This window comes from Macrotis lagotis, chromosome 4, assembly GCF_037893015.1.
Source record: "Macrotis lagotis isolate mMagLag1 chromosome 4, bilby.v1.9.chrom.fasta, whole genome shotgun sequence".
NCBI lineage: Eukaryota > Metazoa > Chordata > Mammalia > Peramelemorphia > Peramelidae > Macrotis > Macrotis lagotis.
Window position 1 is genome coordinate 139,112,987 of NC_133661.1, and position 975,820 is coordinate 140,088,806.

General features: G+C 35.4%; 5 protein-coding genes and 2 pseudogenes across 10 annotated transcripts; 3 read left to right on the forward strand and 4 right to left on the reverse strand.

Annotated features, from left to right (window-relative positions):
* Positions 1-3,982: 3,982 nt before the first annotated feature.
* LOC141521534 (protein FAM169B-like) lies at positions 3,983-111,749 on the reverse strand. Of its 3 annotated transcripts, none has more exons than XM_074234178.1 (11): positions 110,923-111,005; positions 84,536-84,623; positions 71,447-71,580; positions 67,388-67,487; positions 32,197-32,248; positions 28,835-28,920; positions 26,488-26,662; positions 18,710-18,892; positions 16,044-16,172; positions 5,996-6,090; positions 3,983-4,317 (listed from the first exon to the last, which is right to left on the reverse strand). In XM_074234178.1, the coding sequence occupies exons 4-11, from the start codon at positions 67,472-67,474 to the stop codon at positions 4,195-4,197; spliced, it is 930 nt and encodes a 309-aa protein (XP_074090279.1). In that variant the 5' UTR covers positions 67,475-67,487; positions 71,447-71,580; positions 84,536-84,623; positions 110,923-111,005; the 3' UTR covers positions 3,983-4,194. The 3 variants fall into 3 exon arrangements, with proteins under 3 accessions (XP_074090279.1, XP_074090280.1, XP_074090277.1); XM_074234179.1 differs by lacking the exon at positions 84,536-84,623 and adding an exon at positions 98,776-98,871 and having other exon boundaries at positions 110,923-110,970; XM_074234176.1 differs by lacking the exons at positions 32,197-32,248; positions 84,536-84,623; positions 110,923-111,005 and adding an exon at positions 111,657-111,749.
* Positions 111,750-127,147: 15,398 nt separating this feature from the next.
* On the forward strand, positions 127,148-255,155 carry PGPEP1L (pyroglutamyl-peptidase I like). The gene is made up of 5 exons (XM_074234182.1): positions 127,148-127,268; positions 142,512-142,564; positions 236,854-236,970; positions 238,176-238,402; positions 250,168-255,155. The coding sequence occupies exons 1-5, from the start codon at positions 127,235-127,237 to the stop codon at positions 250,334-250,336; spliced, it is 600 nt and encodes a 199-aa protein (XP_074090283.1). The 5' UTR covers positions 127,148-127,234; the 3' UTR covers positions 250,337-255,155.
* On the reverse strand, positions 250,625-639,034 carry IGF1R (insulin like growth factor 1 receptor). 2 transcript variants are annotated; one of them, XM_074234180.1, is made up of 22 exons: positions 638,718-639,034; positions 637,668-638,209; positions 567,511-568,056; positions 339,819-340,131; positions 334,627-334,775; positions 332,034-332,178; positions 320,805-321,019; positions 317,428-317,554; positions 310,228-310,466; positions 306,595-306,762; positions 306,154-306,358; positions 300,438-300,724; positions 299,291-299,427; positions 298,613-298,772; positions 294,168-294,273; positions 293,387-293,457; positions 289,053-289,282; positions 288,593-288,703; positions 283,414-283,573; positions 279,797-279,926; positions 270,986-271,120; positions 250,625-264,402 (listed from the first exon to the last, which is right to left on the reverse strand). In XM_074234180.1, the coding sequence occupies exons 2-22, from the start codon at positions 637,759-637,761 to the stop codon at positions 264,033-264,035; spliced, it is 4,098 nt and encodes a 1,365-aa protein (XP_074090281.1). In that variant the 5' UTR covers positions 637,762-638,209; positions 638,718-639,034; the 3' UTR covers positions 250,625-264,032. The 2 variants fall into 2 exon arrangements, with proteins under 2 accessions (XP_074090281.1, XP_074090282.1); XM_074234181.1 differs by having other exon boundaries at positions 638,698-639,034.
* Positions 639,035-790,186: 151,152 nt separating this feature from the next.
* LOC141522730 (ADP-ribosylation factor-like protein 1 pseudogene) lies at positions 790,187-822,820 on the reverse strand (annotated as a pseudogene).
* SYNM (synemin) lies at positions 822,785-862,571 on the forward strand. The gene is made up of 5 exons (XM_074234183.1): positions 822,785-823,660; positions 828,576-828,700; positions 852,341-852,411; positions 855,973-858,407; positions 859,401-862,571. Exons 1-5 carry the CDS (start codon positions 822,857-822,859, stop codon positions 859,752-859,754), a joined length of 3,789 nt encoding a protein of 1,262 aa, XP_074090284.1. The 5' UTR covers positions 822,785-822,856; the 3' UTR covers positions 859,755-862,571.
* On the reverse strand, positions 860,406-966,479 carry TTC23 (tetratricopeptide repeat domain 23). 3 transcript variants are annotated; one of them, XM_074234186.1, is made up of 10 exons: positions 966,294-966,479; positions 963,659-963,782; positions 961,990-962,089; positions 961,623-961,748; positions 915,147-915,324; positions 898,096-898,201; positions 880,966-881,093; positions 876,941-877,090; positions 869,556-869,638; positions 861,135-868,580 (listed from the first exon to the last, which is right to left on the reverse strand). In XM_074234186.1, the coding sequence occupies exons 1-10, from the start codon at positions 966,381-966,383 to the stop codon at positions 868,466-868,468; spliced, it is 1,200 nt and encodes a 399-aa protein (XP_074090287.1). In that variant the 5' UTR covers positions 966,384-966,479; the 3' UTR covers positions 861,135-868,465. The 3 variants fall into 3 exon arrangements, with proteins under 3 accessions (XP_074090288.1, XP_074090287.1, XP_074090286.1); XM_074234185.1 differs by having other exon boundaries at positions 861,142-868,580; positions 961,936-962,089; XM_074234187.1 differs by lacking the exons at positions 963,659-963,782; positions 966,294-966,479 and adding an exon at positions 962,996-963,641 and having other exon boundaries at positions 860,406-868,580; positions 961,936-962,089.
* Positions 915,923-920,245, forward strand: LOC141521537 (cytochrome b-c1 complex subunit 8 pseudogene; annotated as a pseudogene).
* Positions 966,480-975,820: the final 9,341 nt, after the last annotated feature.

Sequence of the window (975,820 nt, forward strand, 5' to 3'; positions counted from 1 at the left end):
GATTAGTTCTCTTTCCTCAAACTGGAAAAATCTCAGGAATGTTGTGGCCAGAAGCATTGTAAATTTATAAACACATACATAATATGTAGTAGAAATGATTATATGTTATTATATGTCACATATAATTTTATAGTTTTATACATTTTATTATGTCATATACACACACACATATATATATATCTGTGTGTGTGTGTGTGTGTGTGTGTGTGTGTGTGTGTGTGTGTGTGTGTGTAGGAATGATGACTCAGATATGGAAAAGATCAGAGTGATTGCATCATTACCAAAACTCCTCCCCATCAAAGATCAGGATGACAGAAAGACATCAGCAACATATGCTCTCTCCCTTGTCTCTAAAATCTTGACTAGAATTAAAGGAAATTTAAGTATTATTATTAAATATTAAGTATTATCAATGAAAACAAGAGGATGAAAAGGCAAAATTTTATCAAATGTTTTCTATAATAGACCACACATCTTCCGTCTCATGTATAACTAAGTACAGTGAATATAAAAGATCCTGTTTGTTTTAACAAAAGTATTTGACTCAACAAAAAATATACTTTTAAAATCTCTTTTCAATATATCTCCCATAAAAATGTCAAAATATTATTAGACTCTATGACAGATGTGACAGTAGAAATAGTTTTGTTCAATTACCCACTAAGTCGCAATATCAAGTAAGGTATAAAACAGAGAGACATATGCTCACCCAAGGTGTTCATCACTATCATAAAGGATATTCTAGGCAGATCCCAAACAGAAGGGCTCCCTGTTGATTCTCCAAATGTTCCTTTTAATAGCTGATGCTGTGTCAATCGCATCAAGATTTGAAATACTATAATGTTTCTTCAATAAATTCACAATTTTTCCAAAGAGACCAGCTTAACAATATACATTGTAAAAACATGGTGGAATAGTATCTATTGTCCAGATTATAAAATGTAACAGCCAAATGACTTAATCAATACAATCAGTGTAATAATGAATCCCCAGAAGTGCTCACTTGATTTGAATTCTCACTGTGTTTTTCCACTGGGCTAGGACCTATTACTATATTCTATATAACTTTGAATACTACAAACTGAATACATGTGAGCACTTCAAGAGATTCATTATTCATACTAATTGGAACCTAAACAATGTTCTTCTTAATAATATCACAAGAAGTTATCATTGAAGTTTGAGTTATTTAGACATATAAGAGAGATTATAACATTGAGGATAGAGTCCATTTTCTTCCTACCAAAAGAAAGAAGCAGGTGCTGATGCACTAACTTCACATTGGTACCCTGAGAAGATGAATCCTTTTAAAAATATTTAACTTGAGGCAACTAAGTGGCACAATGGATAGAGCACTGGCCCTGAAGTCAGGAAGACCTGAGTTCAAATCCAACCTCAGACACTTAATAATTACCTACCTGTGTGACCTTGGGCAAGTCACTTAACCCCATTGCCATGCAAAAGAACACAACAAAATAAAACAAAATAAAAATATTTAACTTAAGGGCAGCTAAGTCGTACAGTGGATGGAGCACCAGTCCTGGAGTCAGGAAGACCTGACACTTAATAATTACCTGTCTGTGTGAGACTTTGGGCAAGTCACTTAATCCCATTGCCTTGCAAAAACTAAATATATGTATACATACATACATATATATGCATATATATAACTTAATAGAGATTCTTTGAAGCTATCTTCAACAACTAATACTTTGAAACTATTATTTTGCTTAGCTCAAACAGCTTAAGGAAAGAATCAAAATCATTCACTAAATACATCTCCCTCCAGGTCAGAGAACTAGACTGAAGGGGTGTGTCTAAAAGAGTCTACTTCTACATGCAGATCACATAGATCATGTCTGGCAGAGCCTTCATTCAAATCTTTCCTCTAAGTTCAGCATTCTTGTATTGCTTTATGTTGACTCCCATAGATGTTTTCTATTGTATATCTGGTATTGGCAGTTCTGTAATGGAGAACTCACAGTTCTAGAATTGAGCCACCTAACCAAGTATTTCATAAATGTTTACTGAACCACTCACTGATTGACTCTTAATACTGAATTGCACAGTTACTAGCAACATAGTCCCTGTGTTAGCATGGCACATAACTGAATATATTGATATTCGAGGAGATGTTTTGCTTACCTCTGGAATATTATCATGGAAATCTGAATGGCATTGATTTCCCTAGTCCCAAATAAATGCTGCCAATACATCAACTGCTTTTCTTTTGAGGAGGCACCTTTTATTGCAACATATCATCATCAATCTCGTAAAGAAATACTACCATAGCATTTTCTTGTATCTACAAAGCACTACACATTTGTTGTTCAAGTAATACAGTATATAGAATAAACAATTATCCTTTCACATTAGAAGCCATGTCTTAAATGATATTCATAAGACATCTACATCCACAAATTTAAGTGTAGTTGAGGGCTTACAATTTCCTTTGAAGGACTCTAAGAAGCATTCTTCCTGAATTCTATGATATTTTTATTCAAATGGATTCTTCTTTCCATTTAAGGAAGAGTAAATATCTATCTAGATGTTCCTCCTATAGCAGAATGTTCTCTTGGCATATTGTTCCTCTGGTCATTGAAAGTTCTAGAGATGGTAAGTTTGAAGCCCAGGCAGGGACAAACCCTGGAATCTAGACATCCTAGTAGCACAGTATGGTAGAGACAGCAAGATGTTTGGAAGTCAGGTGAGGTTTTGGTGCCAATATTGTTTTGGATTGACTCTCTTTGTAAGCTTGAGCAAATCATCAAATCTAAGTTTCGGTTCCTCATCTGCAAAATAATAGCATGTTTTTTCCAGAATCACATGATTGTCATGAAATTCAAAGAAAAACAGTACCTATATAATGGAGGGAATTAAGTTCTAGAGTTATATAACATTATAAAGGGCCAGGATCTAAATTCATGGTTTCTGATTCCAAATCTAGCATTTTTCCCACTGGAAATGGAAAACTCAAAGACCAGCTACTTTTAGTATCTCCCCCAACACTATGTTTCATGGAACTCTGGCATTCTACACAGTCTTCATAAGGGTTCTGGTTACTGATTGTGGTGTTTTCTTTCTAAAATACTGCACATTAAATCAAAAACTGCACTCACTTGTGGCATTTTTAGGAGAGGAAGATAGTTTCGATTTTACTCCAGAATTCCCATGACCTTAGACCTAAAGACAAATATTTACAGGTTTATCAGTACATTTTAATCTCCCAAACCATTTTAGGGGAAGATAAATTTGGGTGACATTGGTCTAGGGGAAGACCTTCATTCTACAAATGAGTATACAGATTCAGAGATGGGCTGCAGCTTTTAGTGGTGAATCTTATATGTAGGGAGATACCAGTTCACCATATACCACCAGGGTGCTGGGAAAAGCATGTTCACTTTCAAAAAGCAATCAACACAACCTTGGTTTTCAGAAAGAACTCCTTTCCCCTGAAGATCTGACTAATCTTATGCTACTTATTATAAATATTATCATCATAATTTTTTAAGTACCAGCAATGAGTATAGCACTCTATTTACATCTACACTAGAAAGGAGGATAAAACTTAAATACAGGTCAGAGAAGGTAGAACTTTTACTTGCTTTTTTTATCCTTTTCACAACATCAGATGTAGAAAAAAATTTAAATCAATTATTCATCTTGTAAAAGAGGTTAAACTGCCATTTGATCCTGGCTCCATGTTGTAGGATCTTGCTCTACAGAATAAAGAATGTTGTTTCCATAGAAATATCTTATAGTGATATCTATAAATCCCCAATTACTTCCTTCTAGACATTCTATGCAATTCTTCAAACTGGTTCTTCAGCAGTCAGGAAAAGAGGACTCTACTCTTTTCTACATGTTCCCCTATAGGAAAAGGTAAAAACAGAATTCATTTTCAGAGCTGAAGATATTCAGTACAAAACATCATAAGATGAAGAAACCCAAATGTCTGAAGAAAATGGTAGTGGCATCATGATAAATGGTACAATTGCTTTATTATTTTTAAAGCACTTTCACAAGAGCTCATAACAGTTCTGTGAGGTAGGTAAGGCAAATTTTATAAATAAGACAACTAAGAGAGAAAAATTAAATGACTCATTTTTGGTCCCATTGTTAGTGACAGTGACAGGACTGAGATCCAGGTCTCCAACTTCCAGTGCAGTGTTCTTCTCATCAAAAATAAGGAAGTCAGAAACTGAACCTGACTTGTTTAGTAGGCTTATTTTCAACTATATCTGTTTTGTCTGATCTCCTCTTGGCATTCCACTGAACATCATGGGTCTCTTGATTCAAACATTCTCTACCAGGAGGCTGTGGAAAGAATTCATCTTCTATCATTATATGATTTTTACTTCTTTTTTATTTTTTCTGTTGCTTCTCTACTATGATTATCTTAAAAGCAGAAAAAAACATAGAATTCTAATTAATCAGTGCAAAATAGTTCTAGGAGAAGCCAGCACGTAATTTTGTTCTGAATTCTACTAAGATGTCTGGAACCATCCCCATCTTGGGTAAAGTACTTAGAAAAGTCAGAAGAAATCACAATCTCTGACTCAAAAAATGGGTCAAGGGTTATATGAGGGAAAAAAGTATTGGCAGTCTTCCTTATGACCTAGCTGTTTTTAAGAATTCTAAGTATGATCATGTGGAAAAAGGTCTAGAAGGTTTTGGGGTTTTTGTTTGTTTGTTTCTGGATTGGTCTCAGGAGATGTAGAATGAGTGAAAGTACAGAGGGTTCAGCATGAGGAAGAAACTCCTAACAATGAAACTAAAATAGAAAGTCCTATCTGAGGAGACAAGCTATTTTCTTCAAAAACTGGGTAGCTTCAGCATTTGGCAGGAATGTGGTAGAGCAGTTTCATGTTTTAGGTAGAAATTGTACTAGACCATTCTTTACAACTCAAAGAGTCTATGATCCTACTATAATGTTGATTACTACAATGTTGAATCCAAAATCTTGGTGATCTATTTTATTGGATATCATGTGCCATTACCCTGGAAGCACCCAATTCTTTTAATGGCAGGCTAAAGGTAATGATAAAAGCTGTATGATTACCCAAAGGAATTAAAGTATAATAAGCTTGTCCTATGTGGTTTTAAATAGGACTATTTTAAACAAGCTTATTTTACTTGGAAATAAAAAGAAAATGGAAGTTCTCATTTAGCAGATTGGTTGAGTTAATGTCAAACACTTTGCAACTTTTTTCTGAAATCACCCAGGTCTACACTGGTGCACATGGTATGCCTTCCATGTTGGATCTTGGCTACAGAAAAAAAAGCTACTTTTAGAAAGTGGGCAAAATGCTCTCCATCTACATACAATTTCAAATTTACAAATTATCTGGTGGTGGCTAAAAACAACAATAATTTTAAAAGTGTGACACCATCCCAAGTGTCTGATTTCATCATGGTCATCATTCATGGACAAATAATTAACTTTGCTGTCAGAGAAGACATGGAAATGTGTTGTTGGAAAACAAAGAAAAACTGAAAGGTTACAAACAGCTCAGAGACTTCCAGTAACAGTCATGAGAAGGGAAAGGAGGGATAAACACTCAATTTTCAAATGATGTGCTACTTAAACGGAGGGGGAAAAAGGATAAGAGAAAGTTAAATTTGTCTTACTTTTGTTCTACTTAAAAGACTGTTGCACCTGTAGAATTTTTAATTCATATTTTTAATATTTTCTTTATAATGCAAGGCTTGAGCATTCTGTATGGGCTTTGTTTTCTTTCATTTCAGTTATAGTTTGTCTAGATTAGAAAAGATAACTACAAGAAGTCTAACTATAAAATAGTCCTTCTTAACATTGCTTCCTAATAGAACAGAGATTAAGGGTCTAACTCAAAGGCCTGCTGTCATAGTAAAACCCACAGTTGTTTTATGAATCAGTCTTTCAAAATCTGGTTATTGCTTTACTAAACAAGGACAAGAAAATGAACCCCCCTCCTTCATAGGAAGCCACAAAATGAGAAATTAATCAGGATACCTTGTTCAAATCTTCATTATCTGATGGTCTGGATCCATCATGTTGGAAATTCTCTCTGTGGCAGCTCACTGAAGTGGTCCGAAGAGTCACCTTCCCTGAAAGAAAGAACATAATGAAAGTTTGTAGGTGTTAATTCCCTGTAAGCAGGAGCCTTCCAAAGGGTCAAGACCACACTGGCGGCTTTGAAAAATTTCATCCTTTTTTTCCCTTAATTTCAGTAGTTTCAGAAACATATACCAGGTGACTAGAAAAAAAAAGTGAAAGAGTGAAAATAGAGGAAACAGAAATCTGCCTCAACTTCCTCAGCTCAGATCCTATCTTTTACAAAAGACCCTTCCAGGCCTCCTCCTCTGCTAATACATTCCTTCCATGATTACCTCCAATTTATTCTCTATCTACATTTTAAATACATAGTATTTCTATGTCATTTTCTGCAGTAAGCTCATTAAGGGCAAGGACTATTTCTGTGGCAGTTTTGTACTTCCAATGCTTGGCAAGGCCTGTCACTAGAAGATTCTTTAATCAGTCTAGCTGACTTGAATTGGAAGCTTCTTAGCATCCAATAGCTGTGGCATATCCCTGGATATTTGCACTTATAATAATATGTAATAATAATAACAATAATAAATGCTTGCTATTGGTTACCATTATAGTGTTAACACTGATTAATATTAAAAAAGGGTTCTTCATTATGGGATGATCAACTCTAATGGGCATAGCTCCTCTCAAGCAGTTCAGCGACCAAGGATAATGTTATAGAGAGACCTGTTAATGAAAAATGCCATCCACATCCAGGGAAAAACTATGAAGTCCAAATACAAACTTATTTTTTTTTTCTTTCTTTCTCATGTTTTTTTTCTCTCCTTTAGTTTTAATTCTTCTTTCACAATATGACTAAAACAGAAACATGTTAAACACAATTGTAAATACTCAACCTGTACACTGCCATGAGGAGGAGGGAAGCTTGAAGGGAAGGTGCTAGAAAAATATGGAACTCAAAAGCTTGCAAAAGGATGAATGCTGAAAACTACCTGGGCAAGTAATTGGAAATTAAATACTTTTTTTTTAAAAGAGGGCTCTTGTTACTTTTTGTAACCCATCATTGTGCTTGATGGTGCTATCTTGCAAAGGAGAGAGACTACCAACTTTTGTGCTATTATTCCTGAATTTAGATGACTTAGAAAGAAGTTTGGGGAACAGGTTTTTTTTTTTTTCTGTATTATTTTTTTTAGTGGCTCAATTTTAATATAATCTCCTGTGAAATTTTTTTTTTTGGGGGGGGCGTTGCAAGGCAAACAGGGTTAAGTGGCTTGCCCAAGGCCACACAGCTAGGTAATTATTAAGTGTCTGAGACCGGATTTGAACCCAGGTACTCCTGACTCCAGGGTCAGTGCTTTATTCACTGCGCCACCTAGCCACCCCTTCCTGTGAACTTTGAAAGCATGTCTGTATCTTTTTTATATACTTACACATTTGACTTTGTATAATAATTTGTGTACATGTAATCTCCATATTTAGATTTTAAGATCTTAATCCAACTTTATGTTTCTTTTCATACTAAAAGATACTCAAAAATGATGGCAAAATTAATAATGAATGAGGCAAATTATTAACCTAAACATTTTACCTGATTTTTTAAAGTAAGATGAACATATTCTTTAGCAATTGTTACTTGGATGTGTATCTTTCACTATAAAAACTGTTAGGGACGGCTAGGTGGCACGGTGGATAGAGCACCAGCCCCTGGAGTCAGGAGTACCTGAGTTCAAATTCAGCCTGAGACACTTAATAATTACCTAGCTGTGTGACCTTGGGCAAGCCACTTAACCCTATTGTCTTACAAAAAACAAAAAAAAACCTGTTAAAGTGAATAATCTGCCTTAGTAAATCACAGCATTTAGAAATAACAATATAACTCTGATCTTTCAGAAAACAAACTTAAAATAATTCAAATTTATTTGATGATATGTTTTCTTCATGGTTTGTAATTAAACCAATCTGTATTTTTTTACAGCTTTCTACTCTCATTTTTATGAATTATACAAAATTGTTCATGTTCATATAAGACATCATGCTGATATCTATGAAATATTTTCTTAAATTTTGTTTGTAAACTGATGAAGATCCAATAAGCTGTTGGAAAAATTCACAAAATATGTGACTATCATGAAGCAGCTTAAAGGTAAATGTGAATTAAATAGACATTATCCATGAGATAATATATGGCACTGCAGTTTACCTCAATTACCACTAGATGCAGCCATACAACCTTTCAAAAATATAGCATTACCAAAATCCCTACAACTGAGTTGTTCAGTTTGTGAGAATTTTCTAGTATTTTCCAGCAGACTGTTACAGATGATTTAGTGATGGACACACCATCATTAAAATGAATTAAAACAGACTTTAAGTTATAATAAATCACATTCATTTGGGGAATGTACACCTATTTATGGAAATAATTATTTACACAATATTAAATCTACTCAATACCAATCTATTTTTTTCTTTAAAGGAGGGTTTAAGAGATATGACTATCGAACAGACTAAGTTATAATAAATCACATTCATTTTGGGAGTGTATAAATATTTATGGAAATTATTATTTGCACCATACTAAATCATCTTAATACTAAGATGGAGGTTATGAGAAATAACTAACAAACTGAAAGCATTATTAAAAGATGAATTTTTCTGCATATTTTGCTTCAACAAAATGATATTGCCATATTTTATTTTTGACATATTATATTTCATCCCTTCTTGATAGTTTTTTAAAATTACTGAAAAATGTCTACAATCTTGACTGGTAAGTTGCTAGAGAAAGGATTTTAACCTCTCATCCTATTTGCACAGCTATATTTGGAGTCCAAACAGAAAGTTCCCAGATGAAGCAGTTTAATCAACCTTCTATTGCTATCGAGTAAGATTTTCAGCCACATATGTTATCAATGATCACAATCAAGTTAATTTGTTTAACTATTCCTGAAACAAAGGTGCTAAGCGAGCTACAAAATATGTATTTAAAACATCTGAAAGCAAAAAAAAGGATTTTTTTTTTCCCCTATTGGAAAAGACATAAAATGTCTATGCTCTATTAGCTTGAGCACTCAATATCTAAGTAAGTGGTCTGTTTCACTGGAAGTCTTATACACAATTTTATTTTTACAACACTTAAGTGTGCAGAAAACTTCCAAAAATAACAGCCTGAAATGAAGGGACAGCCGTATGGCTTGTAAAATCTAAAACAATCCAAGAAACCAACTCTAAGAATAGCTAGCTAATTAAAAGCTAAACCAAACAAATGTGCCTATGGGATTTACTATTTACAAGGAGGAAAAAGTTCCAGGAACTGAGAATCGTTCAGTGAACCATAAGAACCTCTAAGAGACCAAAATTCAACTGTTTCTGAGGAGAAGGAGATTCAGGGTTGAGTAATTTATTGGAGCTAATGTGTGACTGCCCACACATCATCAACTTGGAAAACAACCCGAAATTTCAGCACTAACCAACCAGCATAATAACTACAAGTTGGAAAGGGTGGGCTGAGTATACTTAAAATTCTTGCTGCCATGCTTTGGAATAAAGAGAAGGTGTCAGTCAATTTGGGAATGGTGCCATAATTTACAAAGTTAGAGAAAAGTAAGAATCTAAATTTCAAGCTTAGAATTCAAGAAGACTTAGGGGCTTTATTAATCATAATTAATTTATCTTTTCCCAGTCTCAAAGTTCCAAAGATCACTTGGCCTTCCTCTAAGGACCTCAAACTGCTTTTTACCAATATTATCTCAAATATTTTTACTGGGACTCAAGGATGAGAGATGAGGACTTTCATCAAAAGCCAAAAAATTCAGATCTGGCATCTACTTTCCAGTTTATCTTCCCCTTACTGGTCCCTCATTGACTCCCACTGAGGCGGCAGCTCTTGAAATGACACCAAGTGGAATTATTAGAATTGACAACCATCTCCTAATTATGCAAAAATTTCTTCCCCTATTAAATTTCCAAAACCTGGCTCCCAATCTTTCCCCCTCCTTCCCACACCATTTTTGCAAAGGAATAAGAACTCTTATTTTAACTTTATTTTTATTTTTATTTTTTTGTTTTGTTTTAGGAATAAGAACTCAATGCATAAGGGCAGCTGAAGGGGCTGAAAGTTCATTTCTGAACTTCATCAATAACTCTGTAGAGGTCATGGCAGCTTGGGCTGCCCTTGGAAAGGGATTCCAAGCTCTCTCTTCTTTGTCTGTCTATCTTTTATTTATCTTTTTATTTTCTCTCTGTCTCTGTTTCTCACTTCTCCCTCCCTCTCTATTCCTTTCTTTCCCTGTTCCTCCCTGCTCCTCCACTCTTCCTTTCTCTCTTTTTTCTCGTTCTCATTTTTCCTGGACAAGCCACTTAAATGACTCTTTACCATCAAAGTCATAGTAATCCCACTAACTACTGGAGTTAGGATGTTCCATTAATGTTTGTACAAAGGCCTCCCAAATGAAAGGTGCTATATAGCACAAGACAATTCCATTTTTCTCAGTAAACTAGTATGTGCCCACCATCATTCTGTAGAAGCCAAACCATTTATACACTAGAATCGAAGTCAACTTCTCTGTTTGCTTAGCAAGAACTATACTGATCTCTCTACAAATGGCAAAATTTCATACAAGGGTGACAAAGTTTAGTCAAGTGAAAGTAAAGGAAAATACTAAAGCTTTAATGTATCCACAAAAATGAAAACAAAAACAAAAAAAATGATAAAAATTATTCTCTACATCTTCCATTTGGAATCTATAATCTATTGGCACCTAAATTTACATCTATCCAGTTAACCCCAATATTGGAATAGCAACCAACTAGGATTGAGTTAGATAACACATAAGAGTAAAGCAGCAAAATACTTACTTTTTAAAGGAAAATTTAACTCTACCCAAGCAAGCTCAGGTTGAGACCTACAGTCATTATGTCTGAACAAAGTTTCTACCTCAATTTTCAAGAAGTTCTACCTTATCTTATTAATAATAAAATAATTCCTTTAGGGATATGCAAAAGCAATTTGCATGTGAGGAAATCAAAGTGATCCATAGTTATATGAAAAATTGCTCTAAATCATTACTTATTAGAGAAATTCAAATTAAAGCATCTCTGAGGTACCACCTCACACCTTTCAGACTGACCAGTATGACCAGAAAGAACAATGATCAATGTTGGAAAGGATGTGGGAAATCTGGGAAACTAATACATTGTTGGTGGAGCCGTGAACTCATCCAACCTTTCTGGAGAGCAATTTGGAATTATGCCCAAAGGGCAACAAAAATGTGCATTCCCTTTGATCCAGCAATACCACTACTGGGTCTACACCCTGAAGAGATGAAAAAGGGTAAAAACATCACTTGTACAAAAATATTCATTGCAGCCCTGTTTGTGGTGACAAAGAATTGGAAATTAAGTAAATGTCCTTCAACTGAGGAATGGCTTAATAAACTGTGGTATATATATGTCATGGAACACTATTGTTCTAATAGAAACCAGGAGGGATGGGAATTCAGGGAAGCCTGGAGGGATTTGCAAAAACTGATGCTGAGTGAGATGAGCAGAACCATAAAAACACTGTACACCCTAACAGCAACATGGAGTGATGTTCAACCTTGATGGACTTGCTCATTCCATCAATGCAACAATCAGGGTCAATTTAGGGGTATTATGATGGAGAATACCATCTGTATCCAGAGAAAGAATCATGGAGTTTGAACAAAGACCAAAGACTATTACCTTTAATTTAGAAAAAACAAAACCTGTTATCTTATTATGTAATTCTGCTCTCTTATACTTTATTTTTCTTCCTTAATTATATGATTTCTCTCTCATCACAATTTAGACCAATGTATACTATGAAAACAATATAAAGACTAACAGATTGTCTTCTGGGGGGGGCAGGAAGAAGGATTGGGGGGAAATTGTAAAACTCAAAATAAATTAAATCTTAAAAAAAAATAATAATTCCTTTAGGTTTGAATTCCTGTCTCAAGCACCAATGTCAGTGGTGAAGGTCAGTAATCTAGAAGACTAGAGACAAAAAGAGAATCTTAGAAAATTAGGACTGGAAAGAGACCTAATAGTTCATCTCCTTTAGTTCCCCCATAACACCAATCAGGAAATTGTAGCTCAAGTAAGAAAAATATTGGGGAAAATTTCAAAGTAGATGATATTTGTGTGTGGTGCCATTTCTGCCCCAGTCTCCTGTGCCCATTGTTTTTATTTACTATATGCTATAATCTGATTTTCTATTAAGAAATCATCATGCATACTATATTATACTCCTACTATGTAGAAGTCTTTGTGCTAAGCACTAGTCATACAGATACGAACTAGAACCATGATTTCATCACTACAAGGATAAAGTTCCAACATAAAGAAACTCCTTTTACCGATACAAATCTAAATCCTCTTTGAAGTCCACAAACACAAAAGAGATGGTTATATAGGGCACTCAAAAAGTTAAGTAATTGGGGGTGGCTAGGTGGCACAGTGGATAAAATACTGGCCCTGGAGTCAGGAGTACCTGGGTTCAAATCTGGTCTCAGACACTTAAGAATTACCTAGCTATGTGGCCTTGGGCAAGCCACTTAACCCCATTTGCCTTACAAAAACCTTAAAAAAAAAAGTTAAGTAATTTACCCAGGGTCACAGACAAATATGTATCCAAGGTGGGCCTTGAACCCAGGTCTTCCTGTTTTTGAGGTCTAGGCACAACTAGTCAAACAGTCCCTGCCTATCCTCAAATAACTTACTTTACAATTCCACCCAAGTCTGAGGAAACCAAGCACTGGCTCCAAAAAAAAAAAAAAAAAATCCTCCTTTTATCTCTAAATTGCTATCCTTGATTCCTTTAAGGATGAAAAAAATCATTAAAATGTGAGGATGGGATCAAACCCCTTCTTAATTAAATATCTAAGCACATTTCAATAAAAAATCTTTGGACTAAATGTGAAAAATCTTTGAAAGTTTTTTGTAGAAGAGAAACAACAGCAGACACGAGGTCCTTCTTAGACAGAAAGCCCTATGATCAGAGCCCTTGAGTTGACTTGAATTCACCCCCTTACTCTTAAGGTAAGAATTTGCAGTAAGATCCATCCCCTGCTCCCCCAGTTCTAGGGAGTTGGGATCCCTCTCCCATGAAGGAGCCCCTCAACTCTGAGCTCTGGCTGGTACCAGGTGATACAACCAGCTGGAACTGGGTCCAGGGGGAGATTGGGGTTAACTGGAAGTCATTTTCTTCCCCCAACTCTTGGGTAAGAAAACAAACGGTCCTAAGTGAAAAATTACACGTTTCTCTCAGTGCATGAGGTCATTCAACTGGATCCTGAACAAAATTTTCTAGGTGCTCCTTTCCACAAATGTCACAGTAATATTTTTCTGAGACAGCTAGGTGACCTGAGCAGTAGTGGCTCAACTAAGTCTTCATAGGAGAGTGGATTGAACAGTGGAGGCAGTAAGATCTGAGTTCAAATTCAGCATATCTAATCCTTAATAGCTGTGTGACCTTGGACCAGTCACTGTTTCAATATCCTCAGGTGAAAATTGAGGATAATGATAGCACCTACCTCCCAAAGTTGTCATGGGGATCACAATTAGCACATAGAATATCGTCGATAAATGCTTATTTTCTTCCTTCTCCTTTCTCTCTTCCTTCTAGAGTTCTCTGTACTATGTCCTCTTTGAAGTATAGAAAATTTTTTATATCCCCCATTTTCTCCTGCAATGTACCCTTACTACTTCAGTACTCCTACTGGAATTCCAACTCAATAACATAACAAGTAAACAAGTTCAAAGAATGAGATGGAGAAAAAGGGATTAATCACTTGGGGGTATTGATTCTGAAGTTTCTAGGCTAGCAAAGACTTCACACAAATTGACTAGATTAATTTCATAAAGAAGGTCTCCTCAAAAGAAAAAGAAGGGGGGTGGCTAGGTGGCTCAGTGAATAGAGCCTTGGAGTCAGGAGTACCTGGGCTCAAATCCAACCTCAAACACTTAATAATTACCTAGCCGTGTGGCCTTGGGCAAGCCACTTAACCCTATTGCCTTGAAAATTCTAAAAAAAAAAAAAAGAAAGAAAAGATTAGACAGGAAAAGGAAGGAAGGGAGAGAGACAGAAAGAAAGAAAGAAAGAAAGAAAGAAAGAAAGAAAGAAAGAAAGAAAGAAAGAAAGAAAGAAAGAAAGAAAGAAAGAAAGAAAGAAAGGAAGGAAGGAAGAAAGGAAGAAAGGAAGAAAGGAATGGAAGGAATGGAAGAAATGATATGAACATGTATGAGCTATCATAGTATGTTCCAGATGCTAGGCACCAATATTTAAGGGATGAAAACTCCATACTTCTCCCATTAGTCTCAATATCAATACTTGTGCCAGATTTAGTTAACCTCATAAATCAGTCCTTAAGTTTCAATAAATCAACAAACACATGGTCTGCACAAATCACATCAAAAAGAACTAGTCTGACTTTTAAGAAAATAGGGGAAGAACTTTGGTAAGATTACCCTATGAATCTAGGGTATTCAAAAATCTAAATCTTAAATGAAGAATATTTGGGGGGAAGGGGAAGGGGAAGTTCCTACAATTGTGAAGGGCTCAATTTTTAACCTTTACAAGCTTCTTTACATAGCCCATATATGCTCTGGTATGCTGATCCACCTCCCTCCTGAGATGGGCTGGTCAAATCTCCCCTTCAAGTTTCTAAGATAAAACTGAGTCAGGGGGTGATTCTGCAATAGCACACACAGCTCAAGCACCCACTAGTATACTTTTCCCTCAACAGTATCAGTTGAAAATCAATTGAGATAGGGGTAACTAGGTGGCACACCAGCCCTGGAGTGAGAAGGACCTGAATTCAAACTGGACCTCAGATACTTACTAGATGTGTGACCATGGGCAAATCACTTTACCCCAATTGCCTCAAAAAAAAAAAAAGAAGAAGAATCAATATAGTCAATCAGCCTTAAATGGTTTTTAGAAATGGTATTTACAAAGGCAGGGCAATGAGAACATTGAGTTAAAAAAAAAAAAATTTGTGACTACTTTCCCAGCACATAAATCTACCAGGAAAGTGAGTTCTGGCTTACAGATCACAAGTTGCAAAGGGGCAGCTTGCAGTTACTAGTTGCAGTAAGTCCTTTTCTACTCCCTTATTCATAGTGTAATCCCCTTATGCATCCTAAATCTGTGTCCATCTTTGTCCTAGAATCCTATTGAAGACACTACTGCCAATTGATCTGAGGACACCAGAAGAGAACACTCCTCTAAATCCTCTAACAGGTTCTCCTCCAAACAAAGCAAGTTCTGGGATAAAGGTAAGGAGACTGGTCAAAGCCAGGGCCTCTCCTTCCACTCCAGGGCCATCTCCAGTCTTCCTGATTCATATCTGGCTACTGGAGCCAGATGGTGACTTAGTACAGCCCTACCTCACTCTAATCCAATTCACTTGCTGTAAATGGCATCACCTACCTGACGTCAAGGTCTTCTCTGAAAACAAAGGACAAAACATCAGGCAATTAGATCCTGCCCTAAAATAAGAAATTTATACCAAAGTATAGGTTTAATACTTCAAAGGAGTATTTGTATTTTAAAAGGAAAACTAGTAGATTCAAATGAATTTGGAAAAGGGTGGGGGATACTATCTGCCAAATCCAAATTTATTCCCTTACTCTATTTGACTGGACAAAAGAAAAGAGGTCCACAAAATTACTATACTCCATCTCAAGAACTGCTTATCCTAGGGCAAATGACCCAGACGCTCTCAAATCTTTCATGTTCTGAACCTAATAAAAGGAGGCATGTGGATATCAGGGGCTAGAACAGATCTCAGAGGTCATCTAGTACAAGTCCATTTTTACATATGAGTAAACTGAAACCTAGAAAGGTTGAGTGACTTGCCCACAATCACTCTGATGGTAAAGGTAGAATCTGAATCTTAGTTCTCAATAATCATTACTTTTTTCCTTGACTTTCAGAACTTTAAAAGCTATAAAACCAAAATGTATATTTTTCATTTTTACTTACTATAAGAAAGGCTTGGTTCAAGTTGAATCTTTAGCCAAATGTTCACCCTCTGACTCCAGTCTCCTGGAGCCTCCACCTCCCATAGTCGATCCTGTTCCTCTGGATAGGCTAGTAAGAACTTTCGACAAACTGAAAAGGAAATCCAAGGTGGAAAAAAAAAATAGTGATCAAATATAAACTAAGGGCACCCCACTTCAACAAAATTCATTTTTATTTCAACAATATTTCCACAGACTACCTTAATTCCACAGATTACCTTAATATCAGGTGCAAATCAGTAGGAGTTAGTTAAGCCTTTGACACTTACTGGTTATGTGGCCCTGGGAAAGTTATTTAAGCTTCCAGGGCTCCAGGCAACTTTCAGAGAAGGTGGTGGCTACTTGTATTAGCAGAGAACATTTCCTCACCTGAGATTTCTCTCTATCAAAGAAATCACAAGCTCCATCTCCATCTCTCATCTTAATTTAGCTGCAGCAACATTCTTGCCGACCACCACTCTGGAGCCTCTTTCCTTCCTCCTAACCATACTACATTCATCTGCCACAATTATCTCCATCAAATCTCATTTTCATCATGCTGTTCCCTTGCCCCAAAACCCACACAGGCTCACCAGTCTGCTTTCTAACTTTTTCTTCAGACTTCTCTGCTGCATCATCTTAACATTTGCATGTTGCCTGTGTGTGTTCTTTGCAAACATCTACCTATACTATAGAGCTCTTGGGAAAAGAGAAGGCCATGTCATCTGGTTAAAAGGTATTCCTTTGAAGGTCTCAGGTTAGTGTTAAAGATACAGTTGGTGTTCAAACTGCACTGGTTGATTAAATTAATGTAATGACTTCTCACAATCCTTCTCCTACAATGTAGTCTATTCTCCCATATTCTTCCTGTTCAACACATGCCAGAATATTAAATGCCTGAGAAAAACATTTCAAGTCTCCTGAGACATTGCTCAGAATGACTACAACAAGCCAAGTCTCCAATCAGAAAGAAAAAAAGTTAGCACCAAACAACTCAGAATAAATTGTCATTCCAGCCCTTTACCCAAGGCAGAGAAGCGACCTCAGGAATGGACAGGACCCTTCAGTGCCCATAGTGCTTTCTAATGGGGAACTTTGGCCAAGCTCTTAAGCTCTCTTCCCGTTATTTAGCCTTTCATTCCCTCAGAGGAAGATGAAGAATGTTCTTGGTAGTTGTTTTTTGCTTTCTTGAAAGAATGAACTTCAGGAAGTGCAAGAGGAGTGAGTGGCCAGGCCTACTCAAATAATGATGTCAGAATGGAATGAGAATGAGGGGAGAGAGTCCTCGGGGAGAAAGTTAGCAATGACCTCCTGGTTTCTGGCACACATCTTAGCCATAAAGTGAGCTCCACACTGTGGAGAGCCCGGAGCTATATCTGAAGCAATTCAAGGAATCCATAGAGTTTAATAATAGCTTGAGAGTTAGAAAATACAAAGAAATAAGTAAAGTCACTAGAGAGAAAAATATGAATACTTATTCCACCTCCAGAGTCTTTCCCTGAGGAATTCAAATTAATGACAGGTCTTTATTGTCTCATTGTTTTTCCCTCCTTATTGCCACTGCCCCATTGTTTTGAAGGCATAGGATCCTAGAATCATAGATTTAGAGCTGGAAGAGATCATGATAACCAACCCCCCTCATTTTACCTGTGGGGAAGTTGAGCCTTTAAGAGATGAATGTGTTTGCCAGTAAATATATATGAATTCATGTCTTTATCAATTCCAAATCTAGTTGCAATTACAATTTTAAAAGAGAACCCCTTGGGACAACTAGGTGGAGGAAGCAATGGATAGAGCACTAGCCCTGGAGTCAGGAGGACCTGAGTTCAAATCCAGCCTCAGACACTTAATAATCACCCAACTATGTGGCCTTGGGCAAGTCATTAACCCCACTGCCTTGCCAAAAAAAAAAAAAAAGGAAACCCTGAAAACAGGTGGGTCAATTTCAATTCAAATCCTAATTTTTCAGGTTGATGAAAAAACAAAAAACAAAACACCAATAAAGGCCTTCCAGCCTCTTTCTCAAAATAGCTGCCCATTGAGACTTGCCCTTATTAAGGTTAAGAGCTACCAAGCTAAGAGGGGAAAGGGTACTAGGCCCTCCATATGCTCAAATGCTCAGCATACCAAGTACTCTCCCTTTTCTGTTGTTGCTTATTGCCTTTCCTTAAGCTGAAGAAACTATTCCCCAGTGGTTTCTAGTTGAAAGGGCAAGTTAATGAACTGTAAGCACAAATGAGAGATCAAAGAAGTTCTGCCATTCCCTAAAAAGCAGCAGTGCCAACATGCTGTACCAGGGACAACAATGGTTGCACTTTTTATAATATTTTATGTTTGTCAATGTGTGTGGGGGGAGAATTATTCTTCATAATTTTTAAGTTTAAGGAGCTGCCTCTTTTGATAAATAATATTTGGAAGGCACAGGTGAGATAATCATGGAGAAAAAAACAAAACTAAGTGTCCATCTCCCCAGAGTAGGTGGACTTAATTCTATAGAAGATCTAGTAGAAAAACCTGTTGATAGAATACCGGGACCATCGTGATGGGCTTCCGAATCTTATTACTGAACCACCAGTAGCAGAGTAGCCACTGAAGTGCACATCAGCAATTCAAGACTCTTCCCCAAATACTTCCACATCCCGTTTTTACCTTGGTACATAGCAGTGGAAATAGGACAGCTGATCCCTAAGGCATCTTCAGTCTCAAAAGTCTGACAAAAGTCAAGCAACATTTTCATCCCAAGACCTTCTCTTCGGTGTTTTCTCCTGACAAAGGCAGTGTCCAACACAGGCAGCATGTAGCACTCACTGGTACTCCTGCCACACAAGCTTCCTATAAGGAGAGAAGAAATAAAAAAGCTAAATCTCTCACCATCTTGGTGCCAGTTGGGCACCCTGGGCAGGGCTGGGCCACACAAAATCCCAAACTAGCAATGCCCCTACACAGCCACCCAAGGCTCCAAATGAATACCCTGCTCACTGGAAATCCACCAGCAATTTGCATTAGATTCACAAACTAAATTGCTCAAGATGAAAACAAGAGATCTTTTCCAATCAACATGTGAACTAAGTTCTCCAGCAATTTCTTTGCAGAACCATAAGTTGCTACTGAATTACTAAAATACACATCTGTCACTACAGTATGGGTTTATACAAAAGAATATACAAAGGAGTCAATGATTTTGTTCCTGCAGGGGACTCCCAATATGAGAGCCACTTCCACCAATGCTCAACCCTGCTCTATGACTTAGATAATAATTAATGACTAAGAAGAAAGTTCCTAGGAAGTTGGCCCAGGATCATGTAACTACTGAGTATCATAGGTAGGATTTGAACCAAGGTCTTATTGACTTCAAATCCAGCCTTCAATCAAGTCTTTTTTTTTTTTAGCATTTTCTACATAGTAATGACAATACAAAAACAAAAATGAAATTACCCACTATGCCACACTGCCTCCTTTTTTTTGGTTGCTCAGTTGAGTCCGACTCTTTATGATCCCATGAATCATACTGTCCATGGGGTTTTCTAAGAAGGATACCAGAATGGTTTGGCATTTCCTTCCCCAGTAGATTAAGGCATAAAAGAGTTTAAGTGACTTGCTCAAGCTCACATAGTTAGGAAGTATCTGAGGTCAAATTTGAACCCAGGTCTTCCTGACTCCAAGACCAGGTGCTCTATCCATTGAGGCATCTAGTTCATCTTACTGCCTCTTTTATAGAAGGATAAACTAAACTAAATTGAATAAACTGAAATAAAATAAATATAATAAAATTTATTATTTTATATTTATATCATTACATATAATAAATATTATTTTATAAAAAATAAAATAAAAAGAACCTAAGATTCAGAGTGGTTAAAGAGTGAGTAGTTAAGACTAGTAACCAATTTCTAGTAGAATATACTGTAAAATAGTATAAAGAGTCCAATTTTAAACTACAAAAATATATATTCGGAAATGAAAATTGCAAGGAAAGACAGTGAGCAGATTGATTCAAGGATCGTTAAAGAGTTTAGTATAGTGTCTCACAGCACTGGGCACTTAATAAACATTTATTGATTAATTGATTTTTTTGATTGATTGAAAAGAACCTGAAGATCTTTTCATTTAAGATCTTCATTTCACAGATGAGGTTATAAGCCCAGATATGTTAAATGACTTAACTATAGTCACAAAGCTAGTGGAGGAACAAGATTAGAATCTAGATCTCTAAATCTTAATCTAATTTTTTTAATATGTCCAATTTAATATAGCCATTAATATGTCCTCATTTTAGTAATCATAAACTACAGATTTTTTAACATGGAAAAAACATATGTGGAGTCAGGAAAGGTAATCAGAAAGAAATTCTGGAGAAATGTATCTGGAAAAGAACAAGCTGAGAGAAAGATAGTACTCAATAATAGAAGATGTCAATTTCTGGTCTGTCAAATGACTGATGGTCATCAATGATCAGCAAATTATCAGATGTAATGACATTTCTATTCTAAACCTCATGGTAAATGATGACCTTAGTGCTTCTTTCATTCATTCATTAATTCATTCATTCATATCCACCATTTTGTCCCCTCCAAAAGAAGAGATGAGAGATCAGCAAATAGAAATTATAATCTTGTGGCTATGTTAGTACATCAAAGATGTACAATTAGCCTAAGGAGCAAAAAAAAAATAAAAAGAGTAAAAATTGTTACTTTGACAGGCTCACTGGATATCCCTTTGTTATGCTAACACTAAGAAGGAGAAAAGGGTTGAGTTAAATACATGAACCACTGTGTTAAAAATAGAAATATCAGCAAAGAATAATCTACTAGTTGCTGATTAAAGATGGATATGACATCATGTGTGTCATTTCTCTAAGTGACAAGGCTAAAGCACAATAAGTGAGTGATCTTGAGAAATTAAGGATGCAGATACTCTTACAGATCTGGTATTAATAACAACAATGGCTAGCATAATGATACTTTAAGGTTTGCAAAGCACTTTATATATTGTTTATCTCATTTTATACTCATGAGAATCCTGAAATAGTTTCTATTAATATCCTCATTTTATACAAGAGAGGTTAAATGATTTATTTAAGTGTCCAGGACAGGAATTGAATTCAGGTCTTGCTGACTCCAAGTCTACCACTCTAATGAATGCACTAACTTGTAGTCCAGAAGGACCTTAGACATATCAAAAATAACCACAGAAATACCTTGTCTAGCACAGATGAGTCAGTAGCAAGAAAGAGCAAAGTTCAGAGTCATATACAGAGATTAGGAGACAGAACATTCAAAAAATTCTTTTTCTAATAGTCCCACCAAGACACCTAAAATTCCTATCTTACTCGTGTCATGAATTATGAACAATTAAGATATTAAAATGCAGATGCTATCTGTGATGAACTGCAAATTCAGCCAAAATCAATTCTAATTCCTCTAATTCATCCTAACAAATCAGAATCTTAAAGAAAAGAAACATTTTTTTCTCCACCCTTTATCACTCAAGCAAGTCTATATTTTATTGGGGGAGGGGGTATTTTGTTTACTCTTAAACAAGAACATTTCATTAATGTATAAAAACATTATTTGTATAAAATGAGAATAAATAAATTTGGGGAAAAAAGAAACACAAGGACAAGTAACTTTTGATGGAAAAATAGTCAAGAAAAGTTGTAAGGTACTTCCTTGGTACCTATTAGAGAGCATTGGATGCTAGGGGGTCAAGAAAGACAAAGACAAACACTGTAAGGTGAATTGAAATGAATTGAATCCTTTTAAAGATGAACTTCACCTACTTGGGATGGGGAATAAGAGTGTTCAGCTTGGGGGGGCAGGGAGTGAGAAGTGAGAATTAGAATGTGGGTCTTTTGTCATGAAGAAGCTATTATATTTGCTTCATTTTCAAGTGCCTTTTATACAGTAGTAATTCCAAATACCAAAAAAAAAAAAATCACAGGGAAAGAAGGATGGGAGAAGGGGTAGGGGAAGATAGAGAGAGAGAGAGAAAGAAATAGGGTAATCTGTATATGCCTATTATGGCTATACATATATATATATTCAAATATATATGTATACTGCATATTCATAGAAGTACATAAGATGTATATTTCACATTAGCATTCTACATACATTGCTAAAAGATCTATCCATGAGAAAAGTCAATGTACAAATGTCTCAACAGTCAAATATTTTGAAATTCAAAACATTAAAAAATATATATGTATGTATGCATATATACATGGACATATTATGCATATGTATTACAAATAGATATGTGGACATATGTAACCATGTATGGATTAGACCTGTGGTTTCTTTGACATATATATGTATACATATACATATATATATGTGTAATGTATGCATATGCCCTGTTTGTGGGCACTTATATGTATATGTGTATATGCCCACAAACAGGGATTATACCTGTTCTTTGATATAGGATTACTCCTGGATGAGCAAACTATCTCTCTCTATCAAACCAGACTGGTACCGTCTCTATGACATATAATTTTAATTACTTATGGCACTATAAATTATACACTTGATCAAATTAATCCAGGTCTTCATAACATAGAGGCTGACTCTGTAGTCACACTGCTCCTCCCTCTCTTTCCCTATCCAAACTTATATGTCCATTTGTTTGTCTGTCTCTCCATAGATGAGAGACTTTAAAGATAAAACTGTCTTAAACTCAGGGATTAAATTATTTGTCCATGATAAATCAGTCTAAAAATATTAGAAAAGATTAGAACTCAGGTCTCAATGACTCCAAGTTCAGTGCTCTTATGATCTCTGCCATGTTAATGCTCATCAATGGACATACTTTATTATAATGAATGGTATCTACTTCTTAAAACAGTTCAGGAAGAAGTATCTTTACAAAGAGATAGTTCTTTTAAGTAGGTTAAACATGGTCTTTGAAATGCAATGTGTGCTCTTCATTAGTCTTATCAATCTACACACAAGTCAAGTGAAAAAGCAAACTTCCACTTGACCTAGTAAAAAATATTCTGAATCAATGAAACCTCATCTAACTATATCACTGAATATTTCAACAAGAATTCAGTTTCTATTTTTCCATTCTATTAAATGGCAACTCTCAACCTAACCTAATAACATAACAAGAATCAAGTCTTGGTACCACAGCTTTTAAAAGACCAATAACTATAATTATCAGATTTTTGAATTATAAACTTTTCCTGAAATCAAACTAAAGTTTATCAGAGTTGGGGGATGGGTAATGTTGAAAATTATATTTGGTTTAATTCATGTTAATTCTACTAATTTCTAGCATTTTTCATTCTAAATATACATTCTCTTTCAACTGTATAGGAAGAGATAGAAACACAGGGAATCTATTTCCCATTATTTTTCCAATAACAGTATCAGAGTAAGAAATAAGGCATTTCTACCAGATTCGAAAGTCATGTTTTTTTCCTATCACTTTTTCATATTCTAAAAGGATGTTTTATGTGGGTCTTTTGTCATGAAGAAGCTACTATATCTGCTTCATTTTCAAGTTCATCATATACAGAGAAGGTTCCCAATTATATTGGTAGAATGATCTACTTCATCTAAGAATTTTAAATACCAAAAAAAATCACAGGGAAGGAGGGAAGGATGGGAGAAGGGGTAGGGGAAGACAGAAAGAAAGAGAAAAAAAGTAAGTGACTATATACACACACATTTAAATATATATATATATAATATATATATATATATATATATATATATACACACACACACATGTATACTATACATTTACATTAATACATAAGATATATATTTCACATTAGGATTCTACATACAATGCTAAAAAAACTTATTTTTAAATATTATCAAATCTTGGGAGTCCTTTAAAGAAATTATTCCTTGAGTCATAAGATCTTAAGAATAGAACCAATCAGGGCAGCTAGGTGGCACAGTGGATAAAGCACTGGTCCTGGAGTCAGGAGTACCTGGGTTCAAATCTGGTCTCAGATACTTAATAATTACCTAGCTGTGTGGCTTTGGGCAAGCCACTTAACCCCCATTTGCCTTGCAAAAACCTAAAAAAAAAAAAAGAATAGAACCAATCTGTAGCTAAACAAAAGAAAAAGTAAAGCACTTTCTCTGAAGGGTTCTGAAAAAATTACTACAACAATATAACATTAAAAAAGTTACATTACAATGTAGCTCAACAATTCTTGAAAAATATTTCAAATGAGAAACAGGATACATAGACAAAATTAAAAAAATTGGGTAGACAATCCATGAAGGCAGTGTTTGTTTTCTTTCTCTAATTCTGAAGGTAGTTAATATATATTAATCCATTTAATTTGTTTTGAGAATGTTACTAAAAGATTATTTTCCCTTTATAAAATGAATCTATTCAGACAGAAAGCTGTCAAATAGCCAAAGAGAAAGTTTCTAAAAATCTACAGAATTCACCTTATAGAAATAACAGAAATGGAAATGTTCTCTTTGGTCTTCTCAGTTTCCTGAGAAATAATAGAGCCAGACATGATGATCTTTAAGGTCTTTTCAAGAGCTATTTAGTATTCTGTGATTCCATCCTATGATTTTATTCAACTTGGAAATACTGCCAGTAATACACAGAATATATATCTTCTTGGAAACATTGCCAATAATGCACAAAATATATATCTTAGACACTAAAAGCAGCCCCCTCACTGGCAGAGGTATGGAGCAGTGGATGGAATGCTGGATTTCAAGTCAGGAAGATCTAAGTTCAAATCTGCTTATTAGCAATGTAACCATAGGTAATATATCTCTGTTTATCTGTTTCTTCAATGATGATAATAATAATAGCACCTACCTATCAAGGTTGTGAGGACCCAAGGAGATCAAATTTGTAAAAACACTGAGCACAGTATAGAAAGAAATAAATGCTTATTCCATCTCCCTTCAACAAACATCAAGAGAAGACCACCAAAGTTATCAATCAATCACACACCTTAGTAAGTATCCGCTACTTATCAGGCATAATGCTAGATGCTGAAGATACAAATACAAAGAATGAGACAATCCCTACTCTCTAGATGCTTATGTTTTATCAGAGAAAGTCATCTTCAGGAGAACATGGAAAGTGTCATCAGGAACAGAATTTGCATATGTTGGGACAAAATGAAAACATTTACAGTCCTGCAACATTAAGATATGTCTCTTCTTATAGACAGAAGTTGAGTTTCTGGAAGGGCTTGTCCTTGACAATCTGATACTAAAAATATCAAAGTGAGTCCCACAGTACAACTGATCCTGCAAGTTGAATTTAGACAATATAGTTGATGGGAGATAACAATCAATAAGAAGAAACACATTAGTGTTCTCTTTCATTTTAACCATTCCACTTGTACTCCTTTGTTCTCTTCTTCCAATGATAAGAATATGTAAAATCAATGTAACCAAGACACACACACACACACACACACACACACACACACACACACATCAAACAAAGATAACCAAAGATAAGAATTTCAAGCTTCTCTGGTTGATCCTGGCAAACAATTAACTAAAATGACTTCCTGGGTGGAAAAACACAAATAGCATAGTAAGGAGAGAAAAAAGAAACAGCGAGAAAGCCAGATTTATACAATCCTGGACAACGGGAATGTGTACACAGTGTGAACATGGTTTAAAACTAAAATCAGATTTTAGATTACCCTAGAGAAAGATTTAATTCAGGTAACGTTATATCCATAGTTGCACACAGAGGAAATTTATTTTTATTGAAACTTAAACCTGTACAAAAATCTGTAAGTGTGCACTTTGGGAAAGGCTGAGTCTAAGATTTGTTGACAAAACACCTAAACAAGAGAGATCAAGAATTTTCAAATGAAGCTTAATCTATCAAATTTATTTGGAAAAGTACCCATGTTCCACACTCTTGCTGGTCATAGTCCCTAAAAATAAGCCAGAACCTCACATCCTAACCTTCTTGCCACAGCCTAACTCTCTTCTGAGGTAATGTCTATGAATTTTGGCATGCCCTAACTTTTTTTTTTTTGCATCATATGTCGGGTATTAGTAACAGCCTTTCTCCTGACAGTTAACTGGTAATGTAGGAGAAAAGAAATATAATGAAAGATAACATTAATGCACTCACTGAAATCTTGAATGTTAACAGATAAGTGTCAGATGCAAAAAATCAAAGGGATGAAGCATTTCATCCTACCCACAGGTGATAGGGAGTTAAATAGAAATGGAATCAAGATTATACACCCTTGATGATTACATGATAACCATCCAAATGAGAAGATAGGTTTTCTAATATTTCATTTAAATATTCAAGGTTCTTACAAATCAGTTTTTGAAAAAAGAGATACCTAGTAATATTTTCACATGACCACCATTCAGGTAAACACCCAGAAGGACTTGCCTTCTTAGCCAGGACCAATCATAGTCAGCAATACTACCTTAAGCATATGACTATTTCACCTTTCATCTTGATGGTATAAAAAGCAATGGCGGCTCCATTCCTCCACAGAATTTTTGCATGTTCCGTAGCAGAATGAGGTAAAAAAAACATGCCATCATCCAAATTTCTCTCCATTCTTCCAAAAATAACGTAGTTAAGAATAAAAAGTACAATCCTTTCCCCAAAAGACTGGACCTTCAAAGAAAAAAAATAGGAAAGACCAAGTGAGACTAGAAATAAAAATCAGACATGAAAAATTCTGCATTTGGAATCAGAGTACACACTGGGGCAGTGTCTATTTTCCATCATTATACAATTCCTTTCATGCCAAAGGACCAAAGGTAAATTATGGCTTCTAAAGAGATATTTATTATCCTGGTCTTTTCTTAATGGCATAGTTTTGAGAAGTGAGGGACCAGGTAACAATTTCTTTAGCCTTTATAGGTTGCAAAAATGTATTTAAAAAAAAAAGAAAAGAAAAAGGAAATTGGATTTGCTACTAAACTGAAAGCACATTAAAGATGAAATAAAACTATTCTAAGATATTAAAAGCAGCATACACTATGTCCTATGAAAGAAACCAAAACTCCTTTTTTTCTCTTAAAATCAGTAAGGTCCTGGCTCCAAAAGTCTTTGTGCCATAATGGAGAAAAATTGTGATCTTATATTTAAACTCAGTAATATCTGGGACAGAGCAATAACTTATGCATGGGCCCAAATTTAAATGTTATACATGATCCCTTTATTTTGAGTTTCACAATTTTTCCTCTAATTTTATTACCCTCCCCCCCACCTCCCACAGAAGGCAATTTGTCCATCTTTACATTGTTTCCATGGCATACACTGATCCAAACTGAGTGTGATGAGAGAGAGAAATCATATCCTTAAGGATATATCAGATAGCTGACCAATCCATTTTAAGGCTGCTTGGGCCTTAAATCCCAGTTATTCACTGGGTTTATTATAGTTTCCTGTTTTTTGTGTGTTATTTAAAGGGGGGATTTTTTATTTAAAGGGGGAATTTCTTATTTAAAGAGGGAATTTTTTATTTAAAGGGGAAATTTCTTAATATGCAAAATGCTATATAATAAACAAAATATAATAAGAGAAAGTAAAATTCAAGACTGAAATTCTAAAGATGCTGATACAAGGTAATAAGACTAATTTAAGGCAGTTATTAAAAAGGAAATTATATAATAGGTTATATATGTAATTATAGAATCAAAGAATAGGTATATCCTAGTTTTTAAAAAATCAATATTCAAAAAGCATCAAGTTTAGAAAAGAGATTCTTGAGGATTTGATTATTCATATTACCAAATGATTCATAACAGGATCCCTTTCAATAATAAGCTTCAAAAAGGAGCTTGGAATATGAATCAACTTACACACACAAATATTCAGAATAAATACATCTATCCAATAAAGGAAGGGATATCTAAAGTGAAAGGGTGAATAAGAAATGGAACAACAGTTTGTTAATCCCAACTCTCAAAGTTAATTTGTTACTAAAATAAGCATAACTGACCACTAAATTTGTTGTTTGTTTGTGTCTAACAAAACCAGTTCAAACAAGAGCTGGGTCTGTAGATTTTTTTTTTCTTAAACTCCTGTCTCAAAACAAAACTGGCCCATAAAAATAATCTCAGAAGTCAACCTAAATGAAATGACTATTTTATTCAGATGCCATCCTTGGATGGGCTTTGAAAAAAAAAATCAACTATCTCTAGTCCTTGGCTGCAAGAAGGAAGCACAACAAAATCACACCAAAATGAAGTGGATAGGGAAGGACTGGGGAGATTCTATTTTGCATCCAAGAGGAGCTACATCGAATTCCCCTCCCTTCCCACCCCCTTTAGGTATTATCATTGTGTCACTTGTGCCAAGTTCCCTAGGAACCAACAGTGATAGACCACTGTTCTTCATATTATGTAACTTCCTCCTCAGCCTCCCTTTGTTGACTAACATGACCCTCTATCCAGTCCTGGCAGCCTCTGCTCTGATCAACTCCAGGATGGTGGAATATATTTTTCCTTTGACAAAAACCAAAACCATCAAACAAGAGTTTGCACAATGATACTAAGGGAAAACTGCTTATTTCTGACCTGTGAGAGAAGTAATAAGGAACAAAATTAAGTAATAAGAAAAACCCCAACATGCAAATCAGAATTATAAAACAGCCTCATGCAAATAGTCAGATGTCTAAAGAGTGAAATGGCAGAAGCCACAATGAGTAGTAGAAAGCAATCCATTTTATTTTGTCACCAAGTTCCTTCAAGGAAAAGGTAGGGTAGCTTGATTTAAAGAGTAGAGGAAAATAATGTGTTTTGTTTAAATTCTTGTATGCAAAATATTGTGGCCTATCACCTGTATTAAACCTTCTCTAGAAGGATCAGATGTTTTCATAATCTCTTCTATGGACCACCAGGATTTGTTCAGGTAAACAGCCAAGACTGAAAAGAAAGCAAAGACAAATTACATACAGGCAAATGGAGTTATTACAGAGGTATTTGAAGGAGCCAGAACCATTCAAAAGATAATAAATAAATTGTCTGGTGGTTAGGGCACAGGACTTAGAATCAGAATAGACTTCAGTTTTGATCCTGACCATACATTTTCTAGCTCTGTGATTCTGGCTAAGTCATGTAACCTCTTTGTATCTCAGTTTCCACATCAATGAAATAAGGAGAATGATCTCTCAGATCCCTTTCAACTGTACCCCTATAGGAAAAAAAAAATGAGCAGTTAAATTTGTCTTGGTAACAATGACTCAGTAGATTGTAGCCACTCATTTGGGAAAATATATACTTAGCATCTTATTATTAAACTATGAAGTCCTAGGATCTAAATCTAGAAGGGCTTCACCTAATCCAAATTCCTCATTTTCAAATAAGGGAACCTGGAGGGGTGAAATAATTTGCCACAATCAAGGAGCTGAGGTATAATTTGAACACAGATCCTTTGACTCTTGATCCAGTGCTCTTTCTCCTATAACATAGAGGAAGACAATTCCATCCACTTAAATATAAAGAGGCAGTGTGGTATACCATATAGGAAGCAGGTCTCAGGTCCAATGAGATAATATTCATGAAGCACCTCACTTGTCACCTGGAACACCACAGGGGTTTAATAAAAATGTTTATTCCAATCTGGGACACTATTATATTGTTGGTGGAGCTATGAACTCATCCAACCTTTCTGGAGAGCAATTTGGAATTATGCCCAAAAGACAACAAAAATGTGCATACCCTTTGATCCAGCAATACCACTACTGGGTCTATACCCTGAGGAGATGATGAAAAAGGGTAAAAACATCACTTGTACAAAAATATTAATAGCAGCCCTGTTTGTGGCAAAGAATTGGAAATCAAGTAAATGTCCTTCAATTAGGGAATGGCTTAGCAAACTGTGGTATATGTATGTCAGGGAACACTATCGTTCTATTAGAAACCAGGAGGGATGAGAATTCAGGGAAACCTGGAGGGATTTGCATGAACTGATGCTGAGTGAGATGAGCAGAACCAGAAAAATACTGTATACCCCAACAGCAACATGAGAGTGATGATCAACCTAGATGGACTTGCTCATTCCATCAGTGCAACAATCAGGGACAATTTGGGGCTGTCTGCAATGGAGAATACCATCTGTATCCAGAGAAAGAACTGTGGAGTTTGAACAAAGACCAAGGACTATTACCTTAAATTAAAAAAAAAAAAACCTGATATCTTATTGTCTGATCTTGCTATCTCTTATACTTTATGTTTCTTCCTTAAGGATATGATTTCTCTCTCATCACACTCAATTTGGATCAATGTATACCATGGAAACAATGTAAAGACTGACAAATTGCCTTCTGTGGAGGGGGGAGTAAGATTAGGGGAAAAAATTGTAAAACTCAAAATAAATAAAATAATTTAAAAAATGTTTATTCCATTCCTTCCTTCTACAAGGAACACGATTGTGGGCAATTCACCCAGGCAACTTGCAAAGATTACATTACAAATGGCAAAGGAGTTGATAAGATCCTCCTCAGTTGAGGGAAATTTCTTACTAGGAGTTCCTACACCAAAGAAACTATAGGCTGTTAAAAGGATAAAAAAAAAAAAAACAGACTAACTTTAATCACCTGAGGCCTTTATAATCTGCTTCCAAGAAAGCCCCTAAATCCCAACAGAACTCACAAAAGAGACTTGACTGACACCCTGGGCAAGCCTGAGTTCTTCCCTTTCATCATTACACCATCAGAGAGCAGGTTTTTTAATAGGGCGGGGTCTTTTAAGTTATTTTTCAGTGCTTGGACTGAAATCTACATTTTTTTAAGACTCAGTCATCACCACCAATTGGTATTTTCTATAGTCTTTTCCTCCTTTTGCCAGCTCCACCCAGCCCCTTTGATCTTGAATTTTTCTCAGGTGTGTCCAAAGAGATAGGCGTTCCCAACTTCTCCGCCCTGGTGCCATTAGAATAAACACACAGCATCTCTCCTCACCCTCACCCCTTCCCCCTCACACATACACTTCCCAGGTTCTCTAAGGGAGTTGACTGTTAATAACTACAGAGAAAATATAAAGCAGATTAAAATAACAAACCAAAATGAAAACTCAACAGAGGAAGTCACTCTTTAACTTCCAACTAAGTATTCTTTGAAACTGTCCTAAACTGTTTTCTCAAAGGTCTAACTCAGCATTTGGGAAAATCACATTGCATAACATCTCTAAAATCTGTCCCATTTCTGCCTGCTCACATGGCCCCCTTCCTAGTGGTAAGCCTTTATCACCTCTGTTTGATCAACTGCAATACTCTTCCTAATTATTTCCCATGCCTCAAAACTACTCTTTTCCAATTCATCTCCCAAGTTGCAAATGTATAATTCTAACACCTAATAATAGTGGCTTGCATTTATATAGTTTTAAGGTTTACAAAATGTATCAGAAATCTCATTTGATACTCACAACAACTATTCTCCTCTCCATTTTATATTTGAATAAACTGAGAAAGACAGGGTGACATGTCCAGGATCACACAGCTAGTAAACATCTAAGGTTGAATTTGAACTCAAGTCTTCTTGACTTCAGGCCCAATGCTCTAATTCACTATGCCATCTCTCTGCCAGTTTGGCTGTGTCAGTCTCGTGCTTAAAAATATCCAGTGATTTTCTCTGGCCTCTAAGATAAACAACAAACTATGTTTGGGATTTAAAGCTTTTCTCATTTTATCTTCAATCTAATTTTCCAAGCTTACTATGCAATAGTTCCCTTAAAACCCAGTATGTTCTAGCAAAACTGACCTATTTGTCAGACCACATACAAGACATTCTAACTCCCATTTCTTTTCCTTAACACATGCTATCCCCCATGCAAAGAATGTACTCTCTCTTTTTACCTCTGTTTCTTAGAATTTCATAACTTCAAAATTCAGTTCAACATGGAAAGACTTGCATGAACCGATGCTGAGTGAAGAGAACAGAACCAAGAGAACACTGTACATGCTATACACACTATTGTGAGAGGATCAACTATGATGATTGCAGCAGTTCACAGATCAAGGAGAACCCTGAGAGATCTGCAATGGACAATGTCATCCACATCCAGGGGAAAAAAACTACAGTCTAATGGAGCAAAGCATACTATGTTCAGTTTTTTAAAGCTTCTTTTATGTTTTGCCTTTTTTCTCTCATGGTTTTTTCTTTCCCCTGAGTTCAAATCCAGCCTCAGACACTTAATAATTACCTAGCTGTGTAGCCTTGGGCAAGCCACTTAACCTGATTTGCCTTGCAAAAACCTAAAAAAAACAAAAACAAAAATCAATCAACCATATCAATTTTGTGCCTGATAGTTGATACAATATTTCACACTCATAGTCCTTTGCCTTTGCAAAGATGGGTAGGAAATGCATTTTTCTCATGTCTTCATTGGAACCATTTGGTCATTTAATTACATAACATTTAGTTTCTAGTTGTTTTTGTAGTAGTACTTCAACCAGCATCTGGAATGTTCATACAGACTTTTCCATACTTCTCTAAATTCATGTTCATCATTTCCTTTTTATTTTGGGGGGGGGGGGGGTTGTGAAGCAATGGAGTTAAATAACTTGCCCAAAGTCACAAAGCTAGCAAGAATCAAGTATCTGGGGCCAGATTTGAATGATATTCATATCCTCCTGACTCCAGGGACAGTGCTCTATCCACTATGCCCCCTAACTGTCCCAATGGAATCTTATTATCCTGGTAAAAATGATGAATGTAGGGAAGCTAAGGGGTACAGTGGATAGAGTACTGGCCCTGGAGTCAGGAAGATGTGAGTTCAAATCTGACCTCAGACACTTAATATTTATCATCTGTGTGATAATTAATTTAACCCCACTGCCCCACAAAAACAAAAACAAAAAAGTAAATAAATAAAATACATAACAGCAATAATATTCCATTATATTCATTTACTACTTTTTGTTTAGCCAATCCTCAAAAGATGGCTATATCCTTTGAGTATAAGGAAGGTAGTGTTTCATTTATGTCTTTCTATACCAAGATTCTAGAATAATGCACAAAACATTGCAGCAGCTTAAAAAATGTTTGTGAACTGATTTATTGATTAATTAAAGTATTCATAAGTAAAATGAAGAAAAATGGCAATCTAGTACTACTTAGGTCCAAGGATGAAGCAACAAGAAATGGTCTGGTTAAATCCCTGTGTACAGAAGGGTTCTGAGGCAGGATTCATCACTCATGGTGACCTGACAAGAACATTTATTCAGAAAGTATCCTAAGAGTTGTCAAACCTGACAAATACTAATGACTTCTAGTGATTCATGGTGGGGGATGATCCAAAGAGCACTGCTATTATAAAGACCTAGGCAAAATGCTAAAAACCTCAAGGACAAAGGCAAAATTTTCATCACTGCTGTCAGTTGAAGGTGGGGGTTTCAGAGGAGAGAGGCAAATTTAGGAATGTGATTAACTTGTTAAAAAGATGGTGTCTGAGAAGAAGACATAGACAGTCCAGGGTTTAAACTATAACCTATATAAGTGACAAGCTTGTGGTCAGAGAAGAGGTATACGTGCTTTTGTGTGTGTGTGTGTGTGTACACTTGTAATTGTTTATAAATACATACACATAGGGCAGCTAGGTGGTGCAGTGGATAGAGCATCAGCTCTGGAGTCAGGAGTACCTGAGTTCAAATCTGGCCTCAGACACAGTAATTACCTAGCTGTGTGGCCTTGGGCAAGCCACTTAACCCCATTGCCTTGCAAAAAAACCCAAATAAACAAATAAATGAATGAATGAATGAATGAATGAATGAATGAATGAACAACAAATAGATAAATAAATGAATGAGTGCATAAATAGACAGATAAATAAATACATGCACATAACCATAAATATATAATGTGTATACATATAGTGAAAGAGTTGGTGAGTGTCTATGTGTACATACACACATATACATATATAGGTGTGAGATGGCTAGGTTGCACAGTGGATAGTGTAGCAGCCCTGGAGTCAGGAGTACCTGAGTTCAAGTCCGGCATCAGTCACTTAATAATCACCTAGCTGTGTGGCCTTGGGCAAGCCACTTAACCCTATTGCCTTGCAAAAACTAAAATAAATATATAGGTGTGTCTAGAAACTTTCAAATGTAATCGGGTATTTAATGAATGAAAACATAATGAAAGGAAGAAAAATTGCAAAAATGCTAAAATATAAACCAAATATTTACCAAAGAAATAACTGTAGCATAGGAAGAAGAGTATCAGCAACTAAGTCCATTAAGAGAAGAAAATAACCAATAAATGGGGCAGGACAAATCATGTACATTGCCTCAGATGCAGAGCAGGTTTTAAACAAATTAAACAAGAATCTTGTTGTATCAATTTCCTTGTATGGAAACTACCAATAAGATCTACCATTTTATCAATCAATCACCTTCATAATGCCAGGCTATCATTGAGATCTGGCCTGTAATCCATGATTACAGGAGATACCTTACTCACAAAGAATGAATTAAAGGCAGTGAAGAATTACTTACAGAAGACATAATCATGAAGAGAAGAGGCAGGAAACCTCTGGCACATAGGTCATATTGATCTGACATTGGTTTGGTTTCTTTTTTTAAGTTTTTTTGCAAGGCAAACGGGGTTAAGTGGCTTGCCCAAGGCCACACAGCTAGGTGATTATTAAGTGTCTGAGACCGAGTTTGAACCCCAGGTACTCCTGACTCCAGGGCCGATGCTTTATCCACTATGCCACCTAGCTGCCCCCATCTGACATTGTTAACACAACATAGTAGGACTCGAAATTCACTATATCTAGTGGCTTTTTAGGGGTAAATTAATTAACTAAAGGTTTGACCAAATATAACCTGAGAATGATATAAATATGCAAATGGCCCTTAACAGAAAAACAATGTTCTCCACTCCTGATGCAGAGGAAACTACAAACTGTATGAAGCATGGTGGAAAACATTCTGGTGAGGTTAAATGGAAGGACAAACAGAAGCAACGTTATAATGGGAGCATACTATACGCCACCAGACTAGAAAGAGGATGAATTCATAAAACCCAGCAAGGTGACATGATATCATAATGACAGAGAATTTTCCCTAATATCTGCTGAAGCACTGTCTCTTCTTTAAAAAAAATTTGACTAATAAATTCTTGAGTTCTCTTAATAAAAACCTAATTTTTTAAAAGATGAAAAAACCAACTACAGAAATTGTGATTTGGGGCTTGACAATCAAGGCGAAAGTGGCTGTTGGAATAGAAATAATAGGAACCTTACTATTTTAGAATTTGTTATTAAAAAAATTCAGGGCATATAAAATGGACCTCAGTCCTCTGCAACCCCCTGTAGCTTCTGCAAAGACAATGGGAGAGAGGGAGAAGGGGGTGGTGGTGGAAGGTATAAAGAATCAATCAATGGCACATTAGGTAATCTCTGGGAACAGGTACACAATGGGAAAAATCCTCTCAGGAGAAAAGAAGGTGCTATAAAAATGTTTCATTTATTAATTTTTAATTTCACCCACTGTGGCTTGTAGAAGGTCTATAAAGCAATGCTAATGATGATGTTTCTGTTTAATGTGAATCAATAAAAGTCAATTTATTAATACAATCATTTCTTTGAATAGAAAATGCATGAGATGGCATCAGTCACACATTAAAATAGATTTATCTTGCTTAAAAATCTAAATCTTATATTATATTGTTAAAAAATACACAAAGATGATAAAAATAAAACCCAATCTTATTGAACAAATGCAAAATAAATCACTCTGCAGACCAGCTCTTCAACAGGGAAAATAATGTCTTGAATAGCATTAGTACTTGGTCAATAAAGGATATCACCTAATTAAGATAAAACAGGAATAAAAATGCTGGCATTGTATATTTTGGAAAGCTGAACACATTCAAATCAGCAAGGCCTGAACATGAATACTTGAGGATGGAGTGAATGGAATATTGTTATTGAGATGTCACTAATGATTATTTTTGAGAAGGAGAAAGCAATACTCTGAAGAAAAAAGAAGGAAGTCTAGGTTAAAGACTTTTGGTAAAGTGGCAAGTTGAAATTATAGCTTAAATCTATATAAGCAAGTAATCTTTACATTTAAAGATACATATAGTACATCCCAATTGAGTCCATTATTTCACCATTGTTGTGGATGGCTTAGAGCAAGCTTATCATATGACTATAAAAATACCATAAACTACATATATATATATATATATATATATATATATATATATATATATATATATATATATATATATATATATCCATCTGGAACGAGTACAAATTGAAATTATAAAATGATGCCTTACCATGTCCATTTTTATTGTTTAACTTCTCTAAAAATGACTTGGCCAACCTTTGTCATCCCTGTGTGAGTAGTGCAGGGGATTTTCTGCTAACTTGGACAAGTCAGAGTTGTTTTTCTATAAGCTTTAATCTAGAATCATAATGCAGATCATGTTTTTAAAGTAAATGTTGCAAATGTTTTCAAAAAGAGGACTGAGATGTCTTGATATTCATGACCATTGAGCTTGAGTTGAAGTAAAAAGAAGTTGCCCACTCCATCACAAACAGCTTATGTTTATGTTTTTGTTGTTTGAGGTTTTCCCCACCCAGGGAAAACAAAATGCAATTAAAAAAAAAAAAAAGAAACAAACAAAAAAGAACAAAACCCATAGCCCTACAAAAAACTGTCTTTGAGGACCAAATGCATTCTCGGACAATAAGATTGAAGAGAAAATGTCCAACTCTCATCCTGAGATGAATAATAATCCAATTGCTGGGAAAATACCTTGTAGGAAACAGTACCTGTCATTGGCTGTGACCTTAGAAACCCACAGTCAGTGATGGACCCTGGATGGTGTGGGGCCAGGGCCACCAAGGTCCCAAAGGATGCCCTGGAGTGAATCCAGTCTGCTCCAAAAAAAAAAAAAATCAGGGAATGTTTTGCCAGGACTTTGCTGCTCTATATTTTAACAGTATTTTATATGGAATCTATTGGATTTTATTGTATATCATATTCTATAGATATGTGTGTGAATGTATGTATGTATGTGTGCTTATATGCATATATCTTTGGATCTGAATGACTGACTTCACTGGAAAATTTTGCACAGGTACTTTGAGACACTTAATGTATATTATTAAAAATAAATCTGATCCCCCCCCAAAAAAAATAAAGAATGACTTGGCCAAAGAAACTCACTGTACTAAGTATTTCAGATACAAAGAAAAGCAAAAGACAATTCCTGTTCTCAAGGAGTTCATGTTCTAATAGATCTAACAACATAAAACTAAATCTGTCCGAAGTTGGAAATAATCAATGAAGGGAAGGCAATAGAAAAGGGGGGAGTGGAAAATTTCCCATAGAAGGAAGCCAGGGAAGATAGGAATAGTGTTGAAAGGAAGAAAATTCCAGACATGGATAACTGTCAATGAAAATTCCAGGAGACAGAGTGACATGTTTGGAGGAGAAATAAGTCAGAATCATCTTCTCACCATGCCCTAACTTATGATGGATCATTTATGAAAAATGGTCTTCATCTTCTTTCCTATCTTCCTGGCCAAATTCTGTCACTCCTTCAAGTGAAATTCATTATCCTTTTGGAAGGCTTCCCTTACAATTCTAGTTGACTCCATCTCTTCCTTCCTTGACTTTTCACAGTTCTTACTATTCATATTCCCTAGTACTTAATTTTATTTTAATTAGCATTTCAATGTTTTTTCTACCATTTCTTTATATTTCTTTTTGTTCCTATATGTAAGTATATGAACTAGTCATGTTCTACCAGAGTCTAATGAAACAAGGAACTTGAAGCAGTTAACAATATTAAACATAATTGAATTGGATTTAAAACCTGTTTTTGACACTAATTAGCTGTGGAACCTTAGACAAATCACTGTACTTCTCACAGCCTGAGTTTCTCAACAGAAAAATGAGATGATCTCTAAAATCCCTTTTAGATTCGATCTGTGATTCCAAGAAATGATGAAATATAAAACTGCAAATTCTTTTTCTTTTTTACTCAAAATTAGTACTCAATGTTTTTCATATTATACTTCTACAATATACCCTATAAGCACCACTATATCATGTCTTATTCCACATATTATTCTTGTCTCAGGCAAGAGGGATCCACACCAACAAAATCATGAATTCTTAGAATTTCAAAATATGAAATAAGATGTGGAAAACTTGGATCAAACTCATTCAATTAAACAATGATTAACTAATTGAAATTAGGTTCATTGAATAATCTTATGAATACAATCCCACTAAAAAATCTGGAGCTATTACTATGAAAAATATGTCATTATGAATTAAATACTAATCACTTGCCCTTCATCTCCAGAAAAAAAAAGTGAAAAACAATTGACATGGAAAATATATCTGAGATTATTTAAGAATTACTGGACTAACTGAAAACCATGATCAAAAATAGAGATTAGACATGATATGATAAGAAATTATAAAATAAAACTAGTCAGATGTTAAAGAACCAGAAGACAAAAGTATAAACTAAATGAATTCTCTTATCATCTCCTGAAAGAGATTACAAAAATTCAACTCTCAGGAATATTACAATTACAAATTACAATCTTCCAGGTGAAAGAGAAATTAAAAAAAAACAGAAACAATTAAAAATCATGGGCCAATTAAGGATCACACAATATTTAGTAATCACCCACTTAGAGGAGTGGAAGGTTTGGAATATGATAGTCCAGAAAACACTGAAAGTAGGAATATAGCCAAGGGGGAAAGACCCCAACAAACAATATAATCCTACAGAGGGAAAAATTGGATGCTTAATGGAATAGAAGATTTTCAAGCATTCCTGATGAAAATACCTGAGCTAAGTAGAAAATCTGACATTCAAACAGAAGACTTAAGAGAAGAATAAAAATGTAAACATGAAAGAGAAAAAGGGGCTTAAAGTTAAACTACTTACATATGGGAAAATGATACATGCTAAGAACTCTATCATTACTAGAGCTCTTAAAAGTATAACAAAAACACAGAAGTTCTTCCCCCCAAAACCCTCCAAAAGCCATAATTATGACTCTAACTAAATTCTAGTGGGGTAGAATCCAACAGAAAGACTGAGTGAAACAATTTTCTGTCCCAAGACATCTTGGTGGATCCACAGGAAATGTCTGTCCCACTGGACTGGGGATGGAAGGAGCTGCAGCACAGCCAGGGCGACAGCTGTGCCAGGCAGGAACAAACCAGCTCCAGCTTTCCAGAAAGAGTGTCCCTGGAGACACCTAGGTCCATGGCAGTGGGAGCAGTTTCCAGATTTGGAAAGTCAATGGGAGAACTCTGCCGCACCAGAGTGAGCTTAGAGCCCAGGCCAGCACCAGCCTCAGGGCAGCCTTGAGAACTAACAGAGCTACTCAGCAGCTGCTTCAAGAGCACTCCTTGCTATCCCTGGGCCAGGACTCTGCTGTTTTGCCCATACTCATATTCAGGCCACCATCTGGACCCCATACTACCACTGAGGAACAGGGTTCCTCCTCACAACTCCAAGCAGAGGGAGTACTTGAGATCATCCACAGACCAGAGCACAGACCAGGAGATCAGTCAGAGCCTCTCAAAAAACCTTGGAGGGGGGCCATCTAGGTGGTGCAATAGATAGATCACTGGCTCTGGAGTCAGGAGGACCTGAGTTCAAATCCGGCCTCAGACACTTAATAATTACCTAGATGTGTGACCCTGGGCAAGTCACTTAGCCCCATTGCCTTGCTAAAAAAAAAATAAAAATAAAAATAAATACCTTGGAGGAATTAAGATCCCTGGGGGATGTACTAAAAACCCAAAGTTTTGGAAGTATAGTAAATCAGGTCATAGGTTGAGGAAATGAGCAAACAAAAGGGAAAAAAAGAATCTGACCATAGAAAAATCACTTCGGTCCTATGGAGGATCAAAATATATATTGAGAAGACAACAAAATCAAAGATTCCAAAGCCTCCAAGAGAAATAGGAATTGGTCTCCAGCTATGGATGAGCTGAAAAAAAAAAACTTTGAAAAGCAAGTATGAGACATAGAAGAAAAACTGGGAAGAGAAATGAGAGGAAAATTATGAAAACTAAGTGAGCACCTTGGAAGGAAATGCAAAAATACACCAAAGAAAATAACATGTTAAAAACTGTTTAGGTCAAATGGAAAAAAGCATATCAAAAGATCAATGGGGAGAAGAATGCCTTTAAAAGCAGAATTGACCAACTGGAAAAGGAGATTAAAAAGCTCTCAAAAGAAAGTAATTCCTTCAAATGAAGAATGGAGCTAAAAGGAAGTTGATGATTTTGTGAGAAATCAAGAAACAATAAAACAAAACTGAAAGAATAAAAAAACAAGAAGAAAATGTGAAATATCTCATTGGAAATACAAATGACCTCGAAAATACATCCAGCAGAGATAATTTAAACATTATGGGGCCACCTGAAAGTCACAGCCAGGAAAAGAGCCTAAGACTTCATTTTCCAAGAAATAATCCAGCAAAATTGTCCTGATATCCTAGAAGCAGAGGGTAAACTAGAAATTGAGGGAATCTACCAATCACCTCCTGAAAGAGATCTCCCTAAAAAACCTCCCAGGAATATTACAACCAAATTCTGTAACTCCCAAGTGAAAGAGAAAATACCACAAGCAGCCAGAAAGAAACAATTCAATTATTATGGTCCTATAGTCAGAATTAAACAGGATTTGGCAGCATTTACATTAATGGCTTGGAATATAATATTTCCAGAAGGTAAAAGAGCTTGGATTACAACCAAGAATCAGCTACCCAGCAAAACTGAACATCCTCTTTCAGGGAAAAAGATAGACTTTCAATGAACAGGGGAATTTCAAACCTTCTTGTTGAAACAATCAGACATGAACAGAAAGTTCAATCTTCAAGTACATGATTCAAGTGAAGCTTGGAGAGGGTGGAGTTATGAGGGATTTAATGGTGCTTAACTGTGTGTATTCCTGCATGGGAAAAAGATGCTGATAATTCATATGAACCTTCTCATCTTATAGGAGCAGTTAGAAGGAGCTTATATAGAGAGTCAATGGATGAAAAAGGAATGCATTGGAGAAAGGGAAAGAAGAGGTAAAATGGACTGTTATTTCACATAAAAGAGTCAAGAAAAAGTTTTTGCAATGGAGTGGAAGAGGAGGAGGGGAGGAGGAATCATTTTCATAAGAAATGGCTCAGAGAAATACCATAAATACTTAATAGGCTATAGAAAACTATTGAAACCTAAGGAAAAAGGGGAGGAAAAGGATGGGAGAAGGGGAATGGGGGGAGGGAAGGTTAAGTGCAGGTGATAGGAGAAAGGGCAGATCATGAGAGAGGGTAGTAAATACAACACACTTTTGAGGAGGGATAGGGTGAGAGGAAAGAGAGAATAGAATAAATGGGGGATGAGGGGGAGTAGGATGGAGAGAAATACAGCCAACAAAAGCAACTGTAGGGAAAAAATATTGAAGCAACTTCTCTGATGGACTTGTGAGGTTTCTCTATCTTTTTGGGAGGGAGAAGGCTTTATAACCACTTTCACCACAGGATTATGTAGTAATGTGAAAATAAATCATTTTTTAAAAATAGGTATGACAAAAAAAGACAAAAAACATAAAGTCTATTATGTTGGAATTATCTCAAAAACAGAATGGAAAATTGAGAAAGGGAGAAAGGGGAAGGGAGAAGAAGAATGAGAAAAAATCTCACAGAAAAGAGAACACAGTAGAGTTTTTACAATAGAGTGGGGAAAGGAGGGCAAAGGGCATTGTTTGAACCTCATTCTCATCAGAATTGGTTCAAAGTGAGAATAATATTTACACACATTTGGATAGAGAAATTCATCTCATCCAATAGAGAAGTAGAAAAGGAAAGAGATAAGAGTAAAGGGGAGTTAAGTGGGATGGTAAATTAAGGGAGGGAATAAGGCACCATCCCTTTTAACTCCCCTTTTCTCTTGTCTCCTTCCTTTTCTACTTCCCTATTGGATGAGGGAATTAAGAGAGAGAATAAGATAGATTAAAAAGAGAAGAATAAATAGAAGGGTAATCATAACTGTGAATTTAAATGGAATGAACTCACCCATAAAATGGAAGCAGATGGCAGAATACATTAGAAATCAAATTACACAATATGTTATTTATAAAAGCTAATCTTCCTATAGGAAAAACTTACATCGAGTTAAAAATAAAGGGCTGGTACAGACTCTACAATGCTTCAGTTAAAATTTTTTAAAAAAGACAGAAGTGATCAGGATTTCATACAAATCAAATCAAAAGCAAAATATATACCTAATTAAAAGGAATATTCAAGGAATATGTAGTTTTCTACACCCAGATGGGGTTCTCAGGGAATCTAATGTGCAGCTTAATGCCCTCCTCCATTTCTACTTGAATTTGATACTACTGGTCTAAACCCATGACTTCACTGGTATAAACAGATGGATAAACTACTTATTAAGCACTTACAATGTACTAAATATTGTGCTCATCACCAAGAGATACAAAAATAAGAAAAAAAAATGAAAGCTCATAACTTCAAGGAGTTTCTATACTTATGGAAGAAGACAAATCATAAGGGAGAGCAAGAGGGCAGAGTAGAGGTAGCCCACCTCCACATGAGGAAACTTCTTCTACCAATGCATCTTTGCATTACCATCTTTGCAACTTATTAACTAAGTTTTTACTACCTTGTTAAATTTACTATACGCTTTTTCCAAATAAACTATATGCAACAGAAGCTCATCATTTCATATACAATCTTCTTTTTTGTCCTTTGCATATTGCAATGTGATTGCTGATTGCTGAGTTCATAATAAAGGAAAATATTTACAAAAATTAAATTAAATTAAAATGAAGGAACTAAAACACAGGGATTAAAAGACATGCCTAAGGTCACTTGGCAGCATCAGACAAAGGTGGGAACACAAATCCTCTGATTCTAGAGCCAGAAAAGCATTTATATAGAGCCAACTATGCATCTGACTCTGAGCCAAGAACTTTTACTAGTATTACCTCATTTGATCCTCACTTAGAGACAACCTACAGTGATCCTCACTATAAATTTATAACATAGACTTTTTACAGTTGGGGAAACCAAGGCAAACAGATTTTTTTGAGTGGTTTGTCCAAAGATATATAGCCACTAGGTGTCTGAGGTCAAATTTGTACTCTTGTTCCTGACCCCAGGCACTGCACACTATGGCACTACCTAGCTGCCCCACTGGACTAGCTTTGGCAGAGTCAAAAAAACAAAATCTGGCACAGTTTCCATACTTATTATTAGCCTTTTTTTCTCAAACAACCATGTCACACCTTGATACAAACTGAATTCAACCTTTTGTTATTTTTACTCTTTTTTCCCAAAGAATCAATAAATATTTTTATCTAATTACCCTAACCGGTTCAGTACACTCTAAGATAAACACACTAAGATAAAACAGCATAATTTTTGAAAAGTTATTCAGCAGTCTCTTCAGAATTGGTTTCAGGGATTAGATCCTTACAAAGAGAAAAAACTAAAAAAAAAAAAACCCAAAACAATCACTACCTCTTTATACAAAAGCAGCACTAAGTCTTGTGACAAGCCAGATAAGATGTTTTCAAATTATTTGCCTCCCTGTGATACTAGTATCTGAGTCAATCACCATGGTACTTCTCCTTCCTCACAATCTGCAAAGCTCAGCATCCATCACCAAATCCACTGCTCCGAAAAGTTGACCAATTCACCTCTGTGTTGACTCTTATTTCCTAGTCTCTCAACACAATAGAAAAAAGAGATTTACCAATTTGGTAGGTCACAAATGGAAGGATGTCAATTATTCCTCCATATTATCTTTTTCTTCTATTTGTTTCATGAATTTGACTTGTCTCCCTAACTAGATTAAAAGCTCTCTAGAGCAGAAAGATGCTGGGTTTATACCCCTTCTGAACCTTCTTTACCAAATGTAGTGGTAGGAATGAAGTAAGTGCCCCAGAAATAAGATCAGAGGACCCCAAAATCATTTCATTTTATAGATGAGGAAGACAAAGCCAAGAGGATTCTCTGGTTTCCCAATGTCCCACAGAAGTAAGCAACAGGATTCAGATCCAAACCAACATGCTCTGACTCCAAATCCAATGTGTTCTCTCTCTCTTGCCTTATTGATCAACCCACCCCTTGCCTCAAATTGTAAGACTCGCCCAAAACAAAAGCTGCTGCTGCTCCATGACAAATTGAAGAACTATGCAGCCTCTCTGCCTCTCTCTCTCTCTCTCTCTCTCTCTCTCTCTCTCTCTCTCTCTCTCTCTCTCTCTCTCCCTCTCTCACAAACAGAGCCAAAACAAAAGTGACAGGACATCTTCCCAAAAAGCAAAACACACATAGGGAAGAAAACTGAAATTCTGGCAGAAAACCACACATAAACGCATTCCAAGGAATTGCATGACTTTTATGCAACATTTACTGAGCTATTCAATAATTTAAGGGGAGGGGGAAAATATGCCAGTTGACATAGCAACTGTCAAATCAAATTACTCGGGCTACAATTTCTATACAGATGTCTTCCTTAAATGAAAACTCTTTCCCAGATATCAAGTGAACTTATGTACCTTTCTGCCATGATGCCAAGAAACATCTGTTTTACAGAACTTCTATCTGTTTCATTGTATTATTGCGGTCTTTTTTTTTTCTTCTTGCAAAGAAGAATTTTTCACAAGTTCCTGCAAGTCTGGGTTTCAACCAAACAAATTGTATTAGCCTACTTACTCTCACCTTCCAGCTAATATAATATGTTGTAAGGAGGGGAAGAAAAGAAGATGCCTTGTTCCAGAGGTGCTGGTTATAGCTGTGGTGTAGTTTCTGGGGGAAAAAGCTGTAATATGCAATGTCCCAAGTTGCTCTTTGTTCACAGAGCTTTGTGGTAATACCACAAAGAGACTCAAAGGGTGGTGAGTATCAAGAATGGTTGCCGCTAAGCAAACTACAAGAACAACTTTTCAGATTTAATTTCTGAATCAGAGTTGGAAGGAACTTCAGGGGTCATCCTGGACCCTCCAACCATACAGAAGTTCTCTCTACAATATTCCCTGACAAGAGTTTTTGCTTGAACATCACTAGTGGGACAGGTGGGTGACACAGTGGATACAACACCGGTCCTGGACTCAAGGGGACCTGAGTTCAAATCCAACTTCAGACACTCTAAAAATTTACTCAACTTTGTGACTTTGGGAAAGTCACTTAACCCCATTGCCTTAGGGAGGAAAAAAAGAACATCGCTAGTAAAGGGAGAATTCATTACTTCTCGAAAGCAGACCAATTATAAAGGTTTTCCTCACCTCCAGTCTACATCTTCCTCTTTCCAATTTTTACCCATTTGTCAAAGTTCAACTCAGTAATGATATTAATGATGATAATAATCTTAAAAATAACAAGCATTGAGAAAGTATTTTAAAGTTTGCAAACTTCTAAATAAATATCTCTGAAAGTTGAACAAATAAGTGTAACCCTCTCCCACCTGTTAGTGTGATATTCAAAGACAATTATAATATCCCCTCCCTGGTCTCTTCTCCAGACTAAACAACCCCAAATTCCTTCAATTTGTCCTCATGATCTTGAAATATTTCATCATCCTGCTTGCTCCTCTGTATAACCTCTACATTAGTAAAATAATTCTTAAAGTCTGGTGCTCAGGATTATACAGAATATTCTAGGGTAAAGTGGAACTCTCCCTTCCCTTATGTGACCTAAGTTCATCTCAGCACAATATCGAGTCATGTAAGGCTTGCAGTTCACTAAAATCTATTACCTTCATTTTATAATTGAGGAAAATGAGTCAGAGAGTAGTTAGAGGACTTGCCCAGGGTCACAAAGTCAGTAAATGGCTGAGGCCAAATTTGAACTCAGGGCTTCTTGACCCCAGGTTCAGCACATTATCCTCACTGAAGTAGTTAAATTAGATGAGCAAGTGGTTTACAAACTCTTTGATCTCAGGTCCCCTTTACACTATTAAAAATTATAGAGAGCCCCAAAGGTCTTTTCTTCATTGATATTTATTCTATTAAAAATTAAAATTCATATTATTTAAAAATATAAACATATATGTAGGGGTGACTAGGTGGCGCAGTGCATAAAGCACCAGCCCTGGAGTCAGGAGTAACTGAGTTCAAATTCAGTCTCAGACACTTAATAATTACCTAGCCGTGTGGCCTTGGGCAAGCCACTTAACCCCATGCCTTGCAAAAACCTAAAAAAAAACCCATATATGTATATAAACTAATTTTAAAATAATAATAAATCCAGGGTTACATTAGCATTTTTAACAAAAAATAACTACACTATCCTAAGAAGTAATGAGAATACCTTTATTTTTATAATCTCTTTAACATCTGGCTGAAGGGAAGATAGCTCATGTCACTTGTGTGTTGAAACTGTTGTGATATACCATTTTAATTGAAATGTATAAGGAAAGTCTGGCCTCACACAGTTATGTAGTTGGGAAAGGGAAGAGTATTTTAAATATAGCAATAATGACTTGATATTGCTATGAAAATGGTTTTGACCTCATAGATTTTCTTTTGAAAAGGTCTCCAGGAGCCCAAGAGGCAAGGTGAGAAACTGTTGGAATAAATGATTTGTAAGATCCCTTCCAGTTCTATCATTCTATGCAAATAAGCAAGTAAAAGAAAATGTAATGGAAAGAATACCGGTGTTTTTGCAAATCTAGCTCAAATCCCAACTGTATCTGTGTGCCCTTGGACAAGTTACTTAACTTTGGAAGGACTTCAGTTCCTAAACTGAGGGAACTGGAGTAGAAGATGACCCTGATGATTGTGCCCAACTTTGAATCCTATGATACTATTCAAATGGAATGCTCATTATATCACTAAATTTATTTTTTAGAAATTATAATTCTGTATCCATCAAAAGTCAATAATAAAAAAGGGAGCAGAGACAGCATGGCACAATGGATAAAGAAATGGCCTCTGAACAAGAAAGACCTCAATTCTGCCATACATTGGTGAAGTGATCTTGGGCAAATTCCTTATCCTGTCAGTCTTACACATGAAAAATAAAGTAGTTATAGTATCTATTTCACAAGTTGTGGTACAGATAAGGTAAGATAATATATGTAGAGTATTTTGTAAACAAATATGCCATATGAAAATTATCTAGCATTATTTTTAAAATACAATAAGGGAAACAATTATAATTCTTTCCAATACAGTAAAATCTCCTTAATGAGGACTCTACCAATTTTGTATTTACAATGAATCATCATTCATTCTAGACTAAACTGAAGTTTATTATTACATTATCCAGAATAAAAAAAAAAATCTGCTAAACTTTTTTTTTTTAGGTTTTGCAAGGCAAATGGGGTTAAGTGGCTTGCCCAAGGCCACACGGCTAGGTAATTATTAAGTGTCTGAGACCGGATTTGAACCCAGGTACTCCTGACTCCAAGGCCGGTGCTTTATCCACTATGCCACCTAGCCGCCCAGAACTTTTTTCTTTTTTTTTTTTTTTTAGGTTTTTGCAAGGTAAATGGGGTTAAGTGGCTTGCCCAAGGCCACACAGCTAGGTAATTATTAAGTGTCTGAGACCGGATTTGAACCCAGGTACTCCTGACTCTGCTAAACATTTTAATAAAATCAACAAAACTCTATGAGGCTTGTTTAACTTATTAAGGCAATAAACTCATTTTAAAGAGGTCAGTACATTAATTGCTCACATGATAAGAGATATTGTTAATTATACTAGGAGTTCAGTCGGATTTCTGCTTGGAGACACTTTGTTGGTAGTTAGTTTGATTTACTGTAGGTGCTTAAAAATTATAGTACCTAAAATTCTTTATAAAATATTATTTGAGTATTTTATGAATGTAAAATAACCTTTCTCACCTCAAATTAGACTGAATTAGTGAATGTGAATGAGAATTTTGTCATCCTATTTAATATTCCCATTCTGACAGAATGAAGTCTGACTAACTCATTCTATATAAATGTAATTGCTTTTAGTCTAGGCATCCACATGATGTCTAGTCCCTGATTATGGAAATAGTGGTGTCTGTAGCTTTGTTTTAGCTTTCAAAACTGAAATTTAACCATTTCTTCCAATTTCCCCAAATATCAATCATAATTTTAATTCTTTCCTGGAAACTAGGTGGTACATACTCAGTACAATACCATGCTACCCCTTCCCATACCACATCCCTCTTGGGGTATACTTCAATATGCCATCCAAGCACATGGAAGGTTGACAAAGGTCTGCTTCTAGGCATGCATGATAGTGGGACATCCCCCTATGACCCCCGTGCACCAACACCTCAATTCAGAATGTGCATATATATCCTCTGATTGCTTTCTGTCACCCATGATGAATCAGGGTTCATACTATGTCATCAAAAGTTTTAGCTAGCAGGGGCGGCTAGGTGGCGTAGTGGATAAAGCACCGGCCTTGGAGTCAGGAGTACCTGGGTTCAAATCCGGTCTCAGACACTTAATAATTACCTAGCTGAGTGGCCTTGGGCAAGCCACTTAACCCCATTTGCCTTGCAAAAACCTAAAAAAAAAAAGTTTTAGCTAGCTTCTTAGCTGGAACTCGGGAACTCCATATATATATATATATATATATATATATATATATATATATATATATATATATATATACATATATACATACACACACACACACACACACACACACACATACACACATATATTAAAGGGGTAAGCCTTACCCCTCTCCCTGATAAATTAGAAGTTATAAGAATCCCTCGGTTGGATGGGATAGCCCCCATCCAACTGCAAGCCATGAGATCACTGAACTCATATGTAAAGCTGTATCTGGGGTGGGGACACCCTCAATGTCTTCTTTCTGTAAGATTATGAGCTTTTCAAGGGCAGGGAACTTATTATGCTATTCTTTGTATCCACTACACTTTTCACAATTCTAAGCACACAGCAGGATCTTAATAAATATTTATTGAATGATTAATTCAATAAATTGATTTTAATACTTTAATAATAAATCGTGAGATCTCAAAGGGTGGCTGACATCTTCTTGATTATCAAAATAGAAGGAGCAACTATGAAGCAGAAATTAATAAGTCACCCAAAGATAAAGAGAAAACATCAGAAAAAGAGAGTCCCCTTATTATGGATCATCCTGGACTCAATAAATGCAAAATGGCTAATAAGCAATTTTTAAAAAGAAATGTCCCGGGGCTGGAAGAGGCATGGGGGGGGGAAGAGTGAAGAAATTTACATGAAAATTTGATCACACATTTGAAAGAAATAGCAAGTTGAGGGTAACAGATTTGCAGTTGTATATGCAATCATCTTTTTTGTTATACTATGTTATAAAAATGCTAGTTTTATTCCATAATTTAAAAATAAATTTTTTTAAAATATCCCAACAAACCCTCTCAATATTAGCCTCAACCAGTTGTACAACTGGTCTTAAGTTATGGAATTCTCTTCTAATTATTCCTTAATTCTTCATTAATTAGTATCCCCTTTTCTGTGTGGGAATAAAACTTACCTGCTCCATATGTGATTTTGTTATATATTTATTTCCTATTGGACTTAGAGGGAGGAGTGAGGGGTGGGATGAAAATGAGAAACCCTGGTTTAAAAAAAAAGGTGGGTTTCTGATTACAAAAGGGATGGATGGGTAGTATAAGTCTCCAATTAAGAACATCAATAAATCATTTCTCAGGTGTTTATTATGTTTCAGGGAAGACAAGCATGCCTCCCTAATATGGTCCCAGGGCAAAGTGGAAGGGCAAGTAAAGAACAGTGATGAGTCCCAGTTCCAAGCCCCTGATGTCTCTGCCATTGGGTGCCTTGCCATACCCCTATGCTAGAACAGGAAAAAAACAGTCAAAGGCCCAATACAAAAGACAGAGTACCAGTTTCAAGCATTAGACTCTTGAGGCATCAATATCTTCATTTAGAAAATGAGGGAGAGGAAAACAATTGTCTCATAGGTTCCTTCTGCCTCTAATTTTCCATGATTCTGAAAGGGTTTCCCCCTTTCAAATCAAAGGACCAAATAAGATATTTGTAAAGTTTTTAGTAGAGAGTGTGGAAAATAGTAGGCATCCTTCCTATTCCCCTTCCTTTTCCTTCCAATCCTGTTTTCTGGTAGACTACATGAAGTCAACCTACCAATCACACTACCCCTTACCCTTCACCTTCATGAATCTCGTTCTATCACTTTCCCTTAAAATCAATATAATAGAGTCTAGCTCACCCCCTTCATGAGGATGCAATCATGCCATCCCATGACCCCCAATGTCAGTCCATAAGAAGACAAAGCAATGGCACTGTAGTTTTAATTCCTGTTCAAAGTTTGGCTTGGCTGTAGTTGTCATTTCAGGCCTATAACTTATATGTTGTTTCCAGGGGAAAAATATTTTTTGATTCCCTGCTTGTTTTCCAACAGGATAAATGACATGTAATTACCAAAAACTGTAAATAAATTAACAGTCTTCTGAAGTGTGAGTGTTATGCTTGGTCAAAAAAATAGAGTCCTGGAAGCTGGTTGTTAATATGAAGGCTTTAAACAGCAAATCATATTTGTTGACCTTGCTTTTTGATTTTTATTTCTGCTGCATCTTAGTTTTGTGTATATGTTCCCACTGCGTACACTGTTCTGCTTTTCTGTTCTGCAGCTAACTAATAAGCATTTATTTAAGCAACAGAGCTATTCAAATAAAGTCCTTCAGTAGACATGATAGTAAAATATAAAAGATTTAGAAAGCATGATCCCTTCCCTCAGGGAGTTTATAATCTAGTTGAGAACAAATGTGCACATGAGCATTGTAAACAATGAAAACACAAGGGGAAACAGTACCTTGAAAATTAAAACACTTAAGAATAAGAAGAAATAAGAGGAAGGGACTGAGAAGCATGGAGTGTGACTAATCTGGAAAGGCTTTCAAAAGGATATAATTTTAACTTGGGTCATGAAGGTTGGACATATTCTTTGTAAAGCAGAAGGACAGAACTTTTGAAGAAGAAAGGTATAACTCATCAATTTTAATTTAATTAAATTTATGTCAACAAATACTTAATCACCTATTACACACAATCCATATAAAGAACTTATAGAAAGATTTGGACAAGAATTACACAGGATGAGAAAGTATAGACAGAAAGTTAATTTCTAGCAATAGGAGTGCTTTATTACTATATTAATAGGTCACTGTACTCAGCCCTAAGGAACTTCTTCCAATGCTACAGGAAGCTAATGACTTCTCTAATATATCCTTTCATCTGCTCATGTATCTATTTCATATGTATAGCTATCTTCATTAGACCATAATTATGCCCCTTAAGGTTAGGGACTGTTTTTATTTTTTCTTTATGTCCCCAGCATTTCAGTACAGTGTTTTGAACACAACAAGCACCTGATAAATATTTATTGATTGATTTTTCCTATTCTAATCCCTACAGTTCAAAATTACTATAGTATTCTGTCAGTCTAGTTCTTGCACATATTTATTGTTTGGCCATTTTTTTTCAATTATAAATAACTCTGAGACCACATTTGGGGTTGTTGTAAATAAATTAACAGTCTTCTGAAGTGTGAGTGTTATACTTGGTCAAAAAAAAAAGTTCTGGAAGCTGGTTGTTAATATGAAGGAAAGGGTTGCCATTTTTTTCTTCTACAAATCAGGAAACTGAGGAAAACAGGGATAAGTAACTTGACTAGGGTCAAGCCAGATTTGAACTCAGAAAGATGAGCTACCCTGGCTCCAGGCCCAGAGCTCTATCCACTGTGCCACCTAGGTTGTAACTTTATACACATTTGCAAATTCTGATTCACTGCCATACAATATCACTGTAAGAGTACCAACATTTTTTAAATGGACCTTTATTTCAAGGAAAATATTGGTTGTCATTCAAAACTATATAATTTCTGAAACTCAATCCAATCCATTCTCTTCTTTCTATTCAATTTCATATCAAATTCATGTTCTAACCAAGATAGAGGTGCTACTGGACCAGGGCTCCTGGTCCACTGCTCATCTTGGCATTCACATAAACTATCCTCCATACCCATAATGTACTTCCTTTTAAATCTCTGCTTTTCAGAATCTTTATCTTCCCTCCAGGCTCAGTACAGATGCCAACTACTCCATGAAGCCTTCTCTGACTCCCCTAGCTGAAAGTTAACTCTCCATCCTCAGATTTTTCTTGAACTCTTTGCCTGGATAGCTCCTTTGTCCCCATCAATCAAGCAAGAAAGTAACAAATATTTGTTAAATGACTATTATGTGAAAAGCACTGGAAATACAAGAACAAAGAATGAAGCAATTCCAACTGTCTATGCCAATAGGCTATAAACTTCTTGAGGGCACAGACCATGGATTTATTTTAATGTCTGTATTCTTAATAACTAGCACAGTGTCATTTAAGATTTTAATAAATACTGTTTCTCTTCAACTGAAAAAGCACAAGATAGAAAGAACTTCTAACAGTGGAAATAAATGTACACAAATAGATATGCTGGAAGAAAATGGATGGAGGAAAAGTCCAGGAAAACTGCAGAGTGAAACTTGAGGAAGGTCTAATTACCTTCAACTGGGGAGGGATCTGAGAAGACTTCCAAAAAAAGGGCACCTGAGCTAGGTCTTTAAATTATTTGCTTAAAGTCAAAACGGGAGGGGCGGTTAGGTGGCACAATGAATAAAGCACCAACCCTGGAGTCAGGAGTACCTGGGTTCAAATCCGGTCTCAGACACTTAATAATGACCTAGCTGTGTGGCCTTGGGCAAGCCACTTAACCCCATTTGCCTTACAAAAAAAAAAGTCAAAACAGGAGAGTGAGACAATTCCAGGCATGGAAGGCAGTGTATAATGAAAAACTACAGTGTGCCTGGAACATAAAAGACAAAGGGGAGCAGCATAAAATGGAGTTGGAAAGGTCAGGTGGTGCCAGATTTTTGAATGTCAGGAACTGAGAGAGAAAGTGATTATGTCATCTTAAGATACATAATCACTAGGCAAGTGAATGTGAGCCCTAGAAAATCATACAATCTAGACTATAGGGAAAGAGATTTCAGAATATTCAGAGAGACAATAGTTATGAGGCTCTCATCAGAGGCTCAAAAGATGACTAAAGTTTCAGAGAGATGGAAGGTCTAAAAAAATGCAATTCTGACAAAAAGATCATGGACAATTCTGACTTATAGGAAATTCAGGATTCATCTGAATAAAATAAAACAATGGGACTACACACAACATCCTGCGCTCCAATGAACTCAGATTTTAAAAGCACATGATCAAAAGATGAAAAGAGGGATACACAACTATTGATGAATACAAAAGTAGCATGGACCTATTAGAATAGTGTCCAGAATGATTTCAGGCTTACAAATAAAATGCTAAGAATAATTTTTAAAAAGACATTTTTGTTTAGAACAAGAACAAGGTCCATTGCTTGGGGCGGGTGGTATTATATTAACAGAGAAAGCAAGGAAACAGAAGAACTCAATCCTATTTTAATTATTCTTTCTTTATCTAAGAGAAAAGTTGTACTACTAGAAAGGGTAGAATAAAACTGGGGGTATGAAAAACCCAACATGGACAAGGAAATATGTGAGCTGCATAAAATGAGTTCCAGTGTCCAAGCCCAGAAAAAAACTTGCAGTTTTGATCCAGGAACCAACCGTCGGGACTCTTTCAAAACAGCTTGAACACAGTCCTCATGGAATTTTCAGGGAACTTGAGGAAAGAATAGTTCAGCCTAGCATTTATCAGAGTCAACAAGGCTCATCATTCCACATCTGGAATAGTGTGCCCAGTTCTTGGAACAACATTTTAAAAAGATCATTGAAAAACTAGAATTGAGGCCAAAGAAGGGCAACCAGGGTGGTTATTAAAAAATTGTAGAAAATACCAAATTTGGGTCATATAACCTCAGTCACTTGGTGCTATTTACTATTTTACCCTTATCAATCCTCCTCCCTTTTTCCCCCTCAGGATTAGTTTCTCTCCCTAAAACTCTTCTTCACCTCTCCCCTCCCCACCTTTTTATTTCACTGAGAAGACTGAGACTGTCTAATGTGAACTCTCTCATCCCACTCCCATCAGGTCACACAAGAAGAGACAGTCTAAGATAAATTTCCTTACACCCCCAAAAGTTCCCTCTCTTTTCTCTGTCTCCCACCATTCCTCAGTAAATTCAGCTCTCCTCAAATCCTGAAAAAAAAGACAGCTTCCCTTTACTCTTTACAGCTTACCCTTTATACCTGCTACTTTCCCTTCCTCCCTCATCTTTCTCCAGCCCCTAGCAAACAGACTTCTGGTTCTCCAATGGTGTGCTAGTAAATGTTTAACAACCAGCTTGGGGGGGGGCAGGGGAGGAGGGATACATAACACCAGACACACTTTGAAGTTTAAACTGAATTATTAACATTTTCTCCATCACTTTCTTAAGTCTGGACAATCAGCAAAACAATAAGTCAAGCCCTGGATTGTGACATCTGCAGATGCTCACATAGAAATTTAACAATCAAGCCAGTATGAGCTAACTCTAGAACATTCCTATCACTACACTGAAGCTGCTCCCTCAAAATTTTCTCCTTATAATTGTCTATAGCAGTGCTTTTTTTCTTAGTCCATATCTATTGAAGCTCTCTGAAATGTTTTATACTTTTGACCACTTTCTCCTCCTCCCTGGGATTCTGATGAACTACAATTCTTCAACCACTACTTCTTCTATTCATTCCTCAATTCCTTTTATGTGAGTATTGAGTCCTCCTTTTGCCCCTTTTTTCTCTCTCTACACCTTCTCATTCATTCCCACAATTGCAACTATCACCTCTCAACCAACATATATTTCCAGTCACTCTCTCTTCCAAGTTCTAGACCTTCAATCTTCTCCCCTTTACTACTCAGTGGAAAAGGCAACTACATAAGCCTTCACTGATCTAAATAAAATTACTAAATTTTATTTTTTCAATTATCAAGAATTTTTTTCCTCCCTCCCATCCTCACATTCAATGAGGAAAAAAAAAACCAATGAGCAAAGTTCATACCCATACCCAAAAATGAGTTATTAAAAGGTCTATCAGTTCTCTCTTAGAAAGTGAGTGGTATTCTTAATCATCAGCCCAATGGAATCATACCTGATCAGAATTTTTATCTTCTAAATTTTTTAACATTATACAATGTTGATGTTATAGAATAAATTATTCTCCTGGTTCTACTCACTTCATTCTGCCTTGATCTATATAGGTCTTTCCTGGTATCTCTGAAATTATCTCTTTATCATTTCTCAAAGTATTCCATTACATATGCTATAATTTTTTCAATCTTTCTTCAATTAATAGGGACTACCTTAGCTTCTAGTTTTGCCACCACAAAAAAAGAATTATAAATATTTTTTGTTCATATAGGACTGTTCCTTCTTTGAATTCGATGAGATACAGGAGTAGGGGTTACATTTCTAAGATTATTTCCTTATTATAAGATTCTATTATTCAAAGTGTGGTCACACTGTGGGGTATTTCTGGGTTAAATGACAAATTCTGTTAGAAATATTTTAGGCATGGTTGCAAATTGCTTTCCAAGATGACTGGAACAAATCACAGCTCAGTTGACAATGCATCAATGGATATGGTTTCTCACAGCCCCTCCAACTTTTTTATTATCCTTTTTTTGTCAATGTTGCCATATGAGTGTGAGGGGGAACCTCAGAACTGTTTTAATATTCATTTCTTTAATTATTACTGATTTGAATATTTTATTCATATGGCTAGAGAGCTTGGATTTCTTCCCTAGAGAACTGGCTGCTCATATACTTTGAATATCAATTGGAAAATAATTCTTATTCTTATAAATTTGAATCCATTCTTCATATACCTTGGAAAATAGACAATCATCACTTGCTACAAATTTTTTCCTAGTTAACTTTCTTTTATACTCTTTAAATGTTGAACAGGATTTGTTTGTACATAAAGTCTTTAATTTTAATTATCAAAATTGTTCATTTATTTTCTGTGATGCTCTCTATTCCTTCTTTGTTTGTCATGAATTCTTCCCCAATCTTTAGATTCTTGTTCCTCTAATCTGTTTAAATAATTATTGATTTATAGTGTGAGGTATGGGTCTAAACCTAATTTCTATCAGATTACTGTCCAATTTTCTCAGAAATTTTTCTCAAACAATGAGTTCTTACCCCATGAGATGTGTTTTTTTTAGTTTCTCAAACAGTATGAACATTGAGTTTATTTACTTTAGTACACTTTGCCCAAGCTTTCTGATTTTAAACCAGTACCAAATTGTTTTGATGATTACAACTTTGCAGTATATAATGACACCTGGTTCTGTTAGATCCCTTCCTATTTTTTCTGTTGCATTCCCCTTGAGATTCTTTACCTTTTACTTCTCCAGAAGGATTTCATCATTATCTTTTTTTCTAGTTTGATAAAGTAATCCTTTGATAAATTTTATTGCTATGGCACTGAATAAGCAAAGTAATTTAGATAGTATTATAATTTTTATTAGATTTCCTAAGTCTACTTAGAAGGAATTAATATTCTCAAATTAATTAGGTCTGTCTTTAATTCCTTAACCAGATTAGATTACTTTCTGTATGTGTCTTGACAAATAAACTCACAAGTATTTTAATAAATCTAAAATAACATATCTTCTGAATTTGCTTTCACCTATACAAAAATGATAACAATTTTTTTTTTGGTTTTATTTTATGTCCTACGATTTTTGCTGAAATTATTGTTTCAATTAATTTTTAGTTTCTGGGGGTTTCAAAATATATACCACACATCTAAAAAAAGGGAAAGTTTTGTTTCTTATTTGGCTTTACATGTTCTTTTGATTCTTTTTATGGTCTTATTGCTATAGTCAGCATTTCTGGAATTATTTCAAGTAGTACTGGTGACAATGAACACACTTGTTTTACCCCTGATTTTAATGGAAAGGATTCTTGTTTATACTCATTTTACAGATCTGACTCTTGGTTTTAAATATATATTATTTACCAAAGAAAGGAAGGGTCCACTTGGGTCTTCTAGTGTTTTTGACAGAAATAGATGTTGTAATTTGGTTTATTTTTAATTTTTACTGCATCTATTCATATAACATGTGATTTTTATTATTTTCAGTTTTCCTGATATTAAATCAAACTTGCTTTTGTGATATAAATTCAATCTGGTCATATTGTTGTAATACATTGTTATAGACACTTAACTAATATTTATACTTTTTGACTCAATGTTCATTAGGGATATTGGTCTATAATTTTCTTACTCTGTTTTGACTGTCTGTGATTTAGATATCAAGATCATATTTCTATTATCCATTTAGCTATTTATTTATTTATTTTTAGGTTTTTGCAAGGCAAATGGGGTTAAGTGGCTTGCCCAAGGCCACACAGCTAGGTAATTATTAAGTGTCTGAGACCGGATTTGAACCCAGGTACTCCTGACTCCAAGGCCGGTGCTTTATCCATTATGCCACCTAGCTGCCCCCTCTATTATCCATTTCATTTAAACATTCAATTGTATTGACATTTATTAGAGTAAAACTGTTTCAAATATTCTTTTTTCTTCTTCATTTGCTGTAAATTCTCCATTTTCATTTTTTATATTACCCATTTCTCTTTTTTTAATTAAATTAGCTAATGGTTTGTCTTTTTTATTATAACTAACCCTAACTTAAATGTTTAATATCTTCCTTATTAGGATTTCCATTTTGGTGTTTCATTGTAGTTTTCTAATTGTTTTTCTTTTCTAGTGTTTTTAACTTCATGATTCACTGTTTTTCCCCCTTTAATTCATTGATATGATTAGAGATACAAATTTTTCCCTATGAACTACTTCGGCTGCATCCTAAAAATTTTGATATGGTGTCTCACTGTTAACATTATACTTAATGAAATTATTTACCATTTCTTTGATTTGTTCTTTGACCCAATAATTCTTTAGGATTAAGCTACTTAGTCTTCAGTTAACTATAAATCCTTTCTGCAATACTTCCTTATTAAATATAATTTTTATTACATTGCTGTCAGTAAAATGAGTTTATTTCTGGGGGTTTTTTTGCATTTGTTTCTGAGATTTCATGTCCTAATACATGTCAGTTTTTGTAAAGGGTCCATGCATAGATGAGAAATATTTACATTCCATTCTACTCCAGTTCAGTTGCCAGAATTAACATACTTAACTTTTTTCTTTTAGGTTTTTGCAAGGCAAATGGGGTTAAGTGGCTTGCCCAAGGCCACACAGCTAGATAATTATTAACTGTCTGAGACCGGATTTGAACCCAGGTACTCCTGACTCCAGGGCCAGTGCTCTATCCATTGCGCCACCTAGCTGCCCCCATATCTAACTTTTTAAAAATCCTATTTAGGTCTTTAATTTTCTTCTTCTTTAGATTTTGTTTAGAAGTATCTGTCTCAGAGGATATAGTGAGGGTATGTGTTAAGTACTGAAATTAATTCATCATATGGTACCTTTCAGAAAAATATAGTTTACTTGTTTATCTCCTGTAATCATGTCTATTTTGGCTATTTCTTTGAGATCATGGTTGCTACTGTTGCTCACTATGAGTTCAGCTGAAGGATAATAATTTTTGCTCTGACCCTTTATTTTAACTATGTGAATTTTTATGTTTGAAGGGTTTGCTGTAAATAACATTACCGGGGGTGGATAGGTGGCGCAGTGGATAGAGCACCGGCCCTGGAGTCAGGAGTACCTGGGTTCAAATCCGGCCTCAGACGCTTAATAATTACCTAGCTGTGTGGCCTTGGGCAAGCCACTTAACCCCATTGCCTTGCAAAATACTAAAAAAACATAAAATCAATTAAATAAATAGCATTACTGAATTTTGCTCTCTAATCTATTCTGTTATCTTCTTTCATAGTGTAGATGAGTTCATCTTATTCATATCTGTGATCATTGTGTCTTTCCTAATTTTATATTTTTTCACTCCCTACACCCTCTTTGTATAAATGAAGAAAGGTGTGAGAAAAATATCATGTGTTCTATGCTTCATACAGCTTTCATTTTCCTATTCTTTCTCTTCTACTCCTGCAGATCCCAATGACCATATTCTTTTTTTTTTTTAGGTTTTTGCAAGGCAAATGGGGTTAAGTGGCTTGCCCAAGGCCACACAGGTAGGTAATTATTAAGCGTCTGAGGCCAGATTTGAACTCAGATACTCCTGACTCCAGGGCCAGTGCTCTATCCACTGTGCCACCTAGCTGCCCCCCAATGACATATTAACCTCACTGTCTTTTCTTTTCAATGCTTCTTCTTGATCCCCACTTTGAACTTGAGTTTGTTTTGCTAATGACTAATTCTTCCTTAGATCTACCTTCTCTGCTATCCACCCCATCCCCTTCTCTTCTTGTTTCCTACAATTTTCTTGTTTAGCAAAGTAGCTATTTATTCCGAACTGTGTATGTATCTTATCCTCCTTGACCAGTTCAAATGAAAATGAGATTCAAGTGACCACTGCACCCAGAATCTCCAATTCTGAAATGCCCTCCCAAAGAAATTTTTATCTTTTCTTCCTCTTGATATCCTTTTCCCTTTCCTTTTTCTTTCTTCTTTTAAAAATCATCAAAACATAACAACATAGCCAGTTCAGCTTTTTTAGGAGATGCTAAAATCATCCTTTTCTCTCCCCCATTAGAATCTGTAGTATCTCCTTCAATTTCCTTATCAGTACTCAATCTGAAATTTTTATTAGATTGTTCTTGGAATAGTTAGGGGGGAAGCTGGGTTGTACTGCTTCTTCATCATTTGCCATCCTGGGTGATCCTCTCTTGAAATAGTCTTCTAATATATCTCCTGTCTCTAAGCCATCCTCCTAACAATCAAAAAATTAATATTCTTGAAGTGCAACTGATATTCCATAGATATCATCCTACTGGTTAAAATCTTCATGGGCTAACAATTGACTTTAGCAAAAATACCAGTTCCTCATTCTTGCATTTAAAATCTTTAACAATCTATTTCTTTCCTCAGTCATTTGAGATTTTCCTCCTTTCTGCCTTCTCCATTTTATTCAAAATGATGTTAGTTATTTCTGATATAGGACATTTCATTTTCTACCTCTCTGCTTTTGCATAAGTGCTCCCCCCCCAGTATATAAAGACCTCCCTTCCCCATCACCTGTGCTAACTTCCATCAAAGCACCACACAAGGACTAATTCTTATCTAAGACTTTTCTCAACCTTTCGAGTTTTTCAGTATGCTCTCCCTCTGAAATTACTTTGCACATACTTTAATTTGTTTATCTGTGTACACATTGTTATCTTCTCAGTAAGTTGAAGGGCAGATTTCACACCTTTCTTTTTATGTTCTCCATGATTTAGCACAGTGCCTTATACAAAGTAGAGACTTTTAATAAATTTCTTTTAAAATTGAATTTTGATCAACAAGTGCAAAATTCCTTAAAAAAGATAATAATGGTAATGGTGGAGGTGAGCAACAAAATGAGAAGACATAACAGAATGTGATGAAGTGGAAAAACAAATTTTAACAAAAGAAAAATATACACTATAGATCAACTTTATGAAATTAATACTCAAAATTCTTATAAGGTCAAGTTTTAAGTGCTTCTTTACTTACATCCTGACTGCAAAGTCAGGTTAATGTTTACTGCTTGTCAAAGGGGAATTTGTAATTCAAGGATGTTTTTTATTTGCTCATAGGACTATGGGAAATTGAAGTGATGGATACAACCAACTTATCAATAATTAACTCTTGTGCACATTCCACTTACTTATCAAATAGCTTCTAATTCTTTTCATGTCCTCTCCACCTCATCAACACCCCAGTTCTTGTAAGTTGTGTAATAAAATTACAAAAGGTCAAGCAATATATTTTATCAATGTCAAAGTTAAGCCTACTGAAAAACACATTAAAAAACATTTATATAGCACCTACTATATATCAGGCACTTTGCTAAGCAAAAATACTATTTACAAAATACGATTCAATTGACCTTCACAACAATCCCATTTTACAGTTAAGAAAACTAAATCAAATAGAAGTTAAGTGAATTGTCCAAAGTCATATAACTAGTGTCCAAGACTGAATTTGAACTCAAGTCTTCCAGACTAGGCACTCTATCTCCTGCCCCACCTAGCTGTCTCACTAAGCATTCAAAATAGATGTAACTCTTCAGCCCACAGGACATGGTGGATGACGATGAAATGATTTTGTGAAAACACTAATCCATGCTTTTGTTAAAAACAAAATGTATTTCCTTTTTCTAAGTCATGAGAATTCAAGGCACCAACAATGCCTCCATATAACCCATAACAGTGGGAAAACATTTGGAAACCTTAAATTCTTATTGTACAGAGAGGCCCACATTTTAGTCCACTGTGAAAAAGTCCAGAGAGAGATTTCTTGGAGCTTATAAATATTTATTATACATTCTTAAAAAACAAAATAAAAATTTCAATATAAATAGGAAACACATTTATAAGCATGAGTGAGTTGTTTACATTATGTAAATTCTAAAAAGATGCATCACTAGAGTTTTGTTAATGCTTTAAGGAATTGCACTTCTGAGAGTTGGAGATTTTCAGTTAAATGATCAAATTATTTCATAATTTTAAATATTTAAGCTAAAAATATGCTCAATGTTTTTATACTTCAATAAATGTTAAGTTCAAAGAGAACACATTTATCCTTGGTTTTTATAAAACCTGAGCAAGGAGGAAAATAATACTAATAACTAAATCCAACAAACATTGACTGAGTAGAAGACAAAGCATGATACTAAGCACTGAACCACCAAAAAAACTTTCCTGGAGATAACCTTTTTTTTCCTTTGGGGGAAACCAAGAGTCTTTTTCTTAGCACACTAAGATCCCCAAGCACCAAAACGTTTCAGAAGAATGTGTTTTTTTCATGTAATGAGTGGAAAGAAAATTGGGGAATGATTTAAAAGTTCATATTAAAAACTATTTACAATCTAAAAGAGGAAAGTTAGCAGATACCTACTATTCTAGGGGTCAAAATTTGAGCCCAAATGAGTGACTGTTTAATAAACTATGTATTTTTTAATTGTTTTTATTTATTTAAAGTAATGGGTTTAAGGTCACACAGGCAATTATTAAGTGTCTAAGATCCTCCTGACTCCAGGGCCGGTGCTCTATCCACTACACCACCCAGGTGCCCCAAAACTAATTTTTTTAAGTTTTTGCAAGGCAATGGGCTTAGGTGGAAAACTATGTATTTTTAACATTTGTGTAAAAAGCATACCATTGTACAGGAGACCTCAACTAAGGAGACAAATATTTGTATAGTACTAAGTAGAATATCTAACTAATGTTTCTTTTGAATGGGATATGTTATAGAGATCTCAAACCCACTTTGTAGAAAACACAAATTACTACTTTTATACAAAACCTATGACCCTTCTGGATTTCCCTATTTCTGTTACAATCCCCACCCATCTTCTAGTCATGAACTTCACAGTCTCAGTATCAGAGCACCTCATTTTCACTCATCTCACACATCTCAATCACCTGAAATTTCCACTAGTTTCTAGTCTTAGGGCCATCTCTAGTCATCCTGATTCATATCTGGCCATTAAACCCAGATGGCTCTGAGGGAAAAATTAAGGATAGTAATTTGGCACAGCACCCCCTCACTCAAAGACAATTCATTTGTTTTTCATGGCATCACCTCCCTTTTGTTATGGTCTTCTTTAAGAGCAAAGGACAAACATTAATCATCATCAATCAATTCTTCTATAGCTCTCATAGTCTATACTTCCACTTCCCTCAGTCCCCTACTCTAGTTCAGGTTCTTGTCCAGACTATTGCAATAGCCTCCTAAATAAGTCTCCTTACCCCAAGTCTCTCCCCTCTTCAATATAAACTCCATATGGTTAAAGATATTCATAAAACACAGGTCTGGGCGGTGGAGCCAAGATGGTGGCATGAAGGCAGAATTTCCTGGGAACTCCTTCCCCCCCAAACTCCAAAAGCTGTCAAATTATGACTCTAGTCAAAAATAAGAAGGGCAGAACCCACAGAAAGACTGAGTGATGCATTTTCCCAGTCTAAGATAACTTAAATGTTCCACAGGAAAAGTGTGTTTCATCAGGACCAGGAGTTGGAAAAAAGCCCTGGTTGTGACACAGCCCAGCCCAGCCCAGCCCAACCCAGGGATCACCAGGAACAGCTTGAAGGGGCGGTGAGAGAATTCCACTACACCAGAATGAGTACGGAGAGAGAGGAGCACCAGCCACAGAACCTGCAGTGAGAATCGGGGTAAACCAGCCTCTAGAACCTCTGCACCTCTAGAACACAGTCCACAGATAATAAGGGGATCAGTGAGACTGCAGAAATCTCTCTGTTCTCCCTGGGGCAGGACTCTGCTGTTTACCAACACTCAGATCCAGGTTGCATCCTGTCTTCCATACTAAGATAGCAGGGGCCCTCCTCACAGCTCCAGGGCAGTGCTGTGGTCATCTACATAACAAAGCACAGGCAAGACAGCATTAAGACCTTGGAGGAATAAAGGTCCTGGTGGAGTGTCCCAAAAACCCCCCAAAGCCTTGGAAGTGTTGTAAATTAGTCTTGGACTAAGGAAATGAGTAAACAACAGAAAAAGAAGAATCTGTACATAGAAAATTACTTTAGTCCCATGGAAGATCAAAACACACTCAAATGAGGACAAAATCAAAGCTTCCATATCCAAAACCTCCAAGAGAAATAGAAAATGGGCTCAAACTATAGATGAGCTCAAAAAAGACTTTGAAAAGCAATTAAGGAAGGTGGAGGAAAAACTGGGAGGAGAAATGAGAGCAATGCAGAAAAAACATGAAAACCAAATCAGCAGCTTGGGGAAAGATATACAAAAAATACTTTAGAAACTAATATGTTAAAAAACAGTTTAGACCTAATGGAAAAAGCAAAACAAAAGGCAAATGAGGAGAAGAATGCCTTAAAAAGCAGAACTGGCCAGCTAGAAAAGGAGATAATGAAAAAAAAAAAAGCTCTCTGAAGAAAATAACTCCTTCAAATGCAGAATGGAACTAAAGGAAGCTGATAACTTTGTGAGAAATCAGGAAGAAATAAAACTCTTCCAAAAAAAGCCAAAAATTAGAAGAAAATAGGAAATATCTCATTGGAAAAACAACCAACCTCAGAAACAGATCCAGGAGAAATAATTTCCAAATTATTGGGCAACCTGAAAGTCATGACCAAGCAAAGGACCTAGAATTCATTTTTCAAGAAATAATACAGCAAAATTGCCCTGAGATCCTAGAAGCAGAGGGTAAAATAGAAATTGAGGGAATTCACTGGTCACCTCCCGAAAGAGATCCCAAAGGAAAAACTTCCAGGAATATTATAGCCAAATTCCCAAACTCCCAAGTCAAAGAGAAAATATGAAAAGCTGCCAGAAACAAACAATTCAACTACTGTGGCTCTACAGTCGGGATTACACAGGATCTGGCAGCATCTACATTAAGGGCTAGTAAAGGGCTTAGAATATGATATTCTGGAAGGCAAAAGATCTTGGTTTACAACTAAGAAGCAACTACCCAGCAAAACTGAACATCCTCTTTCAGGAGAAAAAAATGGACTTTCAATGAAACAAGGGACTTTCAAACTTTCCTACTGAAACAACCAGAGTTAAACAGAAAGTTTGATCTTCAAGTACAGGACTCTAGTGAACCATTGAGGGGGTGGACAAGAAGAACTAACTATGAGGAACTTAATGATATTGAACTGTTTGTATTCATGCATGGGAAGAAGATACTCATAACTCATGAATTTTCTCCTTTATAAGAGTTGTTAGAAGGAGCACATATAGAGAGAGCACAGGAAGGAGCGAAATATAATGGTATAATATAGTAAAAAGATGGAGTCAATGGGTGATTAAGGGAAGTACTTGGAGGAAGAGAAAGGAGATGAAGAAGGAGCTAAGGAATTTCATGTTAAGAGTCAAGAAAAAAAGCTTTTTTCAATGAAGTGGAACAGGGGAAGGTAAGGGAGAATGAGTGAGCCTTCATTCTCATCAGAAATGGCTCAGACATACACACTTAATAGGGGTATAGAAATCTATCTTAAGCTAGAGAAAAATGAGAAGAAAGGGATGGGATAAGAGGGAAGGGGGAAGGGGGAAATAGGTGACAGAAGAGAGGGAAGATTGTGGGAGAGGGTGCTCAGATACATGATACTTTTGGACAGGGCCAGGATGAAAGGAGAGACAGAGAGAATAGAATAAATGAGAGTGGGGAGGGAATAGAGTGGAGGGAAATTACAGCTAGTAATAGCAACTGTGGGGAAAATATTGAAGCAACTTCTCTGGTGGACATGATAAAGAAGACAGCTCAGCCCAGAGACAGAGGCATTGGAATCTGAGCACAGATTGAAGTGCATTTTTTTTCTCTCTCTCTCTCACTATTCTTGAGGTTTCTCATCTTCTTGGGGGGGGGGGGGAAGGTTGGGGGTTATGTTTACTTAAACAAAATTATTATAATAATATAAAATAAATAAACCAAAATCATACTTACACACACACACACACACACACACACACACACACACACACAGGTCTGATTCTCTCTACTCAAAAACGCCACTAGCTCCCAGTGACCTCAAGGATCAAATATAATCTCCTATATTTGTCATTTAAAGCCTTTTACAACCTGGTTCTAATATACCTTTCAAGCCCCTAACTCCTCTTTCTGCACTCTAAAATACAAACAAAATTGTTTGTCACAGATGAAATGCTATCTACCATCTTTGTACTTTTTCAATTATATCCACCCTGCCTATCCTTCCTTCCAACTCTTTAAGTCCCTATTTCATTCAAGACTCAAGAAGTGCCTCCTTCCAGTTACATAGAGATCTGACAGGTTTCCTCAGAAGCCAGTATCTCTGCCATAAATTACCTCATATTTATTTTTATGTGACATTTATAACACACATACATACATACATGCATGCATGCATGTAAGATCTTTAAAAAATAGAGGTTACTGGGCCCAGGATAGTCTCAATAGTTTAGTTTCAGTACTGGAAAAAATAAGACACTTGTCAGTCATTTAAAAGTTAACAAAGGGAGTTTTGGGTTGCAGAAGGATATTCAACAAGGGAAGATACTGAGAACCCCTCAAGTTGATTCATAGAAGAGTGAAAACCTACTTATCTAAATTGCCCATCTTAATCCACCTCCAAGCATCAGACCTCTTCTAAAGCTCCTTGTGGTAGTTCTTTACCTAGGTGCCCAGAAGCACTGTCAGCAGCTTTAAAGATGGTCTCTATCAAGGGAAAAAACTAGTCTTACTTAGATGGAAATCAGAATGAATGAAACTGTCCCCACCCCACAAGGCCTAAATTCCTTTATCTATTCAAAGGTTTGTTTGTTGTGGTGGTTGTGGGGTTTTTTTACATATTCAAAAAATACTTTTGCATTGTTTGATTTATTGTTGTGATGTTGCTTATAATATATCTGAACTTGGTAAAAGGCCTTCTAATACCACTGGCCCAATTCTGTTGAACTACATATATAATATATTTCAGCTCATTCTGCTGAGTTAGGTATATTACAATTAGCTCCTGGTCTGACTATTGGTCAAATAACCACAGAAATATTTGAAAGGTCACCAATCACACACACACACACACACACACACACACACACACACACACACACACACAAGGTACATGGTAGAGACGTTTCTAGGCAATAATGAGTTGACTCATTTACAAAATTTTGTTGAGTTCAAACTAATTTAAATTTATATACTGTTGTACTAGACTATATTGAATTTAGATGAAAAAATTTCATGAAGCCAAGAATAAACTTTTATTTATTTGATAACTTGACATATATACTCACCAGTTTTCAGGGATGCTCTTTTAAATCTGCAGACCTTCCAACTCCATAAGCATACCATAATTATAATATCTTCATATTTGGTCATATAACATAATCTTTAAAAATGAGCACCCACAGACATAATAACACCTTGTACAAAACAGAGTAAGTGGACTGTTTACCTCTAAAAGATTGCATCTGAAAAGCTAAAAGGTCTCTACAAATGAACTTTTTAATAAAACTGAGAGAGTTTAAATAACTCTCTTGTCTAAAGAGCCACTCATTGTCCGAACTAAAAGTAGAACTAAGTTCTAGACTTTCACAGCTATAGAAGTCATTTTCCTGATTTACCACTCTTTGAATATTGTCATTTGAGAGGAGATTGCTGATGTGAATCTCATACAAATATTGACACAAGCATCAATCGACAGGGATAAAGGTAGGCCACTTGGTTCCTAAAAACTGTAAAACATCAGTTTTGCCTTGTTGTTCTCAAGACCATAAAAGCACCACCTTCATTTTCCAGTTATATTAATTGCTACACCATTAACACAGAATTCTTGGTTCAATGCTCTATTAACAAGTACGAACCTGTCTTTCTGTCCTGGGGATTAACCAAAACCAATATTTTATGTTTAGCTTCGTCACGGTACATAGGAAGGAAGCAAACAGAGGCATCTTCAAGTTTAACCTAAAAATTAAAAAAAAGAAATTGTTCTTTAATCCTGTAAAAGGTTACAAGAAGATCTTTGCTAACTTAAGTGTATTCATCAGATGCACTCAGTTACTGATAAGTTAATCTGATAGGACAATGTCTAACTTTATTAAAAAGACAAGTAAATATTCCTTATTTTATTATACCCCCAAGAAGTTTATTTCCTTTTTTGCACAAAGATATCTGTCTGTCTCTGTCTCTCTCTCTCTCTCTCTCTCCATATAATACATAAATACACATAGAGATATATTATATATATATATATCATAGAACAGATATGTATATTATATATCATTATTATAAAAATATGTAACATGTATGTAGATATAGACTATTATACAGATGTGTATATTACAAGTATATATATAACACATACACAGAGAGAGAAAAGAATGTGTGTGCAAAAGACAGGCTATCATACATATACACATATATATGTGTGTGTGTATATATATATATATATATATATATATATATATATATATATATGTATAGGGGAGCAAGCAAAGGCAACCTTATACGAGAAAACATTAGAAGCTAGTGAACCAAGAACTCTTACAATGATAGTGTTTATGTTTAATCTTAAAGGAAATCAGGGAGGCCTAGGTTAGGAGGGAGAGAATTTCAGATAAAAGAGAAAGTCAGTACAAAGGCAGGGTGCCAGGAGATGGAACATTATGGGTGGATTGTAGAGGAGTTCATGGAGGAAAATAATGGGTTCAAAGTCACACTACCTCTTTACTACCCTCAGTCTCTCCAACAGAGTTCAGCTTAGACATTATCACATTATTATTTTTGCTATTACTCATAATAGTATTATTACTATTATTATATTATTTATTTTTCCTATTATTACATTATAATAGAATCCTTGGAGACAGGGATTGTCTTTCTTCACTTGTATTCTCAGTGCTTAATACAGCTCAATAATATATGCTTAATGACTGTTTACTGATTGACTAATTGAAAAAAATGGCAAAAAAGAAATTCAAAGGCTGTTAAGACTTCAAATGTCAAATAAAGCTTATATTTTATTGTAAAGGTAGTAGATAATTCATTGAATTTTATTGCGTAAGAAGGTAAGACAGACCCAGAACTATACTTCAGAAAAATCATTTTCATAGCTAATGTGGAAGTTCCAGTATATACTAAATGGAAAATAACCCAGAGTTTCTCTCACTCCCTCTGGTCCCAGAAATAAGATAAATGCTTTAAACTGTATCTCTGGCTTTGTTCCAAACATATAATCCTGGGAAAGTCATATCCCTCCTGGAACCCTGCAGTATTTAGATTTGCCTCATGGGCTGGCACTACCAAGAACAATATTCCTGTATTTTTCCTTGTTTTGACTATTAAGACTAGACAAAGACAGGGTAGTATGTGACTCCCTCTGGGGAGGAGAGAACACCTCTAAAGCTTCCACATCCAAAAACATCATTATGGATATAATGGGGTCGGGCTACTATCTATTGTGAAGTTAAGGGTCACAGTCCTTCATTATAAATTCTGCTTTGAGAATTCAAGAGTATAAAAAAAGATGGGGGGGGGGAGAAACCATGCCAACTACAGTGAACAGCAAATGGTTTACAAGAGTTTCCTCCACCCCATCATAGCAACAGAAAATTCAGGGACCTTCTGTTGTTTTTCTGCTTTGGCTTTTTTGGGTGGATTTTTTTTTTAAAAGACCAACAAAATCCTTGAAGTTTTTGGTTATTTCAGGCCATAAAAGTGATTAAAAGAAACATTCAGATCTTCAAATCACTTTCACTGGGACCTCGATTAAGTTACTTTGATATCTAAAGAAATTCTTACTTATGAAAGGGAAGACAATCCAGGGAGCTGGTTGGAAGAAAAACAGGCCTCTAAATTCTTCTTTATTTGTGATTTTACTCTGTTTGCATCTGCTGATCTGCCTGTTTTAATTCCAAGGAACAAGATGCCCCAGGCCAGAAACCCCCAGGATCTCCTTCCCCTCATTCTAGTCTCCCTTTACAATAGTCATTATAGAATGACTGTACAGAGTCACACACACACACACACACACCCCCAATAGACTGTAAGCTCCTCAAGGTCAGAGACTATCTTTTTATTCATTGTATTTATCATTTATTGCACAATACCTGGCTAGATTGGATTTGACTAGGAAAAGTTCCATTCTTGATGCTAAGAAACCTACTACTTCTCATCTTTGCATAGTTCCTTGTATAACAAAGGCAATTTAATATAGATTTCCTAGAGAGGATGGGCAATAGCCAAAGAGTTGACCCCATATACCCCAAGGTCAAAGAAAAGACCAAATTGTTTTACCAATTAGAATACTTCAAGCTTTCAGGCCTTAGATGGTATGAAATCAAAACTTTTTTTTTAAATCAAAACTTCCCTTTTGGGAAGGGGCAGGATAGTTACAAAACCCTAAAGGCATTTTCTTTGTTTATGTCTTAGTTAAGCAACTGGCTGGGAGAACTGTATTGTTTTGTAGGATTGGGAAAGAAGACATAACAATAAATAACATTCAGAATGGGGGGGAGGGGGGAATCCTGGGAGGGTATGGTTATACTTTTAGCCACAGATAGGAATGAAATTCTAAATGAAGGGTGAAGCTTCACCTTCAGATTTTCTAAGATCTAATTTTTATATTCAACTCTGTTGGGAAACCAAGAGAACCCCCTTCATCTCCCAAGCAATCCACAACCTCTTCACTCTAACTCATAAGGACCAAAACCAAAAAAGGGGGGCTCAAGAAAATGCCTTCCTCGGACTTTATTTGGCTCCCTACCTACTTTGCCATATTACCGATTTTTCCACCAGAGGGCAGTGAGTGAGTATCAAGTCTGGGACCTCCCTCCACAGACAAACCTTAAGAAAGTTACACCATATGAACTGTTTTCTTCTGGGAATGGCTACAAAATATTTGTCTCCAAAATCTCAAGGAAGCCGCACTGTAAAATGGCTCAAACCATTGTTTTAATTAACTCTGGAACAGAGTGTATAATAAACCATATCTTCCTCAGCCAAGCCTTTCAGCCTCAGCTGTGAAAATAGCCAGTTATTGGAGTTCAAAAGTTGTAAATTTGAATTCTCATACGTTACAAAAAGTGCTTTAAAAACAAATACACAAACAAATCAGTCTGGAAATGATGCTGGCTTACTTGGGGGTTCTGGGTGAGAGGGTAAAAATTGCCTACGTTTCTCTATGATTGGCTGGTACAAAAGCAATTAAAACAGAAAACAATTTTAGTGCCAGAAGACCCTTAGGGACGATTTCTTATGATCCTCTCAACTTACAGATAAAGAAACCGAGGATCTGAGAGTTGCAATATCTTTATTAAGGTCGGAAGACTAAAGCAATAGCAGAATTAGTCAGAATTAGGATCTTCTTCAGTAGCCTGGACACTCCATAAGGAAAAGGACTATGAGTTAGTTAAATTTCCTATCTCCTGCCATGCCAGCCTCACTTTGCACAGAACTCTGTATCCCACAGGTGATTAATAAATGTGGGTGGCATTCATCCAAACTCAGGCCACTGAAATCTCTGCCCACATAGCAAGCTAGAGACTGGCATCAGAAGCTGGTCATTCTATTCTAGTAAAAAGGTACAAAGTAGTCTTTTATCTTTCAGACACCCTCCCCCAAAGTCTTGTCGAAATAATTTTTATGTTGCTGATCTTTATCCCTTAATGGAGGAATGCCCTAAAGTAATTGTTGAATTATACACATTTTTTTCTAAAGAGAGGTTTCTGTTTTCTTCTCCCATTTTATACATTAGAAAATTTGATTTCAAAACAAATGAACATCTTATCTGAAAAAAAAATACTGACAGTATTGAGGTTCTACTAGAAGAAATAAAATGTACAAAATTTATTAAATATTCTAAGTATGAAGATAAGAAAGTATTCATTATCTGTTTTTCAATGCTAAGAAATGTGTCACATTACCTTTTCACCAGTAGGAAGAGAATAGTACTCTGGAGAAGTACCAGCTTGCTCCCCAAAGGTGGAATAGTAGGCCACAGCTGATTCCTGAACCCTTTCAGGGTTATCTTCCAAAATGTCCACTGGGTAAAAACGTGCTAAGGAGGAAAAATACAAGAAGAAGCTTAGACTGATTTGAGTTAAAGGAAAAAAATCTCAAATATTAAAAAGGATTCAAATTTCACACTTGCTTCTGCAATGATGCTCATTTGTAATGAATAGGAGCAGTAGCAGCAGGCACTCAGGGAAAATAGAAGATAGTCATGATGGTCGGGATTGCACCAACATTGATGGTTTTGAGTTAAATATGCACACTCATGAATGCCTGCAGAAGACTGAGCATTCTGTTCAAGAGACCAGGTTGCTAAAGACATCCAAGAATAAATTATAGAGAGTTCCATTTCCATCACAATTTCTCATTTATAAATGTTTGGATTGAACTGAATTTATATTAGAATGTGGGCTTCTTTCTCTAAATCTATACTTTCAACATACTCTATGTAGCTTCAACAGCTACCAGCAGTGGCCACATTAATGAACAAATCATTTGAAGGCTTATGTTACTTTGAACGAAAAATAGCTGGGGTTAATTTGGTGATCCAAATTCCAATATGGGCTATTGTATCCTGCCTCTTAAAATCACCTTATGGGTTCAAAAGGATGTTACTTTCTACTCCTAGTTATACTACTTCATTAGGGTCTGCAAATTCAGCACAGTAATATACTTTACCTTAATAGTCCATTTTCAAACAAACATATAAAGTGTGTAGGCGAATGGGCAGATGGATTAATATACCACATTTATCATATTTTTTCAAGAATTTATACCTTTCACATAACTTTCTCTTCCATTATATTTTGGGAAGAAAATCAAGAAAATTGTTCCACCACTCTCTCCTCTCTCTCTCTCTCTCTCTCTCTCTCTCTCTCTCTCTCTCTCTCTCTCTCTCACACACACACACACACACACACACACACACACACACACACACACACACACACGTACATACACATACACACCACACACACAGAAATTTCTCCAAGCAGTTTGGCCTGAATTGACAAAGAGGTTTAATTTAAAGGAAAGGGTGAAAGCATTCCATTCCATGGACTACAGCAAGTTCTGTCTCTCTTTCTCTCCTGGGGCCAACAGGATAGGGCTCCAACTGCTATCTGGTCCTACTAGATCCAAGATGTGTATAAATCAAACCTGAAAATAAAAAAAGTTCTTTCTAGATGTAAATGCCAGTGGTGTATATGCATACATGCATGTATATGTGGGGTATGTGTCTGTGTGTGTATGTGTGTGTGTGTGTGTGTGTGTGTGTGTGTGTGTAGGTGCTGCCCATGTAGAACATCAGTTTGCTTCACAGTAGTTTATCCTTATCAATTTGTAAAAATATGGCTGAAAGGGAAGAATGAATGGATACCTCCAGAATTTTTTCCATTCCTTTAAAGGAGGAATTCTCTAAAGTAATTGTTGAATTATGCACCCTTTGAATCCTACTAGTGGAGGAAGAAGAGAGCAGTGCCGGAGACTGGCAGCAGAAGCGGGTCATTCTATTCTCCTCAGCAAAAGGGTACCAGAATAGACTTTTATTTATCAGACACCCCTAAAATAGTCTTGATGAAATAATTATGTTCCAGCTGAGTTCCTAATCTTTATCCCTTAATGGAGGAATGCTCTAAAATATAGATAGATATTCCTTTCTACCAAATCATTTATATAAAAACTACATGTAGTGAGTGAATAGCAAATGGATCCACTTATCTAATTCATTTTTTTTAGGTTTTTGCAAGGCAAATGGGGTTAAGTGGCTTGCCCAAGGCCACACAGCTAGGTAAATTGTTAAGTAGTGTCTGAGGCCAGATTTGAACTCAGGAACTCCTGACTCCAGGGCCGGTGCTCTATCCACTGCGCCACCTAGCTGCCCCCCACTTATCTAATTCAGTAGCAAGCAAAATCATATAAGGTATATGAATGAGAATACACTAGACAATACAGATGGAATGAGCTCTCTTCCTGGCAGCATGATATCTCAATTCAACCAAGAGAGGCCCAGATCTCATTCAAGGATTTCTGTTCTAGTAATAAGTTAAAGTAATTCCTCCTAGAGTCCTTTCCTTCCTTCAGAGACCTCTTTCTGAAGAGGTTCTGAAACCTCACGTCTTCTCTCTTAAAGCCAGAAAAGGGGCGGCTAGGTGGCGCAGTGGATAAAGCACCGGCCCTGGAGTCAGAAGTACCTGGGTTCAAATCCGGTCTCAGACACTTAATAATTACCTAGCTGTGTGGCCTTGGGCAAGCCACTTAACCCCATTTGCCTTGCAAAAACCTAAAAAAAGCCAGAAAAGTCGGAAAACCAAGATCCCAACTCTCAAGATCTGACCAAATCTGTCCCTTATATAGGTGGGAAGAAGCATTAATTAATCTCCACCAATGAAAAACAATCCAAAAAAATGAGTTTTGGGTCCTTGGTGCCATATACAGCCTTCTAGTCACTTGGAAAAATCACTCTTTCTTCCTATTTTTCTTCTTTTCAGACTTACTGCATGCATTCCTGTTTTCTTTTTCTTTTTCCTATGTAGATTAAAAAATGCTAAAAGAATGAATGTTTAAGGGTTCAATTTTCAAATTTTATTTAAACTTTATAATTGCTAACAATCTTGCTTTTAGGTTTATGGTAACTTAATTTCAATTTCACCCTGAGCCACTAATAATTTGTACGGCTGTACTACACCATACTCATAGTTTGCACCTGCTTCTAAATCTCCAACTCCCTATAGTTTTCATTGTCTCTTTCCCAGATACTATTTATGGTACAAAAGGACAAATATCTCACCATAGGTAGGCTGTAGGCATGTTACTGTGCAATGGGCATCATACTATTGCATCTCTTGAATAACATTAAAAATAGAATGTAATGTTTCATATATATTTGAAGTTTTAACAAATACTTGCCTATTGAAATCGATAACTTTTCAAAGGCTTTCACTTGGCTTCCCATTGGAATGCCAATACAAGAGTGTATACCATCTATTGATATTTAGTAAACAAAATCAACAGGGTGTTGAGGAAAGGAACAAGGTCACTTCAATCCTTTTTTTGTTTATTCCCATTGGCAAGCTCTAAGTATCAAACTTTTAGAACTTAAAAACTCATTTTTAAGACCGCCTGAATATAAGCCAAATGGATAGTTACTTCAATTACAACCTCTGTTGACTAATTGCTTTAAAAAATACTAAGAATATCCATGTACACCATCTCAAGAGACAACCTGGAAATCAAACTTTTCCTTGACAATAGGTCCAGTTACAGTTTCAGAGTAGTTTATAGCCAGGGTAGAGATGACAGAGGATCTCCCAACTTCCACTCTAAATCAAGAAGGCACGTGTAGGAAAATACACATAGTATTTGACACAAGAGTATTATTAATGGACTCCTCCAGTGTGGCTGGGCTGAATCCAGCCATGGGAATGCCCCATACACATTCCCTTCATTCCAAGAGAAGGAATAAAATCCTCAGGCCACCATGGATGGGGCAGAACAGCTGTGTAAGAGATGGCTCACACCATGGACCCTAACCATACCACACCCTGATGGGCAGGTCTCTTGAGTAGGTAGCCATTCCTCCAAGGATTTCCCAGAATGGAAAACATCTTAGGAAAATATTAGTGAATATAGGGGCATCTAGGTGGTGCAGTGGATAGAGCACCAGCCCTGGAGTCAGGAGTCTGAGTTCAAATCTGGCCTCAGACACTTAATAATTACCTAGCTGTGTGGCCTTGGACAAGCCACTTAACCCCATTGCCTTGCAAAAAAAAAAATTAGTGAATATAGTTAGAAAAAATTTATATGTATTTTTGGTTCCTCTGAACCATTTCATCACTTTCTCTCTGAAGTAAGCTATTGAAATTGTCAAATCCCCTAAAAGAAATAGGAAAGGAATTAGATGTTCTGTAGATAGAAGTCCAATCGGGACATTTTCTGACCATCTATATTTCCATATACTGTCCCTGAAATTCTTCCGAATTAAAAGTTTGTAATGTTTCATTTTGTCTGTGTTTATGTTGTCTGTGTTTATGTATCTTTCTGTGTCTGTGTGTGTGTGCCTGTCTGTCTGTCTCTGTATGTGTGTAAAACACTTGAGTTGGTATTCGATGTGGTGTTTTCCGTTTTTCTTAAGGACTTAACTGATCTGTACTAGACATTAAATTACCATTATTAAAGCTTAGGAAAACAGGAGCTATATTTGATCCACAAAGTCCTTTAAAACAAATGGCCGTTTAAGAAACATCTTCTAACCTCCTTCCAAATTTTGAAGATTTAATTGTGAACCATACTTCTTGTCCCTTTACTGGCTCAGCTGTGCTTGTGAGCAGCGCCAGGTTGCCAGAATAAATTAATCCTCATAAACAACAGTGAATGTCGGGAAAGAGGTGTGCGCTGTAGAATATTTTTAACAGTCACAAAATAATGTGGCACATTTGCTAGTTTTCCTTTTAAAGAATCACTTTCAAATGAATTCCTGAGGCTGGAGCCATTTCAGCAGCTTTGGAATTCAAGGGACTTAAAGATTCCATAGGACTCAAGAAGGCAAGGACAGGTTTTTAACCAATTAGAAGGCAAGATTCCTTTAAATAGTTTTATCATATGTAGCAGTAGCACAAGAGGTTATTGTGTTCTCCAGACCTAAAAGGGTGTGATCTGAAAGGGCAATGAGCAGAATGGATTACCAAGGTTTTTTGTTGTCTTTTTTTTTTTTAGGTAATAAAAGAGGGCCTCTTTCTGAAGCCGCAGAGGAGGTACCATATAACCATAAGGAGTGTAAATTTAGAAACGAGAGGCCTACTGCGTTGTAAGGATTCCAGACATTCCAACGTTCACATATTGCTTTAGAGCTCAAAGGGGCTGCCATCTTAAAGAGCCAAAACTGGTAAACAAGGTCATTACATCACAGAGGACTTGATTCAACAGCAACAATAGAAAGGAAAGCAAGAGTTAGGTAGTGATCCCTTGCTTCCTTTGGGACACATGAGTTCCTTGCCAGGAGGAAAAGGGTTAGGATGGGGCAAAACCTTGGGTAAAACCATGAAGTAATAGTTATAATGTTTTTGAATGTTTAAATTTATATATATAGAGAGAAGGGGGTAGATAGATATTTTATAAATTTGAACTTTTAAATAGATGGATATCTTTTGTATGTTTTAGCTTTGAATTTTGATACATACCTTTATTTTTTTCTTCCTCTTAACATAGATATCCCTCTCTCCCTCCCCCCCCACCCGTCTGAAAAGTTCTGCAGTTCTCCTCATACATATAAAATAGTTTGGTTAAGTTTCTGGAAAATTCAGGGCTTGTGAAAAAATGAGTAGTAAGGGAGCTGGACAGAACACCTCCCCTCCCTGCTGCTGGCACCCAAAGTAGCCAACACATTGCAAGGCTGACCTACAACACACCTGCTCTTTTCAGTGAACAGTCCACACATACTTTTGCCAGTGACCTAATCTGCCGCCTTTATGATTTCATTCCCCTACTCACTGTGCTGAGTTACGAGGTGGCTTTGTGGAGTAAACAAATATCTGACATTTTTACACATTCACTGGAGGCAAAACTGAGACTGCCAAACTCATTTCACTTGTGATCGAAGACAGATTCAACTGTGGGTTTCCAGATGTGAAACGCTAACATGCTTTAATGGGTTGAACTGCACAGGAAATATTTTTCCAAAGCCAAAAGAATGTAATCTTTTCAGTACAATGTAAAATGCTTTTGTGTAAAAGCACACAGTTGAAATTAAAGGTTCCTTTTATAATGCACTGCAACTGTAAAAAACTGAAATTCCCAAACACCCTACTTAAGAATTCACTTTAAACCTATGTTTACAAAGTCACTCCAAAAACAAAGGCAACAAATTTAAAGCGTTCTTCCAGAAATAAATTCAATTTAACAACCTTAAATCACTTATATTTTTTCAGATGTAGCTGATGTTCTTTCCAGTGTTTTTAAATTGTCTGCTACCTTGCTTTTCAATAGTTTCTTTAATTAATGTGCAATATTTGAGAAATGTATGCATCCTATTCTTATTTGGCTATTCTGTCATTACTTAATTCACAAACCAATTAAGTACAAATCCTAATAATCAATTACTTCTCCAAATAGGCTCATTTGATCGTAAACAAAACTGCCAATACATACAAAAGATGGCATATCTAATTTTAAATAGGGGTAAATTCTCCCCACATAGTCATTAATCCAAGATAATGTGCTATGATTGCTCATATTATAGACTTTTTTTTGCTTTAGTCAATGTAAGCCACAAATATCACAATCTCATAAAGATATATCACTACAGTTTAATTTTAACAAAGTAAATTTTTTTTCTCATAATCCTAAAAATGAGATAATAAAGATACCTTAAATAGTAGTCATGTTTCCAAGCATGACAAAGATATATCAGTACAGTTTAATTTTAACAGAGTAAAATTTTTTTTATCTTTCAGTTAATGGTGAGATAGTAAAGATACCTTAAATAGTGCTTACATTTCCAAGCTGTCTGAATTTACTAAAAGCATATATATGGGTCCTTCCATACAGCCAAGCCCAAATAGCAAGAAATTTAGAGAAAGACTTTCCTTAACTCATTGAAACTGCACAACATGGATAGAAAATAAATTTTCCATCATAGGTCAATGTTAATCTTAAAAAGTGAGTTTTCTCAAGTAAATTTTTCACTGACTTGCCTCCCTTATTAAGATATGGATTTAGTATTTCTTAAATGCAAATTAACCATTCATAGTCCCCCGAATGACAGTTCTGAAACTGGGGGGGGGGGGCGGGTAATAGATGGCAAGAGTACTTTCACCTAAGTAAAATTTCACCTAGTAGGAATAACTACCATCCTGAAATTTAGATTGGATCTAGAAGGGTTAATACAAGAGCACTAGAGAGTTCAAAATACTAGTGAAACACTAGAGAAAGAACCTTTTGAGAAGTTTTAACATTTGTGATTACTGCTACTTATTCTAAAGAAAAGATTAAAGCAAAAGAAAATAAGTAACTACAGTATTTGGCAGTTACAAAGGACCCAGAAAATCTATTTAAACCTGATATTATCATGTCATACTAAGATACTTAATAAAAATGGTCCTTTTCACCCTCTTTTCAGGATTCCCCCCAAAATAATAGTGATTTTGTATTTAGAAATTAATTTCCATATAAAATAATTTGAAGCACATAATTTTCCAGAAGGAATCCTGGGAGAATTACATAATGTACTCAAAAATCACAGAATGGGCTTTCCCAATAACTTCTGGGAGGTTTGTTCAGCTGCTCACAGCATAATGTACCAAAAACTACCCACCAAGCATGAGAAAGAAAAGTCTTTTTTTTCCTGCTTCCCCCTTCCTTCCAGCCATTGAAGAAGATACCCAATAATGCTCATCCTAAACATAGCAATTACAGATCACTTGTCACTATGCTGTAGTTAGGCCAGTTTATATACCAGGTATATACTTGATGAGAGAGTTGGGGGTGGGCCAGAGGGGTGATTACCAGTTGCATCTGTAACTCAAGGGCATTTATCTATATAAGGGTGCCTCCTATTTAACACCACACAAAGAGCTCTGAATCATCTTGTACTCACTTCTCCTTCACTTCACTTTCTACGCAGTTGCCAAGGCCAAGCAATTCTACTCAAATTGGCTCTTGCACCTAATTGAATCTCCTTGGGGTGGGGGGGTGTTAGAGACTATCTTGTCCCTCCTCTGATACAGATTGGAACTGGTCCAGAACCAAAACTTTACAACATCCCTCTCTCCCTTCCCAAGACCCCTCCTTGAGGCCAGAAACTGTCTTCACTTTTATCATATCTCCAGCCCCTAAGGGTGTTTTTGCCACTTTATAGGTGACTACAAACATCCTGTCTAATTGATCTCATTTTACAGATGAAGGAACTATAAGACTTGTACAGGTTAAGTGACATGCATGCCCAGGACCATACATCTAATAAGTTTTTGAGACCCTAGTCTTCCTGACTCCAAGTTTACCATTCATATATTCTGAGCCTGTTTTCTCACCTATAAAGTGGGAATAATACCACCTGATAGCATTGTTGTAAGGTTGTGATAATATATGTACAGTGCTTTGCACACCTTAGAACAATAATAACTGATACTTTATAGCATTGATAATTATTACAGCATGAATGACTCTCCCTATAGGTAGCTAAGTGGAGCAGTAAATAGAGAGTGGGACATGGAAGACATAGAGAAAGGAAGTCCTGGGTTCAAATATAGCCTCAGACACTTCCTAGCTCTGTAATCCTGTGCAAGACATCTAACCGCTATCTGCCTCAGTTTCCTCATCTGTAAAATAGTTATGATAATTTTATCTACCTTTCAGGGTTGTTACAGGGATAAAATGAGATAATATCTGTAAAGTGTTTTGTAAGTGCTAACTATTTTTACTATTATAAATATAAAACATTTCAAGTTAACATCAGAGATTTCCAATATTATTATACCCCTTCATACCATTTTTCTAAAATGCATAGGAATTGATGTGATCCTAGAAGGAGGCAGCTTGGTGGTGCCGTGGATAGAACACTGGCCCTGGAATCAGGAGGATCCGAGATCAAATTCAGCCTCACACTTTTTTTTTTGCAAGGCCATGGGGTAAAGTGATTTGCCCAAGTTGCCCAAGTGTCTAAGGTCACATTTGAACTCAGATCCTCCTGACTCCAGGGCTGGCGCTCTATACACAAGGCCACCTAGCTGCCCTCTCACACTTAACTATTACCTAGCTGTGTGACCTTGGGCAAGTCACTTAACTCCATTGCCTTGCAAAAAAAAAAAGACAGTAGAAGGAATAAAAGAAAGGCTAAAGGAGATCTGATGGAATATAAGGAAGAGCAGAATTAAGGAACAAAGACAAAAAGTACTCTCTTCCCAGTACTTGTCTGACAAATTGTTCAGTTTTTCCCCCAGATCAGAGGTAGGCAACAAGCAGAAGCAAATTAACACTTCAATTTGTTGAAGATCATCTTTTTTTGCCAAAATATTCTTAGCAAAGAATTAAAAAAAATTGGAAGACAGAATGCAGAACATATTATAATTCTCTAGCAGATGAGCAAAATTATCACTGAACAGAAGAAAGCTTTACGGAAGGTTTCCAGGTGGTGTTGGTGGAGTTTTTATTACCAAGTAATTGACAGGGAGCCTGGTGCTCTGTTATCACATATTTAATATTGGCCAACTTGCAACATGTCATTGCCTTGGCTGAGCATAAATCATTTTGTCCCAAATCTAGGATGGCAAAATGTGCAGATGATTTTATACACAGCCCACTCAAAGATTTATGTAATCCCTACTGCTTTTGATAGGAGATTCTGATAGTTTAAGCTTGAATGCCTCTTAGGCAATTGATCACTAGGCCCAGGATGGAAATACATTATACCTTCTTCTAGGTTCAAAAAGAAAGTCATATTTGAGAATGTTTTAAAATCACATTTGGGACACAGATGAGGAAATGGTGTCTCAAACACCTGCCCTCTTTTCTGAAAGAGGCCAGAATGATAACAATAAAAGTAGCTTACATTTTATGGAGCACTTCAGTCTTAGTTTACAGAGTGATTTACATACATTATCACTTTGATCTCCACAATAACCCTGTGAGGTAAGGACTATATTTATCTCCATTTGACAGATAGGCAAACTGCATTTCCAACAATAATATTAATAATTACAATAATAATAACAATAACAACAATAACAATGATGATGATGATGATGATAATAATAATGATAAACTTAGGGGCAGCTAGATGGATAGAGTACCAGCCCTGGAGTCAGGAGGACCAAGTTCAAATTCGACCTCAGACACTTAATAATTGCCTAGCTAGGTGATCTTGGGTAAGTCACTCTTAACCCAATTGCCTTAAATAAATAAAAATAAAATAATGATGATAATATATTATATCATATTAATTTATAATATTATAGCACTTTAAGATTTCCAAAGTGCTTTATAAAAATAACCTCTGCATTCTCAAGTCAACCTCAGAAGGCAAGTACTATTAATATTCTCACTTTAAAGATGAGAAAGCAAAACCAGACAAGGTTAAGTGACTTGTCCACAGTCACAAAGCTAGTAAGAACCTGACTGGAAGGACCTTCCTGATTCCTAGCTGTCCCTAATTTATTCTAAATTGTCTCCAGGTCACCCACTGGTATCTGAGACAACATTTGAACCCAGGGCTTCTTGACTAAAGCCATCTCAGGATACACATCACTCTGCTCCCTCTCTGAAGAGGGACTTTTGTCTTTGAAAGAGTATGAAGTTTGCTCTTCCCTTTTCCCTGAACTTGAACCATTTTGACCATGTGGTTATCATTAGGATGCTCTATTTGTTTAACCTTTAAAAGGAAGGGAAAGGACTTTGGCACATGATTCAAGAGCACATATAGAACCTGATACCTCACATCCTGAATTTAACTGAGCAAATTCAAGTCAAAATACCAAGTTCCAATTTCACTCCTAACATGAAGATAATGGCTCGGAGGCTGCAGGAGCAATACTATGTTCAACATGGATCTGGGGTCCCTGAACCACACACATGTCCCTACAGCACAATAAGAAAAATATTTCCTTTCCCATTTGTAAGAGAAATGCAATGAATTTTTGCAAGCCTCTACACAAATCATTGCTTTTAACGAACAAAAGGTTTATTCCCAAAATCACATCCCTACTGCACAATATCTTACCAATCAAAATATATCCATGAAGTGGAGATGATGCTGGGTTCTCAAAACCAATTTTAGGTTAACGTGACCAATCTGAAAGGGCTTCAAGTATATGCCAATGACTGATTCTGAGGGCCTGTGAACCAAAGCCCAAGCCAGCTGGAGTTGAAGAGGCTTATCACCAGAGAACTGGTGAACAGGTAGGGGGCTTGTGTTGGTAGCAAGAACTCATAAAAAAATAAATAAAATACAGTAGTATGGCAGGATGGTCATATGTATTGATGGATGGAGGAAGTATCCTCATTGATAAAATAAAAGCATGTTTAGAACAATAACAAGTTTCTGGAGAAAAGTAGGTAAGTAGAAGAAAATATATTGTGGAATTAAAGAATCAATCTGACTTCTGATTAAATTATTGAGCATTTTTGAAAAAAATTCCACTTAAGACATCATAAATGTATACTCCAGGACTTAACAGTTGAGTGAATTGCATGAGGACTCCTCAGTTCAAGCTCAGAAGATTGCAGAGCACCATAATGATGTTAGAGAAATTTTGTTATTTCCTGCAGTTTCCAAAAATTTAATGGAATGCAGTTGATCACACTAACCCAGTCTTAAGTGGATATGAGGATTCTCTGCACAGAATTGTGAATGTAGTCGAAGAAAACATTCTCTTTACAAGACCAGGGCCAATAAAATAACATATGCAAACTTTAAGCTAGATAAAAAATAGGTGCTGGGCTTGTGATTTAACTGGTATAAGGCAATCACAATGAGGAAGTTCTGTTTACCACTGCTGAAACCTTCAGTCTTAGAGAGTTGGCTGCAACACTAAAAAGTTACTTGCCAGTACATTTCAAAACCAGAACTTGGACTTAGGTCTTCCTGGCAAACTTTAAAGCACTATATAACTGTCAGTTATTATTATTTCTAAAATTTACACTATTATAAATTTCATTTAAAATGGAGGACATTATAAATAATTCAATTCAATATTTTTAAGGAAATAATTTTAAAATGTACGTGTCTTATAACTAGATTTTTATAGATCAAGCTTTTAAAAATTAGGACACAAATAATAATAAATTGAAAGCAATACAATCAATATCTATAAGTGACACAGGTGTTTCCATAGAAAAAAATTAATGAACAATTAAGAATCTAAGAATAATCTTAAACAATACTAATTATTTTCTTTTCTAAGAAATGATATACCACCATGGCAAACATCCACCAGAAATTCAAGACACAGATAGAAAACATTAAAGATGGTCTGGGTCTATTTTTGAAAGAAACTCAGTCAATCTGGGAGAAAACAAATTTTTAAAAGATTGTATATAATAATAATAAATAATAATTTATAGAATACTTTGAAGTTTAAAAAGCACTTTATAACCATGATCTCATTTTATTCTCACAACAACCCTGGGAGGAAGGTGCTATTATTACATTTAAGACAGCACAGATAGATGCCATATTAGAATTCAGGACACTGAAGTAGACATAGTGACTTGCCAAAGGTCACACAGCTAATAAGTGTCTACATTTGAACTCAGCTCTAGAGGCTAGATTTGAACTCAGGTCTCCGTGACTCCAGGTCCAGTACTCCATCTATTACACCTCCTTAAATGCCTCAAATAAGTGTGCTTTATAGATTTTAAGCACTTTAACAACCAAACTACAAATGAGTAACTTCACAGAACTAGGCTGAAAAATAAAATTTATTTAGAAAAACAAAAACATCTCTCATTTGAAGGAAAATAGTCTAAATAAATAGAAATAAAAGGGGCATAGTAATATTATATATCTCAAAATATTTGGAACTGGTTTAAAATCAGGAAAGTACATCAATGGAACAGACTAGATAAGCATAACCAGAAACAAGTAAACACAAAAACACAGTATGTAATTTAAAATACACACACACACACACACACACACACACACACACACACACACACACACACACACACAAACAACTTGTGGGGAATAACTACCTATTTAAAAAGGCCTTCTGGGAAAACTAAAAAGTAATTTGGCAGAAATTAAGTGGAGACCAGCAGCTTAGACCATCTACCACCATAAGCTCCAGATGGATACGCAACTTAACTTTAAAGGTCACATCATTTTAAAAAAATTTTCAAAAGAACAAAAAGGAAAAGCATTTTGCAACTAGAGAAATGGGGAGGGGAGAGAAAGGGAGGGAAGGAAAGAGGGAAACAGGGAGAAAAGGGGGAGGAGAAAATGAGAGGGGGGAGCAAGAGGGGAGGAGTAAGAGGTGGGGAACAAGAGGGAGGAAAGATTTATTATGTACCTTCAGTTGGACACTGAAGAAGGATTTATTAAGCAGCTATGAAGGTCTTTCTTCCATCAGGATCAGCTCTCTAGTCACACAGCTGCTTCTAAGAAATGATACAGTTATATGGCAAACATCCACCAGAAATTCAAGCCATAGGTAGAAAAGAATAAAGATGGTTTGAGTCTATTTTTGAAATCTTGCAGGATCATGAGATGATAAATTTACAGCTGAAAGGTACCTTAGAGACAATTCACTTTTTTATATAAGGAAACCAAAACCCGAGAAAATTCAATGACTTGCCCAAGGCAACACAGTAGTAAGCAGCAGAGTTAGAATTTGGACTCAGTTCCTCTACTCCAAATGTAGGCATGTTCCACTGCATCTACAATGACTCTTTTGGAAGGGAATCACTTCCACTCTTAAATGTGTATCAGAAGGAGCTATGTCCCCTGGCTAACAGACATGAGGAGAGAGCAGTGGATCATATCAACTTTACAATAAAAAAATAACAAGAAATATATGAAAAGTTAAATACATATGTGAGTCAGCTGAAATAAAAAGGCAGAAAAAGTAAAGATATAGGCATTTATTAAATGCCACATCAGAAGGATGGATTCAGCATCCTCAACTATATTCCAACTGGTTAAAGCTATATAAGCCACTTTGCTGAGTTCTCAGAACAAATTATTTCCATTCTTTCTTCTTGCCCTCATTGTTCTGAGAGGATTAAAACTCACCAGATGGCCAGGTTACTAGGTCTACTCTTTTATTTAAATTTACTAGATTTGCTATTGTGGGGGGAGTAGTGGGAAGGAATAAGTTGGCTTCTCAAAAGAACTTGGAAGTGTTAAGATGGCATTCATTATGAGTAACTACATGAATTCTGAAGTTACTAAAGGCTACCCTGCCTTCTGCTGTAGGAGCAATCATATACTTAAGGAAATAAAAGTTCAGGGGAATTAAAAAAGTCTAGACATAATGGCAGACAAGGAGGAAGTATTAAAATCCACAATTGTAGAAGGTTCAAGTTTAGTGAGACAAAACAACAAATATTGTGTTTCTCCTGAAGAGAAGGAGAGGGAGAGAGAGAGAGAGAGAGAGAGAGAGACAAAGAGACAGAGAGAGTGGAGTAAAGAGGAAAAGGACAGAAAAATAGGACTATTCAAGGAGATACATATGACATTTTTAAGTTCTGGCAAGTACATTGAGAAAGGAGAAAAAGTATTTGACCACTTAAGAAGGATCTAAAAACATATAAGATCAGAAAGCAAAAAAGAAAAAAGAACATATTAAACAATAGAAAGATTTCTTTCCCCTCCTGGGAGTGAGACTTCACTATTAGATGATGGCAGAGAATCCCTAGGAAAATCTTGAAACTCATCAAATTAGTCACTAAAAACTTGACAGAGGAAACCACTGAAAGCATATGACAGGGAGCAAGAAAAGCAAAGCAGAGATAGATACTTGCATCTGTCAGTATCTTCATCATTAATTTTTATGATAAATAAATTCAGTTAATGACTATCATTGATCAATAGATTAATAGATTGTGTCAGTGTCAGTGAGTATTTTTCTAACCTAATGGTTTGTTCACTTAACTAAAAGGCTATTTTCTTTAGTGATACAGTGAAAGTATAGAGAGTTTATTGTATTTGTTTGGGGTTTTTTTGTTGGTGTTTAGAGAACGAAGAAGGAAACACAAGCAAAATTTATCTTTGTTAAAGTTTTGGTGTGTTCACATTCCTAAATGAAAGCAGGAAGCATCCATTAAACAATACTAGAAAACAAGTATGTCAACACAGAAATAATATACTCAAGTTTACTAATGCCTGATAATAAGCTTTAGCCATTAAATATATACATTAAATATATACATGTACATTTTCACAAACACACATACATAAATGTGCTACAACAGGTTATCTATCAAAAAAAACTGATCTCAAAGGAGAGTGAACAAAATCAAAAAGTTAACAAATACAAGGAGTCATAATGGCAAAGTCTAGGGATCCAGAAGTAGAGGGAATAAACAGGTCCTTCTTATATTTATTGTTTAATTATAAAAATGAATCTGATTCTATAGAGTAGAATTTTAAGGTTGTTCTCTAAAAAGGAGTTTCTTATCCATGTTTCAACTTCATTAATCTGGCATTATAAATGCAATCACACAACAAAAAAAAATTAAAAAAAACCAAAAAATAAATTTAAAAAAAATTTCAAATACATGTGACCAACAGAACTTACTTTATTCAACACTTCTTTGGTTTTCAATATCAATCTAGAAGGTCTGACATACAATCCAAATGACAGAGGAATTCACTCTAGATGATTAGGTCCTGATGGGGTTCTTATTTACAGATGATAACATTCTCACTACATCAAGAACATGAATATTATAGAGTTTTCTTGTAATATGATATATATATGATATAGTGAGATCTGTGATCACTGTAAAGATTTAAGTCTTACAAGGACTGGTATTGGAAGTGAACCTGTGATTTCCCCTTTTTGAAGAAACGCCCTCTATCAATCTATGTGAGAATTTCTTCTGCAACCTTTTAGAGAGTTGCTTAAAATATATCAAATTTAAGGGACTTCACCAAGTTCATAAAACCAGAGCATATTCAAGACTTTTGAGTCCTGTTTGTTCTGGCTCTGAGGCTAACTCTCTAGGTCTCTCTGACTCTCAAAAACACATAGAGGAAAAACTATATGAATTCAAAATACCTATTTATTCAGACCATAACAAATAGCTTTATGGCTAATCCATTAAATTAGCTCATTGGTACACATCTTGGATAGGCACAGTAAACAATCAATGCACCTAGAATTAAGTAGAAAGAGGAGAGTAGCCTGGATTATATTTTGGGATTTATAAAATGTTTTCAATGATTCCAGTCTTCTCCTTGACACAAAAATGTATTTTTATGCTAATATTTTCCAAGCAATGTTATATGACTACAAATCATGGAAAATATATAATCTCAGAAGAATAAAAATCATGGGTGATCCAAAGGACAACAGAAAAACACATGCTGGGCACCATGGACTATTGCAAGCTTCCAAAGGTGAACTGTGACACCATAAGTGGTATATGGTATATGAGGTTAGGTCAGATCAAATCAAGTCAATAAGCATACATTAAACATCTATTATATACCAGACACTGTGAAAAGTGTTGGGATATAAATAAAAGGGAGAAAAAAGTCTCCATTCTCAAAGACCTCACAGTCTAACAATGCAGACAACATGAAAAAACTATGTACAAAAATTATAAATTGGAGATAATCTTCAAGGGAAAGTATTAGCTTGAAGGGCTTGAGAAAGGCTTCTTTGCAAAGGTAAGGTTTTAGCTAGGGTCTGAAGGAGACCAGGCAGGAGATGAAGAAAAGAAAAAAAAATTTTCCAGGCAGAAGGGACAGCAAGTGAAAATTCCATCAGGTAAATGGAGTGTTTTATGCGAGGAACAGCAAAGAGGCCAGCGTCACTGGATCATAGAGTACATGGAAGGCAGTAAGACATAAAAAGACAGGAAAGGTAGGAAAGGGCCATATAATAAAGAGCTTTAAAAGACAAACAGAAGTTATTTTTACATCCTCCAAGAAAATTACGATTGCAAACAAAGGTGGGTCAGTGGATAATAGATAAACAGTCTGAGGGCCACATTGGTAGGTACAGAATGTGAAAAGATCTAACAGAAGACCTCCAGTGCACTGGAGAGATATTCTAAGGAGTATTAAGGGAGAACAATGGACAAGAACCATAAAGAATGAGAAGGCATGAATGGGTTGCAGTCTATACCAACAGTGGAAACATCAACATTAATAGGATCATGATTCCATTAAAGTATTAAGGTGTGTATATGTGCATATATACATAAAGATACCATATATACTGTTATCATAGATGATACCTATGAATATAATGCATCGTGTATTATGGTATTGATGATGCATGTGTCAAAAATAACTTTTAGCAAAGTATTGACGTGATATAATTTAACACAAAATGGAAAAGGAAACAGATGATGGTGTCATGAAAGGAAGGCTTGTGCAAATGGGTAAATTGTCAAAACATGGAATAGGTTCCAGAACAGGTGGCAGTCTCACCCATTCACTAGCTGTTTCTAAGGCACTTATCATTCAGTGAAGTGTCCAGGTGCATTGATTAAGTGGCTTTTTTTGAAAATGTAATACAGAGATGGCAGAGAAGGCTATGCTTTGCTAACTAGAATTGGAATCATTGTTAGTAAGTTAAATAAAAACGCAAGTGAATTTCTGAAAATAAAAGATAATCAAGCTTCATTCTAAAGATCTGTTGGACATATAGGCATCACAATTGCCCCTTTAATCAATTTGAGTTTTATTCTGTGACCCTATACAAGACACAATGTTATGATAGCTCCCATCAATGACTTCCCAATAGCTGAGCATTTCTCTTTCAGGATGCTGTAAAAATGGCATACTGTCTATCATCTTGTTGGTTTTTTGTATTGTCAATTGCTCTCAAGTATTTAGGAAGCACTTTTTTTCCTCTCTTCTCTCTTCCTCCTCCTCCTTTTCTTTTCTTCCTTCTTTTTCATCCTCTTTTTCTTCTCTTCTTCTTCTGGGAAAGTCTTTCTAACAATTCAATCTGCAATGGCTATCCTCAGGTGCAGTAAATTCCATGACTAGGAATGTTAGCTAACACAACAATTTGTCAAGATATTATTTAAAAGTACTCAAAATTGGGGAAATGAATTTGATTAACTTTTCAATGCTGAGATCACCAAGTTCTTTTGAGCACTGTGTAAATTGCTAATATTTTGTTTTTGAAAGGAAGAGGAGTGGGCAATATTACCTATATATTAGATATCAAATACAAATTGAAAAAAGAAAGTGAAACAGATTGACCAAAATCAAGGGGGGGGGGGGAAGCAATGGAAAATACAAGGTTAAAAATTCAATTCTTGGACTTGGCACAACCTGTACCCACTATATCTTTGTAGTTGGTGACCATGTTTGTCTTTGAAAAGAGAATAGAAGCACAACCTATTTAGAAGGTACCTGTTTTGTAAAAAGCATCTATTTCATCTAACTAATAAGCCTTAGTTCAAGAGAAAACAGATCTAAAATTACTACCAACAATGCTTAGGTGAAACTGCCCTTGAGTAATCTTTTATTTTTTGTAAGCCATATAACAACAAATAAAACTTGCTAATATGTTTTAATTTGCCCTAAAATACAGCAAAAACAAAGCGATGTCCCCTCCGATTTCATGAAGCAGTTTTTTAAACTTCACAGGAATGAATTATAAGTAGAATTACATCAGTGTAGCTGTTTGCCATCTGCTGTCAGAAAAACAGCTAATACCAGTCACTAAGCTGTAGTTTAAAAGGTTAGAAAGACAACATGGGATTATCAGTTTCACTCTCCATAACTCAGCAAGAGATTTCATATTTTGGCTAAAGAGACCCTGAGTTTCTTCTAGGCATTTGATTACTCAAGAACTGTGAGTTAACATATTTGTGAATTAGGGAATTAGATCAAACCAAAAGTTCATATGGGGCAATTTTGAGGATAAATTTTTTTCATGCAAGGGACATTAAATTTAGCCATTGGGAGTTCTTAAAATCAATGAATCTAGGAATAATAAAACTTTCTCTTTTGAGAGTTATTGGGGTAAATACTGGAGGTTCAAATGCATTTGGAATATATAGAGGCTAGTCAGTCTCTTGAAAAAGCATCTAAATGATATTCTTCCTAGGAGAAAAACTTGAAAAACTTGAATGAGAATTAAAAGAAATAAGCACTCCACCCTAAAAGAAGGGCTGGATGTATCTCAATACTTGGGTAAATAAACTCTATTCAAAAAGTTCTATCCAATCCAGGCTTCTTCAATAATCCGATCAAAAATAATAAATATTCATTAAGCACCTACCTATATGTGAGGCCCTCAGGATATAAATACAAAATGAAAAACAGTAACTTGCTTCTATAATAGGAGGAGGTCAGGTACTCAGTATAAACAGAGAAGGCATACAAGATTATTTGAGAAGAAAGGAGAGTGGACTAACAACCATGAGGAGCAAGAAAGGATTTCCAAAGTATATGGAACATGAGCAAGGTTTTGCAAAGAGGTTGGAGGTTAGAGGACACTGCATTGTAATGTAAGAGGGCAACCTATGGAAAGGTATGGAGGCAAGAAGAGAGGAGGTGGAGTTCTAGAGAACAAGCAGGCTAGCTTTCTTGGAGTCAATTGCTATTGACCATCTTCTCTACATTGGAAGATACAAAGCTAAATCAGAGTTTTTCCTACTTACAAGCAGTGGAGATGGCATTATACAAATAACTATAATAGAAATTATAGAAATAAATATAATAAAATATGGGATAAGTATGTACGAAGGGTACAGAGTGATAAAAATTTGTGATAAAAAATCTGTTAGGTGAAATCTGGAAAAATTAGATTAAAATGTAGCACAAAGCAAAGTATGCATAAAATGGGTATAAAGTGCTATAAAGTGTAGAGGAAGAAAATAAACCAAAATCCAGTAAGGCTAAGAATGGGAAAATTAACTTATAATTTGGCTCAAAGGATTTCTCTGAGTAACCTTTATCTCCTCTAAGTAAATTAGCAAAACTTGATAAAGATATCTGATAAGGGAAGAAGTTAATCTGCCTACTTCTCTGAATCAGTAACTCAACCAGGGAAAAAAATAAGGTTGGACTACCAATCTTAAATTTATTCCCTACTATGGGTCCCATAGTAGTGCTCATACTTAGACAAACAAAAATAAATAAATTCAATTATTCTTATAACAGACAGTTCAAAATACCAGATGACTTTTTTAAAAAATCATCATTAGAAAATGTTTTTATCCTTTTTTTTTACATGTGGACATCCTATTCATTGGAGGATGGTTAAACAAACTGTAATACACACATACACACACACACACACACACACACACACACACACACACGAGTTTAATGTTAAAATTTTATTTAACTCAACAGAGACACAGATAGGAACAGGAAGAAAGGAAAAGAGAATATAAGAAGGGGGTGGATTCAGAATCATCAGAAAAACAAACCTTAAGTTAGGTTAAGTTAGGTTAAAAAGTTAAGTAATATCAAAGAGAAAATTAAAAAGAAAAAAAGAAAAATGATAATAGCTTGAAGCAAATATAGAAAAGTATAATATAGTGAAAAAAGTTAAGGAACAAAACCTATTATACTTCAGCTGAACACAAAAAATGTAGGGAGGAGTAATTATGATTTTAAAGAAGATAACAGCAAAAATAGATGGAAGAAATAAAAAGGGAAAGTACATTTTGCTGAGAGGCAATACAATGAACTGACATCAATACTCTAACATATATGCAAAGATTGACATAGCTTCTAAAAAATTGAAGGAAAAAACCAAATGAATTATAGAGTAACAAACAACAAAATTCTAATAATTAAGGAACTCATTTTACTCCTGTCAGTCTTAGATAAATCTAACCAAAACATTAATGAGGAAGAAATTTAGAACCTAAATAGAATTTTAGAAAAATTAGCTAGGCATAGACCTCTGATATTATTGAATGGAAATAGAAGGAAGTATACATATTTCTCAACTATGTATAGCACCTTTATAAAAACTGATCATGAAATCATAAAAATCTTATAAACAAATGCAGAAAAGCAGAAATAGTATACATATCTTTACAGATAAATAACATGACAAAAATTGTATTAACAAGTCATTGAAAAAATGTTAAAAATCAACCAGAGACTAAACAATACTTAATTTTAAAGAATTATTAAAAAATTGTTTAAATAATTTCAAAAAACAAATAACAGAAATGACAGAGAATTTCATGAAAAATAACAAGACCACATTCCAGAATTTTGGTAATACAAAGCAGTCCATGGGGGGAAATTTTTATCTCTGAATACTTTGATCAACCAAAAAGAAAAAGAACATGTTGATAAATTGCATTGGGAATTTAACAAAAAATACTAAAATCCAAATCACTACTAATAAGAGAAATGTAGATTAAAAATTGAATATTAAAATATAAATCCTGAAAAAAGAATAAATTAACAAATTTCAAAGCCAAAAAATTGAATTCACAAATAAAACTAAGAGTTTTTGAAAAACACAATAAATAAACCATTAGATAAATTTATATAAAAAGGTTAAAGAGAAAAGCAAATTACTGGGATCAAAAATTAAAAAGTTCACAATGAATGAAAAAGAAATAAAATATTTTCCTCAATTATATTATAACAAAACTAACATCTTAAATTAACTGGTGAATATTTACATAAATGAAACAGTGAAAATAAAAAATATCTAATAACAGAAGAAACAGATTATTTAAAAAAACAACTTAATTTCAGAGGAAAAAATTAAACAAGATATAAATTTTCAAAGAAAAAGAATCCAGGAACAAATAGCCCCTTAAAATTTTATCAAAATTCAAAGGAAAATAAATGTCAATATGGATAATTTTTTTAAATGCAAAAGAAGAGATCCTATCAAATTCTTTCTATGACACAAATATAAATTACTAGAAAATTTAGGAATAAATGGACCTTTCTTTAAAATGATTAATAGAATGAGTATATATAACTGTGTATATATCCCATAACCTTATGGATGTATCTGTGTATGGTATGTATTTATGTATAGTATATAAAACAAAGAACTACATGCTCCAATGAATTTACAAATAACACAAGAACATTTATTGTCACCACTTCTACTTGACACAGTATTAGAAATTAACTAGAAACACTAAAATAAAAAAAAAGATAACGGGAATAGACATAAGTAAAAAAGAAACAAAAATACCTTTTTTGCAGATATTACAATAATATTCCTAATAACTAAAGAATCAACTAAAATTTAATTGAAACAATTAGTAACTTTGGCAAATTTGTAAGATATAAAATAAATCCACACAAGTAATCATCACTTCTATATAATACCAATAAACTCTGTTGGAAGAGTTAGAAAAATTCCATTTAACATTATTAAATAATGCATAAAATACTTGGGAATCTACCTTCCAAAATACATCTAAGAACTTTATAAATATTGCAAATAATTTTTATATAATAAAAAACAGACCTAAACAATTGGAAAATTTTTAATTGCTCATAGGTAGGACAAACCAATATAGTAAAATATGACAAATTACCTAATTAATTTAATTATTCAGTCCTAAACCAATCAAGCTGCCAAAAGATTCCTTTCCAGAACTAGAAAAAAAAGAAAATTCTCAAAAAAAGGGTCAGGTGGAGCAGCTAGGTGGCGCAGTGGATAAAGCACCGGCCCTGGAGTCAGGAGTACCTGGGTTCAAATCCAGTCTCAGACACTTAGTGCCTTGGACAAGCCACTTAACCCCATTTGCCTTGCAAAAAAAAAAAAAAAAAACCCTAAAAAAAAAGGGTCAGGAATATCAAAAAAGTTTATTAAAAGAAATTAAAATTAAGGTGTCCTTGCAGTTCAAGATCTCAAACTATATTACAATGCAGTATTTATTAAAAACAATTGGTATTGGTTAAAAATAGATGGACCCATCAGTGGAATTGATTAGGTGCACAATACAGAAAAACAATATATACTATTCTGGTATTCAACAAAACACAAAGATCTTAGTTACTAAAATAGGAATTCACAAATTCACAAAAAATTGCAGGGAAGATTGGATATTAGTATGAAAGAAATTAGATTTTGTTCAATACTTCAAATCTTATACAAAGATAAATTCCAAATGGGCCCATGATATAAACAAACAAGAAAAACATGAAAAAAAAATTACTTACTGGATCTATGGATAAGAGAAAAGTTCATGATCAAACAAAAGATAGGATCACAGAGGGGAAAAAATGGATAATTTTGATTAGATAAAATGTAAATGTTTTTGCACAAACATTTAATAAACCTAAGATTAAAAGGGAAACAACTGGGAAAAAAATCTCTATAGCAAGTTTCTATGATAAAAGTCATAATTCTAAGCTATGTCATGAACTTATTCAATTTATCAGAAGAGCCATTCCCCAACTGATAAATAGTCTAATCATATAGAAATTCAGTTCTCAAAGGCTACCTAAGAAATAAAGGATTGTTCCAAATCACTACTAATAAGAGAAATACAAATTAAAGCAATTCTGAGATTTGACCTCATCTCTATCAGAGTGGCAAAAATGACCAAAAAAATGATAAATATTGAAGAGACTGTGAGAAAACAGACCCATCAATGCATTGCTGGGGGATCTGGAAATCATTTTGGAATTATACAAAAAACGTTACTAAACTTTGTATATCCCCTTTGACCCAACAATAACTCGACTCGACTAAGCCTAATCCAAAAGTTATCAAAGACAGGAAAAGAGAAGTTTTTATTTACAAAAATATTTATAGCAGCTCCTTTTATGGTGGCAACAAAACTGAAAACAAAGGGGATGCACATCAATTAAAGACTGCTGAATTAGTTGTAGAATATCAATGTGACAGATTTATATGGACAGATTAAAAGTAAAGGAAACAAGAATGAGAAGTGTAATTTATATTATAACATCAATATTACAAAACTGTACAATTTTGAGGGTTCCATAAATTTAAGAAGAATGAAATGAGAACAGGAAAGTAATTTATACAGTAACAACATTGTAAAAACAAACTTTGAAAGTTTTAAGAACTCTGATCAATACAATAACCATTCATGATTTCAGGTAATGATAAGCTATCCATTACATAACAGTGTTGTATCTAGGGTACATGGAGATATAGCCATTGAGGGAATTTGTTTTACTAAACTGTATATTTGTTTCAAGAAATTTCTTTTTTTTTTCCAATAGGGTGAGGGGTGGGAGGGAGAGAAACAATACATTTCTGTTATTTTTTTAAAATAATGATGGAGGTTACTATATTTGTGAACTAGTGCATGAACTTTCAAATAAAGTTGCTCTATTACTAGTTTTACTAAACTGTTTTACTTTGTCATAAGGAAACTTCTCAATATAGGATTAACCATAAGTGATTATAATGCAAAAAATAAAACACATGGATAAAGCTTTTAACATAACACATTATGGAACATTATGACTATGAATTGGAATACTTGAATGAACTAATAGTGGGTGAAATACGTGGAATCAAGAAAAACAATAATTTTGCACAATGACAACAAAATGTAAACCCTTAATCTCTAAAAATAATGAATGGGTTTGTCTTTGAAGAAGAGGTTAAGAAAATGTTCTACCTTATATTCACTGGAAAGGTGAGAAGACTTCAAGATGTAAAACTTTGCAAATACTGTCTAACTCATACATTAGTTTTATTGAACTGATATTTTTTCTGTCTTTTAAATTTTGCTGTTATAAGAGATAGTTTGTTGGGAGAACTGTATTCAGAAATAAAAATAATATAAAAACCAAAGATATATCAATAAAAATAAAAGTTATAGATAACTAGGCAGATAGATCTAGCTATAGATATAACTAGATAAGTTATAGTTTAGATGTTGTGAAAATTCACAGTGCAGTATACAAATAATATAATGACCACTGTAACTAGATAAGTTGTAGTTTAGATGTTGTGAAAATTCACAGTGCAGTATACAAATAATATAATGACCACTGTAACTAAATACTTAACATTTACATATTAAATACATATAAAAACTATATAAAAGACTTACTACATATAGACTAAGCACTTTACAAACATTATTATCTCATTTGATTCTCACAATAACCCTGGAAGGAAGGGGATATTTTTATTCTCATTTTACAAATGAGAAAACTGAGGGAAACAAAGGTAAAATGAACTTGCCCAGGATCAGAAAGCTAGTGTCTGAGGCTACATTTGAATTCAGGTCTTCCTGACTCCAGGGCTGGCACACTCATAAGCTTCTATATAGAATATAAATAATAATGACAACCTGGTAACTAAGTTCAGTTTCCCTACTCACTAGGGACTGGAAATAGAATATATCACCTCCCAAGTTAGCACTAAGGACAAAGCCAAAGCTGACCTGTCCTGTTCAGACTTGCTAGCTCACAACTTCCTCCCTGCCTTCTCAGGAATAGTGAAGTCAACACTTTTCTAGTAAAAATTTTCTTACCTTGTGAAGGGAAGTAAATACTTTGGCTTAAAGGACCTTCTCTTAGTAATTAATTAACTTAATGACTTAAGAACAATGTAACAATTACAAAAAAAAAAGATTCTAAGTAATAATTACTATTGGGAGTGGAGGATTGACCTTAAAGCTATTTCTTCAGTTGTTTTATTTCAATACAATAAATATTTCAATAACAATAAATAGAATTAATTTGCTGTTAATGATGAATGCTAAATCCAGAAAACAAAATAATCACTATAGATGCTATAATAAATTCAACAAGCTATAATTCTTTCTCAATCGTAAAATCACAACCTCTACTCTCAAAGATTATGACCTAAATCAAACTGACTTAAAAAAGACAACTCTAGAAACATCCACTCTAGAAAGAGATATTCCTAATTATTTTTTGGGCACATAATCTCCCCTCTGACTTACTGAAAAGAAATACTACCATATATTATGATGCCTGTTTCTTAAGAGCTTTCTTCATGATAAAACTGTAGTTAAGAACCTCCTGTGAATTCTCTATTAGCTAATAATCCTCATTCATTTATTCTAACCAACATGAACCCATCTGAAATCTAGAAGAAATATAAAGACAAAAAATAAGTAACAAAATAAAAAGGGAAAGACCGTAAGATAACAAGGATGCTGCAAAGAGAGAGAATTTAGTGTAAGTAGTTCTAGCTTTGCCTCTAACTGTTAATTACTATTAAATCACCACCTCTCTGCCTCAGTTTATCAGCCTTTAATAGAAATAATAGAATCTTCTCTCTACACCTATACTAGATAATACCTATCTGTTCTAGAACTGATGGTGAAGATTTTAAAAATATAGAAGATGGAAAAGTCAATGAACTGTTCTCTAAGATGACTTTTCTAAGATTAGTAATACTAATAAAGCAGGTAACATTTATATAGTGCTTCCTATGACCCAGACACTGTTATAAGCACTTTATAATCATTAACTCATTATCAAAATTAAGATAAAAATTGCTTTTCTCCATAATAATAAATGTTAAAATTTCATTTACTAGTGGTTGCGGTGAAGTCATGTTGCCACAAGAGGGCAGCGTGAAACTTCTGCTTTGCACATGCTCAGACCAACCTTCAAAGTTAAATATCCAACTTTTTTTAATCCCTATTACTCCAATTTCACAGATAGGGAGGTATCTTAAGAAAGCTACAGAAAAAAGCAAAGTTTTTAACAGTATATATATCCATCCCACCCACCGCCCCAAACTCAAGGAATGATCTTCAAACAATCAATGATTCTTAACACATACTTCAATGAAAACAAAGAACAGTCAAAGAATTTACACACACACACACACACACAGACACACCCACAACCACCACCACCACCAACAACAACAACAACAATACACCAGGAAACCAAAATACAGCTAAAAACAGTTATTTCCCGGGGTGGGGGTGGGGGAATAAAGTAATATGTTTGGGAAATAGTTCAAATGTGAATGAATAAGCTTAAAAGTAACCTGAGAAAGGCTAAAAATATCATTTGGCTCTAAAACTTCTATTTGATCACAAATATGACATTTTCCCCAATGATGGGGTAGGACTATTATAACCCCTGCTTTTCATACACAGATTTAGAGAAACTTGGGCAGTTTCTGTCTGATTTGGATAGATTCAATAATTATTCTTCCATCACCATTCCTAAAACAAAAAGATTCCCACCAAAAAAGTGACAATTCTCCTGAAAACCATTCTCATTTCTTTTAGGACTTTCTTGGATCGGTACTTATTTCCTGACTGTTTTACAAAACTCAATATGCCTCACAGTGTAAGCTGTCTAGAACAGAACACCACCTGGCTTCTTTAACAAACATCTTGAAAGTGACCCTCTTGCAGTAAAGTTCATATCTTTATCTCAAATGCCTGAGTTTTGTAAGTCAACAAAGGACCAAGAAAAACAAAGAAAAAAATTGCCCATGTTCACAGAAGACTGAGAAGGAAATGAGTTTAAGCCAAAACAGAAGAGATTTTTAACAAAACAAACAAGGAGTTATCATTGGAGGGATTAAAGGAAACAGAAAGTTTCACGGGATAGAATTTTAAGCATTCCTTCCAGTTATCTTCAGGAAGAGAAAATGAAAAAAATATTCTAGGTGCTTTAGCTACTCACCTGTCTTAAAGGAAAGACTTGGACCACTCCCTTCCAGCTTTAGATTTCTCTAAGTTCACAGAAGAACAACTGAAGGAACTAACGCTGATGGTTGTGCTGAAAGAAGTATTTTAACTCAATTTGTCAAGAAAAAAAAAAAACAAGTGAGGGATTGCTATCAGCTCTCATCTGAAAAAATGGGTACATTTACATTCATCAAAGCCTTATTTCCATCATATATAAACAATTCCCTCTAACCTTTTCTGGAAATGTACTATCAAAGCAGGGGTAATGGCTCAGTTATTTTAAAAACCCAATCCATTACATTATACCACATGTGGGAATGATTAATGCTCAACTGCTGTGTGTCATTCTGGCCATCAGTGACCATCAAAGCTAAAGAAAATGTTGAAATAAATACAGGAAAATCCTTAAACAATATTCAGCCAACTACACTTTTCCAGAAGACAAAATTGCCATTATTTTTCCATTAAATGAAATAGAACTGAGTGGACTGAACCAAAGTCTAAGACCATAAGTTCAGAAGAGTAGGCTCTGACTCATTCTGTCATCTTCCAGGCAAGTCCCTTTTCATCTTGCCTCAGTTTCTCAATTTTGCCCAAAACATAAAAACAATTGTTTATATCTGTCTTCATTGAGTTCTTATGAAATTTGCTACAAAAGCTCCCCTGCACACAAAGAAAAAGAATGATAATTTACATTTCCTTAATTCTCACCAAGTTTTGTTTTCTTTTTTTTTTTGCAAGGCCAATGGGGTTAAGTGGCTTGCCCAAGGCCACACAGCCAGGTAATTATTAAGTGTCTGAGGCTGGATTTGAACTCAGGTACTCCTGACTCCAGGGTCTGTGCTTTTATCCACTGTACCACCTAGCCACCCCCAAAGTCTTAATTAAAAATAATGCTATTTGTCTATGCTTCTTTACAATTTTCTTTTCCATAAACTTTTAAAATGAAAAAAATTCTTTCAATCATAGCTTTAAATCATGCAAATCATAAAAAGAAAGCAATATTCTTATTCCTGATTCCAAGAAAAAGAGGGAAAACCTTTATGAGCTTCATTTTTCCTAATTTAAAGAGCGTCAAGGAATGACAAAGAAGTCAGTTCTGGGTTTGACCAGAATTGGGCAGAGAAGAAAAGGGATACCCTTCACTTTACTCCCCTTTAGACCAAGAGTGACACTCTTCTTCTGGGTTGAAGAGGAAGTCTTTCTAGCAATGGTTCAGTCTTATAGGAGGAAAAACCTGAAATATCTCCTTCCTCCTCCTTCCATGAGGGAAGAAGGTAAAGAAGCAGATGGAAGATGAGAGAAAAGAAAGAGTCAAAGGAGTCCTCTTGGCATCTCCTGAGAAGTTGGGAGGTGAAATTAAAGCCACCCAAAGAAACCAATTACCACTCCCCTTGGCTCCCACTTTGGATAGACCTCAAACAACTACTAAGAGGGGATCAACAGCAATCAATTAGTGTGGAAAAGTCCCTGATGACATTCTCTTGCCACAAGCTCATAGCTAAGACTAGAAAGATGGAAAATTCCCTGGATCAGAATGTTTTCCAGACAAGGAAATTCTAATGACAGAAGACCAGAAAAAGAGTAAGGAAATGTTACATGGACCCCTGAATAAAAAAATTGAAAGGAAGGAGCCCACTGTCTCAACAAAATACTAAACAATTTGGTTCAATTCATGGGTTTTATTTTCTCAATCTGCAAAGAGAGGGAAATGACAGTTCCTATGAGTAATAACTAATGAATGGTGGTAAAGTGCTTTGAAAAGAGAAAAAAAATCCATGGAAGCTTTGAGGCTGATGAAGTTCACAAGTTGTGGTCAGCCTCTACACAATGTCTGGACCAACAAGGATTTTTAAAATTACATTAAAGTTGTGACACACATTGAGGAAACCTCCAAGAAATTTGGGATGGGGAGTGTCCTTTGCTCAGACATTTCACAAAATCTATGGGAAATGGAAAGAACATCAAAGCCCACATTAAAAAAAAAAAAACAGGTCTCAGAACAACAATTTCTCTACAATAGAGCCAAATTAATAGTCATTGAGACTTTACTTATATACCCCTAGTCATGGGAAATCCAGTTGACTCCTGAAGCAGTGCATTCCACAATGGAACAGCTCTAATGTTAGAAGGTTCTATTTGCTAATGAGGTGGAATCTGCCTCTTTTCAATTTCTATTTGCCTGTTTTCAGAAGAAAAAAAAGTCTAATCTCTGCATGGAATATTGCTATTTTTCCCAAGTCAAACGTTCAGTTCCTTCAACCAATCTTCATATGGCATTATCTGGAATAGTGGTTTGAAATACTTTAGATCACTGACATTTAACAGCAAAACATTTTTGAGAACACACTGTCAAAATATGCATATTTGCTCATTTATAAATTATATACAAGCACTCCACAACTAAGATTACAGGTCATGCCTAGATTTAGAGCAGGAAGCAAGGGTCTAATGGTAAATATTCAACAACTGACTCCCAGGAAAAAAATTATGCATTGTACACTTTTAATCAAATCTGCATTATTAAAACTTTTTTCCATCACTTTCTAAAGTCTAGACAATCAATAAAACAACAAAGTCCTGATTTTAGAGCTTTATGACTTCCAAGATGAAAATTTAACAATTAGCTTGTGAGTCTAGCTTAACTTTAAAAGCCATCTAATCCAATCCACCATACTCCCGTTTTTAGATGAAGAAACTGAGACCCAGCAAGTTTAAAAGACTAGTCTGCCAAGGCCATACACGTAATAGAGGAGAGGTGACATCTGAACATAGGTCCCATGATTCCAGATTCAAAAGGAAGGGTCAGTGCTCTTTGCATTGCACTTTAATGATATACATTATCCACTCATGCAAAAAAATAAATAAGTAAAAATTTTTAAAAGGTTAGTCTAAAAATCAAATGATTTAAAGTCTGAATAAAGCAATGACTTAGTCTGTACTCTTTAAGAAAAATACTTTGTCACATTTGAGGGAAAGGTATATTTGACAAGGGAGACTTGAGGCAAGGGGACTAATCACAGGGCTATTGCAATAGTCTATGTGAGAGGTAATAAGGGCCTAAATTCAAGTGAAGGCTTTGAGTAAAAAGAAGGGGACGACATTTACATTTACAAACTGTTGGGAAATGTATGGTGAAGGCCAGTAAAGGGAAGACAATAGCAAGGTTGTCAATCTGGAGGATTACAAGAATGGTGGTACCATTGAATTTAAAAAAAACAAAAAAAAAGGAAATCCAGGGACGGCTAATTGATGCAGTGGATAGAGCACCAGCCCTGGAATCAGGAGTACCTGAGTTCAAATCCGACCTCAGACACTAAATAACTACCTAGTTGTGTGGCCTTGGGCAAGCCACTTAACCCCATTGCCTCATAAAAACTAATATAAATAAATAGATAGATACATACATAGATACATAGATAGATGGAAATCCAGAAGAAAGTAGATCTATAAGTCAGATCCCCTACAATTCATAAGGTCCTATAGAACATTAGAAGGGGGTGGGAATTGTTTCTTATTCACCGACCACTGCCCTAAAGCGCTGAACTCACCACTAAGGAATGTTTGCCACAGACACTTGGGGTGTATGGTAGATATGGGTGCACTAAGGGTTGCAAGTAGGTGCCTATCATTTTTATATTATAATACTCCTTTTTTTTAAATGTTTGTCCTTCGATCTCAATGAAGACACAACGTCAGGGATGTGAAGCCATGACAAGCACTTGCATTGGATTTGAGTGAGAGGGATATTGTACTAAGGTACCAGCCTCACTCCTAAGAAACGAAAAAGTAACAACCTTGGAGCAGCCATGGGAGATCCGCAGCAAAAGGAGTCAAAATGGGTGATGGGTAAGGATGGGTAAAATGATGATGGGTAAACGAGTTACTGTGACTGTGTTGGGGACAAGCCCTACAATTAGCTCTCAGGTGAAGAGGTAGGATGAGACCCATCTTCATGAGAATCATGAATCCAAGGGACCTTGATCCCTACTCTGTCAACTGGGGCAGCTAAGTGGAGTAGTGGATATAGCACCAGCCCTGAAATTAGGAGGATTGAGTTCAAATTCAGCCTCAGACATTAAATACTTACTAGCTAGCTGTGTGACCTTGGACAAGTCACTTAACCCTGAGTTCTTCCCAATCAGGACCACCTCCAGTCCTGATTTATATCTGGCTGCTGGACTCAGATGCTCTGAAGGAGAAAGTGAGGCTGGTGACTAAGCACAGCAGCCCCTCACTCAAATTCAATTCATGTGCCTGTGGTGACATCACCTCCCTGATACCATGGTTTTCTAGAACAAAGGACAAACAACAACTTTGTTAACTATCAATCTAGAGGTCCTTCACCATCCTTTAACTTTCCTTTGAAGTATCTTCAGTTTATTTATGTCCTTCCTAAAATGAAGTATTCAGATCAGAACACAAAAATCTACATGTGACCATGGCAGGGTACACAACACCTCCCTAGACTGGCACACCATGAGTCTCTTGATGAAAGATTCATTTAACTTTATTGGTTGTCATAGTATCCTTTTGACTTATATTGTTTAAAATCCACTCAAATTCTCAAGTATTTTATAAAAAAAAATTGTTTCTTCCCTACTATCCTGTAAATGTTCAGTTGATTTAAAAATTTTTTTTTTACCCAAAGGTAAGACTTTCCATTTATCCCTGTTGAACTTCATCTTATTATACATTCTGCCCAGCATTCTAAGCTGTCAAAACCCTCTAGGGTACTACTGTCTTTTTTTAACTGTCTTTTCCATCATCTGCAAAAGTGAAAAGCATTTCATCTGTATTTCTTATCCAAGTCACTCATAATTTTACAAAGCACCAAATCAAGAAGAGATTCTAGTAGCAACTTTGCTAATGGCCTTCTTCTAAATTTAAATTGAATAGTAAATGACTATTCTTTGAGGTTGTCATTAAACCAGATCTAACTCCACCTAATTAACTATTGTTTAGCTTATATCCATCTATTTTCTCTCCTGTAGAACAGAATGTACTATGTCAATCAGTGGCTTTGCTAAAATCTTGTAGAATAACAATTACACATTTCCTGATCTCCTAGTCTAATATTTCTATTTTGAAAAAAAGGGGAAGACAGTCTGGCATGACAAGAAGTTGATGAAGACATGCATGTTCTATTTAAAAGAATTTTTTTAAAGTATCTACAATACTCCTTAGCTTTGTGCTAGGAATATAAAAACAACAATAAATAATCCTTGCCCATGAACTGACAGGAATACAATATCTACACAGATAAGTAAACACAAGATTATCTGAGAAGAGAGGAGGACACTCACAACTAGGGAGATTAGGAAAATTGGTGCCCACATGAACCAGACCTTGAGGGAAAGAAGGGCGTCTAAGAAGCAGAGAAAGTGTTCCATCAAGAAGCACAGTTTGTACAAAGATAAGGAGACATAAGATGGAATTTCAAGTTCAAGGGACAGCAAGAAGGGTTATTTAGTTGTCATATAAATTATATGAAGAAAACAGTTCAACAGGAGATGTGATAGAGCAGTTTATAGTATGGCAGCAGTTAGAAAATATATATATACATCTGTATTATCTGGTTTTCTACTACAATGAGGAGTTAATACTATTATTTGTAAGGTTTATATCTTAAGGGTGATGTTAAACTGAGCCCACAAGTCAGTAGTTTCAATTCTGCATTGTCACCCAAAGTTTGCCTTTGGGATACTCCTTCACTTTCTCTGTGAAAAGTGTCAAAAATTCCTCTTACTATCAAGATATTGACTGAGGAAACGAGACTCCTGTTAAAATGTATATATGCAACCTTGAAATTTACCTCACTTAATTTTATACTTAAATTGAGCTTATTAAATAAAATTTTCTAGGACTCAAAAGTCAAGTTCATTAGCTTAGGGACTCTCTTTTCTTCTAAGAAATTTAATTCACTTCTCTCCCATTTTGTAGCACCTCACTCACTCTCCATAATCTTTCAAAGATTAGAGAATCATGGATTTAAAACTGGAAGGGGCCTTACAAGCCTTAATCCCTCTCTTTGGTATTTAAGATGAGTAGCTAAATAAAGCCCATAGAGCTGGGATTTAAAACAGATCCCCCAACTCTTAATCCAATATTCCTTCCACTGTGCCATTCTGAGCAATCACAACTATCAGGTTTTTTTTCCTGTCACTCCCCTCAGATATAGTTCATCAAGTTTTGATGACATAAATTCATCAAGAGAAGCAAGGGGCTCTATTTCCCTTCTCAGTTTGGGTCTCAAATCCCTATTAGGGTTTCCTAACCTTTACTATTCAAAGGTCATAGTTCTTGACAGACAAAACATATGCAATTAACTGTTGAATAATTCTAAATTCTCTCCAAAGTCCCAGACAATCATTCAATCAACTAGCTTTCATTAAATACCCTACTTTGGGCCAGGTAACAAAACCCCAGACAACAAATGTCCCAGGCCAAACCCAGCTTGGTCATTGTTTGGATGAGTGAATGATGAGTAAATAAGGATTGTTTCTATTTTGGCCAGAAACCCTGAGGGTCTTCCCCTTCAAGATTGATTTTTTTTTTTTGGACTAGGTTAAAGAGGCCTCTGCCTCATTTCTTTCTTACCCAACCTTTTCACTGAATGGGCATTGCCTCTAGCTTAAAAAGACCAAGGTCTCCCACTGCGTCCAGGATCATTTCCAGTTGTCTAGATCCATTATCTGGTCACTGTACCCACATGGCTCTGGAGGAGAAAGTGAGACTGCTGACTTTGCACAACCCTCCCTCACCTAAATCCTATTCACTTGCATGTCATAACATGGCATCCCTGCTGTCAAGGTCCTCTTTGAAAATGGGGGACAAACAACTAGGCACCAGATCCTAAAAATGGTACCTTCCCTCAAGGAGCTCACAATCTAACAGGAGAGAGCACATGCAAAATAAAGATGTACAAACAAGTTTTATTATACTATATATGGAGGAAAAATAATTAAGAGAGAGAAGGCACTAGATTTAAGAGGTATTGAGAAAAGTTTCCTGTAGAAGATGGGATTTTTAAATGAACTTTGAAGAAAGCCAGAGAAGCCAGTAGGCAGAGACGAGGGAATAGAGCATTCCAGGAATGTGAAACAAATCAGAGAAAAGACCATTATTCCATCTATTGCCAGCAACAATCCAATCTTTTCATTGATATTCCTCTTTTCCCTCCAAATAGTTAACCCCTCTTACTACACCACTCTAACCCCAAGAGGTTTTTGTAGTCCTTACATTTCCTCAAAGACAACAGTTCATTCTGGACTTTCGTGCCCTTTCACTTTTGACAGGACCCTGCCACACTTTTATATTCACTCTGTTATCTGGTCTTGGTCTATCTTCTCTCCATCATTTTAAAATTTAAGTTAACAGAAAAGCTCCCTGTACCTTTGGATTAGAAACATCAAAGAACTTCCTTCCCCCACTATCCCTCATTTCCCCCTTCCCTGTCTCCCCCCACCCAACTTCTTTTTGCATCTTTAGAATTTCATCCCAGAAGGCTTCCTTAGGCTAACTTGGTTGAGTTTTGGGTTCTCCCATTTCTCCAAACACTTAAAAATGCTTTCCTAAAACAAGTGGAAATGCAGGCTAGAAAATGCCCAGCTTTTCTTTCATTCTTTATCAAATTCACTTTCTTCCAAGGCTCTCATCATTTTTCCTTTGACATACAATTCACAACACAATGGATCTAGAACTGGGAAGGAGCCTCAGTAGCCATCTGGATCAACTCACTGGTTTTATAACTGAAAAAAAAAACTGACAGTTTTCAATAAATTGATTTGTCCAAGATTACAGAGATTAGGTAGAGAGTCAAAAATGGAATCTGAACACTGGTCTTTTGACTCCTGGGTTCTTTCTTCCTTATTGTTGAGAATCAGGTCAGAATAGCAATTACCTCCTTGGTTCCTTCACTTTTTGGAGTGAGATTCATAGTATTACAGAATCACAGATTTAAAGCTGGAAAGAACCTTAAAAAAGGATGGAAAAAATTTGGTCCTGAAAGAAGTTGAATAATTTACTAATTGAGGTTAAAGCTAGTGCCTTTCTTCTAAGATAAACTCTAATCTATCATACATATACACATAAGTATGTAGGTTGTCAAAGTATAAATGATATGATGATAAAAAATAATATGTTTTTCACAACAAAACTCCTGGTTAAAAAAAATGGCTGATTTCTTTGGAACAGGAGTCAACCTTCACTTTAGTCACCTTTGCCAGTAGATAAGAAGTCAATGATCAGAATGCTGCCCTCCTTATACTTCAATTCAGGAAAGAAGGCCTCCTCCCTTAGATAAGATAGCATTGTATAAGGATGATCATCTTAATGTTTGTTCTTCATTCTCAAAGAAGACCATGACATCTGGGAGGTGATGCCATGACAAGCACATGAATTGGATTTGAGTGGGGGGGGAGTTTGTGCTAAGTCACCAGCCTCACCTTCTCCAGAGCTATCTGCCAGGGGCCAGATGACTGGAGATGACCCTTATCAATTTAATAGGATGGCCTCCAAGGAAGTTTAAGGCTTCATCTACTCTTGTTATGTATATTGTTCTCTCCTTTCCCAGCTATTTCAGTATCCTCATTTCCTTCAGCTTGGAGTGGTCATTATTTATTATTAGGCCTCCACCGGTATAGGTTTAATGGTTAATCCCTGAGAATTCATGTCTAACCTATATTTTCTGTCATTTAAAAAAAAAAAACTTGTTTTTTGTAAGGCAATGGGGTTAAGTGACTTCCCAAGGTCACACAGCAAAATATTAAGTGTCTGAGGCTGGATTTGAACTCAGGTCTTCCTGACTCCTGGACTAGTTAGTGCTCTATCCACTGTTGCCACCTAGCTGCCCCCTGGAATTTTATTTTAACCCTATATTTTTAAGATTTATAGTTTTTAGCATTTACAGCTTATATATGTGTATATATATATATATATATATATATATATGGTTTTATACATACATATATACACATACTAGATATATGTGTACATATGTCTGATGTAAGAATAGTATATAATACTGTACAATAAAATATCTAAACATAAATGTATACATGTATAGCTATTGACATAAATCTTGTTTGTGCATAGTTGTTTGTATGTTGTCTCTCCCATTAGATTATAAATTCTATTAGGACAGGGGCAGTTTTTTAATTTATTTGTATCACTAAAGTTTACCATTGTGTCCCATGCATTTATTCAATCATTTCAGTTGAATCTGACTTTTCATTACCAATAGGAATTTTCTTGGTAAAGATAATGGAGTGATTTGCCATTTCCTTCTCCAGATTATTTTACAGGTAAGGGGAAAAAAGAGTTAAGTATCCTGCCCAGAGTCATCCACGTAATAAATGTCTGAGGTCAGATTTGAACTCATGAAGATGAGTCTTCCTGATTCCAGGAAGAACAGAACAATGGCACCACCTAACAACTAATTGCTTGTTGATTTAGCTTGACTTGATTCATCCAATGTCAAGCAGCTCAAGGTTGAGGTGGGATGGATTCAACCCTTTATCTCCCTAATTCCTAATCTAGTATTCTATTAAAATTATCATTAAGAAAAATCAAGAAACTATTTGCTTCTCTGTTATCAAGTCTCTGGAGAGAAGAGGTCTAACAGATACCTACATTGTAAGATTGGACTCAAACAAGTCCCCTCCATTGGCAGGGCTGTCAAAAGAGGCCCTAGCCAGGGACATAGTTTTGGTCAAAAGAAAAGCTTGTGAGCCAGAGACAACCAGGAGAATGGATGTTGAGGATAATACCTCATAACAATGGGGACGGTCTGATACTCATTTTATTGTCAAATGAGGGAAAAGTGAGAGAGGGAGAAGGGGACCCAAAATACAGCACACCCAAGTGCTTGCTCTCTCTCTTTCACACACACACACACACACACACACACACACACACATAAATAAGCCCCCCCCCCCATTCAAGTAGCCCACCTTGTGGGAAGGCTTAGTCCAAGAAATGTGCAGAAAAGGGGAAATGTGATCCCAAGGAGGCAAGATACACTTCCAATGTGTCCTCAGAATGGGGCATTTAACTGATTTTTGGTGGCCTCCAAGAGTTGCTTCTTTTGCATGTCAAGGGTTAGGACACATAGGGGACTTTTGATGTGCACAGGTGCAAGAGAAAAGACTAATTGGAATATGGCAAAATATTACTTTTGCACACACAACTATATTAATCTTTAAGATGTTACTGTATTTTTCAAGGCCTAATGTTATAACAAAGGTTTCCAAACCAAGATTCCAGGAACTACAGCCTCCCTTAAGAGAAGATTGCCTTGATGGTCTTGAGACCACCAACAATAGCAGCAAAACAGGTGATGATATCTAGATTAAGGGCTTCACTGATGATAGAAGGGAAAGCAACTTGGAAACCTTTATTTAAATTATGTAAACTGTGCTTAAATGTAAACTATTTTCACTGATTACAACAGGAATTTAAAGAGATCAGATTGAAGCATAGGAACAGAATAGACAGATCAAAAAAAGGAAAAAATCCATTATTTTGCTGCTTTTACTAGATTTAAATTTCCAGCTTCCCAGTTTATACACAATGTCTAAAAGAACCAGATCCACAGACAGGGAAACAAAGTCTTATCTAGCAACAGCAAGTCACTTATCCTTCTTGGTGCCTCAGAAAATTTTCTTGAAATGTAAAGTGCAAACATGACTAATATGGAAATATGTATAACATAGTTGTTCATGTGTACCTATATCAGATTATTCACTGAGGGAAGGTAGGGAAGGGAGAAAGGGAGAAAGATGTGGAACTCAAAATCTTACCCAAAAATGAATGCTGAAAACTATCTTAACATATAATTTAAAAATTAAAATCAATTTTAAAAAAATAATGTAAGGAGGGGTGGTTAGGTGGTGCACTGGCCCTGGAATCAGGAGGACCTGAGTTCAAATCCAATCTTAGACACTTAATAATTAGGTTAAGTGTGTGACCTTGGGCAAGTCACTTAACCCCATTTGCGCAAAAATCCTAAAAAACAAAAAACAAAGAGTTTGTAAGGTGCAGGAAAATTCTAATCGGCGCTGGTTCAATTATCTTTTGTGTTCTCTCCATAGGTGGAGGTGTAGGAAACAACCATGATAGCAGCAAAACCAGTGGATGATATCTAGATTAAGGACTTCACTGATAAGAAGGGCAAGCAACTTGGAAACCTTAGAAGTCCTTTAAACTGTGCTTAAATGTAAACTATTTTGACTGATCACAAAGAGATCAGATTGAAGTTTAAGAACAGAATAGACTGATCAAAAGGGGGGGGGGGAGATCCATGAGTTTGCCCACTTTTCCTAGATTTAAATTTCCAGTTTCCCAATTTATACACAACGTCTAAGAGAGCCAGACCGGGGAAACAAAGCTGGCCTAATTCAGGCGTTTCTTCAAATAAAAGTTTGTTTCCTCTTAATTCACCACTACTGAAAGATGCTGCATTGACCTATGTGGAGAAGAGAGGAACAGTAACGGGGCCCCGAGGTGAGGGGGTTTTGAAAACAATTCCCCGTAGTGCCCGGAGAAGTCTGTCAACAAAGCCCCTGGGCTTTTGTTGTAGCTGCGAGGTTGTTTCTACCAGGTACACTAATGACAAGCGCGGTGGAAACACTAGCATTCACCCACCCAAATATCCAGGCAGAGATTGGCACTGCCCTCGGGAGAGCTGGGCAGTTGCCCAACAGAGCCTAGCTGGAGGGAGGGGGAGGGGTCCTGGCACCCTCCAGCTGCCAAAAGCAACTTTGTTTCTTTGCCCGGGGGCGGGTCCCTGAGGCTGCCGCCTCCCCCTCCTCCCTCCCCCCCTCAGCGGCCCCTGCTCTTTGGCTCCGGGGCTCCGCGCCCCTTTGTTAGGGCGAGGGGGGCTGGGGCCGGGGCAGCTAACTGCGGCCCCGCCTCTGATCCCACCAGGGGCTGCCCTCTGTCCCCGCGGCTGTTCAGGAGTCGGGGTGCGCCAGCGCCACAGGTGCAGCAGAGGGCTGTCCGGGCAGAGGGCCCTCCGGAGAGCCCCTCTACTGAGCTCAGGATCCGTGCCAACCTTGTGGCTGGTTTGGAGGCACCTAGGAGGGGCTGCAGCACCCGCTCCCCCCTCAGGCGCACATGCTTCCCTCTCCATTTCTTCTACCTGGCTTAGTCCTGCTGGCAGCACTCCGGCTCAACCTTTGAACGAGGCTTTGGCCTTGGCCACTAACACGCCTGGAAAGTGCAGCGCCCCCTCCCCTCCCCTCCCGTCCCCCCTGTAAAGCTTTGAACTTGTGGCCTGGAGGCGGCTGCGGCTCGCCCCCGTGCAAGCCCCGGGCCGCTTCGGAAGACCGCCCCGGGCCCGCCGGACCCCGACTGGGGCCCAGGCGCAGCCCGCGTCCGCGGAGCCGTCCCCGACCCCCTGCCCAGCCCACGCCTGCAAGCTGGCACTGCGGGGTCGGGCTGTTGGGCGCTCCCGCCGCTCCGGAGACTCCGGGGTTCCGGGGCTCGCTCGCTTGGGGGAGGGCCGTCGGGGCTTTGCTCCGCCCTCGGTATCAGAGTGGGGGGCGCGCCCCCGGGCCCCCAGGGCCAAGCCCCTCTCCGGGCCAGGGCCGGCGGCTGCGAGCTTTGCCCGACCGCGTGGACAGGTGCGGGGGTTGGCTGTTGACTGTGCGCGCGTTCCGGGAAAGTTCTCCCGGCCGGAGACCTGTTGACGCTCTTGTTTTGCAGCGCGGGGCCCCGGAGCCCCGGCGGGCGGGGCCGTGCCATGGAAACCCGAGACGCCGCCGGGGAGCGGGGCGGCCCGGGCGCGCCAAGGCCAGCCGGGCCCGCCCGGCCCCGGGGCGCCCCCGCCCGCCCCGCCCCGCCCCGGCCCCGGCCCCGGCCCCGGCCCCTTACCTGCTGCTCCGGCCGCCGCCTCGGGCTCCATGTTCCTCTCTTCCCGCCGCCGCCGCCGCGAGGTGCAGGGCTGAGGTCCCGGAGCCCGCCCGCCCCAGCCCCGCCTCCCGCCCTGGCCCCAGCCGGGTCCTCGGGGAGCCCGAGCGCCTCCGACGGGGCCCCGACGGCCGCCCCGCGAGACTGCCTCGGGGAAGGAGGAGAGGACCCAAGCTCTGGCTGCAGCCTCGAGCCCCAGGGGCACCCCCAGAGCCAGAGCTAGGCTGCGCCTGACCTTCAGGGTGGGGGTGCAGGCTGGAGGACCTACAACATGAGCGACGACTGGGGCACCCCAGGCTCTGGGGGTGGCAGTAGTCACAGCATCACTAGGTCTTCAGTCATAGGGGTAGATACATCTTTATTGGAGATCAGCAGTCACAGGGGTAGATACAGCATCACATCCTGTAAATCATCAGTTACGGGGTAGATACAGCATCCTGTACTGTAAATTATCAGTTACGGGGTAGATACAGCATCACATACTGTAGATCATCAGTTACGGGGTATACAGCATCCTGTACTGTAAATCATCAGTTTGGGGGTAGCTGCAGCATCCTGTACTGTAAATCATCAGTTTGGGGTAGATACAGCATCCTGTACTGTAAATTATCAGTTACAGGGTAGATACAGCATCCAGTTTGGGGTAGCTGCAGCATCCTGTACTGTAAATCATCAGTTTGGGGTAGATACAGCATCCTGTACTGTAATTCATCAGTCACAGGGGTAGATACAGCATCACATACTGTAGATCATCAGTTACGGGGTAGATACAGCATCCTGTACTGTAAATTATCAGTTACAGGGTAGATACAGCATCCTGTACTGTAAATTATCAGTTACAGGGTAGATACAGCATCACATACTGTAGATCATCAGTTACAGGGTAGATACAGCATCCTGTACTGTAACTCATCAGTTTGGGGTACTCATCAGTTTGGGGTAGATACAGCATCCTGTACTGTAAATCATCAGTTTGGGGTAGCTGCAGCATCCTGTACTGTAAATCATCAGTTATGGGGTAGATACAGCATCCTGTACTGTAAATCATCAGTTATGGGGTAGATACAACATCCTGTACTGTAAATCATCAGTTTGGGGGTAGCTGCAGCATCCTGTATTGTAAATCATCAGTTTGGGGTAGATACAGCATCCTATACTGTAACTCATCAGTCACAGGGGTAGTACAGCATCCTGTACTATACAACATCCTGTACTGTAAATCATCAGTTTGGGGGTAGCTGCAGCATCCTGTACTGTAAATCATCAGTTTGGGGTAGATGCAGCATCCTGTACTGTAAATTATCAGTTACGGGGTAGATACAGCATCACATACTGTAGATCATCAGTTACGGGGTAGATACAGCATCCTGTACTGTAAATTATCAGTTACGGGGTAGATACAGCATCACATACTATAGATCATCAGTTACGGGGTAGATACAGCATCCTGTACTGTAAATCATCAGTTATGGGGTAGATACAGCATCCTGTACTGTAAATCATCAGTTATGGGGTAGATACAGCATCCTGTACTGTAAATCATCAGTTATGGGGTAGATACAGCATCCTGTACTGTAAATCATCAGTTATGGGGTAGATACAACATCCTGTACTGTAAATCATCAGTTTGGGGGTAGCTGCAGCATCCTGTACTGTAAATCATCAGTTTGGGGTAGATACAGCATCCTGTACTGTAAATTATCAGTTACAGGGTAGATACAGCATCACATACTGTAGATCATCAGTTACGGGGTAGATACAGCATCCTGTACTGTAAATCATCAGTTATGGGGTAGATACAGCATCCTGTACTGTAAATCATCAGTTATGGGGTAGATACAGCATCCTGTACTGTAAATCATCAGTTATGGGGTAGATACAGCATCCTGTACTGTAAATCATCAGTTATGGGGTAGATACAACATCCTGTACTGTAAATCATCAGTTTGGGGGTAGCTGCAGCATCCTGTACTGTAAATCATCAGTTTGGGGTAGATACAGCATCCTGTACTGTAACTCATCAGTCACAGGGGTAGATACAGCATCACATACTGTAGATCATCAGTTACGGGGTAGATACAGCATCCTGTACTATAAATTATCAGTTACAGGGTAGATACAGCATCCTGTACTATAAATTATCAGTTACAGGGTAGATACAGCATCACATACTGTAGATCATCAGTTACGGGGTAGATACAGCATCCTGTACTGTAAATCATCAGTTTGGGGTAGATACAGCATCCTGTACTGTAAATCATCAGTTTGGGGTAGCTGCAGCATCCTGTACTGTAAATCATCAGTTTGGGGGTAGCTGCAGCATCCTGTACTGTAAATCATCAGTTTGGGGTAGATACAGCATCCTGTACTGTAACTCATCAGTCACAGGGGTAGATACAGCATCACATACTGTAGATCATCAGTTACGGGGTAGATACAGCATCCTGTACTGTAAATTATCAGTTACAGGGTAGATACAGCATCCTGTACTGTAAATTATCAGTTACGGGGTAGATACAGCATCACATACTGTAGATCATCAGTTACGGGGTAGATACAGCATCCTGTACTGTAACTCATCAGTTTGGGGTAGATACAGCATCCTGTACTGTAAATCATCAGTTTGGGGTAGCTGCAGCATCCTGTACTGTAAATCATCAGTTTGGGGTAGATACAGCATCCTGTACTGCAACTCATCAGTCACAGGGGTAGATACAGCATCACATACTGTAGATCATCAGTTACGGGGTAGATACAGCATCCTGTACTGTAAATCATCAGTTTGGGGTAGATACAGCATCCTGTACTGCAAATCATCAGTTTGGGGGTAGCTGCAGCATCCTGTACTGTAAATCATCAGTTTGGGGTAGATGCAGCATCCTGTACTGTAAATCATCAGTTATGGGGTAGATACAGCATCCTGTACTGTAAATCATCAGTTATGGGGTAGATACAGCATCCTGTACTGTAAATCATCAGTTATGGGGTAGATACAACATCCTGTACTGTAAATCATCAGTTTGGGGTAGATACAGCATCCTATACTGTAACTCATCAGTCACAGGAGTAGATACAGCATCACATACTGTAGATCATCAGTTATGGGGTAGATACAGCATCCTGTACTGTAAATCTTCAGTTTGGGGTAGATACAGCATCCTATACTGTAACTCATCAGTCACAGGTAGATACAACATCACATGCTGTAAATCATCAGTTATGGGGTAGATACAGCATCCTATACTGTGAAGCACCAGTTACAGGGGTAGATACAGCATCACATACTGTATAGATCATCAGGTATAGGAGTAGATACAACATCTATACTGGAGATCATCAGTTACTGGAGTAGCTACAGCATCACATATTGTAGATCATCAGTTACAGGGTAGATGCAGCATCATACATTGATAATGGAGATGGAAGGGACCTTGTCACCCAAATCTTTTATCTGGAAGATAAAGAAACTGAGGCAGAGTTGTGAAGGGAGACAGGTTTTAGACAGGGCTGAGTAAATCTCTAGTAGATCGATCATACGAACCGTTCGGTGATACGCCCATACTGGACTCGGAGGAGACAACTCTATTGAGTCATCATCTACCACATACTTTTAGTCATAGTTACGGTATGATCATGATTGAGATAGGCTTGCCCACTTTTCGAGTAAGATGACGTTGTAAGAGCGGTTAGACAGTGAGAATTCATTCCTATCATCCCAATTGTTTTGCTTATATCTAGTACTCTTCGTCTAAGCAAGCAGAATATTCAAAATGAACTATCTCATTTCTCAAGGTTGTTAATTGCTATAAAGTTAATTCAAAGGAACACAAGTACTTACTGAGTACTTGGCAAAGTAATGAGCATTTGGGAATAAGAAAATATGATAAAGTCCCCACTTTCAAGGACTTTATATAACTAAGGAAATCTAATTTTGGAACACAGTTTTCCTGACTCACCAAGGCTTTTCTATCATGATATCATCAATAGCTACACTCTCATTGTACAATCTCTTTTTCTATACAATTCTGGTTAGAAACTTAGTATTGTAGATTTAAAGCTGTAAGTACCTTTAATTTTGGGTATGTTGTCCAGTCATTTTTGGAGATATCTGACTCTTCATGATCCCATTTGCGATTTTCTTGGCAGAGATACTGGAGTGGTTTGCCATTTTCTTCTCCAGTTCATTTTACATATGAGGAAACCAAGGAAGACAGGAATAAGTGACCTGCTCAATGTCACATAGTTAGTAGGTATCTGAGACCAGATTTGAACTTGGGAAGATGACCTAGCACTCTATCCATTATGCTACCCAGCTGCGCTGCCACAACAATAACTCTAAGGGAAAGTCAGAATCTGAAGTCTAGATAGAGCAGTTCTGTGGAAGTAGCATTGGATTTGAAGACAGGAGACCCAGGTTAAAAGCCTAGTAACTTTGAGCAAGTTACTTAACCTCCATATTTTAGTTACCTCATCTGTGAAATGAGACAGTTTGATTAGAGGATTTCTATGCTTCTATGCTTCTAAATTCCATGCCCTGCCCACTTTAACCAAACTTTTCAAAGTTCTTTCCCATTCATTATTCTCATTTGGTCTTCACAAGCCTACAAGCTTAAAGATAGGTATTGTTATTTCTTTTTGACAGAGTAGAAAATTGAAGTTCAAAAGTTTCAGCATGTCATTAGGTAATATTAAAGCCCAAGCCTTCTACCCCTGAATTCGATGTTCTTTTCTGTGTTTCAAGATTTCTTGCTAGTGGTCCTAACTATCAATTTCTCTCTTACACCCCTTTCCTATTTTAGTCTTTGATTCCAATTTTTTTTAATTTCTTTTTTTCTCCTTTTCTAATGCCTCAGGGTCTTAGACCTGTTGGTAGGTCCTTCTTTTTAGCCTGCATAATTCATCTTCTGATGCCACATCCTTTAACATTTTAATACTGTCCATGGGGCTTTCTTGGCAAAGATACTGGAGTGGTTTGCCATTTCCTGGATCACTTTTTGTCAGAACTCTCTACTATGACCTTGGGTAACCCTACCCAGCACAGCTCATAGTTTCATTAAACTATACAAGTCCCTTTGCCTTGACAAAATTGTGACCCAGTAGGGGTCTTTTCATTTGAGGCTACTTTTGACCTTTCTAAGCGCAAGAGTATAGCTAAAGTACTATCAGAAACAGGAATACTTTTTCACAAAATTGAAATGTTGTCCACTTTGAACTCATCCATTGTTAGCACTCTGATGTCAGTCAGATGCAAATGGAAACCTATCCTTGCCTTCTCATCCAAAGCAATTCTAGTCTAAATCATTCTATGAATCCTTCACAGGGTTTCCTCATTATGTACATTTTGTATGTTTTTATTTATTATTAATACCTCATTGTCATTAGCATATTGAAAGAATGTCTTAAAGTGAAAGTCATCCTTTCAATATGCTAACAATTAATGAGAAGTGATTGCTCTTTTTATAGGTTGAACAGTCATTTTGTCTCAAGTTCAAATAAAAGTATAGTATGGTCTCCAGTCAACCCTTCTTTTTTGATGCTCTTTTTGCTGAGTGGATGTAGCTAGAGATCGATGAGGAGCCCCCCAGATGTTTCGTCCACATTGCACAGACATAAAGATTCCCCTCTGACTTACTACCAAAGGCCACTCCTTGTTGGCAGAGCCTTCTCAGAGTTGGTGGCTCAGCCTTTTCCATTCATAGCCTCCAGGATGGATTGCTATTCCATGGCTACACCACATCTTCTGACACAATATTTCTGTTTTTGTGGCAATATTTTTACTTCCCTTCTTTCAGATGTACCACTTCAGCTGTACCCACAGCTTCATATACAGTTGCTTACATCTCCTGCTGTTACCCACACCAATGTCTAGTAGAGATCAACAAGAATGTACTGGCTGTGTTCTGAAGTTTCCTGTTAACTTTGCTAACTTACTGAGTAAAGTATTACTTGCAGAATTATTGTTAAAAGCCAATTCCAGAACTCTCTTTTCCTCCCTCTTTCCTTCTTCCTCTTCTTTTTTCCCCATCCCTCTCCTTCCCTCTTTCTTTCCCTTCCCTTTCTCACTCACCTTCTCTCTCTTCTCTATCTCTTTCTCCCCATCTCTCCCTCCCTCCTGTTTTCCTTCCTCTTCTTCCTCCTCTTTCTTCTTCTTTCTTTTTCTTCTCTTTCTCCTTTCTTTTTCCCTTTTATGTTTCTCTCTCACTCTCTCAAAAACTGTAAGAGATTATGCACAATCATAATTCTGTAGCTGCAAAGTTTGATACCATTATTATTTAATCTTCTCATAAGTACCCAGAATTTAAAGTTTGTATTTTTTTTAAATATCTATCCAAAATCTTCTTAGATTCTATAGCAGAATTCCATGAGGGCTTTTTGCATGACCAGTTGAACTCTTCAGTTGTTTGCAGCATTTTCCTTTCTGATCTTTTCTAAGCATATCATCAGTTTACTCAGGAAACCAGCCTTTTATTGTGTGTATGTATGTGTATGTTGTATACTCTGATAATAAGGACATCACTGTCATATGGCAACACTAATGCACTTTTTTATAAGGGTGGGGAGAAGGGTCATAGCCTGTTGAATTGAGAGTTTCCTAAAAAATAATATGCAGGACAAAATAAAAATGCAATTTTAAGTAGAAAACAAGACTAAATTTCATCAATCAATAAACATTTAAGTAGTTTTTATGTGCCACACTAAGCACTGGACCTAGACTGAGAACAGGACCTGTCTTTATTTCTATCCCCAAGTGATTAGCACAGGATCTGGAACATGGTATGCCCCTACCTAATAATACCTAATAATACACAAATATTCATGTTTAACTGACTGCCTTTCTCTCCTGCTGCACATTCCTCTTATATATTCCTTTTTCCTCTTTTCTTTTTTTTTTTTTTTTTTGCAAGGCAGTGGAATTAAGTAGCTTGCCCAAGGCCACACAACACAGCTAGGTAATTATTAAGTGTCTGAGTCTAGATTTGAACTCAGTTCCTTCTGACTCCAAGGCCAGTGCTCTATTCACTGCACCCCTAGCTGCCCTTTTCTCCCTCACTTTCCATCTCCAGGTATTCCTTTTTCTCTTCACTTATGACTAAGGACTGGTAGTAAATGCATCCATTAGCCTATATTACTTGACCTGATCCTTCGCAACATTTCAGAGTTGGAAGGATCTTCTACTTTAACCTGAACTTTATCAAGATTTTCTGTATATTGGGGCAGCTAAGTGGCACAGTGGATAGAGCACCGGCCTAGGAGTCAGGAGTACCTGGGTTCAAATTCGGTCTCAGACACTTAATAATTACCTAGCTGTGTGGTCTTGGGCAAGCCACTTAACCCCATTTGCCTTGCAAAAAAAACTAAAAAAAAAAAAAAAAAGATTTTTCCTGTATATTAAATTAAAAAGATTTTGTACAAACAAAACCAATACAGTCAAGATTAGAAGGAAAACAAAGAGCTATAAAACTTTTTTTTACAGCCAGTAAAGGCTCCATTTCTAAAATATATAGAGAATTGAGTCAAATTTATAATACCAGTTGATAAATGGTCAAAGGAAATGAACAAACCGTTTTCACATGAAGAAATTATGTCATATGAAAAAATGTTCTTAAGTTCAATTAACCTGAGAAATTCAAATTAAAACAACTTTTAGTTGCCACCTCACACTTCCCTGAATGACTAATATGATAGGAAAAGGAAATGATAAATGTTGGGGGGATGTGGGAAAACTGGGACACTAATGTGTTGTTGGTGGATTTGTGAACTGATCCAACCATTCTGGAGAGCAATTTAGAACTATCCTGAAAGGACAATAAAACTGTGTTTGGCCTTGAGCCAGGAATACCACTTTCTCTCTCTCTCTCTCTCTCTCTCTCTCTCTCTCTCTCTCTCTCTCTCTCTCCACCCCCCCCCCGGCCCCCCGCCGCCTCCCCAGTCATGGACCCAGTGGACATCACTGCCACTATTAGGTCTATATCCCAAAGAGATCACAAAAAAGGAGAAAAGACCCATATATATATATATATATATAGTATATATATATATATATGTATATATATATACATATATATATATATACATATATATATGTACAAGAATATTCATAGCAGATCTTTTTGCAGTGGCAAAGAACCGAAAATTGAGGGGATGCCTATCAATTGGGGATTGAATGAACAAGTTATGGTATATGAATGTAATGGAATATTATTTTTCTCTCATTTTAAATGAAATTTTATTCTGTTTTTCCAAATTTATGCAAAGGTAGTTTTTCAACATTCATCCATTTGCAAATTTATGAGTTCCATATTTCTCTACCACCCTCCCTTCCCTCCCTCCTCCCCATATCAGCAAACAGTCTGGTAAAAATTGTTTATGTACCTTGAAGTTTAACATATTTACATATTAGTGATTTTGTGAAAGAGAGAGATTAAAACTAAGAAAGAAAAAAATGAGAAAGGAAGAAAAAAACAAATTTTCAAAAAGTGAACATAGTATTCAGAGGAATTGCATCCTCTCATATAATTCATGTAGGAATATTATTTTTTCTATAAGAAATGATTAGCAGGCAGACTTCAGAATAACCTGAAAAGACTTACATGAACTGATGCTGAGTGATGGAGTCGAAACAGGAGAATGTTGTACATATTAACATAAATATTGTGCGATGATCAACTATAATGGACTCAGCTTTTCTAAGCAATACAGCAAAGACAATTCTAAAAGACCAGTGATGGAAAATGCTATCTACCTCCAGAGAAAGAATTATGAAATCTGAAAACAGTTCAAAACATACTATTTTCACCTTTTTTAATTTTTTTTCTGCTTTTCCCTTCTTGTGGTTTTTTCCCTTTTTGTTTTGATTCTTCTTTTTACCATATGACTAATATAGAAATATGTGTAACATAATTGTACATATTATAACCTTTATCGGATTACTTGCTATCCTAGGGTGGGGGGAGGGGAAGATGGGAGGGAGAAAACTTTACAAAAATAAATGATGAAATTAAGCTTTACCTATAATTGGAAAAATAAATAAAATTTTAAAAAATTTTAAAGAGTTTTCTTTACAATATACCCAATAATGGTCTTCTTTGTTCTTCTAACCTTGAATAAAGAGGAATTCATTCTTTTTTAACCAATTCCAATTTTTTATATTTTCATTATCAGAAATTTTTTTTTCATTCTACGATACTAAATCCAGCTCTTCACAAATTCCACTCTGCATTTCTAGTTCTGCCCTCTGGGGTCAAGAAAAACAAGACAAATCCCTTTTTCACATGACAGCCCTTCAAATACTTAAAGTTAGTTATTCTGTCTCTTTACCTGCCCTAATAAACCAGGCTAAATTTCCAATACTTTCAGCTCATCCTTCAATGGTACAATTTTGAAGCTCCTCACAGATGTGATCACCTTCATCTTTTCCATAGTATTTGACAGACTTTGTCCAGTGATTTGCCAGAATTCAATCTCTGGTTTGACCTAGATTTCAAAATCGAGGTAGTAATCCCTGATTGACTAGTTAGCACTGGTTGTTGGTGAAGCTATTTGTGATCATTTATAACTCCCTTTTCTAAATGTTCAATAACCATTTGAATAAATGTATCAGAATTTTGCCGAGAATCAAAGTCAAATTCACTGGCCCATAATTTTCCACTCCCTTCACTTTTTCAAGGCAAAATTTGCTGTATTCCCCTGTTCTTTACTGTTTTTCAGAGATCACTGAAGGCACCTAAGCAATCACATCTATCAGTTCTTTCACTGGCACTGGAAATAGTTTGTCTGAACCTGATAACTTGACCTCATCAAAGATAACTAGGTGTTTGTTTTTCTAACATTTCCCTACCTATCTAGTTTATTAGCCTCTTATAAGTCATCTTTTTTTGACCCTCTCCTATGCAAAAGTCACTTCCCCTAGCAGAAAATTCAATCAGCAAACATTTATTAAGCTCCTAGGATTTTCCAGACACTGTGCTAAGTGCTGGGGATACAAAGAAAAGCAGAAGACCCTCAAGGAGCTCACAATCCACTGAGTGAGACAACATGAAAATAATTATGAACAAGTAAATTATTATTTCTTATTGTTTCATAATATTTTATTTTATTTAAATTTTTTACCTGTAGTCACATGCAAAAACAAATTTCAACATTTACTTCCAAAAAACATTAAGTTTCAAATTCTCTCCCTTCCTCCCACCCCACTCCCCTCATTGAGAAAGCAAGATACTCGGTATAGGTTAAAAATGTGTAGTCATGGTACAGTGGATAGGATGCTGACCCTGGTGTCAGGAGGACCTGAGTTCAAATCCAGCCTCAAACACACCTAGCTAAGTGACCTTAGGCAAGTCACTTAATCCCATTGCCTTGCAAAAAAAAATGTGTAGCTATGAAACACATTACTACAATAGTCAGGACAAACAAATTATTTACAAGATAAATAGAAAATAATCAGTCAAGGGAAGGGACTAGAATTAAGAGGAATTTTGAAAGCTTTTTCCAAAGAAGGTGGGATTTTAGCTGGGATTGAAGGAGGAGCCTGGGAGAGCTTTCCAAGAGATGGAATGCAAAGGAAAATTAAATCATCCTCTCTTTGATACCAATTGTAATCACATTATCCCTTAGCCTGACTTGATCTGATATGTCTCTGTCTTCCCTCTGAATTATAACAATAAAAACAAAAAACCCCAAAAATCATCCCCCCCAAAAAAAATCCTTTTTTTCTTGTCCTTGACTCTCATAATCAACTCATTTTAACTGATGGTGCTCGAATATATTCATGCAAGTTCTAAGATGCTTTTTTCCCCTCCATTTTCCATTTCCTGTTCTTTCTTGTTTCTTCTAATTGTCCTTTTAAAATCTAACTAGGTAGATGGGTGTCCTGTGCATCCACATCACTTTTGTGATAACTCTTTTTCTCCTCAGTGGATTTCTTTTGTCTATAGACTTACATCAAAGGAAGTTGTAGATCCCCAGTCAAAACTTAAACTCCAGGCAACTTTGTGGTGCCCTTACAAAACCTCCTAATATAATTCATCCATTTAATTACTCTTATCATTTCTGAAATTTTCCTAATCTTACCATTCCACTCCCCACTCCCCCACTTTCACCCCACCACCGACACCCTGGAAAATTTTAACAGAGACACCAAGGACTGGAACATTTTAACAGTCAAGAACTCCTCTACTCTATTTCATAGGCCATTATACAAAGGGAGTGACAAAAAAAGTTCTGTTTTTGTTTCAGGAAAAAAAAAATCCTTCAGCTGGCTTCATCTACTTTTCTGGGAATTTCTTCAGTGTTAAGAACACAGCTGTTCTAGGAATGTCCTAAGTATTTGTGAATTTCCTAAGCAAAAAGTAGTAGTCAGTCATAGTGTCTACTACCAAATCTTGATAAGTAAATTGAGTCTTTTTGCTAAAGTTGTTACAATATAGGAAATAAAAATGAATAATGTTCTTTTAGTGGTTTGGGTGTAGTTCTGGCAATAGAAATGGCATGTGTTTATCAGAAACCAGAGAAAATAAAGTCTCAAAATATAACAAGGCTAAGTTCCTTTCTAAAAAATGAGAGATACAAAACTAGGAAGAAAAAATTTGAACATGTATATTCTCTCCCTTTTTTCTCATTCCTACCCTGTAAGATAAATGCTGCAGTTCTTTATTATCATAATTTTACAGAGGAGAAAATTGAGGCCAAGATATTAAGTAATTTGTACAGTGTCACACAACTAGCAAGTATCTGATTTAGCCCATATCTTTGTCATTCCAAGACTAACATTATTCACTGCACTGTGCTATCTTCCATTCATTGAGCATTGTATCTAAGAGACTAGATTCTAAGTCTATATCTATAACCAAATTTTACTAAACATTTCACATGAAGACTTGAGTTTCATCCCAAAGTTGTACTGTGCATCTTAAGTTCTAAATTTTTGTTATGTTGTTCAATTGTGTCTGTCTCTTCTTGACTACATTTTAGGGTTTTCTTGGCAAAGATATTGGAGTGATTTACCATTTCTTTCTCCAGTTCATTTTACAGATGAGGAAATTGAGGTAAACAGGGTTTAGTGACTTGCCCAGGGTCACACAGCCATTAGGTATCAAGTTAAGTCTTCCTGATTATAAGCCCCATGCCCTCTCCACTGTGCCACCTAGATACCCTAAGATACAAATACCCCACCCTGTTGTTTTTTAGTAACTTTGAGTTTCTCCATGTATTTCAAAGAATCATTATATTCTCAAAATAGAATTACTTGGAAATCACTTGTAATTGAAAAGTAGTTTTGTGCCCTCTATTTCCTACAGAATGAAAGATTCTGTAATGAAATCAAACAATGTTAGACTATCACACTATAAAAATTACAGATCATAGCTCTAAGATACTGAGTTGGTCTGTTTCCCAAATCATCCTATATCTGTTGGTGCTGAAAAATGAAGGCAGAATTTCCAAGATGGAAGATTTTGTTAGCTTTTTATGAAGGTCACTTATGGGGGGAAAATTAGTTGAACATATAGTAAAAATCAAAATTACTGCAGTTCAATTATTTGAAAATTTATCTATGGCATTGCAATCAGAAAGTTAGTATGCCTTTTAAGATAAGGTGAGTCATAAGAGACAAACCCATAGGATTACAGATTGAGAGTTCTGAAGGACCTTTGAGTATATTTCATCAAAACTTGTCATTTTACAGTTAAGAAAACTGAAGCCCAGTGAGGTAAGATGACTCGCCTAATCTGATACTCAGTAGGTACTCCATTATATAATGCTTCCTTTCTAAATTTCTAAACCTTATTTTATACTTTTATCAACCAACTTCTTAATTTTCTTGTGGAAGCATGCTGTCATTTTTATAATAGCCTTAGCACTCTTTACTATAGAAAAATCATAGTCTGAGGTATAGGATTTTCATAGGTGAGAACCAACAAAAGGAAAATGTGTGAATGACTGATATTGCCATAATCATGAAGCTCTTTTCTGAGAATTGGTTGACATTCAGTCAAATAGTAATTAGACTGAGAGATGGGAATGGTTGAAGAAACATTAGCCTACATCATGACACAATGGAATTAGATAAATGAAACTGGAAACAGTGATTCTATGAAAAGAACAACAAAAATTTTGAGTTTCCCCAGATTATTTCCCCCAATATCATTTCTTCATCAATCCACTCACCCTCATATCTCAGAAAAAAATACAGCTAATATATATTTTAGTTTCATCTGCCACACGTACAGTACAGTTTTGTTTTGCAAGAGCTGTTTTATATCAAAGACATGATATAACCTTTGTAAAGTCTTTTTCTCTCTTTAAAGCAGGAAACATCAGTTTGCCAATAAGAAATTCAAATCAAATCCCTCAAAGTTTTGTGTTTGGTTCAAAACTTGAAATATTTGAGGTTTCAAGGTGCTGTTGTAATCTTGGCTATGCAATTTTCCCATCCCTGACATGAAAGCTCATTAACTCTACTTACTTTCTGGTTCAATTAGAAGGTCTCACCTTGCCCACTTAATCCTGAAGTCAAATATGATTACAAACATTTTCTTCTTTGGCGTCCAAACTGTAATAATAATCACTATAATTTCAGTTAAATACGACATCTCTCAACTGCCTTCTTTATTCTCAGGCTTATTATATTTCGTCTACATAAAGATTGTCTTCAACATTAAGTTTTGTTAAGGATCATTTGTTTTTACAATGGAAAAGAAAACAAAGGTGAAGATTTCAGATCTTAAAAGTCTGTATTTCACAGAGTACTAGCTCATTGTTTGATTTTCAGAGAACAAGCATGGGGGAGTGGTAAAGGAAAAAGCTAAAGGAGATGGTAGACTTTGTAGGTAAATGGAAATATTTAATAATAAATAATCAACCATTTTATCAGATAATAACTAGAAACAAAGGAAAACTGAAACATAGAAAGGAGAAAATATTGTGGAGGAAGTACAAACTCACAAAATTGACATAATTAGAGGGGAATGTTAACATTTCAAGTGTAGGACTGATCTGCCTTTAAATTGATTTGAGCAGCATTTTCAGACTATTCTATACAAAATAGCAACATTAGCCAGATAGTTCTAGATAATGTTGACAGTAGATAAAGTTGGGAGCTTAGACAATAATTTTTTTTTAATTTCACTCAAAGTATATATCCTACTAGGCTTGGGTCTTTCAATTTCATTCTTGTGGAAAAAAATGCAGTTCAGATCATAGTTCTATGTAGTTTGACATAATCTTCAACGCAGCTCAAGCAGACTTTTTTCCTTTTGATAGGATCCAAATAATGCTAACAAACACCTGGAGAAAATAGTAAAACTAGGCAATCAACCACTTTCACACGTAGATCTCTTTCTCTTATATTTATAATCTCAAAGGCAAAACTGGTGCATGAAATTTAAATCCTTTTGCTCCCATATGAAGAACAAGAAAACCCTAGGCTCATAAGGCCAGGCAGTGGGAAGTCTATGCTGGCAAAGGCCAATTCACACCTGTTCACTACTGTAAATAAGCTTGCACTCCATTCCAGGGGACCAATTAAATGAACTAGCCATGTCATTTGTCCATTGTTTAAGAGTCACTGAGAAGCACTGCATTTCTGTTCTTTGGCAATGATTCCAATTAAGGGGGGGGTACTTTTTATCAGGGGGCCAATTAAGTTGATTGTACTGGATGATCATATTGTCTAATATGAAGCATATAGGGTATTAGAACTAATGTACTTCTTTTATATGTGTCTTTCTCATTACAACCAGATGGAAAAAATTAAGACAAATATTTGCATTAGTAAGTGAATTTCTTTAAAAATTTATATTATCTGAAAGGACGGTACAGTACATCATATTCTTTCATCAATAAAGGAAATTATCCCATATGGTAAGATATTTAATATAATCCTCACTAATAAAAAAAGGCAGAAAATAATTGCATACATAGCTTAAATAAACTACCTTATCTCACAAGGCACAGCTTCAATTGTATCATTACTGACATATTTTTTCCTCCTATATTAAGACCAACAAAATAAAATTAAATAATAATATTATAGCTAACATCTACCTTAAAAAGATATTTAAAAAGCTCTGAATTTTTAAAAAATGCTAAATATGACAAGTGACCAAACAGTGGATTAACAATGGCAAAAAGCAACAAAAGTATTTCATTGAAATCACATAATGTTAAGATTCAACTCTACATTTTGGCATTAATATTTCTGTGGTCATTTTGCTTTATAGACATTTCTATTTTTCTTTGGCACCATTTTGGAATTTTGCTGAAAACTACAGAAAAGGAGAATTAAATTAAAGTTTTATCTCCCAACAGCAAACACAGTGCGTCCTTCTCAAACCCAGTGATTTAAGTTGAAATTGAATGGAGCCCAAAATGGTCTCTCTTTGATGAGGCTCTTCATTCTGACCAATAGGAACCAAGGTCTTGTGGAATGAAATTAAAAAAAAAAGAAAGTTCCTGCATAGCCTTGGTGACACAGTTGCAGGAATTCCCGTGCTCTTGTTTGGAATGAAAAAAAGAACAGATTTTGCATTCTGCAACTAAATTTCATGGATTCCAATTCCAATACCGTGATTGTGACTGGTAAGAATTTTTGTTTGTTTGTTTCCAATTAGCTGCTGCTTTTAGACAGGCAAGGAATGCACACTTGACTGTTCTTTATCATAAACAGTTCCTAGAGGAACAGAAGAGTGGCAACTGGTCATACTCATAACTCCCAATGGAAAATAATTTGTCACACTATTCATTATAAAAAAATCAGGGGTTAAAAAAAGGTATTTTAAACTCTAGAAAGCTATGCAATTTCGTGTTTCTATTTCTCTCAATAGTTTTAATTCTACCTAGACCATGTAACTATTAGACCAGTAAGATTAGAGCAAAATAAAGGTTACCTAGTGGATCTCTCAATAACGAACATAAGATTGCATTATAATATATAGTCAGTCTCCATAATTAGTCACACATACCCTACACTGAGGTCTCAATTTCACAGCAAGATAAAAGAAAATCACAGAGAGAGCAGGATGGCCACATTGCTATACCAGACCATTAAAATGATACATACTTTAAAGGAGCATGCCCGAACAAGCAGCCTCTGCATACATATCAGGAGACTTTTGAGCTATTCAGGGAGTGCTGAATCACAAGCCAAGTGAAGCTTACCAGTTGGAGATCCTGTGCTCTAAAAGTTAACTCTTAAGGAATGTGACAGACTAAGTACTCTGTATTCAACACATTTGAAGTCGGTTCTGAAGACATGTGAGTTTGACATATCAGTAAGGTCTAATCTATCTTAAAGAGCCATGTTGACTTGACTACAAATTTGTGGGTTTTAAGTTTTTTGAAAAGTGACCAGATGAGGGGTCAGTTGGAAATTGGAGTTTGATAATGAAGCATTTATTTTTATGCTGTAATATCAATTAACTAAAAAGGGAAAAATATTGAAAAATTAAATGAAAAAATTGCCTATTTTAATAGTTTTCAAAATAAAGGTAATTTTCTGTATATCTCCTCAACATTCACATGAAGGTTCTAAATAAACTCTACATCTTAACTTTTTCCTAGTTATGAATTCTTAGGTACATAGATTCCATAATTCATATACTTTCAGAATTTGTAAGAACTACAAGCATCTATCTACCAGATGTATACTATCCTTGGCATGAATGATTTATTAATATTAAACCATCATCACATTTACACCTGCCCTGGCAATGTGAAACTGACTTATCATCAAGTGTTCATGTTTGTATGATAAATCACCTAATAAGATTTAGTCACTTAGGTGTGGACATTGACTTTGCTAACCTAGAATTCTTTTATTTAAAATGTCTGGCAACTGCCAAGAACCAAGCATTGGATTGTCTTTGTGATCACTTTATATTTTACCAATAGGCACAGAGATAGTCGAGGCAAAACAACAGAACTGAAAAAAATCAAAGAACAATGTAGCTCAATGACCATTGAATAGCACTTAGGGGAAAAAAAACTTGAGAAAAACTTTCAATCCAATTAATTGATGTTTTTCAGTCATTTCATTCATATCTGAAGCTTTGTGGCTCCATTTGGAGTATTCTTGGCAAAAATAATGAAGTGGTTGGTCATTTGCTTTTTTTAATTCTATCAATAGGATCTCAATTCTAAATGAAAATTTTTGTAGTCTCTTATTAATAAGTTCAGGTTTGATATATGACACATCCTGAATATCTGGAATTCATTCATTCTTTACTTTTCCCTCTTATAATACTTTGCTTCTGCAACTCCCAATACCCAATTCAGGTGCCACCTCATATGGCCTTCTTTAACCCTCCCTAATTGATAAGGCTCTCCCTCTCCTCAAATTAGTTTATATTTTTTTCTATGTTTACATATTATATCCCTAGAGTAGAATATAAGTTCCTTGAAAGTAGGAATGTTTTCATCCTTTTTCTTTTCATTTTTTTTTCTTGGTGTTGTCTTTGTATCTCTAGCACCTAAGGCAAAAATCCTAGCACATAACAGGCAATTAATAACTGCTTTTTCAATTGAAGCTTGCACATCATGCACAAATTTCATTTTAACCCTGAATTTTTGAGTAATGACTTACTTAAATGACCATCTCTGAAGTGGGGAGAATGGGCCAGGTTTTAAGCTCTATCTTTAAAAGGACTTAATGAGATCACCTCTTTCAGTATTTTTCAAAATATAGTTTGAATGGTTTCCCAGACTTTCCATTTCATGTAGAAAAAAGTCCCATCTCTGATACATATTAGAGATGCTCTTTTTTGAGATAATCCATAATGGTGGTTAACAGAAAGCAAGATGTTTTCTCTTACTTCCTCATCCAGATCTATGTTTTTGGATTTTTTGAGTGTAGTGATTCTTTGAAAGGGAGTAGAGAATGGGAAGGAAATATTCTCTAACCTAGATAAGACCAAGAAGGTCATGGAGTGTCTTATTTATGATGCCAAGTTCTATGGGGATCACCCAAGCCCAAATAGATTCTTTATCAAAAAAATTATTATTGATCAAAGAGAAGATTTTAGGAATAAAATCAGAATAAACAATAGGACACTTAAATCTTAAGAGGATATATGCCAATTATCTGGTTAAGAACAAGGAGAGGAGCCTTGGATTATTCTCTCATGTGAAGAATTAAAAACCTCATTGGAAGCATTTAGACCTCATCACTTTTTCCACTCCCTTGAGATTTTGCTTGTGCAATACTAAATAGATGCCAGAGGTGAGGGGAAATATGTTTTCAATACGAAAAGGTCTTAATAAGGATTTACATATTATTAGAGCTATTAGGTATGGCTATATAGGGATAGATATATGCATGCATATATTCTTCAGCAAGCAATATTCATTTTCATTGCTCAGTGTCAAAAAGAATAGTTCTTGGAGTTACAAAATTCTAAGAAGTCACACCCATACACAGTAATAAAGAGGTCATGTAACTAAGACCAGACATAGAGAGCATTAAAGAAAATAAAGGTTTTTTGGCCCTACCGCATTACTTTAATAGGCTCCTAATTGGTCTCCATGGTTCCATTTTCTCCCCTCTCCAATCCACCCTCTACTCAGTTTGCCAAAATAATCTTCCAAGGCAGTGGCTGAACCATGCTATTTCTCTGTTCAAAAAATGTCAATGGCTCCCCATTGCCTGTTGAATGAAATATAAACTCATCAGCTTGTCATAGAAGGGCCTCCATCCACAATTTAACTTTCACCTACATTTCCAGTCTTATTTCATTCTGCTCACTAAGAAGAGTTTCATTAGTATTTAGATTTGGACTATTGTTTGTCCCTTATCTCATTTGAAAAAAAATGTTCATTTATTTTTTTCACATTACAACAATAGTCTTGTGGTAAAAAGGTCAGCATAATGCACCCCACAAAGATAGAGAAACCTCATGAAAGTGAGGGAAAAAAATATGTTTCAGTCTGTGTTCAGATACCAATCTTCCCTGTCTTTGGGATGGATTGCATTCTTCATCATAATTCCATTAGAGAAGTTGCTTCAATATTTTTCCCCCACATTTGCTATCTGTATTTCCCTCCATCTTATTCCTCCCCACCCTCATTTATTCTATTCTTTCTCTCCTTTCACCCTATCCCTCCTCAAAAGTGTATTGTATCTGACTACCCTCTCCTGGATGTCTTTTCTAGCACCTTCACCCTTCCCCAGCCCTATCCCCTTTCTTTCAAGCCTTCCCTCATCTTTTTTTCCTATAATCTATTTAGAAACATTTTTCTATAAATCTCTTAGATTTCTATTCCCTATTGAGGATGTATGTTATTTCCTCTCTGAGTCACTTCTGATGAGAATGAAGGCTCATTCATTTCACCTCACCTTCCCCTCTTCCTCTCCATTGCGAAAGCTTTTCCTTGCCTCTTTTATGTGAAATATCTTAGCCTATTCAGTCTCTCCTTTCCCTTTCTCCTATAACATTCCTTTCTCCTCCATTAACTTCACTTTTGTAATATATTATACTTTCAATTTCAACTCCCTCCTGTGCCTTGTCTATATATGCTCCTTTGAATTGCCCTAATAATTGAGAAGGTTCATATGAGTTATCTGTATCATCTTTCCAGGTAGGAATGCATGCAGTTCAATATCATTAAGTCTCTCATAATTTGCCCTTCTCATCCGCCCTCTCTATGCTTCACTTGGAGATCCAACTATTTGTTCAGCTCTGGACTTTAGACACAGAAGTTTGAAAGCCCCCTGTTTCATTGAATGTCCATCTTTTCTCCCTGAAAGAGCATGTTCAAATTTGCTGGATAGTTGATTCTCATTTGTAATCCAAATTCATTTGCCTTCCAGAATATCATACTCCAAGTCCTACAGACTCTTAATGTAGATGCTGCTAAATTCTGTGTAATCCTGACTGTAGCTTCAAGATAGTTTAATTCTTTCTTTCGGACTCCTTGCAATATTTTCTCCTTGACTTGAGAGTTCTGGAATTTGACTATGATATTTCTGGGAATTTTCATTTTGGTGTCTCTTTCAGGAAGTGTTTGGTGAATTCCCTCAATTTCTATTTTACGGTCAGTTTTTCTAGAGAATTTCTTGAAAAATGAAGTCAAGGCTCTTTTCCTGGTTATGACTTTCAAGTAACCCAATAATCTCTCTTGGATCTGTTTTCAAGGCTAGCTGTTTTTGCACTGAGATAGTTCACATTTTCTTCTAGTTTTTCATTCATTCATTCTTTTCATTCTTTCATTCTTTTGGTTTTGTTTTATTGTTTTTTGATTTCTTACAACGTCATCAGCTTTCCTCAGCTCCATTCTACATTTGAAGGAGTTGTTTTCTTCCGAGAGCTTTTTTTAACTCCTTTTCCATCTAGTCAACTCTGCTTTTTAAGGCATTCTTCTCCTCATTGACCTTTTGGACTATTTTTTCTTTTTTTCTTTTTGGAGGAGTGGGTATGAAGAACTGTTTTTTTTTTCTATTTGACCTAATCTGGTTTTTAAGATTTAATTTTATTTAGTATTTTTTTGTATCTCCTTCACCAAGCTGCTGACTTGGATTTCATGATTTTCCTGCATTGCTTTCATTTCTCTTCCCAATTTTTCCTCTACCTCCCTTTTTTGATATTCAAAAATCATTTTTTGAGCTCTTCCATAGCCTGAGACCAATTCCTATTTTTCTTTGAGGTTTTGGATATAGAAGTGACTTTGTCAGCTTCTGAGTGTATATTTTGCTCCTCCATGGGACCAAAGTAACTGTTTATGGTCAGATTCTTTTTCTTCTGTCATTTGCTTATTTCCCCAATCTATGACTTAGCTTTAACTCTTTGATAAGGTGGGGCTCTGCTTCCAGTGTGGAGGGTGCAGTTTTCCAAGTTTTTTAGGGTTTTTGCAGCTGTTTTCAGGACTCCATCCTGGAGTTTTCAACTCCATCCCCACCCCCACTCCCCTGGACCTCAATTCCTTCAAGGTCTTCTGAGAGGTTGTGACTGCTCTCCTGTCCTATGCTCTGTTCTTTGGATGAACATAAGTTCTCCCTTCTGCCCTGGAACAGTGAGGAGGGTCCCTGTTCTGCTATGGCAGTATGGGGCCCCAGACTGCAACCTGGATCTGAGTATGGGCAAAGCAACAGAGTTCTGCCCCAGAGACAATGGAAAAACCTCTGCAATCTCCCCTGACTAGGGCTCTGGAAGCAGCTGTGGGGTGGTTCCACAGGCCTGAGAATGGCTCAATGCTGCACTGAGACTTAGATTGTCCTGGGCTCCACACTCACTTTGGTGCAGCAGAGTTTTCCCATTGTCCTCCCAAGTTATCCTTGGGGATCCCTGGGCTGAGAGGTCTGGAACTGCTGCCATGGATGCAGGCACTTCCAGGGACTCAGGCTCCCCGAGGGCTATTGCTGGATGACTAGAGATGGTTTGCTCCACTGTGGCTGCTAGAGTACTTTCCAACCCCAATGTAACAGACCTTTCCCCCAGATCTTCCAAGTTATCTTGGGACAAAAAATTGTTTCACTCAGTCTTTCTGTGAGTTCCACCACTCAAGAATTTGGTTAGAGTCATTATTTAAAAGTATTTGGAGTGGTCTGGGGGAGAGTTTCTGGGACTTCACTCTATCATCTTGGCTCTGTCTCCTCCTTAACCAATTTTTATGCAATTGCTTAATCCATTCCTTTTAAAATGCTCCAGTTCCTCATTTCTGCCAGTCTCAATCTTCAAGGCCTCAATTGCTGCCTCCATCATGATAATTCCTTTCTTGGCACTGTTCTCTTCCTCAGTTTTCTTTGAACTATATTTGAGTACATGTTACACCCCCGCCCCCAAGCTCCTCAATGGGAAAAACCTATTTCATTTGTGCCTTTGTAACCCTAGTATCCAGTGTAGATGCTTGCAATTGAGAGGTACTTAATACATTTCAGTGAATTTGTTGAATTAAATGAGCATTTATCAAGCTCTTGGTATGTACAGGACACCATGTATGAGGGCTTTGAGAGAAATAAAGAAGAAGTCCTAACTTTCTTGGAACTTAAAATCGAGTAGAGTAAATGAGACATGGATACAAATGTTTACCATATACAGTAAAATGTGAAAGTACCGTGTTAATTCAGATGGTGGAGAAATTACTTGTGACCAAGGAAAGCATGGAATAGGTAACATTGAAAGAAAAATAAAAAATAGGAAACAATGGGAAGGCAAGATATTTCAGGTGTAAAGAATGACAAGAGTAGGGGTGGGAGATTCTAGGAATTGTTTGATCAAGAGCAACTATTAGAATCTTATATAAGTGAGGAGAGTCTCAGTAATGTTTCAGATTTGATTCTAGATCTTAAGAAAATAATGTTCTATAAGAGGAGTTCAGTGTGGCCCAATCAACAAATCAGATAATCATTTATTAAGTGCTTACTATATACATAATATATGGCACTATGTTTTTGCTCAAGGGAGACAACTCCTACCCTCATGGAGCTTACATTCTACTAGAGGAACACAGCATATTCATGGATAAATACAGATTATTTTAAAAAAATATATAGTGATTCAACATAACTAATATGGAAATATGTTAACATGATTGTACATGTATAACATTTTAGATTGTTATCTTGGGGAAGGGAAGGAAGAGGAAGGGAGAAAAATTTGGAACTACAAGTCATACAAAGATGAATGTTGAAAATTATTTTTACATGTAATTGAAAAAATACTATTAAGATAAAAAAATAAAGAAAAAAGAAAAATAGTGATTTCTGTTAGGAAGACACTAACAAATAGGAAAACCACTGGATTCAAAATCAGAGAACAGGTTTCAGATCATAACCATACAGCTTTCTGAATGACCTTAGACAAACCACTTCACCCTCTCTGTGCCTCAGTTTCTTTTCTAAAGAATAAGGGGAATGAATTAGATTTCTAATGTTCTTTATTGCTCTCAAAGGTCCATTTAAGCCTAAGACTGCAAAATAGCATTTGGAGTGTGAACCAATAAATGGTAGTATTGAAGCTTAAATGGTAGAACCCTTATAATGTTTTATCCCCATCACCAGCCAGTGAAGGGTTTTTTTTTTTAATAAACATTCATTTCCTCCACCTTCATATACTTTCTTGGTCAGATCTATGATCTCTTTCAAGTAGATTTTTCATTAACTGGCATAGATATCAATCCCTCCAACTCTTCCTCACCCTGTTTGATTTTTTTTGTTTTTCTGTGAGCCCTTCATAGAGAATCTAACCAAAGCATTTGAGACCTCCTTTTTAAAGAAGTGCTAACTTTTCCTTTTGCTTCCAGCCCTCTGCACCAAATGTCTGATGGACAGCTCCAATTGAATTTTCCCTTAGCATCTTGTACTTGACAGGGACAAAATGAAACATTTTATTTCAAACTTCTAAAACTACCCCTCTTACAAATATCCATATTTGCATTGAGGACAACACCATCCCATCAGACATTCAGATATTCTTTCCTTTTTTCTGATTGATATTTTATTTTGTTTTTCCAACTACATGTTGCAAATTTATTTCTAATTGCAAATTATAGTTCTAAATTCATTCACTTGCATATTTGTGTTACACATTTTTCTACCACCCTTCCTTCCCACTCCCCTCCCCCCAGCAATGAACAGTCTAGTAAAAGTTGTACTTGTTCATTTGTGTTTAACATGTTTACATGTTAGTTATTTTATGTATGAAGAATGAAGACTATGGATAAAGAAAGGAAACCATGGAATAGGAAGGATAAGCATAAGAAAAATTTTTATTTTTTTTATTTTTTTAGGTTTTTTTCAAGGCAATGCGGTTAAGTGGCTTGCCCAAGGCCACACAGCTAGGTAATTATTAAGTGTCTGAGGCTGGATTCGAACTCAGGTACTCCTGACTCCAGGACTGGTGCTCTATCCACTGCGCCACCTAGCCACCCCCAAGAAAAGTTTTTAAAAATGAATATAGTATTCATTCAGATTCTGTGGGTTGTGTCCTTTTCTGGATGTGGATGGTTTTGCCTAAAACGGGTCTCCCAGTGTTGTCCTAGCTCTTTGAACTGCTGAGAGGAGCTGCATCCATCATAGTTGGTCAACTCACAATGTTGCTGTTAATGTGGATGATGTTCTCTTTTTTTCTGCTCCCTTCATTCAGCATCAGTTTGTGTAATTTTTTTCCTTGCTTTTCTAAATTCTTACCATTCATGGTTTCTTATAGAACAACAGTACTCCATAACATTCATATACCATAACTTGTTAAACCATTCCCCAATTGATGAGCATCCCCTCAATTTCTAGTTCTTTACCACTACAAAAAGAGTTGCTATAAATATTTTTGAACATATGGACTTTTCTAATTTTTTATGATTTCTTTGGATATAGGCTTAGTATTGGTATTGCTGGGTCAAAAGGTATGGTTGGTTTTATTGCTATTTGGGCATAGTTTCATGTTGCTCTCCAGAATGGTTGACACCCAAATTTTCTATCTTATCATGCCTTACCTGACATAGCCATTAAGCTGCCAATTCTTATTGATTCTACTTCTCTAAAATATGTCTTGCATCTCTTCCATTCTTATCACTCATATGACCCCCCTCCCCAATTCATATCCAATTATGCATTAATAATTGGATGATTGCAATAGCACCCTAACTTCTGACTTCTAGTCTTTCCCTTTTCCAATGGACCTTATTTAAACTGCCAAAATAATCTTTCTAAAGCATAAAAGGAAAGAGAAGGAAAGGGAAGGAAGGGAAGAAAAAGGAAGGGTAGAAAAGGGAATGGAAAGGAAGGGGAGAAAGGGAAGAGAAATGAAGAGAAGGAAAGAGAAATAAGAAAAGGGAAAGGAAGAGAATAAATACACACACACACACACACATATAGTCAAATGATTTTTTGTTACAAATAATATCTCATTTGATGCTTACAACAATCCTGCAAGGTATTATCCTTGTTTTATAGTTGAGAAAACTGAGGCAAATAGAGGTTAAGTAACTTGTCCAGGCTCACCCAATCAGCAAGTGTCTGAGACTGGATTTGAACTCTGGTCTTTCATCTACTAAACCATCTACCTTCCCCAAAGCCTGAGCATGTTACTTCTCCCTTTACTCAAAAGCCATCAATGTCTCCCACTGCATAAAGAATAATATACATACTCTTCAGTATGGCATTTGAAGCCCTTCTAAATCCAGGCCCTGCCTACCTTTGCAGGCTTATTACTTATTATTGCCCTTCAGGCATTCTACTTTCAACTAAACTGACCTAATTTCTATCAATGGCATTCTGTTGATCCATTGCATGGAATATGATCTCTCCTCACCTCTTCCTCTTAGAATCCTTATCTTTATTGAAGAATTAACTCATGTGTTCCCTCTTTCATGAAATCTTTTGTTTCTCCTATTTTTTAATATTCTCTCCTTCCTCAAATTATATATCTGTTATATATTGTATTCCTTCCTCATCACCACCACTCTTTACCCTGGTTTAATCTCCTTAAGACCAAGGACAGTTTTTTTTTGTTTTATCTTTTATCCTCAAGACTTAGTACACCATAGGTGCTGAATAAAAGTGGACTATACTGAATTGGATTTTAATATTTTGATGGTACTGGGGCGGTATTCCAACTGTTTTTCTGTTGGAAAGGATAGTTTAGTGGGCAGAATTCTAGATGTAAAGTCCAAAGACATGTTGGAATTCCAGCTCAGATCCTTAGTAACTCCATAGCAATGGGTAAGTCATTTATGATCTCCAGGTCTATATCCTCATCTGAAAAATGGGCTGTAAAATGCTACTTAGGTTTTCTACCTTACGAGGGTTTTGTTGGGAAAAAAGTCTTGTACACCTTAAATCACAATATAACACATGATCTTTTATTATCATTAAATCAATATTATCACTAAATAATTATTAATTACATTAATTTATTATTAAATATTATTATTTGCTACATGATCAGCTTACCTCCTTCTAACATTAGTATCATTGATAATGTCTTTTATACCACTGTCTGTATACATATCATTACTGGGAATGTGCTGCATCTTATCATGCAACTTACTGATATTTCTGTCAGCCTAAATTGTGCCTTGACCCATTTTCTGACACTATTAGATTAAAGTGGAAATTATATGAGAGTTAGTTCAATGCTTGATGGATTAATGATGTCATTTTGCTGTGGCCACTCCTTTCCCAAAGATCACAGGTCTTCCCTGGCTTAATAGATAATCTTTGTGGGTCTTGATCTTATCTAACCTATATTATAGAGCCAATGCCTGAGGACGCCATTAGGTAATCTGAAAAATTTGTGGACAAATATTTTTATTCTTTTTGGAAACTAATAGAAACAAGTCATAATCATATGTAGTCTTGTATATAATCATCTGGGAATAGCCTCATTCATTCATCAAACATTTATCAAGCAACTGTGAAACATATTTATATAGACATATACATACATTCATACATACATACATATAAACACAAAAATGCATGCTACCAGAAGGTTAATGAGGCACAAGGATTCCTTTTAAACTATTGCTCCCATCCTCATAATTATATAATCTTGTAGGTAACTGATACAATATCTACTCATATTCATGTAACAACACTTTAAAGTATTTTCTTCAGGTCCAGCTAACCAAGTGTAGTAGGCAATAAAAATATTTTTAATTCCTTTTTTACAGGTGAAAAAATTGAGGCTGAGAGGACTGAAATGATGTAGCTAAGTTAATGAAAACCAGAATGTGAATCTAGGAATATGATCCATAGACTTTGCATTATATTCATTATCCCTCAATAGTATTTGCATTAAAGCATCATGCAAAAATTTAACTTTTTATACATCTCAATAGCCACTGCCAAGAACACTGAAATTGGAATCCCAAGCCTTAAACTGGAATCCCATGCTAGCTAAGATGCCTGTATTGCTTAGGCCAAATCACTTAAACCTTTCTGGACTCAGTTTTCTCTTCTGCAAAATGAGGGGGTTAGATTATATGACTGCTAAGGATGTTTCCAGTTTTAAATCTATCAGCCTATGATCTCATAAGATAGAAATCATTTACTGATCTGCATTGATGGAACAAATGAATAGGACATTTAATAAGGCTTAATAAATAAGTACTTGCAATGTGCAAAGCACTATGCTAAGCACTGGAAATTCAAATAGAAAAGTAATACAGTCCTGGCTCTTAAGGACCTCACATTTTAATAGGGAAAATAATACATATGGAAGGTTTTAGCTGCAAGTCAGATGGAAAGGTTCTGTGATACTCAGAATACAGTGGCAAAGCAGATGGTAATGCTTCTTTCATAATGTCATTTTCACTAATTAAATTCTATCAGTTTCTGATGTCAACCATTTGACAATGAGAAAACTTTATTTTCTGGGTCTTCAACAGATATGTTTGTAGCATCTGTAGGAGCAGTTGCTAAGTTGCACCTCCACAAAGAGGGATACATTCTGGGATAAATCTCCCTAGATTTATGGGTAAGGGCACTAGGCTGAAAGAATTGTTATTCTAAAGACTTGGTACAGTCTCTGGGCTGTTTCATCAGGGACTAAGGGAAGATAATAATCAAGGTGATGATGGTGGTTTGACTTACCTGGTACATGTTTCCTCCTGTCTCTCCCTCCAAATTCCCAACTGCTTCAGCTAATCTGACCTGACTGCCTTGTTGGCACTTGGTTGGAAGATAGTGGAATAATTTACCTCTTTTTCATTAGTTATTTCTCTGGTCGATGACTGTGAGGATTCTTCTGGAAACGGGATAGGTGGTCTTGGGAGTACTGACACTCTCAGGGCTTGTTGGAGAAATTTGGTCCATAATTGTCGCTGGTGGTCATGAGGAAGGAATGCACCTTCTTCACAATTTTTCCTTCCATCAATGGCAAGAAGAGATGGGCAAGAAATAGAGTCAGTGGTCTGGAGGTTAATGCTATTCTCAGGGTTCTAGGGCTCAGCCCTGAACTATCTGTATCAGAGTTTAAGAAGAGATGGTAAAGATGAAAAAGGGTTTTTCCACACCGGAAGTCCCCCAGCACTGGTGAATTCAGTTCACCAGACAAAAAAACAAAACAAAACAAACACTGGCATAAGAGAAGTACTAAGAACTATGAGAATTACAAAGAGTGAAAGTCCTATTCAATTGAGAGAAGTGGGGAGGAGAATCTTATAGATGCTACATGGAGTATTGGAAAAAGTTTCATTTTATGAGCCAGAGAATCTGCCTTCATAGTCCAACTCTTCTTTCTTCTTACTTGTTGCATAATCTTGTAAGTCACCTAACCTCTCAGGGTCTCAGTTTCCTCATCTGTAAAATGAGAAGGTTGTACTATATGTGCTCTATAATTTCTTTCAGCTCTCAATCTACCATGCTTTGAAGAATGGATGGGATATCACCTGAGAGATATTAGGGAGGGAGAGAGAGAGAGAGAGAGAGAGAGAGAGAGAGAGAGAGAGAGAGAGAGAGAGAGAGAAGTGTCATTATAGCAAGTAGGATAAACAGCATCATAATGAGCAGTTGAAGGTAGATGTACTAGCAAATACAGCACTGGCTCTAAGTTTAAATACAGCCTCAGACACTTAATAGCAGTGTGACCCTGGGCAAGTCATTTAACCTTCATTGCCTCAAACAAAAGAATAAACAAAGGTTCAGTGGCAGAAGAATAAGGGATGTCATCATGGAAAAGAAGAGTTCGGTTTAACTCAAATGTAGCATACTTGAAATGAAGGCAGGTGAACACCAGATTATGAAGGACCTTAAATACCATGTTAAGGCATTGGATTTTATTCACTAGAAACAGGAAACCACTGAAGGCTCTATCATAATGTGGATGATTGTGTTCTCAATCTGTACCCTCAACCCCTTTTGTGATAAACACACCTGAAATTATAACCCAGTGAAACAGTACATGGCTATTTGGTTTGAGTGATAAAATAACTAAGTGCAGGTCTGGGATAGCCATAGCTGCATACCTCTGCATATGGATATTCATTTGATTGCTTGTATTATTTTGAAGGGCCTGGATTCAGAAGTTATTTCTTCAATGTTGATTGATTGATTGATTGATTGGAAGTTCCAAAAGGAGATAAAGCAAACCTCAATGAGCCTTTCTTTGGTCAGGAGTCATTTTGAAAGCATTTCCAAAGGCTTAGAGATGAATTTAACCATCTCAGGTCACTAGGGAACATTTACTGATTTAGTGCTGACAGTATTTTGCCATCTTTTCCCAAAGCAAAGTTCTGGTAAACTGCTGTAATACAATTTTTCTTTAGAATAAAAACACTAAGGAGACCTTTGAAGCTTTCAGCTGGAAGGGACATAAGTGGACATCTATTACAAGCCCTTTATTTCATGGATGGGACCCAGAGAGGTATTTAAAGGACAATAGAAGCTGGGTTTATGCTTATAAGTATACTTGGACTGTAATTTCCACTGTATTGAAGAGTATTGCAATTGAAATCATAGAACTTGGGTTCAAATACTGACTCTATCATGTACGATCTTAGGTAAGATTTCATATTTTGGGATCTCAAATTCTTCAGTGGTTAAGATGAATGACCTCTAAAATCCCTTCCATTCCTCAGTCTTTGATGACATTATCCTACCACAAATACAAAGAACAAGATCACATATCAGTTGGCACCTCTTACCTAGTGAACCCTGTCTCTGTTATATACCCTCTGTTTGTCAGTCTTTCTGTCAGACAGTCAGACTGTCTTCATAGTCATCTGAAACCCATTTGAGAATGCCAATTCTCCTTTCCACCTGTCCAAATTGTCTTTGGCCATCTTACATGTCTAGAAGGCATTTCCTCCTTGACTCTACACCTAATAGAGTTTTCTCTTTCTTTAAAAATGTACCTCAAGCACCATTTTCTTTATAAAGCCTTTCCTAATCCTCCCAAATGCCAGAGTTCTTCTAAAACCACCTGGAGTTTAGCTATTACATATATATACATATATATATGTATATATGTATACATATATATATATATATGTATATATATATGGATTTATTAACTTTAATTGTATTATATTAACTTTATATTTAGGTCATATAGTAATATATGATATTAAAATATTCTCCCATTAGAATATAAACCTTTTTTAAGAAAAGATGATGTCTTTTTTGTGTCACCTAATAGGAGCTTATTAAATACTTGTTTGATTGATTGATTTACTGGTTCCATTAGAACTCAGCACATCCATACTACTACAGCCCACACTAATCTATCCCTTGTCCAGAACACAGGCAGTTAGATAGTTCAGTGGATAGAATCAGGAAGACCTGAGTTCCAATTTGATCTCAGACACTTACTAACTGTGTGACCCTGGAGAAGTCACTCAACCTCCATTTGCCTTAATCCCTTGGAAAATGAAATGGCAAACACTCCAGTATCATTGCCAAGAAAACCCCATGGACATTATGGTCCACTAGGTCATGAAGAGTCAGACACAAATGAATGACAACAACAAAATCTCTAGAATGCTCAGTTATTTAAGAGTCCTAACCCTCTAATTCAGGACTTGATTACTATAAAGGGGATCTTATATCATTGTTTACTTGTTTCACATGCTGTGTTCCTCCTTTGATTTCACCCCTGGTGCCAGGAAAATAACAGCAGAGACATAGGGAACACTACTTCTTTAGCTTTGAAAGAATCTGCAATGGGAAAGGGGAAAATGTAGACTTCCCATAAGAATGATTACGGCATAGGGGAGTATCAGAAAGAAACACAGCCAGTTCAGGAGAGTGGATAAGCACTGAGAAATAAGCACTTATAAGAATAAGAATTAAAACCAAGTGAATGAAAGCATATAGGTCAGGCATAGAATCCAATCCCTCCAGACTCAAGCGCAAGCAGAGTGTAATCATCCTGGGGTTTTCTTTGGTTTCAGGTTTTGGGCCATTTGGACGCCACCCTGTTAATTCTAGCTGGGAAGCGGTGAAGGTAAGAACAATCTAAACACCAAACACCGGAGTCACATGCTTGGGGCAAAGCCCGATGCCTTCTGGTTCTCCAGAGAAACATCTTTTGGTGGCCCTTGGCCCACGGTACTTGCTTTTGTAACATAATCCAAAGGGGGAAGGAAGGAAAACACAAGCTTGTTACTGACTGAGTGAAAAATGAGAAATGCCTTACTCCCGAGTCCTTTCAAAGCAATTCTCCCACACTTCTTATAAATTAATAGTACTAGCTCATGTGGATTCAGCGCTTGAAAGTTTACAGATGAGCTGCACATACTATCTTATTTGATTCCTACAAGAGTGCTGGTGTTATTATCTTCATTTTACAAAACAGGACTCAGAGGCATAAGAAAGGTCAATGACTTGCCCATAGTCACATGGCTGTTAAATAACAGAATTTGAACCTCATCTAGTTCTTTGCCCTCACATCCATTGCTTTTCTAATTCATCTTGCCTCTCTGAATCTGTTTCATATAATGGCTTTTGCTTTTGTCATAAACAAACAAAACTAATGAGATACACAGGGGGGGTGAAATGTGATTGAAATCAAGAAAAAGAAAACAATTTTTTTTATGTGAAATGGATTTTCGACAAGATATGGCCAACAAGATGGCTATCTAAACACTTTCTCCAATCCCTACTAACTTTGAAAGTAAAAAAACAAAAAATAAAAACCCCAGCAGAGGAATAATGTGGAAAATATAGACCAATTAAAACTGAATCCACAGGATTAAAAAAAAGAGGAAGCCCTACAAAGTAAAATTCCGATGAATTAACTAGTACTGGACTTTTTTTAAAAACCACTCACTCAGCACTCTTTCCTCATAATCAAGGATAACTGTGGGTTTGTGTTTGGGGCAAATATTAGAGTCTCTCATGGCTGCACACCTCACCTCTTATAGCAGACATTGATTTTCCCCTGCCCTACCGGCAGGAGAGAAAAGTGTGTCGCCTATTCGGGATAACCCTAGGTTCGGGGCTGACAAGGCTCCAGAGACTCTGGAAAGTCCTCCCTGTCCTTTTTCAACCCTGATAAATGTGGCAGAATACAGTTCCTGGCGAATAATAAGTGATTAATAAATGGTTGTCAACTTGACTTAACATTCAACCCAGCCAAAAAGGAAAAGAATGAGAGCCAAGGGAAGAAGTTGGGCAGTGGATCAACATGAATGGCCACACCAGAACTGAATGAAAGAGGCTTGAAATCCATCTGGGATCAAGCCAATCTGCCCCAGATGATACTCACAGCAGGGACCAAAGTTAAAGAAACATAAATCCCTTAACATAAAAGGAGACTGAAGGTTTGCAGTTTAGCTCTAGAAGTATACCAACCAGAAGAGGAAGGAGAATTAGAAAGCAAGTGACAGAAGAATCTAAGGGAAAGAAAGCTGGAAAATAAAGTTTTCAAGAGTAAACAAATTCAACAAAAATCCAGAGCATAAATAGATAAATCAACAGGGCATCTGAAATTAAAAAAAATGAGTACTAAAACCTCAAAAAGAGTACAAAACTTTCTTAATATATAATCTGGCTTCACTTATATTAAAGTTTATGCAATAGAGCCCAGTTTTGAGTCTATTCTGTGCTTATGAAATGGAGTGTGTATATGCTCCCAGTTAAAAAGCAGAACTCCCTAACAATGGGCTTGGATTTTAGCCTTCAGTTCTATACTAAGAAAACCCATATCTAACTCCTTTTTTGAGTTATTTCCATCGCTGTCTCACACCCTTGTATAGTAAAGTGTACCAACAACTTAAAGACAAGATCAGTCACAAGTATTCCAAAAATTAATACTAATATTCTTTCAAATATGATCCTACAGTTAAAAAAAAATATAATACATATACAAGAGACGGAGCACATTTCCTTCCTATGATGTTTTCCCTCAGCACTCTTACTACTGGTATGAGTATAGATAGCACCTTCACCCCACCTCACATACTTCTTTGCATGCTCATGCAAAAGTCACCTCTCAGGGCTAAGGGTTTAGGATGTCCTAGGCATTGGATTCTATAATTGTGCTGTCATCACCTGCCTTTCAAACCTCAAGGAGCTCAAGCCAGAAATGACCAATTGAAAACCTAAGTCTCAGTCAGCATCCTCATGAAAAAGGGACATGTCTCCCTGTGAACCCACCCCTCAGTTCATCCCCTTTCAATTGCAGGGTCTTCCTATTACCTCCAGGAGGAAATACAAACTTTTTTTTTGACATTTAAAACCCTTTATAATATACCTTTCTAGTCTTCTTTCACCTTACTCTTCAAGTGATAATTTTTAATTCAAGGACAATAGCCCCCCTGATATTCCTCTAAAAAGACCCTCCATCTCTAGGCTCCAGACATTTTCTCAGGCTGTAATCCATACCAGGAAATCCCCCCCCTTTTCATCTCTCACCACTGGTTTCCATGACTTCTTTAGGTTCCCTCTTCAATTGAAAATTCTTTCCAAATTCTCTTAATTCTAAGTGCTTTTACTATTTTGATTATTTCCTATTTATCTTGTGTAATTTTCGCCTCTTGTTACTCTCTTGCATTAGATTGAGAACTCCTTGAGGGTAGAGAAGGTCTTTGTCTCTTTTGTGTTTCTAGGACTTAACACTATAAATGTTTATTAACTACCTAACTAATTTAAGCTTCTAACCCCAGCAAAGGACTGGTTTCCACCATGCTTGGCCTTTATAATGTTATAATATTCGCTTGTGTGTGTGTGTGTGTGTGTGTGTGTGTGTGTGATTGTTTTCCAATTGTATTGTTGTAGTCACTATTATTTTCCTAGCTCTGCTTACTTTACTCTGTAAACCGTTCTATTCTTCTTTGCATTCATCGTATTTATCATTTCTTACAGTAGATAACATTCAATTTCATTCAAGTAACACAGTTTGTTAAGCCATTCAGTATTCAATAGGCATCTACTTTATTTTCAGGGTGTGGGGTGAGTTTAAGGAAGACTAGTACCTTTGGTGTGAGGGCTGCTGAGCCCTTTTCAAGGCTATTTTCCATCTTTGATTGATCACTTGTGTTCTAAGAAACTGTAACATGCGCAGCAACCACACCTCAGTAAACTATTTCTTCAGCAGATGGGCTAAAACAGGTTGAAGGTAATCAACAAGTCTCAAACCATTCATGATCAGGTAGGTATCTACCCCAAGCATGTGAAGACTCCTCCTGGCAGAATAGGCAGATGAGAACAATTTGTTCCAACAGACACTGAGAAGTGTTTAAAACCACTTCATCTTAAGCCATCACCATTCTTCTTGACTCTATCCTGCCACAGGCCTGTGATGACAAAGGAAGAGAGAATGAGGTGGATAACTTTGTGCAACTCTTCTTTACTTAAATCTCTAATGCATGAATCAAGAGCTATCACCCATAGCCTTTTATTATTTTTACCTTTCTCAAAGTCCTTCAGAGAGAGGTAAGTGACAAAACAGCAGGTGGAATACACTGGGAACTGTAGTCACAAGCCAGCACAAAGGCTGCTTAGGTCACAGATTGTCTTTTCACTGGAAGCAGCAGTGAGATTCAGTAGCCCCCCAGATTCAGCAGGTGTCTGAGTAGACTTTAAACACCTGAACTGCTCACCTTCTGGTGTGAGGAAGGGGCTAAAAAAGGGTATTTGCTTGACCAACCCTGAGACACGTGGGGATTCCTCCTTGCAGTTGGAACACACACACAAAAAGTACAAAGATGGTTCCATTCACCATCAGTATCACTACATGAAATGTGCACACATTTATGGACAACCTGAAAGAGAGAACTCAGCAGGTAATGAGTCCAAACAACTGCCCTGAGTGAAACAAACAAGGCTAATGAAGGTTAGCTTACTGAAGCTAGGAGCTGGATACATGTTTTTCTGGAGTGGCTGCAGTGAAAGGGAGCATTGGGAAGATGCAATCAAAACCAATCTAGTCAACAAGCTTGTATACCTACCAAAAGGAGGCTCTTAACCATGAGATTGCCATATGCAGAAAAGTACCATATCACTATCATCAGTGCCCATGCTCTCACCTTATGAACACTGATGAGGTCAAAGAAGAATTTTGTAAGAACTGGAGAACCAATATGCCAAAAGACGAAAAGTTTATAATTTCAGGTGACTTTAAAGTTAGAATAGACACAGACTACCAGACATAGTAGGGGGTCCTTGGGAGGAATGGAGTTGGAAATAGCAACAACAGTGGTCACTTACTACCAAAGGCTTGTACATCCTATGACTTTGTCATCACAAACACTGTCTAATCATTAACCTCAACAATAAAACTTTGTGGATTCACCCTCAGAACATTTAATAGACTGTCATTGTAAGGAAAAGAGACACCCAGGATACAAGAGTGATTAAGACAATGGGCGAATCAGAGTGCTGCACTGACCATAAACTTATCCTCTCCAAGCTAAACATTTGTATTCAATTGGAAATTGAGGAATACCCATCAATTGGTGAACAAGTTGTGGTAAATGAATGTAACAGAATATTATTCTGCTATAAGAAATTACGAGTAGCAGATTTCAGAAAAACCTGGACTTACATTAAACTGATGATGAGGGAAGTGAGCAGAACCAGGAGAACATTATACATAGTAAAAACAACATTGTATGATGATCACTGTAATAGAATTATCCCTTCTCAGTAATTCAGTGATCCAAGACAATTCCAAAAAACTCATGTTGGAAAATTCTGTACAAATCCAGAAAAAGAACTATAGAGTCTGAATGCAAATCAAAGCTTAATATTTTCATTTTGGCTTTTTTTATGGTTTTTCTCTTTTGTTCTTTTTCTTCTTTACAATATAACTATACTAGAAATATGTTTACATGATTGCACAGGCATAAACTATCAGATTGCTTACTGCCTTGGAGAGGGAAATAAGAGGAAGGGAGAAAAATTTGGAACTCAAAGTCATAAAATGGATGTGAAACAACATGATTGATATGGATCTATATTTGACTTGGTTATACATGTATGGTCTATATTGGATTGCTTTCTGTCAGGGATGGGGGGAGGAAAGGGAAGGAAGGAGAAAAACAGCAAAAAAATGATTGTTGAAAACTACCATTGCATGTAGTTGGGAAAACAAATAAATAAATAAATAAAGAATAAGACAGGAAAAACCCCACTGAAATAAGACAATATTAATAATTAAAAGAGAACATATAGGAAGTTATAAAACATGAATTTACATTTAATTCCTTTCAGTTTAAAAAATTTTGCCTTTAATAAAAATGGCAGCCACAAGATGACTACCAGAAGACTTAATGTCAACAAATTAGAATACTTCTCTTATTATAAATAGTCCATTGCTAATTTGGAGGGGAAACTGAGCCAACATGTTATTGGCAACAGTGGAGCAGAAAAGGAATGGGAAGCCTTCAGGAATTTGGTGTACCACCCTGCATTGCAGAACTCTTGCAAATATCAAAACTGATCTGAAATGATGGTGAAATCCAGAAGCTGCTAAAAGAAAAACAAGAATTCTACAGGAGGCTTAACCAGCAGGATTGTTCATCTATCTCTAAGGCTATATTTAACTCCATTAAGAATAAAGTAAAAGCAAAGTTTAGAGAGATGCAGGATTCTTGGCCCAGTAAGAAGGCAGATGAAATTCAGTTTTATGCCGAAAGTAATAATCCAAAATACTTTCATGTTGCCCTGAAAGATATTTATGGGCCAAAGATGTATGTTACATGATCCTGGAGAGATGAGCTGAACATTTTCATAGTATTTTCAACAGACCACCATCAATCAATGCTGAAGTCATTGATTGTTTCCCTCAGATTGAAGTCAATGCCTCTCTAGACAAATTTCCATCTGAAGAAGAGATTATGAAAGCCATTATTAATTCTTGTCTTATAGCAAAACACTGGGGGCTGATTCTGTTCCAGCTGAAATGTACAAGGGAAAGTGGTCTATTGTTCATTTAAAAGTTGACTAAAATTTTCTGGTTTATATGACAAAAATATGTTATCATCCTGGAATTCAGAGATGCTTCCACTGTCCATCCATATAAAGGTAAAGGAAATAGATTGTCTTGTGACAATTACAAGGGAACCTCTCTCTCAGTCACTGCTTGCAAGATTCTTGCCATTGTCTTCCTTGGCTGATCCTTCATCTGGAAGATAGTTATCTATCTGAGAGCTAGTGTGGCTTCAGAAAGGACCAACTTACAGTCAATATGATATTTGCTGCCTGACAACTCTAAGAGAAATGCCAGGAGCAGAAGAGAGTTCTGTAAACAATGTTCATTGATCTGACCAAAGCTTTTGATACCATCAGTCATGAGGGTTTAATGGAAAACTGTGCCAAAATTTGGATTTTTGGAGAATTTCATCAGAATTATGTCAGTGGAGTGAAGCAAGGCTGTGGGTTTTTTAGCATGATGTTTTCAGCAATGTTATCAGATCCCTTCAATGAGAACAAACATAGCATCCATCAATTACCACAATGACAATATTATTTAACTTGAAAAGGCTACAAGCCAAGATGAAAATGGAAGAAGAGTAGGCATGTGTTTTTATTTGTTCGAAAATAACTGCATTCAATGCAGCCTCTGAAGCTGAGATGCCACAAAATACTAATTGATTCTCTGTTGCTTGTGCTAATTTGGGAGTAATAATTAACACCAAGAAAATATAGGTGCGGGTTGTCTAGGTGGCACAGTGGCAGCACCACACCATCCATATGTGGAGCCAAAAGTTACAACAAATGGAGAAATTTTGAATTCTGTGAATAAGTTCACTCACTTTGGCAATATACTTTCCAGGAATGTACACATTGACTATGAAGTTGACATTTGCTTTGCCAGAGTTAGTTCAATATTTGGGAGGCACCAAAGCAAAGTGTGGGAGAGAAGATGTGTTATACTGCCTAACAAACTGAAAATCTATAGAGCCATTGTGCTGACCTCATTTTTGTATGCCTGTAAAACCTGGATAACATTAAGAGTGCCATGCCAGGAAACCGAATTGCTTCCAACTGAATTGTCTTAGAAAGATTCTGAAGATAATCTGGCAGAGAAAATGATAGTGAGGTCCTTTCTTGAACTATTCTTTCAGGCATTGAAACTCTACAACAGAGAACTCGATAGCAGCCCCAGTGGTCCAGTCATTTTTGGATGCAGAATGTACACTTGCTTAAAAATATATTTTATGGAGAACTCACACAAGGCAAATGCTCATATGCAGGCAATAGGTAATATACTTATTACTCTCAAGGTCTCTCTGAAAAACTTTATAGTTGATTGAGTGACATGGGAGATGCTGGAAAAGGATTACTTGGGCATACATGCCTCTAAGAAGGCACTTTGTTCTATGAGTAAAGCAGAATTGAAATAGCTCAAAAGAAATGTTAGGTGTGCAAATTTAGAGATTCCATCCCAAATGTTCACAGGGCCTATCCATGCCTGATCTGTAATAGAGCATTCCAAATTAAAATTGGTCTGATCAGCTATAGTTGGAAACACAGTAACTTGAATCTAACACAGTGATGCCATTTTGGTTCTCTTCAAGAATGAAGGACAAGGGGGTGGGTAGGGGGCAGCTAGGTGGCTCAGTGGATAGAGCACCAGCCAGAGTCAGGAGTACCTGAGTTCAAATCCGGCCTCAGACGCTTAATCATTACCTAGCTGTGTGGCCTTGGGTAAGCCACTTAGCCCCATTTGCCTTGCAAAAACCTAAAAAAAGAAAAGAATGAAGGACAACAATCAACTTTTTTTTTCAGTTCTTTGCTAACCCCAAAAGTAATGTTATAAGTTTAGTGTACAAGGGGATTGAAGTATAAGGTTAAGTATCATTGGGTCAAGGGATATTTTAATTACTTTATTTGCAAAATATCAAATTCCTTTCCAAAATGAATTTTTTAATGTTACTTCATCTGTTTCTTTTTCTCTTTTTTTTTTTACAAGGCAATGGGGTTAAATGACTTGTCCAAAGTCACACAGCTAAATATTAAGTGTCTCAGGTCACATTAGAAAGCAGGACCTTCTGTCTCCAGGGTCAATGTTCTATCCACTGCACAACCTAGCTGTCCCCAAAATGAATTTACTAATTGTAAATGTACCACTGTGTCTCTTTTTTCCCCCTCAACTACAAAGTGACTATTAGAGGAGTGTGCTCTAGTACACACACCAGTCCAAATTGGCTCATGAGAGCTATTTAAATTTTCATTGTGAGTATTCACTCCTCAGAAATCTTACTTTGTTGATTCCTAGACTTTAAAATTTTAATTTGCAAATTAAACTTAAAAATGTATCCTCTGAACATTTTTTACAGTCACTTATTAAACATGTACTAGCATATTCTTGTATATTCCCCTTTTATTTCCCATTAGCTCATTTTTTCTTCTTATCCTTGTGTGTGCAGAAGTTTTTCAGTTTCATACAAAGTTTTCTATTTTTATCTTTTGTAATTGCCTCTATCCTTTGTTTGGTAAAGAATATAAGGGAGGTATATGATTTGTTTCTCTTCTAATTATTTTTATATGATCTTTAATATTAAGATCATGTACTGAATCACAATGTATTATAGAATATGGATGGAGGAAGCTAGGTGGTACAGTAGATAGAGCACTGGCCCTGGAGTCAGGAACTGAGTTCAAATCCCACCTTGGACACTTAATAATTGCCTAGCTGTGTGACTGTGGGCAAGTCACTTAACCCCATTGCCTTAAATAAATAAAAAAAGGTAAAAAAAATTTTTTTAAATATTGTTTAAGGTGTTATTTTAAATCTGGTTTCTGCCAGACTGATTTTTATCTTTCATTTATGTTTCCTGGTTTATGCAACACTAGATTACAGAGTTTCATTGTTTTTTTTTTATTTTCTCTTTGACTGTTTCCTCTATTTTTTGACCAATATCAAAGAGTTTTGATGATTATTGCTTTATAATATAGTTTGAGGTTTGGGAGTGCTATTCCTGATTCATCTGTATCTATTATTTCCCTTGATGCTCTAAGTCTTTTATTGTTTCCAATGAATTTGATAATTTCATTGGTATAACATTAAGAGTGAAAATTATCTTTATAGTATTGTAATATTTATTATATTGGCATGACCTAGTCATGAGCAATGACTATCTTTTCCACTAAGTTCTTTATTTCTTTTTTTTTGAATTTTTTTTAAATTTTATTTTTTTAATTCTCATTTTGTACAAATGGTTTTTTTTGCATTAATAAAATATTCTTGTTTAAGAGTGAACAAAATACCCCTCCCCCGATGAATATAGACTTGCTTGGGTGATAAAGTAAAGGGGAGAGAAAAAAAAATTAAAATTAAAAAAAAGAATAATAGTAATAATTGTAGGTATGGCCAGGTGGTGCAATGGATGAAGCACCAGCCCTGGAGCCACGAGCATCTGAGCCCACATCCAGTACCATAGACCCAACAATCACCCAGCTGTGTGACATGCAAGCCACCTGATCCCCACTGCCCTGCAAAAACCTAAAAGAAGAAAAAAAAAGACCCAAAATAAAATAAAATAGTGTGTGGCTGGGTGGCAGACAGAGCATTGGCCCTTGAGTCAGGAGCACCCGGGTCCAAATCCAGCCTCAGACACCCAAAGATCACCCTGCTATGTGCCCCAGGCAGGCCACCCAGCCCCATTTGCCCTGCACCCTCTCCCAAATAATAATAATAAAAAATGTGCTTCAGTCTTTGTTCCAACACCAACAACTCTGTCATGGGTGGATTGCATTCTTTATGGTAAGTCCATCGCAAAAGTTACTTCCATATTTTTCCAACGTTGCCATTGCTGATCACAACTCCCTCCTTTCTTATTTCTCCACTACCATGTATTTTCTCTCTCTCCTTTCACTCTGACTCTGCTGTAGGGTCGCTGAGTGGCGCAGCAGACAGATCCCTGGTCCTGGGGCCAAGAAGCCCTGAGCCCCCATACCACCCCTTAGGCCCAGAATCTACCTGGCCCTATGGTCCTGGACAGGCCTTCCAATCCCAGCCCCTTGCAAGAAGTAAAAAAGAAAATGTGTTATATCTGACCACTCTTCCCCATGGTCCATCCTCTCCTCCATAATTCACATCCCACCCCTTCCCCCTGTCACCCCCCTTTCCTTCTTACTCCAGATGTCTATACCCCATTGAGTATATATGCTGTTTCCTCTCCTAGCCACCTCTGATGGGAGCAAAGGTTCCCTCATTCCCCCTTGCCTCCCCCCTTCCATATCATTGCAATAGCTCATTGTAATAATAAAAAAATCTTATTATATGAAATATCTTGGCCTATTCCCCCTCTCCTTTTTCTTTCTCCCATTACATTTCCCTTTTTTTCTATTGACTCCATTTTTACACCATATTTTTATCTTCGAATTCAGCTTTCTCCTGTGCTTCAACTATAAAAGCTCCCTCTACCTGCTCTATTAACTGAGGAGGTTCATATGAGTATTATCAGTGTCATTTTTCTATGCAGGAATACATGCAGTTCATCATCATTAAGTCCCTCATATTTCCCCCCTCTCCTCCAATCTCCATGCTTCACCTGAGTCCTGTATCTGAAGATCAAACCTTCTGTTCAGCTCTGGCCATTCCAAAAGGAACATTTGAAATTGCCCTGGTTCATTGAAAGTCCATCTTTTTCCCTGGAAGAGGACATTCAGCCTTGCTGGGTAGTTCATTCTTGGCTCCATTCTAAGCTCTTTTGCCTTCTGGTATATTGTATTCCAAGCCCTACGAGCTTCCAATGTAGTTGCTGCTAAGTCCTGTGTGATCCTGACTGCAGCTCCATGATATTTGAACTGTGTCCTTGTGGCTGCTTGTAATATTTTCTCTTTGACTTGGGAGTTCTGGAACTTGGCTATAATATTCCTAGGGGTTGGTTTTTTGGGATCTCTTTCTTGGGGGCATCGGTGGATTCTCTCCATTTCTATTTTGCCCTCTGCTTCTAGAATATCAGGGCAATTTTCCTGTAGTAATTCTTTGAAAATGATGTCAAGGCTCTTTTCCTGATCATGACTTTCAGGTATTCCAATAATTTTTAAATTATCTTTCCTAAGTCTGTTTTCCATATCAGTTGTTTTTTCAATGAGATATTTCACATTTTCTTCTAATTTTTCATTCCTTTGGTTTTGAAGTATTGATTCCTGATTTCTGGTAAATTCATCAATCTCCCTGAATTCTATTCTTTGAAGGATTTGTTTTCCTCAGAGAGTTTTCTTATCTCTTTTTCCATCTGGCCAATTTTGCTTTTTAAGGCATTCTTCTCCTCAATAACTTTTTGAACTGTGTTATCCATTTGACATAAGCTGGTTTTTAGCATGCTATTATCTTCAGCATTTTTTTGGATTTCCTTGACTAAGCTGCTGACTTCATTTTCATGTTTTTCCTGCATCTCTCTCCTTTTTTTCCCCAGTTTTTCTTCCAACTCCTTCATTTGATTTTCAGTCTTTTTTGAGCTCTGTCATAGCCTGAACCCAATTTCTGTTTTGCTTGGAGTCTTTAGATGCAGGAGCTTGTGCTTCCTCATCTTCAGACTGAGTATTTTGATCCTTCTTGGGCTCATGAGCAAAATATTTCTCAATGGTCTTCCTCTTATTTCTCTGCTTGCTCATTTTCCCAGCCTGAGCCTGGTTTTGGGGTACTTCCTGAGCTTTTGGGATACTCCCACAAGGGTCTCAGTGTGTGAGGCTCTGTCCTCCCTCCTGGTCTGTGAATGACCATAAGCGCCCCCCTCTGCCAAGGGGCCGAGGTGGGGGAGGGGGCTGTTGTTCTATTGGGGGGCCTAGACTGGGATCAGGATCTGAAAGTGGTCAGAGCCCCAGAGTCCTGTTCCAGAGGCAGAGGACAGAGCTGGGCAGTCTCTCTTCACTCCCCTCCCTCAGCTCAATGGGCTCATGCCCTGGGGGCTCCTGCTTATCAGCTCCACCTGCTTCTGTTTCCTGGATCAGGGCTGGGGAAAGACCATGCTGCTGGCTGTGTGCCCTGAGGGCTGGGCTCCATGTGCTTGCTCTGGCAGAGGTTCCCTGCTGTTCCCCCACCTTGTGCTGGGTGCTCCCCGGGGTGCAGCTCAGGAGATGCCCCTGTTGCTGTGCGCCACGGCTCCCAGCGCCCTGGGGCTGCCTCCGGGAGGCTGAAGTTCTTTTGCTCTGGCAGGCCACCCCTCTGGCGGGTGGCTCCTCCGACCCCGGGACCAGAGCCTTTCTGCTCTTTTCCAGGTTACCTTGAATAGGAGAACTGCCTCTCTGGGTCCCTTTGTGGGTTCTGTCTCTTGAAAGTTTAGAGTCCTTAGTTTCACGTTTTATCAGAGAGTGCCTAAGACTTGATCCCTTCTTGTAGCCATCTTGGCTCCGCCCCTTTTTATTTCTTTAGGAAGAACTATGTAATAGAATCTTCAAGTATTTCTGTGCTTTGGTAAATTAATCCCCAGATAATTGATGTATTTTTTAGTTATTTGGAATGAATTCTTTATTTTCTAAAAATTTGTATGATTATATAAAAATGCAATTGATTTTTGAGGATTTAATTTATAGCATGCAACTTTGCTGAAGCTATTGTCTCTTTATCTCAGTGTATATCCTAGGATTTTCCAACCATGCCATTAAATCATCAACAAAAAAAAAAGTTTCATCTCTTCTTTCTCTGTCTTTATGCCTTTAATTTCTTTTTCTTAATCTTATTGCTATTGTTAGGATTTATAGAATTATATCAAATAATTACTGTTACATTTGTTGGAAAAGGTTCTAACATATTCTCATTGCATATGATGCTTACTTTTGGCTTTAGATAGATACATTTTATGATTTTTTTTAAAGGTCTTCCTATTATGTTGTGTAGGGTCTTTTAGGATAAACGAGTGTTGCATTTTGTCAAAGGCTTTTTCTGAATCTCTTGAAATAATCATATGATTTTATTTTTAATATGATTAATGATATTTTCTTACTTTTGAATAATCCTTACATCTTTGGTATTAATCCAATTTGGTCATGATGAATTATTTCTTGAATTAATTGCTGTAGTCTGATGGGCTTTTACTTAAAATGTTTGAATCAATATTTGTTAATATTTATCTGTAATTCCATGTTTAATCTTTCTTCATTTAGTCATTAAGACTATGTTGTTGTTCAGTTTGTTTCAGTTATATCTGACTCTTTGTGACCCCATTTGGGGTTTTCTTGGCAAGGGTACTGAAGTGGCTTGCTATTTCCTTCTCCAGTTTATTTTATAGATGAGGAACTGAGGTAAATAGGGTTAAATGATTTACTCAGGGTCACACAGCTAGTAAGTGTCTGAAGTCAGATATGAACTCAGGAAGATATGTCATCCTGATTCCAAGTCCAGAGCTCCATCTGTTGTCATTTAGCTTAATATAGTCTTAATATATTAAGATCATATTATTTGATAAAAGGAATCTGGTAAGGTCTTTTCTCAGTTTTTGAAAATAATTTCTGTTCTATGGGTACTAATAATTCTTTTCAAGTTTAATGGTATTCTCCTTTAAATGCATCAGTACTAAGTATTTCTTTGGTCGTTCCTTTACAACTAATTCTATTTCCTTTTCTGAGATTGAGTTCTTTAATGTTTCAATTTGATCTGATATTATTTTGAGTATTTTTTTTAAACATACTCCTCTGTTTCTGTCATGTTTTCAGTTTTCTCCCTAAATTTCTGTGCAAAGTTGACTCTAGGAATTTTGAGTGCCCAAATTTAGAAAAGTAGAGAATTTCCATATTAATAACTTAGGGATTAGGGTCAAATATAGCAGAAAGATCATGAAAAAATGATTCTTGGTTACTGAGATCCTTTTTTTGAAATATTATTTAACATTTTCCCTAAATTATATGTAAAAACAATTTTTAGGGGACGGCTAGGTGGTGCAGTGGATAGAGCACTGGCCCTGGAGTCCGGAGTACCTGAATTCAAATCTGGCCTTAGAGGCTTAATAATTACCTAGCTGTGTGGCCTTGGGCAAGCCACTTAACCCCATTTGCCTTACAAAAACCCTAAAAAAAAAACAAAAACAAAAACAAAAACTTTGAGTTCTAAATTCTCTCCCTCCCTCCTTTCACTTTCCCTTCATTGAGAAAGGAAGCAATTTGCCTTAGGTCTTGCATGTGCAGTTGTACAAAACTTATTTCTATATTAATTGTGTGTTATGAAATAAACACACAAAAATAAAGAACTTTGTTTCAAAGTATGCTTTAATCTGAATTCAGATTCCATCAGTTCTTTCTTTTGGAGATGGATAGCAATTTTCAACATAAATTCTTCAAAATTATCTTGGATTATTGTATTGCTGAAAATAATTGTCATTTGCAGCTGATCATAGAACAATATTGCTTTTACTGTGTACACTATTCTCCGGGTTCTTTTCTTTGCATCAGTTCATGTAAGTCCAGGTTTTTCTGAAATCAACCTGCTCCTTACTTCTTATAGCAAAATAGATCAATCAGATCAACCAAACACCACAACTTGATTAGCCATTCCTTAATTAATTGGTAGTTCTAAATTTCTAATTCTAAAAGAGCTGCTATAAATACTTTTATAATTATAAAACCTTTTCATTTAGATAGATACATTTTATGTATTTTGGGATATAGACCTTGTTGTGGTATTGCTTGGTCAGATCACTATAGCTCTTTGGACATAGTTCCAAATTGCTCTAGAGAATGGTTGAATCAATTCACAACTCTACTAACAGTGCATTAGTGTTTCAATTTTTCTATATCCTCTCCATCATTTGTCATTTTCCTCTTTTGCCATATTAGTCAACCTGATAGGTGTTATATAGTTCTTCAGAGTTGTTCTAATGTATTTCTTGAATCAAAAGTGATTTTCAGCATTTTTCATAACTGCACATAGTTGTGATTATTTTTTTCATACTGCCTGATCAAATCTATTGACCTTTTATCAATTAGAGAATGACTTTTATTTTTATAAATTTGACTCAGTTCTCTATTGAGGCCTTTATCAGAGATAGTTTCTATACATTTTTTCACAATTATGAATACTAACTGTATTTCCATCTACCTTATTCCCCCCCACCCCTTTATCCTATACTTTTTCTCCTTTCACCCTGTCCATCTTCAAAAGTGTTTTGTTTCTGGGGACAGCTATGTGGTACAGTCAGCCAGCCCTGGAGTCAGGAGGACCTGAATTCAAATTTGACCTCATAGACACTTAATAATTACCTAGCTGTGTGGCCTTGGGAAAGTCATTTAACCCCACTTGCAAACCCCTCCTGACAAAAAAAAATGTTTTTACATGTTTTGTTTCTGACCACTGCCTCTTTCAATCTGCCCTCCCTTCTATCAGACTCATCCCCAACACCCTTTAATCTGATCCCTTTCCCCTTCCTGAAGGTATGATATATTTCTACACGCAGCTAAATTTATATTTTATTGCCTCTTTTAGCCAATTCCAATGAGAGTAAGGTTCAATTGTTCCTACCTACCTTTCCCATTTCCCTCTCCATTGTAAAAGCTCTTTCATGCCTTTTATGTGTGGAATAATTTACCTCATTCTACTTGTCCCTTTCTCCTTCCCCTTCCTCTAGTGCATTCCTCAATCTCGTCCCTGAATTTTATTTTTAAGATATCATACCATCATATTCAATTCACACTCATGCTCTCTGTCTTTGTATCCTCCTTCTAATTGTCCTAATCATGAGAGAGAATTCTTAGGAGTATCGTCTTCCCATGTAGGAATGTAAATAGTTTAATATTATTGTCTTCTTTATTTCTCTTTCCTGTTTACCTTTTTCCTGCTGCTCTTCAGTCTTGTATTTGAGTCAAATTTTCTATTCAGTTATGGCTTTTTCTTCAGGAATTTTTCCTCCTGAAGCATTATATTCAGTTTTTGGGGATAAATGATGCTTGGTTTTAATGCTAACATTTGATTTGTGTCTTTCTGGCTGCTTGTGATATTTTCTTCTTAAACTCAGTGATCTGGAATTTGGCTGTAATGTTCATGGGAGTTTTCATTTTGAGAACTCTTTCCAGAGCTGATTTGTGGTTTCCTTATATTTATTTCTTACTCTCTGATTCTAGAATTTCTTGAAAGAGGATGCTAGATTCCTTTTTTGATCATGGCTTTCGGAGAGACCAATAATTCTTAAATTATCTCTCGTGTTTCTAATTTTCCACATCAATTGTTTTTCCAATGAGATATTTCACATTTTCCTCTATTTTTTCATTCTTTTGATTTTGTCTTATTGCTTCTTGATGTCTCATGGAGTCCTTAGTTTTTAGCTGCCCAATTCTATAATTTTTAAAGAATTATTTTCTTCATTGAGCTTTTGTACCTCATTTTCTATTTGGTCAATCCTACATTTAAAAAAATTATTTTCTTCAATGAATTTTTGTATATCTTTTACCATATGACCAATTCTACTTTTTAAGGAATTCTTCTCTTCAGTGAATTTTTGTACATATTTTTCATTTCGCCAATTCTGCTTTTTAATGCATTCTTCTCTTCTTGTATTTTTGTGCCTCTTTTACCATTAGAATGATTCTGATTTTTTAATGTATTATTTTCTTCAGGATTTTTTGTCTCCTTTTTCCTTTTTCATGATTTTCTTGCATCTATGTCATTTCTTTTTTTCAATTTTTTCTCTACCTTTCTTATTTGATTTTTACATAATTTTTCAACTGTATCTGGAATTCTTTTATTTTTGGATCCGAGACCAATTCACATTTGTCTTTGAGGCTTTGAGTATAGCAGTTTTGATTTTGTTGTCTTCTTTAGAGTTTGTATTTTGATCTTCCCTATCATCATAGTATTTCTTAGGATAGTTTTCTTTTTTGTTGTTGTTGTTTGCTCCCATCCTATTTCTGTCTTTTCACTTCATATTAAATTTGGGCTGTCTTCCAGGGTGGAGGGGGCACTGTTCCAAGCTCCAGAGTTTTTGTGCAACTATTTACAAAGCCAGTTCTGGGGGTCTCTATTTTTACAATTTCTCAAAGATGGAATAATCAAAAGAGAGATGTGTTTACTATTCTCCTGGCCTATGCTCTGGTCTGTGAGCAGCCAAAAGCACTCTATTCTGTCCTGAAATTATGACAAGGTTCTTCAATCCTAACTCCACTGGGACTGTGACCAGAATCTGAGTATGAGTAATACAATGGAGTCCTGCACTCAGTGCTAGCAAAGGACCTCAGGTGATCTTCTGGCCAGTTGTCTGATCCCTTTACAATCTATGGAGTGAGATCTCCAGAAGCAGCTACTGTTGTAGTTGATTCAGTCACCCCTAGACCTGCTCCTGGCTCCCTATGGCTTAGCTTGTACTGTTCCAAACTGAACTGGACTTGCTCTACTCTCAAAGGTGCAACAGACCTTTTCTTCCAACTTTTTAAGTTGTCTTGGACTAGAAAATTATTTCACCCTGTCCTTACATTAATTCTGATACTCCAAAATTTGTTTTGGAATTGAGTTGTTGGGAAATTTGGGAGAACTTGCCTTTTCTTCACTATCTTGACTCAATGCTCATCCCCCCTACCACCACCTCCCCACAGAGTCTTAAGAGAATAGTTTCAATAGAGTGTTACATAGTTTAAGGAAAATTTTTTTCTAGTTTGTTTGTTTGTTTAGCTTATCAGAAATCTGATTTACATTTTATCATGGAGGTGAAGCTGAATGATTGAAGACATAGCTAACAGAACATAAATTCTGACATATGGGAAAGACTGTGAGTAATGGTCTTGACAATAAACTGAGTCCACTTTCCAAAAGACCAGTCTTGCTTGGTTAGTTGGTTGGTTCTTGTCCTTTGTTATGGAAGAAGATCAAAATGATGTCACTATATTTGAGACAAATTACAGTGTGTCCAATCGTGGCTGATCAGACCAATATGAGCGTGGGATGCTCTACCACAGTTTGAGTACAAATAGTCCAACACCTGGAGTGGATATTCTAAACTTACAAATGTCACATTTCCTTTGAGTTGCTTCAATTCTGCCTTCCTCAGAGAGTGCAGCACCCTCACTGATGAAGGCACACTATTCTGGGTAGTCCTGTGCCAGGGTCTCCCATGTTGCACAATCAATTCTAAAATTCTTCAATGAGACCTTCAGGGTGTCTCAGTATTGCTTTTTCTGCCTCACTACATGCCTTGTATGAGTTCTCCATAAAATAGTTGGATTTTTTTTTTGTCAAGTGGACATCTGGCATTCTAACCATCATAATTGTGCTCTCTGTAGTAATGTTGGAATGCTAGACAGTTTAGCTCAAGAAAGGACCTCAGAATCTGGTACCTTTTCCTACCAGATGATCTTCAGAATCTTCCTAAGACAATTTAAATGGAACTGATTCATTTCCTGATGTGGCCTAAATATAGAGAAGCTCATCACTAGTGAACTGGACACATGCAAATAACACATGCAAAAAACATAAAACAAAAAAAAATACAGAGCAGTCCCCAATTATGAGTGGCCTTTTTCTGTTTCTTCACTGATAATGAGAGAATGATATAAAGAACAGATGATGCTAAGAATTATACAGTTTGAGACCATCCATAAACATTGACTTAAATGTTTGGAATACAAATCCTTGTTCAATGAGCAATATATACTAGTATCAGCAGTGGGGGCTACTGGGGAATTCAGTTTTTCCCATTGATAAAAGAGATCCTAAAGGATAACAATAGGCAGGAACCTCATAGGAAAGGGGAGCAGGGAAATTTGGTGCCTCATAGAGGGACATTGAGATGAAGATTCATTCTAGCTGTGGAAACCAATTAAAAATGATGGGTACTGCCACCCAAGATCAATTAGAATCTTAAACAGTTGTAGCCTCATCTTTCTTGCTGACTTGAAAAAGGAGTAAAATTCCTGGACAGAACTTTTTCTTATGTCTGAATGTACTTTCCTCATAGTGTTTTTGGGACCTGGTGTCCTTATTCCTTACTCTATCCCCCTACCTTTGATGATTAGTAAAACAAAACTACTTGCCTTTTTGAAGTTTCCTGTTCTTTTAACATCTTATTTATTTGCTGTTTGTACTTTATAATCCCCGCCCCCCAAAATAAGGCTAAGATGACTTTCATTACAGTTCTAAGTGTGAATTTGCTGTAAGGTAAATAATTTTCAGTTCAGTCGATTTTCAATCACATCGACTCTACATGACCCCATACTGGAGTGTCTTGCCTTTTCCTCCTTTGGCTCATTTTACAGATAAGGAAATTGAGGCAAGCAGGGTTAGATGACTTGCCCAGAGTCACACAGCTAGTAAATGTCTGAATTCAGATTTGAACTCAGATGAATAAGTCTTCCAGATTTCAGGTTCCATACTTTATGCACTGTGTCATCTAGTTGGCTGACTGAGTTTTGTTATGTTTGTTTTGTTCTTAACAGTATTCTATAAAACATAGAGCTCAGTCTCTGCTCAATGGTTAGGGAAAGGAGATTTCTTCCCTTTCTGGGGGCTTCAAGTTTACTGATCTTCATAAATATTTGGTACTAACTACGTCCCTAAAACAGAAAAGGTAAAGGGAAAAAAAGTGAATCTATGAGACCAATTACCCTGAATTATAATATGTAAAAACCTCACATGTATTCAGTTCTTTGGCTGCTTTACCAACTTTACCAATATTCTTTGGAATTTGGTAAAGAAGAAGGGGACTTTACCAAAAAAGTGACATTTGCTAAAGGAAATTAATCATATCAATTTCTGACACCTTTGCTATAACTGAAACTAGAAGACAAAGAAATTGCAGTTAAATGGAAGGATCATTCATAGGTTCTCTTGTAGATTCAATAATGGAGCTGATACTGTTGATTTTATCATGTATCCAAAGGCAACAAGAAACATCATTTTATGGGAAACTCAGTCATTTCTTATTGCACTAATCATGGCAGATATCTATAAAATGACCACTCTGAAGATAATTAAACTTGATGTGCCAAAATCTGTCATGGAAGGTGAAGTCATAAAGAAAACTCTGTTTTTCATCACCATGTCATCTTTATGATAATGATTGACATATACATTAAGGACATCCTTGATGAAAACATGAAAAGGAGACTGGTAGAATTTAACAGATGCATTTCTGCAGCAAACCACATCATTATAGCCATATAATGTACCGAAAAACCCCCTCATAATGCTTAAGATTTGAATTTCTAAAAATATTAAATTCAATAGAGCAAAATCTTACCATAACGTCTTACCTCCAACAAGAGATTTTCCACAAATGACACAAGGGACCTTAAAATTTGTAACAGCAGCTGACATAGAAATAACATAGCAGTGTTGTTCCTGTTTCTGAGGAAGTTGGAATTAGCAGTTCATTTAAATTTGGGTATTCTGACCCGCTATAGTATGAAAAATCAGTGGAGTAGTAATAATAAATGTAGAACTAATATGGCAAGACCTTGGGAAAAGGGGGAAGATAGGGTGAGAAGAGACTTAAGATATGGCAAGAGACTTCCTAAAGGAGGAACAAATTAGTCCATTTAAGAAATAGAGCCAATTGGGGGCAGCTAGGTGGCATAATGGGAGCACTCACCCTGGCATCAGAAGGACCTGAGTTCAAATCCAATCTCAGACACTTAATAATTGCCTAGCTGTGTGACTTTGGGCAAGTAACTTAACCCCATTGCCTTAAATAAATAAAATTTAAAAATAAAAAAAGAAATGGAATCAGTCAAAAATCTCATAATGATCAATGGTGGGGCTAGGCCCAGGAACCAAACTGAGACTCCAAAATGAGTAATTCAACAAACATTCACAAATTCACAATAGAATTTGACCTCTCCTCATTGGAAAAATTAAATTCCTATGTCCAGACTATCATATACAAATGAAGAAAGACATAGTCTAAAGGGGAAGAATATAGAGCTGGCCCAATAATAAAAATATTTTGAACAGATCTTGGTTATAGGTAAATTGATCCAGAATTGAACATCAGGGAGATGAAGTTGAATTACTTTTAAGAAATCATTCAGTTCTTTAATTCTCCTTCAAACAAAATCCATATTGGTTGGGGTTTTTTTAAATAACTCATTTCAGTTTGAGATGCTTTCCCTCTTCCAGCCACCAAGAAGGCAAAAAATAAAAAAAACCTCATTACAAATATGAAGTATTGCAAAACAAATTGCCACATTACCCTAATTTTTCTTTGTCTTTTTAGACAGCCTCTAGAAATTTACATAATGACTTACAAGTAGCAAGTATATAAAAATACATATTAGATTGGAATAAGGACATTAGGAAGGATTATCAAGAAGTAGGAAGGGTCCATCTGAGATTGGGTAAAAAAAAATGCAATGGGACATCTCAATGCTGTGAATTCTCCATTGCCACACAGGAACCATGTACAGAAATAAAGAAATAAGATGGTGGATGTTATTATGATGTTTAAAAAATTCTAGATACATAATTTCTGGATAATTTAATCATTTTATTAATATTGCCAGCATGTTTATTAATGAAAGCATGATCATTGGCTGTCTCTCTCTTAGAATAAAGCCTATATCATCCTCCAGCCTTGGACAATCTTTTCAAAGAATTTATCTTTACCCAAACCTAAGTAGAGTACAAAGGTTTCCCCATCTGGGTGGGGTCTGAACAAGATTGTTAAGAAAGCCAGTTCTGTTTCATTATCAACAGTGTCAAAACAGAACTTTTCAACTTTAGACTTTAGAAAGTCTAAAGGACTTTAGAAAAAAGGGGGAAGCATGGCTCTCCCCAAATCATTGCTTATAATTTCTCTTATTTCTACAGGATATTAATTGTTTAATTCTTGTTTAATCATTACTGAAACAATGACGTGCCAGATGACATATAAAAGCAAGCAAAGTAAAAAATGATGAGATGGACTAAGGGAAAGTCAAGTAGCCACTGAAGGTCACAGTAAGCCCAAAGTGCAATTTTAGTATGAGTTAGAGAATGGATGGAATAATGTAATAGAGGTGTTATTCTTCAGTTGTGTCTGACTCAAAATGACCAGAAGACAAAATTCTTGGGGTTTTCTTTGGAAAGATGACTAGAGTAGTTTTCCACTTCCTTATGATAATGATTGACATATACATTAAAGACATCCTTGATAAAAACATGAAAAGGAAATTGGTATAAATTAATAGATGCATTTCTGCAGTAAAACACATCATTATAGCCATATAATGTACTGAAACACCACCCCCCCGGCCATAACTAATGTGTCTCCATTTTATACAAAAGGAACTAAGGCAAATAGAGGTTAATTGACTTGCCCAGGGTCATATAACTAATAAGTGTTTGAGGTCACATTTGAACTCAGATCCTCCTGTCTCTAGGCGTGGTGCTCTATGCATTGCCCCACCTAGTTAGCATGGCACAGTGGATTGAGCATTGGCCTTGTAGTCAAGAGGACAAGGAGTTTGAATCCGGCCTCAGCCACTTGACACTATATGGGTGACCTTGGGCAAGTCACTTAACCCTGATTACCTTGCATCCAGGGCCATCTCCAGTCATCCTGATCCATATCTGGTCACTGGACCCAGATGGCTCTGGAGAAAAAAGTAAGGCTGATTACTTTGCATAGTCCTTTCCTCCTTACTCAAATCCAATTCATGTGCTTGTCATGACATCACCTTCCTGATGTCATGGCCTTCTTCTATAATGAGACAAACATTAGAAGTAGGCTAGGAGATTTTGGTGAATGAGTAGAATTTTAAAGTTTTAGATATTGTAAGTGATTAATTTCTAAGAGATTATGGAATCTGATGTTTGTTACCTATAAAACCTCATCCCAGGGTTTCAGTTTTATCTGTAAAATGAGGGGATTGGACTAAGTGGTCTTTGAAATGAGATAACATCTATAAAGCATTTAATTCAGTGCTTAGTACATAATAGGCACTTAATAACTGCTTAGTCCCTCCCTCCTTTCTTTCTCCTTCCTTTCTAGTTCTAAGTCTAGGATTATTTGATCATTCCCATGTATGAATAAAATAAAATGGAGGGGGGAATTGAAGACCTTCAGGAATTCATAGGTCAAATGATTAGAAGGATAATCATTATGAATATTGAAGATCCCTGAAGATAATAACAGAGTCTAAAGAGAAGAGGAAGACTATTAACTAGCTACTAAATTCACTAAGAAAAGTCACAAGCCTTAAAAATATTTCACCTTAATGATATAATTCTTTTTAATCCACAGAGTGTCCCAAAGACTTTAAAATACTGCCTGCTCATGTTGGGCACCTCCCAAATCACAAGTCTATTCTAGAGACTTATTCAGTGACCCAGATCATTATCACATAGTTTCAGTAGGTTCTAATTTTAGATCCAGTATCCTCTTATATTAGTTCAAAATGAAAGGGTCCTTAGCTCTTAGAAAAACAGCTCAGGCTAGAAGGCATTAATGAAGCAAGGTTTTTGTAAAGTTATGCCATGTACTTGTGCCAGGACCTCATGTAGCCATACCAAAAAATATAATTTTTTCAAGAACAAGGCCTTTTTCTCCTTGTTTTGTCATGTGGTAAATAGAAAAAAAGAATTGATGGGAAATAAATAAAATGTAGAAGAATCAAGATATAAAAATAGCTGAGTCCTGGGTGCTGTGTTTGGCAGCATCTAAAGAATACAATACTGACTGGTACAATGGAAAGAATACTTGGTTAGAGACAGACCATCTCAGTTCATATCTTCTCTATCCCACTTATTTTAGCAGTGTGACTTTGATTCATTTCACCCTTCTAGAACTCAGTTCCTAATCTCTCAGTCCATCTCATCGTTTCTGACTACATATACACATATATGTATATATATATATATGTATATATATATATAAATCATCTGGTTGGACTAAAGCCCTTCCAGTCCTAAATTTATGATCCTCTGGTCTCAATGAATGTAACCACAGTCCACTCTTAAAGACCCTTTAAAAAAACAGTAAGTGAATAAAAGTGAAGACATTTATTCTCTAAGAATTTTCTTAAGAAATGAGATACTTAAATCTTGTAAAAGGATTGCCACAATGAAGAGTCCAAAAGAAACCTGAAAATACTAGGTCCTAGTTAAGCAGGGACAAGTTGACCAACCATGGTGGCAATTTAGAAACAAGTTTTTTTGTTTGTATGTTTTTGTGAATCAGTGGGGTTAAATGATTTGTCCAAGATGACACAGTATCAAGTGTCTGAGGCCAGATTCAAACATAGGTCCTCCTGAGTCCAGGGTTGGTACTCTATCTCCTGTACCACTTAGCTGTTACCAGATACAACCTGTTTTGTAAAACAAAACAGAAGATGATAGGCAAGCTTGAATAATATTTAGTCATAAAAACAGCAAAAAAAACAGTTGATGAGAAGCTGAGCCTATAGAGGGATTGACAGGAGAAGCAGCTAAATCAGATTTAGAAAAAAACAAACCAACAGACTTGAGATTTCATAGGATCATATTCAGTTGGTGAGTGTTAGAGGCAGAATTTGACCCCAACTGTTCCTGAGTCCTCTTTCAGCACTCTCTTCACTATACCATGCTGCTTCTATTTATTTCATCAATATAAGGAGATTCTGCATCCCCCAATGCAGATCAGAACCTTCTTTGGAACTCACAATCTTTCCTGAAGCACTCAGAGGATAGTGCTTTGTTCAGGTGATTATCACACAGTCAGTGTGCATCAGAGAAAGAACTGGAATTCAGCACAGTTGCCCTCAGAATTTTTCAGCTCAGTTCAACATATATCAAGTGGGTTCAACCTATACTGAGTGCTGAGTGATGAGTCAATGGTTATTTTGTCATTGACAGTTCTTACCATCAAAGTGCTTAGGATTAGGAGGTATAATAAAAATGTATACAGATACTTTCAATACAATATAAAATAAAATAAAATAGGGTCAAATGACCAAATATTTTAGGAAATTTGAACAGAGAGATTTCTTTCAGTGGGTATCAGGGAAAGCTTCATAGACAATGAAGCAACACTCAGAATTAAGCTGAGTGTTGAGAAAGATTTGAATAGAGAGAGAGAGAGAGAGATAAGAAATGGATTGCAAGAGAGATATAACCTATATAAATACTGGAAGAAGGCATTTTCAAGTTTGCCATTAAAACTAGGTTCCAGTTTGCTTGGAACCTGAAGTATATGAAGAAGAGTAATGTGAAATGAAGCTAGGAAGGCCAGTGGGAGCCAGGCTGGTTAGTAATAGTCAATAAACATTTATAAAATTCCTATTATGTGTCAGGCTAAGGCCTGGGAAAACAAAGACAAAAGAGACAGTTTTCTGACTTCACAGAGTTTACAGAAAGGACTATACAAAAAAAGTTGAAAAGCTCAATGGGAGGTATTCAACATTGGAGTATTGGAGTGGAGAAGTCAGTCACAGAAGCCCCAAGGTAGTGTAGTCAGATGAAAAATGAGGAGATATCTGAATTGGGGGCTCTCATTAATGGAGGCTGGAGTTCATGGCGTCACCCTCTAATCAGAGAGGAATGGGATGGTGATGAGGTTGAAGATCAAAACCAATAAGAGATTAAAGATTAATGGGGTTAATTCCCAATAATGAGCTTCCTGGGGCATGTTGGAAATAATCAGAGATGTCCCAAAATAGTGCAACTTAGTGAAAAATGAGATTATTTTGCTTTTAAAACCCAAACACTCTAGGATCCAATGTCACTGGCTTCCTTGAAGTTCTTTATACAAAACACTCCATCTCTTGCCTGTGTGCATTTTTATTGGTTATTGGCTATGCTTGGAATTCACTATTACCTCTACCTCTTGACTTCCCATCTTCCTTCAAATCTCAGCTAAAATTCCATCTTTTGTAAGAAACCTTTCCTGATCCTCCTTAATATTATTGAAATTAGTTTCATTGTTGTCCTGTATGCAAATTGTTTGTATATGTATTTGCGTTTTACCTCTTCCATTCCTACTTTTTATATTAGTTGCTCCTTGAGGACAGGGACTGGTTTACTTTTTCTTTACATTGCCAATATTTAGCACACTATGCTTGGACATGAACTTAATAAATACTGATTGTTGACAACTTATTGACTTAAAAGATCTAAATGCCAAGTTTAGAAATTTGCATTTTATCCTAGGGTTGTTGGGGAAACACTGAAGGTTCTCAAGCAAGAAAGTTACTTGGATAGAACTGCTCCATGGGAAGAAAAATTTGGTGGCTCTGTGAAGAATGAATGGGAGTGGAGTAGAACCTAGAGGTTGAGTGACCAGTTAAGAGGCTAGCACAGCAGACTTACATCTGTTACTGTGTCTGTACTGTCTAGCACAAATATCTTAAGCTAATAAAAGTCAACTCCTACACATAAGGACACAAAATCAACTGCACACACACACACACACACACACACACACACAGTCACATATACACACAATGTCAAGAGCACCTTGGAGTTTTAGTAGATGCCAAACTTCATTTCAGTCCATTTTGGAAGCCAAAAAATTCATTTGCTCTTGGTTGCACTCACAGAAGCCCAGTTATTACAAACAAGAGAGTTTACAATCCTACTATGTTTTGCCCTGCCCAGATTAATAATATCATATTTGGTCCTAAGTGTCACATCATATGAAGCATGTCAACAACTTGGCGTATGTACAGAGGAAACAGTGACCATGAAGATAAGGAAACTTCAGACAAAAGAATTGTGGATATTTATTCCCTAGAAGAGAAGTCTTAGGAGGGACACAACACCTGTCTTCAACCATTTTAAATCTTGTCATATTTTAGGCTTCCCTAATGGGAAGAACCTGGGAGAAATTTATAAAAATTTATTAAATTTATAAATTTATAAAAAAGATGAAAATGCTGGCTTAATATAAGGGGGAACAACCCTCCTAATAATTAGAACTGTTCAAAAATGTATTGCTTGAGACAAGTCATTGCAGATCTTTAAAGAGAGAGAATGGATAACTTCTACTGAGAAGATAGTTTTCTAGAAGTCTAGAACTAGATGATCACTAAGATGTTTTCCAACTGTGAGATTCTATAAAGTTTCTCTCATTTTTATTGTATGGATTTTATGATATTTAGTAAGGAATGAAAAATTTCTGATGGTTTTCTTACATTCATCACTCACACAAAGTTTTACTCTAGTGAGGATTACTATTTAGTAAAAAAAAAAAAAATAACTTTCATCTGAAGGCCTTCCCACATTCATTATACTTATGGGGATGCTCTCCAGTGGGATGTCTTTGATGTTGAATAATGCATGTGCTTAGGCCAAAAGCTTTCCCATATTAATTATATTGATAGGGTTTCTCTCCAGGGTGAATTCTCCAGTGCCAAATAAATTGTTTGTTCCAGACAAAAATTCTTCCACATTTGTTACATTTATGGAATTTCCTCTCTAGTATTAATTCTCTGGTGCCAAATAAGTGTCCTGTCTCAAAGATTCTTCCATATTCATTACATTTATGGGATTCATCGACAGTGTGAATTCTCTGATATCAAGTAAGGAATGACTTGTCTCTGAAGGATTTTCCAAATGTGTTATACAGGGTTCCCCTTATTCACTAATGATTAATAAGGAATAAGTATATGAAGATTTTTCAGCATTCATTTATTACCTTTTTCTTTTCAATATGAATTCTCAGTTACTTTAGGAAAGAGTGAGCTGTGATTAAAGGAAAACCTTGATGGATTCATAACATTTAATCTCTCATTCTAAGTAAGGTATGTGAGTATTATCCTACTCACTTTCATTCTCATTTAGCTTATGATTTTCCCAACAATAAGAAACAATGTTACTGATGAACACCTGAATACTTTTTTTCAGAGTCAATATGTTTACAAGTCTCTAAAAGATCCTACCATATTTCATGGGGGTTAAATATGCTTCAGAGTTCTTTTTACATGCATCTGATTTTTGTATACCTCTCTAGAAATTCTTGGTTGAGAAATAAGAATTATCTCCACAACTGAAGCTTTTACCAAATCTATTACACTTACTAGGACTTTTAATATTATTATTTTACTATGATTATTGTTACTTGAATATAATGTTTTCCTGTTGTTGCTACCCTTACAACTGACATCATATTACCAGGCAAGGCAGCCACTAGAGGGAAGAGCTCTGCCAGCATTTTTGTTCTCTACTTCCAACAACAATAGTGGAATCACTACAGACTTTGCTGTTCCAAGACCCCACGTTCTAGAAGTGAACAGCATTCTAAAAAAGAATTTGGGAAGAGTGTTTACACATTATCTAGTATACCAAAAGGGATCTGCACTGGATACCCTGGAACTATAAAATATGCAGAGATCAGTTTTAAGATAAACCAACTAGGAAAATAATGGAAAATACGAATTTTTCTGGAAAAAAATATTGATCAAGAAGTCATTGGCAACATCTGATCCAAGTGCTTGTTTTTTCATTTCTGGAAAATGAAAGACAGTCTGTACAGTCTGTATACCCAGTCAGGTCATCATCGTTATTGATGAAAGCAGGTAGAATTGCTTTCACAGTTGATTTTTCAGTGATGGACTGCATCTTTCAAAATGCAGAGGAGGAAATTGAGACTTAAAGTAAGGTATAACCATAAAGACTCTTCTCTCAAGAATTTTGCATTTGTCAAAGTTCTAATGCAACTTTTCACTATGACTTCAGAGATCATGCATTTCAAAGATGTTCACTAGCACTATCAAAGAGGTATACTGGTCTTAACAAATAAAATATTTCCTATTGGTGATAAGGTTATTCAGATGCTTTCATTCATGTCATTATGTTAATGATAGCCTAAGAACTTCACAAAATCTCTTCAGAAAAATTCTGAGTAATACAAAATAAAAGATTTCCTATTGGTGATAAGGTTATTCAGATGCTTTCATTCATGTCATTATGTTAATGATAGCCTAAGAACTTCACAAAACCTCTTCAGAAAAATTCTGAGTAATACAAAAGAAATTAATGAGGAAAATCATTAATACTAGAAGAGCAAATTAGTGATAAAAAATGCATAAAGTCCCAATTATGGCATACTATGGATGGGCAGTCAATCAAATACACACTCTAATTTGTGTGTGTGTGTATGTGTGTGTGTGTGTGTGTGTGTGTGTGTGTGTGTGTGTGTGTGTGTGTGTGTGTGTGTGTGTGTGTATCTTTGATAAATGCTACAAAAAGATAGAGTTTGATATGGAATTAAGAAAGTAAGGGAGATGAGATGGAGATAATGTTCAGGGTCTTGAAAGATTCCAAGTTGCAAATACACATTTCTTATCACCAATATCTTTGTGAAGGTAAATTGAGTTACTTCAGACCCCCTTATAGCTACAAGTCAGAAAAGACCAGGAAGTCATAATTAAAATTAGCTCAAAGGACAATGTGGGATTTGTATGACATAAGTAGAATGAAAGACAGCATCAGTGATATCTATAGATAGATACATAGATAGATATAGATATAAAGATCAGAAATTGAAGACTAATATTCTAACTATAAGGATAATAGATTAAGAATAAATGGTATACTGGTATTTCTGAGATACAGAAAGAATAACAAGATGGCTGGTGAGGAATTAGGCAGATCCAATTTAGTGGTGTTCAGTAATGTCCAACTCTTTACCACCTCATTTGGGATTTTCTTGGCAAAGATACTGGAGTGGTTTGCTGTTTTCTTCTCCAACTCATTTTATAGATGAGGAAAATAAGGAAAATCCAGTCAAATGACTCGTCCAGAGTACCCAACTACTGAGTAACTGAAACTAGATTTGAATTAAGGGAGATAAGTCTTTCTGAACCCAGACTTGGCATTCTATCCACATATGTGTATGTATGTGTGTGTACATATATATAGTGTGTATATATACAGGTAGATAGATAGACAGAGAGAGAGAGAGATATCCTGCTTTAGAAAAAAGAGGCTACTCAACTTGTTCCCTTTCCTCCACATGAAAACCATCCTATAAAATTAAAAATCTGAACCAATACCATAACTCAACTAAAAGAAGTAGCAATTTGAATAATTCTTCTCTTTCCCCTTTGCATACCTTATTCCCTTTCCCTGAGATAGACACAAAATATACCTTTATGCTACCCTAGTATCTATCATTATAAAGAAAAATTTCATGACTAAAAATACCCTGTGGTGTTATTAATGATTCAATGTGTTATTCATGCTAGTCTTATTTGCTTAAATCCAGAAAGACTTGTATGAAGACTTGCATAGTGGACCTAGGGGAACTAAGGAAACAATTTATACAATAGCAACAATATTGTAAAAGATAAACTATTTTGAAAGACTTTAGAACTCTGATTAATATCATGACCAACCATAAAGCTAAAGGACTTATGCTGAAACATTCTATCCACATCCAGATAGGAAGGTATAGGACTCAGAGTGCAGATTGAATCCCACCCCTCTTTTTTGTATGACAAATGTGGGAATTTGTTTTGCTTGATATCATTTTTATAATGGAAAAGAATTTCCTCCTTTCTCATTGAATGGATAAGGAAAAGGTGTGAGTGAGAATTTGGGAACTGAAAATAAAAATAAAACCAATTTTATAAAAGGGCATATTTCAAGAGTTCATACCAAAGGAATGATCTAGTTCCAAACTCAATTAATAATAGCATAATGCAATCCAACAATTCTCAAATTGTAGTTTGTGCTATTTTCATCATAATAGTAAGATGTTTTAATTTCTAATAAAGTTATTTCTAATAAAGTAAATACCAAAAGGTATAACTCGTAAACAAAAGATCTTTCAGGGGTCTTCAATAATTTTTTTTTAGGTTTTTTTGCAAGGCAAACGGGGTTAAGTGGCTTGCCCAAGGCCACACAGCTAGGTAATTATTAAGTGTCTGAGACCAGATTTGAACCCAGGTACTCCTGACTCCAAGGCCAGTGCTTTATCCACTACGCCACCTAGCCGCCCCGCTCTTCAATAATTTTTAAGAAAGAAAGGAAGGAAATAAACTTTTGTCAACCAGGCTTTTCTTTGGCAGGCTCCATACTAAGCATTTTACAAATATTATCTCAGTTGATTAACACAACAACCCTGGGAGATAGATAGTAATATCATCCCCATTTTACAGACAAGGAAACTGAGGCAGACAAGATAAGGATCTTGTCCAGGGTCCTATAGCTAGTAAGTATCCAAGGACAATTATGAACTCAGAAAGATGAGTATTCCTGACTTTAGGCCCAGCACTCTATCTACTTCACCACCTAGCTCTTAGAAGGTGCTTGATCAATGTTTGCTAATGTGATTGATTTGTACAGCATTTCCCTGATCTACCAGTGTAATAACAGTTTTGAAATAGCATAACATCTGGGAATACCTCTAAATACATTGAGCAGATCCCCCCAACAAGACTATCCTAGATTCAAATGTTTCAGGGCATTCAAATCCACTAAAAAATACCAACCGACATGTTCACCTTCATATGTGAACTAATTGTCAAAGCAATTAGTACAAAGTAAAGGCATTTAATACAAAGGTATATAGCAAGCAAAGTATTACTAGAGCATTTTCTACAAAGAATTATGTCACCCTCTTCCAAAAAGTCATGTGTCATCAGTGGGAAGACTAGATACACATACAGAATGTATGTGGAGATGCACAAATATCATAGTGAACATGTGTAAGTAGGAGAATGGATAGGAAATGGGGATATATGAATGCAGGGGAAACACTTCTAATGCAGCAGGGCTGTTGAGGATAGGGAGTGTTTCATTCTTTGTATCTTAATCCCCAGCATCTAGCACAGAACTTTACATTGAGTGACTACTTCATAAATACTTGACTAAGTGATTGATGTTATGATGTTGCTCTCTGTAGGCCTACTTCCCATTGGACTCCACCAATCACAAGATCTCCACACACTATATTTCTGGAAGACAGAACTCTGTGGAACATAATTGTTTTTCAGGACACTGATCTATTAGACATGTAAACGTTTGCCAGATGCTGCTGTGGCTGTCTGGGTGCAGGTATAGATCCTTACATTTGGTAGTTAAGATACTTTTATCTGCTGTAGTAAGCATATTTGCCTACAGTGATATCTCCTTTTGAGGAGAGTGGGCTCTGCTGTGCTCATTTATATTTGAAGCTGAGGCTTTTTAAAGCTCATTCAGAAAAAAAACAGCAGTCCTTAGCATATAAACATTATACTTGCAAAAGTATTTCTAGGAAGAAAAACCTGAGGATTTTTTTCCTCGAGGACTAAGTTGTCTATTCTTTCAGAGTATTAGATAGAGCAGGCTTTTCTTCTCCAACAGAAGATATATCTATATCTCCTATATCCATATATACAGATTCATATATGTATATGAATATTTTCAAATGTGCACATATATAACACACACACATATATATATGTGTGTGTGTGTGTGTATATGTATATCTACAAGCACCATATTTTTCAGAATACCAAGTAGGATCCTTCCCATGAGCCCTTCCAGGAGTGGCTAGGTAGCACAGTGGATAGAGCACCAGCCCTGGAGTCAGGAGTACCTGAGTTCAAATCCAGCCTCAGACACTTAATAATTACCTAGCTGTGTGACCTTGGGTGAGTCACTTAACCCCATTGCCTTGCAAAAAAACCTACCAACTAGCCCTTCCAGTAACCTCAGGTTTACTTTGCTTTTTAAGCCAAACTTCTTAGTCACTGAAGCTTGGGTATCTCCAATCAGACACTTTCCTCTAACTTGGGATAGAAATTCTTTATGCCATTCAATTTGTTTCTGATAACTAGACTTCACCTAATCTGCCTTCTCTCTATAAACTGACCTAAAAAACTTGAGTCCCAGTTTATCAGTTCCAATCCTCTTCCCATCAATTGCTCCCCCATGCATATAATTGGGGTTAAAGAATATATGAAAAAATAGAAAAAATATTCACCAAATAGGTTTTCCCTAGTCTAGTCACATTTCTGACTGTATTATGAATATATTTCCAGCAAAATATTAAATGTTTTCAGGCTTTGAGCTCTATTATAAAAGGAAATGATGGGGATATAGCTAGGTGGTACAGTAGATGGAGCATCAACTTTGGAGTCAGGAGGACCTGAGTTCAAATCCAGCCTGAGACACTTGACACTAGTTATGTGACCCTGAGCAAGTCACTTAATCTCAATTGCTTTACAAAAGAGGAAATTATGTTAGAATGGTAAGACCTATTTTTGGTTTAAGTGGGAAGACTTGGTATATTCACTCTTAAACACTATTCATGATCAATTTATAGTAATAAAGGACTTTAGTAAACTGGTCCTAACTTTTCTTTTCTTACTGATAAGGAAACTAAGGAAACCAAAAGAGGTTAAGAGACTTGCCCTAGGTAGGAAATAGAAGAACCACGAGTTCTAATTCCTAGTGATCTTGATTGATTGATGATGATGATGTTGATGATGTGTGCCCTTCTTTTTCAAAAAAGGCCATGATATCAGGGAAGTGATGTCATGACAAGCAAGTGAATTGGATTTGAATGAATGGGGTGCTATACTAAGTTACCCTTCCTCCTCTGGAGCCAAATATGAATCAGGATAACTGAAGATGGCCCTGGATTTGAGTCAGTCAGGTTAAAGTGACTTGACCAAGGTTGTACAGTTAGTTAAGTGTCAAATGTTTTAGATCAAATTTGAACTCAGGTCTTGACTCCAGGGAAGGTACTCTACTACTACTACACTATTTGGTGATCCTGATTAAGTCCTTTCTGACAGTATCATTTGCTCCACATGAATTAACAGGAGTGAGTGATGGTCTTCAAGTTTGAGAAGTCTTAGAAGGCTCTCCATTAAATTTCTGAAACATGCCCAAGAAAGATAGCATTCCTCCTGATTGTTCATGTCAAGACAATATATGTCCATTTTGATACCTGACAAGCATTGATTTGACCCCATTGCAACCCTCAATGAAATATGTACTCTGAGGTGGAGGGCATGATAAGAATATCACTAGGTGGGAAAAGGATACAAACAATAGAGGGACAGGGGAGAGTTAGAAAAAAAAAGATTGAAAAAGGTAAGAGGCATTCCCTTTACCCTGCATACTTGCTGAAATTAAAATCTCTTTTTTAATTCTCTGTAGATTTTCCTAATGACCATTGGACCATGCTTTGCCTATTTACAACACCAGGGGCTCTGTCATTGTGTACTCCTGACAATGTTTTTTTATGGGAAGCATTCCCTTTATATGAGGCTACTTTTATTTGATCTGAAATCAACAGATTTCTGTCAATGTCCTAATGCAAATTCCTTAATTGTCAGGAGGTTGTCTACCAAAATTCATTTTCTAATTCCTTCTAGTTTCTTCCCTTCCTTTTTTATCTTTCTGAGATAGCAGGTATATGTCTCCTTACATATTGCCTCTTGCCACTCCACTCTTTTCCACTGCTTTCTTTTTTTTTTAACAGATGAAGATACTGAGGCTATCTATGTATAGCTCCTAACAAGAGACCATGGGTGATATATATGGTGCTGATTGGATTCAGAAAAAAATCAGGGAAGGTACTGCATTTCCCCATGTATAAGACGTTCCTGTGTATAAAATGAACCTTAATTTGGGGGCCTGAAATTTGAAAAAATATATTACATAAAGTTATTGAATTCATTTTGTTCATCATAAAATTCATACACCTCCTCATCACTCTCAAAACTCCCATCCATTAGCTTGTCCTCATCTGTGTTTGATGATGAATCACTGTCTTAGGAGAGGCCCTGCCTGCTCTCCTGCCTGTGCTCTGGTCTGTGGTTGACCTGGGCAAGTCTGTTGCATGGATGCATACTTAGTGCATTCCTAGTCCATTCCATTTCATAAACCTGAAGCACCAATTGTATCCTCCTTTGAAATCAGTCACTTCTTTTTCATTAGCAATTCTTGTCCCATGCTGAGCTATCTTTGTGGACACAATATTCCAATTGTCCTTTGCTCTTCAGTCCAGAGCTTCAATTTTCTTTCTAAATCAGGCCATTTTTTCTGACTTGCCGCTCATGGCCTTCGGTTGTGGCATTTTCAGTAAGGGTTTCTTCTTTCTGTAGCCAGTCTTGGATTGTTTTCTCAGTTGGAGGAGGACCAAACTTACATTCAGCAGCATGATTTCTATTCACTTTTGCAAACTGGATCACTTTGAACTTGAATTCAGCACTGTACGAAAATCTTTTCTGAGCCATTTCTGGGCAGAGCGTGGCAAAATGTAACCTAATATACTGGTAAAAAAAGTGAAACAATGAATGCAAAGTCAGCAAGTGCAAAAATACAGGAAATGCAAGTAAAAAAACCTACAATCACTGTATAAGATGCTCCCAGTTTTCAGACCCCCAATTTTTCAAAACAGGGTTATGTTTTATACATGGGGAAATACAGTAACTCAGGAATACACATGTAGAGAAACACCAAGAATCATAGACAAAGTCAATAGAACCAAAAGAGCTAGAGGCAGAAGACTGGCAAAATCACATGCTAAGGAATGTCTTAGGGAAAGCTAGTGAGAGGTAAGGGCCTAGTTTTAGCAAGTATTGCCAGGGGATTAGAGATTGATTAACCAAATCATGGGCATAAGTTTCTTATATTCAAAAGCTATACAAACACATGTAAATCTTTTTTTTAATTATATAAACAATTTATTTGTTTTCCAATTATATACAAAATATATATATATATATATACATATATATATATATATATACACACACACACACATACAAATAGTTTCTACCAATGATTTTTGTAAGATTTTGAAGTTTATAATTTTCCCACATCCTTCCCTCCCCCCCTTTCCCCAACAGAAAGCAATCTGATAATCTTTACATTGTTTCCAGGATATGCATTGATCAAAATTGAATGTGTGGAGGAAAAAAAAATATCCTTGAGGAAAAAATAAAATATTAGAGATAGAAAAATTATGTAGTACATAAGACAACTTTTTTTAAAACTGAAGTTAATAATTTTTGGTATTTGATTAAACTTCACAATTCTTTCTCTGGATAGAGATAGTATACTTCATCACAAATACCCTAAAATTGTCCCTGATTATTACACTGATGGAGTGAGCAAATCTACTAAGGTTGATCATCACACCCTCATACTGCTGTTAGAGGGTACAGTGTTCTTCTGGTTCTGCTCATCTCACTCAGCATCAATTCATGCAGGTCTTTCCAAGCTTCTCTGAAATCCCATCCTTCCACAATAGTGTACCATCACACACACACACATATACCACAATTTGTTTAGCACCTCCTAACTTGATGAACCTCCCCTCAATTTCCAATTCTTTGCCACTACAAATAGACCTGCTATGAATATTTTTGTACAAGTAATGTTTTTACCCCTCTTCTTTCTCTTTTTTGAATTATAAAGATTTTATTGATTTTGAGGTTTACAATTTTCTACCTAATCTTACTTCCCTCCCCCCACCCCCCAGAAGGCAATTTGCCAGTCTTTACATTGTTTCCATGGTATACATTGATCCAAATTGAGTGTGATGAGAGAGAAATCATATCCTTAAGGAAGAAACATAAAGTATAAGAAATGGCAAGATCAGACAATAAGGTATCAGTTTTTTTTCTAAATTAAAGGTAATAGTCTCTGGTCTTTGTTCAAACTCCAAAGTTCTTTCTCTGGATAAAGATGGTATTCTCCATTGCAGATATGCCAAAATTGTGCCTGACTGTTGCACTGATGGAATGAGCAGGTCCATTAAGGTTGATCATCACCCCCCATGTTGCTCTTAGGGGTTTATATTTGGTTCTGCTCATCTCACTCAGCATCAGTTCATGCAAGTCCTTCCAAGCTTCCCTGAACTCCCATCCCTCCTGGTTTCGAATAGAACAATAGTGTTCCATGACATACATATATCACAGTTTGCTAAGCCATTCCCCAATTGAAGGACATTTACTTGATTTCCAATTCTTTGCCACCACAAACAGGGCTGCTATGAATATTTTTGTACAAGTGATATTTTTACCCTTTTTCATCATCTCTTCAGGATATAGACAGAGTAGTGGTATTGCTGGATAAAAGGGTATGCACATTTTTGTTGCCCTTAAGGCATACTTCCAGATTGCTCTCCAGAAAAGTTGGATGAGTTCACAGCTCCACCAACAATGCATTAGTGTCCCAGATTTCCCACAGACCCTTCCAACAATGATCATTGTCCTTTTTGGTCATATTGGCCAGTCTGAGAGGTGTGAGGTGGTATCCCAGAGATGCTTTAATTTGCATTTTTCTAATAATTAATGATTTAGAACATTTTTTCATATGACTAGGATCACTTTGATTTCCTCATCTGCAAATTGCCTTTGCATATCCTTTGACCATTTGTGAATTGGGAAGTGGCTTTTTAAAAAAAATTGACTCAGTTCTCTGTATATTTTAGAAATGAGTCCTTTGTCAGAAACACTAGTTGTAAAGATTGTTTTCCAGTTTACTATATTTCTTTTGATCTTGGTTACAGTGGTAAAAAAAAAAGCAAAAGCAAAAGCTTTTTAATTTAATGTAATCAAAATCATCTAGTTTGCTTTTAGTGATGTTCTCCATCTCTTCCTTAGTCATAAACTGCTTCCCTTTCCATAGATCAGACAGATAAACTAGTCCTTGATCTTCTGGTTTGCTTATAATATTGTTTTTTTATGTCTAAATCCTGTATCTATTTTAATCTTATCTTGGTATAGGGTGGGAGGTGTTGGTCTAATCCAAGTTTCTTCCATACTAACTTACATTTTTCCCAGCAGCTTTTTTATTGAGGAGAGAGTTTTTATCCCAATAACTAGACTCTTTGGGTTTATCAAACAGCAAATTACTATAATCATTTCCTGCTATTGCACCTAGTCTATTTCACTGGTCCACCATTCTGATGACTGATGCTTTATAATATAATTTTAGATCAGGTAGGACTAAGCCACCCTCTTTAGCACTTTTTTTTTCATTGAATCCCTGGAAATTCCTGACTTTTATTTCTCCATGTGAATTTTTTTTTTAGATTTTTGCAAGGCAAATGGGGTTAAGTGGCTTACCCAAGGCCACACAGGTAATTATTAAATATTTGAGACCGGATTTGAACCCAGGTACTCCTGACTCCAGGGCCAGTGCTTTATCCACTGTGCCACCTAGCCACCCCTCCATATGAATTTACTTACAACTTTTCCTAACTCATTAAAGTAATTTTTTTTGGAATTTTGATTGGTAATGCACTAAACAGGTGGTTTAGTTTTGGTAGAATTGTCATTTTTATTATATTAGCTCAACCTATCCATGAGCAGATGATGTTTGCCAGTTATTTAAATCTGATTTTATTTGTGTGACAAGTGTTTTGTAGTTGTTTTCAAAAAGTTTCTGAGTCTGCCTTGGCAAATAGACTCCCAGATATTTTATATTGTAGGTTATTTTGAATGGGATTTTTGTTTCTACTTCTTCCTGTTATATCTTGCAAGTCAAATACAGAAAAGTTGAGGATTTATGAGGATTTATTTTATATCCTGCTACTTTGCTTAAGTTGCTAATTGTTTCCAGTAGTTTTTTGGATAATTTCTTGGGATTCTCTAGGTATACCATCATATCATCTGCAAAGAGTGAGAGTTTTGTCTCTTCTCAATTCTAATTCCTTCAATTTCTTTTTCTTCTCTTATTGCTGAAGCTAACATTTCTAATATGATATTGAATAGTATTGGTGATAATGGGCATCCTTGTTTGACCCCGATCTTATTGGAAATGCTTCTAGCTTCTCCCCATTGAATATAATGTTTGTTGATGGTTTCAGATAGATACTGCTTATTATTCTAAGGAACAGTTCATTTATTCCTATACTCTCTAGTGTTTTTAGTAGTAATGGGTCCTGTATTTTGTCAAAAGCTTTTTCAGCATCTATTGATATAATAATATAATTTCTGATAGATTTGTTGCTGATATAATTAATTATACTAACAGTTTTCCTAATATTGAACCAACCCTGCATTCCTGGGATAAATCCTACTTGGTCATAACGTATTATCCCAATGATAACTTGTAATCATTTTGCTAAGATTTTATTTAAGAATTTTGCATCTATATTCATTAGGGAGATAGGTCTATAATTTTCTTTCTCTTTTTTAACTCTTCCTGGTTTAGGTATCAGTACCATATGGGTGTCATAGAAAGAGTTAGGCAGAGTTCTGTCTTTCCTTATTTTTCCAAAGAGTTTATATAGAATTGGAACCAATTGTTCCTTAAACGTTTGGTGGAATTCACTTGTGAATCCAACAGGCCCTGGAGAATTTTTCTTAGGGAGTTCAATGATGGCTTGTTGGAATTCTCTTTCTGAGATAGGGTTGTTTAAGCATTTAATCTCCTCTTCATTTAACCTGGGAAACTTATATTTTTGTAAATATTAGTCCATTTCACTTAGAATGTCAAATTTATTGGCATAGAATTGGGCAAAATAATTATGAATTATTACTTTAATTTCCTTCTCATTGGTGGTGAGTTCACCTTTTTGATTTATGATACTAGCAACTGGGTTTTCTTCTTTCTTTTTTTTAAATCAAATTGACCAGAGGTTTATCAATTTTATTGGTCTTTTCATAAAACCAATTCTTGGTTTTATTTATTAATTCAATACTTTTTTTGCTTTTGCTTTTATTCATTTCTCCTTTAATTTTTAGAATTTCTAATTTGGTATTTAATTGGGGGTTTTTAATTTGTTCTTTCTCTAATTTTTTAGTTGCATATTTAGTTCATTGATTTATTCTTTTTCTAATTTATCCTTGTAAGCATTTAAAGATATAATATATCCCCTGACAGCTGCTTTGAGTGAATCCCATAGGTTTTGGTATGTTGTTTCATTATTGTCATTATCTAGGATAAAATAATTAATTCTTTTTGTAATTTGTTGTTTGATCCACTCATTCTTTAAAATGAGGTTACTCAATTTCCAATTAGTTCTCGGTCTGTATTTCCCTGGCCCAATATTGTATATTATTTTTATTGCATTATGATCTGAGAAAGATATATTCATTATTTCTGCCTTTCTGCAATTGATTATTAGGTTTTTATGCCCTAGTACATGGTCAATTGTTGTGTAAGTGCCATGTACTGCAGAGAAAAAGATATATTCCTTTCTATCCCCATTCAATTTCCTCCTAAGTCTATCATATCTAGGTTTTCTAACAATCTATTTACCTCCTTAACTTCCTTCTGGTTTATTTTATGATTTGATTTATCTAAATCTGAGAGCAGGAGGTTGAGGTCTCCCACTAGTAGAGTTTTGCTGTCTATATCTTCCTGTAGTTCTTTCAGCTTCTCCTCTAAGAATTTGGATGCTATCCCATTAGGTGCATACATATTCAGTATTGAAATCACTTTATTGTCTATGGTACCTTTTAGGAGGATTTAGTTTCCTTCCCTATCTCTTTTAAAGCTATCTATTTTTGCAGCTGCTTTGTCTGAGATAAAGACTGCTACCCCTGCTTTTTTCACTTCAGTTTTTGCTCCAACCTTTTACCTTTACTCTATATGTATCTCTCTGCTTCAAATGAGTTTCTTGTAAGCAGCATATTGTAGGTTTCTGGTTTTTAATCCACTCTGAAACTCACTTATGTTTTAAGGGAGAGTTCATTCCATTCACATTCAAGGTTATAATTACTAACTCTTTATTGCCCTCCATTCTATCTTTCCTCTATTTCTATTTCCCCCCCTTGTTCCCCTTTATCTGTATTCTCCAGTATTTTGTTTCTGAATACCACTCCCTTCCGTGTGTTTGCCCTCCTATAGCCCTTTCTTTCCCTTTTCCCTTTTTCCCTTTTCCTTTCCCTTCCTTCTGTTAGTTCCCCCTTTTCTCCCCTCCCTGTCTCCATCCCCCCTTCCTTTTTTCCCTTTTAATAATTGAAAGATAAGATGATTTTTAAGTTAATTGTGTGTGTGTAAGTGAACTTTAAGCCAAGGCTGATGAGAGGAAGATTCAGGTGTTTCTCATCTCCTCACTTCTTCCCCTCTATTATCATAGGTCTTTTGTACCTCTTAATGTAATGAGATTTACTCCATTCAATCCCCTCCCTCCTCCAATCTCCTTTCTGTCCCCCTTTTTAAGGAGGAATTGTTTTTAAATCATTCTCTCTGCGTCATAGAAAATCCTGAGTATCCATCACTTCTGGATAAGTATATTCTCTCTAATAGAGTTACAGTTCTTGAGAGTTATTAGCATTTTTCTTCCAAGAAGGGATATAGCCAGTTTCATCCCATTGGGTAGCAGTCTCATGGGTAATGAGTGTCCATAATTTCTGGCTAAGTATATTATCTCTGATAGATTTACAATTGTTAACAGTTATGAGATTCTGTTTCCCAAGATGGGATATAGCCAGTTTCATTTTATTGGCTAGCAGTTGCTTTTTTCTTTGCCTCCCTTTTTTTAAACCTTTTTCATATGTCTCTTGAACCTCCTGTTTGATATCTGAATTTTCTCTTTAGCTCTCGTTTTTTTCATTGGGAATTGCTGGAAGTCTTCCTTTTTTGTTAAATTCCATCTTTTCCCCTGAAAGGAAGGCTCAGCTTTGCTGGATAGTGGATTCTTGGCTACATTCCAAGCTCCCTTGCTCTTCAGACTACCTCATTCCAGGACCTTCAGTCCCCTAATGTTGATGCAGCCAGGTCCTGTGTAATCCTTACTTTGGCTCCTTGGTATCTAAATTTTTTTCTTTCTGGCTGCTTGCAGGATTTTCTCTTTTACCTGATAGTTCTGGAATTTGGTCACAACATTCCTTGGTGTTTTCATTTTAGGATCTCTTTCCAGAGGGGATCAATGTATTCTTTCAATAACTATTTTGCCCTCTGGTTCCATGATATCAGAGTAATTTTCCATCACTAAATCCTGTAATATTAAGTCTGGGATTTTTTTCTCTTCAATATTTTCAGGAAGGCCCATAATTCTCAGGTCATCCCTCCTTGATCTGTTCTCAAGTTCAGTGGTTTTGCTGATGAGGAATTTTACATTTTCTTCTAATTTTTTCTATTTGGGGATTTTGTTTAACAGGCTCTTGCTGTTTTATGAAGTCATTAGTTTCCACAGACTCCATTTATTTTTTAGAGAAGAATTTTCTTCATTTACCTTTTGCAACTCCTTTTCCAATTGGCCAATTCTATTTTTGAAAGAGTTTTTCATTTGACCAATTGAGGTTTTGAGAAAATTATTTTCTTTTTGCATTTGTCCAATTGTATTTTCCAATAATTTGTTTTCTTGTTGCAAGGTATTAATCTTCTATTGGGTTTCTTTTCCCAAATTTTCCAATTGATTTTTAAACTCCTTCCTTATTTCTTCAAGGAGGTCTTTCTGTGCTGGAGACTAGATCATATTCTCCTCAAAGGTTCTAGGTCTCTCTGATTTAGGGTCTTTTCCTTCCAAGAATTTTTCTACGGCCCCTCCTTTTTGTTGACCTTTCTTCATTTTGCTAAGACCTTGAGTTGGGGAGGGGCTGGTTCACAGCAGTTTGATGTTGGAATCCCTAGAGGCTTTACTCACTGAGTGTAATCTCTCCAGCTGGCCAGTAGGGGGTGCTGGTTACTTTCTCTGGAGTGTCTGTGACCTTGATTAAGGCCTACTCCCTTGACCTAGAGGGAGTGGTTGGAGCTGTTAAATACTTTTGTCTTCAATAAATGGTGGGCGCTAACCTGGGGTGAGGTGATCACTCTCTCTATTGTCAGCTAAGGTGGTTCTGCTCCTCAGCTCTAGCCCTGGGGCAGATGGTCTGTAATTGTGTTTGTTCTGGGAGCCTTCAGCTGAAATGGAGGCCTGGACTCTGAGTTCCTCAGGACCAGAGGAGTCCAGGGATGATGTCTGCAACTATCTGGCATGGGAACTCTCCCTCTAACCCTGCAGGCAAGCTCCAGATGGTCAGCACCACCACCAATGCCTCTGCTCCCTAGTTTACCCAAGCCTCCACAGTAGGCCAGGCTCTAGCCCCACCACTGATCAGGCTAATCTGAGGCTGATCCAGGCTCCCAGGTTCTCACCATCCAGTGCTCCTGTCAGAGTCCTCCCTCTGTGTCAGTCCGGACTCACCCATGATTGGCGAATACAAATCCTAGGGTAGAAGTTCTTTCTCCTGGCTTTTCTTTCTGGGTTTTGCTGATTGGATCTCTGTTAAGAGGTTTGTTTCATATCATATATCAGGGAAGATCAGGAGATTATAGAACTTGTCTGTCTTCTCTCCGCTATCTTGGCTGGAAGTCCTTTTTTTACCCTTCATCATGATCAATTTAGGTTTTAGACTTAGAAGTGGTACTGCTGGATCAAATGGTATGCACATTTTTATTGCCTTTTAGGCATAAATCCAAATTGTTCTCTCCAGAAAGGTTGGATCAATTCACAGATCCACCAACAATGCATTAATGTCCCAAATTTCCCACAGCCCTTCCAATATTGATCATTGTCCTTTCTGGTCATATTGGCCAATCTGAGAGGTGTGAGGTGGTACCTCAGAGATGCTTTAATTTCCATTTCTCTACTCAGTAATGATTTAGAACAATTTTTCATATGAATATAGATAGCCTTGATTTCCTCATCTACAAATTGCCTTTGCATATCCTTTGACCATTAATCAAATGTGGAATGGCTTTTTTTTTGAGAATAAATTTGACTTAGTTCTCTCTCTATATTTTAGAAATGAGTTCTTTGTCAAAAACACTAGTTGTAAAAATTGTTACCCAATTTAATATGCTTCTTTTGATTTTGGTTATAGTAGTTTTGTTTGTGCAAATGCTTTTTAATTTAATGTAATCAAAATTATCCAGTTTGTTTTTGATGATGTTCTCTTCCTTGGTCATAACCTGCTCCCTTTTCCATAGATCTGACAGGTATACTATTCCTTGTTCTTGTTTGCTTATAATATTGTCTTTTATGTCTAAATCTTGCACCCATTTTGATCTTAGCATAGGATGTGTGATGTTAGTCTAATCCAAGTTTCTGCCATACTATCTTCCAGTTTTCCCAGCAGTTTTTATTGGAGTGAGTTCTTATCCCAGAAGTTGAACTCTTTGGATTTATCAAACAGCAAATACTATAATAATTTCCTGCTGTCTTTTTTGCACCTAGTCCATTCCACTGATCCACCACTTTATAAGCCAGTACCAGACAGTTTTGATGACTGGATGCTTTATAATATAATTTTAGATTTGGTAGGGCTAAACTGATTTCTTTTGCATTTTTATTAAATCTCGTGATATTCTTGACTTTTTTGTTTTACATGTAAATATTAATGCAATAATATGTAATGTGCTTTGAAAATTCCTTAGAACTATAATTCCTTAGAAATGTTTTGTTGTTGTTTCCTCATAGTGTGATATTTCCTTCTCTGGTTCATTTTACATATGAGAAAACTGAGGCTAATAGGGTGAAGTGACATAACCAGGTCACCCAGTTAGTAAATGTCTGAGACCAGATTTGAACTCAGAAATAGGAGCTTCTTGACTCCAGGCCCGACACTCTTTCCACTGTACCAACTAGTTACCCACATATAAGTTATTATTCAACCAACTGGGTTCATTCTCTCACTTCCAGAAAGTCTGAAATTCCTCTTATTGACATTGCTTTCATTGATCCATTATGATTTATTGGGCATCAAACTTACTTTTCTCTACCCTGACCCATGCCATTCTTGCTTTCATTGAACCTTCAAGGAGTTTATAGAGTCTGGAAGAATCCCAGAAGAGTGTAAAGTGACTTCTTCAAAACCACTAAGGTATAAAATCAGCAGACCTGCACAGAATTGTTAAACAAATATAGGAACATAAATCCTGCTAAGACAAGGAAAGAGAATTTCTAGATCACATTATCAACAAGATGGAGAACTAAACATTTTCTTCAGCATCTCTCTAACTTCTCCAAAACAGGAATTACACAAAAGAAATAAAGCAATTTCAAATGCCTTCAATGTCTCCAAACAATGTAAAAAAAACAAGGTAAAAAAAAGTAATATGAGAAGAATCCATAATTCCAACTGTTCTCATTTAACACTCCCATCCCACAACCCACCATACTACCTCTATCAAATTCTATAGCCTGACCATTCTTCCCAACAACTGCAGAGATCAAAACAGAGGAAAGTTGCCCAAACTGCCATGAAACCATGGTAACACTCTGTGCTTTAAAAAAAAATGAAGCCTGAGAATGAAGAAGGGCAGGACACATGTATGACTATGTGACATCCCACTAAGCCTGAGGGAAAGAGCTCAGAATCCAGTTGGAAGCAGTTCTATCCACCCAGAAGCCACTTGGAACAGAGATGAATTATCCAGTGTGGGAAGAGATTGAGATACTTTAAGGTCCAGTCCCCAGGGAAACTGCCATCAAAGGGAAGGGAGTCAGAAAAATCAGCAATAGGGGAAAATAAGGAAAGAAGACTGGCATTGCCAAGAAAATCAGAAGGAAGAAAATTCTGTTAAAAACCTTGAGCATAAACATATAAAGTAACAGTAATGATATTAATACAACCTCGAAGTCAGGTAAAAGAGTTTAGGAAACTATGAATACAAAGAAAAATAAAAGAAAATTAATTAATACCTGGTGAGATAAAGTACCCTATGGACTCCCAAGAGAACATGGAACCTTATCATTCTATGCCTGCAATTTTTTGGGTTGTTTTTTTTTTGCAAGGCAAGTGGGGTTAAATGGCTTGCCCAAGGCCACACGGCTAGGTAATTAAGTGTCTGAGACCGGATTTGAACCCAGGTACTCCTGACTCCAAGGCCGGCGCTTTATCCACTGTGCCACTTAGCCACCCCTATGCCTGCAAGTTTTAAAAGAGAATTAAAATTTACAAAGGCAGTGTTTATGCCCTAAACAGAAGAAATTACTGGCAAAATAGGAAAAACTTGAATCCACAGTCACAAATTTCACCAAAGAAACAAAAGAAAAGATAATTGTTTAGGAATGTAAATACACAGAAGTAAAGGACAATCTGGAAGAAGAAAGCTAAAAATAAGAACATTAACAGAAAACATCATCTCCATATTAGTAAAACATAATGATTTTTGAAGACAGGATGTATGGAGACAATTTAAGGATTATAAGGCACTCAGATTATAACAAGACAAGTGTAAATGGGATTGCTAAAGAATATATGAGTTTCAAGGGGCAGCTAGGTGGTGTAGTGGATAAAGCGCCGGCCTTGGAGTCAGGAGTGCCTGAGTTCAAATCTGGCCTCAGACACTTAATAATTACCTAGCCATGTGGCCTTGGGCAAGCCACTTAACCCCATTGCCTTGCAAAAAATTAAAAAAAAAAAAAAGAATATATGAGTTTCTCAGCACCCCAGGGAACTTTTACAAAAACTAACCATGTATTAGGGTACAGAATCATTAAAAATGTAAAAATATAGATAAGCATAATCTTTTATAGACTGTAACAATATAAACAGTATGAGCAGTATAAGCAAAAGGTAAAGACCCCAATGGAGACATTAATGAAGCCTTAAATAATGAGTGGATCAAAGAACAAATCACAGAAATAAATAGTAATTATGGGGGGGGATATGATTGATGAAAACATTAGATTACTGAGATTCATCTAAAGTAATCATCAGGAGAAAAATCATATACCAATAAATTTACATTAATAAAATAGAGAGAGATTTAATCAACTGAAAATAGTTAAAAAATTAGAAAACAAACAAATTTAAAATAAACATGAAGGAGATATTAAAAACTAAAGAGACTATAAAGAAACTAGAAACCAAAATAAACTGTAGAATTGAAAAATAAAACTAAAAGCTGATTCTTTGAAAAGACTAGTAAAATTTATAAAACTGACTGAAATGAAGCAAAAATCAAATCAAAATAGCAAGTGAGTAAGCTGAAATCACACTTTCAGGAAAACCCCAGAATGAAAGAACTTACCAGAACCTATTATATAAAGTAATATAATAACAAAACTGAAAAACTCTAAAGAAGTAGAATAGTAATGCCTTCAAAAATATAAAATGCCCAGAATACCAGATAGACATCTTAAATAACTTAATCTCAGTAAAAGAAATGAAACTCTAAAGAAACTATGAATGAAAATATCCCTAATCCTGAAGACTTAGAAGTACTGTATCAAATTATAAAGTATACAAACTACAAATTATTTTCAAAATTTTAGCAAGAAAGCCCCCTACTAGATTCCTTTTTTGAGACAATGTAGTCTCATTACCTAAATGAATGAAGGATAAAGTACAAAAGAACAATAGATCAATATGGTTAATGAATAATAATTAGAAATTTGAAATTAAACTCTATTAAACAAAATGCAGAGATGTATTTAGGAAATCATTCATTATGACCAATTTGGATTTATACCAGGGATGCAACAATGATTCAACATTAGGAAACAATCAGCATAATTAATAATATTAAAAACATCTCAAACCAAATGATTATCTTAATAGATGTGGGAAAAGCCTTTGACAAAATATAACACTAATGTATGCTTTTTAAAAACTACTAAGTATAAATGAAACTTTTTTATATAAAAAAAATTATCTCCCTAAAACCCAAAACAGTATAATATCAAATGGAAATACAGTTAAACTTTTTTTTGTAAATATAAGAGTAAAGCAAAGTCACTATACACAACCCACTTTAATACAGTTTTATAGAAGTGCTAGAAATAGCAATAAAACAGAAGAACAATTAAACCCACAGAAATAGGTAAAGTGGAGATTAAAAGCTATCCTTATTAGTAGATGATAAACAATTAACTTAGAAAATCCTAGGGAATCAACAGAGATTAATTAAGGCAATTGATAGCTTCAAAATTGTAGGCTACAAAATAAACTTAAAAAGTCAAGTGTATTTCTATATAATTATATCCAAAGCCAATAATAGCAGGAAGGGAAATCTTATTTCAATTAACCACAAAATGCACAAAATATCTTGACATCAATCTACCAAATAACACAAAAAAAATTGTATAGATTCCATTATAAAATGATCTTTAAAGAATATAGAACAACTTAAACAGCCAGAAGTCTATTTAGTGTTCATGACTTGGCTGGGCCAATATAATAAAAATTCCAATATTACTTGAAATTAATTCACATTTTTATTGTAATAACAGTTTTAGGGGATACTTGTAGAACTTGGTAAAATAATAAAATTAATTTGAAAAACAAAATATTTAGAATATCAAGAGAAATTATGAAAAGAGGTAGAAATGAAGGGAAAATAGCACTTCCTGTCCTCAAATTGTATGATAAAGCTGCAGTCATCAAAACCATCTGGTATTATTTAAAAAACAGAGGCAGATTAATGGAACAGACTAGACAAGGGAAAAAATCAGAGACAATTGAACTCAGTAACATAGTGTTCATTAAACTTGAAAATATAAATTACTTTTGAAAGAACTCCCTATTTGATAAAAACTGCTAGAAAAAATTGAAAGCACTCTAGAAAAAATTAGGCTCAGTCCAGAAGGTTATCCCATATTCCTCAATATATTTCAAATGGATATGTGATCTAAATAATAAAAAATTTATTATTTTAGAAAATTAGAAGAGGAGCAAAGCATACATACAATCCTCACAGAATTGGGCAAGAAAAGTATTTTTAACCAAATGAGGCAATTAAAGATGATATAATGGTAATATCAATTAACTCACCACTGGATGATCAACACTTTTTCCTTTTGAAATGATTTCTCACATGCACTAATCTCAAGTGTGCAACAAAACTGAATGAGTATCATCATAACAGGTAGAACTTATGCAGTGCTTTTAAATTTATAAATCTGTATATATATATATGTTATAAATCTGTATATATATATATATATATATATATATATATATATATTATATCTCCTTTGATCCTTACAACAATATTGTGAGGTAGGTGTTATTAAGCTAGGTTAAATGACTTATCTAAAGTAACGTAACTAATGTCTAAAGCAGGATTTAAAATCAGGTCTTCCCAATTCCTAGATTAACTAACAGTCCAGCCATTGTACCATTTACCTTCCTTTCATGTGATTTGGAGATTAAATTTTTTCTCACTTTAAGCTCCCAGACACAAAAAAATCCAAACATTGAAGACCACACTTCAAATAATCAATTAATTAACAAACATTTATTTACTATTTTTCCAGTCTTTGTCATAAGCATTGAGAATATAAAGAAAAAAGTGAAGGTGTCTTTGGGCTCAGGGCACCTATGGTCTAATAGGGAAGAAAAGATGGATAAATAAAAATTTATACAAAATATATACAAAATGAAAACAAGTTAGTCATGGGAGAGAGGATTACAGAATTATAGATTTAGACCTGGAAGGACTTTTAGAGATCATCTGATCCAATAGATGAGGAAACTGAGGTACATATTATAGAATTATAGATCTAGTGCTAAAAGGGAGCCCAAGATCCACTTGCTCAACACAATAATGAGGAAAATGAAACCTTACGAATTGAGCTTTGTTCAAGGTTTTTCAGGCAGTGTCAGAGGCAGGATTTGAACTCAGGCCCTTTGTCCACAAACTCAGTGCTCTATGAATCTTTTTTTTTAAGCTCATCTATTTTATTTTATTTTTTAACATTCATCCATATTCATATGTATATTATTAAGTTACAAAATTTCCTTTCACCCTCCTTTCCCACCCCCCTCCCTTCAGCAGCGAACAGTCAGGTTAACATTATACTTACATATTTTTGATAAACATGCAGATACATAGGATAATTTCTGTAAAGTGTTAATCAAATTTTGAAGGTTTCTTTTGTTTTGTTTTGTTTTGAATTTCTTCCTCTGGATGGGGATAACATTGTCCATAGCAGGTCTAATATGGTTGTCCTAGTTGCATCCATCAGGGTTGATAGTCTCACGATGTTGTTAATGTGCACAGTGTTCTCTTGCTTCTGCTCCCTTTGCTCAGCATCAGATCCCATAAGTCATTCCATGCTTCCCTAGAGTCCAACCTTTTATGGTTTCTTATAGAACAATAATATTCCATAGTATTCATGTAACATAACTTGTTTAGCCATTCCCCAATTGATAGGTATTCTCTCAATTTCCAATTCTTTGCCACTACAAAAAGAGCTACCATGAATATTTTGGAACATGTAGGAGTTTTCCCATTTTTTTAAATGATTTCTTCTGGATATAGACCTAGAATTGGAATTACTGGGTCAAAGGGAATGAATGTTTTTATTTCTCTTTGGGCATAGTTCCATATTGCTCTTTAGAATGTTTGGATCTGTTCACAACTCCACCAGAAATGCATCAATGTCCCAATCCTCCCACAACATATCCAACATTGATAAGTTTCTCTTTTTCTCATCTTGGTCAATCTGATAGGTAGGATATTATACATCATTGTTCTTTTAATTTGCATTTCTCTAATCAATAATGATTTGGAGCATTTTTTCAAATGATTAAATATAGTTTTAGTTTCTTCATTTAAAACAGCTTGTCTATATCCTTTGATCATTTATCAATTGGGGAATGACTTGTAACCTTATAACTTAAGGCAATTCTCTATATAGTTTAGAAATGAACTCCTAGTTGTGAAGATTGTTTCCTGGCTTCCTGTTTTCTTTCAAATTGGCAGCATTGATTCTATTAGTGCAAAAACTTTTTAATTTAATATAGTCAAAATCCTTCATTTTGTGGTTTATAATGTGAACTAATTCTTTTTGGTTATAAATTTGTCCCCTTTCCACAGATCTGATAGATAGAACGTTTCTTGGTCTATTAATTTATCTATGATGTTACCTTTTATGTCTAAATCTCATTTTATTTTTTAATTTATTTTTTTATTTTTGCAAGGCAGTGGAGTTAAGTGACTTGCCCATAATTATTAAGTGTCTGAGGTCACATTTGATCTCAGATCCTCCTGACTACAGGGTCAGTGCTCTATCCACTGCATGACCTAGCTGTCCCAATCCTGTACACATTTTGACCTTATTTTAGTATAGGGTGTGAGATGTGGGTCTATGCCTAGTTTTTGCCATACTATTTTCCAGTTTTCTCAACAATTTTTGTCAAATAGTGAGTTCTTATCCCAGCTGATGTCTTTGGGTTTCTCAAACAATAGATTGCTGTAGTCATTTACTGTGGTTTCTTTTGAACCTATCCTAATCCACTGATCCATTATTCTATTTCTTAACTAATACCAGGCAGTTTTGATGACTGCTGCATTATAGTATAGTTTTAGATCTGGTAGAGTTGGGCCACCTTCCTTTACATTTTTTTTTTCATTAATTCCTTTGTTATTCTTGACCTTTTGTTGCTCCCAGACAAATTTTTCTAGTTCGTAGTTTGATTGGTAATGCACTGAATAAATAATTTAATTTGGGTAGAATTGTCATTCTTATTCTATTAGCTCTACCTAATCATGAGCATTTGACATCTTCCTAATTATTTAGATCTGACTTTATTTGAGTGAGAAGTGCTTTATAATTGTGTCCATACAGTTTCTGGGTTTGTCTTGGGAGGTAGATTCCCAAGTATTTAATGTTGTCTATAGTTACTTTACATGGAATTTCTCTTTCTATCTCTTGCTCTTGGGCTTTTCTGTATATATGTATATATATATATATATATATATATATATATATATATATATATATATATATATATATCACTTAACTCCATTTGCCTTGCAAAATCCTAAAAAAAATAAAATAAAATAAAAAATTCTATATTGAATAGTAATGGTGATAATGGGTATCCTTGCTTTAGCCCTGATTTTACTGGAAATGCTTTGAGTTTATTCCTATTACATATAATATTTGCTGATGGTTTTAGGTAGTACTATTTATTATTTTAAGGAAAACTCCATTTATTCCTAGCTTTCTAGTGTTTTTAATAGGAATGGATTTGTATTTTTATCAAAGGCTTTTTCAGCATCTATTGAGATAATATTATGATTTTTATTGGTTTTACTATTGACATGTTCAATTATGTTGAGTGTTTTCCTAATATTGAACCATCCTTGCCTATCTGGTATAAATAAATATTACCTGATCATGGTATATTATCCTAGTAATAACTTACTTGTAGTTTCATTGCTAAAATTAAAAAAAAACTTTGTAATATATTGCTGTGATCTTTTTAATAAAATTTTATTTAAGGCAATGGGGTTAAGTGACTTGCCCAAGGTCACACAGCTAGACAATTATTTAATGTCGAGACCAGATTTCAACTCATGTCCTCCTGACTTCAGGGCCAGTACTCATTGCTAAAATTTTATTTAAGATTTTTGCTTCAATATTAATTAGGGAGATTGGTCTATAATTTTCTTTGTCTGTTTTTGTTCTTCTTGATTTAGGTAACAGCACCATGATTAGTAATGATATTGCTTAATTACCAATGGTGTCTTTTAAGATGTAGTTTCCTTCCTTATCCCTTTTAATGAGATTGATTTTTACTTATAAAAGGAATTAGGCAGAACTGTTTTTAAAAATTGTTTATGTAGAATGGGAATTAACTGTTCCTTAAATGTTTGGTAGAATTCACTCATAAATTCATTTGGACCTGGAGACTTTTTTATTAGGGAGTTTATTGACAGTTTCTTCAATTTCTTACCTTTACCCTGTGTGCATCTCTCTTCTTCACATGTGTTTCTTGTAAACAACATATTGTAGGATTCTGGGTTTTAATCAATTGTGCTATCTGCTTCTGTTTTGTAGGACAGTTCATCCCATTCACATTTACAGTTAAGATTACTAATTCTGTATTTCCCTCCATGCTATCTTTCTTCATTTATATTTTTCCTCTTTCCTTTCCTCTTATCCTCCTCATCCAAGTTTTACTCCCTTTCCCCTTTAACTTTCCTTTTAAAATTAAACTTTCAGTTTATTTTCACTTAGACCTTTGCATTTCCTTTTATCAGTCCCTTCTTTCCTTAACTTTCTCTTTCCCTGTCCCCTCCTTCCCTGTATATTAGGATAGTTTGTTTTTGTTTTTGTTTTTTAGTTTTTGCAAGGCAATGGGGTTAAGTGGTTAGACCCAGCTAGGTAATTATTAAGTGTCTGAGGCTGGATTTGAACTCAGGTACTCCTGACTCCAGGGCTGGTGATTTATTCACTGCACCACCTAGCCACCCCCTAGGATAGATTTTTAAACCCAAGTGGGACTGTATGTTTTTTCCTCTATGGACCATAGCTATTGAATAGAATTTACTTAGTGTTCACACTCTTCCTTCTTTCCTCTCTAAAATTACAAATCTTTATGCCTCTTTACCTGGTATTATTTATTTCTCAAGTTCTATTAATCAGTTATCATCAATCATAGTTTGATTATTTGATTGCTTGATAAGCTCATATTGATCCCAACACCATGTAGATTGTCTCTCCTGGATCTATTTTCTAGGTTGTTTTCCCTAAAAGGCACTTTACATTTTCTTCAATTATTTCAGCCTTTTTATTTTATTTGATGGAATCCTGTAGTCTTGTAGATTCATTGGTTTCTATTTGTTCAATTTTAATTTTTAGAGTTTTATTTTATTCACTTACCTTTTGTGTTGTCTTTTTTAAAATGTTGAATTCTCTGGTCAATTTTTCATAATTTTTCTTCATGACTCTCATTTCTTTTTTTCCATTTTTTCCTTCCTCTCTTCTTTGGAATATAAATCCTTTTTTCAAGCTCTTCTATAAGCTTTTGTATTTGAGTCCAATTCATAGTCTGTTTTGAGACTTTCCTTGTGAGTGATTTTTCACTGATTTCTTCTTCAGACATGATATAGTTATCATCTTGGTCTGTAAAGTAGTTTTCTATGGTGAGCGCTCTTTTAGCTTTTTTTTTTTTGCTCATCTTTGTTGTTTTAACTCTGTTCCTGGGGTATAAGGAGTATAGATTCAAGTATTTTTTTTGTTGTTGTTGGGATTGGAGTCTAATCCCTGGCTTGTCATTGGCTAAAATGTTGTCTATGCAGTCCAGGTCTTGCCTTTGCAAAGGTTGGTTTCATTTTTTATGTTCAGGTTCTGACTTAACAGTGGTTTGTTCCTGACATAAGGCTGTCTTTGGACTGGGTTCTTAGGTTTCAGACTTTGTTGTTGGGATACTCTCTGCTGGCTTGCTATCAAGCTGCCAGCACCTCTGCTGTTGTCAAGTTGTTAGGAACTGGACAGCACTGTGGCTAAAAGCTTTCTACTGGCTTGCTGGCTTTCCCTCTCTCTTGCTTCCTGGGCTTTACTTCCACCTTTCCCCCAGAGAGACAGACCTTCACTGAAGATTCCCCTATAATGTCTACTGTTAAAAACTTCTTTGAATCTTCTCTTTTTCTTGGTGGGATTTGTAGTGTGAGTGTCAGAGTAGAGGATTCATTTATCTTTTGGTAGGGAAAAGTCCTGGGAGCATGTTAGTGTCACACCACCATCTTGGCTCCCACCTGGAAGTCTCTGTGAATATTTAATCAATGGCAATCAAAGACAATCAGTCCTCTGATAAATGAGGATTAGTATATTTGTAAACAAGAGAGAATGAAAAGTAAAAGGAAAGTAACTGTTATATGTAGTTAACATTCTCTTGCATCTTGCTCTTCCCTTCCCCTCCTCTCAAGACCTTAAAGGTCATCTGGTCCAAACCTCTCATTTTACAAGAAGAAAATGGGGGTCAAGAGCGCAATTTGCTCTGAATTGCAAAGTTAAGAGCAGAATCAGAATCCATTCCTTTTACAGCTTTAAAATTATTTAAAAAATTGAAATATATAGATGGTTAGGATCAATAAGAAATGAGATGAAATAAAATTAATTAATGTATCAAATGCACAAACAGGAATACTTTATAGTCTTTGAATATGAATGATTAATCTTTTTGAAATCTTGATTGTTTTCATCAGTATTAATCAGCAAATCAGGTACAAAAATATTTATGAGATTTTCTGTTCCATTCTTCTATTTCTATCAAGGGTATCCTTCATACACACATAGATCATTTTCATAAAGCATTAATAAAGATAGAGAAAAGAGTAATTTATACTAGATTTATTTTAAAACTAAGAATAAAGCAATGCTTACATAGTACATAATGGGAGACTATGGAAGGTACTTTTTAAGCCATTAATCATGTATCATATAATATTTGTTAGACACATAATTCTTTTTTGTTTTTAGATTTTTGCAAGGCAAATGGGGTTAAGTGGTTTGTCCAGGGCCACACAGCTAGGCAATTATTAAGTGTCTGAGGTCAGATTTGAACTCAGGTACTCCTGACTCCAGGGCTGGTGCTCTATCCACTGCGCAACCTAGCCACCCCTAGACACATAATTCTTGACACATGGTAGGCATTTAATAAAGACTTGTGCCATGAAAAATGTAACTATTTCTTAACTTTCTTGGCTCTATGTTACTGTGTTATTAAAAGCCAGTCCTGTAGGAGGAAGAAGTCATTTTTCTGCACTGAATTTGCTTGTTTTTTTTTTTTATTCAGCTTGGTAATTAATTGGAGAAAAGTCAGATGTGTGTGGTGGAATGAAGGTTAATTTTAGTTGCTTTGCTCAGTATAGGCCCTTGATTGAAATAGAAAGAGAAGGCACAGACATTCTCAGTATCTTAAAAAGTCTGTAGGAAATTAATACACAGAATGCAATTTATTTTACTTTATTTAATTTAATTTAATTTATTTATTTGTTTATTTTTTAGGATTTTTCAAGGCAAATGGGGTTAAGTAGCTTTCTCAAGGCCACACAGCTAGGCAATTATTAAGTGTCTGATGCAGAGTTGAACTCAGATCCTCCTGACTCCAGGGCCAGTGCTCTATCCACTGCGCCACCTAGCCGACCTGCAATTTATTTTATAAATTTTGCAAGGGTTTTTTTTTCAAAAAGAAATTCTGAAGCTAAACAAGTCGAGCCTCATCACTTCCACAACTACTGCCACTACCTCTAGGATCATAGCTGATGCTCTTAAGACATGGGAAGTGTGCCCAAATGCATATATTTGTTTATTATGAATCATCATTCAGAGGAAGTTTGTTCTTCATATGCTAGAATTCAGGAATTCAGCAGAGTTGGAATTATCATTCAGACCCAGTCCTGATCCAGAATCAGGGCAGAAGTAATCTATTGCTCTAATCTTAGCCTCCTTGACTTTTATTTTTTTAGATTTTTCAAGGCAATGGGGTTAAGTGGCTTGCCCAAGGCCACACAACTAGGTAATTATTAAGTGTCTGAGACCAGATTTGAACCCAGGTACTCCTGACTCCAGGGACGGTGCTTTATCCACCACGCCACCTAGCCACCCCTCCTCCTTGACTTTCAGTGTCATTTTTCTATGCAGAAATACATGCAGTTCATCATCATTAAGTCCCTCATATTTCCCCCCTTTCCTCCAATCTCCGTGCTTCACCTGAGTCCCGTATCTGAAGATCAAACCTTCTGTTCAGCTCTGGCCATTCCAAAAGGAACATTTGAAATTCCCCTGGTTCATTGAAAGTCCATCTTTTTCCCTGGAAGAAGACATTCAGCCTTGCTGGGTAGTTCATTCTTGGCTCCATTCTAAGCTCTTTTGCCTTCCAGTATATTATATTCCAAGCCCTACGAGCTTTTAATGTAGTTGCTGCTAAGTCCTGTGAGATCCTGACTGCAGCTCCATGATATTTGAACTGTGTCCTTGTGGCTGCTTGTAATATTTTCTCTTTGACTTGGGAGTTCTGGAACTTGGCTATAATATTCTTAGGGGTTGGTTTTTTGGGATCTCTTTCTCGGGGGGATCGGTGGATTTTCTCCATTTCTATTTTGCCCTCTGCTTCTAGAATATCAGGGCAATTTTCCTGTAGTAATTCTTTGAAAATGATGTCACTCCTTGACTTTCAAATAAGGACCTGTACCATCTCACAGCACTGAGAGTTGGGGTAGGATGTGAAGAAAATAGATTTACTCAGGGTTGTAGAGATATAGAAGAATTCATAGAATAAAAAATACAAAGGAAGAATAAGATAGTTGAAAAAGTAAAAAACATGAGTCTTTTCTATGTCACCAGTTCCCAAAGCAACCTTTCTAAACTTTGTTTCCTGGTCAGAACTTAGCACAGTGTTTCATAACACAGTTACTTAATAAATGTTATTGGTTCTGATTCTGGCCCTAGCTGAAATGGTTTAAGGACTAAGAGACTGTAGCTTTTGTTTGTGCAAAAACCTTTATATTTTATTTGATCAGAATTAAATTACAACTACACATTTTTTTTCAGTTATAAATAACTACAAGTTACAGGAACTATGGGGATCATCAAATCATTCTGCCTCTTGGGAGAAAGTGAGGGTTGGAAAAGTTAGTCTCTAAAGCCCTTTAAAGCTAGAAATTTTGTGATCACGAGAGAAGTGCATATACCAGTGTCTTAGAATTTGGAAGATGGGTTCATGACTGACATATTTGTCTATACCACTTTGGCCTAATTACTTACCTTCCCAATGCCCCAAGGCAACTAAATAAGACCATAAACTACAGATGTATTTCCAGTCTATATTGGTAGAGGAAGTTTCCTTACTTGGAGGTCCTTACACCAATGAAATCACAGGTATGATTTTTTTAAACTATGAGAAGGGTCCAAGAGATAGTGAGAATTCTTCACTGTTGTTTCTACACTTCCTTGACTCTCCATTTAAGATGCAACTAATATTTTTCTTCTTATGTCTCCACACTTCCTGCATTTATTGTTAAAAAAAATCACCATTTTAGCTTCAGCATACTGAAGTAAATTAACTAACTCACTGAAGTGACTCATCAGTTAAATGCAATATGATTAACATTTTCAATATAAATGTTACAATTTGCTCATAGGTTTTGCCCTACTCATACAACCTGAGAGTATTTCTTCTATTATTAATGTGAATTAACCATATCTAATATATTCAGAACAAACAAAAGAAAATATCCTTCTTTCCTCCTTATTATAATTTCCCTGTGGACACAAGAAGGCAAGGATGGATGACAGTCTTCCAAAAAAAACCAAGAATGTTAAAACGCTAGTTGTTCAGATTCTTAGGTCAAGTAGGAAAAATATAGTGACTAGAGTAGGGGATTATAGATTGAGAGTTAAAGGACCTCACAGAACATCCAATCCAATAATTTCATTTAGAGATGAAGAAATTCTAGAAGCTTTTTTAAAAGATGAGTCCCAGGAAAATTAAGTGACTTGTTCCACACAAACAATATGCACCAGAGACAGGATCTGAACCTAAACTCAGGTCCTCTGACTCTAGAGTCAGAAGCAGCAAGGTGGCACAGTGGATAGAGTGCTGCTGCATAGAATCAAGGAAACCTGTGAGACCCTGGAAAAGTCATTTAACCTCTATCTGTATTATTTTCCTCTTAGGATAGGGAAAATAAAGGCACATATTTCTTGGAATTTTTTGGGGAATAAAATAAGTAATGACTGTAATGCCCTTTGTAAACCTTAAAGCACAATATAAATGCTATATGTTAGCTTTTTTTTTTTGTACTACAGTATTTTACAAGGAAGTTTAAAGAACCAGTGCATTCCTCAGAAATGTCAGACCCATCACACTACTCTACTTTCTCATCAACATCTTTGGGAATCAGTTTCCTTTTCCCGTCTTCTCCATGCATTGAGAGCTGGAAGCTGGAGGAGACTGTTAGCACCAAGTGAAATTGTGGTAGATGATTCATGATTGTACAGAGTAAAGGAATGTTCAGAAAAGGACAAAATGTTCCTTTATCCATACTGCCCAATGTAAAAACACATCTAATGATGTGTCACTAAGAGTCTTCTGGGACTCACTCTTTAGTCTCTGAAGCTGTTTCACCTAATCTGGTCTGGGGAAAGCACTAAAGGAATCAATATTTGAATCTGCCTTTCACAATTGGTTTGATTTCATTATTTTATTCTAAAGATATAATTTCCCTTCAATATTGATTTTGGGATATCCCTTTCTTTATAGCTTGTTTTAATCTTTAGCTTGCTATTAATAATTGAGAAGCACGGAGCAGCTAGATGGCACAGTGGATAGAGCACTGGTCCTGGAGTCAGGGATACCTGAGTTCAAATCCAGCCTCAGACACTTAATAATTACCTAGCTGTGTGGCCTTGGGCAGGCCACTTAACCGCATTGCCTTGCAAAAAAACCCCTAAAAAATAATAATTGAGAAATACCATAATTCCTTCTACAGTGGGACAAAAACTGTGCTCTAACCAAATTCCAATAAGATACTAAATTGTGTGAATATGAGAGATTAAAATCCACTAAGGAGTCCTACTATGGGGTTGCTTTTGTCTTGCTGATAAAGAGATCAGAAGGTATGCAGCACAGTGAATAAATAGATTTGAGAATAAAAGAATTGAGCATGAATTTTGCCTCAGATATTCTTTCTTCTGGCTTGATTAACTCATTTGTAAAAGAAGGGTGATAATAATAGTATCTACCTCATAGAATAATTGTGAATTATCAAATGAAGGAATTATATAAAGTGCTTTACAAATCTCAACTGATGATGATGATCCAGAGAGAGAAAATGGAGCCCAAATTAAACAGAACAAGTTATTCAATAGGGAAAGGAAAATGAAAAGAATAGGTTACTCACTATATCATCTCAAATGTTGGATCTACTCTGTACCCTTTCTTTTCTTTTCATGAATATTCTAGAGCTACAATTTAGTTCCCTTAGCTCCCTTCTTCTTGATTGGAGCACTGCCTCTCTGAGCTCCAACTGTGTGTGTGTGTGTGTGTGTGTGTGTGATTGTGTGTGTGTGTGTGTGTGTGTGTATGCACACATGCATGCCGTGCTTGTGAGATCTACAGTCCCTCTCCCCCAATGCAAATTTCTTCCTCTTTGTGTCTTCTTTCCTATGGTACAAATCTCCTTAAGAGAACTCAAAAGACAATTGCCACTTACTTTTTCCTGAGCATCCAAGCTTTAGGCTAAAGTCAACCAGAGCAATTGTTGCAGCAACAACGACAAAAATAGACAGGTTGATAGGGGAAAAGTTGATCACAGAGAGAAAGGCCACTGGAAAGAAAAGCACCCTTGTGATATTGCTATGACCTTGTGTACATTGTGTAATGGAGGTGAACATATAAAGTGACTAAACTTGTAAAGAAACCATTTGCAAATATTTCAAATGAAGTATTAATATTAACCTTTCATTGACTATATGAGAAGTAATAAGTTTCTAGAATCTGGTATAATAATTGTTTGATTATTTATTTCTTAATATGCCTTTTGCACGATTTCATACATGAGTTCTATGCAAATTCATACATGATTCAAATTTATACTTGTGGCATCTTTTTTTTAAACTTTCAAATTCTTTCTTGGAGGGACTTTTATAATAGAGCCAAAAATAGAAGTGCCCAAAGTATCTGGGGTTGGGACATGTGTCCATAATTATTAGAATGGAGCACCCACTGGAGCTGAATCTAGGAAAATCACAAGGGTAAATAGGGATGGGTGCAGATTCCCAGACCCTGTGACCTAACTTTGCCATTATGCCAGAATTAGCTAAAATGTAAAAGATTTCAGATACAAAAAAATGTAAAAAAAGAAACTTTTTTGCATCAAATCTCTCTGATCAGTTTTGATATTCAAATATATAGCATCCTGACATAACTATCTAAGACCAAGAGGTAGCTGCTCAAGTGGTCAAAATTGATGAATAGTTATTGAAAGAATAAATGCAAATTATCTAAAACAAAACTATTAATAAAAGATACAAGAGGTAGAATGGTATAATAGAGGGAGAATCAGCCTATGAACCAGGAAAACTTTAATTCAAGTCTGGCATATCAGCTCTAGAATTATAACTTAAATTCTCAGTGTCGCAGACAAATTTTTAAAATTTCCAAATTACACAAAGTTGGCAATCTATATCAGAGAAAGAAAAATAGGAAATCAAAGCAACTTTGGATCACTTTACATTAAATTGGCAGGAATGATGCAAGACGGACATAGACAAAACTGCAGGTATTGTAGGAAGACACCAAGCATGTTAACACACATGCTAACAACAATAGTTGGTTCAATGAAGGTACTACAGACCATAAACCCCATTAATATCCTGGAGCATAACCTAAAATTCAGCTTTGATTGTTAGCATAGTAACGTTGCATCCTTATGTCAGGCATGTCTCAATCTGTCTCTTTTACCCTATTCTAATTACTTCTCCCCTCTTCCCTACTACCAGTGCTTGGGTTTTCATAACATACATCAACTTTTGGAGTTTTTACAAAACACAGACTGTATATATGGATTGCTCTGCCTATGACTTCAACCCATAGTACTAAACCTATTGTAAAATATTCTTAGGAATTAATGTTGGGTAATAGAAAGAATACTGGAAATGAGCTCCTGCAGGATATCTTAATGTTTCTAAGTCTAGTTCCCTTTCATCTCAAAACACAAGAAATTAACAAAACAAAGCAAAATAATAACAGGAAAACCATGGAAATGAAAAGGAAAGAAGTTTTCACAAGGAAAACCCCAGAGGGAACACGTAACAAAAGGATCAAAGAAATGAATAAGTCAAAGAGACTTCTTAATACAATGGAAAAATTTGGTGGGGTAAAGAAATAAAATGGGGAAAAATCCCTTAAGAAAAAGAATGAAATAACATAATAATAACTAAAAATAGACCATCATATATTACAATGAAACCATCACAATTGTTGGAAAGAATGGGAGAAGGAAAAAAGAAGGGAAAGTAGAGTCCTTAAGGAAGATGAGTTGTGGGGGTGGAGTCAAGATGGCAACAAGAGCGGATCATGTCTTAGGCGCTCTATCATAAATCTTCGAAACTAAGGACTCTAACTAAATTTTCGAGAGACAGAACCCACAGAGGGAACCAGTGAGGCAGTTCTCCTCCTCAAGGTAACCTGGAAAAGAGCAGAAAGGCTCTGCTCGGGGCAGCGCAGTGGATAGAGCACTGGCCTTGGAGTCAGGAGTACCTGGGTTCAAATTTGACCTCAGACACTTAATAATTACCTAGCCGTGTGGCCTTGGGCAAGCCACTTAACCCCATTGCCTTGCAAAAATCTAAAAAAAAAAGGCTCTGCTCCACGGGATTGCAGGGGCAGCCCGCCAGAGGGGTGGCCCACCAGCGTGAAGGAACTTCAGCCTCCTGGAGGCAGCCACGGCTCACAGCAGGGGGGAGTTTCCTGAGCTACACCCCGGGCACAAATTGAGGGAACAGTGGGGGACCCCTGCCAGAGCGAGTACTTGAAGGCCAGCCCTCAGGGCACACAGACAACAGCATGGCCACTGCAGCCCAGATCCAAGAAACAGAAGCCGGTAAGCAGGAGCCCCCATGGCATGAGCCCATTGAACCTAGGGAGAGGAGTGAAGAGAGAGAGAGAGACTGCAGAGCTCTGTCCCTGGAACAGGACTCTGGGGCTCTGAACACATTCAGATCCTGATCGCAGTCTAGCCCCCCCCCCCCACCTCAGCCCTGTGACAGAGCGGGGCGCATATAGCCATTCACAGACCAGGGGGGAGGACAGAGCCTCACACACTGAGACCCTTGTAGGAGTGTCCCAAAAGCTCAGGAAACATCCCTAAAACGGGTTAGGCTGGGAAAAATGAGCAATCAGAGAAAAAAGAGGAACATCATTGAGAAATACATTATTTATGATCCCAAGAAGGATCAAAATACTCAGTCTGAAGATGAGGAAGCACAAGCTCCTGCATCTAAAGACTCCAAGAAAAAACAGAAACTGGGCTCAGGCTATGACAGAGCTCAAAAAAGACTTTGAAAATCAAATGAGGGAGTTGGAAGAAAAACTGCGAAAAGAAATGAGAGAGATGCAGGAAAAACAGGAAAATGAAGTCAGTAGCCTAGTCAAAGAAATCCAAAAAAATGCTGAAGAAAATAGCATGCTAAAAACCAGCTTAGGTCAAATGGATAAAACAGTTCAAAAAGTTATTGAGGAGAAGAATGCTTTAAAAAGCAAAATTGGCCATATGGAAAAAGAGATAAGAAAACTCTTTGAGGAAAACAAATCCTTCAGACAAAGAATAAAACTCAGGGAGATTGATGAATTAACAAGAAATCAGGACTCATTACTTCAAAACCAAAAAAATGAAAAATTAGAAGAAAATGTGGAACATCTCAATGAAAAAAACAACTGAAATGAAAACAGATTTAGGAAAGATAATTTAAAAATTATTGGAATACCTGAAAGTCATGATCAGGAAAAGAGCCTTGACATCATTTCCAAAGAATTACTACAGGAAAATTGCCCTGAAATCCTAGAAGCAGAGGGCAAAATAGAAATGGAGAGAATCCACCGATCCCCCCAAGAAAGAGATCCCAAAAAAAACCAACCACTAGGAAAATTATATCCAAGTTCCAGAACTCCCAAGTCAAAGAAAAAATATTACAAGCAGCCACAAGGACACAGTTCAAATATCATGGAGCTGCAGTCAGGATCATACAGGACTTAGCAGCAACTACATTAAAAGCTCATAGGGCTTGGAATATAATATACTGGAAGGCAAAAGAGCTTAGAATACAACCGAGAATCAACTACCCAGCAAAACCGAATGTCCTCTTCCAGGGGAAAAAGATGGACTTTCAATGAACCAGGAGAATTTCAAATGTTCCTTTTGGAATGGCCAGAGCTGAACAGAAGGTTTGATCCTCAAATGCAGGACTCAGGTAAAGCATGGAGATTGGAGGAGAGGGGGAAAATATGAAGGACTTAATGATGATGAACTACATGTATTCCTGCATAGAAAAATGACATTGATAATACTCATATGAACCTTCTCAGTTAATAGAGGGAGCTTTTATAGTTGAAGCACAGGAGAAAGCTGAATTTGAAGATGAAATATGGTGTAAAAATGGAGTCAATAGACAAAATGGAAATGTAATGGGAGAAGGAAAAAGGAGAAGGGGAATGGGACAAGATATTTCATATAATAAGATTTTTCTTTATTACAATGAGTTATTGCAATGATATGGAAGGGGGAAGGCAAGGGGGAATGAGGGAATATTTGCTCTCATCAGAGGTGGCTAGGAGAGGAAACAGCATATATACTCAATGGGGTATAGGCATCTGGAGTAAGAAGGGGGGCCGGGGGGGAAGGGGGGGATGTGAGTGATGGAGGAGAGGATGGACCATGGGGGGAGAGTGGTCAGATATAACACACTTTCTTTTTGACTTCTTGCAAGGGGCTGGGATTGGATGGCCTGTCCAGGACCATAGGGCCAGGTGGATGCTGGGCCTAAGGGGTGGTATGGGGGCTTAGGGCCTCTTGGCCCCAGGACCAGGGATCTGTCTGCTGTGCCACTCAGCTACCCTACATCAGAGTCAGAGTGAAAGGAGAGAGAAAATATAGTACATGGTAGTGGAGAAATACGAAAGGAGGGAGTTGCAATCAGCAATGGTAACGTTGGAAAAATATGGAAGTAACTTTTGCGATAGACTTATCATAAAGAATATGATCCACCCACAACAGAGTTGTTGGTGTTGGAACAAAGACTGAAGCACATTTTTTATTATTATTATTTTTGGGGGGTGCAGGGCAGATGGGGTTGGGCAGCCTTCCTGGAGCCCGCATAGCAGGGTGATCGTTGGGTGTCTGAGGCCCAATTTGGACCTGGGTGTTCCTGGCTCAAGGGTCAATGCTCTGTCTGCCACCAAGCCACCCCTACTATTATTATTATTTTATTTTATTTTGGGTCTTTTTTTCCTCTTTTTTTGGGTTTTTGCAGGGCAGTGGGGTTGGGGTGGCTTGCATGTCACACAGCTGGGTGATTGTTGGGTGTATGGGGCTGGATATGGGCTCAGGTGCTCCTGGCTCCAGGGCTGGTGCTCCTTCCATTGCACCACCTGGCTATAACTACAATTATTACTATTATTTTTTTTAATTTAATTTTTTTCTCTCCCCTTTATCGCTCAAGCAAGTCTATATTTTGGGGGGGAGGGGATATCTTGTTTACTGTGAAACAAGAATATTTTATTAATGTATAAAAACATTATTTGTACAAAATGAGAATAATTAAATATTAAATATAAAATGAGTGGAAAAGGAAAAAAGGGAAGATGAGTTGTGAACAGTGTGGGAATATCTGTTGCTATATTTCTTTGTTGTTTTTTTTTTTAGGTTTTTGCAAGGCAAATGGGGTTAAATGGCTTGCCCAAGGCTTCGCAGCTAGGTAATTATTAAGTGTCTGAGAACAGATTTGAACCCAGGTACTCCTGACTCCAGGGCTAGTGCTTTATCCACTGCGCCACCTAGCCGCCCCTGTTGCTATATTTCTACTGGGCTTACACAATATAAAAATTTTTCCTTCATTCTATTTCCCCTTTCCTTTCTTTTTAGTATTCAAAAGGAAGATGAATTTTAAAAAGGAGGAATTTCTTCCTTTAAGAAATTGAAAAAGGAGGAATTTGATAATTAAAAAATAAAATAATTTTTTAAAAGAAGAGAATTGATGTTTTATAATAGAACTTTACAAAATTTTTTTAAAAGTGGACACTCAGAAATAAATTGGAAGAGAAGGAATTCAAAACTACAAAAATATTTTAAGAGCAATATTAATATGAGCAAACTCGGAGCCAGTAGTTATCAGAAGATGTAAAGTTTTTACAAAATAAAGATCTTGAAGATGAGTACAGTTAATCAATGTAAGAATTATTGGCTTAACAGATAAACATGAACAAACTAAATCCTTATTTTATTTCAGAAAATTGTATGAGGAAATTGCCTGGAAGCATTTGAATCAGAGGGCAAAGGTTCAGTTTGAAAGATGACTAAATCCTAGCAGAAAGAAACTCTTGCTTTAACTCACTCAGAAATATTGTTGCTAAGAAATGTAGAAATTCAGGTCTGATAACATCACCTGTCTCTATTCATTTAATTTCCTTGCCTCTCTATTATCTCCAGGATCAAATTTAAAATCTTTTATTTGGCTTCTAAAGTCCTTTATAACCTGTTCCCTTACTACCTTTACAGACTTTTTTTTTTTTAGGTTTTTTTGCAAGGCAAATGGAGTTAAGTGGCTTGACCAAGGCTACACGGCTAGTCAATTATTAAGTGTCTAAGGCCAGATTTGAAGTCAGTTACTCCTGACTCCAGGGCCAGTGCTTTATCCACTGCGCCACCTAGCCGCCCCCTTTAAAGATTTTTTATAGACACTTATGCATTCCTTGTGATCCAGTGACACTGATTTCCTTGATGTTCCTCACACTTGATGCTTCTCCCTATTTCTTTAATTTTCATTGCTTAATCTCAATCCCTATAACTTCTGGAGCTTAATGTTCAAAGGAAAACTCTTTCAAGGAACCAAGAGATAGCTCATTTGATAGCCAAGAGATGACAGTTTTATCATGAGATTAATCATTAACAAGGAGAAATGGAAAAAAGAGGCTAAAATGCCATTTATTTTGAAAAGTAAAGTAAATCAGCTTGCCCTAACGCTGCCAAGTTGTACACATTCATAAAAGAAAAAACACTGATGTTTAACAGATAAAATGACTTTGAAGAATTCCTTTTTGAGAAAATGAGTTGAGAAGCTTTCAAAATTGAATTATGCTTTTGTGATTAAAGGAATGATAGATATTAAAACTATTAACATTATACATGTATGTGAGTGTGTGTGTGTGCATGGGATGATATAATATCTAAATACTAAAAATAAAAGCTAAGTGAGTTGCAGAAAAGATATAGATAGCAAGATAATTGTAGGGTATTTTCATTTACTACTTTCAGTCTTAAATAATTCTAACAGATTAGGAAGAAAATTGTGAATCTAAACAGAATTTTGAGTAAATGGATAAAATGATCTATAGTGATTATTAAATGGGAATTTTAAAGTATATTCTTACATTTCAGCATCAGGGGAAGCTTTATAAAACATCACAAGCCAAATCCTAAAGAATTCATAAGTAAGTGTAGAAAAATTTAAAGAATGCTTTGTACCACATACAAACATTTACAATATCTTTGTTTCATTAGCATGGGATTCTGATTAAATTTCATATATCACTACTATTATATTCTGTAAATGATCAGTCTTAAGGAAGGTAGTGGTTATGTGAATTGACCAGGGTCTCACAGCTAATGTCAGAGGCATTAAATCCACATTTTCCTAATTGCAAGACCAGCAACCTATCCTCTATAGAACTTATCCTTATTTATAGACCATGGCTCAATAAAAAATAAAATAATGAAAATATAAACAAAGAAATAGACTAAAACAGAGTCTAAAATATAAGTCAAAGTAAAAACTATAATAATATGAAAATAACAATCAGAAAGCAAAAATAGAATTTCTGTGATATAGAGCAAAATTTTATTTCTATTAAATAAGTAAAAACTTTAAATTAAAATAAAGTGAAAACTAAGGAATGTTGCATAAAATAAAAAGAAATAATCACATAACCTAAGCATAAAATTATCACAAATTAAATAAAATAATTACAAAACCTAAAAATAAGTTAAAAGTAAGCAGTTATTTAACTAGTAAAAAAGAATATTATTAGAAAGATCAACAAAAATGATAAATCATTAGCTATTTTAATTAAAAAGGTTGGGATAAAAGAAGAACAAAACTTCTATGTAAAAAAAGAAAAGGAAAATTCATATCAAATAGCAAAACTTCTTAAAAATTATTCCAAACTAATAAACTTATTCAATTTCCAAAAAAATGAAAATTTAAATGAAAACAATATATATTTACCAAATGTAAGCTACTCAAACTATTAAGTCAGTAAACAAGTACTTATTAAGTGTTTACTATGTTCCAGGAACAACAGGAAAGAGTAGTTAAACAACTCTGTCTCAAGGAGCAAAGCAAAATAATTCACAAATGAACTTTTAAAGGAAAAAGAAACAAAAACAAATCTGAGTAATCTCAGGTAGATTCTGGCATTTAAAGAAAAAAAATATCCCTATGATACATAAACTTTTTTTAAAAAGAACAAGGAAAGGAGGCACCTTTCTTACTAAAATTTTATGAGACATATGTGGTCCTTGTATCAAAATTAGGGAGAGAGATAACAAAGAAAGAAATCTATAGACCAACATCTCTAATAAATACTGATGATCAAATACTGAATATAACAAAGGGAATAAAGAAACATATCCAAAAAATTACTTTCTAGGAACAGGGTAGAATTATATCAGGAGTGTAAGGCTAGTTCAACATTAAGAAAACTATTAAATTAATCAAAAAAAATTAAAACATAAGGAAATTTACATGTTTATATTAAAGGTGCAGAATAAGTCTCAAACAAAAAAAACAAAAAAGGAGATAAGACAATGTGCTTTAATTTCATTTTTAAAAATTATTCAAGTTCAGCAGTAAGTATTATTTGTAATAGAAAAATACTAGAAATATTACAAATAAATTATGGATAAAGTAAGGATGACTTAGTGGCAGTGGTGGTAGAGTTGATGGTGGTGTTTTTTCTTCTTTTTGATGTAACTAGAAGTAGTATTGCTAGAGAAAAAGGCAAGTAGAAGTGATTAAATTAGTGAAAATAGTAAAAGAGGAAATAAAATTATCAATTTTCAATTAGTAGATCAATAAGTAATACATTAGCTAAGTAATGCAGCGGATAGTGTTGGATCTAGAATCAGGAAGACCTGAATTCAAATCTAGTCTCTGATGCTTACTAACTGAGTGGCTCTGGGCAAATCACTTGATCTTTTTTATCTAGTTTTCCTCATCTATAAAAACAAGCTAGAGAAGGAAATTAAAAAAATCACTCAAATATCTTTGCCAAGAAAATACCAAATGAGTTCATGAAGAGTCAGACACAACCAAATAACATGATGATAATAATAACTCTATATATAGAGAGATAGGAATCTAATTATTATGTACATATAATAATTAGATTCCTATCTGGGTTTGGGGGATACAATGATAAAAAATATTTCCTTCTCTGAAGGAGCTTATATTCTAGTGGAAGAAACAATGTTTCCCTAAATAAATAGTTTTAGGAAAGGCTTCATTTTTAATGTGAACTATTGGTTGTCCTCAAGTGCTGCAACTAGAGCCCACTCTGCCTCCTTATCTCTGCTTCCTATCTCCCTTGACTTCCTTCGGAGTTCCACTAAAATCTTAACTCTGCAAAAAAGCCTTTCCTAATCATCCTCAATTCAATTCAGTAAACATTTATTATGCACTTTCCGCTGAGGCAATTATGTCAAGCTTTAAGGATAAAAAATAAGAAGACGATAGTTCCTGACCTGAAGGAGTTTACAATCTAAGGAGAGAGAACAATATACAAAAAGAGGCTGTTAGATAATTGGGATGATTACAGTAACTGCCTCATCAGGTTCATCTGAGGATGAAATAAGACTATATATATTTAAGAAAATATATTTAAAATAATAACAACTAACATAAATAGTACTTCAGAGTTCACAAATTGCATTACACATATTATTTATTTGGTCTTCACAACAACTTTGTGAAATAAGTAGTATTGTTATTCCAGTTTTATAGATGAAGAAACTGAGGCTAAGAGAGGTTAAGTATTATGTCCAGTGTCACAAAGAAAATAACGTATTTTAAGTAGATTTGGAACATAAGTTTCTTAGCTTCAAGTTCAGTGCTTTATTTGGTATACCACCTAGATGGTTGTAGAATTTTATGAATCTTAAGGTATTATAGGAACTTATAAATTTCAAGTCATTTGAAAATTGTTCAAAGTTACTAAGAAGTAAAAAAGCAAATGCTAATAAAAACAATCTTGATGTTATTTATGAGTAACACTCATGAAATTAGCAAAAAAGAAATTATAAAATATGGTAAAATTCTATGTTGGAGAGGCTATGGGAAGAAAGGCATTCACTCTGGTAGAGTTGATGGTTCACTTGTTCTTAAACATAATTTGGAAAGTAAGAAAAATTACTAAACTGTTCATATTCAATGACCCAGAAATCCCACTACTGGGATTATACCCCAAGGAGGTTAGTGAAAACAAGATTCATATGAACAAAAGTATTATAACATCATTATTTGTGACAACAAAAAACAAGAGGGAAAATGTGCCCAATGACTGGAGTATGACTAAACAAACCATGGTGTTTGAGAGTTATGGAATAACAGTGTAAGAAATTATAAATATGAAGAATTTAGAGAAAGATCAGAAGATTTGTATAAAGTGAAAAGAATTGAAGAAAACAGAGCCAAGAGAATAAAGTATCTAAATACAAAAATGTAAATCATGACAACACTAAAACATAAAAAAAAAACCTCTCAAATATAATAGAAAATAATGGCTTCATTCTGCTGACATAATACTCACTCTTTCATTTTTGTAAATAAAGAGCAAATTACAAAGTGAAAATTAACTAGTGCTATCAGTAACAGTCATTAATTTAGGTTGTTTTGAATCAAATAATATCATATAGGTAAAGTTCTTTGCAAATCTCAAAGTACTATAAAATTGTTAGTTATTATTTACTTCACTATTTTCAGATGACAGACTGTGGAGAGGGAAGGGGGTTCTTTACTTGAATGTAACTGTTGGGTCAAACCTAAATGAACTTGTGAATATAACTTCGGAGGGGTTATTATGTGCAGTATTTATTGTGTCAAAGAAAGACTGCTACGTTTGAAATCACTTTGACTGGGTTTATAGCTCAGCTCTGACATTTCTTATCTATTTGTGACCATGAACAAGCCATGATCAGCTCTTTCTGAGTCCCAGTTTCTTCATCTGTAAAATGGAAAGAATAACCGGAGTAAAGTCATTGTAATAATCATGCATATCAACTTATAAAAACTTTAATGTGCTATTTAAATGACAGAAAATTCTCATGAGTACAAAATTTGGTGATTTGTAAACATTGCAGTTTAAAGCAACTCCTTGACTTTGGGGCAATTTTTTTTCTTTTTGAGTTAGAAGTATTCAAAGTATCTAAACTATCCCAAAACTTACCTAACACATAATTCTAGGTCCTTCATTGCATCCCAAGTCTGCAAACATAGAAATGGTGCTTTATTAGACTAGGTATGAAAGTCAACTATGCCTCTTTTCACTTTCATAATTGCATTCTCAGAAAGTATTATCTAGACTCATTGTCTCCATTTCCTCATATTTCCCCTCACCTTTCCTTTCTATGTGATTTAATTTCCATTCTCTCAATGAGATCAAAATGACCAATCTTTTCTTACCTATCTTTTAGATTAGAATTGTTTTTCTTAGCACTCAATGTACTTGTCTCTGAAGCTATCAACCAGACCATTCTGAACATTTTTTTTGGCTTTTTTGTGAAACTGTTTTTCTTTGGTTTGCCTATTTTTTTGTGTGACCATTTATTTTCAGTGTTTTTTTCTTCTCATAAGCTTTTTTCCCACTTAGGAAGTAAGGTTATTTTTCAAGATTCTCTTGTAGGCCTCCTCCCCTCCCCTACCTCCTCCCCACTCCTTTCCTTTCCTCTCCTCTCCAACTCTTCTCTCCTCTCCTCTCCTCTCCTCTCCTCTCCTCTCCTCTCCTCTCCTCTTCTTCTCTTTTCTTTCTATATTCCCAAATGATCTAGTCAGTACATGTGAGTTCAATTAAAATCTCTAGGCTTGCTGTTTAGTTGTTTTTCACTTGTGTCATACTCATCTGGATTTTTCTTGGCAAAGATATTAGAGTGGTTTGCCATTTCCTTCTCCAGCTCATTTTTACAGATAAGGAAACTGAGGTAAAAAGTTTCAAGTAATTGCCACCCAACTAGTATCTGAGGCCAGATTTGAATTCAGGAAGAGGAGTCTTCCTGACTCCAGATTAGGAAGCACTCTAGTCACAGCTCCTCCTAGGTGCTCTAAAATTTCTAGGCAGAGGAATCCAAAATCTAGTATCCCACTCTAATGCCTCCTTTAAATGTCTCTGCCTGGAAATAATATTACACTGTACCTCAATTCAACATATCTAAAACAGAACTCATTATATTTCTGTTCAAACCATCTAACTTTTATAGTGTTTATTTCTTTGATTGGAGCCACTGTCCTTACTATGACTCAGCTTCACACCCCTGGAACTATCTTTGATTTTTTTCTTCCCTCTCAGTCCTTTTGTGCAGTCAGTTACCAAATATGATAACTTTTATCCCAACAGCACCTCTTATTTTTAACCCCTTGCTGGTTCAGACTCCTTAATTCAGGGACTTGTCACCTCTCATCTGTACTATGGCTCCAACCTCAGAATTTGTCTTTGTTTTCAGTCTCACCTCATTCAACTCCATCCTCCACAGAGCTTTCAAAGTCACTGTACAGTAAAAATTCAAGTCAAAATTCTCAAGTAAAAATTCCTACAGACCTCTTCCTAAGTTGACATCAAAGTATTAATGACTAACTTTTGGGCCTCACAACTCAAATTATACTAATACCACATCTCTCTGTATTTCTCACAAGAATAGCTTGAAGCATTTTCTCAAATGATTTATTGAAATCTAGGTAAATTAGGTTCAATGTTTTTCTAGACTACCCTTTTAGTAACTCTAGCCAAAAAAAAATAGAAGAAAAGAAAGAAAAAAGACCTGCCATGACCTGATTTTTATGATTTGGGCTTTTTATAACCATCATTTCCTTTTCTAGATGTTTACTAGCCATCTCTTTAATAATAAAACATTCTAGAGTTTTGCCAGTAATCAAAGTCTAGTTCACTGGCAGATTTCATTCTTTTCTTAGGATATTTGTCTGTCTGTCTTTTTGTCTGTCATTGTGTTAAAGTCAAGTTACAGTTCGTCTGACTATGGCTGATCAGACCAATATGATCTCAGAATACTCTTAACACAGATTGTCTGCAGTCCTGTGGTACATCTCCCATTCTCAACAAACTTTTTGATCTCAGTGAAAATCACTTAGCAATTATATATATCCACCAGTTCTTTCAGAAATTGAGTACATACTTCATCTAGGTCAGTTCATTTTTGTTCATCAAAGGAAGCTATAAGCTTTGTTACAATCCCCTCATCTATCTTTTATATGAATTTCTTTTACCCATTTTGCTACATCCTTTCTCCAGGCTGAAAAATCATTCTTCTTGACAAAAAAAAAAAAACAAACCAAAAGAAAGAGTAGTTTTGCCCCAAAATTGTTTAAAACAAACAAAAATACCTTGCCTATCCGTATTAATCCTAGCTAACTTTAAAATTTAGCCGGGGCTATACGTACAATACTGTTCAATATTTTTGTATTTACCTTATCTGTCCTTGGTTTAATCTGAAGTTCATATCTTCAGACATTTAATGCATGGCCTTCCACTTATTATTTCTCTGTACCCTTTAAAATCCATTCTCCCTGAATTTCCTTTCCTTTCACAAACTCTGGGCACAAATTTCCCCAAGATTTCAATCCTTTTGGCCCAAACAACTAGTTTTTCCATGTTGGTTGGTTGATTATGATCACACATAATGATATCATTGTGTTAAATTCAAGTTACAGTTTGTCTGACTTTGGCTGATCAGACCGATATGATCTCAGAATACTCTAACACAGGTTGGGCACATTTGATGTGAATTATCTAAATTAGTTCATCTTGTATTTCTTTTGAGCTGCTTTAATTCTGGTTTGCCTTCTCTGATAAACTAAATGCTAAGTTGAGTAGTCCTGTGCCAGTGTCTCTCATGTCACACAATCAATTCCAAAGTTCCCAACAGAGACCTTGAGAGTGTCCTTGTATCATTTATTCTTTTCACTTATCATGACTGTATACTTTCTTTTTTCCCCCTTTTTTTTGGTAAGGCAATGGGGTTAAGTAACTTGCCCAAGGTCACACAGGTAGGTAAATATTAAGTGTCTGAGGATGAATTTGAACTCAGGTCCTCTTGACTTCAGGATCGGTACTCTATCCACTATGCCACCTAGCTGCCCCAGCTGTATACATTCCAAGGAGATACACATTGATAATGAGTTTGACACACATATTGCCAGAGCTATCTCAGTTCTTGGTAGGCTCTGAAGTAAAGTGTGGGAGAGAATGTTAGGGGCTGTTGTGTATGTGTGTGGGGGGGGGGATGCTGTAAATCTATATCACCTTGTGCCCTTGAGCACCAGAACCTTATTTTACTAAGTGCCATGGGAGTGGGAGTGGATTAGAGACGGGAGGATATTTAAGCACCTGTATTTTGGTAAATAAATGGAGACCTTGGTGTACAAAGGGAGAATTTGGCTCTCTTGTCTCCTATCCCCTCAGCACTTGCTTGGGGGGAAGAAAAGGGAGTCCAGAAAGGGACTCAACAAGAGAAGAAGTATCAGACTGACCACAAACTCAGGGTCCATAGAGCCTTTGTGCTGACCTCATTGCTGTATGCCTATGAAACCTGGGCAGTCTACAAGGGCCATGCCAGGAAACTGAATAGCTTCCATTAAATCTTTTTTGTTAATTAATTTTTAAAAAATTTTCATCCATTTGTACATGCATATTTCTAAGTTATAAAATTTCCCTCCACCCTTCCTTCCCACCACCAATCCCTCAGTAGGAAACAGGTTAGCATTTTGCATGCACATTTTGTTAAACATATTTACAAGTTAGTAATTTTTGGCATAAGGAATTAGGATTAAGGGAAAGAGATACATAAGAGAGAATTTCTATGAAGTGTTCATCAGATTGGGTAGGGGTGTTTTTTTTCTGTGTGTTTTGTTTTGTTTTTCTTCCTCTGGTTGGGGATAATATAAACCATTACCAGTATAATACAGTTGTTCTAGCTCTCTAGACTGTCAAAAGGAGTTGTTTCCATCAAGGTTGTTCATCTCATAATGTTGTTGATGTGTACATTGTTCTCTTGGCTCTACTCCCTTCACTCAGAATCAGATCCTGTAAGTCATTCCATTCTTCTCTAGAATCTGACCACTTTTGGGTTCTTATAGTACAATAGTGTTCCATAGTATTCATGTACCATAACTTGTTTAGCCATTCCCCAAATGATGGGCATCCCTTCAATTTCCAATTCTTTACCACTACAAAAAGAGTTGATATGAATATTTTGAAACATGTAGGACTTTCCTCATTTTTTGTAATTTCTTCTGGATATGGTCCTAATCAGAATTGCTGGGTCAAAAGGTATGAACAGTTTTATTGCTCTTTGGGCATAGCTCCATATTGCTCTTCAGAAAGGTTTGATTCATTCACAACCCCACCAGCAATGCATCAATGTCGCAATCCTCCCTCAGCACCATGTTGGTGTCATAAAAGGAGTTTGGCACAAGCTCTCCAACATCGATCATCTTCCCTTTTTCTCATCTTGCCTATTCTAATCGGTGTGAGATGATAACTCATTGTTTTAATTTGCATTTCTCTAGCCAATAATGATTTGGAGCATTTTTCATATGATTATATATAGTTTTAATTTCTTCATTTGAAAACCATCTGCTCATATCCTTTGACCATTTATCAGTTGGAGAATGACTTAAAAGTTTGATGCAATTCTCTATATATTTTAGAAATGAGACCTTTATCAGAACTGGTTGTGAAGATTGTTTCCCAGCTTTCTGCTTTTCTTCTAATTTTTGCAGAACTGATTTTATTAGTGCAAAATCATTTTAATTTAATATAGTCAATATCATTCGTTTTGCTGTTTATAATGTGCACTGATTCTTGCTTGGTCATAAATTTATCCCTTTTCCAAAGATCAGATAGAGTATTTTTTGATCTATTAATTTATCTCTGGTATTGCTCTTTATGTCTAAATTCTGTACCCATTTTGACCTTATTTTGGTATAGGGTGTGAGATGTGGATCTATGCCTAGTTTTTGCCAGACTATTTTCCAGTTTTCCCAACAATTTTTGTCAAATAGTGAGTTCTTATCCCAGAGGCTGATGTCTTTGGGTTTGTCAAATAGTAGATTGCTGTAGTCATTTACTGCAATTTCTTTTGAAGCTATCCTAATTCACTGATCCATTACTCTATTTCTTAGCCAGTACCAGGCAGTTTTGATGACTGCTACTCAACAGTATAGTTTGAGATCTGGGAGAGCTGGGCAACCTTCCTTTACATTTTTTATTAGTTCCCTTGCTATTCTTGCCCTTTTGTTGCTCCAGATGAATTTTATTACTGTGTTTTCTAGCTTGGTAAAGTAGTTGTTTGGTAGTTTGATTGGTATGACACTCAATAAGTAATTTAATTTGGATAAAATTGTCATTTTCATTATATTAGTTCAACCTAACCATGAGCATTTGACATTTTTCCAATTATTTACATCTGACTTTATTTGGGTGAGAAGTGCTTTATAATTGTGCTCATACAGTTTCTGAGTTTGCCTTGGGAGGTAGATTCCCAAGTATTTAATGTTGTCTACAGTTATTTTGAATGGAATTTCTCCTTCTATTTCTTGTTCTTGGGCAAGTGCTTCAAATATAGAAATGCTGATGATTTATGTGGGTTTATTTTATAGCCTGCTACTTTGCTGAACTTGTTAATTGTTTCAAGGAGTTTTTAGATGATTTTCTTGGGTTCTCTAGGTATACCATCATATCATTTGCAAAGAGTGAAAGTTTTGCTTCCTCATTGCCAATTCTGATTTTTTAAATTACTTTTTCTTCTCTTAATGCTACTGCTAGCATTTCCAGTACTATATTGAATAGTAATGGTGACAATGGGCATTCCAACTTCAAACTTCTTTGAGTTTATTCCCATTAAATATAATATTTGTTGATATTTTAGATAGATACTATTTATTATTTTAAGAAAACTCCATTTATTCCTAAACTTTCTAGTGGTTTTTAGTGGCTGTTATATTTTATCAAAGGCTTTTTCAGCATCTATTAGATAATCATATGATTTCTGTTGGTTTTATTATTGATATGTTTAATTATTCTGAGTGTTTTCCTAATGTTGAATCATCCCTGCTTGCCTGGTATAAATCCAACCAGATCATGGTGTATTATCCTGATAATAACTTGTTGCAGTCTCATTGCTATTTAAGATTTTTGTATCAATATTGAGTAGGAAGATTGGTCTATAATTTTCTTTGTCTATTTTAGTTCTTCCTGGTTTAAGTATCAGCACCATGTTGGTGTCATAAAAGGAGTTTGGCAGAACTCCTTCCTCTCCTATTTTTTAAAATAGTTTATGTAGAATAGGAATTAATTGTTCCTTAAATGTTTAGTAAAATTCACATGTAAATCCATCTGGACCTTGAGACTTTTTCTTAGGGAGTTTTCTTCTGGTTTCTTCAATTTCTTTTTCTGAAATGGGGTTAAGTAATATATTTCCTCTTCTGTTACTGTGGACAGTTTGCATTTTTGTCAATATTCCTCCATTTCATTCAAGTTGTCCAATTCATTGGGCTATAGTTTGACAAAGTAGCTCCAAATTATCTCTTTAATTTCCTCCTCATTGATGGTTAGTTCACCCTTTCCATTTTTGATTCTGGTAATTTGGTATCTTTCTTTTTTTAAACAGATTAACCAGAGGTTTGTATATTTTATTGTCTTTTTCATAAAACCAACTCTTAGTTTTATTTATTATATCAATGGTTTTCTTGCTTTCCATTTTATTAATTTCTCCCTTTATTTTCAGAATTTCTAATTTGGTATTTAATTGGGGTTGTTAATTTGTTCTTTAGCTAGCTTTTTTAGTTGTATATGCAATTCATTGATCCCCTCTTTCTCTATTTTATTAATATAGGCATTTAGAAATATAAAGTTTCCTCTCAAAACTGCCTTTTGCTGCATCCCATAAATTTAGATATGATGTCTCATTATTGTCATGTTCTCTGATATAATTATTTATAATTTCTATTATTTGCTGTTTCATCTACCTATTATTCAGGAAAGGTTTTTTAATTTCCAATTAGTTCTTGGTTTATCTTACCTGATCCTTTATTACATATAATTTTCATTGCATCATGGTCTGAGAAGTATGTATTTATTATTTCTCCCTTTCTGCATTTGATTTTAAGGTTCTTGTGCCTTAGTACAGAGTCATTTTTGGTGATGGTGTCATGTACTGCTGAGAAAAAGATATTTTCTTTTCTATCCCCATTAAGTTTTCTCCAGAGGTCTATCATAGCTAAGCTTTCTAAGATTTCATTCATCTTCTTAACTTCTTTCTTGTTTATTTTGTTGTTAGATTTATCTAGTTCTGAGAGAGGGGAGATTGAGGTCTCCCATCATTAAAGATTTGCTGTCTATTTCTCCTTGTAATTCACTCAGTTTTTCCTCTAGGAATCTGTATTCTATATCACTAGGTGCACACATGTTCAGTAATGATATAGTTTCATTACCAATGGTGCCTTTTAAGAAGATGTAATTTCCTTCTTTAACTCTTTTAATGAGATTGATTTTTGTGTTTACTTTGTCTGAGATTAGGATCGCTAACCCAGATTTTTTTACCTCCACTGAGGCATAATAATTTTTGCTCCAACATTTTATCCTTACCCTGTGTGTATTTCTCCATATCAAATATGTTTCTTGTAAACAACATGTTGTAGGATTCTGGTTTTTAATCCATTGTGCTATCTGCTTCTGTTTTAATGGGACAGTTCATCCCATTCACATTTACAGTTAAGATTACTAATTCTGTATTTCTCTCCATGTTATCTATCTCCATTCATTTTTATCTCTTTCCTTTTCTCTATTCCTCCTCACCAAAATTTTACTACCTTTCCCCTTTGACTTTTCTTTTAGAAATTTAACTTTCAATTTATATTTCCCTTCCCTTTTATCAGTCATTCTTTCCTTACCTTTCCCATTCCTAGTCCCCCTGCCTCCCCTTCCCTTATAGATTAAGTTAGATTTTTTTGTTTGGTTGGTTTTTAGGTTTTTTGCAAGGCAAATGGGGTTAAGTGGCTTGCCCAAGGCCACACAGCTAGGTAATTATTAAGTGTCTGAGACCAGATTTGAACCCAGGTACTCCTGACTCCAGGGCTGCTGCTTTATCCACTGTGCCACCTAGCCACCCCAAGTTAGATTTTTAAACCCAAGTGGGAATGTATCTTATTCCTTTCCTGGGTTAAATCTATTGAATAGAATTTACTCAGCATTCACATTTCCCCTTCTTTTCCTCTAAAATTATAAATCTTTGTGCCTCTGATATTAATCGGGTATCATCAATCACAATTTGATAATTTGATTTCTTGGCAAACTCCTATTGTTATCAAGATATCATCACAGATTGTTTACTTGATTGCTTGATAAGCAGCATTGACTCAAATTGCATCAAATTATAACTATCATTGTTTACATTACCCCCTTTTCAAGTATCTTTCAAGTACACACAATCCTCCTCTAAAGCCAAAGTAACATCCAAAGTATAACATTTTTTTGAAATATGTGTGTCCCTCCCCTCAGGCCAAGAGCTATTGTCTTTCCCACTTACCCCCTCCCCAATCCAGGGTACTTAACCCTTTGTTAAGTGAAACACAGGGGGATAATCTAATTAACTCTAAGAATATTGAAGATCTCTAAGTACTGGGAGGCCCTGGAAGTTTCACTGAGAACTTTACAAATGATTGTAAGTAACAGAGACAATGTCTCAGGTCCTTGCAGTTTATGATGCTTAAAGATCTCTAAGTTTTGGGAGGCTCAGGAGGTCTCACCTGAGAACCTTACAAATGATTGTATGTAATAGAGACACTATTCCAGGTCCTCAAAGTTTATGATGCCCTCATTAGACAAGGTGCTTAGCACCTTGTGATTAATGTGAGTCAAAGTATAATGAGACACTTAAGTTAAAGTTAACACCCTTGCTTTTTTTTCAGGGCTTTTTGTCTCAAACACAGTAAGACAAGACCCAATTATACCAATATCCTTTAGTTTTTAGAATTTCTAATTTGGTATTTAATTGGGGATTTTTAATTTATTCTTTCTAATTTTTTATTGCATATTTAGTTCATTGATTTACTCTTTCTCTAATTTATTCATGTAAGCATTTAAAAATATAATATATCCCCTGAGAGCTGCTTTGAGTGAATCCCATAGGTTTTGGTATGTTGTTTCATTAATGTCATTATCTAGGATAAAATGACTAATTTTTTTCTATAATTTGTTTTTTGATCCACTCATTCTTTAAAATGAGGTTATTCAATTTCTGATTGGTTCTGGGTCTATATCTCTTTGGCCCAATATTGCAGATGACTTTTATTGCATTGTGATCTGAGAAAGATGTATTCACTATTTTTGCCTTTCTGCAGTTAATCATTAGGTTTTTATGTCCTACTTAGTACATGGTCAATTTTTGTATAAGTTCCATATACTGCAGAGAAAAAGGTATATTCCTTTCTATTCCCATTCAATTTCCTCCATAAGTCTACCATATCTAGTTTTTCTAACAATCTATTTATCCCCCTCTTTCTTGTTGATTTTATGTTTCGATTTATCTAGATCTGAAAGTGGGAGGTTGAGGTCTCCCACTAGTAGAGTTTTGCTGTCTATGTCTTCCTGTAGTTCTTTGAGCTTCTTCTCTAAGGATTTGGATGCTATCCCATTGGGTGCATTTATATTCAGTATTGAAATCACTTTATTGTCTATGATACCTTTTAGGAGGATTTAGTTTCCTTCCCTATCTCTTTTAAAGCTATCTATTTTTGCAGTTGCTTTGTCTGAGATAAGGATTACTACTCATGCTTTTTTCACTTCAGCTGAAGCAAAATATATTTTGCTCCAACCTTTTACCTTTACTCTATATGTCTCTTTCTGTTTCAAATGAGTTTCTTGTAAGCAGCATATTGTAGGTCTCTGGTTTGTAATCCACTCTGCTATTTGCTTACATTTTAAGAGGGAGTTCATTCCACTCACATTCAAAGTTATAATTACTAGTTCTATATTGCCCTCCATGCTATTTTCTCTCTGTTTGTATTTTTCCCCTTCCCCCATCCATATTCCCCAGTATTTTGTTTCTGAATACCACCCCCTTCAGTGTGTTTGCCATCCTATATCTACCCCCACCCCTTTCTTTCCCCTTTCCCTTTTTCCTTCCCTTCCTTTTGTTCCCCTTTTTCTCCCCCTCCCTTTCTCCATCCCCCCTCCACTTTCCCCCTTTTAATACTTGAAAGGTTAGATGTTTTTTAAGTTAACTGAGTATGTGTGTAAGTTGACTTTAAGCCAAGTCTGATGAGAAGATTCAGGCCTCCCTTCTTCCCCTTTATTACCCCATTCAATCCCCTCCTTCCTGCCATCTCCTTCCTGTCCCCCTCTTTAAGGAACTAGTTTTTTAAAAATCATTCTATCTGAGTCATAGAAAATTCTGAGTATCCATCACTTCTAGCTACGTTCTAAGTTCTAAGTAATATTAAGTCCAGGCTTTAATGTTTTCAGGAAGTCCAATAATGCTCAGGTTGCCCCTCCTCAACCTATTCTCGAGGTCAGTAGTTTTGCTGATGAGGTATTTTACATTTTCTTCTATTTTTTTATATTTTTTGATTTTGTTTAACAGGCTCTTGCTCTCTCTCTCTCTCTCTTCTATCTAAGAGAGTTACAATTCTTGAGAGTTATTAGAGTCTTTCTCCCAAGTATAGCCAGTTTCATCACACTGGATAGCAGTTTCATGGATAAGTCATTAGTGTCCATCACTTCTGGTTAGGTACATTCTCTCTGCTAGAGTTTTTTTTTTTAAATTTTGTTTAACAGGCTCTTGCTGTCTCATGAAGTCTTTAGTTTCTGCAGACTCCATTCTTTTTTTTTTTAGGGAAGAGTTTTCTTCATTTACCTTTTGCAACTCCTTTTCCAATTGGTCAATTCTACTTTTGAAAGAGCTTTCCATTTGACCAGTTGAGGTTTTGAGAGAATTATTTTCTTTTTGCATTTGCCCAATTGAGGATCTGAGAGATTTAGTCTCATTTTGTATTTAACAATTGTATTTTCCAATTATTTGTTTTCTTGTTGCAAGGTGTTAATTGTCTCTCCCAAATTTTCCAATTGATTTTTAAACTCCTTCCCTATTTCTTCAAAGAAGTCTTTCTGTGCTGGAGACCAGATCATATTCTCCTCAAAGGTTCTAGGTCTCTCTGAGGGTCTTTTCCTTCCAAGAATTTTTCTATGGATCCACCTTTCCACTGACCTCTCTTCATTTTGCTAAGAGTTTGAGTTGGGGAGGGGCTGGTTCACAGAGGTTTGGTGTTGGGATCCCTATAGGCTTTAATTTTCTCCAGCTGGCCAGTAGGAGGTGCTGGTTGTTTTTTTCTGGCGTGTCTATGACCTTGATTGAGGCTTTCTCCCTTACCCTGAAGGGAGCTATTAAAGCTGTTGAATTCTTTTGCCTTCAATCAGTGGTGGGCTCTACCCTGGGGTGAGGTCATCCCTCTCCCTATTGTCCACTGAGTAGGTTCTTCTGCTCACTCACCTGTGCCTGGGGCAGAAGTAGTTTATAATTGTGTTTGTTCTGGGAAGAGGCCTCAGCCACAATGGAGGTGTGGACTCAGAGTTCCTCAGACTTGAGGAGCCCAGGGGTGGTGTCTACAGCTCTCCTGTAGTGGAACTCTCCCTCCAGCCCTGTTGGCAAACTCCAGAGGGTCAGCACCAACACCAATGCCTCTGCTCCCTAGTAGACCCAAGCCCCCTGCTGTCTAGTCCCACTGCTGATCAAGCAGGTCTGGCACTCAGACCCTCAGGCTCCCAGGGCTCCAATCCAGGCACTAATTAGGCTGATCCGTGGCTGATCCGTGGCTGATCCGTCCTCTGTGCCCGGATTCACCCACAGCTGTGGAAGACAAATCCTGAGGTAGATGTTTTTTCTCCTGACTTTTCTTTCTGGGTTCTGTGGATTGGATTTCTGTTAAGAGGTTTATTTCATATCATAGATAGGGAAAAATCAGGAGACTTTATAACTGTGCTTGTCTTCTCTCAGCCATCTTGGCTGGAAGTTCTATACCCATGTCCTTTAGATTCATTCTCTACAATTATATTCTACCCTCTAATTTTCCTTAGAGAATTCAAGTTCTAAAGAAATAGAATTGTTATATCTTCCCTATTAGGGATCAACATTTGTTTAAAACAATTTTGTTTTTTTCAGTCCCCTTTTTCATTTACCTGTTTTTAATGTAACTCTTCGATTCTGTATGTGGAGATTGAATTCTCTGTTCAGTTCTGGTCTTTGTGTTAGGAAATTCTGTAAGTCCTATATTTCACTGAACATCCATCTTTTCCCCCTGACAGTATATGTTGAATTTTGCAGGGTAGAAAATTCTGGGTTGTAATCCCAGGTCCTTAGCTCTCTGAAATATGTTATTCCAGTTCTTCCAATCCTTCAATGTTGAGGCTGATAAGTCCTGTTCGTCTAGTTGTGTTCCCTTTGTATTTGAATTGTTTTCTTTTTGCTGCTTGTAATATTCTCACTTTTATTTGAGGGTTCTAAGAATTTGCTATTACAGCCTTTAGAGTTTTTATCCTGGGGTCTCTTTCTGGAGGGGTTTTGTGGTTTCTTTCAATGGTTATATTGTTATCTTGTTCTAGTAGATTATTTTCCCTTATAATTTCCTGCATGATGTTTTCTAGGTTCTTTTGTTGGTCCAGGTTTTCTAGTAGTCCAGTGATTCATAGGTTGTCTCTCCTTGATCTGTTTTCCAGGTCATTCATTTTCCCTAGAAGGTACTTTACATTTTCTTCAATTTTTTTCAGCCTTTTTATTTTGTTTGATGGAATCCTGTAGTTCTGTAGATACATTAGTTTCTAACTGTTCAATTATAATTTTTAGATTTTTATTTTCTTCAAATATTGTCTGTGTTTCCTTTTCCAGTTGAATATTTTTACTTTTAATGGGGTTGATTTCCTTGGTCAACTTGTCACAATTTTCCTGCATAACTTTCTTTTCTTTTTTCTACTTTTCTTCTTCCTCTCTTCCTTGTTTTTTTTTAAATTCTTTCTTAAGTTCTTCAATGAACTTATGGATTTGAGTGCTATTCATAGTCTGTTTTGAGACTTTCCCTTTGAGTGATATTTCATTGCTCTCTTCTTCAAATGTGACGTTGCTGTCATCTTTATCTGTGTTTTCTATAGTGAGTGCTCTTTTAGCTTTTTTTTGTTTATTTTTGTTGTTGTAGTTCTCCTCCTGGGCTATATGGAGTATAGATCCAAGCTTTTATTTTGCTGGGGCTGGGGTCTGATCTCTGGCTTGTTTTTGGCTGAGATGTTGCCTATGTAGTCCAGGCCTTGCCTTTGCAATGGTCCCCCCCCCCCCCGCCCCTTATGTCCAGTTTCTGACTTAACAGAAAATTGTTCCTGATCCAGTCCTGTCTTTTACCCTTGTGTTCTTAGGGTTCAGACTTTGTTTGGGGTCGGGATCCTCTATGCTGGCTTGTTATCTAACTTCTGTGACCTCTGTTACTATTAAGCTGTTGGGACCTGGATTGCACTATGGCTAAAAGCCTTCACTGAAGATCCTCCATGATATCTACAACTGAAAACTTCTTTGAATCTTCTCTTTTTTTTGGTGGGGTCTGTAGTGTGAATGTCAGAGTACAGTCTTCACTTATCTTTGGCAGGGAAAGGCTCCAGGAGCAGGTTAGCTATGTGCCACCATTTTGACTCCACCCCGGAAGTCTCCCGCTTCCATTAAATCTTGGGAAGATTCTGAAAAATCACCTGGCAGGAGAAGATAACAGACATTGAGGTCCTTTCTCAAACTAAACTGCCAAGCATTTGAACATTAGTATAGAGAGGGCAATTCTGATGGACTGGTCATGTTTTTTGGAATGCCAAAGATACACTTGCAAAAAAGACTATTTTAGGGAGAATTCGCATGGGGCAAGCACTCCCGATAGGGGAGTGGGGTAGGAGGCTGGGGAGAGGAAGGAATCATGCACAACTCTCCCTCCATTTTAGTTTTGGCTTGTAGCCTTTTCAAGTTTTAGTTAAATGTTAATGAAAGTCATATATTTCCCTTGCTGGTTCTTTGACCTTTTGAAGGAAGAAATTATAATTGAGGCAAATTTTGGAGGAGAAGAAAGAGTGGAGGAAGATGAGGATGGGAGAGAAGAGAGAAAGAGATTTATTAGCTATTTGGATATTTTAAATATCCACTGCTACTTTAGAATAACTTTGTATCAGACTTGTTATCTCTTTCCCAAACTCCTTATCTGTTTCCTTTTCTGGCCTAAAATCTTTTTTAAATTTTATTTATTTTCATCATTCATTTTATTTGTACATATATATATATATATATATATATATATATATATATATATATATATATATATATTTCCAAGTTGCAAGGTTTTTCTCCACTCTCCCTTCCCACCCCGCCTCCTCCCCTCAGTTGGGAAGTCAGGTTAGCATTTTACATACATATTTTGTTAAACATATTTACAGATTAGTAATTTTTGGCATGAGGAATTAGGATTAAGGGAAAGAGATACATAATAGATAATTTTTATAAAGTGGTCATCAGATTTGGTAGGGGTACTTTTTTTTCCTGTGTGTTTTGTTTTGTTTTTCTTTCTCTGGTTGGGGATAATATAGTCTGTAATCTGTCAAATATGGTTGTCCTAACTGACCTATAATCTCTGACAGTATTATGATTTCTATGTCGGCCTTCATTGTCCTTCCACCAAATATATAAACTGTGTTTCCTCTCTGTGACTCCTGGATTTCCTCACAAGAATACACACACTTAAATACACACACACACACACACACACACACACACTTTACTAGTCCCACTGCTCTCTATCTATACCTTTTTTAAAAATAAAATTCAAATTTATTGCAGAACTATCTAATCAAAGATTTCCCTCAACATATTTAATTGCTATCCACATGAATTTAAACTTTTTTTTTTTAGGTTTTTGCGAGGCAAATGGAGTTAAGTGGCTTGCCCAAGGCCACACAGCTAGGTAATTATTAAGTGTCTGAGACTGGATTTGAACCCAGGTACTCCTGACTCCAAGGCCGGTGCTTTATCCACTACGCCACCTAACCGCCCATGAATTTAAACTTGATTCCTTCTAGTAGAGCTTCTTGCTCAGTATTTATATTTATGCATTTGTATATAGGAATTCAAAGTTATAGGTTTTATTTCTAGTTGTTTTAATAGATAGTGGTTCTTATGAACTTTTGCTATTCTTATTAATAATACTATTTAACATTTATATAGTGCTCTAAGTTTTGCAAAGAATTTTACATATTTTGTTGTTGTTCATTCGTTTCAGCCATATCTTACTCTTTATGTTTCCTTTTTGGCATTTTCTTGATTTGGATTCTGGAGTGATTTTGCCATTTTCTTCTCTAGTTCATTTTACAGATGAGAAAATTGTGGCAAAGATGGCTAAGTGACTTGGAAAGGATGACAAAGCTAGTAAGGTGTTCCTGCCTCCAGGCTCAGTGCTCTATTTACCATACCACCAAGTGGCCAGGATTTGAACGGCCTCATAGTTTCTTGAAACTATTTGGTTTGGCTGATAGAGATGTCTTCTATCTCTTCCCTTTCCTTTTCAGTTTAGAGCCTTAGATGTAAGAGAAACCAGATGAATATATTTTTGCCATTTCCTATAAGATTTACTTCTTCTCTGGTTAAAAGTCTGTCATTTCTATATTTTAAAACATTCTCAAACACCATCTCCTAGCCAGCTGCTCACATCCCAACTCATTTTTTTTTCTTCTGCATCCCTTGCCTTCAATAGGGAGCAATGATAGTACCATCTATACCCAAATAATTTTCATTTCTTGCTCAAGATGCCCATGAACTTATTGCCAAGTGAGGAAACTGAGCACTGGAGAAGTCAAACTTTTGTTTGTCAGTAATAGAGTCAGGAGTATCCACCAAGTATCCTTGTTAATCCTGGGGTTAGGATTAAAAGGTTAATCCTCTTTAATTTTAGATGTTCAGTCATTTTCACTTATGTGAATCTTTATGTTTCCAAGCCAAGATTTCCTTGGCAAAGATACTAGAATGGTTTGCCATTTCTTTTTCCAGCTCATTTTATAGATGAGAAAACTAAAGTAAAAGGGATTAAGTGACTTGCCCAGGGTCACCCAGTTAGTATCTGAATTCAGATTTGAACTCAGGAAGATGAGTCTTCCTCACTCCAGAACTGGCACTCTGCCTATTGTACCACCCAGCCACCCATCTCTTTCATTTTCTTCCCTTCTTTCAGAATCAAGCAGCCAAGTTGTAGTTAGAACCTACAGCATGGAACATTTTCCATGGGTCTAACACCAACAGTGAATGCTGTAAAATTTGAGGTTGGCACACTCTAGTCAGAAAATTTCTCTGAGATTGGCAGGATTTCATTCTCAGAGGTAGAAGATGTAGTTAGGAAAAATGTCAAGGGATGAACAAATAGGGAACAAATAGAGAACAAATGCCATTGCTGACTACATTTGTACATGTTAACAATATACTATTTTACAATCCAATTAGAAGACAAAATATGCACTTGAAAAAAAATTAGAGAAGAGTTAATAACAATACATAATAACAACAAGAGTTTATAGTTTTTATAGTGATTTAAACATTTACAAGCATTTTCCTCACATCTACCTTGTGAAATGGTTGGTTCTTGTCCTTTATTGAAGAAGATCAAAATGACATCACTATGTTGGAGACAAATTACAGTTGACTGTGCCTTGCTCATAGAATGTAGCACCCTCTCTGATGAGGGTTATCCATGCTGGGCGATCCTGTGCCAGTGTCTCCCATGCTGCACAGTCAAATGAAAAGAGGATAACTCTGATTATTATTAGTCCTACTGGGAGCTGAAGCTCATTAGATTTAAGTAACTTGCTAAGAAGCATCAAACTTTGAACCCAGATCTTAAACATGCTTCCTCTCAAATTGAAGGTAACACAGCAAGAAGATAAACTATATTGACCAGTGTATCCTTTCAAATTTCCCTTCTTCATTATTAGAACATCTAGAAAAGAATTTTTTCTTTTTCTGTATCATCTCCTAACACACAAACATGTACAAGAATATGTAAACACATACACAGACACACACATTTATTTTTTCTAAAACTGCAACAATACTGAGGGCATACACTATTCAAAATGGAAAATCCTGTGTCCTTGCATTTGGAAACAAGGTGTAAAGCAGATTTATGGCTCTTTGCTGTTGGCTAGGGTAGGAAAGAATAGAACTAAGTCAGCATCTAATATTCTATTTTATCCAGGTGCCTCACCAACTCCTTTATTTTTTTTTCTCTTTTCCATATGCTGGGCTCTCAGAACTATCTAGTTTCCTAGTATATCTCCAAAGTGGTGGGAATTGGAGGAGTAGCTTTATTAGTAAAAACAGCTTTCAATAACCAAAAAAGTTCCCCTCTCTTCTTGTCTTTTCCTCAGAAATATACCTACATACAGGAAAACAGTCATTATATTATTATATTCTGTGTCTCTATCAGAACTTTTCAGGAATGTGAAGACATTTTTTAAAGACCAGAAGAATTAGATTTCAATTAATTTCACTGATGAACTCTATTGGCTTTTTTTTTTTTAGTAAATAGGATGAGAATTTTGAAGATTAATGAAGATTTCATAATTAACCAAAAATGGCAATTTGGACACTTAGATATAACCACATAAATCTCTCCTTGTCATCTTATTTTTTCAGAGTTATTATTTTCCCCACTCCATAGAGAAAACCCTGCACTACTATCCTTTCAATTCCTTTTCCCCATCTCCAAAAAAAATCTTCTAAATTCTAATAACCAGTACATTATGCAATTGAGGCAAATTGAGAAGGATTAGGCTTACCTGGAATGTGACACTGTGGAAAAGGGTGAAGCAAAGGAGAAAATACCTTCAAGATGAGACAAACCAGCACTGCTGCTATAGTCAAGGCATTTGTAGTAGTAGTAGTGATGCTGTTTTTAGTGGCTAATGGGTAACCATTAAATTTCCCAGCCTGAGACAAAGCCAGGATCAACTCATATTAGTTAACTTTTACTTTTGATTCTAGTACTAACCCAATAGCTGCGGATGTCTCCAAATACCCTGTTCTGAGATCCCTTCTCTTTTTGCACAATTACTTAGCACCTCCCATGGATTTAATTTATATCTCTATGAAAGTGATTCTGAGATCTATATAGCTAGCCCTGTCCAGAGCTTCTGTGCTATATCACCAATTGCCTATGACATCTTGATCTGGCTATCCTATAGGCACCTCAAACTTAACATGCCCAATATATAACTCATTAATCTATTCCTATTATGTCATCCCTTTTCCCAAAATCCCAATTACTTTTGATCACACCACAAGCTCTTCAGTGTCCTAGAACAGCTGCTTCACTATCATCCTTAACTCCTCATTCTCACTCACCTCATATATCCTGTCACCAAATCTTATCATTTATATCTTTACATCTCTCTACTCTTCTTCCATCCTCCTACCAAGTCTTTTTGTTACTTTTCACCTAGGCTATTTCAATAGTCTTCTATCTGATGTCCTTGCCTTGTCTCTTTTCACTTCAATCCATTTACCATTCATCTGTTAAAATGATTTTTTGTAAAGAGAAAGCCTGCTTATATCATTCTCCACTTCAATAAACTTTGATGACCTCCCCCCAAATATAATTTCCCTCTGATTGGTATTTAAAACTCTTCATAAGACTCATATGAAGTGACACAAAGTAAAGAAAGAAGAACCAGGAGAATGATATAGATATAGATTACATATAGATATAGTAATCGCATTATTGCACAGTGGTCAATTGTGAATTATTTAGCTATTTATAGAAATATAATGATTCAAAACTATTTCAAAGGACTCATTATGAAAAAATAATATCCCCATCATCAAAGAAGTGATGGAATATGAATACAGATCAGAGCATGCCTTATAAAAATTTTCTTTAATCTTATTTGTTTTTTGCTTTCTTTTGTTTTTAATCTGTTTTCTTTAGCAACATGACTAATATGGAAATATATGTTACAAGATTGCATACTTTTACTCCATATCAAAATGTTTACCTTCTCAAGGAGAAGGGTGAGGGGAGAGGGAGAGGGGGAGAGGGGGAGAGGGGGAGAGGGGGAAAGAGAGAGAGAGAGAGAGAGAGAGAGAGAGAGAGAGAGAGAGAGAGAGAGAGAGAGAGAGAGAGAAAGAATTTGGAATTACAAATTTAAAAATACTGAATGTTTCAAATTTAAAAATACTGAATGTTAAAAACTATTACATGTGATTTATACACACACATATATATTTATATATATTTTTTCCACTTAAAAATTTAAAAACCTTGCCTCTTGCTTATCTTTACTATTTTCTTTACACTCAACAATCTAGATATACTAGATTGTTTTTTTCTCAAACACAAAACTCCAATTCTTGACTCTGTGCTTTTACACTGGTGGTCCTCCAGTATTTAGAATACCCTCCCTCTTCACCTTCATCTCTTAGCATTCCTGGCTTCCTTTAAATATCATCTCCAATTCCACCTTCTGCAGGACACCTTTCCAGGTCCTTCAGATGCTAATGCCTTTCTCTCTCAAGACTACCTTCTATCTGCTCTGGCTATACTTTGTATATGTATGTATGTATGTATGCATACATACATACACACATATTTATATTCATGTAATATGATATTTATATGATACCTTCTCCATTAGAATGTAGTCCCTTGTGATTGGGATCGGTTTTATCTTTTTTTTTTTGTACCCTAGTGTCAGTCTGGCATATAGCAAGGTCTTCATAAATATTTGGTGATGAATATTGACTGACCTCAGGACTTGATAGGACCTTATATAGCCTCTAGGAAGGAAACCCTGTCAATATGAGATGATAAGGTATTAATAGAAAGAAAAGCATAGATGAACAAATACAAAGCAGCAGAAAACCCTCCTCAGTCATCCTAGGGTTTCTGGCAGTATCATCATTAGTGAAGATGCTATTGCTTTGTGAGTTCAAGTATCTGTCTAGTAAAGAGACGATCCAGAACTCTCCCATTGTCATTTTGTAGCGAAAATTTCAACGGGGGGGGGGGGGGGGGGGGGGGGAAAGAATTGGTATACAAGAGGAAGGAAAGAAATGAGACCCAGAAACACTTTAAATAAATGCTAAGGGAGTGTGAAATCCCAAAGCACAAACAAAATAAAACTATAAGGTCTTTCCTTCATTCTGTGATCTACTTCTAGATCTTTCTGTACTATTCTAGAGGCACGGGTGGAAGGGGTCAGCAAACTCCAACTATAAAATAACAATCAGCAACATTTCTACACCTTGAGTTTTAAATGGAGGATTCTTAGAGAGTGTGGGGTGGTGGTGGAGGCAGAGGCAGCAGCAGCAGCGGGTGGTGGGTGGTGGTGGGGATGGATTGGGGGAGGGGATGTAGGCTGTGGAGGGAAATAAAATGCTAATTGTGAACCAGCCCGGGCTGTTCTTTATTTATTTGTCAAAGCAAGAAACAGAATTGCATTCTTAAGTGAAGATGATGCAATGATCAATCACAGCCGGACCGTGCTCCGGGGGAGAAAGACTGGCCCTGTTCTCTGAGTTTGTTTACTTCCCATGGGCATTGTTTTCTTGCTTGTGTCAGATAGCTTATTGAGCACAGCTAATCAATGTTTCCGCTGACAAGAAAATTGGAACCGTTATTCAGGAAGCTGCATTCAAAGGCAGATTTCCCAGTTAAGTGTTGTTTGGTGCTGGGACCCATCCCTTTAGAGAAGCCCTGTGAAAAATAGCCTAAAACTACCTAGGATGCAACAGGTCTTAAGAGACTTTACCCATTTCAACATGGCAAAGTTGGTGCTAGGGACAAATCTTCCCATATGATTTCAGGTTCTTCTTCAGATTTTGGAGCTGCTGGGGAAAGAAAAAAAAATACAGAATTATGACTTTTAGCTATATCTTCTGAAGCACTATGGCAAAATCTATCACTAGAATGTTAACTTGGAAGACTATGGTCTTTTACGTTTGGGCCCACATCAGGTCTTGAATGCCTAGGACAAATAGTGAGAGGAACAAGATCTGCAGTTTTATTGGTACAGAGAGCCCCCAGGAAAGGAAACCTTTGCTCAATCAGGTCAACTTAAAAGTACTGGAGAACTGTCTAGTCCTCAGGGAAATCAAATATCTTATCCCATTTCACCCAGCCAGTTTGTGTCAGAGGCAAGATTTGAACCCAGTCCTTCCTGGCTTCAAGACAAGTTTTCTAGCCATAACCATGTGACCTCTCTAGGACAATTAAATTGGTAATATGGAAGACATGTTAGATACTATAATAGATAAGAAAAATTACAGGGAAAATTCAAGTTAAGTACCAATCCTATCATCCCAGGAGAGAATTAAAATTGTCCTTACCTGATGAGATATATCAAAGGATGCATGCATCATCCTGCTCTTGCTAATAGACCCAAAAGGATGATGAACACTGTATCTCAAAGCTTTGGTGTTGAAAGAGAACTCAGGTGAATTCTACCACATTGCTGGAGACATTTAAAAGGATAGCACTCACCTCTCCTACACTACCTGGCTATCTCTTCTTGTCAGGCTCGCCAACCTCTCCTGCTTCCATATTTTTTTCAAGTACTTGCCAGTCTGGCCATCCAAACAATATAATAATAGAATGTCAGGATGACCTGGTTCCCAGGCTGGGCTAGATCTTCCATCTCACTGGACCCAGGTCAGTTTGGACCTTCTATCCAAGTGAACCTGGCCATTGAAAAAGTTAAGTCCACATAGGAGTGGAAGAATAATTTTTCCCCTCTATCATTCCAAACCAAATAGTGTTGTTGCCACATGATGGAAACCTGGAACTTTTTCTTCCGTGTCATTCAGTAACAGTATCATACACCCTCAGGGGAGACTAGGGGAAAAATCATTAAATGAATGAAAAATTTATGGTTCAAAATGGGAAAAGGAAGGAAAAGAAAAAAAAGATTCATCCTTGGACTAAAATTGTTTCAGTACCACCATGAAGAAAACCAAGTCTGGCCTTATCTCCCTCCCAAATTGCTCAACAGAACTCCAAAGGAGATGCAAAGATGCATTATCAAATTTCCACCACTGTTTCCAGAAAAGATTGAAGTTTATTTGGATCCAAGAATTAGCTACCCCTTCTAATAAGCCCAGTCACGTCGGGGGTCAGGGGTGAGAGCACTGACCAGGACTGCTGCCCTGTGACACTGAGTAAGTATCTTTGGGACTCAGTTTCTTCATGTGGAAAATAAGAAAATTGGACTAGATAAATTCTAAAGACCCTTCCAGCTCTAGACAGATATCTATGGTTTGTGTTCCATGTCACAAAAGTTATCAGCATCCTCACTAGAATTAAAATATTTCCACTTGGTCAAAGCACTCAGATGAACAAATTCCTGTAGTTATAGAGGTCTTCTAATTCCAGGCATGGTCATCAGAAAAACACTGTGGCAACAGTTTTCAACAATTAACAACAATATAGTTGTTCAGCCATCATTGGCCATGCACTTAGAATTCGTGGCTTCCTTCAGAGCTTCAGAAGAGGGTTACGGCTTATCTCCTAGAGGAGGCCTTCCCTGATCCCCCCCCCCCCCCAGTTGTTAGTATCCTTCCTCCTAAAATACTTTGAATATATATTGTTTTATATATAAATATGTTCTTTCCTTCCAACCCCTAGATAAGGAAGAAGCACATTCTAGACATGGATGAAATATATGAATCCACAGGGGCAAGAGATGAAGGTTTGATTTTAAGGAATAAGTTATTAGGGCAATTAGGCAGGAATATAAAGTATATGGAGAAAAAGAATGTGAAATTAGACAACAAAGGTAGGCTTTGGAGGGTATTAAATGCCAAGCCATTTTGTTCTTCTTCTTGTTGCTGCTGCTGCTGAGCATGGAGTCAGGAAGATATCGTCCTGAATTCAAATGTGACCTCAGACATTTACTAGCTATGTGACCCTAGTCAAGTCACTTAATTCCTATTTACCTCAGTTTCCTCGTATGTAAAATGAGCTGAAGAAGGAAATGACAAACCACTCCAACATCTTTCCCAAGAAAACCCGAATGGGACCATGAAGAGTGAAATATGACTGAACAACAAGGATAGTTATTGTACAGTTTTTGAATGAAGATGGTGTCCTTGTGAGTAGAGAGAACCAGACAGTATGAAGGTTGAATCAACAAGTTTTAGTAACTGATTAGATAGGGCGATAGAGAAGGGAGAGAAAAAGTCAAGGAGGACTGACTGAAGTTGCAAACTTGAATGATCAGGAATATAGTGGAGTTTTCATCACAAAAAGGGAGAGTTTAGAGAGTGGTGGAGGAAAGTGGTTGAGGAAAGTTTTTTTCCTTCTTATTTTTTGAGTATTGTGATGTTGAAATACTTCTGGGACATACAAGTTGCAATGTGAGCCTGAAACTCTGGAGATAAATTAGAATTAGATATACAGATTTGGGACTCATCTACATAAGGATAAGTGAACCCATGGGAATTGATGAGGTCACCCAGAGAGAAAAGAAGGAGGGAAAAAAAGGGAACATAGGACAAAACTGGAAGATGAATAACTGCACTTAGCGGGCTAGAGATAGTGACAGTCTAGGAGGGAAACTAAATTAGTAAGAAGAGAGCCAGGAAAAAGCAGTGGAACGGAGAAGGGAACTGGATATCCAAAAGGAAAGGAGTGGTCAACTATATCGAAATCTTCAGAGAATTGCTAAGAAGGATAAGGAATGATGAACAGTTCCATACTTTTACATTTTTTGAAAAAGTGTTAATCCATTAAATGATCATTTACAAACCCCCAAATCATCTGAGCAATCACCTAATTTGTTTCTTTCTTCCAGGAACTCTCCAATTTAGGTCTGGGCAGTGATGTGGCAGTTCAGATTCTGCAACTGCCTGTGGTTTACAAGAAAACAAAGGAACAAATCTCCAAAATTTGGGAAACCCTTCAACCCCAAGTAAATTATTATTTTCTATGTGACAGTTAATTTTTTACTGTAGTGTAAAATGAAGTGGCTGGATGCTAAAATCCTGGTATAGAATGGAACCTTTTGAGGAGAATGGAAGCTCCTTGAGGATAGGGATTGTTTTATTCCTGTTTTCCTATCTCTACTATTTAACATAATACTTGTCATATAAATGCTTATAAATGCTTTTAAAGGTATGACAGCCATTTTTCTTTTCTTTTTCTTTTTTTTTATTTTTAGAAAAGTACCTCATTTATCTTCCACTTCATCCTACCAGTGCTGAATGGAACTTTGACTTCTGTTTCTTTTCTTTTTTTCATTTTTTAACATTTTATTTGTTTTCCAATTATATACAGTAGTAGTATCTACCTATCATTCTTTGAAAGGTTTTGAATTTTACAATTCTTCTCCATCCCCCCCCCCAAGGCTGTCTCATAGTCATTTTTCAAAGAAGAGAAATAATCAACTCCAATAAATTCTCCATAAGATTTTATTGGGTTCTCACTAACTCTCATCAATAAAACTTCACACACACACACACACACACACACACACACACACACACACACACACACAAAGAGACAGAAGACAAGATTCTGCAGAATTGCTAAATTTTGTACTAAGGGATTTATTCTCAAACTGATAAGCAGTTACATACTACCATTTAAGAAAATATTGAAATATGAAGGGTTTTTAAAATTAAAGCCCAGAATTTAAGCAATTACTTATTTAGTCATGACTCTTATGGAAATGTTTTGCATGACTACACAGGTATAGCCTATACTGAATTTCTTACCTTCTCAATAGGGTGGGGTTGGGGGAGGAGGGAAGGGAGAGAATGTGGAATTCAAAGTTTTAAAAATGAATGTAAAAAAGTTTTTACATCTATCTGAAGAAAAATAAAACACTAAAACAAAAATAAAAAAATAGTTGAAAAATCAAAACAAAATAGAATGAAGTCACCATGTTTAATGTTTATAGTGTGCATAGTGGTGGGGGAAGTACAATACATCATTGTTTAGCCTGTGAATTTTAAAATAAAACTAAAGCCTCCCATCATTGTGGATAGCTGAGTTGTTCTGTACCTTTGAATTTGGAACCCACACTTCTGCAATATTTTAAAAATCATTTGACCTTTAATTTCCTGTCATTGACTCCCCTTTTTTCCTCTTCCTCCTCCTCTCCTGATTATGCAGTTCACTGTCCACGTTGGAGTTGCTTCATCTTCCAAAACAATCATCTTAGAACAGTGTGGAAGGAACCGAGGTTATAGAGATACAGATATTTGTGGGTTCTTACCAGAAGGTGGTGTCTGTCTGTCAGATGGCCCAGATATGATTGAATCTACTATCAACATGAAAGCAGTTTGCAAAAGCATCTCTATCAATGGCATCCAGGTTCTCTTTTCCAGAGATGCAGGAAGGTAAATCCTTTGTAGGTCATTGACTGATCAGGTAAGGGATCAGTTAAGGAAACTATGAATTTTTCCTTTACTTATCTGTCAAGGATTTATTTCTTCCATTCTAAAGAGAAGAAAATGGATAGGAACTAAACATAAGATTTTTTGATATCGGGAAATCCCTATTAAAGAAACTTTTTCCAATACAGATTCAACCCCTTTTCTGCAATAAGGGAACTCTATTTAGAGAACTTATATCTTAGAGAACTCTATCCTACCTAAAAATTTATAATTACAACAATCTTGTTATAAGAGTAAACATACCCCCCCCCAAGAAGATGATAAACTTCAAGAATAGTGAGAGAGAGAAAAAAAAAGATCCTTCAGTCTGTGTTCAGTCTCTGTCTCTGGGATGATTTGCTTTCTTTATCATAAATCCACCAGAGAAGTTGCTTCAATATTTCTCCCACAGTTGCTATTACACGCTGAATTTCCCCTCCCCTCTATTCCTCCCCACTCTCTTTTATTCTATTCTTTCTTTTTCCTTTCACCCTGTCCCTGTCCAAAAGTGTGTTGTTTCTGAGTACCCTCTCCCACAATCTTCCCTCTCTTCTATCACCTATTTCCCCCTCCCTCCCCCATTCCCCCTATCCCATCTCTTTCTTCTTATTTTTCTGTAGTATAAGATAGATTTCTATATCCTATTAAGTGTGTATGTTATTTCCTCTCTGAGCCATTTCTGATGAGGAAAGCTCACTCATTCCCTCTCACATTCCACTCCACTGAAAAAGCTTTTTCTTGACTCTTATGTGAAATATCTTAGCCCCTTCGTACTTTCCTTTATCACCCATTGACTCCATCTTTTTACTATATTATACCATTATATTCCACTCCTTCCTGTGCCCCATCTATATAGATGCTCCTTCTAACAGCTCTTATAAATGAGAAAGTTCATATGAGTTATTACTATCTTCTTCCCATGCAGGAATACAAACAGTTCAACATCATTAAGTTCCTCATAGTTAGTCCTTCTCATTCATCCCATCTGTGGTTCACCAGAATCCTGTACTTGAAGATCAAACTTTTTGTTCAGCTCTGGTTTTTTCAATAGGAAAGTTTGAAAGTCCCCTGTTTCATTGAAAGTCCATCCTTTCCCCTAAAGATGTTCAGTTTTGCTGGGTAGTTGATTCTTGGTTGTAAACCAAGATTTTTTGCCTTCCAGAATATCATATTCCAAGCCCTACATACATGCTGCCAGATCCTGTGTAATCTTGACTATAGAGCCACAGTAGTTGAATTGTTTGTTTCTGGCAGCTTTTCATATTTTCTCTTTGACTTGGGAGTTTGGGAATTTGGCTATAATATTCCTGGAAGTTTTTCTTTGGGGATATCTTTTAGGAAGTGACTGGTAAATTCCCTCAATTTCTATTTTACATTCTGCTTCTAGGATCTCAGGGCAATTTTGTTGTATTATTTCTTGAAAAATGAAGTCTAGGCTCTTTTCCTGGCCATGAATTTCGGGTAGCCCAATAATTTGTTTTAAGATTTTATTTACTCAATTTTTCCCCTCTAATCATCCTCCCTCCCCAACGGCAGAAGGCAGTCTGTTAGTCTTCAAAATGTTTTGCCATGGTATACATTGATCTAAGTTGAATGTGAAGAGGGAGAAATCATATTCTTAAGGAAGAAAAATAAAGTATAAGAGAGATAACAGAATTACATAGTAAGATAACATGTTTTTCCTAAATTAAAGGTAATAATCTTTGGTCTTTGTTCAAACTCCATGATTCTTTCTCTGGATAAAGATGCTATTCTCCAGCACAGATACCTCCAAACTGTCTCTGATTGAGGCACTGATGGAATGAGCAAGTCCATTAAGGTTGACCATCATACCCATGTTGCTATTAGGGTGTACAATGTTCTTCTGTTTCTGCTCATCTCGTTCAGCCCCAGGGAGAGCAGAGAGATTACTGCAATCTCCCTCTACCCCCTTATTGTCTGTGGGCTGTGCTCTGGGGGTGCAGGTTGGTGTCCCCCAATTCCTGGCAAGTTCTTACTACAGGGCTGTTCTGAGGCTGATGCTCCTTCCTCCGCACTAATTCTGGTGCAGCAGAGTTCTCTCACTGCTCCTTCAAGCTGTTCTCGATACCTGGGTTGTGCTGCGCTGCACTGCTGCAGTGGCTTTTTTCCAACCCCTGGTCCTAGTGAAACACACCTTTCCTACAGAACTTCTAAGTTGTCTTGGACTAGGAAATTGTATCACTCAGTCTTTCTGTGGATTTTGCTCCTCTAAATTTTGGCTAGAGTCATAATTTGATGGCTTTTGGAGTTTTTTGGGGAAGGAGTTTCAGGGAAATCCTGCTTTCACACTGCTATTTTGGCTCCGCCTCCCCCCCCAAATAATTTAAAAATGAGTTGAACAACCATATTCTCCCACTTTCAGAGATCTGTGCTCAATATTGCTAGTTAGTGCAATCATATTTCAAATTAATAATGTGATCATAAAAATGGAATAGAGAATCTACTGTACTGAGAATTAACAATTATGTATTAGACATTGGGAATAGAGATCAGACTTGGTATTAAAGACCTCCATTCTAATCCCACCTTTGACTCATATTGGTTGTGTGACCCTCAACAAGTCATTTAATCTCAAAATGCTTCAGACAATAATCTAAGACTATAAAGGTTTTTTTTTTTGGTTTGTTTTTGATTTTGCTAAAACAAACTTCTGTTCACAAATCAGGTTTCCCCAGAATCCCTTTATAGAGGGCTTTTAAGCCTTGTAAAATATATTACAAAAATTTTTTCTCTTTTTTAAATTAGTCATCAGTCAACAAAAATTTATTTTAAAAAATCCTCACTGTGTGACAATCACACAGAGACATAGAAAATAGCAAAAGCCACAGCTATTGTCTGCAAAGGGCTTATATTCCAGTGGGAATGACATGGTAGATATGGAATATATATTCTGAGCAGACAGAGTGAACTACGGAAAGAGAAGGCACTAGCAACTGGGGCAAATAATACCATCTTCCTGTAGAAAGTGGGATTTAAGCTGCATCTCAAAGGAAGCCAGGGAACCAAAAGGCAAAGATGAGAGGACAGAGAATACAAGAATGGAAAATATGGAGCAAAAAGGCTCAGGGTCAGGATGTGGAATGTTCTGATATAATGGCAAGTAGGTCCATGTACCTATAGTATAGAGTAATGGAGAACAAAGTATAAGAAACCTGGAAAGGTAGGAAAAGATCAGGTAATGAAGAACTTTAAATACCAAACACAACAGTTTATATTTGGCCATGGAAGTTTTTAGAAATGGGTGTGGAGGGGAGGTCTAGGGTAACACAATGAGACCATGTTTTATAAAAAAGCTCCATGGCAGCTGAGTTAGTACATGTGGCATGGATGAGGAACTGACAGAGGAAAGGAAGAAGCTGTCTGACTGGAGAATCAGGAGGGACCAGTGTTAGGGCAATTTAGTGAGGATTTAAGATTCAAAAGGAGAGGGTGATCAGCAGTGTTAAATGCTAGAGAGAGAGAGAGTGAAGAAGGATGAGAATTGAGAAAAGGCTATTAAATTTGGCAAAAAAAATGGCAACAAAGATCACTGGATCAATTTCCGTTAAATCAAAATGTTAGAAGCCAGACATCAGAGAGTTTAGGAGAGAGAGAGAGAGAGAGAGAGAGAGAGAGAAGAGAGAAAGAAGAAAAGTAGGAGGATTGAGGAGTGGAATAGTGAATCTATTAAAAAATAGAATGCTTGCCTTACTGCAGCGAAAGCCCAGATGGGATAAGATAAATAATTTGTAGTTCAGATTCATGATTTTGCCCAGCTCTGTGCAACAGCATGTGAGTGGAACAAAGGAGGCTGGTGAGGGGAGTGATCCAGGATTGAGGTTTGTTAATACATGATCAACAATCAGAGAAGAAGAGAAAGGTTATATAATTGAGTTGGTTCACCAAGGAACTGATTAGGGAAAGTAGATGAATGTAGCTAATGTAGGAGTGATGGTGCTGGGAAAGAATTGAAAGGAAAGAATGGAAGTTCCTCAGTGAGGTTAGAAGAAAAGGTTGGCTTCATAAGACATAAAGAAAGATGGAATGATAAAAGATTATGATCAGATAAAGGAACTTCTGTATTTGAGAACAAGGAAGAATTCTTGTGGGTAATGGAAAAATCAAGGAAATAATCATCTCTGAGTAGATGAAGCATAATGAAGAAGTAGGGCATGGAAACTGAGGAGACTGAAGAATTGGGAAGTGAGGGTATTTGAGAGAGAATTATATGTATAGAGTCAGGAGGTGAGGAAGAAAGGAAATACTGAATACCAAGGGATTGAACTCATCGGGGAAGGAGAAAGAGTGTGTCCCAAAGATTCAATAGCTCTTTCTTGAAGCTTATAAGGAAACTAAGACCCAGAAAAATCTTTTAAGTTCTTTAGAAAATATCAGGGGGTGGAGCCAAGATGGTGGCATGAATGCAGGAATTCCCCCCAAAACTTCAAAAGCTCTCACATTTTGACTCTAGTCAAAATTTAGAAAAACATAACCCACAGAATGATTGTGTGATACAATTTCCCTGTCCAAGACAACTTAGAAATTCCACAGGAGAGGTCTGTTTCACCGAGACTAGGGTGTTGGAAAAAAGCCACAGCTGTAGTGCAGCATGGCCCAGGATCACCTGAAACATCTTGAAGGGGTGGTGAGAGAATTCTGCCACAACAAAGTGAGTGGGGATTGAGTGCAGCCCTGTGGTAAGAACCTGCAGCTGGAATCAGGGAAACCAGCCTGCACATCCAGAGCATAGCCCACAGATGGTAAGGGGGTTGGAGGAGACTGCAGAAATCTCTTTGCTCTCCCTGGGGCCCGATTGCTATTTGCTCACACTCAGATCTAGGCTGCAGTTTGGGCTTCCATACCATGATAGGAGCAGGGACTCTCCTCACAGCTCCAGGACAGAGAAGAGGCCCTATAGACATCCACATACCAGAGCACAGGCAAGAGAGCAGTTAAAGTCTCTCATAAGACCTTGGAGGAATTAAGGGCCCAGTGGGGTGTCCCCAAAACCTCCCAAAGCCTTGGAAGTGCAGTAGATCAGCCATAGGCTGAGGAAATGAGCAAACAAAAGAAAAAGAAGAATCTGACCGCAGAAAATTACTTTGATCCCATGGAAGATTCACAAGCTGACAAAATCAAAGTTTTTGTATCCAAAAACTCCAAGAGAAATAGAAAATGGGCTCAGGCTATGGATGAGCTAAAAAAAAAAGACTCTGAAAAGCAATTAAGGGAGGTAGAGGAAAAACTGGGAGGAGAAATGAAAGCAATGCAGATAAATCAAGAAAACCAAACCAGCTGTTTGGTGAAAGAAATACAAAAAAAAAAAATGAAAATAACATGTTAAAAACTAGTTTAGGCCAAACAGAAAAAGCAACACAAAAGGTAAATGAGGAGAAGAATGCCTTTAAAAAGCAGAATTGACCAGGTGGAAAAGGAGATAAAAAAGCTCTACAAAGCTGATAACTCCTTCAAATGCAGAATGGAAATAAAGGAAGCTGATGACTGTGTGAGAAATCAGGAAGAAATAAAACTATTCCAAGAAAGGCAAAAATTAGAAGAAAATGTGAAATATCTCATTTGAAAAACAACTGACCTTGAAAACAGATCCAGAAGAGATAATTTAAAAATTATTGGGCTACCTGAAAATCAGGACCAGGAAAAGAGCCTAGACTTCATTTTTCAAGAAATAATACAGCAAAATTGCCCTGAGATCCTAGAAGAAGAGGGTAAAATAGGAGTTGAGGGAATTTACCAGTCACCTCCTAAAAGTGATCCCCAAAGAAAAACTTCTAGGAATATTATAGGCAAATTCCAAAACTCCCAAGTCAAAGAGAAAATATGAAAAGCTGCCAGAAACAAACAATTCAACTACTGTGACTCTACAGACAGGATTATACAGGATCTGGCAGCATCTACATTAAGTGCTAGTAGGGCTTAGAATATGATATTCTGGAAGGCAAACCAAGAATCAACTACCCAGCAAAACTGAACATCTTCAGGGGAAAGGATGGACTTTCAATGAAACAGGGGACTTTCAAACTTTCCTATTGAAAAAACCAGAGCTGAACAAAAAGTTTGATCTTCAAGTAAAAGACTCTGGTGAACCACAGATGGGATGGATGAGAAGGACTAACTATGAGGAACTTAATGATGTTGAACTGTTTGTATTCCTGCATGGGAAGAAGATAGTAATAACTCATATGAACTTTCTCATTTATAAGAGCTGTTAGAAGGAGCATCTATATAGATGGGGCACAGGAAGGAGTGGAATATAATGGTATAATATAGTAAAAAGATGGAGTCAATGGGTGATAAAGGAAAGTACTGGAAGGAAGAGAAAGGAGAGGAAGAAGGGGCTAAGATACTCCACATAAGAGTCAAGAAAAAGCTTTTTCAGTGGAGTAGAAATGGTGGAAGGTGAGAGGGAATGAGTGAGCTTTCATTCTCATCATAAATGACTCAGAGAGGAAATAACATGCACAATAGGTTATAGAAATCTATCTTACTCTAGAGAAAAATCAGAAGAAAGGGATTGGATAAGGGGGAATGGGGGGGGAGGGAAGGGGGGAAATAGGTGATAGAAGAGAAGGAAGATTGTAGGAGAGGGTACTCAGATACAACACACTTTTGGACAGGGACAGGGTGAAAGGAGAGAGGGAATAGAATAAATGAGAGTGGGGAGGAATAGAGTGGGGGGAAATATAGCTTATAATAGCAACTGTGGGAAAAATATTGAAGCAACTTCTCTGATGGATTTATGATAAAGAAGGCCACTAACCCCAGAGACAGTCATTGGAATTTGAACACAGACTGAAGGACCTTTTTTTATTCTCTCTCATCATCTGGGGGGGGGGGGGGTTATGTTTACTCTCATAACAAGATTATTGTAATAGTATAAAATAAACCAAAAAAATAGAAAAAAAAAAGAATCTAAAAAATGTAGCAACCTAAGGATGACTTGGGTCATGCAATGGATAGTACCCTGACCCTGGAGTCAGGAAGACCTGAATTCAAATCCAACTTCAGATACTTAATAATTGCCTAGCTGTGTGACCTTGGCCAAGTCACCTAACACCACTGCCTTAAAATAAAATAAAATTTTAAAAAAAGGAAAAAAGAAAGTATTAACCTGTTCCAGTAGAATGCTCACTGAACTACCAGGAAACTTGGGACCTTCTGTCACTACCACCATCTTCATCACCCCACCATGGGCAGTCACTTAAGCCCATGAGACATTTGTTTTGAATGTAGGAACTAGAAAAAAATTTACTATTTAACCTACATTCACTTGTTTCAAATGGCAAACATTTTAGTCCTTTTTCTTTTTTTTCATGTACACACCCAAAGAATTGGGTGGAAGATAAAGAGGATTTAGAGCTATACTGTGGCCCACTCTAAAACTAGCCTCACAAGCTTGGGATTCTCCCCTCATTAGGAAATATGCCTTCATTTGCTATACCTACTCTAGGGAACTTTAGAAGGCTCTGAGAACAAAAAAACCTAAAGGAGTTTACCCACTTTTCTTCCTGAGGAAGTTGATTTTGTGGGTAGGGCCTGGTAGAAGATTAATACCAAAGCAGGGTAGAGTAGGATAGGTCAAGGGCTCTTCAAGAGATCAAGCCCAACTGAAAGTGAAATCAAATGATTTACTAGTAGAGCATCAGAAATTTTAAAAAAAGAAATTTATTTAGCAGTAGTAGGGAAAGAAAAGTGAGCAAGGATAGAACACTAATTCATCTGGGAGAAGCTTCTCAGTTTCTGAGTTGTCCATGGAGGGCCTACAAGTGAGAACCCAAGAAAAGAGCTGTTCCTTAGCTATCAGGAAACTAAGACTGCAGCTGGAGTCATTAGAGCCAATTAAGTTATTTAAAAATTTTTTTAACTTAAAATTTCTTTTTAAAGATTTTAGCAACCTTTTTTGTTTTGTCTTGTTTTCCCTTATTTTTTCTTTTATTTTTTCAATAACACATAAAGATTTATCTCAACATTCATGTTTTGTAAGCTTTTGAATTTCACATTTCTTTCTCCCTCCCTTTCCTCCCCCCCTTCCCAAGGAAGGAAACAATTTGACATAGGTTATATTTATACAAACATGTTAAATGTATTTCCATATTAATCATGTTGTAAAAGAAGTATTAGAATAGAAAGGTAAAAGACTTGAGAAAGAAAAATCAAAAAACAAATTTAAAAAAGTGAAAATAGAATGTTCTGGTTTGCATTTAATTTCATAGTTCTTTCTCTGGATGTGGATAGCATTTTCCAACACAAGTCTTTTGGAATTGTCTTTGGTCACTGTATTGTTGAGAAGAGTTAAGTCTATTATGGTTGACCAACACCCAATATTTCTGGTGCTGTGCCCAATGTTCTGCTGGTTCTGCTTACCTCACTCTGCAGAAGTTCATGTAAATCTTTCCAGGTTTTTTTCTGAAATCTGCCTGATTCAGGGTGGCTCACAGAACAATAGTATTCTATCACATCCATATACCCCCAACTTGTTCAGTCATTCTCCAAAGGATTTCATCCCTTTAGTTTCCCATTCTTTGCCACCACACACACACACACACACACACACACACACACTCAAACAAAACCAGAACAACTGCTATAATTATTTTTGTGCATGTGGGTCCTTTATCCTTTTTCTATAATCTCTTTGTGATATAGAACTAGTTGTGGTATTTACTGGATCAAAGAGTAAGTCTAGTTTTAATGCCTTTTAGGCATTGTTCCCAACTGCTCTCCAGAAAGGTTGGATCAGTTCACAACTCCACCAACAGTGCTTGAGTGTCCTAGTTTTTCCACCTCTCCTCTGACATTTATCACTATCTTTTTCTGTTATATAAGCCAATCTGATAGGTGTGAGGTGATACCTCAAAGTTGTTTTAATTTATATTTCTCTAATCAAGTGATTTAAGGTATTTTTCATATAACTATAGATAGTTTTAATTTCTTACTCTGAAAATTGCCTTTTCATCATAACCTTTGACCATTGAGGAATGACTTGTATTCTTATAAATTTGAATCAGATCTCTATATATTTGAGAAATGAGGCCTTTATCAAAAATACTGGTTTTTAAAAATTGATTCCAAACTTTCTGCTTTCCTAATCTTGGTTACATTGTTTTGTTTGTGCAAAAATTTTAAAAATTTAATGTAATTAAAATTATCCATTTTGCATCTTATAATGTTCTCTGTCTTGTTCTTCCCTTCTCCACAGATTTGACAGATAAATTATTCTTTGTTTTCTTAACTGGCTTATAGTATCATTCTTTTTTTTTTTTTTTTTTTTTAGGTTTTTGCAAGGCAAATGGGGTTAAGTGGCTTGCCCAAGGCCACACAGCTAGGTAATTATTAAGTGTGTGAGACCAGATTTGAACCCAGGTACTCCTGACTCCAAGGCTGGTGCTTTATCCACTACGCCACCTAGCTACCCCTAGTATCATTCTTTATATCTGAATACTGTACCTATTTCAACTTTATCTTGGTATAGAGTATGAAAGGTTGATCTATGCCTAGTTTCTGCCATACTATTTTCTAGTTTTCCAAGCAATTTTTTGGCAAATATTGAGTTTTTTTCTCAGAAGCTAGAGTCTTTAGGCTTATCAAACAGTAGATTACTAAAATCATTTACTACTGTTTCTTTTGTACTACTCTATTCCATTGATCTATTACTCTATTTCTTAGCCAGTATCAGCTTTGATAACTACTGTTTTATTTTTTTGCTTTTGTTTTTTTAGATTTTTGCAAGGCAAATGGGGTTAAGTAGCTTGCCCAAGGCCACACAGCTAGGTAATTATTAAGTGTCTGAGACCAGATTTGAACCCAGGTACTCCTGACTCCAAGGCTGGTGCTTTATCCACTACGCCACCTAGCCGCCCCTAACTATTGTTTTATAATGTAGCTTTAGATATAATATAGTTTAGATATGGTATGAATAGGCCACCATAATTTACATTTTTCCATTAATTTCCTTAATATTCTTGACCTTTTGTTCCTCCAGATGGATTTTTCACTATTTTTTCTAGCTCTATAAAATAATGTTTTAATAGTTTGATTGGTATAGCACTGATTAAGTAGATTAATTTAGGTAGAATTGTTACTTTTATTATAGTAGCTCAACCTTCCCATGAGAAACTGACATTTTTTCAGTTGTTTATATTTGACTTTATAGTGATAAAAGTGTTTTGTAATTGTGTTCATATAGTTTTTGCATTTGTCTTGGCAAGTGGACTCCATGTTTTATGTTGTCCATAGTTGCTTTAAATGGGATTTCTCTTTCTATCCCTTGTTGCTGGACTTTGTTGATAATAATATAGAAATGTTGATGATTTATGAAGGTTTATTTTATATCCTAAAACTTTCCTAAAACTGTTAAATTTTCAAGTAGCTTTTTAGTTGATTTTCTAGAATTCTCTAAGTATACCATCATATCACCTTCAAAGAGTGAGAGCTTTGTTTCCCTTAATTAAGTTTTTTTTTTGTAAGGCATTGGAGTTAAGTTATTTGCTCAAGGTCACACAGCTAGGTAATTAGTAAGTGTTGAGGTCCAGTTTGAAGTTAGGTACTCCTGATGCTCTATCCACTGGGCCACCTAGTTGCCCCCATGTCAATTAAGCCTTGATGGTTTCAATACCTTTTAAGGAAAAGCTACCTTCACCTCCTTGGGATACTTAGAATTTTGTTTCTATCTCATGAGCTCCTATGGACCTATTATGGACTTAGGAGTACAGGGCAGGGAAGAAGCTAGAGCAGAGGACAGTTAGTATTTTTGTTTTTAGTAAGGTATGGTTTATTTTGGGCTTTGCAGGAAAAACTAGCTTCCTACCTCTCCCACTCCAGACTTTCCTCTTTCCTTTCCTTCCCCCCTCCCCCCCACAAGCACATATCCTCTCTTCCTCTATCAGAGTCCAAAGGAGCTATGTAAAAACAATTGTCATCTAAGCCCAGAGAACCCTGTAAACACCCAAACATCCATGACTTAATACCAATCCTCATATTGATACATTCTAATTTTTACTATTTAGCAAAACAATTCTTGAAAATACTAAGTATCAGGAAGAAATTTCTAAGCTCTGTTTCTTGATACTTTTCTAGCTAGAACAATATCTGTAAACTTCAGATCTTTCATGTATAAAATAGAAATAAAGTCCATTTCTTGACTACCTTATAGGATTGTTGTAAGAATGAAATGAAATAAGTAGAAGCTGGTTGGAAAACTAAATGAACAAGCAAAACACATGCTAATGTTTGCCATTTTAATTGAACAAGTCACTTCACCTCTTGGGTCTTAGGCTCCTCTTCCATGAAATGATCTCTCAGGTTCTTTTTGCTCTAATATTCTGTCTTTCAAGTTGTTTTATGGATCTACTGAACCTAGAAAATAGCAGAACACAATAAGGTCAGTAAGACTATTTTCTTGGTACCAGATAAACTTTACCCTCCTATAACTCTTAGCATTCAACTCCTACCTGTTTCCTCAACCTCTGCCACTAGAAACACATTGTAGAGACTGTTATACAAGATCCTTTAATTACTCCCATTGTAGGTGGGATCCCCTTTCTTCCCACTCTCACCTTGGATCAAAATTTATGTTTCCTGAAAACAATTTTTAAGGGAGCTTCCCACAAACTCTCTTCATTTGCAGAATGACTGACAGATAAACAATCTCTTCTCTGACTTTCATGACAACTGAGATTGAATCTTACCATGACATTTTTGTGTGACTACAGATATGTCTGCGATTATACCTACTATTTGTCTCTGCATTATGGAAATGGCCGAGCTGCTTTCATTCATGTCCCTCCATTATCCAATTTGCTAACAGCTGACCTTCTAGGAAGAGCATTGCAAATCATTATCCAAGAGATGTTAAAACAGTTTGGAAAGACCAGAGAATAAAGCATGACACAGAAAACTCAGATAATCACTGTATTACATGCCAAGGGAAACCAAAGAGGAAAGAAGTCTTCAGAAAAAAAAAATAAATGTTGGAATCCTGCTAAGAGTTTAACTGCACTTATGAGAGGATTTTTTTTTAAAATTGCTTGTAAAATGGTGTTTACAGAGAAGAACAAATTATGAATCAACCCAGTGAAAACACAAGGGGCTATATTCCCATAAGAAAAAGATGAACACAATAGACGACTGAAATTTTACAAGGGATTAACTGGCTTCAAGTGCAATTTCTTTTTCTTTTTTTTTATAATAAAATAAGATCCAAGTCATTTCTGAGAGATTACCAAAAATGCAATGCTGACCACAGATGTGCAATGTGCAGTCTGCATATAAGGGGAAAAGCCAAGCAGGGGTTAAAGATGTTCTTGATTTACCTATATGGTAATACTCATTGTGATGGACTTGATAAACATGTCTGTATTAATCATTAAAGAAAGATGTGTTTGTAGTTTCCATTTTCTTCTATCCTGTTGCACTTCCTACTCTAGCCCCAGGAGAAAACTGATTCTGCCATCACTTAGCTATATGACTGAGCATATCATTTCTCTTGGGGACTCAATTTTTTCTTCATCTTTGCAATAAGTTGTCTTTTAATCTTCCAGTCATTCAACAGGAAGGAAGGAAACATGTATTTATTAAGCACTAATTATGGGCCAGCCACTTGTACCAAGCACTTTGCTAATATTATTTCATTTGACCATTACCACAACTCTGGGGGGTTGGTACTATTATCATTTTCATTTTACAAATGAGGGAACAAGTATATTGAAATTAAGTGACTTGCCCCCAGGGTCCCACAACTTGTAAGTGTCTGAGATTGGATTTGAATTCAGGTCTCCTGACTTAGCACTTGCATCACACAGCCTCAACAGACATTGTCTTATTAGAATATATGAAGATCAAAATGGGGCAATTAGGTGGCACAATGACTAAAGTGTCAAATCTGGAGCTAGGAAGACCTGATTTCCAATCTGGTTTCAGATATTACTTCCTGTATCTCTGGGCAAATCACTTGACCCTTTTTGCCTTAGTTCCTCATCTGCAAAGTGAGATGGTGAAGAAAATGGCAAATCATTCAAATATCTTTGCCAAGAAAACCCCAAATGGGGTCATGAAGAGTCAGAAATGACTGAAGAACAAAGCTAAAAATAAGGCAAGGTGTCTGATCTCAGAGAGCCCAAGATTCAGTATGTCTCAGTGTGTGATGTATTGTGTGTGTGTGTGTGTGTGGTGGTGGGGAAACCCTGTGGGAATATGACATCTATTCAAATATATACTTTTAAACTCAACAAACATATAACTACTACAGAATATAGTATGATATGTGCAAAAGATAAAGAAGTTTCTGATTGGAAGTATCAGTAAAGGCTTTATGAAGAGAATGTTATTGAACCAGGACTTAGAAGGTTATTATTTCAAAAGGTGGGGGGGGGGGATGAGCAAAAGCATACGAAAGAGAAGACAACTAGATAACAAAGGATATTAAGTGGTTCAGCTCAGTTGATAGAGAAAAGTAAAGAGGGACAAGACCACAAAGATAAGGAGTCCACAGATTGTGAAAGACATCAAATGGAACCATAACTAGGAATTCTGGAGCCTGGGCAAGGACCACAAAAAGTCCTGAGGTAGGGGACACCTTTGGGATGGTGGTTCAAAGAATCATCCAATGCCTAAGGACAGTGAAGCTGTTATTATTATGACAACTCATAGGTTATAACAGGAAGAGTTCACTTGGGCAAGAGGGCCATCTTGCTCTTTCTAATTACTCTTAGAAACAAGTTACCAAACTTGGTTGTTTCTCCCTGCTGGGGAAATAGAGGTACTGTTAATGCTCACTAAGGGACAAAACTGCAGCTTTTACTTAAGGCTATGATCCTGAATGATAAACCAAGAAGTCTGGATTGTATTCAACTGGCAGTAATAAATAGTTCAAGGGCTTTGGGCAGAGTAGTAGTAAAACCAGTTCTATGCTTCAGGACATTGGCAGCAACCTGTATGAGGAGGAAGAGAGTAGTTGGAGAATAGGTAGCAGGTTAATGTAGAAATTCAGGTTAGTGAGGACCTGAACTAGCGTGATGGGAGTGGAAATTAAAAGGAAAATAATAAATTAGAGCAATATTTGTGCATTAGAGTCAACAGGGCTTGGCAAACAATTGGAATGTTGGATGTGAGGGAAAGAGAAGAGCCAAATATAAGAATGGGGTTAGAACATAAGACTAGTTGATATTGATGGGAATAAGGAAATCCAAAGGAATTTTATTTTCAGACAATGAGTATTGTTTTAAGACACATTGACTGTGAATTATTGCCAGGACATCAAGATAGGAATATCCAGTGGCCAGCTCAGAAATAGGATTTCTCTGGCCCTCTTCTCCACTGTTTTAGACCCACTCATGACCCACTTGCTTGTCAATCCATGATTACTGAAACTTTTCTCTCAAAAGTCAGCAGTTGTTTTTAGTTACTAAATTCAAAGATTATTTTTTTTCAGATTTCATACTCTTTGTCATTCTGAAAGGTTTGCAAAATCTCAATTTCCCTATTTTCCAGGATCAACACCTCAGTCATCTCTCACTCTCCCCCATATCCTTTCCTACAATGTTCAAACACAGAATGTTAGAACTGGAAGACTTCTAGAACTTACCCAACTCCAAAATTTTACAGGTGAGGAAATGAAGGCCTAAATTAATTACCAAATTTAGTTGATTCTACATCTATTATCTCCTTCCCTTTTACCCTACTCATTCTACCATCAATTTATTGTGATGGACTCCAAAAATCTCCCTTTCCTCTCACTTCTCTCCTTGATAATTTATCCCTTACATAATCATTAGACTAATTCTCCAGATGCACAGGTATGATCTAGTTCCCTACTGCCTAAAGAATAAAATATGGCATCTTAGCTTGGAATGCAACATTCTTTAGACTCTGACTCTCCTCTTTCCAGCCTTTTTTCAGGCAATACATCACAGTTCAATAAAACTGAACTATTTGTAGCTTCCCAACCAGATTCTGTGCTTATTCCCCATCTCAACTTCTCAACCTTCTCATTATGAATCTGAGTAGTCTATCTCCTACACCTTGCATGTATTCCCTCTTTCATACGTTTAATGTATAGCTCAAGGACTACCATCTAACTCCAAGAAGTTTTCTCTTGTCATCCCAGCTAAAGTGATATTTACTTTCCTTCATTTTCTTAGAGCACTTTATCTGGATCTCTTCTGGGTCCCTTTCTACTTTGTTTCATACTTACTTGTACACATTCTGCATCTCTCCCCCTACTCTGTATGCCTCACCCCCCCACACACACTGGAATGAAGGCAAAAACTAAGTCTTTTAAAAAAAAATCTGTGAATATATACATATCACCTAGTACAGCCTATTGCATAAGATAAACACTTCCTAAAAGCTTATTGAAAATGTTTAATTGCAGGGCGGCTAGGTGGCATAGTGGATAAAGCACTGGCCTTGGAGTCAGGAGTACCTGGGTTCAAATCTGGTCTCAGACACTTAATAATTACCTAGCTGTGTGGCCTTGGGCAAGCCACTTAACCCCATTTGCCTTGCAAAAACATAAAAAAAAGAAATGTTTAATTGCTTAAATCATGGAAATGAAACCGCAATGGGAAAGGGCTTAGAGAGGGTGTAGGGTAGAAAAGTATACTGTGACAAAGTGAACTTGGTGTCAGAGGACTTGCATTTAAATCCTTGTCTCTGTAACATATGATATCCATGTTAAGTTATTTAAGCTTCAGCTTCCTCATGTGTAAACTGAAAGAACTGGAGTAGTTGACTAAAGTTCTTTTTCAGCTGTGAATCTAGGTTCATACCCCAGCCCTATTACTAACCTTCATTTTGGTCCTTGGTAAGAAAAAAAAATCGCACTAATTGCTCTTTAAGGTACCTTCTTAACTCAGGTTTTTGATACCCTCAATCCTCTAAATGCCCAAGAGGAGAGACCAGAAAAGAAAGAGCTAAGCTATCAGAGGCCTATTGAACAAATGAGGAGTGAACACTGTGACTTAAAACCAAAAAGATAAATTATTAAGGATTGATGAGGTGGTCATCAGTATTAATTTCCAAGTGGTCAAGGGACTGAAAGACTGAAGTTTATTTAGGTTTGGTGTTCAGATGGGTTATTTGTTCATAAAGGTTTTTTTTAAAAAATACTATATAGGGATCACTGAAAATGATTATGAACAGGGAAGGAAAGATCAATGAAAAAGGAGAGTCAGAAAATGCAAGATAGAAAAAGAATGATTTCTGCTTTGAATTCTATATATTCTTTGGGAGAAATACAACTAATCTTTTTTAAAGGCTCTTTTCTAAGTATTTGAAGGGCCATATATGGAAAAAATAATGAAATTTTGACTGCTTGGCTTCAGAGGACAGAATTGGGGTAATGGGTTGATGATACAAAGATGCAAATTTAGGCTTGAAGTTATTGGGTTAAAAAAAGCCTTCTAAGAATAAGAACTATCCCTAAGTGGAATGAATTTGTTTTCCTTGACCATGCATATTGATTACAAGGGTTTATCTATTTGAGGGAAGAGGAGATAAGATTGGGTTATCAAAAAAAAAAAGGGTCATTGACATTTTTTTAAATGCACAGAAGAGAACAAAAGTAAGGTCAGAAAAATTTACAAACAAGTGGGGAGCTTTCTAAGTTCCATGTTGAATTTATTATTTACTTAAAAAGAAAAACAAATTGTACATTCTAAGAGATTTTGTGGACAATCCTCTTTCTGTTCTGCTGTGTTTATGAAAGTGTTAATATTATTTGATGTTTATTAAATTCAGAATTTAAAAATTAAGTGTCATGAACTAATTTGGGGAGGTAGAGGGCTCCTCTCTCACTGGGAATCTTCAAACAATAACATGATTAGCACTTCTCCCATTCAGGTATAGTTCAGACCTCACAGTTTCTTAGGTCTCTTTCAATTCAAATTCTGGAAGATGAGTTTCTCCTCCATTAATGAAATTATTTAAATTTTTTTGCCAGTCATAATAGAAATAATCATAACAAACTTGATGCTTTAAAAATACTATGTAATTTTTTGAGAGTGGTTTGGGGTCTGACATTTCAAACAAATCCCTCAGTTTTTAGAGGATTAAGTTCAGTTTGGGGGTTTTTATACCTAAGAGACCAGAAGAATTTTGGGGGGCCACCATAGCCTGGAAGGAATTTTATAAAACCCTAAGATCATGGTACATAACCATTCAAGAAAATAGCATTGTCAACAGAATTTACAACAGGTCATATAACAGTACCCACAGTATCCACATAGGTCATCACTAAAACTATCTTTACTATACCCAACATCAGATTTGATCCTGTCATTTTTGGGGGGGGGGGGAATCATTTATCATAATGCCAGAATTTTTGTGTGCCTTCAAATCTTTAAATTAATACTACTTTTGATTCATCTTCTGCATCCATATTTACTATTTATCCCTTCCCCTGAAGGCTTAAAATTGTGGCAAGAATATGAGATTCACCTGATATCTTTCAGTGCCTGTTTTTTTTGTCTGTCAACCTTGACTCATTCGCTAGAAAAGTGAATTAATGATGTTAACTGGCAGTCATTTCTATCAGAAAAGAATGCCTGGTTGTGATATATACTGGCATGTTTATTTTTGTCCTTTTTTCCCCCTGAGCTACTACAGGCCAGTCATCCCAATCTAGTCAGAACAACTGGGTCCCAGAGTACAACCTTGGGTATCCTAAGCACAAACCAAAGTAGGTCAAATGACTTACCTTAGGGACAAGACAGCAATAGGTTCCTCTGTTTTCTACAAATCATAGCTTTGTCAGATGGGTGGAGGTACTGTATTTTATATAGCTTTCAAAGTTATTAAGTGTGTAGAAAAAGATAGCTTTCCTTCCTCTAGTGATTTATATGTTGTGAATATTTAGCCATCAGAAATCAGCCAAAAGATTAGTGCAGAATATTTCCAAGTGATACATGTGAATACACATGCCATAATGTTTTCCTTCCATTTTACCCGAGTGCAATGAATTAAGCTTCCCACAAAATCAGAAACAGCAAATGCATACAGAATTCTTTTTATTTAACTTAAAATCATGTAGTACTGTAACTACTAGAAAAAAGCTGAGTAAGAGAAACTAAAGTTGCCTTAGCTTCAGCCATTCAAAATAGACAAAGTTTCTTTTTTTCATAATGTAAAGAATCCAGAGTATATCGCAATAACAGGAATAAATTCTTACAACAGAATATACAAAAACATTTTGAAATTTTTTCATCATCTACTGATTCATTTTATATAAACACAGGAATTTCTTTAGGAATAATTTATACACAGAAAGTCATTTTATGTAACAAATTGGCCATGTTATTACTTTTTTTAATTTTTTTTAAAAACTTTTTTTAAACAAGAAAACTTGGAAAATGTAGTATTTGCAATGCATCAGTTCCATAGAGCTTTCTGGTTTTGTTTTCTTCCCAGAGGTAGACAAACTCTGGCCAATCCTTTCACCTCAAACCTCACTGGCTTAGAAAACAGAAAGGTGTTTTCTCAAGGCATCTATTTTCTCCATGGCTGTGTCTACACAACACCAAACATCTGGACGAAAAGTAAAAAAGAACAAAAAACCAACCAATCAGACCTTTTGTTGTCATAGTGCAAAACATCCAGCTATTTTCAAAGATGTAAATTGTTGTGGAGTTGTGTAAACACAGCTTATCATATGTCAGAAGCTGGGGGAAGCAGAGGCGGGGAATATTTTTTGGAGCAGAAAAATGTATCTTCGGTGTTCTGACTTAAATAAAAATAAATAGGGAATCTTCCTTGTTAACTTTAAACAAAGCTTTAGTCATGATACAAGGCAGCTAACCAAATGGCATATTTTGCATACAGAATTGTCATTTTTTAAAGGAATAACTCTGTATGCTATGATCACTATAAAAACTGTTAAGCTGTCTGCTGTGTTGTCAAATCCTTCTATTTCTCTGGCATTTCACAACAATTACCACAAAACAACAAAACCAGGTATTAAATAATGTGACTTGGGCTGCTTAGTTTGCCACAACACTTATTCTGTTTCCATAACCAATGAGGTTCTTTCAATTGTTGAGTTAGCTACACTATAAAGCGCAATGACCAGCTAAAGATGATCCCCACCCCCAACTGGAGGGTTCTGGAAGACCAAGATACTGAAGATACAGAACTACTAATTCCATCAATATCACCATTCCTTTTTAATAAACCAGGGCACAAAGCTTGAGGGGTAGGGATAGGAGAAGGGGTGACCACGGTTTGGGAAAGGTAAAGATCCTTTTTGGCATACTGTAAAGCTAACTAGTAAACTGGTACCCTCAAAAAAATTGATCACATGCACACATTTGCACACACAGAGAAAAAAGTGCCTTTAAATTATTTTAGGCATTTATAAACTACAAACATTTTATAAAATTATTCTATGTACTTACAAAAATGCAATGAAACATTTAATTATTTCTTGTAAACCAGATCTTCGTCAACTGACTACCCGTAATCTACTGGACTTAAGAGCCCTATTGAAAATGCTAATGAATCACTAATTAACATAATGTTTACCAAAAAGATGCTGAAACACACACATACACACACACACACACATACACACATACACACACAAATGAGTAATGCCATTAGGTAAAAACTAAAGACATACCCCAGAAATGACACCTGCATCAGAAATTCTTATCATTGACCAATTTGAAGCAAATTCCTTGGTAACAGTTTCCAAAGCAGGACATTAGTTAGATGGTTTACTCATAGGAACCAAGTGATCAAATAAGATTTCTAAGCTTTGATGAGGTCTGAGACCTCCAGAAACCATCAAGCTCAGAAAATCCCCCAAACTTCTAAGCTCTGTACCCTTATGTCCTCAAAACCATAGTCTTTTCATAGGATTATATTAGTCTAGTACATTTGGCTTCCTGTCAACTGACTCATTATTGAACCAGCATTGGGTCATTCATACATTTTTACAAAGAATGACCAGTCCTCTTAGTTGAGTATCAAAATGAAAGCCTTATGGACTGTCTCAGGTCTGTATCTTCAGCATCTCTGGCAATAAATGTTTAATCTAAACAATATCTTCTCTTTGAAATCTTATTTGTACCACCAACTACTTCAGAGTAGAGTTATAAAGTTTGACCTTTATCACTGGTTCTTAAGGAGTGGATCTCTGGTACCTTCCCATCGTTGCTTAGCCCAGGAAATAATAGACAGTTGACAAAACAAAAGAGTAACATTAATTAAAAAAATAAAAAGAAAACCCAAACCCTAAATACATTATTACTACTATACTTGCTACTGGAATGGGTAGGGCATTTCATGGAGGAGTGTCATTAGTTTGAACTAGACTTATCCTCGACAACTCAAAACAGCTCTCGGAGAATCTTATAGCAACATCTGGGGACCAGTTGACCACAACACCCTGGACTTTCCCACCAATTTGAGTTTCAGTGAGAACAAACCATGGCAAAGAGGCATGAATCTCTTGCAACCTGCTTATGGAACGGAGCTGTCACAGTGAGAAAGAGGCTTTGGCGGAACATAAACTGGCCTCAAATTTAGCATCACACTTGGTTAATATTTCTATCTTCCCAAACAAAAATAACTCAAAATTTGATACCAAGTATGTCATGCTTTGGTAGTTCCACAATAGCCACCTTCTTTTTTTTAAAATGTATTTATTTATCTAAACCTCAATCACCTCCTTGACCACTGAAATGCTTACAAATATGATGAGAGAGAGGCTAGAAGAATGGCCCAGTGCTAAACATGAATGTTGCCTTGTTCCCTCCATGGCGGCAATCTTATGTCTTACAGAGTTCAGTGTCATCCTCTCATTTAATAAAAATGAGAAGTGCTACAATTTGGTTCTAACAGGTGACATGAGAGAAATTCTCCAGAGCAGACAAACTGGTGGTGTCTCAGGAATAGGCTGCACATAATAATAATTACATAATGCCGATACAAAAGCCAATGTCGATTCTCAGTGGTTCACATTACTAAAGCAGTGTGATTTACCGTCAAGAGGAGAGTGCATGGAAATTGCCACAACTCAGATTTGTAAAGCTATTTGGAGTATACAAAGAAGAAAAAAATCAAAGAGAGGTGGAAATCAACACGAAGTCAGACTAGACCTGTGACTATAAAATGCCTTGGTATAGTGAAGGTGGCTTGGTCCAGGAAATATGACTGCACCATCACATATGCTTGTGTTCTCTTCATTTAAGTGCTTCTGAAATGTTTTTCATGATGGGCGCTACATTGTTAGTGTTTTTTCCTACTTTTTTTAAAAACCACCTACGTTATTAAAAAAACAACAACACACACGCACACACAACTTGGACAGTTTTAACAAAAACCCTCATAGCCAGCTGAATGATCTGCAGATCTCCAGTTGTGGAAACCAGTATGTGCAAAAAAGAGGAGGGGTCACTACACCAAGGGGTCACCTATGAAAGAAAAAAACCCTGACAAAATATTTGTGATTTTGGGAATTCAGAGGACTTCTGAGAAAAGTAATGCTCTCTCTCTAAGGATAGAGAAGGCTCCTGAGCTTAATAATAAAGCTGAATTTTTTCAAGAAGTCATCCCTACCTTGGAAGAGTCAACCAAATGTTTCTCAGATACTGCTATCAGAGCCTTCTATGAGGGAAGTTTCAGAATCAGGTGACTCGGGTTATATGAATAGTAGTATTAGAGAGTACAAGTAGACAGTAATCAATTAAAAACTCTGAAAGGGAAATTAAAATTTGATCAATAGTCCCTTAGAATCCATAGAATTTGGTATAGTGTTGTCTTTTCCTTTTAGGAAGAAAGGAGAGACCAAGAAAAAAGCGGGGAGGAGAAGAGAAAAATTTCTATACAGGATGTTCTATTTTGGATCATCCATTTGGATCATCCATACTTTGAGAGCTCTGCAACTCCTGGTCAGAAGCAAAGGCAAACTCTAAGAATTATAGTTTCTTAACTGGGAACTTCAGAGCACTCCTACAACTCAACAAGGGATGCACTTCCCTACCAAAGCTTTCCCAGATTTGTGATTCATGGTACAGTCCAGTGGTGCTAGTGGCATCTGAGAGGAGGTAACAAAAAACAACTTATGCCAGTCTATGGAATTTTAACAGAAAGGCTATTTGCTTCACTCAGTAACATGCCCCACCTACCCCTCCAACCCTGGAAACCTTGTAAACAACTGGCTCTGTCTATGAATAAGTTATTCATCATTCAATTCGTATAGAGCAGTCAGAGACAGTTATCATTGGGCATGGATGGACAAGTTAGCCACTCTCCTAGGCTGCAACAGTTGCCTGGTTTATGACAGCAGCAAGAGAACACAACCCCTTGGGTTCTCTAACACAACAATGTTAAGTCACAGAGGCCTCTCCTGACTCTGTCTTCTTACTATCCCACAGTTTAAAAAAATTAGAAACAAAACAAGAAAAACAATAGAAAAAGGCAAGCTGTTTGGAAATGTTAGGAGATAGATGAGTTAGAATGATGCTTTGACCCCTTGGAAAAAAGTACTGGCCACTCCTCTCTATAACCTAGTGTATGTGGTCTGTAGTGTGAATGAGGTTACCAGTATCAACGGCATATTGTCAGGTGCTGAGAAATGTGAGATGTATTCTTTTTTTATATATACACATATAAAAAATAAGAGTGAGGTAGATAAATGTTTGAAAAAAATCAAAAACTGTCCCCGTCATACACAAAAACCCTTATCTCAGTATTTAAATTCATTATGGGGCATCTCTACAGTGATTTAAACTGATATCACAAAAAAATAAATTAAAAAATCCTACATAGAATACCTTCTTAATTAACTTTTTTCTTCTTTTTTTTCCTTTTTCCTTTTCTTTTTTTAAAGGGAAAATAACTATGGGACAGAGGCTAGAGAAGAAAGTAGGACTCAAACTATACAAGCAAAAAGCACTACAAACTTTTTTTTTGTTTTGTTTTTAATCTCCAGTCACAACTAGCAATCATTCTATTTTAATTCTTTGTTCTTATTCCAAAATTTAAACATTTCCATCCCAGAAAAACTCTAATGCTGCCATCCCTCAGGGGAGCAGTGTCAAAAGAGAACTTAGGTACTGAACTTAAATAGCGCCTTGAGTTTTTATGCCTTGCCCCAGCTACCAAGGCTTCTGCAGATGAAACAAGCTCCCTGGGATCTGATCCTGATGGCAGGTTTGTGCCCAGACCAGCAGGCCAGAACACTTTCCCATGGCTCAGCTTCTTCACCACCCTGGGGATGTCAACCACCTAGTTCACCTTTTGCCTAGTCTTACTCAGATGCAATTATCTAAGTAACTGCCAGTGGGGGAAGGAGAAATAGAAGGGGAAGGAGAGGTAGGACAAGGTACAATTCAGAAAGTGTTCCTTGTAATTTTTCCAATTAGAAAGATGGTTAAATCTGATCATATCAGTGCTCTTAGGGCCACTCTTGAAAAGATAATATATCTGCTGAGAAAGATTTGGATGAAGCAGCTGTTGTTGTTCATGGGATGGAAGGGTTAAAATATTCTTTTTTGTTTTTTTAAAAAATAGTGACCCAAATGCCTAGTGTCTGCAGTTAAACCGCTGTTGTACCCAACAATTAAAAAAATAGATATTATTTATATTTATATATATATATGTATATATATTGAGAGGGGGAGAAAAGGGGGGGGAGAGAGAGAGAGAGAGAGAGAGAGAGAGAGAGAGAGAGAGAGAGAGAGAGAGGTGTCATAATCAAAAGAAAGGCAAGGGAGAGACAGTGAGACTCTTCAACAACGATGAATATGAACACTGAACAAGAATTTACTAAATATTTAACCTTTTTTCTGACCTGAGTTTGTATCATGCTTTGCACTGTAACAGACTCGAGTGCTAGGTGGGTGCAGGTTAAGGAGGTGGGTATGGGGAGGGAGAGTATAGTAAAAGCACCCCTATGCCACCCTGATGAGGATCAGGGAGCAATCTTCCTTTACCCACAATTCCCAATTTCATCTTGAACCCTGTGCCCACACAGCTAATATGTTAAAAAAAAAAAAAACTAGTGTGGGTAAGGGGAGGGAAGAGAAATCTATTTAAAAAAGGCATCAACAGTTCATGGCAAATCATGTTATACAAGTATCAATTACTGGGAGAGGAAGAAGAAAAGTTGCACACTTAGATAGTTCAAAGCGTAAGAACTTTGTTGGAAGAAGGAAAGGGAAGTAGGGTAGACCTGAAGGTTTTCATAGATTAAATCCACAAAGATAAAGAACAAAAAAAATAGCAGCTTTTTTTTTCTGTACAGACATATAGATGAGTATCTGAACCGTAAAAAAGTTATAAAAGTGACATTAAAGACAATGTGTATGCAAATGATCCATGGTCTAACAGAGAACTGTGAGACCCTTTAAGAAGTCTTAATAACAGAGAAAATGTCAACAAAGCTTAATATGCTTGAATCCATTTACTGCTTTTTCTTCTCATTTATGTTGTTTTAAATTTCTTTCCTTGCAAACCTGTAAAAAAGAGGCAGGCTGCATCACTGGAGATCCCTTCTGGTTGGTGTCCTGGGGGGAGGGGGGAAAAGCATGAGCGGGGAGGAGGGGTGAGGTGAGGGAAGTTTGGCTTATGGCTGACTTTGTGTGTGAAGCGTGTAGTTCTGGCTCTCACCAATGCCAGTTTTTTCCAGAATTCCCAAGGGCCAGAGTGGGGAGGAGGGAAATCACTTCAATTCCTTTCCATTTCCATCACAAGAAAGGAATATTTTGTCCAGTTCCCAAAAATAACAATAATCTAGACAAAAACAATTTGATTTTTTAAAAAAATGAAATGGAAAAAGTATACCAGTGTCTGATTGGGTGGAGAAGATTACTAGTGCTTTTGTTTTTTGTTTTTGTTTTTTTTTAATGGAGCAATTGATTACTGTGCTCTTTCCATGCCCATGACAACAACAACAACAAAAATTTTAAGGAAAAAGGAAAGTTTGGGTTTTTGGCAAAATTTGGCAGCATTGAAAACGGTAACAACCTCAAATGAATGATGACCCTTTTAAAATTTCATGACTTATTAAAAAAGGTTTAAAGAGCAGGGTTAAAAATCCAGTCTCTTAACTTGATTTTATAAAGACCTATATAGTGTTAGGCAGGTGCTTGCAAGGGGCAATAGGGGCCACTCAGCCAGCCATTTCTTTGATCTGATAAAAAGTGCTTTACAGTTGGATTTGCGCGCAGATATGTTTCTCCTTAAGAAGCCAAGAGAAAGTGTACTGTGTGTGAGGACAGAAATGCATGAAAAAAAAAAAGACAACAGGGGAAGAGAGAGAGAGGAAAATCAGACCTCAAGTTTTCTGTTGCTATTAAATGTTACCAGTAAAGTTTTTAAAGGCCCGCCTCATTTGAGGAATCCTTTACTGAAACAAACATCTGCTTGCATATTGAAAAAAAAAGAAAAAATTTTCAATGTGTTGTTTACTGAAGATAGGGGTCTCCTGTGTGCAGCGATGGCAGTTCTGAAGATCCACTGAGGTACAGTAGGCTTTTGAATATATTGTTAAATTTCTTTTTCCCTCCACCCCCACCCCCCACCCCAACCCCAGTGTACATGTGTTACTGTTTTCATGGGTTTCTGGATCCAAGGATCAGCAGGCCGAAGACTGGGGCAAAGGTAAGGCCCTTTCGTTCTTGCGTCCTCCATTCATGTGCGCGTAAGGCTGTCTTTCATCAAAGCTGGCCCTGAGGACCACCACACCAGGCCCATTCTCGGCTTTATGTCCTGAGAGTTTGTCAGCCGGCTGCTGGAGGGTGGAGGAAGGGTCTAAGGGAATGCTCTCCATGTTCTCAGTCTCTAAGTCCAACTCCTCTGTGTCTGGAGGCTTATTCTCTTCACTGTAGAAGAAGGAGACCTCCTTGAAGCCTGGGTCCAGCTCATCTTTGATACTGCCGATGATCTCCAGAAAAGAAGGTCTCATTTTGGGATTGTACTGCCAGCACATACGCATCAATTCAAAGCTACGAGTGAAACACAAAGATATAATGGAACAACACATAAAAGTGGATAAAACTGACAGCACTCTATTTCTGAGTGGTCACTTCTAGAGTGGTCATTTCTAAAGAGGTCACTGAAATGCTTCTATCTCACTTGGTTTCTACTTAAGACCTTAATTTTGATTATCCAAGTAGATTATAATTAAACAGATCATCTTCATGGGTCATGAGTCAAAAAAAGTTATTGACTTTCTAAGTTACAGAACATCAAAAGTACTTCTGAACCTTGTAACTCAATGATAGAATTGCCTGCTAATTGCTAACAACTGGCATAGGATGGTATCTCAAAGAGGAAGAAAACTGCATTTTCAGTAGGATGAAGCAGAATATGAATTCTGCTATAAATATAGTGCCAACTACCTAGAAGTCAAAGTGAAGCTTGTGTTTTTCCTCATTAGTTCATTTGCAGATCAGAAAGTGAGTGATACTTGGCAAAGTGGATATAAAATCCCATGTGGAAACATGAAGTTAAATGGGAAAGAAGGTTGTTACATGTTTATCAAACAGGAACTACCAAAAGAGGAAGCAACACAAGCAAGATGAAAAGAATACTATTGTTGATTATGCTGCAAAAAGAAAAAAAAGGAAAAAGTATATTCCTTGGAGATTTTTAAAAATGTGTTTGTTAGATGGCCAAGAACAATTTCCTCCTTTAACAGGAGCCTACAACAACAGAAGACTTAAAAATATTTCTCCTTGTACTTTTATTCTTTGTTCTTCCCAATCCCCAAATGTTGGTGAAACATTGATTATATTTTTACAAAAACCGTGACTAATCAATTTTCATGAAAAATAAAGCTAGAGATAGGAAAACTTCAGTTAGTCAATATTCTTAGCTCTTTTTTTCCAGTGTATGGCTTTTGAAATTTAGAGCTAGAGGTAAAATTTTTAATCACAAGTTTGCCCTATCTGCCTACTCTGCACAAAATTTCTAAAGGATAAAATGATAGATACTGACAATGCCTTTTAATGTAAATGCTTACTGTGGAGAGAGGAAATCCTGCCATGTGACCACAAAGCATATAAGGGTCTATTAGAGTATACTATCAGTTGAATTTATGTTGGAGGGGTAATATGTCCAGGGTAGTAGATGAGTGAGGACATGAGGTTTAGAAGTAGTATCAACAGAATGATTTTTTATATCATGTTCATTCAAAATATCTGTGATTACTTGTCTATGAATGCATAAGGAAGAAATAGGATTCTCTAGTGTTCTGGAAATGGAAAAATGCTTATACATACAATTTAAAGCAAGCATATTTTTCAGTACTGAGTTCAAAATCAAAGATGAGATGTTTACAATTTGTATGACCTCGGCCAAGTCACATTGCTTCAACTTGGACAAGGCCAGATTACCTCTGAGGTTCTAAAATCTTCTGTTCCTAATAGGCTTTTGTTTATTTGTTACAAAGCAAACCCAGGAACTGTCAAAAATACCTTGGAAGTCTCTAGGCTTCTTTAGAATGAGGCAAAAGATTAGCCTTTACTGACACATTTATGATTCAGTCAATCACTGTCTGTAAAAGATTTAAGAAATCTGCCTTCCCAAGTTTCCTTCTCTTGCTCCACCATTTCCCAAGGCTGGGGGAAGGGAAGAGGAGAAAAACAACGTATATAGAAATAAATCTCTGACATAAATATGTAAAATCCATCTCTGTGACTTCATGGCTATGCCTCTCCGGCTGACTGGTATGTCCCTGAATAGAATCATCAGCTGGGGCCAAGAACACTCACTCGATATTCCCTGGCTCACAGCCCTGTGGCCTCAGGGCAATGCTTGGGAGATACCACAAAGCAGAGGAGTAAGTAATGCATGTGACATCAGCACAAACAAGGCCATGTGATACTTCTTTTAAACCATTCCAGATTCAAAAACCTTTCAGTGCTTCCCATAAAAGGAAGTTTTTTTTGTTTTTTGGTTTTTTTACTCAGTAGGATTCAAGACCTTGTTTACACTATTTCAACCAAAAAAAAAACCCCTTTCCAATAGACTCTAGAATCTAGAAGAATAGATGAGCTGATTAAAAACAAATCAACAAACAAATTTCTTCCTTTTAAAATGTTGGTTAAAATGTTTTTTTTTCATTTTTAAGGGGGGGGAATGGTGGGTAAATTAAAGATGTAGTGTTAAAACTAACATCAGAGAAATATCATATCCCTTAAATAATATTTGGTCTAAGACATAAGCAAACTAAAGCAAAGAACTTAGGTTAAAAAGCTGTGGTGTTAAAATGATAAAAATTCTTTTAAACAATTCTGCTTATGTTTCATTATTTAAATATATTCAGCATATAACTGAGACTCTAATTAAAGAGAGAATTAGGGACATCTGGGAAACTGGATGATCCTGAGGCATTACAACCAGGCTAAAAGAAAATTAGTGATAGCTTAGTACTGTACACAGCTCTCTCTGATGGGTGGGAGAGGCTTTTCTTTGACAGTCTTTTGTTTCGCTCTTAGCACTTCAGCAGGAATCATAAAATGGACAAGTCAAAATCTGTGTTGGAGAGTTAGCAAGCTAAGACGCATACAGAGAACTGAGGATCAAAGTGTTCTGACTTTAAACAGAAACGGGAAACTTCAATCAGACCTGATGAGGAGGGTGATCACATCACTTAGGACAACAAGCTTCCCAACTAGGCAGAACATGAAGAGAAGCTTGTGGGTCTTGCTTCTCTGTCTCCAAAGAACAACATCATTAGAGTCACCACTGCACATTTTCATATGGAGTTCATGTTTCAAAAACAACTTCGAGGCCATGAAATTCCTGTGCTACATTATTTCCTGGCCTTAGTATTCTAAATACTCACTCTAATTAAATACTTCTATGTTAGAGTAACAAAGTTAATAACAGGGCTGGGGAACATCTGGCCCATGGGCCATATTGGGATGTTACCAAGGCAACTGCAGGTGTGACTTGAAATTCAATAAATTTAGTAGCTTTTTAGGGGTCTGTTTGACCAAATATAGCCCGTGAATGATGTTATAAACATCAAAATGGTCCTAGGCAGATAAAAGGTTCCCTACCCCTAGATGAACTATTTACCAGGGGGAAATTTTATCCAACTGTTAAAACAGACTGGAAGCATCAATTTATTTAAGTTTGGTCTCAATTCAAGTACTTTGAATCCCAGCCTAACCAGTCCAAGAGTCTTCAACAATGTATGGCTCTTAATCAAAAAGGGAGGGGGAGTTGTGTCCATTATGCTTTGCAAACTGAAAAATGAAGCTGTCTAGACGCCCTTGGGTTATTTTGTTTCAGGTCTATCAAAGGTTAGTGTATTCTCCTCTAATCCTTACAAAGGAAGACTGCCATTCTCAGGAAACTACTTACACAGCCTGTCCCAAGTGCAGTGTTAAACTAGTGAAATTGGAACACTATATGAATGTGGCTGCACAAATGTGTATATATGTTTATTATGCACCTCTGTCATCTATACATACAAATGTACTAGATATGTGTATGCCGCATATATACAGCATGTATTCATGCCAGAAGAGTGTGTATATATGTGTGCAAATGGTATAAGAGTGTATGCATGTGTATGTATGAATGGTGCAAGAGTATGTATGCATGTGTGAATTTGTGTGTGTATATATGTATATTTGTATAAATGGTACAAGACTGGATTTGGGGGGTAGTTATATGAGTTCAAGACATCAAAATATGGCCTAAATCTGTTTTCAAAATATTCTCTTTCATTTTTAGGTGATTACCAATTCTTTGAATCCAAAGAACTTGTCTCCTAGAGGATATCTTCCTATGTTAAATTTATTCATAAATGAGGATGAGAGAGAACAAACAGGTAGGTATGCTACTGATAAAACTAAACAGTGTCACTTTTATTTTGCTATGCATCCGGAAGGGAGAGGAATTTTCCAGAGAACTTTTGGACTGCAAAATAAAGACATCTAACCGAATTAAACTTGTAACATCTAGATGCTACCTCTCCTCAATTTTCCTGTTACATTATGCTGGGAACAGGAAGTATATTGATTTTCCCATAGCAGGTAGGCTCATATTTCCAGGCAACTTAAATGAATATTAAAATTCCATTCATTTGTGGGTAGATCAACTTTACAAGTCCCACAAATATCTTATAGACAAAATTTTACTAGAATCACAAGAGATACAAAAGAGAAATGCTCACACCGTCCCCTCCCAAATGCCACTCCCCCTTCCCCAAGACAAAACTAACACCTGTTCACTTGGGTTTTTTTTAATGTTTTCCCAAGACTCTTAATAATTCTAACAATGAACATCATAACTGAATTTAGGGTCCCATAAACTTAAAAACCCCCAAACCAAAAAAAACATTTTGATAGAACTATATTTCAATATAGTTTTCTTGACAATCCTATATATTTTATTTTAAGCAGTTAAAAGATTATTCTGAGAATGAGTCCTTAGGTTTCCCAAACTGCCAAAGAAGTCCATCATAAAGAAAAGGATATATATATATATATATATATATATACATATATATATATATACACACACACACACACACATACATATATATGATATTTTATTTAAATAAATTGAAAATTAATCCCCAAGTAATTTATATGAATATGCTCAGGATGAGTAGGATATATTTTGAAAAACTGGAAAGGATTCTGCAAATCTGGGTTCTGGGAAACACAATGTAAAGCAAAGCCTGACATATGTATCTCACAGTGTTATTGCTTTCCCCATCCACTAAACAGACTGTTTTATTGTTAAAGTTGTCTTGTGAAGGGGTCTAGCTGGCAACCTTCTTTTACCCTTTGACTTTTGCATTCATGATAACTGTTTAAAAAATAGAACAAATGAACCAAATTACAAGGAGTAACCAATTAACTAGAAAACACAGAAATGTTACAAGAATTACCTTCACCATTTCAACATTGTTCTTTGGAGATAACTTAGAGAAAGCATCCAGTTCAAACTTATTCTTCAAGTTCCAAAACAGAATCTACAGAATCTCAATCTACAGAAAGGGCAATGAATTTATGTTTATTCCCTCCTGGTGGAAGCAGCTTTCAAGAACAAAAATGTAAGTCTGTCAGTAAAACATCTGTTTTCAGAAGGCTTCTCCAAAGATGACACCATCTAGGGTGGGCATCACTAGGGTAGTTTTTCCAAAACTATTTTAAAAGGCAATCTAAAATTCTTCCTACATACTTTCCCAAAATGGTTCTAGGTTTTGTTTTTAAATTAACATTTTAAATTAATATTCAATCTCTGCTACTTATAAACAGTCCACATTCATTCATGCTTTTTAGAATAAGTTTAAAGTAGAATATGAGATGCCAAGTCATTTGTTAGATTGTCTATTTCTACATTTGTCCTAATGTGTCTAATCTAAATGAGATATTTCTTGTCATCCTCTTTCTACTCTTGAGCAAAGAGTGTGAGATGGAAAATCACAAGGCTACAGTGTTGCCCCACCCCTCAGTACCCACCACCTCCCATGTTCCCCAGCTCTTACCTCCCTCAAGTCACAAAACAACATTGTCATCTGACACCAGAGCAAGACCTCTAGCCAGAAAAGCTCTTTTCACAAGAATGCTCAGCAGCTGAGGACCATAAGGAATCATATGCCCATTATCGGCCTCTAACAAATTTTGAAATGACAAGTTGAAGGCTTTTCTTTCCAAAAAGACAAATTGAGAATATCAGAGTATTAAATGCCTAAAATTAACCAAGGCAGTGCATGTTAAGGGTTATATACAAAAGGATTTAAAGCCAAGTTAAAACGTGTTTGAGTTCTACACTGTTCACTAAAATGAAGTCTGAGTGATAATATTAGTCATATGTTCACGTTCTTTTAAAACACTTAACAGAAAGGGAGAAAATATTTACCTCGCTGAGAAAAGCCTTGGGCGCAGCACTATGCTGGAATTGCCCAAGGTAAAGAACTGATGTGTTTTTCATCTATCTGAGACACTAAAATTTTCTGTCACCAAAGGTCCCATCTTCTTTCTGACCAACTTCTAAAAACCAGTAACTGCAAAGGGTTACTTAGAGTTACTTTACACTGATGAAACATAGATATTCACTGTTCTTTCATATGCATGCTTGTTTGTACATACACTGGATTATGGGAGGAAGGAAGGAGTAGGAAAGGTTGGTCATAAATTTCATAAGTGGGCTTCACCAGAAGAAAATAGCAAATACTATCATATATATATATACATACATACATACATATATATACATACATATATATATATACACATACATACATACATATATATATATATATATATATATATATATATGTATACACACACACACACACCAAGTATAAAGTTAAATAAAAATTAGACAGATGGGGGGAAAGATATTTCTAAAGTCAGAAGTTTTATCAAACATGGTTTCTTAGGGTTAAAATCTAACAACCAGCCATCAATGTAAAAACCCGTTGTAACACTGCCCAGAATCAGTGGGTTTGCTTCACACACTTGCTTCTCTGAGTTTTGATCACTCATTATAAATGGAAGGAAGCAATATCAGAGAATAGAAAGAAGAAGGAAACTAAGAGGCCTAGGAAATACATACAGCATATCGGGGCAGTTGTCTGGTTTCTCTAGAAGGCCACCCTCCATAACAAACCGGAGAACTTGTTCATTAGACATGCCCTGATAGGGCTGCTCTGCTAATGTTGCAATCTCCCAGAGGACAACACCAAAGGACCTAAAATAACAAAGAAAAAAACATTTAAAAGTAGAATGAGCAAGTTGTTTGTTGTTGTTTTTTTAAATAGAAACTAAACTCTATAAAAGTTACCCTCCTATCATTTCATCTACTTAAAGATTGAGTCTCAATAGTTCATGATGATCTGGCTATAACTTCCCAGAGTGCAATATTTAAGAAAGTAATTTTCTATTATAATTTAACCTAAGGGAATTTGGGTCAAAGAGCATCTGCTGAGTTTCTAATGGATAGCAATATTGTGCTAAGGACTACATAGGATATAAAGATTTTCATTGAATTGAAAAATAACAACGACCTTGACTTCAATACATTTACTAGTAGAAGGGGTAAAGCCAATCACAAAACAAAATGAAAAGTAGTTACAATACAAGCCAGGATGTGATAAATTCCATAAGAGAAAAAGCAAAATAAATAATATGGGGATTCAAAGGAAAAAGAATTCACAAATAATTGCAAGTTAGAGAGAGGTTAAGAGAAGCTTTCCTAGAAGAGATGGCCTTTGAAGAATGGGTAGGAATTAGGCATATCTAGGAAAAGGGAGTATCCCCAGAAGAGATAAAAAATTTAACCAAGACATAGAGACAGGAAACTTCAGGGCATGTAGAAAGGCTATCTATCCAGTGGTCTTGTTTGGCTAAAATGGAGTTACATGAAGAAAAGAAGTGGGAGATGTACAGAATGGATAGATAGGAATCAAATTATGGAAACTCTTCAATGATGCAGAAGGAAAGAGGGTACCATTCAAAGTTTTGAACAAGGCAGGGCAGTGACATTATTAGAACTATGTTTTGGGAAAACCACATAGAAGAAATATAAAGAACAGATTTGAGGGATGCTCAAAGTGAAGATGGGAACAAGCAAAGTTCAAGGGGGGAGGTGACAAGTATGAGAAATAAATCAGTGACATCTGGAATAGACCAAGGGGACAGATTCAAGATACTCTAGAGTTGGGGGCAATTTAGATTTGAAAAGCAAGAAGAGATATTAAACATATCAGAGAACAAAGGCATATTTAGAGAAAAACAGCCATGACAAGATAGCATTAATTCTGCCACACAAAACCTACTCTTCAGTTTCACTAAAAAACAACTAACCAAATAAAGAATTAAACTAGATAATAAAAGAATATAGAGGTTTCTGCATATCAGCTGTAAAAAACAAAATATGGGAATATTCTATCATTTGCATAATTAAGTTTTTCATATAAAATTCTCATTATACTCAAATTTTTCTCTATGTGCTTTTACATTCAGTTCATGTTAATTGGCATAGCACGATGGTCATCATTAAGCTACTAGGGAATTTCTTTGGACTGGACAGATATAAAGAAAATGGTGCCAATGGAATTTGTTTTACCAGAGCATTTCCATACTGGAAGTCAAGTCCCCAAGCTCAGCACAAAAATCTACAGAATATATGTATAAAAATTTGTGACCCTTTGAATTGTAAAATTTTAGGGGCTGCTTAAATAATTTTGTATTTTCATTAGATTGGGTATAAATGGATACTCAAAGCACATGTTTGTATGACCTAAATAGAATCTTAGTAGGCAAGGGGGGATTTACAACCCCACCCTATGATTCTTCATAACTTCTATTGACTGTGGAATAGTATTTATGTTACACAAGAGTTCTAAAAACGTTTAAGTACTCAGGCCCCAAAACAATTGCTTAAAAAAGACCAAGCAGGTATTTTCCCTATCACTTCTGGAATGGGAATCTCTACGTTGTTAAATATGTAAGTTCACATAAGTGACATGCTTCTAAAGGTTAAGAGTTTGTGAGGTTTGAACTGTCACACAGTAGAGTGAATGAATATCTTCTATTTTTATTGTCTCCCATCTTGGTCACACACAAGGGACTAGAGAACTTTTCCTTAAAGTGGTTCTAATGTCTAACATTTTCTCTACTTTATTTGCTTGTATTCTAGGCCATAACATGCAGCTTACATAAGCAGTATAACGTTTGTTTCTCTGGAGGTTCAGTTATCTTCCTCCATTGCTCAAAGTGCCTAGCAGGCTATCATTATCCTTCTCCAGTCCCCATGCAATAATGCCTTATGAAATAATTGTGCACTTACCTGGTATCAATATTGTAAAGATGGAAAAGCAGAATAATTTTGCTTTAATAACTAGCCAAAAAAGCACCAGAGAGTGATAGAGGTAGAAGTTCTCTAAGCTAGAGCTGAGAGACAGTCATGTTTGACTAGATGATTTTACAGATGCTGACCAATGTGAGGCAGTAATTATCATGTGAAAAGTATATTAGATATTCAGATTAGGTATTTTTAAGAACAGTTCAATATTTGGCAAGGTACTATACATAGTTTGAACATTTGTTAACTTTTTTTTTGGTTTTTGTAAGGAAATGGGGTCAAGTGACTTGCCCAAAATCACACAGCTAGGTAATTATTAAGTGTCTGAGGCCACATTTGAACTCAGGTCCTCCTGACTCCAGGGCTGGTGCTCTATTCACTGTGACACCTAGCTGCCCCATATGCTAACTTAAATGGATAATCTGAATTGATTTCAGTCTTGTAAATGTATCTGTGGAGTATTTATTAAAATGTTATTTGAATTTTTTTCTCCATTCTCACTCCTTACCAAACATCTCCACTACCTTTTCCCTGCCACACATATAAATCACAATTGGGTTTAGCATTTTCAGTGTCTATGAGGTATAAGGACTGTGTAAGATAAAAATTGTCCCACAATCAAATGTAATGTTGGTTTTCTGGAGCTGGAGTCACTTGAAAAAGGAAGGGGAGGATTATCAATGCCTTATATGCTGACGAACAGAAATATACAAACTTTTGGGTTTTTCATAATATTTACTGGTGTAAACTGACTAACTAGAAAAAATGGTACATTTTAAGAGTTCATTGCTGCATGTGGAAAACTTTTGGATAGATGTTTAGAAATGAACATTAAGCCAACAGCATGAAACACCTGTTATTTAAACTAATATAAATAGGCCACAACTACATTAACAGACCATGTTGTGGAACAATCTTAATGAGTATACTATATGTTTTAGGGCCTTGCACAAAGATATTCAAAAAATATTTATTGAATTGACTGATATATGGAATATTTACTTCAAATCTCAGTATGCTATTTTGACAAATACACTGGAAAATTGTTTTGCATTCAAAAGAGGACCATCATGATAGAGATTTAGAATTTAGAACCCAACAATGATCAACCTTGATGGACTCGCTCATTCCATCAGTGCAACATCAGGGACAATTTGGGGCTGTCTGTGATGGAGAATACCACCTGTATCCAGAGAAACAACTGTGGAGTTTGAACAAAAACCAAGGACTATTATCTTAAATTTAGGAAAAAACCTGATATCTCATTGTCTGATCTTGGTTATACTTTATGTTTCTTCCTTGGATATGATTTCTCTCTCATCACACTCAATTTGGATCAATGTACAACATGGAAACAATGTAAAGACTGACAAATTGCCTTCTGTGGCGGGGGGGGGGGAGGGAAGTAAGATTGGGGGAAAATTGTAAAACTCAAAATAAATAAAATCTTTAATAAAAAATGAATTTAGAACCCAACTCATATGAGAAAGCCATATGAAGGGAACTAAGATTTTAGTCTAAAGATGTAAAGGAGAGAATATAAATATATTCAAATCTTTGAAAGGATATAATATAGGATATCTTATAGAAAGTAGATTTGTTCTGTGTTGTTCTAGAGCAATAATGTAAACTTGAACCAGTGACTTAGAAAACTACAATTTAATATTGTGTATTTATGATGTACTGTATTTTTCTTTATCTTGTTCAACATTTCCAAATTAATTTTAATCTGGTTCTGCCCATGAGGGAGGGAGGTGGGCTTGACATTTATTTTAAAGAGAACAGAACTGGGTACAGCAGTTAAAAACTATGACAAAGAAATTCTGCCTCAACAGAAGAAGGAACTTTATGACAACTAGAGTTGTCCAACAATGAAATGTACTGACTCAGTTTCCCATCACGGGAAGTATTTAACCAAAGATTCAACAAAAGATTAAAATGGTTTCACCTATAAGGGGTATTTTGCTGTTATTATGTTGTTTCTGTCATGTGTGACTCTTCATGACCCCGGTTTGAGTTTTCTTGGTGAAGATACTGGAGTGGTTTGTCATTCTTTCTCCAGATCGTTTTACAGATGAGGAAACTGAGGCACATAGGGCTAAGTAACTTGTCCAGGGTAACAGTTACTAAGTGTCTGAGGCCAGGTTTGAATTCATGAATAAAATTTTCTTTGATTCAGTGAGTCCATGATCTCTTACATTAGGTCAGATGGAATTCTCTTTAATTGCAAATATATTAAAAGTCAGGATTAAGACAGATTAGATGCCTACAAGAGGAAGCAACCTTACTTCACACTCAGGATAGCAGCATATAGGAGATATATATTCATTCCTATCTTGATAATCTAATTCTTAAAAGTCTGCAAAAAATGGAACTTTAATACTTTAAAATTTAATTTAAAAAGTATCCGATATTTATTTTGCTTCTTTTTTTTTTAATTGATTCTATTTGGTCAAGTAGTGAAATAGGAGACTGGTAGTAAACATCTATTCCCTTCATGACTACTTTTAGCAAAAATAGCTAAAGTAGCACTAGGGATAAAAACAACTTGCTTTTTGCTCTCACTTCTATTTTCTAAAAATGGGATTGATTTGGTAAGCATAAAGGTTCCTTCTTGGACATTCTTATTTCACTAATGTTCCAATATCTGACCTCATAATGAAGTAACAATGATTTGCTATGTCACAAATAAATGCTATTTCTAATAGGCACCTGACTCAAAAAAAATGGGCCTGAGCCCTTAGAGATTCATGAGGTTAAAAAACTGATGTAGGTTACTATTTAAATGGTTCTTCTGTGTTGTCATCCAGACTGTTGGAAGTAAACAACACATAAGCAATAAGATCCCCTGCTATGAAAGCCAAGAAACCATGTGATACTTTGGGAAGCTGACATGCCAGAATGTCCAACTATTTGCCAAGACCTTCAATTATGTTTTAGAGACTGAGTACCTATCTACAAACTTGCTGAGAAAGGAGGATAAAGAAGAGGACACAGCTTGAATTCTCTGAACTTGTCCAAAGCTACTAGACTAAGAGACTTTTATTAAGAAGGAAGATATTTTGTGTCCCATTCTAACTATGAGTCAGCAACCAAGTATGCCTACTGAAGAAAAAAAAAAAACAGATGGAACTAACGGGAAACATAATAGACACATAAACTTTATATATTAAAAAAATAAAAAAGGCAATTAAAGATTCATAGTGGGAATGGCACTAAAAATGGGTTAAAAGACCCTGAGCCTGCATCCCAACTATATCACTTAATCAATTTGTATTGATCTCTTTGAATATCAAGTTCCTCACTTGTCAAATGTGGATGTCCCAGATATCTCACAGTGTTGGGGAGATCAAATGAGATACTACATATTAAAGTATTTCATAAATAGCAAAGTACTATATGAATGAGCCTGGTATCAATATAAATTAAAGGATTTTAGGAACAGAGGAAAGTAGGAAGGAAGGAATGGAGGGAGGGAAGGAAGGAAGGAATCAAATGTGAACATGCAGATGAAATATATTTATAAATGAAAAAGAACTGCATAACTATGAGGTGGTATTATATATATTTTCAGGTGTATAAATATATATAAAATTCAGATATATAAATACCTGGACAAGTACATGTACTTATCAGATATATTAATACACACACACACACACACACACACACACACACACACACACACGTGACTCCCCCTCCCTCACTGAATTCAGTACTTCCAATTTTTCTCTTTTTCCCCCAACTCATACCCTTATACTTGGAAACTTTAACAGTCATAATGACATCTCTTAAATACAGTAATCATTCACTTACTCAATCTATTTACTTGCCATGACCTTTGTGTCCCATGAATCTACATTAGCCATACACAAAGCTGATCATACTCCTGATCTTGCATCTCACAAAGTTATTACCTTCATGAATTACAAAAACTTCTTATCTGGTCACAATCTATTAGCTTTTTGCCTCTCCCTTTGCCTTCCTTAACAAATTCTATTCGTCATCTGTACTGCAACTACCCATCCTTCTGACCTCTCAATTCTCTCCCAGACTATCTCCCCATTAGTCACTCTCTTCTCTTTTCCCCATCTTGACCCTTTGGTGAACCAATTTAATTCTATGGTCATTCTCTTGAATCCCTAGCCCCCTTCCCCTTATTCATATTCATCCAGACTCCTCTACACATGCTGATGAATGAAGGTGGAGAAAAATCACACAAATGTTCTGACAGGGCTCATGACAAATTTATGTTACATAACCTCAAATAGGTCCTCACTGCTGCTAGGTAATCCTGTTTGTTTTATCTGACTCTCCTATTCCACTCTCCCCAGTAGCTTTTCCAATCTATTCATTCCTTCTCAAAATTCTCATGAATTCCTCTCCCTCTATCCTATTAGCTTGAGAGTCTTGATTCATATTTTATAGAAAAAAAAAGAGACCATTTGCCATGAGCTCCCTTCCTCCTTCACATTTCCCATCAGATATTTTCTATTATTTTCTCCTCCATCTATTTTATAAGATGAACTGGCCTTATTTTTAGACCCTTTACTTGCTCAAGCAATCCCATTACATGCCATCTCCTTTAAGATAGTATCTTCTATCATTCCCTTTTCATCACTTATTTTCACTTTCTACCGTCTCCTTCCCTATTGCCTACAAATATGCCTGCATCTCACTCCATTATGAAAAAAATCCTTTGAATTTTCTAACTCCACTAATAAACACCCTATTATATCTTCTGCCTTGTAGAACTAGATTGTGTCTAAAGTCTATCTACAATACGTACCTCCAGTTTCTCTCCTCTCAACTCTTCTTCTTAATCTCTTATAGTCTGACTCACTTTACCATTCCATCCAAACTGCTGTATTCCAAAATACCAAATGATCCCTTGGCAAATTCTCTGGCTTTTCTGTAGCTTTTGACAATACTGATCACTCTCTCTTCCTTGATTATCTCATCTCTCTAAGTTTTCCAAACACCATTCTCTCCTGGTTCTCCTCCCACCTCTCTTTCCATTTCTCTTGTCTCCTTTGTTGGATCCTCTTCCAGATCAGGATTTTTTAACTTTAGTGGTCCTACAGTGTTCTGTCTTGAGCCCTCGCTTTCCCTCGCTCCATACTACCTCATTTGGTGATTTCATCAGCTCCCATAGATTTAATTACTACTTCTATGCTGATGGTTCTCTTTCAACCTATCCATAACCAACTTCTCTGCTGTCTCCCACTGCCTTTCAAACATCTTGCACTTTATATCCAATAGATATAATCTTAACTGTTCAAATGAAACTAATTATCTTTAAATGATCTCCCCATTTTTGAATTTTTAAATTTTGGTCTAGGGCAACACCAACCTGCAAACTCTTGAAGATCTCAACCTAGGAGTCATCCTTGATTCCCTGCTATCTCTCAACCTCCCTGTACCCCTTTCATCTGTTGCCAAGACCTATTGATTTCACCTTTGTAACATCTCTTGGGAATGACCCCTTCTCTCTTCTGACACTGGCATCACTCTGGTGCAGGTCCTCATTAATTCATGCTTGGGTCATTGCAATAGTCTGTGAGTGGGTCTGCTTGCCTCAAGTCTTTTCCCTACTTTAATCCCTATTCTGTTCAGCCACTCAAGTAATTTTTCTAAAGCACAAGTCAAATCATATCACTCCCACCTCCACCAATTCAATAAACTCCAGTGATTCCCTAATCCCTCCAGGATCAAGTACAAAATACTCTGTTTTAAATTTAAAGCCCTTCTTAACTTAGTCCCCTCCTACCTTTCTGGTTTTCTTACACCATTACTCTTCTCATGTCCTTGATCAAGTGACTCTAGCTTCCTGACTGATCCATTTATATGATAAATCATTCTCTTGGATCTAGACATTTTTTCTGGCTGTCCCCCATCCTGGAATGCTCTTGGTCCCCAATTCAACCTACAAGCTTCCTTTAAACCCCAATTAAAATCCCATCCTTTACAGCAAGCCTTTCCCGACTCTTTTAATTCTAATGACTTTTCTGTGTTAATTATTTTCTATTTATGCTGTATATAGATTGTATATATTTGTTTACATGTTGTCTTCCCCCATTATATTGGCAGCTCTTTGATAGCTTGAATTGCCTTTTCCTCTTTTTTTTATCCTGAGTTCTTTGTAGGTGATTGATACACAAATGTAGTGATTGATTTAAGTACATGTAGAATGAGAGAATAAGAAAAGATTAAAAATGAAAATATGAATATACTGATGTGTGTGTATATGTGTGTGTTTGGTTCTGAAAAATCTCAGTTCTTAAAGAATGATCTAAACTAACCCCCTTCCAAAAGAGTTATGAGAATTTCAATCTCATCATTCCTCCCCACCTCAGACTGTTCCAAAGAATAATTCTTCTTTTAGTTGCCATCCTGATACAAGAATTCTAGATAATGTGTTGGATTAAGGAAACTAATCTCAATAATGGGCAATGGGGTGATATAAAAGCAGCAGATGAAAGAGGTAAATATTTAAGCTTGATTTGTTTTGATTTGTCTCAGTAAGGATGAGTTTTAGTTTGTTAAACAAAATTTCATTACCAAACATCAGAATGTGTTGTGAAGACTCCATCCTTAAGTGACTCTGGAGACATCCAGCGAACAGGTAACAATCCTTTACCTCCTTTTCGGTAGTAATCTGTTTCATAGATATCTCTTGTCATACCAAAATCTATAAAATTGAAAGAAGGAATAATAGACTTAAATTATTCAAGCAATTCTTCAGAGGAGAAATGAAGACACATAATAAACATGTGATCATTCATGTCATCCACTACTTTGTTAATAGTACCAAATAGAATGGATGTGATAGGAATGCATGGCACTAATAGTTAAATATGAGTATACTTCATGGTAATAAAACCAGAAATTGAACAACTCTAAATGTCAACAAATTAAAGGATGATTATTTTCAAGAAAAGATCTCAATGATTTTTTTGTGTTTAAAAGTGTTTACCACAGAGTTCCTTTAAATAGCAAAATATCAGATATTTTAAAGATGTAATTAATAAAAGTTTGCTATCTTAAAAAAACTGATTCTTAATCCATAAAGCAAACTAATTTTTTCACTTCATGTTATTACCACTCCAAGAAAAGATTATCATACAAGAAGGTAAAGACAAGGCACAGAGATTCAGGATTCCAATTAAATCAAGATGAGATTCTCTCTATCCCATCCCTTAAAAAAAAAATTAGGGTCTCCCTATTTCACTCAGGCTGGAAGTGCAGGGGATTATTCATTATCCTGATCTACTTGGGAGCTTTGGCCTACAACATTTCAACCTGGGTTGGTTTTCCCCTTTTTAGGCAACTTGGTGGCTTTGCTCCCCTATTTTCAGGAGCTCACCACATTGATACTGGACTTTGTACAAACATAAGATCAATATGGCCCACTGCAGCTCAGGATTTCTGAGCCCAAGAAACCTTCTAATCTTCTCCCCTCACGAAAACCATAAACAGGAAAAGCAAGACCTACTCATGGTGAGATTCTTAACAAAGTTATTACTTACAAACTACCTAAGATTATTATTCAATAATAGTTTTCAATGGATTAATCTTATTCAGATTTTCAAGTTTCCCCCATTTCTGTGTCCTTAGCAGATGGTATGTAAATATTACATCTAGTTCTCCTTCAAGTCTAATTAATTTCTTTCCAGGTTACTTTATCTAAAATATAACAAAATATTATTAACTCTTTCTTTCTCATGGCAAACTTTGTTTCTTTAAAACTTTCCTTTACATCTATTTCCTCAACAGATTAACCTCACTTTTGCAAGTATGCAAGGCTGAAAAGTACAAGAGCATCTTAGGCCTTAATCAAATAATTTTCCTGCATTTATTAAAAGCTATTAAACTTGCTTCTATTTTAAAAAATGAGTACATATCCTTTTTGATACATGAAACATGGTTTGGGGAAATATTTGTGAGTTCAAGATTCCAGTCTCTGATTTAGCCCAGTGTCAACACAAATCAGAGGGTAGAATGGGTGGGGGGAAGGAGGTTGGAGAAGTAATGGAGAGGGGGTAAGAGAAGGAAGAAGTGATGAATCCATCCACAGAGAAATGGCTATAAAGATTTTACTTATTGAAAATTTAAACAGACTTGAAAAAGATAAGATGATAAGAAATTATCTGCAAAAATGCCAAAGAAGTAACAATAATAATGATGATAAGCATAATAGTAGTAGCAATAGTAATAGCAATAGTAATAACAATTTAATGATAGCTAACAGTTGGCCATACTAAGCTCTTTGCAATTATTAATATTATCTCTATGTTAAATTTGAGGAAACTGAGGTAAACAGAGGTTAATTAACTTGCCAAGGGTCACACAGCTGCTAAGTGTCTGAAGTCAAATTTGAATTCAGATCTTCCTGATTTCAGGCCCAGGATTTTATCCACTAAATCACTCTCTAGTTAAATAGAACACAGAAGAGCTTATGTGATTTTATTATAAAACTGGCACAAAACACCTGTACTTTTATACCAGTCTCAGGGAGTTTAAAAATCAGGTAATATGTAAGGATAGAGTGAAACCCATATTTGATCTAAATAGGTTTCTGTGGGATTATTTTACATTACCAGCTGAGGCTGAAGGTCACTGACACAGCACAATGTCTAGACCTAGTGGGTACTTAATAAATTGATTGATCAAAAGTTTTGATTTGATCAATAAATAAGCTGATTAGCCAAATGAAACTTAAAGTGAGGGTAAGAAAAAAAAACAAATGTCTGACATGATGCCTTGTACATATCAAATTAATAAAATGTTTTTCATTGGGGGGGAGGCTGTCTTTGCTTTTAAAAATGAGAACAGGTTATACAAAGAAAGAAAAGCAAGACCTTTGGCAGGAAAAAGTTCCACTGTGAAGAACTCAGGAGAACAAGCAACCTTCAAGGGCTTAAGCTTACCTATTCATTTCTTTTTTGTACTCACATTTCCCTCCTCCTCTCTTTGACTCTTGGTAAAAACCCCAGAGAAACGATTTTTAGCCATTTCTGGTTAGTCTATATGGGCTATGTGCCCTATAACTTTTGCAACAAACCCAATATTGGAGGTTACATAACCTAGGCACACATGTCAGCAGGTATTGCATGAATTCTTCATGACAATAAGTTTTGTTTAACCCTATATAAGAACAAATGTAGAAACACCTGCTTTGGGAATAATTCTTTAGGTGTTATTCACAATTCTCTGAGGTGAGGGGGACCACAAAAATGCCTCATTTAAAAATTATAGTTAAATGATATTTAGAGTGGTGGGGGTAAGAAAACATTCCATAAAAAGTATAAAATAAATACATGAAAAAGTTAACTTCTGAAATAGTCTTCTTGGACTATAATAATTTTCTGCTGACTTTTCCTTTGTGCTTATCAGAACCATTAGATGAAAATGAAGAAGCTAGGCTGTTTCCACAGCAACACCGTAGTTTTATTTGGTGTATGTTTTTCTTGGTGTATACTAAAAATAAGTACACTTAAGATGGAAACACTGATCACTAGAAACATTACTAGCCAGCAACCTAAAATTCACTTAGGATCTCTGCTTTTGTTTTGTTGTTGTTGCTTATCAGTAGGTCTCTAAGTGAGGTCTTGCCTTGTCCCTTCATCTCCCAACAACGGCACATCTTTCCCTATTTTGATCAGAACTTTTATTATTAGGAATTTAAATAACCACCATCTCTAAAGAGTTTGGGGGAGTCTTTGATTTAGGGAAATCTATGTTTAACGGCATAGGAATTTCTACCACAAACAAGGACTACATTAAGACAGAATGAAAGAGTGTCTGGAAAGATAATTGAAAGAGCCCATCTAGGGCCAAAATATATGAACTCTGGAAAAGGGAAATGAGAACAACTGCAGATAAATAACTTAGCTGAAATTTTTCAGGGCTCTTGTCTATCACATATTCAAAATACATAGACCCATATGACATATTGTTGAGTTGCTATCATTCCTGAAAATGATTATCATACAAACCCTGACTATGGGAGACAAATATGCCAATTCCAAGAGCAAAATTTTTCCTTTAAAAAAAAAATTAAAAAAAAACACTTCCAAAAACAAAATAAATTGTTATTAATACAAAAATATATCAGAAAGGTAAAAGACTATTTCCTTGACAGAGCTGCAAAGTTGGAAAGGTAAAGAAAAACACACCTCCAATTTTGACGGTGAAATCTTCAGCGACCATGCAGTTCCTTGCAGCAAGATCCCTGTGGACAAACTTGTTGGCATTGAGATAGGCCATGCCATCAGCAATCTCTCCAGCCATCTGAATCATCTTCTTTAAGGTTGGAAGCATCTGGCATGGATTATTCTGATGGAGAGCAATAAAGGAATCAAATGTGAGAGAAATTGGGAATTTGTCCCTTTCAAAAGCTGTAATGCTTTTTCTCAATCCTATCACCACAAGTCAGTCTGCTACAGAATCAGCATGTTATTATGTAGACCATAGCATCTGCTTAGTGGTAAAATCATGTGCTCACTCCCTAACCACATCAAGCTCAGCTACAATGAGAAACGCCAATTAGCACTCCTTTAGACCAGGGATTTCTATTTTGGGAAGTACATAAAATGTTTAAAGAGAAACAAACAATTTTTGGTATTAAGAATTCTATTTTACTCAAGCACCTAGAAATTTATACTCCTTTTAACTCACTGGTTTACCAAGGACAAAATATAGCTAAGAAAAGGTCATTTAAAAACTAACGTGAATGTTCCTGCTTTTAAAAAACAGGGCAGACATTCAAATACATAACTCTCCTGTCTCAATTTTCTCATAAACTTCCTTATATTCCTTCAATCTTCTTTTCATATTTAAATTCTCCAATAGCATAAAAGCAACTACTCAGTCAGTTAGAACATGCTGCTGTTTTATTATTGTTTGCCATTTTCCCCCCATCATGGAGTTTTCTTGGCAAAGATACCAGAGTGGTTTTCCATTTCCTTTTCCAAATCATTTTACAGATGAAGAAACTGAGGCAAACAAGTGATATGCTTAGGGACAAACAGCTAGTAAATGTCTGAGGCTGCTCCTGATTCCATGCCTACCACTCTATCACATATGAGATATCTAGCTGTACCCTTTACTGTGTCTTTTATATGGTAGGCATTGTGCTAAGTACTGGAGATAGGGTATAAAGAAAGACACAAAACATTTCCTACTCTCAACCAGTTCATAGTTTAGTGCATACACATGCAAACAGCTTTGAAACACAAAGAAGATAAATTGGAGATAATGCTTCTCTTAGTTGTTGGGATTTTAGATGGGACTTAATGGAAGTTAGGGAAATCTGGAGGTGTAAAGAATTTGCAGACATGGAGAATAGCCAGTGAAGATAGAGATGAACTGTGCGCCACATGTGAAGCATGGCAAGGAGTCAGTGCATCACAGAATACATAGAGGGGAGAAAAATGTGCAAGAACACAGAAAAACTAGGAGGAAGCCAAGTTGTGAAGGACTTTGAATGCCAAGCAGAAGACTTTTTATTTGACCTTAGAGATGATAGGGAGTGATAGGGAGTGACTGAATTTTAATGCATCAGTGGGTGTGTGTGTGTGTGTGTGTGAGAGAGAGAGAGAGAGAGAGAGAGAGAGAGAGAGAGACAGAGACAGAGAGAGAAGGTCAGATTCGCACTTTAGCAATTAATTTTATAAATGAATAGAGAACAGAGTTGTATGGGGAGGGACTTTAAGTAGGAAGACCAACTAGTTAGCAATAGTTTAGTTTTGAGATGACAAGGGATTGCAGCAAGACGGTGGTGATGTCAGAAGAGAGAAAGGATTGTGTATGAAAGGTGTTAAGAACCTTGGCAACTGTTTGAATATGGATGGTGGGAGAAAAATGAGAAGTGGAAGATGACAGATAATGGGTATGGTGGTGTCCTTGATAGTTACACAGGAGTTCAAAATGGGTGAGGCAGAGAGTTTTTGGGGAAAGACAATAAAAAGTTCAATTTAAGATGTTTAAATTTAATTGAGTTTTAGAGGTCCATGGGACACCTAGCTCAAAGCATTTGAAAGCAACTGGAGATGCAAGTCTGGAGGTTAAGATCTCATTTTTTTTTCTGCTTCTGTTCAAAAGCATTCACTTTATTAATTGCATGAAAACTCTCTGATGATGTAAATGCTTTCCTCTTACTACTGACAATCTTGCACATCTATAATAATTTGTAATTCAAAAACTACTTCCCTTTATAGTATTTGAGCTTTACAATCCTGTCCCTACTTGAAAAGGTAAATAAATAAAAGCCAGAGTAACTAAAATTGAATTTCAACATACAATCTCTAACATAAGTAGTAAAAAGAAAGTAAATCTATTCATAATTTTTGAGGAAAATATAAAAAAAGCACAGGGGTTCACTGATCAACCTTTGTGAGATACCCATACTACACTAAGTATAAATAGACCAATTCTTCAACTACTTAATTATGGTAAAAGTCTCTGAACCCACAACTGTAGTCTTCAAAGATGTCTAGGAGTCTCCAGCATTTTAAATTATTTATAATTATTTTAATCACAAAATGCTACTTCATGTAACTAAAGATCAATAGTTTTATAAATAATCTTGTATTATCTTTTCTTCCCTTGATCAAATATTTCCCTTAAGTTTTTGGTACTTTAAACAGCATTTCTAAGTCTTTTTTTTTTTGGTTCCAAAAAGCCTGAAATTTTTGAGTACATATGTCACATTTAAAAAAATTATTGAGGGACACCCTTTCTCCTCACACTAAATAGTTTATGAGGGTTTAGTTATAGATAATTTGCTGGATTCAAAATTAAAATGTCTTAGTATTGTTATGAAAAAAACAATAGCACACATCTCAGGGAACTCCTGGTGATCTCCCAGACTACACCTTAAAAACCATTGCCTTAAAAATAGTGTATGTGTTTACAGAAAACTCACAATCCATGATAAATCTCAAAACAGAAAGACTAGAAGATAATTCTGATCAATTACATTTGATGCATTGCTTCAGTTCACTGTGATAAATGGTAGCTCTTGCAGCATACATTCTGGTGAATAGGGATCATCAAGTCTTTGAGAATTATTTAAGAAATGTGGGTCCACTAGGAAGGATGGCTAAGGCAGGCCTCTTGTTTTAAGTATCTTGTTGTTGAGTAGTTTCAGTCACATCTGACTCTTCATGAACCCATTTCAGGTTTTCTTAGCAAAGATAGTAGAGGTATTTGCCAAGGTCTTCTCTAGTTCATTTTACAGATGAGAAAAACTGAGACAGACAGGGGTTAAGTGAATTGCCCAGGGTCGCACAGCTAGTAAATGTTTGAGCCCAGATTTGAACTCAGGAGGATGAATCTTCCTCACCCTATACTAGCACTATCTGTACCACCTACCTGCCTGAGGATCTCATTAGGTCACACTAAAAATAAAATGATATCATCCAGAATCACAGAACTAGGAAGTCACTATGAAGATCATGTTGTTTAACATCTTCACTTTACAGAACAGAAAACATCTCCATAGAGATATGACTTTCCAGTGGTCACAAATCTACTTAGTGGAAGACTACCTAGGTTAACCAATCCTCAATCTCTGAACAAGGAGAGTAATTAATTGGGAAAAATAGAAAGTGATGGTTGGAAAGTGGAGGCTGGAAAGTGGAGGCCTCATTTTGGATCCTCTTAAAATTGTTTAGAAAATAGATATACTTATAACTTTTCACTGATAATGAAATTTTTCCTCTCAACGTAAAATGGAGCACAATTGAATTTATCCTACGATTAATTTTTCAACAAACCATCATTCAATAATAAAAATCATACATGACAAAAGTAGTCTTAAAAGCTGAATTGGAATTGTAGATCACTGGTTTTCAAAGGATGGTATAGACAATTTTTAAAGGAGGAACTTTTAGTTATTTGTACCTTCACAGACATCACATTCAAAAGTCCTCGAGGAGTTATACACATAGACTATTAAAGATAAAATGAAATCAGAAGTGAATTATCCTGTGGAACTAAAATGAAGGAAGTTTCACTTGGGAGATGGTAAAGTTTCAGATTTAATGAAAAATAAAACAAAAAATGTGTTCAAATGGAGAAAAGCTAATACAATTCAGGAGAGATAGGGATAAAAAGGTTTTGAAGAGCAAATCCCAAACTTTAGGGAGTGGAATTGTTGACCTACACAGCCATCGATAAAACAGGGTCAATTCTACAAAGAATTTTAAGCTCCTCTTAGGCCCAACAAAAACAGACAGTCTATAACATTTAAAATGTGAAATTTCATATCCAGAATCTGCTAATGTGACTGGTATCATTATTAAACGTTCATCTACTTGCTTTAGAAAACAATTTTTACTAATGCTTGATATAGGCTTAGGAAACTGGGACATAAGGAACATCTAAAAAATGGCACCAAAATCATTGGTAGAATGAGAATTGGAACTCACAGTCCAAACTATTGATTTGAACTCCAGTGAACATTCACTAAGTAAAGTGCTGTTTTCTATTTTTAAACTCTAAGATTAATTCTTCAGTCCTGTGAAGTTGGCAATCTAGTTTCATAGTCACAAGGATACATGCCTCAACCATGAAGGCAGCAGGAATAAGATGATGGCATGTGCACATGGGTAGGAAGAAGGTACATTCATTTTTAAATACCCTCAGTAATTTTTGAGCCTGCAATGACAAGAAACTATATACAACTTATGATTTTATAGAATGGACCTCTTGCGACATGTTAAATTCTCTGATTGGGAAACTATTTAGATCAGTTAACCACTTATATGACAAATAACTACAAATCTTAGAAAATAGTGATTTAAAGATCCTATCTATCCCTGAAGACAGATTTTAAATATTGGATAACATCATGAAATCATAGGCTCCTGAATAGCTGAAATGAATCTAGATTACCTTGTGCAGCCATAATTTTATAGTTGAGAAAAATGAGGTACAGAGAGAAAGTGACTATCCAAGGCCCAGAAAGCAAAAGAGCAAGGAATGCAACACAGGCATCCTAATTCCCCAGGTAAGAGAAGAGTGGTGGTGGTGCTAATAGTAGAGGTAGTAGTAATAGTGGTAGTGGTGGGAAGAATAGTAGTAATATTAGTAGTGGTAGTGGTGGTAGTAGTGGTAGTGGCAGTTGTAGTGTTAGTAGTAGTAATGATGGTAGTGATGGGAGTAGTAATAGGAAAAGTAGTAGAGGTAGAAGTAGTGGTTGTAATAGTAGTGGCAGTGGTAGTGATGGTGGTGACAGTAATGGTAGAACTCATACTATTGTTACTAGCAATGGTGATAGTAGTAATAGAAGTAATAAAAGAAATAATTATCATTGATACAATTTTTAAAGGCAAACAAATAAAAACTGACCTCTGACTCTGGCCTCAGAGATCTGAGGTAACTTTTGAGATCCCCTCGAGTCATCAGTTCCATGATGACTAATGTTGGCTGGCCCTGGGACACTACTCCAAGCAACCGCACCTGGAAGAGAAAACCAGATGACTCAGATACTAGGTCCACAGGGCTTTGCTCCCATCCTCTACTGCTAATACTGCCTTACAGTGCTGCACAATTGAAGTGATGATGAGGAGGTTTTAGAGCATAAAATACAAGAGTTATGTGTTACTTCCCCTGTATCACATCTAGTAAAATGGCAAGCATAGGCAGATATAAAGTGATGATTATCAGTAATACTGTTTCCAAAAACAGGTAGCTAAGAAGTCAACTCTAAATATGTACACATACGAAGAATGAATTGCTTTCCACAGACTTTTCATTTCAGATTCCCCTCCCCCCTACAATGCAGCATCTAAAAAGATCTTCCTCTTACCACATGATGACAATTGAATTCTTTCATTACTGAAGCTTCATTGAGAAATTCAATTCTTTCCCGCATGCTTGCTGCTTCATTGACTGTCTTGATGGCTACTCTGGTTTCAGGCTCATCTTTCACCACACCCTTTGCAACTCCCTCATATACCATCCCAAATGAACCCTGCCCAAGTTCTCGACTCATGGTGATCTTTTCTCGAGGTACCTCCCATTCATCTGGAACGTACACTGGAAAAGAAGAAACAAAGCATTTAGTTTAAATTTATTTAAGGGGGAAACCCAAACAAACTCTTCCAACACATGAATATGGAACAGGTAAGTCCATGGTCAATTTGCTCAGAACATTACTAACTACAATATACAGAGGAATAATTCCAAGAAACAATAACATTAGTTCATTTTAGTGTTCCAGGGACCTCTCATGAAAATAAGGCAATAAACTTAACAAATCTCAGTATTTCATATATCTGTGATTTCAGAGACTTTACATATATAATGGGGATCATACTGCTTATCTTCTTAATGGATGGAAGAAAATATGGAACACCAAAATTTTTAAAAATCATTGACCCCAGTCCTAAATAAATAAAACAGATTTTAGTTCTGCTAGTTAAGGCTTCAAGATCTCAGAGTCATCATGCTAAGATAAACCACTGCAATATAATTTTAATGAAAGAGGTTGCAATAATACTGGATAATGGTATTACCTGTTATAAATTACACAAATAATTACTATACATTATCCACATAGGAATAGATGAAAATACAAAAGGATGACCTTTGAAGCCCCTTAAAACACCAAACTCAAGATATGTTTTAGGAAGTAGTAGCTCTCTATGTAGTATAGTTTTTAAATTCACTATAAATAAATTGAAGGTAGAAAAGAGATTCACAAAAGGAAAGGGACAAGAAGAATTTCAGAAAGTTTGTATCCTGCCAGTCTTCATCCACGTGAAGAGCTGCCAAACCAGAAAAGAAGAGGATTGAGGACAACTCTAAAATGAGCAGGCCAGCTATTTCAGGTTTATTTTATTTTTATTCTAACAAATATTTATTGAGTGCTTACCACATGTAAGACACTATCCATAATACAGATCATTTTAACTTCAAGACACAAGTTGCTGTATCAATCTACTCAAGATCTGAATGTAAAGGTCTTAAGTAAAATAAATGCTAAAAATATTGCCAACAAGAACAGGCTAATACTAGTACCAAAATGTACTATTATTATGCAGTATCTTGGATGGGAGGGAGGTGGTTAGGACAAAAACGGTTCTGTTAGAACAGAATGAGCTTCTAACTGCACTTCTGTGGTCCCTCTAATTCAGAAATCAGAGTACTCCAGTATAACTAACTTGATGGGAGAGAAAATAATTCTCTAACAGTCAGTATTTACTACAGCTATTGCCAATAGCTTCTCCATAAGATAATCAGGTTCCAAGTATTGCATTTGATTGAAGCCAACATTAGATAGTATAAATATCACTCAAGAGTCACCCACAGGAATATTTACAAATTTGATCTACATACTAATTCCTAATTTTCCTTCATGAGAATTTAATACTCACAGTATACAAATCTTTAGAAATTTAACAAAAGCAAGTCTGTACTCCATATACTTAGCTCATACACTAAAAAAAATAAGGAGGTAGTCCACTTAAAATTAGAACTATGCAAGACTGCCCAATAGATAAGACTATTTACAATACTCCCTTAGGAGCTATAAAAGTCAGGGTCCATAACCATTTATTTCAAGAAAGTGGTTTGCCTTTTAATCAGAATTAACTGTGCAATGTGCAGTAAAACATGGAGTTTAAAACAGTTAAACTTATTTCTTGGAGGGAAGGGCCTCTGAAGTCAATAAATTCTTCCCTTTATAATCCATGAGAAAACTACTACACTAAGCCAAAAAGTTCAACCAAAAGCCATAAGCTTCACCGTTCACCTGAAGGGCTATATGAACAATGTTATCAGCTCTTCCCTGTTGGATATTTTCAGTGTGTTCTGAAAAATGGTTATAGGCAAGTTCATTTTTGGGAAGAAGTGAGTTTTTAAACTACTCCTGAATCACAATGTCACTTTGTCACCTTTTGAGGAAACCACCTATATTCTGCTTGTCAAAAGGATGGAGAAATTAAGTTCAAATGAGGTGACAGTGTTCTAACCAATCGGTCTAGCTGACACCAAGGTTTTTAAAGCAGGTTGAGTGACATTTTGAAAAAAGTAAGAACAGAGACCCTCAGTTATCAGAATTATTCATTATTCTCTCAGAGTAAAATCAAAAACATCACAGAGACTGTTTTGCTACATTAATGCATTCCCAAATCTTACTTGACATTTCACTGTCAAAGCTACAAATATGCATGCACCTTCTGTGTTTGGTTTTAATCTGAAATAATACACATTCTCATCTGTTTGGCATATTTTTGGTGTGGTCTTTTACATACAAAAAAGAATATAGTAAATTATTTCTCATTTTCTCACTTAGAATTTGACCTTTTTATTTCCATAAGTCATATTTACTCTACATTATTTGCTAATATAAATAGAATTTCTTATTTTTATATGGTACTTTCAAATTTTTTAAGTTGTTTATATATATATAAATATATAATCTACTGTGTTAACAATAGCCACCACTGTTAAAAAAAAAAGTCTTCAATGCTTTTTATTCTTTCTTTAAACTCTTAGAGAAGGAAAACTCACAAACCAACATCTCTTTGTTTCAGAGACTTGATTTGATTATTCTAATACAATACTCCAAATAGCCAAGATCTCATTGATAGAAACAATGATACAGACTACCTATGACTCCACCTTGTATTATTAGTAGTAGGAGTGGTTTTAACACACTGCAAAACTTATCACCTGGAAACCAACAACTAAATGGTGATGGTCTTTCATAAATTAATTAGGTAATTCTCAGATGATACAAACAATTTATTTCTGGGACCATATACAAAGATTTTCAGCTTGGTAGGATCCAGAGAAAATTATACTATGTTGGCATAGCCTCTGAGAATTTACTGTGACCTATATGCAAAGAAGAAGAAGAAGCATCAGTCTTTAGTGGAAACTGGAAGGAAACAACTGAGCTGCCAAACCATATTCAGTAATGGCCAAAAGAAAATGTGAAGAGATAGAGAGAAGGCAAACTTTATGATACTAGTGAATTAGAGGAATAGGAGAGAAGAGAATAAATTCAAATAATATTTTAAAATAAGGACAATAAATAAATAAATATAAAAACTACAAAGAATGCCCTTGAGTAGACAAAAATTATTTTAAATATATAAAAATCATCTGAATCTAAAATACTTCGCCAACATCATGATTATTTATTTTCTAGATGTGAACATTCTAGTATCTAGAATTATTTAAGAATCTTTGTATTAAAAAAAAAAGAATCCTTGTATTTCCAGCTTCACATTTCACGCAATTAAAATGATCACTGAATGGATTACATTCAGAAGTGTCTTTCTATTGTGTTTATCGATGAGGCCTTCTACTAATGAGATTTTTTTTTTGGGGGGGGTCTATTTTTTATTTTACAGCAATAATATTCTATGGCTGAGACTTCTAGAATTGAAGAAAATCAAGTGAACCATGTGGATAAGACCACCCTTCTTAACCTTAGGTTTTAAAAAAAAATTAGCAATGACAAGAGTTAAAATCAATGCTGTTTTCAATCATAGGACTTTGTGCAAAGCATTCTCCTTTTATGAGTCTTAGGGGTCTCTTAAGTAAGACGGATGACAATGATACTGTTTGTCATCAGAGCTGTTTGTGAAATAATAACAATAAAAACAACATAGCAACTAATATTTACATATTATTTTAAATTTGACAAGTTTTATTATCTTATTTAATCTTCATATGAACCATGGAGAGATAGGTGCTATTGGGGTAGCTGGATGGCACAGTGGATAGAGTACCTGCCCTGGAGTCAGGAATACCTGAATTCAAATCCAGTCTCAGACATGTAATACTTACCTAGCTGTGTGACCTTAGGCAAGTCATTTAACTGCATTTCCTAACAAAAATAAAAAAAAACCTCAAAAAATATAAGCGCTATTATCTCTATTTTACAGATAAGGAAACTGAGGCAGACAGTGGTTTAATAACTTGCCAAGGGTCATACAAGTAGTAAGTTCATAGGATGGATTTGAACTCAGATCTCCCTGACTGGAGTCTATCCATTGTGCCACCTAGTGGCCTCTTAATGAGTTATAATCATAAAATACTATTATAAATGAGTTTTTGTGATTATTTTTGCAACACCAGGAGGCATATCATTTCTATTAGTAAAAGCCCAAGTGTTTAAACACTTACCATCTGCAGCACTGAAGTACTCTGGATTAACAGATGCATATAGAACTCCATTCCCTAATCTGTCACTGTTTCTGTCAAAAGAATTAAAATATAATTTTCAAAACTCTACACATATGACATCTCTACCTATCCTTCCCTCTTCATTTAAACCTCTTGCTTTACATATTCTATTAACAGAGAAGATGAAGAAGGGATAGTTTTGATTCTTATTATAACTCTGACATAACCACAACTTCTTCTAAGTATGACTCAGTATATACCTTTACAAGAAATCTCATTAGTTTCATCAGCACTTTAAGATTATTTTGCCTCAATTATAGCAGAATAGGATACACATTCCTAAAGACAGAGAAGAGCATCTTTGCGAAAACTCCGAAGTTCCTAAGTTGGTCTTCAAGGGTGAACAAGAACAAAATCCAAACAACTTTTTTCCCCTCTCAATTAAAATAAAAGAGGTCATTTGGCAATGGGGGTCTTGGAAAAGCTAGTTAATTCAATATGGAAATGACTTTATTTAAAGAAGCATTTTAAAACCACAAATAAAACAATTATGATAGATTTCATCAAGTTCATAACTTACTTTCCCTTTAAAGAATAAAGTGAAGATCATGCTTTTTATGTCAAGGCATTTCTCTCTGTTTAAGGACTGCAGTTAAAAGTCCTGAATGAGACTGATTTACAATGTCTCTTTATTTTTTCAGTAAATAGAACCAAACTGCCATGACTCCTAATTTTAATGTTCTAACATTCAATGACAAATTGAGAAACATGAAATTCTTACCTTTTTTTATTGTAGACATACCACATTATCAGTATTCCACCAAGTATAAATAATCCTGCGATGGGTAGAGCGATCATTAAGTGAATGAAGTTTTCATAGTCTGGTGCTGCAGACATAAGGAAATAAAGTACATTAAATAACTTGAAAAGTTTTTATTTCAGCCAATTAATATAGGATTTAAAAATCTCTCCAACTTATTTAATATGTTTCCCTTTCCTCTACTCCACCCCCAACAACAACAAGGGAAAAACTTATCTGAAAATTAATCTGGTATTCTGGAAGGCAAATGTTTCTAAAATGAAATTCCTTATCTTTTTTTTTTTATGCAAGGCAAACAGGGTTAAGTGGCTTGCCCAAGGCCACACAGCTAGGTAATTATTAAGTGTCTGAGACTGGATTTGAACCCAGGTACTCCTGACTCCAGGGCCGGTGATTTATCCACTACACCACCTAGCTGCCCCTGAAATTCCTTATCTTTCACTGAAAATTGGTTTTCTCTTTTCTCCCTTTTCTATTTCTTTCAGTGGCACCACCATTCAACTTAACACTCATACTTTTAGGTCATCTTGTCATCTTTTGACTCTACCATCCACTCTACCTTTTACGTTGAATAAACTGTGAGGTCTTATTAATTTTTCCTCCAATAAATGAGCATATATTTATTATATAATAATATCTCTATTTCTGCCCCTTTGTTTTTTACATATTACTTATTACTTTTTTATTGTTGTGTTTTTTCATCACCTTTTCTAAAACTGCTGCCTCCTCCATTGCTGAACTAGCCTTTGTAAATAGAGATGCTTTTAAAATGAGGAAAAAAGAGGAAATTAAGCAAAATTAATCAAGAGTTAAGTGAGTCTGGGAACAATGTTCCACTCTCAAATTTCTCCAACTTTAGAAAGTTGGAAGAGCATTTTCTCATCTCTTCTATAGGGTCAGGTTTCTTTCATCATTTTAAACCACTGTTCATTTGGGAAGGAGGGGCGTTGCTTCCATTTACTTGGTTGCTTGGGGTCATCATATACTATTTCTCTGGTTTTGCTTTCTTCACTCTGTATCAATTTGCATAAATCTTTTCATTCTTTACAGAATTCTTTAGGTGAATTATTTCTTTTGGCATAGTTATTAGGTATTATATTTAGGTAATATAATTTGTTCAGCCATTCTCTAATCAATGTTCTTTCCTTTCTATTCCTACATTTACTAACTTAAACTGACTTAAATTATTGAGATAATTTCCTAACTGGTTTTCCTACCTCTTAAATTTTTTTTTTGTCATGGACTTTGACCTCAGGTGAAACCCATGGACCCCTTATTAGAACAATGTTTTTAAATGCATAAAATAAAATACACTGGATAACTAAGGAAACAAATTATATTGAAATAAGGATGTAACATTTTCCCCCCCATACACTTCACCAAGACCCCTTAAAATCTAAATATGGACCCTCATTTTCATACCCTAGTCTAAGCATGCTCTTCCAATTCATTTTTATCTCAATTTCCTTAGCTTACTTCATATCCTGGAAATATTCCCACCTTCTATTGGAAGCTTTTCTTCATTCCCTCTTATTCTAGTGCCTTCCTTCTGCTAATAATCTCTCATGCTTATACATAGTTGTTTTTAGGTTGTGTTTTCCAACAGATTATGAGCTTCCTGACAACAAGAGCTGTCTTTTATCTTTCTTTGTAAATCCAGTACCTTGCAAATAGTAGATATTTAGTGACTAACTTGGAGGTCCTATGGACCCCAGATTAAGAACCTCTGTTCTAATTCCTCCTTCACAGAATACAATTTCTCTTCTTTATGCCCCATTCTCATACTGGCTCTCTTCTACTCAAACTCTTTCATTTTGCAATCCTTTGCAACCTTTCTCCTTCAGTATATATCCTATGCTCCAAGCAAACTATTCTACTGTCTCTGCTTTATATACAGCCAATATATTTCCTTTCTTTGCTGTTACTTTGGTTCACAGTTATGCTTGGAATCTGCTCTAATAACTGCCAATTCTGTTTTCTGAGATTCTAGACTAGGATGAATGGGCCTAGTCCTCCATGAAGCCTTTTCTGATCTACTCTATCCAATCTAAATTGCCCTTTATCTTCTTAAATCTTAGCATTTTGTAACGTTCTTTTCTTTCGTGTAGATTATAAATTGAGTGCCATCAGTGATCAATGTCTCATTTCTTCTCCTTCATAATCTGTTATGAAGCAGGGACTTAATAATTGCTTGCTGGTTTTAAATCATGCCAGAATATCAACATTTACCAAGTCCTTCATTGTCATTCTGCTTTAAGACAGGTTAGACAGGCAGAATTAAAATCCATTCCTACTTATATGTGGTTCAGTTCAAAGACAGAAAAGGCTCCTATTTACATATTGGTGAAAATATCTTCATGAAACTAGATATTTTTCAGATTTTTTTTGCATCATTACTATCACTTGTATTAGTGGTCAAGTTGCACTGTGTTCTTTTGGGTTTCTACATTTCAAGTAGGACATGAAGAAAATGGAACATGTCCGCAGGAAAAAAAGAAAATGATTAAAGGTCTACAAAATTGGCTTTGAGAAAAAGCTAAAAAACTTGAGATGATTTAGTCTGGAGAAAATATCTGAAGGGTAATTTAACAGTATTCATAAAAAGGATTTCTATGAAGAGAAGAGTTGCCAATAAGGCTCCATCTCCAAGGAGGATTAAATTGGAAGAAATGACACTAAACTCTAATAACAAAGATTTTCACCTGACATAAGGAAAAATTTTCTCAATAATAAAAGAGATATGCAAGATTTCCCCTTGGACAATATACCCACTTGTACCAGGGAAGGCACTCCTGATTCTCCTACCCCAGTTTGATACTCATGGGGTTACTGAAAGTACTGTGACATTTTTATCTTAATGGGAATAAATAAAGTAAGCTCAAAATATGCTTTGCTCAAGTACACAGGAAAAACATGCTGCATTATGAATCAGAACTTCCCATTCCTCACTTTCTGCACTTACTTTCTCTGCAGATAATAAATAGGACAGAAAGAAATAATTTGGGGAAATTTATATGATCACTGAAAAGAGTCTGGGTATTAGAGTTGATGACAGATTAATGGTGACATCTTTTTCACTGGCTAACCTAGGTTAGACAACTTAGGTATCAGAATTCAGAGAAAAAGTTCAGGACACAAAAGCAAAATAATTTTAAAAAAGGGTTTAAGCTATATCTAGTTTTTTTTATTCTAATATGACTTATTTTTCTATTTTATGACATATGGACTTATTTCAATGACCAATTATTTCTTTTGATAATAAATGGTATTTTGAAACTCTTAAAGAGTACCAGCTAAAGTGACAGGTATTTTTTGAGTTCTTTCCTTAACTCATATGACTCTTGGGATCAAATTTTATCTGACAAAATGGAATCACAATCAACTAGAGGACCATAATTTTACACTATTCAAATGCTACTTTCTTTGTGAGAAGTAACATTTAACAATGGGATCCCAAATCAAAAACCACCAAATATTAAACAGAATAATATAAGAAACAAGTAATATATTCAAACTGAATTTAATGGAAGAGTCTAATTTTTATCAAATAAAACATTAATTTTCTTAGGTCGTGGGTACCTATTCAGTGCCTATTATGTGCCCAACAGTCTCATGTTAGGCACTGTTTAAATTCTTTTCATATTCTTTCTGGTCATATTGTCATCATATAATTATCAGAAATAATAGAATATTTAAAAAATATTCCTTTCATTTGCAACCTTTTATATAATTTCATTATCACAATCATTATTATGTATCTTAACTTAGATAGCTATAGATAATTGTACTAAGTGTTTCTCATGTTATTTATAGTAGCCCTAATAGAAGTTCCATTACCAATTCTGGGCAGGTTACTTACTGCAACACTAATACAACTTTTTTGTGAAGCAGCTTCAAATGTAAATCAAGTTCTAATGAGGGGATCCGCAACCCTGGCATGTCACAATAGCTGGGATGCAAACTGCTAAATTGTTTTGCTTCTCTTCTTACTTCAATATGATCCTAACTTCAAAAAACACTGAGAAAATATCTGTCCCTGTCTTCAGGGGTCAGTATCCAGCATTACTTTCCCCCCCCCTCTGTCTAGGCCCCCCACCACAACAGAAGGATAAGAACTGAATCCTTGACACATAGCTTTAGACAGGTTGATATAAATCTATGATTACTATCATAACTGAGGCTCAATGGATAGAGCACTAGACCTGTAGTCAGGAAGACCTGAATTCAAATCCAACTTGAAGACACTTACTTAGCTGTGAGACTCTGGGCAAGTCACTTAATCTCCATTTGCCTTAATCAACAGGAAAAGAAATGGCAAAACACTCCAGTATCTTTACCAAAAAAACCCGATGGACAGTGTGCTCCACTGAGTTATGAGGACTTGGACTTGACTTAACAACACTTACGTTTGGCGGGGACATAGAAGAAAACAGGATCAGTCCATGATCCATTCCCAGAAAGAGAGGTAGCCTGAACACGGGCTGAATAGTTTCCAGGGCTTAACCGCGTAAGCCTGGCCCCTCCAAATTTCCTGTATTCCTGTCTGGAAACACATTCCCGCTGATCCTAAAAGAAAGACAATAGTCTATTATCTTCTAAACTTTTGTGAAATCAAGCTCTGCAATTCTTTTTCACTATCTCAAATTTTCATCTCACTGGTGACTTCAGCTCTGTGAACTCATTCTAATTCCTATCTCCCAATGAATCAATATTTCAATAATAGGAGGAAGGGGGACAGGGAAAACCATAGAAAATAGGACTCTAGTAATGGCTTTCCTTAAGTAGGGGTGACTTGTAACTATGTGATATTTTAGAAGACAAATACAAGTTTGTTTTAAGCAAGTGGATTTCATGTACAACTAGAAAAATCTCTATATGATTAGTTGGGGGGGGATTTTTTTTTTAAATTGAAGAATTTTGTCTTAATATGTTTTACCATTCCTTTGCTTAGTTCAGGGGAAATTAAAAAATTCCATGATTTTAATTCTTTATTTTATATATATATTATATACATAATTTTTAGAATGAAATGCTAGTCATCTGAGACAAGAATAAGAGGACACAGAACCCCATACAGATCTTACCTCTATTTGCTGGCCATACTTTATTTCATACATTAGTATCAGTCCATTGGGATTTTCGGGTTCTGACCACTTCAAATAGACAGTGTTATCTGGTCTTGGTTCCCACAATACTTGCCCAGGAATATTATCTGCTCCTTCTATAAAACATTTCCAACGAGTAATAAAGTAAGCCAATCAAAGATGAGAGATAAAAATCAAACCAACTTATATGAAGCTTACAAAACACAGTGAAAATATGGAGAGTTCTCCAGTGCCAAATTGCTTATGGAGGGAACTACTAAGAGATGAATGGTTTTCAGATTGAAAGATGCCAACACAGAAAAAAAAAAACAACCAATCTCATCTTTAATCACAAGATTTGTATCAATTAAAGTATCATCTAGAACTCAGGATGGGGAGTGGGGGGGACAACTACTAACTAAGTAAGCTCTGTTTTCTCTATTAGCTGCTTTTTATTGGAGGGCAAAGAATTGGAATAAGGAAGACAACTACTAAGGAAGGACTCCACTAATTTAGAATATGCAAGAATTCACAAGGGATTAGGCTGAAGTTTACCTTGGTATTAACAGTGGGGGGAAAAAAGAGGCTTCCTTAGCAAAGGAATAATGTAAACTAAATTACATGGGGATATTTTTACCAACTGAAAAGAAGGGACCATTGTCAATCACTTGGTAGTAAAGAGACACAAGACACAGTGTCTTAGACATATTTAATGAACCACTGATTAAAAACCTACTATGCTCAAAGGTATTTTGGAAGGTGGCTGATACAATGACAAGAAAATCCTTATTCTCAGTTAATTTCTATTGGAAGGGGGAAGAGGAAGTAGGCTATAAAATGTGAGGAAGTAAACTAAATTAACAACAGAATAAGCAGGTAAGCAGTGCTTAGATTGGTAGTTTGATATACTAATGACAAGTCATTATTCTCTTCTTTACTATCTATCCATTAAAACTAAATTAAAAACTTCACTAGTTTCCTCCAGATACTTCAGGTACATGAAGGTAAAAACAAATAAAAAAAATCTCCTCCAAGTCTTTGAATATAGTTCATAATTCAGTTATTAATTCAGACAAACTTCCTAATTAGTTTTAATTAGCAAGATTTAATGATGTTTAAAAAGAGCTTTTGCTCTATCGTTTCATACCTGCTGGCATGGTCCTTGCAAAGACAAAGTTAGAAGCACTACATCCAAGAGTATCAGCTTCATGGTTGCAGCTATGGATATCAATTCGGTACAAAGTAAAAGGTCTGAGATGAGAAATTAAAGTCCTCTCTTTATTATCCACTCTGCTCTCATAGAATGGGTATTCGGATTCAATCTCTTCTGTGTCCGATATATTAGTGAAGTGATCTGCTATTGTGGTGTTCCTGTTCCGACTTGGCAAAGTGGAATTGGCAATTTGAAAGACATCCCTACGTCTCCGTTCAGGTCTGCAATGAAAACAAAAGATTGGCCTTAAAAAGCTTCTACTTTGTGGAAACACTTGTAAATAAAGCATCGAGACAAACCATAGTAGGGAAAACTGCCAACACATATGGGGGGGGGGGGAAGCTGTGTCTGCTTTAGAATAAAGTCAATGTCAACAAGCCTTTATTAAGTTCTCTAAGTATCAGGAAGTGCTAGGAATATTAAAAAAAAAAAAAAGGTAAAAACATCCCTGCCCTCAAGGAGTTCCTAGTCTAAAGGAAACAACAAGAAGCAAACAACTATGTACAAACAATATACAAACAAGAAAAACTGGACATAACCTCAGCCAGAAGGTAGTAGCATTAAGGGATTGAAGGTACAATCTTAACAGGGACCTGAAGTAAATCAGGAAAGCCAAGAGACTGAGATAAGGAGAGAAAATATTTTAAGCATGGAGAATAGTTACTAAAAATGCAAAGTTCAAGATAAAAAGTAAATAGAAAGATAGTATTTTATATCACCAGATAGGAAAATAAACAATAGAACAATCTGGGAACCTCTCTTTTTTTAAGTGTAAGTTTTATATTCTCAGACCTAGAAATCTCAGGATCTTTCCACTACACCCACAGGAGTTACCCAAACACACCCAAAGGCAAACCTGCCCTTAAGTCATCACCTGAGCATGCAGAATTCTTTTTATGTTTGATTAGAATGATAGTGCCATCTGGTTCACAGACCACACAATTAAGCATTAAAGGTTAAAAACCCACTAGCTGTATCTCATTAAAATTCATTAGATGGCCAAGAGAAAGGTAGGCAGGAGCCTTAAAACAACAGGCCTGGTCCTAGATAGGTTAGAGATGATCAAGATCAGGAGACAAGAGGGGCAACGCCAGTGTTTCAAGGACTTTTATTTTACCTTTATTTGGCTCCAAAGATAAATTATTGTGGGAAAAATGTCCGATTTCAAATTAAAACATGTGCCTGTGCTTGTTACAGGAATAACAAAAAAAAAATGCAACTAGGAAAGAGGAAATTTTTCTAAAGAATAACTAACTGAACAAGTTGATGAGACAAGAAGCTAAAAGGTATGATTGATCCTAAAGTAAAAAAATTGAGTTCTTTGGTTCAATCATCTGACCCCTAAAAACAGAATACTAACAGTAATATTAACAAACTTACATAAAATATGTGGGTAAAAATAAGAAAGGTAAAGAAACAACAATCTATATTGTAACCTCAAGAAACACTGAGGCAAAATATTGCTGTGTTTGTAACTATCGATCAGTTTTCAGCATCATAGGAAGAATATCAAGTGAAGTAGAAGAAAAAGAATGAATTGTGCTTGGGAAATAATTGTAGAGATTCCCAAGAATGGTAGGGCACGGGGGGGGGGGGGGGGGGGGGGGGGGAGAAATAAGAAATTCACCTATTTTCCAGTCCAAGGCATATGAAAAGCATAACAATCAAGTAAAAGTAAGAAAAATTTCAAATGAGGATATACCAGAAAATAATTTACTTATTCTAACTAAAAATGGCAAGCATCAGTTGATAGCATATTCTTTTGGTTTTTTGTTTTTTAGGTTTTTGCAAGGCAATGGGGTTAAGTGACTTGCCCAATGCCACACAGCTAAGTAATTATTAAGTCTGAGGTCAAATTTGATCTTGGATCCTCCTGACTCCAGGGCCCATGCTCTAGTCACCTTAGCCACCTAGCTGCCCCCAGTTGATACATATTCTAGGCGAAAAACAAAAACAAAGGTTACTGAGATGGGAGAGAATCTGGGAGGTGGGACCTTAAGGATTTCCAAGTCTACTGTTCAGACTAATTCTACAGTATATACACTGTTTTCATTCCCTGCCTTTTTGCTATAAAACACTGGGCCCCCCATCAAAAATCAGAAACAGGCCGGGGCAGGATGATGTCACAGTACAGATGTCTTCATTTCTTGCAGACATAAAACCACACAGTTAAAGCTTTATGTTTATGTACTGTATTCTCTTTCAAATTATTATAGAGGGATGGCACCCACAAACTGCAAAACAAAACCAACCCCCACAAAACAGAAACAGAGCAATAGGTAGAAGACTAGAAATCCAAGTTATTGCTAAGGAGACCTGAGTGTGTACAAACATGTATACACACACACACACATGCCTCTTGTCTTCTTTGGAAAAAATAAACCACACACACCGAATAGTTGCATTTATAAGAAATAAGATATCTAGATTTGTCCCATAGAGAAATCTCACTAAGTCACAATCTCACATTTACTTGCTACTCAGAGTTTTTATAGTCACTTAGTAGATTAGCAGTTTACAAAATTGGTATCATTTCTTTATCATAGATTGGAGGTTGATGAAACAAAAGAAAGAAGGAAAGCACCTTTCAGGAAATTCAGCAGAGATGGAAGATGCTGAAATGAAGTCTTTATAAAACCCTATCCAATAATATAATCTACAGTAAATACTGACACCCTGACAAATCTCCACAGGAAAAAGGTTTTGCTTTTCAAAAATCTAAATTGTTAGAGAGTAAAACAAAATGCCAGTCTGTTTAAAAGGATACCAGCAAACTTAAAACATTTATTGCCAAAAAGCAAGCATCCCTCTTCAGAAAATGTACAACTAGCATTCTACTTCAAAACACTTTGGACAGTGTTTCATAAAATAAATCAAACTTGACTGGTGTTAGTCCAAAGACTAAATAAATAGTACTTAGAATGAATGACAGGCTTTAAAATAATTTTTAATGATTTAAGTTGCAAAACAGAAAGCTCTCCTTTATGATTCAGTCTTATTCTGTCATTAGGACCACACCTGACACCCATTACTTTGTTACAACTTGCACATACTTAAGATTACAAGGGGGGAAAAAAAAGAAGACAGATTTAGTTCTCTCTTCCCCTCCCATTTCTGTCTTCATTATTTCTTACAAGCAAAATTTTTAAAAAGCAATTTTGTATTTCTTTCTAGGAGGAATGGATGTTTGCACAACAATGGCATATCTACATACAATATTAACTGAACATCACTGTAGTACACAAAATAAAATGTAATTATGTCATAAGTAACAAATGAGTTGAAAGACTTCTTGAAATTATAGTGAAGATGCTTCCCCCCCCCCCCCCCCCCAGCTCTGAGGGACCCTTGAGGAAGGCAAGTAGAAGCAACCAATGAAATCATCATACAGGAAAACTCTTTTTGTTTACCTAACTTTACCTATACAAAATGATTAGATTATAGTACAGTATCCCCATAAGTACTGTATAAAGGATGTTTTCTCATAGCTTTTCTTTGTCTTTTGTAATCTATCCTCACTGACCATTTGTGAAAAACAGTTATTGCTATAGAACCAGAATACAGGGAGATTCTGCATTCATCAAAAAAAGAACTTTTTGGGTAGTAAAGACTCAAAATAATGAGGCCTCTGGCATCCATACTGGTTAGCATCCTTCACACTATGAGTGAAACAAATGTATCTCTATACTCATTGATCATCATACCACCAAATTCATCTCATTCTGAAGCACTACATATTCGTGTGGATGGTCACTGCCATTCTAGACTGAAAGGGCTACATTCAAGAAATAAATGTCACTGCTTGCATAGAATGTCACTGCAAGACCCTAACACAGGCCCAGAGGCCAATTATCTTCTATTAAAATGGATTACAAGTGAGTAAAATGGAAATGGAAAAATTCAAATCATGTATGAGTTCAATAACTACTGCTTTACAATGATTTGCAAAATGTCCTCTGGTACCTACACAGTAGCTTTAATTGCACCAGAAAAGTAACTCTGAGTCCACAGGCCAGATGGAAATATAGAAAAGACTGAGTTGGAAAAGGCAATTTTTTTCCAGTTATGAAAGATCTTTATTTCCTGCTTCTCCTTTTGTTTTTAAGAAACATTGGTATCTTAGAATAATAGAATTCAAAGAGACTTTAGGAAATCTCTTAGTCCAAATCCCATGTCTTCTAGATAGGGAAACTGATCTTCAACTACTTAGACAAATATCCTAAGTTTACTTAAAATGCATTTCTAACTCTTTGTTATTGTTGTTCATCCTTCATTTTAAAGGAGACCAATGACATCATGGAGTGATGTCTTGAACTTGATTGAAGGGAGGAAAATTAAATAAAAATGTTAACTTCATTCTTTCAGAGTTTCTGAAGTCCAGTGGCAAGATAAAGTCAAGACAACTGGAAATGGAATGGGATTCAGTGGATGACCTTGGCATCTTTGATGTCTGACTAAGCTCTAAGCTCTCCACATTGCCTGCTTTAGTCTCCTTCATAGCTGTTGGAATAAATTGTTCTCATCTGCCCTTTCCACCAGAGGAAGTCTTCACATTGTTGGGGTAGCTTAAAGGCAAAGTGACTAATGGCCTCACAAATGAGCAGTCCCTGAACTAAAGGGTTCTTCAAATTTAAAAAATTCATAAGAAAAAAGAAAAAAATGAGTAAAAGAGAATGGCTCACAGTCAGTCAACAATCCATCAATATTTAAGTGTTTCCTATGTACTAGGGTAAAACAAAGCTAAGCCCTGAAAATACAAAAAAGGACAACAAAGATAGTTTTTGTTCCAGCAGTGCTTATAGTCTAATGAGGGAGACAATCTGCAAACAAGTACAAACAAAATATATACAGCATAAACTGTAGATAAGAGTGTTGGAGACTGCTCGCTTGATTCAATTGTACACAAGTATTGCTAAATAGATGTTAATAGAATGTACCAAGAGAGTTTTACTTTAAAGCAATTCAGTAGTTGCCCCCTGATTATTTTATGAATCAGCCATTTTTGCAGAATGGTCATACTTAACTCCTCAGGTGACATGCAGAATAGGAATACCCTGAACCTCCTAGGAAAAAAAAATGGACATATGGTCCAATTTCATATTCCTTACTCATATATCCCTGGGTCACTCTACTGCTCTTTGCAGTTGCCCTTCTCCTATTCCTAACTGCCAGAAGCAAAACAGCAGGATGTAATAAGGAAATGAATAAGGAAATGGTTTTGTTTATGAATGCTTTAATTTGTAAGACTGGCCTTCAGGACTGGCTCCCAAACACTAAAGGAAGAGGTTCTCTTTGGTATTTACTTAACTTCTAAAACTCTCACTTTAATCCTCACACTCAACATTTCCTCCTTCTTTTCATGCCCCCATAGCCAGGGCTTATTTGCTTTCACAATATATCCATTTGACCAAAAGGTTTGCTACTCATTTCCTCCATAACCTTCCTTTCTGGGATGTATAGTTTTTTGGGCTTGTTTGGGTTTTTTTTTTTTTTGCTCTGCAGTCTCCATTACATCCATGTTCTATGACCAATTTCTTCATCTCCCAGCTGACATGAGAACCAAAGTGTGGTCTCACCATGAACCTCAAGGGTCTCTAGAATCACTCTGTGAGTGCCTAATTTAGAGAGATACTGAAAATATGAATCAGACCTGGGTACAAAGATGGAGTTGTGCAGAAAATTCTCAAAGACTTTTCTGTATTCAGCTTCTTCTTTCTCTGCTTGCTTCTCGGCCTCAGTCTTAGGACAAGCACAACAGGGTCCTTTCTCCCCACCACAGACTTCAGTTTTAGGGTTTTCTGTGACCTCCTCAACATCAATGGTGCCATCAGCATACTTTCTAATAGGAACTTTGTCTTTTCAAAAAAGGAAAATAAAAATAGAATGGATGGAATGGTTAAAAATATACATATATAACTAAGAAAAAAAATTTGACAACTTTACTAAAGTTCTTAGCTTTTACCTTTCAAGTAGAGGTTTAAGAAGTTACCTGATATGTGTGGTATAAAGGTCTTAATATTTTCAAACAATAGGAACTGACACAAACAGGTCTCAACATCTTTTGAAGGTAATTAACATTCAGTATCCTTACCTTTGGAGCAATAATTATGTCGGTAGAGGTAACTATCTTGAGGTTGCCGTTGCCATCTTACTATATAGTAGGACAAGTTGCCATTTGGGAGGGAAGGAGGATTCCATTTCACAATTAATTGAGAGGATGAGTTAGATGCTGAAATAACATCCAAAGGGATAGAAGGAACTAGGGGGGGAAAAAAGTAAAACCTGTTATAGCATGGGATGTACCTCAGATAAGGGGTTAAACTAGCACAAATGATCACATATTGTTTCATGAGACCAGAAAATTATAAGTTGAGCACTAGGTGATGAAATTTTTCAGCTATAGTAAGTTACAAACTCTAAGTAATGAAATAGCTGGACCTGGAGACAGGAAGACCTGTGTTCAAATCCTATCTCAGGTATTTAGCTTGGTGAACCTTGGCAAGTCATCTGTCTCTAAACATCAGCTTACTCAGCGAGACAGTGAGGACAATAATACTTCACTTACTTCACAAGGTTGTTGTGAGGATTCAAGGAGAAAATATATAAACATCTTAAATGCTATGTGAATTATTAAGGATTTATAAACATTGGTAGAAGGAGGATATATACTTTCACAATTAGATTCTTGAAGTATTAAAGGATGCCCAAAAGAAATATATCTCTATATATCTCTATATATTGGACTATTTAAATAAAAATGTGATTAATGTTAAAAGAAATAAAAAAGCCCTAACATTTGAATTAATGATTGTAAAATAAAAATCTTTAGAACATTCTGAGTTTGACTACAGTTAAAACAAATCTGGTCTGTTTAAGCTAAATATATGCAATGTAAATATTTAGTAGTCATATGCAATAAGACCATGTGAGGTGCTATCTTGTGAGCAGAGGAGAAATTACTAGGAAGTTTATGCTATTTAATGCTAAGATTTTATGAGGGTGTTGGGGGTGGGGAGGAGCATTGGGGAAAAGAATCTAATGGCAGCATTCTTAGCAGGGTTTCAGAGATGCATAATGCAAATGAATTAGAATGAAATATTAGTACAGATTTAAGCCATAAGGGAGGATATTTATAAACACCAAAAACAACTTAGGAGTTTTTAAGGATAGGGATAGATCTGTGATTTCATTGCAACAGGAGACTCCAAGATAATGAAACTCTCTCTTCTAATGTCAGTCACTTTTTCTGCAATTCAGAGTTTTCTTAGAAAAATGCTTAAGGGCAGCTAGGTGGCGCAGTGTAGAGTACCAGCCCTGAAGACAGGAGGACCTGAATTCAAATCCAGTTTCAGACACTTAATAACTACCTAGTTGTGTAATCTTGGGCAAGTCACTTATAACCCCATTGCCTTAAATAAATTTAAAAAATTTTTAAAAAGGTGCTTAGATTATGAAGACATGAAGTTTCTTGTTAAGAGTCGCAGGATGAGTAAGTCAGAAGCAAAACTTGAGCTAAGATCTGGCTGGTTGTCCATCCACTACTGGATGCTGCATAATTTTAAAGCAAAGTTTATGTGGGCATTACTAATATCTGTTTTATACTTAATTTCAGATATTTCATACAAAAAGAATACAGTACCTCATGGTTACTTTTGGAAATAGGAGTACAACATTTAAATAAATGCATAAGGCTAATACAAAAGTTTAGTTACCGTCAATAAGTATGAACCTTTTCCCCTAAAAACTTTTAATTTGAGTAGCTAGCAGTACAAATAATAGCATTGTTCTGAGGTTCTTTTTTTTAACTTTTACCTTTTCATAGTGATGCCAATAAATAAAGATGAAAACACAAAGAAAAAAAGAAGAGGATAAGGAAAAATGACGATATAAAGATCAACAAATGGAGAAGCATCCCTGAGTAGAAGCTAAATTTTCAAATACTTTTACAACTGATCTTGAGAAATCAATATTACTAACTAGTAAAATACCTAACTCCAGGCAAATCATAGTAATTTGGTTTAGTTTTCTATCTCCAGCTCCTCCCATTTTCTTCACAACCCAATTCCAAAACTAATTTGGATAGGAAAAAAGAAGGCTACAAGAGACCCATATGGCCCCCTATAAAAATTTATTCTAATTTGGTTACTTTTTAAAAATAAGAAACACTAAATTATGAAATTTCTTTCAGAATGCAAATATCTTTCATTCTAAGACTCTTTAGCAACATTTTCATTCAGCACATTTTTAAAATCAGAAGAAGATGGCCAGCTTCTGGATACTTTAAAAATATTATCATTCATACACAAGATTCTGTACACCTTCAAGGCATGATTCTTTTGGGAAAGGATATGACTAACACTGGCTTTTTTTTTTTTAAGTAAATAAGGCCACTTGATACTCAGCCACATGAGGGTTTCCAAAAATAAGTATTTCAAAAACAAACAACTTATCCACACATATTTCATATGACAGATGATGCAAAACAGCAGATACCTGAGGCAAAGAGTCAAGCAATTCTTTACCTTTGTCATTATCCATACCATTTCTGAGAGATGGGAAGACAAGGTAGAGCAATGAACAGCCTCAGTTTCCTCAAGTGTCAGTTTTTCAGTTTTATAGGGAGAAAGGAAAGCACCTTCACTGTAGGTGGATATCCCCTGGCTCTTCTACATTTCAAGATGAGTAATTTACCCCATAAGAATCCATATGGCTCCCCCAACACTTTCCTGGGCATGCCATATTACCACAGCCCATTATCCTTCCACTATTTTTTGAAAATTGGATGTAAAACTTTCATGGTATCATTTCATCTCTGTCAGCTGACCCACCTGAGGCAGCTTATAGGCAGATGGAAGAGGAAAGAGAGAAGGTTTTAGATTTATAAATCCAAACTAAAGAAATTGATAAAAGGCCTAACCCCTTAAGCCATCCTTTGTCTGACCTTCACTGCTATTTAACATTCTTTTGTGGAAGCTTGCAACAATCATTATGTAACCAAAAATAATCATGTGAATGTGACATTAGAGGTCTAAAAAGATGAGCTGTGTTTTCCTATTTCTCATTCGCAAAACTGGCTTTAGATATTTACAAATGTAAAGAGAGAAAAATTTCTTATTCTTTTATTGTAGTTTCCAAAGTAAAAGAGTGGATTGGAAAAATATGATAAAGGCAGTAACAGTGTCTTTACTCTCATCAATAAGCCATTTAGGCCAGCTCTGAACTTTTGAACTTATAAATAATCTGAATATCAATTATGTAATGGATATAATGAAAGATGGGGTTTGGCCAACTGAAAGCTTATATTCTTAGAAAAAGAAGGCAGGCAAACAATAGATGTTATATGTTTTCCTTCCTCCCTCCTTCCCTTCCTTCCTTCTTTCCTCCTCTAGAAGGTAAGTATATTTTCCAATTAAACTAGGCAATGGCTTTGGAAAAGATTAGATCATGTCAGAAAATAAGAGGATAGTTAGGCATAAAGTGGGAAACTATTCTAAATATGGGGGGGAGAAGGAGGGTGTTTACAGAAGAGAACATAGGGGAATTAGAAGTAGGGAAAAATGAAAAATGAGAGGAAAATTAAAAAGGTCACAAAAACCCAAAAAGGACCTATTACACCTCTAAATTCATTTCTATAATGTCTGTATGTCCCTCTATTGAGCTAAAGGCATGGGGGGGGAGGTCAAGCTGGATAGTACTATTTTCTACTAGATCATATGGTAGATACCTGCAGCTTTGGTACGAATATATACAATTTCACTTTTTGCTCCCCGTATGTGATCATTCTCCACCATTGTGAGAGTAACTGCTTTGACGTAGATAGCATACTGAGTCCATGGTTTCAGACCCTGAAGTAAGATTCCCGGTTTGACATCCTTATTTGGAGGGAGGTCCACATCGACCATGTTCCAGCTGTTGGAGCCACATGCATCTTGCCCATCATACTCAGTGACATTCTTGAATGGTCTGAAAAACAATCAATAAAATAAAAAGGCTATCTTGGAACACTTTAAAAAAGACAAAACTTTTCCTGTTTTTTTTTCCCCTGGGAGAATGACATCAGACTTTCTAGAAGACTGGTGCTAACAAAATAAGAAGTCTATATTTTGCAGAAGAATAAAGTAGACCAATATCTCTTGGTTTCACCTTCTTTTCCCCCCTATTAGAGAACTGAATTCTCTGAATCAGGGAGAGAACTGAATTCACATAATTACTGAAATAGTCAAGGTATCTTTAAGAATACAGGTAATTGCTCCTTTCCCCAAGATAGCCTTTTAAAACAACTTTTTGCCATCAAGAGGCATCAATAAATTAATTACAGAGGAAAATATCAGTTATTAGTACGAATTAAGGGCAATATTAAATGTAAAATTATTTTTTTCTCCCTCAAGGAAAAAAGAAACTACTATAAAGTAGCATCTGTAGTTAAGCAGTCCCAAATAATTGTGAGGCTATAGATTTAGAAGACTCTGGAATTAAGTAATAGTTTACCACAAAAAGAAATAGATATTCTAAATTCATATAATTCATTATGCTATCCCCTCCTATGTTCTGAGTGGAGAGGAACTTTGTCGTACTTAATATTCCTCTTCATGTACCTCCAAGCTCAGTCATCACAGACTATTCTCTGGCCCTCTCCTTTCAGCTTCACCTTTTTGTCCCCCCAGAAATTGATGGATAATACATTCACTTTTTTTGGTTTATTTTATATTATCACAATAATTTTGTTATAAGTGTAAACATGACTCTCCCCCCCCCCCCCAAAGATGGGAAACCTCAAGAATAGGGAGAGAGAGAAAAAAATGTATTTCAGTCTAAGTTCAGATTCCAAAGGCTCTGTGTCTGGGGTGAATTGCTCTTCTTTATCATAAGTCCACCAGATAAGTTACTTCAATATATATTTCCCATAGCTGCTAATACAAGCTGTATTTTTCTCCACTCTATTCCTCCCCACTCTCATTTATTCTATTCTCTCTCTCCTTTCATCCTGGCTCTATCCAAAAGTGTGTTGTATCTGAGTACCCTCTGAGTACCTTCTACCACAATCTTCCCTCTTCTAGCACCCATTCCCTCTTATCCCATCCCTTTCTTCTTATTTTTCTCTAAGGTAAGGTAGATTTCTATACCCTATTAAGTGTGTATGTTATTTCCTCTCTGAGTCATTTCTGATGAGAATGAAGGCTCACTCATTCCCTCTTGCCTTCCCTCATTCCACTACACTAAAAAAAAGCTTTTTCTTGACTCTTGTGTGAAGTATCTAAGTCCCTTCTTCCTCTCCTTTCTCTTCCTCCTAGTACTTTCCTTTATCACCCATTGACTCCATCTTCTTACTATATTATACCATTATATTCCACTTCTTCCTGGGCCTCGTCTATATATGCTCCTTCTAACTGCTCTTATAAATGAGAAAGTTCATATGAGTTATCAATATCTCCTTCCCATGCAGGAATACAAACAATTCAACATCATTAAGATCCTCATAGTTAGTCCTTCTCATCTACCCCCTCTATGGCTCCCCAGAGTCCTGTACTTGAAAATCAAACTTTCTGTTCAGTTCTGGTTGTTTCAATAGGAAAGTTTGAAAGTACCCTGTTTCATTGAAAAGTCCATCTTTTTCCCTTAAAGAGGATGTTCAGTTTTGCTGGGTAGTTGATTTTGTTGTAAACCAAGATCTCTTGCCTTCCAGAATATCATATTCTAATCCCTATGAGCCCTTAATGTAGATGTTGCCAGATCCTGTGTAATCCTGACTATAGAGCCACAATAGTTGAAATTTTTTGTTTCTGGCAGCTTTTCATATTTTCTCTTTGACTTGGGAGTTTGGAAATTTGACTATAATATTCTTGGAAGTTTTTCTTTTGGACTCTCTTTCAGGAGTTGACTGGTGAATTCCCTCAATTTCTATTTTAGACTCTGCTTCTAGTATCTCAGGGCAATTTTGCTGTATTATTCTTGACAAATGAAGTCTAGGCTTTTTTTCCTGGTCCTGATTTTTAGGTAGTCCAATAATTTTTAAATTATCTCTCCTGGGTCTGTTTTCAAGGTCAGTTGTTTTTCCAATAAGATATTTCACATTTTTTCCTAACTTCTGGCTTTTTTGGAAGAGTTTTATTTCTTCCTGACTTCTCACAAGGTCATCAGCTTCCTTTAGTTTTATTTTGCATTTGAAGGAGTTATTTTCTTCAGAGAGATTTTTTTATCTCCTTTTCCAGCTGGCCAATTCTGCTTTTTAAGGCATTCTCCTCATTTGCCTTTTGCTTCGCTTTTTCCATTTGGCCTAAACTGGTTTTTAACATATTATTCAGTATTTTTTTATATTTCTTACACCAAGCAGCTGATTTGGTTTTCATGATTTATTTGCATCTCTCTCAATTCTCCTCCCAATTTTCCCTCCACCTTCCTTAATTGCTTTCCAAAGTTTTTTTTGAGCTCATCCATAGTCTGAACTCATTTTCTCTTAGAGACTTTGGATACAGAAGCTTTGAATTTGTCATCTTCTGAATCTTCCATGGGACCAAAGTAATTTTCTATGGTCAGATTCTTCTTTTTCTTTTGTTTGCTCATTTCCTCAGCATAAGACTAATGTACTGCACTTCCAAGGCTTTGGGGTTTTTTGGGGACATCCCACTGGGACCTTTATTCTTCCAAGGTCTTATGCTTGCTTTCCTGTGCTTTGATATGTAGATGACCACAGGCATTCCCCTCTGCCTGGGAGCTGTGAGGGGGATCACTGCTCTGCTAGCTTAATATGGAAGCCCAAACTGCAACCTGGATCAGAGTGTGGGCAAACAGCAGAGTCCTGCCCCAAGGAGAACAGAGAGATTTCTGCAGTCTCCCCTGACCCCCTTACCATCTGTGGGATGTGCTTTGGAGGTGTAGACTGGCTTCCTTGATTCCAGCTACAAGTTCTCACTGCAGGGCTGTTCTGAGGATGGTGCTCCTCACTCCACACTCATTCTGGTGCAGCAAAGTTCTTTTGCTGCCCCTTCCAGCTGCTTCTGGTGATCCCTGGGTTGTGCTGTGCTGTGCTGCAGTCATAGCTTTTTTTTCCAACCCCTGGTCCTGGTGAAACACCTTTCCTGTGGAACTTCTAAGTTATCTCAACCTGGGAAATTGTATCACTCAGTCTTTCTATGCGTTCTGCCCCTCTAAATTTTGGCTAGAGTCATAATATGATGGCTTTTGGAATTTGGGGTGAAAGGAGTTTCTGGGGAATCCTGCCTTCATGCAGCCATCTTGGCTCCACCCCCATCTTCACCTTTTGTGGCCACTCTTCTACTTCTGACTTCCATCACCTTTTATTTAGACTACTCTAATAAAAATTTCTTAATTCTTTCCTCTCACCAAGCCACTCTCTACACAGTTTTCAAAAATAATCCAAAACACAAACAAATCTAACTCTATGACTCCTCTCTCATCAAAAACCTCCAGTGGCTTTCCTCCTGCCTCTAGGATAATACAGTGGCCTGACAGCCACAATTTTTAGGTGGCACAGCCTAAATACAGTCAGGAAGATATGAGTTCAAATATGGCCTCAGACACTTATTAACTGTGTGAGCCTGGGCAGTCAGTCACTCAACCCTGATTGCCACAGTTTTCTCATATGTAAAATGAACCGGAGGAGGATGTGGCAAATCACTTCCATATCTTTACCAAGAAAATACAGAAAAAGGGGTCATGAAGAGATTCAGATACAACTTTAAAAAAATAAGAAGCAAACAACTCCATGGTAATTATGAAGATCAATAGACAGGGGCAGCTAGGTGGCGCAGTGGATAGAGCACTGGCCCTGGAGTCAGGAGCACATGAGTTCAAATCCAGCCTCAGACACTTAATAACTACCTAACTGTATGGTCTTGGGCAAGCCACTTAACCCCACTGCCTTGCAAAAAACCAAACAACAACAATAACAAAAAAAGATCAATGAGACAAAAATTGTAAAGTGTTGTTGCTGCTGATGTGCCCAATAGGTCCTAACTCTAAATTTTATTTATTATTAATAATTTGACCTTTCAAAATTCTTTCAGCTTATTCCATTTTATAGACAAGTTTTAGCAAAATTAGATTACTATAGATTTCTCAAACTCAACTTGCTATGTGCTACCTCTGGATGTTCACAGAGGCCATGTCCCATAACTGAAATATAATCCTTCCTCACCTCCTCTTTGAGTCATCCTCTTCCTTCAAGGCTTAATTCATGTACCATCTTATCAATAAAAGCCTGATTTATTTTCATCTGTGGAACGTGTTTTCAAATTTTACTACAGGACTCTAGAATCTAACTTAAGAGTTGGGAGGAACCTAAGAGACTGCCAGGCCTGGAGTCGGGAAGGTTCCTCTTCCTGAGTTCAAATCTAGCCTAAGAAAATTACTAGTGGTGTGACCCTGGGAAAGTCACTAGTTTCCTCATCTACAGAATGAGCAAAAGAAGGAAGTAGTTAATGATTCCTGTAACTTTGTCAGGAAAACCCCACATTGGTTCATGAAGAATCAGACCTGACTAAACAGCATAAAAGAGACCCTCCAGGACAATTCCTTCATTGTATAATTGAGGAAATTAAGGCTTTGGGAGATAACTTACCTGAGTTTTAATAATATATTTGTGATTTGAATTCAGATGTTCTGACTCTTAATTCAACCAATCTTCCTGTTAGACTACTGTGGAATAATTTGCCTCAATTATACAGAAAGGGTTTTTTTTTTGTAAGAAATGAATATTTTAAATTATTTTTTAAAATATATTTTATTTTTCCAATTACATGTTAAATTTACTTTTAATATTTTTTAAAAAGTTTTGAGTTGCAAATTCTGTCTCCTTTGCTCCTTAACCTTTATATTTCTCTGTGTACTCCATCTAAACTTCTAATTAGCAAATATCAAACCTGAGTAATTTTTAAATTTTATAATATTATGACTGGTTGCATACCTGGCATAGCTATACACTCATACATATATGTAAAATGTGTGTGTGTGTGTGTGTGTGTACACACTTATATAAGGAACAATTTGGTCTAGAACTGTTAAGTTCATCATAGTGGGGAATTCCCAGTGTGGAAACTACCTGCAAAGAAAGTCATCCCTAACTCACAGACTTAAGGAGTTACCTGGAACCCTTAAAGGTTAAATGGTTTTCCCAATAAAACACTCTGTATGCTTTAGAGAAAGACAAATATGGGTCTTACATTCAAGACTAGCATTTATTTGCTATGTTAGCTCTTATTTCCTGTGTTACCCTATCACTCAGCATATTGCTTAGAACATAGTAAATACTTAATAATCTTTGTTGTGAACTGATTGATAATATCAAAGCCTTAAGATTATTCCAAAAGATTATACCAAAATAAATTAGTAAGTTTAATAATATTATTGGAGTTCTTCACCATCACATTGTGATACACTACAAAAATAGGCATTTTACTCTTTTGATTTTAAAATGAATTTATAAAAATATTACTACAAGCAGGTGATGGGGAACATGATATAATAGTGAAAATATCAGAATTATCTAATATTTCTTATTTATTTTATAAAATGTTTTAACATCATTATCGCTTTTCCAATTATATCCCCCTCTACCCTAAACCCTCTCTTATAACAAGTAAGAATAGTCAAATAGGGGCGGCTAGGTGGCGCAATGGATAAAGCACTGGCTCTGGAGTCAGGAGTACCTGGGTTCAAATCCAGTCTCAGACACTTAATAATTACCTAGCTGTGTGGCCTTGGGCAAGCCACTTAACCCCATTTGCCTTGCAAAAAACCAAACAACAACAACAACAAAAAAGAATAGTCAAATAAAACAAATCATTCCAGAGACCATCCCTGAAATTATTTAGGCCCCATTACAGACCTAGAGTCTGTCCTTTCTCTGGGAAGTGGGAGTCTTCTTCCCAGTAATCAGAGACTGATCCCTTCCAATTGGCTACATCCTTTCTGAATGGCATATGAAACAGGTAGGCCAGGAAGTAACAAACAGGAGAAAGGGAGTATTCAGTGTAGCCATAATTCCTTTACAAAGACTAGGCACCAGAAGCCTCAGAGTAAAGAGCCAAATGATTTAGAGAATAAGACCACAGATATGGTGATTTACTAAGAACAAAGAAAGAGGAGGAGTCAAGGTGATTCTGTAGTTGTAAAGCTGAAGAACCAAAAGATTGTTAGCACTATTCAAAGGAAGGGGGAAGCTGGAAAGAAAAGTCAATTTTGGAGTACAAGTGGTGAAATTACTTTTAAGTTTATGGAATTTAAAAGAAAGAGAGTTTTTTGAAATTTAGAAACATGAGCTTGAGGTGAGAAAATAAAGTTTAAAATGTAGCTTTGGAAAGGAACTGCATAAAGATGATAGTAACAGTACAGGAACAGATAATCTCCCTGAGGGGAGTAGGCATAGACATAGCAAGAGGAAAATCCATTAGATCAAGTGTTGGAGGAAGACCACAATAGTGGTGGAATTATTGAAAGACTGACTTAACAGAAGCCTTATATTCTCCAGTGATCTGTTTTAACTTTGGGAGTAGACCAAAGAACATGAAGGACGAAATACGGCAGACACATCATGGGGGTGAGAAGAAGTATAGTAGTGTGAGAGATATAATTTATGGCATAAACACCTCTGAAAAGCCCTTTATCTTTGTATTATTTAAGTTAAATATCTCTAAATGCCTACTAAATAATGAAAGACTTCAAACTAACATTTTCTACTTCTGTTTCCCACTAGATTGAGCACTATGTGATGGCCAAAGAAAGCTTGAACAGAAGGGCACTTGAAGATGAAAAGAGGGCACTACAAATAGTAGATTTCCCTAGGGCCTTTGCTGACTCACTTGATTTTTCATTCAGCTAATAAACACAACCATCAAAAGAGTAACCTGATCCACTCTTCATGCTATCTACAGAATGACATCATTAATCTCTGACCATGCATACTCACGCCTCTTTGAAGTAAACAGTAAAGCTAATAAGATCCCTGTAATCAGGAGGACGATATCGTTGCCATGTTAGCTTAATCCGGTTCTTCATTGTTGTGTTGGAAATGAAATGCAAAACATCACTTTCACCTGAAGTACAAAGAAATGTCAATTAGTGACAAAATGTGTTTTGTTTTCCATAGTCACTTGATGGTTAATTGTCCTACACTATTCACTAAAATTAGCTTATCATCAATTTTTTTTTTACTACAGTTTCTAGAATCTAGATGGCTTTGTAGATACTAGCAACTCAATTTTTTAATGGGCTGATAACTTCCAGGGTCTTTAAAAAATGTATTGAATACTGCCCACATATCTAGGGAAATGGAAGGGTTACCATTTTTCATATAATCCAGTACAATCGGTGATGAATTTGCTCAGTTTGTCTTAATATAAAATAGTGAGATCACTTTAATGTATGGAAAGGTTCTAACCAATCCCCCAATAACACTTGAGCTACCAGAGGGACTCAATACTGGTAAAAAAAGTATTTATTCTGGTCTCTGTTTTTTAGGATTTGTGTCTTCCTCAGTGAAAAAAATGATAAAAATATAATTAAAAAGCCCAATGTTAACAAAAGTACAAGAAATAATGTACTCTGATCCAGCACTTGTTAATGAATAGACTGGGAAGATCCCTGCCTGGGGCAGGTGGTGAAACAGTAGATAGAACACTGGCCCTGAAATGTTCAGGAGGACCCAAGTTGATATCCATATTAACTAGTTGTGTGACCCTGTGCAAGTCACTTAAACCCTACTTGCCTCATCAAAAAAAAAATGTTTTAAGACTCCATATTGGCAGCTCCTATGATACAAAAAAATTTTTGAGTACCAAACTGAAGCAGATACGTGACTTGTCCAGGGTCACACAGACACTAGTAAGCATTTGGGGCCAGACTTGAACTTCCGTCTTCCTGACTCCAGGCCGAATGTTCCATCCACTGTCCATTTAGCTGCTCATAGTCACATAGCTAATAAATATTAGGGACAGGGATTAAACCCAAATCTTTCTTGACTTCAAACTTAGCACATGTCTCAGTACATGCCTGTCTCTTGGACACAGAAATGTTTTTGTTCCAGTTCAGTTTGGAATAAGGAGCATAAGCTGCTAGGGAGTAACAATTGAGAAAACCAATTTCCTCTGCTAGTTCCTTACCAGAATATAGGAAATAAATGTTGGACGAATATGAAGAAAAAAGAGGTTTCTCTAAGGTTCTCTTAGTTTTCTTAATATAATCAGGAAAGAATCCTCAATCTTAGAACATAGTGGTTTCATACTTACTTGTGTATCTCTAAATAATAGTTAAGAAAAGTTTTGTTCAATCGTTTCAGTCATGCAAAACACTTTGTAACCCATTTTGAGGTTTTCTTGGAATGCTTTGCCATTTCCCTCTCCAGCACATTTTACAAATGAGAAATTGAGGCAAAAGTACTACATGAAAAACATATATGGTGACTGGTTGGGAAGCCAATTGGGAAGGGGACAGTAAAGATAAATTCTTTCCAGTTCACACTTGCCCTCAGTTTACAAAAACTAGTAATACAATCTTGGAAGCTGAAAAGGCTAAACGATTCTTATTTGAGAAAATAACTCAAATGCTACTAACATATTACCCCCTGGTTCATAATGATTATGTTAACGACCTGTCATCAGAAGAACCTGTTGAGTTGTTTTTCTAGTAGAGGCAGTGGAATTGTCCTGAATGATCCAGAGTAAGATGTACATTTTGAAGTTTTTCTAGTAAGAACAATGGAATTATCTAGAACGGCCCATCCATACTCTCTTGCCTGGTCACCTGTGTTCCCAATAGCATGCATTTAGAAGACAGAAGGCTGAAGTAAGAGTACAGTTTGTGACAATGAAACAAAGTAAAACTAATAGAAATAAATCCCTGACACATTGGTCCCATCAATATGGTGCACTAGTCATGCACAGATAAACTGAAATTGAAGATAAAATACATTAATTTGGGCTTAGAAAGATGCCATAGAAACTTACTTAGTAGTAAGAAATGTGGGAATTGTATCCTGGAGAGGGAACTATTTTCAATACTTATGATTTAATAGGTTAGACTAGTTAAGAATTAAAGAAAAATATGCTTTCAAAATATTGTTAGATGGGATTTTTGTAATAGTTGAGTTGTTTGTTTCCTTATGGAAGTGGTATGGCTAAAGAGGGTGAAATGCTAGGAGTGAGAGAAAGAAGAAAGGCAGATTTGCTTCCTAGTTTATAAAGACACTTGCAACTATCCAGGTAAATCTCTCTTGACTTAAGGACTTCTGATCCAAGAGTATAAGAGTCTATCATGTTAATCCAGCTGCCAACAGAGCAAACTAAAACTGACTGTAAAAACTACTTGTGCAGTTCTTAAACAAACCATTTTGGTTATTTAAAAATATCCACTCCACTACCCCAAACCCTCTCCCATCATTTTCTTCCTTAAAAGAAAAGGGGATAAAGGATTTTAAATAACTGTACATTTTAGATTTTTGATAATGGAGAGGGGAATAAACTTCTTAATTCAATTTGACTTCTGGTTCATTTCTATTATTCTCTCCTTCATCCTCTCTGGAAATATCTCCCTAAAAAAAAAAATCATCACTCTGGAATGCAGGCTTGTAAGATAACTTTTGAGTACATTTTTATAAATTAGTAACAATGGTCTGAAAGTAAATGTCTTACAACAGTACTAAGATTACAATAATACTATATTGATTATAATAATATGCATTTTCAATTTCAAAATCAACTTAGACTAATTTTCTGGCTCTCTCTATACTTTCATTTTTTCCTCCTGGTTGAGAGGCTGGGAGGGGCAGGAAGGGTTATGAAACCTTACTACAACAGTTTCAAGGAACTGTTGGTGACTGATACTGGCCTTGGTTGTATTACTGCCTAACTCCACATCTGTAATTCTTTTAATATAGTAAGGGCTCAGTTAGCTAAATGCAGTGGCCCTGGTGAGCCATTGTCCCTCCTTTAAACAAGAATCTATGCAAGATTCTGTTTATATATCCATGTCTAAAGAGACAGACCACTGTGTGTATCCCAGAAATACCAAAATACAATCTGAGCATAGACACACACTATCTTGCTGATACACATGCTTACTAAGGGAAATACACAAACAAAAAAATAGGATGATTTGCCATTGAGCATTTCGTAAATGTTTCTAAATTTCCTTTTTACACAGCCTATGGTCTAATTCTACAATAAGTTAATAAGCAGGGGTTAGAGCAGAGCACAATGAACAAGTTACCCAGAGAAAAAGGTTATTTATTATTATTATTATTATTATTATTATTATTATTAACAACAATTATTTTTAACATTAACTTACAAGAGGCTCTTTCTCCATTGTTTCTAGTGTTTATGTCCCCTTTGCTCTGGCGACCTTTAGTTCCTGACACTTCCTCCATTCGATAAATTTCAGAAACACACAATTTGGGATTAAAAGCAAAGTACATTTTCCCTTCTTTGATTGTCAGATTATGAAGGTTCCAGTCCCAGAGCTGCTGCAAATTCTGGTTATCAAGGACGTAGAAAGAATAATTCCTGTGAAATGATAAATGAATATTAATGTACAAATAGCTTTCTGGTGCCAGTCTTTAGCATACAGGCATACAGCTAGTCAACATATTTCTTTTTTTAGCATCCTGCTTTATAACCCTTTACTCCCCTTGACAATAATGGATTTGATTATTATCAGCATGTAAGAATAGATATTTACTATTAACAATGATAACAAAATGATTCAAGGAAAACATTGAAATAGATAGGATACTAATTAATTTTATGACCTCTATTACAAACAAATAATGTTTCTTACACAAGTGGATGTTACTAGTATTGCTCCACAAATCTTCATAATTTTTCTTAGTATAGTGTGTATATATATATATATATAAATAAAATTAATCTAAACATATAGGCATATATGCATACATATGTAAATACACATCTGCATGAAATAAGTAAAACAGAACAGTAACATTCTGTTAATCAAACACAACTTATACATTTACTGTAAAAAAAAGTTGCCAATATTCTTGGATTCTTGGGATTTAATATGAGTTTCCCATTAGGAGAGAATGGAATGTTGGATAGGAAGATGTACTGGAGACAGGCCCATGGGCTAGTAATCGAAACAGTTAACACACCCAATGCAACACTTTCAAATGAATCCAAGCTGACTCTCCACTGTCAATATGAATCAACTTGAAAAGAACTATTCTTTTGACTAGCTGAGTAGGATTTATAGGAGGAAAAATTGCTGTCAAAGATTGGATTTATGGGGGGGGGAAATGTCTTGTCAGTGATGATGTTTCAAAGTTACAAGAATCAATATATCAGTGTTAACTTTGAACTTAATATTAGGTAAAGTTTGATATGGCTTCCCATAACCCCATTTCACTAACAAGAAAAAACTGCTTAATGAACAAAACATTCTTTTTCCCAAAAAGGAAAATATGAATTATGACTCATGATTGTGACAAATGAATGTCAGATATAATGAAATTATCACTAATCATTTTAATACACGATTATGCTGCAATAAATGCAAGCAACTTTTAAAAGATTTCAAAGGGGAGTCAGGAAAAAGCTAATTTAGTAGAGCATAAGGCATTTGAATAGTATATCAAATTTTCAAGTCCTCCAAAAGTAATCAAAACAATAACCACACATGTGAGACAGCCCCCCTCATTCTCTTTTCTCTAATTGGTCATATTGCTATCATGTTTAAAATTTAAGGTTTGGGCCATCTTTCTTAAAAGATTAATCAAGGGGCTGACCATCACTTGGGGAATAACTGAACAATTTAATATGAGTTTCCCATTAGGAGAGAATGGAATGTTGGATAGGAAGATGTGATGGAGACAGGCTATGGGTTGGTAATTGCAACAGTTAACACAATCAATGCAACACTTTCAAATGGATCCAAGTTAAATCTCCACCGTCAATATGAATCAACTTGAAAATAACTATTCCTTTGATTAACTAAGTAGGATTTATAGGAGAAAAAAATAGCTGTCAAAGACTAGATTTATGGGGGGGGAAGTGTCTATGAATGATGGCATACTATTATTCTATAAGAAACCATGAGTGGGCAGACTTCAGAAAAGCCTGGAAAGACTTGCATGAACTGATACTGAGTGAAGTGAGCAGAACCAGGAAAACATGGTACACATTAACAGCATCACTGTGTGACCTTCAACTATATGGACTTAGTACCTCTTAACAGTTCAGTGATGAAGGACAATTTTAAAGGACCATGATGAAAAATGTTATCCACATCCAAAGAAAAAACTGGCATCTGAATTCTTTCAAAGCATACGACATTCACTTTTTAAACTTTTTTATGTTTTTCCTTTTCTTTCACAATATGACTAATTATGGAACTATGCTAAACATGATTGAACATGTATCAGATCATTTGCTGTTGTGGTAAGAGAGAAGAAAAAAGGAGGGATGTAGAAAAATGTGGAATTCAAAATCTTACAAAAAGATGAAATGCTGTAAATTATCTTTGCATATATTTGGATAAAATAAAATAACATCTATAAAAAATCTTCAATTGCTAATTCAGAGTTAAGGTAGAACTCATGTACGAAACTATACTATCTTCCAAAATACTCCTCACATTAACTTATGCTGAATTTTTTAGAGTTAATATTCAATTATTTTAATAAATTAATTTAATTTATAGTTTATATACTTTAGTTTAGAGCTAATAATTAATTTAATAAAAGCATATATTCTGATCTCAATTTCCATCATTGTTCAACTTAATATGAAGTTGATTTTTCTTTTGATTAACTTTTTATTCCTAAATCTTTTAAATTAAGTCAAGTACTTAAAAAAATCTTTTCCTTGTATGTAAACTTAGAACTAAATCTTTCTCCTTGGTTCCAGGAATCCATTTTATCTGCCCAGGCAAATGAACCTGTTTCTGTGCCCAGATTTAGTTTTTAAATTTATATCAGATTCCTCAAAAAAAGCTGGTCTTCCCAAATGATTTCAGAATTAGCACTCCCAAGACTAAGAATTCACTGAAGGATGAGAGAAGGAGGAAGGGACAATTACAAGTATGATTGTTGTTTAGGAAGGAGAGGCACATCTGAGAGACATAAAGTTATGAGAGGGAAAAGGATAGAAAAATTACTCTCCCCCAGAAAAATGGATATAAATCCCATATATCCTCCTCAAGGAAGACATGGTAGGGGGTTTGCATCAATGACTGCTTTTATTTATATACTTTATGGAAAACCAATGGATCATCTGAACTTGATGCAACCTACTCAAATAAAAGAAAGCAAATCACCTTTCTGAAGAAAATAAAAATTGAAGTTGCCTCTTCAGAACTGGCCCTAGGGGGCATCAAAACACAGCATACCAGTTCTTCAGTGGTCAAAGTCTTACCCAATGGGGAAACCCAATACTTGGATACTTGGCATTTGGGTAGGCTTCCCTTAGCCAATTTATAATGATCCAAGTATTTGCAAATGAATTCCTTTTAGTGTAATGATGATGATGATATTTTAAAGGACCCATAAGAAAAATTTCATTTATCACTTTGCAGAGTATTTTGCATATATGGTAGAAAGAATCCTGGATTTGAAGTCAAGAGACTTGAGTTTTAAATTAATCATTCATTCACTAAGTATTTATTAAACACCTTCCATATGGCCAAACACTATGCAATCTGCTGGGGATAATGGTATAAAGGATGAAACTTTTTTAATCTCAAGAAACTTGTTTACTAATGGGCATTATGACTCAACATGTAGAACTTTTGCTGGTTGCTCAATCTGAATCTGTTTGCTTATCCCTAAAATGAGGATAAGGATACCTACATTAACTATTTCCTGAAGTTGTTGAGAGGAGCAGATGAAATAACTCCTATACTTTGTAAAACATAAGACTTCAGAGTCAAGAAAGTTTACATTTAAATCCTTCCTCAGACACACATAGATATATTAATGCTGGATAAATCATTTAATTTATCAATATTCTCATGTAAGAGTCTCAGTTGAAGATGGACACTAGTACAAAGTTACTAACCCTGATATAACCTCAGGTCTGCACATCCCTCCCCTCCCCCCCCATAATGTAGAAATTTGTATTTGATATCAAAGAAATCAATCTCTTCACTATAAATTGAGAAAGATAGGGAGAGGAATGGTGAGGTCATCATTTTTCTGAAGACCTAGAAGTTTTAGTGAACTGCAAGTCCAATGTCTGTGGTGTGATAGAGAAATCAATAACAAACATGATCTTGAACTGCTTTGAGATAAGCAGATTATCCAGCAATAAGCAAGTATGCATGAATTCTGCCTTGATTAGACATCTCTGGCGTTCAGAAGGAAGATGAAGAGTTCTTGAAACTATCAGTATCAAATTCAAATAGAAATGATTCCTGCAGGCCCCATATTGACTTGGAAACCACAAATTAACATTATTTTATATTGTATTTTTATTTATTTTATTAAACATTTCCTAATTACATTTTAATTTGGCTCAGGCAGCACTAGGAGGTTTGTATGTTTGAGACCTCTGTTCAAAAATCAGATGTTCTGGACTAGGCTTGACTCAGGTCAATCCTCTGGTAGTTTATATTCAATATTGGATCAAAACAAGATGCTAGCAGGGCCATTCAGTAGTAAACAAAGAGAGATTTAATTAGTCATAGAAGAAGAATGAATGAAATTCCTTTCTTGAATTGTCCACAGTAGTTCGTGAAGCATGTGCCTGGAGCTCATTCATTCTGGTTATTTTGTACTCAAGTGATCAGGAAGTGATTTTAAAAGACAGCCAAAAAAGTCTCAAGGATGATTTCAAGAAAAACTGTTTTAACTTGCATTGGTTTAGGGGTTAGTATGCTTCTGCTATCATACCATACTGTATAAAGAACTAGGTTTGCTAAACCTAAAGAAATAATTAATTAGAAAGTATGGAATAAGGAACAGTGGATACAAGTTGCAAAAAAAAAAAAATTACAAATTTAACCTTGAGGTAAAAGAGCAATAACAACAACAACACCACTCCCTGATAATTACAACTATATGAAAGTGGAAAATGGTTTCCAAAGTGAGGGTTGAACAACCATCTCCTGGGTATGTTGTAGAAGAGATTCCAGTTTGGACAAAGGCTGAATTAGAGAGGTAATATGGTTCAGTGGGTAGAGCAGAGTACTTGAGTGTTTTGAACTGGCATAAGGTCCCAAACTACTATCATGTACACCCAATGAGATATGGGAGAATTCATGCAATCTTCCTGGGTCTCAATTTCCCCTTCTGAAAATTGAGGTGTTGGACAAGATGATCTGAGATGCCTTTCAACTCTAGATCTATGATCCATTGATTTTCTAATTTTATGATTCAGTGATACAATAAATATATTCACACCTATTACCATTCTGTTTCAAAAAGCCATTGTCCAAATAAGGCTGAAGCAAGCTAGGTGGTACAGTGAATAGAGCAACACCCCATGCGTCAGAAGGACCTCAGTTCAAAACTGCTCTCAGATACTTGAGCTAGCTGTATGAGTTTGGGCAAATCACTTAACTGCTTGCTTCATATCCAAGGCCATCCACAGCATCCCCTCAACTCAAATCCAATTCATGTGCATGTCATGGCATCACCTTCCTCATGTCATGGCATTCTTCAAGAATGAAGGATAAACAACAACAGATATTCCAAGCAAAGATATATCTCTACCTTTATGGATCTTAATAAAACCTCAAATGCAATTCACTTTCTATATCAGCTTAACTATTGATCAAAAGCTTAAGTACTGCCTTGCCTCCAATGCATTCAAAGATGAAAATTAGAAGTGGAGGACAAAAATGGGCAAGACTGAAACAGTTCCCTTCAAAAGGTATTCTACCAGTAGAATTTTGAAGCAATTAAAAATAACAAACAAACCTGTATTCCAGCATACCATTAACATTACTAAGGGAGCAAGAAGGTGGATTGTTCAAGGCTCTGAGTTACTGTATTAGGTATACTTACAGTCAATTGGTAGGTACTTAATTACTCAAAATTGGTAGGTACCAGAGCATAACAACTAAAGTTTTCAGATCATTTCAAAGTAAACCTGGTGAGTCTTCACAGCCCTTTTTTTGACCTCCTGGATATACAAAATAAGAGTACTAATTTCATATTTCACTATTCCAAATGCTCATTTGCTTGGGATCCTTAAAGAAATAAGGTGATCTTTAACAAGACATAGAGATGAAAGGATTCTGAGGTCATCGAAGGACTGCCCATTTCTCCCCTTCAGACTGCAGTTGAAGTTCAGAAAGGTTACACAGGCAAAAAACAGTTCAAATGTGAATTCAAGTCTCTAACTCGAAACCTAGTATGCTTTTTTCCTTTTGGGTTAATACAAATGACCAAACAACTAAAGTTTACTTCTAAGTGATAAAACCATTCTTGAGTTCTTGTTTGTTTTTTTTTCTGTTTTTTTTTTTTTGCAAGGCAATGGGGTTAAAGGACTTGGCCAAAATCACACAGCTAGGTCACATTTTAACTCAGCCTCCTGATTCCAGGGCTGTTACTCTATCCACTGTGCCATCTAGTTCTTTTAATGGAAAACTTTCTAAAAAATTATCTGACATTTTAAAGTATACAGAGCATAGTTTAATTTTGTTTTGATACTGGCAATGATTTTTTTTATCTGAGGATTTTGATTATAGTGTAGTAGGATCAATCAAGCTAACTGATTATTGATTACCAATACAAATAATTGTACTAAGTTCCATTACTGTGCAGATATACAACTGTCTGCCCAATAATAAATAATTCACACTTGCTTCTATATAATTCCTGGGAGACAACTAGATCATCTACATTTGGTTCATTAAATCAACTCAATTTCAAGAAAACAAGTTACCCTTTTTGCAGAAAAGGCAAAATTGGTCATTTGTTCACCTGAGTACAGAAAGAACCACAATGAGCTCCAGGCATACTCTTGCTTTGAGGACCACTATGGCTAACTCTAGTTTGGGAATTTTGCTCCTCCTCTTTCTACAGTTAATTAAATCTTTTTTGTAGTTTTTTTCTTCCTCCCTTCTTACTGCTGTCAACATGCCTTTCTCCAGGCACTACTACCCGTTCAATTCTAATTTGTTACTTCTAAATAGCTGAGAACAGACAGAAAGCAAGAAAACTAGGCTATATTCAGTTAGAGTAACTGAACTTTAAAGAAAGTTATTTGTGTTATCTGTTTAGCCTACTCAAAATCCTGAAAAAACATTTTAAATCAAACTTGCTACTTTATCTGGATGGAGAGCATTTAGGGAAAGAACTTGTTAGATTAATATAGATTCATTTCTTCTTTGCAAATTTTGGACAGAAAATTTGACTGACTATCAGTTTCACACAATCAGCATGTAGCTTAAGTTAGATGTGAACTGACTCTAAGGTCATTATCCACTAGGCTTCAATGTATCTCTTTTAAAAAATATGAACTGTTTACATTTCAGGTATCTGACTCCTAAATAAAGAAGTTGGTCTTTTAATTTAAATGATCTTGAATACAATAGTGTCTTCAGAATTTGTATCTCATTAAGAAACTGGAAGATAGGGCAGCTGGGTGGCACGGTGGATAACACCGGCCCTGGAGTCAGTAGGACCCGAGTTTAAATCTGACCTCAGACACTTAATAATTACCTACCTTGGACACTTAACCACATTGCCTTGCAATAACCCCACCCCCCAAAAAAGAAATTGGAAGATGTCAGTAAGTACATATGTGCAAGAAACTGTACTAAGCACTGGGGAGATAAAAAGAGGCAAAAGACAGTCCTCTCCTCAAGGAATTTATGACCTAACAGAGGAGACAAGGAAACAAATATGAAGAAACAAGCTATATACAAGATAGAGGGGAATAATTAAGAGAAGAAAGGCACTAAAATGGCTTTCAAGATGAGATTTTAGTTGGGATTTAAAGGAAGCCAGGGAAGGAAATAGGCATGTGAGGGAGAACATTGCAGGAATTTGGAACAGTCAAAGAAAATGCCCAAATCCAAGAAACAAGAGGATCTTAGCCATGGAACAACAAGAAGACCAATGTCACTGAATCAAAAAAAAAAAAATATGGTGGGTAGCTAGGTGTGAGAAAACTGGAAAGGTTGAAAGGGTTATGAAGGGTATGAACTCCAAACAGAGGATTTTGACTTTTATTTTGGAGGTGAAAGGGAGTCACAGTAATTTATTGAATTGAGAGAGTAGGGGAGGGAGCAAGACAAGGTTTAACCTGTGCTTCAGGAAAGTCACTTTGTTGGCTGAATTGAAGATAGATTAGAGTGAAGGAGAGACTTGAGGCAGGTAGAACCAACAGCAGACTCATAATAGTCCAGGCCTGAATCAGAGTGGCAGCAGTGTCAAAGGAGAGAAGGAGGTATTTTCAAGAGTGACACTTCAAAGGTGAAATCAATAGGCTTTGGCAAGATATTGGACCTGGGGGTTGAGAGGGAGGAGTCCAGGATAGCTCCAAGGTTAGGAGTTTAAGAGAATGGAAGGATGATGTTGCCCTTAACAGTAACAGAGAAGTGTGAAAAGAGATTTTAGAGAGGAAAATGATGAAACTCATTTTGGAAAGGCTGCATTTGAGATGTCTATTAATTATCTAGTTTGATATGTCTGAAAGGCAGTTGGAGATATGAGATTGGAGGTTAGCAGAAAGGATGATTGATTTAATAACCATCAACATAGAGATGATAATTAAATCCATGGGAGCTGATGAGATCACCAACTGAAGTAATATATACAAGGAGAAGAGCTCTGAAGTTTCCTAGTGTGTGACTTGGAGACAAGTTACCCACTTCTAAGATTTAGATGCCACATTTGTAAAATGGGGGCAATAATCCTTACAATATCTATTTCACATGTTGAGAGGAAAATGCTTTGAAAATCTTAAGGTGTCATACTCTCAAGAGTTATTATTATTTAGAGGAGTCATTTAATGTGATGTTAAAAATGGATTTTTCTTGCTTTTAGCTCTAGCTTTTAAGTTTTCTAGGTCAAAGCATGGAAAATAAAACTATTAATGTGGTGACCTGGAGTACTGGACCTGGAGTCAGGAAGGTCTGAGTTAGAATTATGCCTTAGACACTTAGTATCTGTATTATTCTGGGTAAATAATTTTCCTCATCTGAAAATGAGGATGGACAGGTAGGTGTTACACTGAATATAGGACACTAGCCCTGGAGTCATGAAGATTCATCTTCCCAAATTCAAATCTAATCTTAGACACTTACTAGGTTATGTAATTCTGGAAAAGGTACTTAATGCTGTTTGCCTCAGTTTCCTCATTTGTTAAATGAGATAGAGAAGGAAATGACAAACCAATTAACCTTGCCAAGAAAATCCCAAACAAGGTTACAAAGAATCAGAAACTACTGAAAAAATAATTGAATAATAAAATGAGTATAATAGTGATATCTTAATCACAGGCTTGTTGCAAGTTTCAAATGAAATTTTATATATATATATATAAAATGCATTGACAATCTTAAAATACTACAGAAATGTCTGATATTATTATGATTTTTAGTTACTCCAACGTGTTCAAATTGAAACAATGCTGAGTCACTTCGTTGAAAGAAGACAAAGGCAATACCCGCTGTGAAGAGGTGCCTAAAGCAAATTTGTAGCTTTGGAGTCACAATTAAGAAGTGATTAGACTTTGTTTCACTGCAATGAAGAATGAAAAGGAAAATATGCTAGGCATACCCAAAGATATTCAAATGAACTGTAGCTAACAGGTGATCTTGATCAGGGATGGTGGGGGGGGGGCACAGGGGATGTAAAGGAAGAAGAGGTAGAATTGATGATTAATCCCTGAAAGATCATCCCAGAGCATTTAAGGCTTTGGTCTTTTAATGAAATGGCCCAAGGAAGAACAGATTCAACTATAAAGCGCAGAGTCTGAATTCTTTTCATATTATATTAAACTATAATAATCTCTCTTCTAAAATTCTCCCCCTCCATAGTTTGTAACATCTGTTTATATGATATACTGATGAAAATATAACTTGTTTATACAAATTTCTCTAACAAAAAAAATTAAGGTTTAAAATTCTCATGAACTTTAAAAGATTCACTTTCAGCAGCAAATATTATATAGGTAGTCATGAAGAATCAGCAACTTAGCTGTAATAATTTCTCAATTAAATGGAATAAATTCTTCTTTTTTGCTTCATTTCTCCTATTCTATCATTTTCTAAGTCTCAAAAATTTTCACTCCAAACCAGGAGGAAGTCTTCACAAATACTGGTCTTTCAAACCAAAAGTGCTTACTGATAGCTACAAGGGATTTCAGAGGCACAATTACTACTTGCAAAAAAAGTTGACCTTCATGTCATTTTTTAAAGATCCTAATTGGTGAATTTCCAGCTTGCCACATCCCAAGTGACCTGAGGCAGCCTAGTGCTAGGCAAAGTGACAACCTTCTTGGATTTGCAATAAGAAACAAGTTTTTCTGAAGAATCAATGTTCCCAGTGAAGAAGACAGTGTGCTTTTCAAAGGGAGAATGAAGAGCTGCCCTTTAACTTCAACTATGTCAGATGATGGAATTTTAAGAATTTAAGACTGACCAAGGATTAGCCTGAGAAAAAAAAGGGAGGTTGTGAAGAAACCCTGATGCTGTAACTTTATCCAGTTGGGGCAGTTAAATCAGTGAGAGACAACCTTTCCCATGACCTTCCCACCTCTTTTTCCTAAATTATTTTCCCAAATTCTCATTAAAAAGAATCCTCTCATTTACTAGATTAAGTCTCCTTTTCTTTCAAAGTGTTAACTGGCAAGTGTTCTATTTAAAAGGAGAAACACTGTTGCACAAATACATACTCTCATTCTTGAAAAACAATATTGTATTTAATAATAAGCAAGAGCCAGACTCAAGTTTATAAACTATTTTATGCAAGACTTACTATGCAATGCAAATATCCAAAAAAGCAATATTCTAGCAGTAGAACAAAATCTTATAAAGAGTATAACTCTTCAACGAATATGTTCAGTGGATTTGGATTTCTTTCCAACAACATGAATTGAAGGATCCAAACAAACTGCAGATTCTTATTCTGATTTTTTAAAAGACAGCAAGACAACTATAATAGGAAAAAAAGGGTACTGGAGAGCACAAGGACAATGGAAATGATGATTTCTATTGAACATATATTTTACTCAATTACTGTTCTCAAACTTCACCTCAGATAACGGTTAATTGGTCTCTAATATTGATAAAATGACAAGAAAAATCCAATGACTGTTGTCTATGAATAATAAATATATAAAGTTAAAAGAATGAAAACATGCCCATTTCTTAGAAGAGTACAAGTCAAACATAGAACAACTGGCACATGTGAATAAGTCACTTTGGATTACAAACAAATGCGTTAGGGGACCAAGTTTGTCATAAAATGGTTTCAGTGTCTTTTCCTCTTAAAGGGAAAAAAAAGGTACCCTGCAGCATGCGAACTTAATGTGAAAACAAGTTTATTAAAATACAGAAAACAAAACAAAAACAACAAATAGGAAAAATCCCAAAATTTAGCTCACTTACCCTTCTAGTTGTTCTTCTCCTAAAATATTTCGCAGGTTTTTCAAGAAAGACAGGGAGACTAAGGCGTGTGAATGGCGAATCTTCACATATCCTGTAACAGTCTCAATAAGGCCCATGAAGTTCTCCAGCTCAGAGGCTATGTTATCTAAATTGGGAGAGAAGATAGTCTCATTTTCCAAGTCACCTAGTAAAAGGCTGATAGACTTTCCATTTAAAAAAATACAAAGAGGGACACAGAAGTGGTCTTGGGAGGGTATGATGTCTGATTCTTTTGAGGAACAACTTCTTTCCTGATATGCTTCTATTTCCATTGAGACTCTTCTGACAGGGTCTAAAAATGACAAAATGCTTATCTGGATTGATAAGCATGACTTCCCTGTTCTAAATGAGGCAAAGCTCTTAGTTTGATAATGCTAAAATAGACAACACTCTATACTTATCAATTACCTAAAACCACAAACTTGGTAAATGGATCTCAACCAGCTAGGCTAATATACAACATTGTATCCACCACCCCATCTTCAAGTATATAAGATAACCAGATAACACAGATAAATATGGATTCTTTTTGTGGACTCTAAGACAAAGAAGTCAACTACAGAATATGTAATTTTATTTGAAAATGCTAAAAATAAAAAGGTAGTACTCATTTCCAAGAGTTAGGATGGCTCAGACTTTAATTTATCCAAAGTTTGATAGTTTTTTGGTGGTTATCCAGATGCTGCCTGGCAAAAAAAAAAAAAAAAAAAACTACGTAAATTATGAAGTCAGAAGGTTTTACCTGTCACTGTGCTAATAACCAAGACCGAATTTTAAGCATGAGATAATGCTCACAACCCCCAGTTTCAACATAGTCAGCAACTATCTGGGAAACTCCTTTTTGGGAAATTTTCACACCCTCTTAAAATGATCTAATTAATTTCTTATAACTTATATTTGGCTCATCACCAGAAAGATGATTTTTTTTTTAGCCATAGCACCTCATGAATACTGTCTACTGAAATGTGGAGGAGTTGTGAACTGCTTTGTGAAGGGAGTACCCACAGCAGTGAAATAATGGGATGTTTTGAACAATTATTTATCTTATATTTAAACTCAGAGGCAGCAGAGACTCTCAGTGAAGAATGAATCCTATATCCATGCCAGGAAGACCTGGATTCAGATCCTATTTCTGGTGTGTTGGCTATATGACCACAGGTAAGTCATTTTCCTTCTTGGAGCTCCCAGTTCACTCTTCAAGACAACAAACTGCAGAGTAGACACATATTCATCCTTGATGCAGGGGGTGGTTTCCTCAACTCAACAATGAATTCATAGGTTTGATCTAAGTAGTTCTCAAATGTGGTTGAAATACATCAAATTAGAATGTGCTATGAGAATGTTTAGGAGAATGGCAAAAACAAAATCATAGGAGTAGCAACTAAAGCAAATTTCTACAAAGAAGGTAATGAAGATCACATGGGGAAAAAGCAATCTTCCTCAACCCACGCAGGAAAAGGCAATGGAAACCAAGAAGTTTATAAAAATTCTCTAATTATCCACAAATACGAAATCTATACCTTAAAAATATTCAAAAGGAAAATATAATCTTGAAAAAGGGACAACATTAGGAGGTGATTTTTATTCAACAAAAAGGTTCTCTGCCTACAGAAAGATTCACTAGAGATTTCTTTACACAACAAGCTTAGTGTATCTTTATTTTTGGAATACTGACTACCTGACCATGTGTCTCAGGGACAAACAAGTAAATTCCAATGTGTTTGGATCTTCTGTCAGAGACCATCAAAAATGAAAGTAAAATATCTCTGAATTATAGTCAATGAGAAAATGATCTGATTTGCAAAAAAATTGTACTTACATGAAACGTTCAGGGATTTATCTTTAAATGAGTTGCAGTACCCTTTTAGAGAGTAAATGAGGGGTTTAGCCTAGATGATTCCACATGTTTCTTTCCAGATCTAAAATTTTTACATTTTTAAGAAATCATCTCTTTAAAATATAAAAAGACATGTAACTGTTTCTTGGTTCTCAAATATATTTTATGATCTTTAAACCTTGAGGCAGGTGATAGTTTAACCTCTCTCCCTTTCTTCTAGATAACTGGGCATTAAAAATAAAAATCTTTTGCACTTAAAACAAAACAAAGGTTTTGGATTTTAGTATTGGTTGGAATTTTCCCATCTGATGAGTCACAGTTCTGACACAACCCATTTAGGTTTTATTTTGTATGTTAGAACATGCACTCGCTGCACAGGACGTGACTCTCAAATTAATGATGAGCACTATGAGATTTTCAGTGTTCCCTTGCAAGAAGAAAAACTGTGCCAGAGGCGAAATACCTGATCTACTTACGTACTTGAGAACACCTCAATTAGGAGGATTGTGAAGTTTTGCTAAATCTCTCAACACTGCTCAGGAGAGAGAAAAGCAACAGAGAAAGGTTTAATTGACAAAGATTCTTTACTGTATTTGGTTTTTCCAGGGCTACATTTTTACTGAAATGTATGGAAAAGGTAATGAAAACAAAACCAAAAGAAAAAAAAACCAACCAATTCCTCCAAAGAAATTTTTTAGGGGAAATGTTATTACTTACTGCCTCGCCGGATATTAATAAGCAAATTGCCTTTGAAGACAGTGCATCCCTGCAGCATTTGGGCTGAAGTTACAGAATCAATTGTCTTCGTCTTCTTCTCTCCCTCACAGACTTTAGGGCAAGGACCTTCACAGGGACTGCAGTACATACTGTTACAAAGAAAGAATCAACCAAAACATAAAAAATTCTGTAATTCTATCAAATTGTAAAAAAAAGTAAATATACTGTATTCACATGTAAAAATAAATATAGCAATAATAGTAAATTTTACTCCTAGACTTGTGCCCCATAAATTATTCAAAAAATTAAAAGTAAAGCAGAGAAGTTAAATATATTAGCAAATGAAGTTACTAGAATTCAATCAAACAAAAATGATGCATTCTAGAGACACATATCCTAAGACAGTTAACTCTGGACACTGAATAGTCCCAACCAAAAAACAAAACAAAACAAAAAATCAGCCTCATAAGAAGGAAAAACTATGACTTCTGAGAAGAGAATCTATTCTCTGAAAAATGTTTCTTCTCTGCTTGTAGATCTATGAAAACTTGGCAAATAAGTACTGCTGATGATAAAAGAATGAACAACAATTATTTTGATGCTATTAATAAAATATATGCTTCTATAATTAGTTTTAGTTTCTTACTAAAACTAAGTAAAGGAGATCTAAGAGGGATTTTTTTGTTTTATTTTTTAAGGTGATAAAGATGACAGACTGTCACAGACAGACCTACAGTTTACTTGCTAAAGCACAACTAAACTGTATTTTATATCTTAAGGAGTTTGCAGAAAATTAGAAATTGATACCATTGTTTTATCTTTGTTTACAATAAAATAAAGGTACTTGCATTATTTAGCAGTAGGGTTATCTATTTCCAATGTTGTAGAATAAGTGACTGAAAATCACCAAGGAATTTAGTACAACAGGAGAGTTAGTCAAAGTAAGTGGAGAATGACACCCCACTCATGGGTTTCCTCCTGTTCTTTTGACAATTCTTTTTCTTTTTTTTGTTATTGCTGATGATAACTCTTCATTCTCTTTCTACCTCTTAAACAATGGTACTGATCAAAGTTGTTTCCTTTACTTCTTTTCTGTTTCTCTCAAACTTGGTCATATGTATGCCATGGATTAAATTACCACATGTATGTATGTATGTATATACATTGTAAAACTGAGCAGTCTTAAACATACATATCTGGGTATACAAGGGTGTGTATGTTTATGTGTGTATGTAGGAAGGGAGGAAAAGAGAGCAGAGGGAGAGGGAGAGGAAGAAAGAAAAAGAAGAGGAAGGAGAAAGGGGAGAAAAGGATGGGAGTAGTTGGGGACAGAGAGCTAACTTCTCAGTGTTTGAGACTTATATGTCTACCAATATGTCCCATTAGTACTGCAAATTAAACATATTCAAAACTGAATATTTTTCCTCTTTAAACCCATTAAGTGGACCCCCTTACTTTTCTATTTCTGTTTATGATACCTTCATCATTTAAGGCATATACTTTTGTTAAGTCAGTGTCACCTTTGTCATTTCTATCTTCTGTTGCCTCCAGAATGGAATTTTCTAGCTTATCCTAAATTACTTTCCTGTCTTTATCTTAGTACACATCATAGAGTATCAGATCTGGAGTCAGGAAGATACAAGTTCAAATATGACCTCAGACACTTAATAGCACCCAGGTCTCAAAGTTATTGTGAGAATCAAATGAAATGATAATTGTAAAATACTTAGCACATACCTGATAAATAAAGTAAACATTATATAAATATTAGCTATTATTACTGTTGTTCCTGCTGTTGTTCTAATTCTACCCCTTCTAATCCATTCTGCATACCATTGCCCAAGTAATTTTCTAGCTACTTCCTTACTACCATTTCTCTACTTGATTATTCCTATACTGAAAAACTTCGGTGGTCCCCATTTTTACTAAATAAAATTATAAACTCCTGATCTTGGGCTTCAAAGTCCTCCACAGGTTAACCTCAAGTTTTCTTGAAAGGGCACTGAACTTAGAATGCAGTCCTTTAATCTGAACTCTGCCATTTTACTAGTTGCATCACAATGGGCAAGCGACAAAGACTATGGTCAACATAGCAACATTAAAAACCATAAAATTCAATGTAGATTTAGTCTGCTCTTATCATTAGTGCCACCACTTTCTTTCGTATTTAATATAGCTGTATCACCTTATAATTTTGTATATTAGTCTGATCTAATATAATAGATGTTATATCACCTTCTTTTATATAAAATAGTCTAGCAAACAAAGATTTTACTCTGCACAATTTTTTACTAGAACTTTATTACATATTGTGCCATTAGGTGGCACCATGGATGGAATGCTGAATTTGGAGTCAGGAAGATCTCAGTTCTCATCTTACCTTAGATATTCACTACGTGTTCTGGTTAAGTCATTTAAGAGTACTTTGCCTCAGTTTCTCCATTAAAAATGGGTATTATAATAATACCAACTTCCTCCCAGGGTATCCTAGTGACTATCAAATATATAAAGTACTTTGCAAATTCTAAAAGAATATGTATACCTGTTAATTATTATAATCATCACTAATATTAATAATTATGATGATTAAAGCAAAGGAACAGATATGAGTTATATAAATGAGTTATAAATGAGCTAGATAAACATAATATTTTTATAATTCTACATTTTTCTTTAATTCTATATAATTTATATGTACAATTCTCTGTATGTTTTCTTCTCCATTAGAATGTAAACTTCATGAGGTTAGCAACATATTTTTGCCTTTTTGTGTTCCCCAGTGATCAACACATAGTAAATGTTAATAACTGCCTGATGGCTGATTAGCTAGCAGAGTGCAAGACTGGGATAACCAGGCAGCAATGAAAATGAAGGGCTTCTGTACTAGTAAGGTATTACCAATTTTCTTGCCATATGGTTAATAAAAAGTATAAAGCCACAAGAAGACATCAGGGAAACAAAATGAGTAAAAGTACATTCTCTGTCAGTCTATTTTGTCAATCAATCAATAAAAAAGCATTAAGTATCTTCTAATGCACTTTTGGGGGAATCATGAACTGATCCAATCATTTTGGAGAACAATTTGGAACTATTCCCAAAGGGCTATAAAACTGTGCATAACCTTTGATCCAGTAATAATACTACAAGGTCTATATACCAAAGAGATTATTAAAAAAGGGGAAAATGACCCACATGCACAAAAATATTTATAGCAGCTCTTTTTGTAGTGGCAAAAAAATTAGAAATTGAGGGGATGTCCCCCAATTGGGGAATTGCTGAATAAGTTGTGGTATGTGAATGCAATGTAATTATTGTTCTATAAGAAATGATGAGCAGGTGGATTTCAGAAAAACTGGAATGAACCTACATGAAGTGAAGCTGAGCAAAGTGCACAAAACCAGAAGAACACTGTAGATGCCAACAGCAAAACTGTGTGATGATGAACTATGATACACTTAGCTCTTCTCAGCAATACAGTGATCAAAGGGCAAGTCTAAAAGACTTGTGATGGAAAATTCAGAGGGAAAAAAACCTTGGAGTTTGAATATAGATCAAAGCATATTATTTTCACTTTTTAAAAATTTGTTTTTTGTTTCTTGTGGTTTTTCCCTTTTGTTCTGATTCTTCTTTCATAATATGACTAATATGGAAATATGTTTAACATGATTGTGCATGTATAACCCATATCAGTGCTCTCTTGGGAGGGAAGAGGCAAGGGATTGAGGGAGAAAATTTTACAAACATGAATGTTGAAACTATTTTTACATAGAAGGGAAAAATAAAATATTATTTAAAAAATAAAAATAAGTAGGAAGCATTTCTTGTGTGATAGGCATTGTACTGGATATTAGGATTATAAAGACAAAATAAAAAACTGGAGACAACACACACCCTGAATGCAAGATAAATATGGCATTGGAAAATGATTTTTGGAGGAAAATAGGGATTCCATGAGTCATAGGTGAAGGGATAGCCTATTCCCAGTAGAGGGGACAGTCAGTATAATCTTTCATTAAATCACAAACTTTTTATCAAGCTTTCCTGTAGACTAGGCACTGGAGACAAAGATACCAAAGTGAAAGACAATCCCTACCCTCCAGGAGTTTACATTCTAATGAGGAAGCTAAACATGCACATATATAGGTTAAAAAGCAGGTATATGGTCATCTCAGAGGCAAAGACTTGAGCAGTGAGGAGGCCTCCAGAGAATGGTGCCTGAAATGAGGTTTAAAGGAAGTCAGAGATTTGAAGAAGTAGAGATGTAGTTTTTAGCAAACTATCATTCCTGGAAAACAACAAAATGTCTTTATTTAATCATATTAAGAATAAACTTAAAAATCCCCTATTGGCATTATTTTACATTCTATTATTCCTATAAATGCACTGACTTACTTGGGTCATGATGCTAAAGGAAGTATTATCCCCAATAATTATGAGATTAAAAGGAAATATATCTAGTTTAATCAGTCATTGGCTTAAGGTAACATTGTTCAGAACTCAGGTATTGAAAATCTAAGAAAGTCAAAATCATAGAAAACTGGAAGTTTTTATGCTATTATGTTAAAAGGGATCCAGCTAAATATTACTGCAGTTATTCTGGTCTTTAACTACAAATTGATGGTAAAGGTAGTGATAAGTAAAACTTGCTTGTAAGCAATGGGAAACTCAACAAACGAGGTCCCTCAAAAGTCAAACCTGAGATAAATTCTTCTTATGGTTTCAATTCTGACTTTCAGTACTTCAATATCATGCCTCAGCTCCTGTTTCATCCCAAGCATCCATCCTTCACTATAGCCTTTTTGCTCTGGGATATCCCTCCATTATGTTGGTCACATCTTCTCATTCCTTTCAATATAGCAAAGGAATGAGGCCAATCAACTTTGATTTCCTCATGGTTTTCCACTCTGCTCTTTTCAGCTCTCATGTATTTTGTCTTTCCTCAACAGAATGTAAGCTCCTAAAGGGCAGGGACTTTGTCTTTTTGTTTATATTTGTATACCCTTATTGCTTAGTACATAGTAAATACTCAATAAATGATTGCTGACTTGACCTAAAGAAATTTTCCCACCCTCTTTCTTAAGGAAATATTATAGAAATTAAGAGAAAATGGAATGTCTTTAGTCCAGCAACTGAAAACATAAGGGCTTCTAATTGCCAGCTGGTACACCTTATTTCTACAAGCTATGACGTACCTTTGGCTCCCATTCCGTATGAACCCAGAGGGACACTCTTGCATGCACTCATCATTGTGGATCACGAACTTTTCATATTCATTGGCTTCAGCACTGTGGACACTGGCACAGAAATCTTTGTCAACACAACGCCAACCCTCAAATTTGTAAGTGTTAGGAGGGCAGGTAGACACACAAGTGCCCCCATAGTAGTAATGGCGGCAAGCCACGCAGGCTGTGTCGTTGTCTGGTGCACTACAGCTTCCTAAGCACTCAGGGTGGCAGCACTGATTCTGGTCTGTGCAGGCCCGTTTTCCACATGAGCTAGGACACACTGAAAAAAAGAAGAGAATGATTAAGCATCTGGAAATGTTTTTAATAGTATGAAGAACATATAAAGACTGATAAATCCAAGGGATTTGTGGGTGGGACAACAAGAATTTCAATCAAGAAGTCTGATATCAGAGGGCAACTAGGTGGCGCAGTGGATAGAGCATCAGCCCTGGAGTCAGGAGTACCTGAGTTCAAATCCGACCTCAGATACATAATAATTGCCTAGCCGTGTGGCCTTGGGCAAGCCACTTAACCCCCATTGCCTTGCAAAAAACTCAAAACAAAACAAACAAAAAAAGAAGTCTGATATCAGAGCAAGCAAATAACAGAGTTATCATTCCCCCTAAATTTCAGGGTTTTATTAAAAATGTAATTCCCCTTCAAAATAACAAGTGGAAAGAAGCAGATTCATTCACTAAAAACAAACCAAAATAAAAAACTCAAACAAGAGCAAGGTAAAATATCATATCAAGACATTGATTTGTGACATTTAGATGTGCTGAAATTAAAAGTTTTCTTTCCCAAGTAAGATTTTACTACTCTGTCAACAAAATTCTCTTGAATCAACTTTTTTAATTTTTGCAAGGCAAGGGGGTTAAGTAGCTTGCCCAAGGCCACACGGCTAGGTAATTATTAAGTGTCTAAGACCGGATTTGAACCCAGGTACTCCTGACTCCAGGGACGGTGCTTTATCAAATCCAATTCATGTGCTTTTCATAGAATCACCTCCCTGATGTCACACTCTTCTACCAGAACAAAGAACAAACATTAATTTTCATACAGTAATGTTATGTACCAAAACATTTTACTCTCAATGAGAAATGGGCATGGTCTATGGACCATCAATTACTGTATATTTACCTAATCACTAAGGATTTACTTAAGGTAGTCATTCTGTTAGTGATGAGAGAAATGGGTTTTTTGTGTGTATGTTAAATGAAAACAAAACCTTTCATAAAGAAAAATTCACATATGATCTTTGAACGTGTTTATTTAAATAGCAATGTGGCCTTTACAGCTTGTTCACCTGCTAGCTGGATACAAATAGTTACAAAGTTAGAAAGATATTTGAATTTCATTACATTTCTAAATTTTATTTGAGCTAGAAAGACAATTAGCAGTTGGGTGACCAAGTGGATAGGATACCAGACCTGGAATTAGAAAGACTCATCTTTCTGAGTTCAAATCTGGAATCATTTACTAGCTGCATGAGACCTGGTAAGTCATTTAGCTCCATTTGCCTCAGGTTCCTCATCTATAAAATGAACTAGAGAATACATGGCAAATCATTCCAATATCTAGGCCAAGAAAATCCCAAGTAGGGGGCAGATGGGTGGCACAGTGGATAGAGCACCAGTCCTGGAGTCAGGAGGACCTGAGTTTAACTTTGACCTCAGACAATTAATACTAGCTGTGTGACCTTGGGCAAGTCACTTAATCCCATTGCCTTGCAAAAAAAAAAAGAAAGAAAATTCCCAAATGGGCTCACAGAGTCAGACACAACTAAAAATGACTAAACAAGAACAACAGAAAGACAATGTAAAATTATTTCAATGCAAAAATCCACAGAGATATATAGGGTGTCCCAAAAAAGTCTTTGTGCAATTTTAAGCTTTAACAGATTAGAATTATTAAGCTTTATTACCTCAAAACTGCACCAAGACTAAGACTTTTGAGACACCCTGGATATATTCTTTATCTGAGTTGTGACTAGAAAGTAATTTGAAATTTTATTTACTTGCTTATTATTTATAAAAATGTAACATGGAACAGTACATAGGGAGGCAGTGAAGTGGCCAGAGCAACCTTGAGGTCAGGAGGACCATCAGATCTAGCTTCTGCCATATCCTAGACAGATCACTTATTTCTTTCACAAGCAACTATGAAACTATACGTTGAAAAACTATATGTTGAAAAACAAATGCCAAGTGTTTTGGAGTATGTGGAGTTTATTTAAGGAAAGTTCCTTATACCAAATGAAATTATAGGTCTGGTAGAAAAACAAAAATCTTATTTACAAACATTCCAGACTTAGGCATAGCTACATGAAAGCTTTCCCCTCCAAAGTAGTCACCTTCTGGAGGCCAGATCTATACTACAAAGATGCTGTCGATGTTCAAATCTTTTATACACCTCCTTCCATTGCTTCTTTTTAAATAGACTCCCTAGTTGCAGACTGTGGACCTTTGAGGATGGATTTTCCCTCAAATCCTACAGAACAAAGTCCACTGAAAAAGTAGGGATCAAGACGAGTGATTCTTTTTAAGGTTAAAAACAGGATGTGACTATAAATGAGCAAAGTTATATTTCTTGAGGGTTGTGCCTGTTCTGTTTTTATTTTTGTTTTTTACCCAACTCTTACTCTCACTATCTAATGGGAAGGTTACAAATACACATGATACAGTGAAAAATATGAAAAGGGAAAAGGAGATATTCAGAATGTTAAGATAAAGTGCAAGAAACCTAAGATGGGGAAAAAAAAGGAGGGAGGGAAGGGAAAGAGGTCAAGGACTGGAAAAAGTGACAACTCACTGAACTAGGTCTTGTGAAGTTAGAAAACAGTTTCAAAAGGCAGATATGAGATTGTTTTGTTCTAAGCAATGAGGATAGTCGACATAAATGCACAGAGCCAGAGGAGAGCAGACTGAAATCTGGGACCATCTAACAGTTCAGTATGACTGGAATATAAATGGCACAATGGGTGAAATAGGGCTGGAAAGGTATGTTGAAAGACCTTGAATATTCAGAACTAAAGAGGATTCATTGTCAAATATAAGTTATAAAATTAAGTGACTAGAAGATGGCAGTGTCCATAACAAGAATTTGGAAGTTCAAAGAGGAATAGATATTGGAGGGGAAAAAATGATGGGTTCATTTGTGTTTAACAGGCTTCTGGGATATTCAAGCGGAGTTGCCCAGCAGCCAACTAGAAAGTAATTGCAGGAACATTAATGTTCGACAAAATAATATGAATTAGTCTCAAGTGATTCAAGATAAATAAAAAGAAAATCTGGACTCTTGTATCCACTTCACTCAAGTTTTGATCAAATGGAAAAGATCCATAAGATTTGTGAGGGAAAAAAATCTGTGTATTCAGTGTGTATTGTTTGCCTTAGAGTAGTTCTTTTGAAGACTAGTTTTATAACCCAGAAAAAAGTTGCACACAATGAAACCACTGAGAGATCCTATACCAAACTAATGGCAATGAGTATCAATTCAATACAATATACAAGATACAGTGAAAAATATAGAAAGGGAAAAAGAAGCATTCAGTTTAGATAGTTTAGTGGTGACTTCTCACAGAAAAGCACTGACTTTAGGTAGTTTACGGATGATTTCTTGTAGAGAAATTTTTAATAAGTTCCAAATCTGGTCATTAAGGAGCATGGTGCTTTCCAGAGATAGGCAAAATGGTTTTGACTTTAGATAAAATAATTCTTCTGAAAAAGAATCTCAGGATGAGCAGATTTATTAAACTAAATGATGTGATCTGTATATAGTGGACTACTAAAAAGGGATGGAGAGGGGAACTGAAGGGGAGAAAATGATCTCTATCAGGAGACTAAATTGCTAAACACTAAACTGCTGCAGAAGTAATTAATGATCATCATTTGTTTCTAAGTTATATTATGGAATCAAACTATATTATAGTTTGAAGAAGAATCCATGATAGAAACATGAAATATAGAAACCTAGGATGGTGACAGAAAGTTCTAGGGATAACCCTAATAAGCAACAGTAAACAATCTTAATGTATAAAATGCTATTAGTGTTCAGGATCTAGTAAATAGTGGGGGTTTTTTTTGGGGGGGAGAAACCCAAGAGTATATCTCATCAACTGGTTGAGGGATATCAAAACTTAAAATTTAATAAATACATTTCTAGTTCTAGCACTCCATGAGGGAAAAAAAAAGGAAAGGAAAGAAACACTTATTTCCTTTCTTTCAGAATCCAGGAGAAAAAAACAACTATATTTGTTAATAAGAAGTTATAACTTTAAAAATGTAATATTGTGGAAATATAGCATCTATATAAAATAGAAAATATTTGCAATTGCACAACATCCAATGTAACCAAAAACCAAATCAAAACAACATAAGAGTAAAGGACAGTAACAATTAAAAAAACCAAAAACCTTAAAAACTGAAAGCTGTGCAATTATAATAACCAAGTTTAGCCCCAAAGAAGAGATCTGAAGAGGTTATTTCCCCATTCTTCTTTGTAAAGGTGGGGATATATGGGGCAAAATTTAGTACAAGTAAGTAAATAACTTATGAATGAATTTAGACTTCTAAAATCTGTTGGTTAGTTTTGCTGAATTGTTTCTTTTTTATTCTTTGTTATAGAAAGTTTAATCTCAAAGAAGGAGAGAGATGTTAAAAGATGTAACTAATATAAAAAGAAAGGACAATGCAGATATTTTTTAGAATTAAGTTTTGTCTTGTCCCTATAATTTGACAAATATAAAAGTCTCTTTGAAATGAGCTCCAATAAGATAGGCACATTAAAACAATACTGATGGATAAATGTGAAGGGATGGAATCACTCTGAAACATACATTCCTCTCTAACTCAGAGATCTTAATTTTAGGGGTGTACCTCAAAGAGGCAAAAAATAGTAAGAACAAAAAAAACTCAAGACATATTTTTTCTTAAAACAAAAAAGGGTCCTATATACAGCCAAAATATTCATAGAAAGATTTTTGTGACAGCAAAGAATTGGGGTTAAATTGTAGCTCCAGAGTAGTAAATATAAAGAACTCAGAGAAACAAGGGAAGGTTTGTTATGAATAGACTTTGCAGTACCATAAGCAGAACCTGCAAAGCAATATACATGGTGACTAAACTGGTCTCAGACACTTTCAAGGTGTGTGACCCTGGCAAGTCATTTAACCTATGCTTGTCTCAGTTTCTTCTTCTGTAAAATGGAGATAATTATAGCAACTACTTTGCAGCACTTTTTTTAAGACTCAAATGAGATTATAAACTATTATTAAATGGAAAGGACAATAAAATTAAACTATTTTAGTTTAGCCCTAAGAAGAATTCATAATTACCGCCATCTCTTAATAGCAGAGATAGGGAACTATAATTATGGATTACTTTACATACTATCAGAGGTTTTTTAAATCTGATTTTTATTTTTATTTTTATCAATATTTGTAAAGTAAAAGATCTCTGGTAGGTCAAGGGATATTTACAGAAGTAAATATAGCTTGAAAAGAAAAGCCATCTATAAAATATAAATAAAAACAACATAGCAAAATGTTAATAGAGAAATGATACAAGTTAGTATCTGGGAAACATTACTTTTGCCTATAAGATCATTACTTATGCAACCAAATGCAGTTTGTTTTTCTCAATCCTGATCCTCCTTGACCTTTCTGTGATATTTGAAACTGATGATTACTTATTATTCTTAAGAATCTCTCCTTCCCTGTCTTCTATGACAAAATTCCCTTGTGGTTTTCCTTCTACCTGTCTGATAGTTCCTTCTCAGCCTACGTTATTGGTTCACTGTCCTCCTGTCTCATAAAATGTGGTTAACCCTAAAGGCTCTTTCCTTGGTCCTCTTCTTTCTATATTTTCTCCTTTGCAATCATGATCTACAACCATCACCTCTATTATAGACAACTAAATTAATACACTTAATCCTTTCTCTAAATTCCTTTCTTATATCTGCCAATATTCTATCCTAAGATATACCAAGGAATTCCAAGTTCAACAGATCCAGAAGAGAAATTTCCATCTTCCTCTTCCCCCACCCCAAAACTGTCTCTCTTTCAAACTTTCCTATTCTTCCTAGTGACCCAGATTTGAAATCTTAAAATTGAACTTCCCTTTCACCTCATCCCCTACCATTCAATCAACTTCTAAGTTCTGTCAATTCTTTTGCTATAATCATTCTCCTTTGCCTTCCCTTTACTCGGAGTGACATCAGCCTAATTCATGTCCTCATGATTTGATTCTCACAGGTTTTCCTACTTAACAATTTTTCTCCTCTGCCTATATACAGTTGCCAAAACAATCTTTCAAATGTACAAGTCTGACCATGTCATTCTCTTAGTCCATTTTTGTGAAGGGCGGAGCCCAGGCTAAGAGGGGCTTAAATGACTTGCCCACAGTCACAGAGTGATGTATCAGACCTGGAAATAAACCCAAGTGTCTCCTGATTCCACCTCTAGCTCTCTTTCCACCATGCCTCACAGTTTATTTGCTGCAATCATTCTCAGGTAGCTCTTTTTCGTTTTGTAAATGTATGTGTGACATTAGTTAATATTTCACATTCATAACAACTTTATACAATATGTTATAAATGCTACACTTGGAAGAGGGGAGAGAAATTTATAAAAACTTTCATAAGTGTGGGGAAAAAGGCAAGAGAAAATTCAATTATAAAAATACTTATCAAACATTATTTATAAAATAAGTCTATTTTCTTTCCTTTTCAATGATTTAAATGTCATTATATATATATATATATACATATATACATATATGTATTATACTAAGTAGGCATGTTTTCACCCCAAGTAAATTAATATTTTACATAAAAGATCAATCTTTTTTGGTATCATGCATTGTTCACTTGGATATTTATACCCATTGAAAAGTACAGTTTTACCTCCCATATCTGCATCACACAGGTAGAATCAGAATTTGTAACAATTTAGACCATATTCCAGGACACCTGCCTTACAGGTGAAAAGACCTGGAGACATGAGATACACTGAGGGAAAATCCAGTTTTACTGACAAAGGGAAACTTCTCCAGGTTTAAGGTGAAAATCACTGACCTTGAGGAGCACTTGGCCTGGCTTGAGAGGGTAGAGAGAGCTTCTGTAGGATACTACAGAATATATATTATATATTTTTTAAAGATAGTTTCTCACACAATGTTGTGCAGACAACAGGATTGAAGCAATTCCTAATGTCTCATTCAAAAAATCTTGTTACAACTTTAAAATAAAAAATTAAGTGTCTGTTTTTGTTCCTTTCTGGAATTTCTACTCATAATAATCAAATAGACCTGTGATTTCACTGACATGGATATTTCCTCCAACAAGGTGGATCATAACCACCTGGTCTGCCCACCTGAACTTTCTCTACCAGGTCCTCTACCTGCCTACTTTCTCCCTCACTACAACATTTCAGCTTTCTTACTTAAGTCTTCAATAGTAGGTATGTTTCTTGAGGGCAGGGGCTGCTTTTTTCAAAAGGTCTGTATTTACTTTTTGAGAGTTTAGCTCCAGGCTTAAAGACACTTAATAAATATTTAGGATTTTGGCTAACTGACTTATAACTCTAGATCACTGTTTCCACCCAACCCCCCATTTGCCTCAGGATGTGAATCCAAGGGTCTAATATTCTCTCTCACTTTCTCCCGATAGCAATCATTCATCAATGAATAAACATTTGTTACGCACCTACTATCTATCTATCTATCTATCTATATGTGTATATGTATATGTATATATATACACACATACATGCAAGCACAGTGATAAACCAGGGGAAACCGAAGAGGCAAAAAATAATCCCTGCCTTCAAGGAGCTTACAGTTTAAGAACTGAGAAAACAAGTAATTAAATATATATAAAGCAAGCTATAAAAGGATAAAGAAGTAATTATCAGAGGGAAGGCACTAACATTAAGAGGGATTAGTATAAAAAATGACATTTAGTATAAAATTAGTATAAAATGAGATTTTAGTTAAAACTTAAAGGAAACCAAGGGAGATCAGTAATCAGAGCTAAGGAGGAAGAGTGTTCAGAGCATGTTGGACAACCAGAGGGAATTCCCAGAGCCAAGAAATGGAATGTCTTGCTCCTGAAACAGCCAGGAGGAAGAATCAGAGTATGTGTGTGGGAATAAGACCTCCCTTAAGGAGATGCTCATGAAAGCAAAGAACATAAGTTGTCCAGGAATTAGTCTTTACTATCCATGTGACCAATCCATCTTTTTCTGTCATAGCTTTCCTTGACTATACTACACTAATTCTTTTTCATGAGACCTTTATGTTAGTTAACAGTATCTCATTTGTTATATGTCAAAGATGGCTCATGTCCTCCATGAAGCTCTTCATTGCCAGATGAGGTAATTACATTTTTTATTTTGTGATGACTATGGTGTTTCAAGTTTGGTCAATAAAACAATTTCCCTGCCTCATGAGAAAGGGTAGGGTCCACAGATCAACATTAGAGCATTGCAAACAGCATCAGATTTTTTTTTGATCATTGGTTAGTTTTGCTTAATTTTCCCCCCTCTTTTTTTGGTTTTGTTATGAGGGATGGTTAGAGGAGGAGATTAAAGGGAGAAATCTTAGTGATGTAAAGCCAAGATATCAATAATAACAATAAAACCTTGTTTTTAAAAACCTGTTATGTGCTTCATGTATTATAATCATACAACACTGATAATTTACAAATATGGGTCTTTGAAAAAAGTCTTTTAACTTCCTGAAGGGAATCCAACCCATTCTCTGTCTCCAGTTTCAGTCTGGGCCCAACTTACCTATTTATATCATATGTCCAAAATATGTATCCTGATGAGGATCTCATCCTAATGCATGGCATTATTCAAACAACAAACATCTTTTATCTTTTTGGTTTTCTGTGGATGGTAGACTAAACTCTTTTGAGTTGTTATGGATCTTTTCCAAGAGAATCTGTAATGTTTCAGGACTTGATTCAACCAGCAAGATGTCTTGTTATAGCAAAAAAAAATCTTAATTACTATCAAGCTAGAAGCAAGAATAAAAATGAGAAAATGATGCCATGTGTAAACAGGACTACTTCAACCTGACCTAAACAAGCTATTTATTGATGATATTAAAAATGAACATACTGGAAGAAAGGGCATTGACTTTAATATTTTTTTTCATACAGAAGTTTGATCAGGGCAAATCAAATTATTATAACAATGAGATTAAAAGAGCCTAAAAAGTTTCTTGATCAGCAAATACCCGATTTATTTTTCCAAACAGAAATAAATGAAAGCTCTTTTTGTAGAGGAAAAAAATTGGAAATTCAGGGGATAACCATCAATTGGGGAATGGTTGACCAAGCTGTGTTACATGAATAAGTGGAATATTATTGTTCTTTGATGAGCAAGAAAATTTCAGAAAAAAAAAAAAACTTGGAAAGACTTACATGAACTGAAGCTGAGTGAAATGAGCAGAACCAGTTGAACATTGTACACAAGAATAGTAATACTGTATGATGATCAACTATTACAGACTCAGTTCCTCTCAGCAATGCAGTGATCAAGAATAATTCTATAAGATCTGTGATAAAAAATGCCATCCACATCCAGAGGAAGAGCTATGGGATTTGAATACAGATCAAAGCATACTTTTCTAACCTTTGTACAAATTTGCTTTTTGCTTTTTCCTTCTTGTAGTCCCCCCCACCCCATTCTAATTCTTTTTTCACAGCATGACTAATATGGAAATATGTGTAACATGATTGTACAAGTATAACCCATATTAGATTACCCTCTATACTGGTGGTGGTGGGGAGAAAACAAAAATGAAGATTGAGAACTATCTTTAAATATAATTGAAAATAAATTTTAAAAGAAGTATATGGCAACCGAAGAAATCAACTGTTTAAAATATAAATATATCTGTAAAATCTTGTGGAAGCTTTTGTTTCCTCTCTTTATGATTTGTCACTTGGTAGTCTTACCTTAATCAATGACAATTGCTCACTCACAGCAACAGTAATATATGCTTAAGTGAAACAGTGATCTTGGGTTGGATTTTCCCTAACCATAGTGGTTACCCTGTGAGCTCAGAGTCACTGGGTGATCTGGACACTTGTCATCTAGTGAAAGGTATTGCACAGGAGGTGAAATCAATTTCTAGGAAGATAAGAATGTTGCTATCTTCCATTAGGACAGATTTTAAATGAAAGCAAAATGTCTGTTCAACAGACCCATGGAGTATTTCAGATTCTAAGTATAAATTTCTAAGGACAATAATTGATCTGATCCATACTTACATACTTGTGAACATGTGCTTGTGAGTCTTTTTGTAAAAGCTTTAAACTTGTCCTTTTGTAGTAAAAGAAACAAATAGTTGTCCTATTGAGAAGAACGATGGAAAATTATGATGAGTAGTTATTTGCTCATAATACAGTAGGAGGAAGTCGAGGATAATATCAGTTTAAAGAAAACTTGGTGAAAGACCCAACTAAGCTAAGGCATTTAAGAAAGAAAATGGAAAGGGCAACGGCAAACAGAAGAAAAATGGAAAAGATCTGCATATAATTTTATAGCTGACTTTCCAAAATGAACATATTTCTAAATCACTTTTAGAAAATCTTTTTTTCAAAGTGTCATAGATATAAATGGCATCAAATAGCTAAAAATACTGAAATCATTACACCAGCTCCCTTTCTTCTCTAGCTAGACTCTTATACTGTCTGGAGAGGAAAAAAAGAAAGATCACTCCCAGTCCTGAAAAATTGCCTCTCAGTATTCCTGGCCACTTTTGTCAGCACATGACCATTCAGAGTAGAGAGACTTTTTTTGTATTTTTTTTAATACAGACATATATACATTTATACCAATATATGTGTATGTGCTTGTCACTATAGTTAAAATTTTAAAAGTTTATATAATTTACCTTCAAGACACCATGATTTCAGAAAGAACTAGAGTTGTAGCAATCAGGTGAATAAACATCCAGCCACATGGAGGAAAAACACAGCCAGTAGAAGAGGAACATTTCTGGCAAACCTGTGAGTCAGCTTCTGCCAGCAATGGCATAGTGCCAGTCAAACTTGGGCAAGCTAGAGGTTACAAAGCGTGGGATAACTATTTTTTAAGGATGTTCTCCTCCTTGTAAAATGTTATTCAATCCTTCCCTTCTTTCCTTTCTCATATACACTACCACTACCACCCTGAATCACTTTTTTTAAGATCATCCATCAAATGAAAGAGAGAAGTGAAGAAAAAAATTTCTACAGTAACAGAGAAAGAGAAAATATTTCAATCTATCTAATTTCTGGGGTATAAATCTAAATAAATTAGTAAAGAAGGAAAAGTAGGCTGATCTGACCAACTCACTACATGTAATAAAAATGTAAAAAATTGCTAAAATAACTTTTTTTAACTGTAGCAGAAACCTCTCTAAAGAGAACTGTTATTTTTCCTGATTTGTCAGACGAAGAGCTGAAGGGAATCCCACAAAGCCCTTACCCAGAAATCCCACTTCCAGTAATTCAGTCAAAGCTGAAAACAACTTCCAATTAAGCTTGTAAATAGATAGATGTGTTCATTACATAGAAACTGTTATTCATTCCAAAACCACCATTGCTCTATGTCCCTTACCAAAACTAAGGAAACAACACACATCACCCACATCCCTCACCAACAAGTCCTTCAACCCCATTAAAACAACAACAGAATTCCAATATCCATCCTGGTAGAAAAAAGAAGATAAGTCTTAGAAGCAGTCCAAAGGGAAGAAAAGCATTGAAATACTAGATTACCAAAATCCTGGTTTTTCTTCTTTTGAATAGATAATTCAAGTAAGATTTTGGAGTTTTTCCTTAAGCACAAATGAGTTTTACCCCCCCCCCCCCCTCCATGTATGTTGAAATAGAAAACGGTAGTAGTATTAGAGTGTCATTATACAGGATGGGCTGGTAAGACATAATATCAAACAACCAATTAACAAGTGCCTGGGAATACAAAGCTAAAAATGAAATAATTGCTGATATGGAGAAGTTTAGATTCATCTAGGGGACACAAGACATGCAGATTTAGAAAGATAAACAAAAGAAATCTAACACAATTTGTAGAGAGGAGCTTTAGCAGCTCAGGTAGGGCAGAGATCATCAGAAAGGGTCTTGAGATACTTAAATATTATGTGAGTTAACAAAATATTTAACACAAAGTTGGACTTTTAAGTTTACTTTTACATTTCTTGCTCTAAATTTCCCTTTTCTATTTAGCAATTTGTAACTGTATAGTAATTAAAAAGGGAATCACAGAAGTAAGATCTCAACAGCAGGCCAGACAGAGGTTTCTGATCCAGACTTATTCACTTAGAGAAGAACATCTTTATTACTCATCTATTCAGTCTGGGTCAAAGAACTAAACTACTCCGTTATTTTTTAGTTCTTTGCACATAAATATTTGTCTTTTCCCCAATATCTTAAGGCAACTTTTAGATGCAAATCACTTCAAAAGATATGCAATCCACAAAGAAACTGGAGAAGGCTATGGCTGCTTCGTTAAGGAAATCTATTTTTGTAATCACTTTTATCCATTGCACAGGTTAAGAGAATTAGAAGACAGTTTGAAGATCATCTAGCCCAAATTCCTACCTACTACAGGAAGACCCCTATAATATAGCTGACAAAAAAAATCATCTAACCTCTCCTGGTATACTTAAAATAATAGGGAAAACCATCACTTTAAAGGCAACACAACCTTTCAATGAAAGACAATTTTTATTGCTCTACAATTCTTCTTTATATTAAATACTTCCTTATATTAAGTAAAAATATGCTACTTTTTACATGCCTCCTGTAGGCTCTATCCCACTAAAGTTGAATTCTGGGTGAATGGAAGGTTAATTCAAAAAATTGTAAAAGAGAAAAGAATGACTTCCCTAAATTTTCTCTTCTCCAATTCAATTCCTTGACCAAAAAATGTATTGAATATCTATAATGTGCAATCCATTCATCTAAGCCTGATGAGAATATGAAAATGAATAAGACAAAGTCCTTGCACTGAAGAAGTTATAATCTAGTAGACCGCAAAATGAGGGAGGGAGGGAGGGAGGAAGAAGGAAGGAAGAAAGGAGAAAAGATGGAGGTGAGGGAGGAAGAGACAGAGGGAGGAGGGAGGAAGGATGAATTCATACAACAAAATAAGTCTAAATTGGTTGAAACCTAAAGCATAAGAAAAGTAATATTATGGCCATATTCTTTCTTCATTTTCCTCCTAAGTCTTCTGCTTGAGTTTGTCAAGGTTCTGCCACAGATGCCATACCCAGTGCTAAACATCATATTTCATAGTGAAAATCTATTTTCCAATTTTGATCCGGACATTCCAGTTATATTGACTTACTTTGAATTGATGGATATTTAAAGAACTCTGGTCTTTTCCTCAAGACCTACTTTAAAATCAGTTAACTGCCATCTTATACTTGTATAATTTTTTAAAAAATCTAAATGAAATGTTTAGATTAATTTATCTTGGTTAAATTTGATCATGTTAGTTACAACTGTGTCTTCTACCCCATAGCCTGCCTTTGTTGTATAATGGTAAAAAAAAAAAAGATATTGGACTTTCTCATTTCAAAGAGTGTGTTCCTTGTGTTTAGAAGTCTATTGCTATGAGTCAAATAAATGTGATAGATGTTGACATGTTGATCCTCCTGATCAGTGTACTATATAGCTCTGTACTACAAGACCACATTAAGCCCCACAGCTAGGATGGGTGTTAGGCTTCTTGGCTGCATTAAGGAGATGACGTATGCCCAATAAGCCTCTTTTATTTCATTACACAAGCTAAAGTACTCAAGAACACTACTACAACATAACTCTACAGAGTTGATTTATCTCTAGGATTATCAGCAAGTGACACATAGTCACTGCTATATTCCAAGTTAAGGAAAAGAAACTCATGTCCTATGTGACATTGAACTACTACACATTTCTAAGGATCAAACATAACCATACAAAAAATGGTTAAGCTGTCAGTAAACCAGACCAATATGGGGTAATGTTGCTCACTTTCCCAAAAAACATGTTACACCCAATGACCACCTATGCACAAACAAGCCTTATTAATGAAAGGAGGCAATATGACTTATTCTCTGTGAAAATGGTTTATACGGTTCACTAAGACCCAAAATTTGTTCGCTAAAACTGGCATTTGAATGAAAGGAAGAAACCAAGTCCATTCTGTGCCTTTCCCATGGCATGCGCTTAGCATATAAACAACATAAAATTTGACACACACACACACACACACACACACACACACACACACACACACACACAAGGGTCCAACAAATTTCAAGTAGCTTCTAGGTCTACTACAAAAGATAAATAAATAGATTCAAAACAACATTTCCTATTTGCTGTTGCATGATTTTAGAAACATTGCACTTACAAGTTCAGCAATATTTCTTCCTAAAGAAAGGATAGCAAAAGGAAGCAGAAATTTGGCACAAATCTGAAAAGAAAGGGGAAAAACCTAGGGGAAAAGAAATAAAAATCACTTACTTACGAGGTACTAATGCTCCCATCAAAGATTTCTGGGATTGTTAAAAATTAAACAACCTAAAATCATCACTAGAAAGACACAACCCAACAAATTCAGGAATACTAGAAACGAATTGAAAGCAAAAAGGAGTCCAATGTACCCTCATGCACATGCTCAGAATGGGTAATCCATTCTTACACATTTTCCCCTCCCTTTTAAAAATTCTCTCTTTCCAAGGCTGTATGTGGTTTAAAAACAAACAAAAAAACCCCCAGGAAATTCCTTCTATTCTATCCTTAAAGTTTAAGTTGGCAGAGAACAAGCTCTAGTGAATCTGAAAAAGATGGAAAGGTTTTGCCTTCAGGCCCTTGGGTGAACCCTACAACCCTTCATCCAACAGACTGAGTCTGAAGATTAAGTCAGAAGTTTGGTAAGGTCATGAATATTACAAGTCATAGAAGGGTTACGATAAGCAGTGGTTCACTATGGACTTTTACCAATTAAATCACAGTTTCTTGAATTATCAAAGAAGATACTGGCATGTGCATCATATAAATCACTCTTGTTAATGTTCAGTCGTGTCTAACTCTTTGTGATCCCATTTGGGCTATTCTTGGCAAAGATACTAAAATGGTTTGTCATTTCCTTCTCCAGTTTACTTTACAAATGAGGAAATAGGGTTGAGTGACTTGCCCAGGGTTACACAGATAGGAAGTGTTTGAGGGCAGATTTGAACTCATGAAGATGAATCTTCTTGATTCCAAGCTGGAATCTCCTCCACTTTGCTGCTCATAAATCAGATACTAACAAAATGATTCAGAAAGACCACAAAGATTTTATGTCACATTCCAGATTTATCATAAATAAAAAAAAGAACTCACCGACACTGTCAAATTAATTTAAATCACAGAGCTCTTTTGATTTGAGGAAAACACCAGAATTTTAATCTATTAAGAAAAGAGCATCAGTAATCTATTAAGAAAAGAGCATCAGAAAACAAAACAACAAAAAGGAATCAGCTTTGTGACATGAAAGTATTTTTAGTTCTATTATGCCAACTGTACTTCTGAAGGAGAGAGAGCAAAATATATAAAAGTCTGGCCCACAAAATGAGCTTATTACATTTTTTCCCCTTTGGCTTTTGTGAGGCAATGGGGATAAGTAACTTGTCCAAAGTCATACAAGCTAGTATCAAATGACTGTTACTGGATCTGAACTCAGGTCTTCTTGACTCCAGGTCCTGTGCTCTATCCACTGCATCACCTAGCTCTCTCAAAATCAGGTTATTTTAAATTGCAGCACAGGGCTTCTCTGGATAGAAGTGAGGAATGACTGAAGGAACAAAGCAAACAGTAAAGAATTTAAGGAAGAAACCCCCCCCCCCCCACCACCAACCTTCAATAACCAAAACATTTTTATGGAAAAGAATAGTCTCACAACAAAAATAAATTTATGATTTTTAAGGATTTTATTTAACATACTTTGAATAAAAACTTTAACTAAAATGCCTTTTTTAATGGAAAAAGAAAAATGGTTGAGATGAATCAATGAACTAGCACTTATTATACACTTGCTTTGAGGTTTGCTCCACACAGGGACAGCAAAGATGAAAATGAAGCAATCATTTCATTCCCTGGAGCAGGTGAGTCCAACTCAAGGCCCTCAAAGCACATTCAAGCAGATTTATTACATTATTTTATTATTATAATACTCATTGATAATATAGGTTACATTCTAGTCATAAATATTAAATTCTATATGCATCCCTTGTCAAGTTTTTGTTGAGCCATGTGGCCCAGAAGAGGTGAAAAATTGGACACCAGTGCACTATAGAGAGGGCAGGTGTGTGTGTGTGTGTGTGGACACTATACATACATGTATGTGTATGTATATATATGTGTATGTATGTATGTATATGTATATATGTATATATGTATATATATGTCAGGAATATACTTTTCAGAAGCAGAGACACTAGAATTGAACTTTTTTTTAGGGTTTTTTTTTTTTGGCAAGGTAGATGGGGTTAAGTGGCTTTGCCCAAGGCCACACAGCTAGGTAATTATTAAGTGTCTGAGACTGGATTTGAACCCAGGTACTCCTGACTCCAAAGATGGTGCTTTATCCACTGTGCCACCTAGCCACCCTAGAACTGAACTTTTGCATAATCTAGGAAAAAAGGTGGAGGTGGGGGAGGAGGGCATGTATTCCAGTTATGAAGGTCAGGAAGCTTGGGCAACCACATGAAGAGAGTCAGAATAGCTAGAATGTTCTGAATGAGGAAAAAGAAAGTCAGCTTGGCTGAACAGAGAAGTGAATGATAGGGAATAACATAGAATAAGGCTAGAAAGCAAAGTTTTAATTAGTGAAGTAGAAAGGTGGATTTTGCTAACCAGTTAATCTATGACAGATTTGTTATCACTATTTCAATCTCTCTAAGCCTCACCTGCAAAATGAGGGAGGTTGAATTAAGGGGATTTACTGATGTCTCTTCCAGCTCTAGAATTCTAGGATCTCTCCTGCTTCACAGGGAAGTTGGCAAAACAAGGTGTCTGCTGTGAGGTCATCAGAGGTGTAAAATATTGTTTACCACCCAAGCAGAAAGGGAGAAGGGATGAGAAGAAAGGGCAAATGAAGAACCAGTGATTGTATTTATCTTGCAATTATCTTCCTCAATGCTGTTAGTATGTTTATGTTCTGGCTTTAGTTCTAAAGCATCTACTTGCATTGACATGAACATATAAAATATGAATAATTAATCTTGCCTATTGCAAATGCTTAAATGGACAGGGTGGAAAAAATCTTTTTCACACACCAAAAAAATTATAGAGTTATTTTAAATTTAGAACTGTTTGTATATTCCTTATAAGTTTATAAAACTCACACTGTCCCTCCATGACTAACATAAGTGGAATTGAGAGAGTATTCTATATTTATAACTTGTCTGGTTGCTCATGCTTATGGCCCGATTTCCACTCTCTGTTACTGTACACAGAGCTATGTGAGGTATTGTGGGTTCCCAAACTTCACTGATTTCCTAACAAGGCAGGCCTGTGTCCCGAAGGAACAAACTGGGGGCTGTTTAGTCCAAGTGGAGGCCAAATTCAGAGGGAGAGGCCCCAAGCTTTGTGGTTTTGGCAGCACCTCTTAAAACTGGTGTTAGGGACCATTTCTGGGCAATTACATGCCTAACTGGTGGTGTTGGACTGAGTATCAATGCTACTGATACATCGTCTACTGTACATACCCATTAAAAGCCCAATGTTATACAGCTGTTGCTACACACTTCACGTTTTCATATTTATTTTAGTAGAAGTTGCTAGTCCAAGAGGTGCAATGCTTCACTTAACTAGCTTTTCTGGTGAATGAATTTTTAAAAACAGCAACATACTCACAAACATACTACTCTCAACGACTATCATTTGCATAAAAATAATTTAAATATGTATTTCAACACAGCCACTCCCAGAGGGGGAAATTACTACTATTTAGGAAGCAGGGGTAAAAAAGAATTTTGGCTGCAATTTTTTCAAAACCAAAAGAAAAAAAATAATCAGTCTTCTATACCACTAAGAACAGAAGATATGCTAGGTGAGGGCAGTTTCTGTTTATTTAACAATATCCATCATTGATAGGAGGTTTTTCCTGATTATCCTTCTATCCTCCCTAAGATTACCTCTCATTTACTCTTCATATGCATTGTAAGCACCTAGTTTGTTTACACATTAACTTCCTCCTTAGAATGTAAACTTTAGGGTAGTTTTGTTTTTACCTTTCTCTTTACAAAGGGGTGGCACAAAGTAAGGACTTAATTTTTTAACTGACTGATATGTGAAAAGCCATACTCATATGTGTACATACTATCATATTCAGAATATTTTTGATCAACAATAACTTACAAGTTTGTTTTTTCAAGTTTATTCCATTGGGGTTTTATTTGTTTATTCCAACATTAGCTATTAGTCAAAACATTACCAGAATTTTTTTTCCCACAATTAGTTAATCATTCATATCTTATTTTATAAGAAAGAGTTATAGGGAAGCTAGGTGGCACAGTGGATAGAGCACTGGCAATGAAGTCAGGAAGACCTGAGTTCAAATGTGATCTCAGACACATAATAATTGCCTAGCTGTGTGACCTTGGGCAAGACACTTAACCCTACTGCCTTGTAAAAACTAAAAAATAAATAAATAAGAGTTACTTTTATAAAATCACTTTTGGACTTTTAAAAACAGTTGTCTTAGACTATTGGGGTGAAGAAATGACCCAAAGTTATTTACAATTTGTAGAATTCTACAATTCCACAAAATTACAGGGTCAGCCTGATAAAAAATTAATCTCTCCTACCAATCTCCCTAATCCAATACTAACGAACAAATATCCATTTAAATGAAAAGCACTTGTGAATTATATTTAAAAACAAACAAATACTTTGATGTACTTGAGCTGGATGAAGGAGAGGCAGCAAGATGTGATGGAAAAGAGCCAGATTGAGTCGGGAAACATGGATTCAAACCTGGCCTTTGACATTTACCAGTAGTATGACCCTGAGGAAACTCACTTAACCTTCCAGGGCCCCAAGCAACACTCTCAAATTCAGTTGCAAACAGGTTCTGATCTGCCCAGAGTTTCCCCATTGGGGAATCCCCTAAAGTAATGAAATCAAGGATTGAGTACAAAAAAAGAATTATCTTCTAGGGGTATTTGATACAAACCAACTTTTCTCAGTACTCAATCTCTTCTCATACTTTTAGTCTCTTTTTCTCTTTCTTCTATAAATCCAAAAAAGATTTAATCATATACTGAGGCAGCTAGGTGGTACAATGGTTAGAGCAATAGTAACTGGAAAATGGAAGACCTGAATTCAAATACTGCCTCAGATACTTATTGTCTTGGGCAAGCTACTTAGACTCAAACTGACTTAAAATGGAGGTAATGAAAGCACTTAATCCTCAGGGTTGTTGTAATCCAACACTAATTGTAGTATACAATAGATCCTATATAAATGTATTATCATTATTATTGTTGTTATTATTATTATTATTGTTATTGTTAAAGGCATCGAGATGGTACAGTTACAGTGGTGGGTTTAGGGTCAGGAAGATTCTTCTTTATGACTTCTAATTTCACCTGAAGACACTTCTGTGTGATCTTGGGCAAGGCACTTAAACCTGTTTGCCTCAGTTTACTAATCTGTAAAATGAGCTGGAGAAGGAATGGCAAACCACTCCAGTTCTTTGCCAAGAAAATCCCACTAGAAAGAGAAATCCCATTCAAAGTAACCACAGACAATGAAAAATACCTGGGAGTCTATTTGCCAAGGCAGACTCAGAAACTTTCTAAACAACTACAAAACACTTCTCACACAAATAAAATCAGATTTAAATAACTGGTCAAACATCACTGCTCATGGATAGGTCGAGCTAATATAATAAAAATGACAATTCTACCAAAACTAAATACCTATTTAGAACCCTGCCAATCAAAATTCAAAAAAAAAATTTAATGAGTTAGAAAAAGTTGTAAGTAAATTCATATGGAGAAATAAAAAGACAAGAATTTCCAGGGATTCAATGAAAAAAAAAGTGCAAAAGAAGAGGGCCCAGCCCTACCCGATCTAAAATTATATTATAAAGCATCAGTCATCAAAACTGTCTGGTACTGGCTAAGAAATAGAGTGGTAGACCAGTGGGTAGGAGCAATAGCAGGAAATGATTATAGTAATCTGCTGTTTGATAAAACCAAAGAGTCCAGATATTGGGGTAACAACTCTTCAATAAAAACTGCTGGGGAAAATTGGAAGTTAGCATGGAAGAAACTTGGATTAGACCAACATCTCCCACCCTATACCAAGATAAGCTCAAAACAGTTACAGGAATTATAAGCAACTAGAAGATCAAGGAGTAGTTTAACTGTCTGATCTATGGAAAGGGGAGCAGTTTATGACCAAGGAAGAGATGGAGAACATCACTAAAAACAAACTAGATGATTTTGATTACATTAAATTAAAAAAAATACTTTTGCACAGCCAAAACCACTGTAGCCAAGATCAAAAGAAATGTAGTAAACTGGGAAACAATCTTTACAACTAGTATTTCTGACAAAGGACTCATTTCTAAAATATAAAGAGAACTGAGTGAGTTTTTTTTAAGAAAAATAAGTCCTTTCCCAATTGACAAATGGTCAAAGGATATGCAAAAGCAATTTACAGATGAGGAAATCAAAGCAATCCACAGTCATATGAAAAACTGCTCTAAACCATTACTTTTTAGAGGAATGCAAATTAAAGCATCTCTGAGGTACCACCTCACACCTCCCAGACTGGCCAATATGACCAGAAAGGTCAATGATCAATGTTGGAAGGGATGTGGGAAATCTGGGACACTAATACATTGTTGGTAGAGCTGTGAACTCAACCAACCTTTCTGTGGAACAATCTGGAATTATGCCCAAAGGGTATATATCCTTTCATCCAGCAATACCACTACTGGGTCTACACCCTGAAGAGATGATGAAAAAGGGTAAAAACATCACTTGTACAAAAATATTCATAGCAGCCCTGTTTGTGGTGGAAAAGAATTGGAAATCAAGTAAATGTCCTTTAATTGAGGAAAGGCTTAACAAACTGTGGTATATGTATGTCATGGAACACTATTATATTAGAAACCAAGAGGTATGGGAATTCAGGGAAGCTTGGAGGGATTTGCATGAACTGATGCTGAGCAAGATGAGCAGAATCAGAAAAACACAGTATACCCTAACAGCAATATGGGGGTGATGATCAATCATGATGGACTTGCTCATTCCATCAGTGCAATAATCAGGGACAATTTGAGGCTATCTGAGATGGAGAATACCATCTGTAATCCAGAGAAAGAATTGTGGAGTTTGAGTAAAGACCAAGTTACCTTTAATTTAGGGAAAAAAAACTGATAACTTATTATGTAATTTTTCTATCTTTTATACTTTATTTTCCTTCCTTAAGGATATGATTTCTCTGTCATCACTTTCAATTTGGATCAATGTATACCATGGAAACAATGTAAAGTCTGGCAAACTGCCTTCTGTGGGGGGGTGGAGAAGCAAGATTAGGGAGAAAATTGTAAAACTCAAAATAAATAAAATATTTAAAAGAAAAAAATCCTAAATGGTATCATGAAGAGTTGGACATGACTGAAAATGATGGAACAAATTATTATTATTATTATTAATTATTATGCTTTACCATTGGATGGAGGTATAATTTAAGTATCTAAAAAGTCATGGTAAGAGAATAGAAACTGTCTGTTCCTTCTCAAGTCTCCTTTGCTGAATCCTTATCCAGATCAAGATCATTAACAGTGTATGTCCTTTAAGGCTCTAATCCTGGGTGCTCATTTCTTCCTGTCTAAATTATTTCGCTTGGGCATCTATCAGTTCCCATGGATTCAATTATCATCTCTAAGCTGATGATTCCCAGATCTACTTATCCAGCTCTAACTTCTCTCTTAACCACCAATCTCATATCTCCAACTGCCTATTAGACAGTTGTCTGAAACATGATATCCAAAAGACATCTTAAACTCAACAAGACTAAATCTGAATTCATTTCTTTTCCCTAAAACCCTTCCCATTTCCAAACTTTTTTTTTTATTATTGTCAGGGGCCCCACCATCCTTCCAAAGACCAGGGCCTACAAACAGGATGTCATCAGTGACTTCCCATTCTCTCTCACCCTTCATGTACAATCTGATTGTTGCCAAATCTTATCAATTTTACTTTCATAAAAATCTCTTTGATTGGCTCTTTTCTCTCCTCTCTGGAAATGTTACCATTCTGGTGCTACCTTTATCACCTCACTCCTGAACTATTGCAGTAGCCTGCTGGTTGATCTCTCTACCTTGTCTTTCTCCATTGCACTCCATCTTTCATTCAATTGTCAAATTAATCTTCCCAAAGTACAGATCTGATTGTGTCAAATCAATTCCCTCCCCCCCTTCTCCTAATTTAAATTTCCATGTCTCCCTATCATGTCCGGGAATCAAATATAAAATTTGCTGTCATTCATAACTCTTTACAACCTGGGCCTGTTCTACCTTTCCATTGTTCATACACTTCACACCCTTTCATATTCTCTGTGATCTAGTGATATTGGCTTCCTATCATTCCTCACATTCCCCTGGCATTTTCAGTGCCTGCTCCTTTTTGCCTGAGAGAAAACTACTCTCCCTCCTCACTTCCAACTTCTGGCTTCCTTCAAATCTCAGCTAAAATTCTATCTTCTACAAGAAGCCTTACCCAATCCCTCTTAATTTTAGTGCATTCTTGCTTTTAACTACTTTTAATTTGTCCTGTAGATATCTTCTTATACATAGCTGTTTTACATGTTGTCTCCGCCATTTAACTGTGAGCTTCTTACAAGCAGGGAGTCCCCCTTTTGCTTTTCTTTGAAGCCCCAGTGCCAGAGCACAATGCACAGATATATAATAAATGCTTAATAAATGCTTACAGGGCAACTAAGTGAAAAACTGGTTTTGAACCCAAGTCTTCTGGCTCAAAGTCTTCTTATCCTTTTCCATTATATTACTTTATTTTGATCCAGATTTTTAAATCACCATCTCCAAACTTACCATCTTTTACCTTGGACTGAAGTTAGAATAAAAATGAATTTACTAAATCTGACCTCAGACAATTAAGCTAGCTGTGTGGCATTGGGCAAGCCACTTAACCCCATTTGCCTTGCAAAAACATAAAAAAATGAATTTACTGAAAATTTATTGCCTAATTTATGAAAAATTAAAATTTTTCAAAAGTTCAAATATTATTAGAGTAAGGGAAGTAGTTTGGGGATCTTTTTTTTCCTTTTCCCCTTCCCCTTTCCTATTAACCAAAAAGAGAATCAAAAAGGCCATATACTATAATGAAGTAATGAAAAGGTCTCCACTTTACCAACTATAACAAGTTGCACCTTGGAAAATACTTCATTTTTCTCAAGAAATAGCCTTGTATTGCATCTCAAGAAATAAAGAGTAGAATCCACAAATGGGATAGCGTCCAATTATACTCAAATTCCAATTGTTTTATCTCTGAGTCAACATGTTTGACATACCATGAGAATGTGTTTTAAGAAGAAGACTAGAGGACAGAGAATTCAGTTCATAGCCTTGGGCTTTCAAAATAGTCTATTTGACCAGTGACAATGAATATCCTAAAAACATGATACTGGACCATGGGACAGAAAGAACATTTTCCAAGTGAGTATAAGTTTTTCCCACAACAATCTCAATCCAAAGCCCTAGACTTAAATATACTGAAAATGGGGATCTGGAAACTATAAACAGTTCCATTTCCCCCTTAAAGGAGCTCTGCAGCAGCTTCCTTGAAATACTGATATAAGGCCAAATTGTCTTCCAAGTCCAACGGAACATCCTCATCTTCTGGGGAGGCCTTTGAAATAGACTGCATAAGACAGGCACAACATTACAAACTGGCATAAAGCACTTCTTTTGATTTGTTTATGTTTTACTCTCCTAGAGAACAAGTACTGGCAAGTGACAAAGAAAAAAAGAAAAAGATAAAAGAATGCTTGAGGAACAATTAAAGTGACCTAAGACAAAGGGTAAAAGTCTGTGGTTGGCATTTTCTTAATTGAAGCCAATTCACAGACTTTCTACAAAGCTTGCTAAATTCAGCTTTCTATATAAAAACTAACAAATTTAATTCCTCTCTTCTCTTCTTTCCAGTTCAGGATTAGGAGTGTTACTCAAGAGACCAGAAAAGGAGAGTCCACACTATCCCATTCAATTTATTCATTCTTTCACTATTTGGTTAACTTCTATAAACCAAATGTTCAAAGGAGTGGAAGTTATTTCATTCTTTCCTATTAACAGAGAAATTCTTCTGACCATTTTTTTCATGCATCACATTAAAAAAAACTCTAATAGTAAAAGGAAAGTTTTCATCACTTAATTTTTCTAATTCAATGAGAAAAAAATAATCTCAAAAGTTCAAAATTGCTTAGAAGCAATAAAAAGAGGTTTTGAACCTCCCTCTCTGCTTCTACCTACAATCTCCTCCCATCCATTCCCAAACTTTGAAACTTCATAAAATGGGCCGGGCAGGGAATAGCCTCATAACCTCAGGGCTCCCTAAACACATGAGCTCACTCATAGTCAAAATATCCCTCTCACTCACAAGGAATTTTAGATATCCAAACCTTTGGACTCAATAGCATATTTACAAAAATGATTATGTATATGGCCAGATATAATACAATGAATTCTTAAATCAACTATCCTACACATTTATTCATTTTCTTTAGTGCTACCAGTGAACTTTCGACAGAGAAGCACTGAAAAGGATAGCCTTGCAAGATCCAACATTACCACAGGTATATGTTGTAACAAAACACAGTATTAGGTAATCGCCTCTTATATCATTTCTACCATAGCAGGTTCCTATGCAAACTCTCCTTGCCCTGGAAATTGCAAAACTTACAGGAAATCTTTAACCACCTACATAGGTTAACAACTGCCAGGAAAATGAGCTGTAAACATTTTAATTTTCAATTGTATTCACTTAGCTGTCTATAACAAGATCCCACCTCTATTGTCTCAAAAACCACACATGCTTTTCTAGTATTTGGGGAAAACAGTCAATGTAACATATATCTTTACCTTCTACCTTGGATAAAAAAAAGTGTTGACTCTTCAGTGAGCCAAAGTTATCTATAAATTGATGCAAATTATAAGAAGCTAGAAAGAAACATGAAATCATATTTATATGTATATGTGCTTTATCTATCCTTTAGTTCATTAGAAATCAAGAGATGAAGGATGTAAATCTATCAAACCTTTTCTACCTCAAAAAGGAGACTATTTTATAAAGTTTTAACTTCCATTTTTTTAAAAAAAACCCAACTTCTGCAGGCATTTCTGAAGGAATTGGTTGCTAAAACTATCAAACTAATACTTCTTTTGGTAGGGAAGAGGATTGAAAATTATGTACACAAATAATAAATCTATCATTCTTTATAAAATCCATAAACTAGGAAACCTATTCATAGGATTTAAAAAATCAAATCAAGATACCTAAAATTTTCATCAGCCCCACCCACTGCTATTGGTGCCAATTTTGCGTTTAACACATACACCACTTACTGTGGACCTACCATGGCACTGGCATATACTCAGCGAAGATGAACATAAGGATACACTGTAACATTCCTTTTTATATAAATATCAGCAAAATAATATTAAGAGCAAATATAACCCTCACCTCCAGGCACATAAGAGGGAAAATTTTAAAGCAACCATTTTTAATCAGCCCACACTCTAAATATTTACCAGTCAAGCAACATTTTTAGGGACCTTAAGTATGTAGGAGCTTGTTCTTTTATAAGGCTGAATTAGTTTCCTGGGACCTCATCAGTGTTTAAGATGTCCAAATGTTGTGGATCTATACCACTAATCAGGAGAGGCGGCCCATAGCAGTAGAAAGAAGAATGAGTTTGGAGATAAAGATATCTGATTTTTTAACCCTAGATCTGCTTTAATCTCTATGACTTTGACAAAGTCATAATTTAAAATCTACTTAACAAATGTCATTAACTTACTAGAATGTGATCCCTTTTTGAGTTTACAATTTAATGGGAAATACAATACGTATGATACATACACAAAAAAGATAGGAAACAGAAGCAGCTACAGGACATGATGGATTTGGAAACTAAGGACCTACACTCAAATTTAGCACTATGTGATCTTGGGCAAGTCAGAAATCCTCCTGGCCTGTTTACTGATCTGTCAAAATAATGGCTTGGACAAAATGAGGACCTACTTGCTCTCTAATAATAAATCTGTAATCCTGTGAAAGCCAGTTAGAGAGTTGATATATTTGAAGAGAGGGAAGGAAGAATTAGGAATTTTTTTATAGAATAAGTGGCATTTGAGTTGAATCTTGAAAGACAGGAGGGACTTCAACAAAGGGAGAAGAGCTAAAAAAACATAGTCTATCACAAAAATAAATTGAGGGTAGTTGCAGGAGAGATGAACAAAAACACAAGGGAAAGAGAATCGTCCACTTTTGCTGAAGCACAATCCATAAAGGGAAAAATAAAGAGTTAAGATTGGACCAGATTATAGTTAAATTGTGGTGAGCAGTGAATGCCAAAATTCAATTTGAAATTTTATTTGATATTCAATGGGGAGTTATTGAAAGCCTTTAGTAGAATGGAATCAGGGAAATGCATACAGAGGTTACTTGGGCAACAAAGAAAGAAGATAGACTAGATGAAAAACAGCCAGTTAGGAGGGCATTAAAACAATTTAATAAAGAAGAGATAAAAACTTGAATCAAAGTGGTTACAATGTGAAAAAAAAGAGAGACCCTCAATAAATAATATTACATAACTGGAAATGTTAAGGATTGTCAACTTATTTTTGTAGAGTAAGGGAAAGCAGAGTTGAAGATGACTCTAAAGTTATGAATTTGAGAAACTTGGAAGATGGTGGTGGTGCCAACTACCTTTGCCAAAATTAGAGAAGTTATGGGGAAGAGAAGGCTTTGGGTATACGATAAGTTCAATGCTTTGGTTATTTTAGGTCTTCAAGCTGGAGAGATTGAACAGAGTGCTGGAACTTTGAGAAGAGGTATGGAAACAGATTTTGGGAGTTCCCTGAAGTGGTGGCAACTAAAATCTCATCTAAGAGTTGAGACTATCAATGAAGAAAGTACAGCAAGTAAAGAGAACCTTGGGAAAAGTTTAGAGAATAATCACATTTAATTTTTCAAATGGTGATTTCCTCATCTGTCATATTATAGGGCATTGGTCTTGATGGCTTCTGAGAACAGTTCTGTTTCCTGATCTATGACCCTATGAAAATAGGGCTATTTTAGACTAGATGATACCTAAAAGTTTGTTCTGCTTTAATATTAAGACATCTCAAAGCATACAAATTTGGATTCATTTAATGTTATTTTTAGTTCCAAGTGTTCATTTGCTTATATTCATTAAGTAAAAACTAATGAACTCAAGAAATTTCAGAGCAAAGGCTCAAATAACAACCAATTGTTTCTGAAGGTGTTTGGGATACCATACCCAGAAATAGAAGGCACAATGAGGCAGGGCTATAGAATAAGACAAATGCTACCAGTCCCCATGGTATTTGATCTCTTATTCTACTTTCCCTAAAAAAAAGTTTTATTTGGAAAAAGAATTATAACTAAACTTTTATCAGGGAGCAAATTTATAGTTATTGGGAATAATTTTCTGATTTTGAAGGGATCCTTAATCCCAAATATTTTATCTAAACACTGCTTTCTATTAAAAAGATCCCATTCTTTTTACAATAAAAAGAATCAAATGAACCATCATCATCTTCCAATCAGAGTATTCCCTCCATCCAACAGAATACAAACCTATCTATGATTTAGTAAATAAATCCTGCCATGTTATGACTTAATCAGATCCAGTGGGAACATTTGAACCCAGGTTCTTTTTGAGTTTAAGCCAAGCAGTGTATCCACTAAATTATTCTGTCTCCAAAAGGATGTTTAGACCACACTGCCTCCTTCCATGAGGATGAGCAACATAAATCCTTTCGCCAAAACCCAAGTTACCACCAATAATAGGCCAACAAAAGCTTGTAATAGTTCTTTAGTGCAGAATGACTTTTGTAGAATGAAAACAAAACATTTCCCTGGGAGCTCAATATGATAAAAAAAAAGATTAAAGGTATAAACATAATTTATGGCTTTTGGAGACCATCTTTGGCCTAGCTGTAGGATTAAACAGCAAATAATAAGTCATTCATGATTTTGTGTTTTAATTCTTGACTAGAATCATCTTTTTTTATTATTTAACTTTTGAAAGTATTTCTTCCTCCTTTTTCTTTTTGATACTCCAAGTCACAAACTTTAGTTAGAACAAAATCAGAAATATCTCCGAAATAGGAAAGCATTTAAATGGCAAATAATGTTATAGTGGTCGGCTATTAAAAAGATTATGGGATTTCTTTATAATAATTTTTCTTTTACAAAATGTATGATTTCACAAAGAATGAATAAACTATCATCTTCTTATAAATTTAGTCTAATACATTTTATCTACATGATAATTCTTTGAAAAAATTGGTTCACTAAATGTTCCTCTGAGATGTGTTCATTGTTGTTTTATGTCATTACCTATGGTTTTTCTACCACACACACAGTTCAGAACAGCATGACCATCTTTCTTCTAGACAAAGAAATTTTAGTTCACATGTCCATTTTCCTCATATTTAAAAAAAACAATAATTACAAAAAACCCAAAATTCCATTGTGATAAGGAGTTTATCTTCTGTCTTCACAAATGGGAAGAGGAGTTTAAATAACTCTAAGAACAACTTCACTGCTTGGCAATTCATGAATTAGCCAAGTATAGTACTGCTATTTTCTGAACATGAAGAATAAAATTGGAAAAAAAACTCCTAGAAATTGAATCATTTTTTTAAAATTAGCATTATCATTAAACCCCAAAACTTATGCCACCAGAATTATAATGGCTCGCTAATAATAATGGCTAATATTTATATACCATCTTAAAGCTTGCAAAGTATTTTACAAACATCTCACTTGATGGCCATTTATAAGGCTGAAGGTGAGCTAGGTAAGTATGACAGTGAACATCTGAACTCAAAACCATCAATGTTCTCTCAACTGATATGGATATTTCCTTGATCAGTACAGATTACAGTCCATCCAGTAAAAAAAGAGTAACCATAGCTCATTCTCAGAGAGTGCATTTTACTATTCTATTTTTGTCCTCAGTATTCAAATCTTGTGAGATGATTAAGGAAAATCATTACAATCTAATCTATGATATGTCATTTGTCTACGATTTGTGTTAGTTACCATGTATCTACACCTTGCCTCTTTCAATTTATTGCAAACATTTAAGCACCAACTACAATGAGAGTACTAGTAATTAGAAATACATGAGCAAAAATTAAACAGACGTTGCCTTTAAGTAGCTTTTGCATACTACTGTAAGGATACAATATACATTGAAGTAAATACTATATAACAAAAAGTAATTTCAAAGTGAGGGAAGGTTAATCATTGCTAAGAATGTATAAAAAGCTGAACCTTATTATCAGGAAAGAATCAAGTTGAAATCCAGTCTCTAACATTTACTGTGCTGAGTAATTCTGGGCAAGTCACTTAATCTTTAAATGTCTCCTTTTTTTATCTTTCAGGTGAGAATAATAAATATAGTACTTAAGTCACAAGATTGTTGTAAGGATAAAATAATATAATATTTATAAGATGCTTTGCAAACCTTAAAATGCTATGTAAGTACTAGTGATTATGATGTAGGTATATTTGAGCTATACTTTGAAGGAAGTTAAGAATTCTTCAAAGTGGAAATGAATAAGAGACACATGGAGGACTTGGACAAAGCCATGGAAGGAGATGCAAGGGTAGTTATAGTTCCTCTCACTATGTACTCCTTCCTTTCACCCTGTTATAGGAACTTGGAGCATTCTGGCAAGGAGGTAACAACAGAAGTGAGGAAAGACACAGTTTTATTAAAATGGTACTGCCCTCAAGGTCAGAGATCCCTAGGTTGGAAATGGAGAGTTCTCTTTGCAGGGTCAGCAAGCTCTTAAGACTACCCACCCAGCTCTGGGGTTCACTAACATGGACCAGTGACCACTGGTAACAGAAACCTGAAACCAGGGTTCAACTTTAATGAGTTTCAGTTTGCCCTGGGTCCTCACTTCCATGACACAGGCTGAGCTGAGGCATTGAGGGGTGGGAGGGAAAGTAATATAAACTTTATAAGGTCTTTTTTTTTTGCAGAGAAATGGTGTTAAGTGATTTGCCCAAGGTTACACAACTAGGCAATTATTAAGTGTCTGAGGCTAGATTTGAATATAGTGTCTTTTTTTAAAAGATAATGCAGATTTTTTTTGGGGGGGGGGAGAATTGTATGTATTTATTCACTACTTGTGAATTAAACTCAAGGGATGTCTCCTTCTTCTCGGATATATACTTTAATACTATTTGCAATGACTATTACTCTTCAGAGTAGATAAAGAGATCATAGTCAGGAAGACCCGAGTTCAAGTCTCCTCTCTGACACATTGGCTAGAAAATCATAGGTAAATTATTTAATCTCAGTGGTCTAGCCAACTATGAGGAGGTATCATATATTTATGGAAGGAGTTTGTTCATTTTATGTTTGTTTATAACAAAAATTATAATTTTTCTATCTTTATCCTTTCATGGTCTTTATATTAAATTGTTTGCTTGATTATCCATGGTGAAATCTGTAGTAAAAATGATTACTCTAGTTAATTTATGTAACAAATTCATTATACAGACATTTTAGCATTCAAATCTTATGGTCATTTTTCTATTGTGGAAAACTAATTGATTTTTCTTTTCATAGGTTTCTTTTTTATGATCATATGCCTATTATAATTCCATCACTGATGTATCTTTCACACAATGTCTTCTTTAGGTTTCAGTTGCTTTAACGATATTAGAACAGAAATAACAATACCTTCCTTATCTATGTAGAGATGGAAGAACTTAGAACAGATGATTTTTTGGGGGCTCTATGACTCATGATATGATATAAAAATGTAAACTGTTTTTCTTTAAGAAAGTTCCATTTTTGTTTTCTATAATCTTTCTAAAAAAAGGTCAAGAAAATTCTGTTTAGAATTTTTTAATAGGTCAAAGACAAGAAATTAAGGGGTATATTCTGAAAAAAAAATGATAGAATGAACTTGGAAGTCTCTTGGTATTACACTCTCATTAGAAATAGCCATACTGATGATGGAAGACTTCAGAGATATCTTGGTATGTAAATGGGAAAGAGCTTTACCCTTATATAGCAACTGTAGATTTATAAAATTAAAAGGGAGGGGGGAGTGAAGAAGGGATATAGTTGAGTCTGAACTGCTAATACCTTGAAAAGAGAAAAAACTTCATATGATGTATTATTCCATTCCTAGTTCTCTCTCCTCCAAGTGATGATTAAAAAATAAAAAATCATGAGATGGGGGAAACTGCAGCTCTAAAGGGATAGTATTCCTGCATTCCTATTCCTGAGCACATGATACAGTTGTTTATGAGTCTAGAGTGAAGTCACATGTCATATCTCCTCCTCCTCCACATGCTTGCACAGGCTAACAACTGAGATAACTATGACTGAGTTGCTAAGGCAAATGGGGATTATGTTTTTGTCGTTGTTATTGTTGTTAAGGCCAGATATTTCTGAGAGAATTTTAGAATCTTATTTCCAAATTTACAATCATACTGTAATATTAGAAATAATTAAACATGTGTCCTTATGACAATATCAAGCTTAGAGTCTGGTGGTAACAAGGTTAGAATAAAATTCAACTAATTCATTTTTGGTTTCATTGCCTTTTCTCAAAAAAAATTGTCAAGTGAAGCTGTAAAGTGAAAGGACCTCTATAACATAGAAGATAATAAAATTGGTATTGTCCTTTAAAAGCTCTATGCATCATTAACACAAACTTTGTAAGAATTTACTTAAAGAGTACCCTCAGTATTTAATTGAATTTAACATGCATTTTTAAAAGCACTTCCTAATTCCAAAGCACTAATTCTAATGACAGATTACAAAGATGAAAAAAAAATAGCCCTTATTCATAAGTTATTTTATCCTGGAGGACTCGATGATTTAGAAAATGACTGACCAAATAGTTCCTTTACATATAGCTATCCATAGATGATAGTATAGGAAAAGCACCTTTTTTGGGGGGAAATAAGCAATTTATGTTCCTAAATTCTAATGTAAGGAGTAGCTAATCAATGAAGAAAAAAGAGTATATTAAAGGAAGATAGTAGTATGCCAAAAAACTGTACTGTCATCTCATTTTTGTGCTATGAAACAGGGATAAAACCACGTGCAAGATGTTAAACAGATTACTCCCTGGTAGTAACATTACACAAATACAATAGATTTGGTTAAATAGCTCAGGAATATAAAAAGCTTTATTTATTATAGGGCTAAGCAGTCCAACAAGTATGTTAAACATTTGTTAGAAAAACATGCTAAAACATAGATGTACATCTTCAAATTTCTTCAATTCAACTCCTGCATTTTGATGACTATTATAAATGATCAACTTAATAAAATTCAGAATTCTATATTTTCTTCACATAGTTCTGATTCCAGTCTACTTAGACACAAAACTGCATTGTTTTCAATATCTGTATTAATCTATACTGTAAAAGACAATCTTCTGAGCTTTCCTTTTCAATTTTGGCTTTAAAAGTCTAGAGATAAAAACAACATCTTATGAATACAATTACTTTTGTTGGACATAAACCTTTCTAATCCCTTCAAAACACACAATACTATGATTAGGACTTCCATTCTTCTCCAAAATATATGATTATGAGCTCCTGATAATACTAAAATGCAAGTAAAACTTACTTGCAGTAAGATTCAAAACTAACTTGAACCATCAGCACCAAAGAAATCAGACTCCTCTGCTAATTTTTTTTTTCATTTCATCTCCCCATGTCCGAATCCACTTTACTCCTGGGCAAAAAAGTCAAGGGTTCTCCAAATTTTGACTTCACTATTAAAACAAGTATAAACCTTTCTAAAACTTCAGATATTTCTACTGTTATCAATCTAAAAAGTCCAGAAAAATTAAAATCCCGGTGGCAATAAAAACAACAAAAGGCATTTAATCTCAACAGTTGGATATAGAGACCAAGAATCTGAGTTAAAAACTCCTATCTTTTAAGATCTTTGCCAATTTAATTAAAGCTCATCCCTTAACTTCTCTGGCCCTTAGGGCCCTCATAAATAAAATGAATGGGTTAGGCTCAAATGAATCTCGAAGATCACCACTGTCATCTGAAAACTTTGATATTTGAATAAAAACATGATATGGACATGTCATTATTTCTATCATTTGCACCAACACTACACTACTTCTCTTACAATAAAGAGATGGGACAAGGTGGGTTCTTTTTTCTGATAGAAACAAAGTCTGCCAATTTCTTCCCTTGTCTTTTACTGCCCACCAGAGGTCTTTGAGCTTTTCAGTCAACATGTGAAACTTGAGTTATTCAAAATAAATACCAAACTGGCCAGGTGAGAGAAACTTCTTGGTACAAAAAGGCTGTGGATGTATTTTTTTTAAATTCCAAAAAAGAAGCACTGTGGAATAATGGAAGAGAAAGAAAACCTGAGTTCAAATCTTCCTTCAAACAATTAACCCCTACAACCCTGAGCAAATGAAAAAAGGGCCCTTTCAGCTGCCACAGGACAACCTATGGAAATGCAGCCTGGGCAGATGCCCACCATGCCTATCCCTGTCAGCAAGGCTTCATGAAATCCAAGATGACCTAAAGAATCTCCTCCATAGGGTAGCTAGAGGGCAGAGTAGATAGCATCAGAAGGACCCAACTTCAAATCCAGCCTCAGACACTTAGCTGTGTGATTTGGGGCAAGTCACTTAACCCTATTTGCCTCAGTTTCCTTATCTGTAAAATGAATTAGAGAAGGAAATGACAAATCACTTTAGTATCTCTGCCAAGAAAACTCCAATTATGATCACAAAGTTTCAGAATCAACTCAAAACAACACTACAATGACAATTACTAAGTATTTCTAATTGGTTTTGTTTCAAATCTCCAAAACTCATCACAGTTCCATCACTTAGTAAGTGCTTGCTAGATTGAAAATAAATTGCTTGCTTCCAGTGTGGTATGAAGAAGAGATAACATGGTTCCTATGGCTAGGAAATTAGAAATAAGGAAAGGATGTAGACAAAGGAAATTTTATTATTATGCCTCCTCCCAAAAGTTTAATTTGATAGTGCTGAAAATCAGGATGTACTTATTACAACTAATGTTTATCATCTCTGCTTAAATAAGTCTTCATGTATATATGTATATATACATATACATATATATGTATATATACACATCATACATGTATGTATATATGTATTTTTTAGGTTTGTTAATATTTTGTATTTTGCTATCTGCTAAAATTAATATATAATCATTCCTTTCATCATGTACAAAGCATACAAAAATTTTATATTTAAAAAAAATTCTGTTACAGTTGTTAGTACTCCAAATACTATAGTGTTATTTTTTTTAAACTACCATCATCAAGTCTAGGAAGCACTAAAAAAGGAACATGTGATTTCATTCACTAAATTTAGAGTCTAAGGACCTGTGTTCAATATATGGATTACTATTTGATACCTTTGGAAAATTTTTGCTTATAGAATTTCATTCCCTCATATGTAAAATGAAATTACTGAGCTAGATCACCACTTCTCAAACCCTTTTGTCCCAGGAACACTACACACTCCTAAAAATTGAGGACCTTCTCAAAAGAGTTTTTGATTATATGATTTATATCTATTTATAACTACTGTACTAAAAATTAAAACTGCCAGTTTTAAAAAAAATCTTTATTAAATCATTTAAAATCACCACAATAAACCTATCACATATCAACATTAATAATACATCAATGAAAAATAACCATCTTGAAACAAAAATTAGTGAGATGAGTAGGTCTGTTTTACATCTTTTGCAAATCTCTAATGTCTGATTTTTTTTTTAGGCTTTTGCAAGGCAAATGGGGTTAAGTGGCTTGCCCAAGGCCACACAGCTAGGTAATTATTAAGTTAGGTAATTATTAAGTGTCTGAGACCAGATTTGAACCCAGATACTCCTGACTCCAAGGCCAGTGCTTTATCCACTGTGCCACCTAGCCGCCTCTCTAATGTCTGATTTAATTTGATTTAAGATGACTAGATTTTCGTATCTGCTTCAGCATTCATTTTGTTGTGATATTGTTTTATATGAAGTATATGAAGAATCTAGCTACATGGAAACAAGCATTTAGAAGAGAGGATTATTTTAATAGGCAAATAATATTTTAGTGTTATTAAGAAAATAGTTTTGGCCTCAGAGATCACCATGGGGCCAAGTTCCATATTTTGGGAACCTCTGGGTTACATGATTTTTGGATGATCCTTCCAACTTTCTTTTCTATGAGTCATTTGTGATATGCAGACAGGTACATTCAGTTATTAGAGACCAGCATTTGCATTTGCACCTCTGTCCCCCTTATGCCTCGGCACTCCAAACTGCCTTTCTAAATCTTAGCCATTCTTCAAGTTCTATCTCTCATGCAATCTTCCCAGATTGCTCCAAAACACAGTGATCTCTCGCTCCTCTGAACACATAATGTCTGTACTGCTCATTTGGCACTTAATCACGTACTATGTTTTGTTCTATTGTTCTTTAACTGTTAGACTATTTTCAACTCTGCCTCTCCAAGTAGGTTTTAGTCTTGGCCCTCAAGGATATTATGTATTATTCTCCTTTGTAATGCCCCAAGGCAGGGACTGACATTCAGTAAATATTTGTGAATGGATGAAAAAAATAGTTTTCATGAAATGTGATTTTGAAAGGTCTCATGCTTTTTGAATTGTGATTCTACCTAAAGGTAAGGTTTTTGATAGGCTCAATTATCCAAAATATCACTCAATCCATCCAGGATTTCTTAAAAAAGCTTCCGTGTCACGAATAACTCAACTAAAATGGCTGGAAGACCACACAGGTTACACAGGTGGCATGAGAGCAGTTTGCCTTTTGAATATAAGAGAAAAACACTACTAACCTTGAAAGTTGAGCAGGTCAGGAGGACTACTGGGGAAAAAGGGGGGAACAAGAAAGAGGGGCAGAGGGAGGAAAGGAGGAAAATGAGTAAAGGAAATATCAAAAATAAAGAAGAGTAGCTGGAACAGTGAAGAGAATTTAAGATCTTAAGTCAGGAAGAACTGAGTTCAAATCCAACTTCAGATGCTTCCTAGTGGCATAACCCCAGGCAAGCTACAACCTCTTTCTGCCTTAATTTACTCATCTGTAAAATGGGGATAACAACAGCAAATACCACATAGGATTGTTGTTAAGATAAAAAATATTTAAAAATCATTTTGAAAGCTTCAAAGTGTGCTATACCTTCTAGCTATTACTATTAAAGTCAGTGAAGATTAGAAGCAAACACTGAGATGATGAACAAGTAGATCAATTAACAAGCATTCATTATGTGCTCAACTTGTGACAAGCATTGTGCTATGGCACAAATATGAAAAAAAGCAAAAACGTCTTCAAGAAGCTTATATTCTAATGAAAAGAAAGTCTGTGGGGCATACAAAATACTTTCTACATATAAAGTAACTTCTTCTGGGCAGCTAGGTGGCACAGTGCCTAGAGAGAGCACTGGCCTTGGAGTCAGGAGGACAGGAGTTTGAATCCAGACTCAGATACTTTCCACTTACTAGCTGTGTGACCTTGTGCTAGTCACCTAACCCTGATGGCCTCACATCCAGAACATCTCCAGTTGTCCCAATACATGTTTTTGTTGTTATTGTTGCTGTTTTGTTTTTTGCAAGGCAATAGAGTTAAGTGACTTGTCCAAGGTCACACAGCTAGGTAATTGTTAAGTGTATGAGGTCCTATATGAACTTACATCCTTCTGACTCCAGGGTCAGTCCTCTATCAACTTTGTCACCTAGCTGCCCCTTCTGATTCATATCTGGCCCCTGGATCCAGATGGCTCTGAGGGAAAAAGTGAAGTTTGTGACTTAGCACAGCACTCAATCAAATCCCACTCATAGGCTTATCATGGCATCACTTCCCTATGTTGTGGTCTTCTTTGAAAATGAAGGACACACATCATCATCATCATCATCATCATCATTATTATTACAAAGTAACTTCAGAGGGAAGATACCAGCAACTGAGTTTGGATGAGCAGTGGAGAGAGTGGGTAAGTAGATGGCAAGGATAGATATGTGGAGAGGGTACTGACCAGAAAGAACTTGCTGAAGGCAGTACTTGAGCTGAATTTTGAACCTTGAGGGAAGCTAGGGATTTTAAAAGTTGAAGATAATGTGGGGATCCTGATCATAAAGGCCAGCCACTGCAAAGGCATGATGATGGAAGATGGAGGGATGAATGTGAGGAACAGCAAAAGGTATAGAATGGCTTGACCACAGAGCGAGTACAGGGAAACAATGTGCAAGAAAATTGGGAAAATAAGAGGGAGACATTTTATGGAGGGTTTTAAATCCTAAGGGAATTTATATCTGATCCCGGGGTAACAGGGAAGCACTAGAGTTTTTGAATTGGCGAGGGGAAGGTTGTGATCCAAATAGGCTTCAGAAATATCACTTAGTGGCAGTTGTGAAAGATAAGAATGAAGAGGGAAGAGACAGATTCACAAAATATTGTAACAGAACAGACAAGAGTTAATGAGGGATCTGAAGCTAGGGGAATGACTGTGAACAGAACTAAGGGGACACTTGTGATGCATGCCGTGGAGAGAGAAACTACAAAATTTAGTCAATGAATATGAGAATAAAAATGTTGATGATGACAACAAGGTTATGGACCTAGGTGTGTCAAAGAACACTGTTGCCTTCCAAATGTAACAGGACAGTTTAGAAGAAGGGTAGATTTAGGAGGAAATGTAATATTATATTTTAGATAAGTAGATGGTAGTGACAAGTGAGATCAGAGAAAATAGGTCATAAAAGGTGACACTAAATACAACTATTCTTCTAGATGTCTATTCTATACTATTCAATAGTTCCTGAGAGTATCACTGTTTCAAAATGCATGCAAGTCAACTGCAGGACACACCTGTGAAGGAAGAAGATCAAAGAGGCAGTAAACTTCTATGCACTAACAGTTCTGGAAGGCATCAATGTATGACAGCCTAGTAGAATAACTTTCAGAGTGATGACCCTGAATCTCTAAGAGGTTAAATTATGCTCACTGTACCCCCAAGGAGGTAGGGGAAAGGAAATAAGTATTTAAATAAACCTACTATTTGCTAGGCCCCATCTAAACCCTTCATACATATTATCTTATTTAATCCTTATAAAGACCTTGCAAGGTAGGCACTATCAATATTCCCATTTTACAGCTGAGAAAACTGAGGTAGCAGTAAAGTGATTTCAGGGTAGTAGCTAGTAATAGTTACTTCTGCTAAGTGTTTTACAATTAATCCTCACAACAACCCTATAATGTAAACAATACCATTAGTCCCATCTTACAGATAAGGAAGTTGAGGTAAAGAGCAAACAAACCCAGGGTCATATAGTTATGAAGTACCTGAGGATAGATATGAAATATGGTCTTCCTGACTCCAGGCCCAGAGCTCTATCTGTTGTATCACCCAGTTGCCTCGAAGTACTAAGGCAATTAGATCTTAAATACTTAATATTTAAATACATTTTAGAAAGACTAGAGAAAGCATAATACTAATACCTCCCTACAGGACTGCTGGGAGAAACAAATGAGATAATATTTGTATAAAGCACTCGGTATTGTGGCAAGCCCATAGTAGGACTTAGAAAAATGCTAGCTATTATTATTATTATTAATCACAATTACTCAATAAACCTTTTTTGTGTGCCATAGATTACAGGATCAAAGTGCTGGAAGGGACCATAAAGTCCATTTAATCCATCTTCTTCATTTTTAAAGATAAGGAAACTAACAGCAGTGAGGCACTGGCAAATAAAAGGGTTATACTTCAGTTTTCTGGGAAATCCACTTATGTTTGTATTAAGCAAGCTGTGGAACACTCCATTCTCTTAATTATCAGGAAGCTAATATAATGAGCAATGGGGTGAGGGTACACAGCGGAGCAGAATTTCCCCCCCTAAAAACAGATTCAGTTTTATCATTAAATTAAATATCTTAATAAATTCAGTATTTATAGATGCACTTGAAAGGAAACTTTTTTGGGGGGGGGTACAAATACATTCTATCCTGCCTCCCTCTTGTTCCATTTCCCTCCTTGTGAACATTGCTAGATTTATGTTATTTAGAGACCTTGTGAAGTTCTTTAAATAGAAATATTTTGAATTGCCCATATACTTTGGTATGGTTGTGTCTGAAGGCAGGGAGATGGCCTAGATAATCTCTTAAGGTCTCTTCCAGGCAATCATGTTATGACTGATTCTTATCTGCATCCTTCTTACCTAAGAATAACACTCATGTGGAGAAACCAGAGTTCTCATATTGAAGTTCTGCCTTTAGAATAGAGTCCCACTGAATTCAAGTAATTATAGGAATAGAACACATTTGTTCTGACCCATCCAATCATTTCATTCAAGTTAACTATAAGACTCCTGCCTTTTCCAATGCTATTAAACATAAATATGTCAGCATTTCAATCTCTGAGAGGAAAGAGGGTGTTCTAGATACATTTGTTTTTTCTCAGAATATTGATACTGTTAAAAAAATATTGAACTGTTGTTGGGTATACATTCAGCTTGAGATCTTTGCTGCCACAAAGTAATGATTTCCTTACTTAATGCTTTCATTAAACACATCAGTCCCCCTCCCCCATATATTATTTGCATTCCCAAGATTGTACACAATTTAGAATTACTCTTAAAAGTCCTTGAACCTCTTCTGGTACAAACAACACGTATGTACCCATATGCATGTTCATACTGTTTCCTCTCTCTAGTCAAGACTTACATGAGCTCCATAAAGTCCATGAATCAATAGTCTACTTGAAGTTATGAAACTATTCAAAAAAGGGAATCCTGCTATATTTTGGGGTGTCTGTCAGTAAGAGATTTATGAACATAGTTTGCAACTAGAATGAAACATAAAAAGACTATATATAGTGGAGATCAATGGGGGCAAACAGTGATTTTTTTTAAAACACTGAATGCAGCTAGGTTGCTCCATGGATAGAACACCAGGTCAGGAACCAGGGAGACCTGTGTTCAAAACTAGACTCACAGGCTGCTCAATCCTGGGGAAGTCACCTCTGTTACCTCAATTTTCTCAGTTGTAAAATGGAGACAATGAGGACTGTGGTGAGGAGCACATGAAGTAATTGTAATGCAAGTTATCACAGTGATTAATACATAATAAATGCTATGTAAATGTTAGCCATTATTATTATTGTTGTTGTTGTTGTTGTTGTTAATAAATTGCCCTATAAAAGAAGCCGTATTTCACATGTGGGAAAAATTTTAAGAAGCTTGCCACAAGGTAACTCTATGATACAGATAAATTAGCTTAAGATGAACTTCACAAAACTAAAACCTAAAATTATAAAACATTGGACTTTCATCTAAAGTTGAGAAATATTCTTGTTAAGAGATCGACTGCGTTCCTCATTCAAAAATATAAAAGTTCATTTACTGTTATTATTTACTATCTCCTTAGCATTACTGTATAGTTATTATGTATTACTTTATCAGTCTCTATAGCATACAGTTAATATTTCCCAGAATAAATTTTTTTATGAGTCTAAATATTTGAAATATTCTATTTCCATTCATAGTATTCCTCACTAGGTTAATTTCTGGTATCTCAGAAGTCAACCCAAACAAGTAGAGAGATAGATATTCAAATCAAAAGAAAATTAATTTAGTATTCAAAAGGGTCTGTTGAGAAAAAATTTCCACTAAAATATGAAACCACTTATTTAACTTTAAAAATGTATTTGATTTATCTTAAAACATGTATGGTTCTGTTTTAGTAATGTGGCTGTTTGAATAGTCTCGAAGAGTAAAACTAGACTGGTCAGTTTCAATTTTATTAACATTCTGTCTTTCTTCATTCTTTCTAATCTAACATCAGTCTGTGATGTATTGGAACCAGAGTTCTCTTGGGAAATGTTTCAATAAAAAAAATTTTTCATGAAAACATTTCCATTTATATGTAATTTTTCTTTTCAATAGAAAATATTATCAACTTAATCCCCCTTTTTAAAATGAATTGTGTACTTTAGAAATATCATTAATTCTCCAAGTATACAAAGATGATCTCAGTCATTTAATGTAGTTATAAATGCAGGGAAAAACACTGTACTCTAGGGGCACATATTTAGCCTTTTTTTGACTGTTTAATAAATGTTTGGCAATGCTATTGCCAGGGATTTCCATTCTCCATCAAGTAATATGCAGCCTGTAATACCTGAAAATAAAAGTAAATACTCTTTTCAGTATCAAAACCTCTTTACAAACTTTAAAATATCTGTCAAGGGAAATGGTAATTGAAGTTTCTTCTTTCCCAGCCAAAAATGCCCTCCCTATTTTGGATAGGATGGAAGGCATATGAACATTTGCATTTGGAATGGCAGTGTAAATAGCTATATTTGCATAATAAGGAGGAAACAGTATTCATAAAGTCTTACCTTAGTTTCCACAGATACTCTAGCCATTTAGAACCTGTCCTTGGCCCTGTGCTATTAAACATTTTTATGAATAACTTTGAAGAAGAAACGTGGGCAGTCTTATCAGAATCATATGAGATAAGAAGTTAGGAGGTTATAGAAGTTGAATGACAGAATCAAAATACAAAAAAATATTTTTCTACCTTGTAAAACAGACAAAATCTTATCACTCTGAAACTTTGATGGATGCTTGATCTCATTCATTTGTGTGCTTCTTATACTGGTGTAAAGCTTAAACTATTCATTAAATGACTCATTCTATGTAATTTTTGTCTATATGATTCAATAAATTCTCCACAGATTAACTGTGAATCACCCTGGAGGTTTCCTCTGCGTTTTTTTTAAATTAGTTTGTGGATATTAGTGTAATACTTGAGATGATCACCTTTTAATCCTCAATCTTGCTATATGACTATATGACTATCTCACCTCCTTTTCTTGAAGTAGCATAAGCATGTATATATAATACAATATATGTATATATATATTTACATATATATATATTACAGAATAAATATTCAGAAGGAAATTGGGAGAGAAGAAGGGAGGGAAAGTGCTTCAGTTATTTCTTAAGGGATTTTGAGGAAGAGATAAGGAAAGAACTTCAGCTTTTTTTTTTATTCACCAAAAATACTTCCATAGGCCCCCAAAGACAGCCTCTAGAACAGGGCTATTTTTCCATTTGAATTCAAGTCTGACTCTGCCACTAACAAGTTTGTAAAAGTCACTTGGATGGCAAGACCTTGGTTAAGTCACTTAATCATCAGGTTACATCAATGGACCCTTCAGAAAAATTTTAGTTGCTAGATATATATGTGAAGGAAATGACAAATTTCAACACGAAGTTAGTAAAACTAAAGATTTTTCCCCATCCAAATTAATATTTGCCCTCCTCCACTGAAAGTTTTCCATGAATCAAATCCCAGATTAAGAATCCCTGTTTTAGATCATGCCTTTACAATCACAGAAGTGACTTAGGTATGAAGAATATACTGCTTTCTCTACACACACACACACACACACAGGGAGAGAAGGAGAGGAAGGGGGAGGGGAAGGGGAGAAAGGAGGGGGAGAGAGGGGAGGGGGAGAGAGGGGAATGGGAGAGAGGACGGAGGGAAAGGAGGGGGAGAGAGATTGATATTTGACAGCTCTGTCCAACAAAATGTCTTCTTTGCATATATTAAGACTATATAAAATTTCATTACAGATATAATACAGATAACTTGGCTTAGTGATCCTTTATTATTTAGAATATAAATCAAGAGACAAAATTATTCAGCTTGCCATCTGCAAAAAACAAAAAGAATTCCTTTACCTTTGGTAAGGTTATACAGATGCTTTTTATTTGCTTATGACATAATGCTGGTTTCACCAAGCCTTTAAATCTCTTCAATGAGATAAATAGAAAATCAAACACTGGCCTAAAAATACAAGCAGAAAAAAAAAAAAAAAAGCAAAGAAGTGGACAAAGAATGTACATTACCCAGAATTGAATGTGAGGGAAAAAAAATCAGACCATATTATGTCAGAAACTGTGTAATGCTTTCTATGTGCATACATTTCTACTTACCGTAGAAGTGTGATTTCAATTATAATATTCTTCACATGATTCTAAAAGATGCATATTAGGCTCTAGCATGATCTAACTCTATAGTTGACCCAATAAATTACATTTATTCAGCATTTTGCAATGGGACATATAGTAGGTATTCAATAAAACTTATTGATTCACTCCTATCCCCTATTTCCCCACTAAATTTTAAAGTCCTGCACCACATTCAAAAAGTCAAATTTTCCAGGAGTAGGTCAGGGACATATGGCTTCACAGCGTAGCAGTGAAGAAATCCACCCAGTTTAACATAAACAAAAACTATTGATGAACGAAAGTGTGCCTAGAAGTAGTTGACAAAAATTCAGAGAGGACTTGAACCCACTTCATCTGATGACTGCTAGAATGGGTGAATTAATATGGAGGAGAAGATAGTCATAGGAAAGATTGAGGGAGCTATTTTTGGAAGACAAATTTAGAAGGGTAAAACTAGTTTTACTCTTGCTAAAGTGGGAAAGATGTGAATTTCATCTCAATGTCAGTTAAGATTTCTTATTCATTAAAACTGTCCTATAATGAAATAGGTTACTTTGGGACTGGGGGATTTAAAAAAAAGTCTTATTTATGAAATCTAAGGACACTGCCATTTATTAGAATACAGGGTAAATAAAAACAATTTAATTGTTTGTTAAGTGATATTTATTCAGAATTAATCCCCAAGGTTCTAGAACAACATAAATGAGAGCCCTGATCTGGAGAGAGGAAACCCAGAAACCAGATCTGGCTCTGCCATTAACAAACTTGTATAATTCACTTGGATGGTAAGACCATGGTTAAGTCATTTAATTAATTTGGACTTTAATTTCTTTGATCTACAAATGAAAGAGAATAGACTACGATGAGCAATCCCTTCCAGTTAAGAAATTCTCTGAAATACAGAAGAACAGGTATTCTTAGGAAATATGGCAATGATTTTTTATGGATAACTTTATAAAATTTATCTCATCATTTCCTCACTTTTATTGAACTTTTACCTTTTTAAAAATTGGGATCATCATTATGAACCTTAGCTGTTTAGTAATCATCATGAACCTTAGCCTACAGTAAAATGATTCCACAGACAACTGACTTTTGAGATAGCATGCTTGCTTTTTTAAAAAAAGTTTTTTCTCATGCCTTTATATCAGCATCACTTCTTGCAACTCATAGCTCATATTTTATCTTACTTTTGGTATTAAGCATTTTAATTTACAATTATTATCTCATTTATTCCTCACAACAGCCTTGAGAGAAGGTGCTGTTATTAAGTGACTTTCCCTGGGTCACACAGCTAATCTTAAATTTGAACTCAGGTCTTTCCTGACTCCAGGCTCAGCACTCTATGAATGATGGTGCCACCTAGCTACCCCACATTGTACATGAAATAAAATAAAAATATGAAAGAAAATTTGAGACTTTCACTATTGATTATAGCGCAAGGACTTGACATTTATTGTGGTGATTCAAAAGCCTTTTTTTTTTCTCTGCTAGATGTCATGAGGAACAGAATGCTAGATTTGGAGGGTAGGACAACTTAAGTTCAAGTCTTCCTCACAATCCTGAGAAAGTCATGTAACTTTTATTTAGTTTCAGTGACCTTGTCTGTAAAATGGAAATAATAATAACTTCTACTATGCAAGTTTCTTGTGAGAACCAAATGAGATAATACACATGAACAGCTTTTACAAAATTTTTTTACAAATGTTTTACAAAAATAAAAATGTTTTTACAAAGTTTAAAATGCTAGTTTCTAAATGACAGTACACTTAAATTATGATTATAAGTTATAATTTTTTAAAAAATTTTGTGTCTTTTTAATTAGTGAAGTATTTAGATAGCTGAATTTTAGATAGGTGAAGAATTACTATACAAGTAAAAAGTCTTAGTTTATTCTGTCAAAGAAAGTGTTAGCCTTTCCTTGACCTTTAATGGTTACATGAAAATTGATGAATATAATTAAAAAGGAAATGGATTGTGGAATTACAGGATGATAGAGCTAGGAGACACAGAAATAATCTAATTCAAATGGTTTATTTTAAAGATGAGAAAGCAGAGGCCTAGAGAGTTTAAATCAAATATGATGTAAGTCCTAGAGCCAGGATTTGATTTTTCAAATTTAGTGTACATAACACTACACCACACCTACAATAAGATCTGAAAGACAAACGGGGGTCTGATTAAAGTCAAACTAAAGCATATTAGAGACCACTTAGGGAAAGTCAAGCTAAAATAATTTAGATCTAATCATGAAAGAGTGGTAAACTATTAGAGGTTTTTAACTTGGGGTGGAACACTATGAAAATAGTGGTGGTTTTTTGTTGTTGATGTTTTGTTTTGTTTTTTAATCTAGTGTATCTTTATTTCACCCAAACTAGAAGAGCACAGTTAATTCACAAAGATGCCATGGCCGACTGGCAATGAGGAAGTTTAACCTTTCCTGTTTTATAACCTGGGCTGGTTCACTTCTCCTCAGTTGGCCTGAGAGTATCATCCTCCTTAGCCTGCCATGTTTGTCATCAAATTAATGCTTCAGTCTAGAACTCCAGAGTTCAAAAAAAAGCCACCAGGCTCAGCCTCCCCTCATAGGACAGATTGTAGCCATAATATTCTGCACTAACTGATTTTGCAATTAAAAATTAACACTGATAACTAAACAAAAACAAGCAATAGTTTACTTTAACAGAAAACAAACTTGAACAATTCATCTAGTTTTTATTTGCTTTTCTCCACAGTGTACAATGATACTATAACAAAGTTTGATCAATTAGACTCTGTACCCTGGCATTGTCTGCCTTCTCTACAGACAGACAGGGTGACCTGGAAAAACAAGACCAAGAGATGCAGAAAAAAGACAAAGTCAAGGGCTCTAAATATTGTAGAAAATAAATACAAAATAAAAGATAAAAGAATGGAAGGAGGTAAAGTAAGGGGAAAGGGGAGAATATTTACCTAAACCATGGACTTAGAGGATCTTTGCTTATTTTTTAAGGCAGAGGTATTAAATGTGAAGTCAGTAAACTCCCCAGTGCAGCACATAGCAAAATTATTAAAAAACAACACTGATAATGTTAATTTGTGGTTTTCTAAGTCAATATAAAATATGTAATTTATGAGACAATGTAGCATAGTCGAAAAAATAATCAACAGGATTTCAAAATTACATTTCAGTTCCCCTCAGCTGTGTGACTATCTAGGTGACCTTGAACTAATCCCTTACTGTCTCATCTCATTTTCTTACTTGTAAAATGAGAGGGTTTAAACTATATCAAATGTATGGTCCTTTCTAGGATTAAAATTCTGTAATTCTAATAGTTAATGTTATATTAAAAGTCTTCTGAAAAAGGTATATACTTTTATAAAGATATTCATTTTCTCTTGAATTGTTCTTAATAGAAGCTGAAGTAACTAATTTCTACTTTCTCCACTTAACTAAACAAAGTTGTCATCTAAAGCTGAACTAGTCGTTAAAACTTGTGATTTAAATTATATTGTGTGTTTTATAAAATCATTCCATATATATCTCACTGGATAAGATAGCAAGTTTCCTGTGTTTATTACAGTGATTATATTGACTTTCTCTAATTACAATAGTTAAATGATTGTCCAGTATCAATATATTTATGACCTTGGGCAAATCACTTCCATATTAGACTGAGGTTTTCCCATCTGCAAAATAAGGATGTTGAACTAAATGATTTGTAAATTCTCTTCCATTTAGAAAATTCAGTTACTGGGCTGTTTAAAACTAGGTTATAGAGAAGAAGAGTCTTCTGTCCTATAAAGAAAATAAATTTAACCAGTTTTTGTTGTTGTTCAGTTGCTTGGACTATGTCTGACTCTTCATGACCCCATCTGAGGTTTTTTTCTTCCCTCCCCCCACATTATAACCAATTTTATAAATTGGGGAGAGTGATAAAAATACAATGTTAAAGCATTTAATTTTAATCATATTTACTTTGAAAAAATTAAGTCTGGTTTCTTCTGTTAATTGCTTCTTACACATTTTAATACATTACAGGTCACATTTATATCTTATTATTTATTAGATGGAATCTCTGAGTTAAAAAAGCATAATTTCTATTTTACTTCAAGATATTCTTTAGTAACTGAAGACATCTGCCAAGACAAGAGTTTGAATCCAAATGTATTGTTTCTTAAGAAAGGTTGAAATGGATCTCTTACAAATCATAACCTCCATTACAATTTTGCTAATTATCAGTTTATCAGTTAGAATATTTTCTATCAAGCATAATGTAAATGATGGCTATCCTTGCTTGCCATCTATTAAGATCTGGAAAACTCAAGAAGCTTTAAACTACAGGCTTCTTGTAGCTATACAGAAAACATATTCAACTTTAGCTTTTTAATTGCAAAAAAAAATCTATTTGAATCACCTGCAAAATGAAACTATTTCTAAAAATGTGTGTGCACGTGTGTTTAAAAGCTTTGGCACTGGAGAAAAAAAGGTTCAATCTTAAATTGAATGCCACATGCTCTACTGTGCCATTTTTGGCTTTGCTTCCTGCATGGAGTCTGTGTAACAGAGAAAATTGTGACACTAGAGTGGCTCCATTATATGTAAAATCCATTCCACATCTTCCAGGCAACTCTGTCGCAAATAATTCATGTCCACTACTCCTCTATCACATTGAATACAACCACATTGTACTGCTGGAAAAAAGGAAACCTGATTCAGATCACAGCAATAGGTAGAAAAACATTTTTTAAAAATCCCGCAATGCTTCCTTAAAAAAAAAACGAAAAAACCTCAAACCTCCATTCCTTCTAAAGTTTGGAAAAAACTAATCTCTGTAAAAGAAAAAAAAATTAAACTAATATTTTGCATCGTAAAAACCAGTCTTTTAGCAATCCCATAGGAATTTCTGATTCTTTAATCCTACTCGAAATAATTCCTTCACATTTAAGTATGCTATATAATCTGAAGAAAACCGATACTAGATAGAATGGTGACATATAATGGTGCATATTCACAAAGCTAGGATTCTCGCCATGAAGAGCTATATAGAAAAAAAAATTTCAAGCTATGGAGTAAGGGGCTAGGAGAGAATTGTCATTTTGTAAACAGCAATCTGTAATGGCCTCTCAGTGGGTGAGGGGAGAATCACGGGGGTGGGGGCCGGAGGGTGGATCTGCAGCTGCATGAAAATTAGACTCCAAAACAAATAAATAGGAGGGTTTCCGTAATTTTCTCTTTTTTCAGCTCAGGGATGATGCCATCTGAAGACAGTATTGAGCTAGGTTACCGCCTTCTAGTTTCATTAAGATGTACCTAACTCTAGTTGAGAAAAGAGGATGACTTCCCTTCAGCTGCGTTGATTTTGTCCCTCATACTACTACTGCATCTTTGTGGGATGCCCATTTGACTGACAAGCTCCTTTAGCCAGTCACTAATCGAGTACCAACATAAAGGTGGAATTTCCCAACAAGCCAATTGGACAGAGAAAAGGGAGGTCCCACATGATTGGCATGTTATTCCGAGTAGAAAGTAGTAAACAACCTCTGTCCACAAAACGCAGAGGTAAAAGGATGCAGGATGCGACATCCCTTTTCCTCGCTCTTGGGGGGGGTAGGAGTGGAGGGGGGCAATAGCAGGGCAGGGGAAATAACATAACATTTACTCAAGCTTTCTGTGTCTTCCCACTAACAGCCCACCCCCCGTCTCTCGCCCATCTATCTGCCCCCCCTTGTCTCTCTTACACACACACACACACACACACGGCACAGAAGAAAAGAGGGAAGGTAGATCGCTGCAGACCTCAGTGGGCGTGATTTAGTACCACTAGAAAGAACTTTGAGCTATAACGGTCAGCATTGTTACTGAAAATCACATATGCTCTTTAAAATGCTACCGAGGTTTTGTTTCTTTGATGTTTGCCCGATTTTATTCTTACTTCTGTTTGGGGGAAACCACAGTTTTGGGCTGAAGCTGCAGGAAGAGTGGAAAAGAATAGATTTCATTTGTCTTAGCTCCCTTTTTAAAATCTGTTAATTGTTTCCCTACTCTTACTTCACACTATCAGCCAGCACCAGGATGAATCAGATGCTATCATGGACCTTCTCACCTCAGATTTCTGAAACTGTGATCTCATTGCAAGGTCATTTAGCTCAAAAGCATACATAAAAACAAATTAAATGCTTCATCAGCCTGGGGTGAAGCAATTTTTCTAATTTCAGTAGGCAAGAAACACATCCAACTTGAATTTACTTGCAGTGTGCTGTTTATTCAGGGGAAGGAATTAAATAGTAATTCTTCATCAATTTTGTTTCTGATCACGATTCATTATTGTTTTTAACTTCACTACTGTTATAGGACCTTAAACCTATGTTTATCTTTTTAAGGAGAAAACATGCTGCTTTGAGCTTTAAGGGAACCCTAACCAGGTTGGAACTGTTCATTTGGCTGCCTTCTGGAGGATAAATTATTGCTTAAGATGTTTACACAATGTAGCTTCATGAGCCTGAAAGCCTGCTTTCAAAAGAGGCCCTGTCCCTGACTAAGGGGTAGGCAAGCAAAGACTGTACTCGAAGAGACCAGGCACAGTTTATTCAAACAACATCTAAAACTTCATCATTCCCACTTTAACTCAGGTGGCTATTTTGGGCAACTTTTCAGCAGCATGTTTGTTGCATAATGGTTGATATTTGTATTTAGAGCTTAATGACTAAAAAGCACTTAATAGATATTGTTTCATTAGAATTTAACAGCAATTCTAAAAGGGAATTATTTATTTTTTTAAATTCCCATTTTACAGATCAAAGATGATCAGAGAGGTAAACAGAATTGCCCAGGGTCACAAAGCTAAATGGCAGGGCCAAATCACAACTGCATTTTGTTGGGGTTTTTTTTTACACTGATAGCTAAATAGAAAAATCACTGAATTCAATAGAGCAGGACATACACTATTTAAGAATTTTGAAAATGAAGCCTTCTAAATTTGAAAACATTTTAATTTTGATGTATACTCTAGGTTAGGCTAGATAAAGGGAAACAGATTTTTTTTTTAATTCTGAAAAGTCAAGAAGTATATATGAGCACTAAATTTTTTACTCTGTTGCCACTCCCTTCAGAATCTAAAATACAGTCAAACATTGAGAGAGAAATGATTAACCAAATTACAAGGATTTATTATACAAGCAACTTTTAAATGCTATCTATTAATCAGGCATAGTCTATGGACAAACAATAATTTTAATTGACATCAAATTTTTACTTTATTAACAGAATAAACCAAAATCTCACCAAAATAGCCACTCCTAAACAGCAAATCTAATCTTGGAAGGAGCTTCTTTCATCCTATGCATGGCAGTAATATAAATTGCTATAAAATATATGTATATATAAAACTATGTGTATATTCATATATAGATATATGTATACATAGTATATACATGCATGTAATAAATGTATACAGAGAAAAGAGAAAAGTAGAGAATCTCCCAATACCATTCTAATGGATGGAGTCAGGATTTGTGATTTCATCATTGTTGGGAATTCTATGATTCTATGAGTGAAAGTTCTTCCTCTGACAGATTAGCAACTCTTCTGCAACTGATAGTAACTAGTCAACTCTTTCTTTGGTGCCTCTATGGGAAATCTCCTAGGATATTTTAAAATATTGTTTTATATGTATACACCTCAAAAATCTTTAGATTTAAGATTTCATTTATTTTGAGTTTTGCAGTTTTTCCCCTAATCTTACTTCCCTCCCCCCATGCCCCACAGAAGGCAATTTGCCAGTCTTTAACACTGTTTCCATGGCATATACATTGATCCAAATTGAATGTGATGAGAGAGAAATCATATCCTTAAGGAAGAAACACAAAGTATAAAAGATAGCAAGATCAGACAATAAGATATCAGTTTTTTTCCTAAAATAAAGTTAATAGTCCTTGGTCTTTGTTCAAACTCCACAGTTCGTTCTCTGGATACAGATGGTATTCTCCATGGCAGACAGCCCCATATTGTCCCTGCTTGTTGCACTGATGGAATGAGCGAGTCCATCAAGAAATGAGCAATCTATCAAGAACACCTCAAAAATCTTAAAGGTTGTTTTGATCTTTCAATGAGAGTAAGATATTTTTACTTCAGAGTAATGTCTCTTATCATAGTAGGCAAATACGGTATAAGTATATTTAAAGAAAATCAGATAATTTTGGATAGCAGCAGCAGAAAGCCTTATTTCCCAAATAAAACAGTTTGTAAGGTATAAAAAACTTTTTCCCTTCTTTTGAAAAAGATGGAATCCCTAAAAACAAGGTTATAAAGGATTGTATAAAGAAGCAAATGAAAATTGGTTTAAAATGAGATAAGATATTTGAAACCTTAAAAAGTCTTTCTACAAAATTTATGTGGAATTTTAAAGAATGAATTTGTGATTTTGCTTGAAGTAAACATTATAGAAAATTCTAATAATTAAAGGAAAGCAACTCATAGGAATGCTTACTTCTCTTTCAAAAAACTGTACTTGACAAGGTTGCATTTTGTTATGCCAACAAATTCACTGGCTGGGAAAAAATTAATTGGTTTGAGTGTGCTTTTATAGTATATTAAATCATTTTAAAGTTGAATATTCCAGAAGTTTTCTAAGGATTAAAAAAGCACCCCCCCCAAAAAATAATCTAAATTTATAACTCCTATGCTTGGTCATGCTGCTAACCACTTTTGAATAAGAGAAATTTCATTAATGAGACTCTACCCATACTTTGAATCTGTCAGATATCATCTCACTTAATATTTAAGATATATTTTAATGTACTATTTAACATGAGTTTTAACACTAACTAGCAATGTTAATTTAAATTCATTTCATCTTTTTAGGTCTCAGTTTCCACATCTGTTAAAAAAAATGAATTTTATTACCTTGAAATTTCACTTCTTATTCCAAAAAAAAAAAAATCTATAGGATATGAGACTGTTAGTAATGAAATAATTTGGAAAAAATGATCTGTCCAGAAAACAAACCTCTAACTTTCAATAAGTATTTATTAAAGAATATAGGTCAAGATAGTTGAGCTCTCCCCCCCAAATCCCTCTGAACACCTTTAAATAAACAACTCCTGCAGCAGCTGTTTCCAGAGCTCTCAACTCACAGACTTAGAGTAAGGGGGTCAAATAACTAGTCAGAAGGAAATTACAGGGGTCTCTTTGCTAGCACTGAGACAAGACTCTGTTGCTTTACCCTATACTCAAATCTGATGGTAGTCCAAAGGTTAGAAAGAGCATTAGCACACTAGATCTTGTGGCTATGGATGAGAGAAGACCCTCCTCACAGTTCCAGAGCAGAAAAGAAAACTTGTGTTCACTTACAGACCACAGAAAAGGTCAAGAGAGTGGTCGACCATTTCTACTTGGAAGAACTGAAAACTTACAGGAACCTAAGAAGTATCTCTGAAAACAGCTGCACAAACCCCTGCAACCTTCTACCTTGAAAATACAGCCTTAACAAAAGTTAAAAGTAAAAAAAAAAAAAAAAAAAAAAAATAGGCTGGAAAAATAAATAAGCAAACAACAGAAAAAATCTGACATCAGAAGATCATGGCACAAGAAAAATCAAAAACACACTCAAAAGAAGTCAAAACACTTATATTCAAAGCCTTTAAGAAAAATATGAATTGGTGTCAGGCCATGAAAGAGGTCAAAAAGAATTTTGAAAGTCAAGTTAAGAGATGTAGAGGAAAAATTGGGAAAAGAAATAAGTGTGATGCAAGAAAGTCATGAAAAACAACAACAGCTTGGTAAAGGAGACACAAAAAATAATGAAGAAAAGAAAAAAAACAGAAATAAGTCAAATAATGAAAGAGGCACAAAATGACAGTGAGAAGAAAAATGTCTTAAAAAAAGCAAGATTGGTCAAATGGAAAAGGAGGTATAAAAGCTAACTAAAAAAACAATGCTCTAAAAATTAGAATTGAGCAAAAGGAATGAAGAAGACAGAAGGCAATTATGAAATATCTTATTGGAAAAATAAATGGAAATAGATCTAGAAGAGATAATTTAAAAATGATGATCTGAAATTCATAAAAAAAATTCTAGGCATCATCTTTCAAGAAATTCAGGAAAACTGCCCTGATAGTCTAAAATCAGAGGGTAAAAACAGAAACTGAAAAAAATCCACTGATCACCTTTTGAAAGAGATTCCCAAATTTATACTCCAAGGAATATTATAGTCAAATCCAAGAGCTCCCAAGTCAAGAAGAAAACAATGCACATAGTTAGAAATAATTCCAAGTATTGACACAGTCAGGAATGCACAAGAATTTAGCAACTTCTGCATGAAGGGACTGGAAAGGAACAAAGGAGTTAGGATTATGACCAAGAATTATCTAACCAAGCAAAAACGAGTATTATCCTTCGGGGGGGGGGGGGGAAATGGATATTTGATGAAATAGAAGACTTTCAAGCATTCTTGATTAAAAGAGTGGAGAAAATTTGAGTTTTTGTGTATAAGATTCAAGAGAAGCATAAAAAACTAAACCGGAAAGGGAAATCATAAGGTACTTGATAAGATTAAACTATTTACATATATGAGATGATGATTCTGGTAATTCATAAGAACTTTCTTATTATTAGGGCAATTATAAGTATATATATATATATATATATGTATATACACACACACACATATGGACAGAGGGTAATATGAAGGAATGATATTTAAAAAATAAAATTAAGGAGTGAGAAAATAATGTACTGGGAGGGAGGGGGAGAGGGGGAGAGAGAGGGAGGGAGGGAGAGAGAGAGAGAGAGAGAGAGAGAGAAACTGGAGTAAATTATCTCACATAAAAGAGGTAAGTTAGAAATTGTTGGTAACTTAGAAGAGACTCCTGTCAGTCAAGTTTTTAGGTAGGAACTCAGATTACAAGAGAATGAGTGGTGAAGAAGCAAAAGCAATAAATGTAGATGAATTTTTTTCAAGGAATTTGGCTGTACAAGGGCGGGGGAAAGATGATGGCTTCAGAAAATGATCAAGTCAGATGAAGGATTAAGGACAAGGAAGATCTCAACATTATTTGTAGGTAGCCAAGGCAAGCTTCAGGAAAAGATAGGAGGGGATGATGAGATCAAAGAGATAAGAAAGTGACTAATTCTGGCAAGCAGAAGGGAACTTTCTGGATCTGAGACTAAAAGAGAAAAAGGGTTGACATGGAAGGGTGTTTAAGTACAGAAATGGAAGAGAAGAGGGAGCTTACAATGAATGGCCTCTACTCTTTTATCAAGAGGTAGGAAAAGGCAAAAATGGAATGAGAAGAAAAGGCTTGTAACCAAGCCTAGATGATAAAATGATTGTCAGGCAAAAGTGAGGGCAATTAGATAAAATAAATTTAAAATGAACCCAGATGGCAGAGTTGTGTAATTGTACAACTTTCTCCAATAGAGTGTAACAGCATCAGAGTAGGAGTTGAACAAACTCCCAGTAAATTAACCCAATGTGGACATTTTACAAGAGGTCATGGAATTTGAGTCTGAGATATACAGAAAGTTGAGCTGGTTAATTGTAAGATTGAGATTTTGAAGATAAGAAAACATAGATCTGACTGGCAGAGTAGAAGTAGAAAAGGGAACACAGAGGATGGGTTTAAGAGAAATGAAACCTAAGGACAGTTCTTTAGGATAGACCTTTATTTGGAGAGAATTTCAGCATGGAGGAGCATGGAAGTCAAACATTTAAATATATCAATGTGTTCAAGCATATTACCATCCCTATGAGGTTGAAAAGTAAAGGTAGGGATAAGAGTAAAGAGGCTGATAAACTGGGTGTCTGAAGGAACATCAACATCTATCTACTACTATGATTTGGAGGAAGTCACCCAACCTGTCTGGGGCTCAGATTCATCAAACAGAAAAGAGAGGGTTGGATAAGTTGTAACCTCAGAAGTCCCCTGCAATTCTCTCTTTATGATATGAGGGTAAAGAGTCATGGTAAAAAGGAAGACACATGCTATACTCCTTAGGAAAAGCAGGTCAATAAGAGTGTGACAAAATAATAGAACACACTGCTATGTGTACAGTAGAAGGGAAGGACACAGCAAGATGCATGGAGATGCAAAACTAAGATGGATGGGGATAGGTAGTGAGAAAGGATAGCAGAGGAAATGACCATTCACCTCGGCAGTTTATGATTCAATCACAGAAGCTGAGAGAAAAGGAAAGAACAAATGATACTCATGGTAACTATGAATTTTCTCATCTTTCCCAATAAGTCAAGCTTCAGAACCCCTACTTAGTAACAGGGGGATTATTAAGCAGTTGGGAAGTGTGCTCTTTATAAAGAATAAAAAATTGGAAAATGACAAAGCCCCTGCTTTCAAGTGGCTTGTACATTCATTGGTAGAATGGAGATATACTATTATATATTATTATATAGATGGTAGAAGTTGATAAGGAAAAATGAGAATTCTTAAAGTTCAACTAGAAAATATGAAGAGGGAAATGTTATTTTTAGAGAAAAATCAGAGAAAGCTTTATGGAGATATTGGCATGAGAGCTTTACCTTGAAGAACGAGAAGTATTTCAACTAGCAGAGATGAGGAAGAAATGTGTTACTGGAACTGAAGATAGAATGCAAAAATGCTTGGAGGTGAAAAACTGAAGAATGTAGATAGAGTACATGGTAAAGGCGAATGATGTAAAATAAGAGTAGAAAGTTATGGAGGAATTAGATTGCAAAAGGTTTGAAATTTCAGAACAAATCTGCATGTTAACATTGAGACTCCAAGCAAATCACTTAACTAAAATGGATTTCAGTTTTCTCATCTGTAAAATGATGGAGTTGGACTTGATAACCTCTAAAGCATAATAATAATAACAATAACAGAAATAACATTTATAGACAAAAATATAAATAGCTAACATTTACGTAATCTTTATATATTATATCATTTAATCTTCAGAACAACTCTGGAAGGTAGGTGCTTTTATTCATCTTTCAGCTCTAAATCTATGATCCTATGACTTTTATTATAAAGTGATTTTACCTATTAGAGGGTTCTTCTATAGCAGGGGATTGCTATTGTAAAGTTCCAATGTAATTATCTCTGAAATAAATAATTCACATATCATAACAAACTAGTAGCATCTTTATCAACATAGTATATCTCATAAAGTTCAAAATAACATTGGTATACTGAGTGATAACCATAAATTAAAGATAAAGACATTTCTTCCATATGCTGTAAACAGAACAAGTACTTTCAATAATAAAGTACTAATTCTGTTTTAAACCAATCTGATATGCAGGCTTCTATTATGACAATTGTTTATCTTATCCCTTGATAGAGAACACTCTGTTCCATGCCCCTAGAGAAATACAATGGGATGGAAATAAAACCCAAAGGCCAAATACTCTTAATACCAATGAAAATGAAGATTCTAATCAAACAGCAAAACAATAAATTTTAATTTAGTGGTCACAAAGCAGAGATACCTGACCTTGGGTATACTCCAAGAGGGGCCAAGGTAAGACACTTTGGATGGAAAGATGGTGATAATAATGGTTTCAGTTAAGCCCTATATTAAGCATAATTAACCCTACCACATGGGACACTGGCCCCATTTCTTCATAAACTTACATGTCATACAAAGAGTCAGGACAAGGTAGCAAATAAAGCATTAAGGAGAATCTAACCAGAGTCAAACCCAAGCTATTAATGTTATTTTTTAAATTAACTTTTAAAAACTCAGTATGTTTTAAACTTCTACTCATCAGTGGTTTTTGAAATTTAGTTTTAACTACTTATATTTGATTTTTAAAGTACCAGAGTTTCCCCATTATTCCTATCCTAATCCCACGGTCATCATATTGAATAGTTAATAATAGTACTACTAATAATAATACATAGCATTTACTATGAGCCCAAATACTGGGCTAACCAATTTACAAACATTAACTCATTTGATCCTCACTACAACCTACAACAGGTAGGTTCTGTTATTATACCATCTTACAAATTAGGAAACCAAGGCAAGCAGAGGTTAAGTGACTTCCCCAGGGTCACTGAGCTAGTAACTGAGGCCACAGTTGAAACACATGTCTTCCAGACTCCAAGTCCTGCACTCTCTCCTCTGTACCATCTAACTATCCCTGTAATATACAACAAGCAGTAAAAAGAATCAAACTTTTATAAATAAAAAAGAAAAATAATCACAATGATATATCAAAAAAACTGAATATGTGTAATATGTATCACTGTGGACCCTCCTACCTCTGCTAGAGAGGTAAGAGGGGGTGGATTAGATTCAGGGGGTCTCTTCTCATCTCTTTTTTTCAAATCAAGCACATTCCTTATATTTTCACGTTTATTTTTATACATTCATTAATGCTAAGATAAATACTTAATCTCCATAAAATTATCAGGCTTTGAGTCAAACCCAGAGACTATGGTAAGAAACACCAGTGAACTTGGTTTTATGAAAATCTAAGTTTTGGATGGGGAAGGAAGAGGAATAATTGAAAACAAGACCAAATCCAAGTCTGCCTAAATAATTCTGAGTCAAAAATTCATGAGGAAATCATATCAAATATGGTTAAAAAATAAATATCTGCTTTTCATTGTGAAGGCTGAGCTAGTTTCAGCTCTATTCTACAATCTCAAAAACTCAGATCTTTGGTGAACACTGAAATTGAAGAATTCTAATCTAAGATGATACAATGAATGGGTTACTCACTCAATCCATTCCTCTTTCTTCAAGAAATACTTAATTTTAAATAAACCAAGCATCAAAAAACTTTCACTTTTCCTGAAAAATCTGAGATGTTTTATAAACTTCTCCTTGCTAGAACATGCTGTCTCTCACATTGAGCATTAAAATCTCTCCTGCTGTTGTTTAAGCTTCTGTAGTTTAATCAAAGAATGATAAAAAATCATATACCTTAAATTATGTAGCACTTATGCTCCCAGACAATATTATATCCTTCATCACCCTGGTCAGGGGTTCATTACTTTATAAGCAAAGGCCATATCTCATGAAGAAATTAACTCCAAAATGTCAATTATTCATGAAAAACCAATGTTTATAGTTCTGGGGGGAAATTTTTCTTTATGGGAGATAGTGCTGGTGAGATTTGGACCCATTTACTAATATCTATGAGATTAAATATAAATGACTGTTCAGGAAAAGGCATGTGATAGCAGAGCAAATATGAAAGGCATACCAAAGGTGTTCAGTCTTGAATTTTGAGCCTGAACAATCAAGCTCTATTCTTTCCTTATATGGCTCATCATTTTAATCTTTTATATTGCAAAGTTGCCAATTTGGTTTTATAATGCAAAATAATGCTAGTAATGATGAACAAGTTGTATTTACTATTCTCTGTACCTTGAAAAGATGGAATATCTTGAAAGAGTTTGCTAAAATTATTCTTAAACTACTTTCAGATACTCTTTGCCCAGCAATAGTTGATGCAACAAAAGCTACAATTTCCCAATTACCATCAGCATGTGAGGCTTCGCAAAAAAATGATAAGGACAAGTAATGATTCAGTTGTAATTTTGGAAGGATGTTTTTGTATCCAAAATTTCATTCAGAAAAGAAAGTCAAAACTCCTATTCCCAGATAGACATGACTCAATCTATCAGCACAACTTCAGAGACTTAAGTCAAAAGACAGTCAAAATCGAATTATTTCTTGGGGGGCGGGGATTAGAAAGGAATAACTTTCACGGTTTATATTCCAAAAGATCACAGCTCTAGAAGTCACCTAGGCTATCTTTCATATTTTAGAGATGATGAGGAAATTGCTGTAAAAAGTTATGTGACAGGGCGGCTAGGTGGCATAGTGGATAAAGCACCGGCCCTGGAGTCAGGAGTACCTGGGTTCAAATCCGGTCTCAGACACTTAATTACCTAGCTGTGTGGCCTTGGGCAAGTCACTTAATCCCATTTGCCTTGCAAAAAAAAAGTTATGTGACTAGAGGAAGATCTCACAAGTAATAAGTGGCAGAATCTAACTCTGAAGTCTCTTCCTGTGACCCCTTAAGCTCATTGTTCTTTCCTGTACCATAAAGACTATGGTATTGCTCCTGAATCATTGGACCTGTGATTTCATTGATATAGGGAACTCTGTAGTGAGGAAAAATTCCCTCTGCCAATTCAGTTCAATAGCTTCAAAGGAACTTATAATCTTAGAGTACTTAAGTCTAATGGAAAGCTAAGTGGCACAATAAATAATAAAGTGCCAGACCTGGAATCAGGAAGACTTATCTTCCTAAATTCAAACCAGGTCTCAGATTAGCTGTGTGACTCTGGGCAAGTCAATTAACCCTGTTTGCCTCAATCTCCTTATCTGGAAAATGAGCTGAAGAAAGAAATGACAAACCACTCCAATATCTTTGAAGACCCATCAATGTAAGTATATTAGAGATTATAAGATTAATATGGAAATATGTTAAACATGATTATACATGTATAATACTGTCAGATTGCTCACTGCTGTGGGGAGTAGGGGAAAGGGAAGGGAGGCTGGTAGAAAAATGTGAAACTCAAAAGCTCCCAAAAAGATGAATGTTGAAAACCATCTTTGCAAATAAGTGATAAAAACAATTAAAAATATAATTTTTAAAAGAAGAAATTTAAGACTTACAGTCTTATAGTCCAAAATAACTTCCAAGAGCATTCAAAAGTGAAGTGATCTGCCTGAGGTCACACAGCCAATATGTGTAATGAATTTCACTATAACATATTCAACAAGAAGTCATTTGGTACCAACTTGAAGACTTCCAGGGAGAAGGAACCCAATATATCCCAAGGTAACTCAATCTAATTATTTGGAAAATTTTCCTTTCATTAAGCTAAAAATTGTCTCTTTTCAACTTCCATCCATGGCTCCTAATTCCATTTTTTTGGGACCAAAGAGAACACACTTATTCATATTTGATTAATTAAAAGAAATTTTATACATATAATTGAATGATCTAGTTTCAGCTCTGTCAACAACATCTATATCCTACATGTACTAAAACTCTCTTGCTCAAACCTATAGTAGCTTTTCAATCTATTTTGGGGGCAGCTGCAAAGTTAGTTCAAACATGGGATTTCATCAGTGGCATTAGCTCAATATGGAAACCCCCTCTATCAATGAGGATCAGCAACTTAGTCATGTCTGTAATGAGGATGAACAACAATAGGTAAATAGTGTAATATTAAATACACTGGCAACCCTGTCATTTAAAAAGAATATTTACAGAGGAAACATGGGAAAGAATGAGATACAGGATAAAAAAGATGAGCACATCTAGAGAGAATAGTCAGGAGTACTGAGAGATTGACTTGCTCTTTGTCTCATAGCTAGTTATGTGTCAGAGGCAGGAGGGGCACCCAGGTCTCTCTTCATTCACAGGGAAGCCATCTATCCACTATGTCACCACTTCTAAAGGTCTCTGCATCGCATAGCTTAAGTTCAGATAGTAGCATGTAACATTCAGAACACACTTTTAAGGTAAACCAAAAAGAGAAGGAAAATCTTCCAGAACATTACAGAAGTACAAGTGAACAGAAGCTAGAGCTGGGATAAGGTAAAAGTCTTCAAGACTTTTAGGAGGCTGCTAGGCGGCACAGTGGATAGAACACTGGCCCTGGAGTCAGGAGGACCTGAGACACTTATAATTGCCTGGCTGTGTAACCTTGGGCAAGTCACTTAACCCCATTGCCTTAAATAAATAAAATTTAAAAAAAACTAAAAGATTTTATTAGGACACACTGTCAATTTTGGCTTTTAAGCTTTAAGTTGAATCATAAATCCTAGATTAAAAAAATACAAAGGAAGGTAGTATGGTTTTTAATTTTAAGTGCAGCATCTAAAATTTATTACTATTGCTATCACTACTACTAGTATTAATGCTAGTACTAGTACTGCTACTACTAGTGAACTAGCATTTTTATTCTAGTACTTTACAAATATTATTTCATTTAATCCTCACAACAACCCTGAGAGGGAGGTGTTATTAACGTTCCCATTTTATAGCTAAAAAACACCAAGATAAATGTAGTTTAAATAACTTGTATGTAGTTATTAAGTTTGTGAGGCCTGATTTGAAATGAGGTTAGGTCCAGTACTCTAAGTTAGCGGTTCACAATTGCTATTTGGGAACTTTTAGACTGTGAGACACTTTTACAAGGTGTTCACAAGAAAAGAACTATTTTTCATAATAATATTAAAATGTTTTAATTTCTAATAAGGCAAATATCAATAGACGTAACCCACAATTTTTTTTTTAAAAAAAGGGATCCTTGGATCTACCTAAAACCATCAGTAAGCTTTCAAAGTAATGGGGATAAACTAGCATATTCCGAATAAAATCGTGGTGAAGCAAGGATGTCCATTATTACCACAATTATTCAATATAGTACTAGAAATGTTAGCTATATAAGAGAAAAAGAAAGTAATTAGAATAGGCAATGAGCAAACAAAATTAGTACTCTTTTCATATGATATAATTAGAAATACTAGAGAAACAGTAAAAAACTGCCTGAAATAATTAACTATATTATAAAATAAGTCCAAATAAATCATCAGCATTTCTTTATATAAAGCCCAGCATCAGGAGATAGAGAAATTCCATTTAAAATAACTGTAAATAATATAAAATGCTTGGGGGTCCATGTGCTAAGACAAACTCAGGAATTACATGAACACAATTATAAAACACTTTTCACAGAAATAAAGTCAGATCTAAACATTTGGAAAAATATCAATTGTTCATGGGTAGGCCAAGCCAATATAATAAAAAGGACAATTCTATCTAATTCAGTTTGCTTATATTGTGCCATACCAATTAAACTGCCAACATTATTTTATTATATAATATTTTATATAGCTAGGAAAAATAAGAACAAAATCATCTGAAAGAACAAAAGGCCAATCAATACCCAGGGAATTATTAGGGGGGGAGTACAAAAAAGTTGACCTAGCAATATTATTATATTATATTAATTTTAAAGTAGCAATCATCAAAACTATCTGGTGCTGGCTAAGAAATAGAGTGATGATGGCTCAGTGGAATGGATTAGGTACACAAGACATAGTAGTAAATGACTAGAGTAACCTTCTCTCTAATAAACCTAAAGAACTTGGCCTTTGGGATATAAACTTTGGTATCTGACAAAAAGTACTTGGCAAAATGGAAAACACTAGGCACAAACTAGGTATAGATCAACATCTCTCACCATATAACACCAAGATAAGGTCAAAATATGCACATGATTGAGACATAAAGAGTGGCGAATTAAACAAAGCAGAAGAGCAAGGAACAGTCTACCAGTCAGATATATGGAGACAGGAAAAATTCATGAACAAATAAGAGATAAAGAACATCACAAAATGTAAAGGAGATACATTTTATTATATTAAATTAAAAAGCTTTTACACAAACAAACCAAATGTAACCAAGATTAGAAGGAAAGCAGAAAGCTGGGAAACAAATTTTACATCAAAATCTCTGATAAAAGTCTCATTTCTCAAACATAAAGAGAACAGAGTCAAATTTTTAAGAATACAAATCATTCCCCAATTTATAAGGTTACTCAAAAGGATATAAACAGGCAGTTTTGAGAAGAAATCAGATCTATCTATAAGCATATGAAGAAGAGTTCTAAATCAGTTTTGATTAGAGAAATGAAAATCAAAATAACTCTGAGGTAGCTACCACCTCACATCTATCAGATAGTCTAATATGATAAAAAAGGAAGATAATAAATGTTAGCACTGTTGGTGGTGTTGTGAACTGATCAATCACTCTAGAGAGCAATTTGGAACTATAGCCAAGAACAACCAAATTGTTCATGCCCTTTGATCCAGCAATGCCACTATTAGAACTGTATTTCAAAGAGAAGGGAAAAGGACATACATGTGCAAAAATATTTATAGCAACCCTTTTCATAGTAGCAAAATATTGAAATTTGAAGGGATGACAATCACTTGGGTAGTGGCTGAACAAGTTGTGGTATATGTATTTTTTTTTAGGTTTTTTGTAAGGCAAGGGGGTTAAGTGACTTGCCCAAGGCCACACAGTTAGGTAACTACTAAGTATCTGAGGTCACATTTGAAACCAGGTACTCCTGACTCCAGGGGCCGGTGCTCTATCCACTGCTCCACCTAGCCGCCCCAGTATATGAATTTAAAGGAATATTGTTGTGCAATAAAAATGATGAACTGGCAGATTTTAGAAAACCTGAAAAGACTTTTATGAAGTGATGCAAAGTGAAATGAACAGAATCAGGAAAAACATTGTACATAGTAATAGCAACACTGTTTGATGATCAACTATGAATTATTTAGTTCTTCTCAGCAACACAATAATCCAAGAGAAGTACAAAGGACTCATAAAAAACAAGGTTTCCACATACACACATTCCCACAAACCCTGATGGATTATGACTATAGATAGAAGTATACTTTTTTCACTTACCTTATTCTTTCATGGCTTTTTTTTCTTTTGATCCACTTCTTTTTTACAGCTGTGACTAACATGGAAGTGTTTTACATGATAGCACATATATAACCTATATCAAAATGCCTACAATTTTAATATCTAAGGAAGGAGGAAGGGAGTAAAAATTTGAAATTCAAAAATCTTGTAAAAATGAACGATAAAACTTGTCTTGACAGGTAATTGGGGGGGGGGAATACTATTAAAATAAAAATAAAAATTTTTAAAACTCCTTGAGGTCCTTAATCATTTTTGAGAGTATAAAGGTGTCCTGAGACCAAAAAGACTGAATGCTATTGCTCTAAGTTATAGCACAGTTACTAATTAACATCAGTAGATGAAGTTTCTATAGTGAGAGTTCCTTACCAATAAAATATATCCCCCTAAAATATACACATGCATGTATCTAATGTATCACAACATAGAAGAAAGAGACATGAACAGAAGACTTACATTTGAAAATCAGGCATTGCCAACTACTATCTGTGAGACCTGGTTTAAATTACTTGACCTCTTTGGGCCAAAGTTTTCCCATCTGTAAAAATGAAAGACTAGGGATAGATTATGTCCACCATTCTCTCCAGCTCTAAACCTAAGATCACAAGTAATTTATTAAGGAAGACCATTAATGGTGGGTAGAGGGCTGATTGGAAGAATGATACACAACAGATCCTTCAAAGAACTAAATCTTGGGGAAAAGAATTATTCCACCAATTTTAAACGATAGGTTTGCTTATTTGCTATCACATCTACATTTGTTAAAAATAGAGAAAGAGAAGTTTAAGGCTTCACTAGTATATATGCTTTTGTTGAAATAAATAATAAATAATAATCACTTAATCTATTTCTTTAGTCATGCATTTAAAAATTTTGCAAAACTATAATAATCTTCCAGTGTGTATATACATACATATACACATGTATATAAATATAAATATATATATATATATATGAATTGCTTATATATAAGAATTATCTATTTTACAAATTCTATCTATTTATTTTTCTATTTTCTACCACTAGAAATTACATAATTACATTCCAGGTTTATACAAGTTCATTTTACAATTAATTCATTTAAGTAAATTAGATTTTAAAATATACATATTTATAAGAATATAAGAAATTATCTCTACCCTTCTTAAAAAATAAGCTCAGACTAAAGATGAGCTTCTAAGTTATTGAAGTTTTCAGTATACAGCTGGTTATAGCATCCATGTTCTACATCAAAGTGTTAAAACACCCAAAATAAAGTGACTTGTTTACATTTTCCATCATATTTAAGATTGAAAATTAACTCCCTATAGTTCTTATCTTGACACATAAATTGGAATGATTTATTATAAAGATTTAACTGAATTATTTTCTCTTGATCTTCCAAATTTATTTCATTTTTATTCGGCTTGTTTCAGTGGGATTTCCTTTGCCTGTCCTATTGTCAGTAAGCTAAATTACTTTCCCTCCCACATACATAAAAGCATTAATTTATAAAATACATAGCCATATGTCATATCTCCCGTAATTCTATTTTACATTTCACCACTATCCAGACTTATCTAACGTGAACAAATAGATATTATTTACTGTAGTCAGAATGAGAATTATCTAATGCCACTTACATAGTCATAAATTGATTTTTGATTAATGTTTAAGCAGAAAAGCAAACAAATCCATCTGTTCTAAAAACAAATAAAAAAAGGAAGCTGTATATGTAGTTCATGGGAATTTCTTCAATATTATAGGGGTTTTTTAGCTGTAGATGATAATGAATTTCTGTGCTTGTTATTATATGACAATGCCCTGTTGACAAGAACACTTTTCCTCAAACTTAGCTTCCTCCAGCAACCATTAATTTAAAATTAAGATTACTTACTGTGAAATAATAAAAGATTCCATTGTGAAAGAAAGGGAGTAAACATTATATGTCTTTTCAACCACAAGACCTATAACTAACAATGAATTTCTTTTTTTTTTCATTTAATTGGGTTTTCTAATAAGAGCATGACTGGAAGCTGGGGAAATCTTAGGTATCTTAAGTACATCCTTTTTACAAGAGTTGTTTTCCATAGCCAGACTTAAGAATCACAAGAATCACAAAAACAAACATACTATATGAGTGAGACCTAGTCCGAAATTTAAACTATGTTTTTATTTTCTTTTCACAGAATGCTGATGAAAGTATCTGTTTCAATGTTAACTCAAATTAGACAAGGCAACTAAACATGTAAAAGAGTTATTAAAACCAAAAAGAAAGAATTTTGATTCATTAAATGTGAAATGTGCCTCAATTTTTATTTGAATAAGAATGACAAGACATGAAATTATGGAAACATCATTTTATGAGATGAGATCATTTTACTTAAATCAATATTCGAAGTCAAACTTAATGCTGAGAAAATAGTAAAGAAAAAATATTCCTAGAAGACAATGCAAACAATAGATTGAAATTTAATTGGAATAGAGCAGGTTAGAAGTTTTTTGTTTGTTTTATTGTCTTCTACTTAAAATTCAAAATAATCCTAGGTTCTGATCCTTGCTCAGCCTCTCACTAATAGTGTGACCTAATACAATTCATCTCACTTCTCTGGATATCTGTCCTCAATCTATAAGAAGTAAAGTGCCCTTGAGCACTTAAATTCTGTGCTTTTTAGGTTCATGGGATAAAATCACAAATTTCTGAGCTAGAGAGGATCTCAAAGGCCCCTGAATCCAACTCTCTTAGCCTCTCATTTTACAAAGAAGGAAACAGAGACTTAGAAGGGTTAGACTACTGGCTCATGTCCTGCAACTAGTTAAATGTCAGAGTGAAGTCTTAAATCTAGCTCTCTAGCTCCTGAACTATATACAGCCTCCAAGGTTAAAAGAGAGAATAATGCTTGTCATTTTCAGTAACAAAAATTGCAAAATGCAATGTAGTTTTGTAAAAATAAAGTCTGTGTTCCAAAAAGAATGACATTTAGCATGGAATTAAAAAAAAAAACTTGTCAACGCAAAACTAATCACCAAACTCCAAGTTTCTTTAACTTTTCCACAAATTTTCACTCCCAGATCAAGAACTTTTTTTGCAAAATGTCAATGTCCAAAGAAATCTGATATGGTCAGAAATTTAAACCTTGAAAACAACAGGTATATAAAGGAATTGTTGGAAAAGTTCTTCTAGATTCCTATTAAAATTCACCCCTAACAGTGGTTCATATTCTAAGAATACATTTCAAAATCTTAAAAAAAAAAGTCACACACACACACACACACACACACACACACACACACAACTGGCCTAAAGAACAAACATCTTTGTTGGACAGTGCCAAAAGACAGTGTTTCCTGAGGCCGGAGTATATGCCTTTTACTGAGAGTTCTGGTTCTGACTTCAAAAAAATAACAGTATCACTGTCCTAAGCTTAAAAAGATAGAAACAAATACTGTTAACACACAAATTACATCAACCTTTTGTAATTACAACATGGCATTTCATTATTCTTTAGACAAAACAAGTACCTTAAATCTCAGGACTTCAGGTAAACAAAGCCATATATTGTTCCACTTTTAAAGTTTGTTTTTATAAACATTTCCCCTCAAACCGGAATTACAACACTAACAAAGGTCCAATTGTTGACCGCAGTCCTGACCTCTATTAAACAATAGATTCTTCTCCTCTTACTCCACCACTCTCAGAGTAAAATTAGTGTTAATAAGGAAGTCTCCTCTGATTACAAGGCAAAAAAAAATTTTGGGGGGGGAGATAATAACTTATTTATATACCATAGATTTCTAAGCTTTCTTTGTGCAAAAATGGTCATTGCTTTCCTTGCCAGAAAACTGCTTCACCTGCTACTGCTTCTCTCTAGGGAAAGAGATTAAGAGATTTGTCCTGGAATTTCCCAAGGCAGCCATTTTAGTCAATGCCCTGAGATACTTCCTACTAAAATTTTCTGTTACTCCTATCCAAAGGGGGGAAAAAAGTAGAGAAAGAATCCTAATGGAGCAGCAGCCAAGTCTCACCTACATGTCTCATGAAGAGCTATACATTTCCAGGAAGGTTGACATAGTACTGAACTTTAACACAGTTTAGCTTAAGAATGAGGCCAAATATACCATAGCAAAAAAGTGTGTTGAGTCCTAGTTCAAGGACTTTCAAGAAGACTGAACTCATTTTTAAAAGCAAAAACACAGAGCATGGGAGGTCTTCAAAAGCTCAAGAAAAGAAAACAATTTACTCCTTTGGCCCAGAGAAATTCATTTCCATAACAATGAGAGAGCAATGGAAGAACATGATTTCCCAGCTAAGTAACTAGTGGCTCAAATTCACACTTTCAATATTGATATTTGTTTCTATACTTTAAAAACATTACACACTCAGCATAGTCACTAAATAAAGCATAACACATAAGGAATATTAACCAAAGTTCTATTACTTCAAGACCTGTAAGAGGCCAAAAAAGGGAAAGAAGGGAATTTAACTTTTTATTAATTCAGCCAAAACAATAAAATGTTAAGATTATGAAGGCCCACTCTTCTCAAGTTTATATCTCTCTGTTTGAGACATTAAAAATGATGTTAAGTCTTTAGTTATAATATTTGTGGTGGTTCAATTAGGAGTATTGTGGTTCTTTTTAAAAATAAGACTAGATTAATCAAAATGACTTGGTGTTCACATTAGACAGCACATCTCTAATTGTTAAGTTTACTACAAGAATCAGGAAATAGCTTTTTTGGAAGGTTGTAGAAGCTAACTGGGCAAGACCATTATATTTGGATAGAAGGAAGAAAGTTAGGCAGGGAGGCAGGCAGACAGGGAGGGAGGAAGAAGACTAGAAAGAAAGGAGCAGGGGGAGGAAGGAGGAAGCACATATTGATAAGCACAGACTCTACAACACATTTTTCATCCCCAAACTATTTTTCAAAAAGTCACTATTTACTAATTTGCATTTTTCATTGATTGATATGATATATGGTCAGAAAGAGAACATGGGGGGGGGGGGAGTTTCTAACATCTCATTTTGTTGCCACAAAAGACAATTTGGAAAATCAGGAAAGGCTTCTAGAAAGAAGCATTTCAGCTAAGCCTTAAAGGGAATTACAATTTGAAGTTTCTAAAACATCAAGATGAGGATGATCAATTTGTAAAATAGCACACAGGGGAAGGTATGCCATATTCAGACAATAGTAAAGGGACTGTTAGCTGGAATATAGATTGTGGGTGGGAGGGGAGCAATGGGCATTCGAAATTGAAAGATATGCTCGCTGTAAATATTACACAGAAGAGTTTGTATTTTACCCTAATGATAATGGGTACCTATTGAAACTTCTTGAGCTAGGAAGTAACATTGTTAGACCTATGCTGAAGCAATATAAAGGAAGGTCTGGTGGAGGATGGATTAGAGAAAGAAGAAGCAGGGTGAAATAAGAATTAGGAGGTAACTGCAAGTCTATGCAAGAAGTGATGAGAGCTTAACTTCCCCTTTTAAGAAAGGGGAAGAGTTTCTGAATAATTTTTTCTTTTCTTCTCACTGGGTAAAGAAAATATTTTCATACCAGAAGCTAATGTAGGTCTTTTTGGTAGGTAGGGCAGAGGGTCAGTATTTTGAACTACTCATTATATGACTTGGATTTTCTTAAGAGTGAAAAGGTATAAAATTAAAGCTTCTCCAAGGTACCACCTCACACCTCTCAGATTGGCCAATATGACCAGAAAGGATAATGATCATTGTTGTAAGGGTCGTGGGAAACCTGGGGCACTATTACACTGTTGGTGGAGCTGTGAACTCATCCAACCTTTCTGGAGAGCTATTTGAAACTATGCCCAAAAGGCAACAAAAATGTGCATACCCTTTGACCCAGCAATACCACTACTGGATCTATAGCCTGAAGAGATGATGACAAAGGGTAAAAACATCACTTGTACAAAAATATTCATAGCAGCCCTATTTGTGGTGGCAAAGAATTGGAAATCAAGTAAATGTCCTTCAATTGGGGAATGGTTTAGCAAACTGTGGTATATGTATGTCATGGAACAATATTGTTCTATTAGAAACGAGAAGGGGCGGAATTTCAGGGAAGCATGGAGGGATTTGCATGAAGTGATGCTGAGTGAGATGAGCAGAACCAGAAAAACACTGTACACCTCAACAACATCATGGGGGTGATGATCAACCTTGATGGGCTCTCTCATTCCATCAGTGCAACAATCAGTCCAACAATTTTGGGCTGTCTACAAAGGAGAGTGCCATCTGTGTCCAGATAAAGAGCCGTGGAGTTTGAACAAAGTTCAAGGATTATTCCCTTTAATTTAGAAAAAAAAACCCAGATCTTATTGTCTGATCTTGTTACCTCTTAGACTTCTTGTCTCTTCCTTAAGGATATGATTTCTCTCTCATCACACTCAATTTGGGTCAATGTACAACATGGAAACAAAATAAAGACTAACAGATTGCTTTTGGTGGGGGGGTGGGAAGTAAGATTGGGGGGGGAATTGTAAAACTCAAATAATATCTTTAATAAAAAAAATTTTTTAAAAAGAGTGAAAAGGCATGAATTTTTGCTTGACATATGCATTCTATTCTTGTGAGCAAGCATCTTGTAATGACCTAAGAAATAGTACCTATAGTCCCTTGAAGAGTTGAGGGCTTTGGCTAGTACAGGAATTCATTTTTCTACTCCTACCTTTACTGGCCTTGAGATAGCAGAACACTTTACTGGGAAGTGCCTCCTACTGTCAGCTAGCTCATCCAGTCCTCCAATATGTAAGCAACAATATGGACCTTGACTGGAAGTTTGAGTTAACCCAGAGCTCAGACAACTAAGAATCATTCAACAAAGGTTTCACTGTGAAACGTTCTTTCTTCCACACTCTTTGGAGAACAGATTCTTGTATTTTTCCACTACCCACTGAGTAAACGGTCATAAGAATGGAGCAGAGAGAGCAAAGGGGCAATCCCATGGGAACTACAGTACCAGCCCCAGATTCGTAGCCAATAGGTTTTAAGTAGAAGCTTATTTAACCTACAGTACTCTTTTTTTTGGAAGATTCTAATGGGATCCTCTGGAATCCCATTAGGATTGTGGTTGGCATTGGAATGGCAGAATGGAGATAAGGCAGAAGAAAATAAACTAATTTCATCAATGTAATCCAACACCTCTTAAAAATTCAGGATCTTTTGAAGAGTTTGGATCATAATGATTGTGCCAGAAAACAAAGACATAATTTTTGACCTGGCAATCCCAAAGTAGTGTGTTTTATATTTTATTCCACTTCAGGCAAACTGTTTTCCTTCAATTTCTCACAAACAATTCAGAGTTCAGAAGACCTGACCTAACAAAATTCCCCACTCCAACTTACAGAAGTGTTCCATTTACTGCCATTTCATAAGATTTAGAGGAATCCCATACTTTTACAGATGAGGAAATTAAGATCAGAGGAAGAGAAATGATTTGCCCAAGGTAACATAAGTATTAAGTGGCAGCACCAGGATTTTAATCTTCCATCTAAATAGTTGTTCATTATCCTGTACCTTTATGTCTCTTATTTACTAGTTAGTTTTCTCCCCTTTGAGAGGGAAAAGAGAAAATACAAAAGTTTATGGGAAATGTGGTCATATAACATATTTTTGCTGCTTTATGTTCAATTTCTCCAACATATATAGGGAGCCTTTTTTGTCATCTTCCATTAAAAGAAAAAAAATCTTGGTCATTGGCTCCAATAACATAATATCTACCTCTCCTCTAAAGTATGCAGTTATAATTATAGGTCAATAAAAATGATGCCCATTTTATTTTGTTCAAGTTATAGAAAACGATATCTCAACATAGATAACAATGAAACCTCATTTTTGTCAAGGTTTTTGACACCTCTTCTCAACTTTTGTTAGTTATGAGTAGCAACACAAAAAGTTCTACTTCTATCTTCCTGCTTACCTTCTGGTGGAGGTGCTAATGAGCAATGAAATTGGTCAAAAGGCAGTTGGTGGCACAAAGACTAGCAAAGGGTCTGGAAAAGACCCAGAACTATTCAGTTAGACTTCTTAAATCAGGCAATCAACTATAATTGGAAACAATTAAATTCATTCTAGCTAGAATAACCTGGACTCCAAGTATCTTTTCATAATATCCTTCCAAATAAAAATCTATTTGTAAGGTAACAATCAAAGGTAGGTTTCAAAGAGACTCTTACCCCACAGCAACTATTTTGAGAAACCTACAACTAAGCTGGCAACCCAATGGAACTCAAATCAGGGTTGTGGTCTAGTTTGTTTCCAGGTGACAAGGTGCCAGGTGATGCGGTTATTCTTGGATTAAGTAGTTCACTCTCCTTTTCACATTTAAAAGAAATCTCTGTCCTTCAGACCATTAGGTTTCCAGCAAACCATAAAAGTTCATGGAATACCCTACAACCCCACCAAAAGAAGAAATCTCTCATATTTATTTATAATGATTTTAAATACTTAGAATGCTGAGTTTAACTGAAGTCTGGGTCATCCTACCTAAAAATGATACCATTTTTGTTCCAGAATACTAGTATTTTTTAGGAAAATTTGATGTGTATTTACTACGGGTTAAGCATCAGTATTTATTAACTAGTACTTGAAAGAAGACTTGACAGAAAGAAGTGAGGAAAGGGAACTTCACTGATAGATGCTGATGAAAGGGCACATACCCACCTAACACAGAGATACTTGAAATCATCTAATGATACTTAGATACTAGAGCCAGCTAGATAGCTCAATGGATATAGCACTGGGACTGAAATCAGGAAGATCTGTTATCTCTTATGTGTCCCTGGGCAAGTCCCTTAACCTCTGTTTGCCTGAATCTCCTGGAGAAGGAATTGGCAAACCACTCCAGTAGCTTAGCTCAAAAGGGGAAGAAAGATAAAAATCTAACAGATGATCAAGATGGTGGGATCTAGTAAGCATTTTTTTTTTAAAGAAAGGGAAGACTTGGGCATTGTTTAAAGGCAATTCAAGGAAAAGAAGCAGGAGACAGGGAGACACTGAAGATTACTAAGAAGGTGGGTATGATAATGCAGAAAATGTACTGGAAAAGACAGAAGTGGATCAAGGGTATATTTAGAAAAGTTGGCTTTGACAAGCAACAGAATCAACTTCATCATAAGAGATGGGAATGAAAGAAGGTGTGAAAGGATAATGTCAGAGAGATATGAATTGAAGAGAAGGAAAAAAATGAGTGAGCTCTCATTAAACATATTGACGTGTTGAGGCAAGATCATCGGCAAAGAGAATAGGAAAAGAGCATGGAAAGGAGATGAGGTACTGAACAGTTAATGTGTTATAAGTGAAATAAGGATTTAATTAAGGTGGAAGAATCAGCTTCCCTTGCAGCAGTGAGGGCCCGATTGAGATTAGCTCACATAAATTTGTAGAGGATCAGTCAGTTCATTTTCAGGTCTTTTAATTGTGTTACCAGTACATGAAAAAGAATAAATGGGGCAAGACTGTGGGAGCAATTAATTGGTGTTAGAACAAGAGAAGATGAAATCTGTTAGCAGGAAATATTGTAGATTCGAACTGTTTCCCAGTGTTAACCAAAGAGTATATGGCCAGAACAAGAGTGATGGTGGCCTGGAAACCACTGAAGGATTTCCTTGGTTAATTATTTCCTATGTATTTTATATAATATAACCTGCTAGCATCTTTTCTCTCCCATTAGATTGCAAACTTTTTGAGGGCAAGGACTCTGTTTTGTCTTGTTTTATATCCTCAGTGATTAGTCCATGTCTGGCATTTAGTTGGTATTAAATGCTTACTTGAGAGAATTGAGCTGGATCCAGAATAACAAAAAAAAGGAATATTACTCATTTCTAAATGATATTTATTAGTCCATTTATTACTTACCAACATCATCTAGGTTCTAAGAACTTCAATTTCTCTAGCACCTTCAGCTTTATTTATCCTAGTTTTTTGCCTGTTATCTGTTTCCAAGAACTTACAAGGCCTCACCCAGGTCAAACAGGCAACTTGGAGAACAAAGGAAACTTTGTTAGAAAAACTAACACCATTGTTTTAACTTCTAAGTGATCTATATGAAAGATCATTGATAACAATAACAATTAACAAGTCATAGTCCTCATTGTAAATTCTCAACCTGAAAACTTGGAAGTGTTGTTTTTTAGCCTTTCTTGAAGGGTTAGATAGGAAGAGGGAAGTTTCCATTTTTTAGCTTCTTTGAAAAAAAATCTGCGTATTAATGAATGCTCTTTCCTGTAGATTTTCATTTTATCATATGAGGCCTCTCAGTTGTTTTTCTTTTGCTCTTTTGGTATATTCCCCTTTTGGGGAATTTTTTCCTCAGAATAGCCTGAGTTAGCTTTGGTGGGTTACCATAGTTATCTTGGCTCAAGATTCCAAAGAGAAACATAAGGAATCTGTTCAATGAAGTAAGATGGTATGATAAGTGAAAAGAGTAGTGAACTTCGGGTCAAAGACAGTTCTGAGCACCAGTTGAGAGGCACAATATTACAGATATGAGAGAGGTGTGGAGAGCATGACTACCAGAACAGTTATTATCTCTTCCATTTCCCGATCAATCAGATATCAGACAATCATTGAACTTCCCTGATCCTCCCTTTTTCTCTTTTTTGAAAAATAGTAGTAATTTTCACAACCTGGATATCAAGGTTAGAGAAGAAGCTGAATCATAATTTGACAACCATGAAGTGGTCTTTAAATGTCAATCATCATCTTACTATTACCATTGCTACAATTTATTCCAAAAGATTCCAGTTTTTGTTCCTTAAGGCATCCAGGATTCCAATCCCTTCCATCTTCTTTGGGACAGTTCTTGCAATCTTCTGTTTAGGCAGCTAATACTTCCAAGAATATATGGTTTTGGGTCATCTCCATCCAAGTTTGAGGGAGAAAAGTAGTTATGGTATAGCATGGGAGTTCTGGGGGCAGAGAAACATTGGGATCCTTTTGTGTTGGGAAGAAATCCTGTGGTTTTTCCTTTACTGTTAAAATTACAATGTAGTACTTTTAACAGTACAGGAAAAGCAACTGTAACAGTGGAAGTACATAGGGTCCCATGGTCTCATTAATTAATCTAGGTTGGACACAGTTGATATCAATATCAGATTAATGTTAGAACAAATTAACTTATATGTGGAAATATTTTTCACAAAAAGAGACAATTGTAAACTGGGAAAGAAGGTGAGTTTCTAAGCAGGTAATAAGGTTAAGCAAAAAGAGTCAGTTGATGGAGAATAGTAAAGAGCATAGTCAAGTTAAGAAAGGGAAAAGATAGAGCCACAAGGTAGTAACTGGGTTTGGATCAGCATGGATCCAGCTGCATGGGTCCAGCAGCTTGGATCAAATAAATCCAGCCTGGAGAAGCAAAAGGGGAAAGAAACCCTATAGCAACTGCCTAGCAGAGTCACATAGGAAAAAAGAGTCCAATGAGCAAAAGATGATGACTCCTTAAGTACATTTTATGTGATGGGAAAAACAAGGGCAATGTGTGAGGTGTGGTTTAACACCTGGTGGAGGTGGGGTTATCCACTGCACACACCACAGGGGAAGTCCTTAAGGAGTGGCTTAATGTCTGAATCCAAGGTATGCTCAGGGGTTCTTGAAGGCAAGGATTCTGTTTCATCTAAAAAATTTTGCTTTTTCTAGCATTTAACTGGTATTAATATAACTGGTATTAATCAATACAGGAGTCCAGCTTCCACACAGTCTTTCCCAGAGAGGATAATTCAAGGAATTTATTATGGCAAATACAAATAAACATACAAGTTCATTTAAGGACATCCCAACTCTGTATGTCGATTTCAGGAGGGAGGTAATTTATTTATGAAAAATAGTTTATGATTTTGGTACATAATTACTTCTGAATTAAGAAAAAAATACCCTTAGTCTGAAATAATGTCCTTAAAACAAAAAACCTTCAGGCTATGGCCATTCTTGGCAAAGGTATATTTAATTATTAGTACTTGCATCACTATACTTTGGGGTTTTACATTTCTATTATAACCCATTTTCTCTCTGCCCCCGAAGATTCTCCTGAGGCTAAGATTCAAAATTTCTATTCAAAAGAAAAATTAGTGTCTTAGACTTTTATTTTAATGTTATGAATCTGAAAGTTAAAAAGTGAACTCATATTATTCTTCTCGTAATCCATAAGGAATTTTTAAAATTTCAGTACAAAACCAATCATTTACATTAAATCCTTAACCTAATTTCAAATGTCCAATCATAGTGGTTCATCTTAAACAAAGGCTGACTAGTTCTTCAACTTTAAATGTAATATGAGGCTTTCTCAAGAAAGAATAAGTGACTCAACCACCTATACTGCATTAACAAATTTCTCAGCATCCCAGAGCTACACCTCCAAGGAAGGAATAGGAGCTACTTTATCCACGTGAGTTGCTACTTTTCTTTGACATGACCATCCTTTATAAAAGAGTCAAAAGACCACCCAATCACTTAGGAGCACATTCAAGACTTCCTGTATATCACAAGTCCAGACACAGTTCAACCTCTTCATTTTCCAGAAAAGAAAACAGAAACACACAGAGTGAAAGTGAAATAGAGGTGACTATCGTTATCAACATGATAACAATATCTGTTCATTTATAACTTCTAAAGAACCCTCAAAGAAAACTTACCTTCAATAGCATAGAAACACTGATGTGTCTATAATCAATTGGCCATTATATTACGTGTTCACATTTTCAGGTGTGTACATGTCTAACAACGGCATTCAACTTTATTCACCAAGTCCTGGAGTAGTATAGAGCACACTTGACTAGTGATGTGGATTTGTTGTTGTTGCTGTTCAATATAGTCAATGAGTCTACTTTTAGAAACTACTACTCACCACAACTGGGTCTATACCCTGAAGAGATGATGAAAAAAGTGTAAAAACATCACTTGTACAAAAATATTCATAGCAGCCCTGTTTGTGGTGGCAAAGAATTGGAAATCAAGTAAATGTCCTTCAATTGGGGAATGGTTTAGCAAACTGTGGTATATGTATGTCATGGAACACTCTTGTTCCATCAGAAACCAGGAGGGATGAGAATTCAGGGAAGCCTGGAGGGATTTGCATGAACTGATGCTGAGTGAGATGAGCAGAACCAGAAAGACATTGTACACCCTAACAGCAACATGGGGGTGATGATCAACCTTGATGGACTTGCTCATTCCATCAGTGCAACAACCAGGGACAATTTTGGGCTGTCTACAATGGAGAATACCATCTGTATCCAGATAAAGAGCTGTGGAGTTTGAAAAAAGTTCAAGGACTATTTCTTTTAATTTAGAAAAAATAAATTTTATTGTCTGATCTTGTTATCTCTTATACTTTTTGTTTCTTCCTTAAGGACATGATTTATCGCTCATTACACTCAATTTGGATCAATGTACAACATGGAAACAAAGTAAAGACTGACAGATTGCTTTCCATGGGGGGGGGGGAAGGAAGATTGGGGGAAAATTGTAAAACTCAAATAAAATCTTTAATAGAAGAAACTACTACTCACAAAAATTATCTAAAAAATTTTGATCAGGGGTGGCTAGTTGGCACAGTGGACAGAACACCGGCCCTGGAGTCAGGAGTCCATGAGTTCAAATCAGGTCTCAGACACTTAATAATTACCTAGTTGTATGGCCTTGGGCAAGCCACTTAACCCCATTGCCTAGCAAAAACCTTAAAAAGAAACAAAAAAACCTTTGATCATTCAGAGCTCAGTTTTTTATGTTTTAATGTAATGCAATGATGATTTTTTTTGTTTAAGATAACCACCTAAAATTGAATACAAATTCTATCCCAATTTCTCTCAATGTTGGGGGAAAAAATAAGATTGAATTAATAATTCACATTGTCCATAGTGATTTTTTGGAGGGAGGCAAGGCAATGGGTTAAATGACGTGCCCAAGTTTACCTAGGTGTCTCAGGTCACATTTGAACTCAGGTCCTCCCAACTCCAGGGCTTGCACTCAATCCACTGCACCACTAACTGTCCCATGGTGATTTATTTTTAAGAAGAATTCATGATCAAAGAGTTATATAAATCTGGTAAGTAATGTATTTAAGAAATCACTCAATTTTGAACCTAAAATATGTATTATTAAAATCACCTAATTGCCTCCTTTCCTGGAAAGTTGAATGTTATTTCTTTCATAAAACACAGAAAGGGGCCAGATTATGAAAAGTTTTAAAAATCAAAGAGAAAGCTTTGTATTTAATCTGAAAATAACAGGGAGCCATCAGAATTTACTAAATAAGGAAGTGATGTGGGTAGATACCTACTATATATGAATATCACCTTGATAATTGAGGGGAATAGGGTTAAAGATAAAAGATTGAAGATACAGAGCTATTACTTTGAAAGCCATAGCTGACATGAGAATGAATGAGATCTCTGAGGAAGAGACTGCAGAGGGAAGAGATACTGATTTGAAAAAGAAGAAATTAGACAGAGATTTGGGACATAAGTGCTAAAAATTTAGATGATGGGAATTTCCACCTCAGTAAAATCAAGAGGTTAGACCAAATGACTTACATTTCTTTGAGTCCTAAAACTCTCAGTCCTTAAGGTGACTGAAGCAGTCACGGAAGGGAAGGCTTTAGGAGTTATAAAGGACACTGACTAGGATTTTAAAGGATGACAATAATTCAGATAAGCAGAGAATCATGCAGTAAAATAAATGGATTTTCAAAATCATAAACTCCTCTTTATAAAGCTATTATTAGTCTCCTTTCTTATACCAAGAAATAATAATACTTAACAAATTTATGGTAAACACTTCAATATATAGTAAACTAAAAAGAGCATCCCTCTCTGCAAGTAAGTTTTACTTTTCTTTCTTAAGTTACTGAAAAAAGCAAATCATATATCACAAAAAAAGGTGGGCAGGATAAGATATGGGCATTGGGTTTTAGTAAAACACTCCAAGTTCAGAAAACAGCAGCGGTCAGCCTTGGTCCATCTGAAATGATTTTGGTCTCTGGCACATGTTAGTTCAAAAAAAATTTTTTTTTCAAGTGGGCTAATGCCAACATGAGAGCCACCCATTTTCAAGGTCATAATTGGTACATATAAAAAGATTTAGAACCACAGAATGTTCCAAAACAGCAGAAAGCTATCATAACTCTACACCCCTGGGATCTAAGAACTACAGCATTCTTTAGCTCCTATTTACAACTTGAATACTAAATAGAAATGTTAAAAATTATTACAGAAAATGAAGTAAAGTCGACATTATCCCTCTGTAGACCAACACCCTGAAGTGAGTCACCACTCAAATTTCAGCTTGCAAATGCATTTTTAAAAGAGAACTCCTTGTTTGCCATCTGTGACCAAAAACAAAACAAAACAAAAAAACCCCACATAAGCTTTAATTAGCTATTTGCATTACACCTGGATCATGGAAAAGGAAAATTAAGGCTCCATTTTTAGGTGAACTTGGCCCTACAATGAACAATTTCACCACATCAAAACTTATGTCACTTAAGAGTATGTTATTATTAGAACAAATGATCCTAAAGGTAGGAAAAGATTAAGTTAGAACTAGGCACAAAGAAAAATATCTGATATATCAAAAAAAAAGTCATTATAAAATTAGGTAATAACTGTAATTTATAAGTACTTTAAAGTTTGTAAAACATTTTATAGACATTATGTCTTCTCAGTCTAATACTAGCTCTGTAAGGAAGGTATTATAGATCAGAAACAACAAACTCACCTACAGATGCTGAACCAGATTAAAATATAATCAGGGAATATTGAATAGAATAAATTACAACGTTAGAACATACATCATGTGCCTTTTAAAATCAAATCAATCTGTCCCCACATAAATCCTTAGCCACTATTTGGGGACTCCCTTTTCTATTTGACTTTGACACCCTGTTGTAGACATTATTGTTCCATTTTACAGCTGAGGAAAGTAAAGTTCACAGAGATTAAATCATGGTTTTAAAGTAAATCTCAGAAGAGGCAATTTGAACCCAGGTTTTTCCAAGTCCAACACCATTCAATGAACCTCACTAATTCAGACTCATTGTGCAACAGGTCTGTTCAAATACTAGAATCGGAAATATTTTTTAAGAAATTCAGTTTTACTATTTTCTTGAACAAAATGAGAAGCAGCCTGTCATAGTAAGAGCTGGCCTCAGCATCAAGAAAACTCAGTTTCAAATTATGCCTCTGATATACAGGTTAGGTTACCTGGAGCTTTTTAGAGCAATGGAAATGGGGGAGAGGACAGAAGGAAGAAAAAAACAAATAACAATTAAACCTAGGTTAACAAAATGTTGCATACAAGTCCTTAGGGTATTTGTATTGTCAGATAAGAATAATTTGCAATCAGCTTATCTATGGTAATGAAAATATAACTTCCTAAATAACAAAGATTACTCTCAGGTGGTCACCCCCACCCCCCACATAGCTCAAGGGATTTTTATCAATTAAATTTAAATTGGACAATTCCATATTACATCAGAACTCACAAAAAAATGAACATGTGCATTAAAAGTTATTCTCTAAATTTAGAAACTTCAATACACAAAATCTAAATTTGCAAAGCAAGTACATTCAAGGTATTTATTTGCATAACAAAAAGATTCTAGCCTTTATAATAAGCCACTAACTGGTTCCCTAGGTAGAAAGAAATTGCTAGAATATTCAGATTAAAGATTAAAGAAAAGTTCCCTTCATTTTACTCCTTTTGTCTTCCAATCAGAGTCAAACACTCAGCAATATGCTAATATAGCATGATCATTAAATAAGATCAAAGATTCATAAGACTAGAAAAAATTCAAGAGGTCCTTATCTACCCTATATTTATCCAAGAAAACAGCTAAGACTCATAGTTATTTTAAGTAAATCTAATAAAAGGAATAAGCTTACTTCCTTAGCAAGGTAAGAGGGCAATCATAAAATTATATCACAATATTGTGACAGAAGCAAAAAACATCCTATAATCTCTATGGTCCAAAGAAAATTTTAACCCAAGTAAATAGGGAATAGAAAGGAATATGAGAAAGAAATCTCTCTCAAAGTCTTATGAGTGAAATTGACCTAAACAGTAGAGTACTCAATTAAAGAAAAAAATAAAATAAATTTTCAGGGAAATTTTCAGCTGTCTCCTCATTGCTTCCCTCATGCCTTCAGTCTACGATTTTAGTGACACTAAACTAACAGTAAATTACATAAGATGTGACTAAAAATTCACCTCTCAATCTTACCTTTTCCCTGCAGGTGAGCACAATATCCATTGTCTTCCCCTTAGATCATAATCAAAAGTTTAAATTTTAATTTTAAAACTCCAAGACCTATACTAATTTAAAAGAAACTGAGTAAGGATGACCATTCTATCAAATAAAGTATGTATGATAGGGACAAAAGAGAAATCCAAACAATACTTTTTTCAAGGAATATGAAGGAGAAAACTGTCTATTCCTTCCCTACCCTCCCAGCCTAAGAAATTTTTTTTATTTTTATGTGTAAGTCTTAGTATTCTAGATCTCTAAGTATAAGAAACAGATTCTGAAATCTCAGTGCAGGCGGCATCTATTTTAAAATCATCTTACTTATTATTCTTTTAAAGGCAGACTTGGATGCAAAACTGATTCTGGTTTGAGGAGACTTTGATGAAAGGTAAAGGGGTAGCCAATTAAGATTCATAATCAATTAATAAATAATAATTTTTATAGCACTGTGCTAAGTACTTTATAAGTATTATAAATATTACATAGTACTGTGAACTTCTAATTTATTATATCATCTATTGCCATGTGGAAAAATCTAGATGCTAAGAAATAAAGTTTATCTATATTTAATCTTTCTATAAGAGAGGCAACTGATATTCACGTAAATAGAGGCAAAGACCTTGGAAAAAAGAAAGTCTGATATATATATACATTATATATATATATATATATATATATAATATACACACACATATATATATTTATTTGTCTTTTAATGTTTTTGACTATAGTCAAGTCACTTAACTTTTCCTTATCCTAGGCAGTTCTGGATATTGTTTCTTCTAATTATTGATCTGCATTGTTTGAAGGGATTTCCACACTAGGAATTTCCAAAAAACAGAAACAAATCCCTACACAGGATCATTGAAGAGATTTGGTTCAATGTCATATTCATCTGCTATTTGTTTTCCCCAAATTCTTACTCAAATTTTTGTTTAAAAAAAATCTTTAGACAAATAGTAATGGGTAGAAAATACACTATTATAGCTACTCAAAAGGAAAAAAAAATTCCTAGTAATTTGTTGCTGTTTTTATTTTTTTGTTTTAACTTGTGATTTTGTCCATGTAGAAAACTCTTAAAGGGGAAACCCCTTTCTAACAGAGTAGATAAGCAACTACTCTACTTACAGGCTAAAATGCTTTGCCAATAAAAAAGACAGTTATGTGTCATAAATATTATTTGTACCCAAGACTAGCTCTTGAGCTCCTGGGTCATGCTGCGTCTTTGTTCAATCAGTATTGAGTCATGACCAATTCTCCATGACCCCATTTGGGTTTTTCTTGGCAAAGATAATGGAGTGGCTTGTCATTTTTCTTCTTCACTCCATTTTACAGATAAGGAAATTGAGGTAAATGGGGTTAAGTGATTTGCCCCAGGGTCACATAGCTAGTAAGTGACTGAGTCAGATTTGAACTAAGGGAGATGAGTCTTCCTGACTCCAGACCCAGCATTCTATTCACTGTATCATCTAGCTGCCCCAGTTTTACATAATTTTAAAAACTAGTATTCTCTCTATTAAGTGATACAAAGTTATCTATATGGGAGAAAGTATTATAAGGAGACTGGATTTAAGCATGATCCTGTGGCATGAATAATTGACATTTCTTTGGACAAGTTTCATGTTTCTGGTATTCACCACTTAAATTTCCTTAAAATTAAAAACCACTTAAAATTATCATCTAAATCACCTTTTTTGGGGGGGGTGGCTAGGTTGCACAGTGGATAGAGTACTGGTCTTGGAGTCAGGAGTAGCTGAATTCAAATCCGACCTCAGACACTTAATTACCTAGCTGTGGGGCCTTGGGCAAGCCACTTAACCCCACTGCCTTGCAAAAAAAACCTAAAAAAAAAAATCACTTTTTTTTTACAAATTTTTATTGATCTTTCTTTTTTCAAGATAAATTCATTTATTTAATATGTTTTTGTAATATTTCCCTCCTATTAAACAAACAACAAAAAATCATTGTAAACATGCATCTAGTTCAGCAAAACAACTGGTCATGTCTCAAAATGTCCCTCTCAATTTTTAATTCATTATTTCCTTGGCAGGAGGTGAGTGACATCTCAAATCACATTTTGATAAGTTACATTTTTTTTTTCAATAAAGCATTATGTCAAACTTTCCCATAAAACAGAAAAATGCATTACAGTGCTTAGTTTTTTGACTGGAAAACACATGCAGGATTAGGGCTCTTCTGATTAGAAACACTATAGAGTTTCACACATCATATAAAGTCAGCAGCTCTAAATGTTTTATTGCCTATTCAGGTGTTCTAAGCACTTTTGAGATATACTTGTCAACTGCAAAATACAGTACTTCCTTTTGCCTTTATCATACTGGTTGCCAGACAACAGAGAAGAGCTGAAGTGGGTAATGTTACAGTAAACACTTCCCTAAAACATTTATATGTCATTGATAAACAAGAGCAAATTTTAAAAAGAGATAGCACTATACTATTGCAACCTTAAATCTCTACCCCACTGAGACCCAAGAACTTAAAATCTTAATACACCTGGCAGAGAGGAGAAGGGAAACAGGATCCAAAGGAAGACTGTTGATTTATAGCTTAAATATGTCTTCCTCTCTAGAATGTTTAATAGTTAGCTTTAGTCATTCAATACACTTAGAAAATACTATTCAACAATAAATTACAGTAGTTGCAACTTCCATTGCAGCACTCATAAATATCATTTTGCTTTCAAGAAACCAATTACAGAATATTAAATCATTTTACATTGCTTTCAAAAAAATCTTTAATTTGAATTGCAGCATGGATAACTTGTATAGTCAGAGGGAGACTATAGTTTAGGCATTGTATCATGTTGCCTTCTGTTTGGGGTATGATAAATTCATGGTCAAATAGACATATAATGAAATGACCAGCAAGTCATGACATCATCACTTATGACTTGGTTGGTTCTAAATTATTTAGATTACTCAGATGAATAGGAAATAGTAGAGCAAGTTACTTACTGAGCACCTAATCATATTGCACTGGGAAGGATAAACAAAAAAACATAAGAAACCATTCTTCTACAGGGTTGTCATAGTAATTAGAAATGGAGAAACCTTCATTTGATGATGGAACTGAGGCTCAAAGAGATTAAATGTCTTGCTCATAAAGGCAATAAATAACAGGGATAAGATTCAAAACCAAATTCTCTTGCTCTAAATTGTGAAGTTTTCCACTGGACCTAAACTAGAATAGGAACAACAATAAATAAAATCTATTTGTCAAGCTACTATGGGAACTAACAGCAAAATATAAGAAACAATCAAGTGCTGTGTCAAATTATAGAACCTATTATCAATAAGGAGTTATTAGAAGGGAAAAATACCATAATGCTAGAATATTAAGGAAGCTTTCACAGAAGAGGAGACTAGTCAGGTTAAGAAATCTGGTTATTATATCTTATTTAGGGAAGGGGGGTAAAGGGCAAACAAGACAAGAAGAAATATTTCAAGTAAAAGCTTGGAAGTAGTAATAATATTATTAGAAAGTAAATATAGTAGCCTAAATACAAGGTTGGTTCGATGTTAGAAATAGAAACAGGTATATTTTCCTGGGCAAGTCACTTAACCCTGTTTGCCACAATTTTCTTATCTGTAAAATGAGCTACACAAGGAAATGACAAACCCGTTCAGTATTTTTTGCCAAGAAAACCCCAAATAGGGCTAAGAAGAGCTAGACTTAACTGAAATAACAACAAATTCAAAAGGTACAGTGTTATTATTGAGGATCTCAAAACCTAGACAATTTTAGAGTAGGAATTATTAACCTTTCTATATCCTGGGCTCCTTTGGCAGTCTATTAAAAACCAATGGACCTCCTTCTTGGAAGAATATTTTAATGCATAAAATAAAATGGATAGAGTTTTACAAAGGACAGTCAATTATAATGAAATACAGCTATAAAAATATCCATTTTTTTTTAGGTTTCTGCAGGCAAATGGGGTTAAGTGGCTTGCCCAAGGCCACACAGCTAGGAAATTATTAAGTGTCTGAGACTGGATTTGAACCCAGGTACTCCTGACTCCAGGGCTGGTGCTTTATCCACTGCGCCACCTAGTCGCCCTAAAATATCCATTTTTCAAGTACACACATCTCAAGTTAAAACATCTTTCTTCAGACTTATGGAATAAGCAGAAAGGAAACTATGAGAATTTCTGGTATTCAGTGTAATTTAAAAATAATTTAAGGAAAATAAATCTGATAGCAAATATTGGACTGGAAAGGCAGAGACCAACTAAAGGTATGCTATAGAATCAGAAAAATATAACTAGAAAGTTAAATTAAATTAAAATTAAAATGAAGGGTAGGAATTTGAGGGAAGGATTCTTTAAAATGGGTTAACAAACAGAACTAAGATATCTAAAGGACTGAAAGGAACATAGGGCATTTGGAGGGAGAGAAATGAAATTATATTTTGTTTAGTTAAAATATATAAATGAAGATTAATCCAAAAAATAAGGAGATTTCCAAACCACTATTATCTGAAATACAAGGAAAGACTGCCATTGTTGAAATAAGCAGAAGTATAATCACAGGATCTTTCTTTGATTTATATGTGGGGGGGGGTAAGGTGAAGAATGGATTGAAGAATGAAGAATTGAAGAATGCAAGCAAGATAAATTTTATATACATGTGGTGGTGATAAGCGGAGGTTACATGAGTGTATATATAAGGACTAAAATGCAACTGTTAAAAAACAAAAATAGGTAGTATTTTGTATTGACTAAAAGGGGAAAAACATAATGTGATGTGTTGAATGGAAAAAATAACCTTAACAATCCTGGTCTTGGATGTCAATGTGCCGAATTCACTAATAAAAAAAATCAAATTTCAAAATTATTAGAAAACTACAATATTTTCTACTTAAGGCAACACATCTAAAGCATATAAATTCATATAAAGTGCAGGATTACATAATAGAATCTGTTATGCTTATCTGGATTCAATAAAGTTGGAACTGTAACGGTGATTTATTTTAAAACAATCAAATAAAATAGAAAGATACCATTGCAAACTATCAACAATCATTTCTTAAAAGTACTAAAAATTAAAGAAATACAAATTAAATTATTAGTCATCCTCAGAAGTCTAGATGATTCCTTCAGAAAATTAGCAGGATAGGGGCAGCTAGGTGGCGAAGTGGATAAAGCACCGGCCCTGGAGTCAGGAGTACCTGGGTTCAAATTCAGTCTCAGACACTTAATAATTACCTAGCTGTGTGGCCTTGGGCAAGCCACTTAACCCCATTTGCCTTGCAAAAACCTAAAAAAAAATTAGCAGGATATTAACTAAATCCTCCCAAAGCTTCAGTATGCCTATATTTTAGTTAAAAAAAAAAAAGCAGGAGGAAGAGCTAACAATTTATCATTTAAAATGTAACAAATATCTGGGAGCCAGCCTACCAAGACAAACTACACACACCTATACACATCACCACTGCCACCACCGCCACCACCACTACCAATTACAGAACAAGTGTCTGGCATAGAAGAAACACAAAATAAAAGTTTGTTAATGGCTAGCAAAAAACAACAATACGTCCTAAATTGTTCTACTTGTTTAACCCTATTCCAAATTACCAGGGTCATAATTTTGTAGAATGAAGCAAAATAATAACATAATTCAGAGGTCAAGTATATCTAGGGAATGAAAGCGATATAAATGAAAGGGGGTTGGCACTACCAGATTTTAAATTATATTTTCAAAAACTATCAAGTACTAAAAATAAGTCAATAAAATGGATTCTAAAATTAGAATCTGAGAAATGTGTACAGCTCTTATCTTTGAAGAAACTAATATGAGAGAATACCAAGATGATAACTCTTTATTCAACCACAAATGCTGGGTAAATTAGATAGCTATATTATAATATATAGCTTACATCAGTATCTTATATCATATGCCACAAAAGTTATTTAAAATACACACATATACAAAAACAATGAGATCAGAGAAAGACAATTTCTCTCATAATATTTAATTTTTTGTTTTGAACTTAGAAGTATTTCTAAATACACAAGAGAATATTAAAAAGATTGTATATAAAAATATGCCTTTTCATTTTATAATCATTCAATAAATGTTCTTTATCAGCTGTGAAAAGGGGATGAACTCGTAACAATCATACCAAGGAGATTATAAAATACAAAATATTTTCAATTATTAAAAAATAAAATGCTGTTACACAAATAAGAATGCAATTAAAATGAGAAAAGACAAAGGGAAATATTTGCACAGATCATCTCTAATAAAATTCTGCTATCCAAAACTATATAGGGAATTGAGACCAATCTTTTTTTCTCAACCCATCCCTCAACAGACAGAAAAGGATATGAGTAAAATTTTCAAAGGAAGAAAATAAACTATTGAAAATTATCCTAAAGTGCTCAAAATCACTAATAATCAAAGAAATGCGTATCAAAATAAGTTTGAGGCATGATTTCTCATCCAAACTTGCAAAAATGGTAAAAGAAAAATTTATTTTTCATATGTAGGTGGGAAAAATACACACACTGATTTACTGCTGTTGGAGCTTGAATTGTTCTATTCTTAAAAACAATTTGTAACTGTGAAAATAAAGTTACAACACTCTCCAAGCAATCTGATCCATTGATCTCACTATTAGAGTTAAGCTCTTGGGACATTAATAACAATATACAAAGATTGCTATAGCAGTACATAGTAGAATAGTAGAAACCATATGTCCAATGATTAGTAAATAGATAAACAAATTGTGACATATGAATATAATGCTAAAAATAACAAATATCAAGAATTCAAGATTATAAGCCAATGAAATGATGTGGAATAAGACTGAACCAAAGACTGTAGATGTATGCATATATATGTGTGCGTGTATACAATTAATACAAAATACAAAAACAACTTTGACTAGCAACAAAATTCAAATCAACAACACAGCTGACATTATCTACCAATGTTAGAACTAATTTAAAGCATTTCCTTATATAAATTAAAAACTTCTAAAATATAAGATTATGTCTACTACCAGTCAAAATCATTTTTATGCTTTTTTTGTTTAACTATTGTCAGGGAATGTACATGACATGGGATTCAAATATATATTGGGATTTTGTATGTTTTATTGAATTGAAATTGAGCATTACAAGTTTCAATGTCTATGTAAATTTGAGAGCATCATTTATGAATGAACTAAGATGAAGTCTGAACTTTTTGGTTTGGGAAGAAAATTATCTTTTCAGTAGTATTATTTTTTATATATTGTGCTAAAAAGATGTCCTTATTCTCTTTCCAGTGATTGAATAATTATACACCCTTACTTTAAAATGAGGGACACATGGAAATATACATATGCAAAACAATAGGATACAATCTTGACTCATACGATCAGGTTATTTTAAGCAGTGGACAGGATCAATTGGATACATGATATAAAATCAATAAAATGGTCATATGCTTTCTGATCCAAACAGATTTGAGAGGAAAATAATGATTTAAGGAAGACGGTTTTGTTTTTAAATCAAAGTGATGCAGAATTAAAGGCAGTGACTAAAAGAGTTTACATTTAGAAATAACAAATTAAGAAGTTTAATAAACACAAATTCCCAGCATAATAAAATGTTATGAATAATTTCAAAAATATGTAGCTTAGAGTCAACAATTTTGATCCTATACTCTTCATAGATCTAGTCCTCAAGGTTTGTAATCTGAAGTATACTATTCATAGATCTGGTCCTTATAGCTTACAATCTAAAGTTAATAATCCCCCCCAGTTCTTACACTGTACAGGAAATGTTATAGCTAAAAGTCCTGCCAAGCAAACGAGCTCAATAAGTTTTACTCTTCAAGGGGTAAGGTAAAATGAGTTTTTCTTTATGAATTATAAGCATATCTGTATGCATATATGTATATTTTATTTTTAAAATGCTAACATGAGAGGAAAGGGAATGCTGCATTTTTCTATGGCTAAGTCTCATTTTAAAAAAAAATTAGGTCTGATGTGTAGCAGCTGGCAGCTGATTGGTGGTGAGAGGAAGACAGCTTAAACCATTACTCTTGTTTTGTGGGCATTTGAAGTAGCTGCCAGACATGTGACATCAACTGTTCCGATTGGTTGGTAGTGACATCATTTTATTATTCAACTTTTTGTTTGTACTTGAGCTTCCCCCTTTTAGGGACCTCAGGACCTCACGCAGCCAAGTCAGCTTAGAGGATGAAGAGAGAGGAAGCAGTGTGTCTCCAACATCTATGAAGTACCAAACTTCTTTTGTTTTTCATAATACACTATACATCCTGAGAACTAGTGAAGTGAAGTTTCAACTAAAATAACAAAGCTGAATTCCTTTACAAACAATATTATTGTGGGATGTGGGGGTTGCTACTAAAGCATCAGTCGGTGCTAGGTAAGATTTACATAAAAATCCAAAGTTTGTTTTGAAAAAGTCTGAAGACAACAAAATGGAAACCATATGCAGTATAATGATAGACGGTCACTTGACAAACCTGGTTCACACTTTTGATAAAAATACAGGCTCAGGTAGGATATCTTTATTTTCCCTACCTCTCCTGCGCCCCCCCCCCCATTACAGTATGTCTATATTACTTCACCAAACTCTTTATTTTACAATAACAGATGTCAGTGGAAAGAACTTGGGTTTCATGTTCGAACACCCAGGTTACACTATCTAGCCTCTGTTTTTTAACGATGACAACTTCTCATTTAAACAAGACTCTAGGGTTTCTCAACAACTTTATAAGGTAGTTAGTGTAGGAAATTTCAATTCACATTTACCAATGAAAAACCTAAGGTTCAGAGAGATGAACTAGCTGTCCCAAGATTAACATTAATATATACATCAACACTGGAATCTGAACCTAGGCTTTTATGACTCCAACGGCAATGCTTTTCTACTTTACTTGTATGATCTTGGGCTATTATACTTCTGAATACTGTGTCCTTCATCTACAAAATGAGAAGACTGGAAAACTAGATCTTTTACAATTTAATTTTGTTTCTATCTCACTTTAAATCCCATCATCTTTGAAATTATTATAAATATTGGTACATGTGACATACCCTCCATTCCTGACAGTGAATTCTATGAGGGCAGAGATCAATGACTTACCCTTTTTCTACATGATTACGTACACTCACATATACACACAGATTCTCAAGAATTCACGTACACTTAGACACACAGACTTTAGAAATTCAAAGCAATAAGGATACCAAGTGAACAACTGAAATACAAGGCAACAACGATCCTGAGTCCAATGGATTATAAATCTGGATCATGGTTTTTCTCTCAAATTCTGTAAGATGGTAAAATTTAATATTTAATTCTCTCTTTCTCTTACATATACATACCCCACCAATTGCTATGTTTTGTTTTTTAAGTCTATTTTAGTGAAAGGCTCCTTGGAATTGGTGTCCAAGATCTGAATCCCGGCTCTGTTATTTATTTGATCTTGTCTTGGGCACATCAATTTTCTTTTATTGACTTCAGTTTTTTCATCTTTAAAATGGGATGCTGGCTTAAAGAATTACTAAGGTCCCTCTAGCTATAAATATTATATTGAAATTTATGAAGTGACATTAAGATTGGAGTATACCTCTACCATTCCAGGCCAGCAGAAATTGTAAGAAGGTTGTAAACACAGTTGTTAATACACTAAAAAAAACTTTCTTTCCTCAACTAAGGGCAGCAAAAGTGTGGGCACAATGTGGCAAATTGAGAAAAAGGTGCCTACTTTTCTTCCAGGTTGGCATAAAATATCAGAGAGAGAGCATTTTGACTGTCATAAATAATGTCAAACATTATTTTGAGAATGGTTTAGATATTTTAAGGATGACACGATTTAAGTAATGAAGCAAATTTTCCACCACCATGAAGGACTAACAACATCTTTTCTTTCCTAATCTCACTGCTTTAATCTGCCCAGACTTGCCATTCAATTATTATTTAGAATTTATATAGTAGTTCATATTTGCAAAGCACTCAGCAAACATTTATAATCCTTCACAAAACCTCAGTGATGAAACTACTTTGGGAGAGGGAGGGAAAGAAAAGAGGTACTTGCCTAAAGTCAGAATTCATGAAAAAACTTAAATATATCTTAGTCATCTGAGCTTCCAACTCCCTCATTGCTCCCTTTGTTCTCTTTTCTAAATACTTTACTCCTTATATTCCATGAGACTTCAAATAATCAAAACTGCCTCCTGTCTTGTCACATCAAACAATTTTTTCTTTTTTCCTTTTAACTAACAATGATCTAAGAAGTGCACTCTTTATTCACTGATGCAATGCACACTTATTAAGACCCAACTTGTGCCACAAATTTATTAAATACTAAGGATATATCAACTAAAAAACCCTATATAATCTAGGGCATTCAGGAATTGGAAAATAATATGTACTCATCTATTTATTAATAAATAAGTATTTAGTAAATGTAAGCTATATGCCTAGGATGACTGGAAAGTTTCTTATTCCTCCTCATTGGTCTTTACAAACAAATCCAATTTTTCCTCATCATTCAAAATGGTTCTCTTCAAAATCTGATTCGGAATCACTCCTGGGCTGACTTTCCCTTGAAGCATTTTTAGTATATGGAATTCTATGTATTCATCCTCAGAACCACTTGAAATTTGCTTTCACAAAAATCTAGATTATTGTCAGACAGTGCCTATATTTCCTTTACTTCTCTATCACAAATTCTAGGACATAGTGCTCATTTCCTGCCTACAACCCCCTCTAAAGCTCCCATCATTTTCCATGCCTATAACGGGTTCCTCCATGTTAATCAGATCTAGAAAAGACTTTCTACTTGGTGAAAGATAACTTAGGAAGGCAGTCAAGAAGTTATTAAATGCTGTGCTTTTGGGATGGGAGAGGAAGAGGGGGAGGGAAGAAAGAGGAGGTAAGGGGGTGAGAAAGTTAGAGAGGAAGAAGGAAAACAAGAAAAGGGAAGAAGAGAGAATATTCACTGAACTGTGTATTTGAAGTCCCCATTTCTTTCTATATTATGCATCTGTATCATATGCTATTAAATAATTCATCTATTTCTTCCTTCTGTCTCTCCATGGTCTGATATTACAAAGGAAAAAAAATCACTTCTATTTTTCTCCTATCTTTAACCAAACAGTCATACTAGTTCTTATATTTTCTTGTGAGTATAACTTCTTATTATATAGTGCAGCCTCTACCCCCTTTTACCTGTCCTGTTTGGTGCCACACCCCAAGTCTTGGTGATATCTGTGAGGTATCACAAATTTATCCCCTGGTATTAGGACCTCTAATTTCTCATTTCTTACGTAAATTTGGGGCAGTCAGCTTCTTGAGATCAAGTATTTTGCTACTGACTCCTCTCTTTTTTTGTCTTCCTTATAAATTTCTCAGAGTCTCACCTGCTTTTCTTTTTCCTTCTTCATGGCTACAATCTATAGTATTTAACTTGAGGGGTACACATGGTGTTTTTTCTCTACTCCACACTTTTTAGTTTAAAGCTATGGTCAGATTTGCAAAACAAGTTTAATATACATATATAAGTAGATTGAAAAATAATTCAAGTCAATAAATACAAAGTAATAAGAAAAGGGCACACCAGCAACTAGGAAGGAGTTGGGCAAAATTCCCATATAGGAAGTGAAACTTGATTTCAGCCTTGAAGGAAGCTAAAGAATCTGAAGAGGTGAAATTGGAGAAAGGCATTCCCAGGATGGAGAGAGGGAAAGGGAAGGTTACGATAAAGATGAAATGTGTACAAAAGCTCAAAAATAGGAGACTGAGCAGCATGTGTGAAGAATAGGAAAAAGGAAAGTTTGGAAAGAATGTAAAATGTTTAGAGGGTGTTAAGTCAAATGATCTGGTTCATAGATCAAGATTTGATCCTAACTTATTCTAAGTAACCTTGGGCAATCCACCTATATTTCAGGTTCATCATCAGTCAAATTGTGAATAGCTATTCTACCTACTTCAACAGGATTTGAAAATATTTTGATAATGTAAAAACCTCCATACAAAATATGGCTGTGCCTCCTCTATTCAGCTTCACCCTTCTAAAACAGAGCAAAAAAAAAAATCAGGAAGCAATAAAAGAGCTCTCAACAGCCAAAAGGGAAGCCATAAAGTCCACAAATGAATTAATGAATGAAAAAGCATTCATTAAACATTTACTGTGTGCCAAACTGTGTAAGGGCTAGGGATACACCAGAAACTCAAAATAGCCCTGGTAGCTTGTGAAAAGTTCATGTAATTTAGAATAAGAATATTTCTTAGATTCTCATTCCATAGTCCTACTTATTTTCATTTTACAAACATTCTAAAAATATAGATTATCTAGTTAAAAGTTCATAGTAGGCACACAGATAGCAGCAAAAAGTGATGACTGAAAAAAGGGATGGAAAATAATACAGAAAACAGGCACAAACAAGCCCTGGGGGAAGGGGTATCTGTATTACAGAATGATAAATTATCTGATGTTTAAGTCATACCAGTTAGGTGACCTTCAGCAAACTGTGTACTTTTACCTGTGGTCTCAGTTTCTTCCCACAACAAAATTCTGATTTTATGATTCCCTTAATAAGGCTCATTAACCTCATTTCATTTTCTACAGAAGAACTCACCTATTAAATTACTGAAAAGATAGCAGTAATCTGAAATGAGCTCCCTTCTCTTCCTACTTCTTTACATTAAATTTCTTTTTTTTCTACACCCATTCTAGCTGCTTCTGTTTCTCTCTTTAAGGATTTTTGTATGCTCTATTGTTAAGAGCTCCTGCCAGGTCAGGGCATTATCAATGACCCCTTTCTCTTTCTTCAATTCATCCCTATTCATTTAATCTTTATCCCTACCTCTCAAAAAACATACTTCATATTCATGCTCTTTCTCTTAACCTGTGTGTTTCCACACACACAAAATTATAGATCTTTAGAAAGATAGAGGATAATTGACATGATTCTTGTGATTCCATCTTTATAGGCAACAATAAGGAAACTAGCTATCAATGTAAATCTGCACCTTATCGGCAGCATAGACTTAGAGGGTTGCCTGAGATAATGAAAAGGGACATAGTCTCTATCTATCAAAAAACAGGTCTTAAGCTTCATATTCCAGCTCTCGCTCTCGCTCTCGCTCTCGCTCTCGCTCTCTCTCTCTCGCTCTCTCTCTCTCTCTCTCTCTCTCTCTCCCCACCCCTTCCCTCAAAGTCTGGATCTCTAATTCTTATACTTCAATAGCTTACAAACACTCCCTCCTTATGAATATGTGTGGGTACACACACACACACAAAACTCTTTCACCATTCCCTTTACTGTTCAAAGTTTTCTTATATTAACATAGGATTGTTGTAAGGATCAAATCAGGAAATGTAAACACTAGCACCGAAAATTGGGGACATAGGCACTTAATAAATGCTGGCTCCCTTATAAAAGTAGTCTAGACGTTCCATCTTCCATCCTCACTACCCACTCAGTTCTTAATCTTTTGAAATAGACATTCTACTCTAATTATGCTACTAAAATTGTTCTCCTCTGATCTCAGTCTTTATTCCTCCTTAACCTCTCTGATGCTATTGCCAAAGACAAAAACTTTGTGGAATTTTTCCTTTGATGAATTCAGTGACACTTCATTCTTAATTAAATGATGCTGGACAAATCATTTAGGCTCCCTCTTAGTTTCCACATTTGTAAAGTGGAGGCATTAATCTAGATGGTTTTAAAGGTCTTTTCCAAGTTTACAATCTATAATCCTGAATAATCTCTTTTCACCATTCCTCTTCTCATTCCACTATTTTCTATACTGTACTTCCAAGAATTCTGTACCTTTCTCCCTTATAGTTTTGCACCTTTCTTTTCTTTCTTTCTTTTTTTTGCTAAACCATCCATTCTCAGTTTCAAATATCAACTTCTATTTGGATGACTCTTCAATTTTCAATTTCCAATCCCAATGTCTGTCCTGAGATCCTAACTAGAATTTTTCCAAGTATTTCCCATAAATCATTGCCCAGATTCCTGATAACATACCTCAAAATCAGCCAAACTACTTTTCTTTTCCCTTAAAAACAGAAACAACCCCCCCATCCCATTCTTCCTGAACTTCCTATTTCTAGTACTAGCACTATTTTTCTAAGGTTCAAAATTTTTGTCTTTGACTCTATCATCTCCTCACTTCCCACATTTAATCAGTCACCAAATCTTATCAAGTATACAGCTGAAATATTTCTTGTATCTGAACACCTCATTCCTACTGAAAGCTTTTAGCTCAGTCTCCAAACTGATATCCCCATAACCAATCACCATCACCAATCAATCCATCCCACATACTGTTGCTAGATTAATCCTCCTAAAAGAAGGATCCGATCACATTACACCTCTGCTCAACCTCCAACCATTCACCATTGCTTCTTGGCTGAGTAAAATGCCCCAACTCCTTGGTTTAATATTTGGGGCTCTCTATGATTTGACCTTAAACTACTTTTACAAGGCTTATCACTATTACCCTTCATTAAAAACCCTTACTCCAAAAACTATGCTACTGCAAACACCCAAAACTCATCTTATGTGTTATTGCCTCTTTACCTGCCAGATTTCTCCTATCAGAAATGCTATCTTTGTCCTATTCTACCTGTCCAATTTTACCCAATCTTTAAATGCTGAAATACAACTCTATTCATTCTCTTCTCTCCTCATTCTCTATTAAGCCTTCAATAATTCTCTCAGCTGGGAAGAAGTATTATCTTTTACCTTAAACTTCTGGCATGTTTTCTTCGAGCTTCTCCTACTGGAGTTTTGCTATCAATACTGTGGCATGTACATAGTCTCTGGCAGAGATTGCAAACTTTCACTAGTCCATCCCCCTTGTTTTACAAATGGGGAAATGGAGAAGTTAAGTGTGTTTTACACATTGGTAGTAAATGGAAGAGATGGACTTTGATCTGAAGTTCTTTGACTGGTGTTCTTTCCACTAAGAAATGCTTCCAAATCATCTCTTAATAGAGGACTATAATGATGACAGGATCTGTTATATATTCATATTTGGATTCTCCTTTATTAGTTTTCCTGATTTTTATCAGGATTCAGCTCAAAACCTATTTTCTATAGAAGGCTTTTCCAAGTCTCCTAGCTGTTAATGCCTTCTCCTTTCAAATTTACTCTGTGTGTGTGTGTATATTTTATATTCCACTCATTTGTATGTTGTTTCCCCCATTAGAATATTCTATAAATTCCTTATGGACAAATACTGTTTTTTTTCTCTATTTATATCCCCAGCACTTGACATAGTATATTACATGTATTAAGTATTTAATCAAATAACAAACACTAAGCCCCTGGATAAGAGATTTTTCTAGACTCACTGATACTGCATTTTATAATAGGTGTTCAATGTTTTCTGAATTATTTATTATATGCTTACATTGCAATGACCCTTAGCTATCAAAAAAAAAACTTTAAGTTATATTCAGAATTGGCTAAGGAAGGCAGAACTTTACATATTAGGAGGATTTTTACTCTACATTAATTAAATTTTTAAAGGTTTGGTATTCAAAGGTTTAAATTTTCTCTTGGCTACCCAAAATGACTAATTCCCCAAGGGTTCTGATTTGCATGGTTTCACTGAACAAGACATTATTAATCACCAAAACTCCAGTAACCCAGTAGCAATCCCCTAGGAGGGCATGCTCTTCTGAATCTGTATATATTCCCCCTACTCCTTTAAATGACATTAGGAAGAGCAGACAAACCAGATGGACTATATTTCTAAATGACTTGTTTTCTCTAAATGACTTGTTCTCACATCTATTTTTATAATATTCTACTACCCATGACATAACTCCTTTTACATACAAGCAATGATGTATATGTTAATGATAAACCAATTAATCCAGAGTTTTGAAAATTACAAGGTCCTTGCCCAAACTTGGTGGGGTAGGGTGGAGGGCATGGCAGCCTCAGAAGCAACAGAACAATCATGAAATGAGGTTTTTAAGAATTTCAAAATAAAAGCAACAAAGTATATCACAGTTTTCCCTAGAGGCTGTCTTTTGGCTCTTAGAAACCATAATGAACCTTGTTCCATGAACCTTTCTCCCCTAGCCTCCCTCTTCTTCTAGCCAAGCTATCCTGAGAAAGGACCATTTTTAAAAAAAAAACTTCTATTCCCAGATTCCTCTAGAGACATACTGGGATAGGAGAGAATAATTAAATGTAATGTCTACAGTGAATTCTCATTCAAATTCCTTGACCCCCAGGGAGAATTGTAACTCAAGGTTAAGTTAAAATACAAGGCCTGCAACAGGCACAGCATGCAAAACAAATCAACCTAGAATAAAGGAAGAGGGTAGGTAAAGGTCCTGAATGGCTGGGCTTTTTTTTTTTTAATCTGCAATCACATTAGCAGTCAAGGATGATGCTATGGTACCCGCCTGGTTCACAGATTTTTGAGGAGCCTTCTATTTCAAACAAACAGAGGGAATGAAAGAAAGAAAATACATTGCATTTAAGATATTTATTCTTCTCTCAGCCTCCATTGAAATGCCCTAAATGCAAGCAGGTTCTTGATAATAACAGTTTAATGACATTGAATGGGGGGGGGAGAAAGATAAAAATGAGCCCATATGATGTATTAAGGTATTTATTAAGTATCTAATATGTATCAGTCAGTGTGTAAAGAGCTTTACAAATTTACAAATATAATTTCATCTGATCCTCAAAAGCAATTTTGGAAGTAAGGTGCTATGATTGTTATCATTTTATGAGGAAACTAAGGCAAACAGAGACTGACTTGCTCAGGGTTACAAAGTTACCAAGTGTCTGAGACAGAATTTGAAATCAGCACTTTATTCACCATCTGCCTTTGTATTATTTCTGTAGCTCTTGAAAACACTGCAAGTGTTTTCTATTTATTCAATCCAACAAACATGTATTAACTTTATACATGGTGGAATGTACAGTTCTGAAAGCATAAAGACAAAAGAGTAAGGCATACTAGGCCACAAAGAGCTTACATTCTGTTTATAAGAGAGAGGGAAGAGAGGGAGAAGACAAGGGGGAGAATGAGGGAGTGGAAAAGGAGGAAGAGGTTTCTGAATAGCAAATTAAAATGAAACAGGAAACCAGAGTTTTATCTTTGTAGATGTGTGTTGCCCATGTAGGGCATGGATATGTTATCAAGAGTCTGTCTAAAAGTCTGTCTAAGAAGCTATGAATAGGTATCTCCGGAATTATGCAATTCCACTTCATGAGAAAATGATTTTTCTCTAAAATTGGCACAGGAGAATGGCATTAGAGATTTTAATGCTCTGTTCTCCTTGGATATGTATTAGGATTATCATCCTATTTTCCTTAAACCAACAATATTTGTGGAGGCAAAATGTTTCTTGTTTCTTATCCCTTAATGGGAAAGGAATGTCCCAAGCTGTATCTGAAGGCTTGATTCTCTTTCCACTGAATTCTAGATACAAAAGACCATCAAAATTATTAATCTTTATTTAAATTTATAGCAAACAGAAATAAGAGAATGGAGACTTTGAGTTATATCTATATTCTCTGAGGTACTCTTGATCAACAGTTCTCAAATATTTTGATTTCACTATTGAGGGCCTTTAAGAACTTTTGTTTATCTAGGATGGTTCTATTGATGTTTATATACTGTATTTAAAATGCAAGTTGAAAAAAACCCTTGATTTTCCTTAATTTATCATTTCATTTTAAATAATAAATCCACGTGTTTTTGCATCTCTAAATCTTACTTAACAGAAGAGTACAAGATTCTCATATAAGATTCTGCCTTAGATCTGCTGAAGTGTTGTTTTGGTTGAAGTAGATGAAGAAAATCCAGCCCCACCCTTAGATGTGTATGTGAAAAGGGTGGTATATTGTAAAAAAGCAAATAACATCTTAGAAATGTTATAAAAATAGTTTTGATATTGTGGACCCCCTGAAGATGTTGCTGGGAAGTTCTAAGACCAGACTATGGCAACTACTATTCTGTTATATTCCTGGACATCTCTATTTTAAGGTCGTCTCTAAAACCAGGGAGGGGGCAAGATCTTCTCCATTGATCTTGTAGAGGAATAATAAGATTTAATTGGCTGATAGCTACAAAAAATCTATTAAGCAAAAACATTAGTATTAAAACACATGCAGTATTTGAGATATCCAGGAAGAAGAAACTGTCTTTGGAATTTTTCAAAAATTTCCCTCTGGTAATTTTACACTGAACACAAGTCTCTTGAAGGCAAGCAAAGTTTCTGTCTTTGCATCCTCAGTTTTTAACATGAAAACTTGCACATAGTAACTTTAATAAATGTTTATTGAATGGAAACCACAAGGGTTGGAGGGTGGAAAGGGGGAAATAATTTTCTTAGATGTTACTCTGTAACATTCAAGAAATGCTTGGAAAATGTGACAGCAATTTTTTTTCAGGGGTGGTGAAGCAAATGGTGGGAGAAAGACCTAAATCAGAAGAGACTAGGAAATAGAAACAGAAAAGTCACCAAATACTAATAATCTTATATGAAAATCTTCAAAGACACAAAGATAGAGAATGGAATAAAAGAGTAGAATGATCTTGGCTCCTGTTGAGTTCTCACTTCTTCAGGTCCTCATGAGATCAAAACTGAAACTTTAGATTAAATTGCATAAATTATTTCTTTATTTGGTTTGTTATAATTCTAGATTCCAGAGTGAATTGGCTTCTCTCATACTGACCAAGAGATTTAGAAAAGACAGGACAAGAGGTAAGTCCAACTTCACCCCCCCCCAACTCCCCACACCCTGCCTCCTCCAAAAACATCAAATATTTTCTTCCATAAATAATTGCAATAGGATGCCGTAGCTTTTCCCAAACAAACAATAGCCCGATTGTGTAATGTTTGCCATCGGCACAGCCCAGAGGACACAAAGACCTGCTTTCAGAGTTCCAGGCCTCTCACTACAGAGTTGTGGACATGTGTGTGTGTGTGTGTGTGTGTGTGTGTCTGTATGTATATCTGTGACTGTCCTCTCTTTTCCTTCAATAGTTTTAGCATATTCTCTCCAAAGTCATTATAAAAGAAGCAACTGGAAGCTCTTGCTACTAGAAGGAAAAAAAAGAGAAACTCACTTTAAAAGACCAGTCTTTGTTCCCCAATTTCTCTGTTTTCAGACCTCACACAGTTAGAAATTTCTTATTTCACCAGAAGAGGGCCTTTTGCTCAAGAGTTGGGTTATTCTATTTTATGCTGTGATTTTAAATTGTAATAATTATCCTTTCAAAGTGTTCCTGCTTTAATAGACTTACAAACTAGTTTTTGAATTAATAATTAGTGTTATAATTAGTGTACCACATTTTGTATAACTATTTTTTCTTATAAAAAATTGGAACTAAAGGATAAAACTGCTAACTTTGCAGGGAAAAAAAAATACAAAAACTTAAACATGCTTCCAAAAATTTGCCTTCCTCTTTCCATAGAAAACTTGGGAAATCACAAGTGCAGGCTGATAACTCAAGAGAGACATCAAAGGCAGATTCATATTTACCTGTTTTACACAATCATTAAAGAAATTCTAAGTCTCTTTAATGTTTTGAATAGCTTTTTACAAACAGCTTTAGCCACTTCCAACCTAGACAGGGAACAAAAGCATTCTTTCTAACCCCTCAAAAGACCTTTCTCTTTTTCTGACCTTCTTTAAAAATCAGAAAATACCAACAGGGTATCAAGCACAATTTTGGGATATCTGCAATGGAGAATGCCATCTGAGGAAGAATTGTGGAGTTTGAACAAAGACTATTACCTTTAATTAAAAAAAAGTTATCTTATATAATTCTGCTATATCTCTTACTATATGTTTCTTCCTTAAGGATATGATTTCTCTCTCATCACATTCAACTTAGATCAATGCATACTATAGAAACAATGTAAAGGCTAACAAACTGCCTTCTGTGGGGGTGGGGGGAGGGAAGCAAGATGGGGGGGATTGTAAAACAAAATAAATAAAACCTTTCTAAAAAATCAGAAAATACAGAATTATATGTAAAAGCATAAAAATGTGTAGAACTGCAGAGCTGGAAGTGTCTTCCAAAAGATCAATCCAATCCAGTCTAATTAATACCTTTTCAGATAGGAAAACTGAGATTTTTCAAGAAATGAACTCAACTATTTTATCAAATAGTTAAGACATCTCTAAAAGCAGTCTCTTGATTGAAATATTTTGTTTTAAGCTTTTCTATTCTGAGAGCAAATATACTCCAAGCAGGCTTTTATAAATTATACATTTTATATAAACTTATAGGAATATAAGAAATACCAAAATATCACATTTTCAAATAAATTTCAACCCATGTAAAGTGATAATTTTCAGTTTTATAATTGCATTTATTATTCCATTAATAGCTTAAACTGTTAATTAAACTTTGATTTAGTAAAAAGATAGAGGAAAAACAGGTAACTCATTTTGGAATTCCTCTAGTGATTTAAACAATAACTAAAGATTCATTTAATTTAGAATATGGTCAAAGGCTTTGAAAAACAAATTCAATATTTTCTAGGATCTTTTCAGAGAAAACTATAGTCACTTTGACATAACCAACTTGGATCTTCAAACATAATGAAAACATTTACCCCCTTTAAGAGATGTTGGGAGTGTTGCAGAAAAAAATTTTAAGGATAACTGAAATTGTATGATTTTTTAAGAGCTAGAGTCCTTTTCCCTACCAGATGAAAAGGTTATTATAAGCACTTTTAGCTAATTCATTTCTGAAATCCCACAGCAGATGAGATACTTAATCGATGTAGAAGCAACTAGGTAGCCATTAAAAGGGACCTTAAAAAGATTCATCATTAACACTTATTAAGAATAAAATCCTTTGAGTTTGTAAGATTTGTTCACTTATTTCTAAATAATGGTGCCAGTGAGGAAAATTCCTGTTCCAATCTCCAAAATAGCCACCCAGATCACCCTGTTCCCTAGTCAAACTTCTTGCAAATGTATCTTGTGGTCTCAAAGAGAAATGGATGAGAGTGACTTCATGAAAAATCACAAACTGATCAACTTTACTGGAAACACAAGTGAAATCCTACAGATATGAGATAAGATTCTTTTAAGAAAGGAGATTCCACAATAGCATACTTTTATAAATGTAATCTAAGAATCCAGATTAGTTCTGAATTAGTTCATTTTTAAAAAGACAGACCAATAATAAAGTCTGCATTCTCAGCAGATTTCATCATTTATTATTATTTTACTTATACCTTTTGTTTTTACACTGGATCCATTCCTTTACCCAGAAAATGTTCCCTTGTCCCATTCTTTTAATTGAGCAAAACCAACCAATACTTAACCACATTTGGTAGCAAGTGCATCATCCCATATGCATAATTTGCCTATTTCTCCAATGAAAGGAAAGAAATATATTTTCTCATCTCCACAACAGGGCTGAGTTTGGTAATTAACATTATGTCAATTAAACTTAAGAGTTTTTGCTTTGTTCTTGTTATAATCATTGCGCATATTATTTTCCTAGCTATATCACTTGCACCATTAAGTATGCCTGTCTTTATGCAGCCTTTTGTCATTAACTATCTCTCTTAGCCTACTTGAAAATTTGGGAATATGAAGCAAAATCTCATATTTGTTTTAATATACATTTCTTTTATTATTAATGATTTGGAGTAATCTTTCAAATAGCTGTTAAGAATTTGTTATGCTGCTTTTGAGAGCAGTTTGTTCATATTCTTTGACCACTTATCTACTGGGGAATAGCTCCTGATCTTATACATCTGCATTAATTTTTCTTATTATCTTGGATATAAGATCTTTATAGAGAATGATAGGACCATAGATATGGATCTATTTATTATCTTTCATAATTTTGCCCCCCCCAGGTCCTAAGTCAGTCCATGGGTGAAAATCTCAGTAGCTTTGGTTATTGATTTAGACAAATGACATTCTTGCCATTTGCTAACTGGTAATAATGACTCCGGGGGAGGAGCACTCTGGAGCTTCCTACATAATATGATATATTCTTTTTTTTAAACACATCTGAAATTCATTTTTTTCTAACTTTCTTTATTCACATTACAGCTAGTACGACCTTGGCTATTTGGTATCCTTTGAGAATGAGTGAATATTGAAGAACTGAGGGTTTATACCTTAATCTTTTAATTTTAACTGTTTCAGGCTAGAAACCTTTCTCATATACATTCCTGTTACTATATAACTGTAGGGCTCAAGAATTTTCAAATACCAGGTTGCCATGGCACCAGACAATTTCATTGTGGTACCTAGTATATCCAGAGCAATCTTATTCTTAATTACAGAAGTGCATTTCATTTTTTCCCACTCACATTTTCATATTACAATAACTTGGAAAAAACTGTTTCACTGGACAGCATTACTCAATACACACAAAAGCAGGGATCTATCTGGATACTTCTTAACACTTTTTTTCATTTCACTTCATCTGTCCTACCTCTTAGAAATAAAAGAAGGATGGATAATTATAGTTGGATAGGACTGGAATATAAATACTAGTGACCTCTCGGGCTTATCAGGGCACAAAAAGTATCCTGGCCAGATCATAAAAAGTGAATGATTTTGTAGAAGATCCTTCAAAATATTGCTCTAGGTCACAGAGCCAGAACCACTTTATTAACTAATCAACAGCATTTATTGAGCACTTACTATCTGCCAGAATTAAAGGATCCCTATTCACAGTGTTACAATGCTGGAGAAAACAAGAACATATGAAATCATATAGACATACACCTATAGATCCATATTCACACATACAAAATTAGTAAATACAAATATATACACACACAATAGAGTAAAACAAGATAGTTTCGGAAGGAGTGCACTGGCAATTGGGAAGATAGAAAAGGCTTCATGCAAAAGATGTTTGAGCTGTATCTTAAAAGGAAGGGAAGGGCCTTATCAGGGAGAAAAAAGGAAAAGGGGCATTCTACGTTTGGAAGACAGTGTTACAAAGTAACATAGATGAGAGATGAAGTGTTGAGTAGAAACAACAGAGAAGATCAGTTTGTCTGGCTTGAAGAAGGATAGAAAAGTAGGTTGGTACATGTTGAATAAGACTTTACAAAATTAATTAGAAAATTGTTTTAATCTTATCTAATAAGCAGTAGAAAACTGAGTGGGTTAAATATGGAAGTTATATGGTCAGATCTGCACTTAAAATTATTTTGGCAGCAGTCTATAGGATGGATTGAACTTAAAAAAGACTTGAGACAGAGAGACTAATTAGGAGTTACTGCAATAATCCACAAGAGGTGATTAGAGATTTAATGCAAATGTCAGCTTTTTGAGTAGAAAGATCAGATGCAAGAAGAAATATGAAGATAGATACTTTAGGATTTGATAACTGACTGGATACATAAATGTGGAGAGGAAAAGTTGAGGAATAAATGCTGAAGAGATGAACCTAAGAGAATGGGAAGATGGTGTAGTTCAACAAGAAAAGATAATGAGTTTAGTTTTTGATGTGCTTAATTTAAGATGTCTCTGGGTTAACTAATAGGAAATATCCAAGAGGCAATAGATAACTGAAACTCAAGGAAAGAGAGATCAAGGCTGGATATCAAATTGAGAGTCATCTGCACAGTAAGGATCATTGAACTCATGGAACTGATGATGTTAGCAAGAGGACGGATGAAGAGGAAGAAGAAGAAAGACATGGGACAACTGAAGAGAAAGTGAATAACTAGGGCATGGAATATAAATTAGAAGCCAGCAAAGCAGTCTGAGAAAGAGGACTCAGAAAGGTAGGTGGGAAACCAAAGAGAAAAACCTAGAGAGAAAGAATGGTAGGTGTTAGCAGGAAAAGTTTGTAAAGGGTGTCAGATGCAGCAGAGAAACAGAGTAAAAGGAGTTAGGCATTGACTTTAGTCAACTTTTTCAAAGAATCTGGCTGAGAAAGGGAAGAAAGACAAAGGATAATAGCTTGAGTGGATGGAAGGGCCTAGTAAAAGTCTTTTTTTTTAAAGGATGGGACAGACTTGGGCATGTTGCAGACAGGGAAAACACAAGTTGATAGGGAAAGTTTGAAATTCAAGCTAGATGGCTGAGTAAACAATTTGTAGAAGACTGAATATTACAGGATCAAGGGTCTATACAGGGGATTGATCTTGACAAGAAGGGTTATTTATTTTCAGATATTTGGAAAAAGGAGACACTGGGAAATAATGCCAAGGTATCAGGAGATGAGGAAACTCACATTGAATAGCCTTATTTTGTTTTTGGTAAAGTAAGAGGCAAAGTCTTCAGTTTTGGTTGGGGGTAGGGGTAAGGTGTAGAAGCATGGGGAAGAAGGAAAAAGTTTGGAAAGACTTCTGGGCAAAGTGAGATAGGGAATCAATTAAGTAAGAAGAAAAGGACTGCCTTGCTGCAGTGAAGGCCAAATTACATGAATTGGTATTGTATCTAGTTGGCAGAGGTGACAGATGGTGGGAATAATTCAGTGCTGAGGTTTGGCAAGAAATTAGCAATGATAGGACAAGAGAGCTAGTAATTCGAAAACAGAAGACAGAGTAGAGAAGAAACATATAATTGCTTCTAAGTCTGAAGAGAAAGGAAAGCAAAGTTGGAGAGGGGCTAATGGCCTGAAGAATTATTGGGTGTTTGATAAGGATGAAGGTGAAGTATGGGTTAGGTGAAGCAGAGAGAGGTGACATATGACAGATGGTTATCATCAAAAAGGAAATATTAGAGCTTCTATTTAGGGATAATGATAGGACTTAATTGGTAACCATACCTCTGTACAGGACAGAGGAGGGGAGTGAAAGAGAAGAATAAGAAAGTTGGGGAAGTTATGAGTTTGGAAGTTTAGGTTATCTGAAGGAGCATCTCTATGTATACTAAAAATCTCTAATATGGGACAAGAGTTGGGGGGGTAGGTAAGGAAGTATCAGATGATAATAAGCCTGATGCTCAATTTCTTGAGAAAAGAGGGATAAAAATCTGTGTGGTCAATATATTGTCACTGAACACACAATTAATTATACATAGCCCTGCCTCTCCTCCTGAAACTACTGAATTAAACTTATTGGACAATGTCTTGATCACAGTATGTTATAAGTTTGTAGAATGTACAGTAATGAAGAACAAGCGGCTGTGTCTACTTCAGTTCCAACTGTCATGGTACAAAATTGTCCTCTTTATCTTTAGATCTCTTTTCTGCTGAATATTTATAGTCTCTACTTCCATCAATGCTATTAGCATGGTTAATCTTGTTCACTCACTGATACCAAGACCTCTAACATTTATGAATTCTCATCTGCCACTCTCTTCCATATTCTCTCTACCTCTAGTCTGTCTCTTGTTATTTCACTCATAATTCTTACCTTTCTTATGAAGAAATAGGTATTTTATAATCATGGACAGTGAATCACAGTACTTCTTTCCTCCCAAAAGATTGTCAGGTCTTCAAACGTTCTCATTCAACTTTTTTTTCATTTCTTTGAGATGCCATCAGAACTATTATGGGGGGGAGATGGGAAGAGAAGCTGCTTCCAAGTTTAGAGCCTTTGTATAAGCAAGAAGCTTTCAGAAGGATGGATGCTAAATAAAGTTTACCTATTTTTCATGTAATTTTTAAGATTATTGTTAGAAGAAAGTATTCTTGTCTTTATTTCAGGGAAAAGCTTGGGGATATTAAAAGAACTGTGCAATTTTCCAAAAAAAAATCCACCTAGAATTTGTCAAATTAGTTGTAGATATACAGACTAATGGATAAGGTTGATATTGTCCATCTCTGAATGTGATAGGCTGGACAGAGGCATTTTTTCCATACTATTTGGTTTTCTTGTGTGAATAGCCAAGTTGAGTTCTTTAAAGAATCTACAGATGTAATTTAGGAGATTCTTTAGGGCTCAGGAGCTTGATGTAATCAGCATGAAACCATCTACAAATAGGAAGATATGGGACTTGATTTGTAATCACCTATTTACAGGAGTAAACCTCATTTTATCCTCTGCACACATTAATGACCAGAATTTGCCCCCAAAGTTGTCAATATGATTATATTTTTAATCAGTATTGTATAAAAATTGTCTGCACATAATAAGAATTTAACAAATATTTGTGGCAAGTGGTTGACTTACGTGTTATTCCTTCATAGGCAGGGAAACAGATGCATTTTAATTTCAGCTTTTATAAACTTTGGTCCTCCGTATTTATTCTTCAAAGTAATAGAAACCAAAAAAGGTTTGCTCCCCCCCCCAACCCTAAAATAATGATTTCAGGACTCTGTTTGGAAATACCTCATGCTTTGGGTGGGAGGTTGTACAAGTTGAGTTCCAAGGTCACTTTCAACCCAGGAATTCTATTATTTCAACCTGCTATTCAGGCAGTCAAGTTATCACAACAGTAATCACATGAATCATTCATAGTGCTTGTCTCTTTTCCAAAAATCACACAAATATAATCAGTTTCTCAAGTTAAGGTAAAACAATTCAAAATTCACCTTTAAAACTAGAAAGTTTCTTTGTGGGAGTCAGAGAGAATTATAAAAGGTTATTTTCATGAACAAGTGGGACCATTCATATCCTAGTCACAAGATGAATTAAGCAAAAAAAAAATCTCCATCACACTGAATTTGTGTGATACTGAATTCTTACTTTGGGGTGAGGGAGAAGAGGAGAAAAGAGCTCACAGTCACAATCTTGATTTTAGACTATATATAAATTGTTTTCATTATGACAATCAAGGTTTTCATTTAAAATTTTGGTCATTCTAGGATTTTCATGTTTCTTTATTTCCCTCCCTTTGGGTTAATTTGTTTTTTATTCATTTGCTGAATACCTCATATTTGTTTTCTTTTAATGAATAATTGTCTTCTTTTGTCCTGTTGGCAAATCCAACACTGCTCTTTCACAAGTGCTATTACATTTACTCCACAATTTCCAGTCCTAAAATATGACCTGAGAACCTAATGGCATAAGAGAACATATGGGATCAAATTCAGAAAACCTAATTTTGTAATGCAAGTTTTTCTTTTTCTGCACATGTGCTTCTTTTTCCACTAAAGTGAGCTATTTTATACTGTGAAAATACTGAAACTTTCTTCAGTTGCTCTTAAGTTCTAAGAATAACATTTTACACACACACATATACATATACACACACATAGAAAAGAAGCAAAATACAAACCTAGTATACTAAATAAAGGAGTCAACTTTAAACTATGTAGAAAAATCAATCTTCAATGCAAATTCTAAAGTATGTAAACTTCTTTTAATTGAAAAATGATAAAAACATCACCAGTTCTTTAATAAGTTTTAGTCCAAATATACCTCCAAAAAGTTCTGTAGTATTAAAGCTATCTTTTTATTCATTCAATCACTTTTCAGTCATGTTTGACTCTTCATGATTCCATCTAGGGTTTTCTTAACAAAGAGACTGGAGTAGTTTGCCATTTCCTTCTCTAGCCAATTTTATAGATGAGGAAACTGAGGCAAATAGGATTAACTGACTTGCCCAGGATCACACTGCTTGTAAATAAATGTCTTAGGCCAGATTTGAGGTCAGAAAGCCAAGTTTTCCTGACCCCATGCCATTTTCTCCACAGTACCATCTGGTGGCCCAAGCTAATTTTATGGAAGCTTAATATCCAGAATTAGGGAGTGTCAATCCATTTTGTCTTATTCTAGGTGAATTCCATCTTAGGTTTAGTTCTGAAAGGTCACATTTTCAAAAGGACATAACTATGCTATATCACATCCAGAGGAGGTGATAAAATTAGAAAACACCATACAGGTATAAATTAAAGAAGCTAGAAATTTTAAGCTGGAAAAGGCAAAACTTAGGAGGGACCTAATCACTGTCTTCAAATCTATGACATGACATGTTAAAAAGTGAATCATTTTATTCTGCTCAGCCCTAAAGGGAAGAACTAGAAGCAACAAGTATAAAAAGGCAGGTTTGGGTTCCATGAAGAAAAAAATTTAACAGTTGGAATTGTCCAATGTGAATGAGCTGCCTTTTGAAGTAGTGGTTTCCCATCAATGGAATTTTTCGAGAATGGTTGGAAGAGTACTTGTGGGGGAATACTGGAGAAAGAATTCCTGCTTTGGTTTGAGATGGATGGCATACCCATAGAGGTCCCTTCCAACTCAGATGTTCAATGATCCTATTCCATCTTCAAGATGACAAAGAAAAAGATTCACTCCAAACCTGTGCTGTGGGTTTTTTTTTTTAATTTCCCCCACATATTGGATGAGCCTCTCCATTTCAAGTAATATTAACTTTTAAGCTCTGTGAATAATATCATTTTGAAAAAAAGGGAAGCCAGATACCTACAAGGCATTTGCATTAATTGAAATTTTCATAAAGTTTTATTGTACAATCACTGATTGGAGAGCAGAAAATTCTTAATTACTAAGGTTACTTCCTTTATAAAAATAATAATAAAAGCTCATTTTTAAAAATAGCATCTGTGAGGTCATACTGAGTAATTTATAAATATTACTTTAATTGATCCTCACAAGAAACAAAATAAGGTAGGTAGTAATATTATACCTATTTTACAGTGAAGAAACTGAGGCAAACAGTAACTTGTCCAAGATGACATAGCTAGTTAGTATCTGATACTAGATTTAAACTCAGGTCTTCCAAGTCCAAGATTGACACTCTTTCCTCTACAAAACTGATGCCGAGTAAATTCATTAGGCTCCTAAATATATATTCAAAACCTTTCAGAAGTGGCTCCACTTCTCCTAAAATAGATTTAAATGAAAGAGAATGATCAAGCATTTAAATGCTAAAAGCAGCTATGTAGCCCAGTGAGTAGACTACTGGACCTGAACCTGAAATCAAAAGGCCACAGTTCAAATCTAGCTTCATACACTTAACTAGCTGAGTGACCCTGGGCTAGTTACTTTATCTCTATCTACCTCAGTATCCTTATCTGTAAAATAGGAGTGATCATAATAGTGCCTCTGTCCCAGTGTTGGTTTGAGGATTGAGTGAGATAATATTTGTAAAGTACTTTGCAAAACTAAAATAGGAAGTTCTATTGTATGAATGTCAGCATCATTAACTTATGTTTACTAGTAAAATACAGGTATATATATATATATATATATATATATATTTATATATGTGAAAAGATGCTTAGTAAATCATGAATGAATGAATAAAAATAGTAGAAGAGGTAGGTGGGTCATTTAAATTTCCCCAACTTCTCAAGAAAAAAAGAGAGCTAAAACCTAGAATTCTTGAACCATGAAATTAAATAAAGTAATAAATTTTAATAAGTGTAAGAATGGTAAGAGGAGACAAACTTAAGAAAAGGAATCATAGATAACACAACTCTGGTCAATGTGAATAACATTAAATGTCACATGAAGTTTATGGTCAATGGTAGACCAGAGAAAAATGAACAGAGGATTCTGGATGTTTTGCTGTTGTGGGGGACAGTTAATGGTTGGACCTTACTTTATGTTATTTCCTCTTTGAGTTTTATTGTGCCATTAAACCAAGGCATGGAACTGATCTGTTTAAATGATACTATTACTACTGGACTTTTAAGTAGAAAACACCAGAGAGACTGTCCAGAAATGAGCATCACTGCGACTCAAAGTTGATTTTCTTCTTCACTATATTGAAAATATTAGTTTTAAGAGAATTTTCGTTGAGGACATTGGCAAAAATCAGCAAACAGTTTATTTTAAATGCCCTCATCACAGAGCCATTACTAAAGTTTGTATCAAACATATTAAATCTCTTCCATCCCCATTCTTCTTGTCAGAAAACAAAATGGGGGCAAGCACAGGTGGTAAATTCAACAGCTCTTTCACCTTCTTGATTCTGGCTCAGGGGCCACATAATGAGTGATTGAGGTAAAACAGCTGCCCAAATCCCAGTCGATCTGAGTCAGTTTTATTCTTTATAAACCACTTGAATAGATGCTGTATGAGTTTAGGTTATCAAATGTACACTGCAGGTCAATTCCTTCCTCCTAGGGAGCTCAGTGCTATCTTCCACAGGATTATCATTTTGTTTTGTTTTAGTTTTGGTTCCTCCTACTCCTTCTCCACCCCCATCTTCCTTCCAGGCCCTACCACAATCCTACATTCAGCTGGGGGTGGGGGGTAGGGGTGGGGGTGAGGGATGGAGGGATACAAGGGAGGGGTGGTTGGCTTTTGTTATTTCCTGGAATGCTCATCCAATTGGAAATGGAAACAGCTGTGAGGCAGGCCTTCCTGTAGAAGCTCTCCCCCGAAACCAGGCCTCCCTGACAGGCAGGGGCATGTGAAGAATGGCCACTTAGCAGTTCTTCCCTAACTGCCTCCCACACATGATTCTCTGTAACCAGGGTCTAAGTGACAGCTCCTGAAGGAGGAAGAGTATATTCCGAAAAACAGTTTTATCTCCTACCCAGTCCTATAAGCTACCACATAGCCTAAGGCTTTGTAGTCCCCTCTTCTCAGATGCTACTAAATGAATCTGATTTGTTCATCCACACCCTCTTACCAAGAAAGATGCCCCTAAGAAATGGCTATCCCCCCCCCCCCCTTACTCCCTGTACAATTTAAAAATAAACACTAAGACAACTTTGGACCTGATCTCTACAAAGTCACTGAAAAATTTAACTCTCAACTTCTCTCTAAAACAAAGTCAAATGATTAATCAGCAATTTCTTTTCTTTAACTAAAATAAACCTTGATGGAAACAAACACCACCAACAAAAATAGATGAGACCTCCAAGCAGGAGTGATATAAGTATTGAATTCAAAACCTATGTGTCACTTCACTAGTAATCATATTCACTTATCTGTAATTCCAATCCTGCTTCTCCCAAAACCCTTTAAACTTTCTATCTTGAACATCACTCTAAGAAGAGACCAATGCATACTCTGCATTATTTCCTCAATTCAGTTAAGACATAATCCACTTCAACCCTAAAGAAGCCCGACACTTGGTGGGAGGAGAGAATTAACACTGGTCCATGGCCTTTGCTCAGGGGTCTTGTATTGCCACACTCTTCTCTGGAGAATCAAAACTAGAGGGAACAAAAATAAGTTGGCCTTCGCTGAACTATTGGAAGAGAGTCATGGACATAACCATGTTCCTTTTGAAGCAAGGTGTGTGTGTGGGGGAACAGACAGAATTTATAAGTAAACAAAGACTTCCTGATATCCCTCCCTACTTTAGGATCCTGGGATATCTACCTGGCCAAAAGAAAATGTTCAGAATGGCTGAATTCTAGTGTTGCTAAAGTTCTTAGTGATTAAAGTACTTTGGGGTCTCCCAGGATAAGGCAAAAAAGTAATAAAAATACAACAACAACAACAAAAAACCCTCCAGTAGCCTCTGGAATGGATTATAAGAGAGAATTAGAACTGCAGCATGCCACCTGGAAATTTAGTCTTGTTGCTATATTTCAGTAGAGGGTTTGTTACATCTACACTTCAAGGAAAACAAATTTAAAGAAACAGTAATATTAACTCAGAGAGAAATGAAAAACATTTGAACTCAAAAAGTGAAAGTTGAATTTTAGTGAAATTAAGTGAAAGAAACTTATCAGTGTTGTCATCATGTAACACTGCTATGAAAGCAGTATCCAATATTTTATCTTAAATTTATGAGCCTATCTCTAGTGATGAGCTAAGATGCCACCTCAAAAAACCAAGTTCTCAATGATAATGCAAAATACAAATAAAAAATCTAAAAAAGAAAATTCCTATGACTCAAATAATTTCAAGTGCTGATAAACAATCAGAAATTATTTCTTCATTTGATGCAAACCTCTGAGAACTTGTTTAATATGCATCAGAAAGATTTCATCTTCAATTATTTTTACCCTTTACTGCTTGTTGAGTTAATGGATCAACAGGTATTTATGGAGAAGTCAGATTGGTACAATGGCTACAAGATTCAAATTCATATCCTGACCTTTCTTAGCCAGTTTCCAAGAGGGCTTCTTAGGATTTCATATATAAATGACAGAGAAGTTTGTGATGTAACTGGGGAAAGTGAGTTTCCATTATTGATGAAAATCATAGATTTTTTCCTGTACTTGAGTAACATGTACTTAGCATGGTTGAGGACCTAAAGACTTTTAGAACTCCAACCATAGCTCCTGAGGCTAACTAATGAACACATACCTCATCTACTCTTTCCTATTTTATATATAAATGTTTCTCCTCAGTGTATTCTCATCCTCTTTTGTTGCTTTTGTTTTGTTCCGTCTATGGAGTAAAATCTATTGTTCCCAGTAATAAAAACTGTTGATATTCCATTTAAAAAAAAATCTATTTTTCCACTTTTCCTTTAGGATTTTCCTTAGTCCTACACATCAGGATACTTAGTATTAGCTGCATCAATGCTCATTTGGAAGTGAAAGATTATCCTGTTAAAGCCAAACTATGCTTCTCCTGTAGTCAACTATGAATTTTATAAACTTCAGCAGGTATCAAGATAATTTCGAATCTCACTAAATAGCCAACAAAATAAACGGATGGAATATACTGTTAATTTTCTCAGTATTATTACATTCCAACCAGCTGTAATACATAAGCACTATTAGCTTAAACCATGGCTGTGGAACAGAAGACCATCATTGAGAGCAGTACATTTTTAATTACCTCCAACTTACTGATTCCAGCTTACACAGAAAAAAGCAGCAGGAGACCACTTTTTCCCATTGTATTCAAGTCAGCTCCAATTAAAAACTTCCTAGTTCAGTGTCAACTAAACTGAAACAAACAATTATCAATAAAATATTACACACTACAGAATTTACTATTCAGTCTTTGTGGCAGGATTCCTATCAGAGTAACATATGCTAAGAGCTTTGTGATAGTATATTTTAAAATTAAATTTTGTAAATAGGAATCTAGAACTTCATGGTAAAGATCAATGCCGCTCCACAAAAGAAAGCAAAAACATACAATTTAAGTTAGAGGAATTCCTTATTTTAAAAGTAGAAGATATGTAGATTCATGTTTCACATGTTAAAATAATTAAATACATATACATGTATATATGTACCCAACACGTGCACATATATGTGCTGGGTATGTATAGTACATATAGTACCTAGTACAGGTATCATCTCACTTAGCTAATGATTTCAACACCTCAATGCCTTGAAATGTAGTGTATATTCAGAAATAAGAGAAAAAAGAAAGCTTTTGAATATTAATGGAACAAAAGGTGTCTACCATCTCATATACTTTGCTACTTAAGAAAAGAGTATAGATTCTTTCAGTTTAGAGGCTAACATGAGAATGGAAGGGATGTGGAGGAAGGGAACAAATAATTGTACACATTTCCCAAATCCCTAAGACCATCACTTATTATGCTACAGTACATATCAGCCTCAGAGACAGCCAAACAGAAAAATTGCCCATCAACTCTCTCTTTACTTTAGTCTTGGCTTGTTAGCATCACTTGATGTCATTTTCATCCTCATGGAAGGCATCTGACAACATGAAGGAAAATATCACACTAAAAAAAGGATGCAAGTACACAGTTCTGCTTCACTTCTATGATGATTCAGAAAACTCCAGAGCATTTTCTTTTATCCACAACCCATATAAGCATGTTTATCAGGAAACTCATTCAACCAAATTGGGCCATGATATTCCAGAAGCCCTAGTGAAACACCATGCTGATGGTTCTTGTCAGCAATGAGAGAGAGAGAGAGAGAGAGAGAGAGAGAGAGAGAGAGAGAGAGAGAGAGAGAGAGAGAGAGAATGAATGAGAATGAGAGAGAGACATCGACCCCATCCCCTACCCCTTGTAATTGTCACAGGACAGCCTGTTTCCTTTTTCTTTATAAAGATGGGCAATGGGGGGCTCTTCAATCTCCTGGAGGATAACCTCTCACCATATATCCCAGATTTCATTCAGTTTCTGTATGAGCAGTGGTACCCCCTGCCTTGTAGATCTCTACTGAGATGCAATCAGGGCCAGATGCTTTGTCACACAAGAGGAACCTGATGGCATTCAATACTTTGTCTTCAGTTAGAAATTCAACAACAGAGAGATTGACCTCAATGTGAAGGGAGACAGTCAATGGCTTCAGCAACTGGTTGATGATAGTTTTTGAAAAACTATCAATCTACCTCTCAAGGATCATTTCCTTACCACTGATGAATAGATGAGATATGCCAAAGCTTCTTTAATTGCACCATCCATATGTGGAACCATTAGGTACAGAAAATGGAAAAATTTTGAATGCTGTGAAAAAGTTCACTTACTTTGACAATATACATTCCAGGCATGTCCACGTAGATGATGAAGTTGTCACAAGCACTGTCAGAGTTAGCTCAGTATTTGGGAGGTTCCAAAAGAAAGTGTGGGAGAAAAGAGGTACTGGATATCAATTAGATATTAGATATTAGGTATTACAAAAATTAAGGTCTATAGAGCCTTTGTGCTAATCTCATTGATGTATGCCTGAGAAACCTGGAAAGTCTACCAAAGTCAGAAAAATTAAATGGCGTGCATATGAATTGTCTTAAAAATTAACTTGCAAGTTAAGGTACTGGTTACTGAGGCCCTTTCTCAGACTGAACTGCCAAACATTCAAGCTCTGTTGAAGTGAGCACAACTTGGGCAGGCTGGCCATGTAGCCAGAATGCCAAAAGTACATTTATCTAAAAGACTATTTTATGGAGAAATCATACAAGACAGGTGCTCACATGGAGGTCAGAAGAAGCAGTATAAGGATACTCTCAAGGTCTCTCTGAAGAACTGTAGTATCGATTGCAATATATGAGAGATTCTGACAAAAGACTGCCCAGAATGGCATGCTCACATCAAAGAAGGTGCTGTGTTCTATGAGCAAAAAGCAGAATTACAGTACTACAAAGGAAATATGAGATGTGCAAATCCAAAGACACTTTATCCCAATTATTCAAATAGACTATTTGAGTCTGGTCTATAGTAGAGATTTCTGAGCTTGAAATGGTTCTATACACTATACCCTGATCCCAAACACAGTGATGTTATTTGTCTTCTTAGAGTATGAAACATGAACAATAATGATAGTAGAGTTGTTAATAACATGAGACAAGAGAAGGCTAAATTGTACTTAGTAAATTATGTTTATAAAACATTTTACAAAGACTTTCATCATTTTCCATTCAGTTTTTTTAACATTTCTACATCCAAAGTAATAATCTTCAGACCCTTTAAAAATCCACTCATTCAGAATCATTACCCTTTGATGCCAGATGAAAAACAAAGTAACGCTGCTGAATGACTATGTGTGTGTGTATGTATATGTCCCCCTCTTTTCTCTGTAGTCTCTCTGAGCCATTTCATGGAACTATCACCTCTATATAGAGAGGTCCTAAAGGAATAATCTGATATGCCTTTTTTTTTCCTTTGAATTCTAAATCCCTATTTCTGTTAGGCATCTTTACCCAAAATATCTCTCTGGTGTCCCTACCTCCAATCTTTCCCTTCTACCCACTAAATTGAAATGTATTTATATACATATATGTGTGCTGTGTACATATAATATGAATCTTTATAATACACACACACACACACACACACACACAAAGGAGTTTTTTTTATTTCAGATAGGCAACACGCAGATCTGAATATTTTTTAATGGCTTCCTTTAGGCTTATTCAATAAGTTGACAAAAAAGCCAACCAAACAATTTCTACATATGGGGAAAGAGGGGGAAGGGCACCAAGCAAGTATCCATTGCCAACAATTCATGTTTTATTTAGCCATTTGGGAAACTTAGAGAGCAAATTATCATGCAAAAATATTAACCAACTTTAATCACCTCTCATTATTTCTAAAACTTCAAATGTTATATTCTTGCCAATAGTTTTCCTACTCACAGATGAAAAGTTCAAATGATTACAGTATTGACTTGACTTGATCTATTATTGGCATAGTATAAACTAGTGGTGTCAAAATTCAATAGACTATGTTTAACATAATTGTGTGTGTGTGTGTGTGTGTGTGTGTGTGTGTGTGTGTGTGTGTGTGTATGAGAGAGAGAGAGAGAGAGAGAGAGAGAGAGAGAGAGTCTATTTCAGATTGCTTACTCTGCTTCCTGAGGAGGGAAAGAAGGGAGAAAAATTTGGAGCTCAATCTACAAAAATGAATGCTGAAAACTATTTTTATACATAATTTGAAAAAATAAAATACTATTACAAAATTCAAATAGAAACTTATAGCATATTCACTTAGAAAATCCACAAATTAATATTAGCTATGTTGTATTGCACTTTCTTTATCTTGTGAAACATTTCTGAATTACATTTTAATCTTGTTTCAGACTTATGAGTTTGATTCCTCTGGTGTATTTTTTTTAAATCTAAATTTCTAATTCTACCATATCCAAGGCATAGGTGATGTGTTCCAACTAACAAGTAATACTCAACTATCAATCAAGAGTGGGAAACTTCATTCCAATAGTACTTGAGGGTTGTTGTGAGTCTCAAATGAGATAATATTTGTGAAGTACGTAGCATAGTGCCAGACCCATTGTAAGTATTTTAAATAATGCTTAGAAGGAACTCCTTTTTTCCTTCTCTGTGCACATGAATGAGTATATGCGTGCAAGTTTAAACTTAAATAAGGCATGTATTTTTTTCCATTAAAAATTAAAGAGCACTTTTTTTGGCATGACTTGATAAAGAAATATTTTCCTAGCTACTGTCAGCATAATTTTGTTTGATGATAACCCACCAAGATTCGATATCAATGTGTCAATTATGTTTTCAATATTTTCAGTGTCTACATTCTTTTTTCTACTTGCACTACAACTGTCCTAATCCAAGTTACAGCACTAATTTTAATGACTTTTGTATTCCTTTCTCAGCTGCAAACCTAACTCTGTGGACTTGCTATTCTATGGGTCCAAATTGGTTACCTTCCTTTCTTTGCTAATCTCCCTTTTCGGCTTTTGTTTTATGTTCTGCCATCAGAATTTAAACTCCTTAAAGGCAGGAACTGTATTTCTACTTGTTAGAGTAGATATTCTCAGAGCACAGTACTATGCCTGAAAGACCATAATAAGCAGCTTACTTAAAAGATACATGTTTATTTCTAATTTAGCATTTAGTTACTTTCCTCCCCCATCCTTGCTTCACACCTCTGCCAAGTTGTTTATTAAATAACAGGTCTCACTAAGTCATTCCTCTGTACAAGAAGTACTATGGATTATCATTGCCATTAGTTTAAAATACAAACTTTTGTGTTTGCCATTTGATCTCCTTCATAATTTTTTTCTTTCTTTCTTTTTAAAAATTGATTTATTTTTCCAACTACATGAAAAGATAGTTTTCAACATTCATTTTTTGTAATGTTTTGAGTTCCACATTTTTCTTACTCCCTTGGACAGCAACTTTTCTTCCTTCCCCTCCCTCCCTCCTCCCCACCCCCAAAATATAGATAAGGACCTCACTATTACTCTATGCCTCAGTGTTCATGTCATAGCTAATCTCTGAGGTGAGACTGCCTAATAACAACTAATTCTTGATTTGTTTCTCTAATTAAATTTACTTGAATGCTAAAGCAGATCAGCCTTATGCTGATCTCTGCTAGATAGAGAAATGGGAAAAAGTTCCCATATAATTCTCTTCTCCAAAAAATCTGAATATGTGTGTGTGTGTGTGTGTGTAGGTATGTATGTAGACGTATATATTTAAAATGAGGGATGTAGTCTTTTCCGTCAGCCAAACAGGCTTCTTTCAAGGAAGGGGATTCTTCACTAGTTTTAAAGAGCTTATTGTCAGTAATTAGGTTTCTAGTCCTATGCAGTCACTACTGTTAGAGCTCAAACAAGCAGCTTTAACTGGGTCGTCTATCTCTTTGTATTTTTGTTTTGATAGAGGTTCAATTATGCTCAAGACAATGCCTTGTCTCTTCATTTTGCTCTGAATAGGAAGTGAGGGTGCCATTGTCACACAGCTTCCAATTCAGTTGCCAGGACAAAGGGATCTGAAGTGTTATAAATAATGGGCTACTGTAGAGTAGCTGAGAAGATGGGGGGGGGGGGAGAGAGAGAGAGAGAGAGAGAGAGAGAGAGAGAGAGAGAGAGAGAGAATGAGAATGTTGGGTGTGGGCAGAAGCTCTAAGAAGCCACAGCCTCATTCAGTTAAAAAGCTACAACCACCCACTAATTTAAGTGAGAAAGCTGGTATGACACAATAAGGTTAAAGCAACACTGGTACAACTGCTTACACGAATTTTTTTTTTTTTTGGGGGGGGGAACCACAGGGAACAGCTCATAAACCTAACACTTCCATGAGAAATCGAGAAATCCGAGTATCAATTAAAAAACTAAGCAATAGGGAAAGCAAACAGGTTTATTCAAAGTTTTGGTACAGTTTTCCTTTTCTCTGTACTCATCCCATCCCCTTTTCACTCAAACTCTTATAAGCTAGGAAATCACTAAACAGTTTAAATTTATTTTTTAATACATACAAGTGCTTAGTGTGACAATGTTAAAAAGCCATAGAAAAAAGAACATAGCTTGTATTGTCAAAAATAAGTTAATCATGTTTAAAATAAAACATCAATTAGATGATTTAGCAGTGAATGGAACCTATTACCAGACTGTTTCTGTAACACAAACTCTCTCTCTCTCTCTCTCCTCCCCCTTTGTGGTGCCTCATTCATAAAAAGGTCTGCTCTGAACTGAAACTGCACAAACCAGGGACTCAGTTTGTGTTTATTTGGACTCTTTAGTGGTTGGTTGTTTTTGTTGTTCACAAGATTTCTATCCAAAATTTTGTTGTTCTTCCTCAATTATTCCCTGTTCCCTAGTCTTTTAACCTATTATTCAAGAAAAGAAAGAAATTTGTGGTGTTCTTTATCCAGATAGGTTTAACTCTAATAGCCCTGGGGTCAATACAGTAATTCTGGCATGCTGAGTCACAGGCTATATCTTTCAACTCTCTAAACTAGATTAAAAGAAAATTAAATTGTTACTCACTAATATGATGAAGCAGCTAGTTTTGTTTTTTAAAGTGTTATTCATTTAAAAAGAATCAAGTCCATAGTAAAAGTGAAATGTTTACTTGGTTTTAAAGTCACTAATTTAATATTTTATCATAAAGAAACACATTTAAAATGACTGGTGACTTAGCACAGCACCTCCTCTCTCAAATCTAATTCATTTGCTTGTCATGGCATCACCTCCATGATGTTGTGGTCTTCTTTGAAAATAAAGGAAAAAAATTTCTTTAAAGTCAAAAGGCAGCTAAGTGAAGTAGACAGTGCACAAGTCTTGGATTCAGAAGGATGGGAGTTCAAATTCAGCTTCAGAAATTTGACACTTACTAGGAGTATGACTTTGGACAAAGTCAGTCTGGTAACTTAGCACAGCACCCCCTCACTCAAATGCAGTCCATATGCTTGTCATGCTATCACCTCCCTGATGTTGTGGTCTTCTTTGAAAATGAAAGACAAAGCATTACTTTAAAGTCAACCAGCAAATCCTGTCATTTGATGAACAAGTATTGTCTGACGTAATTTTCTTCGTTTTTTAAAGTTTCTTCCCAGCAAAAATCCTCATCAGCCAATTATCCTTTTTCCAATCTGTAAAAAATCTTGCATATTAATTTATGGCAAGACTAAGAATAAGATCATACAGGTGTCCGCCTCTGAATACCCTGGATAGGACTATAATTTTCTTTGAGAATCTTAAGAGTAAACACTTAGAAAGTTACTTGTAGGCCTTCTGTCCTATTATGAATTTTGGGTTTAAAACTAGATCTTGGACAGATGGGCATGTTCTAATTGACAGGGAGAATTTTAATGTAAGGATTAAACAGGAACTGAGAACTGATAATAGAAAAATACACTCTCTTGTTGTCATAACACCAGAACTGTATTATACTGAGTGGAGATATAAATTATCTCCACAGACAAGGTTATCACAACTATTTACCTTCTCAATCTAAAGACTAGCAAACGGAAAACATGACTTCAAAAATCTCATCTGAAATAAAATCTGTTACAGTTTCACAAAATATTAACTTTAACAACACTGTTTCCTCCACAATCTAATCCCAGTAATCAGTGCTAGAGACCAGAGGTTATTCATTTTCACACAAGCCTGCATCTAACTGTAATAGAAAATCTCACATAGCTCCTCTTTGGTAAACATTAATTTCTCTTAAAAGGGGAATTGGGGGAGTGGAGTACTGAGCACTTATATTTCATGAGACAGATAAGAATTTCAGTGGTACAAAGGTAATCTTGTTGAAACTAGACCTCTGATTAGTTCATAATTTTACTATTCCCTTACTATTACAAGCTTCCCCTTGTACTCCCCCCCCCAACTAAAAGACAAAATAGTATAAAGACCTCAACTCACACATTATTTTTCAAAGCAATGTAATGGAAAACTGATGCAAAATTTTCCTTATTTTTATTCTAAAACATGGAGGTGTTTATTGGATACTGATCTGTTTATAGACTTACATATTTATACCTGTGTCTGGAAATACATTATAAAGGAAAAGCTAATTTGGGGGGATATTTGAAGAAAGGGTAGTAGACATACAGATTAAACCTGATTAACTTCTTGATTCCCTCTGGGCCCCATTCTCCTCCATCATCAAGTTAATCATCAAAAATGTTTCTTAAGTATTTGGGCGTGTGCAGAATTACACAAAGATGACAATGTGATTTCCCTTAAGGAAAAAGAAAATACACACTGGAACAAAAGTAAGGAATTTAATCAAGTGCAGAGGAACTTTCTTCCCACATCCCACCCCCCACCCCCATATTATTTTTGGTTGTTTGGTTTTTTTTTTATTAATTGTGAAGTTCATTTCCATTAGTCACATCCTCATAGCATTTTGGTAGCCAAAGGGGGCTTTGGATTAGGTAAAAGGTGACTTATAAAAAGCTAGGGAACAGAGAAGACTTCAGACAGAGTTATTTTGTATTATGATTAGATAATATGTATGAAGCACTATATAAAGTATTATAAACATATGAGCTATGATTATCTATATAGATATAGATAAGCCTAGAGTAACTGATCAGCAGTGAAATGTTTATGTAGTAATCTTCTATCTTTTTGTTCCCCCCCTTTATTTTTTTTAATATCTCAGAAAAGCATACTGTCTGATTAATCTAATGCCAGAACCAAAGAAATGGCCCACAGAACACCAAGCACTTCTGAAAATTCTCTAAGAAAACAGCAGCGACAATAGATAGATAGATAGACAGACTGACAGTCCTAAACAGGGAAAAACTATTGAAGTTAAGAAATACATACATCCACATACACACACACACATAAACATGAACAAAACACACTTAATTATTCCTATGCAAGGTTCTTTTCGTATATTGCATTTTCTATAATTATTTTCAAAATGAAAAAAAAGTTTTTTAAAAGAGTTCTCTCCATGTTTATTCAGAAAATTGCCTTTGTTTTCTTCAAAGATGAAGGCAAATGCAACTTTCTCAATTTAAGATTCTGTTGGGGAAAGCAAAACTTTCAGGTACTTCATTTTCCAATAGAACCTACTATAACCCAAAACCAAAAATTAATTAGGAGTTTCACCACCGTCAACTTAGTACATTAAAAAACATTAATTTCTCTACAAAGTTATTTTTCAATCAGAATAGAATCCATGTCCTAGCTAGAAGTCAAGCAAGATGGTATACCCAAGAAGATAAACTTTTGTTTTGGCAGCAAGGAGTCCCTTAGTTGTAAACAGAGAGACTTTACAGAATCATCCAGGAGCTTCTGGCTTCTGTGTCCTAACTCTAGTGATCATTTTCACTGCAAGTGGAAAAAAAAATCTGTTAAAACATCTTCCAAAGATGTATACAGTCAAAAATCAACCCCAGCTATAGTTTTGTCATCTATTGTGGAGGGTTTGTTAGATTAAAATAAAATAATTATTGCTTTGATTGCCATCACCTGAAAATTGTCTATAAAGATTGGTCAGGAAATAACTGAGATCAGCATCTGGTCTATGTAGAGACCTTTTATTTTTTAAATTTGGATTCCCAGTATCTAGCAAAATTCCTGTCATATTAGAGACTTTATAAATGATTGCTGGCTGTCTATATTACTAATAGCATCATCTCAGATTTATTTAGTATTTTCATGTACAAAATACATTTTACATACATTATAATTTGCTGATTCTCACAACAGTCCTGGAAGGAACATAGTATAAATTCCATTTGACAGGTGAAGAAACAGATTTAGTTTACCTGCACCAGGTTACAATCAGTCCATGTCTGAAGTAGGCTATGAACCTAAGTCTTCCTGATGGTAGTCCACATTTTAATACTGCCAAAGATTATATCAATCTGAAAAATTCTAATTACGGAGTGTAAGTGTTCATATAAATGATGAACTTCAGGAAGGAGGTAGGGGGGTGTGTGTGTGTGTAGGTCATCCTTTTTTTCTACATCCTTTGTTTTATTTTTATAGCAGTTCATAGGAAAAAGATCATGTCACTCTCGTGATTAGGAAGTTTCAATGGCTTCTCATTGTCCCAGGATAAAATACAAATTATACTATTTAGCATTTAAAGTCTTTTATCTAGCTCCATAAAAGCTATATTTCAGTATAGTTGACTTCCTTTGTAATCTTAAATATTTTATTTTATATACTGTAGAACAATACTCTATGAAAGGGTGCAAAGATTTCCCCTCATTGCCAAAGAGGTCCACAACACAAGAAAAAATAAGAATCTCTGATTTACAGGTATTCTGAAGCTATTTCTTGAAAAGGAAAATCTTGGGAATTGAACATCCATTTCAGAGGAGTTCTGGAATCTTGACCAAGTTAAGATGGTGCTTACGCTTGTTACAAATAATAAAAAAAATATCAAGAGATGGTGGTCATTCCATGACCATTACAAAGCAAACTCAAATCATTTAATAAAAATCACACATCTGTCACTATAAATGAATAACCTCCATCCACAATCATCAATTGCCAAATAGTCTATCATTCAGAGTGAGCTTTCCCTTTTCCTGATTAGGACTAAGTACAATAACGGCAAATGTCTGAAAAAAGAAAAAACAATAGCACAGAAAAATGCTCTGACTGCAACAAATAGTCTAATTTCAGAATTTACCCAAGTCTTGCATACATCTGTCTCTTGTACAGCCCAGGCGTCAAGTGACTTCTCTGAAAGGGAAAAAAATCACCAAGGTGACTTCTAGCATATTGCCCAATGATGGGTGCAGTTATTACAAATGTAACACAGACAAAAGCTACACAAAGTGACTCAGTGTATACACAGCAAGTTTTCCAATCATGCATGAGAACAACTCTGATAGCCGTTATGAAAATTTAGAATAAACACTATCCAGTACCACTTTGAGCAACACTGTATAGGGAAGAGAATAGGCCTGGGAAAGAGTAACATACTTATAAAGAAGACAGAAGGAAACATAATCAATTAAAATTGTCATTTAATCACAAAATTTTTTATCACAATTTATATCACTAGTGTAGATTTAGCTTGCTATGTTGTCTCTAGAAAAAGAATTCTTATTTAAGATGTCCTTTATCACAGAATTTCATTATTGCAATCATCATCATTTTTACTATTATTATTACTGTTATTATTCAGATGAAAAAAGTGAAAAACAACATGAAAAAGTAGGCAAAGCAATTGAATGTGGGATTAAGATGATGCCATGGATTCAAATTCTGCCTCAGACATTTACTAGCTATTTTTGCCTGGTCAAGACCTATAACTTCTCTGAACCTCATTTTCCTCATGTATAAAATGGGGACAATAATGGTACAAATGAGATAGCTATTTAAAAAATACAGTAAAATTTATAGTGCTATGAACTATAAGATATATTTTAAAGCAGCTTTTTTACCTACCTACTTGGTAATAAATGGAAATCATTTTGATGAAAAATACCCATTAAATCTAAAATAATATCCCATGAAAGTAAGAATCTCTTTTCTCAAGTCTCTTCCTTGTTCTCACCCAATTTATATAATTTTATTGATCATTTTTAATCAAGAAAAATTATCTTAAAATGGGAAAAGTAGAATGAAAAGCACAGAAAACTGAAGCTTCCAAAAAGAGGAGACAACATGGGAGTTATATGTCATCTGTGTCTAAAAAATAAACTCTGCTAGTAAAGGATTGAGGAGACATAATTTAACAGCAGTTCATATGAAAAATATCATATCACTAAAAAGATTCAATGACTCCCATTAACAAATAGCATTCTTTAGAAGTTAAAATTCTTTGTCTAGTTGCAGCCTACCTTTCCAGGCTGATTATAACATTCTTCCCCTTCATCGTCACTACCATTCAGTCACATGGGTATACTTGTTATTCCATGAAAATGACCTTCCCATGTTCAACCTTGTTCCTTGGTGCAAGCTGTCCTCTATGCCTGGAATGATTCCCCCATTTCCTTCATCTCTTAGAATCCCTGGTTCCTTTAGGTGTCATCTAATGGGCACAAGACTACACAAGACCTTTTGGAATTTGTCCAGTTGTTAGAGCATGCCCACCCCTAAATTACTTTCTTCTTTTAAAAATATTTTTAAAATTTATTTATCTGTCTCTATATTATTTTCCCTACCCCCTAACACTCAACACTATCAACATTTTCAAGTAGAACATAAGCTCTTTAAGGAAAGCATCAGTTATTTTTGTCTTTATGGCATTGGCACCTAGCACAGGACTACAAAACATAATAGTCACTTGATTGCTGTTTGAGTTGAATTCTAACTTGAAAGAAAAAAATTCATATTTCTGAAAATGCACATAAAATGTGTTTATATAGATATTAAATATACACATATATACATGGTGTATATGTATAGGCTTTTATTTAATACCAAATTATATAAATCTTTTACACTAATAAACATGTACAGTCAGGAACAAATATCACATTTACAAACTAGTACATAAAGAAAAAGGACCCCACTGATCTTTGTTAACTAGAGGACACACCAAAAACAGAGACAGGAAAATGCTTATGACCACCACTTCAAAACTCTGGTCTTCTATGATGGGTCTGTGCTTGGTTTTTCTCATCAAATTAGCCTTAAAATTTTGTTTTCACTAGAATAGGACCTTTCTGGAATATGACAAGTCTCTGTTCTTGTCAACATGTTCCACAATCAACGGTAACTTTGTGGGGTCTGAAGCCTGTACATACACATGTGTTCATGTGATGTTTGTTCATTCCTGTTTATCCTTATGTTTAAACATATATCACTTAGTATTAAATCAAATCTTATCTGAAAAAAACCTGAGATCTCATAAACTGAGAAATCAATTCTATTATAATAAAGCATATGAATCCCAAACTTCAGAAATCTCCATTTTCTACACAAAAACAGAAATACACTGTGTATAACATCACAGACCCACGAATGTTCAACAATGTCTTTTCATTCCAAATTTGATCTCCAGAGTCCATTAGTTTCATAAGAAAATTGCTCTTTATCGACATTAAGAAATATTGATAAAGTACATCATGTAACAATACAAAGACATGATTAGTCACGTGTGAGAGTTTAACTTCATATGCCAAAGTAAAATTTCACTCACTAATATTCTATATGCTATCTGGAAAAAAGTGAAGATACTAAAATTCTAGCATAAAATCTTTATATTGTAGAGCAAGGTTGTCCAAAATGTGGCCCACAATGTGATTTTATGCAGCCTGCCTTTGGGTTTACTAAATGCTTTAGCAAATGAAGTTGAACTACTACAGAGCTCTCACTAAGATGGCAAATCAAAATATACTGTCTGTTGTTTAAATAAAAACTTTTTTAAAGCAAGGTTGGACAGTGCTGTTTTTAGAGAAATGTACATTATAAGTGTCCTCAAGATTCAAGATATTAGAAGGACCTCTCTGGTAAGAAGATCTTCTTTGTTGAGATAAAAGTGCTAACATATTCTTTTCCTTATAGATCTCCAAACACAAATTACAGGTTGATGTCAGCACAGTGAAACAGACCTGAAGCAAAAATCTATTTCTATGACAAAATATTGTGCATCAGAGAATAAATACATTTTGTTATGAATATTTAGCAAAAGATAATTGCAGCATATTTATTGATATTGCCTCTCAAAATACAAACAAGTTAAGTGACATTTCAACAAGCTAACTTCTAATTTTATGCTAGAATTTTAGGAACTTCATTTTTTTCCAGATAGCATATATAAAATAAGATATTAGTGAGTGAAATTTTACTTGGAAGTATGAAGTTAAATTCCCACATATGATTAATGATATCTTTGTGTTATTATATGATGGATTTTATAAATATTTCTTAATGTAAATAAAGAGCATTTTCTAACTGGATTTTGCTTTTTCTTTTTAATAAAATTGATTATAACTGCAATGAGAAGGATGGACTTGCATCTCCCCAGCTATTAGGGCCTTCTCCTCTAAAGCAACCTTTCATTCACTCTATGTACTGATTTACTTACATTCTATGTACACTCTCTCATAGAATATAATCTTCTGAAAGACAGAGATTGCTTTTACTTTTTCTTCACATTCCCAGCACTTAGTAAAGTGCCTAGGACATAGTCAATTTTTAATAAAAACTTGCTGGTTAACTGAATGCATTCATTCTTTATAAGAAGAATTCATCCCTAAGATAATAGTTGTAAGCATAATGATAAACTTATTTTTATACAGTGGGATACTGCAGCAGTCAAAGCCCACTTTTAAATTTCTTTTAAATTCCATTTTTAAAATCCATTTTTAGACTGCTGTTCTACCAAGTTGAATGAAATATTTCTTAATTGTTAGAAAGATAGACTTTGAAAAATCCCAAGTCTATTTACCACTGGCAGAAACCAAACCACTTCAAAAATCCAACTTCCTTTAAATCTTTTCAAACAAAGAGAATCAGGATATAAAACTGAAAACTTAACAAGAAAATATGGAGTTTACTAATCAGATATGAAGGAATTTTGCAAAATTTCAAAAAAACCCTATCATTTATTCTATTACATCCCCCCCGTGATACAGTAGAAAATGGCATCTTTGTATATTAATGGATAACATACATGTTTTTCTAAAGAATACTATTAAAGCCGTTGATAAATGATAAAGATAGTTTTGTTTGTTGAACTGCAGGATATAGAAAAAGCTGACTGATAAGCCTGTAGAATGTAAGTAGGTATTAAGACACAGGTCTACCCAGAACAAAATCTGAACTATTTATGAAAAATAACATTGTTTCAGGGACCATATTGTAATGATACCAAAAATGTTAAAAAGTTTGAACAGTAACTTTTAATTTCATAAGTGGTAACAGTAAACACTGTCATTTCTAGAAATCTATTATCTTTCTCACTTTATTAACTGATTCAGTACTGCTATAATATAAATCCTAGAAAACCATCAGTAATTAATATGATTAATATTTAAAAGATCAATAATGGAATATTTTGGTTTTTAAAACAAAATGCCAGGTATGTCATCAAGCATCAAGAATGGAGTTTAAGAAATCAGGGAGTTATGAAAAGAGACTCCTTTTCAGGTTTGTTTGATTCAACTAAAGAAAAATACTGAATCATTTCCTAATTAAATGAATCTTAATTTACCATTAAGGATAACAGTTGCAATAAATAGAGCAAGAAAAATTCAATCCATTTGAAATGCATAAAAAAGATACCTCAAGGGAATAGAAAATACTTTAAAATTAGTTTTAACTAATTTATCTTTTTTATATTCCCAACATATAGATATGTGATATCCTATAAAATGAGCATATCTTAGTTCAGAAGTGTCATCATATAAGAATTATACTGACACAAATTCATCCCAGAAAATACAGGAAAAGAATAATTTTAAGAGCATACCCCAGTTCAACAATTTTTCTAAACCAATATGCTGTTTTAAGAGTGCTTTTATGCAAATGTCCTTCAATTGGAGAGTGGCTTAGCAAACTGTGTTATATGTATGTCATGTAACACTATTGTTCTATTAGAAACCAGGAGGGATGGGAATTCAGGGAAGCCTGGAGGGATTTGCATGAACTAATGCTGAGTGAGACGAGCAGAACCAGAAAAACACTGTACACCGTATCAGCAACACGGGGGTGATGTTCAACCTTGATGGACTCACTCATTCCATCAGTGCAACAATCAGGAACAATTTGGGGCTCTCTGAAATGGAGAATACCATCTGTATCCAGAGAAAGAACTGTAGAGTTTGAACAAAGACCAAGAACTATTACCTTTAACCTGATATCTTATTGTCTGATCTTGCTATCTCCTATACTTTATGTTTCTTCCTTAAGAATATGATTTCTCTCATCACATTCAATTTGGATCAATGTATACCATGAAAACAATATAAAGACTGACAAATTGCCTTCTGTGAGGGGTGGAGGGAAGGAAGTAAGATTAGGGGGGAAATTGTAAAACTCAAAATAAATAAAATCTTTTTTTAAAAAAGAGTGCTTTTATACAATTTTATACAGTACTGAATTTATTCTAAACAAAAAATGTATTGAGGAAAAGTGATTTGAGTTTGAGTTTCTACAAGGGCTTACAATATTTCAACCAGTACTCCTTGTTTTTCAAATAGTACCACACTACTTTTACAATGTTCTTAGTGATAATGGCAGCTCACATTTTATACCATGTTTTATTGTCCTCACAACCATTCTGGAAGAGAGATGAGATTATTTTCTTCTTTTTACAGAAAAGGAAAATAAGGTTCAGATATAACTGTATATACCCCAAGGTCTGGAGTCTCTTCTCTTTTCTCCCTATACTATCTGTCACTGTCCTTATCATCAAATCTAAAATTCATATATAGATGAAGGGACCAGGGGATCATCTAGTTTTACACTCTCATTTTATAGAAAAGAAAAATGAGTCTGACTTGCCGAAGTGCACAAAATTAATAGAGAAAAGATCTGAACCAGGTCCTCTCTGAGTCAATGTATGGGTTCAATTACTTAATAGATGAAGATGGCTCCCAGATCTATATATCCAGACACAAAGTCTCTTCTGAGTTGAATGCAACATCATCAACTGTCCACTGGCAATTCCCAAGCGGATGGCCCAGAGGCATCTCAAACAAATTGGACTCAAAATAGAACTGAGTATCTTCCCTCCTGCCTCAAACTATACTCCTTCCTCATCCTATTTTCTTTTTTTCTGTCAAGAGAAATATCATCTTTCTAGTCACCTGGGAACACAACTTTAGTCATTCTTTATTCCTTACTTTTTCAGTCTCTCAGTCTCTCTCTCCCTCCCTCCTCCTCTTCCTTCGTCTTTCCTTTAGGTCATGAATAAATCAGCAATACTTGGAGTCAGAGGACCTGAGTTCCTATCACAACCCTGACACTTAATTATATGATCTTGTCCAAATCTAAATTTTCTGGGATCCTAGTTTCCTCATCTATAAAAGAAGGGAACTAGATAAGATATTGTCTCTAAGTCTATGATCCTGTGATTCCCTCCTCTAAAAGCTCCAGGGGTTTCATATGCTCTGAAGGATCAAAGACAAGCTCCTATGTGTTGTAAGGGATGTCCTACTTTTCCAGGCTTTTAGAAAATTACTCCCCTTCCCACAAACTATGATTTCCCCCAAATCTTAGATTTCTTGCTTTTCTCCTTAATCTTGATATTTCATCTCCAGTATATATGCTTTTACATATACTTTTCCCCTTGCATGAAAGGAATTGTCTCCTTAACTGCATCCCTAAATTTCCTTCAAAACTCAGCTCACGAATCACTTCATTTCAGTAAGGTTTCTATATCTCCCCAAATGTTCAGGCTTCTCTGCTCCCCAGTCCCATCATCTATCACCTTATACTTATTTTTGTATCTGTTTTATATATTTTATGAATATATTGTATATTTTTGTATTTACTCATATATTCACATACTGTTTCCACCAATGAAATATGAGCTCCAGGAGAGTAAAGATTATTATTGTCTTTCTGTATTTGTATCTTTACTGCCTAACAACAGTGAAATGCAACCATAAGGTGCTTAATTAATGTTTAATGACTGACAGACTTCAATTCAGTTCTGCTATTTCAATTCTATTTTCTATCAGATAAGAAATCTTTGCTCTGATTCCATATCCACTTGACACATATTGAGCCTCCTATAATGAATTGTATCAGACATCAAGGAGGGTGAAAAGATAATAAAACATAGTCTACCTCAGACATTAAATGGCTTATATAATTATTGACAAAAAAGAAATTGAGGTAGCTTAGTGACACAATGGATATAGTGCTGAGTCTAGAATTAGAAAGAGCTGAATGCAAATAAGACCTCAGATTCTTACTGTGTGACCCTGGCCAAGTCATTTTACCTCTATCTTGTCTCAGTGTCCTCAAATGTAAAATGGAAACAATAACAATAGCACCTACTTCCCAAGATTGTTGTGAGATTCAAATGAGATTAAAAACTGCAAGGATTTAACAAGGGTCTGGGACATAGTAACTGCTATAGTAATATTAGCTATCATCATTATCAAATGACTTAACCTGACTCTGAAAATGTTTTCTCATCTATAAAACAAGAATTATTAGAATAGTATTACCTACCCCTCAGGGTAATTGTAAGGGAAGCACTTTATAGATCTTAAAATACAAAACAAATGTGAATTATTAATTTGAACAGTAGGCAAAAATATTTTTGGTAACTTAGGCAAGACACAGATCTACCTAAAAATAAAAATACAATATTTTCTATCAATAAACCATAGCTACATTTAGCAAACACACACACACATATATAAACATAAACTGATTTAAAATTTTAATTTACATTTAAAATTTACATGAAAAATGATAATTTTGGTTACATTTTCTAGTATTTCATTGACAGCCATTCACTGATGTCTAAACATTTTTTAAAAATATACTGCTCTACTTGAAATTCTAAAGTTTCTCAAAGAAAAACAAAGGCAAAAATTCCATAAGTAAACAAGGCCCCAAACTGTCTTGGCTGAAATCAATGTTGTACACACAGTATCCAACCAACTTACAATGTCTAATGTTTAATAACCATACACTGGTATCTGCCTGAAGAAAGAGCTAAGTTTACACATGGTCTTTTCTCAAGTGGTAAAGCAATGTCTTAATTTCAGATACCAATGGATATTTTTGTCTATCAGTATTCCCCACTCTCAAAGTCTACTTCACATGTGACAAAGTCAGTGGTTACAACCATAGGCTAAAATAGGCAAGCCAAAGGGTATGGATAAGGTATATCTGTTAATGTCTCCAACCTCCTTGATTTTCTTTGTCTTCTAAAAGATTAAATACATACCCATTGTGCACTGAATGTTTACACAATAAATGTCTTAGAGATAAAACATAAATGAAAGGGAAAAAAAGAGTTTCCAGTAAAATTCTTTAAACTCTAAAAGAATATTGCCTCTTGTGGCAACTTGGGCTGGAAAAAAATAACTATCATTTATATATATCACTTTAAGATTTATAAAGTGCTAATATAAATATCTCATTTTTATCCTCACAGCCACCCTAAGAAATAGGTGTTATGATATTAATTTTACAAATGGGGAAACTGAGTTAAGCAGAAATTAAATGACTTGCTCAAGGTCATAAACCTAGTAAGTTGGATCTGAGGCTGGATTTGAATTCCAGATCCACTGTATCAACCAATGACCTTGTATAGACTGTAACATCCTTAATGGCAAAAATCATGTCTTATTTTTATTTGTATTCTTTTCTTACTCAATGCTTTGCAGGTTTGATGATTTACAGGACTATGGTTTGATGAATACTACATCATAAATTCTTTATCTTACTAATGGCCTAAAAGGGCTTCACTTACTCTCAGCACAAATACTAAAAACACTGGGGCAATGTGTACAAATGCTTTCATTTCTCCAAATATTTTACTGATTTGATTTACCAGGCATTGTGAAGTCTTTCTCAAATCATAGTACTCACCCACTACTATCATGAAAAATAATTATTCAAAACAACTGTCTTTCATCACTGCAGCATGGGGGTGATCCATGGCAATTCATTTAACATTTCAGGGTTCTAGGTAAATGTAAATCCTCTATGTTACAAAGAATATATTGCTCTATACTGAATAATTAGGTTCCTTGTCTGAAGCTCCATAGACCAATGAATTCACAGATCTTCCCTAAGCTCTAGTTTAGCCCTTTTGCATGGAGAAATAGGTCCCGCTAATGTTTTCCATTAAAAGGAAGTTTGGGATGAATTTCATTCTAATTGGCTCTTAGAACAGAAGTGTGTAAGGAGACCACATATTACTCCTGTGTACTTAATTCTTCCACTCTGGATTCTGGAGGAGGAAGGGAGAAGGGGAGGAAAGAAGTCATAAAATGAAGTAGAGGAAAGTAAAGACATTTATTATGTTTTCATTTATGTCTCTCTTTAAATGTATTTTGCCTATTTGTACTTAATAAAGAATCAATGAAATTGAAGAATAATTTATTTATAAGTGAAGAACTTAAGCATGGAACTTAATATCAGACGGTAAAATCTAGGATCTATTCTGCCACATATTAGAAAGATAACTTTGAGGGAGCCAACGTATGTTCTTTAAAGTTTAGTTTTCTTCATCCATAAAATAGTGATAAAAATAACTGCACTACTTGTGTCCCAAAAATACTGGTAGACTCAAACAAAGTGGGAAAGTGCTCTGTAAACTAATGATAACAATAAATTAATGATAACATCTGCTATCATTCCCAAATTTCTACAGAATTCAAATGTGAGGGGAAAAGGCAAAAGGTTTTAATATTGGGGGAAAATTTGTTAAGTGTGCCAGGAATTAAGGCAAGCACTGATAATACAAATAGAAAAAAAAAAACTCAGCCAGTTCTCCTTCTCAAGGAGCTCACTATGGAAGGCCACAAATAAAAGAAAGTTAAAACTTCAGGGAAGATGTGGTTAATGTACTGTAATAGATGCCCTGGCAAGACCCAAGGGTCCTGAAGTTCTATAAGCAGTTCAGATGACAATGTTTGAGGACATAGAGTCAAAGTAAATAGTCATGGTTGGGCCTCAAGAAACTTAGGAGATAGGGGCAAGGCAGGTGGTTAGACCTTATGGCCTTAAATCTAACTGAATGGAAACAAGGTGTTGCCTCTTTATGATCAAAACAGGTAAAAGAGGACAAAAAAGAAAATGTACCCATAGTGAAAGCAGTTCTGATAACAAGGTAAAATTTGTTCGATTTTTTTGTATAAATTTTCTATTTTATCATTTCTGAAGGGGGAAAAATAGTATCTCTAGTCTTTACCCTCTTTGGTCACTCCTGTACTCTGTATTTCCTCAGAACTTAGAATTTTTTTTAAAAAAATGTTACAAGTATAGAACAAGTGTTATATGTAACCTTAGGGAAATCAACAAACAAAAATGCAGAATCTTAATACTCTGGTAATATAAATGACTTTCCCAAAGTTTCACAGCCTCTCCACAGCAGATTTACAGTTTCTGATTGTGATATACTCTTCCTTTTGGCTGTGGTCCCATTCTACCAACCCTAACATTGTGTATTTGATATTATTATTATTATTCATTTATTTATGTACTTCCTTAAAGTCATTTCCTAGTTTGTAAGTGTGCATAGATGTACATGGATGCATACTTTAAAAAAGGTATGACATAAAGCATGTTATTTTAGTCTCAACCCTCCCTTTCCAAATACCCATAATGTGTGGAAATCAACCTACTCACCTTCTCTTTTGTCCTCCAATGCCTGTGAATTCCTTCCCTGATAACATTTCTCAGGTTAGGCTTCTTCATTTCAAGCAATGTGAACAGAGGCAGGGCCTTTCTCACTGAATCATGTAATTTTTACAATTAGAAAAGATTTTAGAGCTCATCTAGTACAAACTCTGTTTAAAAACAAAGTGGTAGCAAATCTTCCTCCATGATCTCACCAAAAGATCTGCTTGTTCATGCCTGGTATATTTCTTATTAATTTAATGCTAAGAGTGTAAACTAATTTGAAAACTTTTTCCCTTTCACAATAATCTTACTGCTTGATAACAAAAGTTCACTATAGAACTCACTGTTCCATATATAATTACCATGAAGAAAACACCAGATGCCCTTCCTCTTAAGATAAGGTTTGCCTAAGTATTCTTAGCTGAAATGCAAGGACACTCTGCATCAGGCTTGCTGAGAGGTCTGCAGTTATCTACATAGAACTGACATTTCTCAGAAAGGCAAGAACATAAGAGGCCTAGAATACAGTGAGGATTAATAATCTAATCAGTCTGGGATGATTATGTTTTTTGTGAGGAGGAAAGAAGACAACACTGATTGCTGGGTTTGGGGTTTTTGTTTGTTCTTTTGCTTATTATACTGTATATCATAATTTAAAAAACTTAATGTACATAGTACTAAAACTTATCATCTTTAAGTTTCCAATGGTGGAAAAAAATTTCACACAATACCACTGTACAAGACTGGAATGATCTGTTCTTGTGGGCAACCTGTGTTTGTTTCTTCTAGTGCAAGGATAAATAGAGGGTGCAACCTAAGATTTAACTACTTAAACACGCAAAGAGATTAAGTTGGCAATAGAACCTACACAAAGAGATTAAGTTGGCAATAGCAACCTCATTTAGACTTAGGGTTTTGTCCTTCCCCATTTTATAGATGCATGAAAGTAAGTTAGAAACTAAAATAACCTATAAAATAAGGAAATTTGTCCTCTTTTGCTCTAAGAATGATTAACATCTAGAAACTGCAATAAAAAGTAAAGCCAGATGTGAGCTTAAAAAATTCATTTTAAAAAGGTTATTTATTTTAACCATCTTGAAGATGTGTTAGGATTAAGACCAAGAAAGCATAAGGGATATTTACCAAATATACTGCCTTTCTGCAAACAGTTAAAGATTACATATGTATATGAAGTTATCCTACATGTATAAAAAGAATTTCTGCCAGTGCTTGAAAAATCAGTTTATTAACTACTACAATGTAATAGTCTGAATTAACTATTTGTCTTATATTCAAAAGAACTAGCAATCAAAACAGTACCTCACCATTCTCCTAAAAAAACAATTAGCACAGCTTAATAAAACAAATCAAATATCTGGTGAATATCAATGACTAAGAAAATATAGGAGAACTAACAAATTGAGAAAATTACCTAAATTGCAAAGAAAACCAAGTTGCCCTTTCAGTAAGAAAAAAGAAAAGAATACTTTGGATATAATTCTTTTTTAAGTATAATGACCAGTTGTAGTTTTATGTATTATAACAAATGTGCTAAAAAAACAAAACTTCTTTGTAAGCAAAAATTTTCACCTAATAATGAAAAGAAGGATAACTGCTGTTACAGGAACAGATCTATGAAAGAAAAGGTACCTTTTTTCTTTGAATATTTCTACAATTTTTTTTAAAAAAAGAACAAATATTACACTATTTCCTTTGGCCTTTCATTGCTGATTGCTTATGGTTAATAATAATGACAATAACTCTATATTTGTGATTGACAACAATGGATTGGCTCCAATGAAAAATATAATGAATATACTATAATCATATTCTAGAATATTTCTTCAATGATTATTTGTATTCACTGAGTAAAATCCTTAATGTAAACTAAGAAAAGTTAAGGGATTGAAGACAATTTCAGAAATCAAAGGGAACCAGTAGATGAAGGTAAGAGAAATGCCTTAGTTGCCTCTAGGCCAAGACACATCTAGTCTAAACCCATAAAGGAAAAAAGTTGTTGTCCAATATATTAAAGGACCTGCTGGCATCCTGAAATCATACCTCAATGGAGGAATACATTTAAAACCAATAACACCTATTTAATAACATTCTTATATATACTTTTGGAACAGTGAAACATCACAACTGATTTAGAAAGTATGTTTTTAAAATGTGCATTATTAACAAAACAAAGCCAAGGAAGATGGAGAAAGAATAACATTTGTTTTCCAAAAAAGATATGAAGTTCAGAGTCATCCTCACAGTACATGATAAACAGTTGTTTAAAAAAAAACCCTATAGAAGTAGGTGAATATTAGGTATATGCTTTTGGATTGCCTGAATAGAACCAAAAGCAATCTATTTCCAGATGGCATCATGAAAGGCCCAAGAATCCAGAAAGAAGTTGAAATATCTTCTTCTGGTGACATTCACATTATTTCAGACAATAGTATGATGACAGTAAAAACATGAACAACATTCTGATATGGGGATGTGTCTGTTGAAAACAGAGGAGTTTACGATGGCACCAGAAATGACAAAAAGGTTATCTTTAAGGATCCCAGATTTGGCGATCATTTCAGATTATGTAAGGTTACTGTAAACTGTAATACATCACTTCAGGCAGTTAAAAAAAAAATTCCATAACCTAAATGAATAGCAAGACATGACCTGCTGACTCTAACTATATCAAAAGCTTGTTTTCATTATGAACTTACAGACAACTTATCACAAGACTGTACACATAGACCTCAAAATATTCCATGGAACTCAAATGATAAACTGTACTGGAATTAGAGCATTATCATAAAATGAGTTATTATCCACAATAACCCAGACATAAATAACACTGAGTCATAAAACCCTAAGTACAATATTTTAATAGATATTATCACACCAAATGCTCATTTAAACTGCGTTTATAATATATATGAGATATAAACTAGAACAGCAATTTTATTAGTATAAACAACACCCAGTGATGAAATTTCCTCTACACATGCAGGCTGGAATTTTCTCTGAAATTTATATTTTTAAGAGTTTCTCAAGCACTGAGAGTCTAAGTGATTTGTTTAGGGCTATACAACCAGTATCAGTCAGAGGAAGGCTTTGAACCCATCTTCCTAGTTTTGAGGTTGGCTCTATTTCTCCTATGGTATGCTGACTTCCACCCCTGCCACCTTCCATTTATATATATATATATACATATATATATATATGTATATATATATATATATATACATACACACACACACATATATACACACATACATATATATATACACATACATATAGACATATATATATATATATATATACAAATATACACACACACATATATATATATATATATTTTCATTCTCTGTTTCTCCTTGTCATTGTCTTTTATCAAGGAAAATCAAAATTATTTGGAAATAAAATGAAGTACACATCAACTCTTTCCCATTATCTGTTTCTGGAATTGTATTAAGAACACTTTCAATGAGTATACATTGGATGAGTTTAATATCCTAACATTTTTATTGAACTCCAAATTTTTCAAATTCAAATTATTTCAACTTCAAATTTTTATTCAACTTCAATTTTAAAAGCAAATCATTCGTATAACATTTTACAGTTTATAAAAGGTATATATATATATATATATATATATATATATATATATATATATATTCTCTCATTTGATTCTCCGAAGTCAATAGTGATGGTATCATGATTCCAATTTTAAAAATGAGGAAAATGAAGTCCAAAGAAATAAAGAGATTGGTCCAAGGTCACAAAGCTATTTACTACACACACACACACACACACACACACACACACACACACACACATATATATATATATGTATATATATATATACATATATATATATATATATATGGTCAAAAGTTAAAACTCAAATCTTCTGCCATCCAAATACAGGGCGTGGACTGGACCCACAGCACCCTCAACCAAATATGAAGGAAAAAACCGAAAACCTTCCGGGAAACAGCCTAGGAAAAGATATCTACACTCCCTGCTCTTTTGTCCTACCAACCCAAAGGTTTTCAGATTATGGTTACTTTTGGAAGCAAACTGACTACCATTTCAATGTAAATTCTGAGGGTGGCATATATAATGCGGTGCTTTTACATTAAAATCTGTTCACTGGTGAGTATATCTAAGACATCTGGTGATATATGAGCCTACAGATGAAACCCATTTACATATACACTTGCATGCACATGATACCACACCAATCTTTTTAGTTGTTTTGGTTTTTTTTTTAAGTGCTGCAGGCACTTAAACTCCAAATATCAAAGAACATAGCAAGAATGTGTACTAACAGAAGAGGCAAATGTGAATCACTAACTTTAATGTGCAAAATAAAATCTTCCTTTTGTACCATACTGATGCACTTTTCAAAAATGCTGCCTCTGAACTAAAAGCTAATCACTGACTCTTCCTTTTTCATTCCCTTCATGTTTATTTTTTAAATTTAAAATGATTCTTTAATCATAAAAAGGCCTCTGGGGAATTTACAAAAAAATCAAGGACAGGCCCATTCTAACAGGAAAACCTAACACTATTGACAAATTTTGAATATTTTAAAAATTCTTGTTTGAATATAGAAGGAGAAAGACATGAATGACTAGGGCATCTTGGAAGTTCCCTGTTCACATCTCTTATTATGGTTAAAAAGGCAGGAGTATTAGGCTCCTCAGAAAAGGTGGCTTAACTTCAAGGTTCAATCAAAATCAAAAGACATCCATCAACTCAGTATGCAAGTTAGCACACATAAAAAAAAAAAATTATTCTAAGATTCCAAATATTTAGTACAAAAGGAAAATTTCTCACATGTAAATCCAAGAATCATAATATTTGATGTGTTTGTTTTTTCTATTCATAGTCTGCTTAATTATCTGTGATAATAAGACAAAATGGAGATATGGAGATGTAGTGTATCACATCATAAACACACTGTAGATGGATCTCTCTCTGGACCTCTCTGCTTCTCTCTCTCCTTCTAATCTCCTCTCTCCCTGTCTCTTTGTTTTGCCTGTCTGTCTGTCTGTCTGTCTGTCTGTCTTTCTCTTCCCCATTCCTATCTGTCTTTCTCTTCTTCTCTGCTCACTCCTCTTTTACTCTCCCTCCTCTGTCTCTCTTCTGTCTCTTTGTCTCCTCCCATCCCTTATCTCTGTTTATCTCCTGTCCCTGTGTGCCTGTTTCTGTCCCATCCCCATCTCCTTTCCCTCCATCTCTGTCTCTCCCTCTTCTTCTCTTTCTCTCTCCCTTCCCACTCTCTGCATAAGAGAATAAGAAAGGTAAGATAAAAAAGGAGCCAGGATCTGGCTCTCTGGATGATGAAATTACTCAACTGTTTTCTGAAGCCTTTTGCAAAAGAGAGGTCAGTAAAGTTATAAAACTAGAAGCAGTCTCAAAATAAGAGACACTTGATTCAAGTCTCAAGATCAACTGTTAAAGGTTGTTGATAGATCTAAGGGCATTTCCTTATGAGCACCAAACTTCTATCCATTGCTCTTGAAAAATCATCAAGAGTAAAAAAAAAAAAAAAAAAAATGATGCTTCAATTCTAAAATCTGAATGAAACGAATGGATGCCATCTTTAAGCCAATCATTTCTCAATAATACCCACTCTCCCATCCCAAAAAGCTAGAGCAGCTAATTACTGACACCAACCAAAGCAGGTAAGCTCTACACAATGAAAATTCACTTCCATTTCTGCTATTCTTATTGCTTTATGTCTTGGGCTGAAGAAAAATCCCGTCAAGAACAAGTATAATAAGCAGCAAACTGGAGAGGTTATTTGCTTTAAGCACACAACATATGAAAATAAGAATTTAGAAAACAGATAATTTAGGGGGTGCTTATTTATTTTTCAAAAATATTAATTTTATGAAGATTCATTCAAATAGTAAGATATCTGGATAATTCTAAAATCAACAGATGAACAAAAATTATATTTTTCTATAATTCTTTTTTTTAAACAATCAGTATATGAAGGAAATGTGCTGCTGATATTAAACTACAGACATGTATAAAAGAGAGAGAGACAAACAGACACTGACTGTATCCACACACCCCTGCTGTTGCTGCAGAGGTGTATTATTTTCTATCACATGGATGAACTATAATAGGTCAAAAAGTTTTTAGCTACCTTTAGCAATTAATTAAGACCAGTTCAGCACAATATACAAAGGACTTAAATTCTTCCTTTTAATGTTGGATGAGCCCAATCCTAGCAACTACTTACATTTATTTATTTATTTGTTTGTTTGTTAATTATTGAAGTTCACAAAGTGTCCCCTTACAACAACTCCTTGAGGTAAGTCGTGCATGGATTATTATCTCTATTTCATAGAGGGGAAATTACATTATTTTCCTCAAGTCAGACCTAACAGAGATCAACTTCTTGAGTGAAGATTGTTTCATTTTTCAAATTTATATCCCCAGTAACTGGTAAACGTGGCACTTAATAAATGCTTGTTATTTACTTGATAGGACTAAACTAAAATGAGACTGTTAAGCCCCAATTTTGAACTAACTGCAGGCTCTAAAGCCATCCCCCATTTTCCACTACATCACACTCATGTTTATACTCATCACCATCTCTGCCCCCTAGTCTCTCCCCGTCTTCTTTCTTCAAAAGACCTTTAAAGAGATAACAAGTGTCAAAATCAACTATATTGTAAAATATAATCCTCATTTATAAAGCTTCAGCAACTTGGAGTGGCATCAGGCAACTGAAGTATACAAGGCCATATATCCTGAAACTTAACAACTGCCAGTGATTTCTATGACAAGCAGTTTTCAAAAGATGAAGGGTGAGAAAGGCAGGCGCTGAAATGAAGCAAAGTACTGGGAAAATGAGGAGAAGAAATTATCTTTAACCAAGTTAAAGCACTATGGAAACATTGTCTTCCAGCTAGCGCAAAAGATTCAGAAGAGCGGTTTATATGCTAGATAAGAGGTACATCTATCTCATTTAAAGGAAACCCAAATACAAATTGCAAATTGCCCAATCATAAATTATTAGGATTGCCACTCTTCTAGGTACTTTCTATTCCTCTCCTATGCCTGTGGGGCTACTAGAACTGCGTGTAACATTTAGAAGAGTTATATTGACCCTTGACTACATGATAATAACAGAGACTATTCAATAGAGGATGCAATGTACTTTGTAGGGAAGACAGTTATAGTTGTCATATCCAACTCTTTTTGATCCCATTTGGATTTTTCTTAGCAAAGAAACTGAAGTGGCTTTCCATTTCCTTCTCCAGTATGTTTGGCAGACAAGGAAACTTGAAGCAACTTGCACAGGGTCACACAGCTAATAAGTATCTGAGGCTCAATTTAAAATCAGCCCTGACTTTAGGCCCAGTAGTCTAGTCACTGTGTTAATGGGGAAGTTATCTGATAATCTTTCTCTTATTTTTTTAATATCTGAAAATGAGATGTTGCTGTCACAATACCTTCCTAATAACTCTGGTTCACCTGACAATATGATCAATAAAGCATTTTTTTAATGATGCAGTTATGTTAAGAAAAATGCAAGGTTCTTAAATTCTCCATGTTTTCATTTGCAAACTGGTGCAAAAGGAATTATAACATCTCCAAGAAAAACATAGGAAGAAACAAAACTATGTTGAGAAAAGATCACAGAATCATAGCAATACGAATTTGAAGCAAGAAAGGATGTAAAAGTTATCTGTTAAAGGTCTTTTCACATTACAAATTAAGAAACTTAGATCCCAAATGATGAAGTGACCTGTCCAAACTCAAATAAATTTTAGGTGAAAGAATTATGATTTGAATTGGGGTCCACTGACTAAATCCAGATCTCTCCTCAGATCTCACTCTTGCACTCTACCTCTCTAGACAAAATGGGTTTACAATTGTTTTTTGAATAATCAATATTTCTTTGATACAAAGAAATGTTTTTCCAGAACAAAGTCATTGTTAATGGAAGAGTTCCATCGGTCATGTTTTAAGTAGTTGACTGCCTTGAGTGGACTAAGTTAAAGACATGGGTCCAAGCAAGAACCTGTGGAGTAATTGTTCACAAGGGTGACTGATGTCTCAAAGGATTGGTGACTATTGTGCAGTAGTTCCAAGGGTATACAAACACAAGTGGGTTAGATAATTGGTCAGATAATCAGAGGTCAAAAGCTCTTTTCCCCTCTCTTGGCTTTCCTAACACTGATCTCTCCTGATTCTCATACCTGTCAAATTTATCCTTTCTTCTCCATAGCAAAAGTTCTAAATTTGAAGAAAGAGAATATAGATTTGAATATGACCTCTGGGCACCTGTGTGACCATGGACAAGCTGCTTAACTATTCTTTTGATCTGCCTCCTCATTTGTAATATAGAGATTGGATAAAATGAGATCATTCCTAATCTTAGATAAAGCTTCTTATGGGAAAGGTCTGGCTTTCATTTTTTTTCCTTATCTTCTGCCAGCACATAAACAAATAGTATCTAAGTTCTTAGTAAGCACATGATAAATATTTGTTTACTGTTGTTAAATCTATGACTTTTCATTGCTTTATCATTTTAACATTACACTTAAGTGAGGGTACTCTCTAAGCCTTTGTCCTATGTACTGTCTCTTCATACATATATCTCCCCTCTAATAATTAGCATGTTGTCTCCACTATTACCACTTTCAATTTATGATACACTTTCCCTTTATTTCTGCATTTTTCTTCTTTCCTTATTCTCTTCCTTAAAGGCTGGCACCAGTCCAAGAACCACCTCTTCTGATCCCCTTTTCTGAAAATATTTTTTCCTCACCTTAAACCACTACGTATTTTATCTGGTTTTCTTCTAAGTTCCAGTATACTGCTATAGTGTATTATACTACATTGTATAAGGTCTTGTACTTCAACAACTAAAATGTAAGCTTCCTGAGAAAAGGTATCATCCCATGATTTATCTTTAACATCCCAAGGACTGGACTTTACATCTTCCAATAAACATTTCTCAAGTGTCTAACCCTACCCTTAAGCCCAGATAGTTAAGTAATGTGGCAGATAAGAGCACGAGGCCTAAAGTCAGGAAGATCTGAATTTAAATCTGATCCTAGACACTTACTAGCTGTGTGACCTTGGGAAAGTCACTTTACTTGTTTGTTTCAGTTTCCTGGACTATAAAATGGACTGGAAAAGGAAATAACAAAGCACTCCAGTATCTCTGCCAAAAAACAAACAAAAAACATGGGGACAGAAAGAGTTGGATCCAACTAGATTTGAACTACACATGCCAGATGTGAATAAAACACTGGAGAAAGAAAGAAAAGTAAAAGACGATCTCTGTTCTCACAGAGCTCACAGTCTCATGAATTCCACACATGGTAGGTACTTCATAACTATTGAACTGAATTGATTTGTTGGGATGAGAAAAGAGGCTGATTAGATCTGGAATGAAGCAAAGCTAAATTTTTTCACTGTAATTGAAATCTGACTGTTGACAGGGAACAGACAGAAGCAGAGTCAGTGAGCTGGGTCAGAATCAGATAAATGGTGAGTTAAGTACAATATGTACCAGTCAGAAGGACTAGGAAAACCTTCGAGGAAGACTGGCTGAATCAATGAAGCTTCTCTACCAGGCTGGGTCAGCACCTCCTAGTTCTAAATCTATGATCCTAGAATCCTTCCCCTAGCTGGTCTTTGATGTAAACCATCAGTCCCTGTCTTAAAAGAAGACCTGCTTCCCTACACCGGGATCAGTTAAAACTGTCTTTCCTGGTAAAAAGTCCCCTGAATTGAACTAAAAAAGGGAAATAAATTCTTAGGAGAAATAGAAGACACTCAGGACCCAAAAGTGACATTGACAATATCCCACCTAATCTGATTCTTTCCTTCTCATTATCCTAATATTGGACACTAACTTTTATAGTCAGGACACAAATTTCACAGAATTGTACACTTTAAAGAGGAAAGGATTTCAACAACCATTTAGCTTGTTCTTTCTCAAACATTGCTCTGAGAAACCATGAGATATAAGGGGTTTTTTTGTTGTTTTTTATATGTGACTGATGCTGATTAATATCAGACATTAAAATAATTTTAAAGTCTCTTACTACAAGAGTTGTGCCAAAATTCTGTTTAAACTAGAGACCTCTTAACATTGCAAAGAGTTTAATACTCACCGATTCTAGTTCAACCCTGTCATTTTACTAGAGAAGGAAACTGGGACCCAGGGAATTGACATAACTAACTCACCTCAGTGGCAGAAAATAATTTTAATTATTGTAGAAAATCATTTATAGTTAAAAGTCATAGCTTGATAAAAAATGAGAAGAGCTCATATGAGTTGGTATTTATATTTGCTGTTTGATCTTTGATTGTTTTTTTTCAGGCATGTTCTACTCTTCATGACCCCTTTTGTGTTTTCTTGGCAAAGATACTGGCATATATATGTGTGTGTGTGTGTATATATATACACACACACACACACACACACACACACATCTATATATATACACCATTCCTTTTCCAGGTATTTATATTCCATTTTACAAATATTATCACCATGCAACTTCAACAAACTTGGGTGCTATTAATATCACCATTTTATAGATTAAAAAACTGAGCTGGTTAAACAAATTCCATCACAGTATTAAAGACAGGATTCTCACTCAGATACTGTGCTAGCTAGTGTATTAGTTATTACTCTCAACATTTTCCACCAAGAACAAAGATAAGACTTGGCTAATTTACCATCTTAAAATTATCAAACTGGGAGGGCAAGACCCTTAAAGTTACTGGCCAGAACAGAACACCTTAATTTAGAAAGGCCAAAGTCATCTGCTTCATCCTGGATCATCAGCAGTTCTCTGGATTTTAGTCATCTTGTTGGGCTTCATTACTCTCGAGAACAGTGAGATAGACTTCTTTGCATAGTTCTGCCTCACTTAAATCCAATTCAGCACAAGTCAAGACATCACCCTCAAGAACAAAGGACCAACAAGAACAACAATCAAGTACAAGGGAAAAAATGAATTTGAAGTGACTGCTGGTTATTATTGCCTTTAGCAATATCATCAGACAAGAACTGGTCCAAGCTGACCTCAATTTGGAGGAAGATGTTTTTAAACTTCAAAGATCAACATGTTATGGTGACACATTGCATAGGGTTATTAAAAACTTTGGATTCACATAAAAAAAGCAATGATGTTGAATGCCTTTTAAAAAAAGATAGAAACAAAATAATTCCATAAAAATTCTTTTTTTTTAAATAAAATACTTTCTTGAACTATGGTGTCAACATATTCCAAAGTTAACAAATGATGTTTTAAAGCATAGAACTTTAAAAAGTAGCATTCAAATCAAAATATAATCTTTGGTAATTATTAGCAACATTTTCTATCCTACCCCTAAACAGCAACATGGAGGCAGCTTAAATGGTCCTGGAGTCAATCTGACTTGACTTTCCATTTGGCTTCAAATACTTTTCAGATGAATGACTCCTGGGCAAGTCACTTAACCTCTGTTTGCCTCATTTGTATAATGGAGGTAATAACACCTTCCTCCCAAAGTTGTTGTAAGGGTAAAATGAGATAATTGGTCAAATGCTATAGAAACCTTAAAGTTCTCTATTAAAGTTAGCTATTACTGCCCCCCAAAAAATCCTATTGGGGAAAAAGATTTCTGAAAGAGAGAAATATTCTAATTTAGGTGTACGCCCCATTCACTTAAGAGCTATTTTATTTCAGATTCCAACATAAAGAACAATAAGAGAGTATTATTATTCCTAAAATCAAACACAGAAAAACTTACTGTCACCCAGCAACCAAGATGGATAGACATGTAGCTTCCCTAGAATAAACATATAGCTTGTTGCAAGTCAAATCAACTTCCTGTTGTAGACCAGCCAGATGTACAACACACTCTACATGTGCATTAGCACCTAATCAGTAACTCCTAACTAAAGGGAGATGAATATTTTTATATGCCTATATTTAGAAATCATGTCTTTAAGCTAAATTATCTCTTCTTTTTAGGGGGGGAAGGAAATGACACTCAGCAGACTTTCCGTTACAAGGGTCTAAGATTATATATACTTCAAAACTAATAAAGTAATAGAACATCACAGCTATTGGGAGAAAAAAAGTTTCACCTTTAAGTAAAAAAAAAATGTTTGAGTAACTTCCCTAAAAAAGCCCAAAGGAAATAGAAAGCAAATAAAACAATGGTCTTAAAATTAAAAGATTCTTATCTTAAAATCAAAGAACAAAAAAAATTTCCATTTACATCAGGTCTATTCCTAACAAAAAGGTTGACTTTTTGTTTAAACCAGGCATTTTTAACCTGGGGACCACAGAAGTCCAAATGATCTGTGTACTGTATCTTTAATTTCACTAACTAAAACTTACCATTTCCTTCTATTGTGATTTTGTTTTAATCAACACATTTTTTTCTGAGGAGTCCCACAGGCTCTGCCAGACTGCCAAAAGGCAGTCTTTTTAAAGGCATCTCTGGTTTAAGTCATTAATTGAGCATCTGTTTGAAACTAAAAACAAAAAAAGTTGACTTGAGTGCTTTAAGGTATGAATCAATGTATTAAAAACCCTGATCTTTTCAGACCTTCTTAAGAAACATAAAGTGATATGTACTCACAAGCTAACCAGATACTTTAAAGAGATGAGAAAATCATGAAATGATATCAAAAAATAATCTGAAGTCAAAGGCTATTACAGATTTTCACATATGCCACTGAGATCCTTCATTTTAAGGATTTTTAAATTCCTTTAGATAGATTACTCAAGCAGATAGATGGTGGTGGATAGGAAGCAGATAGATCTAGAGTCAGGAAGATTTATCTTCCTGAGTCCAAAACCAGCCTCAGTCATTTACTAGCTGTGTGATCCTAGGCAATTAGTTTAACCCTGTTTGCCTCATTTTCCTCACCTGTAAAATGAGCTTAGAGAAGGAAATGGCAAACCACTCCAATATCTTTACCTCAAATGGGCTCACACAGAGTCAGAGAAGACTGAGAAATGAATTATCAACAGATCATTAAACTTCTCTGATGTTTAACTTCCTCATCTGTAAAATGGGAATAAGTATGTCTGTAAAGATCATGGATTTTGAGATCCATATTGCCAACACTTTCCCTTCAAAGATTAGAAGTCTTAAGTCCAGAGTTTCAATGACCTGCCCAAGGTCACACAGACAATGACAGATCTGTGACTTGAATTCAGGTAGGAATCTGATTCAAGAGCCTGGACTTTCTACTGTACCAACAAGATTCCATAGTCAGCCTACCTCACAGTGTTGATAGGAGGCTCAAATAGGATATCTAAAGGCTTTGTTAATTTTAACGGCATCTATATAGATCCACTGTTATTTATTTCAGAGTCTGTTTTTAGAGGGTAGCAGGAATGGAGAAGCTTCCCAATAACTTTTAAATTCAAAGGTGCAATTCTGAATATGTAATAAAATTTCTTCAATTTATATGACAAAGGGGGTCAATATGAATTAATGAAAGTATAGCTTTTAAATAGTATATATGTGTATAATATATGTGTGTATAGATATACACACACATAAACAGGACTTTTTCCTTATCCAAATAGATTCCAGAATTCAATTAAGATAACCAAGTGTTTCCTAAGAGAAAACATTGGGGAACTGATCTACTTTAATGAACAGATAAGAAAAATCTGTAATTAGCATGTCAATTTTGTATCTAAACAGACACTTCTAAAGTACCAGAAGGTACTTGAAAAGTTCTAAGTAGCTTAAACATTCTCCCAATAATATCTTCAGCATTGTTAGTTTTGCAAATCATTTTTGGGGGATCCTGCAAAGGTATATTTCAGCCTAACATCTGATATCAGCAACTCAGTGGAGTTCAAATTAATGTTGTTTACCTTAATTAATAACATTAAAAACCCTTTAGTTCCAGGAGCTGCTCACAGAGCAAGGTATGGTTCACTGAATAGTACCTAATACAAGAAATTATACTAGAGCTTTGAAACCACCGTATAATACTCTAATGCAAAATGGCTTCATAAAGTTTAACTATAAAGGAAAAGGATGTAGTTGAGAGCAGTACATATTTCCTTCCCAATGTTCCAACTGCTGATCTTTTGACCTGTTCTAGTTATACCATCTAGGTCTTCTAGTTCCCAATTTTCTGCCCTTAAAACTACTGTAGTAGCTTAGCCAAAACTTACCAAGCACTTACTAACATGTCTGAGAAAAATTACCCTTCACTGGGGATACTGAGTCAGACTTAACTTCATTAAAAGAAAAAAAAATCTGATTGACCAAATAAATGTCCTGTACAATTTGGGCAGTTCTATGGTAGGACTCCATTTCAATTTCTGAAAGGGCTATGGTAGCCACTGAGTGACTCTAGGCAAGTAATCTGCTTCATCACTCCGAGTCTCAACTTTCTTGAGGATAAGATGTGGGCAGTGGTCCCCAAGGACCACTTAACTTTGTCATCTATGAATTTTGTTGTTGTTGTTGAGTCATTTCAGTTATGTCCAACATTTTGTGACCTGGTTTGGGGTTTTGTTGGCAAAAATATTGATGTGAGTTGCCATTTCCTAACCCAAAATGTTTTACAATTGAGGAAACTATGTCAAACAGGATTAAGTGATGTGCCTAGAGTCACATGGTTATTAAGTATCTGAGGCTACATTTAAACTCAGGAAGATCAGTCTTCCTCATTCCATACTGGTCACTGTCCACTATGTCACTTAGATCCTCATCTATGAAACGGATTGTCTAAAAGTGACTAGTAGGTATGTGAAGGGCAACCAAAGGAGTCAAATTTGTGTGCCCTGTTAGTAGACAAGATAAAGGTAACATTTGCATTACTAAAGGAACTGAATCTCTGAGGAAATTATTTTCAAACTTAGCTCACTACTAAATTTAGAAACATTAGAAATCATCCTATCAATCATGCAACTTTCTGCAATGTTTCAATAGTCAAACTTGATGAAAATGTTTATAATGGATGATATACTATTCAAAAAAGTCATACAATCACTGAAAGCAGAGATAAATTATTGGAAGCCATCATTAAATGTCTCTGTCTTCTCCACATTCTGGGACATACTGGATTATGCAACTGATGAAAAATTTTTCTCCTGGGAATTTCCACAACTTTAGCAAAGCCAAAATACATTGACCTTGACTACAATGTTATTGAATAATGCAGAGGGCACCTTGGATTGGCATTGCTCAGTAATTTTCAGTATAGTGTTGTAATCTGACAGTGATATAGACAAGAGCACAAATTTTAATCTTTTCATTTCAAATGCATTATGCATCAAATGGTTCTCATTGACAGCTCTGATCTGAAATGGTAGCTGCTTACTGACCAGTATGCAAGAATAACTGAATTTTGCATATCAAACAATTTTTCTCCTCATAAGATGAAAAAATTTCCATGTATACGAATTCCAGAGATACCACAGTCTATTGTAACCCATAGTAAAAATCAGTACCTACAGAATATCACTGTAATTACAGCAAACTCTATCAGTGCTGAAACTAAATCACATAATTTTGAGCACACACAAATATTGTTCCCAATGTTCCAACTACCCCTTTTTTGACCTGTTCTAGTTATACCATCCAGGTCTTCTAGTTCTCAAGTGTCTGCCCTTAAAACTACTGTGGTAGCTTGTTACAGCCAGAATCCCAGAGCTCGAAGAGACTTTGGAGGTCATATAACCTTTTGTGTGATGTGGAAATCCCCTGAAACAACAGCAATGTTAGTTGATTAGTCAACTAGCCACTTAAATTATATAACCAACTTGGTTTCATCAGAAAAGCTTTTACCTCTACAAAGGAGGTCTGAACAACTGTCAGTACCCTTCTGAACATCAAAAGATCTTTGCTCTCAAGAGGCTTAAGATCTAAAGTTCTCAATGACGTAGAAAAACATGTAAAAAATACATAGAAACAATTGTGAAAAAACAATAAAAGTTAGAAATCAAACAAAACACTTACTATCAGTGGCAAGAAGTGCACCTCAAAAAGAGGCAGGGAAACCCTCCCCACCTCAAATTCTAGGTATACTTAAAACCAACCAGAATCAAAATACAGTCTGAGCAAGGGGTACAATTCTATTTTTCTATCTATGTGCTTGAAGTGACTGAATATCACACATGAAAAGTCTTATTTCATGGTCCTCCTCACAACACACAATCAGAAATGTATTTGTATAACAGGATTTAGTAACCAGTAATTAGTAAATTAGTAATTAGTCTTGAATTCCAGGTATAATAATTTTTAATTATGTCACTGTGAGTATGAGAAAGACCAAACCCTTCTGAAATGTCATTTACTTAACTATAAAATAGGAGTATAACCCCTTTTATTCCCCAAGGAAGATGAGAAGCTTCTATTGAACCAACACATCTTAAGTCCTTTGTAATCCCAAAGACAATGAGTAGTTCTCAAAGAGTGGTCCAGGAACAAACTTTCCTGGGGCCTGTTGAGATCAAAACTATTCTTATAATAATACTAATACTTTTTTCCTTAAATAGTAAATATTAATAATTATAGCCCAGATAAACAAAATGCTCTTTGGGAGTTTCCAAAAATTTTTAAGAGTGTAAATAAAAAACTTAAGAATGTTATTCTAAGGCATTGTATAAATGAAAGCTATTATATGATTCTGTCTCTATTGCTACTCTTACTTGCCCATCTTTTTCATTATCACCTATTGACAAGTCCTAACTTTTCACTTTCATGTACTTTTCCAAGGGAATTTCAACGTTGTTCCGTTCCAATCTTCTTCCAATATTTTCTCCCTTTTCTATCCCTGTCCATCTGAGCAGAGTACTGTTACCATACTACATGATTTGAACTCAGTTCTCCCCTCCTCACACTTGAAGTAATTTCTTTTCAACTATGACTCAGAACTTTATATCCCTTTACAAAAGCAGTTTGCAATCATAAAACCACAAGCATCCCTGAATTTACCAGTCTTGATTACAACAGCTGATAATTTATATAGTAATTTACAGAACAACTCTGTGAGGTAGGTCCTATGGGGATTTTTAACCTCCTTTCATAAAGGGATCTCAGTATTCCTCAGCACAAGACCCTTTATTTATGTAGGATAATAAAGCATCATCAGTAAAATTCACTCAGATTGACCATGTCAATCAGCACCTTTTTTCTTACTATCATACCCCCAAGGAATTAATAAATAAAAAGAAGATTCATCTAGCTTTGAAAAGTTACAATTAGCAACTGTAATCTATCAGTCCTTATATTACCAAGTAACAATGGAGAAGAAAAAAAATAACTGTTGGAGAGGAATTGAAGGTCTTGAAATGACTAGACCTCACACCTACAAATTTTTATTTCATGGATCTTCACACAAGACACAATCAAAAATGTATTTGATATACATCAGAGGCAAGAGCAATGTAGCTAAACTTTTTTAATATCAAAATATTGTTTTCAGTTTGTATGGCTTTCCATGACATGTAAAGTTACACAACTGCTGTCTTATCTATCAGTTTCTAGAGTCAGAAGAATACAGGAGATAATTCATATAAAGCAGGCCCTAATAAACTGTTAGAGAAAATTTCTAATCTGGAGGCAAGTGAAAAATTCAAATGAAGCTTGCGATTAGCAAGTTAGTATGAGTTTAGCAGACCAAGTCATCCTTGCCTCCACTTGCTGCTTTGACACAGATGTGCTAAAACAGCATCTTCAGAAAACTAAGCTGCAGCTTTCCATAAGATCCCCGTTCATAGAAAAGGTTGAATGAGGCTGCACAAACATGAGAAACAAAGCTTTCTGTGAAACCCACAAAGAGGTCACAAAAATTAAAAAAAAAATCACAAGAACCTGTCAATCCCAGAAGCTCTCTCACATAAAGCATTTTTAAAAGCAGTTGTATCCACTGTCAACATGTCCATGAGGGATAGAGCTATTAAACCACCATATCAGTAAGAAGCTATTCAGAAATTAAGTAAATGTCCTTCAATTGGGGAATGGCTTAGCAAACTGTAGTATATGTATGTCATGGAACACTATTGTTCTATTAGAAAACAGGAGAGACAGGAATTCAGGGAAGTCTGGAGGAATTTGCATGAACTGATGCTGAGTGAGATGAGCAGAACCAGAAGAACATTGTATACCCTAAAAGCAAAATGGGGATGATGGCCAACCTTGATAGACTTGTTCATTCAGTCAGTGCCACAATTAGGGACTATTTTAGGGTATCTGTGATGGAGAATACCATCTGTATCCAGAGAAGGAATTGTGGAGTTTGAACAAAGACCAAAGACTAAATTACCTTTAATTTAGGGGAAAAAACCCCATTATTATGTAATTTTGCTATCTCTTATACTTTATTTTTCTTCCTTAAGGATGTGATTTCTCTCTCAACACATTCAACTTAGATCAATGTGTACCATGGAAACAATGTAAAGACTAGCAGACTGTCTTCTGGGGGGGGGGGGGGAGGATTAGGGGAAAAAATGTAAAACTCAAAATAAATTAAATATTTCTAAAAAAAGCTTTTCAGAGGAGAAAGGGGAAGAGAAAAGAAGGGGGAAAGCCTTTATTTCATGCCTGCTGAGTGCCAGGCACCTGCTAAGCTCACTACAATTATCTCATTTGATCCTCAAAACAATCCTAGGAGATAAGAGCTCTCATTCCCCATTTTTACAGTGGAAGAAACCGAGACAAATTGAAGTTAAATGATTTGTCCACCCAGTCTGAGGCTATATTTGAACTCAGATCTTCCTGATTTCCTAGTCCCAGTGCTCTATCTATATACCACCTAGCTGCCTCACATTTTTAACTGTTGGACTATCAGTGATTTACTTTTTAATAAAGTGATCCTTTAAGGACAATATACAGAATACACTTCCCCTCCATTCCTAAACACAGAATAACTTCTTGGGAAACATGTTTAAAACAAGAAAGATATAGCCCTTTTACACTGAAGTAGCTTGGTTGGGAGCTATAGAGGAGTTGGTGAGGAGAGATATTTAGTAGGAGGAGAACAGTAATTATTGGGGATGATCATATTGCCTCCAGATAAACCCATTCCTTCTTCAGTAATCCTTTGATTTACATCCATTTGGATGGTTGAAGAAGCTTACACATACATACACATATATACACACACACACATATGCAAAGTTTCTCTCTTCCTCACATACATATGTAAAATTATATATGAATACATATATAATATATGCATAAGTATGTAATTAAAATGATAATTATCCACAAGTACTAAGATTGCAATTCTACCTAATAACTAATGGTTTGGGAGGAATAGATTTCTCTTCCTAAGGACCCTCATACATACATACACACAACCAACTCCCTTCAAGAGTTTAAAGGAAATCATCACAATAACAAAACCAGAGTGAGTTAAAAGTCTGCTTAAAAGATGTGCAATTAGGTATAATTAAGCAAAAGTTTGTATCTGATTAAGGCCAGAAAAAAAGGAGAATTACAATATTTTTAGGCAAACATCATTTTAAGAGGCACATTAATGAAGAAGAAATATACTACAAAGTTTCTTCTTTACCTTGAGGCACCACATATTTCTGCCTCTCACCTCACCTCATGTTTTACTAATGTGACAAAATTTGCTCCACTTCAGGCTAGACAATCTTATAATCAAACTTTAAGCTATACCACTCCCTATTTCTCCATCAAACGGCCAGATTTTTTCACAGGTACATCAATCCTTCATTAAGCATCCTGAAAAGAGAAATATTTCTAATACATAGACAAAAAGGAACTGACTTAATTCAAGCAAATAAAAAAGTATTAATTAAGTAAATTTGAATAACTCTCTATACTAAAGATGAAGTACAATTCTAATAATTTGGGGCAAATAGATCATAGAAAGTATGACCTCTATGAAGAAAAATAGAGTGAAAAGAGAAAGTCAACTGTGAAAGCCCTGACCTTAGAATTTTTTTCTGCCTTATGAATTTATAAGTGTTTCTTTTTTCAAACTACAAATGATAGGGGAAGAGATAAAAAACTAGAATATATTATTCAGTTTCCAGTGGGCATTTTTAGAGTGGATCCCAAGTGGAAGGCTTTTTTATTTTTTGGTGGAAGTTTTAATTTTTAAAAATAAATTTATGGAATTCTTTTATTATGGGAACATATTTGTATCTTTATATCCCTCTCCCACTCTATGTGAACCCTCCTCCAATAAAAAAAAATCTGCTCAATAAAAAAACAAAAGCAGTGACTTCATCTGACAATCTATTCAAGTTTCTGCCAATAGGACACTGATATTTTTCATTATCTGTTTTTTGAGACTATCTTTGGTTTTGCAAATTATTCAGAGTTCAGCTTCCTTTTAAGGATATTTTTATTTATCTTGGTATAGTTATTGTCAATATTGCTCTCTTGGTTCTGATTATTTCATTTTGTATCAATTCATACAAGTCTTCCAAAAATCCCCTGAATTTTCATATTCATCACTGAATATTGCACATTACTAATTCATTACATTGATATTTGATAATATATTCCAAGGAATGGTCAAATAAAACCCTAAAAATTATTTTCTCTGGTTCTAATAAGGGAATCACAAATGGGACTGAAAATTCAATAAACCTAGGAGCTTTTTAGGAATGAATTAATTAATGTTTGATCAAATATAGCAGGCTGATTTTTAAGTTTATAATTTAGAATGGTCCCCTGAATGATATTATAAATATCCAAATGGCCCTTGGGAGAGAAAAGGTTCCCTACCTTTGGTTTATTCAGTTGAGTTTGTTTGTTTGCTTTTGTTATTACGAAAAAGCCATAAATTTTTATAGTGTCCAATGGCTATTAAAATGTTATAGAGCAACATACCTATTCATTGTTGAAGAAAATTTAAAAGTTATTATTTTTTCCCTTTTTGAAGAAACAAGGCCCCCAATCTCACCTAAAATCAAAGACCTGGGAAATTTTAATGATTCTCTTTCAAGGTAGAGGTGGGGAAGGAGATGTTTTCTTTATTTTCTGAAATGTGATAGTTCGTTATTATATTCAGAGAGCAGGTAGTGACTAGAAACAAACATCTGATCAACGTTCCCAAGTTGGAAAGAATTGCCCAATTCTCTTATCTGTATTAGTCTACAGATGACAAAAAACAAAAACAAAACACTCCACAAAACAAGTGATTTAATTTTCAGAGGGAAATTTTTAAACACATAGGTGTGTAAAATATGAGGCTTGACAGAACAATTCTGAAGCAAAATGTAAATCAATTAATTTGTACTTAATTCATTTTGTTAGAGAAGAAAAAATGTCAATTATAAGGAATAACAGCCTAGGCTCACCTTCTTATTCTGTCTTAAGAGAATTAGAGTGGGGAGGGGGAGAAAAGGGTTTATTGCTGCTCAGCACTCTATTCCCCTTTCAATGCATCCTCTGATGAAGATATTACATTACAGTATGAGATTGTTATCATCAGTTGTCATGGAAGACAGTGTAATACAAAAGCTCTACTCTATGTTTAGGACCAACTCCCTGTCATTTTCCTTCTTTCCCAGGTGAAAAACTATGAAATTAACATAACTACTCTTTGTATCAATTTTTTAAAGTCACCCCCAATTTTGAATCTTCTTAATCTGTTCTTAGAAACTGGGATAGTTTGGTAAATTCTTAAGTTTAACAAATGTTAGTTGTTTACCCTAAAGAAAACAGGTCCTATACTATGGAGGCTTCAGAAGACATTATTCTTAAAATAGTATTGCAAAAATAGAAATAGTTAAACATTTTTTTTCTAGTCAAGGATGTTAGGAATTATGAAGAAATAGCCAAAAATAATTAAATTATAATTTGCTGTGAAATGTAATTATCTGTAACTGGGATGGTACCAGATATATTTTGCATGAATTTTCTAGACTTAAAATTTACTATAAACAAGCACCTGTTTCCTGTTTTCATAAATTTTCAAAGTATTTCTAAACATATGCCAAGGGGTCATATTTTAAAGACAATTATTTGTGCTTTTGTCTTTGTTAAAATTAAATGTGCTTAATTAATAAACTTTGGAAGTGCACTAGAAAAGTCATCAATGTGGTTATAGAGAATGTAAACAGCTTTCTTGAAATCATCTGTGTGGAATGTCTTTTCTTTAAGAAGTTTTTTCTCAAAGCTCCTATGAAACACCACTAGAGGGTAGACAGAAAATATTTCCATCCTGGAAAGGCAGAAAAACAAAGACACACTATTATTTCTTTTGTGTCGGGGTAGGGTGATAGGGCTGGGTCTGGGGGCTGAAGCATAGTCACATAGCTACACTGATGTTTTTAGGTAAAAATCATCAAGATTTAAAACTGCCCTGACCAGAACCATCTCCACTCCCCAGAGAGACAGCCAGACACACAATACACACCCTAATAGTTTAAACTAAACTTTTTCCTCCCAAATGTGAAAGAATCACATTATGGTTTTTACTTTATTTCCTTCATGAAAGAAAGGGGTTATTTCTATAGTGTGTCAATTTCCAACAGATGAACAACAGAGTGAACTACAGACTCTCTTACAGGAGACTTATTTTCTAAAAATGTACACTACGATCTTTCTCGTGTTATTCTCGTTAAGGCTACTTAAAGTTACTTCAAAAATCAGAAAGAGAAGAAAGGGTAAAATCAAAGACTAGTGAGAAAAAAGTGCCAAACGGGAGAAAGAGAATAGTGATATGGGCACAAAGTTCACAGGTGACATATGGAGCAACTTCATTTTAACCAGATACAGAGGGCAAAAGACCACTTGTCAGAACTTAGAATTATGTGTTATTGATTTATTGATTCTAGCTTTAATGGCCTATAATGGCATCTAGGTGTACCTGGGAAAGCAGAATACTGCATCATTTGCCAGCAAAGGATTGGATACAACTGGACACCACCATTACTCCCTCCCTGCCAGGAAGTGCACTCTACTCCCTTCTCAGCCTCTCTTATCTGCCATGCTTTGCAGGTGGGTAGACATTCTGACTATCTGACCTTTGATGTTCCCTTCCATCCCCAAGAACAGATCAGGAAAATCTAAGTTCCTTGAGACCTGAAACTTTTTTTTTTAATATTTGTATATTTGGCTCTTAGAGAGTGCCTAAATTTATAGATGGAGATTAAGAATATAAATTAAGAAATGCTTATGATCCATGCTCTCTCTTCTCACTTGCCAGTAGAGGGAGAGTGAAGAAATATCAGAACTAATATGGGCCTGTAACATACTAATTTTACCCTCCAAAGCATCATAGTTTGGAGCCCAGATCATGCCCAAGGTGTGCTAACCAGTTGCTCAGATTCCCAATCTCTCAGTTCACACTGTAGCTTCTAGGTCCAAAATTTGACCTTGAATACATAGAAGAGTAAATGAGACCCAACAGATGTTGTTTCATTTCAGATCATAGGAATGAGATTTTAATCCCAAAGCTACCATTTCTTTAGGGAAGCCAGCTGGATAGTTAGGCTGACTAATGGAAGACATCTTACTGAATTCAAATGTGACCTCATCTACTAGCTGGGTGATCCTGAGTAAGTCATGTAACCCTGTATGCTTCAGTTTCCTCATTTGTAAAATGAGAAGGAAATGGAAAACAATTCCATTATTTCTGCCAAGAAAACCCTGAGATCACAAGGAATCTGACATGATTCAACAACAACAAAAAGGAAGTCAGTTAACTTTCTTTGGAACTCATCAAATGAATGAATGGAGCAAGATGACTGCCTTCTAAATTTAAATCTATGATCCTATCATCAACAGGAGCAGATAGTCTCCACATTGGTTTGGTGGTCTGATCCCTCACCCCAACAGGGTTAATACCTAGTCCCCCCTAAACAGAGAAACAAATAAAAGAACACACATAAAAAAAGGAAGAGAAAGACTGCATGACTCCAAGATCTAGATGAGAGAAAAAATCCAGGATGGACCTAGAGAGATCTGGCTTCTTAGTAGAGGAAATTTTGTAGCCATTTGAATGAAAATACTGTGCTTTTGTGAGCCAAAAAGAGAACCCTAATCACAGCTGATAAGCATAAACACTGATAAGGTCAAAGATTCCCACCATTCATTTCATTTAACAACAAATGTTACACAGTAGCTATTGATAAACTAAACCCAAATAAATGCAGAATTATCAGAAAACTGAAGAGGCCCCTAGGTACAGTGGAAAAGGACATTGGATTTTGAATCAGAAGATCTGGATTTAAATCCCAACTCTGCTGCTTTTTCAGTTATCTGTTCACTTTAGCATGTCACTTTAACTTTTTTGCTTTTGTTTTTGCCTCAGTTTTCTCCTTGTAAAATGAGGAGGTCTGGAGTCCCTTCTACCTCCTGAATCTGTGATCTTGAGATGAGACTCTTTTGCAACATATCTAACAAGCATTTCTCTAGCCATTATTTAAAGATTTCCAGTGAGGGAGCCCTGGCTACAGCCCCATTCTGTTTCAGAAAACTCAAATAGGGGAAAATTTTTCAATATTTGTCTCTTTAAAATGTATACTATGCTCTGAGTTTTATCCTCTGGAGACAAGCATAATCAGACTAATCCTTTTCCCATGTGACAAGCCCTTCAAGTCCTTTAGAAAGCTCTTGTGCTCTTATTACCTTCAAATCAAAATCCTAGTTCCATCACGAGAACTTCAAAGGATAACATTTTGATTACTACTCTGGTTACTCTCCCCTTGGGATGAAAAAGAAAATTGCAAACAATTTCTCATAAACCATATCATAGATATCAGGATCAAAGATTTCAGGCTGGAAGGCATCTTAGAGGTCATCCAAGCCAAGCACCTCATTTAAGGGATTAAGAAACCAAGGACCAGGGGATAGCTAGGTGGCACAGTGGACAGAGCACCGGCCCTGGAGTCAGGAGTACCTGAGTTCAAATCTGAGCTCAGACACTTTCCCTAGCTGTGTGACCTTGGGCAAGTCACTTAACCACATTGCCTTGCCAAAAAAAATAAAAGAAACTGAGGACTGAAGAAGATGATTGATTTAGCCAAGACATCATGAGTGAGTGGCAGAGTCAGGATTTAAAATTATTTCTTCTGGCTAAGTACAATGTTTTGGCACATAGTTGGTACTTAATAAGTATTGATTAATTGACTCCAAATCCAACTTTCTTTCCATTGTTCCACTTACTGTGCTCTCCTACTATTATGAACATGTTTCTAGGGCACCACACTACTATGAAGAAAGAAGAGAACGAAATATGGCTCTTATCCTCAGAGTAGTTAAGTGCCATAATAGTCTCTAGCCATTTTGCAGTTGACTGCCAGATACTACAACTACAAGCAAAGAAAAAAGATTCATTGAATTTGATGTACATTTCTTCAGAGAAGTAGTAGGAGAAAAATGTTATTAATTACTATCATTTTCTCAGGTTTCTACAACTTCCATACTATACAGAGTCAGGAAACTAAAAAGTTACAGATTTTACATTCTATGTATACAATTTAAACAAGTCATGCTACTTGCAGACTGATAGGAAAAGAAGTTGCTCTGCCAACAATCAATCAATTAATCAACATTTGTTAAGAGCCTAGCCTATGCTAAGCACTTGAGATATAAAAAGAGGCAAAAAGTTTTTGCCTTCAAGGAGTTTACAATCTAATAGGGGAGACCATGCAAACAAATACATACAAAGCAAGCTATTTACAGGATAAATAGTAGATGATTAACAGAGGAAAGGCATTGGAACTAAAAGGGATTTAGGGAAGGTGAGATTTTAGTTGTGATTTTAGTTTAATAGAAACATGAGTATTTTTGAATCTCTGAAAAACATTTCACAAAACTTTCTTATGTATCAAATATATAAATGTACATTTTAAATAATTTTAATTTTTTTTAATTTTAAAGCTTTTAACATTAAAGAAAAGTTGTGGGTTTGTTAAAAATTTTTAAAGTGTTTCTTTTTTTCTTCAGCCACTGTTTATTTGCAAGTTATTCAACTAGTACAGAGAGAAAGGGCTGAGGACTTCAAGTTTACTTTTTTGAAAATAATATCTAGTATTGCATCATTGTGTGTATGTGTGTGCATGTGTGTAATAGTACCTTCTTTGCAACTTATAGTCTTTTATTTCCCTAATCACATAGTTAAAATGTACCAGAGAATTGAACCCTGGTCCTCTCAACACAGATGCCAACTTTCATGCCTGTCTCTCTGTCTCTCACAGCATGCACAAATTCAGTAGCCATTGAGCAGATAAATTTTTAGTAACAAAATTCTTTTTGAAATCAGAAGTACTTTTTACCTCATGTGAGGTAAAATTTTCTTTTTCATCCCAAGGGGAGAGTAACCTCAAAGGAGAATCTAACTCCGTTTCAAAGCTGAATAAGATTCTTAGGCTAGACATTTGTGGCAGAATTTCTAGAAGGCAGCTTATCACTTGCAGAAACTAGTCAAGAGTAGCCTATCATTTCTATTGATAGTCTATTCCACTAACTTTAAAGGTGAGGTATTCTTAGTCATCAACTAAATTTTCTGAGTAACTGCTGAAATCAATTACTATGTATGTTATCAGTTCTCTCAGTTAGGTATAGTTGAGATAACTGAGAACTAAATGACTTTCAGGGATTCCAAGAATTTCTGCTCAGTGGTAACATTCTTTAGGGAGTATCATCCACAAACAGGTAAATAGATTTAAAACATCTTACTTCAGAGTTAAGGCAGGCAGTTATCCTTTCCCCTATTAATGTCAACCACAGTAAAAGATAAACTTCTAAAATTATGTGAAGTCCATTATTTCAGGGAGAATTTCTTCCTCTTATTTTCATATCTCTTAGTGTATGTCAACTTCATAATTGTGAACTTTAATACCTTGGAGTATTAAAAAAGCATTCACTGAATTCAACTTTAACCTTCAAGTCTAACTTTTCTTTGAAATTTTATTTGGTACTCTTGAAGTTGTACCAAGTAGAAAAGTTCAAGTGGAAAAATTTTAACAATTCAAGTAGTACTGAATGATAAAGTCCTCATTTATCAGTGAATACATTATAATAAAAATTATATGAAAAATTATGCACAATAAACAACAAAAAATAAAATATAAGCCCATGAGAGAAACAAGCTTAAATACATGCAAACTGTAAGGCCCCCCCCTCAAAAAAATTTAAGAAAGCTAAGGGAGGAAAAGTCCATAACAAATTTAATAAAACCTTGGTGCACTGAATAACCTAAATATGTATTACACATTGTTGAAACATGCAAGCACAAATGTTCTGCATATTCAAAATGGTATGGGAATATAAGATTAAGTACAGCTATGGTATGGAAAAATATAAGTAAATGATTCTCAAATAAAGAGGTCATCGCATCAACCCAGTTATTATAATCTATGTTACTGGTAATAATTTTAGCAGCTGTGTGAACTTGGAATTAGCAAGATATGAATTCAAATCTTGCCTCCAGCACTTACTGGCTGGGTTAATCAAAGCAAATTAACTCTCTAAGCCTTCATTTCCACTTAGATACCTATTAGCAGCCAAATTATGGGGTTTTTAAGAAACTTTATATAAAGTGCTTTGCAAATAGTGCTATGTAAATTCTAATTATTGTTGACAAAGTCTTGCCTTATGAAAGTAACAATAGCATAAATATATAGGAAAAAATTGATAATTGTTACAAAATATAAAATCAAGTCATTATAGGATCATTGAAGGTAGATTAAGAAATGACAAAACATAACCTGTATTTTAAAAAAATAACCCCATTCAACTGACCAGAATAATTTTTAACTGTACAAAAGTTTTTCATTTGTAAGAATATCCTTTCCCCTATCAAATGTCAAATTATATAATGAATTTAAACATCTTTCATAGAAGATATTTTAAATAAAATATTTTATCTTTAAATGTACCCCAATCCTAGAATTAAGTCTAACCACAGTTTAATTTTTCTGCCTACTGAACTCTCTCCTTCCCTTCCATTAAAATTCCATACAGATGTCACATTCTCAAAGAATTCTTGAGGGGGCAACTAGGTGGCACAGTGGATAGAGCTTCTGCCCTGGAGTCAGGGGACCTGAGTTCAACTCTGGCCTCAGACACTTAATAATTATCTGGCTGTGTGACCATAGGCAAGTCACTTAACTCCATTGCCTTATCCAAAAAAAAAATCTAAAAAAAGAATTCTTGAATCCTCAGCTGAGTCTGTGATACACACACACAGACTATGGGAAATCTAAAAAGTCACAGATCACAAACATCCATTTCAGTCCATTCTAGGTGAATCTTGTCCATGTCATAAAAAATTTCACATAGGAGTTCATTTAGCATACTGTTTTTCTTGACACTGGTAAACATATCAATGAAAAAGCACAAACTATATATGGGTGATGATTCCTTATTCTTGCCATGTATGACTAGCTTAATGTAAGCAAATGGTACTATGTTTAATATTTGTTTAGGTTTTGCATTGTTTTGTTTTTACAAAAAATGATCATACAGATTTTAAAAGCATCATATATGAGATTAGTAATAACAAAATATTGTAAATAATGGAAAAATGCTAACTAAAAAGATCAATCAATCTTTTTGTCATGGTCATTCAGATTGTGGCAACTGCCTCTACCTTCTTTCCCACACACCTTTAAGTGGGTTCCCAACAGTATTTATATTGGATAAGTCAATCCAACAATGTGAATATTCACATGAAACAAAACTGCTTACTTACATCCCATCCTATCCTGTAGGATTTTTGTCCATGTCCTTCAGCACTACATGGGATTCACCCAATCCTTTTTAGAAAACAACCACTAGAAACATCTCATAAAAAGCTCCAACTTTTCTTTCTGTGATTTATTTTATTTGATTCTTGAGTTAAAAAAGCATTTGTATAAGTACATGAGCATTAAGGAGAACTGAGAGGCAACACAGTTATAGTTTATGAATAAAGACATAAAAGTCTGTGTAATTAAAAACTCCACAAGTAATAAAAATGTGATCTCAGTGAAAAGGTATGGGCTAAGGGCAAAAAGTTGTAAAATATGCAAACTGAGTATCTATTTATTATTAGCACAGCAGCCATGGAAACAAATAAGATGTAGTGTCAATTATTCCTATCAAGAATACTCTTTTCCCCTTCAGAAGAAAACCAAAAACATCTCCAAAGCCTACCCAATGGAAAGTATGCTACAAGAAACTGATATCAGAAGCTCTCATTCAAAATCCAAGGTGAGGTCATATTTATAGATAAATTGATGATTATCAAGAAGGAGGTGTTGATCTTTAGATTTTGCCTCTGTAATCTGAGGAATATATATACACCCCCCACACACACACTTCATGATCTCCTAAGATTCTTTTTCAATCACAAGTCTGTGGTTCTGCACAAAATAATAGCCTGAAGTTGAAAAGTGAGGAACTGAGGCACACAGTGGTTTAGTCAGTTGACTGTATAAATGAATAAATCAGAAACAGAACTAAAGTTAGAGACAGATTTCCAGATTGAATCAGCAGTCATACCCCAGTTTAAAAAAGGTGTTTTTCATTATTTTGGTTACAATTATTCATGAACAAAGGGGGTGCTGGGATAGGGATGGGCTCAGCACAAGTTTGGAAATGAGCATTATCATCTGTAAGAGAAAACAATCTTTACTCAGTAAATAATATAAATTGTGAAATGTCAACAGTTGCTTTTAAAGAAATACTAGAATTCTTAAGATGAACAGAGAAGCTCTTAAATTAACAACACATAACAACACATTTCTCTTTAAAAAAAAACATTTCAATCAAATTGGTGCCTATTTGACATCTTGAATCGCTAAAATCCAAGAATTAGCAAAGCTTGAAGAAAAAGAAAACAACACACTAAAGGGAAAATGAACCTCTTAATTGAAAAGACCAATGAAAAATTTCCCTGGAGTAATCAGATTAACACATTACAGAAAGTGTAAGTAATATGAATAGGCTACTAATGTCCCTATTTATGTATAGCGTATTGCTATTAGTTTTTCCACAGGAGTTTTCCTTTAACCTCTATTTATAAGAGAATGAATGTGAGGTAAAGAAGAGAAAAATCTGTTGCAAAATTTGCAAGAAAAAAGAGAATTGTAGTGTTATTTTCCAAAATGGATATGATTAATGTTCAGAGATATACAGTTAAGGGCCTCTAGTATCTAATTATTTTATTATAAGCGCATTCACTCCAACCATCAGCTCAATGAGCTTAAGTGTTTTCTCTTCTCTTACTCTCTCAATTCTTCCATAATAAGCTCTCCCTTTAAGATGTCATATTACACACTTTCTTCTAATATCTCTTTGTCCTCTGTGGAATTCAATGGATAATATCTAACACTCAAAACCCACAATGAATTGCACACTCTTACCTTGCTCTCCCATAATCCAGTCAAGCCACCTTATTCATTTTTGTTAGTCATTCAACAAGTATCTACTGATCATACAAGAAAACAAAGTCCTTTGAAATTTTTTTAAGCAATGAGCAGAAAATCATGCAGAATTAACAACAGACTATGAAGACATATAAACATGTAAAGTGTGACTTAGAGTAAGACTAATGGTATCAGTCTTATTACTTTGTCAGCATTCTTTGCTGACACTGAGTCTACTGCTATAACCATAACTTATGACATAGTTAATTTGATGCACATTTAATGATATACATAATCATTATTTTGCTACACAACAATTAGGCATACATGGCATGTAATTTCAATAAATCATTGTAATCATTATGGTTTTCATTTAAAAAAATATGTTACTTCTCAAGCTGATGACAAAGGTTAACAAATTGTTATCAGCATTAATTTTATATATGTCAAGCAAGTGGCTTTTTTGGGGTTTTTTTGTTTTCTTCTCCAATATTTATGATTTTATTATTACCAACAAGTTTTCTCACTTGAAATACACTGGCAAAGTCATGGATCTGGCTTCCCATTAGGGGATTTTTTTCTTTTCCTTTTGATTCTTTATTTGCTCCCCTAAATCAATGTTAAATTCTAGGTGAGGCTTTACTCATCTTAGCATCATTGCAGAAATCAGCTAATTTAAGAGTCTACGGTCTCTCTAATACCAGTCCTGGGCAACACCCTGACCACATGTCCTAGTGAAAATCTCTGGACAGTAATGCTCTGCTAGTCCTGGAAGCAGTTGCTTTCAAACTCTCCTATGAGAGTAGGTGCTGTTCATGACTATAGCATTTGAGCTAAATAAAATTCATTATACACTTTTTAGAGAATAGAAAGTCAGACATAGATCAATGCCATGAATAAATGTCTATAGTAATTCTGCAAATAAATATTAAAGTTATGAATAGTATTATAGCTCTTTTCACTTTATTTTAATGTTCATTTTTCTATATCACGAATTTCATATGGGCATTTTGTCTCTTTTTTAAGCAGTTACCCTTAAAATACTAAGACTTAAATTTTAAAATTACACTTTGCAAATCAATCCTCTAATCATAACTTCATAACCAACTCCTCTTTAACCAAATGCAAAAAAAAGTCCACCTAAAAAAAGTCCAGAAAAATCTAACATACATTTTCCCACTAAAGCAGAAATTACTTTACTATGCTTATTGGCAAATAAGACTAATCATAAAATATTTATACATAATATGAAAGGGAAATTTATTTTATTTATTCATCCATGGTCCAATGGGGCCTTTTGCCTAGTCCATTCATTTTTACCATTAGACCTTCAATGAGTTTAATAAAAAAAAATACCTAATTTGAGGTTTTTGAGAAAAGGTTATTACTTTTTGTTTGATAAACTTTTCTACATTGGATGGTTTATTGGTTGGGTAATACAATGAAAATGAGGATTAAATGATAATATTGAGAACCAATAATCAGAATAGGAAATAAATTTTATTGTTCGTAACTGGGTAAAATCTGTGTCCAAACATTAAAATAGCCTACCTAATAGATAGAATGCTTGATTATGAAGAGATACTATTTTAATAGTATCCTAACAAATTTATATTGCTGTAATTTTTCATAAGAATGCTTTGTTGCTATTGAATTCAAACTTGTAGTGGATGCTCCTCATTTGTCATCACTACTTTGCTTATCGCATGTGGTTCTGCATCTCCTCAGAATTCTGCCTTTGTGACATCATTTACAAAAACATCAAGGCTGGAGAACATTCAGAGTATACCATCCAGAATAGAGAAAAATGGAGGTGAATGTTCAAACACAATGATGAAGGGTCTTGAGTTCATGTGATATGAGAATTAATTGAGGGACCTGGGTGTGTTAAATTTGGAGAAGAAAAGATTCAATGAAGGGCTATTATTAATTTTTTTTCCTGTTTGATTCTTAAGTGCAGAACCAGAACCAATACATATTAAGTTGCAAAGAGAGATTCAGATTTGATGTCAGGAAAATCTTCTAGATAATTGGAGCTCTCTAAAGTGGAAGGAACTTTTGAGAAGTAATGTTATCCCTCATGGGAGGTCTGACTACACAATAAGGTTGACTTATGGCCTTTTCCATCATAAATTCCCTCAATGATAAGGGCAGTTAGGTGGCCCAGTGAATAGAGTACTGGTCTTGGAATCAGGAGGATAGGAATTTGAATTCCACCTCAGACACTTGACATTTCTGGCTGTATGACCTTAGGTAAGTCCCTGATTGCCTCCCATCCAAGTCCATCTCCAGTCATCCTGATTCATATCTGGTCACTGGACCTAGATGGCTCTCGAAGAGAAAGTGAGGCTGGTGACTTAACACAGCACCCCCTCACTCAAATCCAATTCATGTACTTGTCAAGGCATCACCTCCTTGTTGTCATGGTCTTCTTTGAGAACAAAGAACAAATATCATCATCATCTTTAATGATATCATTGGATCTTTAAAAAATATTTCCTTAACTACTTATAAAAATTATAATATTTGTGTTTTTTTAAATTCTGAATTCTAAATTCCCTCCATTCTCTTCCCCCTCACTGAGAAGGCAAACAATTTGTACGTTATACATGTGCAATTATGCAAAGTATTTCCATAATACTCATTTTATGAAAGAAAATAGACCCAAAAAAAGAATCCCAAGAAAAACGAAGTTTTAAAAACTATAATTTGATTACTATTCAGACTCCATCATTTCTTTATCTGGAGCAAGATAGTATTTTTCATCCTAAGTCCTTAGTAATTGTCTCAGATCATTGTGTTGTTGAGTATAGCTAAGTCATTCATAGTAGAACATACTTACAATACTATTGATACTGTGTACAATATATTCCTGGTCCTGCTCACTTCATTTTTCATTAGTTGATATAAGTCTTTCCAAGTTTTTCTGAAGCCATCCTGCTCAAAATTTTTTTTAGTTTTTTTTTTGCAAGGCAAACGGGGTTAAGTGACTTGCCCAAGGCCACACAGCTAGGTAATTATTGAGTGTCTGAGACCAGATTTGAACCCAGGTACTCCCGACTCCAAGGCTAGTGCTTTATCCACTACGCCACCTAGCCACCCCCTGTTCAACATTTCTTACAGCACAATAGTATCCTATTACAATCATATACCACATCTTGTACAGTCATTCATCAACTGATAGGCATCCCCTCAATTTCCAGTTCTTTGCCATCACAAAAAGAGCTACAATATGTCCTTTTCCTCTTTTTTTGTCTTCTTCAGGATATAGCTCTAGCAATGATCATGCTAGGTCAAAGGGTATGCACAATTTTATTACCTTTTGGCATAGTTCCCAGTTGTTCTCCAGAATGGTTGGATCAGTTCACAACTCCATCAAAAATGCATTCATATCCCAATTTTCCCACATCCCCTCCAATATTGTCATTTTTTCCCTTTTCTTACATATTAGTCCAATCTGCTTGGTATGAGGTGTTACCACAGAACTATTTGCATTTCTCTAACCAATAGTGATTTGGATTAAAGTTACCTTTGATTTCTTCTTCTGAAAACTGCCTATTCATATCCTTTGACCATAAATGAATTGAGGAATGAATGAATTTTACTCTTATAAATTTAACTCAGATCTCTATATATTTGAAAAATGAGGCCTCCATAAGAGAAACTCACTGTAAAAATTTTCCCCCAAGTTTTCTGCTTTCTTTTTAATCTTTTCTATACTGGTTTTGTTTGTGTAATCAGATTTTTAATTTAATGTAATCAAAATCTCAATTATAACTGATAATATTTCAATGATACTTCCTGTATCACTGATACAAGCAGAACATATATCTGTTTTGCATATAGTTGTTTGCATGTTGCTTCCCCCATCCAATTGTAAGCCCCATCTCGACAGGGATTGTTTTTGCCTTTCTCTATATTCCTATATGCCTGGCTCAAGACAATTGATCAATAAATGCTTGTTGATTTAACCTGACTTCCCCTGAAAAATAGCCAACTGTTGGCTGTGCTAAGGTTTGTGAAGAGAGATTTACTCCTTACTGGATAGGAGATATTTCTGAGCTAAGATTCTGTGAAAGACAAAGACCCAGGAGAACAATTTCAAGAGGGGCAAGAATGAAGTTGTGAATGGCTACAGCAATCTTTAAAACTGCTGGCATGTGAAAAAGCCAGCCTACCTAATATGCCCCTTGACCCTCAGAAATTGCTGAGAGTAGATACACATTGATATGTTTTGTTTTCTCTCTCTCTCTCTCTCTCTCTCTCTCTCTTCCCCACTCACAGTTGATGAGCCTTTTTATTATTTGTAAAGCTTCTCCGGCTTCTCTTTAATATTTTGATTGGATAAATGGGTTTACTAGCTTTTCTCTAATCACATGGTCTTTTGAATAACTAGCATAACTAAGCTGGTGAATATTAAACAATTATATTTTTTCTTGAAAGTGATCAGAAAAGTGACTTCTTTTGTTAATGTTGAACTCCTGGACTATCATTATTTGAGATATGTTAGATGTAACTCCTAGTTTCAAATCACTTTGGAGATTTGGGAAAGAACAAACAAGCATACAGTCATAACATTCCTCCTATTCTCCTCTAAGGTAGATGTCCCAATCTTCCTAGATAGGGTTTTGGCAAATCCCAGACATGTATTCATGTCCCATGTGAACCCAAGTCTGAAACTTGAAAACAGAAAGATCTGAATTCAAATTCTATGTCAGACATTTAGGACATGGCTACCCTTGAACAAATCATGTAATCTTTGCCTCAGTTTACTCAACTAAAGAATAGGGTTGCCAATAATAGCACTTACCTCACAAGTTTATTTTGAAGACCAAATGACATAATATTTATTAAGCCTGGCACAAACATTGAAGGTACTGTAAAAATGCTTTCATCATCATTATTAGTATAAGTCATAGCTAGAAATATCATATTCTATTTATACAAACTATGTGTCTTCTCCCTTCTGGGTCACCACAACTCTGGTTTTTCAGAGATTGGGATGGCCCAAGAATTGCAAAATATCACCAGAACATTTGCGCTAAATAATATGGGGTATTGTGCCAGGAAGCAGCTAGGGATCATTGGAAATATCACACAATATCTCAGATACCATTTAAACTCTTATTTCCTTCCTCTTAAATTCTGGACCCAACTTATTGTCCATTTGTATTGGCTTTGCTGAATTAGTGTACTACTATAACATACTATTACATAAATAAATCATAATAATATAATTTACTTGTAAGTAAACAATAAAACATTAACATAATTTAAGGTAATAAAAGAAAACCAAATCAAAACTCATGGAACGTATTTAATGTCTACCTAGAAAATCATCTTCCTAGATTTTATATATTTTGTGTATTCTGAAAAGTAAACTTAACATGAAGTCACTAGGTGGAAGAATGGGTAATACCACTGGACTTATAATCAGAAAGATCAGAGTTCAAATCCCATCTCAAATACTTTCCAAATGTGTGACCTAGATTAAGTCACATAGCCCCACTCAGTATTAGTTTTACCATGCATAAAATGAGAATAATAGCTGGTATCTACCTGGTTGTTGTGCAGATCAAATGAGATGTATGTGCACAGTAGTGGAGAAACTTTAAAGTGCTATATAAACACTGGCTATTGTTTCTATTATGTGTAAATGAACAAGCTAGATTGACTTTGCACAGAAATCAATATCCAGGCTGTAATAAACTCTTTTGGGAGCTTGCCAGCCACACTATTTTCTTTTTCTCTCCAGAAGGAAGGGGAGAACAGTTCAGAATATTTGTCACTTGAATACAATTTTAAAACAAATTAGAAATAAAAGAACTAATAATACCAGCCAAGAAAAGGATTGAGCAACAGTTCTCTTCTCCTGCCATCCTTTGCTTTGTCTCCATCAGATCACAGGTAATCATAATACACAGGAAATGTAACCACTTACACAATGCTCCAAACTTAAACAGTGATTTGGAAAAAGTTCTCATGACAGAATCAATATTCTCTAGAAATAAATAGATATTATACAACCTTCACACATGCAGACAAGACTTAAATGTCACGAAATCTGGCTACCTTAGAGGGGAGCCTAAAAGCTCTCTTTTGGCATGTGAGGGGACCGAGGTAGCCACCGCGTCACATAAGGCAGAATCCTGGATCTACTTCAACACACCTACTATCTCAAGGCAACAGGCACACTACTTGATGAAGATGTGAAAACATGTTCTGAAGTAGTTAAAATGTTTAAGTCTCAGGGTAAATAATGAAACTTGTAATACAGATATTGTTACTTTAAAAAAAACCCTCTAACATTTCAAAAGAGACCATTATGAGGCTATTAAAAAGATTTTTGTGTTCAATTTTCAAGATGACTTAGGCACAGTGCCACAGCTGCAATAATTATTATATTTATAACTATGTAAACGAACCTTAATGCTTCATTAGGAAAGAGAAAAATGATAGTGCCAACCTCGCAATAACCAACAGCCCTCAACATCAACATGCAGCTGCCCCCATGTGCAGCTGGTTCACCAGCCACTGGGCAGCTTAGGTGAAAAAACAATTTTCACAAACTGCTACTGGCTTAAAGGCAAAATTGTTTTGGGATGAAAAGGTCAGTAAGAAGCAGATCTTCAAGAGACAGATTATGATAACATTTAATGGGAATTTAACCATCAAAGACTGGGGGTTTGAAGGGGCTTACGTTTTTTTAGCAGGTTACAAGGAAGTTTGCAAAAGGAATTCACAGACATAGCTGTTTCAAATGTAATACATATAAAAAGTGTTCAGAATAATTTTATATTCTTCATCATCCCTTTCACTCTACACTATGGTGCTGAAAATAGATCTACCTTAAGAAAAAAATTAAGTGCCTAGATACAGTATAAAAGTGGTTAAGAAATTGTCTGACATACATACATACATAGCCACAGTTTCCTGGTGTTTACTGGGTTTGGTAATTTTGCAGGGACATATAACTACTTCTACATAGTTGAAATGTTATAATACATATGGTCTGAGTCAAAAGGACCACCAGAGCACTTCCCCCAAGATAAAAATCCATGTCAGTATTTTTCCGCATTGAATCAAATGTTGGAGACATTTTACAGCCTGTGCTGTGATACACTTTAAAAGATGATGCAAAATGATTCAAAAGCAAAACTCCTTAAAATTCACTGCATAGAAATATATACATTTAGCTGAAATTTTGATGTACTTTTTAGGACATACAGTACAAATCTATAAATAGTCCCTGAATAAAAATCAGTAACAGTTTAGATGGCTGCACTGACACCCTGGAATCCAGGCCAAGTCAGTTCTCCTCCTCTGCCTCAAAATTTCTAGCTGTGAAGGGAAGAAAAGCCACCTCTCCCTAGGTGTTTTGTTAAATTTGGTAGGTGTGGGACATTAATTATTATTACCATACATAAGTTATTTCATCTGTTATACATGCAATGAGGGCAAAGAGAGGAAGAATGGAACAAGTTTTTGCAAAAAAAAATAGTTTAGTGTCTTTATAAGTCTCTTCATTTCTTGAAAATAAATTAAGGCAACACCATTGCTAGTTCAATGCCATTGATGGTTCAAACATTAAATCAGTGAGATATGCACATATAGTCTTGTGCTTTACTTTAAAAGCATATACTGAACTTTATAAATTTACTTAACACATTCACTTCTACTTTTAGGGAAAAGATCCCCAAAATATGGGAACTAAAAATACTTTTTGAGAAGTCTAAGTTTAAATTCCGGGCAATTAAATAAAATAAAATTTTTCAAAAGGGTTCCCTTTCTCTTTTAGTTCATCCTTCAGAGAGGAGAAGCAGAAGAGGGAAGAGAATATCATTGTAGTCAAAAAGACTTGAATTCAAAAACGGGTATAATTTACTCCATGTGTGACCTATCCAGGCTTCAGTTTTCTCAGCTGGTTCTGGAAGGTAACCTTGACACATGGAAGAATGGGTAAGACTTCTGGACATACAAATCAGGAAGAACTGTTCCTATATAAGTCATATATGCCCATAAGATTTAAAATCTTACAAACCTATAAAGTTCTAAAAAAGAATGCCATAAAGAATGAGCCTTTATTTCTCTATTTTTAAAAACTGACTTCAAAATTAACTTCAAGAGTTGATTAGGTGGTTGTCATGCAGCTTTTTTTTTTTTACAACCACAAACCAACTTGAGTTTTTACTGGACTCTCTTCTTAATGCAACTATTAATTAACTGATAGACATTAGGCACAATGAGTCATAGAGTTTTGAGTATATACACTAAGCACCTCTCCAAAGTCTGAATTGTCTCTTTCGGGGTACTGTATTTTTTTTTTTTTTTGGCAAGGCAATGGGATTAAGTTATTTGCCCAAGATCATACGGCTAAGTAAGTATAAAGTGTCTGAGGTCATATTTGAACTCAAGATCCTCCTGATTCTAGGGCCAGTGTTTATTCACTGTTTCACCTAGCTGCCCCTAAAGTACTGTACTTTAGAAAATATCCATACAAATCCAAACTGCTTTGTAGATTAGTTATCTTCCAAAAATAATGAACCCACGAATTTTTGTGGACTTCCCCTATAAATAAAAATAATTGATAAACTAAAAGATCATTAAGCTAGAACTGGAAGGGATCAAAGCATGTAGAGAAGAACAGCTCTGAAAATTCAGTTCTTCTCTGTTATCCAAGGATCAGCTTAGCAAGGTCAATCAAGTTTCATCACAAGTTGGACCTGATTGAAAACTCCCAAATATATTCAAAAGACACTGTGATCTAAATAGAAAGAAGAATATTCTATAACCCAATCCAATTAAATTACAGTTTCCCAGGAAGAAGGGCAGCTAAGTTGCCTAGGGGATAAAAAGCTGAACCTGGAGTCAGGAAGACTCATCTTCCTAAGTTCAAATTCAGCCTCAAATACTACCTGTGTACCTTAGTCAAGTTACTTAACCCTGTTTGCCTTAGTTTCCTCTAAAATGATCTGAAAAAATGAAATGGCCAACCACTACAGTATCTTTGCCAAGAAAACTCCATATGACTTAATAAACTTAACAACAAGTAGAAGTATATATAAACAATTCTCCAATTCTGGAAAAGGTGGATGGAATGGGTATGACTGGCAGTGGAGTTAGGAAAGGTCTCATGTATGAGGTAGTATGTGGGCTGAACTTTGAAGAGAGGTTAAGAGTTTCACAGCAGAAAGGTACAGAGTACCTTGATTCACTCAAAGGGTTAGAATCACAAGTTGGAATATTATGTTTATACAGATTATAATATATGTCAAATTTGGTTAGATCGTGGAATACATGAAAGGGATTAATAGTCAATAAGACTGGAAATTCTGACTTCCAACAAATTATGAAGAGCTTAAAATGTCAACGAGAAAGGAATTTGCATCTGATACTAGAGACAATAAGAATTTAACAGACTTTTTGGAGTAATAGAATCAGATTTGACCCAAAGAACTATATCCCTTGGTAGATGTGTGCTGGTAAAGGGGAGACAGACATGGTTTAATGTATAAGGAATTGGAATCAGGAAGATCTGTATTCAAATCCTGCCTCTAAATCGTAGCAGATGCATGTTTCTGGCAATTCTGTAAAATGAGAGGAATGAATTTGATAGGCATTCAGGTCTCCCAACTAGCTCTAAATCTATGATTCTTGATTGGAAGGAGAAGAGACACAAGACAGGGAAACCAATAAGACCAATGAAATAATAGTCTAGATAAGAAATAATGAGGACCTAAATGAGGGTTATGGCCATACAGCATTGGGAGGATATTTTGTTCAGTTGGGGTAATATATTTTAAGGGCACTGACAATGAATCTTGAGAACAGTAATTAAAATGGCAAAAAGAGTCAAAGACTGTTTGAAGGAAAGTGGCATATTTATCCTGAAGAAGAGAAATATTAGGGGTGATGATTCTTTACACATTGGAAAGTTATCACACAAGAGCAGCATTATATCTTAAGAACCCTTCTTTCTGCTCATAGTTAGCTTGAAATGGAAGTGTCAAGCATTAAAACTCTACTACAGAGAGCATAACTCTAATGCTAGCCACCTAGTCCAAATGTAGAGAACTCATGCAAGGCAAGCACTCACATGGAGGTCAGAAGAAGTAATGCAAGGGTACTCTCCAGGTCCCTTAGAAGAAATTTAGTGCTAATTGTGAGACATGAGAGACATTGGCACAGAACTTCTCAACACAGCATGCTCACGTCAAAAAGGAATGTTGTTCTATGAGCAAAGCAGAATCACAATAGTACAAAGGAAATATGAGAAGCACAAATCTAGAGACATCTCCATCCCAAATATTCAAATGAACTATTTGTGCCTGTCTGACCTATACTAGGGTCTTCCACTCTTACTGAACTGATCATTCATGGTCAAACAAACAATATCCAATATCATGTTATTAGTCCTCTTCAAATTTGGAGGACAAACAGCAACAGTAAAAAACATATACTGCAAATATCCCAAAAGTCTAAGGGACTATTACCTTGTGGAAAACTCTGGCTTAGACAAATACAATATATATGTTGGATGAGAATTTTAATTGTCATTAAATGAGGAAATTATTCCCATTGCACAGATGGATAAAATTAACGGTGTAAAAGGAAGTAGAGGGGAATACTGAAATATAGAAAGGTCAATTGTTAAAAGTATCTTTATTGGAGTCCTATAGTTGCAATTTTGACATTATCCACAATCTTTGATAAGAAAAGACATTTAATTTGATCACCTAAAAACTAACATTTCCCTATAAGGCTAGTGAAGTATAGGATAATCTAATCCCAAGGAACATAGAGTCAAATTATATATATTGGATAAGACTGTCATGGATGAAAAGAGACTATTAAATAGATTTGTTTACATAAACTAGTTTGTACAAATAACTATGACCCACTTCTAGTGCTCATACCATCACCCATCATCCAATAGAAAAGATCAGAGAAACGCCTAATAAGGCATATCTTTCAGTTCTATAAATTCTCAAGTCACATTTCTTCCCATTGCCCAATCTATTTGGAGAGAAAAATAAGCTCTCAAATTAAAAGTAAAATAAAATATAAAGCATATAAAATCAACTGGCTTTGTAAATGAAATACTTAGCAGGAAAATTTTTTAAAGGACAAATATTTCTGTTGGGAACACCCTTTGACTATAACTAAGAAAAGAATCTTCAATTTCACCTCTTCATGTGTGGGTGTTTCAGGGATATATAAGGGATTGCAAGAGAAATCTATGTCCTGTGAAACAAGGGTTGCTATGGTTGTTTCTCTGAGCTGCTGTGTACTGTTAAGAACCAAATGCTTGGGCAACAACTTAAATGGTGTGTAAAGTTAGCAACTTAAAAAAAAAAGGAAAACCAATCCAAGTCACACAACCAATCCATTTCAAACTTTGTTTTCCTAGTGGTAGATAGGAAAAGTCCTCATGGATCTCATTCTACTATCATTTAAGACTGACATGCTCATTCTTGCTGAGCCGTCGCACAGCAGTGCGAACTGCTACTTGAGCAGAAACAAAAAGATTTTGAACTTGGCTACACCCCAAAGTAGGAAAGAGTGGGAATCACATGTTTCTCCAAGTATGGGTTAGATTCATCCATGCCTATATGTAAAATCTGACAGCCTTCCCACTTGGGCTTCTCAGAAGCTAAAAGGTATGGCTCTATAAAAGAAAAAAAACTTTACAAAAGGGGCATACTTTTATCTTCCTTTTTAGTTTTTAATCTCTAATCATTTGCTTCAAGTAGGAAGTTATCATTTTCAAATTTTGGAAGTTTCCATTTTGGTCCTTTTTATTTTTCAAAAGGTCTTCACAAAGTTTTTAGTTTCTATGATTTGGGGTCTTCATGAGGAGCTACACCTCTTCTACCTTGATAACTAATTGATCTGATCTAGTCTTACATCTGGAATTTTAAGCTTTTCAAATTAATCTTCTTTAAGTGTACATCAGGCAATGTCTCCCTTTCCCCATTCAATAATCTCCAGTCTTCCTGTAGACTCCAGGATCAAATATGAAATCCTCTGGTGTTCAAAGTCCTTTGTCACCTGATCCCCTCCTACCTTTTAAGCCTTCTTACAACTTTCTCCCCCTAATATTCTCTAGGGTTCAGTGTCTCTGACTTTCTTATACAAGATACTCGATTTCCTAACTCCAAGCATATTTATTGCTTTTCTCTAATGCCTAAAATTCTCTCTCCCCCTCAGTTATGCTATTTCCTTCAAGTCCCAGTTAATTAATTCCACTTTCAACAATAGCCTTCCCCAATCCCCCTTAGTATTAGAGGCTCCCCTCTGCTGATTCTTTCTAATTATTAATATATAAATACATACACTTGATTTGCATAGTTATTCATATGACATCTCCACATTAGGCTATAAGCCCCTTGAGAGCAAGAACTGCTGCTGCACAATGGATGGTACACAGTAAGTGCTTAATAAATGTTTGCTTATGACTTTCTGGTCTACAAATCCGCTTTTTGTCCAGTTAACTAGGGATAATCTTCAACTTGCAGTATATTGAGAGCTTCCTCCTAAATCTCAAAGGTCAGGGTTTAATTCTATTTGCCAAATAATAGAAGGATATTTCCATGCCTCAGAAAACCCAGATATCTCAAACATTTACAAACTATATGTCTAAAACATAACTCCTCAACTTTCCTCAAAAACCCACCCCTCTATTAAACTTCTGTGTTTCTTCCAGTCTTCCAGGTTTCTAATCTTAGTTCAATCTTGACTCTTTCACTAGCTCACAATCAGAAGGTACAGTTCTGCTAAACACTGAACCTGGAGTTAGGAAGACCTGAGTTCACATTCAACTTCAAACATGGTCTAGTTGTGCAATTTTGGGCAAGTCATTTAACCTGGCTCTTCTTCAATTTCTTCAATTACAAAACAGGAATGATAATAATATCACCTTCCTCCAATGGTTGTTGTAAGAATCAAATGATTATTACACAGTCCCTGGCACTTAATGAATGCTTGTTTTCTTTCTTCCTAACTCTACATAGCCATTCATTTACCAAATTTTGCTGATTCTACCAACACAATATTTCTTGCATGTCTCTAACCATTAACCCAATCACCATCAAGTTAGACCCTCAACACTTCTCATCTGAACAATAGGGTTGACCTCCTAAATAGATCTCCCCATCTCCAGTCTCTTCCTCTTGAATTCGTGTCCTTTGGAACTGATTTTCATCAAGGGGACATCTGCTTACATCAATTCTCTAATCAATAAATTATGATGGTTCCATGGTGCTTACAAGATAAAATAGAAATTCATCCACTTGGCTTTCAAAACCTTTTATAACCTTGCCCCAGAATATCTCCCTAATCTCATTTTACATTTCTCCCTCTTTCCATACTCTGTGATCCAGGCAAATTGACATTCTATCAGTACCTCACACAAGGAACTCCATTTCCTCTTTCTCCTGCTTTACTCTGGCTATTTCCCCACATTTGGAAAGCATTCTTCTCTCATCTCTACCTCAAAGACATTTAATACATGTTTGCTAAACTAAAATGTCAAAGTCAGACTCAGAATTCACAGTTAGTTCCTCTCTAGGGTAGGAACCAATTTTACCTTTACAAAATTCTTGTCCAATACCTTCACTAATATAAAAAAAAAACTCTCATATAATAAATGTGAGATGTCTTTATAGTTTCTACACTTTAGAGACTGAAGATATTAGATTACAGGTCAATTTTTTGTCTTTTTTGCATTTATTATATGTGCACATAATCCAGTCCCAAGATAAACTCCTTAAGCACCTTAAGAGATTGTTGCTTTTCTTTCTGTATTCCCCAAAACCACCATAGTTTCTGATACTTAAAAAATGCTTGCTGTTGTCACATATTCAGTTGGTCAATATGAACCCAAAGAACCTTAGCTGAACTTCTTTTCTTACATTGGCCTTGTTTACTAGTGTCCTTTCTGTACCTACTTCAACTTTAGAGCAACACAGTAACTATGGCGACTGATCTGAAAATGAAGCATCTCCAACAGCTACTATTTTCCTCCCTTTCTCCTCTGACAGCCCCACCAATTATTTCTTATTTCTTTTAACAACGTTGCTTCCTTGATACTCAAGAGAGTTCCAAAACTAGAAACTGGTTCACACAGGTCTCTAATAGTCACTAACAGGTACAGGGACTGCCCCTCCCTGATTAGGTCATGTCTCACAGAAACCAAAGAGAAGAGCAGCATTGTATTTGTTGTCAAGAATGATAGATCTTAGGAGAAGCTTAGAAGAAGTGAGTAACCAAGGTTTCTCTTTCTAAAAGTATCATGAACTTTTGCATTAAATTTTCAGCAAAAGCAGATAAATGCTATCTTTCAGAAGACTTCAAGGTCTTTTCAATGACATGAAGCTAAAAAGCAATCTCATTCAACTTTCTTGCCAAAATGGAAAAAAAAAAAGAAATCTATTCAGAGAAGCAGCTTTACAGAGGTTCCAAACTGGTGTGCCTGAGCAAGTCAGCTTTTAACATTTAAGTTAATAGTGGAGGAAAATATGATTTCAGTTACTCCCCAATAACAAAGCTGTGCAATTATTAAAGTCATGGGCATACTTTGTTTCTATGAGATAAAATATCCCCTTGTCCATGTCTCACCTTCTTACCCTATCCAGAAATCCATATGCAAGCCATCATGAAGACCAGGACCTTCCATATTAGAATTAGAATATGAACTTTCTTATGTAAGTTTTTCTCAATCCATGTCCTAGTTAAGTTAATTCACTCATCTTTGGCATCCTCATCCTAAGGGCTCACCCAGCTGATTGCTGACTGTGCAAATTTGTTGTTGTTTTGTTGTTTCTGGTCCTGTCAGACACTCCATGACTCCCTTTTTATTGGGGGGGGGGTGCATGTTTCTTGGAAAAGATGCTGTAGTGGTTTGCCATTTCTTTCTCCAGCTCATTTCACAAATTAGCTCACTATAACTCCTGGCTGTCCCTACATACCAGACCATACTTCTCTTCACCTCTTATTCAGTCAGCCATTCACAAAAGCCATCTCCTCATCAGCCCAATTCTGCTGATCTGCTCCTTTCCATCTGGATCAAAGCCAGACTCCTCCTCAGAACAAAACCTCCTTCTCCCTGGTCATCTCTCCTTATACATCATCTTCTCTATATTAAAATTACTGTCCTTAAGGGAAAAAATACCTTTTTAATCTTTGTATCTCTAGTACTTAGCACATCATTTGCAATATAGTATTAACTTAATTTTTAATTTAATAATTTTTTTTCTTTCATTCATTCATTACTAAAACTAATATAATGGAGAAGAATAACTCACAAACTAATTAATAATCCTACTATAAACTTTAATTCTAAAAGCAAAATGTTTATGGTTTAAATAAAGTATTAAAAATTGTGCCTAAACTAGTTTGAAAATATAAAAACATAGTTTTATATCTTAATAACTATTAATGGCCTGAAATCAAGGAAAATCTTTTAACTAAAAAATAAGAGGCTTTTTTTCCAAATTGAAATTTAAGAGGATAATTTGTGCCAAATTTAAGAATATACTAATTGTTCCTCCTCTTTTGGACATTATCTCTATAAATTTAAATACAGCAACATATAAAAATTATTGCAGTTTTTCAAAGAAGCCTGAATAGGCTCTGGAACAGAGAAAGAGTCCCCAATTAAAAAACTGGAATTACAGTTCTGTCACTTTGTAATTTTAGTCAACTGGTCCATTGCGAAAATCTCTGTGACCCTCTTTTCTCATTTGTTTAAAAAAAAAAAGCTACGACAAAAACTTGCAACTCTGAAATTCTAATATTCTAAGTCTACATAAGCAACGACAAAAAATGACTGAATGACTTCATTGTAGCAATAAAATGAAAACAAAATAGAAATTCCTATACTTCCAAAAGTCAGTGGAATAATTTCTAAATAAATACGACCCCGCTACTTTACTAAAGGTTTAGTCAAGCTTAACAGGGAATAAACATCATTAAAACAAAAAAGTGTGAGATTAATATGAGTTAAGCCCTGGGTCACACTTTTGAGCAGAAATCCAAACATATCAGCTGACGACCTTGGCTCTAAGCAATAAAGTCACTTATCATGTGAGCCAATCCCACCATTCCACCCCCCATGGAAATGCCCTTTACTTCAAAGGTACATTGTGAAGTTTACTGACATGTTATCTTTAAAGTATTTTGTGTTCTAGCACCATATTACCTAGTGCACAATAAATGGAAAAGGTAAATTCCATCAAGCTTTTTTATTTTTATTTTTCTAAGTCTTATCAATCATAGAAAAGAAAAAAATTAAGCCTTTCTTTTCTTTACCATTAAGCACTCTAATCTGAACTTTCTTTTAAAACACAGCCTCAGTCACTTAATTACCTAGCTGTGTGACCTTGGTCAAGTCACTTAACTGCATTACCTTACCAAAAAAAAACTAAAAAAAATTAAGATAAAAAAACCAAAGGTGAAATACAGAGGTGCTGGCCTAGCCTATCCAGAGTTATGTAGTAAATTAAGAAGAAATGAGTTCATTTTCAACAGCCATTTCAGTTGATCTGAATAAGGGAAACATTCTCCCTTGTAAAACATGATTACTTTAACACACACTCTATTTACCCCTCAGCCAACAACTCCCTTTGAAAAGAACTATTAGACAGGTGAGTCAACTTTTGTTAAAGGAGTGAAAACAAATTTTAAAATTAAATGAAAAAGAGGGCGTTTCCCAAAAACTAAAACTGTAAGATTTGTGTCTGAATTTCTAACTTGATTACCTATTTCAGATTTTTAATGGACCAAGTTAATCTATACTAGTTTGGACTTGGCAAATAAAAATTTTTAATCACCTGCAGAAACATCAACTTTTTGTCCTATAACAATTTACCAGTGCTTCAAGTGACATAGTTTGGAACAAAGAGAGACAGAATCTGAGAGAGAAGTATGAAATCTTGACAGATACACTTAAATCAGTTATTTTCAGAGAAAATCTATATCAACCATAACCATCAGTTCTATTTCCCTTTTGGAGATGGCTGCAGACCTTAGCAGACCTTACTCACTGTAAAGTGTTACTTAGATACCTCCTTAGGAAAAAAAAAACCTGACAAACTTAGTCAACAAGAGCCTGTGAAGAGTGGTGAAGACCACAGACTAGATGTACTACCTAAGGCATACAGTTGAAGGAAGATTTTACTTTGTGTACAGATTTACTCCAATAGTCTTCAATTAGTCTGAAAAAAATCCCAAATCTGCTAATAATGCAAATGTTCAAAATTGATTGGTTGGTGAACCTAAAATAGAGAGAATAGAAATGATAGTTTGTCCATGTGCATATGTATGTGCATGTATGTGTGAGCATGTGCTTTATAAGCTATAAGAACCAAAGGAATTTTAAGGGCTCCAAAATGGAGCCTTAGGGATTTAAAGAATCCCAAAGGATAGCTCAAAGGCCTAAATTAAAAAAAAAACAACAACTCTGAATTAATCCAGGGGTATGAGGAAATAGGAGAACATCAGTAACTGAAATCTGTTTTGTCTTATGGCCCTAAACTAAGCTAATAAAATAGCCTTTTCCCTCCCTTTTTGACAGGTGCTAAGTACCATAAAGTGATCATAAGAGTGTTAATAAGAAAGAATTAAGAAGAACAAAACTAAATAACCTCCAAGCAGGATGAGAAAACCATAAATTCTTAAAACCAAGGTCTAGACATTTCAGTTAAAAGTTATTCATAAATGGGATGGCTAAGTGGCACAGTGGATGGAGAACTGGCCCTGGAGTCAGGAGTACCAGAGTTCAAATTCCAGCCTCAGACACTTAATAATTGCCTGGCTGTGCGGCCTTGGGCAAGCCACTTAACCCCATTGCCTTGAAAAAAACTAAAAAAAAGTTATTCATAAGTAATAACATTAAAGACTATTCTAGATTTCATGAAAATCATTTCTAATTATCTCAAGGGGTATTATAAAATTTTTACCCCACAAAAATAAACAAAATTTTCAATTTACAAAAATCTATTATATGTGAATCAGCATTTTAAAAAGTGAACAGTGTGTCAGGGGAAAGAAAGAATAGGAAAAAAATGACTAACAACCAAAATGTTGAGAAACACTTCTACTGATGAGACTGTTGCTATGAAGGCATTATAAATCTAAAGTTACTTTACTACTAAAACAATACTTCCTCAGAAAAGACCAGTCTTTAAGAGTTTTATGACAAATTCTTTACCTCATAAGGTACAGATTTAAAGTATTAACGAAACTATCCCCTTAGTATGCTGTAATATCTCACTTAAATTCATGAAAACTCATCAGAAACTGAAACTAATATTCCATAAGCATAATGATATGGGGAAGGGCAAGATGGAATCTTTCTAAAATCTCTACTTACTGAGTGAGAAAATCTGTGACATATTTTTTCAGGTTTGGTGGTTTGTTTGTTTTTTTAGATTTTTCAAGGCAATGGGGTTAAGTGGCTTGCCCAAGGCCGCACAGCCAGGTAATTATTAAGTGTCTGAGGCTAGATTTGAACTCAGGTACTCCTGACTCCAGGGCCAGTGCTCTATCTACTGCGCCAACTAACCGCCCTTGGTGCCTTTTTTTTTTTTAAGAAATTCAGTAATGTGTGGGGGGAACCTAATAATTTTCCAAAGACCTTTCATGCAAAAGAAGAGATAACATAAAATGGTAAGCAATGTGTCTAACTGAACAGTGGGTAGACATGTATATGTTTTCCTTCTCCAATATGGAAAGGAGTCATCTGGTATTTTACTACCAAATAAGATGCCTGTCATTTTTAGTGAGTCTGCGCACGCGGGCACACACACACACACACACACACACACACACACACGAAACAACACTGACAACTACCAAAATCTACCTAGCATTTTGCAAAATTGTCTGATGTTTCTACTGAAGGAAGCTACAGCAACAGCAAGATACGTAACCCAACACACAAATGCTTTTTGTCTTTAGCTTAAAAAGCAAATCTATATCTTTAACACCTAATTATTAAAACACCACAAGAATTAGAGGGTTAACTAGAACATTCTTATTATCCAGTGAGCTCAACTTATACAGCAGATTAATAAACACTTTTAAACTAAATAAAAATATCTAAAATTGAGTAAGTTAAAAGAAAGATGACAATATAAGGGCTTTGCTAGTAACACAATAAAATATATAAGGTAGAAGATTTAATTTTCTAAAATTAAAGTTTATAAAAAGCACAAAATAAGAAACTAAGAAATCTTATAAACATTATTAAATATTCTTTTTAAGATTACTACCCTAAAAGAGTTTTGGGATCAAATATTCACAAAGCTAAATTTTAGTGGTAGAGAGACTCTTCTGTAACTTTTTACACTAATGATTAATGGAAGTTTCCCTGGAAAGTTAAGCTATTTTCCCTTGCCTTTAAAAAAAAAAAACCTATTCAGATCCATAAGCAAGAGGAGGGGGGGTCAAAGAGTGAAAAGAAATATTTCCTAAATCAACTTCTTTGTCAGAAACCCTGCAAAGTCTGGTATGTTTTCACATCTGTCTGCTAACTTTTCCATCTACAAAATCTTCCTCTTTAGTCACAACACTCCCCTATCATTTATAAAGTCAATGTAATATCAACACATGTAGTACACAGAACCACAGTTTTACCTTGGTTGCTGAACACCAAGAAATGCTTGCCTTAATAAAATATACCCTAAAATGTAATTTATTCAAAAAATCTAGATACAAAATAAAATGAAAAATATTGCTGTATTCAAATCCTTCAGACTTAGATAAGTATGCTCAATGAAGATCTATTTGCCCTGGAACATCTTTTGAAAGTTAATGAGTTTTATCCATAGGTTAATGAATGAGATAATTAAAAAGAATTTAAGAAAACAATGAATTTGAATAATATGTCTGATTTTTAAGGTTTTTAAAAGGCATATTATATATAATAAGGCATATTATAAATCTACAGTTGAAAACATTAAATGTTTTAGAACAGAGGTAAGAACATCTGGAAAGCAAGTAACTTAAAGTACTCTTTATTAGTAAAGTATAATTCAACTGAACATAGGAGTAGATTTTCATTTTTCTGAAAGAAAACACAAATCATAGCCTTAGCAGAAGCAAATTGGCTAAAGGATGATCAAATACACCTCACTCATATTTACTCACATTTTTAAAGAGACTTCCTGGTCACCATTATTGTTGACTACTATCAGAAATGGGAAATGAATTACATTTATTGGGGCTGTCATTGCACAGAAATGGTACAAAAGTTGACCCTAATTTGTAAGATAGCATTCTTTTATATTTAAAAGATGACTATATAACCCATAATGAATAAGAAATGAGCCTATCAGACATTCTTTAATTCCATATACATGCAAATTTTTTCACATAAATTTTACGAGGGGGAAATTCTAGTAAATGGCTGGTGTATTCTTTTAATTCACATGAAAATTTTAACTGAGTAACTTTGTTGTACAATGTGTGAACATTTTCTCTAAAGCATCTGAAAGTGTCTTGTAACAAAAAATCAAATGCATTGAAATACAAGTGACTTCTTTACAATTATCAAGACCCTGTCCTTTTCCCCTACTTGCTTCTAAGGGGCTAAAATATTTTCAATTAGACAGTTAATGGTATAGTAGTAAATAGAGTGCTGGATTTGGAATCAAAACATCCTGAGTTCAAATCCACTGTCAAAAACATCTTAGTTATGTGATCATCAACAAATTTATTTCAACCTGTTTCCTCACCTGTAAAATAGAGGATAATGACATCTCAGAGCAATATTTGGAGCCTCAAATGAAATTTACACACACACACACACACACACACACACAAACACACAGAGCACTTTACAAACTGTAAAGCTTTATATAAGTAGTTGCTACTGTGATTATAATTTTTATTATTAAAGAGCAAGACCTAAATACTTTGAGACTTGTTATCTCTCATAAAGCATCTGAGGCAAAGAAATGTAAAGTTTCTCTCACAGAACACAATGAACATATGCATTATCACTTATCTTTGGCACTTATCTAGATCCAAAAGACTAATATTTTTATAAGCCAATACTTGAGAAGGTTTAGAAAGTGAGGGTTAAGGGCTAAAGTGTGTTCAATAGATTTCTAGCTAAAATGATCCAGTACAATACTGACAAAAGGTGGCAAAAAAAATCTTAAAATATGGATATTTTACAGTTTGAGGCAAAAGAATTTTAGGATTTTTAAAAATCTATTGTTTAATTTCCCTTTATCATAAAAATTTTAAAATTAAAGATTATCAATTTAGAATCAAACATCTTATAACCCAAATATCCAGCACTCTTTTACAATCCTAACAATGGGGTCTGTGCTTTGTTTTTATTCAATAGCATAAAAATAAAATAAACCAATCATCAAGAAGGAAATTTCTCACATCAATTCAAAAAGGAACAACCTGCCTAAATTTTTGCCTAAAGTTACCCATCACTGACTAACTTGTTCATTTTTTTGTTTAATCTAATAAATCTAATTTGTCTTTGAATGTATTCTAAGATACTGTAATTAGACTGAAATGCATCTGAAATCGTCAAAATAAAATTAATTTAGAATATACAAAATAAAATAGTTTTTTAGAAATACCAAGTTATAAAAATCCAAACATATAAAATATAAATTAGGCAGGACATTCCAAAGTTCTGTGTTTTTCAAAATAATTTGCTGAAACATTTTATGTTCTATTTTGGTTATTTCTAATAGGTTCAAAATTCTCAACTATAAAAAGTTTCCTTTGTATAACACTGTAAAAGTTATCATCGTATTGATGAGCACAAAGAGAAAAATCCCAGAATGAGGAACTAAAATAATTTTACTGTCAATCTTATTTTTAAGTTGTGAATGTAGCAAAACATCATTATAAGCAAAAGCAAACTTAAGAATGCCTAATTTTCATATAGTTTCAACATAGGACTTAGCAAGAAACAAATTTAGCCTTTTTTATTTTCTGAACAATTGATTGATTTTTTCTATTTAAAAAAATGAATTAAGTTTGGGAAATACCACTCCAAAGCATTTTATAAATTATTGATCCAGTCTGGGCATGCTCAAATACTGATTCTCTAGACCTCAGCAACCTTCTCCCCCCTTGCAGAGCTCCTACGAGCTCCTATTTTGTAAGCTCATTGAAGAAAAGTTATGTGGATGGGCAAAAAAGATGGAACACAAGTAAAACTATCCTTCAAGGGATAACTTTTCTATCATTCAGCCAACGTTTTCTACCAACAAATTGATATGTCTTTTCTCAGACTTATATCTACTTTGCAAATAAGCAGGGCTTAAACTCAGAAAGACATCCAATCCACATAAACTAAATGGGATGAACTCTGTAGTTCCCTCTGGTTCTAACATTGTATGATTCTAAACTAAATAATTACTAATGACACTGAAGGGTTTTTTTTAAATTCCAGGAAATAGTGTTTGTGTCAGCCTGTGAATCTTGAGTAAGATAAAATTTAAAGTTGTCATTCCTCTAATTTCGAAAAGAATTCACAAAATAATTTGTTTTGTTTGTGATGGGGTGGGAGGAGTGAGTTGAGAGTCAGGGTAATAACTGAATTCTCTAAGCCAAAACTCAGATTGTAAGATAAGCACTTTGTTGTTGTTAAGTCATGTCCAAATGACTGTCCATGACCCCATTTGGGGATTTCTTGGCAAAAATACTAGAGTAGTTTGTCATTTCCCTCTCCAGTTCATTTTACAGCTGAGGAAACTGAGCCAAATGGGGTTAAGTGATTTGCCCAGGGTCATTTTGCTAGTAAATGTCTCAGGCAAGATTTGAAATACAGGAAAGATGAGTCTTCCAGGCCCTGCATTCAATCTACTTTGCCACCTGCACTTACTCATAGTTAGAGTACTTCATATACATATGGTGATGGTGGCAGTGGTTGATGGAGTGGAAATAGTAAGTGAAATGTGGGCTAAATTTTGCTCAAATCAGAATTTAAAATGAGTGATTCTAGGAATATTGTGTGGCACTGACACTGGAACTTTCAAATGACTAAAAAGGATGGTGAAGTGACCAACACCATTTCCTGCATTTTCTAAAAATGTTTCTAAATTGGCATTAACCAGAATCAAGTTGAAGTAACTTCTGGGAATACATTGACAGTTGCTGAGGTTGCAGAATAGAAATAGAAGAACTCTTGAGTTTTTTCAGGTGTGAAAAACTTAAACAATTTTTTCAGTTGTTAGTATACTTTTGAAGGAAATGGACATAAATTTTGTAACTTTATTAACCAAATCCAGGCATATCCTCCCACCTAATGTTAACAGACACCATGAAATTGAGACAATTCAGTGAAACAATGTCATAGGTAGAAATTTATTTCATACCAGAAATGTTTTAGGTGGGTAATGGGGTTGAAGAGTTTCAGGGTTTCCAAGAAAAGCAATGTTATTGCCTTTCACACAGAGCACGAATTTATACTTTTAGCAACTCCCCATTTAAAATAATTACATGAATATGAATTAAATTAATTGAGCAGGCACTTCAAAAACCTAAGCAAACACCTGGGGAACTTTTGGAAAGTCATTTAATTTCTCCAAACTGAAGTTTCCTTATCTATAAAATGAATAACATTTGTATGCTCACCTTCTATTGGTGTTAGTAACACCAATAGAGAATGTACATGGAAGAAGTTTATATCCATGTGCTATGTACTTCAAATAATATAAGGAAGATACATTTCATATACAAATTATATAACAAGGTCCATTCAGGAACTAACAAAATTCCTTAAGGTTTCTCCCTTTTCATCTTTCAGTCTCCTGCAGTTCTTAGCACAGTGGCTTGTGAACAGTAAATATTCAGAAATTGTTTGCTAAGTGAACATATTTTTAAGCTATATTTACCAGTTCCTCAACATTCAATTATGTATAAATGATTTGGAAATAAAAACTGAGTTGGGTTATTCCTCAGTCTTTTATTAAAGATAGATTATGAAATAAAATAATTTTGTCCAATAAAAGTTAAATTTTATTCACCCTTCATTTTTTCATTATCGTATCAGCTTTACTGTCAAATTTTGTTTTAGAAATATGATGACCAAGTAGGCCATGCACCCAACCAGAAGTCACCACTACACCTTTACCACAAAAAGAAAAAACATTTCTATAAATATCCACCTGGTAATATTACAAGACTACTCCGTACATAGCTTTTACACTTTTCATCAGTGTTATCCTGCTTGTGATAGCCTAAACAATCTGCTGTTCAGTTGAAGTAAGTCTTCTGTGGACATATTTAGATATGAATGTACTTGGATTTCAGAGGATTTTCTTCAAGGCAAACTAACATGACCTACCACTATGGAAAAAACAGAGGGAAGGCAGACAGAGGTAGCAGACTGCCTATAGTAATGCTCCCAAATCACAGAGAAGGTCTTCATAAATAACTCTTTATGAATTAAGATGAGGGTCTTTGGAAACACTTTTGTTCCTATAAATCTAAACTGATTGAGTCAATCTTTCCCTGTCAGTGTAGCACAAAACAGCAAGATCTACTTGATCCTTTCTTTTTTAAGAGTTAAAAAGTTTATCATATTTTCTACATCTTCCCTTCTTGGTTCTTCTCTCCTTTTTCTACGCCAACCAAGTCCCTGCTATCTTTCAATAGCAACAGCCAAATATTTTTACAAAATATGAAAATATTTTTTATAAAACCTTCTGTTTTCCATCACCCTAGGGCACTTCTGTTTGTTTTCATGTTTTTCAATGTGATTTGGAAGTGAAAGAATTTTAGGGTTAGGGGGTAGCCGTTTTTTTTAAAGAAACCAAAATCTATTTCCCTCCCAGCACCAGTCACTCATCTGAGGGTAATCTGAATTTACTTTGTGACAGCCTCAAGTTTGAAGAAGAATTATATATCTTACTTTCTGATGATTCACAATTCAAGATTAGGCCTTCTAAGGGGGTCATTTCTAGCTCTGCTACTCACTCTGTTTCTTGTAGGCAAAGGACCAAACCATGTTCTCATCAGCACACCCCACAAAAAAGTTCCAAATCCTCTCTTGGTTCTTAATCTCTAAACTGAAAGATATTAAGTAACCAGCTGTTCACCAAAATGTCAACAGCCTAAGACTTCAACACCCTGCCTCAAAGAATATGTCAGTCATGGAATGGTTGAACCAGTAGGAAAGCAGGTTGGCTTCCATGCATTTTCTACAATTCAATTTTTCATCATTGATTCACTCCATTAGCCAAGATATATGAGAATGCAAGAAATAATTAAGTGGTCAAATATTTTTATCATAAGAATAAGGCTGGGATCCTGGACCACCATTTTAGAAAAGGTATTCTCAGATGATCACATTCTACTCAGAACAAGTGAAGTCTTCTTCCCCCCCTTCCCCCCTCCCAAAAACTTAAAAAAAAAAACTAGGTGACAGCCAATTATGTAATAAACTGGTTCAACCTTATGCTGTCTTTTGGGAATTCACAAAAGTTTTGTAAACAAGATCACGTCTATAATATTTAGGGGATCACTTCCATAATATTTAGGGGAATGGGACTGTTTTACCTTTTGGGGAAAAAAAACAACTAATTGCTCCTTAGGAAAATAACATACAGAACACTTTGAAAAGCTTTTAGAAATTCAGAAGCAATTTTGAAATACAAATTTATTGTATTTGAAACTAGTATTTCTAGCAGACATCATTTGGTGCCATCTAAGAAAAGGAAGCATTATCTGTTTAAAACCAATAACTTTATTCAGTTAATTCTAGAGGAAGAAACTGGGTTTTTATTATCAGCCCTTCAGGACAGTTATAGTATGTTTCATTCATGCTGTTAAATTGATAATATTAACCTTTCATGCTGAGATATATTAAAAAGTCTGGGTTTTTGAGAGCAAATGTAATTAGTCTACATTAGTTTATTTCACCAGGACCAGTGACAAAAGCAAAGTGAGCTAACAGGATATGTATTAATATAATCAAAATATCATCTAAATGGAATACCATATCATTGTAATCATCTACACTCCTTAGGCTGAAAGCTGTATCTCCTTGTTTGCTTTTTTTTTCAAAATAAAAATGACAGATCAATGAAATTTCTAATATAATTACCTGTAAGCCTTTTAGGGAAATGCTGTACAGGGAACAATTTCAGTAAAGGATCCCTAATACATGCCTATTCATTCCATAAAATTATGGCACATCAGCAGATATGTTGGGAAGCATCTTGTGCAAAGGACTTTAGGTCACGTTGGGAGATGGCATTAAGTGTTGGTTACAAACTTGGAAACCACTTGTGGGTTATTATGTCAGGTGGTTTGAATATTCTATTAATAATAATGTCACAATTATGTAATGTGTTAAAGATTAGAAGACTTTTTCTTACAAGAACCCTGAGGTATAGATTCTATTATTATCATCCCTATTTTAGAGATCAAGAAACTGAGGTTCAATAAACTTAAGTTACTTGCTCAGCTAATAAGGATTATATCTACAACCTTTAGTCACGCATTAACTCCTAAACTAGTGTCTTTTTTTCATTGTACCTTGCTATTTCTCTAATAGCATGTTTGTTGTAGCTTCGGTCTCCTCCAAAATCCACATTACAATATACATATGCTAATAACAAATAGTTAAAATATTTATTCATTCAGCAAGTATTTATTGAAAGACTTCTAGAGTCATAGAATCATTGAACTTTCTTCCAACTATATAATATTTATGTATTATATATTATGTAGAGGCAAAGGAAGAACTCACTGTGAATAAGGCAAGGATTTTAGATGCTAATAGGGGAAATTAAGAGATGTGCACAATAACTTTAATATAAAGTTAAGCAAAAAGGTAATGAGAGGTACACAAGTGAGTTTATAAGAGAGTGAGATCACTTTCAGCAGGCAGACATTTATGGAGGCTTCATGGAAGAGGTACTAATATGAATTGACATTATCTATAGCAATATTTTTTTCACACTTGGATTCTGCACAAACATCTTCCAAGATAGTAACAAATAACCATGGAGAATATATGTGCTACATGTTTCTATATATACATATGTGCCATTTGAAACACTACACAGACAATGACTTTGATTCATATTTGAAGAGGAAAATGGACTAGATACTCTGTAAGCAAATGAGATGTGCTCTTTAATGATTACAAGTTTTTCCTTGAAACAAAGGTTCATCTTTTTAGCATCGATATTTTTCTTCTATATGGTCATGAAATACAAAAACCTAAAATGAAATGGAGAAATGCATAATGGGTGTTATGTGGGTTATTTTTTAAAATAATAAAGTTATATGGAAGAAATGTCATAAAGGTTGTCTCTAGATAGATGAATGACTAGAAAAGGGGCTAGGTTGGTCCTATAGTGAAAGGCAGTGATAACTGATGGTAACCTCCCCCCACTGGTATACATGCAACTCCAAAATATATCTAAAAGGGAGGGGGGGGTCTCATCTTACACACTGAATACTATCCACTCCCACGACAGTATCATGGGAAGACATAGCTAAGTCTCAAAAAATGAGAAGGCACAAATGGGTTGTGACCTCTACCATTCAAAAGGCTATCTCCAACAATAAAGTCAGTCTCTCTATGCCTTTGATCAGGAACTATTTTATTTCATTTTTGTTCTCCTAAAGTCCAATACAATGCTTTGCAATAGTGGATGTTACATATTTGTTTAATGGAAGGATCTCAATCAGATCATAAGATGAATAATTTGTCAACTATATAGAAGAGAGTAAAGAGAGAAGTAAGGTAGTTCCATTAAATGTCTATTGGTCATCCAAATGACAACTTGGATGGTCCAGTGGGAAAGAAAATGGTGAGTTGGATATGAGCTATTTCTGAGGTAGAATCAATATATTTAAGCAACTGATTAAATATAGGACACAAAGAAAGGTCCTGTGTGACTGCGGTTTTCAGCAAAGGTGTTAGAGAGAATTATGATGTTAGACTCTGAAAGGACAAAGAGCAACCAATCCTCTGGGAAGAGGGAGAAGAATAAAAGGATGGGTGACGACGCAGAGAAATTTTCAGGAGTGTAATTGAGGGAGCTTAAGGTCATCTGCTGAGTATGAGGAGGGTGGAGACAGAATAGGGGACTTGAGAGCAAGTTTGGAACAGCTGTGGGGAATGAGATTCAGCTGTTATTAACTATATTCCTCTCTAAATATACTATCAAAAGAAATACAAGACTTTCACTTTTTCCATGTACTTCCTTCCTTTAAAGTACCCCAGATGTAATCAATCACTACCATTCCATGTTTGCTATACCTAGATTTATATTTATTGAATACCAACTATGTCCTATGCACTGGTAATGGGGGAAAAAATCGAAAATGTAGTTCCTACCCTCATGAAACTTGAAATTCACTTGGATAGAAAGAACATTTTGTACATAAAAAAGATACATAAGCTACTAAGTGGTTTTGGTTATGCCAAAAAAAAGGAAAAAGTTCAACAAATTCAATTAACATTTAAATGCAAGACACATGCTAGATTTAATGGACAAAACATGGAACTTGATTTCAAGGAATTTATAATATGGGTGGGAATATAAGAAATAGGTTTGAGAGCCTATCTCCTGCAGGAATTTTTACCTAATCTTCAATGGTTTGGTTTGGAGATTTGAAAAGGAGAACACTCTCTGTTTAGACTTCTCCTTTGTGTACTTATGTTATAGCTTTACTATAGCTATTTGTTCTTTATACTTATATAATAGCTGCAGCAGAAGGTGATTGGATCATAAATTAAGCAGTGGAAGAGACCACAGAGGTCTGGCATATAATTAGCACTTAAAAACTGCTTTTCTGATGTTAATCCCCTTTCAAGCCCAGAGAAGTTAAAGAATTTGCTCAAGGTCACACAGGTAAGCAGAGAAGTGGAATTTGAACCCAAAAGGGCTTTTTCCACTCTAACTGCACTTTGAATGTTCTCCTCTCTCCCAATTAAAAGCTCCTAGAAGAGAAGTATTTTCTCTTATTTCATCTTTGTATCCCCAGGGTGAAAAGGCATAAAACACTGTACACAGTTGATGCTTAATGTATGCTGAACTAACTCCTATGAAATGGAAATCTGTTTCAGACTAAGAGGAATAGCTTGCAGGATGGACAGTGGAATCAAGATACAAACACATTCATAGCACAGAAAACAGGTTGACTAATATGATAAATATGCATATAATTCCAAAAGGTAATATGAAAAGGGAGTTTTAAAAGCACAAGTTAAAGGGGGGGGGGTCTGGGTAGATGACAGTTAGTTGAAGAGGGAACACCTCTGGAAATATGAGAGTTCAATATGATACAGAAATCAAAATATCTAATAAAACTGTAAGATGCAGTTAAGGCTTATTACATAGAATGATGAACCTGAACATCCATTTCAACCCTGCCCTAGTTTGAGCCTAACTATAATGTGATCAATACTAGGAAGGGCAATTAAAAAACTAGAAGGGATTCAGAGCAGAGTGACAAGGATGGTGAGAGTAACTAAAAGGCAACATACTGGGATATTTTGCCATATAAGGAAAGGTAGAACAAATAAGCAATGTTTTAGCCCCAAAAGAAGTCATAGTAGAATGACTTTAGTAGCTGTCTTCAAGTATTTGAAGGGCTTCCAGTGCAAAAGGGAATAAATTTGGACTATTTTACCCAAAAAGTCAGAACTAGGACCAACAACTTAAAGTTTCAAAGAAGAAGATTTTGGTTTGACACAGGAAAAACCTGAAAAGTAATTTTTCAAAAGGGGAATTGTCTGCTTTGGTAGAATGCCCCTTAAATAGAGATGTTCAGTCAGTCACTCATTTAGTGATCTTAGAAGAGGATTCCTGCTTCAGGCACAAGTAAGTTGAACCAGATGACTTCTCAGATCCAAATCTCTAACTCTATGATTATTGTATGATTTTGTATTTATATAAGGATAAATATATGCCGATATATGCCGATGTATATGTATGTGTGTGTGAGAGAGAAGGAAGGAGGGAAAAAGCCAGGAAAGACTTCTTTAAGGAGGTGACAATTTAGCTGAACTGAAAAACGAAGGAAGGGATTCAAAACATGGAGACAGGGCTGATAATCCAAGACATGAAAAATGTCATCACCAAAGACATGGATAAGTTAAGAACATAGCAAAGTAGAGGGACACAAAGACAGGATGAAGTAAGACTGGAGGAGGGGGCTTTGAATGCTAGGAAAATAAATTCACACCATACTTGATATATGCAGTAGGAACCACTGAATAATTGTGAATAAAAGAATGATGAGCACAGTGCATTGGGAAGATTATTCAGGCATTAGAATGACATATGTATTGCATAGAAGATCTACTGGATCATCATTATGCTGTCATCATTATGCTATCATCATTATGTAAATGTTTAACAACTGGTTGTCCAATGGGAGGAGGGGGAGAAATCTGGGTATGCACAACACACTTTTGGGTTTAATCTATATTATTAATATTTCCTTTATCACTTCCTTAAGTCTAGAAAATCAAAGAAAAATCAAGTCCTGATTTATAGCACTTGCCAACTTCCAATGCATAAATCTTAAACAATGTGCTGCTTTGAGTTGACTCTAGCACATCTCTGCTCCTGTCTCTTTTTCTCATGTATTAAAAAGGAATTTTAATACTTATAATCACCTGGCCTCAGTAGGTTGTTTTCAGGAGGTAATACCTGAGTGAACTGTTTAAATACATGGGTGTAGGGCAGCTAGGTAATGCAGTGGATAGAGCACTGGCCCTAGATACAGGAGGACCTGAGTTCAAACCTCATTTCAGGTACTTTAGCTGTGTGACCTTGGGCAAGTCACTTAACCCCATTGCCTTGTTTAAAAAAAACAAAGACAAAATACATGTGTGTAAATATATGCATATATTTTATATATATAAATGTATGCTAGTATAGAAGTATGTATGTGTGTGTGTATCTATATCTAGGGCAGCTAAGTGGTGCTTGTCTTGACATCATCTCCCTGAGGCCATGGTCTTCTTCAAGAACGAAGGACAAATATTATCTCTATATCTTTATCTATATAGACATTCCTGTAAACCACTTTCTAAAGAGTTATAGGCCACTGATCAAAAAAAGGGGGTGAGCAGTCCCAACAAAAGGTTTAAAATCTCAGATTTGTCATCTGAATAAGTTTATTTAGAAAAGCCATTCTGTTTTCATGCAGAATGGAGAAATTTGTATTCATTTCTTCCTGGAAACCTCCTGAGACGAATAGCAGTAAAGGAATGTCTAATATTCCTGAGTGATGCTAGATCCCCTAAATTTGGTTGGAGAGAAACAAGTAACTCCGTAAGAAAAAAGGAGTAAGGAGAGGTGATTGAATAACCTGCAAACAAAACTTGTGAGGAGAGAACAAGGCAGGAGAGACATTTGGTATACTATTCCTCAAAATCAGACATGCAAAATTTTCTCTGTAGGAAAATGACAGACTGAAGAAAGTAGAGCTGAGTAATAGGTAATCACTTTATGTTCACTAATACCCATTTCAATTTAGCCTAAATTTATGACATGATGACACTGAACCTCTTAAAAATAAAATTATGGGCTATTTAAAAAAGAGGATTCCAAAAAAAATGGCAGGAGTTCATGATATATATATATATATATATATATATATATATATACACACACATATATATATGTATATATACACACACACACACACACACACACATATAGTTATTTTTTATATTTACTTGAAAAACAAACCATAATGTGTATTTTTAAAGAAGATTAACAACTTTGCTAATTAAGAAGCATTGTCTCTCAGCAAAAATGAGAGAGGAGGAAATCATTAGTTTTGTTTTCTTTCTCTCTCTGGCAATTACTTAATAGGCCAGAAACTATCTGTACTTTTGTTAAAGGTTAATATTTAATTAACACTAATTCAGCTGATCTCTCATGGCAAAGCAAAAACAAAACAAAAACAATGGAGATCTGTGTCGATGCTTTCAATTTGCAAGGTTGGTACAATCAATATTTAAATTCATTCTAAAAATCCAAGACAAAATCACCCGGTGTCCTTACTCTAGGACAAGTTTAGCTATTTCTTAAATCTCCATCAGAATCCCACATCTATGGAAAAGATTTCTTAACTTATTCCCAACTTCCTCATGCATTCTCTGAATGGCAGCTCTTAAAACATTTCATGACATGATGCAGAAAGAAGAAAGTGGTGAGGGAAAGGGGGAGTTGAGGAAAAGAATTGCATTTCTTTATTATTTCTTAACCATGAAAAAAAATTCCTTCCAAGAGCAAAACATTAAGTTTCTCACTTAGTATTGAATGAAAATTCTTTTCCTGCTGCTGCTTAGTGTTAAACAAGAGAGAAGCTAGACCGTGCTTCTTACTTGCCATCTAATTTTTAAATACAAGAAAAATATACACAGCCTATGGTCATTATTCCCATACCCACCCAACAAGAAATACCATTAAGATATTTCTGATTCTCCTAGACCACCAAGAATAGAGACATAAGGAAGGGTGTGGCAAATAAACAATGGTTGCTGCCAACAAACAGGAATATGTAGGGAATGTAAAGCAGAGTGATACAGCTCTGGCGCCAAGTCTTTACATATAGGCTGTATGACTGCCAAAAAATAGTCCAAGCCAAATTGTATCTGAGCTCTGAAAGGAGACAGCTCAATTTTTTTAAACGAGGAAGAAGGCTGATCAAGGGGAAAGGCTTGCACTAAAAATGAAAGGGAGAAAAATAAAACTGCCTACAACTCTCCCTAAAGCTATATATGATTCAGTTAATAAATATTTATTGATATTTATTTATGTCCTAGGTACTGCGTTAAGTGTTGGGGATACAAAAAGGCAAAATGTAGTCCTTGCCCACAAGGAGATCACAATCTAATATGGGGGAAAGAATACGTGAACAACTCGGAAAAAACAAGCTATATTCAGAATAAATAGGAAATAATCAACAGAGAGAAGATACTATAATTAAAAAGGGAAGGCTTCCTGAAGAAGGTAGCATTTTAGCTGGGACCTAGAAGAAACCAGGCAGGCCAGTAAGCAGAGATGAGGAGGGAGAGCATTTCATATGATGAATATCAGAAGCCCAATAATTGACACTGGAGACAATAGCTAAGGATAAAAGATGATTAAAAAAATACAATCTCAAATACATGCGCACACACACACACACACACACACAAACACACACACACGAAAATGGAGAGAAGGGATAAAAAAATGAATGACCAAAAGAGATGACTGAAATGAAATTGAAAGTGATGGCCATCATAATATTAGGTCACAGAAAACAGAAAGTTGAAAAAAAAAAAACTTTACCAGATAGATAGGCCAAATATAACATGACCGAATTTAACAGTGATATCTGCAGCCCTGGATTGGGTTAAGAAAAGTTAACAATATCAGTATAGGATGAGAGAGTAGTGGATTGATAATAGCTCACATTTAAAACAACAGCAACAACAACATGGAGATTTTTAAGGAATAAACTCAATACATCGATAATATTAAATGGTAATCCAAAAAGTTAATACAATGGTAGACTTAATATCATTAATAGATGCACAGAACAAATGTCTTACTGTGCTCTGTAATTAGAGAGAATCTAGAGCACTGTGTTTGGTTCTGAGAACCACATATTAGGTGGCATACATGTATGTGTCTAACAGAATAATAATAGGATGATGAGAGAGGTTGAGATTATGGCATTCTAAGACTGGTTGAAGGAAATGAGGAGGTTTAACCTGGAGGTGTGTGTGTGTGTGTGTGTGTGTGTGTGTGTGTGTGTGTGTGTGTGTTTTAGTTTTTTTGCAAGGCAAACGGGGTTAAGTGGCTTGCCCAAGGCCACACAGCTAGGTAATTATTAAGTGTCCAAAACCGGATTTGAACCCAGGTACTCCTGACTCCAGGGCTGGTGCTTTATTCACTACGCCACCTAGCTTCCCCTATATGTTTCTTAATATCAGTATATATAAGTTTCTAAATAGTTATTTCAAGGAAAAAGATATTAGGTTTGTTTTATCTCAACCAAGATGGTAAACCTAGAAATTATGGATTTAGCTATTAAGGAAAAAACTAACTTCAGAAAAGTTAGAGCTATTGACAAATGGTGGCATTAAAGGATAGTCAGTCTTCCATCTTTGTAAGTTTTCTAAGAAGGACTGAATGACCATTTTTGTCAATGATATAGAGGGAATTCTTGATCAGGCTCTCAGAGATAGCCCCTGAGGTCTCTAAAGATCTGAGATAATTATACCTGTGTATATGCATACATGCATATGAATATATGTAAATAAATTCATATATCTATACATATGTTTACACACACATACATACATACATATATAGGGGGCAGAGAAAGAGACCAATCAAGCAGCTAGGTGGTACTTAGAGCACTAAGCTGGGAATTAAGGAAAACTCTTTCTTGAGTTCAAATCTGGCCTCAAGCACTTACCAGTTTACTAGCCTGGGCAAATCACTTAACTCTGCCTCAGTTTTCTCATCTGTAAAATGAACTGGAGAAGAAAATGGCAAGCCACTCCAATAATTTTGCCAAGAAAAACCCAAATGAAGGGGCAAAAAGAGCTGGACATGATTGAAAAACAAATATTTATGTGTGGGTGTACGTGTGTCTATGAAGGCAACTTTAGATGTCTTTGTCTTTTTGAGGAAGTTTTTCAGAACTTTGAGTGGCATTCAAAAGTTACACAATCACCCTCCTGGCACAAACATTAAATTACAAATGGTAGTTAATGTTCAGGTTAGTGGTCACCAATTAGTTCAAAACATGTATTTATTTTGAGTTCATGCCTCTGTTTAAGTTTTAAGTTGCCCTGTTAGCGCTTGAATACACTTGAGGTGACACAAGGAGAACCAGTTGCTTCACTACCGAGCCACTAAAGCCACACTCTGTAAAAAGAATCGATGAGTCTTTTCAAACAGGTGAGATCCAGGTATTGAAATGAACTCCTTTTCCAAGAAATGCTTTTATCTGGAGAAAACATATTTTTACTAAAGGATGAGAAGTTGTCAGCATGGTGTAAACCTTGTTTAAGAAAGGACAAAAAGGCAGATGGATTTATGGGCAATTTTTTAAAAAATTAAAGTAAAAACATTGTATGCTGTGCTCCATGACCTTAAGCTCATACTATTAGATATTACAAACTAACTGAAGGTATCTGATGTTAATCTGGTTTACAAAACTGAAATGATTTCTATATTAAATGATGTTAATATCAAGAGAATGTAGTATTAAAAAACAATGTCATAAAATAGTATTATAATAGCTGTAAATAGTATTATAATTTACATTAATTTCTCAAACTTTTTCAAGCCTAAGAATTGCAACAGATACGACTAGTATCACAGGAGGGGTCCCACAGTACTGGCTAGTGTTACATCCCACTAGAGAAATGATTCTGCCAGGATTGGCCAAGCATGTGGCTAGAAACAGTATTATAATCTATTTGTAAAGACCTTCCAGGGTATGTAATATCACCCACTGTTAGGCACCACCTGCAAAGTATCAAATGTACAAAATTATCTAGACACAAGACCTAAGAGGAAGGGGAAAGGAACAGAAATGATAAGAATGAATTGTTGAGTTTATTTTGAAGCTTATACAATTAAGAATTAAGAAACAGACTTCCAACAGATTTCTAGGGGCAGTAACCAGATAGAAGAGTATGTAATCTGGGATTCTAATTCCAGCTTTATCACTAATTATCTTTGTCACCTCGGTCAAGTCACTTCACAGATCCAGGCCTCTTCATGAGTGAAAAATTGAAATTAGTGATTTCAAATATCCTTACCCTCTATAAAATTTTAAATTCTAGCTTGCCTGTCTTTCAAAACCTATCAAAGCAGAAAGAGTCTGAAAAGTTCAAAACAATCTTTTTCCCCCCTCTCTGGTGACTCACAGTTGCCTTAAAACTCAATCCCTGAATCAAAGCAGTGGTTTTGAATATATCAAGGAAATTACTGATATGCTTTTCTTTTATGGAACATTTTATAAAATAGGCCATCTGCTCAATGAATCACATTTTTCCCCCTATATGTTAACTATTCTCTTTCATATAAAAACCATTTAGAAAAAAACAACAACAACCAACAAACATATTCTTGGAAGGATCACTATAAATTCAGACAAGGAACATGGAACAGTAAAAATACCCTTCCAAAATAAGAGAACCAAATTCAGATTCTGACTTGACCTACATGACTTAAAGGAAGTTATCTAACTTAACCTGTCTGGGCCACAATTTCCTCAAGGACAGGACTGGACTAGTCCAGTCTGGAGATAACTTCAATTCTAGATTTATGCTGCTATGACCAGGGTTAAAATCCTGACTCTTGGATAAAGCAGTTGCCTCTCTCCAGACCTCAGTTTCCTTCAATTGTGAAATAAGAAGGGATTGGACTACAGTTCCTTTCAACTGGAAAATGAAAATACTATGATCCTATAAAATCTAAGAGGGAAAGGGGAGGGAAAAGAAACAATTCATTACTTTCTATTAATGTCTTTAGTACGTTTTAGTGAATATTTTCCTAGTCTAAATCTCTAAGCCAGCAACAGGTTTACAGTCAACTGAAAGACTAACTACCCCTTAGCTAATTTCACATCCCAGTCCAACTGGTTACTAACCTGTTGTTTAAATGTCTCCTTTACTCTTTCACTGACAGGTAAGGAAACGATAACAATAAATTACTAAAACAAAATATTATTCTTTGATTATTACCCTTAGGGTCAAAATTTAGGCATACTTGTAGAACACAGCTAAAAATGTAAATTATCCATTGTGTTTACACTGAATTTACAGTAACGTACATGATTCATTATCTTCTCAGTGACCCACAAGAGGGGCAGCAGCTACACAGAGATCAACTATGGTTAAATTCAGATCAACAAGTAAAACAGGAATTATGGTTACAACTAAAAGAAAAGACATGTACTTGGTGATTAAACTTTGTCACACAAATGAAGAGAACTTCTGAAAAAATCTGTCTGGAAAAACAGAGCAAAGGGCAAAAGAAATTAAACAAAATGAAGGAAAAACCAGATTTTTTAAAAAATGCCATGCATTCTGAGGGGTTAATTATTATACTGACAGTTGATTTATTTAGAGAAAAAAAGTTGGAACATGATTAGCACCTGGTATGTATTTGGTACTATAGTGAAATATTCTTTTAGTTCTTGTAAATTCACACATCTTTAAAATATCTATTTTTAAACTAACAAGGCACTGAATTATACATGCCATTTTAATGCCTTCTAGATCACAGAAAAATGGTTCTATTTCAAAATGGTGGTCACCGTCTACCCAGTGGCTAGTTTACAATGGAGTCTTCATACAAAAAATTTTTATTTAAATAAGACTTAATATTTTATGTCTCCTGAATAGTTCTATATCAACTGCAAAACTATCTGTACCATATGCACAATTCCTTTAAAAATTAAAAAAGGGAATGAAAATGTAGCCTACCTGTGAGGATTATTATATTCCTTAAAGAAATCATAATATAGGTGAAAATGAAATTCTTCAAATTACACTAGCATTCTAGTAAAAGCTTTAAAGAGGAAAATCAAAAAAGTAAACCATTTACTAAACTATTTTTAATTACTTAAAAAGTCATCCTTTGAAAACTTTACAGCTTAATTGTAGGATTAAGTCATTTTAAAAAAAACTCTGAAATTTTCAAAAATGTATAATGATGATGGGCAACAAAAGCTCATTCCAACACCTGGAACACCAGAATTATTTAGTCATCTCCTAGATTCTTTCAACATTTTTGTGGCACATACTGAGAGAAAAACATAAAACTTTCCCAGTATATACATGCCCACTTCAAGTACAAGGTATACTTTGTTCTTCTCAGAACCTTATTAGCAAGTACCCTAATGAAGCAGTGGACAAACACACATGATTTAAAATATTAAATCAAACCATTTCTCTTTACCTATACTTGGACTCAGGATGCTATTCACACTTTTTTTTTTCTTTAAAGAAAAGGCTATTCTACTTGTAAATGTTTTTCAGAGAAAATCATATCTAAGTCTGCCAAAATAAACTCTGTATTTTAATACATTTATGACACAAACACACATACACACACACAAACCCAATTCACACTAGTAGTAGCAACAATGGCCCTAGGGCCCAGCAAGTTTATGACCAAATGTGCAAATAGCCACAGTCATTCTTGGAGGTCTGGCCCTCCACAATTTCAATGTTTGAAAGAGCTCCTTAAAAGGGTAAAGGTGAGGGTAGGGTAAAAGCATATTCTAGCCTTCTATCCTCTGAACACACCTAGATCCTCACTATTGAGAATACAAGGTCTATGACTGACCTTTTCTTAGAAGCTTTCCAGTTCATTGGGATTTCACACAGATACCTTTCATTATACAATAATCCAAAAGCCAGAGTTCCATTTTTAAGAAATGCTATCTTATTACTGCCTGATTCTCATATCTGGGCGGTTCTTTCGCAACAAATATGTGACCAAAACTTGAGTAAGAGCAACATACAAAATAAGAACTCCAGCTTAGAAGAAGGCAAGGAAGGATTCATTGGGAAAGATGAAGAAGAGACTACAGATAGAGAAGAGCAAGGATCCTCCCCACCCACCCCCAAGGGAACTTAAGGTTTGGGAAAGAGCAGAGTCATCTTGACCTACTCAAGCTATAACCCTTGGGAGCAGTGGAGAGGTTTTTAAGGTTATCTCTGCATGAAATACTGGATTATTCTATGGAACCCAAGCAATTAATATTAGCTCATACTTATCTAGTACTACAATTACAAAATGTGTTGTTTTTCCCCTTCACAATCATCCTATAGAATTAGGCTTTGAAAGTATAATTATCTTCATTTAACAGTTAAGGAAATTGTGGTACCGAAGAAAATTACTTTTTAGTCAATAGTAAAAAAAAAAAAAAGTGGTCAAACCAGACCTCAAACCCAAGTCTTCTGACTCAGAATCCTGTGTTATTTTCATTATACCACACCAAAGGTAAAAGTTAAGATAGGAAAGGATCTAACACAAGGCATCTCCACTCCAGTTTGACTTAATGATATATTTTCATTGAAGAAACAATATACCTCCAACATAAGATCATTTTCTAAAAATAATTGAATCATACATTAGTAGCTTTCTGGAACCATTCAACTGCAACTAAAGCAAAGACAACTACTTCTAAAATATAGACTAGTGAAAATAATCTAAGTACCAAAACTAAAACATTAAAGTTTTAAAACTTTGATAACTAGAAAAAGGATTGCAAATGGCAAAGCTGCCAATATGAGACTGAATTAACATAATCCCACAACTTAAATCATAATTGGTAAGCTTTCTGGTTTTGAATGTTTTAGTGTTTCTATGACCTAGAGTCAGATCCATCCATTTGCCATTAGCAGAGTTCTGTTTTTTAAAAAGACAATACAATATGGAGAATGGCATTTATTCAGCTATTTCAAATGATATAGAAAAACATTTTAAATGCCTTACTATTTTGTAAGGCTCATACTTTAATAAAAATACTAATTTTTGAGGGGGGGAGGGGAAGGAAGAGAGGAATGGAAGAAAGGACAGATAATGGGAAAGAGAAAGAAAAAATAAAAAAGAAAGAATGGGAAGGAAGAAAAAGATAGAAAGAAAGGAAAGAAGAAGGAAGGGAAAGAAGACAAGGAAGGAAAAGAAAGAAGGAAGAGAAAAGAAAGATCTCTAAGCAAGATTGGACAATAGAACCTCAAAGAGAATTTCTTTAATCTCAACATCCCCATCACACCACACCCATATTCTGACCCACTTGAACCGAACTTAAAAGCTCCATCTGAATGTTCAGTGATACAAAACTTCCATTTTATAGAAACAATCCATCTGCTCCATGTGACTCAGCCCCTGCTTTAAGAATGCAATACTGTTTAGGCAAACGGTTGCACCGCACAAAGTGTTTTGTTCACACGCATTCCTTTGGGATGACAGAGTCTATCCACGGGGCCCTAACGGTTGGGGCCTGTGGTTTTTTCCTCATCCGCTCCATACTGCAGTGACTAAGCTGACAAAAATTCCTAGCCAATTATAAACCCACTCAAAGAGACAGCTATTACTCCCTTGCCCCTCCCCTAAGCCCCTTCTGGTCAGTCCTGGAGGGGACAATGTTTGGATACACAGAGAAACTCCGCCCTTCCATGAACTGTACTTGTAACCGGGTTTCTGCCCTCTTTTACACTTCAGTATGCTTATTAGGCTGCATCATTTCCTGTGACCATAACCTTTAATCTTGCACCATGTCTGATCTAGGCCAACAGAAGAAAGAGAAGGAAGGGCCCAGGAGGGATGTGGCAAAGGGGAGGCAAGATCAAGGAGGAGTTTGTCTTCAGTACCTAAAGCCCTTTCGTTAATTAAAAGGAAGAAAAAAAACAAGTTTACTCTTCTGCCACTGAACACCTCTTGTTCCTTGCAAGAATTTATAATACAAGATAAAAGTTCAACCTTAAAAGGAGGCTAATACAAGAGCCCACCTGCTGAACCCAGTCCTTGAGCAGCATCTTAAAGAACCGTAACACCACTCTCTCACTACACTCCCCAACTCTCTTACACCACATTTCTTCATAGACCCCTGATGAAAGTCTAAAAAAAAAAATTCAAAAAAGGTCCACGAGGAATTACCAAGTAAAGTTACAGAATGAATCTTTATCTCCTTTGTCAAGGATTATACTGGCTTTGTGCCTGTGGTGAGGAGAATTAAACTTTAGGCAGGCAGCTACAAGTTTGGTTTACCTGACAAAAAATAAAAAATACACTAGGGTTAGATGGTTAAAGTGTTTTCAGCAGTCCTTTATGTTTTAGTTCAAAGAAAACTAGAGATCCAGAAAAATTCTCAAATAGATTCTCGACAAAAAAAAAATGTGTATGCCTATGTGAGAATTGCACTTTTAATGAAAGTTTTAAAAGTTTACTATACATTAGAATACATTTGTACAAGACTACAACCTGCCGTTAATTAGTACTGAAGCACCCACTCATTGTCAGATAATTCCTAAAGCCCTAAACAAAGGTTTAAAAAGGAAAAAAACCTGCTAATTGAAAGTCAGCTAAACAAAGGTTTTTTGGTCACTGATCAACATCAAAGTTTTTGCTCACCACATGGAAATAATTCATAAATGCAGAGATCCTGTCTTTCAAAACATTAAAAAAATTCCACATAAAAGAACACAGTATTAATTAAAATTCAGAAACAAGTTCTAAATGTAATCAAGTATCCTTAGTTTTGGTAGGCTTCTTTCTTGCCATTTCATTTTAATCCTTCCTCTAAATGAAGAGTCACAGACAATTATAATCACATTTTTAAAATTGAGAGATATCCTTATGTGGCATTCTTGAAGTATCTGGAACCCCGCCTCTCTTCTGATTTTACAGTTGACATTTTACTGACATTTTCTCTATGCCCCCCCCCTTGGTCATTCCCTTTTCATAGTTCCTTTGAAAATTTAACATAAAATTAAAGCTCTGCCATTACTAACTGAACATATTTTTTTTTATTAAATACTTGGTTGATACAGCACTAATACTAAAGTAGCATACTATTAAAATCCCAAATGGATTAAATTCTTGATCTATATAAGGTACTTTGTATAAAACCTGAAGAAACATAATGGAATATTTGATAAAACTGTCAGTCTCCTCTCCTGCTAATAAATAACTATGTTGTTCAGGATATGCTTCTTGAGGGCAAAAAGCAGGTCTTTTTTCTGTTTATACACTGATCAATCCAAGTATTTTAAAACAAATTAATTATTAATATGGTCCTGCCCCAACAAGTATCTGAAAAATGAGAACTCTCCCCCACCCCAAAAATCATAAGATGAGGACAAAGGTGGGGAACATTCAAGGAAACAAGAAGTTCAAAGAAATTGAATATGTATGTGTATATATGTGTGTGTGTTGTGTGTGTGTGTGTGTGTATAAACACATATATATGAATGTATATATCATGGGCAAGTAGGTAGCACAGTGGATGCATGTTCAGTCTGGAGTCAGGAAGACTTTACCTTTCCAAGTTCATCTGGCCTCTGAAACTTATTAGCTGGGAAAGTCACTGAACCCTGTTTGCTTTAATTTCTACATCTGTTAAATGAACTAGAGAAGAAAATAGCAAACTACTCTAGTATCTTTGCCAATAAAAATCCCATATAGGGTCACAAAGAGTCAGATACAACTTAAATGACTGGAAAAACAACATGTGTTCCCTTCCAATAACTCTTATTAACATAAAATTGAAAGTTAACAAGGCACATTTATTATATTACCATGATCAAGGTAAGTGAAATAATTTAAGTAACTTGCCCAAATTCAGTAAATATAATTTATTAGCATGTTGTCCCCTCCATTAAACGGTAAGCTCCTTGAAGCCTCATATACTTTCTCACAGTTTTGTTGTTGTTGTTGCTTTTTTATTTTATAAAGACAATGGGGTGAAACAATTTGCCCAAGACCACATAGCTAAGTAATTATTAAGTGTGTGAGGCCACATTTGAACTCAGATCCTCCTGGCTCCAGGGTGGGTGTTCTATCCAGTACGCCACCTAGCTAAACCCTCCACACTGTTTTTAATATGCATTCAGATAAGGAGGACTTTCAGAATTCAGACACAAACTCATGAGAAATATCCCAAAGACACAGTTAAACTTCAAACTACATGATCTTCTATCTTGTAGCTCCCTTAAAAAAATACTTGGGTAGTTTGTTTGCTAAGATACTGAGGGGTAAAAGGTGGGGCCAGGAGCACTATGAAATATTATTAGACTGTAGAGCCCCAAAATATATATATGAAGCCTAGCAGAAACTATACTTGGAGATTGATGATAGATTTAAAGTAAAACCTATGAGTTAAGTATTGCTTTTCTCTATCAGGTTAACACCAAATTATGTAAGAGGTACTTGAGGTGAGTGGGTATTGAGAGTGATTTTGATTAAGATAAGGATTTAGAAAGGGGGAGTGGGAAGATAAGAGGTGAAAGAGTAAATGTAATTTGACACACTTTTGAGAGGGGTGTGACAAAATTGTTTTGTGTAAAATGCATGGTGATACAAAGTTCTGATCAAAAGTCTGTGTTCCACTTCTAATAACTTTTAAACAATATTCATGGTGGAATCATGAAAAGAGGAAGGATACAAATCTGGAGTTAGCTCTCATGAGTGACTAACCTTTGGGGACTACATTTTTATCCATCCTATAAGCTGATTTCTTTCACTGCATCCACAAGATGCCTTTAGTCTTAAGGCAAAAAAAAAAAAAAATCTTATTCACACTTTCTAGTCAGAGCATGTTTTCTACAAGATAAATTAATTCTAGAGTCGTCAAGCCCTGTTTTTACTAATCATCCCCTACCCAACCCCCTAACCCCAGTGGGTAAAAGGCCTAGCCCAAAGAAAAAGACAAGAGAGTGAGAGCAAGAGCGAGAGCGCGCGCGATAGAGAGACAGAGAGACAGAGAGAGAGAGAGACAGAGACAGAGAGAGAGGTTTTAGTAAAGATAAATCTTAATTTGAAGGCACAAATTCTCAGTCAATAAAGCATAAACAAATAAAATATGTGTTTTTACTTAATGAAAAGTGAAATGGTTGAATAAGTGAAAAGGAAGGTAAATGTAACATTCTATGTGTAAAAACCCTAACAATATCAAAAAAGGTTTCAAAACACAAACATTTCCTAAAACTAGCTGTGTTTTTTTTAACCTATAGTTGCAGCCAAGGGCTTTACTGTCACATCAAGAAAATGATTAACACTAAAATGAGCTTCCCTTGCTAACAAAAACAAACATCTGCCTTTATCACCAAAAGCAAAGACAATGAAAATATATCTTTTCCCAAAGTTTGAAATCTTCACAACATGCAACTCCTGCTCTAAAGCAACTCCCCCTTTGCCAAAACAAACTTGTAGGCTCAGAAACATGTCACACTGCTCACACTCCCATGGCTTCCTATGTATGTGTGTGCAATTTGAAAGAAAACAAAATCCTTGAAATTCATGGCTGTCTGTTTTATTTTTCATTCTTTTCCCAGGTAATAGCATCTGTTATTTCAAACATTTACTGACTACACTGCTTAAAGAAAAACAGAATAAATGTAAATTTGTTTAATTTTGTCAATTTTCTCAGAATATAAATCACTGCTACAATAATTAACTGCAGATTGGGCTGAACTGCTCCAAAGCCATTCCAACCTGCTAATTAAATCTGTTCTCACAACCATAATAAAAATTCTGGGAAACCTTTGGCTGCAGAGCATGCCGTTCAGGATAAGAAGAGCAGGAAAGGAAGAAAATTCATTCAGCCTTAATCTGCTCCACCATTTAATCAACAGCAAATGCTAACCAAATGTATAAAATCATACTAAGTAGCTCCATAATGTAGATTTTCTGAGTCTTTCCACATTGCTGAATGAATGGCCCCCAACATAGCAAGGCTTAATGAGACGTTATTCAATATCTAACCAAACTGGAGATTTTTCAGCAGCCTGGCTCACACTTTCAAATAAGAATTACCGTTAGAAGGTAGATCATATGATAAATACACAGATGAACTATCCCTAATCTAATGCCCTTACCTTAAAATTTGATAATCCAATTCACATTATGTAATAAACAGAAAAACATGAATTAATTTCATAACTGCCTAATGCTTTCATTATCAAGCAGAACTTGGTCACTGTTTTAAATACTGGGGACAAAAGATAAAGCTATTTGGTATTTCTTTCTGCTGATTAATGTTACTATTTGTTTCAGCAACTCTTGCTCCCCACAAATGCTTTCTTCACCCATTCATGTCTGTATACTTAACATAGATTTAATATTTCTATAGGACAAAGAATAGGCAAAGATTTTTTTTCTTTGATAGAGAAAAAGCTAGCAAAACAGTAAAGACACCTTAATCTTTCCATCCTCATAGTTGAATCCCTGCATCATTGTCCTTATTAAAATAAGTTCTCTAAGATTTAAACTGATGAATTAATATCAGTTATGCTATACAACAAATAATCATCTAAGAAAATGGAGAAAAATTAAGCTACACAAAAAGTAAACTGTAAATTTCTTATGTACACGAACTGTATCCTATATTCTTATTTTTCCCATCTCCTGCAACCCCTAGAACAGAATATTTGAGCACATGTAGGCAAAAAGGCACTCAATTTTTGTTTTCCAGTCAGTCTATCTAGGTAGCAGCAACTGGAAAGCATTTTCTTTTACACAGGCATAAAAAACTTATCTTCTACTAGGTAGATTATGGAGAATGGAGTTACGAATACCCAAGAATAGCTCCCTTTCCCCCTAAATACACAAAGACTTTATCTCCTGGCAAGATACTACAGGAAAGTGCCATCAATTTAGAGGACGAAGTATTCTTGGCTTGTTAAGTAAAATCTTCATAGTTATTAATCTCACACAGAAATAATGTTGTAAGGGGAAAGTTCAGTTTGACTGCAACAGTACTATTAATAAACCATATTAGGGAAATAGGTGTTAAGTAGACTTTCAAGAAATGGGCAAGTAATCTTTCTCCTACTTATGGTGGATATATATATAGTTTCTAGGGAAAATTTTGTGATATAAATTTCAAACTACTAGCTTACAAAAGAACTTTTGAAACAAAACCTATTCAAAGATTTGGAACTGCCGAAAAGAAGTCCTAGGCACATACTAGTAAATAAGAATTTAATTTTTTTTGTTTAGTGACATTTATTTCTATGAAATAACTTGGCAAAGGAAATCTTCTTAAACACAGACTTAATTTATTTGGCAATTGATGCATTATTTTGTGAAAATCTTTTATTAATAAACTTTTCTTATATTTACATCTTATTTCCCCAATTAGATTGTAAGTTACTTGAGGGAAGCGATCTCATATTCCTTCCAATTCCCAATAGCACTTAGAAGAGCACCTTAACTATAAAAGGATTCAACAAGTATTTTTGACTGAAAATGGAGGGATTGTGGTAGAAGTTTTGACTTCACTCAGTCCTTCCTTCCTTGGATATAAAGTAACATGTATCTACAATTTATTTACATAGATTTTATTTTAAAAATGATCTTTGTATTTTACTATCTTCCCCTACTCTAGGAATTATCATAGGATTATAACTAAAACTAAAAGAAATCTCAAAGGCCATCTAGTCCAAACTTCTTGTACTGTCTAAACCCAACTCTATTATACCCTTGATGCCTCTCCTATACTACATTCAATTTAGTAATATTGTTTCTTTATAATCCATTGATTATGTTTCAATTAAATGAACAAGATAAACAAAAGAACCTGAAATACAAAATGTTTTATATTTTACTGCAGGTCACAAATATGAATATATTACCCTAGTTCAGTAGTTAACGCTTTCATTTTGTTTATTTGCTTTGGAGTTTTTCAGCAAAGACCAAGACTTCCTTAGGTATAATGAAAATATACCACCAATCTCTTTCAAATTTTGATCCCTATTGATTCAGTCTGTATGACATCAACAGCAATTGCAAAATTGTCATCTACATAGAATTATATGGTTGACCCCAAGGCTTCCATAAATTTTTCTCATTTGATATTCATTAACTTGGGAAATAGATGTTATTAGTCTCATTTTACAGATAAGAATAAAACTGTCAATCTGAGTTTATAAAAAATCAAAGTTAATTGAAATATACTGAGCAACTACTATGTACTTCCTGCTTTAAGGTACAAAAAAAAAAGCAAATAGATACTGCTCTGACCCACAAGAAGCTCCATTTACTAGGGGAGACAATGACAAGTCCATGAAAAAAAATCAGCAGATAAATTTTAAAATCTATACAATTATACACAATGCTGATTGTGAATTACATAAGATTAGGCAGGATATAACCAGATGCTGATTATAGCACCAAAAAATATAAAAGGACAAGAAAAGGGAAAGGGGTCCAGAAGACATCATGAATTAAATATAACTTGATCGAGAGTAGAAGAATAGGTTAGGACACTAATAGGCAGAAAAAGATGATGGACTGAGAAAGGAATATTCTGGTTAATATGTGGATTAAAAACCTAAACATGAATACAAATCCTGAAAGATATCCAAGAATTATACAAGTCAAACAGATCTTGAAGATCATTTAAATCCAACACCTTTATTATAAAGATGAATAAAATGAGGCATAATAAAATTAACTAGCATTGCTGAAATTAGAACGCAGTGCTCTTTCCACTATATAATACTGTCTCTCCCAGGGCAAAGAAGCAAATTATAGCCAATGAAACTTAGTATTTCTTTGACAATTCAAAAGATACTTTAGGATCTTGAAATACCTAGAAGTTATGTCCATTTTCCAACATCATGAAAAAAATAGGATTGAGCTTTTTGCTTGTTTAGCTCAAAGTAGTTGGTAAATGGGCTACAAGCTTCCAAATTCATGGAACATCCTTATGTAAACATTTCCCCTAAATAGTCATGATTTATAGTTTATTAACTATCATATGTATATAGATTCATTATTACCTTTGGTAACAAAAGACTGGACCAAATTAGTGACCTTTAAAAGTCTATTATTGACCTAACACAAACCCTATTTAAAATCCCTAAAATCTCCCCTCCAAAAGTCATTCCTTCAGGAATGTCCTTGTTTCTATCATATCATTAGGACAACTCTCTCCTCACTTAATACCTGAGGGTGGCTATTTGTTTCTCTTTCAGCAATATCTCTTTCTTTGAAAACATCTATACGAATTATGGCCAACTTCTATGAATCCACAGACCACACTTCCGGAAACACTCCTCTAGTTGGCCCCCACTCGTTTCTAAATTGAACAGAAACATACAGAAATAACCATTCTATGCAAGTCTAGAGCTTCACCATAATGTCAGGCTTAAATCTCTACTTTCTGTCTCAAACTAAGTACCTTTGTTTTACTTGGGACTCAAAGCCAAGGGAAGCCAGTATTCATTAGGGTAACACTAACTTCAGGTTCAACTCCCAGTTCAACAAGTGACTAAGGATGGAAAGGAGGATTCCTTAACAAAAATAAGTAAAATATTGAAAAGGGGGCAGTATAATCAAATAATCAGTTTTTCACTGTAAGTTGGGCAGTAACAGGATATAAGAAATTAAATTAAATTTTTATCTATAGAAAAGATATGTAATTTTGAAAGAAAATTAAGAGATTAAATTCACTTTCATTAAAAGAGTCTTCTCAAGTCATATTGAACGATTTCTGAGAATCATCTTTCTAGAGTTTAAGTGCCCCTTAATAAAGAGGATCCAAAGCTTATTGTTATGTCTCCCCCAATGCTAACACAGAAACTTGTTGGATATTTGTTGGGGTTATTCATAATACCTGATTATTAGAAGCAGTATAATAAAAATGTCAGGGATTTTTTTTTGGAGGGCACAACAAGGTAGTACAATAAATAAAGTTCCAGGAATGGAGTCAGGAAGATTCATGGTCCTGAGTTCAAATTTGGCCTCAAACACATACTAACTGCATGATCCTAGGTAAATCATTTAACACAGTTTCCTCATTGTAAGAGAAGTTGGAGAAGAAATAGCAAACCATTCCAGTAGTTTAGCCAAGAAAACCCCAAATGGGGTCAGGAAGAGTTAACTGAATTAACTGAAAGAGGACTGAACAACAATAAAAATATGAGACTTTTAACCATCACAAAATCTACACTGGATTTGAGAGATCCCCCCACCCTTATTTCATCCAAACCATTACTTAAATGCCATTTACTTGAAGAGGTAAAGTATCCTACAAAACAAATTAAATTGTGCATTCAAAAACAAAAGGGACTTCTAATGTCTATTATATGTATAGATCTATGATTCTATGAGCCTGTGATCTCTAAGGTCCCTTTCAACTCTAAATCTATGATACTGAATCAATTCTATCACCTTCTATACTTAAACTGTATGGAGTTTTTTGTTTGTTTTTTGTTGTTTTAACTTAAAAACAAGGCTTGATATTTAACAGACATAAAGATATCATCACAGTGGTTTTGAACCAGTATTCTAGCCTGTCAGGAAAACCTTCAATCTTAATTTTCTTTAATTGCTTTTGCATTAAGGTCTACTCACCTTAAAAGCAAAACATTCTTTCCAAGGGTGCTCTGCACAAGGCAATACTTAAGCCCATGAGACCCAATGTGATTTTTATGTTTCCTTCAAAATAAGAGACAAACATCAGTTTGTCTCAAAAATCATGTGGGGATTTTCAGTGTTATTCCTCCATTTAATGTTACTATTAATCAGACATTTAAAACAAAAACCAAGAGTTAAGAATTTCTTAGACTTGGAAAAGGCCTCAGTAGTTACTTAAAACAACCAGCATCTGCTCAAAAGCTTCCAATGACAAACTTTCCTTTCACAGGTCCTACTTCTGCCTCTTGCAATTTTACCAACATGCAGGTATCCTTTATTCCTGGCTCTGCCTCATCCTTTAATTCTTTTGAACATGTTGTCTGCTCCCATTAGAATGTAAGCTCTTTGAGGTTAAACTTATTGTCTATTCACATGAACTACTATTAAGAGAGAGGCAAAAAGATGCAGTAAGTAGAATGAGTGCTAGCTTTTTAAGATTAGTGGAAGTCAAAATTCCAACTCTTCAACTTAGATTAAATGTTTATTCAATATAACATTGGTCTGAGACTCAAGTTTCTTCATCTGTAAAATGAGAAGCTGGACTCAATGATTTACTGCTAAGAAAATCCTCTAAGACCCAAACAACTTGAGATGTCTAAATTTTTCACCTTGAAACACATTCTCACAATGGAGAAACAGAAATATGGTTAGAAGGAAGGAGAAAATAAAAGTACATGGAACTCACCCATATATGGAACAAAATTTTAAGCAGGTTCCCAGGTAGCAGTGAGATCAAAGGCATAAAGACTGAAATAAGGGAGTCACACAAAGGCAATTCTGAGTGACAGAGTCCAGAGTGGGGCAAGTCTGATCTAGTAAATTGAGAAGATGTAGTGAGATGAGAGGAGTAAAAAGTAATTGGAAAGCAAACAGGATAGAAGATCCTCTCTGATAAGTGGTAATTATTAGACAGCAAGGAGGTGGTGTGGTGGGGAAAAGCCCTGGAACTGGAGTCAGGAAGATATGAATTCAAATTCAGCTTCAGAGACTTAGAAGCTGTGCAGCCTTGGGCCAGTCATAACTGATTTGTTTCAGTTTACTCATCTGTAAAATGGGAATAATAATAGCACAAACCTCAGAATGTTGTAAAGATCAAATGATGAAGTATTTGTAATATGTTAAGAACACTAAGATACATAATAATAACTATTATATAATATAAAATAATTATTATTAATGACCAGTTTCTTCATCTAAAAAAAGAGATAATAGATAAATAGAAAGATTGATAGCATTTACTTCACAGAGATGATGTAAGGATCAAATGAGATAACACTTATAAAGCATTTTGCCTACACTAGATAAAAATTAACTATTATGAGAAGTAACAAGATCTACTGAAATGTCTTCAAAATGCAAATAAAAGTTTACAGGAGCCACCAAACCCTGAGTGAGCATTCCAATGGGTTACATAGTTACTTAGAAAATCACATATTAACATTATCTGTGTTCTCTCATGTTTTCATGTATTTTGCTGAATTATATTTTGATCTTGATAGGCAGCACTATGGAGTGTTGCTGGGTGTTTGACAGCTATGGTTTAATGGATAGAGAGAGATGGCCTTAAAAACCAGGGAGACAAGTTCAAATGCTTTCTCTGACACAATAATGGGTGGAAGGACCTGACCATGTTACTTAACTTCTTGTCTGGGACTGGAAGTTGCAAAGAAGGTACAAAGAGTTCTCAGTAGAAATAAAATCCATTCCCTCTCCCAATCAGATGACATGACAAGAATAAACTTAACAAGGTTAGGGTTTTTTTTCCTAGTTAATGCTCATTAATTCTCAGAAAATAATCAGAGCAATAAATGGAACCAACCAACAAATGCTTACTTAGTGCCTACATAGACCTCACCTTCCTCTTTTGTAGCAATGTTGGGAATAGTTGCACTAACTCCACTTCAGTCATAAGCAAAGTGCTCTATCAGAACCAAGATAATTTATATAATAAGACACTTTCAAAGATTCAAAAATTCTGATCAATTCAATGACCAAGCATAATTTGAAGGAACCAGTCATGAGGCATGCTAGGTTCAAGATGCAGGAGGATACACATTTTGGAATATAGACATGGTGGGAATGATTTACTTGATATATGAAACAGGGGATTCTCTTTTTTTCAGCAAAGAGGAAGGAAGAACAGAAGTGAAAAGAGAAAATAAAAATGTTAATTGAAAAAAATTAATTATACTTTAAAAAACAAAGTACTTAGAAAATTACAAAGTGCTATAAACGTGAAAGACTAATTATTATTTTTATCTGGTCCTCTGTTAGATAACTAAGAAAGTTATAGTATAGAGGAAACACAGAACACAGATCTTACCTTCAACGACCTTACAATCTATATAATCACAATAGGAAGATTAACTAACAGTTGCACAAAAAAAGGGCAACTAACAGTGAGATTCAGGAATGATAAATAAAAAATGATCAAGCTTTTATAAATAAGAGGAAGACTGACCAGCCCATTTCTTTTATCACCACTTGATAACCATTATTTCCTCTTTGGACCTCATACTATTCACACTTCTCTTATAAATTTATGTATAACTCTATATCACTAATACTTGGAAAAAGAAGGAAAGAAACAAAAGATGGGGATAGTAAAAAGAAAGGGATGGAAACTAATGTTAATAAATTGCTTATACTCATTCTCTTCAATTAATCTAAGGATTTCATTTTTATTACCTGATTATTCCGCTTTAGAATTCGGACTATTTAGCCACCATTCAAAGCTCTTCATCTTCTCTTTATCCTTATATCATCAAAGCCACTATGAATAGACTAGTAAAAACAATCCACAAATGGGAATTATTCCATGGGCTGAGAGATAAGGGTTGTGGATCCCCATCACAAAATTTGGTTTTAAGGTACAAGTTAATTGGCATAAAGAAGCTGAGATACTAAGAGTTCTTGATATTACTGAGGCATCTACCAAACCTTAAACTATAGATTTCTAACAAAACTGAATGACAATCATTTTGAAATTACAGCCCACAAAACTGGATTTCTGTTAAAAATGATAGACTGGTTAAAAAAAGGGGGGGAGATTGTGCCATATCAACAATTCTCCACCAATGGAAAATGCTGTATTTAAGCACACCCACTGGCACACCTTTCCTCTTGAACACCCACTATATGGCTTCTAATGATCTTCCCACAGGGATCCTTAAAAGACAGATTTGTTGAGTTAAAGAAACATTCTTCTGAGAGAACTGTACATTCCCAGGATTCCACTTGTGATTATGGTGAAGGTGCTTTTAAGCCTCAGCCCCCGCAATGGTTAGCAACAAAAATTCAAAAGGAGGGTCAAGAGTGTATGAATTTGTTGGGTGGAGGGTGGTAATGGAAGGAATGGTGACAGTGGGAAGGAAATGTAATTATTTTGGGGGGTGGTGGACCAGAAAAATAAAATTATGCAGAGTGTCAGCATACATTTGTGAAGACAATCTCCTGTATAACCGAGGTCCTCTTGCTTTTTCTTAGAATGAAAAAATGAATGGAATTAGCATGCCAATACATCTTTGCTTAAAATCTACAGGGTAACTTCTGCATAATCACTCAGCAAAAATCTTCTTAATGTACCAATTTATTTTGGTTCATTGAGGCAGAAGATGACCCCTTACTAGAAGCAAAATAAAAACAGACCTGGTCCATATCTGAGTGATAGGTACATGTCCTGGTAATATTATTAATTATCAAAGGGTCAAAAAGCCAGAATGAAAACCTTTATACTGAATTACTAACCCAGTAACAAAGCAACTCTTCATAGACTATAAGCACTTGAGTCATTTCCATTATTCCATATATCACCACTAATGTCTTTTGAAAAATCCTAATTCAAAAAGGCTTGCTGCCCAGGAAAGTGGTACTATTAATACCAACTTCAGCCTGCCTCTGCTTCTGCCTGCCTGCCTGCCTGTCTGTCTGTGTCTCTGTCTCTGTCTGTGTCTCTGTCTCTCTGTCTGTCTCTCTCTCTGTCTGTCTGTCTGTCTCTCTCTCTCTCTCTCTCTCTCATATTATGGGCTGTTTATTCCCAATCTTCCCCCCATTTTCACTTTTGAGCCCAATTCCCCAGCCCTAGCAGCTGCTAGAAGCCATCCAAGCACTTTGATTCTAGCCGGAAATCCAGTATGGCAACCCCAACTTCATAGATCTGCTGCCAAGAGCAGATGTCAGAGAAATGCAGCTGGGATCCTCCTCCCCAGAGAAACACTGGGTACAAATATTAGATTTGACAGTAGAACTCACCACCATAATAACAATTGGCTGTCAACATGCAAGGTTTCCTCGTACTAGTATAATCTTTATTGAAAAAAAAAAACACCTTCTGATCGAAGACCTAAAAGAGCCACTGGACTTTAATAACTGGCATCTTATAACCTTCTGTTTTCAGTTATCAAAGTTTCTTACCATTAGAACTTTTAAGAGGATGAATACACAGGAAATTATTCCTTGGTTCAGCTTGCACAATTTTTTTTCCCCTAAGAGGCCAAACGTATCCACTTAATGCACTATGTAGACTCATGAACACCCTCCTCCCCGACAACATGATTTCCGTAAAAGTTGCACGAAAGGAAGCAGAGATCTTTTCCTTTGTTTATGAAGGAGATGCAAAAACAAAAACCGACTTCTGCTCAGTAACAAAATTAAATAGAAGCCTGGCTGCCTAACATGCCTAATGTTCCCACACAGCATTTTCCCACCCACCTGATATCCTTGAACGGAAGGTCTAAGCAAGGACAGAGGGATCCAGTGTACATTTCCTGCTATTAACTGGGGGGGGGGTGTACTAATGAAGAAGGGAGAGAATAAAAAACAAGCATCACACCCCTTCCCCCCAAAAGAGAGAATGAGCTAACCATACAGTCCTAGAACAACACTTAGATTTAGTTTTAGGTAAAAATATGCTATTTTAATTGTTAAGCAAAGAAATTTCATCCCATTCCATACCATAACCTTATATATACATCCATAAACATCTCTCTCTCTCTCTCTCTCTCTCTCTATATATATATATATATATATATATTTCATTTTAAGAAAGAAAATGGATGGAATTGGGGAGTTTACTATCAGTTTTTCTTTGTTCAAGTCAACAAACTTGCAGGTACCATCAATTTATAGGGTTTATTAGTCAAATGAATTCTGTTTATGCCAATTATGTTATGTTTATGATATACAACATTCTAAGAAGCAAGACTATTATCAACTCAACAAAAATCATTGCCTGCAAAATGACTGGTGGAAGAAGAGGCCTAATTACAATAATAAAATTTTAGTGCAAAAAGAGACTCAAACTTAAAAGAGCATTCTTTCCTAATCCTTCCCCATACAAAGAAACTTAGGCCAGGAGGGAATAAAGTGACTTATTCACAGTCATAAAGTAAAATAAAGGAAAAGCTGAAACTAGAATGATAATAAGGACTCAGATATGTACAATATTTCAATTTTTAGAACGTACTTTCCACAAAGTAATTCAATGAGGATGGCAGTTACAATTATGGTTGTTCAGATGACAAAAATAAGGCCCAGAAAGGACAACTTACCCAACCTTGCACAGCAATTAAGGGGAAAAGGGGGAAAGAATTGATGCCAGATCTCATGCCAATAATTTTACAAATATTATCTCAATTGATTTTTACAATAATTCTACGAAGCAGGCTCTAGTATAATCCCCATTTTACACCTGAGGCAACTGAGACCTAGGGAAATTAAGTGACTTGTCCAGGGTCAGACAGCTGTTAAGTGTCTGTTAAGGCTGAATTGAAATTGAAATTTTTCTGACTCCAGGTCTTTCCACTGCATCACCTCACTGCCCACTAGTTAGTTATCAGAATCAGGATTTGGAGCCATGTCTCACCCAAGTCTGAATCTAAATCTTTCTACTGTACTAGACCATCACTATTTTTACTTATAGTTTTTTCAATTAACAGTCACAATCTCTCAGATTTCAATATTGTTATCTCATTCCTCTCTTTAAAGGTAAAGAACTTAACCTGGAGTCACTGCTTGCAATATGATCCCTCTTACTGTTGCAGCCTCAGCCCTACCGGCCAATCCTACCTTAGCTCCACTATGTTTCAGGACACTGCAGATGGAAACCTGCTCATTTTGGACAGCTCCATTCCTGACAGATCTATTTGAATACTTCAGCATTTTAACTCCAAATGATATTTAAGTGTCCTGCCAACAAATGGCCCCTGTTTAATGTTACTTGTGTCACAGATGGAAAAGCTCTCTTTCACCATCAAATCTGCCTGCCTCCAATCTGCCTCCTGCAGGCAGCAAATGAAATTTGACATAGTGGATAGATACTGGACATGGACCTGGATTCCAGTTCCTTCTTTAAAAGACTTAATGCTGGGTGACCAAAAGCAAGTTAAGATACCCTTTCTGAGCCTGTTTCTTCATCTACAAAATGGATTTTATGGGTAGGTCAATGAATTCTTGGTGGAATAGTGAACTGTCCCAATCATTCTGGAAAACAATCTGAAACTATACCCAAAGGGTTATAAAAATGAACATACCTTTTGATCAGTGAATACTTGTATTAGGTCTGTACTACAAATATATCAAAGATAAAGGAAAAGGACCTATATGTACAAAAATATTTAAAGTAGCTTTTTTGTAGTGGCAAAGAATGGAAATTGAGGGATTTCTCATCAATAGGGGTTTGGTTAAATAGGATGTGCCAGTGATTGTAATGAAGTAACACTGTGGTATAAGAAATGACAAGAGAGGAAGTTTCAGAAAAAACATGCCAAGATCTATAGGAACTGATGCCATGTGAAGTGAGCAGGATTAGGAGAACACTGTACCAGTAATGTTATAATGTTGTTATAATGATGATCAACTGTGAAAGATTTGCCTACTCTGATCAATGCAGTGATCCCAATTACAAAGGATTCAAGATGAAAAGATGCTATCCACCTTCAGAGAGAAAACTGATGGACTCAAGTACAAACTGAAGCATATTTTCTTTCTTTCTTTGTTTTGTGATTTAGCTAATATGGAAATATTTTTTTTGCAAGGCAAATGGGGTTAAGTGGCTTGCCCAAGGCCACACATCTAGGTAATTATTAAGTGTCTGAGGTCACATTTGAACTCAGGTACTCCTGACTCCAGGGCTGTTGCTCTATCCACTGCGCCACCTAGCTACCTCCAATATGGAAATATTTTGCATGATTTCACATATATAACTGATATTTTCACATACTGTTTGCCTCTTCAGAAGGTGGAGGAGAGAGGTGGGATGGTAGGAGACATTCTGGAATTCAAAATTTAATAAGAAAATGTTTAAAATAAAATTTTTTAAATAAAAATTAAAAAGCTAACTTTTTTACAAGTAATGACTCCTTTACAAATCCATCAGTTTTAGTTATAGTAATCCCTTTCAATAATATTGCTTGATACAAAGTCATAAAGAAATAATACTCAGTGAGAGGAGATGAGGAAGATTTTTTTTTAAGTCTTTACTATTCTTATGAGTTCACAATTGGGATAGAGATCATGGAAAGCAATCAAGAAACTCATTACATCATAGATCATAGATTTAGAACTATAAGGGACATCGTAAACCATCTCATCCAATTCCCTCATTTTACAAATAAAGAATCTGAGGCCTAGAGATTTGGTGACTTGCCTGAATTCACAGACAGTATTGGCAGAGCTGGGATTTGAACCCAGGTCCTCTGACTTAAAATACTTTCCTTTATATCATGCTACCTCCCATTGGCAAATTATTTAGTTAATTGGCCACATGAAAATAGTTTCCTGCCATTTGGCAATATAAACAGTGCTGGGATTGTTGGTAAAGGGAGCTCTTGTAAAGTTTGGAGAGAATAGGTACAAGGGAAAGACTGGAGGCCTCTGTTTCCCAGAGTGTGGAGTGCACCTATCTGGCCTCAGGTTTGCTTGGGTTTGTTGTTTTGGGGGGTAATCACTGACACTATGGCATAGGGAGCCTTGATGGTAATTATGAACAATTTTGAGATTCCTTGGAGCACCCTTTTTTCTATGATTTTTGACAGTAGAACAGGAATTCAATTCCTTAGACATCTGAGGGAATGGTTTACAAGATACTGAGATATGATCAAATGGTTAGAAAAAGTTTACAGCATCTGTCCTTACCTAAAGCAAGGGAAGGAATAATGGATGGACAGTAAAAATAGTGGATAGAATCATTAAAATTCAAGGTTTCTCCACTTATGGAAACACTCTGGGCTGAAAATGAGTAATAGGACTGGGCTTCAATGCTGAGTCCTTTGAGAAGGGCAGGGGAGACCTAGAGACTGACTAAGATGGCTCCCAACAACCTCTTCCTATAATTATCCAAAAGCCAAGAAAGGACCCTCACCACTGCTAGAATATATCATCAAAGAAACGAAGAGAGGAAATGGGACATACTCCCCTTTCCAAAAGAAGGGATTCAGATGGTTCATAATTTAGCCCAAGTACATATGACAAAATCTGAGGGAACTGGGTATGGAGGAAAGCATGTTGAACTTAGAATCAGAACCAGATTCATGGACCCTGACACATGTTAGCAGGGACCTCAGAAGTTATCTTGTACAACCTATTACTGATCAAAATAAAGACAAAACAAAAACATGTTAGCAGAGACCTCAGAAGTTATCTTGTGCAACCCATTCCTGATCAAAATAAAGTAAGACAAAACAAAACAAAAACAATCTCTAAAACTTCCAACAAGAGTAGATTCAATCTATCCCTTGAAGACTTCTCTATTTATTCTTCTGTAAAATGGGAGTAAATAATAATGAAACTACTTACTAGCATAACTGTAAAAAAAAACACCATGCAAATTATAAAGCAGTGCCTAAATGTGAGCTTTTGTTATTATTTTATACTGATTTGTTGCAATTGCTTTATTCATATTTAGCCACAGAACTGACTTCTCTGTTTATTCTTCTGTAAAATGGGAGTAAATAATAATGAAACTACTTACTAGCATAACTGTAAAAAAATCATGCAAATTATAAAACAATGCCTAAATGTGAGCTTTTGTTATTATTTTATACTGATTCTTTGCGATTGCTTTATTCACATTTAGCCACAGAACTGAGAGTGCCTTAGAAACCTAGCAATCAGTTGAGAATAAAATCTTATTCTCTTTTCTTCAAGGACTTAAAGATTTATCAGGTTGGATTCCCAGACTCCTTAAACAACTTGAGGGTTCTATCTTGGCAAAGGGTTATTCTTCCCTAGGTAGAGGTAGTACATACTTGGTATCCGAGGTGAGGCCAAGAAGCCCAAGTTAGGTTCAGAACACATGGGTTTTAACTTATACAAATTTCCAGATGCTTAATAGATTGCTCATACCAAAATGCATGCTACTCCCTCTTAACACAACACATGCGTGGGGTCTCATATTAGAAGAGCAGGCAATGCCCCAAAACCAACTGCTGACTCACTGAACTGAACTAAATGAGTCACTGGCCTCTACCTGGAGGGCTCAACTGGTTAGCATTCTACAAGAAACCAAAAGATTGCTTCTCATTCCTTACACCAGAATTACCACGCTACAAACCTTGAAATAAGGCATTTCCTTGAAATAATGCATTTGGTAAAGTACAAAGACAGTAGGGGAAATGGAGAGTTGTTATTAATACCCCCCCCCCCATCTCCATTCTAAATATCTGACCCAGTTCAGAGGAAGAAAGTAAACTTTTCACTGTTTGTCAATAAAGTGAGCGATTGACTCTTTTCTCACCGAAAAGCTCAGATCTGCTATTTTTCTGATTTCTCCTTTTGGAGTTGGGATGTAAGGCAACAAATTCTAGGGCTGCTTGTGCCAGTCAATGCCCTTTTAATTGAAATTAAGCTGCGCCATCAGCTAAGTCAGCTTCCAACATGGCTGGGCTCACCGCCTTCATAGATTTCCTGGCTGCAATCACAGTGATTTGAGCAGACCACAAGCTGTTTATCCTGATATGTTCAAAAGTGCTTAGAGATGGAAGTTTAGCTGTTATATTTCTGTCTTTACCTGAAATCAAGTAATGAAAATTCCACTGAGCAAACATCAACTAAAGAAAAAGCAGTCAGGATAAAAGACACACAAGTACAATATAATTAGTACAGGACAAGGTTCAACCTGTAAGTAAATTTTCAAACCTTTCAGCAGTTTTTCGCCATAATATGCTTTGATAGTGACTAACACTAGGTAGCTGATCAGAGAAAACAGCAAAGTAATCAGATCTGAAAAATTAAAGCAGAAAGAACAAAAGCCCTGTTTCCACCTCTATATTTTCAGTAGGTTCTCAATTTTGGCAAATTAAGAGCCAGAGACTTTGGGGGATGGGGTAGCATCCTCCTCCTCCTTAGTCAATGGCCATTATGACCTGACAATCCTTTACCACACTCGATGATCACTTCTATACATTGTTATCTGCTTTTAGCAAAAACAAAAAGGCCAAAAAAAAAAAAAACAAACCCGCAAAAGAAAAAAATCCAGCATTGTGAAATAATATTGCTGTAATTGGAAAGGTAAAGATTTAGATGAAGCGTACAAAACTTTCAAAGAATCACTGGCACTTTAGTAATAATGGCCCATGGCTTAAACAATTATCACTCTTCTATTCTAATGTTAGTAAATTTTTATAAATATGAAGAATATTGTAACAGCCCCATAAAAGTGCTTCTCTCTTGAATAATGCTAGAATTTTCAGTCCTAGATTAGGCATTCTATGTAAAAACAGTTACTTTCAAAAGTATTCCAAAGTGACTTTGACTTTTTAAAATTTGTTTTCCCAGGATTGGGGGGGGGGGGGGGAGTGGTCTGTTTTAAATCATATACTCTCTCCATCTCTGTCATGAGTTTAAATTTCTCTATTAAGAAGTCATTGTGATTTTAGGTTCCTGGCCTCTGAAAAGTTACCTATGACTCTGATTTAGTTTGTTTTTCAAAATAATCTCCTTAGTTCTTATTCTAATGTCAAAGAGGATATTTTATTTTTCTAATTTTGCAATTCTCAAATCTCTTGTAAGTCTTACATGATTTCAAGAGTCTTACTCAGGGATGTAATCAGAATGAGAAATAATTAGGAGCAAGGTAGGGAAAACAACAAATATTTGTCAACCTTCACACTATATGGGAAAACAAAAAAATCAGAGAGGAGCATTACAAAGATAAATAATCTTAGTAGAAAGCACCCAAAAAAAAGCAAAATGTGGAATTCTTTTATTTAGAGAGGAAAGAAGTCACATTTCCTTATTTTCTGTTAATAGCTAAAAATTAGGTCCAACTTATAAGAATGTACCATTAAAACTTTATCAGTTAGGAATATAAATGTAAATGAACCAGTATGGTATACTGAATAGAGAGTAGTGGGCTTAGAGTTTTTGTTGCTGGTAGAGTTCATGGATTTTGTTCTGTTCAACTCCCTCACTCCTTTTTTTATGCAGTTTCTTTATGGAACACATCTGTGAAAGGATTGACTCAGGATTAGAAGGGCAGTATAAAAACTGAGCAAACTGAAATGGTCTACCACTCTGGTCTTATGAACATTATACTGCAAGTTTACTAGATACTATTAAAAAAACACACCATTAATGAATTAAACATTTTTTACAATATTTCTTCTTCATTTGAAAAATTCTACTGTAATTTTTCATTGTATTGCAGAGTTAATCCTGGGAATAACCTCAGCAAGCTGGACCAGCACAGCATCAGCTCTAGCAGAACCTACTAAACTGGGGAAACTTTAAATATGACCCTATAGATGAACTGTAGAACTATTGTCAGAAGATCTTTAACAAAGGTTCATCAACAGAAAGCTGGCTATTAGTTGACACGTTTTAATTTTGGATTTTTGTTAGTTGTTGTCATTTTGTTGCATTGGTTTTTTCCCTTAAAAAATCAAGAACCTCCGAATACTTCATTTAATAGAAAATGCTTCAAGCCTTCATCTATATAATGGTTCATTTTTTCAGTATTTTACATGCAAAAGATGTGGCTAATGATAAGTAACAATTTTAAGTAATCTCTATACTAACTTGGGTGCAGTACCTTCCTCCCATTTCAATCAAGTATGGTACGTAAAGTGACAGATCTTGCAATAGGATCATCAGAATGCTTGCAGAACACACAATGATACTTTAAATGTCAATCACAGTGTTTGAACACTGTGACTATAACTGTCTTGTGGATCTTTCATTGTACTCCTTCAGAGGTGAGAGGTCTTTCTATATTTATCAATTGAAGGAGACACATGCACATATCCAGAACCAAGGATCAACTAAATTATCTTAGGGTGCAGAACCAACTTTAGATTTAAGATATTTTATTTCCCAAATACAAGTATAGTCAAAACGGGATCAAATCAACAGGTATCTTGTGATTCACATCAATTTCCCCCACTGCCTTCTCCACAGTTTACTCAAACGTTCTAATTGGATATTTCTTTGTGGGTTGGAAATAGCAAGAACACACATGAGGGAAACCTTCAGTCTTTAATAGGACCACTCATCAGATATAGCTGATTACTTCTCTAATATGATTACTGGCAGGCAATATCCCCCTGGTCATTACTACTTAAATGTCTGCTGAGAATAATCAACATGAAATTTTAACAACTGTGATCTGATTCCCAAGGTTCTGATTATATTAAGGGGAGGATTACCTGTGACTATGTCAATATGAGAAAAAAAATAAGAGATTCTGGAACAGATCAACTGAACACATAAAAATACCATTCTACTTTGTATAACACCTTACACTTTCCAAACCAGAAAAAGTTTTTTTTTTCCCCACACAGAAGAGTTCTGACCAACTGAGTCTTAAAACCAGGAGTTCTTCCATATGTCATAGGAGTTTAATGAAAAGGAAACTGAGGCTCCAGACAAAGTGATTTGCCAGAGTTATATAGCTAATTTAGAGCAAGAGCTTAAACTATAACTCAAATCTCCTAACTTCCAATTTAGTTACCTCTCATCCTGATCACTCTGTTCAGACACACTCTGTCCCTGTGAAATCAAAGCAAATTATTCACTAAAAACTTTAAAAGTTGTGGGATCACCACCTTAAGTGAAGCAGAAATTAACCCTTCCAAATGGGTTTAGATTTAACTTTTAATTTTTTCCTTTTTTTTGTAATCACAATCCAGGAACACATGTTGAAGAGTACCATAAAAATGACAACACAACTTTTCGCCACAACCATCTGTCCCAATAAAGACATATATAACCCCAACCAAAAACAAGTCTTATGAAACTACTAAATGTAAACAGTGCCATTTTTCTCAAGTGGCATACAAAGTTTAAATAAGGTAATCTTTCTGGGCCTGAGCATATGTATGTATATATTATATTATATAAAGTCTAAAAGCCAAACAGTTGTAATTGTCACATGTTAATGTCTAAGATGTGGAAAGAATTACAATTGAGATTTCTCCATTAGGAAAAAGCTTGAAATACTTAGCATACTAATTCATTAAACGAAACAGCCACCTGGATTACCAGAGTTATTTACTTTTATATAAAGAAAGAAGGCAGGGAAGCAGAGGGAGGAGGAAAGAAAGGAGGTTAAAAGCAGTTTATTTAACTCTTACTTTTCTGACAGTGGTTTGTGGTCCAGCAGCGGTAGTTGTACTCATTATTAATGGTTGTCTTTTCACACAATGGCTTCTCTTCCATTGTCCCTGGACAAAGGTCCCCACACTCCTTTGGAGATTTATTTCCCACAATATAGTTGTTAGATACAGCATCCAGAATCAAAGACCAGTCCACAGTTGAGAGGTAACAGAGGTCTGAGTTCTTCTCAATCCTGATGGCCCCCCGAGTGATATTCCTAAGGTTATACAGCCCGATCTCTTTGAGATTGGTCATCTCAAAGATCACCAGAGCATAGTTATAAAAAAGGTTTCTCCCTCGGATGACCGTCAGGTTAGGGAAGAGGTCACTAAGACTCTCCAAGCCCGCCACACGAAAAAGCAGCAAGTAGTCAGTGATGACTGTGAGCTTTGGGAATCGGAAGTTCCGGTAGTCCTCTGCCTTGGAGATCAGTAGAATTCGGAGGTAGCCCTCAATGACTGTGCAGTTTTCTAGTCGCTTCAACTCCTGGATTTCATTGCGAATGTCAATGTTTGGCCCACAAACTAGAAGTAAAAAAAAAAGAAGAAGAAGAAGAAGAGAGGGGAAAGGCAAGACACACTTTAGTCAAAGGAAATATTTTCTCTGAAAACATTACCAACCCTAGAATGTGGTCACTCTTTTCCAAGAAATCTATGTTTTTATTAAAGAAATAAAAATATAATTGTTGACCAACTTTAGGCATGGAACTGAAAACTTATTCTTCTTTTCTGAGTTCTGCAACTTAAGTTGGTCTATATTTCCTAATGAAAATATAATGCCTTGGTTCTTGAGGAAGAGCCCCCCCCCAAAAAAATCCAGCAACACTACTGCAAATATTATCAATTATTACACAATACTAAGGAACCATCCAGGCTAAAGAGTGAACAAAATATCCTAGGATGGGGTTTCTTAGTGGGGGTTGAAAGTCTGTTATGCTGTCTTCTTTTATATAAAGGCATGCTCTGCACAAAGTTACCCAGAACGCATTTTCACAACACCAATGTATATCCAAATCCCATTGTAAAGGATTAAAACCCTGCTATGCCATTCATCTGATCACTCATTTCTATTGCATTAATCCTATAAATATAACTGTCCCCTTCAATGATGCTTTACCTGGTGTGTTTTCTTAGATTCAATTCAGCAAATTATGCCTATTCTACAGCTAACTCAAAACCAGGCTCAAAAACAATTTCTTGACAAAGATTATGATGTCTATAGCATATTTGTGATACTTTTTAAGTAAAAATGAACACCTTCCACCTCAACCCTGAATCATCTCTTCTCAGTATTTTGATAGACTAATATTAAATCTTCTCAGGATTGTACCTGTTTTTCTGATCCACAAATTCCAATAGTATTTACTGACCATCTACTATAAGTATAATACCACACAGGATTATTGTGAATATGGAGAGGCAACCAATTCCCACAAGGAGCTTACAGTCTAGTTAGGAAAATGATAATAGCTGAAATTGTTACAGCTGCTTAAGAAACAGCTAGGGAGAGTTGAATAATAGATTGAGTGTTAGTCCTAGAGGCAGGAGGGCTTAAATCCAAATGCTGCCTCAGAGACTCACTGGGCAAGTAACTTAAGTTTGCTTGGATTTCCTCAAATGTAAATGGGGAATTATATCAGCACAGGGTTGTTTGTGTTCAAATGAACATTTGTATAGTCACAATGGGCAATGCTTGCTACACAGTAGGCACTATGTAAATGCATAAAGTTTGCAAATCATTCTATACATGTTATCTCATTTGACACTTAGTATCTCCAAAAAGCAGACACTACAGATATTATACTCATTTACCAACATGGAAATTGAGGCTTGGTAAGATTGTGTTTTACCCCCGGTCACACTTTGCACTTAGATATGTCTCCTCATTTCAAATTTCCTACCCTTTTCTTATTATCTCATGTTGCCTCTCAATATGCAGTTCATCAATTGCTACACTCCAATAACAGTAGATTTAGAAATGAAAGGGTTGTGGGAAGACAAGTTCAGTCCTTTCATGTTAAAAATTAGGTCAGAAACATAAAATAACTACAGATATTAGGTGGAGAGTCATATGAGTGGTAGAAGAGAAAAAGCAAGAAAGGCTTCCTTAGAGGCAAGAGTTTTTGTGTTGGATCTTGAAAAACAAAGAAAGATAAGTGGGGAGAAGGGAAGTAGAGGTAGAGCAAAGAACATGAGCAAGAAACAAAGGTGAAAAAGTAGTAGGACATGAGAGTGAAAGATAACTAGGTCAGACTGCAGAGGACCCAAATCCCAGGTAAAACGTTTGGACTTTTTATTCAGTAGACACCAAAAAGTCAAAGCACATTTTTGCAAAAGGGAGTAAAATATTAGAAATTTTTTGATACTTTGAATGATTTGTAGTTTCACTTGGAGAGGAATGCCCTGAGTTGACATGAACTTTTTCAATAGTTTCAGTCTTCTTTTCCATAATTTTCCATAATTCCACAGTTCAAAATAAAGTAATTTTCGAGGGGAAAACATATAGGGTGAGGTATAGGATAAATTAAAAGAGGGAAAAGTTGGTAGTTAGTTCAATACTATTATAAGAGTCCATGTCTGCTGGGACTTGGGGTGGGAGAAACAAAAGAAGCATAACAGAAAATTCAGTTAAGATGGTTACATCAGAATGAAAAGAGAAGGGTAAATGTAAGTGAAATTTAAAAAATCAATAGATCTTGACAAATATTAGGAGAAAGGAAAAGGAAGGTAATCATATGAATATAATCACAGGGGTTTTTTTAAATTAGATCTTTTTAAAGATCATTTAATAATACTCTCACATTTTTACAAATGAGAAGGCTGAAACTTAAAAAAAGTTGGGAGTAGAACTAGATATAGAAGTCAGGTCTCTTGATTGTCAGTCCAGTGCTTTATTTTTCTGTCAAAATTTCAAGTCTGTCTGCTATGTTTGTTGAATAGGCATCTTCTACTGTGGGCCATAAATTGTCTTGGGCATTGGGGATGCAAAAATTTAAAAGGCCATTAAGCCACTAGTCTCTGCTCTCACAAAACTTACACTTATGAGTAGGGCTGGATGTGGTGAAACATACATAAATATCTATACTAAAAGATAAAAAATGATTACAAGCATAGGCGAGGTCAAAAAGAATGGTCTGCAAATTTGAAGAATGGAAGAATTTCTTCTTGAAGGATATATATCTACTCTGAAGAGGCTCATCATCATGGAGGTAGGTGGTAGTATCCACCAATCTGGCTAGCTTATACCTTCAGGAATCTATAGTCAGAATCAACAGGCAAAGATTTTTAAATATAAGGAACCAAAGAAGAAAAGCCACCAGAGATGAACTAATGTCTTTAAGAGCAACAGAGGCAGACAAAGCAAGATATCCACTGCAGGCAAATCTAGACCTAGATCAGGATCAAGGGGAGGGAGTATTCAACAGCCCTTGCCACTATACATTCCTCCATCACTAGCTCAACTAACAAAAACTTCAGACTGCCAGGCAAGGTGTCATTCTACTATAGACCAAAGATTTCAAACCCACATACTGCTGAACCAGATTAAAATATAGATAGGAAATATTCTGAAAAATAAATTAAAAATCAAACAAAATCTAGATATTACAGTTAAAAACTAAGTCAATATGTGGCCCACAGGGATCCTAAAATACAGATTAGTGGTCTTATTTCTAATTACCCATTATCTAAAACTTACTAGTACTTTGTTTTATATGTTCTTGATTCCTTACTTTTAGCTTCTATTGCTTTCCCCCATGAAATCTCCTTGTATTTATCTTGCACATACTTTGTGTAAATATACATGTGTACATGTTGTCTCCTCTCTTAGAGGACTTCAAGGACTATTAGATGTGTGTCTATGCATACACACACACACACACACAAACACACACACATATATATAATACAACTGCATACATATATACATATATGGCAGGATATTGATTCTTCTATAATTATTCTTGCGTATTATGGATATCTATGTTGATAGTTAATCCTTATATTAGATTGCAAATTATTTGAAAATAGTTATTGCATCTTGTCTAAACAATGTATTTCCCCTAGCACCTAGTATGGTGCTTTTGAACATAATAGACACTTAACAAATATTTCTGATATTTTCTAACTGGAAAAGGTGAAATGGAAGGTTTGGAGTTAGACCAATGGGGGGCAGCTAGGTGGTGCAGTGGATAGAGCACCAGTCCTGGAGTCAGGAGTGCCTGAGTTCAAATCCTGCCTCAGGCACTTAATAATTACCTAGCTGTGTGGCCTTGGGCAAGTCACTTAACCCCATTTCCTTGACCAAAAAAAAAAAACCCTAAAAAAAAGAGGGGGAGGAAGGAGATAGACCAACAATGTTATTGAATCATTTCATCTGAAATTTTCTTAGTGATGATCCTTGAATTGTTTGCCATTTCCTTTTCCAGATTACTTTACTGAGGCAAACAGGAATGACTTACCCCAGGGTCTAATAATTGTCTGAGGCCATATTCCTGACTTTAGGCTTGGCACTCTACTCTACCACCAGCCTGCCCAATGAATTAGCTTAATTAGAAAGCTTCAAATGCCAGGTCTGCATTGTTATGTTTTCTTCAGGGTTTTTGAGTAGGAGACTAATGAGATAAGATTTATGTATTAGAAGGATTATTTCTACAGTAGTATAATGGATATTCATTGAAGAAGACTGTAGGCAAGAAGATCAGTTTGGAGACTATTATAGGAGACTGAAACCTGAATGAGGATGGTTACAATGAGTACCATAATATCAACAAGACAAATACAAAAGGAGAAGGGATTTTTATGTTAGAATCACAGAATTCAGAACTGAAGAAAACTTTGAAGTTATCTGGTCCAGCCCTCCTATTCTACAAATGAAAGAACTGAGAAGTTTAATGAAGGAACCAGAGAGGTTTAATAACTTGCTCACAATCATACAACTCATTACTTAGTTGACAAAGATGGAATTAAATGCTGGTGCCTCAATTTTCTACCATACTATAATAGCTGTTAACCAAAGTTAATTTTTTAAACCCTACCCAGACCAAAAGAATTTTAATCCATTTCTTTCAGCATCAAGATCTACCAGGAACATTTAACATTCAAAAAAGAGAAGGGGAAAAACCACCACACACAGTATGTTACTTATGCCAGAACACTTATTTTTTTTTGTCATAGATCATGTTGATTCATGTTATAAAGTATTAGGTATCTAAGTCAGTCAAAGCATTTGAAATCATTACCTACAGACCATGAAAATCCACTATCTAGGCAGAGAGTCTCAAGCCTAATAACTTATTTTTCTGATATTTCACATCTGGAACAAAACGCTCACATGGAGAGAACAAACTCTGGTTCACTTCTTTCCCTCCTCCTGTCTAACCCTTCAAAACTAATATAAATCTATATTAAGGCAAAAAATCAGAGAAGATCTCTCAGTTAAGAGACCACATTAATAAAGACTTAATTGTTGTCTACATAGAATGACAAGAGCAGACTCCAAAACTAACACTCTTTTTTCATTTAAAGAAAGAGGAAACTATCAACTCATTCCCTAAAAGGGGGAGGGGGAAAGAACCCAAACCACAAGGTACAAAGAACTAAGCCTAACATTCAGTTGATTTTGGATTCTGTTACACTGTAGGCCTTGGTGTTTTGTGACACTGACAGAAAAAGGAAACCCTGACCATGAAGAATAATTAGCAAACAGGAAAGAAGAAAAGGAATACAGCATTTTGCTTAAACAATCTAATGAAAAAGTACTAAAAATAAGATAATATAAAGAATGTATTTATCATACAGGAGAAACTAAATACTATAGTTTTCCCATACTTTTCAAGCAAAAAAAATCATATAAATAAGTCAAATAAATGAGAAGTAATGGAATATGAAGTCTTTACATTGTCTTTAAAGGAAGACAAATGCTCAATAAAATACAAAAATGACAAAACAGAAGGAAGGAAAACTTTCACTAAAAGAAATCTATGACAGAGATCAGTGATCACATAAAATACTCTGTACAGTACACATACTTTATATACACTGTTGGAGGTCAATAAATAACACAACAAAAACAAAAAGAAATGGAGAAACTCTAGCTAAGTTTGACAATGGGGAAGGGGTAAAACGTGCAAATGGTAGCCTAGGGTCACCTCACAGACAGAAGTTGGCCTACAGATTTAGACAATTTTCTTTACTGTTTATATATTTTTTTCCCCAAAAACAATTAAGTTGAAAGGAAACTGTCACTGGAAAATTCTAAATGATTATAAGAAGATCAAAGGGCTAGGCTGCTCTTGTCATACTTGAGGAAGGCTATACTATATATATAAACTATATTTATTTGTTTATTAAATGCATAAGGAATAATTAATTTAAGGGGCACTGATGGAAAATATTTGGTTGACAGCAAGGAGATAAGACTTATTCTGAAAAGGGCCTGAGAAAGGACCCTGGTCTAGACAAGGATAGAAGTGCCATCAGAAAGTACACTAGAAGAGACAAGGTAACTGATACCTTCCAAGGAAATTCCTCTACTTGCAAAAAAGAAAGCTGATGGTTGAGTTTAAAAAGAAAAGTGATCAAGGTCAAATTCTACTTATCAGGCCATTTCTAAGGATCTGTGAAGCCAAACAGCTGGGGAAAAAAGAGGGAAAGGATGCCACTTGTCCAGATGGAGAGAGCAAGAAAAGGAATCACTAGAATGAGAATAACAACTGACAATTGCAAAATAATTTAAGGTTTAAATGCATTAAAGACACAGTAACATGATACTTTAGGGTTTATATGCATTATGACTCACTTGATTCTCATAAGAACTATATGAAATAGGCACCAAAAGTATTAATTATCACAGATGAGAAACAATAGTCAGATATTCAATTTTCATCCTCCCTGACAGTCTTTGACACTCTTCATCAATCTCTTCTCCTTAATACTGTTTCTCTGTAGGTTTTCCAAACTCAAATCTCTCCTGATTTTCCTGCTACTTTTCTTATCTCTCTCTGCTATCTCTTTTGCTAAAGTTTCATCCAGGTCTGGCCAGTAATTATGAGCATCCCCCAAGGCTCTTTCCTGGGCCCTCTTCTCTTCTCCCTCTAGACTACTGCACTTAATAATTGTATCAGCTTCCATGGTTTCAATGAACATCTCTATGCTTATTGGTCTACCCCTAAACTTCTCTGTTTACCGCCAGTCTCACATCTCAAGCTGCTTTGAAGCTTTTCAAACTCTATGTTCAACAAGTCCCAAATTAAACTCATTTGCTTTCCTCTCAATCCCTGCCATCTCCCTAATCCTTATTATTGTTAACAGCACCACTACCTCTCCACCATCCATTCTCAAGACCTCAGTGTGATTTTTGATGCCTCATGTCACATCTCTATCACCAAACTGCTGCTAAGTAAGTTCAGTCACGTCTCATGCAATCCCCCTTCTCAACTCTTGGCATCACCCTGATGTAAATCCTTATCATCTCACATTGGGACTACTGCAATAGCCTGCTGGTTGGTCTGTCAGCCACAAGCCTCCTCCCCTCCAATATAGCCTCTGATTGATTTTCAAAGTCCTTGATTCCACCACCTTTCCAGTATTCTTACACCTTACACCTCCCCACCACTACCACCTCCCAATTTGCAATGTAATATGAAATTCAGTAACACTAGTTTCCTTGGCCTACTCGAAACAAGATACTCCAACTTCAGGCATCTTCAATGACTGGCCTCTGTCCCTGGAATACTTTCTCCTCATCTCTGCCTCTTGACTTTCTTAAAATCCACCTAAAATCCTACCATCTATAGGAGAGCATTCCTGATCCTCTTAATTATTCCTATGTCTTTCCTTTCAGTGATTATTTCCACTTCATCTTATATATGGCTTGTCAAGCTCTCTCCTCCATTAGACTATGAGCTCCTGGATATAGTGACAGTCATTTGTCTTTGTATTCCTACTACTTTGTCTGAATGATTACTGATTGCCTGAAGTTAGGTAACTAGCCAACTCTCATACAACTAATGTGTCAGAGGTAAAATTCAAACCCACATCTCTCCTGATTTTTAAGTTCAAAATTCATTATATAATACCCCACAGTCTCCCAAAGAGCTATAATTACAGAGCAAGAATAGACCAGAATATAAGCCAGAGTAATAGAGAATCCTATTAGACATTAAGCTTTGCTAGTGAGTTTATGGATACAGCCCGATTGTGAAAGACAGGTTTCCAGAAATAGCTTTGCTATATGCATCCTTGCAGGTTCTGGGAAAATAGTCTTGAATATCAGAATGGTTTTATTCAGAAAAGGCATTCTAGAGTTAACCAATTTGGTTAAATTGTCATATAAATTTAATAACAAAACACTTTAGTAAGTAACTCCTCTATATAAAGCATCAAGTTGAGTGCTGGGGTTACAGGGACAAAAATAGCAGTCCGTATTCTTAAGAAGCCCAAGTCCTATTTTTTTTCATCATCAAGATTCCCCCTACCTAACTTTCTCATTAATTTATTCATCAAAAAACATGACATTAGACTAAACAACATTACAAGAAGCAGTTAGATCCATAGGACAACGTTAGATATGTTATAAATGGTAATAGGTTAAATAACAATGTATTAAGGATATTAATAGTCAACAAGAATAGAGAAATGGAGGGATGAAAAAAGGGAGGGATGGAGAGGGAGACAGAAAAAGAAACAAAGAGAACATTTATCAAGTACTTACTACAAGTAGTAACTTCTAAAAAGGCAAAAACATTGCTTCCACCCTTGAGCTAACATTATAATTCTAATGGGGAATGAGGAAAGGTAGGTAACAAGAATAAAGAAAGGCAAAATAAAGTCCCTACCCTCAAGGACCTCAGTCTAACACATAAACAATTATGTACAAATGAGTCATATTTAGGATAAACTGGAAATTATTAACAAAGAAACTGTATTAGTATTAAAGAGATCAGATATTACTACATAAAAATATCTGGTTTCTGATGGCATATGTAGAGTCTTGTAAAATCTAAACATACCAGTAAAATGCAAATAGCATTCATCTACTAAGACCCTATAATCAAGACATTACCTAAACCAAAAATCTCAACTGAAAAGATAACAAATTCCATAATGAAAAAAGAAAAAGGGTTTTGTTTACCCAATTTGCATGTCTTTTACATGCAAAATAACAAAACTTTCTTTATTTAAAATTAATTTTCTTTCTATCACTTTTCACTTATGAATTCACTGTGAAAGTTATAGTCTGATAGTGAGATCTTCAACCTAGTAGATATTTTCCTTTATAATAATTATTCCCTTTTATCCCTTCACTTCAAACATCCTACAAGAACCTATCTACCCTCTACAAAAATCAGGGGAGGAAATCAACTAAAACACACAACAAGGCCAAGATCACAAATGAAGATATGGAAAAAAGTGTGCCTGATAGAATAGCTCTTTTTCAGTCAATCAATCAATAAACATTTATTAAGCTCCTAAAATATGCCAGACACAATGTGAAGGACTGAGAATACAGAAAGAGACAAAAGATTGTCCCTGACTTCAAGGAGTTTATAATCTAATTTTTCTCACTACATTCGGTGATTTTTGGTTTCCCAATTACTATTCAGACAAAATGCCTGGTATACTCTAGTCCCAGATCCTACTGACTGAGAATGCCTAACAAAAACATTCTTGATAAAAATTACAAATACAGAAAAATGTGGAAGTGTCATGAAAATGATAAAAACAGAATTTGACCTCCACAAGTGCACACAAATATAATTCCTTAATTGATTATGTTCACATTTCATCAGCGTCTTTGAATTTCACACAAGGAAGCAATATCAATCAACATGTTCACTTACCAAGGGCAAAAACCAAAAAAATAAGGTTTTTCTTGTACAGACAATTACCTTTGGAAAGAGAAGTATGAACTTGGGTACAATTTGTCAAATTCTCAATTTTTCTTCCCTGCTAACAGATAATAACCATTTAGTCTTAGAAAGACACATATCCATAAAATGAAATTAGCTTGAGAATGATAGTATATTAATATGAAATAGCCCCAATGAGTAGTAGACACTAGCACAGAGCTCACATAACAATGGTGAAATGTCTACATCCAGTCATGCCAATTAAGATAAAGATATTTGAAAGAGAATCCAAGAACCCAGGGAGACTAATACATGTCCCTCAGGCCCTTCCACTTAAAACATCTGCTGACTAGATGGCATGTTTTGGAGTAAAGGTTTTTAAATTTTTAACACAATAGTAGGAAAAACATTTTCCTGGATCTATGTAAGAACCAACAAAACTTTACCTACTTTCCAAGCATGAAAGAGTGTTCAAAATCCTTTTCTGATCTTGAAATATCTTTGTTCAATATTATTTTCAATTCTCTATTTTTAAATGCTCCTCCTGAAAGCATTTTAGCTTTTTTAATTTAATCACATTTATTTAAAATAGCTAATATTTCTGATTAGCATTAAAAATACATAAGAATTTTTATTTTAGATTGAAGACTACCCATTAAATGAAACAACATAAGATGAGCTCCTCTTGAAATTTTTTCAAGGCAGATTTAGTTACAAAATGTACCAGAATGACCTCAAGATAATACAGTTTCACCAATAAATCAGTCATGGCATTGACTCTAAGAACTGTAAAAGCCTTGAAAACATCATGCCATCTTATAACAATTTTTCCACCCAATAAAAACACAATTCATGCATAGGCTATGTTTTTGTGAAGTTGAAAAACTTCAAATGCCATCATTTATATGACAATGAGAATGAATGTTATAGATTATTGTGACAGAGAATGAGAGAAGGTATAGAGTTGAACAGGCTAAGATAGCTATATAAATTACGCCTTGATTTAGAATACTATAAATGCTCAACTTTTTCTAGTAATTATGTTAAGAATTAGGTCTGGGGCCAACACACTGTCCACTATCCAATATATACATATGTATGTATATATAAATACATATGTATACACAGACATACAAATAAGTGACGCAGAGAGAAATTCTTAGTCCATCACCTTTCTGTCAAGGAGTATGTATCATTCTTTATCATCAATCCACTGGGACCATAGTTGATCAATGAATTAATCAGCTTTAATTATGTACTTCAAAATTATTCTTTTATTACCATATTGATCTTTAAATAGATATTGTCCTCATGGTTCTTCTCACTTCATGGCATCATTTGCTATTAGTCTGCTCGAGTTTCTCAGACCCTGCCCCTTTTATTACATTTTTTTCTTATCTTGCAAACAACTTTTTTAATAAAAATCTAGAATTTATATAGCATTTTAAAGTTTGCAGAGCTCTTAAGTTTGTTCATTCATTTGAATGTCAAATAGCAACTTCCATGAGCTTGATTTTGTTAGTTTCTTCATTTTCCAGATAAGAAAATTGATGAACAGAGGTTAAGTGACTTGCTAGTAAATGTCTAAGGAAGAATTCAAACTCAGGTCTCTCTCACTCCCTATAATCTCCTCACTCTCTATAATCCCTATGTGTCTACTTTAAATGTGTATGGCAAGTTAGGTCTCTCCTTTTCTCTTGGATTTCCCATTTTTCTCCTACTTTGAAAATAGTTTTGTAGCATGTTACATTTTCTAAGAGCTTTCACATCTATTATCTCATGTGATTCCCTTCATCAAACAATTTGACTGGATATTCTTCTGAGACATGCTGTTCCCACACTTACAAATCCATTCCTTTTCCCTATGAAACATTTCCCTCAACCTTAACTTAATAACATAAACATTTTAGAGTCCGGAGTCTCAGGTCCATTCTTCATTCTTCAAAGACTTAGTCTAAGCTTTCTACATAAGTCACTTATCCTTTTTTTTTTACACTCAGATTTTCTTCAGTGGCTAAACAATTCAAAGCATAAAAATATAAAGGATAGCAACTTTGCTGGAACTATTTGTTGCCTTCTGTGTGGGGAAGCCCAGGGGGTCCTCAAGACCCATGGTGGTAGGGTATCCTCTTTTCATGATAATACTAAGACATTTGAATTTCTAATACAATACAGAATACATCAACACAGCCCCCAGTAATTAAAAGTGTAACGGTCCTGAGACCATAAAAGAATAAGAATTGCTGATATAAGATTTCCATCTAATAGGCGATCCAGTATGGCTTTCTTAACTTCATAAAGTTCACCTAATCATTATACTTTTTCACTCAATTCAATTCAGTTCCATCTCCAAGAGTATGATATAATAGTTCACTTCTCACCAGGACTCCAAAATCACCCTACAATCATGTGTTTAGAATGTATAATTGCCAACTGATGGGGTGGCCCATGAAGTTAAAACCCCCAAATTGCATGACCGAGGGCAACCCCAATATCACAGAGATTCAAGTATAAACAATTCGGTAAATGCAGACTGAGAGTACTTTCACCAAAGACTGATAGAGGACAAATACTAGCTAAAATAGGATGAAATTTCTGCAATTTTTTTAAATATGCAAAATAGGAAGTGAGAAAAGGCAAACCTATTTCAAAAGTGAATATTCTTTGTGGAAATTCATCACGGGTTAAAGACAATGAGGTGAGGATGGGGAGCAATGCTGTAAACAGAGGTTTAAGGAATAAGTACAGGGTGTCATGCACAATATGAAAAGGGTTCTTCAGGAACATTCAGCGTTGCAGGGCTGCCCAAAGGAAAGAGTTTCCATATAAGGCTGAATGCATTGACTGAGCTACTACTATTGCAGTAGTAACTGGAAGTCTACACACCCCCTCTAAGAGGTACATAGATTTTGAGGGGAGAGGGGGAGGTCTGTTAACATGGATGAAGAAAAAAGGTTATACTCATTTCTTTTGTCTAACTGAGACAATTTCTTCAATTATTTTAAAACATGAATCAGAGAAAGGGATCCATGAGGGGATTCCCTCCACTGCCAAAGGGGTTTAGGGAGAAACTACAAAGTGGGAGAGGGGAGAATTATGAATCAAACTAGTCTCTATAAGCAAAACTTGCTAACTATAAGTGTAACAAGGGAATGGATGCAAAAAGTCAGTCAATAAGTATTTATTAAGTGTGCCTCAATTTCTCATCTCTAAAATGAGCTGGAGAAAGAAATGGCAAACTACTCCAGTTATCTTTGCCAAGAAAACCCCAAATAGGGGTCATAAAGACTCGAACACAACTGAACCAACAACAACATCTGGTTCTAAATCTAATAACACTCCTCTGGCTCTTTGTGAATTTAAATAACTTAATTATTTCCCTTTCCTGCCCGACAGAGACACCAGCCACCACAGCATCTTAGCCATGAGATTTCCTCCAACACCAGAAGACCTAGTCATCCTTTGTTCCATCCCTGACAGAACCAGGAGAAAAAGACCAATAAATAATACAACTTTGAGTTTTTGTTCACTGCCCAGAAAAAGGAGAAATAAAACAAAGATTAATCTAACTACAAATACTGTTTCTGGCCATGCTGTATTTTCTTTGGACCATGAGTATTCACACATAAACTTCAAGATTACAAACCTTCAACATAAATACAAAAGATAAAACTACATTCTCAACTAAGTTTGTATTAAATCATTTATCATTCTTTCTTTATCTCCAGAAAATAGTTATGTGGTTTTACTTCCAGGTAAGGCCACATATGGAACTCACTGGAACATGGTTAAAACTTGTCATGTCCTTAACTCACCCATTGTTTTGTTGTTTAACACAGAAGTCTTTGCATAAAATAAAAATCACCAAATTAGTAACTAACACATCACCAAACCAAAATTACTTCACTATGATAAAATGACACTTGTTTTTCTAATAGTTTTTTTTTCCTTTGGGGCTTTATATCAGGTCAATTTGAAATTCTCAAGTGAGCCTTTAAAGAAATGTAAGGATGTCTGATTTTGTCAGCAATTTCCCTTTATGTTCATGATTTTTTTTGTTTCAACTTTCATATATCTCACTCTGATCTCCTCCTCCGCTGTCACAGCTCCCACCCTAATGCAATCCAATCCCACATCACCTCTTGCCTGAAGTGGTCTCCCTGCCTCCCTCACTTCAATCCATTCTCCACACAACTATCAAAGTGATTTTCCCCAAATGCAGGTCACTTCCTTCCTATTCAAAGTCACTGGCTCCCTATTTATCTCTAGTAACAAATTTAAGCTCTACTATCTGCACTCCTTTTCAATCAAATCGACCTCCGTGTTGTGCCTCATATTCTGTCATATAGTCCTTGTTGTTCCTCTTTATCCTATGTCATTTTCATTGGCTCTCCCTTGATGGAATACCCCTTCCATCTTTACCTCCACCTCACCACAGGAAGCCTTTCCCTAGTTTCCCCAGCTGCTTATGCCTTTCCCTCAAAATTATCTTGTATCATTTCATATATACATATGTATGTGTGTGAATATATGTGTATATACCTACATATATACATTTATACACACATATACACATATATGGATAAATTTGTATGAGTCTCCTCTAGCTAAACTGGAGGTTTCTCAAGGGAAGGTAGTACTGTTTCACTTCTGTCTACATCTAAGACATAGAAGGAATTTTAGAAACAGTTGCTAATTGACTGGCTTTACTCATATTTCTTTTCATGGGAGGGGAAGCAAAAGAAGTGCTTACTAAACATTTTACAAATATCTCATTTGATTCTCATAACATTATTATTATTATTATTATTATTATTATTATTATTATTATTATCCCCATTCTGCAGATAGGGAAACTAAGGCAAAAAAGAGATAAAGTGACTTGCCCAGGATCAAATAGCTAGTTAATGTCTAGCCCAGATTTGAACTGGAATCTTCTTGATTCCAGTTCTACCCCCTAACTAGTATACCACTTAGCTACCACGAGATGGGAGGGGGAAGGTGGGGAAGGCACGATTGAAAGATAGATACCTCTATCTCTGAGCTACAAAACTGTAGAATTCTCTGCCCAATTCACAAGCATTTATTAAGTGCCTACTATATGCCAGGCACTATGCTAGAATAGACAATAAATGTCTAATTAAATGTCCGATTATTGAGTGCTAGAAAGAGTATTTTGATTATTTTAACTACTCATTCATTCTAAGGATAAACAGGAAAAATAATAATACCAAGGGTGTGTGGCAAGTACATTAGAGTTTGGTCAGATAGTTTCCAAAGTTTTGCTGTTGTTAGTCATTCAGCAGTCATTCAGATCTGTATGATTCTTTGTGACCCCATGGGTCACTGTCTATGGGGTTTTCTTGGCAAAGATACTGGAGAGGTTTGCCATTTCCTTCTGCAGTTTTATGTAGGTATGGGGTTAAGTGACTTTCCCAGGGTCACATAGCCAATAAGTGTCTGAGGTCAAATTTGAACTCAGGACTTTCGGACTTCAGGTCCAATGCTCTATTACACCAACTAACTGACTCCATTTCTAAGCTTAGGGAAATTTAAGGAACTTCTGGACCAGCAATTTGATAGTCAGATTGAGACAGTGGGGCTGTGCACTGAAAATCCTCATTATGCAAAACATGTAATTGTTTGGACGCTTCACAAAACCTGGACACACAAGGACAAACAGATGGATATTAGGTCACTTTGGTAGATTTAAGGAGAATGTCAAAAATTTAGAACACATTGAGTGAATACAGTCCCAATTAGATGCCCCATATCTATAACATACTATTCTACAATTTAGTTCCTAAACTTTATGACCCCATGTGTAAATACTCTTGAAGTGTGCTTCAAAAACTAAGTTGTGCACTATACCAAAAGATTTTTAGAATTAAGATAATTAAGGTAAGATAAGAAACAATGAATAAACAAAAGCTGCCAATTAAGTGCCATAGGTTAAAGAAATCCTTACATTTAATGGCATGGGAAGCTTCTAAATAGTGAAAAGTCAGAGATCAGATATATCACCGTGAAAAAGACAAAGAACCAACCAAAGAGATCCATCCTAAATTAGCCTTGAAGGATAGAAGGGATGAGTTAATAAGTCTCCTCCATCTCTGAAACAGAGGCTAAAATGAATTCAACTGTGAAGAATTCTACCCTTGACAGGACAGGACGCACAGAAAGGATTATCGTTCTACCGGCAAACAAACAAATCTTCACCCAGTGGGGAATGTGCAGTTCTTTGACGGTTATACAAGGTAAGCATGCCTTTGTTGCCACTGTATTGGGGAAAAGGAACAGAACTCGGAGAACAACCGACTGTTGTTTATCAAGTACACTGCATACTGCAGATCCAAGGCAGACAGTGTTGGATAGCAGCCAGATTCAGTAGCGATTTGGACCAAATTCTTCCTAAGGACCTGCCACAGAATAAGCTGAAAACACATGATTAAAATGAAGTGACTCTGCAGGAGATAAATATCTCAAGCAAAACCTAAAAACCCCACAAAGGAGACCAGCACATCTTTTCATCCCCCACACATCACCACAAGTGCCACAACATACATCTTATGGCTCACGTGGACAGCTTCTTAGGCCAGTGGTAATGAAACCACCATATTGTCCTGTGTGCTTCTCCTGGCCAACAGCAGCTAACAAGTAGGAGAGTGAAGTTAGGAAGGAAGATTCCCCAAGGATGGACAGATAGAAGGTCTGAGTGTGAATGAGGAGGAAGTAGTCTCTTGTCCACCTCTCAGATCTAGGAAGCTCCTTGGGATAAGAAAATCACACCTAAGAATAAGAGAGTCTTATCTGAGTGTAATTATTTGAGACTTTGTAAGAAATAAAAGAGTGGAAGGTAGCAGGGTCAAAGTTTGACAAAATTCCAGAAAACCAAAATGACTCTCTTCTCCTCTATGCCTTCACCTTGTCTCCCCCTAAGTGGTCAGATCACAAATTTCCTATTATGGCATCCTAACAGATCTGAACTCACCAACTGTTACAGTGCTCATTCTCCAAAATTCCACTCAAAGATCTATTAAGCAACTATTGAATCCAAGACTTTGTGCTGTGATACAAAGATAAAAATGACAAAGTACTTGATGTCAAGGATCTTACATTGGACACCTAAGTGAAAAGTAGTTTGAGAAGGAGATAACATTAACAAGGGGGGAATCAAGGAAGGTTTCAAGAGTGAAGACGGCACCTGTGTGGACCTTTCAGAAAATTAAAATTAAAAGACAAAAATGAAGAAAGAATGTAGTATAGTGGTGAGAGATGGGTTTGTGCATATGCACCAAGACCAAGAGATGGCTGGTCTAGTTTGAGGGGATAGCTAGTAGTCCAATCTGCCTAGGAATGTTTAAAAGGGAGAAATGAGACAATGAAAAAGAAAAAAAGAAAGGTTAGATTTGCAAGAGGATAAGTAGCATTCATGTTGTGTTTTAAGGCGACTAAAGAACTCTACACATTATCTCATTTGATCTGTACAGCAATCTTGTGAAAAAAAATTTATTAACTAAAAGACTAAAACCAAATTAGGAAATTCAAAGATGAAATGACTTGTCCATGATCATAGAGTCAGCAAGTTTCTGAGGTAGGTTTATAACTTACATCTCCTCCTAGCTCTAAGTCTTCTTCCTATTAACCTTACCAAACACATTTCATTGCAACAGATTTCATCTAGCTGTGAAGTGAAAGCAATCTTTTTAAGAATTTAGGTGTGAACTTTTAGGGGCACTTGGAAATTTCAAAAAGTAAGTTATTTGCAATTACTGAGCCAGATAACTCCAGTACCAATTTAACTTTAGATCTAGAATAGTGTTAAAATAGGAAACAATCTGGCTTTACCACTACCCCCCCCACAAAGACAGACAGACATACAGATACACACACACACAAGTAGGCAAAAAAGTGGCCCAGGCTAGATTCTATTAATCTGTGAATGTACTGGTCTTCAAAGACCTCTAAGGCAATCTTTCCACAACTCTGACTCTGAATGACTGAATCCTCACCTGACTCCAGAAGTATTCTCCAAAACAGAAGTTTCCGTGTCTCACCTGACACCATGGGCTCAATTCCCATCCTTTTTCTTTGATTCTTTTTTTTTCTCCCCTGGGGCCTGGATTATTATTCCCTGATTGACCTTGGCCCCAAAGAGTTGCTTCCCCAGGATCCAGTCCAGAAAAGCCATTTCCATCCTTAGTCCTCCTGGTATTTTAATACCAATATCCTACCAGTATTTGTAGTATGGCTATGAGTCATGGTACAAGTTTCTGGAGAATTAAAAATGAGTTTCATTTAGAGGGCAATGAAGCAGTCTATGAGAAATGTGACCAGGTTATACAATATAAAAATTTAGGAATAATCAAGAAGAACCAGATAAAGTGTACCATTAGGGAACTGTATGATTGAAAAATAAAGGGGGGCAGGGTTCATAAAGGAAGCATGAGGCAAACAAGTGAACACTTGAGTATCCTACTGATATCTTAGAAGAAAGCAAGTAAACAGCTAATACATAAGGTGGATCCCTTTTAGCAAACTTATGAGAAGCTATGTTTAAAAGTCTCATAAGATGTAAAGCATGGGTGGGTTCCAAAAAATCATCATTGTAAACATTTTCTATTTAACTGGCTATGACATTTCTTACTAGAAATACTGAATGACCTTGTGATTTCATTGATATAGAGAATTATAGTGTGAAGAAATACCTCATTCTAATACAGGTCAGAATATTTTCTAACTTATAGCATTCACTTTCTGCCACTAAGAGGATTGAGTGATTTCCCCAGGCTCACACAGTAGTACCTATCAGAGGCAGGACAAGAACCTAGGCCTTCCTGATCCAAGGCCAGTTTGCCATCTACTAAGTTATGCTGTCTCTCAGGATAGTTTGCATATATACATATCATTTTAAGACTGGTAAGCAGTTTGTACTTGTGATCTCATTTGATTCTCACATCATTGCTATGATTTAGATGCTATCTTTATCTCTGTTTTACAGATGAGGAAACTGATGACTAAAACAGTAATCAATCATCACATAGACCCTCACTGAATGTTATGTATCACCCTTCTCCTCACTTCTAGGCTTCTTACTCTCCAACATCCCTGTCCCAATAACAAGAGAAGATCAAAAATGAAAGACAAAGGGTCCAAAATGCAAATGAACCAAAATGAAAATTACTTAAAAAAGAAAGCAACTTTATAATCAGAGCCTTTAATCTTTTGTGGGGGAAAAGCAATTGTGGTACTTGAAAAGTAAAAAAAACAGTTAATGCTGTATTGCAGTCCCTTATCTTCCTCCAAACTCTTAGCTTTACATCATTATATGCAAATAAAAAATCCACAATTAGGAATAACTTTATCAACAATTATTCAAATAAAAAAAAACACTTATAGTTCCTTCTATGCTATTCCAAGTCAAAATTTTACAAAGAAGCTTTTTTTTTAGGGTTTTGTTATTTTTAGGTTTTTGAAAGGCAAATGGGGCTAAGTGGTTTGCCCAAGGCCACACAGCTAGGTAATTATTAAGAGTGTCTGTGACCAGATTTGAACCCGGGTACTCCTGACTCCAAGGCCAGTGCTTTATCCACTACACCACTTAGCTGCCCAAGAAGTTTTTTTTTTAGAATAAAATTAATGAACCATGCACAGTCATGCAAAAGTTCACACTCCAGGTGGCAGAAAGCCCTCAGTGTCTGCTAGAATCACTGATTCCTTCTACCAGAACCCAATCCCAGAAAAAGACCTTTTTGGACTAGAAAATGTATACTTTGGGGGGTAGCTAGGTGGCACAGAGGATAGAGCACTGACCCTGGAGTCAGGAGGACATGAGTTCAAATCCGGCCTCAGAGGCTTGATGATTACCTAGCTGTGTGACCTTGGGCAAGTCACTTAATTCTGTTGCCTTGGAAAAATAAAAAAAAATTAAAAAGGAAAATGCATACTTTCATCCATCTTAATGATTTTTTTAAAAGAATCTATTTCTCTGCGTTCTTTTCCACTTTATGATGGTCAGAATTAACATACTTGATGCTGTAGTTACCCCTATTAACAGCATCCTATCCATCTCTCTCTCACCAAACTGTTTAATAAGGGTCAACAATTAACAATAACAAAAACAGACAGCACTGAAACAGAGAAGAAAAAAACAAAGAGAAGGCAAAAATACAGGAGGGAGTGGTAAAGAGATAAGGCTAAGACAGAGCAACTCAAAGGCTATCACAAAGAACAGAGAAGAACAAAGATGAAAAGAAAATAGGTAGTCCAAGAGATGGAAAATAAAATGAAATCTGCAATGAAAATCAATAGAAGACTAGTCGGATGTATGGAAATGCTACTGATACCCTTTTGCTTCATTGGAAGAAAACTGCTGCCAACAATATCTTGCAGTGCCTCACTATTATGGTCAAGGATAGTCCAATAAATGTATTGTTTACATCTAAGGAATATTGGTACTAAACTCCTGAGTTAACTTCCTTCTGGCCAAACTGAACTATTCTTGACACCTCACACACACACACACTTTATATTTGGATACCTTCATCCCTTGGCTCATATTTTTCCCGAAACCCAGAATGTTTATAACCCTATCAACTAAATTCCTACACGTTTTTTGGCAGTCCAGCTGAATACCACACCTGCTCAATCCCCACATTAACACTTTTTCTGTATCCTTTTTGCATAAAATAGGTGTTATGTGGCTCTTCAAATTACATAATTTTTGATGATTTACAAAATATTCTCCTCATAACAAGTCTCTTCACTAAGTAATGCAATTTTTTTAGTATCCCCATCTCAAAAATAGACTCTCAGTGATTTGTCCAAGGTCACAGAGCTGGAAGTTTCTAAGACTGGAATAAGAGAATTTTAATAGTCTAACCCCTAATCGAAATTTCCTGACAACTGCATCTACATTCAGCTATCTAGTGATGGTGTACTCACCATTCCCCAATGAGACCATTCTATTTTAAGATAGTTTCATCATTAAGAAGTTTTTCCTGTTATCAAGCAAAAACTTGTCTCCTTTTATCTACACACTGTCCCTAGTCCTGCCTTCAAGGTCCAGCACTGAACAATTTGAGGAACAACTTCTGATCATCATTATACCCAATTCAGTAATAAGCAAGTGCAATGTATCTCATCAGATGCTTGGCACATTGGTCAGCAATACATTCAGTTGGCACTTAATCAGTGTTTGTTGACTTTAATGTCAACTCTTTAAGAGAATATCCTGAAAAGAAAAATATGTTCAGGGAAACTTTCAGTATTATTTATCATCTTCAAAGTCACAGTTCTAAAAGAGGAAACATCAACATGTCCATCACTTGACAAAAAACTAGCCATTAGAAAGAAAACACTAGAATTCGTTTTCCTAATTCTGGAACTTAGAAATTCCTTAGATTTACAATTTTTTACTTTTCAAGAAGTGAAGAACTGCAACTTGGGTCTATTTTCAAAGATAATCAAGGAAAAAAGAAAAGAATCTATATGTTTTAAAATATTTATGGCAGCTCTCTTTGTGATGGCAAAAAAACCCTTAATATTATAGGGATGCCCATGGGGAATGACTGAACAAGTTATGGTATATGACTGTGATGGAATACAACTGTGCTATAAGAAACAATGAGCTAGATGATTTTAGAAAAGCAGGGAAAGATCTGCATAAAATGAGTAAAATGAACAGAACTAAGAGAACACAGTAAACAGGAACAGCAATATTGCTTTAAAGTGACTGAATGAATAAATTAATTTGAATATTGTAAATATCCAATTAACTATAAAGAACACATGAAGAAACACACTACCTATATTCAAAGAACTGATAAATAGAAGTAAGCATAAAATAATTTTACATACATTCACTTATTTCTGTCTAATGATATCCATCTCTAGGGTGGGGTAGAAGAAAAAAGACATTTATATGATAATTTTATTATATATATTTTTGAAAGAAATAGCAAGTTGTGCATAGAATATTTTCAGTTTTAAGTATAATCTTTGTATTCTACTATGCTATAAAAATGCTTGTTTTATTTTATAAATTAAAAAATAAAATTTAATGATTAAAAAAGGAAACGACAGTGATCCAAGTTGGCTTTTATGATAAGTCTAATAATGGCTTTTAAAGAATAATTATGTAAATCAATTAAAAATGCTTATTAAATGCCTACTAAGTATAAGGCACTAGGGTAAATACTAGAGATACAAAAATAAAACAAAAGTCCTTGCCCTTAATAAGTGTACATTCCATTGACTGAGAATACTAGTCTGAAATCACAGAGTACTACTGGTAAATATATCTCAATAGATAAAGATGTTTCACAAAGTTATTAGTAAATTGTGATTGATATATGTATATATAATATTCTCATGGAAGTAAAATATTGCTTGGCTTTTGTTTTTATAGAATCAATTAAGGATGCTCATTGAAATACATCTTGTTTTCTACAGCAACAGAAACAAATCTTGAAATATCAAATTTTCATTTTCTAATCCAGAATGGTTCTATATGATTTGGGAGGGATCACATTTACTTTCTTAATTACATTAGGAAATTAATTTACAATCGAGCATTAAGTAAATAATGTGCAACAAACACAAAGATACTTATTGAATCAATTAACAAGCATTTATTAAGCACCTGCTATGATGTCATTCTCAGGAGATACTGAGGATACAAACACAAAATAAAAAGAATAATGATTATTAAAGAAGTCTAGAAACAGACTGTGAAGGGCTCTAAATGCTAGGCAGGGAAGTTTGTAGTTTATACCAACTTTCTTGATTGAAGGATTTTCATGGTCGGGTCTGTGCTTTAGGAATACCTCTATGGCAGCTAAGTGATGATGGAATGGAGTAGGAGGAAAAAGGAATTTGTAGAAGTCAAATAAGAGATTATGGCAATAGTCCAGGGGAGAGGTGATGTGAACCTATGCTGGGATGCAAGAAAATAGCCAGGGTCCAAAACCTTGTTGTACATTATTCAATCATGGATAATCAAAAGCTGATTGTCTCCCCTTCAACCCCTCTCATGGCCCTGACCAAATTTTCTCCCCTTTGAAAAGGAAAAACAATTATTTCCTTTCCTCATCTGAGCAACCTTTAGATATTTTTATTAAAAAAAATTCTAAGCCCAAACACCAAAATATTTTCATTGAGGGTGGTGTTAAGTATTATTCAATAAACCCCAATATAGGAGTTGCCAACTAAATTCTAGGTGTACCCCGAAAAAATAATTCCAGTAACCTCTACTTTGCCATAAGGGAAAAATAGTATCATCTGAACATATTTTGGTGCTGTTTCAACTTCAAGTTATCATTTACATCATGCACCCCTACAAAAGGTGGGGGAAGATCTGTTAAAGGAAAATTTAAAGTAGGTGGCATATTATGATAAACAAGCATGACAGTAAAACATTTTTCCAGCTGTGATAATCATATTTAAGATCTATCATAGTAGCTGCTGTCTACAATGCCTGCCGGAGCAAAAGTGGAAAACTATGAAAATTACAAGTTGTTTATAACATAGAATTTACCTCTCAGAAAGCTTTTATTTTTTAGGCAGAAGTTGCCTCACCAGGGGATCACTTCACCTTTTTTTTTTTTAAGTTGTGACTTTTTGTAACTGTCAACACATTCACAGTGATTTAGCAACTGGCTTGAGGGAAGGGCAGCTCAGTCGGAGAAGGAAAACAATCATGTGGTTCAGCTCAGCAGCCAGCATTGAGAAAGACACTGCTTTTCAGCAGCCCTACCAGTCTATACTCATCAGAGAACCCAGCTATACCAATACAGTCCCCCAGAACTGGACCTGTCAACAAAGTCACAGCATTCTTATTTTATCATAGAAACCATCTGAGCAATAGTGCAATGCTCAGTTGCCAGAGTCTTCTGAAGATCACAAATGATAAATGAAAATGAAGGAGAAATTATATTTAGATTTTCTGCTATCCAAGCCCTCAATGTTACTTTTCAACAGTTAACAAATCTGTCCTTAGATCCTTGACACCAAAAGCACATCTAAGCTCATTTGTCCTACCCTTTTCAGGGTCAAACTTTAGCATAAATTAATTTTTAGAAATTTTTTTTTCCAATTAAAAACTTGCCACTCAAAAAAAAAAACAAACTTGTCACTCTATTACAACTAATGAAATGCTCATCTGGCATTATCCTTCCTGATGCTATTATAAAAAGATACTTTTTGTATCTCAAATATTGAGTTTGTAATTTCTTCAGTGATATGCCAGAAAACAATAAACTCTATCTTCATCAGCAAATACCACTGCTATTTGAATATTCAATGAAACTAAGGTAGGATTACTTTATTACTTAAGACACAGCTACCATAAACATGTTGTAACCAGGCAGCAGCACCCACACAAGTATAATTTCCCTTTTTCAAAACTTGGGGATTTCCCACCAATTTAATCTCCTCATAGTGCCAACAGTGTACAGACTTCCAATGAAGTAACTCTGCTGGAAACTCAACAGATAGGCAATACTCGATTGCATAAGGCTGACTCTACTCAACTATTCACATAATATTTCTTGTAGTGTAAAAGAAGCATGCAACAACTCTTAGGAGACTAATTCACTGATTTGGACTCCAGAAAATGTGTATGTCCTTTAGATTAAAAACAAGGAAACTTATCAATGAGCTATCCCCCAGACACTCCCCACAAGATTCTATAAATATAGAGTTGCTTTAGAAATGTTAAACCTAACACCAGGATGCACTCATTACCAAAGAAACCAAACACTGAATTTTTTTTTTTTTTAGGTTTTCGCAAGGCAATGGGGTTAAGTGGCTTGCCCAAGGCCACAAAGCTAGGTAATTATTAAGTGTCTGAGGCCAGATCTGAACTCAGGTACTCCTGACTCCAGGACCGGTGCTCTATCCACTGTGCCACCCAGCCACCCCCAAACACTGAAGTTTTTAAAGTAACAGAATAATACTTATTATTTAAGTAACAATTTAATGAAGTTCTTTGCCACATACTCCGGGTATTTTTCAGTCAACTGTTTAGATTCTAAAAACTTTTCACAGGTACAGGAGTCTTTAAGTCAATCTTTGTAGAAATACTAGGTTGTAAAAGAATAAATTCAGATCAAATTTATTCTGCATCTAGTAATATGATAAGTTAAGAGAGAAGAGATAATTGCTGGTTATCAATAAAAGTTTATATAGGAGGTGGAATTGGCTAGACAGTTCATTGTATGCTTCAAAACAGTTTTCTATTTCTTCTTTATCTATGGAAGCCAATATTTTATGATAACTGCTTAAGCTCATTTCATTTTTTTTTTAGGTTTTTGCAAGGCAAATGGAGTTAAGTGGCTTGCCCAAGGCCACACAGCTAGGTAATTAAGTGTCTGAGGTCAGATTTGAACTCCTGTCTCCAGGGCCAGTGCTCTGTCCACTGTGCCACCTAGCCACCCCCTCATTTCATTTTTGCTTAAAATTTTGAGAATTTTTTAAAAAGTTTATACATTTTATCATAGTTTTAAAACCACAAAACTATCTTTTAAAATTTTGTAATATGTCAGTACATTTTTCAAAATTCAATTCAACAAGAAAAAAGAACCCTTGAAGGGTCTCCTCAAACAAGGTTCTAAACATAATCATTAAAATCAAATAAGCCCTCTGACAAACATAACACAAAGAGAAAGAATGAAAGATGTTGGAGGAGGCAAGGAGAAAAAAGAATATCTACTGAGAGGAAAATATTATTTATATGTATACATATATTCTTCAGGTTAAAATGTATGGGGAGAAAAGAATGATGTTCCTAGATTTAATGTAAATTTTTCAAGCTTTAGTATAATTTATATCTATAAGGAATACACACACACACACACACACACACACAAACACATATAAACATAAAACTTTTACGAGAGAGACAGTCGAATTTAAAGTTCAAAGAGCATCAGACTATGCCAAGAGCTGACTGAGGTGACTTTGGACAAATCACAACTTCCTCTAATCCTATCTCTTTCCTATCCATAAAATGAAAGTATTGGACCAGTTTTAAAATTCTATAAATTATAGCACAATCTCTTCTACTGTCAACAACTGAAGTTTATAGTTCTTGTATATTTTGTGATATATAGTGATTTATACCTATGAAAACCTGTTTAAATCACAGAATTTAGAGCAAGAGGAGACCTATCTGGTCTCTTAATTGTGCAGGTTGAGTACACCAAGATCCAAAGAGAAGTGACTTACTTGCCTAAACTTATCTACGATAAGCTTCAATGCAGGATTCCAAACCTGATCATCTAATGCCAGACCCAATGAACATTCCAACAAACTATTCAACCATCAATTGCACCAAAAATTATTTCTATAAGAAAGTATGATTCTATTTAAGATGGTCAGCCTTATAGATCCAAAGATAAAATGCATCAAAAATGAAGAATGTCTGTTAAATTCGAGGGAGAAGGAAAGGAAAATGAAGGGGGAGAGACAGAGCTGGATGGGGGGGGGGGCGGAGAGAGAGAGAGAGAGAGAGAGAGAGAGAGAGAGAGAGAGAGAGAGATGAAGATACACATACACATTAGGCCCCCATAAAGTCCTACTCCATGCCTCATCAAGGGGTCAAAGATCCTGGGTTCTTGAAGGTTATATTAGCATGGCATGAAAGTTATCTAGTAGGTGCTGCCATGCTGGAAAGTCTTCAAGTATGTTTCTGGCAATAAACCAAGATCACTGAAGATCAGCCTGGCTATCTATATATGGGCAGGATTATCACCATTAAGCTAGGCACATCATCACATAAAACAAAGAAATATCAAAAATGGCCTTTTTGTTTTTGCAGTGATGGTCATAGTGAGGTGGAGGAGGGGTGGCAGAAGGTGTAAGAATCACATAATTTTTAACCTGGCTAAATCAAAGAACCTTGTCTAATGATCAATGAGTAGACATACTTGGAAAAGCTGAATCATGTCAATCTTGACATTCTCGTTTTAAAAAAAAATCAACTAAATGGAAGGATGGATCACAAGTACTTGTCTATTGTTGTTTGTCCTTCATGCTCAAAGAGGACCAAAATGATATCACAATGTTGGGGTCAATTCTTGGTGTGGGTGGCTGTGGTTGATCATATTTGAGCACAAATAATCTGTATGAACATTTCAAACAGGAATTGGCAGGACTGCTTTTTTAATCATATGCCCCAAAATAACTAGAAACATTATTTAATGAGGCATTTGGTTATTTCAATGTTAATAAGCTCATGATAAGTGTATACAAGAGGCCATGATGAAAAAAATATGTAATAGGCAACACTATCAGCTGCAAAAAGACAGAAAAATATCTATGGAAAAATTTGACAGAGCCTTCAAATTAAATCAACATATACATTGATACTTGGTGATTTCAATGCAAAGATGGGTCTAAGGGAGGATGGTGAGAAATATGTCAGGAAGTATGGGTCAGAAAGATGGAATGTAAGAGGCCAAAGATGTGTAGACCACACAGAAGCCTCTTGCCTTTACATCATGAGACAAGAATCAGCAGATGCTTGACATGAGCACCAAACATCATTAAAAATGAAATTGAAAATATTTTGTCAGGTGGAGATTCACTATTGATGTGGGAGTTACCCTTAAATCAACCATTTGTGTGCAGTCAAACCACTGACTTGTTAGAACAAAGATCAGATTTAACAAAAAAGGCAGTAGAAAGAAAAATGAAAAAAAAGTTATGACAGAAAATTCAAATTACTCAATTTCCATTTACTTTAAAAAGTTATTGATGATGAAAAATGGATAACAATAAAGATAACATCAACACTGATTAAAATTTTTACAGGAGTTTAACTGATGTAAATCAATTGACATAACAAGGAGAACAAAAGGACCTAAAAAGTATTTTAGTCAACAAACACTCGACTTGCCAAATGAAGAGAGATGGCAGCCAGGGGCAATAGTGGTTTAGAATATGAACTCATTTGTAAAATCTCTCAAAGAAGAATGATGGATAATTATGAAAAGCACCACCTCATAAAGCTAAGGAAGCCCTGGAGATTAATACTAAAGAAAACTTGGTGGGACATTCAGCTGAGGAAAGCATAACTGATGAAATTTAAGGATGAAAATAGAATTACAAAAGGAAGAAAATTGAAGAAAATGTACAGATTTCTCTACTAAACTTTTTTCACTATCAAAGACAATAGAACAACCACAATTAAATTCTGTCACATGTCACAGTCCCAAATGTTTAGCAAAATATAGAAATGTTCCTAAAGAGAATAAGATAAAGGGGTCAAATTTGAGTAAGTGTATATGGAAGAAATCATGCTAGAGGTGACACAAATGTTAGGGTATTGAAAGTATTGATTCACAAGATATCTGAAGGATAAGGCAGCTAGGTGGTGCAGTGGATAGAGCACCGGCCCTGGAATCAGGAGTACCCGAGTTCAAATCCAGATTCACTTAATAATTACCTAGCTGTGTGTGGTCTTGGGCAAGCCACTTAACCTCATTTGCCCATTTGTCTTGCAAAAAAAAAAAAAAAAGATATCTGAAGGATAGCAAGTTACCAATGATATGGGTGAGAGAAAAAGCTTCAGACTTTATTAATACCAAAAAGGTGAGAGATAATGTTAACAATGATCAATTGATAAGCCTATTTTCTTGTCTATCTTAAAAAGTTTTATAAGACTCATCGTACTATGTTAAGGAAATTAGTAGAGAATAAATAACCTTCTGCAAACTATATTACACAATGGACTACATCTTTGACATTACAAAATTAAGTGAAATATATTGATTTGTAAGGCAAAACCACACCTTAAAAATTCTCTTCCAATGATACATTTTTCATCTATAAATCAAAATCATTAAAGATTCCTTGAAATTTAAACTGAAGTAACCTTGTTAAATGACCTTTTGATCATAAACATGATGTAATGCATAAAATATGGATATATATGTCTGTCAAAAGTTTTTGCCACTACAAAAAAAAAGATCCAGGGTGGGGGTTCAAGTCAAAGAATAACTTACTTTAGATGGTGAGATATAGATTCTATTTGTGGATAAATTATATTTATTACATTAATCCCTGGAACACTGCAGAGCCTCTTGGAAGAGATGTATAACCAATCAAAAAAGTTTGGTCTGACTACATACAAGGAAAAGTACAGGTAGATAAACAATGAGTATTGTTCAGATAGGAGTTGGGTCCAGAATTAAACAAAAGGAGACTCGATTATCTTGTCTTTAAGAAATTCTAAGTTCCCTTAAGGACAGAAAGTCTCTCTTGGAAACAAAGGCCCATCTTGGAAACAAAGGCCCATCTTTAAAATTCTGTGGAATGACTAGACATCATGAGACATACCAGTCTCTGAAGAAATGAAAATTAATATCATCTATGTGTGTATGCACACAGACATACATACAAGTAGATGGAAAATGGAGTAGACCTAGAGGAAGACAGATAGAAAGCAACATAAGTAGAGAAGTAGTGGACAGTATAGTACCGTATAAAGAATACTAGGCTTGTAATCAAAGGGCCTGGGTTCAAAATTTGACTGCATCTGTGTGATAAAACCTGAGTTTTTGTATTGAAAAGATGAGACTTTTGAACTAAGCAGTCACAAGATTTAATATCCTATAAGATGACTTAGACAGACAGGTGAGAAACAATGTAGTATATTAGGAAGAGGACTAGTCTTAAAGTCAGGAAAACCTGGGTTCAAGTCTTGTTCCTAACACTGATTCACTATGGGAAGAGAACATCTAGGTTTTGAGCCAGGGTTACTGAGAGCATGGCCGTGCCCTCAATGGTACAAGGAAGTTAGTAAAAGGGATGAATTTGGGGGAAGGAAGAAAAATGAACTCATTTAGTTGGAGTTATCTAAAAGGTGAGAATGGAGTTGAGCAGAATATTTTGGTAAATTTAAGAATCATCAAAATAGAGATGTATATAATTTAATCCATGGGAATTGATGCTCTCATCAATTGAAATGGAAGAATAAATAAAGGAAGAAAAGGCAGGAGAAGCAAAAGAGTGTTGTCATGAAAACCTGGAGAGAACAGACTAGGAAGCAGTGATTAATAGATTCAAAGGTTGCAGAGAAGTCAAAAAGAATAAGAATTACAAAAATATTTCATTTGATTTGGAGGCTAAAAAAATTGGTAATGTTGGATAATGTCAGATGTCAGATTGGAGAAACTGAAGAAGAAAGTTATTAGAAGTAGAATCATTTATTGTTGTAAGTTTTCTCATGGTATTGACTCATAAAAGGGATTTTCTGATTTAATAGTTGGTAGGGGTAGCAGGATTAAGTTAGAATTTTAAGATAGGGAAGACAAGGAAATTTTTGTAGACAGTAAGGAAGAGGCCAGTAGAAAGGGAAAGATCAGATAAATGAGTAAAGCAACCAGGTGGAGCCCCAAGCCTGGATCCACAAAGATCCTTAGTTCAAATCCAGTTTTAGCAACTGTGAACCTGGGCAACTCACTTAATCCTGCTTGCATCAGTTTCCTCATCTGTAAAATGAGCTAGAGAAGGAAATGGCAAATCATTCCAATTTCTATCTTTGCCAAGTAAACCTTAAACAGGGTCACAAAGAATCAGAAACAACCAAAAATGACTGAACAGTAACTGTTAACAAAGTGGAAGTGGAGAGATAGTAGAAGGGGCAATCTATTGGAGAAAATGGATTGAAATGAGATCACCTTGCCTTAGCATTTCAACTTGTCAAAGATAGAGGCAATTACATTATATGAGACAAGGGTGAAGAAGGAGCTAATAACAGAAAGATTTTTTTCAGTGAAATATAAGGCAAGATTCTGAGTTAAGAGCATAGTAGGAAGGGTAGTCATGGGAAGTTTGAGGATGATGGGGTTTATAAAAGAGTTCCAGTGGTGATAGACCTAACTAGGGAGTTATAAAAGGATTGCCCTTAAAAAGTGAAGGTCCAGTTGAGATCAAGTAAAATAAATTTGTAGCATAACCAGTTAGTACAATTTCCTTATTTTCTTCATCTTTGTTTAGCATAGTGTAGGCAGGGGATGGTGGAATTGATTCAAGGCTGAGGCTTGTTCATGGATTATGTCTTATAACCTAGTCTTTCTTTTTTTTAACTCTTTTTTTTTAGGTTTTTGCAAGGCAAACAGGGTTAAGTGGCTTGCCCAAGGCCACACAGCTAGGTAATTATTAAGTGTCTGAGACCGGAATTGAATCCATGGAATTCCTGACTCCAGGGCTGGTGCTTTATCCACTGCGTCACCTAGCCGCCCCTATAACCTAGTCTTTCTTAAAGAGATTAAAACTCTAATTTACTCATATGTTCAGAAATTCAGTCTACAAAAAACTTAGAATAAGTGTCTATTTTTCTTTTTCTTCCCCATTGCTTAATTTTATTTTTAATTAACCTTTTTTTCCCCAATTATATACAATACATCTTCTGTGGGGGGGAAGGGAGGGTGGGGGAAAATTGTAAAATTCAAAACTACAAAAAGTGACAGGTAGATACTAATACTGTATATAATTGTTTCCAAACTATACATTGATGTAAATTGAATGTGCTATAAGAGTAAACATAAACCCCCTCCCCATCCCAAGAAGATGAGAAATCTCAAGAATAGAGAAAGAAAAAAAACGTACTACAATCTGTGTTCAGATTCCAATGGCTCTGTCTCTGGGGTGAATTGCTTTCTTAAGTCCAACAGAGAAGTTGCTTCAATATTTTTCCCACGGTTGCTATTACTAGCTGTACCTCTACTCTGTTCCTTCCCACTCTCATTTATTCCATTCTCTGTCTCCTTTCATCCTGGCCCTGTCCAAAAGTGTTTTGTATCTGAGTCCCCTCTCCCTCCATCTTCCTTCTCTTCTATCATCTATTTCCCCCTTCCCTCCCCCCATTCCCCCTTAACCCATCCCTTTCTTATTTTTCCTCTAGGGTAAGATAGATTTCCTCACCCTATTAAGTGTGTATGTTATTTCCTCTCTGAGCCATTTCTGATGAGAAGGAAGACTCACTCATTCCCCCCTTGCCTTCCCCCTTCCCACTCCATTGAAAAAGCTTTTGATTGACTTATGTGAAATTTCTTAGCTTCTTCATCTCCTTTACCTTCCTTTATCACCCACTGACTCAATCTTTTTACTATATCATACCATTATATTCTTCTCCTTCCTATGTCCTGTCTATATATGCTCCTTCTAACAGCTCTTATAAATGAGGAAGTTCATATGAGTTATCAATATCTTTTTGCCATGCAGGAATACAAACAATTCAATATCATTAAGTTCCTCATAGTTAGTCCTTCTCTTCCACCCCCTCTACAGTTCACCAGAGTCCTATACTTGGAGATCAAACTTTCTGTTCAGCTTTGGTTGTTTCAATAGGAATGTTTGAAAGTCCCCTGTTTCATTGAAAGTCCATCTTTTCCCCTGAAAGAGGATGTTCAGTTTTGCTGAGTAGTTGATTCTCGGTTGTAAACCAAGATCTTTTGCCTTCTAGATTATCATATTCCAATCCCTACAAGCCCTTAATGTAGATACTACTAGATCCTATGTAATTCTGACTATGGAGCCTTGGTAGTTGAATTGTTTGTTTTTGGCAAAGTTGTTTGTTTTCTCTTTTATTTGGGAGTTTCAGAATTTGGCTATAATATCCCTGGTAGTTATTCTTTTGGGATCTCTTTCAGGAGATGACTGGTGAATTCTCTCGATTTCTATTTTACCCTCTGCTTCTAGGATCTCAGGGCAATTTTGCTGTATTATTTCATGAAAAATGAAGTCTAGGCTCTTCTCCTGATCAAGACTTTCAGATAGCCCAATAATTTCTTCTGGATGTTTTCCAGGTCAGTTTTTTTTCCAATGAGCTATTTCCTATTTTCTTCTAAATTTGGGGGTTTTTTGGAAGAATTTTAATTCTTCCTGATTTTTTGCAAAGTCATCAGCTTCCTTTTGTTCCATTCTGCATTTGAAAGAGTTATTTTCTTCAGAGAGCTTTTTTAACTCCTTTTCCAGCTGACCAATTCTTTTTAAGGCATTTTTCTGCTTATTTGCCTTTTGTTTTGCTTTTTCCATTAGGCCTAAACTGGTTTTTAACATATTATTTTATTCAGTATTTTTTTTGTATATCTTTTACCAAGCTGTTGATTTGGTTTTCATGATTTTTCTGCATTGCTCTCATTTCTCCTCCATCTCCCTTAATAGCTTTACAAAGTCTTTGAGCTCATCCATAGTCTGAGCCCATTTTCTATTTCTTTTGGATGTTTTGGATATGGAAAAGCTTCAATTTTGTTATCATCTGAGTATGTGTTTTGATCTTCCATGGGACTAAAGTAATTCTCTATGGTTAGATTCTTCTTTTTCTGTTGTTTACTTATTTCCTCAGTCCAAGACAGCACTTCAAAGGTTTTGGGGTTTTTTTGGGGGGGGCATCCCACTGGGGCCTTTATTTCTCCAAGGTCTTAGGCTCTCTTACCTGTGCTTTGATATATAGATTCCCCCCCACACTTCCCTCTGCCCTGGAGCTATAAGGAGGAATCCAGCTTGGCTACTTAGTATGGAAACCCAAACTGCAACCTGGATCTCAGTATAGGCTAACAGCAGAGTCCTACCCAAAGGGAGAGCAAAGAAATCTTTGCAGACATCCCTTACCATCTCTAGGGGTGCAGGTTGCTTTTCTCTAGAGTCTCGCTGAAGTTCTGTGGCTGGTGATCCTCACTCCACACTCATTGTGCAGCAGAGTTCTCTCACCAATCATTCAAGCTGTTGCAGGTGATCTCTGGGCTGGGCTATGCTGCGGCCATGGCTTTTCTCCAACCCCCAGTCCTGGTGAAACACACCTTTCCTGCAGAACTTCTAAGTTATCTTAGACTGGGAAAATGCATTACTCAGTCTTTCTGTGGGTTCTGCTCCTCTAAATTTTGGCTAGCGTCATAATTTGTTGGCTTTTGAAGTTTGGGGGCAGTGTTTATTTTTCTTGCAAATAAAATAATATACATTATAGTGATTAATTTGTGAGCAATTCAGCTTAATTCAACAATTATTAATCACTTACTATATAATACTATATAATAATAGGTTAAGAATGGCAAGATGTGTCCCAATTAGTAGTTAAAATACCAGTATCATCTATGGCTGCTGATTCAGCTCATATTGTAGGAAAGACATGTACAAATATACATACATATACATATATACATACACAACAAATTGGGAGAATGGATTGGGACATATAATCTTGTCCTCTAATTAAAAGTCTGACTTCCAGGATTTCTGAACTACTAGAAGGCTCCCAGAAGTGTCCCTTAACAATAGAATAAATGCAAATAAGGCATCTGTAGCTTTAATTTTACTCAATAGCCATTCTATGACTTGGGAGTTTCATCCTACAGATCACATTCATTAATTAAAATCCAATATAAAGCTAAAGTGGAAGGGTGGCTTTGTATTTGTGTGTGTGTATGTATATATATATGTATATATATATACATACACACACACATACATACATACACACACACACATATATATATATAGAAACCTACTATTGGAGTCCTTTGTAAAATCTTCTAGCTATTTAAATAAAGTCTAAAAATTCAGGAACTTCAGATTAAACTAAACTTCATAATAAAATTTGAAAATAAATTTCTTCTCTTCATGCTATAATACCCAACCAACCACTGAATGGAGCATAGTAACAACAGTGGAATTGAGTCAGACAATTTCATAAAACTATTTTTTTCCTATGGCATTTACAGAGGGTATTAGAAGTTGGCACATCAGAAGTGATGTCATTCCTATTTCCTCTTCTCTACAAAAGATAATCCAGGCCATCAGTATTAACCAACTACTAAGTACAGTAGCTGTACCATAAATAAAAAAACCCAATACCACAAGAACTATGATAAGCTATAAGCCCTCTAAAGGTCCCTTACAAATTAAATGTACAGAGAACACAAGAAAGCAAAGAAACACCATATCAATTCATTACCAATTCACACTACAATCCAGTTGCTCCAATCAAGACATTGAACAGTGAAGACAATAAAACATATAAAAAATATCACTGGCAGTGGTGGGAGTGGGAATGGGGGAAAGGGAGGGGAAAGGCAATGTTCCTTCACTTTTGCCTTTCTAACCAAATTTTCCTAAGAGTCGGCATCACAAGATAATTGAACTTCAAGTTCTGGCAACTGAATTGAAGAGATGAGGAAGAAAATGGGGGAGGGGGTTCAGATAACCACAGACCAAAGAGCTCTGGGATCAAAACTAGTATACCACAATTACTTCAGCCACAAAAAGGCTTATTACCAAAGAGAAAAGACTCCAAAGACTTTCAAAGACTAACTTTTATACTAAACTAAACCTGAGTTTCCAAATGTGAAGGCTATCATTTTCAGGACCAGATTTACAGACACTTCCAAGTGGGTATATAATTTTACATAGACTAATACTATAACCCATAATCCCCGTTAATAAAATGAGTTGTTTTATGTTATTTTCTTTATTATTTGGGAAAGTCTCTTTTTGCTATATCCCTAATCATGCCAGAATAAGGAACAATATATTTCATATCTTTTTCTAAAAAGATTTTTTAACACAAATTTTAATCTCCAGGTAAAGAACTTTTTATTTTAAGAGAACATTGGGCATTTTGGGGAAAGAGACTAATAAATGATCAAAATACTTTCACATACTGACTTGTTGAGGTATTGGAACTCATCTTGAGAGAGATACTATACAAAAAGATGAACAATATAAATACAGTGTATGCATGTGAATACCTACATGAATAAAGATATCTAAACATATAAAAAACTAAGAATAATCTGAAATGAATGAAAGAAGTTTAGCCCATGTGGTAATCCATTCCCTTCTGAACTCATAATGGAGTTCTTTCTTCAGGATATCAAAAGGAAAACATTTTCTCCAGAATTCCTTTGAAATATTCCAAACAAGTGCCTGAACTTGCAAACTTGCCCTCTATACATGAAGAACACAAGAGCAGGAAGTTTCTGGAATCTTACATTATGAAACAGATCTCTAATAGATAGGTTTCAATGGTTGCCTTTACTGGTAAGGGAGGGATGGGTGGGTGGAGAAGAGGAAAGGAAGCCTATTTTATGCATTAAGATTTGGGAAGTAATGAATGAGAAAATGTGAAGCAGCTGATGCTCAGATAGTCAGCCTTAGAACCTAAGCTCTTTTATTCAAATACAAGACTAGGAATTTCAGAAATCTCAAGTATTTTACATTACTTTCTCAATCATAAGAGAGCTATGGCTAGGAAAGGAGTGCAGGGGAGAGAATTAACCACTAAAACCCCCCAATCCTGGGGATTTTCTCATAAGACCAATACCATCACAGATTCTAATTTACCTTTTTTCTCTAACCCCCCCCCCCCCAACAACAAGCTCTTTACCTCTTCAACTGAAGAAATACCAGTTTAGCAATAAATAAAGTATTCCTAAAAAAATTAAAGATAAGTGGAATGAGATACCTCTAAAAACAGTAACTTTCCCAAAACTGAAAGACCTTCAGTAGAGGCTAGATGATCATTTGTTGGGATTATTACAAAGAGAACTCTTACTCAGGTGCAGATTACACTAAGTGACCTTTGTGGTTCTTTTCAACTTATTATTCAATTATTCAATTAGAATCCTAGGAATAGGAGGGGGCCGTGTGTGTATGTGGTGTGTGTGTGTGTGTGTGTGTGTATCTTCAAAAAGACTGAAAGAATAAAAGATAAAAGAATATAACTTAAAAAATTTGACATGACTATCTATATACAGAACATTTTAAAATGTTCTGTTCCAGCAACATTTCTTTCTCAACACTGAGCAAAAAAAAAAATAATAATAATTCTGCTGCTCAGAACATCCTGCTATTTAAGAAAAAAACAGCAAGTCATTTTAGCTTTTACCACTGAATATAACTTTGCTGAGTTCGAAGAAAATGAAAGGTCTACTTCTTGGTTCTAAAATTTTTGAAAGTATAAACATTTTAAAACACATTTTATTAATGACTACTGCCACATTTTATCTTTGCTGTCAATAGTATTAAAAAAGGCCTTTTTTAGTGTTATTTACCATGTTGAAAACATTGAAAAGGATGAAATGTTCATGTTCTAAGGAAATCAAACAAATGTCTGTCACAGAAACAGAGTAAGATTTAATTTAGCAGGTCAAGGAAAAAATGTGCCCACGCACTGTCTTCTGTCCAAAAAAACAATTTCAGCACAATAGGAAACACTGCTTCCCATCCCAAAAACCTTAACAAATGCAACACCAAAAAAAAAAAAAAGTATTGGCTTTGGTAAAATTTTTCCATGAGGTTCACATGAATGGATACATATCTCTAAATTTATAATCCAAGCACATCCTTCTTTACTGACAGATCAAGTCATAGTGCAGGTTTAAACATCTCAACCTAGGGAAAGGAACACAGGGAGGAGTGAAATGAAGAAAGATTTTGTCCATACACTTTATTTTAATTATGACTTCTTTCAAGTTATTAGAAAATCTGCAGCAAGTTTTTTTTAAATTTTCTCTCTATTGAAAGATTCTAAGTTTTATATCTAACAAAATTGAATCCATGCCTAGTAAATTATGCACATTTTGTCACTGTTGTTTTGTAATTGTGTACAGAAGAGTGAAGATAATGTGCCTTTGGATAGACAGAGAGTAAACAACACTCTGGTCCTGGATTAAGGACTACCATCCCTCCCCTGCATCATCTCTAAACAGCATCCCATAATGGGTCTGGTAACACAGATGTATTAAACTCAATAGAAATGGGGATCACTAAACTAAGGCTGCATTTTGACACAGAAAACTACATATTAACCTTATCTAGGTTCATTATGTATATCATTAAATATTTTTCAATTACATTTTAACCTGGTTCAGTGGTCTTGAGGCAGAGTTTGACACCTCTGTACATCAAATATTACTTGTCGTAAAACACAATCTCAATATCAACTATTATTATTCACCAACACCTCTAACAGAAAAATTGACAATCAAGTCATATAATAAGTTTAATGCAATGGACAGAATTGCAGACTTTTGAATAAAAAAAGAATTGGGTTCAAATTCCATGCTTTACATTTATTAGCTGTGTAATCAGAGGCAGTTTAAATAACACAGTGAATAGAGTACAGGCCTAGAATCAGCAAGACTCTTCACCCTGAATTCAAATCTGACACATCCTAGCTGTGTAACCCTGCTTGCCTCAGTTTCCTCATCTGTAAAATGAGCTGGAGAAGGAAATAGCAAAAACAATGTCAGTATCTTTGCCAAGAAAATCCTAAAGGATCTGATGAAAAAATCAGATACAACTGAAAAAGCAAGATTATTTGACTAATAATTATGTACACTATAAAACTCTCAAAAATAAATATATTAAGAAGCTGGCATAAAATGAAATATTTGATCCCAACGGAGTGGACTAGTTTATTGAGTAGGGGAGTGACATGGTAAGACATGAAATTTATGAGAGAGATAAGAGGTGTGAAGAAAAAAGGATAATTAGAAGGTTTCTGCAATAGTTCAGGCAAAAAATGATGAGGACCTGAACTAGGGCACAGAGGCTTTGTAAATCAAGAGGAGTCATATGAGAGAAATAATGTGGAAGTAGAAACCAAGATTTGATAACTGACTGGATGTTTAGAATGAGAAAAAAACTAAGAGGCACAGAGGTTTGTGAACCAGGATGACTAAAAAGATAGTGATGTCCTAGACAGTAACAGTAAATTTTGGAGGGTGTGCAGTGTGAGGAGAAAGATAATATAATGTGATATGAAATGCGGATTTCAACCCAACTCATTCTGTCACACTCAAAGCAAAAAGAGGAGTACAGTTTCACTGGTCGCACACTGTATAGAAGTATGGGGACCTCTCTCTCTCCTCCAAAAGAAAACCTACTTTGGCATGTGCAGCTGCTGCTATGGGTAACAGATAGTAATTACCTCCAAAGGGAAACAGTTGAGAGCTTCCATGGCGGAGGGAAGGATGGAGTAGAGCAAAAAAGAAAATAGCAGAAGATAGGCTTGTGTTGCAAATAAACCCCATGATTGGGTGGCCACTCTAGGAAAAATGGAATCCAACTCTTCTTCTCTCCGATTGGCTAACTATACCACTTTTGGAGACCACTGGTTTATAAGATAAGATCAATTCTTTGACATGACATGCAAGTAACTTCAAGATTTGGTCCCCATCTACATTTCCAGTCTTTTCTATCCCTATTTCTCTACATTAACCCTCTACTCAAACAAGTCTCACCATAACCATTCCATATTAGCTTTCATGCAGTTCTTTCCCCTTTGCAAAATGCTCTAGATGAAGACATTCTTCAGCTAGATCAAGATCAAATCTCACCTCCTCCAATCATCTGCCCCTAATGGCTCCAGGCAAAACTGATTTCTTCCTACACTGAACACACTTAGTATTTATTGTCTTATTAATTGTGTACATAACTTATCTCTTCAGCAAGATTGAAAATTCCATAAGTAAACCATCACTTCTGGGATATCTTTTTATCCTTTGTATTTAATTTCAGGACCTTACATATGCCTGAGATGTTCAAATTTTGCTTGGAATATCATCTATGACACCAAACCCATCTGTTACATTCACATGTCTGTTCAGATTCCCATGAAGTCAGATTTACTTTCCCCAATTCCGCTTCCTTTAGACATCTTCATTTGGTTTGCCTTATTTAGGAAAAAAAAAAAAAACAACATGCAAGCATCCCTATAACTCAGGTTAAGTAGCTTAGTCTGCCTATGGAAGAATACCAGGCAAAGCACTTTAGACAGCGATCTCTTCAGGCAACCTGTTCCGGAATTTTGTGGCCAAAATTTTACTTTATCTTACTTCTCTTTTCAGATATGCTGTCCCAAATCGGAAAGTTCTACAGATTTACTCAAAACTACACTGGCTCCCATTTATAACCGTCATTTAAATTACATTTTAAAACTATCATAAAAGTTGTTTCATTTATATACTACTTTTACCATTGGACTATAGCATATATTTCAAATGGAAATCAAAGATAAAATATAATCGGATATGTGGAAATTTTGCTTTACAGACACATTTAATAGGGTTTTCCCTGAAAAGTTACTGGTAAATATCTACTTTTATAAGCATTTACTAGATTCGTCCCATAAGTTATGAAAAAAAAGTGAAGAACACAACTCTATTGTTTAATCAAACAGAAAGTAATGATCAGTAGGGTTGGAATATACAACTGAAAACCAAAAAAAAAGTAAATAATGTGGGATGATTGGGTCAGGTATAGTAATTAAAGGAAAAGCAGATAACTAAAAGTTTTGGAAAAGTAAAAGAAAGCATTAGGGAAGGAGGGAAAAGGGAAGAAAACAGGGAGGGAAGAAATTTTTAAAGGCAGCATGGTGGCTTGGCAAGTCACTCATGCATCCTAGACTGGTGGACCTCAACTGTATAGCTCCCCTTGTGCCCACTGCTGGCACCATCACAAAGAATTCACATGAGACCACATGCACAGTACCACAGGGGCAACCATCTAACAAAGAAAAGGGAAAAGTGGTGAACTAGTCTTCAATTCAGACTTAGGCGTGGCAAGAAAAGGATCCTGCTTGCTTACTTCTTCACAAATGTAGCTTATACTCTTCCAGTGAAAATACAAACTGTGTAATTGAGGTGGGGGCCTGGAGGGGGAGAGAGAGAGAGAGAGAGAGAGAGAGAGAGAGAGAGAGAGAGAGAGAGAGAGAGAGAGAGAGACAGACAGAGACAGAGAGACAGATAGACACAGAAAAGAATGCCAGAATGCCCATCCAGAATATCCATCCTATAATTCAGCTGATTATACCAGCCTTGCAGATGACTGTCAGAATTATTAGAAGCAAAAAATTCTATTTAATTTGCAAGTTTTTCATTGGGCATGTCCACACTTAAACACTGACACTCCACTTGACTCTTCAAACTCCTTTCTATGGTACCATTAAGCTTTGAGTCTTTTTCTATAGGTTATGATAGGTTTTCCAAGATAAACAGTAATTAGCTGATAAGCTAACTGAAACCCAAAAAGAAAATAAAAGTAAAGTACAATTTTAAATTTATCACTTTTTTTAACATCACTACTTGATTTCTCTACAACCTGGTTACAGGAGGCAGTGGATTCAGAATTAGAAGACTTAACTTCTCTGAATCTCAGTTTCCTTCTCTGTAAAATGAAAAGGGTTGGACTAGGTAAATAATTTCTAGGGTCCTCTCCAGCTCTAAATCTTTTCCTGTAAATAGTGTTCAGACAGCAGAAAAGGGTTTTCAAAATCCTATGAAGAGCTTAGCCCTAAGGGGTCAAGATATGTAAATCAAAAGTGCTAAAAAGTATTAAAGCAGTTGTGCCAACTCATACTTAAGTTCTAGACACTGCCTGAAACCCTAAGCCTGGGTCTACTGTTTTCACAACTGTTACAGGATCAACAGGAAGTCAGGAATGATATTGATTTGACAATCACCATAGTGATTCAACATGAACACAAACAAAAACAGCAAAAATAGTCTGGTCATATTTTAAATACCAAGTATAATTTGTAAACAATTAAAGCTTAAACAATTGACAATCATCTCTCTTCGCCTTCTGGGTTTTTTGAGAGACTAGAGTACCTGAGAGACTTTAAGTACAGAGTGTACAACTTGGCAACTCTACTTCCTAGCCCCCTACCCCAAACCCTCTCAGACTACTTGAACCTTCAGCAATCTCGCCCTCTTCACAACCCCTCCATCCTTTGTGTTAATTTTATAAGCTTTGTATAGAAAGCCTGAGTAAAAGGATGAAGAGAAATAACATATAACTAAATCCTCAGAATGAAAAAAAAAATGGTCTGCAAAAGTGAAAGTAAGGGTAACAAAGAAATCCTCAACTTACTAAAAAAGTAAGTAAAATTCTGTCTTTGAAGCAGAATTTTATATGTAGCTACTGCTACAATCTACATGTAGCATGTGACATATCATATCCAGGAGAAAAATGGAATCACATTCAAATTTTCCATTATACTGTACTGTTAACCCACTAAGTTCATTTTAGGAAGGATCCTAAGAATATATGTCTTCAGTGTAAGAAATATATCTTTAAAAGTTTTAAGCTTCTGACTACTTGCTTATTAATGCAAGTTTAACATTCTTCTTTAAAAATATTTTAAGGTGCCAGATTCTCATTAATTCCTAAAAATCAACCCTGTCATCATCTTTTAAAAGTTGATGAGATTTGTCTTTAAAAAAAAAAAAGACTAGATAAGAATTTGCATGTTCATGAACCAAGTTTCCAGCAATATTCTAGAGCATCATTTCTCTAAAACTCATCAGTTTGGGCAATGTTTTTAGTCACAAAATCTCAGGAGTTGGACGGATCCTCAGAGGCATTGTGTTCATTCCTAAACAAAAGTCCCCTCACAACAGTTAAGTAGTCATCCAGTCCACTTGAACATTTATAGCAAGGGAAAACAACTCCCTCCTGATGTAGTTCAAGCCACTTTGTCTAGTTCTCATTTTTAGTGTTTTCTGAAACTGAGCTTCTTTGCATCGTCTACCCAAATGCTACCAGTCCTGTCCTTTGGAGTCAAGAAGATTAAGTCTCATAACTATCTCTCCCATGAAAGACCTTCAAATTCTTGAAGAATTTTATTGCTCTAAATTCTTCCTTTTTCTAGTTTAGACAAGCCAATGGCTTCCAAACAATCTTTAAATGGCATAATCAAAGTCCTTCACCATTCCAGTTGTTGTTCTCTGGAATTTTCCAGTTAATCAATGAGTCTGCTAATTATGAACTGAATCTACCAGTTCTGATGTGGACTGACCTGAGCAATGATCCCAAGTTACTTCATGGTGAAAAAACTCAATCCTATTAACTCTTGATGCAACCAAATTTCAGGTATGCCAAAGAACAGTAAGATGATGGCTGTAAGCAAGGTGTGGTTATTACCACAGATACATTTCACAAGTAGTTGAATGAAAGATATTCTCTATTGACATAGAAGAAAGTAGGCTAGTCAGAGCAGTTTTCTCTGAAATGGATTTTTCAAACTTTAACAAAGCCAGAGTTAGATGATAAAGAATTATAAAGGACCTCAAGTGAGAAGTAACTCTGCTGGGGACCTAACCCAAGCCCCTCACTTATTATAGACCTAAATCACAAATGTGGTAAAATAGTACAACCCAGTTTCAACCCCAGGTCATTTAACTCAAAATCTAGTGCTTTTCAGGATATCACACTACCTGATACTGAGCCCATTAACCAAAATGCCATCTTCTTCAGTCAGAAAAGAATGCAGTTTTATTTCCCAACCTTTAGGTGACTTGCCTAGAAGATCCCCACTACTTCCAGACAAGCTGCAAAAGGGCCCCACCTTTGGTACAAACCAGGTACTTCTCTTTTTTTCTTTGTCATCCAACAGGTCCAAGTTTTAAAACCAATTCAATTGAGTATCCACTCTGTGAAGAGTGACATATATACAGTGACACTGTATATAAATGATATTAAGCCTTCAATATAATAAAGGGGAGGGAGCAGGAGAGAAAACTAAACTGAAACTAGCAATGGCAGTGAGAAAACAAAATATCCAAACATGCTACCTGCTGTTAGCCAAATGAAAAAGTCATGTGTACAAAACATGGCTGATTCAAAGTAAATCTCATTTGTGACTAAATTTTTAGATAATTTTTTGTGCCCTATCTATGTATGTTATTTTATGGCCCAATGCAATGTATTGTGGGCAACCAAAGCATAAACATACACAGTTTTGAAATTATAAGCTCAAAGGAATTCATTAATATATCTCATAAGGGACACCTTCAACATGGCATATAAACAGCAGGTCTATGATATATTTATTAGAGCTCTTCAGCTTTTCTGGATAGTTCTCTCACTAAATATTTTCTTTTTCAAAAGATTAGACATTCCTCAAGTATGTATAGACAGCATACAACTTGCAGAATGTAGTTGTGTTCCTAAGGTATGTTTTAAGCTTGTATGAATTTAGAATTTATTTTCCCATAGAAATATTATACATAGTGATTAGGTTCCCAGGCTAACCCACAAAATTCATTGTTAACTTATAAAGCATTGTGCTTCTGTATAGTGACATCTAAGTCCTAGTAGCTAGTCAATGGAAATTTTTTTTAAAGTTATCATTGGTCTCAAAGCTGTTTTTCCTCCTCCCTCTCCCCCCTCTTCTGTCTTCTTGAACTTCTACTTTGCATGTCCGGTTTGTTCTGCTCCAAGACAATAGTGATTTCTATTAATGTGCTTTTAAAAAATGGAATACTCTCGTCTCCTTTTCTGAACCCCTTCTCACTTTCTAGTGGCCAAAATCTACAGGCTTTCAGTACACCCCTCTCATTACCCCTACATCCAAATCTACTTCACTCTCACCCCTAAGTAGCCCATGCCACAAAATTAACAACTTTCCCTCACCCTAACAAAAACATCTATTCCTTCAAAGTAAATGATGTACTCCTCAGCGAATACCAGACATTCATCTACTTAACTTAATTCTTCATATTAGAGTTCTTTTAGAAGCATTTTGTTTTTCAGAGTTATGGTACTCTTGTTCATTAAAATGCATCTCAAGATAGCAAGAATGTTAGTCAACTTTAATAATAAGCTACAGAGTCAGGACCCCTCTGTTCATTTTCTCCCCTTCTGAAATGGTGACAGACGTACCCACGGGGTTCTCTATCTTTAGGGACTACTTATACTGGGTGTGCCAAAAAGTCTTAGTGTAGTTTTAAGCAATAAAGAACCTCACTAAGATTTCTAGAATACCCTGTTACTGCTAACAAAAAAAAAATGCAGAAAAGTTAAGCACATCCTACTCCTAGTGGTTTCCCCTAGAAAAGGATAATATTTAGATAGAAAGGTATTTCAGTACTTTCTGCATAAGACAGGAAATGTTATATTCAATATTAAAAAACACATTAGTAATACTTAGTCACATATTACTCTTAAAAAAAAAGTAGGCCACCAAAGGATGGATACATCTTAGTGGAAAGATCCACTGATACATCAACAAAAGAATATCTATTAACTCCTGAGCTTCTACTCTCCCAACTTTCTATGGGCCTACTTTAACTATATAGTTCTGCTACCAGAGATATCAATCAATAAATAATAAAGCATAAAGTTTTCATTAACTTTGCTTATATAAACAGATGAAATAGATAAGCTTTATTTTTTTGCATTTGTACTTTTCCCCCCAATTGACCCCTCTCACTTAATGGAGTTTCACATATATTGGTAAAAGACTAAAACCCAAAAGAGACAAAAGGGGCGGGGGAAGAAAGGGGAAAAGGGATTGAGACTGGCAGGTAATCATTCCCAAGGAGACTATACAGCAAAAACAGGTCTTAATGGAATATTTGTGGTCTTTCTACCTAAGGGGTCAAGTGAAATTAAGAGAAATAGGACCTAATTTAGGCAACAAAATATTAAAAATCGATGACACATCTTTTTAAAATAACCAAACAAACAATTGTTCTATAATTTTTCCAGTTCAGATTTGAAAATTTCAGGCTTCTGAAAGAATTTTGAGATTTTTATCCTTAGCTACCAACTCAACTAAATCACCTGGCAGGTTAGGGTTCATTCTAGAAGATGATTACAGTAAAAGGAGAAACACATATATGTTCTAAAATGTTTATAGCAGCTCTGTGATGGCAAAAAAAAAAATTATGGGGATGTCCATCAATTAGGGATTGACTGAACAAGTTGTGGCATATATTTGTGATGGAATACTACTATGCTAAAAGAAATGATATGCTTGATGATATATGGAAAGACTTCCAGGAAATAATGAAGAGAAATGACCAGAACCAAGAGAACACCAAAGCAGCAACATTGTTTTATGAAGAAATTTAAGAAAATAAATTATTTTATCTATTATAAATACTCAAATTAACAATAAAGGACATATGAGGAAATATATACTGTCTAGATCTAGAGAAAGAATCGATAAATAGAGGCTTGTATAGAATAATTTTACATATACACATATATACCTATTTGTGTCTAATGGTTGACAACATCTCTAGGGTGGGGGGGACAGTGGGATATGATTAAGAAAAACATTTAAAAGAAATAGCAAGTGATATATAGCAGATTGGCAGTTCCATGTGCAATCATCCTTTTTTATTTTACTATGTTCTGGAAATACTTGTTTTGTTCCACAAATTAAAAAATGAAATATTTTAAAAATAAAAAATATTTTTTTAAAAAATGAAAGGAGGGGGGGGGGAAAGAGGAGGAAGAGGAAGAGGAAGAGAAGGGGTGAATTAGTCAACTGAAAAGCCCAAAAGGAGTATGTATTATCCAATAAGAGAGATGGGGAGAAGGAATAACTTCTCATACTTAGGATCTCCTGCCTAGAATAGGCAGCTCAAATGAAGGTTCTCCAGTCAGTTAGCAATACAAGAGACCATATGCCAAGTATAATTGGGACATTCCAGAATGTCTCTTTTCGTGTGTTTTTTAAATGTAATTTAATAACTAGCATTATACAACACTGATCCAAGTATCCTTAATTTTTTCTAATTAAGACTTTCAAAATGCCCGGGACAACCTAAAAATAGTCAATAAAAATTATTTGCACCAGTAATAATATTTCAAAGAAAATGATGGTTTCCTTTTTTAAAAATGTTATGTGTGTATTTATGATAGAAATTATGTTCACTGACTTGAGGCTTGCTGCTATTTCTATGGTATTCTCTCTCCATATACCTGATCCCCAAAGCACTCTAAAAACCAAATATCAACATCACCATGGGTCCACTCTCAAGTTCAACAGATCTCCTGTGATAAATAAGGAATATTATCTAATCTGGTTATGTCTGAGACCTTTAAAGTGAAAAGGAAAATAAAAGGTAGTAATAACTTACCAATTTACTGATACATTTTCAAGTTGGAAACTTTATTTTTCATTTGTAAAGGATGTAAACAAAGACAGAACAAAAATTTTGTTACTGAGTTGTTGATCCCAACAAACATCTATCCAATGTATCTTCAAAATAACCTATTTAACTATTTAAGACAGTGTTTCCCATACCAATTTTCCTGTGGGACAGTAACAAGAACGAGATGTTTTTTAAGAGCTCACTGTAAACTCTCTTTTCCATATGCCAGGCTTTCTTCTAAATGTGACATCAAATAATTTTTTTTAATTTTACTTACTTTCAATATGCTGCTAACAACTTTCTGGGCTTTGTGGGGAGAATGTTTATTATCCTAAATTACTTTCTTCCCTAGAACGAAGAAGACCATGTCTATAGTTATTGACTTTATTGAGGATATTCCAGTTAACTAGGAAGATAAAGGAGAAGCAAGGAAAGTCCCTAAAAGTCTAAAATCAATTTTCTTATTACCTAGGAAGACAAAGGGGAAACAAGGAAAGCCCCTAAAAGTATGAAACCAATTCTCTTAAGCAGTTTTATGACAAAGTGGAGACACAATCGCAACAGAATCCCTCTTCATGTATCATCTCATCCTTTCTTCCAGATCATAAAAAGATACCTTTCCACTTATACCTTGATCTTAGTTTTTTTCTTTATTCTTGAAGAATTATCATATAATTATTTTTGCTTCTCCCTCCTTGAACTTTCCATCAGCTTTCATCTCAACTTTTCCACTGCTTTTCCCCTATGCTATCAAACAATATCATGAAGAAAAACAGTTTTGGAACTTGCTGAACAATAGAAGTATATTTCTGCTCATCTTTTAATTTTTAAGAGGAAGGTTCTACAATGTAGTCACCTTCACCTCTTCCCAATAACACCTTCCTTAACCCCCCTACCATCCAGCTTCCCTCTCTACTATTCTATTGAAACCATTAACTTCCTTCTTACCACAGCCAAAATCTTTTTTGTTTTCATTCTGCTTCACTTCAACAATGCATAGCTCTCTGTGGCCATATCCTTTGCCTATTTAAACGCTCTCTCTTTCTATAGCTTTCATGACAGTACACTAATTGAGACTTCCACTGATCATATCATGCTGTACTCGTATCATTCTGTAGTCTTGCACACATGTGCAAGAGTTTCAGTTCTTGACATGTTGAGTCTCTCAATATGTATTCTCTCACTCAAATATTTTAGCTATTCTTAATTTGATTGGAAAAATCTCTCTATCCTCCTTTCACCTGAGTTCCAGGACTCCTCCACTATACCCCAGGACACAATTAAATGGTGCAATGGCTAGAAACCTAGAACTGGAGACAGAAATTTCACCCTCAGATACTAACTGTATGTACTGGGCATGTGTCACTCAATCTCTGGTGTGCCTCGGTTTCCTCAACTTTCCTCCCAGAGGGATTGTAAGGATCAAATGAGATATTTGTAAAGTGCTTAGCATTGTGCCTGGCACCTAGTAGGTGAGTCATAAATACTTGATTCCTTCCTTCCTTCTTTCCCCCTCAGACCTCCTTCATTCCCATCCTCAATGTTTTCAGCTCACTTCAATGCACTGTCCTCCTCTCCATTAGAATTAAACTTTGTTGGGGGAGGGGGCAGGGATTATCTTTCTGCTTACCCTAGTGTCTGGAACTAGTTGATACCAGTTGATAATAAATACTAGTTGATCTGACTTGAAATGACTAAAGGTATCAATAAAAATTTAAAAATGTAAATGACTTATATCTGTCTCTACCTCATTCCCACCACACTCACCCAAGTCCAATTAGAGAAAAGGAGCAACATTTATTAAACAATTGCTGCATGTAAGACATTATTCTAAGCACCAGATATAATGACAAAAATATTAAGTCCTCATCCTCCAAGAGTTAACATCCTACTAGTCCCAGCCCTCATTATCCCTTTCTCATCTGACTCAGTGATAGTCCTCATTTTGACCATGATAGTGCCAATCTCACATATCTCTAATATGATCTACATACTTCTGGTAGAATAATCTTTTTAATAATATTTCCCCAATTATACATTAAAACAATTTTTTTAACATTTGTGGGGCTTTTTTAAGATTTTAAGTTCCAAATTCTATCCCTTCCTTCTTCCCTATCCTTCCCCCTCCCTGAGACAGTTAGCAATCTAATATAAGTTACACACATGCATACTCTTTTTAAAATTAGAATTGCATCATGGATGCCCCTGCTCAAAAATTTTCAATAGCTCCTTATTGGATCAAGTCCAGAGTCTTCCAAAAGGCTTTCACAACCCTTTATAATTGGGGATCATACTTTTTGATCCATGGGCACTTTCACCACAGAAACTCCTGCCTAAGATTCAGACTAGCTTTCCTTGAGGGTCACAGTTTAAAGCCAAGGAGAGAAAAGAAAGGGAGGATATATTTTAGAGCAAAACAACTTTGGGAGTCTGAGAGACTCCCAAGAACTTTTCTTCACACCCTTCATCCTCTCGGTTCTTTGTCCCCCCATACAAAAGCTCTGTAACTTCACTCATGCTGTTGAAATTCACTCCTACCATCATATCCAAATGGTACCTATTCTTCAAGTTCCAGATCAAGTCTCATCTCTCCCATAAGGTAACTCTGGTTCACATAATTTTATTCCATTCTCCCAAACTCCTATAGCATTTTTGGTCTTCAGTATACAACTTAGCACTTAAATCAACTGTTGATATTCCTCCCCAACTAGATCTCAACTACAGGAAAACAGAATTTGTTTGAAAGCTCTTTCAAATCAGTATCTTCCCTATGCACATAGTGGGTGCTCAAATACTGTTTTTGAAAAGTTCCCTTGGGCCTTCCTCATCTCCACTATTTCATTTATTTCCCCCAAGGTACTTGTTGATGAGTAGAATTCAAATGGTTGGTTTCTCTAATGAAGTCTTCTATTGTCAAAAACCCTGATTACCTTAGAGATCATACATCTTCTCACACAAACATATGGAAATATGCGACCAAAATGGCACAAAAGAAATGCCAATGTATTCTTGTAGACAATTTCCCATTTCAAAGTAGGGATTTCAAGGACAGGAAATACACACACAGAAATGGAGTTAATGACTTAAAATCCATTAGAAGTAAAGACAGATAGTTCATTTTCATTTTTTTGTGTGTCTGCTAACCCCCTATGTTAAAGGGAGCAATACACACAACACAAACACCCAGGCACAATTATTATTGAAAAAAAAACACGAAAAATGCGTAGAAAAAAAGAGAAAAATCCTATCCAATTCTAAACTTGAATAATACAAAAAAAAAAAAAACAAAGGACAAAGAAGCAAAACAAAATAACTACATAGAGCAGACTGAAGAAAAGGAGCATGGTACCACCCTGATTCAAACATCCTCAACTGTTTCTCATTAAGTTCATCCATGTGCCCCGGTCAACTAAAAAATAGATAATTCAATAAAAGTTATTTCATTAATATCTGTTCCCACAAAAACTGGCTTCTTTTTTTTGGAAATAAATTGTGTATGTATGTGTTTACATGGAAATTATCTGTGTTAAGGAAAAATAAGTAAATTATTCATGATTCAGCATCATCTCTAAAGCATATTCTCTTTCGCTCTCTTTCCTCTCTCCTCTCTCACGACCTGTCTCTTTCTATTTTTCCTCTCTCCCTCTTTCTTCCCTCCCCAAAGCCCCTAAAATCCAAAGTCAGGGCCTCCATTTTTTCATCCATAAAATGCACCTAACAAACATCACAAAAAAGTACTATAAACATATAAATAAAATCCAGGTTCAAAAATGCATATTAAATTTTTGCACAAAATACTGCATCATACAAGTCCCCTCAAGAGTATCCTGGCTTGGAAGAATTCTTTCTTAAAAGTTAAATGAGCTTCTAAATCCTCTTCAGACTATCCTAGACCAAAGCTTCTCCAACTTTTTGGTGTAAGAACTCCTTTACATTCATAAAGGGTTTTTTGTGTAGTTATATCTATTAGGATTAGAAATTAAAGCTGATAATTTTTGTTTAATCATTAATTCATTTATAAAAAATAAATCCATCACATGTTAAGATAAATAACATTTTTATGAAAAATAACTATTTTTCAAACAACAAAAAATTAATGAAAAGAATAGAATTGTTTTACATCTTTTTGCAAATCTTTGTATGTCTGGCATAATAGAAGACAGCTGGATTCTCAGATCTGCTTCTGCATTCAATCTGTTGCAATATGTTGTTTTGGTTGAAATAGATGAAGAAAATCCAGTCTCACATAGATATATAGTTGGAAAAGGGAGAAGTATTTTAATGGGTAAATAATGTCTTAGTATTATTATTGATACTTTTGACATCACAGTTTTGACCTCATAGACCTTGAAAGGATTTTGAGAACCCCAAGGGATCTATGAACCATTCTTTAAGAACTGCTATTCTAGACAAACAAATTTTCCATTCTAGATTAAAAGTTATCTTTTTATAACTAACCCAAAGTATTCAATATGTTTTCAACAACCCCCCCAAAAAAATGGAGAGAAGTAACAGATGCAATAGGCATCAGTGAAAAGTCCAGGTCTTGTTTCCTATAATGATTACTTAGAGAGTACAATTCTTGGGAGAACCCAGAAGACTGTATATTTGGTTTTGGAGTAGTGGTATCAACAGACAAGAACTTTCATTGGTAGACAGAGTCCTTAAAAATTGGAAGGTGTAAAAAGTGAGGCAAGGTTACAGTCATAGTGGGGCTAGGGGGGCAGCTAGGTGGCACAGTGGATAGAGCACTGGCCCTGGAGTCAGGATGATCTGAGTTCAAATCCATCCTCGAACATTTAATAATTACCTAGTTGTGTAACCTTGGGCAAGTCACTTATCCCCATTGCCTTGCCAAAAAAAAATTAGAGGGGAACTCATAGACTTAAAAAGAAAAGGGAGGTACATACATAGTGGGGCTAAAGAAACAGGTCACACAGCTAGATATTTATTTCCATGAAAACCCCAAGGATTTCTGGCAGTAGTCTAATAGCCCCACAGTCAAGGCAAGGGGCTTTGCCAATCTCCATCAAGTCCTAAATGATGCCTGAAAAACACTAGGAGGTAGAGAGAATGCAACCATATACTTGTAAACCAAGGTTTTGAATTCTGGACTGACTATTTTCCTTTTCTGATATGTTATCAGGGAGTAGATTAAGTCCCTTAGAACCCATATCAAGGTTGAACCCATTTGTTTATGGTGCCAGAAAATGATTCTATTCTTTGATTCCCACTATTAATTTACAATACTTTTGTCTTTCCAAAAAGGTTTTGCTCTTGGATTGATGACTCTCTCAGGGTCAATGTATATTGATGGAGGCTAAGATCATAATTTTCATAAATCCTTCTTCAAAGCAATCTAGGAAAAGACGCAAAAGATCCAGAGCCAAAGAATTCAAAGATTTGGGGGACCCCGTTATTGCAAAGAACACCTAACCCAATTCTCATTTTCTCTTTTTTCCTCATTCTTGATATCTGACAGAAGCAAGTTTCAATAACTAAGTATTCAAAGTTTGATCTTACAGGGCTAATAGAAATTACTATCATGCTTAGGAATCCCCTTAATGCTCTGACAATATTATTCCATTTTAAAATAAACATTTATTAGGTGCCTGGCACACTAGTTCACAGAAAGTGATATATAAATGTTAGTTATTATTATTATTAGTTATGTGCCTCTGAGCCTCATTTTCTTCACCCATAAAATGGGGATATAATTTGCATTACCTACCTCACAGGATTGTTGTAGGTCACTGAACTTGGTAAATCTTAAGATGCTAATAAATGTGAACTACTATTCCATTATAGGCCAATATTTATACTTGAAGAAGCCAACTAAAACATTCCTACAAGGATTCTGATATAAAAATAGATCAAATATCTCTAGAAACATAATTACTTATGAAAAAATATAAGAAAGCACAATCGTGCTTATTAAACTACCATAAATGCCCCAACATCAGTTATAAAGTGTTGTCATTATGTGTTTAAAGAAGGTTTATTTAGGACTCCAAAGCCTTGGTCAATCTAACCTCAGGGAGCACACATAAAAAAAAACAAGTCTAAAGTACTAGCAATTATTATAATATGTAAATGGAAGAGAAACCTTGCTGTATTTTCCAACATCAGTAGCTTCATCTCCCTTATGTTAAAGGGACTCTCAATGTCCTGAAGTCCAGTAAAATATGTATTAAAAGTTTAACTGAACTTGTATAATTGAAGGGCACACTAGATAAATCAACTCAAATGAGAGTACAATAAGTTGATTAAAACTAACTTTAGAAGCAGTATTACTTTCTTTTTTCACATCCTAACTCATCACCAAATCTGACATGCATAAATAGGTATAGTAATCTTGAGACAGAATCACAAGTTAGGGACTCTGTCAGGAGGTGGCAGAGACTTGGAAGGCCTTGGTACCACTGTGCTAGAAAAGAAGGCTTAATGATGAAAGTAAGTGACTGTTCCCATGATATGTAGACACAAAAAAGGCTGCAGGAGAGAGTGCTATGGTGATTGTAGGACCCAAAGATTGCCAATGGTTATCAGTTCTGAGCAGGTTCTTGACTTAGACTATTCACATTACCATACAACTCATATAAGCAGAAGAGATGATAAAGTTGTCTTTTGTACTAGCTGAGCACAACTTCCATCTCCTGTTCTTCAAATAGATTATGAGTAGTAGTGTGGGCATTATTCACATACCAACAGAACAGGAAAAAGGTCAACTGGCTCTGGAGTGAAAGAGACCAAATTCAAAACCTATCTCTATCATTTGTGTGGGTTTGGGCAAATCACTTAACTCTTTTGAGACTTTTCTAAAAAATAAAGGATTAGATGAACTCTAAGGATCCTTTGAGGGCTTAATCTATGATCCCATGAACCCAGATTAAGATATCAACATATCATGGGACTGGTTTCCCATTTTCCTATCATCTTAAACAATTTAGTAGGAATAGCCTAGGGGAAATAGTGAGGTCAATTTCTATTCCTTAAGATCCAGGGATGAGATTCCCCACCCAGTTCCAAGGAATAGTAAAAGAGCACATTAGCCTTTCTTTGGTAGTATTAGTTTAGGTAAAGGCTTAATTGTGAATATTTTTGATTAATTAGTGTGTGAGAATTATTTCATTCATTTTTTTGGATCATCTAGCAAAGTGCCTGGTATATAAGCACTTTATAAATTATTGATTGATTGGGCATAAGTGGCCTTTTTTTTAACTGGAAATTTCAAAGGGACAACTTTAGAATAGATGGGACCCAAAATGGAGAAAGAAAGTCAACTGTCAGGGGAATTGAGGAAGAATTCTTGACTATGTCTAGGTAACTACACAGAACTAGGAGTGTTACAACTGCATCAGGATAAGTATTATTCAAGAAAATAGGCTGTTTTGATTTTTGTGTTTCTTAACATCATGCCTAACACACAGTGTGTTAACTTTAGAAAGGCTTGCTGAATTGAATTGAGAGAGCCATTGCTAAAGTATTGGCCTTTCTATACTGAGAAAAGGCCACTCTGGTGAAGATTTCTAAGAAAGATTCAAGCGAGGAGTTTCAGGAGCCCTTGACAGAGCACACCACTCCAAAAAACCTACTAGTGACAAATACTTTTGTCCAACTCAGTGACTGTAAGCCTCAAAAGACAGAATGATCAAAGTTCCAACAGAAGTTGGGGAAGAAGTTGGTTACATTACAAAATCCTAATAAAGCTGAAAACCAGTTGCCATTCACAGGATTATGAACTTAGGAGCCAGAAGGGACAAAGGAAAGGCTCAAAAAAGGGAAAGGAAGTGATTTGCCCACAAAAACAGAATTCAGAAAAAGACAGGATTTCAACCTAGTCCTTTGACTTCAAATTCAACACATAAATGATGATTCATCTTATGGGTCTGTTCCACAAAGATCCACCAGTCCAATTTAGATACTGCAGACCCCCTACTTCAAAAAGTAGGAAACATCTGAAAGTGCTAAGTAGTTCCCCTTTCCTCTTCTACAGATGGAAAGAGGCCTCTGGAGCAGAGTACCCTCTCCCTCCAGGAGGAAAAACAGAAAAAGAAATGAGATGAAATCTTGGAGGAGGTATCTTGTCAGATTTCAAGGTTGTGGGATTGAACTGGAGTGTGGGGCACAACTGCTACACTGCACTATGTAGAGGACAAGTTTCTTCTAGTGTTTTTACCCATACAACTAGGGCATATAAGAGGGAATTTTAATTGCATCTGCAATTTTTCCAGGACATTTAGGGATACCAGGGAACAAGAAGGCTCTTGATGAAGAAAAAGTCTGGAGGAGGCAAAAACTGGTAGCCTTAGGTCAGAGTGAGCAGAGATATAGGGAAAGAGAAATCAAGAGAAGTTAAGAGCTATGAAGGATGAGTAGTCGTCACTATTTTTGCTTCTCTTTGTTTCTGCCATCCTTGAAGTATCATTTCTATTTCTCAACTTACCTACTACTCATAGAGTACATCCCAAAAGGGAAGCAAACAAACTATGAAGCAGGATTAAATCAGATTCAGTCTATCACTACTCAGATGAATTGTACCAATAAAACTTGCTTCTACTTTCCATCCTTAATCAGGGGCAATAGACAGTTTTAACTTGGAATGTCATACAAAAAAGTGAATGAAATTAAAGATACTTCCTCCTCCTCACTTACTTTGCAGGTAGGGGACCACAGACGTTGAATGTGTCAGGAAGAGAATACGTTGACATATAATGTCAAAAAATTTTTTCAATGTGTGTTAACTTTATTGAACAATTTTTTATTCCCTTTTAAGTTCTTTAACCTAAGGGATAGCTCTCCAGGAGGTGTCTTAAGGGGGAAAGGCATAGTGAGAAAAGAAAGTGACAAAAACAAAATATCGCAATAAAAAGTTCTTTTTCTAAAGCAAGTTAGACTGTTCAAGTCTTCATACAATTAGTATCTGACTCGTTAACAATAATTTGGAAACAATCTGTTCCAGAAAAGACAAAGACAAAGGGAAAGAGTATTTTCCACTTTCTCCCCCTCCCAAAGACCCATTAGAACCTGAGCATACACTTTTATTTTAACCACTAGGTGGCACATTGTTAAGGTGAATTGCTAAATATTTATTCTAGTCATTGATAAAATCTGAGAAGGAAAATCTAGATTCAGATAAGCAAGAAAACAAAGCATGAAGCCAACAAAAGATTTTGTTTAACATAAAAGAAAAATATCGCATTGTATTTAAGCAAAACAGCTTATTCAACATTCAACCATAATTAAGTCAAGACAGCATGGCATAGTGGACAGAAAATTGAATTTCAAGTTCTTGTGACACACTCTCAGGTCCACAGACAAATCTTTAAGGATAAGTTACAGAGAAGTTGCCAGGGAAAATTATTTTCACACTAGAGTGTTCTTTATACTCATAAAATTCCAGGTCTGGGGGATGGCAGGGAGTGGGAGATAAAATAACTATGCTAGGTGACAGAGAAGAAATAAAGATAATAATGTCAAAGTTCCTTGTCACATGGAGCTTAAAATTTAGAAAGAAGATAGAGCATAAAAACTCATTTCTTACCTTAGTTATTTGATACCACTAATAAGCCTATACTCACAAAGATCAAGGGAAGAGAAAATGGATCAATATATACAAAATATTTAGAGTCATTTTTTTTGTGGTTGCAAAGAACTGGAAACTAAGGGGATTGCCTAGCAACTAGAGAATGACTGAAAAGAATATGGGATATGAATGTAATGTAATACTGGTGAGGCATAAAAAATGGCAAGCATTTCAGATAAGCCTTGGAAGAGTTATATGAACTAATGAATAGTGAAGCAAGCAGAACCAGGAGAACAAATTATACAAGAACACTGTAATAAAAGGGAAAAACTTTTTAAATATGTCAGATCTCTATCAAAGTATTCACTGATTGATCAATGATTCCAGAGTTCTGATGATGAGAGCTGTAATCTCCAGACAAAGAGATGATAAACATTTAAAAACATGTAGAATGAGACATATATTTTGGGGCATGACCAAAGTGGGATTTTTTTTTTTCTTTATGTGTACATAGTTATTATGTTTTCCTTTCCAAAGGAAGGGAAAAGGAAAAGAGGAAAAAAATAAATGTTTGTTAAAATGGATAGTTAGATGGTACAATGGATAGAGTGCTAAACTTGAAGTTTACCTAAAACAAATCTAACTTGTATGTCCTTCAGCAAGTCACTAAGCTTCTGTTTGCCTTAGTTTTTTCATAAGTAGGGGGCAGCTAAGTGGCGCAGTGGATAGAGCACCAGCTCTGGAGTCAGGAGTACCTGAGTTCAAATCCGACCTCAGACACTTAATAATTACCTAGCTGTGTGGCCTTGGGCAAGCCACTTAACCCTATTGCCTTGCAAAAACCTAAAAAAAAAAGAAAAAAAAGAAAAAAGTTTTTTCATAAGTAAAATGAGGATATGAAAAGATCTCTGCCTTCAGCAGCCAGAGTATCTCAAGTAGTCCTGTTCCCTATAAATCATGACCTGGTATTGAATTATTCTGGTAAATCCAAGTGAGAAGAATGTCTTGCATAGTATACCCCTCACTATAATAAACATAATAAAAATAATAATATAAACATAAACTATAATAATACTAATCATTTGATTGTTTGGTGTAGTCCTCTTTAATATTGAAGGACAAGTAAGGACAGTAAGAGAACTAACCTCCAAGGGTTGTTGTGAGAATCAAATATCTGTATTAAAAGTACTTTACAAATCTTAAAACATTATATAACAATAAGCTATTATTACTATTACTGCTCACTGAAAAAAATTTTTTAAAGAAAATATAGCCATAGATAAGCATGTCACTATGCTGTAGAAATAAGTACACCAAGAACTTAAAAGAGGTACAAAGCATTATGCAAGTTCAGTGGAAGTTAAGAATTTCCCCCTGAAATGTTGGAAATCTGGGACACTAATACATTGTTGGTAGAGCTGTGAACTGATCCAACTTTTCTGGAGAGCAATTTGGAATTACACCCAAAGGGCAAAAAAAATATACATATCTAGCAATTCCATTACTGGGTCTTTACCCTGAGGAGATCATGAAAAAGGGTAAAAACACCACTTGTACAAAAATATTCATAGCAGTAATATTTGTGGTGGTTAAGAATTGAAAATCAAGTAAATGTCCATCAATCAGGGAATGGTTGAACAAACTGATAATTATATGTATGTTATGTAACACTGTTGTTCTATTAGAAACAAAGAGGGATGGGATTTCAGGGAAGCCTGGAAAGATCTGTATGAACTGATGTTGAGTGAGATAAGCAGAACCAGAAGAACACTGATTACTATAACAGCAACATGGGGGTGATGATCAACTTTAATGAATTTGCTCATTTCATCAGTGCAACAATCAAGGACAATTTTAGAGTACCTGTGACAGAGAATACTACCTGTATCCAGAGAAAGAACTGTGGAGTTTAAACAAAGACCAAAGTCCATTACCTTCAATTTTTCTTTTAAAAAGTGTCTTATGTACTGCATAATTTTGCTATCTCTAATATTTTATTTTCTTCTTAAGGATATGATTTCTCTCTCAACATATTCAATTATGATCAATGTATAGCATGGAAACAATGTAAAGATCATCAGCCTGCCTTATGTTAGGGGGATGGAAAAGGGAGGGTGGGAGGAAAATTGTTAAATTCAAAACCTCACAAAAATGATAGTTAAAAACTATTATTGTATATAAATGGAAAACAAATAAAATATTAATAGCATTAAAAAAATTTTAATCTCCTGAAAAAAAAGAATATCCCCCTGAAATTAAAGATCTATAGTCATATGAAAAATGTTTCAAATCATTACTGATTAGAGAATGTAAATTAAAACAACTATGAGGTACCACTCACACCTTTCAAGTTGGTTAAAATGACAAAAAATCAAAATGATCAGTTTTGGAGACATTAATACATTGTTGGTGGAGTTTCTCTTTCTTTCCCCTTAGTCCTAATTCCCTTTTCACAACATGACTAACATGTAAATATGTTAAACTCAATATACCTGCACAACTTTTGCAAAACTGTTCACTACCATGATGAGGGGGAAAGAAAGGAGGATGATAGAAAAATGTGGAAAGCATAAATTTACAAATGGATGAATGCTGAAAAACTACCACTACGTGTATCTTGAAAAACAAGATAAAATTTCAATTAAAAAAATAGAATTTCCTACTGAGGGAATCACAGAACAAGTAGTATTTGAGACATATGAAGGACTGGCAGGATTTCAAAAGGCAAAGAGGGGTTGGGGGGGGTGGCACCAAAATGTCATTTTCTAGCATAGTAAAAAGGCAAATAAATAAGAAAATTCTAGACATAACCACGGATCACGTGGAATTTTCCACAATACAATCATCAAATATTTGTTCCCTATAACTGTATTTCTATTTCCTATATAGAAAAAAAACTGAAGGGATCTGGAACAGAACTGGAAAGGGACATAAGAGATCAGCTCCAGTCCAACCTCATTTTCCATCTTACAATGGGAAAACAGGTTTTTCAGAGCAAATTTTCAGGAAAATTGAGTGATTTGCCCAAGTCATACAGCTAATTAATAGGATAAGATTAAAACCCAATTTCTCAATTCTCAGTCTATACAATGATACTACAAGTTAGGAAAATGAAACTCAAATTTAAAAAACAATGAGGTAACTCACTAAATGTTAAAATGTGTGATACTGACTTCATCACAAATCTGTAACAAGAGTTCCAAGAGGGGAGGAGGCTTCCTGAAGAAGATGAGACTTAACTTAGAGTTTTTAGAATTTGTATACTCAGAAGAAAAATAAAAGGTATTTGACCTAGGAGAAACAGTCTAAGCAAAGGAATTATGTATCTGGGAGACAATTATGCCAACCTTTATTTTAAAAAAAATAAGGAATTAGACAATCATACATACTTATATTGAATATAAATTGGCTTTAAAATATTACCTGGCCAAGTTCCTACTTTTAAGCAGGTGAGGGTACTGTCATTTACCAGTATATAGATGAAGCAAATGGGCCCTAGTGACAGGAAGGCTTGGGTAAGTACTGGGGATTGTGGGAAATTAAGTTGAAAAGGTAGAAGGAGGCCAGGTAGAGGTGTCTACACTTGCTTGAATCAGGAACCATGCAGGTTCTGGGGGAGAGAGAGGGGTCATGATAAAAATAATGCTGTAGGAAGGTGAGCATTTCAAGCAGTGTGCATGAAGGATTGGAGGCAAAAGTCAACGAAGTCAGAAAGATTAGTTAGGAAGTTAATGCAGTAACTCAAACATGGAGTAATAAGGCATGAATGAGGACAATAAAAACAAGAGGGGATATGACAGATTCAAAAGCTTTCAAATGAAGCAATGATAGGACTTGGTATCATAGACATTACAAATTCAATAAGAGGGTTTCTCAGTTAAAGTGATATTCCTGGTTAAAGAATAAAATCATTTTTTCATTCACTGACATTTTAAAAGTGAAGAGAATAAAATTACTAGGAGCCTTAAGGGTAATGGTTCAAATTCTACCAAAGGTAGAAATTTCTTCTATAACTTACTCCAACAAGTAGTTAGTCATTCATCTCCTTAAAATATATGCAATGACAAGGAACACATGGCTAGAGTGGGGAACAGGGGTGGGAGGGCAAAAGAACCAGTTTTAAAATCAGTAGACTTAGGTTTGAATCTCAACTCTCCCACTTATGTGTGATCTTATGCAAACTAATTAACTTATCAAGTTCCTCAGTTTCCTTATAAGTAAAATGAAAGAGTTGGTCTGAATTGTCTCTAAGTTCCTTCAAACTCTAATTCTAAAGTCTCATTCCATTAAAAAAAAAACTGTTAAGGTTATTTTTTCCCTTGTATTAATATAAAAATTGCCTACTAGGACCAAGCACAGCAAGTTTAATTCCTCTTCCCTCTGACAATCCTACAAATAATTTAATACAGTTATCATGTATCCCTCCCAATCCTTGTCAAATTGTAGCTTCTCCAGACTTAACATCTCCCCAATTCCATCAAACAATCATTATATGGCACGATTTCAAGTCCCTCGTCTCTCCCCCTGCCCCCAGAGTCCTGGCTATCAGTCTATAAATAAATTCTAGTTTTTCACTGTTTATTTATTTATCAAAATTTAGTACCTGTCAGATGAGTAAACAGAGAGAGAGAGAGAGAGAGAGAGAGAGAGAGAGAGAGAATATGTTGGAGGGATCATGAAAAAAGAAAGAAAAGAAAAAGAAGGAATGGAAGAAGGGAGGGAGGAAAAGGGAAAAGAAAAAAAAAAGACAGCACACTAATTCACTTTGGGAGAATTGTGAATTGGTCCAGCCATTCTAGAATTATACAACGGACATAATCAACCATACCAACCCTTTGATACCCTTATTAGGAAAGAAAAAACAAAATTTTAAAGTTCGCTGAATGCAAATATATCTATAGCAGCATTTTTTGAATAGTAAAAAAACTAAAATATGGATGCCCATCAATTAGATAAATAAATGGTAATGTATGAATAAAACAGGAAAGCCTTTTAGGATAAACTAATCAAAAATACTCCATTTTACAAATGGGGCAACTAAGGCCAAGAGAAGAAAGGAAATTTGTTCATGTCACAAGCAGTAATGAGCCGAGGAAGATTTTGAACCCAGTTACTCCAAATTTTTTACACACTGAGTAGTGGGATTTCAGGAAATCTGGTGGTAAATCTAAAACACTGATTTTACATTTACTCTTTTTGGGTTTCATCAGAACCTGTACTGACAGGGAAAAGTCCCAGTCAAATCAGCTTTCCATCTATTCTAGCACTATAGGGAGGAGTCTGGAAGGAACTGAGAAGGAACAGAAGGTAGATGGTCAAGCTAAATGTAGACCCAGCCAACGAAAATTATTTGATTCCTGTGAAGATATGAAGCTAATGATTTTGAGAAACTAGTGCCTGAAACTCCTTCCATTTTTCCTTTCTGAATTTCATCAGCAAGCTTTCTATTTTTTTTCCTATAACTTACTCATAGATCACCTGGATTCAGCAAAACTTCCCAAATAAGCTCATCCATTAATCTGCACTATAACTTGCATTACTTAGAGCTCTTTATTGAAATGCATGTGACTAAAATCAGGAGTTTTCCCTGGTTACTTGATCTTCCAATAATTCACAGATAAAATACAGAGAGCATTCTAAATGAAGTGAAACATTCAAACCAACCCAATAAATATTGAAATGTTTTATTATAAAATGGTCTTTTAAAAAACTAAGAGGCACATTTGCATAACAAAAATTCAATATTTCAAGGATCCACAATTTCAACAAGTCTGGGAGGTTCCAGCCCAGATGCATATCACATTGCTACCTCAGCAGAAGGTCTTCACGGACTGCACTGTCTGAGAATATTCCATCACCCAGTAGTCAATCCTCTAAGCAATTCTGGTTTTTGTTAGCCTTCTCAAAAGACAAAATTATAATCTGTAGCTAGTGCTATACTCACAGGCCTTTCCAGTTCAGCAGTTAGAAACTTTCAAAGATAGAAATGCACCGGCACGAGACTTTAAAAACCAAAGGCTACCTTCATAATATGATTGGGCATCCAAAGAGAACTTGAGTGGAAAAGTGGTTTACTGAGTTCTAAATCATTTAAAAGTCAAGTACATATGGCTTTAATTACAAAGTTTAACATGATTTAGTTAATAAATCATTATCAAAAAGTCTCTGACAAATTTTAAATGGTCAACTTTTACGCAAGTGCTACATCAAAGTCTCAACATAGTACAGTGGGAAAGGTAAAATGAACTTGGAGGCTGAAGGCACCTGTTTTCTAATCTCCATACTTCCCTATACCCAACTTAGTTCAATACTATTGGGCAAAGACCAAATGAGATAATATATGTAAATTATTTTGTACATTCTCGTGACAGTGACCTTGGGTTCTACAAATGTACATCAACAAAGCAGGTCTAAACAAAATGGAACGCTTTAAGGATCAATCAAGCTTTTCATTTAAGGACCAAAATTCAAGGATAAGCTTTTTCAACACAAGTTGGATCAAAGACTATGACCATCAGTGAAGGAAGTTCCTACACTGACAGAGAAAAAAATAAATCCTTTAAGTATTGAAGTATTAAGTATTGAAGTCATGTTACAAATAGAAGAACAGCAACACTGGAACTTTCATTCTGAGAACTATTAGACTTGGCCTTTGATAGACATACTCTGAGTTGAACAAATGCATTTAATGCATAATTTACTAATTATTACCTATCTTTATTGTTTGAGGGGTAGTAGACTGGAAAGAAATGAGGCACATATTTTGATCACTGTTCAAGAAAATACAATGCTTGACTTATACTTCTGAACTGTAAAGCCCTCAAAAGTCTTCAGTTTTTTACATCTTAAAAATAAATTTTGGAGTAGTAACTTTTCCTAAAATTTTTGAACCCATAAGAGCAAAAGTAGAGATACCACATATGACAGTACACTACTTCAAATAAACAGAACTATCTTTACAGTATGTAATGACACCAATAAAGGTTTGCACATGATAACATATTACTTGGCCAGGCACAGAAATATTTCAATAAAAAAAGTATGTGCTTCATTGCCATCACATGGGAGATGAAATCATTGTGTTCAATTGGACTTGTGCAGAAACAAGTGTCTTTAGCAATGAAAGGACTATCACTAGCATTAACAGTTGCAAAAGAAAAAGAAAGGAAAGATTTTAAAACTTTCTTCCCTCACCATTCACATTTTCTAAGCAACAAATGACAGCAACTATGATATATGAACTATAAAAGTTATTTCAATAGTGTATATTCATCCCATAATGTAAAGGCATTTTCTCCTGAATCTATGAATATAACTATGAATATATGAATACCAACTGAAAGATATTAGAGGGTCCTAGTTGGAGGAAAAACATAATTTGCTTACAAGTTTATGCCTTTCTTGTTTTTAATAAATTAAATTATTTGCTACAGTTCTTGATTCAGTTCGCCAAAAATTCCCACAAAAGATTTACAACATCATAAACATTTAAAAAAACAATAACAAAATTATTTGGAAAGGAGAATAAAGAGAAAATTTTCCCAAAAGAAATTCAAATTTGTCACTAGAAAGTATGAAATTGCTCAACTTAGTGCTCAAGTGTAAGCATGGTACTTCTAGTTTCCTTTGACAATAAAAAAAAAAGGCCACCCTCAAAATATGACTCCTTATTAATCCAAAACAAGTGAGAAAGAAATGCATATAAGCATGTTTCTTTAAACCAAAAGATATGATTTTCTTAATTAAAATAAACCCACTTGATGAAACAGAATTTTCTAACAATATGCTTTTATTGCTGTAATCCTCTATGCCTTAAGTTTACTGAACATTTTATGTAAAAGGTACACTTTCCCTCAGAGATGCCAATTTAACAATAAGGAAAAATTATGAACAAATCAGTTCTCTTAACAGATCTTGGGGGATCTCATATTTGTTAAGGTTTAACATTTTCAAATCTGCTTGTTATAATAGTATCTCCAAAACAAGTCAACATGTTTAAATGTCTTAATCGTCAAAGATGTTTTTCCCTCTTTTTGGATATACATTTTCACAATTATAATGCCTCATTTGTAATTACAATGTAATTCCACATTGTAATTCTTTATTTTATTGTGGGTCCTACTGCACCCATAGTATTTGCATTTTATATGCCTAGTTTGGAAAAGGTTTAGATAAAAAGCATTATTCATTTTCTTGTCTTCAAAGTTTGTTTTGGAATTTTCCTTCAGAATGGTTCAGACACAGAATTCAAGAAACTACATTCTGAGAGTGTATATGAGTGTGAGTGTGTATTATATATTTAGTACAATTGAAATGAGTTCATCTCTTGAACTCAGAAAGCACCTGTCATGACTCGGCTAGGAAAAACATTATCAAAGCAAGTTGGCTCAAGAGTACACATGCCTCTTCTATGAACTATAGTGGTGATGCGTTCTCTTTTTTTTTTTAATGTTTTGAAAACAAAGGAAAAGATCAGCACTTGAAGAAGTGTTGTCCATATGTTTTAAGATTTTACATAGATTTCATTATTGTAATTTTGCTTCTTACAATGTCATTATCATCTTTCAAATTATTTTGAATGCTGAGTTATTCAAACTGTGCTATACCCAGTCAAACAATTTAATAGGAGAATCTCTTCAGTAATTCAAGAAAAACATAACCAAGCAACTTATATAGTCCAGAAAACATCTGAAAATTACCCCATCTTTCTTAGAGCTCCGAGACAACCATGAAATATTCATGCATGCACCTGTGACTCTTAAGGTTCTGGCAAAAGATAAACCATACCACTACAATTTTTTTAAAATTTTTCATCACAATTAACAAAAAACCAAGTAACAAAAAAAAAGTGCCTCTAACCCAGATAAGTAAATGATCTGCAGTAAGGTTCAAAATGAAGGGAAACATTAATCAAGTATAAAGCTTATAACCATATGTATCCAGTACATTAGAGCTTTCCCTTTGCTTCCAGACTGGAAGATATTAAAGAGAGAAACCTTAAAAAATATTTAAAACACAGCATATTAAATGGCTTATGAGAAATACATAAATGTATCTTGTTCTAATTTAACACACCTAGTATTTTGGAAAATACTTGATACTTTTATTCAAGCAGCTTCATTACATACAGGGTCTCATAAAGAACTTTGCACATATATTATATTCTTACAAAACCAATGAAGCAGGATAAAAGAAAAATTGTTGTCCCTGGAGCACCTGTCTTGGCAATTGCAAATTATGTTGCAACAAGTGAAAATGATACAGTTGATTTTCACTTACTATATTGATCTTGCAACAGTAGGAATGCCAGGAAACATTCTTATCATTGATCAAGCATAAAGTCAAAGATCAAAAGCAAATATATACAATATAAATGATTATCCCTACCTATTTTTCGTAACAAATGTCCAGCTTAAGTTTGGTAGAAAACCCTTACAACAGCAGTTGATGGCAAAGCATCATGTTATGATTTTAATGGCTAAAGTTCCCAGATCACTCATCTGACTATTTGAGAAGTGATCTTTACATTAAATCTAACCCCTATTTTGCTTTCTGAGTACATTTCACAAAAAAAGGACAATTTTAAACAACCAATTAAGAATTGGAGTAAGTATACAATTCTAAAGACAATTTTTTTCCCCTATTTAATATTCTTTCTTATAATCTGTACTAATGGTTACAGGAGCATGTTACTGTCTCAAAACTTGTTTTAAAAGTAGTAATAAAAACCAGTCATATATTTTAACCTAAATTAAATTTCCCTTGCAAGATGGGTATTATTTCACAAGGCATTTTATGTAACAAATTTGACTTTCATTAAGTTGTTGGGTTCAAAAACAAGGCAAAAGCTCTAATCTTACACTGATCACTATCTTTGTTCCCTATCTGAATTCTATTAATGTGTGTATGAATCAATCAGCAGGTGCCTATTCCCCTGAATGCCTTAAGTTCAATTATCAATTTGAATATGTTTTTGGTTGTTTTTTTTAATGGAAATTCTAAGACTCTAAAATTATATTACTGAGAAACATTGGTTAGAATTGCTTAAAAAGCCAATTTATTCCAGATTCAAGAGGCATTCTTTTCAACTTTATTTCTCAAGCTTCTTTTGAAAACTCAAACATAGGACATTTTAAACTTCAAATAATGATCTACGCTCAACTCTTCCTCGATATATTGTTTGCTTGCTATTTCCTCTTTGGAAGTCTAAAATCCCCTATTTGAGATTTTTTCATTCAATATTTTAATCCAGGTAACTTCTAGCATACCTAAAACAAAAATTCATTTAAACATCTTAATGTTTCATTCCCAGGTTTCTTCAGCAATAGAATTTTGAGGGATAAAGGGTTAGCAAGATTGGTGCAAATGGGGGGTGGTGAGGGGGTATATCATAATTAGGCTTCCTTTCTTAAAAAAAAGAGCACAATGATCAACCTCCTCCCTCCAATCACAAAACACAGAACTTTGTTGTTATTCTAATATTTGAACCTCATACAGTTATAAGACCTACTTCTGTGCCGTCATCAAATATCCAAACATTACTTCCATTAGGCTTTGCCTGTTTTAGGAACTTCTTTATCCTTCTAAATTAAGAAATGTTTACATTACTATGGTCATATACTTAATCCTTAAGCATTCTTTCCTTTCAGAGTATCTTAACACAATACAAATACCCAAAACTTTACCCCAGAGATCAGAGATAACCTAAAATATCAGTCTCTGATACAAGTTTTAAACTTATTATTACCATGAAGTTTGATAATGTGGATTTAAATTCAGTTACAGCTCTCTACCAAAGAATTTAAAATATGTTCATATCTATTCTTTAAGACTCAAAATCTCACTGTGCAGTAAGGAGTGGAAGGTACTAAAATTCAGTTTTATACATTATAATCAGGATTTGGGGCAACTTTTGGCTATTCATCAACCTTTAAATTAAAGGATCCTGGGTAAATTACTTGCTATTTCCCTATAGTACTCTAGCCATCGAAAAACAACATATATTGAATAATACTTTTTTTTGTCCATGCATTATCTCCCAGGATAAAACAATCAAAAAGTCATTTTTTTACCTAAACAAGTAAAACAAAAAATATTTGACTTTTCAAGAAAAAAATTAATAACTTTTAAGTCCAAGCCTGTCTGACCACCAAAAACTGGAGAAACTATACAACCTAAGTACAAGCTGTATAGTTATTTCCTCCAGTTCTGTGATAGATTTGCCCTCTAAACAGGGAGAACCTTTTCTCTCTATATTCAAAATAAAATCTAAAATTCTGAGCAACAGGGGGACAGAAAACCTCCCTCTAATCTGGTGGCCCGAATCTTTGGAAAACAAAATGTTTTCTTTTAATTAAGACTGTAGCAGTTCCAATTTGATCATTCAACCTCCAACATTTGTCTAGTCAGTATTTTAAATCTGTAAAGATTTGTTATTATTAAGGTATACTCATTTTTACAAGAAATTAAGAATGCTTACTCTCCCTAAGTCTTATTTCTCATTACCTCCTTAGTTGATTCTACAGTATCTCTTCCCCCCCCCCCCCAGGATAATCAGGTAAAAAAGGTTTAGGAGTCAAAATTTGGTTCTGATTTCCAGAGTTCATTGGCACCAGCTGTATACACTCAGCTAATACACAATATGGCACAATTATGTCTTATCCCTATTTCTACTCCTTAGCTTAAACTTTTCAAGCGTCACCGCAAATTTACTATAATGCCAATGGGGGATTTTTGCTTTTGTTGTTGTTATTATTGTTGTTGTTAGTTAAGGAATCCCCGCCCCCAGTTTCCCTAGAAGTGCGATGAAACTCTCCTTCCTCTCCCCCCATCCACCCAGGCGAGACCAAAACAAAGTATATCAGATTACAAGTGATAGCAATTGTAGGGATATATTGCTTATTAACGATGTGCAAAGGAAGTGCTATAATAATAACCAAGCCAAAGGGGAGGGGGGTGGGGGGCAGAAAACTGATTCAAAACAAACACAGAGAGGGCACGCTCTGGGTTTAAACACACGCGTTGTCCTACTTTTTTTAAATAGCACATAAGCAGGGCGTCTTGTGCATTTCTCTTAATGGTGAAACTGCACAGATTTCGCATACACGTGTGTAACACACCCACAAATATACACTCGGATCATTCACATTCTCCCTCTGCACCTTTCTCACCCCTCCACCTTTAAAAAAAGAAAGTGAGGGGAGGCAGAGAAGTGAGCACGGGAGACACGGATGGAGAAGCCTCCTCCAGGAGAACCCCACGCCAGAAGGCGCTAGCTCGTGGGCCCCAGGTCACGGCGTGGATTGGTCTTTCCTGCAGCGTTGCTCTGGGCCCCGCCACTTCCTTGGGCACCGACAGGGGCGGGGGTGAGGGGGGGAGCTGGAGGCCGGGGAAGGGGAGCAGGGAACGAAGCAGAAAAACAATTCCATCTTAGAGAAGCTGAAAACAAGGGCAGAGCTTTTTTTTTTTTCTTCTTTGCAACAGTGGGCAACAAAGGCAGATTCCGGGAAAGCAAAGGCTGTGTTAAAAGGGGGTGGGGGCGTAGCCAGGAGGAGGATTATATAATATTTTTAATAGAAGAGATGTAAATATCGTCTGGGGATAGTGGGGCACCTATTTGGAAGATTAAACACAGAGGGAGCCCACGTTTTCACAACGCATCCGGGGAAAACCCACCCACCTCCCAAACTCCCTCCTCCTCCTCCTCCTCCCTTCCCCCTCGGAGGAAAAAAAAAGGATGTTTTGAAACGTGTCCTGGAGCTGCAGCACCGCATTTCTAGGGCAGATAGTCCAAGTGTCCTAACTTCTCATATCGAATACCATTCTACCATTCTAGAGGGGTGGTTACATTTGAGGACTCTTTCCCCGCAAGCACCCCCCCAACACACACACACACTCCCTCCACTACCCCCAAAGAAGCCATCCAGGTCAACCCCACTCCCCACCCTGTCCCCCCCAACCCCGCCTCCAGGCATCCCGCCTGTCGCCACTTAATACAAATAGTAGAAGATTGTGGTCCTTTTCCTTTTGCTCTGCCCAACCCAGCAAGGGGGGTTATCTTACTAAGTGGGGTGTGTGTGTGTAAAGCTTCTTCGGTTCCGGGGTACTGTCAGTGCATAATGCTCCCCAAAGAAAGGAACGCCCCCCCCTGCAAAGTGGTCCCAAATGAAATGTAATCAACCACAACAAACAGGCTGGCACACAGCTTCGGAGTGGTTCCGGGGAAGCGGGTATAGCTTTTTAATCAAATGGCTTGGAAAACACGAAGCTCACAGTCTGCTTCAAGAGTCTCTCCCCCCCCACCCCCGCATACCCCACCCCATCCCCAGACAACTGGGGTGGGGGTGGGTAGCTTTGGTTTTTGCTGGGGAGCAGGTACTTCTGGAAAAGAAAAGTAGCCTTTGACTGTTGTTTACAATCCCCCGGGTACAAGTTCGAACCTTCCAAGAATGGGAACTTTGAGCAAAGCTAAGTAACAAACTTGATACAAACGTTAATTATCAAATAGAAGGGAGAGAGTGTTTGGGTTTGGTTTTGTTTGGAGGAGGGAAACAAAAAGTAAAGCTATTTCACTCGGACGGAAGGCTTAAGCTCGGTCCTGGGTAGGGGGGAGCCAGGGCCTCCCCTCCCACCCACCCAAGTGGCTCCTCCCTTCCCCCCAATCCACACACACACACACACGCCCCCAACAGCACCAAATGAAGGGGGGCAAAAACGAGCCCAGCCCTGAACTCTAGATTCTAAATAGGCTCAAAGACGCAAATTCTTGAGCAGAAAAATAGGACAGCGGCCCCTTAAACTAAAAGTTACCGCAGTGCAAAAGACATAGTTCACAGTAGAAACACTGATGAAAGAGATACTCACTTTCTCCATTTGTTGGCCAAAGGCAAAGTGTAGAAAAGAGAAACAGAAGCCCCCAGAGTGAGGTCGGGGACCCTCTTCCGGCGCCAGACTTCATTCCTTTTATTTAGGACGAAATTCCCCTTTCTCCAAAAAAAAGGGGGGGGGGAAAGGGGGGGAGTCCAAAAGTCTCTCTGCCGCCCCCAAACCCCCTCCAGAAACAAGGGAGAGAAAAAAAAAATAAACAATAATCCGGATGGGAAAACAGATCCTTCGAAAACTGTAGTTTTCAGAAACGCTTTCTTCCCGGGCGGCGGGTGGACGTGTAGCCGACGCCGCGGCCGTCGAAGCCGCCACACTCGCTCCCCAGACCAGGCTGTTTGGCCGCTCACGATCCGGAGGTATTTGCGGCGTTTTTGCTACGGAAAAGGTAGCGACCCCCCCTCAGCGCCGGCTGCAGGGATACAATGGACACAGAAGTAGCAAACGCGAAGCACACCGAGCCTGGCAGTCTGCATCTTCAACCTCCATTTTCAAACACACAGAAAGGCAGGAGGGGGAAAAAACTGCAAAGAAAGGGAAAAAAAAAATCCAAATCAGTCCTTGCAAAGAAAACAAGCCCGACCGAAAATAGAGGAGGGGGGGGGGAGGCTTTCAGACGCCGCAAAGTCTCCCCGTCGGGGTGATGCGACGCGGTCCTCAATATCCCCCCCCCAAAGTCCAGGTTGCTGAAGAGGCTGGAAATGGGTAAAAATGCGGAATAAAAATGAATGGAGAGGCTTCCCCCTCCTCCTCCTCCTCCTCTCCTCCTCCTCCTCTCCCTCCTCCTCCTCTCTCGCCGCCGCCGCTGCTCCAGGCGCCTTCCCAAAAATCCAGGACACACACAAAGCCGCGGCAGCCACCCGGGGCCGCTCAGCGCTCCTGCTGCTCCGGGCCCGGGGCTCCGCGCTGCAGCCCCTCTCGCCGCGGCCGCTTTCCCATAGCAGACGCTTGTAATTCCCTTTTTGCACAAACACACACACACACACACACACACACACACTCGCGCACGCACCAACACACACCGCCCCCCACCTTCCTCTCCCCGGAACGTGGGGGGGGGGGATCCGGTTTGCTGAAGGTCAAAGCCGAAGAGGTGTTGCAAAGGGTTTGTGATTCCTCTGGAAAGGGGTGTGGAAGGAGGGGGGACGCGCGGGATGAGAAGGTCTGGCAAGGACTAGACTGGCTGGCCGGGCGAGGGGCAGCTCCGCCGGCGGCTCTGCTCTCCCTCCCTCTCTCTCTCTCTCTGGTCCGCCCGCTGCGCTCCTCGGGATTTTTTTTTTTTTTTTTTTTTGCTCAGCGGAGTTAATGCTGGTAAACAAGAGCCTCAGCTTCGCGCCGCCGCCGCCGCCGCCGCCGCTGCCACACACTGGGGGCTCGCGCACGCGCTCCCGGAGGCACGCACACACGCACACTCACACACACACGGGCGAGCCCTGGCGGCGGCGGCGGCGGCGGCGGCGGCGGCGCGCGGCGGGCCCCAGCCCAGACGGGCGCGCGCCAAAAGCCGGAGCTCGGGATTCCCGGGAACGTTCGGAGCGGAGCCGCGGCGGGAGTCCGCCCCCGCCCTAGCGCAGACACGCGCGCGCCCCCTCCCCTCCGACGGCCTCCCCAAAACAATGCCCCTCGCTGGGGGTCTGGCCCCGGAGGACAGCCCGGGCTACGATGGATTCCTACAGAATTTACATTGAATGCATTTTTTTTTTTGCGGAGCTGAAAATGGAGAGTTTCCTAAAACCAAAAAGAAGCCCCGTTTCTTGAAAAGCTTCATTGTTTCTTGCAGCTGTTGCAAAAAAAAAAATTGCATGCCGCATTTTGTTCGCGGCGCGCTTAGAGCAGGGCCCGGGAAGGGAGGGGGCGCGCGGTCCGGCTCTGCCGGACGGTCAAGGGAAGCCGGGGGTCGCGGGGCCGCCGGCGCGGGAGCCCCCCGGGGGGCCGAGGCCCGGGAGCCCCGGGAGCCCCGAGCCCGAGGCGGGGGGGGGGGGGGGCGGGCAGGGCCGCGCCTGCACGCCCCGGGGCGCCGTTCCCGCGGCGGCCGCTAGGGGGCGCGGGAGGCGCCAGGAAATGGCTGGGCTCCCCGGCCCCGCCGCCTGCGGAGGGAGGAGGCGCGGGGCCCCGGGGGAAGCGAGCTTTCCCAAACAACCCTGCCCGGCCGCAGGCGCCCCCCGAGCCGGCCCGGCGCCCTCCGTCCCTCCGCAGCTCGCTGCCCGCGGCCGCAGCCCCGCGCGCGGGGATGCCGGGGCAGCGCCCCCCGGGCGAGCGAGGCTGCCCGGAGCCCGTGCCCCTCCGAGAGCCGCTGTCGGGCTCCGGCGCTGGCACGGGGCAGCGGCAGCCTTCGCGAGCACGCCTCTTCGATCCGATGACCCACTCTGATAAGAGGGCGCTTTGTTTCGGCCCCTTGGGTTCTCAGCCCCTTGGGGCTGAGCCTCAAATCCACCCTGTAAACTGATCCTTCACCTGCTCGGATCCCTTCCTGGCACACACAAAAACCCACCAATCCCCCCCTCCCTCCCATGCCCTTGGAGATGATCAATTTTCTGATCCGCGCGTGCCACCCCTATGATATGGGAACCAGACCCAACCCTCACCATTGTCAGCTACCATCTTAAACAGCCTTGTTGACTGCTCACCAGAGGGTATTTGACTGAGACTGGGCAGAAGAGATAGAATAAATGCATGGCAAAACCGTGAAACTGGTAGCAATGCAGGCAGGGGAGGTGAGATCTGAATCAGTGGATTGATTAATAGGGAATCTGAGCTTTGGAAATTGGTTTTCATGATTCACCCTCACTGATGGCAACAATAAAAATTTAAAAGTAGATTGCATAAAACTAAACACCACCAAAACCAGAGGTATCTACAGGTCTAAAAGATGTGGTTTTTCTCATAAACAGCTGTGTTCTCCGATGATAGGAAATATCAGTCTACTAAAAAAGACTTCTTTTAAAAGAAATTACAGCTTTACTATCATTCTAGAAGATAGAAGAAATATCACTGTTACAGTGGTACTTTACTTAGAAGTGATTAAATGTAATATCTAAGTACAAAACAAAAAACTCTTGAAAATAAAATATTATACCTTCAAATTTTTTTTCTGTATTCTTTCCATCTTGAAAAATGAGTTAAATTCATGAGTAAATTTAACAAAAGGGGGGAAAATGTCTTTTTTCCCTACTGTTTTTTCTTTAATAAGCACCTAGTTTGTAATTGTTTATGTACTGAAAGAGATGATTATTTTGGTAACTTATTAGCCTTCAACAAAGAATAAAGTAATTGGAAATCCTTAAGAGATTTCTAAAATTCACATTTATTTCAAACTGAGGAATTAAACCTGAGAAATTACAATAAATTGTACAAATTTATACAAGAATTTGACATTTCATTTTACACACTTAAGAAATATTTATTATATTGAATAATAAATGAATAATCATATTATGTCTTAATTATATTTTCAGAGATTTTTTATTTCAGAAATAAATTAGGAATTAAAGTCTAAAATTTAGCAAATTAAAGTTGCTACTGAAAACGTAATCTTTTTAATGCTGTGGAATAAAAATCTGTATGCAAATTAGCTTTTATGATCATCTATAATGATCAGTAGAATGCGGAACAGTCAGAGAAGTATTTAAAAATTAAGGTTTTTCATTAACTTATTTTAAAGGGTTTTTTTTAAGTCCTTGTGTGTTCTTTAAAAATGAAAAATCAGTAAGATGTAAAATTTTACCCATTGAGGGTATTTGTTGATTCTGACATTTTTAGGGAAGAAATTTAAAAATGAAAGATTTGTTCTCAGAATGGAAGTTGGTTATGTAGACCAAAAAAAAAAAAATAATGTGCATCTTTCTTTACTGATCACACATGGAATACCCAAGTGAGATCGCTGTTTAAGAACTACAGAAGCAATTCAGGTCAGAAGAAATCATTCTGTGTTAGTTGTTTTTCATGCACCCTTTGCAGCAACTCCCTCACAATTAAAATAGTAACACATAACATCTTGTTTGTTTTTAGTATTTTGTCCAGTGTCTCTGAAATTTATTTTGAAAGAGTAGTGTGTCCCAGTTTGCCTTTTATAAGTATGGTTACCTTAATGCTTACTAAATCTCCCAGAACACAACTAGATAATTCATACAAAGTGAAAATGGAGTAAGATCCATCTCTAAAGGATGGAGAGTAAATCAAGACAAGCTCCTTTAAACCACACTTCCCCCTCTTCAAACAACAACCCTCCAGACTCTTAGCTATGCATATATCAAACATTCACCAACTGTTCAAGAGCTGAAACAACAATATATGCTTAATCAGAACCAAATACTCAAAAACTCAAATCAGAAACATATCCCCCAAATAGACATTCCAGAGGAACTGTGTGTGTGTGTGCACATACCACATTCAATTTAAGACAAAAACAAAAAAAAAAAATCATGAAGCTAAGAATGTCAAGGAGTGTTATATGATCTTCCATTCTAGAGATCTTAAATTAATTAAACTGTATAACTATGAACTAAATAATTTGGACGTATAGAAGCATTTTAATTGAAACACCTTATAACAATGTAGACTATTAATGAGATTGGCAATAATCCTGAAACCTAACTATTGCATTATTTGCTAGAGAATAGAATTTAGTGCTACAAGGTAAAGTTGTCTATGATCCCTTTCCAGAGGAGTTAATTATTGAAGTCATAGAAAAAATGTATCAAGTAGTCTCAGACCTCACACAATCCCTCAATTTGGAGGACAGCATTCTTAGGTTCAGATCTTTCTCAGTTTTCCTCAGTATCAGAAGATAACAAGAGCCTTTTCTTCCTCTCTATCCCCCCCCCCCCCCAATTCTCTTGTTGGGCAGCATTCATAATGAGCAGAAAAATCTTCTCTCACAGTCAACTTTTGACTATATGCTCTGACACTTTCTATACCAACATTAAACCAGTTCAATCAATTCCCTCCAACAATTATTCTGTGTGGAGTGTGGGTAGGAATGGTATCCTGGGGGATCACACAAATGGCCCAACCCCAAGTATAGCATTACTCCTTCAAACTTTCAGAGTTCAGAAAAGGGGCATTCTTTAGCCTGTATGCATAGGCGCGTGCCTAGAGAGTTTTCTCTTGTTTTGCATGAATCCATGCTATAACTGATGAGTTAGAGCTTCTTTGGCAACTAGATTGAGATTATGTTGTTTCATTTGTAAAAAAAAAAAATACATACATATATATATATAAGATCACAGATTTTGAGTTGGTAAGAATAGGCTTTTATATAGGTATTTCTTATAAATGCAGTGATGCAGTTTACTCTAGAATGGACCAATTACTTGAACAATCTGAATTAATAAACCAAAACTCATTCTTTCTTTACTCCTGAAGTATATTTCAATGGTACATCATGGTATACAACAGATAGACTCTGAAAAAATTGCCCTTGTTTGTTGTCATTAGATTGTGAGCACCTTGAGGACAGGAACAGCTTGTTTTTTTCCTTGATCCAGGAGCATGGTAGAAGCTTAATAAATATTTATCAACAGACTTATTTAAGTCAAAATTCTAGTTTCTCTTTGACTAACCATATAATTTTAGAAATGCCTTAAAAGTAGAACAAGGCAGGAAATAAGATACTTAGATTCAAATCACTAGTCTTCCAATAGATAGGCAGGTAATATTTTGAACAATCTTCTCTTTGGCTCAGATCTCTTTTCTGTAAAATTAAGGCATTGCATTAGTCCTAAAATTTTATGTTCTTCATTTCTGGTTGATTTTTAAATGATAACACCTTAACTTAAAGTAACTTTGTCTTCTCTTTATTTAGTAATGAAAGGTCTATGAATTATCACATTTATACAGGCTTTAATATAGAGAGATTAAGACCAAACTGGGTGAAGAGAAATATCCTGTAAAAGCCTGTGACAGGGTCAGATGGATAGGGAAGGAAAGAAATAGGTGGGGAGGCAGGTGGATTGAAAAATGGCTTTGAAGTACCAAGTTCAAATACTGGCTTTGTCACTTTCTATCTCTATGACCTTCCTTAATATTTAAGGGCTATAATTTCCTGACACATAGAAGGTATTAGTCTAAACTTCTAAGCAATATCCCAGTCCCAAATATTTGATTTAAGGGAAAGCTCCTAACTCAACAAGATACTTTCAGGAATTAGTTTGAAGCAAAATTATTAGGAATGATTCCTCACATTTATATGACATCTCTGTCTCTTGTGTCTCTGTCCATCCCACTTGTCTGTCTGTCTTTCTTTCCCCTTCTTTCCAGAATTCCTACTTTAAAAATGCAAAAACTAAAATCAAGGAATAACACTTTGTCTTTAGTAACACTTTAGTAAACTACTAAAAATCTACTAAAGTAATACTTTAGTGAGAATGAGTGTATGGAATCATTTTCTGAACAATAAAGGAAACTAGGCATGTGAAAGTACATTGGGAAATAGCGGAAAAGTAGAAAAAGTTGCAGAGGCAGAAGATATATTTTGGTCATTTTTAGAAGCAAAAATTATTGCTGAATTCTGAAATGTCACCAAGGTTTGTGGAAAAGTTACAAAGATTTAATTCCATGTAAAATGTCCTTTTCCTCTTTGAGCAGGTGGCAAAGATAGGTAAGAATTTTGGAAAAGGGGAAAGATATCAAAAAATGATAGGCAAGAGTGTGACCACCACAGTGATCAGATGCTCCATATTAACAATGATTGTGATTGCATATGAGTTTTAGTTCCTGATCCTGTTGGGAAGGAGGAGGGAGCAAGGATTTTCCCCCCACAAGAACAAGTGAAAAGAACAAGTTTCTCCAAGTGACCATTGCTACAGATGCAAAAGAGGTTTGATGGAAAAACTTCCAGGGATGACATAGCCAATGGAAAGACAAAGGAAATAATTTTAGCCAGGCCAATGTGTAATCCATTATTTTTGTTACTGGAGTAATGGTCTATGGGGAGGAAGAAGCCCAGAGAGTGGGAAACCTATATGATGTGAAATAATTCCAAGAAAGCTATATTATTTCAAGAATAAAGATAGAAAATTTCTCCAGCTATCAAAATGTTAGTATTTGCATTAGATGTATTATAGCCTTCAGCTAAATTTCTTTCCTTAGCATTTAAAAAGAGTAATAAAACTAAGAAAGCAAAATTAAAAGGATAGTCTAAGTTTAAAGTTTTTTTTAACACTTTTGTTTTGTTTTATCTTTTCTATAACTCTGATAATAGCTTTTGTTGCTATAGAAAGAAGTTTCAAATAAAATATGATCTTTAATTATGTACTTAATTGTCTTGTTATCAGATTTTTCCAGTACCTAAGTGCTATCTTCTCTGATTATTTCCAGTACCTAAGTGTTACCTTCTCAGCTACATAGTAAGGTTCCTCTCTTTAAAAAAAAATTTTTTTTCTATTCAGTACATATTAAGCATTGAATAAATACTTGGTACCCTTTCAAAGAATGTCCACAGGAAAATAGGAAGTCTTAAGATCATTTACACATATTATAACCAATCACCCCACCTAACTAGGATGAGTTGAAATTGAAGACTTGATTTCTTTTAATAGTTCTGAGGGTAGATGGAAAAACTTGTTTTCAGATTTATTAAATTTTAGTATATATTTGAAGAACTGGGGGACAGTAAAAGAAACAATTCTATTTCTATCATTGGTCTTGCCTAGATCAGAATAATTTAATTCAGCTAAAAGAAAATTCCCAAATTCATATTAATAAGTAGGGGTCAGCTAAGTTATAAATTTATTTGAAAGAAATCATTTTACTTAAAAAAATTAAATGTCCCCAAGTGAAGATATGATTAAGCAAGTTGTGGTATATAATGAAATATTATGATGCAATTAAAAATGACAAGTATTAGATATTTTTCAAATCTAGAAAGCTCTGTACCAAATAATACAATACAAAGAAAGCTGCACTGGAGAATTAGAGTGCAATCTAACAATGGCCACATGAATGAAAGTGGGGATAAAAGAAAAAGTGAAGGGACATGTCAAGCCATATGGATGAAAACTCAGAGGGAATAAAAGAACAGTTATGTTGTACTTTGTGTATTAAAATTAATTTAAATGTAAAAACTTGCTAAGTCAATCAGTTGATTATTATTGATATTAACATTTTAAGAAATAATTTTCATTAAAAAAGAGTTTTGTTAAAATTTAAAAGTAACTACAATTAAGTTGGCAAAATATTCTAAAATAAAGGTATAGCTTTTTAATGGCTAGGTAAAGAATAATTTATAATATGCATATCAGTTGTTTGTATAGAAATGGATGCTCCTAAAACTTCCAATTAGAACTAAAAGAAAACTTAGTGTAACCTCTAAATTTTAGTCAAGGGAAAATTGAGGTCCAAAGTAGTTTAATGACTCATCCTAATTTATAAAGCTTACTTGCAGTAATAGCTTGTTGTCTTAGAGTACATATTTCCCTTGTTATTTAATTTAGAATGTTAAATGATTTGCTTAGAAAAATAACCGAATTTATCAGGAAAAACTTCACTACTGCCCATTTTTAACTACTAGAGATTCTTGATCAGTACAATATAAATTAACAAAGTTTTACTGTCATTGAAGACTCCTAATGATATAAAATAATTTAATAATAATGTTATGCTTTTGTATAGTACTTCATACCTTTTAAAGGAAATATATGTACAATATAAAAATAGGTACATAAATAGTTTCATTTTATTCTCAAGCACTATAAATTAATTGAAATACATCAAGGTCATTAGATATATAGCATGATCTATCTGGGCCATGAATTAACAATATGATTTTTGCTAGAAAGTTCTTTCACATTGTTTTTTATTCTATCATTTTATTCCACCCTAGTGTAAAATCTAATTTTGCCCAAACATAAACTACATTAGTTTTATTTCCCTTTCCTTTTGGATCAAATCATAAATTGCATGTAATTTTAGATTGAGTAATTAGGTTGTAGAACTAGAAAAGTTAGAATCAGAAAAGGTGTAAAGACAGTTGTTTCCATACCCTTTCCTTTTTACATTATACTATTTATAGAACATTCTTTATGTACATAGTTTTCCAACAGACACACAGAGAAGAGCCCTGCCCTGAAAAATTTAATCCAAATTTTCTTCTTTTGCTAGTTTAATGTAGAAAGATTCCTATGGAACAAAGCAAAGGTTAAACATCTTATTTGGATTAGATCCTTTGTAGATACCTTGAACCCATGAGGAAAGAAGAATATATTTTTAAAACCTGTGACATTATTTTTGCATGTAAGACAAAAGCAATGAATCCTGCTTGTCCAGCAAGTTACTCAAAAGTTCCTAAACTAAACAAGATTGAATTTCAAAACCAGTACTGAACTTCAAATTATAAATGTGCTTTTGTTATTTTTTTTAAACACAGGACATGGATTAAATAAAAAATGAAAACATTTGGAACTACCTGCAGCTAAAAATTTAGTTTGTCTGAATGTCATAAAGAGACAGAGACATTGGGAAAATGCTTCATTCAAACCAATGATTTTATTATTCTCAAAATGATTTTAAAAGTAACAATGAACTTAAAAACAGTAATTGATGAGCAAAGGCTTGATTTTCTTACCCTAAAATATACAAATGAGGAAACTGAGAGAGGGGGAAAACTGGATAAACAAACTATTCATATCTGAAAACAACTGAAAAAAAAAATATTTTATAGTACATTGTAGGACATTTTGAAGCATGTTTTTAAATGTTTTTTTAATACTGATAGATATTTTCATTGATAAATAACTTCATTTTTCCCTGCCCCAATATCACTAAAATTATATAACAATAGATTGATATTATCATTAGAATTATGGTTATTAGATTATAATGATAATCATTGATTAATGATATTATCATTAGAATCTGAGAGAAGGAAAAACTTATAAGGTCAAAAGTAATTTGGAAGAGATGACATAAAAAGTATAAAATTGGAACTTTTAAATTTCTCTCATATTAGATATTTAAATAGAGTCAAATCTATTGTGAAGCACTTTGAGAGTAAAAAAAATTTAAGGATGGGATAATGGTCACTTTTTAAATGTTACATTTAAGAAAAATATATACATATATATATGATAAATAAGAAATTTTCAGATTTTCTTCCCTTTGAAGATACTTCAATAGTAGTATATTGCATTCTTTCCTGAAAAAAAAATGAACACCTTCCAGTAAGGAATTCAAATACATGTTTGTTGGATGCTTATGTGTGGAAAAGCCCCACCAGATTGTCAGCAGGATATATATTTAGTCCTTTATTTTTATGCCAACTTGTAGAAGTATATACAAAGGATAAAGACCTATATTCCTTCAAAAATTCAGAAAGAAATATTATTTTCCATTTTTGAAAAATAAGATTTTAAAAGAGTGCTATATTTGTGGCTTTGTTTTTCAGATGTTCCAGCAATATAAAGTGATAACTATACCCTTTAATACAAGCAACGATTTAAGATGCATCTTCTTTTAAAGATTAGTAATAATACAACTTTGATATTCTGGTGATTCTAAACTAGCAAAGTAGTTGATTATTCCTTTTCAGTATTAGTACCTTTTTTTAAAAAAAAAAAATCACAGTATTTTCCAGCATAGATCCAACTCTTGCAGATGACAGTGATTTTTAGCAAATTTGGTAGTGCCAATTTCTGTGAATTTGGGCCATGTAAGGAGAACTACAAAGTTCAAATTTATAATTTAATATGTCAGGTGAGGAGGAACCACTAAATCATGGGTTCCTTGATGTTCACAAACCCCCGAACTGTGGTCAGAAATCAGGAGATCAATGAGTTTGGGAAAGAATTTTAAAATTAATTTAAATTTCAATTTATCTTTTGGTTTTCTTTGTATTGCTACACATTTATTTTATTTTATGCATTTAAAGACATTATTCTGGGGAGTCCATATGCTTCATTAGACATCCCAAAAAATTGGTTTAAGATTTCATTAGATAGTTACAAAAAAGACTTGTATGGTCAAAGATGACCTTTATTAAGAAATCATTATACAGCCTCAACTATGAAAAGTTATAAGGGGAAAAGGTCAATGAATTATTCTAGGCAAGTGGTTCCTCAAACTTTTTTTTAAGTCACTTGAACAATTCAAGTGAATAAAAAAAAAACAAATCTATCTACCAGTATTTGTGGATCCCCAAATCATAGAGCCTTAACATGTTTGTAATAACAGTATTTAAAGATTGTAATTCAGTGGTTGTGAACACTACCTATTCCAAATCACAGCTCCTTTCCAACTCAGTAGATAGTCCTTGAGTTACTCTGAAAATTTCTGCCACTTCTTGTCTGTGTGGCTGGGCAAATCACCTAATCTCTCAGTTTCCTCATTTGTAAGTGAAAGGTTCAGACTAGATGAATTTATTAGCTTCTTCCAGTAGCAAATTTACAATGCTAAATGAAACACAATCATCCTGTGACTAACCTGATTTACCTTTAACTAGTCTATTCCTTATACAGAGCCTTGTTGGAAACCTTTCCAATTGCTGCCAGCAAGGCTCTGGGAAGGCTCTGTCAGCCTGCAGTAAACACATGTCATAAGGACAAGTTGCAAGTCAGACCTTAGTAGAGATACATTAAATAGCTAACCACAGAAAAACTCAGAGTCAGTTGACCATAGGCAGGTGTCATTCTCCTCTTTTCTCCTGTGAAATGGTTCTCTTCAGTTCATCACTTTTTGCATTTAGAGATTTAGGGTTGTTCTTGATAATTTACAAATAATATTAGTTTCCTTAGTAACCTCCAACTCTCTATTAAAAATAATTCATTGTATTGTATATTTTAAAGGGCATTCATTATATCAAGCTCCTTAAATATTTTACATGGTTTTATTTCATCCCCCAACACCCTAATTCCAAAAGATTTTTTTTCCTTTTATCATTTTTTGTGAATTACCTAAACATAGCACCTGTGCTTGAAGCTTGTGGTGGCCATTGCAGAGTTAGAGATGATCACTGAAGAAACTTTTTATCCAAAGACATAATTCCTACAAGCCCTGCTTTCTATGTCTTGTAGTTTGTTTCATAATCTTTGCACCGGTAAGACTAAAAAGATAAGCCATATTCACTTCTCTCTCTCTCTCTCTCTCTCTCTCTCTCTCTCTCTCTCTCTCTCTCTCTCCATTGAAACTTTGTTTGGAGTGGCAAATTCTTCCTGAAAAACTAGGGGCTCCCTGATTGATGATACTGTTAAAATCCATATAGGAAAATTGAATTGCCCAAAGATACAAAGCCAGTGACAAAAAGAAGGGGAAAAGTAATCCACATCTCCTAAATGTGGAATATCTCACATTTTGGATAAAATATCCAAGTGGACATTTATTCCACCATTCCCTTCTGACAGTGACAGAGAGATAGAAGAAAATCTAAAAGTGAAACACTTTGAAATATTCATGATCCATTAGAACAATCATTTTCAAAGTATGGTCTGCAGACTCACTGGGGATCCCTGAATCCTTTTTAGGGAGCCTGTGAGGTCAAAACTAAGATGTTTTAATTTCTAATATTGTGAACATTCATGGATATAATCCACATAAATAAAAGCTCTTTAGGAGTGCTTAATTTTTAAGAGTGCAAAGGGGTCTTGAGAATCAAAATTTTGAGAACTACTGTATTAATATGTGAACTCCTTGGGGGAAGGAACTGCCTTGCCAATACTTGTATCCCAGGGCTTCTCAAAGTGGTGTGCACATAGTGATTAGTAAATATTTCACTAATGTGTGTGTCAGTATCTATCTTCCTGGGGTAGATAAGAGATATTCAGGACCACTGGTGTGAAGACTTAGCCCTTTTTAGGGCTTCTCATTTACTTTTGGTGTTCACCTATAGCTCTCACCTGTGATTCCAAGAAATCATGCTTTGTGCAATGGTGATACCTCAGTATAATCTCTTCACAGACAGGTCAAACTAGGTTGAGGGGAACCAGTAGGTTTCAGATGTATCAGTGAGTGGGGGTTGGAGGAGGGGTGTCTATTCCAAGTATGTGAATACTTCCCCTGGTGGAATGTGCAGATGAGAACAGTTTGTTCCAGCGGCCATAAAGATGACTGAAGTAGGACTATGGAGCTCTTAGAACTTGGTCAGCCACTGAAGACACCAAGGTCAGTCATTGCCAATCATCTTGACTTTTGTCTTGCCACTCAACTTCAATGACCCTGGTAGTTAGTCAGGTTGACAACTTTGTGCAGTTCTGCCTCACTTAAATCCAAGTCATGCACAAATCAAGGCATCACCCCCAGGATGTCATTGGTCCTTTTCCAAACAAAGGATCAACAACATCTATCTGTCTATCCAATTATTAATGTAGCCAATGTAACTATATAACCCAATCTAGCCCAAAGGAATTGTATACATATATACATATACACATATATAATAATGAATCATTTGTTACATATCTTTAGCCACAAAGATTTACTGTTGGTAAAGTGGGTAAGTTGCATAATTTCATTTTATTGAATGATATAATCCTAGACGTTTAGAGCTAGAACAGACTTTTCTTTTTATTTAGAGATTTTAGTTCTTAAAACTAATTCTGCACAATAATATACACTCTCTTTTTTTTAAAAAAATTATTGCTAACTTTACATTACTTTCATTTCAAAATATATCTGTCCTTCCTCTCTCCCAAGAGCCATGCATGAAACAATGAAAAGTAGAAAGGAATTTAGTAAAAACTAATCAAAAAGCCAGCAGGGTGGCTCAGTGAATAGAGCACCGCCCTTGGAATCAGGAGTACCTGGGTTCAAATCCGACCTCAGACACTTAATAATTACCTAGCTGTATGGCCTTGGTCAAGCCACTTAACCCCATTGCTCTGAAAAATCTAAAAAAAAAAAACACTAGGGGCAGCTAGGTGGCGCAGTGGATAGAGCACTGGCCTTGGAGTCAGGAATACCTGAGTTCAAATCTGACCTCAGACACTTAATAATTACCTAGCCCTGTGGCCTTGGGCAAGCCACTTAACCCCTTTGCCTTGCAAAAAAAAAAAAAAAAAAAACTAAAAAAAACACTAATCAAAATATCCCCTATGTTTGATAATATGTTCAATATTACACATCTGTAGTCTTCCCTCTCATCTCTACAAAGAAGTGATGGTTGGTGCACTTAGAAAAGTTCTTACAGAATTCAATATTGATTTTATAATAATTTACTAAGTACTCACTAAAGGCATTCATTGTATACTGTATTATATTAGACATTATAAGGGATATCATTCATCAACATTGAGTGTACAGTACTGAGTAAGCACAGTATAGAGAATGTAAAAGAAATGTAAGATTACTCTTAAGGAACTTCTTGTTTGTTTATCCTTCATTTTCAAAGACCAATGATGCCACAATATTGGAGTCAGGGTATAGTGTATTTGGCTGTCGCTGATCAGTCCAATATGAGTTGGGAAGGCACTACTATAGTTCAAGCCAATTGATTCATTAGAATATTTAGAGTGGGAATGACTCTGGAATTGTGTAGCTCACATTTCCTCTGTGCTTCTATGATTTTGCTTTGCTTTTGGAGTATGGCACCTTCTTGGATTCCAGTATGCCATTCTGGATGGTCCTGTGCCAGTGTTTCCCTAGTCTCAGAATCAATATTTAAGTTCTTCAGAGCCTTGAGAGTGTCATTTTACCACTTCTTCTGACCACCATGTAAGTGCTTACCTTGTTACAATCTATCTTAAGGAAAATAACTAATAAAGGAAAAGAATCCAAGAACAAGTGTTAAGTTGTATGAAAAGGAAAAATAAAATGAAGGAAAGCATAATTATTAAGCACTTATTATATGGCAAGCACTGTGCCTACCTTCAAGGAACTTATGTTCTAATTGGGGGGATACAATATTTAAGTGACACTGATGATTAGGGAAAGAAATGACTAGGGAATCAAAGGGATGGTGAACTGATCTAGAGGGTAGCAATTTGGCAAGCTTTTCCAGTAACAATAGTAGTATGCTGATATTTATTTCCCAGTGAAAGAGACATAAAGGAAGGGAAGGGGATGGTTGCATTTCAGTAACAGAGAAGATGGCAAGATGGCTAGGGTGGATTACAGGATGAAATATGGTTTCATCTGATGATCATGGGACAGGCTAAATAAAATGGGCTAATTGAGTTTGTGCTTATTCACCAATCAACTTAGTTTATGATGGTAGTTAAAGACTGAACATATTAGCTCCCCTAGGGATAGAAGGATTTTTTTTTTGGTCAACCTGATTCACTGGGAAAGTGCAGGCAGTGAGGGAAACCATAAGTTTTTAGATAAAGGAGAAACTGGTACTGCTAGACTCAATGGGAGAATCTTTGGGATGGAATTTTAGGAAGATTTCAGAGTTGACAAGTTGAAATGGTTCAGGAGGGGTTAAGAGTAGAGAAGGGAGATACTAAATGTTGTTATCCCTGCTCTGGTAGCTCTTTCAAGCCTCCCAAAAATGTGAATTGGTTGAGTTGATTGAAAGTACTTGGAAAAACCAGAAATCATAGATGTTGTAATCATAATTATCATTCTTTATGGAAAGTTTAGATTCTTGTGAGCCAGACTATTTAAATGAATGGAACAATATGATTTTGCCTTTTATAGGAGTTCTTTTTGGTCAGAGAAAGTAATAAAGAAGCCACATGGCCTCTTTTTATCTCTACCAGACCAAACAGCATTAAAGAAAGAACCATAAAAGAAAGTAAAGGAGAATAACAACTAGGAGAATAGTTTATGAGTGCTGAGCCTAGGTAGAGGAGTGGAGAGAAACTGCCTATCTGTCCTCTGTCCCTGGAACAGGACTCTGGGGCTCTGACCACATTCAGATCCTGATCGCAGTCTAGGGCCCCCCATAGAACACCTCAGCCCTGTGGCAGAGGGGTGCACTTGTGGTCATTCACAGACCAGGAAGGAAGACAGAGCCTCACACATGGAGATCCTTGTGGGGGTGTCCCAATATTACCTCAAGAAGCTGAGGAAGCACCCCAAAACCAGGCACAGGCTAGAGAAATGAGAAAGAAGAGAAAAAAGAGGAACACCATTGAAAAATACTTTGTCTATGATCCCAAGAAGGACCGAAATACTCAATCTGAAGATGAGGATGTACACGCTCCTGCATCTAAAGACTCCAAGAAAAACAGAAATTGGGCTCAGGCTATGACAGAGCTCAAAAAAGACTTTGAAAATCAAGTGAGGGAGATAGAAGAAAAATTGGGAAAAGAAATGAGAGAGATGTAGGAAAAACATGAAAAAGAAATCAGCAGCTTGGTCAAGGAGATCCAAAAAAATGATGAAAAAAATAACGTTAAAAACCAGCATAGGTCAAATGGATGAAGAAGTTCAAAAGGTTACTGAGGAGAAGAATGCTTTAAAAAGCAGAAATGGCCAGATGGAAAAAGAGACAAGAAACTTCTCTGAGGGAAACAAATCCTTCAGATGTAGAATGGAACTGAGGGAAGCTGCTGGTTTTATGAGAAATCAAGACACTATACTTCAAAACCAAAAGAATGAAAAATTAGAATAAAATGTGAAACAACTCATTGAAAAAAACAACTAATATGGAAAACAGATTCAGGAAGGATAATTTAAAAATTATTGGAATACCTGAAAGTCATGATCAGGAAAAGAGCCTTGACATCATTTTCAAAGAATTACTATAGGAAAATTGCCCTGATATCCTAGAAGCAGAGGACAAAATAGAAATTGAGAGAATCCACCAATCTCCCCAAGAAAGAGATGATATATTTTCATTATTTTAGGGATTAAATTAATTCACTAGATGTGGGTTTAATGCTGATTCGGATGGATTTGCTACAAGAAATGGAAAGGTATCTCTAGATTTCCTTGTGACATGGAGAAATAGTGAGAAGGACAGAATCTGAGAAGTATCCAAAGAATTTTTATCATCTTTGCTGTCATTACTGAAGCATTTTGAAGTCTGCAATTCAAATTATTAAATATTTAAACCTATTATGTAAGACATTCTTTAATATTATTACTAGGACAAAGTAAATAGGGCTATTCCCTAGGCCATTCACTTAACATGGAGTACTTATTTCCCAAAGCATTTCTCAGGACCTTGCAGACCCATGCTATATAGCATGATTGCCCTATAGCATTATCCCTGCCACTTGAATCTCTGGAGCCCATATCTTCTGATATGCACATGCTCTATTTTTGTGTCTTGGGCAAAAATATGTTAAAATGAAGGTGAGAGGAGCACAGAAGAAAGCCCAGACCTATATAGGTGCATCTTTCCTACTCAGATAAGAAATTGCTGCATAAACTTCCTATAGACTGGAGATTTGGTATACAGATGGTTAGCTCCAATAGTCTTTTTTTTTTCTTCCTCACTTGATTGGAGAAACAAAAAGTGTATTGCTTGAATTCATTTCATGATACCCTTTCTTAGAGAGTAGAACTGACTGGCTTTTGATTTACAAATCCGTTCCAACCTTTCTATATACCCCTTCATGTCTCAAATGAACCTGCCCCATGTGCAAGACTTCCTGGTTATGATTCTTGTGTTAAAAATTTAGGATACAAAAAAAGATATGCCACTGAATACTTGAGTAATTTACAGTATAATTAGGAGAAAGGATATGTAAGAAGGTAAGTATAGATATTAAGTTGAGTATGATAAGTGCAAAGGAAAGGTACAGGTAAAGTGCTGAGAGAAATCTGAGCAAGCAGAGATCAATTTCAAGTGGTAAAGATGGCTAGGGGAGGGTCAAGGAAGGATTGGAAGAAAATTGGAATCAGAGCATTTGAAGAAAGGGAGAAGCTACAGCAGATGAAGATGGGAAGGGGTCGGGAAAGGATGGTATTCTTGATATGGTTGATACTATGAAACAGTCAGAGATAGTAAAGATATAGTCAAAAACAGGTGACAAAAAAGAACTAGCTGAATAACTAGTCTCAAAAGTTTGATGTCACCATGGCAGAAGGACAATAATGGTATATGCCAGGGGTCTGTGCTTGGCCTTGGATTATTCAACATTTTAATTTTAGATAAAGGCAGTGATCTCTTGCTTATCAAACTTGCAGAGAACACAAAGCTAGGAAGGAGGGATAATAACTTGGATTTGAATCATGAAAATGCAAATAACATTGTCTAAAATGTACGCAGAATTAAATAGCACAGAATTTGATAGTTAGAAATGTAAAATCTTATACTTTTTCTTACATCTTCTTTACTTAGACAAGATAAAGCAGACAGTTACACAAAAGTTTGAAAAAAATTGTAGGGTTTTTATGGACTGAGCTCAATGAGTTAGCAGTGTGATCAAACAATGAAAAAACAAACTAATGAATCAATATGACCTTGGGCCATGTTAAGAGAAGCATAGCTTCTGGGAAAAAAGAGCTAATAGTTCTATTACATTCCATCCTAATCAGGCTAGATGTTGAGGGTTCTCTTCAGTTTTAGGTGCTGCAGTTTAAGAACATTGATATACTAGAGAGTTTTTAAGCATTCAGTGAAGGATAACCAGAACAGTAGGTCATAAGATTATTTTAAGGAACTGGGGATGCTTATCTTGGAGAAGAAAAGACTCAAAGGGAATAAAATTGACTTCAAGTGTTTGAGTGATGTCATGAGGAAGTGGGATTACATTTGTGCTTCTTGGCCTCAGAGTTCAGAACCCAGGAAGAAAGGTTTAGTTATAGAAAGGAACATTTAGGTTTGACAACTGGAAGCTAACAATCAGAGCTCTTAAAAAATGGAATGGGTTGACCCAGATGCTAATGTGTCCTTAAGTGAAGATTTTCAAGCAGAGGCTATATAACTTTTGGGGGATTGCTATAAAGGGAATCCCTTTTCATATATGGGTTGAAACAAATGACCAATGAGGTCATGACTAAAATTCTTTGCTTCCATGAGTCTATGAGTATCCTAGTTTGGTATGAATGTAGAATATAATGAGATAATTCTAGAAAGACAGATTTGAACCAGCAGAAAGCCTTGAAAGACAAAATTAATATTTACTTTATTCCAGAGGCAAAGGGGAGTTGGTAGAAGATCGTGAGACTAAAGGTCACACCTTTGGAGTTATGAATTTTGGGGCATTGTTGGGTAAATTGATTGGAAGGGAGTTAGGGCTAAGGGCAGGAAGTAGGAAGCAATTGCTACACACCAGACTAAGGTGATCTCATTATTCCATATTTTTCAATTATGAGGAGTAGGGAGTCAACCTGAATTCTTATTTGTCAAAATTTCTTCTATTCACTTTAGAAAGACTAAGCACAGTAAAAACTATTTTAAAAAAGTCTCTTTAGAAGGAAAATTCTTGTTTCCTGCAATATCCTGAAATCTGCTTACTGGTGCTCTATGGTTAGAATGACATTAAAAACTTTTGAATCCCAGAAACCCTGGAAGAATTTTTTCTTTCCTCTTTCAGTAGTCTGTTTAAAATATCAATTCTCCCTGAGAAAAATGTGAAACTTTTTTCTTGTTCCTATAAATGTAAAACTATCTTTGGTAATCAAATACTTGGCAAATATATACCAGAAAAATCTGGAAAATAGAGACATACTATGGTATTCTGAAACTTTAAAAAAATCAGTCCCTTTCAGGAGGCATTAAATTGATGCTTTATAATGGATATTATAAACAATAATACAGTGCTATGCAACTGAAGATTAAAAATTAAACAATACCTCCAAATACTGTTAATATTACTATTTGGATCTATACAAGAAAATGTGTTATTCCTGTAAACCTGAGCAGGCGTGGCATTTCTGACTGTCACTCCCTTTACAACCAAGAAGCTATAAATAAGTGTCTGGGAAGCATTTGAGCATTTCAAAGCATCACATTGTTGCTAACACAAATGTGTGATTAGAGCTGTTGACTTCAGGAAATGTTTCTTCTTGAATTTTCTTCTTCTTCTTTATCTTCATCTTTGGAAGCCACATGATATGGTACAAGTAGCATTAGCCTTAGGGTCAGCTGGACCTTAGAGTCCCAGTTTTAGCACTAAATCAGTGTCCACGGGGAAGACATTTTGCCAAATTTTTTCTTCTGTAAAATGAGAATAAAAAAAATCTGTACTGCCAACTTCCCAGTTTTGTTGAGAGAAAAGCACTTTGTCCATTGTAACACCCTCTACAAGTATAGTTGTGAACAATATGCATTTGAGTGTGTCCATTGTGCTAGTTGTTGCAGTTACAAACAGGTCCAGCATAAGCCACTTATCTCCTTTCTGAGTTTTATAATTCAGCTAAAGAGACAGGATGCCTTAAAAAAGGCAGGGCAGAATAAGTCATGTGCTTGAAAAGAAACTCAAATGATGAATACAACAGGAGTGCAAAGAGGAAAGTAATAATTCATAAATCAACAACATGCTATGCCATACACACAAACATAAAATTGATGTGCTGTTAGACAGTATTACAAGAAGCACAGTCTCCAGAACCAGAAGAAAGATAGTACTATTACACCCTGCCCTGTTTTTTGTCATATCTGGCATCTTGTGATCAGTTTCATGAACCACATTTTTAGGTGCATTATTAAGATGGAGATACTCAGATGAAGATTCCCAGAGTGGTGAAGATCATACCACATGAATATCAGTTGAAGAAACAAGATATTCAGCCTGGAGAGGAGAGGGATTGGGAGGAAATCTTAGAGTATTTGAAGGGCTTGTTTATGAAGCAAAAGGAATTGCATCACAGCTAGGAGCCCTAAGTGGAAGGTACATAGGGGAACATAAAAGTTTTTGGTAAGGAAAACCTTGTTAACAATGAGAGATCTCCAAAAGTAAAATAAACTGCTTTGACACACCTTTAACAAAGTTTTGATTTATAACTCTTCAACTATATTATAAAGAAGATTCATGTTCAACCATGACTAGACTGTTGAGGTTCAGTTTGGGGCAACAAAAATAAAGCACCTTCAGAGTTTAGGGTTCAGTTCGAGATACTAGGATTACAAAAATGAAAATGACAAAAAAGAAATGCCTGCCCACAGCTCTGAAATTCTGTGAAATTAGGTGGCTGGAAAAGACTTCTCAGAGATGGAAGGACTATGACTATGTTGTGAGAGAAGGTTTTAACCTAAGCAAATGCAGATGAGTGGGGTTCCAGGAGGAAATGATCATGCATAGGAAAGAGGGAATGCTCATTGAAGGTTTGACTGATAGTGAGTAAATTGACCTAATTGAAACCAAGTCATCTGATTCCAAAACCAATCATCTTTCTATAAGCCACATTATCCCTCCATGATAAGAATCTCTGTATGATATATTTTAAAGTAATGAATAATGCCAAATCCATCAGATTAAAAATTCATGCTTTAAAATTAGAGAAATAGGGGCAGCTAGGTGGTGCAGTGGATAGAGCACCAGCCCTGGAGTCAGAAGTACCTGAGTTCAAATCCAGCCACAGACACTTAATAATTACCTAGCTGTGTGGCCTTGGGCAAGCCACTTAACCCTATTTGCCTTGCAAACTCCTAAAAACAATTAGAGAAATGAAGCAACTATATTTGAAAGCTTTTGTACACATTTTAAACTTTCCCTTGGTCTATATCAGTTTTGTAGAGAGGCAGCTAGTATAGTAAATATTGAGTTTTAGAAGTTAATAGTAAAAATATGTAGCTAAATTCTACTATTGATACTAACATTTGTTTTCTATCTACTTAAAATCATTAATACAGTTACAGGGTCTGTGCCAATTTCTGCTTATCCTAAAGAATACTCTCTTATATGGTCTTTAAAAGGTGCTGGATAAGAAAAGGACTTGAGATTTTTTTCTAACCATAGTCTCCTATCTGAGTTATGCATATGAAATAGGCAAACAATGCATGCAGCCATCATATGACAGGATAAGGGAATTTCTCACACATTTCCTAGGATATTATTGCAATTATACTGGTAAGCATGGCATTTGAAACTATTATTGACACAGCTGTGCAAAGTTCTCCCTGTAATAGTGATCTGGTCACTGTTTGCATGGCAATAACATACTTGTTATATGAGTTCCCAAGAAATATTGATCTATCTTGTGCTTTCTTATTCTTTTTTTTCCTTTTTCTCCAATCCAGTTGCCAATAAAGCATTGAAATTAAAGGATTTCACTGCATATTCTTCTAACCATGATGATCACAGCAATATTTTTCTCTTTCAAGTCTTGAATGAACTCAAATTACATCAATAGGATGCAAACATCTGTTGTTCTCTTTTAAGAGGGAAATTTTGAGGGGGGCACAAAAAAAGAGGATAAATTCATCGTAGACTCATGGATTCAAATATATCAATCCCAGGAAATTCAAGCATACAGTTGGTATGGTTTCTATAGCACACAGTTGATAGCAACATTCTATTTCTGATTACAATTGAATTTAACCTGCTTACTAATTACTTTATCTTAAAACATGAACATTTTTCAGAATGTCTAGATATTTACAAACAAATTGTCATTGATGTATTTATTAATCAATATTCTTAGTGTAAAATAGACTCAAATTCATTACATTTACCAGAGTGTTCCAATCTGACTTTAATAAATATCAGAGAATTCAGGAAGTTAAATATTAGGGACCCAATCTCTTGTGACTGTTGCTTAAAGGTAGGAAATCTAATTCATGGTAAACTGGGATGTAAAACAGGAACCAAATAATTTGGAAGTGCAAAGAAAGAAAGGAATCAAGTCATTGGAGTTCCAAGGTCAGAGGGGAAATAAGTCTGATTGAAGATTGAGTCACTAAGTTCCTAAAAGACTGTTCCTCATATTTCCCATAAGGGTGAAGGGGCTGATGTAAATAGGTAGAATTGATGTTTCCCATTAAATACCCTGTCTCTTAAGATCCATATGACTCGTGTAAGGAAGAGTCTCGGAGTAAGTGGGAGCCTTTTTCTATAAAAAAAGAATCATTTTCCAGAAAGCATTGCCTATTGACAGACACACAATTTTCTTGCAGTCTAGATCCTTGGAGTCACATGTTCCAAAATATTCATAGTAACTCTTTTTGTAGTGGCAAAGAATTGGAAATTAAGGGGATTAAGGGAATAGCTGAACAAGTTATGGTATATGAATGGTATGGAATACTATTGTTCTATAAGAAACTAAGAATGGTCAGACTCTAGAGAAGCATGGAAAGAAACACAGGAATTGATGCTGAGAGAAGGGAGCAGAACCAAGTGAATATTGCACACAATAACAGCAATATTGTGAGTTGATCAACTTTGATAGATGCAGCTCCTCTCAGCAGTTCAGAGAGCTAGGACAACCCTGGAAGATCAGTTGGGGACAATGCCAATGACATCCAGAGAAAACAAAAGAAAATTAAAAAACTACAGAATCTGAATGTACACTATTTTCACTTTAAAAATTCTCTTATCTTTTTCCTTCCTATCCCATGGTTTTCTTTCTTTTCCCTTAGTCCAAATTACTCTCACAGAAAATGACTAATATGTAAACATGCTAAACACAAGTGTATATACTGTTTGCCACTGAGGAGAGGGAAGTAGGAAGGAATGGTGGGAGAAAATTATGTATATGCATGATGTTGAAAAATTTTCATAACATGTAACTGGAAAAATAAAATATCAATAAATTTAAAAAAAGATCCTTGGGGCCATTAAAGTGCTCCCTTTCAAGATTGCCATAGGAGTTTAGCCTTTAGTGAATGTATCCTTTCTTCCATAAAGAGGCAGGATGGTTCAATGAAAGAGTGTTGGTCTTGTAGTTAAAGTATAAGTTTTTATACTTGTGTGACTGTTGACTCTATTTTACCCAACTCTCAAGGCTGATGATAGGAAAGAGAGAACATTGTAGCCTATTTTATTCTAGATGGATTTGGGCCATTTTTAAAGTTGTAACTCTCATGGTTACAGTTATTGTTGCCTTTTATTTTGACTCTCCTCATTTTGAACAGCAATTGCTATTGAGTACTACATAAAGATTCCCTTGGATAAAAGATAGGCAAATGGTGATGATCCTGTGAGGTGCTCACAGAAATGAGTGAGACCCGAATATAATTTCTAATCTTTTGTGCCCCTAGCATACCAAGCCCGTATGAACACCATACAACTTATGATTATAAATTCCCCACTTTGGGTGGGCAGCTAGGTGGCTCAGTGGATAGGGTAATAGCCCTGAAATCAGGTAGATCTGAGTTCAAATCTGATCTCAGACACTTAATAATTACCTAGCTGTGTAATTGGCAAGTCTCTAAACCCCATTGCCCTAAATAAAAAAAAATTAAAAAAATAAAGTCCCCACTTAGATTTATTCACCAACCTGCCAAACAATTATTAGATACTTGTCATATACAAAGCATTGTGCGGGACAGAAAAAATACAAACACAAAGGCAAAATCATTCCTGTCCTAGAGGAGCTTATGTTCTCCGAGGGAGCATCTGAAGGTTTTTGAACAAAGGAGTAACTTGTTCAGACCTGTTTCTTAGCAAGATTATTTTGATAGTTGTATGTGAGTAGAATGGATGGGGAAGAGACTAGAACCAAGAAAGGCAATTAGAAAGGAATTATACTTGTCCAGGAAAGAGATAATGAGAACTTAAACTAGGTTCATGGGAGTATGAACAGAAGTGAATGAGTGTTAGAAATAGCACAGAAACTGAATCAATAAGATTTGGAATCACTGACTATGGGAGGGTGAGGGGAAATGAAGTACTGATATATTCACTGATTAATGATCTCCATGCAGTAGTATCATGTAAATAGCTAGAACTATTGGAATATTTCTAAAATTTGAGGATGAGAACTGGAGCCCAAGACATCAGGAACATATTATTATTTGCACAACCAATAACTGTCCTCTGAGACAACATGAACTTGTTTAACACTCAATTCCATTCCTGTGTGCAATTCAGATTTGTTATTCATCCCAGGAAACCTTAGCTAAAGCTAGTGAGATGATTTTCCCTAGCTTCTACTTTTGCAAACTAAGCTGAGTCATAGCTAGGAATAATAGCAATGAACTTTCTGAAATCAGTTCATTTTTCAGATGAAATATAAACCTGAGTCGTGGCCAAGAATGGGTGCAAGAAAGCACACTGTACTCTTTCCAGGTGTGGGGGATATTAGTCACAATTTGATATACCTAATGTTTCCTTATCAGTAAAACAAGGAGGTTAGACTACAAGACTATTAAAGTAGCTTTGAGCTGTATAATTCTATAATCTTCAAAATATTTTTATAAGGAGTATGATTTAATGTCATGTGTTATCAGAATCATAACTTGCTGTTGTCCATAATCAAAGAAGAACACACATCAAGTGAATGATGACATGTACATTACATTGATTAAAGTGAAGTATACTGCTGAAGCTTAAACAGAACTTCTGCTGTTGGGCTGGATATAATGGGAGACCATGACCTGTTAGATGTACCTTTCTCCTGTCTTCAAGGTACCATGGCATTATGGACAGAGTATCAGTATAGTATTTTTATGACAACAAACTTATGACAGTTTGAGAAAACTGACCTGATTTTCATGGTCTAAATACCATACCATCAGTATGGTAATATTTTATGACAAGATTTTTTTTGATGACAGTAGGGCAAAGCTAACCTGTCACGCAATGGTCTATGCTACTCAGTTCTGTAACGTTACTCCCCTGGAACCTAAAGACTTTGGTTTCTTGGAAGCTGCCTGGCAGGTCGTGACTAACCACTAGTCAAGATGGGATATGGTCAAAACTAAAATGGTATCTGGTCTTCTTCAAACCTCTAACTTTTGTTCTTGATGTCCAAGACTGCCAAATACAAATGTCTAGTTAAACCAAGAAATCCACCAGAGGACAAGATGAAGTGAATGATCTATCCCTGCTCTCCTATTTGAGGGCCTATTTTGTACTTATTCTAGGAGCCCCAGTTTAAAAAAAATTGTAGTGATGACTCTGGTCATAGTCAATCAACTATGAACCCTTATCAATCCATCAACAAGTATTTATTAAGCATGCATTATATTCAAGTCACTGTCCTAGACATTTAGTAAATAAGAACAAAGTATGAGATTTTTCTTACTTTTACCTTTTGTGGTAAATGGCAAGCAGGAGTTCACTGGAGATTCCTCTGATTAAGAAATATCTAAAATTCCCTTGGGATAGAAGAAGAATAATTGACTCTCTGTGGAAAGCCCTACTTTTCATATGTTTTACTTCACTTATATTCTCTTCACTCAAACTTTCCTTTCAAAGGTTGGAAAAATTTCTATTACCAGAGTTTTACAAAATGCTAGCTGGGTTAATGAATTCTCATGGGGTAGTACAATGACTATGGGGATGGGTGGATTAGAAAAGCATAAGAATCCCTTATCATGAGTATTATAAATATCATAAGAAAGAGAGGAGAGAGGAGATATCAATGGTTCAAAACAAGTGATGGTGTCTCTACTGAACTCATTTTTAATTTATTTTTTTTCCCCTAATGGTATTTTTTTCTTGAGGATTGAGGTAGGGCACTACCACCATGATAACAAAGGCAGCTACATGATTCATGGATAGAGTACCAGACCTTGAGTCAGGTATACCTGAGTTCACTTCTGACCTCAGACACATGTAAAATGTGACTGTAAATGTAAAGTAAATGTAAAACATTTGTTTTTGTTAAAATTTTTGAGTTCCAAATTTTTCTCCTTCCCTTCCTTCCCTCCTCCCCCAAGATAGCAATCTGATATAGCTTATGCATGTACCATCAAGTCTATTGACCTCATTTTAAAGTTTTCTGATTTGATAATATCTTTTGGGGCTTCCCTTTATAAGATGAATAGAACAGGGTCTGAGAGAGCCCTGTGCCAGCTGTAAGGTAGAGTTTAAATTTGTTCTTAAACATTTCAAGACTAAATAATTAAATCACAATTATATTCAATTTTTCCCCCTAAATCTCTTCTGACTTTCAAAATAAATACTTCATAATCCTTTACTCCCTTCAATGGACTAGGAAGTATTATTTTTAGCATGCCATTTAAGGGCTGTGACCTTACATCCTTGTTAGTCAAATATAATTAGTGATGATCAGTTAGTAAATGTCAATTAGCTTTCAAAGACTCTGCATGCTTTGGCATAACAGATGAAAGGTGAACGCAAAATTCACATGACATTCAACAATACAAAATGACTGAAAAACAATAATGGGAAAAGAGATCAAAAGTGCATGCAGTCACTCTGAGAGTTCAGAAAGCTCACCCAAAGGACTAACCTTAAAAGCTTGAAACATTGTGCTCAAAAACTCCCAATCTATCCCTACTATTACTTGCTTTCCCTTCGGAGTGCATTAATAATTTGTGTTGTCTGTCAAATGACAACTATTCTTAAAGTGTATATGAACTGCTTCACATTTAATCTCAGCTAGAGATGGAAGACAAGCCATTTATTAAAATGAAATTCTCATTTCCAAGCAAACTTTTCTTGCACAGCTAATTTCACATTTACCTATTTTTAATATAAATATATATATATATATATATAAGACTCATCATTTGAAGATGATTTTGTTAGTTTTTTTATTCGATATTTTTTTAACTATAAAAAATTTGTCTTCACTTCCAATTGGGTTGGGTTAACAACCAGTTGGAATATTTGATTCTGTCAAGTCCTCATAGAAGAACAATAACAAATTACCATAGGAATGTCGTGTCTTTCAGAGGTCTTTCTGGGGCTCTGGAAAACTATGGCAATAAATGAACAAGGAGGCAGTCAGCCCGGGTTAGTGAATAATGTGATGTCTTCCTGGCTTAAATCCTCCCTTAGACACATACCAGCTATATCAGCCTAGGCAAATTACCTAAATCTGTGAACCTCAATTTACTTATCTGTAAAATAGGAATAATAATAATGCTCACTTTATATGGTTGTTTAAAGGACTTAAGAGAATATGTGAAGTGCTTTGTGAATCTTTTTTTTTTTAGGTTTTTGCAAGTCAGTGGGGTTAACTGACTTGCCCAAGGTCACACACAGATAGGTAATTAGTAAGTGGCTGAGGCTGGATTTGAACTCAGGTCCTCCTGACTCCAGGGTCAATGCTCTATTAACTGCACTACCTAGCTGCTCCATGCTGTGTGAATCTTAAAAGCCTTCTATGAACGTTAACTATTATCATAAGTAATAATCATGAAAATAAGAATAAAAAAATTTATATGGTTATTAGTCAGACACTGTGTTAAAAGCTTCAGAATCATGATGTCATTTGGTCTGCACAATAATCCTGAGAGGTCATTTCACAGTAAGAGAAACTGAGGCAAAAAAGGATTAAGTGTTTTGCCCAGAGTCAAGTGTCTGAGATCAGAACTGAACTCAGGTATTCCTAACTCAAGACCTGGAACTCTGTCCAATGAATCATGTTGATGTCTTTATTATTATGATGGTTGTGCCCTAATCTTAGTTCCTCAAGTAAAGAATTAGCAGAAACAAGAACCAAAAAGTATGTTGGAAACTTTACAAATTAAACAAAGATGTGTAAAAGAATTAAACATTTTCCTCACAGTTTGTGTGATTTTTATCAATGCAAGGAACTCCTGGTTTTGAAGTAGATGTAGCCACCCTATACCTTTGCCTAAAGCAAATAGAGGTTAAGTAAGTAATTTGTCCCAGGATTACAAAACTGGCAAGTTTCTAGGGTAGAAATTGAAATCAGGTGATTTGACTCCATATTTATCATTCAATTTATTATACCATACTGATTTCAGTCAGATAGATATGGAGAGAGAGAGAGAGAGAGAGAGAGAGAGAGAGAGAGAGAGAGAGAGAGAGAGAATGAATGCGTGGATTAGGTGGGTGGATGGATAAGTGGATGGATGAATAGAAAGAAGTGCATTGCAAGCATCTATCTATAAACAAATATATCCATAAACAAATACATACATATACACCATGTATACATGAATGTACATACCTGTACATATATATGCTTAGGGGACATTTTCAAAGTCTTGGTACAGTATACATATACAGGTGTGTACAGTGCATATGTGTGCATGCCAGATGCATATATGCACAAGTATATAATACATACATGCAATTGGAATATGGGGAATGAGTCTGTGACTTCAGAAACTTCTGAAGAAGAAATTCCATCTCTCAAATGCAGAATTACACTTGATGTGTAGAAGAGAGCACTGAACAATTAAGTGATCTTCCCAAGGACATGTAGCCAGTATTTGGGCAAATGCAAGATTTATATCAAGTCTTCCTAACTTCACCGAGACCTCTCTATTTGTTACTTCACACTATCTCTCTGTTGATGAAATGGGACTGGACCTTTGATTTCAATGTGATTTCAATAATCAATTACATTAATTATCATCATCATCATATTACAATTTTTAAAAAAGATTATAATTGCCACTATAGTTCAATTGCATGTTATTCTTTGCTATCTCTACTATAGCTACACAATATTCATTGAATATCTGTTGAATAAATGAATGGAAAACTTAATATAATATTAATTATGGCTCTACTAAAAATATCAAAATATTACTTGGACTACCCCACCCCATTCATTTATGGGTCATACTTACTGAAGGTCTACTCTGTGCAAGGCAAAGTACTGCATATATAAATTTCTGCTGATTTGGGTATTGTAATGTCCCTGTTTAAAATTTACAGCTAGTGCCAGTAGAAGTACAGTAATTGCTAGATGTTATTAGAAAGCTCTTTAAAATATACTTAAAGGGTTGGCTTTTTCTGATTTTCAAAAGAATTCATCTTTCCTAAACTCAAGTATTCACAAGCTGAACTTGATAAATACAGCCTTTGTTCCTCTCAAAAGAAAGTGAATTCTGTTGTTTGTGTGAGGATTTTTTTTTCCTTCCCTAGTACTTAGAATATTAGTAAGAAAACAGGAAAAGTTTGGGTTAAATGTTGTGATTTCTAGCAGCATATTAATATTTAAATATTTTCCTCCACTCAAGAGACATACAAACAACCTTAACAGGTGTGCCAAACATAATTAGAAACACAATAGCCAATTATGATTTTTTTAGTGGAGGGAGAAATGTTAAAAAAATTCTCTAAAATGAAGAAAATAGAAATATTGGATAAGACTGAAAACAATACTAATTATCTAAATCTTTTGTTGTTTTAGTTTAGTTTATTTATAGCTTCATGAAAAATTTCTTCTTATTGGTCTTTGATATTTTAGTAATTACAGGCTATCTATTTTGAAGAAGAGAGTTTCACAAAGAAACAAAAATACTCACATTGAGCACAATTTATGCATGTTTTTAGTTTAGTTGTGGTTTTTTTTTGTCAACCCCCTTCCCTGAATGTTTGACTATTTTATATTGGAAATTATGGTCAAATTCCTCTTAAATTAATTTCAAAATAAATATTGATATTATATGACATTAAAATATTCCTTAAATTTTTTACCATGGACACAGAAAAAGAGATTAAAATTCAAATAATTTTAGACTGACTGAAAAAAGAGAGAAAGATATTGTTAATGTGTGTACTTGGAGAGGAGGAGGAGGAGAAGGGGGTTGGCAGAAAAGGGAGCAGATCCCAATTGGGCAGGGGATCTTAAATATGCACATTCCTTTTGGATTGACCACCCAGATCAGAAATCAGCTTTAAGAATGGATTTTTTTAATTTACTGTATGTGGCCTGTGTCTGTGTTCCTTTTAAAAGGACAATTCCTGCCCTCTCTAATTTTTTTAAGTCTTAAAAAAATATCTTAAGTGTTTCTGTTTTTATAAACATACCTGTGTGCCCAATTCTGCATAACTGGGAATACAAAAGTCAACTTGTTTCTAAGTATTTTATTTACTGTCTTAAAAGGGGCCTCTGATGGGCTTCATTCTTAAAGGCTTCCGCAGTACATGTTTGCTTATTGTATGTAATCTAGGTACTGAGTTACTAACTCAAGGTCCAGATCCTGTTCAAAATTAAATTCCAGCCCAGTTTTTTTGAGCTCTGCATATTTTGCTCATGACATATGGACAATCCAAATGTTAAATCTAAAACTTGGTATGGATTTTCATTAAAAACCTTGCTGTTATGATTGAGAACCCCATTCATCCAGAGCCACATGAGGAAAAGACAGCTACAATGCCTGCAGACTGTCTATTCTGGGCTATAAATAAACTCGGTTTGTTTTTACGGTGCTATAGAAGTTTAGGCACAAAGTATTTTCCAACTCACAGGCTGTTATAGTCTTACTGTGACATTCATGCTGATGCAGTGCAAGCTGAGGTTTTGTTTTCTTTGGGCAGACACAGTTATTATCTGATAAGAATGTTTATCTCAATGACAATGAAATAAAAATCCATATTCTCTGATGTGTTATCAAATATGACATCAGAATCTTTCATTCTAAAAGTTAGGATAAAAAAGGTAGGGTCAACATCTTAGTAGTTTGTAACTTAAACTATTCTAGCTGACCCTGTACAGAATTAGAAAATATTTAAAACTAAATTGTCTTCTGAACAACATCTTTTTTTCTTTGTTTTTCCCTTTCCCTTCACCTGCCCCTGACCCCCAGAAATCAGTTTGGATATCCTAGACCCTTCTCACCTTTTCTTTTTAAAACCTGCACCAAGGAAAGTATCCTGTCCACTTATACACACAAAGAGGTGTGAATGGCATTTCCCACCTGGCTGCTGGGTTGGGGGGGAGGGGGCATAAATTGACAGCTCCCGCCCCCTTTCCCTACCCCACCTTACTCAACAAACAGCTGATAAAGTTTTCCATGTTTCTCCCCCAATGATTTTTTACACTTTAATAGTGATTGAAAATTTAAACTATGGAATCTCTAATGGAAGAATTTCAGTTATCCATGAGCTTTGAAGGGACTGAGGAGAGTGGCATCCCTATAGTCCCTGACTTCTCAGCACAGAAATGACTGTTTTGCAAAACTTATAGCTTTGCAAAATTTAAAGACTAATATTAATGCTTAAAGAGAGGATAAGGTTGAATAGTTAGTTAACAGAGAGCAAAAAGATCTGAGTGAGATCTGACACAAAGAGGGACATTACTGGGTAAGTATTCCATAGTGCTAGAGCCTAGATAACTCTCTAAATTGTCCATAATGTTTCAACCTGTGTTTCTAGTTCCCTAAACCAATAAAATCACAAATCAAGTCCTCAGTCTTATGATTATAATAAAAGGAGTCTGCTGCTTCTTACATTTCCTAAAATTTTCCCTAAATTAAAATAAAATAACTGAACCATTGCTGATATGAAATTGCATATCATCTATTTTTTATTAAGTTGTTATAATATAAAGGTACTATTTGGGTGCATTAAATGTAAACTTAAACATACTCATACACAGAGTTTGTTGATAAATACTGCTTATATAAGTTATACTTAAAAAACGTAAATTTAATGCCATGTTTTTCATACATCAAACTGATATTTTAGTCATTAAAAATTACTATAAATGTCATTTGGGTTTTTTGGGGGGAGCAAAGTGTCATTTCAATGAAAATTTAAGATTTAATACTATATAATAGATGTTCGGATAAAAATAAAAATGGGTTTGGTTTAGAGAATGTATGTAAGATTCCATAGTGTGACCTAATCATTCTAATAATGTCTTCCCTTGTGATGCCTCTCTCTCTCTCTCTCACATCAAAGCCTCTCATCAGTGACACATGCCTCAGAGAATTCTGCCTGGACACTTGCATTCCAGAGGCTAGCCTTTCTCTGACTTATCCACCAAAGGGTGCATCCAGTTCTGGATGTGTTGAGTGACCCTGATCAGGTCATCACTGACTTGAAAATTTCCAAGAAGCAAGTTCCATACTTCATGTGAGGACTAGATTTTGTTCCCAATATGGGAATGTGAATCTGGGAGGCTTAGAAGAAAATATTTAACTTTCTGAATTGATCAACTCTCCAGAACTGGTACACAGGCCAAAATCTGCTCAGTGCTGGACTCTAGGTTCAGACAAGTGAAAGTTAATAAGCATTTATCAAGTGCCCACATATATTGACTTAAAAGATGATTTTTACAGAGAAATACCACATGGAGGTCAGAAGAAAGCAGTAGGAGGACACTCTCAAGCTTTCCCTGAAAGACTTTGATATAGACTGTGAGACCTGGGAGTTTCTGGAACAGGACCGTCCAGCATGGGGTGCCCATTTCAAAGAAGGTGTTGTTCTCTAGGAGCAAAGCGAATCTCAATAGCACAAAGGAAATGTGAGATGTGCAAATCAAAAGACATCTCCATCTCAAAACATTCAAATAGACTATTTATGCCTGACCTATGGTAGAGCCTTGCAAGCTTATATAGCACTAAACAGCCACAGTCAAACACATTGTACCTTGACCCCAGCATTGAGAGATCATTGATAACCTAACACATTACCTGGCAAATAGCTGGGGATGCAGAGAAAGACAAAAGACAAAGCCTGCTCCCAAGGAGCTCACAGTCTAATGAGGAGAGACAAAATGCAAATAACTATGTGCAAACAAGTTATATACAGGATAAAATGGAGATAATTTCAGAGAGAAGACAGTAGTGATTAAGGAGATCTGGAAAGGTTTACTGTAGAAGGTTGTAATTTCCTTTTTTAAAATTATTATTTATTTTTACAATTATATATAAAGATGATTTTCAACATTCGTTTTGTATAGTTTTCTCCCTCCTACCCATTCCCCAACCAGAATAACAACTACCTGATATAGGTTATACATGTACATTCATGGTACCCATATTTCCATATTAGTCATGCTGTGAAAGAAGAATCAGAACAAAAAGGGGGAACCATGAGAAGGAAAAAACAAAAAAAAACATTTGAAAAGGTGAAAACGGTATTCTTTGATTTGAATTCAGATTCCATAGTTATTTTTCTGGGTGGGGGGTGGCATTTTCCATTGCAGTATTTTAGAATTGTCTTTGATCATAATATTGCTGAGAACTAAATCCATCATAGTTGAATGACATCCAGTGTTGCTATTAATATGTACAGTGTTCTCCTGGTTCTGCTTACTTCATTCAGCATTAGTTCATGTAAATCTTTCTAGGTTTTTTTCTGAAATCTACCTGCTCATCATTGCTTATAGAGCCAAAACTTGTTCAACCATTCTCCCAATTGATGGTATCACTTCAATTTTCAATTCTTTGCCACTACACATAGAACTGTTATGAATATCATTGTGTATGTGGGTCTTTCTCGATTTTTTGTGATCTTTTTGGGATACTTAAGAAGGTTGTGATTTCATCTTGGACCAGAAGGAGGCCAGGGGAAATAGAAGGAAAAGATGAGGAGGGAGAGAACTTCAGACATAAGAGATAACAAGTGAAAAGGTCCAAATTTTTTTTGGGGGGGGAGTGGAATGTCTTGCTCAAAGAACAAGGACAATGTCACTGAATCATAATAAGAGAGGGGTAGTAAGTAAGGTGTATGAAGAATGAAAGACTAGGGAGGGACCAGGTTTTGAAAGACTTTGAATGTCAAATAGAGGATTTTACACTTGATACTGGAGATGATAAGGAGCCACTGGAATTAACTGAGTAGGGACAGGGATGAATGATCAGAACTGTGCTTTAGGAAGATTATTTGAAAACTAAGCAGAAGATGGACTTCTGAGAAGAAATAGAGACAGATTTAGGGCAATGAGACCAACTAGTCAGCTAATGCTATACTACGAACATGAGATAGATGCTTGGTAGCAACAGTGTCTGGGGAGAGAAGGGACCTTAAGTAAGAGATGTTAGGAAGGTAAAATTTAAAGGATTTGACAATAGATTAGATATGGAGGGTAAGAGTGAGTTGTAAGAGTTGGACTTTTTATGATAGAGTCTTTCACAAACTCAACTTGCTAAGATTTTTTTTGGTCCAAACCTTTTATTTCTTTAGCATTTGGAGCAACCATTCTGATTTATAGTTTGAAAAAATTGCTTGGGGAGCTTATAGGTAATTCTCTCTCATAGCCAGAGCTACCATAAAGCTTTTCCAGCCTTCAAGAACAACTCTCTAAATGCAAGTCAAGTTTATCAAATTAGTTTCTGCACATGGAAGAAGAAAGGAAACCTCCATGGTATGTTAACACATTAATTAATAAATCAATAAGAAGAAGTTTTAGTGTCTATGAAGACCTAAGTACTATGTTCATACTGGGTTGCAAAAAGAAAAAAGAAATAATTTTTGCACTCAAGGAGCATATGCTCTATCAGGGTATACCCAGGTACAAATATAAATACAAGTGATTCTGTCATCACACTATGCAAAATCAGTCAATAAAAACTACAGAATTTATAGGAAAAATGGAGTTGGGGTACAACTTTCAAAAATTTCATCATTGACCACACACACAAAAAATAGGAACCTGATAAAAATCAGCACATTTATTAAATGATAAAGAAGTACATAAATACTACAATAAATAGTAGCCTTGTCTCCTACCTGGGGCTATGCCCCAGGCTACACTACCAAGTTAGGCTGGTCTGTATTTCCATCCTCTGAGCTGAAGGCCAAAGTAGAAGGGGATGGAAATAAGACCAGGGCATGGACCAGACCTTCTCCACTCCAAGCTCCTTTTGCATCAGTAAATACACAAGGGCATTTTACTTTGACGAAGACATTAACTTTGCTTTGGGAAGGCCAGCTTGTTAGTTATTGTAAATTGGTGCAGTTTTCTGTATTCTCACAGTTCTTTGAGCAAGAAATCTTAAAGAAACAAACTAGAAATCTGAGTTATGCTTAAAATGTATAAGATAAATTTGCATTTTGGACTGACTGTAAATTCAAAATATATAGAGAAGTAAATACAAGATCTTTAGTGAAAGGTGGAGGGACTAGCAACTTGGGGAGATTAGGAAAGGCCTCTTGGACAAAATGTTGCTTGAGTTGAATTTTTGAAAGGATTTTATTTAGTTTGCATTTTACATTTTTTCCACTAATCTTACTTCCCTCCCCCCCACCCCACCCCCCACAGAAAGTAATTTGCCAGTGTTTACATTGTTTCCCATGGTATACATTGATCCAAATTGAACGTGATGGGAGAGAAATCATACCCTTAAGGAAGAAACATAAAGTATAAGAGATAGCAAGATCAGACAATAAGATATCAGGTGTTTCCCCCCCTAAATTAAAGGTACTAGTCCTTGGTCTTTGTTTAAACTCCACAATTCTTTCTCTGGATACAGATGGTATTCTCCATCACAGACAGCCTCATATTGTCCCTGATTGTTGCATTGATGGAATGAGCAAGTCACCCTTATGTTGCTGTTAGGGTATACAGTGTTTTTCTGGTTCTGCTCATCTCCCTCAGCATCATTTCATGAAAATCCTTCCAGGCTTCCCTGAATTCCTGCCCCTCCTGGTTTCTAATAGAACAATAATGTTCCGTGACATACATATACCACAATTTGCTAAGCCATTCTGTAATTGAAGGACATTTACTTGATTTCCAATTCTTTGTCACCACAAATAAGGTTGCTATGAATATTTTTGTACAAGTGATGTTTTTACCCTTTTTCATCATATCTTCAGGATATAGACCCAGTAGTGCTTGATCAAAGGGTATGCACATATTTGTTGCCCTTTTGGCATAGTTCCAGACTACTCTCCAGAAAGGTTGGATGAGTTCACAGCTCTACCAACAATGTATTAGTGTCCCATATTTCCCACAGCCCTTCCAACAATGATCATTGTCCTTCCTTGAGTTGAATTTTCTAGGAAATTGAAGATTATATGAGACAAGTGAGGAAGGAGATCAGCAAGGCATGAAATCAGTGTTCATGAAAAATCCCAGAGATGGAAAATTAAATGTTGTATATGAAGGAAAACCAATAGTTAGAATTGTTGGACCTTTGAGAGTGTGATGGAGGCAGATTGTGAAAGATTTTCTTTATTGAATGGGGAGTTTTTATTTGGTCCTATAAGCAATAGGGAGTCACTAGAGTTTTTCCAAGTAAATGAAATGGTCAACCCGAGGAAGATGCATCAGAGAAGGAAGAGAGGAGGTGGAAAGACCATTAGAAAGTTATTGGAATAATCCAGTTAAGAGATAAAGACGGACTAGACTAAGGTGTCAAACATATGTGTAGAAAGAGGGGGATAGATGTAAGAAATATTGTGGAGTTAAGACCAAGAAGACTTAATAATTGGTTAAATAAGAGGGGTGAAGAATAAAGTTCCTAGATGACCATAAGGATGGAGATTCTCTAGATAGAAAAGGGGACATTAGGAAGAGAAATGGGAAATGTTTTGGAGGAAAGAGGTGTACACTGGACATGTTGAATTTGAGATACCTACAGAACATTCATTTGGAAATATCCCATAGACCTTTTGAGTGTTGAGACTAGAGCTCAGGCAAGAGATTAGGGGTAGATATATAGATATAGGAATTACTTTCCTTAATATGATAATTATAATTGGAAGCTGATGTGATCACTGAGAAAGTATAGGTAAAGTAACATGGAGAGTACAGATAAGAACCTTAAGGTATACTCACATATAGAGGCAGGGAATGATGATGAAAGGAAATTTAGAGGTTATTGAGATCAATCTTCTTATATTCCAAATGAAGAAACTGATGACTTGCTTAGAATCTCAGAGCAAGGCAGAGAAAAAGAAGATTAATATGAGAGCTATCTGATGAATGAAGGTATAGAATAATATAGAAGGCTTGGTTATTGGAGGAAGAAGAGCCACCTCCATCAGAAATTGTAGCAAAGGGGAGAGATTAGGAGATGATATCTGAGAATTTTGAAATGTAGAGTGGGAAAGAAGATAGAGTTCATAGAAAATAATCTCTACATTTTCAGTAAGACATTAGGCAGACTTCTATTGAGAGGGAAATGTAGGAGATATTATATGTCTTGAGAATAGGAGAGAAAATTCATCCTCAAATGCATGTGTAACCCTTTATCACCTATAAGATAATTAATCTTATTTGTTCCTGCTTTATAGGAATAATTGCATATTAACAAATATTCTGTATGTATATAATAACTACTTTGTACAGTGGTTTCTTAATCAGCTTCTAGTCTTGATCTTCTCCAATATATCCTCCACATTGCTGACAAATTGGTATTCTAAAAACATAGGTTTTGTTGAGTTATCTCATATCAAAAAATATTCCATGGTTCCCTATTGCTTCTACACTAATAATACAAATTTCTCTGGCAATTAAGGGATCTACATAATCTTCCCCCCCTTTCTAGTAAGTTTATATGTGTACTTTCTTTTAAATGTGAATGGATAGAATTCAGTCATAAATTGGAAGCAGAGAGCAGAATGCATAGGAAATCAGGGTTAACAATATGTTATATACAGGAGACACATTTGGGACAAAAAGACAAACACAGGGTTGACAGGAAGGGTCTGAGAAAACTCTATAATGCTTCAACTGAAGTGAAGAAAACAGGAATGGTAATCATGATGTATATGTATATATATATATATATATATATATGTATATGCACAAAAATATTTATAACAACTTTTTTGTGATTCCAAAGAATTAGAAATTAAGGGAATGCTCACCAGTTGAGGAATGGCTTTACAAATTGTGGCAGATGATTGTGATAGAATACTATTGTGCTGTAAGAAATGATGGGGGGGGTTGGTTTCAGAAAAAAAACTTAGCAAGATTTATATGAACTGATGCAAAAGTGAAGTGAGAACTAGATCACTGTGCACAGTCGTAGCAATGTTGAATTGATGATCAACCATGAAAGATTATCATCAACACAGTGATCCAAGACAATTCCAAAGCACTCATGATTAAAAAAATTGCTATCCATCTCCAGAGAGAGAACTGATGAACTCTGAGGTTCAAATTGAAATATGATTGTTCTTCTATTTTTCTCTTATGATTTGGCTAATAGGGAAATATGCTTAAATGATTTCATTTGTTTAATTGATATCATTTTGTTTGCCTTTTCAGTGGTAGAGGGGCCTGGCAAAGGAGAGATTGTAAAACTTAAAATTTTAAAAGAAAAGAATCCTTAAAATAAACAAATAAATAAATAAATAATCTTTTTAATAAAGACTTCTTTTAATAAAAACTCTTTTGTTTCTATATTACCTAATGTTTTCCTCATATACCTCCCCAAACATTTCTCAGAGAGTCATGTCATATATAAAAATAATTTTTAAATTAAAAGTAAAAGAGGAAAAGGAGAAAAGAATTAAGCAAAATAATCTATCAAAAAAATCTGATTTTTTTGTGGTGTTCTGAAGTCTTTGCAAAAAAAAGGGGGGGAATGTATTCTCAAATCTTTTGGGGGCCAAATTTGATCTTTGTAAATTTGTAACATTCATTTTCAATTGTTTTGTGGTGATTGTTCTTTTCATTTTTATATTAAAGTCATTGACATTATTTCTTGATTCTGTTTACTTCATTTTTCATCAGTTCATGTAGGTCTTTCCATATTCACCATATTTATTCTTTCTTACTGGACTCACATGCAGACTTTCATATACTCATTGTTCTAGTAGTAGTTATTCTTGGTATGATAATCCATTGCTCACTTCCATCTATGCCATTGCATTGCTGGTTCCTGCAAGTCTCCTCTTTTCTCTTCTGTCTCATTGAATTTCTAGCTTCTTTCAAAATACAACCAAGGTGCCACATCCTGTATGCAACTTTTCTTGAGTTATCCCCTCCTCCAATCATTATCGCTCTCCTTTAAATTGTTTTATATTATTTTATATTAACTTCTTCATGTACCACTTGTATCACCCCACTGCATTCCTTGTTTCCTTCTTCTGTCCACCTATCCTCATCCATATGAATCCATCTAAGCAGAGACTTTTGGCTTTATCTTTACATTGCAAATTCCTATGGCTATTCTTTGCTCATAGTAAGAGCTTAATAAATGTGTGTTGAATTTTCTGCTTTTTTTCATATTAAATAAACATGGTAGTATTGCTCACATTCTAATCTTAAGAGATATTTTGTATGTTCTTTCCATTTGGCTCTGTTTTTCCCTGTTTGTATCATTTAGATTTTGAGTCCATCTGGCCATGACTGTATCTTTCTTTATACAAATATATTAAGTAGAGGTTAAGCAATGAGAATTTTTTAATAGCAGTGGGTCTCTTAGATCGCACTCTTTAACTCATTATAATTGAGATTCCCCTACTTCCATAGGGGGAAAAAGTCTCTATTGCCCTGGCTCATCTGTGAAATCTCCTGGAAAAGGTTAAGGCTATGAAACAGGAAGATATTCTAGAACACTCTTTATGAGTTATCTATAGCCATATGACATAATGCTCTAAATCACTATTCATTAGAGAACTGTAAATTGAAACAGCTCTGGGTTACCACCTCAGACTTATCAATTGACTAATATAACAAAAAAGGAAAATGATAAATATTGAAGAGGTTGTTGGAAAATTGGAATACCAGTACACTGTTGGTATAATTATGAACTGATCCAACTATTCTGGAGAGCAAATTGGAACTATGCCCAAAAATATTCCCAAACTGCATACCCTTTGATCCAACAATACTATTCTAAGTCTTCATCCCAAAGAGATCTTAAAAAAAGGGAAAAGGACTTAAATATGCAGAAATATTTTTTCATTTTAAAGATTTTATTTTGAGTTTTACAATTTTCCCCCTAATCTTACTTCCCTCCCCCACCCCACCCCCCACAGAAGGCAATTTGCCAGTCTTTACATTGTTTCCATGGTAAACATTGATCCAAATTGAATGTGATAAGAGAAATCATATCCTTAAGGAAGAAACATAAAGTATAAGAGATAGAAAAATTACATAATAATATATCAGTTTTTCCCCCCTAAATTAAAGGTAATACTCGTTGATCTTTGTTTAAACTCCACAGTTGTTTCTCTGTATACAGATGGTATTTTCCATGGCAGATAGCCCCAAATTGTCCCTGATTGTTGCACTGATGGAATGAGCAAGTCCATCAAGGTTGATCATCATCCCCATGTTACTGTTAGGGTGTACAATGTTTTTCTGGTTCTGCTTATCTCCCTTAGCATCAATTCATGCAAATCCCTCCAGGCTTCCCTGAATTCTGGTTTCTAATAGAACAATAGTGTTCCATAATATGCCACAGTTTATTAAGCCATTCTGCAATTGAAGGACATTTACTTGATTTCCAATTCTTTGCCACCACAAACAGGGCTGCTATAAATATTTTTGTACAAGTGATGTTTTTACCCTTTATCATCATCTCTTCAGGGTATAGACCCAGTAGTGGTATTGCTGGATCAAAGGGTATGCACATTTTTGTTGCCCCTTGGGTGTAATTCCAAAATGCTCTCCAGAAAGGTTGGATGAGTTCAGAGCTCCACCAACAATGCATTAGTATCCCAGATTTCCCACATCCCTTCCAACATTGATCATTGTCCTTTCTGGTCATATTGGCCAATCTGAGAGGTGTGAGGTGATACCTCAGAGATGCTTTAATTTGCATTTCTCTAATAAGTAATGATTTAGAACAATTTTTCATGTGTCTATGGATCGCTTTGATTTTCTCATCTGTAAATTGCCTTTGCATGTCCTTTGACTATTTGTCAATTGGGGAATGGCTTTTTTTTAAAAAAAATTGACTCAGTTTTCTGTATATTTTAGAAATGACTCCTTTGTCAGAAATACTAGTTATAAAGATTGTTTCCCAGTTTACTGCATTTCTTTTGATCTTGGTTACAGTGGTTTTATCTGTGCAAAAGCTTTTTAATTTAGTGTAATCAAAATCATCTAGTTTGTTTTTAGTGATATTCTCCATCTCTTCCTTGGTCACAAACTGCTTCTCTTTCAATAGATCTGACAGATAAACTACTCCTTGATCTTCTAGTTTGCTTATATTATTGGTTTTTATGTCTAAATCCTCTATCCATTTGGATCTTATCATGGGTTATAAAGAAATTTTTAAAACAGATCTTTTTGTAGTGGAAAAGAATTGGAAACCTAGGAGATGCCCATCAATTGAGGGATGGAGTTTGTAATGGAGTACTATTGTAGTATAAGAAGTGATGAACAGGATGATTTCAGAAGAATCAAGAAATACATGCAGCAATGCAAAGTTAAATGAACAGAATCAAGATAATATTGTACACAATAGGAGCAAAGGGAGAGAGAGAATTTGGAATTCAAAATTTTATTTTAAAATGAATGTTAAAATTATCTTTACATGTTATTTGAAATATATATGTATACTATTTTTAAAAATCTATACATTAAGGCAAATGTCGAATTGGACAGTGGGTAAACTTACAGATAGGCCAGGGGATAAAAATTGCTCAAAACATTGATCAGGTTTCTACATGAACAAACTGAATCCTAGTCATCCAAAGCAGATAGATAACAAACTACTTTGCCTAAATTAATCTGTATTTTAAGTATCAGCAAGGAAGGAACTTTCAAAAAAAATTTACAAAATTATTTCAGTAGCCAAACCAACTGTCACAATAAAGAATAAACTACAGAATTACTTTACATTCTGTCAGCAAAAGTCTGTTCTGGTGTTTCTGATAAAAAAGCTGACTCTATTGGTAGATAATATAGTAGGAATATCCATCAGAGAATAGATTGTAGTTTCAAAAAGATGAAAACATCAAAATTTCTCGAGTCAACTTGTCTACAAAGGGCTTGGCAACCTTATTCCCTTCTGTAGCATCTGTGGCTTATCGCTTGCAACAAAAACAGTCATTAAAGTTTTCTGGGCTCCATTTATGACAAGGTGGATGAGATTGAATCCTCCCTGGAGAAATGAATTGAATCAGTGACTATAGAGATGAGTGGGCTAAACAGATTTGTAGGGGGAAAAAGATGAAGGGAAACAGAAATTTCTTCGGTGAGATAAAGGTATAAGGAAGTATCAAAGAACACAAGGAGATGACAGAAAATTAGTCCTGGGCCAAGAATTGGACAGTTCTTGGCACTAAAAGAGATGAATTAATAGGATTTTTAAACACAGTGCTGGCCAAAGTATTTGACTTTGGAAAGCAAAAGGGGTTTTCTTCTAAAGCAACTTGCTAACAGATTCCTTCATGGACTAGTTGGTTTAGAGATATAGTTTGTAGAAAATCAGAAGGCTTGGTTACTGCTACCTGTGTAATCTTGGCTGACTCATTGGTCCTCAGTTTCATCATCTGCAAAATAATGCAGATAATCCTTACCAGACTTTCTAAGACTAAATTCTGCTATTCTACCAACTATGATAGAAATAACTGAAAAAAGAATGGCAGTATTCTTAGCATAGAAAGTCATGAACAATACCCTATAAGAAATTTTTAAAATCTTGTTTCTTCTCTACCACAAAATAGAAGACAAATTATACAAGCTCTATGATATAGAATATGATATATGTTATATAAAATTTACATAATATAAATTTTAAATAAAACAAGACAAATTTATAATAAGAAGGGCTCAGAAGCTTCACTAATTCACTTAGGTACTAGAAGCTAAAATAACTGCATATAGAAGAAAATTTTTGTATCATATATTTTAAAGAACCCTAGCACATATTTGTTGTGGCACCCTGACAAGTCACTGATATTCTTGATACTTCAGCCAACCAAGACTATAATCTAGAGAGAAGTCCTATTTTATTGATTGAGGGAGTTTCTTTGCTTAAGGCCATATGAAAATGAAATCGCAGAGTCAATCCTTATTTATTCCTTAAAGAAGGTAAACTGATAGAATTGACAGCAAGCTTTTCCGTAGAGCCTAAGAGATCCAAAAGTCCAAAAAGTTCTACAAGCTGTGGAATAATAAATTATAACAACAACTGCTATTTATAGAGGATTGAGTGTTTACAAAGCACTTTTGGTTCTTTTACAACATTTTTCCTCATTGACTCCTTATAACAACCCTATAAGTTAGATAATGCATGTATTAGAGTGCATTTTTTTATTTAGTTTAAGAAACAACATTAAGTGTCTATTATGTACAAGGATGAGTTCTTCCACCTTTGGAGTCCACCTGTCACTCAACTCTCACATGTGGTTCCAATTAACTGTAGCATGCACAGATGCCACACTCTGGTAAACCATCTCAGCAGATGGGATAAATCAGCTTCATAGTAACCAATAGGCTTCAAATATGTTGGTGAGTTAAGAGAATGTCTACCCCAAGCATGTGAAGATTTTTCCTGGTGGAATGGGCAGATGAGAACAATTTGTTCCATTGGCCATGAAGATGACTGAAACAGACACTGTGGGGTGCTTAAAATTTGGTCATATATCAAAGACACCAGGTCATTCACTGCACACTGAGTCATCACCTGTTGTCTTGACTTTTGTTTTGCTACTAGACTCTGATGACTCTGAAAGAGGGGGTAAAGCTGATGACTGTGCAAATCTGCCTCACTTAAATCCAATTCACACACAAGTCGAGATATCACTCAGTATCTACTATTTATTATATCATTGGTTCTTTTCAAAAAACAAAGGATGAACAAATCATCAAGTACAAGATGGTGTGCTAGGTATTGGAGATACAAGCATAAAACTGGAAACAGATTCTTCCCTTAATGAGCTTACATTATACTGGGAAGAGTGTGTGTCTGTGCATGAAATACAACATAAAAATTAGAAAATATATTCAAATTAATAAAATGTAACTTAAAGGGAGAGAGAGAGCTAACAATTAGAGGAACAGGGATTAGGAAAGACTAGGATTAGGAAATAGCACCAATACTGACAGGTAGTTGAGGGAAGGCAGAGATTTTATGAGGTAGAGGGGAAAAGGGAGTGCATTTCAGACAGTTTAGTCAGGAAATGAAAATATCCTTCCTTACTTTGCAAATGAGAAAACTGAGATCTAGGAAAGATGAATGAAATAGCAGGGATTAATCTTTAGTCTCAATCTACAATTCCTTCTATTAAACCACAGCTACTTCCATTCTTCTAAGGAATAATCTGTTGCTGATAACCATTCCTTGCTTATCTGGGACCCTATTTATCTTATAGAACAAAGAGATCTAATTGGATGGACATATTTACTGTGGAAAGAGGCTCTTTTATGCTTGATACAATAGAAGTGGGGAGAAACTCTTAGAAAAAAACTTTTAGAGATAACTTTTATAAAAAAGGTTTCTTAGATTTTATATCATATGTAGAAGTGTTTAGAACTTTATGACAGCACCCCTGGAAATGTTTCTCTGAACATGAATTTGTTATGCAAGAAATTTAGAGATCCTCAGAGTTCTATAATTTTGATTCTAAATATTTTAGTTGTATTATAATATTAGCAACAATCTTACACAGGTAAATTTAGAGCAAGAATTCTAAACTTGGGATGGACTTTATAGGATTTGTGTATTTGAATGGAAAAAATTATTATCACTATCCTTAAGTGAAATTTAACATGTCGCTAAATTCTCTAAAAACATTATTTTGAAAAGGGATCCATAGGTTTCATCAGACTTCAAAGGGTTTCCACAGGACAAAAGATTAAAAGTATTATCAGTGTTCATCCTAAATGAATTATCTTTATCAAATCATCATGCATAAAATCTTTACTTAGCTATGGTTCAATATATTTTGGAATGCAAAGGAATTTTACAAGTTCCATTTTGGACAATTAAATTTCTTATCTATAAACTTTTAAAAGTTGAAAGAAAAATATTACTTGAAGTTACAATTTGATGTTCTTCTTTATAGGGTTTGGAAAAAAACTGTTCCCCTTCTTTCATAGAATTGTGCCATTCCCAATGCCTATATTAAAACTCATGTGCTATTTATGTTCTATTCAACACAACATGGAGAGAGTCATCTTAGTGTACCATATTGGATGGATTGTGGAAAGTATTAACCATTAATATATTTTCCTTTCTTTTTATCCCAAATTCAGATGATTGTTCATTCTCACAAATAAAACATTTTATTTTCTCCCTTCATGATTTAGCAACCAAAAAAAATTAATCCAATTGACCCTGGGATCTGAATGGATTTAAGTTATGATACTTTTAAAAAATGAAGTTTTTAGATAAATTGAATTACTCCTTTGAAAGTATGAGGACATTTTCTAACTGTTTGCAGATGGTACAAGCTATGATATAATTAATTTCAAAGATGGGTATTGATGCCACTTCTTTGAGAAAAATAATTTTCTGAATATTCATAAATATTTAATAAATATAGAAAAGACACATTTGTATTCTTACTAATATGTAATAACATGATTGCCTGCTTTTAGCAAACTGTTGGCAATTCCCTTTTGTTCTTAAAAGAAAAACACTGGCTTTGGAAATGGAAAGAGCACCTAAGAAATGGAATTCTAAAAAAAAAAAAAATAACAAAAAGTATGCCGATGAAAGGTACCCTCTAAATATATCTTGAAAGAACATTAGTAAATTCAAGTCACTTTTTCTTTTGTTTATTCTTTGACTATGTCAGTTTTCTTTATTATTATTATGGGCTTAATTCTAGTTTTTCTTTAATTTTCCAATTTTATTGTGTTCCAATTTTGCTCTAGTTTTTATAATCAGAGAAATGATATATCTTCCAGCTGTTTTTTCCATTTTTACATCAACTAAAATTACTAATAATTATATCACTCAAGCCTCTGTATTCATCTAAAAATTTTCAGAATTGATTTTTACAATCTGTATCCACTTTTTTCTTTAGTCATATTGAGATATTTTTACTTTAATTCTTTTTCTTATGTCTATTGTTTTGCATGGTGAATTTCCAAGCATATCTCTTCTCTTACCTCTCCCTTAAAATTAGAGAATTTTAAAGGGGGAAGACTGCAGTTCAGTAAAACTAACAAATCAACAATTTGATTGTATATTCAATATTTTATATTTCATATCTATAATCTATTGCCTCTATATTTTCTCCTCTATTGTGGCATTATTTAAAAACTAATTTCCTGTAAGAATAGGGGCTGAGTGAAATTCAAACTAGTTTTTCAAAAGTACCACTTCTCTTCTTAAGTCCATATTACAAAATAAAAATTATTTCTCAGTTATTTCTATCATGATCAGAGGTAGAAAACACCAGAATCACAGGAGGGTTTCTTTTTTCTAAGATATCCTGACAAATTTTGCTTATTTGGGAGATTTGGTGAAGATCTAACACCTAAATTTGAGGATGCTTCCCTAATCTTCATATAAAAGTTCATTTCAACTCTCTTCCTTATATTTTTTCTTTCATTTAAATAAATGGTACATTTTAAAGCATGAATTTTATTAATTTTTTGGTTTTTCACACAAACCAGGTTTCCTTTTATAGTCCTCTCACTACTTGCTACTAGAGAGACAACTCTTATGAAAGGAGATTTTTTTTAAATAGGAAGATTAAAAAAATAAGTAAGCAATCAGCATATTAACAAAATTGATGCTGTCTATAATACCAATGACTCTTACCTCTAAAAGGAACAAGAAGAGGTATCTTCTCATGTTTCTTTTTGCTTGGGTTTTATGATTTTGCAACAATGAGTTTTATTTTTTTAACTTTTATTCATTTTGAACTTAATTTCAATAAGTTAAATTTTTTTCATATACAGAGTACAATATAAAAAAGATTCAACGAAAATCATAGACTTACAAGTCACACTATTTACTTTCTTTGAAAAACTTTGTAATAAATACCACATATTTTCAAAACTACCCTGCTTTTCTATGCTTCTTTCTAAATTTTTTTGTGTACTTTTTATTTTTTCCCCCTCCCTTTCCAGCCCACCCTGGAAAAGGCTACCTCTTGGTCCTGCTCATTTCATTCTTCATTATTTAATGTAATTCTTTCCATGTGTTTCTAAAATTCACCAACTCTTCATTTCTTTTGTAATGTAATATTACATCACATTCATATACCACACATTGTTTAACTATTTCCCAATTGATGGGCGTCCCCTCAATTTCCAATTTTTCGCCACCATAAGGAAAGCTGTTATAAATATTTTGGAACATTTTAGTTCTTTTCCTTTTCCTCTAATCACCTTAGGAATCAGGCATAATAATGATTTTGCCGAGTCAAAATGTATATACAGTTTCATAAATCTTTGGGTATAATTCCAGAGTATTCTCCAAAACAGTTGGATCAAATTGGTGGCCCAATTTTTCCACAGCAATATTCAGTTTAGATTCTTTTGTGGTGGTTGTTCTTTCCATTTACTTTGTTGTTGTTGTACCTAATGTTTTCCTGGCTCTGTTCACTTCACTCTGCATAGTTCATATGAGCATTTTCATGCTTCACTATTTCATCATATTTGGTACTTCTTAGAGGATGGTAATATTCCATTGCATTCATATACCACATTTGGTTTAACAATTTCATCTTCTTTGTTTCATACTACCATGAAAAGTGCTACTAATATAATACTTGTGGTTGTGTAATTAAAATGCTTAGAATCCAGAGGTTAATGAAAAAAAGTTTTATATTCACCAAAATATTCATATTAGCATTTTTTGAGGTTGTAAGGGATTGGAAACAAAGTAGAAGTCTATCAGCTTAGGAACAACTAAACAATGTTTATGTTATGAGATTAAACCTAGAATTCTCATAAGAAATGAGGAATATGATAAATATAGAGAAGCATGGAAAAACTTCTCTGAACTGATATAAAGTTATTGAGCACAACCAGGAAAATAAATATATACTATGGCAACAGTAATGTAAAAGGAAAGAACAGAAAGAAAACAATCAAAACTGAATGCTGTGGAATTTTAATGATCAATTTCAGTCTCAAAGAAGCATCTTTTTTCCTTCTTTAAAGATGCTGGGGACATGGGCCAAGAAAATTGCTCTTAATGTAAGACTTTTTTGTATATTGGTTAGTTTTGCTGAATGTTATTCTTTGTATTTTTTTATTCTTTGTTATAAGGGATGACTTTCTGGGAAGGAAGAAGAGATATGTTGGGAAATGTAGGTAATGTAAAAGCAAAATATATAATAAAACTTAGATGCCTATTGAGTAACTCAGTATCTTTGTAAGGTAGTTTCTCTGTAATAGAAAAACAAAAAACTTTTGAAAAGAAACCCCTTCACTTTAAAAATATTCCAGACAGAATAAGAATACATTTTTCTTATTTATTTGATTATGATTTCTACTCCTGCTTCTGAAAAGATGAGATGGCATCAGATGACATAGGTAGTACAAGTTATATGAACTGAATAAAATAAAAATGAATAGAAACAATTTGAAGGAAGCAGAAAGAGAAGATATTTTTAGGAATCCAAGTTGAATATAGACTGAAGAAATTTGGACAATGAATCTAAGTTTTCTGTCAGAGTAAAAATACAAAAGGGGTGGGGGAAGCAAAATCTGGATAAACAGGACTAGATTACAAAGTTCTTTTATCTAGAAAGTATACACATTCATCAGCAAAGACAAAGATTTTCCTAAAATTAAACAATAAGGAATTTTTATCATATAAATCCTTGTATAAAGGAAATTGAGCAACATTGTGGAAAATGTTTTCAATCACAAGTTTTCAAATGACACAGAGATTCTGTTAAAACATAATTCTCATAAAGCCATTTAATAAAGTTGTAAATCATAATATTAAAATGAAGACATTTTTCCCAGACTATAATAATTCAAGAATAATGAAAACAAATATTTTTAAAGCATTTAATAGTAAATTATCACAGATTTTGAGAGCATCTGTTTTGATTTGCTACATTTGAAACATTTGATGCCACTCGAAATGTAAATGAAAATAGTTTCTTTTTTGTCAGTGTTCTACATAGAGTCAAATCTCAGTTGTCCATGTGTAGGTCATCTATGACCAAATTCTTGTCTTTGAACCAATTTCTTCTCTCTCAGTTGCCTCTCTGCAATCAGGGAATGCAAACTAATTTTTGTTAACCTAAATAAAATAATTTTGAAGCTAAATTTGGTGCCACTGCCTTTCTCCACAAAGTACTATATTTTAATGACTTTTGTATTATCTGGAGAAGCAGGGTTAAATAAAATGACTCTAAACCTGTGGACACCAAATCCTCCTAAGAGACCAGCACTTCAGGTTATACTTCAATCTCTAAGAGCATTAATCACCTTATTAAATATCTCAGTCTAATAAATGAACTAACATACTTTCTGTAAGCTCAATAATTTCTTATATTTCTGTACTCTTAAAAAGTGTACATATGTGTGTGCTAGTCATTAAATGAAATAGTAGTTCATTTAAAAATATTATTGAATCAATACTGACTTTTCATCATTATGTATTGTCTCAATAAATGTTAAAAGTACAACACTTTTACATTAAAAAGGGCTTTTAAGCTAAAAAATGTGGAAGACCAGTCACTGCTCTAGCATAATTGTCAGAATTTTAGTCTGAGTACTTCTGTCAATCATTCCTCACATTAATCTTCTCATATATAAATTAATAATTATAAACCCATAGGATTTTTTTAGAATAAAATGGTATAATAAATATGAAAGTACTTTGAAAAATGTTTATTATTCTAAAATTAAAATAACAGTAAAAACAAGCAAATAATAATAGTTATAATAATTACCTTTCTATATTAATATAGTCAATAAAATAATAGATTTTAGAATTAGAAGAAATTTTAAAGTTCACATATTATAGTATCTTCATTTTGGTTTAATTTCTTTAAAAAGTGAATGCAAAAGATGAATTTGTTTTTTCATTATAAAAAGTGAAATGATCTTTAGTCATGTCTTGCACATAAAAGACAATTCTACTACAATTTGTATTGAAGAAAATGACAAAGGATTTTTTCGGGGTAGAGGGCAAGATAAGTAGGCTAAGTTATATTTACAGCAGCATTCTACAAGTCAATGTACCTAACTTAGATAGTTTGTTGAAGAGTTTTTTAGAAATAGCATGTATGCTTAATTCCTAAAGAAAAACACAAAAAGAAAATATTCCTAATTTAGGGGATATATAATTAATAAAAAAAATATAGAGCAGTCACTATATAAACAACTTAGTTTACCTCTTGTGGTAGAATGTAGATGGAAAGAAACTGTCCACCTTTGCTCAAGAAATCTGTAAAAGGTGTTTTTTTAAATTGCACTTTCTCAAGAAGTTCCTTCTTTCCATCCTTCTTGCTTTTCATCCTTTCTTTCTTTTCTCCTTTTTTCTGTATATAATGACCAAATTATATACATAGAAAATATTACAAATTTTCTTTAATTTTTAATGAATAATCTCTGAGAACTTTAAGCAAAAATGATTTTCCCCAAAAACTTAATAAAGGGTTCTTTTTAGATTTCATTCTATGTAGTCCTGCTTAAAAATGTACTGTGCATATTCCCAAATATAGTCATATACGTGTTTATATATGAAATATATTTATATCCACTGTATATTTATAAAATTGCATTTTTTGCATTATAGAAACAGTTATGTAACTAAAGTAATAGAAGAGTTTATCTGTGATACATTGTGTGAAAGTTTGGAGAAAGGATGCCCATTTAGAAAAAAAAACAAAGGAGAAATCATAGATCAGAAAGGGACCTCAGAGATCATCTTACCCAACCCTCTTATTTTTTAATATTTACTTTGAATCAAACTAAAGAGGTCTCAGTTTGTCAGACAGTTTCCCATATCACAACTGCAGTAATAAGACATAGTTTTCTTTACCTACTCATGTAATTATTTCTGGATTTAGAGAATTAATGTTAATGGCACTATAATTATAGATCTTTTAAAAATAATTCCCATTTTCTACAATGTCATTTATTTTGTCATTTTTGGAAGCTGCTGGTTGAAGTCAATGGGGAAAGTTGACTGTGTCAGAGAATAATAATAGTTTGCTTCTGTGATTTGTATTTTTTCTTTAATGACACATTGGGTCTCACACAGTTAAAAAAAGGCTTTTAAAAAAATGGAGCCAAGTGTATAGAAAATAGCTATTAATTTGCTACCATGTGGTTTAGCTAATGTAACTTGTTATTCCATTAACATTATGTTATTAGCTGCCAGGAAAAAGAAAAGGAATTAGGCTATGCTGTTCATTAATATGAATTATCTTTTAAAAGAGAATCTTTATTTGGTCTTCTCATTTTTATAAAATACTGTACATAAATGAATTGTAGATCATTTTTGGAAAAACTTGGAACTAGTTTCATTCTCATAACCTAGAGAAGAACTGAAACTCAGATATTCTCAAAATTCTTAAAAATGATTACATATATTCACACATACATATATGTAAATATAAACATATATGTCTATGTATCCATTTGACTATGAATGAAGAAGAAAAGTTTTAACATTTTTCCAGAAACATTAAAAAAAGTTCACACAGAAGCTACAAACAATTTTTAACACTTTCAAACAACTAAATTTAGATGAATTTCAGATAGGCTTCAGTTGTCACAGTCTTTGTTGCTATGACAACAACAGGATACAATTATTTATTGCCATGACAATCTGCTGTAGGTTTTAAAAATACATTATCTATTTTTATTTATGTTGTCAATTGTGCCAGAGAAGGAATACCACAATTTCTTGTTAAGGAAAGAAACTCTTATTCAGGGAACAAACAAATCAACAAGTCCGATGGGAGAGGGGAGAGTTATGTATTTGCTCTAATGATCCTTATAAAAATCTAAATTCCTTTGAATGTGAAATGACATTTAAAACCATCTTGACCATTTGTACCATGAATGTTGAATTTCTTTATGCTATGTGGGGACATCAGATTTATGCTCAATGTTATGATTTATAATGATACAAATAGAACTGGGTTTTCAGAGAAAAGGGATGCAGAGACCTAGGTCTAAGAACTGTGCTTCTATGATTAAATCATTTAGTCTTTAAGTCTCTTCATCCTCTCCTTGTATATTTTCAGGTAGATATTGGACAAAACACTTGTTGGAGATGATTCTAGAAATTCCTTTCACATATGGGGTAGATTAGTTTGCTACTGAAGGATCTTCCATCTCTCAAATTCTTTGATTCTATAATTTCTTTAGCCCATTTCCTAACTTGAAAACTAAATAGTTGAGAAAAATGGCTTCTAAAATTTTTTACCACTTTGAATCTAATGATCCTATACCTAAGTAATAATGGGTCATTTTCTGCATAGACAATGAGGAAACTTGCTTTTTTTTAAAATAAGGGGATTGTCAATGTTTATGGAATGGGAGGGGATCTGGAGAGTCCAAGACTGTCATCTTATAGATGGAGAAACTGAGGGATAGGGAGGTTGTGACTTGTACAAAATCACATAAGTAGTTGTTGTCGAAGATAGGACCAGGTCCTTTGAACATAGAGCTTCACTATTTGTAAGAATGTAAGAGCTTTCGCTATTTGTAAGAAATCTATCTGGTGGTTTGACATGATAGGAATTTGTCTACTCTGACTGTTTGTGGAGGTCATCCAAACCTAGTACTACAAGGAGTGTCTCTCACATTCTGTGGTTAAAAAAAAACCCAAACCCCAAAAATTCTGACTTGAAAGAAGTTCCTACTTTTACCTACACCAGAATAAACTCCAGAGAAAATGTTCCCCACTGTATGTATCTAACTGACCATGACCACCAACAAGACTTTTGGAAGTGCTGTGGATTCTTGAATGACTAAATATTCTTTGCTAAACTATGTCATGCATGAGATGGTATGTCTGGATAGAAAGGAAGGGTTTATATATCCTGTTGTGTCTATCATTGTATTTAGACTCCATATAAATGCACAGTGTTATTATTAGATTTGAGTTTTAACAGCAGATTCCCCCAATATATTTATATTCTGTATTTAGTGAGTGTTCTGCCTGAGAATATAGTACTAACTGCCTTTTAGCCAATAATCAGCAAACAACTGGCTATTCTGAGTGGGAAATACATTTTTGTGTTTTCTTTTTGAAAAACAAATTGCTTGGAATAACAAAAGGCCTAGAATTTCAAGGTAAATAATGTGTGTGTGGGGGGTGAAGAATGTAACAAAGGGACATAGCATTATCATACTTTATATTATAAAGTCATTATAACCCAAAGAGGCAACACAGACTAGTGAAAGAGAGCTGTCCTTAGAATTGGGACATATTGGTTCAAGATCTGGCAGTCTTGTGGCATAGTGGATATGTTGTTTATCCTGGATTCAAGAAAACCCATCTTCCTAAGTTCAAATCTGGCTTCAGATACTTACTGGTTGTGTGACCCTGGGTAAGTCACTTAAACACATTTGCCTCAATTTCCTCATCTGCAAAATGATCTGGAGAAGGAAATGGCAAACCACTCCATTATGTTTGCCAAGAAAACCCCAAATGGAGGCCATGAAGAGTCAGACATCACTTGAACAACAAAGTCTACTTCGGACATATGTTATACATATGAATAAATCACAATCTTCCAATCTCCCAGGCAGCTAGCTGTCTAAATATGCTTCAGAGCAAGTATCTATGTGTATGAGTAGAAGAAGTATCTATCTGGGAGTTCTCATAACAAGTAAAATCGGCTCTAATCCCTATCTAATGCATCTCATCACCTTTACTGAAATTTATGGGAAGAGTTGTCCATGGTACTCAAAGGTTAAGTGACTTGTCGGGGGCCTGGCTTTTAAGACCAGAACTTTATGCCAATGAAATCTCAGATATAATAAAAATAATAATATTTAGCCTTTGGGGTTCCATATTAAAAGTAGACTGGTAGAACCAATCAGAAAAGTAGGAACCAAAAGCAACTAAAATATTTTAAAATTAAAACTAAAATGTTTAAATTAACCCAATATGTCAGGAACATATGAGGAGACTGGAAAATTCTTTGCCAGAAATTAGATATAAACTTGCATATTGCATCATTCTCTTCCATAAGTCCCCAAATGAATATGTAACCCCAATATAAAAGGTAGCATCATTTAAAAAATTAAAGGAAAATGGAAAGAAACAGCTCTTAAAACTATGGATAAGGTGAGAATTCTTAATTAAATAAAACAGAACTAATAATTAAACTATAAGTAGAAAATTTTGATGCTAAATTAAATTTTTATAAACAAAAATCAATTGCTTATTCTATCCAAGAAATAGAAAGTTATCCTCTGTCTAATTTTGTTTTTTCTCCCTTGCTTTTCTCCTTCTGTTGCTTTAGAAAGTTGTTGACTAAGAAGGACTTTTAAACTCTCTGTTTTATATCAAGTAAAGTAATATAGAATAGGAGAGACAGCATGGCATATTGGATAGAGAACTGACCTTGAAACAAGATGATACAGATTCAAGTCATGTTTCAGATGACTGTGTGACCCTAGGCAAGGGTCAACTTTTCAGAGTTCTATGAAACTCTACAAGATTATTAGTTGTAGTGAATATGCTGCCCTATAATGTTAGAGAAAGTTCCCTTATTTGTTATTCTTTTTTTAGGGTTTTTTCCAAGGCAAACGGGGTTAAGTGGCTTGCCCAAGGCCACACAGCTAGGTAATTATTAAGTGTCTGAGACCGGATTTGAACCAGGTACTCCTGACTCCAGGGCTGGTGCTTTATCCACTACGCCACCTAGACACCCCTGTTATTCTTTATATAATGAGATCATAGATCTGATTCCTATCTTTGAAGCAGAATAGAATTATGTGATTGTTTATGAGTGCAAAAGATGATTTTAAAAAACAAGGAGATAGTTAAGAAGCCAAAAAGTTACCTCCAGTTTTTCCTCTAACTAGGTGTTCTGACTTTACACAATCATTTAAGCTTTCCTCAGTTTCATCATTATCAAAGGGTGATTGTAACTCCTGTGCTACATACCTCAAATGGCTGGGTGAGGGGCACAAAATGAGACAATACCTACCTGTTAAAAATATTTTGAATGAAAAGGTAGAGTTATACAATAATAAATCAAATTTTCATGTGACCTTCTATCATAGGAAATAATTTCCTCATAATGATGCTATGAGGTAGGTAAAGTAGGTGTTATCAGTTTCCACTTTTGTCAGTGAATGGGGTTTGGATTCAAAGAAGTAAAGTAACTAGTCCAAGGTCAAAAGGTTGGGATACTATGCTATTTTGTAAAACAAAGATAAAATGTGATTTTCTTGGTTTATGCTAATCAATTTATTTCTCTCCAATGACATATTAAAATGTTCCCACATATTTTATTCACAATTTTTGTCCTTAGTTTTTGCCTTCTCAAAATCTTGTCAAAATTCTAGTGATACTAGTAGCAAATTTTTAAGCCCCTTTATTTTCTGAAGTAGATATGGTGAAAACATAGTTTTCCTTTTAAAAGATTCATATCCGGGCAGCTATGTGGTGCAGTGGATAAAGCACCGACCTTGGAGTCAGGAGTACCTAGGTTCAAATGCGGTCTCAGACACTTAATAATTACCTAGCTGTGTGGCCTTGGGCAAGTCACTTAACCCCATTTGCCTTGCAAAAAAAAACCCCTAAAAAAAAGATTTGGATTTCTCCATTTTCTTTCACCCTTCCTTCCCTGCCCCCCTCCTCTTGTCAATGAGTAATCTGATTTAGGTTCTACACATCTTAGTCATGTTGTAAAAAGAAGAATCATAATAAAAGAGGGAAAACTATGAGAGAAACATACATAAAACAAATTTTTTTAAAGTGAAAATAGTATTCTTTGGTCTGAATTCAGACGCCATAGTACTTTCTCTGGATTTGAATATTTTTCCATCACAAGTCTTTTAGAAGTCTTTGATCACTATATTGTTGAGAAGAGCTAAGTCTATCATACTTCATCATCACCCCATGTTGTTAATGCATAAAATTTTTACCTGGTTTGGCTCAGTTCATCTAAGTCTTTTCAGGTTTTTCTGAAATCCACCTACTCATGATTTCTTATCCAGCACATTTGTATACCATAACTTGTTCAACCATTCCCCAATTGATGGCCATTCCCTCAATTTCCAATTCTTTACCACTGGAAAAAAAAAAAGCTGCTGTAAATATTTTTGTATTTGTGGGTCTTTTTTTTCCCATTTTTTTATGATTTCTTTGGAATTCGGATATAGTAGTATTATTACTGATCAAATATATACAGTTTTCCAAGCCCTTTGGAAGCACAGCGATTTTCAAGAGGATTTATATGGTTTCCCCTACCCTAACTGCAAATTCCCTCTCTCCCAAAGGTTACCTTGTATATGCTTTATATGTATAATTGCATATTATTTCCCCTTTATTCTGTAAATTCCTTAAGGGCAGAAATTGTTTTGGTTTTGTCATTATATACCCAGAACCTTTCATAAAATCTAGATTCTAATAAAAGGCACTTAATAAAGGCCTAATTTGTGTGACCGATGATTGATAGACTAAATATCTTGTTTGTGTTCTCTGGAAGAGAAGATTCTGGGAATTCTACTGGTAAAGCAGAGCAAGCACGAGGGCAGTTTTGTCCCTGGATTAAAATGCCAGTGACCAGAAGTGCTGCCTTCCAAATGTAACAGCTTGCTGTGTATCTGAAGGACTTTTATTGAGTCATTCACCTTCCCCTTGGGCAGTCAATGCAGCATGGATACTAAGGTCTTTTTTAAAATAGGTCACTGATAAAATGAATTGTCAAATAACAAAGTCATTCATAGACAAGATATGTTGTTGCATAGGACCAACTCAAGGTTCTGGAGGATTTGAGTAGTATAAACTACAGAATAGCACTTGGGATATACAATAAGTGTTTAATCATTTTTTTTTCATGCATTCAGATGACATACCTTATAGTAAATATTCACTTGATTGGGATTTTGGCAGCCCAGAGATGCTGAGATGGCATTCATATTCAAATATTGTTTTAAAAGAACCAAGGTTTAATGAACCCATATACTGACAATTGTGTTTTTAAAATACCCCAATTCTAACCAATATTTGAGAGGTTACTGATTGAGGAACTGTTTTGATTTCAGAAATTTCTAAAATTCAACCTAAGAGAGACCTTGTGGGGTATTATAGTATAAGTAGTCAACTGGAAATTCAAAGATCAAAATTCCAAACCCAACTCTATGTCTTATTAGTGGTATAATATCAGGTAAGTCTCTACATCTATGGCCCTCATTTTCTCATGTGTACACTTAAGGAATTAGATTAAATTGTAATCCTTTCCAGCAAAGAGATTCTGTGACTTTTTGAAAATCATAGTCTGGGAACTTAAATATTTGGCTAGGAGATTATTTTCTAAGTGAAATAAATAGATCCTTCATGCCTAGAGACATATACTAACCCCTACCCCAAAAAATATCATATTTACTATATAAAATTATTTTATATTGAAAAAATAATTTAAAGTATTTAATCTAATTCCCAATCTAAAGGCTTGGATATTTTTATTGAGTAAATATGTAATGTATTATTTTTTCAAATAAGATGTCTCATCTTGAATGTACCAATGGCTATTCTTAGTTCCTTAAATATAATGCATTTATATAATAGTCATAGCCTTTTTTAGTACTGACGAAAGTGGGGGGGGGCAAAAGTAAAACCCAAAGCTGTGACCATTGGTGAAAATAAATATAACTCCAAAGAATTTCAATATCTTGAGAAATGACTACTTTCTTGAAATGAGTATATATTCTAATTAAGATTGCTACCTTAAACAGATGTCAAAGTTCTAAATATAGAATTTTTATATGGTTGTTCCAAAATCAATCTCATTGTTTTATTGCTTATAGAAGTCATAAATTTTATGTTTTCAAAAGTACAAATTTTTAATATTTAAAAAAATCCATAGCTTCATGTGGGTAGATACTCTATCCACTGAGACAAATAACCGTTTTTATGTACAAATCACTGAGCTAGGAACTAGGAAGACAAAGATAAAAAAGAAAAATAGCCATTGTCCTTATGAGGCTTTTATTCTATTGAATGAAAGTCTATAAGTGATGATCATATAAAACTCGGGGCATCCTCATGCCAATTCACATTCACTGATAATCAGGTTCCCTAGAGGAAAGTTAACTATGTTTCCTTCTTCTAGGGTTACCTCTGAGGGTGATTATTCTGTAATATTATCAAATTGAACCTCTCTTCTAATATGTTCTCCTCAACATTAACCCCCAGTGATTAGCATTCCAGTTTCATTTAACCAATTAAAATTAGTTTTTAATAAAAATATTTATTTTAAAGACATAGCAAAATATAACTTTACTACTTCAGTTCCTATAAGAAGAATTGGGTAAAATTTAAGATAGTTTCAACAAAGCATTTTCTTCATCAAATTTACCTTTGAATTCAGCATAGCTGATCAACAGAGTATCTTGGTAGCTCAATACATTCCTGAATTGCAGTCACATCCACTGACAGCAAGCTCCAACTTCCATGTCTCTGGTGGTTTACTATTCTGACTCTTTGAAGCTTACAAGGTCATAGCTATAGACAATACTCCATTTAAAAGCAGGGAAAAAAATAGATACAAGAGACAGAAGTCACAGCAGAGCAATACCCTCATGGGCCACCTTTTAGTAGCTCTAATGGAGAGATGAATGCTTGAGGTCTTCCTTTTGCCAAGGATTTAAAATACTCCTTGCCTCAAGTACAACCAGACAGAAAAAAAAAGATTTTATTGTCTCTTGCATGCCCTTCCTCCCCAGTTCTGGTTCAGCATTCAATCAAAAGTCTCTTCATTCTATGTTTAGTAGATTGGACTCAGTTTCAGAATGTCAATGCCTGCTCTAAAGTTCTTATGGGGACTGAATCAGGAGTGCATTACTGCATATGCTCATGATGACTGCACTCCTTGTTATGTAAGTAAACTTTAAGATAATATGAAGAAGGAGACATAACTCACAACTACGGGGAAATCACTTAACAAATGCAAGCTAATTTCTGGGAATTTCTCATTCAGGAGCATAATTGCAATCCCTGATCCCCATCATGAATGGAGTTCAACAGGTTATCCATACCTGCCAGCATAGGGTAGGCATATGCTGAGCCAGTTATTGTAGTCCATCCTACCCTGGATATCAAAGAACATCCCAGGTCTGTTATTGCTCAGTCTCAGGTGGCTGAATGCCCCTTGTCCCTCTAAGAAGGCGGAACTTTGATTACTCAGGATTGTATAACTAGTTAGCATTCCAGAGGCTTATTTGTTATCAGAATTAACCAGACCAATTGCTCCAACAACTTAGAACAGCCATGTATCACCACCCACAGAGTCAAGTAAGAGCCATCAATTTGGTTTCATAGGGACAGCTAGGTGGACAGAGTACCAACACTGGAACCAGGAAGATCTGAATTCAACTGTAGCCTCAGATTAGCACTTTACTAGCTGTGTGACTTTGGGCAAGTCACTTAACCTTAATTGCCTCACATCCAGAGCCATCTCCAGTCATCCTGATTCATATCTGGCAATTAGACACAGATGGCTCTGGAGGAGAAAGTGAGGCTGGGGATTTAGCCCAACCCCACATCACTCAAATCTAGTTCATGTGCTTGTCATGGCATTACCTTCCTGATATCATGGTCTTCTTCAAGAATGAAGGACAAGGGGGTAATCAGGTGGTGTAGTGGATAGAGAACTGGCCCTGGAGTCAGGAGAACCTGGGTTCAAATCAGGCCTCAGACACTTAATAATTACCTAGTTGTGTGACCTTGAGCAAGTCATTTAGCCCTACTGCCTTGCAAAAAAAAACAACAAAAAAGAATGAAGTACAAACAACAACAGGGGAATCAGGAAAATCTTCCTTTATGAGGTGGCATATTACCTGAAACTTGAAGAAAGTAAGTTACCCCAAGAAGTAAAGATTAGAAAGTAGTGTATTGTAGGCACTAAGGCCAATCTGTGCAAAGGTTGCAACTCCAAAATTCAAGGAGCAATAAACTTGTTAAGGCGTACCTGAGCTCCTTAATTACAAGGACGATTTTGTTCTTGTAACTCCAGTGCTGAGCATAGGGACTATATACAGTAAGTAGTTAATAAGTGCTTTTAAATTGAAATACAAGTCTGTGTTAGGTTAGAGCATACCCAAACACACATGCACACATACACACACACACACACACACACACACACACACACACACATATATGACTAGGAAGGAAAAAATTCCACCTATGAAACAGAGAAAAAATGTGAGATAGTATTTAATAAAGGGCTCAACTGAATATGATCAAGTGCCAAAATTTATGATTCAGAGAGGAAGTGTCCTGGACTGTCAGGAAAGATCAAATAGAGAATGCTTCAAGCTGCCTTGTAGAAACCACACATGCTCACTGTGGGATGCTCTGGCTGAAATCTGGGTTTGTTTGTCCTCGGAGATGGCTTCACGTCTGTGGTTGCACCATGGCTCATTGACACAGAGTCCGTGAGGTCCTTTTTTGATTCCAGCATGAAAAGCACCATATAAATGTAACCCTCATTCAGTCATGTTGTCTGTTAGTCTATCAAGTCTGAGGGCAGAGTCTGGAGTTTGGTTATTTTCTGTGGTGAAGAGAACCATAGTCACAGGGATCCTAAATGTTTAGCAACATCTTCCTAAATCTCTATTGACTTTGCTTTTCATTCTTTTTCAGAGCTATGTTTAGACTATGATTTCCAGTTCTCTCAACTGAGTTTAAAAATGCAGCGGTGCTTTATACTTTTTGAGAACTATGGAGAGCAGCTGCAGACAGGTTTCTCTTTTGCAACTTCAATACTGAATTTGGTTTTTAACCCTCCTGAAAAATATTTATAAAATATAACTTGCATATTTGTTTTCTTTTAGTATAAATTAAAATAATTTATTTTATTTTAGTATAAATTTATTTTTATCATTTATTTTATTATAAGTTAAAATAATTTATTTAGGGATGTTCAAAATTCAATTGACCCTAAAAGGGAAGGGAAGGGAAAAAAGTCAAGGGACACTGATTAAAAACCTATTATGTGTCAAATAGAGCAGCCAGGTGACATAGTGAATAGTGTGTGAAACCTGGATTTGGGAAGATTCATCTTCCTGAGTTCAAATCTGGTCTCAGATATTTGCTAGGTATGTGACTCTATAAGTGATCCTCAGTCTCACAGTTTCTATTTGTCAGAGGTTGGACTTGAACCCATCATCTTGATGATAAGGTCATCTCCCTACCTTTCCAATTATGAAGAAGCCAATAATGCCTTGCTTTCATTTGATAGGGCAATAAATATAGCATCTTGTGCACAGAAGCATCTAATAAATGTTTATCAAATAGTTATTTTTTAAGGATCAATACATTTTTTTCAAAGAAACAAATTTCCTTACTCTGAAATGTCCTAGAAATCTATGTGTACAGGAAAATTAGCTTGCACAAAAGTATTGGGATAGTTTTAATTTAGCTGAAATCAGCAGTTGTAAGACAAAAGAATGTTAAGTGGAAATGCAGGTATTCACACATGGGTATTTATTGTAACCATCAATTTATGTCTAAACCAAATCCATTTCAATATTTTCAAAGGTATTTGCTGGTTTGAGTCTTCAAATTTCAGGAACTCGTCATGGAAATAATTTTTCACATGGCTATCTGTGCTTGAGGAAAAAAAACCCAGCATTTGAGGACCCTCAATATAATAAGTTGGTAAATAACTTAACTGCAAATAAAAAACTAAGTGTGAATCCAAGACAAAAACTACCTACAATAATTTTTAAGTAATGCCTTAAGAATTTAAGTGATTCATTAAATTGAAATATCTACAATTATAACTTAACGTGTTGGCCTTCATATGATTATGAATTTACATACTAGACTGGATGAACTTAAAAACTTTCATTAGCCCATGGGTCGACCAGTGAACTTGCTAAATCCCCAAGAGACTGAAACTCAAAACCACTATCAGTCTCATCAAGCTTCTGTCACTCCTGGCCACACATAGTTCATCCTTAGTAAAACTCTTAGGGTGAAGCTAAGGAGCAAATGAGTAAATGAGCTCCCTTGGACTTCAGGGATGGAGCTAAGATGGTGGCATGAAGCTAACCTGTTCCCAGAACCTTTCCCTACCAAAGATAAATGAAGCCTCCACTCTGACACTCACACTAAGATCCCACCAAGAAAAAGAGAAGATTCAAAGAAGTTTTCAACTGTAGACATCATGGAGGATCTAAAGGGAAAGTCTGTCTCTTAGGGGAAAGGGGGAAGTCAAGTCCAGGAAGCGGGAGAGTGGGAAAGCCAGCAGGAGATTTTTAGCCACAGTGCAATTCCGGTCCCAACAGCTTAATAATAACAGAGGTTCCAGCAGCTAGACAGTAAATGAGCTCACTTACTTGTTCAAGTAATTTTGCTTGTTTTCTAAATAAGTGATTCCTTCTACAGTAAGCAGGGCAGGAATGGAGGGCCAGTCTGGGAAAATTAATACTGTTACTGTCCATTCTAGATGTAGATATTTGAACCTCTGTGGCTAAGTTAAGAACTTTTATCTCCTTAGTCTGACTGTACACAATGAAATTGCTATCTTGTCTAATGTAAAAAACAAAGACCAAAATCTCTCCATTTTCTTTTTATCTTTCTTCACCTCTGCCTGCAAACACAAATCAAAACAGAAATATCTACATGGGTCTTCATTGACCAATGTTTGTACTCAAGTTATTACTAAATGTCTTACTCATCTTCATTGCTCTAACATGGATAGTGATGATACCTCTACTTTTTTTTATTTAATTCAAATGACTACCTAGAGTGGTAATAATAATAAGTGCAGTCACCAATTAGATGACTGACAGAGCCAGTCCTGGGAGGGGTCCTGTGATACCTTCAAAACACACTGTGTGAGGGGTGGCTAGGTGGCGCAGTGGATAAAGCACCGGCCCTGCAGTCAGGAGTACCTGGGTTCAAATCCGGTCTCAGACACTTAATAATGACCTAGCTGCGAGGCCTTGGGCAAGCCACTGAACCCCATTGCCTTACAAAAACCTAAAAAAAAACACTGTATGAACAACTGCCTAGTACAACTCTTAAGTAGAGGCAATATTAAACCTTATTGAAGTTGTTGTTGTTCAGTAATTTCATTTGTGTCTGATTCTTCAAACCCTTGGCCAAGATACAGTGATTTGTCATTTCCTTCTCCAGATAAGGAGATTTTACAGATAAGGAAACTAAGGCAAAAAGGGTTAAGTGATACAAGGTCACATAACTAGTAAGTATCTGAATCTGGATTTGAACTCAGATCCTTGTGACTCTAGCACTACATCTATTGGGCCACCTAGTTACCCACAATTTTTTTTATTGAAATAGATGCTAGCATTAGAAGTCTTAATATTTTAGAAGATTTCTGTGTAGCAGAGAAATGAGAATACATGGTCACTTTGCTAGTTGATGGCTTATGACTAATTTATATATGAATCTTAGTATACAAACTTTTTTTTTAAAAAAAGGCAAAATAGAGTAGGAAAATCTTAAAATTTTAAAAGTAGTTAGCACACATGTGAAAAAATAGTAGTATGAAAGCTAATGCAAATAGGGAATGCAGAAGTAGCCAAGAAATAACATATTATTAAGGAAGAAAAAATCAAAGTGTTGTAGAACCATTACTGAATTTTATATTAAGTAACCTGGATTTATTTCTATGTTCTGCCATCATCATCATCATCATCACCATCATCATCATCATCATCATCATCATCATCAACATCATTGCTGTTGTTGCTATTATTGTTGTTATTGCAAGTTGCTTCCCCTCTCTTGACTTCAGTTTCCTGCCTTGTGAGTATAAGGGAGCCCAATTTAGCCGCCAACATGGCAGAGAGGAGCCAGGAAGTTGCCTGAGCTCTTCCCAGTTTCCCTTAGAAATAATACAAAGTGAAACAGTTTTCCAACCCAAGAGAACCTAGAAGAACTTCAAGAAACGTCTTTTCCCCCTTGGGTAAAAGGGAAACAGAGTCCAATATAGGTAGTGTCCAGTCAAGCTGATGGGAGGCTGTTAGCCATGACAACCAAGTTCTCTGAGCATGCATGTAAATTGTGAATTTGATGTAGGTGAAGGAGTACTGTGCAAAGTCACCAGCCTCACTTTCTCCTCCAGAGCTATCTGGGTCCAATGGCCAGATATGAATCAGGATGACTGAAGATGACCCTGAATATAGTGGAATACCTTGACTTTCTAAAGCTAGGTCACAATTTGACTAAGGCAATGCCCATTCAGGCACTGTTAGGTGAAAGAGAAATAAGGCAAATAGGTCAAGATTGAACACTTCCAAAAAAAGAAGAAATATATTGTTGGGAGAGTAAAACTATCAAGGTTTTAAGTGATTGAGACATGTAAGAAGAAAAGAAGCAAAGAGCTTTTTTTTGAAACTTCAATGAGTATTATAGTCAAATTCCAGTATTATCTGGTCAAGGAGAAAATGCTGCAAACAGCCAGAAAGAAATAATTCAAAAATCAAGAAGCCAAGTCAGGGGACTTTCAAACTTTACTGATGAAAAGACCAGAGCTGACTATAAAATACAATCTTCAAGTACTAGACTCAAGAGAAGCATAAAAAGGAAAGAAAAAATATGTTTTAATAAGGTTAAATTGTTTTATATCCCATCACAGGATGATAATACTTGAGAAGTAAACTCTCAAGGAAATTCTTGATTTTTATTAGGGCAGTTAGAAGTGGTATACATAGATAGAGGATATGGTTATAAATTGCCTCTGATGTGATGATATAAACAAAAAATTAAAAAATGGAAAGAAAAGGATTTTTCTGAGAAAAGAGGAGTGGGGAGGCAGATGGGGTAAATTATATCATATGAAGAGTCCCAAAATATCTGCCATAGGAGAGGGAAAGAAGGGAGGGATGAGTACTATTTGAACCTTACTCTCATTAGACTCAAATTGACTCATTGACTCAAAGTCAAATATAAATCAATAAATAATAGCTTAATTGGGTATAGGAATTTATCTTACCCTATAGGGAAGTAAAATGAGGAAAGGGAAAGAAAAGGGAGGGCAAACTGATAGAAGAATGCACAGATTAAGGGAGGCAGTAGTAAGAAGAGAATATAAGGGAGCCTGTGAGGAGACTAGACAGTAAGTATTTACAATATACTTTGCCTGTCATAAAACTCTGGAGTGGAGATTTGTTAAGCCTCCTTCAAGTGATGGAAGGGTTCTTTTCTTGCTTCAAATTATACCCACATTTCTTTCAACTATTTCATTCCAACTTCCTTCATGGGTATGGATAACTTTTTAATTGGCTATTGAGTCAAAACTGAGTTTGCATAAAAAGACTTAGACAAATGAAAGCTCTTTCTCTGTTTCTTCAGCTTTTGAGTGAAAAGAAAAAAAAAACTCCTGTGAGCAAAGTGGGCCAGGACGGGAGGCCCTAGGTTCTTTCTCTCTCTCTCTCTCTCTCTCTCTCTCTCTCTCTCTCTCTCTCTCTCTCTCTCTCTCTCTCTCTCTCTCTCTCATTCTCCATGTAGCTATATACCCAAAGGGCTACTGTGTTTCTCTCTAATGTGTTTATTCTTTTCTGATTTTAAGTAAATGAGTATTTCAGGTAGACTGGAACAGATGACAATCCTGTGAGCTTTGAAAGTTGAGAAAGAGCCACCAGAAGTTCAATAGCTTGAATCCATAGATAAAGATGGTGAATACGCAAGCCTAATAAGGTACCATCCTTGAAGTTGATCTATTTGAACTAATACAATAGTAGATTGATCCAACAGCCAAGAAGCTATCCTCTCTGATATGAAAAGTAGTGACTTGTCCATTAACTGTGCCATACCCAGAAGTGAACTTAGTAGTGATGAGGAGAATGTTGGTAGTCACCATCTCCAGGGATAGAGTCATTAGTGGAGAGTGAGCTCCCATTTAGGAGATTATGCACTTCAACTCTTGCTATGTCAGCTCAATAAATATCACATTATAAAAACTAATTGATATTAATTGGTTAATTGATATTGATAAGAGATCAGCCAATTGATATTCATGTTAACTGGATAAATTATGAGTGACACACTCATAGAGTTCAAGAACCATTGTCATAAAGAGAATTTATCCCCTCAGTAACCCCCAAACATTTTGAGGAGAAAAGTAGTAGTATTACTCTAGGCACCTATCTTGCCAAAGTAAATTGGAACTAGAAGGGGAACCACAAAGTTTATTTACCATAGAAGGTAAAAGTGTAAGTCTTGATAATTTCTAAAATTCCTTCTAGTTCTTAAGTGACATACAACATTATAATATATATATATATATATATATATATATATGCTTCATTGTAAGTAAATTATATATAGAATTCTTAGGATTGCTTTGTAGATTTCCAAACTTAATGGAATGGTATATAATGTAACTGATTCACTTTATATAAACTAGTTCTCAAATTTGAGAGCTTTTAAAATTAGAGATCATAATACATTAAATGGGAACATTTACCAAGAAGTATAATATTATAGCCCAGCTGAATTAATAATGATCCCCAGAATTTTAATAGCATTTAAAGATGTAAAAAAGCACTTTTCATAATTCCATTCAATCCTTTAAAAAAATCCCATGATCCAACACAAGTGTTATTTTCCTCATTTTACAGAAGTAAGGTTTGGAAAGGTAATGATTTACCCTAGAAAATTTCAGAGGAAGGATTAAAACTCAAGTTTTCTGTTTTACTAAAAATCTAACAGTTTTATACTATTCCATATTGCATCCCATTATATTATTTCTTTAATTATTATTTTGATCCAGAACTATAATTTCAGCAGAATAGAAGATCCTGATGTGCAGTCAGAGGCTTCTGTAGTTTGTAGTTTTGCAGAATTGCCTGAAGCTCTAAAAGGTTAAGTAATTATCCAAAGTCATATGGTTAACATGTACAGGAAGTAAGGTTTCAATGTCTTCCTGAATTCAGAGTCAACCCTTTATCATCTTACCTAGCTGCATCTTATCCATCACCACTGAATTTTGAAGATACTCAATTCAAAGGAAACTCTCTTCCTCTCTTTCTCACTCATTTGGGAGTGAGTGATGGGATACTTTTCTGATGGGGACTGTATCTTTGAGCATGGACTCAGGAATGAGAGAAATTCATATGATTTTTAATGTGGTAATGAGTCACAATAATTAAAAACAGAAGAAAGAACCCAGAATATGAAAAAATATTATAAATTTCTATGGAGAAAAAAACAGACTGATGAAAGTGATGGATACATTGATGAGGATCAGTGTGTGTATGATGTAGCTCCAAGACTGCCTACTATCTCACCCAAATTTTTTAACTTCTTCTCCAAGGAATTTTGTCCCCATATGGTTATTTAGAAATCAAATATCAAATAGAAGTTAGTTAGAATATGGAATTTGCTTTATAAATACTTAATTTACACATTTTGGTATTGGAATATAAAGACTAAGAGATGCCTATAGGAGGGCTAGGAGGCAAGTTATGTCATAAAATCATATGAACCCACCATGTTGGAAGGTTGCATCAGTAAAAGTTACTGAAACATTCTGTTGAAATAGGAGTTAATAACTCCCTTTATCTACTCAACTCATCCTTAGAGAGATCTTCTAGTGGTATAATAGTAGGATAATTTGATAGATCCAAAGAAGGATCTATTAGGACTCTGTCTAACTTTAATACAGGCATGTCTTGATATTAGCACATATTAGACCTACAGTGGCAGGAAGGTAGAATTATACTAGTTTCTCTATTTTGGACCTGCAGAACTTTGGTGTTTTCTTTTCTTTTTTTTTAAATTTATTTCAGGCAATGGGGTTAAGTGGCTTGCCCAAGGCCACACAGCTAGGCAATTATTAAGCGTCTGAGATCACATTTGAACTCAGGTTCACCTGACTCCAGAACCAGTGTTCTATTCACTGTGCCACTTGGCTGCCCCTGACTTTGTTATTTTATAATCTGGTTCATTATACCATTCTGGTAGATCTGGATATTTCTGAAGAAAGAGAGATGGTCAAGTGAATGTTGCAGAGGCTAAATGCCCTTCCCTACCCTGCCCTCTTAAATAGTTATGTTCAAAAAACATATGCCCTACTCTGCACCCCAAATATATCTTAGTTAGAAAGCAGATAGCATGTTTTGTCATCAACTGAAATCATAGAAAGTCAAGTTATTATAGTTTTATGTTTTCAAAACAGTTTTCAGAGTTGTTTTTCTTTATAGCATGGTTGTTATAATCTTTTTCTTCGGTCTACTCATTTCATTCTTCATCAGTTAACAGAAGTCTTCAAATTTGTTTTTATAATATGGGATGTCATAGTGCTTATCATTTTTCTGGTTCTGTTCACTCCAGTCCACATCAGTTCTGACAACTCTTTCTGTGTAACTTTGAAATCATCTATTTTCTCATTTCTCACAGCACAATAGTATCTTATCACATTCATAAACCACAATTTGTCCAGTCATTTCCAAGTTAATGGACTTAGTCATCATTTTCAGTTTTACTACTACAAAAAGAACTGCTCTAAATATTTTTGTATAGAAAGGATCTTTTTCCTGTTTCTTTGAAGTCTTTTGGGGATAAACATTAGCAGCACTAGATTGGATCATAAAGGATGTATTTATTATTTTTTTCAATAACTTTTTCAAGAAGGTTAGACCCATTCTCAAGTTCACTAACAGTGCATCAATGTGCCTGGTTTCCCACAGAGCCTCCAACATTTGTCATCTTTTCCAAACTGATAGGTTTTTAATCTGCTTAAATTTACATGTCTCTAATTATTAGTGATTTGGAGCATTTTATAAGATCATAGATAACCTGGGTTTCTTCTCTTGAGAACTGCTTATTCATATCCTTAGACTATTTATCAAATAAGTAATGTCTCCTCTTCTTATACAGTTGAATCAGTTCCTTATATATCTTGCAAATAAAATGTTTACCAGAGAAACACTGCAAAAATTTTGTCTTGTTTTTCCCATTTGTTTCCATTTTCATTTTAGCTTTATTGGATTTGATTGTGCAAAAACATTTTATATAATCAAAATTATTCATTGTATTGTGATCTTTTCTATTTCTTATTTGGTTATGAACTTTTTTTCTATCCATATATCTGATAGGTAGTTTTTTCCAATGCCCTTGTGTGTCTAGATCACAGTTCCATTTGGAGCTTATTTTGTTGTATGGTATAAGATGTTGGTACAAATTTAATTTATTATACATAGCTGTCTAATTTTCCCAGCAATTTTTGTCAAATACTTAGAATTCAGTGGAATAAGGATTCCAGTAACTTGGGTCTTTATATTTATAAAGCAATTAGTTTACTAGATTCATTCGTTTCTGTATTTTGTGTCCCTAATCTGTCCTACCAATTGACCTATTTTTTAACTAGAACAAAATTATTAATTTTTTAGGGTTTTTTTTGCAAGGCAATGGGGTTAAGTGGCCTGCCCAAGGCCACACAGCTAGGTAATTATTAAGTGTCTGAGACTGGATTTGAACCCAGGTACTCCTGACTCCAAGGCCGGTGCTTTATCCACTACGCCACCTAGCCGCCCCTGAACAAAATTATTTTTAAGATTTAGTAATTCATAATAATTTGAGATCTGAAACTTAATAGGTCCCCTTCATTTCCATTTTTTTATTTTTTGCATTATTTCCTTTGCAATTCTTTTTTTCAGAATAATTTGAAAAGACTTGTATGAATTGATGCTGAGTGAAGGTGAGCAGAATGAGAACATCACACACAGTAACAGCAATAGGCTATATAATCAATCGTATATAACTTAGTTATTCTCAGTGATACAATGATTCAAGACAATTCCAAAGGACTCAAGACAAAAAATTCTATTCACATCCAGTGAAAGAATGGAAAGAGTCTTAATACAGTCAAATCATTCTATTTTCATTTTTTGTGTGTAGTTTTTTTTTTCAATCTGTTTCTTCTTTCACAACATGACTAAAATGGAAATAAGTTTTACATGATTACACAAATATAACCTATATCAAATTGTTTACTGTCTTTTTTTAAAATTTTTTATTCTCATTTTGTACAATTTTTTTACATTAATAAAATATTCTTGTTTGAGAGTAAATGAAATACCCCTTCCCCCCATAAATATAGACTTGCTTGAGCGATAAAGTAAAGGGGAGAGAAAAAATTAAAGTGAAAAAAATAATAGTAATAATTGTAGGTATGACCAGGTGGCGCAATGGACGAAGCACCAGCCCTGGAGCCACGAGCACCTGAGCCCACATCCAGCCCTGTAGACCCAACAATCACCCAGCCATGTGACATGCAAGCCACCCGATCCCCACTGCCCTGCAATAACCAACAAGAAGAAAAAAAAAAAGACCCAAAATAAAATAAAATAGTAATAATAGTAGGGGTGGCTGGGTGGCGGACAGAGCATTGGCCCTTGAGCCAGGAGCACCTGGGTCCAAATCCGGCCCCAGACACCCGAAGATCACCCTGCTATGCTGCCCCAGGCAGGCCACCCAGCCTCATTTGCCCTGCACCCTCCCCCAAATAATAATAATAAAAAATGTGCTTCAGTCTTTGTTTCAACACCAACAACTCTGTCACAGGTGGATCACATTCTTTATGGTAAGTCCATCGCAAAAGTGGCTTCCATATTTTTCCAAACATTGCCATTGCTGATCGCAACTCCCTCCTTTCTTATTTCTCCACTACCATGTACTGTATTTTCTCTCTCCTTTCACTCTGACTCTGCTGTAGGGTAGCTGAGTGGTGCAGCAGACAGATCTCTGGTACTGGGGCCAAGAGGCCCTAAACCCCCATACCACCCCTTAAACCTAGCATCCACCTGGCCCTATGGTCCTGGACAGGCCTTCCAATCCCAGCCCCTTGCAAGAAGTAAAAAAGAAAATGTGTTATATCTGACCACTCCCCCCCCCCCCGTCCATCCTCTCCTCCTTTATTCATATCCCCACCCCTTACCCCTGTCCCCCTTCTCTCCTTCTTACTCCAGATGTCTATACCCCATTAAGTATATATATGCTGTTTCCTCTCCTAGCCACCTCTGATGAGAGCGAAGGTTCCCTCATTCCCCCTTGCCTCTCCCCTTCCATATCATTGCAATAGCTCATTGTAATAAAGAAAAATCTTATTATATGAAATATCTTGGCCTATTCCCCCTCTCCTTTTTCTTTCTCCCATTACATTTCCCTTTTTTCCCTATTGACTCCATTTTTACACCATATTTTATCTTCAAATTCAGCTTTCTCCTGTGCTTCAACTATAAAAGCTCCTACTACCTGCTCTGTTAATGGAGAAGGTTCATTTGAATATTATCAGTGTCATTTTTCTATGCAGGAATACATGCAGTTCATCATCATGAAGTCCCTCATATTTTCACATTCTACACTCTCTATGCTTCACCTGAGTCCTGTATCTGAAGATCAAACCTTCTGTTCAGCTCTGGCCATTCCAAAAGGAACCTTTGAAATTCCCCTGGTTCATTGAAAGTCCATCTTTTCCCCTGGAAGAGGACATTCAGCCTTGCTGGGTAGTTCATTCTTGGCTGCATTCTAAGCTCTTTTGCCTTCCGGTATATTATATTCCAAGCCCTACGAGCTTCCAATGTAGTTGCTGCTAAGTCCTGTGTGATCCTGATTGCAGCTCCATGATATTTGAACTGTGTCCTTCTGGCTGCTTGTAATATTTTCTCTTTGACTTGGGAGTTCTGGAACTTGGCTATAATATTCCTAGGGGTTGGTTTTTGGGATCTCTTTCTCAGGGGGATTGGTGAATTCTCTCCATTTCTATTTTGCCCTCTGCTTCTAGAATATCAGGGCAATTTTCCTGTAGTAATTCTTTGAAAATGATGTCAAGGCTTTTTTCCTGATCATAACTTTCAGGTATTCCAATAATTTTTAAATTATCTTTCCTAAATCTGTTTTTCATATCAGTTGTTTTTTCAATGAGATATTTCACATTTTCTTCTAATTTTTCATTTTTTTTGGTTTTGAAGTATTGATTCCTGATTTCTGGTAAATTCATCAATCTCCCTGAATTCTATTCTTTGTCTGAAGGATTTGTTCTCCTCAGAGAGTTTTCTTATCTCTTTTTCCATCTGGCCAATTTTGCTTTTTAAAGCATTCTTCTCCTCAATAATTTTTTGAACTGTTTTATCCATTTGACCTAAGCTGGTTTTTAGCATGCTATTTTCTTCAGCATTTTTTTGGATTTCCTTGACTAAGCTGCTGACTTCATTTTCATGTTTTTCCTGCATCTCTCTCATTTCTTTTCCCAGTTTTTCCTTCTAACTCCCTCATTTGATTTTCAAAGTCTGTTTTGAACTCTGTCATAGCCTGAGCCCAATTTCTGTTTTTCTTGGAGTCTTTAGATGCAGGAGCTTGTGCTTCCTCATCTTCAGACTGAGTATTTTGATCCTTCTTGGGCTCATTTGCAAAATATTTCTCAATAGTGTTCCTCTTATTTCTCTGCTTGCTCATTTTCCCAGCCTGGGCCTGGTTTTGGGGTGTTTCCTGAGCTTTTGGGACACTCCCACAAGTGTCTCAGTGTGTGTGAGGCTCTGTCCTCCCTCCTGGTCTGTGAATGACCATAAGCGACCCCCTCTACCACGGGGCTGAGGTGGAGGGGGCCCCTGCTGTTCTATTGGTGGGGGCCTAGACTATGATCAGGATCTGAATGTGGTCAGAACCCCAGAGTCTTGTTCCAGGGGCAGAAGACAGATCTCTGCAGTCTCTCTTCACTCCCCTCCCTGAGTTCAATGGGCTCATGCCCTGGGGGCTCCTGCTTACTGGCTCTGCCTGCTTCTGTTTCTGCATCTGGGCTGCCAAAAGACATTGCTGCTTGCTGTGTGCCCTGAGGGCTGCGCTCCACGTGCTCGTTCTGGCAGAGGTCCCCTGCTGTTCCCCCATTTTGTGCTCGGTGCTCCCCGGGGTGTAGTTCCGGAGACTCCCCCACTGCTGTGAGCTGGAGCTCCCAGCACCTTGGGGCTGCCTCTGGGAGGCTGAAGTTCTTTCGCTCTGGCGGGCCACCCCTCTGGCAGGCCACCCCTCTGGCAGGCCGCCCCTCCAACCCCAGGGAACAGAGCCTTTCTGCTCTTTTCCAGGTTACCTTGAGTAGGAGAACTGCCTCTCTGGGTCCCTTTGTGGGTTCTGTCTCTTGAAAGTTTAGTTAGCATCCTTAGTTTTTAAGTTTTATCAGAGAGTGCCTAAAACTCGATTCCTTCTTGTCATCATCTGCTTCCTTCTTGTCATCATCTTCTCCTTTGCAATTCTTAATTTTCTTTTGACTCCATATCAATTTCATTATTATTTTCTCTAGCTCCATAAAATAATTCTTTGGTTGTTTAATGATATGGCATTAAAGACATAAATTAAGCTGTATTATAATTTTTATTAATTTGACTTCTTATCCATGAGCAATTGATATTTTTCCAGTTATTTAGGTCTATCTTTATTTCTGAAAACTGATAAAAGTGTTTTGCATTTGCTTAGTTCTTAAGTGTATCTTAATAAGTAGCTTCCCAAGTATTTTATACAGTCTTTACATTTCAAATGGAATTTCTTTTTTCTGTTTCTTCCTACAGGTTTTCATTGGTATTCGAGTGATGACAATGATTTGTGTAGATTTAGTTTATATTATACAATTTTGTCAAATTTTTAATTGTTTCAAGGTGGTTAGGTGGCACAGTGGATAGAGCACTGGCCCTCGAGTCAGGAATACCTGAGTTCAAATCCAGCCTCAAACACTTAATAATTACCTAGCTGTGTGGCCTTGGGCAAGCCACTTAAACCCATTGCCTTGTAAAAACCTAAAAAAATTAATAATAACAAAGTTTTAATTGTTTCAATTAATTTTAATTGATTATCTAGAGTTCTGTTAGTATACCATAATATTATCTGCAAAAAGTATTGATTTTTTTTCTTATTTAGCTATTCATACTCTCTCAATTTCTTTTTTTTTGTTTCATTGGAGTAGCTAACATTTCTAGTACTATTTCAAACAGAGCTGTAAGTCTATGTTTGTTTTCCTTTATGTTGTAGTTGTCTCTGGGAAAGTTCTGTGTTCTGAGCTAGAGTTGCCTGAAATCTTAAGACATATAAACTAGACCCCAACCTTTTTACCTTAGGAGATTAAAGTCTCTGAGCTAACTGCATGGTGTTGGTTGATTTCTTCCCAGTTTGGAAGAGCTGTGATGTCCTAGGTAATGTTAATTGTACAGGTGAGGACCAGTATTGGTTTTATTCTTTCTTTCTAGAGATGGAGAGAGATTTCTTGAATGTAGACAGAATCAAAATTAGGATCCACAAAGTTTGAGAGGGCTAGCAAGATGTGATTTATGGAATAAATTGCCTGTGGTTTGGGAAAGGATAAGCAATAGGAATTCAAGTTTGGAAAGAGTTCTATCAGTTTGTGGCATTCAAGCGAAGTTCAGCAGTCAGCCCTGTCCACCAGATGCTGTTTCATATATATATATACATATATATATATATATATGTATCTATATATATATGTGCATATATATATATGTATATATATATGGATGTATGTATATGGAGAGAGAGAGAGAGAGAGAGAGAGAGAGAGAGAAAATTCAATTGTAGTGGATTTCTCACACATCATTCTCTTTGGTTCATTTTTCCTTTCAAATGTAGTCCTGCTAGATCATACTGGAATAAAACATGTGGAAGTAATAGGGAGGAAAAGAAATTTAATCAAAAGGAAAGCAAGATAAATCAGAAACAAATAATTAAATAGAAATAGCCAGTCCCTTTCCAAATGACAAGTCACCTCAGAATGTCTCTTGGGAACAGAAAAATCTATTTTCCACTCATCTCTCAAAATTCTCCCCTATCCCACACACACATTCCTAGCAGAAGCAGGGATCAGTCTCACAGTACTTCCTAATTCTATAGCAGGTAGATTCCTGTATTTGGAACCAGGAAAGCCTGGGTTCAAATTTCACCTCAGTTATTTAATAATGTGATACTGTATCACTTAAATTCTCTGAGATCCAATTTCCTCATTTGTAAAATGGGAGCAATAACAACACCTTCCTTACAGGAATGTTTTAAGAATAAAATGAAAATGCATGCCTTTCTTAATAGAATTATGACATTAACAACAGTGTGAAAGAAAGTATCAAGTTGCTAATAATAAGACAAATATAAATCAAAACATTATAAAACTCTGAGATTCTGCCTCCCTCTCAACAAATTGGAAAAGATGACAAATATAGGAATAGCCAATGCTGAAGGGACTGTGGGAATACTGGCACACTAATGCATTTTCGGTAGAGCTCTAAATAAGTACAAATCCCAAAGAAAATGTATTTATAGTATCAGTTTTTGTGGTAGTAAACAACTGGAAATAAATAAAAGCGGTACCAATTTATTAGGGAGAGACTGTTCAAACATTGTAGTTAGTACATTAATGTGATAGATTAATAAAATAGCTTGTGCTGTATGAAACAACAAAAATTATGAATACAGAGAAGCATAGAAAGACTTTTATGATGGAAAGTGAAGTAGGCAATATATGCAATGACTTCAGCAGCATAAATAGAAAAAATAAATAGAAAAATAAAACAATTGCCACAAATTAAAAGTGAATATTGCCAAGTTGCTAAGAACAAGTAGCCCCCTCTGAAACATAGTTATAATAAGAAATTTCTCCACTTTTTTGCAGTGGTGGAAGGTCCCGGATGTGAGATATTGTGCATTTTTTCAGACTTTTTAGTTGTATTATTTTTTCCTGATTTTTCTTTTTCTCTTCCTATTTTTCATTTGTTTTTTAATGATTTATTTATTTATTTATTTTCACATTTCTACAATAATCTTACTGTGAAAGTAAACATAAAACCTCCTCCCCCCCCAAAAAAAAGAAAAATAAATCTCAAGAGAAGTGAAGTGTATGTACTTCATTCTATGTTCAGATACCATTGACTTTGTCTCTGGGATGGGTTGCATTCTTCATAAGTCCATCAGAGAAGTTGCTTCAATATTTTTTCCTACCATTGTTATTATTAATTGTATTTCCCTCCATTCTATTCCTCCCCACTCCTATTTATTCTCTTCTTTCTCCTTCCACTCTATCCCTCCTCAATAGTTTGTTGTATCTGACTATCCTCTCACACAATCTTCCCTCTCTTCTATCACCTCCATCCCCTCCCCTCCCCTGGTCCCCTTTCTCCCATCCCTTTTTCTTCTTTATCCTCTAGGGTAAGATAGATTTCTATACCCCATTGAGTGTGTATATTATTTCTTCTCTGAACCATTTCCGATGAGAATGAAAGTTCACTCATTCCCCCTCACCTTTCCCCCTTCCACTCCATTGCAAAAGTTTTTTCTTGATATTTTTACATGAAATAACTTAGACCATTCTACCTCTGTTTTCTTTTCTTCCAGTACATTCGTTTTTTCACTCATTGACTCCATCTTTAAGATATTATAGCATTATATTCATCTCCTCCTGTGCCATGTCTATATATGCTCCTTCTAACTGCTCTTATAAATGAGAAGGTCTATATGATTTATCAGTATCTTCTTCCCATGCAGGAATACAAACAGTTCAGCATCATTAAATCCCTCATAATTTACTCTTCTTGTCCACTCTCTTTATGCTTCACCCGAGACCTGTCCTTGAAATCAAACATACTGTTCAGCTCTGGCCATTTCAACAGATAAGTTTGAAAGTTCCCAATTCCATCTTTTACTCTGAAAGAGGATTTCAGTTTTGCTGGGTAGTTGATTCTCGGTTGTAATTCAAGTTCTTTTACCTTCTGGAATATCATATCCCAAGACCTATGAGTCCTTATTCTAGATGCTGCCCAATCCTGTGTAATCCTGATTGTACTGTCACTTTAATTAAATTGTTTCTTTATAGCTAATTGTAGTATTTTTTCTCTTTAACTTGGGAATTCTGGAATTTGGCTATAATATTCCTGGGAGTTTTGGGGGGATCTCTTGCAGGAGGTGAACAGTAGATTCCCTCAATTTCTATTTTTACCCTCTGCTTTTAGAATACCAGGCAACTTTGCTGGATTATTTCTTGAAAAATGAAGTCCAGGCTCTTTTCCTGGTCATGATTTTCAAGTAGTCCAATAATTTTTAAATTATCTCTTCTGGATCTGTTTTCTAGATCAGTTTTTTCCCCCAATGAGATGTTTCATACTTTCTTCTAGTTTTTTCATTCTTTTGCTTTTATTTTATTTTTTTCTTGGTTTCCAACAAAGTCATAAGCTTTCCTTAGCTCCATTATACATTTGAAGGAGTTATTTTCTTCAGAGAGCTTTCTTTTTTTAATTAAATATTTAATTTATTTTGAATGTTACAATTTTCCCCCAATCATACTTCCTTCCCCCACCCCCAGACAGAAAGCAATGTGCCAGTCTTTACATTGTTTTCATGTTGTACATTGATCCAAATTGTGATGAGAGAGAAATCATATCCTTAAGGAAGAAACATAAATTATAAGAGATAACAAAATCAGACAATAAGACAACAGTTTTTTCCCCTAAATTGAAGGGAAATAGTCCTTGAACTTTGTTCAAACTCCCAGTTATTTCTCTGGATACAGAGGGTATTCTCCATTGCAGATAGCCCAAAATTGTCCCTGATTGTTGCACTGATGAAATAAGCGTGTCCATCAAGGTTGATCATCACCCCCATGTTGTTGTTAGGGTGTACAGTGATTTTCTGGTTCTACTCATTCTCACTCAGCATCAGTTCATGCGAATCCCTCCAGGCTTCCCTGAATTCCCCTCCCTCCTGGTTTCTAATAGAACAATAGTTCTATTAGACATATATATACCACAGTTTGCTAAGCCATTCCCCAATTGAAGGACATTTACTTGATTTCCACTTCTTTGCCATCACAAACAGGGCTGCTATGAATATTTTTGTACAAGTCATGTTTTTTACTCTTTTTCATCATCTCTTCAGGGTATATACCCAGTAGTGGTATTGTTAGATCAAAGGGTAGGTACATTTTTGTTGCCTTTTGGTCGTAGTTCCAAGTTTCTCTCCAGAAAGGTTGAATGAGTTCACAGCTCCATCAACAATGAATTAGTGTCCCAGATTTCCCACATCCCTTCCAACAATGATTGTTATCCTTTCTGGTCATATTGACCAATCTGAGAGCTGTGAAATGGTACCTCAGAGAAGCTTTAATTTGCATTTTTCTAATAAGTAATAATTTAGAGCAATTTTTCATATGACTATGGATTGCTTTGATATCCTCATCTGTAAATTGCCTTTGCATATCCTTTAACCATTTATCAACTGGGGAATGGCTTTTATTTTTTAAAAATATGACTCAATTCTCTATATATTTTAGAAATGAATCCTTTGTCACAAACATTAGCTGTAAAGTTGTTTCCCAGTTTACATTTCTTTTTGATTTTGGTTACAGTGGTTTTATCTGTGCGAAAGCTTTTTAATTTAATGTAATTGAAATCATCTAGTTTGTTTTTAGTGATATTCTCCATCTCATAAACTGCTTCCCTTTCCATAGATCTGACAGGTAAACTAAAACTAGTCCTTGATCTAATTTGCTTATAGTATTGTTTGTTATGTCTAAATCCTGTATCCATTTGGATCTTGTCTTAGTATAGGGTGTGTGGTGTTGGCCTAATCTAAGTTTCTTCCATACTAACTTCCAATTTTCCCAGCATTTTTTATCGAAGAGAGAGTTTTTATCCCAATAGCTGGACTCTTTGGGTTTATCAAACAGTAGATTACTGTAATCATTTCCTGCTATTGCTCCTAGTCTATTCCACTGGTCCACCACTCTATTTCTTAGCCAATACCAGACAGTTTTGATGACTGATGCTTTATAATATAATTTTAGATCGGGTAGGGCTGAGACCCCTTCTTTTGTACTTTTTTCATTAAATCACTGGAAATTCTTGATGTTTTATTTCTCCATATGAATTTACTTACAACTTTTTCTAACTCATTAAAGTAATTTTTTGGAATTTTGATTGGTAGGGCACTAAACAGGTAGTTTAGTTTTGGTAGAATTGTCATTTTTATTATATTAGCTCTACCTATCCACAAACAGCTGATATTTGCCCAGTTATTTAAATCTGATTTAATTTGTGTGAGAAGGGTTTTATAATTGTTTTCAAAAAGTTTTTGAGTCTGCCTTTGCAAATAGATTCCTAGGTATTTTATATTGTATGAGGTTACTTTGAATGGGATTTCTCTTTCTAGCTGTTCCTGCTGTATCTTGCTAGACATATATAGAAAAGTTGAGGATTTATGAGGGTTTATTTTATATCTTGCAACTTTGCTAAAATTGCTAATTGTTTCCATTAGTTTTTTTGGATGATTCATTGGGATTCTCTAGGTATACCATCCTGTCATCGGAAAAGAATGAGAGTTTTGTCTCTTCCTTCCCAATTCTAATTCCTTCAATTTCTTTTTTCTTCTCTAATTGCTGATGCTAAATTTTTAATATGATATTGAATAGTAGTGGTGATAATGGGCATCTTTGTTTCTCATCCTGATTTTATTGGGAATGCCTCTAGCCTCTCCCCATTGAATATAATGCTTGTTGATGGTTTCATATAGATACTGCTAATTATTCTAAGTAACAGTCCATTTATTGCTACACTCTCAGAGAGCTTTCTTATCTCCTTTTCCATATGACCAATTCTGCTTTTTAAGACATTCTTCTCTTCATTGACTTTGTGGACTGCTTTTTTCCATTTGACTTAAACTGTTTTTTAACATTTTGTTTTCTTCAGCATTTTTTTGCATCTCCTTCACCAAGCTGCTGACTTGGTTTTCATGATTTTCCTGCATCACTCTCATTTCTCTTCCCAATTTTTCTTCTACCTCCCTTATTTGCCTTTCAAAATCTTTTTTGAGCTTCTCCATACCCTGAGATCAATTCCAATTTTTCTTGGGTGCTTTGGATACAGAAAATTTGACTCTGTCATCTTCATATTTTGATCCTCCATGAGATCAAAGTAATTTTCTATGGTCAGATTCTGTTTTTCTGTTGTTTGCTCATTTCCTCAGCCTATGACCTGATTTTAATGTATTTTCAGACTTTGGGGGAATTTTGGTACCCTCTCCTGCCACAGACCTTAATTCCCCCAATGTCTTATGAGGTTCTGACTGATCTTCTGGTTTGTGCTCTGGTCTGTGAATAACCACAGACACTTCCTTCTGCTCTGGAACTGTGAGGAGGGGACCTGCTCCTCTATGGTAGTATGAGGGCCCCAACTGGGTCATAGAACTGAATATGGGCAAAGCAGCAGAGTCCTGCTCCAGGGAATAGCAGAGATATCTCTACAATCTCTCCCCACCCCTTACCACCTATGGGCTGAGCGCTCTGGGAGTAGCTACTGAGTGGCTCCATAGGTTCCCAGAGCAGGGCTGCCCTGAGGCCTGTACTGACTTGGGGTTCTGGTGTAACAGAATTCTCCCACCAACCCTCTAAGCCATCCCCATCAATCCCTGGTTCAGGAGATCTGGAAACTGCTCCCCCTGCCATGGACCTAGGTGCCCCCAGAGACCCAAGCACCCTGTGGGCTGTTCCTGGAAGGCTGGAACTGGTTTTCTCTGGCATGGCATTACTGTGGCCCAGGCTGCACAGTGACTCTTTCCAACCCCAGTCCCGGTGGAATAGACTTTTCCTGTGGGTCAACCAAGTTATCTTTGGCTGGAAAATTGTTCTACTCAGTCTTTCTGTGGGTTCTGCTCCCCTAGAATTTGGTTAGTCATAATTTTACAGTATTTGGTGTTTATAGTGGAAGAGCTTCTTGGAATTTCTGCCTCCATGGTGCTATCTTGACTCCGCCCTTCCTATTTTTCTTTAAAAATATTCTTTGATAAAGGACAGTTTTTTTATGAGGCAAAAAGGAGGGATACTGGGAGAAATTTAATGAACAAAAAGTAAAATACATGAATAAAAAGTATTTTTAAAATTAGAGTGCATGCAAAGTATTTTGAACACTTTAAACCACTACAAAATGCATTATTGTTATTGTTACTATTATCATCTCATTCTTCTAGTCTTTTTGATGGAGTTCAAATAGAAACGATCAATGGGCAAATTGCTATCCTGCTAGTACTTTTTTATATATAATGTTCTATTGCAGAAGTGGGGATAATAGTTTCTGTTCCTAGCTGAATAAAAGCATTAGTATATAAATTCAGTATCTTTAGGTCCATTGAATGTAATAGGATATGTACCTATACTTGTACATGATTTTTTCCCCCTCTTCTTCTAGGTTTCTATATTTTTGATATTTTCATTCCATGAAATTTGAGATTAGGAGTATTTGATATTGTGACATCTTTAAAAAAAATACTGTTCTTACATTTTCATATTACATCTAAATGATTGTAAGAGAGAAGAAATTGATGAGAAAGCAGACTTTTCCTTAGAACTTCCTTCAGTCGCTGAGTGGGTGAATTCAATTGGTACATCAGATCAAACCTTCTACTCAAAGATGTCAAGAGGGTCAATAGCCTTTCTCAGGATCTTCCTATCTGTCACAATTCAGTTGTCTTTTCTTCCTCCTTTTGCTTATTCCTAAACTGCTAGTTCTTTTCATCTCTTTTCAGCTCTAGTTAGCTTAACCCCTTACCTCAGCATCTCCTTCTGATTTCTCCCAACTTCCTAAGTGCCTGTCAATCAAAACATATATTGATGTAATCTGATGCTTCATTGCCCAGATATTTCTAGTAACTTGAATTTTGCTTCAACCACAAAGATAGTGAAGGTTAACTAAAAATGATGTAAATATAAATTAAGGCAAAGAACCAAACCTTTGCCCAATTTATTAGGAATTTTCCTAACTGAGAGTTTGGAGCAATTGTGATATTTTTTCCTAACTCTGTGTAAAATAAACTCCCTAAAGTAGTTGAAGAGGGAAGCATGGACCACTAAATTTTGTCTAAACTTAACATAATCTAATTATTGTAATAGGATATTACATGGAGTCTTACTAAGGAAGATGAAAAGAGAGTTGTACCCCTATGTATTTTTTCTTTAGTAAATTTAAAACCCCATCTTTCAGAATTTTGATAGTGGAAAAAAATGTTGCTTGAGGAGATAGGGATCCAGGGAATCAAATTAGTTACACATTCACTGGATCAGAATGGAGGCAATATCTTTGTCACTGATAGTTCTGAGTAATGCTGGGGCTTCTAGTGGTGAAATGGTTTATGGAGAGGCAGTCTATCATGCAGTTTCTTGCCTGCAGTTCTGCCAGCAGTATGTGTAAGGCTTTGAAGAATTACTGGGATTACGTTTCTGATCCCCAAGACAATCAGAAATATAAAGGATTGAGTTACATATCTAGGATAAGGTTCTTCTCACATTCTTCCACTTGGTACACAAATGTATATTTTCCTGAATCAGCTCCAATCATAAGGGTCAACTAACAATGGTCACTACTCCCACCTGGCTTGTCCAGGATATTAGGGGCACTTATTCCCATTTGGTTATTTCTACACTTTAAAACAGTCTGAGTCTCCTAATTCTGCAGAAGTCTGGACATAGAGTACTCAGTCTCCTAGAAATTTCATTTGGAAAGGCAGAAACAAGAGACATCACATGATGGATTTTGGGAAGAAGAGAAAGGGATAGATCATAGAACCTTTAAGTTCTCCTTCCCTAGTGGAATATAATGGTATAATATAATAAAAAGATGGAGTCAATGGGTGAAAAAGGAAAGTACTGAGAGGAAGGAAAAGGAGATGAAGAAGAAGCTAAGAAATTTTACATAAGAGTCAAGAAAAAGCTTTTTCAATGGAGTGGAATGGGTTAAGGCAAGGGGGGAATGAGTGAGCCTTCATTCTCATCAGAAATGGCTCAGAGAGGAAATAACATATACACTTAATAGGGTATGGAAAGCTATCTTACCCTAGAGAAAAATGAGAAGAAAGGGATGGGATAAGGGGGAATTGGGATAGGGAAGAGGGGGAATAGGTGATAGAAGAGAGGGCAGATCAAGGGAGAGGGTACTCAGATTCAACACACTTTTGGACAGGGCCAGAATTAAAGGAGAGAGAATAGAATAAATAAGAGTGGGGAGGAATAGAGTGGAGGTACAGCTAGTAATAGCAACAGCGGGAAAAATATTGAAGCAACTTCTCTGGTGGACTTATGATAAAGAAAGAAACTCACCCCAGAGACAGAGCCATTGGAATCTGAACTTAGACTGAAGTACATTTTTTTTCCTCTCTCTCTCTCTATTCTTGAGGTTTCTCATCTTCTTGGTGGGGGGGAGTTATGTTTACTCTTATAACACATTCAATTTACATCAATGTATAGCATGGAAACAATGTAAAGACTATCAGATTCCTTCTTGGGGGGGAAGGGAGGGGGGGGAAATTGTAAAATTCAAAAACCTTACAAAAAATTATAGGTACATATTACTATTGTATATAATTGGAAAACAAATAAAATGTTAACAGATAAAAAAAGTTCTCCTTCCCTTGATCCCTTGGCCAAATTCTCCCCTGAATAGCACCCCAGTATTAAGCAATACAAAATGCATTCTCTGAAATTTGCTGATCCCATTCAACTATTGTCATTTTAGGCTAGAAGTGCATATATTTTTCTGAATTAGACTATGTTTAGGGGAGAAAATTGGTTTGATCCATAGAGACTGAAATGTAACTTTTTCTTGAGGTTTGTCTCTATTGGGGCACACTATCTAATGAAACCCAATAGGGTTTCTGTTGGGGTTTTTTGGTTTTGTTTTTGACTATTTTTTTTCTTGTTGACTTGCCTTGGACTGCATCACTGAATCCCTGTACAAACTGGTTTATCAGGCCTGGGTAGTTACACCAGCAGTCCCAGGCAAGTAGCAGAAGGTACTGGCAAACTCTGTGACAATGTCCCCTCCTCCTTAGAAGGTAACAGGTATTGCGGTTGGAAGATTAGGCCAAAAAAAAAAAAAAGCAGGTCATCAAAAGCCTCTCAGAGATCTTTAAGGGAAATGTTAGACAATCATATAGCATGGAGGGTGTGGCCCACTAGGCAGCCTGTCTCATTGATTACGAGACCAGAAATCATTCAAAGCAGCATTGCCAAAGAGAGAGAGAGAGAGAGACTAGTTTAAAAAAAAAAAAGAAAAAAAAAGCTTCATCTGGATAATTAACCCAGGAAGATAGTGTCTTGGCTGGAAATATTGGAGAAGCTCAGTAAACTTCTAGCTGATGCCATAGGGAAGTCCAAGTTGGACAAAAGCCAGGCATTCTCTGTGTGGGGGAATTATCTCACCCAGAAATGCCTCATTCTTGGTTGTTTGGCTTGACTTTTCCTGAAGTGCAGGATTCTGAACAGGTTGTTTGAATGGCTACTTCAAGAACATACCCTTTCCCAGCTGCAAGACACTTCATAACTGGTTAGGGAAACTTGCCTGGAATACATCCAGATGGTACTTTTCTTCCCAGCTCTGCCTCATCATGGGCTGTGATAGCTGGACAAATTCCAAGTGCCTCTTCAAGTTTCCTTATTTTGGGCCCTGGAGAAAAAAAAAATGAAGTTAGAATGTCTCTGCTTATCTCTTTTGGTAATCAGAATATTGACTGAGGAGTTGAAAGATCAGAAGTAGAAAATGGTATCTATGTCTGTTGATCACTAGGATCACCAAAGTCTAAGAAAGTTGTAGCAAAGTAAGGTCTAGAGTTAGGCTGCAATATCCTCATTCAATACAGTGTAGATTCATGCATGGTTTTGTATGTAGCAAGTCCTACCCATGATCTTTCTTCAGATTTGTCTTAGCTGAAAAAAATCTCTGTTGCTACCAGCCTCCCTAGTGTAATCACTGAATAATGATAAAGTTTGTAATTGAAGAAACTGTGTCACAAGGTTAGTTACAGATGCATCTTTGATAACACCTTCTGAGTCCTTCCCTATTCTCTTGTGTCAGAAACTAAAGAAGAAAAGGTGATGGGACTGTGACTTCCTGGTCTTCTCCTTCAAGGCAGAAGACAGAGTTCTATGGCCACCATCACCACAGTTGGAGAATCCATACTGGAGCTATCCTGGAAAATCCAATTGACAGTGACCTCTTTATGTTACTCCTCTGAGAAGAGAACTTCAATTCTATCAATTCTAATGAGGGAAGATTAAATGGTCTTAGGAAAGAGTGAAGATTAACATTAGAAGAATATCTTAAAATCTGAACTTTCTGGTTTCTGAGCTCCAAGGCAACTGTGTGAGCAATACGGAAGGTGATCTGAAAGAAGGAAGTAGTCAAAAATGAATAAATAAAAGTAGCTCTTTCAAAGATGAAATTATTTCAGAATGACTGTCCCATTCAAAGGACATGTTGAATGAATAATAACTGGAGGAAAAAAAGTAAAGAAAGATGAAAACTTAAATAACTCATTTCTAAAACAGTACCTAAAGACAGTACATTATTGACAGTATCAGCAGCTAATTAAGAAGACTTGACACTACTGAAGAGAGACATAATTGACATAGGCAGAAACCGAGATGAACATCTGATGCCTATAATAAGCTTCTAGTCAAGTGCTGGGGAAATATATTCCCGACTTTGCAGATCAAATTAAATTTCTATGAAAACTGAGTAGATTCAATTGAAGGAGAATTAAACCACCCCAATGGATTTGCATCAAGGTTTTAAAAAGTCTATATATAGACATGTTTACATGTGGAATTGTTTACAAGTATGAAATATGGTTTCTGTAAGGCCTTACCATGGTGTGGGGAAGAAAGTGACCCTGGAATGTCCAAGGCTATGTCAACAAAACCTAAACTTCATATAAAGTCTTTAGAGTAGATTATGTATGTGTATCATCTGAGGACCAGTATTGACTTTTAAAAGTTTAATGATCACAAAGTTGATTGATGGTTAGGTGATGGTGAGGGTTTTTTTGGTGGGTGGTCCTGGGAAAGCATCACAGAAACTCATGAAAAGAGTAAACTAAATAATGGAAAGGTTACCAATACCAATGAAATCATGGAACTATGAAAGGATAGAATATGGTAACAGATGGAATAGGATCATCAAAAGAGATTTGCCACTCTTTAAATTTGTAAATTGCTAAACTGTACTGGGATATTTGAGATTAACAATGAGACACTATAAATGATTTTTTTAAAAGCCTAAATAAACCATTTTTTTAAAAAAATGGAAATACTATTGATTTATAGGAACTGATGCAAAAAGAAATAAAAAGAACCAGAATTTAAGAACTGTAATCAATAAAACAATCAAACATAGTTCCAGAAGATAAATGATGAAGCATGTGACTGGTCTTGAAAGTGAGTTGATGGACTCCAGATGCTAAATGAGACATATTTTTTGGGACGTGGCCAGTGTGGGATTTTGTTTTCCTTGACTATGCATATTTGTTACAAAGGTTTTAGATTTTTTTCTTTTTTTCTCTTTCCTCTTTTCCAATTGGAAAGGACAGGAGAGAGAAATAAATATGCTTGTTAAATTTTAAAAATTAAATTAAAATGGATAAAAGGGTAGTCTTAAGAGGTAGCTCAAACATATTGAATATTTTAAAGTAACATTTGATTAATTACTCTTAACAATAATAGAAATTTAGATGTGTCTGTGTATCACATAATATACAATGATATATAAAAACACAATAAATATTTGAAAAAATGAAAATTTCAAATTAGCCTTTTGGCATCATATGTCTTTTTAAAGTACTAATCAAACACCCCCCCCAATACTTCCTGAAAAACTACTATATTGTTTTTATCTAATTAAAATATTTTTTAATTGAATTAGTCAAACCATTTTGAACATGCAACCCATTACCCATTACCAAAGAATCTGGGAGAACCAGAGCTAAATCCAATCTTGGAGATTTCTCAGTAACTTAATATTTCCTTTTTGGATCATATCCACATCCAAAAGTTTCTCTGGAATCATAAGAATTTGACTTGTTTCAGTTCTCCCTAGGGGCATTTAAATGATCTCTTCTACAAGCAAACAAAGATTTCCAATAACGTTTGAAAATATAGTAGCTATTATGTACAACAAAGTATTCAAGAAAAAATATTTAAACTTAGGTTTATAGACAATCCAGAAAATGCTTCCCCTTGATGTGTCCCTGGAGAGCTTTCTCTCCCAACTTTATACTGGTACGCTGGTTTTGAATTCCTAAACAAATGGGAAGAGTTGGAAAGAAATTCACCTGCTTGATTTTTGTAACTTGACCACTGATGGAAAAATTACATTGTGGTTTTTTTTTCTTTCATACTATGGCTTTGTGCCTTATGACTTTTCATTTCTGGCTCCTGAAGTTTGGATTAGGATATATTAGACCTGTATAACTGGAGGGATGGTGGCACCATAAACAGAAATGGCAAAGTTTGAAGGAAAGATGGATATGGAGAAAGAATGAGCTCTGATCCAGACACATTTCTACTGGTAGTAATGACCTGGAATAAGAGGAATTAAAAGACTGGATATATAGAATTAATTGTTGTTTGTAGAGAGACAATATTTGAACCCATGGGAACTGGTGAAGTGACTAAGGAACAGAATATAAAGCATAGATCTTTGAGTGGTGACCATTTGAGAAGAAACTGGAGGAAAAATGACAGTGATCTAGCAAAGGGCACTGAGGTCAGGTCAGAAATGTGGAACATCAATAGGAAGAGTGTCATTGAAACCAAGAGAAGAGAGAATGTCCAGGGAATGTGGTTGACTTCCAAAGCTATAGAAATGGCAAGTAGCACAAGGACGAAAAAAACAATGCAGAGACTGTTGGTAACCTGAAAGAGAAGTTTTAGTAGAGTAAGGAAGTTGGAAATCACACTGCAAAAGGACCAAGAAAAGGGAAAATGGAAACAATGAGAAGTTTGGCTATGAATGAGAGAAGAGATAGCTAGAGGGAATAGCAAGATACATAGGATGGGGGCAGCTAGGTAGTACAGTAGATAGAACAGCAGCCCTGGAGTCAGTAGGACCTGAGTTCAAATCCAACCTCAGACACTTAATAATTGACTAGCAATGTGACCTTGGGCAAGTCACTTAACCCTATTGCCTTAAATAAATAAAAAATATTTTAAAAAGATATATATGGGATGTTTTGGTTTTGATTTTTTTAAAAGGTTGGGGGGATATTTCTAGATGGTGAAGAAGGATCTATAGGATGAGGAGAAATTGAAAATGAGAGGAAAAGGGGAAAAATTGAATTAACAATCTTATAGCAGAGAGGAAAAGGAGTGAAATTAAGAACACAAGTAGAGGGATTTGCCTTGGCAAAGAGATTTACCAGGAAATGGAGTAAACTAGAGAGAATGGGGACTTATGAATAAGATTTATTAGATGAACACTCTTGCCTTGTCAAGAAAGGGAGAAGGTCCTCAGTTTTGAGGAAGGAGGAGGTGATCTAGTAGGTCTGAGTAGAGAGTAAAGATTTGGGAATACTCACTATGGAAATATTCACTATGTATGAAAGGTCAGTCATGGAAGAATAAATGGATTCGCAAAGAGCAGTGAGATCCTAGCTGAGATTCAATGATATAAAAGATGAACTAAGAAGTTATCTTTAAAAAATAGACACAAAAGGAGATTGTCAAATATTATTAGAAGGATAAGATCTGCTAAGAAGGGGCACAAGATCCATAAATAAAAAATATTGACTCCACACTTGCTATTTGGTCTTTGCTGCTATAATACTTTTTTAAACCATTGATTTCATAGATATATCCATAGATAAAAATAATCATTTATATAGCATCTACTATGTGCCTGCCACTATGCTTAGTCTTTTTTATAAATATTAACAACATCTGTAAAGTAGGTGCTCCTATTATCCCTATCTTACAGTTAAGGAAACTAAATTATCTATTGGTCACCTGGTAATTCACCACTTCTAAAAACCCCAAATACCAAAGAATAATGTTTTTAATTTGATTCCAAAATCATTTTTCTAGAATAGTTGAGCCAAATCACAGTTTTATCAATAGTGAATTGATATGCTTATCTTTTCATATCCTCTCCTATGTTTATTATTTTTATCTTTTTGTATCTTTGCCAGTCTGGCAGGTAATTTGAAACTTCAGAATTATTTAAGTTTCTCTTAATGTTAAGTATTTGCAGTATTTTTTTCATATAGATTTTGATAGCTCATATTATTTCATTTGAAAAGTGCCTAGTCATAAACTTGGATCTTTTTAACCACTGGGGAATGACTCTGGTTCTCATATATTTGAATCAATTTCTTAAATGTCTTGAACATTATACCTGCATAAAAATGCTTAGCATAGTGTCTGGCATATAGTAGGTACTAAATATATATATAAATGCTTAATTGCTCCCTCTACCCTCACTGTATCTCATTTGGTAGGTTCTACTGTTTTTTGGTAGATATCATTACCCTTATCAGAGGTATTTGCTTCAAAGAGCTCAATTAGCTATTTCTAATTCTAGATGCATGTCCTTTTTATTTACATAAAACTTTTCAATATAATCAAATTGTCCCTTTAATATATTATAATTATTTTTATCTTTTACTAGTAAAGTTGTACTTTTTTCAGTTTCATTTTTTTAGTGATGTAATATTTTATATTTAGGTCACATATCCCTTTGGTGTTTACTGAAGTATTCTTAAATTTGAAGTGGAAATGTAATATATGATTTTGTATCTTCTCTCCCCCATTAATCTTATTTCTTTACCTGTCCATTGAAAGAAGTCTCTGAAATCTTGTAATAACAGTTCTTGGAAAATGTGAGGACCCTGTATATTGAAAAGAAAAGGAACAACTTTTTGGTAGCTGGTAGTGCAGTGGTCCAAAGTTCTAGAACATTCACCCTATGAACAATGGTAAAAAATAATTTACTCGACTGCCCTTGTCTCTAATTTTAGTAGTAGTATAGATAGAAAGATAGAATTATATCATTAAATTGATTATGCAGACACTGAAGTAGTTTCTTCATTTATGATAGTTATTTCATTTTAACTGATCTCATTATCAGAAAACATAACAATATCTTATAAGGACTAATTAGGAAGCAGGCTTACCTGAATCAGAGAAAAGTTTAAATTAAATAATACTATTTAAAGAAACATTGTTTTAATTATCATAGAAAAGTGAAGAGTCCTGGACTTCAAATTCAGTTACAGATTTGCCAATAACTAGCAACTTTAACCTAGAAAAGCCACATAACTTTTCAGCTATCAATTTCCTTATTAGTAAAATAAGAAAGTTGAACTAGATCATCTTTCTAAGGTAGAAGTTGGCTCTAGAATTCTATGATTTTGAGGATATACAGTAACTACTATTATTTCTAATTTGAAGAGGACCATACCAACCAAGTTAATGGTGGCATGACTTGCACATTATGTTTATTATAGTGAGGAGTATGTTGTGCAATGACATTCTTTTCACTTGCCTTTCCAGAACCATTTCACCCATGATGTGATTTGACAGGAAATAGGACTTCTAATGATGGTCTGGGTGCTTTGGGATTTTTTTCCTTTGAGTATGATTTCTCTTTCCGAATCATTGAGGCACCTCTGTGATAATGCCCAGCAAAGCACCAATATGTGATATCTGGTGATAAATAGAGACACATGGAATATGAGGCACCTCCACATTTCAGTAACATTGGGCTGCAACAACACAATACCTCCAAACCTGTCTCTTGATGAACTAATTGTTGGTATGGCCTTTTCTCTTTCGCTTTCCAAAAACTACTCAGCGGGACATGAGAATAATGCTGTCCCATAGCTAGTCAGCATCATTTATGGTCAGAACTACAATGGCATTTGATCATCTTTGAAACTCCAACTTTTGTTCTTGATTAATGTAAACATTCTTAGCAAATGATTTTGTTCTGATCCATCCTGTACAGGTCTAAGAATTCCACCTCTGGTAGCACAGCACTAATGTCTCTGAGTGCCCCTCTTAATCCTGGCCCCAGGTCCAAACAGCAACAAAGTAGAATTGGGGTCCTATTCCATTATTCTTAGTTGAGACTGTAGCTCTAGGTAAATCATTTAATCTCTGTCTATCCTAGTTTCCTCAACTATATAATGGGTATTATTATAATAACGCCTATCAAATGAAATAAAATTTGTAAAAAAAATGAAAGCACTTAGTGGTGGGGAAGAAATAATTTATATACTGCCTACTATGTTCGAGGTCCTGTGCTATGTGTTTTACAAGTATCTTATTTGATCCTCACAACAATTGGAAAAGGCAAATATTATTAGTGACTCCATGCTTCAGTTGGTGGCACTGAGGTAGGGGTTAAATGACTTACTCAGGGTCAGACAGCTACTAAGTGATTGAATTTGACTGTCAGACTCAGTACCTATTCCACTGCTTAATGTAGTAGATGGCACAAACTTTGTGCTTTAAAATTCTTGGTTTTTTCTTTATCTCCTATTGGCTAATAAAGATTGCAAAGTAGAGGTACTTAGATAAATCGTTTTAATGAATAGATGATTAGTTACAAATAACATATGAATTATGTGTATACAAGTGTTTATAAATTATTTATTGAGAAATAATTTGTCCTCAGGGAAAATAATTCCTTCTTTTTTGTGTGATTATTTGTTTAAAAAAAAACCTTTAAAAGCAGAGAATGGAGAAGTATATTTTAGCCCATTTGTTATCTGATTTATCACAGACAGTCAAAAAAGCAAGAGTGACCCTTACTGTAATAGAGTTCACAACTTCTAAAGGTAGCTATTTAAGTTGTCCATCTCCTTTACAATTATCATTGGAAGTCTTGGTATTTGGCCTCTAGAAAATCTCAGTGAATACTGCCTCTAAGTCCTGAACCCCTAGAAGTCCCTCAGTTCTATTTGCTAGGACTACCCCTATCAAGTCCTGGGGGACTACCTGCTAAAAGAGACCTCTGGTGGGGAGCATTTTCCACTGTTTTTCAAGGCTAGTGTGAGCTTGGAGGTGTTTACATAACGCTTGCCCTTCAAAGAGGATTATATGACACACTGAATCTTTGACTATATTGAGGGGGACGAGAAGGATGTCTCTGGGGTGGGGGGGAGGAGAGGGACCATGTGAGCTGTCAGATGATTGTGTTCTAAGTTTGCATCAGCTCGTTTACAGTAATGCTGAGGACATCTAATCAAAAATGGCTATTACTCATCCCTGAATGACATCTGAGATGAGCAATCGCTCAAATACTAGAAAATAGCCATGGAGATGATGATGGAGACAAGTAAAAAGATGTGAAACCACGCTCTGATTTTTTTTTCAGAACTCTGCTGGTTTGATTTTTGTATTTGTGTGTGTGTGTGTGTGTGTGTGTGTGTGTGTGTGTGTGTGTTTGCTGAATCAAAGGAAACTACGGCAGAAATAGCAGGGAGGGAAGGTCACACTGAGAGCTTTGTGAGCTGAACCTCCACCGGGCTGGAGACTAGAGGCAAAGAATCCAGAAGTTGTTTATGTGGTGCTGAGCACGTGTCTGGCTGCTCAATGGCTATTTGTGGACTAGTTTCTGTTCAGTGTTCCCCTGACTCCTCTGCTAGTTTAACCAGCATATTTAATTAGCATATTAATTATTCTTCACAATTCTCCAAGAAAATCCTGTGTGTGTGTGTGTGTGTGTGTGTGTGTGTGTGTGTGTGTGTGTCCCTCAGATTCAAGTTCATAAATAGGTCAACAAGGATTATTACCTCAGGACTATTGCAGACTTTCTATCTTAAAGCAGTTTAAGTCCCCACTCTGGTATCTTGATCCCTCCAGGTTCCAGTGCCCCCAAATTACTTTGCATTTTTTTGATATGTATACATACTAGTGCCCCTGATGGAACAGAAGCTTCCTAAGGCCATGGAGTGCATGTTTCATTTTGATCTTTGTGCCCATCTATAACAATTGTTTGGTGGATTGCTTAACTTACTGATTTTTTTTTTCACTTGATCCTAAGCATGGGCAGAGTCTACAATGTACTTAAAATAACATTCAAGCCTTCAATAGAGGATACAGCAAGTCATGGTTGCTGCCCTCGAGGAGCTTATAACTAGAGTCTGAGATCAAACTAATGCCTAGGAAACAAAGACCAAATGAGGAATACAGTCCAGTGGAAAGAATACTCTATAAGTAATAATAAATAAGGGGACTTAGAGGTTCATATTCAGACTCTACAGTACAGTAACTGCCCTAGATCTCATCTTCATTATCTGAAAAATGAGGAGGTTGAACAAGATGACCCTATGGTCCCTCCTATCAATTTGTGAGTTTTATTCTTCTAAGTAGTTCTCAAACTTTTTGGATCTCAGAACTCTTTTCCACTCTTAAAAATTACTGAAGATGGAGGAGCAGGTAGATGTTGCATTGATTAGAGCACAGGTTCAGGAGTCAGGAGAAACTGAATCCAAATCCAACCTCAGGTACTTGATAATTACTAGCTTTGTAGACCTGGGCAAGTCACTTAATCCCATTACTTCACCAAAAAAAAATTACTGAAGAACCCACCCCTCTAAGATCATTTGTTTATGTGGGGTAGATCTATTAACACCTATCATATTAAAAATTCAAATGTTTTAGTGTTATTTTGAAAATAGTATTTTCCACAAGGACTCCTTAAAAATATCCCAAGGATACTTTGAGAACTGCTACTTTAAGAAGTGTTGAGGGGCAGCTAAGTGGTGCAGTGGACAGAGCACTAGCCCTGGAGTCAGGAGTACCTGAGTTCAAATCCTGCCTCAGACACTTAATAATTGCCTAGCTTTGTGGCCTTGGGCAAGTCACTTAACCCCATTGCCTTAAATAAATGTTAAAAAATAAGCAAAAAAAAAAGTGTTGAAAGATCTTATCCTGCCTTCAGTAAAGAAGATGGTATGTCAGGGGCATTAATGTAAGCTCTTATAAAATGTAAACTTTTGGAGGACAGGGACTGATTTACTTTTGTCTTTGTGTATATTTGGTGCAGCCACAAGGTGATGTGGATAAAGAGCCAGGCCTGGAGTCAGGAAAACTCATCTTCTCAGGTTCAAATCTGGCCCTAGATACTTACTAGCTTTGTGACCTTGGACAAGTCACTTAACCTGTTTGCCTCAGTTTTTTTATCTGTAAAAATGAACTGGAGAAATGACTGGCAAATTTCAAAAGAAAATGCTAAATGGGGTCATGAAGAGTCTGCAACAACAGAACAACAATATACCTAGGGCCTAGGTCCTGCAGGTGCTTACTTTGTGATGCTGAGTCTTTCTCCACACTGATCAAAACACAGTCATTTAAAGAAAGCTGTTTTCCTAAGTTCCCAAACCACATTTGGGCACAGGGACAGCATACACCCACAAGAAGGCAGAGTATCTCGATAGTGATAAGCGCACCCCAAAAGTAATTTCCTCAATAAAAAGCAAACAAATGAAAAGGAAAGAGGAGGTGTTTGGCCTTTGCAAGTAGGAAAGAGAAAGGTGAGTGGGAGCATTACTTTGTTTACCTTTAGGGTCTTAGTTGAAATAAAACATTTTCTGCTGGGACTATCCCAATAGGACTTTGCTTGCCTCAATTAAATATGTCCTAATGAGATAGAATTGCAATTTAGAGATATATGCATCATCACACCAGGTGAGTTTTAAATACATTCTGACCAGGTTTAAGAGTAAGACTCTTGAAAATTTAATCTATTTTAAAAATGCATATGCTTGCCACAAATTGCTTTGAAGAAGATTGGTGTGCTGATTGCATGCTGAGATAATTATCCTGTATCACCACTTAGGGAACAAGATTTTTTGATAAAGAGTACAGTGTCAGTCTTTGTTAATGACTTAGGAAGGAGGAGGGGCGAATTAGATACAACTGAGGTTACATTAGTTCTCTGGCTTCCCATTATATGAACTCTTCCCTTTCAGAATCTGAAGGTGAGCAAGTTGGTTTAGACTTCTAGCTCTCTCTAGATGCCACTGTTCTCCTGTAAAACCCCTATATTATGGATTAAAATGTTTTTGGTTTTTTGTTGTTTTTTTTATTTCTTCCTGTTAGAATCATGCATTCTGAGTCAAACATGAAAACTGACTGATGCTTACACAAAATATCTTACCTTCTTTTCCTTTGCTACCCCCTTTGTTCCTCCAGAGTTCATTACTCAAAGCTTCACATCTAGTCCACCCTCAGGACATTTTTTCCCTCTTTATCAATATATTTTTGTTGTTGTTGTTCAGTTGTTTCAGTTGTGTCTGATTCTTTTTGACCCCGTTTGGGGTTTTCTTGGCAAAGATGCTGGAGCAGTTTGACATTTCCTCCTTCAGATCAATTTTCAGAGGAGAAACTAAGGCAAACAGGGTTAAATGACTTGCCCAAGGTCATCCAGCTAGTAAATATTTGAGGTCAGATACTTACTCAGGAAGATGAGTTTTTCTCATTCCAGGACTGGAGCTCTATCTGCTATCAACATAGACCTTCCTGTTTTGTGCTTTCTCCAGTAAGGGGAGGAAGCTGCCATCCACTTAGAAGCTCCTGCCTCACCTTAGCTCAAAGAGGTGGAGATGGGACTGGAAAGCTAATCAGATTGGTTAAACCAGCAGGCAACATTCCAAGCTCCCTGCAGCTCCCTTCCTCTGGAGAGACACAAATAAGACTTTGCAGGGGTAAATTCAGAGTCCCTTTTGGCTCTTTTTTCATACATGGATAGAACATATGCTCCTCTGGTCAGTACTTCAGACTCAGTTCTTGTCTAACCTGAGAGGTATGGATACTTCCAACAGTAATTCATAATTTATTTGACTCCTGGTAATGCCTAACCTATTAAGCTTTTCACCTCTCCCAACTTCACTTGATCTGAATATATTACATACAGTGTTTTGTCCTTTATATTACTTCACTTGGGAATCTCATCACCTCCCAAGGATTAAGATCTGTTTTTCAGATCTACTTATATAGCCCTTACCTCTCTCCTGACCTCAGTCTTACATCTCCAACTGCCCATTTCACAACTCAAACTCAAAATATCATAGACATATTTTTAATTTATTAATGTTCAAAACTAAATTTATTCTCTCTTTACCCTTCCTTTCTTTCTCATTTCTCAATTATTGTTGAGGATGCTACCATCAAGAATCACTAGGCAGGGGCAGCTAGGTGGTGCAGTGGATAAAGCACCAGCCCTGGAGTCAGGAGTACCTGGGTTCAAATCCAGTCTCAGATACTTAACAATTACCTAGCTGTGTGGCCTTGGGCAAGCTACTTAACCCTGTTTGCCTTGCAAAAACCTAAAAAAAAGAGTCACTAGGCTCACAAGCTAGGTGTCATCTTCAACTCCTCATTTTATCTCAACCCCTCTTCCCCTATATACAATATGTTGCTAAGACATATTGATGTTACCTTTGTAAAAGCTCTCTCAAATATACCTTTTTTTCTCTTCTGATGGTGTCATTATCATGGTGCAGGTCATTTTCACCACATTTCTGGAATATTTTAATAGTCTGCTAGCTATCTTTCCCCTACTCCAGTCTTTCTTCCACTCAGTTGTCAGTGATCTTCCTAAAGTAAAGAAATAGCCATATTACCCTCTTATTTTAAAAACTCCAGTGGTTCCCTATTAACTCCAACATGAAAAATAAAATCTTCTGTTTGAAACTCAAGGCCTTTTATAACTTTACTTATCCTCACCTTTTTAGGTTTCTTACATCTTATGATCAACCACATACTCTGCAAACCAGTGACACTAGCCTCCTTATTTTTCCTTGAAGAAGATGCTCCATCTCCAGACCCTAGACATATTAACTGGTGATGGAATGCTCTCCATCTTCTCTGCATCCTGGACCCTCTGGGTTCCTTGAAGTCCCAGCTTAAATCCTACCTTCTACGAGTCTTTCATGATCCCCCTAATTCTTTCCTTTTATTGATTAGCTCTAATTTATCTTACATAATTACGTACAAGTAATTAAATGAGATAAATTAGAGCTTATGTGTATGGTGATTATACATATATCTATTATGTATCATAGATAATATATATTACTTGTACATAGCTTTTGAATATGCTTGCTCCCATTAGACCTTGAGATCCATATGAACTGAAATTATCTTTTGACTTTCTTTGAATCCCCAGAGATTAACAAGTTCCTGCAACATAGTAGGAGCTTAATGAATATCTGTTGATTAAGTTAGTGAAAAGTACAACATTACTACAATAAGTGGCTAGTTAAAAGCTATGTATCTCCATCCTATTTTTCTGCATCATTGTAAAGGACTCCCAAAAGTTTTTGTAGACAAAAGCTATCAAGTTTTCTCTAGTTTAAGCATCAGAGGTAGGAATGATATGGAGCCCTTTCCTCACCAGAATCAATGCATTTTGTCTGACTGCTTCTGACTCAGAAATCAAGTGAAAGCTCTCTGTTCATGTCTCTGGTAGTGACATCTCACTACCACTAATCATAGCCACCAGGATGGACAGGTAAGAATACCACTGGACATTTCCCACTCACCCCAGGGAATTCAGTTTGGTATATTCTCCCATCTTCTGTACACATCTCAAATATGCATGCTGCTAGTTCTAACTTATGGATTTGAGGGTCTGCATAGACAGACTGGGATAAATGAAAAGTCTGCCCATTTAAATTCCTGCCAGAGTTTGTAACCTATTGTAACCCTCTGACTAGGTCCTTTATGTTATCTGGGCATATTCCTCAACATAAATCCATCTTTCATTGACAACTAATGGAACATGAAGGAGAAAATTTAGAGCTGCAATCATGAATTACATCTTTTTTTGTATTTCAGGGCATCAATGATAGGTTTATTGAAAAATAACACAATGTTGGTAGGTACAGAGAGTCAGGAAATAAAAAGATGTCAACAAGTTAGGAGTTTGGGTCAAATCCAATATGGTGAATTTAATAACAATGAAACCAAGTCTTATATTTAGGTTCTAAAAAACTGTCATAAGATTAAGATGAGGGGGTTGCATGTCTAAGTCACATAGCCTTCTTCTAGGATGATAACCTGCTCTTCTGATTAACTTCCTCATCCTAGTGCAGATATATTAATGTAACATGTGAATAATATTCACTATTCAGGAACTGGAGTAAAACTGGAAGCTTTTTAATGCCAGGATTTTTAGGCCAAGTCACAAAGAAGAGTGCCATTATGGCAAGTTGATAAGTTATTCTGGAATACTCCTAAAATCACATTATGCATTTGATCTATTATACTTCTTGTTATTAAGCTAAATGGACCAAAGACTTCATAATGACACTAACATTTCTATAATGTTTTAAGGTTTGCAAGTCTTTACATTACAAATTTGTTTTTCTTATATTTCCTCATTTTGTCCTCAAAAGAAAATGTGGAAATCAATATCTTTATTATTTCCATTTTAACAACAAGGAAACTGTGTCAGACAGAGGTAAAGTGACTTGATGAAGGTCACACAGCAGGTAAATGTCTGGACACCATTTGAATTCAAATCTTGATTCCAGGTCTATCCACTGCACCTTCTAACTCATTTTTTTTAGCCACAGTTTCAAGATAAATCTACTAAGAGATATTTTATGAATAGGCTGGACATTTGGGTTAGGATGATAAATTGGCTTAGAATTAGATGAGACCTTGGAGGCCATCTTGGAAAATGAGACCCAGAGAGGTCCAAGATCACACAGATAAGTTAGTACCAGAGTCAGAAGTTAAACATATGATGCTGCCTCAAAAGCTAGCATGTGTTCAAAAATATGGTTTCCATGTCCTCTTCCATCCCCTTCAATTCTGACAGGTATTTTTATTTGTTATTTGTTGAGTCAAAGGTGTCAAAGGACTTAAGAGGACTGTTTAATTAGGTTCTGCTTTTTTCAAATCTTTATTAGGTACATCCTCATTTCTTAGACTTCATTTTAAATAGAACTGGCATAAGTTGGGAACTCACTACCTCTTGGATCAGAATAATTGCATTCTACTTCCCTACAGGTGAAATGGCTTCTCTTTCCAAGAGAAGCCACGGGCATTTCATTCTAGGGAGATGTAGGGCATAACAGGGTAATGAATAGTATCTCTTCTAACACCAGTTATCTTTAAGGACAGACCATTCTGAAAAACTTTCCCACAGAGAAGCTTTTAAAGAATTTTGAAGAAATGTAGGATATTACATTAGCTGAGAGGCCAAGCCAGAGAAAAAGGAACAAGAAAGGGTGAGAAGGGCATCTTTCACCTTATTTTTCATTGTTCTTTCTCCAGCTGTGTGTGTGCTGTCTCAGAAGACTTTTTTTTAAAAAAAAGATCCAATCCTACTTATCTTGTTATCATAGTATGACAGTAGGTAGAGAACTGCACCCAGAGTCATAGACCCAGGTTCAAATCTCTTCTCAGATACAAGTTGTGTGATCCTGGGTATGTCTCCTGGTCTCTCAAAGTCTCAGTTTCTTTATTTCTAAAAAGAAATACAAAAGTATGTGTTTGTACTACATGTCTCACAGGATCCACTGTCCTGAGAAAAATGCTTTTCAATCCATAAAGTGCTATATACATGTAAATTAATATTATGTCTTCCTAGAAATAAGTCTCTGGATAGTAGGAATATTGTGAAAGGGATTTAGTAATTGAAATTGTTCTTAGAGAGTCCAGATTTGGAATTTTAATTTCCTCTCTAACTTACTGACAAAATCAGAACTTTCAATGTGGCATAATAGATTGAATGCTGGATATGGAGTCAGGAAGATTTTTGTTTATATCAAACCTCTGAACCTTGGTTTCCTCATCTATAAAATGGGAATAAAAATATCTGTACTAGCTACCTCACAGGATTATTGTGTAGTTTAAATGAGATTATGTATAGAAGGCATTTTTTTTAGGTTTTTGCAAGGCAAATGGGGTTAAGTAGCTTGCCCAAGGCCACACAGCTAGGTAATTATTAAGTGTCTGAGACCGGATTTGAACCCAGGTACTCCTGACTCCAGGGCCGGTGCTTTATTCACTGCACCACCTAGCCGCCCCTACAGAACGCATTTTTCAAACTTTTACAACATTACTTAAATGAGAGGAATTATGCTCTCCTAGAAATGAATCTTAACATAGTGATAGTGAGGGAAAGGGATTCAGCTATATAAAGTCTAGAGCTACTTACTCTTCTAACTTACTGATAAAATTAGAGCTTAAGACTCCCTCTGAAATAGGGTGGAATAATATGTAGTTATTAAATGAATTGAGAAGAGTAGAGTATTATTACTAGATCTTCATGGGAATGTAACATGTTTAGATGACTTTTTTCCCAATAAATGTTATTTTCTTTCTTTCTTTTTTGCTTTTTTTTTAGGTTTTTGCAAGGCAAATGGGGTTAAGTGGCTTGCCCAAGGCTGCACAGCTAGGTTATTATTGTCTGAGGTCAGATTTGAACTCAGGTATTCCTGACTCCAGGGCCGGTGCTCTATCCACTGCGCCACCTAGCCGCCCCAACAAATGTTATTTTCATATATTCACTCAGCATCATGATTGGGTGATAGAATATATGATGATGGGTAGTGGCTAAAAGAATCCATACAACTTAGAATTTGATCCTGTTCTTTCTGGTAATGTGCTATTGGTTCTTTTTTTCCCTTAACTATTTCCAACATATACAACATTTGTTTCTCCAATCAAGCTATAAGGTTCCTGAAGAGCAGAGATTTATCTTCTACTCCTCTTATAGTCACAATGGAATCTAGAATTGTGTGAGGCATCCATTAGGAGCTCAAGAAATACTTTTCAATTGAATGATTACTACTCACTTTAGTAAGTGTTTTCTTAAATTAGAGGGGCTCATTTACAGGAGAGCCTGTGGTCAATCAGTCATAACTCATTTTGAAGTCTGCCTCCAACAACTTCTGCTTTTAAACAATCAGCAACAAATAAAGTCATGTTTTGGCATGGACCTCAAGAATGGTTTGATATCATCTTCTTCTGGTGACTTTTTCCACCTGTAAAGGAAACTTCAAGCATTTCTTCCCACACTTTTCCATGTCTTCCCCCAGTCCCTGAAAGAAAAGAAAAATTTATAAGAACCTAAGTACCTTCCCTGCATCAAGCTGGAGGTTTTCCTGGGAGTGGTCACTCAAGGAGCCATGGGCTGTCTGCCAAAGAGTGAGCTGTACACCTCAAGGCAAGGATATACAAGCCCATAGGAACCCCCAACAGGTGTTTTTCTCCCACTATGTAGACATATTAGGATGATGGGGAAGGCAGTTGGTGAGACATTATAATTATCACTTGTAGTTTTAATCACAAAGTTTTCTGGAAGGCTTGGATATTCATGTGGATTATTATTTATATCAGCCTCATGTTCTTGGGTCAGCTCAGCAACATCAGTGAGCTGGGGTAGAAGTAAAAAGTCTTGGTGTGATAGCCGCACGTTGTTCTGTCTTTTGCAGGAGAGAGGATAAAACAGCTGACATCTGTTTAGGGCGTGGGAATTCCACTACACTAAGAGTCTCAGATAAAGTAAACCAAAACATTTCATTAAAATTCATTTCCTTTTCTCACATCTTACTGAAAACAGGAAAATATTTCAACCTTGGCATAGCCACTGAATTATTCATTTAAAAAATCCAAATCCAAAGTGTATGCTTTATCCCTCTACTCCCTGTTCTTAGTAATCCCTTTCCCCCCTAAAAATATCGATGCCAAGGTCTCTCTGTTTCATTCCCATCAGTGCCAGTTAGGCTAATGTCTCTGTTTAATTATGCTAATAGAATGGACCAGTTGGTAAGTAATAGAAAACAGAAGTAATATGTCAGATAAACCAAATTTAGTGATCTTGTCTACCTAGGTAAAAACTGACTCAGAAATAAGTTGAGGTGAGAAAGGGGAAATAGTACTTAGAGATGGCTAGTTGCAATAGGAAGTAGTCAAAAGGAATCATGGGGCAGGAGCATAGAATAACTAGAGAAGGTGTCTATATCATTTACAAGGTGAATAATTTCTACTCAAAAGACTGATCATTTCTTCTCATGTCACTCTATATCATTTTATACAAGTCTTTCCATGTTTCTCTGAAATATCTGTTCTTATGACAAAATAGTTCCCATTATATTTATATATTATACTTTGTTCAAACATTTCCCAATTGATGGGTATTGTCTTATTTTCCTTTCCTTTGTCTCTACAAAAAGAACTTCTATAAATATTGTTTTTTGATTCTTTTTTGTTCATGTTAACAAAACATCACTATCTAAAATAGAAATGAAAATGAACATATAACTTGATTTATCACATACTCAGAGCCCTCCTAGAGCTGGCCCAGATTGTCAAGTTTAGTTAGTTGGAGCCAGGAAACCCTTCTTTCTTAGTTCTCACTGCTATGCATTCAGGGACATGTTAAGAGCCTCCCCTGATGCTAAATGGCCCATTTGGTTGTGTAGTTTCTTAGTGCCTCCTTCTTGGTTAGGTAATCAAAGTGTTTGTTTTTTCCATGTCCCTTGATATATGCAGATGAGTTCAATGGTTTTTCATTTTACTTTTTTCTGTACATTCCTCAAGTCAAGAAATAAACTTTAATTAGTCATCTGGTAAAGTGGAGGAGAAAACTTGAGTTTGAATCTTGGCTCTACCACATATTAGCCCTTGTGACCATGAGGAAATTATTTAACTGTTCTGAATTTAACTGTTGAAAAATAAAGAGGGAGAATTCGATTGAACTCTAAGGTCCTTTCAGCACTAGAATTAAGATTCTATGATCTCAAAGTACTTTACAAAAAGGTATTAAGACTTATATTGATAGCATACTTATGAAAAACAAACAAAAGCATAAGAACGGTTGAGTCCCCTAGAAAAGTAAAATTTCTGGAACAGTCAGAGACTATATATAAACATATTTGAAGCAATGGAGAGCATGGAGAAAATTTTCTGTCTTATTCGAGTCCATAAATAAAATATATTAGCTCAATTTCCTACTCTGACTATATTTACAAAGTTTCTGAGAATATCACTTTAGGATCTGCTTAATGTTGCCTGAGATTCCCCTGGAATCTGGCATCTACCTTGAGCTTTTTCAGGTCACCAGACTAATTGGGTTTCCTCACTGAGGAAACATCTCCCACGGCTTCCTAAATGTCAAACCCAATAGCTTTTTTCCAGTTTTCATCTCCCTTGATCTTTAGAATACTCTCCTGGTTCATCTCCTACTTTTTCTGACTGTTCAGTATTGTTCTTCTTCTCATGCCCCAAGACTGTCCTTGCACCCCCAAGACTGTCCTTGACTGTCTTCTTATTTCTTTGAATTCTTTTCCTTGACCAGCTTGTCCACTCCCATGGTTTCAACTGTGTTCTCTATCCATACCTTTCCCAAGAACTTCAGCCCCATATTTTAAACATCCAATCTAATCGAACAAATATTTATAAGAACTGACATAGTGAAATGACAAGACATTGAATTTGGATAAAAGGTAAGCTGGGTTCAAATCTTACTTCAGATACCTACAAGCTCTATGACTGGGGAAAAAATCACCTAATCCCTTTATGCTTCAATTTCCTTATATGTGAAAAGAAAGGTTTGACTTGATGACCTTAATGATTTGTTCTAGCTCTCAATGTGCTACATTCTGAGATACAGAACAAAAAGCAACTCTGGCTCTCAAAGAATTCACATTCTGCTTTGGGGGTAGAGGTGGGGAAGGTAAGAATACAACATGTTAACTGATATGATTATTGGAGGTAGAAAAAAGAACTAACAACTGGAGTACTAAGAAAGGCATCTCAATGAATATGACAGAGAAGTTGAGCCTTAAAGGAATCTAGATCTTCTAAGTGGAGGTAAGTAGACAATTTATGCTAGACATTGGGGAGGCCTGTGAAAAGGTCTGGAGACAGAAGATGAAATGCCAAATTTGGGTAACTTCAAATAGCCAGTTGGGCAACTAAGTGGCACAGTAGATAGAGTTCTCAGACACTAGTTGTGTGACTTTGGGAATGACACAACCCTGTTTTCCTCAGTTTCCTCAATTATATAATGAACTGAAGCATGAAATGACAAACCACTCCAGTATTTTTGCCAAGAAAATTCCAAATGGGATCACAAGGAGTCAGATGTAACTGAAGAACAACTGAACCACAAATATTAAGTGAAATAAACAAAGTAAGCAAAAGTAAATCCAGTTGGACTAGAATATTAAAAGAAATAATATAAAATAAGATTAGAAAGGTAAATGGAGCCATATTGAAGCTAAAGCTTTTTTTGGATGGAGAAATTTGAGGAGAAATGTGTTGTTTAATATGAAATATATTGAATTTGAAAGGCCTATAGAGTGGTAGTTAATGATTTGGGTCTAGAACAGAGGATGAAGTAGGGACAAAGACAGACAGACAGATAGATAGATAGATAGATAGATAGATAGATAGATAGACAGATAGATAGATGGATGGATAGATGGATAGATGGATGAATGGATGGATGGATGGATGGATGGAATGGAATGGAATGGATAGATCTAAGAATCATTCACATAAAGATGATAACTGAACCCATGGGAATTGATGAGATCACTGAAAGAAAGATTGTAGAGGAAGAAGAGTCAAGGTTCCAGGACAGAACCTTGGGAGAGCACTTCCAATTAAGAGAAGGGGGGACATAGATAATAACTATCTAAGAAGATGAGTAGCCAGAAAGGTAGGAAAAGCAGAAGAGAATAATGTTACAACCCGTGTAAGAAGAAGTTCTTTGTCTGAAAGGATGGTCAGCAGTGTCAAAGGCTACAGATAGGTCAAGGTGTATGAAGATGGAGAAAAGACCTTTGAATTTTTCTGCTAAATAGTAGCTTAAGCTAAACATGTTCAAAATTAAACTGGCCATCTTCTCCCCAAACCTGTCTCTTTTAATTTACCTCTTTTTGTTGATGGTACCTAGGTACACAGATTTGAAACTGCAGAACAATCCTTGACCCTTTAAATACATATCCCACATCCAAATGACTAACAAATATTTATTAAACACTTATTATGTGCTAAGGCAACATGAAGACAAATTGGCAGTCTCCACAGTAAAGGAATTTATTTTCTATTAAGGACACAACAAGTTTAGTAAATGTAAGCATAGAAAAAAACACACATATTGTATATAATGTTTACATATAATATAAAATTGATTAATTTCCATCTAGAGAAGAAATAGTAGCTGAGTGAGTCTGGCCTCATGAGGAAGGTAGTGAATGAACTGAGCTTTAAAGAAAACTAAGTTTCTTAAGAGGCAGAGCTGAGAAGGGAAGATGTTTCAGGCAATGGGGACAGATAGTACAAAAACGTAAAAAGGGAGATAGATGGTACAAAAATAGGGAGATGGACTATCATGCATGAAAAACAGCAAGAAGGTCAGTTCAGCAGGCCCCTCTCACATACTAAGTCCTATTAATCCTTTCCCAACAATCTTTGTCACATCTATCTCTCCCTTTCCACCAACAATGTCACCACTTTACTTCTGACCTTCATCATCTCTCTACAGGTACTGTAATAGACTTAACTGATTTCCCTGCTACCAGACTTTCCCTCTTTCAAATTTCATGCCACTGCCAAAGTCATCTTTCCATGGCACAAATCTGTTTCTCTCAGTTTCTTGATCAGATTCTTCAGGGCTTTCCATTGTATACCAGATAAAATACAATTCTTTACAATTTACTATCAACCTAGAGAAACTTGTATTGGAGGAAAAGCATTGGATTTAGAGTCAGGTGACCAGGGTTCATATCCTGCTTCTGCTATTTATTACCTATAAGATCCTGGAAAAGTTACTTCACTTCTGTATTTCAGTATCCTCATCAGTAAAATGAGGATGTTGCCTGATATGACCTGTAAGATTCCTTCTAGCTCTAAATCTATGATCTTACATTGGTTACTTTATTTCATAGCACTTCCCTGATGCACAAATGCTTCAGCCTAATTAAATTATTCACCATTTCCCAATCTAACCATTGCCATTCTAAACTTGATGAATATACAATTGACTATGAAGGGTTTGGAATGGATTCCTCATGCTTCTTTTCTTATTTATAACTTTCTTTTCTTTTAAGGATCAGACCAGGTACTAGCCATTCTATGAAACTTTCCCTGATTGTCCTATCACACTCTTCAAATAGAAGGGACATTTTCCTCTTTGAATTTCTTATGCCATTCGCTTTGACCACTCATATGAATGTTATAATTTTCTAATTTGTAATATAGTTATTTATGTGAATATCTTAATATGCATGTGAGCTCTTTGAAGACTAGGATTGTGTCATTCCCATCCCCTTCTCACTTTGTGTCCTGAGGCAAAATGGCAGATACAGAGAACTAGTTGTTTGTCTTTTGTTTTTGAAGAGGCCTGGGACTTCCTATGATTTGCAAATGAATTCAATTTAAGTGAGGGAAAGCTGTGCAAAATCACCAGCTTCACTTTCTCCTCTGGATTCATCTGGGTTCTGTGGCAAGATATAGATCAGGATGATTGGAGGTAACCCTGGATGCAGCGGGAAACCTTGGTCTCAGAGATAGGAGGACCTGTTGAGGGACTGGGGTGATTAGAATAGCAAGTAGTTAATTATGGGAATTGAGTGAACTATATTGAATTCGTCTTGTGACTCAAATCTGGAGCTAGCTCAGTTCCCTTTCTGTTCAATTAGGTGTCTAGTCCAAATTCTGTCTTATGAGAAAATTTTATTGAATTGTTGGAATCAGGCAAAAACCTTATTGAATTGTTTGAACCTAGCCCCGTGTCTGTCACTGAGAAATTAGACCACTGCTACTTGGTGTTTAGAGACTTTTAACTAAGGATCCAGGTTATGTTTATAAGAAACCTGATTCGATCCAAAGGGTGACAAAAGGTTTCTCACAATTGTACATCTCAAGTAAACTATATGTCTTTTCTGAAAACTGGCCTCATACTGTTCAATCAATTGTTTTTTCCATGTCCCTTTGATTGCTCATAGATACTTGGGGGAGAGTGTAACAACTTCTTTTATGATTTCAGGCAACTATAGCCCCTTCTTTGAACTTGGAAATTCCCTAATCCTTCCTCCAATTAGAAATCATATTGCCTAATGTATTATTTTCTTTTAATGAGTTGGTCTTATTTGATTTGTTTTTGATATTTTAAATGTCTCCCCTTGTTTGGGGGGACCAGTCCTAAACTGGGGAAGGAGTCTGATCCTTATCTGTTGGGCAATTACCATGCATTGCTTAATAAATTAATATACAAGAAGAATGAACCTTTGTTTCCTCCTTTCATTTGTCACCTGTCATCCTATTTCTTACTCAAGAACTGACTATTCTGGCTCCAATTAAGCCACTTAATCTTTCAGTACCAGTGTTGTCAACGTCAAATAGAGACGGGGCCACTAAAGCATAAATATGGATCCCTGCAGGCTTAGAAAGATTAGCTTAGAAAACCACGTATTAATCTGGTTTAAGTTCAATTTTTTTTGTAAAATATTTCTTAATTACACTTTAATCTCATTCAGGGTGCATTTTAATTCTCATTCAGAAAGTGTTGTGAACCACCTGGGCTGCTTGTTTGAATCTGTTTTAGAAAACTCCTTAAGACTCTGAGTTGCCCAGAAGGTGTTGGCTTACTTTGATAGGCTAGCTTTCCTTAGTTGAAAGTTCCTTGTACCAGTGAAATCAAAGGTTCAGTCTCTATCTGTATTGCATCAGATCTTTAGTATCTGATGGTACCTTGTACATATTGAATGCTTAATAAATATTTGTTGAATATAATTGAATTTTTTTCTCAGGATTAGGAGTCTTTATTAATCTAACCTAGTGATTTACAAATTTTTGAAAAAAATAGATCCCTTCACTTTTTTAGTTTTATTGATGCCTTTTAAAAAATGTAATAATGACAACCATGCACAAATTCACTGAATTCTTTCTTTTAGAAAAGGACAATTCAGATTAGATATTGTGTATCTAATTCTATTCTACTAAACCTGCATTCTATTTCTTAGTACCCAATTGTTTTCATGACTACACTTTCGTAATATAACTTGAAATCTGGTACCTCTAGGTTACCTACCATCATACTTCTTCATTAGAACTTAGCCAGTAGTATCAGATTTCAGATTATATTATAAAGTAATATATAATCTATAATCTGGAACTAGTGTAGAAATAGAATAGTGGGTTAGTGGAATGGATTAGTTACCTGATACACAGTAGTAAATGATTATAGTATTACCATGGTAGTGTTTGATAAATTCATGGGATCTAAGCTTTCTGGAAAAAAACCCTCAGATTTGACAGAAATTGCTGGGAAAATTGCAAAGTAGTTTGGCAGAATTTAGGTATAAAGTGACATCTTAAATTTACATTCCAAGATAAAGTTAAAATGGGTATATGGATTAGACATAAAGGGTGATATCATAAGTAAATGGGGGGGGGCTAGGTGATACAGTGTATAGAACACCAGCCCTGGAGTATCTGAGTTCAAATCCGGCCTCAGACATTTAATAATTACCTAGCTGTGTGGCCTTGGGCAAGCTACTTAACCCCATTGATTTGCAAAAACTAAAATTTTTTTTTTAAAAAAAGCAAATTAGGGGATCATGGAAAATATTATCTATTGGATTTATGCATAAAAGAAGAATCCATGACCAAGCAAGAAACACAGATTTCAGGAAGGAAAATGCATAATTTTGCTTATAACAAATTAAACAGGTTTTCATAAACAAAACCAAAAACAGACAAATTTAGAAGGGAAACAGGAGATGGGGGGAAATTTCGTAGTACTTTTTTTCTGATAAAAGACTCATTTCTCAAATACATAGGAAACCAAGTCAAATTTATCAAAATACTAGCCATTACTCAAATGACAAATGGTAAAAGGATATGAACAAGTACTTTTCAGAAGAAGAAATCAAAACTATCTACAGTCATATTAAAACATTCTCTAAATCACTATTGATTAAAGAAATGCAAATTAAAACAACTCTGAGGTACCAATTCATATCTATCAGATTTGCTAACCTGACAAAAAAAAGGAAAATGACAAATATTGGAGGGAATGTGGAAAATGTGAATGTTTTGAACTGATCCAGCTTTTTTGGAGAGCAATTTGGAACTATGCCCCAATGGTTGCCAAATCGTGCATGCCCTTTGACCTAGCAGCACCACTACTAGGTCTGTATCCCAGAGTTAAAAAGAAAAGGAAAAGTACCTATATCTACAAAAATATTTATAGTTGCTCATTTTGTGGTTGCAAAGAATTGAAAATGGAGGGGATGTCCATCAATTGAGGATTGCCTGAAAAAGTTGCGGTATGTGATTGTGGTGGAATACTATTGTGCTATAAAAAATGACAAGTGAGTTAGTATCAGAAAAAGCATGGGAAGACTCATATGAACTGATGCAAAGTAGAATTGAAACAGAAGAAAATTGTACATAGTAACAACAATATTGTACAATAATCAACTGTGCATGACTCAACTATGCTTATCAGTACAATGATCCAAGACAGTTTTGAAGGACTCATGATGGCAAAGGTTATCCATCTCCAGAGAGAGAACTGGTGAACTCACTTTCCTTATTTTTTCACTTTCTTTATTTTTCTTACTTTTTTGCAACAAGACTACTTTAGAAGCATGTTTTGCATGATTTCACATGTATGATTGTCAGCACATTCTAGGTGGTTTTTTTTTTGTTGTTTATGCTTCATTTTCTAAGACAACCAATGACATCAAAGATGAGGTCTTGACTTATATATGAATTGGATTTGTCAGGCAAAGTTGCACCAAGTCATCAGCCTCACTCTCCCAGAGTCATTAAAGTCCAGTAATAAGACAAAGGTCAAAATGACTGGCAATTACCTGCAATGCGTGTGTCTAATTTCTGACCAAGCTCTTAAGATCTCCAAAGCACCTGCTTCAGTTACATTCATGGCCTTTGGAACAAAGTGTTCTCATTTGCCCATTGGGGAAATCTTCACATGGTTGGTCGACATCCACCTAACTCACCAATGGGTTTGAAGCCTATTGGTTACCCACAACCTGGTTTAGCCCATCTGCCTAGATGATTTTACCAAGGTGTGACCACTCAGCTTCTTGGAGTCATGGCTGAGAGTTGAGTGACAGATGGACACCAAAGATGAATAAGCAGCCTTGAAAAGGGCAGGATAAACCCTCACACCAGAAGTGCTAGTCCTCCTTGAATAGTCCATACATTCCATATCACATTACTTGCTTTCTCATTAGATTGGGGGGATGAGAGGAAGGGAAAGAATTTGGAACCCAAATTTTAAAAATTTAACATTAAAAATAAACAAATTTTTAAAAAGAAACTATATGCAACATTCTGCTCCCCTATTTTCCTCTATACTGAGAACAAAAATGTTCTCATCATCTTCATCATGACACAAAAAAATGTAGCTTTGAATATTTTGGTGTTGATGAAGCTTATCTGTCTTTGGTCACCTTTGACTAATCAAGCAATACATATTTATTAAATCCCCACTGCATGACAGGTATTGTGTTAGGCACTGGAGATGTGAAGACAGAAATGCAATCATCCCTGACCTCAAGGATTTTACGATCCATTAGAGGAGGAGGAATAATAAGTACACAAATAAGTAACTTAACATCCACCACTCCTATACAAAGATGTCTTCCATTTAAACTAAAAATGTACAAAGTTCAGAATTTTAGGTGACTTTTTTGCTTCATAATTATGCTGTGAATTTTGCAAATTTTTTTCTTTTTTTTGATAATTTATTCTATAAGTGCATATAATAAAAATAGATTTTAAAATTAAATACGAAAGTAATTTGGTTAGTATCTGGGGAAATTTGGAAAGCCAATATGTAAGTAGTGTTAATTGAGGTGAGCTTTGAAGGAGGTTAAGAAGTGAGTTTTCCAAGTTTGACGGACCCACTGGGCAAAGGCCCAGGAGAGCAAGTAGGGTAATTTGACTGGACCATGGAGAGTGTGAAGGAGAATAATGTTTGATAAACCTGGAAAGACCAAATTGCAAAGGACTTTAAAAGGCTGACAAAGTAGCTCCTATTTATCTGAAAAGTAAAAGCCTCTGGAACTTCTTGAGTTGTGGAGTGACATGGTTAAACTTATTCTTTTTACTAGGGGTTCTTAACCTGAAGTTAGTGAATTTGTTTTTATTTTGATAACTGAATTTCAATATGACTGATTTCATTTGTAATTTTATATGTTTATTTTATGCATGTAAAAACATTATCCTGAGAAAAGGTCTAGCTTCACCAGACTGCCAAAAGAATCCATGATTTAAAAAGTTTAATAATTCCAGTTTTAAGAATTTCACTCTGGACTATAGATCAGAGAAAGGAAAATTAAAACAACTCTGAGGTGCCATCTAACACCTAACAGAGTGGCTAATATGACCGAAAAGGAAAATGACAGATATTGGAGGGGATGTGGGAAAACTGAGATGCTAATGCACAATGTTAGTGGAGTTGTGAATTGGTTCGACCATTCTGGAGAGCAATTTGAAACTATGTCCAAAGAGTTATCAAACTCTGTAAACTCTTTGAACCAGCATGACAATTTATATCCCAAAGACATCCCAAAAAAGGAAAAAAGATCTATTTGTACAAAAATAGCAGCTCTTTTTGTGGTGACTAAGAATTGGAAATCAAAAGGGATGCCCATTAATTGGGGAATGGTTAAACAAGCTGCGGTCTATGATTATAATGGAATATTATTGTGCTGTAAAAAGTAATAAGCAGGATGATATTTCAGGAAAACCTGGAAAGACTCACATAAACTGATGCATAGTGAAGTGTACAGAACCAGGAGAATGTTGTACACAGTAACAGTAATATTGTTCAAATAAGGACCACAAATGATTTAGTGCTTCTCAACAATCCAATGATCCAAGACAATTCTAAAGGATTAATGATGAAGTATACTATCCCCTTCCAGAGAAGGAACTGATATTGATTGAATACAAACTGAAGCATGCATTTTTCACTTTCTTTCTTTCATTTTTTCTTTTATTTGAATCTTCTTGTACAAAATGACTAATATGGAATGTTTTAAATAATTGCACATGCATAACTTATGTCTGATTACTTACCATCTCAGGGAGGGGGAGGACAAGGGGGGATATAATTTGGAACTCAAAACTTTAAATAGAAATGTGAAAAAAAAATTTAATATTACTTTGGCAGCTGCATGGGGGATACACTAGTGAAGAGAGTGAACCTGAGACAAGGAGGACCATTAGGAGGCAACTGCAATTCTCCAGATGATAAGGATCTAAAGTAGGTGTTACCAGAAAGGGACAGATTGAGGAATGTGGTGGAAGTAGAATACTTGGCATATCCTTAAAGATACTTCCCAATGAGGCAATAGTTACATTAAAGGCATGAAGAGTTTAGTGACTTTTCTTAGAGTACACCTAATGGTTTTCCAAGAGGGCTGACCACCAAGTCACAGTTCCACCAATACTATATTAGTTGCTTACCTTCCCATGACCCTTCTAACACTGATAATTTCTGCCTTTCATCATTAGCAGTTTGATGGATCTCTTCACTTTAAATGAGACTTCTATAAAATGCTTATTGTAAAAATCATTTGAAATGCCTTTTTGAGTGTCTATTTTGGATGGTCTCAAATTACAGGATACAAAATGAAAGATTTCTAAATATCAGTGACTATTTGATCTGATTGCAAATAAGAATAATATTTGTAAGAGTCAGGAAGGGTTTTCATATTTTATGAACTCCAAATCAGGACATGTGGTCTAACAGTAATTCTAATAATTCTGATTCATGAATGAAACATTAGGGGTAATATTAATTATTGGGGTGAATCAGGAGACACCTTATGTAGGAGGTAGAATATGATTTGAATTTTGAAGGGAGAAAAAAATTCCAAGAGGGAGAAATGAGAAGGGGAAATGTCTCAAACATGTGAGTAGCTTCTGCCAGATAATAGAAGTGAGGAATGGAAGGTACTAGGAGAACACCAAGAAGGACAGGCTAGATGAAATACAGGAGACTGTTGGGGAAAAGCATGAAAAGATATAGGTTGGAGTTAGACTATAAAATGTTTTAAATGCCAAACTGAGGAATCTATATTTTATATTGAGGAAATAGGGAGTCACTGACACTTCTTGAGATCAGGAATGACCTGTACTTTAGAAATATTGATTTAGCCATTTAGATAATGGTCTGTAGGGACGAGAGATTAGAGTTCAGGAAACACAATTAGGAGGTGAAGAGTATGTAATGAAAGTGTTCCACAACAACAGATAATCACTCGTGGCCTTTATGACTTCCTTAAATTGAATATAAAGATAAGAATGAATGAAGATTAAAAAAAGATGCTGGGGATAAAGAAGCAGCAAAAGTCTGGTGAATAGGCTGAAGCAAACTGCAGTCTGTTCCATGGATATACAAAAATCTAAATTACCCACAACACTCACTTTAGGGGTGATTACTTACATTGCAAATAATAATAGCTGGTGCTGATGTCTCAATTTAATGTTTGTAAACATCCTCTCCTACTCGAATCTTAACCATAGTTCTGAGGGGTTACTACCACATAGATCATTATCCCCATTTTACAGAAGAGAAAACTGAGACTCAAGAGAGGCAAAATGACTTAACATATTCACTTAGATAGTATCAGATATGAGATTTCAATGCAGAACCTTCCCAACAATATCTTGTATTTCTTCCAAAATGCCATCCTGCTCCTTTAAATAGTGAGCTCTCCTACTGCAGAAAGTGTATAATTTTTTTCAATAAAAATTCAGGGCACAGTTTTTCAGAAACAAACACATCTATTTCATAAAATAAGGTACATATGGATTCCACAAAAGTCAGACCAAAGCTTCCACCTGGCTTAAAAAAATCCAGACAAAGGCTGAAAGCATTTGTCTGTGGCAACACGACCCTGAAACTTGATTATGGTCATGGGTATTGTTCATATATCCAGATCCAGTCCTTAAAATCTCCCAGTCCCTTTGATATAGCCACAGAAGGGTTTGGAAAGGACCCCTGGAGTTAACAGCCTGGATTGAATGAGCATTGCATCCAGGAACAGCCACGTCTGGGTATGTGAAGAACATTTTATTCCATACAGGCAACTGCTACAATTTTTTATCCTCTGAGTTGCCTGCACTGAGCAGACATTAAGTCTGGAGAACTCTAACTCTTCCTACAAGTGGGAGTATTCCGGACCCAAGCAAGATGAAAGGAGTGGGGAAAATTATTTGGTTTCTCCATACTCCCTTGCTTCTTTCCCAGAATCATGAATATAAAGTCTTTGGGAGAGGTAAAGAAGTCATGCCCTCTTCTAAATCACAATCCAAAGCTCCACTTCTCCCAAAAGCTTTCCACAGCTTGATTCAAGATGCTAATTAAACCTGTAGTATAATTCCTCATCCCCCCCACCTTATTTAGGGAGTTTATTAATTACACATTATACAGTATGCTGATTTACTTGTTATTCTGTCTTGCCTTTGTCCTCTTTGTCCTGTCTTCCCTTCCCTTCCCATTGACTCACCCCCCCCCCCAGCTCCCCTTTCCCAATACTATGACCTGGGAGTATTTAAGATTTTCTTTGATCATTCAACAAACATTTATTAAATTATTTAATAAGTACTAGGGTCCAAACTCTCAGGATACAAATACAGTAGGTGAAACAATCTTCTCCCAAGAAGCTTACTTTCTAAAAAGGGGGAGACAATGAGGACATATACAGGGTAGTTTGAAAACTTTAGAAGCATCAAACTGCACTAAGGCTTTTGGAATCCCCTGCATAAGTAGATAGAATATGAATTTAAAGAGATTAAATATAATTCTTTTTAGTCAGTTGACTTTCCTGTGGATTCATGAAAAAAAGATGATGGTATTGGTTAAAATAATTGCCCTGAGAAATGGTATCTTGCCCTCAGGGGAGCTTTCCCCCCATAGAAAGAATAGAAAACTACTGATATGGTATTCCCTTATCTTGTTGTGTCTTAAATTTCCTTTTGTTAAAAATTTTTTTCCTTAAATTTCCTCATTACTTTTCTACAGATCTTGCCTGAAACATATTGCCAATGATGTCTTATGTGGAAGAAGCATCATAAAGTTATCACCTGGAAAAGACATGATTGAATAAGAAGAAGGAAATGAAGTCGGAAGGCTAAGAGAAAGTTAGCTCCAACTGACGGTCAACCTTACCAACCAAACCACACTAACCCAGGCTTCTTGTGGCATGTTCAACAGCTCCAACACTGCTGCCAGAGGTGATTCAGTAGTTCCATCTGGAAGACTAGGTCAACCAAATGAAGAACCCCAGACTGAAATTTTGCCCAAAGTGACCCTCTGACTTGTGTGGATTTTTTTTAAAGTCGTGTATCACACTTTCTTTAGTTTCTGTCAGGCTAAAAATTCAGATTTCTATGTGTGACACTGATTTTGCTTCCTTCACCTGCCCCTTTTCTGACCCCATTTCCCCAATATCTTCACCCATGAGAAGGAAGTCACTCTATGCACTGTTGTCCCATTTCTGTTAGGTTCCTCAAGACTTTTTGAAAAGTTTTATATTTCCATTCATTCTAGCAGTTTCTTAGATTGTCTTTTCTAATGTATTTTTAAACTAAATTTTTTCAATGAACAAAATCTATTTTCTTTCTTATCTCCTTTAGCTCTTTGAGAAAAAAAATTTAAAAATCCTTATAACAAATTCCTGTATTGACAATGTCTAAAAAAATATGTCTCATTCTGTACCCTGAGTCCATTATCTCTCTGTCAGGACAGCTATAAAATTAAAAAAAAAAAAAACTAAGGAAGGCCTCTTTAGGTATATTTTTTAAGGTATGTACCCAATGGAGATTTATTGGAGATTATACAAGAGAAGGCACATTGTGCTAGTCGCTATAATGCTTTACAAATGTTATTTTGTTTAATCCTCACACAACAATCCTGGGAAATAGGTGCTACTATTATCCCTGCTTTACAATTGGGCAAACTGAGGTGGAGGTTAAATGACTTTCTCAGAGCCATACAACTAGTAAATATCTGATCTGGATTTGAACTCAGATCTTCCTAACTTCAGGCAATCGATCCATCGTGTCACTTAGCTAGCTTCCTCTGCAAGGACAAGAACCACAAGATGAGAAACCTTTCTAATTAGTTTTCTTACATGTAGTGTTTTCCCTCTATAATCTATCCTACACATAATTGCTAAAATTATATTCCTAAATTGTCATTCCTTGGCTCAGGATATACATGGACATAATTTGATCATATAGATTTAATGTTTGGGCAATAGTTTCCCATTATATTAAACTAGAAAGAAAAAAGCTTTGCATCATTTTCTTATAACTTAACCCTCTCCATGAACTGAACTCTATAATTCAATAACGATGATTCCTCCAATAGAACACCATCTCTCATTTCAGATCTAGAATGGCATTTCCCAATGCTTGAAATGCTCTGACCCCTCACTTTGTATCTGACTTTTCTTGGTTTTTGGCAAACTCAGCTCAAAGCTCATTTTCTATACCAGGCCTTTTCTAGTCTCCCCCAATCTTTAATATCTTCCATTTTCAGATTACTTTCCACCTTCTCTGTATATGTTTTGTTTGTACTTCATTAGAATGCATGCTCCTTGAGGGCAGCGACTGTGTGTTTTGCCTTTCTTTGTATCCGAAATTCTTAGTTCAGTGTCTGGCAATAGTAAGCACTTCATAAATGTTGACTGTCTAATACTTAAAATAAGGTCCACCAGTTTATTTAATGCTCCTGTCTCAAGATGCTGGAGTATGATAGGAAATAAATATGGCCTTGAGAGGCATGGGGAGTCCCAACTGAAATTGTGAAGTAGGTCTTTGAATAATAAATATATGCCCCTCCCCACCTTCACTAAAATGATTAGACCAATCTCACTAAAGGTCTCAAGACAGGAGAGCCTCGGGGCATCTCTTCTTGGCTTTTTTTACCTCATCTTAGTACCTTGTGGCCTCTTGCCTCAGATGGCTGGAATTGAGTTCTTGTTGTCAAGGTGGATCATGGGAAGGGTCTTGATCCACTTCTGAGATTGATCTGGGGAAGATGAAGTGGTCAGATCTCCCAATCCAGAAATAGGGCTGCCTGCCTATACTATGTAGGCAGGTAAACAGAGCCTCCTACAACAACAAAAAAATGTAGTCCAGATGGATTATTATAGTCATACCCTGAAGGACTAAGGTTCTGGCTGACCCCTAGAACTCTGTTGAGAATACTAGGGGTGAGGGGAGGGAAAGAGAGAGAAACACACACAAACACACACACACACACACACACACAAACACAAAACGTTAGAGTGTAAAACATACTGGATTTAGAATCATAAGATCAGGGTTCAAATCCTTCACTATCACTTTCAGTCTAAATGACCTTGGGCAAGTAATTTGGTCTCTCTTGGGTTCCTCATCTGGAGAAATAATTGAGTTGGAATGATGATTCTAAAGCCTCTTTAAGTTCAAGTTCTAAGTTCTTAAGTTCTCTATGATTTTTCTTTTTTTTTTTCCTCTATGATTTCTGACTATAAGACTAGACCTCTACTCAGGGATCCTCACCACATGTCTTGGATGTAATATTATATTATAGTAAAGTTATCTATGATTTCTTTCTTTTTTTTTTCTCTATGATTTCTGACTTTAAGACTAGACCTCTACTCAGGGATCCTCACCGCATGTCTTGGATATAATATTATTTTATAGTTATGTTAGGATAAAGGGTTTTGTCAGTCCTCGAAGAATAACTAGGTTCTCAGATTAGTATTTTTGAACTGCATTCACAACTCTTCAGTATTTCAGTAAAAGAATATTTTGAAGAATAGTAGCACTAGAAGACTTCATTCATGTATACTTTTGATTTAAAGGTATTTTCCCTTATTTCTTGGCTTTAGATGCTAAACTTTATGTTACTGACATGGCTTTTTCCACTATTTTTTGTTATTATTGTTGAAATGAATGTATTTGTTTATTTATAAACAAAATCATTCCTTTTTCTTTTTTAGTTCCCCGTTATTCTTTTTAAAAATAAGTTTTATTTTGTTTTTATATCATACTTATTTCTGGCTATGACCTGTTCCTTCTCCCCTACACATACACAGTGCTTATTGGAACTGAATCCTCCCTTAAAACAAAGAAAAATAGTTAAACAAAAGCAATGGATACATTGCATCAAACAGTGCCTGTAACATTCTGCCCCGTAGCCCTCCTCCCCTTTGCTGCCTGCCAAGAGAAGTAGGCATGTTACATTGTCTATTCCCTAGGATCAGTGTTTCCTAGTATCAAAGAAGGCAGAGGTTTCATGTATGACTGCAAACTCTTTGAGGGCAGGGAATTATATTTTGCCTCTTTTTGTATGCCCCAGGGCTTAGCACATAGTAAATATTGGAACAAAGTTGATATTTAATGTTTATTGATTGATTGATTTTTATTTTCTTCTTTTCCATTTGACCGCTAAATCACCCCCCAAAAAATAATTAGATAGTCATTTGAAATAATCTTTCTCATATAAAGCAAAAGGAGCGCTTAATTTGTGACCAGAAGTGCTATGTTCAAATTCTAACTTGGTTTTCCCTGAGGGACCTTGGTCAAGAGATTTAACTGTTCTGGATCAATTTCCTTATCTTTAAAATGAAGAAGATGGACTAAAGATTCCTTCTAATTCTAAATCCCCAGACCTAGCCTGTGTTGCCAGTAGTGAGAACCATTCTATAATCAAATTATTTTTTTTGGTTGGTTATGCAGAGTATGTATGAGGGTTTATCTATTGCACATATCCATTGCAAGGAGAATAAAGTCACAAGGAGTTAATAAAGAATACTAGCGAGCAAAGACATATGTCATTAAATAAAAATGTGTCCATCCATGATTACAAGTGTTACTATCCTTCATGTAACAAGCACAAACACCATACTTTCATTAACCCCAGGCTTACTTGAATAGCCGCTTGTCTAAATCAGTTCCCAGTGATTTTGTAAAAGCTGGCCTTAATGAAAAAGGCAGGGCCACCTACCACGAACTTTTCTCTATGACTTATTCTTCAGCAGTGCTCAAGTGTAAATAAACTTGTTTACCACCATCAGAAAGGCGATGTTAATGAAGCCTTATTTGTTTTTACCACAATGACTAGTAATTGGTGCAGTGTCGAACTGACTGGGGTGGGAACAGAGAGAATGCATTTATATTAGGAAGTTTCAGCATTGATGTCACATGCCAAAGTTGGTCCAGTCAGTATTCTCTTTTTCCCCTTGATTGTGTGTCCTTAGTACAGAAAAACCTTGTTCCTCTGACTAATGTGGTAACCCAAATTATATTGTATACAACAAGGGAAAAAAACCCCAACAGGAAGCATTGATGAATGTACCAAGGAGCTTAACCTCACTGACCAGTATATTGGTTCTTATAAAGTGAATGAATGAATAAGAAAAACATCTCCCTTAATTATTACTTAGAATCATAGATTTAGGAGTAGACAGAACTCAAGATGGCATCTAGCCCAATTCTTTGCTTTGACTAAGGGGGGGAAACTAAGGCCTAGAGAGATAAGTGATTTGTTCAAGGTAGCATAAGGAATAATTGGCAAAGTTAAAGTTTGAACCTAGGTATTCTGATTTGTATTTAGTCTTTTTTAAACTAGAATTTATTGGGTTCTTTCAATTTGTGAACTATAGCAAAGATAGAGAATATTGAAGTTAGAACTGTTGTGTCCCAAAGCGGTTCTTAGAATTGACAGGTAGCTTGATGTTGTTTTAAAAAGGAGAAGGAAAAAGAAAAGAAGAAACTTAGCATAGTAGAGTGTATTGAGTAAGGAGATCTCGGTTCTAACACTGTGACCTTAAGCAAATCACTTTTCTCAGTAGCTAAGTTTTTCATCTACAAAAATGACAGAATAGGAGCTAGATGCTCTATCTATAGGGTTCATTTCATCTCTAAAATTTTATAATTCTTTAATAATTGTACTTGGTATTCATGGGAAAGTGTTTTACAATTTGAAATTAGATACATATATCTATACATAAATATGCATATATGAGAGAGAGAGAGAAAGAGAGAGAGAGAGAGAGAGAGAGAGAGAGAGAGAGAGAGAGAGAAAGAGAGAGAGTGCCTACATTGAAATTGCATCAAGGAAATATAATTAAGGAAAATGAAGTCTTTTTATATAAGTGCATTTAAAGGGACCAAGATAATTATTAAAGAATTTTTTAGACCATGGGAGGTCTTATATTTAAAATTTCAAAAGTTTCATGATTTCAAAGGTTCTTGAAATGAACTTCAAAAATCATTTTTTTTTACAGATAGTTAACAAGATAGACAGACAGAGGGAAGGAGGAGGGAGAGGGAGAGGGAGAGGGAGAGGGAGAAGGAGAGGAAGAGAGAGAGGGAGAGGGAGAGGGAGAGGGAGAGGGAGAGGGAGAGAGAGAGAGAGAGAGAGAGAGAGAGAGAGAGAGAGAGAGAGAGAGAGAGAGAGAGAGAATGAAAGAAGGAAAATAAAAGGAAGAAGAAAATAGGAAAATAGGAGGGACGGATAGAGAGAAAGAAAGACAGAAAAAGAACATTTATTAAATATTTACAATTTGTCTGGCATGATGCTAAAGCACTGGGAAGAAAGAATTCAATGAGCTGAAGGGATTTTGCCAAAATCCCAGGAACTAGCAGAGGTAGAATTTGAATCATGAAGTTCAGAATTCAAATTTCGTACTTTACACTCTACTACCCTTGTCCTTCTTCATCCTAAGTACTTTCTTTACTGACATACATCCATGCCTTAGTAAAGTAGTCTTAGTAAGTTTCTGCCTCACCAATCACTATCATCAATCCCATTGCCTGGTAGGCAATCTTCTGAAGATGGGCATATCCAGATTTAACTAGACTAGACCTCAGATGACAGACATCTATCTGTGACAATTAATTAAATCCTTTCTAGCTTGATAGGACCTATCAAAGTTCTTCTTTTAGTAGAATCTCTGAGAAGCCAAGGTCACCTGAACCCTGGGAATGGCATGTTGGTAGAGAGGAAAGCTCAAAAACTGTTTAAATGATGACTGCAGGGAGTTGGGAAAAATGATGAAGAGCCAAAAGGAAAATACATTTAAATGGGGAAGAAGATTAGGAAAAGTGAAAATGACACTCATAAGTTCATTAGGTATAAAGAAGACAGGGATTGGACCTATGAAAATCCCTCATATCATTGATATGGAAAATATTATGGGTAGTCAAAGCTCTATCAATGAAAGTGCATTCTTTGTCAATCATCATATTAGTGAATTCTCTAGAGCACTGAGACATTAAGTGACTTGTCCATGGTTGGTCACACAGTCAGTATTTGCCAGAGGCAGGTCTTGAAATAGATCTTCTTGGCTCTGAAACCAATTCTGTACATTTTAAATGAATATTTTGCTGTTAGGGTAAGTTGGATAGAGATTTCATTTTTTTATGGAGAGAACATACATGATTTAAATCTGAATGAAAGGGTCCAAGATTGAGGACATGTGTCAAATTGGCTAGCCAATCTATCAATCAAGAATTATCATTTAAGCATAGCTATGGGACAATTAGGTGGGGAAGTGAATAGAACACTGCACCTGGAGTCAGGAAGACAACTTCATGGCTTCAAATCTAGCCTAAGACACTTATTAGCTGTGTGACCCTGGGCAAGTCATTTAACTCTATTTGCCTCAGCATCCTCATCTGTAAAATGAACTGGAGAAGGAAATGGGAAATCACTCTAATATCATTGCCAAGAAAATTCCATCATGAAAATTCAGATAGACTTAAAATGACTAAAGAAATGTACCTGACACTGTGCTAGGTTCTGGAAATAAAAAGACAAAAAATACAAAGCATCAGACAATTATTTTATCTCCTCATGAAATAAGTGATATATAAATATTATATGTTGACAGTTGAAACTAGGTTAAAGTAAAAGATCACATTTCTGGATAGAATTTTGGAAAGTGACTTTTTTTCCTGGCTTGTGATGATATTTAGGGCAGTTTGGACTCCTTTGCTTTTCAGGATTCTGTATGAAAGCCATCATCTAAGTACATAGTGTTGAGAGGTAGCAAATGGAATCATTTCACGATTTCCGAGGGCCAAAGCTACCTATTGCTCAATGAGCACCATTAGGCTAGGCAAGTACAAACCTGTTTAATGATTCTGTGGATAGGTTCAATAGCCTAATAGGTTATAGAGGAGGTGCTGGTCATAAATTTTACTGGAGACAGGAATCTTTGAAAACCAAAAGGTGGGTGTGGGATTTCTATGAGGAGACACTAAATAGCATGTCTATCTTAAATTAGTAAGAACTCATTAGCCTGGATAGCCTAATGTCTGGGTCTTCTAAGTCATGAAAGAGGTGATGTCCAGTTCAAAAAGCTTTAGTAAAACTTTTACTGACTCTGCCCTATTCCAATTCATTTGGTGAGACATTAGCCTCTTCACTTGGAAGGCTACATATGTTCACCATTACAAATGCCCTGTTGACTGATGGTAACTTATCACAGCAATATCATTTTAAGAAGAACTTTGAGAGAAAATACATTATTTTAACTGTTAAACTATTGTATTTTAACTATTATACCTATTAATAAATTATGAAGATACTATCTGCATCCAGAGAAAGACCTGATAAATAGAAATATGTATAGAATAATTTTACATATATTAATGTACCTATTTGTATCTAATGATGGTCATCACTTTGGGGGGAGGAAAGAAAAAAAGAAAATATAAATTACATGATAAGTTTGTTGTATATTTAAAAGGAAAAGATAGTCCTACAATAGTAGAGTTGCAGTTTCATGTGCAATCATCTTTTTTATTATTCTATGTTCTAGAAATTATTGTTTTATTCCATAAATTAAAATGAAAATAAAGCAAAAAAAAAGAAACAAGTACAAGATTCTATCATGAAATTTCTAATTTTAGGTAGAGAAAACTTAGGAGAAGAGTTTGACATATGATAACAAAAGCAGATCAAACTGAATCTCTAGTCAGGAAATCTCATACCTTGGTGCTGAAATATCATCAAATATCTCTGCAAAGTATATGATTCCCATATAAAGAGATCTGAGCACAATGAATACAATTAAGGAATGGCACTAAACTTGCCCTGGGAATTTTGTTGTTTCTCATAACTCTAACCCAGGCATAATATGTATTAAGGTGTTTGGTAAACATTTATGGAATGGATGAAACTATGTGTAATCTAGAAGGCAATAATCAAATTTGGGGGATTATTTGAACATACTTCTCTTTGCCTGATTCACTGCTAGGCTCTAGCTTCCATGTCAAGTTAACTTCTTGCATTCCCAAGTTGAAAAGCCATTTAACAGATGGTGGCTGACACTCTTCTCAGCAATCCTGGAAACCCACCATGGAAGGAAATCAAAAAGGGTGTTGAAAATGTACTTTAGAAAAGAAACTGAGAATGGACTATCAGAGGATGGGGAAGAGAAGAAAACTGAATGCTATATTATGGATTAGTGAAATCTAACACAAACCCACAAGGTTGAGAAGATAGGATATGAGATATGGGAAGGAACAATCTATTCACTTAAAGATTAAAGAATGAAACTACTATGAAAAACTGTACTTCTAAAATTGATAATGTAACTTTCATGACAAGCTTATTATACTCTTATCCACTTAATGAAAAGTCTTGTAGTATAGCTGGCCTTGGAGTCAGGAAAAGCTGTGTTTATGTCTCACCTGACATTTTAGCTAGGTGATCCTGGGCAAGTCAATCAACCTCAGCACTGTAGACAACTCTCTAAAATGATAAAGTTACAGAGAAGATGCTGACCTACATTGGTAGATGGTGTTGCCATATCTGAGAGTTCTACATACCATTGAAATCATAGGTCTTATGAAAGAAAATTTTGGTATATTAACCAAAAATGGTCACATAGATAGAAAATTTTATTAGACAAAGGGCAGAAGATTGTGATGGCAGACAAGAAAAGTCAGGAAGCTAAAAAATGGGATCAGAATGAAAAAACCAAAAATTGGTTTTAGATTCCCCAACTTTGTCCATGGTGAGCCCTAAATGATTGAACTGCAGACAGAAAACTAAAACCCCTGATTACAGGTAAACCTAATGTGGCTCATACTTGGCCCCTAACAACACTTGTCCAACAACTATGTTGGACTTGCTTACTCAACTACTCATATCTCTTGACTCAGAGACTTCAGGTGATACTGTGGCAAGCACATCATTAAATTAAAAAAAAACTAAAATTCATTTAGACAAAGTGAAAGACTAGATTAGTTATTTTATTCAAAATGACATAAGCTATCACTCAGCTGACTACTTGAGTTGCAGTTGTCATTCTGATAACTTTATTCAATAATGCTCATTCTCTATCGTTTCTAGAGATACCTTGAGCTAAAACCTGACCTATATTTAGGGTATGAAAAATCAAGGAGGTCACCCTAGGCATCTATACTTCCCTGTGTTGATGATAAGGTCAGGTAGTGATGGAGGGAGGCAGATAGTATGATGGAGGAGGAGGGTGGTTATCTGTTGGTACTTTGACATAACAGAGTAACTTGAACTCAGGTGGAAAGGGAGGAAGAAAGAGAAGGAATAAAAAATTTATTTAATACCTCCTTTGTGCCAAGTACTTTGCATGGTCCTTTGCCAATGTTATCTCATTTCATTCTCACATCAATTCTGAGGAGTGGGTGCTGGCAAAGAGAGGTTAAGTGACTTACCCAGGGTCATGCATACTAGTACTTATCTGAGACTGCATTTGAAATCAGATCTTCCTGATTCCAGGTCCAGTTCTCTATCCACTGAGCCCCCAGCTGCCTCTGCATAAATAAAAATCATATAAGATGAGAAACACTTTTAGTTTTTCTACATCCAGTCTTTTCCCCTCTATAATCTCTTCTACTCATAGCTGATAAAATTATATTCCTAAAATATAGGTCTGACTATGTCATTCCTTAGTTCAAGATATACCATAGTCATGGTGTGGCCATGTAGACATAACCTTTGGGCAGCAATTTACTGTTGCATTACTTTGGAAAGGAAAAAGTGCAGCTTTGCATTTTCTTCTTATACCATGAACTGAACTCTACAATTCAACAAGAACCTATGTGCATTTATTCTAACAAGATACCATCATACTATTCATCTTGAGTGTAATATGACTTATTTCTTTGTTGTCGTTCAACTTCAACCCTGGGGAGAGCTAATTTCACTCTCCCTGTTTGTGACTGGGGTGATAGATACCTCACCTGCAACTCTACAACTTTTGCCAGTTCCTAGCAACATTTGACCATTTATTTCCTCAGAGATTACTACATAGTTATTCAGAAACTGAAAGGGTATCCCAGTGCTTCCCTCCAACCACCCCCCACCCTGACTCCCACCTAGTAATTAATTCTCATTAACCTTGTGGGGAAGAGAGGGGATAACTTAAAGGAGATTAAAACTATGGTGAGACCACAGGAGCTTTGCCACAGGTTATAAAATTTAGAGGGCACTTTTAACATTTAAAGACCTTCATAATCATTAGAAATGACAGCAAGAACAATTAGTTAAAACTGGGATCTATCAAAAAAATTAGAGAAGCCAAGCTATTTTCTTCTTTCCTCCTTTCTTCCTTTATCTTTACTCATTTGTCTCAACTGAGGGCATGCTTTAGACTCTTGCCCTAGGTGTGATGTGTGGTACTTTTCCCCCCATACAAAAATTCCTAGATAAGGCTCTGCACCTAGGACTGTCAACAATAAATACTCAGTCTCAGATGAAACTGTTTCCAGTAGCTCTAAAGTAATCTATCTTCTGGTGGTCAGTCTTAATTCAGCTATGGAAGGGAAGAAGGTAGAATTCTAAGCTTTAACTTTTTTTCTCAAATTAAACAGGGTAAAAGTAGGAATGCTGCCACACTCCTACCTTCATAAAGTCTCTCTGGTATGAGGCATGGGGACCTCAAATTCTGGAATGTAAGAGCAAATAACAGCCATGTGGCAATCCTAGCCTCATATTGACAGCCTTGGTTTCTTATTAAACACTTTTTTTCTCTGGTTAATATGACACATTTTGAAATAATATTTGAAGGACTAGTGTTAGGAATTCCTTCATTTTTGCATTGTACTGAACAAATCAGAGAAAACATGGCATGAGATAACCACAAAGCATTAAACAAATCATAAGCCCTGTATGAGGTTACTTATTGTTTTGTTTAATCAAGTTGTTGTGGAATTGATTATAGCTAATACAATAATGACTGGAAAGTAATTATCTCTAAAAGATATTCTTTTATACATTCCCCATGAAAAACATTAAATGGCAAGATAAACATCCCTAAAACTTTTAGAAGAAAAATGAATTTTATTTTATCCTTCCAAAATTTTTCTTGGAGAAATAAAAAATTTCACTTCTTAGGTTTAATTTTTTTCATAAATCACTTTATGGGGAGGGAGTGAAATTAGCAACACTAAACCTAAGGTAAGCATGAATTTCTAACTCATTTTTTAAAAAAAAAGTTGGCAATAATTGTGTCACTTGGAAAATGAGTTTCTTTGCAGATGAAGAAACTTGAAACATGTCTTGTGTGTGAAAATTATTGGTACACTCTCAGAGAACAGATGGAACAATGAGAGGGGGTGGAAGAGGATGTTGTATGGGTGTGTGGGTTGCACAGTCGAACAAAAAAGACTGCCTCAAACACACTGAAAATAGAAAATAAAAGTTTACCATTACATTCTGCCTGAAAAGGCCTTCTTTTGGAACATTCTAGAGTGTAACAGGTACATTTATAAAATGTTAAAGAGAACCTCTTTGGAGAAATAATATCTCTTGGGCAAAGCCAGGGCAAAATTCTTATATGCCCTAAGCCAGACTTGGCAATTACACCCTCACCCTTCCTCTCACTCCCACCCTCGATAAAAGAATGAACTCTATTTTACCTCTTTGGAGAACAACTCAATTCAATCTAAAGCAATAACAATAGTAGCACCACCACATCATAGTTACTTAGATACAGGCATAAAAACAAATCTTAAAATAAATGTTTATATGGCACAGAGAGTAGAAATTTCTTTTTTTCCAATATATGCTTTATAAAGCAAGTGACCTTTACTCTTTCCCCTTGAATGTTGCCCTTGAGGAATGTTGCCTCTAGTCCCAGATTTGGGGCTTACCCAATGCAATACCTCAAATCTTCTGAAAGTGATTGAATCATAGAAGTAAGGCTAGAAGGGACCACAGAAGCCATCAAGTCAAACTCCTTCCATTTTACATATGAGGAAATTGAAACCCCAAAAGATTAAATGGTTTAAGGATATAGAGGTAGTAATAGTAAGCCTCAACTTGAACCATAGTTTGCTGATGTCTAATCTAGTCTAAAAATGGTTTCTGGAAGCATCAAATAGACTCTAGTGCTATATGTAGGGCTTTTGGCTTCCATTTGTCTGAGAACTTCCAATAACTTTTCTACGAAAATTCTTTTGGACCCCTAGATTCTTTTAGAGCTACTGAAATCACAGTTTTATCTGAGACAACTGTTGACAATCCTAGGTACAGAACCCATCTGGGATGGGCTGTTCATATTCTAACTTGATTCCTTTCCTGATACTCACAGGATACTTAAAAAAAAAAAAAAAACGGGAGGAAACCCTCTAGTACATTGGGTATATGTGAGATGGAGATTTTTGTGGAACAATATGGACAAATATCAATGTAATGGAGAGAAATAGATTGTTTTCTATATCAGTGGAAGGAATACTAACATCAATGACCTCACTGATACATAATTGTTAGATACATACAGGGAAACATGTTTCATCCTAGATCACAAGGTTTACTTCAGGTCTTCTCCGTGACTCTTCTACCTACTCTCCCCCCTAAAAAATGACCAATTCTTGACATTATTTACATTAGACACAGACCCTTATGTTCTGTAAAGAACCAGAAGAATGGTCAGAATTAACTTAAAACTCAAATACTTGTTTTAAACATTCATATTAAATCAGTATCTGAAAAATCACTGGAGAATTTTCCTAAATCAACTAGGTTGTTTCTTGTCCCTGCTTTACTTAACCCCGCAAAACCTAAAAACTGCAATCATTTGTTTACCCATTCTTTCTCTAAGAAACAGGTGCCATTTGCAGAGATGTTAATAAGCATCGCCACCTACTGGTTTGAAACTGAATCAACAACTTGGTGTTCTGAGCAAACAATTGTTAAGGCTGTGATGACTAAACTCCTCAGGCATCTGAGGATAACCTTTCCTTCCCCTTTCTTTCCAATACCAAATAAGGGGGCTCTCCCCTCTCTCTTCTGCTGGGCCTCTGGGGGTTAGGCCAAGAGGAGTGGAAAGGATAGAGCCTAGAAAATGTGCGTATAAATTACATGTTCAGTGCTTACAGTATGAACCAGTGAATTTTGTCTTCAAAATCTCCCACCTCTCTTATAGCAGTCTCCTGGAGGCACAGGAATCCCTACAATAGAAAGTCTTTTTTAGCCTGTTGAAAGTCTATGTAAAAGCCAAGACTGAGCCTAAAGACCCACCTCTTCCAGGCTGTTTTTTCCATCAAGAAAATTTTTCCAGATCACATTGTCAAAAATATTCATCTCCCCTTTGCACTTCGTTGAAATTGTTTGTCTTTATCAATCATTCAACAGTTACTCTATATTGACTATACTATCATTATTGATATAGATACCCTGTCCTAGGCACCTATATAGTACAGTAGAGAAAATGCTAAACCTGGAGTCAGGAAAATCTGAATTTCAATCGAGAATAAAATATTTCCTTTTTTGTTTTTGTTTTTGTTTTTGTTTTGCAAGGCAATGGGGTTGAGTGACTTGCCCAAGGTCTGAGGCCACATTTGAATCCAGGTTCTCCTGACTCCAGGGTTGGTACTCTGTGCCACCTAGAGCCCCAAGAATCAGATATTTCTTAGCTATGAGACCCCTGGACAAATCATCTGACTATTCTTTGCCTCAGTTTTCTTATCTTTGAGATAATATTTGTAAAGAGTTTTGCAAACTTTAAAGCACTATATAAATACAAGCTAGTATTATTATACAGAATTGGGCTATCATATGATCTTCTAGAACATTAGCCTCCGAAATAAGTTGCAGAGGATCATTGACTAGAGTTCAGAAAGAAAATTAAAATATCTACTAAGAATACAAGAACTATTTTGAACTCTGTTAATCTTATATAAACACATATACATACACATATATCTTATATAAACATAAATACATATTCACTCTGGCTCCCTTTTTAATATTAATGACAATGTGCCATGTACAGTATGATGTATTTTTAAGAAAAAGTGAGAATTCTATATGTTAGAGAGTTTTACTGTGCTGCCCTCATTTTATTGTTTACTTTCATTCTTTTGAAATATATATATTGTAATTCACTAGTTTGTATGATATAGTTTCAACCAAACCAAATCTCACAAAATGGAAAGGTAACTCAAAAGATTCCTGCAAAACAACAATTAATTGAAAGTGATATTATTAATAATGAGAATACAAATGAACAATAAGAAAATGGCAGAACTGGCCCATTTACTTCTCAGGTGTCTACCACATTAAGAGGTTCAAAACAAAGATATTACCAAAATAATTCAAAATCATCAAGATTATTTTAGTTATAGATTTATCTTTGCTATTATTAATGGGAATCTCATCCTCTCTGCAATAATGTACCTTGATAATATTAGCTTATAATAATACAAAGTTATCAGAATAATCAAAACATTAAAAACTCAGCTAGGATTGACAAAAATCATGTCCATCACAAATGCAGTGCACTTAAAAAATTAGGAGGTCAAGTTAACTAACTGAAAAATCTTTCAAGTGAAGAGTTTCAGACCATTTGTTAAAAATATAAATATACAACCCCTTCCAATTAGGTTGTAAGAAAAACAGCTTGAAATCCACCAAAATTTATTAACTGTGTAACACTTGACAAGTCACTTAACCCCTTGGATTCTTCATCTCTAAAATGAAGGCTTGGACAACAAGGTCTTTGAGGTCCATTACAGCACTAAATCTTTGATCCTATAAACCAGAACAGACAAAAATTTACTAGTTGAATCTCAAGAAAAACCTTTTGCCTAGTGGGAACAAAGGATTGAAAAATGGGTATCATGATTTGATAAGCATAGACAAAAATGCATTTCTCCCCATTTGGATCCAAATGTCTTTGTGAAGCACCTTTTCAACAATAATAGACATTAAAACCATAAATGAACTTAGAACCAGATTTTCAGATGACTGTATCACAAAGTTTAAACAATCTTTTAAAAAGTGATGCAGCATATACAATCATGTTCAACAAAATATTATATTTTAATGAGAACAAAAGGGAAATTTATAAATTGATGGTTAAAATAAAATTATTTTTAAAATATTATTTCATTTTTAGCTCTTTCTGCAACATAATGGAGGGAGTACTTAACTTGGCACCTGAAATACTGGAGTTCAAATTCTACAGTAGAAACATCTTTATCCTAGAAGTTTACTCTATCTTTGGACATCTCACTCTAAAAGAACTTCCGACTCCTGTAGTCTCTTCCCATAATTGACTGGTTCCTCCCAGAACTGCCATTTTAAAGAGGAGGCCATGCCTTTATTCCTCTCTAGGCTGTAGCCCTGATTCTTTGGATTTCCTCTAACTATGCAATAACCACCCTCCTTATCAGTTCTCCCAATCCTCACACCTCAAATTTTCAGCTTCTCTTCATGTGCTACTTTCCCTCACTAGCCTATAAGTTCTTTGAAGAATAACTTCCTTCCTGCTTATATCTGTATTTAGCAAAGTGCCTGTCAAATAATAAGCTCTTAAAAATAAATACTTGTTGACTTAACCAACTGTGAAACTTGGCAAGTCACAATCTTCCTCAGCCTTAATTTCTCCATCTGCAAAAATAGGAATAATGTTGTTGTGAAGATCAAATGAGACAATATATGTAAAACACATTGCAAGTCTTAAAAGTACTATAAAAATAAAAAATGTTACATAATGCAAATTATTATTATTATCCAAAGTTTTTTGTGAATTATAATAAAACATTAGTACCTGTATATAAAAAATTATATTATAAATTGCTAGTTATTATCTTAAATTTTTATGTATTATAATAATATATTAGTACATATATACAATTTAGAAATAAATATGTATGGCATATGTTGAGGTCATATGCTTAAAATGTTTTTAATTGAGGAGGATTTGTGATCAAAAAAAGGTCAAAGACCACCGTCCTGAAGGATGAGAACCCTGTGTTATATTCCTTTGTAACTCTTTCAGCACAAGTCTTACAATGAATATTTGTTGATTGATTAATCAATTCCACAATTCCATCAATGCCTACCCAGGGAATTCTGGCTCTGCTCTGAAAATATAACCAAATCAATTAATTTTTCTGGATCTCAGTTTCCTCCTTTGAAAAATAAAATGACTGACTGTCTCTTCTTGCTTTGACATTATAGAGTTCTTGACAGTCATTCGGTCAATAAACATGTGCCTGGCACTGTGCTACTCACTAGGAATACAAATACCAAAAAAAATCAATACAGTCACTTCCTTAAAGGAGTTTACATCTACTCAGTTCCCCCACACCAGAATGAACCCACTGTCTCCTACTCCTTCAGGGTTCAACACTCTGCTAGATGATCAAAGAAACAATACGGTATTGGTACATATCTCTGACTAATCTGTTATCTCTCCATGCACTAGGAGCCTTCAAGAGAAAATATATTAACCCATGCATAATAACAAACCAATACTGAAATAATTTCAGTCAAGCCATTTTTTTAGATGTTACAGAATCTTAGATATGGAAGAAAATTCCAGAAGTCACCAAATTCAACATTTGGAGGAACACCCTTTATAAAGCTAACCAAGAATTGACTCTCTGTCCTTTGCTGAAGAGGCTACATGTTATAATAGACAAGCTATTGACACTAGAGTCAGGGAGACTTGAGTTCAAATATTGTTTCATTAGCTCTATGTCCCTGGATAAGACATTTAACCTCTCTGGACCTCAGTTTCTATATCTGTTAAATGAGAGAGTTGGACTTGACAGTCTCTCAGGTCTTTCCCAGCTCTTAATCTATGATTCTATGATCTCTAGTTAGGGAGAACCCATTACCTCCTCAACTGGTTCAGTCTGTACAATAGCCATCAGCTCTGCTCAAATCCATAAGAAAACAATGAGAGCTATTTAAAAGCAACAAGATTGTTGACTTTGGGATACATTGGGATAGTTGACATGGGATAAATGAAGCTCTATGATCTATGTAACCTTCAGAAAGTCACTAAATCCCTGTGAACCTCAGCTTCTTCATCTGTAAAAGGAGGAGGAGGTTGGACTAGGCTGTATCTGAGTTCCTTTATGCCTTTAAACCTGTGATCTACCAAATACATTGTTTCTCTAATTTTCTGTTTATGCCATTACAATTAATCCACTTATTCCAAAGTGATGTATTTATCCAAACCTTACAGCTAAGCACCAAAGAAGTCTTAATGAAAGAAACATTTACCAATTTCATAGCTTTCTCTGTCAGAATTTCACCATGTCCTCACTTGTATAGATAATTTCTTCCATTAGGACAGTGACTTTTTGTTTGGGTTTATATTCTCAGCACCTCCTGGCTCATTGGAGACTCTCCATAAATATTTCTTAACTTGTTGAAAAGAGAAGAAATGATGTTTCTTTGTCAAATATTGGAAGGAATAATGATGTTGGATGTAATCATAGCTGATACGCTTAGGATATCCTTAGAGACATAATTATGGAGATTATAGGAGTGATTTATATATTGATGGCTTTCCCATCCCACCTTGCTCTTCTTAGAGCCAGTGGTCCAGTGGAGAAAAAAGACTGAGAGGAATGATGGACTTTCTTTAGAAACTGAAACTCAAGAGAGGAAGTCACTATCTGCAGGGGTTTAGGGTCAAGGGGTGTTTGTGTGTGTGTGTGTGTGTGTGTGTGTGTGTGTGTGATGTGGGGGTATAGGGAAATAGAAATGGGTAAGAAGATCAGGGAGAACTGGGAGAACTGGGAGAAGAAAGAGAATGTTTGTAAAGATAGTTTCATGAGCAACCTTATGACTTTACTGGTTTCTTTATTTGGTCGAGCATATTCCTCTTGGGTCCCCAGCAGCTGGCGCTTATTTGCTGAAGTGCTGACACACTGCTTAGGTATACAGAGGCAATGTTTACTTACCCACCACCAACCCTGCCTTGTTCCTCTCTTTTGAAACTTCAGACAATGAGCTCTAACTCTTTCCTTTCCCTTAGGAAGAGTATGTTACTGCCATACGTTTTCCTTCGTGTTATTATTGTTGCAGTAACTCATAATATTATTAAAGTTTTAGAGTTAATTTTATCTTTCATATTGGCATTTCAATTTTCTCGAAGATTTAAAATTATATTTCTTTGTAATCAGTAGGGAGAAAATTGGAAGAGGCCATCGTCAAAGAGGAAACCATTGGCAAGACAGCAATAGAATTCTAGGTAGCCCGGGCTTTTTTTCCAGGAGAAATGATAGGCTCACCCTCTCTCTGATTCCCTACTATGCTCCTCCCTTCAGCTCCGCCCCTCCATCCTCTAGGAGTCCAGAGCTGTAGTCCAAGTTCCATTCACAATATCCAGGCTCCAGCCCACGCCAGCATTGCCTGCCAGGAGCAGCAGCAGGATTTGCCCAGAGCTACTTCCACCCCCAATCTTACACAATCCCTTTCTGCAAGCTCCGGGACTTAATCTTTCCACTTCCTGGGAGATAAGGGGCCAATACAACTTGCCAGCAAGCCAAATAGTACAAGTTGACCCCAGCTCCTTTTCATCCAAGCTGCCATTGAGCCAGCAGGAACCTTGTAGTGTGACTTCAGCTGCAGGTGCATCTAGACTTCTGTTTTTACTCATGCTGTTGGCAACAGACCCTTAAAGGCGAAGCTGTCATAATAAGACACTAAGGCAATGATCTTTTGGGCTGGGAGCTTACCTAGTCTGCCAATCCAATCAGGACCAAATGAGCTCTAGTGAAATCAAGAGACTAATTGGTTACACTTTGAGTTATAATGCTCAGCTTAAGCAAGATGGGTCAGCCTCTGGTTACTTCTGTTGGTTTGTTAAAAATGAATTGAGCAGGGGGCGGCTAGGTGGCACAGTCAGACACTTAATAATTACCTAGCTGTGTGGCCTTGGGCACGCCACTTAACCCCATTACCTTGCAAAAACTAAAAAGAAAAAATGAATTGAGCAAAGGACTGTGAGGTCAAAGTTATGGTTCATCTAGCTTTATTCTATCACAGCCTTCTATACCCTTCACCCTTGACAAGACCATCAGGATCAGTCTGCAGCATATAACAAATAAGGGACTTCTAAGAACTGGACTAAGGAATATCATCAGAGAAATATTAATGTGTGCTCTTGGTTACTAAAGCATTTAGGCAAAATATTTTGACTAGAAAGATTGAACCCTACTGCTGGTGGTTCCATAATCTTTGTATGTAAATGATATCCTTATTAGTTTATCTCTCTGTCTGTCACCATATATCTCTCCATTTTATCTTAAATGTCTATTTATCTTTGTGATATTTTACTAGATCCCAGTATGCCAGTCCTAGGCAACTCACCATCTTGGTGTCTAGGCAACTAGTGATAGCTGTTGCCTGTAAAGGGAGTTCCCAATACAAATAAAAGGACAGGCTCAGTCAAAATAACACACTTCAGGAGAAATGTGTATAACTCTATGCAAATGTTTGTATAATGAAATACTCCAATGGAGCTGTGATTTCATCAGTGTACCTTCCGACGGTTGATGCAGATCAAAACCCATTCATGTCTTCCCATCCTATGAACTATTGTCTATGTCCTCCTATAAATGCAACATGGGAAGGGATGTCCATAAAACCTACTGGGAGCCTTCCATGTCTTCCCCTAATATTATAAAGATAAGAGTGTAGCGCATTTATTGTCCAAAAGATTATATTCTTCACTCTCACCTTACTGATTAGTCCATCCTTTTGAGCACATCTCCTTTAGTCTGATTCTTCTTAGAAGTTTTTTGGTCCATGTCCTCCATTCTATCTGATATTCCAGTTAGTTCTCTGTAGACTGCATGTTCCATGGCTCTTAGGTATCCCAAATCATTAGTCAAATGGTGACATTAAAAAAAATAGACTTGCTTGTAATAGAGGTATGAGATCTTTAAATAAGTTTGTAATTTTCCCAAAGGCAATTCAGCCTGCTTTCTTACTTTTTGTTTAGAGACCCAACTTGTCCTTTTCTACTATCTACTATATACAAGGTATTCCAAAAATCTTAGAGCAATGTTAAGCTTTAGTAGTTATTGAATAGTAAATGGAACTTAGGTGATTGAGGAAGACTTGTCTTCCTTACTTCAATCTGACCTCAACAAGTAACAACTATATGACTTATGGGCAAGTGACTTAACTGTTTGCCTCAGTTTCCTCAACTGTAAAATTAGCTGGAGAAGTAAAATGGCAAATCTTTGCTAAGAAAACCTCAAATGGGTTCATGAAGATTTGGACATAACTGAATAACAAAAAATGATAACTTAGACTTAAAGCTGTTCAAAAAATTTAGGGACACCTTGTAAAGATTGTCTATCTAACTGCCTGTTTTAACTTGGACAATAAACATTTTTCATGCACTTGATTTTCCTATTTGCATGGTTAGGTCAAATTCTTTCCAGTGGTTACAGCAGTGACAGATTTTTTCCCCAAGATATTCTACAGCGTTCTGGGGCTTGATTTAACCTTCAAGATGTTATCTGCAAATAAAAACATCTGGAGTACTTCAGCATACATATGGATTCCCTCTTCAATTTGGTCTCCTCCATGACAGTAGTAAACACTTTGAGGGCATCTATTCCACCACTCCTCTCCACCCCCCCCCCCCACATTTTATGCTTGTCCTGCTAATTGTGATAATTGAACAAAATTGTCTCTGTTGCTACATATTTAGCAATTTTGATGTTTAGGTGGATGACTTTGGTAAAAGAGAATGTTTTGGCTGGTGTTCTGCTTTACTAAGTTAAATATTATTGCTGTTTTTAAGTAGATATAATCAAGCATAGTGGGATCTTGCATTTTCTATTTCTTTTATCAACTGTGTGGTCCACTATGGAATATCCTTTGTAAAATGTGTGTGTACATGTGAAATTTCATCAAAATAAGGAACTCCCAGTATAAAATCTTCCACTGACTCAGATCAGCAGTAATATAGAGTGCTCTAGAGACTCCTGAGGCACTGCAACATGAAGTGACCTGTTCCTGGTCATCTAGCTACTGAGAATCTCAATTAGGAGAATAGGTATAGGAGTGTCTATATCACATATACAGAAATATCTATTATATAATGTTTATGTATATATGTAAAAACACACACACCTAGTCATCTAGGTAGTCCAGTGACTAGAGCACCAGGCCTGGAGTCTTCCTTTGTTGAAATTTGGCCTCAGATACTTATTAGTTGCGTGACCCTGGGTAAGTCACATATCCAATTTATCTCAATTTTCTTGATAGTAAAATGAGCTGTAGAAGAAAATGGAAAATCCTTTCAGTATCTTTGCCAAGATAACCTTGAATGAGGCTGTGAAGAGTCAAACATGACTGAAGTGATTGAAGAACATGTATATATATATATATATATATGTATATATATACATATATATATATAGTGTGTGTGTGCATATATTTATATATAATTATGTATAATTCTGAAGACCTCAGTTTAAAACCAATTTTTTTCCTATGCTAAGGAGAAATCAACAAAACACTTGCCTTTTTCCTCCCTATAAAATTTCCACTTCATCAGCTAATTACATGATTGTAAAAAACAAGATCATTCTTCTGGTTCTTTGGTGAACACTAGAATAATAGCTCAATTCCATATAGTTTATATAGTTACAAAGTATTTGGCATACATTATCTAATTTGTTCTTCACAATAACCCTACAAAATTGGTAGCAGGAATATTATTATCCCTGTTTTACCACTGAGGAAACTACCAGAGAGATTGAGACTGGCGATATCACACAATTTGTCTAATCTTCTTATTCGTAACCCCTGTTCTACTAACTTCATAGGATGAATAAATAAATGAACAATTATTAAATACTTATTATGTGGCAAGCACCAAGGTACAAATAAAAAGCAAGACAGTTCCTACTTTCAAGAAGCATCCATTCTAATTAGGGAGAATACACATATATCATCACAGACTTTGGAGACCATCTAATCCAAGTTCCTCATTTTACAGATGAAGAAACTGAAGTCCAATACAATTCAATGGCTTGCTCAAGTTCACAAAGTCTGGAGGCATCGTTAGTGGAGTTTGACCTTAGGTCATACCCAATCAAAAAAATCATGTTTGGGTTTCTGATTAAAGGCTATCATTTAGCAACATATTTTGAACGTTGTAGCAAATTCTATATAGATCTTAGGATCTGACACTGGAAGAGACCTTTTATGGTTATTGTTTAGTTGCTTCAGTGTTTTCAAGTCTTCCTGACCACATTTGAGGTTTTCTAGGTAAAGATACTAGGGTGGTTTGCCATTTTCTTGCCCAGCTCATTTTATAGATAAGGAAATGAGGCAAATACAGTTAAGTGACTTGCCCAGTGTCACAAAACCAATAAGTTCACAAACTCGTTCATTTGTAAAATGAGCTGGAGAAGAAAAATGGTAAACCACTTCAAGTAATTTTGCCAAGAAAACCCCAAATGGGGTCATGAAGAGTTAGACAAAATTGAAATGACTCAACAATTTTTAAAAGGCCCTTTGTTCTTCAGACTTTTAGGTTACTATTATCCTCCACTTCTTTTTCTGCCCCCTCCTAATTACCCAAAACTATGTTTTTCTATGCTAATTTATGCATTGCCTATGGGAGACATCATACAAGAAATTTACACTTTTCAAGTAATTGGAATTGAGAAATAAAGCAAAGTAAACTAATATTCATCTAGCAACCTTCCAATAAATCCACATGAAAAGATAAATAGCTTTTGGGAACCTACTTATGTGAAAAGCCTATGACAGTAGTATGTTTGTGTCACTGTGAAATATTTGGAGTCACCCTTCCTGAAATTTATTTCTCCATTTAGCTATTCCAGAAAATGAAGATATTCCAGTATATGATAATATAGGATGGGTGTAAGTGTATTCTGCATTTCATCTGGAGTAACTCAAAGAACTTTGGAAATTCTAATGATTTAAGTAACACGTGAAGAAACTATTATTATAATACCAGATAGAGTCTAAATCACAAAAAGGGATTTGCCTTGTGTTACCTCCTAAGTCCATGGCAGCAGATCTTTAAATTCTACTTTTTCAACTTCTCTATCTGCCTCTTTGAGAAGGGTTTCTGTGGGTTCCCCATCTGGAACTTGGAGTGGCATTGGGGGAGCATAAAGAGAGACAATAACATCTCATGTTCCCAAACAGTCTAGCAGGTTTGTGTGCTAACATCTCAGTGTCCCTTTAACTACAGAGAGATGTTAAAGCTGAAAAGTGACAACTGAGGAAGTGATAAGAGACTCTACACAGATATGAGATCAATAAATATTGTTGACCATTGATAAGAGGAAGCTGAAGAGGAAAACAGATAGCTGTCCAGCAGCTGCTGTCTGATAACCATGAAGAATTGCCTTCTGTCTCAGAATTATCTCTGTCCTCCCCAAATCTAGCCAGGTTCTCTGGAAACTTCCTCTGCATTAGGTCAGGACAAATTCCTAGGATCAGGTCACAATTTCATCCTGGCTCCTAACTTGTGAAGTAGCCCTGTCCCAAACTACAGAATACACTTGGAAATGAACCCTTAGATTTGACTATCACTGTAACTTGGAAAGAAGTCAAGAAGCAAATGGAAATTCCATTCCCATCAGATCTACTCCAGTCAGGTTTTATTATTTGAGGTTCTGCCCACAGTAGGCACTGGTAAAGGTGAGGAAAGCAGGAAACTTACAAATGCCTGAATATTCCCTAATTGGTGGGGGAGAGGGGGTGTTGGGGGAAAGCTGGGAACATATTTGTATTTAAGATTCAGGAAAGTCAGATCAATTAGTCAACAAATATTTAAGTACCTGTTTTGTGCCATGATCTTTGCTGAACACTGGAGAGAGAGAGATACCAAAATGAAACAACCTCTGTTCTCAAAGAGCTTACATTCTATCAGCAGAAGACAACATATACACATATATGTATGTATAGAATAAATACAAAATAAATATAAGGTAGTTAAGTACAAGGTAATTAACAAAGGAGGGTTCTGGAAATGCTTCAGAAACCCTTATACATAGTTAGTCTTCTTGTTTGGTCATGTCATGGTCATGGGCAAAAGTACTGGAGAGATTTGCCACTTCCTTCCCCAGCTCATTTTATAAATGAGGAAACTGAGACAAACAGGGTTAAGTGAACTTGCCCAAGGTCACAGAGTTAGTGGTTTTGAGACCTGATTTGAACTCTGGAAGATGTCTTTCAAGCCCAGTGTTCTATCTACTGTACCACTTAGCTGCATATATATATATATATATATATATATATGTATATATATATATATAATATATTAATTAGAATAACTTGTAATTAGAAATTAGAAATTAATGAGGTTAGGAACCAAAGTTGGTTTATCCCATCATACTGTTTCTTTCTTCTTTCCTCTCCTTCTCCTGCCTTTTCTTTTTTTGGGGAAAAGGGGAGGTATGACTATTTGGACTTCTTTTAAATCTGAAATTTTTAACTGCCTCCTAATTTCTGGTTTTAAAAAACTAAATGAAATTTGTAGAACCTATTGGAGGTGGTTATCAGATGACCTCCTGTGATATTAATATTTTTAATTTATTTTTATTAAAGATATTATTTGAGTTTTACAATTCCCCCCCAATCTTACTTCCCTCCTCCCACCCCCCATGGAAAGCAATCTGTCAGTCTTTACTTTGTTTCCATGTTGTACCTTGATCTAAACTGAGTGTGATGAGAGAGAAATCATATCCTTAAAGTAGAGACAAGAAGTCTAAGAGGTAACAAGATCAGACATAAGATATCTGTTTTTTTCTAAATTAAAGGGAATAGTCCTTGAACTTTGTTCAAACTCCACATCTCCTTATCTGAATATAGATGGTATTCTCCTTTGCAGACAGGCCAAAATTGTCCCTGATTGTTGCACTGATGGAATGAATGAGTCCTTCAAGGTTGATCATCAACCCCATGTTGCTGTTAGGGTATATAGTATTTTTCTGGTTCTGCTCATCTCACTCAGCATCACTTCATGCAAATCCCTCCAGGCTTTCCTGAAATCCCGTCCCTCCTGATTTTACATATACCACAGTTTGCTAAGCCATTCCCCAATTGAAGGACATTTACTTGATTTCCAATTCTTTGCCACCACAAACAGGGCTGCTATAAATATTTTTGTGCAAGTGATGTTTTTATCCTTTTTCATAATCTCTTCAGGATATAGACCCAGTAGTGGTATTGCTGGATCAAAGGGTATTGTGCTATTAATATTTGTAATATGTCTGTAAGATACCTGTATCTTTTTTTTTGTTTCTGGCATAAATAAATCTAATTTTATGCTATTCCAATTAATATCTTTAACATTTTCTCAAAAGGCCTTCTATGACATACTCTGCATGGAGGTGGATCTAGGATCTTGAGAGATAAAATAGAGATACTGTAACTGTAAACAGTACAAGCCCTGCTAGGTCCAATCACTCTGAAAAAGCTTCATGTGATCCCTGACAACAGAATTCAAGAACCAGCCTAAATTGAAACTTGTCACCACAGAACTTGCCAGCAGGTGAAAAATCTTTTTTTTTTTTAATTTTCTTTTTTTATGGTCTCAAGTCATAAAATTGTTTCTTGTTTCAATGCAATCTGGTTTTTGGTAGAGGGAGTACTCACAATGATAAAATTACAGATCTCTGGAATTGTGAAGTATGTTCAATAAATATCTTTGAAGTTAGAAAAACTGGGAGAGTATTTGCCCCTTTTTCCCTCTTTTGCATTTACATTGCCTTTACTAATCTGTATGTTAGTTGTTTGCTCAGTCAATAAAATGTGAACTCCCTGACAACAGGGACTGAGTTTGGTTTTGTCTTTGTGTCCTGTGGCCTAAGGGGATAGAGAATGGAAGTCTTCTGAGTTCAAATCTGGCTTTAGACACTTACAAGCAGTGTGATCCTGGGGAAGCCACTTAACACTGTTTGCCTCAGTTTCCTCATCTGTAAAATAAACTGAAGAAGGAAAAAGATGCAAGGCAATCCTGTGTCTTTGCTAAGAAAATCCAAAGTGGGGTCACAAAGAGTTAGACACCACTGAAAAACAAAAGGATAATCCATCCCCAGATCTTAGTCACGACAAGAATGTAGGGAGTCCTTAATAAATGCTTGTTGATTTAAATTGAATTTCAACTAGTCAAAAGCAAGTCCTAGTTTCCCAATTAATCCAGGTGAATGTGTTTTGCTGTCAAGATGATCAAGCCGGCTAGGAGGTCCACTGATTGAAAAAAGACCTGAGAAATGCTGCTTTGTGGCAAAGTAAACTTCAATTTCCTCATTTTCAATTCTCTGCTCTAAGAAATGGACAGTCTTTAAGAAGGAGGCTTAAGGAGTCTACCCATTTCTCAGTGGGGTTGGAGTTCTTTGTTCTATGAAATATAAATAGGTCTTTAAGAGGTCTTTAAGTGATTACAGGAAATCCGCATACGGTTCTTTAATGAATCAATGAATCAACATGGCATGACCAAGGAGTGTGGGGGTTGTCCTTTATTTTAAGTTCAGAGAAGAAAAAAAAAAAACAAGTCCTGAGGTCCTTGATTTTCTGGAAAAATCACACTTCTGGGGGGGGGTAGAGAAGTAAAAGCCCCCCTCTTTTTTTAATCTAATAGTTTTTTTCATGATCTCTCTAGTTACCACCCACTATTAAAAGAAAAACAACCAGAGTTTATAAATAGTAAGTGTATAAATATTGTACCAAGGATTATTTACTACAGCAGCCTCAGACAGTTGGACTGTTAATTAAGAGGAGATTTCCAAAGAGGCTATTTCCATTTTCCCCTTGTAGGTGATACAGCGGAGGGTGGGGCATTTTCACAGATTTAACTTGATGCAATTTGAATCTAAGAAAAGAAGCAGATATAGGAAGGAACTAACAACAGTGGGTTGACGAGAGTATTTCTGCGGGTTTGCCTTCTGCAAACTCAAATTCAAAAACAAAAAAAGACAAGATTTATCCCTAAAATTGATCATGTCTGCAAACTACAGACTGTGTCGAGTGGGAACTAAACAATAGCTCTGTGCTCAGATCTGTTCCGTTCAATTTTGCAGGGTTTTCTGCATGCCTCTGTGGTCCAGCTGCCAAAGAGTTATATAAAGAGCGGTGGAGGCACTGTGTGTGTAAAACCCACCATCTAGAGGTCATCAGAGCAATTGCAAAAATATCTTCTTAAACCATTCTCCCTCCCCCCTCCTTCTTCTCCTTCTTCCAATCCCAATCCCAACCCCCCTCCCCCCTTCAAAGTTGTTCTGGAGAAATAAGACTGAACTCGTTTAACCAAAACAATCTATTGTGTAATCGAAGCCACAATAGCAATAGCTGACAATTATTACAAGACAAATTTGCAAAGTGATTTATTTCCATCCATTTCCTTTATCTGACTCATACTAACCCCACAAAGGTAGAAACTGTTATTGTCCCCATTTTACAGAAGAGAAAACTGAGGCTTAGAATAAGGATAAAGACCACGTGTCCAGGTTTTTCTTGACACAAGTCCAGGGCTATTTCTGCTCCTCCTCAGTCTTGTTCAACTCTTCATGATTCCATTTGGGGTTTTCATGGCAAAGATGCTGGAATGGTTTTCCATTTCCTTTTCCAGCTCATATTAGAGATGAGGAAACTGAGGCAAAGAGGTAAAATGACTTTCCCAGGGTCAAAATACATTAAATAATTTTCTACTTACATTTAGTCTAAAGGAAAGCAATAAAATGGCCTTTAAAATGAACAAGAGAATTTGTCTTGTTCATTAATGATATATCAGAGTTTGCTGTTACTATCATTTAAGACATTAATGTTATACATTTCTTTGAGAACTCAATTGAATAGCTTTGTTGACAGCAAGAATTTTTTTTTGGTGGGGTAAGCAAGGCACGAGCGAATCATGGTCTTACCATGAATTTATTTCATTCTCTATTTTTATTTTGTAAAGTTGGCTATAAACCTATTTAAATTAGTAACATGGCAAGGTTTTTGGATTCATTCTGGATTAATGCAGATAAATGTAACAGAGTGCTCTCTGATATCTAAAGGAAATAATTTTATCAGATTCCTAATAAATTGGTCATTCCTTTAGACATTGTGGAATAGCTGGAAAGTTGTGCTGCTTATCTTGGCCTCAGTTATGATCATCAAGAAAATGGGAACAATAATTGTTGTACAATCTTCTTCATACCAATGATTCAAGAATGAACTAAGATAATGCATGCAAAGCGCTATACAAATTAAACTATAGTTATTGTTGTCTTATGCTTTTGTTTCTGTTTATTTGGTGGGTATGTAAACCTGCAATTTGGCATTGGCCTTGTAATATTTACACTAGTATTTGCAAATTTAGTTTGTTATTGTAATTATAGACTCTATTCTTTCATAGCATAGTTCCCATAATTTCTTTCTCCACATTTAATTGCATGGCACTACCTTCTTGTTTCATTTCCCATTTAACTGCTTCATTGCTGTTCCATCACAGCAGTACTGAACAGAAAGGATGAAGTTATAACAATATTGTAACATTTTAGAAAATTTATAGCAGTAAGTTTTAGAAAAGTTTTAACTTAGAAACTAAACAAATATTTTGTCCCTCACAATTGGCATTATAGGTGTATATTGTAAAATTTTGATTTTAGAATTGAATGAAAAAGACAAAGTATTAAACAGAAATCTTATATGAAAGTTAAATTTTTTTTTATTATCTTATATAACTGTTTATAGCTTCAACTACTTCCAGGAGACGAGATGACTATTCAGATCATGATTCAAAGTATTTCCTGCATAGTAAAATCTTCTACTATCTACCTATAGGAATATTCATTTTTTGGATTATCTTTTAAAATAATCTGCTTTCCTTTCTTTTGGAGTCTTCCTTTCTATGATGTCTCCCTCCTTGACTGTTGTATTATAATATAATTAATATAATATATAAATATAATGTCAATTTTAATGAAAGCAAATAAAACACAGTGATCATTACAAATGTTAGAAAACAAGGAATTTCAAAACTAAATATAATAATTATTTATTTTTTAATAACAGGAAATAATTAATGATTAGAGCTGGCCAAAAGGGAAATGGACTGCTTTGGGAGGTAGTAGTTTCTTCAGTGAAGTGTTTCAAGGAAAGGATGGATCATCATTTTTTGGAAATTCTAATAGAAGGACTCTATTTTCAGGCATATATTGTGCCCTATGATCTTCTAGTCTAGAAGATGTCTTTTTGAATTGAAATTATGTAAATATAAATTTTACGAGGTAACATTTGATTTGGATTTGCCTGTTGATTGACTATCTCCAATTTAAATTCTATCTAGCCAGTTTGTATATGTTGCTTCCCCTATCCTAACGAATAAAAGCTTCCTGATGTTAGGCACTGTCTTTTTTTTTCTTTTCTTCGTACCTCCAGTGCTCAGCACAGGCACATTTTAGAAACCTAATAAGTACATATTGGCTATCACTATTGATGTTCTCTTTCATAAGCTTTCTTCATCCAGAATTGACTTTGGTCTCAGTTTTTAACAATGTGCTGGAATGCATGTGACTTTAGGCCTAATTGTATTGTCTTTGTTCATAAAATAAAAGAGCTAGAAATAAACCTACTATTTCTCTATACCTATGATCTGTGTTGTGAACAATAATGTGGGTCCTACTGGAAAAAGTTCCCTACTTGGGATTCAAGAGATCTCATTTGTACTTCCATTACACCCTGACTCATTCTGACTCACTCTGTTACATTGAGCAAGTTGTTCAACCTCTAAATGGTTCAGTTTTCCTGTCTGTGGCATATGGATGACATTTGCTTCCTTTCTTCCCGACATTTGTATTAGAAGGATAAATAAAATACCATACTAACCCACTACTTTTATTTATTTATATTTGACTGTCTCTTTTTTTTCCTGTAGAACTGAAGGCATTTTAATTATCATTACTTTATCCAATACAATCCAATAAGCATTTCCCAAATGTCCCCTATGTGGAAGGTATTGTATTAAATATTGGGGAAACAAAGAAATAGTCTCTATCCTCAGAGAATTCATATTTCAAAAACCAATAAACATCTATTAAGTGTCTACTGTATATCAGACTTTGTGCCAAGTTCTAGTGATACAAAAAAAGATGTTGCCCTCAAGAAGCTTACAATCTAATGAGGGAGACAACATATAAACAAATATATACAAAGCAAGCTGTAGTCAGAAAAAATTCAAAATAAATAAAAAGAGGGAAGTCACTGGAATTAAGAGTGGTAGAAGAAGATATCCTGTAGAAAGTGGTGATTTAGTTAGGACTTAAAGGAAGCCAGGGAGTCAGTAGGCAGAACTGAGAAAAGAGCATTCCAGACTTGGGGAACAGCCAGAGAAAATGCCCAGAACTGAGAGATGGATTATCTTGTTTGTGGAACAGCCAGGAGGCCAGATTGAACAGTACATGATTGATAAACATTTATTAAGTGCCTACTAGATGCTTGACACTGTGCTAGAGAGATACAGCATGTAGTCAATTTAATTTGAGGGGAAAGGACTGTTAACCCAATGATTGTAATAATAACTATTCCTGGTACCCCAAGCAGTGAGCATTGAAGCACATCTGGGATTTATGAGTCAAAGAAGAGGAGAGAGTCCATTCTAGGAGTGAGGGATAGTTATACAAAGATATAAATTATGGGAAATAAACTAATGTACCTGGAAAGATAGACTAGAGCTAGATGCTGAAAGATTCTAAATGCAAAGCATTTATTTTATTTTTACTCAAATTTATTTTTAAGAGGGAAAAATTTCATAAGTTATTTATATGTCACCAATAAGCAGAAGTCTTGCCTATAAACATGGGACCAGGGAATTTCAGTCCCAGTCTTCTTTGCATAGTTCTTGCCTGACACCTACTCTCTATGGGAAAGTCACTTAATCTCTCTGAGTCTCAGTTTCTTCATCTGTAAAATAGGAATTATAACTAGATATCTTGCAAGGTTATTGGGAGGATCAAGAAATCAGAAAAAGGAGCTTAGAAAACTTTTAATTCTCTATGAATATCAGTTATGATTAAATTAGTCTTATTGCTCTCTGGGCAGCCAGGCCTTCCAGTGGATAGAGTGTTGGTCCTAGAGTTAGGAAGATTCATCTTCCTGAGTTCAAATCTAGTCTTATTAGCTGTGTGACCCTGGACAAGTCAGACTTGTTTGCCTCAGTTCCCTCATCTGTAAAATGAATTGGAAAAGGAAATGGCAAACTACTCCAGTATTTTTGCCAAAAAAAGAGAAAAAAATCCCAAATGAGGTCATGGAGAGTTGGACATGACTGAAATGACTGAACAACAAATTGCCTCTTCCAGTCCATCATTAACTTGGAAATCTTATTGCTTCTCCAATTTTTCTCCTCAGCTATCTAGAAGGTATAACACTCAAATTTCTTTCTGGAACTTTCTGTGAAAGATGAGAAGGGATCACTCCTCCCCCCCTTCTCTAGGAATTATGGCAGCTTGTAATAAATGTGTTGGGATCAAGAACTGCTGTTTGCTTCTTCTACATTGTGTTTCTTTCCCTAAGAATAGGAATCTGTGAATTGATCCTGAGAGATAGAACTTTTGGGGAATGGTTACCTCAGCAATTCAGAAATTTCTGATTTCTTCAGTCAGTGTTGCACACACTTTGAAAAGTCTCCTGCAGCTACTACAAGGTGCTTTGGAGGTGACCATGGATAGGAGGAAGCACCCAGTCTCTGACCTGGTTTGCCAGAAGACATTTACCTACACAAAAAAGGTATAGAGCTAAGGGAGAAGGTGAAATGTTTATTCCAGTTCCACAAAATCATTTCTGTTTTGATGCTTTAAGAATCACCCTCTGGTTGTCTGGAGTCCCTAAGTCACTACTTCATGTTTAAGTCTTTGTTTTTTTTTATTTTTTTATTTTTCGTTTTTTATGGTTTTGCAAGGCAAATGGGGTTAAGTGGTTTGCCCAAGGCCACACAGCTAGGTAATTATTAAGTGTCTGAGACTGGATTTGAACCCAGGTACTCCTGACTCCAAGGCCGGTGCTTTATCCACTATGCCACCTAGACGCCCCTTAAGTCTTTGTTAATATGACCATGTGTGTTGTTTGTGTTTTATTTCTTTTGTATGCAGCAAATACATGGTCATTCTCTATCTAATTTATAATGTCCAGTGACTACCTTTGTACTTTCTTTTGGGGAAGAACCTAGATATGAGCTTAACCTAAGTTTTCAAGGGTTCTTCCCAGGACTCTGAGGTAGAGAATTAGAGAGAAGAGATTGGTCCACTATTCAGAGGTCAGTTTCCCCTAGGGCTGGACACAGTCTATCTATATATATGGGGTCCAGAGAAAGAAAGCAAGTATCACAGCCCCTATAGACTCAATAGCACTCTTATTTTTGTTCAGTGTTTCAGTTGTGTCCAATTCTTCATGACCCCATTTGGAATTTCCTTGGCAGAGACTGGAGTGGTTTGCTATTTCCTTCTCCATCTCATTTTACAGATGAGGAAACTGAGACAAACAGGATAGAGTAACTTGTGCAGGATCACACAGCTAGGATTTGAACTCAGCCAAGTTGAAAGTCTTCCTGGCACTCTAGCCACTGCCCTACCTAGTTGTACTCAATAGCACTTTGAGCTGTTACATTTTCATACTGTGATTTACTGCTGGTACATACAACAAGGGTTCCATGGGCAGCTTTTCCAAATACCTCTTATGACATTTACTTCTTTGCCAACCTATCAATTCATTATTGGAATACTAACCTTCTTAGCCCATGGCATTCTCAGATATCTGATAAACTTGACTGGTGACCCTTATACTTGAATCCTTTAAAACAGAAAACTCATGTTGTGTCCTGTCAAATGACTTCTTTAATCCAGATTCACTAGGTCATCCAATCATCTGGTCCCTTCTTTAGCCCATTTCAGTATTTCTCTTAAGGTGACTAAGCAGATTGCCATCTCTATTTCTTTTATTGCACTGTCTTGGGCTCTGCTGGGATTTCCCTGTACTGATGGACTTCCTGGCAAGACATGCTCCAAGTATCATTTCACAAAACTCATTTTCTTCATGGTGCAGCTTAGAGGTGGGGGATGGGGGAGTTTGCTTCTCATTTTTATTCACTACTAAAGTAATATATGATGAAAATGAATAAGCTTTTGACTATTCCAGTCTTCTAATTTCTTTGGCATCTTACATTTTCATTTTTGAAACAGAAAATGCAGCAATGATTAAATGATTATTTAAGCTTCTTGCTAAAAATGGCAGCTTAATTTAAACTTATCCCTGAATTTCTTTTATAACAGCTGATGAGGATGTAGGGGTAACTAATTTAGACCCAAAAGGCAGTTGTTCAGTCCTGAGTCATGGATGTTTTGAATAGCTTACCTGTAACTACAGGTGACCACCCTTGTTCAAGAAACTCCTTTTCAAATTCCTAAATACTTGTAAGTACTATATTTTATACCTAGCAATTTAAGAAAGCTTTGATGTGCCAGATGTAATCACAAAGGTAAAATGTCTATTTTTTCAGGGCCCTTTGTTCCCAGTGAAAGAATATGTATATACATTTGTAAAATTTTTGTTCACTTACCACTATTTCTGATATATCTTGTTGCTAAATGAGTAAATTATGTTGCAAGGCCACATAAGCCTAGATTGCATATCAATGGACTATCCCTAATGCAAAGTTATGATTAGTTTTAAAATCTAAATAACCTCAAACATAAGATATAAAACCAAAGAATGTTTAGCCTCTCATCTCCTCACCAATTAAAATGCTGACAAGTCCAAATCAAAAATGAAGAAGATACAAGATTTAGAATTTTTGGCCCAAAAGAAAGTGTAAAAAGAAAAGTAGGGGAAGGTGAGATATCATTGCTTTTAAATGGTGCCATGTATGGGAATGCAACTGATGGGCAGTGCTCCTGGGCCATTGAAGGAGGACATATTCAGCCTTCATGGGACCAATGAGCTATAGAATTTATATACAGCACTTAAGGGAAAGGATTTGCTGGTAAATGTTTAATAGCCAACTCTCTGAGAAAAAAGTACAGAAAACAATTTTAAATTTAGTACATATTATTAACACTTTCTCACATATGAACAATGATAAAATAATAAATTAAACCCATATTTGCAGATTTTTGAAGTGCAACTGATCACATTGGAAATGAACAATCAACTGCTGAGCCCCTTGGGTCCTGGCTCCAGTCCACACCTCTGCTCTGCAGACATCACTGAATAAAAGTAGAGACTAGAGAATGTAGGGTGTATGCCCCCCCCCCCAAAGTGGGAGGGACTGATCCCTTTACTGTTCTTGAAAGAGTTTAATATAACTCTCGTCCATTCCTCAGGGGCTTTGACCTAGCCTTTCACTATCCACAAATGGGTTAGGGCAAGGAAAGAGAACAAGACTAAAAAACTGAACTTGGTGAATTATATCACTTCAAATTTCACATTCTATGATTCTCTGATGAATAAATTACCAGAGATGAAACCAAGAGAGACATAAAATTAAAAAAATGATGAAGAATTACTTTTATGGGATTAAAAACTCTTTTGATTCAATTCCTTAATTAAGGAATAAAAGAGCAGATCCCACTTTTACCACAGTAAGATAGCAACTAAGTCCCAGGAATGTTCTGGGAAATGTTTAAAAACAGTTCTCTAAGAAAAAAAAATATGTATGAAACACTTTTAAATTTAATCTGCATTATTAACATTTTCTCCATAACTTTTTTAAGTCTAGAACTCCACAACATAATAAATCAAGCTGTGATTTACAGTTTGCTGATTTCTGGGGTACAAATGTTCAGAATGAACTGTCTCTAACCTATCCCTGCTTAGGATATACCCTGTGCAGGGAGCAGGGCGTAATGAGAGATATTTTAAAATATTGTTGCTTTTAAAATTTACTGATGTGAATATCAGAGATGAGGCTTGATCACAGGTCATCTTGAAGCTGACTAATCCACCAAACCAAACAATCTCCCTTATCTTTGATACACTCTAGTTGTTCACACTTAAAATCCGAGATTTTAAATTTCAGAGTAGGTATAGCTCTACATGAGTAAAACATTTCCTCATTTGGACTCATGACGGAAAATGCCATCCATATCCATATTAAGAACTGATGTACTCTGAATGCACTCCATTTTCCCTTGGTTTTTTTTTTTACTTTTAGTCTGTTTCTTCTTTCACAAATATGCCTAACATAAAATATATTTTACATGATTATCTATATATAAAATATGTGAATCTATACCAAATTGCTTACCATTTTAAGGGGAGGGGATGGAGAAAAATTTGGACCTCACTTGTTGAAGTGAACGTTAAAAACTGTCTTTAAATAAATAATTGGAGAAAATAAAATACAATTTTAAAATGTTTTCTCATTTGGAGTTTTCTTTACTGGTATAAAAATAGTTATTGTCATAAAATTCCACTATTGATAATAAAACATTGTGTTTATTTGTTACAGTGGTGGGTCAAAGCTTTGCTATTTAGCAATAAATAAATTGTCCTGGCTATGCAAATAACTGCCTAATGTATTGGGATATGTCTCATTTCTGACTAATTTCAGAAGATATGGAACATTAGAAGCTGACCCTGAGAGGTGATCACCTAGTATAATCCCCTCTGTTTACAAGTGAGAAGTAGTATATATTCATATAGCTAGTTAATGCCCAAATTTCAATAAGAACCCAGTTCTGTGTTCATTACTCATTTAGTTAACTTTGTAGACTCATATAAAAACCCTTAGAGAATTGAAAGTGGTATGGCTATCTACAGCAGGGTTGTCTTTTGTTTTTTCCCTTCCTCCTAGGATCATGTTCTATTGAGGGAAATAACAAATACAGATAGATAGAAAAAAAGATAGTTTCCTGTGCAAATTCAAAATTCACAAACTCGGGTGATAAAAAGATTATTTACAGGTCAGTTTGCCCATGGATCAGGAATATTTACCCCTTTCCCTCTCATCCTCACTGATCTTCATTGCAGTCTAATGTCCTCTCTTCCTCAGTATCTTAGTAGTGTATTCCTGCCTATCAATACTTACTATAAGTATAGAAATTTGATAAAGCAATCCAGATCCCCTCCTTCCAACAACATTCTACCTCAGCTGGTTATTGTCCTGATTCGTGTTTTCAGAAATATTTAATAACTATCCCAAACAAATTTACCAACTGTTTTTTAACCAACTGTTCTCTGAAAAAATATGCATATCTGACACATTTTTAAGTTTAATCTGTATTAACATTTCCTTCATCACTTATTTCTACATAATTGACAAAATTAAAAATCAAGCCATGTTTTAAAAAAAGCCTTTGCTTTTCCCAGGGTATAAATGCTCACATTAAAAAATTTAACCATTGACTGTCTTGAGCCAATTTGAGCTGGCTCCAACACACCTCTAGTTCTGACTTCAGCAAGCCTCTGGAGAGGAGTTATTCAAATTACAGGAAGGCTTCCCACCACATCCTGGGTAAATGAATAAGCAGAAAAAGCCACGTGATTAGATCAAGTTTAATCCTTCTACTCAGCTCCAGTTAAGTATCCAGATTTTTTCTTTTTTTCTTTTTTGACAGGACATTTATTAGGGTTTACAACAAACAAGCTACAGCCTCTAACTCCAAAGTTAAATTTTAATTCCAACAAGATTACACTTTTCAAAAGAATCATACCTAGCTAGAAATTCCATACAAAATGAACAGACTCTACCTTAACAAAACAGGAAAGCAAGAAAAGATTATATAATACAGAATAGATATTCAATTGGTTCAATCAAGATAAGATATCCCTTGAACAAAAACTTCCTTTCCAATCTTAGGAGTGTTTCAGTCAGTCCAGTATAACATTTGGTGATAGTGTGTGGCTCTTTTGACTGTTCCAGAAGGGATGTCTGATGTCACCTTTATTGTGGGAGGCTAATGCTAGCTTGTCAATGTTTCTACTAACCATTCCATTGCTTCATCAAGACCCGTGCCTTTAGTTGTTGATGTTTTGAAAATATGAAAATTTTTGATCCTACAAGGCAGGGAGCCCAAGTGAATTTGTCATCTCTATGGAGGCCATGGCCTGTTCCATGTCCTGTTTGTTTGCAAACACCACTAAAATCACTTTCCTTAGCTCTTCTTTCTCTAACATGGTGACTAATTCTGACTTGGAAACTCCAATGCAATTTCTATCACCGCTGCCTACCAAATAAATGAGTGCATCTATGTTTGAATAATAACATCACCAGTATGGCCTGATACTTGTCTGTCCTCCTGAATCCCAGGCTTGAAATTAAAGATTTTTTTATGTTCAGTGTATCAACATTGAAACTAATTGTGGGAATAGTAATAACAACTTCTCCAACTTGTAATCTGTACAAAATGGTTATTTTCCAGCTCCATCTAATCCCAAAATTAAAATTCTCATCTCCTGAATTTCAAACAGACTGGGAAAAATAGTTAGGAAAAGCAACCCATGGCTGCACCAGCTTCTCGCTGCTTAGTGCTCCCCATTGGAATCTCATAACGCCTTCCTGGTCCTCAGTGCCACAGTGGCTGATTGTCCTCCTCAGGCTCCCGAGTCCCAGGCTAGATTTTTTTTTCACAGGAAAATTATCAAACTCTCCCATCTCCCAAAGCCCATTCTATACTTGTGAATGTTTTATTTTTCTCTTCTAACTTTCATTCTATTAGATTCTATAAGTCTTTTCAACCTTTGGGAATTTTCATGGTTCATGACTGTCATTCGCATTATTTCTTCAGAGTATGTGTCATCTCCAAATTTTACAACCATGACATCTATATAAGAGTTATGGGGAAGGTAGGTTGAACTTGCCTGCTACCAAGACACATGACAGTCTGGTGAGTCTTGAGTTTCAGTAAATTTTTGATGGAAGGATCTTTTTCCCTCCCTAATTCAAGTAAATATTTTCTAATTTCTCAGTGAAGAATATCCTTCTAACTGGTGATCCAGAAATCAGTGTAGAGTTGAATAGAGGAAAGCTGACTCTCTCCTCTGTTCTTTTGAGCTAGGATGTAGAAGAAATGCTGTGAGTCTCTGGGTGAGAGAAGAGGTAGTATCTTCTCACCTAGGTTGTCCTATTAATCAATCAATCATTTAGAATTTATTAAATACTGACTAGGTGCCTGGCACAATTGTAAACTCTGGAAATACAAAAAAGAAGGAGAAAAACTCCCTGGATCTCAAAGAGATGGGGGCCATTCATCTACATAAGATCCCTAAAGGAGTATGGGAAGGGAAAATTACTGAAATAAATAAATCATCCAGAAGCTACAGAGAGAGCTTTATGGAGAAAGAGCTCTTTAGCAAGGTTGCTGAAGATTTAGGCAATCTTTCCGATCTTTCCTACTTAGAGGTGATAAAATCTGAGCTCTGGAGGTACTAGAACTGAGGGTTTGATAAAGTCAAAGAAAAGGAGTTTCTTTTAGCATTCTGACTTTAAAGAGCATTATAAGATGCCAACTGAAGAGAACATGGCACCCTCTCAGACTAGTCCTTGGAAAAAAGACTATAACTGTCCAAAAAGTGAGCCCTGGAGACTAGTAGATCCACCCATCCAGAAGGAACATCATGCCCAGTGAGGAGTCCAAGAGTTGAACAAACTGACCAGCCACTGCCCAGTCTAGTCAAGCTGCATGGAAGGTAGAGATGAGTCGACACAATACTGAAGTAACTTTCTTGACCTATTTAAGCAGCAAATTGGCCATTCTAGATGAAACACTGTTCCCTAGGAGTCAGTTGGGTTAACAAACATTTATTGAATGTTTACTGTGTGCTCAGGAAGAAGAGAAGAGAAGAAGCATTTATTTATTAAGTGTTTTCTATATACCAGCCAATCTACTAAGCACTTTACAAATATTATCTCATTTGATTCTTATAACAACCTGGGAAGGTAGATGCTATAATTATCCTCATTTTGCAGCTGAAACTGAAACAGACAGAGGTTAAGTGATTTTTCCAGAGTTCTGTACCAAGTATCTGAGGATGGATTTGAACTCAAATTTTTCTGAATCTAGCACCAAAGTTCTATTTTTCACTTGTGGCACTTAGCTGCCTTGAGGGGAAACATGACCTGCTGAAGTCACTGGATCAACAGAGATACCCCAGCATCAAAGAGACCCCTATGGAGGCAGTCCACTAGCCCATCTAAACATCAGAGTGACTTAGAAAACTTCTTGAAAGGAGAAAGAATATTGGAAACCTATAGTTTATATGTTGTGAATTATCCAAGCTGTATATGTCCACTACAAGTATGACAGGTGCCCAGGATTCAATATATACACAGAGTGGTGGCAGGATAAAAGAGAATATCAGGTGGGGTGAGGATGAGTGATAGACTTAGTCTCAACACCTGCTATCCTTGTGTTTCTGGAATTAGCAACATATGACCATGAAATATTCCATGCCCAGAGACTCCAAAACTGTCAGTCTATTCTATACAATGCAGGTTTAACATACATAGTAGTTCTTAATTTCTTGTCTCTATGTCTTGGGGAAACACTGAGATAACTGCTGCCACAATTCAGTACCTTCATAATTTTGCACAGTGTGACAGCCCTGTATACCCTCCCCTAGGTTATGTCTCTTGTCAAAATGGCAGGTAGTAGCATGGAAATAACTCTTCACTTTTCATGGACTGTATAGATGCATCAAACAGATATATCGCAGATAGACACTTAATAAATGCTTGTTCCTTTCTCATTCCTCCTAGGGCTGATCTGTCAGTATGTCTGTTCTCTACCTAACTTTCCATATCCATGTGTTTTGACAAATTCAAAGGGGTATCACAATGGTAAAAGATGTTATTGCAATAAAAGGAAGGTAAGAAGAACTCTGTCTGCACTTTCTCTGTTTTACAAATGTTGTTGGCTGATTCATGGACTAGATATATAGATCTGGTTGCTATCCTCATTTATTTGAAGCCCTGTGAGTAAATCATCTCTCTATGGGAATCAATCGATGTAAACAGAGAAGAACAGAGAGTTCAGATTGGAGATTACAGAACTCTCTCTCTCTCTCTCTCTCTCTCTCTCTCTCTCTCTCTCTCTCTCTCTCTCTCTCTCTCTCTCTCTCTCCCACCTCCCTCCCTCCCTTTCTTCCATGTGGAACTTTCAGTGCCTCATTTTTCCTCTATTCTTTGCTCCTTTTGTGGAAATAAAAATTTTTCCTCTTGGTTTTCTTTTTTAAAATGTTCTATCTCCACAATTCTTCCCTCCTCTGTAGTGTATCCTCACAACCTCCCCCACACACAGATATTCAAGTACATAATATCTTCATGTTCTCTTCACCCCAATTAAATCCTCTAGAGAGGAGCTGATGAATGTACTCACATTTAGGTGTAAATAACTAATAAGATTTTAAGTGCTACCCATCCCAGGAGAATTTGCATTTTAACAGGAGATTAAACCTTCTAACACCCCAAATTCACATTTCCTACTATTAATGGTTCAGTAGAATGATTCCCACCTATGGGCTGCCAGCACTTGGCAAGATTGAAGCTGGGAGTGAATCCATTACTAATCAAACTTACTCTCTGTAAAGTTAATACATAATTATGTCTCAAAAAATTCAATGTTAATATTTTTAAAGACATGTAAATAGTGTTATGATTAAGAAAATTGAATACAAATTCATTTAGAATCCCTAATTCCCAGGAGCTAGTCATAATTATGTATTTTCTCAATCAATGAATCCTAATAGTACAATTGGTATGATATGAAGGGCCTCAAAATTCGTGGGGGGTGTCTAAAAAGGAGTATGTATTTTGGTCAGATTCAGCACTTAAGAAAAAGGAAAAATTCAACCTCATTCGTTCTTCATATCTAGTCTGTCACCAAGTCCTGTTCATTCTTCCATAGTAACATCTCTCCATTATATCCCCTTCTCACCTCTGAAACAGTCACTACTCTAATGCAGCCCCTCACCACCTTGGACCTGGACTATTACAAATATCCTGGTGGTCTTCTCCCTCTATCCGCCCCCCCCCCCCCGCACTCTGCTCCAACATGCACTTCATTCAGCCTCCCAAAGTTATTTTCTCAAAGAGCAAGTCTGACCATGTCACCCTCCTCTTCCACCCTCCAAAAACTCTAGTGGCTCCTATTATCTCCAAGATCAACATATAAATCCTCTGGTTTGCAAAGCACTTCATAACCTGCCCCTCCCCTCCCAGTCTACTTTCATCTTAAAAACCCACTCCAGCATATTTCATGGCCTCCTCATTATTCCTGATACACCATTTCTGGACTCTTGTCCTTTCACTGGCAGTTCTCATGCCTGGAATTCTATAACTTCTCATCATCGCCTCCTGGCTTCCATGACTCCCTTCAAGATCTCGCTTAAAATCAACTTTCCACAAAACATCTTTCCCAAATCATTTCAGGGATGTACAGTTCTCACTATATGTTCTTATTAAATCTAGTGCCTTCCATCTTTTGATTGCTTCCAATTTATTCTCAATGTATCTTGTATGTGTATGGTTGTTTGCATCTTGCCTCCCATATTAGAATGCAAGCTCCTTGAGGACGGGGGCTGTTTTTGCCTTTCTTTGTATCCCCATTGAGACATGAATTGAAATTTCCATAGCTATTATTATTGATGCTTTTAAAAATTGATAGAACTAAGACAGATGCTAGTCTGTGACATGGCCATCCTAAGGTCCTTTGTCCTGATTTGGGAAAAGAACAAATAGCATACATGAGCTCCAGTCAAGAGCTGGTCAATTCTGCTGGAACAGCACAGTAACCTGAGTGGCTTTTGAACATCTGGATTGTATCTGTTTTTGTAAGAGAACAGGAGCTCTTTGCAAATTTAGGAATATAAGGTAAGCATACTCTCCCCACCTTAGTTTGTCATTTATGCATCTCCCCACTGATCACTTACTCTAAAATGATTGGAAACCACTGCTTCAATAGGAAAAATCCTGGAATCAAAAGATACCAGCATTTGAGTCTCAGCAAAATGTCCTACAGGCTGTTTGACATCTTGCAAGTAGTTTGATCTCCCTGATTCTGTTTTCTTATCCATTAAAGGGGAATAAAAGAAGAAAACACTGTTACCTAAAAGGAATTTTTGAGAAATAATGTGATAGTAGCTTTAAAGCATTTTGCAGACTTTATTAAGTGATCCTTAATTCTTTTCCTTGTCCCTCCTATCTCCTCTGATCCTCTCACTTCTTTCTTGAAATTGAACTTGGTCTAGAGGTAGGCAAAATAGGCAGACATCTAGGATACAACAATTAGGAGAGTAATGAGGAACACAACAGTGTTGATTTGCATAAATATTTACATTTTTAACATCATAAAAATCTTCTTTCTGTCAGATAACCATTCATTTTGTGATGGCAATTGCATGTTACAATGAAGACTCTGATAGACAATTAGCAATGATAAGGATGGGGCAGAGTGTTTAAATCTTGTCTACTGATAAACAAATGTCCTGTCCAAGATTTACCTTTATTTTTTTAATTTTAATTTACATTTTTATTTGTTGTAAGAGTGAACATAATCTCCCTTCCTCCCACAAACATTAAAAAAATTCTCATGAGAAATAAAGTGAAAGAAAGAGGAAAAAAATATGCTTCAGTCTATGTCCAGATACCATCAGCTCTGTCTCTGGGGTGGATCACATTCTTTATCATAAGTACATCAGAGAAGTTACTTTCATATTTTTCCACAGTTGTTGTTGCTGATTGCAATTCCCTCTATCCATTCCTCCCCACTACCATTTATTATATTGTTTCTCTCCTTTCACTCTGTCCCTCTTCAAAAGTGAGCTATGAGGCAGCCAAGTAGTGCAGGGGACAGAGCACAAGCTCTGGGGCCAGGAGGCCCCAAGTCTACATCCCACCCCAGAGACCCAACAAACACCTGGCCCATGGTCCCAGACAGGTCATCGAATCCTCCTTTCTTGCAAAAGTAAAAAAAAGAAAATGTGATATATCTGATCTACCCTCTCCTCTATCACCTACATCCCCTCTCCCTCCTTTCCCCATCCCCTTTCTCTCCTTTTTCCTCTGAATTTCTATACCCTATTAAGTATATTATATATATATACATATATGTGTGTATATATATATATATATATATATATATATATATATATGTTGTTTCTTCTCTGAGCCATTTCTGATGAGAATAAAGGCTCCCTCATTCCCTCTCACCACCCCCCTTCCATTCCATTGCAAAAACTTTTTCTTGACTCTTTTAAATTTTTTAGTTTTTGCAAGGTAAATGGAGTTCAATGGCTTGCCCAAGGCCACACAGCTAAGCAATTATTAAGTGTCTGAGGTCAGATTTGAACTCAGGTACTCCTGACTCCAGTGCCGGTGCTATATCCACTGCACCACCTAGCCACCCCCTTGACTCTTTTACATGAAATATCTGAGCTCATTCTACTTCTTCTTTCCCTTTCTTCTAGTACATTCCCTTTTCATCCATTGACTCCATTTTTACAATATATTATGCCTTCAAATTCAGCTCCCTCCTGTGTCTTGTCTATATATGCTCCTTCTAACTGCTCTAATAAATGAAAAAGGTTCATATGAATATTATCAGTATCATGTTCCCATGCATAAATACACACAGTTCAACATCATTAAATCCCTCATAATTTACCCTTCTTGTCCATGCTCTCTATGCTTCACCTGAGTCCTGTACTTGAAGATCAGACTTTCTGTTCAGCTCTGGCTGTTTCAATAGGAACATTTGAAATTCCCCTATTTCATTCAATGTGCATCTTTTCCCCTGGAAGAGGATGTTCAGTTTTGCTGGGTAGTTGACTCTCAGTTGTATTCCAAGTTCTTTTGCCTTCTAGAATATTATATTACAAGCCCTACAAGCATTTAATGTGGATGCTGCTAAGTCTTGTGTATTCCTGACTAGTTCCATGATATTTGAATTGTTTCATTCTGGCTGCTTGTAATATTTTGTCTTTGACTTGGGAGTTCTGGAATTTAGCTATAATATTCCTGAGGGTTATTTTTGAGGTATCTCTTTCCAGAGGAGATTGGTCAATTCTTTCAATTTCTATCTTGCCTTCTGCTTCTAAGATATCAGGGCAATTTTCCTGTAGAAATTCTTTAAAAATAATGTCAAGGCACTTTTCCTGAATATGACCTTTAGGTGGCCCAATAATTTTTAAATTGCCTTTTGTGGATCTGTTCTCCAGATCAGTTGTTTTTTTTTTTTCAATGAGATATTTCATGTTTTCTTCTAGTTCTTCATTCTTTTGGTATTGTTTTATTGTTTTTTTATTCCTCACAAAGTCATTGGCTCCCTTTAACTCCATTCTACATTTGAAAGAGTTGCTTTCTTCAGAAAGCTTTCTTATCTCCCTTTCCATCTGACCAATTCTGCTTTTTTATTTATTTATTGGTTGGTTTGTTTGTTTATTTTTTGCAAGGCAAATGGGGTTAAGTGGCTTGCCCAAGGCCACACAGCTAGTCCATTATTAAGTGTCTGAGGCTGGATTTGAACTCAGGTACTCCTGACTCCAGGGCCGGTGCTCTATCCACTGTGCCACCTAGCCACCCCAAATTCTGCTTTTTAAAGCATTCTTCTCCTCATTAACTTTGTGGACTACTTTTTTCATTTGACCTAAACTGGTTTTAACCTGTTGTTTCCTTCAGGATTCTTTTTTTGGATCTCTTTGACTAAGATGCTTACTTGGTTTTCATGTTTTTTCTGCATCTCTCTTATTTCTCTACCCAGTTTTCCTCTATCTCCCTTACTTGATTTTCAAAATCTTTTTTGAGCTCTGCTGTAGCCTGAGCCCACATCCTATTTTTCTTGGAGGCTTCAGATGCAGAAGCTTGAACTTTGTCATCTTTTGTAAAAAGTGAAGGAGCTCCTTTGCTCCTTCACGTGGATCATGACTGCGCTGCCACCCCCCTCCAACCCTGTGGAACAGAGCCTTCCCATGATCTTCCAGGTTACTTGAGCTGGAGAATTGCCTCACTGGATCTTTCTGTGGGTGCTGTCTCTTGTAAATTGAGTTAGAGTCATAATTTTAAGGTTTTTGAAATATTTTGGAAAGAGCCTCTGGGAAAACCTGTTCTCATGCCAACATCTTGGCTCCGCCCTCAAGATTTGCCTTTAATATTTACACACTGGGGTTGAAAGAACATAGGTCTACAGTGAAGGGACTTCTTGGATCAGTGGACCAAAAAGTAAACAGTATAAAAAGATCCCCTTATTACTTCCCCCTGGTTAACCTATTGACACACACATACATATGACCTTCTTGATGATGGGAATTTGACCAGGTTGATCCTAGGTTCTCAGAAGTCTACTGTGGTACAAACAAAATATACTAACTCCAATTAATTTATTTGGATACTGAAAATTCTCTGATCTAAAAGAAATACTCATTGGAATTTAGATTTAAAAAGAAGTGATAAAACCCAATGCTGAATTAAATGTAAATGGTATCCTCTCATCTATATTTTAGTAATAATAATAATATATAATAATAAATAACAACTATAAAGTGTTTTAAGGTTTACAAAGGGTTTTACATATGTTATCTCATTTATTCCTCATAACAGCCCTGTAAAGTAGGGGCTATTCCAATTTTGTAGATGAGAAAACTGAGATTAAAGAAATTAAGTGACTTTGTTAAGATTCCACAAACTCTTAAATGTATGAGGCAGAATTTGAACTCAGGATATCTCTATTACAAGTCTAGTACTTCATATGCTGTGCCACATCTGCCTAATAATTTTGAATTTCTGTTGTTTTTCCCTCAGAGCCAAAAGAACAGGGTATCTCAATGGCATCAGTTTATAACTTGGGACTGTGTCAGAATTGAGTTTCTGTGCTGAGAGGTAGCAATTGTTATTGAGTCATTTTCAGTCATGTCTAATCTTCATGACACCATTTGAAGTTTTCTTGGCAAAGATATTGAAATGGTTTGCCATTTCCTTCTCCAGTTCATTTTACAGATGAAGGAACCTGGGCAAATGGCAAAGTGACTTGACAGTTAATCAGTGACTGAGGCCAGATTTGAATTTAGGAAGATGAGTCTCCCTGATTCTAAGACTAATAGGTGCTCTATCCACTGTGCCACCTAGTTGCCCTGGTAAGGTGGCACATACCTATAATAAGTTCCACTACTAAGACCATTTGAGACTGAGAGTTCTGAGTTGACACAGGGTTAAAGTTGAGAGGATGCCAGCACCAATGTAGTGAGCCTCTAAGAAGAGATGGAACTATCAGGATGATTAAGGAGGGGTGAACCAACTCATGTAAGAAATGGAGGAGGCAAAAGTTGCTATGCCAAACTGCAGTTATATTAGGCCAGTCAAAGGTCATTAAACTCACTTTCAGATGGGGGAAAAGTGTGTGAAATTTCTTACTGCTGTCCTTTTCCCTTCCCTGGGAGGTGTGAAGCACATGGTCTTGAGATTCAGGAATCTGGTTGCTCAACAGGATGGAGCTGTGATTGAGTAGTCCAGATTAGATGTTCCCTCCTTCCTCCTAACTGTCTTTGAGTTTTAGACTTCATTTTTTGCCATACAAGGAAGTCAAGTTAAACCAGGCAACAGAAAACCAACTAGTCAGTGGTAACAGACTTTAGTAATTGAGATAACTGTGGCAACCTGTTTAGTTAAGAGTCTGAGAGAGAGACGTTCTAGCAATCATTGAGGACAGAGGCAAGTAAAGTTGTAGAGTTACTATCAGGCTTGGAGTCAGGAAGATTCCTCTTGCTGAGTCCAAATCTGGCCTCAGGCACTTACTTGGCAAGTCATTTAACCCTGTTTGCCTCAACTTCCTCATCTGTAAAATGAGCTAGAGAAGAAAATGGTTAGGAATACTTCACCCTCGAAAGCTGTCAGGTCTTGTATTCCAAATGCAGAAACATGAAATGGCCACAGGAGGGGGATTGATCTGGGAACTAGAGCTGATCATAGGAACCAATGTGCAGAGCAGTCTTGACCTAGTGAAGAGTCATTTTCTGAAAAACCTCAATATCTAATGCTGTGAGTCAATGGGGTGAAGCAATGGTTAAATCAAAATTCATTAAAACTTCTAGATAGCTAAGATGCTCAATATCTTCCTTCATTAGTCTCTGAAAAGTATTTGATGCCCTTGAAATGCACTGGGGAATTTTCTCAAACTAACAAGATACAGCTGGACAGATGAAAAAAAGAATTTTACTTGTTTTCCTCAGACATGGGAATCTGGCAATATCCACTATACAAATCACTAATTGCCTAGCAGACAGTGCAGGGTATCTTGCACCTAGGATATAATGTATCGGTCTACTTTAGTCCTTTTGCTCAAAGTTTAGGAATCAAAATACATCCATATCTTTCCATTTTTCTTAGGTACCACTACAATGCATTATGTATAAGGATTGCTGAATTCTTTGGTGGCATTAATCAACTTTTTAAAAAAGTTTTTGAGATCTTCCACCATAAACCTAGAATTTTCTTAGATCTTTTTTTCTGAATAGTCACCCAACCCTATTGTTGGCATAGTGGCTAGAACACTGCCTTGGATACAGGAGGATGGGAATTCAAATCCAACTTCAAACACTTAACACTTACTACTAACTGTGTGACCTTGGGCAAATCACTTAGCCCTGATTGCCTTGCATCCAACGCCATCTCCAGTCATCCTGATTTATATCTGGCCACTGAATCCAGATGATTCTGGAGGAGAAAATGTGATTGGCAATTTAGCACAACACTCCCTGACTCAAATCCCATTTGTGAGCTTGTCATGGGAGCATCTTCCTGATGTCATGTTCTTCTTCAAAAATGAAGGACAGGGGCAGCTAGGTGGAGCAGTGGATAGAGCACCGGCCCTGGAGTCAGGAGTACCTGAGTTCAAATCCAGCCTCAGACACTTAATAATTACCTTGCTGTGTGGCCTTGGGCAAGCCATGTAACCCCATTTGCCTTGCAAAAACCTAAAAAAAAATGAAGGACAAACATCATCATCAGTCTCTGAATGGTCCAGAATCAATGAGCCAGCACTCAAGCACATTCCATATCCCATTCATGCAATGAGAACATACTTGTACTCTTGCTACTTTTATTGTATTAGGAAGTCCCCAAAGTCTAAATCTTTAGGTACTAGGGAGTTCTCAAAGTCTAATCTCAAGATGTAGTGTAAAAGTTGATTGGTTGGACTTCTGGAGCATTCCCTATACTTCCTTGCATTTATTCTCTTGAAAGTCTGTAGTTGGGGTGGCTAGAAAGTGTAGTGGATAAAGCACCGGCCCTGGAGTCAGGAGTACCTGGCTTCAAATCTGGTCTCAGACACTTAATAATTACCTAGCTGTGTGGCCTTGGGCAAGCCACTTAACCTGTTTGCCTTGCAAAAACCTAAAAAAAAAGTCTATAGTCTGCAAGGATGGTCAATTTGTGCAGATATTGGGTCTTGTACCTAACAGTATCTTATCAAAATTATTTTTGAAAAGATGAGAATTACTTTGATCAGAGCTGATACTCCAGTGAGGGTTGGGGGATTTGAACATTTCATAGTCAGAGTTTCTGTTGACAATAATAACTTTCTTGGGAAATTCAAGTTCACCTGGATGTATCCCATGTGTGATTACTCTTTATCACACAAATTACAAAGTCCAAGTCCTAACACAGTGTTTAAAGATATTTTACTCAAATACTTGACAAAAACAGATTGGAAAAGTATAGCAACTTGAGAATAACTGCTCATATTGGCATTATAGTTCATATTCTCAATTTTACCATCACTTCCCCATGAGATCAGATGACTCTAGATGGAATATATTCATAACGAATTGATTATAAGGTCAATTTGACTGTCCTTGGAACTCCACCCTGGTTTTTCTGAAGCAACTAGAGGTTTGAAAAAGTCTCCAAGGGCAGCTAGGTAGTACAGTGGATAGAGCACCTGCCCTAGAGTCTGAAGGACCTGAATTCAAATAGGGCCTTAGACACTTTATCTTTGCTAGCTGTCTGACCTTGGGAAAATTCTATTACTTGCAAAAAAAAAAAAAAAAGACTTCAGGTGACAGGCTATACCCCCCCTCTTTTGCTTTCAAGTGTTTATAGAGCCTGATAGTGCCACTGAACCCAGTGGATTCTCAGACAGGAAACCCCTTTCCTAAATTCTTTGCATGACCTCTGGGAGCATGTGCTGTGTTAACAGCACCTTCAAGAACAACAAGCTAAGGTGGAAGAGTTTTGGAGAGGACTGGGTAAACTGAAGCACTACAGTTGTGGCATGTTTTATGGCTTTTGGCAGTTTTATTTTATCATGTTTAATAAATCATGGACCCAAAGAGAAAATGATTACTTGTGAACCATCAATACAGAGGGCTGACAGGCAGCAGGAAATTCCCCAGCTGTAGGGTTGGAGCTAGTGCCATAGAAATTTACATATTTTAATCAACTTGAACCATATTTTATATCGTAAGCTAAATTCATTCAATACCTGGGTCAGTGAAAGGATCCCTTTGCCCAGCTTTTTGAAGCAGCTTTGGACTTGTCAGGGTTGGGTTGAATCTGTGCAGAGGGGAGAGTTTGTTTTTTAGTGATGAAACTGGCAAAAAAACATTCAGGTTACTGAATGGAGTCGCTCGCCACCTGGTGGTCAAAACTATAAATTACACTACCTTGTTAATGGCATGGTTGAAAATCCATTTGCCTGTAAGCCTTCACTCAGGACATGAGACAGGTGGGAACTGAGATGTTCCTGTAGAACGTAAAATATCACCAAGTGAAAAACGAAATTTACCCCAAATATTACATTTATCATAAATTAATTTGAGAGATAACTCATGTATACTTTAATACTTCCATGTGTTGATGAACTCATAGTTCCTTCATTGTTGGTAGTCTCTTCACTGGTACCTATTACAACTTCAGTTCTTTGGAGATTGTGTTATTTTTTCATGATTCATAAAAGTACAACTTTACCAAGAGCACAGTAGTGGGTTTTTGGGGGGGTTTTTTGGGGGGGGGGGTTGTAAGGCAAATGGGGTTAAGTGGCTTGCCCAAGGCCACACGGCTAGGTCATTATTAAGTGTCTAAGAACAGATTTGAACCCATGTACTCCTGACTTCAAGGCCGGTGCTTTATCCACTGAGCCACCTAGCCACCCCTGAGTACAGTAGTGTTGAAAAAAAATGCAGTTTTGTGTCAGAGATAGGTTAGAATTTCAAAAACTACTGTGTAATTTACCAGATGCAGTTCAATCTTTGTTCATTCTTCAATTCAATTCTGGGTCCAGTTCAGTCTGTAGTGCTTGTCACATATTATATAATATATGTATATGCATATATAATAAAACATAATAATTTCAGAACAATTTTAAACTTTAATAATATATGTATAATATCATTAATAATGGCAATTTTCCATACTATTATACATCTATGGGCCTGGATTGTATCTGAGAAACTCTATAGTGCTTTTAAGAATTCTAAGATGTCTCCAAAACAAAAATCTACTCTAATATTGTTCTATTCCTTATAAAGCTGTGTTTTAAATCATGAAATACCTCATTCTCTAAAGAACTGAAATGATAATCTACACTATACATATATACATAAATGTAAATATATATGGAAGTATATAAACTATTCAACCATATGCATATCAAAATCTAGACAAAAAAGTATTTTCCATCTATGAGATGAGGATCAATGGAGTACTTGAGCTAGCTTTAGTTTTGCAAACTTCTCTCTGGTAATAATCTCTACATATCATTATTCCAATCCAAAATTATTCCCTGTGAACAACAGAATCTTTTGGTTTGTCTAATGGTTTTCCAATATCTTATAAGCATCAAGATCCCAAAACATTAATATAAAGCAGGTTTATTAAAGGTATAGAGATAACAGTGAAAGGACACATGTCAAAGTCCCTTTTGCAAAGTACTAGTTATAGTTGCAAACTTAGTTTCTCCCCTCATCTAGGATTCGGTCACAGCCCTTGCAAAACTTAGTTCGGCAAGGAATGAAGTTCTAGCAGAAAGAGATGAGTTAAAGTGATTTGGTAAAAAGCCGCACCTAAGTATAACCATTCACCTGGCATCCTTCCTAGGCATATACTGGTTTCCTGAACTCAGTCATACTCTCATGGACATTATTCTTGGCCACCATCTAACACTGCCTTTCCTGGTGTGCTATGTGAGTAAATAGAAGATTCATTTTAGAAGCTGAAGTCAGAAAGAATGACTAGACTAGACCGAGTACACACAGAGGAAATCTGTGCTGGAGGCTACACAATCTTGAAAGGATTAAGTGATCCTTTTACAACATAACTGTATCTCAGGGAGAAAATGATACCAAAGGAATGAAATAACAGATGATATTACTTCCATAAAAGGCCATTGTGTGAACATCAATAACAGCCTATTTGTGCCTCTTTTTACATCCTTGCAATGTCTTTAAGACCAAAGATAAAATTAACAATATATCAGTAAATGCTTGTTGATTGACTGAGAGTGAGATTACTTACAAAAAGGGATAGAGTCTTGACCTAAAATTTCACTGGCATTCCTGGGTGAAGGATCTCCTTTTTCCAATGCATATTGGCAATTCCTCTGCATTTATGGTCAGTGAGTTTTGCCCTGAGAGGTTAAATGATATGTCCAAGACCAAGCAGTCCCTTTGTGCCAAAGGTCATCGAAGGATCTTGAAGTTAAGTCATCTTGGCTCTGAGGGTTGCTCTTTGTTCACTCTACCAGGACACCTTATATTTTACCAGGGTATAAAGACAGCAAATCGGAACTGGGTAAAAATCACAGTGTTTGCTTACTTCTCAATTTTAGATTATCAGAAAAGGGAAACCTATCTAGTTATTCTAAAGACAAAAGATTCCTTTGAAGTAAAGTTATCAAAATTAAAAAAAATAATGTCTCCAGAACAAATATTAGAAGTATCATAGAGGAATGGAAATAATACTAGAATAGAATTCAAAGGAGTGAATTCTAGTCTCAACTCTGTCATTTAATACCTGGGGAAAGTCATGAATTTATCAGAATCTCATTTTTTCTCCTTTAAATGGATAAAATATCTGCTCCATTCACAGAATTGTGGGAATCAGATCATTTAACATAAATAGATAAGGACAAATTGGTTAATTATAAAGTATTATACAACGTAAGTTGTTTTGATTATATAAAATGAAGATAGATGAGGCCACTGCATTCTTCTATGTCTCTGTATATTATCTTACTTTGGAAAAGGTTATATTCCAAGTAGTATATGTGGGAATGGACCATTCCATAACACCTAGGAAACTTCTGGTGAAGCCTTTGCTCACCTCTGAAGGATTTATGGTTTGGAGATGTCACAGAAAATGCTAATGGATGAAGGAAACTTTATCAAAACTACATTTATTAGAACTAGATACTGAACTGGAAGGAGTGGCACACTGTAACTCTACCTTAAAAAGGAAGTGAATCTATCTTCTTTCTCTCCCATTCTTTGACTCTCCAAGCCATAATGACTAGAAACTCTAATGTGACACAGGGTAGAAAGGTGAATTTCCTTCTACTCCAAACATGGTGGTTATAAGAAAATAGCAGCCAAGGCATAATTCTTGAATGGGTGAACTTGAAACTGGATCTTGGGGCCCCAGTGGCCTCTTTTGTTTTATGTTTCTTTGTCTGACTAGGTGATTAAGAAGTGATCCTAAGATGGATGTTTCCAGTCTTGGAGGCCTTCTTGTTAGAATGAGACACTCAGAGATCTTCAGTTTTTACAGCAATGCTTTCTCTTCATTTACTATCAAATTTCTTGGAGGAGAAAGCAATTAATTAGAGGATGTGCCCAAACTCTAGGCTGACTTTCCAGAATACATGGAACGTGGTGGCTAGGTGGTGCAGCGGAGGGTGATTAGGTGGCACAGTGGATAGAGCACCAGCCCTGGAGTCAGGAGTTCAATTCCAGCCTCAGACAATAATTACCGTAAAGCTGTGACTTTGGGCAAGCCACTTAACTCCATTGACTTGCAAAAAATTGAAATGTAAAGTGCCTATTTGACAGTCTCCAAAACCTCTTCTCATTTGGATGAGTCTTGACCTATTGAGAGATTACAGTAATTACAGTAGTTATAATAGCTATTGTATTAATATAAACTATTGTTTCCTGGTTTAAGTGTTGATATTTGCCTTGAATTTGTACTCTTTAATTATTTCTTTTGTGTAGAGAAAAGTAAAAAAAAAAAAAACTTCCCTATTCCTTATCTACATTGTATATGGAATATCTTTCTCCTTCCCTTCACTTTGGAGAGACCCTACCCACTTCCTAGAACCTAAAGTTTAAGTCATCTTCCCCAAAGTTCAGGAGTAGAGATGTTTAGGCCTGATCTAAGAACTGAGAAGGGCCCCATAGAGGAAGAGAGGGCAAAGTACCTCAGCCCTCTTGGGCTTAACAATGGTTGTTATAATTAGACAATTTTGATTACATTAAATTAAAAGGCTTTTGAACAGACAAAACCACTGTAACCAAGATCAAAAGAAATGTAGTAAATTGGGAAACAATTTTTACAACTAGTATTTCTGACAAAGGACTCATTTCTAAAATATACAGAGAACTAAGTCAAACTTTTAAAAAAAACAAGCCATTCCCTAATTGATAAATGGTCAAGGGTTATGCAAAGGCAATCTACAGATGAGGGAATCAAAGTGATCCATAATCATATGAAAAATTGCTCTAAATCACTACTTATTAGAGAAATGCAAATTAAAGCATTTCTGAGGTACCACCTCACACTTCTCAGACTGGCCAATATGACCAGAAAGGACAATGATCAATGTTGAAAGGGAAATGGGAAATCTGGGAACACTAACACATTGTTGGTGGAGCTGTGAACTCATCCAATCTTTCTGAAGAACAAGTTGGAATTATGCACAAAGGGCAACAAAAAATGTGCATACTATTTGATCCAGCAATACCACTACTGGGTATATACCCTGAAGAGATGATAAAAAAAAAGGTAAAAACATCACTTGTACAAAAGAATTCATAGTAGCCCTGTTTGTGGTGGCAAAGAATTAAAAATTAAGTGAACATCCTTCAGTTGGGGAATGGCTTAATAAACTGTGGTATATGTATGTGATGGAACACTATTTTTCTATTAGAAACCAGGAGGGATGGGAATTCAGGGAAGCTTGGAAGGACTTGCATGAACTGATGCTGAGTGAGATGAGCAGAACCAAATATAAACCCCTAAGAGCAACATGGGGGGTGATGATCAACCTTAATAGACCTGCTCATTCCATCAGTGAAACAGTCAGGCACAATTTTGGCATATCTGCAATGTATCCAAAGAAAGAATTGTGGAGTTTCAACAAAAATCAATGGCTATTACCTTTAATTTAAAAGAAAACCCATTATCTTTTTATGTAATTTTGCTATCTCTTATACTTTATTTTTCTTCCTTAGGATATGATTCCTCTATCATCACATTCAACTTCGATCAATATATAGCATGTAAATAATGTAAAGACTAACAGACTGCCTTCTGTAGGGGTGGGGGAAGGGAAGCAAGCTTGGGGAAATATTATAAAGTTCAAAATAAATAAAATTTTTCTTAAAAATCTTAACTAAGAGAAGAGCACTGGTCTTGGTATCAGAAGATCACAATTCAAATCCTAATTCCAGCATTTATCTGTTGTGTTTGTGGATAAATCCATTTAATTTCTCTTGGCTTCAATATCTTAATCTGTAAAATATAGATACTAATATTGCACCATTTCCAACACAATGTTGTTGCAAGGGAAGGACTCTGAAAATCTTAGAATTTGTACATAAATTTGAGTAATAAATATTTATGAAAATTACAAAAAAAATTTTTGTTATTTTTGCATTAGGAAAAACAAGAAGGAACCCAAAGGGAAGAAAAAGTAGAGGTTTGAAAATATAAGGATTAGAGTAAATAAAACTTTAACTAGGTGTCAGATACTGGGAAAACAAATTGTTTGTTCTTTGTTTTCAGAGAGCACTAATGACATTACAAGGTGACATCTTGACTGTTTTCTGAATTGGATTAAAATGAGGCAGAGTTCAAAGTTATTAGCACCAGTCTCACTTCCTGAGTTATCAAAATCCAGTGTCAAGACAAAAGTCAGGACAATTGGCTGTGTCTGCGGATGTAGGGATGACCTTGTCTTTCATGTCTGATGAAGGTCCACATACCTGCTTCACCTTCCTTCATGGCTAATGTAACAAATTGTTCTCATTAACCCATTCTTCCAGAAGTCTTCACATGCTTTGGGTAGACAACCTCCTAACTTACTGACTGAGGGATCAGTTATCCTCACCCTAGTTTCATTTAGTCAATCTTCCAGGAAGATTTTACCTGAATAAGCTCTAGCTTCTTGGAGTCATGGGTAAAAGTTGAGTGTCCACCAAAAGTGGATAAGAAACCTTGAAAAGAGTTTAGTAAATCCTCAAGCAAAAAGAAAGACAATTCCTCCCCTCAAAGGAGCTTATATTTTAATTGGTGTGGGGGGTGGCAAAGAAAATACATGAAAGAGAGCTAAAAAGTATGGGTAGGGTAGAAAAGTCAGGACTGAGTCAGGTTAGAAGCATGTTTGACATTGGTCTGTCTTTAAATGGATGTTCCAAGGAAGAACTCGTCAATCAGAGGAGGAAACTGATGATAAATGCCTAGAAAGTGGGCATCATTGGGAAAAGGAGTATGCAAAGACTGCTGTGGGGGGGTCTTTCATTAGTGAAGAAATCACACAGTTCTCTAACCTAGGAATGAAAGGAAAGTTAAAAATTTTAATTCACAGGTTACTGCAAAAGAGTTATAGGTAAATTCACGGTAAGATAAAGGGGACAACAAGGTAAAGAAAAATAGGGAAGTTTTATTAAAGATAGTGAAGTTAAGAAAGAGGGGAAGAAGAAGATAAGGTTGGAACAGTGCCACAGCTGACCTGTGAATAGCAGTCTGGCAAAGAAGGTGGCAAAGATCATTATTTTTATTAACATTTTATTTGTTTTCCTATTATATACATGAGTAGTATCTACCTATCATTTTTGTAAGGTTTTGAATTTTACAATTTCCCCCCCACCCTCCTTTCCTTCCCCCTCCACAGAAGGCTGTCTGATAGTCTTTACATTGTTTCCATGCTATACCATACATTGATCAAAAATGAATGTGTTATGTGTAAACATAACCACCCCCCTCCAAAGAAGATGAGAAACTTCAAGAATAGAGAGAGAGAGGAAAAAAAATGTACTTCAGTCTGTGTTCAGATTCCAATGGCTCTGTCTCTGGGTTGAGTTTATTTCTTTATCATAAGTCCACCAGAGAAGTTACTTCAATATTTTTCCTACAGTTGCTATTACTAATTGTACCTCCACTCTATTCCTTGCCACTCTCATTTATTCTATTCTCTCTCTCCTTTCATCCTGGCCCTGTCCAAAAGTGTGTTGTATCTGAGTATCCTTTCCCTCTCTTCCCTCTCTTCTATCACCTATTTCCCCCTTCCCTTCCCCCCCCATTCCCCCTTATCCCATCCCTTTCTTCTCATTTTTCTGCAGGGTAAGATAGATTTCCTCACCCTATTAAGTGTGCATGTTATTTCCTCTCTGAGCCATTTCTGATGAGAATGAAAGCCCACTCATTCCCCCTCTTACCTTCCTCCCCTCCACTCCATTGAAAAAACTTTTTCTTGACTCTGGAGAGAATTCACTTGATCTCCCCCAGAACGAGATCCAAAAAAATCTCCCCCCAGGAATATTATACTCAAGTTCTAGAACTCCCAAGTCAAAGAGAAAATATTACAAGCAGCCAGAAGGACACAATTCAAATATCGTGGAGCTGCAGTCAGGATCACACAGGACTTAGCAGCAACTACATTAAAGGCTCGTAGGGCTTGGAATATAATATTCTGGAAGGCAAAAGAGCTCAGAATGCAACCAAGAATCAACTACCCAGCAAAACTGAATGTCCTCTTCCAGGGAAAAAGATGGACTTTCAATGTACCAGGGGAATTTCAAATGTTCCTGAAATGGCCAGAGCTGAACAGAAGGTCTGATCTTCAAATACGGGACTCAGATTAAGCATAGAGAGTGGAGGATAAGGGCAAAATATGAGGGACTTAATGGTGATGAACTGCATTTATTCCTGCATAGAAAAATCATACTGATAATACTCATAAGAAACTTCTCATTTAATAGAGCAGGTAGAAGGAGCTTTATAGATGAAGCAAAGGAGAGAGCTGAATTTGAAGATATAATATATTGTTAAAAATGGAGTCAATGGCTAAAAGGGGAATGTAATGGGAGTAAGAGAAAGGAAAGGTGGAATAGGCTAAGATATTTCATATAATAGGTTTTTTTTTATTACAATGAGCTATTGCAATGATATAGAAGGGGGAAGGCAAGGGGGAATGAGGGAACCTTCGCTCTTATCAGAGGTGGCTCAGAGAGGAAACAGCATATATGCTCAATGGGGTATAGACATCTAGAGTAAGAAGAAGAGAAGGAGGACAGGGGAAAGAGGGAGATGTGAGTGATGGAAGAGAGGATGTACAGTGGGGGAGAGTGGTCAGATATAACACATTTTCTTTTTTACTTCTTGCAAGTGGCTGGGATTGGACGGCCTGTCCAGGACCACAGGGCTAGGTGGTTGCTGGGCCTTAGGGGTGGTATTTGGGCTTTGGGCCTCTTGGCCCCAGGGCTGGTGATCAGTCTGCTGTACTACTCAGCTACCCTATGGTACATTTAAGAAGAGGGACAGAGTGAAAGGAGAGAGAGAAAATATAGAATATGGGAGTGGGGAAATACAAATGGAGGGAGTTGCAATCAGCAATGGCAATGGTGGAAAAATATGGAAGTGGTTTTTGTGATGGACTTATCCTAAAGAATATGATCCAACCACAACAGAGCTGGTGGTATGGGGGACACAGACTGAAGCACTTTATTATTATTATTGTTATTTTTGGGGAGGGGTTGCAGGCCAGATGGGGTTGGGTGGCTTGCCCAGGGCAGCACAGCAGGGTGATTGTTGGGTGTCTGAGGTCAGATTTGAACCCAGGTGCTTCTGGTTCCAGGGCCAGTGCTTTGTCCACTGCATCACCTGGCTGCACCTATTATCATCATCATCATCATCCTCATCCTCATCATCATCATCACTTTATTTTGTTGTGTTTTGGGGTTTTGCAGGGCAATGGGGCTTGGGGTGGCTCTCTCAGAGTCGCACAGCTGGGTGATTGTTGGGTGTTTAGGGCTGGATTTGGGCTTGAGTGCTCCCGAATCCAGGGCCAGTGCTCCATCCACTGTGCCACCTAGCTACCCCTACTATTATTATTATTATCATTATCATTACCATTACCATTATTATTATTATCATTTTATTTTTATTTTTTCCTCTTTCTTTTACTTTATTGCAGAAACTAAAAAAAAAGATTAACTGTTTCAACAGAGTGCCTTTTGGTATTGGATTTGTTAATTGAGTAAGGGGCCTTGTTAGATACATTCCTCAGCACTTGATATTTTGCCTGTAAGTACAATATTAATACAGTAAGTATTAAAAGGAAAGGGTTATAATATTTTTACAATATTTGTCTCTAATAAAGAAAAAAGATGGCTCTCTCTGCCCAGAATTCACGTGCTTCAAGACATCAGGGATGAAGACATCTTCATCCTATGAAGGTGATAAGAGTAGAAATAGAAAATTGCTCTGGGTAGTCAGGGATTGAGTTACCTTAGAAAGAGGAAAATATAGAAGTAGGCAAAGGGGAAAAGAAAGGAAAAGATAGTAAAGACAGCAGATAAGAAGAGGGAAGGTAGATAACGGTCACTGGAATTGTAGATAATACTACACTACATTATCTCTCTAGTTGATCAAAATGCTGAAAATGAGACCAAATTAAAAAAATAGAGGAATTTCCCCAAAAAATAGCTATATGGAGGTACAGATAGGATAAAATGGTGTGGTGGGAGGAAAGAAATGACTGTCAAAAGAACACTCTGTTTTTACAGAATACCATCCCAGTATATAACGCCCCTCCACAATAACTAGTAGTCTGGATACTTAGCCTCCTATGTAAGAAGGTTTTCAGATGGCCTAACTAGGAAAATGATCTCCTCTCTCTAGATTGGGGCTATTTGTCTTTTATAGAAATATCTTTAGAAATTAAAATAAACATCTTAAGTATTGTGTTTTTTAAGTATCACTATGTTTCTAAAAGTTTCTTTGGACCAAGTATTGTGCTTCTTAAGTATCACTATGTTTCTAAAAGTTTCTTTGGACCAACATATTGGGATGTAACAAAGTGACATGACTATTTTATTCTATATTCCAAGGGTTCCTAGATAAGAAAGGAGTTCAACAGGGTGCAGATATCAGTTACCATAAAATGGAGAGGCAGGAAAGTAGTACTCTGAGACCAAGCTGGCAGCAGCTGTTACTAATAAATATAACAGACACTAGACTATTTCCCACTCTGGAATTGCATCTAGGAAGTTTATAAAATCTGGTAAAGCTGGAACTCTGGGCTGGTATTTATATAAATATCTGTTTCTTACTGCCTATACCACCTTGAGCAACTTGCTTGATCTCACTGGGCCTCAGTTTTCTTATTTATAAAATGAGAAGGGTAGACTAGATATATTCTAAGGTGTGTATAACTGTAAAGCTATAGTCAAAAATCATAATAATTTTATTGATGATAACATTTATATAGAGTTTTAAGGTTTGCAGAGCTTTTCATGAAATTTATCTCACTTTATCTTTTCAATAACATTGTGAGGTGGATGCTATTAGATGAGGAAACTAGGGTAGGCAGAGATTTAGTGACTTGGTCAGGATCATACTGTTACTAAGTATCTAAGACCAGATTTGAACTCATGTTTTCCTGACTCCAGGTACAGTACTTTATTCACTTTGCCATCTAGTTGTACATCAAATGACCTTTAAGATTCAGTTTTCTCTAGTCTTATGATCTTATAAAATATCTCATGCAGAAGCTGTAAAATCTGCTTTGCTGAAAGGAGGCAAAGAGAGGTAGGTGAGAATTTTTCAAGGCAGGTGCTCTGGGGTCTCATGTTATCAGAGTCTTATTTTGTGCTATAGATGTTCCTGGGAAAATGCAGGTATCAAACTACCTGAAAACTACCTGAAGTCAATAACAACTAAATTCATATGGAGGAACAAAATATTAAGAATTATCAATGAAAAAATGCAAAGGAAAGTGACCTAACAACACCAGATATAAAATTATATTACAAAACATCAGTCATAAAAAAAACCATTTGGTATTGGCTAAGAAATAGAGTGGTGGATCAGTGGACTAGATTAGGTGCAAAAGAGACGGTGGTAGATGACTGTAGTAATCTGCTGTTTGATAAATCCCCAAATTCCAGCTTCTGGGAAAAGAGCTCACTCTGATAAAAGCTGCTGGGAAAAGGGAAGATAGTATGGCAGAGTCTAGGCAAGAGCAGTATCTTACACCTATACTAAGATAAAGTCCAAATGGATACAAGATTTAGACATAAAAGGTGATATCATAAGCCAATTATAAGAAAAAGGAATAGTTTACCTGTCAGATCTATGGAAAGGGTAGTAAAGAAGAGTTGGAGAACATTATAAAATGCAAAATGGATAATTTTGATTATATTAAATTGAAAATTTTTTGTTCAAATAAAACCAATGCAACCAAGATTGAAAGGAAGGCAACAAGTTGGAAAATAATTTTTACAATTGTTTCTGACAAATATTTCTAAAACTTATTGAAAACTGACTCAAATTTCCAAGAATACAAGTTATTCACCAATTGATAAATGGTCAAAGATATGAAGACTATTCTCATATGAAGAAATTAAAACTATCTATAGTCATATGAAAAAATTTCTGAACTATTATTGATTGAGAAATGCAAATTAAAACAACTTTTAGGAACCACCTCATACCTATCAGATTGGCCAATATCACCAAAAAGAAAAATGACCAATGTTGGAAGGGATGTAGGAAAATTGAAATACTACTGCATTGTTGGTATAGTTGTGCACTGATCCAACCTTTCTGGAGAGCAATTTGGAATTATACCCAAAGAGCAATAAAACTGTGATGAACTTTGATCCAGTAATACCATTACTAGGTCTGTATCCAAAGAGATCACAAAAAGGGTAAAAAACCCACATGTGCAAAAATATTTATAGTAGCTTTTTTTTAGAGTGACAAAGAATTGGAAATTGAGGGGATGCCCATCATTGGTGGAATAGTTAGCAAACTGTGGCGTATGAACTTGATGGAACACTTGTTCCATAAGAAATCATGAGGGAGGGGACTTCAGAATAGCCTTGAAAGACTTATATGAAGTGCTACAGAGTAAAGTGAGTAGAACCAGAAGAGCACATTTCATCAGCATAATTATCACAGACAATTGCAAAAGATTTTGAAGAAAATGCCAACCATATCCAGAGAAAGAATTATAGTCTTTAAATTTGGACCAAATCTTACTATCTTCAATTCTTTTTGTAATTTTTTTTTTTAGATTTTTGCAAGGCAATGGGGTTAAGTGGCTTGCCCAAGGCCACACAGCTAGGTAATTATTAAGTGTCTGAGGCTGGATTTGAATTTAGATACTCCTGACTCCAGGGCTGGCGCTCTATCCGCTGCACCACCTAGCTGCCCCTTTTTGTATTTTTTTTTAAAAGAAGGAAAAATTCCTAAAGTCTTACAAGCAGAGGATATCAGAGGAGAGCATGATTATGAACTCTGGCTCCAAGGTCAGCAACAGTTTATGTCCCTGATAATATAATCTGGTCCTCTCTATAGTCCTGGGCATGTCAGGGACTGTAGGACCCCATTGACAAATATATTTTTTTATTTTTTAATTGTACTTATTTTATTCTTGTACAAATGATGTTTTTTATACATTACTAAAATATTCTTGTTTAAGAATGAACACAATACCCCCTCCCCCAAAAATATATACTCTCATGAGCAATAAAGTGAAAGAAAGAGAAAAAATAAAAATAAAATGATAATAATAATAATGGTAATGATAATGATAATGATAATAATAGGGGTAGCTAGGTGGCACAGTGGATGGAGCACTGGCCCTGGATTCGGGAGCACCCGAGCCCAAATCCATCCCTAAACACCCAACAATCACCCAGCTGTGCGACTCTGAGAGAACCACCCCAAGCCCCATTGCCCTGCAAAACCCCAAAACACAACAAAATAAAGTGATGATGATGATGAAGATGATGATGATGATGATGATAATAGGTGCAGCCAGGTGATGCAGTGGACAAAGCACTGGCCCTGGAACCAGAAGCACCTGGGTTCAAATCTGACCTCAGACACCCAACAATCACCCTGCTGTGCTGCCCTGGGCAAGCCACCCAACCCCATCTGGCCTGCAACCCCTCCCCAAAAATAACAATAATAATAATAAAGTGCTTCAGTCTGTGTCCCCCATACCACCAGCTCTGTTGTGGTTGGATCATATTCCTTAGGATAAATCCATCACAAAAACCACTTCCATATTTTTCCACCATTGCCATTGCTGATTGCAACTCCCTCCATTTGTATTTCCCCACTCCCATATTCTATATTTTCTCTCTCTCCTTTCACTCTGTCCCTCTTCTTAAATGTACCATAGGGTAACTGAGTAGTACAGCAGACTGATCACCAGCCCTGGGGCCAAGAGGCCCAAAGCCCAAATACCACCCCTAAGGCCCAGCAACCACCTAGCCCTGTGGTCCTGGACAGGCCATCCAATCCCAGCCACTTGCAAGAAGTAAAAAAGAAAATGTGTTATATCTGACCACTCTCCCCCACTGTCCATTCTCTCCTCCATCACTCACATCTCCCCCTTTCCCCTGTCCTCCTTCTCTTCTTCTTACTCTAGATGTCTATACCCCATTGAGCATATATGCTGTTTCCTCTCTGAGCCACCTCTGATAAGAGCGAAGGTTCCCTCATTCCCCCTTGCCTTCCCCCCCTTCCATATCATTGCAATAGCTCATTGTAATAAAAAACCTATTATATGAAATATCTTAGCCTATTCCACCTTTCCTTTTTCTTACTCCCATTACATTCCCCTTTTAGCCATTGACTCCATTTTTAACAATATATTATATCTTCAAATTCAGCTCTCTCCTGTGCTTCATCTATAAAGCTCCTTCTACCTGCTCTATTAAATGAGAAGTTTCTTATGAGTATTATCAGTATGATTTTTCTATGCAGGAATAAATGCAGTTCATCACCATTAAGTCCCTCATATTTTGCCCTTATCCTCCATTCTCTATGCTTAATCTGAGTCCCGTATTTGAAGATCAGACCTTCTGTTCAGCTCTGGCCATTTCAGGAACATTTGAAATTCCCCTGGTACATTGAAAGTCCATCTTTTTCCCTGGAAGAGGACATTCAGTTTTGCTGGGTAGTTGATTCTTGGTTGCATTCTGAGCTCTTTTGCCTTCCAGAATATTATATTCCAAGCCCTACGAGCCTTTAATGTAGTTGCTGCTAAGTCCTGTGTGATCCTGACTGCAGCTCCACGGTATTTGAATTGTGTCCTTCTGGCTGCTTGTAATATTTTCTCTTTGACTTGGGAGTTCTGGAACTTGAGTATAATATTCCTGGGGGAGATTTTTTGCATCTTGTTCTGGGGGAGATCAGTGAATTCTCTCAATTTCTATTTTGCCCTCTGTTTCTAGGTTATCTAGGCAATCTTTCTGTAGGAATTCTTTAAAAATGAAGTCAAGGCTCTTTTCCTGATCATGACTTTCAGGTATCCCAATAATTTTTAAATTATCTTTTTCTGAGTCTGTTTTACAGATCAGTTGTTTTGTCAATGAGATGTTTCATATTTTCTTCTAATTTTTCATTCTTTTATTTTTGAAGTATTGTGTCTTGACTTCTCATAAAGTCAGCAGCTTCCTTCAACTCTGTTCTAGATCTGAAGGATTTGTTTTCCTCAGAGAGCTTGCTTATCTCTTTTTCCATCTGGCCAATTCTTCTTTGTGAAGCATTCCTCTCCTCAGTAACTTTTTTGAAGTGTTTTATCCATTTGACCTATGCTGGATTTTAATATGTTATTTTCTCCAGCATTCTTTTGGATTTCCTAGATTAAGCTGCTGACTTCTTTTTCATGTTTTTCCTACATCTCTCTCATTTCTTTTCCCAATTTTTTTTCTTTCTCCGTCACTTGATTTTCAAAATATTTTTTGAGCTCTGTCATAGCCTGAACCCAATTTCCATTTTTCTTGGAGTCTTTAGATGCAGGAGCTTGTACTTCCTCATCTTCAGATTGAGTATTTTGATCTTTCTTGGGATCATAGACAATGTATTTCTCAATGTGTTCCTCTTTTTTCTCTATTTACTCATTTCCCCAACCTGTGCCTGGTTTGGGGGTGCTTCCTGAGTTTTTGAGCATTATTGGGACACCCCCCACAAGGATCTCAGCATGTGAGGCTCTGTCTTCCCTCCTGGTTTGTGATTGACCACAAATGCACCCCTCTGCCATGGGGCTGAGGTGGGGGGGGCCTGCTGGTTTATGGGGGTCCTAGACTGTGATCAGGATCTGTATGTGGTCAGAGCCTCAGAGTCCTGTTCCAGGTAAAGAGGACAGACCTCGGAAATCTCTCTCCACTCCCCTACCTAGGTTGAGCACTCAAGGCTCAGTTGCCTGGGAGCTCCTGCTTACTGGCTCTTCCTGCTTCTGTTTCCTGGATGTGGGATGTCATAGCCACTGCTGCTCACTGAGTGCTCTGAGGGCTGGGCTTCATGCCCTCACTCTGGCAGAGGTTCCCCCCACCCCCCAGCTGATCTTCCAGGTTGTGCTTGGTGCTCTCCAGGGTGTAGGTCAGGAAACTGACCCAGCTGCAGGGAGCCATGGCTCTGGGGCTGCCTCTGGGAGACTGAAGTTGTGGGAAATGGTTAAATTTATGTCAGATGCCTTCTTCCAGTTTTGGAAGACCCAAGAAACTTAGACTAGGATAAACTTCTAGAACAATGAAAAAGGAAACTCAGCAGTTGCAGAGACAAGGGTGTGTGTATGGGGGAATATTGATCACTTGTATTTGTAATTTGCTATGTTATGTCCATCCAAATGTAGGTTTCCTGCAATAGAAAAGACAATCTGTACAATTTAGATAATTTAAATTTAGGTAAACTGAAACTTTGAAACACTGAGGGGAATAAGGGAAAGGATTCATGTGGAACTTTGTAAGAGAGAGAAGTAGTAGGGCTACTCCTTAGGAGGTATTATCTAATATCCTCAATATGCTTTGCTGGAACTTTTCTCATTTAGGAAGGGAAATGGCAAAGCAAGTTTTATATACTATAACCATATTGTTAGAAGAGCCCCGATGTTTGTACCATGAAAATCTATAATGAATCTGTATTACAGATTCAGTGAAAGTTGCAGCTTTAATAGTATATTTTAGAATTATTCCTACTTTTGTCAGGTGTGCTTGTTAAGAAGGATTTGTTCACATCAAGTAGAATAAGTGAAAGGAGTCTCTAGTTCTACTGATGGTAAGATGGTAGGGATAAGGACAAAGCCTGGACTTTTTATTCCATTTGTAAAGGGAATTCCTAGATAAAGACACTGCCTCTACTAATTTAGATCAATACTTTCTCTGACACTTTTAGTCTTTTTTTAATTCAATTTTATTTTAATTTTAGTTTCAAATTCTCTTCATCACTTAACAACTCCAGCCATTGAGAATGCAAGAAGACAAGAAAAAGAAATCCAAATTTAAATATGTATAGTCATGCTAAATAAATTACTATTTTAACTATCTCTGAGAAAAATAAAAGAAAGAAAAAAGGAAGGAAGGAAAGAAAGAGAAAGGAAAGAAGGAAGATTAGAAGGAAGGAAGGGAGGGAGGGAGGAAAAGAAATAAAGCAAGCTGGGGGAAGCTAGGTGGCTCAGTGGATAGAGCACCAGCCCTGGAGTCAGGAGTACCTGAGTTCAAATCTGGCTTCATACATTTAATAATTGCCTAGCTGTGTGGCCTTGGGCAAGCCACTTAACCTCATTGCCTTGAAAAAAAAAACCCACTAAAAAAAAGAAATAAAGAAAGAAGGGAGGAAAGAAGGAAAAGAAACTACAGAAAGGAAAAAGAAAGGAAGGGAAGGACATTGGAGGGAAGGAAGGAAAAAGAAAAAAGAAGGAATGAAGGGAAAAGAAAGAAGAAATGAAGGAAGGAGTAAAGAAGGAAGGAAAAAAGGAAGGAAAAAGAAAGGAAGGAAGAAAAAGAAACTATGCTTCAATCCCCATTATGTTACTGTAAAATTGTTCTGGCTCCATTCAATTTGAATCAATTCATTCAAAATTTTCCATACTTCTCTGAAAACCATTAGCTTCACAATTTCTTACAGCATGATAGTATTGCATTACATTCATTGTAATTTATAATCTTAAAGAAACAATTAGAACATTGAGAGATCAAAAGATTAGTCTAAGGTTACATATCCAGAATATGTCAGGAGAAATTTGAACTCAGATCTTCCTGGCTAAGAGTCAATCAACTAGTATTTATTAACGTATTATCAACTAGTATCTATTATGTATGTGCCAAGTACCATACTAAAAATTAGGGATACAATAAAAGGGGAGAAACCAATCTTTGCTTTAAAGGAGCTTACAATCTAATATTAGAGACAATATATAAACAACTCTCTCTCTCTCTCTCTCTCTCCATATATATATATATATATATATATATATATTATATATATATATATATATACACACACACACACACACACAGATTAATTTGGGGGTAGTCTCAAAGAGAAGGAACTAAGATTAAGGTGAACTGGAAATGATTCTTACAGAAGGTAAGACTAACTGAGACTTAAAGAAAGCCAAAGGTGATGGAAATGAGGGAGAATCTAAGCAATCTAACAACCAGCGAAAATGCCAAGAATTTGGCAATAGAGTGTATTATTTGAGGAGCAGAGAAGAGAGAAGCATCACTGGATTACAGAGTACCTGGAGGAGATGTAAGGTGTGAGAAGAATGGGGGTAGCTGGGTGGCTCAATGGATAGAGCACTGGCTGTGGAGTCATGAGGACCTGAATTCAAATCTGTTCTTAGATCCTTGATACTTACTGTGTGACCTTTAGACAAATCTTAATCCCATTGATCTCCTCCCCCCCCCCCAAAAAGAAGAAAAATATCAAGGTAGAAAGTGGCAGGTTATAAAATGCTCTGAAAGTCCCAAAGAGAATTTTATATTTTATCCTGGTGGTGATAGGGAGCCTCTGGAGCTTATTGATTAAGATTGTGTTTAAAGGGGCAACTAGGTAGTGTAGTGGATAAAGTACCAGCCTTGGAGTCAGGAGTACTTGGGTTGAAATCTGGTCTCAGACACTTAATAATTACCTAGCTGTGTGGCCTTGGGCAAGCCACTTAACTCCATTTGCTTTGCAAAAACCTTAAAAAAAAGATTCTGTTTAAGAAGATGGATTTGAGTAGAGAATAGATTGGAGTGGAAAGAAGTTTGAGGCAGATATATACAACCAGCTGACTGGTAATAATCTAGGCATGTGGTAATGAGGATCTGTACCAGGGTGGTGGAACTATTGAAGGAGAGTAGGGGGCATATATGAGAAACATTATAAGGGTAGGAACAACAGGACTAGACCACTGATTGTAAATGGGGGCAGGGAATAAGAGAGTGAAGAATCGGGGATCATACCTAGGTTGCAAACCTGGTTGACTTGGAGGTTAGTGATACACTATACAGTAATGGGGAATTTAGGAAGAGGGTCAGATTTGAGGGGAAGATAGTAAGTTCAGTTTTAGACAAGCTGAATTGAAGATTTTTTAAGATATGCAATTGGAGAATGTTGTAAAGAGGTTAGAGAGGTAAGACTGGAGATCAGAAGAAGAATGCTAGGCAATATAACTTGGGAAAGGACTGCAGTGTCTGGTATCTTCTACCAGGTGATCTTCAGAATCTTCCTAAGATAATTTAAATGGAAACGATTCAGTTTCCTGACAGGGTGCTGATAGACTGTTCAGGTTTTACAGGCATATGTAGCAATGAAGGCAGCACAATGGTTCTGTAGATCTTCAATTTGGGGGTTAGTCTTTTCTCTCCCACATTTTCTTTCAGAGCCTCCCAAATATTCAACTAGCTCTGGCAATGTGTGTGCCAACTTTATTTGTCAATGAGTACCCCTCTGGAAAGGATACTGCCAAGGTAAGTGAACTTGTCCACCCCCAGCTGGTCTTTCCCAGCTGTAGTCTCAGAGTCGTCAGGATCTTGTCCACAATACTCAGAACTTCTCCATTTTCTGTAACCGTATATGGATGATGAGGTGTTGACTGATGGAGCACCTGTGTTTTCTTATTGTTAATTGTTGGACCAAAATTAGGACAAGATGCAATATAGTATAAAAGGGAGAAGAAGGTCCAGGATAGAGTCTTGGGAAACCTTCATTTTTAGAAAATCTAATAGGAATGAAGATCCAATAAAGGAGCCGGGGGAGAGAGAGAAAACTAGGAGAGTAGAGACATGAAAATTTAGAAGGAAGAAAATATCAAGAAGGGAATGCCAAACAACGTCAGCGGCTGCAGAGAGGTCAAGAAGAATACCGATTGAGAAGAAGTCATTAGATTTGACAGTTAAGAAATCATTAGTAACTTCAGATGGAGAGCGGCACTTTGCTTGAATAATGAGGTCAGAAGCTAGACAGTTAAAGAAGAGAGGAAAAGAAGACTCTCACTATTTCCACTTTTCACTATTCTACACTACTTGAGCTGGCCTAGGTGTAAGAGCACTACATTGGTATCTAAAGATCTGTGTTTCCATCTTGGATGTGCTATATGCTACCTGGTGTTCCTTATTCTGAAGCTCAGAACTAGACTCGAGTCCAATGTCCTGGGTCAACCTTGTTGTTTCTTTGTCCTTCATTCTTGAAGACGACCATGGCATCAGGGAGGTGATGCCATGACAACAAGTGGATTGGATTTGTGTGAGGAGGTGCTGTGTTAAGTCACCAGCCTCACTTTCTTCTCCAGGGGCCACTGGATCCAATGGACAGACATGAATCAGGACGATCCTGGAAGCCAGGCAATCAGGGTTAAGTGACTCGCCCAATTTCATGCAACGAATGAGTGGCGAGTGTCTAAGGCTGGATTCAAACTCCCGTCCTCCTGACTTCAAGGCCAGTGCTCTATCCACTGCACCACCCAGCTGCCCTACTGGGCCAACCTTAGAGAACAATTCATTGAGGCAGATAGGATGGATGTTCTTGGCGCGTTTCTCTGCGTCGCCAACTTGATGTCTCCTATTTAATAGGGTTTTGTTCTGAGTTGAAACCCGTTCCACTTACAGATGTTAGAACCAGAGTCGGGGTTCCCAGCTTGGGCGGTGGGTCATTCCCGCAGAGGGCGCTGTTCGGCTGTAGTGGTCCGGGACTGCTATTGGACGGAGACCCGGGCCAAGGAGGCCGCCCCGGCCGAACCCCACCCAGCCCTCTCTGAGGTCACTTCGCTTTCCCAGCCGCAGTGCCACAGTCGGCAGGACTCCGGAGCCGCCGGGCAGTCAGCCGCCTCCGCCGCCGCCCGGGAGAAGTGGGGGGAAGGGTCAAGCCTTGGACAGGAGGGCTCCGCTCTCATCCCGAGATCCCACCGCCCAGCCCGAGCCCCGCCGCGATGATGCCCCGGAGCCTGCTGGCGCGGGACGAGAAAGCCCAGCTTCAGGAGCTCAACGCCTGGCTGCACGAGTATGTGTGCCGGGCGCGGGAGCTGGAGCTGGAGAACCGGCAGCTGCTGGGCGAGCTGCGGAGCCGGCGAGCGCTGGAGGCGGAGGAGGAGGACGGGTGGCTGCTCCGGCAGGAGGAGGCGGACGGCCTGAGGCGGCAGCTGGAGGAGCTCAGCCGGGACCAGGCCCTGGCCGAGGGGGAGCGGGACGGCCTGCGGCGCGAGCTGCGGGAGCTGCGGGAGCTGGGCGCCGAGGTGCGCGCGGCGCGGGGCCGGCTGGACGCCGAGCTGGACGCGCAGCGGCGGCAGCTGCAGGAGGCCCTGGGCGCCCGGGAGGCCCTGGAAGAGCTGCTGGGCCGCCTGCGGGACGAGCGCCGGCGCCTGCGGGACGGCCAGGCGCGGGAGCTGCGGGAGCTGCGGGAGCGGGCGGCCGCCTTCTCGCTGAGGTTCCGCGCGCGGCCGGCCCGGGAGCAGGAGGCCAGTCTGCGGGAGGCGCGCGACGCCTGCGCCCTCCTGCTGTCCGAGTCCCAGGAGCGAGCGCTGCAGCTGTACCGCGGCGAGCTGCGGGGCCTGGAGGAGGCGCTGAGGCGGGGGCAGGAGGCCCGGCAGCGGGCCGAGGAGGAGCAGCGGCTCTGCCGGCTTCAGGGCGACGCGCTGCTCCGCCAGGCCCAAGAGCTGGACCAGCTGCGCCAGCGGCTGGAGGAAGAGCTCCTGAGCCGGAGCGAGGCCCACCACCTGGAGATGGAGGAGAGCCAGGTGGGCGGACACACACGCACACGCACACACAGATACACACGCACACACGCACACGCACACACAGATACACACGCGCGCACACACGCACACGCACACACACTCAGAGATACACATGCACACACACAGATACACACACGCGCACACACGCACACGCACACACAGATACACGCGCACACACTCACATTCACACACACACGCACACACAGATACACGCACACACACACTCACATTCACACACACAGATACACACACGCGCGCACACGCACACGCACACACACTCAGAGATACACATGCACACAGATACACACACGCGCACACACGCACACGCACACACAGATACACACACGCACACTCACATTCACAAACACACGCACACGCACACACAGATACATGCACACACACACTCACATTCACACACACACACACACACACACACACACACACACACATAGTAGGGAGGGTCCGTTTTACACAAGAGGAAAGTTAAGTGACCCCACAGCTAGGAAATGTCAGGGGCAACTCGAATTCGGACACCACACTGTTTGAATTCCGTTTCCTTGGAAGGTTTTGGGGCACATCTCTACTTTTCGTGGTCCATGGCAAGATGGAAAGCCAAGCCTTCCCCTGCACCGGCCGCCCTGGGGCGGGGGCGGTGCAGCAGCGGTTCGGAGGATTGAAACTTCCCCTGGGTCTCAGTACTCGGGGGAGGAGGGTGCTATGGTCTAGAGGGAAATGCATTGTGATCCCCTGGATTCTTTCAGTGGTAAACGTGCCTAATCACCAGGGGGATGATCCCAGAGAAAACCAAATTAGGGGCAAAGGCTGGGACGTTCTCTCATCCGCCCTCGCACGCATGCCTGTGTATGGAGCTGGAGAAAGCAGGAGCGGATGAGAAACTTCACTGGGCAACGGTCCCAAGCATTTCCCACCAGCAAGTGGGGGTGGGGCTCTCCCTGCTGTGTCACGGTCGGTTTTGAAGCCAGGGCTCTTTCAGATAGGGGCGGCTATCTTAATTTTTTTTTTTTTAAGTTTTTGCAAGGCAATGGGCTTAAGTGGCTTGCCCAAGGCCACACAGCTAGCTAACTATTAAGTGTCTGAGACCGAATTTTGAACTCAGGGACTCCTGACCGCAGAGCCGGTGCTCTATCCACTATGTCACCTAGCCGCCGACTATCTTAATTTGTAAGGAAAAAAAAAGATTTAGTTCATCACTTTGGTGATATATAATGAGGAACTCCTTTCTTTGTCCTTGGAAAGGACAGGAATGGCAGAAACATGATAAATAACATAATCAGATACAGTATTTGATAATGTCACAAATTTAAGTCAGATTTTATTTCCTCAGTTCTAAGGGATGATGAAAAATAATTACGAAATTGACATGCTATTAGATTGGACCCTATCTCTTGCATTCGATGAATATAAACAGTTAATATCTAGGAAAAACAAGTAAAATAAGTAAATAATGACTCCTGAAATGGTAGATTGGCACAGTCCTCCTTCAGGCTCCACCAGATCTTATTAAAAAATAATCCTAATTGGTTGGACAGTTGGTTTTCTCAAGTGATAATTTAAAAATTATATAATTGCATACTTTACAAAAACAGTTTGCAGCAAACTTTGTGCTGTTAGAATTTTATAGCCTTTTTAGGTAAGATAAAAATAAAACTTTGGATATTTTGAGAAGGTAGGAGACCTGGGATCCTTTCCTGAAATATTATCCTGAAACTAGCTTCAAAATTATGGACAAAGCAGCTAACTTCTCTGAGTCTCTGCATCTCTATTTCTAGGTTGTGGAGAACAACATATCTTGTACTAATTGCACAGAATTCTTGCCAATAAAAAATACAACAATTCTTCAAATTAGGTATAATAAACAATTTATCATAATTATTGTTATATTAATAAGGTTAATCTCTCTTAAATCGGTTTAGCTTTTTTTAAAGAATTTTATGTCAAGTTGACTTTTGCTTAAAAGTTAGCAAAGAACTAAAACCTCCAGACCAGTGTTCATCAAATTAGCAAATATTTACTGAGCATCTTTTATGGGCTCAGTGCTGTGTGTGTTGTGTTCTCTGGGTCATACAGAAGTTTAATTCAGGGTACCTCCTCTCAGTTTGTAATCTAGTTGGATACCCCAACCCTAAACTTTCAATATAATGAGTTAGACAACCATTCTGAATCAGGCTGTGATGCTGCCTCTGAAACTAATCCCTTGTCTGAGACCCTCTGAGTTAATGAAATTGCTTTTGTCATAAAGCTGATACGGCAAAATCTTGATTAATAGGAATGCTGACCAGTTGGGTTTTCTAGTTCCCACTGTTAAGCAGAAAATCCTTTATACATAAAATAGAAAATCGTTCCAAAATCTATTGATCTCCTTAGTTATATTGAATAAGTTCTTTGATTAAGGGTGATGAAGTATGTCTGGCAAATCTTGGTGATCTATTTTCTTGAATGAATTTTGATATGTGCATTTGTGTGTTGTTAGTGTTTATGCAATGGTCATCAAAGCAGAGTGCTAAATTAAACATTACTGTTAAAAGGGAGTTCATTCTTTTTGTTTTAGCACAACATGATACCTATAGTATATAGTCAATATTTTCTTTTTTCTGGCCTGACCTTTAATATTTTATGAATTTAATAATTTAAATTTCTGTTTAAAAAATGGAGGGAAATTGTGGAGATAGGAGAGTATGTTAAATCCCCAGAGAATGTTGTTTTATTACTCTTATTATTCCAAGAAATGTAATTTGACCCATTGAAGGAACTTTTTTCAGTTTGTTAAGCCCTCATTTTAAAGATAAGGAAACTGAGATTCCTACCTTCTTACTTGCCCTGTTAACTAATGACCCTGCCTTCATTTGGGAATAGCACGTTATTGTTGCAGTAGAAAGAGAAAATAGACTTTGAGCAAATAAGTTATTTTATTTATTATATTATAATATTATATTTTGTTTATTACAAGTACCCAAATTAACTATAAAGGACAAATGAAGAAAGATGCTATCTGCATTTAGAAAAAGAATTAATAAATAGATGTATAGAATAAGTTTGCATCTATATGCACATATATACCTATTTGTGTCTAATGGTAGCCATGGTGGGGGGAGGGAAGAAAAAAAAGGAAAAAAAATTACATGATAATTTTGTTGTATACTTAAATTGAATAGCAAGTTGTGCATAATTGATTTGTAGTTTCATGTACAATTATCTTTTTTTATTTTACTGTGTTATAGAAATGCTTATTTTCACCCACAAATTAAAAATAAAATGACCCTTTTTTTAGAGAGATATTTAGAGACATAGGAACTGGGCTCAAATCCAAGTTCTGGATTGTATGACTTTGGGTAAGTCATTTAATCTCTGGGTGGGCCTCAGCTTTCTCATCTATAAAATAAAGTGATTTATTAGATAAGATGAGGTTAAACTTATCAAATTTATAAACTGTGGGCTGTTAGTGAACAAGTGCCTTCACATGGAACATAGTTAGAAGGGAAGAACTATTGAGAGAGAGAGAGAGAGAGAGAGAGAGAGAGAGAGAGAGAGAGAGAGAGAGAGAGAAAGGAGGCATGATATGTTGAATAGTGAGCTGACCATAGAGCCTATAAATTTATAGTCTCTTTTTAAGTGTTTAAAATAATATAACTATCAATTATACAGTATGCCATTATATGATTTAAGAGATACAAAAATTATTTGTCTGATGATCTTTATTGGGATTGATTCTTGGATTTGTGATAGTAAATTATCATTCTGTTTTGAGGAACCTGCAAGTCCCTTTTACTAGTAACTATAGCATCATAAAAAAAAGGAAACAATTCTAACTTTTTAAAAGTCTGATTTAGAACTACAAATGTAAATGATTAAAAGAGAAATCTTATGTCATTTTGAATTAAGAAACAATGATATCTTTTATTTTTAAAAGGGAAGTGTTGGGACAGCTAGGTGATGCAGTGGATAGAACACGGGCCTTGGAGCCAGGAGGACCTGAGTTCAAATATGTTGCCTAGTTGTGTGACCTTGGACAAGTCACTTAACCCCATTGCCTTAAATAAATAGAATTTTTAAGAAAAGGAAAGCATTGAATATCAAAAATTTATTCTTTTTCTCTCCATAGAAAGTTAATTTAAGATATATATATATCTTAAATTAACTATATATATATATATATATATATATATATATATAAAGTACAAATCACAAAATGCCTGAAATGAAACTATTGTACTGTTTACAGTTGACTTAAAGAATAACAGTTTTTGGCATATCCAAGAGATAAGTTTTTAGTTTTCAGGATATTAATTTGTATAATTAAATCTTTAAAATTTAAAATTAATAAGTTACTAAATGTATTACCTGGACAGGACTTTAAAATATGATAGAATTTGTAGGACAACATTTTTTATATATTTATAATTGAGGAATATCACAGTTTTTTTAATTTAAGGAATAAAAAAATCTTGATTTAGATTTGAAGACTTGTTAAAAAATTTTTAAACTTTTGAAAATATTTTTTTAATTTTTAAACTTTTAAAAATTAGTCTTTTGATCTCTAAATTCTAATCTGAACTCTATTCTCTGAATTTTGATTGACCCATTTAATTAACTTACTTCTTTATAGTGTACTAGAAAATGATATTGATGACCTCACAATGCTGGCAGAAAACTGCTGTTTACTCAGTAATATGAATCATTTAAGCCATTACAATATACTTTATTTCAGTTTCATTATTTCAGTCTTTATTAAAATATCTGAATGTGTATAGGATGTCATAGTTAAAGTCAGGTTGGGATGCATCTTTAATAAGCTCTACTGGGTATTATCTCATATAGTGGCTAAAGTCTGTCAGCATGAGTTTTTGATTCAACAAAATATTTTTCTCCCAACATAAAAACCCTTCTTTTTATTTAGAGAGTAATTGACTTCCTGGAAGATGAAAAGCAGAATTTGACTATGGCCCTTGCAGATCGACTAAAGGACTACCAGGAACTATTACAAGTGAAAACAAGTCTAAATCTTGAAGTTGCAACCTACCGGTAAGGAAAAATACTGTTTTATTTTCTTCTTTGAAAATAGAAATATGAAATCTACCTAGACATTTTTCTTCCTAAGAAAACTTCATTATTATCATTGCCACATTTTGAAGGGTTAAAAGTGTCTCTTTGAATTTCAAGACCAGAACTGCATAGTGAAAATGAAATAATGCCGAGAAAATTTTCCAATGTATTCACTATTGTTCATATTGGAAAACTGGTTTGCTTTATTTTTTTCTCCTTCAGTAATGCATATTACAGATTTCTTATATTTATTGATCAAATACTCTAGATAGATTGAACTCATTCCTTTGCTTTGTTTCAACTCTAAAAGTTGGCATCATACAACTTATCTTCAGAGTATACTCAAGGCAATTATTTTGGAGTACTAAGCAGAGGTTTTTTGTTTGTTTTTGCAAGGAAATGGGGTTGAGTGATTTACCCAAGGTCACACAGGTAGTTATTAATTTTCTGAGTTCGGATTTGAACTCAGGTCCTCCTGACTCCAGGGCTGATGCTCTATCCACTGCACTACCTAACTGCCCCATAAGCAGATGTCTTAAATTTAGAGTAGCTAAAAATAATGGGAAATTGTGGAATCTTGGTATTCTTTTCTACTTGAAATCTAAGTCAGTGGGCTGTCATAAAGACAAGTGCCTTCACGTGGAGCATGGTTAGAAGGGAAGAACTATTTCTTATTTTGTATATGGATCAGGAGTCAGAGAGAAAGAAAGGAGGAGGCGTGATATGTTGGATAGTGAGTTGACCATAAAGCTTAGAAAACCTAGGTTCAAATCTTGCCTCTGGCAATACTGGCTTTGTGAACCTGTGAAGCTGCTTAATTTCTCAGTGTTCTAGACAACTCTCTAAGCAAAAGGAATGCTAACTTGAATTGCTTGGAGTTTCATTTTCCTGGCATGGCAGTGGTATACTGGCTAGATTTCAAAGATACATAACAATGAGATCAGCACAACAACTCTGTAGACCTTCAGTTTGATAGTCTAATTCCTCTTCTCCCCACACTTTCCTTTGGAGCCTTCCAAAGACTGAGCAAAAATGTATTTCAGTCTCATTATCAATGTGTACATCTCAGAAAAGTTTACTGTTAAAGTAAGTGAACTTATCCACAGTAATCAGAACTTGCCTATTTGCTGTAACCAAAGATTCCACATATGATTAGTGTGGTGCTAGCTGATAGAACATACCTGTGTTTTCTTGGTGTTCATTGTTAGGCCAAAATTAGCACAAGCAGCACAGAATCGATTCATACTTTGTTGTGTTTCAGCTTCAGAGGCTGCATTGAGTGCACAACCATCTACAAACAAAAAAAATCATGCACCAACACTCCCTCCACTTAAGTCTTGGCTTGTAGACTTTTTAAGTTGAAGAATTTACCATTAGTAGCCTTGTAGCTTCGATGTCCTGTTCATCATGATTGAAGGTGATTTAACTGCATGGCTGAAAATATCATGCTAAAAAGCATGAGATAAGGATGCATCCTTGAATCACTCCATTGGGTAACTGGGAATATGCAAGAGCATTGTCTGGGGGAAGCTAGGTGGTGCAGTGGATAGAGCACTGGCCCTGAAGTCAGGAGGATCTGAGTTCAAATCTGCATCAGACACTTAATAATTGCCTAGCTGTGTGACCTTGGGAAAGTCATTTAACCCCATTGCGTTAAATAAACTCTGAAAAGAAAAAAGAAAAAGAAAAAAAAAGAGCATTGTCCATTAGACAGAATCTGGGCAAGCCTGTCCTCTGAAATTGACATACAAGACTGATGAACTTCCCCAGGTGACTAAATTTTGCCATGATTTTCCATAAGTCCTCATGACTGACAGCATCAAAGATCAGATTCTTCCCCCTAATTAGGAGTCAGAAGACTTGACTTCTAGTCTAGTTTCACCATCTACTTACTATCTGTGTGATCTTGCATGAATCACAGTATCTATGAACTTAAGTTTCTTCATCTTGAAAATCCTTGTACTGCTTCCATGACAGATTTGTTATAAAGGATGAAATGAGATGTATCCGAAAGTAATTTGCAAGCTGTAAAACATCATACATATTATAATTATTTACAATAAAATATTATCAACAATGACAACAACAATAATAATGAATTTGAAAAATCACATATTGCACTAATATATAATACACTAGTATTCTCTTCTGACTATTATGAGGACTATAAGTAGAGTTGGCGTTAAGTTTGTCAGATGGGTTGAAAGAGTTTTTGATAGAGCTTTCAAGGTTCATAGGGGAAAATCGGAGAATCTTGTATTCCTTTAACATTAGAGACTGACCAGCCACAAACTTCCATTTTACATATGACTGATATGACAAAGGCTACCTCCTAATACAAAAGACACGGTTATATTTTAGAGGTCTCTAAATGTTTAGAAATGCTATGATGTTTATAAAAAGTTCATTTTCCCCCACCTAGATGAAACATAAAAATGGTAGTATTTGTCTTTCCTCAGTGATGGTCCTAAGTGTCCTTATAAGCAACTCAAGATTGAAAGGCATCATATAGAATAGGTCTTATTTACATGGCAAAGGATATAGGAATTCCATAGATTCAGGAGAATTACTTTTACCCCTTCTGTGGGTGGAATAAAGGGATACCTCAATCCATAGACCTGTATAGTCCCTTTGACCCAGTATGGGCTCCAGTAAAGAAAGATGTGGCACTGTTTGTTTGTTCACTTCTCAACTCCTAGTCAAAGTTTTTGCTGGTATTATTAAATCTCTTTCATGCCTCTGGAGCCAAAATCTACTTGATTTTTTTTTTAAATAACTGAATATCTCTCTTTTTAAAAAAATTTTGTTTTTGGGGCGGCTAGGTGGTGCAGTGGATAAAACACTGGCCCAGGAGTCAGGAGTACCTGGGTTCAAATTCGGTCTCAGACACTTAATAATTACCTTAGCTGTGTGGCCTTGGGCAAGCCACTTAACCCCATTTGCCTTTTGAAAAAAAAAACCTGAAAAAATAATTTTGTTTTTTCCAATTACATGCAAAGATAGTTTTCAACATTTAACCTTTTGCAAGCTTTTGAGTTCCGCATTTTCCTACCACTCTCCCTTCCTTCCTCCCTCCCTTCCTCCCTTCCCATGGCAGTGAGCAATCTGATATAGGTTGTACATGTATAATTGTATAATTGAATGTTTTAACCACACTCCATAAAAAAGGATTCTTCAGATACTATGAAAACTGCCTTCTCCTATCCTCAATTAATGCTTCATTTCTCACTGCTAGCTTAATTAAAGTGGATCTACCCTAGTTATCTCTTCCCTCTCCCAGTGACTAAATAGTACATCCTACCTTTGATTCACTACCTTCCATGTAATCTTTGGGAACTTGAAGGGGATAAGCCAACTCCCTTTCCATTTTTGTTTCTACTCTCATCTTCTCTTGGTCTGGGATATGCAAAATATCCAAGAGCTGCTTCAAACAGCCCTGCTTCTGAGAAGCTGACAAAGATACATTCCTCCATTACATCCAGATGAGAAGACCATGGACCAGAGGCATGAAATGAATAGTTTATGTTCATATAGCTATCTACTGTTAGAGTCAGCAATGGAATCAAGGTTTTTGGACTCCAAATCCTATTCAATGTTTCCCTCCATAATCTTCCTCATTATTTTCATTATTGAGACCTGTTTGTTTGCTATGATGTTTATAAAAAACAAGATTAATTTTAAAAATTTTATTTAGCTGAGTTGAAAGTTTATAGTTTTGGTCTCTTTCCCATTTTCTTCTCTCAGAAAAGCTTCTATGTTAAAGCTTTAATCAATTATTTTCTTTTAGTAAATGGAAAAGCTTAGGTTGTAATATTGGTCATCTTTATGAGCCTTATATAGAGTAATCAGGATGGGGAATTGTTTCCTGGAGCACAGTAATTCACATACAAGCCATAGAATATTCAAAACAGAAATTCTTCAAGACAACTCAGGTTAAAGATATTACCCTTTATTGTCTATTACTTTATAGCTTTACTATGGTTGACTTCTAGAACCTCAAGGGTTTTTGCAAGGCAAATGGGGTTAAGTGGCTTGCCCAAAGCCACACAGTTAGGTAATTATTAAGAGTCTGAGACCAGATTTGAACTCAGGTACTCCTGACTCCAGGGTCGGTGCTCTTTCCACTGTGCCACCTAGCCACCCCTATGGTTGACTTATAAAGTAAAATGTTACTAGTGCATAACTTTTTTATTATTAGTTACTCTGGCAGATACCCTTTAGAGAATTTTCTCATTCTCTTCACCTGCAGTTTTTACCCAGGAGACCTAGAAAGATGTGTATGTGTGGTACCATGCCATTTCCTACACAATATACTAAGACAAAATTCCCACATGCTAACATGAAGTTTTCAAAATTACAAAATAAATTTTTAATTAATGGAAGGAAAACATAACCAAAATCCTTGAATGAATAACACTTAGTCCCAAAGTTATATGTAAATTTCCTAAATCATTTATAGGTCCAAAATCTAAGGGTTTCTCTAGAATAGGATTCTGCTTCCCCTTATATTCTCTCAGTCAATTCTTTGCTGCTGATTTACAGTGGGAGGTCTGAAGTTTTCTCTTTCTAACTCCCTAACATTCCTTAGAGTGTTTCCAAGTCCTTAACATGGCTACCTGTCCCACCAGTTGATCACACCAAGAGAATGAGAGTTTCCAATGTTCTCCCAACTTTCTGGGTTCTTTCCCTGTACAAAGTGAGGACAAAAACCTCCAAAGTTTTCTTCTTCCCCTCTTGTTTTCACTCTCCCTTTTGACTTTTTTCATCTTTTTCTCTCCCTCTTTTCCAATCTTTCCTATTCGTTGCCATGCACAACTTAGAGCAAACCTATTTTATTAAACTCATAATCAAATATAAGAAAGAGAGAATGGGGAAAATGTCCCAGCCCTCTCTACAAGGGATTTAAAATACCCTATGCCCCTTTGCAGCATCCCAGATAATAGTGTGGAGGTGAAATATAATATATGAGAGAAAATAAAAATGCAAGGCTATTCTTTTTCCTTTGTTCCCAAGCAGGACATACATTGTACCTTTGAAAATTCCTTGGAATTGAATCATCACAAACCAAATTGCTCATTTTAAAGTGAGCTAACAAATTAATTGATAAAGCTCCAAAAGGTCAGATATATTTTCACTTTTAATATTTGATGAAGACTTCATATTTGACATATTGTTCATTAGATAAGGACAGTTATTTTACTGATACATTTCACACAAAAGAATTTGAATTTTACCATTTACTGATGGTAGATCACTGGGATGGAAGCAGGAGAGCTACATATCATGTGTTGCCTGGGGCTTTGGACTATTTATTTCTTTCAACTGAGAATACTGAGACTAAACAGACAATGTCTAAGAGAACTCTAGAGTCTGCAGGCCATCAACCAGGCTATTTTTGAAGGCATTTATCATTTGCCACTGTTGTTAAAACAATAAGCAGCTGACACAGGATGCAGAGTTAATTTCTTTTTAGTATTGATGATCTTTCGGAACTCAATTATCATTCTGACTTTGCTCTCTCATAAATAAATTAGGAGTCCATCAGCATTTTCAGAGAAATAAATGATTGATATAACTGGTTATATATTCTTCATTTTGTGGTTTTCAAAAGGGAGATCTAATGTCCATACCTAAGAGCCTAGTACAAACATAAGCTACTTATCTATATATACCATCACTCTCATTAGAACTTGTATTGGCCTACACTGTCTGTTCAGTACTTCCAGCTTAAGATAGAGAACACTGATACAGAGCAGAGTAATGACATGCAGACAAATGGACACAAATTAAATAGTGATGGATGATATATTCAAGCAAAGGACTAAAGGCATTTAAAGTGATTTATGTGTTGATAAGTCCCTGTTTTCACCTGTGTTTACTTGATTTCAGCAAGCCTTCTCCCTTTCCACCCCCTCACCACCATTTTGTGCACCTTTCTGGAAAACTGAATGGTGAAGCAGAAAATATCAGCCTAGTAAGTGGGTGCTGGTCCTTATTCCACTATTAAATTACACTGTGACCTTGGGTGAATCACTTCTCTCCGTTTCTGGAGAATTTGGACCTCAGGATCTCAAAAATCTCAAAATCTTACCTCTAAATATTATATTTCAGGGTCACAGAAAACATTCTTTCCTGTGTATCTCCTAAAACTTCATAAGAATGCATAATATTCAAGTTTGTGCCAAAGTGCCATTAGTGCAGTTCTAACTTTTGGGTTGGTTTTTGTTTTTTGTGTTTTGGTTTGCAAGGTGTCATTTGTTCTTCAGAAATCTTGATTCACAGTCCTTCTAGAAGGTGTCTAAAATGTGACATTTCTCATTTTCTTCATCTCTGCTTTACAAAGAGCAGGATTGATATATGTAAGATTCCCATGGAAGTCAGTGCTCAGTGAATTCTGACAGTTTTGCTATTCCCATGGGCCCAGCTCTTTAAAATTCTTGACAGTTACTGATAATGAAACTACAATTTTTTTCTCTCATGATTTCATTCTAATTTGTCTTAAATGTTCCCCATTGTGGCAAGTTTACTCAGAACACCTAGTGGAAAGGACTTATACTGCTGAAAATTTGGGTGGCAAACATCTTTAAGAAGTCTTTCATTCATGTAATATATTTCAGAATTTGACTTAAATCTAAATTCTGGAACTTGTAGCAGAACTTGGCAAAGGGGTAACCCTTCAATCAACTACTGCTAGAAGTATTCTTACTATGTTTTCTAGGGAAACAGTTGAGTAAAGAAGAAAGAAAAGATAGAAAATCATTCATTTGTGGATCTCCAGGCATTTTAATAGTTAGGAACAGTCATGTTTCTCTAAATATCAGCCTACTAATTCCAGAGGATAAATTTGTTTTTAATTTCAAACTTTCTTCTTCTTCTTCTTCTTCTTCTTCTTCTTCTTCTTCTTCTTCTTCTTCTTCTTCTTCTTCTTCTTCTTCTTCTTCTTCTAGTTTTTTGCAAGGCAGAGGGATAAAGTGACTTGCCCAAGATCACACAGCTGGGCAATTACTATGTGTCCAAGATCAGATTTGAACTCAGGTCATCCTGATTCCAGAGTTAGTGATCTATCCACTGCACCACTTAGCTGCCCCCTCAAACTCACTTCTATTGTTTATATTATACTATTCAGAAAATGATTCAGAATTATTTGATTCAGAATATGGGTATGTCTTTTTATTCAGGGATTATATATAAAGATATATACAATAAGGTTTTATTTATCTAGGAGTCAGCCTTATAGCAAACTCAAGTATAGAACAGTGCAAAGGGCATTGTATTGGAGTTGGAGGGCCTGGGTTCAATTCCCAATTCTTCTACTTAGCACTTGTGTTATCTTAGACCAGTCCATTATTCTTTCTCAGTTTTTTTTATCTGTAAAATGAGAGAGATTGGGCTGGAAAAGCTCTAAAGTCCATCCCATTTGTTGCATTAGATGATACTGGCCAGACTTCATGTATATCCTTTCAAAGAGCTGAACTGGAGAAGAGTTTTTAAAATATTCCTAAATATTGTTGAGGTTATTTGTATATTTTTCTGAAACTTTGTTTATTCATCTTGTCTAGTTCTCCTGAGATGTATCTTTTACTTTTATCTGCTCCCATTTCCTTTGGAGTTTGTTAGTGATTCATTTATCTCTTGGTTTAGTAGGACTTGCCAAATTCCAGTTATCACTTGGGTACTTACCCCTTTCCTGGTAAGTAATCCAAATCGGCCCCTCCTTAGCTTCCATTAAGAGCTAAATATAACTTCATTTAGTCCTCTTACTGGTCTAGGTATGATCTCCTCTTGGGATTTATAGTCTAGATTTCTTTGTAAAGTACCATCCCTTAAATCCAAATCACTCTGGCTCTTACTGACTAGCCAACAAAATAGGTTGCCCAAGCCTTAGAGAGTATAAATAGTAATTGTTTCTGTTTTGGTCAGAAACCCACAATCTTACCCTCCAAAATTGATTTTTTTTGACCAGGTAAAAGAGACCATCTTTGCCTTATTTTAGTAGCCTTAGTCATGAATAGGTATTGCCTCAGACAAACTGAGACCTGGGAAAGATCTTAATTTCAAAAGACCAAGGTCTCCCACTGCATCTGGGGTCATCTCCAGTTGTCCTAATCTGTATCTTGCCACTGAACCCAGATGGTCAGAGAAAGTGAGGCTGAGGGGTGGCTAGGTGGCATAGTGGATAAAGCACCGGCCCTGGAGTCAGGAGTACCTGGGTTCAAATCCGGTCTCAGACACTTAATAATTACCTAGCTGTGTGGCCTTGGGCAAGCCACTTAACCCCGTTTGCCTTGCAAAAAAAAAAAAAAAAAAAGAAAGGTGAGGCTGGTGACTTTGCACAGCCTCCTGTCACTTAAATTCAGTTCTCTTGCTAATCACAGCATCACCTTCCAGATGTCTTGGTCCTCTTCAAGAAGGAAGAACAACAACAATCATTTGAGCAAAATGATGGTCTGGAGTTTTTGGTTGGCTTTTGGCATTTGGTTTTTTTCCAACACAGCATTTTCTGGTGAAATATAGAATGACTCAGAAACATTTCCCGTTCTCACTTTGAACATAAATTATAAGATATAATAACTTAAGATATGTTCTTTAAGCTTGTATAAAATTTTATTACTTTATTCAATTGAATGAGTTAACAGGTAATGATACAAGATGGCTAATTGAGTAGAAGCTATTTAATTTTGAATAGTAAATCATAAAGTAGGACTTTAGAGATCATCAAGGCCAATTTTATTTTCAGATTAGGAAATTAAAGTTCAAAGGAAGTGATATAGCTTACTCAAGAGAATCCAAGCAAATCTTTAGGAGAAATCTAATATCATTTGAAGATGAGATTAAAAGATATAAATACAGGTAATATTTATGAGGAAAGGGGTGGCTAGGTGGCACAGCAGATAGAGCACTGGCCTTGGAGTCAGGAATACCTGAGTTCAAATCCAGCCTCAGACACTTAATAATTACCTAGCTGTGTGGCCTTGGGCAAGTCACTTAAACCCATTGCCTTGAAAAATCTAAAAAGAAAAAGAAGGGTCAAGTCATCCAATAAGCAGAAGAAAAACACATGCCCTCAAAAAAAAAAAGATTTATGAGGAAAAATGCAAAGGCCAGAAATATTACCACCCACAGGTGAAAATTCACTCATTTCCATGTAGGTATACCTATATTCAAATGATCAGAGGGACCCTGTTTAGTTTCTAGAGATGCTAATATATCACAGATTCATAGAACATTAGAGTTTGAAATAGCTTCAGATTCTAGTTCAATCTCCTCATTTTCTAGGAGAAGAAACCAAGGCCCAGAGAGACTGAATGATTTCCCCAAGGCTATACAATTAGGGTTAGAGCATAACTTCCAGGTCTCTTGGTTCCCAGATCAATACTTTTTTCCATTATATCTCCCTATAAAGTAACTGACAATGATAACCATTTTTAAATGAATGCTGTGTCCATGGAGAGAATTTTGAAGAATGGAAGAAATGTAGGATATGACATTAGAGGACTAAGTACTAAAAATAATTGCACGCAACTTATAGAATGCATAAATTATTATTACTGATAGTTTATTAAATAGAACATTGAAGCCATCAGAATGTACTTATGACTTTAAGGACATATCTTTTTTGTTTGAAAGCCAGACGAGAGTAATAGAATTTTTTTTAATATTTCTATCTCAATTTGGAACTTGATTTTTGATGGCCCTAAGTATTCTTAATCTTGACTGTAGAAATGAGGCCATTTATTTATCTGGGATCATAAAACACATTTTATAGATAAACGTAGCTGAATAAAGAACATATTAATGACCTGTTAATAACTACTTTAAGTAGTAAGTGAGGTTAAATCAAGAAACATTTAATGCCAATCCTGTAGAAGACATTGAAATAAGCACTGTATACATACTCTATTGCAGAATTAAACTACATACATATAAATAAGTTTGAAATAGAGTCTCTACCTTATAGGAGCTTATAGCTTAGTTGAAGAGATAAGAAAAGTTATCAATTCAAGATTTAAATAACATTTTTAAAAATAGCAGCTAATATTTCTATAACCCTTTACATATATTATCTCATTTGATCCTAACATCAGCCCTATGAGACAGGTAATATCACTATTATTCTTCTCATTCTACAGATGAATAAACTGAAGTCCAGTTTAAGGAATTTTCCCTAGGTCACTCGATAATAGGCAGCATATAATTAATTCCCAGATTAAAGGTATAGAAAATTGCTACAGGAATTGAGAAGAGGCAACACATTATTTTTAGGCAGTTCAAAGAAAACTTTATAGAGATGTTGGAATTTGACTTTAGTTCTCTTTTTTTTTAAAGAGGAGGTTTTAAGTAGGCAGAAGGGTTAAAGGTGGGCATAAGAAAAATGTTATGAGCAAAATGGGGTGTTGGAAGCAAAAGTCACATTTGGGAAAACAAAATAAGTTGGGATGACTTCAGCAGAGGTTTTAGGGAAATGGAAATAATCTTGAAAAGGTAAATTGAAACTAGATAGAAAATACCCTTGAATTCCAGACCTTGGGCTTTGGATTTTGTGCTGTCAGCAAAAGGAAACCATTGGTGGTTTGGCTCTTTGTTTTGGGCTAGGGAGTTAGAAATTGGATCTAGGGAGAGCAATTAGAAGTAGTTGAAAAATATATGAAGTTCTATTCTAAGAAGTAAATATAATGAAAAATGAGGGGGGAAATGTATCATTAAAATAAAAACTAAAGAAAAAAACTAAAAATTTTATGATTGTAGAATAATAGTACATTAAAATTTTCACATTACAAGTTCACATAATATGGAAAAATATGGGAAACACAGAATAGTTAGTAGAACACTATCACTATAAATGCCTTGCATCCATCTATCAGACCAATGATGTCAAACTGGGGTCACCAAACCCTACATAAGGATTCTTGTGGGTTGTATATTGACTTACAAAATTATAAATTAACCTCTATTTTCTAGTGTATTTTTGTTAATTTTATAAAATATTTCCCAATTACATGTGTTGCATTGGCAGCAAGATAAAATATTTGACACCCTTATGGTAGATCATCAATTCAGAAAACTTAGTAATTATGGTTAATGTTGAAGTGTTCCTGAGAAGGAAATATAGTAGCATCCTAGCTCATTGGTCAGATGGACCCTTGGGGCAGCTGGCAGCTTGACTAACCTGAAGAAGTAGCAACATAGTACAGTGGAAAGGCCTTGAGCACAGAAGCTCAGTTTGAATCCCAGTTCTGTCATTTGCTACTTAACCTCTCAGGGTCATGATTTTTTTTATCCATAAAATGAAAGGTTTAGAATGAATGATCACTAAGGACCCCTCCAGCTCTAAATCTAGTCAGAGACTAATGTAGCCTCAAAATATTTGAAGACTTGTACATAAAAACCTTCAGGATTCACTTTGAAGGACATTCTTATGCTATTTATAGGAAGCAATAGTTGTAAAACAAAGTTTTAAAAATTGTGGCAAATACAGAAAGACCTGTATCATATATGATTTGTAGTTTAGGTTACAAACCATTTATTAATCATCATTTATTTAGTTTCCTGAAAACTTCTAAAACTTTCTGCTTTCTGCACACACTTTTGACTTATGGAAAACACAGCTTTGATCAGTGGGAGAAAAGTTGATTCAGTATCTAGTTTAGATTCATTTTTCTAAATAAAAGATCTACTAGAGACAAGTTGGTGTTTATTTACATTTTTATCATCTCTTTCTAGTCACTCCATTGTCTTTTACGCAATCCCTAATGTATTAAAATTATAAACTTTTAATTTTTCATCTTTTATTTTTTCACCTGAATAATTCTCTGAGGAAAGATACTATTTTTGCCTTTGAGTTTATTATGTTTAGATAAAACCACAAAAGACATCCTTAATTTCACATTTTAAAGATGATTTTTTTCAAAATATATTGAACCTGATGGTATCTATGAGGAAAAAATAGTGTTATAGTTCCAAGTAAATTCAATTGAAAGACAGACAAATATAACTCTAATCTTCTCAAATCAGTTTCAGATGTAGGTCCTTACATTCTTGTCCTGGCAATTTTACTGTATAAATGAGCAAACTAACCCCTAGCTTATTAGCACAGTTACATAAAGCTACCCATTCACTAACAATTCCAAATAATCAATAAATAATCAATGTATTACTGGAATTCTCTCTCTCTCTCTCTCTCTCCTCATACATGAATACATACATATGTACATATATTTATACATTTATACTTTTTCTCCCAAGAATTTTCCATTTCTTTTCCCTAATATTTACTTTTTTTAGACTTTAATATTTACTATAATAAGTTTTGAATATTATTTATTAGGTTTTTGCAAGGCAAATGGGGTTAAGTGGCTTGCCCAAGGCCACACAGCTAGGTAATTATTAAGTGTCTGAGACCAGATTTAAACCCAGGTACTACTGACTCCAAAGCTGGTGCTTTATCCACTACACCACCTAGCCGCCCCTTGAATATTATTTATTACAGAACTCTAAGAAAACAGAGGACCATTACCTCATGAGTGAAAAACATAAATATGCACTTAGGTTTATCAGTTAAAATAGTTTTTATTAGTTCTGTACTTCAGATTATCTATGATCTCTTCAACATGAATACTCCCTTAGTAAGGGAAGATTACAGCCTCTTCATGCTTTCTGTATGATTCCTATCTTGGCAGTTCTTCTCTGTGTTTGCTTCCATGTACAGAGGATCCATTCAAGATGCTAAAAGCTTTTTAATGGGTCTTTTGAAAATTTTGTGACTACCAGTTATCAGTCTAGCTATCTTTTACTTAAATTCAAGGCCAGTTCCCCCACCTTTCCTGATAATAGGTTTACTTAATACTCTTTCAAATACACTTCTCACACATAGCTCATCATTGTAAATATGAAGAAATCTAATTGCACCAGCTACACATTTCTCCATCACCCTTTATGTAAAAACTATTTTATCAGTTGGATATTATAAGTTTTGAAGTCTTGGGAGAACATTTGTTTTGATCTTCAAAAAATAGGTCTTTAAACCAGTGAATGACTTGGATAAAAAAAAATGATGCAGTATGCAATCTAGACTATTCTCCAAATAAGTTCTTGGACAAATTCATTCTCTATCTGCAGTGTCTGTCCCAATTATAAATACTGCTCTAGTAAATCACTAATTTGTTATCCTATGGTATTTTGAAGTATGTTAAATAAGCATATTTCATCCACTTAATTTTTCCTGTATGGATTTATTGGGTTGAATTATTTGTCTTAGTGAAATTAAAGCACAATATCAACTCCAAGTAGCATCTAGAAGTGCTTACTATGATTAAATATCTCTTTTCTTTGGATTTTGATCCAGACATCTTCTATTTTATACTTTGGTGAGTATATTTTTATATTTTATTTCAACTGTCAATAATCATCAGAGATATCACTATTTTATATTTCACATGTTAATAATCATAGGTTAGTTAAAAAAACTGTTTCTCAAGTTTCATTTTTCAAGGAATCCTGTATAATCAGAATTAAAATTTAAAAATAGCTTGTAGGTCTGTGTGTCCCCCTAATATTTTTGCAATGATAATGTGATAGTCAAAAAAGAAGAAAATAATTCTAAGGATCAAAAATTTTTTGAGACTTTATACTCCTTTTGAATTGAATTTTTAGAGTTTTAAAAAATATTTAATGCTTACTTTTCAGTAAGCATTACTCTTATGATGATGCATTATTTTGGTATTGAAGTGATTCTTAAAGTTTATGCCAATGGAGAATAAGCTCTAACAGGTTGTATCAAGCTGGAAAAAAATAGAGAGAGCAGTTCTCTTATAGTCGTATGTCTGTCATTAGATAGCCAGCCTAGCTATGTTTGGAAAGTCCCTTTACCATATTTGTCTCAAAGTGATGGAGTTTTCAGCTAGGTCATGAAGAATTTTCTTTCTGATTCCTAAAATTTGTGATCAGTGTCCTTCAGTAATTGTAGTCATGCTGATGAAGTCCCACAGGTTACTGACATGTAGAATAGGGAACAAGGTATGGTTTGACTAGAGAACTGGAGATAAAAGAATAAATATGATAACTATGTTCAAGTATTTGATGTTTGACATGCTCTTTAGGGACTCAGAGGGTAGTACTTAAGTTTAAATCTTGTATCAGACATTTATGGACTGTATGATCCTGGACCAGTCCCTTAACTTCTATGATCCTTAATTTTGTTACATATTAGGAAGTATAATAATACTCCCCCCAAAGGGATTTTGTGCTTTGCAAACCTTAAAATGCTGTAAGGATACTTAGCATTATTAGTGTAAAAAAATAGGAACCGAAATTTATCGAGCCTGTTACATTCAAAGCATTGAGGGTTCAGTAATGAAAAATAAGAGTCTCTGCCCTGCCTAGCCTATGATCTAATTTAGAGAATAAGTATCATATGAAATTACTATGTAACAAGGGAAAATAAGGGATTTTAAACCATGTCATAGGAATTATGAGGAAAGCTGGGAAAGTGGGAATCTGGGAAAGCCTTCTGGAGGAGGTGGCAGCTGATTTGGGACTTGAATAAAAAAAAATGTTTCTTTAGGCAGAGATGTAGAGGGAGTGGATTCTAGAAATAGATTTTAGATTGGCAGTTCTAGCCAGTTGACTTGACAGTGCAGGTGGGATACTTAACCCCTGCCTCACTTTGCATTGAATGGTAGTGTCCTCTGGGTATCTCTACTATACTTTTAGTGTTACTACCTACACTGTGCTTCATAGTGAATCATAACAGTGAATACGTTGACATTAGTGAAGTTTTGTTTGCCAGGATGTTCAATGGACTACCTAAGATTTTGGTCACAGAGAGCACTAAAGCAATAGGAAAGATATGACTTTTTGTTAAAAAGGTCAACAGGAATTGATCCTTAAGATCTTCTGATATATTCCATATTCTCTATCGCATGCAAATTATCAGAAGAATTGTAGAATCAGAATTGGAAGGGACATGGAAGGTCACATAACCTAACTCATATTTAATAGTGGACTCCATGGAAATCAGTATTCCTTAACATTTATGACCTTCTACGAAGAAATTAATTGAGAATTAGGGTAGATATATTGATAGCACTAATTTAGGGTTTGTAACTTTATACACTAAGAGAATCTTTTTTTAAGTTTATAAGTTTTTAAAAGGACTTTTAAAAGTTGACATTTTGTTTAATTATCCTATACCTATTAAAATATTTATTATAAAATTTAATTCAGGATACTTTAAAGAACTCTTAACTCTAATAATTTTTCATATTTGGAACTTTCTAGATGGTTTACATTTATCTTCTGGAATGATAGACACCTATTTATTTGTGGATATAGTACTTACTTTCTAATAAGGCCCTTTCCTAAATATTGCCTAAATTATTCTTATTCTTAATCTTTTCCCAGAGTCCAACTAGTATTTGTAGTGTATAGGCAGAATTTCTGTAGCTCCTCCAAACCAGTTCTTGATGAGTTATATCAAAACTGAGCAAAAAAAGGCACTCCTTACCCTTACTGTGGTATATTCCTAAGCCTTCCTGACAAGTTGACTCAGAGAGTAAGTCTGAAATAGAACTTGGCTACAATCACTAAGTCTCGAAATCAGACCTCTGGGTACTATTTAGGGCACCACTCATTTTGCTGATATAATATACTATAAAAGAACATATCCTTTCTGATGAAAATCTATAACTTGAAAGCATGTCCTGTAATGCTTATGTAGTTATTTTTCCAGGGAATAAAATTATGTCCATCTGGGAACTTGTGTGTAGTACTGTCTAGATTTATATATAAGAGGTTGGCCAAAAGAACATAAAGTTTCAATTGTACTTAGTGGTTTTATTTAATGTGAAGATCTGGAAATATAAAACCTATTATGTCAAGTCTTTTTTTCCTATGACAAGGCAGTTAAGGGAAAATATATATATATATATATATGTACATATATATATATATACACATATATCTGTGTGTATATGCATATATATATAAAATCCTAAGTTTTCTACTAGCTTCTCTATAGAACTATCTTCTATAATATGTATTTTTCCAGTCATTTATTCCATGAAAAATACAAAGTATTTCCTTTCAGTTTTCTTTTCCTTCTTTTTTCCCTGTGTCATTTCTCACTTTAAATTGTTAAAATGATTTCTTATATTTGTAAGGTTAAATCATATTTGAGTGAATGAAAATAAATTGTGTGACATCTCACACAACACTGAGTCACTCTTCTGATTCATGCTTTTAGGGATCTCTGTTTTCTACTACAGCTCATTTTCAATAGTTATATTGTCAGCTCTAAGTTGGCTATGGTTTCTGGTGCCCTTTGCCATATTCAGTGTATTTCTTGGAACTTATTTTAATGACTTCATAGCAACTGAATAACTGTTGTCAACACAGCATTCAAACATTCTCAGTCAAATTCTCCATTTTCCTGATCTACATCATTCTATTAAGTAATGAAAAATAACCCCTCTTAGTTTTCTCAGGGACCTATATCAGACACTGAAGAGCCTAAGAGGAGGTGTTTTTTGGGAGACCAAGTTGGGGTTGATATGGGAAGGGAGAGATAGATAAAAAGGTTAGGAAGATTAATGAAAGAAGATAGTTCTGATTTCACTTCCTTGTACTTCCTTTGCTTTGATAAAAAATCATGTCTTTTGGGGAATGGGGCTACAATTTTGAGTTATATCTTTGCATTTAGTTATATTCCAGAATCTAAAAGGAGGACCTTTACAAGAAATGACTATAGTTTGTTACAGCCTAATTGTAGCTCAGAGAAGAATAATAACAATAGCTTATATTTACATCATACTTATTAATGTGCCCAGAACTGTTGAGGTTTTATCCCCCCACTCGAAAATTTTTATTTTATTTATTTTTTTGGAAGTGATCATTCTTGGCCTCTTTTCATGTCTCTCTTTCCTTACCTTAATCACAGAGTGGGCATTGTCTCAGTCAAGCTGTAATCTGGAAAAGATGTCATTTTTTTTTAGGTTTTTGCAAGGCAAATGGTGTTAAGTGACCCAAGGCCACACAGCTAGGTAATTATTAAGTGTCTGAGACGGGATTTGAACCCAGGTACTCCTGACTCCAGGGCTGGTGCTTTATCCACTGCACCACCTAGCCACCCTGAAAAGATGTCATTTCAAAAGACCATCTAGGGCCATTTCCAGTCATTCTAATCTATTTCTAGCCCTTGGATCCAGATGGTTTGAGAGGGGAAAGTAAGACTGGTGACTTTGCACAGTACTGCCCCCCCCACTTAAATCCAACTCGCTTTCTTATCATGCCATCACCTCCATGATGTCATAGTCTTCTATGAGAAGGAAGGACAAACATCAGTCAATCAACAGAAACTGTAGAGTGCTTTACAATTGTTTTATCATTTGGTCTGGGCAGCTAGGTGGCGCAATGGATAGAGTATTGGCCTTGGAGTCAGAAAGCTGGGAGTTTGAATCGAGCCTCAGACACTTGATTGTTACTAGCTGTGTGACCTTAGTCACCCTGATTGCCTCACATCTAGGGCCTTTTCCAGTGGTCCTGAATTATATCTTGCCATTGGCTCCAGATGGCTCTGGAGGAGAAAATGAGATTGGTGACTTAGCATAGCAACCCCTCTCACTCAAATCCAATTCATGTGCTTGTCATGGCATCATCTCCCTGATGCTGATTCTTCAATAATGAAGGACACAAATTATCATTTGTTCCTTACAGCAACCCAAGGAGTTGGATGCTGTTAATCTTATTTTTACAGAAGAGAAAACTGGAGCAAACAGAAGTTAAGTGACTTGCCCAGGTTCACCCAACTAACTAATGGTTTGAGACTGGATTTGAATCCAGGTCTTCCTGACTCCAGATTCAACATTCTATCCACTGAACCACCAGCTACTCCAAGAATTAGCTAAGTATTCAATGATTGTGTCTTGTTCAATCTTTCAGCTGTGTTTGACTCTTTGTGATTCCATGGATTTATCCATGGGGTTTTCTTGGCAAAGATATGGAAATGAGTTTCCCTTTCTTTCTCCAGTGTATCTCCATTTTACAGATGAGAAAATGAGGTAGCTAGGTATTAAGTGACTTGCCCAAGATCACACATCTAGTAAGTGTTTGAGGCTGTTTTTGAATTCAGATCTTCCTGGTTCTAGATCATATGTTCTATCCCCTAAGCAACTAGGTGACTCCCATGCCCAGTTGAAAAGTAACCTAACAGGTTGCTTTGCATCATATAAAACAAAAAAGGCTTGTGAACTTAGCTAGAGGTATTTTCTTCATGGCACTAGGAAGTACTGGATGATATAATGAATCCAGTTCTTTATTCAACTCACTGAAAAAAACAGCAAATTATAACTTTATTTGGGATTGTGTTGACCAAAAAGCAACCAATAAAAACCAATGCTCAAATTCTGGAAGAAGTTTTTTTTTTCTTTTTAGTTAGTTGGATTGGCATAATATCTGTCTTGACTTGTTTAGTTCTGAAACTTTTTCATTTCATTCCATTTTATTTTATTTCACTAGTCTCAAAATGTATTGAATGGAAATTAAACTTTAATAGTTTTAAACTTTTGGGACACTTTCATGATAGTGATCATGGATTCATTTGCCACAATTAAATTACAGTTGCAAAAGTCCAGAAATAAATTCATTGTGTATCCCTAAAGTGTCATTGTACTCTATTACAAAATTGATATGTACAGAGAGCAAAATATGGTTACTAAGAAAGTTTTTTTAAATGCCTGTTGTTTTAGAAAAGTAACAACTTATGTTAAATGATGTGTGTGTGTGTGTGTGTGTTTGTGTGTTTGGAGAGAGTTATCTAATTTTTCAATATTAGCATTTTATTCTTTTTTTTGAGGGGGGGAGGAGGTTTGTGGGAAGAGACTTCTATAGATAGTTAATGCTACTGTAAATGTAATGTGGAATGCATTTTTCAATGAATAAAGATCAAAGTAAGAATTGTTTTGCCATGTCAGAATTGAATGTTTCTTTAAAAATGACAGAAGGAAAACTTAAAATATAAGAGATTATATTTCAATGGAGATAATGGAGTAGTGAGGAAAAAATCTATTAAAATTAGCTGTTAATTTTCAATAATCTTTTTTATTAATCTAGTTTGCAAATAATTATATTAACAGTTTTTTGCTTTATTGCTTTAAGTAACAAAATATATTCCTCAAAACAACACTGTGAGTACAAGTATTACTCCCATTTTATAGATGTGGCAAGTGTAACAGATTTTTAAATCTGTATATGAGTGTGTGTGTTTTAATCAAGGAAATTAAATATGATTGATTTAACTGTTATTTGTTTTTCTGATGAGATAGTTTATTTTCTTCCACTTTTTCATTCTTTTGACTGTTTTATTGTTTCTTTTTTAATTTTTATTTAAGGCAATGGTTTTACGTGACTTGCCCAAGGTCACACAGCAAGGCAAATATTAAGTGTCTGAGACAGGATTTGAATTCAGATCCTCCTGACTCCAGGGCCAGTGTTCTATCCACTGTACCACCTAGCTTCCCCTATTGTTTCTTGATGTCTCATGAAGGCATTAACTTTCGCTTTCCCAATTCTCATTTTTAGGAATTATTTTCTTCAGTGAGCTTTTGAAACATTCTCTTCCTTGCTCTCTTTCATTTGGTTAATTCTGTTTTTAAGGTGCTTTAGTATTTTTGTTCTGTTTTTTTAACCAATCTACCATTTATTTTTTCATAATTTTCTTCCTTTGTTCTCATTTCTTTACCTAAGTTTTCTTCTAATACTCTTTTTGATTTTTCTTTGATTTGTGTCAATTCAAATTTTTCTTTGAGGCTTTGGTTGTAACTGTTTGGATTTCATCATCTTCAGAGTTTGTATCTTGCTTCCTGACTCCATAGTAGTTTTTTACCAGTTGGTTCTTTTTTATTGTTTATTCATTTTTTCACACTAAGTCTTGATTTTTGAACTTTGTGTTAAAATTGGGCTTTGTTGCTGGCATGGAAGGTTTTTTCCAGGTTTTTTCACACTGTTGTTTCTAGAGTTAGATCTGGAAGTTTGGAAATTTTTAATACTTCCAAGGTGATGTGATCTGGGGGAGATGTGGTCATTGTCTTTCTGGATTGCACCCTGGCCCTTGCTCAGGAAAAGACCCTTGCTTCCTTGGGATTGTATCAATACCCCTTCAAATTCATAGGACAGTTATCATGTTCCTTCCCAGTTTTTTCTAGATTAGTTAGCCTTCAGTCCTTCATCTGTTCTTCACATAGCATGGTCTTGAAATGCTTCACTATTTGAGGTTTCTTCCTTGAGACTATGCATGTAAAAATGTCATTCCTGAAGTATGATTCCCATGAACATAACATCCCATATCTGGTCTAATATAGTTCATGTTTTTCTCTAATTTAGCTATTGTTAGAGGATTAGAAAGATTAATTACATATTATATGTTGATCACTCTCTCCATGATACTCTCTTCTCTCTAGGTCTTTGGGATATTATTCTCTTCTGGTTTTTCTCCTGCCTATCTAACTGCTCTCTCTCTCTCTCTCTCTCTCTCTCTCTCTCTCTCTCTCTCTCTCTCTCTCTCTCTCTCTCTCTCTCTCCTCTCCTCTCCTTTGGAGACTCCAATCATGATCTCTAACCACAGGTACCCCCAGAGTTCTGTTCTGGGTCTTCTCTTCTCCATACTTCACTTGACGACCTTTTTAGCCCCTATGGGTTTAATTACCATCTCTATGCTGATAATCTTCAAATCTAATTCTCCTGCCCCAGTCTCTCTGCCCAGAATCTCTGCAGACCTTCAATTTCACATCTCAGCTACTTTTAGTTATCTCAAACTCAATATGTCCAAAATAGAACTCAATACCTTTTCTCTTAAATATTCCCCCAACCCCTGCCTTCTTACTTCTCTGTTTTTAGAGGGGGCAACATCATCCTCTCAGTCCTTCAGGCTCTCAATCCAGAAGTCATCCTGGATCTACTTGTCTCAAGTCTCTCTACTCCACACAGCCTCTATCCATCTTCCATATAACCACTAAAATTATTTTTCCTAAAATGCATTCCAGTGGTATCCCTGCTCCCTTTCTTCCCCTCCCTGGTCTTCACTCAGTGAAATTAAGTGGTTTCCCATTGCTTCCAGGATCAAATACAAAATGTTTTTTTCTATTATTCATAACCCAGCCTCCTCTTATCTTTCCAGTCTTCTTACATCTTAATCCCCTACATATACCCTTCAATCCAGTGACACTCAGTTTCTCCACTCAGTATTCTTTCTGAAATGCTTTCCCTTCCACTATTGACCTTCCCATATTCCTTTATGTTTAATTGTTCAGTTGTGCCTGACTTTTCATGATCCTGTGGATTCTAGCCTGCCAATACTGGCTGTGGGGGTTTTCTTCAATGATACTCGGTGGTTTTCTTCTTCAGTGAATTAAGACAAACAGAGGTTAAGTGATTTGCCCAGGGTCTCATCATAGCTAGTAAGTGTTTAAGATCAGATTTAAATTCAGGAAGATGAGTCTTCCTGATTCCAGCCTTGGCCTCTATCTACTACATCATGTAACTGCTGCCTCCCTCTGTCCGAACTAAAATCCCATCTTCTACAAGAGTCTTTCCCAACCCCTCTAAATACTTTCATAACACATCAAAAGTGCCTTCCCTCAATTATTTTTTATAATTTAATCCTATCTATAGTTCTCCCCCCACCCCAGTAATTTTCTGTCATATTTGACTCTTCTAGATTCCATCTGAGATTTTTCTTGGCAAAGATACCAGAGTAGTTTGCCAATTACTTCTCCAGCTTATTTTATAGATGATGACTGAGGCAACCAGGGCAGGAGAAACTGAGGAACCAGAGGCAAGATAAACACACAGTTAGCAAGAGTCTGAGGCTGGCACTCTATCCACTGCCCCACCTAGATGCTTTGTAAATATTTCTTTGCATATTGTCTCTTCTATTAAACTATTTGAAGGCAGGAACTACCTTTAGCTTCTTTTTTGTATCCCTAGGGCATAGTACAGTTCAACCTACTACCCATAGTAGGCAGTTAATAAATGTTGATTGATTATAGTTATGAAATGTGATTGATTTAAGTGCAATAACATTTCCTTTTCAATGCCATAATAAAAGTTTAAAAGGACATGAGGGCATTTTGATGTACATAAACAAACCAACCCAGGTTAGAAAATGGAGCAAATCAAAACTCTAATACTTTTCAGAATGGGACCAGGTCCCCTTAAGCCTCCAAAAACGACTTTGTAGAACCTTGCATATAATAAAGCTAATATAAGCTAGAAGTGAAAGTGTAATGAAACCAATAAAGGGCCACCATGGAGTCAGAAAACCCTGGTTCAAGGCTTGCCCTGACACATACTATCTAACCATGGACATTAAATCTCAGTGAACCAGACAAATCTCTGACACTAGAAATTACAGATAAGTTTCTTATCTGTATCAGTAGATTTCAAATGCCAAACACCACTGAAATCACAGTTCTTGATGTCCCTTACACACACACACACACACACACACACACACACACACACACACACAATCTATAAATAAGCAGCAGCTTTAGTAGTTTTTTTAAGCAACCATCTTGAGGTGTTAAGCATAATCCTTTGCACAATTATGAAGATGGTAAAAATATTAACTGAGTCTGGTAGAATCTCCAGGGGAAATGAAAGATATGTAATTCAAATGTATTTGTGAAATTCCCCAACATTATCTCTTATTGTTAGGGTGTAATAACTTTACTAAACCAAAGGGGTCTTATTTCTAACAAATACATCCTTTAAACCCCAATTCAAATGCTACAACATCCACAAAGTCCTTCTTTGTCCCTCTAAGACTGTGAAAGTCAGATAGGAAACAGACTAGAATCAGGGAAAATAATTAGGAGGCCTAGGTGAAAGGTAATTAAATACTCAAATTGGAGTTGTGGCTGTGTTAGTGGAGAGAAAGGAACAGGTGCATGAGATATTGTGGAAACAGAACTGGCAAACCTTGGCAGTGATTGTATAAAGAGAACTCCCTACCTCTGCTAGCTTTTCAGACATTTTTTAAAAAGAAAATTTTTCAAATAATTTTCCATTGTAAATTTGGAATTGTTCATAATCAACAATCTGATTTGATTTTGATAGTTAAAAGTATATATCTCATACCACGTTGTTTCTTCATGTCAAACGTTTTTCTTAGCCAGATGCTAATTAATATCTCATGTTACAAAGAAATGTTTTTTAAAGTATACCAAAGGGGCAGCTAGGTGGTGCAGTGGATAGAGCACTGGCCCTGGAGTCAGGAGTACCTGGGTTCAAATCTAGTCTCAGACACTTAATAATTACCTAGCTGTGTGGCCTTGGGCAAGCCACTTCACCCTATTGCCTTGGGAAAAAAACCTAAAGAAAAGCATACCAAAAGAACCCAAACTAATTAAGGCTTCCTAAAAATACAACTCTTCACATGGAGTCATCTTTTCAGGCATTAACCCTGTAAAACCATGACTGAATTGTATAGTTGCCTAAATCTTAATTAATGAATTAATCAACAGTTTTATATATATATATATATGCATATATATATATATATATATATATACACATACACACACATCGTTGTTCTTATGGTAATAAATTGAATTTTTCCCTTCACAGAGCCTTATTGGAAGGAGAAAGTAATCCAGAGATAGTAGTATGGACTGAGCACATACAGAATGTTCCACGAGGTATAAAACAAAAATTTAACTTTTCTTTTTACTAGAATTTTCTACTACATATTGCTAATTTATAATTAGATTAATAGTCATTTGGAATGTTAAATGCAACTAAACTTTATTAAGTGTATGTAGCCTGATATGGTAGATAAAAGCTTGCCCTTGAAGTCAGAGTCAGGAAGACTTTAGTTCACGTCCTCCACATATATGCTGTGTATATCTGGACAATTCACTTAATTCTATACCTCTCTAAGAATTGCTTTTACTGTGTAATGAAGTAGGTTGCCATCTTCATCAGTAGAGTTTCCTGATCAAATTTCTTGTTTCAATGAATTTACTCACACACCCTCCCCACTCTAAATAAATAAATTCATAATCAAAAGACAGTCCCTGCCTTCTTCAATGAGTTTATAATCTAATGGAGAAAATAAGGCATGTCAGTGAAGACATGTATGTATGAATATAATAATGGTAATATTTCATAAAGGCAAAGGAGTGATACAAAGTAGTTTAAGAAAATGTTAAGAAGTAAATTTTCCAGAACACTGAATCTTATCCATTTTAAGTGTTAAAAATTTTTAATTTAAGAATATTTTTATTTACATATTTCTCAAATCTTTTATACAAGTAACCTCTTCCTTTAGTCTCCATGTTAGAAAATAAAGAGATCACTTTGCTCCCAACTTGGCCAGGTATATCTATTGGCAAATAGCTTCAAAAGTCATGTCCTTCATGCAGGACACATTATGGGGCTAGTTAGGTTTCATAGAAGCCCATTGTAATAACTAACTACAATCAGTAATAATGAATTCTTTTGGGTCAGTTCAATATAAGCATTCATAAATCCCACTATTTTTGTGATTGGTCCTAAGCATATCATGGATGTGCCTTCCTAACCACTCCTTGCAAAAGATTTCAAGAACAATCAAAATTAAATAGATAGCAGTGTTAAGGACTTGGGCTTTTTGTTAGATCAAACATTCTTCAAATAAGGGGACTTTCATGGATGAAAAATAGGAAGAGATTAAGAAGCCTTAAGAAATCCTCAGTGTAGTTAATTTTTAAAAGACAACCACACTATTGAAAAAATGACAAAGAAGAAACCAATAATGGTGATTATACAATGTGATTTAAATGTGATTTTTTAATTTAGTATTTGCTCTATACAGTTCGCAAATTTAAAGATTTTTTTTCCAGGTTAAATGATTCAGATGACTATAAAAATAGACAAAATATTCTTTTCAATTCAACAAATATTAATATTAAATGCTTGCTGTGTGCAAGGCACTGTCCCTAGGGGTTGGATATACAGAGATTTAAAGTGACACGATCCTTTTCTTCAAATAGTTTATATTCTAGCATATCTACTGCTAAAATGGGCTTCAAGAGTTTATAACACAATAGGGAAGATACAGATAATTTTGATCCAATAGAATTTTGTGAGGGTAAAAGCAATCTAGACTAAGCACTGTATGATATTATGATGAGAAAGAAATAATTTTCATATAGGGACACTAAAAGTAATTTTAGGGAAGATGTAGTACCAACTATACTCTTTTCTATAGAAAGAGAGAAATTAGAAAAGGAGAAGGTAATGTGTATACTAGTCATTGTGTGAATGAAGAGAGGTGCAATTTGACTGGAATGGAAAATCAAATTAAATAAAACTAGAGAAATCAGTTGAAGTCAGTAAGTTGGGTCTCAAATGTTAGGCCAAGCAGTTTACATTGCATCCAATAGGTAAAAGGGAATCACTGATTTTCAAGCATAGGTAGATGTGTACATTAGGAAGATTATATCAAGTAGTTCTGTGAAGGCTGAGTTGTATACAACAGAGTCTATACTCTAGACTCTCATTTGGAGATTTCTATTGGAGTCTGCCTAAGGTACATTAAAGCTCTAAGGTATATTAAAAGTACAGTGAGAATTGAAAAGGAATCAGGAAATGCAGGAATTTTTATGGAGTCAGATTGATGAGACTTGATAGTTGACAAGATATGATGAATGAATTAGAAGAAATCAAAGATAACTGAGATTCTGAGCCTTGGTAGAAGGCAGAACAATCCTGTCATCAATAGAAATAGGGAAGCTGAGAGAAGATTTAGGGAAGATGATTTGGTTTGGGATATATATAATAATTAAGTTTGACATTTCCGTGGGATATCTTGGTTGAGATGACCAAGGCAGTATGATGAAGTTGGTAGAGCAATAGATTAGAAAGAACCTAGGAAGACTGAGCTCAAATCTCACCTCATTTCACTTGGTATCTGCGTGACTCTGGATAAGTTACTTAATTTCCCTATATCTCAGTTTTCTTCATCTGTAAAATAAGGAGTTTAATTCAATAAACTCCACATTTCTTTTCAGTTACAGATCTATGATCTTATGATTCTGTGACCAGTAGATTGTTAGGAATGAGATTTTAGCAGCACAGAGAGAGTGGGCTTAGATCTGTAGATTTTTGAGTTGTATTCATAAATAGTATAATTGAAGCAGTGTTAGTGGATGAGATCATCACTAAAAGGGAGTTTAGAGAAAAAAGAGAAGGCTAAGGACAAAACTTTCTGGAGACATCTTCAGTTAGCATACAGGAAAACAAGATATCCAGCAAAAGATCTGTCAGGTAACAGGGAAACCAAGAAAAGCCTTATTGGTGAAGCTGAAGGAGGAAAGTTTTAGTAAGGTGAGAAACAATAATTTTAAATGCTAGAGTTGTTAAGGAAGATGAGGTTTGAGAATAGGTCATGGAGTTTGACAAATAAGAAGATAATGTGACATCAAAGAAAGTAATTTCAGGAAGAATGGTGGTGATGGATGCTAAACTTCTGGGAGCTGAAGAGTAAAGTGGATAGTGAAGTAGATAGCAAATATAGATTATGATTCTTGAAGTGAACTCGGGACAGATATAATAGACTTTGAGCAGTCTTGAGAACTTTATTTTTAAAGGATAAGCAGGATCTGGATATGTTTTAGGAAAAAGAGAAAGAAAATGTTTGCATTGATATAGGTTTTTTAGTATTTCCTCCCCATTCTGCTATCCCTGCTCTAGTGGTAAGAGGTATATACAGAGAGAGAAAAGCAGATAAGAGTGACTATGGAATATCCATGAGTGTATGTGGACTCCAGAGGAATTCTACTAAGGCCTGTGTTTGTCTTTCTTAACTTACTCAAAATTGGCACATCTATGAGAGACTTTAGTTCTATTTGTCCAATTCAGTATAAAATTACACAGGCCTAAGAATCTGTGAACCATTTTGTGGTTGAATTATTATTGTATAAAGGTGCCAACATTATGGAACAATTAAGTAAGCTTACTTTCCAAACTAAACAAAGGTGAGTGTCCCCAAAGTTACAGTTAGACATCCCCTCCTGTGAATATATTCACATAGTTTGTATATTATTTAGTAAACTCTGTAGAGAGAACATCTTAGTGTAGAGATTTGTCTCTGTTTTTGAAATACTAAACTTGACTCACATAGCATTATATTGATTTTTTGGTATCATAGTGCTTTTTAAAATAAATAGTATTATGACTATAATAATTTTAATGCATTTTCTACTTAATTTCTGCAGAATTCAGGAATGCATCATGCCAGTATACCAATTCAATATTACAAAGAGAAAACAAAAGGAATATATTTTCCAGGGAGAAAATAACTTCATCAAATAAAAACTTCTCAGCACCATATTCAAATAGATCAACATTCTTTGGACCACAGGCAACAATAGTAACTGGAAGAGTTCCAAGAAAAGATTTCCTGGGTCCAAAATATTCTTCCTCTTCCACTTCAAGACAAGAAATCTCATATGAAAGAACTGCAAAAGATGATAGTGATCTCAAAATGCTTCCTGCAACACATGACCTTTTGAGAAGTGCAGAATCTCAGGTGAAAGTGATTCCTGACAGACAGAAAACAGAAAGTAGTAGTAGTGTCACCACATATTTAACCAAAGAATCAACAAGTGCTCAAAGTCCAAGTCAGCAACATAAAGATGTAAGGATGAGTACGTCTACAAGCACTCGATCACATGAAGTTAATGTTCTTCAGGGAAAGAAAACAGAGGAGAGAAAACATAAAATAGAACTGACTAAACCAAGACAAGAAGAGAAGATATTTGATTCTAAAGAAAAGGCCTCTGAGGAAAGAAATTTAAGATGGGAAGAAATGACTAAATTAGATAAAGAAGCAAGAGAGAGGGAAAGTATACAATTGAAGGGAAAGGCTAAAGGAAGTGAATCAACCAAAGAGAGAACTTCAATATTTGGAGAAAAAAGGGAAATACAGATACCTGTTAGCTTTGAGGGGCAAGGGCATGGAAAAGCACCACAAGATATAAAAGATGTAAAAAATGCACAAACATTTCCAAAACAGGATGAGGGTGATAGTAAAGCTAAATGGACAGAAGAGAGAGGTTTGAAGTTCAAGGTAGATGCCAGTGATGCTGTAGATTCCACAAAAGATGACTCCACAAGAAAAACTATAGCAGAAAATATTGTTTCCAGTATTCTTCAGCAGTTTGTGCAGCCTTCTGACTTGGAAACATCTGCTGGTTCTTCTCTAGATACAAAAGTCACTTACTTTGAAAGGAAAGAACTTCCTGGTGATGGGAAGGCAAAGACTGAGATTATTGTGGAGTCTAAATTGCTTGAAGAGATAGATGTTTCAGATGAAGACAGCCTGAAGCATCTTTTAAGTAAAGGTACTAAGGAAGTAGAGATTAAAGGGAAATCGGCAGAAAGCATGATTGGAGATATAATAAAACTTGGTCTGAAAGGAAGAGAAGGGAGAGCAAAAGTAGTTAATGTTGAGATTGTTGAAGAACCACTAGGATATGTAACTGATGAGAAGACAGATTTTTCAACACCATTTGAGGTAGAGGAAGTAGATGATGTCTCTCTTGGCTTTGAAAGGCATTATAGTGATGAGGAAGGTAATGAAGAAACAAGGACCTCCTCAAGTAATCAGTTTAAAACGACAAAGCAACCTCATCAGATTGTAACTCAATTTGAAGAAGTAACCGAAGCAGGTGACTCTGAAGGAGAGCAGAGATACTTTGTTTCTACTCCGGATGAATACTCTGGGGGTCATGACAAAGATGAAGACTCAGTCTATGGGCAAATTCATGTTGAGGAAGAATCAACTATCAAGTATTCTTGGCAAGATGAAGTTTCACAGAGCACAGAGAAAAGGAGAAAGAGAAACAATTTGCCTGGAGATGAATTTTCAAGTACATCAGAAATCTTTTCTCCAGAAGAGGATGTGGCTTCCAGGCACCAGAAGAAATACCCAAAAGGTGATGAATTGCATGCTGAATCTATTGTCATTGAAAAAGAAATTAAAATACCCCATGAATTCCAGACCTCAATTAAGGAACTTTTCTCCAAAGATCCCAAACATCAGTTGGTAGAGACAATTGGACAATTGGAAGGGAGCCTCCCTGAAAGTGTGAGAGAGGAGCTGTCTGTCTTAACTAAGGAGAGTCAGGGAGATACTGGCAATATTTCAGTTAAAAAATTCGAGAAAACCACTGATGGTAGATCAGTCACAATTGTTGCTGAAGTCAATCTCTCAGAAACCCTTGATGCAAATCAGTTTGATCTGGAACAACTAAGTAAAGACAACTCTAGCAAAGGAGAGAAAATATTGCATTCGGCAGTTCTAGATAGTTTTGAAAAACACCAAGCCCAGGCACCTGAAAGCCCAGATAGTAAAGATGGTTTAGAAGTTTCCGGTTCCAGTCTTAAATCCAAGCATTGGGCCAGTAGAGAAACATACAGTTCATCTTGTGAGAGAGACAATGTTGGAGGAGAACATTATACTGCTGAACACATTTTTTCCCAAGGTCCAGTTTCTGCAACTGTGGAAGTTAGCAGCCCAAGAGGTTTTGCTCAATCACCTGTCTTAGAGGACATAAACCAGTCTGTAAGGCATATTAAAATAGGCCCTACTGAAATTCGGAGGACAGAGCAAATCTTTTATGAAGGACCCACTTCAGAAGTGGTAAAGGTAAGTATGGAAGGACAGCTTAATTAGTTGGAGGGCTCCCAAAGTCCTAGTAGGTCTTTGAGACATTCTAAGTTTGGTTTAAAAGAAAATCATTTGGCTGAGGAAATCATTTCTCTATATCTCAAGAACTGGGTGGTACAGAAGGTCTTAGTAATAGTTTCCCAAAGACACTAAACAACCCTTTAGGGCAATTTTTATTAGGTTCCAAACAACTTCATATTAATCAAATAGTTATTTTACATGGGTCCATTTCTGAAGCAGGTAAATTTGGAAGAGCCAGAAATCATTCCCAGACAGAAGGGCTGTACTCAGAGTTCTACGGGGCTCCTTAAATTACACCCCAAAGAAGTACATCATGAAGAGATTATTTTCAGTGCCCCTCTGGAGCTCTAATAAAAGGAAATTCAGCTTCAAAGTAGATAATTCTCAAATAGATGAGTCATCAGATAGTCCATCAATCAGGCACATTAGAATTAGTCTCCAAGAGTTTCAGACAACTGAACAGATAATTTTTCATGGACCAATTTCTTATCATATAGAATGTAGTAAATCTGGAGCCATTTCTCACACAGTTGGTTCCTCTGATACAAACAGATCCATAAGAATTTACAAATTACATTGGAAAGAGGTTCTTGTGTCTGAGAAAAATAGCTTCTGAAAATTTGTATCAATCATTTAATGTGCAGGTGATATATCAGTAGCAGAAGTAACTTTGGGGGGGGGCAGCTAGGTGGTGCAGTGGTTAAAGCACCGGTCCTGGAGTCAGGAGTACCTGGGTTCAAATCCAGCCTCAGACACTTAATAATTATCTAACTGTGTGGCAAACCCACAGAAACTCAGTCCAATGAAGAAATTATCTTTCATGGGTTCATTTTTAAAACTTTTACACTGACTGGTCCAGGTGACATCTCTGAACCAGAACAGTTAGGCAAGAGAAGTCAGTCTCCACAATATATTAAACTGGGACCCAAAGAAACTTCATTTACTTTTCAGATGGATGTGACTAATAGAGAAGAGGCTGCCAGTGCTGCTAGAGGCACACAAGAAACTACCATTTTCTTTCCCACAAGAAAGGAAGCAAAAGTTCACATTGTGCCTGACGATGGTGACTGGAAAGACATTGAAAGCAAAAAGGACAAAGAAGCAAGTATGGGTTTTCAGATTTCTGCTGCTGGAGATAATCAGGCTCAAGGCAAGCAAGTCCCAGAGAAGGTTATGTTTGATAAAACAGTACAGCTGCAGAGAATGGTAGACCAAAGGTCAGTGATTTCTGATGAAAAGAAAATTGCTCTCCTCTATCTAGATAAGGAGGAAGAGGAAGAAGAGAATGATGGACACTGGTTTTGAAAATTCAAACAGATTGTTTCAATAGTATCTTATACAGTACCTTAACCCACACAGGGATAGTTCAAATTGGCTTATTTTTCAAAGGGATTCACCAGTTGAGTTTGCTGATCCTAAACCCTTTTTATTGCAAAAGTTAATTCAAAAAGAGAGCTCCAAACATTTTAAATTTACTTCATGAATCGTCATGGAGTAGTCATATTTAATATGTAACATATTTTGGAATTTTGAAAATTTTGAAAAATGACTTTTTCCAATCTTAAGAGTTTTTTAACTAGAGTTTTCTGTCCATTACCCAAGATAGTTTATTAATTTTATCCTTGGCTATGGAATTATCAAACATTCAAATGAAAAGCTCTTATTTGTAATAAGATACTTAAGAATAACTATTTTAAAATAATATTTAGAGTTGAAATCATTTGCATGTGCTAATATCACATAAGCTAACATTCTAGGAAAAATAAACAATTAGCTCGAGTCTCTTTTGCAAGAGACATTGCACTTTTAGTCTTAGCAAGAGACATTGCACTTTTAGTCTTAGTGGTTTTACAGAAAAAAAGAATTATTAACTGATGAGTATAACAGAAAAAGGATGAATTGTTGAGTTCAGTATTTACAGGAAAACATTTAATTTTCCATAAAAGGAAAATTCTATCCTAGGATAATGAACCAACAGATTTCAATTTTCCTTACTTTAAAAATGTCATATTTATTTATAGAGTGACCAACCAAATATTCTATTATAATATTTTTAGTCAATAAGCCTATTCTGTATTGTAAAACTTTAAGGAACTGAAAGACTAGTTATATGTATAGATTGTAGAATCAGTCTTATTTCAAGTTGGTAGTGTATGGGGTATTCAGGGAGCATAAAGACAGCCAAAATGTTTATTTTGTAGCCTTGTGTTGCCAATTCCATTTATAATCCTAGGATAGGAAAAAACTCAGTTCAAATTATATGCTTAAACTTCTCTTTATTTGTGTGAAGTTAATAGCTCTTCATATTCAAACCAAGAAGTATTTACTAAAAATCTACTTTGTGCTAGGGAAGACAGATGAATGAAAACATTGTCCCTGCGTGCAAGGATTTATAATCTAGTTAATTAATTCAGTATAATTCATCAAACACACACTGGGGAAATAAGGGGTACAAAGGGGATTCTGATGTAATTACAGAGTAAATACACCTATAACATGAGTATATATAAACAATGTGTTAAAAAAAAAGTAGCATAGTACCATTAGATTTGGAAACAGGAGACTAGGGTTAAATTCTCCATATTGCTACTTTTTTTTAGCTAAGTAACCTTCAGAAAGAGATGTAATGGTAAATTAAAGTTTTATCATCTATCAAATGAAGATTATATGTACTAAAAAATTTTTGTGAGGAAAAGACTTTGAAGAAGAATATGCTATATAAATGTGAATTATAATTATTTGTGTAGAAGGAAGTTTGGGATGCTGTCAAATTATATTGATATTAATCTAAAATATATATGACATGAATCTATGGCATCATATGTAACATGATCAAAATGATACAAATGTGGAAACGAAACATTATGTGAAAGATCTGTACTATAGTTGTAAAAAGTAAAATATTCTACCTTAAAGAAATGATAATCAAATGGCAAACCTCTTTCAATACCATTACTCAGATCTTTTCCTTTACTAACTTAAAAATGTATAAAAAGTAGAAATCCTTGTTGGGGATTTTGTAGTTTGAGAAATAAATAGTAATTAAGAATTCTGTTCAGGAAAGTAGATAGTGTATGGTAAAAAAAAGTACAAAAAAGGTTTTTTTGGGGGGTGGATGGGTTATGAGAGAGGAATTGGCAGCAGTTCCTAGATTACAGTGCAGTATAGACTCAACTGGGGATTGACGTAGTAGTATTAGAAATGCTCCCTGTTACAGATTTTAAGAGATGTATTTGTGTATGGATAATATACAGTGAAGATAAATATATGCTAAGTGCTCTAATGATATGATTTAAAAGTTGCTAGATTTAAAGGCACAAGGGTATCTCATAAAATATCTATAGCAGTAAGCTTAACATCAAGAAAAACAATCAAGAGATTGATACAATTATCTTCCTATTTCCTTTTGCTTTTCCTTTTGTATATCCTCCTGTGCCTTTTGCATTGGTGCATGCAATCAACTGTGTTGGATAGGAGTAAGATATTAGGAATAAAGTGTTAAGGGCAATTTCAACTTCAGTGCCAAATTGTAATTGGATTTCAAATTAGATTTACAATCAAATATTGAAATCTAAAATTTATGAATAATCATGGAAATCAGACTTTTAATCATTTTCAGGTATTCTGTTAGAATGATTTTTGGGCAGCTGAAACAGTAAGATTAAGTTATTTATCCTAATTTAATCTGCATATTATGGGGAGTTTCACATTAAATGAAGTCTAGCTTTTAAGATGGTCTTTTTTTAAAAAAAGAACCTTTCTGTATAAATGGAAGTAGAGAAAAATAACTAATTTGAATTGCAGTATTTTTTTGCATTCTCTTTTTTTCACCAGAGAATCATAGGATTTAAAGCTAACAAGACCACTTAATTCTATCCCATCATTTGGTAGATGATAAAAATGAAAGTCAGTAAAGTCAAAAACTTGCCACATGTCATCTAGGGGGCAAAGCAGAAGTAGAACCGGAATTAGGATCTTCTAGATGCCAGATCTCTTGACTACAATCTCAGTGCTGTTTTTCATTTTGCCACACTATCTCCCCTGTCACCAGGAATTAAATAACAATATGTAATTGTAATCAAAATATTGGTCAGAATTTTTCATAAAATAACCATCATGACAGTTTTATTGCTAGCTGAAATCATTTCTGTCTTAAGTTTTTTTACTTATACGACACTTTTAACAGACCATCTTCCAGGTATAAGTTTATTTTAAAAATGACAGGATACATTTAGTTATTCCAAAGCAGACTTTAAAGAATATTATTCCTGAAGTTGAAGTGAAAAAAAGAAACAACCTTAAATGGTGGTAGGGTTGGCAATTTACAGGAGAAACATGAATGCTACTGTTATTTTTCCTTATTACTTAAGAACACTTAAAAACACCTCATGCCTAGTTTAACATGACCATATAGCACAACACCTTAGTGTAGCCAACACAAATTACATCAAGGCAATTTATTCAAAAGAACAGTCAATTTCATTAAACACATGCATACACACACATATATACCCCAAAATGAGTGAAGCCTACAATTTTGCAATGTTCAGGCAAAATAGAACACTGACCTAATGAACTTTTCACTTTGCAATAAATTTATCTGACACTATGTAGACTTAACCTGTGATTATTTGAAGTATATAACATTAAACCACAAAAAACCTCTGAAGAGCATATTTAGAAACCATTTTTCAGATTAGCTGTTATTATGAGCCTTATGTATCTCTTCCAGTATTAGAAGAACCTGCATTCAGTTAGGGAAAAATACATCAGGAGTGATGAGAGTTAAATGAAAATCTAACACTAAACAATAAAAGAATTCCCTAGGGCCAAAATTATAATGAGAGGTCATTCATATTGATATCAAAGAGAATGCTTTTCAAAGATTTTTTTTGTTCTTATTGTTAAACTATAATTAAAGTAATTTACTAAGTGCATGTGGTCATGTAAAATGTTGTTATTGCAGTAAATATTCATGGCTTGGGTGAATGATATTTAGAAGTCTCAATCCATTCAAAATAATGTATAAACACTAAATAAACTTAAAATATGAGTTTTTGAGCCAGATTTAGTTACTCAGAGGTTGCCAAATAGGGTGAATTTGGGAAAGAACTAACATGAAGAAACTTCAAAATGAAATGTATCAATATAGCTGTAAACCTTTCAGAAGAGAGTCCAAATGGAATGCTTGTTTCACTTAGACTCATAGTTTTTAAAAAGTCTTAAAATTACTGCATAAAGGCAGGGCTTGGGAAGATGGTGCATCCTTGATAGAAAGCCAAGCTTGGAGTCAGAGCAATCTGAATTGAAGTACTGACAGACAGGCTGTGCGGTGGTGGATGAAGTCATTTAACCTTTTCCTGCCTCCAGGAAACTCTCCAAGAACTGAGCAGGTACTGAACTGAATGTGTAGGAGTTTCCTCATTAGGTTCCTAACACATTCAGATCTTTAAAAAAATTTAAAACAAACCAAAAAAAACCCTTTACCACTATAACCCTTGACTATCTATTAATATTGCAGTATTGATAAATAACTGAAAATGGGTTCACAGGCTCCATTTAGGACAGTGTGTTCTATGAAGGCTTGGAATTTAGGGAGTGGTGGGCACTGACAGTGATTTTATTTTCTTTCTGATTGCACAAAAACAACCATAAAGAAGATGAGTTTTATAGTAGGTGATATTATATGATGAATTCACTACAAAATATTTCTTCTTCAAGGATCCAAAAAAAAGAGTTCTGATAAGATAGTTCAGATTTCACATTTTTTAAAATTTAAACCCAACAGATTTTCTGTTGTTGCCTATACCTATGCTACATATTCAGTCACCCAGTCAAATGATTTTTAAAGCAATTGTTGGGATTTAAATGTTTCATTTTCTAATTACAGTGGAAGCCCTTTAAGAGGCTGAACCCTGATTTCTATTGCATGTACTCAGGATATTTAGTTGATTATCCAGTTCTCCTAAATTATAAAAGATTTATCATTTAAAAAAAAATGTTACTGGGGCAGCTAGGTGGTGCAGTGGATAGAACACCAGCCTTGAAGTCAGGAGTCCCTGAGTTCAAATTCGGCCTCAGACACTTATTACCTAGCTGTGTGGCCTTGGGCAAGCCACTTAACTCCATTTACCTTGCAAAAAAAAAGGTTACTTAAGATTGGTTGGAATGTTTAAGTATAAAATGAGAAGAACATACTTGGAATCTGTTATGGATGTCTGCAAGACTTGTTTAACAAATTGTCTATATTTGGAGACATCTAGGTCCCCCTTCTAGCCCCAAGGTAATTTTTTTCTGTAGTCACAGATGAATGGAAAAATGCAGCCAATTACCTGCCTAGACAAAGTAGAATTTTTTCCTCCCTTAAGTGTCCAGAGAATTACAACAAAAGCATTTTCTTTGGTCTAACTAATTTAATTTTTGTCTTGGATTTATGAGTTGATGCTCAATATGTGTCTTTCAGAATGAATAAAGGGTTATAATCCTTGGCACTTCATTTGGAATTCTTAGATTATCTCTTTCTTTTCCTATCAGTAGAATTGATAAAGTAATAGAGGCAATGCTAAACATTGCCATAATTTCATTTATTACATTGATCTGACTGTCATGAGAAACTAGGTCATCTCAACTAACAACAGCAATAAAGGTCATAAAGTCTATAAAAATGTTTAGAAAAATATTTCCTCATATCAACTGTACTTGGACACCTATAGTCAAATGTACAAATTGTGCTTAGAATTCATTTAATGTCATTTCACACAATTACAATTTCTGTAAGCACATGTCAATTTGAAAAAAAATTTCTCTAATGTATGAAGTTTCACAAGTTGTTTAAGATTCTAAACTTGTTGCATATCTTGCACACAGTAGGCATTCAGATGTTTGTTGAATGAAAACAAGATCAGTTACAGTGTGTGCCTATTTTAGTCTCAGAGCAAATATAGAAAATGAAATAGCATTTTCCCAGCTTTAAATATGTACTGCAGATTTCAGTTAAAACAAAATCAAATAATTTAAAAGTTAAAAATAAATAAACTAGTTTTCTTGCACAGAATTTTTTGGTTTCTGAGCTTAGGTCTATATTAGCAACACTGGTCTCTCTAATACAACTCTGGATTAGCAACTAAGACAAAAAAAACAATACTTAAAAGAATAATCATAGCATCATAGAAGTTTGCTAATGGAGGCTTTTTCTTTTAAGATTAGAGTAATTGGAAAATAGCTTGTCGAATTAAGGATATGCATGCAAGTTGCATTTGTGTAATTTTATAATGCAACATACAACTTACTGGTATTTTGTGCTCTTATTTTTTCTCATTGCCTTCTTCCAATTCCTATTATTAAGGAATGAAAATAAATTTGTATGATTTTGTTTTTCTCAGTATTGTGCCATACTTGAAACTAAAAGAGATAAAAATTTAGTTACTGAGTCTTATTGATCTGATCAACCTCTAAAAAAAAAGCTCACAACCCTGACATCTGGTTCAGAGAAGGAAGGGAAAAGTAACACTAGTAGAAGCTGTCTACTGGGAAAAGGCTGGGAAACATCCAAATACAAGCAAAACACAGCCTTTGTGAGAGGGAAAAGATGGGTAAAGATAGCCCTCTAGGGATTTCCTTGTTTTAGAGAAATCTATCTGAAGATTTGTGTAGGACAATTTATTTTTTCCTAGAAGTGTAAAAGGGAGGAGGAAAATCTGGACAAAGAAGAGATGAATAGAAACAAGGGTATGAAAGAAAAGAAGGGGGATAACATGGAAAGGACACAAGGCTGTGAGAAATGAGAAAAATTAGTGAGAGGATAAAGGAACTATTATTTTGAGAAGTAATGCTACCATCTTTGGAAGTGTTCAAACAGAGGATGGGATGGGTGACAAGTAGATTGAAAAAGGGTTCATGAGATTAAGATTGATTTATATGAACTCAGATCTTTTCCATGTAGAATTCTGATAATATAGAAGAAAAGGAAAAGAAAAAAATTAGTGTATGAGGAGATTAATTTCTTTAAAGTCCACATCCAGAGTTAAACCAAGTGAGAAAAAGATGTAGAAGGAAAAATAAACCATTATTACCATTACACAAATGGGAATTTTAAGAAATAGAATGAATTTGTTACTTCTAGTGCTTCCTCCCTGAATTTCATTACTTACAAAAGAACTAAGGCTACAAGATTCAGAGCTAGTTTGAAATGGAACCAGGAGGCCTTGAAGTTGGTGCAGGTCTTAGATTCTAAGATTGGGCTAGGTAAGATTAGATCTCAAAAATCCGGAGTCACCAACACTGAATCAATCTCCCTATGTTCTTCTGAACCAAGATTGGATAATTTTCATGGACATTCTGGACTTCAAAGCAGACTTCAAGAGACTTTATTGAAGACTTTTAGATTTGTACTTGCTATTTTACCTCTCTCTATCTCACTAATCCTGTCATATCTCCTTTACTTTTCCTTCTAGAGTGAGGAGTTAAAAGTTGGCGGTTCTGGATTGGGGGGGGGAGAAGAGATAATGTGAAGTCCACATCAGAAGTACATGAGAGGGGCTCCTAGGTAGTGGAGCAGATAGAGCACTGGCCCTGGAGTCGGGAGTACCTGAGTTCAGGTCCAGCCTCAGACACTTAATAATTACCTAGCTATGTGGCCTTGGGCAAGCCACTTAACACCATTTGCCTTGCAAAAATTAAAAAAAAAAAAAGAAGTGCATGACAAATGAGTGAACCTTTTGCTTCAGCTGTCTCTCTTCTACTTTATCTTTTTCTAGGAAGAGTTTCTCTCCTCTTTTGTATTTTTTTCTAGCTCTAGTCATAGAGTAATTAATTACTTTCCTTAAAACCAATGACATCATTCTAGTATTGGGTCTCTTTATCCCCTTAGGATTTAGGGGGAAAAGTTATCTACTCACCAATGATTCTTCTTCTCATCTCTCTAAAACCTGGAAAAGTAATGTTTATTTTACTTACTACTACTTAGTGCAGACAAGAAAAAGAAAGATATGCAAATTAAAAGTTTCTGCAGCCTTCTTAAGGTGACAGGAAGTCCTGTGGATATCCAATTTCTGGGAATAAAGGCAAAGTTTTCTCCAGGTATCTGGGGCAGCATTATGGAATGCTAATTAATAGATAGCTCCCCTAAAATTACTATGTACTAAAGTCCCTAAACTAGTGTGCAGAGGAGAAGGGACATTCACCATAATCTTTAATGCTTTTTGGTTGGCAAAGGCTACTGAGTTTGAGAGCACATTTCAGATCAGCTTGGTGAGATAGGGGAAGGCATGTAGTTTGGGACTACATTAAAGATTTGAGTCAAATAAAAGTTCTAATATATCACCTGAAAGTTGAGTCTTTTTCATTGTCACAAAAACCTCTCCAAGTTCTCTAAATCAAACATAGTATAAGCTTAAGGTCAGGAATTTATTAAAGGGAAAAACACATGTACATTCCTACAGTGGTAGTTTCAAGTTCCAAGTTACTTTTTTTTATTACAATTCATTCTCAGTCACTATAGCCTTCTTGTAAAAAAAAAAAATTTTTACTGGTTTTTATTGCTCCAAATCCAACTCCAAACCTGTACAAGAAGCTAATGTGTTCAATTGGATGAAGTACATAAATGGCTATAGCTTAAAGCTCAAAACATTTTATTTTATTACTTTGGCAGTTTTTAATGTTGAAAGGATTGGGTAGAAAGAATTTCCATTAGCAGAGAAAAAACAAAACAAAACTCTGAAGTAGTTCCAAGTCCTTTATAAAAACACCAAGCTATCCTAAGATAGTCATTTGTTAAAACATGACCCCTGGGCAATTCACTATGTCACTGTTTCCTGTCAGTGTATGTTATGACAATGAGACCATTCTTAAAGAACTTTTGCTGCACAATGCTACACACATAGTAGGCACTTAATAAATGGGCATTGGATTGTACTGCACTCTTCACTCTTCAGATGGAGAGTGTACACATGGTACCTAAAACATTAACAATTGGTTGTATAGCAAAAATCAAATCACACCAAGATAGGTAAGAAATATCAGTCAGGTATATTTGTCTTAGTTCCTTCTAATATGGTGTGTGGTCGATCAGCAGCACATAATGGTGGTCTTGCTTTATTAGATTGTTTCTGTTTGACTATGCCCTCTGAATTCCTACAAAAGAGAAGAGAAACATGGTAAGCAAAATTCTTCTGTAAATACTGTCTTTACAATTTACAAGATTTATTTAATACAATCTTTAATTACTAACTTTGTTTTTCTAGCAGCTCCCGAAGCTTATGTAAATAAGCCAAGAACATGGCAAATGTATTAAAACACAGACATCTTTCTCCTAATTTTCATGTGGCATCTAGCCTATCTGGAAAAGATTTGGAGGGAAGTCAGAGATTAGATTGAGCTTTTAAAACTCCTCAATTCATTTCCTCTTCATGAAGCTCTTCATGAAGTACATATAACCTTAAGATCTAAAGGAAAGTTCAGGACATTCAAGAATGCTCTCCATTGAACATTTTGTTTTATGAATAAAGAGAAATATTAAAGTCTTATAGTATTCTTATGATGTCACTTAAAAGCAAAGAAGGCAGTTAGGTGGTGCAGTGGTTAGAATACCGGCCTTAGAGTCAGAAAGACCTGAGTTCAAATCTGCCCTCAGATACTTGACACATGACACTGGCTGTGTAATCTTGGGCAAGTCACTTAAACCTGATTGCTTTGCATCCTGGGCCATCTCCAGTTATCCTGATTCACATCTGGTCACTAGACCCAAAAGGCTCTGGAGGAGAAAGTGAGGCTGGTGACAGTATAGCAATACCTCATTCAAATCCAATTCACTTGCTCATCATGGCACCACCCCCTGATGTCATATTCTTCCTTGAGAATGATGGACAAACATCACTTAAAACAAAGAGCTAAATTCTTCAGATAAAATATTGGCAAAGGTAATATTTTGTCCCTGGGATTTCAAAAGATATAATCCTGCACAACTTATGGGTAAGTAACGGAAGTTTAAGGAATTTTCCAAAAGAGAAGGTTGTTCATTTTCACAGGACTTTTTGTAATCCACCCTGTCTGAACACAACAGACAACTATAAAAGACAGCATGGAGGACTATTCAACAATAAAACTCACTTTGATAATGAGTCAAGGGTCTGCTGGGTGACAGTTGTCCTTTTATCTTGAGATCCATATAACAGAGTCTGAATCTGAAGACACTGCAAAATAAACCATTTACTAATTTAATACAAAAATATAACCAGAACAAGACATTTCTCTTTAATGACAGAATCTCTTGCATGTAGCCATTATATGATTGAATTCATGACCAGGAATACTTCCATAGAGAAACAAAATTTCTTTATGGAAATTTGGAAGAAATCTATGCATAAAGAGAGGAACACTTAAAGAAACAGTGTATCATCACAGACAAAGCATTTAGATTTAGAATATCCAGGTTTAGGCCTAAATTCTGCCACTCAGTAGTTATGTGAGTCTTAAACACTCACTCACAACTTCTTTAGAAACTATTTCTATATGTTCTATATAGAATATAGATATTATTTATATCTACCACACAAGACTAAGGATCAAATAAAATTATTAAAGTATTTCTTAAACTTCAATATGCCACATAAATATAAGCTATAATTATTTGGAAGCAGCTTGATACACAATGAGAGAACCTAGGTAAATCCCAGTTTTACCTATAAGACCTTAGATCTTTTTCAAGTCATTTGACTTCTCTAGATCTGTTTCTTCCTCTGTAAGCATGAGAGGGTTAAGTCCCTGCTGGTTAAATCTACAATCTCATATTTCAATCAGAATGACATTCTTTTTCTTAAGTTTCACATTTGTTAAAGAAACAAAATTAGAACAAGCATTTAATAAAAATATTTATGAACATAATTTTATAGTCTCTATTGATATGCTTTTGTACCTACTTGTAATTAGTATGCTGACTTGATCTTCTGTTCTTTTTTCTCTTAACTTTATTTCATTTATGATAGTCCTCATATGGCATTTTAAGATTTGCAAAATGCTTTAAACCTATGACTTCATTTAATATATACCTCTTTACTTCAATGTAGAAATAAAGAACTCTTCAGACATTTTTTAAGGATGTAAAAATTTTAACAGCAATAGATAGCATTTTCAATGACCACATTAGCCAGATTAGAAAGTGAAAGAGATCTATAATATATAATCAAAGTCCAAATTATGTTATTATGGTTAAGAATATATTAAATAAGAAAAAGTAGATAATCTTTTTAATAATCAACAGAATATAAATTAATTAGGGACAGGGGTTATTTTTGTATTGACTTTGTTTACCAAATGCTTAGCCTTATACCTGGCATACAGCAGGTACCTTAATAAATGGCTGCTTAATGAAGGTATAAGTGAACGTATGTAGTTTTTTTTAAAACCAAATTTTTTCATTAGTGACCAGACTAGGGAATGCTTTTTTGAAAAAAATCTTTTTATTTGACAAAAATAAGGGGAAAACATTGTCATAGTCATAGCAAAACTCAAGAGAGGATTTTGAATATAAAAAAATAAATTTTTATTTCAAGAAAACTTATAAAATAAATATTAAACATTGTGCTCAAAATTGTCCATCTTTGCTTCCTTGTAGGTTTTCTTCTGTTCTCTACTGTGTACTGCTTATTTTTCTCCTTCTCATCCCATTACCTCCTTCCCCTCCAAGGACAGTAATAATCAAGCATAGATATATGCATAAATATCTATATATGTATACATATACACACATATTCACACACACACACATATATATATATATATGGATATATATATATAATATACATATACTCACATAGGTATTTGTCTTGTATCTCTCACTTATAGTCTCTACTCCTCGCTACCTTGCCCTCCTATTTCTTAATTAACTACCCTTTAAAGAATCTCTCCTTATACACCCTTCTCTAGCCCCCTCCCTCCATTAACCTACCTTCCCTTTTATATCCCCATTAATCTACATACCCACCTATATACCCTTTTATCCTATTCCCTCACCTTCTAACAGCCTCCTTACCTCCTTTTATTTCTTTCTGAATATAAGAATTTTATAACCATATAAATATGTATGTATATATATATATTATTATTATTATTAAGTATCTGCCATATGTAGTATGTGCTGAGGACACAAAGAGTGAAACCATCCCTTTCCTTAGGAACTTAGATTCTAATGGGAGAGAAGACACACATTTATATGGGTATATATAAAACATTCAAAACAAGGTTACTTGTTGGGGAAGGGATAGGAAAACACCAGAAGTTGGGATATTCAATAGAGACCCCAGGAAGAAAGAGGCACTTTTGTACAGTTTGTGAAGGAAACCAAGAATTCCAAGGAGCAGCAATGAGAGGGAGAGAATTCCAGGCATGGGAGAGTTGTTGGTACAAAGCCATGGAGAAGGAGGATGGAGTGTTGTATGTGAATCTAAGTGGATTACTAAGACTGTAGAATCTGTGGAGGAAAGTAATGTGTAATAAGACCGGAAAGTCTCAAAGTCAAATGGTGAAGGCATTAAATGAGAAATATAAGTTTATATTTAACCGTAGAAGTAATAGGGAACCTTTTGAATTTACTGAGTGTTTGTAGGGGGTAGTGGTGAATGACATGATCAGATCTTTTAGGAAAAATTTAGGAAGCTGTTGCAGTAGACAAAAAAAAAAGGTAATAAGGGTTGTACTAGGGTGGTGGTAACTTATGTGAGCAGAGAGAAGTAATAGATGTGGGAGATATTGTGGAAGTAAAAACTAAGATTTAGCAACTGAATCAAGATGTGGAGTAAGAGATTAGAAAGCCAGGATAGATGCACTAAGTCTGTAAATCCAGGTGATTTAAAAGGATACTGGTATCCTTAAGAAATATAGGGATGTTTGGAAGAGAACAGATTGGGAAGAGAAAGATAAGGACTACTATTTTGCATATGTTGCGACAGCAGCTTATAGGGTATCTAGTTCCAAATGTCCAGGAGGTAGCTTGTGATGTGGACCTGAATCTCATTAGACTAGGGCTGGATATATAGATTTGGGAATCTTTTGCCTAGAGATGATAAATACATGGGAGTTAGGAGATCATCAAGAGAAAGAATAAAGAAAGAAAAAGAAGGTCCAGGACAGTGCTCCAAGGTAGATGCAAAGTTTTGAGATACCAAGGGGGAGGAGAACCAAGAGAGAGCAGTGTTTGGAAAGCACAAGGAAGAGAAAATGTCCAGGGAAAAGAAGTGGTCAATAGTCCAATGTCGCAGAGAGGTAAAGAAGGATGAGGCCCAAGAAAAGACTATTAAGTGATAATTATCAGCTTGGAAAAGAGGTGTTTTTTTCAGTTTGATGATTTGGTTGGGTTTAGAAGAGAGTGAGAGGAGAGGAAGGAAATACAAGTGACTACACTTTGAGAAAAAAGAGGAAAGATATTGGATGACAATTAGCAGAGTGGTAGCCTTTAAGGATGGGGATGACTTGGGTATTTTTGTAGACAACAGGGAAAGGAACTGATAAATAGAGAGATACCAGCAGAGCAATATGTGAAGAAGCAGCAAAGAGAATGAACCAAGGGTACATACAAAGGGATTAGAATTAGAGGGGAAAAAACTGCTACTAGGCCTATATCCCCCAAAAGAGGAAAGGTTCCACATGTACAAAAATATTTATAGCTGTTATTTTTTATATGGCAAAAAGTTGGAAATTGAAGGGATGCCCATCAATTGGGGAATGGTTGAACAAGTTATGGCATATGAATGTTATAGAGTACTATTGTATTAAAAAATCATGAGCAGGAGCAGCTAGATGGTGTAGTAGATAGAGCATCAGCCCTGGAGTCAGGAGGATCTGAGTTCAAATTTGGTCTCAGAGACTTAATATTTAGCTGTGTGACCTTGGGCAAGGCATTTAACCCCATTGCCTTGCCCCCCTCCCCCAAAAAAGGGGGAATAAAGTAATCATGAGCAGTTTGACTTCAGAAAAGCATGGAAAGACTTGCATGAACTGAGGCTGAGTGAAGTGAACAGAACCAGGAGAAGTTTATATACACTAATAACAATTTGAAAGGGCCAACCATGATAGATAAAACTCCTCTCATCAGTTCAGTGATCAAGGACAAATCCTGAGTGACCTGTTAAAGAAAATGTCATCCATATCCAGCAAAAATATATGGATTTGAATGCAGAGGAAAAACCATTATGTTCACTTTTTAAAACTTCTTTTATGTGTTTATCTTTCATTCTCAGGATTCCTCCCCTTAGTTCTAGTTCTTCTTTCACAGTTTGAGTAATGTAGAAATATATTAAACCCAATTTTACATGTACAACTTATATCAGATTGATTGCTGCCAAAGGGTGGAAGGTAGGAAATGAGAATGGTGGAAAAATGCTATCTTTGCATATAAGTGGAAAATAAATATATAAGAAAAAAATAATAATGGTAACTTCTTGTTTGTGTGTCTCAACACAGTTAAATTATTATTTATATACTCTCAAATATAAAGAGATTCTATTTTTCTGTAACAATGAGCTGTTGTTTTTGTTGTTGTTTGTCCTTCATTCTGGAAGAAGACTCTGACATCAGAGAGGTGATGCATGCATGTGAATTGGATTTAATTGAGGGAGGGCTGTACAAAGTCACCTGCCTTGGTGTCTCCTGAAGAGCCATCTAGGACTAGAGGCACAATATCGATCAGGATGACTGGAGATGGCCCTGGATGTAGTGGGAGACTGGCCTTTTTAAGTTATGTGCTTTAACAAGTCTCAGTTTGACTGAGGCAATGTCCATTCAATGATTAAGACTAGCTAAGGAAGAAATGAGGCAGCAATGAATGAAAGAGTTACAATCTAGGTCTCTATTTTCTTCTGTATATATTTGAAAATAATTATCATCAGATGCACTCAGACCACAGAGGCCTGATAGGTTTTACCCAAATGAGTACAAAATTACTGATTTACCAACAGGATATTATAACTTGATTAAATATATTGAGGGGATTAGGAAATTTTATTCTAAAATGTGGTAGCAGAACTAATAAAATAAGATAGGAAATAGGAATTCTGAATTTTAGACACAGAATGTTCTCTATGTGAATACATAAGAGTTTTCCATATAAATAAGTTCTCCCTATTCTGTTTATAGGACTACATGATGTAGGTTTTGAGTTTTTCGAAGGAAACTATAAAATGATAATTTTATTGTTTGGTGAATTTTTCAGTATTTGGGTTTACTTTTAAATCTTAATTTATAATTACAGAGACTTAATAACAATTAATTTCACAATAGACTTCAAGAGACAATAGAGGATAGAAAAGCCTGATATGCCATGGACCATGGGGTCATGAAGCACAATATCAATTTGTATTATAAACAAAATTACTTGTATTTAAAAACCTTTTTATAGTCACTGTAAGACAGTTTGTGAATTATTTTTGAATGTTGCTACCTACCTTGAAACACTAGAAGTTATACTTACTTTAGAAGAAAAACCAGGGTTTTTTTTTTTAATTTTGAACACTGAAATTCTCTTTGGAGCCAACAGAATCCCTGTATTTTCATTACAGGCTGATAAATGATCCACTATGCCATTTTGTAATTTAATCCCACCTTCTGCTTTGCTTTCTTGGTCTGTTTTTCATACCCTTAATAACCATGCTTTAGACCACACAACACAAGAATACATCTGGAAAAGCTACAATTAAGTGGATTCCAGGCTACTAAGCTAGAAACTTAGGAACTGCAGCTGCTGTTGTGATACAAATAGCAGAAAATCCACACTTAGCTAGTAACTTTAAGAGTTGCTGGCTTCACACAATCCAAATGCTAAATGTAACATCTGAAAAAGTTCCCATTTAGCAGCAGATGTAACAGAGCCTGCTTTCAGTAATCACTTGTGTCCTATACATTCATTGATGAGCCAGCTACTGGCCTGAGATTAAGTTAAAATTATTATATATACACATATGTATATACATATACACAAAACATACATGCATGCTTTGGTTTTTAATTTTGGTAAACTGTTAAATAAATTTATATAAATTGAATAAAAGGTTACCATTTTTCATTTGTGTCAGAGCTCATTAAATCCAAGAATTACTTACAACTGAATTGATCTTTAGCTTCTAGAAACCAATAATGAATGTGAGTGTATGATTTTTCCTTAGGCCTCTGTCTGTTTTTTAGATTGTATCTTACATGAAGGTTCAGAAAGGCATGGAAAAGGTATGAGAACTAGAGTCAGAGGATTTAGGTTCGAATTACACCTCTGATACTGCATGATTTTGGGCAAGTCATTTAACTTCACTTGGTTACAATTTCTCATCTGAAAAAAATGTGTGCATGGGGGAGGAAGAAAGGGATGGTAGTGGTGATGGTCATTCTAGGAAGCCTCCAAGATCTGTTATCTTTTATATTTATCCATGAGTTCTACCTGATACCTAAGGATACCTGTCAATATACTCTATCACCCCTTTGCTATTTAACTCTTAATTCATGAAGACAGTAATTTGCAAAGAAGAGGTCAGGTAATGGAAAAGTGATAACCCTATAAATAGGCAATGGTAGCTAGCTTAGGGCCATTGACTTGTGAGCAAGTACCTACAATGGTCACATAGCTTTCCTTGTCCTCTTGTAGGTTATCAAGACTAATTTCAACTGTAGTGTTCTCCCGAGAGGTTGGCAATAATCCTAGAAATCAAAAGATAACCAACCGATCTCTCTATAAACTTTGTGATATTGTGGTTAGGTTTGGGGACTACATGTTATTTAATTGTTTACATATGTTTTAATTTTACAGAAACTTCAATTCTCAAATTTTTATATCCTGCATTCCCCCACACAGAGTTGATTCTTATAATTACAACCTGGCTTTTCCATGTGCCCAGATCTAAGGCCACCTAAAATGGAGGCACCCATGTGGGAGACATCAGAGACTTGCTTCTGAGATTAGCTACAACACACTGTGCCTTTGCAAATAACAGACAGGGAGAGTCTCCCACTCTTTCTTGTAGTATGTAAGGTAGGCATGAGTGAAGATCCCTTTTACTAACAACATGAACACCATGCTCTTTGTTGGTTGGGGGAAGGGTTACATTTCAAAACTACCCTCCCTCTCACTTTTGGTCCTGTAACCTGAAGAAATGGTGGTCTATTTTGTTTTTTTTTTTTTCAGTTCAAGGTGAAGGCTGAAACATTTATACATTTCAACAAATCTCTCTTGGTGTTAGAATTTGCCCTTTCACTTTTGTTAGGTAGTGAAAAGCACTTCCTTCTTGTTTTCATAACTATTTGAAAGGTTTTCTAAGAATAAGATTCAGTTAAAAATGAAATTTGCAGATTACTATCTCTTCAAGCTAAGAAGCAGATATCATATGTTGGTTTATTCAAATCAAATCAGCTTACCAAAATATCAGTTTACACAGCCCTAAGCTCCACCCTCGACTTCTCACCCCACCCCCTCACACACTCCAACCTCGACATTTGTCTTGACTTATTATTAGATTTACCTTCTTAAATTTCTTGTATGCCATGTTATGGTCTCCATGCGCCAGGTCTGCTTCTCCAAGGAGACAGTAAGTTCCTGCCATTTCAGGACTGATATCCCCAAATATTGCTACTTTGGTACCTAGCGATTCCTTCAGCATTTGAGCTGCTTTCTACAAAAGGAATATAAAGTTATTTCATTGGCAAGGTTCAAAAGTTGATGAAGAGCATTGACTGTTAAGAATATTATGTATGTGAGGTATATTTTTACTCTTGGGAAGAATGAAGTTTTGTACAAGTGCCTTAAAATATTCTTTATCTAAACAAGAGACAGGAATGCACAGCCACATTTTAAAAAATATAAGTCACACACTTAGAAGAAAAGTCCATTCTTGTATCTCATTTTTTTTTCATTTTGATCAGTAATGAAATAATTAAATATTTTTAGTTGAAGTATCTTCTATTCACATGGGGGAAACAACCCCAAGCTATCTTTCTAATCTGAATGCTTTCATAAAATCTAGGATGCATTTCAATTTTTTCTCATAAATAATTTTAGACACTAAAAGTAAACAGAAAATATGACATGAATAATTTCATTTTGTATAATTTATTAGAATATTTTAATCCCAGCTATAGAATTAAAAAACAACAAGAAAAACTAGAATTGGTTAGAAAATAATGAAATAATACCTTCCTAGCTACTATCTATAGATATTCACTTGAAAATGCTAGGAAAAAATATTCAAATCTCTTACACTAAATACTGAAACTCTATTAAAAGGTCTGTTAGCTTGAAGATTAGCTACAGGTTACATAAAATGACTGGAATATTTTCAAATATCCATCTATAACACTTTCATGTTATATATTTATGTATATACACATATACATCTATTTGTATATGTAGATCCATTTGTGTATATTAGAGATAATAAAGAAATCTAATCTCAGAGTCAGAAACATGTGGGGTTCAAACCCTATCTCTGATAAATATTAGCTGTGAGACATAATTTAATTGGTAGAGTGGGTGGGAGGTCTGCATTGGTACAGGAAGTTAACATTCATCAGAGAAATTACAAGCATTGATTTCAAATGAGTTGTATGGATTCAAAAATAGTGGTAAAAATTTTTTCTTAGATTCCATGTGTGATTTCATTTGTGTAAGAAACTTCAGATAAGGAACTAACTTCCTCTTCCAAGGGAGATAGTACTTTAAAGTCTGAAAGAATGCTTGTGGGCACTGAGGTGATGTGACTTGTCCAGAATTGAAACTGAAACCTGATCTTCCTGACTCAGAGGTCAGCTCTCTATCTACCATGTAGCACATTTGTAAAAGGGGTCTTACCTTCAAAGAATCAAAGACCTGCAGATATACACATACAATAATCATTTAATGCTCTTAGCAATATCAAAAGTTTCTGCCAAATGTTATTTAATTATGTGAAGAAAAGAAATTGAATTCAGGGAAATTCTTCCCTGAAGAAAAAAGAAATTATGCTTAACTTTATTTTTTCTTTTTTTTAAGTTGTGCTTAGATTTGTCAGCAATTTTTCTTTTCTGATGCTGTGTCACATGTTTGTAGGAAATGAATGGAACTTCAGAGAAAGAGTGGAGTCCGCAAGTGTTTCCAAAGGAAATGACTAACTGGTTATATATGGTCAATGAAAGGAACAGAGTTTAGGAGTTCTATTTTCAAATGACTTACATACTTAACTTCTGAGTCACACAAAATAGAAAGAAATTGACTAAATTTTTTCTGAAAAATTGACTAAGTGCAAAGCTAGTGCCATGTATTTGTTGTTCATCCTTCATTCTCAAAGAGGAACAATATCATGAGAATGATACCTTGATTTGGGCATGAATTGAATTTAAGTGAGGCAGAGCTGAGCAAAGTCATCAGCCTCACCCTCTCCTCCAAAGTCATCAGAATCCAGTGACAAGACAAAAATCAAGACAACTGAAGAAGGTCCTGCTTCTTTTAAGTTGTCAAAACAAAAAACGAAAACAAAGAAACACACAATAGCCTTTTGCTGTTAAAAGGGTTATCATCCCACTGGATTGGTGAGACAGGAAAAGTTAAATAGCAATAAAATATTTTAAGTAATACTCAACGAGAGGAGTATGTCTTAAGTAATGATTAGCTGCCAAATGAATTTTGTAGCCAACGAAAGCTTTAGGAGTTCAGAGGAAACTAGAATCATAATTAGGGTGGGACTTATTACAAAGTGTGGAAAAAGCTGACAGCACTTTCATTCTTTCTACAGCACAGAAAGACATGAGTTTAGCCCAGTTATGAAGAATAATTAGTTAAAATAGGAAACAAGCAGATTTCCTATTTCTGTATGCCAATCCTCAGTCTTCTTGTACATGAACCCTTCCCTGACTTATACAGGGCAGTACATGAATTCCTCCTGCCCCCACCATTTCTAGTGTTTTAGGGCCTTCCCCCTCCCTCAACCTTCCTATCTTTCCATACTCAACTGAATTTGTCACTGATAAGAAAATTCCTAGTTATGACTTCATAGGAAAGAAAAAGTACTTCATGCTGATCAGGGAGCATTTCATGAAGAAGGTGAGATTGCACTGAGTCTTTAAAGATCTGGATAAAAGGCAGGGCTTTCTAGATGGGCGAGCCCAATAAGTAAAGCAGTCTGAATGAAGGAAAGGGAAGATGTGGGAGCAGAATCTGGAAAAATAGGGATTAGATTGTAGAGAGTTTTAAGTGTAAGGTTAAGGGAATTGATTTTATCCTGTAGTCAGCAGGGTGCCAGTCAAAGATTTTGAGGAGATTGACATGAAATTAAAAATTCAAAGTTTTATAGCAGCATTTACATTCAGGTGATTTTCAATTTTTTTTAAAATTTTATGTATTTAAGGCAATGGGCTTAAGTGACTTGCCCAAGGTCACACAGCTAGGCAATTATTAAGTGTCTGAGTCTGGATTTGAACTCAGGTCCTCCTGATTCCAGAGCACCACCTAGTTTCCCCCCCAGATGAAATATTTTAAACATTTTACTTGCATCATATTCTGAAATGTGAGGGATAAAGTATTTTAAATGGCTCATCTTCAATTTAAATTAGTTATATAAAGCAAAATTTCAGGCTACAAACTATTAAAAAGGATGGGATATCAGCCTGATAGAATGTCATAGAATAGTCACTGTCAATTAGAGATGCTATTCTAGAGGTTGATCAAAATGGCATAGGTATATGCACTTTAGGTTAGATTTCATGCTGCAGTAAACAGTACAGACAGGACCAACTTTCAACTCTTTATATGATAAAGACCAGTGGCATAAGACAATTCAAAATCTAAAATTCATTTATATTTTACTTTGGAATGAATCTAGGGATAGAAGTTTAATTTACTAGCCATATTTAACTTGTTCTTCAAGTAAGACATATTATATGGACAATGAGTTCTCATTTCCTAAATGTGATATACATGTATTCATGCATGCACATTGACACTGACACAGACTAATAGGGCATAGGTGATTCAAAAAGTAAACAAAAGTGGCAAAAGAAGTCAGCTTGGCAATAAAATTTTGTCATAGGAAATCAAGATGTGCTTTGAGTTTTAAAATAAAAATGTAAAACATGGATTTCTGAAACTTGTTTAATTTTAGGGATGATGGTAACATGATTCTCTATATATCATAATAAAGATGAATTCTGAATGTTTGATCCATTTTCACATGTTGGGACAAAGCACAATGACAGTTGATTGGAAAGAGTGAGTGAATCAGAACTTCTACTCACTCTCTGGTGGTTTTGGATGAATGCAATTTTTTTCTTTTGTCCTAAACAAAAAGCATTGGTTCTCTTTTCACACTATTATTTACTACATACCAACTACAGCTACAGCTTGAGCTAGAATCAAGAGAGTTTATCCATCAATGTCTCATATGTTTTCAGACTGCTGTTCTTATGGAAACTTCTAGTCATTTGGAAACAGTCCTTCGAAATTCAATATTTCCCATTGTAAATATCAGCACTTAAAGTCTTCGAATGGAAATGTTAGTAATATTCCAAAATATCTTACCTTTAGCTTGCCAGTAGTTCGAAGAAAACAGCAAAATTCATCTTGAATTACAAAAAATTTCTCATGGGTTATTCCTTTGCCTTTTGTAAAGACAGTCATACTCTCTTGAAAATATTGCTCTGCCACATCTACAAAAAATCACTTTTAAAAATGAAGACTTTTCCATTTGGAAGGAAAAGAAAAACAATAGAATAAGATGTTTTTAGTAATAATAACCTATCTGAAAATTAGTAAACAAGCCCACCAATGAAATGAATGATAGAAAGATTTATGATAATAATTAGCATTTATATAGTGACATAGTGGTTTGCAAATAATTTCAGAATCATATTTTAATAGCATTTTTCAAGTTTTCAGAGTCCATTCTTATACAAAATCTCATTTGATCCTTCAATAATAATAATAATATGAAGTAGGCAGAGTAGACATAATTATTCCTATTTTAATACATAAAAAGAAGCTGCATATCAAAGAAGCTGAAAGATTAAGTGAATTGCCTCATGACTACAAAGCTATATGTCAAACTGACTTTCTTAGGTCATAATACATCTTAATTTTTCCCTTGAGATGGCATAAATATGTACAAATTGTACAAGTGAAACAAGAATTCTCCAAACAGGAAGTATATTTTATACTTGAGAGTCATTAGGATCTGAATATACAACAATGGTGCCTTACTGATGTCTTTTAATGGACTTAATTTGTCTGACTGTATAATGATGTTATTAATCATTACTTGTGATCATCTAACTTATCTAGAACATAGCCAAGAATATGGAAGGAAGCCAGGAAGGCCTCTGAATAGCCAAAATGAGTAAATAAAGTTCATACACTAATGATCAAGCAATTTGTTTAGAGGAAAAATATCAAAAATTCACTGTCCATTTGTTTTTCTTTTAGATACTTTGTGATGCAAAGTTTATCTTAGCTTTGATGTGGTAATTTATTTCACACTATTAATTGCCACATATCAACTGCAGCTGCAGCTTGAGCAATAGAGTTAAGAGAGATTCTATTATTAGTTTACCCATCAATGTTTCATATATTTTAAGTCTGCTGTTTTTAGGAATAACTCAAATCACTTTGATTAGAAAAAGTAATTTAGAATTGGTAAGGAAGGCAGTTAGAAGCAGAAACACTGATAGCAAGAAGCTGACAGAGGGATGTGACAGATAAAGAACTATGAAATGGGACAGATACAAGAATTCAAAAACCACAGCCTAGAGCTATATAGTATAGGGGCAAACATCTCAATAAGCCCTATGGACATCACCATATTGATTTTTACCAAAATAGTTTTTATTAAATTTTTTTAATTGATGCTCATGATGATGATGACCATAAGGCTTAAAAAGGTTAAATTCTATTTTGTTCCCTGTTTAAAAAAAAAGGCAGGAAAATTTATAGCATAATTTAGACAGATTTCTACCAAAAAAAGGATTAAAATAAAAATGTAATTTTGGTGTATAAAGGGAAAACTTCCATTTGACCTCATTCCTGATTTTTTTTAGATTCACAGAAGAATAATTAGCTTGGGCATGGAGAGAGACAGGGGAAAGAAGAATACATTAAAACAAATAGTTCTTCCTTTATGACCCCCAGTACTACCTGACACTGTACCTTTTCCTCCATTCTAACTTTTAGATTGTAGTAATTTATAACTGCCCATTAAAAGGGTCATAAATATATATGCCTGTATATATGTACGTATGTATGTAAGTATGTATACATTTAACATAGTAGTACCAAGATCAACCTGTTGATATCATTTTTAAACTTTCTTTTCATCACTTTTGTGTTATCTAAAAAAATGTTTCATTGATCTTTTTTCTTTCTTTTTTGTCCCACTATCACTAATTCCCCTGCACGTTCCTAATTCTGCTCCCCCAATAAAAGCCTTCCACATGGCAATATAATAGAAAAGGCAGGCTTGGGTTCAAATATAATAGAACCAGGAAGGCTTGGGTTCAAATTATATCTTATACACTTACTGTGTGATTCTGAAGAAGTTACTTAACCTTTCTGTTTCTCATCTGTAAAATGAAGTAGTTGGGTTCAGTGGCCCCCATATATATATTTTAAGGCAAAATAATATTCTATTATATACCATAATTTATTATTCTCCCATTGATAGACATACATTTTATTTTTAGCTTTTTGCTACAACAAAAAGTGGTGCTATTAATATTTTAGTATATATATATATATATATATATATGTCTCACCACTGACTTTTTGGGAGTATAAAAAACAGATAATATTATCTCTGGATCAAAGGGTATGCCCTTTAGTGACTTTTGAGTATAGTTTTAAATTGTCTTCCAGAATAGATCTCCTAATTTATAGTTTCATCAACAATTCATTACTGTTCCTAATTTCTTATAGTCCCTCTAACAACTGTCTTTTTCGTTTTTACTACCTTTGCCAATAAGATGGTGTTGGATGGGACCCCATAATTGTTTTTTTCTCATTTCTCTTATTAGTGATCTGAAGTGTTTTTACAGGCCAACCATAATTCTTAATTGATTTTTGGAATGGCTATGTTTTTACTTAACTTTGAAACAATTTTTTATTTAATTAAATACAACTAATAATTTACATTAATATATCTGCTTGGAAGAATATTTCAGTAAAGTTGGTTTAATCAGAATGACATGGAATAAAGAATTATGACTAATTGAATCCTTTGGCTAATTCAGATTTAAATAGTGATGGACTGTCTTTTCTTTAATTATCAGGGTCTTTTTAGTTCTTCAGTGTCTTCATTCTGGAGATTAATTTTTAGTGAACAGTATGATATGTCTATGTAAGAAAGAGAGGGGTTTGACTAACACACTAAACTATCTGGTTAGTTGAAGGCTTTGTTTGTTTTGTTTACTCAAGATTTAAAGTAATACTACTAATACTGTCCTGCCTGTCTGTGCCCCCTTCTAAACTATCTTCTGGTCTCCTCTGTGTATTACTTTTTTTTTCAGTAATTCTTTTTTTTCTATCTTTTCTGATCAAATCACAAATGTTTGCTCATCCACAATGTAGCTGAACTATATAATTAAATGTCTAAAAAAACCCCAAACACACAGACACACAGACACACAGACACACAGGCACACAGACACACAGACACACACACACACACACACACACACACACATACAATTAAATGTCTAGCCTGAAAGAGTCAGATTTGAAGACAGTTACCTTCTCATGAGAATAGAGCCAGCACATGGACAAAATTTTGAAACATACAGTTTACATTTTGTATACTTTCATCTCGCTTTATTTTCTCTAGTTCTCATGTTGTTTGAGTCCTCATTCTTCTCTAAAGTCTGAATTATGGCATCTCAGGATGACCCACCTTACCATGCTCCATAATTATCTCCCTCCTTTTCTCCTCCAATAAGTTATAATGATAATCCCTTTGAACCTCAGGTTTCTTATCTGAAAATTGGCAATCATAACACTATCTCAAAGGATCAAATGAGCTAATATTTCAAAGTGTTTTGCAAATCTTAAGATATATAAAGGTTTCTATGAATTAATAGTTATAATAATAGCAAATTTACATAATATTTCAAGGTTTACAAAAGGCTCTCCCTCCACACAGATGATATTAGCTATATTTTTAGGAAAGTCATTTCAATTTTATTGAACTATTTTAATTATTGTGAATAAATGATAATTCTTTAACCATTTTCATTTTTTCTTTCATTCTTTTTTATATTTCCTTGTGAGAGGATAATGGCAGCATTAATGTAGATTAGAATAGGCCTGCCTAAGGACTTTCTCTAAGGAAAGTTCCCTCAAAGTTTTTTGTTTTCACAGTTTATTTTTATTCCAAAGCCACAAATTCTCTAAAATTTCTACATTCATTGCAGTGGAAGCAAATATGATGTTTTCACCATTGAGAGAAGAAGCTAGAATAAGGTCTATGACAGTTGTTTTTATGTATGGGTCATTGGTAAGTAGAGTAAAATTTTGATAAGTCTTGAACTACCTTCATTTTTGTTAAAACAAAACAAAATCTTATAGCTAGAAAACAAGGTAATCAAAAGTTTTCCTCTCTGATACAAAATACTAATGTCTCTTAGGAAGTTAATTTCTTAACTGTGGAACAGAGAAGAGATAATTTTGGACTTTGAATTAGAAGATCTGGGTCTGAGTCTTAGTTTTACCACCATCTAGCTATATGACTTATGGGCAAATCACTTGATCTATTTCATTCTCAGTATTTTTAGTCTATCATAATTATTATATTGCTTATCTAATGGAAACTAAATTGTGAATTATCATCATCATCATCATCATAATCTGATTATAACCTTGACATCTATAATCCTTTAGTCTCAGAATATTATTATACATATTTTTATATATGCCATTCTGGATGTTTAAGTTCGTTTTCAACTGAGAAGGTAAGCATGGTTCACTTATAAGAGTTCCACTCTTGAAATGACAGAATTTGTTCCATGAAACTAAGTGTACTGGAGATCATGAATGGTCAAAAAATCTTTGAACTTTTTACACTTGGTGTCTAAGAAAAGATATTCCCAACTTTAAAAAACCTGATCTTAAATCATCAGCAATTTGATATAGATCTCTTCAGAAGATTAGGTCATTTTCTAAAATTTAGGATAGTGGATCAGTCTGTAAATCTGAAATTAGCATCCGCAGGAGCACAGGTGCTTGACTTGTTTCCCAGTGTCATCAGTCTTTCCAAGTTTCATTCCAACTACATTTATAATTAGTAGATATTGAAGAAAAGTAAATGCACAGAAAGTCAGTGTAGTTCTTTCCTTTTTCAATGTAGTTATTTTCAAGTGAAGTGAACTGAAGTTTGCAATGGAAGTTAAAGACATGCAAACAGTTTTTTTGGTTGTTGTTATAATTTTGTTGGAGGGTCAGAGGAAAAGCAAAAAATGAAAGAAAGACAAAAATTAACCCCTATTTTACTTATTTTCTTTATTAAAAACAATGATGCAGGAAAGGATTGAACAAACAAAAATAAAAGAAGTTGATCACATATTGTGAGTGAGGGATAACAGAAGGAAAACCCAAAAGCTGTACTAATTCATATCTGAAACATATTTTTTAAAACTGAGAAGGAATACAGAGTTCTTAAGAGAGACTTTCTATACAGAATTTATGGGAAGACAACAAAAAGAAATTGCACAGGATAAGAAAACATGGATTAGGGGGTAATATATGTGTTCCAAACAGGCAGTTAGGTGGTACAGGCCTGGAGTCAGGAAGACCTGAGTTCAAACCAAGCCTCAAATACTTAATAAGTATGTGACCATGGGCAAGTCACTTAACTATGTTTGCCTTGTCTTCATCTATAAAATGACCTGGAGAAGAAATGGCAAACCACTCCAGGATCTTTGTCAAGATCATGGGTTCATGAAGAGTAAGATATAAATGAAATGTCTGAACGACAGAAATGTGCCTGACACAAGTGAGATTATAAATCCATAAAAGCTTATGTAGAAAAAGAAGATGGTAAGAGAGCATCAAGTCACCTTAGCACTTTATGCTAATACCAAGAGATACAAAGACAAAGGGGAAGAGTCCCTGTTCATAAGGAGCTTACAATCCAATAGGGGAAGACAACACACAAAAGGAAACTTAAAAGTAGGTTGGGAGAAGATGTTATCTGTCATACAGGGATGGTGAAAAACTCAGAGAAGTTCCAAAGTAGTGCAGCCAAGTAAAAAAATGAGATATTCTGAGTTGGGCTCCCACCTTAAATAGTTATTTGGAGTTCAGGGCTATACCCTCCAAGAAGAGTCAGAGGATGGTGACAGACAGACAGCACACTGATGGGATCTTGCTGGCTGTCCTGTGGAGGTTTTCTTATTAATGAACTTTCTGTGGCATGATTGAAAAGTCAGAGAATTCCCAAAGCAGATCAGTCAGGTGAAATATGATATTCTGAGGTGAACATCCTTCTTAAATGGAGTTTTGGAGTAAATGGCACTATCCTCCTATCAGGAGGTGGTTGATGAAGTGGAGTAACCAGGCTGATTTGGAGTTAAGGTGAACTAAATCCCAGCATATTGAACAATTTTGACTACCAAACTAATATTGGTGATTATTAATAAGTAATTTTTTAAAATGTCCTGTAAATAGGCAATTATGAAAGAAAGTAGATTCTTTAACTTATGGGCCTCTGAGTTCAATTTCAAAATTTCTTGTGATTCTGAAAGACATTTTTAAAGGCATAATTTATGAGAGCTTATAAAGGGAAGTTGGCTAGATGAATGAATGAAAAAGCATTTATTAAGTACCTAGGCAGGGTGGCTAGGTGGCACAGTGGATAGAGCACTGGCCCTGGAGTCAGGAGTACCTGAGTTCAAATCCGGTCTCAGACACTTAATAATTACCTAGCTGTGTGGCCTTGGGTAAGCCACTTAACCCCATTTCTATGAAAAACTAAAAAAAAGTATATATATATATACATATATATATATGTGTATATATATATATATATATATATATATATATATATATATATATATGCTGGAATGGGTAGGGAATTGTCATATCCCTTCCAGAAGTTACAGTATCATTGATTTGATGACTATTCTCAAAGCAAGAGGAAAGTCTATCAGAGTGAGGGAGAGGTTGGGAATGAGATTATGTATGAGTTAGGGCAGTATGTCCAGGGTAAAGTTAATGCCCATGCTCATGACTCCTCCAACTACAAAAAACACTCACTTTATCTTTCCATTCAAGGTAATTATCATTCCCTTTCTCTTACACTTTTTTCAGTAAAACTTTTCTTAAGAAGACTTTCTATAATAGAAGCCTCCACTTTCTTAACTCTCATTCTCTTCAAAATTTTTACAATCTGGTTTATGACCTCATCATTCCAGAAAAACTCTCCTCTTCAAATTTATCAATGATCTCTTAATTATCAGGGCTAATGTCCTTTTCTGTATCCATTCTTCTTCTCTGTAGTCTCTCATTTAATCTCTCCCCTTTCATACTTTTACTTTTTTTTAGGATTCTCTCCTGGTTCTCCTCCTATCTCTTAAGTCCAGGTCATTCCCTCTAATTTTAGGGGTAGCAATGGATTCTGACCTGGGCACCCTTCTTTTATTTCACTACTTCACTTAGTGATGTCATCATCTCCCAAGGAATTAATTATTATCTCTATGCTGATAATTCTCAAATCTCCTTAACTGGGGCTAATCTCTCTGACTACTTCTAGTTTCCCATTCTTTTTTTTTTTAGTTTTGTTTTGTAAGGCAAATGGGGTTAAGTGGCTTGCCCAAGGCCACACAGCTAGGCAATTATTAAGTGTCTGAGATTGGATTTGAACTCAGGTACTCCTGACTCCAGGGCTGGTGTTCTATCCACTGCGCCACCTAGCTGCCCCATTCCATTATATCTTGAACTCGCTGTCCCAAAGACATCTTAAACTAACCAGGGATTCATTCCTTCCCAAACTTCTCTGTTACTATGGAGTATACTACTATCCCCATAATCCTCCAGGTTTGCCATGTATATACCATCCTTATTGTTCACTATTTTTCATATCCAATCCATTGCCAAGAACAGCCAATTTCACCTCTGTAACATCTCTTAAACACACCCCCTTCTCTTCTCTCCTTCAGCACTGCCACCACTCTGGTGCAGGCTCTCATTACCTCCTGCCTAGACTACTGCAGTATAACCTGCTGGTGGATCTGCTTGCCTCATGTGTTTCCTGACCGATTAATCAGCCCTTCGTTTAGCCTCCAATGGGATTTTCCTAAATTGTAGTTTTAATATTCAATAAACTTCAGTGGCTCCTTTCAAGCTTCTCCAATCTTAGTCTCCTCATCCCTCACTATGTATTCTGCATTCTAGGGACACTGGCCTTCTTGTTGTTCTTCATACGAGATATTCCATCTCTCATCTCGAAGCATTTTGTCTGACTGTCCTCCATGCTTAAAATGACCTCCTCATCTCTACTTCCTTTCGTCCACGGGTTCCTCCAAATGCCAGCTAAAATCTCACATTTTATAGGAAGCCTTTTCCAATCCCTCTTAGTTTTCTTGCTTATGTTGCATTTATCTTGTTTGAATATATTTGTTTGCATGTGGTCTTCATTAGGCTGAGCTCTTTGAAGTTATACACTGGTTTTTTTTTTTCTGTCTTTGTATCTATCCGCAGCACACATAGCAGGGGCTTAATTAATGCTTACTGACTAACTCTGAATTGGCATAGGTCATTCTTGTTAACCTCACTTAATTTTCTTACAGTTACCAGGCTAATAGAAAAAGGAACTACCTTAGCCATTGTGCACCTTGTTTTCAGCACAGATGAAACCTGGAACAGGCCAGGTTTTTCATGCATCCTTGTGGCTGAGATGAAGAGTTGTAGGCAAACTGGTTGTAAAGTAAAAGTACAGGTTGACTGACAGGACTTGTAGAGTGTGATGAAGAGATGGATGGTCACCTGGAGGTAAGGGTCTAATGGAAGGTGTCTGAGCAGGACCCACGCATTTCCATTACACATTTTTGTCAATGTCTTAAGTGAAAATGTCCCTTTTGAAATTAAACCATTGCCAATTGTATAAGACTGAAGTAGACAATAGATTATAAAATTTCACTTGATAGGCACCTGAATCTGGATACAAATATATCTTGATAACCACAGATGATTGAGTGCTGAAGTTCATATGGCTAAATGGGGCTAGTGTAAAATCCTTCATTCAAGATACTAGGTAAAGGCTTAGAAGCATCCAGACAATAGATCATGTGAAAGAAACTTTGCAGCTGAGTAAAAGCTAAATATAAGCCAGCAATGTGATGTGGCAGCCTAAAAAAACTCCCCCAAACTCAGGCAATATTAACAGAAACAATGTTTTCAGAAACTATACCCCAGATTCTCACATAGAGATAATAAAATTTAGTGGGTACTTGAAGAACTGAAATATATTAGGACTGGACTTGTTTTGTTTCTTAGCTTTTGAGTGCAGAAGTGAGCATAAACAAGTAGAGATTATAAAAGTGCTCATGTCAGCACAATTTAAGAAATATCTTCCTAAAAGAAAGCGTTAAAATAGAATTAAGCTTCTTAAAAGCTTAATGAAAAACCTTAAAAATTTCTTTTAAAATTTTTTTATTTATTTAAGGCAATAGGTGCCTTATTTTTCCCAAGGTGACACAACTAAACAATTATTAGGTGTCTGAGGTCACACTTGAACTCAGGTGTCCTTCTGACTCCAGGGCTAGTGCTCTCTATCCACTGCATCACCTAGCTGCTCCGAGTTCCTCACTTCTTGAATTCTTCAAGTGAAGATTGAATTTATCACTTTGGAGAAGGAGAAGGGATGATATATAGGAAAATACTGCTTAGGTCTAGGCTATACTAGGGGATTTCCAAGGTCTCTTCCAACTCTGAGAGTCTATTATTAAAAAAAAAAAATAGGCCCACTTCAGCTCCTACAGTTTGTGAAGCTAAGTTTTTGCAGGATAACCACAATGCCATCCCATTTCAAAGTATCCCTGTAGATAGGAAGTTGAGAATTCAGACCTATCTTACTTCCTACTTAATAGATGCTGTTATCCATGGACATATATAGACAAATTAAAGGAATATTTCATTGAAAAGATATTTAGGTATGATTACAATTTGGCAGATCTCTGGTCATGTGGCTATTAATTAAAATAAATCCCCCAGGAACACAGTGCTTATTTTCCTGAGCTTGTCCTAAGGCAATCTAAGTCAGAAAAAAATTAGAACAATGGGGATAGTTTTAATTAAAAGAGAACCCTTTATGTAAAATTTGACAATTATCTTTTGTAACAGTCATGAAAGTAATCTCCACACAATATGAAATGAAAAACCCTTAAGAACATTTGGGGATTTAAAATAGGAAAAAAATCATATCCTAGGCATGGCATTAGCCCGAGTACTCAATCATCAGGCAACAGGAAAACTGACAAGTTTTTCATTTAAATATTATGTAAAAGTACCTCACATTCTGATAGTTGTAGAGAAGTAGATTTCAGTTCAATATGAGGGAAATGTTCCTAACAATTAAAAATGTCCAAAAGTGTAATTAGTTGCCTTGGGAAATAGTAAGGTCCACATCCCTAGAGGGTCTCAAGCTGAGAGACCTGATTAGTTGGAACCATGATAGCCTCTGTGATCTTTTCCAACTCTTGAGAGGGCAGCCACAGATACAATTGGTAAAGCCAGGACTGGGAAGGGGAAAAAATGCTGCCCATTTATAGGTATAAAATCATTGAATTGTAGAGCTGGAAACAACTACAGATTCCATGAAAAGAGGCAGAGAATTTCATTTAATTTTTGTAGTGTCCCCACTGCCTATCACAACATTCTCCCATAGAGTGGGAGGTTAGAAAAATGTTTAGTGTCGGGGTGATGATCAACCTTAGTGGACTTGTTCATTCCATCAATGCAATAATCAGGGACAATTTTAGAGTACCTGCAACAGAGAATAACTTCTGTAGCCAGAGAAAGAACTGTGGAGTTTAAAAAAGACCAAAGTCCATTACTTTCAATTTTAATAAAAAAGTGTCTTATGTAATACATATTATTGCTATCTCTAATATTTTATTTTCTCATCAAGGATATGATTTCTCTCTCAACACATTCAATTTTAATCAATGTATATAGCATGGAAACAATGTAAAGATTATCAGATTGCCTTCTGTGGGGGGGGGGAAGGGGGAGGAAATTATAAAATTCCAAATCTTACAAAAATGAATTAGAAACTACTATTGTATATAATTGGAAAACAAAATATTAAAAAAAGAAAACTGTTTAGTGGTTTGCTTTAATCAGTCATAATAGGAAACAAAAAGTTCATTTCACTAAGGGAAAAATAGGTCTTCTAATCAACAATGTTGATAGATTTTTATAGGTATTTACAATATAAGAAATAAAATTAAATGCTTTTTGCTCCTCTTTACCAATCAATATTTAGCAATTCTTTATATCTTTATACAGAACTTAGTTCTTCTAGAGAATTTTATTAAATTAATGCCACCCACTTTGATTCCTTTTTTACAGTATAAGCAATCATTTATTTGTTCCATTTACACCAATTGCTTCTTATTTTTTGATACATGCTTTGTGTCTATTCTCATTTCCAGAGTCTATGTTTTAAATGCCAGTTATACTGTAAACTTTTTGAGTTCAAGTATCACATTTTCTTATATGAAATGATAAATGGACACAAATGTATCTTTGTGGCGTGAAGAGGTAGTAGTCAAGAGTGGTTATAATTTGTAACCTTTTCTCTAAAATCAAGGTAGCATTTACATTGCAGGTAAGGCTCAAATATTTCAGGGTAACAATTAGCTTTTAAACTAACAATAAGGGGTGGCTAGATGGCGCAGTGGATAGAGCACTAGCCTTGGAGTCAGGAGTTAGTAGTACCTGAGTTCAAAGCTGACCTCAGACACTTAATAATTACCTAGCTGTGTGGTCTTGGGCAAGCCACTTAACCCCATTTGCCTTGCAAAAACCTAACAATAACAATATTAACTAACATTTATATAGCATTTACTATGTGCCAAGAACTGTGCTAAATGCTTTATAATTATTAGTCCTCACAAACAACTTTGAGAGGTAGATATTAGTTAACCCCATTTCATAGATGAGGAAACAGAAGTAAGCAGAGTTTAAGATATCATATCTGAAGGTAGGTCTTCTGACTTCAAACCCAGTCATCCAGTCACTGTACCATCTAGCTGTCTCTGATACCCACAAGTGACTTTAATTCAACTTTCTAAGCAACAACTAAACAAGAAAGAAATGATTAATATCAGTCTAGAGGAAAGTATTATATTTAGATCTGATCCTGGACCTGTCCTATTCAACATTTCCATCAATGACTTGTATAAATATATAGCAGTTTGGTTTATCTAGTTCTCAGATGACACAGAACTAAAAGAATTATTAATATGATGAAAAGGCTACATGGTGTAGTGACAACAGCACTGAATTTGGAGTCAGAAGACCTGAATTTAAATCACAACTCTTCTATTTAATTACCTATGTTACCTCAGACAAATCACCTTACCTCTCTGGATCTCAGTTTCCTGATTTGTAAAATAAGGAGAGTGTGGGTCCAGGTTACCTCTAAAGTTCATTCTAATTCTAAATATATGATCTATGATCCTATGATTGTCTAGTTGGTGGGCAATAGAAATCACTATGACTAGATGTATATGTAGTTTACAAAATGAACTAGCTGATATTAAAGATCTCTTATATCTCATTTTGAGAATAATGTTTTATTATTTTAATAGGTTGCAAAAGTGGGCAGAAATTCAGAACAATTCAACAAGCATTTATTAGGTGTTATGCACTATGACTACAAAACCTCCTAAAATTAAATAAAACAAGCAAAATATTTAATAGGGATTAACCCCATAAAACAGCACAGAAGAGATCTGGCTTGACAGAACTGTATTTGGAAAAAACAAAGTACATCCAAAAAATCCTAGAGCTTTTAATATATCTTGAACTTATTATGTGTCAGAAATGTACAATGGCTAACCAAAAAACTTAACCCTTCTGAATAGTTTTGCATAGAAGGCTGAAAGCCTGCCATGTTGGTTAACAATGCATTATAAAGTGCTCTAAAACTCCTACCTTGGAAAGAATGTGGTTTGCAGTAAGAGGAAACACTTCCAAACAAGGCTCACTGTGAGTGTTGTTTGGCTCTCAGAAGGTTTATACTGAAATGTACTTGGCCTCAAAACTATTTTATTTTAATATCCTTTGTGAGAAAAATTATAAACATAAGGCAGTGTCTTGAATCCTTTACAGTGTTGGTAAGATATGTTAATACAAAGTTTGACAAAGGTTGCTCTGGGAAGCCAGCCAGCCTCAGGTTAGTATCATGCTGAAAGTCAGAATTGGTTCTTATACTAAATCCTTATACAATCAGAATCCTAAAGTAGTTTTGCCTGCATAAGGAATGCAGGGCAAGATTAAGGGTTTAAAAAAAAGAGGACCTGAATTGAGCACAAAGCCTTAACCACTGAACTCTTTGGGGTTAAGGAAAATATTGTAGTTACAAAAGACATTTAACAGGAGGGGTCATTGAAAATTTGAAATGAGAGTTTATAACATTAAAAAATACTCTTTTAACTACTTAGTACCCTGTAGCATAGATTTTTTTTCCTTTGAGAAGACAAATCAAAACTCATCTTAATATTTGAATGTAAATTTTCTTAGGACTTAGAGGGATACTCTGCTTTACCTCAGGGAGGACTAGCAGGAAGTCCGAAGTACTAGCAGGAAGTCCTTAGACAGAACCCCAAAACATACCCTGAGTAAAACAGAAAAGAATTTTAAAATGCTATTGCAGATTTGGGGATTTCCTTAGGCTATTTTTTTCTTCTCTTGAGCTAACCATAGGGAATAGAGGGCCTGTTCTCAGAGTTAGGATGATCTTGGATCAAATTCTGCCTCTGAAGCTTAAGCTGACTGATATGAACAAGTCCCTTTGACCTTCAGTTTCACAAGGTGATTCTCTAAGAATCTTAAGCTATAGAATAGTCATTGATCTGTATTGATGGATATCAGATAGATGGGTAGTTTTTTATACCAATGAAATCACATATTTGAACCTCTTGCTACCAACTCCTATCCCCAAAAGAGGATTCATTTTAATTTCTGGACAGTAAAAAGCTATATATTCAAAAAAATCCATTTCTCCTACAGAAAGCTATAAGAACGGAACTGAACTCAATGTTCCTGGTGTGGTCTGATTAGGGCAGATGTAGTAGAATGCCACCTCCCTCAATCTGAACATGTGAATACTTCAAATTATGTGTCATAATGTAGCCAAGGATAACATTGACTTTTTTGGCTGACAAGTTCTTAGATGGACATGTACTGGAAGGAACTTATCTATATCTAACCAGATTATTTTCACAGCCCACCTTATACATTCTTCTAGGGAGAGGGGGAAGGGAAGAGAATAAACGTTTATATATAGGTGCCAGGCCCTATACTAAATGCTTTTTTATTTTTTACTTTTTATCTTTACAAATCTTATCTTGCTTGAGCTCAACCCTTCAAGATATGTGCTTTTATTATTCTCTTCTTTCAATTGAGGAAATTGAGAAAAATAAAGATTAAGTGATTTGCCTAGAATTACAAAACTACCAAGTATCTAAAGCAAAATTTGAATTCAGATCTTCCTAAGTCGAAGCCAAGCACCCCATCCACTACATTACCAGCTGCCTTATGGGTTGATCTAATGAAATCTAAGCCTGAAAAAAATTAACCAGCAAATCAAATTTTCAATAGCCCTTCTCTTATTTTCAGGAGCATTAGTACAAGGTTACAACATACAGGTATTAGAATTCCTAAGATTTGTATCCTCTTACCTTTTTTAAATTATATTTCTACATGTCCAAAAGGCCTTATTTCTTTTAGGTTTTAGACCTATGTTAAATTGAAAATCTTATTTTTACACATTTGTCAGAAGGACTGAATTTTATAGGTTAAATAAAGATTTAGAAAAGGCATGCCAGAGATCACCTTATTCAAATTCCTCATTTTTCCAGAGGAAAACACTGAGAGTCATTAAAAGTTCATTGACTTGCCCAAAGTCATACATAAGTATATAATGTCAGAGCCAAGATTCAAACTCAGACCTCTAATTTCAGACCTAAGACACTTACTGTGCTCCATGGTGATACCACAGAAACATGTATGACAGGAAAGAAGCTACAGTTCATTACCAGAGATAATCAATATGCAGAAGTAACAAGAAAGAAATGGACCAAGGACATATAAGACTGAAAAAGGTGATATCCATTTATTTAATGAAAGTGATTGTTATCAGATGGACAGCCTAGGTTGCACTGGTAGCCATAAGTCTATTGACTAGTCAAGGAGGATTTATTCAATTCTTACTATGTGCCATGCATTGCACTAAACAAGAATAATATAAAGAAAGTAAAAGCATGGCCCCTACTCACAAGAAGCTCACATTCTAATGAGTGAGACAACATTAAACAATGATTTACTTATAAGACATATATATGTCTTATAAGTAAATCATATATATATACATATATATATATATGATAATCTCAAGAGGAAGTATCTGGGGAAGGAGCTGAGAATATTAAGAACTTAGAGATAGGTAACATTAATATAGTGCTTTAAGAATTAGGAGAAGCTTTATGTACACTGACTCCTTTTGATTGTCACAATAACCCTGGGAAGTATTATTATCCCAATTTTTAGATGAGGAAATTAATGCAGGTGTAGGTCAGATGACTTGTCCAGGATCACAAAGTATCTGAGGCAGGATTCAAATATAAGTTTTTCATGTCTTCATGTATATCCTTCTGCTAAAACAAGACTGGTTATATCATTTTTACAGGATTTATATAAAGCATTGTGATACAGAAAAATCTCTGGATCTTGTGTGGGAGAACTAAAATATGAATTTTGATTTTTCTGTTTGTGTGACCCTGGGAAACTCATTTTAACTCTCTGGGTCTCAATTCTGTTGTCTGTTACATGTATGAGATGGGTCAGATGGTCTAAAGTCCCTTCTAGCTCCCTTATCTATGATCCTAAGAATAAGAATAATATAGGATGGGAAGGCAGGGAGAGATTTTGGTTTATTATTGGTGGGAAATATAATGAAATCATGGATTCAATGAAGTATCTCTGTTTAATAAAAAACATTTTGTTTTTGTTTTGCTATGGTTTTGTTTCATTTATCATTTTTACTTGCCAAAGGAAATTCAGCAATCAGAAAACAAGTAGAAGAAATCTTTTGATTTCAGAGTGATTCAGATTTCACATGGCTGGGCCGGAAGTAAATCTATTTAGGTAGATTTGGCTCTTGGCTTCCTAACCTTACTACCCTTGGTTCCTGCTCTTGAGGAAGGCTAATAGTGGTATAAACTCTGGAGCTTATGATAATAGAAGGATTTGATGCAAGACCCAGAACTACTTCTGCATTATAATACTTCACAAATATAGCCAGTCTTGTTTTGGCAATTGGTGGGGAGTTGTGGATAAAAGGTTATATACCTGGAGACAAGAAAACTTTTAAGTCTGAATCCTGCCAAAGACACTCAATAGTTTTGTGATTTTGGACAAGTCATTTAGTTTCCTCATCTGTGTCCCTTTCTAGTTCTAGGATTTGGAGTTTAATCTTGCTAAGGATCTCTGCTCCAACCTTATCTTAACCATTGTCCTACCTTTCCCTCTACTCCAAGATTTCCAGGCACTTATTTGGGTTTTTCTGACTGATCAACCAGTCAACAATTTATTTATATATTTATATAATATTTTATGTAATATTTTATAATATAAAAATAATCTATATAATAAATTTTATATACATATACATACCTACATATATTTTGGATGCTTTTCATGATTTTTCTTACCCTAATTCTACTTTTCTTTAAATTATATTTTCACATTTTTTTATACATATGAAGTTTCAAACAAGTAAATGCCATTAAAATTCATCTCATTATGGGTAACTTTCTAAGCTCATATCCTCCTCCCATGGTCAAATCCAAAAATTTCAAAACTACAACACCTTCACCACACCTGGGACAGGGTAAATGCCAGAAAAAAATGTATAACAAGGGGCTTTCCTCCCCATGATATCCTGCAACTGTGTTGCTGCATTATGACTGAAAGCTCAATTCTTTGAGGAATTTTGAGAACAGGATTTCAGCAGGCACAGAGTCTATCAGAATGCTAGAACAGCTGCAGTTTTGCCAACTACACAATGATCTTTAAAAATAAATCCCTTTAGCAAGTAAAGTTCAACACAGTTTCTGGGAAGCTCTAAGAACTGTCTTTCTTATTCTCCTGGAAGATTAACTCCTACTTAAAAGGAAAAGAATCAGATAGAGGGTGACTACATGGGATATGAATCAAAGGCCTCCAATGAGCCTGGAAAAAGAACAAAATGTCATTGTCAGAAATACTAAACCAACCAAGAAGAAGATTCACAGAAATCTGCACCCTTCAGGTGCACTACAATCAAGTTTTGCCTTATGTTCAACTCATTTAAAAATGAACTTAGAAAACTACATCGATAGAGATAAGTGTAGAGGGTATGAACAGCATGCACAGGCCCTTTACATTTTTAACAATCTCTCTCACCATAATGCTCAGGTCTTGAAGAGGCAATAGCAGCATGGGCAACTGAGAGTGCTGAGTCTGTTTCTTCTTCTACGGAAGGATTTTGATCCTGAGTGATATGATGTGCCTGTCACCATATACAGAGGGAACAGTTATATTTATATGATATAATTTTTAAAAGATATAACAGTCCTTGCAGAGATAAACATAAACCCAAGAACCCTATGATCAGACATTTACAACTGAACGAAATTAAAGAGCTCTCCTAGACCAACTGTGTTATTATACAGATAAGGAAATAGGTTCAGTTCAGGGAGGTTAAGCAAAACGATCTCCTATCTTATAAGTGTCAGAGGTGGCATTTGAACCCCAGTTTTTTGAAATTCAAATCCAACATTCATTCCCCCTAAATTACATTTGTCATACTATTCTTTATTATGAAGATTAAGTGTATAGTACACTGCAGTTTATTATATAGATAATACAAAGAAACATAAAACAATGATAATAACATGCTTGCATTAAAGTTTTCCAAGTATTTTACATACATCATATAATCTGAACTTAATCTCCCCATTTTATGTGTGAGTAAAACAAGAGACTTTAAGAGACTTGCTGATCATCACACAGCCAATAAATATCTGAGACAGGATCTGAAACTAGGTCTATCTGCCTTTGAATCCAATATTCTATCCACTGACACATTGTGTCTTAGTTTTTGTCCTCAAAGAACTTTCCATGTAGTTGAAAAAAAAAGCAAAATTACATTTTAATTATAGGGTAAGACTAGAGTTAACAATACAAGAGATCTTACAGGAGCAAATAACTGTCAACTGAATAATCAGTAAAATTAATTTAAAAATTTAGGAAAAAATTCAGAGGAATGAGAAATCAATGTGACTAGAGTAGTGTTGAAAAAGGCGTCCTGAAAATGGACAAACTATTTCATTTGGGTAGAAACATAGTGAAAAAGAGAAGGGCTACTCCAAGCTAGGTAACTAAAGTGAGTCGAGGCATGGTAAATGATGATTTTTACATATGAGGTGGATGAAAAATGAAAACTAGAAAGGTCCCATTTGAGGGGGACCAAAGAAAAATAAGGTTCAAATTCTCTATCTGGCACGTACCAGTTTTGCTGAGGTAGGTAAATTACTTGACTCTCAGTACCCTAGACAACTATCTAAGACTCTAGAGTTGCAGGACAGGCGCAAAGTTATATTAGCTAAGAGTTTTCTTGCTCAGAGGTTTCATCTCCTACCAATAATATTACAATTTTGTTCCCCCTCAAATGGTTATTGAATTATGAAGAAGACTAATCTTCTGACCAAGAGGTATACATTTTTGAGATATGTATAAATCAAGACATCACAGGTAATGTCACTGATCTTCATAAATAAAGTATGAACAGTAACAGAGCAAGAGAAGCCATTTATGGCCCTGGAACATAGGATTTTAGGATTTAGACCTGGAAGGTATTTTAAAGATCTAATCCAAGAAATCTCAAGTCCTAATAAATTATGTGATTTGTCCAAGAATACAGAAGCAGAACATAAAAGAATTGGGATTTAAACCCAAGTCTTCTAATTTCAAATCCAGTCTTTCCCGTACCAGAGTGTTCTCTTGTTTTAGTTGACTAATTCAAGAATCCACCAGTTCCACCACACTGCTGATATAAACACTAAGCTGAGACAACTGTCCTAGATTGTCAGAAGTATATAAAGCCACAATGGAGTGCAATCACTTCCAGCTGTAGCTCACAGTTTCTCTATACTCTGACTAAATGAAATTTTAGGGAGCACTGTAATTAATGCTTCCTTTCCTACATCTTTGTATTCACTCAGGTTGCTTCAAATGCTTAGAATGAATTCCTTTCTTTCTCCATTCCTACCATATCCTTGGCAAGCTCAGTTCAAATGTTGCTTTCTCCATGAAGTCTTTTCTTATTTATATTTAAGTAATTAACTTTTCTCATTCACAATCAGAGTACTTTATTTTGCACTTGTATAATACACAATAGTGTATTGCATACTGGATGTATTTATGAATGGGTCAGACATATTATATAAAGAATTTTTGTTTATTTCTCAATGTTTTTGTCAATGTCTTCAATTTCTTACATTATTATCTCAAGTATTTCTTCCTCTCCCCTTCCAGAGAGCCCTCTAAATAACAAAAATTAATTTTTAGAAAAGAAAAAAAATCAGTATAACTGATATGTTGAAAAAGTCATTAAAAAGTATAATGTGTAACATGTGGGTTGGGAGTATACTCTGCATCAGTTCATCTAGATCTTTCTACGCTTCTCAGAATTCATTAAGTACATCATTTTTTATAGCATGGTAATATTCCACTACATTCATGAACTACAATTAGTTTAGCCAATCCCCAAGTTATGGGCACCTACTTTGTTTCCAATTCTTGCAATCATAATAAGTGCTATTATAAATATTTTGATGTATATGGGGTGACTTTATTATCAGTTGATGCCTTGAGATATAAGCTCAGTTATAAATTACATCCTTTGACCACTAATCTATTAGGAAATTGGTAATAATAATAATAATAATAATAATAATAATGATAATAAATCTGAGTGTGTGTAAATATATGCATATGTAAATATAAATTGTTTATGTACCTTAGTTACCAAACCCTGATCAGAGAAATCTGACACAAAGATAAATTTCTCATGTGATCACTTTCCTTTTTATCCTAGGTTCATTAATTTTGTATGTACAGAAGTTTTTCCTTTTTTCAGGTAATCAAAGGTATCTTTTATATTTGAAATTGCCTCTATCTCTTCTTTGGTTAAGAATCAATCTCCCACCCATAAATGTGAGAGTCATATGTTTTAATTCTTTTTTATGGAAATAATTTGATCTTTGATTATTAAATTAAGTTAGAATGTATTTTGCTATGTGGTACAAGCAGCTATCAGTGAATAAAGCACTGATTCTGGAGTCAGGAGGACCTGAATTCGAATCTGACCTCAGACACTTAACATTTATTAGCTGGGTGACCCAGGGCAAGTCATTTAACCTTGACTGTCTCTCATCCAGGGCCATTTCCACTTGGCCTCATTCATATCTGGCCACTGGATCCAGATAGCTCTGGAGAAGAAAGTTGAGGATGGTAACTTAGCACAGCAACCCTCACTCAAATCCAGTTCACGTGTATGTCATGGCATCACCTCTCTTGATATCATGATCTTCTTCAAGAATAAAGGACACACAACCGCAGAGATGTGGTATATGGTATTGGTCAAATTTCTGCCAGTCTGCTTTTTAATTTTCCTACCAGTTTTTAGCAAATAAGGAATTTTTTTCCTAGGTAATTTACATTTTTCCATTTTTATCAAACACAGGGCTATTGAGATGCATCATTTCTGATTCTGTCCTCCCTTGTTTAACTGATCTGTCCCTCTATTTTTAAACCAGTAACAGTTAGTATTGATGATTGCTATTGTATAAGTTTGAAGTCTAGATGTGCTATTATTTTTCCCTCTATTTCTATTTTTTTCATCATCTCTCTTAATATTCTTTTATCTTTCCAAATGAATTGTTATTATTTTCAAGTTCTATAAAGTATCCCTTTGGTACTTTGATTGGTATAGGATTAAAAGTGTAAATTAATTTTGGAAATATTGTAATTTTTATTATAATAGCACAGTGTAGGTAAGAACACTGAATATTCCTCTAGCTATTTAAATTGAGTTTTATTTATTTAAGAAACACTTCATAATTGCATATACACAAATGTTTTGTGGGCTTTAGTAGGCTGATCTCCAGATATTTTATGCATCTGTAGTTATCTAAAATAGCATTTCCCTTTCTATTTTTTGTTTCATTGGTTTGTAATGAATACATAGAAATGCTGTTAATATTTAGGAATTTATTTTGTAGCCTGAAACTTTATGCAAACTATATGATATAAATTTAAAAATCCCATAGTGAGATTGTGTATTCTTTTAAAACTACAATTCTGAATGCTATTTTAGCACACTACTTAGTCTGGTTAAAGAACCAGAAGTACTCTCTTTGTTTATCTGACAGGACTGAATTTTTTTATTAAAATAAATGCAAAGAATTTTCAATATTAGTGTAACACTGAGTTCATGGAAATGAATTTCTATGTTGGATTTTCGAGGATTACTTTGTATGGGTGTCTGTGATGATTGCATATATGACTAGTAATTTTTTTGGTCACTATTACTATCCCTTTAACTCCTTATATGCCTTTCTTCTCTCATTTTTAGGTTTTCAACAAGTTGCAGTTGTATATTTTTCAGATGTCATCTTGAGATCTTAAATTCAAAGTTTCTATTTTAATTGCATGCTGCAATTTTAAATATCCCACAGAAATCTATGAGTTTGATGTAGCTTCAGACTTCAGCATTATGCTATTATTGGCTGAGGAAACTGGAGATGACAAAATTTTTGGTCCATGTTTTCCTTTTTTCATATATTTGAAGGACTGTCACATAGAATCGTAGTTTTTTTTTTTTCTCTTGGGTCCAAAAAGTACAACCAGAAGCAATGGGTAAAAGTTACAGAGAGAGAGAGAGAGAGAGAGAGAGAGAGAGAGAGAGAGAGAGAGAGAGAGAGAGAGAGAGTCTGCTAAAAGCAGCCCTGAATAAAACAGAATCTAGGGAGGTCTTCAAGTTGAAGCCATATTAAATACATGTGGGGATGTTGTAATGGGAATTTCTGCTTCAGGCATTGTTTGTTCTAGCTCTGTGAGGGTTATAACTTTGTAGAGTGCTCCTAAGTGAGCAAACTTGTCCTACCAATACACATTGGCAACAGTTCTGTAATTTCTAGTTTTAAATCTTTTGTTGGTAGCATTGATAAGATTAAATGATTTGCACAGTCATACTGTTAGAATGTCTTTATATTAGCATATGGTACTTGAACCAAGCTATAGGCTTCAAAGACTATAGCCTATCTACTACACTACACTATGCTACCTCTCCTTTTGGGTTTATTATTGTTTAAACAGATTTTTGTGTTCTGACCTATGAATTTAGCCACTATTGATAAAATATGATTCATGGGGTAATATTTTTCAATTTACAAGATGATTTTAAAATGGATTTTTTGAAAACGATCTTTGGTAGCTCAGGGATCACCTTTTTAGTATTAATCTCTAAAACTATTTTGATGTTATGCCATGTCTCACATTTATATAAGGTAGGCAAAAGTAAGATATTATTATATCCATTTTATATAAAGTATCCTCAAGATAGAGTCAGGTAATTTATTGGTTTAATGTCCCATTCAAACAAATCCAACAAGTATGTAAGTGCCTATTGTTTATAAGGTAGTAAGGCTACAAAGACAAAAAAAAAACAAAAAACAACACCTCAAACTCTGCCCACAAGGAGCTTACAAGGGTGATACTTTGGCTTTTTGGTGGCAGATATGTGCCAAAATTTATCACAGTTTGATAAGAAGTGAAAACACTTTGATAATTGAGTCTAAATAGTGATGTAAAAGCATTCAATAAACAAGTATCAACTAAATTGCTGTAGAACAAGCAGAAATGATAAACTATTACGAAATTTCATTGTCAACGTAAGGTGAATAAAATCATCTCTAGTTCAGATGTAACTTTTGCTAAGGACTCATTCCTTCATATCTGTAATCATCTCAAGAGGCTGAATTTACATTGAAATTTATTTCACATGCCACTCACTTATACTGTTAATGAAGACACAAAAATCAATCAGAAAAAATAAAATTTAAAACAGATTTATACTTGTCTTGTAGAAATTTTAGTTATAATGAATTTTGAAAAATGCACCATCTAAGTTCTTTTTTTCCTCAAAAAACAGCATAATTCCTTACTCAAAGTAGATGCTAAATAACTATTTGTTGAATTTAAGTGATAAGTAATTTACTTTAAAAGTGCTAGAGTTTTAGGACATGACAATAAAATGTAGGTTATAACTTCAAATTAAATACTGTAACAGCAGATTAATTCAACCTTTGAAAATGATTTTATAAATATCAGTAGGCAATAAGGCCCAATTCTTTGAAATTTCCCTGAGTTTTTTTTTTATTATTATGTAGAAAGATTAAAGAACTATCCTACAAATTCAGTAGATGTCAGTGACTGGTTTTGGTTAGTCTAGATTCTAGAAGATTATGTTTAGCAATCTAGAAAGTGTTTATTTTGGGTTTTCTATTGGTGAATTTGTGTCTTTAGAGAAAAAAAGTAGATAACCAAAGAAAAAACTGTCATTTAAATCTATCTATACAGATGCAAAATCATTCCTTTCTTGAAAAGTATCATAAAGTTTAAATAACTGTGAATTAATAGAAGTTTTAGGGAAGTAATACAGAGTGGGGAAGGATAGCAGAGTTTGGATATAACTCAGGGAGAAAACATAAGAGAAATTTTTGAGCAGAAAATTTTGGAGAAATCTATATTAAGGATACATAAATGTAATAATGATCTTTTGTAAGAACATACCAAATAAGCTGAGTATTTCTGATCAGTTATTTAAAAAATGACAAATCACCACCAAGAAAACAACTTCCCCTGGCAACCTAACTTATGGGGAGTCATAAAAAGAAAGGGTTGTTTGCCTATGGAAACTTTTATTTTGCAATTAAGTGGGCATTGAAGGAAATATTTTGTTGGGAGTTCAAGATATTAACTTATGCTACTAGCATGTAAATAATGCTACTTTTTCTACTAGATATCAAGAAAGTTACATTATTTAGTGACTTCAAATTATAGAAGAAATGGAGTTCATTATCATGATTAGCTAGCTTAATTTGCAGCCTTACTCTAGATTGCTGGTTAAGCTGAATGTTTTTCAACCTTGCCCTGGCAATATTCAGTTGGAAACTAGCTGTGGTATACAAGGGAAGGTCATTTTACAGCCCAGTCACTGCTGCATTCCCTCTCCCTTCTATTCCTTGTAGGGAAGCCTTCCATGAAGCAACTTGAGCCTAGAGGCACGAAGTTGCCTGCTTCCTAATTGAGTAAAGAAAGAAAGCTGGAAACCTTCTGTCCAATTAAATGCAATCACCCAAAGAAAAGCAATGATGTGCAGAGGACATTCTAAAAATCAGAATAAGAACCAAATCCAAAGCAGATTTCCTCTAGAAATCTGAAATAATTTCAGGAATATTTCCTGATTTCAATTATAACTTCTTTGTTGGAAGAGGAAGATAACTTCCTTAATATAAGTTGGTACCAAAAATGGACACTTTGGAAGCTTATATTTTCTCTCCTAAAGAGAACAAAAAATTCAACTGTTTTCTGTCTTAATTTCAAGTTTTGAGATTTTAGGGGTACTTAAGAAAAGTATTACCTACTTAGTTCCCATATCTAGTCACTTCAGATACACAAAGGGAAAGTCTCATATTTGACTCATCATCTCCCTCAAATATTTTACTTCCATGATCATAGTCTCTGATCATTGTAGTTTATCTTATCTTACCCTCTCCTCATCACAATCCAGGACTTCCTCAAGCCATAACCCCTTTTCTAAATCAAGTTTCTTTCCTTAGTTAATCAATTTAATTTTATTCTCTCCTCTCCTCTCAACTTCTTTGCCCCCATATCCTTTCACCATTGGTCTTTGACAAACTGCAAAGCTTAACCACCCAGATTGATTGGTTTTATTAAGTGGACCTGCACATTGCAGTAATGCAATGATTTTACTCCTCCTTAATTAATTTCAAATCCCACTCCCCACAGAGGATATTTTCTAAACCTCTACTTTCCTTAAACCTCTTTCTCTCTCCTATCTTCTCAGTTAAGGTCCTCATCTAATATTTTATCTAGAAAATAGAGGCCATTTCCCATGAGATCTATCTTTCCACCTTTCCTTTTTCGCTATCTCAAAATCCCAAGATATTATCTCCCACTAATTTTTCCTTTTACTCCAGTCTCTGAAGACAAAATGGTCCCTCTTTTCTTCAAGGCAGTCTCATCTTCATTTAGCCTTAATACCATCTCTCTCCCATCTTCTGCAGAAGACTACCTCTTCAATCATTCCCCTCTTCTAATCTTCAGGCTCTATCTGCTAATTCCTTCTCCATTGCTTCCAAACATGTTAAGGGCTTTCCTATCTGGGGAAAAAAACCAAAACAAAACAAAACTTCCCCATACTCTACCAAATCTCTTTTTTCTAAAACATTTCTATCAATATCTACTATCCTCATTGTCTCTATTTCCTCTCGCTTCTTGAAGAGATGTGAATAATTTTAATATTCAATAGTAATTGCTGAAGACATCTTAATTCCCAAATTTGAAAATGTATCCTCAATCCTCATTCTTCCATTCAAATGTCCTTCTCCCCTGAAACTCCACTTTCATCAGTCACTTCTCCTTTGCCTGCTCCCAAGGGAGTACTTTTCTACTACTCTTCTCTCTTCCACAATGATGAACATCCACCCCATCAAACTCTCCCAATCATATTGATTCTGAACCCCAGACTATCATTAGTTATCCACCTGTTCTCTGTCTCACTATCTTGCTCTCTTATTTCTAATCTCCCTCAAACTAACCCTCCCCAAATTCTATTCTAAAGATACCCACTTCTTTCACTGTATTCTTTGGAATGCTTTCTCCTTAGGTAAAAAAAAATCTGCTTCCATCTTAAACTCTTCCCTTTCCCATTCCTTCCATCTTCTTGCATTCACTGAGACCTGATACTCTCCCAATGACAGTTTCCCTGTTCACCTTTTTCAGCACTGACTGTATTTTCCTTCACTGATCAAACTGGAAGAGTTGGAATATTTCTTGTTACTCACTCCTCATTCCCTCTATCACTCAGTAACCTTTCATCCTTTGAAGAACATTCAATTCATATTTACTACCAGTTGTTATTTATTTATATCTAGGACACTTGCTGTATTTCCTTAATGAATTCAGAGCCTTGTTCACAGGATCTCTTTCCTCAACTTCTGCTGTCATACTAACAAACTTCAAAATGCATACTGAGATTCTTTCAGATACCCTACTCTTCCATTGTTCACCTTACTCATTTCCCTCCTCTACTATTTTTCCCTCAGTTACTTGAAGAGATGGTTATATCCTAGATTTTGCCATCCCTGAGGAGTGTTCCACTATCATATTCATGAACTCTGAAATTCTCTGATCTATCACAAGACATTGTCATTTTCTCTTCCCTGCAATTTATGTTCCGGGTATTTTGCTAAGCACTGGGGGGAGGGGGGGCAAGAGGAGCTTCAAAAAGAAGCAAAAGTCAATTCTTTCCCTCAAGAAGTTCACAAAAGACAAGAAGCACAAAAGATATGTAAACAAGTTATATACAGGAAAAATGGGATTTTAGCTGGGATTTGCAGGAAGCCAGGGACAATAGGAGGTGAAGATGAGGAGGGATTGCATTCTAAGCATGGGAGAGAGCCAAGGAAAATGCTTGGAACTGAGAGAGGGAACATTTTGTGTGAGGTCAATATAACTGAATCACAGAGTACAAGGGTGTGGGGGAGTGGAGGGAAGGAAATAAAGTGTAGAAGTAGGGAAAGGGAGGATTTGATGAAGAGTTTTGAATGCCAGAGGATTTTGTATTTGATCCTAGAGGTAATAGAGAGCACTGGAATTTTTTGAATAGGGAGTTGACATAGTTGGATCTGCAATTTAGGAAAATCATTTTGGCAGCTGACTTGGATTTGTCAGGTAGACTGGAATGAAGAGACTTAAAAGTCAAACAGACTAACCAGCAGGCTATTGCAGTAGTTCAAGTATGAGAGCCTTTACCAGAATAATGGCAGTATAAGAGAAGAACATATATTCAAGTGATATTGCAAAGGTAAAAATCATAGGCCTGGAAATAGATTGCATATGAAGGATGAGAGATGGTAAGGTTTAAAGAGTGGCAACTAGGCATCAAGCATGAGAAACTAGAAAGTTAGTAGGGTACACAATATTAAAAGAGACATTTGGAAGGAGGGAAGGTTTGGGGGAAAAGATAGTGAGTTAAGTTTTGAACATATTGCATTTAAGATGTTTGCTGGATATCCAGTTTGAGATGTTTGAAAGAAAAGTGGAAATGAAAGATTAGAGGGCAATAGAGAATTTAGAGCTATATTTAAGAATCATCAGCCATGAACCACATGTGGTCCTCAAAGCCAATTCATGTAGCATTATTACATTTTATTATCATATTCATTGGTAATATTCAATTGGTAATAATGGGCAATGAAGCACAAAAGAACTAATTCGATGGCCATGATATAGATGGCAATTAAATCTATAGGAGCTGGTGAGATCATCAAATGAAACAATATTGAGGAAGAGAAGAGGACTCAGGAGAGAATTCTCCAGAATGCTGAATCTTCATTCAGGTCTAGCCATAAATGTACCACAGAATTCTGTGGAGAGTATTTCTTCTGAAGAAGAGTATCAAGGAGAAGATAGTGATCAATAGTTTCAAAGGTTGCAGAAAGGTCAAGAAGAATGAGGATTGAGAAAAGACACTACCACTGGATTTGGCAATTAATACCTCCAATGCCTCTTCTCAGTTCTTTGCAGGTCATTGCTCTTTCTCTTGTTAGATTTTCTTTCATTCCCCATCTTGATTTTGTGATAAACTTGTTAACTCTTTTCTTTAGTCTCTTTCCTCTTATTCTTTTAGTGATCTTATGCTACCAAACATCAGCTTTATGGATTATTCCCATTGCTCACTGCCCTTTCCATCACTAACCTGCTGCTGAACAAAGTTGGAAAAAATTTATGAAATTGTTGACTGAGACCTCTACAAATTTAAGTCTCATATCTAAACTGGGCCTCACTGAAGCAAGGCAACCTTATAGTTCTTCCTAACTGACTCACTATAAAACTCACCACAGTGAGTTTCCACCAAAACTTTTCATTTCTCCTTAAACCTTTCAGAGCTTCCCTCCTCTCAGTTGAGAATCTTGCCTCATTTTTTTAGGTTTTTTCCAAGGCAAATGGGGCTAAGTGGCTTGCCCAAGGCCACACAGCTAGGTAATTATTAAGTGTCTGAGACTGGATTTGAACCCAGGTACTCCTGACTCCAAGGCCGGTGCTTTATCCACTACACCACCTAGCCACCCCTTGCCTCCTATTTCAATGAAAAAAATTGAGGTCTTTTGCTAAGAGCTTCCTCTTTTGTCTTTCTAATCATCTCACATTACTCAGATGTCTTCTACTACTATCTCTTCATTCATCCCCAGTTCAAGAGAACCGCCAGTTAACCCCTTTGCATGCACAAGTGATCCCATTTCATCTCATCTTCTCAAATTGTCCTTTCCATTATATCTCATTCTTTTACTACTCTCCAATTTTTCTCTACTCATTTGCTTTCCTGGCAACAAACATGCCCATGTCTCCATCATCCTGAAAAAACTTTATCACTTGATTATCTTTAGTTAATGGGGGATTAGCTATTGTTTCCTGTTTTTCTTCCCTTTTGTCACTAAACTCCTTGAGAAGGCTGTCTCATCATGGTTTCTACTTCCTATTATCTCAATCTTTTCTTAATTCTCAGCAATCTGACTTCATCATTCAACTGAAATGATTCTTTCCAAAGTTACTAATGATCATGTAATTGCCAAATCTAATGGCATTTACTCAATCATCACTCTTGGGTTCTCTGCAGGCTTTGATACTGTTGATTTTCCTATTTAGGCTTTTGTGAAAATTTCTTCTAGTTCTTCTCTTATCTGTATGTCTACCCCTTCTTTGCAGGATCTTCATCCAGGTCACAATAAATAATCATGGGTGTTCTCCAAGACTCTGTCCTAGGTCATCTTTATTTAGAGTATTTCACTCAGTGATTGCATTAGTTTCCAAGGATTTGATTATCATCTGCATGCAGATGTTTCTGAGATCTACTTATCCAGTCTTAACCTCTCTCCTAACCTCCAATCTCATATCTCCAATTGTGTATTAGACATCTCAAGCTAGATGTCCTATATACTAAACTGAACTCATGATATTCATCCTCCACTCAATCCCCCAAATACCCTCACCACCCTTTCCTTACTTCCTATTACCAAAAAGTTCAGAACATCCTTCAAGTCACCAAGTTTACATCTTAGGTGTTATACTGAATTCCTTCCACACCCTCCATTCTGCCATATCTATTTTTTGGCCAAGGTTCTTCAATTTTACCTACATCATATCTCTAATCTATGCTCCCTCCCTTTATCTTGACACTTCTACTCCCTGGGGGAAGTCCTTCATCACTTAATCCTTACTGAAATAGATTTCTGTCACAAGTCTTTCCCTTTGCCAAGCTATCCTCTACTCAGTTATCAAATTGATCTTCCTAAAGTACAAATACAATTATGTCACTGCTCTATTCAATAAACTCAAGTGGCTCCTTAACATCTCTGAGATGAAGTATAAAATCCTTTTTGGCATTCAAAGTCCTAAAACTCCTGGTCCTCTTAGCTTTCCAGTATTTTGCAACTTATTTCATCTCACCAACTTCATCACCTAATCACTACCAAAATAGATTTCTGGTTGGTGGCACTGTCCTTTCCCAGTCTATAGTCTATTCAGCTATCAAACTGATCTTTCTAAAGCACCCCTCTATTCCATGCCATTGCTCTATTCAATAAATTCTAGTGACTCCTTAATATCTTCAAGATGAAGTATAAAATACTATTTGGCATTCAAAGTCCTAAAACTCCTGGTCCAGTATTTTCCATCATTTCCTTTCACAAACAACAAAACTAACTTTACTTTTCTTCACATGAGACATTCCATCTTTTAACCCCAGATATTTTCTCTGGCTGTCTCCTTTACCTGGAATATCTCTGTCTAGAATATCTCTGTCTCCTGGTTTTACTTGTTTCTTGAAAGTCTCAACTACAAGTGTACCTTCTATAGGATTTTCCCCTCCTAATACTAGTGCCTTGCCTTTGTTGATTAGTTCCTATTTCTCTTATATACAGCTTGTTTATACATATATATTTGTATGCTATTTCCTCTAATGGATTGCTTGCTCCCTGAGAGCAGGTGCATCTTCTACCTTGGGAAAATACAGTATAAAGATAGAGTTAATAGAGTCGGCTAGGTGGCACAGTAGATAGAGTACAGGCCCTGGAGTCAGGAGTACCTGAGTTCAAATCAGGCCTCAAACACTTAATAATTACCTAGCTGTGTGGCCTTGGGCAAGCTACTTAACCCCATTTGCCTTGCAAAACACTAAAAAAAATGGAGTTAATAGATGAGAAAGGAATGTACTGGGAGAAAGGGAAAAGAGAGTTAGAATGGGCTGTTATTTCATATAAAAGAGGCAAGAAAAATCTTTTGCATTGCAGTGGAAGGGGTAAGGTGAGGGGGGAATAAATGAGACTTCACTCTCATTGGAAGTGGCTTAAAAAGGAAATAACAGGGGCAGGTAGGTAGTGCAGTGGATAGAGCACCAGCCTTGGAGTCAGATGGACCTGAGTTCAAATGTGACCTCAGACACTTAATAATTACCTAGTGATCTTAGGCAAGTCACTTAACCCCACTGCCTTGCAAAAACCAAAAAAGAAAAAAAGAAAGAAAGAAAGAGAGAAAGAAAGAAAGAAAGAAAGAAAAAAAGAAAGAAAAAAGAATGGAAGGAAGAAAGGAAGGAAGAAAAAAACACACATTCAATTGGGTATAGAAATCTATCTTATTCTAGAGAAAAATAGGAGAGGAAAGAACTGAGAGAAAGGAGGCAAGGGGAGTGAAGAGGGGGTGTAGTTTATAGAAGAGAGGGAAGATTGTGTGAGAGGGTAGTTAGACACCACAAACTTTTGAAGAGGGACAGGGTGAAAGGTGAGAGAGAGAATAGAATAAGTGGGGGTAGGGAGGAATAGGATGGTGGGAATCACAGCTAGCAATAGCAACTATGGGAAAAACTGTTGAAGCAATTTATCTGATGGACTCATAATAAAAGAATGCTATCCATCCCAAAGACAGCTGATGGCAATCTGAATACAGACTGAAACAATTTTTTTCTCTCACTTTATTTTCCTTGAGTTTTCTCTTTGTGTGTGTGTGTGTGGGGGGGTAATGTTTACTTTTCCAACAATAGTATTATAGTAATGTGAAAAAACAATTAATTAATTAGAGATATAATAAAGGAAATATATTTTCACTTATGGATCAGGGAAAGTTCATGACCAAAAGAGGGATAGAAGAACACAGAAACAATTTTCATAATCAGTAGTGCCAAAACAAAACAAAAACATTAGCAACAAACAACACTTTTTGCTATGATGGAAGTTAAGGTAAGTTAGAATATAAAGTTCTTTCTGAGCATGATCATAATAATCATAATAAATTATATCATTGACTTTTCTCAATGATCAAAGACCCTCAGTGAGGGGCAAACAGTCTTATACAAAAATTAACAAGATGACAGAACAAAATCTCCAGTGCTATTAAGTATTTCTTCTTTACTAGTTTTTAAAAAAAAAAAATTTATTTAAGGTAATGGGGTTAAGTGACTTGTCCAAGGTCAAACAACTAGGCAATTATTAAGTATCTGAGCCTGAATTTGAACTCAGGTCATTGTGACTTCTGGTAGGTGCTCTATTCACTGTGCCACCTAGCTTCCCCTTTAAGTATTGCTTCTTGATCTGATACTTGTTATTCAGTTTTATCCAATTCTTCACGATTCTATAAATCATGGCATACCAGGTCTTTCTATATTCCACTCTCTCCCAGAGTCTAAGTTCATGTTTGTCATTTCCATGACACATTATCTTTCTCTTTCTCATCTTTGTCTGACCCCTTTTTCTTTTGCCTTCAATCTTTCCCAACATCAGGATCTTCTCCAATGTGGCTCAAACTTCAGCTTTAGTATTTCACCTTTCAGTGAATAACCTTTAAGTTTTGAGTTGATCTTATTGTCGAAGAAACTCTCAAAAGACTTCACACCACAATTTAAAAGCATTGATTCTGCAGCACTCAGCTATCCTTCTCACAGTCATACATTGCTACTGGCAAAACTAGCTTTGACTATTTCAATCTTTGTCAGTAAGGTGACATTTACTTTTTAGTACGCAGATTTGTCATAGCTATTGATCCAAGGAGCAAGAATCTTTCAATTTCAAGGTTGCAGTCACCATCTACAGTGATCTTTGAACCCAAGCATATAAAAGCTGACACTGTTTCTTCTTCCTCTATTTGTCAGGAAGTGATGGCACTAGTTGCCACGATTTTAGGTTTTTTTTTTTTAATATGTCAAGCTTCCAGTCTACTTTTTTACACTTCTGTTGTTCACCCTCATCAAGAGGTTTCTTCCTTTTATTTATTTTTAGGTTTTTTGCAAGGCAATGGCTGCCTGAGGCCAGTTTTGAACTTGGGTACTACTGACTCCAGGGCTAGTGCTCTATCCACTGTGCCACCTAGCCACCCCCAAGATTTCTTAATTGTGCTTTACTCTCTGCCTTCAGAGTGGTATCATCTGCATATCTGAGATTGTTGATATTTCTTCCAGCAACATTAAGTCTGGCTTTTGATTCATCAAGACTGGCACTTCACAAAAATGTATTCTGCATATAAATTAAATAAGGTAACAATATACAGTCTTGTCATATTCCTTTTTCAATCTTAAACCAATCAATTGCTCCATTTTTGGATCTGTTACTTCTTGACCCACATAGAGGTTCCTCAGAGACAAGTAAGATAATCTGGTACTCTCATCTCTTTGAGGACTTGTCATATTTTGCTGTGATCCACATAAAGGTTTTAATGTAGCAGAAGTAGATAGTTTTCTGGATATCCCTTGCTTTCTCCATAATCTAGTGAATGGTGGTAATTTGTTCTCTAGTCCCTCTGCCTTTTCAAAAACCAGTCTGTTCTTCTAGTAATTCTTGTTTTACATATGGCTGAAGTCTAAGTAGCAGATCTTAAGCACAATGCTAGTGGCATATGAAATGAGTGCAACTGTTCATTAATTTGAACATTCATTGGCATTGTCCTTCTTTAGGATTGGGACATAAGCTGATCTTCTTTATTCCAATGGGGTTAAGATTGAGTTTTCCAAATTTGCTGGTATTTAATATTTTAATTAGCTGAGTATGGAAACCATGATACCTGATCTAGGTTCTACAAGGATCTCGAGGTCAACTCTGAGCTTTATTTGTGACGCAACCCAAGGTTTTGCATTACTGCCTGTGATCCAGGACTACGTATTGTACAGGGTGTTGGGTTAACCACATACCATGAAAAACAACAAACACAGATCTTGAAAAACGCCTATGATCTATGTACCTTGACATTATAGAAAAATAGTAGTGATAAGAATATCAAGTATTGTAAGAATCAACTAGAGTAGAAAATTATTTACTTTTGTAGTTGTAGTATAAATATCCTGGCCCTCTGATCAATAAACAACCCCACCCCCTGCAATGTAGAAGGGACAATTATACTGATATAGCGGGATGAATAGTGTATGAGGAAGTTTTGCCTTATTCTGTGGGTGACCAGTCATTTTGTCTTTCAAATGAAAAAAAAAATAACTCCAGACTTGTTATTTTTTTTTTTGGCAAGACAGTGGGGTTAAGTGGCTTGCCCAAAGCTACACAGCTAGGTAATTATTAAGTGTCTGACACTGGATTTGAACTCAGGTACTCCTGACTCCAGGGCCAGTGCTCTATCCACTGTGCCACCTAGCCTCCCCAATAATGAATTTTTAATTAAAGATAAAAATATCAGAGAAATATATTTTCATTTTCAAACATGGTCTAATAAGAATTCAAGGAAGGAATTTGTGATGAAAAGAAATACTCTTAAAAATACTAACATTGGAATAGAATTCAATTTATGGAGAGGAAAACAAGGAACTGCTATTCTCTATGACTGAGAAAGACCTAAATTTGTATCCCACCTGAAATACTTATGAGCTGTGTTGATCTTAGTCTCAGAGTCTCAATCTTTTTATCTGTAAAATGAGGATAATAATTATGCTCACCTCATGACATAATTGTTATGAGGAATAAATGACATAATGTATAGAGTTTCGTAAATCTCACAGAGCTATACAAATGCAAACTATTATAATTTGGGTATTTTTTTTATCTGCCTTCAACTCTGCCCCTTAAGATATATATATACTTGGCATTTCATGTCTTTACCTGTATAAGGTGGTCAATGGCTGAGTCATAATCTCCTAAGGCCTGTTCCACATCTGCCATCTCTTTCAATACTGGTATACAGTCTTGACTCTTTCCACCTTTACTACTCTCAATATATTTCAGAGATTCTTCATAGTAGGGCAAAGCCTCTTCTGATTTCTTTTGGCTCTGGTACAGTCTTAAAAAAACAAAAGTAATAAATTATTCCTTAAAATTCAGACAGTGAAAAGAATTTTTTGAAAAAATGCTATATAGTGGTAGGCTTAAGTTTTCACAAGTTAATATGACACTGTGGAAACATTCCCAGAATTACTCATAATGAGAAGCAGTCATGTCAGAATCTATTTCCTATATACAGTATCACCATATCCTGCATGGCTATAATAAAACATTAAAAATTTACTTCTTACAATTTTCAAGGACAATTAGTAACCTTTTTGCGAAGAATTCATAGTGGTACAAATTTAGTCTTGTTTTATTTGATCTTAGTACAGACCTTTCATTTTTAAAAAAAAGTATGTAATTCCATCAATGCATAAAGTAACATTAACATAAAAAGTAATGAATATATTGAATTAAAATCTTCAATTTGACCACTCAGTAGTTATAGTATGATTATTTATTCCAAAATAACTTTCAAAAGAGCTGATAAATTTTAGTGAAATTTAGTATACAATTTAATAACAAGTACTAAGGCAAAGTTTTAATGTATGTTTCAGTTAGCCAATTTGAAATAAACATAGCTAATAATTTTGAAATGGGAACAACATCTGTAATTTTACATATATTTCATTTAAATTTGAGATATTACTAGAGGCTAGCAACAGGATTAAATAAAGGTTATATGGTTCAATTGACTATTAATTTTAAGAATATGCTAATTAAATGACATATTGACTCTGGATTCCTTATCTTCCATAGCAAATAAGATTAAAGTTAAAATTTTTTGAAAGTAAATCACCTTAGAAAAGGAGTTTTTAATCCTTGAACTTGTTTTTCTAAAAAATAATAATTCAATATAATTGCTTTCCTTTATAATCCTATGTACTTTATTTTATGCATCTAGTCAGCCAATAAGCATTTGTTAAATGCTTACTATGTACCAAGAACTGTACTAAATAGTGAGAACATAAAAAAGGAGGCAAATGACAACCTCCACCATCAAGAAATTCACAAAGTATCTAATTCAACCTTTCTGGAGGGCAATTTGGAATTATGCACAAAGTACCACTACTGGGCCTATATCCTGAAGAGATCATGAAAAAGGGTAAAAAGACCCACCTGTACAAAATTATTAAGAGGGCCTCTATAGTGGAATTGGAAACTGAAGGAAACCCATCAATTGGAGAATGGCTAACAAATTATGGTATCTGAATGTGATGGAATACCACTGTTCTATAAGAAATCATGAGGGATAGGATTTAAGAAAAGCCTGGAATGACTTGTATGAATTGATGCTGAGTGAGATGAGTAGAACCAGAAGAATATTATACACACTATCAACAATATGGGGTGATGATCAATCAGGATGGATGCATTCATTTCACAAGTACAATAGTCAGGGACAATTTTAGGGGATCTGTGATGAGAATGCCTTCTTGGATCCAGAGAAGGCACTGTGGGGTTTAAACGAACACCAAAGCTTATCTTCAATTTTTTTTTAGGTTTTTGCAAGGCAAATTGGGTTAAGTGGCTTGCCCAAGGGCACACAGCTAGGGATTTAAGTGTCTGAGACATGATTTGAACCCAGGTACTCCTGCCTCCAGGGCCGGTGCTTTATCCACTGGGCCACCACCTAGCCTCCCCATTATCTTCAATTTTTAAAAGTTGTCTTATGTAATATGTAATTTTGCTTTCTTTAATGTTTGCTTTCTTCCTTTTGGATTGGATTCTTCTCTCACAAAAAATTTCTATCTATGCTTATCATGGATGCAAATGTAAAGCCTATATCAGAGGGAGTTGGGGGAGAGAAGGGAGGGAAGGAGAAACATTGTAAAACTCAAAACCTCACAAAAAAAATGATTGGTGGAAACTACCATTGTATGTAATTGGAAAACAAATACAATATTTATGTAATAATAAAAAAAGAAATTCACAAACTAATGAGGGAGACCAAAAGCGAGCATATAAATATAAACAAGAAACAACTGAGGGAAGGTACTAAAATTAAGAAGGATTGGGAAAGGATTCCTATAATATTTATGATTTTAGTTGGGCCTTGAAGGAAGGCAGGGAAGGGGGAAGTGGAGATGAGAAAGAACATTCCAGGTCTAGGGGACAGACAGAATGCAGGAGGTCAGCAGCCCAGGTTCACTGGAAACAAACAGTATTCTGAGAAGGGGTCCATAGGCTTCACCAGATTGCCAAAGAGATCCAGGAACATAAAAATGGTTAAGAACCCCTGCCTTTGAATCTCTACCCATCTTATTTTAATCTTTTTAGATCTCTTCTCCCTTAAACTTCTAATTTTTTAAAGGGCCATTACAGTGTATGAATAAAATTAATGGCTCATTTCAATTAAACTCACCACATAGTTATAGACACTATATGCAGAGTATGGGGGGCAGGCTTTGGAGATACACATTAAAAAATGGGCATCATTTTCCAAGGGAATACTTAAAAGCAAGACAATGGTAGAAAGGAAGGAGTTAATCTTCTGGGGCCAAGCAGTAAACCTGATGTACTCTAAATTGTGAAGATGAGCTGGTGGAGATGAGGTTAGAGCACATCTCAGGCCCAAGGATGACTGGGGAGGGTGTACAGAGGGGAGATATAGCATTTTCAGTTCACTTAACAGTTTAGAGTCCAGATTGCATAGAATACAGTGTGAAAGGGTATAGTATAAAATATGATTGGAAAGATAGGTTAGATCTGAATGATGGCTGGGTAGTTCTATTTTATTCATTAAATTCCTAATAGATAAAAACTTCAAGTATTTCATAAATAAAAAGAAAATAGCATATGATTTAAAAACAAGCTTTTTTGAACTAAAGGAATTGAATTTTTATTTGAATATTTTAGGATAGAAAAAATATTCATTTCCCCCTCTTTTTGTGTCCACAAAGGACACAGATTTTGCCAGGGTAGTAACTGCCTAAATGAATAGTTCTTTTGTTTCCAATGCTTTCTGTATAAGTCAATGAATACTAGTAGCACAAATATACACAACCAAAATAGTCTCATTTGGGTAATCCCACTTTTTATTGAAGAAATAATAAAAGCTCATAAATCCATGATACAAAAAAGGAGGAGGGAAATTGGTATTTTGTTTAAAGATATGGTTTATTTACAGATCAGAATATTTCCTCTTCTTAAGTTCAGAAGCTACAGAAAAGTACCTGGAATTTGGAATACTAGGTTACATGAAAGTTGATGACTAGTAGTCAAGTGATATCCAATTCCAGATTCACATTTCCAGATTCACATAAACTAGTCAACTGATAAATAATTACCAATTGATAAGCATCAATAATAATTATCAATTACTAATTGATCAAAGAATGTAAACAGGGAGTTTTTAGATAAAGAAATCAAAACATTTATAGCTATATTAAAAATGCTCTAAATTATTAATGGAGAAATGCAAATTAAAAACATCTTGAGATACCACCTTTGAAGGGGAAAAATGGTAAATACTGGAGGGGATATGAAAAAATTGGGACACTAATTCATTGTTGGTGTAATTGTGAATTCAGACAATTTGGAGAACAATTCATAACTACGGCCAAAGAATAATAAAATTATTATATCCTTTGACACAGAAATCCCACCACTAAATTAATTTTTTTAGGATGATTAAGGAAAAAATTCTAAAATATTTATAATAGCTCTCTTTATGGTAGCAAAGAAATGAAAACTGTGGTAATGTCAATTGGGGAATGGCTAAATAAGTTTTGGTATATGACTGTGATGGGATACTACTGTGCTTTAGGAAATGGGCTTGGGGTGGCTAGGTGGCATAGTGGATAAAGCACTGGCTTTGGAGTCAGGAGTACCTGGGTTCAAATCCGGTCTCAGATACTTAATAATTACCTAGCTGTGTAGCCTTGGGCAAGCCACTTAACCCCATTTGCCTTGCAAAAAAAACCTAAAAAAAAAAAAGAAATGGGCTTGATGATCTTGGAAAAACATGGGTAGACACATAAAATAATGAAGAGTAAAATGAGCAGAACCAAAAGAAAACTTATAAACAGCAATACTGTTTTAAGACCAACTTTGAACAAAATAATTATTTTAACAATTACAAATACCCAAATTAATTACAAAGGAACTATGAAGGAATACGCGATCTACAGCTAGAGAAAGAGCTGATAAATATGGAAGCATGTATAGAATCATTTTACATATATACATATTTGTGTCTAATGGTAGCCATTTCTAGGGTGGCAAGGAGGGAGAAAAAAGGAAAAAAACAAAAATTTAAATAACTTTCTTATATATTTAAAAGTAATAGCAAATTGAATAAAATAGATATGCAGCTTCACATACACTTATCTTTTTAAAAAATTATACTATAGGGGTGGCTAGGTGGCGTAGTGAATAAAGCACCCGCCTTGGAGTACCTGGGTTCAAATCTGGTCTCAGACACTTAATAATTACCTAGCTGTGTGGCCTTGGGCAAGCCACTTAACCCCATTTGCCTTGTAAAAACCTAAAAAAACCAACAACTATACTATAGTGTCTTTGGAGGACTGAGTGTCCTGAGGCCAGGGCCACCATCTGCGAAGATGGGTTGCGAGTTTGGGAGCCTGATCTGCATGAGGTACATCATCTCCTACAGCCTGTCCCCATTCAAGCAGAAAGCCTTCCCCCACTACTTCTCCAAGGGCATCCCGAAAGTGTTCTTCAGGGTAAAGGACTCGGCCCTGTGGGTTGCACCCCCATTTATAGGCTTTTACTTCATCTATACCTGGGGAACCCAGGAATTAGAAGTCAAAGAGGAAGAAGCCATCTGACTTTGAAGCAGAAAAATAAGCAGCTCAGAGAAGTGCAACAATTGGTTCCCTGGTGGTCAGCTCTGTGACTTGGGGCACCAATAGAAGAAGAGTGTATAAAGATAGTTTGAAGATGAAATAAACTTCACATTTCACAAACAAAAACAAATTATACTATATTACAGAAATGCTTGTTTTATTCCATAAATTAAAAAACAAGTTAAACTAGTCAGTAAGTCAAGAATCTCTGGTTTGTTACTTAGGAATTCCCTTCATTAATGCAGATAACAACTCATCTATAAATTTAATAGAGTAAGAATTAGCTGAGGATCAGAGAAGCTAAGTAAGTTATTTTTCCATGCTCATTCAACTTTCAAGTGGATGAGGCAGTATTTGAACATAAGGCTTTCTTAACTTAAAGTCCAGTACCTATTCACTATCCCATGTTTCTTTTCAGGTAACCTAAATGAGTTTTTAATTTATTTATATACACTTACATTAAAGAAAGATACATTTGACCAAAAATTCTTGCAATGATACACAAATACATCTGATAAACTAATTTGGAAACATTTCAAAGTAAAATTAATTGGGCCTAGAGTCAGAGCCTGGGCTCAGATCAGCCCTCAGAACCTGGTTAGTTAGGTGATGTAAATAAATAGACCTTACATCTTAAGGAGGATTATATGAGATAAGAGGCAAAAAAGACTTTGTAAACCTTAAAGTATTGCTTTTATAATTGTTAGTTATTACTACAGAAAATTTATTGTATTTAAAACTTCCCAAAAGAACTAGCACAAAACTTGATTACAAAGTGAAGGGAGGGGCGGCTAGGTGGCATAGTGGATAAAGCACCAGCCTTGGAGTCAGGAGTACCTGGGTTCAAATCTGGTCTCAGACACAATAATTACCTAGCTGTATGGCCTTGGGCATGCCACTTAACCCCATTTACCTTGCAAAAACCTAAAAAAAAAGTGAAGGGAAAGTGACTTGTGTGGCCTCAGAAGAAGAGATTGTAGTAGAGTAGGTTAGGAGGAAGAGAGAAGTATTTAAAAGGCAGGGGTGCTAAGGTGGAGAAAGAATTTTGGTGATGGGAGGGGATTCCACTGATGAATGATCCTATGAGTTGAGATATTGTCTGTGAAAGGAGATAGGTACATCAAGTTGGGTATAGACTGGAAGATTTAATATTTTAAAAGTTCACTTATGGGGGCGGAGCCAAGATGGTGACAGGAGAAAAGACTCACCTAAATGTTCTCTCCATAATATTCCAAAAATCATAAAATTATGACTCTAAATTTTCGAGAGACAGAACCCACAGAGAGATCCAGTGAGGCAATTCTCCAGACCAAGGTTACATGGAAAATAGTGGAAAGGCTCTGCTCCAAAGGGTTAGAGGGGTGGCCTATCAGAATGAAGGAACTTCAGCCACCTGGAGGCAGCCCCAGGGAACTGGGAGTGGTGGCTCACAGCAGTGTGGGCAGTTTCCTGACCTACACAGCCCAGATCCAGGAAATGGGAGCAGGCGGAAGCAGGTGGAGCTGGTAAGCAGGAGTCCCCAGGCAACTGAGCCTTGAGTGCTCAGCCTAACCAAAGGTAGGGGAGTAGAGACTTCTGAGGTCTGTCCTCTGTACCTGGAACAGAACGCTGGGGCTCTGACCACATTCAAATCCTGATCACAGTCTAGGCCCCCCATAGAACAGTATGCCCCTTCCCACCTCAGCCCCGTGGCAGAGGGGTGCACTTGTGGCCATTCACAAACCAGAAGGGAAGACAGAGCTTCATACACTGAGATCCTTGTGGGGGGAGGGTGTCCCAATAATACTCAAAAGCTCAGGAAGCACCTTCAAACCAGGCACAGGCTGAGGAAATGAGTAAATAGAGGAAAAAGAGGAATTGAGAAATACAGTCTATGATCCCAAGAAGGATCAAAATACTCAATCTGAAGATGAGGAAGTACAAGCTTCTGCATCTAAAGATTCCAAGAAAAATGGAAATTGGGCTCAGGCTATGACAGAGCTCAAAAAAGATTTTGAAAATCAAGTGAGGGAGACAGAAGAAAAATTGGGAAAAGAAATGAGAGATGCAGGAAAAACATGAAAAAAGAAGTCAGCAGCTTAGTAGAGATCCAAAAAAATGCTGAAGAAAATAGTATGTTAAAAACCAGCTTAGGTCAAATGGATAAAATAGTTCAAAAAGTAATTGAGGAGAAGAATGCTTAAAAAAAGAAGAATTGGCCAGATGGAAAAAGGGATAAGTAAGCTCTCTGAGGAAAACAAATCCTTCAGATCTAGAATGGAGCTAAAGGAAACTGCTGACTTTATGAGAAGCCAGAACACAATACTTCAATACCAAAAGAATGAAAAATTAGGAGAAAATGTGAAATATCTCATTGAAAAAACAACTGATCTGTAAAACAAATTCAGGAAAGATAATTTCAAAATTATTGGGATACCTGAAAGTCATGATCAGGAAAAGAGCCTTGACCTCATTTTTAAAGAATTCCTACACGAAAATTGCCCAGACATCCTAAAGCAGAGGGAAAAATAGAAATTGAGAGAATCCTCCTATCTCCCCCAGAAAGAGATCCAAAAAAAAAACCCAACCCCCAGGAATATTATAGCCAAGTTCTAGAACTCCCAAGTCAAAGAGAAAATATTACAAGCAGCCAAAAGTTCACAATTCAAATATTGTGGAGCTGCAGTCAGGATCACACAGGACTTAGCAGCAACAACATTAAAGGCTCACAGGGCTTGGAATATAATATTCTGGAAGACAAAAGAGCTCAGAATGCAACTGAGAATCAACTACCCAGCAAACCTGAACATCCTCTTCCAGGGAAAAAGATGGACTTTCAATGAATCAGGGGAATTTCAAATGTTCCTGCTAAAAATGGTCAGAGCTGAACAGAAAGTTTGATACTCAAATACAGGACTCGGATGAAGCTTAGAGAGTGAAGGAGCATGGTAAAATATGAGGGACTTGATGATGAACTCCATGTATTCCTGCATAGAAAAATCATACTGATAATACTCATAGGAAACTTCTCATTTAATATAGCAGGTAGAAGGAGCTTTTATAGATAAAGCACAGTAGAGAGCTGAATTTGAAGATATAATGCACTGTAAAAATGGAGTCAATAGTAAAAGGGAAATGTAATGGGAGTAAGAGAAAGGCAAGGTGGAATAGGTTAAGGTATTTCATTTAATAAGATTTTTTTATTACAATGAGCTATTGCAATGATATGGAAGGGGGAAGGCAAGGGAGAATGAGGTAACCTTCACAGAGGTGACTTGGAGAGGAAACAGCATATATACTCAATTGGGATATAGACATCTAGAGTAAAAAGGAGAGGAAGGGGGCCAGGGGGAAGGGGGGGATGTTAGTGATGGAGGAGAGGGTGGAACTTGGGGGAGAATGGTCAGATCTAACACATTTTCTTTTTTATTTCTTGCAAGTGGCCTGTCCGGGACCACAGGGCTGGGTGGTTGCTGGGCCTTAGGGGTGGTATGTGGGCTTGGGGCCTCTTGGCCCCAGGGCTGGTGATCAGTCTGCTATGCCACTCAGCTACCCTACAGCACATTTAAGAAGAGGGACAGAGTGAAAGGAGAAAGAAAATATAGTATATTGTAGTGGGAAGGTACAAATGGAGGGTGTTGTGATCATCAATGGCAACAGTGGAAAAATATGGAAGTAGTTTTTGTGATGGAGTTATCATAAAGAATGTGATCCACCCACAACAGAGCTGGTGGTGTGGAAGCACACTTTTTTATTTTTTATTTTTTTTCTCTTTCTTTTATTTCTCAAGCGGGTCTATAGCTTTTTTTTGGGGGGGGTATTATGTTTACTCTTAAACAAGAATATTTTAGTAGTGCATAAAAAACATCATTTGTACAAAAATAAAAATAAATATATAATTCAATAAATTTTTTTAAAAGAACAATAAAAGAGGAGAAAAATGAAACAGATCAGCAAAATTAAACAATTAAAAAAATTCCACTCGTTCAACCTCAGAGGATGAGGGAAATTAGATTTCCTGAGAGCAACTGGTAACTGAAGGAATGGGGGTAAGGATATGACTTAATCAAGAAAAGGGCACCAAAAAAAAAGAAATTAAAAATTAATAAAAAGGAGTAATTGAAGTAGAGCAGAAGGGGAAATCTACTTGACCAAGAGGAAAAAAGAGAGGAAGAACTATATAATCAGATAAAAACAGGAGAGAAAAGAGAGTTAATAAACAAAATCCCAAAACAAGTAAGAAGAGGGGATTAGGGATAAGTGGAAGAGACACAATGGAAATAGAGTCACCTTAAAAAATGATTAAAATAAAGCAACTGAAGAAACAAAATACTGTATTTATACAAAAGAGGGGAAAAATAAAAACTTAAAAAACCAAAATTTAGAGATAGCTATAAAAAAAATGTAAACCTAACTCTCACAACTTTAAATGGAAATGAATTAAATAATTCAATAAAATGAAAATGAGTGATAGATTAAATAAGAAAATAAAACCCTACAATCTAATGATTATAAAACACACATTTAAGACATAAAGGCATACATGATGATATTTTTGTCCTCTCTTCTCAAAGAAGATCATGGCATCAGGAAGGTGTCTAATGACACCTTGTCCACAACAAGTACATGAATTGGATGAGTAAGGGGGTGTTGTACTAAGTCCACCAGCTTGACTTTCTCCTCCAGGGCCATCTGGGACCAGTGGCCAGATATGCATCAGGATGACTAGAGATGGCCCTGCATATGAGGCAATCAGGGTTAAATGACTTGCCCAAAGTTACACAGCTCATAAGTATCAAGCTTCTGAGGCTGGATCCGAACTTTTGTCTTCCTGACTCCAAGGCCACTGTGTAATCTAGCACAGATAAAGGCATACATAAAATAAAACTAAAGGGATGGGGAATAAACTTATTATGGATCAAATGAATAAAAAAGTGCAGGGATTGCAATCAAGCAATGTGACAAAGCAAAAAAAATTTTAAAAAGGAATAAGCAAGGAAATTACATTTGCTGAAAGAAAATGCCATAGCATCCATAATTCATAAAGGGAACATTATTTGAGCTGTAAGAATATATAAAGAGAAAACTTTAATATGTATCCAGTTTTAGATAAGACTAACAGAGTTTTAAAAAAAAGGAAAATATGCAACTGAACAAACTCAGGGAACTAAATCTTCTAAATGAGACTACAAAATAATAAACTTATTTCTTAGCAACAATGAAACTTTTACAAAAATTGACCATGTACTAGGACACAGAGATATTGCAAAAATGTTTAAAAAGACAGAAATAATTAACACATCCTTTACATGCCACATGCAGAGACTTATAAATGAAATCCTAAATAATGAGTAGATCAAAGAACAAATTAACATAAACAACTAGTAATCATATAAAAGAAAATTAAAATGATGGAACAACATAACAAAATTTCTGGAATGCAGTGAAAGCAATATTCAGGGGGAAAAATCATGCTCTTACAAATATACAATAACAAAATGGAAAAAAGAGGATTAATGAATTGATTATACATTTAAAAAATTATAAGGCCAACAAATAAATAACATAAATTTTAAAAAAATCACAAAATAAGAGATAGTAAAAATTAGATGAGAAACAGATAGATTGGAAACAAAACAATCACAAACATAATAAATAATACTAGCTAGTTCTTTGAAAAGGCCAGTAAAATTGAAAAAGCTTTAGCCAATCTGACTAAAAAAGAAGAGGGAAGAAAATTGAATCAGTAAATTAGCAAATGAGCATCATGAAATTACAACAAAACCAGAATAAAAAGGACAATCAGAGTATATTATGCATAAGTCATATGCTAACAAAACTGAGAATACAAAAGGGGAATATCTTCAAAATATGACTTACCTAAACTAAAATAAGACCAGACAGAAAATCTCAGCTAATTCAATCTCTGAAAATGAAATAGATCTAGGTATGAGAAGAAACTGCCAAAGTTCTACCATTTTACTGACAGAATTACAGAAGAATTCTATCAAAATCTTACAGAATAGTCTATAGCATCCACATTCACAAATTATTCTCAAAAAGTAAGAAAAAAAAAAAGCAGGTCTTTGGAAAGAAAGTAGATGTCCATCACTTTGGGGAATGGGAAATAAACTGGTTCATGAACTTAATGGAATATTATTGTTATAAGAAATGATGAGTGTAATAAACAGAAAAACATGGGAAGATCTATATGAATTAATGCAGCACAGAAAGAGAGCCTAGAAAACAATATACTTCATCACTACACAGACTCCAACAATGTAAATGGAAAGAACTATGTGCAAAAAAAAATCAAAATTGAATATAACAAACATATGAGAGGATACCCCCAAACCAACAATTTCATGGAAGTAGGAGGTCCACAAGTGTTATATATTGCATATGTTTTCAGACTTTTTCGATATATTGATCAGTGTGCTGACTTGGAGAAATATAAGATAACTGATAGAATAAAATAGAAGATATTAAAAAAAACCTTATTTTTTTCTTAAAAAGTGTTGAGATTGGGGTGGCTAGGTGGTGTAGTGGATAAAGTACAGGCCCTGGAGTCAGGAGTACCTGGGTTCAAATCTGGTCTCAGACACTTATTACCTAGCTGTGTGGCCTTGGGCAAGCCACTTAACCCCGTTTGCCTTGCAAAAACCTAAAAAAACAAAAAACAAAAAAAAAGTGTTGAGGCTCGTTTTAATGACCCAATTTTTATGCAAATTATTATATATTAATTTGAATAGATAAGGCTTTGAGATGAAAAGAGAAAATTGCAATTTTCATATCTCTTTGGTTGAAGTAGAAGGGACAAAGGATACAAAACAAACAATAAAATGGAAACTCACATTTAGCTCATTAATTAAAGTTAATCAATTATTAGGGAGAATTTTAGCTATAACCCATGAGAAATATAAATTGAATTTGAAGACTGTTGTATTGTAGGAAATAGATTTTATTAGTTCTTTTTTCAAATATTCCATTTAAAAAAGGATTCTCAATTTGAGGAGTGAAAGCAAACTTCTCATGCATAAAAGCAGCAGTGAAATTTAAAACTATCTGATGTACATGAGTAATGCCCAAAGAGAAATTCTGAATTGCTAATGATTGATTAAATATCTAAGACTTAATTTTCTATTTGTTTTTTTTTATTTTTAGGACATTAAATTTATATGTGGGATAAAGAAAGGAATATGTTTTTCCAGTCATTTGATTATATCTGGTAATAGTTCCTTTGACTATCACAAGATTGAACAAGATAAAATTAACCATAAAATGCATTAGTGCAGTTCTCTATTCATGCAATAACTATTACAAATTAGTCCCCAGAAAAATATAAGCATCATAAGAGCAGGAAAACTTTTTTATCCGTAATTCTAGTTTCTGAACTTAAAAGGTACTGGGCACACAGTTCATGTTTAATTGATTATAATTCAATTGATTGATTACAATTTGAATTTCTCTTTTTTTTTTAAGGTTTTTGCAAGGTAAACGGGGTTAAGTGGCTTGCCCAAGGCCACACAGCTAGGTAATTATTAAATTTCTGAGGCCGGATTTGAACTTAGGTACTTCTGACTCCAGGGCCTGTGCCCTATCCACTGCACCACCTAGCCACCCCAACTGTACCACCTAGCTGCCCCAACAATTTGAATTTCTAATGTTACGTATGTTTAGTATATTTTTAGGCTACACAACTTAGGTTTTTAAACTGTATTTATTTTTAAATATATATATATATATATATATGTTTTATACTAATATCAATATGGGGATAATGATCAATTATGATGGACTTCATTTCAGCAATACAATAATCAAAGACAATTTTAAAAGACTTATGAAGGAAAATACCATCTATATTCAGAGAAAGAACTGTGGAATTTAAATGAAATCCAAATCTTATTATCTTCATTTTTGTTTTTTAGGTTTTTGCAAGGCAAATGGGGTTAAGTGGCTTGCCCAAGGCCACACAGCTAGATAATTATTAAGTGTCTGAGGTTGGATTTGAACTCAGGTACTCCTGACTCCAGGGCCGGTGCTGTATCCACTGCACCACCTAGCCACCCCATCTTCAATTTTTAAAAGTTGTCCTATGTATTATAACCTTTCTTTTCTCTCTAATGTTTTCTTTCTTTTATTTCTTTCACAACATGATTGATATGGATCTATTGTTTAGCAAGGTTATAAATGTAAAGCCTATATAAGATTGCTTTCTATCAGAGGAAGGGGGAGGGAAGGGAGGCAGGGAGAAAAATATAAAACTCAAAACCTTGCAAAAAAATCATTGGTAAAAATACTGTTGCATGTAGTTGGAAAACACAAAATATTTTTTAAAATGCATGTTTTGTTGCTGCTCTTTTAGTTATACTGATGTCATTTCTGAATGAACTCTTCTCTACTTCTACCCTCATTGGGCACTCCCTTGTAACAAATCAATACATTTGCCATGTTTAACAACATATATCTCATTCACATTAACCTGTTCTGGAAGTAACAAATTTCATAATTTTTCAATTTAAGATATGAGGGAGCTGTTTAAATTTTATAAAAAGGCAAAAGGCAACTTGACATATTAAAAAATGTTCATAAATGAAGTGTAAACATGCACTGCAAAGGCAGACTGGAGAAGACTAGTGTGCTAGAGACAAAATAGTAAAGATTACTATAGATAGAAGCATACTCATTCATAGAAGACATTATGAATCAGGCACTATGCCAGGTGCTGTCAGACAAAAATGAAACAGTCCCTGCCTTCATTGAGTTTACATTCATTCCCCTGGGGATACAACATTTTAAGCATATGAATATATGAATAAAAGCTACAACAAAAATTTTAAACTAAATTTAACACGTTTTTAAAAAGGAAAGTTGTTTAAAGAAATAATTACAAGGTGAGAAATAAAATGTGACTTAGATGATTTCCTGCCATGAATCCCCACAATTAAAAGACTTTAATTCAATTGTTTTTTATATCTCACAAAGACTTCCTTTTATTTTCAGAATGCATTATATCTAGGAAGCATCTTAGTATGTTTTCTTTTCATGTTCTTGGGATAATTCTAAAACAAAAGATGGGATGATAAGATAATATGAGATTTTATTATGATCTATTGATATGTTATTAGTTTGAATAACTTAAAATGTACCATTTACACCTGCAGATAAATCTATCACTGCAGGCATATTGTAAAACAAGATTCTAGAATTAATATAGCTTTCTGAAATAGAAACATTCAGATGTTATCAATTATTATTTTCCCTGACTTCTCACCCAAAATACAATAAACACTTTTTAAAAATATAAAATAGATATGGAAAATACGGATGTTCTAGGTTTCAAAAGACTGAAAGTCTTATAGCCTAACATTTCCTTGGGGAGTACTTTCCTTTAAAATCTCTATGGTATAGGTTGAAGCCTATAGCGGTCATAATGTACTCAGATAACTCTTATCAAAATGCCTAAACAAATGAGAAGATAAAAGATGAGTGAACAGAGCTCTGCAGTATGTTATATTTGGTGAGTCCAAATTTTAAAGCAAAACATATGTTATTGAATGAAAATATAGCTTCTTGTGAAATGAGAAGCTATCTTCAAATGAAACCACAAAAGATAATATGGAGGTAGCAGATTTGTTTCAGTATGCAATAAAAAAATATTTATTGATCTGTGATGGATTCAGTATTTAAACCTTTTCATTGCTATAAAGACAAAAGGAGAATTAAAAAAAACCTTAGAAGTGTGTGAGAATACTGAATATAAGAACAAAAGGAAAAATGGTTTATAAGAGTTTCATTGATTGTGAAGTAACAGAAACAAATAAATTATAAATAAGGTAAATGAGATTTTTCTATGGTGCAAATGAGAAAAAATGAAAAACTGACCTCTTTCCACTATCCAATTATATAAATGGATAAGCTTTGCTTTCATTTGATATACTGAAAATAGCTTTGAGGCTCTCCTTTACATTAAAGGAAGAAGAATTATCATTAATTGAACTACAATCTCATTTTGCCAACCACCTACTGCATATCTCAACATTTTAAAAAATCATATCATTGGGGCAGCCAGGTGGCGTAGTGGATAAAGCACCGGCCCTGGAGTCAGGAGTAGCTGGGTTCAAATCCGGTCTCAGACACTTAATAATTACCTAGCTGTGTGGCCTTGGACAAGCCACTTAACCCCATTTGTCTTGCAAAAAAACCTCCTAACCCCCTCCAAAATCATATCATCTCAATTTCCAGGGTAGAGCTAAAATGGCAGCACAAAGCATTCTCCCAAGAGCTTATCCTTACACAACTTTGAATGAAACCTCTACACAGATCTTAAAGCTACAAATCCCACCAAAAAAAGAGCAAAATAAATTCTCAATTCAGGATATCATGGAGAATCTTCAGTAAGTCTGTTTCTTTTGCGGTAAAAGGGAAGTATAACTTGGCTTATGCAGGAGACGAGGAAAGTCAGTGAGAAGCTCTAAGTCACAGCCCAGCCCAGGTCCCAGTTAAGCTAGATAGAAGCCCAGGTCCCAGTTCAGATAGCAGCCAAATCTTGACTCAGATATATAGCAAGCCAGCAGGGAGAGACCCAAACCCAAACAACAAAGTCTGGGAATCTAAGGGCAACAAACAGGATTGGGTTGGGAACAAATCACTGCACAGACAAAGACTAAGCATAAAGGAGGAAACAAACCTCTGCATAGTTAACACTTGGGCTGTATAGGCAACACGTTTGACAAGTAATAAGCCAACACAAAAAAGCTTAGGTCTATACTTTCTGGACCCCAGGAACAGACCTCAACTATCAAAATGAGCAAAAAACCCAAGGAGTGCTAAACATAGAAAGCTACTATTCCCACAGGGATGATAAAAATGCCATGTCAGAAGAAGAAAGCGGTGACAACCTACACAAGAAATTTCAAAAGAGTTTATGAATTCCAACCTTTCTGGAGAGCTATTTGGAATTATGCCCAAAGGGTAACAAAAATGTGCATACCTTTTGATTCAGCAATACCACTACCGGGTCTATACCCTGAGGAGATTATTCATAGCAGCCCTATTTGTGGTGGCAAAGAATTGGAAATTGAGTGAATGCCCATCAATTGGGGAATGGCTTAATAAACTGCGGTATATGTATGTGATAGAATACTATTGTTCTATTAGAAACCAGGAGGGATGGGAATTCAGGGAAGCCTGGAAGGATATTCATGAACTGATGCTGAGTGAGATGAGCAGAACCAGAAAAACATTGTACATCCCAACAGCAACATGGGGGTGATGATTAACCTTGATGGACTTGCTCATTCCATCAGTGCAAAAATCAGGGACAATTTTGGGGTATCTGTGATGGAGAATACCATCTGTATCCAGAGAAAGAATTGTGGAGTTTGAACAAAGACCAAAGACTATTGCCTTTAATTTAAAAAAAAAGTTACCTTATTATGTAATTTTTCTGTCTCTCATACTTTATTTTTTTCCTTAAGGATATGATTTCCTCTCTCATCACATTCAACTTAGATCAATGTATACCATGGAAACAATGTAAAGACTAACAGATTGCCTTCTGTTGGGGGTGGGGAGTGAGGGGGGAAGCAAGATTGGGGTAAAAAAAAATTGTAAAATTCAAAATAAATAAATAAATTTTTTAAAAAAAGAGTTTATGAGTTGGCCTCAAACCAAAACCTCATGGAAGAGTTTAAAAAGGAATTTAAAAACCAAAGAAGACAGGAAGAAGGAAAATAGAAAAAAGAAATGAGAGCCATGAAGAGGAATTATGAAAAATTGAGTGAAGAAATCAACTCCTTTAAAAGTAAAAATGACCAAGAGGAAAGAAAAAAATGTAATTTATCAAAAAAAAATAAAATTGACTAATTGGAAAAGAAAACACAAGCTAACTGAAGAAAATAAAACCTGAAAAATTAGAAGCAGACAAATAGAAACTAATGAATCTATAATTCATCATTTGATTTCATCAAACAAAATCAAAAAGCTGAAAAATATAGAAGAAAATGAAAAGTATCTTTTTAAAAAACAAACAAGCTGGAAAAAAGATCCAGAAGAGAGAATTTATGAATTATTTGTCTACCCAAAAGCCTAGATCAAAAAAAAGAGTCAGGAAACTATCTTTCAGGAAATTTTCATGGAAAATGCCCTAACATCCTATATTAAAGACAAAATAGTCCTTGAAAAAATTCACAGAACACTTCCAGAAAGAGACCCCAGAATAAAATCTCCTAGAAATAATATTGTAGCTGAATTCCAGAACTCGACTAAAGGAGAAGATATTGCAAGTAGCCAAAAAGAAACAATTTAAATTCTAAGGAAGCACTATCAGAATTACATAGGACTTTTCAGTTTCAACAATAAAGGATTGGAGGGCCTGGAATATGACATTGTGGAGAGAAAAGGACCTTAGATTTAACTACCCAGAAAAATTCCAGTATATTTTGTCAGGGGGAAAAGATAACTTTTTTTTCTTTTTCTTTTTTTTTTAATATTTCTCATTTTGTACAAATGTTTTTTTACATTAATAAAATATTCTTGTTTAAGAGTAAATAAAATACTACCCCCCATATATATAGACTTGCTTGAGCAATAAAGTAAAGGGGAGGGAAAAAAATTAAGATTACAAAAAATAATAGTAATAATTGTAGGTATGGCCAGGTGGCGCAATGGACGGAGCACCAGCCCTGGAGCCACGAGCACCCAAGCCCACATCCGGCCCCGTAGACCCAGCTGATTACCCAGCCATGTGACATGCAAGCCACCCGAACCCCACTGCCCTACAAAAATTAAAAAAAAAAAGGAAAAAAAGACCCAAAATAAAATAAAATAGTAATAATAGTATGGGTGGCTGGGTGGCGGACAGAGCATTGGCGCTTGAGTCAGGAGCACCAGGGTCCAAATCCGGCCTCAGACAACCAACAATCACCCTGCTATGCTGCCCCAGGTAGGTCACCCAGCCCCATTTGCCCTGTATCCCCCCAAATAATAATAATAATAATAATAATAATAATAAGAATAAGAATAAGAATAATAATAATAATAAATATGCTTCAGTCTTTGTTCCAACACCAATAACTCTGTCGCAGGTGGATCACATTCTTTATGGTAAGTCCATCGAAAAAGTTACTTCCATATTTTTCCACCGTTGCCATTGCTGATCGCAACTCCCTCCTTTCGTATTTCTCCACTACCATGTACTATATTTTCTCTCTCCTTTCACTCTGACTCTGCTGTAGGGAAGCTGAGTGGTGCAGCAGACAGATCCCTGGTCCTGGGGCCAAGAGGCCCTGAGCCCCCATACCACCCCTTAGGCCCAGCATCCACCTGGCCCTATGGTCCAGGACAGGCCATCCAATCCCAGCCCCTTGCAAGTAGTAAAAAAGGAAATGTGTTATATCTGACCACTCTCCCCCCATGGTCCATCCTCTCCTCCGTCACTCATATCCCCCCCCCTTCCCCCTGTCCCCCTTCTCTCCTTCTTACTCCAGATGTCTATACCCCATTGAGTATATATATGCTGTTTCCTCTCCTAGCCACCTCTGATGAGAGCAAATATTCCCTCATTCCCCCTTTCCTCCCCACTTCCATATCATTTCAATAGCTCATTGTAATAAAGAAAAATCTTATTATATGAAATATCTTGGCTTATTCCCCCTCTCCTCTTTCTTTCTCCCATTACATTTCCCTTTTTTGCTATTGACTCCATTTTGCACCATATTTTATCTTTGAATTCAGCTTTCTCCTGTGCTTCAACTATAAAAGCTCCCTCTACCTGCTCTATTAACTGAGAAGGTTAATATGAGTATTATCAGTGTCATTTTTCTATGCAGGAATACATGCAGTTCATTGTCATTAAGTCCCTCATATTTTCCACCTCTCCTCCAATCTCCATGCTTCACCTGAGTCCTGTATCTGAAGATCAAACCTTCTGTTCACCTCTGGCATTCCAACAGGAACATTTGAAATTCCCCATGTTCATTGAAAGTCCATCTTTTTCCCTGGAAGAGGACATTCAGCCTTGCTGGGTAGTTCATTCTTGGCTGCATTCTAAGCTCTTTTGCCTTCCGGTATATTATATTCCAAGCCCTACGAGCTTCCAATGTAGTTGCTGCTAAGTCCTGTGTGATCCTGACGGCAGTTCCACGATATTTGAATTGTGTCCTTCTGGCTGCTTGTAATATTTTCTCTTTGACTTGGGAGTTCTGGAACTTGGCTATAATATTCCTAGGGGTTGGTTTTTTGGGATCTCTTTCTTGGGGGGATCTGTGGATTCTCTCCATTTCTATTTTGCCCTCTGCTTCTAGAATATCAGGGCAATTTTCCTGTAGTAATTCTTTGAAAATGATGTCAAGGCTCTTTTCCTGATCATGACTTTCAGGTATTCCAATAATTTTTAAATTATCTTTCCTAAGTCTGTTTTCCATATCAGTTGTTTTTTCAGTGAGATATTTCACATTTTCTTCTAATTTTTCATTTTTTTGGTTTTGAAGTATTGATTCCTGATTTCTGGTAAATTCATCAATCTCACTGAATTCTATTCTTTGTCTGAAGGATTTGTTCTTCTCAGAGTTTTCTTATCTCTTTTTCCATCTGGCCAATTTTGATTTTTAAGGCATTCTTCTCCTCAATAACTTTTTGAACTGTTTTATACATTTGACCTAAGCTGTTTTTTAGCATGCTATTTTCTTCAGCATTTTTTGGATTTCCTTGACTAAGCTGCTGACTTCATTTTTCATGTTTTTCCTGCATCTCTCTCATTTCTTTTCCCAGTTTTTCTTCTAACTCCCTCATTTGATTTTCAAAGTCTTTTTTGAGCTCTGTCATAGCCTGATCCCAATTTCTGTTTTTCTTGGAGTCTTTAGATGCAGGAGCTTGTGCTTCCTCATCTTCAGACTGAGCATTTTGATCCTTCTTGGGATCATAGATAATGTATTTCTCAATGGTGTTCCTCTTTTTTCTCTGCTTTATCATTTTCCCAGCCTAAGCCTGTTTTGGGGGTGCTTCCTGAGCTTTTGGGACACTCCCACAAGGGTCTCAGTGTGAGGCTCTGTCATCCCTCCTGGTCTGTGAATAACCATAAGTGCCCACCTCTGCCACGGGGCTGATATGGGGGGCTGCTGTTTTATGGGGGGGCCTAGACTGCAATCAGGATCTAAATGTGGTCAGAGCCCCAGAGTCCTGTTCCAGGGGCAGAGGATATTGCTCTGCCATCTCTTTCTCTTCACTCCCCCCCCTAGGTTCAATGGGCTCATGCCCTGGGGGCTCCTGCTTACAGGTTCCACCTGCTTCTGTTTCCTGGATCTGGGCTGCTGAAAGACCACATTGCTTGCTGTGTGCCCTGATGGCTGGGCTCCACACACTTGCTCTGGCAGAGGTCCCCCCACTGTTCCCCCACTTTGTGCCTGGTGCTCCGCGGGGTGTAGCTCAGGAGACTCCCCCGCTGCTGTGAGCTGTGGCTCCCAGTGCCCTGGGGCTGCCTCCTGGAGGCTGAAGTTCTTTCGCTCTGGTGGGCCACCCGTCTGGTGGGCCACCCCTCCGACCTGGGGAGCAACACCTTTCTGCTCTTTTCCAGGTTACCTTGAGTAGGAGAACAGCCTCACTGGGTCCCTCTCTGGGTTCTGTCTCTTGAAAATTTAGTTAGAGTACTTAGCTTATGAGTTTTATGAGAGAGCACCTAAGACCTGATCCTTTCTGGTCGCCATCTTGGCTCCTCCCCCGAAAAGATAACTTTCAATGAAATGGAGGGCTTTCAACATTTTTTAAAAAAATGATCTTCAAATAGAAGATTCAAGAAATGAAGGAAATGGGGGGGAAAAACCTAGTCAAAGAATATTAAATGGTATACATTCCTATAAGTGAAGATAACACTTGTAACTATTGAGATTTGTATTTCTCTTACAATAGTTAAAAGGAACATAGAGAGAGAGTATGGGTATCCATAAAAGTGTTGAGCCTTTAGCCAATACCTCAACTAATGAGGGTTGAATATAGTTGTAGGGATTATAATTAGTGGATATGGGTATAAATGAGACATGAAGCAATGCTGATTACAAAGGTGGTATTTACTATTGGGACAGAGGGAGGGAGACTACTTAGGGGGTCTATACATAACTAAATCATGAAGTGATCTTATTTTACTTGATACTTTTGTTAAAGAGGGTTGTAGTACCATAGGGACAGAGGGACTTGGGTTGAACATGAACAGATCATGAAGAGATCTTGACTATTCCATACTTTAGTTAACAAGGGCTATAGTACTATAGTTGGAGTACCATAGGGACAGAGGGGAGTGAGTGTATCCAATATTTTGGTTGGGGAAGGTTGTAGTGTTAGGATTTGAATGCTATGAAGACTAAGGAACTAGATTTGAAAAGATCATGAAGCAATTTTGCTTTGCTTAATGGTTTGGCTCCTGGGGATGTATGTCCATTAAGGATACTTGAAAAGAGGGTATGGTTAAAAACTGACTCTAATTTGATGTGATTTATGTAAGAAGTGTATTTCTAATGGAACAGAAGAGGGGAGTGTACTGACTGTGAGACAATGTTTTTTATCAATCAATCAATCAAGCCATCAATCAATCAACCTTTAAGAAGGGTACTTCTATTAGGACAGTTAAAAGGAGTATATTTTAACAGAAGGATTGTAGGTACAAAACAAGGTTAAACCAATAAAGATATGAAAATAGTTTTATCCTAGAAGAAGGCTAGGCATTAAAGGATAGATAGACAACACAACATGAAGCACAAAGACCTAGAGGGAAAGAAGAGAGGGTGTGAACACTGAGTAAATCCTACTCTCAACATATTTGACCCAAAGAGGGAATAATACACATTCTCAAATGGTTTAAAAATATATCCTTGCATATAAGAAAAGAGGGGGAAAGGGGGAAGAAAGGAGAAAGGACTGATAAAAGGGAAGATAAAATTTAAAATAAAAGTGAAGTTATAGTTAAAATCAAAAAATAAAAGTTAAAGGGAAAAGGGAGCAAAAACTGGTGAGGAGGCATAAGAGGAAAAGAAAGAAAAAAGTATAAATGGAAAAGATAGCATGGAAAGAAATACAGAACATAATCTTAACTGTAAATGTGAATGGGATGAACTCTCTCATAAAATGGAAGCAGATAGCAGAATGGATTAAAAAACAGAATCCTTCAATATGTTGCTTATAAGAAACACATTTGAAGCAGAGAGAGATATAGGGTAAAAAAAAGGCTGTAGCAAAATATATTGTGCTTCAACAGAAGTAAAAAAAAAATTAGAGGTAGCAATCCTGAGCTCAAACAAAGCAAAAGCAAAAATCAATCTCATTATAAGGAATAAGGAAGGAAATTACATCTTCTTAAGAGGTACTAGAGGTAATGATGTCATATTATTGAAAATATAGGCACCTTGGTGGAGTTGTGAACTGATCTAACTTTTCTGGAGAACAATTTGGAATTATGCCCAAAGGACAATAAAAATGTGCATATCTTGGAGCCAGCAATATCACTACTGGGTCTGTATCCTGAAGAGATCATGAAAAAAAGGGTAAAAATTCCCATAAATACAAAAATATTCATAGAAGTTTTTTGTAGTGGCAAAGAACTTGAAATTGAGGTGATGCCCATCAATTGGGGAATGGCTGAACAAATTGTGGCATACGTTATGTGACAGAACATTATTGTTTTATAAGAAATCATAAGGGATGGAATTTCAGAAAAGTCTGGAAAGACTTAGCACGAATTGATACTGAGTGAAAAGAGCAGAATGAGAAGAACAAAAAACTGAATGAGAATAGAAAGGAATTTAGCTTTTTCTTTGTAGTACATAGAAGCTATACCAAAACTGACCATGTACTAGGGCATAAAAATCTTATAATCAAATACAGAAAGGCAGAAATAATAAATGCATGTTTTTCATATCATGATACAATAAGAGTTACATGTAATAAAGGACCATGGAAAGACAAACCAAAAATTAATTGAAAACTAAATAAACTAATTTTAGGAGTGGATCAAACAATAAATCATAGAAATAATCAATCATTTCATCCAAGAAAATGACAACAATGATACATCATGTCAAAATTTATGGTAGGCAGTCAAAGCAGTTGCTAGGGGGAACTTTATGTCTTTAAATGTTTATATGAATAAAATAGAGAAAGAAGAGATCAATGAATTAGACTAGAAAAAGAACAAATTAAAAATTCCAAATTAAATACCAAATTAAAAATTTTGACAATCAAGGGAGAAATAAAAAATCATTGATCTAATAAAGAAAACTAAGTCGGTTTTATGAAAAACCAATACAAGAGATAAACCTTTTGTTGATCTAATTAAAAAAAGAATATAAAATTATCAGTATCAAAAGTGAAAACGGTAAACACACCAATGAAGAGGAAATTAAAGAGTTATTAAGAGCTATTTTGCACAACTGTATGTCAATATGTATGTCAATAAATCTGACTATCTGTGTGAAATGTATAAATATTTACAAAAATATAAACTACTCAGAATAACATAAGAAAAACAAAATACTTATATAATACCATTTCAGAAAAAAATATATAAACCATCAATAAAATCCCCAAGAAAAAATCTCGAGGTTCAGATGGATTTACAAGTGAATTCTACCAAATATTTAAGGAAGAATTAATTTCAATTGTAGACAAACTATTTTAAAAAATAGGATGAGTTCTGTCAAATTCCTTTTATGACACCAATATGGTGTTGATACCTAAACCAGTAAGAATCAAAAAAGACCAAGAAAATTATAGTTCATTCTCCCTAATGAACATTGATACAAAAATCTTAAATAAAATTTAAGCAAAGAGATTACAAGTCATTACTAGGATAAGACCCTATCATCAGGTAGTATTTTACTAGGTAAGAAGGGATGCTTCAAAAATTAGGAAAACAATCAACATAATTGAATACATCAATAACAAAAACCAACAGAAATCATATTGTCTCAATAAACGCTGAAAAATCCCTTTACAAAAATACAACATCCATTCCTATTAGTATAGGAATGTATAATGTCATCCAAAATATGTCATCCAATATAATATCATCCAAATCCAGAGTATAGGAATAAATGTGGTTTCCCTTAAAATTCTAAGGGGTATCTAAAATTATTACCAAGCATTATATAAATGGGGATAAACTCAAAGCATTTCCAATAAGATCAAGGGTGAAACAAAGATGTACATTATCACTATTCAATATAAGATTAGAAATGTTAGCTTCATCAATAAGAGAAGAAAAAGAAATTGAAGGAGTTAGAATTGGCAATGAGGAAGTAAAACTTTCCTCTTTGCAGATGGTATGAAGACAACCCTAGAAAAATCAACTTTAAAAAGTATTTGAAACAATTAACAATTTCAGCAAAGTAGCAGGATATAAAAATAAAACCACATAAATCATCAGAATTTCTATATATGAACCACAAAACCCCAGGGCAAGAGATAGAAAGAGAAATTCCATTTAAAATAACTGTAGACAACGTAAAGTATTTGGGAACCTGCCTTCCAAGACAAACTCAGAAACTATATGAACCCAAATTACATAATACTTTTACAAATAATTTCAGATCTAAACAACTGGAAAAAACATCAATTATTTATGGTTATGCCTAGCTTAATATAATAAAAATGACAATTCTATCAAAATTAAATTACTTACTCAGTGTCATACCAATCAAACTACCAAAAATCTATTTTACAGAGCTAGAAAAAATTCATCTGGAACAACAAAAGGTCAAGGATATCAAGGGAATTGATGAAAACATACAAAAGCAAGGTGGACCAGCTGTATGATATCTAAAACTATACTATAAAAAAGCAATCATTAAAACTACCTCATACTGGTTAAGAAATAAAGTAATGGGAGCAGTGGATTAGAACAGAAACAAAAGAAACAGTACTAAATGACTACAGTAATCTACTGTTTGAGAAACCCAAAGACATTAGTTTCTAGGATAAAAAGTCACTATTTGTCAAAAACTGCAAAATAGTAAGGTAATAACTAGGTATAGACCCACATTTCACACCTTAAACCAAAATAAAGTCAAAATGAGTACAAGATTTAGACATGAAGGGCAATAATACTACAGACCAATTAAGGGATCGATAAATACTTGATCTATGGAAAGGGGAGAAATTTATGACCAAACAAGATATAGAGAAGATTATAAACTGCAAAATTGAAGATTTTGACTATATTAATTTAAAAGTTTTTGCACTAATAAAACCAAACAGCCAAGATCCAGAAGGAAAACAGAAAGTTGGAAAACAATTTTCATATTTCTGATAAAGGTCTAAAATACATAGAGAATTGAATCAAATTTATAAGATTACAAGTCATTCCCCAATTGAGAAATGGTCAAAGGAGATGAACAGGCAATTTTCAGGTGAAGAAAGTAAAGCTATATATAATTATATGAAAAAATGCTCCAAATCATTGATTAGAGTTAATGCAACTTAAAACAACTATGAGGTACCACACTTCACACCTCTCAGATTGGCTGATGACAATAAAGGAAAATGATTAATGTTGCAGAGAATATGGGAAACCTAGGACATTAATTCACTGTAGGTAGAGATATGAACTGATTCAACGCTTCTGGAAAGCAATCTGGAACTATGTCCAAAGAACAATACCAATATTAGCCCTATATCCAAAAGAAATCATAAAATGTGAGGAAAAGTCTCACATGTTAATATTTATAGCAGTTCTTTTTGTAGTAGGAAAGAATTGGAAATTGAAAGGATGTCCATCAATTGGGGAATGGGTGAACAAATTCTAGAATATGAATGTTATGTAGTACTATTGTTCTATAAGAAACCATGAGTGGTTGGACTTTAGAGAAGTAGGGAAAAACTTACATGAACTGATGCTGAGCGAAGGGAGCAGAACCAGGAGAATCAAGAGAAAATTGTACACATTGTGAGATGATCAACTATGATGCATACATCTCCTCTCAGTTGTTCAGAAATCAGAGACCTGTTATGGATAATGTCATCCAAATATAGAGGAAAACCCATGGAAAGTGAATGTATACTATGTTCATTTTTTTAAAAACTTATGCTTTTCCTTCCTATCTCTCAAGCTTTTCTTTCTTTTCCATGGTCCAAAATGATACAAAATGACTAATACGTAAATATATTAAACACAAATGTACATCTACAGACTGTTTGCCACCAAGGGAAGGGGGGAGGAAGGGAGGATGGTAGAAAAATGTTTAACTTATAAATTTGCAAATGGATGAATGTCGAAAAACTATATAGCTTGTAATTAGAAAAATAAAAATAATTTTTAAAACATCAAATTATCTCATACTCTTCAAATTTACATTTCACATAGACTTTGTTATTTACTAATTGTCTTTCCTATTTCTAATTTCTCCCACTTTACACTCTTTCTATTTTGTGATCTCTTGGACCAACAATTTTTTTTTAGTTCTGAAACTCCTTCCCAAAGGAAGGACCTGAGTAATGAGTGCTTTATGTATGGGATATTATATTTGGCCAACTGCTCCCACCATTTTCCACTCGATTTCTTTCCCTCCTTATCACTGTGTAAGGTACCCTGTGCACCACTTGTTCTCTTTTCAGTTCTGATTCTCTTTTCAGTTCTGAAATCATCAATCAACACTGATTATTAGAAGAGGTGTGTCAATCTACACTTCCTCTTGTATCCACTCCTTATTCAGATAACCTTCTAAATGAGAATGCTTTTTCCTCCACATTGTTTCCTATAAGTATTGTCTTTTTTCAATTAAATTGAAAGGTCCAGAAAGGGTAGGTATTGTCTTTGCTTATGTTTTTGAGTACTCAGAACTAATCAAAATGCTTCAATAATAGTAAGATACTTAAATGCCTTTTCACTTGGAAATTCATAGTCTGTTTATATATTGCTTCCAAAATCAACCTACTCTCCCAATCATAAATGAATGGTAGAAATCAAATTACTAAGGAATTAGAGACCTAAGTAAAATAATATCAAATTACTAAGAAATTACTTTATTAAGGAATTAGAGATCTAAATAAAATAATATCAAAATTCATTTGGGAGAACAAAAAGCCTAGAATTTTAAGGGAAATAATGAAAAAAAGTAGGAAGGAGAGCTACCACTCACATTTCTAAGTTTCAAACTATATTATTGAAATTATTGATATTGGTTAAAAATATGAAAAGCATTGCCACAGACCAAAGAGCAAGAATAAGGAAAAAACAAACTATATAACCCAATATTTGATACATGCAAGTAACTACTTAATCAGTAGTGATCTATTTGGCAAGAACTGATGGGAAAACTGAAAAAAAAGTTAGGAAAAAAATCAAGTTTATATCAGCATCATATACCAATTGACTGTGAGATCAAATTTGTCTCTTTGAACTTTCAGTTCACTATGTATCTCCTCCTTGAATACTTCTTTGGTTTACCTCCTCCTCCAGTTCAAACAATTTTATTTATCAAGTTCTTCCAAATTCAACTTCTGGTCGTATTAATACTTTGACAAGTTTTGACATTCTTTTTTTTTATTTTTTAGATTTTCTTTAAAATTCCTTTTTCTGGAATCAAGTCCTTTTTGTTGAAGCCTTCTCTTTATCCTCCCAAATAAGTGTTCCTCTTCTCTATGAATCTTACCTAATAATTTTTCTCTTCAATTAACTTATTACAATCTAATTTGTAGTCTAATTATGTATGCCACTATCTGATCTCTCCTGAAACTATAAGCTCTTGGAAGGCAAAAATTGTGCCTTCCTTTATTTTTGTATCTTCAGGACCTAGAGGAATGTTTTGAATTTAATAGACATTTACCAAACTTACCAAACATTTAATTTTATGTCCATTGAATACTGGCAACTGACATTTCTATATAGTAATTTAAGATTATCAAATTGAATTATATTTCATTTCACAATGATCCACATCACTCTGTAAGCAAAGCAAGGTATTATTTTGTCCATTTTAGAGAGCAAATTGAGAGTCAGAGATGTTGTTACTTGCCCATGATCACAAAACTATTGTTAGACACAATATTCAAACTCAGGTTCCTCCTCACCTTAAATATAACATCTCTTTCAAGAAATCATTTTGGCTAGCAATAATACTTTATTAAGTATAACTTCATAAAGGATATAGTAGGAAAAAGGAAAGAAAGAGTATAGAATAAAATGAAGGCATTAAAATTAGATTTAAAAAATCTAAATATAAATAATTTGATTCTCGATTTTATGCTCTACAATCTATCAAGGAGAAAATACCAGGTTTATGATTTTATTGTTATAGAAATTCTTGAATGAGGAAACTCCCTCTAAAAATGTACCTCTGCAACTTCTGCATGTTATTTATAAGGCCCTTGACCAGGGCCACCACAGTTTTATATTTAAGGAGGACACAGAGGACTAGGGTAGGAGATGGTTTCTTTGAAGAATAAAATTTACAAAAGTTAAACCATGACTCTGGTAACTTTAGGTGATGGTATAGAAAGAAGATAATAAGAATTCATAAAACTAAAGGCAGATTTAAGGCTACTGATTCAACAAGTTTAGGAACATAAAAAGAGTATTTGTTGCATAAAGTGTTATTGGGAAATAGTTTCCAGAATGTCTCAAATTTTTAATAAAAATAAAAGAATAAAATCAATCTAATGAGAAAAAATATGATTTAATTTCTTTTGAAAAAATTTTAAAAATGTCAAATCAATATTTTAACAGTTAACTCTATGTGCACAAACAGAACAGTTTTCCCACAAATGACCTTTTCTCATTTTTTTTCTATTCCTTGTAACAATCAAGACTGACTGAATGAAAGAGAAATTTTTCTCCTCTTCTCCTTTTCTAGGGTTCTTGTCATTAACAACTCCTTTGGGGGCAGGTAGGTCATGCAGTGGATAGAGCACTGGCCCTGGAGTCAGGAGGACCTGAGTTTAAATCTGACCTCAGATTTATTACCTAGCTGTGTGATTTTGGGCAAGTCACTTAACACATTGCCTTAAATAAATAAAAAAAATTTTTAAAAATATCCAACTCCTTTTGACAAATTGGTTTCCATACAACACTGTAAAACTCTTTCTCTTACAGTGTGTATAAGGGAAGCAGGATTATAATTTTTGTGTTTAATTTTTTCTTATTGTAAAATAGGATTATTTACTTTTCAAATCTTCAATCTCCTTTGCATAAACTCCCTATTAGTTTTTTTTGGTTGTGCATGCATGTATGTATTGTATGTACACATGTATGCATGTATATACATATATTTATATGTACATGTATATGTATTATATACGCATATCTTACACATATGCATATTTTATGCACATCTATACATTCATACATATTCACACACATATGAGTTATCACAGTAAAGAAAATAATTATTTAGTGGTCAACATTTTAGAGATGAGCCTCCCTTCATTTAGCTAAACTAGTCCTCAGATAGCAGACATCTATCAGTGTTTGAAGGGATTATTCAATTTAGGAGAACCAGAGTTCTTATTCTGTTAGCTTATCTATAAGATCCCAAGTTCATCCACATTGTATAAAATAAATATAACATTTATTCAATCAATTTGTTAAGTATCTACTATATGCCAGGCATTCTTTGGTGATTTCAATGATATTAGAAAAACTCACAGATAATAAGGCAGTGTGGAAAGACATGGAGAAATATCAAATAGAAAGCTGGCTGTGGAGCAAGGCACTGATATTAAAAAGATGAAAATGAAATAATCCTTGACCTCAAAGAGCTTACTTTCTATGGGTGGATATAACATGTATAGTAAAGGGCCTGAATATGGGATATCCCAGGGGAAGAGAGTTCCAGGATGAGGATATACTTTTTACCAATGAAGTTGGTAACTTCTCTGTAAATTCTAGTCTTAGGGAGTTGCTTAGATCATTGAGAGGTTTAGGGTCAACAAGGCTCAACTGTATCAGATCTGGGACTTTGAACCTAGGTTGCCTTGGTTTCCACATCAGTTATGCTCTGCTCTCTCTCACAGTATGTAAATAAGATAAGTAAATCAAGGTAATTTGAAGAGTAAGAATAAGCTCTTACTTTCCTATTTGGAAGAGATAGCCTACTATTTTCTAGCTAGTATATTTCTCTTGTTAACTCCTATTTGACTAGAATGGTCTTTGCTTTTGTAACATCTGACATGAATCCAAAGTCATATGTATATGTTTTAGGAGGTATTCTTGATTATCATACTTATGTATATTATATTTTGTAGATTAGAGATGCAATATGGTATAGTGGATAGAGAATTAACATCACTTGCATTCAAGCCCTCCTTTTGGCCCATGCTAGATAAACAGACCTTAACCTCTCAGTGATCTAGGCAACTCTGTTGTAACACTATAAAATGAAGAGAATGCTGAGGCCCAACTATATTGGAAGCTTTATGATGCAAGAATTTCTTTTATCAATTAAATCCCAGATCCAGTACTTTTCTCTTTATGGACTGTAGGAGAGAAATAACAATTGAAAGGGTCTTGAAAGACTTCAGGGAGGAACATTGAAGGGAAACATTTTGAAAAGCAAGCATAATTTCATTATTAGGTATAGGAGTTTTTGCAAGAATAAAGAGAATCAGATGTAATGCTGAATACAGGAAAAAGCCCTGTGCTTTGGTTAGGCAAGAACATGGAATAGATGCAGAGGAAACAATCTGTGTCTATAATATTAAGTTGGAACTGAATTGTGGAGGTCTTTAAATGTCAAGCTGAGGAGCTTGTATTTTATCCTGACAGTTTTTTCCATCAGGGATGATGTGGTCAAGACCTCATTCTTAGTAATCTTATTTGGGTAGCTATGTAGAAAATAGATTAAAAAGCAAAGAGACTGCAAACCCAGAGATAATATTATCCAAACAAGGGGGGGGGGGGATGTGAATCTGGACTAGCTGATAGTAATTTGAGAGGATAAAAGGAAATGCATGTAAGAAATGAGGAAGTAGGACTGATATCTTGGTATCTATTTGGATAAAGAGAAGAGAGAGAGAAAAAAAGGGATTAAAGCTGTCACCAAAATTATCAGTCTGAATCATGGGAAGGATAACAATGAACTTAAGAAAAATAGGAAAGTTTAGAAAGAGGTGGTGGAATGATGAATTCCATCTTGGACATGAGTTTCAGATTTTTTATTTGTTTGTTTTTCGTTTTTTTGCAAGGCAAATGGGGTTAAGTGGCTTGCCCAAGGCCACACAGCTAGGTAATTATTAAGTGTCTGAGACCTTATTTGAACCCAGGTACTCCTGACTCCATGGCCGGTGCTTTATCCACTGTGCCACCTAGCCACCCTCAGATGTTTTTGGAACACTGAGGTAGAACTATCCAAAAGGGAGTGACATTTAATAATGCAAATAAGAGAACAATCAACACACAAAAAATAGAAAAGATCTATAAAGATTTACATGACTATTTTGTTATCCATTAATGACAATGAAGTCACCATGCGCTGCATGAAGAAGTAGAAAGAGCACTAGAGAAAGCAAAGATGATAAGGACAGCTAAACTAGACTAAATGCAGGCCATAGTGAATATGATACAATTTTGATTATGTTGAAGTATCAATTTTCATTAAGTTAACAAATATTTAATGAGTGCATTAACTGTTATCTACTTGTGCTAAGCACTGAGGATACAAATGCAAAAATAAGATAATCCCTGTTCTCAAGGAGCTTACATTCTATTAAGACATTTGAAAGAAAGAAGAGTTCAAAAAATTTTTAAAAAATAGATATTGATACTGAAAAAAATTATCAAGAAGATATCCATAATTTCTGAGTCATATATACCTATTTTTCCTGTTTCCATGAAATCTTTGAGAATAAGCTATACATGTACTGAAGACTTATTTGAAGAAATAAGTCTTATGAACTTTAGCAAATTATAATCTATAACAGACCATATCTGGATAGTCATAAAATTGACTGAAAGTGCAAAGAATCCATTATCCTGATGTGGCTGATCCTTTAATAAAAAATTTGTTTGATTCAGAAGTGAAAAATGCTACCTGAAATGTATTCTGGCAAAATATCTCACATATATATATATATATATATATATATATATATATAGTAAAAATCATATAAGATTGCTTAAAAGATATAATTACATAGTAGATTTCTTTCCCTAAAGAATTAAATTTTAGATGCCACAGTGGATAGAACACTGACCCTGGAGTCAGGAGGACCTGAGTTCAAATCCGGCATCAGACACTTAATAATTACCTAGTTATGCAACCTTGGGCAAGTTACTTAACCCCATTGCCTTGCCAAAAAAGCCCCAAAACCAATAACAAAAAAAGGCAATGGAGAGACACATCTTATACCTGAAAAAATTCATTTGTATGACACAAGTGAGTAAGTTATTCATCTTTATAAGAAAAAACTGAAGGAGAAGTGTTGTCAAGAATATCATCAAAGAGACATATTATTGGAAAAGGAAGTGAGCCAGTCATATACAGAGAATAAGGAATACCTGTAGCACAGCACTGTTGACTTCCACTGTTAAAAACTACTTCTATTGTTAAAAGAATCTGAAGGTCGATAAAAGAAGAAAATGTTCTTTACAAAAATATTTATACCAGCTCTTTTTGTAGTGGTATAAAAAACCGTAGACCTTAAGTAGATATTCAACTGAGGAAGGGCTAAATAAGTTGTAGTACAAGAATGTGATGGAGTACTATTATGTGATAAAATATAAGTCAATAAACTATTTCCAAAAAAGTAGAAAGATTTATATGAAATAATGCAGGATTGAAGTAAGCAGAAACAGAACAATTTATAAAAGGGAAGTAAACAAGCATAAACGGATATGTTAAGCACTTTTATAAATATCTCATTTGATCCTCTCACCAACCACCCTGAGAGATTATTATAATTCCCATTTTATAGTTTAAGAGACTGAGGAAGAAAAGGGTTAAGGGACTTGCTCAGTGACACAAATCAGTAAGTAAGTTTCCTGAAGCAGAATTTGAACACAGATTTTCCTGACTCTAGGTAAAATGCTCTGTTCACTGTATCGATTGCTCCATGATACTACCATACTAATGTTATAGAGATCAACAATTTTGAAGACTTTTATAAACTAATGACAAATGACATGAGTAGAAGGAAGAGAACAATTTATACAATATTGCTTAAAAAAACAAGAAAAAACTTTAGGGGCAGCTAGATGGCTCAGTGGATAGAGCACTGGCTCTAGAATCAGGAGGACCTGAGTTCAAATCTGACCTCAGACACTTAATAATTACCTAGCTGTGTGACCTTGGGCAAGTCACAACCCCACTGCTTTAAATAAAAATAAAAAAATTTTAAAAACAACAACTTTGAAGTACTGGGTTTGATGCATTGAATGAGACATATATTTCTTCATACAGCCTTTAGGGGAATGTTTTTTTGCTTATATATCTATATATCTATATATATATATATATATTATATATGTTATAAGAAATTCGCTTTTTTCTTGTTCTTCTTTTTTCAATATGGGAGAGAAAAACAGATTTCTGTTAATTTAACAAAATCGAAGATTGGAGGAATTAGCAATGTAGCTACCAAAGTATGAGCAACATAGTACAAAAACTATAATAAGTCTCCCAGAGTAGGAGGAAAAAAACATAGCCTAGCTTTATCCTACATGTCCTCCAAACAGATCTTGAAAACTCACCAGATCTAGTATTGATCTGGAAATTCAGGAAAAAATAATATTGAGTCATTTTTCTAGCTCAGGTTGGCATAAGGAAATAGATAGAGGTCTGCAGACACTGGGGATAAAAACTAGCCAGGACTGCCCCACAGAGCATTCCCAGCATGAGCATGGTAAGAAGTCCAAAATTCACTATGGAGAGGTCTAAACTTATATGGGGTACAGGAATAGGAGATAACTGGTAACTCAGTTGCTCATTACCAATTTCCAGGTCACAGATTCAGGCCAACCTGAGGTTGGGACTTATGCCTGTACTATAAAAGTTTCCATATGAAAAGCAGTCATCCGCCCTATGCTGGGTACCAAACACAGGATAAATTCAGAAGCAAGCATCTACTGTATGCCTCTGTCCTCAAGGGTGGATGGAGAAAGTTGCAGTTCCATCTTCTAGACCAATATGAAGCCTTTAATAGAATTATCAGATCAGAAATTCCAGACTAAAATAAAGCACCCAGTTCTGACGATGAGAAACAGCAAAGCTGTCCAGTTAACTGACAGTAGCTGAATTCAGCAGTAGTATGCTGCAGTTTAAACTGGGGCAAGCCTGTAGACCTGTTGTTCAAACTCAAACTCAGGTCAATAGTATATAGAACTCAGATTAGGAGGGCTAAAATTAGACTTTACCCCGAATCAGATTACTTTAGGAGAAGTGAAAGTTTACAGGTACTTAGTCTGAACTGTCACTGAAATCATGGAATAACACAAAACTCACTACCCTAAGAAAGTAATAGCAGGACCAGTCCAAACATTCTATTGGAAGTATGCAGATTATATCTAATCCCTAACATTAAGGCTGAAGTTAAAAAGTAGGCTAAAATAATGAAGAGATAGAAAAAAAGTAGTTCCACCATGAGGATTGTTATGACAGAAAAGTTCAAGACCCAAACCAACAGAGAATGACTTCAAATATCTATAAGCAAACCTTAAAAAAAAATACATCTTGAGCACAAGATTAACTAAAGTTCCTAGAGGATAGTGATGGGGGGGGGGGGGGAGAAGGGAATGAACAGTTTTTTTTAAAGAATTAAACATATTTTTTAAATGAAAAGAGTGCTAAAGGAAAAACTGGAAAAGAAATGAGAGGTATTCAAGAAAGAATTGGGGAAAAAATTAAGAACTAAGTAAAAGAGGTACATAATTTTACTTAAGCAAAAGACTCCCTGAAAATTAGAATGGACCAAATAGAAGATAATGATTCCATTGGACAACAGTTAATATAAACGCCAGTAAAAATAAAAGAAAATATAAAGTATAGCAGAAAAAACAACTAGGCTGGAAAGAGAATAATTAAAGAATAATTGTACTTCTGTAAAGTCATAACTAAAATATACAAAAAGCCTAGATATCATAATTTAAGAAATCATAAAAGAAAATTGCTTATATCTTTTAGAATCAGAGGACAGAATGTTAATAGAAAGACCTCACTGATTATCTTTTAAAATAAATAAAAAAATGAAAGCTCCACAGACAAGAGGCAAAATTCAGATATTCCAGATTTGATCGCAAGCAATCAGAAAGAATTAAAGGAATCAAAGAGACACAGATAACATCACACATGGTTTTGCAACCATCACTTTAATTAAGTGAAAATCTTGGAATCTAATATTCCAGAAGTCAAAGTTAATTAGTTTATAATAAAGAATAACTTACTCAGCAATATATTCAGGAACAATAACTTACTCATCTCATAGAGTAAAAAAGTGGATCTTTAACTGAAAGAGGACTTCTATGTATTCATGATGAAAAGATCAGAGCTGCATTGAAACTCTGAAGTGTAATCCCAGAAGTCAAAAGAAACATAAAGGGGTAAACATGAGCAAGCAAACATAAGAGACCAAATAAGAAATAATTTCTTATATTCCATTACAGGGAGATAACATGTCTACTTAGAATTACATCCCCATCAAGAGTTATGAAGAGAATCTAATTAGACTTGGGAGTGGTTCTTTTATGTTTTGGTGATCTTAAAAGAGGCCTAGAAATGGAGAGTAGGAATACACTAGAAGGGAAAAAAGAGGAGAGGGGAAATTATCTAACATAATTGGGGTGTACAAGGAGAAGTCTGTACAAATGAGGAAGAAAGGAAAGATTACATGAAGGACACTTGAATCCTACTTTCATCTAAGTTGGTCAAAAGAGAGGAAATGAGTATATAAATACATTTCTCACAAAAGGGAAACCTATGAAGGAAAGAATAAAAGTAAGAAGAGGTAAGAAGAGGAAGGATACATTAAGGGAGGAAATTAGCTCTATGAAAAACAGACTATAGCTAAGAAAAACAAATACTTATAGCAGCTTTTTTCTTTTTTGTTGGTTTTTTTTGTTTGTTTTTTAGGTTTTTGCAAGGCAAATGGGGTTAAGTAGCTTGCCCAAGGCCACACAAGTGTCTGAGACCAGATTTGAACCCAGGTACTCCTGACTCCAAGGCTGGTGCTTTATCCACTACGCCACCTAGCTGCTCCTAGCAGCTTTTTTCAATGGCAAAAAATTGAATTTAAAGGTTCATAACTTGGGGATAACTGAACAAGCGATGTTTATACGTGTGATAAAATACTATTGCACTATAAGAAATGATGGACTTTATTTTAGAGAAATTTGTGAAAACTTGTATAAACTGGTACAAAATGAGATGAACAACTTTTCTCAATGGTTGACTTATTGAATTTTAAAAGCAAACAAAACCAAAAACTCTACTCAGGAACAAAATATAGTTCCATGGACAAGAAATAAAGACTCCCCATATTTGTTCTCCATTTATAATTATTTATATACTGCAAAAAGCCTAGTTGGAAGAAGGGAAAACAAGTTAAGGATATATAAAAGGCACAGGAAATAATTGTAAACTAGAAAGTTGAATTAGAAGGAAATTTATACTAAATATTGATGTATTTATTTTATGCATTTAAAACATTACCCTGAGTAGTTTTCAGAGGAAGAAATGCAAGGTATCACTAGCCTTATTCAAAAATAAAAAATTAAAGAAATTAAAAAAAGTTAAATTAAAGAAAAACAATTGTGAGGTACCACCTCACATCCATCACATTGGCAAAACTGACAGAAAAGGAAAATGACAAATGTTGGAAGAAAGCAAGTACATTCATGCTCTGTTACTACAATCATCAATTGGGCCTGACATTCTAGAAAGCAATTTGGAACCATGCCCCTAAAGCTATTAAACTGTATATACCCTTTGACCCAGCATCATCTCTAGATCTATACCCTAAAGAGAACAAAGAAAGAGGAAGAAACTCCTAATTACATAGGCAGCTCGATTAATTGTGGCAAAGTTTTGGGAGCCAGGAGTATGTATGCCCTTCAATTGGGGAATGGTTGAATAAGTTATGGTATATTTATATGACAGAATGCTATTATACTTGAAAAATGATGAAAATGATAATGATAATCTTAGAAAAACCTGGAAAGATCTGTATGAACTGATGCAAACTGAAGTGAACTGAACAAGGAGAACAATTTATACAATAATAACAGCACTGAAAAGACAAAAATACTTTAAAAGACAGGAACTCAAATTATTACAATTGAACCAAAGGACATAATGAAATATGGTATGAAATATGGTATTCATCTCCAGATAGAGGTGAATGGTCTCAGACTGAAAAATGAAGGATATTTCAGGATAACATGGCCAGTGAGTGTAAAAATTTGTTCACTTGACTACACACATTTGTCACTTCTTTTCTTGATTTTTTCTTCAGTTGGTGAAGGAGGTAGAGCTAGAAGGGAGAGAATTTTAAACTGGAAATTGAATTAAATTTTAAAAAACACAAAACTATTTGAGAGGGATCTATAGGTTTTTCTCTATCATCAAAGGGATGCAAAGCACAAACACAGTTAAGAACCCCTAAGCTAGATCCTACATCAAAGAGACAAAGTAAACCCAATAAAAACTTTTACTTAAGAAAATCTGAATTCAAACTTAGCCTCGGACATTTTTAAGTTGTGTGATCTTAGGCAAGCCACTTAACCTTTTTTATGCTTTAATTTCCTCATCTTAAAATAGGGATAATAATAGGGTTGTTATGAGGATCAAGTGAGATAATAATGAAGCACTTAGTTTATTACGCGGTACATAGTAAAAGCTACTTAAATTTTAATCACTATTTTTCCAAACAAAAAAGTTATGAACTAAGATAAAAATTAATAGAGCCCAAGTTCAATAAAATTCAGCTCAATTTAAAAATTAACTTTAATTGAAAGGCTCCAATTTTAGTCCTGAAATCATCAGCAGTTATTTCACATGTAAGAATACCAGGAGCACCATCTGCTGCCAGTTCTAGGTATTACTAGTTGTGAACCTGATGAAGGACTTTAGTGACAATGAAGTCCCCTTGAACTTGACCAATTTACTTTGGACATACCAGTCAGATATATTTTTAAGCAAAGGAAAATAGAAGAGGAAAGAAAAAAATGATGATAGTGTGTTGTTTCTGGACATTGACTTCCAGTCTTAGGCCAGAGACCTAAAATGAGATCACTAGGAGTGATTTCAATCTTGAGAGATCGGAAAAGTTGAAGAAGGGAATTGAAAACGTGTGTCTAAACTATTGACTTAGATGGTAAATAAACAGGAGGAAGTCTGCACGTGGACTCTTACCAATGTCTTTATTATGATAGTAAAACTTGAAATTGGATGAAGAGCATATTTCCAGGTCTGAAGTAGCCTGTGTTGAAAATACTGGGCACCAAGAAGATATATTGAGAGAGGGTTAAAAAGGGACTCTGGATGGGTAATGAGGGAAATGATAAAATGACCCTCATCTGACAGCTCAAATAGGTTCTAATAAGGCACAGATCTTTGAGTAATACCTTCCTCTTTTGGATAAAAAAAAATTGTCCCTGGAGTCAGGAGTGCCTGAGTTCAAATGCAGCCTCAGACACTTATTAATTACCTAGCTGTGTGGCCTTGGGCAAGTCACTTAACCCCACTGCCTAGCCAAAAAAAAATTTCTGATTAAACAACTTAGGTGTATTCTCTCACGATTTAGGGAATTATAAGGGAATCAATATAATACCTTAAATGTTGAAAATGTCAATTACCTATGCATATTTAGATGCAAACTGTCTTCTTCTATATTATTTTGGAATTAAACTTTAGGGAAAGGTTAGGTAGGTATTTATTAAAAACCTACTATAAGTTCCAGGTACTGGGGATACAAAGAGCTCCAAAGAAACCCCCTTCCCTTCCTATCCTCCCTAAAACCCCACCAATAATACTATCCTCCTTCAGTTCAGCTGTTCAGCTATACATCCTCCTTCTGCTTTGCACTGTGACTGCCCCTGGGCAAACAGGGTATCATTATAATAAAAATGGCCATCTTACCTAATTTATATATTTACTGTCATCCCAATTAAATTACCAAGAAATTATTTTACTGAATTAGAAAAATAATAAAATTCATCTGGAAGAACACAGTATTAATTATTATATTAAGAGGAAGGTATTACTAGTTATGAAACTGATGGAGGAAGGAGGCTTCACAATACCAGATCTTAAATAATTATCACAACTATCTGGAACTAGCTAAGAAATTGAAAAGTAGATCAAATTAAATACAACAAACATACAATTTATAGCAGCAAATAAAAATAACATTGTATTTGACAAGTGTTAAGATAAGATTTGGAGATATGAATTCATTATTTAGTAAAAATTGTTGAAAAAACTGGAAAACAATGACAATTGGGCATAGATACTTATCTGACACCATTTACCAAGATAAGATCAAAACGGATACGTGCCATATATAAAAGAGATATTACAAGAAAAACTGGAAAAATGGAACATATTTCTTATCAGTCTTATGAATAGGCAAACAATTTACAAATAAAGAAGAAATAGAAAACAGATGAGGTATAAAATGATTAATTATGATTACATTAAATTTAGATTTTGTCCAAATAAAAAAATTAGCCAAGAGCAGAAGGAAAACAGTTTTTCAGAGATAAAGTTCTCACATCTCAAATACATGCAGAACTTTGTCAAATCTATAAGAACACAAATTTCTCCCAATTGATAAATGGTCAAAGGACATGAATAAGTAGGTGGTTTTTAGATAAAGAAATAAGAATATTTAGTGTCATAGTAAAAATTCTCTAAATGGTAATTGATTATAGAAATATAATTTTTTATATACTCTGAGATATCATTTTATACCTATCAGATTGACTAAAATGGTTTAAGGGGAAAGAGACAAATATTAGAGAGGATGTGAAAAAAAATGGGATATTTTATTTATTCATTGGTAGAAATAATCCAACCATTTTAGAAATAAATCTGGAATTACATCTAAAGGGTTATTAAACTGCCTATATTATTTGACCCAGCAATTTTACCACTAGGTCCATTTCCAAAGATGAAAAGAAAAAGAACTTTCATATTTTAAAATATTTATAGCAGCCCTATCTGTGGTAGTAAAGAACTGGAAATTGTGGGGGTACCTGTCAATTGGGGAATAGGTAAACAAGTTGTGTTGATTGTAATGGAACTACTACACTCTGAGAAATAAGAAGCTTCATGATTTTTGGAAAAACATGGATAGACTTACATGAAATAATGAAGAGCAAAATGAGGAGAAACAAGAGAACATTGTATACAGTAACTGAAGTATTTTTAAAGAACAACTTTGAGTAACTAAGTCATTTTAACTATCATAAATACTCAAATTAATTACAAAAGATCAGTTAAGATGTATGTATCCAGAAAAGTATTGATAAAAAGAAAGAGGTGTAAAATGATTTTATATCTATATCTATATCTATATTTATATCTATATCTATATCTATATATATATATATATATATATATGTTTGTGTCTAATAGTAGCCCCATCTCTAGGCTGAAGGAAAGAAAAAAGAAAAAAGTAATTTACATAAATTGATAAAGGGCACATAAAGGATACATAAAAAATACATAAAGGATAAATTGAAATTAACAGATAGAAGATACTAAAATTAAGGGGGGGGTTTGAGAAAGGCTTCCAGTAAAAGGTATGATTTTATCTGGGTAAGTCAAGAGGCAGAGATGAAGATGGAGAACACTCTAGGTGGTGGGACAGGCGATGCCTGGCTGAGAGTGGGGAAATGAAGAGTACTGCTTGGAAAAAAGTAAGGAAGCCAGAGTTACTAGATTGCAGAGTACATGGTAGAGAGGTGGAGACAGAAGAAGACTGGAAAGGTTGGGGGGTGGGGACAAAGTTATAAAAGACTTAGTTAATAGTGGATTTTATATATTTTACCCTGAAGGTGATAAGGAGTCACTTTTATCCTGAATGGGGATAAGGAAAGAATAGAGGGTAGAATATAGGTAACAGTGTTAGACTTGCACTAAAGGAAGATCATTTTGATAGCTATATGAAGGATGAAATAGAATAGAATAGAAAGCCTTGCAACAAGGAGAGCAACCAGGTCAGGTCATTTCAATAGCAAAGCTATAAGATAATAAAGACCTGTACCAGGGAGGTAGATGTGTCAGAGAAGAGGAGGCATATGCTTAGAGATATTAAAAAGTAAAAACTAACAGCCTTGACAATAGTTTGGATATTGGGAGGTAGTTGAGGATTCCTAGGAGAGAGAGTATGAAACCTTACAGCTGGGTGGTAAAGCTGAATAACTGGGAATATGATGGCATTCTCATCAGTTAGGAAGTTAAATAGAACTAAGAATTTGTAGGGAAAAATATTGTTTATTTTCAGGCATATTTAACTTAAGATGTTCACAGGAAATTCAGTTTGAAATGTTCAACAGGTTGTTGGAGATGTAAGACTGTAAGACTGGAGGTAAGCAGAGAGGTCAGTGCTAGAATAAGCAGATTTGGGAATCATGCATAGAGATGATAATTGAATTCATAGGAGCTTATTAGATCACCAGGTGAAATAGAATACAAGAAGAGAAGAGGATCTAAGATAGAGTTGTAAAATACCCAAGATTAGCAAGTGGGACCTGGTTAAAAATCCAGGAGCCTAAGAGACTGAGGAGTGGTCAGGATGTTAGGAAAATCAGGCAAGAGCAGCAGCATAAAAACCTAGGGTAAATAGAATTATCAAGAAAAAGAACACCATCAAACAAGATCAAAGGCTACAAAAATTCAAGATGAATGAGGATTAAGAAAAGGTCATTAGGTTTGAGAATTAAGTGATTGTAACAAAGCTGAAAGAGGATTTGGGTGAATGATGAGGTCAGAGAGTTGAAAGAGTGAGAGAAAGGGAAGGGAAGGTACTTCATGTAGAAGCAAATCAAAAATATGATTAAGATTCAGGGAGCATGGAAGTACCTAGCAAGTCATTAATTAGGGGCATGCTCTCATTACTCATATTGTTTTTTAAATGCCATTTTTAAGCTTAAAGGAATCTAAAGTGAGATAGGTACTTTCTATGGAATCACATATATTAATGTGTTTTTTTTTTTTACTCCTAATCTCAGAAGAAAGAAATAGAGAATAAAGGAGACCTGGGGAGTTAAAAAGTTCAGAGAAGCAGGGGAAAAAGTAAAATCACAGGAATAGATGGGGGGGAAAAGTGATAAATGGAGGAGAGAAGTAAAAAGAGCATGAAACCATGGTGGGTTCAATACCATAATTCAATATTTCAAAGATTTGTGATGTTAGAAGCATAAAGTCACTCTCAATTGACATGAACCATAAGGATGCATAATTTTCAAGAACTTCTATGGCTAAAAATCAATTCATCACTTTGTGGCTAACCAGATTTTCAGCTTCTCCTAACATAAACAGGGCAGTCCTCAAACAAAAAGTATGCAGACCATCTTTGGGCCAATATTCAAGAGCTTGTCAGCACCTGCCAAAGCTTATGTTCTTCTGGCATAGCCTTTGAAAACTTAATATCATCTTGCACTACAATGAAGCATGCCTCTAGTACATATGCTGAAAATATACTTTGATAGGTATAGGATGGGTTTAAACTCACTCCCTCTATGAAAGAAGATCACAATTATCTATGCTTTCTTATCTTGTATGATTCTTATCTGTATCTATCTATAAATCCTCTATGAAGATATGCCTGATGCTCTGGAAGTACTCTCCAAGGTACTGTCATACACCATGAATACTATAACTCTTGGGCAGTCCATCTATATCTATCACTCTAAGACCAGACTTCTTTTTGAATTATACATGTTCTTAATGAAGTCTTTTATGTGATTTCTTTCATGTAATTATTGGCAATATGCTATGGACTACTTAAATTCCTTATGCCCTTTGGATTAACTTTAATTTTGATATATCCAGGTAGTGACACAATTTTTTTATGATACTAAGAATATATTTTTAAGATCTCAAAGAGGTTAAAATTCTAAAAGAATAAGAACTATCATATTATTACTAAAAAAGGAACTAAACTGTCATGTCTACTACTGACATATGTCTATTTTTTCATTTCAGTAAAATCTTTATGAATTAGTAAAAAGATCAAAGACACTTGAAAAAATTGGGGAAAGAAATGGGTGGGTTTTCTAAGACAAGAACACAAACATTTTTAACCATGCAACTGGAGGGTTTAAGGAATATAAAAACCTATTTTATGTTTATTTTACACTAATTATAGGATAAACACTTGACTCAGAGGAACAAAATATAGCTTTAACAGGGTTTTCCTCCAACAAGGCATCTCCCATGCTTAAGTTAAGAACACACAAAATTCCTTGGCAGATGGATTCATAGGTATAACTTGTCCTCTGTTCCCTAATATCAAATGAGACAGAAAACAAGACCAAATGCTCAGCAATGCTATTCATTAACATAATGGATATCTTGCACAATATATAGATGGAACAGGTTTTTCTGATAGATGGTTGAATTGTATTGAGTTTTAGGATATTTAAAAGATCTTTTCAGTGAGATCCAAAGCAAATCAAGTCACTCATTAAGTATTTATCATGTGCCAAAAACATAATTCTTATGCTCAAAGAGTTCACATTCTTATGGAGGACAGGGGAAGAAAGGAACAAACATTTATTTATTAAGTTCCCATTATGAACATAATAAAGGAGGAAGATGAATATACACACACATATGTAGACACATACAGACTAATATGTACATACATGTTAGATGGAAGATACTGTGAAGGGAGGAGACTTAACATCTGAGGAAATTAAGAAAGGTCTTCTGGAGGAAAATTGAGTTTGAGTTGAGTATTAAAGGAAATAGAGAAAAATGAGGCAGTGGTGAGGGGGGAGAGCATTCCAGGTAGTGAGGATGGCTAGTGCAAAGGCAAAGAGACAGGAGATGAAGCATTCTGTTTGAGGATTTGTAAGCAAACTGGAACATGAGTGTATGTTGCTGAAATATAATGTGTGAAGGAGAGTAAAATCTAAGACTAGAAAGTTAGGAAGGTAACAATGATCTTTAAAAAGCTAAAACATTTGCTAACTGACTTTAAATTTATTTTGGAGGTAGATAATGGGGAATCACTAGAGCTTATTGAGCCAGAGGGGTGGTCTATTATGCTTTAGAAAAATTCCTTTGGTTGTTGCTTCTGATGGATTGAAGTAAGGGGAGACTAGAGAGCTCAATCAGAAGACTATTGTAGTTCTCTAGGTGATAAGGACCTAATCAGGGCTGTGCTTGTGTGAAGGACATAGATGAAAGAAGTTGTGAAAATAGAAATGACAAGATGATGGAAGGTAATGAGACTGAGATGCATATTGTGACATAAGTTTTGGCAAGGAGGAGAGCTGCCTCTTCATATGAGACCAGAATGCAAGAGGAGATAGTAGGGGAAATGATGAGATAATAAACAAGGGAGAAGGGAAAGCTCCCCTGGCATGGTAGTTGAAAGATCAATTTAATAATCCACAGAAAAAAATGAATGAAGAATATTGCACAGATGGCTACCTTCAAATATATCAACTATATGTGTATTTACATATGGGCAATGAGTTAAAGCTCAGAATATAGTAGTATGAAGATGAATGGACTATATAAGATCTGGGAAATTTCATTGATTCCAAGTGGTTCCCTTTTTCCAAGGTCCATATTTTTAACATCATTATTCTTTTGTGGTATTATTTGACTATGTTCATGGAACACCATGATCACATAATGTTGGAAAGCAGACCAAAAAACGCAAAATTTTAGCAGAACTTTTTTTCTTCAAATACAGAGGGAGAAGTGAGGAAGATGAATGTAATTACCGATAAAGTCATGGTAAGAGTATGGTCCTAAGAGATGCTAGTAAAAGAGGAACAAGTGCGTATCTGTTAATATGTGAGTGAAGGAAAACTTTCAGCTGTTAATTCCCTGAGAGTAATAGGCATATCAAGATATTCTCTTGATATTTGTGATTAAATAGATGTAGCAGAAAAGTCTAGATGCCATGAGAATCTGTGTCAGAAAGAAAACTTTAGTTTGGGAATCAAAGCAGGGTAAAGTAGTAAAGTAGACTGAGAATCAGGGAGCATGTATGATGGAGTGTTGAGAAGCCCTGATGGTTTGGGCAATAGTCTGGACTAGAGGGGGAAAAAATATGAAAGTTGACTTATCCTGCTTGTGCATTAAGCCCTGATCAATTGCATATTCATTCTGAGTTCTACTTTCCTCCCACACTGTGATAGTAGCTTTGAGGAACAAAAATAAGAGAGAGAATTCAGTCCCAACACATCTGAATGGGACATTGTTTTTGTTGTTGTTGTTTTGTTGTTTTTAGTTGTTTTTTTTTTTGCAAGGCAAATGCGGTTATGTGGCTTGCCCAAGGCCACACAGCTAGGTAATTATTAAGTGTCTGAGATGGGATTTGAACCCAGGTACTCCTTACTCCAGGGCCGGTGCTTTATCCACTGCGCCACCTAGCCACCCCTTAAATGGGACATTGTTGAGTCTCCCATAAGCTCCCTACAGGAAAAAGGAGTGCCAAGGAGGTAAAAGTAGACCAAGAGTATAGGATATGAGTGACATCAGAACCAACAGTATGACCAGTAGTGTATATAAATGAAGAGTCATGACAATATCTATGACAGAAGGAATAAGGAGGGTTGGTAAGGTGCTTACTCTAAAAAGTACAATTGTTTCGTATGAGCTATAATTAGCTCTAGCTACATTACATAGATTAACTCAAGTATTGCTATATATTTTTTTACATAAAAATAGAATCAACATGAGGCAAGGAAACACCAAACTCAGGTACAATGTTAGCCAGGGGTCAGTAAACTATGGCCTATGAATCTAACCTGCTGACTCTTTTTGTACCACCAGAAATTAAGAATGGTTTTAATATTTTTAAATGTAAAAATCTTCCTTTATTTGAAAATGTAAAAACTATTCTTAGTTTGAGGGCTTAATAAAACAGATACAGGGGTTAGGTTTGACCCTGAGGCCATAGTCTCCTGGTTTATAGGATAGTACCATTAGAGGAAAGTATAAGAAAATGTAAACCTGAGTGTCAGATTATGAAGTGGTATGCTTTATTTGAAAGAACATCAAAAACACATTCCCTGCTTCTTTGCTATGATATATGTGTTCATTCAATTGTACCAGTAATTATTAAGTGCCTACTAAGTGCTATCCATTCCTAAACATTCAATTATATGATGAATACAGAAGAGGAAAAGGGGCTTTATACAAGGATAAACTCTGAGAGTCCTGCAGGTCTAATGAGACTAATGAAAGTCTATTAATAATGAAACTCTAAGATTAGATTTACAGTGCATTCGTTCTTCTCCTCTTCCACTACTTAAAAATGGTACTGAGTTTAATAATAATCTTGTAAGAAGGTACCAATTTTGTGAAGATAAATATTACTAGCAGACCACCATCATAGCTCTAATAAGCAAAATAAAACTTACTGTGCAAAAGCCAATTTGATCCTGGCTTGAATTTCTATCCATTCTTCCTTTGAAAATTTTCCATGGTCCAGTAGCTCCTTTGAAAGTCTCTCAGCTTTTGTTAAATTTTGTGAAGCTTCCTTTAATCTAAGTTGTGTTAAGGATAATTTTATATTCCATCATTTATTCTTGATCCCCAGTTCCCAGTCAACCCTAGCTCCTAGACGTTTTTTGTTCTATTGCATGAATCATCTCAACTCTTTGGTTTTGAAAATTAAATATACAAACTATGAACATGGCCTCTAATTACAAAGAAGATGGAGAAAAAGGATACTTCTTAAGGGCAGTAAGAGCTCTCCCCAAAGTATGAAAAAGATTAACTGAACACCTGAAAACAGCTATGCTTTCTTCAGAGGAAGGCAAAAATGGACTGGTGAGGAGAATTTCTCTGGCTTTTTCTGCATGTTGCTTTGCTTGTAATGATAGTCCTGTGAACACAAACACATACAGATCCACAGACCCATAGAGACATGCACACACATACACAGACACACAGATACAGAGACAGACAGACAGACAGACAGACAGACACACACACACACACACACAAAGAAGTTTTAGTTTTTCTTTTACATCAGTGAACTAGAAAATATTTGAGAATGACTTGTGAATGGAAGGATGTTTCTCTCCCATATTATTAAGTTTCACATGGCAATACATTCTGAGAAGGAAAGTTGAGAATCTTAGCATGAAGCATAGCTAGATAGGTTCAAGTAATAATTTCTTTACAATTTATCTGAAAATAATTTCATAACTAAAAAAGTAAAACTTTTTTTTAAGTATTCAACTGAAATTCTACTAAAGAATATCTTTTTTAAAAAAGTATAAAAATAAGCTGGATTCAAATTTCTTTTATTCTCTTGATAATTAGTTAGGGATAAATACAACTTACTAAAAATAAATGGTTTATTTAAAGGTTATAACATTCTAGACAGGAAATTAGATGTGAGTTAATTTTAATTCCCTTTGTAAAGGTTTCCAATATAACCTTGGTCAATTGTTCATTTTCCCCTAGAAACTTTATTTCTCGATTTATATCACTAGGAGATTTTTGTGAGGTATTAAACTATGTGAATCATTTGACAGACATATTTCTCATGTGCTAAGAGACAGATGTGGTACAGACTAGCAGCAAAAATACTACGACTAAATGCTTGGAATTTATATATTTCAAGTTTCTTCTGCTGACTAATTTTACAATATTATAGTGACAATTTTATGAAGATGACATTAAAGAACCCCATTAAAATCAAGAGAAATAGCCATGGTTTCTATTAAAGAGTCATGCTTCAATGCTCTCTGAGCTTTATGTTCTTAATTACACACAATTATACCTCTAGTCTCCAGAAGGCTGTCAAAACATGAAGTTAATTGTATACCCATATCTAGAATATAAGAAGAGTATTTTTCAGAAGTCAAAAAAATCAACATTATTATTATTATAGTGATTCTTATAGACCTTTAACTGTTGTAAATTTTGTATAATTCATACTTCAGTCAAGCAAAAAAAGTTTTTTAAAGAGAACCAATTATGTGCCTAGTTTTATGCTAGTTCAGTGGTAGATACCAAAAATGTAAAATACTGCTCCTGCTCTCAAGGAGTTTATTATCTAGTTAAAAGAGGTAAGAATATGGAAGTTAGAAAATAATACAAGAAAATTCATAATTAGTTGTTAATGTATTGTGATGAATATAAGAGGAATTGAAGTCATATTAAAACTCACATCATACACAATAAACTTATTTCCTTCAGAATCTTATTTTAAAGACTAAGGAATAAAATAACTACAGCTGAACATTTTACCTCATTATTTCTCAGTCTTCATAGACTCCTCAAATTTCCTTTGAAATAAATGTCATCTCAATGTGTGCCAAGAGAAAAGCCAACATTTAAATTTGAGATAAACCAAAAATCCATATTCACTTAGGTATGTTCAAATCAATAATTTAGTAGAAAGGACAGAAACTGGTTAATCATCCATCTGTAAAGAGCTCACCTTTCAGCTGTAAGTATCCTTGAGCCAAATTAATATGTGCTTCTGCTAGTTTCCAATGATGGTCTCCATAACAAATTCGTGTTAGTGCCACACCACGCACCAGTGCTTTTATAGCTTGTTTATACTATTAGAGAAGAAATACATATGAAAGATATATAAATCTATCTATCTATCTATCTATCTATCTATCTATCTATCTATCTATCCATATTTATATCTATATGGATATAGACTTAGCTATCTATTTAGCCATTTAAAGAACCTAAACTTTAGAAACTTCCCTTCAGTTTGGCTGTTCTTGTTTAATTTGGCCTTAACCTTTTTTGTATCATGGACACTTTTTCACTCTGGAGAACCCTATGGACTGCTAATCGGAATAATATTTTTAAATACATAAATTACATAGGATTAAGGAAACCTATTAAATTGAAATCAAGTTTTAGTTTTTTTCCCATTCAAGTTCATAAATCCCTGAAATATTTTCCACAGACATTGTGGTGGGATGAACTATGAATCCTGAGTTAAGAAAATCTCATGATATTGGAGTTTTTACAATAGAGGAGAGTTACAATTGGCTTCCTTAGTTTACTTATCCATATCAAATAGATATGGTTTCAAATTAGAGGAAACTGGTAGGTATAGAAAAGTCATACTGTAGTGGGGTGCAAATAAAATAAAAAAAATGAGACTATATTTGATTTAAGAATTCCCTTGTTGTTACAAACACCCCAATTACTATAACCTGTGTAAAAGTGAACTTTTTAAAATTTTTCTCTAAACATTTTCTAAAACAGACCACTGTGAGACATTTCTAAGAAAACAGGCTAAAAATATGAAAAAGAATAAAAATATAGTAATTAATAAGGAATAATCACTTCTGAAATTTAGCTACCACCTCAGTTCTTGTTTTTCTTTATCATTTTTCTGATTTCAATGTCACACTTATAGTTATTTGGTTATAGAGATTTTTATAGCTGTCTATCAGTAACATCAATTATCTTTTTTTTTTATGTTTTTGCAAGGCAAATGGGGTTAAAGTGGCTTGACCAAGGCCACACAGCTAGGTAATTATTAAGTGTCTGAGACCGAATTTGAACCCAGGTACCCCTGACTCCAGGGCTGGTGCTCTATCCACTGTGCCACCTAGCCGCCCCATCAATTATCTTTTTAAGATTTAGGAATGGCCAATTATAATGAAGAACAATTAAATTAAAATAATTCAGACTTAGAGCCTTTGATACAGCAGAACCAATAATCAATATTCTAATCTAAGGAGAAGGAGATGCTTTTTATTTTCCAGACACCTTAAGGAGATAATGGGTCTGAAGGTACACATGAAGAAACTAAAACCCAAAGAGGTCAAATAAATTGCCTAAGATTAGATAGACAATATTAAAGTAAGGACTTAAACTCAGCTTAGTGTATTATCAAGAATACCCATAGTTCCAATATAGCATCCAAGATCTGTGTCCAAAGTTTTGCCTTGAATCTAAATTGTTCCTATGTACCAAACCAGTCCAATATTCCATGTAACTATTAAGATCAGAAAGGTTATTGATAGGACTGGAAAGTTTAGCAAAAAATAACAGAGATGTGGGCGACTAGGTGGCACAGTGGATAGAGCACCGACCCTGGAGTCAGGGGTACCTGGGTTCAAATCCGGTCTCACACACTTAATAATTACCTAGCTGTGTGGCCTTTGGGCAAGCCACTTAACCCCGTTTGCCTTGTAAAAACCTAAAAAAAACCAAAACAAAAATAACAGATATATATATATATATATATATAGATAGATAGATAGATAGATAGATAGATATATGTGTCTGTAGAATTTTTCCAAAACTTTTACCCTGTGGTGAAGAAAAATTGGAATCATGTCTGGAGTTTTCTAGAATAGTAGCAGGCTACAGCAAAGGGTAGCTAGTAAAAGTATATAGTAAAGGAAGTCTAGAACAAGCATTTAGGGGGGTACTAAGTAATAAAATAGTTCAAATATTTCTTACAGTGTTTAAATTTATCTTTATAGTGTCTCTAATATAGGTTTCTAAAAGCATGAGAACAGCGACAATATTGGTCTACACATTAGGATCCAGGGATTCTAGTCATGCTTCTTACATGAGAAACTTAACAAAGACATAGACTTTACCCTGGTTGTGCTCCCAGGTTTGTTTTCTGATACAACTCCAATTTTTCTATTAGTTCTAGGGGCTTTTATACCAACTGGGTAAAAGCAATCACAGATTAAGAATTAATAATAATAAAAGTTAAAAGGTATCATTAATGAATATGGAGGCAAGTGTGGAAAAGAACACTGATTTGGAGGCAGGAAAATTTTGATTGAAATCTCAGCTGTAACACTGTAATAAGATTTTAGACAAATCACTCAAACTTTCTGAGCATCTGTTATTTCATTGGTACAAGAGGAATAATAGCATCAACTTTACAAGATTATTGCAGTGGTCAAATTATAATATGTAAAATGCTTTTCAAACCTTAAAGCACTTACATAAATCTTAGCTATTATTATTATCCTAGATTCCCTTAAGTAATCCCTTGTGACTGTCAGGCCAATGCAACTTGAAAGGAGAAAGCAGGTACTTCATTAAAGATAATATTTATGAAAGAGTTATCTTACTTGATGAGTGTTAAAAAGAAACTTTGCTTTTTGTTCACACTCCAGAAGTTTCTGTTCAGGAGGCTGTAACAGGATTATTAGACAGTTCATCTTGAATCTGTGTAGGTCTTAGATGGAAAGTATCAGTGATTTCAGTTAGATGACTGGAAATTTGAGTTTCTTGATCCTCTTGCATTTTTTGTTGTCTATCTTCTAAACGAACATTACAAAAACATTCAAAGTCATAAAAATCACCAAGTTACTTTTATAAATATTCAATTACTTTTTAACATTTTAAGAGTAGAGCATATAGTGGCAGTTAGGTGGTTCAGTGGATAGAGAACTGACCCTGGAGAACCTGAGTTCAAATTTGACTTCAGACACTTGCTATTTATTAGCTATGTGACTTCCAGCATTACCTTGTAAAAAAAAAATGAGTAGAGCATATACAAATTTCACTAAGACAGGTAATATAATACAGATTCTAATTACCCAGTTTCCTGATGGTCTTGATTTAGTTACAACATCTCCAATCTCACCTTATTGGTTTAATCAAAAAAACTTTTTCAAATTATTAAAATATTTTTCCAAGTTTGTTTTACCTTTTAGAATTTTTAGTGTCATACAAGCTATGGCTTCTATGATTGTCAAACTGTCGACTTCATTTTTATCTTAACAACTATGAATAATGTGGCCAATACACATTCTTCATTTATTCAACTAATATTTGTTGATCACCAACTATGTTCATGAAACTGTATAAGAGATACAAAGATCAATAAAATACACGATTCCTACCATCAAAGCACTTAATAAATTACTAAGGGAGAGAGATACGAATCTGATACTGAATCGCAGAATTCCAGAATTAGAAGAGACCTGGGAAGTCATCTAATGCAACAGGAACCTGATAAATAATTAACTTCAAAAGCAGCATGGTAGATTAGACAGAAACTGAATTTGTGGTCAGAAGAACCTAATTTTGGCCCCTTTCGCCTATGCAATCTTGAGCAAATTACTTAATCTCTCAGAGTCTCACATTCTTCATGAATTTTATGAGATAAACTTCATAGTTCCCTCCAGTCTTAAATCTATGATTAAAGATTTAGAATATAATATACTCAATAAGTGGCTGCTAGCTGGTCAGTGGATAAAGCACTGGCCCTGGACTCAAGAGGACCTGATTTCAAATCCAGACTCAGACACATAATAATTAGCTAGCTGTGTGACTTTGGACAAGTCACTTAATCCCATTGCCTTGAAAAAACTAAAAAAAAAAGAATTTTTAAATATACTCAATACATTGTCCTTCAACCTTTCCTTGAAAACCTTTAGTGAAAAACAACCTATTCTTTCCCAAAAGAGTCTATTTTTGGACAGTTATGTTAGGGAGTTTTTTCTTACATGAATCCTGTCACCTCTTAAATAAAAACCTTCAAGGGTATATTGTTGACCCTGAAATAACGTCCAAACAATCTAGCCTTATATTTAAGATCCTTTATAATCTAGCCTCAATTGAATATAATACAAAGTGCCACAAAAATGGGACTAATAGGGAAATATAGGAAGGAGTTCAGGGGAGGGAGAGATCATTTTTCACTAATGGGAATATTTTATGCACTATGTAGCATTTTACTGGGTTTTTGAAGGATAAACAATTTTATATGAAGATGGGAGTAGAGATAGAGCACAGTTTTAGAAAAAGAGAGAAAGATAGTTTATTTATTATCTGCTTCTTTGTACCAGGTATTGTGCTATGCCCTGTGGATAAAAATACATGTCTTTATTCCCCGTGAAAGTTATATTCTAATGGAGGTGGGGGGGGTGGAGAAATAACATGTAAAGGGGAGCTGGAAAGTTGGATGTCTGAAGAGTGAATGGAGCATGACCACCCATCCACTCATGAATAGTGGTCTGAGCTAAGGCCTCATCAAGCAGAAGGGCCTCAGAGTAAGCAGCATTTCCAGGGTATCAAAGCTGCTAAAATAGCAGAGAAATAGTGAGAATTGCTAGATTAAACTGGAAGGCACTTTATAGGTCATCTAGTCCGACCTCCTAATGTTATAGATGAAGGAACCAAAATCCTGAGAATTTCAATTTGAGTTCTCTACGGTCACCTAGCTAGAACAGAACTCAGGTTTTTCTGGTATTTCTAGGGTTGGAAGACCCCACAGACAATCTATGTAATCCCTAGGCTCATATTTTGCAAGTAAGTTCCCAAGGCCAGACAAGCAGAAAGCATTAGAAGCAGCATGTGACTCCAACCCTTCTTTCTTCCAGGTAGGGCTCTTTCTTCTCTACCATGCTGCCTCCTGTGTTTTCTGACTCTAAGTGCTATCACAGAATAGGGGCTTAATAAATTTCTGCTGAATCAAATTAAACTGCAAAAGATCATATGAAGAAGGAATATATAGGACTAGGTAAGCACTTGGATGTATGGGATCAGGGAAATGAGTCAGCCTCTACCTCCCCAGGGAATATTTTGAAAAGCTGTATCTGAATTTCAGGAAATCTTCTGACACGCCCCCCCCCCCCAATAGACAAACATGGCCTAGGTGGCAGGACAAGTAGGTCTATGTTTAGAGAGGGATATGAATTTTAGCTTTGCCCTTAATAAAATCACTTAACTTCCATGAGGTATATTGGGAACTCAGACCAAATCTGGCTTAAGTGCAACAGCAATTCATAAAGTATAAAATCCAAGAAAAATAAATGACTTTAATAAACATTAAAAACACACAATCCAAGAATAAAAAAGATATTAAAATACAACTGCCCTCTCATTTTTGTTAGATTTCATGGAAGTGACCAGAAGGCAAAGGAAGACCAGGAAAAGACCCTCTATCAAGGGAAAAAGGATATCACCAAGTGGCCACAGGGCTTCCATTCAATTCAACTCAACAAGCATATATTAAGCATCAAATATATCTGTGTTAGCCATTGTTTCGGGCGTTGGAGATGATCTTTGTCCTCAAGGAGCTAACATTCTATTGGTGATATAGAGAAGGGAAAATAAACAAAGAAGTAAAAACAAATTTAGACAACACAAATACAAAGTAATTGAGAGAAGAGTCCTAATACTAAAAAACCAAAGAAATGATTCCTGCAGGAGGTGACAACACGGGAACTAAAACTTGAGGAAAGCTAGTTTCCAAGAGGTAGAGACAGAGACCAAAGGCACAGAGGGCAACAGATGGAATGCCATGGGTGGAGAAAGTTCCTGGGATGAAGCAAGGTAAGTGGGTCTAGAAAGAGAGTTGAGAGTCAGACTACGGAAGACCAAACATAAAATTTCTTTATTTTATTCTAGGTTCAATAGGAAATTTCTTCAGTAGGGGAATGATGTGGCCAATGCTTTGGGAGTATTAATTTAGCAGGAGATATGTATGGGGGGGATGCCAATTAGGAATGCATACTATAAATAAAAGGTTATTAGGAACTAATTTAGGGTGGTGGCCATCAAATACAAAAGGTTGTGGAGGTATAACTGGATTTGCAAAGCGAAAAAGAGGGAAGGAAAGGTATGATTCAGACTAACTGAGTGCCTGGAAATTTCAAAATCGGAGTTTAATTACCTTACTTTAAGGCTTTAAAGGTCTTTTGGAGCAAGTAATTAAGGATGTTATCAATTTGGTGTGAATAGTCCTAAGACTTTCTCCAGAGCAGGTTTTAACAAAGGGATGATGGTACCTACAGGAGTGGAGGGAAGGCAGGCAGAGGGGGGAAAAGTGAGTAAAGGGACAAATGAATTAGGAGGTTCAAGATCTGAAGACAAGAACCCATTATTTCAAAATTTTTCCTTTAGTTGGCTCTGATTGAGTATTATTCTACAGTTTGAATAAAAGTACCTGGTCATGGAATTGGTCTTCATGAAGTGTGACAGCTTCTTTATTGAGATATCATCAATATCATTATATTGCACCAAAAAAACTGATATTGTAATGCTAAAGGAAAGGAAGAATGAATTTTATGTTAAATATAAAGGTATAATAATTTCCACTAAATAATTTGCATTTTTGTCTGTTTCTTGATACAAGTGTCATTATTAAAAAAAATGAAAATAAACTTGTTTTATTTCCATTGTAAACCAGTAAAAAGCTTTTAAAATTAAAAAAAATCCAACAAGATTTATTTTATTCAACCAAGAGTCTATTAAAGGCATCTGCTCTTTAAACATTGAAACATGTAGGTATTTAGAAGATCAAATGTCAACCTGTCATTTTCTATAGCTACAATAATTTGTTATAGGTCTCTCCTTGTTTCTAGGCTTTCCTTTTCAATTCATCCTGTATACTTCTGTCAGTTAAATTTTGAAACTGCTATCTATCATATGTAATTCTTTATTTTAATGACAGAAATTTAGCAGAAAATTGTGTACAGCTTTAATCCCCTTTTTTAAAAAAAAAATGTATTATTGTAGCTTTAATTTGCTATTTTATCTTAATTGCACTTTTTTTTTTCAGTTCCAAAACCCATAGTTTTCAACATTCATTTTTGGAAAATTTTTGAGTTCCAAATTTTTTTCTTCCTCCTTCCCTTTTCTCCCCCAGCAAGCAATCTGACATAGAGTATGCATGGATAATAAAATTTGAAAAATTCCCATTAGTCATGTTGTGAAAGAACTAGAACAAAAGGAATAAACCACAAAAAAAAGTTTAAAAGTGAAAATGGTATGTTTCGATCTGCATTCAGACATTATAGTTCTTTCTCTAGATGTAGATGGATCTTTAAGTCTTTAAGAATTGTTTTTGATCACTGTATTGCTGAGAAGAACTAAGTCCATAATGGTTGATCATCACACAATGTTGCTGTTAAGGAGTACAATGTGTACAATGGTTCTGCTTACTTCACACAGCATCAGTTCACGTTAAGTCTTTCCAGGTTTTTCTGAAATCTGCCTGTTCATTGTTTCTTATAAAATAATATTCCATTGTGTTCAAATATCACAACTTGTTCAACCATTCCCCAATTGATGGACATCCCCTCAATTTTCAATTCTTCACCATTACAAAAAGAGAGCTGCTTAAATATTTTTGTACTTCTTTGTACTTTGTACTTAAATATTTTTGTATTTAAATATTTTTGTACTTTCTTCTTTTTATGATCTCTTTCGGATAAAGACCTAGTACTGGCATTGATAGATCAAAGGGTATGAATACTTTGGGCATAGTCCCAAATTTATCTCTAAAATACTTGGATCACTGCAAATGATTAGGGAAATTCGCGTTTGTCTCAGTTTTCCCACAACCTCAGCAATTTTTATCATTTTCTTTTCCTGTCATAATAGCCAAGTTTGATAGCCATGAGGCGGGAAATCAAGAGTTGTTTCAATTTGCATTTCTCTAATCAATACTGATTTATAGCATTCTCATGTGACTATATATCTGGGAAATGATTGACAAATTTAGTTTTAAACTTTCTGATCTGGACATTAATCTATTTAAAGAGGTATAAAATAATAAAGCAGAAATTAAAGAGGTTTTAATTTTTCCTTCTGAAAAATGGGTGTTCATATTCTTTGACCATTTATCAAGTGGGGAACGACTTGAATCCTTATAAACTTGACTTAGTTCTTTCTTTTTAAAGTGAGGTCTTTATTAGAAACAATAGTTGTAAAAATTGTTTCCCAGTTTTCTGATTTTTCTTCTAATTTTGGTTACAATTGTTTTGTTTTTTCAAAATCTTTTTAATATAATCAAAATTATTCATTTTTGCAGTTCATAATTTTCTCATCTCAATTGATCACAAATTCTTGCTCTCCATAGATTTGAAAGGTAAAATATTTCTTACTCTCCTAATTGACTTATGTCTAAATCATGTACCCATTTCAACTTTATCTTGATATAAGGTGTTATATGCTGATCTATATTTAGTTTCTGTTTTATTTTTCAGTTTTCCCATATTTCCCAAATATGGTGTTCTTATTGTATAAATTGGAGTCTTTGGGTTTATCAAACAATTGATTACTATAGTTATTTACTATTGTATGTCCTGTGTGCCTAATCCTATCCACTGATTCACCACTCTTTCTAACCAGTACCAAAAAGTTTTGATGACTGCCTCTTTATAATATAGTTATAGTTCAAGATCTGGTATAACTAGGCAATCTTCTTTGCATTTTTTTCATTAATTCTCTAGATATTCTTGACCTCTTGTTCTTTCATATGAATTTTGTTATTTTTTTTCCTACTTTTATAAAGTAATTTTTTGGTACTTTGATTGGCATGTCAATATAATTCCTCAAAAACAAAAAACCCTAACAATGTCCCAAAAAAACAATCAAAACCAAAACCCCACCCTAAACCAAAACACCAGCCTTACACAGGATTCTATAGCCTTACAGGATAAAGTCCCAGAACTTCAATTCAACTAGCATTAAATACTCTTCACAGCCTGAGTCTTGCTCACTAATTCACAACATAAAAAACTCTCTACTCCAGGCAGTCAAGTCTTTAATATCACCAAGACACATTTTTGCTCACAATCTTTCTTCTTCCTTCTGACCCTATCCTGCCACCACTTCCCTTTCCATCACCCAATCTAAAATACCCTCCATCTTCCTCTCCTTTTCACTAAATTCTACCCATCCTTCAAATTTATTTTGTAAATGAATTAATGCTTTTTTTTTTCTTCTGAGAATTTTGGACTGCTAATCTTTTCCTACTCTGACCTTTGTAGTTCCTTAAATACCCTATTGTACTACTATTGAAATGTTTTGTGTATGTCTCAATTGCACCATAAGCTCCTGAAATGAGGGCTTGTGCCTAATATTTATTTTGTAACCCCATAGCTCTTAGGTAAACTGTATGAAGATAGTAGATACACAGTAAAAATTTCTAGAATGAATATGAAAAGTTTTTAAAGTAGCATATCGTGGGAGTTATAAAAGGGGTCCAAGAAATCCTTTATTTTTTAAGAACAATAGCTTTTGATATTGAAAAAGTTAGTCATAACTTTCCAGCTATAAATCTACTTTTGTCCTCTTGGTTTCTTTTGCAACTATTTGGCAGATTTGTCCTTGCATTTACTTAAGATCAACCAAACTTACAGGAGAAAAACAAAAACAAGAAAAAAATGTAGATTTAAGGCTAAAAAGGAACACAATTTCAAGATCCATATCTTATTCTGATATCCATTTCTTTGTTTTATACATTTGTAATAAAGCATATTATAAATGAATTTTCTATTTGTTATTTGGAATATATTAAAATATAATATGGTTCTATGAATATTAGCAAATACAAAGAAAAATAGTACCTTAAATTAGTCAAAGATAATGCTTTGATACAATATTCCCTACCCCATCCCAAAAACTCGAACGTAAAGAAAAATTTAAACCCTTACAAAAACTTTTTTCTTGATTTCCCCTGACTTCTGTACTTTAATAATTCACTTACTTTGGTTTATGTCTGAAAGAGGTTGCAGTTATTTCTTTAAAATTTGAGAGAATCCTGCAATGTCATCAGTCAACTTTGCCATAAAATTCCATCAACTTACATTGGATTCCGAGAAGTTGCTCCTACTTCACTGTGAGACAAATTGCACAGCTATTTGCAGCTTTCCTAGCAACTTTAATTGCTGTTTGATTGTTTTATTCTTCTTAATATAGATTAATGTTCATGGAAATGACTAAATTCTAAGAGCTTAAAACTAAATTAGGACAACCCTTTCCTGGAAAAGCAACAAAGCCCTGGATCAGGGAGTGATTGATGTAGCTTGAACCAATAAGGAACAAAAAGCCTTTCCAGTCACAGTCGTTAACCCAATCCTTGGGAAACTAAGGCGGGAATTTTAAAAGGGGGTTGGCTTTCTTTTTTTCCTAGACCTCTCCTTAAAGCTAAATCACATCATTTGGGAAAAAAAACCCAACTACTTTTAAAAGTCTAAAGTTCATAGCCAAGATGTGTTAGGTGGATTTGTAAATATCTGTTTAAATCCTATTATATATATAACATTGTAAAGGCACCACAGGCAATTCTCAAATCTAACTTGAACATCTATAACACTTTTTTTTTCAAACCCAGTAGAGGCAGATGGTTAACTGACTTGCTCAGTTCAGGCTGTTAAGTAGTTGGGGAAGGTTTTGAACTTAATTTTCCTTTAACTTTGGAGTCAGTATTTTTCCACAAGGGAAACCTTGAGTTACCATTACTAAAATATTATTATAAATCTAGACAAAAACTACTATACTTTGATTAGAAAAACGTTGTTAGTTTCAAGGAGTAAATTTCTAATAATCGATTATATTAATTTTTCCTGTTCCCCGATAGCTTTGTACTTTGAAAGAAAAAAGTTTTTTTCTCATATTCTTTAAAAATAGAAAAACGAGCCCTTAAAACTTTGTTCTCCCTTCCAAATCTAGTTTTTATTTTTATTTTATTTTTAGGCTTTTGCTAGGCAAATGGGGTTAAGTGGCTTGCCCAAGGCCACACAGCTAGGTAATTATTAAGTGTCTGAGACCGTATTTGAACCCAGGTACTCCTGACTCCAGAGCCGGTGCTTTATCTGCTATACCACCTAGCCGCCCCCAAATCTAGATTTAATCTTTTTTGCCCCCCCCAAGTGAAAATTTGGCCAAAAAACTTTTCACTTTTTTTAGCAGGATTTCAAAATAGCAGAGAAGTAAACTGGTGGTAGTCTCTGAAAAGCACCTTACTAGTTTTGTGTCTTTTGAGAGTCTACTTGACCTATGGGGCCTGGAGGCTCATCCTTTCTTTAAAAGTCAAATGGGCATAACTTTACTAACCTATCTTTCTGGATTGTTTTTGAGACTCAACAATCGAATGTATATATAAAGTATAAAAATACTGCAAAGGCATTTTACAAAAATAAAAAGTAGTTATATTCCGTCTTACTGATAATTAAGTTCTTGAAGGCAGGGCTGCTCAGAATTTAGTGTGGGAAAAAGTGGACTCTGGGATCAGAGAACCGTAGTTTAAATGCCAACTCTGTATTAGTGTTTTGATGGCTAAGTCACTTATTGGTCCTGGGTGTTTCCCTCATATATAAAATGAGGGGTTAGACTAGGTGGCTCCTTTACTGTTTCCACTCTATGACCCTTTGCTAGATCAGTGAACAATATGGAATGGCGTGTTTTAAATGCCAGTGTTAGGCATAAAAGAGTTTACACATATATTTTGGTTCTCTTAACCACTTTCAGTTAGGTAATTTAAGTATTATTCTGTTTACATGAATCAGAACGGAGACGTCAAGCAGCTTTGTCTAAGGTCACCCATCTAAATGTTTTGTTCAAGTTTAATTGATTTTGCAGAGAAATACTGCACTTGACTTTTTTTTAGGGTGGATTATGACAGGACAAGGGATTCATATTAGGAGAAATCCTTGGATGAGGAAACTCCCTTAAGGCCCGGCATCTTCTCAGTTTGTTGTCAGAGCGTTGCCCAGGAAGCAGCCAGTGTGCGTGCCTTGAATTCAGGTCTTCCTAGTTTGTGGGACCTCCAGTCATCCAGTAGGACTAGCTGACCCAAGCCTGATGGATGTTTTTCCAGCTAGGTGTGCGGTGGAAAGGAAAAATCATCCTTCCGACT

Coding starts and splice junctions, on each gene's coding strand:
- TTC23 (XM_074234185.1), bottom strand. CDS start 966,383: ATGAACTGTCTAATAATCCTGTTACAGCCTCCTGAACAGAAACTTCTG. Junction 963,783..966,293: donor TTCTTTTTAACACTCATCAA/GTAAGATAACTC, acceptor CTTCTCTAATAG/TATAAACAAGCTATAAAAGC. Junction 869,639..876,940: donor CATACAAGAAATTTAAGAAG/GTAAATCTAATA, acceptor TTTATTTTGCAG/TGTCTTCAGATTCAGACTCT.
- IGF1R (XM_074234180.1), bottom strand. CDS start 637,761: ATGAAGTCTGGCGCCGGAAGAGGGTCCCCGACCTCACTCTGGGGGCTT. Junction 332,179..334,626: donor TATTAATATCCGGCGAGGCA/GTAAGTAATAAC, acceptor CTCCCAATTTAG/ATAACATAGCCTCTGAGCTG. Junction 317,555..320,804: donor CAATGGAGAAAGAGCCTCTT/GTAAGTTAATGT, acceptor TTTGTACTTCAG/GTGAAAGTGATGTTTTGCAT.
- LOC141521534 (XM_074234176.1), bottom strand. CDS start 111,687: ATGGAGCCCGAGGCGGCGGCCGGAGCAGCAG. Junction 71,581..111,656: donor GGCGGCGGCCGGAGCAGCAG/GTAAGGGGCCGG, acceptor TTTCCTCCTTAG/CACGTTTTTACCCAGTGGAC. Junction 16,173..18,709: donor TTCCACTGCTATGTACCAAG/GTAAAAACGGGA, acceptor TTTCCTTTTCAG/TTTGTCGAAAGTTCTTACTA.
- SYNM (XM_074234183.1), top strand. CDS start 822,857: ATGATGCCCCGGAGCCTGCTGGCGCGGGACGAGAAAGCCCAGCTTCAG. Junction 828,701..852,340: donor CTTGAAGTTGCAACCTACCG/GTAAGGAAAAAT, acceptor TTCCCTTCACAG/AGCCTTATTGGAAGGAGAAA. Junction 852,412..855,972: donor CATACAGAATGTTCCACGAG/GTATAAAACAAA, acceptor TAATTTCTGCAG/AATTCAGGAATGCATCATGC.
- PGPEP1L (XM_074234182.1), top strand. CDS start 127,235: ATGGATTCCAATTCCAATACCGTGATTGTGACTG. Junction 127,269..142,511: donor CAATACCGTGATTGTGACTG/GTAAGAATTTTT, acceptor CTTTGGTTTCAG/GTTTTGGGCCATTTGGACGC. Junction 238,403..250,167: donor TTTTCCAGAGATGCAGGAAG/GTAAATCCTTTG, acceptor GTGTGACTACAG/ATATGTCTGCGATTATACCT.